This window comes from Bufo bufo, chromosome 2 (assembly GCF_905171765.1).
Source record: "Bufo bufo chromosome 2, aBufBuf1.1, whole genome shotgun sequence".
Classification (NCBI taxonomy): Eukaryota; Metazoa; Chordata; class Amphibia; order Anura; family Bufonidae; genus Bufo; species Bufo bufo.
In genome coordinates, this window is record NC_053390.1 from 10,331,445 (window position 1) to 11,484,877 (window position 1,153,433).

Genomic DNA, 1,153,433 nt, shown 5'->3' on the forward strand with positions numbered 1-1,153,433 from the left:
GCACTGTGCGTCCCCCCTCTTGCCCTGTACTGTACCCCCTATACTATACTGTGCCCTGTACATTGCAGCCTCCCTTCTCTGTCTCTAGTGCTTGCCACTTGGCACTATCATGGCACACTAAGGCCGGTTTCACATCACGTTTTGCCATTCGTCTAATGCAGGGGTGGGCACTCCAGCTGGGCTTTGCACTCCAGCTGTTGTGAAACTACAACTCCCAGCATGCATTATTGCTCTTCTCATAACTCTCATAGAAATTAATGGAACATGCTGGGAATTGTGTTTCACAACAGCTGGAGTGCCGAAGGTTGCTGACCCCTGGTAATGTATACATAAAATGTATATGTTAACAGGTGACTCAGACTGACACCATCAAAAAAAATGATATGTTAATGTATACGTTTTTTTTTTTAACAGACTTTGCAGGATACAAAACCGTAGTGTGCTGCGCTTTTGTATCCCATTTTCCAATGTATACATCAAACGGATGGCAAAAATGTGATGTGAACTCTCCCTTACATATGCACATATAGGATACCAGGATAGTCATTGAGGGGGGGCCCCATACAAAATTTTGCTGTGGGGCCCAGTCAGTTCTAGCTACGCCCCTGAATCGCACCACCAAGAGGGAGAAGCAGGAATAAATGGGAAAGGCTAAATGACCACACAAGCACACCTGAAGCAAGTGGTGTGGCCATTACCAAAACAACATAGACACAAATTGATACACAAGGAACTCGTCAGATCAGACCACGTGTTGCCAGTCTTCCTGATCTCCTGGCACTTGTCACGGGAACGTTTGTGACAACTCCTGTGAGTATCCTAAATCCATTTTGCGTTTGCTGTACGAGTGTCCGCGCTGCTTCACTGTCTCTGCTCCCTGATTTACATAGGAGCTGAAGACACGTAATGTGTAGAAGCCGTACCGCAATCCACACGAGAAGCAGTGTTTGGCAGCACGGAGAAGAAGCGGAGGAGGAGCCGTCTAGGATCTAATCTGCTTGTGGATCCTGGCGGAGCAGCGCCGTCTGTTTCTCTTGCTTTTTGCGTCTGGTGTGACCTGCAGCGCTCACAGGAGGAGATACAACTTGAGACTAATTCTACAGGGAGTGCAGGATTATTAGGCAAGTTGTATTTTTGAGGATTAATTTTATTATTGAACAACAACCATGTTCTCAATGAACCCAAAAAACTCATTAATATCAAAGCTGAATATTTTTGGAAGTAGTTTTTAGTTTGTTTTTAGTTTTAGCTATTTTAGGGGGATATCTGTGTGTGCAGGTGACTATTACTGTGCATAATTATTAGGCAACTTAACAAAAAACAAATATATACCCATTTCAATTATTTATTTTTACCAGTGAAACCAATATAACATCTCAACATTCACAAATATACATTTCTGACATTCAAAAACAAATCAGTGACCAATATAGCCACCTTTCTTTGCAAGGACACTCAAAAGCCTGCCATCCATGGATTCTGTCAGTGTTTTGATCTGTTCACCATCAACATTGCGTGCAGCAGCAACCACAGCCTCCCAGACACTGTTCAGAGAGGTGTACTGTTTTCCCTCCTTGTAAATCTCACATTTGATGATGGACCACAGGTTCTCAATGGGGTTCAGATCAGGTGAACAAGGAGGCCATGTCATTAGATTTTCTTCTTTTATACCCTTTCTTGCCAGCCACGCTGTGGAGTACTTGGACGCGTGTGATGGAGCATTGTCCTGCATGAAAATCATGTTTTTCTTGAAGGATGCAGACTTCTTCCTGTACCACTGCTTGAAGAAGGTGTCTTCCAGAAACTGGCAGTAGGACTGGGAGTTGAGCTTGACTCCATCCTCAACCCGAAAAGGCCCCACAAGCTCATCTTTGATGATACCAGCCCAAACCAGTACTCCACCTCCACTTTGCTGGCGTCTGAGTCGGACTGGAGCTCTCTGCCCTTTACCAATCCAGCCACGGGCCCATCCATCTGGCCCATCAAGACTCACTCTCATTTCATCAGTCCATAAAACCTTAGAAAAATCAGTCTTGAGATATTTCTTGGCCCAGTCTTGACGTTTCAGCTTGTGTGTCTTGTTCAGTGGTGGTCGTCTTTCAGCCTTTCTAACCTTGGCCATGTCTCTGAGTATTGCACACCTTGTGCTTTTGGGCACTCCAGTGATGTTGCAGCTCTGAAATATGGCCAAACTGGTGGCAAGTGGCATCTTGGCAGCTGCACGCTTGACTTTTCTCAGTTCATGGGCAGTTATTTTGCGCCTTGGTTTTTCCACACGCTTCTTGCGACCCTGTTGACTATTTTGAATGAAACGCTTGATTGTTGGATGATCACGCTTCAGAAGCTTTGCAATTTTAAGAGTGCTGCATCCCTCTGCAAGATATCTCACTATTTTTGACTTTTCTGAGCCTGTCAAGTCCTTCTTTTGACCCATTTTGCCAAAGGAAAGGAAGTTGCCTAATAATTATGCACACCTAATATAGGGTGTTGATGTCATTAGACCACACCCCTTCTCATTACAGAGATGCACATCACCTAATATGCTTAATTGGTAGTAGGCTTTCGAGCCTATACAGCTTGGAGTAAGACAACATGCATAAAGAGGATGATGTGGTCAAAATACTCATTTGCCTAAAAATTCTGCACGCAGTGTATAATTTTTAACACCTCAGTCTAGGTAAAACAGGATCCATCATTTACAATAGGAGTCACAGCTTACCTCCTCCCCCTCCCTGCACAATGGCCTCTGCTCAGATCACAAAGCATGCCCCCAATCCTCTCCTGTCTACTGTGCCCATAGTCCATGCAGCTGCTATAAATCAAAGCTCTAAATGCTGCACTCCACATCGGGAAAGATGGCCACCCCCGTAATGAGAACCACAACTACCAGACTGTGATTATAGTAATCAGAGGAGAGAACTACAACCCCCAGCATTTCCAGTCTGTAAAATAAATCAAAGGTGTTGTCAGAAATTATTATGTCTCATAGCAGCTGCAGGAATCAAGATCCTCCATACCTTGATCGAACCCGCACCCCCACCGTTTAAGCTTTTTCTCAAGAAAGTCTCCTTCTTACTGAAGATGGACTGGGTGAAGGCATCTTCCAGGAAGGAGATCCATGTGAAGCAGTTCTTTACTTGCTGGGAAGGTTTTATAGATATGCTGCCCCTCCAGATGAAAAGGTCTATTCAGGACTGTTTGCAGCCCCCCTCCTGGTATCAGACGCATGTTATATTAGGCGATCCGCCAATCTCAGGGACATGAATCCGTCTGATGGCTTACTAGGGGTCCCCGCGTGCCACCTGCCTGCTCAGATTTTGAATCTACCAACTGTGGAGAAGTGATCACATTGGGCTTTTGTTGTGTTCTACCCACCCTGTGGTTTGTGGGGTGATTAGTTACGGTTTCTTAGTTAAGCTGTGTTACTAACCCCCATAACCACCCTCCCTCCCTTTCCCCTTCACCCCCTTTCTCTCTCTTATGGAAAAACCGACTAGTGTCGGAAGGTTGACGTCGCAGCTCCAACATATTATCTGATTGTATATCTTGGGGCTTTTATTGATGACATGTCCCTGTAAAGTAACACCTATCATACCGCACTGTATGTGCTTTATTATGTCAAACTGGAATAAAAACATTTGGAAATGAAAAAAAAAAGAAGAAATTAAAGGCGAGAACTACAATTCCCAGCACGTCCATGGGCCCTGGTGCAAGAGTTCATCTTGAGCGCTCCTTCCCTCAGTGCTTTGTGGCCAGGGGCAGAGGTGCACCTAGCCTTTCTGCTGCCTGAGGTAAAAATTTAAATGCCCCCCCATGCCAAATTCTCAACCTAACCTCTACCCTCCAGCAGTGTCGGGTGCCTAGGCAGGGCCGCCATCAGGGGGGTACAGCCGATACCACAGTAAGGGGCCCGGACCCGGGGGGGGGCCCGGCCAGTTCTAAATAAAATTTTTTTTTTTTTTTTTTGTGTCAGCAGGGGGGCAATTGATTATTCCTTGCCCCGTTGCCCGACCCTCCTCCCGCTGCGCTGATTCAGCCGTATTATTATAATTTATACCTAGTAGCTGTGTAGTAGTACAACCTAACCTGCGGACGGTATTCCGGCTGCATTCCCCTTTAAAAGGTTCTGGAGCCGCTGCGCAACGGCAGGTGACGTCAGACGCTGTGCCTGTAGCCTGTCACTGCCTGCTGCTGCCTCACGCCTGGACGCCGCCGGCATTCAGATTAGCGCGGCGGGAACTTCTGTACTGGCCTCTGGCTGACTGGCTAGCCTGGGAGAGGGAGGGACGGACTGCCTGGCCCTGGAATAATCAAATTTGGAAAAAATAATTTGTGGAGGTAACTAAGTTGTGGAAGCCTGCCCAGCTGCCCTAGTGCCCTCGCCCCTCCTCCATCACACACATGATCTTGGACTTGGATGGACCCCCATAATGATTCATTAGGTGCATTAGGTTAGGTTATTACTTTTACTTGCCTTGTTTCCATAAGGCAAGGGGGCTGGGTGGGCTGGCAGGGGAGGGGTTAATAACAATAAGTGATGGAGGATCATGGCCCTGTGGGATATAATCCAGAAAACAGCTTTGCAACATTATCCAGGGCCATGATGATCCTCCATGATCCATCACTTATTGTTATTAACCCCTCCCTTGCCAGCCCACCCAGCCCATTTAGCTGTGTGTTCTGCTTTGAATTTTTTTTTTTAGGCCCTGAAGGGGTTAATTAAGTGTTGGAGGGGGTGGGGGTGTTATTATTGTGCATATTGTGTTTGGGATCCATTTAACAAGTTTGACCAGTTGGGTTTGAGAGTGGTTGAGTGTCATCCACAGATCCCCCCATAAAAATGTGTCATCCACAGATCCCCCATAAAAATGTGTCATCCACAGATCCCCCATAACAGTGTGTCATCCACAGATCCCCCATAACAGTGTGTCATCCACAGATCCACCCATAACAGTGTGTCATCCACGGATCCTCCCCATAACAGTGTGTCATCCACAGATACCCCATAACAGTGTGTCATCCACAGATCCATCCCATAACAGAGTCACAGTGTGTCATCCACAGATTCCCCCCATAACAGTGTGTCATCCACAGATCCATCCCATAACAGTGTCACAGTGTGTCATCCACAGATCCCCCCATAAGTGTGTCATCCACAGATCCCCCCCATAAGTGTGTCATCCACAGATCCCCCATAACAGTGTGTCATCCACAGATCCATCCCATAACAGTGTCACAGTGTGTCATCCACAGATCCCCCCCATAACAGTGTGTCATCCACAGATCCCCCCCATAACAGTGTGTCATCCACAGATCCCCCCCATAACAATGTGTCATCCACAGATCCCCCATAACAGTGTGTCATCCACAGATCCCCCCCATAACAGTGTGCCCTCAACAGATCCCCCATAACAGTGTGTCCTCCACAGATCCCCCATAACAGTGTGTCCTCCACAGATCCCCCATAACAGTGTGTCATCCACAAATCCCCCCCATAACAGTGTGCCCTCAACAGATCCCCCATAACAGTGTGTCCTCCACAGATCCCCCATAACAGTGTGTCCTCCACAGATCCCCCATAACAGTGTGTCCTCCACAGATCCCCCCCATAACAATGTGTCATCCACAGATCCCCCATAACAATGTGTCATCCACAGATCCCCCCCATAACAGTGTGTCATCCACAGATCCCCCCATAACAGTGTGCCCTCAACAGATCCCCCATAACAGTGTGTCCTCCACAGATCCCCCATAACAGTGTGTCATCCACAGATCCATCCCATAACAGTGTCACAGTGTGTCATCCACAGATCCCCCCCATAACAGTGTGTCATCCACAGATCCCCCCATAACAGTGTGTCATCCACAGATCCCCCCCATAACAATGTGTCATCCACAGATCCCCCATAACAATGTGTCATCCACAGATCCCCCCCATAACAGTGTGTCATCCACAGATCCCCCCATAACAGTGTGCCCTCAACAGATCCCCCATAACAGTGTGTCCTCCACAGATCCCCCATAACAGTGTGTCCTCCACAGATCCCCCATAACAGTGTGTCATCCACAGATCCCCCCATAACAGTGTGCCCTCAACAGATCCCCCATAACAGTGTGTCCTCCACAGATCCCCCATAACAGTGTGTCCTCCACAGATCCCCCATAACAGTGTGTCATCCACAGATCCCCCCCATAATAATGTGTCATCCACAGATCCCCCATAACAATGTGTCATCCACAGATCCCCCCCATAACAGTGTGTCATCCACAGATCCCCCCCATAACAGTGTGCCCTCAACAGATCCCCCATAACAGTGTGTCCTCCACAGATCCCCCATAACAGTGTGTCCTCCACAGATCCCCCCATAACAGTGTGTCATCCACAGATCCACCCATAACAGTGTGTCATCCACGGATCCTCCCCATAACAGTGTGTCATCCACAGATACCCCATAACAGTGTATCATCCATAGATCCCCCCCATAACAGTGTGTCATCCACAGATCCCCCCCATAACAGTGTGTCATCCACAGATCCATCCCATAACAGTGTCACAGTGTGTCATCCACAGATTCCCCCCATAACAGTGTGTCATCCACAGATCCATCCCATAACAGTGTCACAGTGTGTCATCCACAGATCCCCCCATAAGTGTGTCATCCACAGATCCCCCCCATAAGTGTGTCATCCACAGATCCCCCCCATAAGTGTGTCATCCACAGATCCCCCATAACAGTGTGTCATCCACAGATCCATCCCATAACAGTGTCACAGTGTGTCATCCACAGATCCCCCCCATAACAGTGTGTCATCCACAGATCCCCCCCATAACAGTGTGTCATCCACAGATCCCCCATAACAGTGTGTCATCCACAGATCCCCCCCATAACAGTGTCACAGTGTGTCATCCACAGATCCCCCCCATAACAGTGTGTCATCCACAGATCCCCCCCATAACAATGTGTCATCCACAGATCCCCCATAACAATGTGTCATCCACAGATCCCCCCCATAACAGTGTGTCATCCACAGATCCCCCCCATAACAGTGTGCCCTCAACAGATCCCCCATAACAGTGTGCCCTCAACAGATCCCCCATAACAGTGTGTCCTCCACAGATCCCCCATAACAGTGTGTCATCCACAGATCCATCCCATACAGTGTCACAGTGTGTCATCCACAGATCCCCCCCATAACAGTGTGTCATCCACAGATCCCCCCCATAACAGTGTGTCATCCACAGATCCCCCCCATAACAATGTGTCATCCACAGATCCCCCATAACAATGTGTCATCCACAGATCCCCCCCATAACAGTGTGTCATCCACAGATCCCCCCATAACAGTGTGCCCTCAACAGATCCCCCATAACAGTGTGTCCTCCACAGATCCCCCATAACAGTGTGTCCTCCACAGATCCCCCATAACAGTGTGTCATCCACAGATCCCCCCCATAACAGTGTGCCCTCAACAGATCCCCCATAACAGTGTGTCCTCCACAGATCCCCCATAACAGTGTGTCCTCCACAGATCCCCCATAACAGTGTGTCATCCACAGATCCCCCCCATAACAATGTGTCATCCACAGATCCCCCATAACAATGTGTCATCCACAGATCCCCCCCATAACAGTGTGTCATCCACAGATCCCCCCCATAACAGTGTGCTCTCAACAGATCCCCCATAACAGTGTGTCCTCCACAGATCCCCCATAACAGTGTGTCCTCCACAGATCCCCCATAACAGTGTGTCCTCCACAGATCCCCCCCATAACAGTGTGCCCTCAACAGATCCCCCATAACAGTGTGTCCTCCACAGATCCCCCATAACAGTGTGTCCTCCACAGATCCCCCATAACAGTGTGTCATCCACAGATCCCCCCCATAACAATGTGTCATCCACAGATCCCCCATAACAATGTGTCATCCCCAGATCCCCCCCATAACAGTGTGTCATCCACAGATCCCCCCCATAACAGTGTGCCCTCAACAGATCCCCCCTAACAGTGTGTCCTCCACAGATCCCCCATAACAGTGTGTCCTCCACAGATCCCCCCATAACAGTGTGTCATCCACAGATCCACCCATAACAGTGTGTCATCCACGGATCCTCCCCATAACAGTGTGTCATCCACAGATCCACCCATAACAGTGTGTCATCCACGGATCCTCCCCATAACAGTGTGTCATCCACAGATACCCCATAACAGTGTATCATCCATAGATCCCCCCCATAACAGTGTGTCATCCACAGATCCCCCCCATAACAGTGTGTCATCCACAGATCCATCCCATAACAGTGTCACAGTGTGTCATCCACAGATTCCCCCCATAACAGTGTGTCATCCACAGATCCATCCCATAACAGTGTCACAGTGTGTCATCCACAGATCCCCCCCATAAGTGTGTCATCCACAGATCCCCCCCATAAGTGTGTCATCCACAGATCCCCCATAACAGTGTGTCATCCACAGATCCATCCCATAACAGTGTCACAGTGTGTCATCCACAGATCCCCCCCATAACAGTGTGTCATCCACAGATCCCCCATAACAGTGTGTCATCCACAGATCCCCCCCATAACAGTGTCACAGTGTGTCATCCACAGATCCCCCCCATAACAGTGTGTCATCCACAGATCCCCCCCATAACAATGTGTCATCCACAGATCCCCCATAACAATGTGTCATCCACAGATCCCCCCCATAACAGTGTGTCATATACAGATCCCCCCCATAACAGTGTGCCCTCAACAGATCCCCCATAATAGTGTGTCCTCCACAGATCCCCCATAACAGTGTGTCCTCCACAGATCCCCCATAACAGTGTGTCCTCCACAGATCCCCCCATAACAGTGTGTCATCCATAGATCCACCCATAACAGTGTGTCATCCACGGATCCTCCCCATAACAGTGTGTCATCCACAGATCCACCCATAACAGTGTGTCATCCACGGATCCTCCCCATAACAGTGTGTCATCCACAGATACCCCATAACAGTGTATCATCCATAGATCCCCCCCATAACAGTGTGTCATCCACAGATCCCCCCCATAACAGTGTGTCATCCACAGATCCATCCCATAACAGTGTCACAGTGTGTCATCCACAGATTCCCCCCATAACAGTGTGTCATCCACAGATCCATCCCATAACAGTGTCACAGTGTGTCATCCACAGATCCCCCCCATAAGTGTGTCATCCACAGATCCCCCCCATAAGTGTGTCATCCACAGATCCCCCCCATAAGTGTGTCATCCACAGATCCCCCATAACAGTGTGTCATCCACAGATCCATCCCATAACAGTGTCAGTGTGTCATCCACAGATCCCCCCCATAACAGTGTGTCATCCACAGATCCCCCCCATAACAGTGTGTCATCCACAGATCCCCCATAACAGTGTGTCATCCACAGATCCCCCCCATAACAGTGTCACAGTGTGTCATCCACAGATCCCCCCCATAACAGTGTGTCATCCACAGATCCCCCCCATAACAATGTGTCATCCACAGATCCCCCATAACAATGTGTCATCCACAGATCCCCCCCATAACAGTGTGTCATCCACAGATCCCCCCCATAACAGTGTGCCCTCAACAGATCCCCCATAACAGTGTGTCCTCCACAGATCCCCCATAACAGTGTGTCATCCACAGATCCCCCATAACAGTGTGTCATCCACAGATCCCCCATAACAGTGTCATCCACAGATCCCCCATAACAGTGTGTCCTCCACAGATCCCCCATAACAGTGTGTCCTCCACAGATCCCCCATAACAGTGTGTCTTCCACAGATCCCCCATAACAGTACGTCTGCGCACTGAGGAAGAGAGAGAAAGGAGGGGAAAGAATCCTCAAAAGCAAGCACAGCAGACGACTGAATAGCTTCTTTTGTAAGTAAATTGCTTTATTATAAATGCAGTTTAATGTCTGTTTTTGTCTTTTATTATATTCTGTCTTTTGCTTAAAGGGACAGTAAAAAAGTTTTTTTTTTAGTTATGTATGATGCTTTTTGATAATAAATAAATGTAAATGTAGTGCCAGTGGTGCTATAATGTGGCATCCCTGCATACTGCAATACTCTCGTATTTATATATCTTATTTATATATACTTATTTAGTTTTTTCAGTAGTATGATTAAGCGGTGAAAATTATTAGTGCCCCCCACCTTTTTGACTGTGGTATCTTATGTGCCCCCCCCTATATATTGTTACTAGAGTTGCTACTGACCTGACTGACTGATTGCAATTTGTACTCAGTGCAGTCAATCGATCAGTCACACTCGCACACACTGACATCATACACTTTCATGCAGCACCCGGTCATACCTCTGGGTCTGTCCACTGAGGTACGTCCACTGCGCTATGATGTCACTCGTTACCTTACCTCAGTAGCGCTGTGGCGGAGCTCGGAAGAGGTGCACTTTTTACTGTCTTTGTAGTTGTAAAAAAATAATGAAATTGGGGGTGGGTCTTTGGGGGTGGAGGGGGGCCGAGAGGCGGAGTCAGGACAGATTCTAAAGGGGCGGGGTAAAAGGGGGGGGGCCCAGGCCTTGAGCTGTGTAAGGGGCCCCAAAATTTCTGATGGCAGCCCTGTGCCTAGGGCTCACCAGTGGAATAGATTTTGGGGCCCACCCTAAAGCTGGAGATATCACTTGTTCGTTTTTCAGTCTCACGCACAGGACTGTATGCATTTTAGCACACAATACAGTATTCTACACAGAACAGTATTGCGCACTGCACTATATCAAATAGTGTCTCATTAAGCAACTGATTTAGTTGATTGTCTGTTATTTACAGTCAGTAGTGTGGACAGCGGTCACACGTGGACCATCCATGTCCTAGATGAACCACCCAGTCCACCAGCCTAAACAGTATCCAAAGTGAAGGAAATGTTTCCTGGCATTTTCAGAATAAGGCTACTTTCACACTTGCGGCAGAGAGATCCGGCAAGCAGTTCCGTCGCCGGAACTGCCTGCCGGATCCGGCAAAACGTATGCCAACTGATGGATCATGATCAGTCTTAAAAATGCCTGATCAGTCAAAAAAATGCATTGAAATGCCGGATCCGTGTTTCCGGTATCATCCGGCAAAACAGATCTGGCATTCCGGTATTTTGAATGGCAGATCTGGCACTAATACATTCCTATGGTAAAAAATGCCGGATCCGGCATTCAGGCAAGTCTTCAGTTTTTTTCGCCGGAGATAAAACCGTAGCATGCTACGGTTTTCTCTTTTGCCTGATCAGTCAAAATGACTGAACTGAAGACATCCTGATGCATCCTGAACAGATTACTCTCCATTCAGAATGCATGGGGATAAAACTGATCAGTTCTTTTGCAGTATAGAGCCCCTGTGACGGAACTCTATGCCGGAAAAGAAAAACGCTAGTGTGAAAGTACCCTAAGTTAACTGACATGATGGCAGTAGCGCCACGGCCTCCTCACAGCTCACCAGGCTCAGCGCCGTACATTGTATAGCGGCTGTGCTTGGTATCATGTTCAGCCCATTCACTTCTATGGGGCTGAGCTGCGCCAAGGCCACTTGATCAATGAAGGTGACGTCACATGGCCTAGGAAAAGCACAGAGAAGGGCACAGCGCTCACAGGAGCCCCGGTGCCTTCTCAAACAGCAGATCGGCAGAGGACCTGGATGTCTGACCCCCACCGATCAGATACTGATGACCCATCCACAGAATAGCTCATCAGTTATAATATCTCAAATATATGGTACATTGTGAGTTGGATATTTAACGATGGCGCCCACTCGCAAGCGCAGCAGGTGCTATAACCGCTAAGTGCTTGCTGTTTAATATAGCAGACACCGAGGGCTAATGTATGCAAGTGACAATAACGTCAGTCACACATGGTCAAATGTGACTCCAACATCTGGGGGCTCAAAATCTAGTGGGGATAGGGGTACCCAAATGGTGCTTGGTAGTGATGATCGAGCACCAAAGTATTCGGGTGTTCGGCCTGAACACATTGCTATATTCGTGTGCTCGACCGAGCACCCGAGTATAATGGAAGTCAATGGAAGACAACCAGGCACCCCCTGCTCTGAAGAGGGGAGGGTGCCTGGTCCATTGGAAAAGGTCAGAAAGTGACAGAAACACCACTAAAATGGATCGGGAACAGCATGGGGACAATGTCTGGATGCATCTTAGACTCCCAGGTCGCTGCTGGGAACCATGTTGTCTGAGTTGTACGCCACTTTTACAGACTGACAAAAATACGCACAAAACGCCCCAAAAAATCTATTTTACAGGAAAAATTGTTAGGAGACATTCTTTCCTGTATATATTCAATTGTGGTAGGAGCTAATCGAGGAACAGAGTAGGCATGCCTATGTACTGCCCTGAACCAACTGGCTGGAGTGTGCCCGGTGCCAGTGACGAGGTAAGGCCTAGATAAGTGGGCCACCCAGGAGGAGTGAATGAAAAAGGAGATGGGAGGGAGGGGCAAAGAAACGGGCGCCCTCCTGCTTGAACTGGTGGGTTTAAATAGGGGAGGTCGCTCCACCCACAATTTCAGGCTGCACGCAGCCTTAATTATTTGTGGTAGGAGCTAATCGAGGAACAGAGTAGGCATGCCTATGTACTGCCCTGAACCAACTGGCTGGAGTGTGCCCGGTGCCAGTGACGAGGTAAGGCCTAGATAAGTGGGCAAAGAGAACCGGCTCGGAGTAGGGTGCAATGTATTCATTGGAGCATCATGGAACCCAAAAGCCCAAAGGACGAAAGGCTCTGACAATCTCGACTCGCGGATTGTGAATGTACCTTGCGTAGCAGGACGACCGCTAACGACCCCCCATGCGGATGACGTGTGCCGGTACCTGACGGCTGGATGCTGCGGAAGCGGCCCCTACGCTAGAGGAGTGCCCGGATACCGTGCTAGGGTTGACCCCAACCCTGCCGTCAGGGTGCGGACATTGGAGACAACTGGGCCGAAGAAGGGGGCCTACCGTTGATTGGGAGCAACGGGTCGTCTAACACGGGAAACTGGAGTGAGGGCAGAAGCTCTTGGAGCACCTTGACGGGACACCGACAGTTGGCCGTAGGGAAGAACTCTACCTCGGTGGGAGGATCAGCCTGATTGGACTTGGTGGCTGAGATGGACCGTATGAAGTGGACCGAGGGTCGCTCGGTTGACCGTGCCGCAGGTGAACTCCCCGGGTCTAAGAACCCTAGGTACATGGCTGCTTTGGTGATGCTGCTTGCTGAGTGCCCAAAAGGGAGACCGTCTAGGGCTACGGACAATCTGCGGAAAGCTCGCTTGACACTGGTTGGCTACGCACCTGGACCGCCGCGCTAACCCTGAGGGTGGCTTTGATGGCCTGATACAAATGGATTTGGCAGAGGGGTCGCCGCGCATCCGATGGTGTTGAATGCCGGCCAAATACAGCTTGATGGTGCTAATTGACAGGTGACGGTGCGCGTGGCAACGGGCTATGAAAGCAACTGGATATTGCTGGAAAAACCCTGAGCGTTCCAGGCAAATATATCGGATTCTGAGCGATTCAGGCAACTGCGTACAACCTGAGGGACAAAGACCTGAGCGATTCAGGCAAACGCGAACCACCTGTGGGAAAAACCTGAGCGATTCAGGGAATATGTAACCTGAGTGAAACAAGAAAACACACAACCTGGAAATACCGCCAATCTGAAGACAGGAAAACAAAACCTGAGTGATTCCGGAAAATACGTAACCTGGGTGAATCAGGAAAACATACCACCTGGAGATACCGGCAACCTGAAAGACAGGAAAAAACAAAACCTGAGTGATTCAGGGAAATACCTAAACCTGAGCGATCCAGGAATACCTGACCTGAGTGATTCAGGGAAACGTAAAAACCTGAGTGACTTGGGCACATACATAACCCGAGCGACCCAGAAAACATGAACCCGGGCGATCCTGGAAACATAAAACCGGAGGAAATCAGGTGAATACATGAATCCGAGCGACCCAGGGAAAAGCATGGACCCAATTGATCCAGGAAACACGTAAAACCCGCGCGACTCCGGAAATTAGACCTGGGTGAATGGGCAAAAAAAACGTGAATTCTGAGCTAATCCGGGAAATACATGAACCTGAGAATCAGAAGGAAACAGAGATGAACATGGTATAGAAAGGATCGCAACCTAACCGAATCAACGGACAGTGCTGCCAACTCTCCGGCGATACTGAAGACCTAGGAATGGTGGCTTGTGATGAAGGAAGGCTCTGAGCTGCGGAGAAGCGTCACGCCACCACTCGGCTGGAACTTACCTGAAACCCGGCACCGTGGAGTGACCGGGCATGGAGGAGCCCTGCGATATAACGGAGGATGGATAGACATTCTGGTGGCCTGAGGCCCTGCTTACAGGACAAATAAGCTTGCGTCGGTACGAGACCCGGAGAGAGGTGCGATCTGGTGGCACTGGAAAGAGGCAATGGAGAACCGGGATGCAGCCTGGGCGTCATAACCAACTGCTGGGTGACCCTGGACAGCCAGAATCAGAGCCCGAAGTCGCGCCGCATGCAACAAACCTGCGGAAACAGAAATCCAGACACACCAGGAACCAGCCGGACGCTGCTGAACAAATCCCCGAGAGTTACAGGCTGATGCATGGAACCCGCGTCACTCGGGCGATGCACTGACTCCCGAGCGGTTCAGGCGACATGGAATCCTAAGCAACGCAGGCAATTACATGCACCTTCATGAAGATGACGGACACCTGGGAGGGTCGGGCAGTACCTTGAATCTGGTTGGACCTGGCCACTACTTACTCCCTGGACCAGGGAAAACAGAAGCCTGAAAGAATCAGGCCAATACATAACCAGACTGTTCAGGAAATATGCAACCTGGGAACAACCGACCTGAAAGAGGAAAGAAAAACAAACCCGAATCAGGGAGAACATGGCACCTGAGTGATTTCAGGGAAATACATGACGACACCTGAGCGATTCAGGGAGCACACCACACCCGAGCGATTCAGGGAACACGCAAGACCTGAGCGATTCAGGGAACACGCAAGACCCGAGCGATTCAGGGAACCTCACCCCTAAGTGACTAAGGGAGGCATAACACCAGAGCGATTCAGGGACCTGACCCCTGAGTCACTTAGGGAAGAAATGACACATGCGATTTTGGGAACATGACACCTGTGAATTGGAGAAAACATAACCCTGAGTGATTCCGGGAAGACATGACACATGCGGTTCTTGGGTAAAATGACACCTGCAATTTGGAGAAAAACACGACGCCTGAGCGAATCCGGGAAGACAAAACCTGAATAATTCAGGGAAGACATGACACCTGTGCTTCCGGGAACATGACCCCTGCGATCTGAGGAAAACATGACACCTGAGTGATTCAGGGAAGACATTACCCCTGAGCGATCCAGGGAAGACATTACCCCTGAGCGATTCAGGGAAGACATTACCCCTGAGCGATTCAGGGAAGACATTACCCCTGAGCGATCCAGGGAAGACATTACCCCTGAGCGATTCAGGGAAGACATTACCCCTGAGCGATTCAGGGAAGACATTACCCCTGAGCGATTCAGGGAAGACATTACCCCTGAGCGATTCAAGGACGACATTACCCCCGAGCGATTCAGGGAAGACATTACACCTGAGTGACTTTTAGGGAAGACATTACCCCTGAGCGATTCAGGGAAGACATTACCCCTGAGCGATTCAGGGAAGACATTACCCCTGAGCGATTCAGGGAAGACATTACCCCTGAGCGATTCAGGGAAGACATTACCCCTGAGCGATTCAGGGACGACATTATCCCCGAGCGATTCAGGGACGACATTATCCCCGAGCGATTCAAGGACGACATTACCCCCGAGCGATTCAGGGAAGACATTTATACTTGAGCGATTCAAGGACGACATTATCCCCGAGCGATTCAAGGACGACATTACCCCTGAGTGACTTTTAGGGGAGACATAACCTGAGTTTTTTTTTTTTTTTTTTTTTTTTAGGGAAGATATTACACCTGAGTGATTCAGGGATGATATTACACCTGAGTGATCCAGGGACGACATTACACTAGAGCGATTCAGGGAAGACATTACACTAGCGATTCCGGGAAGACATTACACTAGCGATTCCGGGAAGACATTACACTAGCGATTCCGGGAAGACCTTTACACTTGAGCGATTCAGGGAGGACATTACACCTAAGTGACTTTTAGGGAAGACATTACACCTGAGTGACTTTTAGGGAAGACATTACACCTGAGTGACTTTTTAAGGAAGACATTACACCGGAGTGACTTTTAGGGAAGACATTACACCTGAGCGATTCAGGGATGACATTACACCTGAGCGATTCAGGGAAGACATTTCTTTGAGCAAATCAGGGAAGACATTACTTGAGCAAATCAGACACCTGAGCGGTATCAGGAATGACGTAACCTGAGCGATTCAGTGAAGACGGGACCCTGGGTGATTTAAGGGGCAGCCGTAACGCCTGAGAGGTTCAGGAACCTGACCCCTGAATACCCCAGCCACCCAGGGGGTGAATATTGCCAACGTAATAGCGTGCTTTATATTTTTATTTATTTATTTATTTAATTTTAATTTTTTTTTTTCTCCATTTCAGCAGTGCGGGGGTTAAAAGAGGCAGCAGGCCAACAGCCAGGCAGCCAATCGGCGACTCGCCCGCACGGAGAAGCAGAGCCCCCCCCGCAGACAGGCGGCTGTGCTGCTGGCCCTGCCGCTCGGACCCCCGCACTGAGCAACATAGGCAGGAAGACGGCATGAACGCCACGGTGCTGACCTTCCCTTGCAGCCACCACCCAGACCTGGCCAACAGATGACTAAAATTACTGTGGTGCACTCAAGGTCCTGACTTGTTTTGTTTGCAGGCGTCTGCAAGGTGTCGCCGGATAGCGCCTAGCACCACAGCCCCACCATTCATACCTGCGGCACCGTCCCTGCCTGCCCCCCTCTCTCCCAAGCCGCGCCGCACCAACTTGAGGCGCGTGCGCCGGAGGGCCCGGAAGCTGGAGGGGGGAGGCGTCCGGGTGATGCATGCTCCGGTAGCAGTCGTGAGGCCGGGAGCCGGCGTGGAGCTTCCGGCCGGGCTGTGAATCGGCGAACACGAGGTGCCCGTGGCAGGCGCGTCTGCCCGGGCCGCAGAGCGGTGAAACTCGCAGGAGGCGATGCGGCTGGCTGCACGAACCGAGATGAGGACTGGAGACACGTCTGACGATGCGACCGGAAGTGACGTCAGGTGATGCTAGGCAAAGAAACGGGCGCCCTCCTGCTTGAACTGGTGGGTTTAAATAGGGGAGGTCGCTCCACCCACAATTTCAGGCTGCACGCAGCCTTAATTATTTGTATATAAAGTGCAAGTGCTGCAAAAAATTACAAGCAAGAGGCACTTCGAAATAGCCTGTATATCACATAAAGGAGGGCCTCATTCACATTGTGGTACAATTGTTCAGGTAGTGGGACTCCTACACTCATAAAGCCTATGCATTAGGTGAAAGGGCTGCCAAAAATTACAAGGAACCGGCACTCCAAAACACCCTTTTTTACACATAAAGAGGGCATCATACACACCCTTGAAAAATTATGATTGATGGCCTGCTGGTGACCCTCAAAAACATTTGGAGCAAGGGCCTGCTGATCTGACCATCTAAAACCTTAGGGGCGAGGGCCTGCTGCCGCATTTGTGACTCTAGATAACCTCTGGGAGGTTGCATGTCCCCATGACGGCGACGATCCATTTGGATGTCTGCCCTATCAACTTTCGATGTTCTTTTCTGCGCCTACCATGGTGATCACGGGTAACGGAGAATCAAGGTTCGATGCCGGAGAGGGAGCTTGAGAAATGGATACCGCATCCAAGCGAGATCAATGGCTGAAATCTGATTGGCTGTTGTTGCCTAGCCACTTTTTTTTCATAATCCTCTCTGGGTGGGTCAAGTTATTAAAGCACAAGATTCCAAGGAAGGCGCGTGGCAATTACCCACTCCCGACTCGGGGAGGTAGTGACGATAAATACCAATACTTCTAAGCGTCCCTGTTATTTGAATGAGTACACTTTCCGTTAACGAGGATCTATTGGAGGGCAATTCTGGTGCCAGCAGCCAACTTGCTCCCGGCCTCCACAACGTTCACCCAGTGTGCCATCATGGTGAGGATTGTGTTGACCAGACTCTTGACTGCTGAGACTGGACTTGTAGGTGAGGGCCTGCTGCCACTTTGTTGACTCTAGATAACTTCTAGGCAATCGCACGTCCCTGTGACGGCGATGATCCATTTGGATGTCTGCCCTATCAACTTTAGAGCAATTTTTCAACAAGGACCTTCTGGTATAGCACCGTTTTGCTTGTCATCTCCACCAGAATGAGAGATGAGAAGTTCTCTTTATAGCGGGGATCGAGAAGGGTGAACAACCAGTAATCCGTGTTGTCTAAAATGCGTATAACGCGCGGGTTGTGGGAAAGGCAGCCTAACATGAATTCAGCCATGTGTGCCAGAATACCAACAGGTAAGACTTTGTCATCATCAGGTGAGCTGACCCTGTAAAAGATTGTAGGTGAGGGCCTGCAGGTGAGCTGACATTGTAAAACATTATATGCGAGGGCCTGCTTTTGAGTTGACCCTGTAAAAGATTTTAGGTAAGGGCCTGCAGGTGACCTGACCCTATAAAACATTATATGTGAGGGCCTGCAGGTCAGCTGACCCTGTAAATCATTATATGCGAGGGCCTGCAGTTGAGCTGACCCTGTAAAACATTATATGCGAGGGCCTGCTGCTGACCCTCTAAAACATTAGGGGCGAGGGCCTGCTGGTAAGCTAACGCTCTAAAACATTATATGCGAGTGTCTGCTGGTGAGCTGATGCTCTAAAATATTAAAAGTGAGTGCCTGTAAGGGAGCTGACGCTCTAAAACATTATATGCGAGTGCATGCTGTTCAAATGACGCTCTAAAACATTATATGCGAGTGCATGCTGTACAGCTGAAACTCTAAAAGATTATTTTCAAGTGCATGTTGTTCAGTTGACGCTCTAAAACATTATTTGCGAGTGCCTTTAGGTGAGCTGACGCTCTAAAACATTAATTTCAAGTGCATGTTGTTCAGCTGACACTCTAAAACATTATTTGTGAGTGCCTTCAGGTGATCTGATGCTCTAAAACATTATATGCGTTCAGCTGACCCTATAAAAAATTTTGCGTTGAGGGCCTGCTGTTGAGCTGACCCTATTAAAAAAATTAGACTGGAGGGAATATATACAATCTGGATGAGGAGTAGAAAACAGGATTCAACCATATACTCTTTTTTTGTGGTGGAAAATGTGCATGGGAGTACACTACAGTAGATTGAGTACATTATAAATGATAGATTGAAATCGCCTTTATGTTCATTATCAGCTCAGCTCTCCTCTGTTGGAGTTGAAAAGTCAGGGGCAATCCAGGCCTTGTTTACTTTTATCTGAGTCAACCTGTCAGCATTGCCAGTGGACAAGCGAATACGCTTATCTGTTATAATGCCACCAACAGCACTAAATACACGCTCAGACAAAACGCTGGCAGCAGGGCAGGCCAGCACCTTCAAGGCATAGAGCGCAAGTTCGTGCCACGTGTCCAGCTTGGACACCCAGTAGTTGTAAGGCACTGAGGGATCATTGAGGACGCTGACATGGTCTGCTATGTATTTCTTCACCATCTTCCAAAGCTTTTCCCTCCTTGTACCACTAGGCCGCGCTTCAGGGTGAGGTTGCTGGCGGGGTGTCATGAAAGTATCCCATACCTTGGAGAATGTTGCCCTGCCTTTGTGGGAACTGGTGTGTGTTCCCCTTGTCCCCCTTCCTTGGTTGCCTAAGGAAGTACGGACTCTGCCGCCAGTGTTGTCAGATGGAAAATTTTGGAGCAATCTCTCAACAAGTACCTTCTGGTATTGCATCGTTTTACTCGTCCTCTCCACCACAGGAATTAGAGATGAGAAGTTCTCTTTGTAGTGGGGGTTGAGAAGGGTGAACACCCAGTAATCCGTGTTATCTAAAATGCATTAGTCGACATCAGCATGACTCTCCATCTCCTCATCCTCCTCCTCTTCTGCCCATCCATGCTGAACAGATGGAATTAAAGTTCCATGGGTACTACCCTCTGTAGCAGAGGCAACTGTCTCCAGCTCCTCCTCCTCTTCTTCATGGTCCAATTCGCGCTGAGAAGATGAACTGTGGGTGGTCTGGCTTCAGCTGGTCTGTCAACACTGCAGCAGCGCTTGCGGCTTCCAGCTCACCAACTGTTGTGTGACGTGAGCACACGCTGGAACTCTACGTTCCACATGTTGGCCAGGCTTTGTGAGCAGCAGAGGGCAGTTGTGGAATACCAGCTGCAACATGGTCGTCGTGTTTCGAGTCAACTGCCACTATTAACAAGCGAGGAGTGGGTGGGTTGTCTGGCTATCACCCTGTGTAATGTCCTCCCCCATTTCCTCGTCTGCCACATTCAGAGCGTTGTCTTTAATTGTGAGCAGCGATCGTTTGAGTAGACACAGCAGTGGGATGGTTACGCTGATAATAGCGTTATCGCCACTAACCATCTGTGTGGATTCATCAAAGTTTTTTAAAACCTCACAGAGGTCTGACATCAATGCCCACTCCTCGCTTGTGAATAGTGGCAGTTGACTCGAAAGGCAACGACCATGTTGCAGCTGGTATTCCACAACTGCCCTCTGCTGTTCACAAAGCCTGGCCAACATGTGGAACGTAGAGTTTCAGCGCGTGCTGACGTCACACAACAGTCGGTGAGCTGGAAGCTGCAAGCGCTGCTGCAGTGTTGACAGACCGGCTGAAGCTGTGGACGACTTGCGGAAATGGGGGTTAGGTTTTTGTCACGGAACCATGAACCAGACGTACAACAAGAGATAAGAGAAAATAAGAAGGCTTTATTGAAAATAAAGCTGTAAAGCAAAAGTCCAAACGGATGGTGAAACCGAGCAGAGTCTTTGCAAAGCCAGAGGTCAGGAACCAGAAGGGTAGTCAGATGAAGCCAGGATCAGGAACCAGCAGGGTAGTCAGACGAAGCCAGGATCAGGAACCAGCAGGGTAGTCAGACGAAGCCAGGATCAGGAACCAGAAGCAGCAGCAGTCTTAGAAGCATGTGAACACAAGAGGACCAAGCAAGGAACTGAAGCCACAGACCTCCTATATATATGAGCTAGGCATCCAGCTCCTCCCAGTGGGAAGGAGGAGCCGCAGGGTGGAAGGCTACAAGAAACCCAGAAACCAAGATGGCCGCCAGCACATGTCAAACGAAGGAGAACAGCAAGAAGGTAAGACCATGACAGTTTTTATAAACCGCTGAACCACTAAGTTCAAGACGTGGGCTAGGCATGGGATCTGTGTCAGGTTGCCGAGTTCCAAAGCCGCCATCAAGTTACGGCCATTGTCAGACACAACCATGCCTGGTTGTAGGTTGGGTGGCGAGAACCACAGATCGGTCTGGTCCCTTTTTTTTTTTTTTTGTAGATTTGAAGGTCTGAAGGAAAACTGGATCCGTCGATGCAGCAATTTCTGGAACAGCCGCTCAGTCACGTGACGTAGCAGAGACTCCAGCAGGTCTGGGGTAACCTGATCCTAGAGGGAAAGCCAGGCTTCTGCCAGCCCCGCCCCTCCCCGCCCTGCAACCAATCAGATCTGTGAAGCAGCTCAGTCACATGACGTAGCAGAGACTCCAGCAGGTCTGGTGTAACCTGATCCTAGAGGGAAAGCCAGGCTTCTGCCAGCCCCGCCCCTCCCCGCCCTGCAACCAATCAGATCTGTGAAGCCGCTAAGTCACATGACGTAGCAGAGACTCCAGCAGGTCTGGTGTAACCTGATCTTAGAGGGAAAGCCAGGCTTCTGCCAGCCCCGCCCCTCCCTGCAACCAATCAGATCTGTGAAGCCGCTAAGTCACATGACGTAGCAGAGACTCCAGCAGGTCTGGTGTAACCTGATCTTAGAGGGAAAGCCAGGCTTCTGCCAGCCCCGCCCCTCCCTGCAACCAATCAGATCTGTGAAGCCGCTCAGTCACATGACGTAGCAGAGACTCCAGCAGGTCTGGTGTAACCTGATCCTAGAGGGAAAGCCAGGCTTCTGCCAGCCCCGCCCCTCCCTGCCCTGCAACCAATCAGATCTGTGAAGCCGCTCAGTCACATGACGTAGCAGAGACTCCAGCAGGTCTTGTGTACCCTGATCCTAGAGGGAAAGCCAGGCTTCTGCCAGCCCCGCCCCTCCCCGCCCTGCAACCAATCAGATCTGTGAAGCCGCTAAGTCACATGACGTAGCAGAGACTCCAGCAGGTCTGGTGTAACCTGATCTTAGAGGGAAAGCCAGGCTTCTGCCAGCCCCGCCCCTCCCTGCAACCAATCAGATCTGTGAAGCAGCTCAGTCACATGACGTAGCAGAGACTCCAGCAGGTCTGGTGTAACCTGATCCTAGAGGGAAAGCCAGGCTTCTGCCAGCCCTGCCCTGCAACCAATCAGATCTGTGAAGCCGCTCAGTCACGTGACGTAGCAAAGACTCCAGCAGGTCTTGTGTACCCTGATCCTAGAGGGAAAGCCAGGCTTCTGCCAGCCCCGCCCCTCCCCGCCCTGCAACCAATCAGATCTGTGAAGCCGCTAAGTCACATGACGTAGCAGAGACTCCAGCAGGTCTGGTGTAACCTGATCCTAGAGGGAAAGCCAGGCTTCTGCCAGCCCCGCCCCTCCCTGCAACCAATCAGATCTGTGAAGCTGCACTGAGTCTAAGAATCTAATGAGTCTACTGATTAGAAGAACGGAAGGATTGCACTTAGTTACAGACTCATTGGATTCTATGAGTTAAAGGGTTTCTGTCAGCCCATTAAACCGTTTTGTTTTTTTTCTTTACTAATAATCCCTATAGTGCGATCTCATGATACATAGGGCTCATTCAGACGGCCGTATGCTGTCCGCAAAAATACTGAATGCTATCCGTTTTTTTGCGGATGCGCAAAAAAAGTGAAACATGTCCTATACTTGTCCGTGAAAATCAGGACATGGCCCCATTGAAGTCTATGGGTCCGCAAAAATACTGAATGCTATCCGTTTTTTTGCAGATCCGTTTTTTTGCGGATCCGCAAAAAAACGGATAGCATTCAGTATTTTTGCGGACAGCATACGGCCGTCTGAATGAGCCCATAAGCTAATTAATCATTTTCGTTCAGTAGAATTTGCTAAAAATCGTTTTTTTAAATATGCTAATTACCTTGCTACCAGCAAGTAGGGCGGCTACTTGCTGGTAGCAGCCGCATCCTCCGATGGTAATGACGCCCCCTCGGCATGCTGATTGACAGGGCCAGGGAAGGGAATCGTTCTCTGCTGGCGCTGTTAGAATTTGAAATCTCGCGCCTGCGCCGTACCTGTCTTCAATCGGCGCAGGCGCACTGAGAGGCGGCCGCTCGCTCGACCGCTCCATCCTCAATGCGCCTGCGTCGATGACGTCATCAAGTACACCCGGAAGAGTATAGTGTTAATAATTGTACTTTTGATAACAATTATTTATTGTTTTTTATGACCATTTCGTTGGTGGTTTTTGTGGCAGCATGCTTATTACATACATACTTACCTGATTCGAGCATCCAGCGACGTCATCCAGACTCTCCGCCTCCTTCCAGCGATGCCGGCGTCTTCTCTTCCGGGTGTACTTGATGACGTCATCGACGCAGGCGCATTGAGGATGGAGCGGTCGAGCGAGCGGCCGCCTCTCAGTGCGCCTGCGCCGATTGAAGACAGGTACGGCGCAGGCGCGAGATTTCAAATTCTAACAGCGCCAGCAGAGAACGATTCCCTTCCCTGGCCCTGTCAATCAGCATGCCGAGGGGGCGTCATTACCATCGGAGGATGCGGCTGCTACCAGCAAGTAGCCGCCCTACTTGCTGGTAGCAAGGTAATTAGTATATTTTAAAAATCGATTTTTAGCAAATTCTACTGAACCAAAATGATTAATTTGCTTATGTATCATGAGATCGCACTATAGGGATTATTAGTAAAGAAAAAAAAAAAAAAACGGTTTAATGGGCTGACAGAAACCCTTTAAAGAACGGTGAGTGATCAGATCAGCTGCTGAGTGAGAAGAATGGTGTCACAGAGCAATACACGGAGTCTAATGGTCCGGTTACAGCAGTGATAAGGGACCAGACGCAGAGCTTAGATTACAGGAGATCCTCATTCAGATCTTTTTGTGTTTTTAGTTTTTATTTATTTTTCACTTACATTTTTTGCTGTCACACAGGATAAAACACAAGCCCCTATGTGACAGCGTTTGGAGGTGCCCCCTGTACTGATCACATGACAGTGACGTCACCCCCAGGTCCTTCACCACCTCTTCTCCTCTCCTGAGCCCCGCCCCCTGCACTGATCACATGACGGTGACGTCACCCCAGGTCCTTCAGCTCTGGCAGTGCAGCAGATACTGGGCAGGTCCTGGTCGGTAGTCACTGCTGAGCCCCGCCCCCTGCACTGATCACATGACGGTGACGTCACCCCAGGTCCTTCAGCTCTGGCAGTGCAGCAGATACTGGGCAGGTCCTGGTCGGTAGTCAGGGCTCTTGGTTGAGACTAGTGATGAGCGGCAGGGGCAATATTCGAATTCGCGAAATTTCGCAAATATTTGGGCGAATGTTCGCCATATATTCGAGAATTCGCGAATTCATGATCTCCAGGCATTATTTTCTTGATTGCGAAAATTCACATAAAATTCGCATAAAATATTCACATAAAAATTCGCATGAACTGGTATTTAAAAAAAAAAAAAGAATTTTCGCGATTACGAATATATTTAGCGATATTCTAAATATTCGCGAATTCTCGAAGTTCCGATATTCGCGATTAAAATTCGCAATTCGAATATTCGTGATCAACACTAGTTGAGACTAGAATGGAGTTGTTACAATGAGGTCCTCTCCCTGGAGTCAGTAATCTAGTCTGTTCAGTGTAGAGCAGGCTAGAATGGAGTTGTTACAATGAGGTCCTCACCCTGGAGTCAGTAATCTAGCTTGTTCAGTGTAGAGCAGGCTAGAATGGAGTTGTTAGGAGGAGGTCCTCACCCTGGAGTCAGTAATCTAGCTTGTTCAGTGTAGAGCAGGCTAGAATGGAGTTGTTACAATGAGGTCCTCTCCCTGGAGTCAGTAATCTAGTCTGTTCAGTGTAGAGCAGGCTAGAATGGAGTTGTTACAATGAGGTCCTACCCCTGGAGTCAGTAATCTAGCTTGTTCAGTGTAGAGCAGGCTAGAATGGAGTTGTTACAATGAGGTCCTCCCCCTGGAGTCAGTATTCTAGTCTGTTCAGTGTAGAGCAGGCTAGAATGGAGTTGTTACAATGAGGTCCTCTCCCTGGAGTCAGTAATCTAGTCTGTTCAGTGTAGAGCAGGCTAGAATGGAGTTGTTACAATGAGGTCCTCTCCCTGGAGTCAGTAATCTAGTCTGTTCAGTGTAGAGCAGGCTAGAATGGAGTTGTTACAATGAGGTCCTACCCCTGGAGTCAGTAATCTAGCCTCTTCAGTGTAGAGCAGGCTAGAATGGAGTTGTTAGGAGGAGGTCCTCACCCTGGAGTCAGTAATCTAGTCTGTTCAGTGTAGAGCAGGCTAGAATGGAGTTGTTAGGAGGAGGTCCTCACCCTGGAGTCAGTAATCTAGTCTGTTCAGTGTAGAGCAGGCTAGAATGGAGTTGTTAGGAGGAGGTCCTCACCCTGGAGTCAGTAATCTAGTCTGTTCAGTGTAGAGCAGGCTAGAATGGAGTTGTTACAATGAGGTCCTCCCCCTGGAGTCAGTAATCTAGCCTGTTCAGTGTAGAGCAGGCTAGAATGGAGTGGTTACAATGAGGTCCTCACCCTGGAGTCAGTAATCTAGTCTGTTCAGTGTAGAGCAGGCTAGAATGGAGTTGTTACAATGAGGTCCTCCCCCTGGAGTCAGTATTCTAGTCTGTTCACTATAAAGCAGGCTAGAATGGAGTTGTTAGGAGGAGGTCCTCCCCCTGGAGTCAGTAATCTAGTCTGTTCAGTGTAGAGCAGGCTAGAATGGAGTTGTTACAATGAGGTCCTCACCCTGGAGTCAGTAATCTAGCTTGTTCAGTGTAGAGCAGGCTAGAATGGAGTTGTTAGGAGGAGGTCCTCCCCCTGGAGTCAGTAATCTAGTCTGTTCAGTGTAGAGCAGGCTAGAATGGAGTTGTTAGGAGGAGGTCCTCCCCCTGGAGTCAGTAATCTAGTCTGTTCAGTGTAGAGCAGGCTAGAATGGAGTTGTTAGGAGGAGGTCCTCCCCCTGGAGTCAGTAATCTAGCTTGTTCAGTGTAGAGCAGGCTAGAATGGAGTTGTTAGGAGGAGGTCCTCCCCCTGGAGTCAGTAATCTAGTCTGTTCAGTGTAGAGCAGGCTAGAATGGAGTTGTTACAATGAGGTCCTCCCCCTGGAGTCAGTATTCTAGTCTGTTCACTATAAAGCAGGCTAGAATGGAGTTGTTAGGAGGAGGTCCTCCCCCTGGAGTCAGTAATCTAGTCTGTTCAGTGTAGAGCAGGCTAGAATGGAGTTGTTACAATGAGGTCCTCACCCTGGAGTCAGTAATCTAGCTTGTTCAGTGTAGAGCAGGCTAGAATGGAGTTGTTAGGAGGAGGTCCTCTCCCTGGAGTCAGTAATCTAGCCTGTTCAGTGTAGAGCAGGCTAGAATGGAGTTGTTAGGAGGAGGTCCTCCCCCTGGAGTCAGTAATCTAGCTTGTTCAGTGTAGAGCAGGCTAGAATGGAGTTGTTAGGAGGAGGTCCTCCCCCTGGAGTCAGTAATCTAGTCTGTTCAGTGTAGAGCAGGCTAGAATGGAGTTGTTAGGAGGAGGTCCTCCCCCTGGAGTCAGTAATCTAGTCTGTTCAGTGTAGAGCAGGCTAGAATGGAGTTGTTAGGAGGAGGTCCTCCTGTTCTTCATGTTACTTAATAAATTCTTTGCATTCTTAATTCTGGAAACTGTTTTACTAGAATTATGAATTTCCTATATAATTTTTTCATATATATTTTTATCGATGCAATAGAAAAAATTCCATTCTGCTTGTTTTCACAAATACATAAAAATAGAACTAAGGGGTCATTTATTTTTAAATATATACGACCTTTTGGTGTATTTTTGGTGCAGATTTTTTCGCAAAGGTGATTTGCGGCAAAATCTAAGACTTCTTCCCCTTCCAAGTCACTTACACCAGTTCTAAATAAGGAGGAATGGCGGGGGAGGGGTGGCCCGGCTCATTTATCATGTCCTACACCAATGATGTAATTCTAAGCCGACAGGATCAAATTCAGAGTTTTACAGTTGTGTTCGCACAGCGCGGCCATTTCCTGTTAACACTCTCATTAATGGCTGTGTGGTTTTGCCAATAAAACACACAAGTGTCAATCAAAATGCCACTTCTAAAACCACGCCGACCACATGAGCACACCCTTCATGTATTTTAATTTCACAGTTTTATCTGCCACAGCCGACTAGATTAAGGACTTCTCAGAGAGGACCAAAATTAACTCAATAAGCCACAGCAAATACAGGAGGACCTCCTTCTGCCCACTCCATTCTAGCCTGCTCTGTATAGAAAAGACTAGGTTACTGACTCCAGGAGGAGGACCTTCTTCTAATATCTCTACAGCTTATATTATTGATAATAGAGGAGGACCTCCTTCTAACACCTCTGCAGCTTCTAGCAATGATAATAGAGGAGGACCTCCTTCTAACAACTCCATTCTAGCTGATTCTATAGTGAACGGGCTAGATTACTGACTCCAGGAGGAGGACCTCCTTCTAACACCTCTACAGCTTATATTACTGATAATAGAGGAGGACCTCCTAACAACTCTGCAGCTTATATTACTGATAATAGAGGAGGACCTCCTTCTAACACCTCTGCAGCTTCTAGCAATGATAATAGAGGAGGACCTCCTTCTAACAACTCCATTCTAGCTGATTCTATAGTGAACAGGCTAGATTACTGACTCCAGGAGGAGGACCTTCTTCTAACACCTCTACAGCTTATATTACTGATAATAGAGGAGGATCTCCTAACAACTCTGCAGCTTATATTATTGATAATAGAGGAGGACCTCCTTCTGCCCACTCCATTCTAGCCTGCTCTGTATAGAAAAGACTAGGTTACTGACTCCAGGAGGAGGACCTCCTTCTAACACCTCTGCAGCTTATATTACTGATAGTAGAGGAGAACCTCCTTCTAACACCTCTGCAGCTTATATTACTGATAGTAGAGGAGAACCTCCTTCTAACACCTCTGCAGCTTCTAGCAATGATAATAGAGGAGGATCTCCTTCTAACAACTCCATTCTAGCTGATTCTATAGTGAACAGGCTAGATTACTGACTCCAGGAGGAGGACCTCCTTCTAACACCTCTAAAGCATATCCTGCTGGCTCCAGGAGGCCCTCCTCCTAACATTCCTATTCTACCATATTACTGGCTCCAGAAGGAGGACCTTATTTCTCCCACTATTCTAATAAGGGTCCATGCACATAAACATATGCCATCTGAGATATACAGTCTGTGAGCAGGGCATATGTCCCAGAGCGCATAGCTTCATAGTTTACTATAATGCAGTGCACATCGAGCGACCCGCGGGACTACCATCCCAGACTCGTATTATCATGGGACATGATTGATGCCGCTCTGGGACATATGGCCTGCTCATGAACACTATGTCTCGGAAGGCACACGTCTGTGTGCATGGGCCCTAACATGCAGTTGTTAGGAGGAGGTCCACACTTTGTAGTCAGTAATATATTAGAATGGAGTTGTTAGCAGGAGGTCCTTCTCTATTATCAGTAATATAAGCTGTAGAGGTGTTAGAAGGAGGTCCTCCTCCTGGAGTCAGTAATCTAGCCTGTTCACTATAGAATCAGCTAGAATGGAGTTGTTAGAAGGAGGTCCTCCTCTACTATCAGTAATATAAGCTGTAGAGATGTTAGAAGGAGATCCTCCTCTATCAGTAATATAAGCTGTAGAGGTGTTAGAACAGGCATCCTCCAACTGCGGCCCTCCAGCTGTTGTAAAACTACACCTCCCATAATGCCCTGCTATAGGCTGTTTGGGCATGCTGGGAGTTGTAGTTTTGCAACAGCTGGAGGGCCATAGTTGGAGAATGCCTCTGTTAGGAGGTCCTCCTCTATTATCAGTAATATAAGCTGTAGAGGTCAGAAGCCAGTAGTATAAGCTGTAGCGTTTTTAGAAGGAGTTCCTCCTCTTGGAATCATTGTTCTAAAAAAGTTTCCTTGAGAATGTAAAGAATTTAATATCAAGAACAGGAGAACCGCCTCCTAACAACTCCATTCTAGCCGGCTTCATAGTTAGTGAGCAGACTAGATTTCTGACTTCGGGGGGGTTTACGGGACCTCCTAACAACTCCATCCTAGTCTCAGTATTCTAGCCTGTTCAGCGTGGAGCATGCTAGAATGGAGTTGTTAGCAGGAGGTCCCGTAACCACCACCAGCACCCCTCCCCCCCCCCCCCCAAGGTCATAAATCTAGCCTGCTCAATAACTATAAAGCAGGCTAGAAAGGAGGAGTTGTTAGGAAGAGGTTCTCCTGTTCTTGATGTTATTAAATACCTTACATTCTCAGTTAAGTAAATAGTTTTACTATTAAGAATTTACCTTTATTATTTTCTTGTATATTTTTTCTATGCAATCTGATGCCACTGAGTGTTTGATATCCAAAGCTTGTCTTCATGCTGCAGATATCAAAAACTGATTAAAAACCTTTCCATAGAAAAGAGCCTCACCCCCCACCATTTTCTTTGATTTCACATAAAATGTTATACGAATGTAGTGTGAGGCGGGTGTGCAGTTGGCCTCCTCTACCACCTCACCCTCCATTCCTGCCAATTTTCAGAGCTCTGGTTACCATGTAGTGGGCAGAAGACTATGTGGGTGTTCTGTATGGGCCCTATTGCAATTTGATATATATATATTTTGGTGATGTGAACTTGGGGGTGTATCTCACCTGGTGGTTCAGTCTCACTGGGTGAGGTAGCTGAAATGCAGAAAAGTACTGCATCAGTAAGGCATAGCTTGCTGGAGATTGGTAAAGTTGTATGGGCTGGATTTCTTTGGACTGGGAGTCAGGTTGGTAGCGTGAAACAACTAAAAATATGTCATATTCTAGGTTCTTCAAAGTAGCCACCTTTTGCTTTGATTACTGCTTTGCACACTCTTGGCGTTCTCTTGATGAGCTTCAAGAGGTAGTCCCCTGAAATGGTCTTCCAACAGTCTTGAAGGAGTTCCCAGAGATGCTTAGCACTTGTTGGCCCTTTTGCCTTCACTCTGCGGTCCAGCTCACCCCAAACCATCTCGATTGGGTTCAGGTCCGGTGACTGTGGAGGCCAGGTCATCTGGCGCAGCACCCCATCACTCTCCTTCATGGTCAAATAGCCCTTACACAGCCTGGAGGTGTGTTTGGGGTCATTGTCCTGTTGAAAAATAAATGATGGTCCAACTAAACGCAAACCGGATGGAATAGCATGCCGCTGCAAGATGCTGTGGTAGCCATGCTGGTTCAGTATGCCTTCAATTTTGAATAAATCCCCAAGTGTCACCAGAAAAGCCCCCACACCATCACACCTCCATGCTTCACGGTGGGAACCAGGCATGTAGAGTCCATCAAAAATTAAAGTCACATATTTGATTTATTAAATATATGCTTTATTTAAAAACTTTCCAATAAATCCCATTAGTCCTGTGTGTGCACAGATAGAACTGCAGGGCGTCTGTATATCGGAGAACACTGCACCTTAATGTCAATTGCTGACATGTTCTGAGAGACCAATAATAACATGTAGTTGTCTATTTCCACCCCCCCCCCCCCCCCCCCAACACCAAAGAGAAAAACAGTGAGAACCCGTTATTAAAGTGTTTGTTACCTACATTTCAGAACCATTTACCGTTTTATACATTAAATACAGACTTGCATATGAGACAAGTGACGCCACTTTCACCAATTTGATCAGTTTGTTTACCTACAAGAAATAAAAAATAAAGTTAATGATACTGTAAGTCTATAAAACGGGCTCCTTGCCTCTTGTTCCTGGTGACCCGGCCTCCATACACAGGACGGCTGAAGTGACCGGAATATGAGGGATGTCGTTTTCAGGCCAAGTTCAGTCGCTGTATTCACAGTGCGCTTATCTGGTCTGTAATAAACTTCCAGGCTGTTTGCTACTTCAGCGGGTAAAGTAGGGCGGCCAGAGGTCCAGTGGCTCCCTGTCCTCCGTCTGACGCAGGGCCTGGATGGACTCCGCTCCCTCTCATACAGCAGCCCTGTGCAGGGAGAGTCACCATCTCTCCACAGCAGGTGACATGAAGGTTATTTTGTATTGGGCGTGGCCCAACGGGGTCAGGCGTGGCCCAACGGGGTCAGGCGTGGCCCAACGGGGTCAGGCGCCCTAAGGTAGAGAAGCAAGGCTGGATTAGGACAGCACATTTAGGACACTGCTTCCACACTAGGGCTAGCCTGTGTCTGCTGTAAGGCCGGAGTCTAGACGCTGTGGTGTATGGGCACATGAGCACCGCCATTATGCCATCTGAATCCAGGGGAATTACACAAGTGCCAATGGCACACTGGAACGCCCCCGCACCGCCATAGAAACTCTGCTATGCCGTAATCACCAATTTGAATCCCAGCTAAGGAGCTTACACAGGACGAGGGCTGCAGCTAAACATTATATGAATAATCGATTAGTTGTCGATAATTTAATTGATCGGGAAAAAAAAAAAAAACACCAAAATTACAAACAGAGGTTTATATGATTTTACTTGAAAAATTATGTTCAAAGGCCATATTAAAACAAATTGTGGACGACACTGTTATGGAGAGGGGGTCCTGTGGGCGGCGCTGTTATGGAGAGGGGGTCCTGTGGGCGGCGCTGTTATGGAGAGGGGGTCCTGTGGGCGGCGCTGTTATGGAGAGGGGGTCCTGTGGGCAGATCCCCCTCCCCATAGCAGTGCCATAGACCGATCCCCCTCCCCATAGCAGTGCCATAGACCGATCCCCCTCCCCATAGCAGTGCCATAGACCGACCCCCCCCCCCTCCCCATAGCAGTGCCATAGACCGATCCCCCCCTCCCCATAACAGTGCCATAGACCAATCCCCCCCCCTCCCCCCTCCCCATAACAGTGCCATAGACCGATCCTCCCCATAACAGTGCCATAGACCGATCCCCCCCCTCCCCATAGCAGTGCCATAGACCGATCCCCCCCCTCCCCATAACAGTGCCATAGACCGATCCCCCCCCCTCCCCCTCCCCATAGCAGTGCCATAGACCGATCCCCCCCTCCCCATAACAGTGCCATAGACCGCCCCCCCCCCCTCCCCCTCCCCATAGCAGTGCCATAGACCAACCCCCCCCCCCCCCCCTCCCCATAACAGTGCCATAGACCGATCCTCCCCATAACAGTGCCATAGACCGATCCCCCCCCCTCCCCATAGCAGTGCCATAGACCGATCCCCCCCTCCCCATAACAGTGCCATAGACCGATCCCCCCCCTCCCCATAGCAGTGCCATAGACCGATCCCTCCCCATAACAGTGCCATAGACCGATCCCCCCCCTCCCCATAACAGTGCCATAGACCGATCCCCCCCCTCCCCATAGCAGTGCCATAGACCGATCCCTCCCCATAACAGTGCCATAGACCGATCCCCCCCCTCCCCATAACAGTGCCATAGACCGATCCCCCCCCTCCCCATAACAGTGCCATAGACCGATCCCCCTCCCCATAGCAGTGCCATAGACCGATCCCCCCCCCTCCCCATAGCAGTGCCATAGACCGATCCCCCCCTCCCCATAGCAGTGCCATAGACTGATCCCCCCCTCCCCATAGCAGTGCCATAGACCGATCCCCCCTCCCCATAGCAGTGCCATAGACCGATCCCCCCTCCCCATAGCAGTGCCATAGACCGATCCCCCCCTCCCCATAACAGCCCCGCCCCCGCTGCTCACAGCATCTTTATTTTACCTTACAATGACGCTCCAGTAACAGGCAGAGCTGAGGGCGGCGTAACGTCACTCACGAGATGCATGAAGGAGGCGGAGCAGGCGCGTCACATGAGTAAGTGACGTTACACCGCCATCCGCTCTGCCCGTTACTGGAGCGTCATTGTAAGGTAAAATAAAGATGCAGTGACTTAAAGTAAACGGCCCGCATAGCAACGAATCGGACGATTATTCCATAACTGGATTCATCGTTATAATGGATTACAGCCCTACACGGGACGTCAGCTCTTCGGACACAATCCTGCGGGGTCTGTAGGACAGATTCTGTTTACTGACGGCCACCAGCGACACAACAAGCCCTTCTATATAGTGTGTAGTGCTGCCAGCGGGGGGCACTGGGGGGCTCGTCTCCTCCGGCTCTGCTGGATGGCAACCCCTTCTATATAGTGTGTAGTGCTGCCATCAGAGGGCACAGCGGGGGGCACTGGGGGGCTCGTCTCCTCCGGCTCTGCTGGATGGCAACCCCTTCTATATAGTGTGTAGTGCTGCCATCAGAGGGCACAGCGGGGGGCACTGGGGGGCTCGTCGGCTCTGCTGGATGGCAACCCCTTCTATATAGTGTGTAGTGCTGCCATCAGAGGGCACAGCGGGGGGCACTGGGGGGCTCGTCTCCTCCGGCTCTGCTGGATGGCAACCCCTTCTATATAGTGTGTAGTGCTGCCATCAGAGGGCACAGCGGGGGGCACTGGGGGGCTCGTCTCCTCCGGCTCTGCTGGATGGCAACCCCTTCTATATAGTGTGTAGTGCTGCCATCAGAGGGCACAGCGGGGGGCACTGGGGGGCTCGTCTCCTCCGGCTCTGCTGGATGGCAACCCCTTCTATATAGTGTGTAGTGCTGCCATCAGAGGGCACAGCGGGGGGCACTGGGGGGCTCGTCTCCTCCGGCTCTGCTGGATGGCAACCCCTTCTATATAGTGTGTAGTGCTGCCATCAGAGGGCACAGCGGGGGGCACTGGGGGCTCGTCGGCTCTGCTGGATGGCAACCCCTTCTATATAGTGTGTAGTGCTGCCATCAGAGGGCACAGCGGGGGCACTGGGGGGCTCGTCTCCTCCGGCTCTGCTGGATGGCAACCCCTTCTATATAGTGTGTAGTGCTGCCATCAGAGGGCACAGCGGGGGGCACTGGGGGGCTCGTCTCCTCCGGCTCTGCTGGATGGCAACCCCTTCTATATAGTGTGTAGTGCTGCCATCAGAGGGCACAGCGGGGGGCACTGGGGGGCTCGTCTCCTCCGGCTCTGCTGGATGGCAACCCCTTCTATATAGTGTGTAGTGCTGCCATCAGAGGGCACAGCGGGGGGCACTGGGGGGCTCGTCTCCTCCGGCTCTGCTGGATGGCAACCCCTTCTATATAGTGTGTAGTGCTGCCATCAGAGGGCACAGCGGGGGGCACGTCTCCTCCGGCTCTGCTGGATGGCAACCCCTCTGCTCTCAAGAACACAATCTATGGGGTGAATACACATCAATGTCACCACACACCAGCTACAGGATACACCCAGCCCCATACACAGAGGCTTACACCCCCCCTTATTGATCTGCCCCCTCTCCAATACACCCCATAAAGCCCCCCCTCCCACAGATCTGCATCCTCATGTTCCCAGAATACACCCCCCCCCCCCACAGAGATATGCACCCTCATGGTACCAGAATACACTACATGACCCCCCCCCCCCCCCCCTTGGAGATTGACACGACACCCCCCCCCCCACCTTGGAGATTGACCCCCCCCCCAGAGATATGCACCCTCATGGTAACAGACTACACCACATGCCCCCCTACCAGACTGACCCACCCCATAACCCCCTCACAGACCTACACCCTCATGGCCCCAGAATACACCCACATGCCCCCCCCCCCCAAAGATCTGCACCCTCATGGTGCCAGAATACACCCACATGCCCCCCCCATAGATCTGCACCCTCATGGTGCCAGAATACACCCACATGACCCCCCCCATAGATCTGCACCCTCATGGCGCCAGAATACACCACATGCCCCCCCTCACATATTGACCCACCCCCCCCTTTGAGATTGACCCCCCCTCCCCCACAGAGATATGCACCCTCATGGTAACAGACTACACCACATGCCCCCCTACCAGACTGACCCACCCCATAACCCCCTCACAGACCTACACCCTCATGGGCCCCAGAATACACCCACATGCCCCCCTCACAGATTAACCCCCCCCCCCATGTCCCCAGAATACACCACATGCCCCCCACCCCATAAATCTGCACCCTCATGGCCCCAGAATACACCCACATGCCCCCCCCCATAGATCTGCACCCTCATGTCCCCAGAATACACCACATGCCCCCCCCTCACAGATTGACCCCCTCCCCCCCCCACAGATCTGCACCCTCATGGTACCAGAATACACCCACATGCCCCCCCCCCCCATAGATCTGCACCCTTATGCCCCAGAATACACCCACATGCCCCCCCCCATAGATCTGCACCCTTATGCCCCCAGAATACACCCTTATGCCCCCCCCCATAGATCTGCACCCTTATGCCCCCAGAATACACCCTTATGCCCCCCCCCATAGATCTGCACCCTTATGCCCCCAGAATACACCCACATGCCGCCCCCCCCCATTGATCTGCACCCACATGGCCCCAGAATACACCCACATCCCCCCCCCCCCATAGATCTGCACCCTCATGGCCCCAGAATACACCACATGCCCCCCCCATAGATCTGCACCCTCATGTCCCCAGAATACACCACACCCCCCCACAGATCTGCACCCTCATGGTACCAGAATACACTACATGCCCCCCCCCCCCCTTGGAGATTGACCCCCCCCCCCCCCCACAGAGATATGCACCCTCATGGTAACAGACTACACCACATGCCCCCCTACCAGACTGACCCACCCCATAACCCCCTCACAGACCTACACCCTCATGGCCCCAGAATACACCCACATGCCCCCCATAGATCTGCACCCTTATGCCCCCAGAATACACCCACATGCCCCCCCCCATAGATCTGCACCCTCATGGCGCCAGAATACACCCACATGACCCCCCCCCATAGATCTGCACCCTCATGGCGCCAGAATACACCCACATGACCCCCCCCCCCATAGATCTGCACCCTCATGGCGCCAGAATACACCCACATGACCCCCCCCATAGATCTGCACCCTCATGGCGCCAGAATACACCCACATGACCCCCCCCCCCCCATAGATCTGCACCCTCAGGGCGCCAGAATACACCCACATGACCCCCCCCCATAGATCTGCACCCTCATGGCGCCAGAATACACTACATGACCCCCCCCCCCCCCATAGATCTGCACCCTCAGGGCGCCAGAATACACCCACATGACCCCCCCCCCCATAGATCTGCACCCTCATGTCCCCAGAATACACCACATGCCCCCCTCACAGATTGACCCCCCCCCTTTGAGATTGACCCCCCTCCCCCACAGAGATATGCACCCTCATGGTAACAGACTACACCACATGCCCCCCTACCAGACTGACCCACCCCATAACCCCCTCACAGACCTACACCCTCATGGGCCCCAGAATACACCCACATGCCCCCCCCCATAGATATGCACCCTCATGGCGCCAGAATACACCACATGCCCCACCCCCATAGATCTGCACCCTCATGCCCCCCCCTCACAGATTAACCCCCCCCCCATGTCCCCAGAATACACCTCATGCCCCCCCCTCACAGATTAACCCCCCCCCCCCCATGTCCCCAGAATACACCACATGCCCCCCCCCACCCCATGCCCCCAGAATACACCCACATGCCCCCCCCTCACAGATTAACCCCCCCATGTCCCCAGAATACACCCACATGCCCCCCCCTCACAGATTAACCCCCCCATGTCCCCAGAATACACCACATGCCCCCCCCCCACCCCATGCCCCCAGAATACACCACATGCCCCCCCCTCACAGATTAACCCCCCCATGTCCCCAGAATACACCACATGCCCCCCCCTCACAGATTAACCCCCCCATGTCCCCAGAATACACCACATGCCCCCCCCATGTCCCCAGAATACACCACATGCCCCCCCCCTCACAGATTAACCCCCCCATGTCCCCAGAATACACCACATGCCCCCCCCTCACAGATTAACCCCCCCCATGTCCCCAGAATACACCACATGCCCCCCCCTCACAGATTAACCCCCCCATGTCCCCAGAATACACCACATGCCCCCCCATGTCCCCAGAATACACCACATGCCCCCCCCTCACAGATTAACCCCCCCATGTCCCCAGAATACACCACATGCCCCCCTCACAGATTAACCCCCCCATGTCCCCAGAATACACCACATGCCCCCCCCTCACAGATTAACCCCCCCATGTCCCCAGAATACACCACATGCCCCCCCCTCACAGATTAACCCCCCCATGTCCCCAGAATACACCACATGCCCCCCCTCACAGATTAACCCCCCCATGTCCCCAGAATACACCACATGCCCCCCCCCTCACAGATTAACCCCCCCATGTCCCCAGAATACACCACATGCCCCCCCTCACAGATTAACCCCCCCATGTCCCCAGAATACACCACATGCCCCCCCCTCACAGATTAACCCCCCCATGTCCCCAGAATACACCACATGCCCCCCCCCTCACAGATTAACCCCCCCATGTCCCCAGAATACACCACATGCCCCCCCCTCACAGATTAACCCCCCCATGTCCCCAGAATACACCACATGCCCCCCCCTCACAGATTAACCCCCCCATGTCCCCAGAATACACCACATGCCCCCCCCTCACAGATTAACCCCCCCATGTCCCCAGAATACACCACATGCCCCCCCCCTCACAGATTAACCCCCCCATGTCCCCAGAATACACCACATGCCCCCCCCTCACAGATTAACCCCCCCATGTCCCCAGAATACACCACATGCCCCTCCCTCCCTCCCTCCACAGATCTGTACCTGCCTCCTCATGTATGCGCTCCTATGGACTCCAGCTCTGCAGCACATCCAGGCACACACAGCTCCTCCTCCTCCACGAGCTCCTGCAGTCTGGCTTTATAAGCACTTCCCACACTTCACCATGTGACCATGAAGGAGCATGTGACCAGTGACGTCACAGACCTCGTTCTAACAACTCCACTCTAGCATCTACCCAGCAGATACTGGGCAGGTCCTGGTCGGTAGTCACTGCTGAGCCCCGCCCCCTGCACTGATCACATGCCAGTGACGTCACCCCAGGTCCTTCAGCTCTGGCAGTGCAGCAGATACTGGGCAGGTCCTGGTCGGTAGTCAGGGCTCTTGTTCTCTCTGGTATCAGCCATTCCTCCAGCCTGCAGGTAAGATGAGCTGTGAGGAGACAGTGTGGTGGAGAGCTCAGACATGTCACCTCTGGAGATTCTCCTCCATTACACACAAGGAATCCTTCTCCGCTCCTCAGCTTAGTATGATGGGGGAGGAGTAGTGGGGATAGTGGGGGTTGTCATCATTCGCTGGCCCCTGACTGTCCTGGTGAGGGGCCCCTGCCTCCAGGAGGAGAATGAATGGAGCGGGGCCCGGCCTGAGCTCAGCTCTCTCCAGTCTCTTCTCTAGGAGTTGTGGACACAGCTGAGCACAGCCCAGAGGTGGGACCTGCATCTACCAGACATTTATCTCCTGTGGAGCCACCAGAGATCTCCATGTTGGGGCCCCTGGGATCCATGTGGTGGGGGCTCTGAGAAGCGGGGCCCCTCCAGGCTCAGGAAGTGCGGTTCTGGAGGTGACATCTGGTCTTGTCCCCTGGATGATTTCCTCTCCTCTTCTCATAAAGGCGCCTGCAGTACTAGAAGCCTCCAGCTCCTCCAGGTCTCTCCTCTTCTCCTGAATGACCACCAAGGATGGACAGGAAGGAGATCAGCAGAAGAATATTAGACCTCACCTTGGAGATCATCTCCCTGCTGAGCGGAGAGGTAAACTTTTCTAGATTTCTCTCCTCTGTATTGTATTCTGTAACAAGTCAGACATCGGGGAGGAGAATCCATCATAGGAAGTGATAGGAAGAGTCCAGGGTCCTGGAGAACGGCCTCCAGACCTTCCAAGTGATGGAGAACCTGAAGATCAGCCCCCAGTATGGTGAGTGATGTGTCATGTGACCAGTGACCAATAGTCATGTTGTAGGAGCCATGAGGAGGTAAGTAGGCACGTTGTACCAGGAGGAGAGGGCCGGAGGAGAGCACATGGCCCCTGAAGGGTTTATTCCCTAAGTGTCTCTCTCCATCCACAGGAGTACACAATAGTGAAGAAGACATCGGGGGACTGTGTGACTCCCATCATCCATCTCCAGGAGTCAGGAGGGCGGAGCAGGACCCCTCCCCCCATCACAGAGCCTCCCCCTCACCCCCTGATACATGAGCAGAAGATCCTAGAACTCACCCACAAGATGATGGAGCTGCTGACTGGAGAGGTGACACTGCTGGGAATGCTGGGAAATTCTCCAGTAACAGCACTGGAGGGGTCTGGGTGATGACGGTGTCATTGTGTTGTCAGGTTCCTATAAGGTGTCAGGACGTCACTGTCTATTTCTCCATGGAGGAGTGGGAGTATATAGAAGGACACAAGGATCTGTACAAGGAGGCCATGATGGAGGATCACCAGCCTCTTATATCACAGGGTAAGAGCCGTCATGTGCAGTGTATACACGTGTGTGCAGTGACATGTAATGGAGGAGCACCAGCCTCTTATATCACAAGGTAAGAGCCGTCATGTGCAGTGTATACACGTGTGTGCAGTGACATGTAATGGAGGAGCACCAGCCTCTTATATCACAGGGTAAGACCCGTCATGTGCAGTGTATACACGTGTGTGCAGTGACATGTAATGGAGGAGCACCAGCCTCTTATATCACAGGGTAAGAGACGTCATGTGCAGTGTATACACGTGTGTGCAGTGACATGTAATGGAGGAGCACCAGCCTCTTATATCACAGGGTAAGACCCGTCATGTGCAGTGTATACACGTGTGTGCAGTGATATGTAATGGAGGAGCACCAGCCTCTTATATCACAAGGTAAGACCCGTCATGTGCAGTGTATACACGTGTGTGCAGTGACATGTAATGGAGGAGCACCAGCCTCTTATATCACAAGGTAAGAGCCGTCATGTGCAGTGTATACACGTGTATGCAGTGACATGTAATGGAGGAGCACCAGCCTCTTATATCACAGGGTAAGAGCCGTCATGTGCAGTGTATACACGTGTGTGCAGTGACATGTAATGGAGGAGCACCAGCCTCTTATATCACAAGGTAAGAGCCGTCATGTGCAGTGTATACACGTGTGTGCAGTGACATGTAATGGAGGAGCACCAGCCTCTTATATCACAGGGTAAGAGCCGTCATGTGCAGTGTATACACGTGTGTGCAGTGATATGTAATGGAGGAGCACCAGCCTCTTATATCACAAGGTAAGAGCCGTCATGTGCAGTGTATACATGTGTGTGCAGTGACATGTAATGGAGGAGCACCAGCCTCTTATATCACAAGGTAAGAGCCGTCATGTGCAGTGTGTACACGTGTGTGCAGTGACATGTAATGGAGGACCAGCCTCTTATATCACAAGGTAAGAGCCGTCATGTGCAGTGTGTACACGTGTGTGCAGTGACATGTAATGGAGGACCAGCCTCTTATATCACAGGGTAAGAGCCGCCATGTGCAGTGGATACACGTGTGTGCAGTGACATGTAATGGAGGAGCACCAGCCTCTTATATCACAGGGTAAGAGCCGTCATGTGCAGTGTATACACGTGTATGCAGTGACATGTAATGGAGGAGCACCAGCCTCTTATATCACAGGGTAAGAGCCGTCATGTGCAGTGTATACACGTGTGTGCAGTGACATGTAATGGAGGAGCACCAGCCTCTTATATCACAGGGTAAGAGCCGTCATGTGCAGTGTATACACGTGTGTGCAGTGACATGTAATGGAGGAGCACCAGCCTCTTATATCACAGGGTAAGAGCCGTCATGTGCAGTGTATACACGTGTGTGCAGTGATATGTAATGGAGGAGCACCAGCCTCTTATATCACAAGGTAAGAGCCGTCATGTGCAGTGTATACATGTGTGTGCAGTGACATGTAATGGAGGAGCACCAGCCTCTTATATCACAAGGTAAGAGCCGTCATGTGCAGTGTGTACACGTGTGTGCAGTGACATGTAATGGAGGACCAGCCTCTTATATCACAAGGTAAGAGCCGTCATGTGCAGTGTGTACACGTGTGTGCAGTGACATGTAATGGAGGACCAGCCTCTTATATCACAGGGTAAGAGCCGCCATGTGCAGTGGATACACGTGTGTGCAGTGACATGTAATGGAGGAGCACCAGCCTCTTATATCACAAGGTAAGAGCCGTCATGTGCAGTGTGTACACGTGTGTGCAGTGACATGTAATGGAGGAGCACCAGCCTCTTATATCACAAGGTAAGAGCCGTCATGTGCAGTGTATACACGTGTGTGCAGTGACATGTAATGGAGGAGCACCAGCCTCTTATATCACAAGGTAAGACCTGTCATGTGCAATGTATACACGTGTGTGCAGTGACATGTAATGGAGGAGCACAGCCTCTTATATCACAAGGTAAGAGCCGTCATGTGCAATGTATACACGTGTGTGCAGTGACATGTAATGGAGGAGAACCAGCCTCTTATATCACAGGGTAAGAGCCGTCATGTGCAGTGTATACACGTGTGTGCAGTGACATGTAATGGAGGAGCACCAGCCTCTTATATCACAAGTTAAGACCCGTCATGTGCAGTGTATACACGTGTGTGCAGTGACATGTAATGGAGGAGCACCAGCCTCTTATATCACAGGGTAAGAGCCGTCATGTGCAGTGTATACATGTGTGTGCAGTGACATGTAATGGAGGAGCACCAGCCTCTTATATCACAAGGTAAGAGCCGTCATGTGCAGTGTGTACACGTGTGTGCAGTGACATGTAATGGAGGAGCACCAGCCTCTTATATCACAAGGTAAGAGCCGTCATGTGCAGTGTATACACGTGTATGCAGTGACATGTAATGGAGGAGCTCCAGCCTCTTATATCACAAGGTAAGAGCCGTCATGTGCAGTGTATACACGTGTGTGCAGTGACATGTAATGGAGGAGCACCAGCCTCTTATATCACAAGGTAAGAGCCGTCATGTGCAGTGTATACACGTGTGTGCAGTGACATGTAATGGAGGAGCACCAGCCTCTTATATCACAGGGTAAGAGCCGTCATGTGCAGTGTATACACGTGTGTGCAGTGACATGTAAAGGAGGAGCTCCAGCCTCTTATATCACAAGGTAAGAGCCGTCATGTGCAGTGTATACACGTGTGTGCAGTGACATGTAATGGAGGAGCACCAGCCTCTTATATCACAAGGTAAGAGCCGTCATGTGCAGTGTATACACGTGTGTGCAGTGACATGTAATGGAGGAGCACCAGCCTCTTATATCACAGGGTAAGAGCCGTCATGTGCAGTGTATACACGTGTGTGCAGTGATATGTAATGGAGGAGCACCAGCCTCTTATATCACAAGGTAAGAGCCGTCATGTGCAGTGTATACACGTGTGTGCAGTGACATGTAATGGAGGGGCACTAGCCTCTTATATCACAAGGTAAGAGCCGTCATGTGCAGTGTATACACGTGTGTGCAGTGACATGTAATGGAGGAGCACCAGCCTCTTATATCACAAGGTAAGAGCCGTCATGTGCAGTGTATACACGTGTGTGCAGTGACATGTAATGGAGGAGCACCAGCCTCTTAAAGCGGATCCATTTCCCTTAAGAATACATTAGGGCAAAACCAATCCGTTTTGGATTACTTCTGAGAGCCCATGACGGATCTCACAAACGGAAAGGCAAAAAGCCAGTGTGAAAGTCGCCTAAGTCGTTGGTGTCTCAATAAAATGTGAGAAAATTTGTAGTAAAATTCTTGTCTGGCATCGGCTTTAAATTGCTAAATGTGATCCTGTTGTCCATCACTTCAGCGATTATCTGCTCATCCCCTTCAGACTGAACGTGTGACTTCTAGCAGTAATTGCATGTCCCAGAATGTTCCAGCTGCATTAGAGCGTGTTCACACAGGGCACATTTATTGTAGACATTTCCATATATTGGGTTGTTTCTGCAGCAGGTGCATGGATTATTACAAGCCACATTCAGGGCAGCGGGACAGTCACAGAAATGTCTGCAGCTGATCTGCTCTGTGTGAACTTGCTCGTAGATAACCAGTCACTGATCTGTGCTGCTCTTATAATCTGTCCAAAAAGGGGGGATTTTAAGGTTCCACATATAGAAACAACAGGCAGGTTCTGCAGGGGCGGGGCTTACGATGCTCCATCGTTTCCAGACATGGTCGGGCTTTTCACATTTTTTTGTTTTGTTAAGTCATTATTTACTGTATGTAATAAAAGTCCTGACCTGGTGTAAACCAGAATCCTGGACTTTGTCAGGAAGTTATAGAAGCTTTGTAAGGCTGGGATCACAAGTGCAGTTTTTTGGCCAAAGTCAGGAATGGATTCCAAATGAATGAACACTTCTCCTTCCTGCTGGATCAACTTCCAGCCGAATTGGAATGTTATAAGTTTTTCTTCTCTGTAGTTTGCAGAAAAAAATAACTTTTTTAATTTTTATCTTAACAGAAAATCCTAGTAAGAAATGTGAAAATGTCATGTTACCACTAGATGAAGATATCATGCAGCGCTCTTTGGGAGAAAACCTCATTACCCTAAATGTAGATCCAGGACTTCACAGTACAGATCAGTCATATAATCCTCCTAATTATGAGGAACCTTCTCCTGACCAATCACAGATTGTTACTGCAAGTACAAGTCAGAAAAGGGTGAAAATGTTTCATTGTGGTAAAGAATACACCAACGGCTCAGGACTTTCTACACATCGAAGACGTCACAAAGGAGAGAAAATGTATTCATGTTCAGAATGTGGGAAATGTTTTAGACGAAAATCATATCTTGTTTTACATGAGAGAATTCACACTGGGGAAAAGCCGTATTCATGTTCAGAATGTGGAAATTGTTTTACACAGAAATCAGATCTTGTTAAACATGAAAGACGTCACACAGGAGAGAAGCCATATTCATGTTCAGATTGTGGGAAATGTTTTACACAGAAATCATATCTTGTTATACATGAGAGAATTCACACAGGAGAGAAGCCATATTCATGTTTAGAATGTAAGAAAAGTTTTACACTGAAATCAGATCTTCTTAAACATGAGAGAAGTCACACAGGAGAGAAGCCATATTCGTGTTCAGAATGTGGGAAATGTTTTACACAGAAACCCAATCTTGTTATACATGAAAGACACCACACAGGAGAGAAGCCATATTCATGTTCAGAATGTGGGAAATATTTTACACGGAAATCATATCTTGTTATACATGAGAGAAGTCACACAGGAGAGAAGCCGTATTCCTGTTCAGAATGTGGGAAATGTTTCACACAGAAATCAAATCTTGTTATACATGAGAGACGTCACAGAGGAGAGAAAGCATATACATGTTCAGAATGTGGGAAATCTTTTACACGGAAATCAGATCTTGTTATACATGAGAGAATTCACACTGGGGAAAAGCCGTATTCATGTTCAGAATGTGGGAAATGTTATAAACAAAAATCGGATCTTGTTTACCATAAGAGAATTCACGCTGTGGAAAAGCCGTATTCATGTTCAGAATGTGGGAAATGTTTTACACACAAATCAGATCTTGTTAAACATGAGAGATTTCACACTGGGGAAAAGCCATATTCATGTTCAGAATGTGGTAAATGTTTTACACAGAAATCAGATCTTGTTAAACATGTAAGACGTCACACAGGAGAGAAGCCATATTCTTGTTCAGAATGTGGGAAATGTTTTATAGAGAAATCAGGTCTTGTTATACATGAAAGATGTCACACAGGAGAGAAGCCATATTCATGTTCAGAATGTGGGAAATGTTTTACAGATAAATCAGGTCTTGTTATACATGAAAGACGTCACACAGGAGAGAAGCCATATTTATGTTCAGAATGTGGGAAATGTTTTACACAGAAATCAAGTCTTCTAAAACATAAGAAAAATCACACATGAGAGTAGCTGCATTCAGAATGAGAAAAATGTTTTTGCTTCTAAAACCATAATTAGGGGTCATTAGTGAAGTCACACAAGAGAGAAGCCATATGGCCGCAATATAATGAAACAATATATCACTGGGTCATAGACATTGTTTTCATTTCAGGTTTTATATTTGGATATAAAAGCTTAATTGATGTCACATAACGGCTTCTATAAAACATCTGATAAATCCTGTTTAGGAAGACATATATTCTGTTCATGACTTATATTTTAAACCTTACAGTTAACCCTTTCAGCCCTGGTGGGTTTTTTTGCATTTTATTTTTTTACTCCCTGCCTTTCCAGGACTTTTTTATTTTTACATTTACATAGCTGTATGAGCGCTTGTTTTTTGCGGACAAGTTGCATTTTCTAATTCCACCATTTAATATTGCAAACGATGTAGTGGGAGATGGAATAAAATTCCACGTGGGGTGAAATGGTAAAAATAACGCAATTATGCAACAGTTTTAGGTTTTGTTTTTATGGTGTAACCTATACGGTAAAACTGACCTGTTAAATTCATTCTCCAGGTCAGTACAATTACGGCGATTCCACATATGTATAGTTTTTCTTGCCTTTTTAAAACTGAAAAAAAACTTTGAAATAAATTTTTCATCGCCATATTTGTGACCTCTATAACTTTTTTGTAATTATGTGTACGGAGCTATGTGAGGGCTCTTTTTTTTTTTTTTTTTTAATGATGAGCTGTAGTTTTCATTCATACCATTCTGGGGTATTTTTTTGATCACTTTTTAAAATGTATTCTATTTAATTTTACTTTATTTAATTTTTTGTGGGAGGTGAAGGCACCGAAAAATGTGTAATCAACCATTTAGATTTTTTTATTTTTTGCGATTTGTCATATCTTTTTAAACTTTTTTTTTTACAGTATTTTATAGTTCCCATAGGGAACTATAAAAAGGCAATCATCAGATTGATTCTCTCATACACCAACATTGGAGTGTATGAGAGTTACAATGTATTCCTATGAAGCTCTGCCACAGGCAGGGGCATCATAGGAGCTAACATGTGGCAGCTTCAGTTCATTACGGAGGACTGAGGCAGCCGCACAATGCATCCGGCTCCCCTGATCCTTATGTTTGACCACAGCATCTGAAGGGTTAAAAGTCTGAGATCATTGTTACCGCCAGTCACGGACATTAGCTGCTGGTGTTTGCTGTATGAAACATCAGGCACCTGGCAGCTATGGCGCATGTGAGAGCTTATTGTTCCTCTCGGAAATTAAGTAATAAATTCTCAACCTTCCTGATCGCTTTACTAGAGTTGAGCGGACACCTGGATGTTCGGGTTTGACGAGTTCGGCCGAACTTGAAAAAAAAGTTCGGGTTCGGGACCCGATCTTGTCCCCGAACCCCATTGAAGTCAATGGGGACCCGAACGTTTGGGCACTAAAATGACTCTAAAATAGTCCTGGAAAGGGCTAGAGGGCTGCAAAAGGCATCAGAATGTGCTTAAGAGCATGGCAAATGCTCTGCAAACAAATGTGGATAGGAAAATTTTAATAAACGTAAGCTTGTCCACATTGGCTGTGGCCTGTGATAATGCTCTCTGCCGTGCTAATCACACGTTCACACTATACACTGGCTGCAGGGCAGGTCAGCACCTCCAAGGCTGACAATGCTTTTCCACATTTGGGCCATGCTAACCCTGCCTTCTCAGGTGCTGGCGGTGCCCCAGCTGCGTTGGCGACCTCATCCTCCTCTGCCTTCGCCTTCTGCTTCCACTGTGCCCCCGCTGTCAGGTGGGAATAATCTGGATTTAGGAGTAGGAGGTTGAGGAGGCGGTGGATGGGTGGATGTGGCAGTGTAGGTTGACCTGGCGGGGTAGGCGGAAGCGGCGGTGAAGGAGGAATAGGTAGCCAACACTGATTTGTGTTATTTTTAATTTTTAAATTGGGGTATCCCCCAAAATATTGGGACATATAACAAAATAAAACTAAGAATAAGTGCACTTGAGTACAAGAATAGATGGTCGAGGCTGGTATAAATGTCTATTCTGCACAAGGTACGGACAAGTCCTGTGGGATCCAAGCCTGGTTCATTTTAATAAACGTAAGCTTGTCCACATTGGCTGCGGCCTGTGATAATGCGCTCTGCCATGCTAAACACACGTTCACACTATACACCGGCTGCAGGGCAGGTCAGCACCTCCAAGGCTGACAAAGCTTCTCCACATTTGGGCCATGCTAACCCTGCCTTCTCAGGTGCTGGCGGTGCCCCAGCTGCGTTGGCGACCTCATCCTCCTCCTCTGCCCTCGCCCTTGTGCTTCCACTGTGCCCCGCTGTCAGGTGGGAATGCTATCAGCAGCGTGCGCTTGTAGTCGCGCATCTTCCGATCAGTAACAGATGTTTTCACTAAATTTAGTTCCCTGTCAGCAATGCAGAGCAGGGGTTCATTCACGGCAAAAGGGGGTTCATGTCACCCAGCAATAGAACAGAGCATTTTGCGAGATTTAGGCCCCTGTCACCCAGGCACAGCAGGGGTTCATTCACGGCAAAAGGTGGTTCATGTCATCCAGCAATAGAACAGAGGATTTTGAGAGATTTAGGCCCCTGTCACCCAGGCTCAGAAGGGGTTTGTATACGCCAAAAATGGTAAGATGTCACCCGACAATTGAAAATAAGAATTTTTTCAATTTAGGGCACTAAATTTGGCACTTTTTTGCATCAAAATGGCTATAAAATAGTCCTTGAAAAGGCTAGAGGGATGTAAAAGGCAGTAAAATGTGCTTAAGAGCATGGCAACTGCTCTGCAACAAATGTGGATAGGGAAATAACTTAAAATAAAATAACTAAAAATTACAAATTATTAACCTGCAACTCAGAGAAGGAGGTGGATATGGAGTCGGAGGTTGAGGAGGCGGTGAATGTGGTGTTGTAGGTGGAGGCAGCCAACAATGTTTTTTTTAAATTTATTATTGGGGTAGGTAGCCCTCAAAATATTGTGACAAATAAAAATAAAATAAAACAAAGAATCATTGCACTTGACTTGAGTACAAGAATGTATGTTTGATGGTGGTATAAATGTCTATTCTGCACAAGGTACAGACAAGTCCTGTGGGATCCAGGCCTGGTTGGTTCATTTTAATGAACGTGAGCTTGACCACATTGGCTGTGGACAGGCGGCTGCGCTGGTCTGTGATGACGCCCCCTGCCGTGCTAAACACACGTTCAGATAATACACTGGCTGCAGGGCAGGCCAGCACCTCCAAGGCGTAAAGGGCAAGCTCAGGCCATGTGCCCAATTTGGAGACCCAGAAATTGAAGGGGGCAGACCCGTCAGTCAGTACGTGTAGGCGTGTGCACACATACTGCTCCACCATGTTGGTGAAATGCTGCCTCCTGCTAAGACCTTCCATATCAGCTGGTGGTGCTGGTTGTTGTAGCTTTTCCACATGTCGGCCATGCTAACCCTGCCTTCTGAGGTGCTGGCGGTGCCCCAGCTGCATTGGTGACCTCTTCCTCGTCCTCTGCCTTTGCCTTGTGCTTCCAAGAAAGCAAATACAGCACACAAGGAGTCTCAGTAGATAGTTTTAAAGTAGCAGGTTAGATAGAAATAAGCATCCACCAATTATATAAGAAGTGACTAATAAAAGTTAAATTTTAACATTAAAATAAAACATGCACATGTCAAGAGTAGGCAACCAGTCTAGTACTAAATGTAAAAAGAAGGCCACTCAGTAATCAGCACAAGTTACAATGTGGGCAACTCTGCGGTCGTTGCGGAGACACTGCAGCATGTAATCGCTCATGTGTGCAAGGATACACGATACACCTCCCACAGAGGACAGCTTTTCGTTGGGCAGAGGCATGTGTATTGTCTGTGTCCTCTGTATCCCCCATCCACGCACCAGTGATGGCCATGAGCTGGTCTGGGTGCCACCCTGCTGTAAACATGGTTCCTCCTCCTCCATCTCCTCATCCTCCACCTCCTCATCCTCCAGAACTGTGCCCTGGCTGGACAATTGTGTACCTTGGGTTTGTGGGTGCAGGAACCCACCCTCGGAGCCACTTGGGAATGACTGGCCGGAAACCCTACGAAATGATCCCTCTTCCTCCTCCTCCTCCTGTCCCCCAAACAGATACGTTTTAACACTGCCTGCTGTCGTTTACCCCTGGCTGTGCTGAAGTTGGTGGTGAAGGTGTTACGCTGACCGGATGAGGAGCTGGTAGAGGATGAGGAAGCGGAGTAGGAGGAGGAAGCAACAGGAGGCAAACTTAAGCGCCCTGCAATCCTCGGTGGTGGAAGGACATGCGCCAAACTGCTATCCGCCTCAGGCCCAGCCGCCACTGCATTTATCCAGTGTGCTGTTATGGAGATATAACGGCCCTGACCGTGCTTACTGGTCCACGTATCCGTAGTCAGGTGCACCTTGCCACAGATGGCGTTGCGCAGTGCACACCTGATTTTGTCCCCTACTTGGTTGTGACGGGAAGGGATGGCTCGCCTTGAATAGTAGTTGCGGCTGGGCACGACGTACTGTGGGCCAGCCACCGCCATAAGGCCTTCAAAACTATCCGTCTCCACCAGATGGAATGACAGCATCTCAAAGGCAAGTAATTTAGAAATGCTGGCATTCAGGGCTAGGGATCGCTGGTGGGTAGGGGGGTACTTCCTCTTCCTCTCCAGCGTTTGGGATATGGAGAGCTGAACGCTTCCGTGGGACATTGTGGAGATGCTTGGTGACCCAGGTGTTGGTGTTGCTGGCAGATCCTCTGTTTGTGGGGTGCCAGGTGGCACTGTCACTCCAGAGGTGGATGAAGAGGCATCGACTGCAGCAGAAGAGGAAGCAGGAGGAGCCAGAGACCTGTCTTGGTTTTTGAGGTGTCTACTCCACTGCAGCTCGTGCTTTGCACTTAAATGCCTGGTTGTGGCGAAAATAACCTCGCCACTGGGTTTTGGAGGGGCCTGTTTGCCAGCCTCTTGCCTCAGGATTATGGCCCATACTAACTTTGAAGGAGAAGACAGACCGGCCACACAGCTTAAATCTGTGGAACTGTTTTGGGCAGGAAAGCCATGCTTGCGGCCAGCCAAATGTGACTGCCATGGAATTCGGGAACCCCTGCTCGGATCTGGGTGATTTTGGGATATGTTGTTCACCCAGATCAGAGCTATCCATGGATGTATACATTATGGGGATATGTGGGGTTTTGAGGTGTTTTCTGTGTTTTGGGAAAAATGTGTGGTTTCTGTCTGTGAGTGATTAAGATAGCCCATTATGTTTGGTAATTGTATCACAGGCAGAGCCCAATGTGTTTTGGTAATTGTATTTTGTTGATTGCGTCAAAGACAATGCCAGTGTGTTTGTTAATTGCGTCACAGACAATGCCATTGTGTTTGTTGAATAGGGTTAGTTTTGTCTTTAAACTGTACAGGATTGGCTGCTATGTCATGTCCTCAGTATGTCATGTGTATATAAGTCAATGCTGTGTGTTCAATAAAGAGTTCCTGTTGTACATTCAACATAGAGCTTATTCTCATGTGTGTGGGGATTGCTATAACGTGTATACTCACCTGGCTATTACTCCTAGCTCTTGTAAGAGCTGTTCCTGGTTCCTGTGGTGGTATCGGTGTCGAGCGGAGTGCTTGGAGTCCTCGGGAGGCACTGGGAGCATCCATCAACGGAGGTACCCAGCTGGGGTGTCAGGAGATCCTTTACACTGGTCATGCAGGTTGTGCTCAGGTTGAGAACATTTATGCCTCGCTTTTTTTTCGTTTTGTCGTCAGCACATTGTCTGAAGAACTGCCACGCCAGGGAACTCCTTGGAGCTGGCTTTGGTGTGCTCGGTCCCTTGCTGCGGTGGGCAGTAGAAGGCGTACTGTCTAGAGGACGGCCGCTCCGCTTTTGCACCCTACTCCCTCTTCTGCTGTGCTGGTGGCTCTGTGCGACCACCGCCTCTTCCGCCGAACTACATCGGTCACTCTTATGACTTCGATTCCATGTGGGGTCGAGGACCTCATCGTCCTCCACATCATCTTCCACCCAGTCTTTACCCCTGACTTCCTTGTCTGTCTGCACGCTTTCAAAAGCCCCAGCAGTTGGCACCTGTGTTTCGTCATCATCCGAGACGTGCTGCGATGGTCCTCCCATGTACTCATCTTGAAAAATAAGTGGTTGGGCATCGGTGCACTCAATCTCTTCCACTTCTGGGGCAGGGCTAGGTGGATGGCCCTGGGCAACCCTGCTAACAGAGTCATCAAAAAGCAGAAGAGACTGCTGCATGACTTGGGGCTCAGGCTGCTTGGCTGATTTGCAAGGGGATGAGGTGAAAGACTGATGGACATCGGCTGCAGGTGCCAACTGTGGTCTTTCAGCAGGAGACTGGGTGGGAGACAATGTGAAGGAACTGGATCCACTGTCAGCAACCCAATCTACTATCGCCTGTACTTGTTCAGGCCTCACCATTCGTAGAGCAGCATTAGGCCCGACCAAATACCGCTGCAGGTTCTGTCGCCTACTCGCACCTGAGGAAGGGGTTTCACTTGTGCGTGTATCTGGCACAGATCGACCACGTCCTCTCCCTGCAACAGAAGCTCCACCAGCAGCACCACGACCTGGGCCACGTCCCTTATTTGACGCTCTCCTCATATTTTTTGAATTTAGGATCTTGCCCTAAATGGGTGTTTAATTAATAGTAAAAAAGAACGACAGTATGTAAAGGGTGTATCTCACACGGCCTGAACCAGACTTGGCCTCAATTAAAGATTTATTTGCACAAAATGGCTGTATTTCAAATGGTTGTATTTTAAATGGCTGAATCAAACCCCTGTATGTATAGGGGGGATCACACACGCCCTGAATCAGTGTAGGCCTGAATTAAAGATTTATTTGCACCAAATGGCTGTATTTCAAATGCCTGATTAAAAACCCTGTATGTATAGGGGGATCACACACGCCCTGAATCAGTGTAGGCCTGAAGTAAATATATCTTTGCACAAAAAGGCGGTATTTAAAATGGCTGTATTTCAAATGCCTAATTCAAACCCCTGTATGTATAGGGGGGATCTCAGAGGGCCTGAACCTCTGTAGGCCGGAAATAAATATATCTTTGCACAAAAAGGCTGTATTTTAAATGCTTGATTCAAACCCCTGTATGTAGAGGTAGTATCTCAGAGGGCCTGAACCTCTGTAGGCCTGAAGTAAATATATCTTTGCACAAAAAGGCGGTATTTAAAATGGCTGATTCAAACCCCTGTATGTAGAGGGGGGATCTCACACGGCCTGAACCAGTGTAGGCCTGAATTCAATATTGGTGCACCAAATGGCGGTATTTAAAATCTCAGAATGTAACCCAAATGTATTAAGGGTGTATCTCACAATGACATCTGCATCAAAGGCTGCCAACAAAATTTTTGGAGCCCATACGACTGTTTGTTTAACAACTGAATTTGACAGCAGTATATAAGCCTGTAATTTCACACGTGCTGATGCTGCAAGGCCTGAAAATAGTGTTTTTTTTTGTCAAATAAGTGTGTTTTTCAAACCCCAGAAAATGATGGGTGTATTTCTAGCTTAAATTGCACACTGACTAATACAGATGTTGTAGATTGCACAAAAAGTGTTTTTTTGCTAACAGAATATGAATGCTGTATATATTAAACTTGAATTTAACACTTGCAGATCTGGCAAATACTGTTTTTTGAAAAAAAAAAAAGTGTGTTTTTCAAACCCCAGAAAATGATGGGTGTATTTCTAGCTTAAATTGCACACTGACTAATACAGATGTTGTAGTTTGCCCCCAAAAAAATTGTGATTTGCAATGTCCCAAAAGCTCAGATGCAGTGCTGGTGCACTGAGCATGCATAAAATGGCCGCCACCCACCTAACTAACAGAATTCTAAAAGTTTGTATTTTTGGTCAATGAGCTCAGGGCAGGGTAAAACGATAGTGCCCTGCACCCACACAATTATTTGTCTGTGGATCGCTGAGTTAGATTCTCTCCTATTCTCTCCTTGAAATCACAAGTCCAGCAGCATCCTCTCCCTACACTTGTAACAGCAGAGTGACGTGCAGCGCTACGTGACTCCAGCTTATATAGAGCCTGGGTCACATGCTGCTCTGGCCAATCACAGCAATGCCATTAGTAGGCATTGCTGTGAAGGCCTCTTGGGGCAAGTAGTATGACGCTTGTTGACTGGCTGCTGTGCAGCCTTTCAAAAAGCGGCAAGAAAGCGGCGAACACTGAACCCGAACTTTTGGGTTCGGGTCCGGGGTCCAAAAATCCTAAAGTTAGGTAGGATCCTTTACAGTTTGGGTTCGCTCAACCCTACTCTTTACTCCAGGCTAAATAGATCTCAGGACATCTGGAAAGATTTAGGGAATGGAGATGATATTCAACATTACAGTAAAGTTCATAACAGACACTGGAAGGAGGAGACCTGATTATAGTTACCAAAGAACAATCCTTTGGAGTAAGAAGGAATCTGAAGTACAGATCCGCTGATGACAAGACTAGGATCTCCCTGTTCTTATGGCAGATGTTATGGCCAGATGGAAATAACCTCTTTAGGTTAGGTATTTATGTGGGCCCTCCTCCAGAGGTTTAAAGGGAGATGATCTTAAAACTTTTAGGATTAAGGTCAAGTCCTATTTTGACACAGATTCTGACTATGGAAGGCTAGATCCGAGCAAACCTTTCAGGAACCTTTTCATCAAGGACTATTGTAACAAGGATAAACTTGCCGAATGGGCAACATTTAGACTTTTTAGGTTGATACTCTAAGGCCTTTTCCAAATTTGTCTTGTAGGAAGCCTAAGTGGAGACCTGGCTACTACAAGGTCTTCAGGACTATGTCTTAGAGACCATTAGGTTGATATAGTGGCTGTACTGTTGAGTCTCCACAGGTTCTGGCAGAGCTGAGTGTTCTAGACACACACAATTTGCACTGATACACCTTTGACTCATTTGAATGAGTTAGGATCAAAATGAACTTTTTATTAATTACAAACCAGAGTGTGGCAAAGGTCTTCATGATTTAATCAAAGAGGCTTCAAGATAGTTAAAGAGGCTGGTCAAACTTCAGGCTGTCAAACTGAACCTCTTCAGGTCTTCGCAGAGTTCAGTGTCCTAGACACACACAAACTGCAGTGGGGGAAGTCTCCAAGTTATACTCTTGACTCAACTGAGTTAGGAAAAATGATCTTTTGGTAGATTAAGGCCCAAAGTGTGGTAGGATCTTGATGACTACATCAGAGAAGCCTCTAGATAGAAATCAAGGCTAGCAACAGTCAGGCTCAATCTTTCCAGAGTTGAGTGCCTTACATATCAAGGGTCTACACTGGGAGAAGTCTTGGTAACACCCTTGACTCATCTGCATGTTGGGAACCATGACCTCTCTGGCCCGAACAGTATGACGGCTGTACTGTCGTCTGGTCTAGCCTGATTTTCATCCATACCCTAATTATCATGGAAACTGTAGGTAAAATGTAGGCCAGTCTGAACCTCCAAGGAATGGAAAAGGTATTTGCTGCCAAGGGATTGTCCGCCTAATAAAGGGAAAGGAATGTTTCCATCTTGGCACTGGACCTGTTTCCACTGAGCAATTTGTTTGAAGATATCTGAATTCAGAGACCATTTGTCACGAGGGTGTCAAGAGCCACGCCTGACTCCGTTGTACCCGGGGTCAGGAGGTCGCAGCAGTTGGCTGCGCGCTCTATGTAAGATAGGGCTGTTTCCTTATTGTAGCTTTCTGGGTTTGCTTTGCAAACCCTTTTGGCTCACTCAGGGATCCGTAGCTCCTTCTCCTCAGCTGTTCCTTGTCCAGCACTCCCAAACCTCCTTATATTCCCCTCTCACACTTCTCTGGTTGCCAGATATAGAGCTTCCTTCCTGGACTTCTATTCTGACCCTCTGGAGCTGTGTTACTGCGTTCTCTGGTTGTTGATCCAGAACGCTACCCTCCGGATCCCTGTTGGACCTTTGTGGACTGCTGTGGTCGCCCACCTGGGTGTATGTGTTTGTCTGTGTTGTCTGTCCTCTCCCTGGTGTTTCCCTCTTAGTTCAGTGGTGCGGACTAGCGATCCCACCGGCCCATTCACTATATAGGGCTCATTTCAGGGAAAGCCAGGGTTTAGGCACGTGATCGCCGCACGGGTGAGGAACCCGTCTAGGGACGTCAGGGCAGTCAGGTGCCAGCTGCAAGGTGAGTCAGGGGTCACCACCTTACCCTCTCCCTTGGGCAGGGCTTTCCCTTTTCCCTCCCTGTGCGTGACGCCGGTCATTACATTATATCTGGCCCTTATTTTTGTGTAGGATAAAAAAATAAATTTTTTATTTTTTTTTACCTACTTAGAATCCAGTATGGATCAAATTGCTGCTCTGTCCAAACCATTTCATGGCCTGTCTTTGTAGGTGGCAGGATTGAAGGCGTCGGTCCTCCAGCAACAGCATCAGTTACAACAGACCGCAAGCCCAGCGGTTGCTACTGGTAACCAGGTTGTTGCGGAACCCAAGGTCCCTCTCCCTGACAGATTTTCTGGGGGAAGGGACAAGTTTTTGACATTCCGTGAGGCCTGTACATTATACTTTAAACTGCGCCCTTACTCCTCTGGTAATGAAGAACAGCGGGTGGGGGTTGTTATTTCCCTGCTGCAGGGGGACCCGCAGTCCTGGGCGTTCTCTTTACCTACTGATTCCCAGGCGCTTCGGTCAGTGGATGAGTTTTTCGGGGCCTTGGGTCATATATGACGACCCTGACCGAGTCGCACTGGCTGAATCAAGATTACGGAGACTCCTACAAGGAGAGGAATATTGCTCTGACTTCCGTAGGTGGGCTACGGATACCCAATGGAACGACCCGGCTCTCAGGAGTCAGTTCTGCTCTGGGTTATCCGAAAGGGTTAAGGATGCGCTTGCATTATATGAGACCCCCTTTTCCCTTGATGCGGTTATGTCCCTTTCTATCCGAATAGATAGACGCCTTAGGGACAGGTTGAAAAAACCGGAGCCATTGGTAACCCCTCCCAAGCAGCAGTTAGTCTGTACGGACTTGGACGAGCCTATGCAGCTAGGAGGAACTACTCGTCAGGTCCGTCCTCCTGTGGCTCGCCGTAGGCGTGGGGTTTGTTTTTTTTGTGGGGAGAGGGGTCATTTCATTAATGTCTGTCCTTCTTTCCTCAGAAACAAAAGACCGTCGGAAAACTACTAACCCCAGGCTGTGTGGAGGATGTCAGCCGGGGGGTATACGTTTCCTCCATACGTACATCGCAATTTGTGTTGCCAGCGGTTGTTGTTTTTGGTGATAAGACGGAGACTATTTCTTTCTTTCTAGACAGTGGAGCAGGGGTAAATTTGATAGATGCCCATTTTGCCCACACTATGGGTTTGTCTCTCTGTACGCTACAGAGACCTATTCCCATATTTGCTATTGATTCTGCTCCTCTGTCTCAGAGAAACCTCACCCACATTGTCCATAACTTACACCTTCGGGTAGGGGACCACCATAACGAGATGCTTTCATGTTATGTTCTGGAGGGGCTTCCCACTCCAGTAGTAACGCACAATCCAGTGGTGGATTGGCAGGCCAGGGAGATATTGGAGTGGAGTGAGCAGTGCAGAGAAAATTGCTTAAATAGCAATTGCTTAGTCGCCTCCATAACTACCCTACCTACATTTATTTCGGATTTTGAGGACGTTTTTTCTGAAAAGGGTTGTCAGAAGTTACCACCTCACCGTCCTTATGATTGCCCGGTTAACCTTATTCCCGGCGCAAAATTACCCAAGACCAGGTTATATAATCTTTCAGGTCCAGAGAGACAAGCCATGAAAGATTATATCTCCGAGAGCTTGGCTAAGGGACACATCAGACCCTCTTCTTCACCCGTGGCTGCAGGGTTTTTCTTCGTTAAAAAGAAAGATGGGGGCCTGCGTCCTTGCCTAGATTTTCGCAAATTGAATCGGATAACCATCCGAGACCCATACCCTCTTCCTCTCATTCCTGACCTGTTTAATCAGATTGCGGGTGCTAGGTAGTTCTCCAAACTTGATCTTAGGGGGGCCTACAATCTGATTCGTATTAAGGAGGGGGATGAGTGGAAGGCAGCTTTTAACACCCCTGAGGGGCATTATGAAAATCTAGTTATGCCTTTCGGTCTGACCAATGCTCCTGCCGTCTTTCAACATTTCGTTAATGACATTTTTAATCATCTAATCGGCAGGTTTGTGGTAATATACCTAGATGATATTTTAATTTATTCGTCTGATCTGAGAACACATGAGGTGCATGTCAGACAAGTAGTGCAGGTCCTATGGACGAATAAATTATATGCTAAAATTGAAAAATGTGTCTTCGCCGTTCAGGAGATACAATTCCTAGGTTATTTTTTATCTGCTTCAGGTTTCCGTATGGATCCTAGGAAGGTCCAGGCAATTTTAGATTGGGATCTTCCTGAGAACCTCAAAGCACTACAACGGTTCTTGGGCTTCGCGAATTTCTATAGGAAATTCATTAAAAATTATTCACTTATTGTAAAACCCCTTACTGACATCACTAGGAAGGGAACTGATTTTTCTAAATGGTCTGACGCCTCTAAAGTTGCTTTTTCCTCTCTAAAAGAGAGGTTTACCTCGGCACCTGTACTGGTCCAACGTGATGTCTCTCAGCGTTTTATTTGTTGAAGTCGATGCATCAGAGGTGGGAGTGGGGGCTGTACTGTCTCAGGGTCCGTCTCCTGGCAAATGGCGTCCTTGTGCTTTCTTTTCTAAAAAACTATCTGCAGCAGAAAAGAACTACGATATTGGCAATAGGGAACTGTTAGCTATTAAACTTGCATTTGAAGAATGGTGTCACTTTTTAGAGGGGGCAGTCCACCCAGTCACTGTGATTACGGACCACAAAAATCTTCTGTACCTCGAATCAGCTAAGCGTCTCACCCCTAGACAGGCTAGGTGGTCGCTATTTTTTACCAGGTTTAACTTTGTGATTACCTATCGTCCTGGGGCAAAGAATACCAAGGCTGATGCACTATCTCGTTGTTTCCCTGGAGGGGGTAATGTGAGTGATCCGGTGCCCATTCTTCAAAGAGGAGTGGTTGTTTCTGCGGTACACTCTGTTCTGGAAGAGAAGGTGTTAGAGGCCCAGGGGGACGCCCCGGTCTCTTGCCCCTCAGAGAATTTGTTTGTACTGTTGAACCTACGTTTCGAATTATTAAAGGAACATCATAATTCGGCACTTGCTGGGCACCCGGGTAGTAAAGCAACCTTGGAGCTATTGTCTCGTCGTTTTTGGTGGCCAAGGTTGCGTCAGGATGTATTGGATTTTGTGTCTTCTTGTTCTACCTGTGCGCGCGCAAAAGTTTCACATACACGTCCTGCAGGGTCTCTATTACCACTCGTCATTCCTAATAGACCATGGACACATCTGTCAATGGATTTTATCACTGACTTACCTTTGTCTGCGGGTAAAACAGTTATTTTGGTAGTAGTGGACAGGTTTAGCAAAATGGTACACTTCATTGCGTTACCCGCACTACCTAATGCTAAAACTCTTGCTCAGGTATTCGTCAGTGAGATCGTGAAGCTTCACGGGGTCCCCTCTGATGTTGTTTCGGATCGGGGAACCCAGTTTATTTCTAAATTTTGGAAAGCTTTTTGTTCCCGTTTGGGGGTACACTTGTCCTTTTCCTCAGCTTTCCATCCTCAGTCGAATGGACAGACTGAGCGTACCAACCAAAACCTGGAGACATATCTAAGATGTTTTGTGTCTGAAAACCAAGAGTTGTGGTCATCATATTTACCGTTAGCTGAGTTTGCCATAAATAATCGTCGTCAGGAATCCACTGGCAAGTCACCATTTCTTGGTGCATATGGTTTTCATCCCCAATTCTGTACTTTCAAAGAGGGGGGGTCTTCTGGGGTTCCCGAAGAGGAACGGTTTTCGTCATCTCTTTCATCGGTATGGCAGAAGGTGCAAGTTAACTTGAAAAATATGGGAGGTAAATACAAACCGGATTCCAAAAAAGTTGGGACACTAAACAAATTGTGAATAAAAACTGAATGCAATGATGTGGAGATGGCAAATGTCAATACTTTATTTGTAATAGAACATAGATGACAGATCAAACGTTTAATTCCAATTTTCACGGTGTCAACGAATCCCCAAAAAGTTGGGACAAGTAGCAATAAGAGGCTGGAAAAAGTAAATTTGAGCATAACGAAGAGCTGGAAGACCAATTAACACTAATTAGGTCAATTGGCAACATCATTGGGTATAAAAAGAGCTTCTCAGAGTGGCAGTGTCTCTCAGAAGCCAAGATGGGTAGAGGATCACCAATTCCCACAATGTTGCGCAGAAAGATAGTGGAGCAATATCAAGGTGTTACCCAGCGAAAAATTGCAAAGACTTTGTATCTATCATCATCAACTGTGCATAACATCATCCGAAGATTCAGAGAATCTGGAACAATCTCTGTGCGTAAGGGTCAAGACCGTAAAACCATACTGGATGCCCGTGATCTCCGGGCCCTTAAACGACACTGCACCACAAACAGGAATGCTACTGTAAAGGAAATCACAGAATGGGCTCAGGAATACTTCCAGAAACCATTGTCAGTGAACACAATCCACCGTGCCATCCGCTGTTGCCAGCTGAAACTCTACAGTGCAAAGAAGAAGCCATTTCTAAGCAAGATCCACAAGCTCAGGCATTTTCACTGGGCCAGGGATCATTTAAAATAGAGTGTGGCAAAATGGAAGACTATTCTGTGGTCAGACGAGTCACGATTCGAAGTTCTTTTTGGAAATCTGGGACGCCATGTCATCCGGACCAAAGAGGACAAGGACAACCCAAGTTGTTATCAACGCTCCGTTCAGAAGCCTGCATCTCTGATGGTATGGGGTTGCATGAGTGCGTGTGGCATGGGCAGCTTGCATGTCTGGAAAGGCACCATCAATGCAGAAAAATATATTCAGGTTCTAGAACAACATATGCTCCCATCCAGACGTCATCTCTTTCAGGGAAGACCCTGCATTTTTCAACAAGATAATGCCAGACGACATTCTGCATCAATCACAACATCATGGCTGCGTAGGAGAAGGATCCGGGTACTGAAATGGCCAGTCTGCAGTCCAGATCTTTCACCTATAGAGAACATTTGGCGCATCATAAAGAGGAAGGTGCAACAAAGAAGGCCCAAGACGATTGAACAGTTAGAGGCCTGTATTAGACAAGAATGGGAGAGCATTCCTATTTCTAAACTTGAGAAACTGGTCTCCTCGGTCCCCAGACGTCTGTTGAGTGTTGTAAGAAGAAGGGGAGATGCACACAGTGGTGAAAATGGCCTTGTCCCAACTTTTTGGGGATTTGTTGACACCATGAAATTCTGATTCAACATATTTTTCCCTTAAAATGGTACATTTTCTCAGTTTAAACTTTTGTTCCGTGATTTATGTTCTATTCTGAATAAAATATTAGAAGTTGGCACCTCCACATCATTGCATTCAGTTTTTATTCACGATTTGTATAGTGTCCCAACTTTTTTGGAATCCGGTTTGTACAAATGCATGGCTGATAAGAGACGGTCGCCAGGTCCGGACCTAGAAGTGAATGACTATGTGTGGTTGTCTACTAGGAATATCAAATTGAAGGTTCCCTCTTGGAAACTGGGTCCTAGGTTTATTGGTCCTTACAAAATTATAGCCATCATCAACCCCGTGGCTTTTCGCCTGGAGTTACCTCAGACTTTTAAAATCCATAATGTCTTTCATAAGTCGTTACTCAAAAAATATGTTCCACCTCTAGAACCGTCACCGCTGCCACCCCCTCCTGTTGTCGTGGATGGTAATCTAGAATTTCAGATATCCAAAATTATTAATTCTCGTCGGGTCCGCCGCTCTCTTCAATATCTGGTGCATTGGAGAGGTTACGGTTCCGAGGAAAGAATGTGGGTTCCTGCGTCTGAGGTAAACGCCGACAGGCTAGTTTGGGTTTTTCATGCCTCTCATCCTGAGAGACCTGGTCCTGAGTGTCCGGAGGCCCCTCGTAGAGAGGGGGGTACTGTCACGAGGGTGTCAAGAGCTACGCCTGACTCCGTTGTACCCAGGGTCAGGAGGTCGCAGCGGTTGGCTGCGCGTTCTATGTAAGATAGGGCTGTTTCCTTATTGTAGCTTTCTGGGTTTGCTTTGCAAACCCTTTTGGCTCACTCAGGGATCCGTAGCTCCTTCTCCTCAGCTGTTCCTTGTCCAGCACTCCCAAACCTCCTTATATTCCCCTCTCAAACTTCTCTGGTTGCCAGATATAGAGCTTCCTGCCTGGACTTCTATTCTGACCCTCTGGAGCTGTGTTACTGCGTTCTCTGGTTGTTGATCCAGAACGCTACCCTCCGGATCCCTGTTGGACCTTTGTGGACTGCTGTGGTCGCCCACCTGGGTGTATGTGTTTGTCTGTGTTGTCTGTCCTCTCCCTGGTGTTTCCCTCTTAGTTCAGTGGTGCGGACTAGCGATCCCACCGGCCCGTTCACTATCTAGGGCTCATTTCAGGGAAAGCCAGGGTTTAGGCACGTGATCGCCGCACGGGTGAGGAACCCGTCTAGGGACGTCAGGGCAGTCAGGTGCCAGCTGCAAGGTGAGTCAGGGGTCACCACCTTACCCTCTCCCTTGGGCAGGGCTTTCCCTTTTCTCTCCCTGTGCGTGACGCCGGTCATTACACCATTCTCCTGGAAAGGGTAGCCCTTGACTGTCAGTCAGCAACAATGTTAAAGGAGCCTCAACCAAGTACAGCACACAGATGGGTCAGGTTTCTGTCCATGTCATGTGGAATTCGATCCGAATTTCAGGCTATATTCGATTCGCACAGAGTCCGAATTTCCTCACGCTTTGTGGTAGCGAATCGCATTTTTTCCTTAAATGGCTGCTGCACATGTGAGGACATAGGGCAAGGAAGTCTGGGAAGGCGGGATCACCCATAATATAGAAACATAGAACATAGAATGTGTCGGCAGATAAGAACCATTTGGCCCATCTAGTCTGCCCAATATATCTGAATCCTATGAATAGTCCCTGGCCCTATCTTATATGAAGGATAGCCTTATGCCTATCCCATGCATGCTTAAACTCCTTCACTGTATTTGCAGCTACCACTTCTGCAGGAAGGCTATTCCATGCATCCACTACTCTCTCAGTAAAGTAATACTTCCTTATATTACTTTTAAACCTTTGCCCCTCTAATTTAAAACTGTGTCCTCTTGTGGTAGTTTTTCTTCTTTTAAATATGCTCTCCTCCTTTACCGAGTTGATTCCCTTTATGTATTTAAAAGTTTCTATCATATCCACTCTGTCTCTTCTTTCTTCCAAGCTATACATATTAAGGTCCTTTAATCTTTCCTGGTAAGTTTTATCCTGCAATCCATGTACTAGTTTAGTAGCTCTTCTCTGAACTCTCTCTAGAGTATCTATATCCTTCTGGAGATATGGCCTCCAGTACTGCGCACAATACTCCAAGTGAGGTCTCACCAGTGTTCTGTACAGCGGCATAAGCACTTCACTCTTTCTACTGCTTATACCTCTCCCTATACATCCAAGCATTCTGCTGGCATTTCGTGCTGCCCTATTACATTGTCTTCCCACCTTTAAGTCTTCAGAAATAATTACTCCTAAATCCCTTTCCTCAGATACTGAGGTCAGGACTGTGTCAAATATTCTATATTCTGCCCTTGGGTTTTTACGCCCCAGGTGCATTATCTTGCACTTATCCACATTAAATTTCAGTTGCCAGAGTTCTGACCATTCTTCTAGTTTTCCTAAATCCTTTTCCATTTGGCGTTTCCCTCCAGGAACATCAACCCTGTTACATATCTTTGTGTCATCAGCAAAAAGACAAACCTTACCATCGAGGCCTTTTGCAATATCACTTATGAAGATATTAAACAAAATTGGTCCCAGTACAGATCCCTGTGGAACCCCACTGGTAACATGACCTTGTTTTGAATGTTCTCCATTGACTACAACCCTCTGCTGTCTGTCACTCAGCCACTGCCTAATCCACTCAACAATATGGGAGTCCATGCTCAATGACTGCAGTTTATTGATAAGTCTTCTATGTGGGACAGTGTCAAAAGCCTTACTAAAATCTAGATATGCGATGTCTACTGCACCTCCACCGTCTATTATTTTAGTCACCCAGTCAAAAAAATCTATAAGATTTGTTTGACATGATCTCCCTGAAGTAAACCCATGTTGTTTTTCATCTTGCAATCCATGGGATTTTAGATGTTCCACAATCCTATCCTTTAATAGGGTTTCCATTAATTTGCCTACTATTGATGTCAGACTCACTGGTCTATAGTTGCTCGATTCCTCCCTACTACCTTTCTTGTGAATGGGCACGACATTTGCCAATTTCCAATCTTCCGGGACGACTCCTGTTACTAATGATTGGTTAAATAAATCTGTTAACGGTTTTGCCAGCTCACCACTAAGCTCTTTTAATAATGCCATGCATGCAGCCAATCATCAGCCAGCACTGTGATGTCACAGCCCTATAAATAGCCTCAGCCATCTTGGATTCTGCCATTTTCCAGTGTACTTAGTGCAGGGAGAGACGTCAGCAGGCGCTAGGGACAGTGCTAGGAGAAACCTCATTGTGCTAATCAAGCGATGTAAAAGTACAGGGAAAGATTAAACAAGGTGTAGGGAAAGGATAGGGAGGAATCATTCCACAGCGTTTATGTAGAACAGGGTTCGGTAGGGGAGGTTATAACCTGGGTAATAGGAACAATCCTATTACACCTTGCTGCACTGGGGATCCAAATAGCCATTATACAGCTCTGTAATTCCAGCAAACCGGTCTTGTTATTGGGGTGCAAGTGCTGTTTGATACTGCCATTAACAGGGTTTATTACATGGAAATATTTCAACAGTACGTCTTATTTGCCCTTGTGCAGTGCAGTTATATGTTGTAAAACCCTTTTGCCGTGTATAAGTGGCTAAAGAAAAAAATATTTGCCGTTCAGCCCTGCAGTTATATGTTGAAAAGCCTTTAGTGGCGTATATAAGTAGAAAAAGAAAAATATTCGCAGTTCAGCACTGCAGTTACAGTTGCAAGAAAAAGTATGTGAACCCTTTGGAATGATATGGATTTCTGCACAAATTGGTCATAAAATGTGATCTGATCTTCATCTAAGTCACAACAATAGACAATCACAGTCTGCTTAAACTAATAACACACAAATAATAAAATGTTACCATGTTTTTATTGAACACACCATGTAAACATTCACAGTGCAGGTGGAATAAGTATGTGAACCCCTAGACTAATGACATCTCCAAGAGCTAATTGTAGTGATGTGTCAGCCGACTGGAGTCCAATCAATGAGATGTTGGTTACAGCTGCCCTGCCCTATAAAAAACACACACCAGTTCTGGGTTTGCTTTTCACAAGAAGCATTGCCTGATGTGAATGATGCCTCGCACAAAAGAGCTCTCAGAAGACCTACGATTAAGAATTGTTGACTTGCATAAAGCTGTAAAGGGTTATAACAGTATCTCCAAAAGCCTTGCTGTTCATCAGTCCACGGTAAGACAAATTGTTAATAAATGGAGAAAGTTCAGCACTGCTGCTACTCTCCCTAGGAGTGGCCATTCTGTAAAGATGACTGCAAGAGCACAGTGCAGACTGCTCAATGAGGTGAAGAAGAATCCTAGAGTGTCAGCTAAAGACTTACAAAAGTCTCTGGCATATGCTAACATCCCTGTTAGCGAATCTACGATAAGTAAAACACTAAACAAGAATGGATTTCATGGGAGGATACCACAGAGGAAGCCACTGCTGTCCAAAAAAAACATTGCTGCACGTTTACAGTTTGCACAAGAGCACCTGGATGTTCCACAGCAGTACTGGCAAAATATTCTGTGGACAGATGAAACCAAAGTTGAGTTGTTTGGTAGAAACACACAACACTATGTGTGGAAAAAAAGAGGCACAGCACACCAACATCAAAATCTCCTCCAACTGTGAAGTATGGTGGTGGTGGCATCATGGTTTGGGGCTGCTTTGGGTAATAGTGCCAGGACTTGAGATGACCTGTTCCTCCACCAGAAGGATAATCAGGAGTCTCCCTTAGGCCTAGATACAAAAGACAGGGAAATGCAACAAACAAAATACAAAAGGGGAAGACGACACTTAATTTCAAATGGAGCAAAGGAAGCGCCAGGAGCTCAACCGAGATCGAACAACCAGCTATTCAAGAGTCCACAAATTGTAGCTATAAACCGCACCACCAAGATCGAGAAGCAGGAAGAAATAGGAAAGGCTAATTGACCACACAAGCACACCTGAAGCAAGAGGTGTGGCCATTACCAAAACAACATAGACACAAATTGATACACAAGGAACTTGTCAGATCAGACCACATGTTGCCAGTTTTCCTGATCTCCTGGCACTTGTCACGACGTTCGTGACAGTAACCCTCCTTCTATTGGTGACCTCCAGGGTGAGACCGGTGAAAAGCTTTCAGAAAATGACTGGCATTCACGGCGGATGCCGGTACCCACATCCTCTATTCTGGTCCATAACCATTCCAGTGGACAAGATACTGAAGAGATCTACGGAGAACTCAAGAGTCAATTATCTTGGCGATCTGGAATTCCAAACTACCATCCACCATGACAGGACCGGGTGGCAAAGAAGACGGCTCCAAAGGTTCAACATATCTCTTCAACAAAAATTTAAGGAACACATTATGAATTTTCAGGGCCTGAGGAAGTTCAAGACAAAAAGCTTCAGGATTAATAATGGCCGTGATCTTATATGGACCAATAAACCTTGGACCCAACTTCAAAGACGGTACCTTCAACTTACTTATAAGTAATATCAGGAAGTATTCCTTTACTGAGAGAGTAGTGGATGCATGGAATAGCCTTCCTGCAGAAGTGGTAGCTGCAAATACAGTGGAGGAGTTTAAGCATGCATGGGATAGTCATAAGGCCATCCTTCATATAAGATAGGGCCAGGGGCTATTCATAGTATTCAGTATATTGGGCAGACTAGATGGGCCAAATGGTTCTTATCTGCAGACACATTCTATGTTGCTATGTTTCTATGTAAATATCTCAATCCCTACAGTTTTAGACTCTAGTGCCACCTCAGCAGTCAGGAGAAATTGGGTACTACCAGTAAAAGACAAATGCACATTTTCTGACTCTCCTCTCACCCCACAAAGGGTCAGATGAGAATTAAATGTCCTTTTTTTTTTTTGCCGTTGAATGTCTGGACATACACTGATTGAATGTCCCTTTTTTCTGCAGAAAACACACTCCCTTCTTATTACCAGTTGATCCAGTGGTAGCTCCCCCTAATTGCATGGGTTCATCCCCAGACATAAACCCAGGAGTAGCTTCACCCAACGTGTCAGAGTGATAGTACATCCTGAGAGTGAGGGCCCCCAGATCTCTCAACCGTCTATCAATGCGTATAGCAAGAGACATAGCAGCCTCCAGAGACACTAGGGTTTCATGAAAGGCCAAAGTGTCCTTCAGCCTCTCAGATAACCCCTGACAAAACTGGCTACGGAGAGCCGGATCATTCCACTCAGTATCCGTAGCCCACCTCCTAAACTCCGAGCAATGAATTCCACAGAATGATCACCTTTCGCAGTGATTTATGCACCTCCTATAGCAAACCTATAAACCTGACTATCTATCAGTATGAACAGACCTCGATGGTAGGAAAGTTCATACACCGTAACCTAGGGCCCTAACTTACCCTTTAGGACCCTGGTAATAGTGCCAGGACTTGAGATAACCTTTTCCTCCACCAGAAGGAGGAACAGAAGTCTCCCTTGAGCCTAGATATAAAAGAAAGGGAAATACAACAAACTAAACAGTTCTTTACTTGCTGGGAAGGTTTTATAGATATGTTGCCCCTCCAGGTGAAAAGGTCTATTCAGGACTGTTTGCAGCCCCCCTCCTGGTATCAGACGCATGTTATATTAGGCGATCCGCCAATCTTAGGGACATGAATCTGTCTGATGGCTCACTAGGGGTCCCCGCGTGCCACCTGCCTGCTCAGATTTAGACTCTACCAACTGTGGAGAAGTGATAACGTTGGGCTTTTGTTGTGTTCTACCCACCCTGTGGTTTGTGGGGTGATAAGTTACGGTTACTTAGTTAAGCTGTGTTACTAACCCCCCATAACCACCCTCCCTCCCTTCCTTTCCCCTTCACCCCCTTTCTCCCCTCTTATGGAAAAACCGACTAGTGTCGGAAGGTTGACGTCGCAGCTCCAACATATTATCCTGATTGTATATCTTGGGGCTTTTATTGATGACATGTCCCTGTAAAGTAACACCTATCATACCGCACTGTATGTCCTTTATTATGTCAACCTGGAATAAAAACATTTGGAAATGAAAAAAAAGAAGAAATTAAAGGCGAAAACTACAATTCCCAGCACGTCCATGGGCCCTGGTGCAAGAGTTCATCTTGAGCCCCCCCTCCCTCAGTGCTTTGTGGCCAGGGGCAGAGGTGCACCTAGCCTTTCTGCTGCCTGAGGTAAAAATTGAAATGATTTTGGGGGCCCACCCTATAGCTGGAGATATTAGGCTACTTTTACACGTGCACAGACGCCACTTGTATCTGCACAGACGGATCCGCACCGATAATGCAAACGCTTGTATCTGTTCAGACGGATCCGTTTTCATTATTCATTCAAAAAAAGTCTAACTAAAAACGGATCCGTCTTGACTTACATTGAAAGTTAATAGGGGACGGATCCGTTTTTAATTGCACCATATTGTGTCAATGAAAACGGATCCGTCCCCATTGGCTTACATTGTAAGTCAGGATGGATCCGTTTGGCTCTGCATCGTCAGGCTGCGTTTTGGTGTCGGCCTCAAAAGCGGAACGGAGACCAAGCGCAGCCAAACTGATGCATTCTGAACGGATCCTTATAGGGCTGAACTGATCCGCTTTGAGCCGCTTGTCAGAGCCCTGAAACGGATCTCACAAGCGGACCCAGAAACGGCAGTGTGAAAGTAGCCTTACATGTTCATTTTTCAGTCTCACGCACAGGACTGTATGCATTTTAGCACACAATACAGTATTCTACACAGAACAGTATTGTGCACTGCACTATATCAAATAGTGTCTCATTAACCCCTTCCCGACTGCAATCCGTTTATCTACGTGATTTTTGCACATGCCCCGTGCAGCTACCACGTGTATAAACGTCAAGCCAGCTCTTTAATCCAAGCGCTGCTAAACGCTTGGATTAAAGCTTCTGCCCCTGCCCTGCTGATGTCACGGACAGCATACAGTTCAGTAATGCCGGCAAGGGACCAATCAGAGTGGCCCCATGCCGGCAATCGACCCGATTGGTTAGTCTATGCAGACTAACCAATCGGATTGCGGCAGTGAAAAAATGCCGGTTTCAGGCTCTGATCTGCGCTCTGCAGATCAGAGCCTGAAATCAGGTAGTGTCCTCGTGCCCCCCGATCTGTGCCCCCTTCCTGTGCGCCTCCAAGCCCCCCTTGTGTCCGCCTGCCCCTGAAGCAGTTTCCCCCGCTCATCTCCATATTCATGCGGCCTGCACTGATGCGGTCCACCCCCTCCCCGCCCCATACATTCCTCCTGCCCCCATTTGTGCTGCCTCCCTCAATGCTGGCCGTACCCCCCCTTTCCAGCGCTGCCCCCTGCCTCCGATGCGGTCCCCTGTGCTGTGTTTGATGGCAGCGGCTCCATTCCTGAGCATTAATAGAGAAAGGGGGTTCCCTCTCTCCACCATCGGGGCTGCCGCGCTGCGATGGCAGCGCCCGATGGTTGCCATGGCAACTGGACGCTTTGCAAAAGCGTCCAGTGTTGCCACCTACAGGGCATCTGATAGTATTATACTTTGCAATGCAAGAGCATTGCAAAGTATAGTACAGCCATCAGCCCCACTGGATCTTCAAGATCCAAGAGGGACTTGATAAAAAAAATGTGAAAATAATAAAAGTAAAAATAAATAAATAAGTAAAAATGTAAAATGTAAAAAATAAATTGCCTTTTCCTATAAAAAATGAAAGAAAAAAAAACGACACATATTAGGTATCACCGCGTCCATTATGACAGTCTCTATAAATATATCACATGATAGACCCTCTCCGATAAACACCATAAAAAAACTAAAAAAACTGTAAAAAAAAGCTATTTTTGTCACCTTACATCACAAAAAGTGCAACAGCAAGCGATCAAAAAGGCGTATGCCCCCCAAAATAGTACCAATCAAACCGTCACCTCATCCCGCAAAAAATGATACCCTATTTAAGACAATCGCCCAAAAAATAAAAAACCTATGGCTCTCAGACTATGGAGACACTAAAACATCATTTTTTGGGTTTCAGAAATGCTATTATTGTGTAAAACTTAAAAAAAAGTATACATATTAGGTATTGCCATGTCCGTAACGATCTGCTCTATAAAACTGTCAAAAAAAAAAATAAAAAGGGGGGAAAGGAGAAAAGACAAAGAAAAAAAATAACAAACAAAAAAAAACAAAAACAAAACTGGAGGCATGGCTCCAAAAGCCAATAGGCGCTCGGCCGATCTCGCTAGTCAGAAACAGGGCACCAAAACTTTTGAAACAACAAGAATAGATCAGTTCCTGAGGTCTCCAAGGGTTAATACGAGGGGCGGACAAAAGGAGCTTGCCTCTAAAAAAAATGATGACCCGGAGGCAACTGAGATAGAATTACAAAAAGCCTCTAGACAACTTGAAGAACAAGAGGGTATAATGGGAGAAGTTATGCCCAACGACAATTCCTCTCCGCTAGAAGAAATACTCCTAGCAGTCAAACAAAACGGGGACTTAATACAGGCTGTTACAACCCAACTTGGATTCATCCAGGTTGATGTGGGTTTGATAAGAGATGATTTGTCCAAAATCCGAGACAGAGTTAATAATCTTGAGAGCTCTACTGTCTTGATACAAAATGAATCCCAAAAAACAAACTCTGAAGTCTCCACATTGAAACTAGAGTGTAATCTCCTGAAGAAAAAGGTGGCGGACCTTGAGGATAGGTCGCGAAGATACAACGTGAGAATAATAGGGATCCCAGAGGGCGCTGAAGAGAAGAATCCTACTCAATTTATACAGAAGTTAATTTTTGAGAATTTTGGAAAAGACTCCTTCTCCCCACTGTTTATGATAGAAAGAGCTCATCGGGTCCCAGGGGGTAAACCGATCCCAGGGAGACAACCTCGGACATTTCTTGTTAAGTTACTGGCCACAGGGGATAAAGATATGCTATTGAGAAGGGCGAGGGAATGCTCACCGGTTATATATAATGATAATAGACTGGCTTTTTTTCCGGATTTTTCAAAAGACATACAAGAAAGGAGACGCACATTTACGACGCTAAAAGAGAAGCTAAGAGAAAGGGACATTAAATATTCCCTCATGTTCCCAGCAAAATTGCGGATTATTTTTAAAGATAAAATTCTATTTTTTGATACTCCAGATAAAGCCGCGGACTGGCTCGAACGAAATGATCAGTGACTTAATAGTTGCAGAATTTGGTGGGAACAATAACCGTTACGGGGGGTCTATATCCCCAATTGTCCCTTTTTCTTTTTCTTCTGTTTTCTAATGGGGAGGGCCGAGTGTGGGGAGTGTGGGAGGGATGGTCATAGGAGAGAAATCTACTACAATACGTGGTGGATTACCTATACGGGGGGATGGGGGGTGGGGTTTGGGGTGGGAGATGGGCTGTGGTGCGTCAAGTTTATCTATTTATTTATTTATTTATTTTTATTTATTTTTTTTTTTCTTATTTTTTTTTTTCTTTTTTTTTTTTTTTCTAACCGCTTTTGATAATGACAACTAGAATCCTTGCCTGGAATATACGTGGATTGGGGGATAGAGGAAAAAGACAAGCGATCTTTGATTTGATACAGGTTCACCTACCAGCAATAGTATGTTTGTTAGAAACTCATCTTACTGAAGAGACCTCTAGGGTGGTCGGCAGGGGATGGGCTGCATACACGTATCATTCTACCTTTTCCAGCCACTCTAGAGGTGTGACTGTCTTGATACATAGACAGATTGACTTCGTCTGTGAGGCATCCTCTGTCGACCGTCAGGGGAGATTTATCTTTTTATACTGTAAATTAAGGGGGAAGACATGTATTTTGGCTTTTGTCTATATTCCGCCGCCATTTTCCTTTTTGGTTCTTAATTCTTTGTTATTGTTTATGGATAAATGGCCAGAGTGTCCAACAATGATTATTGGCGACTTCAACTGTGTCATTGATCCTCTGCGTGATAGGGTCTCTACGAGTGTCAGGAGAGATAGCCCGACTCAGAGGTCTCCCCTGGCACGGTTTTGTTCTGAGGCGGGTTTTGAAGATGTGTGGGGACATCTAGGACAGGGGAAAAGGGCCTTTTCATGCTTCAGTAAAGCAGGTAAATCTATGTCTAGAATAGATCTAGCATTGATAAATAGTAAATATGTGAAATTCGCAAAACGAATGAAATATGAAACAAGGTCAATCTCGGACCATTCACCGTTACTCCTTGAACTCTGTTTAACTCAGGAAAGACACATACAAAAACCCCCTTTTAGATTAAACCCTTACTGGTTAACAGTAATAAAGACACACGAAATAATTCAGAAGGAAATTGGTCGATTTTGGGATAACAACTATGGCTCAGCAAAAATCCAAGTGGTATGGGATACATTCAAGGCATATATGAGGGGAATAATGGTCAGTAATATTGCGAACCTTAGAAAGGAGTATGGGAAAAAACAGAAAAATCTGGAAGAACTCGCATCAATGGCGACACAATCCTTTTATATGAATAAGACGGAGGAGAATAGAGAAAGTATGCAAATGGCCACACAAGTATACTCTAACTTTTTATTGGACAAGGCCCAACAGGGCCTTTTCTTTAAAGGGCAAAAATATTTTACGGAGTCAGGGCGACCTGGTAAACTTTTGGCCAGAGTAATCTCAAGCCAACAATCCAAAAAATATATAGATAATATTAGATTGGTTAATGGTAAGATGGTCAGCGGGCAGGGTCCTGTAGAGAAGGCCTTTGTGGACTATTTTTTGGATTTGTATAAAGCTGATTTAAATATCACAGATGATAAGATGGATGCCTATCTTGATGACATTTCTTTTCCAACTATTTCGGAAGTACAAAAGAAAGCTCTGGAATTGGATGTCTCAATACAGGAACTTGAGGGAGCGATTAAACTATGTTCGGCCAATTCCACCCCTGGCTCAGATGGACTCCCATATGAATTCTACAGTAAATATGGGGACCTTATTTTCCCTAGACTGCTGGAGGTCCTTTCTGATTCAGTGGAGGACGGGAAGTTACCAGATTCAATGTTGGAAGCCGTAATAACATTAATTCCAAAAAAAGGCAAAGATCCCGTAGATCTAGAATCATATAGACCAATCTCACTGCTCAATGCAGATGTAAAGCTCTTTGCGAGGATTTTTGCCACAAGGCTTTCTGGGGTTATCTCCTCCATTGTCCATCCGGATCAGAATGACTTTATTCCAAACAAGGGCACACATCACAATCTTCATCGGCTCTTTGCTAATATTCAGGCCCCTGGGGGGACCGCTCGCTCCATCCTGTCACTGGATGCCTCTAAGGCCTTTGACAGGGTGGAGTGGCGATTCCTCTGGAAGGTTCTGGTAAGGATGGGCTTTGGGGAAAGATTCATAGGCATTCTGAAATTACTGTACAGATTCCCCAGCGCAAAATTGAGTCTTAATGGAATCCTGACAACTAGCTTTGATTTAAATAGAGGGACGCGTCAGGGCTGCCCACTATCCCCATTGTTATTTGATATTTATATTGAACCTCTTGCGCTGGCCATCAGGCAGGATTATCAAGTCAAGGGATTTGGTACGCTAGGAGTGCAGGACCGTATTTCCTTATACGCGGATGATGTCCTTTTTTTTATAGACCATACGGAAACAACTCTCCCCAGAATTATTCAAATGGTTAAGTCATTCGGTGAGGTGTCCGGTTTTCTTATAAACTGGTCTAAGACCAGTTTGATGCCAATAGACCCCCTACCACAGAAAGAGGTTCTTGTGACACAGTTGGATATCGTTGATTCTTTTCAGTATCTGGGTTTGATTATCTCACCCAGGGTTCAAAATTTTCTACAACTTAATTTGATCCCCATGGTGACAAGGATTAGAGCTAAAATAGGGATCTGGTTGAGACTTCCCCTGTCTAGAGCCGACCGAGTTTCATTGGTCAAAATGGTGATACTACCACAGATTCTCTATGTGCTTAGGAATACACCCATTTGGATACAAGATAAATACTTTAAACTTATGGAAAGAATAATTAATGATTTAATATGGGGAAGAAAACGAGTGCGAATAAAGTTAGAACATTTGTATAAATCACTGGAGTGCGGGGGTTTAAATCTCCCTTACTTTAAAGGCTATTTCATTGCTACCCAGCTATTAATGTGCTATGAATCAGAAAGCAGTGCATGTTTAGGGAAAATAGTGGGTAGCCATGTCCATGGTAATATATTCACTCTTCTGGAATCTGGGCTATTGAGGAGCCATGAGCAGGGCTATAGAGAGACTATAAAACTACTCCTGAAAGTGTGGGCTACTACTAGGACATGGTTGAAGGTAAAGGGTTCACTTACATTTACGCCTCTTTGGCATAATCTGCACCTACAAAGGTTAGATGATATTACAGCTGACCCATTTTGGCAAAAAAATAAAATTTTGTATATTTCACAGGTAATTAAGGATAGAGAGATTAAGCCATTTATAGAGATGACACATAATATAGAAAATGTTTCATGGTTTAGATATTTTCAACTGCGTTCAGCATTATCCAGTTTGGATGATAAATCTGTGTTGGATATAGATAGTTCATCTTTTTTGAATGAATGGGTAGGGGGGACACCGCATAGAATGAAGATTTCAAATATATATAAGCTATTACTTAAGGCACGATTTAGCGATACACAATCACCAGGACAAAGAGCGTGGGAGATGGATTGTCCGAATATACAAATAGAAGGGTGGGAGAATATTTTTGGGAATCTAGGTTCACTATCCCAGAACTTTAACCATGTGCTAGTACATTTTAATATTTGTCACAGACTATATGTTACCCCTTTATGGATGAATAAATGTGGATTAAGAGACACGTCTAACTGCCCTAAATGTGACACCTCAGGTGCGGATTATCTTCATATGATCTGGACCTGCCCAGAACTTATAAAATACTGGAATAGTATTAATAACTTTATCCGCTACAAATTAAAAATACGAATTCCTCTTGAACCACAAGTGTTTGTGCTCAACGATCTTTCCAAAATAAATAACCATAAGTATCAAAAGATTTTCCTAGGTAGAATACTGATGTTGGCCAGAGTTTTGGTCAGTCGGACCTTGTTTGCTCGATATATTCCAGAGATAAATACATGGATAAACCTAACTAACAAGGTAAAAAACTATGAGAAAATTATGTACAAACAGAGGGAAGCTGAAGAGAAGTGGATCAAGATATGGGGCGGTTGGAGGATTTGATTAGTTTGGATAATAATCTCTTTTTTTTTTTTTTTTTTTTTTTTTTTTTCTTCTTGACGCACCACAGGTATGGGGAGGGGGGTGGGTACGGGGGTAAGGGGGAAGGAAAAAAGGAAAAAAATATTTTTGTACTGTAATTTTTTGTTTTCTTATATACTTCAAGTAATAAAGATATTAAAAAAAAAAAAAAAAAACTGTCACATGACCTAACCCCTCAGATAAACGCTGTAAAAATAAATAAATAAAAACTGTTCCAAAACAGACAATTTTATGGTCACCTTGCCCCATAAAGTGTAATAATGAATGATCAAAAAATATTATGTACCCAAAAATGTTACCAATTAAAACCTCAACTCTTTCTGCAAAAAACGAGCCCCTGCACAAGACGATCGGCAGAAAAATAAAAAACATGGCGTTCAGAAAATGGACACACAAAAACATAATTTATTTTTCAAAAATGCTTTATTATGTAAAACTGAAACAAACAAACAAAGAAAGTATACATATATTTGATATCATTGCGTCCGTAACAACCTGCTCTATAAAAATAGCACATGATCTACCCTGTCAGATGAATCTTGTAAAAAAAAAAAAAAACTGTGCCAAAACAGCCATTTTTCAGTTACCTTGCCTCACAAAAAAACTTAATATAGAGCAATTAAAAATCATATGTACCCAAAATAGTACCAATAAAACTGGCACCTTATCCCCTAGTTTCCAAAATAGGGTCACTTTTGGGAGTTTCTACTGTAGGGGTGCATCAGGGGGGCTTTAAATGGGACATGACATCTAAAACCAGTTTAGAAAAATCTGCCTTCCAAAAACATACGCCGTTCCTTTCCTTCTGCGCCCTGCCGTGTGCCCTTACATCAGTTTACGACCACATGTGGGGTGTTTCTGTAAACCGCAGAATCTGGGTAATAAATATTGAGTTTTGTTTGGCTGTTAACCCTCAATGTGTTAAAGAAAAGAAAAAAATGTCATAAAATGGAAAATCTGCCAAAAAAGTGAAGTTTAGAAATTTCATCTCCATTTTCCCTTAATTCTTGTGGAACACCTAAAGGGTTAACAAAGTTTGTAAATCAGTTTTGAGTAACTTGAGGGGTGTAGTTTCTACAATGGGGTCATTTATGGGGGGTTTCCACTTTGTAAGCCCCACAAAGTGACTTTAGACCTGAACTGGTCCTTAAAAAGTGGGTTTTGGAAATTTTCTTAAAAATTTTAAGAATTGCTTCTAAACTTCAAAGTCTTCTAACGTCCTAAAAAAATAAAATGACATTTCCAAAATGATGCCAACATAAAGTAGACATATGGGGAAGGTTAAGTAATAAATATTTTATTAGGTATGACTTTCTGTTTTAGAAGCAGAGAAATTGAGATTTTGAAAATTGTGAATTTTTCAAAATGTTTGGTAAATTTGGGATTTTTTCATAAATAAAGGTGAAATATATCGACTCAAATTTATGACTATCATGAAGTACAATGTGTTATGAGAAAACAATGGATATGGCTTGGATAAATAAAACAATGGCTTGGATAAATAAAAGTCTTCCAAAGCAATTACCACATAAAGTGACGCATGTCGGATTTGTAAATGTTGACCTGGACACTGGGGCATCAATGGCCCTTGGTCATGAAAGGGTTAAGCAACTGATTTAGTTGATAACTGTGTCTGTTATTTACAGTCAGTAGTGTGGACAGCGGTCACACGTGGACATTCCATGTCCTAGATGAACCACCCAGTCCCCCAGCCTAAACAATATCCAAAGTGAAGGAAATTTTTCCTGGCATATTCAAAAGGATAGGTTTATTGACATGATGGCAGTAGCGCCCCGGCCTCCTCACAGCTCACCAAGCTCAGCGCCGTACATTGTATAGCGGCTCTGCTTGGTCTCATGTTCAGCCCATTCACTTCTATGGGGCTGAGCTGCGCCTAGGCCACTTGATCAATGAAGGTGACGTCACATGGCCCAGGAAAAGCACAGAGAAGGGCGCAGCGCTCACAGGAGCCCCGGTGCCTTCTCAAACAGCTGATCGGCAGAGGTCCTGGATGTCAGACCCCCACCGATCAGATACTGATGACCTATCCACAGGATAGCTCATCAGTTATAATATCTCAGATAAGCCCTTTAAATATACGGTACATTGTGAGTTGGATATTTAAAGATGGCGCCCACTCGCAAGCGCAGCAGGTTCTATAGCTGAGGGCTAATGTATGCAATTGACAATAACGTCAGTCACACACTTTTAACTCCTCAGATGCCATGGTCAAATGTGACTACAACATCTGGGAGCTCGAAAACCTAGTGGGGATCGGGGTGCCCAGATGGTGCTCGGTCTTTCTGAATGATCCGAAGATGCTGCAGCTAAGTTCCCAAGAAGACCCTGCCTGAAACTCTGATAGACTCTGTGAGGATGAGAATCCATTTTGTATGAACATGTCCTCCATCTTGTGTGTGGTGGAAAATTACTAACCCAGCTGTGAGGGGGGGGGGAGGGGGGTTGTTAATAAGCCAAAAGTTCTGAGCTAACAAGGTCCACATAGCAGGTTCCTCGGTCCCTTATCTGAGTTTGATGTTCCTTCTGACTTAGGGATGCGCTGTTGAGGAATGTCAATGTTGAAAAAAGATGCAGAAGCTTTTTAATTATTAGAAGTTTTTAACCATTAAAGACTCCTTTTCTTAGTATAGTGAGGAAGTATTACCTAATCTGAATAACCAATGACATCACTAGTTTCACATTTCCACCCCCCCTTGGTGGGGTGCAAGCTTATCTGTACAAAGATGTATACGTATGTGGAATGAAGTAGAGATAATCGGATTCAGCAGTGTGCCTGTGTCAGCTATCTGAGCGCTCATAAAACTTCTACTGGAATCCCGACAATCATAGAGGTGGGGGTTTTGCCCCAACAAAACTTGGCAACTCATCGAGGGGCTCCACTAAAGGACACTTCATTGATCTCCCGACAACTTGGATAATCTGGACCGGGACGTACAGATATAGCATCGCTAGCGCTCCCTTCAGAATCGCGGCAGCGCAAAGCGATTTCCAATTCAATGAGCAAACCCGAATCGCGTAAATAGCCATAGGGAAAATTCAGGGTGCAATGTTGGTTTGTGAACACCAGATGGCGCATGGAACTACAGTCAGTTAGTTACTTCCCGTGCGCTATACAGTAAATATCAACGTTTCGCTGTGGAGATAGGAGTACTGTAGGTGGCAAGGCTTATTCCATTACAGAAGTCCCACATAAAGTACTGTAAACTGATCGCCAGTCTGAATTTCCCCTATTTTCAGGATTAATTTATGAATAATTAAAACAACCAGAAGCGCTGAATGGAACCATACAAAGGGGAGGACAGCGGTCACATCTCATGGACATTTGGATGCGCTGCAAACATCAGAGCAATGGGAGCGCACAGCATCTCTGTACACACTGATGGCGTGCGCTCCACCAGCAGTGAAAGGGTCTCCAGCAGGAATCCTGTGCCCTGGAGAGCTGGCAGAGCCCTGACCTGTGACCACCAGCCTCACACACATCCTAAGGCTGGCAGACACGCGCTACACACGGGCAAAGTCGCTGCAGCGCTGGTAGATCACTGCAAACACAATCCTCCTATGTTTATGAATAAAAATGAATAATTAGATTTTTAATTATGAACTGAACCATAGAAAGTACCGTCCAGAACTGTAAATATCCGATCTCACCGCTTCATCCCCTGAGCAAATAACTGAATGCTAGTAGAGAGGGGATTAAAAGGTTAATGGACAGGAGGCCAGTGGGGCGCTGCTCACACCTAAGGTCCTTCACTAACTGCCGCTGTCTCCGTTATAGGGTCTATACTGCCACCTGGTCTATACTGCCGCCTGGTCTATACTGCCGCCTGGTCTATACTGCCGCCTGGTCTACACTGCCGCCTGGTCTATACTGCCGCCTGGTCTACACTGCCGCCTGGTCTATACTGCCGCCTGGTCTATACTGCCGCCTGGTCTATACTGCCGCCTGGTCTACACTGCCGCCTGGTCTACACTGCCGCCTGGTCTATACTGCCGCCTGGTCTACACTGCCGCCTGGTCTATACTGCCGCCTGGTCTATACTGCCGCCTGGTCTATACTGCCGCCTGGTCTATACTGCCGCCTGGTCTATACTGCCGCCTGGTCTACACTGCCGCCTGGTCTACACTGCCGCCTGGTCTACACTGCCGCCTGGTCTATACTGCCGCCTGGTCTATACTGCCGCCTGGTCTATACTGCCGCCTGGTCTATACTGCCGCCTGGTCTATACTGCCGCCTGGTCTATACTGCCGCCTGGTCTATACTGCCGCCTGGTCTACACTGCCGCCTGGTCTACACTGCCGCCTGGTCTACACTGCCGCCTGGTCTATACTGCCGCCTGGTCTATACTGCCGCCTGGTCTATACTGCCGCCTGGTCTATACTGCCGCCTGGTCTATACTGCCGCCTGGTCTATACTGCCGCCTGGTCTATACTGCCGCCTGGTCTACACTGCCGCCTGGTCTACACTGCCGCCTGGTCTACACTGCCGCCCGGTCTACACTGCCGCCCGGTCTACACTGCCGCCCGGTCTATACTGCCGCCCGGTCTATACTGCCGCCCGGTCTATACTGCCGCCCGGTCTACACTGCCGCCCGGTCTACACTGCCGCCCGGTCTATACTGCCGCCTGGTCTATACTGCCCCCTGGTCTATACTGCCCCCTGGTCTATACTGCCGCCTGGTCTATACTGCCGCCTGGTCTATACTGCCGCCTGGTCTATACTGCCGCCTGGTCTATACTGCCGCCTGGTCTACACTGCCGCCCGGTCTATACTGCCGCCCGGTCTACACTGCCGCCCGGTCTATACTGCCGCCTGGTCTATACTGCCGCCTGGTCTATACTGCCGCCTGGTCTATACTGCCGCCTGGTCTATACTGCCGCCTGGTCTATACTGCCGCCTGGTCTATACTGCCGCCTGGTCTATACTGCCGCCTGGTCTATACTGCCGCCCGGTCTATACTGCCGCCCGGTCTATACTGCCGCCCGGTCTATACTGCCGCCTGGTCTATACTGCCGCCTGGTCTACACTGCCGCCCGGTCTATACTGCCGCCCGGTCTACACTGCCGCCTGGTCTATACTGCCGCCTGGTCTATACTGCCGCCTGGTCTATACTGCCGCCTGGTCTATACTGCCGCCTGGTCTATACTGCCGCCCGGTCTATACTGCCGCCCGGTCTACACTGCCGCCCGGTCTACACTGCCGCCCGGTCTACACTGCCGCCCGGTCTACACTGCCCCCTGGTCTACACTGCCGCCTGGTCTATACTGCCGCCTGGTCTATACTGCCGCCTGGTCTATACTGCCGCCAGGTCTATACTGCCACCTCGTCTATACTGCCACCCGGTCTATACTGCCGCCTGGTCTACACTGCCGCCTGGTCTATACTGCCGCCTGGTCTATACTGCCGCCTGGTCTATACTGCCGCCTGGTCTATACTGCCGCCAGGTCTATACTGCCACCTCGTCTATACTGCCACCCGGTCTATACTGCCGCCTGGTCTATACTGCCACCTGGTCTATACTGCCACCTGGTCTATACTGCCACCCGGTCTATACTGCCGCCTGGTCTATACTGCCGCCTGGTCTATACTGCCGCCTGGTCTATACTGCCGCCTGGTCTATACTGCCGCCTGGTCTATACTGCCGCCCGGTCTACACTGCCGCCTGGTCTATACTGCCACCTCGTCTATACTGCCACCCGGTCTATACTGCCGCCTGGTCTACACTGCCGCCTGGTCTACACTGCCGCCTGGTCTATACTGCCGCCTGGTCTATACTGCCGCATGGTCTACACTGCCGCCCGGTCTATACTGCTGGGAACTTGGATACATATATATATATATTCTCTATTCTCCTGGTCTATACTGCTGGGAACTTGGATACATATATATATATATATATTCTCTATTCTCCTGGTCTACACTGCTGAGAACTTGGATACATATATATATATATATTCTCTATTCTCCTGGTCTATACTGCTGGGGACTTGGATACATATATATATATATTCTCTATTCTCCTGGTCTATACTGCTGAGAACTTGGATACATATATATATATATTCTCTATTCTCCTGGTCTATACTGCTGGGAACTTGGATACATATATATATATATATTCTCTATTCTCCTGGTCTATACTGCTGAGAACTTGGATACATATATATATATATTCTCTATTCTCCTGGTCTATACTGCTGAGAACTTGGATACATATATATATATATATATTCTCTATTCTCCTGGTCTATACTGCTGGGAACTTGGATACATATATATATATATTCTCTATTCTCCTGGTCTATACTGCTGAGAACTTGGATACATATATATATATATTCTCTATTCTCCTGGTCTATACTGCTGGGAACTTGGATACATATATATATATATTCTCTATTCTCCTGGTCTATACTGCTGGGAACTTGGATACATATATATATATATTCTCTATTCTCCTGGTCTATACTGCTGGGAACTTGGATACATATATATATATATTCTCTATTCTCCTGGTCTATACTGCTGGGAACTTGGATACATATATATATATATATATTCTCTATTCTCCTGGTCTACACTGCTGAGAACTTGGATACATATATATATATATATTCTCTATTCTCCTGGTCTATACTGCTGGGGACTTGGATACATATATATATATATTCTCTATTCTCCTGGTCTATACTGCTGAGAACTTGGATACATATATATATATATTCTCTATTCTCCTGGTCTATACTGCTGGGAACTTGGATACATATATATATATATATTCTCTATTCTCCTGGTCTATACTGCTGAGAACTTGGATACATATATATATATATTCTCTATTCTCCTGGTCTATACTGCTGAGAACTTGGATACATATATATATATATATATTCTCTATTCTCCTGGTCTATACTGCTGGGAACTTGGATACATATATATATATATATTCTCTATTCTCCTGGTCTATACTGCTGAGAACTTGGATACATATATATATATATTCTCTATTCTCCTGGTCTATACTGCTGGGAACTTGGATACATATATATATATATATTCTCTATTCTCCTGGTCTATACTGCTGAGAACTTGGATACATATATATATATATTCTCTATTCTCCTGGTCTATACTGCTGAGAACTTGGATACATATATATATATATATATTCTCTATTCTCCTGGTCTATACTGCTGGGAACTTGGATACATATATATTCTCCTGGTCTATACTGCTGAGAACTTGGATACATATATATATATATTCTCTATTCTCCTGGTCTATACTGCTGGGAACTTGGATACATATATATATATATTCTCTATTCTCCTGGTCTATACTGCTGAGAACTTGGATACATGTATATATATATATTCTCTATTCTCCTGGTCTATACTGCTGGGAACTTGGATACATATATATATATATTCTCTATTCTCCTGGTCTACACTGCTGGGAACTTGGATACATATATATATATATTCTCTATTCTCCTGGTCTATACTGCTGGGAACTTGGATACATGTATATATATATATTCTCTATTCTCCTGGTCTATACTGCTGAGAACTTGGATACATATATATATATATATTCTCTATTCTCCTGGTCTATACTGCTGGGAACTTGGATACATATATATATATATTCTCTATTCTCCTGGTCTATACTGCTGGGAACTTGGATACATATATATATATATTCTCTATTCTCCTGGTCTATACTGCTGGGAACTTGGATACATATATATATATATTCTCTATTCTCCTGGTCTATACTGCTGGGGACTTGGATACATATATATATATATATTCTCTATTCTCCTGGTCTACACTGCTGAGAACTTGGATACATATATATATATATTCTCTATTCTCCTGGTCTATACTGCTGAGAACTTGGATACATATATATATATATTCTCTATTCTCCTGGTCTATACTGCTGGGGACTTGGATACATATATATATATATTCTCTATTCTCCTGGTCTATACTGCTGGGAACTTGGATACATATATATATATATTCTCTATTCTCCTGGTCTATACTGCTGAGAACTTGGATACATATATATATATATTCTCTATTCTCCTGGTCTATACTGCTGAGAACTTGGATACATATATATATATATATTCTCTATTCTCCTGGTCTATACTGCTGGGAACTTGGATACATATATATATATATTCTCTATTCTCCCGGTCTATACTGCTGAGAACTTGGATACATGTATATATATATATTCTCTATTCTCCTGGTCTACACTGCTGAGAACTTGGATACATATATATATATATTCTCTATTCTCCTGGTCTATACTGCTGGGAACTTGGATACATATATATATATATTCTCTATTCTCCCGGTCTATACTGCTGGGGACTTGGATACATATATATATATATTCTCTATTCTCCTGGTCTATACTGCTGGGAACTTGGATACATATATATATATATTCTCTATTCTCCTGGTCTATACTGCTGAGAACTTGGATACATATATATATATATTCTCTATTCTCCTGGTCTACACTGCTGAGAACTTGGATACATATATATATATATTCTCTATTCTCCTGGTCTATACTGCTGGGGACTTGGATACATATATATATATATTCTCTATTCTCCTGGTCTATACTGCTGAGAACTTGGATACATATATATATATATATTCTCTATTCTCCTGGTCTATACTGCTGAGAACTTGGATACATATATATATATATATATATTCTCTATTCTCCTGGTCTATACTGCTGAGAACTTGGATACATATATATATATATTCTCTATTCTCCTGGTCTGTACTGCTGGGAACTTGGATACATATATATATATATTCTCTATTCTCCTGGTCTACACTGCTGAGAACTTGGATACATATATATATATATATATTCTCTATTCTCCTGGTCTATACTGCTGGGAACTTGGATACATATATATATATATATTCTCTATTCTCCGGGTCTATACTGCTGAGAACTTGGATACATATATATATATATTCTCTATTCTCCTGGTATATACTGCTGAGAACTTGGATACATATATATATATATTCTCTATTCTCCTGGTCTATACTGCTGGGGACTTGGATACATATATATATATATTCTCTATTCTCCTGGTCTATACTGCTGGGAACTTGGATACATATATATATATTCTCTATTCTCCTGGTCTACACTGCTGAGAACTTGGATACATATATATATATATATTCTCTATTCTCCTGGTCTACACTGCTGAGAACTTGGATACATATATATATATATTCTCTATTCTCCTGGTCTATACTGCTGAGAACTTGGATACATATATATATATATTCTCTATTCTCCTGGTCTATACTGCTGGGGACTTGGATACATATATATATATTCTCTATTCTCCTGGTCTATACTGCTGGGAACTTGGATACATATATATATATATTCTCTATTCTCCTGGTCTATACTGCTGGGAACTTGGATACATGTATATATATATATATTCTCTATTCTCCCGGTCTATACTGCTGAGAACTTGGATACATGTATATATATATATTCTCTATTCTCCTGGTCTATACTGCTGGGAACTTGGATACATATATATATATATTCTCTATTCTCCTGGTCTATACTGCTGGGAACTTGGATACATATATATATATATTCTCTATTCTCCTGGTCTACACTGCTGAGAACTTGGATACATATATATATATATTCTCTATTCTCCTGGTCTATACTGCTGAGAACTTGGATACATATATATATATATATTCTCTATTCTCCTGGTCTGTACTGCTGAGAACTTGGATACATATATATATATATATTCTCTATTCTCCTGGTCTATACTGCTGAGAACTTGGATACATATATATATATATTCTCTATTCTCCTGGTCTACACTGCTGAGAACTTGGATACATATATATATATATATTCTCTATTCTCCTGGTCTATACTGCTGAGAACTTGGATACATATATATATATATATATTCTCTATTCTCCTGGTCTATACTGCTGGGAACTTGGATACATATATATATATATTCTCTATTCTCCGGGTCTATACTGCTGAGAACTTGGATACATATATATATATATATTCTCTATTCTCCTGGTCTATACTGCTGGGAACTTGGATACATATATATATATATTCTCTATTCTCCGGGTCTATACTGCTGGGAACTTGGATACATATATATATATATATATTCTCTATTCTCCTGGTCTATACTGCTGGGAACTTGGATACATATATATATATATATTCTCTATTCTCCTGGTCTATACTGCTGGGAACTTGGATACATATATATATATATATTCTCTATTCTCCTGGTCTATACTGCTGAGAACTTGGATACATATATATATATATTCTCTATTCTCCTGGTCTATACTGCTGGGAACTTGGATACATATATATATATATTCTCTATTCTCCTGGTCTATACTGCTGGGAACTTGGATACATGTATATATATATATTCTCTATTCTCCTGGTCTATACTGCTGAGAACTTGGATACATATATATATATATTCTCTATTCTCCTGGTATATACTGCTGGGAACTTGGATACATATATATATATATATATTCTCTATTCTCCTGGTCTATACTGCTGAGAACTTGGATACATATATATATTCTCTATTCTCCTGGTCTATACTGCTGAGAACTTGGATACATATATATATATATTCTCTATTCTCCTGGTATATACTGCTGGGAACTTGGATACATATATATATATATATTCTCTATTCTCCTGGTCTATACTGCTGGGAACTTGGATACATATATATATATATTCTCTATTCTCCTGGTATATACTGCTGGGAACTTGGATACATATATATATATATTCTCTATTCTCCTGGTCTATACTGCTGAGAACTTGGATACATATATATATATATTCTCTATTCTCCTGGTCTATACTGCTGGGGACTTGGATACATATATATATATATTCTCTATTCTCCGGGTCTATACTGCTGAGAACTTGGATACATATATATATATATATTCTCTATTCTCCTGGTCTATACTGCTGGGAACTTGGATACATATATATATATATATTCTCTATTCTCCTGGTCTATACTACTGAGAACTTGGATACATGTATATATATATTCTCTATTCTCCTGGTATATACTGCTGAGAACTTGGATACATATATATATATATATTCTCTATTCTCCTGGTCTATACTGCTGGGAACTTGGATACATATATATATATATTCTCTATTCTCCTGGTCTATACTACTGAGAACTTGGATACATGTATATATATATATTCTCTATTCTCCTGGTCTATACTGCTGGGAACTTGGATACATATATATATATATTCTCTATTCTCCTGGTCTATACTGCTGAGAACTTGGATACATATATATATATATATTCTCTATTCTCCTGGTCTATACTGCTGAGAACTTGGATACATATATATATATATTCTCTATTCTCCTGGTCTATACTACTGAGAACTTGGATACATGTATATATATATTCTCTATTCTCCTGGTATATACTGCTGAGAACTTGGATACATGTATATATATATATTCTCTATTCTCCTGGTCTATACTGCTGGGGACTTGGATACATATATATATATATTCTCTATTCTCCTGGTATATACTGCTGAGAACTTGGATACATATATATATATATATTCTCTATTCTCCTGGTCTATACTGCTGGGAACTTGGATACATATATATATATATTCTCTATTCTCCTGGTATATACTGCTGGGAACTTGGATACATATATATATATATTCTCTATTCTCCTGGTCTATACTGCTGGGAACTTGGATACATGTATATATATATATTCTCTATTCTCCTGGTCTATACTGCTGAGAACTTGGATACATATATATATATATATTCTCTATTCTCCTGGTCTATACTGCTGGGAACTTGGATACATGTATATATATATATTCTCTATTCTCCTGGTCTATACTGCTGGGAACTTGGATACATATATATATATATTCTCTATTCTCCTGGTATATACTGCTGGGAACTTGGATACATATATATATATATTCTCTATTCTCCTGGTCTATACTGCTGGGAACTTGGATACATGTATATATATATATTCTCTATTCTCCTGGTCTATACTGCTGAGAACTTGGATACATATATATATATATTCTCTATTCTCCTGGTCTATACTGCTGAGAACTTGGATACATATATATATATATTCTCTATTCTCCTGGTATATACTGCTGGGAACTTGGATACATATATATATATATTCTCTATTCTCCTGGTCTATACTGCTGAGAACTTGGATACATATATATATATATTCTCTATTCTCCTGGTATATACTGCTGGGAACTTGGATACATATATATATATATTCTCTATTCTCCTGGTCTATACTGCTGGGAACTTGGATACATATATATATATATATATTCTCTATTCTCCTGGTCTATACTGCTGAGAACTTGGATACATATATATATATATATTCTCTATTCTCCTGGTCTATACTGCTGAGAACTTGGATACATATATATATATATTCTCTATTCTCCTGGTCTATACTGCTGAGAACTTGGATACATATATATATATATTCTCTATTCTCCTGGTCTATACTGCTGGGAACTTGGATACATATATATATATATTCTCTATTCTCCCGGTCTATACTGCTGAGAACTTGGATACATATATATATATATATTCTCTATTCTCCTGGTCTATACTGCTGGGAACTTGGATACATATATATATATATTCTCTATTCTCCTGGTCTATACTGCTGGGAACTTGGATACATATATATATATATATTCTCTATTCTCCTGGTCTATACTGCTGAGAACTTGGATACATATATATATATATATTCTCTATTCTCCTGGTCTATACTGCTGAGAACTTGGATACATATATATATATATTCTCTATTCTCCTGGTCTATACTGCTGGGAACTTGGATACATATATATATATATTCTCTATTCTCCTGGTCTATACTGCTGAGAACTTGGATACATATATATATATATATTCTCTATTCTCCTGGTCTATACTGCTGAGAACTTGGATACATATATATATATATATATATATTCTCTATTCTCCTGGTCTATACTGCTGGGAACTTGGATACATATATATATATATATATTCTCTATTCTCCTGGTCTATACTGCTGGGAACTTGGATACATATATATATATATTCTCTATTCTCCGGGTCTATACTGCTGAGAACTTGGATACATATATATATATATTCTCTATTCTCCTGGTATATACTGCTGGGAACTTGGATACATATATATATATATATTCTCTATTCTCCTGGTCTATACTGCTGAGAACTTGGATACATATATATATATATTCTCTATTCTCCTGGTCTATACTGCTGGGAACTTGGATACATATATATATATATTCTCTATTCTCCGGGTCTATACTGCTGGGAACTTGGATACATATATATATATATTCTCTATTCTCCTGCTCTATACTGCTGAGAACTTGGATACATATATATATATATTCTCTATTCTCCTGGTCTATACTGCTGGGAACTTGGATACATATATATATATATATTCTCTATTCTCCTGGTCTATACTGCTGGGAACTTGGATACATATATATATATATTCTCTATTCTCCTGGTCTATACTGCTGAGAACTTGGATACATATATATATATATTCTCTATTCTCCTGGTCTATACTGCTGAGAACTTGGATACATATATATATATATATATATTCTCTATTCTCCTGGTCTATACTGCTGGGAACTTGGATACATATATATATATATATATTCTCTATTCTCCTGGTCTATACTGCTGGGAACTTGGATACATATATATATATATTCTCTATTCTCCGGGTCTATACTGCTGAGAACTTGGATACATATATATATATATTCTCTATTCTCCTGGTATATACTGCTGGGAACTTGGATACATATATATATATATTCTCTATTCTCCGGGTCTATACTGCTGGGAACTTGGATACATATATATATATATTCTCTATTCTCCTGCTCTATACTGCTGAGAACTTGGATACATATATATATATATATTCTCTATTCTCCTGGTCTATACTGCTGAGAACTTGGATACATATATATATATATATTCTCTATTCTCCTGGTCTATACTGCTGGGAACTTGGATACATATATATATATATATTCTCTATTCTCCTGGTCTATACTGCTGGGAACTTGGATATATATATATATATATTCTCTATTCTCCTGGTCTATACTGCTGAGAACTTGGATACATATATATATATATATTCTCTATTCTCCTGGTCTGTACTGCTGGGAACTTGGATACATATATATATATATTCTCTATTCTCCTCGTCTATACTGCTGAGAACTTGGATACATATATATATATATTCTCTATTCTCCTGGTCTATACTGCTGGGAACTTGGATACATATATATATATATTCTCTATTCTCCTGGTCTATACTGCTGGGGACTTGGATACATGTATATATATATATTCTCTATTCTCCTGGTCTATACTGCTGGGAACTTGGATACATATATATATATATTCTCTATTCTCCTGGTCTATACTGCTGGGGACTTGGATACATGTATATATATATATTCTCTATTCTCCTGGTCTATACTGCTGGGAACTTGGATACATATATATATATATATTCTCTATTCTCCTGGTCTACACTGCTGAGAACTTGGATACATATATATATATATATTCTCTATTCTCCTGGTCTATACTGCTGGGAACTTGGATACATATATATATATATATTCTCTATTCTCCTGGTCTACACTGCTGAGAACTTGGATACATATATATATATATATTCTCTATTCTCCTGGTCTATACTGCTGAGAACTTGGATACATATATATATATATTCTCTATTCTCCTGGTCTATACTGCTGGGAACTTGGATACATATATATATATATTCTCTATTCTCCTGGTCTATACTGCTGAGAACTTGGATACATATATATATATATTCTCTATTCTCCTGGTCTATACTGCTGAGAACTTGGATACATATATATATATATATTCTCTATTCTCCTGGTCTATACTGCTGGGAACTTGGATACATATATATATATATTCTCTATTCTCCTGGTCTATACTGCTGAGAACTTGGATACATATATATATATATTCTCTATTCTCCGGGTCTATACTGCTGGGAACTTGGATACATATATATATATATATTCTCTATTCTCCTGGTCTATACTGCTGGGAACTTGGATACATATATATATATATATTCTCTATTCTCCTGGTCTATACTGCTGAGAACTTGGATACATATATATATATATATTCTCTATTCTCCTGGTCTATACTGCTGGGAACTTGGATACATATATATATATATTCTCTATTCTCCTGGTCTATACTGCTGGGAACTTGGATACATATATATATATATTCTCTATTCTCCTGGTCTATACTGCTGAGAACTTGGATACATATATATATATATTCTCTATTCTCCTGGTCTATACTGCTGAGAACTTGGATACATATATATATACAGTGGGGGAAATAATTATTTGACCCCTCACTGATTTTGTAAGTTTGTCCAATGACAAAGAAATGAAAAGTCTCAGAACAGTATCATTTCAATGGTAGGTTTATTGTAACAGTGGCAGATAGCACATCAAAAGGAAAATCGAAAAAAAAACTTTAAATAAAAGATAGCAACTGATTTGCATTTCATTGAGTGAAATAAGTATTTGAACCCCTACCAACCATTAAGAGTTCTGGCTCCCACAGAGTGGTTAGACACTTCTACTCAATTAGTCACCCTCATTAAGGACACCTGTCTTAACTAGTCACCTGTATAAAAGACACCTGTCCACAGAATCAATCAATCAAGCAGACTCCAAACTCTCCAACATGGGAAAGACCAAAGAGCTGTCCAAGGATGTCAGAGACAAAATTGTAGACCTGCACAAGGCTGGAATGGGCTACAAAACCATTAGCAAGAAGCTGGGAGAGAAGGTGACAACTGTTGGTGCGATTGTTCGAAAATGGAAGGAGCACAAAATGACCATCAATCGACCTCGCTCTGGGGCTCCACGCAAGATCTCACCTCGTGGGGTGTCAATGGTTCTGAGAAAGGTGAAAAAGCATCCTAGAACTACACGGGAGGAGTTAGTTAATGACCTCAAATTAGCAGGGACCACAGTCACCAAGAAAACCATTGGAAACACATTACACCGCAATGGATTAAAATCCTGCAGGGCTCGCAAGGTCCCCCTGCTCAGGAAGGCACATGTGCAGGCCCGTCTGAAGTTTGCCAATGAACACCTGAATGATTCAGAGAGTGACTGGGAGAAGGTGCTGTGGTCTGATGAGACCAAAATAGAGCTCTTTGGCATTAACTCAACTCGCTGTGTTTGGAGGAAGAAAAATGCTGCCTATGACCCCCAAAACACCGTCCCCACCGTCAAGCATGGGGGTGGAAACATTTTGCTTTGGGGGTGTTTTTCTGCTAAGGGCACAGGACAACTTATTCGCATAAACGGGAAAATGGACGGAGCCATGTATCGTGAAATCCTGAGCGACAACCTCCTTCCCTCTGCCAGGAAACTGAAAATGGGTCGTGGATGGGTGTTCCAGCACGACAATGACCCAAAACATACAGCAAAGGCAACAAAGGAGTGGCTCAAGAAGAAGCACATTAAGGTCATGGAGTGGCCTAGTCAGTCTCCGGACCTTAATCCAATCGAAAACCTATGGAGGGAGCTCAAGCTCAGAGTTGCACAGAGACAGCCTCGAAACCTTAGGGATTTAGAGATGATCTGCAAAGAGGAGTGGACCAACATTCCTCCTAAAATGTGCGCAAACTTGGTCATCAATTACAAGAAACGTTTGACCTCTGTGCTTGCAAACAAGGGTTTTTCCACCAAGTATTAAGTCTTTTTTTGTTAGAGGGTTCAAATACTTATTTCACTCAATGAAATGCAAATCAGTTGCTATCTTTTATTTAAAGTTATTTTTTCGATTTTCCTTTTGATGTGCTATCTGCCACTGTTACAATAAACCTACCATTGAAATGATACTGTTCTGAGACTTTTCATTTCTTTGTCATTGGACAAACTTACAAAATCAGTGAGGGGTCAAATAATTATTTCCCCCACTGTATATTCTCTATTCTCCTGGTCTATACTGCTGGGAACTTGGATACATATATATATATATTCTCTATTCTCCTGGTCTATACTGCTGGGAACTTGGATACATATATATATATATTCTCTATTCTCCTGGTCTATACTGCTGGGAACTTGGATACATATATATATATATTCTCTATTCTCCTGGTCTATACTGCTGGGGACTTGGATACATGTATATATATATATTCTCTATTCTCCTGGTCTATACTGCTGGGAACTTGGATACATATATATATATATTCTCTATTCTCCTGGTCTATACTGCTGAGAACTTGGATACATGTATATATATATATATTCTCTATTCTCCTGGTCTATACTGCTGAGAACTTGGATACATATATATATATATTCTCTATTCTCCTGGTCTATACTGCTGGGAACTTGGATACATATATATATATATTCTCTATTCTCCTGGTCTATACTGCTGAGAACTTGGATACATATATATATATATTCTCTATTCTCCTGGTCTATACTGCTGGGAACTTGGATACATATATATATATATTCTCTATTCTCCTGGTCTACACTGCTGGGAACTTGGATACATATATATATATATATTCTCTATTCTCCTGGTCTATACTGCTGGGAACTTGGATACATATATATATATTCTCTATTCTCCTGGTCTATACTGCTGGGAACTTGGATACATATATATATATATTCTCTATTCTCCTGGTCTGTACTGCTGGGGACTTGGATACATATATATATATTCTCTATTCTCCTGGTCTATACTGCTGGGGACTTGGATACATATATATATATATATTCTCTATTCTCCTGGTCTATACTGCTGGGAACTTGGATACATATATATATATATTCTCTATTCTCCTGGTCTATACTGCTGAGAACTTGGATACATATATATATATATTCTCTATTCTCCTGGTCTATACTGCTGAGAACTTGGATACATATATATATATATATTCTCTATTCTCCTGGTCTATACTGCTGAGAACTTGGATACATGTATATATATATTCTCTATTCTCCTGGTCTATACTGCTGAGAACTTGGATACATATATATATATATTCTCTATTCTCCTGGTCTATACTGCTGAGAACTTGGATACATATATATATATATATTCTCTATTCTCCTGGTCTATACTGCTGAGAACTTGGATACATGTATATATATATTCTCTATTCTCCTGGTCTATACTGCTGAGAACTTGGATACATATATATATATATTCTCTATTCTCCTGGTCTATACTGCTGGGAACTTGGATACATATATATATATATATATATTCTCTATTCTCCTGGTCTATACTGCTGAGAACTTGGATACATATATATATATATTCTCTATTCTCCTGGTCTATACTGCTGAGAACTTGGATACATATATATATATATTCTCTATTCTCCTGGTCTATACTGCTGAGAACTTGGATACATATATATATATATATTCTCTATTCTCCTGGTCTATACTGCTGGGAACTTGGATACATATATATATATATTCTCTATTCTCCTGGTCTATACTGCTGGGAACTTGGATACATATATATATATATTCTCTATTCTCCTGGTCTATACTGCTGGGAACTTGGATACATATATATATATATTCTCTATTCTCCTGGTCTATACTGCTGAGAACTTGGATACATATATATATATATTCTCTATTCTCCTGGTCTATACTGCTGGGAACTTGGATACATGTATATATATATATTCTCTATTCTCCTGGTCTATACTGCTGAGAACTTGGATACATATATATATATATTCTCTATTCTCCTGGTCTACACTGCTGAGAACTTGGATACATATATATATATATTCTCTATTCTCCTGGTCTATACTGCTGAGAACTTGGATACATATATATATATATTCTCTATTCTCCTGGTCTATACTGCTGAGAACTTGGATACATATATATATATATATTCTCTATTCTCCTGGTCTATACTGCTGAGAACTTGGATACATGTATATATATATATTCTCTATTCTCCTGGTCTATACTGCTGGGAACTTGGATACATGTATATATATATTCTCTATTCTCCTGGTCTACACTGCTGGGAACTTGGATACATATATATATATATTCTCTATTCTCCTGGTCTATACTGCTGAGAACTTGGATACATGTATATATATATATTCTCTATTCTCCTGGTCTATACTGCTGGGAACTTGGATACATGTATATATATATTCTCTATTCTCCTGGTCTACACTGCTGGGAACTTGGATACATATATATATATTCTCTATTCTCCTGGTCTATACTGCTGGGAACTTGGATACATATATATATATATATATTCTCTATTCTCCTGGTCTACACTGCTGGGAACTTGGATACATATATATATATATATATTCTCTATTCTCCTGGTCTATGCTGCTACAATTATATTAGAATATGGAAGTGAACTGAACTCGTCTTATTCCCCTCTATCTGACTCCGGGGCTGCTACATAAACTATGATATTTATGGGATATTAATGCGTTTCTTTGTGGATGCTCCCGGATCTATCACTATTTTAAATTTTTTGCTATTTTTTATTCATTGCAATTTTTTATTGCTGGTCATTATTTTAGCTATTTTCCTGATTTTAGTTAATAAACACTTGTAAGGCCCCTTTCACACGGGCAAGATTTCCTCGCGGATGCGATGCGTGAGGTGAACACATTGCACCCGCACTGAATCCGGACCCATTCATTTCTATGGGGCTGTGCAGATAAGCATTGATTTTCACGCATCACTTGTGTATTGCGTGAAAATCGCAGCATGCTCCTCTTTGTGCGTTTTCCATGCAACGCAGGCCCCATAGAAGTGAATGGGGCTGCGTGAAAATCGGTTGCTAGGAGACGATCGGGATGGAGACCCGATCATTATTATTTTCCCTTATAACATGGTTATAAGGGAAAATAATAGCATTCTTAATACAGAATGCATAGTGCAATAGAGCTGGAGGGGTTAAAAATATTAAAAAAATAATTTAACTCACATTAATCCACTTGTTCGCGCAGCCGGCATCTCTTCTGTCTTCTTCTGTGCTGTGCACAGGAAAAGGACCTGTGGTGACGTCACTACGCTCATCACATTGTCCATCACCATGGTAACAGATCATGTGATGGACCCTGTGATAAACGCAGTGACGTCATCAAAGGTCCTATTCCTTAAAGAAGAAGACAGAAGAGAACCCGGGCTGCGCGAACAAGTGGATTAAGGTGAGTTAAATTATTTTTTATACATTTTTAACCCCTCCAGCCCCTCCTCGCCCGTGTGAGAGTGGGGGGTAGGGTGTAAAGTAACACCATATACAGTGAACAATGTATACCACGTTCAATACCAAACCAAGTCCCTTTAGGGGTCTCTATCTGATATTACAATATATATCTGTATTTCATCATTCTTAAAACATAAATGTAATAGAAAAAAATAGGATTATAATTGTCAGTGTGCAGCGGGGTTTTATATCTACTGAACTAGTAGTAATTACCAGCGGCAACCAAGGGATCCGTCCCCTTATTCAGTAATTATAGACCCCGTGTCACAAGGGTGTCGAGGACCACGCCTGACTCCGTTATACCCGGGGTCAGGAAGTCGCAGCGGTTGGCTGCGCGCTCTATGTAAGATAGGGCTGTTTTCCTTATGGTAGCTTTCTGGGTTTGCTTAGCAAACCCTTTTGGCTCACTCAGGGATCCGTAGCTCCTTCTCCTCAGCTGTTCCTTGTCCAGCACTCCCAGACCTCCTTATATTCCTCTCTCACACTTCTTTGGTTGCCAGAGATAGAGCTTCCTGCCTGGACATCTATTCTGACCTTCTGGAGCTGTGTTGCTGCGTTCGCTGGTAGTTGGTCCAGTACGCTACCCTCCAGATCCCTGTTGGACCTTTTTGGTTTATTGTGGTCGCCCACCTGGGTGTATGTGTTTGTCTGTGTTGTCTGTCCTCTCCCTGGTGTTTCCCTCTTAGTTCAGTGGTGTGGACTAGCGATCTCACCGGCCCATTCACTATCCAGGGCTCATATTAGGGAAAGCCAGGGTTTAGGCACGCGATCGCCGCACGGGTGAGGAACCCGTCTAGGGACGTCAGGGCAGTCAGGTGCCAGCCGCAAGGTGAGTTAGGGGTCACCACCTTTCCCTCTCCCTTGGACAGGGCTTTCCCTGTTTTCCTCCCTGTGCGTGTCGTCGGTCATTACATTATCTCTGGCCATTATTTTGTGTAGGTAAAAAAAATATATATTTTTTTTACCTACTTAGAATCCAGTATGGATCAAATTGCTGCTCTGTCCAAACAATTTCATGGCCTGTCTTTGGAGGTGGTAGGATTGAAGGCGTCGGTCCTCCAGCAACAGCAGCAATTACAACTGACTGCAAGCCCAGCGGTTGCTACTGGTAACCAGGTTGTTGCGGAACCCAAGGTCCCTCTCCCTGACAGATTTTCTGGGGGAAGGGACAAGTTTTTGACATTCCGCGAGGCCTGTAAATTATACTTTAAACTGCGCCCTTACTCCTCTGGTAATGAAGATCAGCGGGTGGGGGTTGTTATTTCCCTGCTGCAGGGGGATCCGCAGTCCTGGGCGTTCTCTTTACCTACTGATTCCCAGGCGCTTCGGTCAGTGGATGAGTTTTTCGGGGCCTTGGGTCTCATATATGACGACCCTGACCGAGTCGCACTGGCTGAATCAAGATTACGGAGACTCTTACAAGGAGAGCGGCCGGTAGAGGAGTATTGCTCTGACTTCCGTAGGTGGGCTACGGATACCCAATGGAACGACCCGGCTCTCAGGAGTCAGTTCTGCTCTGGGTTATCCGAAAGGGTTAAGGATGTGCTTGCATTATATGAGACCCCCTTTTCCCTTGATGCGGTTATGTCCCTTTCTATCCGTATAGATAGACGCCTTAGGGACAGGTTGAAAAAACCGGAGCAATTGGTAACCCCTCCCAAGCAGCAGTTAGTCTGTACGGACTTAGACGAGCCTATGCAGCTAGGAGGAACTACTCGTTAGGTCCGTCCTCATGAGGCTCGCCGTAGGCGTGGGGTTTGTTTTTTTTGTGGGGAGAGGGGTCATTTCATTAATGTCTGTCCTTCTTTCCTCAGAAACAAAAGACCGTCGGAAAACTACTAACCCCAGGCTGTGTGGAGGATGTCAGCCGGGGGGTATACGTTTCCTCCATACGTACATCGCAATTTGTGTTGCCAGCGGTTATTGTTTTTGGTGATAAGACAGAGACTATTTCTTTCTTTCTAGACAGTGGAGCAGGGGTAAATTTGATAGATGCCCATTTTGCCCGCACTATGGGTTTGTCTCTCTGTACGCTACAGAGACCTATTCCCATATTCGCTATTGATTCTGCTCCTCTGTCTCAGAGAAACCTCACGCACATTGTTCATAATTTACACCTTCGGGTAGGGGACCACCATAACGAGATGCTTTCATGTTATGTTCTGGAGGGGCTTCCCACTCCGGTAGTGCTGGGTCTTCCCTGGTTGGTAGCGCACAATCCAGTGGTGGATTGGCAGGCCAGGGAGATATTGGAGTGGAGTGAGCAGTGCAGAGAAAATTGCTTAAATAGCAATTGCTTAGTCGCCTCCATAACTACCCTACCTACATTTATTTCGAATTTTGAGGATGTTTTTTCTGAAAAGGGTTGTCAGAAGTTACCACCTCATCGTCCTTATGATTGCCCGGTTAACCTTATTCCCGGCGCAAAATTACCCAAGACCAGGTTATATAATCTTTCGGGTCCAGAGAGACAAGCCATGAAAGATTATATCTCCGAGAGCTTGGCTAAGGGACACATCAGACCCTCTTCATCACCCGTGGCTGCAGGGTTTTTCTTTGTTAAAAAGAAAGATGGGGGCCTGCGTCCTTGCCTAGATTTTCGCAAATTAAATCAGATAACCATCCGAGACCCATACCCTCTTCCTCTCATTCCTGACCTGTTTAACCAGATTGCGGGTGCTAGGTGGTTCTCCAAACTTGATCTTAGGGGGGCCTACAATCTGATTCATATTAAGGAGGGGGATGAGTGGAAGACAGCGTTTAACACCCCTGAGGGGCATTATGAAAATCTAGTTATGCCTTTCGGTCTGACCAATGCTCCTGCCGTCTTTCAACATTTCGTTAATGACATTTTTAGACATCTAATCGGCAGGTTTGTGGTAATATACCTAGATGATATTTTAATTTATTCGTCGGATCTGAGAACACATGAGGTGCACGTCAGACAAGTAGTGCAGGTCCTACGGACGAATGAATTATATGCTAAAATTGAAAAATGTGTCTTCGCCGTTCAGGAGATACAATTCCTGGGTTATTTTTTATCTGCGTCAGGTTTCCGTATGGATCCTAGGAAGGTCCAGGCAATTTTAGATTGGGATCTTCCTGAGAACCTCAAAGCACTACAACGGTTCTTGGGCTTCGCGAATTTCTATAGGAAATTCATTAAAAATTATTCACTTATTGTAAAACCGCTTACTGACATGACTAGGAAGGGGACTGATTTTTCTAAATGGTCTGACGCCGCTAAAGTTGCTTTTTCCTCTCTAAGGGCTCATTCAGACGGCCGTATGCTGTCCGCAAAAATACTGAATGCTATCCGTTTTTTTGCGGATCCGCAAAAAAAAATGAAACATGTCCTATACTTGTCCGTGAAAATCAGGACATGGCCCCATTGAAGTCTATGGGTCCGCAAAAATACTGAATGCTATCCGTTTTTTTGAAGATCCGTTTTTTTGCGGATCCGCAAAAAAACGGATAGCATTCAGTATTTTTGCGGACAGCATACGGCCGTCTGAATGAGCCCTAAAAGAGAGGTTTACCTCAGCACCTGTACTAATCCAACCTGATGTCTCTCAGCCTTTTATTGTTGAAGTCGATGCATCAGAGGTGGGAGTGGGGGCGGTGCTGTCTCAGGGTCCGTCTCCTGGCAAATGGCGTCCTTGTGCTTTCTTTTCTAAAAAACTATCTGCAGCAGAAAAGAACTACGATATTGGCAATAGGGAACTATTAGCTATTAAACTTGCGTTTGAGGAGTGGCGTCATTTCTTAGAGGGGGCAGTCCACCCAGTCACTGTGATTACGGACGACAAAAATCTTCTGTACCTCGAATCAGCTAAGCGTCTCACCCCTAGACAGGCTAGGTGGTCGCTATTTTTTACCAGGTTTAACTTTGTTATTACCTATCGTCCTGGGGCAAAGAATACCAAGGCTGATGCACTATCTCGTTGTTTCCCTGGAGGGGGTAATGTGAGTGATCCGGTACCCATTCTTCAAAGAGGAGTGGTTGTTTCTGCGGTACACTCTGTTTTGGAGGGGAAGGTGTTAGAGGCCCAGGGGGACGCCCCGGTCTCTTGCCCCTCAGAGAAATTGTTTGTACCGTTGAACTTACGTTTCGAATTTTTAAAGGAACATCATAATTCGGCACTTGCTGGGCACCCGGGTAGTAAAGCAACCTTGGAACTATTGTCTCGTCGTTTTTGGTGGCCAAGGTTGCGTCAGGATGTATTGGATTTTGTGTCTTCTTGTTCTACCTGTGCGCGCGCAAAAGTTTCACATACACGTCCTGCAGGGTCTCTGTTACCACTCGTCATTCCCAATAGACCGTGGACACATCTGTCAATGGATTTTATCACTGACTTACCTTTGTCTGCGGGTAAAACAGTTATTTTGGTAGTAGTGGACAGGTTTAGCAAAATGGTACACTTCATTGCGTTACCCGCACTACCTAATGCTAAGACTCTTGCTCAGGTATTCGTCAGTGAAATCGTGAAGCTTCACGGGGTCCCCTCCGATGTTGTTTCGGATCGGGGTACCCAGTTTATTTCTAAATTTTGGAAAGCTTTTTGTTCTCGTTTGGGGGTACACTTGTCCTTTTCCTCTGCTTTCCATCCTCAGTCGAATGGACAGACTGAGCGTACCAACCAAAACCTTGAGACATATCTAAGATGTTTTGTGTCTGAAAACCAATAGTTGTGGTCATCATATTTACCGTTAGCTGAGTTTGCCATAAATAATCGTCGTCAGGAATCCACTGGCAAGTCACCATTTCTTGGTGCATATGGTTTTCATCCCCAATTCTGTACTTTCAAAGAGGGGGGGGTCTTCTGGGGTTCCCGAAGAGGAACGGTTTTCGTCATCTCTTTCATCGGTATGGCAGAAGGTGCAAGCTAACTTGAAAAATATGGGAGGTAAATACAAATGCATGGCTGATAAGAGACGGTCGCCAGGTCCGGACCTAGGAGTGAATGACTATGTGTGGTTGTCTACTAGGAATATTAAATTGAAGGTTCCCTCTTGGAAACTGGGTCCTAGGTTTATTGGCCCTTACAAAATTGTAGCCTACATAAACCCCGTGGCTTTTCGCCTGGAGTTACCTCAGACTTTTAAAATTCATAATGTTTTTCATAAGTCGTTACTCAAAAAATATGTTCCACCTCTAGAACCATCACCGCTGCCACCCCCTCCTGTTGTCGTGGATGGTAACCTAGAATTTCAGATATCCAAAATTGTTAATTCTCGTCGGGTCCGCCGCTCTCTTCAATATCTGGTGCATTGGAGAGGTTACGGTCCCGAGGAAAGAATGTGGGTTCCTGCGTCTGAGGTAAACGCCGACAGGTTAGTTCGGGTTTTTCATGCCTCTCATCCTGGGAGACCTGGTCCTGAGTGTCCGGAGGCCCCTCGTAGAGAGGGGGGTACTGTCACGAGGGTGTCGAGGACCACGCCTGACTCCGTTATACCCGGGGTCAGGAAGTCGCAGCGGTTGGCTGCACGCTCTATTTAAGATAGGGCTGTTTTCCTTATGGTAGCTTTCTGGGTTTGCTTAGCAAACCCTTTTGGCTCACTCAGGGATCCGTAGCTCCTTCTCCTCAGCTGTTCCTTGTCCAGCACTCCCAAACCTCCTTATATTTCTCTCTCACACTTCTTTGGTTGCCAGAGATAGAGCTTCCTGCCTGGACATCTATTCTGACCTTCTGGAGCTGTGTTGCTGCGTTCGCTGGTAGTTGGTCCAGTACGCTACCCTCCAGATCCCTGTTGGACCTTTTTGGTTTATTGTGGTCGCCCACCTGGGTGTATGTGTTTGTATGTTTTGTCTGTCCTCTCCCTGGTGTTTCCCTCTTAGTGATAGTGGTGTGGACTAGCGATCCCACCGGCCTGTTCACTATCCAGGGCTCATATTAGGGAAAGCCAGGGTTTAGGCACGCGATCGCCGCACGGGTGAGGAACCCGTCTAGGGACGTCAGGGCAGTCAGGTGCCAGCCGCAAGGTGAGTTAGGGGTCACCACCTTTCCCTCTCCCTTGGGCAGGGCTTTCCCTGTTTTCCTCCCTGTGCGTGTCGTCGGTCATTACACCCTGATTCAGGTGTTATATCTATATTTCTGTGGCAGACAGGTTGAGGTCAATAGTTAGTGAGGATAGATTGCAATATCGTAGTATGTTACTATATTGGATCAGCCCAGCAGTCTGTCTGTCCGTGGCCGGCTTGGCGAGCCCTACACACATATCAGCCGTTCCCCAGAGTCAGGCGCAGGCGGTGTAGTCAGCGGTACTGAGGACTAATACTGCAGTGTACACCATTAGTCCATCCTTTTGTCTGTACTTGCCCTTAATGTATCGCACTGACCCCTGCGCGCTTCCACTCCTACTAGAACCCCACGTCCCCTGACGAAGCCGCACAGTGGCGGAACATGTCGGGAGGTTTGTTACAGTGTAGCGCTTACCTTTCAGACAGTTTTGCAGCAAGGAGTTCCATTGTAGCTAACGAAGCAACTTAGGGCAAGTTAGAATCGGTGTGTGAATAGTGGATAGGTATATAGGGAATTAGTAAACAGCCCCGACTGGAATTACTGGCAGAAGATAGGGTTAATATAGCAGTATGAGCTAATCTCAGCCAATGGAGTGGAAGCGTGCAGGGGTCATTGCGATACATTAAGGGCAAGTACACACAAAAGGATGGACTAATGGTGTACACTGCAGTATTAGACCTCAGTACCGCTGACTACACCGCCTGCGCCTGACTCTGGGGAACGCCATCCAACTCACAATGTACCGTATATTTAAAGGGTTCTTCTGAGATATTATAACTGATTACCTATCCTGTGGATAGATCATCAGTATCTGATCGGTGGAAGTCTGACAACTAGAACCTCTGCCGATCTGCTGTTTGAGAAGGCACCGGGGCTCCTATGAGCGCTGTGCCCTTCTCTGTGCTTTTCCTAGGCCATGTGACGTCACCTTCATTGATCAAGTGGCCTAGGCGCAGCTCAGCCCCATAGAAGTGAATGGGCTGAACATGATACCAAGCACAGCCGCTATAGAAGGTCCCTTGTGAAGTGGGTTCAGTTCACACCATAAAAAGCAAGAAGAACGGACGGCGCTGCTCCTCTAGGATCCACAAGCAGATTAGATCCTAGACGGCTCCTCCTCCGCTCCTTCTCCGTGCTGCCAAACACTGCTTCTCGTGTGGATTGTGGTACGGCTTCTACACATTATGTGTCTTCAGCTCCTATGTAAATCAGGGAGCAGAGACAGTGAAGCAGCGCAGACACTCGGACAGCAAAAGACGAATTTATGATACTCACAGGAGTTTTCACGAACGTTCCTGTGACAAGTGCCAGGAGATCAGGAAGACTGGCAACACGTGGTCTGATCTGATCTGATAAGTTCCTTGTGGATCAATTTGTGTCTATGTTGTTTTGGTGATGGCCACACCTCTTGCTTCAGGTGTGCTTGTGTGGTCATTTAGCCTTTCCTATTTATTCCTGCTTCTCCCTCTTGGGGATGCGGTTTATAGCTTCAGTTTCTGGGCTCTGGCCTATCTGGTTATTGGATCTCGGTTGAGCTCCCGGCACTTCCTTTGCTCCATTTGAAGTTAAATGTCATCTTCCCCTTTTGTATTTTGTTTGTTGTATTTCCCTGTCTTTTGTATCTAGGCCTGAGGGAGACTCCTTTTCATCCTTCTGGTGGAGGAACAGGTCATCTCAAGTCCTGGCACTATTACCAGGGTACTACAGGGTGAGTTACGGCCCTAGGTTCCTGTGTATGAACTTTCCTACCATCGAGGTCTGTTCATACTGATAGATAGTCAGGACTTGCATTATGGTTGCTATAGGAGGTGACCTGCTCTTTTACCCTAGTTTCCAGGCCTAGTTCCTGTCCATCCTTCCCTCATGTGCTCGGTGTGGTTTCCCACCCACACCACAACGTGACATTATAAATCGCCGAAAACCATCATTTTATTTGTTTGTGTCCAGCCATTGATTCCATTGCTGCACTGACAGGTCGGCTGCAAGGGCTGTCTTTGGAGGTAGCTGACCTCTGCACGACCGTCTCTCAGATACAGAGACCGCAGACTGTTGGTCCTGGTGGTGTTTTCCCGGACAGATTGTCTGGGGGACGTGATCATTTTATTTAGAGAGGCGTGTAAACTATATTTTAGGCTACGTCCACACTCATCTGGTGATGAGGAACAGCGAGTTGGTGTGGTGATTTCTTTGCCTAAAGGGGATGCGCAGTCATGGTCTTTTTCTCTGCCGACCGGATCACAGTTTCTCTGATCGGTAGACACATTTTTCAAAGCTTTGGGCCTGATATATGATGACCCAGATCGAACCTTCCTGGCCGAAACCAAGCTGCATGGCCTTCGTCAGGGAGATCATTCTGCGGAAATGTATTGCTCAGAGTTTAGGAGGTGAGCTACGGATACTGAGTGGAACGATCAGACTCTCTGTAGATAGTTTTGTCAGGGGTTATCTGAGAGGCTGAAGGTCGCTTTGGTCTTTCATGAAACCCTAGTGTCTCTTGAGGCTGATAGGTCTCTTGCTATATGCATTGATATACGGCTGAGAGAGAGATCTGGGGGCCCCCACTCTCAGGACGTACTATCACATGATGTATTACCTTCCTCTGACACTTTGGGTGAAGCTACTCCTGGGTTGATGTCTGGGGACAAACCCATGCAATTAGGGGGAGCCACCCCTGGATCCACTGGTAATTGGAAGGGAGTGTGTTTTTTCTGCGGAAAAAAGGGACATTTTATCAGTGTATGTAAAATCTATTCCTGCATCCCTACATGTTTCGCCGTGTACTCGGCGTCTTCAGGGGATGACATGCAGGTTATGCTTGTGGGGGTGGTACCTAAGCTTTAACTCCTCGGTTTCTGCAGGTGGAATTAGCCCGTCCTGTTCTGGTGATGGACGTTATCTCGACCAATGAGTCATGGTTTCCGGCGCACTTCTGCATCTTCACCAGGAGCGCCACATTGACATCATCGAGGTGATGCATCGCGCCTGCGTCCATACTTAGGAAATATTGAACTCTCCTTTTCTGGTCTTTGCGCTTGCGTCTGTGCGCTCTAAAATTCTTCCTTTAGGTTAGGGCCGTTGCGCATGCGTCAGCACTTAGAAAGTATTCCTATCACTCTGTCCCCTGCGCCTGCGCTAACACTTAGAATTATTTCATAGGTTAGTTCCATTCCAATGTGACCATCGATGCTTGGAAATCCATACCTCTACCTACGTATGTGCTCATATATCTCAGCTCATCCTTCTGTCTGCAGCTAATATTTGGTACTCCTTACCTTCTCACATACTTGATCTTTTAGGTTTTTATAGTATTTGTACTTTCTTTTTCTTTTTCAACTTTACCTCTATTTTTAGTTACTGTTATTATATCTTTAATTTTTTTTATTATTTTTATTTTTATTATTATTGCCATTTAGATTTCCATTTATTGTTCTCAGGTATCTCATCTCTTCCAAAGAATGGAACCACCATAAAGGGGCCGCCCACCTGCCTTGGTAAGTCTTTTATATATTCTTTATTAGGAGTCTTTTAGCTTTGTATAGAAAAATCCTCCCCACAAATAAAATTCCTTTTCTCTTTATATGTTTATCCTCAAAATTAACTTTCATATGATTTGAGGGTGCCGTTTACGATAAATCTATAGGAAAGAGGCAAAAGTGAAACCCTCATTTATTCCATTTGGTGCTAGAGCAGGGAGACGATAGATCCATTTGGTCTCTTCTTGTTGCAGCTTCTTATCCACACTACCTTGTCTAGGGCTTGCCTGTATTTTTTGTATCCCCCAGATTTTTAAACCTGTGGTTTTCCCATCATGATACCTCTGCAGATGTCTTGACAGAGGTGTTTCCTCACTCGTATTCAAGATGCTAAAATGCTTGGAAATTTTTCTCCTTAATTCTTGAATGGTTTAGTCACATTGGATTCCATACACCAACCTAGTACTCCTACAATTCATGTATTCTCTGATCTTGTATGTTTTTCCATCAACTGGATTTGTAAACTCTTTCTTGGGGACCATGAACTTGCAGAAGCTGCAGGCTCCACAGGAATACGATCCCACTGTTTTAAGCCATGTTTCCTTGCTTTTTGGAATTCTTTGAAAATGGTTTCGTACCATCATTTCCTTCAAATTAGTCCCTCGTCTGTATGTAACACTGGGACTTTTTGGAAGGATCTGTCCCAGATCTTTATCTGCCTTCAGGACATGCCAGTGTCTTTTGAGAATGTTGTATACCTGCCTATTCTGGACATCAAATGTACCTATACATCTAATTACTTTCTCTCCATCTGTTCTTGTTGTTGTAAGGAGATTCTCCCTATCCGTATTCTTGGCCCTATTATATGCTCGGTGCAATACTTTCTTTGGTTAACCCCTCATCCGAAACCTGGAGTAAAGAATATTACTTTCTTTATCAAAGGCCTCATCATCCGTACAATTACATCTCGACCCGAGGTACTGGCCAACGGGAATCCCTTTCTTTAAAGGTTGTGGATGGAAACTCTGCCAATGTAAAAAACTATTGGTTGCTGTGGGCTATCTGTAGATTTCAGTCTGGACTCCTCCACTTCCATCCAAGATGATCTTTAGGTATAAAAAACTGATACTTTGCTGTTGGATCTCAGCTGTAAATCTGAGACCCAGCTGGTTGTTATTTAAACTCTCTGTAAATTGAGTAAACTCGGTAATTGTACCATCCCAGAAAATCAAAATATCGTCTATAAACCTACCCCAAAATAAAATTAAATCTGTGAACTGTGTGTTCTCTTCTGTAAAAACGTGTTGATCTTCCCACCACCCTAGAAATAAGTTAGCAAAACTTGGTGCACAGACCGTACCCATTGCTGTACCATGTACCTGCAAATAAAAAGTGCCATCAAAAGTGAAATAATTATGAGTAAGAAGAAAACTTAAAAGGTGCATAACAAAATCATTGTGATTGTGAAATTGTGTCCCCTTGGTATATAAATAGTGCTTCACCGCTTGTATTCCCGCCTCATGTTCAATACTGGTGTATAAGGCCTCTACATCGAGGCTGGCTTTGAGGGTGTTGGGGCCTACTTGGATATCTTTGAGGTTTTTTTTACCATATCTAATGTATCTTTTATATAGGAAGGAAGAATACGATGATACGAAGATACGATGGGCCTGCCAGGTATAGGGTCTCGTTTTTTGTGCACCTTTGGTAGGGCATAAAATGTCGCTGTTGTTGGATAGGAATTGAATAAGATTTTAAACTCATCCTTAGAGATTAGGTTCTTGTCCTTAGCGTCCTTTAAAAGGAATTCCAATTCTTGTTTAAACTTGACTGTGGGATTGGACTCTAATTTTTTATATGTTTTTTCATCTTTTAGGAGTCTATTAACCATATCAATATAGTCCTTTTGTTTTAGTAGGACAATATTTCCCCCTTTGTCTGAGGGTTTTATCACTATTTCATCCCTTTTCATAAGATCAGCTAGGGCTTCCTTCTCTATTGGAGTCAAGTTGTTACCCACATCACTTTTTTTTGTCCTAATTTTTTCTAGGTCCTTTGTTACTAAATTTACAAAGGTCTCTACACTGGCATACCCTGAAAAAGGGGGGATGTACTTGGATTTTGGATGTAAATCCGTAAACGGTGCTTGGGGTGGTTGGCTTTCGCCCCTACTTTCTCTTGACAGATCCTCCAAGATCACCAGAGCCTCCCGTTCCTTTCTACCAGGATCCTGTCTCTCTTTCTCTTTGAATTCTTTATGTAGGCCAGTTTTCTGGTGAAAAGATTCACATCCTTAACCCAGGTAAAACAATTAAATCCTGGGGTAGGAGTGAATGAGAGACCTTTATTCAGCAATGATTGATACTGGGGTTCTAAATCTATACCAGATAGATTAATAATCTGCAAGCTGGTGATGTTATCTATATTTTCTGTTGGTTGTACCACCATTTGTCCCTGTCTCTCAGTTGGATACCTGAAACAAAAAAACAGAGAGGCATTGTGGAGGTCCCTTGTACTGCCATTTGTGAAGTCGCTCCCTGTTTTCCATGCACCAAGGATAGCATAGATGTAGAGGGTATAGATGATATAGCAGGCTGTATACTTATACCCTGAGTATTGGGCATCTGATTTATCTGTGAGTAGCCCTGCCAGTTCGAGCTTGGATTTGGACCTCTAGGGTCCACTTGATTATATGAATATTTCTTCTGTTGGTTACTACCTTTGTAATACCTATTCTTTTTTTTGGCTCCTGTTCTGGAATTCCTCCCACTTCCTTCAGACTCCGAAGTTTCAGACTCTGAAATATCTGTATAGACTCTTTGATCAGTATTTCTGGGATAGAATGGTTTGTTAATATTTTTGTTGTTATAAATATGCCCAGTTATAAAATCTCTTTTGTCCCTCAGATATTTTATGTGTTTTCTCTCCTTGATTTCAGTTTGTAAATTCTCTATGTTTTTTTGTATTCTTGTTTCTAGTGTGACAAATTCAGTCTGCATTAGAAAAATCTGAATATCGCCTATCTCCTTCTCAAGCTGTGAAGCCAATCTGGTGAGTAACTTTTTTTCGTAGTCACATATATATGCCTGCATACTACGTAGAGAGTCATCTGTAAGCAAGTTCTCCCAGCCTTTGATGAATTCTGTGTCTTCTTGATGTGCATTAGGGGTAATGTGAATGCACATTTTTTGTTGGAGATAGGTCTCCAGACTAGATATCAGATTAAGAAGGTCTACCTTCACTGGTGGTTCTGGGTTTACCGTGGCTTAGCAAGCACAATCCAACTATCGATTGGCAAGCAGGATTGGGGTGATTATTGCATTGACAATTGTCTTAATACATCTTTTTATGTTGTAACTACCAAGGCTGTACCCTCTTTTATATCTGAGTGGATGCCAGTATTTACGTCCTCATCGGGAGTATAATTGCCCTATCAATTATACCTGGAGCTAAGTTGCCTAAATCTATGTATAACCTTTCTGAACCTGAAAGACTGGCCATTTGAGACTATATTGCTGAGAGTTTGAGGAGCGAACACATAAGACCTTTCAAGTCTCCAGTGGCAGCAGGGTTCTTTTTTGAATAAAAAAAAAAGGACAGAGGTCTTTGGCCGTGTCTGGATTTCCGTAAACTTAATTTGACTACTATTAGTGATCCTTACCCTCTTCCTTTGATTCCCGATTTGTTTAATCAGATTATTGGTGATAAGGTGTTCTCCAAGTTGGACTTAAGGGGGGCTTATAATCTGGTTAGGATCAAGGAAGGGGATGAATGGAAGACGGCTTTTAATACTCCTGAGGGGCACTTTGAGAACCTGGTCATACCTTTCTGGTTGACCAATGCTACTGCAGTTTTCCTACATTTTGTGAATGACATCTTTAATCACCTGGTGGGGAGGTTTGTAGTCGTGTATTTGGATGACATTCTAATTTATTCTCCAGACATGGAAACACATCAGGATCATGTGAGACAGGTGTTACAGATCCTAAATGACAATAAATTGTACACAGAATTAGAGAAGTGCGTTTTTGCTGTACAACCATGTACATTTTTCTCGAAAAAAAAACTCCCCCGCTGAGAGAATTTATGATGTGGGTAACAGAGAGTTACAGGCCATTAAATTGGCTTTTGATGAATGGCTTTATTGGTTGGAGGGGGCGATTCCTCCGATCACGGTGTTCACTGATCACAAAAATCTGGCCTACCTGGAGTCGGCTAAACAACTGAACCTGGGACAAGCCAGATGGTCCCTGTTTTTCACCATATTCAATTTTACTGTCACCTATCATCCTGGGGTTAAGTACGGCAAGGCAGATGCCTTGTCACGTAGTTTTCCTGGAGGTGGTGATTTTGTAAATCCAAGTCCCATACTGTCTGAAGGGGTGGTGATATCCGCTCTTTACTCTAACCTAGAGGTGAAGGTGTTAGAGGCCTAGGGATACGCACCGGATTCATGTCCCTCTGGGAAACTATTTGTGCCACCGGATTTGTTTCACAAGGTGTTTGAGGAACATCATATCTAATGCTAAAACACTTGCACAAATATTTGTTGATAACATTGTGAAACTCCATGGCATTTCCTCTGACGTGGTCTCTGATCGTGGGACTGAGTTTGTTTCCAGATTCTGGAAGGCGTTCTATACTCAACTGGGGATACAACTGTTCTTTTCTTCGGGTTTTCACCCTCAGTTGAACTGACAGACAGAGTACACTAATCAGAGTCTGGAGACTTCCTTGAGATGATTTGTATATGAGAACCAGGAGGAGTGGTCTTCCTTTTTGTCTTTGGCAGAGTTATAAAGGTATAAACAATCATAGACAGGAGTCCACTGGTGAGTCGCCATTTTTTTGGGGCATATGGGTTTCACCCGCAGTTTGGCACATTTTCTGGTTCTGATACTTCTGGTATCCCTGAGGAAGAAAGTTTTTTTCGTCATCATTGTCATCTACGGTATATGGCAATAAATTAAAAATAACTTAAATAATATGGGCAACAAGTATAAATGTGTGGCTGACAGGAAACGTATGAATGGTCCGGACCTAAGTTTGGGTGATTCTGTGTGGCTGTCCACAAGAAACATTAAGTTGAAGGTATCGTCTTGGAAGTTGGGTCCAAGGTTTATTGGTCCATATAAGATCATGGCCATTATTAATCCTGAAGCTTTTGGTCTTAAACTTCCCTAGGCCCTGAAAATTCATAATGTGTTCCATAAATCTTTGTTGAAGAGATATCTTAAACCTTTGGAGCCGTCTCCTTTGCCATCCGATCCTGTCATGGTGGATGGTAGTTTGGAATTCCTGATCGCCAAGATAATTTACTCTCGAGTTCTCCATAGATCTCTTAGTATCTTGTCCACTGGAAGGGTTATGGACCAGAAGAAAGGAAGTGGGTACCGGCATCCGACGTGAATGCCAGTCGTTTGGTGAAAGCTTTCCACAGGTCTCACCCAGATAAGGTCGGTCCTGGGTGCCTGGAGGTCACCCGTAGAGGGGGGGGGGGCAGGGATATGTCACGAACGTTCCCGTGACAAGTGCCAGGAGATTAGGAAGACTGGCAACATGTGGTCTGATCTGATAAGTTCCTTGTGGATCAATTTGTGTCTATGTTGTTTTGGTAATGGCCACACCTCTTGCTTCAGGTATGCTTGTGTGGTAATTTAGCCTTTCTTATTCATTCCTGTTTCTCCCTCTTGGGGGTGCGGTTTACTGCTTCAGTTTCTGGACTCTGGGATAGCTGGTTGTTGGATCTTGGATGAGATCCTAGCTCTTCTTTTGCTTCATTTGAAGTTAAGTGTCGTCTTCCCCTTTTGTATTTTGTTTGCTGTATTTCCCTGTCTTTTGTATCTAGGCCTGAGGGAGACTCCTTTTCATGCTTCTGGTGGAGGAACAGGTCATCTCAAGTCCTGGCACTATTACCAGGGTCCTATAGGGTGAATTAGGGCCCTAGGTTCTGGTGTATGAACTTTCCTACCATCGAAGTATGTTCATTCTGATAGTCAGGACTTGCATTAGGGTTGCTATAGGAGGTGACCTGCTCTTTTAACCTAGTTTCCAGGCCTAGTTCCTGTCTCCCCTTCTCTCCTGTGCTCGGTGTGGAGTTTCCCACCCACACCGCACCATGACAGGAGTAGAGAAAAACAAGGCACATCAAAAAATGAATAGCTGGACCATGGACCTGTGGAGGATCACGTGCTGCAGCTCAGGACCAGGTGTCTGTGCTGTAGAAGGTGAACGGTTAGTGCTAAGTGTCTGATTTCTGGTACCTGTAGTCCGCCCCATTTCTGCGCTCTCCCTGTGTCTAGCTGTATGACTCTTCCATACACATACACACTTGGCTGGAATAAGAGTGCGTGTGTTCAGAACAGGGAGAGAAGTGAAAGCCTCTGCATGATTATTCTGGCCCCTCCAGACACGTCTGCCCCCTCCGGACGCTTCTATACCATTTGGAACTTTTTTATCTGCTCCAGGCTCCTCTGTTTCCCTCCAGACTTCTCTGCCCCCTCCAGCCCTTTCTATCTCCTCCAGGCTCCTCTGTTCCATCTCCCCCAGGCTTCTCTGCCCCCTCTGGACCCCTCTATACCATTCGGACCTTCTGTCCGGAGGCTCCTCTGTCTCCTCCAGACTTTTATGCCATTGGCTTCTCTTCCTGACAACAAAATGATCAGTGTTATGAAGCAGATGTGGTTCCACTGTGTCATTTGAACAGATTTGGCTTGGGGCTACACCAAAGTGAGTTGGCTAATTGCCCCCCTGATCTTCAACTTTTATCCGCTGTACTGGGATCTATACTCTGCTGCAGAGGAACCATCAGGTTTGTGCCTCATGCCTTAATCCCTGCCTACACAGAGCGATAACTTTTTTGATTTTTCTCTTCACATAGCCATATTAGGGCTTGTTTTTATTGTGGGACAAGTTGTATTTTCTAATGCCACAATTTAATATTACATAGGATGTAGGGAGAAGCGGGGGAAAAATTCCAAATGGAATTGGAAAAGAAAATGCAATTCCGACACAGTTTTAATTTTTATTTTTTTTAAGGCATCCACTATGCGTAAAAAACTGACTTGTGCTCTTCATTCACCAGGTCAGTACAAATCTGACGATACCACATATATATAGTTTTTATTGCATTTTAATATTTAAAAAAAAAAACGTTTAAAAAAATAATTATTTTCTTTTTGCTATATTCTGGCCCCTAAAACTTTTTTATAGTCAAGTTTACGAAGATGTGTGGTGGCTAATTTTTTGCGGGACTATCTGTACTTTTTGATAATACTTTTGGGGTGTGTATTACTTCTTGATCACTTTTTGTTCATTTTCTTTTCGCAAATAAAGTGATGAAATAAAACAAATTGGCCATTTTTTTTCCTTTACTCCATTCACCATATGCAATAACTTTTTTTATTTTAATAGTTTGGGCGTTTTTTGCGCGTGGTGAAGCCCATTATGTTATTTTTTTTAATTGTTTATCTTTATTTTATAGAAAGGGCTCACGCTTCTAGGTTCTAGCCCTCTCAGATGCCATGCTCACATTTGAACACGGCATATGAGGGGTTAAATGTCCACGATCGTCAATACCACCGATTGTGGACACTAGCTGCAGGTGCCATCTTTAAATATGGGGGTAAGTGACTGCTGAACAACAGAGGTCAATAGACACCAGTCAGCAGTGGCTCAAGGTAAGAACGGAAATGAAGTTAGGCAGGTTAAATCCGAAACTTGGCAAAAGTTGGAATACGAAAATTGGCAAACAAGCAAACAGCACACCTGTCGGAAACTAGCATAGTTTTTCAACATATAACGGCGAATATATTTTTCTTTTTCTACTTATATACGCCACTAAAGGCTTTTCAACATATAACAGCACTGCTGAACCCCAATTAGGCTTTTTATCCCCCCCTACTTTTGCACTACACAAAAGGCTTTTCAACATATAAGGGGAATGCTGAATGGCGAATATATTTTTCTTTTTCCACTTATATATGCCAATAAAGGCTTTACAACATATAACTGCAGTGCAGAACAGTGAATATATTTTTATTTTTCTACATATATATATTCCACTAAAAGCTTTACAACATATAACTGCAGCGCAGAACTGCGAATATATTTATCTTTTTATACCTATATACGCCACTAAAGGCTTTTCAACATGTAACTGCAGTGCTGAACGGTGAATATATTTTTCTTTAGCCACTAATACACGGCAAAAAGGGTTTTACAACATATAACTGCACCACACAAGGGCAAATAAGACATACTGTTGAAATATTTCCTTGTAATAAACCCTGTTATTGGCTGTATCAAACAGCACTTGCACCCCAATAACAAGAACGGTTTGCTGGAATTACAGAGCTGTATAACGGCTATTTGGATCCCCAGTCAGTGCAGAAAGGTGTAATAGGATTGTTCCTATTACCCAGGCTGTAACCTCCCCTACCGAACCCTGTTCTACATACAGTAAATGCTGTGGAATGATTCCTCCCTCCCTATTCTTTCCCTACACCTTGTTTAATCTTTCCCTGTTCTTTTAAATCGTTTTTTTTAGAACAATGACGTTTCTCCTAGCACTGTCCCTAGCGCCTGCTGTTTCTCCCTGCACTTAGTACACTGGAAAATGGCAGAATCCAAGATGGCTGAGGCTATTTATAGGACTGTGACATCACAGGGCTGGCTGGATGCATGCATGGCATTATGGGTGATCCCGCCTTCCCAGACTTCCTTGCCCCATGTCCTCACACATGCAGCAGCCATTTTAGGAAAAAATGTGATTCGTTACCAGGAAGCGTGAGGAAATTCGGACTCGGTGCAAATCAAATAAAGCCTGAAATTCGGATCGAATTTTACTTAGTCAGCTTCGATACGCTCATCTATACTAATAACGGCTCTGAACTAGGTTGAGAACTGCACCTAGAAGGGCATATGGTCATTGGGCTCTTGGAGTCCCTTGAGAAGTCTCTTTCAAACCCCAAAGACTTTAATGCTATAGAAGATCGTGTCTGACTGACCCCATATACTTGAGGAAACAGTCAGTGAAAGAGCAAACATGATATGCAGGGTAGCACCAAATCAGAAAACCTTCTTAAAGAAGTAGGAAAGATCATGACATGGACAGAAATCTGACCCATCTGCCTGCTGTACTTGTTTGAGGCTCCTTCAACATTGTTGCTGACCGACAGTCAAGGTCTAGCCTTTCCAGAAGAATGGTCTCTGAAAACCAGAGATCTTCAAACAAATTGCTCAGTGGAATCAGGTTCAGTGTCAAGATGGAAACATTCCTTTCCCTTTATTAGGCGGACAATGGCTTGGCAGCAGATACCTTGTCCATTCCTTGGAGGTTCAGGCTGGCCTACATTTTTCCTTCATTTCCATGATAATTATGGTATTGATGAAAATCAGGCTAGACCAGGCGACAGTACAGCCATCATACTGCTCGGGCCAGAGAGGTCATGGTTCCCAACATGCAGATGAGTCAAGGGTGTTACTGAGACTTCCCCAAGTGTAGACCCTTGATATGTAAGGCACTCAACTCTGCCAATATCTGGAAAGATTGAGACTGATGGTTGCTAGCCTCGATTTCTATCTAGAGGCCTCTCTGATGTAGTCATAAAGATCCTACTATAATTTTTCCTAACTCATTCATTTGAGTCAAGAGTGTAACTTGGAGACTTCCCCCACTGCAGTTTGTGTATGTCTAGGACACTGAACTCTGCCAGGATCTAAAGAGGTTCCGTTTGACAGCCTGAAGTTTGACCAGCCTCTTTAACTATCTTGAAGCCTCTGTTTAAATCATGAAGACCTTTGCCACACTCTGGTTTGAAATTCATGAAAAGTTAATTTTGATCCCAACTGATCCAAATGAGTCAAGGGTTTATCTGAAGACTTCTCCCAGTGCAAACTGTGTGTAACTAGAGCACTCAGCTCTGCCAGAACCTGTGGAGACTCAACCGTACAGCCACTATATCAACCTAATGGTCTCTCAGACATAGTCCAGAAGACCTTGTCATAGCCAGGTCTCCAGTTAAAGGGCTAACACAAGGATCAAGTGAATCTATTCAGCTTGAATTCTATTAAGGGGTGGACAGTTCTAAACCACAGATTATCAGCCTCTCAGGCATCCTGCAAAACAAATTTGGAAAAGACCTTAGAGTATCAACCTAAAAAGTATAAATTTTGCCCATTCTGCAAGTTTATCCTTGTCACAATAGTCCTTGATGAAAAGGTTCCTGAAAGGTTTGCTAAGATGTAGCCTTCCATAGTAAGAATCTGTGTCAAAATAGGACTTGACCTTAGTCCTAAAGGTTTTAAGATCATACAAGCGCTCTTACAACTATGTAAATGTAAAAATAAAAAAGTCTTGAAAAAGCAGGGAGTAAAAAACGAAAATGCGAAAAACCCTCTGTTAAGTGTAAGGTTTAAAAAAGTCATGAACAGAATATATGTCATCCTAAACAGGATTTTTCAGAGGTTTTATAGAAGCCGTTATGTGACATCAATTAAGCTTTTATATCCAAATATACAACCTGAAATGAAAACAATCTCTATGACCCAGTGATATATTGTTTCGTTATATTGTGGCCATATGGCTTCTCTCCTGTGACTTCACTAATCACCCCTAATTATGGCTTTTGAAGCAAAAACTTTTTCTTATTCTGAATGCAGCTTCTCTCATGTGTGATTCCTCTTATGTTTTAGAAGGCTTGATTTTTCTGAAAAACGTATCCCACATTCTGAACACGAAAATGGCCTCACTCCTGTGTGACATCTCTGATGTATAACCAGATATGATTTCTGTGTAAAACATTTCCCACATTCTGAACATGTATATGCTTTCTCTCCTGTGTGACATCTTTCATGTATAACAAGATTGGATTTCTGTGTAAAACATTTCCCACATTCTGAACATGAATATGGCTTTCCCCCAGTGTGAATTTTCTCATGTTTAACAAGATCTGATTTCTGTCTAAAACATTTCCCACATTCTGAACATGAATACGGCTTCTCTCCTGTGTGAATTCTCTCATGTAAAACAAGATGTGATTTCTGTGTAAAACATTTTCCACATGCTGAACATGAATACATTTTCTCTCCTTTGTGATGTCTTCGGTGTGTAGAAAGTCCTGAGCTGTTTGTGGATTCTTTATCACAATGAAACCTTTTGATCCTTTTCTGACTTGTACTTGTGGTAACAATCTGTGATTGGTCAGGAGAAGGTTCCTCATAATTAGGAAGATTATATGACAGATCTGTATTGTGAAGTCTTGGATATACATTAAGGGTAATGAGGTTTTCTCCTGAAGAGCGCTGCAGGATATCTTCATCTAGTGGTAACATGACATTTTCACATTTCTTACTGGGATTTTCTGTTAAGATAAAAATGAAAATTTGTTTTAAAGTATTTTTTTTTTTTGCAAACTACAGAGTAGACAAACTTATAACATTCCAATTAGGCTGGAAGATGATCCATCAGGAAGGAGAAGTGTTCATTCATTTGGAATCCATTCCTGACTTTGGCCCAAAAAACTGCACTTGTGATCCCAGCCTTACAAAGCTTCTATAACTTCCTGACAAAGTCCAGGATTCTGGTTTACACCGGGTCATGACTTTTATTACATACAGTAAATAATGACTTAACAAAACAAAAAAGTTTGAAAAGCCTGACCATGTCTGGAAACAATGGAACAGCATAAGCCCCGCCCCTGCAGAACCTGCCTGTTGTTTCTATATGTGGAACCTTAAACTCCCCCCTTTTTGGACAGATTATAAGAGCAGCACAGATCAGTCACTGGTTATCTACCAGCAAGTTCACACACAGCAGATCAGCTGTAGACATTTCTGTGACTGTCCCGCTACCCGGAATGTGGCTTGTAATAATCCATGCACCTGCTGCAGAAACAACCCAATACATGGAAATGTCTACAATAAATGTGCCCTGTGTGAACACGCTCTAATGCAGCTGGAACATTCTGGGACATGCAATTACTGCTAGAAGTCACACGTTCAGTCTGAAGGGGATGAGCAGATAATCGCTGAAGTGATGGACAACAGGATCACATTTACAGTGCTCCAGACTAAAAAAAATACCTAGTAGCCATTGGCTCCTAAACTGAAAGATTTAGGAGCCAAATTAAATTTTTAGTCGCCAAATCGAAACAGAATAAAAATTTTGGTATTGTGACAACGCTACGCCGATCAGATCAGTGTAGGGTTGTTTTGATACCAAAATTTTGATTCGCTTTTTTTCACCATAAAAAAGTATTGCGGTACTCAATACCGCGCAAAAAAAAAAAAAACACAAAAAAAAAGCCTTGTGCATTTCGCATTTTATGATACGTTCGGCCCATAATAGAAGAGTCCTGTCCTATCTTTTGGGGTGACAAGGTGACTAAAAAATGGCGAATGCTCACTGCATAGGAGATAATTTTAAAGTAATTTAATAGTTTGGACTTTTCGGATGAAGCGCTATGTAATATGTTTATTTATTTATTGTTTATATATTTTATATGTAAAATTAGGAAAGAGGGGACTATTTTAGGGTACTTTCACACTAGCGTTTTTCATTTCCGGCATAGAGTTCAGTCACAGGGGCTCTATACCGGAAAATAACTGATCAGGCATATCTCATGCATTCTGAATGGAGAGTAATCCCTTCAGGATGCATCAGGATGTCTTCAGTTCAGTTGTTTTGACTGATCAGGCAAAAGAGAAAACGGCAGCATGCTACAGTTTTATCTCCGGCTGAAAAAAACTGAAGATTTGCCCGATCCGGCATTTTTCCCCTCAGGAATGTATTAGTGCCAGATCCGGCATTCAAAATACCGGAATGCAGGATCCGTCCTTCCGGCCTGCGCAGACCGGTAAAAATGTGTAAAAAGATACAAGACGGATCCGTCTGTCCGCATGACAAGCGGAGAGATGGAGACGTTCTTGCAATGCATTTGTGAGACGGATCCGCATCCGGATGCGTCTCACAAATGCTTTCAGTCACATCCAGATCGGCCGAACTGCGCCTTGCCGGATCACACTGCCGCAAGTGTGAAAGTAGCCTTAGTGTTTGTGTTTTTTTTTTTTTTACTTACTATTAGCCCCCTTAGGGGCTGGAACCCTTGTCCTATTTACCCTTAGGCCCCTTTCACACGGGCGAGATTTCTGCGCGGGTGCAATGCGGGAGGTGATCGCATTGCACCCACACTGAATCCGGACCCATTCACTTCTATGGGGCTGTGCACATGAGCGGTAATTTTCACGCATCACTTGTGCGTTTTGTGAAAATCACAGCATGCTCTATGTTGTGCGTTTTTCACGCAACGCCGGCCCCATAGAAGTGAATGGGGTTGCGTGAAAATCGCAAGCAAGTGCAGATGCGGTGCGATTTTCACGCATGGTTACTAGGTGACAGTCTATTTACTGTATTATTTTCCATGGTTATTAGGGAAAATAATAGCATTCTTTAATACAGACCGCTTAGTAGAAGGTCAATATAATAAACATTATATACACCCCGGTATAATAACCATTGGTGGCGCAGTGCGCCCCTCCCCCCAACACCCCAGTACAATAAACATTGGTGGCGCAGTGTGCCCCTCCCCCAACACCCCAGTATAATAAACATTGGTGGCGCAATGCGCCCCTCCCCCCAACACCCCAGTATAATAAACATTGGTGGCGCAGTGCGCCCCTCCCCCCAACACCCCAGTATAATAAACAATGGTAGCGCAGTGCGCCCCCCCCCTCAACACCCCAGTATAATAAACAATGGTGGCGCAGTGCGCCCCCCCCCCCCCCCCCCCCCCAACACCCCAGTATAATAGACATTGGTGGCGCAGTGGGCAGTGCCAATGAGGGTTAAAAAAATAATAATAATTAACTCGCCTCCTCCAATTGATCGCGTAGCAGCCGGTCTCCTGTTCTTTCTTCAGGACCTGTCAAAGGACCTGTGGTGACATCACTGTGCTCATCACATGGTACATCACATGATCCATCACCATGGTAATGGACCATGTGATGAGCTCAGTGACGTCACCACAGGTCCTGAAGAAAGAACAGGAGACCAGCAGCTACGCGATCAATTGGAGGAGGTGAGTTAATTTATTTATTTATTTTAACCCTCATTGGCACTTCCCACTGCGCCACCAATGTCTATTATACTGGGGTGTTGGGGGGGGGGGCGCACTGCGCCACCAATCTTTATTATACTGGGGAGGGGGGGCGGGGGCGCACTGCGCCACCAATGAAGATAACTGACCTGGTAAAACAAATACAGGAGGCGGGTGCTGGAATCAAATAGCCGGTACCCGACTTCCATGACAGGGAGCTGGGATCAGCGGCAGTTAACCCCTCAGGTGCCGGCTATTTAATTCCGGCACCCGCCTCCCGTATTTGTATTAACAGGTCAGTTATCTTCAGTTGGTGGCGCAGTGGCCACAGCCCCTCCCCTCCTCCTCCCTTCTCTCTCCTTATTGGTGGCGGCAGCAGCAGCACAGGGGGAGGGAGAGACTCCTCCACTGCGCTGCTGATAAGAACATCGGCGGCAGGGCAGAGAACTATCAGCTCCTGTACCCGCCGCTGTATTCAACTGCAGAGCTGCGGCGGCGGCTCTAGTCGCAAATGGCGACAAGACTAAAAAGTCTTGTCACCATTTGTAAATTCTAAGTCGCATTGGCGACCATTTTGGTCGCCATCTGGAGCCCTGATTTAGCAATTTAAAGCCGATGTCAGACAAGAATTTTAATACAAAGTTTTTCACATTTTATTGAGACAACAACGACTTAGGCGACTTTCACACTGGCTTTTCGGCTTTCCGTTTGTGAGATCCGTCATGGGCTCTCGGTGTTGCCCTAATGCATTCTGAATGGAAAAGGATCTTCTATAAGAGGCTGGTGCTCCTCCATTACATGTCACTGCACACACGTGTATACACTGCACATGACGGCTCTTACCTTGTGATATAAGAGGCTGGTGCTCCTCCATTACATGTCACTGCACACACGTGTATACACTGCACATGACGGGTCTTACCCTGTGATATAAGAGGCTGGTGCTCCTCCATTACATGTCACTGCACACACGTGTATACACTGCACATGACGGCTCTTACCTTGTAATATAAGAGGCTGGTGCTCCTCCATCACATGTCACTGCTCACACGTGTATACACTGCACATGACGGCTCTTACCTTGTGATATAAGAGGCTGGTGCTCCTCCATTACATGTCACTGCACACACGTGTATACACTGCACATGACGGCTCTTACCTTGTGATATAAGAGGCTGGTGCTCCTCCATTACATGTCACTGCACACACGTGTATACACTGCACATGACGGCTCTTACCTTGTGATATAAGAGGCTGATGTTCCTCCATTACATGTCACTGCACACACGTGTATACACTGCACATGGCGGCTCTTACCTTGTGATATAAGAGGCTGGTGCTCCTCCATTACATGTCACTGCACACACGTGTATACACTGCACATGACGGGTCTTACCTTGTGATATAAGAGGCTGGTGCTCCTCCATTACATGTCACTGCACACACGTGTATACACTGCACATGACGGCTCTTACCTTGTGATATAAGAGGCTGGTGCTCCTCCATTACATGTCACTGCACACACGTGTATACACTGCACATGACGGCTCTTACCCTGTGATATAAGAGGCTGGTGCTCCTCCATTACATGTCACTGCACACACGTGTATACACTGCACATGACGGCTCTTACCCTGTGATATAAGAGGCTGGTGCTCCACCATTACATGTCACTGCACACACGTGTATACACTGCACATGACGTCTCTTACCTTGTGATATAAGAGGCTGGTGCTCCTCCATTACATGTCACTGCACACACGTGTATACACTGCACATGACGGCTCTTACCTTGTGATATAACAGGCTGGTGCTCCTCCATTACATGTCACTGCACACACGGGTATACACTGCACATGACGGCTCTTACCTTGTGATATAACAGGCTGGTGCTCCTCCATTACATGTCACTGCACACACGTGTATACACTGCACATGACGGGTCTTACCCTGTGATATAAGAGGCTGGAGCTCCTCCATTACATGTCACTGCACACACGTGTACACACTGCACATGACGGCTCTTACCTTGTGATATAAGAGGCTGGTGCTCCTCCATTACATGTCACTGCACACACGTGTATACACTGCACATGACGGCTCTTACCTTGTGATATAAGAGGCTGGTGCTCCTCCATTACATGTCACTGCACACACGTGTATACACAGCACATGACGGCTCTTACCCTGTGATATAAGAGGCTGGTGCTCCTCCATTACATGTCACTGCACACACGTGTATACACTGCACATGACGGCTCTTACCTTGTGATATAAGAGGCTGGTGCTCCTCCATTACATGTCACTGCACACACGTGTATACACTGCACATGACGGGTCTTACCTTGTGATATAAGAGGCTGGTGCTCCTCCATTACATGTCACTGCACACACGTGTATACACTGCACATGATGGCTCTTACCCTGTGATATAAGAGGCTGGTGCTCCTCCATTACATGTCACTGCACACACGTGTATACACTGCACATGACGGCTCTTACCCTGTGATATAAGAGGCTGGTGCTCCTCCATTACATGTCACTGCACACACGTGTATACACTGCACATGACGGCTCTTACCCTGTGATATAAGGGGCTGGTGCTCCTCCATCATGGCCTCCTTGTACAGGTCCTTGTGTCCTTCTATATACTCCCACTCCTCCATGGAGAAATAGACAGTGACGTCCTGACACCTTACAGGAACCTGACAACACAATGACACCGTCATCACCCAGACCCCTCCAGTGCTGTTACTGGAGAATTTCCCAGCATTCCCAGCAGTGTCACCTCTCCAGTCAGCAGCTCCATCATCTTGTGGGTGAGTTCTAGGATCTTCTGCTCATGTATCAGGGGGTGAGGGGGAGGCTCTGTGATGGGGGGAGGGGTCCTGCTCCGCCCTCCTGACTCCTGGAGATAGATGATGGGAGTCACACAGTCCCCCGATGTCTTCTTCACCATTGTGTACTCCTGTGGATGGAGAGAGACACTTAGGGAATAAACCCTTCAGGGGCCATGTGCTCTCCTCCGACCCTCTCCTCCTGGTACAACGTGCCTACTTACCTCCTCATGGCTCCTACAACATGACTATTGGTCACTGGTCACATGACACATCACTCACCATATTGGGGGCTGATCTTCAGGTTCTCATCACTTGGAAGGTCTGAAGGCCGTTCTCCAGGACCCTGGACTCTTCCTATCACTTCCTATGATGGATTCTCCTCCCCGATGTCTGACTTGTTACAGAATAGTGATGAGCAGCATAGGCAATATTCGTATTCATGAAATATCTAATATTTACCAAAAATTCACAAATTCTCCCACTATCGGTATTATATATATATCAGCTCCACTATATCAGGATATAACCTACACGGACTATCGGTATTATATATATCAGCTAACTCTCTCTCTAATGTAATACACAGTGAAGCACAGAGCTCAGCAATGTCCCTGCTCTCTCTCTCAGAACTACAGAAAACTCCAGAAAATGGCTGCTGGGAGGTTCTTATATAGTAAGGGGGAGGCAGCTTTCCTATTGGTTGCTAGGGACGTTGCTAAGCTCAGACAAAGACATTGCAGCCTTCTCATTGGCCCACAAGCAAGAAGCAGGGAGGGGCCACAGTGCTCCAGACCAATACAATTACATAGGAGCTATTGGCTCCTAAACTGAAAAATTTAGGAGCCAAATAACATTTTTAGTCGCCAGATATAAATACATCTAGAATTAGGATTTAAAAAATGGCCTCATTCAGACGTCAGTGTTTGGGTCAGCGATTGGAGCCTCCACAGACATCAGGTAAAGGGAACGATCGGCTCCTGTTCTGTGTTTAGATCCGCACCTGGTTTTGGCTCATAAATTCCTGATGGAAATCACTGACTGAACACTGAGGTGTGAATAAGGCCCCGCTGTGTGCCGGGCCCCGCACATCTCTCCTCCTTCTCACTCCATTTGCTCCTCTTACAGCTGAACTTAAAAACTTGAACTTTCATCACTGATGAAAACTATTTATAGTTCAAAATTTAGGGTTTATTGGTCCCAATAGACAGTCCCAATGTCGGCGTGGCTCGGCCGTCCTGTGTAATGAGGCTCCTCGTTCTTCTAGATCCAAACCAGCCTCTTACTCCGACCTCAGGAGTAGATGGCTCCAGTGAAGGCCTTCTGGGCCCATCTGGGCGAGATCCTCCGCTGTAGGAATATAAAGTGATTGCATACTTTGGATTTCATTCTGTTTTGGGCAGATAAGCCTTCGTTCAGACTGGACTGAGGTCTACTTGTCAGTAGGACCATCCTGGGGTAAATATATCATTTACTGATCAACTTTCATTACAGCCGTTCTCTGGGCCTGTAATATCGATGACCGATCCTGCTCGCTGCTGCTATGTCTATGGCAGGAAGAGATACGGGAGGTGGCACACTGCGCACGCCGTCTCCTCATACAGCTGATCAGCGGAGGGCCGGTATCAGACCCCCGACCATCTGATATTGATGACCTGTCCTGAAGATAGGTCATCAATAGTCAAAGCCCAGAGAACCCCTTTAACTCTATCTTTGGGGAATAAAAACCTGTCCACGTCTTCCATCACCTAAATGACCTCCCAGCACTGCCCGGGTCGCATAGCATTGTATTGATTTATGGTGCTATGTAACCCTTACAGTTCTGGAATGTATTAGATGACACTGACATAATGCTGTCAGTATTATCCAATACAATCCAGAACTGTAAGGGTTAAATAGCATCCTAAATCAATACAATGCTATGCGACCAGGGCAGTGCTGGGAGGTCAGGACGGGTGTTCTCCCTGACGAGTTTAGTGTGTGGGACTCACTCGTGTGAAAGGGACCTAAAAGGGAAGAGATAATGAAGGGAAGGTCGCCATTGTTTATGGTTTCCTTATGTGTCCTCCTGCACTGTGTCCGACCATCTGTGTATACAGCGCCCCCTTCCTCTCTGGTCCTTGGTTCAGCCCTTCTGTGTTCCCTGTGGTGCTTTATGGTCCCGTCTCCTGCGATCCTGCCTCCGCGGTGAGGGCCCGTCTCCTGCGATCCTGCCTCCACGGTGAGGGCCCGTCTCCTGCGATCCTGCCTCCGCGGTGAGGGCCCGTCTCCTGCGATCCTGCCTCCGCGGTGAGGGCCCGTCTCCTGCGATCCTGCCTCCGCGGTGAGGGCCCGTCTCCTGTGATCCTGCCTCCGCGGTGAGGGCCAGTCTCCTGCGATCCTGCCTCCGCGGTGAGGGCCCGTCTCCTGTGATCCTGCCTCCGCGGTGAGGGCCAGTCTCCTGCGATCCTGCCTCCGCTTTGAGGGCCAGTCTCCTGCGATCCTGCCTCCGCGGTGAGGGCCCGTCTCCTGCGATCCTGCCTCCGCGGTGAGGGCCCGTCTCCTGCGATCCTGCCTCCGCGGTGAGGGCCCGTTTCCTGCGATCCTGCCTCCGCGGTGAGGGCCCGTCTCCTGCGATCCTGCCTCCGCGGTGAGGGCCCGTCTCCTGCGATCCTGCCTCCGCGGTGAGGGCCTGTCTCCTGTGATCCTGCCTCTGCGTTGTCTGCACTGAAGGTAGAAATCTTCACAGCAGTGTGGTCTCCACAAGAAGGAGGCAATGAAGTGTGTCGGGGGAGGGGGAACAGCACAGGGGCCTCCTGATAATGCACCAGCTGTGGTCTGCAGCCAGTCAGACTACCCCATTTACTACGTGGAAGCTGTGAGGAATATGTATTCATATTTACTGTCAGCCATTTCCTCACACCCACCATTTGCTGAAAAATGGCAGAGGAAATCAAGCTCCACAGGGGCCCCTGCTTCAAAGCCGCAGCCAGATAGCAGAAGACTCCTAGCAGGCCACATTTTGTTACATTTCACACCTCCAGTCAGACTGCACGGGATCCTGCAGGAAAACCCCCAGCAGGAGGTATCAGCTCTTGCCAGGATCAATGCTACCACCCAGACATGTTGGCACCTACATTTCATAAGGAATTAAGAATCGCTCGGCCATCATAGGCGCAAACCGGATACATATTTGAGTCCCGGTGGCCACGATGAACGTGCCCATGGTTTGCTTGAGGCTAGGATGCCAGGAGAGGAAGATATACATATCTCCCCACAGACACCAACTAACGGTACCATGTTTGGACTCTACTTGTAGCCGGAACCCAGGCGGATCCGTTGGTCCCAGAACCATCTCCCTGTGACTTTCCGGCCTGGAGCTATGAACCCTAAAGTGTTTTGTGGGTCATTTGCTGCCAGCAAAGCAAGAGGGGAGGGGCTGGCTACAGGTTAAAAGGCTTGTGCCAGCAAGCGGGCGTATCTTTCTCTGAAGAAGGGTCACATCGTGTAATGTGTTTAGGGGGACCCAGGAAATAGCTGAGATCACGGCCCTTCATGTGGACTCCAGCAAAGAACACATCACAACCCCAAAGGAACTTTCATCTTACCCGTTAACTGAAGTTTGCTCTGCTTAACCCTGTTGTACCCATATAACCCGTATCTGTAACCTCAGACCATTGTATATATTCTCTGTGTATATTGTGTTATATCTAGTGAGCCATTAAGGCGATTAAATATATAATCTAATCCTATGCTATCTGGTATCTCGATCACGAATCCCCACGTCCGTGTTTCGGCCTAGTTATAAGCTACCGCGGGTTGGTTTCTCACCCTATATAATCCCTTTAGCGGACCGGGTTTATATCAAATGAGAAGCTGGTGGCAGATACCCGGGCTGAGACAGCGCTGTTTTCACTGCGGCAGTGTAAAGGCTCGCTCAGCTTGTTGCCTCTCTGTGCCCGCGTAGACAGGAGGAGTCTGTGTAAACTGTACCAAGCTGACCTTACCCGCTCCTCTAGAGGGCGTAACGTCACGTTTTGGTAACCAGTGACCATATCGCGTCTCGTGAGCTCGACATAGGTGACATCAAGCGTGCACGACGCGTGGTATTCATCACCGATGCCGAAGTGTTTAGGAAGGCCGAGTATTGTATTTGCGTACTCACAAGCTTGCCGTCCTTGCCAGTGGCGTGCCTAGGGTGTTTGGCACCCGGGGCGGGTCCTTTCTCTGGTACCTCCCTCCCCAATACTTAAAAAAATAAAAAAATAAAATTGTACTCCCTCACAGTAGTATTACCCTCATTGTACAACCTTCACAGTAGTTTTGCACAGATGTGTGCCCCTCACAGTAGTTATGCCCACATTGTGCCCCCTTCATAGTAATAATCCCCACTGTGCCCCATTCACAGTAATAATCCCCACTGTGCCCCCTTCATAGTAATAATCCCCACTGTGCCCCCTTCACAGTAATAATCCCCACTGTGCCCCCTCCAAAATAGTAATGCTCTCTGTGCCCCCTCCATAGTAATAAAGGCCTCTGTGCCCCCTCCATAGTAATAAAGTCCTCTGTGCCCCCTCCATAGTAATAAAGTCCTCTGTGCCCCCCTCCATAGTAATAAAGCCTTCTGTGCCCCCTCCATAGTAATAAAGTCCACTGTGCCCCCTCCATAGTAATAAAGTCCTCTGGGCCCCCTCCATAGTAATAAAGCCCTCTGTGCCCCCTCCATAGTAATAAAGTCCTCTGTGCCCCCTCCATAGTAATAAAGTCCTCTGTGCCCCCTCCATAGTAATAAAGCCCTCTGTGCCCCCTCCATAGTAATACAAATCTTTTACAAAAAAAATGGGCCACAGCACTCTATTCATAGAATGGCGAGGGTGGGTGCACGTCCGGGTTGTGTTCTAAAGCTCCACCTCCAGAACTTGTAAGTGTCACAAATATTTAGACAGCACTCCTTTGTAGGTGATAATTAAATGATTTTATTTCATGTTATTTCAGCCGGAATAGGTGGTTTGTCAGTTGCAACGTTTCAGGCGTAATATTCGCCCTTCATCAGGCTGACAAGACATAATGTACAGAAAGAAGAAATTCATATGGTGATCATAGAAATCAAAGTTACATGATGATATAAATAGATGCACAAATACATGATTTATACAGCTAAAAATATAACATGAAAAAGAGAGAGAGGGGGCTCTCTGGACGTGTAATATGGTAATGTTAGAATCACATATGCCATACATATTCCAAGACGCTCCATTCTATACAGTAGCACTCGATGAAAATGTGCTAGATACAAGAGTGTTGGTATTGTGCGTGGAGGAACGTAAGAAATCCAAGTTCCAGAGAGACGTCAAGGACTACGCCACAAACCAGGTATACCGCACAGTAACAAGAGACTTTCCAACTACGGATACCGTACCGCCCTTTACCTCGGGATCCTCTAGTGCAAGCGAGGCCGATTTTTTAGACAGAGCTACTGGCCGCAACAGAGGCAGAGGCCGACAAGGAGGGCGGGGAAGAAACACAGGAAGAGGAAGACAAAATTTCCGTTCCCAGTCCCGGGACCCGATCCGAACCAGGTCCACGTACAGGAACTAGACACGAACCCCTGTAACTCGGAAGATCTGACCATCAACTTATCCAAAAGAAACCTTTCTACAGATGAAATATCAGCTCTCAACTCAGGCCTGGGCTTTGTCCCCACAAACCTCTACAATCCATACACACAGGATAAAGAGATGTCCCGTTTCTTTCGTGCCATCAGACTACGGGCATACCTGGACATCGAAAAACCAATTTGGATGAACGAACAATCTCTACCCACCTCACCGTTCAAAACACAAACCAGAGGATGCAAGCCTCCAAGTACATATATGCCTCCGAAGAAATACGAGATGATCGAAAAATACATATCCAAAGTCCAAGACGAGATGAACAAACTTGAAAAGGAATCAACCACGAAAAAGGTGAGATTCAACCTATCTAGGGGCCAAAAAGGCGCATTAAAAGAACTTGCCCAGGATAGGAATATAATTATCAAACCAGCCGATAAAGGCTCGGGGATAGTTATTATGGACCGTTTAAAATACAAAAACGAGATCCTAGGACAATTGAGAGAACATGGTACCTATCAACCATTGGACCAGGATCCCACCAGGAGGTTTCCAATTGAACTATCTGAAATTGTGGGACATGCCCATGCCAATGGGCTCCTGACGAATAAAATGGTCGAGTACCTGGTTCCCCAATATCCTCTGATTCCAGTGATCTACACACTCCCCAAGGTCCACAAAGGCAAGGAGAATCCCCCCGGGAGACCGATTGTCTCGGGATGTGATTCCGTATTTCAGGCGGCAGCCAAATTACTGGATAACCTACTACGACCTTATGCCTTGAGTGGCAGGTCGTATATCCGGAAAACCAAAGATTTTTTAAATAAAATCCACATGGTCCAACTTGGGGACAATAATCCATACTTGGTAACCATGGACGTAACGACCCTATATACCAACATACCCACAGACGCAGGCATTGAATGCGTCAGGACCGCCCTATCCAGAGAGGCAGAATTTTCTCCAGCGGAACAGGAATTCATACTGTCCCCACTAACTTTTGTCCTCAAGCGTAACTATTTTCTTTTTGAGGACCAATTTTACTTACAGATGACCGGGACAGCGATGGGGTGTAACGTAGCTCCTACGTTCGCCATCATCTTTATGAATTCCTTTGAGGAGAAGGTCGTATACCCCCATGCAATGTTTCAGGATCACGTACATAGCTGGGTTAAATATATTGACGATGTCTTCTGCATTTGGCAGGGTACACAGGAAGATCTGCAAACCTTCCATCGGGACATCAACACCGGCGTTTCCAGCATCTCTCTCTGAGCTCCAGCCAGTCCGAGATCTCTTTTCTGGATGTCTGCCTGAAGGTAAGGGACAAAGTCATCACCACTGACTTGTACACTAAACCCACCGATAGAAACAGCCTACTGAGGTACAATAGCTTTCATCCCCCAGGCCTTATCCGATCCGTACCCCGATCTCAGCTGATGAGAGTTAAACAGATTGTATCCGACCCATCCATATTGGACCACAGACTCCACGAGATGTCGTCTAAATTCATGGCAAGGGGCTTCCTATCCCACATCCTAGACTCACACACCCGTAAAATAGCTGAGATCCCAAGAAATAATCTCCTGACACCTAAGGCGCGTTCAGAATCTTCCAGCCAGAAACGTATCCCATGCGTTACAACATTTTCACACCAAGGCAGGGAGATCAAAAAAATCATCAATAAACACTGGCACATCCTTGCCAGTAATTTCCCCAATGTCTTTAGAGAAGTGCCACTTATGTCCTACAAAAGAGCGAAAAACATCAGAGATTTACTAGTTAAATCAGACATTGGGAGTAACAAGAGCTCCGGAATCCAGACCACCATCACAGGCTCCCCTATCAATGGCACTTACCCGTGCCTTTCATGTGCCCAATGCAGCAGCGTCACCAAAGGTCCCACCTTCACTCACCCCACATCAGGGAAGACGTTTAAGATCCAAGGCCACTTTTCGTGCCAGACAAACTTCGTGGTATACCTTATCAAATGCCCATGCGGCCTCGGCTATGTTGGTCAGACCATTCAAAAAATCAAAGAACGGATCTGCCAACATAAATCGAATATCCGTACCAAAAAAACTGATGCCCCTCTGGTCGAACACTTTCTGGAACATAAACACGCCATCAGCCAATTACGTTTCCAGGTAATTGACTGGATTCCTCCTCTTAGACGAGGGGGGGTGACCGCCAGGCGGTGCTTCAGGAGAGAGAGATGTCCTGGATCCATCGGTTATTTACCCCCTCGTTCGGGCTAAACAAGGATTATTTTTAGGTCAATTGTATATCAAGTCCTCCATAATGTATTTTATATCTGTTTCATGTGCTTTTCTTACAGGACCAGAACTGTTCAGTAGCGGATGGTGACTTCCGCAAAGCACACTTTACGGTCCCAAGATACCTCCGCTGAGCATCCAAAGGGTTTAGCCGAGACCACCAGGTCCTCGACCCACCATCTCGTGGTTCAACCGTGCCCCACTATCTCGTGGTACTGTTCTTACCCGTCTTCAGAACACTGTGCTAGCGTCTGGCTTTATGTTCACGTATGGACGCTTGGGTGATTACCTCGTCCAACCCAGTCCAGTCTACTTAGCTCCACGGTCATCCTCCCCCGATGCAACTTGGAACTTAGTAGCCGGGATAAACAATCTAGTGGGTATATCTTTGACAGTCTCCTCTTCCTGTCACCCATTATGTCATAAATTGTATTTAATGGATACACATGTATCTGTGACGCAGACAATCCGATGCCTTGTATTTCAATATTATATGGTTACATATGTATTTATGACTTGGATGTTCTGATGCCTTGTACTCCGGTGGAGATAGATATATATATACCTCTGATTCAGACGGCTAATGATCTGACGCGCAGGCATCTTTGTGGGACTCTGCCCAACATGCCACACCTTAACTGGCCGCTCATGATCTTATTCTGCATATCTGAATAGAGATATATATATATATATACCGGATGCCTCTTGTTCTGTTGCAATTTATCAAGACACTGCTCTGCCCTTGTTCCCCAGTACCACCCCCTAACGTACGCAGGCATTTCTTTGTGGACATTGCCTTATGTCCCAGTACCGCCCCTTTATTAGCGCAGGCTACTATGTAGGGACATTACCCAGTCAATGTGTCCCAATACCGCCCCCTAATCAGCGCACGGCTGTAGTATCATTCCCGTTCCCTGTACCCCCATCAGGGCTAATGCGATCATGTGACTAGGTCACATGACACTACAACCACCGTGACACGCACGGCACTTCCGGGTACTAGTCCGATAACCGGAAGTGACGCACCGGCATACTTACCCATGTCGGAATGCGCTCTGAATTCCAGGCCTTGCTCCGGCGACTGGGCCCGACCACCACCAGCACCACATGACTCCTACCCACCTACCACAGTACACCAGGGAATACTTAAAGATGGCGCACGCCACATGCAAACAAGCGCCGGCTGTATACCTAGTGTGGTCCTCAGAGTGGTGAGTCATTTACCGATGCCTTAATGCCTGTATATTGTGCAGTAAAAATTGTTATCCTGTACTGGTCCTCGTATCCCAGAAGCCTCCTCTACCTCGTGATATTCCACCCTTAGAAGGTTTTTTATGCACTCCTAGGAGTTCTTTCCCCTCTTATTTCTACTATGCACTGTTTCATGTTGTCTCGGTCCTAATTGGATGGTGTGGCGCTTGGGGCTAACCGGTGGCAGCTCCTCTGCCGCGGGTGCGCCCCGACTGCCCCGCCATCGAAATCTATTCTTCATATGTAGTTATATGGCTTGCTGCCATAACAGGAAGTCCATTTTTCTATGCCAAATAGATGTCTCAACTGATGCACCGTTGTGCTCTGGGTAGGGGTGCACCGAAATTCCGGCAGCCGAAAATATCGGCCGAAAATGTGCCTAATCCATTTCGGCCGATATTGTTACATATCGGCAGAAAATATGTACTTCACTATCCGCGGCGGCGCCCCTCATGCTGTGCCTCCTAAACGCTTGCCGCTCTAAAGAATCTCCGGCTCAGTGCTGCGCAGCCTGCTGTGTCTGCCCTGTGCTACTGCTGTTGTTAGTGTAGCGTGGCCGAGCTCTCTTCGGTCCGCGGTACAGGAGCTTTTGTTTCCTGTACCCGGCCGGACTGACAGGAAGTGCTCACTTAGTGTGCACTTCCTTTCAGTCCGGCCGGGTACAAGAAACAAATGCTCCTGTACCGCGGATCGAACAGAACTCGGCCACGCTACACAGGCTACACTAGAGGTGACAAGGGAGGGGGAGGGGGGGGGTGTAAAATGAGTGACAAGGGGGGGGGTGTAAAATTACAGTGACAAGGGGGGGGGGTGTAAAATGACAGTGACAAGGGGGGGGTGTAAAATGACAGTGACAAGGGGGGGGTGTAAAATGAGAGTGACAAGGGGGGGGTGTAAAATGAGAGTGACAAGGGGGGGGTGTAAAATGAGAGTGACAAGGGGGGGTGTAAAATGACAGTGACAAGGGGGGGTGTAAAATGACAGTGACAAGGGGGGGTGTAAAATGAGAGTGACAAGGGGGGGTGTAAAATGAGAGTGACAAGGGGGGGGTGTAAAATGAGAGTGACAAGGGGGGGGTGTAAAATGACAGTGACAAGGGGGGGTGTAAAATGAGAGTGACAAGGGGGGGTGTAAAATGAGAGTGACAAGGGGGGGTGTAAAATGACAGTGACAAGGGGGGGGTGTAAAATGAGAGTGACAAGGGGGGGGTGTAAAATGACAGTGACAAGGGGGGGGTGTAAAATGAGAGTGACAAGGGGGGGGTGTAAAATGACAGTGACAAGGGGGGGGTGTAAAATGAGAGTGACAAGGGGGGGTGTAAAATGAGAGTGACAAGGGGGGGGTGTAAAATGACAGTGACAAGGGGGGGGTGTAAAATGAGAGTGACAAGGGGGGGGTGTAAAATGAGAGTGACAAGGGGGGTGGTGTAAAATGACAGTGACAAGGGGGGGTGTAAAATGACAGTGACAAGGGGGGGGTGTAAAATGAGAGTGACAAGGGGGGGTGTAAAATGAGAGTGACAAGGGGGGGGTAAAATGAGAGTGACAAGGGGGGGGGGGGGGTAAAATGAGAGTGACAAGGGGGGGGGGGGTAAAATGAGAGTGACAAGGGGGGGGGGGTAAAATGAGAGTGACAAGGGGGGGGGGTAAAATGAGAGTGACAAGGGGGGGTGTAAAATGAGAGTGACAAGGGGGGGGTGTAAAATGAGAGTGACAAGGGGGGGTAAAATGAGAGTGACAAGGGGGGGGGGGTAGAATGAGAGTGACAAGGGAGGGGTGTAGAATGAGAGTGACAAGGGAGGGGGGGGAGTAGAATGAGAGTGACAAGGGAGGGGGTGTAAAATGAGAGTGACAAGGGGGGTGGTGTAAAATGACAGTGACAAGGGGGGGGGGTGTAAAATGAGAGTGACAAGGGGGGGGGGTGTAAAATGAGAGTGACAAGGGGGGGGTGTAAAATGAGAGTGACAAGGGGGGGTGTAAAATGAGAGTGACAAGGGGGGGGGTAAAATGAGAGTGACAAGGGGGGGTGTAAAATGACAGTGACAAGGGGGGGTGTAAAATGAGAGTGACAAGGGGGGGGTGTAAAATGACAGTGACAAGGGGGGGGTGTAAAATGAGAGTGACAAGGGGGGGGGTGTAAAATGAGAGTGACAAGGGGGGTGGTGTAAAATGACAGTGACAAGGGGGGGGTGTAAAATGACAGTGACATAGGGGGGGGTGTAAAATGAGAGTGACAAGGGGGGGTGTAAAATGAGAGTGACAAGGGGGGGGGTAAAATGAGAGTGACAAGGGGGGGGGGTAAAATGAGAGTGACAAGGGGGGGTGTAAAATGAGAGTGACCAGGGGGGGGTAAAATGACAGTGACCAGGGGGGGGTAAAATGACAGTGACAAGGGGGGGGGTAAAATGAGAGTGACAAGGGGGGGTGTAAAATAAGAGTGACAAGGGGGGGTGTAAAATAAGAGTGACAAGGGGGGGGGGGGGTAGAATGAGAGTGACAAGGGAGGGGGGTAGAATGAGAGTGACAAGGGAGGGGGGGGGGGGAGTAGAATGAGAGTGACAAGGGAGGGGGTAGAATGAGAGTGACAAGGGGGGGGTGTAAAATAAGAGTGACAAGGGGGGGTGTAGAATGAGAGTGACAAGGGGGGGTGTAAAATAAGAGTGACAAGGGGGGGTGTAGAATGAGAGTGACAAGGGGGGGTGTAAAATAAGAGTGACAAGGGGGGTGTAAAATGACAGTGACAAGGGGGGGGGGGGGTAAAATGAGAGTGACAAGGGGGGTGTAAAATGACAGTGACAAGGGGGGGGGGGGTAAAATGAGAGTGACAAGGGGGGGGGGTAAAATAAGAGTGACAAGGGGGGGTGTAGAATGAGAGTGACAAGGGGGGGGTGTAGAATGAGAGTGACAAGGGGGGGGTGTAGAATGAGAGTGACAAGGGAGGGGGGTAGAATGAGAGTGACAAGGGAGGGGGGTAGAATGAGAGTGACAAGGGAGGGGGGTAGAATGAGAGTGACAAGGGAGGGGGGGGAGTAGAATGAGAGTGACAAGGGAGGGGGTAGAATGAGAGTGACAAGGGGGGGGTGTAAAATAAGAGTGACAAGGGGGGGTGTAGAATGAGAGTGACAAGGGGGGGGTGTGTAAAATAAGAGTGACAAGGGGGGGGTGTAGAATGAGAGTGACAAGGGGGGGGGGGTAAAATAAGAGTGACAAGGGGGGGGTGTAGAATGAGAGTGACAAGGGGGGGTGTAGAATGAGAGTGACAAGGGGGGGGTGTAGAATGAGAGTGACAAGGGGGGGGTGTAGAATGAGAGTGACAAGGGAGGGGTGTAGAATGAGAGTGACAAGGGAGGGGGGTAGAATGAGAGTGACAAGGGAGGGGGGGAGTAGAATGAGAGTGACAAGGGAGGGGGTAGAATGAGAGTGACAAGGGGGGGGTGTAAAATAAGAGTGACAAGGGAGGGGGGTAGAATGAGAGTGACAAGGGAGGGGGGGTGTAGAATGAGAGTGACAAGGGAGGGGGGTGTAAAATAAGAGTGACAAGGGAGGGGGGTAGAATGAGAGTGACAAGGGAGGGGGGGGAGTAGAATGAGAGTGACAAGGGAGGGGGGTAGAATGAGAGTGACAAGGGGGGGTAGAATGAGAGTGACAAGGGGGGGTAGAATGAGAGTGACAAGGGGGGGTAGAATGAGAGTGACAAGGGGGGGTAGAATGAGAGTGACAAGGGGGGGTAGAATGAGAGTGACAAGGGGGGGTAGAATGAGAGTGACAAGGGGGGGTAGAATGAGAGTGACAAGGGAGGGGGTAGAATGAGAGTGACAAGGGAGGGGGTAGAATGAGAGTGACAAGGGAGGGGGTAGAATGAGAGTGACAAGGGGGGGGGTAGAATGAGAGTGACAAGGGGGGGGTAGAATGAGAGTGACAAGAGGGGGTAGAATGAGAGTGACAAGGGGGGGGTAGAATGAGAGTGACAAGGGGGGGGTAGAATGAGAGTGACAAGGGAGGGGGGGAATGAGAGTGACAAGGGGGGGGGGTAGAATAATAGTGACAAGGGAGGGGGGTAGAATGAGAGTGACAAGGGGGGGGGGTAGAATGAGAGTGACAAGGGGGGGGGTAGAATGAGAGTGACAAGGGGGGGTAGAATGAGAGTGACAAGGGGGGGGGGTAGAATGAGAGTGACAAGGGGGGGTAAAATGACAGTGACCAGGGGGGGGTAAAATGACAGTGACAAGGGGGGGGTAAAATGAGAGTGACAAGGGGGGGTGTAAAATAAGAGTGACAAGGGGGGGTGTAAAATGAGAGTGACAAGGGGGGGGGGTGTAGAATGAGAGTGACAAGGGAGGGGGGTAGAATGAGAGTGACAAGGGAGGGGGGGGAGTAGAATGAGAGTGACAAGGGAGGGGGTAGAATGAGAGTGACAAGGGGGGGGGGGTAAAATAAGAGTGACAGGGGGGGGTGTAGAATGAGAGTGACAAGGGGGGGGTGTAAAATAAGAGTGACAAGGGGGGGTGTAGAATGAGAGTGACAAGGGGGGGGGGGTGTAAAATAAAAGTGACAAGGGGGGTGTAAAATGACAGTGACAAGGGGGGGGGGGGGGTAAAATGAGAGTGACAAGGGGGGTGTAAAATGACAGTGACAAGGGGGGGGGGTAAAATGAGAGTGACAAGGGGGGGGTAAAATAAGAGTGACAAGGGGGGGGTGTAGAATGAGAGTGACAAGGGGGGGGTGTAGAATGAGAGTGACAAGGGGGGGGTGTAGAATGAGAGTGACAAGGGGGGGGTGTAGAATGAGAGTGACAAGGGAGGGGGGTAGAATGAGAGTGACAAGGGAGGGGGGGTAGAATGAGAGTGACAAGGGAGGGGGGTAGAATGAGAGTGACAAGGGAGGGGGGTAGAATGAGAGTGACAAGGGAGGGGGGGGAGTAGAATGAGAGTGACAAGGGAGGGGGTAGAATGAGAGTGACAAGGGGGGGGTGTAAAATAAGAGTGACAAGGGGGGGTGTAGAATGAGAGTGACAAGGGGGGGGTGTAAAATAAGAGTGACAAGGGGGGGGTGTAGAATGAGAGTGACAAGGGGGGGGGGTAAAATAAGAGTGACAAGGGGGGGGTGTAGAATGAGAGTGACAAGGGGGGGTGTAGAATGAGAGTGACAAGGGGGGGGTGTAGAATGAGAGTGACAAGGGGGGGTGTAGAATGAGAGTGACAAGGGAGGGGTGTAGAATGAGAGTGACAAGGGAGGGGGGTAGAATGAGAGTGACAAGGGAGGGGGGTAGAATGAGAGTGACAAGGGAGGGGGGTTAGAATGAGAGTGACAAGGGAGGGGGGTAGAATGAGAGTGACAAGGGGGGGGTAGAATGAGAGTGACAAGGGAGGGGGGGTGTAGAATGAGAGTGACAAGGGAGGGGGGTGTAAAATAAGAGTGACAAGGGAGGGGGGTAGAATGAGAGTGACAAGGGAGGGGGGGAGTAGAATGAGAGTGACAAGGGAGGGGGGTAGAATGAGAGTGACAAGGGGGGGTAGAATGAGAGTGACAAGGGGGGGTAGAATGAGAGTGACAAGGGGGGGTAGAATGAGAGTGACAAGGGGGGGTAGAATGAGAGTGACAAGGGGGGTAGAATGAGAGTGACAAGGGGGGGGTAGAATGAGAGTGACAAGGGAGGGAGGGGGGGAGAGAGTGACAAGGGGGGGGAGTAGAATGAGAGTGACAAGGGGGGGTAGAATGAGAGTGACAAGGGAGGGGGTAGAATGAGAGTGACAAGGGGGGGGGGGTAGAATGAGAGTGACAAGGGGGGGGGTAGAATGAGAGTGACAAGGGGGGGGGGGTAGAATGAGAGTGACAAGGGGGGGTAGAATGAGAGTGACAAGGGGGGGGGGGTAGAATGAGAGTGACAAGGGGGGGGTAGAATGAGAGTGACAAGGGAGGGGGGGAATGAGAGTGACAAGGGGGGGGGTAGAATGAGAGTGACAAGGGAGGGGGTAGAATGAGAGTGACAAGGGGGGGGTAGAATGAGAGTGACAAGGGGGGGGGGTAGAATGAGAGTGACAAGGGGGGGTAGAATGAGAGTGACAAGGGGGGGGGTAGAATGAGAGTGACAAGGGGGGGGTAGAATGAGAGTGACAAGGGGGGGGTAGAATAAGAGTGACAAGGGGGGGGGTAGAATGAGAGTGACAAGGGAGGGGGGTAGAATGAGAGTGACAAGGGAGGGGGGGGGAGTAGAATGAGAGTGACAAGGGAGGGGGGAATGAGAGTGACAAGGGAGGGGGTAGAATGAGAGTGACAAGGGGGGGGGGGTAGAATGAGAGTGACAAGGGGGGGGTAGAATGAGAGTGACAAGGGGGGGGGTAGAATGAGAGTGACAAGGGGGGGGGGTAGAATGAGAGTGACAAGGGGGGGTGTAAAATGACAGTGACAAGGGGGGGTGTAAAATGAGAGTGACAAGGGGGGGGTGTAAAATGAGAGTGACAAGGGGGGGTGTAAAATGAGAGTGACAAGGGGGGGGTAAAATGAGAGTGACAAGGGGGGGTGTAAAATAAGAGTGACAAGGGGGGGTGTAAAATAAGAGTGACAAGGGGGGGGGGTGTAGAATGAGAGTGACAAGGGAGGGGGGGTAGAATGAGAGTGACAAGGGAGGGGGGGGGAGTAGAATGAGAGTGACAAGGGAGGGGGTAGAATGAGAGTGACAAGGGGGGGGGTGTAGAATGAGAGTGACAAGGGAGGGGTGTAGAATGAGAGTGACAAGGGAGGGGGTAGAATGAGAGTGACAAGGGAGGGGGGGGAGTAGAATGAGAGTGACAAGGGAGGGGGGTAGAATGAGAGTGACAAGGGGGGGTAGAATGAGAGTGACAAGGGGGGGTAGAATGAGAGTGACAAGGGGGGGTAGAATGAGAGTGACAAGGGGGGGTAGAATGAGAGTGACAAGGGGGGGTAGAATGAGAGTGACAAGGGGGGGTAGAATGAGAGTGACAAGGGGGGGGGGGAGTAGAATGAGAGTGACAAGGGAGGGAGGGGGGAGAGAGTGACAAGGGGGGGGTAGAATGAGAGTGACAAGGGAGGGAGGGGGGGGAGAGAGTGACAAGGGGGGGGGGAGTAGAATGAGAGTGACAAGGGGGGGTAGAATGAGAGTGACAAGGGGGGGTAGAATGAGAGTGACAAGGGGGGGTAGAATGAGAGTGACAAGGGGGGGTAGAATGAGAGTGACAAGGGGGGGGTAGAATGAGAGTGACAAGGGAGGGAGGGGGGGGAGAGAGTGACAAGGGGGGGGGGGGTAGAATGAGAGTGACAAGGGGGGGTAGAATGAGAGTGACAAGGGGGGGTAGAATGAGAGTGACAAGGGGGGGTAGAATGAGAGTGACAAGGGGGGGTAAAATGAGAGTGACAAGGGGGGGTAGAATGAGAGTGACAAGGGGGGGTAGAATGAGAGTGACAAGGGGGGGTAGAATGAGAGTGACAAGGGGGGGTAGAATGAGAGTGACAAGGGGGGGTAGAATGAGAGTGACAAGGGGGGGTAGAATGAGAGTGACAAGGGGGGGTAGAATGAGAGTGACAAGGGGGGGTAGAATGAGAGTGACAAGGGGGGGGTAGAATGAGAGTGACAAGGGAGGGAGGGGGGGAGAGAGTGACAAGGGGGGGGGGAGTAGAATGAGAGTGACAAGGGGGGGTAGAATGAGAGTGACAAGGGGGGGTAGAATGAGAGTGACAAGGGGGGGTAGAATGAGAGTGACAAGGGGGGGTAGAATGAGAGTGACAAGGGGGGGTAGAATGAGAGTGACAAGGGGGGGTAGAATGAGAGTGACAAGGGGGGGGTAGAATGAGAGTGACAAGGGGGGGTAGAATGAGAGTGACAAGGGGGGGTAGAATGAGAGTGACAAGGGGGGGTAGAATGAGAGTGACAAGGGGGGGTAGAATGAGAGTGACAAGGGGGGGTAGAATGAGAGTGACAAGGGGGGGTAGAATGAGAGTGACAAGGGGGGGTAGAATGAGAGTGACAAGGGGGGGTAGAATGAGAGTGACAAGGGGGGGTAGAATGAGAGTGACAAGGGGGGGTAGAATGAGAGTGACAAGGGGGGGTAGAATGAGAGTGACAAGGGGGGTAGAATGAGAGTGACAAGGGAGGGTAGAATGAGAGTGACAAGGGGGGGTAGAATGAGAGTGACAAGGGGGGGTAGAATGAGAGTGACAAGGGAGGGGGGGAGAGTGACATTTTTTTTAAAATAACCACTTTGGGTGGCATTGTGTGTATAATATCTATGTATCTAACTTTTAATTCACTTTCCTTTTAATCTATAGCTGAGGCATACTCCTCTTTCAGTGACTTTACAATGTCAGCGGTTTGGAAATATTTCAAAGTTTCTGATAAAGACACCAAATTTGCCGTCTGCAGTCTTTGTTGAGCTAAAATTTCAAGAGGGGGTACAGTGCAGAGGCAATTTTCCACAACCGGGTTGATATACCACCTGAAAACACGACATTCAATTCAGCATGAAGAGTACAGAAAAGCAACAATGCTTAAAAGTACCCCAACTACCAGCACACAAACACCTTCTGTCGCCACAGTCTTTGAAAAAATTAAGAAATTTGCAAATGATAGTGCCAAAGCAGAAGGCATTACAGAGAAAATAATGGGATTTATTGCCTTAGATGACCAGCCATTCTCTGTTGTGGAAGACACTGGATTTCGTAAGCTCATAGAACACATTGAGCCTCGTTACACACTGCCAAGCAGACGTTATTTTGCAGAAACACATTCATAAGCTCACGACCACAGACATCCCAGCTCTACGTTTTACCACTGACATCTGGAGCTCAGACGTAAGCCCAACTAGCATGCTCAGCTTAACAGCGCAGTGGATAGACGCCGATTTTAAATTGCAAACAATTTTGCTTCAGGCACAAGAGTTTGTTGGGTCACATACTGCAGCAGCAATATCGGAGGCTTTAGTCAGCATGCTTGAAACTTGGCACATTGACAGGTCTAAAGTGCATCTGATTGTCCGAGATAATGCACGGAACATGGTAAAGGCTCTGGAGGACAGTGGCCTCAATAGTATACCGTGCATGGCACACACGCTGCAGCTGGCTGGAAATGAGGGAGTGCCGAGTCAGCGCAGCATATCAGATATAACCGCATCAGGGAGAAAAATTGGGGGTCACTTTAAGCATTCTCCGCTTGCTGATTCCCGATTACAAGCTTTGCAAGTACAGTTTGGAATGCCACCCAAACGACTGCAGCAAGATGTAGCCACTCGCTGGAACAGCACGTACTATATGTTGGAAAGATTACTTGAACAAAAGCGCGTCTTAGCTGCGTACATGGCAGATTACAGCCAGCAACCTTCAGTGCACATCAGTGGATCTTAATTGAAAATATTGTGTCTCTTCTTGCTCCATTTGAACAGTTAGCTCAACTAATGCATCTGTTGCTGAAGATATTCCCTTGATTGCAGCACTGAAGCGTCTGCTAGGAAAAGAGGTGCAAACAGACCATGGCATCAAAACAGCTAAAAGCACTCTATTGGAGGCCGTTAACAAACGCTTTCAAGACACTGAGTCCAACCCCCTGTACTGCATTGCAACAGTACTAGATCCTCCATTTAAAGAACATTACTTCGACATGGAGAAAAAGCAGCGTGCACGGGGAATGATGGAAGCATCTGGTGAGGGAGACTTGATGCACAGCACAGAACAAAGTGTGCCAGAGAAACGGTCACGACGTAGAAGTGATGGGGGGCACACTCCCTCGCTTTCTGACATGTTTGACGAGATTCTACAGGAAAGCAGCACCCCGATCCACAGCAGTGCCACAAGTGCAGCTACAAAACAGCTGGAGATTTACCTTGCTGAACTACCCAATCCCCTTGACTACTGGCGCATGAACAAAGATCGCCTTCCATTGCTTGCACGGATCGCACGCAGATATTTATCTGCCCCAAGCACCAGCACAGAGAGCGAGAGACTATTCAGTGCAGCATCTCGTGTTCTTGATGAGAAGCGGAACCGTCTCTCGTGCGAGAAAGCTGAGCAACTTTTGTTCTTGGAAAGAAACCTGCCACTTTTACTTAGATAGAAAGCAGTCCAAGTTGTGTGTAGTTATTTTATTTACATTTAAAAAAAATTGTGTAGCCCAGCAAAAATGTGTTCTTGACCTGAGGCTACGTCTGTTTACAGTTTGAGGTTGGTTTTACAACTGTTTCTTGCACTGTCGTTTTGTACAATCACTTGTGTATGAGGAAGCACCATGTTATATAATAGGATTTATTAAATTCATGAAAAAGAATTATTAATAAAATCATTAAAAAAAAAAAAATGTATTTTAAAAGTATTTGGGCAAAAAGGCAGTTTCGGTTTCGGTTTTCGGTCAAGGGCATCCTGAATTTTCGGTTTCGGTCCAGAATTTTCATTTCGGTGCACCCCTAGCTCTGGGGCAATCATTTTTCTGTTGGCCACAGTGCACACCACGCACAATACCAACACTCTTGTATCTAGCACATGTTCATCGAGTGCTACTGTATAGAATGGAGCGTCTTGGAATATGTATGGCATATGTGATTCTAACATTACCATATTACACGTCCAGAGAGCCCCCCCCTCTCTCTCTCTTTTTCATGTTATATTTTTAGCTGTATAAATCATGTATTTGTGCATCTATTTATATCATCATGTAACTTTGATTTCTATGATCAACATATGAATTTCTTCTTTCTGTACATTATGTCTTGTCAGCCTGATGAAGGGCGAATATTACGCCTGAAACGTTGCAACTGACAAACCACCTATTCCGGCTGAAATAACATGAAATAAAATCATTTAATTATCACCTACAAAGGAGTGCTGTCTAAATATTTGTGACCCTCCATAGTAATAAAGTCCTCTGTGCCCCCTCCATAGTAATAAAGTCCTCTGTGCCCCCTCCATAGTAATAAAGTCCTCTGTGCCCCCTCCATAGTAATAATGTCCTCTGTGCCCCCTCCATAGTAATAATGTCCTCTGTGCCCCCTCCATAGTAATAAAGTCCTCTGTGCCCCCTCCATAGTAATAAAGCCCTCTGTGCCCCCTCCATAGTAATAAAGTCCTCTGTGCCCCCTCCATAGTAATAAAGTCCTCTGTGCCCCCTCCATAGTAATAAAGTCCTCTGTGCCCCCTCCATAGTAATAAAGTCCTCTGTGCCCCCTCCATAGTAATAAAGTCCTCTGTGCCCCCTCCATAGTAATAAAGTCCTCTTTACCTCCTCTCTATAATAAACCACAGTAACTACTCCCCTTGTCCCGTTCCTGAAGCTCACAGACCTTTCTTCCCTGCAGGCACAGATCGCTCTGCAGTCCTGTGTGGGCGGAGCTTATGCAGATTTCTGTGCTGCAGGCTCCACCCACACAGGCTGGGAGTGCAATCTGTGCCTGCAGGCTGAATGGTGGAGCGGGGAGAAGTCTTCCTGTTTCTCCATTCTGTGCGCCTCCGGCCTGAAGGAGGAGAGGAGCGCAGGGAGCGGAGCGGAAGTGACAGGACCCAGCGCCCTGCGCTCCAGCAATGAGCGCTTCCATCTGTATTGATGGAAATCTGGATTCAGCATCTGTATTGATGGAAGCGCTCATTGCCCCTTAGTACGCCACTGGTCCTTGCTTCCTGCTCCTCGCTGGCTGGCAGGCTGGATGTCGGGGGATGGGCTCTTCTGACAGACGTGCGCGGCGTGGTGCCTCTGCTGAAGGAAGTGTTTTTCTTCTTAAAGCTGCAGCGCTGCGGTGGGACAAGTCGCAAATGGCGATAAGACTTAAAAGTCTTATCATGTGCAAATTCCTGGTCGCATTGGTGACCATGGTGGTCGCCATCTGGACCACTGGATCATGGGAACTGATGGAAAGAATCTAGAATATTTGCGATTACGAAGACATAGCGCTATATTCTACATCTTCACGGATTCTCCAAGTGCCGATATCCGCGATAAATATTAGCGATTAGAATATTCATCAACAATATTACAGAATACAATACAGAGGAGAGAAATCTAGAAAAGTTTACCTCTCCGCTCAGCAGGGAGATGATCTCCAAGGTGAGGTCTAATATTCTTCTGCTGATCTCCTTCCTGTCCATCCTTGGTGGTCGTTCAGGAGAAGAGGAGAAAACTGGAGGAGCTGGAGGCTTCTAGTACTGCAGGCGCCTTTATGAGAAGAGGAGAGGAAATCATCCAGGGGACAAGACCAGATGTCACCTCCAGAACCGCACTTCCTGAGCCTGGAGGGGCCCCGCTTCTCAGAGCCCCCACCACATGGATTCCAGGGGCCCCAACATGGAGATCTCTGGTGGCTCCACAGGAGACAAATGTCTGGTAGATGCAGGTCCCACCTCTGGGCTGTGCTCAGCTGTGTCCAGAACTCCTAGAGAAGAGACTGGAGAGAGCTGAGCTCAGGCCGGGCCCCGCTCCATTCATTCTCCTCCTGGAGGCAGGGGCCCCTCACCAGGACAGTCAGGGGCCAGCGAATGATGACAACCCCCACTATCCCCACTACTCCTCCCCCATCATACTAAGCTGAGGAGCAGAGGAGGATTCCTTGTGTGTAATGGAGGAGAATCTCCAGAGGTGACATGTCTGAGCTCTCCACCACACTGTCTCCTCACAGCTCATCTTACCTGCAGGCTGGAGGAATGGCTGATACCAGAGAGAACAAGAGCCCTTTGAAGTACCCTGAGGCTGACACATGACAGGGATGTCATCACAGGTCCTTCACCACATCTTCTCAACTCCAGTGCTGAACCCCGCCCCCCTGCACTGGTCACATGACAGTGACGTCACCCCAGGTCCTTCACCACCTCTTGCCCTCTCCACTGCTGAGCCCCACCCCCCGCCCCTTGATCACATGACGGTGACGTCACCGCAGGTCCTTCAGCTCTGGCAGTGCAGCAGATACTGGGCAGGTCCTGGTCGGTAGTCAGGGCTGAGCCCCGCCCCCTGCACTGATCACATGACGGTGACGTCACCCCAGGTCCTTCAGCTCTGGCAGTGCAGCAGACACTGGGCAGGTCCTGGTCGGTAGTCAGGGCTCTTGTTCTCTCTGGTATCAGCCATTCCTCCAGCCTGCAGGTAAGATGAGCTGTGAGGAGACAGTGTGGTGGAGAGCTCAGACATGTCACCTCTGGAGATTCTCCTCCATTACACACAAGGGATCCATCCTTCTCTTCTCCTCTCCTGAGCCCCGCCCCTGCACTGATCACATGACGGTGACGTCACCCCAGGTCCTTCACCTCCTCTTATCCACTCCTCTCCTGAGCCCCGCCCCCTGCACTGATCACATGCCAGTGACGTCACCGCAGGTCCTTCAGCTCCGGCAGTGCAGCAGATACTGGGCAGGTCCTGGTCGGTAGTCAGGGCTCTTGTTCTCTCTGGTATCAGCCATTCCTCCAGCCTGCAGGTAAGATGAGCTGTGAGGAGACAGTGTGGTGGAGAGCTCAGACATGTCACCTCTGGAGATTCTCCTCCATTACACACAAGGAATCCTTCTCCTCAGCTTAGTATGATGGGGGAGGAGTAGTGGGGATAGTGGGGGTTGTCATCATTCACTGGCCCCTGACTGTCCTGGTGAGGGGCCCCTGCCTCCAGGAGGAGAATGAATGGAGCGGGGGCCCGGCCTGAGCTCAGCTCTCTCCAGTCTCTTCTCTAGGAGTTCTGGACACAGCTGAGCACAGCCCAGAGGTGGGACCTGCATCTACCAGACATTTATCTCCTGTGGAGCCACCAGAGATCTCCATCTTGGGGCCCCTGACTGTCCTGGTGAGGGGCCCCTGCCTCCAGGAGGAGAATGAATGGAGCGGGGCCCGGCCTGAGCTCCGCTCTCTCCAGTCTCTTCTCTAGGAGTTCTGGACACAGCTGAGCACAGCCCAGAGGTGGGACCTGCATCTATCAGACATTTATCTCCTGTGGAGCCACCAGAGATCTCCATGTTGGGGCCCCTGGAATCCATGTGGTGGGGGCTCTGAGAAGTGGGGCCCCTCCAGGCTCAGGAAGTGCGGTTCTGGAGGTGACATCTGGTCTTGTCCCCTGGATGATTTCCTCTCCTCTTCTCATAAAGGCGCCTGCAGTACTAGAAGCCTCCAGCTCCTCCAGTTCTCTCCTCTTCTCCTGAATGACCACCAAGGATGGACAGGAAGGAGATCAGCAGAAGAATATTAGACCTCACCTTGGAGATCATCTCCCTGCTGAGCGGAGAGGTAAACTTTTCTAGATTTCTCTCCTCTTTATTGTATTCTGTAATATTGCTGATATGAATTTTCTGATCGCTAATTTTTATCGCGGATATCGGCACTTTGAGAATCCGTGAAGATGTAGAATATAGCGCTATATCTTCGTAATCGCAAATATTCTAGATTCTTTCCATCAGTTCCCATGATCCAGTGATCCAGATGACGACCACCATGGTCACCAATGCGACCAGGAATTTGCACATGATAAGACTTTTAAGTCTTATCGCCATTTGCGACTTGTCCCACCGCAGCGCTGCAGCTTTAAGAAGAAAAACACTTCCTTCAGCAGAGGCACCACGCCGTGCACGTCTGTCAGAAGAGCCCATCCCCCGACATCCAGCCTGCCAGCCAGCGAGGGGCAGAAAGCAAGGACCAGTGGCGTACTAAGGGGCAATGAGCGCTTCCATCAATACAGATGCTGAATCCAGATCTCCATCAATACAGATGGAAGCGCTCATTGCTGGAGCGCAGGGCGCTGGGTCCTGTCACTCCCCGCTCCGCTACCCGCGCTCCTCTCCTCCTTCAGGCCGGAGGCGCACAGAATGGAGAAACAGGAAGACTTCTCCCCGCTCCACCATTCATCCTGCAGGCACAGATTGCACTCCCAGCCTGTGTGGGTGGAGCCAGCAGCACAGAAATCTGCATAAGCTCCGCCCACACAGGGCTGCAGAGCGATCTGTGCCTGCAGGGAAGAAACGTCCGTGAGCTTCAGGAACGGGACAAGGGGAGTAGTTACTGTGGTTTATTATAGAGAGGAGGTAAAGAGGACTTTATTACTATAGAGGGGGCACAGAGGACTTTATTACTATGGAGGGGGCACAGAGGACTTTATTACTATGGAGGGGGCCCAGAGGACTTTATTACTATGGAGGGGGCACAGAGGACTTTATTACTATGGAGGGGGCACAGAGGACTTTATTACTATGGAGGGGGCCCAGAGGACTTTATTACTATGGAGGGGGCACAGAGGACTTTATTACTATAGAGGGGGCACAGAGGACTTTATTACTATGGAGGGGGCACAGAGGACTTTATTACTATGGAGGGGGCCCAGAGGACTTTATTACTATGGAGGGGGCACAGAGGACTTTATTACTATGGAGGGGGCACAGAGGTCTTTATTACTATGGAGGGGGCACAGAGGACTTTATTACTATGGAGGGGGCACAGAGGACTTTATTACTATGGAGGGGGCCCAGAGGACTTTATTACTATGGAGGGGGCACAGAGGGCTTTATTACTATGGAGGGGGCACAGAGGTCTTTATTACTATGGAGGGGGCACAGAGGACTTTATTACTATGGAGGGGGCACAGAGGACATTATTACTATGGAGGGGGCACAGAGGACTTTATTACTATGGAGGGGGCACAGAGGGCTTTATTACTATGGAGGGGGCACAGAGGGCTTTATTACTATGGAGGGGGCACAGAGGGCTTTATTACTATGGAGGGGGCACAGAGGACTTTATTACTATGGAGGGGGCACAGAGGTCTTTATTACTATGGAGGGGCACAGAGGACTTAATTATAATGGAGGGCGCACAGAGGACTTTATTACTATGGAGGGGGCACAGAGGACTTTATTACTATGGAGGGGGCACAGAGGACTTTATCACTATGGAGGGGGCACAGAGGACTTTATTACTATGGAGGGGGCACAATGAGGGCAATACTACTGGGGACGGGGGTACCAGAGAAAGGACCTGCCCCGGGTGCCAAACACCCTAGGCACGCCACTGGCAAGGACGGCAAGCTTGTGAGTACACAAGTACAATTCTGTGCCTTCCTAAACGCTTCGGCATCCACATAGTAAATGGGGTAGTCTGACTGGCTGCAGACCATAGCTGGTGCATTATCAGGAGGCCCCTGTGCTGTTCCCATTCCCCCGACACACTTCATTGCCTCCTTCTTGTGGAGACCACACTGCTGTGAAGATTTCTACCTTCAGTGAAGACAACGCGGAGGCAGGATCACAGGAGACGGGCCCTCACCGCGGAGGCAGGATCACAGGAGACGGGCCCTCACCGCGGAGGCAGGATCACCGGAGACGGGCCCTCACCACGGAGGCAGGATCACCGGAGACGGGCCCTCACCGCGGAGGCAGGATCACAGGAGACGGGCCCTCACCGCGGAGGCAGGATCACAGGAGACGGGCCCTCACCGCGGAGGCAGGATCACAGGAGACGGGCCCTCACCGCGGAGGCAGGATCGCAGGAGACGGGCCCTCACCGCGGAGGCAGGATCACAGGAGACGGGCCCTCACCGCGGAGGCAGGATCGCAGGAGACGGGCCCTCACCGCGGAGGCAGGATCACAGGAGACGGGCCCTCACCGCGGAGGCAGGATCACAGGAGACGGGCTCTGACCGCGGAGGCAGGATCACAGGAGACGGGCCCTCACCGCGGAGGCAGGATCGCAGGAGACGGGCCCTCACCGCAGAGGAAGGATCACAGGAGACGGGCCCTCACTGAGGATCAGGCGGCTGTGAAGCAGGGACCATAAAGCACCACAGGGAACACAGAAGGGCTGAACCAAGGACCAGAGAGGAAGGGGGCGCTGTATACTCAGATGGTCGGACACAGTGCAGGAGGACACATAAGGAAACCATAAACAATGGCGACCTTCCCTTCATTATCTGTTCCCTTTTAGGTCCCTTTCACACGAGTGAGTCCCACACATTGAACTCGTCAGGGAGAACACCCGTCCTGACCTCCCAGCACTGCCCGGGTCGCATAGCATTGTATTGATTTATGATACTATGTAACCCTTACAGTTCTGGAATGTATTGGATAATACTGACAGCATTATGTCAGTGTCATCTAATACATTCCAGAACTGTAAGGGTTACATAGCACCATAAATCAATACAATGCTATGCGACCCCGGCAGTGCTGGGAGGTCAGATAGGTGATGGTAGGCGTGGACAGGTTTTTTATTCCCCAAAGAGTTAAAGGAGTTCTCTGGGCCTTGAATATTGATGACCTATCTTCAGGACAGGTCATCAATATCAGATGGTCGGGGGTCTGATACCGGCCCCCCGCTGATCAGCTGTATGAGGAGACGGCGTGCGCAGTGTGCCACCTCCCGTATCTCTTCCTGCCATAGACATAGCAGCAGCGAGCAGGATAGGTCATCGATATTACAGGCCCAGAGAACGGCTGTGATGAAAGTTGATCAGTAAATGATATATTTTCCCCAGGATGGTCCTACTGACAAGTAGACCTCAGTCCAGTCTGAACGAAGGCTTATCTGCCCAAAACAGAATGAAATCCAAAGTATGCAATCACTTTATATTCCTACAGCGGAGGATCTCCCCCAGATGGGCCCAGAAGGCCTTCACTGGAGCCATCTACTCCTGAGGCCGGAGTAAGAGGCTGGTTTGGATCTAGAAGAACGAGGAGCCTCATTACACAGGACGGCCGAGCCACGCCGACATTGGGACTGTCTATTGGGACCAATAAACCCTAAATTTTGAACTATAAATAGTTTTCATCAGTGATGAAAGTTCAAGTTTTTAAGTTCAGCTGTAAGAGGAGCAAATGGAGTGAGAAGGAGGAGAGATGTGCGGGGCCCTACACACAGCGGGGCCTTATTCACACCTCAGTGTTCAGTCAGTGATTTCCATCAGGGATTTACAGGGAGTGCAGAATTATTAGGCAAGTTGTATTTTTGAGGATTCATTTTATTATTGAACAACAACCATGTTCTCAATGAACCCAAAATACTCATTAATATCAAAGCTGAATATTTTTGGAAGTCGTTTTTAGTTTGTTTTTAGTTTTAGCTATTTTAGGGGGATATCTGTGTGTGCAGGTGACTATTACTGTGCATAATTATTAGGCAACTTAACAAAAAACAAATATATACCCATTTCAATTATTTATTTTTACCAGTGAAACCAATATAACATCTCAACATTCGCAAATATACATTTCTGACATTCAAAAACAAAACAAAAACAAATCAGTGACCAATATAGCCACCTTTCTTTGCAAGGACACTCAAAAGCCTGCCATCCATGGATTCTGTCAGTGTTTTGATCTGTTCACCATCAACATTGCGTGCTGCAGCAACCACAGCCTCCCAGACACTGTTCAGAGAGGTGTACTGTTTTCCCTCCTTGTAAATCTCACATTTGATGATGGACCACAGGTTCTCAATGGGGTTCAGATCAGGTGAACAAGGAGGCCATGTCATTAGATTTTCTTCTTTTATACCCTTTCTTGCCAGCCACGCTGTGGAGTACTTGGACGCGTGTGATGGAGCATTGTCCTGCATGAAAATCATGTTTTTCTTGAAGGATGCAGACTTCTTCCTGTACCACTGCTTGAAGAAGGTGTCTTCTAGAAACTGGCAGTAGGACTGGGAGTTGAGCTTGACTCCATCCTCAACCCGAAAAGGCCCCACAAGCTCATCTTTGATGATACCAGCCCAAACCAGTACTCCACCTTGCTGGCGTCTGAGTCGGACTGGAGCTCTCTGCCCTTTACCAATCCAGCCACGGGCCCATCCATCTGGCCCATCAAGACTCACTCTCATTTCATCAGTCCATAAAACCTTAGAAAAATCAGTCTTGAGATATTTCTTGGCCCAGTCTTGACGTTTCAGCTTGTGTGTCTTGTTCAGTGGTGGTCGTCTTTCAGCCTTTCTTACCTTGGCCATGTCTCTGAGTATTGCACACCTTGTGCTTTTGGGCACTCCAGTGATGTTGCAGCTCTGAAATATGGCCAAACTGGTGGCAAGTGGCATCTTGGCAGCTGCACGCTTGACTTTTCTCAGTTCATGGGCAGTTATTTTGCGCCTTGGTTTTTCCACACGCTTCTTGCGACCCTGTTGACTATTTTGAATGAAACGCTTGATTGTTCGATGATCACGCTTCAGAAGCTTTGCAATTTTAAGAGTGCTGCATCCCTCTGCAAGATATCTCACTATTTTTTACTTTTCTGAGCCTGTCAAGTCCTTCTTTTGACCCATTTTGCCAAAGGAAAGGAAGTTGCCTAATAATTATGCACACCTGATATAGGGTGTTGATGTCATTAGACCACACCCCTTCTCATTACAGAGATGCACATCACCTAATATGCTTAATTGGTAGTAGGCTTTCGAGCCTATACAGCTTGGAGTAAGACAACATGCATAAAGAAGATGATGTGGTCAAAATACTCATTTGCCTAATAATTCTGTACAGGGTGTATGAGCCAAAACCAGGTGCGGATCTAAACACAGAACAGGAGCCGATCGTTCCCTTTACCTGATGTCTGTGAAGGCTCCAATCGCTGACCCAAACACTGACGTCTGAATGAGGCCATTTTTTAAATCCTAATTCTAGATGTATTTATATCTGGCGACTAAAAATGTTATTTGGCTCCTATGTAATTGTATTGGTCTGGAGCACTGTGGCCCCTCCCTGCTTCTTGCTTGTGGGCCAATGAGAAGGCTGCAATGTCTTTGTCTGAGCTTAGCAACGTCCCTAGCAACCAATAGGAAAGCTGCCTCCCCCTTACTATATAAGAACCTCCCAGCAGCCATTTTCTGGAGTTCTGAGAGAGAGAGCAGGGACATTGCTGAGCTCTGTGCTTCACTGTGTATTACATTAGATAGAGAGTTAGCTGATATATATAATACCGATAGTCGGTGTAGGTTATATCCTGATATAGTGGAGCTGATAGGGTCCAGTGCAGGGTGTGAGGCAGTGTGATAGGTTCTGCTGTCCATACATACATGCTATAAAGCCATTGTTCTGCCAACCATTTTCTCCAGTCTCGGGAAACTTCTAGTAGCTTGAAAAATGTAGCAAAAGTGACCCACGCCTGTATTTCACACACATTATGCAAATATTACATTGCCGATTTTCGCAATCAAAAAAATAATGACTGGAGATCACAAATTCTAGAATTTGTGACTTTATGGCAAATATTAGGCCAAAAATTTGCAATATTTCACGAATACGAATATTGCCTATTCTGCTCATCACTATTCTGTAACAAGTCAGACATCGGGAAGGAGAATCCATCATAGGAAGTGATAGGAAGAGTCCAGGGTCCTGGAGAACGGCCTCCAGACCTTCCAAGTGATGGAGAACCTGGAGATCAGCCCCCAGTATGGTGAGTGATGTGTCATGTGACCAGTGACCAATAGTCATGTTGTAGGAGCCATGAGGAGGTAAGTAGGCACGTTGTACCAGGAGGAGAGGCCGGAGGAGAGCACATGGCCCCTGAAGGGTTTATTCCCTAAGTGTCTCTCTCCATCCACAGGAGTACACAATAGTGAAGAAGACATCGGGGGACTGTGTGACTCCCATCATCCATCTCCAGGAGTCAGGAGGGCGGAGCAGGACCCCTCCCCCCATCACAGAGCCTCCCCCTCACCCCCTGATACATGAGCAGAGGATCCTAGAACTCACCCACAAGATGATGGAGCTGCTGACTGGAGAGGTGACACTGCTGGGAATGCTGGGAAATTCTCCAGTAACAGCACTGGAGGGGTCTGGGTGATGACGGTGTCATTGTGTTGTCAGGTTCCTATAAGGTGTCAGGACATCACTGTCTATTTCTCCATGGAGGAGTGGGAGTATATAGAAGGACACAAGGACCTGTACAAGGAGGCCATGATGGAGGAGCACCAGCCTCTTATATCACAGGGTAAGAGCCGTCATGTGCAGTGTATACACGTGTGTGCAGTGACATGTAATGGAGGAGCACCAGCCTCTTATATCACAAGGTAAGAGCCGTCATGTGCAGTGTATACACGTGTGTGCAGTGACATGTAATGGAGGAGCACCAGCCTCTTATATCACAAGGTAAGAGCCGTCATGTGCAGTGTATACACGTGTGTGCAGTGACATGTAATGGAGGAGCACCAGCCTCTTATATCACAAGGTAAGAGCCGTCATGTGCAGTGTATACACGTGTGTGCAGTGACATGTAATGGAGGAGCACCAGCCTCTTATATCACAGGGTAAGAGCCGTCATGTGCAGTGTATACACGTGTGTGCAGTGACATGTAATGGAGGAGCACCAGCCTCTTATATCACAAGGTAAGAGCCGTCATGTGCAGTGTATACACGTGTGTGCAGTGACATGTAATGGAGGAGCACCAGCCTCTTATATCACAAGGTAAGAGCCGTCATGTGCAGTGTATACACGTGTGTGCAGTGACATGTAATGGAGGAACACCAGCCTCTTATATCACAAGGTAAGAGCCGTCATGTGCAGTGTATACACGTGTGTGCAGTGACATGTAATGGAGGAGCACCAGCCTCTTATATCACAGGGTAAGAGCCGTCATGTGCAGTGTGTACACGTGTGTGCAGTGACATGTAATGGAGGAGCACCAGCCTCTTATATCACAAGGTAAGAGCCGTCATGTGCAGTATATACACGTGTGTGCAGTGACATGTAATGGAGGAGCACCAGCCTCTTATATCACAGGGTAAGAGCCGTCATGTGCAGTGTATACACGTGTGTGCAGTGACATGTAATGGAGGAGCACCAGCCTCTTATATCACAGGGTAAGAGGCGTCATGTGCAGTGTATACACGTGTGTGCAGTGACATGTAATGGAGGAGCACCAGCCTCTTATATCACAAGGTAAGAGCCGTCATGTGCAGTATATACACGTGTGTGCAGTGACATGTAATGGAGGACCAGCCTCTTATATCACAGGGTAAGAGCCGTCATGTGCAGTGTATACACGTGTGTGCAGTGACATGTAATGGAGGAGCACCAGCCTCTTATATCACAAGGTAAGAGCCGTCATGTGCAGTGTATACACGTGTGTGCAGTGACATGTAATGGAGGAGCTCCAGCCTCTTCTATCACAAGGTAAGAGCCGTCATGTGCAGTGTATACACGTGTGTGCAGTGACATGTAATGGAGGAGCACCAGCATCTTATATCACAAGGTAAGAGCCGTCATGTGCAGTGTATACACGTGTGTGCAGTGACATGTAATGGAGGAGCACCAGCCTCTTATATCACAAGGTAAGAGCCGTCATGTGCAGTATATACACGTGTGTGCAGTGACATGTAATGGAGGACCAGCCTCTTATATCACAGGGTAAGAGCCGTCATGTGCAGTGTATACACGTGTGTGCAGTGACATGTAATGGAGGAGCACCAGCCTCTTATATCACAAGGTAAGAGCCGTCATGTGCAGTGTATACACGTGTGTGCAGTGACATGTAATGGAGGAGCTCCAGCCTCTTCTATCACAAGGTAAGAGCCGTCATGTGCAGTGTATACACGTGTGTGCAGTGACATGTAATGGAGGAGCACCATCCTCTTATATTACAAGGTAAGAGCCGTCATGTGCAGTGTGTACACGTGTGTGCAGTGACATGTAATGGAGGAGCACCAGCCTCTTATATCACAAGGTAAGAGCCGTCATGTGCAGTGTATACACGTGTGTGCAGGGACATGTAATGGAGGAGCACCAGCCTCTTATATCACAAGGTAAGAGCCGTCATGTGCAGTGTATACACGTGTGTGCAGTGACATGTAATGGAGGAGCTCCAGCCTCTTCTATCACAAGGTAAGAGCCGTCATGTGCAGTGTATACACGTGTGTGCAGTGACATGTAATGGAGGAGCACCATCCTCTTATATTACAAGGTAAGAGCCGTCATGTGCAGTGTGTACACGTGTGTGCAGTGACATGTAATGGAGGAGCACCAGCCTCTTATATCACAAGGTAAGAGCCGTCATGTGCAGTGTATACACGTGTGTGCAGGGACATGTAATGGAGGAGCACCAGCCTCTTATATCACAAGGTAAGAGCCGTCATGTGCAGTGTATACACGTGTGTGCAGTGACATGTAATGGAGGAGCACCAGCCTCTTCTATCACAAGGTAAGAGCCGTCATGTGCAGTGTATACACGTGTGTGCAGTGACATGTAATGGAGGAGCACCAGCCTCTTATATCACAGGGTAAGACCCGTCATGTGCAGTGTATACACGTGTGTGCAGTGACATGTAATGGAGGAGCACCAGCCTCTTATATCACAGGGTAAGACCTGTTGTGTGCAGTGACATGTAATGGAGGAGCACCAGCCTCTTATATCACAAGGTAAGAGCCGTCATGTGCAGTGTATACACGTGTGTACAGTGACATGTAATGGAGGAGCACCAGCCTCCTATATCACAAGGTAAGAGCCGTCATGTGCAGTGTGTACACGTGTGTGCAGTGACATGTAATGGAGGACACCAGCCTCTTATATCACAGGGTAAGACCCGTCATGTGCAGTGTATACACGTGTGTGCAGTGACATGTAATGGAGGAGCACCAGCCTCTTATATCACAGGGTAAGAGCCGTCATGTGCAGTGTATACATGTGTGTGCAGTGACATGTAATGGAGGAGCACCAGCATCTTATAACACAAGGTAAGAGCCGTCATGTGCAGTGTATACACGTGTGTGCAGTGACATGTAATGGAGGAGCACCAGCCTCTTATATCACAGGGTAAGACCCGTCATGTGCAGTGTATACACGTGTGTGCAGTGACATGTAATGGAGGAGCACCAGCCTCTTATAGCGGATCCTTTTCCGTTCAGAATACATTAGGGCAAAACCAATCTGTTTTGGATTACTTCTGAGAGCCCATGACGGATCTCACAAATGGGAAGCCAAAACTCCAGTGTGAAAGTAGCCTAAGTCGTTGGTGTCTCAATTTGTATTAAAATTCTTGTCTGGCATCGGCTTTAAATTGCTAAATGTGATCCTGTTGTCCATCACTTCAGCGATTATCTGCTCATCCCCTTCAGACTGAACGTGTGACTTCTAGCAATAATTGCATCTCCCAGAATGTTCCAGCTGCATTAGAGCGTGTTCACACAGGGCACATTTATTGTAGACATTTCCATATATTGGGTTGTTTCTGCAGCAGGTGCATGGATTATTACAGGCCACATTCAGGGTAGCGGGACAGTCACAGAAATGTCTGCAGCTGATCTGCTCTGTGTGAACTTGCTGGTAGATAACCAGTGACTGATCTGCGCTGCTCTTATAATCTGTCCAAAAAGGAGGGATTTTAAGGTTCCACATATAGAAACAACAGGCAGGTTCTGCAGGGGCGGGGCTTACGATGCTCCACTGTTTCCAGACATGGTCAGGCTTTTCACATTTTTTTGTTTTGTTAAGTCATTATTTACTGTATGTAATAAAAGTCATGACCTGGTGTAAACCAGAATCCTGGACTTTGTCAGGAAGTTATAGAAGCTTTGTAAGGCTGGGATCACAAGTGCAGTTTTTTGGGCCAAAGTCAGGAATGGATTCCAAATGAATGAACACTTCTCCTTCCTGCTGGATCAACTTCCAGCCGAATTGGAATGTTATAAGTTTGTCTTCTCTGTAGTTTGCAGAAAAAAATAACTTTTTAAATTTTTATCTTAACAGAAAATCCTAGTAAGAAATGTGAAAATGTCATGTTACCACTAGATGAAGATATCCTGCAGCGCTCTTTGGGAGAAAACCTCATTACCCTTAATGTAGATCCAGGACTTCACAGTACAGATCAGTCTTATAATCCTCCTAATTATGAGGAACCTTCTCCTGACCAATCACAGATTGTTACCGCAAGTACAAGTCAGAAAAGGGTGAAAATGTTTCATTGTGGTAAAGAATACACCAACGGCTCAGGACTTTCTACACATCGAAGACGTCACAAAGGAGAGAAAATGTATTCATGTTCAGAATGTGGGAAATGTTTTAGACGAAAATCATATCTTGTTTTACATGAGAGAATTCACACTGGGGAAAAGCCGTATTCATGTTCAGAATGTGGAAATTGTTTTACACAGAAATCAGATCTTGTTAAACATGAAAGACATCACACAGGAGAGAAGCCATATTCATGTTCAGAATGTGGGAAATGTTTTACACAGAAGCCCAATCTTGTTATACATGAAAGACACCACACAGGAGAGAAGCCATATTCATGTTCAGAATGTGGGAAATATTTTACACGGAAATCATATCTTGTTATACATGAGAGAAGTCACACAGGAGAGAAGCCGTATTCCTGTTCAGAATGTGGGAAATGTTTCACACAGAAATCAAATCTTGTTTACCATGAGAGACGTCACACAGGAGAGAAAGCATATACATGTTCAGAATGTGGGAAATCTTTTAAACAGAAATCAGATCTTGTTAAACATAAAAGATGTCACACAGGAGAGAAGCCATATTCCTGTTCAGAATGTGGGAAATGTTTCACACAGAAATCAAATCTTGTTAAACATGAAAGACGTCACACAGGAGAGAAGCCGTATTCATGTTCAGAATGTGGGAAATGTTTTACACAGAAACCCAATCTTGTTATACATGAAAGACGTCACACAGGAGAGAAGCCATATTCATGTATAGAATGTGGGAAATGTTTTACAGATAAATCAGGTCTTCTAAAACATAAGTGGAATCACACATGAGAGAAGCTGCATTCAGAATGAGAAAAATGTTTTTGCTTCTAAAACCATAATTAGGGTCATTAGTGAAGTCACACAAGAGAGAAGCCATATGGCCACAATATAAGGAAACAATATATCACTGGGTCATAGACATTGTTTTTATTTCAGGTTGTATATTTGGATATAAAAGCTTAATTGATGTCACATAACGGCTTCTATAAAACATCTGATAAATCCTGTTTAGGAAGACATATATTCTGTTCATGACTTATAGTTTAAACCTTACAGTTAACCCTTTCAGCTCTGGTGGGTTTTTTTGCATTTTAGTTTTTTACTCCCTGCCTTTCCAGGACTTTTTTATTTTTACATTTACATAGCTGTATGAGCGCTTGTTTTTTGCGGACAAGTTGCATTTTCTAATTCCACCATTTAATATTGTAAACGATGTAGTGGGGAGATGGAATAAAATTCCACGTGCGGTGAAATGGTAAAAATAACGCAATTATGCAACAGTTTTAGGTTTTGTTTTGACGGTGTAACCTATACGGTAAAACTGACCTGTTAAATTCATTCTCCAGGTCAGTACAATTACGGCGATTCCACATATGTATAGTTTTTCTTGCCTTTTTAAAACTGAAAAAAAACGTAGAAATTTTTCATCGCCATATTTGTGACCTCTATAACTTTTTTGTAATTATGTGTACGGAGCTATGTGAGGGCTCTTTTTTTTTTTTTTTAATGATGAGCTGTAGTTTTCATTCATACCATTCTGGGGTATTTTTTTGATCACTTTTTAAAATGTATTGTATTTAATTTTACTTTATTAAATTTTTTGTGGGAGGTGAAGGCACCGAAAAATGTGTAATCAACCATTTAGATTTTTTTTTTTTTTTTCGTTTTGCAATTTGTCATATCTTTTTAAACTTTTTTTTTTTTTTTTTTTTTACAGTATTTTATAGTCCCCATAGGGAACTATAAAAAGGCAATCATCAGATTGATTCTCTCATACACCAACATTGGAGTGTATGAGAGTTACAATGTATTCCTATGAAGCTCTGCCACAGGCAAGGGCTTCATAGGAGCTAACATGTGGCAGCTTCAGTTCATTACGGAGGACTGAGGCTGCCGCACAATGCATCCGGCTCCCCTGATCCTTATGTTTGACCACAGCATCTGAAGGGTTAAAAGTCTGAGATCATTGTTACCGCCAGTCACGGACATTAGCTGCTGGTGTTTGCTGTATGAAACATCAGGCACCTGGCAGCTATGGCGCATGTGAGAGCTTATTGTTCCTCTCGGAAATTAAGTAATAAATTCTCAACCTTCCTGATCGCTTTACTAGAGTTGAGCAGACACCTGGATGTTCGGGTTTGACGAGTTCGGCCGAACTTGAAAAAAAAGTTCGGGTTCGGGACCCGATCTTGTCCCCGAACCCCATTGAAGTCAATGGAGACCCGAACGTTTGGGCACTAAAATGACTCTAAAATAGTCCTGGAAAGGGCTAGAGGGCTGCAAAAGGCATCAGAATGTGCTTAAGAGCATGGCAAATGCTCTGCAAACAAATGTGGATATTTAATAAACGTAAGCTTGTCCACATTGGCTGCGGCCTGTGATAATGCTCTCTGCCGTGCTAAACACACGTTCACACTATACACTGGCTGCACGGCAGGTCAGCACCTCCAAGGCTGACAATGCTTTTCCACATTTGGGCAATGCTAACCCTGCCTTCTCAGGTGCTGGCGATGCCCCAGCTGCGTTGGCGACCTCATCCTCCTCCTCTGCCCTCGCCCTTGTGCTTCCACTGTGCCCCCGCTGTCAGGTGGGAATAATCTGGATCTAGGAGTAGGAGGTTGAGGAGGCGGTGGATGGGTGTATGTGGCAGTGTAGGTTGACGTGGCGGTGTAGGTGGAAGCTGCGGTGAAGGAGGAATAGGTAGCCAATACTGATTTGTGTTATTTTTAATTTTTAAATTGGGGTATCCCCCAAAATATTGGGACATATAACAAAATAAAACAAAGAATAAGTGCACTTGAGTACAAGAATGGATGGTTGAGGCTGGTATAAATGTCTATTCTGCACAAGGTACGGACAAGTCCTGTGGGATCCATGCCTGGTTCATTTTAATAAACGTAAGCTTGTCCACATTGGCTGTGGCCTGTGATAATGCTCTCTGCCGTGCTAAACACACGTTCACACTATACACTGGCTGCAGGGCAGGTCAGCACCTCCAAGGCTGACAAAGCTTTTCCACATTTGGGCCATGCTAACCCTGCCTTCTCAGGTGCTGGCGGTGCCCCAGCTGCGTTGGCGACCTCATCCTCCTCCTCTGCCCTCGCCCTTGTGCTTCCACTGTGCCCCCGCTGTCAGGTGGGAATGCCACCATCAGCGTGCGCTTGTAGTCGGGCATCTTCCGATCAGTAACAGATGTTTTTACTAAATTTAGTTCCCTGTCAGCAATGCAGAGCAGGGGTTCATTCACGGCAAAAGGGGGTTCATGTCACCCAGCAATACAACAGAGGATTTTGAGAGATTTAGGCCCCTGTCACCCAGGCTCAGAAGGGGTTTGTATACGCCAAAAATGGTAAGATGTCACCCGACAATTGAAAATAAGAATTTTTTCAATTTAGGGCACTAAATTTGGCACTTTTTTGCATTAAAATGGCTCTAAAATAGTCCTTGAAAAGGCTAGAGGGATGTAAAAGGCAGTAAAATGTGCTTAAGAGCATGGCAACTGCTCTGCAAACAAATGTGGATAGGGAAATAACTTAAAATAAAATAACTAAAAATTACAAATTATTAACCTGCAACTCAGAGAAGGAGGTGGATATGGAGTCGGAGGTTGAGGAGGCGGTGAATGTGGTGTTGTAGGTGGAGGCAGCAATGGAGGAGGAGGAGGCAGCCAACAATGTTTTTTTATTTTTTTATTATTGGGGTAGGTAGCCCCCAAAATATTGTGACAAATAAAAATAAAATAAAACAAAGAATTATTGCACTTGACTTGAGTACAAGAATGTATGTTTGATGGTGGTATAAATGTCTATTCTGCACAAGGTACAGACAAGTCTTGTGGGATCCCTGCCTGGTTGGTTCATTTTAATGAACGTGAGTTTGTCCACATTGGCTGTGGACAGGCGGCTGCGCTGGTCTGTGATGACGCCTCCTGCTGTGCTAAACACACGTTCAGATAATACACTGGCTGCAGGGCAGGCCAGCACCTCCAAGGCGTAAAGGGCAAGCTCAGGCCATGTGCCCAATTTGGAGACCCAGAAATTGAAGGGGGCAGACCTGTCAGTCAGTACGTGTAGGCATGTGCACACATACTGCTCCACCATGTTGGTGAAATGCTGCCTCCTGCTGAGACGTTCCATATCAGCTGGTGGTGCTGGTTGTTGTGGCGTGCTGACAAAGCTTTTCCACATGTCGGCCATGCTAACCCTGCCTTCTGAGGTGCTGGCGGTGCCCCAGCTGCATTGGTGACCTCGTCCTCTGCCTTTGCCTTGTGCTTCCACTGTGCCCCCGCTGTCAGGTGGGAATGCCACCAGCAATGCGTCTACCAGCGTGTGCTTGTACTCGCGCATCTTACGATCACGCTCCAGTGACGGAATTAAGGACGGTACGTTGTCCTTGTAATGGGGATCCAGCAGCGTGGCCACCCAGTAATCAGCACAAGTTAGAATGTGGGCAACTCTGCGGTCGTTGCGGAGACAATGCAGCATGTAATCGCTCATGTGTGCAAAGGCTGCCCAGAGGCAATGAAAAGCTATAGCAGGCAGACACTAAAAACTAACAGGTAGAAACTGGAGTAAGCGCGCCGCTACCAGAATAATAGCTATAGAAAGAAAGCAAATACAGCACACAAGGAGTCTCAGTAGATAGTTTTAAAGTAGCAGGTTAGATAGAAATAAGCATCCACCAATTATATAAGAAGTGAATAATAAAAGTAAAATTTTAACATTAAAATAAAACATGCACATGTCAAGAGTAGGCAACCAGTCTAGTACTAAATGTAAAAAGAAGGCCACTCAGTAATCAGCACAAGTTACAATGTGGGCAACACTGCAGCATGTAATCGCTCATGTGTGCAAGGATACACGATGCACCTCCCACAGAGGACAGCTTTTCGTTGGGCAGAGGCAAGTGTATTGTCTGTGTCCTCTGTATCCCCCCATCCACGCACCAGTGATGGCCATGAGCTTGTCTGGGTGCCACCCTGCTGTAAACATGGTTCCTCCTCCTCCATCTCCTCATCCTCCAGAACTGTGCCCTGGCTGGACAATTGTGTACCTTGGGTTTGTGGGTACAGGAACCCACCCTCGGAGCCACTTGGGAATGACTGGCCGGAAACCCTACGAAATGATCCCTCTTCCTCCTCCTCCTCCTGTCCCCCAAACAGATAAGTTTTAAAACTGCCTGCTGTTGTTTACCCCTGGCTGTGCTGAAGTTGGTGGTGAAGGTGTTACGCTGACCGGATGAGGAGCTGGTAGAGGATGAGGAAGCGGAGTAGGAGGAGGAAGCAACAGGAGGCAAACTTAAGCGCACTGCAATCCTCGGTGGTGGAAGGACATGCGCCAAACTGCTATCCGCCTCAGGCCCAGCCGCCACTGCATTTACCCAGTGTGCTGTTATGGAGATATAACGGCTCTGACCGTGCTTACTGGTCCACGTATCCGTAGTTAGGTGCACCTTGCCACAGATGGCGTTGCGCAGTGCACACCTGATTTTGTCCTCTACTTGGTTGTGACGGGAAGGGATGGCTCGCCTTGAATAGTAGTTGCGGCTGGGCACAACGTACTGTGGGCCAGCCACCTCCATAAGGCCTTTAAAACTATCTGTCTCCACCAGACGGAATGACAGCATCTCAAAGGCAAGTAATTTAGAAATGCTGGCATTCAGGGCTAGGGATCGCTGGTGGGTAGGGGGGTACTTCCTCTTCCTCTCCAGCGTTTGGGATATGGAGAGCTGAACGCTTCCGTGGGACATTGTGGAGATGCTTGGTGACGTTGGTGTTGCTGGCAGATCCTCTGTTTGTGGGGTGCCAGGTGGCACTGTCACTCCAGAGGTGGATGAAGAGGCCTCGACTGCAGCAGAAGAGAAAGCAGGAGGAGCCAGAGACCTTTCTTGGTTTTTGAGGTGTCTACTCCACTGCAGCTCGTGCTTTGCACTTAAATGCCTGGTTGTGGCGAAAATAACCTCGCCACTGGGTTTTGGAGGGGCCTGTTTGCCAGCCTCTTGCCTCAGGATTATGGCCCATACTAACTTTGAAGGAGAAGGCAGACCGGCCACACAGCTTAAATCTGTGGAACTGTTTTGGGCAGGAAAGCCATGCTTGCGGCCGGCCAAATGTGACTGCCATGGAATTCGGGAACCCCTGCTCGGATCTGGGTGATTTTGGGATATGTTGTTCACCCAGATCAGAGCTATCCATGGATGTATACATTATGGGGATATGTGGGGTTTTGAGGTGTTTTCTGTGTTTTGGGAAAAATGTGTGGTTTCTGTCTGTGAGTGATTAAGATAGCCCATTATGTTTGGTAATTGTATCACAGGCAGAACCCAATGTGTTTTGGTAATTGTATTTTGTTGATTGCGTCAAAGACAATGCCAGTGTGTTTGTTAATTGCGTCACAGACAATGCCATTGTGTTTGTTGAATAGGGTTAGTTTTGTCTTTAAACTGTACAGGATTGGCTGCTATGTCATGTCCTCAGTATGTCATGTGTATATAAGTCAATGCTGTGTGTTCAATAAAGAGTTCCTGTTGTACATTCAACATAGAGCTTATTCTCATGTGTGTGGGGATTGCTATACGTGTATACTCACCTGGCTATTACTCCTAGCTCTTGTAAGAGCTGTTCCTGGTTCCTGTGGTGGTATCGGTGTCGAGCGGAGTGCTTGGAGTCCTCGGGAGGCACTGGGAGCATCCATCAACGGAGGTACCCAGCTGGGGTGTCAGGAGATCCTTTACACTGGTCATGCAGGTTGTGCTCAGGTTGAGAACATTTATGCCTCGCTTCAGGCTCTGATTGCACAGCGTTCAAACCACTTGTGTTTTGTCGTCAGCACATTGTCTGAAGAACTGCCACGCCAGGGAACTCCTTGGAGCTGGCTTTGGTGTGCTCGGTCCCTTGCTGCGGTGGGCAGTAGAAGGCATACTGTCCAGAGGACGGCCGCTCCGCTTTTGCACCCTACTCCCTCTTCTGCTGTGCTGGTGGCTCTGTGCGACCACCGCCTCTTCCGCCGAACTACATCGGTCACTCTTATGACTTTGATTCCATGTGGGGTCGAGGACCTCATCGTCCTCCACATCATCTTCCACCCAGTCTTCACCCCTGACTTCCTTGTCTGTCTGCACGCTTTCGAAAGCCCCAGCAGTTGGCATCTGTGTTTCGTCATCATCCGAGACGTGCTGCGATGGTCCTCCCATGTACTCATCTTGAAAAATAAGTGGTTGGGCATCGGTGCACTCAATCTCTTCCACTTCTGGGGCAGGGCTAGGTGGATGGCCCTGGGCAACCCTGCTAACAGAGTCATCAAAAAGCAGAAGAGACTGCTGCATGACTTGGGGCTCAGGCTGCTTGGCTGATTTGCAAGGGGGTGAGGTGAAAGACTGATGGACATCGGCTGCAGGTGCCAACTGTGGTCTTTCAGCAGGAGACTGGGTGGGAGACAATGTGAAGGAACTGGATCCACTGTCAGCAACCCAATCTACTATCGCCTGTACTTGTTCAGGCCTCACCATTCGTAGAGCAGCATTAGGCCCGACCAAATACCGCTGCAGGTTCTGTCGCCTACTCGCACCTGAGGAAGGGGTTTCACTTGTGCGTGTAGCTGGCACAGATCGACCACGTCCTCTCCCTGCAACAGAAGCTCCACCAGCAGCACCATGACCTGGGCCACGTCCCTTATTTGACGCTCTCCTCATATTTTTTGAATTTAGGATCTTGCCCTAAATGGGTGTTTAATTAATAGTAAAAAAGAACGACAGTATGTAAAGGGTGTATCTCACACGGCCTGAACCAGACTTGGCCTCAATTAAAGATTTATTTGCACAAAATGGCTGTATTTCAAATGGCTGAATCAAACCCCTGTATGTATAGGGGGGATCACACACGCCCTGAATCAGTGTAGGCCTGAATTAAAGATTTATTTGCACCAAATGGCTGTATTTCAAATGCCTGATTAAAAACCCTGTATGTATAGGGGGGATCACACACGCCCTGAATCAGTGTAGGCCTGAAGTAAATATATCTTTGCACAAAAAGGCGGTATTTAAAATGGCTGTATTTCAAATGCCTAATTCAAACCCCTGTATGTATAGGGGGGATCTCAGAGGGCCTGAACCTCTGTAGGCCGGAAATAAATATATCTTTGCACAAAAAGGCTGTATTTTAAATGCTTGATTCAAACCCCTGTATGTAGAGGGGGTATCTCACACGGTCTGAACCTGTGTAGGCCTGAAGTAAATATATCTTTGCACAAAATGGCTGTATTTCAAATGCCTAATTCAAACCCCTGTATGTAGAGGTAGTATCTCAGAGGGCCTGAACCTCTGTAGGCCTGAAGTAAATATATCTTTGCACAAAAAGGCGGTATTTAAAATGGCTGTATTTCAAATGCCTGATTCAAACCCCTGTATGTAGAGGTGGTATCTCACACGGCCTGAACCAGTGTAGGCCTGAATTCAATATTGGTGCACCAAATGGCGGTATTTAAAATCTCAGAATGTAACCCAAATGTATTAAGGGTGTATCTCACAATGACATCTGCATCAAAGGCTGCCAACAAAATTTTTGGAGCCCAAACGACTGTTTGTTTAACAACTGAATTTGACAGCAGTATATAAGCCTGTAATTTCACACGTGCTGATGCTGCAAGGCCTGAAAATAGTGTTTTTTTGTCAAATAAGTGTGTTTTTCAAACCCCAGAAAATGATGGGTGTATTTCTAGCTTAAATTGCACACTGACTAATACAGATGTTGTAGTTTGCCCCCCAAAAATTGTGATTTGCAATGTCCCAAAAGCTCAGATGCAGTGCTGGTGCACTGAGCATGCATAAAATGGCCGCCGCCGCCACCCACCTAACTAACAGAATTCTAAAAGTTAGTATTTTTGGTCAATGAGCTCAGGGCAGGGTAAAACGATAGTGCCCTGCACCCACACAACTATTTGTCTGTAGATCGCTGAGTTAGATTCTCTCCTATTCTCTCCCTGAAATCACAAGTCCAGCAGCATCCTCTCCCTACACTTGTAACAGCAGAGTGACGGGCGGCGCTACGTGACTCCAGCTTATATAGAGCCTGGGTCACATGCTGCTCTGGCCAATCACAGCCATGCCATTAGTAGGCATTGCTGTGATGGCCTCTTGGGGCAAGTAGTATGACGCTTGTTGACTGGCTGCTGTGCAGCCTTTCAAAAAGCGCCAAGAAAGCGGCGAACACCGAACCCGAACTTTTGGGTTCGGGTCCGGGGTCCAAAAATCCTAAAGTTCGGTAGGATCCTTTACAGTTTGGGTTCGCTCAACCCTACTCTTTACTCCAGGCTAAATAGATCTCAGGACATCTGGAAAGATTTAGGGAATGGAGATGATATTCAACATTACAGTAAAGTTCATAACAGACACTGGAAGGAGGAGACCTGATTATAGTTACCAAAGAACAATCCTTTGGAGTAAGAAGGAATCTGAAGTACAGATCCGCTGATGACAAGACTAGGATCTCCCTGTACTTATGGCAGATGTCATGGCCAGATGGAAATAACCTCTTTAGGTTAGGTATTTATGTGGGCCCTCCTCCAGAGGTTTAAAGGGAGATGATCTTAAAACTTTTAGGATTAAGGTCAAGTCCTATTTTGACACAGATTCTGACTATGGAAGGCTAGATCTGAGCAAACCTTTCAGGAACCTTTTCATCAAGGACTATTGTGACAAGGATAAACTTGCCGAATGGGCAACATTTAGACTTTTTAGGTTGATACTCTAAGGCCTTTTCCAAATTTGTCTTGTAGGAAGCCTAAGTGGAGACCTGGCTACTACAAGGTCTTCAGGACTATGTCTTAGAGACCATTAGGTTGATATAGTGGCTGTACTGTTGAGTCTCCACAGGTTCTGGCAGAGCTGAGTGTTCTAGACACACACAATTTGCACTGATAAACCCTTGACTCATTTGAATGAGTTAGGATCAAAATGAACTTTTTATTAATTACAAACCAGAGTGTGGCAAAGGTCTTCATGATTTAATCAAAGAGGCTTCAAGATAGTTAAAGAGGCTGGTCAAACTTCAGGCTGTCAAACTGAACCTCTTCAGGTCTTCGCAGAGTTCAGTGTCCTAGACACACACAAACTGCAGTGGGGGAAGTCTCCAAGTTATACTCTTGACTCAACTGAGTTAGGAAAAATGATCTTTTGGTAGATTAAAGCCCAAAGTGTGGTAGGATCTTGATGACTACATCAGAGAAGCCTCTAGATAGAAATCAAGGCTAGCAACAGTCAGGCTCAATCTTTCCAGAGTTGAGTGCCTTACATATCAAGGGTCTACACTGGGGGAACTCTTGGTAACACCCTTGACTCATCTGCATGTTGGGAACCATGACCTCTCTGGCCCGAACAGTATGATGGCTGTACTGTCGTCTGGTCTAGCCTGATTTTCATCCATACCCTAATTATCATGGAAACTGTAGGTAAAATGTAGGCCAGTCTGAACCTCCAAGGAATGGAAAAGGTATTTGCTGCCAAGGGATTGTCCGCCTAATAAAGGGAAAGGAATGTTTCCATCTTGGCACTGGACCTGATTCCACTGAGCAATTTGTTTGAAGATATCTGGATTCAGAGACCATTTGTCACGAGGGTGTCAAGAGCCACGCCTGACTCTGTTGTACCCGGGGTCAGGAGGTCGCAGCGGTTGGCTGCGCGCTCTATGTAAGATAGGGCTGTTTCCTTATTGTAGCTTTCTGGGTTTGCTTTGCAAACCCTTTTGGCTCACTCAGGGATCCGTAGCTCCTTCTCCTCAGCTGTTCCTTGTCCAGCACTCCCAAACCTCCTTATATTCCCTTCTCACACTTCTCTGGTTGCCAGATATAAAGCTTCCTGCCTGGACTTCTATTCTGACCCTCTGGAGCTGTGTTACTGCGTTCTCTGGTTGTTGATCTAGAACGCTACCCTCCGGATCCCTGTTGGACCTTGGTGGTCTGCTGTGGTCGCCCACCTGGGTGTATGTGTTTGTCTGTGTTGTCTGTCCTCTCCCTGGTGTTTCCCTCTTAGTTCAGTGGTGCGGACTAGCGATCCCACCGACCCGTTCACTATCTAGGGCTCATTTCAGCGAAAGCCAGGGTTTAGGCACGTGATCGCCGCACGGGTGAGGAACCCGTCTAGGGACGTCAGGGCAGTCAGGTGCCAGCTGCAAGGTGAGTCAGGGGTCACCACCTTACCCTCTCCCTTGGGCAGGGCTTTCCCTTTTCCCTCCCTGTGCGTGACGCCGGTCATTACATTATATCTCAGGAAAAATAGTCGGCACTCACTCAGTTTGCACGTTGCACGGGATAGGACTGAAATCCACGTATATTCAAGGAAAATCCCAGCAGTCGTGTCTTCAATCAATAGGATATTTATTTCATCAAATTAGAAATGTCCACAATCCTGGACGCGTTGCGGCTAGCATGCCTTCATCAGCAGATACAAGTATACAAAATGACCTGGTTTATATAGAGGGATATACTCCTCCCCTCATGACAACATCTCCCACTCCCATTACCTACACAGGTGATGGGAGGGGTGTATAATTAGCAAAGAAAAAACGCCCATTAGTAAATCACAAAAAAAATGGGTCTGTGTCTCAGATTATACTTCACAATCACATGTATGCAAAAAAATGATACTAAATCATATCCACATTTATATATATATATATATATATATATATATATATATATATATCATACATTGCCAGGTATATAAGGCCCCTCACCGAATATTAGAAGTCTGAAAAATAGAACATAAGCATAGTATTAGCTTGTTAAATATGCATAATCTCATAGTCCCTATTAAGGCCTCTGGGATGTAAAGTATCCAACGTGTGGATCCAATACGCCTCTCTGCGCAGTAACAGCTTCTTCAGATCACCTCCTCTCCTACAGGGAGTGCAGAATTATTACGCAAGTTGTATTTTTGAGGATTAATTTTATTATTGAACAAGAACCATGCTCTAAATGAACCCAAAAAACTCATTAATATCTAAGCTGAATATTTTTGGAAGTAGTTTTTAGTTTGTTTTTAGTTTTAGCTATTTTAGGGGGATATCTGTGTGTGCAGGTGACTATTACTGTGCATAATTATTACGCAACTTAACAAAAAACAAATATATACCCATTTCAATTATTTATTTTTACCAGTGAAACCAATATAACATCTCAACATTCACAAATATACATTTCTGACATTCAAAAACAAAACAAAAACAAATCAGTGACCAATATAGCCACCTTTCTTTGCAAGGACACTCAAAAGCCTGCCATCCATGGATTCTGTCAGTGTTTTGATCTGTTCACCATCAACATTGCGTGCAGCAGCAACCACAGCCTCCCAGACACTGTTCAGAGAGGTGTACTGTTTTCCCTCCTTGTAAATCTCACATTTGATGATGGACCACAGGTTCTCAATGGGGTTCAGATCAGGTGAACAAGGAGGCCATGTCATTAGATTTTCTTCTTTTATACCCTTTCTTGCCAGCCACGCTGTGGAGTACTTGGACGCGTGTGATGGAGCATTGTCCTGCATGAAAATCATGTTTTTCTTGAAGGATGCAGACTTCTTCCTGTACCACTGCTTGAAGAAGGTGTCTTCCAGAAACTGGCAGTAGGACTGGGAGTTGAGCTTGACTCCATCCTCAACCCGAAAAGGCCCCACAAGCTCATCTTTGATGATACCAGCCCAAACCAGTACTCCACCTCCACCTTGCTGGCGTCTGAGTCGGACTGGAGCTCTCTGCCCTTTACCAATCCAGCCATGGGCCCATCAAGACTCACTCTCATTTCATCAGTCCATAAAACCTTAGAAAAATCAGTCTTGAGATATTTCTTGGCCCAGTCTTGACGTTTCAGCTTGTGTGTCTTGTTCAGTGGTGGTCATCTTTCAGCCTTTCTTACCTTGGCCATGTCTCTGAGTATTGCACACCTTGTGCTTTTGGGCACTCCAGTGATGTTGCAGCTCTGAAATATGGCCAAACTGGTGGCAAGTGGCATCTTGGCAGCTGCACGCTTGACTTTTCTCAGTTCATGGGCAGTTATTTTGCGCCTTGGTTTTTCCACACGCTTCTTGCGACCCTGTTGACTATTTTGAATGAAACGCTTGATTGTTCGATGATCACGCTTCAGAAGCTTTGCAATTTTAAGAGTGTTGCATCCCTCTGCAAGATATCTCACTATTTTTGACTTTTCTGAGCCTGTCAAGTCCTTCTTTTGACCCATTTTGCAAAAGGAAAGGAAGTTGCCTAATAATTATGTACACCTGATATAGGGTGTTGATGTCATTAGACCACACCCCTTCTCATTACAGAGATGCACATCACCTAATATGCTTAATTGGTAGTAGGCTTTCGAGCCTATACAGCTTGGAGTAAGACAACATGCATAAAGAGGATGATGTGGTCAAAATACTCATTTGCCTAATAATTCTGTACAGGGTGTAGGTCTTTTGACTTGTTCCAAAACTTGAAATCTCAACTGAGCAATCCCATGTTTGCACTGTTCAAAATGAGATGGAATAGGTAACAATAAATTTTTTGTACGAATGGTCGATTTATGTTTCCCAATGCGATCCCTAATCGTTTGTGTAGTCTCCCCAATATATAATAGGCCACACGGGCACTTTATTAAGTATATCACATTAGTAGATTCACATGTGAAGAAACCTTCTTGTGTACTTTGGGCAAAACATAGAAAATTGGGGTAATCGTTGTGTGATTAATCAAAAATGTGTGTAATTTACCATCAATAACCCCTAAGGATAAATATTGGTTAACTAATTGCATAATTTTATCTTTGATACGAAACACCGGATCCCCTGATAATTTCATATACGTCTCTTCATCCGAAAGTTGACGCATTATTTCTGTAACATATTTTGCCCGATCCATTAGTACAATAGCACCGCCTTTATTATTATTCTATGTTTTGCCCAAAGTACACAAGACCTTAATTGACCCCCCAGGGCGACCAATTGTGGCTTCTGTAGGTTCTATATTATCACCATTGGCTATTGTGTTGGAAAAAACTTTGACTCCTTTAATTAAGGATACAAAATCTTTTTTGTCTGACACACAGCATTTTCTCAACACAATAGCCAATTTAGAAACAGTTCCATCTGACAGTCTATTAGTAACTATAGACGTGGTAAGTCTCTATACCTCTATAGACCATGCCACTGGTGTTGAAGCAGTCAAATCATTATTAGGTAGGAGTCAGTATACTCAGGATGAACAGGAATTTCTGTTGGAACTATTGAAATTAGTATTATATGAAAACTACTTTATGTTTGAAGATGACTTTTACCTACAAAGGCGGGGGACCGCGATGGGGTCGAATGTGGCCCCGCCCTATGCAAATTCATATATGTCACAATTCGAGGAATTAAAAGTATATAACACCGTATGGTATTCAAATAATGTCCTTGTTTGGAAAAGATTTATTGATGACATCTTTTGCATATGGGCGGGGCCACATGAGACCCCTTTAACCTTCCTTGACCATCTTAACCATGCATACGAGGGTTTAAAATTTACATTGGTTCAAGATAGTGAAAGAGTTAGTTTTCTAGATACCATGGTGATAAAGGATCAATATGGCAGGTTATCTACAGATCTATTTAGGAAGGATACGGATAGGAACAGCATTCTTCATTTCACAAGCTCTCATCCACCAGCATTGAAAAGAGCAATCCCTAAATCTCAGTATCAACGAGTGCGGCGCATTGTATCTGACCCTGACATGCAATCTGTCAGGATGAATGAAATGACTCAGCGATTTGAACAAAGGGGTTATCCCCGTTCCATCCTGAGTCAAACACAAACAACACTTATGGAATCTGGTAAATCATCTAGAGATACATCTTCTAGGGTAGCATTGGTACATAAATTTCATCCCTATAACCAGAAATTAGATAATATTATCCGGAAACATTGGCCTCTGTTACAGAAGGCTTACCCTATTATTGAGGAGTTTAAAAATCCACCTCTGATATGCAATAAGAGAAATTCTAGTTATAGGGATAAATTGGTACATTCAGACATTGGAAGTACTAAGAAGACCCTGAAACAATCTGTATTAGCAACGCAACGCAAGGGCACGTTCCCATGTTTGCACTGTTTCCAATGTTCCCATATAATCAGAGGTTCTACATTTTTTCATCCCCATAGTGGGCGCCCCTTCTCTATTGAAGGTTTTTTCACATGTGAATCTACTAATGTGATATACTTAATAAAGTGCCCGTGTGGCCTATTATATATTGGGGAGACTACACAAACGATTAGGGATCGCATTGGGAAACATAAATCGACCATTCGTACAAAAAATTTATTGTTACCTATTCCATCTCATTTTGAACAGTGCAAACATGGGATTGCTCAGTTGAGATTTCAAGTTTTGGAACAAGTCAAAAGACCTAGGAGAGGAGGTGATCTGAAGAAGCTGTTACTGCGCAGAGAGGCGTATTGGATCCACACGTTGGATACTTTACATCCCAGAGGCCTTAATAGGGACTATGAGATTATGCATATCTAACAAGCTAATATTATGCTTATGTTCTATTTTTCAGACTTCTAATATTCGGTGAGGGGCCTTATATACCTGGCAATGTATGAGATATATATATATATATATATATATATATATAAAAATGTGGATATGATTTAGTATCATTTTTTTGCATACATGTGATTGTGAAGTATAATCTGAGACACAGACCCATTTTTTTTGTGATTTACTAATGGGCGTTTTTTCTTTGCTAATTATACACCCCTCCCATCACCGGTGTAGGTAATGGGAGTGGGAGATGTTGTCATGAGGGGAGGAGTATATCCCTCTATATAAACCAGGTCATTTTGTATACCTGTATCTGCTGATGAAGGCATGCTAGCCGCAACGCGTCCAGGATTGTGGACATTTCTAATTTGATGAATTACATTATATCTGGCCCTTATTTTTGTGTAGGAAAAAAAATAAAAAATACATTTTTTTTTTTTTTTTTTTTTTTTTAACCTACTTAGAATCCATATCACCAATAGAGAATGACTCACAGGAAATGTGAGTACACGTGCTAAGCCTGCACGTACAATGTAACACCAAAAAAGAGAAACAAGGCTAGCACAAATAGTAATGGATATAAACTTTATTATAGTCTCAACAAGAGACAAGAATGTATTAAAATGCACATAAAAAACAATACAATGGTAGGTGGGGAGCACTCAAGATAATGGAGCACCACTGGATAACAGAACATATCAAGTCTGGAGGACTGATACAAATATCCTACAATGTGTACGTGTGGCACAAAGCCAAATATCAAATATATAAAACCCAGCCAAGGCTAACAGGCCTAGATCAGAATGAAGTACAATGCATGCCAAGATATAAAGTGCATAGTGCAGAACATGACAAAGTGCATAAGTATATCACATGAAAAGAGCCATAGATAAGCTATACAATAGATACCTGAGTGGTGAACCAACAGAGCCCCAACGCACGTTTCGCGTAAGCTTCTTCAGGGGGGGAGAGTGTGTATAGAGGAGGCTAACAGGGTGACTTTATAGCTGGATAATTAATCTATATAATGAGCAGCTGAGAGAGGGGCATGTGTGGCCACACATAGAAAGGAAGCAAATGCGTTCCAGCCTGGAACGCATCGCGTCACTTCCGGTTACAAAGAGGGGCGGTCCTAATCAAGAGACACATCACTATTGATATATGAAAAAACCAATAATGGGTACTAACATAACATGAGAGCACTACACACATGGAGAACTACGTATGTGAGCCCCAGTAGATGTGCGCCCAGAAGTGAGGCAGCACCTCAATGTAGCAGGCCGATATGCCGAACAGGCGGAACCGGAAATGCGTTCCATTAGCACATCGGGATGATACAGTGAGGCGATGCGCACAAGGGCACACCCACTACAGGGAGCAGACGAGTGCCAGCATAGAATACAGTACATAGCCAGCACAGGGCTACTATGCCGGGCCAGATGGACATATATAAATAAATACATAACAATTACATTTCACCAGCAAAATGCAAAGTATTGGTCACATGACCAGAGAACTGGTCACATGACCTAGTGAACCGAACCTGTCTGAAGCAAAAGCCACATACAAGGCTATCAATATGTGAGACAAAACCCAATAATTAAAGTGAGGACGTTGATCAAATAAACATAATTAAGTATGCATAATTAATGCGCAGTGACAGGTGCAGCGCATATAAATGCGCAAATAAATATATATATAAAAATTGATATGAATCAATGAATAACATAGTGAAAGTCAAATACAAATAAGTATATACAAGTGTATAAAAACGTAAATAGTGTACATGAAGTGATCAAGAATAAATGCTGTATAATAAAAATAACTACATATACAGGAAATAGTGATGAGAATACATTAGTGCACAATGGTCAATCGGTTCGTAGCTCCAAAATGTGAAGGCCTCCGTGTAGAAGAATCAGACAAAATGAATAAAACAGAAGGTATATGTAGAGCGGCCAAACCTAAAGCTGACAGAGAAGAAGACATAGTTAAAAAAAGTCACAATTAAAAATAGATATACGAATAGGACTGCTGAGGAGAGAATCCTCACAAAGCCCAGCCTAAAATAAACCATGAGTGGACAAGAATCCAACCGGAACCAAAAAACCACTCATGTGAAGACACACTCATAGGAAGATATATCAAGGAACAGAATACTAAGTATTTATAGAGAGTAGATATCGCAAAGAACAGACCCATGAGGCAAATGAAAAGAGTTTATGGCAGAAAGGGGGCAAAACTCAAGCCTTCATTCAAACCATAGGGAGTAACTGAATTCAACTGGAAAATCCATTTTGCCTCCCGTTGAGCCAATAGACGCTTCCAATTCCCACCCCTGCTGCCTACAAAAATCCTGTCTATACCTCTTACCTTTAGGAGAGAGCTATCGCAGGCATGGTGAATCTTAAAATGGCGAGGAATGGTTTTGAGACAGGTATCATCCTCCTCACTAGCCGCGGACTGTATCCCAAGGACATGTTCTCTCGTCCGACGTTTCAGCTCCCGCGATGCGAGTCCCACATACTGGAGACCACATGGGCAGCCCGCAACAAACACGACCCCGATAGTGTTACAGGTGATGGTGTGTGTGATTTGGTAGGTCTTCTGGCCTGTCGAATCAGAAAAAGAAGTAGTGGTGAGAATGTTGGCACATGCCACACAATTCCCACAGGGGCGGCAACCCCATTTGGGACCCTTTGACCCAAATAGTCGAGAAGGACTAGTAGCCTGATGGTGGCTGTGAACCAAAGCATCCCGAATGTTTCGATCTCGTCGGAAAGTAAGAGATGGTCTAGGGAGTAGATGGTGTTGAAGAACAGGATCCATATATAAGATGTTCCAATATGTTTTCAAAGTTTTCAACAGTACATTATGACCTGAATTAAAAGTGGTGATAAAACGTACCGTATTGTTCTCAGATTTCTGAAGCTTCTTAGGCAGCTGTTGTAAAAGGTCATCTCTGCCAGATTGCTTAGCTCTGAAATAGCCTTTCTTCAACGAAGACTCAGTATAGCCCCTCTCCCTGAATCTTTTAGTCAGCTCCTGCGCACGTTTTTCAAATAGATCGTCGTTGGAGCAAATTCGTCTGAGTCGCAGGAATTGACCAGTTGGAATACCATCAATTAGCTTCCTAGGGTGTGCAGATCCAGCGTGTAGCAGACTATTGACTGACGTAGGTTTCCGATACAGATCAGTATAAATATAGCCATCCTTGTCTGTCTGTAAAAGAACATCCAGGAAGTCCATATCTCTTCGACCAGATTTGTAGGTAAGGTGAATATTCAGATGGTTGTTATTCAAATTTGTCATGAAGGAGTCCAATTCTCCAGTTGTGCCCTGCCAAATCATAAGTACATCATCGATGTAACGGTTCCACATATGTACCCTGTCGATGAAGGGAATAGGGTCAGTAAGAAAAAGACCCCTCTCCCACAGCCCCAGGAAAAGGTTAGCATAGGACGACGCACATGCCGCCCCCATGGCCGTTCCCTGGAGCTGCAGGTAAAAGGACCCCTTAAACATAAAAAAGTTATGCCTAAGGGCGAAATCCAAAATCTGCAAGATAAAAGAAGCATACTCACCTTCAACATCAGACATGGAAAGGAACTGGGCAACAGCTGTCATCCCATCCTTATGACAGATGGAAGTGTAGAGAGATTCCACGTCACAGGTAACAATCAGCATATCATCATCTAGTTGTATGCCATTCAGCTTCCGTAAAATATCGCCGGTATCTTTAAGATAGGAGGGAAGACTTTCAACCAAAGGACGTAGGACGTGGTCAACCAGTTTGCATATTGGTTCGCACAAATTATTGTTACCTGCCACAATGGGTCGACCAGGTGGGGTAGACAGTTGCTTGTGCACTTTAGGTAGTAAATAAAACGTAGGTATAGTAGGGCAGGGCACAAGTAGACAATTGAACTCCTTCTGACTAATGATACCGCGATCAAGAGCCGAGTGCAGTATTTTACCCAGAGAATCCTGAAAAGAGTTGAGAGGGTTAAAGGTCAGTTTTTTATAGCAGATGGTATTCTTTAACTGACGAAAAGCCTCCCTCTCATATAGTGTAACTGGCCAGACCACTACATTGCCCCCTTTATCCGAAGGTTTTATCACCAGATCTTTCATATTGCTTAATTGTTTCACAGCCAGACGTAAGTCACCATTCATATTACCATGGCGAGACCTAGTGGAGGTCTTGATCAAATCATTGGTAACCAGTTTGACAAAAATGTCTATGTTGGGAAACATGGACGCAGGGGGTAATTTTTTAGACTTGGGCACCAAAGTGCTTGGTAATCTACTTACTGGGGCCGGGTCCTGTTCGTCCAACAGATCACATAAGTCTTCGTTATCCAGGGGTGTCAACATATAATCACTATCTTTGTGGAAAATCCTTTTAAAAAACAGATTCCTTGCGAATAAATTGAGATCTTTTATCGCTGTAAAGACATCGAATTTAGTAGTGGGAACAAAGTTGAGGCCCAGACTAAGAACCTCAAGTTGGGCTTCAGTGAGAGTAACATCTGAAAGGTTAATTACCTGAGTTCTGGATGGTCCAGCATCTCCTGTACGATATCTTTTATTAATCTTTTTATTATTAGGAAACTCCTTCCGTTTACCACCATATCTCGTCAGGCGGGAGCTAGTCGCTTCGTCACTTCTAGCACCCTCGACATCCGTGGACGCATAAGAAGAGACAGAGACACTTCTACTTCTTAATGTCGTTTTGAATTGTTTCCATCGATAAACACGTTTTTGTTCGTAGTCCTGACGGTATGGATCAAATTGCTGCTCTGTCCAAACAATTTCATGGCCTGTCTTTGGAGGTGGCAGGATTGAAGGCGTCGGTCCTCCAGCAACAGCAGCAGTTACAACAGACCGCAAGCCCAGCGGTTGCTACTGGTAACCAGGTTGTTGCGGAACCCAAGGTCCCTCTCCCTAAAAGATTTTCTGGGGGAAGGGACAAGTTTTTGACATTCCGTGAGGCCTGTAAATTATACTTTAAACTGCGCCCTTACTCCTCTGGTAATGAAGAACAGCGGGTGGGGGTTGTTATTTCCCTGCTGCAGGGGGACCCGCAGTCCTGGGCGTTCTCTTTACCTACTGATTCCCAGGCGCTTCGGTCAGTGGATGAGTTTTTCGGGGCCTTGGGTCTCATATATGACGACACTGACCGAGTCGCACTGGCTGAATCAAGATTACGGAGACTCTTACAAGGAGAGCGGCCGGTAGAGGAATATTGCTCTGACTTCCGTAGGTGGGCTATGGATACCCAATGGAACGACCCGGCTCTCAGGAGTCAGTTCTGCTCTGGGTTATCCGAAAAGGTTAAGGATGCGCTTGCATTATATGAGACCCCCTTTTCCCTTGATGCGGTTATGTCCCTTTCTATCCGAATAGATAGACACCTTAGGGACAGGTTGAAAAAACCGGAGCCATTGGTAACCCCTCCCAAGCAGCAGTTAGTCTGTACAGACTTAGACGAGCCTATGCAGCTAGGAGGAACTACTCGTCAGGTCCGTCCTCCTGTGGCTTGCCGTAGGCGTGGGGTTTGTTTTTTTTGTGGGGAGAGGGGTCATTTCATTAATGTCTGTCCTTCTTTCCTCAGAAACAAAAGACCGTCGGAAAACTACCAACCCCAGGCTGTGTGGAGGATGTCAGCCGGGGGGTATACGTTTCCTCCATACGTACATCGCAATTTGTGTTGCCAGCGGTTATTGTTTTTGGTGATAAGACAGAGACTATTTCTTTCTTTCTAGACAGTGGAGCAGGGGTAAATTTGATAGATGCCCATTTTGCCCGCACTATGGGTTTGTCTCTCTGTACGCTACAGAGACCTATTCCCATATTTGCTATTGATTCTGCTCCTCTGTCTCAGAGAAACCTCACCCACATTGTTCATAATTTACACCTTCGGGTAGGGGACCACCATAACGAGATGCTTTCATGTTATGTTCTGGAGGGGCTTCCCACTCCGGTAGTGCTGGGTCTTCCCTGGTTGGTAACGCACAATCCAGTGGTGGATTGGCAGGCCAGGGAGATATTGGAGTGGAGTGAGCAGTGCAGAGAAAATTGCTTAAATAGCAATTGCTTAGTCGCCTCCATAACTACCCTACCTACATTTATTTCGGATTTTGAGGACGTTTTTTCTGAAAAGGGTTGTCAGAAGTTACCACCTCACCGTCCTTATGATTGCCTGGTTAACCTTATTCCCGGCGCAAAATTACCCAAGACCAGGTTATATAATCTTTCAGGTCCAGAGAGACAAGCCATGAAAGATTATATCTCCGAGAGCTTGGCTAAGGGACACATCAGACCCTCTTCTTCACCCGTGGCTGCAGGGTTTTTCTTCGTTAAAAAGAAAGATGGGGGCCTGCGTCCTTGCCTAGATTTTCGCAAATTAAATCGGATAAACATCCGAGACCCATACCCTCTTCCTCTCATTCCTGACCTGTTTAACCAGATTGAGGGTGCTAGGTGGTTCTCCAAACTTGATCTTAGGGGGGCTTACAATCTGATTCGTATTAAGGAGGGGGATGAGTGGAAGACAGCTTTTAACACCCCTGAGGGGCATTATGAAAATCTAGTTATGCCTTTCGGTCTGACCAATGCTCCTGCCGTCTTTCAACATTTCGTTAATGACATTTTTAATCATCTAATCGGCAGGTTTGTGGTAATATACCTAGATGATATTTTAATTTATTCGTCTGATCTGAGAACACATGAGGTGCATGTCAGACAAGTACTGCAGGTCCTACGGACAAATAAATTATATGCTAAAATTGAAAAATGTGTCTTTCGCCGTTCAGGAGATACAATTCCTAGGTTATTTTTTATCTGCTTCAGGTTTCCGTATGGATCCTAGGAAGGTCCAGGCAATTTTGGATTGGGATCTTCCTGAGAACCTCAAAGCACTACAACGGTTCTTGGGCTTCGCGAATTTCTATAGGAAATTCATTAAAAATGATTCACTTATTGTAAAACCCCTTACTGACATGACTAGGAAGGGGACTGCTTTTTCTAAATGGTCTGACGCCGCTAAAGTTGCTTTTTCCTCTCTAAAAGAGAGGTTTACCTCAGCACCTGTACTAGTCCAACCTGATGTCACTCAGCCTTTTATTGTTGAAGTCGATGCATCAGAGGTGGGAGTGGGGGCGGTGCTGTCTCAGGGTCCGTCTCCTGGCAAATGGCGTCCTTGTGCTTTCTTTTCTAAAAAACGATCTGCAGCAGAAAAGTACTACGATATTGGCAATAGGGAACTGTTAGCTAATAAACTTGCATTTGAGGAGTGGGGTCACTTTTTAGAGGGGGCAGTCCACCCCGTCACTGTGATTACGGACCATAAAAATCTTCTGTACCTCGAATCAGCTAAGCGTCTCACCCCTAGACAGGCTAGGTGGTCGCTATTTTTTACCAGGTTTAACTTTGTGATTACCTATCGTCCTGGGGCAAAGAATACCAAGGCTGATGCACTATCTCGTTGTTTCCCTGGAGGGGGTAATGTGAGTGATCCGGTACCCATTCTTCAAAGAGGAGTGGTTGTCTCTGCGGTACACTCTGTTCTGGAGGGGAGGGTGTTAGAGGCCCAGGGGGACGCCCAGGTCTCTTGCCCCTCAGAGAAATTGTTTGTACTGTTGAACCTACGTTTCGAATTATTAAAGGAACATCATAATTCGGCACTTGCTGGGCACCCGGGTAGTAAAGCAACCTTGGAGCTATTGTCTCGTCGTTTTTGGTGGCCAAGGTTGCGTCAGGATGTATTGGATTTTGTGTCTTCTTGTTCTACCTGTGCGCGCGCAAAAGTTTCACATACACGTCCTGCAGGGTCTCTATTACCACTCGTCATTCCTAATAGACCATGGACACATCTGTCAATGGATTTTATCACTGACTTACCTTTGTCTGCGGGTAAAACAGTTATTTTGGTAGTAGTGGACAGGTTTAGCAAAATGGTACACTTCATTGCGCTACCCGCACTACCTAATGCTAAAACTCTTGCTCAGGTATTCGTCAGTGAGATCGTGAAGCTTCACGGGGTCCCCTCCGATGTTGTTTCGGATCGGGGAACCCAGTTTATTTCTAAATTTTGGAAAGCTTTTTGTTCCCGTTTGGGGGTACACTTGTCCTTTTCCTCAGCTTTCCATCCTCAGTCGAATGGACAGACTGAGCGTACCAACCAAAACCTGGAGACATATCTAAGATGTTTTGTGTCTGAAAACCAAGAGTTGTGGTCATCATATTTACCGTTAGCTGAGTTTGCCATAAATAATCGTCGTCAGGAATCCACTGGCAAGTCACCATTTCTTGGTGCATATGGTTTTCATCCCCAATTCTGTACTTTCAAAGAGGGGGGGTCTTCTGGGGTTCCCGAAGATGAACGGTTTTCGTCATCTCTTTCATCGGTATGGCAGAAGGTGCAAGCTAACTTGAAAAATATGGGAGGTAAATACAAACCGGATTCCAAAAAAGTTGGGACACTAAACAAATTGTGAATAAAAACTGAATGCAATGATGTGGAGATGGCAAATGTCAATATTTTATTTGTAATAGAATGTAGATGACAGATCAAACGTTTAATCCGAGTAAATGTATCATTTTAAAGGAAAAATACATTGATTCCAATTTTCACGGTGTCAACAAATCCCCAAAAAGTTGAGACAAGTAGCAATAAGAGGCTGGAAAAAGTAAATTTGAGCATAACGAAGAGCTGGAAGACCAATTAACACTAATTAGGTCAATTGGCAACATGATTGGGTATAAAAAGAGCTTCTCAGAGTGGCAGTGTCTCTCAGAAGCCAAGATGGGTAGAGGATCACCAATTCCCACAATGTTGCGCAGAAAGATAGTGGAGCAATATCAGAAAGGTGTTACCCAGCGAAAAACTGCAAAGACTTTGTATCTATCAGAATCAACTGTGCATAACATCATCCGAAGATTCAGAGAATCTGGAACAATCTCTGTGCGTAAGGGTCAAGGCCGTAAAACCATACTGGATGCCCGTGATCTCCGGGCCCTTAAACGACACTGCACCACAAACAGGAATGCTACTGTAAAGGAAATCACAGAATGGGCTCAGGAATACTTCCAGAAACCATTGTCAGTGAACACAATCCACCGTGCCATCCGCCGTTGCCAGCTGAAACTCTACAGTGCAAAGAAGAAGCCATTTCTAAGCAAGATCCACAAGCTCAGGCGTTTTCACTGGGCCAGGGATCATTTAAAATGGAGTGTGGCAAAATGGAAGACTGTTCTGTGGTCAGACGAGTCACGATTCAAAGTTCTTTTTGGAAATCTGGGACACCATGTCATCCGGACCAAAGAGGACAAGGACAACCCAAGTTGTTATCAACGCTCAGTTCAGAAGCCTGCATCTCTGATGGTATGGGGTTGCATGAGTGCGTGTGGCATGGGCAGCTTGCATGTCTGGAAAGGCACCATCAATGCAGAAAAATATATTCAGGTTCTAGAACAACATATGCTCCCATCCAGACGTCATCTCTTTCAGGGAAGACCCTGCATTTTTCAACAAGATAATGCAAGACCACATTCTGCATCAATCACAACATCATGGCTGCGTAGGAGAAGGATCCGGGTACTGAAATGGCCAGTCTGCAGTCCAGATCTTTCACCTATAGAGAACATTTGGCGCATCATAAAGAGGAAGGTGCAACAAAGAAGGCCCAAGACGATTGAACAGTTAGAGGCCTGTATTAGACAAGAATGGGAGAGCATTCCTATTTCTAAACTTGAGAAACTGGTCTCCTCGGTCCCCAGACGTCTGTTGAGTGTTGTAAGAAGAAGGGGAGATGCCACACAGTGGTGAAAATGGCCTTGTCCCAACTTTTTGGGGATTTGTTGACACCATGAAATTCTGATTCAACATATTTTTCCCTTAAAATGGTACATTTTCCCAGTTTAAACTTTTGTTCCGTGATTTATGTTCTATTCTGAATAAAATATTAGAAGTTGGCACCTCCACATCATTGCATTTAGTTTTTTTCACGATTTGTATAGTGTCCCAACTTTTTTGGAATCCGGTTTGTAGAAATGCATGGCTGATAAGAGACGGTCGCCAGGTCCGGACCTAGGAGTGAATAACTATGTGTGGTTGTCTACTAGGAATATCAAATTGAAGGTTCCCTCTTGGAAACTGGGTCCTAGGTTTATTGGTCCTTACAAAATTGTAGCCATCATCAACCCCGTGGCTTTTCGCCTGGAGTTACCTCAGACTTTTAAAATTCATAATGTCTTTCATAAGTCGTTACTCAAAAAATATGTTCCAACTCTAGAACCGTCACCGCTGCCACCCCCTCCTGTTGTCGTGGATGGTAATCTAGAATTTCAGATATCCAAAATTATTAATTCTCGTCGGGTCTGCCGCTCTCTTCAATATCTGGTGCATTGGAGAGGTTACGGTTCCGAGGAAAGAATGTGGGTTCCTGCGTCTGAGGTAAACGCCAACAGGCTAGTTCGGTTTTTTCATGCCTCTCATCCTGAGAGACCTGGTCCTGAGTGTCCGGAGGCCCCTCGTAGAGAGGGGGGTACTGTCACGAGGGTGTCAAGAGCCACGCCTGACTCCGTTGTACCCGGGGTCAGGAGGTCGCAGCGGTTGGCTGCGCGCTCTATGTAAGATAGGGCTGTTTCCTTATTGTAGCTTTCTGGGTTTGCTTTGCAAACCCTTTTGGCTCACTCAGGGATCCGTAGCTCCTTCTCCTCAGCTGTTCCTTGTCCAGCACTCCCAAACCTCCTTATATTCCCCTCTCACACTTCTCTGGTTGCCAGATATAGAGCTTCCTGCCTGGACTTCTATTCTGACCCTCTGGAGCTGTGTTACTGCGTTCTCTGGTTGTTGATCCAGAACGCTACCCTCCGGATCCCTGTTGGACCTTTGTGGACTGCTGTGGTCGCCCACCTGGGTGTATGTGTTTGTCTGTGTTGTCTGTCCTCTCCCTGGTGTTTCCCTCTTAGTTCAGTGGTGCGGACTAGCGATCCCACCGGCCCGTTCACTATCTAGGGCTCATTTCATGGAAAGCCAGGGTTTAGGCACGTGATCGCCGCACGGGTGAGGAACCCGTCTAGGGACGTCAGGGCAGTCAGGTCCCAGCTGCAAGGTGAGTCAGGGGTCACCACCTTACCCTCTCCCTTGGGCAGGGCTTTCCCTTTTCCCTCCCTGTGCGTGACGCCGGTCATTACACCATTCTCCTGGAAAGGGTAGCCCTTGACTGTCAGTCAGCAACAATGTTAAAGGAGCCTCAACCAAGTACAGCACACAGATGGGTCAGGTTTCTGTGGAATTCGATACGAATTTCAGGCTATATTCGATTCGCACAGAGTCCGAATTTCCTCACGCTTTGTGGTAGCGAATCGCATTTTTTCCTTAAATGGCTGCTGCACATGTGAGGACATAGGGCAAGGAAGTCTGGGAAGGCGGGATCACCCATAATGCCATGCATGCAGCCAATCATCAGCCAGCACTGTGATGTCACAGCCCTATAAATAGCCTCAGCCATCTTGGATTCTGCCATTTTCCAGTGTACTTAGTGCAGGGAGAGACGTCAGCAGGCGCTAGGGACAGTGCTAGGAGAAACCTCATTGTGCTAATCAAGCGATGTAAAAGTACAGGGAAAGATTAAACAAGGTGTAGGGAAAGGATAGGGAGGAATCATTCCACAGCATTTATGTAGAACAGGGTTCGGTAGGGGAGGTTATAACCTGGGTAATAGGAACAATCCTATTACAACTTGCTGCACTGACTGGGGATCCAAATAGCCATTATACAGCTCTGTAATTCCAGCAAACCATTCTGTTATTGGGGTGCAAGTGCTGTTTGATACAGCCATTTATAGGGTTTATTACAAGGAAATATTTCTACAGTACGTCTTATTTGCCCTTGTGCTGAGCAGTTATATGTTGTAAAACCCTTTTGCCGTGTATTAGTGGCTAAAGAAAAATATATTCGCCGTTCAGCCCTGCAGTTATATGTTGAAAAGCCTTTAGTGGCGTATATAAGTAGAAAAATAAAAATATATTCGCAGTTCAGCACTGCAGTTACAGTTGCAAGAAAAAGTATGTGAACCCTTTGGAATGATATGGATTTCTGCACGAATTGGTCATAAAATGTGATCTGATCTTCATCTAAGTCACAACAATAGACAATCACAGTCTGCTTAAACTAATAACACACAAATAATTAAATGTTACCATGTTTTTATTGAACACACCATGTAAAAGTTCACAGTGCAGGTGGAAAAAGTATGTGAACCCCTAGACTAATGACATCTCCAAGAGCTAATTGTAGTGATGTGTCAGCCAACTGGAGTCCAATCAATGAGATGACATTGGAGGTGTTGGTTACAGCTGCCCTGCCCTATAAAAAACACACACCAGTTCTGGGTTTGCTTTTCACAAGAAGCATTGCCTGATGTGAATAATGCCTTGCACAAAAGAGCTCTCAGAAGACCTATGATTAAGAATTGTTGACTTGCATAAAGCTGGAAAGGGTTATAACAGTATCTCCAAAAGCCTTGCTGTTCATCAGTCCACGGTAAGACAAATTGTTAATAAATGGAGAAAGTTCAGCACTGCTGCTACTCTCCCTAGGAGTGGCCGTCCTGTAAAGATGACTGCAAGAGCATAGCACAGACTGCTCAATGAGGTGAAGAAGAATCCTAGAGTGTCAGCTAAAGACTTACAAAAGTCTCTGGCATATGCTAACATCCCTGTTAGCGAATCTACGATACGTAAAACACTAAACAAGAATGATTTCATGAGAGGATACCACAGAGGGAGCCACTAGTGCCAAAAAAAAACATTGCTGCACGTTTACAGTTTGCACAAGAGCACCTGGATGTTCCACAGCAGTACTGGCAAAATATTCTGTGGACAGATGAAACCAAAGTTGAGTTGTTTGAAAGAAACACACAACACTATGTGTGGAAAAAAAGAGGCACAGCACGCCAACATCAAAATCTCCTCCAACTGCGAAGTATGGTGGTGATGGCATCATGGTTTGGGGCTGCTTTGCTGCATCAGGGCCTGGACGGATTGCTATCATCGAAGGAAAAATGAATTCCCAAGTTTATCAAGACATTTTTCAGAAGAACTTAAGGCCTTTTGTCCACCAGCTGAAGCTCAAGAGAAGATGGGTGTTGCAACAGGACAACGACCCAAAGCATAGAATAAACGACAGAATGGCTTAAACAGAAGAAAATACACCTTCTGCAGTGGCCCAGTCAGAGTCCTGACCTCAACCCGATTGAGATGCTGTGGCATGACCTCAAGAAAGCGATTCACACCAGACATCCCAAGAATATTGCTGAACTGAAACTGTTCTGTAAAGAGGAATGGTCAAGAATTACGCCGACCGTTGTGCACGTCTGATCTGCAACTACAGGAAACGTTTGATTGAAGTTATTGCTGCCAAAGGAGGTTCAACCATTTATAAAATCCAAGGGTTCACATACTTTTTCCACCTGCACTGTGAATGTTTACATGGTGTGTTCTATAAAAATATGGTAACATTTAATTCTTTGTGTGTTATTAGTTTACGCAGACTGTGATTGTCTATTGTTGTGACTTAGATGAAGATCAGATCACATTTTATGACCAATTTGTGGAGAAATCCATATCATTCCAAAGGGCTTACATACTTTTCCTTGCAACTGTATATGTTGAAAAGCCTTTATTGACGTATATAAAATGAACAAAAAGTGATCAAGAAGTAATACACACACCCAAAAGTATTATCAAAAACTATAGATAGTCCCGCAAAAAATGAGCCACCACACATCTTCATAAACTTGACTATAAAAAAGTTTTCGGGGTGAGAATATGGCGAAAAGAAAACAATTATTTAGCAAATTTTTTATTAAAATGCAAGAAAAACTATACATATCGTCAGATTTGTACTGACCTGGAGAAAGAAGAGCACAAGTCAGTTTTTTCCACATAGTGAATGCTGTAAAAAAGACAACCCTTAAAACTATGTTGGACTTGTAACCTATGTAATATTAAATGGTGGCATTAGAAACTACAACTTTTCCCACAAATAAATAAGCCCTCATATGGCTATGTTAACGAAAAAATAAAGTTATAGCTCTGAGTAGGCAGGGAGTAAAAAACGAAAATAAAGCCTACTCCATGAGGCACAAACCTAAAGGTTCCTCTGCAGCAGAGTATAGATCCCAGTACAGCGGATAAAAGGTGAAGATCAGGGGGTCAATTAGCCAACTCACTTTGGACTAGCCCCAAGCCAAACCTGTTCAAATGACACAGTGGATCCATATCTGCTTCGTAACACTGATCATTTTGTTGTCAGGAAGATAAGCCAATGGCATAGAACTCTGGAGGAGACAGAGGAGCCTGGAGACAGAGGGTCTGAATGGTATAAAGGGGTCCAGAGTGGACAGAGGAGCCTGGAAGGCAAAAGAGGAGCCTGGAGGAGATAGAGAGTTCTGGAGGGGGCAGAGAAGTCTGGAGCGGAACAGAGGAGCCTGGAGCAGATAGAGGGTTCCAAACGGTATAGAGGGGTTCGGAGGGGGCAGACGTGTCTGCCCCCTCCGAAGCAGAGGCTTTCTCTTCTCTCCTTGTTCTGAACACACGCACTCTTATTTGAGCCAAGTGTGTATGTGTATGGAAGAGTCATAAAGCTAGACATATGGAGAGCACAGAAATGTGGCGGACTACAGGTACCAGATATCAGACACTCAGCAATAGCCATTTACCTTCTATAGCATAGACACCTGGTCCTGAGCTGCAGCACGTGATCCTCTACAGGTCCATGATCTTGCTATTCATTTATTGATGTGCCTTGATTTTCTCTACTCCTGTCAGGCTACGGTGTTAGTGGGAAACTCCACACCGAGCACAGGAGGAAAGCAGGGACAGGAACTGGGCTTGGAAACTAGGGCAAAGGAGCAGGTCACCTCCTATAGCAACCCTAATGCAAGTCCTGACTATCTATCAGTATGAACAGACCTTGATGGTAGTAAAGTTCATACACTGGTACCTAGGGCCCTAACTAACCCTGTAGGACCCTGGTAATAGTGCCAGGACTTGAGATGACCTGTTCCTCCACCAGAAGGATCATCAGGAGTCTCCCTTAGGCCTAGATACAAAAGAAAGGGAAATGCAACAAACAAAATACAAAAGGGGAAGACGACACTTAATTTCAAATAGGGCAAAGGAAGCGCCAGGAGCTCAACCGAGATCCAACAACCAGCTATTCAAGAGTCCACAAATTGTAGCTATAAACTGCACCACCAAGATCGAGAAGCAAGATACTGAAGAGATCTACGGAGAACTCGAGAGTCAATTATCTTGGCGATCTGGAATTCCAAACTACCATCCACCATGAAAGGACCGGGTTGCAAAGAAGACGGCTCCAAAGGTTCAACATATCTCTTCAACAAAAATTTATGGAACACATTATGAATTTTCAGGGCCTAAAGAAGTTCAAGACAAAAAGCTTCAGGATTAATAATGGCCGTGATCTTATATGGACCAATAAACCTTGGACCCAACTTCAAAGACGGTACCTTCAACTTAAAGGGGTTCTGCACTTTCATTTAACCGCCGGCCCACTGACGTCAGGACTAGTATCAACTAGCGTGGTCGCGGCTAAGCTCCATTCAAGTGAACAGAGCTTAGCCCCGCCCACGCTAGTTGATACTAGTCATGACGTCAGTGGGCCGGCGGTAAACAGTGAGAAGGGCGCGGCGCTGCTGGAGCGCAGCTGCCTTCTCAAACAGCTGATTGGCGGGGGTCCCGGATGTCGGACCCCCGCCGATCAGAAGCTGACCAGAGGATAGATCATCAGTTAAATGAAAGTGCAGAACCCCTTTAATGTTTCTTGTAGACAGCCACACAGAATCACCCACACTTAGGTCTGGACCATTCATACTTTTCCTCTCAACCACATGTTTATACTTTTTGCCTATATTCTTCAAGTTATTTTTAATTTTCCACCATATAGATGACAATGATGACGAAAAAAAGTTAGGGTTAGGGTTAGGGATTCAGGGATACCAGAAGTATTAGAACCAGAAAATGTGCCAAACTGCGGGTGAAACCCATATGCCCTAAAAAACAGCGACTCACCAGTGGACTCCTGTCTACGATTGTTTATGGAAAACTCTGCCAAAGACAAAAAGAACGACCACTCCTCCTTGTTCTCAGATACAAAACATCTCAAGTAGGTCTCCAGATTCTGATTAGTGCGCTCCGCACTTTGGAGAGAGTTCAAAGAAGAGCTACTACTACAGGATAAAACTTACCAGGAAAGGTTAAAGGACCTTAACATGTATAGCTTGGAAGAAAGACGAGACAGAGGGGATATGAGAGAAACTGCTAAATACATAAAGGGAATCAACAAGGTAAAAGAGAAGAAAATATTTAAAAGAAGAAAAACTGCTACAAGAGGACATAGTTTTAAATTAGAGGGGCAAAGGTTTATAAGTAATATCAGGAAGTATTCCTTTACTGAGAGAGTAGTGGATGCCAGGGGCGTAACTAGAAGTGACTGGGCCCCACAGCAAATTTTTGTAAGGGCCCCCCCAGCGCGCTTCGCACCTCCCTCCTCCTGTGTAAACCCCACTCCTTTGGCAAGTCACGATTTAGACCAGACCAGGCTGCCACGCCATCCTTTTCCTATATAATTTGTATAACACCGGCCCCCCCGCTGATCAACAGTTTGAAGAGAAAGCAGCGCATACAAGCACTGCCTTCTCCTCATTGTTTGCCTGCTTGCCCTCGTAACTGCATTCACTTCAATGGGACAGCTCCTTCCGGTCCAAGTGAGTAGTAGGGTAATGTCCCATAGAAGTGAATGTGGATGCCATAGTAGCAATTACACTGCTCTTCACTGCAGTTGGTAAGCAGGTTAACAATGAGGAGAAGGCAGCGCTTGTATGGATAGGTCATGAATAGAAAAAAAAACAGACAAAGCCTTTAAGGAGATTCTCTTAGTAGTCTGCTGCTGCCCTCTTCCAACACCCTGCACATTCCAAGTCCAAATCCCATATAGCTTGGCGGCCAGTGCCGGATGCCACGTAAGTCCATCCTTCTCCTCCTCTAATTTTACTAAGATGTAGAGGCTGAGAAGGAGACACTCGGGTCCACAGCTCTAAAGCCAGCCGCACTCACCCTTGTTGGGATCTTTCTCACTGGACCGCAGTCTTCACTGACGCGCTCTTCTCCTCTTCAGGTTCTGGCGACGCACTGCTCCAAGCAATGAAATCTAGAAGGTAGAAAAAAATATTTTGTAATATACTATTAGAAGAAATATACAATTAGAAGAAAACAAAGAAAAACTATACATATGTGGTATCCGCCAGATTCATACTGACCTGGAGAATCAAGATCACAAGTGAAAAAACAAAAACTATAGAACTGTGGTAAAATTTTCTTTTTTCCACTTCCCACTACATTTTATGCAATATTAAATGGTTGCGTTGGAAAGTACAACTTGTCCTTCTAAAAACAAGCCCTCATACAGCTATGTTAATGGGGAAAAAAAAGTTAAGGCTCTGGGAAGGCAGAGAGCACAAAACGAAAATGCAAAAGGAAAAAAAGCCTCTGGGGTAGAAGGGGTTAAAATAAAACCTTTCAGAAAAATACTTTTTTCTTTGCATCACCATTTTCTGATATCCATAATTTTTTCATATTTCTGTCTACAGAGCTTTATGAGGGCATTTATGTGGGTGAACTGTAGTTTTTATTGGTACCATTTTTGGGGTGTGTGCAATTTTTTGATCATTGTTAGGGCCCATGCACACAACAGTATGCCCTCCGAGACATACAGTCCGTGAGCGAGCTGCGAGCAATGATTGTGTGCACAGGAGCGCACAGCATCATAGGTTAATTGCGCGTCGGGCTGCGCGCGAGACTACTGTCCCATAATCATACGTTTTAGTCATCTACGAAGCTGTGCGCTCCCGTACACACGATCAATGCATCTCAAGGACCGAATGTTTCAGAGGGCGTATGGTCGTGTGCGTGTGAGTGTTGGGGAGGAGGGGGGGTTATGGTCACCAAAACCATGTTTTTAGTATTTTTTATATTTTAATAGTGAAGACTTTTTTTTATTTTGTTTATTTATCTTTATATAAAATGTCTATAGCTTGCAGTACATGGCAGCCTCTCCTTTCTGCCCGCAGTTCTGCCATGTACTAGTGGTTATTATGGCACATATAAGCGCACACCCTCTGCAATAAAAAAAGCAGTAGTAGATGGCAGAACAGCAAGCAGGGGGGCACAGGTCAGGGCGGCACAGACAAGGGCCGGGGGCACAGCCCACAGGCCAAGGAGGCGCAGATAAGGGCCAGGGAGGTGCACACAGGGGCCAGGGGCGCAGACAAAGGCAGGGGGGCACAGATAAGGGCCAGGGCTCAGGGGTTCAGACAGTGGCCAGAGAGGCGCAGACAGTTGCTAGAAATGTATGGGCCCCAGCCAGAGCAAATTTATGAATGCCCAGAGCAACTTCCCCACAACCCCTCCCTCAGCAGCGGCTTGTAAGACGCCTACACTCACCACACAACGTCGGACGTCCCACTCACTCAGTAGTTATTCCCCCCTTAGTACCCCTAAACAGTAGTTATTATGCTCTATTATTTCTCCTTCACAGTAGTTGTGCTCCCAGCCTCCCTTATTGCCCCCACACAGTAAAATGTTGTTATTATTATTCCCCAAGGCCCATTCCATTAGTGTCCACAACTCCACACACTAGTTATGCCAAGCAATGCCCCTTTATTGCCCCAGGCCCAGCCCCCACAGTAGCCATATTCCATTAGTACCTCAGTCACAAAGTAGTTACAACTTACTAACTAGTAGTAGTAGTACCACTACCACACTCACACTCTGGCTCTGGGCTGGTCTGCTGGACCTGACGTGGTGCTGCTCTCAGACTCTCAGACTCAGTGCTCCTCTGCCGTCTTCTTCTCTACTGCTGCCTGCAGCTCCTGTCCTCCTGCTCCTGGCTGTTTTCTCCCGCCTTCTGTGACCTGACCGCTGACCTGTCACTGCTGCTCCCTGCGTCTGAATCGTTCGTCAGTATGTGGGCGGGGCTACAGCCTGTGGGCGGGGCAGACTTCAGGACAGGAGACAGTAAGATAAGATTAGAAAGAATAAAGACAAAGAGCATGATCCCATCAACATATTTACGGATCATATTTACGGGGGCCGCCGCTGCGCCTGCTGTGAATCCAGGGGCCCTGATGAGAATCGATCATTTTAATTAACTATTTAAGTTGAAAATAAACTGTCACACAAGCTGGGCGCCGGGCCCCTTGGCAGCCCGGGCCCCGAAGCAGCCGCTTCCCCTGCTTCCCCGGTAGTTACGCCACTGGTGGATGCATGGAATAGCCTTCCTGCAGAAGTGGTAGCTGCAAATACAGTGAAGGAGTTTAAGCATGCATGGGCTAGGCATAAGGCCATCCTTCATATAAGATAGGGCCGGGGGCTATCCATAGTACTCAGTATATTGGGCAGACTAGATGGGCCAAATGGTTCTTATCTGCCGACACATTCTAGGTTTCTATGTCTGTCCGTTCGACTGAGGGTGAAAAGCCGAAGAAAAGAACAGTTGTACCCCCAGTTGAGTACAGAACACCTTCCAGAATCTGTAAACAGAGTCCCACAATCAGAGACCACGTCAGAGGGAATGCCATGGAGTTTCACATTGTTATCAACAAATACTTGTGCAAGTGTTTTAGCATTAGGTAGGCCCGGCAACGCTATAAAGTGCACCATTTTACTAAAGAGATCAACTACCACCAGAATAACTGTCTTTCCTGAAGAATTGGGTAGATCAGTAATAAAATCCATGGATACATGAGTCCATGGTCTGGACGGGATGGGTAACACGAGTAGAGATCCAGAAGATCGAGTATGTGTCACCTTAGCACGTGCACAGGTACTACAGGCTGACACATAGTCCTTAACACACTTACGCAACCCCCGGTCACCAGAATCTACGAGAGATGAGGTTGGCAGTGGATCTGCTTCCAGGGTGTCCCATAAGAACCGTACATTGATGTTCCTTAAACACCTTTTGACGCAAATCCGGTGGCACGAATAGTTTCCCAGAGGGACATGATTCCGGTGTGTATCTCTGGGCCTCTAACACCTTCACCTCTAGGTCAGAGTAAAGAATGGACAACACCACCCCTTCAGACAGTATGGGACTCGGATTTTTAAAATCACCACCTCCAGGAAAGCTTTGTGACAAGGCACCTGCCTTGAAGTTCTTAACCCCAGGACGATAGGTGACAGTGAGGTTGAATCTGGTGAAAAACAGGGACCATCTGGCTTGTCTCGGGTTCAGTCGTTTAGTCAACTCCAGGTAGGCCAGATTTTTGTGATCAGTGAACACCGTGATCGGATGAATCGCTCCCTCCAACCAATGACGCCATTCCTCAAAAGCCAATTTAATGACCTGTAACTCATTGTTACCCACATCAAAATTTCTCTCAGCGGGGAAGAGTTTTTTCGAGAAAAATGCCCATGGTTGCCTTTTACCAGGTGACGGGCCCTGCGATAAAACTGCTCTTACCCCTACCTCGGACGCGTCCACTTCCACAATGAAAAGTTGTGATACATCCGGCTGCACCAATATTGTCACGGCCCCTCCCATGACAGAGGTGAGAAGATCAGGGAGATTGGCAGCACGTGAGGCTATCTGACAGTCTCTGTTCTCACCTTGCAGTTTGTTGTTTAGTGATGACTACACCCCTTGTCAGGTGTTGCATGTGGTCATTACTGAGGCTCTATTTAGTTCACTCTCACTCTGCTTACCATGCGGTTGATATTTCCTGCTTGGTGTTTGTTGAGCTGGTGTGTTGTTCCTGTGGATAACGAGCTTCTTCATTCCCTCTTTATAGATAATTGCTTTAGTTGTGCATTTTGTTGTGACACTTGTGTGTTGTTTTTCTAAGCCTCAGGGAGACGCTGGGTCTTTCACCTGGGAATGAACCAGTAGTCTCATTCCCTGCCACTGTTCCTAGGGATTTCCAGGGTCTCCAGGGCCTAGGTACCGGTGTATGAGTTTTTCCACCTTCAGGGTCTACTCATACTGGCAGGAGTCAGGGAGAGGTCTAGGGATTCCTAGGAGGTCACCATCCCTCTTCCTTAGCATTGAGGCCTAGACTCTGGTTTATTTCCTTCTGTGTGTTGTCTTGTGTTGTCCCCTCCCCATTATGTTTGGCAAATATAGGGGTAGAAGAAAAGCATTCCTTAATCACAGAAAATACCTGCAACGCCGAATCAGACCACACTGAGACATCCGTCCCTTTCTTAGTCATGTCCGTTAAGGGTTTTACTATTGTTGAATAATTCGGTAATAATTGGTGAACCCTAAAAACTGCATAAGAGCCTTCAGATTTTTGGGTTGATCTCAGTCCAATACAGCACGGACTTTCTCAGGATCCATTCGAAAACCTTAAGATGATAGCAGGTAGCATAAAAACTGCACCCCGTGTACAGCAAAAACACACTTTTTTTGTCCTTTAGGATCTGTAACACCTTTCTCACATGATCCTGATGCGTTTCCATGTCTGGAAAAGAAATTAGAATGTCATCCAAATACACGACTACAAACCTCTCCACTAGGTGATGAAAGATGTCAGTGACAAAATGTTGGAAAACCGCAGCATTGGTCCACCGGAAAGGCATGACCAGGTTCTCAAAGTGCCCCTCAGTAGTATTAAAAGCCATCTTCCATTCATCCCCCTTCTTGATCCTAACCATATTATATGCCCCCCTTAAGTCCAACTTGGAGAACACCTTGGCAGTTGGCACCAATAATCTGGTTAAACAAATCGGGAATCAAAGGAAGAGGGTAAGGATCACGGATAGTAATCCGATTAAGTTCATGGAAATCCAGACAGCCAAAGACCTCTATCCTTTTTTGTTACAGAAAACAACCCTGCTGCCACTGGAGACTTGAAAGGTCTTATGTGTCCTTTCCTCAAACTCTCGGCAATATACTCTCAAATGGCCAGTCTTTCAGGTTCAGAAATGTTACACAACCTAGATTTAGGCAACTTAGCTCCGGGAATAAGATTGATAGGGCAATCATGCTCCCGATGAGGAGGTAAATCCTGGCATCCACTCTCAGAAAACATGTTGGCAAACTCAGATATAAAAGAGGGTACAGCCTTGGTAGTTACAACAGAAAAAGATGTATTAAGACAATTGTCAATGCAATAATCACCCCAATCCAGAATCCGCCTAGCTGGCCAATCGATAGTTGGATTGTGCTTGTTAAGCCACGGTAAACCCAGAACGACCAGTGAAGGTAGACCTTTCAACATAAAACACGAGATAAGTTCTTGATGAAAGTCACCCACTCTTAATATGATATCATGCACCACTTGAGACAAACACTTCTGAGCAAGAGGTGCAGAATCAATAGCAGGGAATGTTTTTTCCAATGCACTCAGTGACAACCCGTGTATACGGACGAACTGAGCATCAATCAGGTTCACCCCGTCCCCACTGTCAATAAATATCTCAATCCCTACAGTTTTAGACTCTAGCGCCACCTCAGCAGTCAGGAGAAATTGGGTACTACCAGTAAAAGACAAATGCACATTTTCTGACTCTCCTCTCACCCCACCAAGGGTCAGATGAGAATTAAATGTCCTTTTTTTTTTCTTTTTGCCGTTGAATGTCTGGACATACACTGATTGAATGTCCCTTTTTTCTGCAGAAAAAACACACTCCCTTCCTATTACCAGTTGATCCAGTGGTAGCTCCCCCTAATTGTATGGGTTCATCCCCAGACATAAACCCAGGAGTAGCTTCACCCAAAGTGTCAGAGTGATAGTACATCCTGAGAGTGAGGGCCCCCAGATCTCTCAACCGTCTATCAATGCGTATAGCAAGAGACATAGCAGCCTCCAGAGACACTAGGGTTTCATGAAAGGCCAAAGCGTCCTTCAGCCTCTCAGATAACCCCTGACAAAACTGGCTACAGAGAGCCGGATCGTTCCACTCAGTATCCGTAGCCCACCTCCTAAACTTTGAGCAATGTATTCCACAGAATGATCACCTTTTGCAGTGATTTATGCACCTCCTATAGCAAACCTATAAACCTGACTATGTATCAGTATGAACAGACCTCGATGGTAGGAAAGTTCATACACCGGAACCTAGGGCCCTAACTTACCCTGTAGGACCCTGGTAATAGTGCCAGGACTTGAGATAACCTGTTCCTCCACCAGAAGGAGGAACAGGAGTCTCCCTGGAGCCTAGATATAAAAGAAAGGGAAATACAACAAACTAAACAGTTCTTTACTTGCTGGGAATGTTTTATAGATATGCTGCCCCTCCAGGTGAAAAGGTCTATTCAGGACTGTTTGCAGCCCCCCTCCTGGTATCAGACGCATGTTATATTAGGCGATCCGCCAATCTTAGGGACATGAATCCGTCTGATGGCTCACTAAGGGGTCCCCGCGTGCCACCTGCCTGCTCAGATTTAGAATCTACCTACTGTGGAGAAGTGATCACGTTGGGCTTTTGTTGTGTTCTACCCACCCTGTGGTTTGTGGGGTGATAAGTTACAGTTTCTTAGTTAAGCTGTGTTACTAACCCCCATAACCACCCTCCCTCCCTCCCTTTCCCCTTCACCCCCTTTCTCTCTCTTATGGAAAAACCGACTAGTGTCGGAAGGTTGACGTCGCAGCTCCAACATATTATTCTGATTGTCTATCTTGGGGCTTTTATTGATGACATGTCCCTGTAAAGTAACACCTATCATACCGCACTGTATGTGCTTTATTATGTCAAACTGGAATAAAAACATTTGGAAATGAAAAAAAAAAGAAGAAATTAACAGCGAGAACTACAATTCCCAGCACGTCCATGGGCCCTGGTGCAAGAGTTCATCTTGAGCGCTCCTTCCCTCAGTGCTTTGAGGCCAGGGGCAGAGGTGCACCTAGCCTTTCTGCTGCATGAGGTAAAAATTGAAATGCCCCCCCCCCCCATGCCAAATTCTCAACCTAACCCCTACCCTCCAGCAGTGTCAGACTGGGGTTCCTAGGGCCCACCAGTGGAATTGATTTTGGGGGCCCACCCTATAGCTGGAGATATTAGGCTACTTTTACACGTGCACAGACGCTACTTGTATCTGCACAGACGGATCCGCACCGATAATGCAAACGATTGTTTATTCATTAAAAAAAAAGTCTAAGTCAAAACGTTTTTAATTGCACCATATTGTGTCAATAAAAAACGGATCCGTCCCCATTGACTTACATTGTAAGTCAGGATGGATCCGTTTGGCTCTGCATCGTCAGGCGGACACCAAAATGCTGCAAGCTGCGTTTTGGTGTCCGCCTCAAAAGCGGAACGGAGACCAAGCGCAGCCAAACTGATGCATTCTGAACGGATCCTTATCCATTCAGAATGCATTAGGGCTGAACTGATCCGTTTTGAGCCGCTTGTGAGAGCCCTGAAACGGATCTCACAGGCGGACCCAGAAACGCCAGTGTGAAAGTAGCCTTACATGTTCATTTTTCAGTCTCACGCACAGGACTGTATGCATTTTAGCACACAATACATTATGCTACACAGAACAGTATTGTGCACTGCACTATATCAAATAGTGTCTCATTAACCCCTTCCCGACTGCAATCCGTTTATATACGTGATATTTGCACATGCCCCGTGCAGCTACCACGTGTATAAACGTCAAGCCAGCTCTTTAATCCAAGCGCTGCTAAACGCTTGGATTAAAGCTTCTGCCCCTGTCCTGCTGATGTCACGGACAGCATACAGTTCAGTAATGCCGGCAAGGGACCAATCAGAGTGGCCCCTTGCCGGCAATCGACCCGATTGGTTAGTCTATGCAGACTAACCAATCGGATCGCGGCAATGAAAAAATGCCGGTTTCAGGCTCTGATCTGCGCTCTGCAGATCAGAGCCTGAAATCAGGTAGTGTCCTCGTGCCCCCCGATCTGTGCCCCCTTCCTGTGCGCCTCCAAGCCCCCCTTGTGTCCGCCTGCCCCTGAAGCAGTTTCCCCCGCTCATCTCCATATTCATGCAGCCTGCCCTGATGCGGTCCGCCACCTCCCTGCCCCATACATTCCTCCTGCCCCCATTTGTGCTTCCTCCCTCAATGCTGGCCTTACCCCCCCTTTCCAGCGCTTCCCCCTGCCTCCGATGCGGTCCCCTGTGCTGTGTTTGATGGCAGCGGCTCCATTCCTGAGGGTTAATAGAGGGAGGGGGGTTCCCTCTCTCCCTCATCGGGGCTGCCGCGCTGCGATGGCAGCACCCGATGGTTGCCATGGCAACTGGACGCTTTGCAAAAGCGTCCAGTGTTGCCACCTACAGGGCATCTGATAGTATTATACTTTGCAATGCAAGAGCATTGCAAAGTATAGTACAGCCATCAGCCCCACTGGATCTTCAAGATCCAAGAGGGACTTGATAAAAAAAAAGTGAAAATAATAAAAGTAAAAATAAATAAATAAATAAAAATGTAAAATTAAAAAAATAAATTGCCTTTTCCTATAAAAAATGAAAGAAAAAAAAACGACACATATTAGGTATCACCGCGTCCATTACGACAGTCTCTATAAATATATCACATGATAGACCCTCTCCGATAAACACCATAAAAAAACTAAAAAAACTGTAAAAAAAGCTATTTTTGTCACCTTACATCACAAAAAGTGCAACACCAAGCGATCAAAAAGGTGTATATCAAATAAAATGGTACCAATAAAACCGTCACCTCATCCCGCAAAAAATGAGACCCTACATAAGAAAATCGCTCAAAAAAATATATATATATAGTTCTTAGAACATTGAGACACTAAAACATAATTTTTTAATTTCAAATATGCTATTATTGTGTTAAAGTGAAATAAATAAAAAAAGTATACATATTAGGTATCGCCGCATCCGTAATAACCTGCTCGATAGAAATATCACATGACCTAACCCCTCAGGTGAACACCGTAAAAAATAAAAAATAAAAACAGTGCCAAAAAAGCCATTTTTGTCACCTTACATCACAAAAAGTGCAACAGCAAGCGATCAAAAAGGCTTATGACCCCCAAAATAGTACCAATCAAACCGTCACCTCATCCTGCAAAAAATGATACCCTATTTAAGACAATCGCCCAAAAAATAAAAAACCTATGGCTCTCAGACTATGGAGAGACTAAAACATCATTTTTTTGGTTTCAGAAATGCTATTATTGTGTAAAACTTAAAAAAAAGTATACATATTAGGTATTGCCACGCCCGTAACGATCTGCTCTATAAAACTGTCACATGACCTAACCCCTCAGATAAACGCTGTAAAAATAAATAAATAAAAACTGTTCCAAAACAGCCAATTTTTTGGTCACCTTGCCCCATAAAGTGTAATAATGAATGATCAAAAAATCCTATGTACCCAAAAATGGTACCAATTAAAACCTCAACTCTTTTTTCAAAAAATGAGCCCCTGCACAAGACGATCAGCAGAGAAATAAAAAACATATGGCGTTCAGAAAATGGACACACAAAAACATAATTTATTTTTCAAAAATGCTTTATTATGTAAAACTGAAACAAACAAACAAAGTAAACATATTTGATATCATTGCGTCCGTAACAACCTGCTCTATAAAAATAGCACATGATCTACCCTGTCAGATGAATCTTGTAAAAAAAAAAAAAAAGTGCCAAAACAGCCATTTTTTAGTTACCTTGCCTCACAAAAAACTTAATATAGAGCAATAAAAAATCATATGTACCTCAAAATAGTACCAAGAAAACTGGCACCTTATCCCCTAGTTTCCAAAATAGGGTCAATTTTTGAGAGTTTCTACTGTAGGGGTGCATCAGGGGGGCTTTAAATGGGACATGACATCTAAAACCAGTTTAGAAAAATCTGCCTTCCAAAAACCATACGGCGTTCCTTTCCTTCTGCGCCCTGCCGAGCGCCCTTACATCAGTTTACGACCACATGTGGGGTGTTTCCGTAAACCGCAGAATCAGGGTAATAAATGTTGAGTTTTGTTTGGCTGTTAACCCTCAATGTGTTAAAGAAAAAAAATGTAATAAAATGGAAAATCTGCCAAAAAAGTGAAATTTAGAAATTTAATCTCCATTTTCCTTTAATTCTTGTGGAACACCTAAAGGGTTAACAAAGTTTGTAAAATCAGTTTTGAGTAACTTGAGGGGTTTAGTTTCTACAATGGGGTCATTTATGGGGGTATCCACTATGTAGGCCCCACAAAGTGACTTTAGACCTGAACTGGTCCTTAAAAAGTGGGTTTTGGAAATTTTCTTAAAGATTTTAAGAATTGCTTCTAAACTTCTAAGCCTTCTAACGTCCTAAAAAAATAAAATGACATTTCCAAAATGATGCCAACCCAAAGTAGACATATGGGGAATGTTAAGTAATAAATATTTTATTAGGTATGACTGGTTGGTTGTATCCCCATTTGTCCCTGTCTCTCAGTTGGATACCTGGCACTAAAAAAGAGGGAGGCATTGTGGAGGTCCCTTGTACTGCCATTTGTGAAGTCGCTCCCTGTTTTCCATGCACCAAGGATGGCATAGATGTAGAGGGTATAGATGATATAGCAGGCTGTATACTTATACCCTGAGCATTGGGCATCTGATTTATCTGTGAGTAGCCCTGCCATTTCGAGCTTGGATTTGGACCTCTAGGGTCCACTTGATTATATGTATATTTCTTCTGTTGGTTACCACCTTTGTAATACCTATTCTTTTTTTTGGCTCCTGTTCTGGAATTCCTCCCACTTCCTTCAGACTCCGAAATTTCAGACTCTGAAATCTGTATAGTCTCTTTGATCAGTATTTCTGGGATAGAATGGTTTGTTAATATTTTTGTTGTTATAAATATGCCCAGTTATAAAATCTCTTTTGTCCCTCAGATATTTTTTGTGTTTTCTCTCCTTGATTTCAGTTTGTAAATTCTCTATGTTTTTTTGTAATCTTGTTTCTAGTGTGCCAAATTCAGTCTGCGTTCGAAAAATCTGAATATCGCCTATCTCCTTCTCAAGCTGTGAAGCCAATCTGGTGAGTAACTTTTTTTCGTAGTCACATATATATGCCTGCAAATGTAGAAAGTTATCTATAAGCAAGTCCTTCCAGCCTTTGATGAATTCTGTCTCTTCTTGATGTGCATTAGGGGTAATGTGAATGTGCATTTTTTGTTGGAGATAGGTCTCCAGACTAGATATCAGATTAAGAGTGGGTGACTTTCATCAAGAACTTATTTCGTGTTTTATGTTGGAAGGTCTACCTTCACTGGTAGTTCTGGGTTTACCGTGGCTTCGCAAGCACAATCCAACTATCGATTGGCAAGCAGGATTGGGGTGATTATTGCATTGACAATTGTCTTAATACATCTTTTTATGTTGTAACTACCAAGGCTGTACCCTCTTTTATATCTGAGTGGATGCCAGTATTTACGTCCTCATCGGGAGTATGATTGCCCAATCAATTATACCCGGAGCTAAGTTGCCTAAATCTATGTATAACCTTTCTGAACCTGAAAGACTGGCCATTTGAGAGTATATTGCTGAGAGTTTGAGGAAAGGACACATAAGACCTTCCAAGTCTCCAGTGGCAGCAGGGTTCTTTTTTGTTTTAAAAAAAAGGACAGAGGTCTTCGGCCGTGTCTGGATTTCCGTAAACTTAATTTGACTACTATTAGTGATCCTTACCCTCTTTCTTTGATTCCCGATTTTTTTAATCAGATTATTGGTGATAAGGTGTTCTCCATGTTGGATTTAAGGGGGGCATATAATCTGGTTAGGATCAAGGAAGGGGATGAATGAAAGACGGCTTTTAATACTCCTGAGGGGCACTTTGAGAACCTGGTCATACCTTTCTGGTTGACCAATGCTACTGCAGTTTTCCTACATTTTGTGAATGACATCTTTAATCACCTGGTGGGGAAGTTTGTAGTCGTGTATTTGGATGACATTCTAATTTATTCTCCATGGAAACACATCAGGATCATGTGAGACAGGTGTTACAGATCCTAAATGACAATAAATTGTACACAGAATTAGAGAAGTGCGTTTTTGCTGTACAAGAAGGTGCAACCATGTACATTTTTCTCGAAAAAAAAACTACCCCGCTGAGAGAAATTATAATGTGGGTAACAGAGAGTTACAGGCCATTAAATTGGCTTTTGAGGAATGGCATCATTGGTTGGAGGGGCGATTCCTCCGATCACGGTGTTCACTGATCACAAAAATCTGGCCTACCGGGAGTCGGCTAAACAACTGAACCTGGGACAAGCCAGATGGTCCCTGTTTTTCACCATATTCAATTTTACTGTCACCTATCATCCTGGGGTTAAGCACGGCAAGGCAGATGCCTTGTCACGTAGTTTTCCTGGAGGTGGTGATTTTGTAAATCCAAGTCCCATACTGTCTGAAGGGGTGGTGATATCCACTCTTTACTCTAACCTAGAGGTAAAGGTGTTAGAGGCCTAGGGATACGCACCGGATTCATGTCCCTCTGGGAAACTATTTGTGCCACCGGATTTGTTTCACAAGGTGTTTGAGGAACATCATATCTAATGCTAAGACACTTGCACAAATATTTGTTGATAACATTGTGAAACTCCATGGCATTTCCTCTGACGTGGTCTCTGATCGTGGGACTCAGTTTGTTTCCAGATTCTGGAAGGCGTTCTATACTCAACTGGGGATACAACTGTTCTTTTCTTTGGCTTTTCACCCTCAGTCGAACGGTCAGACGGAGTGCACTAATCAGAGTCTCGAGACTTACTTGAGATGTTTTGTATATGAGAACCAGGAGGAGTGGTCTTCCTTTTTGTCTTTGGCAGAGTTTGCCATAAACAATCATAGACAGGAGTCCACTGGTGAGTCGGCATTTTTTTGGGGCATATGGGTTTCACCCGCAGTTTGGCACATTTTCTGGTTCTGATACTTCTGGTATCCCTGAGGAAGAAAGTTCTTTTCGTCATCATTCTCATCTACGGTATATGGCAATAAATTAAAAATAACTTAAATAATATGGGCAACAAGTATAAATGTGTGGCTGACAGGAAATGTATGAATGGTCCGGACCTAAGTGTGGGTGATTCTGTGTGGCTGTCCACAAGAAACATTAAGTTGAAGGTATCGTCTTGGAAGTTGGGTCCAAGGTTTATTGGTCCATATAAGATCATGGCCATTATTAATCCTGAAGCTTTTGGTCTGAAACTTCCCTAGGCCCTGAAAATTCATAATGTGTTCCATAAATCTTTGTTGAAGAGATATCTTAAACCTTTGGAGCCGTCTCCTTTGCCATCCGATCCTGTCATGGTGGATGGCAGTTTGGAATTCCTGATCGCCAAGATAATTTACCTTCGAGTTCTCCATAGATCTCTTAGTATCTTGTCCACTGGAAGGGTTATGGACCAGAAGAAATGAAGTGGGTACCGGCATCCGACGTGAATGCCAGTCGTTTGGTGAAAGCTTTCCACAGGTCTCACCCAGATAAGGTCGGTCCTGGGTGCCTGGAGGTCACCCTTAGAAGGTTGGGGCAGGGTTCTGTCACGAACGTTCCCGTGACAAGTGCCAGGAGATTAGGAAGACTGGCAACATGTGGTCTGATCTGATAAGTTCCTTGTGGATCAATTTGTGTCTATGTTGTTTTGGTAATGGCCACACCTCTTGCTTCAGGTATGCTTGTGTGGTCATTTAGCCTTTCTTATTCATTCCTGTTTCTCCCTCTTGGGGGTGCGGTTTATAGCTTCAGTTCCTGGACTCTGGGATAGCTGGTTGTTGGATCTTGGTTGAGCTCCTAGCTCTTCCTTTGCTTTATTTGAAGTTAAGTGTCATCTTCCCCTTTTGTATTTTGTTTGTTGTATTTCCCTGTCTTTTGTATCTAGGCCTGAGGGAGACTCCTTTTCATGCTTCTGGTGGAGGAACAGGTCATCTCAAGTCCTGGAACTATTACCAGGGTCCTATAGGGTGAATTAGGGCCCTAGGTTCTGGTGTATGAACTTTCCTACCATCGAAGTCTGTTCATTATGATAGTCAGGACTGGCATTAGGGTTGCTATAGGAGGTGACCTGCTCTTTTGACCTAGTTTCCAGGCCTAGTTCCTGCCTCCCCCTCTCTACTGTGCTCGGTGTGGAGTTTCCCACCCACACCGCACCATGACAGGAGTAGAGAAAAACAAGGCACATCAAAAAATGAATAGCTGGACCATGGACCTGTGGAGGATCACGTGCTGCAGCTCAGGACCAGGTGTCTGTGCTGTAGAAGGTGAACGGTTAGTGCTGAGTGTCTGATTTCTGGTACCTGTAGTCCGCCCCATTTCTGCGCTCTCCCTGTGTCTAGCTTTATGACTCTTCCATACACATACACACTTGGCTGAAATAAGAGTGCGTGTGTTCAGAACAGGGAGAGAAGTGAAAGCCTCTGCATGATTATTCTGTCCCCTCCAGACACGTCTGCCCCCTCCGGACCCCTCTATACCATTTGGAACTTTTTTATCTGCTCCAGGCTCCTCTGTTTCCCTCCAGACTTTTCTGCCCCCTCCAGCCCTTTCTATCTCCTCCATGCTCCTCTGTTCCATCTCCCCCCTAGGATGTAGGGAGAAGCGGGAAAAAAAATTCCAAATGGAATTGGAAAAGAAAATGCAATTCCGACACAGTTTTCATTTTTTTTTTTTTTTAAGGCATCCACTATGCGTAAAAAACTGACTTGTGCTCTTCATTCACCAGGTCAGTACAAATCTGACGATACTATATATATATTTATATATAGTTTTTATTGCATTTTAATATTAAAAAAAAAAACGTTTGAAAAATAATTATTTTCTTTTTGCTATATTCTGACCTCTAAAACTTTTTTATAGTCAAGTTTACGAAGATGTGTGGTGGCTCATTTTTTGCGGGACTATCTGTAGTTTTTGATAATACTTTTGGGGTGTGTATTACTTCTTGATCACTTTTTGTTCATTTTCTTTTCACAAATAAAGTGATGAAATAAAGCGAATTGGCCATTTTTTTTCCTTTACTCCATTCACCATATGCAATAACTTTTTTTATTTTAATAGTTTGGGCGTTTTTTGCGCGTGGTGAACCCCATTATGTTATTTTTTTAAATTGTTTATCTTTATTTTATGGAAAGGGCGCACGCTTCTAGGTTCTAGCCCTCTCAGATGCCATGCTCACATTTGACCACGGCATAGAAGGGGTTAAATGTCCACGATCGTCAATACCACCGATTGTGGACACTAGCTGCAGGTGCCATCTTTAAATATGGGGGTAAGTGACTGCTGAACAACAGAGGTCAATAGACACCAGTCAGCAGTGGCTCAAGGTAAGAACGGAAATGAAGTTAGGCAGGTTAAATCCGAAACTTGGCAAAAGTTGGAACACAAAATTGACAAACAAGCAAATAGCACACCTGTCGGAAACTAGCATAGTTTTTCAACATATAACGGCGAATATATTTTTCTTTTTCTACTTATATACGCCACTAAAGGCTTTTCAACATATAACAGCACCGCTGAACCCCAATTAGGCTCTTCCCCCCCCCCCCCCCCCTACTTTTGCACTACACAAAAGGCTTTTCAACATATAAGGGGAATGCTGAATGGCGAATATATTTTTCTTTTTCTACTTATATACGCCACTAAAGGCTTTTCAACATATAACAGCACCGCTGAACCCCAATTAGGCTCTTCCCCCCCCCCCCCCACTTTTGCACTACACAAAAGGCTTTTCAACATATAAGGGGAATGCTGAATGGCGAATATATTTTTTTTTTTGCCACTAATACTCGGCAAAAAGGGTTTTATAATATATACAGTTGCAAGAAAAAGTATGTGAACCCTTTGGAATGATATGGATTTCTGCAAAAATTGGTCATAAAATGTGATCTGATCTTCATCTAAGTCACAACAATAGACAATCACAGTCTGCTTAAACTAATAACACACAAAGAATTAAATGTTACCATGTTTTTATTGAACACACCATGCAAACATTCACAGTGCTGGTGGAAAAAGTATGTGAACCCCTAGACTAATGACATCTCCAAGAGCTAATTGGAGTGAGGTGTCAGCCAACTGGAGTCCAATCAATGAGATGAGATTGAAGGTGTTGGTTACAGCTGCCCTGCCCTATAAAAAAACACACACCAGTTCTGGGTTTTCTTTTCACAAGAAGCATTGCCTGATGTGAATGATGCCTCGCACAAAAGAGCTGGAAAGGGTTATAAAAGTATCTCCAAAAGCCTTGCTGTTCATCAGTCCACGGTAAGACAAATTGTCTATAAATGGAGAAAGTTCAGCACTGCTGCTACTCTCCCTAGGAGTGGCCGTCCTGTAAAGATGACTGCAAGAGCACAGCGCAGACTGCTCAATGAGGTGAAGAAGTACCCTAGAGTGTCAGCTAAAGACTTACAAAAGTCTCTGGCATATGCTAACATCCCTGTTAGCGAATCTACAATACGTAAAACACTAAACAAGAATGGATTTCATGGGAGGAATCCACTGCTGTCCAAAAAAAAACATTGCTGCATGTTTACAGTTTGCACAAGAGCACCTGGATGTTCCACAGCAGTACTGGCAAAATATTCTGTGGACAGATGAAACCAAAGTTGAGTTGTTTGGAAGAAACACACAACACTATGTGTGGAGAAAAAGAGGCACAGCACACCAACATCAAAACCTCATCCCAACTGTGAAGTATGGTGTTGGGGGCATCATGGCTTGGGGCTGCTTTGCTGCGTCAGGGCCTGGACGGATTGCTATCATCGAAGGAAAAATGAATTCCCAAGTTTATCAAGACATTTTGCAGGAGAACTTAAGGCCATCTGTCCGCCAGCTGAAGCTCAACAGAAGATGGGTGTTGCAACAGGACAACGACCTAAAGCATAGAAGTAAATCAACAACAGAATGGCTTAAACAGAAGAAAATACGCCTTCTGGAGTGGCCAAGTCAGAGTCCTGACCTCAAACCGATTGAGATGCTGTGGCATGACCTCAAGAAAGCGATTCACACCAGACATCCCAAGAATATTGCTGAACAGAAACAGTTCTGTAAAGAGGAATGGTCAAGAATTACTCCTGACCGTTGTGCACGTCTGATCTGCTACTACAGGAAACCTTTGGTTGAAGTTATTGCTGACAAAGGAGGTTCAACCAGTTATTAAATCAAGGGTTCACATACTTTTTCCACCTGCACTGTGAATGTTTACATGGTGTGTTCCATAAAAACATGGCAACATTTAATTCTTTGTGTGTTATTACTTTAAGCAGACTGTGATTGTCTAATGTTGTGACTTAGATGAAGATCAGATCACATTTTATGCAGAAATCCATATAATTCCAAAGGGTTCACATACTTTTTCTTGCAACTGTAACTGCACCGCAGAACGGCAATTAGGATCTAAGTTTTTCCACTTTTACACGACACAAAAGGCTTTTCAACATACAAGGGCAACGCTGAACGGCTAATATATTTTTCTTTTTCTGCATATATTTATTCCACTAAAGGCTTTTCAACATATAACTGCAGCGCAAAACGGCAAACAATTTTTCCACTTATATACGCCACTAAAGGCTTTTCAACATATAACTGCAGCGCTGAACTGCGAATATATTTTTCTTTTTATACCTATATACGCCACTAAAGGCTTTTCAACATGTAACTGCAGTGCTGAACGGTGAATATATTTTTCTTTTGCCACTAATACACGGCAAAAAGGGTTTTACAACATATAACTGCACCACACAAGGGCAAATAAGACATACTGTTGAAATATTTCCTTGTAATAAACCCTGTTATTGGCTGTATCAAACAGCACTTGCACCCCAATAACAAGAACGGTTTGCTGGAATTACAGAGCTGTATAACGGCTATTTGGATCCCCAGTCAGTGCAGAAAGGTGTAATAGGATTGTTCCTATTACCCAGGCTGTAACCTCCCCTACCGAACCCTGTTCTACATACAGTAAATGCTGTGGAATGATTCCTCCCTCCCTATTCTTTCCCTACACCTTGTTTAATCTTTCCCTGTTCTTTTAAATCGTTTTTTTTTAGCACAATGACGTTTCTCCTAGCACTGTCCCTAGCGCCTGCTGTCTCTCCCTGCACTAAGTACACTGGAAAATGCCAGAATCCAAGATGGCTGAGGCTATTTATAGGGCTGTGACATCACAGGGCTGGCTGGATGCATGCATGGCATTATGGGTGATCCCACCTTCCCAGACTTCCTTGCCCTCATGACACATGCAGCAGCCATTTTAGGAAAAAATGTGATTCGTTACCAGGAAGCGTGAGGAAATTCGGATTCGGTGCAAATCGAATAAAGCCTGAAATTCGGATCGAATTTCACTTAGTCAGCTTCGATACGCTCATCTATACTAATAACGGCTCTGAACTAGGTTGAGAACTGCACCTAGAAGGGCATATAGTCATTGGGCTCTTGGAGTCCCTTGAGAAGTCTCTTTTCTCAAACCCCAAAGACTTTAATGCTATAGAAGATCGTGTCTGACTGACCCCATATACTTGAGGAAACAGTCATTGAAAGAGCAAACATGATAAGCAGGGTAGCACCAAATCAGAAAACCTTCTTAAAGAAGTAGGAAAGATCATGACATGGACAGAAATCTGACCCATCTGCCTGCTGTACTTGTTTGAGGCTCCTTCAACATTGTTGCTGACCGACAGTCAAGGTCTAGCCTTTCCAGGAGAATGGTCTCTGAAAACCAGAGATCTTCAAACAAATTGCTCAGTGGAATCAGGTTCAGTGTCAAGATGGAAACATTCCTTTCCCTTTATTAGACGGACAATGGCTTGGCAGCAGATACCTTGTCCATTCCTTGGAGGTTCAGGCTGGCCTACATTTTTCCTTCAGTTTCCATGATAATTATGGTATTGACGAAAATCAGGCTAGACCAGGCGACAGTACAGCCATCATACTGTTCGGGCCAGAGAGGTCATGGTTCCCAACATGCAGATGAGTCAAGGGTGTTACTGAGACTTCCCCAAGTGTAGACCCTTGATATGTAAGGCACTCAACTCTGCCAATATCTGGAAAGATTGAGACTGATGTTTGCTAGCCTCGATTTCTATCTAGAGGCCTCTCTGATGTAGTCATAAAGATCCTACCATACTTTGGGCCTCAATCTACCAAAAGATCATTTTTCCTAACTCATTCATTTGAGTCAAGAGTGTAACTTGGAGACTTCCCCCACTGCAGTTTGTGTGTGTCTAGGACACTGAACTCTGCCAGGACCTGAAGAGGTTCCATTTGACAGCCTGAAGTTTGACCAGCCTCTTTAACTATCTTGAAGCCTCTGATTAAATCATGAAGACATTTGCCACACTCTGGTTTGCAATTCATGAAAAGTTAATTTTGATCCCAACTGATCCAAATGAGTCAAGGGTTTATCTGAAGACTTCTTCCAGTGCAAACTGTGTGTAACTAGAGCACTCAGCTCTGCCAGAACCTGTGGAGACTCAACCGTACAGCCACTATATCAACCTAATGGTCTCTCAGACATAGTCCAGAAGACCTTGTCGTAGCCAGGTCTCCAGTTAAAGGGCTTACGCAAGGATCAAGTGAATCTATTCAGCTTGAATTCTATTAAGGGGTGGACAGTTCTGTAACGGTCACATCCACACACACACAGGGGGAAGTATAGTGACCACTGCGCTCCACCCTCACCCCTGGCCTTGCCTCACGAGTCCTGATGACAGGGGACAACTGGACGACAGTCCCTAACTTAGGATCTGTGCAGGGAAGACAGACAAGACAAAATACGCAGTACAAAGGATTAAGCAAAGAATGGTCAGGAGAAGCCGGGGTCAAATACCAGGAGAGCAGAGAAGTACAAGAGGAGTCCTAAGAGAGTAGTCAGGTGGGAGCCGAGGTCACAATACCAGGACGGATGCGCAGTACAGGAGGAGCAGGCAAAGGATCGTCAGGGAACAGGATCAGGTAAGTATTCAGTAGTCCAACAACTAGCCAGGAACCTAGAAATTAACAGGCAACCTGTAGGCAGCAGGCTGCCTGTATTTATAGTGGGGAGTGAGGGTCATGTGACGTGGCCAGCGTCACATGACCGACAGACCAACCAGTCGAGCACCGAGTGATCAGCTCGGCGCTCAAGGCAGACTAGGAGCAGGGAACCACCCAGCTAGTAAAGCCGCCCTGGGAATGAGGTCAAACACAGATCCTCATTTCCAAAGCTAAGCAACAGGTCTGCGGGAAATGGGGGACCGAGTGCACCTTCGGAACACTGTGACAGTACCCCCCCTTTTACGAGGGGCCACCGGACCCAAGACTTCAGGCGATGGCTTTTCAGGGTGTTCTAAATGAAATTTACGAACAAGTCTAGGAGCATGAACCTCCCTGGCAGGTACCCAAGATCTCTCTTCAGGTCCATACCCCTTCCAGTGAATCAGGTACTGCAAGGAATTACGCACCTTCCTGACATCCACTATTTTAGACACCACATACTCGACAGCATCATTAACAAGAACCGGCGGAGGCGAGGCTTTTGATGGTACTACCGGTTCAAAATATTTTTTAAGCAGAGATTTATGGAACACATTATGAATGTGGAATGACCCGGGCAGCTCCAACCTAAAAGATACCGGGTTAATTACTTCCGTGATCTTATATGGTCCAATAAAACGAGGAGCAAATTTTTAGTTTTAAAGTTACCTTGAGAGATAGATTCTTGGAGGACAACCATACTTTATCCCCAACCTGAAAGTTTACCCCCCTTGAACGTCTCCTATCGGCCTTGAGTTTTTGAGAACATTGAGCCTTTTCTAGGTTCGATTGAACCCGGGCCCAAACTGTGCACAGTTCGGAAGAGAGTTTATCCGCTTCAGGGTTAGAGGAGGAGACGGACGACCCAGAATGAAAATGGGGATGAAAACCATGGTTACAAAAGAAAGGGGAGACCCCAGCAGAAGAATTGACACGGTTATTCAAAGCAAATTCAGCCAACGGAAGGAATTTGACCCATAATTGCTGGTCATCAGCAACATACAACCTCAAGAATTGTTCCACAGACTGATTAAGGCGTTCAGTCTGCCCATTACTCTCAGGATGGTAGGCGGAAGAAAAAGACAATGGAATTTTACATCTTTGACAGAAGGCCCTCCAGAATTTGGACACAAACTGCACACCCCTGTCAGAAACAATATTTTCCGGGATGCCATGTAAACAAACAATCTCTCTCACAAAAATAGACGCCAGGGTTTTAGCATTCGGAAGTTTAGACAGGGGAATGAAATTAACCATCTTGCTAAACCTATCGACCACTACCCAAACCACAGTCTTACCCTCCGCCAGCGGTAGGTCAGTTATAAAGTCCATCGAGATATGGGACCAGGGTCTACTGGGAATGGGTAGGGGTCGTAGGTTACCAGCAGGGCGAGTCCTAGGTGTCTTAGACCTGGCACAAACCTCACAGGCTGACACGTAGGACTTAACATCCCTGGTCAGAGTGGGCCACCAATAAGATCTAGAAACCAGATCCTTAGTGCCCTCAACACCCGGATATCCACAAAAGGCAGAATCGTCACACTCCCCAAACAGCTGGAGACAAAATTGTACGGGAACAAACAACTTATCTGTTGGGGTGGATGCCGGTGCCAGATGTTGTTCAGCCTTAATGCGAGCCGAGATATCCTGGGTTAGAGCTGCTAAGATGTTTGCTGGTAGGATGGATTCAGGCGGCGTCTCAGTGGGTTGAAAAGCATGGAAGCTCCGAGATAATGCGTCTGCTTTCGCATTTTTACTTCCCGGCCTGAACGTAATGGAGAAATCAAAACGGGTAAAAAACAGAGCCCATCGGGCTTGTCGGGGATTCAACCTCTTAGCTGACTCGAGAAACATTAGGTTTTTATGATCAGTGACAACAGTTACTCGATGCCTTGCCCCCTCCAAAAAATGCCTCCACTCCTCAAATGCCCATTTAATAGCCAGCAGCTCCCTATTCCCTATGTCGTAGTTTCTCTCCGTGGGAGAGAATTTCCTGGAGAAGAAGGCACACGGTCTCAGGTTAGTGAGGCTAGCAGGACCTTGTGAAAGGACTGCTCCTGCGCCGTCCTCGGACGCATCCACCTCCACAATAAAAGGTTTCTCCTGATCAGGCTGGATCAGAATGGGAGCGCTACTAAATGCCTTTTTTAAGGTTTCAAATGAAGAGATGGCCTTGGTAGACCAATTCTCCAAATCCGCCCCTTTCTTAGTAAGGTCGGTCAATGGCTTAGCAATTACAGAAAAATTCATGATAAATTTACGATAGTAATTAGCGAAACCCAAAAACCGTTGTAAAACCTTTAAGGATGAAGGCCTTACCCATTCCTTAATTGCTAAAACCTTACCAGGATCCATCTTAAAACATGCCCTAGAAACAGTATCTCCTGTACACCAAAGACACATTTCTCTTGCTTAGCGGATAGCTGGTTCTCCCTCAACACCTCTAATACTTGTTTGACATGAGACACATGAGATTCAAAATCTGGAGAGAATATCAAAATGTCATCAAGATAGACAATAATAAATTTACCTAAGAACTCCCTGAGAATATCGTTCATTAAGTTTTGGAACACAGCTGGGGCATTGCTGAGTCCAAAAGGCATCACCTGATATTCAAAGTGTCCTATCGGAGTATTGAACGCTGTCTTCCATTCGTCTCCCTCCTTGATTCGGATTAGATTGTATGCCCCTTTCAGGTCAATCTTGGAAAACCAGGTTGCCCCCAGAACCTGGTTAAATAAATCCGGAATCAATGGGAGAAAGTATCTATTTTGGGCAGTGATCTTATTCAATCTCCGGTAATCAATACAAGGCCTAAGACCACCATCCCTCTTTTTAACAAAGAAAAACCCTGCTCCCATAGGAGAGATTGAAGATCTAATATGCCCTTTAGCAAGGCTCTCCTTAATATAATCTTCCATAGCCTTGTGTTCGGGCCCTGAAAGATTATAAATTCGCCCTTTAGGAAATTCGGCACCCTCTATTAGCTCTATGGCGCAATCATACGGTCTATGGGGGGGTAGAACCTCTGGAGTAGGGGATGAGAATACATCAGAAAATTCTTTAATAACTGAGGGTAATGTATTAGACCTTACTGAAACCCCAGCCTGGACCACGGACAAGCGTGAGTCCCACTTAGGTCCCCATTTCACCAACTCTCCTTTGGACCAATCAATTGTGGGGTTATGTAAACGGAGCCAAGGCAACCCCAGTACCACCTCAACCGGTAGGTTCTCCAGGACTAAAAGGGAACATCTCTCAGAGTGGCACACACCCACGGTCAGAGAAATTTCAGAGGTACATGACCTCACCGTACCACCCATCAGGGGAGTAGCATCAATGGCCATGACATGGATAGGTGTAGGTAAAGCAATCATAGGAATACCTAATTTACTAGCAAATTCAAAGTCAATAAAGCTGGCCGCTGAACTGGAATCAATAAAGGCCTTACCCGGCCACTTATTAACCCCCAGAGAAATTGTTATGGGTCCCAAAACCTTAAATTTAGAAAAATCAGGGTGTACCTGGTCTTTAGGTTGTCCTGCCTTAGGAGACTTGTCAGAGAGGACCCTCTTAGGACACTTGTTGATCCAATGGCCAGGATCTCCACAGTAGAAGCACTCTCCGCGTCTGCGATGAAGATTACCCCGGGTCATGCCAACCTGCATGGGTTCCTCGGTGGAGACCTCAGTGTTGTCCCTGGAAAAGGCCTCTGGCTGGACCACCATCTGAGAACAGAACTGTCGTTCTTGTCGTCTCTCTCTAACAACTAGGGTCATCATCTCCTCTAAGGTCTCTGGAATTTGATAACTGATTAATAGATCTTTTAAATTATCAGACAGACCAGACCTAAACTGACTCTTCAGGGCTGGTTCATTCCATCCTGAGGGGACACACCACCATCTGAATTGGGTGCAATACTCCTCCGCAGGGAGATGGCCCTGAACCAGTGCCCTAAGAGCCGTCTCGGCTACCAGGGCCCTGTCTGGTTCGTCATAGAGGGTACCCAGGGCCTGAAAAAACCTCTCCACAGAAGTCAGACAACTGGCCCCGGGAGGTAATGAGAATGCCCAGGCCTGGGGATCACCCTGTAGTAGAGAAATGATAATCCCCACGACCGGAGGACACGGGGTGCAAACGGAAGTAGAGTTTGCAACTCTCCTTAAAAGGAGAGAAACCTCTTCCGGTCTCCAGAAAAGGGTTCTGGGAGCTTGATCTGGGGTACAAAATGTGGACTGGAGGGCAGAGGAGTGGAAGAACCTTGCCCTAACTCAAAAGAATGGAGTTTCTCTCCTAGCTCCTGCACCACCTGTGTCAAGCTAGAGACATGGTCAGTCAGGGTAGTAAGAGGATTCATGATACAGTGGTTATTGGGCCTGTTAATCTGTAACGGTCACGTCCACACACACACAGGGGGAAGGATAGTGACCACTGCACTCCACCCTCACCACTGGCCCTGCCTACTTGCCTCACGAGTCCTGGTGTCAGGGGACAACTGGACGACAGTCCCTAACTTAGGATCTGTGCAGGGAAGACAGACAAGACAAAATACAGAACATGAACGGACCGGGTCAGAACCAAGAAAGCTACGCAGTACAAAGGATTAAGCAAAGGATGGTCAGGAGAAGCCGGGGTCAAATACCAGGAGAGCAGAGAAGTACAAGAGGAGTCCTAAGAGAGTAGTCAGGTGGGAGCCGAGGTCACAATACCAGGACGGATGCGCAGTACAAGAGGAGCAGGCAAAAGATCGTCGGTGAACAGGATCAGGTAAATATTCAGTAGTCCAACAACTAGCCAGGAACCCAGAAATTAACAGGCAACCTGTAGGCAGCAGGCTGCCTGTATTTATAGTGGGGAGTGAGGGTCATGTGACGTGGCCAGCGTCACATGACCGACAGACCAACCAGTCGAGCACCGAGTGATCAGCTCGGCGCTCAAGGCAGACTAGGAGCAGGGAACCACACAGCTAGTAAAGCCGCCCTGGGAATGAGGTCAAACACAGATCCTCATTCCCAAAGCTAAGCAACAGGTCTGCAGGAAATGGGGGACAGAGTGCACCTTCGGAACCCCGTGACAAGTTCTAAACCACAGATTATCAGCCTCTCAGGCATCCTGCAAGACAAATTTGGAAAAGGCCTTAGAGTATCAACCTATAAAGTCTAAATTTTGCCCATTCTGCAAGTTTATCCTTGTCACAATAGTCCTTGATGAAAAGGTTCCTGAAAGGTTTGCTAAGATGTAGCCTTCCATAGTAAGAATTTGTGTCAAAATAGACCTTAGTCCTAAAAGTTTTAAGATCATACAAGCGCTCTTACAACTATGTAAATGTAAAAATAAAAAAGTCCTGAAAAAGCAGGGAGTAAAAACCGAAAATGCGAAAAACCCTCTGTTAACTGTAAGGTTTAATATATAAGTCATGAACAGAATATATGTCTTCCTAAACAGGATTTTTCAGAGGTTTTATAGAAGCCGTTATGTGACATCAATTAAGCTTTTATATCCAAATATACAACCTGAAATGAAAACAATCTCTATGACCCAGTGATATATTGTTTCGTTATATTGTGGCCATATGGCTTCTCTCTTGTGTGACTTCACTAATGACCCTAATTATGGCTTTAGAAGCTAAAACTTTTTCTCATTCTGAATGCAGCTTCTCTCATGTGTGATTCCTCTTATGTTTTAGAAAGCTTGATTTTTCTGAAAAACGTATCCCACATTCTGAACACGAAAATGGCTTCACTCCTGTGTGACATCTCTGATGTATAACCAGATATGATTTCTGTGTAAAACATTTCCCACATTCTGAACATGTATATGCTTTCTCTCCTGTGTGACATCTTTCATGTATAACAAGATTGGATTTCTGTGTAAAACATTTCCCACATTCTGAACATGAATACGGCTTCTCTCCTGTGTGACTTCTCTTATGTATAACAAGATATGATTTTCGTGTAAAACATTTCCCACATTCTGAACATGAATACGGCTTTTCTCCTGTGTGATTTCTCTCATGCATAACAAGATATGTTTTTCGTGTAAAACATTTCCCACATTCTGAACATGAATATGGTTTCTCTCCTGTGTGACGTCTTTCATGTATAACAAAATCTGATTTCTGTGTAAAACACTTCCCACATTCTGAACATGAATATGGCTTTCCCCCAGTGTGAATTTTCTCATGTTTAACAAGATTTGATTTCTGTGTAAAACATTTCCCACATTCTGAACATGAATACGGCTTTCCCCCAGTGTGAATTCTTTCATGTTTAACAAGATTTGATTTCTGTGTAAAACAGCTCCCACATTCTGAACATGAATACGGCTTCTCTCCTGTGTGAATTCTCTCATGTAAAACAAGATGTGATTTCTGTGTAAAACATTTTCCACATGCTGAACATGAATACATTTTCTCTCCTTTGTGAAGTCTTCGGTGTGTAGAAAGTCCTGAGCTGTTTGTGGATTCTTTATCACAATGAAACCTTTTAATCCTTTTCTGACTAGTACTTGCAGTAACAATCTGTGATCGGTCAGGAGAAGGTTCCTCATAATTAGGAGGATTATATGACAGATCTGTACTGTGAAGTCCTGGATGTACATTAAGGGTAATGAGGTTTTCTCCTGAAGAGCGCTGCAGGATATCTTCATCTAGTGGTAACATGACATTTTCACATTTCTTACAGGGATTTTCTGTTAAGATAAAAATGAAAATTTGTTTTAAAGTAGTTTTTTTTTTTGCAAACTACAGAGTAGACAAACTTATAACATTCCAATTCGGCTGAAAGATGATCCAGCAGGAAGGAGAACTGTGTATTCATTCATTTGGAATCCATTCCTGACTTTGGCCCAAAAACCTGCACTTGTGATCCCAGCCTTACAAAGCTTCTATAACTTCCTGACAAAGTCCAGGATTCTGGTTTACACCAGGTTATGACTTTTTTTTTTTTACACACAGTAAATAATGACTTAACAGAACTAAAAAATTTGAAAAGCCCGACCATGTCTGGAGACGATGGAGCATCGTAAGCCCCGCCCCTGCAGAACCTGCCTGTTGTTTCTATATGTGGAACCTTAAAATCCCCCCTTTTTGGACAGATTATAAGAGCAGCACAGATCAGTCACTGGTTTTCTACCAGCAAGTTCACACACAGCAGATCAGCTGCAGACATTTCTGTGACTGTCCGCTACCCTGAATGTGGCTTGTAATAATCCATGCACCTGCTGCAGAAACAACCCAATACATGGAAATGTCTACAATAAATGTGCCCTGTGTGAACACGCTCTAATGCAGCTGGAACATTCTGGGACATGCAATTACTGCTAGAAGTCACACGTTCAGTCTGAAGGGGATGAGCAGATAATCGCTGAAGTGATGGACAACAGGATCACATTTACAGTGCTCCAGACTAAAAAAAATACCTAGTAGCCATTGGCTCCTAAACTGAAAAATTTAGGAGCCAAATCGAAACCGAATCAAAATTTTGGTATTGTGACAACGCTACGCCGATCAGATCAGCGTAGGGTTGTTTTGATACCAATATTTTGATTTGCTTTCGTCACCATAAAAAAGTATTGCGATACTCAATACCGCGCAAAAAAAACAAAAAAAAAAACACCAAAAAAAGCCGCGTGCATTTCGCATTTTATGAAACGTTCGGCCCATAATAGAACAGTCCTATCCTATTTTTTGGGGTGACAAGGTGACTAAAAAATGGCGAATGCTCACCGCATAGGAGATAATTTTTTAATAATTTAATAGTTTGGACTTTTCGGACGCAGCGCTATGTAATATGTTTATTTATTTATTGTTTATATATTTTATATGTAAAATTGGGAAAGAGGGGATTTAAACTTAATATTTTAGGGTACTTCCACACTAGCGTTTTTCATTTCCGGCGGAACTGCTTGCCGGATCACACTGCCGCAAGTGTGAAAGTAGCCTTAGTGTTTGTGTTTTTTTTTTTTTTACTTACTATTAGCCCCCTTAGGGGCTGGAACCCTTGTCCTATTCACCCTTAGGCCCCTTTCACACGGGCGAGATTTCTGCGCGGGTGAAATGCGGGAGGTGATCGCATTGCACCCACACTGAATCCGGACCCATTCACTTCTATGGGGCTGTGCACATGAGCGGTAATTTTCACGCATCACTTGTGCGTTTCGTGAAAATCGCAGCATGTTCTATATTGTGCGTTTTTCACGCAACGCAGGCCCCATAGAAGTTAATAGGGCTGCATGAAAATCGCAAGCATCCGCAAGCAAGTGCGGATGCGGTGCGATTTTCACGCATGGTTGCTAGGAGACAGTCTATTTACTGTATTATTTTCCATGGTTATTAGGGAAAATAATAGCATTCTTTAATACAGAACGCTTAGTAGAAGGTCAATATAATAAACATTATATACACCCTAGTATAATAAACATTGGTGACGCAGTGCGTCCCCCCCAACACCCCAGTATAATAAACATTGGTGGCGCAGTGCCCCCCAACACCCCAGTATAATAAACAATGGTGGCGCAGTGCGCCCCCCCCAACACCCCAGTATAATAAACATTGATGGTGCAGTGCGCCCCTCCCAACACCCCAGTATAATAAACATTGGTGGCGCAGTGCACCCCCCCCAATATAATAAACATTGGTGACGCAGTGCGTCCCCCCCAACACCCCAGTATAATAAACATTGGTGGCGCAGTGCCCCCCAACACCCCAGTATAATAAACAATGGTGGCGCAGTGCGCCCCCCCCCAACACCCCAGTATAATAAACATTGATGGTGCAGTGCGCCCCTCCCAACACCCCAGTATAATAAACATTGGTGGCGCAGTGCACCCCCCCCAACACCCCAGTATAATAAACATTGGTGACGCAGTGCGTCCCCCCCAACACCCCAGTATAATAAACATTGGTGGCGCAGTGCCCCCCAACACCCCAGTATAATAAACAATGGTGGCGCAGTGCGCCCCCCCCAACACCCCAGTATAATAAACATTGATGGTGCAGTGCGCCCCTCCCAACACCCCAGTATAATAAACATTGATGGTGCAGTGCGCCCCTCCCAACACCCCAGTATAATAAACATTGGTGGCGCAGTGGGCAGTGCCAATAAGGGTTAAAAAATAAATAAAAAAATTAACTCACCTCCTCCAATTGATCGCGTAGCAGCCGGTCTCCTGTTCTTTCTTCAGGACCTGTCAAAGGACCTGTGGTGACATCACTGTGCTCATCACATGGTACATCACATGATCCATCACCATGGTAATGGACCATGTGATGAGCTCAGTGACGTCACCACAGGTCCTGAAGAAAGAACAGGAGACCGGCAGCTACGCGATCAACTGGAGGAGGTGAGTTACCATATTTTTCGCTTTATAAGACGCACCTGATGATAAGACGAACCTAGGTTTTTGAGGAGGAAAATAAGAAAAAAATATTTTGAACCAAAAGGTGTGCTTTTGGTAGCTTTTGAACTAATGGTGGTCTGTGGATGACACTGTTATGAGGGGTCTGTGGATGTTGCACTGTTATGGGGGGATCTGTGGATGACGCACTGTTATGGGGGATCTGTGGATGACGCACTGTTATGGGGGGATCTGTGGATGACGCACTGTTATGGGGGGATCTGTGGATGACGCACTGTGATGGGGGATCTGTGGATGACGCACTGTGATGGGGGATCTGTGGATGACGCACTGTGATGGGGGATCTGTGGATGACACTGATGGGGGATCTGTGGATGACACTGATGGGGGGGGATCTGTGGATGACACTGATGGGGGGGGATCTGTGGATGACACTGATGGGGGGGGATCTGTGGATGACACTGATGGGGGGGGATCTGTGGATGACACTGATGGGGGGGGATCTGTGGATGACACTGATGGGGGGGGATCTGTGGATGACACTGATGGGGGGGATCTGTGGATGACACTGATGGGGGGGGATCTGTGGATGACACTGATGGGGGGGGATCTGTGGATGACACTGATGGGGGGGGGGATCTGTGGATGACACTGATGGGGGGGGGATCTGTGGATGACACTGATGGGGGGGGGATCTGTGGATGACACTGATGGGGGGGGGGATCTGTGGATGACACTGATGGGGGGGGGGTCTGGGGATGACACTGATGGGGGGGGGATCTGTGGATGACACTGATGGGGGGGGGATCTGTGGATGACACTGATGGGGGGGGGATCTGTGGATGACACTGATGGGGGGGGATCTGTGGATGACACTGATGGGGGGGGGATCTGTGGATGACACTGATGGGGGGGGGGGATCTGTGGATGACACTGATGGGGGGGGGGATCTGTGGATGACACTGATGGGGGGGATCTGTGGATGACACTGATGGGGGGGGGATCTGTGGATGACACTGATGGGGGGGGGGGGATCTGTGGATTACACTGAGGGGGGATCTGTGCATGACACTTATGGGGCTCTGTGGATGACACTTATGTCATCCACAGATCCCCATAAGTGTCATCTACAGATCCCCCATCAGATGCATCAGTGTGGAGGGAGGAGGCGGGGCCCGGTGCAGTGACTCTACTCTAATACACCGGGCCCCGCAACTGTTAAACATTCAATCTGATAGTACAGTCGTGGCCAAAAGTTTTGAGAGTGACACAAATATTAGTTTTCACAAAGTTTGCTGCTAAACTGCTTTTAGATCTTTGTTTCAGTTGTTTCTGTGATGTAGTGAAATATAATTACACGCACTTCATACGTTTCAAAGGCTTTTATCGACAATTACATGACATTTATGCAAAGAGTCAGTATTTGCAGTGTTGGCCCTTCTTTTTCAGGACCTCTGCAATCCGACTGGGCATGCTCTCAATCAACTTCTGGGCCAATTCCTGACTGATAACAACCCAGTCTTTCATAATCACTTCTTGGAGTTTGTCAGAATTAGTGGGTTTTTGTTTGTCCACCCGCCTCTTGAGGATTGACCACAAGTTCTCAATGGGATTAAGATCTGGGGAGTTTCCAGGCCATGGACCCAAAATGTCAACGTTTTTGTCCCCGAGCCACTTCGTTATCACTTTTGCCTTATGGCACGGTGCTCCTTCGTGCTGGAAAATGCATTGTTCTTCACCAAACTGTTGTTGGATTGTTGGAAGAAGTTGCTGTTGGAGGGTGTTTTGGTGCCATTCTTTATTCATGGCTGTGTTTTTGGCCAAAATTGTGAGTGAGCCCACTCCCTTGGATGAGAAGCAACCCCACACATGAATAGTCTCAGGATGCTTTACTGTTGGCATGACACAGGACTGATTGTAGCACTCACCTTTTCTTCTCCGGACAAGCCTTTTTCCAGATGCCCCAAACAATCGGAAAGAGGCTTCATCGGAGAATATGACTTTGCCCCAGTCCTCAGCAGTCCATTAACCATACTTTCTGCAGAAGATCAATCTGTCCCTGATGTTTTTTTTGGAGAGAAGTGGCTTCTTTGCTGCCCTTCTTGACACCAGGCCATCTTCCAAAAGTCTTCGCCTCACTGTGCGTGCAGATGCGCTCACAACTGCCTGCTGCCATTCCTGAGCAAGCTCTGCACTGGTGGCACTCCGATCCCGCAGCTGAATCCTCTTTAGGAGATGATCCTGGCGCTTGCTGGACGTTCTTGGACACCCTGAAGCCTTCTTAACAAGAATTGAACCTCTTTCCTTGAAGTTCTTGATGATCCTATAAATTGTTGATTGAGGTGCAATCTTAGTAGCCACAATATCCTTGCCTGTGAAGCCATTTTATGCAACGCAATGATGGCTGCACGCGTTTCTTTGCAGGTCACCATGGTTAACAATGGAAGAACAATGATTTCAAGCATCACCCTCCTTTTAACATGTCAAGTCTGCCATTTTAACCCAATCAGCCTGACATAATGATCTCCAGCCTTGTGCTAGTCAACATTCTCACCTGAGTTAACAAGACGATTACTGAAATGATCTCAGCAGGTCCTTTAATGACAGCAATGAAATGCAGTGGAAAGTTTTTTTGGGATTAAGTTAATTTTCATGGCAAAGAAGGACTATGCAATTCATCTGATCACTCTTCATAACATTCTGGAGTAGATGCAAATTGCTATTATAAAAACTTAAGCAGCAACTTTTCCAATTTCCAATATTTATGTAATTCTCAAAACTTTTGGCCACGACTGTATATGCTCTGTACGGCTCTTACTATAGTACCGTAAGTATAGCGCAGACCGGCATCTCCATCTGTCATGCGCCACCTGCCGCAGCTCCCTCTGTCATGCGCCGTCTGCTCCAGCTCCCTCCTCATGCGCCGCCTGCCTGCTTATCTCACTTTATGAATGAACAGGCAGGCGGCGCATGACAGAGGGAGCTGGAGCAGACGGCGCATGAGGAAGGAGGTGCGGCAAGCGGCGCATGACCGGGGGAGATGCCGGTCTGCGCTATACTTACAGTACTACAGTAAGAGCCGTACAGAGCATATACTATTAGATATAGATCAGATTGAATGTTTAACAGTTGCGGGGCCCGGTGTATTAGAGTAGAGTCACTGCACCGGGCCCCGCCTCCTCCCTCCACAATGTCGCTGGCCGCGCTGTGCAGCATAGCGGCCAGCGAAGTATTCGCTTTATAAGACGCACGGCCATTTTCCTCCCACTTTTGGGGGGGGGGAAAGTGCGTCTTATAAAAGTGAAAAATACGGTAATTAATATATATTTTTTTAAACCTCATTGGCACTTCCCACTGCGCCACCAATGTCTATTATACTGGGGTGTTGGGGGGGGCGCACTGCGCCACCAATGTTTATTATACTGGGGAGGGGGGGGGGGGCGCACTGCGCCACCAATGAAGATAACTGACCTGGTAATACAAATACAGGAGGCGGGTGCCGGAATCAAATAGCTGGCACCCGACCTCCATGACAGGGAGCTGGGATCAGCGGCAGTTAACCCCTCAGGTGCCGGCTATTTGATTCCGGCACCCGCCTCCCGTATTTGTATTAACAGGTCAGTTATCTTCAGTTGGTGGCGCAGTGGCCACAGCCCCTCCCCTCCTCCTCCCTTCTCTCTCCTTATTGGTGGTGGCAGCAGCAGCACAGGGGGAGGGAGAGACTCCTCCACTGCGCTGCTGATAAGAACATCGGCGGCGGGGCAGAGAACTATCAGCTCCTGTACCCGCCGCTGTATTCAACTGCAGAGCTGCGACGGCGGCTCTAGTCGCAAATGGCGACAAGACTAAAAAGTCTTGTCACCATTTGTAAATTCTAAGTCGCATTGGCGACCATTTTGGTCGCCATCTGGAGCCCTGATTTAGCAATTTAAAGCCGATGCCAGACAAGAATTTTAATACAAAGTTTTTCACATTTTATTGAGACACCAACGACTTAGGCTACTTTCACACTGGCTTTTCGGCTTTCCGTTTGTGAGATCCGTCATGGGCTCTCAGAAGTAATCCAAAACGGATTGGTTTTGCCCTAATGTATTCTGAAGGGAAAAGGATCCGCTTTAAGAGGCTGGTGCTCCTCCATTACATGTCACTGCACACACGTGTATACACTGCACATGACGGGTCTTACCTTGTGATATAAGAGGCTGGTGCTCCTCCATTACATGTCACTGCACACACGTGTATACACTGCACATGACGGGTCCTACCTTGTGATATAAGAGGCTGGTGCTCCTCCATTACATGTCACTGCACACACGTGTATACACTGCACATGACGGGTCTTACCTTGTGATATAAGAGGCTGGTGCTCCTCCATTACATGTCCCTGCACACACGTGTATACACTGCACATGACGGCTCTTACCTTGTGATATAAGAGGCTGGTGCTCCTCCATTACATGTCACTGCACACACGTGTATACACTGCACATAACGGCTCTTACCTTGTGATATAAGAGGCTGGTGCTCCTCTATTACATGTCACTGCACACACGGGTATACACTGCACATGACGGCTCTTACCCTGTGATATAAGAGGCTGATGCTCCTCCATTACATGTCACTGCACACACGTGTATACACTGCACATGACGGCTCTTACCCTGTGATATAAGAGGCTGGTGCTCCTCCATTACATGTCACTGCACACACATGTATACACTGCACATGACGGCTCTTACCTTGTGATATAAGAGGCTGGTGCTCCTCCATTACATGTCACTGCACACACGTGTATATACTGCACATGACGGCTCTTACCTTGTGATATAAAAGGCTGGTGCTCCTCCATTACATGTCACTGCACACACGTGTATACACTGCACATGACGGATCTTACCTTGGGATATAGGAGGCTGGAGCTCCTCCATTACATGTCACTGCACACACGTGTATACACTGCACATGACGGCTCTTACCCTGTGATATAAGAGGCTGGTGATCCTCCATTACATGTCACTGCACACACGTGTATACACTGCACATGACGGCTCTTACCTTGTGATATAAGAGGCTGGTGCTCCTCCATTACATGTCACTGCACACACGTGTATACACTGCACATGACGGCTCTTACCTTGTGATATACGAGGCTGGTGCTCCTCCATTACATGTCACTGCACACACGTGTATACACTGCACATGACGGCTCTTACCTTGTGATATAAGAGGCTGGTGCTCCTCCATTACATGTCACTGCACACACGTGTATACACTGCACATGACGGCTCTTACCTTGTGATATAAGAGGCTGGTGCTCCTCCATCATGGCCTCCTTGTACAGGTCCTTGTGTCCTTCTATATACTCCCACTCCTCCATGGAGAAATAGACAGTGACGTCCTGACACCTTATAGGAACCTGACAACACAATGACACCGTCATCACCCAGACCCCTCCAGTGCTGCTACTGGAGAATTTCCCAGCATTCCCAGCAGTGTCACCTCTCCAGTCAGCAGCTCCATCATCTTGTGGGTGAGCTCTAGGATCTTCTGCTCATGTATCAGGGGGTGAGGGGGAGGCTCTGTGATGGGGTTAGGGGTCCTGCTCCGCCCTCCTGACTCCTGGAGATGGATGATGGGAGTCACACAGTCCCCCGATGTCTTCTTCACTATTGTGTACTCCTGTGGATGGAGAGAGACACTTAGGGAATAAACCCTTCAGGGGCCATGTGCTCTCCTCCGTCCTCTCCTCCTGGTACAACGTGCCTACTTACCTTCTCATGGCTCCTACAATATGACTATTGGTCACTGGTCACATGACACATCACTCACCATACTGGGGGCTGATCTCCAGGTTCTCCATCACTTGGAAGGTCTGGAGGCCGTTCTCCAGGACCCTGGACTCTTCCTATCACTTCCTATGATGGATTCTCCTTCCCGATGTCTGACTTGTTACAGAATAGTGATGAGCAGAATAGGCAATATTCGTATTCGTGAAATATTGCAAATTTTTGGCCTAATATTTGCAATAAATTCACAAATTCTAGAATTTGTGATCTCCAGTCATTATTTTTTTGATAGCGAAAATCGGCAATGTAATATTCGCGTAATGTGTGCGAAATACAGGCGTGGGTCACTTTTGCTACATTTTTCAAGCTACTAGAAGTTTCCCGAGACTGGAGAAAATGGTTGGCAGAACAATGGCTTTATAGCATGTATGTATGGACAGCAGAACCTATCACACTGCCTCACACCCTGCACTGGACCCTATCAGCTCCACTATATCAGGATATAACCTACACGGACTATCGGTATTATATATATATCAGCTAACTCTCTATCTAATGTAATACACAGTGAAGCACAGAGCTCAGCAATGTCACTGCTCTCTCTCTCAGAACTCCAGAAAATGGCTGCTGGGAGGTTCTTATATAGGAAGGGGGAGGCAGCTTTCCTATTGGTTGCTAGGGATGTTGCTAAGCTCAGACAAGCAAGAAGCAGGGAGGGGCCACAGTGCTCCAGACTAATAGAAACATAGAATGTGTCGGCAGATAAGAACCATTGGCCCATCTAGTCTGCCCAATATACTAAGTACTATGAATAGCCCCCGGCCCTATCTTATATGAAGGATGGCCTTATGCCTATCCCATGCATGCTTAAACCCCTTCACTGTATTTGCAGCTACCACTTCTGCAGGAAGGCTATTCCATGAATTCACTACAATTACATAGGAGCCATTGGGCTCCTAAACTAAAAAATTTAGGAGCCAAATAACATTTTTAGTCGCCAGATATAAATACATCTAGAATTATGATTTAAAAAATGGCCTCATTCAGACGTCAGTGTTTGGGTCAGCGATTGGAGCCAAACCCAGGATTGGAGCCTCCACAGACATCAGGTAAAGGATCGGCTCCTGTTCTGTGTTTAGATCCGCACCTGGTTTTGGCTCATAAATCCCTGATGGAAATCACTGACTGAACACTGAGGTGTGAATAAGGCCCCGCTGTGTGCAGGGCCCCGCACATCTCTCCTCCTTCTCACTCCATTTGCTCCTCTTACAGCTGAACTTAAAAACTTGAACTTTCATCACTGATGAAAACTATTTATAGACAGTCCCAATGTCGGCGTGGCTCGGCCGTCCTGTGTAATGAGGCTCCTCGTTCTTCTAGATCCAAACCAGCCTCTTACTCCGGCCTCAGGAGTAGATGGCTCCAGTGAAGGCCTTCTGGGCCCATCTGGGTGAGATCCTCCGCTGTAGGAATATAAAGTGATTGCATACTTTGGATTTCATTCTGTTTTGGGCAGATAAGCCTTCGTTCAGACTGGACTGAGGTCTACTTGTCAGTAGGACCATCCTGGGGCAAATATATCATTTACTGATCAACTTTCATTACAGCAGTTCTCTGGGCCTGTAATATCGATGACCGATCCTGCTCGCTGCTGCTATGTCTATGGCAGGAAGAGATACGGGAGGTGGCACACTGCGCACGCCGTCTCCTCATACAGCTGATCAGCGGGGGCCGGTATCAGACCCCCGACCATCTGATATTGATGACCTGTCCTGAAGATAGGTCATCAATAGTCAAGGCCCAGAGAACCCCTTTAACTCTATCTTTGGGGAATAAAAACCTGTCCACGCCTTCCATCACCTATCTGCCCTCCCAGCACTGCCCGGGTCGCATAGCATTGTATTGATTTATGGTGCTATGTAACCCTTACAGTTCTAGAATGTATTAGATGACACTGACATAATGCTGTCAGTATTATCCAATACATTCCAGAACTGTAAGGGTTACATCAATACAATGCTATGCGACCCGGGCAGTGCTGGGAGGTCAGGACGGGTGTTCTCCCTGACGAGTTCAATGTGTGGGACTCACTCGTGTGAAAGGGACCTAAAAGGGAACAGATAATGAAGGGAAGGTCGCCATTGTTTATGGTTTCCTTATGTGTCCTCCTGCACTGTGTCCGACCATTTGAGTATACAGCGCCCCCTTACTCTCTGGTCCTTGGTTCAGCCCTTCTGTGTTCCCTGTGGTGCTTTATGGTCCCCGCTTCAAAGCCGCCTGATCCTCGGTGAGGGCCCGTCTCCTGTGATCCTGCCTCCGCGGTGAGGGCCCGTCTCCTGTGATCCTGCCTCCGCGGTGAGGGCCCGTCTCCTGTGATCCTGCCTCCGCAGTGAGGGCCCGTCTCCTGTGATCCTGCCTCCGCAGTGAGGGCCCGTCTCCTGTGATCCTGCCTCCGCAGTGAGGGCCCGTCTCCTGTGATCCTGCCTCCGCGGTGAGGGCCCGTCTCCTGTGATCCTGCCTCCGCGGTGAGGGCCCGTCTCCTGTGATCCTGCATCCGCGGTGAGGGCCCGTCTCCTGTGATCCTGCCTCCGCGGTGAGGGCCCGTCTCCTGTGATCCTGCCTCCGCGGTGAGGGCCCGTCTCCTGTGATCCTGCCTCCGCGGTGAGGGCCCGTCTCCTGTGATCCTGCCTCCGCGGTGAGGCACTGTCTCCTGTGATCCTGCCTCCGCGGTGAGGGCCCGTCTCCTGCGATCCTGCCTCCGCGGTGAGGGCCCGTCTCCTGTGATCCTGCCTCCATGGTGAGGGCCCGTCTCCTGTGATCCTGCCTCCATGGTGAGGGCCCGTCTCCTGCGATCCTGCCTGGTCTGCAGCCAGTCACACTACCCCATTTACTATGTGGATGCCGACGCGTTTAGGAAGGCAGAGAATTGTACTTGCGTACTCACAAGCTTGCCATCCTTGCCAGTGGCGTGCCTAGGGTGTTTGGCACCCGGGGCAGGTCCTTTCTCTGGTACCCCTTCCCACCCTCCCCATTACTTTAAAAAAAATTGTACGCCCGCACAGTAGTATTGCTCTCATTGTGCCCCCTCCATAGTAATAAAGCCCTCTGTGCCCCCTCCATTGTAATAAAGCCCTCTGTGCCCCCTCCATAGTAATAAAGTCCTTTGTGCCCCCTCCATAGTAATAAAGTCCTCTGTGCCCCCTCCATAGTAATAAAGACCTCTGTGCCCCCTCCATAGTAATAAAGTCCTCTGTGCCCCCTCCATAGTAATAAAGTCCTCTGTGCCCCCTCCATAGTAATAAAGTCCTCTGTGCCCCCTCCATAGTAATAAAGTCCTCTGTGCCCCCTCCATAGTAATAAAGCCCTGTGTGCCCCCTCCATAGTAATAAAGACCTCTGTGCCCCCTCCATAGTAATAAAGACCTCTGTGCCCCCTCCATAGTAATAAAGACCTCTGTGCCCCCTCCATAGTAATAAAGTCCTCTGTGCCCCCTTGTCACGGCTGTATGCGAGCAACAAAAGTATACACAGTAAAGAGCTACTGACCGGACCCAAACTAGGGAGGATAAAGGGTGACCCCTGTCCGACCCTCAAAGCTCTCCCTATGCTGCTAAAGCACATGCCCGGATCCAAATGGCGGAACGAGGCATGCCCACGTGCCTAAGACTGATGACCACTGTAACCCCTACAATAGTGGAAGGGGCACGGCCACCGGTGCCCTACTCAGTATATGGAGGGAACCGTGGCCACCTCAGATCCATCAGAAAATAATCAGGAACACAACAATGTCTGTACACTTAGCTGAAGGTGTTGCAGCCGCAGAGAAGACGGATCCAAGGACAGCTGGCAATATCCGGAGTGCTTGCTGCAGCAGAACACAGGTCCAGTGAACTGATAGCTACAAGTGAAAATACTCAAGCAAGAGCTACAACTGAAATGAGAACTATAATCCACGCCCTACAATAGGAGGAGGGGTGATATAAAGAGAGGGAAATCAAACGCATGAAGAACAGCTGGGAGGAAGGAAACCAAAAGTAAACAGAGCAGTGAGAACTCCTCCCAGCTCTAGTAGTGACATCATCACAGGGGTGGAGAAACAGAGCTGTGAGAACGTCCCAAAGCTCTGGTAGTGACACCCCTCCATAGTAATAAAGCCCTGTGTGCCCCTTTTATAGTAATAAAGACCTCTGTGCACCCTCCATAGTAATAAAGACCTCTGTGCCCCCTCCATAGTAATAAAGTCCTCTGTGCCCCCTCCATAGTAATAAAGCCCTCTGTGCCCCCTCCATAGTAATAAAGCCCTCTGTGCCCCCTTTATAGTAATAAAGACCTCTGTGCCCCCTCCATAGTAATAAAGTCCTCTGTGCCCCCTCAATAGTAATAAAGTCCTCTGTGCCCCCTCCATAGTAATAAAGACCTCTGTGCCCCCTCCATAATAATAAAGACCTCTGTGCCCCCTCCATAATAATAAAGTCCTCTGTGCCCCCTTTATAGTAAAAGACCTCTGTGCCCCCTCCATAGTAATAAAGTCCTCTGTGCCCCCTCCATAGTAATAAAGACCTCTGTGCCCCCTCCATAGTAATAAAGTCCTCTGTGCCCCCTCCATAGTAATAAAGTCCTCTGTGCCCCCTCCATAGTAATAAAGTCCTCTGTGCCCCCTCCATAGTAATAAAGTCCTCTGTGCCCCCTCCATAGTAATAAAGTCCTCTGTGCCCCCTCCATAGTAATAAAGTCCTCTGTGCCCCCTCCATAGTAATAAAGTCCTCTGTGCCCCCTCCATAGTAATAAAGTCCTCTGTGCCCCCTCCATAGTAATAAAGTCCTCTGTGCCCCCTCCATAGTAATAAAGTCCTCTGTGCCCCCTCCATAGTAATAAAGCCCTCTGTGCCCCCTCCATAGTAATAAAGCCCTCTGTGCCCCCTCCATAGTAATAAAGTCCTCTGTGCCCCCTCCATAGTAATAAAGTCCTCTGTGCCCCCTCCATAGTAATAAAGTCCTCTGTGCCCCCTCCATAGTAATAAAGTCCTCTGTGCCCCCTCCATAGTAATAAAGCCCTCTGTGCCCCCTCCATAGTAATAAAGTCCTCTGTGCCCCCTCCATAGTAATAAAGTCCTCTTTACCTCCTCTCTATAATAAACCACAGTAACTACTCACCTTGTCCCGTTCCTGAAGCTCACAGACCGCTCTGCAGTCCTGTGTGGGCGGAGCTTATGCAGATTTCTGTGCTGCTGGCTCCACCCACACAGGCTGGGAGTGCAATCTGTGCCTGCAGGCTGAATGGTGGAGCGTGGAGAAGTCTTCCTGTTTCTCCATTCTGTGCGCCTCCGGCCTGAAGGAGGAGAGGAGCGCGGGGAGCGGAGCGGGGAGTGACAGGAGCCAGCGCCCTGCGCTCCAGCAATGAGCGCTTCCATCTGTATTGATGGAAATCTGGATTCAGCATCTGTATTGATGGAAGCGCTCATTGCCCCTTAGTACGCCACTGGTCCTTGCTTCCTGCTCCTCGCTGGCTGGCAGGCTGGATGTCGGGGGATGGGCTCTTCTGACAGACGTGCGCGGCGTGGTGCCTCTGCTGAAGGAAGTGTTTTTCTTCTTAAAGCTGCAGCGCTGCGGTGGGACAAGTCGCAAATGGCGATAAGACTTAAAAGTCTTATCATGTGCAAATTCCTGGTCGCATTGGTGACCATGGTGGTCGCCATCTGGACCACTGGATCATGGGAACTGATGAAAAGAATCTAGAATATTTGTGATTACGAAGACATAGCGCTATATTCTACATCTTCACGGATTCTCAAAGTGCCGATATCCGTGATAAAAATTAGCGATTAGAATATTCATATCAGCAATATTACAGAATACAATACAGAGGAGAGAAATCTATAAAAGTTTACCTCTCCGCTCAGCAGGGAGATGATCTCCAAGGTGAGGTCTAATATTCTTCTGCTGATCTCCTTCCTGTCCATCCTTGGTGGTCGTTCAGGAGAAGAGGAGAGAACTGGAGGAGCTGGAGGCTTCTAGTACTGCAGGCGCCTTTATGAGAAGAGGAGAGGAAATCATCCAGGGGACAAGACCAGATGTCACCTCCAGAACCGCACTTCCTGAGCCTGGAGGGGCCCCGCTTCTCAGAGCCCCCACCACATGGATCCCAGGGGCCCCAACATGGAGATCTCTGGTGGCTCCACAGGAGATAAATGTCTGGTAGATGCAGGTCCCACCTCTGGGCTGTGCTCAGCTGTGTCCAGAACTCCTAGAGAAGAGACTGGAGAGAGCTGAGCTCAGGCCGGGCCCCGCTCCATTCATTCTCCTCCTGGAGGCAGGGGCCCCTCACCAGGACAGTCAGGGGCCAGCGAATGATGACAACCCCCACTATCCCCACTACTCCTCCCGCATCATACTAAGCTGAGGAGCGGAGAAGGATTCCTTGTGTGTAATGGAGGAGAATCTCCAGAGGTGACATGTCTGAGCTCTCCACCACACTGTCTCCTCACAGCTCATCTTACCTGCAGGCTGGAGGAATGGCTGATACCAGAGAGAACAAGAGCCCTTTGAAGTAACCTGAGGCTGACACATGACAGTGATGTCATTACAGGTCCTTCACCACATCTTCTCTACTCCACTGTTGAGCCCCGCCCCGCCCCCTGCACTGGTCACATGACGGTGACGTCACCCCAGGTCCTTCACCACCTCTTCCCTCTCCACTGCTGAGCCCCGCCCCCTGCACTGATCACATGATGGTGACATCACCCAAGGTACTTCCACATCTCTTCCCCTCTCCACTGCACTGATCACATGACGGTGACGTCACCCCAGGTCCTTCACCACATCTTCTCCTCTCCACTGCTGAGCCCCGCCTCCTGCATTGATCACATGACGGTGACGTCACCCCAGGTCCTTCAGCTCTGGCAGTGCAGCAGATACTGGGCAGGTCCTGGTCGGTAGTCACTGCTCAGCCCCGCCCCCTGCATTGATCACATGACGGTGACGTCACCCCAGGTCCTTCAGCTCTGGCAGTGCAGCACATACTGGGCAGGTCCTGGTCGGTAGTCACTGCTCAGCCCCGCCCCCTGCACTGATCACATGACAGGGACGTCACCTCAGGTCCTTTACCACCTCTACTCCTCTCCATTGCTGAGCCCCGCCCCCTGCACTGATCACATGATGGTGACATCATCAAAGGTCCTTCACCACCTCATCTCTCCTGAGCACTGCCCCCTGCACTGATCACATGACGGTGACGTCACCGCAGGTCCTTCAGCTCTGGCAGTGCAGCAGATACTGGGCAGGTCCTGGTCGTTAGTCACTGCTGAGCCCCGCCCCCTGATCACGTGACAGTGACGTCACCCCAGGTCCTTCAGCTCTGGCAGTGCAGCAGATACTGGGCAGGTCCTGGTCGGTAGTCAGGGCTCTTGTTCTCTCTGGTATCAGCCATTCCTCCAGCCTGCAGGTAAGATGAGCTGTGAGGAGACAGTGTGGTGGAGAGCTCAGACATGTCACCTCTGGAGATTCTCCTCCATTACACACAAGGAATCCTTCTCCGCTCCTCAGCTTAGTATGATGGGGGAGGAGTAGTGGGGATAGTGGGGGTTGTCATCATTCACTGGCCCCTGACTGTCCTGGTGAGGGGCCCCTGCCTCCAGGAGGAGAATGAATGGCGCAGGGGCCCGGCCTGAGCTCAGCTCTCTCCAGTCTCTTCTCTAGGAGTTCTGGACACAGCTGAGCACAGCCCAGAGGTGGGACCTGCATCTACCAGACATTTATCTCCAGTGGAGCCACCAGAGATCTCCATGTTGGGGCCCCTGGAATCCATGTGGTGGGGGCTCTGAGAAGCGGGGCCCCTCCAGGCTCAGGAAGTGCGGTTCTGGAGGTGACATCTGGTCTTGTCCCCTGGATGATTTCCTCTCCTCTTCTCATAAAGGCGCCTGCAGTACTAGAAGCCTCCAGCTCCTCCAGTTCTCTCCTCTTCTCCTGAACGACCACCAAGGATGGACAGGAAGGAGATCAGCAGAAGAATATTAGACCTCTCCTTGGAGATCATCTCCCTGCTGAGCGGAGAGGTAAACTTCTCTAGATTTCTCTCCTCTTTATTGTATTCTGTAATATTGATGATATGAATATTCTGATCGCTAATTTTTATCGCGGATATCGGCACTTTGAGAATCCGTGAAGATGTAGAATATAGCGCTATGTCTTCGTAATCGCAAATATTCTAGATTATTTTCATCAGTTCCCATGATCCAGTGGTCCAGATGGCGACCACCATGGTCACCAATGCGACCAGGAATTTGCACATGATAAGACTTTTAAGTCTTATCGCCATTTGCGACTTGTCCCACCGCAGCGCTGCAGCTTTAAGAAGAAAAACACTTCCTTCAGCAGAGGCACCACGCCGCGCACGTCTGTCAGAAGAGCCGATCCCCCGACATCCAGCCTGCCAGCCAGCGAGGAGCAGGAAGCAAGGACCAGTGGTGTACTAAGGGGCAATGAGCGCTTCCATCAATACAGATGCTGAATCCAGATTTCCATCAATACAGATGGAAGCGCTCATTGCTGGAGCGCAGGGCGCTGGCTCCTGTCACTCCCCGCTCCGCTCCCTGCGCTCCTCTCCTCCTTCAGGCCGGAGGCGCACAGAATGGAGAAACAGGAAGACTTCTCCACGCTCCACCATTCAGCCTGCAGGCACAGATTGCACTCCCAGCCTGTGTGGGTGGAGCCAGCAGCACAGAAATCTGCATAAGCTCCGCCCACACAGGGCTGCAGAGCGATCTGTGCCTGCAGGGAAGAAAGGTCTGTGAGCTTCAGGAACGGGACAAGGGGAGTAGTTACTGTGGTTTATTATAGAGAGGAGGTAAAGAGGACTTTATTACTATGGAGGGGGCACAGAGGTTTTTATTACTATGGAGGGGGCACAGAGGACTTTATTACTATGGAGGGGGCACAGAGGACTTTATTACTATGGAGGGGGCACAGAGGGCTTTATTACTATGGAGGGGGCACAGAGGACTTTATTACTATGGAGGGGGCACAGAGGACTTTATTACTATGGAGGGGGCACAGAGGGCTTTATTACTGTGGAGGGGGCACAGAGGACTTTATTACTATGGAGGGGGCACAGAGGACTTTATTACTATGGAGGGGGCACAGAGGTCTTTATTACTATGGAGGGGGCACAGAGGTCTTTATTACTATGGAGGGGGCACAGAGGACTTTATTACTATGGAGGGGGCACAGAGGGCTATATTACTATGGAGGGGGCACAGAGGGCTTTATTACTATGGAGGGGGCACAGAGGGCTTTATTACTATGGAGGGGGCACAGAGGGCTTTATTACTATGGAGGGGGCACAGAGGGCTTTATTACTATGGAGGGGGCACAGAGGGCTTTATTACTATGGAGGGGGCACAGAGGGCTTTATTACTATGGAGGGGGCACAGAGGGCTTTATTACTATGGAGGGGGCACAGAGGGCTTTATTACTATGGAGGGGGCACAGAGGGCTTTATTACTATGGAGGGGGCACAGAGGGCTTTATTACTATGGAGGGGGCACAGAGGGCTTTATTACTATGGAGGGGGCACAGAGGACTTTATTACTATGGAGGGGGCACAGAGGACTTTATTACTATGGAGGAGGCACAGAGGACTTTATTACTATGGAGGGGGCACAGAGGACTTTATTACTATGGAGGGGGCACAGAGGACTTTATTACTATGGAGGGGGCACAGAGGACTTTATTACTATGGAGGGGGCACAGAGGACTTTATTACTATGCAGGGGGCACAGAGGGCTTTATTATTATGGAGGGGGCACAGAGGACTTTATTACTATGGAGGGGGCACAGAGGACTTTATTACTATGGAGGGGGCACAGAGGACTTTATTACTATGGAGGGGGCACAGAGGGCTTTATTACTATGGAGGGGGCACAGAGGACTGTATTACTATGGAGGGGGCACAATGAGGGCAATACTACTGGGGAGGGGGGTACCAGAGAAAGGACCTGCCCGGGTGCCAAACACCCTAGGCACGCCACTGGCAAGGACGGCAAGCTTGTGAGTACAATACTCTTCCTTCCTAAACGCTTCGGCATCCACATAGTAAATGGGGTAGTCTGACTGGCTGCAGACCATAGCTGGTACATTATCAGGAGGCCCCTGTGCTGTTCCCCCTCCCCCGGCATACTTCCTTGCCTCCTTCTTGTGGAGACCACGCTGCTGTGAAGATTTCTACCTTCAGTGAAGACAACGCGGAGGCAGGATCACAGGAGACGGGCCCTCACCGCGGAGGCAGAATCATAGGAGACGGGCCCTCACCGCGGAGGCAGGATCATAGGAGAAGACGGGCCCTCACCGCGGAGGCAGGATCACAGGAGACGGGCCCTCACCGCGGAGGCAGGATCACAGGAGACGGGCCCTCACCGCGGATGCAGGATCACAGGAGACGGGCCCTGACCGCGGAGGCAGGATCACAGGAGACGGGCCCTGACCGCGGAGGCAGGATCACAGGAGACGGGCCCTGACCGCGGAGGCAGGATCACAGGAGACGGGCCCTGACCGCGGAGGCAGGATCACAGGAGACGGGCCCTCACCGCGGAGGCAGGGTCACAGGACGTCTCCTGTGACGGGCCCTCACCGCGGAGGCAGGATCACAGGAGACGGGCCCTGACCGCGGAGGCAGGATCACAGGAGACGGGCCCTCACCGCGGAGGCAGGATCACAGGAGACGGGCCCTCACCGCGGAGGCAGGATCACAGGAGACGGGCCCTCACCGCGGAGGCAGGATCACAGGAGACGGGCCCTCACCGCGGAGGCAGGATCACAGGAGACGGGCCCTCACCGCGGAGGCAGGATCACAGGAGACGGGCCCTCACCGCGGAGGCAGGATCACAGGAGACGGGACCATAAAGCACCACAGGGAACACAGAAAGGCTGAACCAAGGACCAGAGAGGAAGGGGGCGCTGTATACACAGATGGTCGGACACAGTGCAGGAGGACATATAAGGAAACCATAAACAATGGCGACCTTCCCTTCATTATCTCTTCCCTTTTTGGTCCCTTTCACACGAGTGAGTCCTACACATTGAACTCGTCAGGGAGAACACCCGTCCTGACCTCCCAGCACTGCCCGGGTCGCATAGCATTGTATTGATTTAGGATGCTATGTAACCCTTACAGTTCTGGATTGTATTGGATAATACTGACAGCATTATGTCAGTGTCATCTAATACATTCCAGAACTGTAAGGGTTACATAGCACCATAAATCAATACAATGCTATGCGACCCGGGCAGTGCTGGGAGGTCATTTAGGTGATGGAAGGCGTGGACAGGTTTTTATTCCCCCAAAGATAGAGTTAAAGGGGTTCTCTGGGCCTTGAATATTGATGACCTATCTTCAGGACAGGTCATCAATATCCGATGGTCGGGGGTCTGATACCGGCCCCCGCTGATCAGCTGTATGAGGAGACTGCGTGCGCAGTGTGCCACCTCCCGTATCTCTTCCTGCCATAGACATAGCAGCAGCGAGCAGGATAGGTCATCGATATTACAGGCCCAGAGAACGGCTGTAATGAAAGTTGATCAGTAAATGATATATTTACCCCAGGATGGTCCTACTGACAAGTAGACCTCAGTCCAGTCTGAACGAAGGCTTATCTGCCCAAAACAGAATGAAATCCAAAGTATGCAATCACTTTATATTCCTACAGCGGAGGATCTCACCCAGATGGGCCCAGAAGGCCTTCACTGGAGCCATCTACTCCTGAGCCCGGAGTAAGAGGCTGGTTTGGATCTAGAAGAACGAGGAGCCTCATTACACAGGACGGCCGAGCCACGCCGACATTGGGACTGTCTATTGGGACCAATAAACCCTAAATTTTGAACTATAAATAGTTTTCATCAGTGATGAAAGTTCAAGTTTTTAAGTTCAGCTGTAAGAGGAGCAAATGGAGTGAGAAGGAGGAGAGATGTGCGGGGCCCTGCACACAGCGGGGCCTTATTCACACCTCAGTGTTCAGTCAGTGATTTTCATCAGGGATTTATGAGCCAAAACCGGGTGCGGATCTAAACACAGAACAGGAGCCGATCGTTCCCTTTACCTGATGTCTGTGGAGGCTCCAATCGCTGACCCAAACACTGACGTCTGAATGAGGCCATTTTTTTAATCATAATTCTAGATGTATTTATATCTGGCGACTAAAAATGTTATTTGGCTCCTAAATTTTTTAGTTTAGGAGCCAATGGCTCCTATGTAATTGTATTAGTCTGGAGCACTGTGGCCCCTCCCTGCTTCTTGCTTGTGGGCCAATGAGAAGGCTGCAATGTCTTTGTCTGAGTCCAAGGTCCTGGAGAACGGCCTCCAGACCTTCCAAGTGATGGAGAACCTGAACATCAGCCCCCAATATGGTGAGTGATGTGTCATGTGACCAGTGACCAATAGTCATGTTGTAGGAGCCATGAGGAGGTAAGTAGGCACGTTGTACCAGAAGGAGAGGGCCGGAGGAGAGCACATGGCCCCTGAAGGGTTTATTCCCTAAGTGTCTCTCTCCATCCACAGGAGTACACAATAGTGAAGAAGACATCGGGGGACTGTGTGACTCCCATCATCCATCTCCAGGAGTCAGGAGGGCGGAGCAGGACCCCTCCCCCCATCACAGAGCCTCCCCCTCACCCCCTGATACATGAGCAGAAGATCCTAGAACTCACCCACAAGATGATGGAGCTGCTGACTGGAGAGGTGACACTGCTGGGAATGCTGGGAAATTCTCCAGTAACAGCACTGGAGGGGTCTGGGTGATGACGGTGTCATTGTGTTGTCAGGTTCCTATAAGGTGTCAGGACGTCACTGTCTATTTCTCCATGGAGGAGTGGGAGTATATAGAAGGACACAAGGATCTGTACAAGGAGGCCATGATGGAGGAGCACCAGCCTCTTATATCACAGGGTAAGAGCCGTCATGTGCAGTGTGTACACGTGTGTGCAGTGACATGTAATGGAGGAGCACCAGCCTCTTATATCACAAGGTGAGACCTGTCATGTGCAGTGTATACACGTGTGTGCAGTGACATGTAATGGAGGAGCACCAGCCTCTTATATCACAAGGTAAGAGCCGTCATGTGCAGTGTATACACGTGTGTGCAGTGACATGTAATGGAGGAGCACCAGCCTCTTATATCACAAGGTAAGAGCCGTCATGTGTAGTGTATACACGTGTGTGCAGTGACATGTAATGGAGGAGCACCAGCCTCTTATATCACAGGGTAAGAGCCGTCATGTGCAGTGTATACACGTGTGTGCAGTGACATGTAATGGAGGAGCACCAGCCTCTTATATCACAAGGTAAGAGCCGTCATGTGCAGTGTATACACGTGTGTGCAGTGACATGTAATGGAGGAGCACCAGCCTCTTATATCACAGGGTAAGACCGTCATGTGCAGTGTATACACGTGTGTGCAGTGACATGTAATGGAGGAGCACCAGCCTCTTATATCACAAGGTAAGAGCCGTCATGTGCAGTGTGTACACGTGTGTGCAGTGACATGTAATGGAGGAGCACCAGCCTCTTATATCACAAGGTAAGACCCGTCATGTGCAGTGTGTACACGTGTGTGCAGTGACATGTAATGGAGGAGCACCAGCCTATTATATCACAAGGTAAGAGCCGTCATGTGCAGTGTATACACGTGTGTGCAGTGACATGTAATGGAGGAGCACCAGCCTCTTATATCACAGGGTAAGAGCCGTCATGTGCAGTGTATACACGTGTGTGCAGTGACATGTAATGGAGGAGCACCAGCCTCTTATATCACAGGGTAAGAGCCGTCATGTGCAGTGTATACACGTGTGTGCAGTGACATGTAATGGAGGAGCACCAGCCTCTTATATCACAGGGTAAGAGCCGTCATGTGCAGTGTATACACGTGTGTGCAGTGACATGTAATGGAGGAGCACCAGCCTCTTATATCACAGGGTAAGAGCCGTCATGTGCAGTGTATACACGTGTGTGCAGTGACATGTAATGTAGGAGCACCAGCCTATTATAGCGGACCCTTTTCTATTCAGAATGCATTAGGGCAAAACCGATACATTTTGGACCGCTTCTGAGAGCACATGACGGATCTCCCAAACGGAAAGCCGGAAAGCCAGTGTGAAAGTCGCCTAAGTTGTTGGTGTCTCAATAAAATGTGAAAAACCTTGCATTAAAATTCTTGTCTGGCATCGGCTTTAAATTGCTAAATGTGATCATGTTGTCCATCACTTAAGCGATTATCTGCTCATCCCCTTCAGACTGAACGTGTGACTTCTAGCAGTAATTGCATGTCCCAGAATGTTCCAGCTGCATTAGAGCGTGTTCACACAGGGCACATTTATTGTAGACATTTCCATGTATTGGGTTGTTTCTGCAGCAGGTGCATGGATTATTACAAGCCACATTCAGGGTAGCGGACAGTCACAGAAATGTCTGCAGCTGATCTGCTGTGTGTGAACTTGCTGGTAGATAACCAGTGACTGATCTGTGCTGCTCTTATAATCTGTCCAAAAAGGGGGGATTTTAAGGTTCCACGAATAGAAACAACAGGCAGGTTCTGCAGGGGCGGGGCTTACGATGCTCCATCGTTTCCAGACATGGTCGGGCTTTTCAATTTTTTTAGTTTTGTTAAGTCATTATTTACTGTATGTAATAAAAGTCATGACCTGGTGTAAACCAGAATCCTGGACTTTGTCAGGAAGTTATAGACGCTTTGTAAGGCTGGGATCACAAGTGCAGTTTTTTGGGCCAAAGTCAGGAATGGATTCCAAATGAATGAACACTTCTCCTTCCTGCTGGATCGACTTCCAGCCTAATTGTAATGTTATAAGTTTGTCTACTCTGTAGTTTGCAAAAAAAAATTACTTTAAAAGAAATTTTCATTTTTATCTTAACAGAAAATCCCTGTAAGAAATGTGAAAATGTCATGTTACCACTAGATGAAGATATCATGCAGCGCTCTTCAGGAGAAAACCTAATTACCCTTAATGTAGATCCAGGACTTCACAGTACAGATCTGTCATATAATCCTCCTAATTATGAGGAACCTTCTCCTGACCAATCACAGATTGTTACCGCAAGTACAAGTCAGAAAAGGATTAAAAGGTTTCATTGTGATAAAGAATCCACAAACAGCTCAGGACTTTCTACACATCGAAGACGTCACAAAGGAGAGAAAATGTATTCATGTTCAGCATGTGGAAAATGTTGTACACAGAAATCACATCTTGTTTTACATGAGAGAATTCACACAGGAGAGAAGCCGTATTCATGTTCAGAATGTGGGAAATGTTTTACACAGAAATCAAATCTTGTTAAACATAAGAAATTTCACACTGGGGTAAAGCCATATTCATGTTCAGAATGTGGGAAATGTTTTACACAGAAATCACATCTTGTTAAACATAAGAAATTTCACACTGTGGGAAAGCCATATTCATGTTCAGAATGTGGGAAATGTTTTACACAGAAATCAGATTTTGTTATACATGAAAGACGTCACACAGGAGAGAAACCCTATTCATGTTCAGAATGTGGGAAATGTTTTACACGGAAAACATATCTTGTTATGCATGAGAGAAATCACACAGGAGAGAAGCCGTATTCATGTTCAGAATGTGGGAAATGTTTTACACGGAAATCATATCTTGTTATACATAAGAGAAGTCACACAGGAGAGAAGCCATATTCATGTTCAGAATGTGGGAAATGTTTTACACAGAAATCCAATCTTGTTATACATGAGAGATATCACACAGGAGAGAAGCCATATTCATGTTCAGAATGTGGGAAATGTTTTACACAGAAATCCAATCTTGTTATACATGAAAGATGTCACACAGGAGAGAAAGCATATACATGTTCAGAATGTGGGAAATGTTTTACACAGAAATCAGATCTGGTTATACATCAGAGATGTCACACAGGAGTGAAGCCATTTTCGTGTTCAGAATGTGGGAAACATTTTTCAGAAAAATCAAGCCTTCTAACACATAAGAAGAATCACACATGAGAGAAGCTGCATTCAGAATGAGAAAAAGTTTTTGCTTCTAAAGCCATAATTAGGGGTTATTAGTGAAGTCACACAAGAGAGAAGCCATATGGCCACAATATAACGAAACAATATATCACTGGGTCATAGACATTGTTTTCATTTCAGGTTGTATATTTGGATATATAAGCTTAATTGATGTCACATAACGGCTTCTATAAAACCTCTGAAAAATCCTGTTTAGGAAGACATATATTCTGTTCATGACTTATATTTTAAACCTTACAGTTAACGGAGGGTTTTTTGCATTCTCGTTTTTTACTCCCTTCTTTTCCAGGACTTTTTAATTTTTACATTTACATAGTTGTAAGAGCGCTTGTATGATCTTAAAACTTTTAGGACTAAGGTCAAGTCCTATTTTGACACAGATTCTTACTATGGAAGTCTACATCTTAGCAAACCTTTCAGGAACCTTTGCATCAAGGACTATTGTGACAAGGATAAACTTGCAGAATGGGGAAAATTTAGACTTTTTAGGTTGATACTCTAAGGCCTTTTCCAAATTTGTTTTGCAGGATGCCTGAGAGGCTGATAATCTGTGGTTTACAACTGTCCACCCCTTAATAGAATTCAAGCTGAATAGATTCACTTGATCCTTGTGTAAGCCCTTTAACTGGAGACCTGGCTACGACAAGGTCTTCTGGACTATGTCTGAGAGACCATTAGGTTGATATAGTGGCTGTACGGTTGAGTCTCCACAGGTTCTGGCAGAGCTGAGTGCTCTAGTTACACACAGTTTGCACTGGGAGAAGTCTTCAGATATACCCTTGACTCATTGGGATCAAAATTAGAGTGTGGAAAAGGTCTGCATGATTTAATCAGAGGCTTCAAGATAGTTAAAGAGGCTGGTCAAACTTCAGGCTGTCAAACGGAACCTCTTCAGGTCCTGGCAGAGTTCAGTGTCCTAGACACACACAAACTGCAGTGGGGGAAGTCTCCAAGTTACACTCTTGACTCAAATGAATGAGTTAGGAAAAATGATCTTTTGGTAGATTGAGGCCCAAAGTATGGTAGGATCTTTATGACTACATCAGAGAGGCCTCTAGATAAAAATCGAGGCTAGCAACCATCAGTCTCAATCTTTCCAGATATTGGCAGAGTTGAGTGCCTTACATATCAAGGGTCTACACTTGGGGAAGTCTCAGTAACACCCTTGACTCATCTGCATGTTGGGAACCATGACCTCTCTGGCCCGAACAGTATGATGGCTGTACTGTCGCCTGGTCTAGCCTGATTTTCATCAATAACATAATTATCATGGAAACTGAAGAAAAAATGTAGGCCAGCCTGAACCTCCAAGGAATGGACAAGGTATCTGCTGCCAAGCCATTGTCCGCCTAATAAAGGGAAAGCAATGTTTCCATCTTGGCACTGAACCTGATTCCACTGAGCAATTTGAAGATCTCTGGTTTTCAGAGACCATTCTCCTGGAAAGGCTAGACCTTGACTGTCGGTCAGCAACAATGTTGAAGGAGCTTCAAACAAGTACAGCAGGCAGATGGGTCAGATTTCTGTCTATGTCATGATCTTTCCCACTTGTTTAAGAAGGGTTTCTGATTTGGTGCTACCCTGCTTATCATGTTTGCTCTTTCACTGACTTTCCTCAAGTCTATGGGGTCAGTCAGACACTATCTTCTATAGCATTAAAGTCTTTGGGGTTTGAGGAAAGAGACTTCTCAAGGGACTCCATGAGCCCAATGACTATATGCCCTTCTAGGTGCAGTTCTCAACCTAGTTCAGAGCCGTTATTAGTATAGATGAGCGTATCGAAGCTGACTTTATTCGATTTGCCCCGAATTTCCTCACGCTTCGTGGTAACGAATCACATTTTTTCTGAAAATGGCTGCTGCATGTGTGAGGACATTGGGCAAGGAAGTTTGGGAAGGCGGGATCACCCATGATGCCATGCATGCATCCAGCCCTGTGATGTCACAGCCCTATAAATAGCCTCAGCCATCTTGGATTCTGCCATTTTCCAGTGTACTTAGTGCAGGGAGAGACGTCAGCAGGCGCTAGGGACAGTGCTAGGAGAAACATCATTGTGGTAAAAAAAGCGATTTAAAAGAACAGGGTGTAGGGTAAGAATAGGGAGGAATCATTCCACTGCATTTACTGTATGTAGAACAGGGTTCGGTAGGGGAGGTTACAGCCTGGGTAATAGGAACAATCCTATTACTCCTTGCTGCACTGACTGGGGATCCAAATAGCCATTATACAGCTCTGTAATTTCAGCAAACCATTCTTGTTATTGGGGTGCAAGTGCTGTTTGACACAGCCAATAACAGGGTTTATTACAAGGAAATATTTCAATAGTATGTCTTATTTGCCCTTGTGCGGTGCAGTTATATGTTGTAAAACCCTTTTTGCCGTGTATTAGTGGCAAAAGAAAAATATATTCGCCGTTCAGCCGTGCAGTTATATGTTGAAAAGCCTTTAGTGGCGTATAAAAGTAGAAAAAGAAAAATATATTCACCGTTCAGCACTGCAGTTACATGTTGAAAAGCCTTTAGTGGCATTTATAGGTATAAAAAGAAAAATATATTCGCAGTTAAGCGGTGTAGTTATATGTTGAAAAGCCTTTAGTGGCGTATATTGGTGGGAAAAAAAATTTCGCCGTTCTGCGCTGCAGTTATATGTTGAAAGGCCTTTAGTGGAATATATGTAGAAAAAGAAAAATATATTCGCTGTTCTGCAATGCAGTTATATGTTTTAAAGCCTTTATTGGCATATATAAGTGGAAAAATATAAATATTTTCGCCGTTCAGCGGTGCAATTATATGTTGAATGGCCTTTAGTGGAGTATATAAGTGGAAAAAGAAAAATATATTAGCCTTTCAGCGTTGCCCTTGTATGTTGAAAAGCCTTTTGTGTAGTGTAAAAGTGTGTGTGGGGGGGGAAGAGCCTAATTGGGGTTCAGCGGTGCTGTTATATGTTGAAAAGCCTTTAGTGGCGTATATAAGTAGAAAAAGAAAAATATATTCGCCGTTATATGTTGAAAAAACTATGCTAGTTTCCGACAAAGGTGTGCTGTTTGCTCGTTTGCCAATTTTGTGTTCCAACTTTTGCCAAGTTTCGGATTTAACCTGCCTAACTTCATTTCCGTTCTTACCTTGAGCCACTGCTGACTGGTGTCTATTGACCTCTGTTGTTCAGCAGTCACTTACCCCCATATTTAAAGATTAGACTTGCAGCTAGTGTCCACAATCGGTGGTATTGACGATCGTGGACATTTAACCCCTCATATGCCGTGGTCAAATGTTAGCATGGCATCTGAGAGGGCTAAAAGCTAGAAGCGTGCACCCTTTCCAAAAAATAACATAATGGGCTTCACCACGCGCAAAAAACGCCCAAACTATTAAAATAAAAAAAGTTATTGCATATGGTGAATGGAGTAAAGGAAAAAAAATGGCCAATTTGTTTTATTTCATCACTTTATTTGCGAAAAAGAAAATGAGCAAAAAGTGATCAAGAAGTAATACACACCCCAAAAGTATTATCAAAAACTACAGATAGTCCCGCAAAAAATGAGCCACCACACATCTTCGTAAACTTGACTATAAAAAAGTTTTAGGGGTCAGAATATAGCAAAAAGAAAATAATTATTTTTCAAACGTTTCGATTTTTTAAAAATATTAAAATGCAATAAAAACTATATATATTTGGTATCGTCAGATTTGTACTGACCTGGAGAATGAAGAGCACAAGTCAGTTTTTTACGCATAGTGGATGCCTTAAAAAAATAAATAAATTAAAACTGTCAGAATTGCATTTTCTTTTCCAATTCCATTTGGAATTTTTTTCCCGCTTCTCCCTACATCCTATGTAATATTAAATGGTAGCATTAAAAAATACAACTTGTCCCACAATAAAAACAAGCCCTAATATGGCTATGTGAACGGAAAAATAAAAAAAGTTATCGCTCTGTGTAGGCAGGGATTAAGGCATGAGGCACAAACCTGATGGTTCCTCTGCAGCAGAGTATAGATCCCAGTACAGCGGATAAAAGTTGAAGATCAGGGGGGCAATTAGCCAACTCACTTTAGTGTAGCCCCAAGCCAAACCTGTTCAAATGACACAGTGGAACCACATCTGCTTCGTAACACTGATCATTTTGTTGTCAGGAAGATAAGCCAATGGCATAAAAGTCTGGAGGAGACAGAGGAGCCTCCGGACAGAGGGTCTGAATGGTATAGAGGGGTCCAGAGGGGGCAGAGAAGCCTGGAGGAGATAGAAAGGGCTGGAGGGAAACAGAGGAGCCTGGAGCAGATAAAAAAAGTTCCAAATGGTATAGAGGGGTCCGGAGGGGGCAGACGTGTCTGGAGGTGACAGAATAATCATGCAGAGGCTTTCACTTCTCTCCCTGTACACGCACTCTTATTTTAGCCAAGTGTGTATGTGTATGGAAAAGTCATAAAGCTAGACACAGGGAGAGCGCAGAAATGGGGCGGACTACAGGTACCAGAAATCAGACACTCAGTACTAACCGTTCAGCATGAAAAGGAGTCTCCCTCAGGCCTAGATACAAAAGACAGGGAAATACAACAAACAAAATACAAAAGGGGAAGACGACACTTAACTTCAAATGAAGCAAAGAAAGCGCTAGGAGCTCAACCAAAATCCAACAACCAGCTACCCCAGAGTCCAGAAACTGAAGCTATAAACCGCACCCCCAAGAGGGAGAAACAGGAATGAATAAGAAAGGCTAAATGACCACACAAGCATACCTGAAGCAAGAGGTGTGGCCATTACCAAAACAACATAGACACAAATAAGTTCCTTGTGGATCAATCAGATCAGACCACATGTTGCCAGTCTTCCTAATCTCCTGGCACTTGTCACGGGAACGTTCGTGACAGAACCCTGCCCCCCCCCCCTCTACGGGTGACACCCAGGACCGACCTTATCTGGGTGAGACCTATGGAAAGCTTTCACCAAACGACTGGCATTCACGTCGGACGCCGGTACCCACTTCCTTTCTTCTGGTCCATAACCCTTCCAGTGGGCAAGATACTAAGAGATCTACGGAGAACTCGAGAGTAAATTATCTTGGCGATCAGGAATTCCAAACTACCATCCACCATGACAGGATCGGATGGCAAAGGAGACGGCTCCAAAGGTTTAACATATCTCTTCAACAAAGATTTATGGAACACATTATGAATTTTCAGGGCCTAGGAAAGTTTAAGACCAAAAGCTTCAGGATTAATAATGGCCATGGTCTTATATGGACCAATAAACCTTGGACCCAACTTCCAAGACGATACCTTCAACTTAATGTTTCTTGTGGACAGCCACACAGAATCACCCACACTTAGGTCCAGACCATTCATACGTTTCCTGTCAGCCACACATTTATACTTGTTGTCCATATTATTTAAGTTATTTTTAATTTATTGCCATATACCGTAGATGACAATGATGACGAAAAACTTTCTTCCTCAGGGATACCAGAAGTATCAGAACCAGAAAATGTGCCAAACTGCGGGTGAAACCCCCAAAAAATGGCGACTCACCAGTGGACTCCTGTCTATGATTGTTTATGGCAAACTCTGCCAAAGACAAAAAGGAAGACCACTCCTCCTGGTTCTCATATACAAAACATCTCAAGTAAGTCTCCAGACTCTGATTAGTGCACTCTGGCTGACCGTTCGACTGAGGGTGAAAAGCCGAAGAAAAGAACAGTATCCCCAGTTGAGTATAGAACGCCTTCCAGAATCTGGAAACAAACTGAGTCCCACGATCAGAGACCACGTCAGAGGAAATGCCATGGAGTTTCACAATGTTATCAACAAATATTTGTGCAAGTGTCTTAGCATTAGATATGATGTTCCTCAAACACCTTGTGAAACAAATCCGGTGGCACAAATAGTTTCCCAGAGGGACATGAATCCGGTGCGTGTCCCTAGGCCTCTAACACCTTCACCTCTAGGTTAGAGTAAAGAGCGGATATCACCACCCCTTCAGACAGTATGGGATTTACAAAATCACCACCTCCAGGAAAACTATGTGACAAGGCATCTGCCTTGCCGTGCTTAACCTCAGGATGATAGGTGACAGTAAAATTGAATATGGTGAAAAACAGGGACCATCTGGCTTGTCCCAGGTTCAGTTGTTTAGCCGACTCCAGGTAGGCCAGATTTTTGTGATCAGTGTACACCGTGATTGGAGGAATCGCCCCCTCCAACCAATGATGCCATTCCTCAAAAGCCAATTTAATGGCCTGTAACTCTCTGTTACCCACATCATAATTTCTCTCAGCGGGGGAGTTTTTTTTCGAGAAAAATTTACATGGTTGCACCTTTTGTACAGCAAAAACGCACTTCTCTAATTCTGTGTACAATTTATTGTCATTTAGGATCTGTAACACCTGTCTCACATGATCCTGATGTGTTTCCATGTCTGGAGAATAAATTAGAATGTCATCCAAATACACGACTACAAACCTCCCCACCAGGTGATTAAAGATGTAATTCACAAAATGTAGGAAAACTGCAGTAGCATTGGTCAACCAGAAAGGTATGACCAGGTTCTCAAAGTGCCCCTCAGGAGTATTAAAAGCCGTCTTCCATTCATCCCCTTCCTTGATCCTAACCAGATTATATGCCCCCTTTAAGTCCAACTTGGAGAACACCTTCTCACCAATAATCTGATTAAACAAATCGGGAATCAAAGGAAGAGGGTAAGGATCACTAATAGTAGTCAAATTAAGTTTACGGAAATCCAGACACGGCCGAAGACCTCTGTCCTTTTTTTTTTAACAAAAAAGAACCCTGCTGCCACTGGAGACTTGGAAGGACTTATGTGTTCTTTCCTCAAACTCTCAGCAATATACTCTCAAATGGCCAGTCTTATAGGTTCAGAAAGGTTATACCTAGATAAGCAACTTATCTCCAGGTATAACATTGATAGGGCAATCATACTCCCGATGAGGACGTAAATACTGGCATCCACTCAGATATAAAAGAGGGTACAGCCTTGGTAGTTACAACATAAAAAGATGTATTAGGACAATTGTCAATGCAATAATCACCCCAATCCTGCTTGCCAACCGATAGTTGGATTGTGCTTGCTAAGCCACGGTAAACCCAGAACCACCAGTGACGGTTGACTTTCCAACATAAAACACGAAATAAGTTCTTGATGAAAGTCATCCACTCTTAATCTGATATCTAGTCTGGAGACCTATCTCCAACAAAAAATGCGCATTCACATTACCCCTAATGCACATCAAGAAGACACAGTGTTCTGCCCATTTTGTGCATAATAAATGGATGTAATGTGCTGTGAAGATTATACTGAAATGTTATGTTTGACGTTGCTGCAATCTAGTGGTCAAAGTTAGTTTCTATTTCGCCAGAACTTTACAGGAAGTGTATTTTTCTCAGAGTCAGAGGCAGTAACCTTTAACCTGGAACTGTATTTCCTCCATTTCATGACTGCTCCTGGATCTAGCAGGCTGCATGCAGAGGAGCTCTTGATCTATTCCTGGACTAATGATGGAATTGTCTGTGAGTACTCTCACTGATGGAGTGAGGCTGCTGTATTATGTGTAATGTACTGACACATATGTTTTGTTTATGTTTATATTGTAGTTTTACAAAGTTATTCAGAAAAGAGAATACATACAGATCTGATGTCTCACGTTTCTTGACTTCTGAATTATTGTTAAGCTATATAATATCCATTAAAATAGTTTTTTATTAATTAAATGACATAAAAGACATATACATAAAAGACATATACAAAGACATGAGTGCAGAGACCATACAGAGTGCCATAAAAGACAGTCCACATTGACATCACTTATTACCAATGAATAATCGCTATATAATTAGCTATCTTGCTATAGGAAAGCTGTGTGAAGACGCCCAGGTCAGCATGTAATATTGAAGCTGGCTCTGGCTGTGCTCACAGCTATCTAAGCCTAAAATGCATCTAGCATAAATATAGTCAGGGTATGAATAACATTCTTATATTATGGCCGACACCATACAACCTATAGGGTGCATCATCTGATGCTACTATATATATAAGCAGGCCGTCAAAGTCTCTTTTTCTTACCCTGTATTCGGTGGTGTATAAGTGTGGATTGGCTCTGTTTGGCGTGCTCCTCGACGCACGTTTCGCTTTATTGCTTCATCAGGAGGGGCTAATTTTCTAATGAATGGTGAGGTCTTTTAATGCGGTTGTTGACCAATGGCTCGGTCTGTTAGTGTCATGTGACTCCACTGACGTTGATTTCTTAAGTGGTGCGTCATGCGATGGCTAGATTGAGAATTCTAATGGGACTTCCGCCCTTCCGTCTGCGCGATCCAGATGAGGGCAGAATGCGTCTGACGTCACCAGGATCTCGCTTGACGGGATGGCGAAAGTCCTCTCATCTGCAGTCCATGACGCGCACAGAAATCTCAGTTTGATTTTCTAACATGTACGGAGGGGTACGAATTTTATCTCATCTAAACTGGATATATATATTATATTATATTCCATATTCGTCTATCTCCACCATATACTAACATGGTAATAGTGAAGATAGCATCTACAATCCCTGGATGTTCTATATTGGAGACTTTGATCGCCCTGATGTCACACATAGGCAGCAATACATAATGTCACTATATCTACATAATTATTTCATATATCTATATGTTTAACCCCTTCACGCAACATCACGTACATGTACGTGGGGGAATGTGGTGCCTCACCGCATCCCCACGTGCATGTACGTGATCGGCTTTCACTGTCAGCGCAGGTAGCGAAGCGCTGAAGGTTCAGTGAAGCCGGCGTGCTGGGGTTGCTAGGCAACCAGAGAAGCCGGCAGGAGCTGTATTGTAGCTCTGACCCGCCCACGATCGCTCTGATTGGTCCATTACTGCAGAGGGACCAATCGCAGCGCATCGGGGCAGGTAAGGGGGGGTTAGGGAGGGACTATGTGTTTCTCCTTCTCTGATCGCCCCAATTCCTGTCAGGGAAGCGATCAGAGAAGGAGAAAGTGTGAAAATATTCCCGACCTATGACGAGTATACTCGTCATGGCGCACTGCTACTTAGCGCGCCATGATGAGTATACACGTCATGGCATTTAACTGTCACCATGTCTGCAGACATGGTGACAGCGCTGAGATCCCGGCTGTCACACACAGCCGGGCACCTTAGGTCAATGCCGAGGGGGGTCCTGTGACCCCCCCATGTCTACGATCGCTGCCAACCGCAGGTCAATTCAGACCTGCGGTTTGTAGCGCTTTCTGATCCCCGCGGTCCCTGACCGCGGGGATCAGAAACTTTAGTATGTCTAAAATAAATATTTTTCACCCCCCCCTGCACCCCTGAATGATATTATGTGGGCGGGTGGTGCAGGGGGGGTGTCGCAGGCGGTGCGGAGGTGCGGTAAGGTGCGGAAGGCGGGCGGTGCGGCAGGCGGGATCGCGATCCCCCGCCCGCCTCCCCTTGAATGATCGTTGGTGTAGAGTGGGTATACCAGGGTGCCAGCACATTGCTGGCACCCTGGTATAAACGGCTGACATCTGCGATGCGATGTCAGCCGTTTAACCCTTTCCATACAGCGGTCCGTACGGACCGCTGTATGGAAAAGGTTAACAGCGCTGGGAGCTCCCTCCCTCTCCCATCGGGGGGCTGCAGTGCCTTTGCAGCCCCCCGATGGGAGAGGGAGAGAGCCCCCAGAGAGCCCCCCTCAGCCCTGTGCTTACCCTTCCCCGTCTGCGCAGTTCTGACCAGTACTGAGCAGACGGGGAAGGTTCCCATGGCAACAGGACGCCTCTCAGGCATCCTGCTGTCCATGGTGCTGAACAGATCTATGCTAAAAGCATAGATCTGTTCAGTGTAAGTAAAATACAGTACAGTACAAAATATAGTGTACTGTACTGTATTATACAGACATCAGACCCACTGGATCTTCAAGAACCAAGTGGGTCTGGGTAAAAAAAAAAGTTAAAAAAAGTGAAAAAAGTAAAGTTTCAAAAAAACACATTTATCACTGAATAAAAAATAAATAAAAAAAATACACTACACATATTAGGTATCGCCGCGTCCGTAACGACCTGATCTATAAAACGGTCATGTTACTTTCCCCGCACGGTGAACACCATAAAAATAAAAAAATAAAAACTATGAGGAAATTGAAATTTTGCCCACCTTACTTCCCAAAAAAGGTAATAAAAGTGATCAAAAAAGTCGCATGTACGCCAAAAAAGTACCAATCAAATCGTCACCTCATCCCGCAAAAAATGAGCCCTTACATGAGACAATGGCCCAAAAAATAAAAAAACTATGGGTCTCAGACTATGGAGATACTAAAACATAATTTTTTTTGTTTCAAAAATGATATTATTGTGTAAAACCCTGATAAATTATAAAAAGGTAGACATATTAGGTATTGCCATGTCCGTAAGAACCTGATCTATAAAAATACCACATGAACTAACCCCTCAGGTGAACACTGTAAAAAAAAAAAAAAAAAAAACTGTCAAAAAAGCTATTTTTTGTTACCTTACATCACAAAAAGTGTAATAGCAAGCGATCAAAAAGTTATATGCACCCCAAAATAGTACCAATCTAACAGTCATCTCATCCCGCAAAAATGATACCCAACCTGAGACAATTGCCAAAAAACTGAAAAAACTATGGCTCTCAGACTATGGAGACACTAAAACATGTTTTTTTTTGTGTCAAAAATGATATTATTGTGTAAAACCTAAATAAATAAAAAAGTATACATATTAGGTATCGTCACGTCCGTAAGAACCTGCTCTATAAAAATAGCACATGATCTAACCTGTCAGATGAACGTTGTAAATAATAAAAAATAAAAACAGTGCTAAAACAGCTATTTTTTGGCAAATTTTCCATTTTAATTCATTTTTTCCCATAACAAAGCAAGGATTAACAGCCAAACAAAACTCAATATTTATTGCCCTGATTCTTTAGTTTATAGAAATGCCCCATATGTGGTCGTAAACTGCTGTATGGCCACACGGCAGGGCGCAGAAGGAAAGGAGCGCCATATGGTTTTTGGAAGGCAGTTTTTGCTGGACTGGTTTTTTGACACCATGTCCCATTTGAAGCCCCCCCGATGCACCCATAGAGTAGAAACTCAAGGTATTCAAAACTGATTTTACAAACTTTGTTAACCCTTTAGGTGTTGCACAAGAGTTAATGGCAAATGGAGATGAAATTTCTGAATTTCTATTTTTTGTTACTGTGACAAACTGCCATTTGCCACTGGGCATTGTAGAGGACTTATGGCTAGCCTCCTGCCCTACGACTATGGCCCCGGGACATATTACCCTTCAGGAACAGAACTATGCCGCATGTCTGGACTGTTCTTAGGACCGAACGCGGTCAGCGGTGTATACTAAAGAATCTATGGAACTGTTTTGGGCAGGAAGTTGTGCTTGCGGTCGGTCATAAAGGACTTCCACTAAACTTTTGATCCGCTGGAGGGATTTGTGTGATTTTTGGAAGTGTTTATGTTTGATGTAAGCTGAGTTTAAATATGTAATTTTTATGGAGATGGAATGTATGGTTTTAAAGTTACAGTGTATGTTTAAAAACTGTATTTTTACTGTCTGTGATAGTTATGTTAATCCATAATTATATCCCAGACAGAAGGTAGGATTTTGTGTATTCGGGTGGGGATTCCTCTCCTATTGTTCCCACATGTATATTGGTGGTCTCCCTTTGTCCTAGGAGATAATTGAATTGTCTTCGGGTGTCTCTGGGGCAGAGAGGAGGAAACCATGATGCATTGTGGGGACCTGCATAAATACGGGCGGATAGCCCTCAATAAAGAGTTCATGTTCAGTTCATGTTTTCTAACCCTTCAAAACGCAGCCTCGTCTCGTTATTGGAGGGAATTGCTGCATCACGCTGGGGATTGCTATGCTCTGCATATTCCCTGGAGGAGAGATCTTTCCCACACGGTCCTGAATGCTGGAGGTTCGTTCAGGGTGGAAGGAAGACGGCGCGGCTCCAGTTAAGCTACGGCGGTTGTGGAGTCTGCGGTGCTTGTGGTGTCCAGTGCGGTGCTTGTGGTCCTCGGCGCAAGCTAGGAAGCGTCCATTAACGGAAGGGGATCCGTTACATTGGTGGCAAGCAGTGGGATGGCTTCCCTAGTGCGAGGAGCAGCATCCTGGGAACACCAAGCAAAACTGGAGTATTGGTATAGTCACGTACGGTTTGACGCTATGCTGAAGAGGCGGTTGGCTATCTACGGGCCCCACCTAACAGAGGAAATTGTACCGGAAGTGAGGAGAGAACTGGCGGAGTGTCTGCAGCAGGAAGCAGAATATCGGGCAGAGATAGCGAAGTATTCCATCCCTGCGCCCCAGCAAAAACGTGAGTTACAGGGGGCCGAAGGTGTCGTCCTTCCCCCCCAGCGGCAGTGTGTACCCCAGGGGGCCGAAGGTGTCGTCCTTCCCCCCCAGCGGCAGTGTGTACCCCAGGGGGCCGAAGGTGTCGTCCTTCCCCCCCAGCGGCAGTGTGTACCCCAGGGGGCCGAAGGTGTCGTCCTTCCCCCCCAGCGGCAGTGGGTACCCCAGGGGGCCGAAGGTGACGTCCTTCCCCCCCAGCGGCAGTGTGTACCCCAGGGGGCCGAAGGTGTCGTCCTTCCCCCCCAGCGGCAGTGTGTACCCCAAGGGGCCGAAGGTGTCGTCCTTCCCCCCCAGTGGCAGTGTGTACCCCAGGGGGCCGAAGGTGTCGTCCTTCCCCCCCAGCGGCAGTGTGAACCCCAGGGAGCTGAAGGTGACGTACTTCCCCACCAGCGGCAGTGTGTACCACAGGGAGCTGAAGGTGTCGTACTTCCTCCCCAGCGGCACTGTGTGTTACAGGGAGCTGAAGATGCCCTCCTTCCTCCCCAGCGGCAGTGTGTACCCCAGGGGGCTGAAGATGTCGTCCTTCCCCCCAGCGGCAGTGTGAACCCCAGGGAACTGAAGGTGTAGTCCTCTCTCCCCAGCGGCAGCTTACCATAACAAGGGGAGACACTAATCGCCCAGATGGCGCAGATGGGACCGTGGTCTCTGCGCCTGACCTACCGGGATGCTGGACAGCCTGTCCAGATCCACCACTACCCTCACCAGGACAACAGGTGGAGGGGGTAAGTACAAATTCCCCTCCCCAGTTAACTCCTAACGTGGCCTCAGGGTTAACAGAGGCAATGTTAACCCCTGCTGACTCCCATGTTCCTCTGGCTACTGAGCCGGACTATGGTCTCAGCACCCCAGCAGAAGAGCTGGCAGCTGGGCAGAGTGCAGTCGGCCTCTGCCCTCCCTCAAGTCCCCACAGCATGTTGCCTCATCACCACAGCAAAATACCCAGGTGCAGTAACTGTTTCTTGTGGGTGGGTCACCCTTGTACCTGTTTGTTGTGGGTGGGCTACTCGGGCATCTGGTTACTGTGGGTTGGTGGATCGACTAACGGAGGCACTGACCGACAGAAGGTCAGGTGCCTGGTTAGTCTTCCCCCCAAAGGGGAGATGTGTGACAAACTGCCATTTGCCACTGGGCATTGTAGAGGACTTATGGCTAGCCTCCTGCCCTACGACTATGGCCCCGGGACATATTACCCTTCAGGAACAGAACTATGCCGCATGTCTGGACTGTTCTTAGGACCGAACGCGGTCAGCGGTGTATACTAAAGAATCTATGGAACTGTTTTGGGCAGGAAGTTGTGCTTGCGGTCGGTCATAAAGGACTTCCACTAAACTTTTGATCCGCTGGAGGGATTTGTGTGATTTTTGGAAGTGTTTATGTTTGATGTAAGCTGAGTTTAAATATGTAATTTTTATGGAGATGGAATGTATGGTTTTAAAGTTACAGTGTATGTTTTAAAACTGTATTTTTACTGTCTGTGATAGTTATGTTAATCCATAATTATATCCCAGACAGAAGGTAGGATTTTGTGTATTCGGGTGGGGATTCCTCTCCTATTGTTCCCACATGTGTATTGGTGGTCTCCCTTTGTCCTAGGAGATAATTGAATTGTCTTCGGGTGTCTCTGGGGCAGAGAGGAGGAAACCATGATGCATTGTGGGGACCTGCATAAATACGGGCGGATAGCCCTCAATAAAGAGTTCATGTTCAGTTCATGTTTTCTAACCCTTCAAAACGCAGCCTCGTCTCGTTATTGGAGGGAATTGCTGCATCACGCTGGGGATTGCTATGCTCTGCATATTCCCTGGAGGAGAGATCTTTCCCACACGGTCCTGAATGCTGGAGGTTCGTTCAGGGTGGTAGGAAGACGGCGCGGCTCCAGTTAAGCTACGGCGGTTGTGGAGTCTGCGGTGCTTGTGGTGTATAGTGCGGTGCTTGTGGTCCTCGGCGCAAGCTAGGAAGCGTCCATTAACGGAAGTGTTACTTTGCCTCACAAAAAGTGTAATATAGAGCAACCAAAAATCATATGTACCCTAAAATAGTACCAACAAAACTGCCACCTTATCCCGTAGTTTCCAAAATGGGGCCACTTTTTGGGAGTTTCTAACCTAGGGGTGCATCAGGGGGCTTTAAATGGGATATGGTGTCTAAAAACAATCCAGCAAAATCTGCCTTCCAGAAACCATATGGTGTTCCTTTCCTTCTGCGCCCTGCCGTGTGCCCGTACAGCAGTTTACGACCACATATGGGGTGTTTCTGTAAACTACAGAATCAGGGCCATAAATATTGAGTTTTGTTTGGCTGTTAACCCTTGCTTTGTTACTGGAAACAAAAAAATTCAAATGGAAAATCTGCCGAAAAAGTGAAATTTTGAAATTGAATCTCTATTTTCCATTAATTCTTGTGGAACACCTAAAGGGTTAACAACTTTTGTAAAATCAGTTTTGAATACCTTGAGGGGTGTAGTTTCTTAGATGGGGTCACTTTTATGGAGTTTCTACTCTAGAGGTGCATCAGGGGGGCTTCAAATGGGACATGGTGTCAAAAAAACCAGTCCAGCAAAACCTGCCTTCCAAAAACCGTATGGCATTCCTTTCCTTCTGCGCCCTGCCGTGTGCCCGTACAGCGGTTTACGACCACATATGGGGTGCTTCTGTAAACTACAGAATCAGGGCCATAAATAATGAGTTTTGTTTGGCTGTTAACCCTTGATTTGTAACTGGAAAAAAAATATTAAAATGAAAAATCTGCCAAAAATGTGAAATTTTGAAATTGTATCTCTATTTTCCATTAAATCTTGTGCAACACCTAAAGGGTTAACAAAGTTTGTAAAATCAGTTTTAAATACCTTAAGGGGTGTAGTTTCTTAGGTGGGGTCACTTTTATGGAGTTTCTACTCTAGGGGTGCATCAGGGGGGCTTCAAATGGGACATGGTGTAAAAAAAAACAGTCCAGCAAAATTAGCCCTCCAAAAACCAAACGGCGCACCTTTCACTCTACACCCCGCTGTGTGGCCGTACAGTAGTTTACGGCCACATATGGGGTGTTTCTGTGAACAGCAGAGTCAGGGCAATAAAGATACAGTCTTGTTTAGCTGTTAACCCTTGCTTTGTTAGTGGAAAAAATGGGTTAAAATTGAAAATTAGGCAAAAAAATGAAATTCTCAAATTTCATCTCCATTTGCCAATAACTCTTGTGCAACACCTAAAGGGTTAATGACATATGTAAAATCAGTTTTGAATACCTTGAGGGGTGTAGTTTCTTAGATGGGGTCACTTTTAGGGAGTTTCTACTCTAGGGGTGCATCAGGGGGGCTTCAAATGGGACATGGTGTAAAAAAAAACAGTCCAGCAAAATTAGCCCTCCAAAAACCAAACGGCGCACCTTTCACTCTACACCCCGCTGTGTGGCCGTACAGTAGTTTACGGCCACATATTGGGTGTTTCTGTAAACGGCAGAGTCAGGGCAATAAAGATACAGTCTTGTTTGGCTGTTAACCCTTGCTTTGTTAGTGGAAAAAATGGGTTAAAATGAAAAATTAGACAAAAAAAAATGAAATTCTCAAATTTCCTCCCCATTTGCCAATAACTCTTGTGCAACACCTAAAGGGTTAACAATGTATGCAAAATCAGTTTTAAATACCTTGAGGGGTGTAGTTTCTTAGATGGGGTCATTTTTGGGTGGTTTCTATTATGTAAGCCTCGCAAAGTGACTTCAGACCTGAACTGGTCCCTAAAAATTGTTTTTGTAAATTTCAGAAAAATTTCAAGATTTGCTTCTAAACTTCTAAGCCTTATAACATCCCCAAAAAATAAAATATCATTCCCAAAATAATTCAAGCATGAAGTAGACATATGGGGAATGTAAAGTCATCACAATTTTTAGGGGTATTACTATGTATTACAGAAGTAGAGAAAAACTGAAACTTTTAAATTTGCAAATTTTTCCAAATTTTGAGTAAATTAGGTATTTTTTTGTGCAAAAAAAAATTTTTTTTTACTTCATTTTACCAGTGTCATGAAGTACAATATGTGACGAAAAAACAATCTCAGAATGGCCTGGATAAGTCAAAGCGTTTTAAAGTTATTAGCACTTAAAGTGACACTGGTCAGATTTCCAAAAAATGGCCTGGTCCTTAAGGTGAAAATGAGCCTGGTCCTGAAGGGGTTAACACACATGACAAGGGTTTGAAAGTACATATTTATAAAGGTGCATAGCATCTACATAATTATTTCATATTCTATATGTTTAGTATACATGTTAAGAGCTCAAAAGTACATATTTATAAAAGTACATAAATGTGATATCTAGTGCATATTAATCTAGGTACTTCAATATAGCATAATTTAATATTTTTTTATTATTATTTTTTGATAAAGTGTCATGTGCATATATAAAACCATATGTAACATGCATATATAAAGTGTCAAGTGCATATATAATCAACATAATTAAGTGTATATATAATAGGTTTTTTTTAAACGTTCTTCAGTGCAGTTACATAAACGCAATGTTAAAGTGATATGTGACTACATGGTGCATACATACAATATCATGTACATACATAGTGTTAATCCCAGTTAATCTATTTTACTTAATCCCAATGAATCTATCCTATTGTTAATATAATGAGTGTTTATTATTTATATTCATGATTTAATATCTCATTATTAACTATTCTATATTTATAAAATATTGCCCCCTATGTATTATCTCAATATTTTCTCAGACATATAAATACATGATATTTATTTCTCATCTTTTTTCTAACCACTGTGTATATATGATAAGCCATCAAGATAGCTACACATATACACACCATGGTCATATACAGGGAGTGCAGAATTATTAGGCAAGTTGTATTTTTGAGGATTAATTTTATTATTGAACAACAACCATGTTCTCAATGAACCCAAAAAACTCATTAATATCAAAGCTGAATATTTTTGGAAGTAGTTTTTAGTTTGTTTTTAGTTTTAGCTATTTTAGGGGGATATCTGTGTGTGCAGGTGACTATTACTGTGCATAATTAGTAGGCAACTTAACAAAAAACAAATATATACCTATTTCAATTATTTATTTTTACCAGTGAAACCAATATAACATCTCAACATTCACAAATATACATTTCTGACATTCAAAAACAAAACAAAAACAAATCAGTGACCAATATAGCCACCCTTCTTTGCAAGGACACTCAAAAGCCTGCCATCCATGGATTCTGTCAGTGTTTTGATCTGTTCACCATCAACATTGCGTGCAGCAGCAACCACAGCCTCCCAGACACTGTTCAGAGAGGTGTACTGTTTTCCCTCCTTGTAAATCTCACATTTGATGATGGACCACAGGTTCTCAATGGGGTTCAGATCAGGTGAACAAGGAGGCCATGTCATTAGATTTTCTTCTTTTATACCGTTTCTTGCCAGCCACGCTGTGGAGTACTTGGACGCGTGTGATGGAGCATTGTCCTGCATGAAAATCATGTTTTTCTTGAAGGATGCAGACTTCTTCCTGTACCACTGCTTGAAGAAGGTGTCTTCCAGAAACTGGCAGTAGGACTGGGAGTTGAGCTTGACTCCATCCTCAACCCGAAAAGGCCCCACAAGCTCATCTTTGATGATACCAGCCCAAACCAGTACTCCACCTCCACCTTGCTGGCGTCTGAGTCGGACTGGAGCTCTCTGCCCTTTACCAATCCAGCCACGGGCCCATCCATCTGGCCCATCAAGACTCACTCTCATTTCATCAGTCCATAAAACCTTAGAAAAATCAGTCTTGAGATATTTCTTGGCCCAGTCTTGACGTTTCAGCTTGTGTGTCTTGTTCAGTGGTGGTCGTCTTTCAGCCTTTCTTACCTTGGCCATGTCTCTGAGTATTGCACACCTTGTGCTTTTGGGCACTCCAGTGATGTTGCAGCTCTGAAATATGGCCAAACTGGTGGCAAGTGGCATCTTGGCAGCTGCACGCTTGACTTTTCTCAGTTCATGGGCAGTTATTTTGCGCCTTGGTTTTTCCACACGCTTCTTGCGACCCTGTTGACTATTTTGAATGAAACGCTTGATTGTTCGATGATCACGCTTCAGAAGCTTTGCAATTTTAAGAGTGCTGCATCCCTCTGCAAGATATCTCACTATTTTTGACTTTTCTGAGCCTGTCAAGTCCTTCTTTTGACCCATTTTGCCAAAGGAAAGGAAGTTGCCTAATAATTATGCACACCTGATATAGGGTGTTGATGTCATTAGACCACACCCCTTCTCATTACAGAGAGGCACATCACCTAATATGCTTAATTGGTAGTAGGCTTTCGAGCCTATACAGCTTGGAGTAAGACAACATGCATAAAGAGGATGATGTGGTCAAAATACTAATTTGCCTAATAATTCTGCACGCAGTGTATATGTCTTCCTAAACAGGATTTAGCAGATGTTTTATAGAAGCAGTTATGTGACATCAATTAAGCTTTTATATCCAAATATACAACCTGAAATAAAAACAATGTCTATGACCCAGTGATATATTGTTTCCTTATATTGTGGCCACATGGCTTCTCTCTTGTGTGACTTCACTAATGACCCCTAATTATGGCTTTAGAAGCAAAAACATTTTTCTCATTCTGAATGCAGCTTTTCTCATATGTGATTTTTCTTATGTTTTAGAAGACTTGATTTCTCTGTAAAACATTTCCCACATTCTGAACATGAATACGGCTTCTCTCCTGTGTGACGTCTTTTATGTTTAACAAGATCCGATTTATGTGTAAAACATTTCCCACATTCTGAACATGTATATGCTTTCTCTCCTGTGTGACGTCTCTCATGTATAACAAGATTTGATTTCTGTGCGAAACATTTCCCACATTCTGAACATGAATATGGCTTCTCTCCGGTGTGACTTCTCTCATGTATAACAAGATAGGATTTCCGTGTAAAATATTTTCCACATTCTGAACATGAATACGGCTTTTCCCCAGTGTGAATTCTCTCATGTGTAACAAGATGTGATTTCAGTGTAAAACTTTTCTCACATTCTGAACACGAATATGGTTTCTCTCCTGTGTGACATCTCTCATGTCTAACAAGATCTGATTTCAGTGTGAAACTTTTCTCACATTCTGAACATGAATACGGCTTCTCTCCTGTGTGACTTCTCTCATGTAAAACATGATGTGATTTTCGTCTAAAATATTTCCCACATTGTGAACATGAATATGGCTTGTCCCCAGTGTGATGTTTCTCATGTAAAACAAGATATGATTTCTGTGTAAAACATTTTCCACATTCTGAACATGAATACATTTTCTCTCCTTTGTGACGTCTTCGGTGTGTAGAAAGTCCTGAGCTGTTTGTGGATTCTTTACCACAATTAAACCTTTTAATCCTTTTCTGACTTGTACTTGCGGTAACAATCTGCGATTGGTCAGGAGAAGGTTCCTCATAATTAGGAGGATTATATGACAGATCTGTACTGTGAAGTCCTGGATGTACATTAAGGGTAATGAGGTTTTCTCCTGAAGAGCGCTGCAGGATATCTTCATCTAGTGGTAACATGACATTTTCACATTTCTTACTGGGATTTTCTGTTAAGATAAAAATGAAAAAGTTTTTTTTTCTGCAAACTACAGAGAAGAAAAACTTATAACATTCCAATTATGTTGGAAGTTGATCCAGCAGGAAGGAGAAGTGTTCATTCATTTGGAATCCATTCCTGACTTTGGCCAAAAAACTGCACTTGTGATCCCAGCCTTACAAAGCTTCTATAACTTCCTGACAAAGTCCAGGATTCTGGTTTACACCAGGTCATGACTTTTATTACATACAGTAAATAATGACTTAACAAAACTAAAAAATTTGAAAAGCCGGACCATGTCTGGAAACAATGGAGCATCGTAAGCCCCGCCCCTGCAGAACCTGCCTGTTGTTTCTATATGCGGAACCTTAAAATCCCCCCTTTTTGGACAGATTATCAGAGCAGCACAGATCAGTCACTGGTTATCTACCAGCAAGTTCACACACAGCAGATCAGCTGCAAACATTTCTGTGACTGTCCGCTACCCTGAATGTGGCTTGTAATAATCCATGCACCTGCTGCAGAAACAACCCAATATATGGAAATGTCTACAATAAGTGTGCCCTGTGTGAACACGCTCTAATGCAGCTGGAACATTCTGGGACATGCAATTACTGCTAGAAGTCACACGTTCAGTCTGAAGGGGATGAGCAGATAATCGCTGAAGTGATGGACAACAGGATCACATTTAGCAATTTAAAGCCGATACCAGACAAGAAATTTAATACAAATTTTCTCACATTTTATTGAGACACCAACGACTTAGGCGACTTTCACACTGGCTTTTCGGCTTTCCGTTTTGGGGATCCGTCATGGGCTCTCAGAAGTAATCCAAAATGGATTGGTTTTGACCTAATGTATTCTGAATGGAAAAGGATCCGCTATAAGAGGCTGGTGCTCCTCCATTACATGTCACTGCACACACGTGTATACACTGCACATGACGGGTCTTACCCTGTGATATAAGAGGCTGGTGCTCCTCCATTACATGTCACTGCACACACGTGTATACACTGCACATGACGGATCTTACCTTGTGATATAAGAGGCTGGTGCTCCTCCATTACATGTCATTGCACACACGTGTATACACTGCACATGACGGCTCTTACCTTGTGATATAAGAGGCTGGTGCTCCTCCATTACATATCACTGCACACACGTGTATACACTGCACATGACGGCTCTTACCTTGTGACATAAGAGGCTGATGCTCCTCCATTACATATCACTGCACACACGTGTACACACTGCACATGACGGCTCTTACCTTGTGATATAAGAGGCTGGTGCTCCTCCATTACATATCACTGCACACACGTGTATACACTGCACATGACGGCTCTCACCCTGTGATATAAGAGGCTGGTGCTCCTCCATTACATGTCACTGCACACGTGTATACACTGCACATGACGGCTCTTACCTTGTGATATAAGAGGCTGGTGCTCCTCCATCACATATCACTGCACACACGTGTATACACTGCACATGACGTCTCTTACCCTGTGATATAAGAGGCTGGTGCTCCTCCATTACATGTCACTGCACACACGTGTATACACTGCACATGACGGGTCTTACCCTGTGATATAAGAGGCTGGTGCTCCTCCATTACATGTCACTGCACACACGTGTATACACTGCACATGACAGCTCTTACCCTGTGATATAAGAGGCTGGTGCTCCTCCATTACATTTCACTGCACACACGTGTATACACTGCACATGACGGCTCTTACCTTGTGATATAAGAGGCTGGTGCTCCTCCATTACATGTCACTGCACACACACGTGTATACACTGCACATGACGGCTCTTACCTTGTGATATAAGAGGCCGGTGCTCCTCCATTACATGTCACTGCACACACGTGTATACACTGCACATGACGGCCCTTACCTTGTGATATAAGAGGCTGGTGCTCCTCCATTACATGTCACTGCACACACGTGTATACACTGCATATGACGGCTCTTACCTTGTGATATAAGAGGCTGGTGCTCCTCCATTACATGTCACTGCACACACACGTGTATACACTGCACATGACGGCTCTTACCTTGTGATATAAGAGGCTGGTGCTCCTCCATTACATGTCACTGCACACACGTGTACACACTGCACATGACGGCTCTTACCCTGTGATATAAGAGGCTGGTGCTCCTCCATTACATGTCACTGCACACACGTGTACACACTGCACATGACGGCTCTTACCCTGTGATATAAGAGGCTGGTGCTCCTCCATCATGGCCTCCTTGTACAGGTCCTTGTGTCCTTCTATATACTCCCACTCCTCCATGGAGAAATAGACAGTGACGTCCTGACACCTTATAGGAACCTGACAACACAATGACACCGTCATCACCCAGACCCCTCCAGTGCTGTTACTGGAGAATTTCCCAGCATTCCCAGCAGTGTCACCTCTCCAGTCAGCAGCTCCATCATCTTGTGGGTGAGTTCTAGGACCTTCTGCTCATGTATCAGGGGGTGAGGGGGAGGCTCTGTGATGGGGGGAGGGGTCCTGCTCCGCCCTCCTGACTCCTGGAGATGGATGATGGGAGTCACACAGTCCCCCGATGTCTTCTTCACTATTGTGTACTCCTGTGGATGGAGAGAGACACTTAGGGAATAAACCCTTTAGGGGCCATGTGCTCTCCTCCGGCCCTCTCCTCCTGGTACAACGTGCCTACTTACCTCCTCATGGCTCCTACAACATGACTATTGGTCACTGGTAACATGATACATCACTCACCATATTGGGGGCTGATCTTCAGGTTCTCAGTCACTTGGAAGGTCTGGAGGACGTTCTCCAGGACCCTGGACTCTTCCTATCACTTCCTATGATGGATTCTCCTTCCCGATGTCTGACTTGTTACAGAATAGTGATGAGCAGCATAGGCAATATTCATTTTTGCGAAATATTGCACATTTTTGGCCTAATATTTGCCATAAATTGAGTCATTTTTGCTACATTTTTCAAGCTACTAGAAGTTTCCCGAGACTGGAGAAAATGGTTGGCAGAACAATGGCTTTATAGCATGTATGTATGGACAGCAGAACCTATCACACTGCCTCACACCCTGCACTGGACCCTATCAGCTCCACTATATCAGGATATAACCTACACGGACTATCGGTATTATATATATCAGCTAACTCTCTATCTAATGTAATACACAGTGAAGCACAGAGCTCAGCAATGTCCCTGCTCTCTCTCTCAGAACTACAGAAAATGGCTGCTGGGAGGTTCTTATATAGTAAGGGGGAGGCAGCTTTCCTATTGGTTGCTAGGGACGTTGCTAAGCTCAGACAAAGACATTGCAGCCTTCTCATTGGCCCACAAGCAAGAAGCAGGGAGGGGCCACAGTGCTCCAGACTAATACAATTACATAGGAGCCATTGGCTCCTAAACTGAAAAATTTAGGAGCCAAATAACATTTTTAGTCGCCAGATATAAATACATCTAGAATTAGGATTTAAAAAATGGCCTCATTCAGACGTCAGTGTTTGGGTCAGCGATTAGAGCCTCCACAGACATCAGGTAAAGGATCGGCTCCTGTTCTGTGTTTAGATCCGCACCTGGTTTTGGCTCATAAATCCCTGATGGAAATCACTGACTGAACACTGAGGTGTGAATAAGGCCCCGCTGTGTGCAGGGCCCCGCACATCTCTCCTCCTTCTCACTCCATTTGCTCCTCTTACAGCTGAACTTAAAAACTTGAACTTTCATCACTGATGAAAACTATTTATAGTTCAAAATTTAGGGTTTATTGGTCCCAATAGACAGTCCCAATGTCGGCGTGGCTCGGCCGTCCTGTGTAATGAGGCTCCTCGTTCTTCTAGATCCAAACCAGCCTCTTACTCCGGCCTCAGGAGTAGATGGCTCCAGTGAAGGCCTTCTGGGCCCATCTGGGTGAGATCCTCCGCTGTAGGAATATAAAGTGATTGCATACTTTGGATTTCATTCTGTTTTGGGCAGATAAGCCTTCGTTCAGACTGGACTGAGGTCTACTTGTCAGTAGGACCATCCTGGGGCAAATATATCATTTACTGATCAACTTTCATTACAGCCGTTCTCTGGGCCTGTAATATCGATGACCGATCCTGCTCGCTGCTGCTATGTCTATGGCAGGAAGAGATACGGGAGGTGGCACACTGCGCACGCCGTCTCCTCATACAGCTGATCAGCGGGGGCCGGTATCAGACCCCCGACCATCGGATATTGATGACCTGTCCTGAAGATAGGTCATCAATAGTCAAGGCCCAGAGAACCCCTTTAACTCTTTAGGGAATAAAAACCTGTCCACGCCTTCCATCACCTATCTGACCTCCCAGCACTGCCCGGGTCGCATAGCATTGTATTGATATATGGTGCTATGTAACCCTTACAGTTCTGGAATGTATTAGATGACACTGACATAATGCTGTCAGTATTATCCAATACATTCCAGAACTGTAAGGGTTACATAGCATCCTAAATCAATACAATGCTATGCGACCCGGGCAGTGCTGGGAGGTCAGGACGGGTGTTCTCCCTGAGTTCAATGTGTGGGACTCACTCGTGTGAAAGGGACCTAAAAGGGAACAGATAATGAAGGGAAGGTCGCCATTGTTTATGGTTTCCTTATGTGTCCTCCTGCACTGTGTCCGACCATCTGAGTATACAGCGCCCCCTTCCTCTCTGGTCCTTGGTTCAGCCCTTCTGTGTTCCCTGTGGTGCTTTATGGTCCCTGCTTCACAGCCGCCTGATCCTCGGTGAGGGCCCGTCTCCTGTGATCCTGCCTCCGCGGTGAGGGCCCGTCTCCTGTGATCCTGCCTCCACGGTGAGGGCCCGTCTCCTGTGATCCTGCCTCCGCGGTGAGGGCCCGTCTCCTGTGATCCTGCCTCCGCGGTGAGGGCCCGTCTCCTGTGATCCTGCCTCCGCGGTGAGGGCCCGTCTCCTGTGATCCTGCCTCCGCGGTGAGGGCCCGTCTCCTGTGATCCTGCCTCCGCGGTGAGGGCCCGTCTCCTGTGATCCTGCCTCCGCGGTGAGGGCCCGTCTCCTGTGATCCTGCCTCCGCGGTGAGGGCCCGTCTCCTGTGATCCTGCCTCCGCGGTGAGGGCCCGTCTTCTGTGATCCTGCCTCCGCGGTGAGGGCCCGTCTCCTGTGATCCTGCCTCCTCGGTGAGGGCCCGTCTCCTGTGATCCTGCCTCCGCGGTGAGGGCCCGTCTCCTGTGATCCTGCCTCCGCGGTGAGGGCCCGTCTCCTGTGATCCTGCCTCCTCGGTGAGGGGGGCCCGTCTCCTGTGATCCTGCCTCTTCGGTGAGGGCCGTCTCCTGTGATCCTGCCTCCGCGGTGAGGGCCCGTCTCCTGTGATCCTGCCTCCGCGGTGAGGGCCCGTCTCCTGTGATCCTGCCTCCGCGTCGAGGGCCCGTCTCCGGTGATCCTGCCTCCGCGGTGAGGGCCCGTCTCCAGTGATCCTGCCTCCGCGGTGAGGGCCCGTCTCCTGTGATCCTGCCTCCGCGTTGTCTTCACTGAAGGTAGAAATCTTCACAGCAGCGTGGTCTCCACAAGAAGGAGGCAAGGAAGTGTGTCGGGGGAGGGGGAACAGCACAGGGGCCTCCTGATAATGCACCAGCTATGGTCTGCAGCCAGTCAGACTACCCCATTTACTATGTGGATGCCGAAGCGTTTAGGAAGGCAGAGAATTGTACTTGTGTACTCACAAGCTTGCCGTCCTTACCAGTGGCGTGCCTAGAGTGTTTGGCACCCCGGGGCAGGTCCTTTCTCTGGTACCCCTTCCCCCCCTCCCCATTACTTAAAAATAAATTGTACCCCCGCACAGTAGTATTGCCCTCATTGTGCCCCCTCCATAGTAATAAAGCCCTCTGTGCCCCCTTCATAGTAATAAAGCCCTCTGTGCCTGTCATGCCCCACTTTGACGATGTGCGGAGGTCAGCCAGGATAGCAGCACAAGTTTAATGTTGCTTTGGAGCCGTGCTGGATCCGCCTCTCATCAGGTGCACTGGGTGGGGTCTTTAGTTTAAATAGCACACTGCCCAGTGTCCTGAGCGGATTATACAGTTCATTCTGGTCTGGGAAGCTTGGAGGGAAGGTTGGCTGTCAGTTCCTGCTCTCAGAGATAAGTGTCATTTCTAGTTCGGTTGTTTGTGTCTTCTATTCCATCCAGGTTCTGTGCGAGCAGACTGCTCCTATCTCCCCACTTCACTATCTGAGGGAGTTCAGGGTTTTGTTAGCCCAGGCTGGAGGACACTAGCACACCTACCATCAAGGTCTGCTGTGGGCTGAGCAGTGCAGGGAAAGAGGTCAGGGATAAGCTAGGAGGTGACCCTTCCCCTGTCTCTCGTCCAGAGCCTGGTTGGTGTGTTATCTTTTGTACTAAGTGTACGTCCGCCGTGACATTATAATCCGCCATACTGTGACGGCCATTGCTCAGCGCTTTTGTGATGGCGTCAATTGATGCACTGGCTGACCGCATGCAGGGTTTATCCCTAGAGGTTGCGGATCTGCGTAGTTCGGTCACACAGTGTCAGAGGGTGCTGGCAGCAGGTACAGGTCAAATTGTTGGGGAGCCTAAAGTCGCTCTTCCTGAGAAATTTGCAGGGGGTACTGATGATTTTTTCCGCTTCAAAGAGTCATGTAAGTTGTACTTTAGATTGTGCCCATTTTCTTCAGGTAATGAAGATCAGAGGGTGGGTATCATCATTTCTTTGCTTAAAGGGGACGCGCAATCCTGGGCCTTTTTCTCTGCCGCCCGGTTCTCCGGCCCTCCGGTCGGTGGAGGAATTTCTTGAAGCCCTGGGATTGATTTACGATGACCCAGATCGAGTTTCGATGGTGGAGTCGAGATTACGTAACTTACTACAGGGTAAACATACTGCTGAGGTTTACTGCACAGAGTTTAGGAGGTGGGCTACTGAGTCGAGGTGGAACGACCCCGCGTTACGTAGTCAGTTTTGTCAGGGGTTATCTGAAAGGTTGAAAGATGCCCTGGCTTTTCATGAATACCCAGATACTTTGGAGAATGCGATGTCTTTGGCTATACGTTTGGATAGACGTATCAGAGAGAGGTGTAAGGGTCCCTCTGTGCAGGGGATTCCTCCCGTGTGCGGTTTTGTTTCACCAGCTGCCCAGGGTGATATTGCTTGTTACTCTGGGGTAGGGGAGGAACCCATGCAGTTAGGTCAGATTACTGGCCATTCTGATAGTAGAAACTTTCAAAAAGTGCACAATCTATGTTTCTATTGTGGGAAGAAGGGTCATTTTATTTTTTCTTGTCCTTATGTTAAACCACAGGTAGAAGAGAAAAAGAAAAAAGAAAAAAAAACCTCCCCTCACACTTGGTTGTACGAATGGTGTGGTGGAGCAGACGGGTATGCAAGCTCCCTGCAGTTCCCGTTTTCTCCTTTCAGCTATGGTGGCGCTAGAGTCTAGAAATATGTTTGTTGATGTATTCCTTGATTGTGGTGCTGGGGTAAATTTAATTGACTTTCTTTTTCTTCAGGGCTTGGGACTAAGTACTTGCACGTTAGAGAACGAGATTCCTGTTTTTGCTATTGATTCTTTCCCTCTTTCTCAAAGGAGCCTTACTCACATTGTTCATGGTATTCATTTAAGGGTGGGTGATTCACATGCTGAAATTATTTATTGTTTTGTCATAAAGGATTTATCAGCTCCAATAGTGTTGGGGTTGCCATGGTTGTCTAAACATAACCCAATTATAGACTGGCAAGCGAGACAAATCATTGGTCGGAGCAAGTTTTGTTCGGATAATTGTCTTGTCACATCTATCGCTGAAGTGTCCATTACGGCCTTGCCTCAGTATCTCTCAGATTTTTCGGATGTCTTTTCGGAGGGTGGGGCTCAGGAATTGCCCCCTCATCGAGACTATGATTGTCCAGTGAATCTCATTCCGGGGGCTAAATTGCCTAAGTCTCGGCTTTACAACCTCTCTCAACCTGAGAGAGAGGTCATGCGAAAATATGTCGCCGAGAGTTTGGCAAAGGGTCATATCAGACCATCCAAGTCTCCAGTGGCAGTAGGTTTGTTCTTCGTAAAGAAGAAAGATGGATCACTGAGACCGTGTTTGGACTTTCGGGAGTTGAATCGTATTACAGTCCGGGATCCATATCCCCTGCCTTTGATCTCTGATCTTTTTGATCAGTTTGTTGGAGCCAAGGTGTTCTCTAAGTTGGATTTGAGAGGAGCATACAATCTGATCAGGATCAAGGAGGGGGATGAGTGGAAAACGGCCTTCAATACGCACGAGGGTCATTTTGAGAACCTGGTAATGCCTTTTGGGTTGACGAATGCGCCAGCGGTATTTCAGCGATTCGTCAATGATATTTTTCATCACTTGGTAGGAAGGTTCGTAGTAGTTTACCTAGATGACATCTTAATTTATTCTCCTGATCTGAAGACCCATCAGGATCATGTGAGACAGGTTTTGACAATCCTTCGGGAGAATAAGTTATATGCTAAACTTGCGGTGCAAGAGCTTCCATTCTTGGGATATATGCTTTCTGATTCCGGTTTTCGTATGGACCCCGAAAAGGTCCGGGCGGTTCTGGAGTGGGACCGACCGGAGAATCAGAAAGCTTTGATGCGGTTCTTGGGGTTTACGAATTATTATAGAAAATTTATTTCGAATTATTCCACACTAGTCAAACCCCTTACTGATATGACCAAGAAGGGCGCTGATGTCTCTGTCTGGTCGGATGAGGCATTGCAGGCCTTTTCGGCTATTAAGGAGCGTTTTGCGTCTGCTCCTATTCTGGTGCAGCCGGATGTATCTCAGCCATTCGTGGTGGAGGTTGATGCATCAGAGGTGGGGGTTAGGGCGGTGCTTTCGCAGGGTTCTTCTCCTGGCAAGTGGGTCCTGTGTGCCTTCTTCTCCAGGAAGCTCTCGGTCGCCGAGAGGAATTATGATGTTGGAGATAGGGAGTTGTTGGCTATCAAGTTGGCCTTTGAGGAATGGCGTCACTGGTTAGAGGGGGCGTCCCACCCCGTTACGGTGTATACAGACCATAAGAATTTGGCCTACCTGCAATCTGCCAAGCGTCTGAACCCTAGACAGGCCAGATGGTCATTGTTTTTTACCAGGTTCAATTTCGTGGTTACCTTTCGCCCAGGGGTCAAGAACGTCAAGGCAGATGCCTTGTCTCGCAGCTTCCCTGGGGGAGGTGATTCAGAAGATCCAGCGCCTATTTTGGCGGATGGGGTGGTGGTCTCCGCTCTGTACCCTGAATTGGAGATGGAGGTATTGGGAGCTCAGGAGGGGGCTCCTGGTTCGTGTCCCCCAGGGAGGTTGTTTGTTCCTGAGGGCCTACGATACAAGGTGTTCAAGGAACATCACGATACTGTTCTCGCGGGACATCCTGGTGGTAAGTCCACCTGTGATCTGGTGTCCCGGAGGTTCTGGTGGCCAGGGTTGCGTAAGAGTATTGAGAATTACGTGACAGCTTGTGAAACCTGCGCTTGGTCAAAGGTTGCTCATACTCGACCGCCTGGTTCACTTCTTCCATTGTCTATTCCATCTCGTCCTTGGACGCACTTGTCTATGGACTTTATTACGGATCTGCCGAGTTCCTCTGGGAGAACAGTGATTTTGGTGGTAGTCGACCGTTTAAGTAAAATGGCTCACTTTATACCACTTACGAGTCTGCCTAACGCTAAGACTCTTGCGCAAATCTTTGTGGATAATATTGTGAAATTGCACGGTATTCCTTCGGATATTGTCTCTGATAGGGGCACGCAGTTTGTCTCCAGGTTTTGGAGGGCGTTCTGCTCTCGGCTTGGCATTCAACTTTCTTTCTCGTCGGCTTTTCATCCACAGTCGAATGGTCAGACGGAGCGTACCAATCAAAACCTGGAGACCTACTTGAGGTGCTTTGTGGCTGAGAATCAGGAGGACTGGTCCTCATTCTTGTCCTTAGCAGAATTTGCATTGAATAACCGTAGGCAGGAGTCCACGGGTAAGTCGCCATTTTTTGGCGCATACAGTTTCCATCCTCAGTTTGGTACCTTTTCTGGGTCTGGTTCCTCCGGGATGCCAGAGGAGGGGAGATTCTCTTCTGCCTTGTCCCCTATCTGGCGGAGGATTCAAGGGAATTTGGAGAAGATGGGTGAAAGGTATAAACGAATGGCTGACAGGAGACGTGTGACTGGTCTGGACCTGTGTGTGGGTGATCTGGTGTGGTTGTCCACTAAGAATATCAAGTTGAGAGTGCCATCTTGGAAACTGGGTCCAAGATTTGTTGGTCCGTATAAGATTTCTGCGGTGATCAATCCGGTGGCGTTTCGGCTGGATCTTCCGCAGACTTGGAGGATCCATGATGTCTTCCACAAGTCTTTACTAAAAAAATATGTTAAACCGGTGGAACCATCGCCATTGCCTCCTCCTCCTGTTCTAGTCGAGGGAAACTTGGAGTTCAAGATCTCCAGGATTCTCGACTCGAGAGTTCTTCGGGGCTCCCTCCAGTACCTGGTGCACTGGAGGGGATACGGTCCTGAGGAGAGGATGTGGGTTTCGGCGTCTGATGTCAACGCCAGCCGACTGGTGAGGGCCTTTCATAGGTACCATCCGGATAAGGTTGGTCCGGGGTGTCAGGAGGTCACCCGTAGAAGGGGGGGTACTGTCATGCCCCACTTTGACGATGTGCGGAGGTCAGCCAGGATAGCAGCACAAGTTTAATGTTGCTTTGGAGCCGTGCTGGATCCGCCTCTCATCAGGTGCACTGGGTGGGGTCTTTAGTTTAAATAGCACACTGCCCAGTGTCCAGAGTGGATTATACTGTTCATTCTGGTCTGGGAAGCTTAGCTGTCAGTTCCTGCTCTCAGAGATAAGTGTCATTTCTAGTTCGGTTGTTTGTGTCTTCTATTCCATCCAGGTTCTGTGCGAGCAGGCTGCTCCTATCTCCCCACTTCACTATCTGAGGGAGTTCAGGGTTTTGTTAGCCAAGGCTGGAGGACACTAGCACACCTACCATCAAGGTCTGCTGTGGGCTGAGCAGTGCAGGGAAAGAGGTCAGGGATAAGCTAGGAGGTGACCCTTCCCCTGTCTCTCGTCCAGAGCCTGGTTGGAGTGTTATCTTTTGTACTAAGTGTACGTCCGCCGTGACAGTGCCCCCTCCATAGTAATAATGCCCTCTGTGCCCCCTCCATAGTAATAATGCCCTCTGTGCCCCCTCCATAGTAATAAAGTCCTCTGTGCCCCCTCCATAGTAATAAAGTCCTCTGTGCCCCCTCCATAGTAATAAAGTCCTCTGTGCCCCCTCCATAGTAATAAAGTCCTCTGTGCCCCCTCCATAGTAATAATGTCCTCTGTGCCCCCTCCATAGTAATAAAGTCCTCTGTGCCTCCTCCATAGTAATAAAGTCCTCTGTGCCCCCTCCATAGTAATAAAGCCCTCTGTGCCCCCTCCATAGTAATAAAGCCCTCTGTGCCCCCTCCATAGTAATAAAGTCCTCTGTGCCCCTCCATAGTAATAAAGCCCTATGTGCCCCCTCCATAGTAATAAAGTCCTCTTTACCTCCTCTCTATAATAAACCACAGTAACTTCTCACCTTGTCCCGTTCCTGAAGCTCACAGACCTTTCTTCCCTGCAGGCACAGATCGCTCTGCAGCCCTGTATGGGTGGAGCTTATGCATATTCCCCCCGCCCCTTAGTACGCCACTGGTCCTTGCTTCCTGCTCCTCGCTGGCTGGCAGGCTGGATGTCGGGGGATTGGCTCTTCTGACAGACGTGCACGGTGTGGTGCCTCTGCTGAAGGAAGTTTTTTTCTTCTTAAAGCTGCAGCGCTGCGATGGGACAAGTCGCAAATGGCGATAAGACTTAAAAGTCTTATCATGTGCAAATTCCTGGTCGCATTGGTGACCATGGTGGTCGTGATCTGGACCACTGGATCATGGGAACTGATGAAAAGAATCTAGAATATTTGAAATTACGAAGATCTAGCGCTATATTCTACATCTTCACGGATTGTCAAAGTGCCGATATCAGCGATAAAAATTAGCGATCAGAATATTCATATCAGCAATATTACAGAATACAATAAAGAGGAGAGAAATCTAGAAAAGTTTACCTCTCCGCTCAGCAGGGAGATGATCTCCAAGGTGAGGTCTAATATTCTTCTGCTGATCTCCTTCCTGTCCATCCTTGGTGGTCGTTCAGGAGAAGAGGAGAGAACTGGAGGAGCTGGAGGCTTCTAGTACTGCAGGCGCCTTTATGAGAAGAGGAGAGGAAATCATCCAGGGGACAAGACCAGATGTCACCTCCAGAACCGCACTTCCTGAGCCTGGAGGGGCCCCGCTTCTCAGAACCCCCACCACATAGATTCCAGGGGCCCCCACATGGAGATCTCTGGTGGCTCCACAGGAGATAAATGTCTGGTAGATGCAGGTCCCACCTCTGGGCTGTGCTCAGCTGTGTCCAGAACTCCTAGAGAAGAGACTGGAGAGAGCTGAGCTCAGGCCGGGCCCCGCTCCATTCATTCTCCTCCTGGAGGCAGGGGCCCCTCACCAGGACAGTCAGGGGCCAGCGAATGATGACAACCCCCACTATCCCCACTACTCCTCCCGCATCATACTAAGCTGAGGAGCGGAGAAGGATTCCTTGTGTGTAATGGAGGAGAATCTCCAGAGGTGACATGTCTGAGCTCTCCACCACACTGTCTCCTCACAGCTCATCTTACCTGCAGGCTGGAGGAATGGCTGATACCAGAGAGAACAAGAGCCCTGACTACCGACCAGGACCTGCCCAGTATCTGCTGCACTGCCGGAGCTGAAGGACCTGGGGTGACGTCACCGTCATGTGATCAGTACAGGGGGCGGGGCACAGCAGTGACTACCGACCAGGACCTGCCCAGTATTTGCTGCACTGCCAGAGCTGAAGGACCTGGGGTGACGTCACCGTCATGTGATCAGTACAGGGGGCGGGGCACAGCAGTGACTACCGACCAGGACCTGCCCAGTATCTGCTGCACTGCCAGAGCTGAAGGACCTGGGGTGACATCACCGTCATGTGATCAGTGCAGGGGGCGTGGCTCAGCAGTGGAGAGGAGAAGAGGTGCTGAAGGACCTGGGGGGACGTCACCGTCATGTGATCAGTGCAGGGGGCGGGGCTCAGTAGTAGAAAGGATTAGAGGTGGTGAAGGACCTGGGGTGACGTCACCGTCATGTGATCGGTGCAGGGGGTGGGGCTCAGCAGTGAAGAGAAGAGGTGCTAAAGGACCTGCGATGATGTCACTGTCATGTGATCAGTGCAGGGGGCGGGGCTCAGTGGAGAGTAGAAGAGGTGGTAAAGGACCTGGGGTGACGTCACCGTCATGTGATCAGTGCAGGGGGCGGGGTTCAGCAGTGGTGAAGGACCTGGGGTGACGTCACCGTCATGTGACCAGTGCAGGGGGCGGGGCTCAGCATTGGAGTAGAGAAGATGGGGTGAAGGACCTGTAATGACATCACTGTCATGTGTCAGCCTCAGGGTACTTCAAAGGGCTCTTGTTCTCTCTGGTATCAGCCATTCCTCCAGCCTGCAGGTAAGATGAGCTGTGAGGAGACAGTGTGGTGGAGAGCTCAGACATGTCACCTCTGGAGATTCTCCTTCATTACACACAAGGAATCCTTCTCCGCTCCTCAGCTTAGTATGATGGGGGAGGAGTAGTGTGGATAGTGGGGGTTGTCATCATTCGCTGGCCCCTGACTGTCCTGGTGAGGGGCCCCTGCCTCCAGGAGGAGAATGAATGGAGCGGGGCCCGGCCTGAGCTCAGCTCTCTCCAGTCTCTTCTCTAGGAGTTGTGGACACAGCTGAGCACAGCCCAGAGGTGGGACCTGCATCTATCAGACATTTATCTCCTGTGGAGCCACCAGAGATCTCCATGTTGGGGCCCCTGGAATCAATGTGGTGGGGGCTCTGAGAAGCGGGGCCCCTCCAGGCTCAGGAAGTGCGGTTCTGGAGGTGACATCTGGTCTTGTCCCCTGGATGATTTCCTCTCCTCTTCTCATAAAGGCGCCTGCAGTACTAGAAGCCTCCAGCTCCTCCAGTTCTCTCCTCTTCTCCTGAACGACCACCAAGGATGGACAGGAAGGAGATCAGCAGAAGAATATTAGACCTCACCTTGGAGATCATCTCCCTGCTGAGCGGAGAGGTAAACTTTTCTAGATTTCTCTCCTCTGTATTGTATTCTGTAATATTGCTGATATGAATAGTCTAATCGCTAATATTTATCGCTGATATCGGCACTTTGAGAATCCGTGAAGATGTAGAATATAGCGCTATGTCTTCGTAATCACAAATATTCTAGATTCTTTCCATCAGTTCCCATGATCCAGTGGTCCAGATGACGACCACCATGGTCACCAATGCGACCAGGAATTTGCACATGATAAGACTTTTAAGTCTTATCGCCATTTGCGACTTGTCCCAGCGCTGCAGCTTTAAGAAGAAAAACACTTCCTTCAGCAGAGGCACCACGCCGCGCACGTCTGTCAGAAGAGCCGATCCCCCGACATCCAGCCTGCCAGCCAGCGAGGAGCAGGAAGCAAGGACCAGTGGCGTACTAAGGGGCAATGAGCGCTTCCATCAATACAGATGCTGAATCCAGATTTCCATCAATACAGATGGAAGCGCTCATTGCTGGAGCGCAGGGCGCTGGCTCCTGTCACTCCCCGCTCCGCTCCCCGCGCTCCTCTCCTCCTTCAGGCCGGAGGCGCACAGAATGGAGAAACAGGAAGACTTCTCCCCGCTCCACCATTCAGCCTGCAGGCACAGATTGCACTCCCAGCCTGTGTGGGTGGAGCCAGCAGCACAGAAATCTGCATAAGCTCCGCCCACACAGGGCTGCAGAGCGATCTGTGCCTGCAGGGAAGAAAGGTCTGTGAGCTTCAGGAACGGGACAAGGGGAGTAGTTACTGTGGTTTATTATAGAGAGGAGGTAAAGAGGACTTTATTACTATGGAGGGGGCACAGAGGGCTTTATTACTATGGAGGGGGCACAGAGGACTTTATTACTATGGAGGGGGCACAGAGGGCTTTATTACTATGGAGGGGCACAGAGGACTTTATTACTATGGAGGGGGCACAGAGGACTTTATTACTATGGAGGGGGCACAGAGGGCTTTATTACTATGGAGGAGGCACAGAGGACTTTATTACTATGGAGGGGGCACAGAGGACATTATTACTATGGAGGGGGCACAGAGGACTTTATTACTATGGAGGGGGCACAGAGGACTTTATTACTATGGAGGGGGCACAGAGGGCTTTATTACTATGGAGGGGGCACAGAGGGCTTTATTACTATGGAGGGGGCACAGAGGACTTTATTACTATGGAGGGGGCACAGAGGACTTTATTACTATGGAGGGGGCACAGAGGACATTATTACTATGGAGGGGGCACAGAGGACTTTATTACTATGGAGGGGGCACAGAGAGCATTACTATTTTGGAGGGGGCACAGTGGGGATTATTACTGTGAAGGGGGCACGATGGGGATTATTACTATGAAGGGGGCACAATGTGGGCATAACTACTGTGAGGGGCACACATCTGTACAAAACTACTGTGAAGGTTGTACAATGAGGGTAATACTACTGTGAGGGAGTACAATTTTTTTTTTTTTTTTTTTTTATTATTGGGGAGGGGGGGTACCAGAGAAAGGACCCGCCCCAGGTGCCAAACACCCTAGGCACGCCACTGGCAAGGACGGCAAGCTTGTGAGTACGCAAAATACAATACTCTGCCTTCCTAAACACTTCGGCATCTGTGATGAATACCACGCGTCGTGCCCGCTTGATGTCACCTATGTCGAGCTCACGAGACGCGATATGGTCACTGGTTACCAAAACGTGACTTTACGCCCTCCCTGGGAACACATAAGGTCAGCTTGGTACAGTTTACACAGATGCCTCCTGTCCACGCGGGCACAGAGAGGCAACAAGCTGAGCGAGCCTTTACACTGCCGCAGTGAAAACAGCGCTGTCTCAGCCCGGGTATCTGCCACCAGCTTCTCATTTGATATAAACCCGGTCCGCAAATGGGATTATATTGGGTGAGAAACCAACCCGCGGTAGCTTATAACTAGGCCGAAACACGGACGTGGGGATTCGTGATCGAGATACCAGATAGCATAGGATTAGATTATATATTTAATCACCGTAAGGGCTCACGAGATATAACACAATATACACAGAGAATATATACAGTGGTCTGAGGTTACAGATACGGGTTATGTGGGTACAACAGGGTTAAAGGGGTTATCCCATCATAATGATCACTGTTAAATCTGTTAATGATTTGACAGTGATCATTTTTGTAAATATACTTTATTAACAAATTCCCACCGATTAGGATAAAATTCATCCCCACTTACCTTATTGTTGTGACTCGGTCTCCCCTGGTTACGACCACCGCTCTTCTGCAAAATCCCGATGGTCGCGCTTACCCAGAAGACTCCTTCTTTTCTCCCAGCCGGGCCACTCGCTGTCCTAATCGCGCACGCTGGTGCGCACGCTGCCGCACATGCGCGGCAGGGACTTCTTCCCGGCCAGAATAGTACAGAGCTGCGAACGCGCATGCCGGCTCTGTACTATACTGGCCAGAAATAAGTCACCATGGCGCATGCGCAGCGGCGTGCGCGTTCAGTCCAGTGCGCGGCCCGGCCGGGAGAAGACTTCAATCAAGATGAAGCCCGCCCCCAGCCAGAATCCAGGAAGTGAACGCGCGGTGGCAGCAGGTAAGTATAAAAACGCAAAGTGGGATAACCCCTTTAAGCAGAGCAAACTTCAGTTAACGGGTAAGATGAAAGTTCCTTTGGGGTTGTGATGTGTTCTTTGCTGGAGTCCACATGAAGGGCCATGATCTCAGCTATTTCCTGGGTCCCCCTAAACACATTACACGATGTGACCCTTCTTCAGAGAAAGACACGCCCGTTTGCTGGCACAAGCATTTTAACCTGTAGACAGCCTCTCCCCTCCCGGCCTTTGGGAGGGGCCCCCCCCCCCCCCCCCCCCCCCCCCCCCCTTGCTGGGCTGGCAGCAAATGACCCACAAAACTCTTTAGGGTTCATAGCTCCAGGCCGGAAGGTCACAGGGAGATGGTCTGGGACCAACGGATCCGCCTGGGTTCCGGCTACAAGTAGAGCCCAAACATGGTACCGTTAATTGGTGTCTGTGGGGAGATATGTATATCTTCCTCTCCTGGCATCCTAGCCTCAAGGAAACCATGGGCACGTTCATCGTGGCCACCGGGACTCAATTATGTATCCGGTTTGCGCCTGCGATGGCCGAGCGATTCATAATTCCTTATGAAATGTAGGTGCCAACATGTTTGGGTGGTAGCATTGATCCTGGCAAGGGCTGATATCTCCTGCTGGGGGTTTTCCTGCAGGATCCCGTGCAGTCTGACTGGAGGTGTGAAATGTAACAAAATGTGGCCTGCTAGGAGTCTTCTGCTATCTGGCTGCGGCTTTGAAGCAGGGGCCCCTCTGGAGCTTGATTTCCTCTGCCATTTTTCAGCAAATTGCAGATGAGGAGAGATTTTCCTCGTCTTTGTCATTTATTTGGCAAAAGATTCAGGGTAATCTGAAGAGGATGAGTGAGAGATATAAGCGTGTGGCGGATAAGAGACGTGTGTCTGGTCCGGACCTGAATGTGGGTGATCTGGTGTGGTTGTCTACAAAGAATATCAAACTGAAGGTTCCCTCCTTGAAGTTGGGTCCTAAGTTTATTGGGCCTTACAAGATCTTGTCCGTCATCAATCCCGTTGCCTTCGTCTTGATCTTCCTCAGACTTGGAAGATCCATAATGTTTTTCACAGGTCCCTATTAAAACCTTATGTCCAACCCACTGTACCCTCCTTTTGCCTCCTCCTTAGATTTTTGTTGATGGTAATCTTGAATTCCAGGTCTCTAGGATTGTGGATTCTAGGATTGTGGGGGTTATGGTCCTGAGGAGAGGATGTGGGTCCCAGTGGCGGACATTAAGGTCACTCGTCTCATCAAGGCTTTCCATAGGTCTCATCCTGAGAAGGTGGGTTCTGAGTGTCCGGAGTCCACCCGTAGAGGGAGGGCTACTGTCACCGCCAGTTCTGTGAGAAGGTCTGACTGACATCCTTCTCTACCTCTTGCATAATGATCTTTGTTTTGGTTTCACTTTCTCATCTCCTTTCCTTCTCCCAGGTGTCACCTATTTAGACTAATCCTCTTTCCTTTATATTCCCTCCCATACTGCCTCACTTTGCGGTTTATACTACTTTCTGGATTGAAGTGTTCACTGCTGGAGTCTTCTGCTGCTGCTTGTTCAGATAAGTCCTTTCATGTATTGTGTTTCCTTGCTGGCTTGATTCTAGGTGACCCTGACTCCCTCCGTATGAAGTGCAGGGAGCCGGTGGTCGTGTCCCCTCACTATTATAGGGTTTTCAGGTGTCACAGAGTCTTAGGTACGTGGGCATACAATTGTCTACCTCTGAGACCCTTGTATGTGCTTAGCAGTCAGGGTGAGCTCTTGGGGTTTTATAGGGGTCACCTATATGCTCCTTAGTTTGGGATCAAGCCAGTCGGACGTTTATTCATAACTTCCAGCTATCTGCAACATCATCCGTGACAGTTATATCCTGATATAGTGGAGCTGATAGGTTCTGCTGTCCATACATACATGCTATAAAGCGATTGTTCTGCCAACCATTTTCTCCAGTCTCAGAAAACTTCTAGTAGCTTGAAAAATGTAGTAAAAGTGACTCAAGTATTCTAGAATTTGCAAATTTATGGCAAATATTAGGGCAAAAATTTGCAATATTTTGCAAATACGAATATTGCCTATGCTGCTCATCACTATTCTGTAACAAGTCAGACTTTGGGAGGAGAATCCATCATAGGAAGTGATAGGAAGAGTCCAGGGTCCTGGAGAACGGCCTCCAGACCTTCCAAGTGATGGAGAACCTGGAGATCAGCCCCCAATATGGTGAGTGATGTGTCATGTGACCAGTGACCAATAGTCATGTTGTAGGAGCCATGAGGAGGTAAGTAGGCACGTTGTACCAGGAGGAGAGCACATGGCCCCTGAAGGGTTTATTCCCTAAGTGTCTCTCTCCATCCACAGGAGTACACAATAGTGAAGAAGACATCGGGGGACTGTGTGACTCCCATCATCCATCTCCAGGAGTCAGGAGGGCGGATCAGGACCCCTCACCCCATCACAGAGCCTCCCCCTCACCCCCTGATACATGAGCAGAAGATCCTAGAACTCACCCACAAGATGATGGAGCTGCTGACTGGAGAGGTGACACTGCTGGGAATGCTGGGAAATTCTCCAGTAACAGCACTGGAGGGGTCTGGGTGATGACGGTGTCATTGTGTTGTCAGGTTCCTATAAGGTGTCAGGACGTCACTGTCTATTTCTCCATGGAGGAGTGGGAGTATATAGAAGGACACAAGGACCTGTACAAGGAGGCCATGATGGAGGAGCACCAGCCTCTTATATCACAGGGTAAGAGCCGTCATGTGCAGTGTATACACGTGTGTGCAGTGACATGTAATGGAGGAGCACCAGCCTCTTATATCACAGGGTAAGAGCCGTCATGTGCAGTGTATACACGTGTGTGCAGTGACATGTAATGGAGGAGCACCAGCCTCTTATATCACAAGGTAACACCCGTTATGTGCAGTGTATACACGTGTGTGCAGTGACATGTAATGGAGGAGCACCAGCCTCTTATATCACAAGGTAAGACCAGTCATGTGCAGTGTATACACGTGTGTGCAGTGACATGTAATGGAGGAGCACCAGCCTCTTATATCACAAGGTAAGAGCCGTCATGTGCAGTGTATACACGTGTGTGCAGTGACATGTAATGGAGGAGGACCAGCCTCTTATATCACAGGGTAAGAGCCGTCATGTGCAGTGTATACACGTGTGTGCAGTGACATGTAATGGAGGAGCACCAACCTCTTATATCACAAGGTAAGAGCCGTCATGTGCAGTGTATACACGTGTGTGCAGTGACATGTAATGGAGGAGCACCAGCCTCTTATATCACAAGGTAAGAGCCGTCATGTGCAGTGTGTACACGTGTGTGCAGTGACATGTAATGGAGGAGCACCAGCCTCTTATATCACAAGGTAAGACCCGTCATGTGCAGTGTATACACGTGTGTGCAGTGACATGTAATGGAGGAGCACCAGCCTCTTATATCACAAGGTATGAGCCGTCATGTGCAGTGTATACATGTGTGTGCAGTGACATGTAATGGAGGAGCACCAGCCTCTTATATCACAGGGTAAGAGCCGTCATGTGCAGTGTATACACGTGTGTGCAGTGACATGTAATGTAGGAGCACCAGCCTCTTATATCACAAGGTGAGACCTGTCATGTGCAGTGTATACACGTGTGTGCAGTGACATGTAATGGAGGAGCACCAGCCTCTTATATCACAGGGTAAGAGCCGTCATGTGCAGTGTGTACACGTGTGTGCAGTGACATGTAAAAGAGGAGCACCAGCCTCTTATATCACAGGGTAAGACCCGTCATGTGCAGTGTATACACGTGTGTGCAGTGACATGTAATGGAGGAGCACCAGCCTCTTATATCACAAGGTAAGAGCCGTCATGTGCAGTGTGTACACGTGTGTGCAGTGACATGTAATGGAGGAGCACCAGCCTCTTATATCACAAGGTAAGACCCGTCATGTGCAGTGTATACACGTGTGTGCAGTGACATGTAATGGAGGAGCACCAGCCTCTTATATCACAAGGTATGAGCCGTCATGTGCAGTGTATACATGTGTGTGCAGTGACATGTAATGGAGGAGCACCAGCCTCTTATATCACAGGGTAAGAGCCGTCATGTGCAGTGTATACACGTGTGTGCAGTGACATGTAATGTAGGAGCACCAGCCTCTTATATCACAAGGTGAGACCTGTCATGTGCAGTGTATACACGTGTGTGCAGTGACATGTAATGGAGGAGCACCAGCCTCTTATATCACAGGGTAAGAGCCGTCATGTGCAGTGTGTACACGTGTGTGCAGTGACATGTAAAAGAGGAGCACCAGCCTCTTATATCACAGGGTAAGACCCGTCATGTGCAGTGTATACACGTGTGTGCAGTGACATGTAATGGAGGAGCACCAGCCTCTTATATCACAGGGTAAGAGCCGTCATGTGCAGTGTGTACACGTGTGTGCAGTGACATGTAATGGAGGAGCACCAGCCTCTTATATCACAAGGTAAGAGCCGTCATGTGCAGTGTATACACGTGTGTGCAGTGACATGTAATGGAGGAGCACCAGCCTCTTATAGCGGATCCTTTTCCCTTCAGAATGCATTAGGGCAAAACCGATCAGTTTTGGATTACTTCTGAGAGCCCATGACGGATCTCACAAACGGAAAGCCAAAACTCCAGTGTGAAAGTCGCCTAAGTCGTTGGTGTCTCAATAAAATGTGAGAAAATTTGTAGTAAAATTCTTGTCTGGCATCGGCTTTAAATTGCTGAATGTGATCCTGTTGTCCATCACTTAACGTGGTTGTCCGGTTTCAGAGCTGAACCCGGACATAACCTTCTTTTCACCCCGGCAGCCCCCCTGAGGCTAGCATCTCATGCTCCGATGCGCTCCAGGGCACGGGCTCTTTTGTTTTCAATCACACACTGCCGGCCGTAAACTTCCGCCCGGCAGTGTGTTCGGTGACGTCACCGGCTCTGAGGGGCGGGCTTTAGCCATTTTACTGGCTAGAGCAGAGCTAAATCCCACCCATCAGTGCCGGTGACGTCACCGGATCTCCAAAAAATGCCTTTGCCCTGCGCGATTTATCCCAGGGCAAAGGAGAGCATGAACTGCTCCGATGCTCCTGTCAGGGGGGCTGCTGGGGTGAGAATGGAGGGATGTCCACGTTCAGCTCTGACCCAGACAACCCCTTTAAGCGATTGAATTTGTACAGAGACACTTGCGCTGCCGTCAGGTCTTTCTCTGAGGCTGATGTATTCGCCTAGATTGCCGCTGCCTGGTATTAGGGGTGAGCGTCCAACCTACTCTCACCGATCATGAATGGCGCTGGCACAGAGAGGGTGGGGGAGGGTAAAAAACAATGCATATATACAGGACACTAATTATCAAGTCTCTACCTGTATCTGATAGATGTGATGTGATCCCGTTGTTCCAAGAAGCGCTGTGTAGATCTGATAGGACGCTTCTTGCTCTAACTCACACCTCGCGCACTGCCCCGGCCGGTAGCTAGCGCACGCGTGGAGGAGCCTGCAGGGATGAGCTCAGGAGCGTCTTCGTGTGACGTCACAACCTCGCTCTGGGGGCCTCCAAGGGACAAATGCCACCAACGCGTTTCTGAACCTACGGGTTCCTTCGTCAGGGATGATTCATGGTACAAGTCCTGGGGGTTAAATAGGTTTCCCGTTCCCATAATCATTCCTGCAGTGTCTGCTCAGAAACCTAGGGCCACACCACTTATTACTGTACGTCCTCCCAGCCCATTATTACATAGGGCCACACCACTATTCACTGTACGTCATCCCAGCACATTATTACATAGGGCCACACCACTATTCACTGTACGTCCTCCCAGCCCATTATTACATAGGGCCACACCACTATTCACTGTACGTCATCCCAGCCCATTATTACATAGGGCCACACCACTATTCCCTGTACGTCCTCCCAGCCCATTATTACATAGGGCCACACCACTATTCACTGTACGTCATCCCAGCCCATTATTACATAGGGCCACACCACTTATTACTGTACGTCCTCCCAGCCCATTATTACATAGGGCCACACCACTATTCACTGTAAGTCCTCCCAGCCCATTATTACATAGGGCCACACCACTTATTACTGTACGTCCTCCCAGCCCATTATTACATAGGGCCACACCACTATTCACTGTACGTCCTCCCAGCCCATTATTACATAGGGCCACACCACTTATTACTGTACGTCCTCCCAGCCCATTATTACATAGGGCCACACCACTATTCACTGTACGTCCTCCCAGCCCATTATTACATAGGGCCACACCACTTATTACTGTACGTCCTCCCAGCCCATTATTACATAGGGCCACACCACTATTCACTGTACGTCCTCCCAGCCCATTATTACATAGGGCCACACCACTATTCACTGTACGTCATCCCAGCCCATTATTACATAGGGCCACACCACTTATTACTGTACGTCCTCCCAGCCCATTATTACATAGGGCCACACCACTATTCACTGTACGTCCTCCCAGCCCATTATTACATAGGGCCACACCACTATTCACTGTACGTCCTCCCAGTCCATTATTACATAGGGCCACACCACTATTCACTGTACGTCCTCCCAGCCCATTATTACATAGGGCCACATCACTATTCACTGTACGTCCTCCCAGCCCATTATTACATAGGGCCACACCACTATTCACTGTACGTCCTCCCAGCCCATTATTACATAGGGCCACACCACTTATTACTGTACGTCCTCCCAGCCCATTATTACATAGGGCCACACCACTATTCACTGTACGTCCTCCCAGTCCATTATTACATAGGGCCACACCACTATTTACTGTGCGTCCTCCCAGCCCATTATTACATAGGGCCACACCACTATTCACTGTACGTCATCCCAGCCCATTATTACATAGGGCCACACCACTATTCACTGTACGTCCTCCCAGCCCATTATTACATAGGGCCACACCACTATTCACTGTGAGTCCTCCCAGCCCATTATTACATAGGGCCACACCACTATTCACTATACGTCCTCCCAGCCCATTATTACATAGGGCCACACCACTATTTACTGTACGTCCTCCCAGCCCATTATTACATAGGGCCACACCACTATTCACTGTACGTCCTCCCAGCCCATTATTACATAGGGCCACACCACTATTCACTGTACGTCCTCCCAGCCCATTATTACATAGGGCCACACCACTATTCACTGTACGTCCTCCCAGCCCATTATTACATAGGGCCACACCACTATTCACTGTACGTCCTCCCAGCCCATTATTACATAGGGCCACACCACTATTCACTGTGCGTCCTCCCAGCCCATTATTACATAGGGCCACATCACTATTCACTGTGCGTCCTCCCAGCCCATTATTACATAGGGCCACACCACTATTCACTGTACGTCATCCCAGCCCATTATTACATAGGGCCACACCACTATTCACTGTACGTCCTCCCAGCCCATTATTACATAGGGCCACACCACTATTCACTGTGAGTCCTCCCAGCCCATTATTACATAGGGCCACACCACTTATTACTGTACGTCCTCCCAGCCCATTATTACACCACAGTGAATAGTGGTGTGGCCCTATGTAATAATGGGCTGGGAGGACGTACAGGGAATAGTGGTGTGGCCCTATGTAATAATGGGCTGGGAGGACGTACAGTAATAAGTGGTGTGGCCCTATGTAATAATGGGCTGGGAGGACGTACAGTGAATAGTGGTGTGGCCCTATGTAATAATGGGCTGGGAGGACGTATAGTGAATAGTGGTGTGGCCCTATGTAATAATGGGCTGGGAGGACGTACAGTGAATAGTGGTGTGGCCCTATGTAATAATGGGCTGGGAGGACGTACAGTAAATAGTGGTGTGGCCCTATGTAATAATGGGCTGGGAGGACGTACAGTAAATAGTGGTGTGGCCCTATGTAATAATGGGCTGGGAGGACGTACAGTGAATAGGGGTGTGGCCCTATGTAATAATGGGCTGGGATGATGTACAGTGAATAGTGGTGTGGCCCTATGTAATAATGGGCTGGGAGGACGTACAGTAATAAGTGGTGTGGCCCTATGTAATAATGGGCTGGGAGGACGTACAGTGAATAGTGGTGTGGCCCTATGTAATAATGGGCTGGGAGGATGTACAGTAAATAGTGGTGTGGCCCTATGTAATAATGGGCTGGGAGGACGTACAGTGAATAGTGGTGTGGCCCTATGTAATAATGGGCTGGGAGGACGTACAGTGAATAGTGGTGTGGCCCTATGTAATAATGGGCTGGGAGGACGTACAGTGAATAGTGGTGTGGCCCTATGTAATAATGGGCTGGGAGGACGTACAGTAATAAGTGGTGTGGCCCTATGTAATAATGGGCTGGGAGGACGTACAGTGAATAGTGGTGTGGCCCTATGTAATAATGGGCTGGGAGGACGTACAGTAAATAGTGGTGTGGCCCTATGTAATAATGGGCTGGGAGGACGTACAGTAAATAGTGGTGTGGCCCTATGTAATAATGGGCTGGGAGGACGTACAGTGAATAGGGGTGTGGCCCTATGTAATAATGGGCTGGGATGATGTACAGTGAATAGTGGTGTGGCCCTATGTAATAATGGGCTGGGAGGACGTACAGTAATAAGTGGTGTGGCCCTATGTAATAATGGGCTGGGAGGACGTACAGTGAATAGTGGTGTGGCCCTATGTAATAATGGGCTGGGAGGATGTACAGTAAATAGTGGTGTGGCCCTATGTAATAATGGGCTGGGAGGACGTACAGTGAATAGTGGTGTGGCCCTATGTAATAATGGGCTGGGATGATGTACAGTGAATAGTGGTGTGGCCCTATGTAATAATGGGCTGGGAGGACGTACAGTAATAAGTGGTGTGGCCCTATGTAATAATGGGCTGGGAGGACGTATAGTGAATAGTGGTGTGGCCCTATGTAATAATGGGCTGGGATGATGTACAGTGAATAGTGGTGTGGCCCTATGTAATAATGGGCTGGGAGGACGTACAGTGAATAGTGGTGTGGCCCTATGTAATAATGGGCTGGGAGGACGTACAGTGAATAGTGGTGTGGCCCTATGTAATAATGGGCTGGGAGGACGTACAGTGAATAGTGGTGTGGCCCTATGTAATAATGGGCTGGGAGGACGTACAGTAAATAGTGGTGTGGCCCTATGTAATAATGGGCTGGGAGGACGTACAGTAAATAGTGGTGTGGCCCTATGTAATAATGGGCTGGGAGGACGTACAGTGAATAGGGGTGTGGCCCTATGTAATAATGGGCTGGGATGATGTACAGTGAATAGTGGTGTGGCCCTATGTAATAATGGGCTGGGAGGACGTACAGTAATAAGTGGTGTGGCCCTATGTAATAATGGGCTGGGAGGACGTACAGTGAATAGTGGTGTGGCCCTATGTAATAATGGGCTGGGAGGATGTACAGTAAATAGTGGTGTGGCCCTATGTAATAATGGGCTGGGAGGACGTACAGTGAATAGTGGTGTGGCCCTATGTAATAATGGGCTGGGAGGACGTATAGTGAATAGTGGTGTGGCCCTATGTAATAATGGGCTGGGAGGACGTACAGTGAATAGTGGTGTGGCCCTATGTAATAATGGGCTGGGAGGACGTACAGTAATAAGTGGTGTGGCCCTATGTAATAATGGGCTGGGAGGACGTACAGTGAATAGTGGTGTGGCCCTATGTAATAATGGGCTGGGAGGACGTACAGTAAATAGTGGTGTGGCCCTATGTAATAATGGGCTGGGAGGACGTACAGTAAATAGTGGTGTGGCCCTATGTAATAATGGGCTGGGAGGACGTACAGTGAATAGGGGTGTGGCCCTATGTAATAATGGGCTGGGATGATGTACAGTGAATAGTGGTGTGGCCCTATGTAATAATGGGCTGGGAGGACGTACAGTAATAAGTGGTGTGGCCCTATGTAATAATGGGCTGGGAGGACGTACAGTGAATAGTGGTGTGGCCCTATGTAATAATGGGCTGGGAGGATGTACAGTAAATAGTGGTGTGGCCCTATGTAATAATGGGCTGGGAGGACGTACAGTGAATAGTGGTGTGGCCCTATGTAATAATGGGCTGGGATGATGTACAGTGAATAGTGGTGTGGCCCTATGTAATAATGGGCTGGGAGGACGTACAGTAATAAGTGGTGTGGCCCTATGTAATAATGGGCTGGGAGGACGTATAGTGAATAGTGGTGTGGCCCTATGTAATAATGGGCTGGGATGATGTACAGTGAATAGTGGTGTGGCCCTATGTAATAATGGGCTGGGAGGACGTACAGTGAATAGTGGTGTGGCCCTATGTAATAATGGGCTGGGAGGACGTACAGTAATAAGTGGTGTGGCCCTAGGTTTCTGAGCAGACACTGCAGGAATGATTATGGGAATGGGAAACCTATTTAACCCCCAGGACTTGTACCATGAATCATCCCTGACGAAGGAACCCGTAGGTTCAGAAACGCGTTGGTGGCATTTGTCCCTTGGAGGCCCCCAGAGCGAAGTTGTGACGTCACACGAAGACGCTCCTGAGCTCATCCCTGCAGGCTCCTCCACGCGTGCGCTAGCTACCGGCCGGGGCAGTGCGCGAGGTGTGAGTTAGAGCAAGAAGCGTCCTATCAGATCTACACAGCGCTTCTTGGAACAACGGGATCACATCACATCTATCAGATACAGGTAGAGACTTGATAATTAGTGTCCTGTATATATGCATTATTTTTTACCCTCCCCCACCCTCTGTGTGCCAGCGCCGGTATCCCACAAATATTTATAGCAATCACCCTTTAAGCGATTATCTGCTCATCCCCTTCAGACTGAACGTGTGACTTCTAGCAGTAATTGCATGTCCCAGAATGTTCCAGCTGCATTAGAGCGTGTTCACACAGGGCACATTTATTGTAGACATTTCCATGTATTGGGTTGTTTCTGCAGCAGGTGCATGGTTTATTACAAGCCACAGTCAGGGTAGCGGGACAGTCACAGAAATATCAGGGCAGTATAAATACCCCACAAGTGACCCCATTTTGGAAAGAAGACACCCCAAGGTATTCCATGAGGGGCATGGCGAGTTCCTAGAATATTTTTTTTTTGGCACAAGTTAGCGGAAAATTATTATTTTTTATTTATTTTTTTACTCTTACAAAGTCTCATATTCCACTAACTTGTGACAAAAAATACAATTTTTGTCACAAACATTATATGTAAAATGACACCCAAAACACATTGCCCTACTTCTCCTGAGTACGGCGATACCACATGTGTGACACTTTCTTGCAGCCAAGATGCTCGGAGGCCGAAAGTCCAACGAGTACCTTTTAGGAGGACATTTTTAGGCATTTGGATACCAGACTTCTTCTCACGCTTTAGGGCCCCTACAATGCCAGGGCAGTATAAATACCCCACATATGACCCCACAAGTTTCCGCTAAGGCTACTTTCACACTTGCGGCAGTACGGATCCGACATGCTGTTCACCATGTCGGATCCGTCCTTCCGCTATTTCGCCGTGCCGCCGGACCGCCGCTCCGTCCCCATGGACTATAATGGAGACGGGGGCGAAGCTCCGACGCAGCACGGCGAAAGCCGCCGGACTAAAAAGTCCTGCATGTCCGACATTTTAGTCCGTGGATCCCTAAAACACATACGGACGTCTGAATGGAGCCTGACAGGGGGGTGATCAGGGAGTCTATATGGGGTGATCAGGGGTTAATAAGGGGTTAATAAGTGACAGGGGGGGGTGTAGTGTAGTGTGGTGCTACATACAGAGCTGCCTGTGTCCTCTGGTGGACGATCCAAGCAAAAGGGACCACCAGAGGACCATGTAGCAGGTATATCAGACGCTGTTATCAAAACAGCGTCTAATATACCTTTCTGATGTTAAAAAATCACATCTACAGCCTGCCAGTGAATGATCGCTGCTGGCAGGCTGTAGATCAACTCGTTTACCTTGCGATCCTGTGAACGCGCGCTCCTGTGAGCGCGCGTTCACAAGAAATCTCACGTCTTGCGAGATGATGCCCCGATGCGTTTAGGAGGAATAACCCGGCTGCCCGCAGGATGCATCCCTGCGTTAGGCGGTCGGGAGGTGGTTAAAATTCCACATATAGAAACAACAGGCAAGTTCTGCAGGGGCGGGGCTTAAGATGTTCCATTGTTTCCAGACATGGTCAGACTTTTCAAATTGTTTTGTTTAGTCATTATTAAATATTCCTGCATGGCAAGACCACTTACTGTTATCTCACATATATATATTCTTATTATTATAGCCAAATTTACCACCCTAACTCCTCCCACAGTTTTTACACTACATAGACAGTAATATACCGAAACGTGCGGATTGTTCCCGATTGGTGTGCTATTACTTTGTGAAACGTTTCGCTGAATGGTTCACGAAATATCAGCGTTTTTGTGGTGAAATTGGTCCCATAGGAATGAATAGCGGAATGTTCAAAACTAGAGTGGGAGCTGAAAAATCAGAACATGATATATAAACTGCCACCACTCCCTCATTTTCATGCCCACCTACACAAATCTATCAAAACGTTCAGCTATCCCTGCTGCTACTAAGCCATAGTACTGATAGTTTTCACAATATGACCATTTGTTTGCAACTCACGCCGCCCATTGACATTCATTGAAACTCCACTCTAGCCACCTCAAGTTTGAAGGGCAATTTCTAAACTGCAACTGTGCCTTCATTTTTTATATTTCAGAGACATACCGGTACTATGAATCAAAATGTAGGTCTGGGTCTTGTGATTCTCACAATATAAAGCTCTCCGCTGTAGGAACCCAGGTGTGTGAGCAGCTAGCAGAGTGACAAAAGCTAGAGTGTGAGCTTAATAATCAGGACATGATTTCTAAACTGCCACCACTCCCTCATTTTCAAGCCCACCTACACAAATCAGCTGCTAATGTTTTTATAAATGTATGTTTTAATGAAACTGTGAAGCACTTTGGGCAACAACATTGCAATTAAATGTGCTATATAAATAAATGCTGAAATGCAACTTTAAAACAAATTTTCATTTTTATCTTAACAGAAAATCCCAGTAAGAAATGTAAAAATGTCATGTTACCACTAGATGAAGATATCCAGCAGTGCTCTTCAGGAGAAAACCTCATTACCCTTAATGTACATCCTGGACTTCACAGTACAGATCTGTCATATAATCCTCCTAATTATGAGGAACCTTCTCCTGACCAATCACAGATTATTACCGCAAGTACAAGTCAGAAAAGGATTAAAAGGATTCATTGTGGTAAAGAATCAACAAACAGCTCAGGACTTTCTACACACCGAAGACGTCACAAAGGAGAGAAAATGTATTCATGTTCAGAATGTGGGAAATGTTTTACAAGGAAATCCCATCTTGTTAAACATGAGAAAATTCACACAGGAGAGAAGCCATATTCATGTTCAGAATGTGGTAAATGTTTTACACGGAAATCGCATCTTGTTGTACATGAGAGATGTCACACAGGAGAGAAGCCATATCCATGTTCAGAATGTGGTAAATGTTTTACACGGAAATCACATCTTGTTAAACATGAGAGATGTCACACAGGAGAGAAGCCATATTCATGTTCAGAATGTGGGAAATGTTTTACACAGAAATTCAATCTTGTTATGCATGAGAGAATTCACACTGGGGATAAGCCGTATTCATGTTCAGAATGTGGGAAATGTTTTACACAGAAATCATATCTTGTTATACATGAGAGATGTCACACAGGAGAGAAGCCATATTCATGTTCAGAATGTGGGAAATGTTTTACAGATAAATCAAGTCTTCTAAAACATAAGAGGAATCACACATGAGAGAAGCTACATTTAGATTGAGAAAAATGTTTTTGGTTCTAAAGCCATAATTAGGGGTCATTAGTGAAGTCACACAAGAGAGAAGCCATAGGGCCGCAATATAATGAAACAATATATCACTGGGTCATAGACATTGTTTTAATTTCAGGTTGTATATTTGGATATAAAAGTTTAATTGATGTCACATAACGGCTTCTATAAAACATCTGATAAATCCTGTTTAGGAAGACATATATTCTGTTCATGACTTATAGTTTAAACCTTACAGTTAACCATTTCAGCCCCTGAGGGTTTTTTGCATTTTCGTTTTTTACTACCTACCTTTCCAGGAATTTTTTATTTTTACGTTTACATAGCTGTATGAGCGCTTGTTTTTTGCGGGACAAGTTGCATTTTCTAACTCCACCATTTAATATTGCAAATGATGTAGTGGGAGATGGAATAAAATTCGATGTGGGGTGAAATGGTAAAAATAACGCAGTTACACAACAGTTTTATGTTTTGGGTTAAAAGTCTGAGATCATTGTTACCGCCAGTCACGGACATTAGCTGCTGGTGTTTGCTGTATGAAACAGCAGGCACCTGGCAGCTATGGCGCATGTGAGAGCTTATTGTTCCTTCTGGATATAAAGTAATAAATTCTCAACCTTCCTGATCTCTTTACTCCAGGCTAAATAGATCTCAGGACATCTGGAAATAGAGATGATATTCAACATTACAGTAAAGCTCATAACAGACACTGGAAGGAGGAGACGTTATTATATTTAAACAAATTCTGGAGTCTCCAGCATCCGAAAAAATCTGTGTCGTCTTTATTTCAATTCCGGTTAAAAGTACATCGGTAAGACTTCACCACCCTCCACCACAGGTTAACATGTTTCACACGCAATGTTCTTAATCGTAACCTTCTGATGTGTGCAACACCTAGGGGGAAATAGTCTTTGTCCACCAATGGAAAGGAAGGGGGGGGGGGGACAGGTGTATGTGGACAGAGGAACAATTAACCCTGGGTTGCACACCTCAAAATCTACTTGCCACCAATAACATGATATTTAACATCTCAAATTCGGTGCATATATTAAATGCCATTTTCTGCTAACTAGCTTGCTCATATACACAAAGCTACTCTGCAGACAAGTGAAATTAAAAACACAAAATAAAAATACAAAGGCGTATCTTGAATACAGTAAAAAAAAAACACACCTCCAGGAAAGCCGCAATGTGTGAACAGTCTCCTAGTTCCAAATCTAGGCGGAGATCAATTAATACCCTAATCTTGGTAGGTGCTCAGACTATAAATGACTGGGTTTTCAATTCAATGACGATATGCCCCTCTAGGTGCAGTTCTCAACCTAGTTCAGAGCCATTATTAATATAGATGAGCGAATCCGAATTTCCTCACGCTTTGTGGTAACGAATCACATTTTTTCCTAAAATGGCTGCTGTACGTGTGAGGACATGGGGCAAGAAAGTCTGGGAAGGCGGGATCACCCATAATGCCATGCATGCAGCCAATCAGCAGCCAGCCAGCCCTCTGATGTCACAGCCCTATAAATAGCCGCAGCCATCTTGGATTCTGCCATTTTCCAGTGTACTTAGTGCAGGGAGAGACGTCAGCAGGCGCTAGGGACAGTGCTAGGAGAAACCACATTGTGCTAAAGAAGTGATTTTAAAAGTACTGGGAAAGATTAAACAAGATGTAGGGAAAGGATAGGGAGGAATCATTTCACAGAGTTTATGTAGAACAGGGTTCGGTAGGAGAGGTTACAGCCTGGGTAATAGGAACAATCCTATTACACCTTGCTGCACTGACTGGGGATCCAAATAGCCATTATACAGCTCTGTATTTCCAGCAAACCGTTCTTGTTATTGGGGTGCAAGTGCTGTTTGATACTGCCATTAACAGGGTTTATTACAAGGAAATATTTCAACAGTACGTCTTATTTGCCCTTATTTGCCCTTGTGCAGAGCAGTTACATGTTGTGAAACACTTTTTGCCGTGTATTAGTGGCAAAAGAAAAATATATACGCCACTATAGGCTTTTCAACATATAACTCCAGCGCTGAACGGCAAATATAAGTGGAAAAAGAAAAACATTTTTGCCGTTCTGCGCTGCAGTTATATGTTGAAAAGCCTATAGTGGCGTATATAAGTGGAAAAAGAAAAAAATATTTGCCGTTCTGCACTGCGGTTATATGTTGTAAAGCCTTTAGTGGCGTATATGAGTAGAAAAAGAAAAATATATTCACTGTTCAGCGTTGCACTTATATGTTGAAAAGCCGTTTGTGTAGTGGAAAAAAATTAGGTCCTAATTGCCGTTTAGCGGTGCAGTTATATATTATAAAGCCCTGTTTGCTGTGTATTAGTGGCAAAAGAAAAATATTTTCGACGTTCAGCGGTGCAGTTATATGTTGAAAAGCCTTTAGTGGCGTATATGAGTAGAAAAAGCAAGATATATTCGCAGTTATATGTTGAAAAAATGATGCTAGTTTCCTACAAAGGTGTGCTGTTGCTTGTTTGGCAATTTTGTGTTCCAACTTTTGCTGAGTTCTGGATTTAATCCTTCACTGCCTGATTTCATCTCCATTCTTACCCTGAGCCACTGGTGTCTATTGACCTCTGTTCATTTTGCTCACACTGATCATTTTGTTGTCAGGAAGATAAGCCAGTGGCATAAAAGTCTGAAGGAGACAAATGAGCCTGGAGACAGAGTATCCAAATAGTATAGAGGAGTCCAGAGGGGGCAGAGAAGCCTGGGGGGGGATGGAACAGAGGAGCCGGAAGGGCAACAGAGAAGCCTGGAGGAGATAAAGAGGTCTGGAGGGGCGCATAGAAGTCTGGAGGGGAACAGAAAAGCCTAGAGCAGATAGAGGGTTCCAAATGATATAGAGGGGTTCGAAGGGGACAGACGTGTCTGGAGGGCACAGAATAATCTTGCAGAGGCTTGCTGTTCTCTACCTGTTCTGAACACACGCACTCTTATTTGAGCCAAGTGTGTATGTGTATGGAAAAGTCATAAAGCTAGACACAGGGAGAGTGCAGAAATGGGGCGGACTACAAGTACCAGATATCAGACACTCAGCAATAGCCGTTCACCTTCTACAACACAGACAGGTCCTGAGCTGCAGCACGTGATTCTCCACAGGTCCTTGGTCCAGCTATTCATTTATTGATGTGCCTTGATTTTCTCTACTCCTGTCATGGTGCGGTGTGGGTGGAAAACTCCACAACAAGCACAGGAGGGAAGGGGGAATAGAAACTAGGCCTTGAAACTAGGGCAAAGGAGCAGGTCACCTCCTATAGCAACCCTAGTGCAAGTCCTGACTATTAGTATGAACAGACCTCGATGGTAGGAAAGCTCATACACCGGAACCTAGGGCCCTAACTTACCCTGTAGGACCCTGGTAATAGTGCCAGGACTTGAGACGACCTGTTCCTCCACCAGAAGGATTAACAGGAGTCTCCCTCAGGCCTAGTTACAAAAGACAGGGAAATACAACAAACAAAATACAAAAGGGGAAGACGACACTTAACTTCAAATGGAGCAAAGGAAGCGCCAGGAGCTCAACCGAGATCCAACAACCAGCTAACCCAGAGTCCAGAAACTGAAGATATAAACTTCACCCCCAAGAGAGAGAAGCAGGAATCAATAAGAAAGGATAAATGACAACACAAGCAAACCTAAAGCAAGGGGTGTGGCCATTACCAAAACAACACAGACACAAATTGATCCACAAGGAACTTGTCAAATCAGAACACGTGTTGCCAGTCTTCCTGATCTCCTGGCACTTGTCATGGGAACGTGCATGATAGTATCCCCCCTTTTATGGGTGACCTCCAGGCACCCAGGACCGACCTTATCCGGGTGAGACCTGTGAAAAGCTTTCACCAAACGACTGGCATTCACGTCAGATGCCGGTACCTACATCCTTTCTTCTGGTCCATAACCCTTCCAGTGGACAAGACACTGAAGAGATCTATGGAGAACTCGAAAGTCAATTATCTTGGCGATCTGGAATTCCAAACTACCATCCACCATGACAGGAGCGGGTGGCAAAGAAGACGGCTCCAAAGGTTTAACATATCTCTTCAACAAAGATTTATGGAACACATTATGAATTTTCAGGGCCTCAGGAAGTTTAAGACGAAAAGCTTTAATAATGGCCGTGATCTTATATGGACCAATAAACCTTGGACCCAACGTCCAAGACGATACCTTCAACTTAATGTTTCTTGTGGACAGCCACACAGAATCACCCACACTTAGGTCCGGACTATTCATTCGTTTCCGGTCAGCCACACGTTTATACTTGTTGCCCATATTCTTCAAGTTATTTTTACCGCCATATAAATGACAATGATGACGTAAAAACATTCTTCCTCAGGGATACCAGAAGTATCAGAACCAGAAAATGTGCCAAACTGCAGGTGAAACCCATATGCCCCAAAAAAACGGCGACTCACCAGTGGACTCCTGTCTACGATTATTTATGGCAAACTTTACCAAAGACAAAAAGGAGGACCACCTTCTGGTTCTCAGATACAAAACATCTCAAGTAAGTCTCCAGACTCCGATTAGTGCGCTCCATCTGTCCGTTTGACTGAGGGTGAAAAGCCGAAGAAAAGAACAGTTGTACCCCCAGTTGAGTACAGAACACCTTCCAGAATCTGGAAACAGAGTCCCACGATCAGAGACCACGTCAGAGGGAATGCCATGGAGTTTCACAATGTTATCAACAAATACTTGTGCAAGTGTTTTAGCATTAGGTAGGCCCGGCAACGCTATAAAGTGCACCAGTTTACTAAAGAGATCAACTACCACCAGAATAACTGTCTTTCCTGAAGAATTAGGTAGATCAGTAATAAAATCCATGGATACATGAATCCATGGTCCGGACGGGATGGGTAACGGGAGTAGAGATCCAGAAGGCCGAGTATGTGTCACCTTAGCACGTGCACAGGTACTACAGGCTGACACATAGTCCTTAACACACCTATGCAACCCCCGTCACCAGAATCGGCAGTGGATCTGCATCCAGGGTGTCCTGTAAGAACCATACAATGATGTTCCTCAAACACCTTGTGACGCAATTCCGATGGCACAAACAGTTTTCCAGAGGGACAAAAATCCAGTGTGTCTCCGCGGGCCTCTAACACCTTCACCTCTAGGTCAGGGTAAAGAGCGGATGTCACCACCCCTTCCGACACTATAGGACTCGGATTTTCAAATTCCTCACCTCCAGGAAAACTATGTGACAAGGCATCTGCCTTGATGTTCTTAACCCCAGGATGATAGGTGACAATGAAATTGAATTTGGTAAAAAACAATGACCAGGGGCGTGGCCTGACTGTCATGACGTGAGGTCGCATGTTGCTTCAGCTCCAGTGGTATCCTGGATTTATCCTGGCCATCGGCATCTTTGGACCCTGTGTTTTCTACCTGGAGACCCCCTGAGACACCCGGCGACCAGCCTGATTAACACCTGCCTGCCTGTCTAATTCCGGACTTTGCCTGCCTGTTTGTCTGGGTGAGGCCCTCATACTTCTCGGCACCCTGGACTTCAGATCTCTCTGTGAGAGTGCGGGGGGAACGTTGTGCTGCCGTTACCCTTGCCGAAATCTGAGAACCGACAGAGCTTGGAGCTACAGGTTTGTGCGGCTCCCGGTTACCTTCCAGCAGCATAGCTGACTTCGGGTTCCGCGCTTGTTATACAGCAAAAGCGCCATTTTGGCCGCGGCGCTGGATGCAGCTACACCTCCCCTCTGCTACCTGCGCTGTAAGGAACAGCTCTCGTTTCTTCTCCCACCTTCCTCCTCCTGAACTGCAAGAGGGAGACAACTAGTTTGGAGAGACACTGATCTAGGGCATCACCGAGGTACCGTCCTCTGACCTGGGGAGAGTGCACCTTCCAGCTATAGACCGCAAGTGACATGGCTGGTGCTCTACTGCTCCCAGAGAAAGGGTGACTGCTGGAGGGCTGTTACCTCTATTATAAGTGAACTTGCGATCGTTTTATGGGCCGCAAAACGGGCACCCCTGAGCCTTCTATTCCGCCTAAACTAATGTTGGATAACATGAGTCAGACGGAGAATCAGGAGGATGGGGCCTCCTCTGAACGAGCGGCGGTGGATCTCTCTGCGGTCATGGTGGCCATCACTAATTGCCAGACGGCCCTTACGGTCAAAATTGATCATGTCCAGGCAGACCTCACCCGCCTCAGACATGACATCGACAAGATACGAGAAAGGACGACTGAAGTGGAGAGGAGGTTGGGGAGGTGGAAGATGGGGCACAGCGTGAAGATTCTGCGGTGCGCACTCTCCAAAATCAAATCAAGAATCTGATAGCGAAAGTGGAGGATGCCGAGAACCGCAACAGAAGGAATAATATCCGCATTATGGGGCTACCTGAAGAATTTACGGAGCGCCTTGTCAAGCAAGCTCTTGACCCCATCAGTCTTTCGGTGAATTTTGCAGTGGAACGGGCTCACAGGATCCCCACCCGACCTTTGCCTCCTGGGACCCCGCCACGGCCTTTCATTTTCAAAGTCCTATACTATAGGGACCGTGATGCAGTGCTGGCGGCGGCCCGCCGCTTGAAGGACATTAATTTTGATAATGCTCGGATCTCCTTCTACCCGGACTTTTCTACAGAGGTCCAGAAACAGCGAAGACAGTTCACGGCAGTGAGACCCCGGCTGCGAGAGAAAGGATTTGTCTACGCTATGATGTACCCAGCGCGGCTCAGAGTGCAAGACGGAGATTCTGAGAAATTTTTCTCTACCCCAGAAGAAGCATCTGACTGGCTCGACCAGTGGGCTGAGTATATTGAGACTTGCGGGTTGGGGGTCTCGGCCTATGCTTAAGATGGCCATGGTATAGAGTGGAGCTGAGTGTGATAAGATTGTTCTGCTACCTGGGTTCAGTTTAGTGGTTTACCTAGGGCTGCAGGGTTTAGAACGGGTCTCCTGTCTTCCTACCTACTAGTAGTACTACTGGGGTTTGGGTATCTAGGCTCGGATATGTTGGGGTCATCTGGGCAGGGTGGGGGGTATAGCCTGCTGATCAAGGCATGTTGGGATGTTTACACCTTATTTCAGAAGGTTTTGTATAAATGTGTTAGTGTATGGCTTGGGTGGTTCGGTGTCCTCTAGAGTCATAGCAATGCCCTTCCGCCATGATGACGGTCTGTCGGTTTGTCTCCTGGAATGTCAGGGAACTTAATGACAAACTTAAACGGTCCCTTGTTTTTAATTTTCTAAAGAACCATGACCCCGATGTGCTGATATTACAGGAGACACATCTGCAGGGGCAGAAACTTCTGGCGCTGAGGAGGCCCTGGGTGGGAGCGGCATATCATGCTGTGTATAACTCCAGGGCTAGAGGCGTGTCAATTCTGGTGGCGAAGTCCCTTCCATTCCGGTCTTACTCGGTCCAGCCTGATTTGATGGGACGTTTTGTGATTCTTCACGCTGCAATCAGAGGCATTGACTACCTTATAGTAGGAGTTTATGTGCCCCCCCCCCCCTTCCAGAGGGAAATATTGGATGAGATTATAAAACTAGTAGCGACGATGCCCCCCGTGCCTCTGATTGTGTTTGGAGATTACAATGCGGTCCTCAGTGGAACCCATAGTGACGCGTTGAGGTGTTTGCTCTAACGGAGGGTTGGAGGTATCTGCATCCTGGGGATCGTCAGTATTCCTGTTACTCTGCCTCTTATGCTGCACTCTCCCGGATTGACTTAGTGTTTCTCAGTAAAGACTTGCTATCCTCTCTGGCGGTAGCAGAATATTTGCCGAGAGGCATCTCTGATCATGCCCCCTTAATGGTAACCCTAAGGTAGCCTCTTGCTCCTGCCGAAAGAATATGGAGACTTAATAGCAAATGGTTGGAGGTTTTACCAGTAGCTTGGGCTGCACAACAAGGCATGAAAGAATACTGGGAACATAATGAGGGCTCAACTGATCCGTTAGTGGAGTGGGAGGCTTTTAAAGTGGTATTGCGCGGCACCTTGATTCACGCGATAGCATCACATAGAAAGGAGTTAGGCGCCACTAGAGTTAAGCTGGAAGAGGAGGTGGTAGAGAAAAGAGTATGATTACACAAAGGATCCCAGTGAAGAGAATCGTAGAGTATAGGACGAGGCACAGAGGAAGCTTAGTTTACACTTAACAGAGTACACCCAAAAGAGGCTTCTGTTCCAGAGACGCCTGGTGTTTTCAGACGGAGATAAAAACGGGAGTGCCCTGGCGTTTCTGCCTAGAACAGAGGTGCCACAGACGGTAGTTCCTCACATTACTTGTGGGGATGGCTTGAAGGTATTTCGGCCTGGGGATATCTGTGAACACTTTGTTCAATTCTATACCGATTTGTATAGTGCTAAAACTAGTTCGTCCCCAGGGGAGATCAGATCATTCCTTCAATCTATCCCCCTTACACCTTTGGCTAGGGCAGATAGGACGTATTTAGAGGGACCTATAGAGGAAGGGGAGATCAAGGCTGCGATTGAGGATATGTCGGCAGGGAAGTCACCCGGTCCGGACGGCTTCCCGGTAGAATGGTACAGATTGGATGTCGATCTGCAATCTTCACGTTTGCTTCAACTTTTTAACTATGCCTATGAATCCGGTGGGTTGCCACCATCCTTTGGAGAGGCCACCATCGTAGTGATTCACAAGGCTGGGAAGCCTCCGGACCAGTGTGCGTCGTACAGGCCAATATCCCTTCTGAATACGGACGCTAAAATCTTAGCCAAAGTTCTAGCGAAGCGACTTAGTGGGGTAGCCTTATCCATTATTGACCCGGACCAATCGGGCTTCATGCCCGGAAAGACAACTGATATAAACCTCAGGAGGTTATTCACAAACTTGCAGGATAGACATGATAACGCTGGCTCAAGGGTTCTGGCGTCTCTTGATAATGAGAAGGCCTTTGACTCTGTAGAGTGGCACTTCATTTGGGAAACGATGTACCGTCTTAAATTCCCTAATTTTTTTATCAAGTGGGTACAATTGTTGTATCAGGCGCCTACGGCACGTATCAGAGTGAATGGAGCGATTTCCCGTTCCTTTAGGTTGTATAGGGCACCAGACAGGGGTGTCCTCTATCCCCATTATAATTTGCCCTTATAATGGAACCCCTTACCCAGCTGATCAATAACAGTTCTCTGGTAGAGGGGTGGTCGATAGCCGGGGTACAGGAGAAAGTGTCATTGTACGCGGATGACCTGTTGGTGTACTTGGCTGACGCTGGTCCATCCTTAGAAGCCCTGTTAGATTTGGTAAATGGGTATGGTAGGTACTCAGGATTGCGGGTAAACTGGGCTAAGTCCAGTTTATGTAAGATAGATGTAGAAGAGGACATAGATATTTCACCGGTGTCTCCCCTGAGAGTGGTGGATAGTTTCCTTTACTTAGGGATTTGTATTCATAGGGACCCAAGGCAGTTTTGCCATTTGAACCTGAGACCCACTATGGAATATGTCACGCGCAAGTTGGAAGCCTGGGAAAACCTCCCCTTGACCCTTGTAGGCAGAATCAATATCATTAAGATGGTATTGTTACCCAAACTACTGTATGTGTACAGAGCAGCACCTGTGAGGATCCCTAAGTCGCACTTCGACGCCTTAGACAGAGGTATGTCCCGTTTCCTATGGCATTATCAAACCCCAAGATTAGCAAGGAAGACACTGAAAGCTTTGTATTCGCAAGGGGATTGCAATTACCGGACATGTACATTTATTATGTAGCAACCCACTTGATGTATGCATCTTGGTGGATCAGGGAGGATGCCAACAACCCGCGGTAGTGCTCGAGGCGGCGCTGGTAGGGTCCTACGAAGCTCTGACGAACCTGGCGTATAGGGGAGGTGGTGCTCTAGGCCCTAGAAAGTATACGGGAGCCATGGTGACGGTTATTGAGGCTTGGGTAAGGTTGTGGAGACACATATGGAAAATCATATGGGGGAAACCTGGTCCCCATACACCCCCCTGTGGCGTAATACACGTCTTCCCGAACTCTTGCACCTTTCGGACTTTGAGTTCTGGCCTCGAAAAGGTCTTAAGTATCTGACAACTGTATCATGAGGGGTTTTTTCACTCCTTTGAGAGCTTGCGGTCTGACTTCCTGCTGCCCCGGACGTGCTTCTACCGCTACCTCCAGTTGAGACACGCTTGTGAAAAGCAATTTAAATCCTTGTCTTTGAACTTGGATTGTGGCCCTCTGGAATCAGTAGCCAGGAGGGTGCATCCGTATAAACCAATTTCTTCCTTTTATGTAGAAATTGTAAAGATGCAAGAGTCTCCTATTCGGCGATCCTTCGTTAGATGGTTGGCGGATATCCCTGAGTTGGAAGACTCATCTGGAGGAGTGGCGTTTGGGGTGGAGGACGTCTGTTATAAGCGCTCGTGATCAGCTCATTCAAGTTAAATGGATGCATAGGGTATATTTGACCCCGCTGCGTCTTTATTATATGCGGCAACTATCGGATCCGGTGTGTGGCAGGTGTGGAGAGGCTAGGGGATCCTTCTTCCATATGGTTTGGCTATGCCCGGTAATGCAGGTATATTGGAAGGGGGTATGCAACTTCATCAATGCAAAGTTGGGGCTCCCAGGGATTTGTGATCCTATGGCATGTGTGTTGGGGCTAGTTTCTGAAGCGATTCCGTCTAAGTATAGTAGAGCACTGTTGCGACTATTAATGTTCTATGGGAGGAAGAACATACTTTTGAACTGGAAACCGCCTAAATGTCCTACTGTGGACCAGTGGTTGCACCTTATAAATAAGGACCTTCAGATGTACAAGTTGACATATGAAGCAAGGGGGGTACCGAATCGATTCGACAAAATTTGGGGCCTATGGGTGCAGGCTGAGGGCACGACTTGAGGGATTGTTGGAAGTGGAGACTGTACTACCCAAGTGTGGGTGTGTGAGTGTGGGATGAGTGGGTTCCGGTGTCAATCGTATGACGACAGTGATATCCATTCATTAAAGTTACTTTTATGTCTCCTGCTGTCAAGAAATATTTGAACAATTGATCTTACTGGAATTGCTTATGCTGGTGATTGTGCTATGTAGATTGTTCCCTTTCCCTTTGGGATTGTTGTACTTAATGCAAAAGTGTTAAATAAACGGCATTAAAAAAAACAAAAAACAATGACCATCTGGCTAGAGTTGAGCGGACACCTGGATGTTCACAAAAAAGTTCGAGTTCGGGTACCGAACTTGACCCCGAACCCCATTGAAGTCAATGGGAACCCGAACTTTTGAGCACTAAAATGGCTCTAAAAATGTAATGGAAAGGGCTAGAGGGCTGCAAATGGCATCAAAATGTGGTGAAGGGTATGGCAAGTGCTCTGCAAACAAATGTGGATAGGGAAATGACTTTAAATAACATAAAATTCATAAAAAAAATAAATAATAATCTTGATCTAGGAGAACGAGGTCCATATGGAGTAGGAGGTTGAGGAGGCGGTGGATGTGGCGGTGTAGGTGGAAGCGGCGGTGGAGTTGGAGGAGGTAGCCTACACTGCTTTTTGGTTTTAATTTTTTAATTTTTTTTTTAAATTAGTGTACACCCCAAAACATTGGGAAATATAACCTGTGATAACCCCCTCCAGTCGTGCTAAACACACGTTCAGACAATACACTGGCTGCAGGGCAGGCCAGCACCTCCAAGGCGTAATGGGCAAGCTCAGGCCATGTGCCCAATTTGGAGACCCAGAAGTTGCAGGGGGCGGAACAATCAGTCAGTTCATGTAGGCATGTGCAAACATATTGTCCCACCATGTCGCACGTCCCCGTGATGTTTACGATCCAATTTGATATCTGCTCTATCAACTTTCGATGTTCTTTTATGCGCCTACCATGGTGATCACGGGTAACGGGGAATCAGGGTTCCAGGCCGGAGAGGGAGCCTGAGAAAGGGATACCACATGCAAGGGAGGTCAATGGATGAAATCTGATCGGGTGGAAATGTGGGACAAGTTATTGAAGCAGAAACATGCAAGGAAGGCAGCAGGCGCACAGCAATTACCCATTCCCATCTCGGGGAGGTAGTGTTGATAAATAATACAGGACTCTTAAGATGCCCTGTTATTGGAATTATTAATTAAAAATGACAGGGAATGTCACTGCGGTATTTTGGACTAGGAAACGTTAGACAGGAGAGGCCCTGCTGCCGCTTTGTTGACTCTAGATAACTTCTGCCTGATTGCACGTCCCTGTGACATCCACCATCCATTTGGATATCTTCTCTATCAACTTTCGATGTTCTTTTCTGAGCCTACCATGTTGATCACGGTTAGCGGCGAATCATGGTTCCACGCCAGAGAAGGAGCGTGAGAAAGGGAGACCTCATCCAAGGGAGGTCAATTGCTGAAATGGGATGAAGCGGAAATGTGGGACAAGTTATTAAGGCGAAGGGTCGAAGGAAAGGCCCAATTAAAGACGAATTTAAAAAATTTCGCAGAGCAGGGGTTTATTCACGTCAAAAATTGTAAAATGTCAACCCAAGAATGTAACAGAAAAATTTGTGAAATTTATTAAGCTGTTGCAATGAGCCGGGGCGTGGTACGGTTACGCGGACGCCAAATTATGCTGTGGGTCCGGATATAGGTTATAGAAGTCTATAGTTTTTGTACGTGACGCCAATTGCAGCGTGCGCAGGGTATAGTCTCAGGGGCCTTTAAGGTGTTGCAACTCACGTACCAGGTTAGGAATGCCAGACTGGTGTAATGTCTCTGTATGGTAGTGGGTATAATGTCAACAGTGTCTCCTACCTTGGTACGGCTGGACTCCTGGATCCTGGCTCACTTGCAATACAATGAGTGTTGATAGCAGGAGTAATTGAGGGTTTTGGTAGCAATAATTGAGATCCAGACTTGGGATATAATTCAAACTGGTTTTTACTTGATGCAGCAGTAATCCATATGAGATACAGCAATAGTCTGAAGTCCCAGCAGGTATTGGCAATGTATGGCAGGAATCTATATCTTCTGCTTCTATCATATGCCTGGAGCTCTCTGCAGGATAAGTTGTCTGCTTGTGGCTCTGTAATGTGGCAGGAATTTATCTTCTGCACTATCTATCTTCTGCTGTATTGGGGACTGACTAGCTGAGGAGGAATTTGGCTTCTCCTGGTCTCTAGACGGTACTCACAGTTGTGCTCACAGGGTATGCTTCTTCCTGGAGTTCTGGAAGTGGCTCCTTGCTTTCAACCAGCTGAGGCTGAAGGGCTCAGACTGGGAATGATGATCTTTTGTCTCAGCCAAGACAAGATTCTGGCTTTGATTCCTAGAACTGGGAGCTCCTACCAGCACAGCCTTCCCCTAGCTGGGGTGACTGGCACACTAACTCTAACTTCCTTCCCCACCCATGAGGCAGGATGTGGGAACATTCCACACCTCCTCAAAGAGGGGGAGCTAAACTGGAATGTACTATTCCAGTCTAGATATACTAAACTGACTCTAAGTCCCTGGTAAACACATTGCTGCCACCTGCTGGTGAACATAGAAATTACAGCAAATACATTCAACAAGGATTTCAATGCACATTTGTGAGGATGTGATGTTAAATTACACAGGATGACAATGCAGATACACTTAACTGGTTGTAGCAGGGTAAAAGAGTTTCATAACATAACTCTGGGATGTTACACTGTCAACTAGGTAGAGCAGGGGTATATCACACCCAAAAATTGGTGAATTTCACCCGAAAATGTACCAGACAAATTAGTGATTTTTTTTTTACCTGTTTTTTTGACACTGCACCACATAAAAGGTTAGTATATCAAATGAGAATGCCCGGACTGGGAGAAAACGTCTGTATGTGGGTAAGTAACTGGCTGAGTGATAGAAAACAGAGGGTGGTTATTAACGGTACACACTCAGATTGGGTCACTGTCACTAGTGGGGTACCTCAGGGGTCAGTACTGGAGGGGTCACTGTCACTAGTGGGGTACCTCAGGGGTCAGTTTTGGGCCCTATTCTCTTCACTATATTTATTAATGATCTTGTAGAAGGCTTGAATAGTAAAATATCAATTTTCGCAGATGACACTAAACTGTGTAAAGTAATTAACACTGAAGAGGACAGTATACTGTATATATACTACAGAGGACAGTATACTGTATATATACTACAGAGGACAGTATACTGTGTATATACTACAGAGGACAGTATACTGTATATATACTACAGAGGACAGTATACTGTATGTATACTACAGAGGACAGTATACTGTATATATACTACAGAGGACAGTATACTGTATATATACTACAGAGGACAGTATACTGTATATATACTACAGAGGACAGTATACTGTGTATATATACATATATATATATATATATATATATATACACACACACACACATACATACATGCTACAGAGGACAGTATACTGTGTATATACTACAGAGGACAGTATACTGTATGTATACTACAGAGGACAGTATACTGTATATATACTACAGAGGACAGTATACTGTGTATATACTACAGAGGACAGTATACTGTATGTATACTACAGAGGACAGTATACTGTATATATACTACAGAGGACAGTATACTGTATATATACTACAGAGGACAGTATACTGTATATATACTACAGAGGACAGTATACTGTGTATATATATATATATATATATATATATATATATATATATATACACACACACACACATACATACATGCTACAGAGGACAGTATACTGTATATATACACTACAGAGGACAGTATACTACTACAGAAGGATCTGGATAGATTGGAGGCTTGGGCAGAGAAGTGGCAGATGAGGTTTAACACTGATAAATGTAAAGTTATGCACATAGGAAGGAATAATGCAAGTCACCCGTACATACTAAATGGTAAAACACTGGGTAGCACTGACATGGAAAAAGATCTAGAAATTTTAATAAACAGCAAACTAAGCTGCAAAACCCAGTGTCAGGCAGCTGCTGCCAAGGCCAATAAGATAATGGGTTGCATCAAAAGGGGCATAGATGCCCGTGATGAGAACATAGTCCTACCACCTTACAAATCACTAGTCAGACCACACATGGAGTATTGTGTACAGTTCTGGGCTCCTGTGAACAAGGCAGACATAGCAGAGCTGGAGAGGGTCCAGAGGAGGGCAACTAAAGTAATAACTGGAATGGGGCAACTACAGTACCCTGAAAGATTATCAAAATTAGGGTTATTCACTTTAGAAAAAAGATGACTGACGGGAGATCTAATTACTATGTATAAATATATCAGGGGTCAGTACAGAGATCTCTCCCATCATCTATTTATCCCCAGGACTGTGACGAGGGGACATCCTCTGCGTCTGGAGGAAAGAAGGTTTGTACACAAACATAGAAGAGGATTCTTTACGGTAAGAGCAGTGAGACTATGGAGCTCTCTGCCTGAGGAGGTGGTGATGGTGAGGACAATAAAGGAATTCAAGAGGGGCCTGGATGTGTTTCTGGAGTGTAATAATATTACAGGCTATGGCTACTAGAGAGGGGTCGTTGATCCAGGGAGTTATTCTGATGCCTGATTGGAGTCGGGAAGGAATTTTGTATTCCCCTAAAGTGAGGAAAATTGGCTTCTACCTCACAGGTTTTTTTTTTTTGTCTTCCTCTGGATCAACTTGCAGGATGACAGGCCGAACTGGATGGACAGATGTCTTTTTTCGGCCTTATGTACTATGTTACTAGGTATAGCAGTGGTATATCACATGCAAAAATTTGTGAATTTCACCCAAAAATGTAACAGACCAATTTAGTGAAATGACAAAATAAAATATGTACAAAAAAAACTTGATTTAGGAGGTGGAGGTCCATATGGAGTAGGAGTTTGAGGAGGCGGTGGACGTAGCGGTGTAGGTGGAAGTGGCGGTGGAGGAGGACGAGGAGGTAGCCAACACTGGTTTTTGGCTTAAATTATTATTATATTTTTTTTTATTAGGGTACACCTCAAAAGAGTGGGAAAGATCAAAAATACAAGAATGAGCAATTGCGCTGCAGTATAACAATGGCTGGGTAAGGCCGGTATACATGTCTATTCTGGACAAGGTACGGACAAGTCCTGAGGGATCCATGCCTGGTTCATTTTAATGAACGTGAGTTTGTCCACATTGGCTGTGGACAGGCGGCTGCGCTTGTCTGTGATGACGCCTCCTGCCGTGCTAAACACACGTTCAGATAATACACTGGCTGCAGGGCAGGCCAGCACCTCCAAGGGGTAAGGGGCAAGCTCAGGCCATGTGCCCAATTTGGAGACCCAGAAGTTGAAGGGGGCAGAGCCGTCATACAGTACGTGTAGGCGTGTGCACACATACTGCTCCACCATGTTGGTGAAATGCTGCCTCCTGCTAAGACCTTCCATATCAGCTGGTGGTGCTGGTTGTTGTGGCGTGCTGACACTGTAAGCATAGAAATAGTACAGTTCGGGTCTGCTGACATTAGCACATCACTAGTCAGCCAGTTTAATAGGGTTAAATCTGGTGACAGAAACCCTTTAACCGCCTCCGGACCGCCTAACGCAGGATCGCGTTCCGGAGGCGGCAGCCCTGCGCAGAGTCACGCATCTACGCGTCATCTCGCGAGGCGCGAGATTTCCTGTGAACGCGCGCACACAGGCGCGCGCGTTCACAGGATCGGAAGGTAAGCGAGTGGATCTCCAGCCTGCCAGCGGCGATCGTTCGCTGGCCGGCTGGAGATGTGATTTTTTTAACCCCTAACAGGTATATTAGACACTGTTTTGATAACAGCGTCTAATATACCTGCTACCTGGTCCTCTGGTGGTCCCTTTTGTTTGGATCGACCACCAGAGGACACAGGCAGCTCAGTAATATGTAGCACCAAGCACCACTACACTACACCCCCCCCGTCACTTATTAACCCCTTATGAACCCCTGATCACCCCATATAGACTCCCTGATCACCCCCCTGTCATTGATCACCCCCTGTAAGGCTCCATTCAGATGTCCGTATGATTTTTACGGATCCACTGATACATGGATCGGATCCGCAAAACACATACGGACATCTGAATGGAGCCTTACAGGGGGGTGATCACCCCATATAGACTCCCTGATCACCCCATATAGACTCCCTGATCACCCCATATAGACTCCCTGATCACCCCCCTGTCATTGATCACCCCCCTCTAAGGCTCCATTCAGACATTTTTTTGGCCCAAGTTAGCGGAAATTATTATTTTTTTTCTTACAAAGTCTCATATTCCACTAACTTGTGTCAAAAAATAAAATCTCACATGAAGTCACCATGCCCCTCACGGAATCCAAATGCGTAAAAATTTTTAGACATTTATATTCCAGACTTCTTCTCACGCTTTAGGGCCCCTAAAATGCCAGGGCAGTATAAATACCCCACATGTGACCCCATTTCGGAAAGTAGACACCCCAAGGTATTCGCTGAGGGGCATATTGAGTCCATGAAAGATTGAGATTTTTGCCCCAAGTTAGCGGAAACGGAGACTTTGTGAGAAAAAAATAAATAAATAAATTTCCGCTAACTTGTGCCAAATTTTTTTTTTCTATGAACTCGCCATGCCCCTCATTGAATACCTTGGGGTGTCTTCTTTCCAAAATGGGGTCACATGTGGGGTATTTATACTGCCCTGGCATTCTAGGGGCCCTAAAGCGTGAGAAGAAGTCTGGGATCTAAATGTCTAAAAATGCCCTCATAAAAGGAATGTGGGCCCCTTTGCGCATCTAGGCTGCAAAAAAGTGTCACACATCTGGTATCGCCGTACTCAGGAGAAGTTGGGCAATGTGTTTTGGGGTGTCATTTTACATATACCCATGCTGGGTGAGATAAATATCTTGGTCAAATGGCAACTTTGTATAAAAAATGGGAAAAGTTGTCTTTTGCCGAGATATTTCTCTCACCCAGCATGAGTATATGTAAAAAGACACCCCAAAACACATTGCCCAACTTCTCCTGAATACGGCGATACCACATGTGTGACACTTTTTTGCAGCCTAGGTGGGCAAAGGGGCCCACATTCCAAAGAGCACCTTTAGGATTTCACAGGTCATTTACCTACTTACCACACATTAGGGCCCCTGGAAAATGCCAGGGCAGTATAACTACCCCACAAGTGACCCCATTTTGGAAAGAAGACACCCCAAGGTATTCCGTGAGGGGCATGGAGAGTTCCTAGAATTTTATTTTTTTTGTCACAAGTTAGCGGAAAATGATGATTTTTTTTCTTTTTTTTTTTCTTACAAAGTCTCATATTCCACTAACTTGTGACAAAAAATAAAAACTTCTAGGAACTCACTATGCCCATCAGCGAATACCTGGGGGTGTCTTCTTTCCAAAATGGGGTCACTTGTGGGGTAGTTATACTGCCCTGGCATTCTAGGGGCCCAAATGTGTGGCAAGTAGTTTGAAATCAAAATCTGTAAAAAATGGCCGGTGAAATCCGAAAGGTGCTCTTTGGAATGTGGGCCCCTTTGCCCACCCAGGCTGCAAAAAAGTGTCACACATGTGGTATCTCCGTACTCAGGAGAAGTTGGGCAATGTGTTTTGGGGTGTCATTTTACATATACCCATGCTGGGTGAGATAGATATCTTGGTCAAATGCCAACTTTGTATAAACAAAATGGGAAAAGTTGTCTTTTGCCAAGATATTTCTCTCACCCAGCATGGGTATATGTAAAATGACACCCCAAAACACATTGCCCAACTTCTCCTGAGTACGGAGATACCACATGTGTGACACTTTTTTGCAGCCTAGGTGGGCAAAGGGTCCCACATTCCAAAGAGCACCTTTCGGATTTCACCGGCCATTTTTTACAGATTTTGATTTCAAACTACTTACCACACATTAGGGCCCCTAGAATGCCAGGGCAGTATAACTACCCCACAAGTGACCCCATTTTGGAAAGAAGACACCCCAAGGTATTCGCTGATGGGCATAGTGAGTTCATTAAAGTTTTTATTTTTTGTCACAAGTTAGTGGAATATGAGACTTTGTAAGAAAAAAAAAAAAATCATCATTTTCCGCTAACTTGTGACAAAAAATAAAAAGTTCTATGAACTCACTATGCCCATCAGCGAATACCTTAGGGTGTCTACTTTCTGAAATGGGGTCATTTGTGGGGTGTTTGTACTGTCTGGCCATTGTAGAACCTCAGGAAACATGACAGGTGCTCAGAAAGTCAGAGCTGCTTCAAAAAGCGGAAATTCACATTTTTGTACCATCGTTTGTAAACGCTATAACTTTTACCCAAACCATTTTTTTTTTTGCCCAAACATTTTTTTTTATCAAAGACATGTAGAACAATAAATTTAGAGAAAAATTTATATATGGATGTCGTTTTTTTTGCAAAATTTTACAACTGAAAGTGAAAAATGACATTTTTTTGCAAAAAAATCGTTAAATTTCGATTAATAACAAAAAAAGTAAAATTGTCAGCAGCAATGAAATACCACCAAATGAAAGCTCTATTAGTGAGAAGAAAAGGAGGTAAAATTCATTTGGGTGGTAAGTTGCATGACCGAGCAATAAACTGTGAAATTAGTGTAGGTCAGAAGTGTAAAAAGTGGCCTGGTCATTAAGGGGGTTTAAGCTAAGGGGGCTGAGGTGGTTAAGTCGGGGTCTGATCTGGTACCACCCTGCTTGTAATGTCTGCACTTACACAGAATGCTTCCCCTTCTGTGGGGCAAGTCAGACAGGATCTTCTATAACATTAAACTCTTTGAGATTTGAGGAGAGAGACCTCTCAAGGGACTCCATCAGCCTAATTACCGTATGCCCCTCCAGGTGCAATGGTCAACCTAGTAGAGAAATTAGTAGTCTACAGAATCCAGATCAGCTGGAAGACGGAGCACTAATCTCTGAGATGTTTCTACCATCTGAAGGATTGACTAGCTTGAAATGTCAGGATGCACCTACTGCTCAACCCATCTGGGCTATATATCCACATGCCAAGGATCTCTTCTCTGTATTGGGGGGACTCGCTCTGGTGGACAGGATTAGTGGACGCAGTATGGAGGCAACAACAAGTTCTTTGGATCAAACAGTTCAGTGTTTTATTCACACTTTAGGCAAGTGACAAAACAAGCCTCATAAACAAGCTAAAAGTCACCTTGCGGTGTTGGAGGTAATTCACACCATGCGGCAATTCTGCCTCAAAGAGTCCTTGCTGACAGCAGCACCAACCTGTTTTTACACCAAACAGGTAGCAAGCCTTCATCCAGACACAAGGATCCCAGATCCCAACACAGAGACCCGGCTTCTGAGCCCAGCTGCCTATTAAGGACAGCCAGGTGCTGCCAAAACCCGGAGCGGCACTTAAAATCCGGTCCGGTGTTTGACCTCACCTGGCTGTAAATCAGCCCAGCAGCAGATGCTGGGAGGAAAATACCTGTTTTCCCCCCAGACCAAACCTCTCACTGTGTCACAGTGTATAGGACATAAGTTCCATAAGGCTCAAGAAGCTACCTCTGCCACTACTTACCTGAGGCCTAAAACCCTCAAACATCTGGCCAGCAGCCTGAAGGTGGTCAGTAATCCAGGTATGGAACCAAATACATTCTCTTTATTCTTAAGGAAGCAGCTATAAAGGACACCACCGTGTAAGGGACAAAATAGCTGAGGAGATCCTGAACAGATGGGCTGTGAAATGCAGGAGTATAAGGCCATGTTCCTCACTCAGGAGTAGGACCACCTTAGCTGAGATGATAACATATGCCGCCATCTCAACTTTATATCCTATAGATGTATGAACTTTAGGAGGAGGAACCAACTATGTAAGTGATGAAGGAACGTTCAGCTTTTCTGTGGTAGCCATTTTGGAGACTCTGACTGTATTTTGTGTTTACATTTCTTAGCGCACAATAAGAAGATGGCGACCGGCCGCCTGCCAATCTGAGTGACTTGCTAAAAACTGTATTAGTAGCTTTATGTTAAGATGAGATAAAATGTCTTTCTGTTAGCAGTGGCCCAATTAGCCATAATGAATAATGCAAAGTAAGGCTTCAGCGTTATCCAATTATTAGTGTTATTTGGATGTGTGTTAAAGAGGACCTTTCATGGGTCCGAACATTGTAAGATAACTATCTGGACATGTAGAGCGGCGCCCGGGGATCTCACTGCACTTACTATTATCCCTGGGTGCCGCTCCGTTCGCCCGCTGTGGCCCCGTTACCTTCTCCCGCGCTGTATGGTAATGGCTACTATCGGTAAACCATGGAGGAGTCTGCCCTGTTTCTCCCTGGGCGTTCCTTCTCCATGGTTTACCGATAGTAGCCATTACCATACAGCGCGGGAGAAGGTAACGGGGCCACAGCGGGCGAACGGAGCGGCGCCCAGGGATAATAGTAAGTGCAGTGAGATCCCCGGGCGCCGCTCTACATGGCCAGATAGTTATCTTACAATGTTCGGACCCATGAAAGGTCCTCTTTACCCAATCACGATGATACTTTGAGAAGTTACACCCGTCACACCCTCTCGGGAGGTGTATAAATAATGGGGCTTGACCCTCCTTTGGTGGGAATCTTGCTGAGTTCTAAACCTGTCTGCTGAACGCCATTATGACGTCATTCACCTGCAACGCGTGTCTTGTTCCCTACGTGACTGACCATAGTGTAAGGCTACTCTCACACTTGCGTTTTTCTTTTCCGGCACTGAGTTCCGTCCTAGGGGCTCTATACCGAAAAATAACTGGTCAGTTTTATCCCCATGCATTCTGAATGGAGAGCGATCCGTCCAGGAGGCATCAGGACGTCTTCAGTTCAGTCTTTTTGACTGATCAGGAAGGAGATGATACCGCCGCATGCTACGGTTTTATCTCCGGCAAAAAAACCTCAACACTTGCCTGAATGCCGGATCCGCCATTTTTTTCCATTCCAGGAATGTATTAGCACCAGATCCGGCGTTCAAAATACTGCAATGCCGGATCCTCCTTCCGGTTTGCGCATGCGCAGACCCGAAAAATAAATAAATACCGGATCCGTTTTTCCGGATAACACCGGAAAGACGGATTCAGCATTTCAATGCATTTTTAAGACGGATCAGGATCCTGATCAGTCTTGAAATGCCATCAGTTGGCCTATACGTTTTGACGGATCAGGCAGGCAGTTCCGGCGACGGATCACTCTGCCGCCAGTGTGAAAGTAGCCTCAGCCACGACATAAGTTATACAGGCCTGAAGCTGAGTACTTTGTGCTCCGATGAGGGCAGACACATTCACCTCAATAGATGATTCACTTTATGCAGATGAAAGGTCTGATGACGTCTACACTTCCACAGAAGAAACTGAGCAGATGACTGTTTGGCCTTATTCTCTCAGGTACAGCAGCTCCTGAGTAGAGGTGTAGGCCCCCAACCCAGACCAGACCAGCTTCCCACATTAGGCAGGAGAAGACCTGTTCAGTAAGGAGAGGCCGTCTATAGTGAATCCGGACTGAACGGGATCGTTTCCAGGATGTTTGCATTCGGCCATCATAGCTTTTTTCAAAGCTTCAACCCCTTTGAAGGCCCTAGAACCCTACAGGTGGAGACCCCCTGGTCCTCATCCGGGTCCCCCAACCGGTCGGACATGAAGAATCTCTTTGTTACTTTCTTCCCTTAGAATGAATATTCCCCTCTTTATTCTTCTCCTCCTCAGAGGAGGAAACAGTTTATCCTGAATTCTCCATCAGGGGCTTCCTCTTCAGACCTGCATTCCGGGAACAATTACATCTCAGTCTTTATGTCGTCCATAGGAGACTCTAGAGAGGTGACCACAGCTCTGTACAGACTGTTATATCAGAGAACTACAACCCCCAGCATGTCCGGAGGAGAGAACTACAACTCTCACAATGTCCAGACTGTTATATATCAGAGGAGAAGAGTACAGAATGTTATATGATATCTCAGAGGTAACACTCCAGGCTGTTATTGTAGGTTTCAGAGGAGAGAACTACAACTCCCAGCATTTCTCCAGTTCTGTAGGAAAGAAATCATAAAATGCTTTCTCCATACAAGGATCATCCCTCACATGTCACATGACCACAATTACAGCTCCTCCTCCTTCTTATCTCTGATCTACAGCTGACACCGCCCCCTTCACTGATCACATGATTGTGACATCACCCCAGGTCCTTCACCACCTCTTCTTCTCCACTGCTGAGCCCCGCCCCCTGCACTGATCACATGGCGGTGACGTCACCCCAGGTCCTTCAGCTCTGGCAGTGCAGCAGATACTGGGCAGGTCCTGGTCGGTAGTCACTGCTGTGCCCCACCCCCTGATCACATGACGGTGACGTCACCACAGGTCCTTCAGCTCTGGCAGTGCAGCAGATACTGGGCAGGTCCTGGTCGGTAGTCAGGGCTCTTGTTCTCTCTGGTATCAGCCATTCCTCCAGCCTGCAGGTAAGATGAGCTGTGAGGAGACAGTGTGGTGGAGAGCTCAGACATGTCACCTCTGGAGATTCTCCTCCATTACACACAAGGAATCCTTCTCCGCTCCTCAGCTTAGTATGATGGGGGAGGAGTAGTGGGGATAGTGGGGGTTGTCATCATTCGCTGGCCCCTGACTGTCCTGGTGAGGGGCCCCTGCCTCCAGGAGGAGAATGAATGGAGCGGGGCCCGGCCTGAGCTCAGCTCTCTCCAGTCTCTTCTCTAGGAGTTGTGGACACAGCTGAGCACAGCCCAGAGGTGGGACCTGCATCTATCAGACATTTATCTCCTGTGGAGCCACCAGAGATCTCCATGTTGGGGCCCCTGGAATCCATGTGGTGGGGGCTCTGAGAAGCGGGCCCCTCCAGGCTCAGGAAGTGCGGTTCTGGAGGTGACATCTGGTCTTGTCCCCTGGATGATGTCCTCTCCTCTTCTCATAAAGGCGCCTGCAGTACTAGAAGCCTCCAGCTCCTCCAGTTCTCTCCTCTTCTCCTGAACGAGCACCAAGGATGGACAGGAAGGAGATCAGCAGAAGAATATTAGACCTCACCTTGGAGATCATCTCCCTGCTGAGCGGAGAGGTAAACTTTTCTAGATTTCTCTCCTCTTTATTGTATTCTGTAACAAGTCAGACATCGGGGAGGAGAATCCATCATAGGAAGTGATAGGAAGAGTCCAGGGTCCTGGAGAACGGCCTCCAGACCTTCCAAGTGACGGAGAACCTGAAGATCAGCCCCCAGTATGGTGAGTGATGTGTCATGTGACCAGTGACCAATAGTCATGTTGTAGGAGCCATGAGGAGGTAAGTAGGCACGTTGTACCAGGAGGAGAGGGCCGGAGGAGAGCACATGGCCCCTGAAGGGTTTATTCCCTAAGTGTCTCTCTCCATCCACAGGAGTACACAATAGTGAAGAAGACATTGGGGGACTGTGTGACTCCCATCATCCATCTCCAGGAGTCAGGAGGGCGGAGCAGGACCCCTCCCCCCATCACAGAGCCTCCCCCTCACCCCCTGATACATGAGCAGAAGATCCTAGAACTCACCCACAAGATGATGGAGCTGCTGACTGGAGAGGTGACACTGCTGGGAATGCTGGGAAATTCTCCAGTAACAGCACTGGAGGGGTCTGGGTGATGACGGTGTCATTGTGTTGTCAGGTTCCTATAAGGTGTCAGGACGTCACTGTCTATTTCTCCATGGAGGAGTGGGAGTATATAGAAGGACACAAGGACCTGTACAAGGAGGCCATGATGGAGGAGCACCAGCCTCTTATATCACAGGGTAAGAGCCGTCATGTGCAGTGTATACACGTGTGTGCAGTGACATGTAATGGAGGAGCACCAGCCTCTTATATCACAAGGTAAGAGCCGTCATGTGCAGTGTATACACGTGTGTGCAGTGACATGTAATGGAGGAGCACCAGCCTCTTATATCACAAGGTAAGAGCCGTCATGTGCAGTGTATACACGTGTGTGCAGTGACATGTAATGGAGGAGCACCAGCCTCTTATATCACAAGGTAAGAGCCGTCATGTGCAGTGTATACACGTGTGTGCAGTGACATGTAATGGAGGAGCACCAGCCTCTTATATCACAAGGTAAGAGCCGTCATGTGCAGTGTATACACGTGTGTGCAGTGACATGTAATGGAGGAGCACCAGCCTCTTATATCACAAGGTAAGAGCCGTCATGTGCAGTGTATACACGTGTGTGCAGTGACATGTAATGGAGGAGCACCAGCCTCTTATATCACAAGGTAAGAGCCGTCATGTGCAGTGTATACACGTGTGTGCAGTGACATGTAATGGAAGAGCACCAGCCTCTTATATCACAAGGTAAGAGCCGTCATGTGCAGTGTATACACGTGTGTGCAGTGACATGTAATGGAGGAGCACCAGCCTCTTATATCACAAGGTAAGAGCCGCCATGTGCAGTGTATACACGTGTGTGCAGTGACATGTAATGGAGGAGCACCAGCCTCTTATATCACAGGGTAAGAGCCGTCATGTGCAGTGTATACACGTGTGTGCAGTGACATGTAATGGAGGAGCACCAGCCTCTTATATCACAGGGTAAGAGCCGTCATGTGCAGTGTATACACGTGTGTGCAGTGACATGTAATGGAGGAGCACCAGCCTCTTATATCACAAGGTAAGAGCCGTCATGTGCAGTGTATACACGTGTGTGCAGTGACATGTAATGGAGGAGCACCAGCCTCTTATATCACAAGGTAAGACCCGTCATGTGCAGTGTATACACGTGTGTGCAGTGACATGTAATGGAGGAGCACCAGCCTCTTATATCACAAGGTAAGAGCCGTCATGTGCAGTGTATACACGTGTGTGCAGTGACATGTAATGGAGGAGCACCAGCCTCTTATATCACAAGCTAAGAGCCGTCATGTGCAGTGTATACACGTGTGTGCAGTGACATGTAATGGAGGAGCACCAGCCTCTTATAGCGGATCCTTTTCCCTTCAGAATACATTAGGGCAAAACCAATCCATTTTGGATTACTTCTGAGAGCCCATGACGGATCTCACAAATGGAAGCCAAAAAGCCAGTGTGAAAGTCGCCTAAGTCGTTGGTGTCTCAATAAAATGTGAGAAAATTTGTAGTAAAATTCTTGTCCGGCATCGGCTTTAAATTGCTAAATGTGATCCTGTTGTCCATCACTTCAGCGATTATCTGCTCATCCCCTTCAGACTGAACGTGTGACTTCTAGCAGTAATTGCATGTCCCAGAATGTTCCAGCTGCATTAGAGCGTGTTCACACAGGGCACATTTATTGTAGACATTTCCATATATTGGGTTGTTTCTGCAGCAGGTGCATGGATTATTACAAGCCACATTCAGGGTAGCGGACAGTCACAGAAATGTCTGCAGCTGATCTGCTCTGTGTGAACTTGCTGGTAGATAACCAGTGACTGATCTGTGCTGCTCTTATAATCTGTCCAAAAAGGAGGGATTTTAAGGTTCCACATATAGAAACAACAGGCAGGTTCTGCAGGGGCGGGGCTTACAATGCTCCATTGTTTCCAGACATGATCAGGCTTTTCAGATTGTTTTGTTAGGTCATTATTAAGTGTTCTTACATGGCAAGACCACTTACTGTTATCTCACATATATGTTCTTATTATTATAGCCAAATTTACCACCCTAACTCCTCCCCCAGTTTTTACACTACATAGACAGTAATATACCGAAACGTGCGGATTGTTCCCGATTGGTGTGCTATTACTTTGTGAAACTTTTCGCCGAATGGTTCACAAAATATCTGCGTTTTTGTGGCGAAGTTGGTCCCATAGGAATGAATAGCAGAATGTTCAAAACTAGAGTGGGAGCTTGAAAAATCAGGACATGATTTATAAAGCGCCACCACTCCCTCATTTTCAAGGCCACCTACACAAATCTTACAAGTGGCCCCGATCCGTTCATCCCCAATGAATTCTGAATGGATAAGGATCCGTTCAGAATGCATCAGTTTGGCTCCGTTCCGCCTCCATTCCGCTCTGGAGGCGGACACCAAAACACAGCTTGCAGCACTTTGGGCAACAACATTGCAATTAAATGTGCTATATAAATAAATGCTGAAATGCATTTCTCACTCTATCAAGCTTGCCATGTGCACTTTTTAAATTTGATTAGTCAATTGGTTATTGTAATGTCTGCTATCTTTACTCACTCCAAACACTCCACACAGTTACTCTGCCCAGTCCAACCTTTTCCACAGTTACTCAAGCCACTCCACCCAGTTACTCTGCCCACTCCAGTTGCAGACTACTGGTGGAGGCAAGAACACTTCACACAATTTCCCCAGAAATAGTAGCTTTTCTAGTTTACTGTATGTAATACAAGTCATGACCTGGTGTAAACCAGAATCCTGGACTTTGTCAGGAAGTTATAGAAGCTTTGTAAGGCTGGGATCACAAGTGCAGTTTTTTTGGCCAAAGTCAGGAATGGATTCCAAATGAATGAACACTTCTCCTTCCTGCGGGATCAACTTCCAGCTTAATTGGAATGTTATAAGTTTGTCTACTCTGTAGTTTTCAAAAAAATAAAAAAAAACTTTAAAACAAATTTTAATTTTTATCTTAACAGAAAATCCCAGTAAGAAATGTGAAAATGTCATGTTACCACTAGATGAAGATATCCTGCAGTGCTCTTCAGGAGAAAACCTCATTACCCTTAATGTACATCCAGGACTTCACAGTACAGATCTGTCATATAATCCTCCTAATTATGAGGAACCTTCTCCTGACCAATCACAGATTGTTACCACAAGTACAGGTCAGAAAAGGATTAAAAGGTTTAATTGTGGTAAAGAATCCACAAACAGCTCAGGACTTTCTACACACCAAAGACGACACAAAGGAGAGAAAATGTATTCATGTTCAGAATGTGGGAAATGCTTTACACGGAAATCACATCTTGCTATACATGAGAGATGTCACACAGGAGAGAAACCGTATTCATGTTCAGAATGTGGGAAATGTTTTACAACGAAATCGTATCTTGTTAAACATGAGAGATGTCACACAGGACTGAAGCCATATTCATGTTCAGAATGTGGGAAATGTTTTACACAGAAATCCCATCTTGTTATCCATGAGAGAATTCACACTAGGGAAAAGCCGTATTCATGTTCAGAATGTGGGAAATGTTTTACACAAAAATCAGATCTTGTTTTACATGAGAGATATCACACAGGAGAGAAGCTATATTCATGTTCAGAATGTGGGAAATGTTTTACAAGGAAATCACATCTTGTTATACATGAGAGATGTCACACAGGAGAGAAACCATATTCATGTACAGAATGTGGTAAATGTTTTACAGAGAAATCACATCTTGTTATACATGAGAGATGTCACACAGGAGAGAAGCCATATTCATGTTCAGAATGTGGTAAATGTTTTACGAGGAAATCATATCTTGTTATACATGAGAGATGTCACACAGGAGAGAAGCCATATTTATGTTCAGAATGTGGGAAATGTTTTACAAGGAAATCACATCTTGTTATACATGAGCGATGTCACACAGGACTGAAGCCATATTCATGTTCAGAATGTGGGAAATGTTTTACACAGAAATCAGATCTTGTTATACATGAGAGAATTCACACTGGGGGAAAACCGTATTCATGTTCAGAATGTGGGAAATGTTTTTCACAGAAATCATGTCTTGTTAGACATGAGAGATGTCACACAGGAGAGAAGCCATATTCATGTTCAGAATGTGGGAAATGTTTTACAAGGAAATCACATCTTGTTATACATGAGAGATGTCACACAGGAGAGAAGCCATATTCATGTTCAGAATGTGAGAAATGTTTTACAGAAAAATCAAGTCTTCTAAAACATAAGAGGAATCACACATGAGAGAAGCTACATTTAGATTGAGAAAAATGTTTTTGGTTCTAAAGCCATAATTAGGGGTCATTAGTGAAGTCACACAAGAGAGGAGCCATATGGCCGCAATATAATGAAACAATATATCACTGGGTCATAGCCAATGTTTTCATTTCAGGTTGTATATTTGGATATAAAAGTTTAATTGATGTCACATAACGGCTTCTATAAAACATCTAATAAATCCTGTTTAGGATGACATATATTCTGTTCATGACTTATAGTTTAAACCTTACAGTTAACCATTTCACCCCTCGAGGGTTTTTCGCATTTTCGTTTTTTACTCCCTACCTTTCCAGGACTTTTTTATTTTTACGTTTAGATAGCCGTATGAGCGCTTGTTTTTTTGCGGGACAAGTTGCATTTTCTAACTCCACCATTTAATATTGCAAATGATGTAGTGGGAGATGGAATAAAATTCCATGTGGGGTGAAATGGTAAAAATAACGCAGTTACACAACAGTTTTATGTTTCTGGTTAAAAGTCTGAGATCATTGTTACCGCCAGTCACGGACATTAGCTGCTGGTGTTTGCTGTATGAAACATCAGGCACCTGGCAGCTATGGCGCATGCGAGAGCTTATTGTTCCTTCCGGAAATGAAGTAATAAATTCTCAACCTTCCTGATCTCTTTACTCCAGGCTAAATAGATCTCAGGACATCTGGAAATATCTAGGAAATAGAGATGATATTCAACATTACAGTAAAGCTCATAACAGACACTGGAAGGAGGAGACGTGATTATATTTAAACAAATTCTGGAGTCTCCAGCATCTGAAAAAATCTGTGTCGTCTTTATTTCAATTCCGGTTCAAAGTACATGGGTAAGACTTCACCACCCTCCACCACAGGTTAACATGTTTCACACGCAATGTTCTTAATCGTAACCTTCTGACGTGTGCAACACCTAGGGGGAAATAGTCTTTGTCCACCAATAGAAAGGAAAGGAAAAAGTAAGGTGTGTGGGGTTGAGACAGGTGTATGTGGACAGAGGAACAATTAACCCCGGGTTGCACACCTCAAAATCTACTTGGCACCAATAACATGATATTTCACATCTCAAATTCGGTGCATATATTAAATGCCATTTTCTGCTAACTAGCTTGCTCATATACACAAAGCTACTCTGCAGACAAGTGAAATTAAAAACACAATATAAAAATACAAAGGCGTATCTTGAATACAGTCAAAAAAGAGCACCTCCAGGAAAGCCGCAATGTGTGAACAGTCTCCTAGTTCCAAATCTAGGCGGAGATCAATTAATACCCTAATCTTGGTAGGTGCTCAGACTATAAATGACTGGGTTTTCAATTCAATGACGATATGCCCCTCTAGGTGCAGTTCTTAACCTAGTTCAGAGCCATTATTAATATAGATGAGCGAATCCGAATTTCCTCATGCTTTGTGGTAACGAATCACATTTTTTCCTAAAATGGCTGCTGTACGTGTGAAGACATGGGGCAAGAAAGTCTGGGATGGATGACCCATAATGCCATACATGCAGCCAGCCAGCCCTCTGATGTCACAGCCCTATAAATAGCCGCAGCCATCTTGGATTCTGCCATTTTCCAGTGTACTTAGTGCAGGGAGAGACGTCAGCAGGCGCTAGGGACAGTGCTAGGAGAAATCACATTGTGCTAAAGAAGTGATTTTAAAAGTACTGGGAAAGATTAAACAAGATGTAGGGAAAGGATAGGGAGGAATCATTTCACAGGGTTCGGTAGGGGAGGTTACAGCCTGGGTAATAGGAACAACCTTATTACACCTTGCTGCACTGACTGGGGATCCAAATAGCCATTATACAGCTCTGTATTTCCAGCAAACCGTTCTTGTTATTGGGGTGCAAGTGCTGTTTGATACTGCCATTAACAGGGTTTATTACAAGGAAATATTTCAACAGTACGTCTTATTTGCCCTTGTGCAATGCAGTTACATGTTGTGAAACACTTTTTGCAGTTTATTCGTAGAAAAAGAAAAAAATATTTGCCGTTCTGCGCTGCAGTTATATGTTGTAAAGCCTTTAGTGGCGTATATGAGTAGAAAAAGAAAAATATATTCACCGTTCAGCGTTGCCCTTATATGTTGAAAAGCCTTTTGTGTAGTGGAAAAAAATTAGGTCCTAATTGCCGTTTAGCGGTGCAGTTATATATTATAAAGCCCTGTTCGCCGTGTATTAGTGGCAAAAGAAAAATATTTTCGACGTTCAGCGGTGCAGTTATGTTGAAAAGCCTTTAATGGCATATATGAGTAGAAAAAGCAAGATATATTCGCAGTTATATGTTGAAAAAATAATGCTAGTTTCCTACAAAGGTGTGCTGTTGCTTGTTTGCCAATTTTGTGTTCCAAGTTTTGCTGAGTCCTGGATTTAATCCTTCACTCCCTGATTTCATCTCCATTCTTACCCTGAGCCACTGGTGTCTATTGACCTCTGTTCATTCTGTTCACACTGATCATTTTGTTGTCAGGAAGATAAGCCAGTGGCATAAAAGTCTGGAGGAGATGAATGAGCCTGGAGACAGAGGATCCAAATAGTATAGCAAATAGTATAGAGGAGTCCAGAGGGGGCAGAGAAGCCTGGGGGGGGGGGGGGGGTGGAACAGAGGAGCCGGAAGGGCAACAGAGGAGCCTGGAGGAGATAGAGAGGTCTGGAGGGGCGCAGAGAGGTCTGGAGGGGAACAGAAAAGCCTAGAGCAGATAGAGGGTTCCAAATGATATAGAGGGGTTCGAAGGGGACAGACATGTCTGGAGGGCACAGAATAATCTTGCAGAGGCTTGCTGTTCTCTACCTGTTCTGAACACACGCACTCTTATTTGAGCCAAGTGTGTATGTGTATGGAAGAGTCATAAAGCTAGACAAAGGGAGAGCGCAGAAATGGGGCGGACTACAGGTACCAGATATCAGACACTCAGCAATAGCCGTTCACCTTCTACAACACAGACAGGTCCTGAGCTGCAGCACGTGATTCTCCACAGGTCCTTGGTCCAGCTATTCATTTATTAATGTGCCTTGATTTTCTCTACTCCTGTCATGGTGCGGTGTGGGTGGAAAACTCCACAACGAGCACAGGAGGGAAGGGGGGATAGAAACTAGGCCTGGAAACTAGGGCAAATGAGCAGGTCACCTCCTATAGCAACCCTAGTGCAAGTCCTGACTATCAGTATGAACAGACCTCGATGGTAGGAAAGCTCATACACCGGAACCTAACTTACCCTGTAGGACCCTGGTAATAGTGCCAGGACTTGAGACGACCTGTTCCTCCACCAGAAGGATTAACAGGAGTCTCCCTCAGGCCTAGTTACAAAAGACAGGGAAATACAACAAACAAAATACAAAAGGGGAAGACGACACTTAACTTTAAATGGAGCAAAGGAAGCACCAGGAGCTCAACCGAGATCCAACAACTAGCTACCCCAGAGTCCAGAAACTGAAGATATAAACTGCACCCCCAAGAGAGAGAAGCAGGAATCAATAAGAAAGGATAAATGACCACACAAGCACACCTAAAGCAAGGGGTGTGGCCATTACCAAAACAACACAGACACAAATTGATCCACAAGGAACTTGTCAAATCAGAACACGTGTTGCCAGTCTTCCTGATCTCCTGGCACTTGTCATGGGAACGTGCATGACAGTACCCCCCCCCCCCTTTTATGGGTGACCTCCAGGCACCCAGGACCGACCTTATCCGGGTGAGACCTGTGAAAAGCTTTCACCAAACGACTGGCATTCACGTCAGATGCCGGTACCTACATCCTCTCTTCTGGTCCATAACCCTTCCAGTGGACAAGACACTGAAGAGATCTACGGAGAACTCGAAAGACAATTATCTTGGCGATCTGGAATTCCAGACTACCATCCACCATGACAGGAGCGGGTGGCAAAGAAGACGGCTCCAAAGGTTCAACATATCTCTTCAACAAAGATTTATGGAACACATTATGAATTTTCAGGGCCTGAGGAAGTTTAAGACAAAAAGCTTTAATAATGGCCGTGATCTTATATGGACCAATAAACCTTGGACCCAACGTCCAAGACGATACCTTCAACTTAATGTTTCTTGTGGACAGCCACACAGAATCACCCACACTTAAGTCCGGACCATTCATTCGTTTCCGGTCAGCCACACGTTTATACTTGTTGCCCATATTCTTCAAGTTATTTTTAATTTACCGCCATATAGATGACAATGATGACGTAAAAACGTTCTTCCTCAGGGATACCAGAAGTATCAGAACCAGAAAATGTGCCAAACTGCGGGTGAAACCCATATGCCCCCAAAAAACGGCGACTCACCAGTGGACTCCTGTCTACGATTGTTTATGGCAAACTTTACCAAAGACAAAAAGGAGGACCACCTTCTGGTTCTCAGATACAAAACATCTCAAGTAAGTCTCCAGACTCCGATTAGTGCGCTCCATCTGTCCGTTTGACTGAGGGTGAAAAGCCGAAGAAAAGAACAGTTGTACCCCCAGTTGAGTACAGAACACCTTCCAGAATCTGGAAACAGAGTCCCACGATCAGAGACCACGTCAGAGGGAATGCCATGGAGTTTCACAATGTTATCAACAAATACTTGTGCAAGTGTTTTAGCATTAGGTAGGCCCGGCAACGCTATAAAGTGCACCATTTTACTAAAGAGATCAACTACCACCAGAATAACTGTCCTGAAGAATTAGATAGATCAGTAATAAAGTCCATGGTCCGGACGAGATGGGTAACGGGAGTAGAGATCTAGAAGGCGGAGTATGTGTCACCTTAGCACGTGCACAGGTACTACAGGCTGACACATAGTCCTTAACACACCTACACAACCCCCGTCACCAGAATCTATGAGAGATGAGGTCGCCAGTGGATCTGCTTCCAGGGTGTCCTGTAAGAACCGTACAATGATGTTCCTCAAACACCTTGTGACGCAATTCCGATGGCACAAACAGTTTTCCAGAGGGACAAAAATCCAGTGCATCTCCGCGGGCCTCTAACACCTTCACCTCTAGGTCAGGGTAAAGAGCGGATGTCACCACCCCTTCCGACACTATAGGACTCGGATTTTCAATTTCCCCACCTCCAGGAAAACTATGTGACAAGGCATCTGCCTTGATGTTCTTAACCCCAGGATGATAGGTGACAATGAAATTGAATCTGGTAAAAAACAATGACCAGGGGCGTGGCCTGACTGTCTTGGCGTGAGGTCGCATGTTGCTTCAGCTCCAGTGGTATCCTGGATTTATCCTGGCCATCGGCATCTTTGGACCCTGTTTTTTCTACCTGGAGACCCCCTGAGACACCCGGCGACCAGCCTGATTAACATCTGCCTGCCTGTCTAATTCCAGACTTTACCTGCCCGTTTGTTTGGGTGAGGCCCTCATACTGCTCGACACCCTGGACTTCAGATCTCTCTTTGAGACTGCGGGGGGATCGGTGTGCTGCCGTTACCCTTGCCGAAATCTGAGAACCGACAGAGCTTGGAGCTACAGGTTTGTGCGGCTCCCGGTTACCTTCCAGCAGCATAGCTGACTTCGGGTCCCGCGCTTGTTATACAGCAAAGGCGCCATTTTGGCCGCGGCGCTGGATGCAGCTACACCTCCCCTCTGCTACCTGCGCTGTAAGGAGCAGCTCTTGTTTCTTCTCCCACCTTCCTCCTCCTGAACTGCGAGAGGGAGACAACTAGTTTGGAGAGACACTGATCTAGGGCATCACCGAGGTACCGTCCTCTGACCTGGGGAGAGTGCACCTTCCAGCTATAGACCGCAAGTGACGTGGCTGGTGCTCTACTGCTCCCAGAGAAAGGGTGACTGCTGGAGGGCTGTTACCTCTATTATAAGTGAACTTGCGATCGCTTTATGGGCCGCAAAACGTGCACCCCTGAGCCTTCTATTCCGCCTAAACTAATGTTGGATAACATGAGTCAGACTGAGAATCGGGAGGATGGGGCCTCCTCTGAACGAGCGGCGGTGGATCTCTCTGCGGTCATGGCGGCCATCACTAATTGCCAGACGGCGCTTACGGTCAAAATTGATCATGTCCAGGCAGACCTTACCCGCCTCAGACATGACATCGACAAGATACGAGAAAGGACGACTGAAGTGGAGAGGAGGTTGGGGGAGGTGGAAGATAGGGCACAGTGTGAAGATTCTGCGGTGCGCACTCTCCAAAATCAAGTCAAGAATCTGATGGCGAAAGTGGAGGATGCAGAGAACCGCAACAGAAGGAATAATATCCGCATTATGGGGCTACCTGAAAAAGCGGAGGGCCAATCCCCTGAAGAATTTGCGGAGCGCCTTGTCAAGCAAGCTCTTGACCCCATCAGTCTTTCGGTGAATTTTGCAGTGGAACGGGCTCACAGGATCCCCACCCGACCTTTGCCTCCTGGGGCCCCGCCACGGCCTTTCATTTTCAAAGTCCTAAACTATAGGGACCGTGATGCAGTGCTGGTGGCGGCCCGCCGCTTGAAGGACGTTCATTTTGATAATGCCCGGATCTCCTTCTACCCGGACTTTTCTACAGAGGTCCAGAAACAGCGAAGACAGTTCACGGCAGTGAGACCCTGGCTGCGAGAGAAAGGATTTGTCTATGCTATGATGTACCCAGCGCGGCTCAGAGTGCAAGACGGAGATTCGGAGAAATTTTTCTCTACCCCAGAAGAAGTATCTGACTGGCTCGACCGGAGGGGCTGAGTATATTGAGACTTGCGGGTTGGGGGTCTCGGCCTATGCTTAAGATGGCCATGGTATAGAGTGGAGCTGAGTGTGATAAGATTGTTCTGCTACCTGGGTTCAGTTTAGTGGTTTACCTAGGGCTGCAGGGTTTAGAACGGTTCTCCCGTCCTCCTACCTACTAGTAGTACTACTGGGGTTTGGGTATCTAGGCTCGGATTCGTTGGGGTCATCTGGGCAGGGTGGGGGGTATAGCCTGCTGATCAAGGCATGTTGGGATGTTTACACCTTATTTCTGAAGGTTCGGTATGAATGTGTGAGTGTATGGCTTGGGTGGTTCGGTGTCCTCTAGAGTCATAGCAATGCCCTTCCGCCATGATGACGGTCTGTCGGTTTGTCTCCTGGAATGTCAGGGAACTTAATGACAAACTTAAACGGTCCCTTGTTTTTAATTTTCTAAAGAACCATAACCCCGATGTGCTGATATTACAGGAGACACATCTGCAGGGGCAGAAACTTCTGGCCCTGAGGAGGCCCTGGGTGGGAGCGGCATATCATGCTGTGTATAACTCCAGGGCTAGAGGCGTGTCAATTATGGTGGCGAAGTCCCTTCCATTCCGGTCTTACTCGGTCCAGCCTGATTTGATGGGGCGTTTTGTGATTCTTCACGCTGCAATCAGAGGCATTGACTACTATAGTAGGAGTTTATGTGCCCCCCCCTTCCAGAGGGAAATATTGGATGAGATTATGAAACGAGTAGCGACGATGCCCCCGTGCCTCTGATTGTGATTGGAGATTACAATGCGGTCCTCGACCGGTTCCTGGACCGGCTTCGCCCCAGTGGAACCCATAGTTCCTGGGCAGAGGTGTTTGCTCTAACGGAGGGTTGGAGGTATCTGCATCTTGGGGATCGTCAGTATTCCTGTTACTCTGCCTCTTATGCTGCACTCTCCCGGATTGACTTAGTGTTTCTCAGTAAAGACTTGCTATCCTCTCTGGCGGTAGCAGAATATTTGCCGAGAGGCATCTCTGATCATGCCCCCTTAATGGTAACCCTAAGGTAGCCTCTTGCTCCTGCCGAAAGAATATGGAGACTTAATAGCAAATGGTTGGAGGTTTTACCAGTAGCTTGGGCTGCACAACAAGGCATGAAAGAATACTGGGAACATAATGAGGGCTCAACTGATCCGTTAGTGGAGTGGGAGGCTTTTAAAGCGGTATTGTGCGGCACCTTGATTCACGCGATAGCATCACATAGAAAGGAGTTAGGCGCCACTAGAGTTAAGCTAGAAGAGGAGGTGGTAGAGAAAAGAGTATTTTTACACAAAGGATCCCAGTGAAGAGAATCGTAGAGTATGGGACGAGGCACAGAGGAAGCTTAGTTTACACTTAACAGAGTACACCCAAAAGAGGCTTCTGTTCCAGAGACGCCTGGTGTTTTCAGACGGAGATAAAAATGGGAGTGCCCTGGCGTTTCTGCCTAGAACAGAGGTGCCACAGACGGTAGTTCCTCACATTACTTGTGGGGATGGCTTGAAGGTATTTCGGCCTGGGGATCTCTGTGAACACTTTGTTCAATTCTATACCGATTTGTATAGTTCTAAAACTAGTTCGTCCCCAGGGGAGATCAGATCATTCCTTCAATCTATCCCCCTTACACCTTTGGCTAGGGCAGATAGGACGTATTTAGAGGGACCTATAGAGGAAGGGGAGATCAAGGCTGCGATTGAGGATATGTCGGCAGGGAAGTCACCCGGTCCGGACGGCTTCCCGGTAGAATGGTACAGATTGGATGTCGATCTGCAATCTTCACGTTTGCTTCAACTTTTTAACTATGCCTATGAATCCGGTGGGTTGCCACCATCCTTTGGAGAGGCCACCATCGTAGTGATTCACAAGGCTGGGAAGCCTCCGGACCAGTGTGCGTCGTACAGGCCAATATCCCTTCTGAATACGGACGCTAAAATCTTAGCCAAAGTTCTAGCCAAGCGACTTAGTGGGGTAGTCTTATCCATCATTGACCCGGACCAATCGGGCTTCATGCCCGGAAAGACAACTGATATAAACCCCAGGAGGTTATTCACAAACTTGCAGGATAGACATGATAACGCTGGCTCAAGGGTTCTGGCGTCTCTTGATAATGAGAAGGCCTTTGACTCTGTAGAGTGGCACTTCATTTGGGAAACGATGTACCGTCTTCAATTCCCTCATTTTTTTTATCAAGTGGGTACAATTGTTGTATCAGGCACCTACGGCACAAATCAGAGTGAATGGAGCGATTTCCCGTTCCTTTAGGTTGTATAGGGTACCAGACAGGGGTGTCCTCTCTCCCCATTATTATTTGCCCTTATAATGGAACCCCTTACCCAGCTGATCAATAACAGTTCTCTGGTAGAGGGGTGGTCGATAGCCGGGGTACAGGAGAAAGTGTCATTGTACGCTGATGACCTGTTGGTGTACTTGGCTGACGCTGGTCCATCCTTAGAAGCCCTGTTAGATTTGGTAAATGGGTATGGTAGGTACTCAGGATTGCGGGTAAACTGGGCTAAGTCCAGTTTATGTAAGATAGATGTAGAAGAGGACATAGATATTTCCCCGGTGTCTGCCCTGAGAGTAGTGGATAGTTTCCTTTACTTAGGGATTTGTATTCATAGGGACCCAAGGAAGTTTTGCCAATTGAACCTGAGACCCACTATGGAATATGTCACGCGCAAGTTCTGAAGCCTGGGAAAACCTCCCCATGACCCTTGTAGGCAGAATCAATATCATTAAGATGGTATTGTTACCCAAACTACTGTATGTGTACAGAGCAGCACCTGTGAGGATCCCTAAGTCGCACTTTGACGCCTTAGACAGAGGTATGTCCCGTTTCCTATGGCATCATCAAACCCCAAGATTAGCAAGGAAGACACTGAAAGCTTTGTATTCGCAAGGGGGATTGCAATTACCGGACATGTACATTTATTATGTAGCAACCCGCTTGATGTATGCATCTTGGTGGATCAGGGCGGATGCCAACAACCCGGCGGTAGTGCTCAAGGCGGCGCTGGTAGGTTCCTACAAAGCTCTGACGAACCTGGTGTATATCGGAGGTGGTGCTCTAGGCCCTAGAAAGTATACGGGAGCCATGGTGACGGTTATTGAGGCTTGGGTAAGGTTGTGGAGACACATATGGAAAATCATATGGGGGAAACCTGGTCCCCATACACCCCCCTGTGGCATAATACACGTCTTCCCGAACTCTTGCACCTTTCGGACTTTGAGTTCTGGCCTCGAAAAGGTCTTAAGTATCTGACACAACTGTATCATGAGGGGTTTTTTCACTCCTTTGAGAGCTTGCGGTCTGACTTCCTACTGCCCCGGACGTGCTTCTACCGCTACCTCCAGTTGAGACACGCTTGTGAAAAGCAATTTAAATCCTTGTCTTTGAACTTGGATTGTGGCTCTCTGGAATCAGTAGCCAGGAGGGTGCATCCGTATAAACCAATTTCTTCCTTTTATGTAGAAATTGCAAAGATGCAAGAGTCTCCTATTCGGCGATCCTTCGTTAGATGGTTGGCGGATATCCCTGAGTTGGAAGACTCTCATCTGGAGGAGTGGCGTTTGGGGTGGAGGACGTCTGTTATAAGCGCTCGTGATCAGCTCATTCAAGTTAAATGGATTCATAGGGTATATTTGACCCCGCTGCGTCTTTATTATATGCGGGAACTATCGGATCCAGTGTGTGGCAGGTGTGGGGAGGCTAGGGGATCCTTCTTCCATATGGTTTGGCTATGCCCGGTAATGCAGGTATATTGGAAGAGGGTATGCAACTTCATCAATGCAAAGTTGGGGCTCCCAGGGATTTGTGATCCTATGGTATGTGTGTTGGGGCTAGTTTCTGAAGTGACTCCGTCTAAGTATAGTAGAGCACTGTTGCGACTATTAATGTTCTATGGGAGGAAGAACATACTTTTGAACTGGAAACCGCCTAAATGTCCTACTGTGGACCAGTGGTTGCACCTTATAAATAAGGACCTTCAGATGTACAAGTTGACATATGAAGCAAGGGGGGTACCGGATCGATTCGACAAAATTTGGGGCCTATGGGTGCAGGCTGAGGGCACGACTTGAGGGATTGTTGGAAGTGGAGACTGTACTACCCAAGCGTGTGAGTGGGTGTGTGAGTGTGGGATGAGTGGGTTCCGGTGTCAATCGTATGACGACAGTGATATCCATTCATTAAAGTTACTTTTATGTCTCCTGCTGTCAAGAAATATTTGAACAATTGATCTTACTGGAATTGCTTATGCTGGTGATTGTGCTATGTAGATTGTTCCCTTTCCCTTTGGGATTGTTGTACTTAATGCAAAAGTGTTAAATAAACGCTATTAAAAAAAAAAAAAAAACAATGACCATCTGGCTAGAGTTGAGCGGACACCTGGATGTTCACAAAAAAGTTCGAGTTCGGGAACCGAACTTGACCCCGAGCCCCATTGAAGTCAATGGGAACCCGAACTTTTGAGCACTAAAATTGCTCTAAAAATGTAATGGAAAGGGCTAGAGGGCTGCAAATGGTATCAAAATGTGGTGAAGGGTATGGCAAGTGCTCTGCAAACAAATGTGGATAGGGAAATGACTTTAAATAACATAAAATTCATAAAAAATAATAATCTTGATCTAGGAGGACGAGGTCCATATGGAGTAGAAGGTTGAGGAGGCGGTGGATGTGGCGGTGTAGGTGGAAGCGGCGGTGGAGGAGGAGGAGGTAGCCTACACTGCTTTTTGGTTTAAATTTTTTTTAAATTATGGTACACCCCAAAACATTGGGAAATATAACCTGTGATAACCCCCTCCAGTCGTGCTAAACACACGTTCAGACAATACACTGGCTGCAGGGCAGGCCAGCACCTCCAAGGCGTAAAGGTCAAGCTCAGGCCATGTGCCCAATTTGGAGACCCAGAAGTTGCAGGGGGCGGAACCATCAGTCAGTACGTGTAGGCATGTGCAAACATTTTGCCCCACCATGTCGCACGTCCCCGTGATGTTTACGATCCAATTGGATATCTTCTCTATCAACTTTCGATGTTCTTTTCTGAGCCTACCATGTTGATCACGGTTAGCGGCGAATCATGGTTCCACGCTAGAGAAGGAGCGTGAGAAAGGGAGACCTCATCCAAGGGAGGTCAATTGCTGCAATGGGATGAAGCGGAAATGTGGGACAAGTTATTAAGGCGAAGGGTTGAAGGAAAGGACCAATTAAAGACGAATTTAAAAAATTTTGCAAAGCAGGGGTTTATTCACGTCAAAAATTGTAAAATGTCAACCCAAGAATGTAACAGAAAAATTTGTGAAATTTATTAAGCTGTTGCAATGAGCCGGGGTGTGGTACGGTTACGCGGACGCCAAATTATGCAGTGGGTCCGGATATAGGTATAGAAGTCTATAGTTTTTGTTTGTGACGCCAATTGCAGCGTGTGCAGGGTATAGTCTCAGGGGCCTTTAAGGTGTTGCAACTCACGTACCAGGTTAGGAATGCCAGAGTGGTGTAATGTCTCTGTATGGTAGTGGGTATAATGTCAACAGTGTCTCCTACCTTGGTACGGCTGGACTCCTGGATCCTGGCTCACTTGCAATACAATGAGTGTTGCTAGCAGGAGTAATTGAGGGTTTTGGTAGCAATAATTGAGAACCAGTATAATTCAAACTGGTCTTTACTTGATGCAGCAGTAATCCATATGAGATACAGCAATAGTCTGAAGTCCCAGCAGGTATTGGCAATGTATGGCAGGAATCTATATCTTCTGCTTCTATCATATGCCTGGAGCTCTCTGCAGGATAAGTTGTCTGCTTGTGGCTCTGTAATGTGGCAGGAATTTATCTTCTGCACTATCTTCTGCTGTATTGGGGACTGACTAGCTGAGGAGGAATTTGGCTTCTCCTGTTCTCTGGACGGTACTCACAGTTGTGCTCACAGGGTATGCTTCTTCTTCCTGGAGTTCTGGAGGTGGCTGCTTGCTTTCAACCAGCTGAGGCTGAAGGGCTCAGACTGGGAATGATGATCTTTTGTCTCAGCCAAGACAAGATTCTGGCTTTGATTCCTAGAACTGGGAGCTCCTACCAGCACAGCCTTCCCCTAGCCGGGGTGACTGGCACACTAACTCTAACTTCCTTCCCCACCCATGAGGCAGGATGTGGGAACATTCCACACCTCCTCAAAGAGGGGGAGCTAAACTGGAATGTACTATTCCAGTCTAGATATACTAAACTGACTCTAAGTCCCTGGTAAACACATTGCTGCCACCTACTGGTGAACATAGAAATTATAGCAAATACATTTAACAAGGATTTCAATGCACATTTGTGAGGATGTGATGTTATATTACACAGGATGACAATGCAGATACACTTAACAGGTTGTAGCGGGGTAAAAGAGTTTCATAACATAACTCTGGGATGTTACACTGTCAACTAGGTAGAGCAGGGGTATATCACACCCAAAAATTGGTGAATTTAACCCAAAAATGTAACAGACAAATTAGTGAATTTTTTTACCTGTTTTTTGACACTGTACCACATAAAAGGTTAGTATATCAAATGAGAATGCCCGGACTGGGAGAAAACATCTGTATGTGGGTAAGTAACTGGCTGAGGGATAGAAAACAGAGGGTGGTTATTAACGGTACACACTCAGATTGGGTCACTGTCACTAGTGGGGTACCTCAGGGGTCAGTACTGGAGGGGTCACTGTCACTAGTGGGGTACCTCAGGGGTCAGTATTGGAGGGGTCACTGTCACTAGTGAGGTACCTCAGGGGTCAGTACTGGAGGGGTCACTGTCACTAGTGGGGAACCTCAGGGGTCAGTATTGGGCCCTATTCTCTTCAATATATTTATTAATGATATGTAGAAGGCTTGCATAGTAAAGTATCAATTTTCGCAGATGACACTAAACTGTAAAGTAATTAACACTGAAGAGGACAGTATACTACTACAGAGGACAGTATACCGTATATATACTACAGAGGACAGTATACTGTATATACACTACAGAGGACAGTATACTGTGTATATACTACAGAGGACAGTATACTGTATATATACTACAGAGGACAGTATACTGTATATATACTACAGAGGACAGTATACTGTATATATATACTACAGAGGACAGTACACTGTATATATACTACAGAGGACAGTATACTATATATATACTACAGAGGACAGTATACTGTGTATATACTACAGAGGACAGTATACTGTATATATACTACAGAGGACAGTATACTGTATATATACTACAGAGGACAGTATACTGTATATATATACTACAGAGGACAGTACACTGTATATATACTACAGAGGACAGTATACTGTATATATACTACAGAGGACAGTATACTGTATATATACTACAGAGGACAGTATACTGTGTATATACTACAGAGCACAGTATACTGTATATACACTACAAAGGACAGTATACTGTATATACACTACAAAGGACAGTATACTGTATATACACTACAGAGGACAGTATACTGTATATACACTACAGAGGACAGTATACTGTATATACACTACAAAGGACAGTATACTGTATATACACTACAGAGGACAGTATACTGTATATATACTACAGAGGACAGTATACTGTATATATATACTACAGAGGACAGTATACTGTATATATATACTACAGAGGACAGTATACTGTATATATACTACAGAGCACAGTATACTGTATATATACTACAGAGGACAGTATACTGTATATATATACTACAGAGGACAGTATTCTGTGTATACACTACAGAGGACAGTATTCTGTGTATACACTACAGAGGACAGTATACTGTGTATATACTACAGAGGACAGTATACTGTATATATATACACTACAGAGGACAGTATACTGTGTATATACTACAGAGGACAGTATACTGTATATACACTACAGAGGACAGTACTGTATATATACTACAGAGGACACTATACTGTATATATACTACAGAGGACAGTATACTGTATATATACTACAGAGGACAGTATACTGTATATACACTACAGAGGACAGTATACTGTATATATACTAAAGAGGACAGTATACTGTATATATACTAAAGAGGACAGTATACTGTATATATACTAAAGAGGACAGTATACTGTATATATACACTACAGAGGACAGTATACTATATATATATATACACTACAGAGGACAGTATACTGTATATATACACTACAGAGGACAGTATACTGTATATATACTACAGAGGACAGTATACTGTATATATATACTACAGAAGACAGTATACTGTATATATACTACAGAGGACAGTATACTGTATATATACTACAGAGGACAGTATATATATATACACTACAGAGGACAGTATACTGTATATATACTACAGAGGACAGTATACTGTATATATACACACTACAGAGGACAGTATACTGTATATATACTACAGAGGACAGTATACTGTATATATACTACAGAGGACAGTATACTGTATATATACTACAGAAGACAGTATACTGTATATATACACACTACAGAGGACAGTATACTGTATATATACTACACAGGACAGTATACTGTATACATACTACAGAGGACAGTATACTGTATATATACAACAGAGGACAGTATACTGTATATATATACTACAGAGGACAGTATACTGTATATATACTACAGAGGACAGTATACTGTATATACTACAGAGGACAGTATACTGTATATATATATATATATATACTACAGAGGACAGTATACTGTATATATACTACAGAGGACAGTATACTGTATATATACAACAGAGGACAGTATACTGTATATATATACTACAGAGGACAGTATACTGTATATATACTACAGAGGACAGTATACTGTATATATACTACAGAGGACAGTATACTGTGTATATATACTACAGAGGACAGTATACTGTATATACTAGAGGACAGTATACTGTATATATACTACAGAGGACAGTATACTGTATATATACTACAGAGGACAGTATACTGTATATATACTACAGAGGACAGTATACTGTGTATATACTACAGAGGACGGTATTCTGTATATACACTACAGAGGACAGTATACTGTATATATACTACAGAGGACAGTATACTGTATATATACTACAGAGGACAGTATACTGTATATACTACAGAGGACAGTATACTGTATATATATATACACTACAGAGGACAGTATACTGTATATACTACAGAGGACAGTATACTGTATATATATATATACACTACAGAGGACAGTATACTGTATATATACTACAGAGGACAGTATACTACTACAGAGGGATCTGGTTAGATTGGAGGCTTGGGCAGATAAGTGGCAGATGAGGTTTAACACTGACAAATGTAAAGTTATGCACATGGGAAGGAATAATGCAAGTCACCCGTACATACTAAATGGTAAAACACTCGGTAACACTGACATGGAAAAGGATCTAGGAATTTTAATAAACAGCAAACTAAGCTGCAAAAACCAGTGTCAGGCAGCTGCTGCCAAGGCCAATAAGATAATAGTTGCATCAGAAGGGGCATAGATGCCCGTGATGAGAACATAGTCCTACCACTTTACAAATCATTAGTCAGACCACACATGGAGTATTGTGTACAGTTCTGGGCTCCTGTGAACAAGGCAGACATAGCAGAGCTGGAGAGGGTTCAGAGGAGGGCAACTAAAGTAATAACTGGAATGGGGCAACTACAGGACCCTGAAAGATTATCAAAATTAGGGTTATTCACTTTAGAAAAAAGATGACTGAGGGGAGATCTAATTACTATGTATAAATATATCAGGGGTCAGTACAGAGATCTCTCCCATCATCTATTTATCCCCAGGACTGTGACGAGGGGACATCCTCTGCGTCTGGAGGAAAGAAGGTTTGTACACAAACATAGAAGAGGATTCTTTACGGTAAGAGCAGTGAGACTATGGAACTCTCTGCCTGAGGAGGTGGTGATGGTGAGGACAATAAAGGAATTCAGGAGGGGCCTGGATGTATTTCTGGAGTGTAATAATATTACAGGTTATAGCTACTAGAGAGGGGTCGTTGATCCGGGGAGTTATTCTGATGCCTGATTGGAGTCGGGAAGGGATTTTGTATTCCCCTAAAGTGAGGAAAATTGGCTTCTACCTCACAGGTTTTTTTTTTTTGCCTTCCTCTTGATCAACTTGCAGGATAACAGGCCGAACTGGATGGACAAATGTCTTTTTTCGGCCTTATGTACTATGTTACTAGGTATAGCGGGGGTATATCACATCCAAAAATTGGTGAATTTCACCCGAAAATGTAACAGACCAATTAGTGAAATGACAAAATAAAATATGTACAAAAAAAACAACTTGATTTAGGAGGTGGAGGTCCATATGGAGTAGGAGTTTGAGGAGGCGGTGGAGGTAGCGGTGGAGGAGGACGAGGAGGTAGCCAACACTGGTTTTTGGTTTAAATTATTATTATATTTTTTTTATTAGGGTACACCTCAAAAGAGTGGGAAAGATCAAAAATACAAGAATGAACTTGCCTGAATGCCGATCCGCCATTTTTTTTTTTCCGGATAACACCGGAAAGACGGATTCAGCATTTCAATGCATTTTTAAGACGGATCAGGATCCTGATCAGTCTTAAAATGCCATCAGTTGGCCTATACGTTTTGACGGATCAGGCAGGCAATTCCGGCGACGGATAACTCTGCCGCCAGTGTGAAAGTAGCCTCAGCCACGACATAATTTATACAGGCCTGAAGCTGAGTACTTTGTGCTCCGATGAGGGCAGACACATTCACCTCAATAGATGATTCACTTTATGCAGATGAAAGGTCTGATGACGTCTACACTTCCACAGAAGAAACCTGAGCCGGGGGAGGAGAGGGAAGAAGTTTGTGAATGGAAGGTGAGCGGGGGCAGCCGGGGGGCTTCTCTTCCCCTCAGTCATCCACAGGGAGCCATATCTGCGGCTCTAGTGACTGACTGGGTCAGTGCTGCTGTCTGAGACATGAGCTACTGAAAAGGAGGACATCCCTGTGTCCGTCCAGGCACTGCGCCGGACGGAGGACAGGGAGCCTGAAAACCGGACTGTCCGGCCTAAAACCAGACGTCTGGCCACCCTATCATCCTGGTCCCCCAACCGGTCGGACATGAACAATCTCTTTGTTACTTTCTTCCCTTAGAATGAATATTCCCCTCTTTATTCTTCTCCTCCTCAGAGGAGGAAACAGTTTATCCTGAATTCTCCATCAGGGGCTTCCTCTTCAGACCTGCATTCCGGGAACAATTACATCTCAGTCTTTATGTCGTCCATAGGAGACTCTAGAGAGGTGACCACAGCTCTGTACAGACTGTTATATCAGAGAACTACAACCCCCAGCATGTCCGGAGGAGAGAACTACAACTCTCACAATGTCCAGACTGTTATATATCAGAGGAGAAGAGTACAGAATGTTATATGATATCTCAGAGGTAACACTCCAGGCTGTTATTGTAGGTTTCAGAGGCAATAAATACAACTCCCAGCATTTCTCCAGTTATGTAGAAAATAAATCATAAAATGCTTTCTCCATACAAGGATCATCCCTCACATGTCACATGACCACAATTACAGCTCCTCCTCCTTATCTCTGATCTACAGCTGACCCCGCCCTCTTCACTGATCACATGATGGTGACATCACCCAGGTCTTTCACCACCTCCTCTCCACTGATGAGCCCCGCCCCCTGCACTGGTCACATGATAGTGACATCATCACAGGTCCTTCACCACCTCCTCTCCACTGCTGAGCCCCGCCCCCTGCACTGATCACATGACGGTGACGTCACCCCAGGTCCTTCAGCTCTGGCAGTGCAGCAGATACTGGGCAGGTCCTGGTCGGTAGTCACTGCTGAGCCCCGCCCCCTGCACTGATCACATGATGGGGACGTCACCCCAGGTCCTTCACCACCTCTTCTACTCTCCTGAGCCCCGCCCCCTGCACTGATCACATGACGGTGACGTCACCCCAGGTCCTTCAGCTCCGGCAGTGCAGCAGATACTGGGCAGGTCCTGGTCGGTAGTCAGGGCTCTTGTTCTCTCTGGTATCAGCCATTCCTCCAGCCTGCAGGTAAGATGAGCTGTGAGGAGACAGTGTGGTGGAGAGCTCAGACATGTCACCTCTGGAGATTCTCCTTCATTACACACAAGGAATCCTTCTCCGCTCCTCAGCTTAGTATGATGGGGGAGGAGTAGTGGGGATAGTGGGGGTTGTCATCATTCGCTGGCCCCTGACTGTCCTGGTGTCACGACTGCTATCCCAGCAGCAGTCGTGTCGCACCAGACGGAGGGGAAGGGGGACCCTTATCTACGGATGTGAATAGTATGGCCACCCCTGACTAACCCTAAGCTGGCACCTGTCTGCCCTGATACCCTAGACGGGGTGTGAACCCGTGCGGCGAGCTGGATGCCTAAACCCTCAGTCACCCTAAAGCCTAGAGTGGGGAAAGGCCGATGGGAGCACTAGTCACCATCACTCATGTCTAGGAGAACAGCAGGGGAAGACAGCAACAAACAAACTATATTAGAGATAGACTTATCCAGTCACGAGCAGAGAAGGCGATCCCAATCACGACAGTCCACGCCGGATAAGAGCTCCACAGCAACACCATCAAACGATCTCCTTCAATGGTCAGAATAGAACTGGAAGTAAGGACTATATCTGGCAATGACTGCAAGTGAAAGTGAAACTAATATAGTAGCTGGGAGTGGCAGACAGGACTCACCTGAGAAGGATGCCTACAAACTCCCAGTCAGGACAAAAAGGTTCACAAGGCAAAACCCAGATGACATACCCTGAACCACGGAGCAAACTCAAAAGCTATCGCGAGTAGCAAGTCGCTGCGACCTTCTCCTCCCAGACCTGTCTGGATCAGTCACAGTCGTGACAGTACCCCCCTTTCTACGAGGGGTCCCTGGACCCTCAAGACCAGGCCTCTCCGGATGGGAGCTATGAAAAGCCCGAATGAGTCTGTCCGCTTTTATCTCTGATGCTGGAACCCACATTCTCTCTTCGGAACCATAACCTTTCCAGTGCACCAGGTACTGAAGAGAGCGGCGAACATATCGTGAATCAACAATCTTTTCTACCTGAAACTCAAGACTGCCATCAAAAACCACTGGTGGAGGCGGTAGTGGCAATGGTTCAGGAGGTTCTACATATCTCTTAAGCAGAGATCTGTGGAAGACATTATGGATCCTTAGAGTCTGAGGTAGCTCCAGACGAAAAGCCACCGGGTTAATGATCTTAATTACCCTATAAGGACCAATAAATCTTGGACCTAATTTCCACGAGGGAACCTTCAACTTGATATTTCTGGTAGACAACCACACCAAGTCATTCACCCCAAGGTCCGGACCTTCAGAGCGCTTCCTATCAGCCGCACGTTTGTATCTACCACCAATTCTCTTCAAAATTTCTTGCACACTCTGCCACACTGAAGAAAGTGAAGACGCAAATCGTTCCTCCTCGGGAATCCCAGACGGCCCCCCCTCACTAAACGTACAAAACTGAGGATGGAAACCATACGCACCAAAAAATGGTGACTTATCGGTGGATTCTTGACGACGATTATTAATGGCAAACTCGGCTAACGGTAAATAAGATGACCATTCCTCCTGATTTTCGGAAACAAAGCATCTCAAATATGTCTAGGTTTTGATTGGTACGTTCAGTCTGACCGTTGGACTGTGGATGGAAAGATGAAGTAAACGACAGTTGAACCCCTAAACGAGAACAAAAAGCTTTCCAAAATTTAGAAACTAATTGGGTACCACGATCCGAAACAATATCGGAAGGGACCCCGTTAAGCTTCACGATGTGGTCAATAAACACCTGAGCCAGTGTGTTAGCATTAGGCAATGCGGCAAGAGCAATAAAGTGCACCATTTTACTGAATCTGTCAACAACTACAAGAATAACAGTCTTCCCCGCTGATACTGGTAGATCCGTAATGAAATCCATTGACAGGTGCGTCCAAGGCCTGTTGGGGATGGCCAGAGGTAAAAGACGCCCTGCCGGACGAGTATGATCTACCTTAGAACGAGCACAGGTAGCACATGCAGACATAAAATTCAACACCTCCTGGCGCCATTTAGGCCACCAGAACCGACGAGACACTAACTCAGAGGTTGCCCTACTACCTGGGTGTCCTGCCAGTGTGGAGTTATGGTGTTCTTTTAGTATCTCCAGGCGTAAATTTTCTGGCACAAACAGTTTACCCGAGGGGCAGGAGGCCGGGGCGTCCCCCTGAGCTTCCAACACCCTCCCCTCCAAACCTGAGTGTAATGCAGAGACCACCACCCCCTTTTGCAAAATGGGCTCTGGTACCTCAACATCACCCCCTCCAGGAAAACTTTGAGACAATGCATCCGCCTTAGTATTTTTTGCCCCCGGGCGATAGGTTATTACAAAATTAAACCTAGTAAAAAATAACGACCACCGAGCCTGTCTAGGGGTGAGACGTTTAGCAGACTCCAGATATAATAAGTTTTTGTGATCAGTAATCACCGTGACGGGATGAACCGCCCCCTCCAAAAAATGACGCCACTCCTCAAAAGCCAACTTAATAGCCAAAAGTTCCCTGTTGCCAATATCATAGTTCCTTTCAGCAGTAGACAATTTCTTCGAAAAGAAAGCACACGGACGCCATTCACCAGGGGACGGGCCCTGAGATAGTACCGCTCCCACCCCCATCTCTGATGCGTCAACCTCTACAATAAAAGGAAGCGAGACATCTGGCTGTACGAGCATAGGGGCTGAGGTGAATCTCTCCTTCAGAGATGCAAAGGCAGTTTTGGCTGCATGTGACCATTTGGAAAAATCGGATCCCTTTCGGGTCATGTCCGTCAGTGGTTTGACCACCAAGGAATAGTTCTTTATAAACTTTCTATAAAAATTAGCAAACCCCAGGAAGCGTTGCAATGCCTTCAGGTTCTCAGGCAGATCCCAGTCTATAATCGCCCGGACTTTCTCTGGATCCATGCGGAAATTTGAATCTGACAACACATACCCCAGAAATGGCAGTTCTTTTACGGCGAACACACATTTTTCTAACTTAGCAAACAATTTGTTGGCCCTTAATATCTGCAGCACTTGTCTCACATGGATCTTATGTGTATCCAGATCCGGGGAATAGACCAGGATGTCATCAAGATATATCACAACAAATCTCCCGATAAGGTGACTAAAAATATCGTTGACAAAATGTTGGAATACCGCAGGCGCATTAGTAAGACCAAATGGCATGACCAGATTTTCATAATGCCCTTCCGGAGTATTAAAAGCCGTCTTCCACTCATCCCCCTCTTTGATGCGAACCAGGTTATAGGCTCCTCTGAGATCCATTTTGGAGAACCATTTAGCACCAGCAACCTGATTAAAGAGGTCGGGAATGAGAGGAAGATGATAGGGATCTCGGATAGTTATCCGGTTTAATTCCCGGAAATCCAGGCAAGGACGTAGGCCCCCATCTTTCTTTTTAACGAAAAAGAACCCTGCAGCCACAGGTGAAGAAGAGGGTCTGATGTGTCCCTTAGCCAAACTCTCCGAAATATAATCTTTCATAGCCTTCCTCTCCGGGCCGGAAAGATTGTATAACCGGGTTTTAGGTAGTTTTGCCCCAGGTAATAGATTAATCGGGCAATCATATGGACGATAAGGTGGTAACCCCTGACAACCCTTCTCAGAGAACACATCCATAAAATCTGACAGAAAGGCAGGTAAAGATGTTACAGAGAGCGTAGAGCACCTACTACTCAAGCAGTTGTCCTTACAATGTTCACTCCACTCCACAATCTCCCAGGCCTGCCAATCCACCACTGGATTGTGAGTCACCAGCCAGGGAAGCCCCAATACCATAGGAGCCGGAAGACCGTCCAGGACATAACAAGAGATATGCTCTTTATGGAGGTCCCCTACCTGCAGATGGATATTATGAATGATCTGAGTTAACTGTCTCTGAGTAAGAGGGGAGGAGTCGATGGCAAAAACAGGAATAGTTCTGCATACCGGTTCCGGAGTAAAACCCAGAACCTGAGCAAATCGTGAATCCACCAAGTTGACCCCCGCCCCACTGTCCAAAAAGACGGAACAGATCTCAGTCTTATTGCCCGCCTCAATGGTAGCGGACAACAAAAACTGAGACATGCGTATGGAGGAAACTAATACGCCCAGACTGTTCTCCTCCGCACAATCTGGGGACTCTAGTTTTTCCGGCGGCTCCTTTGTTTGTGGTCTCTTGGGTTCTGAGGGACAAACCTTTACAAAATGACCCCTCCCCCCCACAACGAAAACAAACCTCTGACCTACGGCGGAACTTAGGAGGATTCACCCGTCTAGTGGCGCCCCCTATTTGCATTGGTTCGACTGGACCATAACAGACCGATCCCTGCCCTATAGAGGCCTCCGTAAAATTTAATAGTCTCTCGCTGAGTCGTCTGTCGATTCTTATGGACAGAGACATAGCAGCCTCAAGAGACCCAGGGACCTCGTATACCGCCAGCGCGTCTTTTAATTTTTCAGACAACCCCTGGCAGAACTGACTCCTAAGGGCCGAGTCGTTCCATAACGTATCAGTAGCCCACCTACGGAATTCGGAACAATATAGTTCAGCAGACCGGTTCTCCTGCCGAAATCCACGCAGCTTAGACTCAGCCAGTGAGACCCTGTCCGGGTCATCATATACGAGACCCAGGGCTTCAAAAAACTCCTCCACTGATCGTAAGGCCAGAGAGTCTGATGGTAGGGAGAAAGCCCAAGCCTGCGGATCTCCTTGCAGGAGAGAAATTACAATACCCACCCGTTGTTCCTCACCGCCGGAGGATCTAGGGCGTAACCTGAAGAACAATTTGCAAGCTTCTCTGAAGGTTACAAATTGGTCTCTCCCTCCAGAGAACCTATCAGGTAAAGCCACTTTTGGCTCAGGAGTACCTTGGTTTCCCGTAGCAACGGTGGAACCCAAGGATTGCTGTTGCAGCACTGTTGCTTTTAATCCTGCCACTTCAAGGGATAATCCCTGTAATTGTTTTGCCAAAACCGTAACCGGATCCATAGTGGAACAGAAAAATACAAAGCAAAACAGCAAGCAAAAAAAAAAGAAAAAAAAAGAAATGTCACTTTTTTTTTTTTAAAGGCCAGATATACTGTCACGACCGCTATCCCAGCAGCAGTCGTGTCGCACCAGACGGAGGGGAAGGGGGACCCTTATCTACGGATGGGAATAGTATGGCCACCCCTGACTAACCCTAAGCTGGCACCTGTCTGCCCTGATACCCTAGACGGGGTGTGAACCCATGCGGCGAGCTGGATGCCTAAACCCTCAGTCGCCCTAATCAAGCCTAGAGTGGGGAAAGGCCGATGGGAGCACTAGTCACCATCACTCATGTCTAGGAGAACAGCAGGGGAAGACAGCAACAAACAAACAACAGCAGAGATAGACTTATCCAGTCACGAGCAGAGAAGGCGATCCAAAACACGACAGTACACGCCGGACAAGAGCTCCACAGCAACACCATCAAACGATCTCCTTCAATGGTCAGAATAGAACTGGAAGTAAGGACTATATCTGGCAATGACTGCAAGTGAAAGTGAAACTAATATAGTAGCTGGGAGTGGCAGACAGGACTCACCTGAGAAGGATGCCTACAAACTCCCAGTCAGGACAAAAAGGTTCACAAGGCAAAACCCAGATGACATACCCTGAACCACGGAGCAAACTCACAAGCTATCGCGAGTAGCAAGTCGCTGCGACCTTCTCCTCCCAGACCTGTCTGGATCAGTCACAGTCGTGACACCTGGTGAGGGGCCCCTGCATCCAGGAGGATAATGAATGGAGCGGGGCCCCGCCTGAGCTCAGCTCTCTCTAGTCTCTTCTCTAGGAGTTCTGGACACAGCTGAGCACAGCCCAGAGGTGGGACCTGCATCTATCAGACATTTATCTCCTGTGGAGCCACCAGAGATCTCCATGTTGGGGCCCCTGGAATCCATGTGGTGGGGGCTCTGAGAAGCGGGGCCCCTCCAGGCTCAGGAAGTGCGGTTCTGGAGGTGACATCTGGACTTGTCCCCTGGATGATTTCCTCTCCTCTTCTCATAAAGGCGCCTGCAGTACTAGAAGCCTCCAGCTCCTCCAGTTCTCTCCTCTTCTCCTGGACGACCACCAAGGATGGACAGGAAGGAGATCAGCAGAAGAATATTAGACCTCACCTTGGAGATCATCTCCCTGCTGAGCGGAGAGGTAAACTTTTCTAGATTTCTCTCCTCTTTATTGTATTCTGTAACAAGTCAGACATCGGGAAGGAGAATCCATCATAGGAAGTGATAGGAAGAGTCCAGGGTCCTGGAGAACGGCCTCCAGACCTTCCTAGTGATGGAGAACCTGAAGATCAGCCCCCAATATGGTGAGTGATGTGTCATGTGACCAGTGACCAATAGTCATGTTGTAGGAGCCATGAGGAGGTAAGTAGGCACGTTGTACCAGGAGGAGAGGGCCGGAGGAGAGCACATGGCCCCTGAAGGGTTTATTCCCTAAGTGTCTCATCCACAGGAGTACACAATAGTGAAGAAGACATCGGGGGACTGTGTGACTCCCATCATCCATCTCCAGGAGTCAGGAGGGCGGAGCAGGCCCCCTCCCCCCATCACAGAGCCTCCCCCTCACCCCCTGATACATGAGCAGAAGATCCTAGAACTCACCCACAAGATGATGGAGCTGCTGACTGGAGAGGTGACACTGCTGGGAATGCTGGGAAATTCTCCAGTAACAGCACTGGAGGGGTCTGGGTGATGACGGTGTCATTGTGTTGTCAGGTTCCTATAAGGTGTCAGGACGTCACTGTCTATTTCTCCATGGAGGAGTGGGAGTATATAGAAGGACACAAGGATCTGTACAAGGAGGCCATGATGGAGGAGCACCAGCCTCTTATATCACAGGGTAAGAGCCGTCATGTGCAGTGTATACACGTGTGTGCAGTGACATGTAATGGAGGAGCACCAGCCTCTTATATCACAAGGTGAGACCTGTCATGTGCAGTGTATACACGTGTGTGCAGTGACATGTAATGGAGGAGCACCAGCCTCTTATATCACAAGGTAAGAGCCGTCATGTGCAGTGTATACACGTGTGTGCAGTGACATGTAATGGAGGAGCACCAGCCTCTTATATCACAGGGTAAGAGCCGTCATGTGCAGTGTATACACGTGTGTGCAGTGACATGTAATGGAGGATCACCAGCCTCTTATATCACAAGGTGAGAGCCGTCATGTGCAGTGTATACACGTGTGTGCAGTGACATGTAATGGAGGAGCACCAGCCTCTTATATCACAGGGTAAGAGCCGTCATGTGCAGTGTATACACGTGTGTGCAGTGACATGTAATGGAGGAGCACCAGCCTCTTATATCACAAGGTAAGAGCCGTCATGTGCAGTGTATACACGTGTGTGCAGTGACATGTAATGGAGGAGCACTAGCCTCTTATATCACAAGGTAAGAGCCGTCATGTGCAGTGTATACACGTGTGTGCAGTGACATGTAATGGAGGAGCACCAGCCTCTTATATCACAAGGTAAGAGCCGTCATGTGCAGTGTATACACGTGTGTGCAGTGACATGTAATGGAGGAGCACCGGCCTCTGTATGTGCTATGGCAGGTGGTACTTTTCTGTTTTTGATGCCTTTTTATGGATGCACCGTGTGTTCTGCATACACAGAGTTATGATCAGACATGTTACACGTATGTAAAGGTACGGTCAGACATAGTCAGTGTGTGAATCTGCAATTTGGAGCATCATTTTTCTGCCCCCTGGAGTACCCCTGACTGCGGACCACTATATGGAGAGATCTCAGGATGGGATAAGTACAACATATATATGAGTTCTATCGTTATTACTCTGTCCCTCCCTGTACTATTGTCTTGGTCTACTAAAGTGGAACACCGCCTCGGGGTGCTCCAGCTATTTTGGTTCCTTTCTTTCATCTTTTTTTGAAAAGGGCCATGTAGCCGCTTTATTATAGCAGCAACTTATCTTCTCTATACCTCTTGATATAGTCTCCTGATGAACCTTTGAATGAAGGGGAAACGCGTTGAGACTTTGTACTGAGTGTAATACTCCATGTTGTGAGATCTTTGACTGAGTGTAGCAAATCATGTTTTTGGTAGAGAGCTACCCATTGGGATAAACTGCTTTATCATTCTATTGCACATTTAGCATTTTTTGACATGGTTGATAATCAAATTACACCACTGTGACTATCATTTTTGAGATTTTGAATTGACTGCTGTGGAATAACCGTTGTTCCTACATGTCTTTCTCTACTAATGTTAATGTATGATCCGGACATCTATAAAGTGCTATCCATCTTGATAAATTGTCTGCACCTTGTTTTTCGGCATTTGCCGCTACAATCAGCCCTGGTGTGATTCTTATATCCACTGACTGCTGTTTGGCCGTTGCTCCTGCCTTGGAATAACCGTTATCCTTAATTGTCTTGTTCAACTAATGTTGATGTATGATCTGGATACCTACATGCTGTGAGAAATATCTTTATCTTGACCGCTGTGGAATAACCGTTACTTCTGCTCGTTGATGCACGACCCGGACATCCATATGGGTCTTTTTGCTACAAGGGCCTTTTAAGGACAGACAGACTAGGCACGGGGACGGAGTGTTCCCACCATCAGGGTGCATCTCCGGGCTGAGAAAAGTCCAGGGACACCTTAGGGATACACTAGAGACCCGGATGGTTTGTCGTGTGGGTGTACCATCAATACTAGCCACCCTGTCTGTCACCTTCATCTGGCCTCCAGTGTCTGTTTGTGAGTGTTGTATGTTTATTAGTCCCCAGGTGAGGGATTGTGTAATATTTTAAACGTGATATTAAAAGTAATATTTTAGGTAGTTGGCCTCTGTGATTCGCTTTTCTATGTACAACTACCCCTTACATATATAATTTGGCTTCGATTACGGTCAGACATAGCACTGGGTACAGTGCGGTATAAAATACAGTTCTGTTCTGTGCACTGTGTTGTGGCTACAGACGTTCCTGTGTCTGAGGCCTAACAATAAAAGGCAGCGCCTCCGTGTAGCTTTAGGACGGGCTCATACTCGTCCAGAGTCCTGAATTTGCAGGGACTATTTTCGAGGCAGGGCTTACATGCCCCAAATTTACCAACTTCGATGTTGGTAAGTATTGGAGGCCCCCAGAATCACTTCCACTGGCGGACCCTCGGCACTGGGCACGATGAATTCAGCATGCCCACTCCTCGCCGCCACTAGCGGTGTCTGACAGCAGCTCACTGCCCCCCCCCCCCCTCATCCAGAAGACATAGAAGCTGAAGCCGCAGTATTTGTATGAGAGAAGAACTTCCAGGAGAAGAAGGGTTAATCTGACCGATATTGAAGGTGTACGGCCGTTTTAGGCCTGATTTACAGACGTGTATTCTCCTCCGTGTGTGCAGTGTTCTGTGCGCCGACCAGCCCCGGACCGAGGGGCCGAGATACTCAGGACATGTCTCCTGCCTCCACACACTGCACTGCCAGGAGCTTAGATACACACAGAGCTCAGAGTCGCCTGCCTCCACACACTGCACTGCCAGGAGCTTAGATACATACAGAGCTCAGAGTCTTCTGCCTCCACATACTGCACTGCCAGGAGCTTAGATACACACGGAGCTCAGAGACTCCTGCCTCCACACACTGCACTGCCAGGAGCTTAGATACACACGGAGCTCAGAGTCGCCTGCCTCCACACACTGCACTGCCAGGAGCTTAGATACACACGGAGCTCAGAGTCTCCTGCCTCCACACACTGCACTGCCAGGAGCTTAGATACACACGGAGCTCAGAGTCTCCTGCCTCCACACACTGCACTGCCAGGAGCTTAGATACACACGGAGCTCAGAGTCTCCTGCCTCCACACACTGCACTGCCAGGAGCTTAGATACACACAGAGCTCAGAGTCGCCTGCCTCCACACACTGCACTGCCAGGAGCTTAGATACATACAGAGCTCAGAGTCTTCTGCCTCCACATACTGCACTGCCAGGAGCTTAGATACACACGGAGCTCAGAGACTCCTGCCTCCACACACTGCACTGCCAGGAGCTTAGATACACACGGAGCTCAGAGTCGCCTGCCTCCACACACTGCACTGCCAGGAGCTTAGATACACACGGAGCTCAGAGTCTCCTGCCTCCACACACTGCACTGCCAGGAGCTTAGATACACACGGAGCTCAGAGTCTCCTGCCTCCACACACTGCACTGCCAGGAGCTTAGATACACACAGAGCTCAGAGTCGCCTGCCTCCACACACTGCACTGCCAGGAGCTTAGATACATACAGAGCTCAGAGTTTTCTGCCTCCACATACTGCACTGCCAGGAGCTTAGATACACACGGAGCTCAGAGACTCCTGCCTCCACACACTGCACTGCCAGGAGCTTAGATACACACAGAGCTCAGAGTCTCCGGCCTTCACACACTGCACTGCCAGGAGCTTAGATACACACGGAGCTCAGAGTCTCCTGCCTCCACACACTGCACTGCCAGGAGCTTAGATACACACAGAGCTCAGAGTTTTCCCATCAGTGCAGCTTTATGAGGGTCACAGTTTTGTGGGATGAGTTGTACTTTTTATCGGGGACATGGGACTCACTGATTAACCTTTATTCCTTTATTTTGGAGGCGACATGAAGAAAAACAGCAATACGAGCCTTCTCCTGAATGAGCCAAGGATGGACAGGAAGGAGATCAGCAGAAGAATATTAGACCTCACCTTGGAGATCATCTCCCTGCTGAGCGGAGAGGTAAACTTTTCTAGATTTCTCTCCTCTTTATTGTATTCTGTAACAAGTCAGACATCGGGAGGGAGAATCCATCATAGGAAGTGATAGGAAGAGTCCAGGGTCCTGGAGAACGGCCTCCAGACCTTCCAAGTGATGGAGAACTGAAGATAAGCCCCCATTATGGTGAGTGATGTGTCATGTGACCAGTGACCAATAGTCATGTTGTAGGAGCCATGAGGAGGTAAGTAGGCACGTTGTACCAGGAGGAGAGGGCCGGAGGAGACCACATGGCCCCTGAAGGGTTTATTCCCTAAGTGTCTCTCTCCATCCACAGGAGTACACAATAGTGAAGAAGACATCGGGGGACTGTGTGACTCCCATCATCCATCTCCAGGAGTCAGGAGGGCGGAGCAGGACCCCTCACCCCATCACAGAGCCTCCCCCTCACCCCCTGATACATGAGCAGAAGATCCTAGAACTCACCCACAAGATGATGGAGCTGCTGACTGGAGAGGTGACACTGCTGGGAATGCTGGGAAATTCTCCAGTGACAGCACTGGAGGGGTCTGGGTGATGACGGTGTCATTGTGTTGTCAGGTTCCTATAAGGTGTCAGGACATCACTGTCTATTTCTCCTTGGAGGAGTGGGAGTATATAGAAGGACACAAGGATCTGTGCAAGGAGGCCATGATGGAGGAGCACCAGCCTCTTATATCACAGGGTAAGAGCCGTCATGTGCAGTGTATACACGTGTGTGCAGTGACATGTAATGGAGGAGCTCCAGCCTCCTATATCACAAGGTAAGAGCTGTCATGTGCAGTGTATACACGTGTGTGCAGTGATATGTAATGGAGGAGCACCAGCCTCTTATATCACAAGGTAAGAGCCGTCATGTGCAGTGTGTACACGTGTGTGCAGTGACCTGTAATGGAGGAGCACCAGCCTCTTATATCACAAGGTAAGAGCCGTCATGTGCAGTGTATACACGTGTGTGCAGTGACATGTAATGGAGGAGCACCAGCCTCTTATATCACAGGGTAAGAGCCGTCATGTGCAGTGTATACACGTGTGTGCAGTGACATGTAATGGAGGACCAGCCTCTTATATCACAAGGTAAGAGCCGTCATGTGCAGTGTATACACGTGTGTGCAGTGACATGTAATGGAGGAGCACCAGCCTCTTATATCACAGGGTAAGAGCCGTCATGTGCAGTGTGTACACGTGTGTGCAGTGACATGTAATGGAGGAGCACCAGCCTCTTATATCACAAGGTAAGAGCCGTCATGTGCAGTGTATACACGTGTGTGCAGTGACATGTAATGGAGGAGCACCAGCCTCTTATATCACAAAGTAAGACCCGTCATGTGCAGTGTGTACACATGTGTGCAGTGACATGTAATGGAGGAGCACCAGCCTCTTATATCACAAGGTAAGAGCCGTCATGTGCAGTGTATACACGTGTGTGCAGTGACATGTAATGGAGGAGCACCAGCCTCTTATATCACAGGGTAAGAGCCGTCATGTGCAGTGTATACACGTGTGTGCAGTGACATGTAATGGAGGCGCACCAGCCTCTTATATCACAAGGTAAGAGCCGTCATGTGCAGTGTATACACGTGTGTGCAGTGACATGTAATGGAGGAGCACCAGCCTCTTATATCACAAGGTAAGAGCCGTCATGTGCAGTGTATACACTTGTGTGCAATGACATGTAATGGAGGAGCACCAGCCTCTTATATCACAGGGTAAGAGCCGTCATGTGCAGTGTATACACGTGAGTGCAGTGACATGTAATGGAGGAGCACCAACCTCTTATATCACAAGGTAAGAGCCGTCATGTGCAGTGTATACACGTGTGTGCAGTGACATGTAATGGAGGAGCACCAGCCTCTTATATCGCAAGGTAAGAGCCGTCATGTGCAGTGACATGTAATGGAGAAGCACCAGCCTCTTATATCACAGGGTAAGAGCCGTCATGTGCAGTGTATACACGTGTGTGCAGTGACATGTAATGGAGGCGCACCAGCCTCTTATATCACAAGGTAAGAGCCGTCATGTGCAGTGTATACACGTGTGTGCAGTGACATGTAATGGAGGAGCACCAGCCTCTTATATCACAAGGTAAGAGCCGTCATGTGCAGTGTATACACTTGTGTGCAATGACATGTAATGGAGGAGCACCAGCCTCTTATATCACAGGGTAAGAGCCGTCATGTGCAGTGTATACACGTGAGTGCAGTGACATGTAATGGAGGAGCACCAACCTCTTATATCACAAGGTAAGAGCCGTCATGTGCAGTGTATACACGTGTGTGCAGTGACATGTAATGGAGGAGCACCAGCCTCTTATATCGCAAGGTAAGAGCCGTCATGTGCAGTGACATGTAATGGAGGAGCACCAGCCTCTTATATCACAGGGTAAGAGCCGTCATGTGCAGTGTATACACGTGTGTGCAGTGACATGTAATGGAGGAGCACCAGCCTCTTATATCGCAAGGTAAGAGCCGTCATGTGCAGTGTATACACGTGTGTGCAGTGACATGTAATGGAGGAGCACCAGCCTCTTATATCACAGGGTAAGACCCCGTCATGTGCAGTGTATAAACGTGTGTGCAGTGACATGTAATGGAGGAGCACCAGCCTCTTATATCACAGGGTAAGAGCCGTCATGTGCAGTGTATACACGTGAGTGCAGTGACATGTAATGGAGGAGCACCAGCCTCTTATATCACAAGGTAAGAGCCGTCATGTGCAGTGTATACACGTGTGTGCAGTGACATGTAATGGAGGAGCACCAGCCTCTTATATCACAAGGTAAGACCCCGTCATGTGCAGTGTATACACGTGTGTGCAGTGACATGTAATGGAGGAGCACCAGCCTCTTATATCACAGGGTAAGAGCCGTCATGTGCAGTGTATACACGTGAGTGCAGTGACATGTAATGGAGGAGCACCAGCCTCTTATATCAAAAGGTAAGAGCCGTCATGTGCAGTGTATACACGTGTGTGCAGTGACATGTAATGGAGGAGCACCAGCCTCTTATATCGCAAGGTAAGAGCCGTCATGTGCAGTGTGTGTGCAGTGACATGTAATGGAGGAGCACCAGCCTCTTATATCGCAAGGTAAGAGCCATCATGTGCAGTGAGATGTAATGGAGGAGCACCAGCCTCTTATATCACAAGGTAAGAGCCGTCATGTGCAGTGTATACACGTGTGTGCAGTGACATGTAATGGAGGAGCACCAGCCTCTTATATCACAGGGTAAGAGCCGTCATGTGCAGTGTATACACGTGTGTGCAGTGACATGTAACGGAGGAGCACCAGCCTCTTATATCACAAGGTAAGAGCCGTCATGTGCAGTGTATACACGTGTGTGCAGTGACATGTAATGGAGGAGCACCAGCCTCTTATATCGCAAGGTAAGAGCCGTCATGTGCAGTGTGTGTGCAGTGACATGTAATGGAGGAGCACCAGCCTCTTATATCACAGGGTAAGAGCCGTCATGTGCAGTGTATACACGTGTGTGCAATGACATGTAATGGAGGAGCACCAGCCTCTTATATCGCAAGGTAAGAGCCGTCATGTGCAGTGTATACACGTGTGTGCAGTGACATGTAATGGAGGAGCACCAGCCTCTTATATCACAAGGTAAGAGCCGTCATGTGCAGTGTGTACACGTGTGTGCAGTGACATGTAATGGAGGAGCACCAGCCTCTTATATCACAGGGTAAGAGCCGTCATGTGCAGTGTATACACGTGTGTGCAATGACATGTAATGGAGGAGCACCAGCCTCTTATATCACAAGGTAAGAGCCGTCATGTGCAGTGTATACACGTGTGTGCAGTGACATGTAATGGAGGAGCACCAGCCTCTTATATCGCAAGGTAAGAGCCGTCATGTGCAGTGTGTGTGCAGTGACATGTAATGGAGGAGCACCAGCCTCTTATATCACAGGGTAAGAGCTGTCATGTGCAGTGTATACACGTGTGTGCAGTGACATGTAATGGAGGAGCACCAGCCTCTTATATCGCAATGTAAGAGCCGTCATGTGCAGTGTATACACGTGTGTGCAGTGACATGTAATGGAGGAGCACTAGCCTCTTATATCGCAAGGTAAGAGCCGTCATGTGCAGTGTATACACGTGTGTGCAGTGACATGTAATGGAGGAGCACCAGCCTCTTATATCACAAGGTAAGAGCCGTCATGTGCAGTGTATACACTTGTGTGCAATGACATGTAATGGAGGAGCACCAGCCTCTTATATCACAGGGTAAGAGCCGTCATGTGCAGTGTATACACGTGAGTGCAGTGACATGTAATGGAGGAGCACCAACCTCTTATATCACAAGGTAAGAGCCGTCATGTGCAGTGTGTATACGTGTGTGCAGTGACATGTAATGGAGGAGCACCAGCCTCTTATATCACAAGGTAAGACCCCGTCATGTGCAGTGTATACACGTGTGTGCAGTGACATGTAATGGAGGAGCACCAACCTCTTATATCACAAGGTAAGAGCCGTTATGTGCAGTGTTTGCAGTGACATGTAATGGAGGAGCACCAGCCTCTTATATCACAAGGTAAGAGCCGTCATGTGCAGTGTATACACGTGTGTGCAGTGACATGTAATGGAGGAGCACCAGCCTCTTATATCACAAGGTAAGAGCCGTCATGTGCAGTGTATACACGTGTGTGCAGTGACATGTAATGGAGGAGCACCAGCCTCTTATAGCGGATCCTTTTCCATTCAGGATGCATTAGGGCAAAACCGATCCGTTTTGGATTACTTCTGAGAGCCCATGACGGAACTCGCATACGGAAAGCCAAAAAGCCAGTGTGAAAGTCGCCTAAGTCGTTGGTGTCTCAATAAAATGTGAAACAATTTGTAGTAAAATTCTTGTCTGACATCGGCTTTAAATTGCTAAATGTGATCCTGTTGTCCATCACTTCAGCGATTATCTGCTCATCCCCTTCAGACTGAACCTGTGACTTCTAGCAGTAATTGCATGTCCCAGAATGTTCCAGCTGCATTAGAGCGTGTTCACACATGGCACATTTATTGTAGACATTTCCATATATTGGTTGTTTCTGCAGCAGGTGCATGGATTATTACAAGCCACATTCAGGGTAGCGGACAGTCACAGAAATGTCTGCAGCTGATCTGCTCTGTGTGAACTTGCTGGTAGATAACCAGTGACTGATCTGTGCTGCTCTTATAATCTGTCCAAAAAGGGGGGATTTTAAGGTTCCACATATAGAAACAACAGGCAGGTTCTGCAGGGGCGGGGCTTACGATGCTCCATTGTTTCCAGACATGATCAGGCTTTTCAGATTGTTTTGTTAGGTCATTATTAAGTGTTCTTACATGGCAAGACCACTTACTGTTATCTCACATATATGTTCTTATTATTATAGCCAAATTTACCACCCTAACTCCTCCCCCAGTTTTTACACTACATAGACAGTAATATACCGAAACGTGCGGATTGTTGCCGATTGGTGTGCTATTACTTTGTGAAACTTTTCGCCGAATGGTTCACAAAATATCTGCGTTTTTGTGGCGAAGTTGGTCCCATAGGAATGAATAGCAGAATGTTCAAAACTAGAGTGGGAGCTTGAAAAATCAGGACATGATTTATAAAGCGCCACCACTCCCTCATTTTCAAGGCCACCTACACAAATCTTACGTTCAGCTATCCCTGCTGCTACTAAAAATTTCCACGGCTAAGGCTACTTTCACACTTGCGTTTGGAGTTCCGCTTGTGAGATCCGTTTGAGGGCTCTCACAAGCGGCCCCGATCCGTTCATCCCCAATGAATTCTGAATGGATAAGGATCCGTTCAGAATGCATCAGTTTGGCTCCGTTCCGCCTCCATTCCGCTCTGGAGGCGGACACCAAAACGCAGCTTGCAGCACTTTGGGCAACAACATTGCAATTAAATGTGCTATATAAATAAATGCTGAAATTCATTTCTCACTCTATCAAGCTTGCCATGTGCACTTTTTAAATTTGATCAGTCAATTGGTTATTGTAATGTCTGCTATCTTTACTCACTCCACACAGTTACTCTGCCCAGTCCAACCTTTTCCACAGTTACTCAAGCCACTCCACCCAGTTACTCTGCCCACTCCAGTTGCAGACTACTGGTGGAGGCAAGAACACTTCGCACAATTTCCCCAGAAATAGTAGCTTTTCTAGTTTACTATATGTAATACAAGTCATGACCTGGTGTAAACCAGAATCATGGACTTTGTCAGGAAGTTATAGAAGCTTTGTAAGGCTGGGATCACAAGTGCAGTTTTTTTGGCCAAAGTCAGGAATGGATTCCAAATGAATGAGCACTTCTCCTTCCTGCTGGATCAACTTCCAGCCTAATTGGAATGTTATAGGTTTGTCTACTCTGTAGTTTGCAAAAAAAAAAAAAAAAAACTTTAAAACAAATTTTCATTTTTATCTTAACAGAAAATCCCAGTAAGAAATGTAAAAATGTCATGTTACCACTAGATGAAGATATCATGCAGCGCTCTTCAGGAGAAAACCTCATTACCCTTAATGTACATCCAGGACTTCACAGTACAGATCTGTCATATAATCCTCTTAATTATGAGGAACCTTCTCCTGACCAATCACAGATTGTTACCACAAGTACAAGTCAGAAAAGGATTAAAAGGTTTAATTGTGGTAAAGAATCCACAAACAGCTCAGAACTTTCTACACACCGAAGACGTCACAAAGGAGAGAAAATGTATTCATGTTCAGAATGTGGGAAATGTTTTACATGGAAATCAGATCTTGCTATACATGAGAGATGTCACACAGGAGAGAAGCCATATTCATGTTCAGAATGTGGTAAATGTTTTACAAGGAAATCACATCTTGTTATACATGAGAGATGTCACACAGGAGAGAAACCATATTCATGTACAGAATGTGGTAAATGTTTTACAGAGAAATCACATCTTGTTAAACATGAGAGATGTCACACAGGAGAGAAGCCATATTCATGTTCAGAATGTGGTAAATGTTTTACAAGGAAATCAGATCTTGTTATACATGAGAGATGTCACACAGGAGAGAAGCCATATTCATGTTCAGAATGTGGTAAATGTTTTACAAGGAAATCACATCTTGTTATACATGAGAGATTTCACACAGGAGAGAAGCCATATTCATGTTCAGAATGTGGGAAATGTTTTACAAGGAAATCACATCTTGTTAGACATGAGAGATGTCACACAGGAGAGAAGCCATATTCATGTTCAGAATGTGGGAAATGTTTTACACAGAAATCAGATCTTGTTATACATGAGAGAATTCACACTGGGGGAAAACCGTATTCATGTTCAGAATGTGGGAAATGTTTTTCACAGAAATCATGTCTTGTTAGACATGAGAGATGTCACACAGGAGAGAAGCCATATTCATGTTCAGAATGTGGGAAATGTTTTACAGAAAAATCAAGTCTTCTAAAACATAAGAGGAATCACACATGAGAGAAGCTACATTTAGATTGAGAAAAATGTTTTTGGTTCTAAAGCCATAATTAGGGGTCATTAGTGAAGTCACACAAGAGAGAAGCCATATGGCCGCAATATAATGAAACAATATATCACTGGGTCATAGACATTGTTTTAATTTCAGGTTGTATATTTGGATATAAAAGTTTAATAGATGTCACATAACGGCTTCTATAAAACATCTAATAAATCCTGTTTAGGATGACATATATTCTGTTCATGACTTATAGTTTAAACCTTACAGTTAACCATTTCAGCCCCTGAGGGTTTTTCGCATTTTCGTTTTTTACTCCCTACCTTTCCAGGACTTTTTTATTTTTACGTTTAGATAGCCGTATGAGCGCTTGTTTTTTGCGGGACAAGTTGCATTTTCTAACTCCACCATTTAATATTGCAAATGATGTAGTTGGAGATGGAATAAAATTCCATGTGGGGTGAAATGGTAAAAATAACACAGTTACACAACAGTTTTATGTTTTGGGTTAAAAGTCTGAGATCATTGTTACCGCCAGTCACGGACATTAGCTGCTGGTGTTTGCTGTATGAAACAGCAGGCACCTGGCAGCTATGGCGCATGCGAGAGCTTATTGTTCCTTCCGGAAATGAAGTAATAAATTCTCAATCTTCCTGATCTCTTTACTCCAGGCTAAATAGATCTCAGGACATCTGGAAATATCTAGGAAATATTGATGATATTCAACATTACAGTAAAGCTCATAACAGACACTGGAAGGAGGAGACGTGATTATATTTAAACAAATTCTGGAGTCTCCAGCATCCGAAAAAATCTGTGTCGTCTTTATTTCAATTCCGGTTAAAAGTACATCGGTAAGACTTCACCACCCTCCACCACAGGTTAACATGTTTCACACGCAATGTTCTTAATCGTAACCTTCTGACGTGTGCAACACCTAGGGGGAAATAGTATTTGTCCACCAATAGAAAGGAAAGGAAAAAGTAAGGTGTGGGGTGGGGGGGGGGAGACAGGTGTATGTGGACAGAGGAACAATTAACCCTGGGTTGCACACCTCAAAATCTACTTGCCACCAATAACATGATATTTCACATCTCAAATTCGGTGCATATATTAAATGCCATTTTCTGCTAACTAGCTTGCTCATATACACAAAGCTACTCTGCAGACAAGTGAAATTAAAAACACAATATAAAAATACAAAGGTGTATCTTGAATACAGTCAAAAAAGAGCACCTCCAGGAAAGCCGCAATGTGTGAACAGTCTCCTAGTTCCAAATCTAGGCGGAGATCAATTAATTCCCTAATCTTGGTAGGTGCTCAGACTATAAATGACTGGGTTTTCAATTCAATGACGATATGCCCCTCTATGTGCAGTTCTTAACCTAGTTCAGAGCCATTATTAATATAGATGAGCGAATCCGAATTTCCTCATGCTTTGTGGTAACGAATCACATTTTTTCCTAAAATGGCTGCTGTACGTGTGAAGACATGGGGCAAGAAAGTCTGGGATGGATCACCCATAATGCCATACATGCAGCCAGCCAGCCCTCTGATGTCACAGCCCTATAAATAGCCGCAGCCATCTTGGATTCTGCCATTTTCCAGTGTACTTAGTGCAGGGAGAGACGTCAGCAGGTGCTAGGGACAGTGCTAGGAGAAACCACATTGTGCTAAAGAAGCGATTTTAAAAGTACTGGGAAAGATTAAACAAGATGTAGGGAAAGGATAGGGAGGAATCATTTCACAGAGTTTATGTAGAACAGGGTTCGGTAGGGGAGGTTACAGCCTGGGTAATAGGAACAACCTTATTACACCTTGCTGCACTGACTGGGGATCCAAATAGCCATTATACAGCTCTGTATTTCCAGCAAACCGTTCTTGTTATTGGGGTGCAAGTGCTGTTTGATACTGCCATTAACAGGGTTTATTACAAGGAAATATTTCAACAGTATGTCTTATTTGCCCTTGTGCAATGCAGTTACATGTTGTGAAACACTTTTTGCAGTGTATTAGTGGCAAAAGAAAAAAATATTTGCCGTTCTGCGCTGCAGTTATATGTTGTAAAGCCTTTAGTGGCGTATATGAGTAGAAAAAGAAAAATATATTCACCGTTCAGAGTTGCCCTTATATGTTGAAAAGCCTTTTGTGTAGTGGAAAAAAATTAGGTCCTAATTGCCGTTTAGCGGTGCAGTTATATATTATAAAGCCCTGTTCGCCGTGTATTAGTGGCAAAAGAAAAATATTTTCGACGTTCAGCGGTGCAGTTATGTTGAAAAGCCTTTAGTGGCATATATGAGTAGAAAAAGCAAGATATATTCGCAGTTATATGTTGAATAAATAATGCTAGTTTCCTACAAAGGTGTGCTGTTGCTTGTTTGCCAATTTTGTGTTCCAACTTTTGCTGAGTTCTGGATTTAATCCTTCACTGCCTGATTTCATCTCCATTCTTACCCTGAGCCACTGGTGTCTATTGACCTCTGTTCATTCTGTTCACACTGATCATTTTGTTGTCAGGAAGATAAGCCAGTGGCATAAAAGTCTGGAGGAGACGAATGAGCCTGGAGAATCCAAATAGTATAGAGGAGTCCAGAGGGGGCAGAGAAGCCTGGGGGGGGGGGGGGGGGGAACAGAGGAGCCGGAAGGGCAACAGAGGAGCCTGGAGGAGATAGAGAGGTCTGGAGGGGAACAGAAAAGCCTAGAGCAGATAGAGGGTTCCAAATGATATAGAGGGGTTCGAAGGGGACAGACATGTCTGGAGGGCACAGAATAATCTTGCAGAGGCTTGCTGTTCTCTACCTGTTCTGAACACACGCACTTATTTGAGCCAAGTGTGTATGTGTATGGAAGAGTCATAAAGCTAGACAAAGGGAGAGCGCAGAAATGGGGCGGACTACAGGTACCAGATATCAGACACTCAGCAATAGCCGTTCACCTTCTACAACACAGACAGGTCCTGAGCTGCAGCACGTGATTCTCCACAGGTCCTTGGTCCAGCTATTCATTTATTGATGTGCCATGATTTTCTCTACTCCTGTCATGGTGCGGTGTGGGTGGAAAACTCCACAACGAGCACAGGAGGGAAGGGGGGATAGAAACTAGGCCTGGAAACTAGGGCAAAGGAGCAGGTCACCTCCTATAGCAACCCTAGTGCAAGTCCTGACTATCAGTATGAACAGACCTCGATGGTAGGAAAGCTCATACACCGGAACCTAGGGCCCTAACTTACCCTGTAGGACCCTGGTAATAGTGCCAGGACTTGAGACGATCTGTTCCTCCACCAGAAGGATTAACAGGAGTCTCCCTCAGGCCTAGTTACAAAAGACAGGGAAATACAACAAACAAAATACAAAAGGGGAAGATGATACTTAACTTCAAATGGAGCAAAGGAAGCGCCAGGAGCTCAACCGAGATCCAACAACCAGCTACCCCAGAGTCCAGAAACTGAAGATATAAACTGCACCCCTAAGAGAGAGAAGCAGGAATCAATAAGAAAAGATAAATTACCACACAAGCAAACCTAAAGCAAGGGGTGTGGCCATTACCAAAACAACACAGACACAAATTGATCCACAAGGAACTTGTCAAATCAGAACACGTCTTGCCAGTCTTCCTGATCTCCTGGCACTTGTCATGGGAACGAAACGACTGGCATTCACGTCAGATGCCGGTACCTACATCCTCTCTTCTGGTCCATAACCCTTCCAGTGGACAAGACACTGAAGAGATCTACGGAGAACTCGAAAGTCAATTATCTTGGCGATCTGGAATTCCAGACTACCATCCACCATGACAGGGGCGGGTGGCAAAGAAGACGGCTCCAAAGGTTCAACATATCTCTTCAACAAAGATTTATGGAACACATTATGAATTTTTAGGGCCTGAGGAAGTTTAAGACACAAAGCTTTAATAATGGCCGTGATCTTATATGGACCAATAAACCTTGGACCCAACGTCCAAGACGATACCTTCAACTTAATGTTTCTTGTGGACAGCCACACAGAATCACCCACACTTTTAGGTCCGGACCATTCATTAGTTTCCTGTCAGCCACACGTTTATACTTGTTGCCCATATTCTTCAAGTTATTTTTAATTTTCCGCCATATAGATGACAATGATGACGTAAAAACGTTCTTCCTCAGGGATACCAGAAGTATCAGAACCAAAAAATGTGCCAAACTGCGGGTGAAACCCATATGCCCCCAAAAAACGGCGACTCACCAGTGGACTCCTGTCTACGATTGTTTATGGCAAACTTTACCAAAGACAAAAAGGAGGACCACCTTCTGGTTCTCAGATACTTGAGATGTTTTGTAAGTCTCCAGACTCAGATTAGTGCGCTCCATCTGTCCGTTTGACTGAGGGTGAAAAGCCGAAGAAAAGAACAGTTGTACCCCCAGTTGAGTACAGAACACCTTCCAGAATCTGGAAACAGAGTCCCACGATCAGAGACCACGTCAGAGGGAATGCCATGGAGTTTCACAATGTTATCAACAAATACTTGTGCAAGTGTTTTAGCATTAGGTAGGCCCGGCAACGCTATAAAGTGCACCATTTTACTAAAGAGATCAACTACCACCAGAATAACTGTCTTTCCTGAAGAATTAGGTAGATCAGTAATAAAATCCATTGATACATGAGTCCATGGTCTGGACGGGATGGGTAACGGGAGTAGAGATCCAGAAGGCCGAGTATGTGTCACCATAGCATGTGCACAGGTACTACAGGCTGACACATAGTCCTTAACACACCTACGCAACCCCCGTCACCAGAATCTACGAGAGATGAGGTCGGCAGTGGATCTGCTTCCAGGGTGTCCTATAAGAACCGTACAATGATGTTCCTCAAACACCTTGTGACGCAATTCCGATGGCACAAACAGTTTTCCAGAGGGACAAAAATCCAGTGCATCTCTGCGGGCCTCTAACACCTTCACCTCTAGGTCAGGGTAAAGAGCGGATGTCACCACCCCTTCCGACACTATAGGACTCGGATTTTCAAATTCCCCACCTCCAGGAAAACTATGTGACAAGGCTGTCACGGAACCATGAACCAGACGTACAACAAGAGATAAGTGAAAATAAGAAGGCTTTATTGAAAATAAAGCTGTAAAGCAAAGGTCCAAACGGATGGTGAAACCGAGCAGAGTCTTTGCGAAGCCAGAGGTCAGGAACCAGAAGGGTAGTCAGACGAAGCCAGGATCAGGAACCAGCAGGGTAGTCAGACGAAGCCAGGATCAGGAACCAGCAGGGTAGTCAGACGAAGCCAGGATCAGGAACCAGCAGGGTAGTCAGACGAAGCCAGGATCAGGAACCAGAAGCAGCAGCAGTCTTAGAAGCATGTGAACACAAGAGGACCAAGCAAGGAACTGAAGCCACAGACCTCCTATATATATGAGCTAGGCATCCAGCTCCTCCCAGGGGAAGGAGGAGCCGCAGGGTGAAAGGCTACAAGAAACCCAGAAACCAAGATGGCCGCCAGCACATGTCAAACGAAGGAGAGCAGCAAGCAGGTAAGACCATGACAGTACCTCCCCCTCAAGGGCCCCTCCTCCGCGGAGCACAAAACGGTTTCTGAGGGAAGCGTGCGTGGAAGGCTCGGAGCAAGGCAGGAGCATGGACATCTGCGGAGGGAACCCAGGAACGCTCCTCTGGACCATAACCACGCCAATGGACCAAAAACTGCAACCGACCGCGGAGCAGGCGTGAGTCCAGGATATTGCTCACCTCATATTCCTCACGATTGCCCACTTGGACCGGACGAGGCCGAGGAACCGAGGAAGTGAAACGATTACACACCAGAGGCTTCAACAGGGAGACATGAAACACGTTGGAGATCCGCATGCCAGGAGGAAGCGCAAGGGCATAGGCTACCGGGTTTACCCTGCGAAGCACTCGGAAGGGACCAACAAAGCGAGGCGCCAGCTTGGGAGTGGGCACTCGAAGGTTGAGGTTGTGGGTGGACAACCATACACGGTCTCCGACCTGGTAGGAAGGAGCAGGCGCTCGTCTGCGATCAGCCTGGAGTCTCTGGCGCTGCGCAGAGACCTCAAGGGACTTCTGGATCTGTACCCAAGAAGCACGTAGGACGGAAAGGTGATCCTCCACAGCCGGAATATCCTGGGGAGAGAATACCTCCGGTAACACGGCAGGTTGGAACCCATAATTGGCCATGAAGGGAGACGTCCCAGAGGAAGAGTTCACCGCCGTGTTCCTGGCAAACTCAGCCCAAGGCAGGAGGTCAACCCAATTGTCTTGGTGATCGGAGACATAGCAACGAAGGAATTGCTCCAAGGCCTGATTGGATCGTTCTGCGGCCCCATTGGACTGAGGGTGGTAGGCCGAGGAGAAGGAGAGATGAATCCCCAACTGGGAGCAAAAGGCGCGCCAGAACCTGGACACAAACTGACTCCCCCGATCCGACACAATCTCCTTAGGCAAACCGTGCAACCGGAAGACCTCCCTGGCAAAAATCGTGGCCAACTCTTGTGCAGAGGGTAACTTCTTGAGAGGAACACAGTGGCACATTTTGGAAAACCGATCCACAATCATGAGAATGACCGTATGGCCTCGGGATGCAGGGAGGTCCACAATGAAATCCATCCCCAGGTGTGACCATGGGCGCTCCCCGGTGGCTATGGGTTGCAGAAGGCCCAACGGAAGGTGCCGAGGGGACTTACTCTGGGCACAAACGGAGCATGCCGCTACATATGCGGCGATGTCGGAACGTAGGGAAGGCCACCAGAACAGACGTGAAACAGCCCAGGACAGCTGATTCTTTCCAGGATGCCCCGCGGTCTTGGAGTTATGGTAGGTTCGCAACAACCGAGTGCGCAACTCCTCAGGCACAAAACATCTGCCGTTGGGTCTCCCAGAGGGAGCACCAGATTGAGCCGCCAAAATCTGCTCACCCAGGGGAGAGGTCAGGCTGGTGCGAATGGCGGCCAGGATCTGATTCGGAGGTATGACCGAAGTCGGAATCGACTCCTCCCTGGACAGCTCGGAGTACTGCCGTGATAAGGCATCCGCCCTGATGTTCTTGGAACCGGGTAGGTAGGAGACCACGTAATTAAAACGTGACAAGAACAGAGCCCATCTGGCCTGACGTGGTGTCAATCTCTTGGCCTCAGAAAGGTAGGTCAGATTCTTGTGGTCCGTCAGGATGAGAACCGGAACCACCGAACCCTCGAGCAAGTGCCTCCATTCTTTAAGGGCCTGCACGATGGCCAATAACTCCCTGTCACCAATCTGATAGTTGCACTCCGCGGAAGACAGTTTCCGGGAGTAAAACCCACAAGGAAGCAGAGGACCCTCTGGTGTTCTACGCTGAGACAGAAGGGCGCCTACTCCCGTCTCAGACGCGTCCACCTCGAGGACAAAGGGCAACCCAGGGTTGGGATGCGACAGAATCGGAGCCGACACAAAGGCGGACTTTAGGGCCTCAAAAGCTCGGATGGCCTCGAGCGGCCAGACCTGGGAATTACTGCCCTTCCTGGTCAGATCCGTGAGAGGCTTGGCCAGCATGGAAAAGTCCCTGATGAACTTCCGATAATAATTGGCGAAGCCCAAAAAGCGCTGCAGGGAACGAAGACCACTGGGCTGGGGCCACTGTAAGACAGCCGAAACCTTCTCAGGATCCATGGAGAACCCCTCAGCGGAAATGATGTAACCTAAGAAGGTTACCTGGGATCGGTGAAATTCGCATTTCTCAAGCTTACCGAACAGCTTGTTCTCTCGTAACCGTTGCAACACTCGTCTGACATCCAGAATGTGGGCCTCCATGGATTCAGAATATACCAAGATGTCATCCAAATAGACTACCACACACTGCTGCAACAGGTCACGGAAAACATCGTTGATGAATTCCTGAAAGACTGCGGGCGCATTGCACAACCCAAAGGGCATAACCAAGGATTCGTAATGACCGGTCCTGGTGTTAAACGCGGTCTTCCACTCATCGCCCGCCTTGATCCTTACCAGGTTATATGCCGCCCTCAGGTCGAGTTTGGTAAAGACCGTGGCCCCTTTAAGGCGATCGAACAGCTCGGAAATCAAGGGTATCGGGTAAGCGTTCTTGATCGTGATGCGATTGAGACCCCTGTAATCGATGCAAGGCCTCAACTCACCGCCCTTCTTTTTCACAAAGAAAAATCCAGCCCCTGCTGGGGACGAAGATTTGCGAATGTGTCCGCGTGAAAGCGCCTCCCTCACGTACTCCTCCATGGCCTCATTCTCCGCTACCGACAGTGGATAGACTTTGCCACGAGGAGGAACGGCACCAGATTGTAACTCTATGGCACAATCGTATGGGCGGTGCGGAGGTAGGGCAACCGCGCGCACCTTATCGAATACATCCCGGTACTCCTCGTATTCAGGAGGCAACAGAGAGTCCGAGGAAGTACACAGCAACTTGACAGACCCATGGATGCAACTAGCCCCACACTGCGGTGACCACGAGAGGATCTCGACCGATCTCCAATCGAAAGTCGGATTATGCTTCTGGAGCCAGGGGTACCCCAAGACCACCGAGTAGTGTGGAGACGAAATAACCTGGAGGCAGACCGACTCTCTGTGAACGGCACCAATGGCTATCCCCACTGGAAGGGTCTCATGAGTCACGTGTGGCGGCAGAAGGGGTCTGCCGTCTATCGCCTCAAGAGCCAGTGGGGAACCTCGAGCCTGCAGAGGAATGGAATTGGCGGCAGCGAACACACTATCAATGAACAAACCACCAGCACCAGAGTCCACCAACGCCTGGGTCGTCACCGAGCCCCCGACCCAGGAGAGGACAACAGTGATCAGTGGTTTGTCAACACGGGAAACCGGGGACGAGGAGACTCCACCCAAGATCTGCCCCCGACAGGATCTCAGGGTACGAGCGTTTCCCGGACGGTTCGGACATGCCAACCGAAAATGCCCACCGAGACCACAGTACATGCATCGGCCCTCGCGTCTCCGGAGTGCCCTCTCCCCCTCGGACAGGCGAGCAAACCCCAGCTGCATGGGTTCACCCCCAGACAAGTCATCCCCAGGAGGCGTGGGAGGAGAGGGAGGCACGGGTGGGACAGCAAACGTAGGCACCAATCTGTTAGAAGACCTCTGCAGGTTCTCCTTAAAGGAAGGTCTCTCCCTGAGTCTGGTGTCAATCAAAATCAGGAAAGAAATAAGAGACTCGAGCTCAACTGGTAGGTCCTTAGCTGCAACCTCATCCTTCAAGGCATCCGAGAGACCATGAGAGAAAGCAGCGACCAGAGCCTCATTATTCCAGCCCACCTCTGCTGCCAGGGTACGAAACTCAATGGCGTATTCAGCTACGGATCTTGAACCCTGTCTGATGAACATAAGGAGCTTCGCAGCAGAGGCAGCACGAGCCGGCACATCGAATACCTTCCGAAGAGAAGCAACAAAACCGGAAAACTCGGCAACCACCGGATTGTTGTTCTCCCATAAAGGGCTGGCCCAGGCCAAGGCCTTGTCCGAGAGCAGCGAGATCAAGAAGCCCACCTTTGATCTCTCAGTAGGAAAGGCATGTGGCAGCAACTCGAAATAAATGCCCACCTGGTTAAGGAAACCTCGGCACTGAGTTGGCTCTCCCCCAAAGCGCTGTGGAAGAGGGGCAGAACCGGTCATACCCCGAAACACCGCAGGCGCAACAACAGGTGTCGGGGTAGACTCTGGCGCAACAACCGGAGCGGCAGTAGGAGCGAGCCCAGGAGCGACAACCGACCCATCGGCAACGGGAGCGAAATGAGCCGTGCGTTCAAGCAGGGTTTGCAACGCCACAGCGAACCGACCCAACAGGTGATCCTGCTGATCAAGTCTGGCAACCAGCGTGGGTAGCGAGGATGGCCCTGTACCGTCAGAATTCATGGCTTGGTCCTAATGTCACGGAACCATGAACCAGACGTACAACAAGAGATAAGTGAAAATAAGAAGGCTTTATTGAAAATAAAGCTGTAAAGCAAAGGTCCAAACGGATGGTGAAACCGAGCAGAGTCTTTGCGAAGCCAGAGGTCAGGAACCAGAAGGGTAATCAGACGAAGCCAGGATCAGGAACCAGCAGGGTAGTCAGACGAAGCCAGGATCAGGAACCAGCAGGGTAGTCAGACGAAGCCAGGATCAGGAACCAGCAGGGTAGTCAGACGAAGCCAGGATCAGGAACCAGAAGCAGCAGCAGTCTTAGAAGCATGTGAACACAAGAGGACCAAGCAAGGAACTGAAGCCACAGACCTCCTATATATATGAGCTAGGCATCCAGCTCCTCCCAGGGGAAGGAGGAGCCGCAGGGTGAAAGGCTACAAGAAACCCAGAAACCAAGATGGCCGCCAGCACATGTCAAACGAAGGAGAGCAGCAAGCAGGTAAGACCATGACAAAGGCATCTGCCTTGATGTTCTTAACCCCAGGATGATAGGTGACAATGAATTTGAATCTGGTAAAAAACAATAACCATCTGGCTAGAGTTGAGCGGACACCTGTATGTTCGGGTTCGGCCGAACTTCACAAAAAAGTTTGAGTTCGGTAACTGAACTTGACCCCGAACCCCATTGAAGTCAATAGGAACCCGAACTCTTGAGCACTAAAATGGCTCTAAAAATGTCATGGAAAGGGCTAGAGGGCTGCAAATGGCATCAAAATGTGGTGAAGGGTATGTCAAATGCTCTGCAAACAAATGTGGATAGGGAAATAACTTTAAATAACATAAAATTCGTAAAAATAAAATAAAAAAATCTTGATCTAGGAGGACGAGGTCCATATGGAGTAGGAGGTTGAGGAGGCGGTGGATGTGGCGGTGTAGGTGGAAGCGGCGGTGGAGGAGGTAGCCTACACTGCTTTTTGGTTTTAAATTAATTTTAATTTTTTTAAATTGGGGTACACCCCAAAACATTGGGAAATATAACCTGTGATAACCCCCTCCAGTCGTGCTAAACACACGTTCAGACAATACACTGGCTGCAGGGCAGGCCAGCACCTCCAAGGCGTAATGGGAAAGCTCAGGGCATGTGCCCAATTTGGAGACCCAGAAGTTGCAGGGGGCGGAACCATCAGTCAGTTCATGTAGGCATGTGAAAACATATTGCCCCACCATGTCGCACGTCCCCGTCATGTTTACGATCCAATTGGATATCTGCTCTATCAACTTTCGATGTTCTTTTATGCGCCTACCATGGTGATCACGGGTAACGAGGAATCAGGGTTCCAGGCCGGAGAGGGAGCCTGAGAAAGGGATACCACATGCAAGGGAGGTCAATGGATGAAATCTGATCGGGTGGAAATGTGGGACAAGTTATTGAAGCAGAAACATGCAAGGAAGGCAGCAGGCGCACGGCAATTACCCATTCCCATCTCGGGGAGGTAGTGTTGATAAATAATACAGGACTCTTAAGATGCCCTGTTATTGGAATGATTAATTAAAAATGACAGGGAATGTCACTGCGGTATTTTGGACTAGGAAACGTTAGACAAGAGAGGCCCTGCTGCCGCTTTGTTGACTCTAGATAACTTCTGCCTGATCGCACGTCCCTGTGACGTCCACCATCCATTTGGATATCTTCTCTATCAACTTTCGATGTTCTTTTCTGAGCCTACCATGTTGATCACGGTTAGCGGCGAATCATGGTTCCATGCCAGAGAAGGAGCGTGAGAAAGGGAGACCTCATCCAAGGGAGGTCAATGGCTGCAATGGGATGAAGCGGAAATGTGGGACAAGTTATTAAAGAGAAGGGTCGAAGGAAAGGCCCAATTAAAGACGAATTAAAAAAAATTCGGTCCCTGTCACCTATGCAGAGCAGGGGTTTATTCACGGCAAGAATTGTAAAATGTCAACCCAAGAATGTAACAGAAAAATTTGTGAAATTTATTAAGCTGTTGCAATGAGCAGGACCGTGGTACGGTTACGCGGACGCCAAATTATGCAGTGGGTCCGGATATAGCTATAGAAGTCTATAGTTTTTGTTTGTGACGCCAATTGCAGCGTGCGCAGGGTATAGTCTCAGGGGCCTTTAAGGTGTTGCAACTCACGTACCAGGTTAGGAATGCCAGAGTGGTGTAATGTCTCTGTATGGTAGTGGATATAATGTCAACAGTGTCTCCTACCTTGGTAGGGCTGGACTAATGGCTCACTTGCAATAAAATGAGTGTTGCTAGTAGAAGTAATTGAGGGTTTTGGTAGCAATAATTGAGATCCAGACTTGGGATATAATTCAAACTGGTCTTTACTTGATGCAGCAGTAATCCATATGAGATACAGCAATAGTCTGAAGTCCCAGCAGGTATTGGCAATGTATGGCAGGAATCTATATCTTCTGCTTCTATCATATGCCTGGAACTCTCTGCAGGATAAGTTGTCTGCTTGTGGCTCTGTAATGTGGCAGGAATTTATCTTCTGCACTATATATCTTCTGCTGTATTGGGGACTGACTAGCTGAGGAGGAATTTGGCTTCTCCTGGTCTCTGGACGGTACTCACAGTTGTGCTCACAGGGTATGCTTCTTCCTGGAGTTCTGGAGGTGGCTGCTTGCTTTCAACCAGCTGAGGCTGAAGGGCTCAGACTGGGAATGATGATCTTTTGTCTCAGCCGAGACAAGATTCTGGCTTTGATTCCTAGAACTGGGAGCTCCTACCAGCACAGCCTTCCCCTAGCCGGGGTGACTGGCACACTAACTCTAACTTCCTTCCCCACCCATGAGGCAGGATGTGGGAACATTCCACACCTCCTCAAAGAGGGGGGAGCTAAACTGGAATGTACTATTCCAGTCTAGATATACTAAACTGACTCTAAGTCCCTGGTAAACACATTGCTGCCACCTGCTGGTGAACATAGAAATTACAGCAAATACATTCAACAAGGATTTCAATGCACATTTGTGAGGATGTGATGTTAAATTACACAGGATGACAATGCAGATACACTTAACAGGTTGTAGCGGGGTAAAAGAGTTTCGTAACATAACTCTGGGATGTTACACTGTCAACTAGGTAGAGCAGGGGTATATCACACCCAAAAATTGGTGAATTTCACCCAAAAATGTAACAGACAAATTAGTGAATTTTTTTACCTGTTTTTTTGACACTGTACCACATAAAAGGTTAGTATATCAAATGAGAATGCCCGGACTGGGAGAAAATATCTGTATGTGGGTAAGTAACTGTCTGAGGGATAGAAAACAGAGGGTGGTTATTAACGGTACACACTCAGATTGGGTCACAGTCACTAGTGGGGTACCTCAGGGGTCAGTACTGGAGGGGTCACTGTCACTAGTGGGGTACCTCAGGGGTCAGTACTGGAGGGGTCACTGTCACTAGTGGAGTACCTCAGGGGTCAGTACTGGAGGGGTCACTGTCAATAGTGGAGTACCTCAGGGGTCAGTACTGGAGGGGTCACTGTCACCAGTGGGGTACCTCAGGGGTCAGTACTGGAGGGGTCACTGTCACTAGTGGGGTACCTCAGGGGTCAGTACTGGAGGGGTCACTGTCACTAGTGGGGTACCTCAGGGGTCAGTATTGGAGGGGTCACTGTCACTAGTGGGGTACCTCAGGGGTCAGTACTGGAGGGGTCACTGTCACTAGTGGGGTACCTCAGGGGTCAGTACTGGAGGGGTCACTGTCACTAGTGGGGTACCACAGGGGTCAGTACTGGAGGGGTCACTGTCACTAGTGGGGTACCTCAGGGGTCAGTATTGGAGGGGTCACTGTCACTAGTGGGGTACCTCAGGGGTCAGTACTGGAGAGGTCACTGTCACTAGTGGGGTACCTCAGGGGTCAGTACTGGAGAGGTCACTGTCACTAGTGGGGTACCTCAGGGGTCAGTATTGGAGGGGTCACTGTCACTAGTGGGGTACCTCAGGGGTCAGTACTGGAGGGGTCACTGTCACTAGTGGGGTACCACAGGGGTCAGTACTGGAGGGGTCACTGTCACTAGTGGGGTACCTCGGGGGTCAGTACTGGAGGGGTCACTGTCACTAGTGGAGTACCTCAGGGGTCAGTACTGGAGGGGTCACTGTCACTAGTGGAGTACCTCAGGGGTCAGTACTGGAGGGGTCACTGTCACTAGTGGGGTACCTCAGGGGTCAGTATTGGGCCCTATTCTCTTCAATATATTTATTAATGATCTCGTAGAAGGCTTGAATAGTAAAATATCAATTTTCGCAGATGACACTAAACTGTGTAAAGTAATTAACACTGAAGAGGACAGTATACTGTATATATACTACAGAGGACAGTATACTGTATATATACTACAGAGGACAGTATACTGTATATATACTACAGAGGACAGTATACTGTATATACTACAGAGGACAGTATACTGTATATATACACTACAGAGGACAGTATACTGTATATATACTACAGAGGACAGTATACTGTATATATACTACAGAGGACAGTATACTGTATATATATACTACAGAGGACAGTATACTGTATATATACACTACAGAGGACAGTATACTGTATACAGGGTGGGCCATTTATATGGATACACCTTAATAAAATGGGAATGGTTGGTGATATTAACTTCCTGTTTGTGGCACATTAGTATATGTGAGGGGGGAAACTTTTCAAGATGGGTGGTGACCATGGCGGCCATTTTGAAGTCGGCCATTTTGAATCAAACTTGTTTTTTCAATAGGAAGAGGGCCATTTGACACATCAAACTTATTGGGAATTTCACAAGAAAAACAATGGTGTGCTTGGTTTTAACGTAACTTTATTCTTTCATGAGTTATTTACAAGTTTCTGACCACTTACAAAATGTGTTCAATGTGCTGCCCATTGTGTTGGATTGTCAATGCAACCCTCTTCTCCCACTCTTCACACACTGATAGCAACACCGCAGGAGAAATGCTATCACAGGCTTCCAGTATCCGTAGTTTCAGGTGCTGCACATCTCGTTTCATCTGAAGGTAATCGTCTATGCTGTGAAGATACGAGATGTGCAGCACCTGAAACTACGGATACTGGAAGCCTGTGCTAGCATTTCTCCTGCGGTGTTGCTATCAGTGTGTGAAGAGTGGGAGAAGAGGGTTGCATTGACAATCCAACACAATGGGCAGCACATTGAACACATTTTATAAGTGGTCAGAAACTTGTAAATAACTCATGAAAGAATAAAGTTACGTTAGAACAAAGCACACCATTGTTTTTCTTGTGAAATTCCCAATAAGTTTGATGTGTCACATGACCCTCTTCCTATTGAAAAAACAAAAGTTGGATTCAAAATGGCCGACTTCAAAATGGCCGCCATGGTCACCACCCATCTTGAAAAGTTTCCCCCCTCACATATACTAATGTGCCACAAACAGGAAGTTTAAATCACCAACCATTCCCATTTTATTAAGGTGTATCCATATAAATGGCCCACCCTGTATATACTACAGAGGACAGTATACTGTATGTATATATACTACAGAGGACAGTATACTGTATATATACTACAGAGGACAGTATACTGTATATATATACACTACAGAGGACAGTATACTGTATATATATACACTACAGAGGACAGTATACTGTATATATACTACAGAGGACAGTCTACTGTATATATACTACAGAGGACAGTCTACTGTATATATACTACAGAGGACAGTCTACTGTATATATACTACAGAGGACAGTATACTGTATATATACTACAGAGGACAGTATACTGTATATATACTACAGAGGACAGTATACTGTGTATATATACTACAGAGGACAGTATACTGTATATATACTACAGAGGACAGTATACTGTATACATACTACAGAGGACAGTATACTGTATATATATACACTACAGAGGACAGTATACTGTGTATACACTACAGAGGACAGTATACTGTATATATACTACAGAGGACAGTATACTGTGTATATATACTACAGAGGACAGTATATTGTATATATACTACAGAGGACAGTATACTGTATATATACTACAGAGGACAGTATACTGTATATATACTACAGAGGACAGTATACTGTATATATACTACAGAGGACAGTATACTGTATATATACTACAGAGGACAGTATACTGTGTATATATACTACAGAGGACAGTATACTGTATATATATACACTACAGAGGACAGTATACTGTGTATACACTACAGAGGACAGTATACTGTGTATATATACTACAAAGGACAGTATATTGTATATATACTACAGAGGACAGTATACTGTATATATACTACAGAGGACAGTATACTGTATATATACTACAGAGGACAGTATACTGTATATATACTAAAGAGGACAGTATACTGTATATATACTACAGAGGACAGTATACTGTGTATACACTACAGAGGACAGTATACTGTATATATACTACAGAGGACAGTATACTGTGTATATATACTACAGAGGACAGTATATTGTATATATACTACAGAGGACAGTATACTGTATATATACTACAGAGGACAGTATACTGTATATATACTAAAGAGGACAGTATACTGTATATATACTAAAGAGGACAGTATACTGTATATATACTACAGAGGACAGTATACTGTGTATATATACTACAGAGGACAGTATACTGTGTATATATACTACAGAGGACAGTATATTGTATATATACTACAGAGGACAGTATACTGTATATATACTACAGAGGACAGTATACTGTATATATACTACAGAGGACAGTATACTGTGTATATATACTACAGAGGACAGTATACTGTATATATATACACTACAGAGGACAGTATACTGTGTATACACTACAGAGGACAGTATACTGTGTATATATACTACAAAGGACAGTATATTGTATATATACTACAGAGGACAGTATACTGTATATATACTACAGAGGACAGTATACTGTATATATACTACAGAGGACAGTATACTGTATATATACTAAAGAGGACAGTATACTGTATATATACTACAGAGGACAGTATACTGTATATATACTACAGAGGACAGTATACTACTACAGAAGGATCTGGATAGATTGGAGGCTTGGGCAGATAAGTGGCAGATGAGGTTTAACACTGACAAATGTAAGGTTATGCACATGGGAAGGAATAATGCAAGTCACCCGTACATACTAAATGGTAAAACACTCGGTAACACTGACATGGAAAAGGATCTAGGAATTTTAATAAACAGCAAACTAAGCTGCAAAACCCAGTGTCAGGCAGCTGCTGCCAAGGCCAATAAGATAATGGGTTGCATCAAAAGGGGCATAGATGCCCGTGATGAGAACATAGTTCTACCACTTTACAAATCATTAGTCAGACCACACATGGAGTATTGTGTACAGTTCTGGGCTCCTGTGAACAAGGCAGACATAGCAGAGCTGGAGAGGGTTCAGAGGAGGGCAACTAAAGTAATAACTGGAATGGGGCAACTACAGGACCCTGAAAGATTATCAAAATTAGGGTTATTCACTTTAGAAAAAAGACGACTGAGGGGAGATCTAATTACTATGTATAAATATATCAGGGGTCAGTACAGAGATCACTCCCATCATCTATTTATCCCCAGGACTGTGACTGTAACGAGGGGACATCCTCTGCGTCTGGAGGAAAGAAGGTTTGTACACAAACATAGAAGAGGATTCTTTACGGTAAGAGCAGTGAGACCATGGAGCTCTCTGCCTGAGGAGGTGGTGATGGTGAGTACAATAAAGGAATTCAAGAGGGGCCTGGATGTATTTCTGGAGTGTAATAATATTACAGGCTATAGCTACTAGAGAGGGGTCGTTGATCCGGGGAGTTATTCTGATGCCTGATTGGAGTCGGGAAGGAATTTTGTATTCCCCTAAAGTGAGGAAAATTTGCTTCTACCTCACAGGGTTTTTTTGCCTTCCTCTGGATCAACTTGCAGGATAACAGGCCGAACTGGATGGACAAATGTCTTTTTTCGGCCTTATGTACTATGTTACTAGGTATAGCAGGGCTATATCACACCCACAAATGTAACAGACCAATTATTGAAATGACAAAATAAAATATGTACAAAAAAACAACTTGATTTAGGAGGTGGAGGTCCATATGGAGTGGGAGTTTGAGGCGGTGGACGTAGCGGTGTAGGTGGAAGTGGCGGTGGAGGAGGACGAGGAGGTAGCCAACACTGGTTTTTGGTTTAAATTATTATTATATTTTTTTTATTAGAGTACACCTCAAAAGAGTGGGAAAGATCAAAAATACAAGAATGAGCAATTGCGCTGTAGTATAACAATGGCTGGGTGAGGCCGGTATACATGTCTATTCTGGACAAGGTACAGACAAGTCCTGTGGGATCCATGCCTGGTTCATTTTAATGAACGTGAGCTTGTCCACGTTGGCTGTGGACAGACGGCTGCACTTGTCTGTGATGACGCCTCCTGCCGCGCTAAACACACGTTCAGATAATACACTGGCTGCAGGGCAGGCCAGCACCTCCAAGGGGTAAGGGGCAAGCTCAGGCCATGTGCCCAATTTGGAGACCCAGAAGTTGAAGGGGGCAGACCCGTCATTCAGTACATGTAGGCGTGTGCACACATACTGCTCCACCATGTTGGTGAAATGCTGCCTCCTGCTAAGACCTTCCATATCAGCTGCTGGTGCTGGTTGTTGTGGCGTGCTGACAAAACTTTTCCACATGTCGGCCATGCTAACCCTACCTTCTGAGGTGCTGGCGGTGCCCCAGCTGCGTTGGCGACCTCGTCCTCTGTCTTCGCCTTGTGCTTCCACTGTGCCCCCGCTGTCAGCAGGGAATGCCACCAGCAGCGCGTCTACCAGCGTGCGCTTGTACTCGCGCATCTTACGATCACGCTCCAGTGAGGGAATTAAGGACGATACCTTGTCCTTGTAACGGGGATCCAGCAGCGTGGCCACCCAGTAATCAGCACAAGTCAGAATGTGGGCAACTCTGCCATCCTTGATTGACAGGGCCAGGCAGCGTTCGTCTTCTCCGCTGGCGCCGTGTGCTGGATAAATCATGCACCTGTGCAGTCCCAGCACACAGAGCCGGCAGGAGGAGACAAACGCTGCCTGGCCCCGTCAATCAAGGATGGCAGGTGAGAGAACGGAGCCTCTAGGAGCAGGAGCAATGCCCGCCCCCCCCCCCCCCCCCCCCCCCCGCTCCTAGAGGCAAATTTACATATCATCAAAAGTTTCAATTGTGAAGTAACCGGGGCACCCATAAGCATAAACATAGTACAGTTAGGGTCTGCTGACATTAGCACATCACTAATGTCAGCCAGTTTAATAGGGTTAAATCTGGTGACAGAAACCCTTTAAGACGGGGTCTGATCTGGTACCACCCTGCTTGTAATGTCTGCACTTACACAGAATGCTTCCCCTTCTGTGGGGCGAGTCAGACAGGATCTTCTATAACATTAAACTCTTTGAGATTTGAGGAGAGAGACCTCTCAAGGGACTCCATCAGCCTAATTACCGTATGCCCCTCCAGGTGCAATGGTCAACGTAGTAGAGAAATTAGTAGTCTACAGAATCCAGATCAGCTGGAAGACGGAGCACTAATCTCTGAGATGTTTCTACCATCTGAAGGATTGACTAGCTTGAAATGACAGGATGCACCTACTGCTCAACCCATCTGGGCTATATTTTCACAGGCCAAGGATCTCTTCTCTGTATTGGGGGGACTCGCTCTGGTGGACAGGATTAGTGGACGCAGTAAAGAGGCAACAACAAGTTCTTTGGATCAAACAGTTCAGTGTTTTATTCACACTTTAGGCAAGTGACAAAACAAGCCTCATAAACAAGCTAAAAGTCACCTTGCGGTGTTGGAGGTAATTCACACCATGCGGCAATTCTGCCTCAAAGAGTCCTTGCTGACAGCAGCACCAACCTGTTTTTACACCAAACAGTTAGCAAGCCTTCATCCAGACACAAGGATCCCAGATCCCAACACAGAGATCTGGCTTCTGAGCCCAGCTGCCTATTAAGGACAGCCAGGTGCTGCCAAAACCCGGAGCGGCACTTAAAATCCGGTCCGGTGTTTGACCTCACCTGGCTGTAAATCAGCCCAGCAGCAGATGCTGGGAGGAAAATACCTGTTTTCCCCCCAGACCAAACCTCTCACTGTGTCACAGTGTATAGGACATAAGAGCCATAAGGCTCAAGAAGCTACCTCTGCCACTACTTACCTGAGGCCTAAAACCCTCAAACATCTGGCCAGCAGCCTGAAGGTGGTCAGTAATCCAGGTATGGAACCAAATACATTCTCTTTATTCTTAAGGAAGAAGCTATAAAGGACACCACCGTGTAAGGGTCAAAGTAGCTGAGGAGATCCTGAACAGATGGGCTGTGAAATGCAGGAGTATAAGGCCGTGTTCCTCACTCAGGAGTAGGACCACCTTAGCTGAGATGATAAAATATGCAGCCATCTCAACTGACTCTGTCAAAACTTTATATCTTATAGATTTATAAACTTTAGCAGGAGGAACCCACTATGTAAGTGATGAAGGAACGTTCAGCTTTTCTGTGGTAGCCATTTTGGAGACTCTGACTGTATTGTGTGTTTACATTTCTTAGCGCACAATAAGAAGATGGCGACCGGCCGCCTGCCAATCTGAGTGACTTGCTAAAAACTGTATTAGTAGCTTTATGTTAAGATAAGATAAAATGTCTTTGTGTTAGCAGTGGCCCAATTAGCAATAATGAATAATGCAAAGTAAGGCTTCAGCGTTATTCAATTATCAGTGTTATTTGGATGTGTGTTAACCCCTTAAGGACATAGGACGTACCGGTACGCCCTATTTCCCGAGTCCTTAAGGACCAAGGACGTACCGGTACGTCCTAACTTTAAATAGGCATTCTGGCGCCCCAGGGGTTAATCTGAACAGGATGCCGGCTGAAATCATTCAGCCGGCATCCTGTCACAACGCCAGGGGGGGTCATGTGATCTTCCCGTGTCGGCGATCGCAGCAAACCGCAGGTCAATTCAGACCTGCAGTTTGCTGCGTTTTTTGCAGTTTCTGATCCCCGCGGTCCCTGACCGCGGGGATCAGAAACTTTAGAGTGCCTAAAATCAATATTTTTCACCCCCCCCTGCACCCCTGCACGATTTGATGCCGGCGGGTAGTGCGGGGGGAGTGTTGCAGGCGGTGGGGGCGTTGCGGGAGGCGGGCGGTGCGGCAGGCGGGATCGCGATCCCCCACCCGCCTCCCCATGAATGATCGTTGGCTTCTAGTGGTTATACCAGGGTGCCAGCACATTGCTGGCACCCTGGTATAAACGGCTGACATCTGTGCAGATGTCAGCCGTTTAACCCTTTCCATACCGCGGTCCATACGGACCGCTGTATGGAAAAAGTTAACTGTCATCAGTCAGGGAGCTCCCTCCCTCTCCATCGGGGGGCTGCTGTGCCTTTGCAGCCCCCCGATGGAGAGGGAGAGAGCCCCCCGACAGCCCCCCTCAGCCCTGTGCTTACCCTTCCCCGTCTGCGAAGTTGTGGCAGACGGGGAAGGTTCCCATGGCAACAGGACGCCTGCTCAGGCGTCCTGCTGTCCATGGTGCTGAACAGATCTATGCTAAAAGCATAGATCTGTTCAGTGTAAGTAAAATACAGTACAGAACAATATATATTGTACTGTACTGTATTATACAGACATCAGACCCACTGGATCTTCAAGAACCAAGTGGGTATTGGTCAAAAAAATGTAAAAAAAATGTGAAAAAAGTTAAGATAAAAAAACAAACATTTATCACTGAATAAAAATAAAAAAAATATAATACACTGCACATATTAGGTATCGCCGCGTCCGTAACGACCTGATCTATAAACGGTCATGTTACTTTCCCCGCATGGTGAACGCCAGAAAAATAAAAAAATAAAAACTATGAGAAAATTGAAATTTTGCCCACCTTACTTCCCAAAAAAGGTAATAAAAGTGATCAAAAAAGTCGCATGTACGCCAAAATAGTACCAATCAAACCGTCTTCTCATCCCGCAAAAAATGACACCCTACTCAAGATAATCGCCCAAAAACTGAAAAAACTATGGCTCTTAGACTATGGAAACACTAAAACATGATTTCTTTTTGTTTCAAAAATGAAATCATTGTGTAAAACTTACATAAATAAAAATAAAGTATACATATTAGGTATCGCCGCGTCCGTATCGACCGGCTCTATAAAAATATCACATGACCTAACCCCTCAGGTGACCACCGTAAAAAAATTAAAATAAAAACGGTGTAAAAAAAAGCCATTTTTTGCCATCTTACGTCACAAAAAGTGTAATAGCAAGCGATCAAAAAGTCATATGCACCCCAAAATAGTGCCAATCAAACCGTCATCTCATCCCGCAAAAAATGAGACCCTACTCAAGATAATCGCCCAAAAACTGAAATAACTATGGCTCTTAGACTATGGAGACACTAAAACATTTTTTTGGTTTTAAAAATTAAGTTATTGTATAAAACTTACATAAATAAAAAAAATTGTATACATATTAGGTATCGCCGCGTCCGTGACAACCTGCTCTATAAAATTACCACATGATCTAACCTGTTAGATGAATGTTGTAAATAACAAAAAAAAAAAACGTGCCAAAAAAGCTATTTCTTGTTACCTTGCCGCACAAAAAGTGTAATACAGAGCAACCAAAAATCATATGTACCCTAAACTAGTACCAACAAAACTGCCACCCTATCCCTTAGTTTCTAAAATGGAGTCACTTTTTTGGAGTTTCTACTCTAGGGGTGCATCAGGGGGGCTTCAAATGGGACATGGTGTCAAAAAAACCAGTCCAGCAAAACCTGCCTTCCAAAAACCGTATGGCATTCCTTTCCTTCTGCGCCCTGCCGTGTGCCCGTACAGCGGTTTACGACCACATATGGGGTGTTTCTGTAAACTACAGAATCAGGGCCATAAATAATGAGTTTTGTTTGGCTGTTAACCCTTGCTTTGTAACTGGAAAAAAAATATTAAAATGGAAAATCTGCCAAAAATGTGAAATTTTGAAATTGTGTCTCTATTTTCCATTAAATCTTGTGCAACACCTAAAGGGTTAACAAAGTTTGTAAAATCAGTTTTGAATACCTTGAGGGGTGTAGTTTCTTAGATGGGGTCACTTTTATGGAGTTTCTACTCCAGGGGTGCATCAGGGGGGCTTCAAATGGGACATTGTGTCAAAAAAACTGTCCAGCAAAATTAGCCCTCCAAAAACCAAACGGCGCACCTTTCACTCTACGCCCCGCTGTGTGGCCGTACAGTAGTTTACGGCCACATATGGGGTGTTTATGTAAACGGCAGAGTCAGGGCAATAAAGATACAGTCTTGTTTGGCTGTTAACCCTTGCTTTGTTAGTGTAAAAAATGGGTTAAAATGGAAAATTAGGCAAAAAAATTAAATTCTCAAATTTCATCCCCATTTGCCAATAACTCTTGTGCAACACCTAAAGGGTTAACGACGTATGTAAAATCAGTTTTGAATACCTTGAGGGGTGTAGTTTCTTAGATGGGGTCACTTTTATGGAGTTTCTACTCTAGGGGTGCATCAGGGGGCTTCAAATGGGACATGGTGTAAATAAACCAGTCCATAAAAATCAGCCTTCCAAAAACCATACGGCGCACCTTTCCCTCTACGCCCCGCTGTGTGGCCGTACAGTAGTTTACGGCCACATATGGGGTGTTTCTGTAAACGGCAGAGTCAGGGCAATAAAGATACAATCTTGTTTGGCTGTTAACCCTTGCTTTGTTAGTGGAAAAATGGGTTAAAATGAAAAATTAGACAAAAAAATGAAATTCTCAAATTTCCTCCCCATTTGCCAATAACTCTTGTGCAACACCTAAAGGGTTAACAATGTATGCAAAATCAGTTTTGAATACCTTGAGGGGTGTAGTTTCTTAGATGGGGTCATTTTTGGGTGGTTTCTATTATGTAAGCCTCGCAAATCGACTTCAGACCTGAACTGGTCCCTAAAAATAGAGTTTTTGTACATTTCTGAAAAATTTCAAGATTTGCTTCTAAACTTCTAAGCCTTGTAACATCCCCAAAAAATAAAATATCATTCCCAAAACAATTCAAACATGAAGTAGACATATGGGGAATGTAAAGTACTCACAATTTTTTGGGGTATTACTATGTATTACAGAAGTAGAGAAACTGAAACTTAGAAATTTGCAAATTTTTCCAAATTTTTGGTAAATAAGGTATTTTTTTGTGTAAAAAAATAATAATTTTGACTTCATTTTACCAGTGTCATGAAGTACAATATGTGACGAAAAAACAATCTCAGAATGGCCTGGATAACTCAAAGCGTTTTAAAGTTATTAGCACTTAAAGTGACACTGGTCAGATTTCCAAAAAATGGCCTGGTCCTTAAAGGGTTTCTATCACTTCGTATGCCATAATTAGCTCTCAGACACTAGCGATCCGCTAGTGTCTGCTCTGGCCAACCATCCTACTATAATCGCTTGTGGGGCAGCCGTTTTGCTAAAAAAATAACTTTTATAAATATGCTAATGAGCCTCTAGGTGCTATGTGGGCGTCATTAGCACCTAGAGGCTCCGTCTACCTTCATACACAGCCACCGCCCAGCGCGTCCCTCCAGCCCGCCCATCTCCTGATGAATGCGATCCTCCGTGTGACGCAACGGACGAATTCTCGCGCATGCGCCGTGCGCGGCTGTATTCGGCGCATGAGCAGAGAATGTCTGACCGCTTCCCTGCTCAGACATCTCCACTGCGCCTGCGCCGATGACGTCATAGTGCTCCAAGGAACAGGCGCAGTGGAGATGTCTGAGCAGGGAAGCGGTCAGACATTCTCTGCGCATGCGCCGAATACAGCCGCGCACGGCGCATGCGCGAGAATTCGTCCGTTGCGTCACACGGAGGATCGCATTCATCAGGAGATGGGCGGGCTGGAGGGACGCGCTGGGCGGTGGCTGTGTATGAAGGCAGACGGAGCCTCTAGGTGCTAATGATGCCCCCATAGCACCTAGAGGCTCATTAGCATATTTATAAAAGTTATTTTTTTAGCAAAACGGCTGCCCCAAAAGCTGTTATATTAGGATGGTTGGCCAGAGCAGACACTAGCGGATCGCCAGTGTCTGAGAGCTAATTATGTCATACGAAGTGATAGAAACCCTTTAAGGTGAAAATGAGCCCGGTCCCTAAGGGGTTAAAGAGGACCTTTCATGGGTCCGAACATTGTAAGATAACTATCTGGCCATGTAGAGCGGCGCCCGGGGATCTCACTGCACTTACTATTATCCCTGGGTGCCGCTCCGTTCGCCCGCTGTGGCCCCGTTACCTTCTCCCGCGCTGTATGGTAATGGCTACTATCGGTAAACCATGGAGGAGTCTGCCCTGTTTCTCCCTGGGCGTTCCTTCTCCCTGGCTGTGACGCTCTGCACTGCGATTGGACAGCGCTACAGCCAGGGAGAAGGAACGCCCAGGGAGAAACAGGGCAGACTCCTCCATGGTTTACCGATAGTAGCCATTACCATACAGCGCGGGAGAAGGTAACGGGGCCACAGCGGGCGAACGGAGCGGCGCCCAGGGATAATAGTAAGTGCAGTGAGATCCCCGGGCGCCGCTCTAAATGGCCAGATAGTTATCTTACAATGTTCGGACCCATGAAAGGTCCTCTTTACCCAATCACGATGATACTTTGAGAAGTTACACCCGTCACACCCTGTCGGGAGGTGTATAAATAATGGGGCTTGACCCTCCTTTGGTGGGAATCTTGCCGAGTTCTAAACCTGTCTGCTGAACGCCATTATGACGTCATTCACCTGCAACGCGTGTCCCCTACGTGACTGACCATAGTGTAAGGCTACTCTCACACCTGCGTTTTTCTTTTCCGGCACTGAGTTCCGTCCTAGGGGCTCTATACCGAAAAATAACTGGTCAGTTTTATCCCCGTGCATTCTGAATGGAGAGCGATCCGTCCAGGAGGCATCAGGACGTCTTCAGTTCAGTCTTTTTGACTGATCAGGAAGGAGATGATACCGCCGCATGCTACCGTTTTATCTCCGGCAAAAAAACCTCAACACTTGCCTGAATGCCGGATCCGCCATTTTTTTCCATAGGAATGTATTAGCGCCATATTTGGCGTTCAAAATACCTCAATGCCGGGTCCTCCTTCCGGTTTGCGCAATGCCGGATCCGTTTTTCCGGATAACACCGGAAAGACGGATTCAGTATTTCAATGCATTTTTAAGACGGATCAGGATCCTGATCAGTCTTAAAATGCCATCAGTTGGCCTATACGTTTTGACGGATCAGGCAGGCAGTTCCGGCGACGGATCACTCTGCCGCCAGTGTGAAAGTAGCCTCAGCCACGTCCTCATCCGGGTCCCCCAACCGGTCGGACATGAACAATCTCTTTGTTACTTTCTTCCCTTAGGGTCCATTCACACGTCCGTTTTTTCTTTCCTGATCTGTTCCGTTTTTTCAGGAACAGATCAGGACCAGATCTGGACCCATTCATTTTCAATGGGTCCTGGAAAAAATCGGACAGCACAATGTGTGCTGTCCGTTTCCGTTGTTCCGTTCCGCATGTCCGTTTAAATATAAAACATGTCCTATTCTTTTCCTGAAAAATCGGATCCTGGTACAATACAAAGTCAATGGATCCGCAAAAAACGGATGACATACGGATGTCATTCCGTATGTCATCCGTTTTATACGGAATCCGTTCCTGGAAATTACATTTTAATTTTTTTAAATTTTTTTTTAAAGAAATCCAAACAACTTTATTTGCTTATTGAAATTTATACATGTTTCCGTTTTTTGCGGATCTGCAAAAAACGGATGACATACGGAAACATTTTCAGGAACAACGGATCCGCAAAAAACGGACAGAAAATCGGATTATAGAAAAATACTGACGTGTGAATGTAGCCTATTTAGAATGAATATTCCCCTCTTTATTCTTCTCCTCCTCAGAGGAGGAAACAGTTTATCCTGAATTCTCCATCAGGGGCTTCCTCTTCAGACCTGCATTCCGGGAACAATTACATCTCAGTCTTTATGTCGTCCATAGGAGACTCTAGAGAGGTGACCACAGCTCTGTACAGACTGTTATATCAGAGAACTACAACCCCCAGCATGTCCAGAGGAGAGAACTACAACTCTCACAATGTCCAGACTGTTATATATCAGAGGAGAAGAGTACAGAATGTTATATGATATCTCAGAGGTAACACTCCAGGCTGTTATTGTAGGTTTCATAGGAGAGAACTACAACTCCCAGCATTTTTCCAGTTCTGTAGGAAAGAAATCATAAAATGCTTTCTCCATACAAGGATCATCCCTCACATGTCACATGACCACAATTACAGCTCCTCCTCCTTCTTATCTCTGCTCTACAGCTGACCCCGCCCCCTTCACTGATCACATGATGATGACATCACCCGGATCTTTCACCACCTCCTCTCCACTGCTGAGCCCCGCCCCTTCACTGATCACATGATAGTGACATCATCACAGGTCCTTCAACAGCTCCTCTCCTGAGCCCCGCCCCCGCACTGATTGCACTGAGTTTGTTCCGCAAATCACTGTAACTGACGCATGGATAAAAGGAGAGAAAAAGAATTGACAAACACTGCGTGCCGTAGCAATTTTAGAATAAGAAAAATGTATGAAGGACTAGACCCCGTAATTGCGGACAAGAATAGGCATATTCTATTAGTGCTGGCGATGTGCGGTCAGCAAAATGCGGAACGCACATTGCCGGTGTCCGTGTTTTGCGGATCCGTAAAACACACACGGATGTGTGAATGGACCCTCATTGTAACTAATCAGGGCTCGAGTCCTGCAGGAACGTGTGGGAACGGCGTTGCTGTACTTTTTTCATAGCAGGAACACCGTTCCCTTTCAGGGCCGGGCGTCTTTAACGCTGGGCAAAAGGACCAGGAAGCGTTGAAGGCCAAGTACTCACCGCTTCCTGGTCCTCGGCTGTGCACAGGCATGAGGGCTGAGGCGCTCTGTGACGTCACACTGTGCGCAGCCTTCACAGCACAGCCGACAGCAGGATCCAGATCGCGTAGGAGGAGAGGAGCGGCGGCGGCGTATATTTAGGCAAGTGGTTTTTTTATTTTATATTTTATGAGGCCGGTGGAGAGGCACTGACTGGGGGCCGGCGGGCAGGCACTGACTGGGGGCCGGCGGGCAGGCACTGACTGGGGGCCGGCGGGCAGGCACTGACTGGGGGCCGGCGGACAGGCACTGACTGGGGGCCGGCGGGCAGGCACTGACTGGGGGCCGGCGGACAGGCACTGACTGGGGGCCGGCGGGCAGGCACTGACTGGGGGCCGGCGGGCAGGCACTGACTGGGGGCCGGTGGAGAGGCACTGACTGGGGGCCAGTGGAGAGGCACTGACTGGGGGCCGGTGGAGAGGCACTGACTGGGGGCCAGTGGAGAGGCACTGACTGGGGGCCGGTGGAGAGGCACTGACTGGAGGCCGGTGGAGAGGCACTGACTGGGGGCCAGTGGAGAGGCACTGACTGGAGGCCGGTGGAGAGGCACTGACTGGGGGCCGATGGAGAGGCTTTCGGGGGTTGCTTTGAGGCTACTGGGGGCCGCTTTGAGGCTACTGGGGGCCGCTTTGAGGCTACTGGGGGCCGCTATGAGACTACTGGGGGCCGCTATGAGACTACTGGGGGGCCGCTATGATGCATGGGGCTCTTATCTGAGGTCTGATTGGGGGTCATTCATATTGGGGTCTGAGCTGTGATCTGAGGTCTTATTGGGGTCTTATTAACATTGGGGATCTTATTGGGGCTGTTAGCTGAGGTCTGATTAACATTGGGGGTCTGATTGGTGGTCTGACCTGAGGTGTAATCTATTTTTTTTTTTTCCTGGAGCAGCTTGGATAAAAAAGGCCTCAGTCTCCCCCACTCCTTATGCCCGGCCAAGCCTGCCAGCACCCCTGAGGCCAAGCCTGCCAGCACCCCTGAGGCCAAGCCTGCCAGCACCCCTGAGGCCAAGCCTGCCAGCACCCCTGAGGCCAAGCCTGCCAGCACCCCTGAGGCCAAGCCTGCCAGCACCCCTGAGTCTTCAGAACTATAAGTAAATTATATATAAGGGGAGCTTATAATATACGCTTTCTGCAGTTTCTGATCCCAGATGATTTGACGGCGGGAGGTGCGGCAGGCGGGATCGCGATTCCCCCTCCCGCCTCCTCTTGAATAATCATTGGTGGCCAGTGGTTATACCAGAGTGTCAGCACATTGCTGACACTCTGGTATAAACGGCTGACATCTGTGATGCGATGTCAGCCGTTTAACCCTTTCCGTACGGACCGCGGTATGGAAGAGCAGAGGTTAACAGTCGGAAGCTCCCCTCCTTACCCTTCCCCGTCTGCACAGTTGTGGCCACAACTGAGCAGACGGGGAAGGTTCCCATGGCAACAGGACGCCTTCTCAGGCATCCTGCTGTCCATGGTGCTGAACAGATCTGTGCTAAAGGCATAGATCTGTTCAGACAAAGTGTAAGTAAAATACAGTACAATACACTATATAGTGTACTGTACTGTATTATACAGACATCAGACCCACTGGATCTTCAAGAACCAAGTGGGTCTGGGTAAAAAAAAAGTGAAAAAAAAGTAGAAATCAAAAAACACATTTATCACTGATTAAAAATGAAAAAATAAAATTCCCTACACATGTTTGATATCACCGCATCCGTAGCGACCTGATCTATAAAACGGTCATGTTACTTTACCCGAACAGTGAACACCATAAAAAAAAAAAAAAACTATGATGAAATAGAAATTTTGCCCACCTTACTTCACAAAAAAGGTAATAAAAGTGATCAAAAAAGTCGCATGTACGCCAAAATAGTACCAATCAAACCATCATCTCATCCCGCAAAAATCATACCCTACCCAAGATAATCGCCCAAAAACTGAAAAAACTATGGCTCTTAGACTATGGAAACACTAAAACATGATTTTTTTTGTTTCAAAAATGAAATCATTGTGTAAAACTTACATAAATATAAAAAAGTATACATATTAGGTATCGCTGCGTCCGTATTGACCGGCTCTATAAAAATATCACATGACCTAACCCCTCAGGTGACCACCATAAAAAAATAAAAATAAAAGCTGTGTAAAAAAAGCCATTTTTTGTCATCTTACGTCACAAAAAGTGTAATAGCAAGCGATCAAAAAGTCATATGCACCCCAAAATAGTGCCAATCAAACCGTCATCTCATCCCACAAAAAATGAGACCCTACTTAAGATAATCGCCCAAAACTGAAAAAACTATGGCTCTTAGACTATGGAGACACTAAAACATTTTTTTTGTTTCAAAAATGAAATCATTGTGTAAAACTTACATAAATAAAAAAATTGTATACATATTAGGTATCGCCGCGTCCGTGACAACCTGCTCTATAAAATTACCACATGATCTAACCTGTCAGATGAATTTTGTAAATAACAAAAAAAAAAAACTATTTCTTGTTACCTTGCCGCACAAAAAGTGTAATATAGAGCAACCAAAAATCATATGTACCCTAAACTAGTACCAACAAAACTGCCACCCTATCCCGTAGTTTCTAAAATGGGGTCACTTTTTTGGAGTTTCTACTCTAGGGGTGCATCAGGGGGGCTTCAAATGGGACATGGTGTCAAAAAAAACAGTCCAGCAAAATCTGCCTTCCAAAAACCGTATGGCATTCCTTTCCTTCTGCGCCCTGCCGTGTGCCCGTGCAGCAGTTTACGACCACATATGGGGTGTTTCTGTAAACTGACATGAAGTACAATATGTGACGAAAAAACTATCTCAGAATGGCCTGGATAAGTCAAAGCGTTTTAAAGTTATCACCACTTAAAGTGACACTGGTCAGATTTGCAAAAAATGGCCTGGTCCTTAAAGGATAACTGTGACACTTAGACCCTAATTTCAATTTCCATATCTGTAGTTACTAATAACATGATATTCCACAATCAGTTACTATTAGACTGACTTACCCAATATTTAATAAGATTCAGCCCTTAGCAACCAGTCTGCATAAAACTGCAGTTTCACTATTCAGTTAAGATGGCCGCCACTGCCCTCACCCTGAGGCTAATCCCGCCTGCCCTCACTAGCCAGTAACAATAGCCCCCCAAAAGTGTCAGTAACCAGAGCCCTCCACCCTAAAGGGTTAATCTCCTGCAGCACAAAGGGGTCCTCTTACCACATGTTGCTTTCATTTATACACTGAGCTGACGGCAGATCTCCCTTCCCTACTCTGCGCTGCTCCAACTCTGCATTCTCCAGCTCTGCTGAGTGAGGGAGCGTCTGCCAAGCGCAGGGACAGGGAGAAGTGCACACAGCCCAGGCACTGTTATCAGCTGCTGGGGAGGACCTGGCTTTAATCATTTACTTACAGTCCCTGGCTGTCAGTAATGTGAGCCTGCACACTGCCTGCTTCTGCGTCCTGCGTCCTTCAACAGATAGACGGACCATGCCTAGCAACAGATAGACGGACCATGCCTAGCAACAGATAGACGGACCATGCCTAGCAACCTGATTTTAAGCACAGGTAAAAGTAGGCAGTACAGGGAACAAAACTGTGGAATTAAGGGGTAATTGAATACACAGTGAAAAATTGAAATAGGGCCACCAAGGAGATATTAATCACCACAATCCAATACTCCAAAAAATATATATATGACAGTTATACTTTAAGGTGAAATAAGGCTGTGTCCCTAAGGGGTTAAGGACACAACTTCTGGAATAAAAGGTAATAATTACTGAATATTTCCGTCATGTGTCCTTAAGGGGTTAAAATAACATATATATATATCTCCATAAAAAGTCAGGCAGTTCTCCCTTGAAAGTTGAGAAAAAGGGTTCCCGCGGTAATCCCTCGATTCAGGATGATAAATAAACAATGAAATTCCGCAGCACTCCTTGGAAGATGAAAAAAATGTGCCATTTATTCACACATATCGTATATATATAATTTTTTTTTTTGGGGGGGGTGGTGGTGGCAGTGGATTTTGGGTGAGTTCCCACACTTTTTTTCCCCAGGACTTGACCTGTCTTGGTAGATATCTGTAACACTATTACTTCAGTCCTGTGCTGCTGTCTACGAGGACTGTTACACACAGGCAGTTGTATCTGCTTACAGTATGGGGTGAAAGTGCTGTATAGTCTTCTGTGAGATGTTGCAAAACTACAACTCCCAGCATGCCCAAACAGCCGTTGGTGGTCTGGACGTTTTTTAACATCTGAAGGGCCACAGTTTGGAGATCACTGTGGCCCTTCAGATCCCTGCCGCATACACATTCCCCACTCTGCCCGGACCGGGGTGGGCGGACAGAGCAGGGGAAATTCTTTTTCAATATCCCCCCCCGTGTGATTGGTTGGTTGCTGCAATCGACCAATCGCAGGGGATAGGAGGAGGTGGCACCCCTGCCACCTCCTCCTATCCTGTCCGAGACAGCACCGATCCTCCTTATTTTCCGGGCTATCGGGTCACCAGAATTGACCGTCCAATTACGGGGTCTCAGGACCCCCCATGGGCGATGACAGAAAGGCTTTATCTGCCATCACATTATATCTGAACATTTATCATTGTCTTTAGACAGTTTTTGTTTTTTTTTGTGTCTAGAAAAAGCGCAAAAAAGGCGCAAACAGGGTTTATTTACTCCTTTTTTGGGCCTTTTCAAATAGACAATTCTGCAGTTCTTGACCTGCAGTGGCTCTTGTCACTTTTGTCGATGCAGCGCTCACAAATTTACTAACTCTGCCTTAAGGCGCAGTTTGGGGCACAATGGGCCATTTAGAACAACAATGTCCACCAGGTACAGGGAGGTGCGAGTAGAAGTTCTACACTTTCTACAACCAGTTTGCCTTCATAAAGTTCCACACTGCGCCAAATTCACCACATTGATAAATAAGGTGCAAGAAAGTCACACTTCACACAGAAAACGGAGGGTAAAAACCCTCTACAACAGAGATACCTCGATGAGTGTCGGCCCATGTGCTTCTAGATTTCTATGCACATCATTTTGGATCCCATACTATAAGACCAGAATTTAACCAAGATTTTTTAAGCAAAAACGCCCATTCTGCCGCATGGCGTTTATTCATTGAAAAAAACACTGCGGCCAGATGTTAGCTGTTCATCAAAAGGGATGCGCAACAAGCCATATCCACACAGCGTATTTTTATTTGGCGTTTATTTCAGCTTTTTATGCCTCAGTGGCAGTTTTTCAACCTCTTGTTGAGACTCTTGCGTTTTTTCCAGAAAATCTTGGCGTTTTTTCTCCCATAGAAGTATATGGGAGTGAAAAAACTCCATGAAAAACGCCATGTGGGTTTTAACATTGGCTTTTTTGCGATTTTATTATTTTTTTTATTCTTCTACTTTTGGACAAAAGTACTACAACTCCCATCATAGAAAAGACTCTTCCATGATGGTAGGTGCAGTGGCGGATCCACAGCCTGGTCTAAGGAGGGGCACTTCCAGATTATTTTCTGTCCGCCGCCACAAGACTACACAGTGTAGCGGTATACTGTATATCGTGTGGCACAGTATAGAGGTATACTGTATATTGTGTGGCACAGTGTAGAGGTATACTGTATATTGTGTGGCACAGTGTAGAGGTATACTGTATATTGTGTGGCACAGTATAGAGGTATACTGTATATTGTGGGGCACAGTGTAGCGGTATACTGTATATTGTGGGGCACAGTGTAGCGGTATACTGTATATTGTGTGGTACAGTGTAGAGGTATACTGTATATTGTGTGGTACAGTGTAGAGGTATACTGTATATTGTGTGGCACAGTGTAGAGGTATACTGTATATTGTGGGGCACAGTGTAGCGGTATACTGTATATTGTGGGGCACAGTGTAGAGGTATACTGTATATCGTGTGGCACAGTATAGAGGTATACTGTATATTGTGTGGCACAGTGTAGAGGTATACTGTATATTGTGGGGCACAGTGTAGCGGTATACTGTATATTGTGGGGCACAGTGTAGAGGTATACTGTATATTGTGGGGCACAGTGTAGAGGTATACTGTATATCGTGTGGCACAGTGTAGAGGTATACTGTATATTGTGTGGCACAGTGTAGAGGTATACTGTATATTGTGTGGCACAGTGTAGAGGTATACTGTATATTGTGTGGCACAGTGTAGAGGTATACTGTATATTGTGGGGCACAGTGTAGAGTATACTGTATATTGTGTGGCACAGTGTAGAGGTATACTGTATATTGTGTGGCACAGTGTAGAGGTATACTGTATATTGTGTGGCACAGTGTAACGGTATACTGTATATTGTGTGGCACAGTGTAGAGGTATACTGTATATTGTGTTGCACAGTGTAGCGGTATACTGTATATTGTGGGGCACAGTGTAGAGGTATACTGTATATTGTGGGGCACAGTGTAGAGGTATACTGTATATTGTGTTGCACAGTGTAGCGGTATACTGTATATTGTGGGGCACAGTGTAGAGGTATACTGTATATTGTGTGGTCACAGTGTAGTGGTATACTGTATATTGTGGGGCACAGTGTAGAGGTGTACTGTATATTGTGGGGCACAGTGTAGAGGTGTACTGTATATTGTGGGGCACAGTGTAGAGGTATACTGTATATTGTGGGGCACAGTGTAGCGGTATACTGTATATTGTGTGGCACAGTGTAGAGGTATACTGTACATTGTGGGGCACAGTGTAGAGGTATACTGTATATTGTGGGGCACAGTTTAGCGGTATACTGTATATTGTGCGGCACAGTGTAGAGGTATACTGTACATTGTGTGGCACAGTGTAGAGGTATACTGTATATTGTGGGGCACAGTGTAGAGGTATACTGTATATTGTGTGGCACAGTGTAGAGGTATACTGTATTGTGGGGCACAGTGTAGAGGTATACTGTACATTGTGTGGCACAGTGTAGAGGTATACTGTATATTGTGTGGCACAGTGTAGAGGTATACTGTATATTGTGTGGCACAGTGTAGAGGTATACTGTATATTGTGTGGCACAGTGTAGAGGTATACTGTATATTGTGTGGCACAGTGTAGAGGTATACTGTATATTGTGTGGCACAGTGTAGAGGTATACTGTATATTGTGTGGCACAGTGTAGAGGTATACTGTATATTGTGTGGCACAGTGTAACGGTATACTGTATATTGTGTGGCACAGTGTAGAGGTATACTGTATATTGTGTGGCACAGTGTAGCGGTATACTGTATATTGTGTGGCACAGTGTAGCGGTATACTGTATATTGTGGGGCACAGTGTAGAGGTATACTGTATATTGTGTGGCACAGTGTAGCGGTATACTGTATATTGTGGGGCACAGTGTAGAGGTATACTGTATATTGTGTGGCACAGTGTAGAGGTATACTGTATATTGTGTGGCACAGTGTAGCGGTATACTGTATATTGTGGGGCACAGTGTAGAGGTATACTGTATATGGTGTGGCACAGTGTAGAGGTATACTGTATATTGTGTGGCACAGTGTAGAGGTATACTGTATATTGTGTGGCACAGTGTAGAGGTATACTGTATATTGTGTGGCACAGTGTAGAGGTATACTGTATATTGTGTGGCACAGTATACAGGTATACTGTATATTGTGTGGCACAGTGTAGAGGTATACTGTATATTGTGGGGCACAGTGTAGCGGTATACTGTATATTGTGGGGCACAGTGTAGAGTATACTGTATATTGTGTGGCACAGTGTAGAGGTATACTGTATATTGTGTGGCATAGTGTAGCGGTATACTGTATATTGTGTGGCACAGTGTAGCGGTATACTGTATATTGTGTGGCACAGTGTAGAGGTATACTGTATATTGTGTGGCACAGTGTAGAGGTATACTGTATATTGTGGGGCACAGTGTAGTGGTATACTGTATAATGTGTGGAACAGTGTAGCGGTATACTGTATATTGTGTGGCACAGTGTAGCAGTATACTTTATATTGTGGGGCACAGTGTAGAGGTATACTTTATATTGTGGGGCACAGTGTAGAGGTATACTGTATATTGTGTGGCACAGTGTAGAGGTATACTGTATATCGTGTGGCACAGTATAGAGGTGTACTGTATATTGTGGGGCACAGTGTAGAGGTATACTGTATATTGTGTGGCACAGTATAGAGGTGTACTGTATATTGTGGGGCACAGTGTAGAGGTATACTGTATATTGTGTGGCACAGTGTAGAGGTATACTGTATATTGTGTGGCACAGTGTAGAGGTATACTGTATAATGTGTGGCACAGTGTAGAGGTATACTGTATATTGTGGGGCACAGTGTAGCGGTATACGGTATATCGTGGGGCACAGTGTAGAGGTATACTGTATATTGTGTGGCACAGTGTAGAGGTATACTGTATATTGTGGGGCACAGTGTAGCGGTATACTGTATATCGTGGGGCACAGTGTAGAGGTATACTGTATATCGTGGGGCACAGTGTAGAGGTATACTGTATATTGTGGGGCACAGTGTAGCGGTGTACTGTATATTGTGGGGCACAGTGTAGAGGTATACTGTATATTGTGTGGCACAGTGTAGCGGTATACTGTATATTGTGGGGCACAGTGTAGAGGTATACTGTATATTGTGTGGTACAGTGTAGAGGTATACTGTATATTGTGTGGCACAGTGTAGAGGTATACTGTATATTGTGTGGCACAGTGTAGCGGTATACTGTATATTGTGTGGCACAGTGTAGAGGTATACTGTATATTGTGTGGCACAGTGTAGAGGTATACTGTATATTGTGGGGCACAGTGTAGCGGTATACTGTATATTGTGGGGCACAGTGTAGCGGTATACTGTATATTGTGGGGCACAGTGTAGCGGTATACTTTATATTGTGGGGCACAGTGTAGAGGTATACTGTATATTGTGGGGCACAGTGTAGCGGTATACTGTATATTGTGGGGCACAGTGTAGAGGTATACTGTATATTGTGTGGCACAGTGTAGCGGTATACTTTATATTGTGGGGCACAGTGTAGGCTATATGTGTATAACATAAACATATTTCACATGAAAACTTACAATTACTTGGCTTGGCCCTTGGGGATCTCGGTCACCACTTCCACACTTTGGCCGGGGGCTCGGCGGAGCTGATGTTGTGTTTTATCCTAATGAGAAAGATTTCATAATAAGGATTTGGAGAAGGGGCAAAGGGATAGCAGAGCAGAGAGAGGCTGGTGCTGCTACTAGGGGGTCATACCATGGGGGAGTAATAAAGCCCTCCATAATGCCCCCCAGTAGTAATAATTCTCCTTATAATAGACAGTGCAAAAAATACCCCCTTGTAATGCCCCCAGTTGAGCTAATGTCCCCATAATGTGCCAATATAAAATACTCCTATATAGTGCCACCAGTAAATGCCCCAGAGTGCTCCTCTCCCCCTTCCTATTAGTGCCCCCATAATGTACCAGTATAAAATGCCCCATATATAGTGCCCCAGTAGATGCCCTCAGTATCCCCCATAACTTGCCAGTATAAAATACCCCTTCTTAGTGCCCCCCGTAGATGACCCCATAGTACTCCTCTCCCCCTTCCCCATAGTACCCCCCATAATGTGTCCCAGTATAAAATGCTACTGTACAGAGCCCCCCATATAAAATACTCTTTTGTGGCCTCAGTAAATGCCCCTATAGTGCCCACTAATAATGTGCCAGTAAGAAGTGCCCCCAATCATGTGCCAGTAACAAGAGCCCCCCCCCAATGTGCCAGTAACAAGAGCCCCCCCCCAATGTGCCAGTAACAAGAGCCCCCCCCCCCCAATGTGCCAGTAACAAGAGGCCCTCCCCAATGGGCCAGTAACAAGAGGCCCTCCCCAATGGGCCAGTAACAAGAGGCCCTCCCCAATGGGCCAGTAACAAGAGGCCCTCCCCAATGGGCCAGTAACAAGAGGCCCTCCCCAATGGGCCAGTAACAAGAGGCCCTCCCCAATGGGCCAGTAACAAGAGGCCCTCCCTAATGGGCCAGTAACATGCCAGTGACGTCACCACAGGTCCTTCAGCTCTGGCAGTGCAGCAGATACTGGGCAGGTCCTGGTCGGTAGTCAGGGCTGAGCCCCGCCCCCTGCACTGATCACATGACGGTGACGTCACCCCAGGTCCTTCAGCTCTGGCAGTGCAGCAGACACTGGGCAGGTCCTAGTCGGTAGTCAGGGCTCTTGTTCTCTCCGGTATCAGCCATTCCTCCAGCCTGCAGGTAAGATGAGCTGTGAGGAGACAGTGTGGTGGAGAGCTCAGACATGTCACCTCTGGAGATTCTCCTCCATTACACACAAGGGATCCTTCTCTTCTCCTCTCCTGAGCCCCGCCCCTGCACTGATCACATGACGGTGACGTCACCCCAGGTCCTTCACCTCCTCTTATCCACTCCTCTCCTGAGCCCCGCCCCCTGCACTGATCACATGCCAGTGACGTCACCGCAGGTCCTTCAGCTCCGGCAGTGCAGCAGATACTGGGCAGGTCCTGGTCGGTAGTCAGGGCTCTTGTTCTCTCTGGTATCAGCCATTCCTCCAGCCTGCAGGTAAGATGAGCTGTGAGGAGACAGTGTGGTGGAGAGCTCAGACATGTCACCTCTGGAGATTCTCCTCCATTACACACAAGGAATCCTTCTCCGCTCCTCAGCTTAGTATGATGGGGGAGGAGTAGTGGGGAGAGTGGGGGTTGTCATCATTCGCTGGCCCCTGACTGTCCTGGTGAGGGGCCCCTGCCTCCAGGAGGAGAATGAATGGAGCGGGGCCCGGCCTGAGCTCAGCTCTCTCCAGTCTCTTCTCTAGGAGTTGTGGACACAGCTGAGCACAGCCCAGAGGTGGGACCTGCATCTATCAGACATTTATCTCCTGTGGAGCCACCAGAGATCTCCATCTTGGGGCCCCTGGAATCCATGTGGTGGGGGCTCTGAGAAGCGGGGCCCCTCCAGGCTCAGGAAGTGCGGTTCTGGAGGTGACATCTGGTCTTGTCCCCTGGATGATTTCCTCTCCTCTTCTCATAAAGGCGCCTGCAGTACTAGAAGCCTCCAGCTCCTCCAGTTCTCTCCTCTTCTCCTGAACGACCACCAAGGATGGACAGGAAGGAGATCAGCAGAAGAATATTAGACCTCACCTTGGAGATCATCTCCCTGCTGAGCGGAGAGGTAAACTTTTCTAGATTTCTCTCCTCTTTATTGTATTCTGTAACAAGTCAGACATCGGGGAGGAGAATCCATCATAGGAAGTGATAGGAAGAGTCCAGGGTCCTGGAGAACGGCCTCCAGACCTTCCAAGTGATGGAGAACCTGAAGATCAGCCCCCAGTATGGTGAGTGATGTGTCATGTGACCAGTGACCAATAGTCATGTTGTAGAAGCCATGAGGAGGTAAGTAGGCACGTTGTACCAGGAGGAGAGGGCCGGAGGAGAGCACATGGCCCCTGAAGGGTTTATTCCCTAAGTGTCTCTCTCCATCCACAGGAGTACACAATAGTGAAGAAGACATCGGGGGACTGTGTAACTCCCATCATCCATCTCCAGGAGTCAGGAGGGCGGAGCAGGACCCCTCCCCCCATCACAGAGCCTCCCCCTCACCCCCTGATACATGAGCAGAAGATCCTAGAGCTCACCCACAAGATGATGGAGCTGCTGACTGGAGAGGTGACACTGCTGGGAATGCTGGGAAATTCTCCAGTAACCGCACTGGAGGGGTCTGGGTGATGACGGTGTCATTGTGTTGTCAGGTTCCTATAAGGTGTCAGGACGTCACTGTCTATTTCTCCATGGAGGAGTGGGAGTATATAGAAGGACACAAGGATCTGTACAAGGAGGCCATGATGGAGGAGCACCAGCCTCTTATATCACAGGGTAAGAGCCGTCATGTGCAGTGTATACACGTGTGTGCAGTGACATGTAATGGAGGAGCACCAGCCTCTTATATCACAAGGTAAGAGCCGTCATGTGCAGTGTATACACATGTGTGCAGTGACATGTAATGGAGGAGCACCAGCCTCTTATATCACAAGGTAAGAGCCGTTATGTGCAGTGTGTACACGTGTGTGCAGTGACATGTAATGGAGGAGCACCAGCCTCTTATATCACAGGGTAAGAGCCGTCATGTGCAGTGTATACACGTGTGTGCAGTGACATGTAATGGAGGAGCACCAGCCTCTTATATCACAAGGTAAGAGCCGTCATGTGCAGTGTATACACATGTGTGCAGTGACATGTAATGGAGGAGCACCAGCCTCTTATATCACAAGGTAAGAGCCGTCATGTGCAGTGTATACACGTGTGTGCAGTGACATGTAATGGAGGAGCACCAGCCTCTTATATCACAGGGTAAGAGCCGTCATGTGCAGTGTATACACGTGTGTGCAGTGACATGTAATGGAGGAGCACCAGCCTCTTATATCACAAGGTAAGAGCCGTCATGTGCAGTGTATACACGTGTGTGCAGTGACATGTAATGGAGGAGCACCAGCCTCTTATATCACTAGGTGAGAGCCGTCATGTGCAGTGTATACACGTGTGTGCAGTGACATGTAATGGAGGAGCACCAGCCTCTTATATCACTAGGTGAGAGCCGTCATGTGCAGTGTATACACGTGTGTGCAGTGACATGTAATGGAGGAGCACCAGCCTCTTATATCACAAGGTAAGAGCCGTCATGTGCAGTGTATACACGTGTGTGCAGTGACATGTAATGGAGGAGCACCAGCCTCTTATATCACAAGGTAAGACCCGTCATGTGCAGTGTATACACGTGTGTGCAGTGACATGTAATGGAGGAGCACCAGCCTCTTATATCACAGGGTAAGAGCCGTCATGTGCAGTGTATACACATGTGTGCAGTGACATGTAATGGAGGAGCACCAGCCTCTTATATCACAGGGTAAGAGCCGTCATGTGCAGTGTATACACGTGTGTGCAGTGACATGTAATGGAGGAGCACCAGCCTCTTATATCACAAGGTAAGAGCCGTCATGTGCAGTGTATACACGTGTGTGCAGTGACATGTAATGGAGGAGCACCAGCCTCTTATATCACAAGGTAAGAGCCGTCATGTGCAGTGTATACACGTGTGTGCAGTGACATGTATTGGAGGAGCACCAGCCTCTTATATCACAGGGTAAGAGCCGTCATGTGCAGTGTATACACGTGTGTGCATTGACATGTAATGGAGGAGCACCAGCCTCTTATAGCGGATCCTTTTCCCTTCAGAATACATTAGGGCAAAACCGATACATTTTGGATTACTTCTGAGAGCACATGACGGATCTCACAAACGGAAAGCCAAAAAGCCAGTGTGAAAGTAGCCTATGTCGTTGGTGTCTCAATAAAATGTGAGAAAATTTGTATTAAAATTCTTGTCTGGTATCGGCTTTAAATTGCTAAATGTGATCATGTTGTCCATCACTTCAGCGATTATCTGCTCATCCCCTTCAGACTGAACGTGTGACTTCTAGCAGTAATTGCATGTCCCAGAATGTTCCAGCTGCATTAGAGCGTGTTCACACATGGCACATTTATTGTAGACATTTCCATATATTGGTTGTTTCTGCAGCAGGTGCAGGGATTATTACAAGCCACATTCAGGGCAGCGGGACAGTCACAGAAATGTCTGCAGCTGATCTGCTCTGTGTGAACTTGCTGGTAGATAACCAGTGACTGATCTGTGCTGCTCTTATAATCTGTCCAAAAAGGGGGGATTTTAAGGTTCCACATATAGAAACAACAGGCAGGTTCTGCAGGGGCGGGGCTTATGCTGTTCCATTGTTTCCAGACATGATCAGGCTTTTCAGATTGTTTTGTTAGGTCATTATTAAGTGTTCTTACATGGCAAGACCACTTACTGTTATCTCACATATATGTTCTTATTATTATAGCCAAATTTACCACCCTAACTCCTCCCACAGTTTTTACACTACATAGACAGTAATATACCGAAACGTGCGGATTGTTCCGGTTGGTGTGCTATTACTTTGTGAAACGTTTCGCCGAATGGTTCACGAAATATCAGCGTTTTTGTGGCGAATTGGTCCCATAGGAATGAATAGCAGAATGTTCAAAACTAGAGTTAGAGCTTAAAAATCATGACATGATTTCTAAACTACCACCACTCCCTCATTTCTAAGCCCACCTACACAAATTGGCTGCTAATGTTTTTATAAATGTATGTTTTAATGTAACTGTGAAGCACTTTGGGCAACAACATTGCAATTAAATGTGCTATATAAATAAAAGTTGAAATGCATTTCTCACTCTATCAAGCTTGCCATGTGCACTTTTTAAATTTGATCAGTCAATTGGTTATTGTAATGTCTATCTTTACTCACTCCAAACACTCCATAAAGTTACTCTGCCCAGTCCAACCTTTTCCACAGTTACTCAAGCCACTCCACCCAGTTACTCTGCCCACTCCAGTTGCAGACTACTGGTGGAGGCAAGAACACTTCACACAATTTCCCCAGAAATTGTAGCTTTTCTAGTTTACTGTATGTAATAAAAGTCATGACCTGGTGTAAACCAGAATCCTGGACTTTGTCAGGATGTTATAGAAGCTTTGTAAGGCTGGGATCACAAGTGCAGTTTTTGGCCAAAGTCAGGAATGGATTCCAAATGAAGGAACACTTCTCCTTCCTGCTGGATCAACTTCCAGCCTAATTGGAATGTTATAAGTTTGTCTACTCTGTAGCTTGCAAAAAAAACAAAAAACTTTAAAACAAATTTTCATTTTTATCTTAACAGAAAATCCCAGTAGGAAATGTGAAAATGTCATGTTACCACTAGATGAAGATATCCTGCAGTGCTCTTCAGGAGAAAACCTCATTACCCTTAATGTACATCCAGGACTTCACAGTACAGATCTGTCATATAATCCTCCTAATTATGAGGAACCTTCTCCTGACCAATCACAGATTGTTACTGCAAGTACAAGTCAGAAAAGGATTAAAAGGTTTCATTGTGGTAAAGAATCCACAAACAGCTCAGGACTTTCTACACACCGAAGACGACACAAAGGAGAGAAAATGTATTCATGTTCAGAATGTGGGAAATGTTTTACACGGAAATCAAATCTTGTTAAACATGAGAAAATTCACACAGGAGAGAAACCGTATTCATGTACAGAATGTGGGAAATGTTTTACAAGGAAATCACATCTTGTTATACATGAGAGATGTCACACAGGAGAGAAGCCATATTCATGTTCAGAATGTGGGAAATGTTTAACAAGGAAATCACATCTTGTTATACATGAGAGATGTCACACAGGAGAGAAGCCATATTCATGTTCAGAATGTGGGAAATGTTTTACAAGGAAATCAAATCTTGTTATACATGAGAGATGTCACACAGGAGAGAAGCCATATTCATGTTTAGAATGTGGGAAATGTTTTACACGGAAATCACATCTTGTTATACATGAGAGATGTCACACAGGAGAGAAGCCATATTCATGTTCAGAATGTGGGAAATGTTTTACAAGGAAATCAGATCTTGTTATACATGAGAGATGTCACACAGGAGAGAAGCCATATTCATGTTCAGAATGTGGGAAATGTTTTACACAGAAATCAGATCTTGCTATACATGAGAGATGTCACACAGGAGAGAAGCCATATTCATGTTCAGAATGTGGGAAATCTTTTTCACAGAAATCACATCTTGTTATACATGAGAGATGTCACACAGGAGAGAAGCCATATTCATGTTCAGAATGTGGGAAATGTTTTACAAGGAAATCAGATCTTGTTATACATGAGAGATGTCACACAGGAGAGAAGCCATATTCATGTTCAGAATGTAGGAAATGTTTTACACAGAAATCAGATCTTGTTATACATGAGAGATGTCACACAGGAGAGAAGCCATATTCATGTTCAGAATGTGGGAAATGTTTTTCACAGAAATCATGTCTTGTTATACATGAGAGATGTCACACAGGAGAGAAGCCATATTCATGTTCAGAATGTGGGAAATGTTTTACACAGAAATCAGATCTTGTTATACATGAGAGATGTCACACAGGAGAGAAGCCATATTCATGTTCAGAATGTGGGAAATGTTTTACACAGAAATCAGATCTTGTTATACATGAGAGATGTCACACAGGAGAGAAGCCATATTCATGTTCAGAATGTGGGAAATGTTTTACAAGGAATTCACATCTTGTTATACATGAGAGATGTCACACAGGAGAGAAGCCATATTCATGTTCAGAATGTGGGAAATGTTTTACAGAAAAATCAAGTCTTCTAAAACATAAGAGGAATCACACGTGTTAAGGCTGGCTGCAGGCTAGCCTGGATTTGTGGGAGGGGCCGGTACCTGTCTTAAGCAGTCTGGCTCTCCCAGGCAGCACGTCGGCATTCGGACGTCTGCTACTTCCGGGTGTGACGGCATCAGCAAGCGTCCTGCACGAGTCGGATCTCAGAGAAGCCGGGTGTACCTTTCACTTCAGTCTGCAAGCTGTTCAGGTCGTTTTTCCAAGATAACTGGTTTGTTTGGGGAGCGTGGCAACGTGGAGGAGGGTAGGGGGGTGTGTAGAGAGGGGGAAGTGTGCCGGAGGATCGCTTCTCCTCACTGCGTTCAGGCACATGCAATTCAAGTTTTGGCACCAATGGGCAGCATTGTCACATAGTTGGAGCTCATTGCCTTTCTCAGCATAACCTGTATCTAAGTTCATACAGGGGCTGCGAGTCATCTGGGTTCAGCAGGTTAAACCCTGGCAGCTGGGTCCTGGTGCCATTACTGAGTTGATTACTTACAAGGTTGCTGCTTGTGCACATGTTTGACACTCATCACATACACTACATACATACCTTAGACACATAGTTCGCACATCAGGCAGTTTGACAAAAAAAAAAAAAAGGTACAAGTGGATTGTTGAATAAAGTAAAAAAAAAAAAGAGTGGGTTGTTCAAATAAAGAAAAAAAAAAGGGTACAAGTGGATTGTTAAATAAAGTAAAAAAAAAAAGAGTGGGTTGTTCAAATAAAGAAAAAAAAAGGAGAATTCTTTGGGGTTTATCCACCAAGCTTCATCCATACACCTCTAGCATAGGTACATCCGCCAATACAGCTACACGCTCGCACGACATACACACCCCGTTTCATCTCGTAGACTAGTGTCATACGTCATACGGTCTGTTTTCCACAAATCCTATACTTGCATACATCACCTACCACGTCTGTAGGTTCTTTAGCCCGCAGTATTCGTTTTTAATTAATCTGCCACGTCACAGATTCACACAAACTCGGGCTCGCTTCATACGTCAGTGGAAACGACTATCATACTCCCTGTCAGCCTCGAAGGCTTTTCGTTCAATCGTTTCACGCTGCTGGGGGGAAGGGGAGGGGCTTAGATTCCGTCATCTTGTTTGTCAGCTTACGGGCAGCAGGTCGTAGGGTTAACAGGTTGTTGTTTTGTTTTTTTTCTCTTCTCTTTTTCTTTCTTCGTTTTTTTTTTTGTTGTTGTTTTGTGGTGTTTGTTGTGTTGTTTGCAGTGGTCTACGCCATCTGCAACTTCAGCCAGTGCAAGCTCCTGCATGTCTGTGCCACATGTTTTAGGGCACATCCGGTCACGGTCTGCACATTGAAGCCGGCGTGACTGAGCCGGGTGAATGTGGAGGCACTAGACCAGCTGCTGCGGCTTCATCCGGTTCACCCGTTCAGTACATTCCTGGTGGAAGGGTTTTCACGGGGGTTCCACACTGGGCTCATCACCTTGCCCCAGCAGACTCATGAATGCCCCAACTTGCAGTCGGCTTCTAAACATGCTGGTCTGGTGGATTCACTCTTGGCAGTTGAGCTGGACAAGGGTTTCATCATTGGTCCTTTCCAGTGCCCTCCTTTCTGCACTTGGAGGGTGAGCCCGGTGGGGGTGGTGCAGGGAAAATATTCCAATAAATTTCGTTTGATTTATGATTTGTCTGCTCCACATTCTTCCCACGTTCCTAGTCTCAACTTGTTGATTCCATCCGAGGAATTTTCCTTGAAGTATACTTCCGTAGACCAGGCTATCCAGGTCATTCTTCAGACAGGCATGGGGGCTTGGCTGTCCAAAGCAGATGTCTCTGATGCGTTCAAACTGCTGCCCATTAGCCCATCTCTCTGGCAGTGGCATGGCATCAAATGGAGAGATGCGTACTATTTCGCCACCAAGTTGACGTTTGGTTCCTAGAGCAGCCCCAGTCTGTTTGACAGGTTAGCGCAGGCACTGGAATGGATTTTGTTGGAACAGGGTTGCCAGAATGTCATTCACTACCTGGATGATTTTCTGTTGATCGAAGAACCCTCACAGGCACCTGTTGACTTGCAGGTTCTCTTGCAGGTCTTCAAGGAGTTAAACATTCCAGTGGCCGAACACTAGACAGAAGGGCCTGCGCAGGTTGTCACGTTCTTGGGGATCTCTCTGGATTCACGTGCCATGTCAGCCAGTCTGCCACAAGACAAACTCGACAGAATCAAATCAGGTGTCCGTTCCTTGCTCATGTCTCAGGTTGCACCAAGAGAGAATTGCAGTCTCTGTTGGGCATGTTATACTTTGCCATGAGGATCATTCCTCAGGGTAGATCATTCATTTCAAGATTGCTAGTCTTATTACAACAGACCAGTGATTTGGACGCATCAGTGCATCTTAATGCGAACGCCCGAGCAGATCTGTTCATGTGGGACAGATTTCTCAGTGGGTGGAACGGCATTTCCATGTTTATTCCGAGGGCCACTTCTGATTCTCCACACGTATTTTCAGACGCGGCTGCCTCGGTAGGTTTCGCGGCCATATTTGGCTCACATTGGTTCGCCGGCTCATGGCCCACACACGTGCTACAGTTGCCGGGGTTTTCTCAGATGTCGGCATTGTTCGAGATCTATCCTATCGTAGCAGCTGCTATAGTCTGGGGGCATAGGTGGTCGGGTCACACGGTGGTTTTCCACACTGACAACATGGCGACCGCAGAGATCATTAACAAGGGCAGATCTAAATCGTTACTCATCATGTCTTTCATGCGTAGATTGACCTGGATAGCTCTGGAACAGGGATTTCATTTTCATGCCCTGTTTTTGGACGGGGTCAGCAACGTTGCAGCTGATGCTTTATCTCGTTTTGATTTTTCTCGCTTTTTCTTACAGAACCCAGAAGCAGACTCAGTGGGCACCCCGGTACCGGACTGGCGGCTGCTGGTCTTGGATTAGACTCTCTGATGGTGGTCGCCAGTTCACTCATTACCAAGTCTTTGTCGGCCAGTACGTTGCGGTCGTACCGCCGAGCGTGGGTGGTTTTTTTCAAACTTTAAGTTGGCATATCCTAGAGGTGACACAAGTCAGGTCAAGTATATGGTGGCTTTCGTGTCTTATTGCCATTCGGTATTGGCTTTATCCTACAACACCATTAGGCTATATTTGGCTGGGGTGCAGCATTTTTTGGCACTTCAAGAGCCAGACAGACCCTCTATATTTTCAGCTCACCCGATCAAGGCCATCAGAGGCATTCAAAAAAGCCAGGTCACGGTCAAGTCGGTCCGTCGACCTATTAAGGGGGGCACGTTTCGTAGCCTGTCGGAAGTTCTCACATTGTCACCATTCGGAGTCCTTCCCAGCCTGGTGATCAAGGCGGCGATGTACTTGGCGTTTTACGGGTTTTTAAGACCAGGTGAAGTGACACAGGCCAGACAAGGGGCGGTGGCTCTCCGCAAGGGAGATTTAGTCAGGATGGGCAGTAACTCATTTGCAGTTGCCTCACAACAAAACAAGGCAGGTAGGTCCCGGCCATGTAGTTAAGTTCTTCCAGACCACAAACGCATGGTGTCCAGTGACGGTCTTGGACAACCTCTTGCTGGCCCTTAGTCTTCACAGCCCCACCGACCCATTACTTCCATTCCCTGTTGGTCCACTGACGTCCAGCCAGTTCATCAAACATATTCGCATCCTGTTGACCAGTGTAGGATTGAATCCGGCTCAATTCTCGGGGCATTCTTTCCGCATCGGTGCGGCATCCGCAGCGTCCAAGCATGGAGTCCCTGTGCATATCATTAAACACTTGGGGCGCTGGCGCTCGGGGTGCTTTGTACGGTATATCCCGGAGCCACAAGCGGAGCTGGTCCAAGCATTCAGTACATTGGCAGAGTAGCACCTCAGGCCAATCCTTCCCTCACTGGTGGGTTTTGCCCCCTTTTTCAGGCATACCAACCTAGTGAGGCCAAGGCACACCTCAGGCCAATTAGGTAGGGGGGGTGGTGGTTGGGCATCTTCCACTCATTTAGGTCCTGACCACAAGTGTTAAGGCTGGCCGCAGGCTAGCCTGGATTTGTGGGAGGGGCCGGTACCTGTCTTAAGCAGTCTGGCTCTCCCAGGCAGCATGTCGGCATTCGGACGTCCCCTGCCCACCCATTCCCATTCTTCATTCAGTCATTCAACCATCACATTCAGGGTATGCCTCCTTTTTCAGGCATACCGACCTAGTGAGGACAAGGCACACCTCAGGCCAATTAGGTAGGGGGGTGGTGGTTGGGCATCTTCCACTCGTTTAGGTCCTGACCACAAATGAGAGAAGCTACATTTAGATTGAGAAAAATGTTTTTGGTTCTAAAGCCATAATTAGGGGTCATTAGTGAAGTCACACAAGAGAGAAGCCATATGGCCGCAATATAATGAAACAATATATCACTGGGTCATAGACATTGTTTTCATTTCAGGTTGTATATTTGGATATAAAAGTTTAATAGATGTCACATAACGGCTTCTATAAAACATCTAATAAATCCTGTTTAGGATGACATATATTCTGTTCATGACTTATAGTTTAAACCTTACAGTTAACCATTTCAGCCTCTGAGGGTTTTTCGCATTTTCGTTTTTTACTCCCTACCTTTCCAGGACTTTTTTATTTTTACGTTTAGATATCCGTATGAGCGCTTGTTTTTTGCGGAACAAGTTGCATTTTCTAACTCCACCATTTAATATTGCAAATGATGTAGTGGGAGATGGAATAAAATTCGATGTGGGGTGAAATGGTAAAAATAACGCAGTTACACAACAGTTTTATGTTTTGGGTTAAAAGTCTGAGATCATTGTTACCGCCAGTCACGGACATTAGCTGCTGGTGTTTGCTGTATGAAACATCAGGCACCTGGCAGCTATGGTGCATGCGAGAGCTTATTGTTCTTTCCGGAAATGAAGTAATAAATTCTCAACCTTCCTGAGCTCTTTACTCCAGGCTAAATAGATCTCAGGACATCTGGAAATATCTAGGAAATAGAGATGATATTCAACATTACAGTAAAGCTCATAACAGACACTGGAAGGAGGAGACCAAGGACCTGTGGAAAATCACGTGCTGGAGCTCAGGACCTGTCTGTGTTGTAGAAGGTGAACGGCTATTGCTGAGTGTCTGATATCTGGTACCTGTAGTCCGCCCCATTTCTGCGCTCTCCCTTTGTCTAGCTTTATGACTCTTCCATACACATACACACTTGGCTCAAATAAGAGTGTGTGTGTTCAGAACAGGTAGAGAACAGCAAGCCTCTGCAAGATTATTCTGTGCCCTCCAGACATGTCTGTCCCCTTCGAACCCCTCTATATCATTTGGAACCCTCTATCTGCTCTAGGCTTTTCTGTTCCCCTCCAGACCTCTCTATCTCCTCCAGGCTCCTCTGTTGCCCTTCCGGCTCCTCTGTTACACACACCCCCCCCTTCCCCCGGGCTTCTCTGCCCCCTCTGGACTCCTCTATACTATTTGGATCCTCTGTCTCCAGGCTCATTCGTCTCCTCCAGAATTTTATGCCACTGGCTTATCTTCCTGACAACAAAATGATCAGTGTGAACAGAATGAACAGAGGTCAATAGACACCAGTGGCTCAGGGTAAGAATGGAGATGAAATCAGGCAGTGAAGGATTAAATCCAGGACTCTGCAAAAGTTGGAACACAAAATTGGCAAACAAGCAACAGCACACCTTTGTAGGAAACTAGCATTATTTTTTCAACATATAACTGCGAATATATCTTGCTTTTTCTACTCATATACGCCACTAAAGGCTTTTCAACATAACTGCACCGCTGAAAGTCGAAAATATTTTTCTTTTGCCACTAATACACGGCAAACAGGGCTTTATAATATATAACTGCACCGCTAAATGGCAATTAGGACCTAATTTTTTTCCACTGCACAAAAGGCTTTTCAACATATAAGGGCAGCGCTGAACGGTGAATATATTTTTCTTTTTCTACTCATATACGCCACTAAAGGCTTTACAACATATAACTGCAGCGCAGAACGGCAAATATTTTTTTCTTTTGCCACTAATACACTGCAAAAAGTGTTTCACAACATGTAACTGCATTGCACAAGGGCAAATAAGACGTACTGTTGAAATATTTCCTTGTAATAAACCCTGTTAATGGCAGTATCAAACAGCACTTGCACCCCAATAACAAGAACGGTTTGCTGGAAATACAGAGCTGTATAATGGCTATTTGGATCCCCAGTCAGTGCAGCAAGGTGTAATAGGATTGTTCCTATTACCCAGGCTGTAACCTCCCCTACCGAACCCTGTTCTACATAAACTCTGTGAAATGATTCCTCCCTATCCTTTCCCTACATCTTGTTTAATCTTTCCCAGTACTTTTAAAATCGCTTATTTAGCACAATGTGGTTTCTCCTAGCACTGTCCCTAGCGCCTGCTGACGTCTCTCCCTGCACTAAGTACACTGGAAAATGGCAGAATCCAAGATGGCTGCGGCTATTTATAGGGCTGTGACATCAGAGGGCTGGCTGGCTGCATGTATGGCATTATGGGTGATCCCGCCTTCCCAGACTTTCTTGCCCCATGTCTTCACACGTACAGCAGCCATTTTAGGAAAAAATGTGATTCGTTACCACAAAGCATGAGGAAATTCGGATTCGCTCATCTATATTAATAATGGCTCTGAACTAGGTTAAGAACTGCACCTAGAGGGGCATATCGTCATTAAATTGAAAACCCAGTCATTTATAGTCTGAGCACCTACCAAGATTAGGGTATTAATTGATCTCCGCCTAGATTTGGAACTAGGAGACTGTTCACACATTGCGGCTTTCCTGGAGGTGCTCTTTTTTGACTGTATTCAAGATACGCCTTTGTATTTTTATATTGTGTTTTTAATTTCACTTGTCTGCAGAGTAGCTTTGTGTATATGAGCAAGCTAGTTAGCAGAAAATGGCATTTAATATATGCACCGAATTTGAGATGTGAAATATCATGTTATTGGTGGCAAGTAGATTTTGAGGTGTGCAACCCGGGGTTAATTGTTCCTCTGTCCACATACACCTGTCTCCCCCCCCCCCCCCCCCCCACATTACTTTTTCCTTTCCTTTCTATTGGTGGACAAAGACTATTTCCCCCTAGGTGTTGCACACGTCAGAAGGTTACGATTAAGAACATTGCGTGTGAAACATGTTAACCTGTGGTGGAGGGTGGTGAAGTCTTACCGATGTACTTTTAACCGGAATTGAAATAAAGACGACACAGATTTTCTCTACTCCTGTCATGGTGCAGTGTGGGTGGAAAACTCCACAACGAGCACAGAAGGGAAGGGGGGATAGAAACTAGGCCTGGAAAGGTCACCTCCTATAGCAACCCTAGTGCAAGTCCTGACTATCAGTATGAACAGACCTCGATGGTAGGAAAGCTCATACACCGGAACCTAGGGCCCTAACTTACCCTGTAGGACCCTGGTAATAGTGCCAGGACTTGAGACGATCTGTTCCTCCACCAGAAGGATTAACAGGAGTCTCCCTCAGGCCTAGTTACAAAAGACAGGGAAATACAACAAACAAAATACAAACGGGGAAGACGATACTTAACTTCAAATGGAGCAAAGGAAGCGCCAGGAGCTCAACTGAGATCCAACAACCAGCTACCCCAGAGTCCATAAACTGAAGATATAAACTGCACCCCCAAGAGAGAGAAGCAGGAATCAATAAGAAAGGATAAATAACCACACAAGCAAACCTAAAGCAAGGGGTGTGGCCATTACCAAAACAACACAGACACAAATTGATCCACAAGGAACTTGCCAAATCAGAACACGTCTTGCCAGTCTTCCTGATCTCCTGGCACTTGTCATGGGAACGTGCATGACAGTACCCCCCCCCCTTTTATGGGTGACCTCCAGGCACCCAGGACCGACCTTATCCGGGTGAGACCTATGAAAAGCTTTCACCAAACGACTGGCATTCACGTCAGAGGCCGGTCCCCACATCCTCTCTTCTGGTCCATAACCCTTCCAGTGGACAAGACACTGAAGAGTTCTACGGAGAACTCGAAAGTCAATTATCTTGGCGATCTGGAATTCCAGACTACCATCCACCATGACAGGAGCGGGTGGCAAAGAAGGTTTAACATATCTCTTCAACAAAGATTTATGGAACACATTATGAATTTTCAGGGCCTGAGGAAGTTTAAGACAAAAAGCTTTAATAATGGCCGTGATCTTATATGGACCAATAAACCTTGGACCCAACGTCCAAGACGATACCTTCAACTTAATGTTTCTTGTGGACAGCCACACAGAATCACCCACACTTAGGTCCGGACCATTCATTAGTTTTCTTGTCAGCCACACGTTTATACTTGTTGCCCATATTCTTCAAGTTATTTTTAATTTTCCGCCATATAGATGACAATGATGACGTAAAAACGTTCTTCCTCAGGGATACCAGAAGTATCAGAACCAAAAAATGTGCCAAACTGCGGGTGAAACCCATATGCCCCCAAAAAACGGCGACTCACCAGTGGACTCCTGTCTACGATTGTTTATGGCAAACTTTACCAAAGACAAAAAGGAGGACCACCTTCTGGTTCTCAGATGCAAAACATCTCAAGTAAGTCTCCAGAATCTGATTAGTGCGCTCCATCTGTCCGTTTGACTGAGGGTGAAAAGCCGAAGAAAAGAACAGTTGTACCCCCAGTTGAGTACAGAACACCTTCCAGAATCTGGAAACAGAGTCCCACGATCAGAGACCACGTCAGAGGGAATGCCATGGAGTTTCACAATGTTATCAACAAATACTTGTGCAAGTGTTTTAGCATTAGGTAGGCCCGGCAACGCTATAAAGTGCACCATTTTACTAAAGAGATCAACTACCACCAGAATAACTGTCTTTCCTGAAGAATTAGGTAGATCAGTAATAAAATCCATGGATACATGAGTCCATGGTCTGGACGGGATGGGTAACGGGAGTAGAGATCCAGAAGGCCGAGTATGTGTCACCTTAGCACGTGCACAGGTACTACAGGCTGACACATAGTCCTTAACACACCTACGCAACCCCGTCACCAGAATCTACGAGAGATGAGGTCGGCAGTGGATCTGCTTCCAGGGTGTCCTGTAAGAACCGTACAATGATGTTCCTCAAACACCTTGTGACGCAATTCCGATGGCACAAACAGTTTTCCAGAGGGACAAAAATCCAGTGCATCTCCGCGGGCCTCTAACACCTTCACCTCTAGGTCAGGGCAAAGAGCGGATGTCACCACCCCTTCCGACACTATAGGACTCGGATTTTCAAATTCCCCACCTCCAGGAAAACTATGTGACAAGGCATCTGCCTTGATGTTCTTAACCCCAGGATGATAGGTGACAATGAATTTGAATCTGGTAAAAAACAATAACCATCTGGCTAGAGTTGAGCGGACACCTGTATGTTCAGGTTCGGCCGAACTTCACAAAAAAGTTCGAGTTCGGGAACCGAACTTGACCCCGAACCCCATTGAAGTCAATGGGAACCCGAACTCTTGAGCACTAAAATGGCTCTAAAAATGTCATGGAAAGGGCTAGAGGGCTGCAAATGGCATCAAAATGTGGTGAAGGGTATGGCAAGTGCTCTGAAAACAAATGTGGATAGGGAAATGACTTTAAATAACATAAAATTTGTAAAAATAAAAAATAATAATCTTGATCTAGGAGGACGAGGTCCATATGGAGTAGGAGGTTGAGGAGGCGGTGGATGTGGCGGTGTAGGTGGAAGCGGCGGTGGAGGAGGTAGCCTAATTTTTATTTTTTTAAATTAGGGTACACCCCAAAACATTGGGAAATATAACCTGTGATAACCCCCTCCAGTCGTGCTAAACACACGTTCAGACAATACACTGGCTGCAGGGCAGGCCATCACCTCCAAGGCGTAATGGGCAAGCTCAGGCCATATGCCCAATTTGGAGACCCAGAAGTTGCAGGGGGCGGAACCATCAGTCAGTACGTGTAGGCATGTGAAAACATATTGCCCCACCATGTCGCACGTCCCCGTGATGTTTACGATCCAATTGGATATCTGCTCTATCAACTTTCGATGTTCTTTTATGCGCCTACCATGGTGATCACGGGTAACGGGGAATCAGGGTTCCAGGCCGGAGAGGGAGCCTGAGAAAGGGATACTACATGCAAGGGAGGTCAATGGATGAAATCTGATCAGGTGGAAATGTGGGGCAAGTTATTGAAGCAGAAACATGCAAGGAAGGCAGCAGGCGCATGGCAATTACCCATTCCCATCTCGGGGAGGTAGTGTTGATAAATAATACAGGACTCTTAAGATGCCCTGTTATTGGAATGATTAATTCAAAATGACAGGGAATGTCACTGCGGTATTTTGGACTAGGAAACATTAGACAGGAGAGGCCCTGCTGCCGCTTTGTTGACTCTAGATAACTTCTGCCTTATCGCAAGTCCCTGTGACGTCCACCATCCATTTGGATATCTTCTCTATCAACTTTCGATGTTCTTTTTTGAGCCTACCATGTTGATCACGGTTAGCGTTGAATCATGGTTCCACGCTAGAGAATGAGCGTGAGAAAGGGAGACCTCATCCAAGGGAGGTCAATGGCTGCAATGGGATGAAGCGGAAATGTGGGACAAGTTATTAAAGTGAAGGGTCGAAGGAAAGGCCCAATTAAAGACGAATTTAAAAAATTTCGGTCCCTGTCACCTATGCAACGGCAAAAATTGTAAAATGTCAACCCAAGAATGTAACAGAAAAATTTGTGAAATTTATTAAGCTGTTGCAATGAGCAGGACCGTGGTACGGTTACGCGGACGCCAAATTATGCAGTGGGTCCGGATATAGGTATAGAAGTCTATAGTTTTTGTTTGTGACGCCAATTGCAGCGTGCGCAGGGTCTAGTCTCAGGGGCCTTTAAGGTGTTGCAACTCACGTACCAGGTTAGGAATGCCAGAGTGGTGTAATGTCTCTGTATGGTAGTGGGTATAATGTCAACAGTGTCTCCTACCTTGGTAGGGCTGGACTCCTGGCTCACTTGCAATAAAATGAGTGTTGCTAGTAGGAGTAATTGAGGGTTTTGGTAGCAATAATTGAGATCCAGACTTGGGATATAATTCAAACTGGTCTTTACTTTATGCAGCAGTAATCCATATGAGATACAGCAATAGTCTGAACTCCCAGCAGGTATTGACAATTTATGGCAGGAATCTATATCTTCTGCTTCTATCATATGCCTGGAGCTCTCTGCAGGATAAGTTGTCTGCTTGTGGCTCTGTAATGTGGCAGGAATTTATCTTCTGCACTATCTATCTTCTGCTGTATTGGGGACTGACTAGCTGAGGAGGAATTTGGCTTCTCCTGGTCTCTAGACGGTACTCACAGTTGTGCTCACAGGGTATGCTTCTTCCTGGAGTTCTGGAGGTGGCTGCTTGCTTTCAACCAGCTGAGGCTGAAGGGCTCAGACTGGGAATGATGATCTTTTGTCTCAGCCGAGACAAGATTCTGGCTTTGATTCCTAGAACTGGGAGCTCCTACCAGCACAGCCTTCCCCTAGCCGGGGTGACTGGCACACTAACTCTAACTTCCTTCCCCACCCATGAGGCAGGATGTGGGAACATTCCACATCTCGTCAAAATGAGGGGAGCTAAACTGGAATGTACTATTCCAGTCTAGATATACTAAACTGACTCTAAGTCCCTGGTAAACACATTGCTGCCACCTGCTGGTTTACCGATAGTAGCCATTACCATACAGCGCGGGAGAAGGTAACGGGGCCACAGCGGGCGAACGGAGCGGCGCCCAGGGATAATAGTAAGTGCAGTGAGATCCCCGGGCGCCGCTCTACATGGCCAGATAGTTATCTTACAATGTTCGGACCCATGAAAGGTCCTCTTTACCCAATCACGATGATACTTTGAGAAGTTGCACCCGTCACACGCTGTCGGGAGGTGTATAAATAATGGGGCTTGACCCTCCTTTGGTGGGAATCTTGCTGAGTTCTTAACCTCTCTGCTGAATGCCATTATGACGTCATTCACCTGCAACGCGTGTCCCCTACGTGACTGACCATAGTGTAAGGCTACTCTCACACTTGCGTTTTTCTTTTCCGGCACTGAGTTCCGTCCTAGGGGCTCTATACCGAAAAATAACTGGTCAGTTTTATCCCCATGCATTCTGAATGGAGAGCGATCCGTCCAGGATGCATCAGGACGCCTTCAGTTCAGTCTTTTTGACTGATCAGGAAGGAGATAATACCGCCGCATGCTACCGTTTTATCTCCGGCAAAAAAAACTGAACACTTGCCTGAATGCCGGATCCGCCATTTTTTTCCATAGGAATGTATTAGCGCCATATCCGGCGTTCAAAATACCGCAATGCCGGATCCTCCTTCCGGTTTGCGCATGCGCAGACCCGAAAAATAAATAAATACCGGATCCGTTTTTCCAGATAACACCGGAAAGACGGATTCAGCATTTCAATGCATTTTTAAGACGGATCAGGATCCTGATCAGTCTTAAAATGCCATCAGTTGGCCTATACGTTTTGACGGATCAGGCAGGCAGTTCCGGCGACAGATCACTCTGCCGCCAGTGTGAAAGTAGCCTCAGCCACGACATAAGTTATACAGGCCTGAAGCTGAGTACTTTGTGCTCCGATGAGGGCAGACACATTCACCTCAATAGATGATTCACTTTATGCAGATGAAAGATCTGATGACGTCTACACTTCCACAGAAGAAAACTGAGCAGATGACTGTTTGGCCTTATTCTCTCAGGTACAGCAGCTCCTGAGTAGAGGTGTACAGTCGTGGCCAAAAGTTTTGAGAATTAGATAAATATTGGAAATTGGAAAAGTTGCTGCTTAAGTTTTTATAATAGCAATTTGCATATACTACAGAATGTTATGAAGAGTGATCAGATGAATTGCATAGTCCTTCTTTGCCATGAAAATTAACTTAATCCCCAAAAAAACTTTCCACTGCATTTTATTGCTGTCATTAAAGGACCTGCTGAGATCATTTCAGTAATCGTCTTGTTAACTCAGGTGAGAATGTTGAGGAGCACAAGGCTGGAGATCATTATGTCTGGCTGATTGGGTTAAAATGGCATACTTGACATGTTAAAAGGAGGGTGATGCTTGAAATCATTGTTCTTCCATTGTTAACCATGGTGACCTGCAAAGAAACGCTTGCAGCCATCATTGCGTTGCATAAAAATGGCTTCACAGGCAAGGATATTGTGGCTACTAAGATTGCACCCAATCAACAATTTATGGGATGATCAAGAACTTCAAGGAAAGAGGTTCAATTCTTGTTAAGAAGGCTTTAGGGCGTCCAAGAAAGTCCAGCAAGCGCCAGGATCGTCTCCTAAAGACGATTCAGCTGCGGGATCGGAGTGCCACCAGTGCAGAGCTTGCTCAGGAATGGCAGCAGGCAGGTGTGGGCGCATCTGCACGCACAGTGAGGCGAAGACTTTTGGAAGATGGCCTGGTGTCAAGAAGGCCAGCAAAGAAGCCACTTCTCTCCAAAAAAAACATCAGGGACAGATTGATCTTCTGCAGAAAATATGGTGAATGGACTGCTGAGGACTGGGGCAAAGTCATATTCTCCGATGAAGCCTCTTTCCGATTGTTTGGGGCATCTGGAAAAAGGCTTGTCCGGAGAAGAAAAGGTGAGCGCTACCATCAGTCCTGTGTCATGCCAACAGTAAAGCATCCTGAGACCATTCATGTGTGGGGTTGCTTCTCATCCAAGGGAGTGGGCTCACTCACAATTTTGCCCAAAAACACAGCCATGAATAAAGAATGGTACCAAAACACCCTCCAACAGCAACTTCTTCCAACAATCAAACAACAGTTTGGTGAAGAACAATGCATTTTCCAGCACGATGGAGCACCGTGCCATAAGGCAAAAGTGATAACTAAGTGGCTCGGGGACCAAAACGTTGACATTTTGGGTCCATGGCCTGGAAACTCCCCAGATCTTAATCCCATTGAGAACTTGTGGTCAATCCTCAAGAGGCGGGTGGACAAACAAAAACCCACTAATTCTGACAAACTCCAAGAAGTGATTATGAAAGAATGGGTTGCTATCAGTCAGGAATTGGCCCAGAAGTTGATTGAGAGCATGCCCAGTCGAATTGCAGAGGTCCTGAAAAAGAAGGGCCAACACTGCAAATACTGACTCTTTGCATAAATGTCATGTAATTGTCGATAAAAGCCTTTGAAACGTATGAAGTGCGTGTAATTATATTTCACTACATCACAGAAACAACTGAAACAAAGATCTAAAAGCAGTTTAGCAGCAAACTTTGTGAAAACTAATATTTGTGTCATTCTCAAAACTTTTGGCCACGACTGTAGGTCCCCAACCCAGACCAGACCAGCTTCCCACATTAGGCAGGAGAAGACCTGTTCAGTAAGGAGAGGCCGTTTATAGTGAATCCGGACTGAACTGGATAATTTCCAGGATGTTTGCATTCGGCCATCATAGCTTTTTTCAAAGCTTCAACCCCTTGACCCTAGAACCCTACAGGTGGAGACCCCCTGGTCATCATCCTGGTCCCCCAACCGGTCGGACATGAACAATCTCTTTGTTACTTTCTTCCCTTAGAATGAATATTCCCCTCTTTATTCTTCTCCTCCTCAGAGGAGGAAACAGTTTATCCTGAATTCTCCATCAGGGGCTTCCTCTTCAGACCTGCATTCCGGGAACAATTACATCTCAGTCTTTATGTCGTCCATAGGAGACTCTAGAGAGGTGACCACAGCTCTGTACAGACTGTTATATCAGAGAACTACAACCCCCAGCATGTCCAGAGGAGAGAACTACAACTCCCACAATGTCCAGACTGTTATATATCAGAGGAGAAGAGTACAGAATGTTATATGATATCTCAGAGGTAACACTCCAGGCTGTTATTGTAGGTTTCAGAGGCGAGAACTACAACTCCCAGCATTTTTCCAGTTCTGTAGAAAAGAAATCATCAGTGAAGAGGGCTGACCCCGCCCTCTTCACTGATCACATGATGGTGACATCACCCAGGTCTTTCACCACCTCCTCTCCACTAATGAGCCCCGCCCCCTGCACTGGTCACATGATAGTGACATCATCACAGGTCCTTCACCACCTCTTCCCTTACGTCCTAACCAGTGGCACAAATGGGGTATTCTGCCCCTGTGGACTGGTTAGGACAGGTGGAAGTTTAATGAACAAATAAAAAAAAACACCGGCATGCACACGCCCTCCCTGCCCCCAATAAAGAATGTGTTTTTTTCTGTCCTGCGGACAGGACGGGACGGGTGGTGCACTCCTCCATCCGTGCGGTGGAGAGAGTGTTGTTTCCCCCCCCCCCCCCCTTTTTTTCTATTTTGAATTCCAGGGGGTTTTGCTTGTTCCCTTGGGAACTGCTCCGCTCCTCCGATGTGGTGGAGGATGTCCTCCGGTTATGCCGCTGTTTTGCCTCCCTTGTAGAGAGCCCTGCTACTGTGGGGCTTACCTTTCCCGAACTGGAGTGCTGGAGCGGCGGTGGCTGCGTCCCGCATGTCCTGCTGGGCGCCGCCATCCTGCGGAAGTGACGTCAGGTGACGTCACTTCCGGGTTTTCGCTCCGGCCGTTCGGATCGTCGGCCGGAGGTGTATTTTCGTATTATAAGGCCGTGGGGGGCCTTTTAGATCTTTTCAGGGCCCTCTCTGGGTCCACAATATAAAGTTTTTCCTTTTAGTTTGTCTTTTAGTTTAAAGATACAAACTCAGAGGTTTACCCCGCCCCCTTGCGGGCGGGGCTTTCTCTTTTGGCGCCAACAACCCTATTTAAACTGGATAAAGCTCCAGGTTCAGTCTCCTGGAGTGCAGCTTGCTGTTAACCTTAAGTGTGGTTTGGTGCTAGAGTGTTGTGACCTCTCTGTGCTGAAAATCTTCTTTGTGCTGATTATATTGAGCTTGCTAGGATCTTCTGGGTAAAGATCCTAAAGCTTGCGATTAAGCCTTGTCTTCTTGAATTTTGCTAAATTCATGTCTCTTTTTAATTTTCAGCCATGTCGTCTACCGGTGACGGTGAGCGAGAGCCCAGCAGGAAGTCCGCGGGCAAGAGGCGCCACCTGCAGTGCGATGACTGTCAGATTGTCCTGGAGGACTCTTACGATTTCTCCCGGTGCCCATCCTGCAGGGCCAAGACCCTCCCCCAGCTGGAGCCATCTGTCCACGACGTGGTCGATTGGGTGAAGGGGTACATGGAGTCCAACATGTCCCAGGTCAACGCCTCCATACAGGAATTGAAGAGTGCCCTGGTCTCCAAGCGTCATCGTCCCTCCTCCCCCCATCGTGCTATGGAGGTCTCGGGGGCTCAGGAGGCGAGAGAGGGTTCAGCCTCTTCCTCCTCGGATGAGGAGGATGGTTTCGCATACTTTTTCCCGCTGGAGAAGGCCCAGCGACTACTAAAATCCGTCCGGTCGGGGGACCAGGACGTTGATCTGGGGGAAGCCTCATCCTCTGCCTCTAGGGGGCCTAGGGCCTTTAAAGCGGATGATTCTCTCCTATCTCTGATGAAAACAGAGTGGAGAAAGCCAGAGAAAGGTCCAGTGTTGACCAAAAGGTTCAAGGCGGTGTTCCCGGTTAAAGAGGATCAGGTATCGTCCTGGGGGCCTGTCCCTAAAGTGGACATGGCGATAGCAAAATTATCCAGAAGGACCCTGATCCCTTCAGATGACGGGTCAAGTTTGCTGGACCCAATGGACCGGAAGGCGGACTGCGCCCTTAGGCGCACTTACTCCTCGGCCTCCGCTTCCGCCTCAGTCGCAATTTCCTCGTCCGAAGTGGCGAATTTTCTAAGATCTAGATTTTCGCAAATCCAGTCTGACCTGGACCAAGGGGTTTCTAGGGACGACATTCTGGCCTCATGTAAGACGGCCAGCCTAGCCATTGACTTCTTGTGTGACGCAGCTCCACAACAACTGAAGTTGGCATCCAAGACCATGGCTCTTTCACCCGCGGGCAGGCGTCCGCTTTGGTTGAAACCTTGGAAGGCCGATACGGCCTCAAAACATAACCTCTGTGCCATGGCATATGAACCCGGCAAACTGTTTGGTGCAGAGCTTGACCACATAATGGAGGGGCTGTCGGACAAGAAGGGCAAGTCCCTTCCCCAGCAGTCCTTTCGTGGTCGGGGCAGGGGGTATAGTTCCAGAGCGGAACCGCAACCCAGACCCCAGAGGAATTGGGGTTCCCGTAGAGGAGGAAGATCCTCTCGGGGTTCTAGACCCCCCAAGAAGTCCTCGGCGCTCTGATTGTGGGCCTCCTCGAGGCTCTTGGTATTTAGCCGGTCTGACTGGAGATCTCGGGCTCCCTTCTCCCCACATTCCCGTAGGCGGCCGCCTACAGCACTTTCTACCTTGTTGGCAGGATCATATCCAGGACAGTTGGGTCCTGCGTGTAATTTCGCATGGCTACCTTGTAGACTTGAGCAGTTTGCCTCTGGACAAGTTTGTTCAGACAAGGCTTCTTCCCAGCAACAAACAGAAGATTCTAGAAAGCTATGTGCTAGAATACTTCCAGAAGGGGGCCTTAGAAGAGGTTCCTCTCCAAGAGAGGGGAACAGGTATCTACTACCCAGTTTTCCTGGTACCCAAGAATACCGGAAGTTGGAGGATGATTATAGATCTGAGGTTCTTCAACCGTTTCATAAAACAAAAGAAGTTCAGTATGGAAACTATCCAGTCAGTGACCAATCTTCTTATGCCGGGAGATTTCTTGGCAACCTTAGACCTCAAGGATGCTTATCTCCATATTCCCATCCATCCTGGGTCCAGAAGATTCTTAAGGATCGCGGTAAACATCGGGGGGGTCCTAAAACATTTTCAGTTTGTGGCCCTCCCATTTGGGATTTCTTCAGCCCCACACACTTTCACCAAAGTAGTGGTCTCTGTGGTGGCCGCTCTAAGGCTTCAGGGCCTGAGCATAGTTCCATACCTGGACGACTGGCTCCTCAGAGCTCCTTCCCAAGCGATCCTGTCCCAACACATCCAACAGGCTGTTACATTCCTACATCAGTTAGGATCGATAATCAATTGGGACAAATCCCAACTTCAACCAGCCACCTCGGTAAGGTTCCTGGGGTTCATGGTGGATTCAATCAGGATGACAATTCATCTCACTCCCGAAAGAAGGCAATCCGTGCAACAAACAGCCCGTTCTCTCTCTGTACCAAAACAGGTAACGATTCGAACGTGGATGAGGATGTTGGGACTAATGTCTTCAACCGCAGAGGCGGTACTTTGGGCATTATGGCACTTACGTCCGCTCCAGTCGGAAGTATTAGCCAAGTGGAATCACAGTCTGGTGGGACTCAATTCCGTGCTCTCCCTGCCTTACAAAGTCCGATCCTCTCTGAGGTGGTGGTCCCACCTCACGGACGGCAAGTCCCTGATCCAACCCTCTTGGATCATACTTACTTCAGACGCATCCCTAGTAGGCTGGGGTGCGCATCTTCAGGACAAGACAGTCTAGGGAACTTGGACACCTCAGGAGAGGTTATTGTCATCGAATCTCCTGGAGATCAGAGCAATCAGACTAGCTCTTCTTCATTTTGCTCCCATCATTCGAGGGAAGGCAGTAAAGGTACAGTCAGACAGCATGACCGCTGTACTGTATATCAACAAGCAGGGAGGCACGAGGTCACAAAGTCTCCTTAGAGAGATAGGTGTGATTTTGGATTGGGCAGAACTGAACCTCACCCACTTATCAGCCGTTCACATTCGCGGAGTTCACAATGTGATTGCGGATCGTCTGAGCCGAGGTCTTCCAACCGGAGAATGGTCACTCCATCCAGAGGTCTTCAAGGAGATAACGCTCAGGTGGGGCATGCCAGAGATCGATCTCATGGCAACGAGGTTCAACACCAAGGTGGAGAAGTATTGCTCCCTTTACAGGGAGGACAACCCGGTGGCAATACAGGGAGTGCAGAATTATTAGGCAAGTTGTATTTTTGAGGATTAATTTTATTATTGAACAACAACCATGTTCTCAATGAACCCAAAAAACTCATTAATATCAAAGCTGAATATTTTTGGAAGTAGTTTTTAGTTTGTTTTTAGTTTTAGCTATTTAGGGGGATATCTGTGTGTGCAGGTGACTATTACTGTGCATAATTATTAGGCAACTTAACAAAAAACAAATATATACCCATTTCAATTATTTATTTTTACCAGTGAAACCAATATAACATCTCAACATTCACAAATATACATTTCTGACATTCAAAAACAAAACAAAAACAAATCAGTGACCAATATAGCCACCTTTCTTTGCAAGGACACTCAAAAGCCTGCCATCCATGGATTCTGTCAGTGTTTTGATCTGTTCACCATCAACATTGCGTGCAGCAGCAACCACAGCCTCCCAGACACTGTTCAGAGAGGTGTACTGTTTTCCCTCCTTGTAAATCTCACATTTGATGATGGACCACAGGTTCTCAATGGGGTTCAGATCAGGTGAACAAGGAGGCCATGTCATTAGATTTTCTTCTTTTATACCCTTTCTTGCCAGCCACGCTGTGGAGTACTTGGACGCGTGTGATGGAGCATTGTCCTGCATGAAAATCATGTTTTTCTTGAAGGATGCAGACTTCTTCCTGTACCACTGCTTGAAGAAGGTGTCTTCCAGAAACTGGCAGTAGGACTGGGAGTTGAGCTTGACTCCATCCTCAACCCGAAAAGGCCCCACAAGCTCATCTTTGATGATACCAGCCCAAACCAGTACTCCACCTGCACCTTGCTGGCGTCTGAGTCGGACTAGAGCTCTCTGCCCTTTACCAATCCAGCCACGGGCCCATCCATCTGGCCCATCAAGACTCACTCTCATTTCATCAGTCCATAAAACCTTAAAAAAATCAGTCTTGAGATATTTCTTGGCCCAGTCTTGACGTTTCAGCTTGTGTGTCTTGTTCAGTGGTGGTCGTCTTTCAGCCTTTCTTACCTTGGCCATGTCTCTGAGTATTGCACACCTTGTGCTTTTGGGCACTCCAGTGATGTTGCAGCTCTGAAATATGGCCAAACTGGTGGCAAGTGGCATCTTGGCAGCTGCACGCTTGACTTTTCTCAGTTCATGGGCAGTTATTTTGTGCCTTGGTTTTTCCACACGCTTCTTGCGACCCTGTTGACTATTTTGAATGAAACGCTTGATTGTTCGATGATCACGCTTCAGAAGCTTTGCAATTTTAAGAGTGCTGCATCCCTCTGCAAGATATCTCACTATTTTTGACTTTTCTGATCCTGTCAAGTCCTTCTTTTGACCCATTTTGCCAAAGGAAAGGAAGTTGCCTAATAATTATGCACACCTGATATAGGGTGTTGATGTCATTAGACCACACCCCTTCTCATTACAGAGATGCACATCACCTAATATGCTTAATTGGTAGTAGGCTTTCGAGCCTATACAGCTTGGAGTAAGACAACATGCATAAAGAAGATGATGTGGTCAAAATACTCATTTGCCTAATAATTCTGCACTCCCTGTAGATGCACTGTCAATCCCATGGAGGTTCAGGCTGGCCTACATCTTCCCTCCAATTTCCTTGATACCAAGGGTCTTGATGAAGATCAGGCAGGACCAAGCGTCAGTTATCGCCATTATCCCATACTGGCCGAAAAGAGCTTGGTTTACCCAACTCTTACAGATGAGTCGGGGTCAATTTCTGAGGCTTCCCCCAGAGAGAGTACTGGTGTCGGGGGGCACCCAGGTCTCCTCAAATCTTCAAATGTTCAACCTGATGGCCTGGAGGTTGATCAGTCCCTTCCAGGGATAGAAGGGCTATCGGGGTCTGTCTTGAGAACCCTGGAGCACTCCAGATCAGAAGCTACCAATAAGGCCTACTCCAGAATCTGGAAGATCTTTTCATCCTGGTGTACAAGACATCAGCAAAGATCCGCTGAAGCTTCCATCCCGATGATCCTCCAATTTCTTCAGGACGGTCTGGACAGGGGGCTATCACCAGCTACCCTTAAAGTGCAGATTTCAGCTAGCTCTGCTTGTCTCAACAGAGCTATTTCTCAAGACCCCCTTATCAAGAGATTCCTGAAGGGAGCCTCAAGATTAAAGCCTACAGTAATCAGACCTATCCCGGCCTGGGATTTGTCGGTCGTGCTCAGGGGGTTATCATCTCCCCCCTTTGAGCCCCTAGAGGAGGCGGGTTTCAGGTTCCTGACCTGGAAGATCACCTTCTTGTTAGCTGTTACCTCTGCAAAGCGAGTTGGGGAACTCCAGGCTTTTTCTGCCTTTGAGCCATATACAAAGTTCCTACAGGATCGGGTACTTCTAAAATTTTTACCTACCTTCATCCCAAAGGTTCCTTCCTTTGACAATATCAATCAGGTGATCTCCCTACCAACTTTGGCTCCACCCCCCTCCTCTGAGGAAAGAGGGCTCCATACCCTCGATATTGCGAGATGTCTTAGGATTTACCTGGAACGCTCCAAGGTATTTAGGAAGGATGAAAACCTCCTTATCCTTTTTTCCGGTACCCATAAGGGGAGGAAAGCCTCTAAGCCCTCCATCAGTCGTTGGATAAAAGAGGCAATTCGGGAGTCTTATATGTCTCAGGGCTCGGAGCCCCCTGAATTTGTAAGGGCCCACTCTACTCGAGCAGTGGCCACTTCTTTTGCAGAGAGAAGCTCGATCCCATTGGATGTGATCTGTAAGTCAGCTTCTTGGAGTTCTCACTCCACTTTTATCTCACACTATAGAGTGGATACTAGAATACATAGTTATTCCTCATTTGGCCGGACAGTGTTATCTTCCGCCAGGCATGAGGACCCTCCCATGGGGGTTTCTACTTGCTAAATCCCCATTTGTGCCACTGGTTAGGATGTAAGGGAATCGTTAATTTCTAACGATAATTTGTTTTCCCTTAGTCCTAACAGTGGCACACAAATTTCCCCCCCTATGTTATTATGATTATGTTTGTCTACTTGTAATTACACATTCTTTGGAGGGTCACACCCCTCTTTATTGGGGGCAGGGAGGGCGTGTGCATGCCGGTGTTTTTTTTATTTGTTCATTGACCTTCCACCTGTCCTAACCAGTCCACAGGGGCAGAATACCCCATTTGTGCCACTGTTAGGACTAAGGGAAAACAAATTATCGTTAGAAATTAACGATTCTCCTCTCCACTGCTGAGCCCCGCCCCCTGCACTGATCACATGACAGTGAGGTCACCCCAGGTCCTTCAGCTCTGGCAGTGCAGCAGATACTGGGCAGGTCCTGGTCGGTAGTCAGGGCTCTTGTTCTCTCTGGTATCAGCCATTCCTGCAGGTAAGATGAGCTGTGTGAAGTTGGCACCTCATGTTCGCAGAAGATGAAAATAAATACACCATTCGTTTGTGCTGAGTTTGTTCCGCAAATCACTGTAACTGACGCATGGATAAAAGGAGAGAAAAAGAATTGAAAAACACTGTGTGCCGTAGCAATTTTAGAATAAGAAAAATGTATGAAGGACTAGACCCCGTAATTGTGGACAAGAATAGGCATATTCTATTAGTGTCGGCGATGTGCGGTCCGCAAAATGCGGAACGCACATTGCCGGTGTCCGTGTTTTGCGGATCTGCAAAACACACACGGATGTGTGAATGGACCCTCATTATAACTAATCAGGGCTCGAGTCCTGCAGGAACGTGTGGGAACAGCGTTCCTGTACTTATTTCATAGCAGGAACACCGTTCCCATTCAGGGCCGGGCGTCTTTAACACTGGGCAAAAGGACCAGGAAGCGTTGAAGGCCAAGTACTCACCGCTTCCTGGTCCTCGGCTGCCGGCTGTGCACAGGCATGAGGGCTGAGGCGCTCTGTGACGTCACACTGTGCGCAGCCTTCACAGCAGAGGCCGGCGGAGAGGCACCGACTGGGGGCCGGCGGACAGGCACCGACTGGGGGCCGGCGGACAGGCACCGACTGGGGGCCGGCGGAGAGGCACCGACTGGGGGCCGGCGGAGAGGCACCGACTGAGGGCCGGCGGAGAGGCTATTGGGGGTTGCTTTGAGGCTACTGGGGGCCGCTTTGAGGCTACTGGAGCTCTTATCTGAGGTCTGATTGGGGGTCATTCATATTGGGGTCTGAGCTGTGATCTGAGGTCTTATTGGGGTCTTATTAACATTGGGGATCTTATTGGGGCTGTAAGCTGAGGTCTGATTAACATTGGGGGTCTGATTGGTGGTCTGACCTGAGGTGTAATCAATATTTTTTTTTTCCTGGAGCAGCTTGGAGAAAAAAGGCCTCACAGTCTCCCCCACTCCTTCTGCCCGGCCAAGCCTGCCAGCACCCCTGAGGCCAAGCCTGCCAGCACCCCTGAGGCCAAGCCTGCCAGCACCCCTGAGTCCAAGCCTGTCAGCACCCCTGAGTCTTCAGAACTGTAAGTAAATTATATATAAGGGGAGCTTATAATATGCGCTTTCTGCAGTTTCTGATCCCCAATGATGATTTGACGGCGGGAGGTGCAGGGGGGCGGGTTGCGGGAGGTGCGGCAGGCGGGATCGCGATTCCCCCTCCCGCCTCCTCTTGAATAATCATTGGTGGCCAGTGGTTATACCAGAGTGTCAGCCTTTGCAGGCCCCCGACAGGATGGGGTCACAGAGGGAGGGAGCTCCCCTCCTTACCCTTCCTCGTCTGCGCAGTTGTGGCCACAACTGAGCAGACGGGGAAGGTTCCCATGGAACAGGACGCCTTCTCAGGCATCCTGCTGTCCATGGTGCTGAACAGATCTGTGCTAAAGGCATAGATCTGTTCAGGCAAAGTGTAAGTAAAATACAGTACAAAACACTATATAGAGTACTGTACTGTATTATACAGACATCAGACCCACTGGATCTTCAAGAACCAAGTGGGTCTGGCTCAAAAAAAAGTGAAAAAAAAGTAGAAATCAAAAAACACATTTTATTTATGAAAAAATAAAATTCCCTACACATGTTTGATATCACCGCATCCGTAATGACCTGATCTATAAAACGGTCATGTTACTTTACCCAAACAGTAAACGCCATAAAAAAAAAATGATGAAATAGAAATTTTGCCCCACCTTACTTCCCAAAAAAGGTAATAAAAGTGATCAAAAAAGTCGCATGTACGCCAAAATAGTACCAATCAAACCATCATCTCATCCCGCAAAAATCATACCCTACCCAAGATAATCGCCCACAAAAATGGAAAAAACTATGGCTCTTAGACTATGGAAACACTAAAACATGATTTTTTTTTTGTTTCAAAAATGAAATCATTGTGTAAAACTTACATAAATAAAAAAAGTATACCTATTAGGTATCACCGCGTCCGTATTGACCGGCTCTATAAAAATATCACATGACCTAACCCCTCAGGTGACCACCATAAAAAAATAAAAATAAAAACTGTGTAAAAAAAGCCATTTTTTGTCATCTTACGTCACAAAAAGTGTAATAGCAAGCGATCAAAAAGTCATATGCACCCCAAAATAGTGCCAATCAAACCGTCATCTCATCCCACAAAAAATAAGACCCTACTTAAGATAATCGCCCAAAAACTGAAAAAACTATGGCTCTTAGACTATGGAGACACTAAAACATTTTTTTGGTTTCAAAAATGAAATCATTGTGTAAAACTTACATAAATAAAAAAAATAGTATACATATTAGGTATCGCCGCGTCCGTGACAACCTGCTCTATAAAATTACCACATGATCTAACCTGTCAGATGAATTTTGTAAATAACAAAAAAATAAAAATATATATTTCTTGTTACCTTGCCTCACAAAAAGTGTAATATAGAGCAACCAAAAATCATATGTACCCTAAACTAGTACCAACAAAACTGCCACCCTATCCCGTAGTTTCTAAAATGCGGTCACTTTTTTGGAGTTTCTACTCTAGGGGTGCATCAGGGGGGCTTCAAATGGGACATGGTGTCAAAAAAAAACAGTCCAGCAAAATCTGCCTTCCAAAAACCGTATGGCATTCCTTTCCTTCTGCGCCCTGCCGTGTGCCCATACAGCGGTTTACGACCACATATGGGGTGTTTCTGTAAACTGACATGAAGTACAATATGTGACGAAAAAACAATCTCAGAATGGCCTGGATAAGTCAAAGCGTTTTAAAGTTATCACCACTTAAAGTGACACTGGTCAGATTTGCAAAAAATGGCCTGGTCCTTAAAGGATAACTGTGACACTTAGACCCTAATTTCAATTTCCATATATGTAGTTACTAATAACATGATATTCCACAATCAGTTACTATTAGACTGACTTACCCCATATTTAATAAGATTCAGCCCTTAGCAACCAGTCTGCATAAAACTGCAGTTTCACTATTCAGTTAAGATGGCCGCCACTGCCCTCACCCTGAGGCTAATCCCGCCTGCCCTCACTAGCCAGTAACAATAGCCCCCCAAAAGTGTCAGTAACCAGAGCCCTCCCCCTTAAAGGGTTAATTAATCACCTGCAGCACAAAGGGGTCCTCTTACCACATGTTGCTTTCATTTATACACTGAGCAGACGACAGATCTCCCTTCCCTGGTCTGCGCTGCTCCAACTCTGCATCCTCCAGCTCTGCTGAATGAGGGAGCGTCTGCCAAGCGCAGGGACAGGGAGAAGTGCACACAGCCCAGGCACTGTTATCAGCTGCTGGGGAGGACCTGGCTTTAATCATTTACTTACAGTCCCTGGCTGTCAGTAATGTGAGCCTGCACACTGCCTGCTTCTGCGTCCTCCGTCCTTCAACACAGAGGACGGACCATGCCTAGCAACAGATAGACGGACCATGCCTAGCAACCTAATTTTAAGCACAGGTAAAAGTAGGCAGTACAGGGAACAAAACTGTGGAATTAAGGGGTGGCAGTGGATTTTGGTGAGTTCCCACACTTTTTTTTCCCCCAGGACTTGACCTGTCTTGGTAGATATCTGTAACACTATTACTTCAGTCCTGTGCTGCTGTCTACGAGGATTGTTACACACAGGCAGTTGTATCTGCTTACAGTATGGGGTAAAAGTGCTGTATAGTCTTCTGTAAGATGTTGCAAAACTACAACTCCCAGCATGCCCAAACAGCCGTTGGTGGTCTGGATGTTTTTTAACATCTGAAGGGCCACAGTTTGGAGATCACTGTGGCCCTTCAGATACCTGCCGCATGCACATTCCCCACTCTGCCCGGACCGGGATGGGCGGACAGAGCAGGGGAAATTCTTTTTCAATATTCCCCCCCGTGTGATTGGTTGGTTGCTGCAATCGACCAATCGCAGGGGATAGGAGGAGGTGGCACCCCTGCCACCTCCTCCTATCCTGTCCGAGACAGCACCGATCCTCCTTATTTTCCGGGCTATCGGGTCGCCAGAATTGACCGTCCAATTACGGGGTCTCAGGACCCCCCATGGGCGATGACAGAAAGGCTTTATCTGCCATCACATTATATCTGAACATTTATCATTGTCTTTAGACAGTTATTTTTTTTTGTGTCTAGAAAAAGCGCAAAAAAGGCGCAAACAGGGTTTATTTACTCCTTTTTTGGGCCTTTTCAAATAGACAATTCTGCAGTTCTTGACCTGCAGTGACTCTTGTCACTTTTGTCGATGCAGCGCTCACAAATTTACTAACTCTGCCTTTTGACAAAAAGGCGCAGTTTGGGGCTCAATGGGCCATTTAGAACAACAATGTCCACCAGGTACAGGGAGGTGCGAGTAGAAGTTCTACACTTTCTACAACCAGTTTGCCTTCATAAAGTTCCACACTGCGCCAAATTCACCACATTGATAAATAAGGTGCAAGAAAGTCACACTTCACACAGAAAACGGAGGGTAAAAACCCTCTACAACAGAGATACCTTGATGAGTGTCGGCCCATGTGCTTCTAGATTTCTATGCACATCTTTTTGGATCCCATACTATAAGACCAGAATTTAACAAAGATTTTTTAAGCAAAAACGCCCATTCTGCCGCATGGCGTTTATTCATTGAAAAAAACACTGCGGCCAGATGTTAGCTGTTCATCAAAAGGGATGCGCAACAAGCCATATCGACACAGCGTATTTTTTTTTGCCGTTTTTTTTTAACCTTTTGCCGTTTTTTTTCCAGCTTTTTATGCCTCAGTGCCAGTTTTTCAAAAACGACCTCTTGTTGAGACTCTTGCGTTTTTTCCGGAAAATCTTGGCGTTTTTCTCCCATAGAAGTATATGGGAGTGAAAAAACGCCATGTGGGTTTTAACATTTGCTTTTTTTGCGATTTTTATTTTTATTCTTTCTTCTACTTTTGGACAAAAGTACTACAACTCCCATCATAGAAAAGACTCTTCCATGATGGTAGGTGCAGTGGCGGATCCACAGCCTGGTCTCGGGAGGGGCACTTCCAGATTATTTTCTGTCCGCCGCCACAAGACTACACAGTGTAGCGGTGTACTGTATATCGTGTGGCACAGTATAGAGGTATACTGTATATTGTGTGGCACAGTGTAGAGGTATACTGTATATTGTGTGGCACAGTGTAGAGGTATACTGTATATTGTGTGGCACAGTGTAGAGGTATATTGTGTGGCACAGTGTAGAGGTATACTGTATATTGTGGGGCACAGTGTAGAGGTATACTGTATTGTGGGGCACAGTGTAGCGGTATACTGTATATTGTGGGGCACAGTGTACCGGTATACTGTATATTGTGTGGCACAGTGTAGCGGTATACTGTATATTGTGGGGCACAGTGTAGCAGGATACTGTATATTGTGGGGCACAGTGTAGCGGTATACTGTATATTGTGGGGCACAGTGTAGCGGTATACTGTATATTGTGGGGCACAGTGTAGCGGTATACTGTATATTGTGGGGCACAGTGTAGTGGTATACTGTATATTGTGGGGCACAGTGTAGCGGTATACTGTATATTGTGGGGCACAGTGTAGAGGTATACTGTATATTGTGGGGCACAGTGTAGTGGTATATTGTGGGGCACAGTGTAGCGGTATACTGTATATTGTGGGGCACAGTGTAGTGGTATATTGTGGGGCACAGTGTAGCGGTATACTGTATATTGTGGGGCACAATGTAGAGGTATACTGTATATTGTGGGGCACAGTGTAGAGATATACTGTATATTGTGGGGCACAGTGTAGAGATATACTGTATATTGTGGGGCACAGTGTAGCGGTATACTGTATATTGTGGGGCACAGTGTAGCGGTATACTGTATATTGTGGGGCACAGTGTAGCGGTATACTGTATATTGTGGGGCACAGTGTAGCGGTATACTGTATATTGTGGGGCACAGTGTAGCGGTATATTGTGGGGCACAGTGTAGCGGTATACTGTATATTGTGGGGCACAGTGTAGCGGTATACTGTATATTGTGGGGCACAGTGTAGCGGTATATTGTGGGGCACAGTGTAGCGGTATATTGTGGGGCACAGTGTAGCGATATATTGTGGGGCACAGTGTAGCGGTATATTGTGGGGCACAGTGTAGCGGTATATTGTGGGGCACAGTGTAGCGGTATATTGTGGGGCACAGTGTAGAGGTATACTGTATATTGTGGGGCACAGTGTAGGCTATATGTGTATAACATAAACATATTTCACACGAAAACTTACAGTTACTTGGTCCTTGCGGATCTCGGACGCCACTTCCACACTTTGGCCGGGGGCTCGGCGGAGCTGATGTTGTGTTTTATCCTAATTAGAAAGATTTCATAATAAGGATTTGGAGAAGGGGCAGAGGGATAGCAGAGCAGGGAGAGGCTGGTGCTGCTACTAGGGGGTCATACCATGGGGGAGTAATAAAGCCCTCCATAATGCCCCCCAGTAGTGATAATTCTCCTTATAATAGACAGTGCAAAAAATACCCCCTTGTAATGCCCCCAGTTGAGCTAATGTCCCCATAATGTGCCAATATAAAATACTCCTATATAGTGCCACCAGTAAATGCCCCAGAGTGCTCCTCTCCCCCTTCCTATTAGTGCCCCCATAATGTACCAGTATAAAATGCCCCATATATAGTGCCCCAGTAGATGCCCTCAGTGTCCCCCATAACTTTCCAGTATAAAATACCCCTTCTTAGTGCCCCCCGTAGATGACCCCATAGTACTCCTCTCCCCCTTCCCCATAGTACCCCCATAATGTGTCCCAGTATAAAATGCTACTGTACAGAGCCCCCCATATAAAATACTCCTTTGTGGCCTCAGTAAATGCCCCTATAGTGCCCACTAATAATGTGCCCCCATAGATGCCCCCAATCATGTGCCAGTAAAATGTGCCCCCATAGATGCCCCCAATCATGTGCCAGTAAAATGTGCCCCCATAGATGCCCCTGAATCATGTGCCAGTAACAAGAGGCCCCCCCTAATGTGCCAGTAACAAGAGGCCCCCCCTAATGTGCCAGTAACAAGAGGCCCCCCCTAATGTGCCAGTAACAAGAGGCCCCCCCTAATGTGCCAGTAACAAGAGGCCCCCCCTAATGTGCCAGTAACAAGAGGCCCCCCCTAATGTGCCAGTAACAAGAGGCCCCCCCTAATGTGCCAGTAACAAGAGGACCCCCCTAATGTGCCAGTAACAAGAGGCCCCCCCTAATGTGCCAGTAACAAGAGGCCCCCCCTAATGTGCCAGTAACAAGAGGCCCCCCCTAATGTGCCAGTAACAAGAGGCCCCCCCTAATGTTCCAGTAACAAGAGGCCCCCCCTAATGTGCCAGTAACAAGAGGCCCCCCTAATGTGCCAGTAACAAGAGGCCCCCCCTAATGTGCCAGTAACAAGAGGCCCCCCCTAATGTGCCAGTAACAAGAGGCCCCCCTAATGTGCCAGTAACAAGAGGCCCCCCCTAATGTGCCAGTAACAAGAGGCCCCCCCTAATGTGCCAGTAACAAGAGGCCCCCCCTAATGTGCCAGTAACAAGAGGCCCCCCCTAATGTGCCAGTAACAAGAGGCCCCCCCTAATGTGCCAGTAACAAGAGGCCCCCCTTAATGTGCCAGTAACAAGAGGCCCCCCCCCCTAATGTGCCAGTAACACTATTGTACATATAAAAAATAAAAATAAATTAAATAAACACTTATACTTACCTCGATGCAGACCTCTTCCGGCCTGTGTCCCGCGCTGTACGGCTCAGGCGGCGCGATGACGTCATGGCGCCGCCTGCGCCAACCTCCGATAGGCTGCAGGAAATAGCCATCAGCCTATCAGAGGAAGGGGAAGGGACATGCCTCTCCCTCCCCTGCCCGTTCACTCTCGCGGCACAGCCATCTGTATCGCTGTCCTGGGGACGGAGATACAGATGACCATGGATATGAGCGCTACCACAATAAAAGCGCTCCTCGCCCTGCGGCCGCCGCCCCCACTTCTGAGATATTGCCCCCCCCCCCCTCCCCGGATCTGCCACTCCCCTGGATGAAGGCACGCCGAAACTACAGCACACGTTCTGTTGAGTCTTTGTCCTCTGTAACTCACACGGCATTGGCTGTAGGTGCTATATTGATGCCTGGTTACTATTGTGGATTGTCTTCATTGGTCACTGCTGCACTTGCATGCGCTCCCTCTTCTCCAGCCGGGTAGTTATTTCAGACTGTCGACTCCCCTAACACTTATGGTTTTTTCAGCAGTTGGTCATTGCACTTTACATAATCAATATTATTCATTCACGTCTTCTATCTGAATCGTGTGCAGCCCCAGGACGGCCTTCTCTTTGCTGGTTCTCTTCACTTTTTAACGACATATTATTTATCCTTTTTATATTTTATTCATGTCACAATAAAAGTTATATTTTTACATCCGGTCCTATGAGCTCCGCTCTTAGTTTTTTGTTTCTTTCACTCGGGAGCTGGTACCGAGTTATTCCCATTAGTGACCTCTTGGTTTTACTGGTGGACACCGTTTTCCACTCTTACCATTTGGCCACTTTTGGTCTATTTTTTCTAATCAGTGGGTCGGTGTAGTCCACTCCTGGGACCCGCTGCGATCCGAACTTGTTACCGGTATAAGCGGGCGGCATTCATTCACTAGTCTCCGCTACACTGTACTGACAGCTGATCCCCGTCGGGAGCTCTGATTGGTCAGTACCTATTCACCAATCACAGCTCCCGGCGGTATCGGAGACAGTGAGCGAATGCCGCCGGCTTATACAGGTAATAAGTTCTGATTGCAGTGCGTCTCAGGAGTGAGACCTTCTGCGATCTGTTTCTCAGCCCCTGGACTACAACTTGCATGCTGGGAGTTGTAGTACTTTTGTCCAAAAGATTTAAAAAAAAATGTTTGTGTCCTGTTATAAAATTGCTACGGCACGCAGTGTTTTTCAATTCTTTTTCTCTCCTTTTATCCATGCGTCAGTTACAGTGATTTGCGGAACAAACTCAGCACAAACGAATGGTGTATTTTTTTCAGCATATGGAGCACGCAATATCTCGGAAACCAAAGCGGCGCAAACGTTCATTTTTGCAGCACAAACCAATGGTGTATTTCTTTTTGAAATTTAAGAACACAGGGTGGAAAGTGGGCGGGGTTTCATAAAAATGTAACACGCAATATCTCAGGAACCGAACCGGCACAAACGCAGATTTTTGCGGCACAAACGCAGCACAAACGAATGGTGTATTTATTTTCATCTTTTGCGAACATGGGGTGCCAACTTCTTCACACAGGTGTTAAGATGAGCTGTGAGGAGACAGTGTGGTGGAGAGCTCAGACATGTCACCTCTGGAGATTCTCCTCCATTAAACACAAGGAATCCTTCTCTGCTCCTCAGCTTAGTATGATGGGGGAGGAGTAGTGGGGATAGTGGGGGTTGTCATCATTTGCTGGCCCCTGACTGTCCTGGTGAGGGGCCCCTGCCTCCAGGAGGAGAATGAATGGAGCGGGGCCCGGCCTGAGCTCAGCTCTCTCCAGTCTCTTCTCTAGGAGTTCTGGGCACAGCTGAGCACAGCCCAGAGGTGGGACCTGCATCTATCAGACATTTATCTCCTGTGGAGCCACCAGAGATCTCCATCTTGGGGCCCCTGGAATCCATGTGGTGGGGGCTCTGAGAAGCGGGGCCCCTCCAGGCTCAGGAAGTGCGGTTCTGGAGGTGACATCTGGTCTTTTCCCCTGGATGATTTCCTCTCCTCTTCTCATAAAGGCGCCTGCAGTACTAGAAGCCTCCAGCTCCTCCAGTTCTCTCCTCTTCTCCTGAACGACCACCAAGGATGGACAGGAAGGAGATCAGCAGAAGAATATTAGACCTCACCTTGGAGATCATCTCCCTGCTGAGCGGAGAGGTAAACTTTTCTAGATTTCTCTCCTCTGTATTGTATTCTGTAACAAGTCAGACATCGGGGAGGAGAATCCATCATAGGAAGTGATAGGAAGAGTCCAGGGTCCTGGAGAACGGCCTCCAGACCTTCCAAGTGATGGAGAACCTGAAGATCAGCCCCCAATATCGTGAGTGATGTGTCATGTGACCAGTGACCAATAGTCATGTTATAGAAGCCATGAAGAGGTAAGTACGTTGTACCAGGAGGTACGTTGTACCAGGAGGAGAGGGCCGGAGGAGAGCACATGGCCCCTGAAGGGTTTATTCCCTAAGTGTCTCTCTCCATCCACAGGAGTACACAATAGTGAAGAAGACATCGGGGGACTGTGTGACTCCCATCATCCATCTCCAGGAGTCAGGAGGGCGGAGCAGGACCCCTCCCCCCATCACAGAGCCTCCCCCTCACCCCCTGATACATGAGCAGAAGATCCTAGAACTCACCCACAAGATGATGGAGCTGCTGACTGGAGAGGTGACACTGCTGGGAATGCTGGGAAATTCTCCAGTAACAGCACTGGAGGGGTCTGGGTGATGACGGTGTCATTGTGTTGTCAGGTTCCTATAAGGTGTCAGGACGTCACTGTCTATTTCTCCATGGAGGAGTGGGAGTATATAGAAGGACACAAGGACCTGTACAAGGAGGCCATGATGGAGGAGCACCAGCCTCTTATATCACAGGGTAAGAGCCGTCATGTGCAGTGTATACACGTGTGTGCAGTGACATGTAATGGAGGAGCACCAGCTTCTTATATCACAGGGTAAGACCCGTCGTCATGTGCAGTGTATACACGTGTGTGCAGTGACATGTAATGGAGGAGCACCAGCCTCTTATATCACAAGGTAAGAGCCGTCATGTGCAGTGTATACACGTGTGTGCAGTGACATGTAATGGAGGAGCACCAGCCTCTTATATCACAAGGTAAGAGCCGTCATGTGCAGTGTATACACGTGTGTGCAGTGACATGTAATGGAGGAGCACCAGCCTCTTATATCACAGGGTAAGACCCGTCATGTGCAGTGTATACACGTGTGTGCAGTGACATGTAATGGAGGAGCACCAGCCTCTTATATCACAAGGTAAGAGCTGTCATGTGCAGTGTATACACGTGTGTGCAGTGACATGTAATGGAGGAGCACCAGCCTCTTATATCACAAGGTAAGAGCCGTCATGTGCAGTGTATACACGTGTGTGCAGTGACATGTAATGGAGGAGCACCAGCCTCTTATATCACAAGGTAAGACCCGTCATGTGCAGTGTATACACGTGTGTGCAGTGACATGTAATGGAGGAGCTCCAGCCTCTTATATCACAAGGTAAGAGCCGTCATGTGCAGTGTATACACGTGTGTGCAGTGACATGTAATGGAGGATCACCAGCCTCTTATAGCGGATCCTTTTCCCTTCAGAATACATTAGGGCAAAACCAATCCGTTTTGGATTACTTCTGAGAGCCCATGACGGATCTCACAAATGGAAGCCAAAAAGCCAGTGTGAAAGTCGCCTATGTCGTTGGTGTCTCAATAAAATGTGAAACAATTTGTAGTAAAATTCTTGTCTGACATCGGCTTTAAATTGCTAAATGTGATCATGTTGTCCATCACTTCAGCGATTATCTGCTCATCCCCTTCAGACTGAACGTGTGACTTCTAGCAGTAATTGCATGTCCCAGAATGTTCCAGCTGCATTAGAGCGTGTTCACACAGGGCACATTTATTGTAGACATTTCCATATATTGGGTTGTTTCTGCAGCAGGTGCATGGATTATTACAAGCCACATTCAGGGTAGCGGGACAGTCACAGAAATGTCTGCAGCTGATCTGCTCTGTGTGAACTTGCTGGTAGATAACCAGTGACTGATCTGTGCTGCTCTTCTAATCTGTCCAAAAAGGGGGGATTTTAAGGTTCCACATATAGAAACAACAGGCAGGTTCTGCAGGGGCGGGGCTTATGCTGTTCCATTGTTTCCAGACATGACCAGGCTTTTCAAATTGTTTTGTTAGGTCATTATTAAGTGTTCTTACATGGCAAGACCACTTACTGTTATCTCACATATATGTTCTTATTATTATAGCCAAATTTACCACCCTAACTCCTCCCCCAGTTTTTACACTACATAGACAGTAATATACCGAAACGTGCGGATTGTTGCCGATTGGTGTGCTATTACTTTGTGAAACTTTTCGCCGAATGGTTCACAAAATATCTGCGTTTTTGTGGTGAAGTTGGTCCCATAGGAATGAATGGCAGAATGTTCAAAACTAGAGTGGGAGCTTGAAAAATCAGGACATGATTTATAAAGCGCCACCACTCCCTCATTTTCAAGGCCACCTACACAAATCTTACGTTCAGCTATCCCTGCTGCTACTAAAAATTTCCACGGCTAAGGCTACTTTCACACTTGCGTTTGGGGTTCCGCTTGTGAGATCCGTTTGAGGGCTCTCACAAGCGGCCCCGATCCGTTCATCCCCAATGAATTCTGAATGGATAAGGATCCGTTCAGAATGCATCAGTTTGGCTCCGTTCCGCCTCCATTCCGCTCTGGAGGCGGACACCAAAACGCAGCTTGCAGCACTTTGGGCAACAACATTGCAATTAAATGTGCTATATAAAAAAAATGCTGAAATGCATTTCTCACTCTATCAAGCTTGCCATGTGCACTTTTTAAATTTGATTAGTCAATTGGTTATTGTAATGTCTATCTTTACTCACTCCAAACACTCCATAAAGTTACTCTGCCCAGTCCAACCTTTTCCACAGTTACTCAAGCCACTCCACCCAGTTACTCTGCCCACTCCAGTTGCAGACTACTGGTGGAGGCAAGAACACTTCACACAATTTCCCCAGAAATAGTAGCTTTTCTAGTTTACTGTATGTAATAAAAGTCATGACCTGGTGTAAACCAGAATCCTGGACTTTGTCAGGAAGTTATAGAAGCTTTGTAAGGCTGGGATCACAAGTGCAGTTTTTTTGGCCAAAGTCAGGAATGGATTCCAAATGAATGAACACTTCTCCTTCCTGCAGGATCAACTTCCAGCCTAATTGGAATGTTATAGGTTTGTCTACTCTGTAGTTTGCAAAAAACAAACAAAAAAACTTTAAAACAAATTTTCATTTTTATCTTAACAGAAAATCCCAGTAAGAAATGTAAAAATGTCATGTTACCACTAGATGAAGATATCCTGCAGCGCTCTTCAGGAGAAAACCTCATTACCCTTAATGTACATCCAGGACTTCACAGTACAGATCTGTCATATAATCCTCTTAATTATGAGGAACCTTCTCCTGACCAATCACAGATTGTTACCACAAGTACATGTCAGAAAAGGATTAAAAGGTTTAATTGTGGTAAAGAATCCACAAACAGCTCAGAACTTTCTACACACCGAAGACGTCACAAAGGAGAGATAATGTATTCATGTTCAGAATGTGGGAAATGTTTTACACAGAAATCAAATCTTGTTATACATGAGAGATTTCACACAGGAAAGAAACCATATTCATGTTCAGAATGTGGGAAATATTTCGCAGATAAATCAACTCTTGCTATACATGAGAGAATTCACACAGGAGAGAAACCGTATTCATGTTCAGAATGTGGGAAATGTTTTACAACGAAATCGTATCTTGTTTTACATGAGAGATGTCACACAGGACTGAAGCCATATTCATGTTCAGAATGTGGGAAATGTTTTACACAGAGATCCAATCTTGTTATCCATGAGAAAATTCACACTAGGGTAAAGCCGTATTCATGTTCAGAATGTGGGAAATTTTTTACACAAAAATCAGATCTTGTTTTACATGAGAGATGTCACACAGGAGAGAAACCATATTCATGTTCAGAATGTGGGAAATGTTTTGCAGATAAATCACATCTTGTTAAACATGAGAGAATTCACACAGGAGAGAAACCATATTCATGTTCAGAATGTGGTAAATGTTTTGCAGATAAATCATATCTTGCTATACATGAGAGATGTCACACAGGAGAGAAACCATTTTCATGTTCAGAATGTGGGAAATGTTTTGCACACAAATCACATCTTGTTAAACATGAGCGAATTCACACAGGAGAGAAACCATATTCATGTTCAGAATGTGGGAAATGTTTTACACAGAAATCATATCTTGTTTTACATGAGAGAATTCACACAGGAGAGAAACCATATTCATGTTCAGAATGTGGGAAATGTTTTACATGGAAATCACTTCTTGTTAAACATGAGAGAATTCACACAGGAGAGAAACCATATTCATGTTCAGAATGTGGTAAATGTTTTGCAGCTAAATCATATCTTGCTATACATGAGAGATGTCACACAGGAGAGAAACCATATTCATGTTCAGAATGTGGGAAATGTTTTACACACAAATCACATCTTGTTAAACATGAGAGAATTCACACAGGAGAGAATCCATATTCATGTTCAGAATGTGGTAAATATTTTGCAGATAAATCAAATCTTGCTATACATGAGAGATGTCACACAGGAAAGAAACCGTATTCATGTTCAGAATGTGGGAAATGTTTTACAACGAAATCGTATCTTGTTAAACATGAGAGAATACACACTAGGGAAAAGCTGTATTCATGTTCAGAATGTGGGAAATATTTTACACAAAATTCAGATCTTGTTTTACATGAGAGAAGTCACACTGGGGAAAAGCCATATTCATGTTCAGTATGTAGTAAATGTTTTTCACGGAAATCATATGTTGTTATCCATGAGCGAATTCACACTGGGGAAAAGCCATGTTCAGAAATGTCTTCTAAAACATAAGAGGAATCACACATGAGAGAAGCTACATTCAGATTGAGAAAAATGTTTTTGCTTCTAAAGCCATAATTAGGCGTCATTAGTGAAGTTGCACAAGAGAGAAGCCATATGGCCGCAACATAACGAAACAATATATCACTGGGTCATAGCCATTGTTTTCATTTCAGGTTGTATATTTGGATATAAAAGCTTAATTGATGTCACAACGGCTTCTATAAAACATCTGATAAATCCTGTTTAGGAAGACATATATTCTGTTCATGACTCATAATTTAAACCTTACAGTTAACCCTTTCAGCCCTGGAGGGATTTTCACATTTTCGTTTTTTACTCCCTGGCTTTCCAGGACTTTTTTATTTTTACATTTAGATAGCCGTATGTGCGCTTGTTTTTTGCGGGACAAGTTGCATTTTCTAACTCCACCATTTAATATTGCAATTGAGGTAGTGGGGAGATGGAATAAAATACCATGTGTGGTGAAATGGTAAAAATAACGCAGTTACACAACAGTTTTATGTTTTGGGTTAAAAGTCTGAGATCATTGTTACCGCCAGTCACGGACATTAGCTGCTGGTGTTTGCTGTATGAAACAGCAGGCACCTGGCAGCTATGGTGCAAGCGAGAGCTTATTGTTCCTTCCGGAAATGAAGTAATACATTCTCAACCTTCCTGATCTCTTTACTCCAGGCTAAATAGATCTCAGGACATCTGGAAAGATCTAGAAAATGGAGATGATATTCAACATTACAGTAAAGCTCATAACAGACACTGCAAGGAGGAGACCTGATTTATATTTAAACAAATTCTGGAGTCTCCAGCATCCGAAAAAAATCAGCGTCGTCTTTTTATTTCAATTCCGGTTCAAAGTACATGGGTAAGACTTCACCACCCTCCACCACAGGTTAACATGTTTCAAACGCAATGTTCTTAATCATAACCTTCTGATGTGTGCAACACCTAGGGGGAAATAGTCTTCGTCCACCAATAGAAAGAAAAGGAAGTGGAGAGGTAGGGGGGGGGGGGGGGAACAGGTGTATGTGGACAGAGGAACAATTAACCCTGGGTTGCACACCTCAAAATCTACTTGCCACCACCAACATGATATTTAACGTCTCAAATTCGGTGCATATATTAAATGCCATTTTCTGCTAACTAGCTTGCTCATATACACAAAGCTACTCTGCAGACAAGTGAAAGTAAAAATACAATATAAAAATACAAAGGCGTATCTTGAATACAATAAAAAAAAGAGCACCTCCAGGAAAGCCGCAATATGTGAACAGTCTCCTAGTTCCAAATCTAGGCGGAGATCAATTAATACCCTAATCTTGGTAGGTGCTCAGACTATAAGTGACTGGGAATTCAATTCAATGACTATATGCCCCTCTAGGTGCAGTTCTCAACCTAGTTCAGAGCCATTATTAATATAGATGAGCGAATCCGAATTTCCTCACGCTTTGTAGTAACGAAACACATTTTTTCCTAAAATGGCTGCTGCACGTGTGAGGACATGGGGCAAGGAAGTCTGGGAAGGCGGGATCACCCATAATGCCATACATGCAGCCAATCAGCGGCCAGCCAGCCCTGTGATGTCACAGCCCTATAAATAGCCGCAGCTATCTTGGATTCTGCCATTTTCCAGTGTACTTAGTGCAGGGAGAGACGTCAGCAGGTGCTAGGGACAGTGCTAGGAAAGACTTCATTGTGCTAAAGAAGCGATTTAAAAGTACAGGGAAAGGTTAAACAAGGTGTAGAGAAAGTATAGGGAGGAATCATTCCACAGCGTTTATGAAGAACATGGTTCAGTAGGGGATGTTATAGCCTGGGTAATAGTAACAATCCTATTACACCTTGCTCCACTGACTGAGGATCCAAATAGCCATTATACAGCTCTGTAATTCCAGCAAACCGTTCTTGTTATTGGGGTGCAAGTGCTGTTTGATACAGCCATTAACAGGGTTTATTACAAGGAAATATTTCAACAGTATGTCTTATTTGCCCTTGTGCAGTTATATGTTGTGAAACCCCTTTTGCCGTGTATTAGTGGCAAAAAGAAAAATATATTCGCCGTTCAGCCCTGCAGTTATATGTTGAAAAGCCTATAGTGGCGTATATAAGTAGAAAAAGAAAAATATATTCGCAGTTTAGCGGTGCAGTTATATGTTGTAAAGCCTTTAGTGGCGTATATAAGTGGAAAAAGAAAAAAGTATTTGCCGTTCTGTGCTGCAGTTATATGTTGAAAAGCCTTTAGTGGTGTATATGAGTAGAAAAATATATTCAGCGTTCAGCGTCACCCTTATGTGTTGAAAATCCTTTTGTGTAGTGGAAAAAAATTAGGGCCTAATTGCTGTTTAGCGGTGCAGTTATATATTATAAAGCCCTGTTTGCCGTGTATTAGTGGCAAAAGAAAAATATTTTCGCCGTTCAGTGGTGGTTATTTCTTGAAAAGCCTTTAGTGGCCTATATAAGTAGAAAAAGAAAGATATATTTGCCGTTATATGTTGAAAAAACTATGCTAGTTTCCTACAAAGGTGTGCTGTTTGCTTGTTTGCCAATTTTGTGTTCCAACTTTTGCTGAGTTCTGGATTTAATCCTACACTGCCTGATTTCATCTCCGTTCTGGTGTCTATTGACCTCTGTTGTTCAGCAGTCACTTACCCCCGTATTTAAAGATGGCACCTGCAGCTAACGTCCAGAATCGGTGGTATTGACGATTGCGGACATTGAACTCCTCATATGCAGTGGTCAAATGTGAGCATGGCATCTGAGAGGACTAGAACCTGGAAGCGTGCACCCTTTCCATAAAATAAAGATAAACAATTTCTAAATATAACATCATTTTCACCATGCGCAAAAAATGCCCAAAGTTTTAAAATATAAAAAAGTTATTGCATTTTTTTTTTCAATATTAAAATGCAAGAAAAACTATACATATGTGGTAACGTCAGATTTGTACTGACCTGGAGAATGAAGAGCAGTTTTTCCGCGTAGTGAATGCCGTTAAAAAAACAAAACCTTAAAACCTGTGTCGGAATTGCATTTTCTTCTTCAATTCCATTTCAATTTTTTTTTCCCGCTTCCGCCTTACATCATATGTAATATTACATGGTGGCATTAGAAACTACAACTTGTCCCACAAAAAACAAGCCCTCATACGGCTATGTGAAAGGAAAAATTATAGCAAAGCCTACACCATGAGGCACAAACCTGATGGTTCCTCTGCAGCAGAGTATAGATCTCAGTACAGCGGATAAAAGGTGAAGACCAGGGAGGCAATTAGCCAACTCACTTTGGACTAGCCACAAGCCAAACCTGTTCAAATGACACAGTGGATCCACATCTGCTTCTTAACACTGATCATTTTGTTGTCAGGAAGATAAGCCAATGGCATAAAAGTCTGGAGGAGACAAAGGAGCCTGTTGACAGAGGATTCAAATGGTATAGAGGAGTCCAGAGGGGGCAGAGAAGTTTGGGGGGATGGAACAGAGGAGCCTGGAGGAGATGGAGAGGTCTAGAGGGGCGCAGAGAAGTCTGGAGGGAAACCGAAAAGCCTAGAGCAGATAGAGGGTTCCAAATGGTATAGAGTGGTTCGGAAGGGGCAGACGTGTCTGGAGGGCACAGAATAATCTTGCAGAGGCTTTCTTTTCTCTCCCTGTTCTGAACACACGCACTCTTATTTGAGCTAAGTGTATATGTGTATGGAAGAGTCATAAAGCTAGACACAGGGAGAGCGCAGAAATGGGGTGGACTACAGGTACCAAATATCAGACACTCAGCAATAGCCGTTCACCTTCTACAGCACAGACACCTGGTCCTGAGCTGCAGCACGTGATCCTCCACAGGTCCTTGGTTCAGCTATTCATTTATTGATGTGCCTTGATTTTCTCTACTCCTGTGGTGGTGCGGTGTGGGTGGAAAACTCCACACCGAGCACAGGAGGGAAGGGGGGATGGAAACTAGGGAAAAGGAGCAGGTCACCTCCTATAGAAACCCTAGTGCAAGTCCTGACTATCAGTATGAACAGACCTCGATGGTAGGAAAGCTTATACACCGTAACCTAGGGCCCTAACTTACCCTGTAGGACCCTGGTAATATTGCCAGGACTTGAGACGACCTGTTCCTCCACCAGAAGGATTAACCGGAGTCTCCCTCAGGCCTAGATACAAAAGACAGGAAAATACAACAAACAAAATACAAAAGGGGAAGATGACACTTGACTTCAAATGGAGCAAAGGAAGCGACAGGAGCTCAACCGAGATCCAACAACCAGCTACCCCAGAGTCCAGAAACTGAAGCTATAAACCGCATCCCCAAGAGCGAAAAGCAGGAATGAATAAGAAAGAATAAATGACCACACAAGCACACCTAAAGCAAGGGGTGTGGCCATTACCAAAACAACACAGACACAAATTGATCCACAAGGAACTTGTCAAATCAGAACACGTGTTGCCAGTCTTCCTGATCTCCTGGCACTTGTCATGGGATTGTGCATGACCGTACCCCCCCCCCCCCTTTTACAGGTGACCTCCAGGCACCCAGGACCGACCTTATCCGGGTGAGACCTGTGAAAAGCTTTCACCAAACGACTTGCATTCACGTCGGATGCCGGTACCAACATCCTCTCTTCTGGTCCATAACCCTTCCAGTGGACAAGACACTGAAGAGATCTACGGAGAACTCGAAAGTCAGTTATCTTGGCGAACTGGAATTCCAGACTACCATCCACCATGACAGGAGCGGGTGGCAAAGAAGACGGCTCCAAAGGTTCAACATATCTCTTCAACAAAGATTTATGGAACACATTATGAATTTTCAGGGCCTGAGGAAGTTTAAGATAAAAAGCTTCAGGATTAATAATGGCCGTGATCTTATATGGACCAATAAACCTTGGACCCAACGTCCAAGACGATACCTTCAACTTAATTTTTCTTGTGGACAGCCACACAGAATCACCCACACTTAGGTCTGGACCATTCATACGTTTCCTGTCAGCCACACGTTTATACTTGTTGCCCATATTCTTCAAGTAATTTTTAACTTTCCGCCATATAGATGACAATGATGACGAAAAAACGTTCTTCCTCAGGGATACCAGAAGTATCAGAACCAGAAAATGTGCCAAACTGCGGGTGAAACCCATATGCCTCAAAAAACGGCGACTCAGCAGTGGACTCCTGTCTACGATTGTTTATGGCAAACTCTGCCAAAGACAAAAAGGAGGACCACCTCCTGGTTCTCAGATACAAAACATCTCAAGTAATTCTCCAGACTCTGATTAGTGTGCTCCATCTGTTCGACTGAGGGTGAAAAGCCGAAGAAAAGAACAGTATACACCCAGTTGAGTACAGAACACCTTCCAGAATCTGGAAACAGAGTCCCACGATCAGAGACCACGTCAGAGGGAATGCCATGGAGTTTCACAAAGTTATCAACAAATACTTGTGCAAGTGTTTTAGCATTAGGTAGGCCTGGCAACGCTATAAGATGTACCATTTTACTAAAGAGATCAACTACCACCAGAATAACTGTCTTTCCTGAAGAATTGGGTAGATCAGTAATAAAATCCATGGATACATGAGTCCATGGTCTGGACGGGATGGGTAACAGGAGTAGAGATCCAGAAGGTCGAGTATGTGTCACCTTAGCACGTGCACAGGTACTACAGGCTGACACATAGTCCTTAACACACTTACGCAACCCCGGCCACCAGAATCTATGAGAGATATATTTATTAATGATCTTGTAGAAGGCTTGCATAGTAAAGTATCAATTTTCGCAGATGACACTAAACTGTGTAAAGTAATTTACACTGATGAGGACAGTATACTACTACAGAGGGATCTGGATAGATTGGAGGCTTGGGCAGATAAGTGGCAGATGAGGTTTAACACTGATAAATGTAAAGTTATGCACATGGGAAGGAAAAATGCAAGTCACCCGTACATACTAAATGGTAAAACACTCGGTAACACTGACATGGAAAAGGATCTAGGAATTTTAATAAACAGCAAACTAAGCAGCAAAAACCAGTGTCAGGCAGCTGCTGCCAAGGCCAATAAGATAATGGGTTGCATCAGAAGGGGCATAGATTCCCGTGATATGAACATAGTCCTACCACTTTACAAATCGCTAGTCAGACCACACATGGAGTACTGTGTACAGTTCTGGGCTCCTGTGAACAAGGCAGACATAGCAGAGCTGGAGAAGGTCCAGAGGAGGGCAGCTAAAGTATTAACTGGAATGGGGCAACTACAGTACCCTGAAAGATTATCAAAATTAGGGTTATTCACTTTAGAAAAAAGACGACTGAGGGGAGATCTAATTAATATGTATAAATATATCAGGGGTCAGTACAGAGATCTATCCCATCATCTATTTATCCCCAGGACTGTGACGAGGGGACATCCTCTGCGTCTGGAGGAAAGAAGATTTGTACACAAACATAGAAGAGGATTCTTTACGGTAAGAGCAGTGAGACTATGGAACTCTCTGCCTGAGGAGGTGGTGATGGTGAGTACAATAAAGGAATTCAAGAGGGGCCTGGATGTATTTCTGGAGTGTAATAATATTACAGGCTATAGCTACTAGAGAGGGGTCGTTGATCCAGGGAGTTATTCTGATTGCCTGATTGGAGTCGGGAAGGAATTTTTTATTCCCCTAAAGTGGAGAAAATTGGCTTCTACCTCACAGGGTTTTTTGCCTTCCTCTGGATCAACTTGCAGGATAACAGGCCGAACTGGATGGACAAATGTCTTTTTTCGGCCTTATGTACTATGTTACTATGTTAGATGAGGTCGGCAGTGGATCTGCTTCCAGGGTGTCCCATAAGAACCGTACAATGATGTTCCTCAAACACCTTGTGACACAATTCCGATGGCACAAACCGTTTTCCAGAGGGACAATAATCCAGTGCGTCTCCGTGGGCCTCTAACACCTTCAAATCCCCCACCTCCAGGAAAACTACGTGACAAGGCATAGAAACATAGAAACATAGAATGTGTCGGCAGATAAGGACCATTTGGCCCATCTAGTCTGCCCAATACACTGAACACTATGAATAGACCCTTGCCCTATCTTATATAAAGGATGGCCTTATGCCTATCCCATGCATGCTTAAATTCCTTCACTGTATTTGCAGCTACCACTTCTGAAGGAAGGCTATTCCATGCATCCACTACTCTCTCAGTAAAGTAATACTTCCTTATATTACTTTTAAACCTTTGCCCCTCTAATTTAAAACTGTGTCCTCTTGTGGTAGTTTTTCTTCTTTTAAATATGCTCTCCTCCTTTACCGAGTTGATTCCCTTTATGTATTTAAAAGTTTCTATCATATCCCCTCTGTCTCTTCTTTCTTCCAAGCTATACATATTAAGGTCCTTTAACCTTTCCTGGTAAGTTTTATCCAGCAATCCATGTACTAGTTTAGTAGCTCTTCTCTGAACTCTCTCTAGAGTATCTATATCCTTCTGGAGATATGGCCTCCAGTACTGCGCACAATACTCCAAGTGAGGTCTCACCAGTGTTCTGTACAGCGGCATAAGCACTTCACTCTTTCTACTGCTTATACCTCTCCCTATACATCCAAGCATTCTGCTGGCATTTCGTGCTGCTCTATTACATTGTCTTCCCACCTTTAAGTCTTCTGAAATAATTACTCCTAAATCCCTTTCCTCAGATACTGAGGTCAGGACTGTGTCAAATATTCTATATTCTGCCCTTGGGTTTTTACGCCCCAGGTGCATTATCTTGCACTTATCCACATTAAATTTCAGTTGCCAGAGTTCTGACCATTCTTCTAGTTTTCCTAAATCCTTTTCCATTTGGCGTTTCCCTCCAGGAACATCAACCCTGTTACATATCTTTGTGTCATCAGCAAAAAGACAAACCTTACCATCGAGGCCTTTTGCAATATCACTTATGAAGATATTAAACAAAATCGGTCCCAGTACAGATCCCTGTGGAACCCCACTGGTAACATGACCTTGTTTTGAATGTTCTCCGTTGACTACAACCCTCTGTTGTCTGTCACTCAGCCACTGCCTAATCCACTCAACAATATGGGAGTCCATGCTCAATGACTGCAGTTTATTGATAAGTCTTCTATGTGAGTCCACTGATAATTTGCCGTGTTTTGGGGGCATATGGATTCCATCCGCAGTTGGGCACATTTTCTGGTTCTCAAACTTCCATCTCATATCTGAGATGCCCCTGACGAAGCTTTTCAAAGCGAAACCCGGGTCGGGTTTATGCAATTTTATACTGCTTGTATTCTATTCACTTTTCTGAGTATAATAAATACTGTTATTCTTTATATGATGGTATTTCACTTTTGTGGCTATCCTTTGGTGTCTGACAGAGGCGAATGAGTGGAGACTCTGCTGTTTTCTGTGGCCTTTTGCTTCCCTATATCCACGGATTATTGGAAGGAGTCTAAAGTGGTGTTTTTTCCTGCCTTCTGGAGCAGCGCGGTCCAACTGGAAAAAGGATTGAGATTTATGTGAACTGTACCCACTTCTCGATTGGGACCTGTGACGCAGAAAAAGGCAACGTACCAGAGACTATTTTATTTATTTATTTACCTTTTCTCTGGAACATGCATTGTGTCATGTCATTGGTCAAGCAGTTGAGGAGCAGGAGCAGGAAGATGAGGAAGTCGCAATGCTTAATGAATTCCCAGGGGGGCTACTGTCACGATCAGTGTGGGGGGAAACTCCACACTGAACACAGGAGGGAAGGGGAACAGTTACTGGGCCTGGAACCTAGGGAAGAAACAGGTCACCTCCTATACAGCCCTAATCCGGCCCCTAACTATCTATCAATATGAATAGACCTTGAAGGTAGGAATATTCATATGCAGTATACCTAGACCTTTATATCCCTATAAGGCCCTGGAAAATGTTAGGTCCAGAGACAACCCCTTCCTCCCCAGATGGACGAATGGAAGTCTCTGTCTCAGATCCAGATAAAAACAACAGGGTATATAACAAACACAAACAAACGCGACACTTAACTTCTGTAGAGTCGGTCGAGCAGGAACACCAGAGACAAACTCACACCAGCTCAGGCAAACCCAAATGAAGCTATGTACCGCATAGTCAGAAGGGAGGGGTCAGACTATAAAGGGTAGAAGTGATGACCACTGAGCAACAGCTGAGAAAAGGGAAGTGGTCATTAACTCGATCGTCACTAAATCAAGAGAAATCAAGAAGGCTGTTAGATTCCTCCACACTCAGCCAATCTCCTTTATTTCTTGACATCAGTCACCTGAGGGATCGTGAAGGTACCCCTCCTTCTATGGGTCACCTCCGGGCACCCAGGACCGACCTTATCAGGATGGGCTCTGTGAAAGTACTTCACCAGACAATAAGCCTTAACATCGGCCAATGGAACCCGCATCCTCTCCTCTGGTCCATAACCCTTCCAGTGGACGAGATACTGGAGGGATCTATGGAGAACTTGGGAGTCCACAATCCTGCTGATTTGAAATTCTAAATTACCGCCCACCATGAGAGGAGAGGAAGGCAAGGAGGACAGCTCAACAGATTCGACACATTTCTTCAACAATGACTTATAAAATAAGTTATGAATTTTCAAAGCCTGAGGACGTTCAAGACGGAAGGCTACAGGGTTAACAATGGCAGTGATCTTATATGGACCAATAAATCTTGGGCCCAACTTCCAAGAAGGTACCCCAAGCTTAATGTTTCTTGTGGACAGCCACACAGAATCACCCACTCTCAGGTCAGGACTATTCATAAATCTGTCAGCCACACTTATACCTGCTGCCCATTTTTTTCAGGTTATTTTGAATTTTCCGCCAAATCGAAGACAAAGAAGAGGAAAATCGTTCCTCCTCAGCAATACTGGAAGTTTGAGAACCAGAAAATGTGCCCAACTGCGGATGGAATCCATATGCCCCAAAACACGGTGAATTATCAGTGGACTCCTGTCTACGGTTATTAATGGCAAACTCAGCTAACGACAAGAATGAAGACCACTCCTCCTGGTTCTCCATAACAAAACATCTCAAGTAAGTCTCCAGATTCTGATTAGTGCGCTCAGTCTGTCCGTTCAACTGAGGATGAAAAGCCTAAGAAAGGACAATTGTAACCCCAGTCGAGTACAGAACGATTTCCAGAATCTGGACACAAACTGAGTCCCCCGATTAGACACCACATCAGAGGGAATGCCATGTAGTTTCACAATGTTATCGACAAACACCTGTGCAAAAGTTTTGGCATTAGGTAGAGTAGGCAATGCTATAAAATGCGCCAGTTTTCTAAACCTATCCACTACCACCAGGATCACGTTTTTTTCCGAAGAATTCGGTAAATCCGTGATAAAATCCATGGACAAATGCGTCCAAAGTCTGGACGGGATGAGTAACGGAATAAGAGATCCAGAAGGACGAGTATGTGTCACCTTAGCATGAGCACAGGTACAAAAGGCTGACACATAGTCCTCAACAAACTTACGCAGCCCCGGCCACCCAAATCTGCGCGAGATGAGATCGACAGTGGATCTGCTCCCAGGGTGTCTAGCCAAGATAGTACAGTGATGTTCCTCAAATACCTCATGGCGTAAAACAATAATAAATGTTTATCATTATGACTAAGGACCCTCCTTGACATTCTTAACCCCAGGGCGGTAGGTGACAATGAAGTTAAATCTGGTGAAAAACAGCGATCATTTGGCCTGCCTTGGATTCAGTCATTTAGCCAATTCAAGTTAAGCCAGATTTTTGTGATCAGTAATTGCCGTAATAGGATGAATTGCTCCTTCCAACCAATGGCGCCATTCTTCAAAAGCCAACTTAATGGCCAGCAATTCCCTATTAGCCATGTCATAATTTCTTTCAGCAGTCAAGAGGTTTTTTTAGAGAAAAAAAGCACATGGGCGCCATTTACTAGGTGAAGGACTTTGTGACAAAACTGCTTCCACCCCTACCTCGGATGCGTCAACCTCTACAATGAATGGCTGAGACACGTCCTGTTGAACCAGAATAGGGGCTGTAGCAAAACATTTCTTCACAGCAGAAAAGGCTTGTAATGCCACCTCAGACCAAACAGAGAAATCAACGCCCTTCCTAGTCATGTCTGTTAAAGGTTTAACCACAGTTGAATAGTTCAAGATTAGTTTACAGTAGTAGCTGGTGAATCCCAAAAACCGCATAAGCACTTTCAGATTTTTGGATCGATCACAGTCCAACACCGCACTGACTTTTTCGGGATCCATACAAAAACCTGAGGGTGAGAGCAGGTAACCCAGGAATTGCACTTCTTGTACAGTAAAAACACATTTTTCCATCTTTGCATACAATTTATTCTCTCTTAGGATCTACAACACCTCACATGATCCTGATGAGTCTCCATGTCTGGAGAATAAATTAGTATGTCATCCAGATATACAACAACAAATCTCCCCACCAAATGATGAAAGATGTCATTGATAAAGTGCTGAAAAACTGCTGGAGTGTTGTTTAACCCAAAGATCATGACCAGGTTTTCAAAATGACCCTCAGGGGTATTAAATGCGTTCTTCCACTCATCCCCCTACCTGATCTTTACCAGATTATTTGTCCCCCTCAGATCCAATTTAGAGAACACCTGTCACGGTGGAGAGTGGGGGAAACTCCCCACCGTACAATGTCACCATGTACTAAACCATAGGCAGGGACAAGGGAGCTGGTCACCTCCTAAAGCTTCCCTAAAATAGCCCTAGTCTCCTGGCTGTATGAGCCGCCTTCAATGGTAAGGGGGCTCATACCCACGAACCTAGAAGTCTAGGAATCCCTGCATCGCCCTCAACATCGTGACAGGGCAGAGACCTCCTCTTCATCCATCACCACGGATGAAAGGCGTCTCCAGCGGCCCAGTAGCTGACAGGGAGAAAGACAATGCAGCAACTGCTGCGGCAGGTAAGAACAGAATGTAACAACGGAACATCAAACACTTACCTGCCGCTGCAAAGATGGAATAACCACAGCAAAACAACCTGGACCCCCATGCGGACACCGAAGCAAGGTAGCTCCAGGCAAGGCTGGTAATGTCTTTAGGTTCACCCCTCCGGAAAACCAATGGGACCCCCTTTCAGAGGTAACACACACAAGGGAGACGTCTTGCACACATGCAGGGACAAACACCAACAACATCCCAGACATGCAACCACAAACAAAACGTACACCAAACTCTACTCACTGTTTCCAGCTGTGCACCGCCGAGTGTATGCATCCTCGCCAGCCTTGTGATCTGCACTGACTGTTTCACGCTGATCCATTGCTTGTGTGACTGTGCCACCCCCTACCTCATTTGTGTGGTATGATAATATGTAGGACTTACGTTCAGGAAAAAACAAACAAGGTTTGTTAGCCGATGTACCTATACGCGGCGTCCCACGTGTTTTTCAGTACTTGACGTACCGAAAAACACGTGTACGCCCTGTGTATTTTCGATCACTGCCGTGCGGCTGGCAGTGATCAGAGCCCGGTGCCTGCTCAAATCATTGAGCAGGCACCTAGGCTAAATGCGCGGGGGGGTCCCGTGACCCCCCCATGTCGGTGATCGCTGCAAACTGCAGGTCAATTCAGACCTGCGATTTCTGCAGTTTCTGATGCCCGCGGTCCCTGACCGCGGGGATAAGAAACTTTAGTATTCCTAAAATATTTCTGTAACAGCTCAGGGAGCTCCCTCCCTCTCCCATCGGGGGGCTGCTGTGCCAGTACCGCCAACCTTTCCCTTCCCACCCCCCCACCCCCCGAGCATGTGTTACCTTCTGTTTCTTATTCTTCTCCTGCCCAGTATTTTCCTCCTACTTCTTTTCAAACTCCCTCCACCTCTACACATGCTCGGGTCCCCTCCTCCTCAGACCCTTCCTTTCTCCACACCCCACAATTACGCCCTGCATCCTTTCCTGTGGCCCGTAGTTTCACCTCAGTAGATCGCCAGGACAGGGGGACTACCATTGCCAGCCCCAGACCATCAAGTCCACGACAGTCCACCTCCCCTCATCGTTATGAAGAATTATAAAGAAAATTTATGTTTATATATATATATATATATAGAATAAAGAAGGACACCGCAGCACATCCGTTTGGTGAAAAAAAGTGGGACCCTTTATTCACCTGTGCGACGTTTCGGTCCGCTTACTGGGACCATTCTCAAGCATTGCTTGAGAATGGTCCCAGTAAGCGGACCGAAACGTCGCACAGGTGAATAAAGGGTCCCACTTTTTTTCACCAAACGGATGTGCTGCGGTGTCCTTCTTTATTCTATATCGTACACCTTGGTAAGGTGTTTATCGCCGCTGGCACCCACACCCGACCACCAGGAGTGCTGCCCTGATTTCTTTTCCTATATATATATATATATTTATTTTATTTTTTTATTGTTAAAAAAATAAAACATTATTTATAGTTTACTATACAAACTGTGTCTGTCTTTTTATTGTCCTGTACAGGGAACCTTGGCACTACAGCTGTGTTGAAATAAAAACTACCCTAGTCTCACTACTGTGCGTTTATTATAACAACCTTGGTAGTTTTTATATCAAAACAGCATTAGTGCCAATGTCGTAAGAACCATTAACATGACCATCAATAATCAGCGATCTTTTGGCTCTTTATTGATCGTAGACCCTATGATTGGCACATGAACAGCAAATGCTTGTTCATTGTTCAATCTTGTGCCCTTTCATATGAGCCCTTGTGGGAGTCACGGTCCATCAGCATCATCAGGAATTCATTAATAAATTGTAATTTTACCGTTTAATGATTTCCCGATGACGCTCTAATATAACTAGTGTGATTACCACAAGGGACACGCAAGGGACGTACAGTTTTTAAAGGGGCATTCACATAGACAATGGGGGGATTTCGCTTGAATATGCCCCCATTGTCTGATAGGTGTGGGTAACATTGGTAGGACCCGCACCTATATCGAGAATGGAGCGGGGAGCACTGTTGCTGGAGGACAACAAATTTCCCGTGGTACGTCCACCACCAAGCGCTAATCCCCGCCTCTCCCATAGAAATGAATGGAGGGCGGCGGTGCAGTGCGACCTCATCCACTTTCTTGGCTTCGTTCTCAATATATGTGAGGGTACCAGCGGTGGGACCCGCACCTATAAGACAATGTGGACATATCTTAGTGGTATGTCCCCATTGTATGAGATGAGAAAACCCCTTTAAGGCCTCTTGCACACGACTGTATGCCCCCAGAGACATATGGTCCGTGAGCGGGCCATATGTCCCGTAGTGGCATTGATCGTGCGCAACATGGTCAGCATCATGATGCTCTGTACTCCCGTACGCACGATCAAGGACGATCAGGGACATATGGCCCGCTAACGAACACTATGCATCTAGTGCATGTAGTCGTGTACAAGAGTCCGAAAAGTGTGGTCCATTATCAAAGCCGGACCAACTTTGAATTTCAACAAGATAGCCCTGGAGAAATATAGGAGCATGTCAACCCTGGGGATCTGAATACATGAAGATGGGGGAACCTAGAGATGCTATTCATTGCAAAACGGATCCTCTAAATGGATGCAAAAACGGAAACGAACGTGACAAACGGATCTGCAATACAGGCGGATTGGTTTGAACGGATCCGTCTGAATGGCTTCCGTTTGTCTCCGTTTAGTCAGTTTATTGACGGATCCGTTTGAAATGCATTTCAAACGGATCCGTCAAACGCAAGTGTGAAAGTAGCCTAAAGAGTTGCATTACAACCATAGGATTAGATAATAAAACTTTGGACACTAAATACTATCAAATGGATGTTAACAGACAATGCTGATCTAGACAACAACATTTATATTAGTCCTCACTACAGATCAAGCTGCGGATTGAAGCACTGACTTATTGGATCTTAAGACTTCTATCTATTATGCTGCTAACCTGAATATTCTGATATAAGAAATATAAAGAATAGATGCTGCTATTTGTATTCTATATGCTGCTAAACAATTGCTGCTGAATCCCAAACTACAAGGATTTAACCAATTGGTTGCTGATTAAATTACTGACCCATCTGGATCTTGAGATTTATACATAATACGCTGCTAACCTGAATATTCTGATATAAGAAATGTAAAGAATAGATGCTGCTATTTGTATTCTATATGCTGCTAAACAATTGCTGCTGAATCCCAAACTACAAGGATTTAACCAATTGGTTCCTGATTAAATTACTGACCCATCTGGATTTTGAGATCTATACATAATACTCTGCTAACCTGACTATTCTGAAGACTATATGCTGCTAACATTGCTACCTACATTGTGCATACTTTGATTTTTATACATTAGATTTTTATCTACTTTCTAATTTATCTTCATTCCTTATGTGTGAGTTATTTTAACCTATTATAATATAATAAATACTACGATACTCCAATTGAAAGTGTGCCTGCTAACATTTATATACATTTTTATCTACTGGACTGGGTGTACCACTAGCAGCTGCACCTTTACAACACTACCCTCGGTTGAGTAACTCCATTACCTTAATTGTATATATTATATATCTACATATTGCATCTATAATACTGTGTAATATATGCAGTGTGTGTATATATATATATATATAATCATAGAAACGGACACCACTCCCAAGTAAAAAGTTCACGGTGGTTTATTCATCCATGTGGTACAGTGAGGCAACGTTTCGGCTCATACAAAGAGCCTTTGTCAAGCAAAGAACACAAGTGAAATACAAGATATATATGGCTCAAACAATTCATTAAAATCCTAATTGCATAATTACAAAAGTGGACAAGTCAATATGCAAATCAATCATAAAAATGTCGCCATGATACAAGATAAAAACAAATGTGCATAAAGTGATCCATAATGTGTAAATTGCAAATGCATGATTGGGCTTAAAATACATAAATCCATAAATATTTCCACAAAAACCAATAAAATACATAAGTGGTGTTGATTAAACACAGGTGCTATACAAGGGGATAGAAGTGATAGGATGACAGAAGGCGGAGCGCCAGAATAAAACATAATCATACCCGTCAGATGTATCACGTCCCACATGCAGTCAGACGCCGAACTCGGCGTGTAGTAAGTGTCAGTGCGCAAGCGCCAGGTTGCGTTAAGAGTAAGAGGATCGAGTCATCATGATGTCGTCAGTGGAGCATGCGCGCTACATGCCTACCACTGCTTCGGCCATTTTACAACAGGTAACGGACGTTCCATCCAGTGGCGCATGCCCATATCACTAAATCCAAGGCAGAGCCATCTTAAGCAATGGCAAATAGCCCAGAGTTATTTTACAACTTAAAGTAAAGACGTGCTGGTTGACCATTATATGGGGAAGATACTCCTTGTCAAAGGGGTAAAACCTCCTCCCTCATGGGCATAAAGTGCAAGCACGGCACTGCCATGTCGGTCATGCTGCGCATAACGCCCCTAGGTTCCTCCTATTGCAGCCAAAAACAGGGATCTCCTAATAATACCAGGGCAATAAAATAAACATACATATTGGCACAACCTGGAGCACAGCCATATACAAGAAACATAATAATAGAGATAACATGGGGACATTTTTGCTCCGATGGATACGCATGTTCAACTTCCATAACGTTCCACCTTGTTCATCCTGTGTTCTGTGAAAAAGAGAAGAATAAATTAATCCCTTATAGACATACAGTACAGACCAAAAGTCTGGACACACCTTCTCATTCAAAGAGTTTTCTTTATTTTCATGACTATGAAGGCATCAAAACTATGAATTAACACATGTGGAATTATATACATTACAAACAAGTGTGAAACAACTGAAAATATGTCATATTCTAGGTTCTTCAAAGTAGCCACCTTTTGCTTTGATTACTGCTTTGCACACTCTTGGCATTCTCTTGATGAGCTTCAAGAGGTAGTCCCCTGAAATGGTCTTCCAACAGTCTTGAAGGAGTTCCCAGAGATGCTTAGCACTTGTTGGCCCTTTTGCCTTCACTCTGCCGTCCAGCTCACCCCAAACCATCTCGATTAGGTTCAGGTCCGGTCACTGCGGAGGCCAGGTCATCTGGCGCAACACCCCATCACTCTCCTTCATGGTCAAATAGCCCTTACTTTCAAAGTTTTCCCAATTTTTCGGCTGACTGACTGACCTTCATTTCTTAAAGTAATGATGGCCACTCGTTTTTCTTTACTTAGCTGCTTTTTTCTTGCCATAATACAAATTCTAACAGTCTATTCAGTAGGACTATCAGCTGTGTATCCACCTGACTTCTCCTCAACGCAACTGATGGTCCCAACCCCATTTATAAGGCAAGAAATCCCACTTATTAAACCTGACAGGGCACACCTGTGAAGTGAAAACCATTTCAGGGGACTACCTCTTGAAGCTCATCAAGAGAATGTCAAGAGTGTGCAAAGCAGTAATCAAAGCAAAAGGTGGCTACTTTGAAGAACCTAGAATATGACATATTTTCAGTTGTTTCACACTTGTTTGTTATGTATATAATTCCACATGTGTTAATTCATAGTTTTGATGCCTTCATAGTCATGAAAATAAAAAAAAACTCTTTGAATGAGAAGGTGTGTCCAAACTTTTGGTCTGTACTGTATGGCTTACTTGTGTTTATATATAACTATCTACTTACTCAAAATACAACCATAGACAATACATGCAGTAGTATCATAGGGAAAACCAATCCTTCATGTATACAACCCAGGGTTTTTAGTCAATATTGAGACCATTAGGTTTAAGACAATTCAAGGTATGAATCCAAAAAAGCTCCCTTTTCTTTAGCAACAATATTCTATTAACTCCTCTCCTGAGTGGTAATGTCCAAGAATTGTATCTCAGTTTCAAAGTGAACAATAGTGAACTGTAAATCCTTGTTCACACTATTAAGGTAAGTTTGAAACTCCATCAATTGAGAACAATTGCCAGTCCAAATGAGGAAGATGTCGTCGATGTATCTCCACCACCGCAGTACATGTCTGTAGTGGTGGGACACATAGACGACATCTTCCTCAAAGCACCTCATAAAAGATATTAGCATATGTAGGTGCTACGTTCGACCCCATAGCCACACCCCTTTTTTGCTTGTAAAACACATCCTGAAAAAAGGAAATAATTCTGTCTCAGGATAATGTTGAGAAGATCAATAATAAATTTACTCGTGAGTGAGGTAAGGGAAGACATATCCAACATACGTTTAACTGCCATGATACCCAAGTCATGGTCTATAGAACGTGTAGAAAAATGGAGGCTCCAGCACTCGTGGTAAAGTTTTGTCAATCCCGGTCTTTACTGCACCAAATTGTATATACAAGTACAGTGGCACCCCTCTTCACTCCCCCAGATTAACGCGTTTCGAACTGTTCAGTTCTTAGTCATAATCCCTGTTTGAAACACGTTAATCTGGGGGAGTGAAGAGGGGTGCCACTGTACTTGTATATACAATTTGGTGCAGTAAAGACCGGGATTGACAAAACTTTACCACGAGTGCTGGAGCCTCCATTTTTCTACACGTTATGATGTTTGGACTGGCTTGGGTCTGCTCCGCGCATTGAATCACAGGATGAAATTGGGCGAGCTGGACTATAGAAGTATATAGCGATGTCATGTCAAAAGACACCAAATGCACGGTATGTATCTCAGTAAGATCACTGGTTTCCAACTTACACAGAAAATAAGTCGTATCCTGGATATGTGACTTTGCCCCAGTGGCAAAATTCCGCAGAATTTTGTCCAAGAAAATGGCAATATTACTGAACACTGAATCTGAGCCAGACACAATGGGGCGACCGGGGGGATCTATCAAAGTTTTGTGTACCTTGGGTAGTACATATATCACTGGCGTGACAGGATGCTCCACTATAAAAAATTCCAAAAGATCATTGTCAATGATACCTGCCATAACTGCGACAGTCACACAACGTTTAATCAACCTGGCAATATCAAACTTCGGGTCAGCGTGAAGAACAGAGTAAACATCAGTATCATCAAGTTGTCGTCTAACCTCTGCAATATATTTGGAAGTGTCCAGAATGACCACAGCTCCCCCTTATCAGCGGGTTTCACTGTAGGTAGGGGGTCATTCCTCAATTTGTCTAAAGCTTCCACTTCCAACCTAGTTAAGTTGGAATACTTAAAACTAATGTTGTTACATGACAATTTGTAGGTGGATAATTCAGTTCTCACCACAGCTATGTAGGCATCAATGGCAGGTTCATTGATAACTGCTGTGAAATTACTCTTCAAGGACAGACTGAGACTTCCCAAAGAGAATTTACTCAATTGGGGAGTCACAGTCTGCGATTTATTGTGAAACCAAACCTTGAGCTTAACCTTACGAAAGAAAGATGACAGATCACTGTCTAAATCAAACCAATTCAAAGAAGAAGAGGACAGAAAGTCAATCCCTTGTTGAGAACACTCACTTGTGCCGGAGTAAGTATCCTGGATGACAGATTAATTACAGTCACTTCCTCTTGGATGTCTGTGGTTTGTTGGCCTGAGCCCGGGTCTTGCTGTTTCGTAGCTTTGCCGGTTCTTCTATGTCTACGGCCACCTCGTCTAGTGCGGCCTCCTCTCCGTGCTGTGGACTGGGTCTGTTACCTAAAAAAGATTGTTCAGTTCCAGGTGTCGGTACATTTTTCTTCTTCTTTCTACCATCTCTCTTATTCAAGTTACCACGAGCAGACTGCCAAGTGTAGACAGAGCCCCTTTTATAGTCGTCAAAGTCCCTGTTCCATTTGGAACGCTTCCCCTCCTTGGACTCGGCTTTAAATCTTAAAACATGAAGCGATAAATTATCAATAACCTGAGTATACTTATCTGTGGGCATAGAGGCCTGTAGTGATTGTTCAATCTCCGCCATCTCCGTAGCTACAGAGGATAGTTCTTGTTGCAAATATTCCACATTGAGAAGAATAAAGTCCAGAGAGTATCTGTTAAAAAGAACTTCAAACTTCTTGCAAAATACAGGATGGTTATAAAACAAGTTAGGCCTCAAATGAGATCTCATACCACGTGGTATCCTTTGGGTCTTGTAGTATTCACCCAGAGTAGTCATATGTAAACGCAATGAAGCAGTCTTCTTGGATAAAAACTCAAATTGTTTCTTCAATTCCTTGACCGATGGGGTGTTCAAAAAGGTGGCATCTCCCTCGATACTCTGCAATATACGCTTAGTCTCCTCCTGAGAGTAAGTAGAACCACATGGAAACTCCATATTCATATTAAAATCCAAAAAACAAGACCATTATATGGGGAGGATACTCCTTGTCAAAGGGGTAAAACCTCCACCCTCATGGGCATAAAGTGCAAGCACGGCACTGCCATGTCGGTCATGCTGCACATAACGCCCCTAGGTTCATCCTATCGCAGCCAAAAACAGGGATCTCCTGATAATGGTCCACCAGCACGCCTTTACTAAGTAGTAAAATAAGTTGTGAACTTTTTGCTAGAAGTGCTGAAGTATTATATATGGGCAATGAGTAAAAACAGGGCGAGAAGTGGAGGACCTTCTCTTACCACTCCATTCCAGTCTGTATGGATCGATGCTGAGATGATTGTGAACTTCTAATACTTGCTGTTATGGGTTGAAGGACCTGTGATGATGTCATCACAGGTCCTGCCAGATGTATCTTTTAAACCTGGGAACTACAACATTTTTGGTGCAGTTCCTTTCCTAAATTCTGCAGGACCTGTGATGACATCATCAAAGGTCCTTTAGCTTTAGGAAGATAGACTAGAGCAATTAGGGGGCGGGGCCTCTCCTCCACTGCGGAGCCCCCTTCCTCACGGACCCCATAGCAGCTGCGTGGTCTGCCTATATGGTAGGTACGCCACTGCCAATGACCGTCTAATATACCTCCAGCCACATAATCACTTAATGGTTTCTGTCCGGTGAATGCCTAATTCTTCTAGGCTCCAGCAGGGCACATTTTTGACAGTTTGCCTTTAAGATGCATAATAATTGCTCCTGATTAAAATACATATTTTTTGTGGGAATTTTTGCCATTGATCCCCCTCTGGTATGTCACTGTCCATGTTGTGGGACGATTTGTACACTCCTAGTAAGTATTTGGTGGCGGCAAATATGAGCTGAAGGTTTTTCAGGTTCGCCTGCCATTAAAGTGAATGGGGCACTCCGCGAACTTGCGGTTCGCAAACATTTGATTGCGTTCGCGAACCGTCCGGGGCGATGTTCGTCCATCACTAATCTTCATTTATTAATTAAGGTTGCATAAGTAGCCATTTTCGCATAATATATTTAATAATCATGTATTCAGTCATATCTCATTGGGTATTATTTATTATGTATGGGATTTCTTTTTCACATGTTTTTTTCATTTATATATTTCTATGCACTATAACTATGCATTTATTATTATTGATGGTAGTGTCATTTTAATCATTGTTTGCTGTTATTATTAGGCTTCTATAGATATAGTGGAGCTGTGCCAGGCCCGGTGCCAATGTGATGTAATCTGCGGTCACATGACTAAGGGTCACGTGACGCACGGGGCCGTACTGATGCGGCTTCAGCTTTCTTCTTAAGTGCGCTATAATACAGGTGACTGCGATTTTTATAATTTTGTATCGAGCTTGTTGATTGGCTTTCTGGTGTATTTAGTGGGAGCCCCTCGGTGATGACGCCACCCCCATACGAAGGGTTTGCGCCATCCCGGAGGAGGCATACAATGGGTAATGGACTCTTTCTTACATATTATGTATGACAACATTTTTGCACTTTAATGATTGAACTGTGGAGAAGCTATGGAGTCACCCCCTTGTGCCTACCTCCTGTGGATGACGCCTTTTCCCTGCACTTGTTTTATGTATGGATTTTTTTCAATGAATTATGTTAATAAAATATATTGATTATCTTATGCGGTCTGGTAGTTTTTGATAGAAATGCTTGACTATCATATTCGCGTGTCACGGTAAATGGGCAATCCTCACTGACTAATTGGAAAATTAGAGACTGGATTTCACCTTGTTCTCCGCTTTCTCCACGCCCTCCCCCCTTTTTCAAATCCACCAGAAGCAAGGTGGCTGGATTCAGAACATTTCAATATTTCACTAGATTGGAAGGTAAGAGAAGTAAAACCTCCTATTTGGTGAATCTAGGTGTCTGGTTGAGCTGTAGACAAGTGTCTGGTTTGGTCAAATTTCAGACGCCACATGGGGCATTTGCAGCTTTCTAATAAGTTCAGCTGCAGCCGTATATGTTCATACAGAAATGGAGATCCTATGATTATAGGGTCCAGAACCACGGAGTCATACCCCAACAGTCTCTGCCTGCCTCCGTGGTCTTGGTTGAGGACTCCTCTAGCTCGCCCTGCTTGTTCATGGCAGAGTAATAGAAAATTCTTGGAGTCAGGGATGCCTAGTTCAAGGGGCAATATAATAGCTGCTTCGTCGCACTCTGTTTCCTTGTTGTAATACGTTTTAATTTATTGGAGTCGGGTTCCTGCCCCTCTTGATGATGAATTAGTGAGTGACGACTGAGACTTCCCTACCAAAGTCACCAATGACCTACTAACAGCCAAAACCAAGAAACAATACTCTGTCCTCCTTCTCCTTGACCTGTCCTCTGCCTTCGACACTGTTGACCACTCCCTTCTGTTGCAAACTCTCTCATCTCTTGGGATCACTGACCTGGCCCTCTCCTGGATCACATCATACCTCACAGAACAAACATTTTGCGTCTCCCACTCCCGCACCAACTCCTCGTCTCATTCCCTCTCTGTTGGTGTCCCGCAAGTCTCTGTCCTAGGACCCCTGCTCTTCTCTATCTACACTTTTGTCCTGGGACAGCTGATAGAGTCCCATGGCTTTCAGTATCACTCTTATGCTGACAACACACAAATCTACCTCTCTGGTACAGACATCACCATCTTACTATCCAGAATCCCACAATGTCTATCTTCTATATCATCCTTCTTCGCCTTTCGCTTTCTAAAACTTAACATGGATAAAACAGAACTCATCATCTTTCCCCCATCTTGCTCAACCCACCCAACAGACCTATCTATCATGATCAATGGCTGCACACTGTCCCTGGTCAACCAAGTCCACTGCCTTGGAGTGACCTTGGATTCTGCCCTTTCCTTTCGACCGCACATCCTAGCCCTTTCCACCACCTGCCGCCTCCAACTCAAAAACATCTCCCGCATCCGCGCTTTCCTCAACTTTGAATCTGTGAAAATGCTTGTACATGCCCTCCGCATCTCCCACCTGGACTACTGCAACATTCTCCTCTGTGTCCTCCCATCTAGCACTCTCGCACCCCTCCAATCTATCCTCAACTCTGCTGCCCGACTAATCCACCTCTCACCCTGTTACTCCTCTGCCCCTTCCCTCTGCCAATCCCTTCAATGGCTCCCCATTGCCAAACGAATTCACTTCAAAGTACTAACAAATACATACAAGGCCGTCCATAACCTGTCTGCTCCCTACATCTCTGAGCTACTTTCCCGATACATCCCCACACGCACTTTCCGATCCTCACAAGACCTCCTTCTCTCCTCTTATCACCTCTTCCCACAATCGCCTCCAAGATTTCTCCCATGCATCCCCCATACTCTGGAACTCGCTACCCCAACATATCAGACTCTCACCTACAGTGGAATCCTTCAAAAGAAACCTGAAAACCCACCTCTTCAGACAAGCCTACAACCAGTGACCCTGCTGCCTCTATACCGCCATGACCAACTTCACCCTCACCTACTGTGTCCTTCTCCTATACCATGTAGCTTGTAAGCCCTCAGGGGCAGGGCCCTCTCTCCTTCTGTACCAGTCTGTAACTCGTCTTGTTTATGATTAGTGCAATTGTCTGTATTATGTATGTATAACCCTTTTCATATGTACAGCGCTATGGAATGAATGGTGCCTTAATAATAAATAATAATAATTATAAACTACAAGAATTTGATGTCAAAATTCAGAATATTGGATTTTATTGAACATGCGGCTGTCCTGTGATGTTTCGTCCTTTATGGACTTTTTCAATCTGGTGACGCCTGAGAGAGAAGGAAAGGTCAGCGGGTATGCGCTCAGAAGGTAAAGTGTGCGCTCGCACAAAGGTATAGATGAGCCCCTATACCTTCTCTCAAGTGGCCATAAAGGCCGAAACGTCACAGGACAGCCACATGTTCAATAAAAAACAATATTCTGCATTTTGACATCTAACTTTTAGAGCTTTTAAGGGCAGTAATCACTGCACATTTCATGTTATAAAAGGCATCTGTTGCCTTTGCAATTATGGTCCAACTTGAGACATGCAAACAATGGGCCCTTGTACGAGAAGCACAAGATCCAGAGGCGACAATACTATAGCACACAGAGCTATAGGGACTGGGTATTGCGGATGTGCTAGCGGCCATCTAGCAACCCATGTCCTCAGCTCTATACACAATATCCCGGTGACAGGTTCCCTTTAAGACTTGACTCTGATATTACATAGGTCCGCACCTCATCTGCAGACAGCTGTTTCACGCCAATTGAGGCGCACCCTCACCAAGGAGAGACAGTACCCCCCAAATCTACTTGGCAACCCACAAGGTCAGAACTCTGGTCCACACAGACATAAAGAGGAACAGACACAACATTTAACGTAGAACAGACATAGAAACAGGATCTGGGGATAGACATAAAGAAACGTGTCCAATACATTAAGACACACATACAAGTTCCGTGAACTCATGACAGACAAAAAGTTTCCCTGGAGCTCCATACACATTGTATAAAAACACACACTCAAACAGTGAAGTGAATGAAAGATTTATGACTGTAACATTTCAGCTACACGATCCATTATCCCATTTCAGGGTCATGAGGTCACTCCTCTCACAACCACTTTCTCCCGCTGTCTCCCTTCATATAAGAACCCAGCTTTCCTATAACTCGACAATCCATTCACACACAGATATTCAGGGAGAAAGAGACTTATTATAAATGCAGTTGGCCATTTCCAACTAATAATGTCCATTCTTCTTATCTTCTATCCGACTCTGCCCGACTATTTAACTACTGGAGTCTCATTTATTGAGATTGACCTAAGTCTCCCCAGGCACACGGCACTCACAGGGAGATTCTTAGTTCAGGACAATCTGAATGCAGGGTATCCCTTTAACTGTGTCATCCATATAAACTTCCAACCTTTTTCAACAACTTGCTATACCTTTTTTACTGCATCTCTACCTTCTCTTTCTTACTCTCTCTCTCTCTCGCTATCTTTGGCAGTTTTTCTCTTTTGTTCCCCATACTTACTTCATGTGGTCCCCATGGTCTGTCTCAGTCCAATCCCAGGATTTGGGTCTGGCTCACAAGGCACTTTTACACCTCAAATCCTTAATTACATAATTGGGCTGGTGGGCTTCCTCTAGGTGCTCCTCCATCGGATTATAATGCTTCTGGTACACCTAGTCAAAACATGCTCTAGGTCCTCCTCCCTCAGACAGTCTTTCTGGTACACCTAGGCAGGACATTGGCACAGACCACCCTGGAGACCCACCAGGTCTATGGTAACATCAACACAGGGTGTCCCTTAAATTTTTCCAGTCAGATAAACTATCAGTACATGCAATACTATAGTGACTATCTCCAGTGGCATAACTAGAGTGCTAAGGGGCCCCATGGCAAACTTTGGATCGAGGCCCCCTCCCCCACGCCTGTGTCCGCAATTGTCACACCCCTGGTCCCTGATCGCCCAGTAATGCCCCTAGTAATGTCTCTCGCTGCCCCTCAGTAGTGTCTCCCACTGCCCTCAGTAATGTCCCCAGTAGTTCCCCCACAGCCCCTAGTAGTGTTCACCACTGCCCCCAATAATGTCCCCAGAAGTGCCCCCCACAGCCCCTAGTAGTGTTCACCACTGCCCCCAATAATGCTCCAAGTGCCCTCCACAGTGTCACGAGTGAAGTTTGCAGATAGCTTGAACTTATAAACAAACGAGCGACTGGCTTGATCCCAAACTAAGGAGCTTATAGGTGAACCCTATAAAACCCTAAGAGCTCTCCCTGACTGCTATGCACATGCAAGGGTCTCGATGGTAGACGATTGCATGCCCATGTACCTAAGTCTGCGTGAGACCTGAAAACCCTATAATAGTGAGGGGACACTACCACCGGCTCCATGCACTTAATACGGACGGAGTCAGGGTCACCTAGAATCAAGCCAGCAAGGAAACACAATAAAGTGAAGGACTTATCTGAGCAAACAGCAGAAGCAGCCTCCAGCAGTGAACACTTCATCCAGGAAGTAGTATAAACCACAAAGTGAGACAGTATGGGAGGGAATATAAAGGAAGACGATAAGTCTAAATAAGTGACACTTGGCAGAAGGAAAGGAAAACCAAAACAAAGAACATCATACAAGAGGTAGAGAAGAACGTCTGCCAGACCTTCTCACAGAACTGGCGGAGACACACAGCCCCGAGTAGTGTCCCCCACAGCCCCGAGTAGTACACCTCACTAGTGCCCCCCACAACCCCTAGCAGTGTCTCCAACTGCCTCCAGTAATGGCCCCAGTTGTGCCCCCCACAGCCCCTAGTAGTGTCCTCCACTGCCCCAGTAATGGCCCCAGTAGTGTCGCCCACTGCCCCCATGAGTGCCTCCCACAGCCCCTAGTAGTGTCCCCCACTGCCCCAGTAATGTCCCCAGTAGTGTCCCCCACTGCCCCCAGTAGTGTCCCCCACAACCCCCAGTTATGTCCCCAGTAGTGTCTCCCACAACCCCCACTTATGTCCCCAGTAGTGTCTCCCAATGCCCCCAGTAGTGTCCCTTACTACCCCAGTAATGTTCCCAGTAGTGCCTCCCACAGCCCCTTGTAGTGTCCCCAACTGCCCACAGTCTTCATGTAACAGGGCCCAGCATTTTCACTGTACTTAATGCCAGGCCACATCAGAGCGCTCATCTCACCTGCATGATATGCACTTCTCCAGTCTCTAGGCCTCCAGCATCAGGCCCCGGTGCTGCCACACTAAAACTAGTCACAAAAAATAAGCAGGTGGGCGGAGCCTGACTAATGTAGGTTAGGCTCCACCCACCTGCTTAATGTTTGACTAGTTTTAGTGTGGCAGCACCGGGGCCTGATGCTGGAGGCCTAGAGACTGGAGAAGTGCATATCATGCAGGTGAGATGAGCGCTCTGATGGGGCCTGGCATTAAGTACAGTGAAAATGCCAGGCCGCATTACATGTGAAACTTCCTACTGGGTATATTTCTCACACACATCCCTCTCCTTCTGTCTCCTTAAAGGAAGACAGACTCGTCTTGTCACATACAAGACGTCACACCTACTGGAATCCCTCATAAATCAGGGACTTATTCATTTGTCCGTCATATAGATCCCTCACACTCTTTCACCTTATTATTTAGGGATTCTCATAAAATACCATTTAATTTATAGTTATTCAAATGAAAGTTTACTTCATAAATTACCTGACCTTATTATCACACTGCAACCCACTAACAAGATTTACTTCTGTTAATTCTGATATGGGGCTACAATGTAAGATAGCCGTAAGACACGTAGACCGGTTATCCAAAAGCAAACCCCGACGTCCACAGATTGTGTCAACTCCAGACTTAACAATGTTAGTACTCAACTGACCGCGCTGCTCGCTGCACTTCAGGAATGCCCTAAGCCGCTGACAAAAACGTAGTCATGAGACACGATACCAGTTGCCTGTGACAAACCCTGGTCTGTGGAGACTGTGTCAACTCCACATTGGTAGTATAACATTAAACCAACATCACATCAATATCACAGTTCTTTGGACAGAACGATTATAACATGTAAGACTCACCCAGATCTTGATTTCCTCATCTCAAACAATTTATTTAAACAAAAGACAACAGAGGTGAGTATACCCCCCAAAATGGCAATATCTCAATAACTTGTCATGTGGCCTTGAGCATCAATTACAGCTTGACAATGACATCTCATGCTATTCATAAGTCGACAGGTCTGTAGAAAGTGCAGGCCACTCAATTTGAAGTACCCCAGCCATTCCCTAATGATGCGACCTTGATGAGCTGGAGCATGGTCGTCCTTGAAGATGAAATTCGGCCTGTGCTGTTCAAGCAGAGGCATAATGACTGGATTAATGATGTTATTCAAGTAGTATGGACTTATTTTATTTATTATTTATTATTAAAGCGCTGTACATATGATAAGCGGTGCACATACATAATACAGACAATTGCACTAATCATAAACAAGACGAGTTACAGACTTGTACAGAAGGAGGGAGGGCCCTGCCCGCGAGGCTTACAATCTACATGGTATGGGAGAAGGACACAGTAGGTGCGGGTGAAGCTGGTCTTGGCATTATAGAGGCAGCAGGGTCACTGGTTGTAGGCTTGTCTTAAGAGGTGGGTTTTCAGGTTTCTTTTGAAGGATTCCACTGTAGGTGAGAGTCTGATATGTTGGGGTAGCGAGTTCCAGAGTATGGGGGATGCGCGGGAGAAATCTTGGAGGCGATTGTGGGAAGAGGTGATAATAGGAGAGGAGAGAAGGAGGTCTTGTGAGGATCAGAGAGTGCGTGTGGGGATGTATCGGGAAAGTAGCTCAGAGATGTAGGGAGGGGACAGGTTATGGACGCCTTGTAAATATTTGTTAGTACTTTGAAGTGAATTCGCTGGGCAATGGGGAGCCAGTGAAGGGATTGGCAGAGGGAGAGGCAGAGGAGTAATAGGGTGAGAGGTGGATTAGTCGGGCAGCAGAGTTGAGGATAGATTGGAGGGGTGCGAGAGTGCTAGATGGAAGGCCACAGAGGAGAATGTTGCAGTAGTCTAGGTGGGAGATGATGAGGGCATGTACAAGCATTTTCGCAGATTCAAAGTTAAGGAAAGCGCGGATGCGGGAGATGTTTTTGAGTTGGAGGCGGCAGGTGGTGGAAAGGGCTTGTATGTGCGGTCGGAAGGAAAGGGCAGAATCCAAGGTCACTCCAAGGCAGCGGACTTGGTTGACCGGGGATAGTGTGCAGCCATTAATCGTGATAGATAGGTCTGTTGGGGGGGTTGAGCAAGATGGGGGAAAGATGATGAATTCTGTTTTATCCATTGTAGCAAACTCACCTTTTTGCCAGAGTTTGCCATGAGCTTTTGGAGGGGGCTGCGTGCCCGCCTCTTGCCCCAGGATTATGGGCCCTCTCATCAGCCAGGCCTCATTTGTTCACAAAGGACTTGGACTAACTTGAACTCTCACCCACACGAATTAGACCAGGGTTCAAGTTAGTCCATTACGTTTGGTAATTGTATTTTGTGGATTGAGTCTCAGACAATACTCATTGTGTTAGTTAATTGCGTCTCAGACAATGCTCATTGTATTTTGTTTATTGCGTTACAGACAGAGGGAAGGGGATTTTGTGTACAATTGCTGGGAACGTTTAAATACTGTAGATACATATGATTGGCGGTTTTTGCAGAGCCCTGTGGGTGGTAACCTTGTTGGAAGATGTGTATAAATCAATGCTTGTGTTAAAATAAAGAGAGTTCCTGTTTTAACCCTGAAGGTGAAGTGTCGTCTCATTCTTGGGGGAGGATTTATTGCATGCTGTCCCAGTTTGACTGCTAGGAGTGTAAACCTATTCGTATGGTTTCCTATTCAACTGCCTACAGCATTCATATGCTTGAAGAGGATTTATAGGCTTCTTCGGTTCGGTGATTGTGGTGTCTGCCAGAGTGCTTGGAAATCTCAGGAAAACTCTAGGAGCATCAGTCAACGGAGGTACTCAGTCGGGGTGCCAGGTGATCCGTTACATTGGTGGCAAGCAGTGGGATAGCGTCCTAGTGCGAGGAGAAGCAGCTCAGAGACACCGGTAACGCTTGGAGTCACAAATTGAGGGCCAACGCTAGCACTCGTGCAGCGCCCCTGGGAGCAGAGGTATCCAGTGACTTGGAGCAGACAAGTATGGAAGGCTCTGAAGATGACTGGCTGGCCGAGGTGAGGCAGCGAGTGGCCCAGTATGGAAATAATGTGTCCATGGATATATGCCAGGCCATCTGGAACCAGGTCACAGCCAAGCGACACGCAAGGATGGAACGAGAATTCCGACTGGCGAAAGAGAGAGAAATTGCCCAGCGGAAGGAGTGTTACAGCAGCCGAGCAGAGGCTGCATCCGAGGAGGTAAGCAGTCTCCCCCTGAGGCGGCCAGAGGAACCCGAAGTAGGGGTCCTCATAGACTGGTCCTCTGAGGAACCACAACAGGCAGGTGGAGACGGGACCGAGGTCTCTCCACCGGGATGCTGGGCAGCTGGCCCAGACCCGCAGCAGCAGTCAGAGTTGCCAGGTGTGGATGCAGGTGGTCCTTACTCGCAAATGTTGAGGGACCTCACAGACTGGTCCTGGGAGGACCCACAGATGGCAGGTGGAGATGGGACTGAGATCTCTCTACCGGCCCTACAGGGATACGGGGCAGCTGGCCCAGATCTCCAACTCCAGATGGGGGTAATACAGGGAGAGAAGTGTGTCGTCCTTCCTTCCCAACGGCAGAGTGCTTTACAGGGAGGGGAGACAGCCGGTCTCACTCCACAGCGGCAGTGTGCTTTACAGGGAGGGGAGACAGTCGGTCTCTCTCCCCAACAGCAGCAGTACCAGGAGGAGGAGGTAAGCAACCCCTCCCCTCCACAGCCAACTCCAAACCAGGTACTGGGGTCAGTAGAGGAGTTGTTATCCCCCTCTGGCCCCCTCCCAGCAGAAGAGCTGGCATCTGGGCAGAGCGCCGCTGGCCTCTGCCCTACTTGTCCCCTTACTACCCAGCAGGACTGTACTCCAGTCCCTCCAGCAGAAGAGCTGGCATCCGGGCAGAGCGCCGCTAGCCTCTGCTTCACCGACCCCCTTGTACCCCCCTCACCCCAGCAGAAGTGCTGGCATCAGTGCAGAACCCCGCTGGCCGCTGTTCCCCAAGTAGCCCCAGCGGTTTGCCTAGCACACCAAGGGGAGACAGTAAGCCCCACAACAGTGCAGATAGGACCGTAGTCTCTGCACCTACACCACTGGAGATATGGACAGTCTGTCCTGGTCCACAACAACAGGACAATGTATTGGAAGGAGAGGCAGTCTGTTTTCCCCTACAACAAGGGAGGGTGTCGCAGAGAGAGGAGCCTGTTACCCCTTCCCCCCAGCAACAGCTTTGTCCAACTGGGGGAGAGGGCGCCCTGGGTACCTTTCCACCAGACTATGGATTTATAACGGAGCACATGTGGCAGGAGGACACTGGGACAGCTACACTGGGTGAGAAAGGCCGGCCGACTATCAGAACCCCAGACCAATTGAAGGTCTGGAGTCTGGATAGTCTTTTTGGTAAAGGGGAGAAATGTAGCAAACTCACCTTTTTGCCAGAGTTTGCCATGAGCTTTTGGAGGGGGCTGCGTGCCCGCCTCTTGCCCCAGGATTATGGGCCCTCTCATCAGCCAGGCCTCATTTGTTCACAAAGGACTTGGACTAACTTGAACTCTCACCCACACGAATTAGACCAGGGTTCAAGTTAGTCCATTACGTTTGGTAATTGTATTTTGTGGATTGAGTCTCAGACAATACTCATTGTGTTAGTTAATTGCGTCTCAGACAATGCTCATTGAATTTGTTTATCGCGTTACAGACAGAGGGAAGGGGATTTTGTGTACAATTGCTGGGAAGGTTTAAATACTGTAGATACATATGATTGGCGGTTTTTGCAGAGCCCTGTGGGTGGTAACCTTGTTGGAAGATGTGTATAAATCAATGCTTGTGTTAAAATAAAGAGAGTTCCTGTTTTAACCCTGAAGGTGAAGTGTCGTCTCATTCTTGGGGGAGGATTTATTGCATGCTGTCCCAGTTTGACTGCTAGGAGTGTAAACCTATTCGTATGGTTTCCTATTTAACTGCCTACAGCATTCATATGCTTGAAGAGGATTTATAGGCTTCTTTGGTTCGGTGATTGTGGTGTCTGCCAGAGTGCTTGGAAATCTCAGGAAAACGCTAGGAGCATCAGTCAACGGAGGTACTCAGTCGGGGTGCCAGATGATCCGTTACATCCATGTTAAGTTTTAGAAAGCGAAAGGCGAAGAAGGATGATATAGAAGATAGACATTGCGGGATTCTTGATAGTAAGGTGGTGATGTCTGGACCAGAGAGGTAGATTTGTGTGTCGTCAGCATAAGAGTGATACTGAAAGCCATGGGACTCTATGAGCTGTCCCAGGCCAAAAGTGTAGATAGAGAAGAGCAGGGGTCCTAGGACAGAGCCTTGTGGGACACCAACAGAGAGGGAATGACATGAGGAGTTGGTGCGGGAGTGGGAGACACAAAATGTCCATTCTGTGAGGTATGATGTGATCCAGGAGAGGGTTAGGTCAGTGATGCCAAGAGATGAGAGAGTTTGCAACAGAAGGGAGTGGTCAACAGTGTCGAAGGCAGAGGACAGGTCAAGGAGAATGAGGACAGAGTATTGTTTCTTGGTTTTGGCTGTTAGTAGGTCATTGGTGACTTTGGTAAGGGCAGTCTCAGTTGAGTGGTGGGGTCAGAAGCCAGATTGTAGGTGGTCAAAGAGGGAGCAGGAGAAGAGGTGAGAGGACAGTTCTGAATGGACATGTTGTTCAAGTAGCTTTGAGGCATACGGAAGAAGTAATATGGGGCGATAACTGGACAAAGAAGATGGGTCAAGTGAAGGCTTTTTGAGGATGGGTGTAATGGTAGCATGTTTAAAAGCAGAGGGGAAGACACCAGAGGTTAGTGATAGGTTGAAGAGATGAGTTAGGGCTGGGATAAACACTGTGGTGAGGTTAGGGATGAGGTGGGATGGGATTGGGTCAAGTGCACAGGTGGTCAGATGAGATCTGGAGAGTAGAGTGGAGAGTTTTTCTTCTGTAATGGTGGAGAAGCGGGTTTTGGGAGAAGAGGACCAAGCAGTTGTGTAGAGGGTCCGTGGGGACTGTGTACTGAAGCTTTCTCTGATGTTGACTATCTTTTGTTTGAAGTATTTGGCAAAGTCCTTAGCTGAGATGAGAGGAGAGGGTGGCGCGCTGGGGGACGTAGAAGGGAGTTAAAAGTGTTAAAAAGTTGTTGAGGGCTGTGAGCCAGGGAAGATACCACTTGTCACTATACCATTCACAAAGTGTAGGGCAGTTCTGAATTGACTAGACACACCTGACCATACTGTAACACCACCACCACCAAAGACTTGTCTGGTGACAACAGTGGCCTATGCATAGCGCTCTTCTTGATGTCTCCAACATCATTGGAGGCCATCATTTCTGCTCAGCATGAACCTACTTTCATCAGTGAACAGCACTGAGGCCCACTGGTCCCTCACGCTGCGTAGATGCTCCCTGGCCCATGGAAGACGATGACGCCTATGCCTGGTGGTGTGTTCAGGTACCCTTGCAGGTCGTCTAGTAAGCAGACCACGCTGACATAAATGGTTTTAAATGGTCTGATGTGACACTTGGGTGCCTCTCACCTACCTTAAAGAGGACCTTTCACTAGAATAGAAAATCTAAACTAAGTATACAGACATGTAGAGCGGTGCCCAGGGATCTCCCTGCACTTACTGTTATACCTGGGCGCTGCTCCGTTCTCCCGGTATAGCCTCCGGTATCTTCACATGTTAGGCTCCACCCAGGGGAATCTGCCGGCGTCTCTTTCTCCCATGCTGTAGCACTGGCCAATCACAGCGCTCAGCTCATAGCCTGAGAGAAAAAAAAAACTCTCAGGCTATGAGCTGAGCGCTGCGATTGGCCAGCGCTACAGCATGGGAGAAAGAGACGCCGGCAGGTTCCCCTGGGTGGAGCCTAACATGTGAAGATACCGGAGGCTATACCGGGAGAACGGAGCGGCGCCCAGGTATAACAGTAAGTGCAGGGAGATCCCTGGGCGCTGCTCTACATGTCTGTATAGTTAGTTTAGATTTTTTATTCTAGTGAAAGGTCCTCTTTAAATGTGCCTGGAATTGTGTGGCATTCATCATTCGGTTCCACAGGGCATTGTTCACAATTAAGTGGTCATCACTGTGGGATGTGGCCAAAGGATGTCCACTTCTATGCCTTTCTGTGACTCTTCCAGTCTCTCTGTATCTTTGTTGCAACCTGCTGATGACACTCTGTGACACTCTAAGCTCAGTGGCCACTTCCGTCTGAGAACATTCTGAGTGAAGCCTTGTAATGGCGAGGTACTGTTGATCAATTGTTAGGTGGTCTCATAATTAATTGTTAGGTGGTCTCGTCTTGGTCCCATGATGTCATGATTTCCTGGTTCTAATTGAACCAGTAAATGTATTGGGTAATTCACGGATCAAACACCTGTTCTGAATTTTGCTGTTGTTAGAGAACAGCAAGTTGTGCAAAAGTACTGAAACATGGAACAGCTGGACATGTGCATTCAAAAGTTTAGAGAAGGTCAAATTAGGCTCACCTGTAAAAGAGTGCATTTTAGGTTCATCCTTAAATTTCACCCACAAGCTAAATATCCCTAACTTTTTGTGAGTAGTGTTTGTCGGTGGATCTATTCTATTCAGAGGGATATTGACTTTGGGGTGCCCAGAGATGAGTCACTCTCCTCCTTTAAATATGTGGATTTTGCAATTTTCAATGCAATGACTCCTTCCAACAGGTAAATTGGCCGCCAAGTCCATAGCACTCTCCACAGTGTTTAGGTGGTCTCTATGTCTCAAGCCCTGGGTCGCTGACAATGATTTGAAATATAATCTATGTAGACTTCCTTTTGAACCAGGTAAACTGTGTGGTTTGGAGCTGGATAAGATCATGGAAGGTCTCTTCACTAAAAAGTGGTTACCCCAGTCCTTTCATTGCAAGCACAGTACATTTCAAGGCACCAGACCCCCAACCGTCCAGAGAACAATTCCATGTGAGATGAATCCCGGAGGGAGAATATGATGTGTGAATGTGAAGGCGTTTGAAAGAAGAAGGCAGATTTATGACACTAAAATATTATTTTTTCTTCCATCCATGGATCCGGATCAAAGGTCAAGTGTTGTTCTTCCAAAAAGAATGGCTTTTGGTAACTACAGACCAGAGTGCTCTAAGTATCATCAGAGAAGGTTATTAAATAGACCTTTTAACTCATTCCCTAGACAGATATACAAGAACCAAGCTTCATCCACCCAGAAAGCAGCTGATCCAGAAGAATCGTTAATTTCTAACGATAATTTGTTTTCCCTTAGTCCTAACAGCAGCACAGATGGGGTTAACTGCCCCCCGTGGACTGGTAGGACCGGCGGAATTTTTAATGAGCCCAAAGAATAACCAAGAGAAGAACTCCAGCTCCCTTAAAGGGAGGGGTTAGCCCCCCAGCCCACCGTGTCTATAACAAGAAAATACCTTTAGGGTGGGAAATTTGTGTGCTGCTGTTAGGACTAAGGGAAAACAAATTATCGTTAAAAATGAACGATTCCCTTACGTCCTACCAGCAGCACAGATGGGGAGATAGCAAGAAGAATCCCCTAGGGAGGGTCCTCATGCTCGGCAGAAGTAAGGACTGTCTGCCCAAAGGCCGAAAACTCTGATACCTTAGCATCAATCCTATAATGGGAGATGAAGGTTGATTCAGAGCTCCAGGAAGCTGCCTTACAGATCAACTCTAGGGGGAGAAGACTTCTCTCTGCGACAGAGGTAGCTACGGCCCTTGTAGAATGGGCCCTCACAAACTCCGGAGGATCTAAGGATTGGGAGGTAAAAGCTTCCCTAATGGCTTCCTTGACCCAGCGACTAATAGTTGTTTTAGACGCCTTACGGCCTTTAGACTTACCGGCAAACAGGATAAAAAGATTTTCATCCATCCTGAATTCTTTGGATCTATCCACATACTGTAGATCTGGAGGCATCTCGATATATCCAGTTGATGTCGGACTGGAACATCAGAGGAGGAGGCAGAGAATAATACAGGTAGAGAGATTACCTGATTGATATTTTGAAAGGTTGGAACTTTAGGTCTAAAATAAGGTAGGTTATGGCCAGAAGAAAGACCATCTTAAGTGTTAGGAATTTAAAGCTTGCCTCCTCCAAGGGTTCAAAGGGGGGGGGGGATGCTAACCCCCTGAGAACAACTGACAAATCCCATTGAGGAACGGGTTTCAGTATTGTAGGCTTCAATCTTTCCGCTCCCTTAAGGAAGCGTTTGATGAGCGGGTCCCGAGAATATGGCCTGTTGAGACAGGCCGAGATGGCAAAAACTTGGACCTTCAGGGTAGAGGGGGAGAGACCTCTGTCTATCCCATCCTGAAGGAATTGTAAGATCGCTGCGAGGGGCGGATCTGCAGACGCCACCTGGTTGGAGCTACACCAGGAGGTGAAGATCCTCATGATCCGGGAGTAGGCCTTCTTGGTAGACTCTGCTCTGGATTGCGATAAAGTTCTCAGGACCGACTCAGAGAGCCCATCCACTCTGGGAAGGGACTGATCAACCTCAAGGCTGTCAGGTTGAATCTGTGCAGATCTGGGCAGAGATGAGTGTCCCACGACACCAGGGTCTGCTCCGGGGGGAGTCTCCAATATTGTCCCCGACTCATCTGAATGAGCTGGGTAAACCAGGATCTCCTGGGCCAAAATGGTATGATGGCTATTACCGAGGCCTGATCCTGACGGATTTTCATCAATACCCTCGGAATCATGGAAAAAGGAGGGAAAATGTACGCCAGCCTGAACCTCCACGGTATTGTCAGAGCATCTATCGCCAGGGGGTTGTCCTCCCTGTATAGGGAACAGAACCTCTGTACCTTGGCGTTGAACTTGGTTGCCATGAGATCTACCTCTGGCATCCCCCATCTGAGGACTAATTGTTTGAAGATCTCTGGATGCAGTGACCATTCCATGGTCGGTAAGCCGCGACTTAGGCTGTCCGCGATGATGTTGAGGGAGCCTCGGATGTGAGTGGCGGATAGATGGGATAGGTTCAGCTCTGCCCACCGCAGAATTACCCCAATCTCTGAAAGAAGGGGTAAGGATCTTGTGCCTCCCTGCTTGTTTATATAAAGCACAGCAGTCATGTTGTCTGACTGGACTTTCACTGCTTTGCCCCGAATCTGAGGGGCGAAGTGAAGGAGGGCTAGCCGGATAGCACGCATCTCGCGGAGATTCGAAGAAAGATGCCGCTCCTGAGGAGACCAGGATCCCCGAACTGGGGATCAGTCTAAATGGGCACCCCAGCCTACAAGGGACGCGTCCGTGGTCAATATGAGCCAAACTGGTTAGGTCATAGACTTCCCTTCTGGTAGATGGAACCACCACCTGAGGGAATTTCGGGTTTGGTTGGATAGGGAGCACAGGGAATCTAGCCCCGTAGGGCTGCCGTTCCATTTGTTTAAGACCTCCGACTGAAGAGGTCGGAGGTGCCATAAAGCTCAAGGGACTGCATCCGCAGCCGCTGACATGAGCCCCACCATCTTCATGAGGGTCCGTATGGAGACTCGTCGTGGTACATAAAGGAACCTTGCCAGGTCCGTAATCCGCGTTCTTCTTTCTGGCGTTAACTGGAGGGACATCTCCAGAGAGTCGATTATGAATCCTAGATAATGGATAGAAGTTGAAGGGCTCACGTTCGACTTCTGCCAGTTGATAATCCAGCCTAGGCGGAGCAGAAAAGAAATTGCGACATGAAGATGATGGGAAAGTAGAGAGATAGAGGGGGCTAGAAGAAGCCAGTCGTCCAGGTAAGGGACAATGGTCAGACCCTGGAGTCTCAAAGCTGCCACTACCGATACTACCACTTTGGTGAAGATCAGGGGGGCAGATGAGATTCCCAAGGGAAGGGCGGCAAACTGAAAATGCCTGCACACTCCTGATATCTGGACCGCGATCCTGAGAAATTTCCGGGAGGAAGGATGGATCGGGATGTGGAGGTAAGCATCCTTGAGGTCCAGAGTAGCCATCACATACCCAGGATTGAGGTGGTGGCTGACTGACCTTATGGTTTCCATGCGGAACCTGGTTCTCCTTACAAAACGATTGAGGAATCTCAAATCTTTGATCATCCGAAGATCTCCTGTCTTTTTGGGTACCAGAAATACTGGAGAATAAATCCCTAGACCCTTCTCCCCTGCCGGTACCTCCTCCAGGACTCCCTTGGAAAGGTAGTCTTGAATATAGGACTCCAAGATCCTTTGCCTGGCCGGCGAAAAACTGCGCGTAGCAATGAATCTTCCTGGGGGGAGAGAAATAAGGTCTATTAGATAGCCTGTGGCTACTATATTTTGGACCCAGGGAACTAGGACTTCCTGGGCCCATACGTGTTTGAAGAAGAAAAGACGCCCCCCTACAGGTAGGTGAGGGAGGGGTACGGGAAAATCTAGAGGCGTAACGACAGGGGTAGCAGGGTTTATCCAAGAGCCTCTGAGAGGCCCATAGTCAGGAGGGCTTTGCCTCCCTGGTGGGTTTGCGGGAGCGTCTAGAAAACTTTCTAGACGGCCCCCCCCCCCAGTCTCTACGTCCAGCCTGCTGTCCTAGTCGGCCCCTGAGAGCTTGTTTACCCATGCCTCGGAAGGGCTGTTGGGGGAGACTCTTCCCCTTTTTATCTGAAAGACCCTCCATAATGGTGTCTAATTCGGATCCAAATAGACGATTCGGTTCAAAGGGGAGCCCACAGAGGTTGTACTTGGATGCATTGTCTGCATTCCAAGGCTTTAGCCACAGAGGTCTCCTAGCAGCAGACACTAAAGCCATTGTCTTGGCCGCCAATTTCAGCTGTAGTTGGGATGTGTCACATAGGAAATCCATAGCCAAATTGACGGATTTAAAGGCGGCGAGGATATCGTCCCAAGAGACACTTTGGTCAACATCCGTCTGAATTTGATTTTACTTAGATCTAAGAAAGGAAGAGACCTCTGTGGCAGCAATGGATGTCGAGGCCGAGGCTGCGGCCGCCGAGTAACCCCTTCTTAGGGTGCATTCTGCCCTCCTATCTAGAGGGTCCTGCAGACTAGACCCATAGTCTGCAGGAACCAGAGTGCGCCTGGACAACTTGGCTATCGCCATGTCCACCTTAGGAATGGAACCCCATGATTCCACTAAGGGTTTAGCCATCGGAAACATTAGCTAAAATTTCCTGTCAAGGACTGGACCTTTCTCCGGCTTTTTCCACTCTGTGTGCATCACAGAGAGAGGGGTCTCATCTGCCCTAAAGACCCGCTGGGTCCGGCAGGCGGGATCGGAAGACTCCCCTACGTCAACATCATGGTCCCCCGACCTGATGGACTTTAGTAGCTTCTGTGTCTTTTCCGGTGGAAAGAAACAAGAAGTTGATTCTTCCTCATCAGAGGAAGACGTCCCCACAGAAAGGGGCATTGGTCTATCAGTGGGGGCGACCACCTCCATCGGAGTTTGAGAGGGAATCGGTAACCTCTCATTTAGAAGACGTACGACCCCCTTAATGGAGTCGTCTACATAAGTCTTGGCCCACTGGTACATGTCCTGCATCGAAGGTTCTGTAGCAGTGGCGGAACGGCAGCTGTCACACCTGGAAAAAGGGCAGCTCTCGTCAAGAGGCGTATTACACTCGTAACAGGCCAGGTGTTTCCTCTTGGTCACTGACTTCCGTAGCTGATCAGACTCTCTGGGAGAGGCCATAGCTGAAATGAAAAAGAAAAATTTAAAAGCATCCCTAAAAGTAAGGGAAAAACATCCATTTGATTAGGAGCACAAACCAGAGGAGAAGTCAAATACAATGATAAAGCTGAATTAGAATAGCAATCGGATGATAGCAATATCTCTCACTGATCACAGGAGACTCTGGAGCTAGCTTGTTAAAGCAACGCAGCCAGAGACAGACTGAAGCTATCAAGGAGCTTATGTAGGTGAACAGCTCCACCCAGGGGAGGGGCCTGTTACTAACCCTCCCCCAGGAGTCCCTGTAAAGCTAATTGTTTTAAAACCTATACAGGTGTAAAGAACGGCATCTAATTGCCCTTGTATGGTCCCCACTAACTGTGGGAACAAACTCCTCGGCTGTCAGACTAATTAGATTCAGCAAGCAAAAATCGGGGACAGCCGGAAAACCGGAAGTGACGCTTAGCTTAACCGCGCGTCACTTCCGGTCATGGCGGCGCCCATACCACGCCGGATCGGAGACCCGATGTATTCAGGAGGGGAGCCAGTGCCCCAAGGGGAACGCCTCGCCCCCAGGTATCGCAAACAGTAGCTAACTGGTGGAAATAAGCGCCGACATAAGTGAAAAAAAGAGTGAAAAAAAGAGACCAAACAGACAGCTGATAATGGTCTCCAAGTCCCAAGAAGGGAGAGCTTCGCCAGTCCACCTGTCCAAAGGACAGAAAAAAACACGGTGGGCTGGGGGGCGAACCCCTCCCTTTAAGGGAGCTGGAGTTCTTCTATTGGTTATTCTTTGGGCTCATTAAAAATTCCGCCGGTCCTACCAGTCCACGGGGGGCAGTTAACCCCATCTGTGCTGCTGGTAGGACGTAAGGGAAGCTGTACTTTATTTTCTTCAGAACAAGGTTTTGGAAGAGGTCCTGAAGTCACGGGAATGTAATCACATGTATATTTTTTTCTAGTTCCAAAACCTTCCAGAGATTAGTGAACTATAATCGATCTAAGATACCTCAATTATTTTGTCAGAAAGAAAATGTTTTGTATAGAGACAATCTGGTCGATAGTTTCAATTATTGAACAAGGAGATTTCATGGCAACTATCAATATAAAATATGCTTATCTTCATGATCCTATCTTATCTCCACACATGAAATTTTTAGCAATTACTATTCAACTTCAGAATTTCTTCGGCTCTTACACATTCACAAAGTTAAGCTTGGCTGTGGCTGCTGCTCTAAGAATTTATGAAATTTATGTTTATTTGGACGACTTCAGAGGAGCTACATCATGTGAAATATACACTTAACCTTTTTCAGCAGTTAGGACTAAGTGTCAATTGGGAAAAATCAGACACCCAACTAGGCACCTCCTAATATTTTCTGGAGTTTGTTCTGGATTCTAGTAAGATAATCGGATCACTATCTCTGGTGAGTCAAGCAAGAATAAGAGCTGCAGCAACATTCCTTTCAAGGCCCTAAAAGGTATTTATCAGTACTCTCATGAAGGTTTAATGTCAGCAGCATCTGAAGCAGTCCTTTGGGCTCTCTGGCACTTAAGACCTTTGCAGAGAGAGGTGTTGTACTATTGGAATTGCACTGAGAAGGGCCTGGACAAAATGTACTCCCTGTCACAGAAAACTCATTGATCCTCGAGGTGGCAGCATCACCAAATAGACAGGGATTTCATAATCCAGTTTTGCTGGTGCCTGTTGACAACTGATGTAACCCTCCTGGGTTGGGGTGCTACCTAGATTATGTCTCAGTGAGCGGCACCTAGAGTCATCAGGAGCAGACATTACCCTCAAACCAAAGACAGCTTAGGGAAAATTGTCTGTCTTTGCCGCATTTTGCTCCACTAAAGAGGGAAAGCAGTAAGGATAAATTACATGACTTAGAGGAAGTGGGGTTAATTCTCAAGTGGGCAGAGGCCAAATCTCTGCGGTTGACATTCATCTCTCAATATGGCGGCAGACCACCTGAGTCTGGTTACTCACTTCACAGGGAGTGGTCTTTGAATCCAGATATCTTTCATTAGATCACTCAAGAGAAGATATGTGCCAGAAGTAGACCTGATGGCTATAAGACTCACTATCAGAAAGACAATCCCTTGGTGGTGGACATTCTGTCTATACCATGAAGGTTCAGGCTGGTCTACATCTTCCCTCCAGTTTCCATGATACAATACTGAAAATATTAATGAAAATGAAGGAGCAGACCACTGGAATAGGTATCATATTGTTTTGGCCAAGGAGGTCATGGTTTTCCCAATTGATTCAGATGAGTCGAGGGCTTTGGAGAGTTCCCCTGCTGCACAATCTGGTGTCTCAGGGCAAGCAGCTCTGCTCATACCGAACAGATAAAATCTAACAGTCTGGAGCCGTCATGGCTAACCTCCAGCACTCCAGCTGTGGTAAAACTTGCACACTTGCTTGGCTGTTCTCAGAATGTCTTAGAAATGAATGGAGCATGCTGGGAGTCATAGTTTCATCACAGTTGGCATGCCGGAGGTTAGCCATCACTGGGATAGAGGGAGCTTACCATGGCAGGCCTGGAAAGCTTTAGAAGCAATTTCCTTGCAGTCTCCAATCGGAAGGCAGAAGGAGCTGCATCCCTCTGCCTTACCTCACATAGGCAGCAATCGCTGTTGAAGGAGACGCGTCAATTTTGACGTAAATTTGTTTTCCCTTAGTCCTAACAGCAGCACAAGTGGGGTATTCGCCCCTGTGAAGCTGGTCAGGACAGGCGGAATTTTTGCTGAATAAAATTCTGCATCCCAAGTAATTAATTAATTAATTAACTCCCCCCTCCTTATATAGGCCGCCCTACACAGGGCTAGTTGCTTTTTTAACAAGTAATCATAACAGCATAGAGGGAGGGATATTTGTGTGCTGCTGTTAGGACTAAGGGAAAACAAATTTACGTCAAAATTGACGCTTCCCTTTCGTCCTAACCAGCAGCACAAGTGGGGAAGTAGCAAGGAACCTCGCACAAATTTTGGGAGGGCTAAAGGACTAATACTAAGTAGCTGAATTATCCCACAGGAGTTAGAGAGCTGACCTATGGACGAGCAGCATTTAACACGGACCGTCCAAAGGCTGTTCCCTCTGAACGCCTATTCTCCAGGTGGTAATGGGAAATAAAGGTGTTTTGCGTGCTCCACGAGGCAGCCGCACAAATTTGCTCTAAAGGGATTAGCTTCCTTTCCGCATATGACGTAGAAACTGCCCTTGTAGAATGGGCAGATAAGAAGGATGGCGGTGGTAAGTCTTGTGACGTAAACGCCAGCTTAATAGCCTCCTTAATCCATCTGCTCAAGGTGGGCTTGGAAACCTTGAGCCTTCTGTTGTTCCCCGAATTAGAATATTCAAATATATTCTAAGGACTCTTGGGATGTCCAAGGAAAGTAATCTCTCCTCCTCAGGAGTGTTAGAGGTAGGAGAAAACACCGGCAGTGTTATTATCTGGTTGGTGTTCACAAACGAAGGAACCTTTGGTAGAAAGGTAGGCAGAAACCTTAACAGGACCTTGTCCTGAAGAAAACTTAAGTATGGTTCCGCTGCCCCCCAGAGCCTGGAGCTCCCCAACCCTCTTGGCTGAGGTTATGGCCAAGAGAAAGGTAACCTTGAGGGAAAGGTATTTTAAGTCTACCTGTTCCAAAGGCTCGAAGGGGGGGAGCACAACCCCCTTAGGACCACTGGCAGCTCCCACTCAGGGATTGGTCTCTGGATGCTGGGCCTAAGCCTCTGAGCACCTTTAAGGAACCTCTTAATTAGGGGGTCCAGAGAAACTGTCTTACCAAGGCATGCTGACAAGGCAGCAACGTGAGCTCTCAATGTAGATGGGCTTAGACCCTTGTCTAGACCATCTTGCAGGAATTGAAGAATCTCAGAGAGAGGAGGATCTGAGGAAACTACCTCTCTATCCGTGCACCATCGTATAAATATTTTGAATATGCGGTAATATTTCTGATTCGTAGAATCCGCTCTGGAGTGAGAGATTGTTCTCAGGACCTCCACCGAAAGCCCTCTAGCTTCTAGAAGGGACCGGTCAGTCTCCAGGCTGTCAGACTGAGCCTCCTCAGATCTAGACAGGGACCTGTGTTCTGGTACACTAGGTTCTGTATTAGGGAAAGTCTCCAATAATTGCCCTGACTCATCTGCATGAGCTGGGTGAACCAAGACCTCTTCGGCCAGAATGGAATGATGGCTATCACTGAGGTCTGGTCTTGCTTGATCTTCATCAATACCCTTGGTATCATGGAAATTGGAGGGAATACATAGGCCAGCCTGAACCTCCATGTTATGGACAGAGCATCTATCGCTACCGGATTGTCCTCCTTGTACAAGGAGCAGAATTTGCATACTTTGGCGTTCAGACGAGTTGCCATCAAATCGATCTCGGGAGTCCCCCAGCGTTGGACTATCCTGGAGAAGATGTTGTCGTTCAGGGACCATTCTCCTGGTACCGGAAGGCCCCGACTTAGACGATCTGCTACTATATTGAGATCCCCTCTGATGTGGACTGCCACTAGATGAGATAGATTGCTCTCTGCCCAAGATAAAATTAATCCCACCTCCCTCAGGAGGGTCCGGGATCTCGTACCTCCCTGTCTGTTTAAATAAGCAACCACAGTCGTGTTGTCGGTCCATACTCTCACGGCTTGACCTTGGATGAGAGGTGAGAAGTGATTGAGGGCTAACCTTACCGCCCTTAGCTCCCTCAGATTGGACGATAGGAGTCTCTCCTGAGGATTCCAGGTATTCTGAACTGTATTGTGTCCCAGATGGGCTCCCCAGCCTAGAAGGGAGGTGTCCGTGGTCAGGATCACCCAAGTAGGTTGGGCTAGAGGCATTCCATCCACTAGGTTCTTCCACCACCTAAGGGAGGAACGGACTTCTACAGACAGGGAGTGATTCCGATCTAGGTCTCTGGGTTTGCGATTCCAAACCGCTAAAACTTCCTCTTGTAGTGGCCGAAGGTGCCACAAGGCCCAAGGTACTGCCTCTGCAGACGCTGACATATGGCCTAACATCCTCATGAGAACTCGAATAGACACCCGTCTGGGGGATAGGAGAAACTCTGCAGCTTTTATTACTTTGTCTCTCCTCTGTGGAGATAGATATAGGGTCATTAGTTGTGAATCTATCACAAACCCCAGAAACCTCCTTGTGGTAGAGGGGACCAACTCTGATTTGTCCCAATTCACGAGCCACCCCAGGTTCTGCAGAGTGTGGAGAGCTTGTTGAAGCTGGGCTTGTAAGATGTCTGCGGACGCGGCTTTTAAAAGCCAGTCGTCTAAATAAGGGACGACTTCTAAGCCGAGGAGCCTTAAGTGGGCGACCACAGGAGCCACAACCTTTGTGAAGGTGTGTGGAGCAGAGGAGATGCCAAAAGGCAACACAGCAAACTGGTAGTGCTTCACTACCTCTTTTATGCAGACAGCAACTCTGAGATATTTCCTGTGGGCTGGAAGATAGGAACATGAAGGTAAGCGTCCTTCAGATCTATCGTCACCATCACGTCTGCCGGGTTCAGGATGTTTAGGACTGAGCGAATGGTTTCCATCCGGAAACGCTTCTTTCTGATGAACCGATTTAGGTAACGCAGATCGATAATCATGCGCCAGTCTCCTGATGGCTTTGGAACAAGAAAGATGGGAGAATACACTCCCTGACCGAACTCTCGAGGAGGAACTTCCTCTAAGGCCCCTTTGACAATGTACTGGAGTACAGAGTCTTCCAGGATCAGTTGTCTGCTGGGTGTTAGACGTCCTGTAAGGACGAACCTCTCTTGAGGCTGGGAACTGAAATCGATCCTGTAACCGGTGCTGATGACCTGCAGCACCCAAGGATCTGGGATTATTTGCTCCCAAAAATCTCTGAACAAAAATAAACGACCTCCTACTGGAGGATTCAGGCAGGGAGATTCGTGTGGAAGTGTGGGGGGTGGGGATGGGGAGGTGGTGGGCTGCCGAGAGTCATTGATCAGCCCTGCGGTTCCCGCGACCGCGACCTCTACCTCTCCTGTTATTTTCAGAACGTCTCTGGTTCCTCTCTCTTCCCTGGAATCTTCCACCTCTGCCTCTCCCACGTCCTCGAAAGGATTGCTGAGGGAGTGATTTTCCCTTCTTGTCTGCAAGATTCTCCATGAGGCGGTCTAGCTCGGAGCCGAACAACCTGCCAGGCTCGTAAGGGAGGGAGCACAAATTAAATTTTGATATGTTATCTGCCACCCAGGGCTTCAGCCATAAAGGCCGTCTGCTGGCAGCAGACAAAGCCATTGACTTGGCAGCAAGTCTTAGCTGCTGCTGAGACGCATCCGCCATGAAATCTATGCCTAAAAGGAGGGTTTTAAATTGATCCAGGATGTCATCTCTGGCGACTCCCGAATCTATGTCTGCCTGGATCTTCAGCGTACGGGCGCGAATGAAATCAGACACCACGGTACCGGCTATGGCCACAGAGGCAGAGGCGGACGCCGCAGCATAGTTACGCCTGAGCGAACATTCTGCGCGTCTATCCAGGGGATCCTTCAGGTTACTCCTGTCATCGGAAGGCACCAAGGTTCTTCTGGAAAGTTTGGCTATTGCCATATCCACTTTAGGTGGTGGGACCCAATCCAGGGAGTCCCCCTCCTGTAGGGGGAACATCAGTTTGAACCTCTTGGTTAGAACCGGTCCTTTCTCAGGATGTTTCCATTTGGTCGCCATTAACTTTTTAAGCGACTCGTCCACTTTGAAGGCCCTTGGCCCCCTAGCTGTGGAGTGTGGAGCTTCCCCATGCTCAACATCCTGGTCCCTTGACCTGATGGAGCGCAGTAATCTCTGTGTCTTCTCCGCCGGAAAGGAAAAGACCGACTCCTCTTCCTCAGAGGAAGAATTCTCGCCAAGCGAGATCACGTCTTCCGACATTGGAACAGGCCCAGGCGAGGCCTGCCTGGGTCTCTTGTTGGAGACCGCCCCCTTGATCTCCGCGACGGAGGTGTCGAGGAACTCTTTCATCCAAGAAAACATCTCTACGACTGTCGGCTCAGGATTGGCTGGCCTAGGGCGGCAGCCTGGACAGCGATGAAATTCGTAGGCATCCGGTAACGGGGTGCCACAACTGGAACAAGCCAGGTGCTTCTGCTTGTGGGTGGCTTTTCCTAAGAAAAGAAGTAAGCATTAAAAAAATGGTTCCAACGCCCGCAAAAAAGGCCCCAGCCCAGACGTCCATCTTACCCTGAGAAGGTGACGTCATCACTTTAAGAATTCTGAGCAACCTTGAGCCTTCTGATCAGAGTAGGACACTGGATCAGCCAACAGTCAAGGTCAGCTGCACACAGAAACTGAGTGCAACACTGACCCAGCCAGCAACCTGGCCTTATATAGCAGGAAGGGGAGGGCGGGGGGAGGAGGAAGCAACAGCTCCTCCTCCAACAATGTCCAGGCACCACACTGCGGGACTAACTTATAAAAATAGAAGTTTCTTGCTGGAACTTAACCACATTCCCTCCTCCCCCTTGCTCTGCAAGCATAATACAGCAATCTGAGCTGTATTCTATAGCGGCGCCGATCTAAGTTGCGGACCGGAAGTGACAGTGACACATTTCCGGTTTCGCGTCCGACACATCGGAGCTGAGACGCGATCTCAGGGCCGGCTGCAGACTACAGAGGAGGTAGGAGGAGGGCAGAAGGAGCGGAGCGGAGCGGAGAGGGGACAGGGGGAAGGGAGCTCCACAGCTCCGCTTTGTGCGCACTTCCCTGTCTAACTTACCGGCTACTACAGCCAGGATATCCACATACTTACGCTCCCAGCAAGGCAGGAGACAGCCGTCCTCTGCCTGAACCTGTAAACGAAAGTTTATAACATAAGGCAATATAAACATGCAGAAATTTAGCAAATGTCTCCCCAAACTAGTAAGGGAGAGACTCTGAATAGAGTCATGCCTGTCAGACCAACACACAGGACAAAATAAAAGCAACTAGCCCTGTGTAGGGCAGCCTATATAAGGAGGGGGGAGTTAATTAATTAATTAATTAATTACTTGGGATGCAGAATTTTATTCAGCAAAAATTCCGCCTGTCCTGACCAGCTTCACAGGGGCGAATACCCCACTTGTGCTGCTGGTTAGGACGAAAGGGAAATGTGAGTGTGCAGAAGACCACTCCCCCCTGCGGTCCCCAACTTATGGAGTGCGTTGCTCAGCCTCTGAGTTGTTTGTCTTGACGCCAATTGCATTTCAGCAACGAGAGCACAAGGCTCCATTTTAGTGAGACTGGTGGTACCCAGGTGTAGGAATGCCAGAGTGGTGTAGTGTCCTACAATGTCCCTGTATGGTGTTATTTTAGCACTTGTCACGGTGCTCCTTCCTGGATGCTTTGGAACCTCAGGTGTTGCAGTCCGAGGCAAGTGGTAAATGGGGTAGTTAACTTGGATGATGAAGAAGAAACTGAGTCCAGACAGTGTATGAAGTTCAAATGCAGCTTTACTTTAAATAAACGGTAATCCAAACAGTTTCCAGACTTTAGCTTGATTCCCAACAGATTTTACAACTTCTGCAACAAACTCCTCTCTACTATGCTGGCAATATTAAATAGAAACTTTTCCTTTTGCTTTCTGCTGCAACTTCTATCTTGAGTCTGTCTCCTTATCTGTAAATCCAGGGGAACTTCTTCCTGGCTTGTGAGGCTCTAGGCTTTAGCCTCAATGCCCAGCAGAGCCAAACGTTGCTCCTCTGCCCTAGGCAAGCCACATGTCCAACAGGGACGCGGGCCTGCTGCTTCCTTCTCCCAACAGGGAGATCCTCCAACTCCGTACAACCTGTCCCCAGGAGGGGGAAGTTGAAACTGACTCCTACTAACTAGAACCTCCCCCCCCTTACAGGGAGAGAGAAAGGGAAGACAAGTTCCCCTCTCTGTTAAGTAGCTCTGCCAAGTCTGCTGCCATCTGCTGCTGAACCAGGTTATTACATGAACATTAACAGTTTCATAGGAATATATATGCACAGTGTAAAGGACATGACATAAATGCATTTGGTGATATGAAGTTAACCATCAGAAACAGTAGTTGGGTGTAAAAGTGGTAATGGCCCAACTCCGGGTCATTACAATTGGTTAAGTGACAGGGTTTGGTGTAATTGCCGTTCCCCGTCATTGTAGCAAGGTGCCGGCTGTATTATATATCCAGCACCCGCCGCGTATGGATTGGGCTCTTTGAGGATAGGTCATCAATATATATAGCTGCACAACCATTTTAATCTCGTGTTGTCCATTATGTGAGGACGCACTTGATGGTCTTACTATTAATGTGAGGCACTTGGTTTATTAATTTGTACTTCCTTGTGCCTCACATTATTAAAAAGTGCCACATAGTAGGCAACATGGGGTTACTGTGGGTATTTCTTTGTGTTATTTTATTTGTTATCGAATAATGTCATTCTTTAATTGGAATCGAAATCAAAGTCTAAATTCTGGAATTGTGATCGTATCCTTACTCTTCTGTGACTTCTCTCATGACTATCAAGATCTGATTTTTGCGTAAAACATTGCTCATATTCTGAACATGAATACGGCTTCTTTCCTATGTGAATTTTCACATGTCTAATAAGATTGGGTTTCTTTTCAAAATATTTTCCACATTCTGAACATGAATACGGTTTCTCTCCTGTGTGACATAGCGCATGTTTAAGAAGAGATTGTCTAAATTTAAAACGTTTCCCACATTCTGAACATGAATATGGCTTCTCTCCGTGACTTCTCCCATGTGTAACAAGATTTGATTTATATGTAAAACATTTCCCACATTCTGAACATGAATACGGCTTTTCCCCAGTGTGAATTCTCTCATGTTTAACAAGATTTAATTTATATGTAAAACATTTCCCACATACTGAACATGAATACGGCTTCTCTGCCGTGTGAATTCTCTCATGTATAAAAAGCTTTGATTTCTGTGTAAAACATTTCCTACATTCTGAACATGAATACGGCTTCTCTCCTGTGTGACATCTCTGATGTGCAACAAGATTTGATTTCTGTGTAAAACATTTGCCACATTCTGAACATGAATACGGTTTCTCTCCTGTATGAATTCTCTTATGTTTAATAAGCCTTGAAATCTCACTAAAACATTTCCCACATTCTGAACATGAATACGGCTTCTCTCCTGTGTGACTTCTCTCATGTCGAACAAGCGCTGAATTATATACAAAATATTTCCCACATTTTGGACATGAATACAGCTTCTCCTGTGTGCGAATTCTTCTGTCTGTAGAAAGACTTGATCTTTTTGTGATCTCTTGAAACCTTTCACCCCCTTTCTGACCAGCACTTATGGTAGCAATCTGTGATTGGTCAGAAGATTCCTCATGAACAGAGGGATTATATGACAGATCTGTACTGTGAAGTCCTGGATGTACATTAAGGTTTTCTCCTGAAGAGCATTGCATGTTGTCTTCATCTTCTTCTTTATAATTTAGTGACAACATGAAGTTTCCCTCAGAATTCTTATGGGAATTTTCTGCTAAAGATACAAAATGAGATTTTTTTTATTTTTTTTTTATCTAAATTTCAGAGTCGACAAACTTATAACATTCCTATTAAAGGGGTTGTCTCATCTCACTTTTACTAAGTCCAGACCACTAGCCGGCCAGTAAACAGCAGAGTGCTCCAGCGCCCACTGTTTCAGTAGCTCTCATTGCAGCGCATGAAAGCTATGGAAACTGAAAAACACAGCAAACTATGCTGTATCTGAGTTAGGGAAGCTGTGAAGCTTGCTGTGCTATCCTGTTTCCATAGCTCCCATGTGCCAGTGCTCTCTGTTGTATACCGGCCGGATGGTGGTCTAGACAGTGTCTTATCTTACATTAGTAACAGGAACATAAGACAACCCCTTAGGCTGGAAGAAGCCATTCACTTTGAATCCTCTCCCGGCTTTGGCTAAAAACAAACTGCACAAAAACTGCACTTGTGATCCCAGCCTTATAAAGCTTCTATAATTTCCTGACAAAGTCCAGGATTCTGGTTTACAGTCGGTCCTGACTTTTATTACATACAGTAAATCATGACTTGATAAAACTCAAATATTTGAAAAGCCGGACCTTGTCTGGAAACGAGCCCTGCTCTCTGCCAACACATTTTGCCCTTCAAGAATAACTGGACACAATTTTACTACAATAAGGAGCATCATGGTTGGAGCTGCTTTGCTCCTCAGGGTCTGGAGACCCGGCTACCATTGGGTGAACAATGACTGGAGCTTAGATCTGCTGCATGGAGACACACTTCTGTCTATCTCTATACCCCTACTGGTTGGCTTTTGTGTCATAATGGCGCATCTGGGTCTGCACATGACGGGTCTTACCTTGTGATATAAGAGGCTGGTGCTCCTCCATTACATGTCACTGTACACACGTGTATACACTGCACATGACGGCTCTTACCTTGTGATATAAGAGGCTGGTGCTCCTCCATTACATGTCACTGCACACACGTGTATACACTGCACATGACGGCTCTTACCCTGTGATATAAGAGGCTGGTGCTCCTCCATTACATGTCACTGCACACACGTGTACACACTGCACATGACGGCTCTTACCTTGTGATATAAGAGGCTGGTGCTCCTCCATCATGGCCTCCTTGTACAGATCCTTGTGTCCTTCTATATACTCCCACTCCTCCATGGAGAAATAGACAGTGACATCCTGAAACCTTATAGGAACCTGACAACACAATGACACCGTCAACACCCAGACCCCTCCAGTGCTTTTTACTGGAGAATTTCCCAGCATTCCCAGCAGTGTCACATGACACATCACTCACCATACTGGGGGCTGATCTTCAGGTTTTTCACCACTTGGAAGGTCTGGAGGCAGTTCTACAGGACCCTGGACTGTTGTGCCTTTTCATAGGTAAATGCATTGATATCCAATTCATTCTAGTCAAGATGAATGTTCATTACCTTTAAGAGCCATGCTCGACTATAGTTACAATTTTGTATGTCATGAGTAGGCCGAAGTAAGGTCACACAAAGGTTTCTGTGTAAAAAGGTTTCTACTCTTCAGTGTTATTCTTCTCATTAACAGCATGTGTTGTCAATCAGACGAGTCACGATTCGAAGTTCTTTTTGGAAATCTGGGATGCCATGTCATCCGGAGCAAAGAGGACAAGGACAACCCAAGTTGTTATCAACGCTCAGTTGAGAAGCCTGCATCTCTGATGGTATGGGGTTGCATGAGTGCGTGTGGCATGGGCAGCTTGCATTTCTGGAAAGGCACCATTAATGCAGAAAAATATATTCAGGTTCTAGAACAACATATGCTCCCATCCAGACGTCATCTCTTTCAGGGAAGACCCTGCATTTTTCAACAAGATAATGCCAGACCACATTCTGCATCAATCACAACATCATGGCTGCGTAGGAGAAGGATCCGGGTACTGAAATGGCCAGTCTGCAGTCCAGATCTTTCACCTATAGAGAACATTTGGCGCATCATAAAGAGGAAGGTGCAACAAAGAAGGCCCAAGACGATTGAACAGTTAGAGGCCTGTATTAGACAAGAATGGGAGAGCATTCCTATTTCTAAACTTGAGAAACTGGTCTCCTCGGTCCCCAGGCGTCTGTTGAGTGTTGTAAGAAGAAGGGGAGATGCCACACAGTGGTGAAAATGGCCTTGTCCCAACTTTTTGGGGATTTGTTGACACCATGAAATTCTGATTCAACATATTTTTCCCTTAAAATGGTACATTTTCTCAGTTTAAACTTTTGTTCCGTGATTTATGTTCTATTCTGAATAAAATATTAGAAGTTGGCACCTCCACATCATTGCATTCAGTTTTTATTCACGATTTGTATAGTGTCCCAACTTTTTTGGAATCCGGTTTGCAAATATGCGACTACAAACCTCCCCACTAGGTGATGAAAATTTTTATTTACAAGATGCTGGAAAACCGCAGGAGCATTGGTCAACCCAAAAGGCATGACCAGTTTCTCAAAGTGACCCTTTGGAGTATTAAAAGCCATCTTCCATTCATCCCCTTCCTTGATCCTGACTAGATTATATGCCCACCTTAAGTCTAACCAGATTGTTGGTGCCAAGGTTTTCTCTAAATTGTACAAATCAGGAATCAAAGGAAGGGGATAAGGATCATGGACAGTAATCCGATTGAGCTCACGAAAATCCAGACATGGCCGAAGACCTCTGTATTTTTTTTATAATAAAAAAAACCCTGCTGCCACTGGAGACTTGGAAGATCTTATGTGACCCTTATCCAAATTCTCAGCAATATATCCTCTCGTGGCCAGTTTTTTTGAGGTCCAGAAAGGTTATAATTAGATATAAAAGAAGGCAGTATTTTAGTAGTTAAAACAGAAAAATATGTATTCAGACAATTGTTTACGCAATAATCACCCCAATACAGAATCCGTTTAGCCTGCCAATCAATGGTTGTATTATGCTTGCTTAAAGGGAAACTGTCACCTCCAACAAACATCCCAAGCCATCAGCAGTACCTGAGAGTAGCCAGCAGCGTGTTTGTAGCGATCATTTTCTTCCTGCAGGCAGATGAAGCAAAGGCTATAAAAACGATCTTTAATCCCCTGCCGGCGGGCTTCTCTAGTCTCGCTTCAAGTCACGGTAACCAGGCCCTCTTCCCTGCCCCTTTGCTATGACTGACATCGCTTATGCGCGACAGTTCAGCTAGCTTTGCCAAACTGCCGGCTGTCAGTCACAACGAAGGGGCAGGGAAGGGGGCCTGGTTACCGTGACTTGAAGCAAGGAGGCAGCTGCCCCCGTGACTTCAAGCCTGACTAGAGAAGCGCGCCGGCAGGTGATTAAAGATCATTTTTACAGCTTTTGCTTCATCTCCCTGCAGGAAGAAAATGATTGTTACAAACATGCTGCTGGCTACTCTAAGGTACTGCTGACGGCTTGGGATGTTTGTTGGAGGTGACAGGTTCTCTTTAACCATGGTAAACCCAGAACTACCGGAGCAGGGAGACCCTCCAACATAAAGCACGAGATAAATTCCTGATGAAAATGAAAGTGACCCACTCTTAATCTGATATCATGCAGCACTTGAGACAAACCGTGCATACGAATGAACTGAGCATCAATCAGGTTCACCCCTGCCCCACTGTCAATAAACACCTCAATCCCCAGTCTTGGACTCTAGTGCCACCTCGGCAGTCAGGAGAAATCAGGTACTACCAGTCAAAGACAAAAGCACATTCTCTGGCTCTCCTCTCACCCCTCCAAGAGTCAAATGGGATCCCCTTTTTTAGACGCTGAATGCATGGACATACATTGATAAAATGTCCCTTTTGTCCGCAAAAAAACACACTCTCTTCCTACGACTAATACGCTTAAAAGCAGATCCAGGAGTAGCTCTCCCTAATTGCATGGGTTCGTCCCCAGACATAAACCCAGGAGTATCTTCACCCAAAGTGTGAGAGGAGGACAATACATCATGTGATAGGACGTCCCGAGAGTGGGTCCTTCTAGATATCTCTCTCAGACTTCTATCCATGCATATAGCCAGAGACATAGCAGCCTCGAGACACAGGAGTTTCATGACAGGCCAAAGCTTCCTTCAGCCTCTCAGATAACCGCTGACAAAACTGGCTATGGAGAGCCGGATCGTTCCACTCAGTATCCAAAGCCCACCTCCTAAACTCCGAGCAATACATTTCCGCAGAACGATCTCCCTGACGAAGGCCACGCAGCTTGGTTTTGGCCAGGGAGGTCCGATACGGGTCAGACCCAAGGCTTTGCGATCCGGTCGGCAGAGAAATAGCCCATGACTGCACATGCCCCTTATGCAAAGAAATCACACCATATGTTCCTCATCACCATATGAGTGTGGACGTAGCCTAAAATATAGTTTACACGCCTGTCTAAATAAAATGAAATTATCATGTCCCCCAGAGAAAAGAAAATAAGTTTGTGTCCACGAGCCCTTAAGTTGAGGCATTGACCACGTGGTGTTATTACTTTAGTACCTCCATATGCCTCACATTAATTGTAAGTAACCCCATCGTCTACCTCCTCATATAATGGGCAACATGGGGCTAATTTGAGGTACATGAGGAGGTTATTTACTATTAACCCCTTAAAGACCGGGCCTCATCTTATTTTTGCATTTTTTATATTTCTTCCCCAAGTTCCAAAACCATAACTTTTTTATTTTTCCATTCACAATGCCACCATTTATTTTACAGTGTCATGTATTAAAAAAATACAAAAAAACAAACAAAACACAATTCCGCCAAAGTTTTAGGGGTTTTCACTGTGTGATATAAATGACATGACATCCTTATTCAGCAGCTCAACATGATAATAGCAATACCAAACTTGTATACTTTTTATTGGATTACTTTTAAGCAAAATAAAAACCTTTGAGAAAAATTTAACTTTTATTTGCATCCCCATTTTCTGACAGCGATAACAGAGCTATAAGAGGCTTGTTTTTTTGTGCCCTGTTGTTTTTATTGGAACAATTTGTGTGGTATGTACTACTTTTTGAACACTGTTATTAAATTTTTGGGGGGGACAAAGTGACAAAAAAATGGTGAATCATGTGTTTTTCATTTATTTCCTGTATGGCAATAATCTCACAGGAATTTTTTTAAATATATTTTAATAGGTCATTTACGGACACATGATACCTAACATGTTCATTTTTGTTGTTGTTTATATATTTTTATATTTAAAATTAGGAAAGGGAAGGAAGACAAACTTTTAATATATATATTTTTTTTTTAACTTGTTTTCACTTTTTATTTATTAACTATTAGTCCCCTAAGGGGGCTAATACCAGGGATCTTTTGATCTCATGTCCTAGTCAGTCTAGTAGGGCGAATAACATTTTGTCACATTCCCTGCTGAGCTGTGCCTCGTGCATAGCTTAGCAGGGAGCTTACCATGGCAGGCTTGGGAAGCTTTAGAAGCACTTTTACTCTGCCTTAACTCACATATGCAGCAATCGCTGTTGATCGCAGCATCTGAGTGGTTAAATGACAGGGTTCGGTGTGATTGCGGTTCCCCGTCATTGTGACCAGGTACCAGCTATATTATACAACCAGCACCCGCCGCGTATGGGTTGAGCTCATTAAGGATAGGTCATCAATATATATTGGTGCTCAGCCATTTTAATCTTGTGTTGTCCATTATGTGATGGCGCACTTGATGGACTTACTATGTGAGGCACGTGGTTTAATCAACTGGTACTTCCTTGTCCCTCACATTAATAGTAAGTGCCTCATCAAGTACCTCTTCACATAATGGGCAACATGGGGTTACTGTGGGCATTTCTTTGTGTTATTTTATTTGTTATCGAATAACGCCATTCTTTAATTGGAATCAAAATCAAAGTCTAAATTCTGGAATTGTGATCGTATCCTTACTCTTCTGTGACTTCTCCCATGACTAACGAGATCTGATTTTTGTGTAAAACATTGCTCACATTCTGAACATGAATACGGCTTCTCTCCTGTGTGACGTAGCGCATGTTTAATAAGAGTTTGTCTAAGTGTAAAACATTTCCCACATTCTGAACATGAATACGGCTTCTCTCCTCTGTGACTTCTCTGATGTGCAGCAAGACTTGGTTTCTGTGTAAAACATTTCCCACATTCTGAACAGGAATATGGCTTCTCTCCTCTGTGACTTCTCTTATGTGTAACAAGACTTGGTTTCTGTGTAAAGCATTTTCCACATTCTGAACATGAATACGGCTTCTCTCCTGTGTGACTTCTCTCATGTCGAACAAGCGCTGATTTATATGCAAAATATTTCCCGCATTTTGGACATGAATATGGCTTCTCCCGTGTGCGAATTCTTCTGTCTGTAGAAAGACTTGATCTTTTTGTGATCTCTTGAAACCTTTCACCCCCTTTCTGACCAGCACTTGTGGTAGCAATCTGTGATTGGTCAGAAGATTCCTCATGATTATATGACAGATCTGTACTGTGAAGTCCTGGATGTACTTTAAGGTTTTCTCCTGAACAGCATTGCATGTTGTCTTCATCTTCTACTTTATAATTTAGTGACAACATGAAATTTCCCTCAGAATTCTTATGGGAATTTTCTGCTAAAGATACATAATTAAATTTGTATTTTTTTAAATCTAAATCACAGAGTCAACAAACTTATAAAATTCCTTTGAAAGGGGTTTTCTCATCTCACTGTTACTAAGTCCAGACCACCAGCCGGCCGGGAAACAGCAGAGTTCTCCAGCGCCCACTGTTTCAGTAGCTTCCATTGCAGCGCATGAAAACTATGGAAATGGAAAAACACAGCAAACTATGCTGTATCTGAGTTAGGGCTGTTTCACACGAGCGAGTCCATTGCGGGAATCGCGCTCCGTGTGTGAGTGTGATCCTCCGCTCTGGACTTGCAGGAGCGCACGGCATTATCATGATTTATAATGCTGTGTGTCTCTGCATGGCCTTTTTTCTACAGAATTATAGTGACATAAAGCTGTCAGTACGATTCTGTAGAAATAAGGTCAAGCAGAGGCACATAGCATTATAAATCAGGATAATGCCGTGCGCTCCTGCAAGTCCAGAGCGGAGGATCACACTCACACACGGAGCGCGATTCCCGCAATGGACTCGCTCGTGTGAAACAGCCCTTAGGGAAACTGTGCAGCTTGCTGTGCTATCCTGTTTCCATAGCTCCCATGTGCCAGTGCTCTCTGTTGTATACCGGCCGGATGGTGGTCTAGACTGTGTCTTATCTTACATTAGTAACAGGAATATAAGGCAACCCCTTAGGCTGGAAGAAGCCATTCACTTTGAATCCTCTCCCGGCTTTGGCTAAAAACAAACTGCACTTGTGATCCCAGCCTTATAAAGCTTCTACAACTTCCTGACAAAGTCCAGGATTCTGGTTTACACCAGGTCATGACTTTTATTACATACAGTAAATCATGACTTGATAAAACTCAACTATTTGATAAGCCGGACGTTGTCTGGAAACGAGCCCTGCTCTCTGCCAACACATTTTGCCTTTCAAGAATAACTGGACAAAATGTTGCTACAATAAGGAGGATCATGGTTGGAGCTGCTTTGCTCCTCAGGGTCTGGAGACCCGGCTACCATTGGGTGAACATTGGCTGGAGCTTAGATCTGCTGCACGGCGACACACTTCTGTCTATCTGTATACCCCTACAGGTTGGCTTTTGTGTCACAATGGCGCATCTGGGTCTGCACATGACGGGTCTTACCTTGTGATATAAGAGGCTGGTGCTCCTCCATTACATGTCACTGCACACACGTGTATACACTGCACATGACGGCTCTTACCTTGTGATATAAGAGGCTGGTGCTCCTCCATTACATGTCACTGCACACACGTGTATACACTGCACATGACGGCTCTTACCTTGTAATATAAGAGGCTGGTGCTCCTCCATTACATGTCACTGCACACACGTGTATACACTGCACATGACGGCTTTTACCTTGTGATATAAGAGGCTGGTGCTCCTCCATTATATGTCACTGCACACACGTGTATACACTGCACATGACGGCTCTTACCTTGTGATATAAGAGGCTGGAGCTCCTCCATTATATGTCACTGCACACACGTGTATACACTGCACATGACGGCTTTTACCTTGTGATATAAGAGGCTGGTGCTCCTCCATTACATGTCACTGCACACACGTGTACACACTGCACATGACGGCTCTTACCCTGTGATATAAGAGGCTGGTGCTCCTCCATTACATGTCACTGCACACACGTGTATACACTGCACATGACGGCTCTTACCCTGTGATATAAGAGGCTTGGGCTCCTCCATTACATGTCACTGCACACATGTGTATACACTGCACATGACGGGTCCTACCTTGTGATATAAGAGGCTGGTGCTCCTCCATTACATGTCACTGCACACACGTGTATACACTGCACATGACGGCTCTTACCTTGTGATATAAGAGGCTGGTGCTCCTCCATTACATGTCACTGCACACACGTGTATACACTGCACATGACGGCTCTTACCTTGTGATATAAGAGGCTGGTGATCCTCCATTACATGTCACTGCACACACTGCACATGACGGCTCTTATCTTGTGATATAAGAGGCTGGTGGTCCTCCATTACATGTCACTGCACACACGTGTACACACTGCACATGACGGCTCTTACCTTGTGATATAAAAGGCTGGTGATCCTCCATTACATGTCACTGCACACACGTCTATACACTGCACATGACGGCTCTTACCTTGTGATATAAGAGGCTGGTGATCCTCCATTACATGTCACTGCACACACGTGTATACACTGCACATGATGGGTCTTACCTTGTGATATAAGAGGCTGGTGCTCCTCCATTACATGTCACTGCACACACGTGTATACACTGCACATGACGGCTCTTACCTTGTGATATAAGAGGCTGGTGCTCCTCCATTACATGTCACTGCACACACTGCACATGACGGCTCTTACCTTGTGATATAAGAGGCTGGTGCTCCTCCATTACATGTCACTGCACACACGTGTACACACTGCACATGACGGCTCTTACCTTGTGATATAAAAGGCTGGTGAAACTCCATTACATGTCACTGCACACACGTCTATACACTGCACATGACGGCTCTTACCTTGTGATATAAGAGGCTGGTGATCCTCCATTACATGTCACTGTACACACGTGTATACACTGCACATGACAGGTCTTACCCTGTGATATAAGAGGCTGGTGCTCCTCCATTACATGTCACTGCACACACGTGTATACACTGCACATGATGGGTCTTACCTTGTGATATAAGAGGCTGGTGCTCCTCCATTACATGTCACTGCACACACGTGTATACACTGCACATGACGGCTCTTACCTTGTGATATAAGAGGCTGGTGCTCCTCCATTACATGTCACTGCACACACGTGTATACACTGCACATGACGGCTCTTACCCTGTGATATAAGAGGCTGGTGCTCCTCCATTACATATCACTGCACACACGTGTATACACTGCACATGACGGCTCTTACCCTGTGATATAAGAAGCTGGTGCTCCTCCATTACATGTCACTGCACACACGTGTACACACTGCACATGACGGCTCTTACCTTGTGATATAAGAGGCTGGTGCTCCTCCATTACATGTCACTGCACACACGTGTATACACTGCACATGACAGCTCTTACCCTGTGATATAAGAGGCTGGTGCTCCTCCATTACATGTCACTGCACACACGTGTATACACTGCACATGACGGCTCTTACCCTGTGATATAAGAGGCTGGTGCTCCTCCATTACATGTCACTGCACACACGTGTATACACTGCACATGACGGCTCTTACCTTGTGATATAAGAGGCTGGTGCTCCTCCATTACATGTCACTGCACACACGTGTATACACTGCACATGACGGCTCTTACCTTGTGATATAAGAGGCTGGTGCTCCTCCATCACATGTCACTGCACACACGTGTATACACTGCACATGACGGCTCTTACCTTGTGATATAAGAGGCTGGTGCTCCTACATTACATGTCACTGCACACACGTGTATACACTGCACATGACGGCTCTTACCTTGTGATATAAGCGGCTGGTGCTCCTCCATTACATGTCACTGCACACACGTGTACACACTGCACATGACGGCTCTTACCTTGTGATATAAGAGGCTGGTGCTCCTCCATTACATGTCACTGCACACACGTGTATACACTGCACATGACGGCTCTTACCCTGTGATATAAGAGGCTGTTGCTCCTCCATCATGGCCTCCTTGTACAGGTCCTTGTGTCCTTCTATATACTCCCACTCCTCCATGGAGAAATAGACAGTGACGTCCTGACACCTTATAGGAACCTGACAACACAATGACACCGTCATCACCCAGACCCCTCCAGTACTGTTACTGGAGAATTTCCCAGCATTCCCAGCAGTGTCACCTCTCCAGTCAGCAGCTCCATCATCTTGTGGGTGAGTTCTAGGATCTTCTGCTCATGTATCAGGGGGTGAGGGGGAGGCTCTGTGATGGGGGGAGGGGTCCTGCTCCGCCCTCCTGACTCCTGGAGATGGATGATGGGAGTCACACAGTCCCCCGATGTCTTCTTCACTATTGTGTACTCCTGTGGATGGAGAGAGACACTTAGGGAATAAACCCTTCAGGGGCCATGTGCTCTCCTCCGGCCCTCTCCTCCTGGTACAACGTGCCTACTTACCTTCTCATGGCTCCTACAACATGACTATTGGTCACTGGTCACATGACACATCACTCACCATATTGGGGGCTGATCTTCAGGTTCTCCTTCACTTGGAAGGTCTGGAGGCCGTTCTCCAGGACCCTGGACTCTTCCTATCACTTCCTATGATGGATTCTCCTCCCCGATGTCTGACTTGTTACAGAATACAATAAAGAGGAGAGAAATCTAGAAAAGTTTACCTCTCCGCTCAGCAGGGAGATAATCTCCAAGGTGAGGTCTAATATTCTTCTGCTGATCTCCTTCCTGTCCATCCTTGGTGGTCATTCAGGAGGAGAGGAGAGAACTGGAGGAGCTGGAGGCTTCTAGTACTGCAGGCGCCTTTATGAGAAGAGGAGAGGAAATCATCCAGGGGACAAGACCAGATGTCACCTCCAGAACCGCACTTCCTGAGCCTGGAGGGGCCCCGCTTCTCAGAGCCCCCACCACATGGATTCCAGGGGCCCCAACATGGAGATCTCTGGTGGCTCCACAGGAGATAAATGTCTGGTAGATGCAGGTCCCACCTCTGGGCTGTGCTCAGCTGTGTCCAGAACTCCTAGAGAAGAGACTGGAGAGAGCTGAGCTCAGGCCGGGCCCCGCTCCATTCATTCTCCTCCTGGAGGCAGGGGCCCCTCACCAGGACAGTCAGGGGCCAGCGAATGATGACAACCCCCACTATGCCCACTACTCCTCCCCCATCATACTAAGCTGAGGAGCGGAGAAGGATTCCTTGTGTGTAATGGAGGAGAATCTCCAGAGGTGACATGTCTGAGCTCTCCACCACACTGTCTCCTCACAGCTCATCTTACCTGCAGGCTGGAGGAATGGCTGATACCAGAGAGAACAAGAGCCCTGACTACCGACCAGGACCTGTATCTGCTGCACTGCCAGAGCTGAAGGACCTGCGGTGACGTCACCGTCATGTGATCGGTGCAGGGGGTGGGGCTCAGCAGTGACTACCGACCAGGAGCTGCCCATTATCTGCTGCACTGCCGGAGCTGAAGGACCTGCGGTGACGTCACCGGCATGTGATCAATGGAGGGGGCGGGGCTCAGGAGAGAAGAAGAGGTGGTAAAGGACCTGGGATGATGTCACTGTCATGTGATCAGTGCAGGGGGCGGGGCTCAGCAGTGGAGAAGAGTTGGTGAAGGACCTGGGGTGAAATCATTGTCATGTGATCACTGCAGGGGGCGGGGCTCAGCAGTGGAGAGGAGGTGGTGAAGAAGCAGTGATGTTAGTCATGTGACATGAGGGGGCGGAGCTTTCTATGGAGAAGGAACTGTAGGATTGATGATTTTTTTCTCTATACATCTAAGGAAATGTTGGGAGTTGTAGTTCTCTAGTTTGATTTCTTATGATAACAGACTGGACAGGCTGGTAGTTGTAGTTCTTTTCTCTAATATAATGACAGCCTGGAGATGCTGGTAGTTGTGGTTCTCCTTTTTGTACATGATTACGGGGGCGGCCATCTTTCCCGATGCTGAGAGCAGCATTTAGAGCTATGATTTATAGCCGCTGCATTGACTATGGGCACAGTAGACAGGAGAGGATTGTGGGCATGCTTTGTGAACTGAGCAGAGGCCATTGTGCAGGGAGGGGGAGGAGGTAAGCTGTGACTCCTATTGTAAATGGTGGATCCTGTGTTATCTATACTGAGGTGTTAGAAATGATAGAATTAGTCTCGCGTTGTATCTCCTCCTGTGAGCGCTGCAGGTCCCTTGTGAAGTGGGTTCAGTTCACACCAGACATAAAAAGCAAGAAGAACGGACGGCGCTGCTCCTCTAGGATCCACAAGCAGATCAGATCCTAGACGGCTCCTCCTCCGCTCCTCCTCCGCGCTGCCAAACACTGCTTCTCGTGTGGATTGCGGTACGGCTTCTACACGTTCCGCGTCCTCAGCTTCCCTCCAGGCTCTTCACTTCCCCTCCAGATCCCTCTATACCATTCGGACCCCTCTAGACTCCTCTCTTCCCCTCCAGACTCCTCTGTTCCCCTCCAACAAATATTATCCAGCAGGTAATGGATAGACCGTCCAGCTCCTCAGGATAATCAGCCGTCAGACTTCTCTCACATCACCATCACACCCATATCTGGAGCTCTCAGTTTCTGAATGATTTGGAGAAGAAGATGAGTATTAACCCTTACTCCGCTGAGTGGATTGTCTTGCAGATGAGCAGATTGGATTTGACATTGCCTCTGATATGAACTGTAGAAATGCTTCTCAAGGTGACCTCCGCCCAACACACAATCTGTCTCCATTCTTCTGACAGGGAAAGGCGTCTGTTTCCACCTTGTTTATGGGGAGAAAAACATCCCCCGTGTTGTCCGTCTGAATCAGAATCCGTCTGAATTAAGGGCTGAGAAATGAGTAAGGCCGATGTGATTGCCCTGAGTTCCTTCAGGTTTAATGACAGGAGATCTGATGATGGACACTTCTTTTCTACCCAATGATTCTTGACATGGGCACCCCAACCTGAGCCTGAAGTATCCGTGGTGAGGAGGATCTTCCCCAGATGAAACAAACATTTCCTTGCAGACAAGTGGTCTTCTGCTACATCAGTTCAGATCTTTGTAATCACATAGAAGGATTCTAAAATGACTGTCCAGAGAGTTTGGATTCTTGTCCCAGACACAGAGGAGGTTACAGTGCAGAGATTATGTGAGATATGGCCCAGTGGACCTCCAGCATTGGTGACCAGGTCTACAATTCTTATTGAACTGTACAATTTGACAGGCTCAAGAAACTACTTACCTCCTGGTGAATGGTAGTTATCCTGTTGACAAGGTTATGGACATTGCAGTGTCCAGAACAGATCCCAGGAACTTCAGGTCAGGGGACAGTCTGAGATGAGGCTAAATTCATGAGAAAGTTGTGCTGCTTGAGACACAACAGTAATTCAGAAGATTGTATGGTGGGGCTCTCATCTGCCAACTGCCCAGACAGAGGGTAACAGAGACGCACTGAGTCAGAGGGCTACTGCCAGATGATACAGCAGCGGGTGTGGTATTATATTCATTATATCGGGGTAGGATTTGTTGCGAGAAGAACAGCTGTTATGAACATCTGCAAGGTCCTTTAGACTCCAGACTGGGACTGGATCATCCGCAGTCAGGTCAGTATACCACATTGCATGCAGAGAAAGCTTTTAATGTCAGGTGAAGCCGGCTGGGGAAGGTTCAGGACAAGAGCGGTGTCAGAGGCAATTTCAGAGGGTTAATTACAGGCCTATATGAAAATCCTACAGCTCAAATCTATACCTTTATCTGACCAAGGGAATGACTCAGGGCTGTTCCCGGTCACCCTTACTATGTAGTACAGCCTTCAAACCTTCTTATATCGGGGGCTTATTATTTTATCAGGCAATTAAAATAAGGTCCAGTAAATGTAAAATAGTGTTGGAACGGCACAAAGAAACACTAAACATTATTTGACAAATGAAACACTTTATTAGGGGTTATCCAGGTAAAGATAACGATGACCTATAGTTAGTACAGCCATACATAATACAGCCATACATAGTGCAGCCATACACAGTACAGCCATACACAGTACAGCCATACATAATACAGCCATACATAATACAGCCATACATAGTGCAGCCATACACAGTGCAGCCATACACAGTACAGTCATACATAGTGCAGCCATACATAATGCAGCCATGCACAGTACAGCCATACACAGTGCAGCCATACATAGTACAGCCATACATAGTGCAGCCATACATAGTACAGCCATACATAGTACAGCCATACATAGTACAGCCATACACAGTGCAGCCATACACAGTACAGCCATACATAGTACAGCCATACATAGTACAGTCATACATAATACAGACATGCATAATACAGCCATACACAGTACAGCCATACATAGTACAGCCATACATAGTGCAGCCATACACAGTGCAGCCATACATAGTGCAGCCATACACAGTACAGCCATACATAGTACAGCCATACATAGTACAGCCATACACAGTACAGCCATACACAGTACAGCCATACACAGTACAGCCATACATAATACAGCCATACATAGTACAGCCATACACAGTGCAGCCATACACAGTACAGCCATACATAATACAGCCATACATAGTACAGCCATACACAGTGCAGCCATACACAGTACAGCCATACATAATACAGCCATACATAGTACAGCCATATATAGTACAGCCATACATAGTACAGCCATACACAGTACAGCCATACACAGTACAGCCATACACAGTACAGCCATACACAGTACAGCCATACATAATACAGCCATACATAGTACAGCCATACACAGTGCAGCCATACATAGTACAGCCATACATAGTACAGCCATACATAGTGCAGCCATACACAGTACAGCCATACACAGTACAGCCATACATAATACAGCCATACATAGTACAGCCATACACAGTGCAGCCATACACAGTGCAGCCACACATTTTCGTCATCACCTCACTAATGAAATGACTTCCGCGATCAAACTCAATGCGTTGGGGAAGACCGAACCTGGAGAATACATGGTTAGTGAATAGAAACGCGTACACACTTGAACTGCATGTTTTGCAAGGCAAACATTCCACCCATTTTGTGAATAAACAAGTCATGGTTAACATATATCTGTTGCCTTTTGATGAAGTTGTTACTGGTCCAATAAAGTCAATCTGGATGTCTGACCATGGCATGGACATCCCCCTTTTCATCAGCGGTGCCCAATGAGTGGGTGCTTGTGGCTGGAATTGAGGACAGATTAAACATCCTTGACAATATGTGCGAACGTCTTGCAACATATGAGGCCAGTAAGCGTAATCCCGTAATAATTCATACGTTAACTTCTCATCTCGATGACCAGCCGTTGAGGGTCATGGGCGTGCTGTAACATCAAACCTCGGAATGCTGCTGCTACCACCTATTGTGAGATACCATTCCTTGAGGTTCTTACCAACAATCCATCCTGTAACGAGAATTGCGACTTACCTTTCATCAAAATCCATAACTCTTCTTTGCCTACACAGTCTTCCACAGTTATGGAACAATTTTGTGGATCTTCAATATGTTTGTAAAAGATACCAATGACTGGATCTCCCTTTTGACTCACAATGAGGTCCTCACTAGGGGAATCTTGGCTCCATGCACCACATTGGCTTCAGCCTCCTTTTGGGCCTGTCTTCTTGTCGTTGCCTCCACTTGAACAGTTCCCATAAGGTCATCAATGTTCAGGAATTCTCTATTAATGGCTCCTTGTTTGGCAAGGGAATCTGCCAAATAATTCCCTTCCTTATCCACACCTAGATATTTTGAGTGGCCTTTTACCTTTTTCCAGTAAATGGTGATACCGTGGGTGATAACCATCTCGTCGATTTGACAGGCTTGTTGTTGCTTCTTACCATGTTAGACCTTTTCCATCCAGGGAAGTACTCCACAAAGCTGTTGCGAATATAATTCGAATCTGTGATTATAACAAACTCTTTAATACCAGATTTGATAGACATTTGTACGGCTTTATACACAGCGGTAAGCTCTGCGACCTGACTACTTTTGGAACCAATTTTGTACCCCACGGACACATCTGGGAATTTATTATTCCACACGACTCAGATACCTGCAACCAGTGTATGTTCAGTTCCTATAATGGTATGGAAAGAACACCCGTCTACATATACACATGGTAAGGATTTGCAACACTCTTCTTCATAAGACTTGTATGGAGATAAAAATTGTTCTTCCAGGAAATCATTTCCTGATGATTCATCTTTATGTCCTGCATTGGTACAATCGTGAAGTTCAGCTAATCCTTGAGAAACTGGATTCTTATTATTTTGTTTGTATCACACTTCCGATGGCCATCCCATTAAGGACATCGTCCAGGCGGTTATCCTGCTGTTTGACAGATTTCCATCCTTGATTCTATCACTCTGCAAATATTGCAGTGGTTGGTGTGCGGTTTCCACAATGATCTTTTCGCCTTGGATAAAACTCCTGAAATATTGCAAAGCCCACACCGTTGACAGTAATGCATCGCTGGCATAGGTGATGATCTTATTCAGGTTGTCCTGTTTCTGGAAAAGGACTGCACTCACGCTTTTGTCGGTGAAGCCTGTTTCAGTGAAGAAAGGTTTCCCACCTTCTGGGTTAGCAAGGCTTGGGGCTTGGGTGAGTCTGACTTTGAGCTCATTAACAGCTTGCTCATGGCGTTCACTCTATCTGCATTTCACTCCTTTCTTCAGCAACTGCAAAAGAGGTTTCGTAATCTCGGCATAGTTGTCTATGAACTTACGTGAATAGTTCATCATACCCAGGAAGGATCTCAACTCCTTGAGATTTGTAGGTGACTTTATATTGGTCACTGCTTCCACGTGCTTTTGATCAGGATGTTCATATTAGTCAGGACCTGTCATGGATAAACACAACAGAAATGACCAAAAAAGGCCTTCAGAGGCTTCATTTTCTGAGGAGTCTGAAGAAAGGACAACTACCAAAACAGCAGCTAGTCAATTTTTACAGGTGTACCATAGAATCTGTTATTACATACTGCATTACAATGTGGTACTCTGGCTGCTCTTCTGAGGACAAGAAGACCCTCAAGTGCATCATCAGAATGGCTGGAAGAATCACTGGTACTCAGTTACCATCACTGGATGACATCTTCATTGCTCGTTGCAGAAACAGGGCAAAGATTATCTGCGGGGATCCAACTCACCCCGGCCACAGCCTTTTCACTCACTCCCCTACCCTCAGGTAAGCATCTTAGAGCCCTACATGACCGCACCACTAGGCTGAAGAACAGCTTTTACCCCAAAGCAATCAGTCTCCTAAATGCTCAGAGACTATTGTCCCTTCCTAGGATAGAAACTACCACAGACTGAAAGTGACTGCTGCATTTGTGACCCCATGATGATCTCTTGTCTGCAGTGGTGTCTGAATCAGTTTGTATATACACTCACCTAAAGAATTATTAGGAACACCATACTAATACAGTGTTGGACCCCCTTTTGCCTTCAGAACTGCCTTAATTCTACGTGGCATTGATTCCACAAGGTGCTGATAGCATTCTTTAGAAATGTTGGCCCATATTGATAGGATAGCATCTTGCAGTTGATGGAGATTTGAGGGATGCACATCCAGGGCACGAAGCTCCCGTTCCACCACATCCCAAAGATGCTCTATTGGGTTGAGATCTGGTGACTGTGGGGGCCATTTTAGTACAGTAAACTCATTGTCATGTTCAAGAAGCCAATTTGAAATGATTAGAGCTTTGTGACATGGTGCATTATCCTGCTGGAAGTAGCCATCAGAGGATGGATACATGTTCTCATTCTGTTTACGCCAAATTCGGACTCTACCATTTGAATGTCTCAACAGAAATCGAGACTCATCAGACCAGGCAACATTTTTCCAGTCTTCAACAGTCCAATTTTGGTGAGCTCGTGCAAATTGTAGCCTCTTTTTCCTATTTCTAGTGGAGATGAGTGGTACCCGGTGGGGTCTTCTGCTGTTGTAGCCCATCCGCCTCAAGGTTGTGCGTGTTGTGGCTTCACAAATGCTTTGCTGCATACCTCGGTTGTAACGAGTGGTTATTTCAGTCAACGTTGCTCTTCTATCAGCTTGAATCAGTCGGCCCATTCTCCTCTGACCTCTAGCATCCACAAGGCATTTTTGACCACAGGACTGCCGCATACTGGATGTTTTTCCCTTTTCACACCATTCTTTGTAAACCCTAGAAATGGTTGTGCGTGAAAATCCCATTAACTGAGCAGATTGTGAAATACTCAGACCGGCCCGTCTGGCACCAACAACCATGCCACGCTCAAAATTGCTTAAATCACCTTTCTTTCCCATTCTGACATTCAGTTTGGAGTTCAGGAGATTGTCTTGACCAGGACCACACCCCTAAATGCATTGAAGCAACTGCCATGTGATTGGTTGACTAGATAATTGCATTAATGAGAAATAGAACAGGTGTTCCTAATAATTCTTTAGGTGAGTGTATATTCATATGCACTTCCTACTTTGCTCTTGCTATATATATGCTGTGAAGTGTGAATAGTAATGCTTTCTAGTGCAATGTGTTTCTTTTTTCTATTGTAATACTTTAAATAATTGTCCACCAAAGAATCATTTCAGGGGACTACCTCTTGAAGCTCATCAAGAGAATGCCAAGAGTGTGCAAAGCAGTAATCAAAGCAAAAGGCGGCTACTTTGAAGAACCTAGAATATGACATATTTTCAGTTGTTTCACACTTGTTTGTTATGTATATAATTCCACATGTGTTAATTCATAGTTTTGATGCCTTCATAGTCATGAAAATAAAGAAAACTCTTTGAATGAGAAGGTGTGTCCAAACTTTTGGTCTGTACTGTATATATAAAAAAAATGCTTATGAAACTGAAGATGTAAATGTCAGTTAACCGCAGACACATACATTTCACCAAGTGATTTTACCAAGTGCTGATTTTGATAAGTGCATTGGAGATATTCAGGAGATACTCAGGAGGTAATCTGGAGGTGGATACAATCTAAACAAGTAAGATTTGTTTGTTTAAAATCTTTCCCCTCTTTACAATGGCAGATCTGGTTCTGTGCAGGAATTGTTGTGCTTTTAGTTCAGGTTCCACTCTTCAGAGGTTTGGATACTGTCTGATCTGTAGACAGCTCTCCATAATGCAGCAGGAAATACCTTTTTGAAATATGAGATTTTTTAATTAACCATTAAACAAACTCAGGCTGAGAACATTGCAATGCCAGAAGAGTAGTGCGGCCAGAAGAAGCGCGATCCACTGCGCGAAACGGCCGTAGCCGCTATTCATCTGCAGGAGCCCGTCCGCCCCAGCACCCCACTCATCCATCCTGTATGAAGGATTAATAAAGAGCAACACTTTTTGAATACTTCGGTGAGTGCCGCATATTCGTCTTGTTACCCCTACTTTGTTGCAATCGATTCAGCTTCTCCTTTTTCATGCTGAGCACCACACACGGAGTGTATGTTTCGCTGCGGTGCCGTCATCTGAGCCAGTACCCAGGACTGGTTTGATTTACCTGACATATGCAGTGCCGCTTTGTTCTATTCTTGTTTGTATAGATTGCAATGCCACTGCCACAGAGGCCCCCTAGAAATGGAAGATGGGTTACTGTAGGTTCTGGTAGACTGAGAGTTGTGGATAGAAGACATGTCCCACAGTCTGTGGCTCTCCATAATTCATTTGCAGCACTTTCAGAGTGCAAGAGCAACATGGAGGATGGCTCAAGCACAGTGGGTGAGGAACAATCATCTCCCATGCCTAAATTATGCAAGACTGCAGCCAAAGACAAAAAGGAGAAGGTGAGGACTGATAGTCAGCAGCTGTTGGTGGGAGATTCCATCATAAGAGGTGTGAAGTTTGAGGAGAATGGTGTTGTGAGATGTCTCCCTGGTGCTACCGCTAGCAGGGATAGACGACAGATCCTTAATATTGTTAGGCAAGCAAAGCAGGAAAGGGAAGTGGATGTTATTGTCCATCTTGGGACAAACCATCTGGCTTGCAGTGAGGTTTCAAAGGTGAAAGAAGCTTTTCACACACTTGGAAAGGATATACGGGAGGTTGCATCAACTTTTTCATTCTCTGCAGTTTTGCCTGTGCATAATGTTCAGCATGACAGGAAGATGCGCATTAAGGAATTCAATGTATGGCTTGGTGAATGGTGTCTGAACCAAGGGTTTGGCTTTGTGCCTCATGTTAGCTCTTATTGGAATGGAAACGAACTGTACAAGAAAGATGGTTTGCATCTTTCTCTCAAGGGAACGAATGTCCTCGGTGAACAGTTCCAAGTATTTGCTAAGGAGCATTTAAACTAGGAAAGGGGGGCAAAAGAGTGATAATCCAGCAGTCCAACTGCCCCCCGGAACAATGCCAGAAGATGCCAGTAGCACAAAGGTTAAGAAATGACAAGCTCAGATTCTTGTCTACAAATGCTCGCAGTTTAGGGAATAAGATCAATGAACTTGAGGCTATAATAGCATCTGAGAATATAGATGTAGTGGCTGTTACTGAGTTGTAGTTCAAGGGGAGTAATGACTGGGATATATCAATACCAGGGTTCTCTCTATACAGGAAAGACAGAGAAGGCAAGAAGGGGGAGGGGTGGCCCTGTATGTGAAAGATAACATAAAATCTAATTTTATACAAGTTAGCGAGAACAATTTAGAGTCAGTTTGGGTTACCTTGCAGCTTGATAATCATAAGGTAACTCGTGTAGGTGTGATATATAGACCACCTAGCCAAGTCAAAAAATTTGATGATCTACTAGTTGAGGAAATAGCTAAAATGACATTGAAGGGGGAAGTTATCATTATGGGAGACTTCAATCTTCCAGATGTAAACTGAAAAACCAAAATAGCTAGTTCTGCCAGGAGTACAGATATTCTAAATTCCCTACTGGGATTATCTCTACAGCAAGTAGTTGAGGAGCCAACCCGGAAGGAGGCCATTTTAGATTTAGTATTCACAAATGGGAATTTGGTATATGATATTACTGTAGGGGAAAGCTTGGGATCTAGTGATCACCAGTCAGTATGGTTTACTATAAGTACAGTGACACACCACACAAAAACAAAAGTTTTTGATTTTAGAAAAATTGACTTTTCTAAAATTAGATTAGTGGTATACGAGTCCCTATCAGATTGGAACAGTTTCATTGGAGTCCAGGAGAAATGGGACTACTTAAAAGTGGCACTATTGAAGGCAACAGAAAATTGCATTAGGCTTGTCAGTAAAAGCAAAAAAAGGAAGAGACCACTGTGGTACTCAGCAGAAGTGGCCAAAATCATTAAAAACAAAAAGATAGCATTTAGGAATTAAAAAAATAAAAAAAACGAGGATGACAGGCAAATTTATAAGATTAGGCAGAGAGAGGCCAAACAAGTTATAAGAGCTTCTAAAGCACAGGCAGAAGAGAAATTAGCTCAGTCAGGGAAAAAAGGCGATAAGGCATTCTTCAGATACATAAATGAAAAAAGGAAACTAAAACAAGGAATTACCAAATTAAAAACTAAAGAAGGAAGGTATATGGAAGAAGATAAAGAACTAGCTGACTGCCTCAATGAATACTTCTGTTCAGTTTTTACAAAGGAAAATTAAGGAAAAGGACCTCAGTTAGGAAAGAAGACTAATGAATCTTTTGATGCATGTGTCTTTACAGAGGAAGAGGTTCTAAGTCAGCTGTCTAAAATTAATACAAATAAGTCACAGGGGCCTGATGGGATACACCCAAAGCTATTAAAAGAGCTCTGTGGTGAACTAGCAAAACCATTAACAGATTTATTTAACCAATCACTGGCAACAGGAGTCGTCCCAGAAGATTGGAAATTAGCAAATGTTGTGCCCATTCACAAAAAAGGTAGTAGGGAGGAATCGGGCAACTATAGGCCAGTAAGCCTGACATCAATAGTGGGGAAACTAATGGAAACCATACTTAAGGAGAGGATTGTGGAACATCTAAAATCCCATGGATTGAAAGATGAAAAACAGCATGGGTTTACTTCAGGGAGATCATGTCAAACTAATCTTATTGACTTTTTTGATTGGGTGACTAAAATAATAGATGGCAGAGATGCAGTAGACATCGCTTATCTAGACTTTAGTAAGGCTTTTGATACTGTCCCACATAGAAGGCTTATCAATAAATTGCAGTCATTGGGCTTGGACTCCCATATTGTTGAATGGACAGGCAACAGAGGGTTGTAGTCAACGGAGTATATTCAGACCAAGGTCTTGTTACCAGTGGGGTACCTCAGGGATCTGTTCTGGGACCCATATTGTTTAATATCTTTATCAGCGAAATTGCAGAAGGCCTCGATGGTAAGGTGTGTCTTTTTGTGGATGACACAAAGATTTGTAACAGGGTTGATGTTCCTGGAGGGATACACCAAATGGAAAAACTAGAGGAATGGTCAAAAATCTGGCAACTAAAATTTAATGTTGATAAGTGCAAGATAATGCACCTGGGGCATAAAAACCGAAGAGCAGAATATAAAATCTGTGATACAGTCCTAACCTCAGTATCTGAGGAAAGGGATTTAGGGGTCATTATTTCAGAAGACTTAAAGGTAGGCAGACAATGTCATAGAGAGACCATATCTCCAGAAGGATATTGATACTTTGGAGAGAGTTCAGAGAAGAGCTACTAAACTGGTACATGGATTGCAGGATAAAACTTACCAGGAAAGATTAAAGGACCTTAACATGTATAGCTTGGAAGAAAGACGAGACAGAGGGGATATGATAGAAACTTTTAAATACATAAAGGGAAGCAACAAGGTAAAAGAGGAGAGAATATTTAAAAGAAGAAAAATTGCTACAAGAGGACATAGGTTTAAATTAGAGGGGCAAAGGTTTAAAAGTAATATCAGGAAGTATTACTTTACTGAGAGAGTAGTGGATGCATGGAATAGCCTTCCTGCAGAAGTGGTAGCTGCAAATACAGTGAAGGAGTTTAAGCATGCATGGGATAGGCATAAGGCCATCCTTCATATAAGATAGGGCCAGGGGCTATCCATAGTATTCAGTATATTGGGCAGACTAGATTGGCCAAATGGTTCTTATCTGCCGACACATTCTATGTTTCTAGAATGCAGGATATATATATATGTCACACCAAGCAGTTTCCATTTCTTGAGAATAGCAAATGTGGGGGCTAAGTTACTCCTTTCAGCATCTGCAGAAATTTGTCATGCAAAAAGTCTCTGATCTAAACTTTAAAAAGGTCATACAATGTAAAATGGCCGCTGTATACACAAAGATGGAGTCTCATCCCTCACATCAGCTATAGAGACTTGCTCTTCCACCCGTTCCTGAAATTCTGGAAAGATTTCAGGTTGACTTAACTCATAAGCTTCTTCAAGCTCACTAGTTAAATCGCTTTGAGTCTCGCGTACCTTCTTCTTTCCCTGTTGGCATGACTCATACTCCTTCTCATCGATCTCATGGTTGAAAACCAAAGATAATTCTTTAATGTGGCATGTACCTTCTTCAAGACTAAAAGGATAAACAGAGTGGATATTGAATAAGCCCTCAGGTGTTGAGGAAAAATGTTGTTCCACTACTATTTCTTTCGATAAGTATTCATTAGGAATAAGGCCTCTTTCACACTTGCGTTGTTGGGATCCGGCATGCACTTCCGTTGCCGGAGGTGCCTGCCGGATCCGTAACAACGCAAGTGTACTGAAAGCATTTGAAGACGGAACCGTCTTCCAAATGCTTTCAGTGTTACTATGGCACCCAGGACGCTATTAAAGTCCTGGTTGCCATAGTAGGAGCGGGGAGCGGGGGAGCGGTATACTTACAGTCCGTGCGGCTCCCCGGGCGCTCCAGAATGACGTCAGAGCGCCCCATGCGCATGGATGACGTGATCCATGTGATCACGTGATCCATGCGCTTGGGGCGCCCTGACGTCACTCTGGAGCGCCCGGGGAGCCGCACGGACGGTAAGTATACCGCTCCCCTGCTCCCCGCTACACTTACCATGGCTGTCAGGACTTTAGCGTCCCGGTAGCCATGGTAACTATTCAGAAAAAGCTAAACGTCGGGTCCGGCAATGCGCCGAAACGACGTTTAGCTTAAGGCCGGATCCGGATCAATGCCTTTCAATGGGCATTGATCCCGGATCCGGCCTTGCGGCAAGTCTTCAGGATTTTTGGCCGGAGCAAAAAGCGCAGCATGCTGCGGTATTTTCTCCGGCCAAAAAACGTTCCGTACCGGAACTGAAGACATCCTGATGCATCCTGAACGGATTACTCTCCATTCAGAATGCATTAGGATAATCCTGATCAGTATTCTTCCGGCATAGAGTCCCGACGACGGAACTCTATGCCGGAAGACAATAACGCAAGTGTGAAAGAGCCCTAAGTCCAATGACATCATTCTGGAATCCAAAAGTGTAATACTCCGAATCCATACCTAGACCAATTATAGTACCTTTTTGTAAGGATATGCTATGGGGGGGCCATATTATGAATTACCATATGCAATGGATTCTGATGGATGTTTACCATAGGAGTGGGCTTTTCCTTCAGGCCAAGTTGCTGTATCCGGATAGACGAACAGATCAAAGCATCTGCATTCTTCAATTTTTGCCCCTTCTTTACTTGAATGGGAAGAAGAAATGGCTTGCACCCTTCAGGGATTTTAACCTCATCAGCAACCATGATACTTACGGCATAGGGCATCTGTTGTCCCCATCTCAAGGCTTGCTCTTCATCCTGGAACCCCTCCGGGTCTCCAGGTAATCTGGACCATAGAGTATTGTTGACCAGATCAATCTGCATGGCAAACTATTGTAGAAGGTCTTTACCTATGTACATCTGGTACCGTGGTTCATTCAATACAATGAATACATGTTCTGTAGTGTTATCTCCATTCAGATCATGAATTCATTGGTCCTGTGGAGAGGAACCTTTAATCACTTTAGGGTTGGCGACCTGTTTTAAAAGACCTAGGCTTATATAACTGGCTTTGGATTTTAGATCCAACTTGGCATATTTCACCCAGGCTATATTGTTCACCTGTATGAGAATCAATAAGTTATCACTGACCTTCTCAATCCATACCATAGATTGAGTATGCTTGGTCAGGTCCACAACTTCGTAATTTCCCACTTCAAGAGAAATAGTTAATACATCCCCATCCAAGGTTACCTTTTCAATTCTGTCCTTCTGGATGGTTATGGTATGGGCGGTACCATTGACATCTTCCCCAGGCTTACCATTTTTCAGGATCGTGACATCTGGCGTCCGGTTATTCCTAAAACTAACTTCAACAGGGTTAAACCTTTCTTCAATCACATGACAACTAAGTTGGGGTTGTGCATTGCACAAGTACTCATAGGCAATAGGTGCCTTTACCTGAGTCCAGATTGCTTCATTGAAGTCTACTATGGAACTCAATCTTTTCAGGAGGTCGAATCCTATAATCAGCCGATCATAGAAAAGGTCCACAATGAGTGTGGGATGTCTACAGTCGTGGCCAAAAGTTTTGAGAATTAGATAAATATTGGAAATTGGAAAAGTGTCTGCTTAAGTTTTTATAATAGCAATTTGCATATACTCCAGAATGTTATGAAGAGTGATCAGATGAATTGCATAGTCCTTCTTTGCCATGAAAACTAACTTAATCCCAAAAAAACCTTTCCACTGCATTTCATTGCTGTCATTAATGGACCTGCTGAGATCATTTCAGTAATCGTCTTGTTAACTCAGGTGAGAATGTTGACGAGCACAAGGCTGGAGATCATTATGTCAGGCTGATTGGGTTAAAATGGCAGACTTGACATGTTAAAAGGAGGGTGATGCTTGAAATCATTGTTCTTCCATTGTTAACCATGGTGACCTGCAAATAAATGCGTGCAACCATCATTGCGTTGCATAAAAATGGCTTCACAGGCAAGGATATTGTGGCTACTAAGATTGCACCTCAATCAACAATTTATAGGATCATCAAGAACTTCAAGGAAAGAGGTTCAATTCTTGTTAAGAAGGCTTCAGGGCGTCCAAGAAAGTCCAGCAAGCGCCAGGATCGTCTCCTAAAGAGGATTCAGCTGCGGGATTGGAGTGCCACCAGTGCAGAGCTTGCTCAGGAATGGCAGCAGGCAGGTGTGAGCGCATCTTCACTTTTGGAAGATGGCCTGGTGTCAAGAAGGACAGCAAAGAAGCCACTTCTCTCCAAAAAAACATCAGGGACAGATTGATCTTCTGCAGAAAGTATGGTGAATGGACTGCTGAGGACTGAGGCAAAGTCATATTCTCCGATGAAGCCTCTTTCCGATTGTTTGGGGCATCTGGAAAAAGGCTTGTCCGGAGAAGAAAAGGTGAGCGCTACCATAAGTCCTGTGTCATGCCAACAGTAAAGCATCCTCAGACCATTCATGTGTGGGGTTGCTTCTCATCCAAGGGAGTGGGCTCACTCACAATTTTGCCCAAAAACATAGCCATGAATAAAGAATGGTACCAAAACACCCTCCAACAGCAACTTCTTCCAACAATCCAACAACAGTTTGGTGAAGAACAATGCATTTTCCAGCACGATGGAGCACCGTGACATAAGGCAAAAGTGATAACTAAGTGGCTCGGGGACCAAAACGTTGACATTTTGGGTCCATGGCCTAGAAACTCCCCAGATCTTAATCCCATTGAGAACTTGTGGTCAATCCTCAAGAGGCGGGTGGACAAACAAAAACCCACTAATTCTGACAAACTCCAAGAAGTGATCATGAAAGAATGGGTTGCTATCAGTCAGTAATTGGCCCAGAAGTTGATTGAGAGCATGCCCAGTCGAATTGCAGAGGTCCTGAAAAAGACGGGCCAACACTGCAAATACTGACTCTTTGCATAAATGTCATGTAATTGTCGATAAAAGCCTTTGAAACGTATGAAGTGAGTGTAATTATATTTCACTACATCACAGAAACAACTGAAACAAAGATCTAAAAGCAGTTTAGCAGCAAACTTTGTGAAAACTAATATTTGTGTCATTCTCAAAACTTTTGGCCATGACTGTAATTACTTTCTTGACTATTTTAAAGTTTAACCATACTGTACCTCTTACCTGCAAAGCGTCTCCACCTACGCTTATCAAAGAGCCATGAAATGGTTTCGACCTCTTTGCTGTCAAATCCATAACCTGTTGGAAATAACTATATGACAATACAGTGGCTTGTGATCCCGTGTCAAGTAGACCCCTAATCGGCCCTATAAGTTCATCTTGGAGAAAATAATTAACAAAATATCGGCCTTCAACCTGAAACAAATCACATAAGAAATTAGGATGTTCGATCTGACGCTTTTTGAGGATTTGATCCTTTTGCAGCGATGCGACTTCTGGAGAAACCCGGACATTCTTACTGCACGCGGCAGCACCCACTACCTTTGGGGAAAACTGGATTATATCATAGCTTACAGATGGCAGCTCACAGATTGTCAGTGAGATGATGGGATCACTCATTGGAGAAGACACATTAGTGCACAAATTTACATGGTTAGACTGCAACATAGTCAACACGTTAGACACCTCCTCTTTGGCCTCAATTTTAGCGTCAAGAACGCTGCAAGGCAATATAAGATTAGGAATCACATTAGATTCTTCTACAACCAGCTCAGTAGCCTTGCGTTGGCCTGTAGTGATGATCGAGCACCAAAGAATTTGAGTGTTCGGCCTGAACAAATTGCTATATTCGTGTGCTCGGCTGAGCACCCGAGAATAATGGAAGTCAATGGGAGACAACCAGACACCCCCTGCTCTGAAGAGGGGAGGATGCCTGGTCCATTGGAAAAGGTCAGAAAGTGACAGAAACACCACCGAAATGGATCGGGAACAGCATGGGTACGATGTCTGGATGCATCTTGGTGTCACGGATGGTGTTGCAGGAAACAATAAGTAAAAAATAAAGATCCGACTGACTTAATCCCAAACTAAGGAACAAAAGGGTGAGCCCTATTAATGCCCTAGAGCTCTCCCTCACTGCTCAGCCCATGCAAATATCTCAATGATAGAAAGTTGCATGTCCACGTACCTTAGACTGAGTGACACCTGCAAACCCTATAATAGTCAGGGGACACGACCACCGGCTCCCTGCACTCAATACGGAGGGAGTCAGGGTCACCTAGAATCAAGCCAACAGGAAACACCAATACAGAAATAGACTTATCTTGAGGAACCAGCAGTAGCAACTTCAAGCAGTGAACCCAATCCAGGAAGTAGTATAAACCGCAAAGTGAAGCAGTATGGGAGGAGATATATAGGGAGGCAATCACTGCTAACAGATGACAGCTGGTAGAGGGATAAGAGATGTCAAAGCGAAAGCAAAACAAAAGAACATCATGCAGGAGGTACTGAAGAACGTCTATCAGAACTTCTCAGAGATCTGGCGGTGACACTTAAACTCCAAGGTCGCTGCTGGGAACCATGTTGTCCGAGTTGTATGCCACTTTTACAGACTGACAAAAATACGCACAAAACCCCCCCAAAAAATAAATATTGCAGGAAAAATTGTTAGGAAACATTCTTTCCAGTATATTCAATTGTATATAAAGTGCAAGTGCTGCAAAAAATTACAAGCAAGAGGTACTCCAAAACAGCCTGTATATCACATAAAGGAGAGCCTCATTCACATTGTGGTACAATTGCTCAGGTAGTGGGACTCCTACTCTCATTAAGCCCATGTGATAAGTGAAAGGGCTGCCAAAAATTGCAAGGAACCGGCACTCCAAAACACCCTTTGTTACACATAAAGGAGGGCATCATACACACCCTTGAAAAATTATGATTGATGGCCTGCTGGTGACCCTTAAAAACATTTGGAGCAAGGGCCTGCTGATCTGACCATCTAAAACCTTAGGGGTGAGGGCCTGCTGCTGCATTGGTGACTCTAGATAACCTCTGGGTGATTGCACGTCCCCGTGACAGCGATGATCCATTTGGATGTCTGCCCTATCAACTTTCGATGTTCTTTTCTGAGCCTACCATGGTGATCACGGGTAATGGGGAATCAGGGTTCAATGCCGGAGAAGGAGCTTGAGAAAGGGATGCCACATCCAAGGGAGGTCAATGGCTGAAATCTGATTGGCTGTTGTTGCCTTGCCACTTTTTTTTCCTAAATGTGATCCACCCAGAGAGGAGCAGAAGCATGCAAGGAAGGCAGAAGGTGAGCGGCAATTACCCACTCCCGACTCGAGGAGGTACAGTAGGTGAACCCGATTTTGTGTCAATCTCGCTCTCTTTCTCGGCGAGATTGAGCACCTACGAGCCCCATCGCGGGAGCCAGCGCCGAGCTGGCTTGCCGCGATGGAGACAGAGCCATCATAGAAGCGACGGGAGATCCGACTTGGATTCCCGCCAATTCTACACGTGTGCGGCGTTTGTTATGAATCCTGAGGGGGAAGTCCCCGCCGGATTTTAAATAAAAATCCGGCCTGGGTCCCCCCCTCAGGAGCATACCGGCCCTTAGGTCTGTTATGGGTTGTAAGGAGAGCCCCCCCTACGCCGAAAAAAACGGCGTAGGGGGTCCCCCTACAATCCATACCAGACCCGTATCCAAAGCACGCTACCCGGCCAGCCAGGAAGGGAGTGGGGACGAGCGAGCGCCCCCCCCCCTCCTGAGCCGTACCAGGCTGCATGCCCTCAACATGGGGGGGTTGGGTGCTCTGGGGCAGGGGGCGCACTGCGGCCCCCCCACCTCAGAGCACCCTGCCCCCATGTTGATGAGGACAGGGCCCCTTCCCGACAACCCTGGCCGTTGGTTGTCGGGGTATGCGGGCGGGAGGCTTATCGGAATCTGGGAGCCCCCTTTAATAAGGGGGCCCCCAGATACCGGCCCCCCACCCTAAGTGAATGAGTATGGGGTACATCGTACCCCTACCCATTCACCTGCAAGAAAAGTGGTAAAAACACAAATAAACCACACAGTGTATTAAAATATTTTATTTTTCTGCTCCGGAGGCCGCCCCCTGTCTTCTTTATTAGCTCTTTTACCAGGGGGGGGGCTCTTCTTCTTCCGCTATCCCGACGGGTCTTCTCCGCTATCCGGGGGGTCTTCTCAACTCTCCGGGGTTCTCCTTCTGTCTTCTCCGCTATCCGGGGGGTCTTCTCAACTCTCCGGTTCTTCGTCTCGCACCCCGGTTCTTCGTCTCGCGAGACTCGGCGCACCCCGGTTCTTCGTCTCGCGAGACGTCTCGCGAGACGAAGAACCGGGGTGCGCCGAGTCAACAAGACAGAAGGAGAAGACAGAAGGAGAACCCCGGAGAGTTGAGAAGACCCCCCCGGATAGCGGAGAAGACAGAAGGAGAACCCCGGAGAGTTGAGAAGACCCCCCGGATAGCGGAGAAGACAGAAGGAGAACCCCGGAGAGTTGAGAAGACCCCCCCAGATAGCGGAGAAGACAGAAGGAGAACCCCGGAGAGTTGAGAAGACCCCCCCGGATAGCGGAGAAGACAGAAGGAGAACCCCGGAGAGTTGAGAAGACCCCCCGGATAGCGGAGAAGACCCGTCGGGATAGCGGAAGAAGAAGAGCCCCCCCTGGTAAAAGAGCTAATAAAGAAGACAGGGGGCGGCCTCCGGAGCAGAAAAATAAAATATTTTAATACACTGTGTGGTTTATTTGTGTTTTTACCACTTTTCTTGCAGGTGAATGGGTAGGGGTACGATGTACCCCATACTCATTCACTTAGGGTGGGGGGCCGGTATCTGGGGGCCCCCTTATTAAAGGGGGCTCCCAGATTCCGATAAGCCTCCCGCCCGCATACCCCGACAACCAACGGCCAGGGTTGTCGGGAAGGGGCCCTGTCCTCATCAACATGGGGACAGGGTGCTCTGAGGTGGGGGGGCCGCAGTGTGCCCCCTGCCCCAGAGCACCCAACCCCCCCATGTTGAGGGCATGCAGCCTGGTACGGCTCAGGAGGGGGGGGGGGGCGCTCGCTCGTCCCCACTCCCTTCCTGGCTGGCCGGGTAGCGTGCTTTGGATACGGGTCTGGTATGGATTGTAGGGGGACCCCCTACGCCATTTTTTTCGGCGTAGGGGGGGCTCTCCTTACAACCCATAACAGACCTAAGGGCCCGGTATGCTCCTGAGGGGGGGACCCAGGCCGGATTTTTATTTAAAATCCGGCGGGGACTTCCCCCTCAGGATTCATAACAAACGCCGCACACGTGTAGAATTGGCGGGAATCCAAGTCGGATCTCCCGTCGCTTCTATGACGCGCTTGCTGGGATGTGCTGTCACTATTCCAGTGAGTGCGAGATCTCGGCACCATGTTGCCGAGTATCAGCGCGACGCTGTCGTGCTAAAAGCACAATCTCACAAACACCTACTGTAGTGACGATAAATAACAATACAGCACTCCTAAGCAGCCCTGTTATTGGAATGAATACACTTTACGTTAACGAGGATCTATTGGAGGGCAAGTCTAATGCCAGCAGCCAACTTGCTCCCAGCCTCCACAACGTTCACCCAGTGTGCCATCATGGTGAGGATTGTGTTGACCAGACTCTTGGCTACTGAAACTGGACTTGTAGGTGAGGGCCTGCTGCCGCTTTGTTGACTCTAGATAGCTTCTAGGCAATCGCATGTCCCCGTGACGGCGACAATCCATTTGGATGTCTGCCCTATCAACTTTGGAGCAATTTTTTAACAAGGACCTTCTGGTATAGCACCGTTTTGCTTGTCCTCTCCACCAGAGGAATGAGAGATGAGAAGTTCTCTTTGTAGCGAGGGTCGAGAAGGGTGAACAACCAGTAATCCGTGTTGTCTACAATGCATATAATGCGCGGGGCGCGGGAAAGGCAGCCTAACATGAAGTCAGCCATGTGTGCCAGAGTACCAACAGGCAAGATTTCGCTGTCGTCATCAGAAGGTGAGCTGACCCTGTAAAAATATTTAGGTGAGGGCCTGCAGGTGAGCTGACCCTCTAAAACATTATATGCGAGGACCTGCAGTTGAGCTCACCCTGTAAAAGATTTTAGGTGAGGGCCTGCAGGTGAGCTGACCCTATAAAACATATGCAAGGGCCTGCAGTTGAGCTGACCCTGTAAAACATTATATGCGAGGGCCTGCAGTTGAGCTGGCCCTGTAAAACATTATATGCGAGGGCCTGCTGCTGAGCTGACCCTCTAAAACATTAGGGGCGAGGGCCTGCTGGTGAACTGACGCTCTAAAACATTATATGCGAGGGCCTGTAGGTGACCTGACCCTGTAAAACATTATGTGCAAGGGCCTGCAGTTGAGCTGACCCTGTAAACCATTATATGCGAGGGCCTGCTTCTGAGCTGACCCTCTAAAACATTAGGGGCGAGGGCCTACTGGTGAGCTGATGCTCTAAAACATTATATGTGAGTGCCTGCTGGTGAGCTGACGCTCTAAAACATTATATGCGAGGGCCTGCTGGTGAGCTGACGCTCTAAAACATTAGAGGCGAGGACCTGCTGGTGAGCTGACGCTCTAAAACATTATATGCAAGTGCCTGCTGGTGAGCTGATGTTCTAAAACATTATATGCTAGTGCCTGCAGGTGAGCAGACGCTGTAAAACATTATATGTGAGTGCCTGCAGGTGAGCTGATTGTCTAAATCATTATATGTGAGTGCATGCTGTTCAGCTGACCCTATAAAAAAATTTGAGTTGAGGGCCTGCAGTTGAGCTGACCCTATTAAAAATATTAGAGTGGAGGGAATATATACAATCTGGATGAGGAGGAGGAGGAGGAGGAGGAGGAGGAGGAGAAAACAAGATTCGACCATATACTCTTTTTTTGTGGTGTAAAAGGTGCATGGGAGTACACTACAGTAGATTGAGTATGTAACGGGGCCCTTATATCCCAAATGAGTCGCTCCGTACTGTCCCAAGATCATGCCATTCAGACATCCAGAACCATGCGATCCTAATGTCCCCTTTTCCTCAGAGAAGACACCACACACCTCTGGTTCATGTGAACTCAGAACATAAACTGATTTATTGAGGTAAAACAACAGTTTTCATATCCCCCTCCCCAAGATGTGAGGGATAACAACAGTTTAGAATCCCCCCTCTCTTACGGCAGGTCACATGACATTATCACATTCCATTGCCCTTAGTAGGCTTTACAGGAAAACAACCTTAAGTACAGCTGTTAATCTGTTATTTCCGGGCAGAGTCTCCGTAGGGGATGGTGGACACAGTTACAGCCCTCATTCTGCATAGGGGAAGAGATGATAGGATTTCTGCACAGTTCATGACACATAACCATGGCACTTGCTATCCTTATGTAACAGAGTACATTATAAATGATAGATTGAAATTGCGTTTATGTTCATCATCAGCTTAGCTCTCCTCTGTTGAAGTTGAGAAGTCAGGGGCAATCCAGGCCTTGTTAATTTTTATTTGAGTCAACCTGTCAGCATTGCCAGTGGACAAGCGAATACGCTTATCTGTTATAATGCCACCAGCAGCACTAAATACACACTCAGACAAAACACTGGTGGCAGGGCAGGCCAGCACCTCCAAGGCGTAGAGCGCAAGTTCATGCCACGTGTCCAGCTTGGACACCCAGTAGTTGTAAGGCACTGAGGGATCATTTAGGATGCTGACTCGGTCTGCTATGTATTCCTTCACCATCTTCCAAAACTTTTCCCTCCTTGTACCACTAGGCTGTGCTTCAGGGTGAGGTTGCTGGCAGGGTGTCTTGAAAGTGTCCCATGCCTTGGAGAGTGTTGCCTTGACTTTGTTGGAACTGCTGTGTGTTACACTTGTCTTCCTTCCTCGATTGCCTAAGAAAGTACGGACTCTGCCGGCCGCGTTGTCAGATGGAAAATTTTGGAGCAATCTCTCAACAAGTACCTTCTGATATTGCACCGTTTTACTCGTCCTCTCCACCACAGGAATGAGAGATGAGATGTTCTCTTTGTAGCAGGGGTCGAGAAGGGTGAAAACCCAGTAATCCGTGTTATCTAAAATGCGTATAACGCGAGGGTCGCTGGAAAGGCAACATAACATGAAGTCAGCCATGTGTGCCAGAGTACCCACAGGCAAGACGTTGATGTCGACATCAGGATGACTCTCCATCTCCTCATTCTCCTCCTCCTCTTCTGCTGATCCGCGCTGAACAGATGTAATTAAAGTTCCATGGGTACTACCCTCTGTAGCAGAGGCAACTGTCTCCAGCTCCTCCTCTTCATGGTCCAATTCGCGCTGAGAAGACAAACTGAGGGTGGGCTGGCTATGACCCTGTGTAATGTCCTCCCCCATTTCTTCGTCTGCCACATTCAGAGCATCGTCCTTAATTGTGAGCATCGATCGTTTGAGAAGACACAGCAGTGGGATTCATCAAAGTTTTTTAAAACCTCACAGAGGTCTGACATCAATGCCCACTCCTCGCTTGTGAATAGTGGCAGTTGACTCAAAAGACAACGACCCTGTTGCAGCAGGAATTCCACAACTGCCCTCTGCTGCTCACAAAGCCTGCCCAACATGTGGAACATAGAGTTCCAGTGCGTACTCACGTCGCACAACAGTCGGTGAGCTGGAAGCCGCAAGCGCTGCTGCAGCGGTGACAGAACGGCTGAAGCTGTGGACGACTTGCAGAAATGGGCACACATGCAGCGTGCCTTCACTAGTAGCTCTGGCAAATTGGGGTAGGTTTTGATAAACTGCTAAACCACTAAGTTTAAGACGTGGGCTAGGCATGGGATGCATGTCAGGTTGCCAAGCTCCAAAGCCGCTACCAAGTTACGGCCATTGTCAGACACAACCATGCCTGGTTGTAGGTTGAGTGGCGAGAGCCACAGCTCGGTCTGGTCCCTTATACCCTGCCATAGCTCTGGGGTGGGCGGTGTGCTGTTTGTCCCCTAAACAGATCAACTTCAGCACGGCCTGTTGACGCTCACCCACAGCAGTGCTACACTGCTTTCAGCTAGCGACTGATGGCTGACTGCTGCAGAAGGTGGAATTGGAGGAGGAGGCGGCGGAGGAGGAGAAGTGGGGGTTGGAGCCAGTAACATAGCTGCTGGCGGAGACCCTGATAGACTTAGGGCCCGCAATCCTGGGCGTGGGTAGCACCTGTGCCATCCAAGGGTGCCATCAGGGAAATGTAGCGTCCCTGGCCACCAGCACTTGTCCATGTGTCCGTGGTTAAGTGGTCCTTCCCAGTAATTGTGTTGGTCAGCAGTACAGAGGAGGAGGGATCCGCAGCACCACAACAGGCTGGAAGAGCCAGTAGGGTGGCAAAAGGCAGAAGGTGGGCCACAACAAACAGGCCCGCAGCTGTTCCCCGGAGCACACCCTTGCAGAAATCTCCCTTGCCAAGGGGTAGGTGTTCCTCAGTCTGGCGCTTTTTTAAGGAAAGTGCGGACGACAAAAGAATTGTAATTTGCAACCTGTGCTATACAAAAATGAGCAGGGGTGTGAACACTAGCAACCTCACCACCACCAGCATGATCTGCCACATGGCATCAAAGCACTGTAATAGGTGGGCCGAACGCCTGGGTCCACAATCTATGTTTGCGGGTCACACCACTGCCTCCTCTTCCCCTGTGTTACAGATGCCTCCCGCCCTGCACCTGGACCTTCACAAGCACCATCAGCAACCTGTCACCACCAGTTCTGTGAGAAGGTCTGTTATACGATCTTCTCTACCTCTTGCATGACGTTCTTTGTTTTGGTTTCACTTTGTCATCTCCTTTCCTTCTCCCAGCTGTCACCTATTTACACTAATTGTCTCCCTTTATATTCCCTCCCATACTGCCTCACTTTGCGGTTTATACTACTTCCTGGATTGTGTTCACTGCTGGAGGCTGCTACTGCTGATTCCTCAGATAAGTCTTTTTTCCTTTATTTGTGTTTTCTTGCTGGCTTGATTCTAGGTGACCCTGACTCCGTCCGTATTAAGTGCAGGGAGCCGGTGGTCGTGTCCCCTCACTATTATAGGGTTTTCAGGTGTCACACAGTCTAGGTACGAGGGCATGCAATCGTCTATCATAAAGACCTTTGCATGTGCATAGCAGGGAGAGCTCTAGGGGTTTAATAGGGCTCACCCATATGCTCCTTAGTTTGGGATCAAGCCAGTTGGATGTTTATTTATAACTTCCAGTTTTCTGCAACACCATCCGTGACATTATAAATCGCCATAACCGTCTTAAGCATGGATCCGGTTTCAGCCTTTATGGACCGCATGCAAGGTCTTTCGCTGGAGGTAGCAGATCTCTGTAAAACTGTCTCAGTTTCAGGTGACCGGTACTGCTGGCGCTCATGGAGTTTGTTCCGAGCCTAAGATCTCGCTTCTGGATACGTTCTCCGGGGGTAGTGAGAATTTTGTTCGCTTTAGAGAGGCTTGCAAACTCCATTTTCGCCTACTTCCCCATTCCTCTGGTGATGAGGAGCAGAGGGTGGGGATCATCATCTCGCTGCTCATTCTTGGGCCCTTTTGCTGCCGGTGGGGGCACGGCCCCTCCGATCGGTGGATGAATTTTTTGTAGCCCTGGGGCAGATATATGATGACCCGGATTGTATTGCTCTGGCTGAATCTAAACTGCGTCTTTTATGCCAGGGTAAACAGTCCGCAGAGATATATTGTTCTGAATTTCGGAGATGGGCAGCTGATACTGGTTGGAATGATGCTGCACTCCGAAGTCAATTTTGCCATGGTCTTTCAGAAAGATTGAAAGATGCATTTGCTTTTCATGAGAGACCAGTCTCGTTAGAATCTGCCATGTCTCTAGCTGTTCGTATTGACAGGCGTCTTAGAGAGAGAGAGAGGAGACTACTCCTTCCTGTCATATTCAGTCCAAGAACAGTGGGGCTATCTCATTCAGTGCGCAGGGGTCTCAGTCTCTCTCAATCCCCTCTGAGGAGGAGGCCATGCAGCTGGGTTTGCTTGCCTCTGATAGTAGAGGATTCAGCTCTCAGAGGAGGGTTTGTTTCTGTTGTGGGGGTATAAATCATTTGGCTAATGTTTTCCCCTCTAGGAGATACATGGAGTTTTCTGAGGGTAATAAAAGAAAAACAAAAAGAAAAAAACCCTCTAAAAACTTTCCATTTGCTACTATTGTCAAGGTTGATGCGGAAATTGAAGGTTTGCCGTTTGCATGTAGTTCCCGTTTTCTCCTACCTGCCAGGGTGGTGCTAGACAGGAACATTGTTTGTGAGATTTTTGTAGATAGTGGAGCAGCTGTCAATCTCATTGATAATCAATTTGCAATAACGCATGGTTTCCAGGTGTGCACTTTGGAAAAGGATATACCTGTTTTTGCTATCGATTCCGCTCCACTTTCTCAAAGATCGTTAAAGGGCATAGTTCACAATATCCGTTTGACTGTGGGTGACTCTCATGTTGAGGATGTGTCATGTTTCGTCTTAAGCGGATTACCTACTCCTTTAGTGTTGGGGCTACTCTGGCTCACTAAACATAACCCCACCATTGATTGGCAAGCAAGGCAAATAAATGGTTGGAATGAGTTTTGCAGAGAGAATTGCCTCACGGCGTCTCTTTCAGAGGTTTCTACCAAGGCTGTGCCATCTTTTCTCTCTGAATTTTCGGATGTGTTTTCCGAGAGTGGTGTCCAGGAGTTGCCCCCTGTTAGCGGTTTTCTTCAAGCAGGTTTATGCTGGTATAAGATGAGGCATCAGACCTCCAACCCATGAATATTTCCCTGTGCAACGAATATCCCATTTGCTTCTGATCAGAGAGATAAGACAGCCCAGACTGAACTTAGGTTGTTAAATATCTGACATCTTTATTTTTCAGCACATACTTATAGGGCTTTTTGGGGGTGGGCGCATATTGTGTCTCAAGATCCAATTGGAACAATCTGGTAGTTCTCAGCAGGCCTTGGGAGACATGTTTGTGAAGATACAGTTGAAACTGTATACAATACATGACAAAAGCTTATTTTACATTGAACAGGTTTTTCTCTACATGCTAATAAGTTGAGTAGGTTATCTCAGTTCGTTTCATTGTATGTGAGGTGAGATGTTAAATAGCTCCTATGTTCAGGGATGCTGCTATTGTGTCCAGCACTGGCAGGGTGTGATATGTGCTAATTCGATGTGCTGCATGCCACAAGAGATGAGGCTTGTATAATATATGTCTAATCTGTGATGTATCAAAAGTAAGATTATGAAAATCCCTTTCAATCCAACCATTGATCCCAACTTTTATATATATATATATATATATATATATAAAATCGGGATCACTGTATGTTTTCCTCCATCTAAGGCCGTGTGTGTGTGTATATGTATATATATATATATGTGTGTGTGTGTGACGCTTGAAGACACTAAAGACTATGAAGGAGATAAAAAAAAACTTTTGTGTAATTTGGCGCACAGTAGGAAAAAATCTCCTGCATAGTGAAGAGAGAGAAGAAAGAAAAGTAAGAAAGAAGATAAGGCATGCAAGCTCTACACATAGATAGGATATTCGGGTTAGACCTTTTACTGGGCTAACCCCGCCCTCCATGGCACATGGCTGCCCAGTAATGTTACAGATAGGCAGGTACATTCCACCTCATGCCTTGACCAATAAAAATACTTTTTAGACCTGGAAGGTACACATTCGCACATTTCCCGAGAGTGGCGGTGGGTGGCGCTCAAACACTCACCATTCACTACCACACCCAGAACATGTGCAAATGCTCCCAAATGAATCAGCCTTCTTTTAAACAAATGTGGCCCTAATCGGACAACATCTATTTAATCTGGTACAAATATGCTACTGACCCACAGTGAATCTCTGTTAGACATGGTTCCGACAGGGAGGGATCAGTCCCTGAGAAAGGTCTTTTAAAACAGAGTCGACCAATAAAGGTGATATAGCATTCACATGGACACCAGTCCCACCAACCAATGTTTCATGTTGGTGCGCCCATGGTTCAGTGAGACCGGCATCAGTGTGCCATACCCCACCGTTGCTGATGAGGACCCGCTGGTAGCCTTCACTAAGAACATTGCTCTCAGTGCAAGCAGCCATTGGATCCCTCTCAAACCAACGGTGGCGGCTTTCACATGGGAAGTAGGGACCAGAGTGCTGATTTATAGAATTTCCCTTGCAATGACCTGACCCGATCACGCTCTCTTAACCGTAATCAGGTCAGACCTTACACAGGGAGGCATATAGAAAATAAACCTACATACCATTCCTAAGCCAAAAAGAAAGTCTACTATAGTCATCCTATACTTAATAAAACTTTCTACGACAGTTCCCTCCTCTCTGTAATATGTCCCCTGTGTTCTTTGAGTCTCTTGCTGAATCTTCGGTTTCCTCAGCTTGCCCTCGTCGATTGTGGTGCTCCTTGGGTGTTATTGCCTCCATGATGATGCTCCATCCTTCGGTTCGATTCTTTGGGGAGTTGACTCTGAGGCAGGTCCTGATGTGGTAAGGTGTGGCGTGGCGATGAACGTTTAGTTGGACATCCTTTCCATCAAAGAAATAGGTTGATCCGTGGTGTATCTGGGAGCTGCGATTAGGATGTGATTATCTGCACGTCACTGGGAGATCCGATCGATCAAACAGGAGCAGGAGCATCTCACCAGGATATATATGATAAAGAGAAAAACAACAACAACATGAGTATATATATATATTCCTATTTCCTTCAACCAGTTACCAATGGAAAACAGGAAATCTCCAAAACCACCCAAAGCTGCGAAAGGATTCTATCCCTCAGTAATAGCCCTATCTCTGTCCTGAATTACAGTGACCTTATCCATATGGGCCTGGACTTTATCCCTGGTATCTGCAGTCCTCTCCTATAAACTCACAGAAACCCCCCTAAATGCTAAAAGATAATCCAGCGCCATCTTTTGGATTGGTGCACCTGTTGGCAAGGGAAACAAGAGCGAAATATCATTATAGTCAATGTTTAATTTCTTAATCAGTTTTGCCACATATTCCTCTTGTATCTGCTGCAAGTCTCTAGGCATCAGAATTAATGGACTCATTGTCCATTGGGTTGGGAAAGGGTCTTCCCATCATATTTACTACTCCTCCCTTTGAACATAGACCGTTAAGAGTCTTTGGTCAGTCCTTGAATCTTTAATGCCCTTGCATATATTGTTCCACTGGGCTGTGCAGACTGTACAATAGGCTGATTAGCATGCTCAGAGAAAACTTGTTCCACAGGTTCTGTAAAGCCAGAAGCTTGTGGTAGAGTCCAGTGTGCGCATATCCCATCACCTGATTGTACAATGGCACATATGGGGGTAGGACAGGAGTTGGAGTCACAATGGGGGTTTTACTTTGTTGTCTTGTGTTTGAACTGCACAAGTCAGTCCAAAACTTTTGCACAGATAGCCATGCTTGGCCACAAGTTTTCATATACATTTTATTCCAGTGAGGGTCTCCTTTGTACCATGGAAAAGTGTCTATGTCATTCAGACATAGGCCCTTGATCATGGCCATATGAAAGTCTGAAAAAGACCCTTCTTTTGGGAACGGGTCAGTACATTTCATTCCTTCTGTCCATTTACACATATTATCAACCCAAGGATCAGTATAAAATGGACCTAAACACCTCTGGACAAACATTTTTGGACTTTCCCCCAATTCATTTTTAGGAAACAGTTTTACCACAGAGTGATTCGCAGCAGACTTAGGGACATGATTTTCAGTTCTAAATTTAGTTTCTTTTTGGGATCCTCCTTACCATAAGAATTGCCCATTTTTACTTAGCTAAAATATACAGTGAGATTAGCTGAATTTGGAGGTTTATCAAAGGATGTTTGTGTTCAGTGCAAAAATACTTACTGATAAACCTTATGCTTATCAGTTTATGTGTTTTTTTTTAATCCTATTTCTTCTAATTCAGGTTCATAAGTACTCCTGAATTTATGGCAGATTTTTAAACTATTCTGGATGGTATTACTTCTAATTCAGGCTCATACTACTCCTGAATTTATGGCAGATTCTAAACTATTGATGGCCAATTTTATACCTTCAATTTCAGCATGAACTCACATACAATCTATACATAATCTATACACAGTCTATACAGTAAAATTCAACCTTAAAAATGCTTAAGCAACTATACAGCTATATACAGGTTTTAGCAAAGGATATTCGTTGCACACAATACTGTTTTTCAGATTAGGGGACTACAGACCCCATTTTTTCTTCAGGAATATCAGATTCCTGGTGGACTTCAGATCCCTCTATTTCTTTAGGAATATCAGATTCCTGGGAGACTTCAGATCCCTCTATTTCTTTAGGAATATCAGATTCCTGGGAGACGCTTATCAGAAGTACTTACCGGGTTTAAATAATCCACTCTTACAGTATAGGGCAGTAATAATATATATCTTAAATATAGAATCACTTACCCGATACTGTATTCTGGTGGATCCCACTTCTGACACCAAACTGTTAGCGGTTTTCTTCAGGCAGGTTTATGCTGGTATAAGATGAGGCATCAGACCTCCAACCCATGAATATTTCCCTGTGCAACGAATATCCCATTTGCTTCTGATCAGAGAGATAAGACAGCCCAGACTGAACTTAGGCCGTTAAATATCTGACATCTTTATTTTTCAGCACATACTTATAGGGCTTTTTGGGGGTGGGCGCATATTGTCTCTCAAGATCCAATTGGAACAATCCTGGTAGTTCTCAGCAGGCCTTGGGAGACATGTTTGTGAAGATACAGTTGAAACTTTGTTAAACAATGCTAGTATCTGCTGTATACAATACATGACAAAAGCTTATTTTACATTGAACAGGTTTTTCTCTACATGCTAATAAGTTGAGTAGGTTATCTCAGTTCGTTTCATTGTATGTGAGGTGAGATGTTAAATAGCTCCTATGTTCAGGGATGCTGCTATTGTGTCCAGCACTGGCAGGGTGTGATATGTGCTAATTCGATGTGCTGCATGCCACAAGAGATGAGGCTTGTATAATATATGTCTAATCTGTGATGTATCAAAAGTAAGATTATGAAAATCCCTTTCACCCCCTCACCGGGAGTACGACTGCCCTATCAATCTCATCCCAGGCGCCAAACTGCCAAAATCACGTTTATACAATCTCTCCCAACCTGAAAGAGTCGCTGTGCATACTTATATCTCTGAGAGCCTGAGAAAAGGACACATCCGACCCTCGAAGTCACCTGTTGCCGCTGTTTTTTTTGTTAAGAATAAAGATGGTTCTTTAACCCCTTAAGGACATATGACGTACCGGTACGGCATGTTTCCCGAGTCTTTAAGGACACATGACGTACCGGTACATCATGTGTTGTTCCGATCACTGCCGCCCGGCGGGCGGTGATCGGAACAAGGTGCCTGCTCAAATCATTGAGCAGGCACCTCGGCTAAATGCGCGTGTTGGCGATCGCAGCAAACTGCAGGTCAATTCAGACCTGCGGTTTGCTGCGCTTTCTGCAGTTTCTGATCCCCGCGGTCCCTGACCGCGGGGATCAGAAACTTTAAAATGGCCAAAATATAGATTTTTCACCCCACCTACACCCCTGAATGATTTTATTCCGGCCGGTGGTGCAGGGGGGGTGTTGTGGGCGGTGCGGCAGGCGGGATCGCGATCCTCCGCCCGCCTCCTCTTGAATAATCATTGGTGTCCAGTGGGTATGCCAGAGTGTCAGCACAGCGCACCTTTCCCTCTACGCCCTACTGTGTGCCCATACAGTAGTTTACGGCCACATATGGGGTGTTTCTGCAAACTACAGAATCGGGGCAATAAATATAGCATTTTGTTTGGCTGTTAACCCTTGCTTTGTTACTGGAAAAAATGGATTCAAATGGAAAATTTTCCAAAAAATCGAAATTCTGAAATTTTATCACCATTTGCCATTAACTCTTGTGAAATACCTAAAGGGTTAACGACGTTTGTAAAATCAGTTTTGAATACCTTGAGGGCTGTAGTTCCTAGAATGGGGTCATTTTTGGCTGGTTTCTATTATGTGAGCCTCACAAAGTGACTACAGACCTGAACTGGTCCCTAAAAAGTGGGTTTTTGAAAATTTCTGAAAAATTTCAAGATTTGCTTCTAAACTTTTAAGCCTTGTAACATCCCCCAAAAATAAAATATCATTCCCAAATTGATCCAAACATGAAGTAGACATATGGGGAATGTATAGTAATACCTACAAAAATAGTTATTACTTTACATTCCCCATATGTCTACTTCATGTTTGGATCAATTTGGGAATGATATTTCAGATTATCATATTAACGATATGATATACTTATAAAAGTAGAGAAATTGAAACTTGGAAATTTGCAATTTTTTACTTCATTTTTGGTAAATTTGGTATTTTTTTTATAAATAAAAATGAATTTTTTTTAACTTCATTTTACCAGTGTCATGAAGTACAATATGTGACGAAAAAACTAACTCAGAATGGCCTGGATAAGTCAAAGTGTTTTAAAGTTATCACCACTTAAAGTGACACTGGTCAGATTTGCAAAAAATGGCCTGGTCCTTAAGGTGAAATAAGGCTGCGTCCCTAAGGGGTTAAGACCTTGTCTGGATTTCAGGGAGCTGAATCGTATCACGGACCTGTTTAACCAGATTGTTGGGGCTAAGGTTTTTTCTAAGTTGGATTTAAGAAGGGAATACAACCTAGTCAGGGTCAGGGAAGGGGACGAATGGAAGACGGCCTTCAATACCACTGAGGGTCATTTCGAGAATTTGGTTATGCCCTTTGGTTTGATGAATGCTCCGGCCGTCTTCCAACATTTTGTGAACAGCATTTTTTATCATTTAATGGGGAAATTTGTACTGGTGTATCTGGATGACATTTTGATTTTTTCTCCTGATTTCAAGACTCATCGAGACCACCTACGTCAGTTCTTGCTGATTCTGCGGGATAATAAATTGTACGTTAAACTGGAAAAATGTGTGTTTGCGGTTCCGGAGATTCAATTTCTTGGTTTTCTTCTCTCCGGTACTGGTTTTCGCATGGACCCTGAGAAGGTCAGCGCTGTGCTTGATTGGGAGCTTCCTGAGAATCAGAAGGCGCTGATGCGGTTTTTGGGTTTTGCCAATTATTACAGAAAGTTCATCTTGAATTATTGCTTTGTTGTTAAGCCACTCACTGATATGACTAAAAAGGGGGTAGATTTGTCTTTGTGGTCGGTAGATGCGCTTAAAGCCTTTTCTAGTATCAAAGAGAGTTTTGCTTCCGCTCCCATCTTGGTACAACCTGATGTATCTCTACCTTTTATTGTTGAGGTGGACGCTTCTGAGGTGGGTGTGGGAGCGGTCTTATCTCAGGGTCCCTCTCCTGCCAAATGGCGACCGTGTGCCTTTTTCTCAAGGAAACTCTCCTCTGCAGAGAGAAATTACGATGTGGGAGATAGGGAGTTGTTGGCCATCAAATTAGCTTTTGAGGAATGGTGCCATTGGTTAGAGGGAGCCAGACACCCTATTACCATGTTTACAGGCCATAAGAATCTGGCCTACTGTCACGGCGGACGTGCACTCAGTATAAAAGATAAAACACCAACCAGGCTCTGGACGAGAGACAGGGGAAGGGTCACCTCCTAGTTTATCCCTGACCTCTTTCCCTGCACTGCTCAGCCCACAAGCAGACCTTGAAGGTAGGTGTGCTGTGTCCTCCAGCCTGGACTGACAAAACCCTGAACTCCCTGAGATGGTGAAGTGGGGAGATGGGAGCAGCCTGCTCGCACAGAACCTGGATGGGCTAGATGACACAAACAACCAAACTAAAAATGCCACTTATCTCTGAGAGCAGGAACTGACAGCCAACCTTCCCTCCAAGCTTCCCAGACCAAAATGATCAGTATAATCCGCTCAGAGCACTTAGCTGGAGGCCATTTAAACTAATGACTCCACCCAGTGCACCTGATGAGAGGCGGATCCAGCACGGCACCAAAACAAATACTAAACTCGTGCTGCTATCCTGGCCGACCTCCGCACATTGTCAGCGTGGGGCGTGACACCTACTTGGAATCGGCCAAGCGTCTGAACCCGAGACAGGCCAGATGGTCTTTGTTCTTTTCTAGGTTTAATTTTGTTGTCACGTTCTGCCCTGGGGTTAAAAATGTGAAGGCGGATGCCCTGTCACGTTGTTTTCCGGGAGGGGGGAACTTTGAAGACCCGGGTCCCATTTTGGCTGAAGGCGTAGTCGTCTCTGCTCTTTATCCTGATTTGGAGGCAGAGGTTCAGGCAGCCGAGGCAGAGGCTCCTGATCTTTGTCCCCCTAGGAGGTTGTTTGTGCCTCTCGCTTTACGACACAAGGTTTTTAAGGAGCACCACGATACTGTCCTTGATGGGCATCCGGGGAGTAGAGCCACAGTAGATCTCATTGCTCGGAGATTCTGGTGGCCGGCTCTTCGTAAGACGGTTGAGGGTTTTGAGGCAGCCTGCGAGACCTGCGCTCGTGCCAAGGTCCCTCATTCATGGCCATCGGGTTCTCGCCTCCCGTTACCAATTCCTTCCCGTCCTTGGACGCATTTGTCCATGGACTTCATTTACAGACCTGCCTCGTTCTTCGGGGAAAACTGTGATTCTGGTAGTAATGGCGCATTTCATTCCCTTTCCTGGGTTACCCAATGCTAAGACGCTGGCGCAAGCATTTGTTGATCACATTGTTAAATTGCATGGCATTCCTTCAGACATCGTTTCTGATAGGGGCATGCAATTTGTTTCCAGATTCTGGAAGGCCTTTTGTTCTCGCTTGGGGGTTCGGTTGTTGTGCTCTTCTGCTTTTCACCCGCAGTCGAATGGTCAAACCGAACGCATCAATCAGAATCTGGAGACATATCTGCGCTGTTTTGTGGCGGAGAATCAGGAGGATTGGTGTTTTTTTTTGTCCCTTGCTGAGTTTGCTTTAAATAACCGTCGCCAGGAGTCCTCTGATAAGTCACCATTTTTTGGTGCATATGGGTTTCATCCGCAGTTTGGGACATTCTCTGGAGAGGGGTCTTCTGGTTTACCTGATGAGGAGAGATTTTCCTCGTCTTTGTCATTTATTTGGAGAGGATGAGTGAGAGATATAAGCGTGTGGCGGATAAGAGACGTGCGCCTGGTCATGACCTGAATGTGGGTGATCTGGTGTGGTTGTCTACAAAGAATATCAAACTAAAGGTTCCCTCCTGGAAGTTGGGTCCTAAGTTTATTGGGCCTTACAAGATCTTGTCCGTCATCAATCCCGTTACTTTCTGTCTTATTCTTCTTCAGACTTGGAAGATCCATAATGTTTTTCACAGGTCCCTATTAAAACCTTATGTCCAACCCACTGTACCCTCCTCTTTGCCTCCTCCTCTGATTGTTGTTGATGGTAATCTTGAATTTCAGGTCTTTAGGATTGTGGATTCTCGCATTATCCGCGGTTCTCTCCAGTACCTCGTTCATTGGGAGGGTTATTGTTCTGAGGAGAGGATGTGGGTCCCAGTGGCGGACATTAAGGCCACTCGTCTCATCAGGGCTTTCCATAGGTCTCATCATGAGAAGGTGGGCTCTGAGTGTCCGGAGTCCACCCGTAGAGGGGGGGTACTGTCACCACCAGTTCTGTGAGAAGGTCTGTTATACGTTCTTCTCTACCTCTTGCATGACGTTCTTTGTTTTGGTTTTACTTTGTCATCTCCTTTCCTTCACCCAGCTGTCACCTAGTTACACTAATTGTCTCCCTTTATATTCCCTCCCATACTGCCTCACTTTGTGGTTTATACTACTTCCTGGATTGTGTTCACTGCTGGAGGCTGCTACTGCTGATTCCTCAGATAAGTCTTTTTTCCTTTATTTGTGTTTCCTTGCTGGCTTGATTTTAGGTGACCCTGACTCCGTCCATATTAAGTGCAGGGAGCCGGTGGTCGTGTCCCCTCACTATTATAGGGTTTTCAGGTGTCACACAGTCTAGGTACGAGGGAATGCAATCGTCTACCATAAAGACCTTTGCATGGGCATAGCAGTCAGGGAGAGCTCTAGGGGTTTTATAGGGCTCACCCATATGCTCCTTAGTTTGGGATCAAGCCAGTCGGATGTTTATTTATAACTTCCAGTTTTCTGCAACACCATCCGTGACACAACCACATACACTTCTGTGTCCCAGCACAGCGTACAAATATCCTTACCCCAGGCATTTGAACGCAAGCAAAAATACCTAGCCACCCACAGGCCATAGCACTAAATGCGCTACTTTCCAAATTACTGGCCCTGGAAATGTTGCCATTTAGGCTTGTGGACAGTGAGGCCTTCCGCAGCCCGATGTTGGCGGCCGTCCTTCGTTACGACATCCCCAGCCGCCACAATTTTTCACGGTGTGTCATGCCCGCCTTACACTAGTATGTGTCCCGTAACATCAACCGTGCCCTGACCAACGCAGTTACTCAGAAGGTCTACTTAACTACTGACACATGGACAAGTGCTTGTGGCCAGGGACACTAAAATTCCTTATCTGCACACTGGGTGAACGTTGTGGAGGAAGGGTCAACAGGCTGTGCTTAAGCTGATCTGCTTAGGTGACAAACAGCACACCGACGCAGACCTGTGGTGCGGGATAAGAGACCAGACTGAGCTGTGGCTCTTGCCACTCAACCTAGAACCAGGCATGTTGTGTCTGATAATGGCCGTAACTTGGTGGTGGCTTTGGAGCTCGGCAAGCTCACACACATCCCATGCCTAGCCCACGTCTTCAACTTAGTGGTTCAGCGGTTTCTCAAAACCTACACCAATTTGACTGAGCTACTGGTGTGTGCCCATTTCTGCAAGTCATCGACAGCTTCCGCCGTTCTGTCAATGCTGCAGCAGCGCTTACAATTGCCAGCTCACTGGCTGTTGTGCGACGTGAGCACGCGCTGGAACTCGACGTTCCACATGTTGGCCAGGCTTTGTGAGCAGCATAGGGCAGTAGTGGAATGCCAGCTGCAACATGGTTGTTACCTGTCTGCTCCTGAGGAAGGGGGATATTATATGGACCCCCGAAACGCGTTGAGCTTGTTTTATTCTGAATAAAAGAGAGATTTCATGAAGTAAAGGATCCGCCTGCTGTTTCCATCTCCACCGCAGATTTGGTCCACTTACCTGGATCTCTACCATTCTATAAACGACCTCGGATCAGGGGGAGTATCACCCCAGGTGTCTTGAGTTTATCCTGGAGGTGACCCCCCTTGTGAAGTAAGTGGAAAAGCTCTAGGCTCATAATACCTGTTTTTATGTATTTATTACCTATATATATATTTACATATATGTACCAATTTTCTTTTTGAGCTCCATTTAAAATACTTCTTCTGCTGAGAAGTGTCCAGATTTTGGGTCTTGGTTTAGTTGGAACTATATTTTATTATAGTGAAGGCCTTATTGGCGCTAATACCGATAAGAACCAACAATATCAATACTATATTCGTCTGTCTTGTATGTTTATCTATTGGGATATTCACCCATCCGTTCACTATTCTCCTATATATACACATCACAGACTGGAAGCTTGGCGCTCATCCTTTTCCTCCCCGGTGTCGTTTCTATCACTTCACGGGTTACGGATTTTGTTTTTTCGGTTTCATATTACCTTTCCAGTCAGCTTCTGCTCTTCACAAGCGAGAAGTGGGCATGGATGTCAGACCTCTGTGAGGTTTCAAGAAATTTTGAGGAATCAACACACATGGTGAGCAGCGCTAACACTATTATCAGCGTCACCATCCCACTTCTGTGCCTATTCAAACGCTCGCTGCTCACAATTAAAGCCGACACTGTGCATGGGGAAGAGGTGGAAATGGGGGAAGAAGACATTACACAGCGAAGTCTTGCCTGTTGGTACTCTGGCACACATGGCTGACTTTATGTTAGGCTGCCTTTCCCGTGACCAAGGCGTTTTACGCATTTTGGACAACACCGATTACTGATTGTTCACCCTTCCCGACCCCCGCTACAAAGAGAACTTCTCATCTCTCATTCCTGTGGTGGAGAGGACGAGCAAAATGGTGCAATACCAGAAGGTCCTTGTGGAAAATTTGCTCTTAAAATTTCCAACTAACGCTGGCAGCAGAGTACATAGTTTATTGGGCAACCGAGGAGGGGAGACGAGGGGAACCAATAGCAGTTCCAGCAGAGGCAAGGCAACACTCTCCAAGGCCTGGGACAGTTTCATGACACCCTGCCAGCACCCTCACCCTGATGCGTGGCCTAGTGTCACAAGGAGAGAAAGGTTTTGGAAGATAGTGAAGGAGTACGTAGCAGACCGTGTCAGCTTCCTCAATGATCCCTCTGTGCCTTACAACTACTGGGTGCCCAAGCTGGACACGTGGCACGAACTGGCGCTCTACGCCTTGGAGGTGCTGGCCTGCCCTGCCGCCAGCGTTTTGTCAGAGCGGGTATTTAGTGCTGCAGGGGGCATAATAACTGATAAGCGCATCCGCCTGTCAACTGAAAATGCTGACAGGTTGACGCTTATAAAAATGAACAAGGCCTGGATTGTCCCTGACTTCTCTACTCCACCAGAGGAAAGCAGTGGAACATAAAGGCACTTTAAATGTTTTTTTTTTTTATAATGTACTGAATACACTGTATTCCCATGAACCCCTTCCACCACACAAAAGGGTATATGGTTCAATCTTCCTTTTCTCATCCTCCTCCTCTTCCATCATATAAACATGCTTATTAGTCTGCCCTTGCTACGAATGTTGTAGAGTCAGCTCACCTGCAGGCTCTCGCATGTAATGTTTTAGAGGGTCAGCTCACCAGTAGGCCCTCACCTACAATCTTTTAGAGGGTCAGCCCACCTGCAGGTCCTCACATATAATGTTTTAGAGGGTCAGCTCACCAGCAGGCCCTCACCTACAATCTTTTAGTGGGTCAGCTCACCTGCAGGCCCTCGCATGTAATGTTTTAGAGGGTCAGCTCACCATCCAGCCCTCTCCTACAATCTTTTAGAGGGTCAGTGTAATGACCGGCGTCACGCACAGGGAGGGAAAAGGGAAAGCCCTGCCCAAGGGAGAGGGTAAGGTGGTGACCCCTGACTCACCTTGTGGCTGGCACCTGACTGCCCTGACGTCCCTAGACGGGTTCCTCACCCGTGCGGCGATCACGTGCCTAAACTCTGGCTTTCCCTGAAATGAGCCCTAGATAGTGAACGGGCCGGTGGGATCGCTAGTCCGCACCAGTGAACTAAGAGGGAAACACCAGGGAGAGGACAGACAATACAGACAAACACATACACCCAGGTGGGCGACCACAGCAGACCAAAAAGGTCCAACAGGGATCCGGAGGGTAGCGTTCTGGATCAACAACCAGAGAACGCAGCAACACAACTCCAGAGGGTCAGAATAGATGTCCAGGCAGGAAGCTCTATATCTGGCAACCAGAGAAGTGTGAGAGGGGAATATAAGGAGGTTTGGGAGTGCTGGACAAGGAACAGCTGAGGAGAAGGAGCTACGGATCCCTGAGTGAGCCAAAAGGGTTTGCAAAGCAAACCCAGAAAGCTACCATAAGGAAAACAGCCCTATCTTAAATAGAGTGCGCAGCCAACCGCTGCGACCTCCTGACCCCGGGTACAACGGAGTCAGGCGTGGCTCTTGACACCCTCGTGACAGTCAGCTCACCTGCAGGCCCTCGCATATAATGTTTTAGAGGGTCAGCTCACCAGCAGGCCCTCACCTACAATTGTTTAGAGGGTTAGCTCACCTGCAGGCCCTCGTATGTAATGTTTTAGAGGGTCAGCTCACCTGCAGACCCTCAACTACAATCTTTTAGAGGGTCAGCTCACCTGCAGGCCCTCGCATATGTTTTAGTGGTGTACTACTCGGACAACATCTTTCCCAGCAGCGACCGGGGAGTCCAAGATGCATCCAGACATCCTCCCCATGCTGTTCCCGAACCATTTCGGTGGTGTTTCCATCAATTTCTGACCTTTTCCTATGAACCTGACACCCTCCCCTATTCAGAGCAGGGGGTGCATGGTTTAATTCTCGGGTTCTCCCATTGACTTCCATTGTGCTTGGGTGCTCGGTAGAGCACCCGAACATTTTGAGGTGTTCGACCCGAGCACCCGAGCATTTTGGTGCTCGATCAACATTAGTATCGCCACGTCCGAAAACTCCCATACTTTTAAACTATTAAATATTTTTCATATACGGCAAACGGCAAAACAGAAAAATAAATGACAAAATGGTTGATTAGCCGTTTTTTGGTCTCTTCACCTCCCACAAAAAATTAAATAAAGTAAAATTAAATAAAATAAATTAATAAAAAGTGATCAAAAAAATACCCCAGAATGGTATGAATGAAAACTACAGATCATCCCTCAAAAAATGAGCCCTCACACAGCTCCATACACATAACTACAAAAAAGTTAGAGGTCACAATATGGCGATGAAAAGGAAAAAAATAAAATATTTGTTCAAAATCTATACATATGTGGTATCGCCGTAATTGTACTGACCTGGAGAATAAAAGCAACAGGTACGTTTTACCATATAGGGAACACCGTAAAAACAAAAACATACAACTGCTGCGTAATTGTTTTATTTTTACAATTTACCCCATATGGAATTTTTTTCCATCTCCCCACTACATCGTTTGCGATATTAAATGGTGGAGTTAGAAAATGCAACTTGTCTGGAAATAAAAAACAAGCGCTCATACGGCTATGTAAACGTAAAAATAAAGTGCTGGAAAGGTAGGGAGTAAAAAACGAAAATGCAAAAAACCCTCCGGGGCTGAAAGGGTTAACTGTATGGTTTAAAATATGTCATGAACAGAATATATGTCTTCCTAAACAGAATTTATCAGATGTTTTTTTGGAATCCGTTATGCGACATCAATTAAGCTTTTATATCCAAATATACAACCTGAAATGAAAACAATGTCTATGACCCAGTGATATATTGTTTCCTTATATTGTGGCCATATGGCTTCTCTCTTGTGTGACTTCACTAATGACCCTAATTATGGCTTTAGAAGCAAAAACATTTTTCTCATTCTGAATGCAGCTTCTCTCATGTGTGATTCTTCTTATGTTTTAGAAGATTTGATTTATTTGTGAAACATTTCCCACATTCTGAACATGAATACGGCTTCTCTCCTGTGTGAATTCTCTGATGTATAACAAGAATTGATTTTCGTGTAAAACATTTCCCACATTCTGAACATGAATATGGCTTCTCTCCTGTGTGACATCTCTCATGTTTAACAAGATCTGATTTCTGTGTGAAACATTTCCCACATTCTGAACATGAATATGGCTTCTCTCCTGTGTGAATTCTCTGATGTATAACAAGAATTGATTTTCGTGTAAAACATTTCCCACATTCTGAACATGAATATGGCTTCTCTCCTGTGTGACATCTTTCATGTTTAACAAGATCTGATTTCTGTGTAAAACATTTCCCACATTCTGAACATGAATACATTTTCTTGTGACGTCTTTGGTGTGTAGAAAGTCCTGAGCTGTTTGTGGATTCTTTATCACAATGAAACCTTTTAATCATTTTCTGACTTGTACTTGCGATAACAATCTGTGATTTGTCAGGAGAAGGTTCCTCATAATTAGGAGGATTATATGACAGATCTGTACTGTGAAGTTCTGGATGTACATTAAGGGTAATGAGGTTTTCATCTGAAGAGGGCTGCAGGATATCTTCATCTAGTGGTAACATGACATTTTCACATTTCTTACTGGGATTTTCTGTTAAGATGAAAATGAAAAGTTTTTTTTTGCAAACTACAGAGTAGACAAATTTATAACATTCCAATTAGGTTGGAAGTTGATCCAGCAGGAAGGAGAAGTGTTCATTAATTTGGCCAAATGGCCAAAAAAACTGCACTTGTGATCCCAGCCTTACAAAGCTTCTATAACTTCCTGACAAAGTCCAGGATTCTGGTTTACACCAGGTCATGACTTTTATTACATACAGTAAATAATGACTTAACAAAACTAAAAAATTTGAAAAGTCTGACCATGTCTGGAAACAATGGAGCATCGTAAGCCCCGCCCCTGCAGAACCTGCCTGTTGTTTCTATATGTGGAATTTTAAAATCCACCCTTTTTGGACAGATTATAAGAGCAGCACAGATCAGTCACTGGTTATCTACGAGTAGTGTTGATTGCGAATATTCTAATCGCAAATTTATTTATACGGCTCTTACCTTGTGATATAAGAGGCCGGTGCTCCTCCATTACATGTCACTGCACACACGTGTATACACTGCACATGACGGCTCTTACCTTGTGATATAAGAGGCTTGTTCTCCTCCATTACATGTCACTGCACACACGTGTATACAGTCATGGCCAAAAGTTTCGAGAATTACACAAATATTAGTTTTCACAAAGTTTGCTGCTAAACTGCTTTTAGATCTTTGTTTCAGTTGTTTCTGTGATGTAGTAAAATATAATTACACGCACTTCATATGTTTCAAAGGCTTTTATCGACAATTACATGACATTTATGCAAAGAGACAGTATTTGCAGTGTTGGCCCTTCTTTTTTAGGACCTCTGCAATCCAACTGGGCATGCTCTCAATCAACTTCTGGGCCAATTCCTGACTGATAGCAACCCATTCTTTCATAATCACTTCTTGGAGTTTGTCAGAATTAGTGGGTTTTTGTTTGTCCACCCGTCTCTTGAGGATTGACCACAAGTTCTCAATGGGATTAAGATCTGGAGAGTTTCCAGGCCATGGACCCAAAATGTCAACGTTTTGGTCCCCGAGCCACTTAGTTATCACTTTTGCCTTATGGCACGGCGCTCCATCGTGCTGGAAAATGCATTGTTCTTCACCAAACTGTTGTTGGAAGAAGTTGCTGTTGGAGGGTGTTTTGGTACCATTCTTTATTCATGGCTGTGTTTTTGGGCAAAATTATGAGTGAGCCCACTCACTTGGATGAGAAGCAACCCCACACATGAATGGTCTCAGGATGCTTTACTGTTGGCATGACACAGGACTGATGGTAACGCTCACCTTTTCTTCTCCGGGCAAGCCTTCTTCCAGATGCCCCAAACAATCGGAAAGAGGCTTCATCGGAGAATATGACTTTGCCCCAGTCCTCAGCAGTCCATTCACAATACTTTCTGCAGAAGATCAATCTGTCCCTGATGTTTTTTTTGGGAGAGAAGTGGCTTCTTTGCTGGCCTTCTTGAAACCAGGCCATCTTCCAAAAGTCTTCGCCTCACTGCAGATGCGCTCAGACCTGCCTGCTGCCATTCCTGAGCAAGCTCTGCACTGGTGGCACTCCGATCCCGCAGCTGAATCCTCTTTATGAGACGATCCTGGCGCTTGCTGGACTTTCTTGGACGCCCTGAAGCCTTCTTAAGAAGAATTGAACCTCTTTCCTTGAAGTTCTTGATGATCCTATAAATTGTTGATTGAGGTGATATCTTAGTAGCCACAATATCCTTGCCTGTGAAGCCATTTTTATGCAATGCAATGCAATGATGGCTGCACGCGTTTCTTTGCAGGTCACCATGGTTAACAATGATTTCAAGCATCACCCTCCTTTTAACATGTCAAGTCTGCCATGTTAACCCAATCAGCCTGACATAATGATCTCCAGCCTTGTGCTCGTCAACATTCTCACCTGAGTTAACAAGACTATTACTGAAATGATCTCAGCAGGTCCTTTAATGACAGCAATGAAATGCAGTGGAAAGTTTTTGTTTGGGATTAAGTTAATTTTCATTGCAAAGAACGACTATGCAATTCATCTGATCGCTCTTCATTAAATTCTGGAATATATGCAAATTGCTATTATACAAACTTAAGCAGCAACTGTCACGACGGACGGGGAACTCAGACACACAGATAAACCAACGACCAGGCTCTAGGCGAGAAGCAGGGGAAGGGTCACCTCCTAGCTAAACCCGGACCTCTTTCCCTGCACTGCTCAGCTCACATACAGACCTTGAAGGTAGGAATGATGTGTCCTCGTGCCTGGGCTAAAACACCCTAGATTCCCTGAGATGGTGAAAAGGGGAAAAGGAGCAGCCTGCTCGCACAGAACCTGGATGGGAAAGATGACACAAACACAACCTAGACAGCAATCAACAAAAACTGAAACCACACTTATCTTTTCTGAGCTGGAACAGACAACCTTCCTTCCAAGGCCAGACTGATTTCTATAACCCGCTCAGAACACTGGACTAGAGTGATATTTAAACCAATGACCCCATCCAGTGCACCTGATGGGAGGCGGGTCCAGCACGACTCCAAAACAAAACTAAACACGTGCTACTATTCTGGCCGACCGCCGCACATAGTCAGAGCAGGGCATGACAGTAACTTTTCCAATTTCCAATATTTTCCAAACTTTTGGCCACGACTGTGCACTGCACATGACGGCTCTTACCTTGTGATATAAGAGGCTGGTGCTCCTCCATTACATGTCACTGCACACACGTGTATACACTGCACATGACGGCTCTTACCTTGTGATATAAGAGGCTGGTGCTCCTCCTATACATGTCACTGCACACACGTGTATACACTGCACATGACTGCTTTTACTTTGCGATATAAGAGGCTGGTCCTCCATTACATGTCACTGCACACACGTGTATACACTGCACATGACGGCTCTTACCTTGTGATATAAGAGGTGCTCCTTCATTACATATTACTTGTCACAAAAGGTAGGAATACGTGCAACCCTAAACTCCACCGACTCCTCTATCCCTACCTACTTGCACGGTCTGTCCTAACCGACGGGGTACAACTGGGCGGCAGTCCCTAGCTTATGTACGTGCAGGGGCTTAAAAGGAAGAGACAACAAAGAGAGAAAACAAAAGATAAAGACAGAAAACACAGAAGCGCAAGGCTTCCCAGGCTGGGTAAGAACCGCAAACGGAACAAATGGAAGCCAAGGTTAAGAACCAGGAGGTAACACAAGCATTAAGGGGCAATAAAAGATCGAAGTCAATATAAGCAGAGGTCAGGAGCCAAGAGGTGGCGTCAGTACAAGGGGTATCATAAGGTCAAAGTCAAATTCAAGCCAAGGTCAAACAAAGTCAGATATGCAGAGTACGCTGGTGAGGTAACAAGATCAATCACAGGCAACCTGTGGCCAGCAGGTTACCTGTTTAAATAGGCCTAATTGAGGAGTCACATGACGTGACCCACGTCCAACACATCCACACACCTGAGCACTGACTCATCGACAATCAGTTTCCCACCTGCTCGTTGTCTGGGCGATGAAGGACGCCGGCCACACTGAGAAGGCGTGCGCGGCAGGGTCCTTCCCGCCCACTTGTCCCAATGGAGACGATGACGCCCTTCGCGTCCTCACTCCTCCTCAAACGTGGGATGCCGACGCGTTGCCAGCTCCCCGTTACATTACTGCACACACGTGTATACACTGCACATGATAAGATAAGATAAGATGCCTTTATTGTCACTGTACAATACAATGTAATACAATGTACAATACAATGAAATGTTGTTTGGAGCAATCCTAGATGCCATGGACAGAGGAACAAGAACTGACATTTAAACTAATAACATAGTAAAAAAAAAAAAATAATGGGTCTTACCCTGTGATATAAGAGGCTGGTGCTCCTCCATTATATGTCACTGCACACACGTGTATACACTGCACATGACGGCTCTTACCTTGTGATATAAGAGGCTGGTGCTCCTCCATTACATATCACTGCACACACGTGTATACACTGCACATGACGGCTCTTACCCTGTGATATAGGAGGCTGGTGCTCCTCCATTACATGTCACTGCACACACATGTACACACTACACATGACGTCCTCTGGCTGGCCCTGTCTGCTATCAAGATCTCGCGCCTGCGCTGTAACAGTATTCAGTCGGCGCAGGCGCACTGAGGATGGAGCGGCCGAGCGAGCGTCCTCCTCTCAGTGTGCCTGCGCCGACTGAAGACAGGTACGGCGCAGGCGCGAGATCTTGAATGCAGACAGGGCCAGCCAGAGGACGATCGCGTTCACTGGCCGTGTCAATCAACATGAGGAGGGGGCGTCATTAGGATAGGAGGGTGCGGCTGCTACCAGCAAGTAACCGCCCTGCCTGCTGGTAGACAGGTAATTTACATATTATAAAAGTCAGTTTTATTCATTATCTACTGAACCAAAATGACTAATAACATTATGTATTCATATATCGCAGTATAGGGATTATAAGAAGCCAAAATATAAGAGTTTAGTGGGGGGACAGGAGCCCACACTGTTACATACAATTACATAATTCAAATGTTTTATATTTCTACCTTTTTAGAAGTGAGTGACAGACTAGGACAACAGGTGTCAGGACTCAGAGTCAGGACTGTCTCGGTCAGGTTGTCTGCAGGCAGGGCACAGTGGGCACTGGGCTGGGCACTACATGGGCAGGCTGCTGGACTGGAGAGGAGAAGAAGAATGATTTCTCCCACGGAGCTCCCTCTGCCTCTCTCTCTGATGTCACTTCCTGTGGACCTGACTTCCTTATCAGAGAGAAGGAGGGAGGGACTGGGAGGCAGAGGAGGAGCGAGGAGACCAGAGACTGATTGAACAGTGAGTGAGCCGCTGCGCTGCCTGGGGGCATTACTGTAGTGTAGACTGGAGGGGGGAGGCTCGGGAGCGCTGCGCTCAGCTGATCACCCGGCCGCTGCATATGCGATCCGTCCACACTGCAGTTTGAATGAATAATCCTGTGCCCGGGTCTAAGAAAGGCTTGTACCCGGGCACAGGATTACAGACCCGGACTGTCCGGGGCAACCCTATGGAGAATTCAGGGTAAACTGTTTTCCTCCTCTGAGGAGGAGAAGAATAAAGAGGGGAATATTCATTCTAAGGGAAGAAAGTAACAAAGAGATTGTTCATGTCCGACCGGTTGGGGGACCCGGATGAGGACCAGGGGGTCTCCACCTGGAGGGTTCTAGGGCCTTCAAAGGGGTTGAAGCTTTGGAAAAAGCTATGATGGCCGAATGCCAACATCCTGGAAATGACCCAGTTCAGTCCGGATTCACTATAGACCGCCTCTCCTTACTGAACAGGTCTTCTCCTGCCTAATGTGGGAAGCTGGTCTGGGATATTTCGCGAATATTTGGGTGAATATTCGTCATAAATTCGCGATTATTTTCTTGATTGTGAAAATCAGCAATGTAATATTCGCTTAATACCGGCGTGGGACACTTATGCTACATTTTTCAAGCTGCTAGAAGTTTCCTGAGACTGGAGCAAATGGTTGGCACGGCAGAACATTACAATAGCTTTAGGCCTCATGCACACAACCGTTTTTTTTTAAGGTCCGCAAAAACGGGGTCCGTAGGTCCGTGTTCCGTGTCCGTTTTTTCTTCTGTGGGTCTTCCTTGATTTTTGGAGGATCCACGGACATGAAGAAAAAGTCGTTTTCGTGTCCGCCTGGCCGTGCGGAGCCAAACGGATCCGTCCTGACTTACAATGCAAGTCAGTGGGGACGGATCCGTTTGACGTTGACACAATATGGTGCAATTGCAAACGGATCCGTCCCCATTGACTTTCAATGTAAAGTCAGGAGTCCCTATTAATATACCATCGGATCGGAGTTTTCTCCAATCCAATGGTATATTTTAACTTGAAGCGTCCCCATCACCATGGGAACGCTTCTATGTTAGAATATACCATCGGATTTGAGTTACATTGTCAAAACTCAGATCCGACAGTATATTCTAACACAGAGGCGTTCCCATAGTGATGGGGACGCTTCAAGTTAGAATATACTACAAACTGTGTACATGACTGCCCCCTGCTGCCTGGCAGCACCCGATCTCTTACAGGAGGCTGAGATCCGCACAATTAACCCCTCAGGTGCCGCACCTGAGGGGTTAATTGTGCGGATCATAGCCCCCTGTAAGAGATCAGGTGCTGCCAGGCAGGAGGGGGCAGACCCCCCCTACCCTGTATTTAACTCATTGGTGGCCAGTGCGGCCCCCCTCCCCTGTATTTAACTCATTGGTGGCCAGTGTGGCCCCCCTCCCTCCCCAGTATTATATTCATTGGTGGCCAGTGCGGCCTACCCTCTCCCCCCCGCCTAATTAAAATCACCTTCCCCCATCATTGGTGGCCAGTGCGGCCTCCCCTCTTCCCCCTCTTAATTAAAATCACCCCCCCCTCATTGGTGGCCAGTGCGGCCTCCCCTCTCCCCCCCCCCCCCCCTTTAATTAAAATCACCTTCCCCCATAATTGGTGGCAGCGGAGAGTTCCGATCGGAGTCCCAGTTTAATCGCTGGGGATCCGATCGGTTACCATGGCAGCCAAGACGCTATTGCAGTCCTGGTTGCCATGGTTACCTAGCAATAGAACCATTATACTTACCTTCGCTGTCTGTGACCGGCCGGGCGCTCCTACTGGTAAGTGAAAGGTCTGTGCGGCGCATTGCTTATAGCACAGACCTGTCACTTACCAGTAGGAGGAGCTCCCGGCCGGTCACAGACATCGCAGGTAAGTATAATGCTTCTAAAAATTGCTAAGTAACCATGGCAACCAGGACTGCAGTAGCGTCCTGGTTGCCATGGTTACCGATTGGAGCCCCAGTGATTAAACTGGGACTCTGATCGGAAGTCTCCGCTGCCACCAATGATGGGGAAGGTGATTTTAATTAGGGAGGGGGGGAGAGGGGAGGCCGCACTGGCCACCAATGATGGGGGGGGTGATTTTAATTAGGGGGGAGATGGGACGCCGCACTGGCCACCAATGATGGGGGGTGATTTTAATTAGGGAGGGGGGGAGAGGGGAGGCCGCACTGGCCACCAATGATGGGGGGGTGATTTTAATTAGGGGGGGGAGAGGCGAGGCCGCACTGGCCACCAATGATTGAGGAAGGTGATTTTAATTAGGGGGGGGGGGAGGGTAGGCCGCACTGGCCACCAATGAATATAATATTGGGGAGGGAGGGGGCCGCACTGGCCTCCAATGAGTTAAATACAGGGGAGGGGGGTCTGCGGCACCTGAGGGGTTAATTGTGCGATTCACAGCCCCCTGTAAGAGATCGGGTGCTGCCAGGCAGGAGGGGGCAGTCATGTACACAGTTCTCAGTATATTCTAACTTGAAGCGTCCCCATCACTATGGGAACGCCTCTGTGTTAGAATATACTGTCGGATATGAGTTTTCACGATGCGTCTGTGTGAAAGTAGCCTACGGCCACGGATCACGGACGCGGATGCCAATCTTGTGTGCATCCGTGTTTTTTCACGGACCCATTGACTTGAATGGGTCCGTGAACCGTTGTCCGTCAAAAAAATAGGACAGGTCCTATTTTTTGGACGGACAGGAAACACGGATCACGGCCGCAGATGAACAACGGTGCATTTTCTGAGTTTTCAACGGACCCATTGAAAGTCAATGGGTCCGCAGGAAAATCACGGAAAACGGAACAACGGCCACGGATGCACACAACGGTCGTGTGCATGAGGCCTTATATGCAGATGGAGTGCTCCAATATATTTGTGATTACGCAAATCGGCAATTAATGATGCGAATGATGTGAAACTTCACATTTTATCAGGTCTGAGTAGATGTTACTGATTGGTGCACTAAGTATTGTTGTGACATCACAGCACCATGTCTGTAGCTGTATGTATGGACAGCAGAACCTATCAGCTCCACTATATCACTATCTAACCTACATCTCCCACTAACTATCTGTATTATATATGTGTGCTAACTATCTAATGTAATACACAGCAAAGCAAAGAGCACAGCAATGTCACTGCTCTCTCTCTTAGAACTGTAATAAACTGCAGAAAATGTCTGCTGGGAGGTTCTTATATAGTAAGGGGGAGGCAGCTTTCCTATTGGTTGCTAGGGATGGGATCAGATGAAAAAAAATCTCGAATTTTCTTAAATACATATATATAGCACTATATTCTAAATCTTTGCGAATTCTCAAAGTGGCAATGTTCACGATTTGAATATTCACACCCAACACTACTCAGGAGCTGCTGTACTTAAGGCCAAAAAGTCATCTGCTCAGTTTTCTTCTGTGGAAGTGTAGACGTTATCAGATCTTTCATCTTCTTTCATCTGCATAAAGTGAATCATCTACTGAGGTGAATGTGTCTGCCCTCATCGAAGTGCAAAGTACACAGCTTCAGGCCTGTATTATTATTATTATTTATTATTAAAACGTACATATGATAAGCGGTGCACATACATAATACAGACAATTGCACTAATCATAAACAAGACGAGTTACAAACTGGTACAGAAGGAGAGAGGGTCCTGCCCGCGAGGCTTACAATCTACATGGTATGGGAGAAGGACACAGTAGGTGCGGGTGAAGCGGGTCATGGCGGTATAGAGGCAGCAGGGTCATTGGTTGTAGGCTTGTCTGAAGAGGTGGGTTTTCAGGTTTCTTTTGAAGGATTCCACTGTAGGTGAGAGTCTGATATGTTGGGGTAGCGAGTTCCAGAGTATGGAGGATGCACGGGAGAAATCTTGGAGGCGATTGTGGGAAGAGGTGATAAGAGGAGAGGAGAGAAGGAGGTCTTGTGAGGATCGGAGATTCCATGTGGGGATGTATCAGGAAAGTAGCTCAGAGATGTAGGGAGCAGACAGGTTGTGTACGCCTTGTATGTATTTGTTAGTATTTAGAACTGAATTCGCTGGGCAATCGGGAGCCAGTGAAGGGATTGGCAGAGGAGTAAAAGGGTGAGAGGTGTATTAGTCAGGCAGCAGAGTTGAGGATAGATTGGAGGGGTGCGAGAGTGCTAGATGGAAGGCCACAGAGGAGAATGTTGCAGTAGTCTAGGCGGGTTCAAAGTTAAGGAAAGCGCGTATGCGGGAGATGTTTTTGAGTTGGAGGCGGCAGGTGGTAGAAAGGGCTTGGATGTGCGGTTGGAAGGAGAGGGCAGAATCCAAGGTCACTCTAAGGCAGCAGACTTGGTTGACCAGGGATAATGTGCAGCCATTGATCGTGATAGATAGGTCTGTTGGGGAGGGTTGAGCAAGATGGGGGAAAGATGATGAATTCTGTTTTATCCGTGTTAAGTTTTACAAAGCGAAAGGAGAAGAAGGATGATATAGAAGATAGACATTGTGGGATTCTAGATAGTAAGGTGGTGATGTCTGGACCAGAGAGGTAGATCTGTGTGTTGTCAGCATAAGAGTGATACTGAAAGCCATGGGACTCTATGAGATGTCCCAGGCCAAAAGTGTAGATAGAGAAGAGCAGGGGTCCTAGGACAGAGCCTTGTGGGACACCAACAGAGTGGGAATGAGACAAGGTGATGCAAGAGTGAGAGACGCCAAACGTCCGGTCTGTGAGGTATGATGTGATCCAGGAGAGGGCCAGGTCAGTGATGCCAAGAGATGAGAGAGTTTGTAACAGAAGGGAGTGGTCAACAGTGTCAAAGGCAGAGGACAGGTCAAGGAGAAAGAGGACAGAGTAATGTTTTTTGGTTTTGGCTGTTATAGGTCATTGGTGACTTTGGTATGGGCAGTCTCAGTCGAGTGGTGGGGTCAGAAGCCAGATTGTAGGCGGTCAAAAAGGGAGCAGGAGGAGAGGTGAGAGAACAGTTCAGAATGGACATGTTGTTCAAGAAGCTTTGAGGCATACGGAAGAAGTGATATGGGGCGATAACTGGCCAAAGAAGATGGGTCAAGTGAAGGCTTTTTGAGGATGGGTGTAATGGTAGCATGTTTAAAAGCAGAGGGGAAGACACCAGAGGTTAGTGATAGGTTGAAGAGATGAGTTAGGGCTGGGATAAACACTGTGGTGAGGTTAGGGATGAGGTGGGATGGGATTGGGTCAAGTGCACAGGTGGTGAGATGTGATCTGGAGAGTAGAGTGGAGAGTTTTTCTTCTGTAATGGTGGAGAAACAGGTTTTGGTAGAAGAGGATCGAGAAGTTGTGTAGAGGGTCTGTGGAGACTGTGTACTGAAGATTTCTCTGATGTTGACTATCTTTTGTTTTTAGTATAACTCTTGTCGTGGCTAATACAATGGTCAGTCACGTAGGGAATCAAGCCACGTGTTGCAGGTGAATGACGTTGCAACGGTGGAATAATGGAGTTCAACAGACAGGTTTAGAACTCAGAGTAAGGTAATTGGATTGGGCGTTACTCAAATATCAGGCAACCATATGTGCAAGTTGGGTTATATCAGACTAAATTTTATATCACATTTATAATACAAACAACATGTTGCATAAAACCATATACTTTTAAAACAGCAATATATAAAAAAAAAAGCAATATATAAAAAACACAATTAAAATAGATGGATCACACTGAGTAAATAGATTCCGGGTTTGTAGCCCAAAAGAGTCTCATACGATATATGTCACTATAGGGCTGTATCACCGTGACCTTTATAGTTCATCCCAAAGTTTGTAGCACAGAAAGATGTAGTCTCATGCGAATGTATGTCACAATGGGCTGACCATAAAAGTCATATATCCATAATATAACGTAAGGGTATTTATAGCAATGTTCAAGCGATATTCATATATCAGAGTATGAAGGTACTTTACCACTCTGCGTCTTCTATAATCGTGGGATCGCTTGTACACTTGGCGCTTTAATCCAGTGCTCTGTTGTGAGCTGCAAGGACCTGCACGTAGGAGCGGTATAGCTTTACTTCCACCGCTAGACCTACCAGGACCTGTGTGGCGTCCCACGTGGTGCACTAGGAAGTCATGTGATTTGTGCTTCCAGGCGGGGACTTCAAATTTCCTTAGGTGCAGGTGATTAGCTCCGTTGTTGCTTAAAGTCCGATTAGGGACATGTAATTTCAGGCGCTTCATCCTTGGTGGTCCCTCACTGTCAATACCATACCACCAAAGTCTTTCCTGACGAATTAGGCAGATCCGTGATAAAATCCATAGATAAGTAGGTCCATGGTTTGGACGGGATGGTTAACGGAAGTAGATATCCGGAAGGCCGAGAATGTGTCACCCTAGCGCGTGCACAGGTACCACAGGCCGATACATAATCTTTAACACACTTACGCAACCCTGGCCACCAGAATCTATGAGAAATGAGGTCGGCAGTGGATCTACTCCCAGGGTGTCCCGTAAGAACCGTACAGTGATGTTCCTCAAACACCTTGTGCCACAATTCTGCTAGCACAAACAATTTCCCAGAGGGGCAAGAATTCGGTGCGTCTCCGTGAGCCTCTAATACCTTCACCTCTAGGTGAGGGTATAAAGAGGATATCATCCCCCCTTACGCCAGTATAGGACTCAGATTTTTAAAATCACCACCTCCAGGAAAACTACATGACAAGGCATCCTCCTTGACGTTCTTAACCCCTGGACAATAAGAAACAGTGAAATTGAATCTAGTAAAAAACGACCATCTAGCCTGCCTCGGGTTCAGTCATTTAGCCGACTCCAGGTAAGCCAGATTTTTGTGATCAGTGAACACAGTGATTGGATGAATCACCCCTTCCAACCAATGACTCCATTCCTCAAAAGCCAACTTAATGGCCAGCAGCTCTCTGTTACCCACATCGTAACTTCTCTCTACGGAAGAGTTTTTATAGAGACAAAAGGCACATGGGCGCCATTTACCTGGTGATTGGCCCTGCGATAAAATTGCTCCTACCCCCACCTTGGACGTGTCCACTTCCACAATGAAAGGTTGCGAAACATCTGGCTACACCAATATAGGGGCAGAAGCAAAGCACTCCTTAACCGCAGAAAAAGGCTTGCAACGCCGAGTCAGACCACACTGAGACATCCGTCCCTTTCTTAGTCATGTCAGTTAGGGGTTTTACCACTGTCGAATAGTTCTGAATACATTTTTGGTAATAGTTGGTGAACCGCATAAGAGCCTTCAGATTTTCGAATACTGCAGGGTGTTGTGCCTTTTCATAGGTATATAAAATTTATATCAAAATATCCTAATTATACTGGATTTGATTAGACCTACAGTTAGGTCCATAAATATTGGGACATCAACACAATTCTAACATTTTTGGCTCTATACACCACCACAATGGATTTGAAATTAAACGAACAAGATGTGCTTTAACTGCAGACTGTCAGCTTTAATTTGAGGGTATTTACATCCAAATCAGGTGAACGGTGTAGGAATTACAACAGTTTGCATATGTGCCTCCCACTTGTTAAGGAACCAAAAGTAATGGGACAATTGGCTTCTCAGCTGTTCCATGGCCAGGTGTGTGTTATTCCCTCATTATCCCAATTACGATGAGCAGATAAAAGGTCCAGAGGTCATTTCCAGTCTGCTATTTGCATTTGGAATCTGTTGCTGTCAACTCTCAAGATGAGATCCAAAGAGCTGTCACTATCAGTGAAGCAAGCCATCAATAGGCTAACAAAACAAAACAAACCCATCAGAGAGATAGCAAAAACATTAGGCCTGGCCAAAACAACTGTTTGGAACATTGCTAAAAAGAAGGAACGCACCGTGAGCTCAGCAACACAAAAAGACCCGGAAGACCATGGAAAACAACTGTGGTGGATGACCGAAGAATTCTTTCCCTGGTGAAGAAAACCCCCTTCACAACAGTTGGCCAGATCAAGAACACTCTCCAGGAGGTAGGTGTATGTGTGTCAAAGTCAACAATCAAGAGAAGACTTCACCAGAGTGAATACAGAGGGTTCACAACAAGATGTAAACCATTGGTGAGCATCAAAAACAGGAAGGCAAGATTAGAGTTTGCCAAATGACATCTAAAAAAGCCTTCACAGTTCTGGAACAACATCCTATGGACAGATGAGACCAAGATCAACTTGTACCAGAGTGATGGGAAGAGAAGAGTATGGAGAAGGAAAGGAACTGCTCATGATCCTAAGCATACCACATCATCAGTGAAGCATGGTGGTGGTAGTGTCATGGCGTGGGCATGTATGGCTGCCAATGGAACTGATTCTCTTGTATTTATTGATGATGTGACTGCTGACAAAAGCAGCAGGATGAATTCTGAAGTGTTTCGGGCAATATTCTCTGCTCATATTCAGCCTAATGCTTCAGAACTCATTGGACAGCGCTTCACAGTGCAGATGGACAATGACCCAAAGCATACTGCAAAAGCAACCAAAGAGTTTTTTAAGGGAAAGAAGTGGAATGTTCTGCAATGGCCAAGTCAATCACCTGACCTGAATCCGATTGAGGATGCATTTCACTTGCTGAAGACAAAACTGAAGGGAAAATGCCCCAAGAAGAAGCAGGAACTGAAGACAGTTGCAGTAGAGGCCTGGCAGAGCATCACCAGGGATGAAACCCAGCGTCTGGTGATGTCTATGCGTTCCAGACTTCAGGCTGTAATTGACTGCAAAGGATTTGCAACCAAGTATTAAAAAGTGAAAATTTGATTTATGATTATTATTCTGTCCCATTACTTTTGGTTCCTTAACAAGTGGGAGGCACATATGCAAACTGTTGTAATTCCTACACTGTTCACCTGATTTGGATGGAAATGCCCTCAAATTAAAGCTGACAGTCTGCAGTTAAAGCACATCTTGTTTGTTTCATTTCAAATCCATTGTGGTGGTGTATAGAGCCAAAAAATTTTGAATTGTGTTGATGTCCCAATATTTATGGACCTGACTGTATAAGAGGCCATATTGTTATATGTTATGTATTTTTAAAGATGGCTGAGAGAGGTTCATGGAAAGGACACTGTTTAAAAGGTTTATTTTCTTATGGATATACCAGTCTAAGAAAAGGGCGTTCTTGTCTCCTTTTGGATTTATGACTGAGATAAGGATATTCTCTGGAGGCAGATGGTGCTGATATCTATTAATGAAGCAGAAAATCTGTAATATCTATATACACGTATAATCAGCCTTAGTTTTGTTTGTATAAGAAAATCAATAGGACCTAGGTATTGTTTTATATTGAATATTATGAAGGACGTTTATGTATCTGTTATTATATATATATTTCTCAATAGGAACGCATACATTCCTAGAGTATGATAAAAACAGTTTAAGTATAAACGTTGTTAATGAGTCTCTGTCTAGGGAAAGATGTGTTATTTTAACTAACCATCAATCACCCATTGGAGTAGCAAATGAGACACAGATGTCTGAGAGAGAACAAGGTTCATTATATTATTATCTGTAACATAAATTAACAGTGTGAGAAACATCCAACTGGTACCTAAAAGTCTGTGCTTAATTGGTATACGTGTCAGAACTAATCCCTGGAGCTCTGATTTAAGGTTCCATATGTCATGTTAAATAATGTGAGATAAAGTCAAACTTGGATATTTAACCCTTACTAGAATGATAGTAATAGCTTAGGTAATAGTGTCACCTAGGGGTAAATTACACCAACAGCAGAAATACATTTTGGGTTATACAATGACATCACCGTCATTATCATCTGTACACACCTAGCCAACAATGATTGGAAAAGTCCAAGCTAGGAAGGTGATCATAAACCACACACACGAGGGAAAAAAAGAGCAACAGGAGAAAAGACAGGGGGGACATGAAAACACAGAGAAACAAAGAAAGCCCAGAAGAAAAATCCCAATGACCAGAACAGACTTTGGAGCTGACTTCCCTTAGTCGCTGCACATCATCTGCATTCTCGGGTAACGTATAACTTTATTCCGTGTATTGTTGATATAAATTAATTAGCCTGATATTTAGAAAACTCCTCATTGTACGGCGGATGTATAGTGTTAAAAGTGCTACATCAATATTGTCACTATTCAGTAACGATGCATATTACTGAATAAAAGATCTAATATTGATTTCAGAGGAAACTCTCTGATTGGAATAATTTCATTCCATAGTCAATTCCAGGCTTTATAATCTATAAGTTGTGTGGCAGTACTATCCGATTATCCGAGATTTGTCATAGTTTGTGCAGAGAAAGGGTTCGTATCTATCATTAACATTATTGAGTTTTATATCCGATAATTGTGGCTGAGACGGATCGTATAACATTTTATGTTTGAGAGGTATTGTGTATACGTTGGTCTTGGTGTTAGTGCCATCTAGTGGCGAATTTTGGGTACTGCATATCAATGTGTGTTATTGCATGTTATTGACTTTTATATTCATTTAGATTTGATTGTATCTTAATTATTATATAATAAATCATTAACATTTTTGCATAGACGCTTGTACCATGATTTACTGATTGCACAACATAATTAAATTAACAACTATCTATTTTTGAGGTGTTTTATATGTCCACCTCGAAGATCAATTCCCTTTGAAATTTTTCCTTTGAGCCTTTATTTTATATAAAGCATTTGCTTTATATCCCTGACAACGGACTTTCTCTGGATACATTGGAAAACCTGAAGATTACAGAAGGTAGCCCAAAAATTGCACCTTGTGTAGAGCAAAAACACACTTCTCTAATTTTGTGTACAACTTATTATCCCTAAGGATCTGCAACACCTGTCTAACGTGATCCTGATGTGTCTCCACATCGGGGGAATAAATTGGTATGTCATCTAAATATATACGACTATAAACCTCCCCACCAGGTGATGAAAAATGTTATTCACAAAATGCTGGAAAACTGCAGGAGCATTGGTCAACCCAAAAGGCATAACCAGGTTTCCAAAGTGACCCTCTGGAATATTAAAAGCGGTCTTCCATTCATCTCCTTCCTTGATCCTAACCAGATTATATACCCCCTCAAGTCCAACTTGGAGAACACCTTGGCACCAACAATCCGGTTAAACAAATCAGGAATCAAAAGATAAGGATCACGGACAGTAATCCGATTGAGCTCACGGAAATCCAGACATGGCCGAAGACCTCTGTCTTTTTTTTATTTTATATATATATATATATATATATATATATATAGAAAAAAACTGCTGCCACTGGAGACTTGGAAGGTCTTATGTGTCCCTTATCCAAACTCTCAGCAATATATCCTCTCATGGCCAGTTTTTCAGGTCCAGAAAGGTTATAATCCGATATAAAAGAAGGCAATGTCTTAGTAGTTAAAACAGAAAAAAGATGTATTCAGACAATTTTTTACGCAATAATCACCCCAATACAGAATCCGTTTAGCCTGCCAATCAATGGTTAGATTGTGCTTGCTTAACCACGGTAAACCCAGAACTACCGGAGCAGGGAGACCCTCCAACATAAAGCAAGAGATAAATTCCTGATGAAAGTGACCCACTCTTCATCTGATATCATGCACCACTTGAGACAAACACTTCTGAGCACAAACCGTGCATACGAACGAACTGAGCATCAATCAGTAATAGGAAAATGAGCGAGCACTCATACACTTGGCAACCAGATTGACATATGCAGAAAATATTTATTAAATCCCCATAAAATACAAGTAATAAAATGTATAAGAACAATGTAGCAATAATATACAACATTACAGTCACATATATTGTGGTAGATATGATCGATACTATATTCAATAAAAATATATTCAATAGAAATATTCGATAAATTGAAGGGTAGAAAATTCAATGTTGAAATATTCGATAGAAGATTCGATACCACTCAATAGTGTCGATAAATTCAATAATATATATCACACCAAAAAACTTCAAGTATATGCTGTTATTTGAGAAGAGGGGGTATTATCTTCTAGCGCTCTATCCCATTTTGGGAAACTGAATGTCACTGAAAATGTTGTAGGTGTATTCACTGGGAGCGCAACATGTTCATAAAGTGTCCACAGGAATCCTGATAATGTGAGAAGTCTCTTATAGCATATCCTTTTAAGGTCGATATGAGCTTTGAATTGAAGAAAACTTTAAATCGATATTTGGCTTACCGTCTAGCGTCTGCTGTCTCCCTATTGCTTCAATGGAGCTTTAAATATTTGCCGGCTTATTCAGTCGCTCCATACAGCAAGCTGGTTTAAATTTTGCGGGAGTTCCAAAGATCGCGGGAGTTGCCACTCTGTTCCGCAATTTCCTTTGGTGCAGCTTTTGACGATAAGAATAGTTAATCCTTTACTGTAGAGATTTTCTTCTGTATGGCCATACAGTATTATCGGAGGCTTTTCAATGCAGGTACATCACTTGTTTCACCATACGCGTTACGGGTAGATTCACTCTCCCTTCCTCAGTGGTCCACTGAGGAAGGGAGAGTGAATAGGACCATTGAGGAAGGGAGAGTGAATTTACCCGTAATGCGTATGGTGAAGGGACCACTGAGGAAGGGAGAGTGAATCTACCCGTAACGCGTATGGTGAAACAAGTGATGTACCTGCATTGAAAAGCCTCCGATAATACTGTATGGCCATACAGAAGAAAATCTCTACAGTAAAGGATTAACTATTCTTATCGTCAAAAGCTGCACCAAAGGAAATTGAGGAACAGAGTGGCAACTCCCGCGATCTTTGGAACTCCCGCAAAATTGAAACCAGCTTGCTGTATGGAGCGACTGAATAAGCCGGCAAATATTTAAAGCTCCATTGAAGCAATAGGGAGACAGCAGACGCTAGACGGTAAGCCAAATATCGATTTAAAGTTTTCTTCGATTCAAAGCTCATATCGACCTTAAAAGGATATGCTATAAGAGACTTCTCACATTATCAGGATTCCTGTGGACACTTTATGAACATATTGCGCTCCCAGTGAATATACCTACAACATTTTTAGTGACATTCAGTTTCCCAAATTGGGATAGAGCGCTAGAAGATAATACCCCCTCTTTCCCAAATAACAGCATATACTTGAAGTTTTTTGGTGTGATATATATTATTGAATTTATCGACACTATTGAGTGGTATCGAATATTCTATCGAATATTTCAACATTGAATTTTCTACCATTCAATTTATCGAATATTTCTATTGAATATATTTTTATTGAATATAGTATCGATCATATCTACCACAATATATGTGACTGTAATGTTGTATATTATTGCTACATTGTTCTTATACATTTTATTACTTGTATTTTATGGGGATTTAATAAATATTTTCTGCATATGTCAATCTGGTTGCCAAGTGTATGAGTGCTCGCTCATTTTCCTATTACTACATTTGCCTTTTAAGAGAGGGTGGGGTGATTCCCTCTATATGAGCTTGCAGCACCATACCTTAACTACTTGCTAGTGAGCCACCACAACCTACCACTATTTTTGTGAGCATCAATCAGGTTCACCCCTGCCCCACTGTCAATAAACACCTCAATCCCCAGTCTTGGACTCTAGCGCCACCTCGGCAGTCAGGAGAAATTAGGTACTACCAGTTAAAGACAAATGCACGTTCTCTGACTTCCCTCTCACCCCTCCAAGAGTCAGATGGGAATTGGATATCCCCTTTTTATTTACTTTTTGATGCTGAATGCATTGACATACATCGATAAAATGTCCCTTTTGTCCGCAGAAAAACACTGTCCCTTCCTATGACTAATACGCTTAAAAGCAGATCCAGGAGTAGCTCTCCCTAATTGCATGGGTTCTTCCCCAGACATCAACCCAGGAGTATCTTTACCCAAAGTGTGAGAGAAGGACAATACATCATGTGATAGAACGTCCCGAGAGTGGGGGCCCCTAGATCTCTCTTTCAGACTTCTATCCATGCATTTAGCCAAAGAAATAGCAGCCCCTAGAGACACAGGAGTTTAATGACAGGTCAAAGCTTCCTTCAGCCTCTCAGATAACCCCTGACAAAACTGGCTACGGAGAGCAAGATCGTTCCACTCAGTATCCATAGCCCACCTCCTAAACTCCGAGCAATACATTTCCGCAGAACGATCTCCCTGACGAAGGCCACGCAGCTTGGTTTCGGCCAGGGAGGTCCAATACGGGTCATCATAGATCAGACCCATGACTGCACATTCCCCTTAAGCAAAGAAATCACCACACCGACTCGCTGTTCCTCATCACCAGAGGAGTGTGGACGTAGCCTAAAATATAGTTTACACGTCTCTATAAATAAAATGAAATTATCACATCCCCCAGAGATACTGTCCGGGAGACCAACTTTAGGCTCCAGACAGGTTTGGTAACCACCACCACCAGGACCAACAGCCTCGTGCGGAGATCAGCTACTTCCAAACATAGACCCTGTAGCTGTTCAGCCAGTGCAGCAATCAGGTCCATGGCTGCACTCGAATTTACAAAAAAATTATGGTTTGGCGGTGGGAGAAGCAACTATAAATAAGGAAAGTTAAATGACCACAATAGCTACACCTGGAGGTTAGAGGTGTGGCCAGTATCAGAAACAACACAAACATCTATTGATCCACAAGGAAACCTGTCAGATCAAAGCACGTGTTGCCAGTCTCACAGATCTTCTGTCGTTGGCACTTCCATATGTCTCGGTACGTCCGTGACAGCAGCACAGAGGAACACTGGGGTTAATGGGACTCATCAACCCCAATATTACTATTATTAGAGATAGAAGATGGGGTAACTTATTATTAGGGCTCATGCACATGACCGTATGTACATTGTGGTTCGCAAAAAAAGGATGACGTCCGTGTGCATTCCGTATTTTGTGGAATGGAACAGCTGGCCTTAATAGAACAGTCCTATTCTTGTCCTTCATGCGGACAATAATAGGACATGTTCTATTTCTTTGCTGAACGGATTTGCGGACATATGGAAATGGATTGCACACGGAGTAACTTCAGGTTTTTTTTGCTGACCCATTGAAATGAATGAATCCGCATAAGGTCCACAAAAAAACCTGAACGGACACAGAAAGAAAATAAGTTTGTGTCCATGAGCCCTTAAGTTGAGGCATTGATCACATGGTGTTATTACTTTAGTACCTCCATATGCCTCACATTAATTGTAAGTAACCCCATCGTCTACCTCCTCATATAATGGGCAACATGGGGCAAATTTGAGGTACATGAGGAGGTTATTTACTATTAACCCCTTAAAGACCGGGCCTCCTCTTATTTTTGCATTTTTGATATTTCTTCCCCAAGTTCCGATAGCGATAACTTTTTTTATTCTTCCATTCACAGTGCCATTTAATTTACCATGTCTTGCATTGAAAAAATACAAAAAAATAAATAAAGAAAAACACAATTCCGCCAAAGTTTTTGGGGTTTTGACATCACAGCGTTCACTGTGTGATATAAATGACATGACGTCCTTATTCTGCAGCTCAACATGATAATGGCAATACCAAACTTTTATACTTTTTACTTTATTTTATTACTTTTAAACAAAATAAAAACCTTTGAGAAAAATCAAACTTTTATATGCATCCCCATTTTCTGAAAGCGATAACAGAGCTATAAGAGGCTTGTTTTTTTTTGTGCCCTGTCGTTTTTATTGGAACAATTTGTGTGGTATGTACTACTTTTTTGGGGGGACAAAGTGACAAAAAAAATGGTGAATCATGTGTTTTTAATTTGTTTCCTGAATGGCGTTCATCTCACAGGAATTTTTTTGAATATACACTGCTCAAAAAAATAAAGGGAACACAAAAATAACACATCCTACATCTAAGTTAATTAAATATTCTTCTGAAATACTTTGTTCTTTACATAGTTGAATGTGCTGACAACAAAATCACACAAAAATAAAAAAATGGAAATCAAATTTTTCAACCCATGGAGGTCTGGATTTGGAGTCACACTCAAAATTAAAGTGGAAAAACACACTACAGGCTGATCCAACTTTGATGTAATGTCCTTAAAACAAGTCAAAATAAGGCTCAGTAGTGTGTGTGGCCTCCACGTGCCTGTATGACCTCCCTACAACGCCTGTGCATGTTCCTAATGAGGTGGCGGACGGTTTCCTGAGGGATCTCCTCCCAGACCTGGACTAAAGCATCTGCCAACTCCTGGACAGTCTATGGTGCAATGTGACGTTGGTGGATAGAGTGAGACATGATGTCCCAGATGTGCTCAATTGGATTCAGGTCCGGGGAACGGGCGGGCCAGTCCATAGCATCAATGCCTTCGTCTTGCAGGAACTGCTGACACACTTCAGCCACATGAGGTCTAGCATTCTCTTGCATTAGGAGAAACCCAGGGCCAACCGCACCAGCATATGGTCTCACAAGGGGTCTGAGGATCTCAACTCGGTAACTAAAGGCAGTCAGGCTACCTCTGGTGAGCACATGGAGGGCTGTGCGGCCCTCCAAAGAAATGCCACCCCACACCATTACTGACCCAATGCCAAACCGGTCATGCTGGAGGATGTTGCAGGCAGCAGAACGTTCTCCACGGCGTCTCCAGACTCTGTCACGTCTGTCACATGTGCTCAGTGTGAACCTGCTTTCATCTGTGAAGAGCACAGGGCGCCAGTGGCGAATTTGCCAATCTTGGTGTTCTCTGGCAAATGCCAAACGTCCTGCACGGTGTTGGGCTGTAAGCACAACCCCCACCTGTGGACGTCGGGCCCTCATATCACCCTCATGGAGTCTGTTTCTGACCGTTTGAGCAGACACATGCACATTTGTGGCCTGCTGGAGGTCATTTTGCAGGGCTCTGGCAGTGCTCTTCCTGTTCCTCCTTGCACAAAGGCGGAGGTAGCGGTCCTGCTGCTGGGTTGTTGCCCTCCTATGGCCTCCTCCACGTCTCCTGATGTACTGGCCTGTCTCCTGGTAGCGCCTCCATGCTCTGGACACTACGCTGACAGACACAGCAAACCTTCTTGCCACAGCCCGCATTGATGTGCCATCCTGGATAAGCTGCACTACCTGAGCCACTTGTGGGGGTTGTAGACTCCGTCTCATGCTACCACTAGAGTGAAAGCACCGCCAGCATTCAAAAGTGACCAAAACATCAGCCAGGAAGCATAGGAACTGAGAAGTGGTCTGTGGTTACCACCTGCAGAAGCACTCCTTTATTGGGGGTGTCTTGCTAATTGCCTATAATTTCCACCTGTTGTCTATCCCATTTGCACAACAGCATGTGAAATTGTCACTCAGTGTTGCTTCCTAAGTGGACAGTTTGATTTCACAGAAGTGTCATTGACTTGGAGTTACATTGTGTTGTTTAAGTGTTCCCTTTATTTTTTTGAGCAGTGTATTTTAATAGGTCATTTTTGGACACAGTGATACCTAACATGTTTATTTTTGTTGTTTATATATTTTTATTTTTAAAATTGGGAAAGGGGAGGAAGACAAACATTTCTTTTTTTATTTTTTTTACTTGTTTTCACTTTTTATTTATTAACTATTAGTCCCCTAAAGGGGCTAATACCAGGGATCTTTTGATCTCTTGTCCTAGTCAGTCTAGTAGGGTGAATAACATTTTGTCACGTTCCCTGCTGAGCTGTGCCTTGTGCATAGCTTAGCAGGGAGCTTACCATGGCAGGCTTGGGAAGCTTTAGAAGCACTTTTACTCTGCCTTAACTCACATATGCAGCAATCGCTGTTGAACACAACATCCAAGTGGTTAAATGACAGGGTTCGGTGTGATTGCGGTTCCCTGTCATTGTGCAAGGTACCGGCTATATTATACATCCAGCCGCGTATGGGGTTGAGCTAATTGAGGATAGGTCATCAATATACACTCACCTAAAGAAGTATTAGGAACACCTGTTCTATTTCTCATTAATGCAATTATCTAGTCAACCAATCACATGGCAGTTGCTTCAATGCATTTAGGGGGGGGGGGGGTCCTGGTCAAGACAATCTCCTGAACTCCAAACTGAATGTCAGAATGGGAAAGAAAGGTGATTTAAGCAATTTTGAGCGTGGCATGGTTGTTGGTGCCACACAGGCCGGTCTGAGTATTTCACAATCTGCTCAGTTACTGGGATTTTCACGCACAACCATTTCTAGGGTTTACAAAGAATGGTGTGAAAAGGGAAAAACATCCAGTATGCGGCAGTCCTGTGGGCAAAAATGCCTTGTGGATGCTACAGATCAGAGGAGAATAGGCCGACTGATTCAAGCTGATAGAAGAGCAACGTTGACTGAAATAACCACTCGTTACAACCGAGGTATGCAGCAAAGCATTTGTGAAGCCACAACACGCACAACCTTGAGGCGGATGGGCTACAACAGCAGAAGACCCCACCGGGTACCACTCAATTTGTACGAGCTCACTAAAATTGGACTGTTGAAGACTGGAAAAATGTTGCCTGGTCTGATGAGTCTCGATTTCTGTTGAGACATTCAAATGGTAGAGTCCGAATTTGGCGTAAACAGAATGAGAACATGTATCCATCCTCTGATGGCTACTTCCAGCAGGATAATGCACCATGTCACAAAGCTCTAATCATTTCAAATTGGTTTCTTGAACATGACAATGAGTTCACTGTACTAAAATGGCCCCACAGTCACGAGATCTCAACCCAATAGAGCATCTATGGGATGTGGTGGAACGGGAGCTTCGTGCCCTGGATGTGCATCCCTCAAATCTCCATCAACTGCAAGATGCTATCCTATCAATATGGGCCAACATTTCTAAAGAATGCTATCAGCACCTTGTTGAATCAATGCCACGTAGAATTAAGGCAGTTCTGAAGGCAAAAGGGGGTCCAACACCGTATTAGTATGGTGTTCCTAATAATTCTTTAGGTGAGTGTATATTGGTGCTCAACCATTTTAATCTCGTATTGTCCATTATGTGATGGCGCACTTCATGGTCTTACTATGTGAGGCACGTGGTTTTATCAATTTGTACTTCCACGTGCCTCACATTAATAGTAAGTGCCTCATCAAGTACCTCTTCACATAATGGGCAACATGGGGATACTGTGGGTATTTCTTTGTGTTATTTTATTCGTTATCGAATAACACCATTCTTTAATTGGAATCAAAATCAAAGTCTAAATTTTGGAATTGTGATCGTATCCTTACTCTTCTGTGACTTTTCTCATGACTAACAAGATCTAATTTTTGTGTAAAACATTGCTCACATTCTGAACATGAATACGGCTTCTTTCTTGTATGAATTCTCTCATGCGTAACAAGACTTGATTTCTGTGTAAAACATTGCTCACATTCTGAACATGAATACGGCTTCTCTCCTGTGTGACGTAGCGCATGTTTAATGAGAGTTTGTCTAAGTGTAAAACGTTTCCCACATTCTGAACATGAATACGGCTTCTCTCCTCTGTGACTTCTCTGATGTGCAGCAAGACTGGGTTTCTGTGTAAAACGTTTCCCACATTCTGAACATGAATACGGCTTCTCTCCTCTGTGACTTCTCTTATGTGTAACAAGACTTGGTTTCTGTGTAAAACATTTTCCACATTCTGAACATGAATACGGCTTCTCTCCTGTGTGACTTCTCTCATGTCGAACAAGCGCTGATTTATATGCAAAATATTTCCCACATTTTGGGCATGAATACGGCTTCTCCCTTGTGCGAATTCTTCTGCCTGTAGAAAGACTTGATCTTTTTGTGATCTCTTGAAACCTTTCAACCCCTTTCTGACCAACACTTGTGGTAGCAATCTGTGATTGGTCAGAAGATTCCTCATGAACAGGGGGATTATATGACAGATCTGTACTGTGAAGTCCTGAATGTACATTAAGGTTTTCTCCTGAAGAGCATTGCATGTTGTCTTCATCTTCTACTTTATAATTTAGTGACAACATGAAGTTTCTCTCAGAATTCTTATGGGAATTTTCTGCTAAAGATACAAAATGAAATTTATATATTTTTTCAACAAACTTATAACATTCCTATTAAAGGGGTTTCCTCATCTCACTTTTACTAAGTCCAGACCACTAGCCGGCCGGGAAGCAGCAGAGTGCTCCAGCGCCCACTGTTTCAGTAGCTTCCATTGTAGCGCATGAAGCTATGGAAACTGAAAAACAAAGCAAACTATGCTGTATCTGAGTTAGGGAAGCTGTGCAGCTTGCTGTGCGATCCTGTTTCCGTAGCTCCCATGTGCCGGTGCCCTCTGTTGTATACCGGCCGGATGGTGGTCTAGACTGTGTCTTATCTTACATTAGTAACAGGAACATAAGACAACCCCTTTAGGCTGGAAGAAGCCATTCACTTTGAATCCTCTCCCGGCTGCACAAAAACTGCACTTGTGATCCCAGCCTTATAAAGCTTTTATAACTTCATGACAAAGTCCAGGATTCTGGTTTACAGTCGGTCCTGACTTTTATTCTATACAGTAAATAATGACTTGATAAAACTCAAATATTTGAAAAGCCGGACCTTGTCTGGAAACGAGCCCTGCTCTCTGCCAACACATTTTGCCCTTCAAGAATACCTGGACAAAATGTTACTACAATAAGGAGCATCATGGTTGGAGCTGCTTTGCTCCTCAGGGTCTGGAGACCCGGCTACCATTGGGTGAACAATGACTGGAGATTAGATCTGCTGCATGGAGACACACTTCTGTCTATCTGTATACCCCTACTGGTTGGCTTTTGTGTCACAATGGCGCATCTGGGTCTGCACATGACGGGTCTTACCTTGTGATATAAGAGGCTGGTGCTCCTCCATTACATGTCACTGCACACATGTGTACACACTGCACATGGCGAGCCTTACCTTGTGATATAAGAGGCTGGTGCTCCTCCATTACATGTCACTGCACACACGTGTATACACTGCATATGACGGGTCTTACCTTGTGATATAAGAGGCTGGTGCTCCTCCATTACATGTCACTGCACATGACGGCTCTTACCTTGTGATATAAGAGGCTGGTGCTCCTCCATTACATGTCACTGCACACACGTGTATACACTGCACATGACGGCTCTTACCTTGTGATATAAGAGGCTGGTGCTCCTCCATTACATGTCACTGCACACACGTGTATACACTGCACATGACGGGTCTTACCTTGTGATATAAGAGGCTGGTGCTCCTCCATTACATGTCACTGCACACACGTGTATACACTGCACATGACGGGTCTTATCTTGTGATATAAGAGGCTGGTGCTCCTCCATTACATATCACTGCACACACGTGTATACACTGCACATGACGGGTCTTATCTTGTGATATAAGAGGCTGGTGCTCCTCCATTACATGTCACTGCACACACGTGTATACACTGCACATGACGGGCCTTACCTTGTGATATAAGAGGCTGGTGCTCCTCCATTACATGCCACTGCACACACGTGTATACACTGCACATGACGGGTCTTACCTTGTGATATAAGAGGCTGGTGCTCCTCCATTACATCTCACTGCACACACGTGTATACACTGCACATGACGGGTCTTACCCTGTGATATAAGAGGCTGGTGCTCCTCCATTACATGTCACTGCACACACGTGTATACACTGCACATGACGGGTCTTATCTTGTGATATAAGAGGCTGGTGCTCCTCCATTACATATCACTGCACACACGTGTATACACTGCACATGACGGGCCTTACCTTGTGATATAAGAGGCTGGTGCTCCTCCATTACATGTCACTGCACACACGTGTATACACTGCACATGACGGCTCTTACCTTGTGATATAAGAGGCTGGTGCTCCTCCATCATGGCCTCCTTGTACAGGTCCTTGTGTCCTTCTATATACTCCCACTCCTCCATGGAGAAATAGACAGTGACGTCCTGACACCTTATAGGAACCTGACAACACAATGACACCGTCATCACCCAGACCCCTCCAGTGCTGTTACTGGAGAATTTCCCAGCATTCCCAGCAGTGTCACCTCTCCAGTCAGCAGCTCCATCATCTTGTGGGTGAGTTCTAGGATCTTCTGCTCATGTATCAGGGGGTGAGGGGGAGGCTCTGTGATGGGGTGAGGGGTCCTGCTCCGCCCTCCTGACTCCTGGAGATGGATGATGGGAGTCACACAGTCCCCCGATGTCTTCTTCACTATTGTGTACTCCTGTGGATGGAGAGAGACACTTAGGGAATAAACCCTTCAGGGGCCATGTGCTCTCCTCCGGCCCTCTCCTCCTGGTACAACGTGCCTACTTACCTCCTCATGGCTCCTACAACATGACTATTGGTCACTGGTCACATGACACATCACTCACCATATTGGGGGCTGATCTTCAGGTTCTCCATCACTTGGAAGGTCTGGAGGCCGTTCTCCAGGACCCTGGACTCTTCCTATCACTTCCTATGATGGATTCTCCTTCCCGATGTCTGACTTGTTACAGAATACAATAAAGAGGAGAGAAATCTGGAAAAGTTTACCTCTCCGCTCAGCAGGGAGATGATCTCCAAGGTGAGGTCTAATATTCTTCTGCTGATCTCCTTCCTGTCCATCCTTGGTGGTCGTTCAGGAGAAGAGGAGAGAACTGGAGGAGCTGGAGGCTTCTAGTACTGCAGGCGCCTTTATGAGAAGAGGAGAGGAAATCATCCAGGGGACAAGACCAGATGTCACCTCCAGAACCGCACTTCCTAAGCCTGGAGGGGCCCCGCTTCTCAGAGCCCCCACCACATGGATCCCAGGGGCCCCAACATGGAGATCTCTGGTGGCTCCACAGGAGATAAATGTCTGATAGATGGAGGTCCCACCTCTGGGCTGTGCTCAGCTGTGTCCAGAACTCCTAGAGAAGAGACTGGAGAGAGCTGAGCTCAAGCCGGGCCCCGCTCCATTCATTCTCCTCCTGGAGGCAGGGGCCCCTCACCAGGACAGTCAGGGGCCAGCGAATGATGACAACCCCCACTATCCCCACTACTCCTCCCCCATCATACTAAGCTGAGGAGCGGAGAAGGATTCCTTGTGTGTAATGGAGGAGAATCTCCAGAGGTGACATGTCTGAGCTCTCCACCACACTGTCTCCTCACAGCTCATCTTACCTGCAGGCTGGAGGAATGGCTGATACCAGAGAGAACAAGAGCCCTGACTACCGACCAGGACCTGCCCAGTATCTGCTGCACTGCCAGAGCTGAAGGACCTGGGGGGACGTCACCGTCATGTGATCAGTGCAGGGGGCGGGGCTCAGCAGTGGAGAGGAGAAGAGATGGTGAAGGACCTGTGATGATATCACCATCATGTGATCAGTGGAGAGGAGAAGAGGTGGTTAAGGACCTGGGGGTGATGTCGCGGTCATGTGATCAGTGTAGTGAGCGTGGTTAAGCAGAGGAGAAGAGGGGAGGAAGGACTTGTGATGATGTCACCGTCATGTGTCAGCCTTAGACCCCTTTTACACTGGCGAGTTTTCTGCATGGGTGCAATGCGTGAGGTCAATGCATTGCACCCGCACTGAATACGGAACCATTTGCTGCAATGGGACTGTGCAGATGAGCGGTGATTTTCACGCATCACTTGTGCGTTGCATGTTCTATATTCTGCGTTTTTCACGCAACGCAGGCCCCATAGAAATGAATGGGGCTGCGTGAAAATCGCAAGCATCTGCTATCAAGAGCGGATGCGGTGCTATTTTCACGCATGGTTGCTAGGAGATGATAGGGATGAGCGACCCCGGACCTCATTAAAGTAAATTCACTGTATTATTTTTCCCTTATAACGTTTTTATAAGCGAAAATAATAGCATTCTTAATACAGAATGCTTCGTAAAATGTGCCTTGAGGGGTTAAAAAATAAATAACTTACCTCATCCTCTTGTTCGCTCAGCCGGCATCGTCTTCTTCTTCTTCTTTCAGGACCTACAAAAGGACCTTTGATGATGTAATCACGCTCACCACGTGGATCCTTCTATCTTCATTCAGCAGGACCTGCGCTGACGTCACCACGTGGTGAACGCGATTACGTCATCAAAGGTCCTTTTACAGGTCCTGAAAGAAGAAGACGATGCCGGCTGAGCGAACAAGAGGATGAGGTGAGTTAATTATTATTTTTTTTTAACCCCTCGAGGCACATTTTACAAAGCATTCTGTATTAAGAATGCTATTATTTTCCATTATAACCATGTTATAATGGAAAATAATAAAATCTACAGAACACCGAACCCAAACTTCAGTGAAGAAGTCCGGGTTTGGGTCTGGGTACCACAGTCAGTTTTTTCTCATGCGCGTGCAAAACGCATTGCACTCGCGGGGAAAAAACTGAACATCGGAACGCAATCGCAGACAAAACGGACTGCAATTGCGTGCCTACTCGCGCGGGTTTCCCGCAATGCACCCTGAAAGCATCCGGCCCTGAACCGCGACGCCCGTGTGAAGGGGGCCTTATGGCAGTGCTCACTAGTCTGCAGGGAGTGAAGTGCTGTGAGCGCTGCACTTACCCTTCCTCCTGCTCGCTCCTCTCGGGGCCCGCACTGCTGTAACTGTAACGAATTCTAATGAAGCACTTCTATTATGGAAGCGCTTCATTAGTATTGGAGGACCGGGAAGTCTGTACTCACCCCTTCCTGGTCCTCGGCTATCAGCTGTGCAGGGCTGCGCAAAGCGTGAGGGTGCTCTGTGACCTCACACTGTGCGCCGCGATACACAGCCGACAGCAGGATGAAGAGGATCGCGATGGTGAGGAGCGGAGGCGTCCAGGAGCAGGAGAGGTACGTTTTTTTTTTATTTGCGCTGGAGGCTGATGGCTGACATAGGGGCTGATGGCTGAATATATGGAGGCTGATGGCTGACATATGAGGCCTATGGCTGAATATATGGAGGCTGATGGCTGAATATATGGGGGCTAATGGCTGACATATGGGGGCTGATGGCTGACATATGAGGCCTATGGCTGAATATATGGGGGCTGATGGCTGACATATAGGGCCTATGGCTGAATATATGGAGGCTGATGGCTGAATATATGGGGGCTAATGGCTGACATATGGGGGCCGATGGCTGACATATGAGGCCTATGGCTGAATATATGGGGGCTGATGGCTGACATATAGGGCCTATGGCTGAATATATGGGGGCTGATGGCTGACATATAGGGCCTATGGCTGAATATATGGGGGCTGATGGCTGACATATAGGGCCTATGGCTGAATATATGGGGGCTGATGGCTGAATATATGGGAGCTGATGGCTGAATATATGGGGGCTGATGGCTGACATATAGGGGCTGATGGCTGAATATATGGGGGCTGATGGCTGACATATAGGGGCTGATGGCTGAATATATGGTGGCTGATGGCTGACATATAGGGGCTGATGGCTGAATATATGGGGGCTGATGGCTGAATATATGGGGGATGATGGCTGACATGGGGGCTGATGGCTGACATGGGGGCTGATGGCTGACATATAGGGCCTATGGCTGAATATATGGGGGCTGATGGCTGACATATAGGGGCTGATGGCTGACTATATAGGGCCTATGGCTGAATATATGGGGGCTGATGGCTGACATATAGGGCCTATGGCTGAATATATGGGGGCTGATGGCTGAATATATGGGAGCTGATGGCTGAATATATGGGGGCTGATGGCTGACATATAGGGGCTGATGGCTGAATATATGGGGGCTGATGGCTGACATATAGGGGCTGATGGCTGAATATATGGTGGCTGATGGCTGACATATAGGGGCTGATGGCTGAATATATGGGGGCTGATGGCTGAATATATGGGGGATGATGGCTGACATGGGGGCTGATGGCTGACATATAGGGGCTGATGGCTGACATATAGGGCCTATGGCTGAATATATGGGGGCTGATGGCTGACATATAGGGCCTATGGCTGAATATATGGGGGCTGATGGCTGAATATATGGGAGCTGATGGCTGAATATATGGGGGCTGATGGCTGACATATAGGGGCTGATGGCTGAATATATGGGGGCTGATGGCTGACATATAGGGGCTGATGGCTGAATATATGGTGGCTGATGGCTGACATATAGGGGCTGATGGCTGAATATATGGGGGCTGATGGCTGAATATATGGGGGATGATGGCTGACATGGGGGCTGATGGCTGACATGGGGGCTGATGGCTGACATATAGGGCCTATGGCTGAATATATGGGGGCTGATGGCTGACATATAGGGGCTGATGGCTGACTATATGGGGGCTGATGGCTGAATATATGGGGGCTGATGGCTGACTATATGGGGGCTGATGGCTGAATATATGGGGGCTGATGGCTGACTATATGGGGGCTGATGGCTGAATATATGGGGGCTGATGGCTGACATGGGGGCTGATGGCTGAATATATGGGGGCTGATGGCTGACATATAGGGGCTGATGGCTGACATATAGGGGCTGATGGCTGAATATATGGGGGCTGATGGCTGACATATAGGGGCTGATGGCTGACATATAGGGGCTGATGGCTGAATATATGGGGGCTGATGGCTGACATATAGGGGCTGATGGCTAACATGGGGGCTGATGGCTGACATATGGGGGCTCATGGCTGACATGGGGGCTCATAGATGGCTGAAGGTTGGGGGGTTGATCTGAGGTCTGATTGACATTGGGGGTCTGATTGCTGGTCTGACCTGAGGTGTAATGGAAAATATCTTTTTCTTATTGTTCTCCTCTAAAACCTAGGTGCGTCTTATGGGCCAGTGCATCTTATAGGGCGAAAAATACGGTAAATTTATTTTAAAGTCTGATCTGAAAGTGCCCATCCTTAAAGGATATGGACACCTTTGTAAAAAAAAAAGAAAAATTTGTTTACACTAATTAGTTTATTTTGTGGAGAAAATCATTTTTCCAATTGGTTCTATTTATCGATCCTTTTTTGTTTTTGTCCTTCAGCCTGCTGTGCTTCCTATGCTTAGCGGCTGCTGTCAGTGAGTTTACAGAGAATTCGTTATCTGACGGATTTTCTGTAACTCCTCCTGCGCACTGTCTCCCTCTCCATACCCCCCATCTCCCCTCTTCAGGATGGCAGAGCGGCAGAGTGTACAGCTGACACTCATACAGCTGACACTCTGCTTGAAATAACTGTTTACCCCCTTCCATGCCATGGTCCTTAGGAACCGCTGTCTGAAAGGGGCTAACCATCGGGCTGCTCTGCTCTGGCAGTGGCCCGATTCTTGAAGGGTTAATGCCCCCCCTCTTTATAGATGGGCGAGCGGTGGTGATGCAAACCCCCTCAACCCACAGATGGCAGAGCGCACACAACACACCTGCCCCCCCTTTCAAGATGTAGTGCGCGCAGCACCCCCACCCCCCCTTCAAGATGCAGAGCGCGCAGCACCTGCCCCCCTTTCAGGATGGCAGCGGGGCAGAGTGTTAGCTGTAATGTACAGCTGACACTCTGCTTGAAACGGCCAACATCGGTGCTGGCACCAATGTTGGTCATTTAACCCCTTCCATGCTGGGGTCCTTAGGGACCACTGTATGGAGGAGCTAACCAAGGGGTCGCTGTTCTGTTGTGGTAGTGGTCCGATGCTTGAAGGGTAAACTGAGGGAGGGAGCTCCCTCACCCATCGGGCCGCTTCGCTGTGGCAGCGCTCCGATGGTTATCATGGCAATTGGACGCCTTCACAGGCATCTGGTATATCTAAGCCTGATCGGCTAAGGCCTCTTGCACACAACCGTTTTCCCTCCAAGATATACGGTCCGTGAGCGGACCATACGTCCCAGAGTGGCATTGATCGTGCGTACGGGAGCGCACAGCATTATAGATTACAATGATCCTGTGCACATTAGGGGGTCTGACATGCAGATCTAATGGAGGTCTAATCTGAAGTCTTAAATTGGGGGTCTGACATGGAGGTCTATTGGGAGTTTGATCTGAGGTCTGATATTGAGGGGGTCTGACATGCAGATCTAATGGTGGTCTGATTAGAGGTCTGTAGAGTTGAGCGGACACCTGGATGTTCGGGTTCGACGAGTTCGGCCGAACTTCACAAAAAGTTCGAGTTCGGGACCCGACCTTGACCCCGAACTCCATTAAAGTCAATGGGGACCTGAAATTTTGAGCACCAAAATAGCTGTAAAAATGTCATGGAAAGGGCTAGAGGGCTGCAAATGGCATCAAAATGTGGTTAAGAGCATGGCAAGTGCTCTGCAAACAAATGGGGATAGGGAAATGACTTTAAATAACATAAAATACGTAAAATAACAAATAATAATCTTGATCTAGGAGGACGAGGTCCATATGGAGTAGGAGGTTAAGGAGGCGGTGGATGTGGCGGTGTAGGTGGAAGCGGCGGTGGAGGAGGAGGAGGTAGCCTACACTGCTTTTTGGTTTTAAATTTATTTTTATTTTTTTAAATTAGGGTACACCCCAAAACATTGGGAAATATAACCTGTGATAACGCCCTCCAGTCGTACTAAACACACGTTCAGACAATACACTGGCTGCAGGGCAGGCCAGCACCTCCAAGGCGTAAAGGGCAAGCTCAGGCCATGTGCCCAATTTGGAGACCCAGAAGTTGCAGGGGGCAGAACCATCAGTCAGTTCGTGTAGGCATGTGCAAACATATTGCCCCACCATGTCGCACGTCCCTGTGACATCCACCATCCAATTGGATATCTGCTCTATCAACTTTCGATGTACTTTTCTGCGCCTACCATGGTGATCACGGTTAGCGGCGAATCAGAAAGAGAGACCCCATCCAAGGGAGATCAATAGATGAAATTTAATTGTGATTGAGCGGAAATGTGGGAGAAGCTATTAAAACGGAAGACTTGAAGGAAAGGAGGGGGCGCGCAGCAATTACCCACTCCCGACTCGGGGAGGTAGTGACGATAAATAACAATAAAGGACTCTTAAGATGCCCTGTTATTGGAATGATTAAAGAGGACCTTTCATTACGATAAAAAAAATCTAAACTAAGTATACAGACATGGAGAGCAGCGCCCAGGGATCTCCCTGCACTTACTATTATCCCTGGGCACCGCTCCGTTCTCCCGGTATCTTCAGATTTTCGGCTCAACTGGGAGGAGCCTGCTCTTGTTCTCCTGGGCGTCTCTTTCTCCCAGGCTGTAGCGCTGGACAATCGCAGCGCTCAGCTCATAGCCTGAGAGGTTTTTTTTCTCCCAGGCTATGAGCTGAGTGCTGCGATTGGCCAGCACTCCAGCATGGGAGAAGGAGACGGCCAGGAGAACAAGAGCAGTCTCCTCCCAGTTGAGCCGAAAATCTGAAGATGCCTATACCGGGAGAACAGAGCGGCGCCCAGGGATAATATTAAGTGCAGAGAGATCCCTGGGCGCCGCTCTCCATGTCTGTATACTTAGTTTAGATTTTTTATTGTAATGAATGGTCCTCTTTAATTAAAAATTACAGGAAAATATTTTGGATTAGGAAACGTTAGCCAGGAGAGGCCCTGCTGCCGCTTTGTTGACTCTAGATAACTTCTGCCTGATCGCACGTCCCTGTGACATCCACCATCCATTTGGATATCTTCTCTATCAACTTTCGATGTTCTTTTATGAGCCTACCATGTTGATCACGGTTATCGGGGAATCAGGGTTCCACGCTAGAGAAGGAGCGTGAGAAAGAGATACCACATCCAAGGGAGATCAATGGATGAAATTAAATTTTGATTGAGCGGAAATGTGGGAAAAGTTATTAAAAGCAGAAGGATCGAAGGAAAGGGACAATAAAAGACGAATTTTTGAAATTTAAGTCCCTGTCACCTATGCAGAGTAGGGATTTTTCATCGCCACAAATGGGTTAATGTCACCCACCAATGGAACAGATTATTTCAAAATAATTCGGTCCCTGTCACCTATGCAGAGCAGGGGTTATTCACGTCAATAATTATAAAATGTCAACCCAAGAATGTAACTTTTTTAACCTGTATACTAGGTATAGCAGTGGTATATCACACCCATAAATTGGTGAATTTCCCCCGAAAATGTAACAGACCAATTAGTGAAATGACATAAAATAAAATCCGTACAAAAAAAACAACAAAAAACTTGATTTATGAGGTGGAGGTCCATATGGAGTAGGATTTTGAGGAGGCGGTGGATGTAGCGGTTTAGGTGGAAGCGGTGGTGGAGGAGGACGAGGTAGCCAACACAGGATTTTGGTTGAAATTTTGAGTGGGAAATATCAAAAATACAACAATGAGCAATTGCTCTGTAGTATAATAATGGCTGGGTAAGGCCAGTATACATCTCTATTCTGCACAAGGTACAGACAAGTCCTGTGGGATCCATGCCTGGTTCATTTTAATGAACGTGAGCTTGTCCACATTGGCTGTGGACAGGCGGCTGCGCTTGTCTGTGATGATGCCCCCTGCCGTGCTAAACACACGTTCAGATAATACACTGGCTGCAGGGCAGGCCAGCACCTCCAAGGCGTAAAGGGCAAGCTCAGGCCATGTGCCTAATTTGGAGACCCAGAAATTGAAGGGGGCAGACCCGTCATTCAGTACGTGTAGGCGTGTGCACACATACTGCTCCACCATGTTGGTGAAATGCTGCCTCCTGCTAAGACGTTCCATATCAACTGGTGGTGCTGGTTGTTGTGGTGTGCTGACAAAGCTTTTCCACATTTCGGCCATGCTAACCCTGCCTTCTGAGGTGCTGGCGGTGCCCCAGCTGCATTGGTGACCTCTTCCTCCTCCTCTGCCTTCGCCTTGTGGTTCCATTGTGCCCCCGCTTTCAGATGGGAATGCTACCTGCAGCGCGTCTACCAGCGTGCGCTTGTACTCGCGCATCTTACTATCACGCTCCAGTGAGGGAATTAAGAACGGTACGTTGTCCTTGTAATGGGGATCCAGCAGCGTGGCCACCCAGTAATCAGCACAAGTTAGAATGTGGGCAACTCGGCGGTCGTTATGGAGACACTGCAGCATGTAATCGCTCATGTGTGCCAGGCTGCCCAGAGGCAACGAAAAGCTGTCCTCTGTGGGAGGTGTATCGTCTGTGTCCTCTGTATCACCCCAGCCATGCACCAGTGATGGCCATGAGCTGGTCTGGGTGCCAACCTGCTGTGAACATGGTTCCTCCTCCTCCATCTCCTCCTCCTCATCCTCCACCTCGTCATCCTCCAGAACTGTGCCCTGGCTGGACAATTGTGTACCTTGGGTTTGTGGGTGCAGGAACCCACCCTCGGAGCCACTTGTGAATAACTGGCCGGAAACCCTACGAAATGATCCATCTTCCTCCTCCTCCCCCTGTGCCACATCCTCTTCATCATCGCCAGCAGCGTTTTTTCAAGGAGGCATAGAAGTGGTATAAAAACGCTGAGAACAGCGTTATCGGCACTGGCCATGTTGGTGGAGTACTCGAAACAGCGCAACAAGGAACACAGATCTCGCATGGAGGCCCAGTCATTGGTGGTGAAGTGGTGCTGTTCCGCACAGCGACTCACCCGTGCGTGTTGCAGCTGAAACTCCACTTTCGCCTGCTGCTGCTCGCACAGTCTCTCCAGCATGTGCAAGGTGGAGTTCCACCTTGTGGGCACGTCGAATATGAGGTGGTGAGCGGGAAGGCCGAAGTTATGCTGCAGCGCTGACAGGCGAGCAGCAGCAGGGTGAGAACGCCGAAAGCGCGCACAGACGGCCCGCACTTTATGTAGCAGCTCTGACAAATCGGGGTAATTTTTAAGGAATCTCTGCACCACCAAATTCAGCACATGCACCAGGCAAGGGATGTGCGTCAAACCGGCTAGTCCCAGAGCTGCTAGGAGATTTCGCCCATTATCGCACACCACCAGGCCGGGCTTGAGGCTCACTGGCACCAACCACTCATCGGTCTGTTCAAGGCCCATCCACAGCTCATGCGCGTTGTGGGGTTTGTCCCCCAAACACATACGTTTTAAAACTGCCTGCTGTCGTTTATCCCTGGCTGTGCTGAAGTTGGTGGTGAAGGTGTTACGCTGACCGGATGAGGAGCTAGTAGAGTATGAGAAAGCAGAGTAGGAGGAGGAAGCAACAGGAGGCAAACTGAAGCGCCCTGCAATCCTCAGTGGTGGAAGGACATGCGCCAAACTGCTATCCGCCTCAGGCCCAGCCGCCACTGCATTTACCCAGTGTGCTGTTATGGAGATATATACGTCCCTGACCGTGCTTACTGGTCCACGTATCCATAGTGAGGTGCACCTTGCCAAGGATGGCATTGTGCAGTGCACACCTGATTTTGTCCCCCACTTGGTTGTGCAGGGAAGGGATGGCTCGCCTGGAAAAGTAGTGGCGGCTGGGCACGACGTACTGTGGGACAGCCACCGCCATAAGGCCTTTAAAACTCTCCGTCTCCACCAGACGGAATGACAGCATTTCAAAGGCCAGTAATTTAGAAATGCTGGCATTCAGGGCTAGGGATCGCGGGTGGGTAGGGGGGTACTTCCTCTTCCTCTCCAGTGTTTGGGAGATGGAGAGCTGAACGCTTACGTGGGACATTGTGGAGATGCTTGGTGACCCAGGTGGTGGTGTTGCTGGCAGATCCTCTGTTTGCAGGGTGGCAGGTGGCACTGTCACTCCAGAGGTGGATGAAGAGGCCACGACTGCAGCAGAAGAGGAAGCAGGAGGAGCCAGAGACCTTTCTTGGTTTTTGAGGTGTCTACTCCACTGCAGCTCGTGCTTTGCACTTAGATGCCTGGTCATGCAGGTTGTGCTCAGGTTGAGAACGTTTATGCCTCGCTTCAGGCTCTGATTGCACAGCGTGCAAACCACTTGTGTCTTGTTGTCAACACATTGTCTGAAGAACTGCCACGCCAGGGAACTCCTTGGAGCTGGCTTTGGTGTGCTCGGTCCCTTGCTGCGGTGGGCAGTAGCAGGCGTACTGTCTAGGGGACGGTCGCTCCGCTTTTGCACCCTGCTCCCTCTTCTGCTGTGCTGGTGGCTCTGTGCGACCACCGCCTCTTCCTCCGAACTACACAGGTCACTCGCATGCCCTTGATTCCATGTGGGGTCGAGGACCTCATCGTCCTACACATCATCTTCCACCCAGTCTGCACCCCTGCCCTCCTTGTCAGTCTGCACACTTTCGAAAGCCCCGGCAGTTGGCACCTGTGTTTCGTCATCATCCGAGACGTCCTGCGATGGTCCTCCCATGTACTCATCTTGAAACATAAGTGGTTGGGCATCGGTGCACTCAATCTCTTCCACTTCTGGGGCAGGGATAGGTGGATGGCCCTGGAAAACCCAGCTAACAGAGTCATCAAAAAGCAGAAGAGACTGCTGCATGACTTGGGGCTCAGACTGTTTGGCTGATTTGCAAGGGGGTGAGGTGAAAGACTGATGGACATCGGCTGCAGGTGCCAACTCTGATCTTTCAGCAGGAGACTGGGTGGGAGACAATGTGAAGGAACTGGATCCACTGTCAGCAACCCAATCTACTATCGCCTGTACTTGTTCTGGCCTCACCATTCGTAGAGCCGCATTAGGCCCGACCAAATACCGCTGCAGGTTCTGTCGCCTACTCGCACCTGAGGAAGGGGTTTCACTTGTGCGTGTAGCTGGCACAGATCGACCACGTCCTCTCCCTGCAACAGGAGCTCCACCAGCAGCACCACGACCTGGTCCACGTCCCTTATTTGACGCTTTCCTCATATTTCTCAAATTTAGAATCTTGCCCTAAATGTGTGTTTAATTAATAGAAGAATAGAACAACAGTATCTAAAGTGTGTATCTCACACGTACAGATCCAGACTAGGCCGCAATTTAAGTTTTTTGACCAAAATAGTTTTTTTTCTAATAACTGAATAGAACCACAGTATGTAAAGGGTGTATCTCACATTTACAGATGTAGACTAGGCCGCAATTAAAGTTTTTTTGCCCAAAATGGGTGTTTGTTTAATAACAGAATATGACAGCTGTATATAACCCTTGAATTTTACACGTGCTGATGCAGCAAGGGCTGTAAAATTGTGTATTTTGCTCAAAAAGGGTGTTTTAATAGTAGAAGAATATAACCACAGTATCTAAAGTTTGTATCTCACACGGACTGATCCAGACTAGGCTGGAATTAAAGTTTTTTGCACAAAATCGCTGTTTTGTAAATAACTGAATAGAACCACAGTATGTAAAGGGTGTATCTCACACGTACAGATGCAGACTAGGCCGCAATTAAAGTTTTTTGCCCAAAAGGGGTGTTTGTTTAATAACTGAATATGACAGCAGTATTTTGCACAAAAAGGGTGTTTTTAAAAACCCAGAAAATTATGGCTGTATTTCTAGCTTAAATTGCACACTGACTAATCTTGCAAATGCACCAGATGTATATTGCCAAAAAAGGGTGTTTTAAAAAAAACAACTGATTATTAGTGCAGTATTTTAAGCTTGGATTTGAATGTCACAAAAGCTCAGATGCAGTGCTGGTGCACTGAGCTTGCATAAAATGGCCGCCGTCGCCACTCACCTAACGAACAGACGGATAAAAGTGTTTTTTTTTCTGTCACTGGGCTCAGGGCAGGGTAAAAAGATTGTGCACTGGAGTTCTGATCACAGATTTTGTCCTATTCTTTCCCTCAAAGTACCAGCAGCATCCTATCCCTACACTAAGCACAGCAGAGTGACGTGCAGCGCTACGTGACTCCAGCTTATATAGAGGCTGGGTCACATGCTGCACTGGCCAATCACAGCCATGCCATTAGTAGGCATGGCTGTGATGGCTTCGCCGAACCCGAACGTTTACTGAAATGTTCGTGTTCGGGTCCGGGGTCCAAAAATCCTAAAGTTAGGTATGAACCGGAACTGTAAAACACACATCCAAATAACTCTTATAAGGCCTCTTTCACACGGGCGTTGCGGGAAAATGTGCGGGTGCGTTGCGGGAACACCCGCGATTTTTCCGCACAAGTGCAAAACATTGTAATGCGTTTTGCACTCGCGTGAGAAAAATCACGCATGTTTGGTACCCAAACCCGAACTTCGGGTTTGGGATCGGTGTTGTGTAGATTGTATTATTTTCCCTTATAACATGGTTATAAGGGAAAATAATAGCATTCTGAATACAGAATGCTTAGTAGGTGATCAATTGAGGGTTAAAAAAAATAAAAAAAATTAACTCACCTTCTCCTCTTGTTCGCGTAGTTCCCGGTCTCTTCTTTACTTGAGCTGTGGGCTAAAGGACCTTTGGTGACGTCAGATCACATGCTCCAATCACATGGTCCATCACCGTGGTGATGGACCATGTGATTGGAGCATGCGATCAGAAGTCACCACAGGTCCTAGCCGGTAGTTCATCATTACTAGCCGGTAGTTCATCATTGCTGTAGTAGCGTCCTGGTTGCCATGCTTACCGATCAGAGCCCCAGCGATTAAACTGGAACTCCGATCGGAACTCTCCGCTGCCACCAATGATAGGGGGGGAGATTTTAATTAGGAGGGGGGGGGGCACTGGCCACCAATGAATCTACAGTACTACAGGGGAGGGAGGGGGGGCCCACTGGCCACCAATGAATCTACAGTACTACAGGGGAGGGAGGGGGCCCACTGGCCACCAATGAATCTACAGTACTACAGGGGAAGGGAGGGGGGGCCCACTGGCCACCAATGAATCTACAGTACTACAGGGGAGGGAGGGGGGGCCCACTGGCCACCAATGAATCTACAGTAATACAGGGGAGGGAGGGGGGCCCACTGGCCACCAATGAATTTAAAACTGGGGAGGGAGGGGGGTGTGCCCCCTCCTGCCTGGCAGCACATGATCTCTTACAGGGGGCTATGATACGCACAATTAACCCCTCAGGACCTGAGGGGTTAATTGTGCGTATCATAGCCCCCTGTAAGAGATCGGGTGCTGCCAGGCAGCAGGGGACAGTCATGTACAAAGTTCAAAGTATATTCTAACTTTTCACGATCTAACTCAAATCCGATGGTATATTCTAACATAGAGGCGCTCCCATGGTGATGGGGACGCTTCAAGTTAAAATATACTATCGGATTGGAGAAAACTCCGATCCGATGGTATAATAGGGACTCCTGACTTTACATTGAAAGTCAATGGGGGACGGATCCGTTTGCAATTGCACCATATTGTGTCAACGTCAAACAGATCCGTCCCCATTGACTTGCATTGTAATTCAGGACGGATCCGATTGGCTCCGCAAGGCCAGGCGGACACCAAAACGACTTTTTTTTCATGTCCGTGGATCCTCCAAAAATCAAGGAAGACCCACGGACGAAAAAACGGTCACGGATCATGGACCTATGGACCCCATTTTTGCGGACCTTAAAAAAAAAACGGTCGTGTGCATGAGGCCTAAATCTGATGGTCAGCAATGTATACATAAGCTAAGCAAGTTTTAGGGGGGAAAAAAATCTATTTACTCATTTCCCTAGTTCTCTTCTTGGCCCTAAGTTGTTATTTGAAGGTAAACAATATCTGCCCCTCCCCCCTGCAAAGGGGGATAATACAAGTGCTCATCTGAGTGACATGTCTGACTACTGGGATACTCAGCAGCATGCTGTATGTGTAAGCCTCAGCCCTGAGTCTATGCTTCTAATGGTAGAAGGGGTTAATCTTTCTTGAAGAATCTGACTTTGAAGATGAAACAAGACCAAAATTGTTTTCTCAGGAGGAGGATGAATGATTTGGTAAGAGACTTAAATCTTCCCAAAGATGCCGCTGAGTTACTCGGATCAAGGCTAAAAAAGCAGGAATTTATTGTTGCCAGGAGTGTCATCTTCATGGTTCAGACATCGTGAAAAGGACTTTGTTCCTTACTTCACCCAGGAAGACAAGTTGGTTTATTGCATCAATGTCGAAGGTCTGATGGGTCAATTTAGAATCTAATATGATTCAGAGCAATTGCATCTTTTGGACGCAAGCTGGATATACCAAATACCCTTGTTTTCTGTGTCAACACCGACAAAATCACTGGACCAAGAAGAGTTGGCAGCCGAGGGTGCTAACAGTCGGTGAAAAAAAATCTCCTCCGAGAAACTTTGGTACCTTCCCATAAAGTTCTTCTACCACCTCTCCACATAAAATTGGGATTGATGTAGCAATTCGTAAAATATTTCCAAGAGATCTCCCTTTGAACCTCTGGAGGAGGGCCCACATAAATACCTAACCTAAAGAGGTTATTTCCATCTGGCCATGACATCTGCCATAAGAACAGGGAGATCCTAGTCTTGTCATCAGTGGATCTGTACTTCAGATTCCTTCTTACTCCAAAGGATTGTTCTTTGGTAACTATAATCAGGTCTCCTCCTTCCAGTGTCTGTTATGAGCTTTACTGTAATGTTGAATATCATCTCCATTCCCTAGATCTTCCCAGATGTCCTGAGATCTATTTAGCCTGGAGTAAAGAGATCAGGAAGGTTGAGAATTTATTACTTCATTTCCAGAAGGAACAATAAGCTCTCGCATGCGCCATAGCTGCCAGGTGCCTGCTGTTTCATACCGCAAACACCAGCAGCTAATGTCCGTGACTGGCGATAACAATGATCTCAGACTTTTAACCCTTCAGATGCTGTAGTCAAACATGTGGTTCAGGGGAGGCGGATGCATTGTGCGGCAGCCTCAGTCCTCCGCAATGAACTGAGAATGTTGCATGTTAGCTCCTATGAAGCCCCTGCCTGTGGCAGGTCTCCATAGGAATACATTGTAACTGTCATATACTCCAATGTTGGTGTATGAGAGAAGCAATCTGATGATTGCTTTTTGTAGTTCCCCATGGGGACTATAAAATACTGTAAAAAAAAGTTTTAAAAAAAAGTTACAAAAAAATCAAAAAAAAGAAAAGTAAGACAAATCACCCCCTTTCCCCAAAATGTAAATAAAAATTGGAAACTAATAAAAAAAATACACATCATGGCTATCGCCGCGTCCGAAAGTGCCCATACTTTTAAATTATTCAATATTTTTCAGATATGGCAAATGGAAAAAAAAAAGTCAAAAATGTTTTTTTTAGACCTTTATTTGGTCTCTTCACCTCCCACAATTTTTTTTTTTATTAAAGAGTGATTAAAAACATAATACACTATAGAGAAGCTCAGCCTACCAGTTACCAGCTGGCCGTAATCACACAAATGATTAATCGAATAAACGGCTCACAGTACTTTTGCATACAAATACCATTTATTACCACCACAATCATACTAACACATTTATTATAAAATAAAGATCATATCATTCCAAGTATGTCATCCACCATTAATCCATTCCAGCAACAATAAACATATAAAAATGCTGAGCTCACGCATATGATAAAACTGTACTTGGAGTACTCCAATAATATACTATGGCTTCTAACGGTAATATAATACCACAGCGGTAAAGATTTATCTATAACTATTAGTCTCCCCGGCAAAGTTAATACTTTGTGTGGCTTTTGGTTCCTTCTGTGGGCTATGTTATCACCAATATTAAATTTTGGTCGCAATGCTATATTACCAGTTGTTGGGACCCTCCTGGTTCAGCTTGTTATGTTCCTTTGATTGCGCTCGGCTCCGCTATCTTGCCAGCACTCAATCTTCCTCCCTTATCAGCACTCTGTCTGTCTGTGCGCCCCTTTTGCTATGTCTCTCCTTGATGTGCGCGGCAAGCACGGCGCCTCACGTGCTAGTCAACGCGATGTAGTCCCGCCAGTACAAATCTCAATACCAGGAGTGGACACAGCAAGATACCGGGAGTGGACACAGCAATATACCAGGAGTGGCCACAGCAAGATACCGGGAGTGGACACAGCAAGATACCGGGAGTGGACACAGCAAGATACCGGGAGTGGACACAGCAAGATACCGGGAGTGGACACAGCACGATACCGGGAGTGGACACAGCACGATACCGGGAGTGGACACAGCACGATACCGGGAGTGGACACAGCAAGATACAGGGAGTGGACACAGCAAGATACCGGGAGTGGACACAGCAAGATACCGGGAGTGGACACAGCAAGAGACCGGGAGTGGACACAGCAAGAGACCGGGAGTGGACACAGCAAGAGACCGGGAGTGGACACAGCAAGAGACCGGGAGTGGACACAGCAAGAGACCGGGAGTGGACACAGCAAGAGACCGGGAGTGGACACAGCAAGAGACCAGGAGTGGACACAGCAAGATACCGGGAGTGGACACAGCAAGGTGCCAAAGGTCAATGCAGCAAGTGCTAGCCGTGCTAATTAGAACACAGTAGATGTAGCAGAGTCCAGCTTGTGGTATCGGTGGCACTGGTTGAATATAGCAGAGTTTAGTCCGCTCTCTGGCTTGTGACAACAAGGAGCAAAAAGTCAATCCAACAGGTGCTAGCCGTGCCAATTGGAACACAATAGATGTAGCAGAGTGCAGCCTGTGCTAGCACCAGCACTAGCTAAATTTAGCAGAGTTTAACCCACTCTCTGGCTTGCGGTAACCAGCTATAATGGCACTAAATGTGAACTGATATCCAATAGTGCACAGAGTCTTAACAGCAGAGACAATAATAATACCGCTTTGTTGAAGTCCGATACACACTAGACACGTTTCGGAACGCTTGTTCCTTCCTCAGTAGTTTACTGGAGAATGAAAGTAACAGGTCAGTTTCACCGTATAGGGAACACCGTAAAAACAAAACATAAAACTGTTGTGTCATTGCCTGATTTTTACAATTTCACCCCATATGGAATTTTTTTTCATCTCTCCACTACATCATTTACAATATTATATGGTAAAATTAGAAAATGCAACTTGTCTGAAAAAAATAAAACAGCGCTCATACGGCTATGTAAACGAAAGAAAAAAAAAACTGTTCATAAAAAATTGTAATAAAAACGTCACTTCTAGGAGTTATTCATAATTGCATGGGGTTCATATATGGTTAGATTTAAAAGTTTGTCCGAGGTTGGTTAAATGGTTATTCCCATTTCATAGGTCATTATTTATGACTATTAATCATTATTCACGGTTCTTCATAGTTATTTACCTCTTTTCTTACACAGGGTACATAATGTCCTACCTCTCAGATGGTGTTTGGTTAGGTTTTACCGTGATGCAGGCTTCTGTGGGAGAAATCCCTGGTTAAGAGGTTAGCATCTCGCTCCCCAGTAGCGGTGTCCGGCTCCTTGCGTCTCGGACTGTAGATTGTCTATGTTCGGCGTGTCACGTGGCGTCCCACGCGTTGGTTTCACAAGCTGAGCCTCCGAATCAGCGCGCTGTCTCGGTATAGCTACAAGTCTTATGAGGGAAGTTTCAATTCATAGGTTATTGTTGCTCCGTGTTATGGGAATATCCTTTTAAGTTGTTACAGTTCTGCCATACGCGTTTCGGAGCACCCTGCTACTTAGACAGTGGCTAGTTTTAAAAAAAATATAATAAAAAAGTCCTGAAAAGGGAGGGAGAAAATGTGAAAAACCCTCCAGGGCTGAAAGGGTTAACTGTAAGGTTTAAAATATAAGTCATGAACAGAATATATGTCTTCCTAAACAGGATTTATCAGATGTTTTATAGAAGCCGTTATGTGACATCAATTAAGCTTTTATATCCAAATATACAACCTGAAATGAAAACAATGGCTATGACCCAGTGATATATTGTTTCTTTATATTGTGGCCATATGTCTTCTCTCTTGTGTGACTTCACTAATGACCCTAATTATGGGTTTAGAAACAAAAAACATTTTTCTCATTCTGAACATGAATACAGCTTTTACCCAGTGTGAATTTTCTGATGTGAAGCAAGATATGATTTTTTTGAAAAACATTTTCCACATTCTGAACACGAATATGGCTTCTTTCCTGTATGACATCTTTCATGTATAACAAGACTTGATTTATCTTTAAAACATTTTCCACATTCTGAACACAAATATGGCTTCTCTCCTGTGTGAATTTTCAAGTGTTTAACAAGACCTGAATTATCCGTAAAACATTTCCCACATTCTGAACAGGAATATGGTTTCTCTCCTGTGTGAATTCTCTCATGTTTAACAAGTTTTGATTTCTCTGTAAAACGTTTCCCACATACTGAACATGAATATGGTTTCTCTCCTGTGTGATATCTCTCATGTATAACATGATATGATTTTTGTGTAAAACATTTCCCACATACTGAACATGTATATGCATTCTCTCCTGTGTGACTTCTCTCATGTGTTACAAGACTTGCTTTATTTGAAAAACATTTCCCACATTCTAAACATGAATACGGCTTTTCCCCAGTGTGAATTCTCTCATGTGTAACAAGTTTTGATTTTTCTCTAAAACATTTCCCACATTCTGAACATGAATATGGCTTTTCCCCAGTGTGAATTCTCTCATGTGTAACAAGAATTGATTTCTGTGTAAAACATTTCCCACATTCTGAACATGAATATGGCTTTATCCCAGTGTGAATTCTCTCATGGTAAACAAGATTTGATTTAGTTGTAAAATATTTCCCACATTCTGAACATGAATACGGCTTCTCTCCTGTGTGATATCTCATATGTATACTAACATGTGATTTGCATGTGAAACATTTCCCACATTCTGAACATGAATATGTTTTCTCTCCTTTGTGACGTCTTCGGTGTGTAGAAAGTCCTGAGCGGTTTGTGGATTCTTTATCACAATTAAACCTTTTAATCCTTTTTTTACTTGAACTTGCGATAACAATCTGTGATTGGTCAGGAGAAGGTTCCTCATAATGAGGAGGATTATATGACAGATCTGTACTGTGAAGTCCTGGATGTACATTAAGGGTAATGAGGTTTTCTCCTGAAGAGCGCTGCAGGATCTCTTCATCTAGTGGTAACATGACATTTTCACATTTCTTACTGGGATTTTCTGTTAAGATAAAAATGAAAAAAATGTTTAAAGTTTTTTTTTTTGGTTTTTTTTTGCAAACTACAGAGTAGACAAACGTATAACATTCCAATTCGGCTGGAAGTTGATCCAGCAGGAAGGAGAAGTGTTCATTCATTTGGAATCCATTCCTGACTTTGGCCAAAAAAAAAACTGCACTTGTGATCCCAGCCTTACAAAGCTTCTATAACTTCCTGACAAAGTCCAGGATTCTGGTTTACACCAGGTCATGACTTTTATTACATACATAATAAAAGTTCCGTAGGCGGCGCTCACCTGGTCAGTCTTGCAGTGGAAGCACGGACGTGCTTGGAAAGGGCACCAGTTGCAAACTGTATGAAAATAAGACGGGATGTCCAGCTTTCCAAAAAAGACGTTGTTCTTTATTCCAAAATAACACAGGATAAAAGACAATCCAACACGGCAAGCAGGTCTACATGTTTCGGAAGCTCTAATACTGACACATTAGTTGCTGAATGGCTACATACTTAAATAGATGAACTTCCTGACACTCGCAGGTGATTTGGATTAGCAGGAGTGGACACACAAATTGGGATCCGCCTACTATCCAGATGTCATGTGAGTATAGGAGCAAAGATACGTATAAAAAAGTTGGATATATCAAAAAACACATAAACTGTTTTAAAAAATATATATATCTGAGCAAAGAACAGTAATGCAGGATTAAATCATGTTTGCGGTTTAACCCTGCTGGGACTCGGGAACCCATACAAAAAATCCAGTAGGACTCCCTGTTAAGGAGCTTGCGCTTGTAGTCACCACCCCTGGCAGGAGGATTAACCCTTTCTAGGGCCTGAACTTGAAAACCTGCGGGATCTCCCTGATGAGAAACCGCAAAATGCAGACTGGCTGCTGAAACATTTCTCTCTCTGGTATGTGGGATATCTGAGAGGTGTTTGCAGATTCTGACTTTTAAACTATTGGTTGTGCATCCAATGTATTGCAAACTACATATAGAGCAGGTAATGCCGTACACCACATGGTTCGTGTTACAGGTCACATATTACAGACTGTATATAGAGCAGGTAATGCCGTACACCACATGGTTAACATATTGTTTGTTACTGAAGGAGTTATGATTTGCTGTAGAAACAATTACTGAACCTGTTTTAATGTAATTGCAGCACGTACAGATGCGGTGCCCGCATATAAATGTGCCTTTGTGTCTCAGCCAAGCACTTTTTTCTTTTTTACTGGTCTTTTTTTACTATCAGTGAAAAGACTTGGGCTGATTTTTTGTGCAATAGTCGGTGCGCGACGTGCAATGCATCTGACCCCTGCTGAGCTGATGTCAGACCACTGCTCGTCACAATTTAGAACAGATAGGTGTTTGGTGACTATGGCGCAAATTTGTGAAAATTCCAAACTATAGTTGGTGACAAAACAGGGAACATTTTTTGCGACTGCATTAATTTGTCTATTTATACATGAGAGTGAGTCCTACTGGATTTTTTGTATGGGTTCCCGAGTCCCAGCAGGGTTAAACCGCAAACATGATTTAATCCTGCATTACTGTTCTTTGCTCAGATATATATATTTTTTAAAACAGTTTATGTGTTTTTTGATATATCCAACTTTTTTATACGTATCTTTGCTCCTATACTCACATGACATCTGGATAGTAGGCGGAACCCAGTTTGTGTGTCCTGCTAATCCAAATCACCTGCGAGTGTCAGGAAGTTCAGCTATTTAAGTATGTAGCCATTCAGCAACTAATGTGTCAGTATTAGAGCGTCCGAAACATGTGGACCTGCTTGCCGTGTTGGATTGTCTCTTATCCTGTGTTATTTTGGAATAAAGAACAACGTCTTTTTTGGAAAGCTGGACATCCCGTCTTATTTTCATACAGTAAATAATGACTTAACAGAACTAAAAAAATTAAAAAGCCCGATCATGTCTGGAAACGAGCCCTGCTCTCTGCCAACACATTTTGCCTTTCAACAGCAACTAGACATCATTTGAATAAAACAAGAAGCATCATGGATGGAGATGGTGAAGGGGACATCCTGATTTGTAGCTGGTGAGGGGGGACATCATGGTTTGTAGCTGGTGAGGGGGGACATCATGGTTTGTAGCTGGTGAGGGGGGACATCATGGTTTGTAGCTGGTGAGGGGGGACATCATGATTTGTAGCTGGTGAGGGGGGACATCATGATTTGTAGCTGGTGAGGGGGGACATCATGATTTGTAGCTAATGAAGGGGGACATCATGATTTGTAGCTGGTGAGGGGGGACATCATGGTTTGTAGCTGGTGAGGGGGGACATCATGGTTTGTAGCTGGTGAGGGGGGACATCATGATTTGTAGCTGGTGAGGGGGGACATCATGGTTTGTAGCTGGTGAGGGGGGACATCATGATTTGTAGCTGGTGAGGGGGGACATCATGGTTTGTAGCTGGTGAGGGGGGACATCATGGTTTGTAGCTGGTGAGGGGGGACATCATGGTTTGTAGCTGGTGAGGGGGGACATCATGATTTGTAGCTGGTGAGGGGGGACATCATGATTTGTAGCTGGTGAGGGGGGACATCATGATTTGTAGCTAATGAAGGGGGACATCATGATTTGTAGCTGGTGAGGGGGGACATCATGGTTTGTAGCTGGTGAGGGGGGACATCATGGTTTGTAGCTGGTGAGGGGGGACATCATGATTTGTAGCTGGTGAGGGGGGACATCATGGTTTGTAGCTGGTGAGGGGGGACATCATGATTTGTAGCTGGTGAGGGGGGACATCATGATTTGTAGCTGGTGAGGGGGGACATCATGATTTGTAGCTGGTGGGGGGACATCATGGTTTGTAGCTGGTGAGGGGGGACATCATGATTTGTAGCTGGTGAGGGGGGACATCATGATTTGTAGCTGGTGAGGGGGGACATCATGATTTGTAGCTGGTGAGGGGGGACATCATGGTTTGTAGCTGGTGAGGGGGGACATCATGGTTTGTAGCTGGTGAGGGGGGACATCATGGTTTGTAGCTGGTGAGGGGGGACATCATGGTTTGTAGCTGGTGAGGGGGGACATCATGGTTTGTAGCTGGTGGGGGGACATTATGGTTTGTAGCTGGTGAGGGGGGACATCATGGTTTGTAGCTGGTGAGGGGGGACATCATGGTTTGTAGCTGGTGGGGGGACATCATGATTTGTAGCTGGTGAGGGGGGACATCATGATTTGTAGCTGGTGAGGGGGGACATCATGATTTGTAGCTGGTGAGGGGAGACATCATGATTTGTAGCTGGTGAGGGGGGACATCATGGTTTGTAGCTGGTGAGGGGGGACATCATGGTTTGTAGCTGGTGGGGGGACATTATGGTTTGGAGCTGCTTTGCTGCCTCATGGTCTGGACACCCTGCAACCATTGGGTAAACAACTGGGCAGATTAAAATGACCAGAGTAAATCTAGAGATGCTCCACATAGTTGTAGAAATATTAATATTAGAAATCCGCTTTCATCAGGCTTTGTGTAAGGAAAAGGTAAATCTCAGACACAGGTGTTACCATCTTGAATTCTTGCTGAGCACTCCCCCTTCCCCCTGCCGTCTGTTTCTTTTATTTACTCACAAAAGGTGTAAAAGGCCCTGCCCATAACAAGGATACAGGAAGTGATGACATACAGGAAGTGATGACATAGGAAGACAAGACACCATCATTTAGAATACCCTAGCCAGCTAAGAAACACATGTATACAATAACCTACCATTACCACTGGAGTTAATGTTATCCAGCCTTGCTCAGTGATCAATGCCAGATAAAGTTACTATGATCCTCATGCGTGTTTATTTACAGGACAACGTCATTATCTCCATCCGGCTGATCAGGCGCACTAGAGACAACAAACGCACGTTCCTTTTATTATATTGTTCTCTTAACAAATGCATCCACGCCAAGCCAATAAATCCGCGTCTTGCGCGGGGGCCCTAGCCGGCGTCCATACATCAGCCAACAAAACACTGCTCTGCTGAACACTTCAGTCTCCCCCGGCCCAGCGCATAGCACATGGACCATTCGCCAATGGAGACCTCTGCGCCCGGCAGCTGTGACAGGACATACACAGGAAGATATCCACTCCAATGGTTTACCCTGACACTGAGAGACATGATGACAATACACAATATATTAAATAGACATCCTAATAAAATTTCCATAACAGTCCCACAACAACATTTATCACAGGAGCTTGGGCTGGAGGACAGATCTGCTGCACAGCTACACAAGTCTGTCTACCTCTATACCACTTAGTGGTTGGCTTGTCTGTCACAATGGAGCATCGTAAGCCCCGCCCCTGCAGAACCTGCCTGTTGTTTCTATATGTGGAAGCTTAAAATCCCCCCTTTTTTGGACAGATTATAAGAGCAGCACAGATCAGTCACTGGTTATCTACCAGCAAGTTCACACAGAGCAGATCAGCTGCAGACATTTCTGTGACTGTCCCGCTGCCCTGAATGTGGCTTGTAATAATCCATGCACCTGCTGCAGAAACAACCCAATATATGGAAATGTCTACAATAAATGTGCCCTGTGTGAACACGCTCTAATGCAGCTGGAACATTCTGGGACATGCAATTACTGCTAGAAGTCACACGTTCAGTCTGAAGGGGATGAGCAGATAATCGCTGAAGTGATGGACAACAGGATCACATTTAGCAATTTAAAGCCGATGTCAGACAAGAATTTTACTACAAATTTTTTCACATTTTATTGAGACACCAACGACTTACATAACACACGCCTGTTCTACATCGATGACAGACAGTCGTACAGGGGCGGACATTGCCCATAAACTCCATGTATGATCTACAATATATATACAATGCAGAACACGGATTGTACAAGACGTCTCTGTAGTATAGTCTACTATACCGGCCCGATGGAGGCCAGAAGGACACGCTCTCATCATGTGACTGGAGCCCTATGGATATGACTGACATAAAAAGAACACGTAGCCTCTAATGTAATGTGAGAAGAAACTGTGGAGCTCCTCCATTACATGTCACTGCACACACGTGTATACACTGCACATGACGGGTCTTACCTTGTGATATAAGAGGCTGGTGCTCCTCCATTACATGTCACTGCACACACGTGTATACACTGCACATGACGGCTCTTACCCTGTGATATAAGAGGCTGGTGCTCCTCCATTACATGTCACTGCACACACACGTGTATACACTGCACATGACGGCTCTTACCTTGTGATATAAGAGGCTGGTGCTCCTCCATTACATGTCACTGCACACACACGTGTATACACTGCACATGACGGCTCTTACCTTGTGATATAAGAGGCTGGTGCTCCTCCATTACATGTCACTGCACACACGTGTATACACTGCACATGACGGGTCTTACCTTGTGATATAAGAGGCTGGAGCTCCTCTATTACATGTCACTGCACACACGTGTATACACTGCACATGACGGCACTTACCTTGTGATATAAGAGGCTGGTGCTCCTCCATTACATGTCACTGCACACACACGTGTATACACTGCACATGACGGCTCTTACCTTGTGATATAAGAGGCTGGAGCTCCTCTATTACATGTCACTGCACACACGTGTATACACTGCACATGACGGCACTTACCTTGTGATATAAGAGGCTGGTGCTCCTCCATTACATGTCACTGCACACACACGTGTATACACTGCACATGACGGCTCTTACCTTGTGATATAAGAGGCTGGTGCTCCTCCATTACATGTCACTGCACACACGTGTATACACTGCACATGACGGCTCTTACCTTGTGATATAAGAGGCTGGTGCTCCTCCATTACATGTCACTGCACACACGTGTATACACTGCACATGACGGCTCTTACCCTGTGATATAAGAGGCTGGTGCTCCTCCATTACATGTCACTGCACACACGTGTATACACTGCACATGACGGCTCTTACCCTGTGATATAAGAGGCTGGTGCTCCTCCATTACATGTCACTGCACACACACGTGTATACACTGCACATGACGGCTCTTACCTTGTGATATAAGAGGCTGGTGCTCCTCCATTACATGTCACTGCACACACGTGTATACACTGCACATGACGGGTCTTACCTTGTGATATAAGAGGCTGGAGCTCCTCTATTACATGTCACTGCACACACGTGTATACACTGCACATGACGGCACTTACCTTGTGATATAAGAGGCTGGTGCTCCTCCATTACATGTCACTGCACACACACGTGTATACACTGCACATGACGGGTCTTACCTTGTGATATAAGAGGCTGGAGCTCCTCTATTACATGTCACTGCACACACGTGTATACACTGCACATGACGGCACTTACCTTGTGATATAAGAGGCTGGTGCTCCTCCATTACATGTCACTGCACACACACGTGTATACACTGCACATGACGGCTCTTACCTTGTGATATAAGAGGCTGGTGCTCCTCCATTACATGTCACTGCACACACGTGTATACACTGCACATGACGGCTCTTACCTTGTGATATAAGAGGCTGGTGCTCCTCCATTACATGTCACTGCACACACGTGTATACACTGCACATGACGGCTCTTACCCTGTGATATAAGAGGCTGGTGCTCCTCCATTACATGTCACTGCACACACGTGTATACACTGCACATGACGGCTCTTACCTTGTGATATAAGAGGCTGGTGCTCCTCCATCATGGCCTCCTTGTACAGGTCCTTGTGTCCTTCTATATACTCCCACTCCTCCATGGAGAAATAGACAGTGACGTCCTGACACCTTATAGGAACCTGACAACACAATGACACCGTCATCACCCAGACCCCTCCAGTGCTGTTACTGGAGAATTTCCCAGCATTCCCAGCAGTGTCACCTCTCCAGTCAGCAGCTCCATCATCTTGTGGGCGAGTTCTAGGATCTTCTGCTCATGTATCAGGGGGTGAGGGGGAGGCTCTGTGATGGGGTGAGGGGTCCTGCTCCGCCCTCCTGACTCCTGGAGATGGATGATGGGAGTCACACAGTCCCCCGATGTCTTCTTCACTATTGTGTACTCCTGTGGATGGAGAGAGACACTTAGGGAATAAACCCTTCAGGGGCCATGTGCTCTCCTCCGACCCTCTCCTCCTGGTACAACGTGCCTACTTACCTTCTCATGGCTTCTACAACATGACTATTGGTCACTGGTCACATGACACATCACTCACAATATTGGGGGCTGATCTTCAGGTTCTCCATCACTTGGAAGGTCTGGAGGCCGTTCTCCAGGACCCTGGACTCTTCCTATCACTTCCTATGATGGATTCTCCTTCCCGATGTCTGACTTGTTACAGAATACAATACAGAGGAGAGAAATCTAGAAAAGGTTACCTCTCCGCTCAGCAGGGAGATGATCTCCAAGGTGAGGTCTAATATTCTTCTGCTGATCTCCTTCCGGTCCATCCTTGGTGGTCGTTCAGGAGAAGAGGAGAGAACTGGAGGAGCTGGAGGCTTCTAGTACTGCAGGCGCCTTTATGAGAAGAGGAGAGGACATCATCCAGGGGACAAGACCAGATGTCACCTCCAGAACCGCACTTCCTGAGCCTGGAGGGGCCCCGCTTCTCAGAGCCCCCACCACATAGATTCCAGGGGCCCCAAGATGGAGATCTCTGGTGGCTCCACAGGAGATAAATGTCTGATAGATGCAGGTCCCACCTCTGGGCTGTGCTCAGCTGTGTCCACAACTCCTAGAGAAGAGACTGGAGAGAGCTGAGCTCAGGCCGGGCCCCGCTCCATTCATTCTCCTCCTGGAGGCAGGGGCCCCTCACCAGGACAGTCAGGGGCCAGCGAATGATGACAACCCCCACTATCCCCACTACTCCTCCCCCCATCATACTAAGCTGAGGAGCGGAGAAGGATTCCTTGTGTGTAATGGAGGAGAATCTCCAGAGGTGACATGTCTGAGCTCTCCACCACACTGTCTCCTCACAGCTCATCTTACCTGCAGGCTGGAGGAATGGCTGATACCAGAGAGAACAAGAGCCCTGACTACCGACCAGGACCTGCCCAGTATCTGCTGCACTGCCAGAGCTGAAGGACCTGCGGTGACGTCACCGGCATGTGATCAGGGGGTGGGGCACAGCAGTGACTACCGACCAGGACCTGCCCAGTATCTGCTGCACTGCCGGAGCTGAAGGACCTGGGGTGACGTCACTGTCATGTGATCAGTGCAGGGGGTGGGGCACAGCAGTGACTACCGACCAGGACCTGCCCAGTATCTGCGGCACTGCCAGAGCTGAAGGACCTGGGGTGACGTCACCGTCATGTGATCAGGGGATGGGGCTCAGCAGTGGAGAGAGGCTGTGGTGAAGGACCTGCGGTGATGTGAATGTCATGTGATCAGTGCAGGGGCGGGGCTCAGCAGTGACTACCGACCAGGACCTGCCCAGTATCTGCTGCTTAAGGACCTGGGGTGACGTCACCGTCATGTGATCAGGGCGGGGTTTAGGAGAGGGGAACAGGTGGTGAAGGACCTTTGGTGACGTCACCATCATGTGATCAGTGCAAGGGGCGGGGCTCAGCAATGGAGAGGAGAAGAGGTGGTGAAGGCCCTGGGGTGACGTCACTGTCATGTGGGCGGGGCTCAGCAGTGGTGAGAAGAGGTGGTGAAAGACCTGGGTGATGTCACCATCATGTGATCAGTGAAGAGGGCGGGGTCAGCTGTAGAGCAGAGATAAGGAGGAGGAGCTGTAATTGTGGTCATGTGACCTGTGAGGGATGATCCTTGTATGGAGAAAGCATTTTATGATTTCTTTCCTACAGAACTGTAAAAATGCTGGGAGTTGTAGTTCTCTCCTCTGAAACCTACAATAACAGCCTGGAGTGTTACTTCTGAGATATCATATAACATTCTGTACTCTTCTCCTCTGATATATAACAGTCTGGACATTGTGAGAGTTGTAGTTCTCTCCTCTGGACATGCTGGGGGTTGTAGTTCTCTGATATAACAGTCTGTACAGAGCTGGGGTCACCTCTCTAGAGTCTCCTATGGACGACATAAAAGACTGAGATGTAATTGTTCCCGGAATGCAGGTCTGAAGAGGAAGCCCCTGATGGAGAATTCAGGATAAACTGTTTCCTCCTCCGAGGAGGAGAAGAATAAAGAGGGGAATATTCATTCTAAGGGAAGAAAGTAACAAAGAGATTGTTCATGTCCGACCGGTTGGGGGACCGGGATGAGGACCAGGGGGTCTCCACCTGTAGGGTTCTAGGGCCTTCAAAGGGGTTGAAGCTTTGAAAAAAGCTATGATGGCCGAATGTAAACATCCTGGAAATGATCCAGTTCAGTCCGGATTCACTATAGACGGCCTCTCCTTACTGAACAGGTCTTCTCCTGCCTAATGTGGGAAGCTGTTCTGGTCTGGGTTGGGGACCTACACAGTGGGGTACATACAGGGGTCGCAGTTGCGACCGGGACCGGCACTCCAGGGGGCCCAGCCGCCTGTGGACCCCCCTGGCCCCTGCAGTCAGTGTTTCCTCTAACTAAGCTGCGCGGGTGGCCGGCCGCGCAGCAATTATTTGTGGCCCTGCTCAAGCTGCTGGCAAAATGCCAGGGCCCAGCATTCAGTGTCAGAAAAATCTCCGTCATGTGCCTCCTGCCCCGTCTGCCTGCTCCTCCCACTTTATTAATGAAGCAGGCAGGGGGGCAGGAGGCGCATGACAGAGGGAGCTCAGGGAGAGATGGACACCCCGCAGTGCAGCATGGCCCATGTGCCCGCCCCGCTGCCCTGACAGCCGCTGCCTCGTGCTCTGGATCTCAGCAGCAGCAGAAGAAGCGCGGGGATGAGCTGGGCCATGACCATCCGTGGAGCAAAATGTTCTGCAGGCTGCAGCAGAACTTCCAGAAGGTAGGAGCTGCCCCCGTTGTGTGCACAGCGCTGGGCACTGTATTCTGTCCCCACATGAAGGCGAATGAAGGTGTAACTGATAATGACTTTGTGACTGTCCTACCTTCGTATCCAAGCAGTGGAGCAGACCGGACCGGCAGATGCTCAGGTTAGATGGATCCAGACGTAGACACGAGGATGCAATCAAACGTGTGTTTATTTGATCCAGAGCAGCGAAATACGGTGATGCAATACAGTGATGCAGTAGCAAAGTAGATGCTGTCATGTGGATGTCTTTCCTGAGGCTAACTGCTGGTCAAAAACTGATGCCTTCACAAGCCAAGATGTGTGTCTCCAGTCACAAAGGAATGCAGCACTAAAAATGGCTACAGGAAGTGACAAGGACCAAGGCTGCTAAAACCACGCCCAGAGAGAAAAACTTTATTTAACAAGAACGAGGCGTGCAGCATGCGAATTCCGGCCAGCAGATGGCAGCAGAGAACAATACATTGAAACAACATAGTAAAAGAAGAGATATTAATACAGTGCAGGAATTAAATTTTAAAAGAACAGCACACTCCCCGTCTGAAATTCACTTCGGGGATTTCACTACGACGAATGTCCATAAAATATAAACAACCTGTAAAAAGAACATGTTAGAATGCAAAACATAGATTAGTCCTGTTTTTCAACTTGGAATGGAGAAGATCTGCGAAGCTAGATACAGTCCTGTTCACCCAGCAGGGACGTTCTCGATGGGTAATATTAAAATGAGTTCGTTAATTGGTCTTGAGAACGTTTTAAGCTCGCCCTTCCTGAGGATCTTCAACTCCACCTTCCTGACCTTGCCATCCTTGCTAGGGCAAACCTTTGAAATTAGTCCGATAGGCCAGTCAATCCTTTCGGTTTGTTGCTCTTTCATCAATACGAGGTCTCCTTCCTTCAAGTTTGGTTTGTGGTGTTGCCATTTTCTTCTTCCTTGAAGAACACTGAGGTACTCCTTTCGCCACCTGTTCCAGAAGTAATCTGCTAGGTATTGTACACATTTCCAGTGTTTCTGATAGATGTTAGCATGAGTAAATTCTCCACTAGGTATTAGCGTATTCTCAGTTTTTTGAGTAAGTAGAATAGCCGGAGTCAGTATGGCTGGTGTTTCAGGATCCATAGACACTGGCACAAGGGGTCTTGAATTGATAATGGCCGAAACTTCAGCGAGAAGGGTGACTAGAGTCTCATGTGTGAGTCTAGACGAGTTTACATCCATCAACATAGAATTTAAGATGTTGCGTGAGATGCCGATCATTCTCTCCCAGGAGCCCCCCATGTGGGACCTAAGAGGAGGATTGAAAATCCAGGTGCAACCCTTTTCCGCCAACTGATCTTGAATGGACTTGGCTGCACAACTTATCTGAAAACCGAAGGAGTCAGCCGAGAGATCCCATCTGAGACCCAAGCTCCTCTGCACAGGTGGACTGTCCAGTCCCAAGTTAATGTCCTTGAATCCTGGTGCATGATCGCCTGATTCGAAGGCCCTCATAACGGCCAGGCTGTTTGAAGCAATTTTGTGTAGTCTAAGTTTAGCTTGGTACAACATGCTTTGAGTCCTTTTGAGCAGATCGATAGCCGCTTCTTCAGTCGGTAGTGATTTGAGTCCATCGTCTACATAGAAGTCCTTTTCTACAAAGTCTCTGGCGTCTTTACCGTACTTGGATTCTCCCTCTAATGCAGTTCGCCGAAGGCCGTAAGTTGCCATGGCAGGTGAAGGGCTGTTTCCAAATACGTGTACCCTCATTCGATATTCTGACATCTCTGCGTTGGTGTGGTTATTCTTGTACCACAGAAACCTGAGGAAATTCCGGTGGTCCTCTCTGACTATGAAACAGTGGAACATCTGTTCAATGTCGGCGGTGATGGCAACGAGCTCTTTTCTGAACCTCATCAGCACTCCAACTAGGTTATTCGTCAGATTAGGACCTGTGAGAAGGACATCATTAAGAGATACACCTTGATGTTTGGCGCTTGAGTCGAAAACAACCCTAATTTGATTAGGTTTCCGTGGGTGATACACTCCAAATGAAGGCAAGTACCAGCACTCGTCGTTCTTCCCTAAGGATGGAGCTGGATCTGCATGGTTGTTACAGAATATTTTGTCAATAAAGGCAACAATGTGTTCTCTCATCTCAGGCTTACTGTTCATGGTACGCTGAAGAGAGTTAAATGTAGACAGAGCTTGTTCCCTATTGTTCGGGATTCTCACCCTGGTAGCTCGGAAGGGTAATGGAGAAACCCAGTGATTGGTTTTGTCTTTAATGAACTCATTGTCCATTATCTTGATAAATTCTCTGTCCTCTACTGACAAAGCTACTTTATCATCGTCCTTGCTTGTGTGAAAGACTAATCTTCCTAAGTTGTCGGCAAAGAAGGGAGGAATGTTGTCAGGTGGTTGTATGAGGTCTGGAGGCTTCTCTTTCACCTCATAGTGATGAGGGCAAGGCTTAATGCAAGTTGTGCGTCCATCTCCACGCACGTACGTTTTGAAAGAGCGGATTCTTGGTTGATCCAAGCATACATTTTCTATGACTACCCATCCCAAGTCCAGTCTCTGGGCGTATGGTGCATAGTCGGGACCATTACACTGTTGACGCACTTTGTGTACCCTTAGATTGTCTCTGCCAAGCAGGAGTAGAATCTCGGCGTTGTTGTCCATAGGTGGGATAACGTTGGCTAGGTGCCTTAGGTGTGGTTGGTGAAATGCAGCTTCCGGGGTAGGAATTTCATCCCTATGGTTGGGTATTTGATCGCATTCGATCAGCGTCGGTAGAGGTATATCCACTGACGGAACAAGCGATGAATCCTTGTGCCCTCCTGCCGCTAGTCTCTATGCGACCCGAGCAGGTGTTTAAGATGTAGGGTTCTGACGGTCCCTTTATTCCAAAGGCTTCAAAGAATTTAGGTCCTGCTAGGGAGCGGTTGCTTTGGTCATCAATGATGGCATACATTTTTACTGCCTTTTCTGGTAGCCCCTCCGGGTAGACCTTGATTAGGCATATGCGGGCACAACATTTCTCACTCTAGCCCTCCCCACATACGTCCAAGCATGAGCAGGAAACAGCAGTGGCTGTGTTAGCGTGGTTCTGGGGCTCCCCGCCATGACTTTGAGCAGGACTGGTGGTGACAGCAGCAGGTGAATCCCTTGTGAGTGGAGTTGGGTGCATAGCTGAGGCATGTCTTTCACTATGACACTTCTCACACTTGATAATGGATTTACAGTCCTTAGCCATGTGCTCCAATGAAGCGCAGCATCTGAAACATAGCCAAGCTCGGTGAGGACTTTCTTGCGCTCCTGTATGGTTTTGGATCTAAATCCTCTGCATTTGTTCAGTGAGTGTGGCTTTTTATGAATGGGACATTCACGATTGAAGGCCTTGTCTCCTGATGAGGTAGTGTACTGTTTACCAGTGGGTACTGCAGATGATGGTAGGTTAGTCTTCCTAACATTCACGCTGCTCTTAAAGTCTCTGTGTTTATGCACAATACTTTCATACCTTGCTGATGGTGTCACTGAAGCTGTAGTATTGAACTCCAGGAAGTCGCGGTTGGGGTCATTCCTCATCTGGGACTGTTCATCGATGAACCTACAGAAATGAATAAATGGGGGAAAGGTGACGTCATGCACTCTTTTGTACCTTGAGACTGATGCCGCCCACTTCTCTTGCAGGCTGTATGGTAGCTTCACGACAATTGGGTTGACCCCATGGGCAGTATCCAGGTAGCACAGCCCGGACAAACGAGGATCTCTTTTGGCGAGCTCCAGTTCCATGAGCAAATCACTTAAATCCTGAAGCTTATGGACATCCTTGAGACTGATCTTGGGGACGTTCTGCAGTCTCCTGAATAGTGCCTTCTCTATTGCTTCTGCACTGCCAAAGGTGCGTTCGAGTCTCTGCCAGGCTGCAGCGAGACCTGCTTCTGCTTGTCCCACATAGACAGTTTTAAGGCTCTTGATGCGATTTGTGGAGCCTGGGCCCAGCCAGTTGATCAAGAGGTCGAGCTCCTGCTCTGCGGTTAGTTTGAGGTTGGCGATGGCAGCTTTGAAGGTTGCCTTCCAGGCTCTGTAGCTCTCCGCACGGTCATCAAATTTTGAGAGACTGGTGTTAATTAGCTCTCTGCTGACCATAAACCTGGCAAACTCAGACATATCTGATTTCTCACTGATTGTTGCCATGACAACTTGTGATGCCCCTGGGGCGTATAGGCTGCGTGGCGTGAAAGGGTGAGATGCTTGCGGGTAGAATGATGTTGCTGCAGGGTTGAGCTGTGGTCTAGCCTCTGTAGATTCTGATGACTGCTGCTTGAGCTGTGGAGGTAGGCCAGGAAACGCCTGGTAGCCATCTTGCTGTAATAACTGCCCTTGAGAGGGCGCGTCTGGGCGACTGTTATTGGATTGCTCGGGTGCTGTGGGTATCGCTGGCACTGCGGGTAGAGCTGACTTGGAGGTTTCAGTGTTGTTGGCTTGGACAGTACTGCACACTGGGGGTGGTGCAGATAACTGTTTCAGTACATAGTCGCTGGTCCGATCAACTGGATCTTCTATCTCCTCTGGTGGTAAGCAGACTGAATCAAGGCCTTGGCTCAATGCTTGCTCAAGTAGTCTTACTTTTGCTAATGCAATTTCCTCTTCCCTCTCTGATTCAAGGATCTTTATTCGAGCCTCTGCTTCTGCCCTCTTGGCTTCTGCCCTCTTGGCTTCTGCTTCTGCCATCTTGGCTTCTGCCTCTGCTTCTGCCCTCTTGGCTTCTGCCTCCGCTTCTGCCCTCTTGGCTTCTGTCTCTGCTTCTGCCCTCTTGGCTTCTGCCTCCGCTTCTGCCCTCTTGGCTTCTGCTTCTGCCCTCGCAAGGACTTCTTTTTCGGTGAAGGAACGCCTCATTTTGGATTGCTCTGCATTTATGCGGGCCTCTAGTAATCTGTCGCTCAGGGCGGAGCTTCTAGAGCATGATGATCTGTAGGACCGCGAGGAATGTTTGGATGAATGTGATCTGTGGGATCTAGTTTCTTGCAAATGAGAGATGCGGAGTTCCCCTTTATCTTTAGCATCCATCACCATGGCGTCTCTTTGTCTGTCTATTGATTCTGCCTTGCACAATTCTGACGGGGCTTCTTCAATATTAGAGTCTTTCAGAAAGGTTATATACCTTGTGGACAGTCTCTTGTATCTTTAATGGGCTGCGTTCAGCCGCCCGACGGCAACTTGTAAGCTGGTGGCATCGCCTGAGGAGGACTTAAGTCCTGATATGAGGGAGGAAACTCGTTCCCATAGCTCTTCCAGGTTGTCACATAGCTCATCTTTCCTGGTGTGATAGTTTTCCGTGATCTTTATAGTTGGTTTGAGAGAGAGCCTTGGTCGCGTGACTTGGTCTGCTCGAAGTGTGGGTTCTACCTCCAGCTCTTCATAATGATCAGTACCATGGATCAGTTTTGCACCGGGGCCCCATGGATTGTGTGTACGCCACTGAACCTACACCTCTCCTCAGGAGCTGCTGTACCTGAGAGAATAAGGCCAAACATCTGCTTTTCTTCTGTGGAAGTGTAGACGTCATCAGATCTTTCATCTGCATAAGGCCTCATGCACACGACCGTTTTTTTTAGCGGTCCGCAAAAATGGGTTCCGTTTTTCCGTGATCCGTGTCCGTTTTTTCTTCTGTGGGTCTTCCTTGATTTTTGTAGGATCCACAGACATGAAGGAAAGTAAAAAAAAAAATCGTTTTGGTGTCCGCCTGGCCGTGCGGACCCAAACAGATCCGTCCTGACTTACAATGCAAGTCAATGGGGACGGATCCGTTTGACGTTGACACAATATGGTGCAATTGCAAACGGATCCGTCCCCCATTGACTTTCAATGTAAAGTCAGGAGTCCCTATTATACCATCGGATCGGAGTTTTCTCCAATCCGATGGTATATTTTAACTTGAAGCGTCCCCATCACCATGGGAACACCTCTATGTTAGAATATACCATCGGATTTGAGTTAGATCGTGAAACTCAGATCCGACAGTATATTCTAACACAGAGGCGTTCCCATAGTGATGGGGACGCTTCAAGTTAGAATATCCTACGAACTGTGTACATGACTGCCCCCTGCTGCCTGGCAGCACCCGATCTCTTACAAGGGGCTGTGATCACCCCCCCCCCCCCTAGTTAAAATCACGTTCCCCCATAGCATTGCTTATAGCACAGACCTGTCACTAACCAGTAGGAGGAGCGCCCGGCCGGTCGCAGACATCGCAGGTAAGTATAATGCTTCTAAAAATTGCTAAGTAACCATGGCAACCAGGACTGCAGTAGCGGCCTGGTTGCCATGGTTATCGATCGGAGCCCCAGCGATTAAACTGGGACTCCGATCGGAACTCTCTGCTGCCACCAATGATGGGGGAAGGTGATTTTAACTAGGGGGGGGGGATGTGAGGCCGCACTGGCCACCATTGATGGGGGATACGGAACGTGATTTTAACCACCTCAGCCCCCAGTGCTTAAACACCCTGAAAGACCAGGCCACTTTTTACACTTCTGACCTACACTACTTTCACCATTTATTGCTCGGTCATGCAACTTACCACCCAAATGAATTTTACCTCCTTTTCTTCTCACTAATAGAGCTTTCATTTGGTGGTATTTCATTGCTGCTGACATTTTTACTTTTTTTGTTATTAATCGAAATTTAACGATTTTTTTGCAAAAAAATGACATTTTTCACTTTCAGTTGTAAAATTTTGCAAAAAAAATGACATCCATATATAAATTTTGCTCTAAATTTATAGTCCTACATGTCTTTGATAAAAAAAAAATGTTTGGGTAAAAAAAAAATGGTTTGGGTAAAAGTTATAGCGTTTACAAACTATGGTACAAAAATGTGAATTTCCGCTTTTTGAAGCAGCTCTGACTTTCTGAGCACCTGTCATGTTTCCTGAGGTTCTACAATGCCCAGACAGTACAAACACCCCACAAATGACCCCATTTCGGAAAGTACACACCCTAAGGTATTCGCTGATGGGCATAGTGAGTTCATAGAACTTTTTATTTTTTGTCACAAGTTAGCGGAAAATGATGATTTTTTTTTTTTTTTTTTTTTTTCTTACAAAGTCTCATATTCCACTAACTTGTGACAAAAAATAAAAACTTCCATGAACTCACTATGCCCATCACGAAATACCTTGGGGTCTCTTCTTTCCAAAATGGGGTCACTTGTGGGGTAGTTATACTGCCCTGGCATTCTAGGGGCCCAAATGTGTGGTAAGGAGTTTGAAATCAAATTCTGTAAAAACTGACCAGTGAAATCCGAAAGGTGCTCTTTGGAATGTGGGCCCCTTTGCCCACCTAGGCTGCAAAAAAGTGTCACACATCTGGTATCTCCGTATTCAGTAGAAGTTGGGGAATGTGTTTTGGGGTGTCATTTTACATATACCCATGCTGGGTGAGATAAATATCTTGGTCAAATGCCAACTTTGTATAAAAAAATGGGAAAAGTTGTCTTTTGCCAAGATATTTCTCTCACCCAGCATGGGTATATGTAAAAAGACACCCCAAAACACATTCCCCAACTTCTCCTGAATACGGAGATAACAGATGTGTGACACTTTTTTGCAGCCTAGGTGGGCAAAGGGGCCCATATTCCAAAGAGCACCTTTCGGATTTCACTCGTCATTTTTTACAGAATTTGATTTCAAACTCCTTACCACACATTTGGGCCCCTAGAATGCCAGGGCAGTATAACTACCCCACAAGTGACCCCATTTTGGAAAGAAGAGACCCCAAGGTATTCGCTGATGGGCATAGTGAGTTCATGGAAGTTTTTATTTTTTGTCACAAGTTAGTGGAATATGAGACTTTGTATGAAAAAAAAAAAAATATAAAAAAAATCATCATTTTCCACTAACTTGTGACAAAAAATAAAAAATTCTAGGAACTCGCCATGCCCCTCACGGAATACCTTGGGGTGTCTTCTTTCCAAAATGGGGTCACTTGTGGGGTAGTTATACTGCCCTGGCATTTTCCAGGGGCCCTAATGTGTGGTAAGTAGGTAAATGACCAGTGAAATCCAAAAGGTGCTCTTTGGAATATGGGCCCCTTTGCCCACCTAGGCTGCAAAAAAGTGTCACACATCTGGTATCTCCGTATTCAGTAGAAGTTGGGGAATGTGTTTTGTGGTGTCATTTTACATATACCCATGCTGGGTGAGATAAATATCTTGGTCAAATGCCAACTTTGTATAAAAAAATGGGAAAAGTTGTCTTTCGCCAAGATATTTCTCTCACCCAGCATGGGTATATGTAAAAAGACACCCCAAAACACATTCCCCAACTTCTCCTGAATACGGAGATACCAGATGTGTGACACTTTTTTGCAGCCTAGGTGGGCAAAGGGGCCCATATTCCAAAGAGCACCTTTCGGATTTCACTCGTCATTTTTTACAGAATTTGATTTCAAACTCCTTACCACACATTTGGGCCCCTAGAATGCCAGGGCAGTATAACTACCCCACAAGTGACCCCATTTTGGAAAGAAGAGACCCCAAGGTATTCGCTGATGGGCATAGTGAGTTCATGGAAGTTTTTATTTTTTGTCACAAGTTAGTGGAATATGAGACTTTGTATGAAAAAAAAAAAATATAAAAAAAATCATCATTTTCCACTAACTTGTGACAAAAAATAAAAAATTCTAGGAACTCGCCATGCCCCTCACGGAATACCTTGGGGTGTCTTCTTTCCAAAATGGGGTCACTTGTGGGGTAGTTATACTGCCCTGGCATTTTCCAGGGGCCCTAATGTGTGGTAAGTAGGTAAATGACCAGTGAAATCCAAAAGGTGCTCTTTGGAATATGGGCCCCTTTGCCCACCTAGGCTGCAAAAAAGTGCCACACATGTGGTATCTCCGTACTCAGGAGAAGTTGGGGAATGTGTTTTGGGGTGTCTTTTTACATATACCCATGCTGGGTGAGAGAAATATCTTGGCAAAAGACAACTTTTCCCATTTTTTTATACAAAGTTGGCATTTGACCAAGATATTTATCTCACCCAGCATGGGTATATGTAAAATGACACCCCAAAACACATTCCCCACCTTCTCCTGAGTACGGAGATACCAGATGTGTGACACTTTTTTGCAGCCTAGGTGGGCAAAGGGGCCCATATTCCAAAGAGCACCTTTCGGATTTCACTCGTCATTTTTTACAGAATTTGATTTCAAACTCCTTACCACACATTTGGGCCCCTAAAATACCAGGGCATTATACCTACCCCACAAGTGACCCCATTTTGGAAAGAATAGACCCCAAGGTATTCGCTGATGGGCATAGTGAGTTCATGGAAGTTTTTATTTTTTGTCACAAGTTAGTGGAATATGAGACTTTGTATGAAAAAAAAAAAAAAAAAAAAAATCATCATTTTCCACTAACTTGTGACAAAAAATAAAAAATTCTAGGAACTCGCCATGCCCCTCACGGAATACCTTGGGGTGTCTTCTTTCCAAAATGGGGTCACTTGTGGGGTAGTTATACTGCCCTGGCATTTTCCGGTGGCCCTAATGTGTGGTAAGTAGGTAAATGACCAGTGAAATCCGAAAGGTGCTCTTTGGAATATGGGCCCCTTTGCCCACCTAGGCTGCAAAAAAGTGTCACACATCTGGTATCTCCGTACTCGGGAGAAGTTGGGGAATGTGTTTTGGGGTGTCTTTTTACATATACCCATGCTGGGTGAGAGAAATATCTTGGCAAAAGACAACTTTTCCCATTTTTTTATACAAAGTTGGCATTTGACCAAGATATTTATCTCACCCAGCATGGGTATATGTAAAATGACACCCCAAAACACATTCCCCAACTTCTCCTGAGTACGGCGATACCAGATGTGTGACACTTTTTTGCAGCCTAGATGCGCAAAGGGGCCCAAATTCCTTTTAGGAGGGCATTTTTAGACATTTGGATACCAGACTTCTTCTCACGCTTTGGGGCCCCTAGAATGCCAGGGCAGTATAAATACCCCACATGTGACCCCATTTTGGAAAGAAGACACCCCAAGGTATTCAATGAGGGGCATGGCGAGTTCATAGAAATTTTTTTTTTTTGGCACAAGTTAGCGGAAATTGATATTTTTTATTTTTTTCTCACAAAGTCTCCCGTTCCGCTAACTTGGGACAAAAATTTCAATCTTTCATGGACTCAATATGCCCCTCACGGAATACCTGGGGGTGTCTTCTTTCCGAAATGGGGTCACATGTGGGGTATTTATACTGCCCTGGCATTCTAGGGGCCCTAAAGCGTGAGAAGAAGTCTGGAATATAAATGTCTAAAAAATTTTACGCATTTGGATTCCGTGAGGGGTATGGTGAGTTCATGTGAGATTTAATTTTTTGTCACAAGTTAGTGGAATATGAGACTTTGTAAGAAAAAAAAATAATAATTCCGCTAACTTGGGCCAAAAAAATGTCTGAATGGAGCCTTACAGGGGGGTGATCAATGACAGGGGGGTGATCAATGACAGGGGGGTTGATCAATGACAGGGGGTTGATCAATGACAGGGGGGTGATCAATGACAGGGGGGGTGATCAATGACAGGGGGGGTGATCAATGACAGGGGGGGTGATCAATGACAGGGGGGTGATCAGGGAGTCTATATGGGGTGATCACCACAGTCATTGATCATGCCCCTGTAAGGCTTCATTCAGACGTCCGGATGCGTTTTGCGGATCCGATCCATCTATCAGTGGATCCGTAAAAATCATGCGGACGTCTGAATGGAGCTTTACAGGGGGGTAATCAATGACAGGGGGGTGATCAGGGAGTCTATATGGGGTGATAACCACAGTCATTGATCATGCCCCTGTAAGGCTTCATTCAGACGTCCGGATGCGTTTTGCGGATCCGATCCATCTATCAGTGGATCCGTAAAAATCATGCGGACGTCTGAATGGAGCTTTACAGGGGGGTGATCAATGACAGGGGGGTAATCAATGACAGGGGGGTGATCAGGGAGTCTATATGGGGTGATCACCACAGTCATTGATCACGCCCCTGTAAGGCTTCATTCAGACGTCCGGATGCGTTTTGCGGATCCGATCCATCTATCAGTGGATCCGTAAAAATCATGCGGACGTCTGAATGGAGCTTTACAGGGGGGTAATCAATGACAGGGGGGTGATCAGGGAGTCTATATGGGGTGATAACCACAGTCATTGATCATGCCCCTGTAAGGCTTCATTCAGACGTCCGGATGCGTTTTGCGGATCCGATCCATCTATCAGTGGATCCGTAAAAATCATGCGGACATCTGAATGGAGCTTTACAGGGGGGTGATCAGGGAGTCTATATGGGGTGATCACCACAGTCATTGATCATGCCCCTGTAAGGCTTCATTCAGACGTCCGGATGCGTTTTGCGGATCCGATCCATCTATCAGTGGATCCGTAAAAATCATGCGGACGTCTGAATGGAGCTTTACAGGGGGGTAATCAATGACAGGGGGGTGATCAATGACAGGGGGGTGATCAGGGAGTCTATATGGGGTGATAACCACAGTCATTGATCATGCCCCTGTAAGGCTTCATTCAGACGTCCGGATGCGTTTTGCGGATCCGATCCATCTATCAGTGGATCCGTAAAAATCATGCGGACATCTGAATGGAGCTTTACAGGGGGTTGATCAATGACAGGGGGGTAATCAATGACAGGGGGGTGATCAGGGAGTCTATATGGGGTGATCAGGGGTGATTAGGGGTGATCAGGGGCTAATAAGGGGTTAATAAGTGACGGGGGGGGGTGTAGTGTAGTGTAGTGGTGCTTGGTGGGACTTTACTGAGCTACCTGTGTCCTCTGGTGGTCGATCCAAACAAATGGGACCACCAGAGGACCAGGTAGCAGGTATATTAGACGCTGTTATCAAAACAGCGTCTAATATACCTGTTAGGGGTTAAAAAAAACACATCTCCAGCCTGCCAGCGAACGATCGCCGCTGGCAGGCTGGAGATCAACTCTCTTACCTTCCGTTCCTGTGAGCGCGCGCGCCTGTGTGCGCGCGTTCACAGGAAATCTCGCGTCTCGCGAGAGGACGCGCCGGCGCGTCCAGGAGGAATGAATCAACCACCTCCAGGACGCGTCTGTGCGTACAGCGGTCCGGAGGTGGTTAACTAGGGGGGGGGGAGATGTGAGGCCGCACTAGACACCAATTAATGTAATACAGGGGAGGGAGGGGGGTCTGCCCCCTCCTGCCTGGCAGCACCTGATCTCTTACAGGGGGCTATGATACGCACAATTAACCCCTCAGGTTCGGCACCTGAGGGGTTAATTGTGCGGATCACAGCCCCCTGTAAGAGATCTGGTGCTGCCAGGCAGCAGGGGGCAGTCATGTACACAGTTCGTAGGATATTCGAACTTGAAGCGTCCCCATCACTATGGGAACGCCTCTGTGTTAGAATATACTGTCGGATATGAGTTTTCACAAAGTGAAAACTCAACTCTGAAAAAGCTTTTATGCAGATGGATCTGTGGATCCGTCTGTGTGAAAGTAGCCTACGGCCATGGATCATGGACGCAGATGCATATCTTGTGTGCATCCGTGTTTTTTCACAGACCCATTGACTTGAATGGCTCCGTGAACCGTTGTCCGTAAAAAAAATAGAACAGGTCATATTTTTTTGACGGACGGAAAACACGGATCACGGCCGCGAATGAACAACGGTGCATTTTCCGAATTTTCAACGGAATGGGTCTGCAGAAAAGCACGGAAAATGGAACAACGGATGCTTCAGGCCTGTATAACTTATGTCATGGCTGAGGCTACTTTCACACTGGCGTTTCTGGGTCCGCCTGTGAGATCCGTTTCAGGGCTCTCACAAGCGGCCCAAAACGGATCAGTTTAGCCCCAATGCATTCTGAATGGACAAGGATCCGTTGCGAATGCATCAGTTTGCCTCCGTTCAGCCTCCATTCCGCTCTGGTGGCTGCTTGCAGTGTTTTGATGTCCGCCTGACGATGCGGAGCCAAACGGATCCGTCCTGACTTACAATGTAAGTCAATGGGGGACGGATCCGTTTTCACTGACACAATATGGTGCAATTGAAAAGGGATCCGTCTCCCATTGACTTTCAGTGTAAGTCAAAACGGAACCGTTTGCATTATAGGTGCGGATCCATCTGTGCAGATACTAGACGGATCCGCACCTAACGCAGGTGTGAAAGTAGTCTTACACAATGGTCAGTCACGTAGGGAACAAGCCACGTGTTGCAGGTAAATGACGTCGCGACGGAGGAATAAAGGCGTTCAGCAGACAGGTTTAGAACTCGGCAAGATTCCCACCAAAGGAGGGTCAAGCCCCTTTATTTATACACCTCCCGACAGGGTGTGACGGGTGCAACTTCTCAAAGTATCATCGTGATTGGTGAACACACATCCAAATAACTCTCATAACACAGGTCTGAGACTAAAAAGCTGATTATTTTCATCTAATTTCCATGTATTTTGGTGTTCTGAAAACAAATAAAATGTTGAAAAAACTCCTAGACGTCATGATTTGCCACAAAATGCAACATTGTCTTCAAATTTATAAAAAAAAATTAATCTTTGGTATTTTTTTATATTATGTGTTTTTAACCAAATTTTATGTCCAAATTACTATTAATTAATTCACATAAGTGCATTTAAGATATAAAATGCCCCAAAAAACTTAAAGGGGTTGTCCGAGTTATGTAAAAAATATAGCACTGTAAATCTGATGGTCAGCAAGTTTCAGTGAAAAAAAATTCAATTTCCTCATTTCCCTAGTTCTCTTCTTGGCCCTAACACATTTATTATAAAATAAAGATCATATCATTCCATGTATGTCATCGACCATTAATCCATTCCAGCAACAACAAACTCACGCATATGATAAAACTGTACTTGGAGTACTCCAATAATATACTATGGCTTCTAACGGTAATATAATACCACAGCGGTAAAGATGTATCTATAACTATAAGGCCCCTTTCACACGGGTGAGTATTCCGCGCGGATGCGATGCGTGAGGTGAACACATTGCACCCGCACTGAATCCGGACCCATTCATTTCTATGGGGCTGTGCACATGAGCGGTGATTTTCACGCATCACTTGTGCGTTACGTGAAAATCGCAGCATGCTCCTCTTTGTTCGTGTTTCACGTAACGCAGGCCCCATAGAATAGAATGGGGCTGCGTGAAAATCGCAAGCATCCGCAAACAAGTGCGGATGCGATGCGATTTTCACGCACAGTTGCTAGGAGACGATCGGGATGGGGACCCGATCATTATTATTTTCCCTTATAACATGGTTAGAAGGGAAAATAATAGCATTCTGAATACAGAATGCATAGTACAATAGGGCTGGAGGGGTTAAAAAAATAAATAAAATTTAACTCACCTTAATCCACTTGTTAGCGCAGCCGACATCTCTTCTGTCTTGTTCTGTGAGGAATAGGACCTTTGATGACGTCACTACGCTCATCACATGGTCCGTCACATGATCTTTTACCATGGTGATGGATCCTGTGACGGACCATGTGATGAGCGTAGTGACGTCATCAAAGGTCCCACTCCTCAAAGAAGAAGACAGAAGAGATGCCGGCTGCGCAAACAAGTGGATTAAGGCGAGTTAAATTATTTTTTATTTTATTTTTTAACCCCTCCAGCCCTATTGTACTATGCATTCTGTATTCAGAATGCTATTATTTCCCCTCATAACCATGTTAGAAGGAAAAATAAATAATATCTACACTACAACTAACCGAAACCTGAACTTCTGTGAAGAAGTTCGGGTCTGGGTACCACATTCACGTGCGTGCAAAACACATTGTACCCGCGCGATAAAAAATGAACAACGGAACGCAATCGCAGTCAAAACTGACTGCAATTGGGTACCTGCTCGCGCGGGTTTGCCGCAACGCATCCGGACCTTATCCGGACACGCTTGTGTAAAAGAGGCCTTAGTCTCCCTGGCAAAGTTAATACTTGGTGTGGCTTTTGGTTCCTTCTGTGGGCTATGTTATCACCAATATTAAATTTTGGTCGCAATGCTATATTACCAGTTGTTGGGACCCTCGTGGTTCAGCTTATGTTACTTTGATTGCGCTCGGCTCCGCTAACTTGCCAGCACTCAATCTTCCTCCCTTATGAGCACTCTGTCTGCGCACCCCTTTTGCTATGTCTCTCCTCGATGTGTGTGCGGCCAGCACGGCGCCTCACGTGCTAGTCAACGCGATGTAGTCCCGCCAGTACAAATCTCAATACCAGGAGTGGACACAGCAAGATACCGGGAGTGGACACAGCAAGATACCGGGAGTGGACACAGCAAGATACCGGGAGTGGACACAGCAAGATACCGGGAGTGGACACAGCAAGATACCGGGAGTGGACACAGCAAGATACCGGGAGTGGACACAGCAATATACCGGGAGTGGACACAGCAATATACCGGGAGTGGACACAGCAAGATACCGGGAGTGGACACAGCAAGATACCGGGAGTGGACACAGCCAGATACCGGGAGTGGACACAGCAATATACCGGGAGTGGACACAGCAATATACCGGGAGTGGACACAGCAAGATACCGGGAGTGGCCACAGCAAGATACCGGGAGTGGACACAGCAATATACCGGGAGTGGACACAGCAAGATACCGGGAGTGGACACAGCAAGATACCGGGAGTGGACACAGCAAGATACCGGGAGTGGACACAGCAAGATACCGGGAGTGGACACAGCAAGATACCGGGAGTGGACACAGCAAGATACCGGGAGTGGACACAGCAAGATACCGGGAGTGGACACAGCAAGATACCGGGAGTGGACACAGCAAGATACCGGGAGTGGACACAGCAAGATACCGGGAGTGGACACAGCAAGATACCGGGAGTGGACACAGCAAGATGCCGGGAGTGGACACAGCAAGGTGCCGGGAGTGGACACAGCAAGGTGCCGGGAGTGGACACAGCAAGGTGCCAAAGGTCAATGCAGCAAGTGCTAGCCGTGCTAATTAGAACACAGTAGATGTAGCAGAGTCCAGCTTGTGCTATCGGTGGCACTGGTTGAATATAGCAGAGTTTAGTCCGCTCTCTGGCTTGTGACAATAAGGTGCAAAAAGTCAATGCAACAGGTGCTAGCCGTGCCAATTGGAACACAATAGATGTAGCAGAGTGCAGACTGTGCTAGCACCAGCACTAGCTAAATTTAGCAGAGTTTAACCCACTCTCTGTCTTGCGGTAACCAGCTATAGTGGCACTAAATGTGAACTGATATCCAATAGTGCACAGAGTCCTAACAGCAGAGACAATAATAATACCGCTTTGTTGAAGTCCGATACACACTAGACACGTTTCGGAACGCTTGTTCCTTCCTCAGTAGTTTACAGGAGAATGAAAGTAACAGGTCAGTTTTACCGTATAGGGAACACCGTAAAGACAAAACATAAAACTATTGTGTCATTGCCTTATTTTTGCAATTTCACCCCACATGGAATTTTTTTCATCTCTCCACTACATTGTTTACAATATTAAATGGTAAAATTAGAAAATGCAACTTGTCTGGAAAAAAATTGCGCTCATACGGCTATGTAGACGGGAAAATAAAAAAAATCTATATAATTGTAAGCGACAGGCACTCTACCACCCAGAACTGGACTCAGAGCGAAATTTTATTAAACAGCTTAAGTAAAAAAAAAAATTAATAAAGAAATTAGGTCATGAGGTTACGATATATACACAGAATTCTGCTACATTCCTTGAAAGAAAACTCCTTAAGTAATTAAGGTAAAACAGGGAACTTGCGGCTTAAAGAGATGGAATGCTCAGTACAATAGGTCACTGAAAGAAGTTCCACAAACAGATGTCTGTCTATTTCATCCTACAGTTAGACTGCTCCACTTAATTCATGATGTTATATCCAAGTATCGATAAATACTGCTTTGAGATATCCAAAGGTCAATTCATAAAATGTCCAGATACCAATTCATAAATAGCAGTTCACAAAAAATTGTGATAAAAACGTCACTTCTAGGCGCTATTCATAATTGCATGGGGTTCATATATGGTTAGATTTAAAAGTTTGTCGTTGTATTTAATGATCCGAGGTTGGTTAAATGGTTATTCCCATTTCATAGGTCACTATTTATGACTATTAATCATTATTCACGGTTCTTCATAGTTATTTACCTCTTTTCTTACACAGGGTACATAATGTCCTACCTCTCAGATGGTGTTTGGTTAGGTTTTACCGTGATGAAGGCTTCTGTGGGAGAAATCCCTGGTTAAGAGGTTAGTATCTCGCTCCCCAGTAGCTGCGTCCGGCTCCTTGCGTCTCGGACTGTAGATTGCCTATGTTCGGCGTGTCACGTGGCGTCCCACGCGTTGGGTTCACAGGCCGAGCCTCCGATTCAGCGCGCTGTCTCAGTATAGCTACAAGTCTTACGAGGGAAGTTTCAATTCATAGGTTATTGTTGCTCCGTGTTATGGGAATATCCTTTAAAGTTGTTACAGTTCTGCCATATGCGTTTCAGAGCATCCTGCTCCTTCATCAGTGGCTAGTTCTAAAAAATATAAGAAAAAAATTCCTGGAAAGGCAGGGAGAAAATGCGAAAAACCCTCCAGGGCTGAAAGGGTTAACTGTAAGATTTAAAATATAAGTCATGAACAGAATATATGTCTTCCTAAACAGGATTAATCAGATGTTTTATAGAAGCAGTTATGTGACATCAATTAAGCTTTTATATCCAAATATACAACCTGAAATTAAAACAATGTCTATGACTCAATGATATATGGTTTCTTTATATTGTGGCCTTATGGCTTCTCTCTTGTGTGACTTCACTAATGACCCCTAATTATGGCTTTAGAAACAAACAAAAAATTCTCATTCTGAACATGAATACAGCTTTTACCCGGTGTGAATTTTCTGATGTGAAGCAAGATATGATTTCCTTGTAAAACATTTTCCACATTCTGAACACGAATATGGCTTCTTTCCTGTATGACATCTTTCATGTATAACAAGACTTGATTTCTCTATAAAACATTTTCCACATTCTGAACACGAATATGGCTTCTCTCCTATGTGAATTTTCAAGTGTTTAACAAGACCTGAATTATCCGTAAAACATTTCCCACATTCTGAACATGAATATGGTTTTTCTCCTGTGTGAATTCTCTCATGTTTAACAAGTTTTGATTTCTCTGTAAAACGTTTCCCACATGCTGAACATGAATATGGTTTCTCTCCTGTGTGATATCTCTCATGTATAACATGATATGATTTTTGTGTAAAACATTTCCCACATACTGAACATGTATATGCATTCTCTCCTGTGTGACTTTTCTCATGTGTAACAAGACTTGCTTTATCTGAAAAACATTTCCCACATTCTAAACATGAATACGGCTTTTCCCCAGTGTGAATTCTCTTATGTGTAACAAGTTTTGATTTTTGTCTAAAACATTTCCCACATTCTGAACATGAATACGGCTTTTCTCCAGTGTGAATTCTCTCATGTGTAACAAGATATGATTTCTGTGTAAAACATTTCCCACATTCTGAACATGAATATGGTTTTATCCCAGTGTGAATTCTCTCATGGTAAACAAGATTTGATTTAATTGTAAAAGATTTCCCACATTCTGAACATGAATACGGCTTCTCTCCTGTGTGACTTCTCTCATGTATACTAACATGTGATTTCCGTTTGAAACATTTCCCACATTCTGAACATGAATACATTTTCTCTCCATTGTGACGTCTTTGGTGTGTAGAAAATCCTGAGCTGTTTGTGGATTCTTTATCACAATGAAACCTTTTAATCCTTTTCTGACTTGTACTTGCGGTAACAATCTGTGATTGGTCCGGAGAAGGTTCCTCATAATTAGGAGGATTATATGACAGATCTGTACTGTGAAGTCCTGGATGTACATTAAGGGTAATGAGGTTTTCTCCTGAAGAGCGCTGCAGGATATCTTCATCTAGTGGCAACATGACATTTTCACATTTCTTACTGGGATTTTCTGTTAAGATAAAAATGAAAATTTGTTTTAAAGTTTTTTTGTTTTTTTTTGCAAACTACAGAGTAGACAAACTTATAAGATTCCAATTAGGCTGGAAGTTGATCCACCAGGAAGGAGAAGTGTTCATTTATTTGGAATCCATTCCTGACTTTGGCCAAAAAAACTGCACTTGTGATCCCAGCCTTACAAAGCTTCTATAACTTCCTGACAAAGTCCAGGATTCTGGTTTACACCAGGTCATGACTTTTATTACATACAGTTGTGTTCAAAATTATTCAACCCCCACTGAAATTGAGTGTTTTGGCCAGTTTGACATTGATTTTGATCATTTCAGTCATCTTGTTTACAATTAAATCAGAGAGGCCCTTGTAAGTCAGACAAATATAACATAACATTTATAATGAAATAACCACAAATGTCTTTTCTGTGCTCACATCATTATCAGTTTTATTCAACCCCCAAGTGACATTCAATCTTAGTACTTAGTACAACATCCTTTTCCAGTTATAACAGCTTTTAAACGTGAAGCATAGCTTGACACAAGTGTCTTGCAGCAATCTACGGGTATCTTCGCCCATTCTTCATGGGCAAAAGCCTCCAGTTCAGTCACATTCTTAGGCTTGCGTGCTGCAACTGCTTTCTTTAAGTCCCACCAGAGGTTCTCAATCGGATTTAAGTCTGGTGATTGCGATGGCCACTTCAAAATGTTCCAGCCTTTAATCTGCAACCATGCTCTAGTGGACTTGGAGGTATGCTTGGGATCATTGTCCTGTTGAAAGGTCCAACGTCTCCCAAGCCTCAGGTTTGTGATGGACTGCATCACATTTTCATCCAATATCTCCTGGTACTGAAGAGAATTCATGGTACCTTGCACACGCTGAAGCTTCCCTGTACCTGTAGAAGCAAAACAGCCCCAAAGCATGATTGACCCCCCGCCATGCTTCACAGTAGGCAAGGTGTTCTTTTCTTCATAGGCCTTGTTCTTCCTCCTCCAAACATAGCGTTGACCCATGGGCCCAAACAGTTCTAATTTTGTTTCATCAGTCCACAGAACACTATCCCAAAACTTTTGTGGTTTGTCCACATGACTTTTGGTATACTGCAGTCGACTCTTCTTATTCTTTGGAGACAGCAAGGGGGTGCGCCTGGGAGTTCTGGCATGGAGGCCTTCATTACGCAGTGTGCGCCTTATTGTCTGAGCTGAAACTTCAGGACCCACATCTGACAAATCTTTTTTCAGTTCCTCAGCAGTCACACGGGGACTTTTCTCCACTTTGCGCTTCAGGTAGCGCACAGCAGTCGAAGTCAGCATCTTCTTTCTGCCACGACCAGGTAGCGTTTCAACAGTGCCCTTTGCCTTGAATGCCCTGAATTTGCGAATGATGCTTCCTATGGTGTCTCTTGGTATCTTTAACATCTTTGCAATCTTCTTATAGCCATTGCCCTTCCTGTGAAGAGAAATCACCTCTTCTCTTCTCTTCCTGGACCATTCTCTTGACTTCACCATGTTTGTAAACACACCAGTAAATGTCTAGAAGGAGCTGAGTATCACAGTCCTTTTAAATCTGCCTAATTGGTGCTTATTATGCTTGATTTCTGCTCCTTGACATCCACAGGTGTTTTCAGTACCTGATCGAAAACACTTGAATGAACCTCTGTTCTTAAGAGTGGTAGTCTTTAAGGGGTTGAATAATTGTGTCAATGAAGAAATCACAAAAAAAACATTTAATACTGTATTACAAAAACAATTGATGTCATTTTAGTTGCATTTGGTTCTTTAAAAAGTCCTTGTAAGATTTCATTTCTAAATTCCCTAAAACCCTTTACAGCATTGGGGGTTGAATAATTTTGAACACAACTGTACAGTAAATAATGACTTAAAAAAACTAAAAAATTTGAAAAGCCCGATCATGTCTGGAAAGGAGCCCTGCTCTCTGCCAACACATTTTGCCTTTCAACAGCAACTAGACATCATTTGAATAAAACAAGAAGCATCATGGTTGGAGCTGGTGAAGTGGGGCCTAATGGTTTGGGGCTGGTGGAGGGAACATCGTGATTTGTAGCTGGTGGGGGGACATTATGGTTTGGAGCTTCTTTGCTGCCTCATGGTCTGGACACCCTGCAACCATTGGGTAAACAACTGGGCAGATTTACTAATCCTGTTTAAAACGTACAGAGTAAATCTAGAGATGCTCCACATTTATCACAGGAGCTTGGGCTGGAGGACAGATCTGCTGCACAGCTACACAAGTCTGTCTACCTCTATACCACTTAGTGGTTGGCTTTTCTGTCACAATGGAGCATCGTAAGCCCCGCCCCTGCAGAACCTGCCTGTTGTTTCTATATGTGGAACCTTAAAATCCCCCCTTTTTGGACAGATTATAAGAGCAGCACAGATCAGTCACTGGTTATCTACCAGCAAGTTCACACAGAGCAGATCAGCTGCAGACATTTCTGTGACTGTCCGCTACCCTGAATGTGGCTTGTAATAATCCATGCACCTGCTGCAGAAACAACCCAATATATGGAAATGTCTACAATAAATGTGCCCTGTGTGAACACGCTCTAATGCAGCTGGAACATTCTGGGACATGCAATTACTGCTAGAAGTCACACGTTCAGTCTGAAGGGGATGAGCAGATAATCGCTTAAGTGATGGACAACAGGATCACATTCAGCAATTTAAAGCCGATGCCGGACAAGAATTTTACTACAAATTGTTTCACATTTTATTGAGACACAAACGACTTAGGCGACTTTCACACTGGCTTTTCAGCTTTTTGTTCGTGAGATCCATCATGGGCTCTCACAAACGGTCCAAAACGGATTGGTTTTGACCTAATGTATTCTGAATGAAAAAGGATCCGCTATAAGAGGCTGGTGCTCCTCCATTACATGTCACTGCACACACGTGTATACACTGCACATGACGGGTCTTACCCTGTGATATAAGAGGCTGGTGCTCCTCCATTACATGTCACTGCACACACGTGTATACACTGCACATGACGGCTCTTACCCTGTGATATAAGAGGCTGGTGCTCCTCCATTACATGTCACTGCACACACGTGTATACACTGCACATGACGGCTCTTACCCTGTGATATAAGAGGCTGGTGCTCCTCCATTACATGTCACTGCACACACGTGTATACACTGCACATGACGGCTCTTACCTTGTGATATAAGAGGCTGGTGCTCCTCCATTACATGTCACTGCACACACGTGTATACACTGCACATGACGGCTCTTACCTTGTGATATAAGAGGCTGGTGCTCCTCCATTACATGTCACTGCACACACGTGTATACACTGCACATGACGGCTCTTACCCTGTGATATAAGAGGCTGGTGCTCCTCCATTACATGTCACTGCACACACGTGTACACACTGCACATGACGGCTCTTACCTTGTGATATAAGAGGCTGGTGCTCCTCCATTACATGTCACTGCACACACGTGTATACACTGCACATGACGGCTCTTACCCTGTGATATAAGAGGCTGGTGCTCCTCCATTACATGTCACTGCACACACGTGTATACACTGCACATGACGGCTCTTACCTTGTGATATAAGAGGCTGGTGCTCCTCCATTACATGTCACTGCACACACGTGTACACACTGCACATGACGGGTCTTACCTTGTGATATAAGAGGCTGGTGCTCCTCCATTACATATCACTGCACACACGTGTATACAATGCACATGACGGCTCTTACCATGTGATATAAGAGGCTGGTGCTCCTCCATTACATGTCACTGCACACACGTGTATACAATGCACATGACGGCTCTCACCTTGTGATATAAGAGGCTGGTGCTCCTCCATTACATGTCACTGCACACACGTGTACACACTGCACATGACGGCTCTTACCTTGTGATGTAAGAGGCTGGTGCTCCTCCATTACATGTCACTGCACACACATGTATACACTGCACATGACGGCTCTTACCTTGTGATATAAGAGGCTGGTGCTCCTCCATCACATGTCACTGCACACACGTGTATACACTGCACATGACGGCTCTTACCTTGTGATATAAGAGGCTGGTGCTCCTCCATTACATGTCACTGCATACACGTGTATACACTGCACATGACGGGTCTTACCCTGTGATATAAGAGGCTGGTGCTCCTCCATTACATGTCACTGCACACACGTGTATACACTGCACATGACGGGTCTTACCTTGTGATATAAGAGGCTGGTGCTCCTCCATTACATGTCACTGCACACACATGTATACACTGCACATGATGGGTCTTACCCTGTGATATAAGAGGCTGGTGCTCCTCCATTACATGTCACTGCACACACGTGTACACACTGCACATGACGGCTCTTACCCTGTGATATAAGAGGCTGGTGCTCCTCCATCATGGCCTCCTTGTACAGATCCTTGTGTCCTTCTATATACTCCCACTCCTCCATGGAGAAATAGACAGTGACGTCCTGACACCTTATAGGAACCTGACAACACAATGACACCGTCATCACCCAGACCCCTCCAGTGCTGTTACTGGAGAATTTCCCAGCATTCCCAGCAGTGTCACCTCTCCAGTCAGCAGCTCCATCATCTTGTGGGTGAGCTCTAGGATCTTCTGCTCATGTATCAGGGGGTGAGGGGGAGGCTCTGTGATGGGGGGAGGGGTCCTGCTCCGCCCTCCTGACTCCTGGAGATGGATGATGGGAGTCACACAGTCCCCCGATGTCTTCTTCACTATTGTGTACTCCTGTGGATGGAGAGAGACACTTAGGGAATAAACCCTTCAGGGGCCATGTGCTCTCCTCCGGCCCTCTCCTCCTGGTACAACGTGCCTACTTACCTTCTCATGGCTCCTACAACATGACTATTGGTCACTGGTCACATGACACATCACTCACCATATTGGGGGCTGATCTTCAGGTTCTCCATCACTTGGAAGGTCTGGAGGCCGTTCTCCAGGACCCTGGACTCTTCCTATCACTACCTATGATGGATTCTCCTCCCCGATGTCTGACTTGTTACAGAATACAATACAGAGGAGAGAAATCTAGAAAAGTTTACCTCTCCGCTCAGCAGGGAGATGATCTCCAAGGTGAGGTCTAATATTCTTCTGCTGATCTCCTTCCTGTCCATCCTTGGTGGTCATTCAGGAGAAGAGGAGAGAACTGGAGGAGCTGGAGGCTTATAGTACTGCAGGCGCCTTTATGAGAAGAGGAGAGGAAATCATCCAGGGGACAAGACCAGATGTCACCTCCAGAACCGCACTTCCTGAGCCTGGAGGGGCCCCGCTTCTCAGAGCCCCCACCACATGGATTCCAGTGGCCCCAACATGGAGATCTCTGGTGGCTCCACAGGAGATAAATGTCTGATAGATGCAGGTCCCACCTCTGGGCTGTGCTCAGCTGTGTCCACAACTCCTAGAGAAGAGACTGGAGAGAGCTGAGCTCAGACCGGGCCCCCGCTCCATTCATTATCCTCCTGGAGGCAGGGGCCCCTCACCAGGACAGTCAGGGGCCAGCGAATGATGACAACCCCCACTATCCCCACTACTCCTCCCCCATCATACTAATCTGAGGAGCGGAGAAGGATTCCTTGTGTGTAATGGAGGAGAATCTCCAGAGGTGACATGTCTGAGCTCTCCACCACACTGTCTCCTCACAGCTCATCTTACCTGCAGGCTGGAGGAATGGCTGATACCAGAGAGAACAAGAGCCCTGACTACCGACCAGGACCTGCCCAGTATCTGCTGCACTGCCAGAGCTGAAGGACCTGCGGTGACGTCACCGTCATGTGATCAGTGCAGGAGGCGGGGCTCAGCAGTGACTACCGACCAGGACCTGCCCAGTATCTGCTGCACTGCCAAAGCTGAAGGACCTAGGGTGACGTCACCGTCATGTGATCAGTGCGGGGGGCGGGGCTCAGCAGTGGAGATGAGAAGAGGACCTGGGGTGACATCACTGTCATGTGATCAGTGCAGGAGGCGGAGCTCAGCAGTGGCTACCGACTAGGACCTGCCCAGTATCTGCTGCACTGCCAGAGCTAAAGGCCCTGGGGTGACGTCACAGTCATGTGATCTCTGCAGGGGGCGGAGCTCAGCAGTGGGGAGGAGATGAGGTGAAGGACCTGGGATGATATTACTGTCATGTGATCAGTGTAGGGGGCGGGTCTCAGCAATGGAGAGGAGGTGGTCAAAGACCTCGGTGATGTCACCATCATGTGATCATTGAAGAGGGCGGGGTCAGCTGTAGAGCAGAGATAAGAAGGAGGAGGAGCTGTAATTGTGGTCATGTGACATGTGAGGGATGATCCTTGTATGGAGAAAGCATTTTATGATTTCTTTCCTACAGAACTGGAGAAATGCTGGGAGTTGTAGTTCTCTCCTCTGATATATTATTGTCTGGACATGCTGGGGGTTGTAGTTCTCTGATATCACAGTCTGGACATTGTGAGAGTTGTAGTTCTCTCCTCTGAAACCTACAATAACAGCCTGGAGTGTTACCTCTGAGATATCATATAACATTCTGTACTCTTCTCCTCTGATATATAACAGTCTGGACATTGTGAGAGTTGTAGTTCTCTCCTCTGGACATGCTGGGGGTTGTAGTTCTCTGATATATAACAGTCTGGACATTGTGAGAGTTGTAGTTCTCTCCTCTGGACATGCTGGGGGTTGTAGTTCTCTGATATTACAGTCTGTACAGAGCTGTGGTCACCTCTCTAGAGTCTCCTATGGACGACATAAAGACTGAGATGTAATTGTTCCCGGAATGCAGGTCTGAAGAGGAAGCCCCTGATGGAGAATTCAGGATAAACTGTTTCCTCCTCTGAGGAGGAGAAGAATAAAGAGGGGAATATTCATTCTAAGGGAAGAAAGTAACAAAGAGATTGTTCATGTCCGACCGGGGACCAGGATGAGGACCAGGGGGTCTCCACCTGTAGGGTTCTAGGGCCTTCAAAGTGGTTGAAGCTTTGGAAAAAGCTATGATGGCCGAATGCAAACATCCTGGAAATGATCCAGTTCAGTCCGGATTCACTATAGACCGCCTCTCCTTACTGAACAGGTCTTCTTCTGCCTAATGTGGGAAGCTGGTCTGGTCTGGGTTGGGGGCCTACACCTCTACTCAGGAGCTGCTGTACCTGAGAGAATAAGACCAAACAGTCATCTGCTCAGTTTTCTTCTGTGGAAGTGTAGACGTCATCAGATCTTTCATCTGCATAAAGTGAATCATCTATTGAGGTGAATGTGTCTGCCCTCATCGGAGCACAAAGTACTTAGCTTCAGGCCTGTATAACTTATGTCGTGGCTGAGGCTACTTTCACACTGGCGTTTCTGGGTCCGCTGGTGAGATCCGTTTCAAGGCTCTCACAAGCGGCCCAAAACGGATCAGTTCAGCCCCAATGCATTCTGAATGGATAAGGATCCGTTCAGAATGCATCAGTTTGCCTCCGTTCAGCCTCCATTCCGCTCTGGAGGCGGACAGATGTCCGCCTGACTATGCAGAGCCAAACGGATCCGTCCTGACTTACAATGTAAGTCAATGGGGACGGATCCGTTTTCACTGACACAATATGGTGCAATTGAAAACGGATCATGATAATGCAAACGGATCCGTTCTGAACGGATACAAGCGTTTGCATTATAGGTGCGGATCCATCTGTGCAGATACCAGACGGATCCGCACCTAACGCAGGTGTGAAAGTAGCCTTACACAATGGTCAGTCACGTAGGGAACAAGCCACGTGTTGCAGGTAAATGACGTCGCGACGGAGGAATAAAGGCGTTCAGCAGAGAGGTTTAGAACTCGGCAAGATTCCCACCAAAGGAGGGTCAAGCCCCTTTATTTATACACCTCCCAACAGGGTGTGACGGGTGTGACTTCTCAAAGTATCATCGTGATTGGTGAACACACATCCAAATAACTCTCATAACACAGGTCTGCGACTAAAAAGCTGATTATTTTCATCTAATTTCCATGTATTTTGGTGTTCTGAAAACAAATAAAATATTGAAAAAACTCCTAAACGTCATGATTTGCCACAAAATGCAACATTGTCTTCAAATTTATCAATTTTTTTTAATCTTTGGTATTTTTTTTATATTATGGGTTTTTAACCAAATTTAATGTCCAAATTACTATTAATTAATTCACATAAGTGCATTTAAGATATAAAATGCCCAAAAAAACTTAAAGGGGTTGTCGGAGTTATGTAAAAAATATATAGCACTGTAAATCTGATGGTCAGCAAGTTTTAGGGAAAAAAATTCAATGTCCTCATTTCCCTAGTTCTCTTCTTGGCCCTAAGTTGTTATTTGCAGGTAAACAATATCTGCCCCTCCCCCCCCCCCCTGCAAAAGGGGTGAATACAAGTGCTGCTCTGAGTGACATGTCTGACTATTGGGATACTCAGCAGCATGCTGCATATGTAAGCCTCAGCCCTGAGTCTGTGCTTCTAATGGTAGAAGGGGTTAATCTTTCCTGAAGATTCTGACTTTGAAGATGATTCAAGGAGGAGATGAATGATTTGGTAAGAGACTTGAATCTTCCCAAAGATGCCGCTGAGTTACTCGGATCAAGGCTGAAAAGCAGGAATTTATTGTTGCCAGGAGTGTCATCTTCATGGTTCAGACATCGTGTGAAAAGGAGTTCGTTCCTTACTTCGCCCAGGAAGACAAGTTGGTTTATTGCATCAATGTCGAAGGTCTGATGGGTCAATTTAGAATCTAATATGATTCAGAGCAATTGCGTCTTTTTATAGATTATTTAAAAAGAAGTCTCAAAGCAGTTTTACTCCAGAACGGTGGTTTTTACGCTTCCATACCTGTAGGTCATTCCGTACACTTGAAGGAAACCTACAAGAACTTGGAATTGGTTCTTCGTAAACTTTAATATGAAGACCATATGGTTGGCAAGTGTGTGGGGACTTGAAGGTTTGGTGCATGCTGCTCGGGCAACAAGCTGGATATACCAAATACCCTTGTTTTCTGTGTCTATGGGACAGTTGAGACCGACAAAATCACTGGACCAAGAAGAGTTGGCTGCCGAGGGTGCTAACAGTCGGTGAAAAAAATGTCCTCCGAGAAACTTTGGTACCTTCCCATAAAGTTCTTCTACCACCTCTCCACATAAAATTAGGATTGATGAAGCAATTCGTAACATATTTCCAAGAGATCTCCCTTTGAACCTCTGGAGGAGGACCCACATAAATACCTAACCTAAAGAGGTTATTTCCATCTGGCCATGACATCTGCCATAAGAACAGGGAGATCCTAGTCTTGTCATCAGTGGATCTGTACTTCAGATTCCTTCTTACTCCAAAGTATTGTTCTTTGGTAACTATAACCAGGTCTCCTCCTTCCAGTGTCTGTTATGAGCTTTACTGTAATGTTGAATATCATCTCCATTTCCTAGATATTTCCAGATGTCCTGAGATCTATTTAGCCTGGAGTAAAGAGATCAGGAAGGTTGAGAATGTATTACTTCATTTCCGGAAGGAACAATAAGCTACCGCGTGCGCCATAGATGCCAGGTGCCGGCTGTTTCATACAGCAAACACCAGCAGCTAATGTCCGTGACTGGCGGTAACAATGATCTCAGACTATTAACCCTTCAGATGCTGTGGTCAAACATGAGGATCAGGGGAGCCGGATGCATTGTGCGGCAGCCTCAGTCCTCAGTAATGAACTGAAGCTGCCGCATGTTAGCTCCTATGAAGCCCTTGCCTGTGGCAGAGCTTCATAGGAATACATTGTAACTCTCTGTAAAGGGAGAATATTAATCACCAATATTTATGCAAATATCGATAATTAATATTCATAAATGGGAGGAGCCACCTAGTGATAACTCCGCCCATTTATACCTTTATATAATAATAACAATACCTTCGCTATGCTTTACACTAATCACTACGCTAGCTGCAAGCGCCTTACTATCACTATACTACGGCGGCGACTACTAAAAACACCATACACTGCATTATGAACAATAAGGAATATTTATTACACAATACAATTATATCAGTCTAGCAATACGTTATATCTATATATATTCATGGATCAATGGATATGAATATATATACATATAGACGTACACACCGCAGTACAGAAACAGTACTACAATAAACACAATACAAGCCTAACTACACTACACAATCCCAAATTCCACCCCACATACTATCTATACATTACAATAATACATCATACACACAAATATCAGTAACCCACCCCACCTGACTATTCACTGTCCCTACGGGGTACGACGAGGGTTAATGGTGGCCTCACAGGGGTGTAAACCGACCACAAACACAAAGGGTTAACAATGGGGATAATATCAGAACTGTACAGCAATGCAAGGGTGAATACCCTGCAAGTGTACAGTGGGGGGGGGGGGGGGGGGGGGGGTGTGGCAGGGTTAGAGCAGGGGTTACCACCAGGGGTTAATCAGGGTAGGGAAAGGGTTACACGGTGGAGCAAGGGTTTGGGGGATCAGGGTGTCCAGTAACATGGCAAGGGTAAGGGGTTACAGGACCAGGGGTGGTATGTGAGGGGTAGGTAGGGGCTACACAGGTATACTTAGGCCTTATCCAGGTGGTCATCATGAAGCTGCTCTCTCCCCTGCATCTCTGAATCTAGTCTGGTTGCAAGAGACAGCACCTCTGGCCGGTTCGGGGTTTTATAGCCCAAAAGCAACCCCCTCCTCAGGGATGTGACATCATAGTGTCACTGTGACGTATGCCTGCCTACAATCCCCAGAGTCCCCCCCCCCCCCCCCCTAGTCCCAAAGATGCTGGGAGTAGTGGGATGGAGTTTTAGCCATGGGCAGAGGTGTGGAAAAACAGGTTCTCAGCTTCTTGATGTCTGGTTAGAAGGTCCCCTCACAAACGGTGCCAAAGCGTCTGATTGCTTTGGGCCTGAACAAAAGGGGACTAGATGCTAATCAGCTGTTATCCTACAGGCTATAACAACTCTGTAGATAACAGTTGGAATTGCATATATGCATATATATATCCACAGATGCTTGGGGGCTCATCTATAAACACATACAAAACCGGGGGTATGAATGGGCAGCAATAAGCCCACATACATACTGTCATGCTGACATAAGTGTATATACATAGACACGTGTGCAAATACATACACACATATCTATATATACACACACCCTCGCATATATCTGGGGCATACACGGGACATATATAAGAGGGCACATATATTTACTAATATAAGGGGGCACAGCTTCCAGGGACCACATATTTCCCACAGGGGCCACCATGAGCCCCTGGGGATCACCATGGGCAGACGTGCGCAGATGCTGGGCACATCTGCGCACATCACCCCATGATGCGGTGGTTAATGTATGCATATATATACCATACATGCCCGCACGTGTTTGCAGGCATGCATGGATATATATGCATACGTCTCAACCGCTCCTCAACAGTTACCGCCGCCTCAACACTCTCATATACTCCAATGTTGGTGTATGAGAGAAGCAATCTGATGATTGCCGTTTTATAGTTCCCTATGAGGACTATAAAATACTGTAAAAAAAAAAAGTTACAAAAAATACAAATAAAAAAATCACTCCCTTTCCCCAAAATGTAAATAAAAAAAATGGAAACTATTAAAAAAAATACACATCATGGCTATCGCCGCGTCCAAAAGTGCCCATACTTTTAAATTATTAAATATTTTTCAGATATGGCAAATTGGGAAAAAAAAAGTGATTAAAAAAATAATACACTATAGAGAAGCTCAGCCTACCAGTTCCCAGCTGGCCGTAATCACACAAATGATTAATCGAATAAACGGCTCACAGTACTTTTGCATACAAATACCATTTATTACCACCACAATCATACTAACACATTTATTATAAAATAAAGATCATATCATTCCATGTATGTCATCGACCATTAATCCATTCCAGCAACAACAAACTCACGCATATGATAAAACTGTACTTGGAGTACTCCAATAATATACTATGGCTTCTAACGGTAATATAATACCTCAGCGGTAAAGATGTATCTATAACTATTAGGCCCCTTTCACACGGGCGAGTTTTCCACGTGGGTGCAATACGTGAGGGGAACGCATTGCACCCGCACTGAATCCGGACCCATTCATTTCTATGGGGCTGTGCACATGAGCGGTGATTTTCACGCATCACTTGTGCGTTACGTGAAAATAGCAGCGTGCTCCTCTTTGTGCGATTTTTCACGTAACGCAGGCCCCATGGAAATGAATGGGGCTGCGTGAAAATCGCAAGCAAGTGCGGATGCGGTGCGATTTTCACGCATGGTTGCTAGGTGACGATCGGGTTGGGGACTCGATCATTATTATTTTCCCTTATAACATGGTTAGAAGGGAAAATAATCACATTCTGAAAACAGAATGCATAGTACAATAGGGCTGGAGGGGTTAAAAAATAAAAAATAAATTTTTAACTCACTTTAATCCACTTGTTCGCGCAGCCGGCATCTCTTCTGTCTTCATCTGCGAGGAATAGGACCTTTGATGACGTCACTACGCTCATCACATGGTCCGTCACATGATCAATCACCATGGTAAAGGATCATGTGATGGACCATGTGATTAGCGCAGTGACGTCATCAAAGGTCCTATTCCTCACAGAAGAAGACAGAAGAGATGCCGGCTGCGTGAACAAGTTGATTAAGGTGAGTTAAATATATATAAAAAAAAATTAACCCCTCCATCCCTATTGTACTATGCATTCTGTATTCAGGATGCTATTATTTTCCCTTATAACCATGTTAGAAGAGAAAATATTACAATCTGCACAACACTGAACCCAAACCTGAACTTCTGTGAAGAAGTTCGGGTCTGGGTACCACATTCAGTTTTTTATCACGCGCGTGCAAAACACATTGCGATAAAAACTGACTGCAATTGGGTACCTGCTCGCGCGGGTTTGCCGCAACGCATCCGGACCTTATCCGGACACGCTCGTTTAAAAGAGTCCTTAGTCTCCCTGGCAAAGTTAATACTTGGTGTGGCTTTTGGTTCCTTCTGTGGGCTATGTTATCACCAATATAAAATTTTGGTCGCAATGCTATATTACCAGTTGTTGGGACCCTCGTGGTTCAGCTTGTTATGTTCCTTTGATTGCGCTCGGCTCCGCTATCTTGCCAGCACTCAATCTTCCTCCCTTATGAGCACTCTGTTTGTCTGGGCGCCCCTACTGCTATGTATCTCCTCGATGTGTGTGCGGCCAGCACGGCGCCTCACGTGCTAGTCAACACGATGTAGTCCCGCCAGTACAAATCTCAATACCAGGAGTAGACACAGCAAGATACCGGGAGTGGACACAGCAAGAGACCGGGAGTGGACACAGCAAGAGACCGGGAGTGGACACAGCAAGAGACCGGGAGTGGACACAGCAAGATACCCGGAGTGGACACAGCAAGATACCGGGAGTGGACACAGCAATATACCGGGAGTGGACACAGCAATATACCGGGAGTGGACACAGCAAGATACCGGGAGTGGACACAGCAAGATACCGGGAGTGGACACAGCAAGATACCGGGAGTGGACACAGCAAGATACCGGGAGTGGACACAGCAAGATACCGGGAGTGGACACAGCAAGATACCGGGAGTGGACACAGCAAGATACCGGGAGTGGACACAGCAATATACCGGGAGTGGACACAGCAAGAGACCGGGAGTGGACACAGCAATATACCGGGAGTGGACACAGCAATATACCGGGAGTGGACACAGCAATATACCGGGAGTGGTCACAGCAAGATCCCGGGAGTGGACACAGCAAGATACCGGGAGTGGACACAGCAAGATACCGGGAGTGGACACAGCAAGAGACCGGGAGTGGACACAGCAATATACCGGGAGTGGACACAGCAAGATACCGGGAGTGGACACAGCAAGATACCGGGAGTGGACACAGCAAGATACCGGGAGTGGACACAGCAAGATACCGGGAGTGGACACAGCAAGAGACCAGGAGTGGACACAGCAAGATACCGGGAGTGGACACAGCAATATACCGGGAGTGGACACGGCAAGATGCCAAAGGTCAATGCGGCAAGATACCGGGAGTGGACACAGCAATATACCGGGAGTGGACACGGCAAGATGCCAAAGGTCAATGCAGCAAGTGCTAGCCGTGCCAATGAGAACACAATAGATGTAGCAGAGTGCAGCCTGTGCTAGCACCAGCACTAGCTAAATTTAGCAGAGTTTAACCCACTCTCTGGCTTGCGGTAACCAGCTATAATGGCACTAAATGTGAACGGATATCCAATAGTGCACAGAGTCTTAACAGCAGAGACAATAATAATAGTAGTAGTAAACCTCAGTAGTTTACTGGAGAATGAAAAGTAACAGGTCAGTTTCACCGTATAGGGAACACCGTAAAAACAAAACATAAAACTGTTGTGTCATTGCCTTATTTTTGCAATTTCACCACACATGGAATTTCTTTCATCTCTCCACTACATCGTTTACAATATTAAATGGTAAAATTAGAAAATGAAACTTGTCTGGAAAAAAACTGCGCTCATACGGCTATGTAAACAGGAAAATAAAAAATATATATATATAATTGTCAGCGACAGGCACTCTACCACCCAGAACTGGACTCAAAGCGAAATTTTATTAAACAGCTTAAGTAAAAATAAATAAATAAATAATTTATAAAGAAATTAGGTCATGAGGTTACGATATATACACAGTATTCTGCTAGATTCCTTGAAAGAAAACTCCTTAAGTAATTAAGGTAAAACAGGGAACTTGCGGCTTATAGAGATGGAATGCTCAGTACAACAGGTCACTGAAAGAAGTTCCACAAACAGATGTCTGTCTATTTCATCCTACAGTTAGACTGCTCCACTTAATTCATGATGTTATATCCAAGTATCGATAAATACTGCTTTGAGATATCCAAAGGTCAATTCATAAAATGTCCAGATACCAATTCATAAATAGCAGTTCACAAAAAATTGTGATAAAAACGTCACTTCTAGGCGCGATTCATAACTGCATGGGGTTCATATATGGTTAGATTTAAAAGTTTGTCGTTGTATTTAATGATCCGAGGTTGGTTAAATGGTTATTCCCATTTCATAGGTCATTATTTATGACTATTAATCATTATTCACGGTTCTTCATAGTTATTTACCTCTTTTCTTACACAGGGTACATAATGTCCTACCTCTCAGATGGTGTTTGGTTAGGTTTTACCGTGATGAAGGCTTCTGTGGGAGAAATCCCTGGTTAAGAGGTTAGTATCTTGCTCCCCAGTAGCGGAGTCTGGCTCCTTGCGTCTCGGACTGTAGATTGCCTATGTTCGGCGTGTCACAAGGCGTCCCACGCGTCGGGTTCACAGGCCGAGCCTCCGATTCAGCGCGCTGTCTCGGTATAGCTACAAGTCTTATGAGGGAAGTTTCAATTCATAGGTTATTGTTGCTCCGTGTTATGGGAATATCCTTTTAAGTTGTTACAGTTCTGCCATACGCGTTTCAGAGCATCCTGCTCCTTCATCAGTGGCTAGTTTTAAAAACTATAATAAAAAAGTCCTGGAAAGGCAGGGAGAAAATGCGAAAAACCCTCCAGGGCTGAAAGGGTTAACTGTAAGGTTTAAAATATAAGTCATGAACAGAATATATGTCATGCTAAACAGGATTAATCAGATGTTTTATAGAAGCCGTTATGTGACATCAATTAAGCTTTTATATCCAAATATACAACCTGAAATGAAAACAATGTCATATGGCCATATGGCTATATGGCTTCTCTCTTGTGTGACTTCACTAATGACCCCTAATTATGGCTTTAGAAACAAACAAAAAATTCTCATTCTGAACATGAATACAGCTTTTACCCGGTGTGAATTTTCTGATGTGTAGCAAGATATGATTTTGTTGTAAAACATTTTCCACATTCTGAACACGAATATGGTTTCTTTCCTGTATGACATCTTTCATGTATAACAAGACTTGATTTCTCTATAAAACATTTTCCACATTCTGAACACGAATATGGCTTCTCTCCTATGTGAATTTTCAAGTGTTTAACAAGACCTGAATTATCCGTAAAACATTTCCCACATTCTGAACATGAATATGGTTTCTCTCCTGTGTGAATTCGCTCATGTTTAGCAAGTTTTGATTTGTCTGTAAAACGTTTCCCACATGCTGAACATGAATATGGTTTCTCTTCTGTGTGATATCTCTCATGTATAACACGATATGATTTTTGTGTAAAACATTTCCCACATACTGAACATGTATATGCATTCTCTCCTGTGTGACTTTTCTCATGTGTAACAAGACTTGCTTTATTTGAAAAACCTTTCCCACATTCTGAACATGAATACGGCTTTTCCCCAGTGTGAATTCTCTTATGCGTAACAAGTTTTGATTTTTGTCTAAAACATTTCCCACATTCTGAACATGAATACGGCTTTTCCCCAGTGTGAATTCTCTCATGTGTAACAAGATGTGATTTCTGTGTAAAACATTTCCCACATTCTGAACATGAATATGGCTTTATCCCAGTGTGAATTCTCTCATGGTAAACAAGATTTGATTTAATTGAAAAAGATTTCCCACATTCTGAACATGAATACGGCTCCTCTCCTGTGTGATATCTCATATGTATACTAACATGTGATTTCCGTGTGAAACATTTCCCACATTCTGAACATGAATATGTTTTCTCTCCTTTGTGACGTCTTCGGTGTGTAGAAAGTCCTGAGCGGTTTGTGGATTCTTTATCACAATGAAACCGTTTAATCCTTTTCTGACTTGTACTTGCGGTAACAATCTGTGATTGGTCAGGAGAAGGTTCCTCATAATTTGGAGGATTATATGACAGATCTGTACTGTGAAGTCCTGGATGTACATTAAGGGTAATGAGGTTTTCTCCTGAAGAGCGCTGCAGGATATCTTCATCTAGTGGTAACATGACATTTTCACATTTCTTACTGGGATTTTCTGTTAAGATAAAAATGAAAATTTGTTTTAAAGTTTTTAGTTTTTTGTTTGCAAACTACAGAGTAGACAAACTTATAACATTCCAATTCGGCTGGAAGTTGATCCAGCAGGAAGGAGAAGTGTTCATTCATTTGGAATCCATTCCTGACTTTGGCTAAAAAAACTGCACTTGTGATCCCAGCCTTACAAAGCTTCTATAACTTCCTGACAAAGTCCAGGATTATGGTTTACACCAGGTCATGACTTTTATTACATACAGTAAATAATGACAGATTATAAGAGCAGCACAGATCAGTCACTGGTTATCTACCAGAAAGTTCACACAGAGCAGATCAGCTGCAGACATTTTTGTGACTGTCCGCTGCCCTGAATGTGGCTTGTAATAATCCCTGCACCTGCTGCAGAAACAACCAATATATGGAAATGTCTACAATAAATGTGCCCTGTGTGAACACGCTCTAATGCAGCTGGAACATTCTGGGACATGCAATTACTGCTAGAAGTCACACGTTCAGTCTGAAGGGGATGAGCAGATAATCGCTGAAGTGATGGACAACATGATCACATTTAGCAATTTAAAGCCGATGCCGGACAAGAATTTTATTACAAATTGTTTCACATTTTATTGAGACACAAACGACTTAGGCGACTTTCACACTGGCTTTTTGGCTTCCATTTGTGAGATCCGTCATGGGCTCTCAGAAGTAATCCAAAACGGATCGGTTTTGCCCTAATGTATTCTGAAGGGAAAAGGATCCGCTATAAGAGGCTGGTGCTCCTCCATTACATGTCACTGCACACACGTGTATACACTGCACATGACGGCTCTTACCCTGTGATATAAGAGGCTGGTGCTCCTCCATTACATGTCACTGCACACACGTGTATACACTGCACATGACGGCTCTTACCTTGTGATATAAGAGGCTGGTGCTCCTCCATTACATGTCACTGCACACACGTGTATACACTGCACATGACGGCTCTTACCCTGTGATATAAGAGGTTGGTGCTCCTCCATTACATGTCACTGCACACACGTGTATACACTGCACATGACGGCTCTTACCCTGTGATATAAGAGGCTGGTGCTCCTCCATTACATGTCACTGCACACACGTGTATACACTGCACATGACGGCTCTTACCTTGTGATATAAGAGGCTGGTGCTCCTCCATTACATGTCACTGCACACACGTGTATACACTGCACATGACGGCTCTTACCCTGTGATATAAGAGGCTGGTGCTCCTCCATTACATGTCACTGCACACACGTGTACACACTGCACATGACGGGTCTTACCTTGTGATATAGGAGGCTGGTGCTCCTCCATTACATGTCACTGCACACACGTGTATACACTGCACATGACGGCTCTTACCCTGTGATATAAGAGGCTGGTGCTCCTCCATTACATATCACTGCACACACGTGTATACACTGCACATGACGGCTCTTACCCTGTGATATAAGAGGCTGGTGCTCCTCCATTACATGTCACTGCACACACGTGTATACACTGCACATGACGGCTCTTACCCTGTGATATAAGAGGCTGGTGCTCCTCCATTACATGTCACTGCACACACGTGTACACACTGCACATGACGGCTCTTACCTTGTGATATAAGAGGCTGGTGCTCCTCCATTACATGTCACTGCACACACGTGTATACACTGCACATGACGGCTCTTACCTTGTGATATAGGAGGCTGGTGCTCCTCCATTACATGTCACTGCACACACGTGTATACACTGCACATGACAGCTCTTACCTTGTGATATAAGAGGCTGGTGCTCCTCCATTACATATCACTGCACACACGTGTATACACTGCACATAACGGCTCTTACCTTGTGATATAAGAGGCCGGTGCTCCTCCATTACATATCACTGCACACACGTGTATACACTGCACATAACGGCTCTTACCTTGTGATATAAGAGGCTGGTGCTCCTCCATTACATGTCACTGCACACACGTGTATACACTGCACATGACGGCTCTTACCCTGTGATATAAGAGGCTGGTGCTCCTCCATCATGGCCTCCTTGTACAGGTCCTTGTGGCCTTCTATATACTCCCACTCCTCCATGGAGAAATAGACAGTGACGTCCTGACACCTTATAGGAACCTGACAACACAATGACACCGTCATCACCCAGACCCCTCCAGTGCTGTTACTGGAGAATTTCCCAGCATTCCCAGCAGTGTCACCTCTCCAGTCAGCAGCTCCATCATCTTGTGGGTGAGTTCTAGGATCTTCTGCTCATGTATCAGGGGGTGAGGCTCTGTGATGGGGGGAGGGGTCCTGCTCCACCCTCCTGACTCCTGGAGATGGATGATGGGAGTCACACAGTCCTCCGATGTCTTCTTCACTATTGTGTACTCCTGTGGATGGAGAGAGACACTTAGGGAATAAACCCTTCAGGGGCCATGTGCTCTCCTCCGGCCCTCTCCTCCTGGTACAACGTGCCTACTTACCTTCTCATGGCTCCTACAACATGACTATTGGTCACTGGTCACATGACACATCACTCACCATATTGGGGGCTGATCTTCAGGTTCTCCATCACTTGGAAGGTCTGGAGGCCGTTTTCCAGGACCCTGGACTCTTCCTATCACTTCCTATGATGGATTCTCCTTCCCGATGTCTGACTTATTACAGAATACAATAAAGAGGAGAGAAATCTAGAAAAGTTTACCTCTCCGCTCAGCAGGGAGATGATCTCCAAGGTGAGGTCTAATATTCTTCTGCTGATCTCCTTCCTGTCCATCCTTGGTGGTCGTTCAGGAGAAGAGGAGAGAACTGGAGGAGCTGGAGGCTTCTAGTACTGCAGGCGCCTTTATGAGAAGAGGAGAGGAAATCATCCAGGGGACAAGACCAGATGTCACCTCCAGAACCGCACTTCCTGAGCCTGGAGGGGCCCCGCTTCTCAGAGCCCCCACCACATGGATTCCAGGGGCCCCAACATGGAGATCTCTGGTGGCTCCACAGGAGATAAATGTCTGATAGATGCAGGTCCCACCTCTGGGCTGTGCTCAGCTGTGTCCAGAACTCCTAGAGAAGAGACTGGAGAGAGCTGAGCTCAGGCCGGGCCCCGCTCCATTCATTCTCCTCCTGGAGGCAGGGGCCCCTCACCAGGACAGTCAGGGGCCAGCGAAGGATGACAACCCCCACTATCCCCACTACTCCTCCCCCATCATACTAAGCTGAGGAGCGGAGAAGGATTCCTTGTGTGTAATGGAGGAGAATCTCCAGAGGTGACATGTCTGAGCTCTCCACCACACTGTCTCCTCACAGCTCATCTTACCTGCAGGCTGGAGGAATGGCTGATACCAGAGAGAACAAGAGCCCTGACTACCGACCAGGACCTGCCCAGTATCTGCTGCACTGCCAGAGCTGAAGGACCTGCGGTGACGTCACCGTCATGTGATCAGTGCAGGAGGCGGGGCTAAGCAGTGGAAAGGAGAAGAGGTGGTGAAGGACCTAGAGTGATGTCACTGTCATGTGATCAGTGAAGGGGCGGGGCTCAGCAGTGGATAGTAGACGTTGTGGTGAAGGACCTGGGGGGACCTCCCTGTCATGTGATCAGGGCAGGGCTCAGCAGTGGTGAGAGGAGCTGTTGAAGGACCTGTGATGATGTCACTATCATGTGATCAGTGAAGGGGCGGGGTCAGCTGTAGAGCAGAGATAAGGAGGAGGAGCTGTAATTGTGGTCATGTGACATGTGAGGGATGATCCTTGTATGGAGAAAGCATTTTATGATTTCTTTCCTACAGAACTGGAGAAATGCTGGGAGTTGTAGTTCTCTCCTCTGAAACCTACAATAACAGCCTGGAGTGTTACCTCTGAGATATCATATAACATTCTGTACTCTTCTCCTCTGATATATAACAGTCTGGACATTGTGAGAGTTGTAGTTCTCTCCTCTGGACATGCTGGGGGTTGTAGTTCTCTGATATATAACAGTCTGTACAGAGCTGTGGTCACCTCTCTAGAGTCTCCTATGGACGACATAAAGACTGAGATGTAATTGTTCCCGGGATGCAGGTCTGAAGAGGAAGCCCCTGATGGAGAATTCAGGATAAACTGTTTCCTCCTCTGAGGAGGAGAAGAATAAAGAGGGGAATATTCATTCTAAGGGAAGAAAGTAACAAAGAGATTGTTCATGTCCGACCGGTTGGGGGACCAGGATGAGGACCAGGGGGTCTCCACCTGTAGGGTTCTAGGGCCTTCAAAGGGGTTGAAGCTTTGGAAAAAGCTATGATGGCCGAATACAAACATCCTGGAAATGATCCAGTTCAGTCCGGATTCACTATAGACGGCCTCTCCTTACTGAACAGGTCTTCTCCTGCCTAATGTGGGAAGCTGGTCTGGTCTCGGTTGGGGGCCTACACCTCTACTCAGGAGCTGCTGTACCTGAGAGAATAAGGCCAAACAGTCATCTGCTCAGATTTCTTCTGTGGAAGTGTAGACGTCATCAGATCTTTCATCTGCATAAAGTGAATCATCTATTGAGGTGAATGTGTCTGCCCTCATCGGAGCACAAAGTACTCAGCTTCTGGCCTGTATAACTTATGTCGTGGCTGAGGCTACTTTCATACCTGTAGGTCATTCGGTACACTTGAAGGAAACCTACGAGAACTTGGAATTGGTTCTTCGTAAACTTTAATATGAAGACCATATGGTTGGCAAGTGTGTGGGGACTTGAAGGTTTTGTGCATGCTGCTCGGGCAACAAGCTGGGTATACCAAATACCCTTGTTTTCTGTGTCTATGGGACAGTCGAGACCGACAAAATCACTGGACCAAGAGGAGTTGGCTGCCGAGGGTGCTAACAGTCGGTGAAAAAAATGGCCTCCGAGAAACTTTGGTACCTTCCCATAAAGTTCTTCTACAACCTCTCCACATAAAATTGGGATTGATGAAGCAATTCGTAAAATCACTTCCAGGAGATGGAGAATGCTTTAAATACTTGGTGTCACGGAAGGTGAGGCAAGCAAACCAAACACAACAAAATTATACAAAAACAGCAGGCTAGGCCCCACAGCTAGGGAACAGGGAAAGGTCACCTGACAATCCCTGAGCCTTTCCCTGACTGCTACCAACATGAACAAATCTCGATGGTAAAAGTGTTAATACATTCGAACCTAAGCCCTGCTGCAGCTGACACAAACCCTCAGCTAGGGAGCAGGCGAAAAGACAAATGGATTCCTTGCACAAGATGAAGGAACCAGCATCTACCTAAGGCCTAGCCAGTACAAACAACAGAAGGGAAGGAAGGAGGACTTAACTGAAGACGAACTGGGAGCAGGAGATCCACCAAACACCAGCAGAGAACTCCAGGAGAAACTATAAACTGCAAGGGCTATAGTGAGAGGCAGGTATAAATAGCATCACTAACTAATGAGCAGAACTTGTGAGGGGGTGGGATCCTGCCCAAAGTCACAACAAAGCAATCTGTCAGATAGATTCACGTGCAGCAAGTCTGACAGATCTTCTCAGATCGCTCACAGGGCAGGGCGTGACACTGGGTCACTAAGTTTCCAGGCCTGTCAGAGGCAAAATTGAAGGAAGGTGTGTTCGTCGGCTTATAGTTGATCAAGAGTTTGTCAATACCATGACTAGTGTTGAGCGTGAATATTCGAATAGCGAATTTTTATAGCGAATATCGGCACTTCGCTAATTTGCGAATATTTTGAATAAAGTGGTATAAATTCGCTATTTCGAATATTCGTTTTTTTTTTATTGTTATATTTTTTTCTTTCCTACTTCCCAAAAGTAGTTCTTACCTGTCCTGAGGATTCCTGGCTTCCTGGCTGCTCCAGTCAGTGCCCGTTGCCGCTTCTGCCGACTTCCGTGCTCATGGAGCGTCCCCATCACCATGGGAACGCCTCCATACTAGAATGTTGTACTGTCGGATGTGAGAATTAAGTTGAAATCGCAATGCGATTAATATAACTTGAAGTAATCGCATTGCGATTTCAACTTAGACCTGGTTTACTATGTTGGCTTGGTAGAATTAGCGAATATGACGAATGTATTCGTCATATTCCTCAAAACGAAGTTAACGAAGTATTCTCCATCTTCGTTTTAGCTCCATATTCGTCAACTTCGCTAATTCTAGCAATCAAATAGGAAAGTTGACTCTAGAGACAGCTGTGTTTAATTCGCTATGCGATTATATTACTTTGCTTTTTTTTTTAATAAATAGAATAATTATAATAATTATCAAGTATTATAATTTTATTTATTTAAAAAAAGCAAAGTAATATAATCGCATAGCGAATTAAAAACTTAGCTGTCTCTAGTTAACTTTCCTATTTTATTGCTAGAATTAGCGAAGTTGACGAATATGGAACTAAAACGAAGATGGAGAATACTTCGTTATCTTCGTTTTGAGGAATATGACGAATACATTCGTCATATTCATCATCTTTGCTAATTCCAGATATCAAACCAATAGGAAAGTTACCTTAAGTTAAAATCGCAATACGCGATTATTTAAATCATATATTAATCGAGATAACTAGAATAATGACGAATATTCGATTTCGACGAATATGAGACGGATATTCTAGCGAATATTCGCTAATTTCGTTCAAATCGAATATGGCACCTCCCGCTCATCACTAACCATGACGGATCCTCATAAAGAAGGGTGGATTGCATTTAAAGAAGTCGTATAGAAATTTTAGGCAATAACAAAGATCCTCCTTACAAAAAGATCGTCGGACGAATGCTGAAAGCATTTCAAGCTTTAGGTTGCCTGATGAGTTTGAAAGTGCATTTCCTTCAGTCCCACCATGACTATTTTCCTGAAAATTTGGGAGCCGTGAGTAAGGAACAAGGTGAACGATTCCACCAAGACGTTAAAGAGATGGAAAGGAGATACCAGGGAATATGGAGGATTACAATAATGGCAGACCAATGTTGGATGCTTCAGAGAGACATTCCAGATGCTACTCACAAGCGTAAATGCACCAAGAGGAGCCTCACAGGAAATAAGAATCGAGTTTAGTGTGTGTAGGTGAGCTCATTTCAGTTCAAAAATGGATTTTCATGAAAAAATTGTAATACAACTTTAATTTTATAAGTCTATTTCCATTTATTTTGAGGTATTGCCTTATTTAACATAGTTACCTATATTGTCAGGAAACGTGATGTCCTATGACAAAATGGAGGTCATTTTCGGATTCAGTGCACCAAAAAACATAAAGATTACGTGGAATAACCCAAACAGCTCTTGAAAAAAATGTTTTTGCAGACCTATGAATTGGATAACGCTGAAGCCATACTTTGCATTATTCATTATGGCTAATTGGGCCACTGCTAACACAAAGACATTTTATCTTATCTTAATATAAAGCTACTAACTTCTACATTTTTTAGCAAGTCACTCAGATTGGCAGGCGGCCGGTCGCCATCTTCTTAAATTTAAACACAAAATACAGTCTTGAACACAATACAGTCAGAGTCCCAAAATGGCTACCACAGAAAAGCTGAAAGTTCCTTCATCACTTACATAGTTGGTTTCTCCTCCTAAAGTTAATACATCTATAGGATATAAAGTTGAGATGGCTGCATATTTTATAATCTCAGTTAAGGCAGTCCTACTCCTAAGTGAGGAACAAGGTATTATGCTCCTGCATTTCACAGCCCATCTGTTCAGGATCTCCTCAGCTATTTTGACCCTTATACGGTGGTGTCCTTTAAAGCTGCTTCCTTAAGAATAAAGAGAATTTCTTTGGTTCCATACCTGGATTACTGACCACCTTCAGGCTGCTGGCCAGTTATTTGAGGGTTTTAGGCCTCATGTAAGTAGTTGCAGAGGTAGCTTCTTGAGCCTTATGGCACTTATGTCCTCTATACAGAGAAGAGATCCTTAGCCTGTGGAAATATAGCTCAGATGAGTTGAACAGTAGGGTCATTTCAAGCTAGTCAATCCTTCAGATGGTAGAAACATCTCACAGATTAGTGTTCCGTGTTCCAGCTAATCTGGATTCTCTTGACTACTAATTTCTCTCAACTAGGTTGAGAATTGCACCTGGAGGGGCATACAGTAAGTGGGATGATGGAGTCCCTTGAGAGGTTTCTCTCCTCAAATCTCAAAGTGTTTAATGCTATAGAAGATCCTGTCTGACTCACCCCACAGAAGGGGAAGTATTCTGTGTAAGTGCAGACATTACAAGCAGGGTGGTACCAGATCAGACCCAGTCTTAAGGCAGTGGGAAGGATCATGGCATGGATAGAATTAAACCTGACCCATCTGTCTGCTGTACTTATTTGAGGCTCGCTCAACATTGACCAACAACTGAGTCCAATAGTATGGTCTTGGAATTCAGAGATTTTCAAGCAAATTGCCAAGATATGGGAAGTATCAGAGATGTATCTCAATGCATTTAGGTTCAGTGCCAAGATGGAAATATTCCTTTCCTTTTACCAGCTAACCAATCCCTTGATGGCAGATACCCTGTCCATTCCTTGGAGTTCAGGCTGGCCTAAATTTTCCTTCCAGTTTTCATGATACCTAGGGCATTGATGAAAATTAGGATAGATAAGGCCAAGGTAGCGCAATCATACCATTCAAGCAGAAGAGGTCATGGTTCCCAACTCATGCAGATGAGTCAAGGGTGTTACTGAGATATCTGGAAAAAGATCTGGAAAGATTCCGCCTGACAGCCTGAAGGTTGACCAGCCTCTATTTCTATCTAGAGGCCTCTCTGATGTAGTCACAAAGACCCTTCCACACTTTGGGTCTAAATCTACCAAAAGGTCATGTTTATCAACTCATTCTGATGTGTTAAGTGTGTAACTGGAGACTTCCCCCACTGCAGTTCATGTGTGTCTAGGGCACTGAACTCTGCCAAGACCTGAAGAGGTCCAGTCTGACAGCCTGATGGTTGACTAGCCTCTATAAATATGTAGAGATCTTTTTCGTTCAGTCGTGAAGACCTTGCCACACTTTGGTTTTCAATCCATTAAAAGATAATTTTGTTCCTAACTCAGTCAAGGGTGTATCTGAAGACATAGTCATGAAGACCTTGTCATAGCCAGGGCTTACACAAGACTCAAGTGAATCTATTCAGCTTGAATTCAACTAAAGGAGTGCATAGTTCTAAACCACAGATTATCAGCCTTGTAGGCTTCCTGCATGAGGATTTTGTGAAAAGGCCTGAGTGTATTAACCTAAAACGTCTTAATTTTGGCCATTCTGCAAGTTTATCCTTGTCACAAGAGTCCTTGAGAAAAGGTTCCTGAAAGGTTTACTAAGATTGTGCCTTCCATACTCGCAATCTCTGTCAAAATAGGACTTGGTCGTAGTCCTAATTGTATTAAGATCATAAGGATTATTCTTTGGTAACTACAACTAGGTCTCCTTCTTACAGTGTCTGTTATGAGCTATCCTCTAATGAGGAATATAATCTCCATTCGGCTCATTCCATGTCAAGTGGACCAACCTAGAAATCTGACCCTCTCCAAATTGAATAACATTTTGCACAGATGTTCCCTAGGGTCCTAAATTAAATCTTACAATTTTTTTTCATCTGGACCTCTGTTGACTCCAGAGTTTCAGGCAGCTGATGATGGACCACCTGTAATGCGCTGCTTGCTGTGTAACCCAAAGTGGCAACTTTGTCAAGTCTCCTTGCAAAGTTTGGTGCCTTAAGAAGGCTTGACTCAATTTTTACATGCCATCAAAATAGGCCAAAAAATTGACAAATGACCGTTAAGGGCCTACTTTGATTGCCCACAGTTCCTGACATGCATTTCTGATCAGGCTTTAATTTTGCCAGGAGTAATGTCCCATGCAATATATCTTAAAGTAACATACGCAAGCTTTCCAACCAACTTGAAAACAAGATATGATTAGACAAAGAAATGACATTTCATATGTTTGCCAAGTTTTGCTACTATTGGGGTGGAAATATCTCAAATGAGTAATTTTTAATCTTTTTTTAATTAATCTCAAATAAAAGAGCATGTTTTTTGCCACAAAAGTCACCCTTTTTTTTTTTATCTTTGACCCGGCCTTATGTTGGCCAGAACTAAGCTCACAAAAATGTACCGATTTTGCATGTGTGCATGAACTTTACTACAAGGAGACATTTTTGGTGGCCTCCCGTCTGACAGGCTGGTGAGCCAGAAACATAAGATTATGTAGTGCTGCTGAGCTTGTTATCCTAATATAACTTTTAGATATATTTCCATACACATATTCTAATAATTGTGGGCTGCCAATTTAAATTGGATTTAATTTGATTTAATTTGTTCCCACCTATGGCCTATATTGCTTCAATTGAATAAATGACCTACAAGCTACACATTTGGCATCCTTGCTGTTCCTAAACCCAAGCAAGGAAAAATGCTGTCTGAGCACATTAAGCACAATGTACTGGATTTTCATGAAAATGATGAATTTTCTCGAGTATGCCCTGGCAGAAAGGATTGTGTGTCTGTGAGGATAAATAGTAAAAGGCTATTGAAGCAGAAAAGGTTGATCTTGTGCAACTTGAAGGAATTGTACACCATCTATCGGGACAAGCATGGGCCTGAAATTGGGTTCTCCAAATTCTGTGAGTTTTTGGCCAAAATGGTGTGTTACTGTTGGCTGATCAGGAACTCATTCAATCTATCTGCACAATCCATCAAAATGTTAAAATGATGCTTTTGGCCACTACACTTCCAGATGACTACAAAATGCTTTTAAGTAAAACTGCCTGTGATATTAAATCAAAAGATTGCATGTTGCAACGATGTGAAAAGTGCCCTGGAAGGACTGCTCTGGAAGAATGGCTTGCTGATTATTTCAAGGAAAGTGACCCTGATGATTTCTGTTTAGGGATGAGCGAATCGACTTTGGATGAAACATCCTTAGTAGATTCGCATAAAACTTTTTTCTAATACTGTACGGAGCAGGAGAAATGTATTGGCAAATTACTTCGCGCTATAAATTCATAAATTAATTTGTACTGTAAAAAATACATTTCCAGAGCTCGGGTTTGGTTCCAATGTACCACTTGGAACTGAACCCGAGTTCAGGAAATGTTTTTTTTGAAGTCCAAATTAATTTATGAAGCTATTGCGCAAAGTCTCGCGAGACTTCGCAAAGCAATAACTTCAGCTCATCGGAGCCAAAACATTCTAATACTGTACGGAGCTCCTGCTCCATACAGTATTAGAAAGAAGTTTTATGCAAATCGACTTCGAATGTTTCATCCCAAAACATTTCACTCATCCCAAATACTGTTGAATTTAGGAAGTGGATTCACACAGATCGGAATACCTTAGAAACACAGCAGTTATCCTTAGAGGATTTCACCTCAAAACTAACTGACAACATTTGTAACTTGACCAGACACCATTTTATTTCTAAGCACCAAACTGCTTATCTGAAAGAGCTGAAACAAAATCTGGAGGAGGGACATGTAATTGTCCTGATGGACTTTGCCAAAAACTACTCCTTTGTTGTCCAGGATGCAGTGCAGGGGTTTCACTGGGAAAATAGCCAGGCAACACTTCATCCTTTCGTTGTTTACTGTTGCAACCCTGTCTTCCGATGCTTCAGTATTTGAATAGACTGCTTGCGTCATGACACAATAGTTGTCCATACATTTTTGAAAAAAGCCGATTGGGCATCTGAAGGACGCACTAGCCATTTTAAAGCATATTCACTATTTTAGTGATGGATCTGCTGCTCAGTACAAAAACTTCAAAAATTGTATTAATCTCTGCTGTCATAATAATAACTTTTGCATCACCGCTGAGTGGAACTTTTTGGTACAAGTCATGGAAAATCACCTTGTGATGGAATTGGAGGAACTGCAAAACGTTTGGCTGCCAGGGCTAGTTTATAGCGTCCAGTCAATAACCAAATTTTGACACCAAAAGATCTTTATGACTTCTGCTGCAAAAATGTTCCAAGTATTACATTTTTCTTTGTCCCAAAGGAAGATGTTAATGCAAACAGACCTGTTCAAGAAGAAAGGTTTAGCAAGGGTCATACTGTTGCTGGGACAAGGGAGCACCATCAGTTCAAACCCATTGATACAACTAACATTTGTGTTAGCAAAATTTGGAATGATGCAACCTCATTTATTGCAAGTGTTCTGGAACCTGAATGTCAATCTCTCCTCAAAGTATCCTGTCTTTAACCTGGTCAGTACGTAGCTTGCACCTATGATAACTCCCGGTGGATTGGCAATATATGTGGAGTTTCAATTGAGGAGCATGATGGATTGATCAATTTCTTGCATCCCCATGGTCCTGTGTAATGCCATTTTACTGGCCTTCCTGCAGAGACACTTGCTGGGTCCCAGAAGAGCATGTCATTGCTTCCCTTGATTCACCCACATCATCTGGCATCATCTTCTCACAAGATGTTTTGGTGAACATTGACAGGAAATGTTAAACTTTGTGCAATTTGAGAAATATTGGAAGAGAAGTCTTGTGAAATCTGTATTTTTAGCAATTTTAGTATGCATGTTGTGTTTTTATTTTCTTGTTTTTCTCCAATAAAACTTGGACACCCATGGCTGGTATCTTCTCGGGTTGTTTAAAATTGTTTCTTGGCAATGGCAATAATTCTGTTGAACTGGCAGTAGCTGAGTCGTCCAGTGAAAAATTGATGATAAATGTGCCAATTTAAATTGGCAACCCACAATTAATTAGAATATGTGTATGGAAATATATCTAAAAGTTATATTAGGATAACAAGCTCAGCAGCACTACATAATCTTATGTTTCTGGCTCACCAGCCTGTCAGACAGGAGGCCACCAAAAATGTCTCTTTGTAGTGAAGTTCATGCACGCATGCAAAATTGGTACATTCTTGTGAGCTTAGTTCTGGCCAACATAAGGCCAGGTCAAAGATAAAACATGTCAGGAGCAGTGGGCAGTCAAAGTAGGCCCTTAACAGTCATTTGTCAATTTTGTGGGCCTATTTTGATGGCATGTAAAAATTGAGTCAAGCCTTCTTAAGACACCAAACTTTGCAAGGAGACTTAGACTAAGTATTCTAACCTGTAACATTTCAGCCTCCTAGGTTAACTACTTAAGATACTGTGCCTTGACAAAATTGCCACTTTGGGTTATGCAGCAGGAAGCACATTACAGCTGGTCCATCATCAGATGCCTGAAACTCTAGAACCAACAGAGGTCCAGATGAAAAAAAATTTAAGATTTCATTTAGGACCATAGGGAGCATCTGTGAAAATTTTATTCAATTTGGAGAGGGTCGGATTTCTAGGTTGGTCCACTTGACATGGAATGACCCATTCTCTAGATCTTTCTGGATTTCCTGAGATCTTTTTAGCCTGGAGTAAAGGAATCAGGAAGGTTAAGAATGTATCACTTAATTTAGTGAGGGAGATTAAGAGCAACCATACATACCCTGGACAGATATGTTATGGCTGCCATTAGACTTGACCACTATGTTCAGAATTCAGATTTTGTTAGAGCCCTTTTTAGAGCAGTGTCCAACTATTGAGCTGATAAAGCCTAATTCTGCTGGATCTGATTTTTTAGAGTAGCATGGAGCTCACACTGTACAGTATGTTCATTTTACGGTTGCTGTCTGTTTGAGTTCTACCACACAAGAGCTCCCTCCCTATAGTTATACTTCTTGTTAATTACCCATTATTGTACTGCTGTATAAGATGTAAGGGAAGCTTTCTAATGTTAATCTGTTTTTCCTTAGTCCTAACCACAGCAGAAGCATCACGCCCTAAGTACATTACTTCTTTATAATAATAGCTGTTCGGCTCTGAAATGCGTTATCCTACATCCCAATAAACAGTCAGTTGCATGTACAAGTTGGTTCTAAGTGCCTTCTACTATAAGCAGCATGCGGTCCTTTTCATCCCTTTCTCTGGTTTTCAAGTTGCAAGCCGTACGACGACTGACTGGAAAGAGCAGCAGGGTCATTCAACATATTAGACTACCTTTTGAAGTGTGCCTTCAGCACAATCACTATAGGTAAACATCTCTGCTTATTTTGATCACCACTAGCCCAATTGTACTATTATGACCACTGAGTGGGACCCACTGGTCAAACCAGAGATAGCGTGGATTCTCTGTGTCAACCAAGGGATGGTAGCCTCTAACCCCTAGCGTTTTATTCAGCACTCTCACAGGAGACAGGACAGAACGCAGCAAGAGAGAAACTGAACCACCACCTACAGGATTAGCTAATATGGTTGACAGCTGACTCACAGAGTCAGACAACAGGTAACGCTCTAATAGCTCAAGTTGAACCGCAGTTAGTGTGAACTCCGTCCAATAACTGACACGGTGGCGAGAAGTGCTATTGCAGAGAAGACTGGAGTAAAGGCAGCAGACGATAATGATGATTGTCAGAAGCAGAAGCTGAAGCATGGTCAGAGACAAGCCAGAGGTCAGAAGGAGGTACAAATAAAAGACTAATATGGAAAAATTGATGGACGGAGTTCCGGTAAAAACAATACGATTCCTTATCCATGTGGATGGAAAGGGAGAGACATCCTTCACATTAATATAATATAAGTGCAACGCTGAACGGCGAATATATTTTTCTTTTGCCAGAGGTCAGAAGCAGGTACAGATGATCGGACAGGCTCAGACAGGTCCAGTAGTCGATTCAAGTGGCAGGCAAACAGAATGGTCAAACACAGACGGTCAAAACAGAACACCTTCGCTATTACTGTTAGTAACTCAACGCTCAGGCAACTACCTAGGAGAGGAAGCTGCTATTTAAACTTGTAACCCCGCCCAGAGGCGGTGCCAGGAAACAGGAAGTGTGTGCTCCTGGAAACATAAATGACAGGAAGCAGCGGGGCGTGCCCCTATGGGATGCTAGTATGGAGCACGGAGGCAGCATGGCTGGAGGACGCGTCTGGCAGGCGTATGCCTGTTTCATCTGGCGGAGGCAGCAGCGGGCAGGAGATTATTATTATTAAAACGCCATTCATTCCATGGCGTTGTACATATGAAAAGTGGTATAGATACATAATACAGACAATTGCAATAAGCATGAACAAGACAAGTTAAAAACTTGTACAGAAGGATAGAGGGACCTGTCTCAGGAGGTGAACGGAGAGCAACACTCCGTTACCTACCTGAGCAGGAAACTCACGCCAGCCTAAGAAAATTATAGTATTGTAGAGAAGGAATGTCTGGTGATAAAGTGGGCCTTAGAGGCGCTAAGGTACTACTTGCTGGGGCGACTGGGGCGACACTTCTGTCTGATAACTGACCACTCACCCCTCATTTGGATGAGTAGATCCAAGGAGAGGAATGTCAGAGTCATGAGGTGGTTCTTGTCCCTGAAAAAGAGTTTTTCAGTGGAGCACTGAGCCAGGAGACTGCAAGGCAATGCGGATGCCTTATCCCTGACCCATTGTTGGATGTCAGGAGTTCGCACCGATGTGTCTGAACCGAGGGTGAGGGTATGTAAGAAGGACATGGTTTGGGAGATCCGATATCTGCCTTTGAAATGGTTAAACTGTGGGTGGTAAGCCTTGGGTGTGTCTCTGGGAACTAAAAGGTTAACTCAGACACAGGATAAGCAGGGTTAATAGCCTGTTTTGTCTATGTTACCCATAGCTAACATAGACAAATTGTAAAATATGTACTAGGACCTGCTTATACTGGAGCGAGTTAGGTTGGTAGCGGGACACTAACTGAACCCGGGCTTCGGTCCTGGGCTTCCATAGCCCACAGCTGAGAGTCACATGGGTCATTAAGGCCTAATTTAAAGCTCAGTGTAGAGCTCAGAAGTGTGGTCATACCTGGAGAAGCTGACTGCTGAACTACAGAAGGTATTGCATGTGCCACCCAATACTTACCCTTTGTACCTCTGGGCTGGGAAGCCAGTCCCACATATAGTCAGGGACTGTTTTGTTGTATTAGCTACTAGCTCAGCCGAGCAGGGTTTTGTTTGTTTAAGCCTCTTTTGTTAAGGCTATGCTGCTGTTTGAACATCTAAGTGTGAAATAAAAACACTTAGATTGGACTTTATCCTGACTGTGTCCCTGCTTCCTGCACAGCTCTCCAGTGTCTACCAGAGCGCCCCCCCCCCCCCCCCCCCCCACAGACAATACACATTGCCTTGAAAAAGTATTCATAACCCTTGAACTTTTCCACATTTTTTTCACCCACAAACCTAAATGTATTTTATTGGGAGGGGGCACAGGGAGCTCACACAGCGGGCTCACACAGGAAGCACAAACAGCGGGCACAGGGATCACACACAGGGAGAACACAGGAGGGGGCACAGGGAGCGCACAGTAGGGGGCACAGGGAGCTCACACAGCGGGCTCACACGGGGGACACAGGAAGTGCACACAGCGGGCACAGGGATCACACACAGGGAGAACACAGGAGGGGGCACAGGGAGCTCACACTGCATGCACAGGGAGCTCAAAGGAGGGGGCACAGGGAGCACACAGGAGGGGGCACAGGGAGCTCACACAGGAAGCACAAACAGCGGGCACAGGGATCACACACAGGGAGAACACAGGAGGGGGCACAGGGAGCGCACAGTAGGGGGCACAGGGAGCTCACACAGCGGGCTCACACGGGGGGACACAGGAAGTGCACACAGCGGGCACAGGGATCACACACAGGGAGAACACAGGAGGGGGCACAGGGAGCGCACAGTAGGGGGCACAGGGAGCTCACACAGCGGGCTCACACGGGGGGACACAGGAAGTGCACACAGCGGGCACAGGGATCACACACAGGGAGAACACAGGAGGGGGCACAGGGAGCTCACACTGCATGCACAGGGAGCTCAAAGGAGGGGGCACAGGGAGCACACAGGAGGGGGCACAGGGGCCACACAGGAGGGGGCACAGGGTAAACACAGAGCTGACAGTGGGAACTCACAGGTCAGTGACCATAAGTAGTTGAGGGCAGTGCAGGGCTGCTACAATAAGAGTATAAGAGGCCCCCAGACCATTTAGCTTGGGGGACTCATGGGGACACTAGTCACTATCCTTTGGTGGGTTTTTGTAGTTTTAATGTTTTGGCAGTGTGTGGTGGTTTTGTGCTCCCCCCTCCCACCCCTATTTTTGTCTCAGGTCTTCTGCCCAGCGATGGTTCCTAATGATCCAGGTACTGATTGGTTCCGGTGTCCTGAGGCTGGAAGATTCTTCTTAGCTGATTGGCTGGATCCTCTGGCGGCGAGAAACCTAGGGATTTAAAAGAAGAGACATCAACTTCAGTACCTGTCAGTCAAGAAGATCAGGAGCAGTGCAGGGATGGAGGACCTTCTGAGGCAGATGATTCAGCCAGTGGAGTCGGCCGGCAGTGAGGAGTGGCTGTGGCATTGTGTTTCCCAGCCTGAAGCGAGGATTAAAGCGGCGGAAGAAACGGAGCCGGGAGAACAGGCCGAGGAGTGACGAGGAGCAGTGCAAGAAAGCAGCCGGCTATGAGGGGCGGAGTTGGAGGCGCGGCCCAGCAAAAGAGCTTGCAGGGCACGGCACGCATACACTCCACCCTCTGAGTCTGGGAGAAGGAGGGCCAGATCCAGGGAAGCAGTGGAGGAGGAGGCGCCAGCCCCAGCAAGTCCCGGGAGGCAGCGGCAGCAGCAGGCAGTGGAGGGGACATCTGTGGAAGTGGGGCAGCGGCGCCTTACATCGGCAATAACCAGCGATGAATTTATCTAAGGATGGTAGCAAGGGGTGGAGCCAAGCGCAGTTAAAGACCCACAATGGATCTACAATATTCCAAGCAGCAGCCAGCTTTCCTATAAACCTGCCTTCAGCCCCAGCAATCTTACCTGAATTCTGGGGTGAAGATCGTCTGAAGCTGGAGGAGAATAAGCTTCATTCCTCTGATCCTGATCAGGAGGCGCCATCTAGTTCAGTCCATGTCTAATTTACTTTCCAGCCAACATTTTGTTTCTGGTTTATACTCCCTTTTGTTTCCTGATTTTATTCAGAAAGGGAATATTGCATCGCCATCTGGGGTTTTGCTTAACCAGCCCAAGGCGTCAAGTCAGAGTCAAACTATTCCTGTGTTGGATAAAGGTATTGGCGTTTCTGAAGCCTGTGTTAAAGAGGCTTTGTCTTGTGAATTATCGCCTCTAGGCTTTCATTTAACACAAAGCATTAAAGAACGTATTTGGCATTTAGAATTTATTGAATTTTTATCATTATTACCGTCCATTAAAGAACATGCTGTCCACACAGACAAGAAGGAAGAAAAGTTGGATGAAGAAAGAAAGTGCAGTCAGCCACCTTCCTTTAATGACTGGCTGCAAGCTTTCTGCATTTATTCAGCGGTCCTTGGAAAAAAATTCCCAGAAAAATGTTGCAGTTTATTCCAACATTTAGACATCATATTGGAGGCATACCGTAACGTTGGTGGTGTGGCATGGTTCCACTATGATGAATTATTTAGAAAGAAATTAGCAGTTCATCCATCTTTGAAGTGGGGTGTTAAGGATATCGGCTTATGGATAAATTTGATGTTACCACAAAGAACCGCTCCGCCTAAGCAGTCTCCCTCCCCTCAAGGTCTGAGGAAGGGAGTTTTTTTTGCTTTCAATGAGAATCCCTGTAAGTGGTTAGCAAATTGTCGCTATAAGCATGAGTGCTCCTTTTGTGGGGGCTCCCTTCCCTTTTCTAGATGCTTTAAGAGGAGCGGACAGGCAAATTTTCAGCAGCTGTCAGGAGCAGCTTGCAAAATACTTGTACTCCAGTAAGATTAACAGAAATGTTGCCATGGTTAAAGCGATATCCAGACCAAGTGAAAGCTAATATATTATTGATGGTTTTTCTCTAGGTTTTATTGTTGCCGAATTCAAGGATATTGGTTGTTCATTGGCGGATAATTAAAAATCGGTAGATAGATATGTGGATGTAGTGCGTATTAAAATGAAGAAAGAATTCGAATTTGGTAGGATTGCGGGTCCTTTTGATTATCCACCTTTTGAGAATTCCCGCTTATCTCCTTAACCCCTTAAGGATGCAGGGCGTACCGGTACGCCCTATTTCCCGAGTCCTTAAGGACTCAGGGCGTACCGGTACATCCTAACTTTAATTCACGATTCCGGCGCCGCGGGGGGTAATCGGAATGGGATGCCGGCTGAAATCATTCAGCCGGCATACTGTCACAACGCCAGGGGGGGTCATGTGACCCCCCCTATCGGCGATCGCCGCAAACCGCAGGTCAATTCAGACCTGCGGTTTGCTGCGCTTTCTGCAGTTTCTGATCCCCGCGGTCCCTGACCGCGGGGATCAGAAACTTTAGTGTCCCTAAAATATAGATTTTGCACCCCCCCCCTGCACCCCTGCATGATTTTTTGCTGGCAGGTGGTGCCGGGGGGGGGGAGTTGTGGGCGGTGGGCGTCGGGGGCGGTGAAAATTCGTTGGTGTTCAGTGGGTATACCAGGGTGTCAGCACATTGCTGACACCCTGGTATAAACGGCTGACATCTGTGCAGATGTCAGTCGTTTAACCCTTTCCATACCGCGGTCCGACCACTGTATGGAAAAAGTTAACAGTAAGAGGGAGCTCCCTCCCTCTCCCATCGGGGGGCTGCTGTGCCTTTGCAGCCCCCCGATGGAGAGGGAGAGAGCCCCCAGACAGCTCCCTTCCTTACCCTTCCCCGTCTGCGAAGTTCTGACCACTACTGAGCAGACGGGGAAGGTTCCCATGGCAACAGGATGCCTTCTCAGGCATCCTGCTGTCCATGGTGCTGAACAGATCTGTGCTAAAGGCATAGATCTGTTCAGACAAAGTGTAAGTAAAATACAGTACAGTAGAATATATAGTGTACTGTACTGTATTATGCAGACATCAGACCCACTGGATCTTCAAGAACCAAGTGGGTCTGGTTAAAAAAAAAACTGAAAAAAAAGTAAAAATCTAAAAATTTATAACTGATTAAAAATGAAAAAAATAAAATACCCTACACGTTTGGTATCGCCGCGTCCGTAACTACCTGATCTATAAAACGGTCATGTTACTTTCCCCGCACGGTGAACGCCATAAAAATAAAAAAATAAAAACTATTAGAAAATTGAAATTTTGCCCACCTTACATCCCAAAAAAGGTAATAAAAGTGATCAAAAAAGTTGCATGTACGCCAAAATAGTACCAATCAAACCGTCATCTCATCCTGCAAAAATCATACCCTACCCAAGATAATCGCCCAAAAACTGAAAAAACTATAGCTCTTAGACTATGGAAACACTAAAACATCATTTTTTTTGTTTCAAAAATGAAATCATTGTGTAAAACTTAAATAAATAAAAAAAAGTATACATATTAGGTATCGCCGCATCCGTATCAACCGGCTCTATAAAAATATCACATGACCTAACCCCTCAGGTGACCACCGTAAAAAATAAATAAAAAATACGGTGTAAAAAAATCAATTTTTTGTCATCTTACGTCACAAAAAGTGTAATAGCAAGAGATCAAAAAGTCATATGCACCCCAAAATAGTGCCAACCAAACCTTCATCTCATCCCGCAAAAAATGAGACCCTACTTAATATAATCGCCCAAAAACTGAAAAAACTATGGCTCTTAGATTATGGAGACACTAAAACATTTTTTTTGTTTTAAAAATGAAATCATTGTGTAAAACTGCTCTATAAAATTACCACATGATCTAACCTGTCAGATGAATTTTGTAAATAACAAAAAGAAACGGTGCCAAAAAAGCTATTTCTTGTTACCTTGCCACACAAAAAAGTGTAATATAGAGCAACCAAAAATCATATGTACCCTAAACTAGTACCAACAAAACTGCCACCCTATCCCGTAGTTTCTAAAATGGGGTCACTTTTTTGGAGTTTCTACTCTAGGGGTGCATCAGGGGGGCTTCAAATGGGACATGGTGTAAATAAACCAGTCCAGCAAAATCTGCCTACCAAAAACCGTATGGCATTCCTTTCCTTCTGCGCCCTGCCGTGTGCCCGTACAGCAGTTTACGACCACATATGGGGTGTTTCTGTAAACTACAGAATCAGGGCCATAAATAATGAGTTTTGTTTGGCTGTTAACCCTTGCTTTGTAACTGGAAAAAAAATATTAAAATGGAAAATCTGCCAAAAAAGTGAAATTTTGAAATTGTATCTCTATTTTCCATTAAATCTTGTGCAACACCTAAAGGGTCAACAAAGTTTGTAAAATCAGTTTTGAATACCTTGAGGGGTGTAGTTTCTTAGGTGGGGTCACTTTTATGGAGTTTCTACTCTAGGGGTGCATCAGGGGGGCTTCAAATGGGACATGGTGTCAAAAAACCAGTCCAGCAAAATCTGGCTTCCAAAAACCATACCGCTCACCTTTCACTCTACGCCCTACTGTGTGGCTGTACAGTAGTTTACGGCCACATATTGGGTGTTTCTGTAAACTGCAGAGTCAGGGCAATAAAGATACAGTCTTGTTTGGCTGTTAACCCTTGCTTTGTTAGTGGAAAAAATGGGTTAAAATGGAAAATTAGGCAAAACAAATGAAATTCTCAAATTTCATCCCCATTTGCCAATAACTCTTGTGCAACACCTAAAGGGTTAACGAAGTTTGTAAAATCAGTTTTGAATACCTTGAGGGGTGTAGTTTATATAATGGGGTCATTTTTGGGCGTTTTCTATTATGTAAGCCTCGCAAAGTGACTTCAGACCTGTAGTGGTCCCTAAAAATTGGGTTTTTGTAAATTTCTGAAAAATTTAAAGATTTGCTTCTAAACTTCTAAGCCTTGTAACATCCCCAAAAAATAAAATATCATTCCCAAAATGCTACAAACATGAAGTAGACATATGGGGAATGTAAATTCATCACAATCTTTGGGGGTATTAATATGTATTACAGAAGTAGAGAAACTGAAACTTTGAAATTTGCACATTTTTCAAAATTTTTGGTAAATATGGTATTTTTTATGCAAAAAAATTAACTTTTTGGACCCAATTTTAGCAGTGTCATGAAGTACAATATCTACTGCACTGCAGCTCGTGCTTTGCATTTAGCTGCCTGGTCATTCAGGTTGTGCTCAGGTTTAAAACGTTTATGCCTCGCTTCAGGCTCTGATTGCACAGCGTGCAAACCACTCGTGTCTTGTCGTCAGCACATTGTCTGAAGAACTGCCACGTCAGGGAACTCCTTGAAGCTGTTTTTGGTGTGCTCGGTCCTTTGGTGCGGTGGGCAGTAGCAGGCATACTGTCTAGGGGAAGGCCGCTCCGCGTTTGCACCCTGCTCCCTCTTTTGCTGTGCTGGTGGCTCTGTGCGACCTCTGCCTCTTCCTCCGAACTACACAGGTCACTCGCATGGCCTTAATTCCATGTGGGGTCGAGGACCTCGTCGTCCTCCACATCATCTTCCACCCAGATCGACCACGTCCTCTCCCTGCAACAGGAGCTCCACCAGCAGCACCACGACCGGGGCCACATCCCTTATTTGACGTTCTCCTCATTCTTTGCATTCACCCACCAAACTAACAGATGGTTTATGTTAGGCGACAATGTAACCGCCAATAGTCAACAATTAAGTTCACTGACAGTAAGGCAATGCCGGTGTCATAAAGAGGAAACATTTCTTAAGGTCACACAACATTGTGACAGGCGAACTTAATACAATTACTTCACGGTCACAAAAAATGTGAATTTGTCAACCAACAATGTAACAGCAGTATTTGATGGTTCTATTGGACTGTCAGAAATTCAGCACCAGCCGCAAAGGTACTTTCTGGAAAATAAAATATGATTTTTTCACCCACCCACAGATGGATTTACTGATAGAGATGGCCTTGCGGTTCGCCCGGCGGTCGTTTTGCGGCGAACTTTGCGTGTTTGGGATTCGCCGAACATATGGAGAAATTCGCGCCCGCCATATTCTATTACATTGTGAAGAACTTTGACCCATGACACATCCATCAGGTGGTACAGGACAGCCAATTGAGACGTTTCAGTACATGGACACACCCCCTACTTTATAAATAAACCCGATCTGGCCACCATTTTATATTCAGTCTTTTGCCAGTGTAGGGAGAGGTTGCTGTGTGGAGCAGGGACAGGCTGTTAGGGACACCAAACGCTAGCTAATAGGGCCACAAAAGTCATTTTAAGCACTGGTATATGTGTGCTATCGATAGGTGTGATACACAGAGGGGTGTGATATACTTATAATCTACTCATATAATGAGTCAAAAACACATAGATCTATATAGTGATCACCTGGAAGTCAGGGGCCTAGGGGCTAGGGGCTAACTAGGGCCATTTTTATATAGGGTAAGGTTCCGGACGGAATTTTGCGGAACAGGTGCAGACCCATTAATTTTCCATGGGGCCGGAATGTGCTGTCCGCATCCGCATTTGCGGATCTGCACTTCCGCATCTGTGCTTCCGTTTCCGCAGAAAAATAGAACATGTCCTATTCTTGTCCGCAATTGCAGACAAGATTAGGCATTTTCTATTATAGTGCCGGCGATGTGCGGTTCGCAAATTGCGGACTGCACATTGCCGGTGTCCGTGTTTTGCGTATCCGCAAAACACTTACGGACGTGTGAATGGACCCTCATAGTAACATTAAAGGTTACGTTTTATCTTCATGTATATTCTAATGGATTGCCTTCCATTGTACAATGTTATAATATACTTTCTATGTTAGACGGTATATTATAGTGCATTTGTATTGTGCGGCAGTTGTGTGCGGTTCTGCTGCGATACTGCAGGTATATAGAGGGACAGGCGTTATTGGAACAAATCATTTCTACTGGTGTGATATACCAGTCGCCCCCCAAAAAAACTGATTGAAGCAGGGTGTTATATACCAATATACTTTCTGTATAGTGCATTTGGGTACTGTATAGTGCATTTGCGCATACGCAAAAATTATATTGCCGATATTCCGCATTGAAAAAAAAAATGAATGGAGATCGCAAATTTGAATAATACATCTGGTATGTCACTGTCCATGTTGTGGGACTATTTGTGCACTTCTAGTAATTATTTCTTGGCTGCAAATATGAGCTGAAGGTTTTTTAGGTTCGCCTATCCATTAAAATGAATAGGACCCGCCGCGAACTTGCGGTTCGCGAACATTTGATCGCGTGTTCGCGAACAGTCCCAGCAGATGTTCGTCCATCACTATTTACTGATTATATTTCACTATCAGATTTGCAGTGCAGGCCGCAAAGGTACTTTATGGCAAAAAAAAGATATGGTTTTTTCACCCACAATGAAACAGATGGATTTAACTGATTTTCTTTCACTATCACAAATGCAGTGCAGGGCGCAAATGTACTTTATAGCAAAAAAAAAATTTCAATTTATCCTCCCAGAATCTAACAGATGGATTTACTGAATTGATTACACTCACATATGCAGCACAGGGGTACTTTACAGAAAAAAAATTGAATATGTCACCCCTTGGGTCCCTGAACTCACAGATGGATTACCTATATTATTTTCCCTTCCCCTGGCACATATGCAGTGCAGGTGCACTTAAAAAAAGGGTATATGTTTGCTTTTACTGAAATGTTCGAGGTCAAAAAATCCTAAAGTTCGGTAACTTTACAGTTGGGGTTCGCTCAACCCTAATCATCTCCCTTTGAACCTCTGGAGGAGGGCCCACATAAATACCTAACCTAGAGGTTATTTCCATCTCGCCATGACAGTTGCTATAAGAACAGGGAGATCCTAGTCTTGTCATCAGTGGATCTGTACTTCAGATTCCTTCTTACTCCAAAGGATTGTTCTTTGGTAATTATAATCAGGTCTCCTCCTTCCAGTGTCTGTTATGAGCTTTACTGTAATGCTGAATATCATCTCCATTCCCTAGATCTTTCCAGATGTCCTAAGATCTATTTAGCCTGGAGTAAAGAGATCAGGAAGGTTGAGAATTTATTACTTCATTTCCGGAAGGAACAATAAGCTCTCGCATGCACCATAGCTGCCAGGTGCCTGCTGTTTCATACAGCAGACACCAGCAGCTAATGTCCGTGACTGGCGGTAACAATGATCTCAGACTTTTAACCCTTCAGATGCTGTGGTCAAACATGAGGTTCAGGGGAGCCGGATGCATTGTGCGGCAGCCTCAGTACTCCGTAATGAACTGAAGCTGCCGCATGTTAGCTCCTATGAAGCCCCTGCCTGTGGCCGGGCTCTATAGGAATACATTGTAACTCTCATATACTCCAATGTTGGTGTATGAGAGAAGCAATCTGATGATTGCGTTTTGTAGTTCCCCATGGGGACTATAAAATACGGTAAAAAAAGTTTTAAAAAATCACCCCCTTTCCCAAAATCTAAAAAAAATACACATCATGGGTATCGCAACGTGTCAAAGCACCCATACTTTTAAACTATTAAATATTTTTCAGATATGGCAAAACGGGGAAAAAAAAGTCAAAATGGTTGATTAGCTGTTTTTTGGTCTCTTCACCTCCCGCAAAAAAATCAATAAAGTAAAATTTAATAAAAAAAAAAAAAAAAGTGATCTAAAAAATACCCCAGAATGGTATGAATGAAAACTACAGATCATTCCTCCAAAAATGCCTTTTAATCAAAGAAGAAGACAGAAGAGATGCCGGCTGCGCGAACAAGTGGATTAAGGCAAGTTAATTTTTATTTATATATTTTTTAACCCCTCCAGTCCTATTTTACTAAGCATTCTGTATTAAGAATGCTATTAATTTCACTTATAACCATGTTATAAGGGAAAATAATAAAATCTACAGAACATCTAACCCAAACCTCCAGGTCTGGGTACCAAACATGCAGATTTTTCTCACGCGCATGCAAAATGCATTAAAACGCTTTGCACTCGAGGGGAAAAATCGTGCATGTTCCCGCAACAAACACGCATCTTTTCCCGCAACGCCCGTGTGAAACCAGGCTAAGATGCACCAGCCCATAAGATGGACCTAAGTTTTAGAGGAGGACAATAAGAAAAAAAAAAATTTTTCATTAGACCTAAGGTCAGACCAGCAATCAGTCCCCCAATATTAATCAGACCTCAGCTGACAGCCCTAATCAGACCCCCAATGTTAATAAGACCCCAATAAGACCTCAGATCAGACCCCCAATCAGATCTAAGCTCAGACCCCAAAGTGAATGACCCCCAATCAGACCTCAGATAAGAGCCCCAAAATAAATGAGACCCCCATGCCTCATCATCAGAATCCCACCCTCTCATCAGCCCCCAGCCTTTCATCAGCCCCTAGCCTCTTATCAGCCCCCTAACCTCTTTTAAGCCCCCTAGCCTATAATCAGCCCCTAGCCTCTTATCAGCCCCCTAACCTCTTTTAAGCCCCCTAGCCTCTCATCTGCCCTCATGCCTGGTAACACAGGAGCAGGTAGTGTGGCAGGAAAGCCTGCTCCGCCCCTTATCTGCTTGTTCCCACCGTTCTCACTGCAAATCTGCCGGCCGGTCCCTGTCCACCAGCATCAGACAGGGCAGGCCGGTCTCTTACCCTACACCAGCTACAGCAGACCTGACACTTCGCGGCCAGTCGACATCAGGAAGCATGCGCTGCGGCCGCCGGGCTCTCCCTTTTCCGGGAACTCAGTATGTGCGGTGCACTGCTTATGCTCCGACATCGCAGGCTGTGCTGCATAGAAACAGGAGCCTGCGATGTACCGAGCATAAGCAATGTGCCGCACATTTTTATATTTCTTTGCCCAGTAGTCATCTCATAAGACTCCCATTGTGGGGGGGGGGGGGGGGGTGAAAGTGTGTCTTATGGGGTAGAAAAATACGGTAAGTCATGAACAGAATATATGTCTTCCTAAACAGGATTTATCAGATGTTTTATAGAAGCCGTTATGTGACATCAATTAAGCTTTTATATCCAAATATACAACCTGAGATGAAAACAATGTCTATGACCCAATTATATATTGTTTCCTTATATTGTGGCCATATGGCTTCTCTCTTGTAAGACTTCACTAATGACCCTAATTATGGCTTTAGAAACAAAAACATTTTTCTCAATCTGAATGCAGCTTCTCTCCTGTGTAATTCCTCTTATGTCTTAGAAGACCTGATATTTCTGAAAAACATTTCCCACATTCTGAACATGAATATGGCTTCTCTCCTGTGTGAATTCTCTCATGTTTAACTAGATGTGATTTCTGTATAAAACCTTTCCCACATTCTGAACATGAATACGGTTTTTCCCCAGTGTGACGTCTATTATGTAAAACAAGATATGATTTCTGTGCGAAACATTTCCCACATTCTGAACATGAATATGGCTTCTCCCCTGTGTGAATTCTCTCATGTTTAACAAGATTTGATTTCTGATTAAAACATTTCCCACATTCTGAACATGAATACGGTTTTTCCCCAGTGTGAATTCTCTCATGTAAAACAAGAAGTGATTTCTGTGCAAAACATTTCCCACATTCTGAACATGAATATGGCTTCTCTCCTGTGTGAATTCTCTCATGTATAACAAAATCTTGTTTCCGTGTGAAACATTTCCCACATTCTGAACATGTATGCATTTTCTTTCCTTTGTGACGTCTTCGATGTGTAGAAAGTCCTGAGCTGTTTGTGGATTCTTTATCACAATTAAACCTTTTAATCCTTTTCTGACTTGCACTTGCGGTAACAATCTGTGATTGGTCAGGAGAAGGTTCCTCATAATTAGGAGGATTATATGACAGATCTTTACTGTGAAGTCCTGGATGTACATTAAGGGTAATAAGGTTTTCTCCTGAAGAGCACTGCTGGATATCTTCATCTAGTGGTAACATGACATTTTCACATTTCTTACTGGGATTTTCTGTTAAGATGAAAATGAAACCTTGTTTTAAATTTTTTATTTTTTTTTGCAAACTACAGAGTAGACAAACTTATAACATTCCAATTAGGCTGGAAGTTGATCAAGCAGGAAGGAGAAGTGTTCATTCATTTGGAATCCATTCCTGACTTTGGCCAAAAAACTGCACTTGTGATCCCAGCCTTACAAAGCTTCTATAACTTCCTGACAAAGTCCAGGATTCTGGTTTACACCAGGTCATGACTTTTATTACATACAGTAAATAATGACTTAACAGAACTAAAAAATGTGAAAAGCCCGACCATGTCTGGAAACAATGGAACAGCATAAGCCCCGCCCCTGCAGAACCTGCCTGTTGTTTCTAAATGTGGAACCTTAAAATCCCCCCTTTTTGGACAGATTATAAGAGCAGCACAGATCAGTCACTGGTTATCTACCAGCAAGTTCACACATAGCAGATCAGCTGCAGACATTTCTGTGACTGTCCCGCTGCCCTGAATGTGGCTTGTAATAATCCATGCACCTGCTGCAGAAACAACCCAATACATGGAAATGTCTACAATAAATGTGCCCTGTGTGAACACGCTCTAATGCAGCTGGAACATTCTGGGACATGCAATTACTGCTAGAAGTCACACGTTCAGTCTGAAGGGGATGAGCAGATAATCGCTGAAGTGATGAACAACATGATCACATTTAGCAATTTAAAGCCGATGCCAGACAAGAATTTTACTACAAATTTTCTCACATTTTATTGAGACACCAACGACTTAGGCGACTTTCACACTGGCTTTTTGGCTTTCCGTATGCGAGATCCGTCATGGGCTCTCAGAAGTGGTCAAAAATGGATTGGTTTTGACCTAATGTATTCTGAATGGAAAAGGATCCGCTATAAGAGGCTGGTGCTCCTCCATTACATGTCACTGCACACACGTGTATACACTGCACATGACGGGTCTTACCTTGTGATATAAGAGGCTGGTGCTCCTCCATTACATGTCACTGCACACACGGGTATACACTGCACATGACGGCTCTTACCTTGTGATATAAGAGACTGGTGCTCCTCCATTACATGTCACTGCACACACGTGTATACACTGCACATGACGGCTCTTACCTTGTGATATAAGAGGCTGGTGCTCCTCCATTACATGTCACTGCACACACGGGTATACACTGCACATGACGGCTCTTACCTTGTGATATAAGAGACTGGTGCTCCTCCATTACATGTCACTGCACACACGTGTATACACTGCACATGACGGCTCTTACCTTGTGATATAAGAGGCTGGTGCTCCTCCATTACATGTCACTGCACACACGTGTATACACTGCACATGACGGCTCTTACCTTGTGATATAAGAGGCTGGAGCTCCTCCATTACATGTCACTGCACACACGTGTATACACTGCACATGACGGCTCTTACCCTGTGATATAAGAGGCTGGTGCTCCTCCATTACATGTCACTGCACACACGTGTATACACTGCACATGACGGTCTTACCTTGTGATATAAGAGGCTGGTGCTCCTCCATTACATGTCACTGCACACACGTGTATACACTGCACATGACGGCTCTTACCTTGTGATATAAGAGGCTGGTTCTCCTCCATTACATGTCACTGCACACACGTGTATACACTGCACATGACGGCTCTTACCCTGTGATATAAGAGGCTGGTGCTCCTCCATTACATGTCACTGCACACACGTGTACACACTGCACATGACGGCTCTTACCCTGTGATATAAGAGGCTGGTGATCCTCCATTACATGTCACTGCACACACGTGTATACACTGCACATGACGGCTCTTACCCTGTGATATAAGAGGCTGGTGCTCCTCCATTACATGTCACTGCACACACGTGTATACACTGCACATGGCGGCTCTTACCTTGTGATATAAGAGGCTGGTGCTCCTCCATTACATGTCACTGCACACACGTGTATACACTGCACATGACGGCTCTTACCCTGTGATATAAGAGGCTGGTGCTCCTCCATTACATGTCACTGCACACACGTGTATACACTGCACATGACGGGTCTTACCCTGTGATATAAGAGGCGGGTGCTCCTCCATCATGGCCTCCTTGTACAGGTCCTTGTGTCCTTCTATATACTCCCACTCCTCCATGGAGAAATAGACAGTGACGTCCTGACACCTTATAGGAACCTGACAACACAATGACACCGTCATCACCCAGACCCCTCCAGTGCTGTTACTGGAGAATTTCCCAGCATTCCCAGCAGTGTCACCTCTCCAGTCAGCAGCTCCATCATCTTGTGGGTGAGTTCTAGGACCTTCTGCTCATGTATCAGGGGGTGAGGGGGAGGCTCTGTGATGGGGGGAGGGGTCCTGCTCCGCCCTCCTGACTCCTGGAGATGGATGATGGGAGTCACACAGTCCCCCGATGTCTTCTTCACTATTGTGTACTCCTGTGGATGGAGAGAGACACTTAGGGAATAAACCCTTCAGGGCCATGTGCTCTCCTCCGGCCCTCTCCTCCTGGTACAACGTGCCTACTTACCTTCTCATGGCTCCTACAACATGACTATTGGTCACTGGTCACATGACTCACCATACTGGGGGCTGATCTTCAGGTTCTCCATCACTTGGAAGGTCTGGAGGCCGTTCTCCAGGACCCTGGACTCTTCCTGTCACTTCCTATGATGGATTCTCCTTCCCGATGTCTGACTTGTTACAGAATACAATACAGAGGAGAGAAATCTAGAAAAGTTTACCTCTCCGCTCAGCAGGGAGATGATCTCCAAGGTGAGGTCTAATATTCTTCTGCTGATCTCCTTCTTGTCCATCCTTGGTGGTCGTTCAGGAGAAGAGGAGAGAACTGGAGGAGCTGGAGGCTTCTAGTACTGCAGGCGCCTTTATGAGAAGAGGAGAGGAAATCATCCAGGGAACAAGACCAGATGTCACCTCCAGAACCGCACTTCCTGAGCCTGGACGGGCCCCGCTTCTCAGAGCCCCCACCACATGGATTCCAGGGGCCCCAACATGGAGATCTCTGGTGGCTCCACAGGAGATAAATGTCTGGTAGATGCAGGTCCCACCTCTGGGCTGTGCTCAGCTGTGTCCAGAACTCCTAGAGAAGAGACTGGAGAGAGCTGAGCTCAGGCCGGGCCCCGCTCCATTCATTCTCCTCCTGGAGGCAGGGGCCCCTCACCAGGACAGTCAGGGGCCAGCGAATGATGACAAACCCACCAGTTTTTGCAAGTTTATGGTCCCCAAGAAAGAATTCACTAATCCACATGATGGAAAAACATACAAGATCAGAGAATACATGAATTGTAGGAGTACTAGGTTGGTGTATGGATTCCAATGTGACTGTAACAAACTGTACATTGGTAAAACCATCCAGGAATTAATGAGAAGAATTTCCAAGCATTTTAGCATCTTGAATACGAGTGAGGAAACACCTCTGTCAAGACATCTGCAGAGGTATCATGATGGGAAAACCACAGGTTTAAAAATCTGGGGGATACAAAAAATAAGCCCTAGACAAGGTAGTGTGGATAAGAAGCTGCAACAAGAAGAGACCAAATGGATCTATCGTCTCCATGCTCTAGCACCAAACGGGTTAAATGAGGGCTTCACATTTGCCTCATTTCTATAAAATAACCTAATACGGCATTTTCAAGTCTTATAATAGTTCATATTTAGGATGACTACATAAGAAAAAGAGGAGCGATCGTTCTAGGGTTTGTTTTTTTAGTTTTAAAAAAGCTGAATTACTGTATATTCTTTACAAGACTTACCAAGGCGGGCGGGCGTTCTTCTCGTAGGTAATCCGTCCGTGGGAGGAGACAACATAATAAAGAGATCTGCAAATAAAAGAAAAAAAAATAACAATAGCATTTAAATATACAGAACGTTTCACAGCAATCACTAAGTCTAATAAATGCAGAGCCAAATCCATAATAGAATAAGAAGAGCAAAAAACAAGAAGAAAGTGAAAAAGTAAAAAGAAAGAAAAAAAGAAAGAATTGTCCACATGATAACGCAGAGACAAGTAGTACAACAGCGGCCTTTCAGGAGCAGCCATACATAAAGACAGAGGTTGAGATAGGAGAATAGTCCCCAAGCGACGGCGCCAGCACACGGACGGAAGTCTCACCTGAAAGTAAAAGACACAAGCGCGCAGCACGAAGGTAGAAGCTGCCGATGAGGAAATCTTCTAAGTGTAGGCGCAAGCGCAGGAGATCGATCGATGGGAACTTTCTTAAGTTAAGAATCTTACCGAAAGGATGACATAACGGAGGAGCGCAAGCGCAAAGATAAGAGATAGAAAGTTCTACATCTTATAAGTATTGGCGCAGGCGCGACGCGTTACCCTGGATGATGTCACTGACGCTGTGAGAGTGCGCCCTGCATTCGTAACCCATTGGCTGAGACCTTGTCCATCACTGGAAGAGATACAGTGATTGGACGACTTGACCCCACCTGTTGGAAGCGAGGATTTTAAGCTTCATCCCCGTCCCCACACGTAATACCTGCATGTCATCCCCTGAAGACGCCGAGCACACGGCGAGACATGTAGGGATGCAGGAATTAAGATTGTGGTTCAGGGATCGTGAGGCAGGGACCCCACAGTGGGACATTGCACTTAGATAGTGTTAGACATAGAGACTGTTGCACAGTTTGGAGACTCGAGGAAGGGGTTCATATCCCACCCTGAGAAGTCCAATGTGGACATAACAAACTGAGACCCATCCCGAACCCTGATCTCCGTGAGCGAGTTCCCAAGTAGCAAATGTATTTTAAAAGAGTGATAATAAAGATAAAAATGTTATGATTACAAGTCAGAAAGGCTGCAAACGTTACACTGAGGTCCGAGTGACCATTTAATCCTTCAGCCGTGTCCAGAACTCCTAGAGAAGAGACTGGAGAGAGCTGAGCTCAGGCCGGGCCCCCGCTCCATTCATTCTCCTCCTGGAGGCAGGGGCCCCTCACCAGGACAGTCAGGGGCCCCAACATGGAGATCTCTGGTGGCTTCACAGGAGATAAATGTCTGGTAGATGCAGGTCCCACCTCTGGGCTGTGCTCAGCCGTGTCCAGAACTCCTAGAGAAGAGACTGGAGAGAGCTGAGCTCAGGCCGGGCCCCGCTCCATTCATTCTCCTCCTGGAGGCAGGGGCCCCTCACCAGGACAGTCAGGGGCCCCAACATGGAGATCTCTGGTGGCTCCACAGGAGATAAATGTCTGATAGATGCAGGTCCCACCTCTGGGCTGTGCTCAGCTGTGTCCAGAACTCCTAGAGAAGAGACTGGAGAGAGCTGAGCTCAGGTCGGGCCCCGCTCCATTCATTCTCCTCCTGGAGGCAGGGGCCCCTCACCAGGACAGTCAGGGGCCAGAGAATGATGACAACCCCCACTCTCCCCACTACTCCTCCCCCATCATACTAAGCTGAGGAGCGGAGAAGGATTCCTTGTGTGTAATGGAGGAGAATCTCCAGAGGTGACATGTCTGAGCTCTCCACCACACTGTCTCCTCACAGCTCATCTTACCTGCAGGCTGGAGGAATGGCTGATACCAGAGAGAACAAGAGCCCTGACTACCGACCAGGACCTGCCCAGTATCTGCTGCACTGCCAGAGCTGAAGGACCTGTGGTGACGTCACCGTCATGTGATCAGTGCAGGGGGCGGAGCTCAGCAGTGAATACCGATCAGGACCTGCCCAGTATCTGCTGCACTGCCAGAGCTGAAGGACCTGGGGTGACGTCACCGTCATGTGATCAGTGCAGGGGGCGGGGCTAAGCAGTGGAGAGTAGAAAAGGTGGGGAAGGACCTGTGATGATGTCACCATCATGTGATCAGTGCAGGGGGCGGGGCTCAGCAGTGGAAAGGAGAAGAGGTGGTTTAGGACCTGTGATGATGTCACCATCATGTGATCAGTGAAGGGGGCGGGGTCAGCTGTAGAGCAGAGATAATAAGGAGGAGGAGCAGTAATTGTGGTCATGTGACATGTGAGGGATGATCCTTGTATGGAGAAAGCATTTTATGATTTCTTTCCTACAGAACTGGAGAAATTCTGGGAGTTGTAGTTCTCTCCTCTGAAACCTACAATAACAGCCTGGAGTGTCACCTCTGAGATATCATATAACATTCTGTACTCTTCTCCTCTGATATATAACAGTCTGGACATTGTGGGAGTTGTAGTTCTCTCCTCTGGACATGCTGGGGGTTGTAGTTCTCTGATATAACAGTCTGTACAGAGCTGTGGTCACCTCTCTAGAGTCTCCTATGGACGAAATAAAAGACTGAGATGTAATTGTTCCCGGAATGCAGGTCTGAAGAGGAAGCCCCTGATGGAGAATTCAGGATAAACTGTTTCCTCCTCTGAGGAGGAGAAGAATAAAGAGGGGAATATTCATTCTAAGGGAAGAAAGTAACAAAGAGATTGTTCATGTCCGACCGGTTGGGGGACCCGGATGAGGACCAGGGGGTCTCCACCTGTAGGGTTCTAGGGCCTTCAAAGGGGTTGAAGCTTTGGAAAAAGCTATGATGGCCGAATGTAAACATCCTGGAAATGATCCAGTTCAGTCCGGATTCACTATAGACGGCCTCTCCTTACTGAACAGGTCTTCTCCTGCCTAATGTGGGAAGCTGGTCTGGTCTGGGTTGGGGACCTACACCTCTACTCAGGAGCTGCTGTACTTGAGAGCATTATAAGGGGTGCAGGGAATACAGTGTATTCAGTACATTATAAACAACACATGTAAAGTGCCTTTATGTTCAGCCGCTTTCCTCTGGTGGAGTAGAGAAGTCAGGGACAATCCAGGCCTTGTTCATTCTGATAAGAGTCAACCTGTCAGCATTTTCAGTTGACAGGCGGATGCGCTTATCAGTTATTATGCCCCCAGCAGCACTAAATACCCGCTCTGATAAAACGCTGGTGGCAGGGCAGGCCAGCACCTCCAAGACATAGAGCGTCAGTTCGTGCCACGTGTCCAGCTTGGACACCCAGTAGTTGTAAGGCACAGAGGGATCATTGAGGACGCTGACACTGTCTGCTATGTATTCCTTCACCATCTTTCAAAACTTTTCCCTCCTTGTGACACTAGGCCGCACATCAGGTTGAGGGTGATGGCAGGGTGTCATGAAACTGTCCCAGGCCTTGGAGAGTGTTGCCTCTGTTGGAACTGCTGTGTGTTCCCCTCGTCTCCCCTCCTCGGTTGCCCAAGGAACTTCGGACTCTGCAGCCAGCGTTGTCAGCTGGAGATTTTTGGAGCAATTTTTCCACAAGATTCCAGAGGAATGAGAGATGAGAAGTTCTCTTTGAAGCGGGGGTCGAGAAGGGTGAACACCCAGTAATCAGTGTTGTCCAAAATACGTATAACGCGAGGGTCACGGAAAAGGCAGCCTAACATAAAGTCAGCCATGTGTGCCAGAGTCCCAACAGGCAAGACTTCTCTGTCCTCATCAGGAGGATGACTCTCAATCTCCTCATCCTCTTCCTCCTCTTTGGCCCATCCACGCTGAACAGATGGAATAAACCTGCTATGGGTACTACCCTCTGTAGCGGAGGAAACCGTCTCCTGCTCCTCCTCCTCATCATCCAATTCACGCTGAGAAGATGAACTGAGGGTGGTCTGGCTATCACCCTGTGTAATGTCTTCCCCCATTTCCACATGCAAAGCGTCCGCCTTCATTGTGAGCAGTATTCACAGAAGTGGGATGGTTACGCTGATAATAGTGTTATCACCGCTCACCATCTGTGTTGATTCCTCAAAGTTGTGTAAATCCTCACAGAGGTCAGACATCCATGCCCACTCCTCGCTTGTGAAGAGCGGAAGCTGACTGGAAAGGTGACGACCATGTTGCAGCTGGTATTCCACTACTGCACCCTGCTGCTCACAAAGCCTGGCCAACATGTGGAACGTGGAGGTCGCACAACAGTCGGTGAGCTGGAAGCCGCAAGCGCTGCTGCAGCATTGCTAGACCGGCGGCAGCTGTAGATGACTTTCGGAAATGGCCACACACGCCGCGCAATTTCACCAGTAGCTCAGGCAAATTGGAGTATGTTTTGAGAAACCGCTGAACCATGTTGTGCATAAGTTTAACACATGGCTAGGCATGGGATGTGTGTGAGCTTGCCAAGCTCCAAAGCCGCCACCAAGTTACGGCCATTATCAGACACAACCATGCCTGGTTGTAGGTTGAGTGGCGAGACAGCTACTGACTGGTGCAGCAAGATGAGAATTCAGAGGTGGAGGAGGAGAAGGGGGAGTTGCAGACACTATTGTAGGTGGTGGCGGAAATCTTGACAAAAGTAGGGCCCGCATACCCTCGGTAGCACCTGTGCCATCCCAGGGTACGAATCGCTCCCGGCCTCCACAACGTTCATCCAGTGTGCCCTCAGGGAAATGTAGCGACCCTGACCACAAGGACTTGCCCATGTGTCAGTCGTTAAGTGGATCTTACCAATAACTGCGTTGGTCAGGGCACGGGTGATGTTACGGGACACATGCTGGTGTAAGGAGGGCATGGCACATCAGGAAAAATAGTGGCGGCTGGAGTAACGAAGGATGGCTGCCGCCATCAGGCTGCGGAAAGCCTGAGTGTCCACAAGCCTAAATGGCAACATTTCCAGGGCCAGCAATTTGGAAAGGTGCACATTTAGTGCTATGGTCTGTGGGTGGGTGGGTGGCTTGGTATTTGCTCTTTCGTTCAAAGGCCTGGGGTATGGACATCTGTACGCTGCGCTGGGACACAGAAGTGGATGTGCTAGCTGAAGGTCCAGGTGCAGGACGGGAGGCACCCGGTCCTGCGTCTTGGACAGGGGATTGGCCAGCACGTAATACAGGGGAAGAGGAAGCAGTGGTGTGACCCGCAGACACTGATTGTGGACCCAGGCATTCAGTCTACCTATTACAGTGCTTTGATGCCATGTAGCGGATCATGCTGGTGGTGGTGAGGTTGCTAGTGTTCACATCCCTGCTCATTTTGGTACGGTACAGGTTTCAAATGACAATTCTTTTATCGTCCACACTTTCCTCAAAAAAGCGCCAGACTGCGGAACACCTACCCCTTGGAAAAGGAGATTGCCGCAAGGGGGTGCTCGGGGGAACAGTTGCGGGCCTGTTTGGTGTGGCCTGCCTTCTCCCTTTTGCCACCCCACTGCCTCTTCCAGCCTGTTGCGGTGCTGCGGATCCCTCGCCCTCTGTACTGATGTCCTCACTTGGCTTGCCACCTTCCCAGGTTGGGTCAGTGATTTCATCATCCACCACCTCCTCTTCCACTTCCTCACTCTGGTCATCCTTCTGACTTGTTGACCTAACAAGAACCTCACTTATTGACAACTGTGTCTCATCCGCAGCATCAACCTCTTGAGACACTATTTGCCGTTCACTTATTGGCAACTGTGTCTCATCATCATCCACCTCGTGAAACACTAATTGCCATTCCCCACCATCATCTTTTTCTGACTGTGGATGCTCAATAGTTTGGGAATCAGTTTACAAGATCTCCTCATGTCCCTCTTCAAGCGGGCTTGGCAAGAGGCCCAAATCAAGGAATGGCGCTGAAAAGAGCTCCTTGGTATATCCGAGTGTGGGATCACTTGTTTGCCAAGACTCTCCATGGTAGGAGGAAGGAGGATCAGGGTAAGGATGCTGCTGCCCAGACTCTTGGCTACTGAGACTGGACTTTGTGGAAGGCAGGGTGGTGCTTAACCGACTGGAAGCATTATCTGCTGCAATCCAACCGACCACCTGCTCGCACTGGTCTGACTTCAAGTGTTGTCGTGCGCAGCCCTACAAACTGGGACATGAAGCTAGGTGTCGTGGATGATTGTTTTTCTTCTGCTCTGGCAGCAGGCACAGTTTCACCGCACCCAGGGCCACGGCCTCTGCGTGCACCATCAGCAGCACGGCCACTTCCCCGTCCCTTACTCCTCGCCTTCTTCATATTAAATAGTATATATGCTTGAAAGTATGTCACACGTACAGTAGCACAGGTTTTGTAAGTATATGCGCAAATTAATTACAGTGAATGTCACAGATATTTGGGATACGGAAATGTTATACAGGAGATGTAGCGCAGGTAATGTCACTGCTGTCACCAGCGGCTAATAAAAAATTACAGGGAATGTCACAGCTATTTGGGATGCCCTAAGTACATTACTTCTTTATAATAATGGCTTTTCGGCTCTGAAATGCGTTATCCTACATCCCAATAAATAATCAGTTGCACGTACAAGTTGGTTCTATGTGCCTTCTATGAGCAGCATGCAGTCATTTTTATCCCTATCTCTGTTTTTTAAGTTGCAAGAGTCGGCCTGTACGTCGACTGACTGGGAAGAGCAGCAAGGTCGTTCAACATATTGGACTACCTTTCTAAGTGTTGTTCCTTCAGCACAACCACTATAGGTAAACATCTCTGCTTATTTTGATCACCACCAGCCCAATGGTACTATTATGACTAGTAGGTGGGACCCACTGGTCAAACCAGAGATAGCGTGGATTCTCTGTGTCAACCAAGGGATGGTAGCCTCTAACCCCTAGTGTTTTATTCAGCACTCTCACAGGAAACAGGACAGAATGCAGCAAGAGAGAAACGGAACCACTACCTACAGGATTAGCTAATATGGTTGACAGTCAGACAACAGGTAACGCTCTAATACCTAAATTTGAACAGCAGTTAGTGTGAACTGAGTCCAATAACTGATACGGTGGCGAGAAGTGGTATTGCAGAGAAGACTGGAGTAAAGGCAGCAGATGATAATGATGATTGTCAGAAGCTGAACCATGGTCAGAGACAAGCCAGCGGTCAGAAGGTGGTACAGATGATCGGACAGGCTCAGACAGGTCCAGTAGTCTATTCAAGCGGCAGGCAAACAGAATGGTCAAACACAGAATGTCAAACACAGAAGGTCAAAACAGAACACCTTCGCTATTACTGTTAGTAACTCAACGCTCAGGCAACTTCCTAGGAGAGGAAGCTGCTATTTAAACTTGTAACCCTGCCCAGAGGCGGTGCCAGGAAACAGGAAGTGAGTTCTCCTGGAAACATAAATAACAAGAAGCAGCGGGTGCGTGCCCCTATGGGATGGAGCACGGAGGCAGCATGGCCAGAGGACGCGTCTGCCAGGCGTATGCCTGCCTCATCTGGCTGAGACAGCAGCGGGCAGGAGATTATCATTATTATTTATTATTAAAATGCCATTCATTCCATGGCGCTGTACATATGAAAAGGGGTATAGATACATAATACAGACAATTGTAATAAGCATTAACAAGACAAGTTAAAAACTTGTACAGAAGGAGAGAGGGTCCTGCCTGCAAGGGCGTACAAGCTACAAGGTAGGGAGGAAGGACACAGTAGGTGAGAGTAAAGCTGGTCATGGTGGTATGGCAGCAGCAGCAGGGTCACAGGTTGTAGGCTTGTCTGAAGAGGTGGGTTTTCAAGCTTCTCTTGAAGGATTCCACTGTAAGTGAGAGTCTGATGTTGGGGTAAAGAATTTCAGAGTATGGGGGATGCACCGGAGAAATCTTGGAGGTGACTGTGTGAAATGGTGATAAGAGGAGCGGAGAGAAGGAGGTCTTGTGAGGATTGGAGATTACGTGTGGGGATGTATCGGGAAAGTAGCTCAGAGATGTACGGAGGGGACAGGTTGTGGACAGCCTTATATGTATTTGAGCCAGTGAAGGGATTGGCAGAGGGGAGAGGCAGCGGAGTAATAGAGTAAGAGGTGGATTAGTCGGGCAGCAGAGTTGAGGATAGATTGGAGGGGTGCAAGGGTGCTAGATGGAAGGCCACATAGGTGGATGTTACAGTAGTCTAGGCCAGAGATGATGAGGGCATGTACAAGCATTTTTGCGGACTCCTTGTTGAGGAATGCATGGATGCGAGAGATATTTTTGACTTGGAGGCGGCAGGTGGTGGTAAGGACTTGGATGTGCAATTTGAAGGACAGGGCAGAATCCAAGGTTACTCCAAGGCAGCGGACTTGGTTGACTGGGGAGAGTGTGCAGCCATTGATCGTGATAGATAAATCTGTTGGGGGGGGTTGAGCAAGATGAGGGAAAAATGATAAATTCAGTTATCCATCTTGAGTTTTAGAAAGTGAGAGGAGAAGAAGGAACATATGAAAGATAGGCATTGTGGGATTCTGGATATTAAGGTAGATATGTCTTGATCAAAGAGGTAAATTCAGGCATGGGATTCAGCCGCTTCACTCCGGTTCTCCAGATCCAGTTGTTAAAATTACAGCCGGATCGGAGAACCGTGTTGCTGGCTGAAATTCCAATCTGGAGCTCGGCAGCGGCGGCAGCAGGTCAGGGGGAGAGGCAGCAGAGCAAGGGAGAGGCGTCTCCATTTCCTGCGCCTCCATTTCAGAGGCTGTCGCAGGCGGAGCGATGACATCATCGTGTCCGCCTGAGCCGAGATTTGTTCTGCGCGGGACACAGGCCGGAAGAGGCCTGCATCGCTACCAGCACGGAGGTAAGTATTAGTGTTTTTGTTTTTTTTATGTGGCACGCTATGTGGCATCAACTGGAGGAATTACTGGCACATGATGGGGGACACTATGGGGACATTACTGGCACATCATGGGGGACACTATGGGGCATCTACTGGCACATCATGAGGGACACTATGGAGCCATTACTGGCACATTATGGGGACACTATGGGGGCATCTACTGGGGGCATTACTGGCACATCATGGGGGTATCTACTGCGGGCATGGCTGGCACATGGGGACACTATGGAGGTATCTACTGGGGCATTGCTGGCACATGGGGGACACTATGGGGGCATTTACTGGCACATCCTTGGGGACACTATGGGGGGCATCTACTGGGGACATTGCTGGCACATGGGGGACACTATGGGGGCATCTACTGGGGGCATTGCTGGCACATCATTGGGGTATCTACCCGGGCATTGCTGGCACATGGAGGACACTATGGGGGCATCTATTGGGGGTATTGATGGCACATAGGGACATTATAGGGGCATTGCTGGCATATGGGGAACACTATGTGGGGCATCTACTGGGGGCATTGCTGGCATGTGGGGCATCTACTAGGGGCATTGCTGACACATGGGGACACTATGGGGGCATCTTCTGGGGGCATTGCTGGCACATGGGAAACACTATGGGGGCATTACTGGCACATCATGGGGGACACTATGGGGGCATCTACTGGGGGCATTACTGGCACATCATGGGGGACACTATGGGGGCATCACTGGCACATCATTGGGGACACTTTGGGGGTATCTACTGGGGCATTGCTGGCACATGGGGGACACTATTGGGGCATCTACTGGCACATCCTTGGGGACACTATGGGGGGCATCTACTGGGGATATTGCTGGCACATGGGGGACACTATGGGACATCTACTGGGGGCATTGCTGGCACTTGAGGACACTATGGGAGCATCTGCTGGGGGCATTGATGGCATATGGGGGACACTATGGGGGCATTACTGGCACATAATGGGGGACACTATGGGGGCATCTTATATTGGCACATTATAGGGACACTATGGTGTTGAAGGAGGGGAAGAACACTATGTGGGCATATTATATAGGCACAATATGGGGGCACTAAGAAGGGGCATTTATACTGGCACATTATGGAGGCACTATGAGGTAGAGGAGAGCAGCACTATGTGGGCATCTACTAGGGACATTATATAGGGGTATTTTATACTTTAACACATTATAGGGGCACTATGGGGACATTAGCGCAACTGAGGGAATTCTTTTTGTACTGGCACACAGAACGGGAGCATTTTTGAACTAGTGCACATTATTATTATTGAAGGTGGCAGGTGAGTTCTTAAGAAGGTAGGAGGATGATGAAAAAGTAGGAACTTAAGATGTCAAACTGCAGAGACAATAGATGGGTGAAAAATCATCATGGCGGTCTGGTCTCAAAGGAGAAGATGAAGAAAGAGAAGGTCTGCATCAGAGGAGAAGTCACTTGATGTAAGAGGTATTTGGTGCTGTATTCTGGATAGCACTGAATATAATGTGTCTGCAAATATGTCTTTAGTGCCAGGTACAAATGTGTATAAAATGTATATGGTGTAGGTAAATCTACTGTAAGTGTAGCCTAGGTGTCATTTATATACTGTATGGTGTATATTGTATATGTGATTATGTGAGTGTAGTGTCTATATAGTCTGTTTATGCATACCTCCCAACCATCCCAGATCTGGCATAACTACTGTGTAGGGGGCACAATGGAGACTAAGCAGGGTTGGGACATGTACAGATAGACATTGGGAGGAGTTAGAGGTGTGGGCCAGCGCTGTAAATAATTTTTTTGCGCGACACTGATAGTTTAGCTTCTTAGGCTTTTTAAAAGTTTTGTGGTATGTGTGTGTAGTGTAGTATTTATGTATGTGTACCGTGTATTTATGTGTATGTGTGTTGCATATATATGGTGTACGTATATGTAAACATGTGTCGTGATGCCACGTATCTGCTGTTGAGTAGGGAACCTGTTAAAAATTAGAATCTCACCCCTGCGTAAATTTGTTTGTCATCAGCCTAAAAGTGATACTGAAAGCCATGGGTCCTAGGACAGAGCCTTGCAGGACACCAACAGAGAGGGAATGAGATTCGGAGGTGGTGTGAGAGGCACTAAATGTACAGTCTGTGAGGTATGATGTGATCCAGGAGAGGGCCGTAACAGAAGGGAGTTTGTAACAGAAGGGAGTGGTCGATGGTGTCAAAGGCAGAGGACAGGTCAAGGAGGAGGCCGACAGAATAATGTTGATTGGTTTTGACAGTTAGGTGGTCGTTGGTGACTTTGGTAAAGGCAGTTTCAGTCGAGTGGTGGGGTCGGAAGCCACATTGTAACTGGTCAAAAAGGGAGCAGGAAGAGAGGTGAGAGGACAGTTCAAAGTGGACATGTTGTTCAAGTAGCTTTGAGATGCTGGGGATATAACAGGTGAGACAGCGGGAGGCATGGCAGGAGGCACGGGCCTAACAGGTACTTCCAATGAGCGCATCTCCCTTTTCAATTATTTTTTTAAAAATAAACACAGGTTAGGAGGGGCTAGGTATCTGTATGTAGGTTCAGGGGTCTCTAGTTAATTTGATTAAATTAAACATTCCTATCTATCCTAACAGTACACAGGGGCAGAAACACTTCATTATTGTGCTGGTGTTAAGACTAAGGGTTGCCAATCCCGGTGCTAGCTAATTGACTGCATTTAGCAGTTAGTTGCGCAGCAATCTGTGACTTTTCCCCGCTCACGCCAGTTCTAAAATTGTGTGCGTGGGGTGGGCGGAGAAGGAGCGGCAAACCCGTCTCATTTACCATTTTCTACATTTAGAACCGGAGGATTCACCGAAGTAATGAAGAGGCTGGTCCCTCTTCATAACCTGGGGAAGATCCACAACCAGTTATAGGGTTTATTAAGACTGGTGTCTAAAATTTTTTTTTTTTTAAATGGCTTGGATAAGTAAAATCTCGGCTTGAGCAAATCTAGCGTCGGGTCATAGATCTGAAGTTGATTCATTAAAAAACTTTGTCGGTAATGCTGTTTCCGTACATTAATGAATTTATGGGTTCCTTGTAGCCAAATTTTGTCTCAGCTGAAGTTGTGCAAGACTTCGGTGAATGATGGCATTCGTATTAGCATATTAAATTATTTTAATAAATAAATAGGAATCCGAAGTTGGCCTTTATACTTGAGCTGAGATGAATTTTGGCTACACGGAGCCCATACATTTAAATGCTGTACGGAAACAGTATTACCGATGAAGTTTTTTAATGAATTGAATTCGGATCTTGGACCAGTGAAAGCATTCCAAAGTTAATACCACATAAAATGATTTTCAGATTAGCAAAATTAGGCTGTGTGAAGGTACAGAAGTAGGAAAAGGGAGGAAAGGCTACTCCATACCTTTTCTTGTAAGTAGATCCTTGACTAACCCATTTTTTCTTGGATGCCATATGGTAGCTTAAGGACAATAGGGTTGATGCCACGAGGGGTGTCAAGGTAACTAAGACCGGGTAGGTGGGTGTCAGCCTTAGCTAGTTGAAGCTCTAGTAGAAGATCACTAAGTTCTTGAAGCTTTAGATTGTCTTTAGCTGTCATCCTTGGGAAGCCTTGTAACCTTTTGAGTAAGGCATCTTCGATGGCCTCAGAGCTGCCAAAGCTATGATCAAGTCTGTCCCAAGCAGCATCGAGACCTGCAGCAGGATTGGAAATGTAAACGGTTTTAAGTCTCTTGATACGTTCAGCTGACTGAGGACCTAGCCACCTGATGAGTAGATCCAATTCTTCTGCAACAGTGATATCTAATCCGCTGATTGTTGCTTTAAAGGTGAATTTCCAGCCTCTGTAATTTTCAGGTTTGTCATCAAACATGGTGAAGCCCGTCCTAGTGAGTTCTCTGCGAAAGATGTACTTGGCAAACTGCGACATGTCTGTGTTTTCAGACTTTGGGTATACAATTGTAGGCAGAACAAAATTTGTTTCAGTAGCTGGTACATTGACGTTGAGTGACTTGGGAACATAAGATGGTGCTGAGGCATTTAACACTGGAGCTGGTGTACGGTCCAAAGGTGTTTTGGCTTGTAGACACATAATAGTGGATTGGTTAGGGGCTGGCAGATTAGTGCGATAGTGTGGTAGGTCATTTCTATTCGTACCCGTTTCTGCCACTTGAGAAGGTGTAATAGATGTAGAGACAACACCTTGGTTAAGTTCTTTGGCTGCTATGACAGAGTGATGGAGTTTTGATGAGGTCTGTGATGGCTACTTTCATTGTCACTTACAGCCTGCTCTAAGACTCTAAGGCCTCTTTCACACTTGCGTTGTTGGGATCCGGCATGCACTTCCGTTGCCGGAGGTGCCTGCCGGATCCGTAACAACGCAAGTGTACTGAAAGCATTTGAAGACGGAACCGTCTTCCAAATGCGTTCAGTGTTACTATGGCACCCAGGACGCTATTAAAGTCCTGGTTGCCATAGTAGGAGCGGGGAGCGGGGGAGCGGTATACTTACCGTCCGTGCGGCTCCCGGGGCGCTCCAGAGTGACGTCAGAGCGCCCCATGCGCATGGATGACGTGATCCATGTGATCACGTGATCCATGCGCTTGGGGCGCCCTGACGTCACTCTGGAGCGCCCGGGGAGCCGCACGGACGGTAAGTATGCTGCTCCCCTGCTCCCCGCTACACTTACCATGGCTGTCAGGACTTTAGCGTCCCGGCAGCCATGGTAACCACTCTGAAAAAGCTAAATGTCGGCTCCGGCAATGCGCCGAAACGACGTTTAGCTTAAAGCCGGATCCGGATCAATGCCTTTCAATGGGCATTGATCCCGGATCCGGCCTTGCGGCAAGTCTTCAGGATTTTTGGCCGGAGCAAAAAGCGCAGCATGCTGCGGTATTTTCTCCGGCCAAAAAACGTTTCGTACCGGAACTGAAGACATCCTGATGCATCCTGAACGGATTTCACTCCATTCAGAATGCATTAGGATAATCCTGATCAGTATTCTTCCGGCATAGAGTCCCGACGACGGAACTCTATGCCGGAAGACAATAACGCAGGTGTGAAAGAGCCCTTAGTCTTGCCATGTCTTTGGCGTGCTCACATTGTTTTTCTAAGACTTCAATTTCTGCTTTCTTCTGTGCAGCCTCAGCTTCCATTTCTGCTTTCTTCTGTGCAGCCTCAGCTTCCATTTCTGCTTCCATTTCCGCTCTTTTCTGTGCAGCCTCAGCTTCCATTTCTGCTTTCTTCTGTGCAGCCTCAGCTTCCATTTCCGCTTTCTTCTGTGCAGCCTCAGCTTCCATTTCCGCTTTCTTCTGGGCGAAAACTGCCTGGATTTTAGAAGCTTCTGCATCAGCGCGGGCTTTGATGAGTCGTTGGCTGAGAGTAGAAGATGTTGATCTTAAGGATTTGGAAGATCGTGTGGAGCGCTTAGAAGTTGTGGAGAGATGGGATCTAGATTCATGGAGATGTGCGATTTTTACATCTGTTTTTGTCCTTGTTTGTATTACTAGATCGTCTCTTTCAAGATTGAGCTCATTCAATTCCTGTAATTCTTTTTAAGGAATTTTCTGTGTTGTACCGCTTTAAGAGATCAGCATATTTAGCAGACAGTCTTTGGTAGTTCTCATAGGCAGCATTCCACTGCTTAACAGCGCCCTCTAGGTGCAATACCTTATGAGTTGGTTGAGACAGAGCTGACATGGATTCAATAGTTTTAGACCACGAGTGGCTGATGTTCTGCAGCAGTTCTTCTTTGTCAGCCTCATAGTTCTCTTGGACTTTCCAGGTTGGCTTCACTAAACGTTTTTGTTTTATGTGGCCTTGAGGATCTGACTCCTGAGCTGTTGGAAGTTCGGGTTCTTTCTGTGTATTAGGTTCCTCAGATTGTACATTGCCTTGCTGCTGCATTGTGATGGCAAGCAGAGGGTTAAATCACAAGGTATGTGTTTGCATAGAAATGTATCAATCTTCTGGCTCTGGGAGAGGGTTTCCTAGGCAACCAGTGGGAGGGGGAGTCAGAGAGAAGTTTAGCAATGGCTGCTGCAAAGTTAGTTTTGATTGCACACAGAGCTTAGATTGACTTGCAGGCAGAATGCATGTGACAATACAGTCTAGGAGCTGATTAAATAACAGTTGCATGAACAGTTTCTTCAATAATCTGTGATTTACTTGCTGGCTGGAGTATACGGGCTTGTACATATATTCTGCTATATTCCAGTGTCCATATACATCTCACTATACATGCAAAGCTAGCAAGGATCCCTTGAAAGATACTTTGCAGATCTTGTAAGATCCCTTCACTGATTTTTTGACTGTTCTGCCTCTCCAATCTAAGCATTGAAAGTGTGATCTCTGTAACTTACAGTTCTGCTGAGATGGCGATAACCATAATCTTAGGTGAATTGGCTGACAGTGACTCGATCCAAACGACACCTTGTAGATCGTGAAGAAGTTTATTCCAAACTGTGCAGATCATACACCGATGAACAGATAGATAGGTCAAAAAATCATGCTGTGAGCAGCTAACAGAGCAAGTAGCTGAGATGAGGGGTGAAGCCAGAATGAAGAAGAGGGGAGGAGACAAGAGAGAGAGAGAGAGCAGGAGCTAGGGGAAGAGAGAAGGGACACACATAATGAAAAGGCAAATCATGATGTGTAACATGATAACATTCGTTGATTTATTGGGCTCAGAAGAGAGCCGGGAAGAGATTTTACTCTGAGAACTTATCCTCAGAGTCCAATAATATCCATATTTTTTAGTTCGGTGTAAGGGTTATAAAATGTAAGTGTACATGCTGGGGGTAATGACATTGGTCGTATTAAAACTGTCACGGGGTTCCGAAGGTGTACTCGGTCCCCCATTGCCCGCAGAACTGTTGCTTAGCTTTTGGAATGAGGTTCTGTGTTTGACCTCATTCTCAGGGCGGCTTTACTAGCTGGGTGGTTCCCTGCTCCTAGTCTGCCTTGAGCGCCGAGCTGATCACTCGGTGCTCGACTGGTTGGTCTGTCGGTCATGTGATGCTGGCCACGTCACATGACCCTCACTCCCCACTATAAATACAGGCAGCCTGCTGGCTACAGGTTGCCTGTTAATTTCTAGGTTCCTGGCTATTTGTTGGACTACAGAATATTTACCTGATCCTGTTCCCTGACGATCCTCTGCCTGCTCCTCCTATACTGCGCATACATCCTGGTATTGTGACCTCGACTCTCACCTGACTACTCTCTTAGGACTCCTCTTGTACTTCGCTACTCTCCTGGTATTTGACCCCGGCTTCTCCTGACCATTCTTTGCTTAATCCGTTGTACTGCGTAGCTCTCTTGGTTCTGACCCGGTCCGTTCATGTTCCGTATTTTGTCTTGTCTGTCTTCCCTGCACATATCCTAAGTTAGGGACTGCCGTCCAGTTGTCCCCCGTCATCAGGACTCGTGAGGCAAGTAGGCAGGGCCAGGGGTGAGGGTGGAGCGCAGTGGTCACTACCCTTCCCCCTGTGTGTGTGTGGACGTGACCGTTACAGATTAACAGGCCCAATAACCACTGTATCATGAATCCTCTTACTACCCTGACTGACCATGTCTCTAACTTGACACAGAGGGTGCAGGAGCTAGGAGAGAAACTCCGTTCTTGTGAGTTAGGGCAAGGTTCTTCCACTCCTCTGTCCTCCAGTCCATATTTTGAACCCCAGATCAAGCTCCCAGAACCCTTTTCTGGAGACCGGAAGAGGTTTCTCTCCTTTAAGGAGAATTGCAAACTCTACTTCCGTTTGCGCCCCGTGTCCTCCGGTCCCGAGAGCCAACGCGTGGGGATTATCATTTCTCTACTACAGGGTGATCCCCAGGACTGGGCATTTTCGTTACCTCCTGGGGCCAGTTGTCTAACTTCTGTGGAGGGGTTTTTTCAGGCCCTGGGTACCCTCTATGACGAACCAGACAGGGCCCTGGTAGCCGAGACAGCTCTTAGGGCACTGGATCAGGGCCATCTCCCTGCGGAGGAGTATTGCACCCAATTCAGACGGTGGTGTGTCCCCTCAGGATGGAATGAACCAGCCCTGAAGAGTCAGTTTAGGTCTGGTCTATCTGATAATTTAAAAGATCTATTGGTCAATTAACAAATTCCTGAGACCTTAGAGGAGATGATGACCCTAGTTGTCCGACTTGACAGACGAGTTAGAGAGAGACGACAATAACGACAGTTCTGTTCTCAGATGGTGGTCCAGCCAGAGGCCTTTTCCAGGGACAACACTGAGGTCTCCACCGAGGAACCCATGCAGGTTGGCATGACCCGGGGTAATCTTCGTCGCAGACGCGGAGAGTGCTTCTACTGTGGAGATCCTGGCCATTGGATCAACAAGTGTCCTAAGAGGGACCTCTCTGACAAGTCTTCTAAGGCAAGACAACCTAAAGACCAGGTACACCCTGATTTTTCTAAAGGTAAGCTTTTGGTACCCATAACAATTTCTCTGGGGGTTAATAAGTGGCCGGGTAAGGCCTTTATTGACTCAGGTTCAGCGGCCAGCTTTATTGACTTTGAGTTTGCTTGTAAATTGGGTATTCCAATGTTTGCTTTACCTACACCTATCCATGTCATGGCTATTGATGCTACTCCCCTGATTGGTGGTACGGTGAGGTCATGTACCTCTGAAATTTCTCTGTCCGTGGGTGTGTGCCACTCTGAGAGATGTTCTCTTCTAGTCCTGGAGAACCTACCGGTTGAGGTGGTACTAGGGTTGCCTTGGCTCCGTTTACATAACCCCACAATTGATTGGTCCAAAGGAGAGTTGGTGAAATGGGGACCTAAGTGTGACTCATGCTTGTCCGTGGTCCAGGCTGGGGTTTCAGTAAGGTCTAATACATTACCCTCTGTTATTAAGGAATATTCTGATGTGTTCTCGTCCCTTACTCCAGAGGTTCTACCCCCCCATAGACCTTATGATTGCGCCATAGAGCTAATTGAGGGTGCCGAATTTCCTAAAGGTCGAATTTATAATCTTTCAGGGCCCGAACGCAAGGCTATGGAAGATTATATTAAGGAGAGCCTTGCTAAAGGGCATATTAGACCTTCAGTCTCTCCTATGGGAGCAGGGTTTTTCTTTGTTAAAAAGAAGGATGGTGGTCTTAGGCCTTGTATTGATTACCGGAGATTGAATAAAATCACTGTCCAATATAGATACTCTCTCCCATTGATTCCGGATTTATTTAACCAGGTTTTGGGGGCAACCTGGTTTTCCAAGATTGACCTGAAAGGGGCATACAATCTAATCCGAATCAAGGAGGGAGACGAATGGAAGACAGCGTTCAATACTCCGATAGGACACTTTGAATATCAGGTGATGCCTTTTGGACTCAGCAATGCCCCAGCTGTGTTCCAAAACTTAATGAACGATATTCTTAGAGAGTTCTTAGGTAAATTTATTATTGTCTATCTTGACGACATTTTGATATTCTCTCCTGATTTCGAATCTCATGTGTCCCATGTCAAACAAGTATTAGAGGTGTTGAGGGAGAACCAGCTATCCGCTAAGCAAGAGAAATGTGTCTTTGGTGTACAGGAGATACTGTTTCTAGGGCATGTTTTGACTCCTCACGCCTTTAAGATGGATCCTGGTAAGGTTTTAGCAATTAAGGAATGGGTAAGGCCTTCATCCTTAAAGGCTTTACAACGGTTTTTGGGTTTCGCTAATTACTACCGTAAATTTATCATGAATTTTTCTGTAATTGCTAAGCCATTGACCGACCTTACTAAGAAAGGGGCGGATTTGGAGAATTGGTCTACCAAGGCCATTTCTTCATTTGAAACATTAAAAAAGGCATTTAGTAGCGCTCCCATTCTGATCCAGCCTGATCAGGAGAGACCCTTTATTGTGGAGGTGGATGCGTCCGAGGACGGCGCAGGAGCAGTCCTTTCACAAGGTCCTGCTAGCCTCACTAACCTGAGACCGTCTTCTTAGCGGCTCTAACCCAGGATATCTCGGCTCGCATTAAGGCTGAACAACATCTGGCACCGGCATCCACCCCAACAGATAAGTTGTTTGTTCCCGTACAATTTCGTCTCCAGCTGTTGGGTGAGTGTCACGATTCTGCCTTTTGTGGACATCCGAGTATTGAGGGCACTAAGGATCTGGTTTCTAGATCTTATTGGTGGCCCACTCTGACCAGGGATGTCAAGTCCTATGTGTCAGCCTGTGAGGTTTGTGCCAGGTTTAAGACACCTAGGACTCGCCTTGCTGGTAACCTACGACCCCTACCCATTCCCAGTAGACCCTGGTCCCATATCTCGATGGACTTTATAACTGACCTACCGCTGGCGGAGGGTAAGACTGTGGTTTGGGTAGTGGTCGATAGGTTTAGCAAGATGGTTCATTTCATTACCCTGTCTAAACTTCCGAATGCTAAAACCCTGGCATCTATTTTTGTGAGAGAGATTGTTCGTTTACATGGCATCCCGGAAAATATTGTTTCGGACAGGGGTGTGCAGTTTGTGTCCAAATTCTGGAGGGCCTTCTGTCAAAGATGTAAAATTTCGTTGTCTTTTTCTTCCGCCTACCATCCTGAGAGTAATGGGCAGACTGAACGCCTTAATCAGTCTGTGGAACAATTCCTGAGGTTGTATGTTGCTGATGACCAGCAATTATGGGTCAAATTACTTCCGTTGGCTGAATTTGCTCTGAATAACCGTATCAATTCTTCTGCTGGGGTCTCCCCTTCCTTTTCTAACCATGGTTTTCATCCCCGTTTTCATTCTGGGTCGTCCGTCTCCTCCTCTAACCCTGAAGCTGATAAACTCTCCTCCGAACTGTGCACAGTTTGGGCCCGGGTTCAATCGAACCTAGAAAAGGCTCAAAGTTCTCAAAAACTCAAGGCCGATAGGAGACGTTCAAGGGGGGTGAACTTTCAGGTTGGGGATAAAGTATGGTTGTCCTCCAAGAATCTATCTCTCAAGGTAGCTTCTAGAAAATTTGCTACTCGTTTTATTGGTCCATATAAGATCACGGAGGTGATTAACCGGTATCATTTAGGTTGGAGCTGCCCGTGTCATTCCACATTCATAATGTGTTCCATAAATCTCTACTTAAAAAATATTTTGAACCGGTAGTACCATCGAAAGCCTCGCCTCCGCCGGTTCTTGTTAATGATGCTGTCGAGTATGTCGTGTCTAAAATAGTGGATGTCAGGAAGGTGCGTAACTCCTTGCAGTATCTGATTCACTGGAAGGGGTATGGACCTGAAGAGAGATCTTGGGTACCTGCCAGGGAGGTTCATGCTCCTAGACTGGTTCGTAAATTTAATTTAGAACACCCTGAAAAGCCATCGCCTGAAGTCTTGGGTCCGGTGGCCCCTCGTAAAAGGGGGGGTACTGTCACGGGGTTCCGAAGGTGCACTCGGTCCCCCATTGCCCGCAGAACTGTTGCTTAGCTTTTGGAATGAGGTTCTGTGTTTGACCTCATTCCCAGGGTGGCTTTACTAGCTGGGTGGTTCCCTGCTCCTAGTCTGCCTTGAGCGCCGAGCTGATCACTCGGTGCTCGACTGGTTGGTCTGTCGGTCATGTGATGCTGGCCACGTCACATGACCCTCACTCCCCACTATAAATACAGGCAGCCTGCTGGCTACAGGTTGCCTGTTAATTTCTAGGTTCCTGGCTATTTGTTGGACTACAGAATATTTACCTGATCCTGTTCCCTGACGATCCTCTGCCTGCTCCTCCTATACTGCGCATACATCCTGGTATTGTGACCTCGACTCTCACCTGACTACTCTCTTAGGACTCCTCTTGTACTTCGCTACTCTCCTGGTATTTGACCCCGGCTTCTCCTGACCATTCTTTGCTTAATCCGTTGTACTGCGTAGCTCTCTTGGTTCTGACCCGGTCCGTTCATGTTCCGTATTTTGTCTTGTCTGTCTTCCCTGCACATATCCTAAGTTAGGGACTGCCGTCCAGTTGTCCCCCGTCATCAGGACTCGTGAGGCAAGTAGGCAGGGCCAGGGGTGAGGGTGGAGCGCAGTGGTCACTACCCTTCCCCCTGTGTGTGTGTGGACGTGACCGTTACAGATTAACAGGCCCAATAACCACTGTATCATGAATCCTCTTACTACCCTGACTGACCATGTCTCTAACTTGACACAGAGGGTGCAGGAGCTAGGAGAGAAACTCCGTTCTTGTGAGTTAGGGCAAGGTTCTTCCACTCCTCTGTCCTCCAGTCCATATTTTGAACCCCAGATCAAGCTCCCAGAACCCTTTTCTGGAGACCGGAAGAGGTTTCTCTCCTTAAAGGAGAATTGCAAACTCTACTTCCGTTTGCGCCCCGTGTCCTCCGGTCCCGAGAGCCAACGCGTGGGGATTATCATTTCTCTACTACAGGGTGATCCCCAGGACTGGGCATTTTCGTTACCTCCTGGGGCCAGTTGTCTAACTTCTGTGGAGGGGTTTTTTCAGGCCCTGGGTACCCTCTATGACGAACCAGACAGGGCCCTGGTAGCCGAGACAGCTCTTAGGGCACTGGATCAGGGCCATCTCCCTGCGGAGGAGTATTGCACCCAATTCAGACGGTGGTGTGTCCCCTCAGGATGGAATGAACCAGCCCTGAAGAGTCAGTTTAGGTCTGGTCTATCTGATAATTTAAAAGATCTATTGGTCAATTAACAAATTCCTGAGACCTTAGAGGAGATGATGACCCTAGTTGTCCGACTTGACAGACGAGTTAGAGAGAGACGACAATAACGACAGTTCTGTTCTCAGATGGTGGTCCAGCCAGAGGCCTTTTCCAGGGACAACACTGAGGTCTCCACCGAGGAACCCATGCAGGTTGGCATGACCCGGGGTAATCTTCGTCGCAGACGCGGAGAGTGCTTCTACTGTGGAGATCCTGGCCATTGGATCAACAAGTGTCCTAAGAGGGACCTCTCTGACAAGTCTTCTAAGGCAAGACAACCTAAAGACCAGGTACACCCTGATTTTTCTAAAGGTAAGCTTTTGGTACCCATAACAATTTCTCTGGGGGTTAATAAGTGGCCGGGTAAGGCCTTTATTGACTCAGGTTCAGCGGCCAGCTTTATTGACTTTGAGTTTGCTTGTAAATTGGGTATTCCAATGTTTGCTTTACCTACACCTATCCATGTCATGGCTATTGATGCTACTCCCCTGATTGGTGGTACGGTGAGGTCATGTACCTCTGAAATTTCTCTGTCCGTGGGTGTGTGCCACTCTGAGAGATGTTCTCTTCTAGTCCTGGAGAACCTACCGGTTGAGGTGGTACTAGGGTTGCCTTGGCTCCGTTTACATAACCCCACAATTGATTGGTCCAAAGGAGAGTTGGTGAAATGGGGACCTAAGTGTGACTCATGCTTGTCCGTGGTCCAGGCTGGGGTTTCAGTAAGGTCTAATACATTACCCTCTGTTATTAAGGAATATTCTGATGTGTTCTCGTCCCTTACTCCAGAGGTTCTACCCCCCCATAGACCTTATGATTGCGCCATAGAGCTAATTGAGGGTGCCGAATTTCCTAAAGGTCGAATTTATAATCTTTCAGGGCCCGAACGCAAGGCTATGGAAGATTATATTAAGGAGAGCCTTGCTAAAGGGCATATTAGACCTTCAGTCTCTCCTATGGGAGCAGGGTTTTTCTTTGTTAAAAAGAAGGATGGTGGTCTTAGGCCTTGTATTGATTACCGGAGATTGAATAAAATCACTGTCCAATATAGATACTCTCTCCCATTGATTCCGGATTTATTTAACCAGGTTTTGGGGGCAACCTGGTTTTCCAAGATTGACCTGAAAGGGGCATACAATCTAATCCGAATCAAGGAGGGAGACGAATGGAAGACAGCGTTCAATACTCCGATAGGACACTTTGAATATCAGGTGATGCCTTTTGGACTCAGCAATGCCCCAGCTGTGTTCCAAAACTTAATGAACGATATTCTTAGAGAGTTCTTAGGTAAATTTATTATTGTCTATCTTGACGACATTTTGATATTCTCTCCTGATTTCGAATCTCATGTGTCCCATGTCAAACAAGTTTTAGAGGTGTTGAGGGAGAACCAGCTATCCGCTAAGCAAGAGAAATGTGTCTTTGGTGTACAGGAGATACTGTTTCTAGGGCATGTTTTGACTCCTCACGCCTTTAAGATGGATCCTGGTAAGGTTTTAGCAATTAAGGAATGGGTAAGGCCTTCATCCTTAAAGGCTTTACAACGGTTTTTGGGTTTCGCTAATTACTACCGTAAATTTATCATGAATTTTTCTGTAATTGCTAAGCCATTGACCGACCTTACTAAGAAAGGGGCGGATTTGGAGAATTGGTCTACCAAGGCCATTTCTTCATTTGAAACATTAAAAAAGGCATTTAGTAGCGCTCCCATTCTGATCCAGCCTGATCAGGAGAGACCCTTTATTGTGGAGGTGGATGCGTCCGAGGACGGCGCAGGAGCAGTCCTTTCACAAGGTCCTGCTAGCCTCACTAACCTGAGACCGTCTTCTTAGCGGCTCTAACCCAGGATATCTCGGCTCGCATTAAGGCTGAACAACATCTGGCACCGGCATCCACCCCAACAGATAAGTTGTTTGTTCCCGTACAATTTCGTCTCCAGCTGTTGGGTGAGTGTCACGATTCTGCCTTTTGTGGACATCCGAGTATTGAGGGCACTAAGGATCTGGTTTCTAGATCTTATTGGTGGCCCACTCTGACCAGGGATGTCAAGTCCTATGTGTCAGCCTGTGAGGTTTGTGCCAGGTTTAAGACACCTAGGACTCGCCTTGCTGGTAACCTACGACCCCTACCCATTCCCAGTAGACCCTGGTCCCATATCTCGATGGACTTTATAACTGACCTACCGCTGGCGGAGGGTAAGACTGTGGTTTGGGTAGTGGTCGATAGGTTTAGCAAGATGGTTCATTTCATTACCCTGTCTAAACTTCCGAATGCTAAAACCCTGGCATCTATTTTTGTGAGAGAGATTGTTCGTTTACATGGCATCCCGGAAAATATTGTTTCGGACAGGGGTGTGCAGTTTGTGTCCAAATTCTGGAGGGCCTTCTGTCAAAGATGTAAAATTTCGTTGTCTTTTTCTTCCGCCTACCATCCTGAGAGTAATGGGCAGACTGAACGCCTTAATCAGTCTGTGGAACAATTCCTGAGGTTGTATGTTGCTGATGACCAGCAATTATGGGTCAAATTACTTCCGTTGGCTGAATTTGCTCTGAATAACCGTATCAATTCTTCTGCTGGGGTCTCCCCTTCCTTTTGTAACCATGGTTTTCATCCCCGTTTTCATTCTGGGTCGTCCGTCTCCTCCTCTAACCCTGAAGCTGATAAACTCTCCTCCGAACTGTGCACAGTTTGGGCCCGGGTTCAATCGAACCTAGAAAAGGCTCAAAGTTCTCAAAAACTCAAGGCCGATAGGAGACGTTCAAGGGGGGTGAACTTTCAGGTTGGGGATAAAGTATGGTTGTCCTCCAAGAATCTATCTCTCAAGGTAGCTTCTAGAAAATTTGCTACTCGTTTTATTGGTCCATATAAGATCACGGAGGTGATTAACCGGTATCATTTAGGTTGGAGCTGCCCGTGTCATTCCACATTCATAATGTGTTCCATAAATCTCTACTTAAAAAATATTTTGAACCGGTAGTACCATCGAAAGCCTCGCCTCCGCCGGTTCTTGTTAATGATGCTGTCGAGTATGTCGTGTCTAAAATAGTGGATGTCAGGAAGGTGCGTAACTCCTTGCAGTATCTGATTCACTGGAAGGGGTATGGACCTGAAGAGAGATCTTGGGTACCTGCCAGGGAGGTTCATGCTCCTAGACTGGTTCGTAAATTTAATTTAGAACACCCTGAAAAGCCATCGCCTGAAGTCTTGGGTCCGGTGGCCCCTCGTAAAAGGGGGGGTACTGTCACGGGGTTCCGAAGGTGCACTCGGTCCCCCATTGCCCGCAGAACTGTTGCTTAGCTTTTGGAATGAGGTTCTGTGTTTGACCTCATTCCCAGGGTGGCTTTACTAGCTGGGTGGCTCCCTGCTCCTAGTCTGCCTTGAGCGCCGAGCTGATCACTCGGTGCTCGACTGGTTGGTCTGTCGGTCATGTGATGCTGGCCACGTCACATGACCCTCACTCCCCACTATAAATACAGGCAGCCTGCTGGCTACAGGTTGCCTGTTAATTTCTAGGTTCCTGGCTATTTGTTGGACTACAGAATATTTACCTGATCCTGTTCCCTGACGATCCTCTGCCTGCTCCTCCTGTACTGCGCATACATCCTGGTATTGTGACCTCGGCTCTCACCTGACTACTCTCTTAGGACTCCTCTTGTACTTCGCTACTCTCCTGGTATTTGACCCCGGCTTCTCCTGACCATTCTTTGCTTAATCCGTTGTACTGCGTAGCTCTCTTGGTTCTGACCCGGTCCGTTCATGTTCCGTATTTTGTCTTGTCTGTCTTCCCTGCACATATCCTAAGTTAGGGACTGCCGTCCAGTTGTCCCCTGTCATCAGGACTCGTGAGGCAAGTAGGCAGGGCCAGGGGTGAGGGTGGAGCGCAGTGGTCACTACCCTTCCCCCTGTGTGTGTGTGGACGTGACCGTTACAAAAACTTTAGATTTAATTTGGGAAATGAAAATAGACATGGCCATGTTGAAATGCTAATTTCCAGATGCTACTCTGGTGTTCTCTGAGATGGTCCCGAGGTTGATTTGGTCTGCCAAAGATGGTTTGGTTTTCAATAGGATTAGAAAGCGGATCAACAGGGCCATGTCAACATTTTCACCAGTATTAGGATGTTTTAGTTACAGGCACTGTCACGGGGAGGTAGGGAAGCGTGCACCCCTAACTACCACCCACGCCTCTCACCCTGCCTACTTGTACAATCCGTCCTAGGTAACGGTGCACAACTAGACGACAGTCCATAACCTGGGTAAGTGCAGGGTAGGGAAGGGAGGAACACAGACAAGCAACAGGACACACAACACAAAAGCAAGATAAAGCAAACCAAGGTAGATACCAGGAGACGACGTCAGTACAAAAGCAGTAAGCAATAGGATAGTCAAACACGCCGAGGTCAAATAGCCAGGAGGTCAAGTCAAAATCCAAGGGATAAACAGGAGCGAGGTCAGGAACGAAAACCGAGGTCAGAAGATCCAGATAACACCAACGTAGCAGGTAAGTAGTATTGACCCAACAACAGGCAACCTGTGGCCCGCAAGCTGCCTGTTAAATACCGGAGGTAAGAGTCACATGACGTGGCCAGCGTCACGTGACCCATCCCTCCAAGACTACTGTAGCTGAGCGCCGAGCCATCAACCTCGGTGCTCAGTTTCCCTGCCTCCTGGGGAACGGAGGACGCCGTACCCGCTGAAGAGGTGTTCACGGCCGGGTCCTCCCCGCCCCACCGTTGTCATGGCATCGCCTGCTCCTCCTCTCGGGAAGGGTGCCGGCGATGCTGCAAAGCAAGCGCACCTCGCTGGGCCCTCGTAACAGGCACATTGATCTGGAAGGCTTTGTCCCAGGCCTTTACAGGTCCAACAATGTGCATTTGTTAGAGGTGGGTCTGGATATTTTAAATTTAGGACATCAAAATGCGATTGAGAAATGGCTGTGTTGCTTTTTGGGGGGCCATGCTCTTGTAGATTCATGGCTTGTGGGGGTTTTGTCACCTTATGCTGGGTGGGCTTTTGGTCAAGATTTATTGGTTATTGATGAGATTAATATTATCTATTTATGGTTATTTATTCTTTTGTCATGCCCCACTCTGACGATGTGCGGAGGTCGGCCAGGATTGCAGCACGAGTTTAGTGTTTGTTTTGGAGTCGTGCTGGATCCGCCCCTCATCAGGTGCACTGGGTGGAGTCATTAGTTTAAATAGCTCCTCAGCCCAGTGCCCTGAGAGGATTATACTCATCATTGTGGTCTTGGAAGCTAGGAAGGAAGGTTGGCTGTCTGTTCCAGCTCAGGAAGATAAGTGTTATTTCTAGTTGGTTGTTTTGTGTCATCTATCCCATCCAGGTTCTGTGCGAGCAGGCTGCTCCTATTTCCCACTTCACCATCTCAGGGAATTCAGGGTTTTGTCAGCCCAGGCACGGGGACACCTTACACCTACCTTAAAGGTCTGTAAGTGGGCTGAGCAGTGCAGGGAAAGAGGTCAGGGATTAGCTAGGAGGTGACCCTTCCCCTGTCTCTCGCCCAGAGCCTGGTTGGTGCGTTATCTGTTATACTGAGTGCACGCCCGCCGTGACATCTTTATGGATTATGAATGAAATATTTATTGGTGAGATTTTATGGGTATCCCCAAAATAAAGCAGCACAGCCTTTGTTTATCTAATTTATTGTGTTGGTGTCAGCTTATTTAATTAGAGTAACATGTGACTTGTGTCATCATGTGACCCCAGAAGCCCTGCACCCCCTCCACAGACACTGCTGCATGCTTCTTACTAGATGGACTTACCAGGTGCTTTAATAGGAGGGTCCTGGGTGCTCCTGCAGTCCAGCAGCTGAGGTCAGAGCCTGTGGGTTGGACACAGCAAAAGGCCCAGTCATCCCAGTCTGACATTTGGGCCTTGCAGCCTGGAGCAAGTGCAGGCAAAGGATGGGGCGTGGCTATGTTAGCTCCGCCCACACCGAATGTCCTGATGCCGGTTTGTAGCATCAGGATTGGGGATAATGCTGGCCTGTCACCGAGCTCTGGTGAAACGGGGAGACTGTGTGCGCGGGGCGTGGTGTGGCGGGTATCTAACAGCAGGGGGCCCTGGGCAATTGCCCTGTTTGCCCCCCCTAACGCCGCCACTGACTGTAGTAGTATAAGCAAACAGGCAATTGGCCTACCGGGGATTTCACCGGCTCCCCGGATTGCCAGTCTGAGCCTGCCCTCTAGTCCTACTGTTAAAGGGGTTGTCCTCTTTTTACTACTGATGATGATGACCCCCGGCACCTCTGCTGATCCGGTGTTTGAAGAGAAGGCAGCCTTCATATCAGAGCTGCTTTCTCTGCTCTGTTCACCTGCTTGCAGCAGCAATTGCATGGGTGAGCCGGTAAACAGAGCAGAGAAGGCAGCGCTCGTATGGAAAAAAAAAGTGGACAATCCCTTTAAAGACATACTTGGAAAACATTACATACAGCGCTACAGAACATACAGGATAATACAGCGCCACATACCTCTTACATCCAGCAATGTCTCCTTTGATGTAGACACTCTTTCCTCATCTTCTCTAAGACCAGACCGCCATGGTGACTTTCAGCCATGTCTCGTCTCTGCAGAGTTTGACAAAAAGACATCTTAGTTTCCTACTTTTCCATATCAGAACAGACCACCATATCAAACCTCAGATGGGACCCTTCATCTCAGACCAGACCCCCTTTAGACCTCCATGTCTGAAACTCCCATTTCAGACCGGAACCCCATTAGACTTCAGACCCCCACCAATATCATACCTCAGATCAGACTCCCCCAATATCAGATCAGACCCCCAATAGATCTCCATGTTAGACACCCCAATATCAGACCTCAGATTAGACCCCCATTAGATCTGCATGTCAGACCACCATATCAAACCTCAGTTGGGACACTTCAACTCAGACCAGACCCCCTTCAGACCTCTATGTCTGAAACCCCCAAATTTCTTAGCGCACAATAAGAAGATGGCGACCGGCCGCCTGCCAATCTGAGTGACTTGCTAAAAAATGTATTAGTTAGTAGCTTTATGTTAAGATAAGATAAAATGTGTTTGTGTTAGCAGTAGCCCAATTAGCCATAATGAATAATGCAAAGTAAGGCTTCAGCGTTATCCAATTATGAGTGTTATTTGTATGTGTGTTCACCGATCACGATGATACCTTGAGAAGTTACACCCGTCACACCCTGTTGGAAGGTTTATAAATAAAGGGGCTTGAGCAACCTTTGGTGGGAATCTTGCTGAGTTCTAAACCTGTCTGCTGAACTCCATTATTCCACCATCGCAACGTCATTTACCTGTAACACTGTCACGGTGGGGAGTGGGGAAAACCCCCCATCGTACAATGTAGGGAATTTGGGAAAGAAACTAGGCCTGGATGCTGGGATCAGGGAGCAGGTAACCTCCTATAGCGTCCCTAATCCTCGCCCTGACCTCCTAACCATATGAGCGAACCCAGAAGGTAGGAGGGCACATGCACTGGAACCTAGGACCCTAACTGGCCCTTATGATCCCTGGGATAAAGGTCAGGAAAAGTAGATGACCAGTTCATCCACAACACGGATTAACCGGAGTCTCCAGCAGGTCTAGGTGCAAGGAGAGAAGCAGACAGTAAGCAGAGGACAAACTCGACAGGTAAGTGTCCTGTGGCAGAAAGACAACAGACCACAGGACCACAATGTCACTTACCTACCCACGACAACTAAAAGGAACGAGTCATCCGCACCACAACCACTGGATCCTATGAAAAGCACTGAAGCCCAAACACACAAATCTGGACTCAGTACCAACACCAAACACTGGAGCAGTATTAACTGCCTGGACCACCATGCGGCAAGATGCATGGCGGACCCAGACAGCACTGCTTAACGGAGTCGTGGGTTCACCCTCCGGGTTCACTCCTCCTCCTTCTTATCTCCGCTCTACAGCTGACCCCGCCCCCTTCACTAATCACATGGTGGTGACAAACAGGGGAAATGTCAAACAATCATGCTGGACTACAGACACCAAATAGACCAGACATGGAACACCAAATGACATACAACAAACACCCTGTACTTAACACACCATACTCAAAACAACAAATGAGGATAGGTAAAAGAATAGAAACAAGGGGATGAAATCGCAGAAGACATCGATGTCAAACTAGGATGGCCCTCAGATAGCAGCTCATTCTCATACAATGGCAGACATAACAATGATCTCACCTCACAGCAACAGAGACCTGAGACCACACCCAGCTCCACCGTGCTCACACCTTAACCCCGTGCACACCAGAAAGGAAGGGAAACTGACATCCACTTTTCTCCCTACTCCACAGAACTAAGGCCGTGAACAAGGTCTAAGATTAGACCGAAACGTTGGCCAGTGGCTATTACTTTTGGATGGATATACAAAAGAAAAATTTATATATAAGAAAGATATGAAATAAAATAAGCAACTAAAACATTTACAGAGTGCCGTGGTCTTTTGATGAAATTTGTACGGATCCCTACCACTGAGCACCTGCCAATCTCCAACAAGGAGTGCCGCTGAACCCCCTCTCTCTTAAAGGGAAAGCACACACACATGCAATACAACAAAACATTGCCACCGGCAACCAGCATGCACGGCGAAAGTGTCACTGCAAACTACCTCCAAGCTGTGACAAACACGTTGCTTGATTCCCTACGTGACTGACCAAGTTATACAGGCCTGAAGCTGAGTACTTTGTGCTCCGATGAGGGCAGACACATTCACCTCAATAGATGATTCACTTTATGCAGATGAAAGATCTGATGACGTCTACACTTCCACAGAAGAAACCTGAGCAGATGACTGTTTGGCCTTATTCTCTCAGGTACAGCAGCTCCTGAGTAGAGGTGTAGGTCCCCAACCCAGACCAGACCAGCTTCCCACATTAGGCAGGAGAAGACCTGTTCAGTAAGGAGAGGCGGTCTATAGTGAATCCGGACTGAACTGGATCATTTCCAGGATGTTTGCATTCGGCCATCATAGCTTTTTTCAAAGCTTCAACCCCTTTGAAGGCCCTAGAACCCTACAGGTGGAGACCCCCTGGTCCTCATCCTGGTCCCCCAACCGGTCGGACATGAACAATCTCTTTGTTACTTTCTTCCCTTAGAATGAATATTCCCCTCTTTATTCTTCTCCTCCTCAGAGGAGGAAACAGTTTATCCTGAATTCTCCATCAGGGGCTTCCTCTTCAGACCTGCATCCCGGGAACAATTACATCTCAGTCTTTATGTCGTCCATAGGAGACTCTAGAGAGGTGACCACAGCTCTGTCCAGACTGTTATATCAGAGAACTACAACCCCCAGCATGTCCAGAGGAGAGAACTACAACTCTCACAATGTCCAGACTGTTATATATCAGAGGAGAAGAGTACAGAATGTTATATGATATCTCAGAGGTGACACTCCAGGCTGTTATTGGAGGTTTCAGAGGAGAGAACTACAACTCCCAGCATGTCCAGAGGAGAGAACTACAACTCTCACAATGTCCAGACTGTTATATATCAGAGAACTACAACCCCCAGCATGTCCAGAGGAGAGAACTACAACTCTCACAATGTCCAGACTGTTATATATCAGAGGAGAAGAGTACAGAATGTTATATGATATCTCAGAGGTAACACTCCAGGCTGTTATTGTAGGTTTCAGAGGAGAGAACTACAACTCCCAGCATTTCTCCAGTTCTGTAGGAAAGAAATCATAAAATGCTTTCTCCATACAAGGATCATCCCTCACATGTCACATGACCACAATTACAGCTCCTCCTCCTTCTTATCTCTGCTCTACAGCTGACCCCGCCCCCTTCACTAATCACATGGTGGTGACATCATCACAGGTCTTTCACCACCTCTTCTCACCACTGCTGAGCCCCGCCCACATGACAGTGACGTCACCCCAGGTCCTTCACCACCTCTTCTCCTCTCCATTGCTGAGCCCCGCCCCTTGCACTGATCACATGACGGTGACGTCACCAAAGGTCCTTCACCACCTGTTCCCCTCTCCTAAACCCCGCCCTGATCACATGACGGTGACGTCACCCCAGGTCCTTTAGCACTGGCAGTGCATCAGATACTGGGCAGGTCCTGGTCGGTAGTCACTGCTGAGCCCCGCCCCGCCCCTGCACTGATCACATGACATTCACATCGCCGCAGGTCCTTCACCACAGCCTTTCTCCACTGCTGAGCCCCACCCCCTGATCACATGACGGTGACGTCACCGCAGGTCCTTCAGCTCTGGCAGTGCAGCAGATACTGGGCAGGTCCTGGTCGGTAGTCACTGCTGAGCCCCGCCCCCTGCACTGATCACATGACGGTGACGTCACCGCAGGTCCTTCAGCTCTGGCAGTGCAGCAGATACCGGGCAGGTCCTGGTCGGTAGTCAGGGCTCTTGTTCTCTCTGGTATCAGCCATTCCTCCAGCCTGCAGGTAAGATGAGCTGTGAGGAGACAGTGTGGTGGAGAGCTCAGACATGTCACCTCTGGAGATTCTCCTCCATTACACACAAGGAATCCTTCTCCGCTCCTCAGCTTAGTATGATGGGGGAGTAGTAGTGGGGATAGTGGGGGTTGTCATCATTCGCTGGCCCCTGACTGTCCTGGTGAGGGGCCCCTGCCTCCAGGAGGAGAATGAATGGAGCGGGGCCCGGCCTGAGCTCAGCTCTCTCCAGTCTCTTCTCTAGGAGTTCTGGACACAGCTGAGCACAGCCCAGAGGTGGGACCTGCATCTACCAGACATTTATCTCCTGTGGAGCCACCAGAGATCTCCATGTTGGGGCCCATGGGATCCAAGTGGTGGGGGCTCTGAGAAGCGGGGCCCCTCCAGGCTCAGGAAGTGCGGTTCTGGAGGTGACATCTGGTCTTGTCCCCTGGATGATTTCCTCTCCTCTTCTCATAAAGGCGCCTGCAGTACTAGAAGCCTCCAGCTCCTCCAGTTCTCTCCTCTTCTCCTGAACGACCACCAAGGATGGACAGGAAGGAGATCAGCAGAAGAATATTAGACCTCACCTTGGAGATCATCTCCCTGCTGAGCGGAGAGGTAAACTTCTCTAGATTTCTCTCCTCTTTATTGTATTCTGTAACAAGTCAGACATCGGGAAGGAGAATCCATCATAGGAAGTGATAGGAAGAGTCCAGGGTCCTGGAGAACGGTCTCCAGACCTTCCAAGTGATGGAGAACCTGAAGATCAGCCCCCAATATGGTGAGTGATGTGTCATGTGACCAGTGACCAATAGTCATGTTGTAGGAGCCATGAGAAGGTAAGTAGGCACGTTGTACCAGGAGGAGAGGGCCGGAGGAGAGCACATGGCCCCTGAAGGGTTTATTCCCTAAGTGTCTCTCTCCATCCACAGGAGTACACAATAGTGAAGAAGACATCGGGGGACTGTGTGACTCCCATCATCCATCTCCAGGAGTCAGGAGGGCGGAGCAGGACCCCTCCCCCCATCACAGAGCCTCCCCCTCACCCCCTGATACATGAGCAGAAGATCCTAGAACTCACCCACAAGATGATGGAGCTTCTGACTGGAGAGGTGACACTGCTGGGAATGCTGGGAAATTCTCCAGTAACAGCACTGGAGGGGTCTGGGTGATGACGGTGTCATTGTGTTGTCAGGTTCCTATAAGGTGTCAGGACGTCACTGTCTATTTCTCCATGGAGGAGTGGGAGTATATAGAAGGACACAAGGACCTGTACAAGGAGGCCATGATGGAGGAGCACCAGCCTCTTATATCACAGGGTAAGACCTGTCATGTGCAGTGTGTACACGTGTGTGCAGTGACATGTAATGGAGGAGCACCAGCCTCTTATATCACAGGGTAAGAGCCGTCATGTGCAGTGTATACACGTGTGTGCAGTGACATGTAATGGAGGAGCACCAGCCTCTTATATCACAGGGTAAGAGCCGTCATGTGCAGTGTATACACGTGTGTGCAGTGACATGTAATGGAGGAGCACCAGCCTCTTATATCACAAGGTAAGAGCCGTCATGTGCAGTGTATACACGTGTGTGCAGTGACTTGTAATGGAGGAGCACCAGCCTCTTATATCACAAGGTAAGAGCCGTCATGTGCAGTGTATACACGTGTGTGCAGTGATATGTAATGGAGGAGCACCAGCCTCTTATATCACAAGGTAAGAGCCGTCATGTGCAGTGTATACACGTGTGTGCAGTGACATGTAATGGAGCACCAGCCTCTTATATCACAAGGTAAGAGCCGTCATGTGCAGTGTGTACACGTGTGTGCAGTGACATGTAATGGAGGAGCACCAGCCTCTTATATCACAAGGTAAGACCCGTCATGTGCAGTGTGTGCAGTGACATGTAATGGAGGAGCACCAGCCTCTTATATCACAAGGTAAGAGCCGTCATGTGCAGTGTATACACGTGTGTGCAGTGACATGTAATGGAGGAGCTCCAGCCTCTTATATCACAAGGTAAGAGCCGTCATGTGCAGTGTATACACGTGTGTGCAGTGACATGTAATGGAGGAGCACCAGCCTCTTATATCACAAGGTAAGAGCCGTCATGTGCAGTGTATACACGTGTGTGCAGTGATATGTAATGGAGGAGCACCAGCCTCTTATATCACAAGGTAAGAGCCGTCATGTGCAGTGTATACACGTGTGTGCAGTGACATGTAATGGAGGAGCACCAGCCTCTTATATCACAAGGTAAGACCCGTCATGTGCAGTGTGTACACGTGTGTGCAGTGACATGTAATGGAGGAGCACCAGCCTCTTATATCACAAGGTAAGAGACGTCATGTGCAGTGTATACACGTGTGTGCAGTGACATGTAATGGAGGAGCACCTGCCTCTTATATCACAAGGTAAGAGCCGTCATGTTCAGTGTATACACGTGTGTGCAGTGACATGTAATGGAGGAGCACCAGCCTCTTATATCACAAGGTAACACCCGTCATGTGCAGTGTGTACACGTGTGTGCAGTGACATGTAATGGAGAAGCACCAGCCTCTTATATCACAGGGTAAGAGCCGTCATGTGCAGTGTATACACGTGTGTGCAGTGACATGTAATGGAGGAGCACCAGCCTCTTATATCACAGGGTAAGAGCAGTCATGTGCAGTGTATACACGTGTGTGCAGTGACATGTAATGGAGGAGCACCAGCCTCTTATATCACAAGGTAAGACCCATCATGTGCAGTGTGTACACGTGTGTGCAGTGACATGTAATGGAGGAGCTCCACAGTTTCTTCTCACATTACATTAGAGGCTACGTGTTCTTTATATGTCAGTCATATCCAGGGCTCCAGTCACATGATGAGAGCGTGTCCTTCTGGCCTCCATCGGGCCGGTATAGTAGACTATACTACAGAGACGTCTTGTACAATCCGTGTTCTGCATTGTATATATATTGTAGATCATACATGGAGTTTATGGGCAATGTCCACCCCTGTACGACTGTTTGTCCTCGATGTAGAACAGGCGTGTGGTATGTAAGGCTACTTTCACACTAGCGTTTTTTGCGGATCCGTCAAAAACCGCTTCCATTACAATAATACAACCGCATGCATCCGTCATGAACGGATCCGGTTGTAATATGTCTTCTATAGCCAGACGGATCCATCATGAACTCCATTGAAAGTGAATGGGGGGCAGATCCGTTTTTGATTGTGTCAGAGGATCCATCTCGCTTCGCATCCCAGGACGGACAGAAAAACGCTGCAGGCAGTATATTGGTGTCCGCCTCCAGAGCGGAATGGTGACTGATCGGAGGCAAACTGATGCATTCTGAGCGGATCCTTTTCCATTCAGGATGCATTAGGGCAAAACCGATCCGTTTTGGACCGCTTGTGAGAGCCCATGACGGAACTCGCATACGGAAAGCCAAAACGCCAGTGTGAAAGTAGCCTAAGTCGTTGGTGTCTCAATAAAATATGAGAAAATTTGTATTAAAATTCTTGTCTGACATCGGCTTTAAATTGCTAAATGTGATCATGTTGTCCATCACTTCAGCGATTATCTGCTCATCCCCTTCAGACTGAACGTGTGACTTCTAGCAGTAATTGCATGTCCCAGAATGTTCCAGCTGCATTAGAGCGTGTTCACACAGGGCACATTTATTGTAGACATTTCCATGTATTGGTTGTTTCTGCAGCAGGTGCATGGATTATTACAAGCCACATTCAGGGTAGCGGGACAGTCACAGAAATGTCTGCAGCTGATCTGCTCTGTGTGAACTTGCTGGTAGATAACCAGTGACTGATCTGTGCTGCTCTTATAATCTGTCCAAAAAGGGGGGATTGTAAGGTTCCACATATAGAAACAACATGCAGGTTTTGCAGGGGCGGGGCTTACGATGCTCCATTGTGACAGAAAAGCCAACCACTAAGTGGTATAGAGGTAGACAGACTTGTGTAGCTGTGCAGCAGATCTGTCCTCCAGCCCAAGCGCCTGTGATAAATGTGGAGCATCTCTAGATTTACTCTGTACGGTTTAAACAGGATTAGTAAATCTGCCCAGTTGTTTACCCAATGGTTGCAGAGTGTCCAGACCATGAGGCAGCAAAGCAGCTCCAAACCATGATGTCCCCCCACCAGCTACAAACCATGATGTCCCACTTCTCCAGCTCCAACCATGATGCTTCTTGTTTTATTCAAATGATGTCTAGTTGCTGTTGAAAGGCAAAATGTGTTGGCAGAGAGCAGGGCTTTTTTCCAGACATGGTCCGGCTTTTCAAATTTTTTTGTTTAGTTAAGTCATTATTTACTGTATGTAATAAAAGTCATGACCTGGTGTAAACCAGAATCCTGGACTTTGTCAGGAAGTTATAGAAGCTTTGTAAGGCTGGGATCACAAGTGCAGTTTTTTTGGCCAAAGTCAGGAATGAATTCCAAATGAATGAACACTTCTCCTTCCTCCTGGATCAACTTCCAGCCTAATTGGAATGTTATCAGTTTGTCTACTCTGTAGTTTGCAAATAAATAAAAAAACTTTTCATTTTTATCTTAACAGAAAATCCCAGTAAGAAATGTGAAAATGTCATGTTACCACTAGATGAAGATATCATGCAGCGCTCTTCAGGAGAAAACCTCATTACCCTTAATGTACATCCAGGACTTCACAGTACAGATCTGTCATATAATCCTCCTAATTATGAGGAACCTTCTCCTGACCAATCACAGATTGTTACCGCAAGTACAAGTCAGAAAAGGATTAAAAGGTTTTATTGTGGTAAAGAATCCACAAACAGCTCAGGACTTTCTACAAACCGAAGACATCACAAAGGAGAGAAAATGTATTCATGTTCAGAATGTGGGAAATGTTTTACACGAAAATCCATTCTTGTTATACATGAGAGAATTCACACAGGAGAGAAGCCATATTCATGTTCAGAATGTGAGAAATGTTTCACGCGGAAATCAATTCTTGTTACACATGAGAGATGTCACACAGGAGAGAAAGCATATACATGTTCAGAATGTGGAAAATGTTTTAGAGATAAATCAAATCTTATAAAACATAGTAGAGGTCACACAGGAGAGAAACCATATTCATGTTCAGAATGTGGGAAATGTTTTAGACAAAAATCACATCTTGTTACACATGAGAGAAGTCACACAGGTGAGAAGCCGTATTCATGTTCAGAATGTGGGAAATGTTTTACAGAGAAATCAAGTTTTGTTAGACATGAGAGAAGTCACACAGGAGCGAAAGCATATTCGTGTTTAGAATGTGGGAAATGTTTTACAGAGAAATCAAATCTTGTTAAACATGAGAGATGTCACACTGGGGAAAAGCCATATTCATGTTCAGAATGTGGGAAATGTTTTACAGAGAAACCACATCTTGTTACACATGAGAGAATTCACACTGGGGAAAAGCCATATTCATGTTCAGAATGTGAGAAATGTTTCAAACAGAAATCCACTCTTGTTAAACATAAGATAATTCACACAGGAGAGAAGCCATATACATGTTCAGAATGTGGGAAATGTTTCACACGGAAATCAAATCTTGTTATACATGAGAGATGTCACACAGGAGAGAAACCGTATTCATGTTCGGAATGTGGGAAATGTTTTACACAGAAATCACATCTTGTTATACATGAGAGATGTCACACAGGAGAGAAACCGTATTCATGTTCGAAATGTGGGAAATGTTTTACACGGAAATCATATCTTGTTATACATGAGAGATGTCACACATGAAATAAACCATATTCATGTTCGGAATGTGGGAAATGTTTTACACAGAAATCATATCTTGTTATACATGAGAGATGTCACACAGGAGAGAAAGCATATACATGTTTAGAATGTGGGAAATGTTTTACACAGAAATCAAGTCTTGTAAAACATAAGAGGAATCACACAGGAGAGAAGCTGCATTCAGAATCAGAAAAATGTTTTCCATATCATCCCCACGAAGGCCATACAAGGAGATTGACCCCTGACCTCTGTAGGGGCAGGAAGCAGAGAAAGGTTTATATACCCCCCTCCCACCACCAAACAGCAGTGTTTCCTGTCCCTACAGAGGACAGGGGCGGAGAAAGGTCTCCGCGGATAGCCGCTGTGGAGATGAAGGCTTGAAGTGGATATGGAGTCGCGTACCTGCTTCGGCGGGACCCCCCTGTCAGCCCGCGGTCCTGTACTAACGCCGGGCAGGGGGGAAAGTGAGAGACTCGCCTCCGGTTGATCTGGGGCCTGCTCCCGGAGCACAGGACGCCCGCTGGTTCACTAAACCATGCTGGCTGTGCGCCCAGCGCCATGCGGCGCTATACAAATTCGTCACTTCCGGTTAGCTGTGACGTTTCTGGAAGTGACGCGGTCGGCTTCGGGAGGCGGGAGAATTCAAATGGATCCTCCTGCTGCAGCGTCCTGCGGTGAGTGCTTACCCTCTCTGGCTATCCGTCAGGATGTCTGCGTCTGAGCATGCTGAGGCCTCTACCCTGCTGTCCGTAAGTTCCCCATAGGGGAGAGTTTCTTCCTCTCTCACCTGGGCACACTATTGGTTTTTTTCCCCCTGGATTAATGGTTTTTTTTCTTGGCTTTTCCAGACTGCTAAGGATTCTCTGAGAAAGCCCAAGAAGTACTCAAAGTGTATTTCATGCCTTAAACGGCTACCTGATGACCACCCTAAGAAGTTGTGTGGGGATTGCATTGCTAGAATTGTCTGTGAGGAACAGCCGCCCCTCATGGACGAGATTAAATCTATGATGCGGGAAGAGATTAAATCCTCCTTTGCGGCTTTTTCCACACTTCAAACAGAGAAACCCGTTGTTTCGGAGCAGCCGCCGAACGCCACAAATCGGACGATTATATTTCATCCGATTCTGAAGTTTATGGGGGTTCAGCTTCCTCCTCTAAACATATGGAGGATGAAGATAAGCTCTCTGAACGAGAATTTTCAGAGAACAGAAGGAAATTCTATTTCTCTTCTGAGGATATGCCCGAGCTTTTAAAAGCAGTCAGAGCTACTATGGGGGTAAAAGGTGCCTTCTACTCCATCAGTACAAGATGAGATGTTGGGAGGTCTCAGAGTGAAGAAGTCCAAAGTCTTCCCTATTAACGATAACATCAAGGGGATGATTTTGGATGAATGGGCAGATCCGGAGAAACGGCTGGGAGTTGCCAGATCCTTCCAAAACCGGCTTCTTTTTGATCAAGAAGAAGCTAGGACCTTTAACACCATCCCTAAAATTGACGCCCAGGTAGCTAGGGTCAATAAAAAAAACAGCCTACCATTTGAAGATGCCTCTCAGCTCAGAGATCCGTTGGATAGAAAGGCTGACGGCCTATTGAGAAGGTCCTGGGAGGCGGCCATGTTCACGCTTAAATCGAACATAGCAGCCACATCAGTTGCTAGATCTATGTTCATCTGGCTCTCAGAGTTAGAGAATAGGGCCTCCAGCGATTCCTCAACAAATTCGATTTTTAGTGCTATTCCCCTGTTAAAATCTGCTACAGCTTTTTTAGCGGACGCCTCCGCGGAGTCGGTACGTTTTGCAGCAAGGGATGCGGGTCTGTCCAATGTAGCTCGCCGTGCCTTGTGGGTGAAATGCTGGTCGGGTGACAAAGTGTCAAAATCCAGACTATGTTGCATCCCCTTTTCTGGAGAGTATGTCTTCAGGCCAGAATTAGAAAAGGCCTCCGTTAAAAAGTAGGGTTTTCCGGAGGAAAAAGTTTATAGAAGGAAGTATCCCTTTCGTGCCCCTTCCAACCAAAGTAATCAATACAGTGGTAAGGGCAAGTCAGGCCATTTCAGTTATCCCAAAGGGGGAGGGGGAGGGCTCCCGCCTCTGCCCCCCAAAAAGGAAATGGAAACCAGTGACATGAGGGTGAGGGGGAGATTGAGGATGTTTCTTCCCCGTTGGGAGGAAATATCCTCAAACTCCTGGGCTCTGAGGATTGTAGAGTCAGGATACAGAATACAATTCTCGGATCCTCCCCCAAAAAGATTTATAGTCACCAAGGTTGCGGTCCCAGACTTCAATCATCCTATTCACGTGGGCATTCGAGAACTACTCGCAAAAGGGGTAGTGGTGGAAGTACCACGATCCGAACAAGGAAAGGGGTTCTATTCGAACCTCTTCCTAGTGAAGAAGGAGGGAGCCTATTGCACAATAATAAACTTAAAGCGCCTGAACAGGTACATTACCTATCAAAAATTCAGGATGGAGACCCTAAGATCCATAGTTCCTCTGCTCCAGAACAATTCAGTAATGTGCTCGGTCGATCTGACCGACGCCTACTATCATGTCCCGATACATCCCAGCTCTCAACGGTTCTTAAGGTTCGCGGTCAGAGACCATTTGGGCAGAATTGTCCATTATCAATTCACCTCTCTCCCCTTCGACATATCCTCAGCCCCTCGAGTTTTTACAAAGCTAATGATCGAGGTAGTTGCCTATCTAAGGAAGGAAGGTCTGACAGTTTTTCCATACTTAGACGATTTTCTGATCTCAAACAGTTCTGCTCTTCTTCTGCAGAGATATCTGAATTTTTTCCGTCAGACCCTAGAGGGACTGGGTTGATTGATCAACATAGGAAAATAACAGTTAGAACCGACAACAAAGTTCCAGTTCCTGGGGGTTATTCTGGATTCCCAGAGACAGATAACCTGTTTACCTCTGAGCAAGATGCAGGACATCCAAAAGAAAATCTCCATCTTCAACTCAAAGATGTTCTACTCCATCAGAGACTCAATGAGTCTCTTGGAGATCCTCACACCCTGCATACCGTCCGTTCAGTGGTGTCAGATCCATTTTCGAACCCTGCAGATGTGGAACCTCAGGGTCTGGGACAGAAGGGAATCTTCCCTAGACCAAAAGGTGATCATCCCTCAAAGGATAAAAACCTCCCTCCTTTGGTGGAAAAACAGGCTCAATATCTCCAAGGGGGTGATGTGGTCAAAGAATCCCTACGCCCAGATCACCACGGATGCAAGTCAGTACGGTTGGGGAGCGAAGGTCGGAGATGTTTACTACCAGGGAGTCTGGCCAAAATCATTCAGTCTCCAGTCGTCAAATTTTCGAGAATTGATGGCAGTCTGGGAAACTCTAAAGCAAGCAAAGATTCATCTTCAAGGCCATCACGTAAGAGTCCTGTCAGACAATACGACAGTGATAAGATATTTAAGTCATCAGGGAGGCACGGGTTCGAGCAGCCTGCTGGATTTGTCGGCAAAGATATTCACCTGGGCCGAAACGAATGTTCAGTCAGTGTCTGCAGTCCACCTAAAAGGTCCCTAAATATGGAAGCAGACTACCTAAGCCAAGCAAAGATAGATCACTCAGAATGGTCCTTAAACGAGGAAGTCTTCCTGATGATATCGGACAAGTGGGGGAGACTAGCAATAGATCTCTTTGCCACTCGGGTAAACTCAAAATTGCTTGTTTTTTGTTCCCGACAGCCCGAGATTTCTGGACGCTTTCTCTTTCAGATGGAACCGAGGTCTTCATTATGCGTTCCCTCCTCTTCCGTTAATACCGAGAGTGGTACAGAAAATCATACAGGACAGTACCTCAGTCATACTAGTAACACCCTACTGGCCAAAGAAGAGCTGATTCCCAATCTTGTGGAACCTTGCCAGCGAGGATCCTTGGCTTCTACCAAGGAGACAAGTCATCCTTCACCAAGGTCCGATTCTACACCCGGACCCGGACTTCCTCAACCTAGCAGCCTGGATCCTGAGACCCAAATCCTAAAGCATCAGGGACTATCGGATGCAGTAATTTCAACCCTAAAAGCTTCCAAAAAGTCACCTTTTCAATATACCTGAAGATTTGGAAACGGTTCTGCTCGTGGTCAGGTTCGCCCTCGCCAAATACCTCAGCTCCAAACATCCAAATGATTCTGGACTTTTTACAAAAAGGATTTGACATGGGATTAAGACCATCCACTCTCAAGGTACAGGTATCAGCCCTCAGTTGCTTTTACGACACCGAACTGGCGAACCATAGGTGGATAAAGCGATTCATGAAGGCAATAACGAGGTTACGTCCGATTCTAAGGTCTCAGGTCCCTACCTGGGATTTAAACATTGTCCTTAGGGGACTATCACATCCTCCATTTGAACCTCTAAGTGACTGCTCTCTGAAACTAAAATCCTACAAAACTGCATTCCTGGTTGCCATCACCTCAGCCAGAAGAATAAGTGAACTACAAGCACTATCAATTAGAGAGCCCTACCTACAGGTCCTGGACGACAGGATAATTCTAAAACTGGATCCGTGTTTTCTACCGAAAGTAGTCTCGAAGTTTCATAAAGACCAGGAGATCACTCTACCTTCTTTGTTTAACAGCCCATCTAATGATTGGGAATCTACCCTTCATTCACTTGATGTCAGACGGGCAGTACTGGATTACTTAGAAACCACAAAAGACTTTAGGAAGTCAGACTGCCTCTTTATCCAGTTTGGAGGAAGAAACAAGGGTCAGAAGGTTTCCAAGTCCTCCATCGCCAGATGGATTAAAGCTACCATCGCTTCTTGTTATTCCTTACAGAATCTTTCTTGCCCTGATAATATCAGAGCCCACTTGACTAGGGCAATGTCGTCTTCTCAAGCAGAAACAGCGGGTGTCTCCCTTGAGGAGATCTGTAAGGCAGCCACTTGGTCCAACATCCATACTTTCGCCAAGCATTATAGATTGGACCTTTTCAAAAAGACTGATATGTCTTTCGGAAAAAAAGTCCTTCAGTCTATGTCCCCCCCATAAATTCATATTTGATATACCTCCTTGTATGGCCGTCGTGGTGATGATATGGAAAGCCGGAATTAGTACTTTCCGGTAATTCATTTTCCATGAGATCACCACGACGGCCCGTATTTCCCTCCCTGTTAGTTACTTGGGGGTTGATATGATGAAATATCTTCTCTTTTTTATTTATTTTTTCACGTGTGTATCCACCACCCTTTACTCTGGTATTTTGGAAGCACTGGTGTTTGGTGGTGGGAGGGGGTATTTAAACCTTTCTCTGCTTCCTGCCCCTACAGAGGTCAGGGGTCCATCTCCTTGTATGGCCGTCGTGGTGATCTCATGGAAAATGAATCACCGGTAAGTACTAATTCCGGCTTTTGTTTCTAAAGCCATAATTAGGGGTCATTAGTGAAGTCACACAAGAGAGCAGCCATATGGCCACAATATATCACTGGGTCATAGACATTGTTTTCATTTCAGGTTGTATATTTGTATATAAAAACTTAATTGATGTCACATAACGGCTTCTATAAAACATCTGATAAATCCTGTTTAGGAAGACATATATTCTGTTCATGACTTATATTTTAATCTCTCGGGGACACATGACGTCACCGCTGGGATCAGAAACTTCAAAATGACCTAAATTTTCATTTTTAACCCCCCCCCCCCCGCAGCCCTCATTATCTGCCGGTGGGCTGTGCAGGGGGAGAGGTACGGGCGGTGCTGGGGGGGCGGGCGCGCGATCATCCCGCCCGCCCCCTCTCATTTCCAGGATGGCCGAGCGGTTAGCAAGCAGAGTGTCAGCACATCTGTGCTGTGATGTTAGCCATTTAACCCCTTCCATGCCGTGGTCCGTAGGGACCGCTGTATGGAACGGGTTAACAGGAAGGGAGCTCCCTCCCTCTCCCATCGGGGGCTGCTGTGCCTTTTCAGCCCCCATTCTTGACAGGATCACAGTGGGAGGGGGGCCCCCCTCCCTCCCCATCACCCGCTGCTCTGTTGTGGCAGCGGGTGATGGTTACCATGGCAACCGGACGCCTTCACAGGCTTCTGGCTTTCCATGGTTCTGATCAGACTTCTGCTAAAGGCTGAAGTCTGATCAGACTAAGTGTAAAGTGAAAATACAGACATCAGACCCACTGGATCTTCAAGAACCAAGTGGGTCTGGATCAAAAAAAGGGAAAAAAAGTAAAAATAAAAAAACACATTTATCACTGATTAAAAATAAAAAAATTAAATGCACTACACATATTAGGTATCGCCGCGTCCGTAATAACCTGCTCTATAAAAATATCACATGACCTAACCCCTCAGGTGAATACCGTAAAAAAGCAATTTTTTGTCACCTTACATCACAAAAAGTGTAATAACAAGCGATCAAAAAGTCATACGCACCCCAAAATAGTGCCAATCAAACCGTCATCTCATCCCGCAAAAATCATACCCTACCCAAGATAATCGCCCAAAAACTGAAAAAACTATGGCTCTTGGACTATGGAGACACTAAAACATGATTTTTGTTTCAAAAATGAAATAATTGTGTAAAACTTAAATAAATAAAAAAAGGTAGACATATTAGGTATCGCCGCGTCCGTAATAACCTGCTCTAAAAAAATACCACATGATCTAACCTGTCAGATGAATGTTGTAAATAACAAAATATAAAAACTGTGCCAAAACAGCTATTTCTTGTTACCTTGCCTCACAAAAAGTGTAATATAGGGCAACCAAAAATCATATGTACCCTAAAATAGTACCAACAAAACTGCCACCCTATCCCGTAGTTTCTAAAATGGGGTCACTTTTTTGGAGTTTCTACTCTAGGGGTGCATCAGGGGGGCTTCAAATGGGACATGGTGTCAAAAAACCACTCCAGCAAAATTTGCCTTCCAAAAACCGTATGGCATTCCTTTCCTTCTGCGCCCTGCCATGTGCCCGTACAGCAGTTTATGACCACATATGGGGTGTTTCTGTAAACTACAGAATCAAGGCCATAAATATTGAGTTTTGTTTGGCTGTTAACCCTTGCTTTGTAACTGGAAAAAAATTATTAAAATGGAAAATCTGCCAAAAAAGTGAAATTTTGAAATTGTATCTCTATTTTCCATTAAATCTTGTGCAACACCTAAAGGGTTAACAAAGTTTGTAAAATCAGTTTTGAATACCTTGAGGGGTGTAGTTTCTTAGATGGGGTCACTTTTATGGAGTTTCTACTCTAGGGGTGCATCAGGGGGGCTTCAAATGGGACATGGTGTCAAAAAAACCAGTCCAGCAAAATCTGCCTTCCAAAAACCATACGGTGCACCTTTCCCTCTACGCCCTACTGTGTGCCAGTACAGTAGTTTATGGCCACATATGGGGTGTTTCTGCAAACTACAGAATCGGACAATAAATATAGCATTTTGTTTGTCTGTTAACCCTTGCTTTGTTACTGGAAAAAATGGATTAAAATTGAATACCTTGAGGGGTGTAGTTTCTAGAATGGGGTCATTTTTGGGTGGTTTCTATTATGCAAGCCTCACAAAGTGACTTCAGACCTGAACTGGTCCCTAAAAAGTGGGTTTTTGAAAATCTCAGAAAAATTTCAAGATTTGCTTCTAAACTTCTAAGCCTTGCAACATACCCCAAAAATAAAATATCATTCCCAAATTGATCCAAAAATGAAGTAGACATATGGGGAATGCAAAGTAATAACTATTTTTGGAGGTATTACTATGTATTATAGAAGTAGAGAAATTGAAACTTGGAAATTTGCATTTTTTTTTTCAAATTTTTGGTAAATTTGGTATTTTTTTATAAATAAAAATGATTTTTTTTACTTCATTTTACCAGTGTCATGAAGTACAATATGTGACGAAAAAACATTCTCAGAATGGCCTGGATAAGTCAAAGTGTTTTAAAGTTATCACCACTTAAAGTGACACTGGTCAGATTTTCAAAAAATGGCCTGGTCCTTAAGGTGAAATAAGGCTGTGTCCTGAAGGGGTTAAAGGCAATGAGCATTCATATTGGCTATAATATCATTAGATAATACTGTGCACTTATGAAAATGCACAACACACCCTTGACTCATCTGCATGTTGGGAACCATGACCTCTCTGGCCCAAACAGTATGATGGCTGTACTGTCGTCTGGTCTAGCCTGATTTTCAGCAATTCCCTAATTATCATGGAAACTGGAGGACAAAATTTAGGCCAGCCTGAACCTCCAAGGAATGGAAAAGATATCTGCTGCCAAGGGATTGTCTGCCTAATAAAGGGAAAGGAATGTTTCCATCTTGGCACTGAACCTGATTCCACTGAGCAATTTGTTTGTAGATCTCTGGATTCAGAGTCCGCAACAATGGTCAGCAACAATGTTGAAGGAGCCTCAAACAAGTACAGCAGACAGATGGATCAGGTTTCTGTCCATGTCATGATCTTTCCCAATTTTTTAAGAAGGGTTTCTGATTTGGTGCGAACTTGCTTATAATGTCTGCTCTTACACTGACTGTTTCCTCAAGTCTGTGGGGTGAGTCAGACACGATCTTCCATAGCATTAAAATCTTTGGAGTTCGAGTAAAGAGACTTCTCAAGGGACTCCAAGAGCCCAATGACTATATGCCCCTCTAGGTGCAGTTCTCAACCTAGTTCAGAGCTACTATTAGTAGAGATGAGCAAATCGAAGCTGCTGAAGTGGAATTCGATCCGAATTTCAGGCTTTATTCTATTCGCACTGAATCTGAATTTCCTCACGCTTCGTGGTAACGAATCACATTTTTTCCTGAAATGGCTGCTGCACGTGTGAGGACATGGGGCAAGGAACTCTGGGAAGGCGGGATCACCCATAATGCCATGCATGCAGCCAATTAGCAGTCAGCCAGCCCTGTGATGTCACAGCCCTATAAATAGCCTCAGCCATCTTGGATTCTGCCATTTTCCAGCGTACTTAGTGCAGGGAGAGATGTCAGCAGGCGCTAGGGACAGTGCTAGGAAAAACCTCATTGTGCTAAAAAAAGTGATTTAAAAGTACAGGGAAAGGTTAAACAAGGTGTAAGGAAAGGATAGGGAGGAATCATTCCACAGCGTTTATGTAGAACAGGGTTCGGTAGAGGAGGTTACAGCCTGGATAATAGGAACAATCCTATTACACCTTTCTGCACTGACTGCGGATCCAAATAGCCATTATACAGCTCTGTAATTCCAGCAAACCGTTCTTGTTATTGGGGTGCAAGTGCTGTTTGATACTGCCATTAACAGGGTTTATTACAAGGAAATATTTCAACAGTACGTCTTATTTTCCCTTGTGCGGTGCAGTTATATGTTGTAAAACCCTTTTTACCATGTATTAGTGGAAAAATAAAAATATATTCTCCGTTCAGCGCTGCAGTTATATGTTGTAAAGCCTTTAGTGGCGTATATAAGTGGAAAAAGAAAAAAATATTTGCCGTTCTCCGCTGCAGTTATATTTTGAAAAGCCTTTAGTGGCGTATATAAGTGGAAAAAGAAAAATATATTCGCAGTTCAGAGCTGCAGTTATATGTTGAAAAGCCTTTAGTGGCGTATATATGTAAGAAAAAGAAAAATATATTTGCCGTTCTCCGCTGCAGTTATATGTTGAAAAGCCTTTAGTGGCGTATATAAGTAGAAAAAGAAAAATATATTCGCCGTTATATGTTGAAAAAACGATGCTAGTTTCCTACAAAGGTGTGCTGTTTGCTTGTTTGCCAATTTTGTGTTTCAACTTTTGCCGAGTTCTGGATTTAACCCTTCACTGCCTGACTTCATCTCCGTTCTTACCCTGAGCCACTGGTGTCTATTGACCTCTGTTGTTCAGCAGTCACTTACCCCCGTATTTAAAGATGCACCTGCAGCTAATGTCCACAATCGGTGGTATTGACGATCGTAGACATTTAAGAGCATGGCATCTGAGAGGGCTAGAACCTGGAAGCATGCACCCTTTCCATAAAATAAAGATAAACAATTTTTAAAAATAACTCATGGGCTCCACCACGTGCGAAAAAAGTCCAAACTATTAAAATTTTAAAAAAGGTATTGCATTTTTTTTCAATATTAAAATGCAAGAAAAACTATACATATGTGGTATCGTCAGATTTGTACTGACCTGGAGAATGAAAAGCACAAGTCAGTTTTTCCACATAGTGAATGCCGTAAAAAAACAACCGTAAAACTGTGTCGGAATTGAATTTTCTTTTCCAATTCCATATGGAATTTTTTTTCCCACTTTCCCCTACATCCTATGTAATATTAAATGGTGGCATTAGAAACTACAACTTGTCCCACAAAATAACAAGCCCTCATATGGCTATGTGAATGGAAAAATAAAAAAAGTTATAGCAAAGCCTACTCCATGAGGCACAAACCTGATGGTTCCTCTGCAGCAGAGTATAGATCCCAGTACAGCGGATAAAAGGTGAAGATCAGGGGTGCAATTAGCCAAACTCATTTTGGACTAGCCCCAAGCCAAACCTATTCAAATGACACAGTGGATCCACATCTGCTTCGTAACACTGATCATTTTGTTGTCAGGAAGATAAGACAATGGCATAAAAATCTGGAGGAGACAGAGGAACCTGGAGACAGATGCTCTGAATGGTATAGAGGGGACAGAGAAGCCTGGGGGGGATGGAACAAAGGAGCCTGGAGGAGATAGAGAGGTCTGAAGTGGGCAGTGAAGTCTGGAGGGGAACAGAGGAGCCTGGAGCAGATAGAGGGTTCCAAATGGTATAGAGGGGTTCGGAGGGGGCAGACGTGTCTGGAGGGGACAGAATAATCTTGCAGAGACTTTCTCTTCTCTCCCTGTTCTGAACACATGCCCTCTTATTTGAGCCAAGTGTGTATGAGTATGGAAGAGTCATAAAGCTAGACACAGGGAGAAATGGGGCGGACTACAGGTACCAGATATCACACTCAGCAATAGCCGTTCACCTTCTACAGCACAGACACCTGGTCCTGAGCTGCAGCACGTGATCCTCCACAGGTCCATGGTCCGGCTATTCCAGTGGATAAGATACTAAAGAGATCTACGGAGAACTCGAAAGTCAATTATCTTGGCGATCTGTAATTCCAAACTACCATCCACCATGACAGGAGCGGGTGGCAAAGAAGACGGCTCCAAAGGTTCAACATATCTCTTCAACAAAGATTTATGGAACACATTATGAATTTTCAGAGGAAGTTCAAGACAAAAAGCTACAGGATTAATAATGGCCATGATCTTATATGGACCAATAAACCTTGGACCCAACTTCCAAGACGGTACCTTCAACTGTGGACATCCACACAGAATCACCCACACTTAAGTCCGGACCATTCATACGTTTCCTGTCAGCCACACGTTTATACTTGTTGCCCATATTCTTCAAGTTATTTTTAATATTCCATCATATAGATGACAATGATGACAAAAAAACATTCTTCCTCAGGGATACCAGAAGTATCATAACCAGAAAATGTGCCAAACTGCGGGTGAAACCCATATGCCCCAAAAAACGGCGACTCACCAGTGGACTCCTGTCTACACTTGTTTATCGCAAACTCTGCCAAAGACAAAAAGGAGGACCACTCCTCCTGGTTTGCAGATACAAAACATCTCAAGTAAGTCTCCAGACCCTGATTTGTGCGCTCCGTCTGTCCGTTCAACTGAGGGTGAAAAGCCGAAGAAAAGAACAGTTGTATCCCCAATCGAGTACAGAAACGCCTTCCAGAATCTGGAAACAGAGTGATGCCATGGAGTTTCACAATGTTATCAACAAATACTTTTGCAAGTGTTTTAGCATTAGGTAGGCCCAACAACGCTATAAAGTGCACCATTTTGCTAAAGAGATCAACTACCACCAGAATAACTGTCTTTCCTAAAGAATTAGGTAGATCAGTAATAAAATCCATGGATACATGAGTCCATGGTCTGGACGGGATGGGTAACGGGAGTAGAGATCCAGAAGGCCGAGTACGTGTCACCTTAGCACGTGCACAGTGTCGGTGGGTAATAATTCAATTAAGAATTATTAATTATGGTCATAAAAATAATTAACCATAAAAATAATTAAATTTATAAAATTTGTCATAAATTCTTAAAATCATGACCTGGTGAATTGTAGACAACCTAATTGATACAATTCACATCTGAGTCCGACTATTTCCTCAGATAAATAAGTTCTTTTTGACGTGAGATGATGTTAATGATAAAATGTAGGTCTGCATTATACAATTATACACAGGTATTATAAAAAATATGCAGATTTATTGGTTACAAGATTATAAACATATATAAGTAAATAAACACAAAGATACATGCAAATGAATATATATATCGTTAATATAAAGCATTACAAGCTTAACAATACATGTGAGTGGAAATAACTTGTCACATTATAACCAAGCTATTATTAGGTTAGGATATCAAAGTAGGAACATAAGTTATATACATTACTTCTGTTAAGAGAAAACCTCATGATATCAAGATGGGCATGTCTAATCCTAGACATCATTATAGAATGCTAAATACATTCTGCCCCCCCTAACCAACTACACATCACATGACTTCAGGCATGGGCAAATCCATCCAAGGATATAACTTAGAAGAGATAACTGTATCCTTCCGCCCCATCCTGGACTATTTTCACACATATAACTTTGGTAAGACTATTAAGACAAATAACAGGGATCTAGGATCTTGCTAGACCATATCTTAATGGGAGGGACTTGAAATAAGTCTCTCCTGTGGGAATCCATCACTTAGCTTGGCGAAGAATGTTCTATCAATATATATATATATATATATATATATATATCAAACGAATGATGAGGCAGCACTTCCAGTATAGGGTGAACGGGTGTGGACCCCAAACTTTATTCAAGCGACGTTTCGGCCTGCTCAATGAGGCCTTTCTCAAGCTAAATAACAGTGCATATGACAGGGTATATATACCCAACAATCAATACAAATCAATTACAATCAGTGATTGGGCGTGACTCCAGTCAAGTCACGTGATCATTAACCATATGAATACATAACATAGGTGCATAATAAACATTCTCATGTTGCAGGCGTACAAACATTTCATAAGTGTTCATAGTAGTATCAAAACAGATAAATAGAGGTGAATCTCTGTGCTTCAATTATAAAATAGAAAATGTATCCCTCTCTATTCAATACATTATTACCCATAGTGGACACTGTGCAGAAAGTGTTAGGTGCATATGGGGTTAAAAACATCAATAATTGGTACAGCTGTACCTAATCATAAGTTAAAAACAAAGGACAGAGCTCACCACACTATGACACTTGGTATCCGCCGGCATTGGCGTCCCCCCGTCAACGATGCGCATGCGCCGAGCCAGACATCAATAGCCACGCCCCCCGACACAGCGGCGCTCACACGTGACCGCTCCATGGACCGCAGCGTCATCCTCTGGAGCGCACCGTAAGACACGCAGCCGTGAGGGGAGGGAGGCCAAGACATGTGACTCAGCGTCAGACGCACAGCGCACGGGGGCGTGTATTAGTGACCATGGTGATGTAAACAATCGGGAGACCTGCGGGCATAAGCACTGCCGCCGGGACATATGTTAATGCACGCAATCTAGATAGCAATACACTTGCAGGAGCATATAGCTGGCCTATAGGATAGGCGATCTGACTCTGCAAACTCACACAGAGTGACTGCCCACTCAACAGTGGCCATCACTATTGCACCCCATTGGTGTGTGGTTACAATGGGACACACTTCCCATCTGTCCACACCTATAGCACCGATATGTGTATATCACCACCAGCTCACAAATATGAGGCAAGTGAGATCACACACTATATCAGTACCAAAAAGAATGACTGTCACTTTTCAATAAAAATAGCGTGCACTATAGTGACAATCCAAGTCGTCAGTCGCAATCCCGCTAGTCTCCACACAATGGTCACTATCACAATCTTGTATCCAAGGTCATTGGGCGGCTCCATCCAGTATACAGACAAAGGCTCATCAAGTTCATCAAAAGTCATCTAGGATAAATGAAAATAACATCAATATAAATTGATAATCTAATCAGACATATTAGCACTGTTACATGTCTCCTATCACAGACAGGGCGGTCAAGGAACCCCACGTCGGTGAGCGCAGCACCTATCCATCACCCACATAATTCCCATCTACATTCGGCATTAAGGCCATCGGGCTTAAGTGTATGTAGCCTATGGATCCACATGATCTCACGTTGCTTAAGTAATCTTTCCCTGTTACCTCCCCGTTTCAGTGGGGGTATGTGATCAATCACCCTAAATTTGAGATCTTTTTCACCGTGCCCTGCCTCAATAAAGTGCTTAGGCACAGGGAGATCTCTCCTCTTTTGCCGAATCGAGTACCTGTGATAGTTCATCCTGGTCTTGACCTCACAAATAGTCTCCCCTACATAGAAGAGATTGCAGGGGCAAGACAAGAGATAGATCACAAACGAACTATCACAGGTCAAGAAGTGCCGTATCTCAAATTGTTTCTTCAGTATCGGGTGTGTAAATTTATCTCCCTTTAACATATAGCTGCAGTTTACACAGCCTAAACAAGGTTAGCATCCATATTTCTTGCGACCAAGATAGGTCTGCACTGGGGCTTTGCCCCCAGACACCTCAGCTTTAACTAGCTTGTCCCTCAGACTAGGGGCTCGCCTATAGGACATCAGGGGAGGAACGGCAAATTCTTTGACCTTTTTAAAGTTACTATGTAATATTGGCCAGTGTTTTTTGATAGCATCTGCTACCTGATAGCTACCCTCAGTGAAAGTTGAGATGAAAGGCACTCTAATCTGTTTATTATTGTTGTCTTTAGGGGTCCTAGATTCAAGCCCATCCAGTTGTCTGTGAACTAGTCTTCTAGGATAACCCCTATTGACAAACTTGTCCGCCATCTGCGACAATCTCATGTCACATATCTTGGGATCTTTAACTATACGTTGCACGCGGAGGAATTGGCTCCGTGGTAAGGTTTTAACCATGGACCGTGGGTGACAGCTCTCAAACTTCAGCAACTTATTGCAGTCCTTCGGTTTGGTGTATAAGTCGGTCACCAGTACCGTACCTTGTTTGATCACCATGGTGTCCAAAAATTGGACCTGCTCGGTGGAGTACGTCAGAGTAAACTGTATTTCTGGGTCTATTGCATTCAAGAAGGTGTGAAAATTGGCCAACTCACTTTCAGTGCCGTCCCAGATGACAAAAACATTGTCTATGTATCTCCACCACCCTCGTACCAAGCCGAAGTGGTGGGACACATAGACGTGTTCAGCCTCAAGGCCCGACATGAAAATGTTGGCGTAAGTCGGCGCCATATTCGAACCCATTGCGGTTCCCCGCTGTTGTAGAAAGTAGCCATCTTGGAAGGCAAAATAATTATACCTTAACACTACACCGAGCAGGTCCAATATGAACTCCCTACATTCATCAGTGTACTGGGTGGAAGCTAGACATTTCCTGACTGCCTCTACACCCCTATCATGGTTGATAGAGGTGTAAAGGCTCACCACATCAAAAGAGACTAGCAGAGTCCTAGCCGTCACTTCTACATTAGCAATCCTATTCAGGAAATCACCTGTATCTCGTATGTAGGATCTGGCTTCAACAGCAAACCTTCTCAATATCTTATGCAAGAAGATAGCTATGTTGGAAAACACAGACTCCCTCCCGGAGACGATGGGTCTCCCCGGGGGATTTTGTATACTCTTGTGAATTTTAGGTAACACATATATCAATGGTGTTTTGGGATGTGTTATCAATAAATACTTGTAGAGAGCTTCATCGATCAAACCTCCTACTTTTGCTCTATCAAGTATACTAGTGATAACCTTCATCACATCAAATTTAGGGTCATGATTCAGCTGTCTATACACCAGGGGGTCTCCCAGCTGCCTCTGTATTTCTGAGACGTACCATTGGGTGTCCATCACAACAACGGCTCCCCCCTTATTGGCCGGTTTGACCGTGAGGAAGCCGTTGTTGCAAAGTTCACCCAATGCACTTATCTCGGCTGACTGCCGTGATAGGAGACATGTAACAGTGCTAATATGTCTGATTAGATTATCAATTTATATTGATGTTATTTTCATTTATCCTAGATGACTTTTGATGAACTTGATGAGCCTTTGTCTGTATACTGGATGGAGCCGCCCAATGACCTTGGATACAAGATTGTGATAGTGACCATTGTGTGGAGACTAGCGGGATTGCGACTGACGACTTGGATTGTCACTATAGTGCACGCTATTTTTATTGAAAAGTGACAGTCATTCTTTTTGGTACTGATGTAGTGTGTGATCTCACTTGCCTCATATTTGTGAGCTGGTGGTGATATACACATATCGGTGCTATAGGTGTGGACAGATGGGAAGTGTGTCCCATTGTAACCACACACCAATGGGGTGCAATAGTGATGGCCACTGTTGAGTGGGCAGTCACTCTGTGTGAGTTTGCAGAGTCAGATCGCCTATCCTATAGGCCAGCTATATGCTCCTGCAAGTGTATTGCTATCTAGATTGCCTGCATTAACATATGTCCCGGCGGCAGTGCTTATGCCCGCAGGTCTCCCGATTGTTTACATCACCATGGTCACTAATACACGCCCCCGTGCGCTGTGCGTCTGACGCTGAGTCACATGTCTTGGCCTCCCTCCCCTCACGGCTGCGTGTCTTACGGTGCGCTCCAGAGGATGACGCTGCGGTCCATGGAGTGGTCACGTGTGAGCGCCGCTGTGTCGGGGGGCGTGGCTATTGATGTCTGGCTCGGCGCATGTGCATCGTTGACGGGGGGACGCCAATGCCGGCAGATACCAAGTGTCATAGTGTGGTGAGCTCTGTCCTTTGTTTTTAACTTATGATTAGGTACAGCTGTACCAATTATTGATGTTTTTAACCCCATATGCACCTAACACTTTCTGCACAGTGTCCACTATGGGTAATAATGTATTGAATAGAGAGGGATACATTTTCTATTTTATAATTGAAGCACAGAGATTCACCTCTATTTATCTGTTTTGATACTACTATGAACACTTATGAAATGTTTGTACGCCTGCAACATGAGAATGTTTATTATGCACCTATGTTATGTATTCATATGGTTAATGATCACGTGACTTGACTGGAGTCACGCCCAATCACTGATTGTAATTGATTTGTATTGATTGTTGGGTATATATACCCTGTCATATGCACTGTTATTTAGCTTGAGAAAGGCCTCATTGAGCAGGCCGAAACGTCGCTTGAACAAAGTTTGGGGTCCACACCCGTTCACCCTATACTGGAAGTGCTGCCTCATCATTCGTTTGATATATATCGTGGAGGAAGAGCCGACCTCTGTGGGGACTTTGCACCCGGTACATCATATCTGACTGTGCTGCTGCATTATCTGGTTTTTTATATATATATATATATATATATATATATATATATATATATAAGCAATCATTTAATGCTTTGCTAGATTATGAGTCTAGATTCTTCTGCAGGTAGAATGAAGTCTCACAATATCCTAAGACTACATCTCAATATGGAGATGATCAATTAATTTAATTATTTATTTATTCGCCAATCTAGATGGTATAATTTCACCCACACTATCTAATTAGTCTTAATAAAATGACATATCATTTTCTGTGTCTCTTACCAAGTCCTAGTAGGAATCTCACTTTTGCTCCTAGGAAAGCTGGGTGGTCCATCATAGCACATCTCACCATGGCTTTCATCTTGATAGACCTCAACTTCTCCTCTCCTTCCTTCTTTTTTCTCTTTTTCCTCCTGTGTATGGCTTATGATCCCAAACTTATCAGTTAGACACACCTTCCTAGTTTGGAATTTTCCAATCATTGTCGGATGGGCGTGATCATTGATAAAATGTGACATCATAACCTTACCCAGAATGCACTTTTGCTACTGTTGTAATGTCACCTACTCATACCTAGGTGGCACTGCTGTATAAGCTATCTGCATCATAGTATAAAGGGTTAACTTATATAAGTCTGAATATACATTTTGACCTTAGAAGCTTTAATTCAAAGCCATAGGGATTAATTCTGACACTAGTAGCAATTAGAGACAGACCTCTAGGCGTCTCTTTTGAATGTTTCTCACACTTAATTTATGGATCGTAAATGGCTTGTTTTCTCACAGAGATATCAGTACCTCCTCTGTCTTACCAAAGATGTGATTAATTGTTACAAAACACACATCTTCACAGACACTCTTCTTGAGACAGATATTCCCCTAATGAGAAATATATATATAATATAATGGATACATGTTGTCTTCGTAACATATAACAATATAATATAAACAAATATATATATATGTCCTACTGATTGTCTTATGCTAAGGACTAACTAAGGCTTATTAAATGAATACATACATATCATATATTTTGCTTCATTAATAAATACCTAATTGTATAGGTAATTATCACCAGCTGCTTCTTATCTTATCTCTCGTCATAAATTTATAAGTAGACAAGGAGGCATCTTCTCAGACTGGTACATTCATGAGAAGAATAACATTAAAGAGCAGAAACCTTTGTGTGACCTTAATTTGGCCTACTCAAGACATACAAAATTGTAACTATAGTCGAGCATGGCTCTTAAAGGAAATGAACATCCATTTTGACAATAATGAATTGGATATTAATGTATTTACCTATGAAAAGGCACAACAAATCCCCCCTTTTCAGCATATTCAATTTCGTTATTAGAAGGTTGAATAGGCTGAAATGCAATAAAGGGCTAAATGCTCCAAATCATTATGGATTGGGGAACGCAGGTTTTACCTTGGAATAAATGTATCACAATTTTGTGTGTACTTTTACGACACAAATCTAACACACAAACTTTACGATTAGTTTAACTAGGTTACGTTTCTTTGTATTAGTGATAAACACGTTGGTTCATAGAACGCATATTATACAATTGTTTTGTTCTTTTCTTTTATGACCACTGTAGAGAGAAAGACGTTTCGGTCGTTTTCTGGACTTTCTGGAAACGTGTCTCTAGTTAAGATCTTTCTTTGGTCCTCTAACTTAATAACGTTGCTGCTAAAATAAAAAACTGGAAGTAATAGCTTCCTGGCTTGTTAGCAACTTGGCAACGAGGGGTGCTTGGCATCATATCTTCATGTCTGCGATCTCGAATACTTTGTCATGTTGTATTGGTGTGATGTACTTTTGCAGCGGCTGTCGAATCTCCTGGGGCTCTGCCCACTTGTCCCTCCTAGATACATCTTGGATACATCTGGGTTGGCTCCGACTGGACGTCTCTTGCGTCACGGATAGCCTTGACCTCAGGTTCTCTTGGTTCCGGATACAAAGACTTTTAGGATTCCGCCATCTGTCCTTCCATCTACACGTGATCCCATCTTGGGCCACCATCTAAACTTAAGAAAACAACAGACAGTATGAGCAACAACGCAGCAAAACTTTATCAAACATATACCTGCCTATTTTAGGCCTTTGACTTATGCCATACTTTAGCCAGCAGCAAGTTGAGGACTTTTATGTTTTTTCTTTTTTTTCCCAAAGAAAAACAAACTACAGGGTATCATGAATAGATATAACTATTCTTCCTCTGCTAGGCTAATGCAGCCTTAGGTGTTATGCCTATTTAGGATAATAACCCAATCAATACTTTGAGACTACCTCAAAACAGAGTAATATATATGCGTCCATATATCTACATGGAATACAGTGACGACAAGTTAGTCACCATTGATAGACAAACAATATGGTTAGTATAACTGTTCAGTCTCTTTTCAGTCATACGATACCACCACCAATCATATGAAATTTATGATGTGTTTCCATCTTCAAATTTTTGATTTTTCAATCTTAGTTCATCTCTTGGCGTTTTTAGAACTGAAATAAAAAACTCTAGACAAACATTATGTTAATGATCCTGTGGAAAAAATTGATTAGTAATCAATATCATTAATCATTTATTGACTTGCTATAATTATAAATTTAATGAAGCCGTTTGCTTTGTTTACTGGACATTTTTATGTCAGCGAAGTATTAAACAACTTTTCCTTTACTCTTTATTTACTTCATGAGATAAAGAATTTACATTCAATGGAGTTGGGAGAATCTTACTCTTTCTTTCCATTAGGCTGACTTAAGAAATCAGCTCGCAGCACAGCTTTGCGACCTCTGACCTTTTCACTGACATCTACCTAGATTTAGGAATGTGCTCCTCACCCCTCCCTTAGGAGACTTTTTAAGGCAATTAGGGTTAGTTAACAGAGCTATTTAAATACAGTTTTGCGCTTTTTAGTACTAAAATAAATTAGCAGGTTCTAGGTACTCTGCTTAAAAAAAAAAAAAATTCACAAACAGATTTAAAAAAAAAATCTGAAACGATTAATCAGAGATATATAAAAACAATTCCCCCCTTAGGGGATTATCATATCTGCAACAATTGCAAATTGTACATTAGGATCCTATAAGAAAGCATGGTTACATTATTATACATAGCAATTAACCTGTTTAAAACTGTTCTCTTATAGATTCTATTTATCAATAACATTGGGTCAGACTTTATGTATAAAGTTCCTCTATTATCCTGTAACGCCCTGAGCTACTAAACTCAACCTCCCTGTATATGGGGGTAAATCTCCAACTATGGGAGTTAACTGGCCAGGAATTAATAGGAAGGTTCCTGAGTCAAACAAAGGACTAGAACCGGACCCTGTACCGCCTAGGCTAATGAGACCTACATCTGTTCCCTATCTTGGGACAATTTACTATTAATTTCTGGCGATACAAAAATATCAATTGTGTTTAGCATAGACAAACAACTCCTGAGTTGATTTACATGTCATGCACTGGTTGCATTTGTGTAATAACACTTTACTGCAACAACTCATCTGCGGTTCTGGTATGGGCTTAACCCCTTCAGTACCAGGACATTAATAATGACTATGTATAGACCACGCCCTTCTAAGGGTTGTAAACGTGATCTGGCTGTAGCATTCTAATGCCAGCAACAATATACATGACAATTTATCATTAATATGTCATCTCATCAATCAAAATCTCGCTGGGGCCTCCATTTATGTCGGTAGGTAATAATTCAATTAAGAATTATTAATTATGATCATAAAAATAATTAACCATAAAAAAATAAAATTTATAAAATTTGTCATAAATTCTTAAAATCATGACCTGGTGAATTGTAGACAACCTAATTGATACAATTCACATCTGAGTCCGACTATTTCCTCAGATAAATAAGTTCTTTTTGACGTGAGATGACGTTAATGATAAAATGTAGTTCTGCATTATACAATGATACAGAGGTATTATAAAAATATGCAGATTTATTGGTTACAAGGTTATAAACATATATAAGTAAATAAACACAATGATACATGCAAATGAATATATATATATATATATATCATTAATATAAAGCATTACAAGCTTAACAATACATGTGAGTGGAAATAACTTGTCACATTATAACCAAGCTATTATTAGGTTAGGATATCAAAGTAGGAACATAAGTTATATACATTACTTCTGTTCAGAGAAAACCTCATGATATCAAGATGGGCATGTCTAATCCTAGACATCAATATAGAATGCTAAATACATTCTGCCCCCCCCCCCCCCCCCCCGCTAACCAACTACACATCACATGGCTTCAAGATGGGCAAATCCATCCAAGGATATAACTTAGAAGAGATAACTGTATCCTTCTGCCCCATCCTGGACTATTTTCACATATATAACTTTGGTAAGACTATTAAGACAAATAACAGGGATCTAGGATCTTTGCTATACCATATCTTAAATAGGAAGGACTTGAAATAAGTCTCTCCTGTGGGAATCCATCACTTAGCTTGGCGAAGAATGTTCTATCAATATACACTGCTCAAAAAAATAAAGGGAACACTTAAACAACACAATGTAACTCCAAGTTAATCACACTTCTGTGAAATCAAACTGTCCACTTAGGAAGCAACACTGAGTGACAATCAATTTCACATGCTGTTGTGCAAATGGGATAAACAACAGGTGAAAATTATAGGCAATTAGCAAGACACCCCCAATAAAGGAGTGGTTCTGCAGGTGGTAACCACAGACCACATCTCAGTTCCTATGCTTCCTGGCTGATGTTTTGGTCACTTTTGAATGCTGGTGGTGCTTTCACTCTAGTGGTAGCATGAAACGGAGTCTACAACCGACACAAGTGGCTCAGGTAGTGCAGCTTATCCAGGATGGCACATCAATGCGAGCTGTGGCAAGAAGGTTTGCTGTGTCTGTCAGCGTAGTGTCCAGAGCATGGAGGCGCTACCAGGAGACAGGCCAGTACATCAGGAGACATGGAGGAGGCCGTAGGAGGGCAACAACCCAGCAGCAGGACCGCTACCTCCGCCTTTGTGCAAGGAGGAGCAGGAGGAGCACTGCAAGAGCCCTGCAAAATGACCTCCAGCAGGCCACAAATGTGCATGTGTCTGCTCAAATAGTCAGAAACAGACTCCATGAGGGTGATATGAGGGACCGACGTCCACAGGTGGGGGTTGTGCTTACAGCCCAACACCGTGCAGGACGTTTGGCATTTGCCAGAGAACACCAAGATTGGCAAATTCGCCACTGGCGCCCTGTGCTCTTCACAGATGAAAGCAGGTTCACACTGAGCACATGTGACAGACGTGACAGAGTCTGGAGACGCCGTGAAGAACGTTCTGATGCCTGCAACATCCTCCAGCATGACCGGTTTGGCATTGGTTCAGTAATGGTGTGGGGTGGCATTTCTTTGGAGGGCCGCACAGCCCTCCATGTGCTCGCCAGAGGTAGCCTGACTGCCATTAGGTACCGAGACGAGATCCTCAGACCCCTTGTGAGACCATATGCTGGTGCGGTTGGCCCTGGGTTCCTCCTAATGCAAGACAATGCTAGACCTCATGTGGCTGGAGTGTGTCAGCAGTTCCTGCAAGACGAAGGCATTGATGCTATGGACTGGCCCGCCCGTTCCCCAGACCTGAATCCAATTGAGCACATCTGGGACATCATGTCTCGCTCTATCCACCAATGTCACGTTGCACCACAGACTGTCCAGGAGTTGGCAGATGCTTTAGTCCAGGTCTGGGAGGAGATCCCTCAGGAGACCGTCCGCCACCTCATCAGGAGCATGCACAGGCGTTGTAGGGAGGTCATACAGGCACGTGGAGGCCACACACACTACTGAGCCTCATTTTGACTTGTTTTAAGGACATTACATCAAAGTTGGATCAGCCTGTAGTGTGTTTTCCCACTTTAATTTTGAGTGTGACTCCAAATCCAGACCTCCATGGGTTGAAAAATTTGATTTCCATTTTTTATTTCTTGTGTGATTTTGTTGTCAGCACATTCAACTATGTAAAGAACAAAGTATTGCAGAAGAATATTTAATTAACTCAGATCTAGGATGTGTTATTTTTGTGTTCCCTTTATTTTTTTGAGCAGTGTATATATATATATATATATATATATATATATATATAAAAGCAATCATTTAATGCTTTGCTAGATTATGAGTCTAGATTCTTCTGCAGGTAGAATGAAGCCTCACAATATCCTAAGACTACATCTCAATATGGAGATGATCAATTAATTTAATTATTTATTTATTCGCCAATCTAGATGGTATAATTTCACCCACACTATCTAATTAGTCTTAATAAAATGACATATCATTTTCTGTGTCTCTTACCAAGTCCTAGTAGGAATCTCACTTCTGCTCCTAGGAAAGCTGGGTGGTCCATCATAGCACATCTCACCATGGCTTTCATCTTGATAGACCTCAACTTCTCCTCTCCTTCCTTCTTTTTTCTCTTTTTCCTCCTGTGTATGGCTTATGATCCCAAACTTATCAGTTAGACACACCTTCCTAGTTTGGAATTTTCCAATCATTGTCGGATGGGCGTGACCATTGATAAAATGTGACATCATAACCTTACCCAGAATGCACTTTTGCTACTGTTGTAATGTCACCTACTCATACCTAGGTGGCACTGCTGTATAAGCTATCTGCATCATAGTATATAGGGTTAACTTATGCAAGTCTGAATATACATTTTGACCTTAGAAGCTTTAATTCAAAGCCATAGGGATTAATTCTGACACTAGTAGCAATTAGAGACAGACCTCTAGGCGTCTCTTTTGAATGTTTCTCACACTTAATTTATGGATCGTAAATGGCTTGTTTTCTCACAGAGATATCAGTACCTCCTCTGTCTTACCAAAGATGTGATTAATTGTTACAAAACACACATCTTCACAGACACTCTTCTTGAGACAGATATTCCCCTAATGAGAAATATATATATAATATAATGGATACATGTTGTCTTCGTATCATATAACAATATAATATAAACAAATATATATATGTCCTACTGATTGTCTTATGCTAAGGACTAACTAAGGCTCATTAAATGAATACATACATATCATATATTTTGCTTCATTAATAAATGCCTAATTGTATAGGTAATTATCACCAGCTGCTTCTTATCTTATCTCCCGTCATAAATTTATAAGTAGACAAGGAGGCCTCTTCTCAGACTGGTACATTCATGAGAAGAATAACATTAAAGAGCAGAAACCTTTGTGTGACCTTAATTTGGCCTACTCAAGACATACAAAATTGTAACTATAGTCGAGCATGGCTCTTAAAGGCAATGAACATCCATTTTGACAATAATGAATTGGATATTAATGTATTTACCTATGAAAAGGCACAACAACAGGTACTACAGGCTGACACATAGTCCTTAACACACTTACGCAACCCTGGCCACCAGAATCTACGAGTGATGAGGTCGGCAGTAGATCTGCTTCCAGGGTGTCCTGTAAGAACCGTACAATGATATTCCTCAAACACCTTGTGACGCAAATCCGGTGGCACAAATAGCTTCCCAGAGGGACATGAATCCGGTGCGTATCCCTGGGCCTTTAACACCTTCACCTCTAGGTCAGGGTAAAGAATGGATATCACCACCATTTCAGACAGTATGGGACTCGGATTTTCGAAATCACCACCTCCAGGAAAACTACGTTCCAAGGCAGCTGCCTTGAAGTTCTTAACCCCAGGACAATAGGTGACAGTAAAATTGAATCTGGTGAAAAACAGGGACCATCTGGCTTGTCGGGTTCAGTCGTTTAGCTGACTCCAGGTAGGCCAGATTTCTGTGATCAGTGAATACCGTGATCGGATGAATCACCCCCTCCAACCAATGATGCCATTCCTCAAATGCCACTTTAATGGCCTGTAACTCTCTGTTACCCACATCATAATTTCTCTCAGCGGGGGAGAGTTTTTTAGACAAAGGCCTCATGCCCACGACAGTGTTTTTTCACTGTCAGTGACGCGGACACAGATGACATACCAGTTGTGCATCCGTTTTTTTTTGACTGACCCATTGACTTGAATGGGTCGATCCTCCGTTTTCCACTGACAAGAATAGGACAGGTTATATTTTTTGGACGGACTGGGATCACGGACGCGGAGAAAAAACGGAGGACTATCAGTTTCTTTTCACAGCTCCAAAGAAATGAATGGGACCGCCGCTAAACTGTGAAAAATTACGGAATGGACGCGGATGCACACAACGGTCGTGTGCATGAGGCCAAAAATGCATATGGTTGCCATTTACCAGGTGACGGGCCCTGCGATAAAACTGCTCCTACCCCCACCTTGAACGCATCTACTTCCACAATGAAAGGCTGTGATACATCCGGCTGCACCAATATAAAGGCAGAAGAAAAGCATTCCTTAATCGCAGAAAAGGCTCGCAATGCCGAATCAGACCACAGTGAGACATCTGTCCCTTTCTTAGTCATGTCTGTTATGGGTTTTACTATTGTCGAATAATTCTGAATACATTTTCGGTAATACTCGGTGAACCCCCAAAACTGCATAAGAGCCTTCAGATTTTCGGGTCGATCCCAGTCCAATACAGCACGGACTTTCTCCGGATCCATTCGAAAACCTGAAGATCACAACAGGTAGCCCAAAAACTGCACCTAGTGTACAGCAAAAACACACTTTTCTAATTTTGCATACAATTTATGATCTCTTAGGATCTGTAACACCTGTCTAACGTGATCCTGATGTGTCTCCACGTCTGGAGAATAAAATAGAATGTCATCCAAATACACGACTACAAAACTCCCCACAAGGTGGTGAAAAATGTCATTCACAAAATGCTGGAAAACCGCAGGAACATTGGTCAACCCAAAAGGCATGACCAGGTTCTTAAAGTGCCCCTCAGGAGTATTAAAAGCCGCCTTCCATTCATCCTCTTCCTTGACCCTGACCAGATTATATGCCCCCCTTAAGTCCAACTTGGAGAACACCTTGGCACCAATAATCTGGTTAAACAAATCGGGAATCAAAGGAAAAGAGCAAGGACAGGGCCGGCTCCAGGTTCATGTTGGCCCTTGGGAAATAAATCTCAGTGGGCCCCCTTGTAGCATTTGTCAAATGTCACCACGGCATCTGAGAGTGTTAAAAAAACGGACGTGCCTTCCCACAGCGCAGATCAGGGAAAGCACCCTGTTCTGAAAATGAGCCGCAGCCTGTACTAGGCTTTCAGGCTAATTCTTAGTATATCCCAGTTCAGGCCAGTTCCCTGGTGGCAGCACTAAACTGTGATATAGTGATTTCTATACAGAATAATGGTGCCATTTCCATTTTATCTCCCAAGAAAATTGAATAAAAAGTGATCAAGTCATACACACCCCAAAATTGTATTGTCAAAAAAGACAGATTTCCCTCAAATAAGCCCCCACACATCTCCTTAGACATAACTATAAAAACAGTTATGGGGGGTCACCGGGGAGCAGGGGTTCTGTTAGGGTTGCCACCTTTCCCAGTAAAAAATAATAGTTACACAAATTAAAAAGGTTGGTGTGTCTATTTAAGTTTTATTCAGCCTCTATTTTTGAAATGATTCTGCTGAGATTCAAACTCACAGCCTTCTAAATTAAAGTCAAGAACCTTAACCACTGGGCTATAGAGCTTCATGTTAACCTGTTGTATATACACTCACCTAAAGAATTATTAGGAACACCATACTAATACGGTTTTGGACCCCCTTTTGCCTTCAGAACTGCCTTAATTCAATGTGGCATTGATTCAACAAGGTGCTGATAGCATTCTTTAGAAATGTTGGCCCATATTGATAGGATAGCATCTTGCAGTTGATGGAGATTTGAGGGATGCACATCCAGGGCACGAAGCTCCCGTTCCACGACATCCCAAAGATGCTCTATTGGGTTGAGATCTGGTGACTGTGGGGCCATTTTAGTACAGTGAACTCATTGTCATGTTCAAGAAACCAATTTGAAATGATTCGAGCTTTGCGACATGGTGCATTATCCTGCTGGAAGTAGCCATCAGAGGATGGATTCATGTTCTCATTCTGTTTACGCCAAATTCGGACTCTACCATTTGAAGGGTTTTGGTTGACTAGATAATTGCATTAATGAGAAATAGAACAGGTGTTCCTAATAATAATAATTCTTTAGGTGAGTGTAGTAATACGCATCTGCCAGATCCAATGTCACCATGAAGACATCTTTCGTTAGTAGATTTATTGTTGACTTGATCATTTCCATCTTGAATTTTTTGTACTGTACAAATTTGTTCAAGTGCTTTAAATTTATTACAGCCTTGTAGGCACCGCTTGTTTTTTTTTTTTTACCAAGAATACCAGGGAATAAAAGCCTTTTCCGTTCTTGATGTGATAGCACCTGAACCATAACGTTCTTCTGTAAAAGGAGTAAGATTTGAGTTTCCAAGAGCTGTTGTTTTTCCAAAGTCAGGATTGCGTTTGTCATGAATCTTTCTGGTGGCAGAGAGTCTAATTCTATCCTGTAACCCTACACCTGGCGTCATGGATTTTGTTGTCTGGAGGATTTATCCTGGTCAAAAAGGAAGACTTTTCCTCTCCCTTTTGGATGTTGCCAACATGATGTATTTTGTTTTGGTCAGGTTTATTACGTCTCTGCATGTGAAAGGAATGTCGCTGGTGGAAATATCTGGATTCCATGGGAAAAACTATTTTTCTATCCAACGCTTTTTCCAGAATGTCATCCATAACAGGCCCAAAAAGTCTGTCACCCTCACAGGGAATACTACACTGTGACGAATACCGCACCTCGTGGCCCTGCCTGACATCAACTACGTCGAGCTTATGAGATACGGTTAAGTCACTGGTTTCGAAGACGTGACGTTATGCCCTCCCTGGGAACACATAAGGTCAGCTTGGTACAGTTTACACAGATGCCTCCTGTCCACATGGGCACAGAGAGGCAACAAGCTGAGGAAGCCTTTTCACTGCCCCAGTAAAACAGCGCTTCCTCAGCCCGGGAAGACTGCCACCAGCTTCTCGTTTGATATAAGCCCAGTCCACTAACGGGATTATATAGGGTGAGAAACCAACCCGCAGTAGTGTATAACTAGGCAGAAACACGGACGTGGGGATTCGTGATCGAGATACCAGAACAGCACAAAATTAAATTATATATTTAATTGCCTTAAGGGCTCAGGGTACTTTCACACTTGCGGCAGGATGGATCCGACATGCTGTTCACCATGTCGGATCCGTCCTGCGGCTATTTCGCCATGCCCCCCCCCATTGACTATAATGGGGACGGGGGCAGAGCTCCGGCGCAGCACGGCGGTGCACGGCGAAAGCCGCCAGACTAAAATTACTGCATGTCAGGTTTTTTAGTCCGGCGGCTTTCGCCGTGCACCGCCGTGCTGCGCCGGAGCTCCGCCCCGGTCCCCATTATAGTCAATGGGGACGGAGCGGCGGCCCGGGGGCATGGCGAAATAGCCGCAGGACGGATCCGACATGGTGAACAGCATGTCGGATCCGTCCTGCCACAAGTGTGAAACTAGCCTCACTAGACATAAAACAATATACACATAAAATATATACAGTGGTCTGAGTGGTAAATACAGATGGCGTGGTACAAACAGGGTTAAGCAAAACAAAAAGGTCAGTTTAACAGGTATATGAGTCCTTTGGGTTGTGATGAGTTCTTAGCTGTAGTCACATAGGAGGCAGTGATGTCAGCAGGTTGCAGGTTCCTCTAAACACATGGCACGATGTGACCTCCCTTCAGAGAAAAGACCCGCCCGCTTGCTGGCACAAGCCTTTTAACCTGTAGCTGGCCCATCCCCTCCCGGCCTCTGGTAGGGGTCCACTCCCCCTCTGCTGGGGCTGGCAGCAAATGAGCCACAAAACCGATTAGGGCTCATGGCTCCAGACCAGAATGTTGCAGGGAAGTGGTTCTGGAACCAATGGATCCGCCTGGGTTCCGGCTACCAGTAGAGTCAAGCATGGTACTGTTATTTGGTTTCTGTGTGGAGATATATATATATATATCTTCCCTCCCTGGAATCCCACCACCAAACTATGACCACGGTGGTTCATCGTGGCCACAGGGACACAAATATGCATCTGGTTTATGTCTGTGAAAGCAGGGCCCCCCTGTGGAGTTCACTACCTCTGCTATCTGACAGCAGATGGCTGGTGTGGGAACATGGCTGACATTAAATAATAATCCATATTCCTCACAAAAGGTTTAATGTCAGCAGCATCTTAAGCAGTCCTTTGGGCTCTCTGGCACTTAAGACCTCTACAGAGAGAGGTGTTGTACTATTGGAATTGCACTGAGAAGGGCCTTGACAAAATGTACTCCGTCACAGAAAACCCATTGATCCTCGAGGTGGCAGCATCACCAAATAGACAGGGATTACATGATCCAGTTTTGCTGGTGCCTGTTGACAACTGATGTAACCCTACTGGGTTGGGGTGCTATCTAGATAATGTCTCAGTGAGGGGCACCTAGAGTCATCAGGAGCAGACATTACCCTCAAACCAAAGACAGCTTAGGGAAAATTGTCTGTCCCTGCCACATTTTGATCCACTGATCAGAGGGAAAGCAGTAAGGAAAAATTACACGACTTAGAGGAAGTGGGGTTACTTCTCAAGTGGGCAGAGGCCCTTTCTCTCTGCGGTTCACATTCATCTCTCAATACGGTGGCAGACCATCTGAGTCTGGTTACTCACTTCACAGGGAGTGGTCTTTGAATACAGATATCTTTCATTAGATCATTCAAGAGAAGATATGTGCCAGAAGTAGACCTGATGGCTATGAGACTCACTATATCAGAAAGACAATCCCTTGGTGGTGGACATTCTGTCCATACCATGAAGGTTCAGGCTGGTCTACATCTTCTCTCCAGTTTCCATAAAACAATACTGATAATATTAATGAAAATGAAGAAGGAGCAGAATACTGGAATAGGTATCATATTGTTTTGGCCAAGGATGAGTCGAGGGCTTTGGAGGCTTCCCCCACTGCACAATCTGGTGTCTCAGGGCAAGCAGCTCTGCTCATACCGAACAGATAAAATGTAACAGCCTGGAGCTGTGATGGATAACCTCCAGCACTCCAGCTGTGGTAAAACTACGGCTCCGAAGATGCACACTTGCTTGGCTGTTTAAGAACGTCTTAGAAATTAATGGAGCATGCTGGGAGTCATAGTTTCACCACAGTTGAAGTGCCGGAGGTTAGCCATCACTGGGATAGAGGGAGCTTACCATGGCAGGCCTGGGAAGCTTTAGAAGCAATTTCACTGCAGGGTCTCCAATTGAAAGGCAGAGGGAGCTGCATCCCTTTGCCTTACCTCACATAGGCAGCAATCACTGGTGGCATCTAAATGTGCAGTGGGCCACTCCCCCCGAAGTCCCCAACTGATGGAGTGCGTTGCTCAGTCTTTGAGTTGTTTGTCGTGATGCCAATTGCATATTAGCAACGAGAGCACAAGGCTCCCTTTTAGTGAGACTGGTGGTAACCAGGTGTAGGAATGCCAGAGTGGTGTAGAGTGTCCTACAATGTCCCTGTATGGTGTTATTTTAGCACTTGTCATGGTGCTCCTACCTGGATGCCTTGGAACCTCAGGCGTTGTAGTTCAAAGCAAGTGGTAAAGGGGGTATTTAACTTGGATGATGAAGAAGAAACTGAGTCCAGACCTTGTATGAAGTTCAAATGCAGCTTTACTTTCAATAAACGGTAATCCAAACAGTTTCCAGACTTTAGCTTGATTCCCAACAGATTTTAGCATTGACTGTGGCAGGCAACAACTTCTGCAACAAACTCTTCTCTGCTGTATCTGTACTTTCTCAGCTCTGCTATGCTGGCAATATTAAATAAAAAATTCTATCTTGCGACTTCTATCTTGAGTCTGTCTCCTTATCTGTAAATCCAGCGGAACTTCTTCCTGGCTTGTGAAGCTCTAGGCTTTAGCCTCAATGCCCAGAAGAGCCAAACGTTGCTCTGTTGGCCTAGGCAAGCCACACGTCCAACAGGGACGCGGGCCTGCTGCTTCCTTCTCCCAACAGGGAGATCCTCCAACTCTGTACAACCTGTCCCCAGGAGGGGGGGGGGGGGAGTTGAAACTGACTCCTACTAACTAGAACCTCCCCTCCTTACAGGGAGAGAGAAAGGAAAGATAAGTTCCCTTCTATGCTAAGTAGCTCTGACAAGTCTGCTGCCATCTGCTGCTGAACCAGGTTATTACATGAACATTAACAGTTTCATAGGAATACATATGTACAGTGTGAAGGACATGACATACACTCACCTAAAGAATTATTAGGAACACCTGTTCTATTTCTCATTATTGCAATTATCTAGTCAACCAATCACATGGCAGTTGCTTTAATGCATTTAGGGGGGTGCTCCTGGTCAAGACAATCTCCTGAACTCCAAACTGAATGTCAGAATGAGAAAGAAAGGTGATTTAAGCAATTTTGAGCGTGGCATGGTTGTTGGTGCCAGATGGGCCGGTCTGAGTATTTCACAATCTGCTCAGTTACTGGGATTTTCACGCACAACCATTTCTAGGGTTTACAAAGAATGGTGTGAAAAGGGAAAAACATCCAGTATGCGGCAATCCTGTGGGCAAAAATGCCTTGTGGATGCTAGAGGTCAGAGGAGAATGGGCCGACTGATTCAAGCTGATAGAAGAGCAACTTTGACTGAAATACTCGTTACAACCGAGGTATGCAGCAAAGCATTTGTGAAGCCACAACATGCACAACCTTGAGGTGGATGGGCTACAACAGCAGAAGACCCCTCCGGGTACCACTCATCTCCACTTCAAATAGGAAAAAGAGGCTACAATTTGCACGAGCTCACCAAAATTGGACTGTTGAAGACTGGAAAAATGTTGCCTGGTCTGATGAGTCTCGATTTCTGTTGAGACATTCAAATGGTAGAGTCCGAATTTGGCGTAAACAGAATGAGAACATGAATCCATTCTCTGATGGCTACTTCCAGCTGTCACAAAGCTCGAATCATTTCACATTGGTTTCTTGAACATTACAATGAGTTCACTGTACTAAAAAGGCCCCCACAGTCACCAGATCTCAACCCAATAGAGCATCTTTGGGATGTGGTGGAACAGGAGCTTTGTGCCCTGGATGTGCATCTCTCAAATCTCCATCAACTGCAAGATGCTATCCTAGCAATATGAGCCAACATTTCTAAAGAATGTTATCAGCACCTTGTTGAATCAATGCCACGTATAATTAAGGCAGTTCTGAAGGCAAAAGGGGGTCCAACACCGTATTAGTATGGTGTTCCTAATAATTCTTTAGGTGAGTGTAAATGCATTAAGTTAACCATCAGAAACAGTAGTTGGGTGTAAAAGTGGTAATGGCCCAACTCCGGGTCATTACAAGTGGTTAAGTGACAGGATTCGGTGCGATTGCTGTTCCCCGTCATTGTATATCCAGCACCAGCCGTGTATGGATTAGGATCATTGAGGCTAGGTCATCTATATATAGCTGCACAACCATTTTAATCTCGTGTTGTCCATTACGTGAGGACGCACTTGATGGTCTTACTATGTGAGGCATGTGGTTTTATCAATTTGGGCTTCCATGTGCATCACATTAATTGTTAATTAATTCCAACATGTACCTCCACATATTAATCCTGTTGCCCATTATGTGAGAAGGTATTTGATTGTGTTACTATTAATGTGAGGCACTTGGTTTTATTAATTTGTACTTCATTGTGCCTCATATTAATAGTAAGTGCCACTTAATGGGCAACATGGGGTTACTGTGGGTATTTCTTTTTTGTTATTTTATTTGTTATCGAATAATGTAATTCTTTAATTAGAATCAAAATCAAAGTCTAAATTCTGGAATTGTGATCGTATCCTTACTCTTCTATGATTTCTCTCATGACTAACAAGATCAGATTTTTGCGTAAAACATTGCTCACATTCTGAACATGCATACTGCTTCTTTCCTTTATGAGTTCTCTCATGTGTAAGAAGACTTGATTTCTGTGTAAAACATTTCCCACATTCTGAACATGAATACGGTTTCTCTCCTGTATGAATTCTCTCATGTTTAACAAGACTTGATTTCTGTATAAAACATTTCCCACATTCTGAACATGAATATGGTTTCTCTCCTGTGTGAATTCTCTCATGTGTAACAAGACCTGAGATCTCACTAAAACATTTCCCACATTCTGAACATGAATACGGTTTCAATCCTCTGTGACTTCTCTGGTGTACATCAAGACTTGATCTATGTGTAAAACATTTCCCACATTCAGAACATGAATACGGTTTCTCTCCTGTATGAATTCTCTTATGTCTAATAAGAGTTGAGATCTCACTAAAACGTTTCCCACATTCTGAACATGAATACGGCTTCTCTCCTGTGTGACGTAGCGCATGTTTAACAAGAGTTTGTCTAACTGTAAAACGTTTCCCACATTCTGAACATGAATACGGCTTCTCTCCTGTGTGACTTCTCTCATGTCGAACAAGCGCTGATTTATATGCAAAATATTTCCCACATTTTGGGCATGAATACAGCTTCTCCTGTGTGCGAATTCTTCTGTCTGTAGAAAGACTTGATCTTTTTGTGATCTCTTGAAACCTTTCACCCCCTTTCTGACCAGCAATTGTGGTAGCAATCTGTGATTGGTCAGAAGATTCCTCATGAACAGGGGGATTATATGACAGATCTGTACTGTGAAGTCCTTGATGTACATTAAGGTTTTCTCCTGAAGAGCACTGCATGTTGTCTTCATCTTCTACTTTATAGTTTAGTGACAACATGAAGTTTCCCTCAGAATTCTTATGGGAATTTTCTACTAAAGATACAAAATGAAATATATATTTTTGTTTAAATCTAAATTACAGAGTCGACAAACTTATAACATTCCTATTAAAGGGGTTGCTCCAGCGCCCACTGTTTCAGTAGCTTCCATTGCCATGGCAGCGTGCACCTGCGCATTAGGATGTGCTGACTAACCCCCTTTTTTTTTTTGCAGTGCTCTCTGCTGTTTACCAGCTGGCTGGTGGTCTAGACTGTGTCCCATCTCACCTTAGTAACAGCAACATAAGACAACACCTTAGGCTGGAAGAAGGCATTCACTTTGAATCCTCTCCCGGCTGCACAAAAACACCACTTGTGATCCCAGCCTTATAAAGCTTCTATAACTTCCTTACAAAGTCCAGGATTCTGGTTTACAGTCGGTCCTGACTTTTATTACATACAGTGAATCATGACTTGATAAAACTCAAAAATTTGAAAAGCCGGACCTTGTCTGGAAACGAGCCCTGCTCTCTGCCAACACATTTTGCCTTTCAAGAATAACTGGACAAAATTTTACTACAATAAGGAGGATCATGGTTGGAGCTGCTTTGCTCCTCAGGGTCTGGAGACCCGGCTACCATTGGGTGAACAATGACTGGAGCTTAGATCTGCTGCACGGCGACACACTTCTGTCTATCTCTATACCCTACTGGTTGGCTTTTGTGTCACAATGGTGCATCTGGGTCTGGCCATGACTGGTCTTACCTTGTGATATAAGAGGCTGGTGCTCCTCCATTACATGTCACTGCACACACGTGTATACACTGCACATGACGGCTCTTACCTTGTGATATAAGAGGCTGGTGCTCCTCCATTACATGTCACTGCACACACGTGTATACACTGCACATGACGGCTCTTACCTTGTGATATAAGAGGCTGGTGCTCCTCCATTACATGTCACTGCACACACGTGTATACACTGCACATGACGGGTCTTACCCTGTAAAATAAGAGGCTGGTGCTCCTCCATTACATGTCACTGCACACACGTGTATACACTGCACATGACGGCTCTTACCCTGTGATATAAGAGGCTTGTGCTCCTCCATTACATGTCACTGCACACACGTGTATACACTGCACATGACGGGTCTTACCCTGTGATATAAGAGGCTGGTGCTCCTCCATTACATGTCACTGCACACACGTGTATACACTGCACATGACGGCTCTTACCTTGTGATATAAGAGGCTGGTGCTCCATTACATGTCACTGCACACACGTGTATACACTGCACATGACGGCTCTTACCCTGTGATATAAGAGGCCGGTGCTCCTCCATTACATGTCACTGCACACACTACACATGACGGCTCTTACCCTGTGATATAAGAGGCTGGTGCTCCTCCATTACATGTCACTGCACACACGTGTATACACTGCACATGACGGCTCTTACCCTGTGATATAAGAGGCTGGTGCTCCTCCATTACATGTCACTGCACACACGTGTATACACTGCACATGACGGGTCTTACCTTGTGCTATAAGAGGCTGGTGCTCCTCCATTACATGTCACTGCACACACTACACATGACGGCTCTTACCTTGTGATATAAGAGGCTGGTGCTCCTCCATTACATGTCACTGCACACACGTGTATACACTGCACATGACGGCTCTTACCTTGTGATATAAGAGGCTGGAGCTCCTCCATTACATGTCACTGCACACACGTGTATACACTGCACATGACGGCTCTTACCTTGTGATATAAGAGGCTGGTGCTCCTCCATTACATATCACTGCACACACGTGTATACACTGCACATGACGGCTCTTACCTTGTGATATAAGAGGCTGGTGCTCCTCCATTACATGTCACTGCACACACGTGTACACACTGCACATGACGGCTCTTACCTTGTGATATAAGAGGCTGGTGCTCCTCCATCATGGCCTCCTTGTACAGGTCCTTGTGTCCTTCTATATACTCCCACTCCTCCATGGAGAAATAGACAGTGACGTCCTGACACCTTATAGGAACCTGACAACACAATGACACCGTCATCACCCAGACCCCTCCAGTGCTGTTACTGGAGAATTTCCCAGCATTCCCAGCAGTGTCACCTCTCCAGTCAGCAGCTCCATCATCTTGTGGGTGAGTTCTAGGATCTTCTGCTCATGTATCAGGCGGTGAGGGGGAGGCTCTGTGATGGGGGGAGGGGTCCTGCTCCGCCCTCCTGATTCCTGGAGATGGATGATGGGAGTCACACAGTCCCCCGATGTCTTCTTCACTATTGTGTACTCCTGTGGATGGAGAGAGACACTTAGGGAATAAACCCTTCAGGGGCCATGTGCTCTCCTCCGGCCCTCTCCTCCTGGTACAACGTGCCTACTTACCTCCTCATGGCTCCTACAACATGACTATTGGTCACTGGTCACATGACACATCACTCACCATATTGGGGGCTGATCTTCAGGTTCTCCATCACTTGGAAGGTCTGGAGGCTGTTCTCCAGGACCCTGGACTCTTCCTATCACTTCCTATGATGGATTCTCCTTCCCGATGTCTGACTTGTTACAGAATACAATAAAGAGGAGAGAAATCTAGAAAAGTTTACCTCTCCGCTCAGCAGGGAGATGATCTCCAAGGTGAGGTCTAATATTCTTCTGCTGATCTCCTTCCTGTCCATCCTTGGTGGTCGTTCAGGAGAAGAGGAGAGAACTGGAGGAGCTGGAGGCTTCTAGTACTGCAGGCGCCTTTATGAGAAGAGGAGAGGAAATCATCCAGGGGACAAGACCAGATGTCACCTCCAGAACCGCACTTCCTGAGCCTGGAGGGGCCCCGCTTCTCAGGGCCCCCACCACATGGATTCCAGGGGCCCCAACATGGAGATCTCTGGTGGCTCCACAGGAGATAAATGTCTGGTAGATGCAGGTCCCACCTCTGGGCTGTGCTCAGCTGTGTCCAGAACTCCTAGAGAAGAGACCAGAGAGAGCTGAGCTCAGGCCGGGCCCCCGCTCCATTCATTCTCCTCCTGGAGGTAGGGGCCCCTCACCAGGACAGTCAGGGGCCAGCGAATGATGACAACCCCCACTACCCCCACTACTCCTCCCCCATCATACTAAGCTGAGGAGCGGAGAAGGATTCCTTGTGTGTAATGGAGGAGAATCTCCAGAGGTGACATGTCTGAGCTCTCCACCACACTGTCTCCTCACAGCTCATCTTACCTGCAGGCTGGAGGAATGGCTGATACCAGAGAGAACAAGAGCCCTGACTACCGACCAGGACCTGCCCAGTATCTGCTGCACTGCCAGAGCTGAAGGACCTGCGGTGACGTCACAGTCATGTGATCAGGGGGCGGGGCTCAGCAGTGGAGAGGAAAAAAAGTGGTGAAGGACCTGGGGTGACGTCACTGCCATGTGATCAGTGCAGGGGGCGGGGCACAGTACTTGAGTGGAGAAGAGGCGGGGAAGGACCTGGGGCGGATGTTACTGTCATGTGACCAGTTCAGGGGGCGGGGTCAGCAATGGGGAGGAGAAGTGTTGGGGAAGAAGCAGTGATGTTAGTCATGTGACATGAGGGGGCGGAGCTTTCTATGGAGAAGGAGCTGTAGGATTCAGGAACTTTTTTTCTTCACAGCCAAGGAAATGCTGGGAGTTGTAGTTCTCTGATATCCTATAATAGCAGTCTGGATGTGCTGGGAATTGTAGTTCTCTCCCTTGATTTCTTATGACAGCCTGGACATGTTGGGAGTTGTGGTTCTTTTCTCTGATATAATGACAGTCTGGACATGTTGGGAGTTGTAGTTCTTTTCTTTGATATAATGACAGCCTGGATATGCTGGGAGTTGTAGTTCTCTCCTCTGTTTTCTGCACATGATTACGGGGGTGGCCATCTTTCCTGATGCTGAGAGCAGCATTTAGAGCTATGATTTATAGCAGCTGCATGGACTATGGGCACAGTAGACAGGAGAGGATTGTGGGCATGCTTTGTGATCTGAGCAGAGGTCATTGTGCAGGGAGGGGGAGGAGGTAAGCTGTGACTCCTATTGTAAATGATGGATCCTGTGTTATCTATACTGAGGTGTTAGAAATGATAGAATTAGTCTTGCGTTGTATCTCCTCCTGTGAGCGCTGCAGGTCCCTTGTGAAGTGGGTTCAGTTCACACCAGACATAAAAAGCAAGAAGAACGGACGGCGCTGCTCCTCTAGGATCCACAAGCAGATTAGATCCTAGACGGCTCCTCCTCCGCTCCTTCTCCGCGCTGCCAAACACTGCTTCTCTTGCTCCTCCAGACTCCTCTGTTCCCCTCCAGACTCCTCTGTTTCTCTCCAGGCTCCTCTGTTCCCCTCCAGACCCCTTTGTCACCTCCAGACTCCTCTGTTCCCCTCCAGACTCCTCTCTGCTCCTCCAGACTCCTCTGTTCCCCTCCAGACTCCTCTGTTCCCCTCCAGACTCCTCTGTTCCCCTCCAGACTCCTCTGTCACCTCCAGACTCCTCTCTGTTCCCCTCCAGACCCCTCTGTTCCCCTCCAGACTCCTCTGTTCCCCTCCAGACTCCTCTCTGTTCACCTCCAGACTCCTCTCTGTTCACCTCCAGGCTCCTCTCTGTTCCCCTCCAGACTCCTCTCTGTTCCCCTCCAGACCCCTCTGTTCCCCTCCAGACTCCTCTGTTCCCCTCCAGACTCCTCTGTCACCTCCAGGCTGCCCTCTGTTCCCCTCCAGACTCCTCTGTCATCTCCAGACTCCTCTGTTCCCCTCCAGGCTCCTCTGTTCCCCTCCAGACTCCTCTGTTCCCCTCCAGACTCCTCTGTCACCTCCAGACTCCTCTGTCACCTCCAGAGTCCTCTGTTCCCCTCCAGACTTCTCTGTTCTCCTCCAGACTCCTCTGTCACCTCCAGGCTCCTCTGTTCTCCTCCAGACTCCTCTGTCACCTCCAGGCTCCTCTGTTCTCCTCCAGACTCCTCTGTCACCTCCAGAGTCCTCTGTTCCCCTCCAGACTTCTCTGTTCTCCTCCAGACTCCTCTGTCACCTCCAGGCTCCTCTGTTCTCCTCCAGACTCCTCTGTCACCTCCAGACTCCTCTGTTCTCCTCCAGACTCCTCTGTCACCTCCAGGCTCCTCTGTTCCCCTCCAGACCCCTCTGTCACTTCCAGGCTCCTCTGTTCCCTCTATGGAAGCTTCTAGAAGGTTCCCTTTAAAAAATTTAATGCTCATGGAAACCAAGCCCTGCAGGACTAGGTAGGATTGAAGTGGCTTCTGCTTGTCCCTGGTCTTCTTCAGGACTCGGGAACCAGAGGGATGGGAGAAAAAATGTAGACAAATATTATCCAGCAGGTAATGGATAGACCGTCAAGCTCCTCAGGATAATCAGCCGTCAGACTTCTCTCACATCACCATCACACCCATATCTGGAGCTCTCAGTTTCTGAATGATTTAGAGAAGAAGATGAGTATTTAACCCTTACTCCGCTGAGTGGATTGTCTTGCAGATGAGCAGATTGGATTTGACATTGCCTCTGATATGAACTGTAGAAATGCTTCTCAAGGTGACCTCCGCCCAGCACACAATCTGTCTCCATTCTTCTGACAGGGAAAGGCGTCTGTTTCCACCTTGTTTATGGGGAGAAATACATCCCCTGTGTTGTCCGTCTGAATCAGAATCCGTCTGAATTAAGGGCTGACAAATGAGTAAGGCCGATGTGATTGCCCTGAGTTCCTTCATGTTTGATGACAGGAGATCTGATGACGGACACTTCTTTTCTACCCAATGATTCTTGACATGGGCACCCCAACCTGAGCCTGAAGTTTCCATGGTGAGGAGGAACTTCTCCAGATGAACCAAACATTTCCTTGCAGACAAGTGGTCTTCTGCTACATCAGTTCAGATCTTTGTAAACACATAGAAGGATTCTAAAATGACTGTCCAGAGAGTTTGGATTCTTGTCCCAGACACAGAGGAGGTTACAGTGCAGAGATTATGTCAGATATGGCCCAGTGGACCTCCTGGATTGGTGACCAGGTCTACAATTCTTATTGAACTGTACAATTTGATGAGGCTCAAGAAATGACTTACCTCCTGGTGAATGGTAGTTATCCTGTATTTTTAATAGTATCTTTTTATTATATTTTAAAGAGTACAACAAACTCTTAAGGTAAAACAATACACAGACAATCCCACCAGCACAGTTAGTCCATTAGTCTCCCCTGAGCAGCAGAGTCCGTATCGCTTGACAGAGTTACATTTACATAAGACATCGTTCCGAGAAAAAAATTGTATCAAAATTCCAATAGGAAATACGAAGTGCACAAACACAGTCATTCATCCACACAGACACGCCGACACTCAGACACACCGACACTCACTCCCCCACGGACCAAACAGAAGAAATTCTACTCAATCAAGGTATTACTGTTTGAGCGATTCCCCTGTGTTCATAGACAAGCTTGTATAGCCCTAAATCAGAGTTAACCAGTTGTATCCAATGTTGTTCGGTGGGTATTTCAGGGTCTTCCAGTTCAGAAGGATGGTTTTCCTTACATAATATAAAGGCAACCTGTGTAGTCACCTACCGTATTTAGTGGGGATAACATCATTAACTAATCCCAAGAGACTCGTCCTCGGCGTGCAGATCTCTGGAAAGCCAAGTTTAGTGTTTATATAAGCGTGTACCTCTGTCCAAAAGTTCTGAATAATCGGGCACTGCCGCACCATGTGAAAGAAGCAGCCGCTATCGTACCCGCAGCGGGTACATCGGGGTGTGGTTAATTTACGGATCTTAAATAGTCTGCCAGGTGTATAGTGGACCCTATGTATCCATTTTACCTGTATAAGTTGGTCTCTGGCACTAACAACTGTGGATCTCCACGTGTGGCTCAATTCTCTCACATGAGAGGCCTCCAGATCTACCACATCGTGCCTCCATTTGGTAAAAGATCTATCAGTCGGAGAATCTTGCTCAGCCATGAGTGTTGCATATAGAGTGGACACTGGTTTAGTTAATTGTGCTCCTCTTATTACCGCCTCCACAGATCCACATTCCAGCCTCAGCGGACCCTTACCAAATTGCGTAAGGCAGGCATGTCTGAGTGGGAAGTATCTATACAGGCAATAAATTAAATTCTTGTTTCACACTATTAAAAGACCTGAATAGACCCTTGTCATAAAGTTGTGTGAGATACCGCAAACCTTTCTGAGGCCAAAATTCAAAGTCTGACAATTCTTTAGTCCTCCATATCGGCACTAGTGATGAGCGGCAGGAGCTATATTTGAATTCGCGATATTTCACACAAATTCGTCATTATTTTCTTTATTGTGAAAATCGGAAATGTAATATTCGCGTATTGCGCGCACAATACAGGCGTGGCTCACTTTTGCTACATTTTTCAAGCTGCTAGAAGTTTTATGAGACTGGAGAAAATGGTTGGCACGGTAGAACATTACAATAGCTTTATATGCAGATAGAGTGTTAAAATATATTCGCGATTGCACAAATCGGCATTAATGGTGCTGTCATGGTCCCTCACATGACAGATGTCAGGAGATCAAGGAGACTGGCTGAGCGTGGAGGAATCTAACAGCCTCTTTGATTACTCTTGATTCAGTGTTGTTTTTGTTAATGACCACATCCCTTGTCTCAGGTGTAGCTTAGTGGTCATTATTTCTACCCTATATAGTCTGACCCCACCCTTCAGACTATGCGGTAAGATAGCTTCATTTGGTTTTGGAAGAGCTGGTGTGTGGTCCTCTCTGGAGTTCCTGCTCGTCCATCTCACTACAGAAGTTAAGTGTCTTGTTTGTGTTTTGTTTTCCCTCCCTGTTTTGGTTGTTACTAGGTCTCAGGGAGACACTTGTTGCTTCACCTGGGAAAGAACGGGTTGTCTCAGCCCTGTCAATATCCATAGGGATCTTTAGGGTCTCCAGGGTTTCAGGTTCCAGGGTATGGGCATTCCTACCTTCAAGGTGTGCCCATACGGATTGGAGTCAGGGCCAGGAGTAGGGTTGTCTAGGAGGTGACCCTTTCCCAGTTGTCAGTGTGGTGTTTCCTCCTATACCTTATCCGTGACCATATCTTACCGCCCAAAGACCGCCATTCTTGTTCAGGTCAGTGCAGCTATGGATCCTATGTCTGCACTGGTCGGTCAGCTGCAGGGTCTGTCTTTGGAGGTAACATACCTTCGCGCGACAGTCTTGCAAATTCAGAGACCACAGGCGGCTGGTTCCAGTGGTGGGTACCAGGCCTGCCCTGAACCTAAGGTTGCCCCCCCCCCCCGGAAAGATTTTCCAGGGGTAGTGACCATTTCATTCGGTTCAAGGAGTCGTGTAAATTGTACTTTAAGCTCCCTCCATACTCTTCTTGGGATGAGTGTCAACATGTGGGTATGATCATTTCATTGCTTAAAGATGACGCCTAGTCTTAGGCTTTTGTCTGCCGATCGGATTACAGTCCCTCCAGTCGGTAGATGAATTTTTTAGAGCCTTGGGTATTATTTACGATGACCCGGATCAGATCTCTCAGGCCGAGACCAAGTTACGTGGTTTACAGCAGGGAGAGCGCTCCGCGGAGATCTATTGCTCTGAATTTATGAGATGGGCTATGGATACGGAGTGGAATGACCCTGCTCTCCGTAGCCAATTCTGTCAGGGTCTATCTGAGAGGCTGCAGAACGCTTTGGCCTTTTATAAAAATCCTAAATCATTGGAAGCAGCTATGTCCATTGCTGTATGTCTTGATAGACGCCTGAGGGAGAGATCTAGGGGTCCTCACCCTCAGGACGTACTGTCAAATAAGGTGGTGGCTTCCTTTGACACTTATGGTAGAGAAACACCTGTGGTTCCGCCTTATGATGAGCCTATGCAGTTAGGGGGAGCTACTCCTGGGACTTCTGGCAAGAGCTTTAGTCATTTGAAGGGAGTCTGTTTTTGTTGTTGAAAGAAGGGAAATTTTGTGAATATTTGTCTGTACAGTCGTGGCCAAAAGTTTTGAGAATGACACAAATATTAGTTTTCACAAAGTTTGCTGCTAAACTGCTTTTAGATCTTTGTTTCAGTTGTTTCTGTGATGTAGTGAAATATAATTACATGCACTTCATACATTTCAAAGGCTTTTATCGACAATTACATGACATTGATGCAAAGAGTCAGTATTTGCAGTGTTGGCCCTTCTTTTTCAGGACCTCTGCAATCGACTGGGCATGCTCTCAATCAACTTCTGGGCCAATTCCTGACTGATAGCAACCCATTCTTTCATAATCACTTCTTGGAGTTTGTCAGAATTAGTGGGTTTTTGTTTGTCCACCCGCCTCTTGAGGATTGACCACAAGTTCTCAATGGGATTAAGATCTGGGGAGTTTCCAGGCCATGGACCCAAAATGTCAACGTTTTGGTCCCCGAGCCACTTAGTTATCACTTTTGCCTTATGGCACGGTGCTCCATCGTGCTGGAAAATGCATTGTTCTTCACCAAACTGTTGTTGGATTGTTGGAAGAAGTTGCTGTTGGAGGGTGTTTTGGTACCATTCTTTATTCATGGCTGTGTTTTTGGGCAAAATTGTGAGTGAGCCCACTCCCTTGGATGAGAAGCAACCCCACACATGAATGGTCTCAGGATGCTTTACTGTTGGCATGACACAGGACTGATGGTAGTGCTCACCTTTTCTTCTCCGGACAAGCCTTTTTCCAGATGCCCCAAACAATCGGAAAGAGGCTTCATCGGAGAATATGACTTTGCCCCAGTCCTCAGCAGTCCATTCACCATACTTTCTGCAGAAGATCTGTCCCTGATGTTTTTTTTTGGAGAGAAGTGGCTTCTTTGCTGGCCTTCTTGACACCAGGCCATCTTCCAAAAGTCTTCGCCTCACTTTGCATGCAGATGCGCTCACACCTGCCTGCTGCCATTCTTGAGCAAGCTCTGCACTGGTGGCACTCCGATCCCGCAGCTGAATCCTCTTTAGGAGACGATCCTGGCGCTTGCTGGACTTTCTTGGACGCCCTGAAGCCTTAACAAGAATTGAACCTCTTTCCTTGAAGTTTTTGATGATCCTATAAATTGTTGATTGAGGTGCAATCTTAGTAGCCACAATATCCCTGCCTGTGAAGCCATTTTTATGCAACGCAATGATGGCTGCACGCGTTTCTTTGCAGGTCACCATGGTTAACAATGGAAGAACAATGATTTCAAGCATCACCCTCCTTTTAACATGTCAAGTCTGCCATTTTAACCCAATCAGCCTGACATAATGATCTCCAGCCTTGTGCTCGTCAACATTCTCACCTGAGTTAACAAGACGATTACTGAAATGATCTCAGCAGGTCCTTTAATGACAGCAATGAAATGCAGTGGAAAGGTTTTTTTGGGATTAAGTTAATTTTCATGGCAAAGAAGGACTATGCAATTCATCTGATCACTCTTCATAACATTCTGGAGTATATGCAAATTGCTATTATAAAAACTTAAGCAGCAACTTTTCCAATTTCCAATATTTATGTAATTCTCAAAACTTTTGGCCACGACTGTACATTCAGCATCAAGGTGAAAAAAAAAAAAAAAAGTTTAATCCCCAAATAACTATTGGTGGTGTGGGTGAGGAGCAAAAAAAAAAACCCGTACTTTTGTCATTTACTGGTAGTACCCGATTTCTCCTGTCTGCCAAGGGGGCGCTAGAGTCCAAAACTGTGAAAATCAAGGTATTTATGTGGGGCAGGAGTTAACCCGATTGATGGACAGTTCATTCGTATTTATGGTTTGACTACTAGTGCTTTAGAGAAAAGTATTCTGTCTTTGCAATTGATTCTGCACCTCTTACCCAGAAGCGCTTGTCGCAGGTGGTGAATGACATTCATTTAAGAGTGGGTGATTTTCATCAGGAAGCTATTTCATGTTTTATTTTGGAGGGTCTGCCTGCTCCGTTGTTTTTGGGCTTACCATGGTTAAGCAAAAATAACCCTACCATCGACTGGCAAGCGAGACATATTCTCGATTGGAGTGATTTTTGCATAGACAAATGTCTTAATACGTCGTTCTCTGTGGTCACCACTACAACTGTACCCTTGTTCATTTCCGAATTTTCAGATGTATTTTCTGAGAGTGGTAACCAGAAGTTACCGCCGCATCAGGAGTATGATTGTCTCGTCAATCTTATTCCTAGAGCTAAACTTCCGAAATCTAAGTTGTATAATCTTTCGAAACCCGAAAGAAAGGCCATGCGAGAGTATATCACCGAGAGTTTGGAGAATGGACATATGAGACCATCCAAATCCCCAGTGGCTGCTGGGTTTTTCTTTGTTAAAAACAGGATGGTACTCTTAGGCCATGTCTGGACTCCAGTGAGCTCAACCGTATTACCGTCCGTGATCTTCACCCCCTTCCTTTGATTCCAGGTTTGTTTAATCAGATTGTCGGTGCCAAGGTGTTCTCTAAATTGGATCTGAGGGTGGCATATAATTTGGTAAGGATCAAGGAGGGGGACGAATGAAAGACAGCTTTTAATACTCCTGAGGGTCATTTTGAGAATCTGGTCATGCCCATTGGGTTAACCAATGCTCCAGCGGTTTTTCAACACTTTGTCAATGATATCTTTCATCATCTGGTGGCGAGGTTTGTTGTATATCTGGATGACATACTAATTTATTCTCCAGATATGGAGACTCATCAGGATCATGTGAGACAGGTGTTACAAATCCTAAGAGAGAATAAGTTGTAAGCTAAGATGGAAAAGTGTGTATTTGCAATTCAGGAAGTGAAATTTCTGGGTTACCTGCTCTCATCCTCAGGTTTTCGTATGGATTCCGAGAAAGTCCGTGCCGTGTTGGACTGGGATCGACTCGAAAATCTGAAAGCGCTTATGCAGGTTTTTGGGGTTCGCCAACTAATACCGTAAATTAATCTTGAACTATTCATCGGTGGTTAAACCTTTAACAGACATGACTAGGAAGGGTGCTGATATCTCTGACCTGAAGCGGCATTACAAGCCTTTTCTGCAGTGAAGGAATGTTTTGCTTCAGCCCCCTTCAGTCACGGTCCCTCCCGTGACAGATGTCAGGAGATCAAGGAGACTGGCTGAGCATGGAGGAATCTAACAGCCTCTTTGATTACTCTTGATTCAGTGTTATTATTGTTAATGACCACATCCCTAATCTCAGGTGTAGCATAGTGGTCATTACTTATACCCTATATAGTCTGGCCCCACCCTTCAGACTATGCGGTAAGATAGCTTTATTTGGTTTTGGAAGAGCTGGTGTGTGGTCCTTTCTGGAGTTCCTGCTCGTCCATCTCACTACAGAAGTTATTGTGTCTTGTTTCTTTGTGTTTTGTTTTCCCTCCCTATTTTGGTTGTTACTAGGTCTCAGGGAGACACTTGTTGCTTAATCTGGGAAGGAACGGGTTGTTTCAGCCCTGTTGATATCCATAGGGATCTTTAGGGTCTCTGGGTTCTGGGGTATGGGCGTTCCTACCTTCAAGGGGTGCCCATACAAATAGGAGTCAGGGCCAGAAGTAGGGTTGTCTAGGAGGTGACCCTTTCCCTGGAGTTGAGGCCTAGTGGCTTTTCCCTTCCCTCCCGGTTGTCAGTGTGGTGTTTCCTCATCCGTGACACTTGTTTTTCCCAAATTTCTTTTTCCTCAGGAGGATTGTGTTCGAGCATTCTTTGAAATGTACCTACTGAAATGTCCTCAGGTCTCAAGGCTCTCACCGGAGTGGCATCAGCATTTAGTGGCTGGAGTGCAGCTTGTTTGGCTGCTTTGTCTGCTCGATCATTGCCTTTTGCTTCCACCGTGGTACATCTTGTATGAGCTTTTACCTTAATAATAGAAACCTCCTCTGGTAATAACAGAAAGTTCATAAGTTCAAGTACAGAGTCATTATTTTTAATTGGCTGGCCTGCTGATGTTAGAAAGTCTCTAGCCTGCCATATGGGTCCGTAGTCATGTGCAATACAAAAAGCATACCTTGAGTCCTTGTAGATGTTCACCTTCTTCAAGTTGGCCAATTTACACGCCTCAGTGAGTGCCTTTAGCTCTGCCTCTTGTGCTGACATGTGAGGTGGCAGTGGTTCAGCTATCCCTACCTCATGCTGTGTGACCACTGCATATCCAGTGTGGAACCGGCCGTCCTCTTCCATGAACCTGCTTACATCTACAAAATACTCAAAATCAGGGTTATCAAGGGGATTTTCATGTACATGATTAAATCCTGACTATTCTTGTTGCATTAATTGTACACAGTCATGGGGGTTATGTTCCATCATGTAATTTAGGAGGCTGCCTGTACCTTCTTATGCCCCCTTCCCCCATTTCTGAATCTGTGATTGGTAACAAAGTAGCAGGATTCAGAGTAGCACACCTTGTGAAAGAAATGTTAGCGGCATGAGGAGTGCACACTGGAGTCTAAGTTGCCTGGCCATAGAAATTTGCTTAGGTTGAACCTGTGTTAACCACCTCAGCCCCCAGGGCTTAAACACCCTTAAAGACCAGGCCACTTTTTACACTTCTGACCTACACTACTTTCACCGTTTATTGCTCGGTCATGCAACTTACCACCCAAATGAATTTTACCTCCTTTTCTTCTCACTAATAGAGCTTTCATTTGGTGGTATTTCATTGCTGCTGACATTTTTACTTTTTTTGTTATTAATCGAAATTTAACGATTTTTTTGCAAAAAAAATGACATTTTTCACTTTCAGGTGTAAAATTTTGCAAAAAAAACGACATCCATATATAAATTTTTCTCTAAATTTATTGTTCTACATGTCTTTGATAAAAAAAAATGTTTGGGTAAAAAAAAAAATGGTTTGGGTAAAAGTTATAGCGTTTACAAACTATGGTACAAAAATGTGAATTTCCGCTTTTTGAAGCAGCTCTGACTTTCTGAGCACCTGTCATGTTTCCTGAGGTTCTACAATGCCCAGACAGTACAAACACCCCACAAATGACCCCATTTCGGAAAGTAGACACCCTAAGGTATTCACTGATGGGCATAGTGAGTTCATAGAACTTTTTATTTTTTGTCACAAGTTAGTGGAAAATGATGATTTTTATTTTTTTTTTCTTACAAAGTCTCATATTCCACTAACTTGTGACAAAAAATAAAAACTTCCATGAACTCACTATGCCCATCAGCGAATACCTTGGGGTGTCTTCTTTCCAAAATGGGGTCACTTGTGGGGTAGTTATACTGCCCTGGCATTCTAGGGGCCCAAATGTGTGGTAAGTTGTTTGAAATCAAAATCTGTAAAAATTGGCCGGTGAAATCCGAAAGGTGCTCTTTGGAATATGGGCCCCTTTGCCCACCTAGGCTGCAAAAAAGTGTCACACATGTGGTATCACCGTACTCAGGAGAAGTTGGGGAATGTGTTTTGGGGTGTCATTTTACATATACCCATGCTGGGTGAGATAAATATCTTGGTCAAATGCCAACTTTGTATAAAAAAATGGGAAAAGTTGTCTTTTGCCAAGATATTTCTCTCACCCAGCATGGGTATATATAAAATGACACCCCAAAACACATTCCCCAACTTCTCCTGAGTACGGAGATACCACATGTGTGACACTTTTTTGCAGCCTAGGTGGGCAAAGGGGCCCATATTCCAAAGAGCACCTTTCGGATTTCACCGGCCAATTTTTACAGATTTTGATTTCAAACAACTTACCACACATTTGGGCCCCTAGAATGCCAGGGCAGTATAACTACCCCACAAGTGACCACATTTTGGAAAGAAGACACCCCAAGGTATTCAATGAGGGGCATGGCGAGTTCATAGAAATTATTTTTTTTTGGCACAAGTTAGCGGAAATAGATTTTTTTTTTTTTCTCGCAAAGTCTCCCTTTCCGCTAACTTGGGACAAAAATTTCAATCTTTCATGGACTCAATATGCCCCTCACGGAATACCGTGGGGTGTCTTCTTTCCGAAATGGGGTCACATGTGGGGTATTTATACTGCCCTGGCATTCTAGGGGCCCTAAAGCGTGAGAAGAAGTCTGGAATATAAATGTCTAAAAATTTTTACGCATTTGGATTCCGTGAGGGGTATAATGAGTTCATGTGAGATTTTAGTTAGTTAGTGGAATATGAGACTTTGTAAGAAAAAAATATATAATTTCCGCTAACTTGGGCCAAAAAAATGTCTGAATGGAGCCTTACAGGGGGGTGATCAATGACAGGGGGGTGATCAGGGAGTCTATATGGGGTGATCAATGACAGGGGGGTGATCAGGGAGTCTATATGGGGTGATCACCCCCCTGTCATTGATCACCCCCCTATAAGGCTTCATTCAGATGTCCGTATGTGTTTTGCGGATCCGATTCATGTATCAGTGGATCCGTAAAAATCATACGGACATCTGAATGCAGCCTTACAGGGGGGTGATCAATGACAGGGGGGTGATCAATGACAGGGGGTGATCAGGGAGTCTGTATGGGGTGATCACCCCCCTGTCATTGATCACCCCCCTATAAGGCTCCATTCAGATGTCCGTATGTGTTTTGCGGATCCGATCCATGTATCAGTGGATCCGTAAAAATCATACGGACATCTGAATGCAGCCTTACAGGGGAGTGATCAATGACAGGGGGGTGATCAGGGAGTCTATATGGGGTGATCACTCCCCTGTAAGCCTCCATTCAGATGTCCGTATGTGTTTTGCGGATCCGATCCTTGTATAAGTGGATCCGTAAAAATCATACGGACATCTGAATGCAGCCTTACAGGGGGGTGATCAATGACAGGGGGGTGATCAATGACAGGGGGGTGACCAGGGAGTCTATATGGGGTGATCACCTCCGTCATTGATCACTCCCCTGTAAGGCTCCATTCAGACGTCCGTATGATTTTTACGGATCCGATCCATCTATCAGTGGCCCTGCATTTCTGAACAGAACAGGTGAAATTCCTCGTCATATTTTGGAATACCCAAGGCTGGGTCCGAGGTTATGCACAGGTTCAATTATTCACTGCGTCTTCTGTAAGGTGAAATGGGTCTGATGACAGAGAATCATATAATGGCTACATTAACATGGAGGCATGTCTAATCCAGGGGCGACAGTATGACACCAGCCCCAAAAACAGCCTTAGACTTTGTGCTCCTTTGGGCACTTGTATCCTTTCAGCAGCCTCCTTTCTTTCTGGGGTTAGGTGACGAGCTCCGTGGGAGAGGCAGTGTCCTAGAAATACAACCTTGTTTTACAAAACTGCAGCTTCTGTTTTGAGGCTTTAGACCCGTTCTGATGTAAGAAAATTTAAATTAATATAATTGCCTCACAGCAAGTCTCATTGTCTTCAGCACACAGGAGCAAATAATCCACGTATTGTAACAGGACCACTGAGCCGGGCGGTGCCCAGTCTGTAAGGACAGATTGCAGAGCCTGTGTATACATGGTCGGGGAGTTCTGAGCCAGTCCAAGTATACTGGTTACCCTTAAAAGTAAAAGCAAACAGATACTGACAGTCAGGATTTAGCAGGACACTAAAGAAAGCATTTGCCAGATCTATCACTGTGAAACAAGTGGCAGTGGATGGAACTTGTGACGGTAAGGTATGTGGGTTTGGCACTATTGGAGTTTGTAAAACTGTCACCTTGTTGACTTCTCTAAGATCATGAACCATCCTGTAACTGGCAGGCTGTCCCTTAACTGGTTTCTTCTTTATTGGGAACAGCGGGGTATTAACGGGAGATATTGTTTTTATAAATACACCGGCCTGGAGAAAAGAATCTATTTGACTATCTCCTGGGCATGACTGAGGGGGTACTGCTTTACTTGAGGGGGCTGACATCCTGACTTAAGATGCACCATAGCCGGAGACACAGGGAGTTGCCCAGAAATCCTTTGGTACCACCTTAAGAACAGCCTGGTCTACAAGAGTTAATTCTGATGGTTCAGTCTCAGGCAGGGCCAGTGTTGCTATTAAAGGGGTTGTCCGAGTTATGAAAAAAAATAATATAGCACTGAAAATCTGATATATAACTAAGCTAAGCAAGTTTTAGGCAAAAAAAAAATATATATTTTTCCTCATTTCCCTGGTTCTTTTCTGGCCCTTTGTTTACATGCAATAAAAACAATCTCTGCCCCTCCCCCTGCGCTGCTAAGGGAGTGAATACAAGAGCTGCCCTGAGTGACACGTCTGCCTGCTGGGAGACTCTGCAGCATGTTGTATGTGTAGGACTACAAGTCCCAGCTGTATAATGACACTGCTAAGGGAGTGGATTCAAGAGCTGCCCTGAGTGCTGGGAGACTCTTCAGCATGTTTTATGTGTAGGACTACATGTCCCACCTGTATAATGACACTGCTAATACACACAGGATCTTCCCCCTACCTTTTTGTGTAATGCTCTCTCTAGTATGTCAGATCATGTGCCCAGAATTGTCTCCTCACTGCCTGCAGAGCTGTGCAGCTGAAGGGGTTAAGAATCCTAGCAGAGAGTAGACGGCAGTGAAGGGGGGCGTGGCCAGCACAGTGACGTCTCGTTTACAGGCTTGTAAACGACCTTTATCAGAGAAGGGAGAGAAGCTGACATCACAGGTCATGTGACCCTCAGTGAAACCTGAGAAACCAGCCACCGGAGATAAAGTGAGTTAATTGGAAAGCTGTTACATTTGCTTAGTTAGGAACATAGAAAGAACAAAAAAAATAACTCGGATAACCCCTTTAAGGGACATAATACTTCTAGGGGCCCCAAAATCTACACTGGTAGTGCCATCAGGGTCAAAGTGTATGTGGGGTCCCAGTGCTTGCAAAACAATAGTCCCTAAAAGAGGTTCTGGCATGTTTTCTTTAACTAACAATTGGTTAACAACCGTACTGTCTTTTATCTTTAGTTTAACTGGCTCAGATTCACGGACAAAAACAATTTCTCCTGTAAATCCCACAGCCGGTACATAACAAGGGTTAACTGATGTGGCCGTAAGAAACTCTGGTCTACTACTGTTTGTGTCAACCAGGAATAGTACTGCCTTTCTGTTAACTATGGATACGGGTACATAAAGTTTGAAAACCCTGTTCTTCACTTTTTGAGGCCTGTACTCCTCAGTTTTTGAGGCCTGTACTCCTCTGGCCTGCAGTAAAATTGATATCCAATCACTGTCTAATGTACCTCCAGCCACATAATCACTTGATATTTTCTGTCCGGGGAATGCCTAATGTTTGGGGCCTGTACTCCACTGGCCTGCAGTAAAATTAATATCCAAAGACCGTCCAATATCCCTCCAGCCACATAATCACTTGATCTTTTCTATACATTGAATGCATAATTTTTGGGGCCTGTAATGTAACTGGCCAACAGTAAATTTGTTATAAGGTGGTCGCGTAATATACCTCCAGACACATAATGACTTGATCTTTTCTGTATGGTAAATTAATAATTTTTTTGGCCTGTAATCTAACTGGCCAACAGTAAAATTGTTATACGGTGACCGCCTAATGTACAGTTGTGTTCAAAATGATTCAACCCCCAATGCTGTAAAGGGTTTTAGGGAATTTAGTGTACTTTTGTAATTGTGTTCAGAATAAAATCTTCCAAGGACTTTTTAAAGAACCAAATGCAACTAAAATGACATCAATTGTTTTTGTAATAAAGTATTAAATGTTTTTTTTGTGATTTCTTCATTGACACAATTATTCAACCCCTTAGAGACTACCACTCTTAAGAACAGAGGTTCATTCAAGTGTTTTCAATCAGGTATTGAAAACACCTGTGGATGTCAAAGAGCAGCAATCAAGCATAATAAGCACCAATTAGGCAGATTTAAAAGGACTGTGATACTCAGCTCCTTCTAGACATTTACTGGTAACATAGTAACATAGTAACATAGTGGTGAAGTCAAGAGAATGGTCCAGGAAGACAAGAGAAGAGGTGATTTCTCTTCACAGGAAGGGCAATGGCTATAAGAAGATTGCAAAGATGTTAAACATACCAAGAGACACCATAGGAAGTATCATGGCCAAAACACTCAATTTCAGTGGGGGTTGAATAATTTTGAACACAGCTGTACCTCCAGCCACATAATCACTTGTTCTTTTCTGTACGGTGAATGCCTAATGTTTGGGGCCTGTACTTCACGGGCCTGCAGTAAAATTGATATCCAATGACCGTCTAATATATCTCCAGCCACATAATCACTTGATCTTTTCTGTACGGTGAATGCATAATTTTTGGGGCCTGTAATCTAACTGGCCAAAAGTTAAATTGTTATACGGTGACCGCCTAATGTACCTCCAGCCACATAATGACTTGATCTTTTCTGTACGGTAAATGCATAATTTTTGGGGCCTGTAATCTATCTGGCCAACAGTAAAATTGTTATACGGTGACCGCCTAATGTACCTCCAGCCACATAATCACTTGATCTTTTCTGTACGATTAATGCTTAATTATTGGGGCCTGTAATCTAACTGGCCAACAGTAAAATTGTTATATGGTGACCACCTAATGTACCTCCAGACACATAATGACTTGATCTCTTCTGTACGTTGAATGCATAATTTGTTGGGGCCTGTAATGTAACTTGCCAACGGTAAATTTTTTTATACGGTGACCGCCTAATGTACCTCCAGCCACATAATCACTTGTACTTTTCTGTACGGTGAATGCCTAATGTTTGGGGCCTGTACTCCACTCGGCTGCAGTAAAATTGTTATCCAATGACTGTCTAATATACCTCCAGCCACATAATCAATTTATGTTTTCTGTCCGGTGAATGCCTAATGTTTGGGACCTGTAATATAACTGGGCTGCAGTAAAATTGTTATTCAGTGACTGCATAATGTACCTCGAGCCATATAATCACAATTTATTTTATGTCAGGTGAATGACTAATTTTTAGGGCCCTTACTCCTGTGGCCAAAAATAACATTTTTCTAGGCTCCAGCAGGGCACATTTTTGAGAATTTACCTTTAAGACGCATAAAAATTGAATTTTTGTCATTGATCCCCCTCTAGTATGTCACTGTCCATGTTGTGGGACTATTTGTGCACTTCTAGTAAGTATTTGGTGGCTGCAAATATGACCTGAAGGTTTTTCAGGTTCGCCTGCCATTAAAGCGAATGGGGCCCGCCGCAAACTTGTTTCCGCGAACATTTGATTGCGTTCAAGAATCGTCCCGGCCGATGTTCGTCCATCACTATACCTGTTTCCACAAAATACTGATTGAGGGCTGTGATATACCTACTTCCACAAAATACTGATTAAGGGGTTCGATTTATCTATTTCCACCAAATATTAATTGAGGCCTGCGATATACCTGCTTCCACAAAATACTGATTAAGGGGTTCGATATACCTGTTTCCACCAAATATTCATTGAGGGGTGTGATATACCTGCTTCCACAAAATACTGATTAAGGGGATTGATATACCTGCTTCCACATAATATTGATTGAGGCCTGCGATACATGCTTCTAAAAAATACCGATTATGGGGTTCAATATACCTGTTTCCACCAAATATTGATTGAGGCCTGCGTTATATCTGCTTCAACAAATACTACTCTTCTCTAGGGACTTAGGCACAGGGTAATTTTGAAAATCACAGGCAGAGGAAGAGACAGGCCGTTTTGCATGGATGGTAGGGGTCGAACAGGTGCACCAGGCCGGAGCCTAAGTGGGAAGTTGGAGAAGGCACGTGCGATTACTTCAAAGGGTGCACCAGAGTTGGTTGAATGGTTCACTCACCCTTCCGCTTCTGCACCCGCCTCATCCTCTGAATCTGCACCCTCCTCACTCTCTGCTGTGTGCACCCCCAAAGACTCCACCACCACCATAGCCCCTCCACTCGAGTCAGAGGAATTATTTTCCCATCCATTCCCAGACCTTACCAATGCGCAGCCATTTTTGACATCGGATGAGGAAGAGGAGGGGAGTTCAGAGAAAGAGACGGAGCAGCAGAAGGGAGGAGGAGGAGGAGAAGCAGGCAGAGCTCGCAGGGCACAGGAGGCAAAAGCAAATGTATCTGGAGCAAGCCATCCACCATGCACGGTCACTTCTGGCGCTCCCAGCACGTCGCCACATGGCTCCGCAGTGTGAGCTTTTTTTAACGTGTCAGCTGCTGACAATAGTGTTGCCATCTGCAGCCTGTGCTGTCAACGCAAGTCGCGGTAAGCCCAAAACTCACCTAGGGACGACCGCCTTAAGAAGGCACCTAACCTCCCATCACTGAGCCCAATGGGAGCAACGCCGTCAGAACATACAAAGCCACACTCCCGACACTCCACGTCTTGCTTCTTCTCCTACTGTCAGGGATGGTGTTGCAGAAAGCTGGAACTTATAAATAAACATCCGACTGGCTTGATCCCAAACTAAGGAGCATATGGGTGAGCCCTATAAAACCCCTAGAGCTCTCCCTGACTGCTATGCCCATGCAAAGATCTTTATGGTAGACGGTTGCATGTCCACGTACCTTATACTATCTGACACCTGAAAACCCTATAATAGTGAGGGCACACGACCACCGGCTCCCTGCACTTAATACGGACGGAGTCAGGGTCACCTACAATCAAGCCAACAAGTAAACACAAATAAAGGAAACAGACTTATCTGAGGAATCAGGAGAAGTAGCATTCAGCAGTGAACAACTCATCCAGGAAGAAGTATAAACCGCAAAGTGAGGCAGTATGGGAGGGAATATAAAGGGAGACAATCAGTGCAAATAGATGACAGCTTGTAGAAGGAAAGGAGATGACAAAGTGAAACCAAAACAAAGAACTTCATGCAAGAGGTAGCGAAGAACGTCTAACAGACCTTCTCACAGAGCTGGCGGTGACACCTACTCCTCTCTCCTCCCATTTGTCCTCCACTCCATCTTTCACCGTGCCGTCGTCATGTTCATCTGGCAGAAGGCAGGATTCCATGGCCCAAATGTTTTATCGTAAAAAGTTGATGATGCCATGCATGGTCACATGTGGAGCTCCCAGGATGCTTTTTTTAACGTGTCAGCTGCTGACAATAGTGTTGCCATCTGTAGCCTGTGCTGTCAATGCATAAGTCGCGGTAATCCCAACACTCACCTAGGGACGACCGCCTTAAGAAGGCACCTGGCTTCCCATCACCGAGCCCAGTGGGAGCCCACAAAGCCACACTCCTGGTGCTCCATGTCCTGCCTCTTCTTCTCTCTCCTCCCATTTGATCTCCACTCCAACTTCCACTGTTCCATCATCGTATTCATATGTCAAAAGGCAGGCTTCCGTAGCCCAAATGTTCAAATGTAAAAAGTTGATGACGCCAGATAACCCTCTTGCCCAATGGCTGACCGCTGGCTTGTCGGAACTGCTAGCCCGCCAACTACTGGCATATAAACTGGTGGACTCGGAGGCCTTTAGAAAATTTGTGTCCATTGGCACACCGCAATGTAAGGTCCCCAGAAGGAAATATTTTTCCCAGAAGGGCATCCCAGAGCTATATGGCCACGTTCAGCGGCAAGTGAATATATCTCTGGCACACAGTGTCAGTGCAAAGATACATCTGACTACAGACACGTGTTCTAGAAAATACAGGCAGGGAAGGTACATAACTTTTACTGCCCACTGGGTGAACTTTCTGACGGCCATCAAGCATGTAACCCGAGGCTCCAGTGTGGATTTGGTGTTACCGCCAAGGATTGCATGCAGGCCTGCCTCTTCTTCTCCTCCTCCTACTCCATCCTCTGTATCCTCCTCGGCTGACTCCTCCTTTTGCACAGCTACCGCCTCTTTCCGCTGCACCCCCCAAGCTTCCCAGAACCTATTCGATGTGCCAGGTGAGATGTTGCCATGCTGTGCTGCGGCTGTTGTGCCAGGAAGCCAAGAGCCACACCGGTCCTGCACTGCTGTCAGCTCTGCGGTCACAGGCCGATCAGTGGCTAACCCCGCTCAATTTGACAGATGGTAAAGTGGTGTGCGACAACGGTGCCAATCTTCTGAGTGCGCTGAGACAGGGCAAAATGACACACATGCCGTTGAGGAGCAGGAGCTGGAAGATGAAGAAGTCGCAATGGTGAATTAATTCCCAGGGGGGCTACACCATCTGAGACAAGTCAGCAGGAGTCTGAAGAGGAGTCAGAGGAGGATGGTGGCTAAGGGGAGGAGGAGGAGGAGCAAGAAGAGCAAGCTTTGAGGGGGACTTTAAACTTTTCAGGGATCGTGGGCGCTCCACCACTTCCAATTTAGTGCAAATGGGGGCCTTTATGCTCCAGTTTTGAAGAGGGACCCAGTATAAAAAGCATAAAGGGCAAGGACCAGTACTGGGTGGCAACATACTTAGACCCCGGTACAAACACAAAATGGCGGACATGTTACCAGCATCACAGAAGGCTGTCAGAATGCAGCATTTTCAGGCCTTGCTGCGAGAGATTCTGCATTCTGCTGTTGCGGGCGCTGGCAGAGGAGTTTCCACCAACAGCAAAACAGGTGCGGGTACTAATCCGAACGCGCCTGCAAGGAGAGGGCGGTTTGAAGATGTGTTGGTCACTTTGGATATGAGATCATTCTTGTATCCAACCCATCGACAGCCGTCCTCCGCATCCAGCCTCAGGGAACGCCTAGACTGACAAGTGTCCGACTACATCGGGTTAACTGCCGATGTGGACGCTCTGAGAAGCAAGGAACCCCTTGACTACTGGGTGTGCAGGCTTGACCTGTGGCCAGAGCTTGCACAATATGCCATGGAACTCTTGGCTTGCCCTTCGTCGAGTGTCCTGTCCGAAAGGACGTTCAGCCCAGCAGGGGGGATTGTGACTGATAAGCGCAATTGCTTAGCTCATAACAGTGTGGACTACCTCACATTTCTAAAAATGAATGAGGCATGGATCTCGGAAGAATTCAAGGCCTGTGACGACCACGTGTAATTGAATTTCCTCATGCCAGCCCACACATATCCACCACCACCCAGAACAAAGAATGGTCCTTTTCTTATATATATACAGCGGCATAAAAGGCCTTTTCGGTTAGATGAATGCCTAATTTTCAGGGCCTGTACTCCAGTGGCCTGCAGTCAAAATTTTATCCAGTGACCATCTAATATACCTCCAGCCACATAATCACTTGTTCTTTTCTGTCCAGTGAATGCCTAAATTCTGGGGACTGTACTCACATGGCCTTAAAGAAAAATTTTCTAGGCTCCAGCAGGGCACATTTTTGAGAGTTTCCCTTTAAAATGCATAAAAATGACCCCTCATTAAAATACATATTTTTTGTGAGAATGTTTGCAAATGATCCCCCTCTGGTATGTCACTGTCCATGTTGTGGGACTATTTGTGCACTTCTAGTAAGTATTTGGTGGCTGCAAATATGACCTGAAGGTTTTTCAGGTTCACCTGCCATTAAAGTCAATGGGGCCCGCCTCGAACGCGCGGTTCGCAAAGATTTGATCACGAATGCGCGTTCGCGTATCTTCCCGGCCGATGTTCGTCCATCACTACTGGTCGATAGTTCCAATTATTGTACAAGGAGATTTCATGGCAACGATCAATATAAAAAATGCTTATCTTCATGATCCTATCTTAATCTCCACACTTGACATTTTTAACAATTGCCATTCAACTTCAGAATTTCCTCAGCTCTTACACATTCACAAAGTTGATCTTGGCTGTGGCTGCGGCTCTAAGTATTTGTGAAATTTTGTCCTTTATTTGGACGACTTCAGAGGAGCTACATTATGTGAAATATACACTTAACCTTTTTCAGCAGTTAGGACTAAGTGTCAATTGAAAAAAAATCAGACACCCAACTAGGCACCTCCTAATATTTTCTGGAGTTTGTTCTGGATTCTAGTAAGATGATCGGATCACTATCTCTGGTGAGTCAAGCAAGAATAAGAGCTGCATCAACATTCCTTTCAAGGCCCTGAAGGGTATTTATCAGTACTCTCATGAAGGTTTAATGTCAGCAGCATCTGAAGCAGTCCTTTGCGCTCTCTGGCACTTAAGACCTCTACAGAGAGAGGTGTTGTACCATTGGAATTGCACTGAGAATGGCCTGGACAAAATGTACTCCCTGTCACAGAAAACCCATTGATCCTCGAGGTGGCATCGTCACCAAATAGACAGGGATTCCATGATCTAGTTTTGCTGGTGCCTGTTGACAACTGATGTAACCCTCCTGGGTTCGGGTGCTACCTAGATGATGTCTCAGTGAGGGGCACCTAGAGTCATCTGGAGCAGACATTACCCTCAAACCAAAGACAGCTTAGGGCAAATTGTCTGTCTCTGCCGCATTTTTATCCACTGATCAGAGGGAAAGCAGTAAGGATAAATTACATGACTTAGAGGAAGTGGGGTTAATTCTCAAGTAGGCAGAGGCCCTTTCTCTTTCTCTTCTCTTTTATCTCTCAATATGGCGGCAGACCACCTGAGTCTGGTTACTCACTTCACAGGGAGTGGTCATTGAATAGAGATATCTTTCATTAGATAACTCAAGAGAAGGGATGTGCCAGAAGTAGACCTGATGGCTATGAGACTATCAGAAAGACAATCCCTTGGTGGTGGACATTCTGTCCATACCATGAAGGTTCAGGCTGGTCTCCAGTTTTCATGATACAATACTGATCATATTAATAAAAAAATGAGCAGACCACTGGAATAGGTATCATATTGTTTTGGCCAAGGAAGGCATGGTTTTCCCAATTCTTTTAGATGAGTCGAAGGCTTTGGAGGCTTCCCCTGCTGCACAAGCTGGTGTCTCAGGGCAAGCAGCTCTGCTCATACTGAACAGATAAAATCTAACAGCATAGAGCTGCAATGGCTAATCGTTAATTTCTAACGATAATTTGTTTTCCCTTAGTCCTAACAGCAGCACAGATGGGGTTAACTGCCCCTGTGGACTGGTAGGACCGGCAGAATTTTAATGAGCCCAAGAACCAATAAACGATCTTCAGCTCCCTGAAAGGGAGGAGATCACCCCCCAGCCCACCGTGTTTTTAACAAGCATAATGTATTTAGGGTGGGATATTTGTGTGCTGCTGTTAGAACTAAGGGAAAACAAATTATCGTTAGAAATTAACGATTCCCTTACGTCCTCAACAGCAGCACAGATGGGGAGATAGCAAGAAGAATTCCCTAGGGAGGGTCCTCATGCCTGGCAGAACTAAGAACAGTCTGCCCAAAAGCCGAAAACTCTGCCATCCTAGCATCTATCCTATAATGGGAGAGAGATGAAGGTTGACTCAGAGCTCCAGGAGGCCGCCTTACAGATCAACTCTAAGGGGAGGAGTCTTCTCTCCGCAACCGAGGTGGAGACCGCCCTAGTAGAATGGGCTCTCACAAACTCAGGAGGATCTAAGGATTGGGAGACGAAAGCTTCCATAATGGCCTCCTTGATCCAGCGACTAATGGTGGCTTTAGACGCTTTACGGCCTTTAGACTTACCGGCAAACAGGATAAGAAGATTCTCATCTATCCTGAACTCACTAGATCTATCCACATAGATCTGGAGGCATCTTGAAATATCCAGCGGGTCTCTAGCTGGAGTATCAGAGGAGGAGGCTGTAAACAAAACTGGTAAAGATATTACCTGATTGATGTTCTGGAAAGTAGGCACCTTAGGCCTGAAGTAAGGTAAAAACTTCAGGAGTACTCTATCCTGTAGAAAAATAATGTACGGGTGAATTGCGGAGAAAGCCTGCAATTCAGAAACTCTTTTGGCTGAAGCTATAGCCAGAAGAAAGACCATCTTTAAAGTCAAAAATTTAAAATTTACCTCCTCCAAGGGCTCGAAGGGGGGAGATGCTAGCCCCCTGAGCACTACTGAAAGATCCCACTGGGGGATAGGTTTCAGTATAGTAGGCTTTAGTCTTTCAGCTCCCTTCAGGAAGCGTTTGATGAGTGGGTCCCGAGAATGTGGCCTGTTGAGACAGGCTGAGATGGCATAAACCTGTACCTTCAAGGTAGCTGGAGATAGGCCTCTATCTAATCCATCCTGAAGAAATTGAAGTATCGCAGGAAGGGGCGGATCTGCAGACGCCACCTGTCTGGAATCACACCATGCCTCGAAGATTCTCATGATCCTGGAGTAGGCCTTCTTTGTAGACTCTGCTCGGGAATGCAACAAAGTTCTCAGGACCGACTCGGAAAGCCCTTCTATGTTGGGAAGGGACTGATCAACCTCCAGGCTGTCAGGTTGAACCTGTGCAGATCTAGGCAGAGGTGAGTGTCCCACGACACCAGGGTCTGCTCCGGGGGGAGTCTCCAGTATTGTCCCCGACTCATCTGAATGAGCTGGGTAAACCAGGATCTTCTGGGCCAAAACGGTATGATGGCTATTACCGAGGCCTGATCCTGACGGATTTTCATCAATACCCTCGGTATCATGGAAAAGGGAGGGAAGATGTAAGCTAGCCTGAACCTCCACGGTATTGACAGAGCATCTATCGCCAGGGGGTTGTCTGTAGAGGGAACAGAACCTCATCACCTTGGCGTTGAACCTGGTTGCCATGAGATCCACTTCTGGCATACCCCATCTGTGAACTAGCTGCCTGAAGATCTCCGGATGCAGAGACCACTCCATGGTCGGTAATCCTCGACTTAAGCGGTCCGCTATCATATTGAGGGAGCCTCGAATATGAACGGCAGATAGATGGGAAAGGTTCAGCTCTGCCCACCGAAGAATTACCCCGATCTCTGACAGAAGGGGCAATGATCTTGTGCCTCCCTGTTTGTTTATATAGAGAACTGCAGTCATATTGTCTGACTGGACTTTCACTGCTTTGCCCCGGATCTGAGGCGCAAAGTGAAGGAGGGCTAGCCGGATAGCTCGCATCTCGCGAAGATTGGAGGAAAGATGCCGCTCCAGAGGAGACCAAGATCCCTGAATTGGGGATCCGTCCAGGTGAGCTCCCCAGCCTACAAGGGACGCGTCTGTAGTCAATATGACCCAAGCTGGTTGGGTCATAGACTTCCCTGCTGGTAGCTGAAACCACCATCTGAGGGAATTTCGGGTTTGACCGGACAGGGAGCACAGGGAATCTAGCCCCGCAGGGCTGCCGTTCCATAGGTGTAAGACCTCCAACTGAAGAGGACGGAGGTGCCATAGCGCCCAAGGGACCGCATCCGCAGCCGCTGACATGAGCCCCAGCATCTTCATGAGAGTCCGGATAGAGACTCGACGAGGGACATAAAGGACCTTTGCCAGGTCCTGAATCCACGCTCTCCTTTCTGGAGTCAACCGGAGGGACATCTCCACAGAGTCGACCATGAATCCTAAGTAATGGATTGAAGTCGATGGGCTCACATTCGACTTCTGCCAGTTGATAATCCAGCCTAGGCGGAAGAGAAAAGAGATTGCGACCTGAAGATGGTGGGTAAGAATCGGAACTGAAGAGGCTATGAAAAGCCAATTGTCCAGATAAGGAATAATAGTCAGTCCTTGGAGTCTCAAAGCTGCCACCACCGAAACCACCACCTTGGTGAAGATAAGGGGGGCAGAAGAGATTCCGAAGGGAAGCACGGCGAACTGAAAGTGCCTGCAAACCCCTGAAATCTGGACCGCGATCCTGAGGAGTTTCCGGGAAGCGGAATGGATCGGAATGTGAAGGTACGCATCCTTGAGGTCCAGAGTAGCCATGACGTCCCCAGGATTGAGGATATGGCTGACTGACCTTGTTTTCCTTATAAATCGATTGAGGAATCTCAAATCGATGATCATCCGGAGATCTCCTGTCTTCTTGGGAACCAGGAACACTGGTGAATAAATCCCTAGGCCCCTCTCCCCTGCCGGTACCTCCTCTAGGGCTCCCTTGGAAATATAGTTCTGAATGTAAGATTCTAGGACCACCTGTTTGGCAGACCCGAAGTTTCGTGTGGCGATGAATCTCTCTGGGGGGAGAGAGATAAGATCTACCCGGTACCCGGCGGAAAACTATGTCCTGGACCCAGGGGTCTGCAATGAACCGGCTCCAAGAGTCTTTGAAATGGGTAAGACGGCCCCCCACGGGAATCTGGGGGAGGGGTACGGGAAAATCTAGAGGAGACACTGCAGGGGCAGCAGGGCTTATCCAAGAGCCTCGAGGAGGCCCATAGTCAGGAGGGTTTTGCCTCCCTGGTGGGTTTGCGGGGGCGTCTCGGATATTTACGAGACGGCCCCGCCCCAATCTCTGCGCCTAGACTGCTGCCCAGGACGACCTCCGCCCTTCTTTTCCTGTCTGGGGCGTCCCCGAAAGGGCTGCTGGGGGAGGCTCTTCCCTTTTTTATCGGAGAGCCCCTCCATTATTTTGTCCAATTCGGACCCGAATAACCTATCTGGTTCGAAGGGGAGCCCACAAAGGTTAAACTTGGATGCGTTATCCGCGATCCACGGTTTCAGCCAGAGTGGTCTGCGGGCAGCTGAAACTAGGGCCATAGTTTTGGCGGCCAGCTTCAGCTGCATCTGGGAGGAATCAACTAAAAAGTCCATAGCCAGGTTGGCTGACTTGAAGGCTGCCAGGATGTCGTCTCTTGATAGGCTCTGGTCCACATCCGTCTGGATTTGATTAAGCCTAGAGCGTAGATAGGTGGCTACCTCAGTGGCCGCAATGGAAGTAGATGCGGAGGCAGCGGCCGCCGCGTAACCCCTCCTAAGGGTGCACTCTGCCCTCCGGTCTAGAGGGTCCTGCAGGCTAGACCCATCGTCTGCAGGGACTAGAGTGCGCCGGGACAACTTGGCTATAGCCATGTCCACCTTGGGAACGGAACCCCACGATTCCACCAAGGGTTTGGCCATCGGGTACATGAGTCTGAATTTTCTGCAGGAATATCACAAAGCACAGGAGAGCTCTGGAGCTAACTTGTGAAAGCAACGCAACCAGAGCACTGACTGATGGGCTCTGGGCGCTTAAAAGGAGGAAGCCCCGCCCAATGGGCGGGTTCCTGAAACGAGATCAGCACCACTCCCTTTTTTTTTTTTTTCCTCTTGTAGAAAAACCAGAGCATATACTGGCTCTACCTATACGAAAATTGTCTCCCCAGACTAATCCTAAGTCCAGGATGTCCTTCTATGGAGCCAGTTTAAAAGAAAGGTGAATTTTATACATCACCGCAACGCTTCGGAAAACCGGAAGTGACGTAGCGCACCTAGGGCGCGTCACTTCCGGAAAATGGCGGCGCCCATAGCGCCGCACACATGCGGTAACGGAGGGACGGAGCACCGTCTACAGATGAGAGAGAAGAGGGGAGGGGCGCCCCCCTCCCCGACGGTACCCCAGACCGAAATCGCCATGATCAGGCCTAAAATAAAGGCACTGAGATCCATAGAAAGCGAGCTAAGCTTAAGGAGGGGAAAAGAACCCCTAAGCAATCTTCAGCTCCCAGAGAGGGAGCGACACGCCAGTCCACCTGTCCAGAGGACAGAAAAAAACACGGTGGGCTGGGGGGTGATCTCCTCCCTTTCAGGGAGCTGAAGATCGTTTATTGGTTCTTGGGCTCATTAAAATTCCGCCGGTCCTACCAGTCCACAGGGGCAGTTAACCCCATCTGTGCTGCTGTTGAGGACGTAAGGGAACCTCCAGCACTCCAGCTGTGGTAAAACAACGACTTCCAAGATGCACACTTGCTTGGCTGTTCTCAGAACATCATAGAAATGAATGGAGCATGCTGGGAGTCATAGTTTCACCACAGTTGGAGTGCCAGAGGTTAGCCATCACTGGGATAGAGGGAGCTTACCATGGCAGGCCTGGGAAGCTTTAGAAGCAATTTCACTGCAGGGTCTCCAATTGGAAGGAAGAGGGAGCTGCATCCCTCTGCCTTACCTCACATAGGCAGCAATCACTGTTGAAGGAGACATGTGAGTGTGCAGTGGACCACTCCCCCCGAGGTCCCCAACTGATGGAATGCGTTGCTCAGTCTCTGAGTTGTTTTAGTTTGTCGTGACACCAGTTGCATTTCAGCAATGAGAGCACAAGTCTCCCTTTTAGTGAGACTGGTGGTATCCAGGTGTAGGAATGCCAGAGTGGTGTAGTGTCCTACAATGTCCCTGTATGGTGTTATTTTAGCACTTGTCATGGTGCTCCTACCTGGATGCCTTGGAACCTCAGGCATTGTAGTTCAAAGGAAGTGGTAAAGGGGGTAGTTAACTTGGATGATGAAGAAGAAACTGAGTCCAGACCTTGTATGAAGTTCAAATGCAGCTTTACTTTCAATAAACGGTAATCCAAACAGTTTCTAGACTTTAGCTTGATTCCTAACAGATTTTAGCATTGACTGTGGCAGGCAACAACTCCTGCAACAAACTGCTGTATCTGAACTTTCTCAGCTCTGCTGGCAATATTAAATAAAAACTTTTCCTTTCCATCTGCTGGCCTAGGCAAGCCACACGTCCAACAGGGACGCGGGCCTGCTGCTTCCTTCTCCCAACAGGGAGATCCTCCAACTCCGTACAACCTGTCCCCAGGAGGGGGAAGTTGAAATTGACTCCTACTAACTAGAACCTCCCCTCCTTACAGGGAGAGAGAAAGGAAAGATAAGTTCCCTTCTCTGCTAAGTAGCTCTGACAAGTCTGCTGCCATCTGCTGCTGAACCAGGTTATTACATGAACATTAACAGTTTCATAGGAATACATATGCACAGTGTGAAGGACATGACATAAATGCATTAAGTTAACCATCAGAAACAGTAGTTGGGTTTAAAAGTGGTAATGGCCTCCTAACTCCGGGTCATTACAAGTAGTTAAGTGACAGGGCTCAGTGTGATTGCCGTTCCCCGTCATTGTAGCAAGGTGCCGGCTGTATTATACATCCAGCACCCGCCACAAAGGGATTGGGCTCATTGAGGATAGGTCATTAGTGATGAGCGGCAGGGGCAATATTCGAATTTGCGATATTTCGCGAATATTTATTAGAATATTTGTCATATATTCGTGAATTTGCAAATTTCGAGATTATATTCTTGACTGCGAAAATCGGCAATGTATTATTCATGTAATGCGCGCGAAATAAAGGCGTGTGTCACTTATACCAGCTTGAAAAATGTAGCATAACTTTCCTGAAACTAGAGAAAATGGTTGGCATGGGAGAACATTACAATAGCTTTATATGCAGATAGAGTGCTCCAATAAATTCACGCTTGCGAATTTTCGGCATATTTTTTCGCTGCGGAGGTTCTTTTTGTATAGTAAGGGGTAGGCACATTTTCTATTGGTTGCTAGGGATGTTGCCAAGCTGTGAGCCTTCTCATTGGCCCACAAGCTAGAAGAAGGGAGGGATGATCACCTGATTTGTACTATGTTAAAAAACAAATATTCGTCATTATGAATATATAGCACTATATTCTAAATATTCGTGAATTCGAAGTGCTGATATTCGCGATAAAAATTCACTTTTCGAATATTCGCACTCAACACTATAGGTCATCAATATATATTGCTGCACAACCATTTTAATCTCGTGTTGTCCATTACGTGAGGACACACTTGAGTCTTACGATGTGAGGCACTTGGTTTTATCAATTTGAGCTTCCATGTGCATCACATTAATAGTAAGTGCCTCATCAAGTACCTCTTCACATAATGGGCAACATGGGGTTATTGTGGGTATTTCTTAGTGTTATTTTATTTGTTATCGAATAACGTCATTCTTTAATTGGAATCAAAATCAAAGTCTAAATTCTGGAATTGTGATCGTATCCTTACTCTTCTGTGACTTCTCTCATGACTATCAAGATCAGATTTTTGCGTAAAACATTGCTCACATTCTTTACATGAATACGGTTTCTCTTCTGTATGAATTCTCTCATGCATAACAAGACTTGATTTCTGTATAAAACATTTCCCACATTCTGAACATGAATACGGCTTCTCTCCTGTGTGACGTAGCGCATGTTTAATGAGAGTTTGTTTAAGTTTAAAACTTTCCCCACATTCTGAACATGAATACCGCTTCTCTCCGTGACTTCTCTCATGTATAAAAAGATTAGATTTATATGGAAAACATTTCCCACATTCTGAACATGAATACGGCTTCTCTCCTGTGTGACGTCTCTGATGTGCAATAAGATTTGATTTATCATTAAAACATTTCCCACATTCTGAACATGAATATGGTTTCTCTCCTCTGTGACATCTCTGATGTACATTAAGACTTGATTTATGCGTAAAACATTTGCCACATTCTGAACATGAATACGGTTTCTCTCCTGTATGAATTCTCTTATGTTTAATAAGCCTTGAGATCTCACTAAAACATTTCCCACAGTCTGAACATGAATACGGCTTCTCTCCTGTGTGACGTAGCGCATGTTTAACAAGAGTTTGTCTAACTGTAAAACGCTTCCCACATTCTGAACATGAATATGGCTTCTCTCCTGTGTGACTTCTCTCATGTCGAACAAGCGCTGATTTATATGCAAAATATTTCCCACATTTTGGACATGAATACGGCTTCTCCCGTGTGCGAATTCTTCTGTCTGTAGAAAGACTTGATCTTTTTGTGATCTCTTGAAACCTTTCAGCCCCTTTCTGACCAGCACTTGTGGTAGCAATCTGTGATTGGTCAGAAGATTCCTCATGAACAGGGGGATTATATGACAGATCTGTACTGTGAAGTCCTGGATGTACATTAAGGTTTTCTCCTGAAGAGCACTGCATGATGTCTTCATCTTCTACTTTATAATTTAGTGACAACATGAAGTTTCCCTCAGAATTCTTATGGGAATTTTCTGCTAAAGATACAAAATTAATATTATTATTTTTTAAATCTAAATTACAGAGTCGACAAACTTATAACATCCCTATTAAAGGGGGATGTCTCATCTCACTCTTACTAAGTCCAGACCACCAGCCGGTCAGGAAACAGCAGAGTGCTCCAGCGCCCACTGTTTCAGGAGCTCCCATTGCAGCACACTGTACATGACAGGTCTTACCTTGTGATATAAGAGGCTGGTGCTCCTCCATTACATGTCACTGCACACACGTGTATACACTGCACCTGACGGGTCTTACCTTGTGATATAAGAGGCTGGTGCTCCTCCATTACATGTCACTGCACACACGTGTATACACTGCACCTGACGGGTCTTACCTTGTGATATAAGAGGCTGGTGCTCCTCCATTACATGTCACTGCACACACGTGTATACACTGCACCTGACGGGTCTTACCTTGTGATATAAGAGGCTGGTGCTCCTCCATTACATGTCACTGCACACACGTGTATACACTGCACATGACGGTCTTACCTTGTGATATAAGAGGCCTGGAGCTCCTCCATTACATGTCACTGCACACACGTGTATACACTGCACATGACGGCTCTTACCTTGTGATATAAGAGGCCGTGCTCCTCCATTACATGTCACTGCACACACGTGTATACACTGCACATGACGGGTCTTCCCTTGTGATATAAGAGGCTGGTGCTCCTCCATTACATGTCACTGCACACACGTGTATACACTGCACATGATGGCTCTTACCTTGTGATATAAAGGCCGGTGCTCCTCCATTACATGTCACTGCACACACGTGTATACACTGCACATGACGGGTCTTACCTTGTGATATAAGAGGCTGGAGCTCCTCCATTACATGTCACTGCACACACGTGTATACACTGCACATGACGGCTCTTACCTTGTGATATAAGAGGCTGGTGCTCCTCCATTACATGTCACTGCACACATGTGTATACACTGCACATGACGGCTCTTACCTTGTGATATAAGAGGCTGGTGCTCCTCCATTACATGTCACTGCACACACGTGTATACACTGTACATGACAGGTCTTACCTTGTGATATAAGAGGCTGGTGCTCCTCCATTACATGTCACTGCACACACGTGTATACACTGCACATGACGGCTCTTACCTTGTGATATAGGAGGCTGGTGCTCCTCCATTACATGTCACTGCACACACGTGTATACACTGCACATGACGGCTCTTACCCTGTGATATAGGAGGCTGGTGCTCCTCCATTACATGTCACTGCACACACGTGTATACACTGCACATGACGGCTCTTACCTTGTGATATAAGAGGCTGGTGCTCCTCCATTACATGTCACTGCACACACGTGTATACACTGCACATGACGGGTCTTACCTTGTGATATAGGAGGCTGGTGCTCCTCCATTACATGTCACTGCACACACGTGTATACACTGCACATGACGGCTCTTACCCTGTGATATAGTAGGCTGGTGCTCCTCCATTACATGTCACTGCACACACGTGTATACACTGCACATGACGGCTCTTACCTTGTGATATAAGAGGCTGGTGCTCCTCCATTACATGTCACTGCACACACGTGTATACACTGCACATGACAGCTCTTACCTTGTGATATAATAGGCTGGTGCTCCTCCATTACATGTCACTGCACACACGTGTATACACTGTACATGACGGTCTTACCTTGTGATATAAGAGGCTGGTGCTCCTCCATCATGGCCTCCTTGTACAGGTCCTTGTGTTCTTCTATATACTCCCACTCCTCCATGGAGAAATAGACAGTGACATCCTGACACCTTACAGGAACCTGACAACACAATGACACCGTCATCACCCAGACCCCTCCAGTGCTGTTACTGGAGAATTTCCCAGCATTCCCAGCAGTGTCACCTCTCCAGTCAGCAGCTCCATCATCTTGTGGGTGAGTTCTAGGATCTTCTGCTCATGTATCAGGGGGTGAGGGGAAGGCTCTGTGATGGGGGGAGGGGTCCTGCTCCGCCCTCCTGACTCCTGGAGATGGAGGATGGGAGTCACACAGTCCCCCGATGTCTTCTTCACTATTGTGTACTCCTGTGAATAGAGAGAGACACTTAGGGAATAAACCCTTCAGGGGCCATGTGCTCTCCTCCGGCCCTCTCCTCCTGGTACAACGTGCCTACTTACCTTCTCATGGCTCCTACAACATGACTATTGGTCACTGGTCACATGACACATCACTCACCATATTGGGGGCTGATCTTCAGGTTCTCCATCACTTGGAAGGTCTGGAGGCCGTTCTCCAGGACCCTGGACTCTTCTTATCACTTCCTTTGATGGATTATCCTCCCGAGGTCTGACTTGTTACAGAATACAATATAGAGGAGAGAAATCTAGAAAAGTTTACCTCTCCGCTCAGCAGGGAGATGATCTCCAAGGTGAGGTCTAATATTCTTCTGCTGATCTCCTTCCTGTCCATCCCTGGTGGCTCATTCAGGAGAAAGCTCGTATTGTTGTTTTTTTTAATGAAGCCTCCAAAAAAAGAGAAATAAGGGTTAATCAGTGAGTCCTATTTCCCCTATAATGAGGCTGAGACAAAGTACAACTCATCCCACAAAACTGAGACCCTCGTAAAGAAGCACTGATGGGAAAACTCTGAGCTCCATGTGTATCTAAGCTTCTGGCAGTGCAGTGTGTGGAGGCAGGAGACTCTGAGCTCCATGTGTATCTAAGCTCCAGGCAGTGCAGAGTGTGGAGGCAGGAGACTCTGAGCTCTGTGTGTATCTAAGCTCCTGGCAGTGCAGTGTGTGGAGGCAGGAGACTCTGAGCTCTGTGTGTATCTAAGCTCCTGGCAGTGCAGTGTGTGGAGGCAGGATACAAGTCCTGAGTATCTCGCCCCCCCCCGGTCCGATGCTGGTCGGCACACAGAACACTGCACACACGGAGGAGAATACACTTCTGTAAATCAGGCCTAAAACGGCCGTACACCTTCAATAATTGGTCAGATTAACCCTTCTTCTCCAGGAAGCTCTTCTCTCATACAAATACTGCGGCGTCAGCTCTTATGTCTTCTGGATGGGGGGGCAGTGAGCTGCTGTCAGACACTGCTAGTGGCGGCGAGGAGTGGGCATGCTGAATTAATCGTGCCCAGTGCCGAGGGTCTGCCAGTGGAAGTGATTCTGGGGGCCACCAATACTTACCAACGTCGTAGTTGGTAAATTTGGGGCATGTAAGCCCTGCCTCGAAAACGTCCCCAACCCAAGTGTGACGCCCACTTTTGGACGGGGCCTACATAACAGTCCCCTTGTGTAGTTACAAGTAGAAATAAGCAACAATAATGAATAACAATTACTAACTAAGGGAGGGATATTTGTGTGCCACTGTTAGGACTAAGGGAAAACAAATTATCGTTAGACATTAACGATTCCCTTACATCCTAACCAGTGGCACAGATGTGGATTAGCAAGTAGAAACCCCCAAGGGAGGGCCCTCATGCCTGGCGGAGGATAACACTGTCCGGCCAAATGAGGAATAGCTATCTATCCTAGAATCCACTCTATAGTGTGAGATAAAAGTAGAGTGAGAACTCCAGGAAGCCGATTTACAGATGACATCCAGTGGAATCGAAGTAGCCACCACTTGAGTAGAGTGGGCATTCACAAACTGAGGTGTCTCAGAACCCTGAGACACATAAGACTCCCGAATTGCCTCTTTAATCCATTGACTGATGGAGGGCTTAGAGGCTTTCCTACCCTTGTGGGTACCGGAAAAAAGGATAAGGAGATTTTCACCTTTCCTAAATACCTTGGACCGCTCCAGGTAAATCCTGAGACATCTCGAGACATCGAGGGTATGGAGCCCTGTTTCTTCTGAGGAGGGGAGTGGAGCCAAAACTTGAAGAGAAATTAGCTGGTTGATGTTGCTGAATGTAGGCACCTTTGGAATAAAGGTAGGCAAGAACTTGAGCAGCACCCGGTCTTGCAGGAACTTGGTGTACGGCTCAAAAGCAGAAAAAGCTTGGAGTTCCCCAACTCGCTTTGCAGAAGTGATAGCCAATAAAAAAGTAATTCTCCAGGCAAGAAGTTTGAACTCCACCTCCTTTAAAGGCTTAAAAGGGGGAGAATGATAACCCCCTGAGCACGACCGTTAAATCCCATACCGGGAAAGGTCTGATTACTGTAGGCTTTAACCTTGAAGCTCCCTTCAGGAACCTCTTGATAAGGGGTTCTTGAGAAGTGGACCTGTTGAGACAGACCGAGATAGCAGAAGTTTGCACTCTGAGGGTAGACGGTGACAACCCCTTGTCCAGACCGTCTTGCAGGAACTGTAGGATGGTAGGCATGGAAGCATCTGTGAATGACAGTTCACGACTGGAACACCAATTTGAAAAAATTCTTGAATAAGATCTGTTAGTAGTCTGAGATCTGGAGTGCTGTAGGGTTCTCAAGAAAGCCAATAGCCCTTCTATTCTTGGAAGGGACTGATCAACCTCCAGGCTGTTAGGTTGAACATTTGAGGAGGTCTGAGTGTCCCCCGACACCAGTACTCGCTCTGGGGGAAGCCTCCAAAATTGACCCCCAACTCATTTGAGTGAGTTGGGTAAACCAAGCTCTTTTCGGCCAGTATGGAATGATGGCGATGACTGATGCTTGGTCATGCCTGATTTTCATTAATACCCTCGGAATCAAGGAATTTGGAGGGAAGCCCGAACCTCCATGGGATTGACAAGTGCATCTATTGCCACCGGGTTGTCCTCCCTGTAAAGGGAGCAGAACCTTTCCACCTTGGTGTTGAACCTCGTTGCCATGAGATTGATCACTGGCATGCCCCACCTGAGCGTTATCTCCTTGAAGATGTCTGGATGGAGAGATCTGCAATCATATTGTGGACTCCACGAATGTGGACGGCTGATAAATGGGTAAGGTTCAATTCTGCCCAATCCAATATCACACCTATCTCTCTCAGGAGACTTTGTGACTTCGTGCCTCCCTGCTTGCTGATGTACGTTACAGCGGTCATGCTGTCTGACTGTACTTTCCCCGCTTTGCCTTGAATGCAGGGAGCGAAATGAAGGGCTAGTTTGATCGCCCTGATTTCTAGGCGATTCGATGACAATAACTTCTCCTGAGATGTTTAGGTTCCTTGAACTGTCCTGTCCAGAAGATGTGCTCCCCAGCCTACTAGGGATGCATCTGTGGTAAGTATGATCCAAGAGGGTTGGATCAGGGACTTGCTGTCCTCTAGATGGGTCCACCATCTTAGGGAGGACTGGGGACGGTAAGACAGGGAGTGCACGGAATTTAGTCCCACCGGACTATGATTCCACTTGGCTAGTACCTCCGATTGTAGCGGACGTAGATGCCATAATGCCCAAGGAACCGCATCTGCGGATGATGACATTAGTCCCAACATTTTCATCAAAGTACGATTGGTTACTTTCCGAGGTATTAAGAGAGAGTCCAGGTACGGAATGATGCTCAGACCCTGAAGTCTTAGAGCTGCCACCACGGAAACCACAACTTTTGTAAATGTGTGTGGGGCTGAAGAAATTCCAAACCGGAGGGCCACAAACTGAAAGTGTTTTAGGACTCCCCTGACTTGCACCGCGATCCTTAAGAATCTTCTGGACCCAGGATGGATGGGAATATGGAGGTAAGCATCCTTGAGATCCAAGGTTGCCAGGAAATCTCCTGGCAATAGAAGATTGGTCACTGACTGGATAGTTTCCATCCGGAAATGCTTGCGTTTGATGAACTGATTGAAATATCTTAGATCTATGATCATCCTCCAGTCTATGGTCATCTTAGGTACCAGGAAAACTGGGGAATAGATACCTGAAGAGGCACCTCCTCTAAGGCCCCTTTCCGAAGATATTCCAGGATATAGTCTTCTAAAATCTTCTGTTTTCTGGATGGAAGCAGTCTTGTTAGAACAAATTTGTCCGATGGGGGACTGTCCAAGTCTACCAGGTATCCCTGAGATATAATACGAAGCACCCAAGGGTCTTGGATGTGAATCAGCCAAGATTCTAGAAAGTGTTGTAGGCGACCGCCTACAGAAATATGGGGAGCAGGGAGTTCTGAGAATCCAGTCAGACCGGCATGGTACCAAGAGCCTCGAGGAGGCCCGCAATCAGAGCGCCAAGGATTTATTGATGAGCATAGAGACCCTGGAGGATTTCCCCCCCCCACCTCTACGGGAGCTCCAATCTCTCTGGGCTGAGGTCCAGACCTGGACCCATACCTTTTGCCCCGACCATGAAAGGGCTCTTGGGGAACGGACTTGCCCTTCTTATCCGACAGTCCCTCCATTATATGGTCAAGCTCTGTCCCAAAAAGGTTGCCGGTTTCATATGCCATGGCGCAGAGATTATACTTGAAAGTTGTATCAGCCTTCCAGGGTTTTAGCGAGAGCGGACGCCTGCCCGCGGCTGAGAGCGCCATGGTCTTGGAAGTCAATTTTAGTTGTTGTGGAGCAGAGTCACACAAAAAAAATCAATGGCCAGACCGGCCGTCTTACAAGAGGCCAAGATGTATCCCTAGAGACCCCCTGGTCCAGGTCAGACTAAACTTGGGCGAACCTGGTCTTGAGAAAGTTCGCCACTTCACAGGACGTTATTGCGACCGAGGCAGAAGCCGATGCAGAGGAATAAATACGCCTAAAGGTGCAATCAGCATTGCGGTCCATCGGATCCTGGAGACTTGATCCGTCGTCTGATGGTATTATGGTCCTCTTGGAAAGCTTGGAAATGGCCATATCCACCTTTGGTACTGGCCCCCAAGAGGACAATTGATCTTCTCTTAACGGGAAGACAGACTTAAATCTTTTGGTCAGCACGGGACCTTTTTCTGGTTTCTTCCACTCAATCCTCATTAATGACAGGAGGGAATCGTCCGATTTAAAGGCCCTGGGCCCCTTAGAGGCGGACGTTGAGGCTTCCCCCTGATCAACATCCTGGTCCCTCGACCGGATAGATCTCAGCAGCCGATGGGCTTTCTCGGGAGGGAAGAAGTAGGAAAACCCATGCTCATCTTTGGAAGAAGAGGAGATAGATCCCTCTCTAGCATCCTGAGCCCCCCGATACCTCCATGGCCCAATGTGGAGAGGAAGGTCTTTGGCGCTTAGATCTAAAGGCCTGCTTCAGCTTCTCTATAGAGGAGTTCTGTTGGACTCCATGTAGTTCTTCACCCAGTCAACTACATCATGAACCGTAGGTTCTTTCTGGGGAAGAACCTTAGCTCTACAGGGAGGACATCGGGAAAATAAATAATTGTCCTCCAGGACAATTTGACAGTCGTGGCATTGAAGATGGCGTCTCTTGCCAGAATTCTTCCTGCCCGGTTCCCGATCACCGTCCCCTGTAGACGACATGGCTGCAAGAAACAAACCCAATTACCTGTTAAGACTGGAAGGAGGAAAAGAATCCAAGCAAATAGGCCTTTATCCAGAAAATCCAAGAAACTGCTTCAAGCAAAACCGCAAGGTAATTAGCAGAGGACGGCACTAGATGAACAAAGGAAAACCGATTGGAAGAAGGGAAAATTCGCTTCAGTCAATATCCAAGATAAGCAGAGTAAGGAAAACCATACACCTGCGCTCCAGGAGGCCGAATGACCACTGGTGCAGGATTAAAATAGCAACATTGGCGCCAAAAAATAGTCTCCGACCCAAAATGGGCGGAGCTAGCGCTAAATATAATAATCAATAAAATGGCTTCAAAAGAGAGAAAATAAAAGGTAAAAAACTAAAGGGAGCCTATAGTAGCTTAGTTCTCCACAAGTGGCGAAAAGAATACATTATATATAGGCGGGGAACACTTCCCCTAAAGAAAAAAGGAAATGATGTCACACGCCGGAGACGTCACTCCCAAAATGGCGGCGCCCACAGGAAACACTTAGGGCCGCCACTCCTAGCTCCCAGCGCTCCCTAGGACGTCTAGATAGAGAGGACCAGCGGCGTGCGTACATGCGGGAGCCCCTCTTTCCACTACAGGCTCGAAACTTGAGCAACAGAGGGGACCAATAGGTCACAAGAATCCTCTCCGCCCCGAGTTGCACCACGGGAGTGGAACAAATTACCCTGCGCCCAACCGCAGGAAGAAGAAACAGCCACCAGAGATAGCTAAAAAGACCCATGTAAAGTTAACCCCAAAGGGTAAGTGTCGAGATTTATTAGAACAGGGATCCCCCCCCAGAGGGGGATCTCCACCAGTCCAAACCTGTCTGGAGGACAGAAAAAAAAATACAAGGGGACTGGGGGTGATCCCCCTCTTTATTAGAGGTAGGAGGGTCTAGTCAATTATTTAAAGAGGACCTTTCACCGATTCTTACCCTATGAACTAACTATACAGACATGTGGAGCGGCGCCCGGGGATCTCACTGCACTTACTATTATCCCTGGGCGCCGCTCCGTTCTCCTGTTATGCCCTCCGGTATCTCCGCTCACTAAGTTATAGTAGGCGGAGATTCCAGTCCCTAAGTTATGGTAGGCGGAGTCTGCTCTAGCGCTGGCCAATCGCAGCGCAGAGCTCACAGCCTGGGAGGTTATTTTCTCCCAGGCTGTAAACTCTGCAATGCGATTGGCCAGCGCTACAGAAGAACAAGGGCAGACTCCGCCTACCATAACTTAGGGAACGGAGATACCGGAGGGCATAGCAGGAGAACGGAGCAGCGCCCGGGGATAATAGTAAGTGCAGTGAGATCCCCGGGCGTCGCTGTACATGTCTGTATACTTAGTTCATAGGGTAAGAATCGGTGAAAGGTCCTCTTTAAGTGTCAATAGAATTTCCACCTGTCCGACCAGTCCACGGGGCGAAATACCCCATCTGTGCCACTGGTAGGACGTAAGGCAAGAGCCCGTCCTAAAGCTACACGGAGGCGCTGCCTTATATTGTAAGGCCTCAGACACAGGTACGTCTGTAGCCACAACACAGTGCACAGAACAGAACTGGATTTTATACCGCACTGCATCCATGTGCTATGTCTGACCGTACCTTTACATACGTGTGACATGTCTGATCATAACTGTGTGTATGTAGAACACACGGTGCATCCATAAAAAGGCATCAAAAACAGAAAAGTACCACCTGCCATAGCACATACAGAGGCTGGTGCTCCTCCATTACATGTCACTGCACACACGTGTATACACTGCACATGACGGCTCTTACCTTGTGATATAAGAGGCTGGTGCTCCTCCATTACATGTCACTGCACACACGTGTATACACTGCACATGACGGCTCTTACCTTGTGATATAAGAGGCTGGTGCTCCTCCATTACATGTCACTGCACACACGTGTATACACTGCACATGACGGCTCTTACCCTGTGATATAAGAGGCTGGTGCTCCTCCATTACATGTCACTGCACACACGTGTATACACTGCACATGACGGCTCTTACCTTGTGATATAAGAGGCTGGTGCTCCTCCATTACATGTCACTGCACACACGTGTATACACTGCACATGACGGCTCTTACCTTGTGATATATGAGGCTGGTGCTCCTCCATTACATGTCACTGCACACACGTGTACACACTGCACATGACGGGTCTTACCTTGTGATATAAGAGGCTGGTGCTCCTCCATTACATGTCACTGCACACACGTGTATACACTGCACATGACGGCTCTTACCCTGTGATATAAGAGGCTGGTGCTCCTCCATTACATGTCACTGCACACACGTGTATACACTGCACATGACGGCTCTTACCCTGTGATATAAGAGGCTGGTGCTCCTCCATTACATGTCACTGCACACACGTGTATACACTGCACATGACGGGTCTTACCTTGTGATATAAGAGGCTGGTGCTCCTCCATTACATGTCACTGCACACACGTGTACACACTGCACATGACGGCTCTTACCTTGTGATATAAGAGGCTGGTGCTCCTCCATTACATGTCACTGCACACACGTGTATACACTGCACATGACGGCTCTTACCTTGTGATATAAGAGGCTGGTGCTCCTCCATTACATGTCACTGCACACACGTGTATACACTGCACATGACGGCTCTTACCCTGTGATATAAGAGGCTGGTGCTCCTCCATTACATGTCACTGCACACACGTGTACACACTGCACATGACGGCTCTTACCTTGTGATATAAGAGGCTGGTGCTCCTCCATTACATGTCACTGCACACACGTGTATACACTGCACATGACGGCTCTTACCTTGTGATATAGGAGGCTGGTGCTCCTCCATTACATGTCACTGCACACACGTGTATACACTGCACATGACGGCTCTTACCCTGTGATATAAGAGGATGGTGCTCCTCCATTACATGTCACTGCACACACGTGTATACACTGCACATGACGGGTCTTACCTTGTGATATAGGAGGCTGGTGCTCCTCCATTACATGTCACTGCACACACGTGTATACACTGCACATGACGGCTCTTACCCTGTGATATAAGAGGATGGTGCTCCTCCATTACATGTCACTGCACACACGTGTATACACTGCACATGACAGGTCTTACCCTGTGATATAAGAGGCTGGTGCTCCTCCATTACATGTCACTGCACACACGTGTATACACTGCACATGACGGCTCTTACCCTGTGATATAAGAGGCTGGTGCTCCTCCATTACATGTCACTGCACACACGTGTATACACTGCACATGACGGCTCTTACCTTGTGATATAAGAGGCTGGTGCTCCTCCATCATGGCCTCCTTGTGTCCTTCTATATACTCCCACTCCTCCATGGAGAAATAGACAGTGACATCCTGACACCTTACAGGAACCTGACAACACAATGACACCGTCATCACCCAGACCCCTCCAGTGCTGTTACTGGAGAATTTCCCAGCATTCCCAGCAGTGTCACCTCTCCAGTCAGCAGCTCCATCATCTTGTGGGTGAGTTCTAGGATCTTCTGCTCATGTATCAGGGGGGGAGGGGGAGGCTCTGTGATGGGGGGAGGGGTCCTGCTCCGCCCTCCTGACTCCTGGAGATGGAAGATGGGAGTCACACAGTCCCCCGATGTCTTCTTCACTATTGTGTACTCCTGTGGATGGAGAGAGACACTTAGGGAATAAACCCTTCAGGGGCCATGTGCTCTCCTCCGGCCCTCTCCTCCTGGTACAACGTGCCTACTTACCTTCTCATGGCTCCTACAACATGACTATTGGTCACTGGTCACATGACACATCACTCACCATATTGGGGGCTGATCTTCAGGTTCTCCATCACTTGGAAGGTCTGGAGGCCGTTCTCCAGGACCCTGGACTCTTCCTATCACTTCCTATGATGGATTCTCCTCCCGATGTCTGACTTGTTACAGAATACAATAAAGAGGAGAGAAATCTAGAAAAGTTTACCTCTCCGCTCAGCAGGGAGATGATCTCCAAGGTGAGGTCTAATATTCTTCTGCTGATCTCCTTCCTGTCCATCCTTGGTGGTCGTTCAGGAGAAGAGGAGAGAACTGGAGGAGCTGGAGGCTTCTAGTACTGCAGGCGCCTTTATGAGAAGAGGAGAGGAAATCATCCAGGGGACAAGACCAGATGTCACCTCCAGAACCGCACTTCCTGAGCCTGGAGGGGCCCCACTTCTCAGAGCCCCCACCACATGGATTCCAGGGGCCCCAACATGGAGATCTCTGGTGGCTCCACAGGAGATAAATGTCTGATAGATGCAGGTCCTACCTCTGGGCTGTGCTCAGCTGTGTCCACAACTCCTAGAGAAGAGACTGGAGAGAGCTGAGCTCAGGCCGGGCCCCCGCTCCATTCATTCTCCTCCTGGAGGCAGGGGCCCCTCACCAGGACAGTCAGGGGCCAGCGAATGATGACAACCCCCACTATCCCCACTACTCCTCCCCCATCATACTAAGCTGAGGAGCAGAGAAGGATTCCTTGTGTGTAATGGAGGAGAACCTCCAGAGGTGACATGTCTGAGCTCTCCACCACACTGTATCCTCACAGCTCATCTTACCTGCAGGCTGGAGGAATGGCTGATACCAGAGAGAACAAGAGCCCTGACTACCGACCAGGACCTGCCCAGTATCTGCTGCACTGCCAGAGCTGAAGGACCTGCGGTGACGTCACTGTCATGTGATCAGTACAGGGGGCGGGGCTCAGCAGTGACTACCGACCAGGACCTGCCCAGTATCTGCTGCCAGAGCTGAAGGACCTGCGGTGACGTCACCGGCATGTGATCAGTGGAAGGGGCAGGACTCAGGAGAGAAGAGGTGGTAAAGGACCTGGGATGATGTCACTGTCATGTGATCCATGAAGGGGCGGGGCGGGGCTCGGCTCAGCAGTGGAGAGGAGAAATGGTGGTGAAGAATCAACGATGTTAGTCATGTGACATGAAGGGGCGGAGCTTTCTATGGAGATTGAGGATTTTTGTTCTCTATACATCTTAAGGAAATGCTGGGAGTTGTAGTTCTCCTATAATAGCAGTCTGGATGTGCTGGGAATTGTAGTTCTCTACTTTGATTTCTTATGATAACAGCCTGGCCAGGCTGGGAGTTGTAGTCATTTCTCTGATATAATGACAGCCTGGACATGCTGGGGGTTGTAGTTCTCTCCTCCGATTACTATAATCACAGTCTGGACAGGCTGGTAGTTGTTGTTCTTTTCTCTGATATAATGACAGTCTGGACATGTTGGGAGTTGTAGTTCTTTTCTCTGATATAATGACAGCCTGGACATGTTGGGAGTTGTAGTTCTCTCCTCTGTTTTCTGCACATGATTACGGGGGTGGCCATCTTTCCTGATGCTGAGAGCAGCATTTAGAGCGATGATTTATAGCAGCTGCATGGACTATGGGCACAGTAGACAGGAGAGGATTGTGGGCATGCTTTGTGAGCTGAGCAGAGGCCATTGTGCAGGGAGGGGGAGGAGGTAAGCTGTGACTCCTATTGTAAATGGTGGATCCTGTGTTATCTATACTGAGGTGTTAGAAATGATAGAATTAGTCTCGTGTTGTATCTCCTCCTGTGAGCGCTGCAGGTCCCTTGTGAAGTGGGTTCAGTTCACACCAGACATAAAAAGCAAGAAGAACGGACGGCGCTGCTCCTCTAGGATCCACAAGCAGATTAGATCCTAGACGGCTCCTCCTCCGCTCCTTCTCCGTGCTGCCAAACACTGCTTCTCGTGTGGATTGTGGTACGGCTTCTACACGTTCCGCGTCCTCAGCTTCCCTCCAGGCTCTTCTCTTCCCCTCCAGGCTCTTCTCTGCCCCTCCAGACTTCTCTGCCCCTCCAGATCCCTCAATACCATTCGGACCCCTCCAGACTCCTCTCTGCTTCTCCAGGCTCCTCTATTCCCCTCCAGACTCCTCTCTGCTCCTCCAGACTCCTCTGTTCCCCTCCAGACTCCTCTCTGCTCCTGCAGACTCCTCTGTTCCCCTCCAGACACCTCTCTGCTCCTCCAGACTCCTCTGTTCCCCTCCAGACTCCTCTGTCCCCCTCCAGACTCCTCTGTCCCCCTCCAGACTCCTCTGTTCCCCTCCAGACCCCTCTGTCACCTCCAGGCTCCTCTGTTCTCCTCCAGGCTCCTCTGTCACCTCCAGGCTCCTCTGTTCCCCTCCAGGCTCCTCTGTTCCCCTCCAGGCTCCTCTGTCCCCTCCAGACTCCTCTGTTCTCCTCCAGACTTCTCTGCTCCCCTCCAGACTCCTCTGCTCCCCTCCAGACTCCTCTGTTCTCCTCCAGACTCCTCTGTTCTCCTCCAGGCTCCTCTGTTCTCCTCCAGGCTCCTCTGTTCCCCTCCAGACCCCTCTGTTACCTCCAGGCTCCTCTGTTCTCTTCCAGGCTCCTCTGTCACCTCCAGGCTCCTCTGTTCCCCTCCAGGCTCCTCTGTTCCCCTCCAGACCCCTCTGTCACCTCCAGGCTCCTCTGTTCTCCTCCAGACTCCTCTGCTCCCCTCCAGACTCCTCTGTTCTCCTCCAGACCCCTCTGTTCCCCTCCAGACTCCTCTGTTCCCCTCCAGGCTCCTCTGTTCCCCTCCAGGCTCCTCTGTCCCCACCAGACTCCTCTGTTCTCCTCCAGACTCCTCTGTTCTCCTCCAGACTTCTCTGCTCCCCTCCAGACTCCTCTGTTCTCCTCCAGGCTCCTCTGTTCCCCTACAGGCTCTTCTGTTCCCCTCCAGACCCCTCTGTCACCTCCAGGCTCCTCTGTTCTCCTCCAGGCTCCTCTGTTCCCCTCCAGGCTCCTCTGTCACCTCCAGGATCCTCTCTACCCCTCCAGACTCCTCTGTCACCTCCAGACTCCTCTGTCCCCTCCAGACTCCTCTGCTCACCTCCAGACTCCTCTCTGCTCCTCCAGACTCCTCTGCTCCCCTCCAGACTCCTCTGCTCCCCTCCAGACTCCTCTGCTCACCTCCAGGCTCCTCTCTGCTCCTCCAGGCTCCTCTTTGCCCCTCCAGACTCCTCTTTGCCCCTCCAGACTCCTCTGTTCCCCTCCAGACTCCTCTGTCACCTCCAGACTCCTCTGTCCCCTCCAGACGACCCCTCTGTCACTTCCAGGCTCCTCTGTTCCCTCTATGGAAGCTTCTAGAAGGTTCCCTTTAAAAAATGTCATGTTCATGGAAGCCAAGCCCTGCAGGACTAGGTAGGATTGAAGTGGCTTCTGCTTGTCCCTGGTCTTCTTCAGGACTCGGGAACCAGAGGGATGGGAGAAAAAATGTAGGCAAATATTATCCAGCAGGTAATGGATAGACCGTCCAGCTCCTCAGGATAATCAGCCGTAATCTGATGATGGCCACTTCTTTTGTACCTAATTCTTGAATCAGGAGGAAGGAACTTCTCCAGATGAACCAAACATTTCCTTGCAGACAAGTAGTCTTCTGCTACATAAAATCAGATCTTTGTAAACACATAGAAAGATTCTAAAATGACTGTCCAGAGAGTTTGGATTCTTGTCCCAGACACAGAGGAGGTTACAGTGCAGAGATTATGTCAGATATGGCCCAGTGGACCAGGTCTACTATTCTTATTAAACTGTACAATTTGACAGGCTCGAGAAATGACTTACCTCCTGGTGAATGGTAGTTATCCTGTTGACAAGGTTATGGACATTGCAGTGTCCAGAACAGATCCCAGGAACTTCAGGTCACAGGACAGTCTGAGATGAGACTAAATTCATGAGAAAGTTGTTCTGCTTGAGATACAGGGCCGGCGTCAGCACCCGGCATACCCGGGCAAGTGTCGGGGTCCACTGTTCCTTAGGGGACCCACTAGTTTCCGCATTTAACCATTTTTACATACTGTTGACAGCGCTGCTGCCGCCTGACAGGATCTCCAGGCGGAGCGTCAGTGTGTGAGTACAGTGGGACACAGACTGTCAGCGAGGACTCGTCTCGGAGGACACAGGGGCGGAGGCCGAGCTGATCAGAAGATTCAAGACAGCAGAGCAGCCGAGCCCAAGGAAGGAAGCCTGGAGTTTTATTAGAATTCAGGGCAGGGGAACCAAAATAGACCCCAAAGGTAGATTTGTTTTTATAAAAGGGTACATAGACTCCCAACTCTACACGCTGGCTAATATTTACGCCCCTAATTCTTCCCATAGACAATGGTATGAAACGGTTATGAACGAATTAGAGATATTTAGAGAAGGCCTGATCATCTTAGCAGGAGATTTCAATGTCTCACTTCAACCTTCTCTTGACTGTTCTATGGGGAAAACTACGGTGCCTTTTAAAACATTAGCCACTATTAACAAACTAATACATAAACACTCTCTAGTGGACATCTGGCGCACATTCCACCCAGATACAAAGGACTACACAGCTCCAAACAATTCTTATCACAGAATTGATTATATTTTCTTTCCAGCTGCTCTCTTTGTATAGAGGTCAACATTGGTTCTATGATCCATTCGGACCATTTCCCAGTTTTTATGTCTTTCAATGTTCCGGACAGTCGTCCCAGGATATTCCACTGGAGGCTGAACGAGACAATCCTTGACAAACCAATAATCACAGAACGCGTTGAGACCAGCCTGAAAGAATACTTCCTTTTAAACAATGTGGAAAACATATCTCCCCATATTTTATGGGAATCTCACAAATCAGTTATCAGTTTTTTTTTTTTATATCTATTACCTTCCATTTAAACAAAACTAGGAAGGAACATATGACGTCTCTGAATAGCAAAATACAGCAAATAGAAGCTATACATAAACAATCTCTGTCCACAAATCACCTAAAAGAACTGATCAAGCTGAGAGAAGAACTAAGAGATTTACTTCAAATAGGTTTTGGAACCGCGCTGCAGGAAAAATATGTATTCCGGTCCCAAATGGATGATCCACGGGTGTCAGCCCTTCTCCTCGACAACCAGAGGGTACGGTCCTCCCAGACCCCCTCCTCTACAAGATTTAAGGAGATAGGCAAGATAGTGAAGCACCCCTGAGAATGTTATAATAAAAGGTTTTATTCTACTTACAACAGGTCAGTAGACAAAAGGCATAAAATTACAAGATGATCGTCACGTTTCTGCCCGACCCGGGTTTCGCTGCCTCGCTTCTTCAAGGGCGATGACTGAGCATGCTCACACACGAGCCCTTTAAATAGCCCAGCTGTCTCATTATTCAAGCGGGTGTGGTTCCGATCCCAAAATAACAGTTTTAGAAATTCCATTCATACGTTCATAAATACAATCACTTTTAAAATGTAAACATAAGATTCATAAAATACACATACAATACACATTGATGTACATAGTCATTGCCAATTTATAAGTAAACCCCTTCGAGTTGCCGCACATATCCAAAATCAATATATTCATTAGTAAATTCAGCCCCTTTCTCTGTATCCTCTCCCACAAGATCTTCTCATGTCCTAACATTTTCCACTCATTCTAATATAATGGTCCTATTACTCTATGCATATTATCCACTCTTACAACATTATATAGGTATCCTCCCCCGGAGCGTCATTCATCTAGTCTCCACCCCCTCCTAAAGTGTAATTTCCTCAGACGTCATCCGATCCTTGCGCGTCATTCAGGTAGTCTCCACCCACTTTTCGCGCGTCATTAGAAAGAACGCTATCCGCTATGGTAGCGTCCTTCGTGTGTTCTCGACCCCGCCTCCACCTCTGACGTTCCAGTCACGAGGCAACAAGGTCCAATGGAGCAGCCAGATAACTGACGTCACCCAAAGGTCCTTAGGAGGCCCGGTAAAGAACAGAAGAGAGACGCCACCAGTAAGATCGTTTCACAATAAACATGGTTTTAGGTCAAATTCAATGTTAAGCCCTTTGGGTTGTAGGGTTCCTAGCCGGTAACCATGATTCTAGCCATTTTGACAAAGGCACCCACTATGGTGGTAGCAGCTATGGAGATGAATTAAAAAGGGATAATTGCGAGGGGAGTAGACCAAACCCAAAACCGCAAGGTGAACAAAATTTTCCCCACCAAAGTATAAAAGGAGTACAGAGAGAAGGAGAAACAAAAGAACAGATAATGAGGACCCCACAAAAAAGAAGTCTAGTAGAGGAAAACAAGGAAAAGGGAAAAATAAGCCCCAAAACAAAAAGGAGCAAGGAAATCTAAAGGGAATTTTTAACTTGAGCAGCCATATCCTAACAGAGGGGGAAATGAGTGTCCTAAATAAGGGCCTAAAGTATGCACCTAGCCAGAAAATCAATAAATTTGAGGCATTTCTGGATATACACAAATTTATCCGGAAATTGAATATGGCCAAATATTGGGTTAACAACCCCGCACCGCAGAGTGTGAACCCTGGGGTGGGACTTGTTAACTCAAATGATAATAGGGAGGATATTCTGCATACCCAAATGAAGGAAAAATCTAAGTTTTTTCCAAAAAAACCAAATAATGAATGTATAGAGGCATTTAAAACTGGATTGTTAAAGGAACTGGAAGAGATGAATATGGAGAAGGTGACGCATAATCTCACCTATAAAGAGAGAAAAGCTCTCAAAGATCTAGAAAAGAATCCGGATATAATCGTAAAGCCGGCAGATAAAGGGGGGGGGGGGGGGGGGGTGGTCATAATGAGTAAAGAAAAATATGAGGCCGAAATGGCAAGATTAGTGTCGGACACAACCACCTATAAGAAACTGAAAAATAATCCCACCCAAGAATATAAACGGGCCCTCGATAGCATATTAACAGGGGGCTTTACTAAAGGAATATTAAACAAAAAAGAGTTTAATTACCTTACCATCCCTTTTCCCTTGGTGCCGGTCATATACCATCTGCCCAAGATTCATAAAAATCCAGTAGATCCCCCCGGGGAGACCGATAATTTCGGGGCTCAACTCGTTGACGTGCAGAGTCACGGAATATATTGATTTTTATTTACAAGGGTATGTTATGCAGAACCCCTCTCATTTGAAAGATACTGGGTCGGTGCTGGAGCTCATCAAAAATCTAAATCCCCCTACTGTGAATACGTGGATGGCCACAATAGATGTGGCATCCCTATACACAGTTATCCCCAAAAAATTGGGAATGGAGGCAGTGGAGAAGAGAATCAGAAATGATGTAAAAATGGGGAATCTCCAGGGTAACTTTATTTTAGAATGCCTTAGCTATTGCCTCGATTACAACTATTTTTGGTTCAAAGACTCATATTATGTACAGTGCATTGGCACTGCGATGGGGGCGAAATTCGCCCCCAGTTTTTCAAATATTTTTATGGGGGCCTGGGAGGAGAGCTTCATCCTTCCCACACTGGGAGCGGACACCCCAGGGGGCAGGTTGACCTTCTGGAGGAGGTATATTGATGACTGTCTCCTAGTGTGGGAAGGAGGGAGGGAGGGACTCGAGTCATTCATCTCCCAATTGAACCATAATAGTTGGAATCTACGATTTGTGGGGGAAATTAGTGACACTAGCGTCAATTTTCTTGACCTATGCATCCGGATAGAAAATGGGCGCTTTTTGACTAGTTCCTATTTCAAAGAAACCGATGTGAACTCCTACATCGATATGAAGAGCTGCCACTACGGCCCATGGCTCAGGAACATTCCGAAAGGACAGTTCAAGAGGATGTCCCGTAACTGTACAGAACAGAGTGAATATAGGTCACAATGTGGGGTGTTAAAAAGCAGATTTGTGGAGAAAGGATACGATGAGGTTGATTTGGATGCATGCATACAAAATGTAGAGATAGAAACAAGGGGAAAAAAGGAGAATATAAAAAGAATAGTGGAAAAAGAAAATAGGGACTACAGATTTTCATTTGTAACTAAATTCTGCTCCATGTCAGGTGATATCAAGAAAATGGTCAAAAAGAATTGGGGAGTTTTGAGAAATGATCCAACAATAGGAAAAATTATACCTGCGAATCCCTCTTTCATTTTTAAGAAAGCAACTAACATCAGAGAAAAACTTGTGCGTAGTGCCATACCGCCAGTTAGTGTAAAGGTGAAAAAAGAAGGAAAGTTCACCTGGTGTGGATTCTGTGCAGGTTGCAAGAACCGGAATTCCAAAGATCGTCAAATAAATATCCAACACATTATGTCCAAAAGTAATGGGGTCGAATTTCGTATTAAGAATAACTGCTCATGCGAAAATGAAGGCATAATCTACGTATTGGAATGTCCTTGCGGGCTCCAGTACGTGGGACAGACAATTAGAAAGCTAAAGGTCAGAATACAAGAACATTTACGTAACATTAAAAAGGGCCTAATGACCCACAGTGTATCAGCACACTTTAAATTACGGCACGGAAAAAATCCGCAAGGGTTAAAATTTGCAGGAGTTGAAATTGTTAAGCCCCACTGGCGTGGAGGAGACTCGCTGGCACAAATAAATAAAAAAGAGGTGGAGTGGATTTACCAGCTAGGAACCCTACAACCCAGAGGGCTTAACATTGAATTTGACCTAAAACCATGTTTATTGTGAAACGATCTTACTGGTGGCGTCTCTCTTCTGTTCTTTACCGGGCCTCCTAAGGACCTTTGGGTGACGTCAGTTATCTGGCTGCTCCATTGGACCTTGTGGCCTCGTGACTGGAACGTCAGAGGTGGAGGCGGGGTCGAGAACACACGAAGGACGCTACCATAGCGGATAGCGTTCTTTCTAATGACGCGTGAAAAGTGGGTGGAGACTACCTGAATGACGCGCAAGGATCGGATGACGTCTGAGGAAATTACACTTTAGGAGGGGGTGGAGACTAGATGAATGACGCTCCGGGGGAGGATACCTATATAATGTTGTAAGAGTGGATAATATGCATAGAGTAATAGGACCATTATATTAGAATGAGTGGAAAATGTTAGGACATGAGAAGATCTTGTGGGAGAGGATACAGAGAAAGGGGCTGAATTTACTAATGAATATATTGATTTTGGATATGAGCGGTAACTCGAAGGGGTTTACTTATAAATTGGCAATGACTATGTACACCAATGTGTATGTGTATTTTATGAATCTTATGTTTACATTTTAAAAGTGATTGTATTTATGAACGTATGAATGGAATTTCTAAAACTGTTATTTTGGGATCGGAACCACACCCGCTTGAATAATGAGACAGCTGGGCTATTTAAAGGGCTCGTGTGTGAGCATGCTCAGTCATCGCCCTTGAAGAAGCGAGGCAGCGAAACCCGGGTCGGGCAGAAACGTGACGATCATCTTGTAATTTTATGCCTTTTGTCTACTGACCTGTTGTAAGTAGAATAAAACCTTTTATTATAACATTCTCAGGGGTGCTTCACTATCTTGCCTATCTCCTTAAATCTTGTAGAGGAGGGGGTCTGGGAGGACCGTACCCTCTGGTTGTCGAGGAGAAGGGCTGACACCCGTGGATCATCCATTTGGGACCGGAATACATATTTTTCCTGCAGCGCGGTTCCAAAACCTATTTGACTTTGATTTTACCTGTGTGAAACCTACCGCACTACTCCGGGACCAGCAGCAGCGCTAATAGTGTCCGTGTTGGGACACAGGACTGACCTTCTGTTTTATCTGTAATTTAAGAGATTTACTTAATGTACAGTCTGCTAAATTCTACCTCTCTCTAAGGCAGAAATTCTTTGCTCATGGTAATAAACCAACTAAATTTATGTTGGCTATGTTGAAACAGAGGAAAAGGAGATCTAGAATTATGGCCATCAAGCATCAGAACAATTCTGTTTCTTCAGATGATGCTGGAATTGCGGAAGCTTTCCACACATATTACTCTGACCTCTACAATATCAATATCTCTGACACAGAAGAAGCAAAAAAGAAAAGAGAGGAACTCACAACTTCCTTTTTGGAAAAGCTCAAACTTCCCTCTCTCTCAGCTGATCAGGCTCTATCTTTATGTAAACCAATCACAGAAACTGAAATACTGACATCCATAAAAAATATGGCCAAAGGGAAAGCACCCGGACCTGACGGCCTTCCTCTATTATACTACAACACATTCTCTAAAACCCTATTGCCCTATCTATTGAATTCCTATAATCACGCCATAAAAGGATACGCATTTCTACCCCAAACTCTTTCAGCACATATCTCACTGATTCATAAACCTAATAAGGATCCTACCTTGTGCTCTAATTATCGTCCCATTTCATTGTTAAATTTAGATGTTAAAATATTCGCTAAAATATTAGCCTCAAGGATAAAACCCCTATTACAATCACTTATTCATTCAGACCAGTGCGGCTTTGTCCCTAATAGGGAAGGGAAATATAACACCTTTAAGGTAATTAATGCCATAACTCTGGCTAAGAAAAGATTTTCCCCACTTGTACTATTAAGTACGGATGTGGAGAAAGCCTTTGACAGGGTGTCTTGGCTATTTTTGCGGAACACCCTGTCAAGGTTTGGCTTCCATGACACTTTTATCGACACCATATTTACAATGTACTCTTCACCTAGTGCCCAAATAAGAGTTAATGACACACTATCACCTTCGGTCCATATAAAAAATGGTACTAGACAGGGCTGTCCCTTATCACCAATAATTTTTATACTATCACTAGAACCCTTACTCCAATATATACGCCAATCACCAGACATATCGGGATTAAAATGTAAAAAGATGGAAATAAAACAAGCTGCGTATGCAGATGACCTTCTTATGCTGATCACCAATCCATTACGTGCATTTCCCATCCTTTTACAGGCCTTTGATTCATTCAGCTTTATAGCTAACTATAAAATAAACCCTACTAAATCCCAAGCAATGGGTATTAACGTACAGTCTACAGTCATAAGCAAATTACAAACTACTGCACCTTTCCTTTGGACGAAGGAACATATAAAATTCTTAGGGATTAACATCACCCCCAACTTAGATCAACTATATAATGCCAACTACCGTCCCCTACTAAAAAGTATCCCAGATATACTAAAATCCTGGTCACCTACTTTCATATCATGGTGGGGCAGGAGGAACATTTTTAATTCTTTAGTGATACCTAAGATCAATTATCTCCTACAGACATTACCTATTAAACTCCCACGTGAGTTCTTTGACCAATTCCGGAAAATAAGCTCAAGATATATATGGGGTAACATTAAACCTAGGCTGGCCTTTAAGATCCTACAGCTGCCCTATGATATAGGTGGAATAAATCTACCCTCCATACAGAGAACATATAATGCTATACAATTAGGTAGGGTTATAGATTGGGTAAGAAAACCATCACACAAGCAATGGTTATCGATGGAAGAAGAACAAATAAATAGGCCCTTGAAATCCCTGGTCTTCTCTGATCCAAAAGAAATTCATACACATAGAGACTACTCCCTACTTACAAACACTTTGCAAACTCTACGGAATGTAAAGATCAGACAATATTGCTTAGAATTCCCCTCTCCATTAACAACGGTATCAGACTGCCTATATAGAGATAGAGAAGCTTCACAAACATTACCCCGTCAACTGGCTGAGTGCACAGTAAGACTGGATGAATTACTAGATAATACTGGAGTATTTTTAAATAAATCTGAATTAGCTTCTAAGCTATCCATAAATGAACTACACACAACGCAGTACGAATACTTAAAAGCACAAGCTAAGATTTTTCTTGCACATCCCAGGTCAAATTCTGATCTCTCATGGTATGAGAAACTCTTAACTCAGACAAAATCCCCCACTAAAATAATTGCTAATATAACAAGACACCTCAGTTTGATGCTTTATATTACATTAGAGAATGGGAAAGTGATCTAAACCGGACATTCTCAGATACCGAAGTTAGCATATTGTTATCTGCTCCAAAACAGATATCTAGCTGCATTACAATACAAGAAAATGCTTATAAGCTCCTCACTAGATGGTACTTGACACCACACAAACTGAGCAAAATACATGCCCTTACTTCCAATAAATGTTGGAGATGCGTTACACAGGTGGGAGACTTCCTCCATATTTGGTGGTCGTGCCCTAAGATAACAAATTTCTGGAAAGATATCTTTTTCAAGATTAGAAAGACCTTAAATGTATCAGTGGAGAGACTTCCCTGTCTTCCAGAAATAGCTCTACTCTCTCTTTTACCGACTTCTTTGTCAAAAATAGAAAAGACATCCCCTCTAGACTTCAATGGTCCGCTAAAGTAAATGACATAGCCAGATTGGAGGAACTCTCACACTGGGAACTTAGAAACCACTCCAAATTTGATAAAATATGGAGACCATGGAAGTCAGAGACATAGATTTAGATGTTCTTATCTACGTTTATAAAGTATGGATTAATAAATAACACATACACCAATCCTTGACAAATAACAATGTAAAGGGCCAGGCTTGTCTGATTTGGAATCTCTCTGAAAATATATTCAATATACAAGAAACTCTGATCCAGAGCGTTTTTTTAACTGCTTGAAAATTCAAATATGATTGTCTAGACTAGAGGAACTATTGTTTGTTTGTTCTCCCCCCCATCACACCTGACCATCACCCCCCTTCCACCAGTTATACATTCCCCCTTCCTTAACCTAACCCCATCCTCCTTAATCATTCTTAATAGACACTTATATTGTATTATGGTCTAGAAACTACGAGGTTTCCCCGCATTTTGATACCGTAACTTTATGGATAATTATACAGTATCTGTTATCTTAATTTTTCAAGCCTATATAACAAATCCCATAAACTAGCGCAAACTGTCTTACTGTAAAATGTTCAAATGTTATCACATCTTGTAATACAATACGGTGAATGTATACTTCTCTGCTAAGTGTCACTGTAGACCATTTTATATTATGATGGATGATTATTTTTCTTGAAATAATAAAAATAATTTTGAAAGAAAGAATTCAGGGCAGGGGAACAGACCAGTAACATGGCCGCGGGGCTTATGTTCACCAAGATAAAGGCTGAAGCCAACCATTGAACAGAGCATAGAGGACATGGACATTCACTAACTATTACCATGTGTTTCTCCGCTCAATAAGCACAAGCCTAGAAAACACAATGTAAACTCCTACAAGAAAATACCAGAACGCATGAAATCCATTATACACTTTATTGGCAAAAATTCATAAGAGGAAATTTTCCTTTTTTGATTTTTTTCCAATAAAGTGTAATATTATTATTTTCTTATAGGAGTTTATGTTTTAGGCCTCATGCACACGGCCGTTGTGTGCCCGTGGCCGTATTACAGGTCCGCAACGTAATACACGGGCACCGGCCCATGTGCATCCGCAATGGGTCCGCAATCACAGAGATGCGGAATGGAAGCGCGGATCGGAACCCCACGGAAACACTACGGAGTGCTTCCATTGTGTTTCTGGCCCCAATAAAATAGAAATGATTCTATTTTTTTGCGGGGGGGTGGACGGATCGCGGACCCATTAAAGTTGAATGGGTCCGGATCCGTCCCGGACATTGCCCGTGCATTGGAACGGTCGCACAATGGCCGTGTGCCTGAGGCCTAAGGGCTCTTTCACACGAGTGGATGCCGTGCAGGTAATCGCTGTGTGATAGACAGCCAAGCCGCGCTCCGGACAGCCGAGACGCGGAGCAGTAACATGATTGATGATGCTCCGTGCTTCTCTGTGATCTTTTTACTACAAAATCACAGTGAGATACAGTTGTCTCCGTGATTTTGTAGTAGAAAGATCACAGTCAATCATGTTACTGCTCCGTGTCTCTGCTGTCCGGAGCGCGGCTCGGCTCTCCTTCACGCAGCGGATTACCCGCACGGCATCCGCTCGTATGAAAGAGCCCTCAGTGGTGCAGCAGTGCAGCGTAATTATGTTATTAGGACCTGGGATCTGCCTGCCAACAGCAAGATGGAGGAGAGAGAAGGCTGGAGTCAGGGAGAGGGGTAACCAGCAGGGTCCACAGGCTGAAGTGCGAGGGGGCCATTTACAAAGACGTTCTTTTACCTTGGTCTTTGTTTCCCCCCTACACTGGCAAGTACGGACCTGATTTATGACAATGTCTTGGCCCCCGCCACTGCCAAGTAGGGAGGACGGCACAGAAACGGGGTCTTGTGACTTTTATAATGTCTAAAACTGGCATCGGCCATAGAGTCTGTAAATAATCAGACGTCTCTTCTGTCCCAAAAAGAGAATCCAGGGGGAAGTGTAGAAGTGGTGGATGCAGCTGCAGTCTGTGTCAGTGTGTCTGTGACAGCGCATGCCGAGAGCGACATCGGTAATGACAGACTCACTGCTGGCTGGGCCTTGTAGTGCTCTCAGAGAACTGTCTACAAGGCTCAGCACGTCCGGTCTGTTATTACTGATTACCAGAGGACAGTACAGGGCAGGAGTGTAAGGCGGGCAAAGAACTATAAGGTCCCTTTCACACGGGCGAGTTTTCCACGCGGGTGCAATGCGTGAGATGAACGCATTGCACCCGCACTGAATCCTGACCCATTCATTTCTATGGGTCTGTCTACATGAGCCTTGTTATTCACGCATCAGTTCTGCGTTGTGTGAAAATCGCAGCATGTTCTATATTGTACGTTTATCACGCAACACAGGCCCCATAGAAGTGAATAGGGCTGCGTGAAAATCGCAAGCATGTGCGGTTGTGGTGCGATTTCCACGCACGGTTTCTAGGAGATGATCGGGATGGAGACCCGATCATTATTATTTTTCCCTTATAACATAGTTATAAGGGAAAATAATAGCATTCTGAATACAAAATGCATAGTACAATAGGGCTGGAGGGGTTAAATTTTTTTTTTAACTCACCTTAATCATCACATGGTCTATCACATGATCTTTTACTATGGTGATGGATCATGTGATGACCGGAGTGACGTCACCACAGGTCCTTTTCCTGCACAGCAAAAATGAAGACAGAAGGAGATGCCGGCTGCGCGAGCAAGTGGATTAAGGTGAGTTAAATTATTTTTTATTTTTTTTTAACCCCTCCAGCGCTGTTTTACTATGCATTCTGTATTCAGAATGCTATTATTTTCCCTTATAATCATGTTATAAGGGGAAATAATACAATCTACAGAACACCGATCCCAAGCCCGAACTTCTGTGAAGAAGTTCGGGTTTGGGTACCAAACATGCGCGTTTTTTCTCACGCAAGTGCAAAATGCATTACAATGTTTTGCACTCGCGCTGAAAAATCGCGCATGTTCCCGCAACGCACCCGCCTCTTATCCGGGCAAAAAACATGACGCCCGTGTGAAAGAGGCCTAAGGCTCAGCATGTCCACCTCAGCCTGTGTCATAGTCTGCTGCAGCCTGCCCTGCTGTGCCCAAATTAGAATCTTACCATATTGATATTTATTGGGCACAGGGGCAGGCAGCAGCATAGTGCTATCAGCATTCATATTGATATTTATTGGGGGCACAGGGGCAGGCAGCAGCATAGTGCTATCAGCATTCATATTGATATTTATTGGGGCACAGGGGCAGGCAGCAGCATAGTGCTATCAGCATTTATATTGATATTTATTGGGGGCACAGAGGCAGGCCGCAGCATAGTGCTATCAGCATTCATATTGATATTTATTGGGGGCACAGGGGGCAGACAGCAGCATAGTGCTATCAGCATTCATATTGATATTTATTGGGGGCACAGGGGCAGGCAGCAGCATAGTGCTATCAGCATTCATATTGATATTTATTGGGGCACAGGGGCAGGCAGCAGCATAGTGCTATCAGCATTTATATTGATATTTATTGGGGGCACAGAGGCAGGCCGCAGCATAGTGCTATCAGCATTCATATTGATATTTATTGGGCGCACAGGGGCAGGCAGCAGCATAGTGCTATTAGCATTTATATTGATATTTATTGGGCACAGGGGCAGGCAGCAGCATAGTGCTATCAGCATTCATATTGATATTTATTGGGGGCACAGGGGCAGGCAGCAGCATAGTGCTATCAGCATTCATATTGATATTTATTGGGGGCACAGGGGCAGGCAGCAGCATAGTGCTATCAGCATTCATATTGATATTTATTGGGGGCACAGGGGCAGGCAGCAGCATAGTGCTATCAGCATTCATATTGATATTTATTGGGGGCACAGGGGCAGGCAGCAGCATAGTGCTATCAGCATTCATATTGATATTTATTGGGGGCACAGGGGCAGGCAGCAGCATAGTGCTATCAGCATTCATATTGATATTTATTGGGGCACAGGGGCAGGCTGCAGCATAGTGCTATCAGCATTCATATTGATATATATTGGGGGCACAGGGGCAGGCAGCAGCATAGTGCTATCAGCATTCATATTGATATATATTGGGGGCACAGGGGCAGGCAGCAGCATAGTGCTATCAGCATTCATATTGATATTTATTGGGGGTACAGGGGCAGGCAGCAGCATAGTGCTATCAGCATTTATATTGATATTTATTGGGGGCACAGGGGCAGGCAGCAGCATAGTGCTATCAGCATTCATATTGATATATATTGGGGGCACAGGGGCAGGCAGCAGCATAGTGCTATCAGCATTCATATTGATATTTATTGGAGGCACAGGGGCAGGCAGCAGCATAGTGCTATCAGCATTCATATTGATGTTTATTGGGGGCACAGGGGCAGGCAGCAGCATAGTGCTATCAGCATTCATATTGATATTTATTAGGCGCACAGGGGCAGGCAGCAGCATAGTGCTATCAGCATTCATATTGATATTTATTGGGGGCACAGGGGCAGTCAGCAGCATAGTGCTATCAGCTTTCATATTGATATTTATTGGGGGCACAGCGGCAGGCTGCAGCATAGTGCTATCAGCATTCATATTGATATTTATTGGGCGCACAGGGGCAGGCAGCAACATAGTGCTATCAGCATTCATATTGATATTTATTGGGGGCACAGGGGCAGGCAGCAGCATAGTGCTATCAGCATTCATATTGATATTTATTGGGGGCACAGGGGCAGGCAGCAGCATAGTGCTATCAGCAGTCATATTGATATTTATTGGGGGCACAGGGGCAGGCTGCAGCATAGTGCTATCAGTATTCATATTGATATTTATTGGGGGCACAGGGGCAGGCAGCAGCATAGTGCTATCAGCAGTCATATTGATATTTATTGGGGGCACAGGGGCAGGCTGCAGCATAGTGCTATCAGTATTCATATTGATATTTATTGGGGGCACAGGGGCAGTCAGCAGCATAGTGCTATCAGCATTCATATTGATATTTATTGGGGGCACAGGGGCAGTCAGCAGCATAGTGCTATCAGCATTCATATTGATATTTATTGGGGGCACAGGGGCAGGCAGCAGCATAGTGCTATCAGCATTCATATTAATATTATTTAGGGGGGCACAGCACAGGGGCAGGCAGCAGCATAGTGCTATCAGCATTCATATTGATATTTATTGGGGGCACAGGGGCAGGCAGCAGCATAGTGCTATCAGCATTCATATTGATATTTATTGGGCGCACAGGGGCAGGCAGCAGCATAGTGCTATCAGCATTCATATTGATATTTATTGGGGCACAGGGGCAGGCAGCAGCATAGTGCTATCAGCATTCATATTGATATTTATTGGGGCACAGGGGCAGGCTGCAGCATAGTGCTATCAGCATTCATATTGATATTTATTGGGGGCACAGGGGCAGGCAGCAGCATAGTGCTATCAGCATTCATATTGATATTTATTGGGGGCACAGGGGCAGGCAGCAGCATAGTGCTATCAGCATTCATATTGATATTTATTGGGGGCACAGGGGCAGGCTGCAGCATAGTGCTATCAGCATTCATATTGATATTTATTGGGCACAGGAGCAAGCAGCAGCATAGTGCTATCAGCATTCATATTGATATTTATTACGGGCACAGGGGCAGGCAGCAGCATAGTGCTATCAGCATTCATATTGATATTTATTGGGAGCACAGGGGCAGGCAGCAGCATAGTGCTATCAGCATTCATATTGATATTTATTGGGAGCACAGGGGCAGGCAGCAGCATAGTGCTATCAGCATTCATATTGATATTTATTGGAGGCACAGGGGCAGGCAGCAGCATAGTGCTATCAGCATTTATATTGATATTTATTGGGGGCACAGGGGCAGGCCGCAGCATAATGCTATCAGCATTCATATTGATATTTATTGGGGCACAGGGGCAGGTAGCAACATAGTGCTATCAGCATTCATATTGATATTTATTGGGAGCACAGGGGCAGGCAGCAGCATAGTGCTATCAGCATTCATATTGATATTTATTAGGCGCACAGGGGCAGGCAGCAGCATAGTGCTATCAGCATTCATATTCATACTTATTGGGGGCACAGGGGCAGGCTGCAGCATAGTGCTATCAGCATTCATATTGATATTTATTGGGGGCACAGGGGCAGGCTGCAGCATAGTGCTATCAGCATTTATATTGATATTTATTGGGCACAGGAGCAAGCAGCAGCATAGTGCTATCAGCATTCATATTGATATTTATTGCGGGCACAGGGGCAGGCAGCAGCATAGTGCTATCAGCATTCATATTGATATTTATTGGGGGCACAGGAGCAGGCTTCAGCATAGTGCTATCAGCATTCATATTGATATTTATTGGGAGCACAGGGGCAGGCAGCAGCATAGTGCTATCAGCATTCATATTGATATTTATTGGAGGCACAGGGGCAGGCAGCAGCATAGTGCTATCAGCATTTATATTGATATTTATTGGGGGCACAGGGGCAGGCAGCAGCATAATGCTATCAGCATTCATATTGATATTTATTGGGGCACAGGGGCAGGTAGCAACATAGTGCTATCAGCATTCATATTGATATTTATTGGGAGCACAGGGGCAGGCAGCAGCATAGTGCTATCAGCATTCATATTGATATTTATTGGGGGCACAGGGGCAGGCCGCAGCATAGTGCTATCAGCATTCATATTGATATTTATTGGGAGCACAGGGGCAGGCTGCAGCATAGTGCTATCAGCATTCATATTGATATTGGGGGCACAGGGGCAGGCTGCAGCATAGTGCTATCAGCAGTCATATTGATATTTATTGGACACAGGGGCAGGCAGCAGCATAGTGCTATCAGCATTCACATTGATATTTATTGGAGGCACAGGGGCAGGCAGCAGCATAATGCTATCAGCATTCATATTGATATTTATTGGGGCACAGGGGCAGGTAGCAACATAGTGCTATCAGCATTCATATTGATATTTATTGGGAGCACAGGGGCAGGCAGCAGCATAGTGCTATCAGCATTCATATTGATATTTATTGGGGGCACAGGGGCAGGCTGCAGCATAGTGCTATCAGCATTCATATTGATATTTATTGGGAGCATATTGGGAGCACAGGGGCAGGCTGCAGCATAGTGCTATCAGCATTCATATTGATATTGGGGGCACAGGAGCAGGCAGCAGCATAGTGCTATCAGCAGTCATATTGATATTTATTGGACACAGGGGCAGGCAGCAGCATAGTGCTATCAGCATTCACATTGATATTTATTGGAGGCACAGGGGCAGGCAGCAGCATAATGCTATCAGCATTCATATTGATATTTATTGGGGCACAGGGGCAGGTAGCAACATAGTGCTATCAGCATTCATATTGATATTTATTGGGAGCACAGGGGCAGGCAGCAGCATAGTGCTATCAGCATTCATATTGATATTTATTGGGGGCACAGGGGCAGGCTGCAGCATAGTGCTATCAGCATTCATATTGATATTTATTGGGAGCACAGGGGCAGGCTGCAGCATAGTGCTATCAGCATTCATATTGATATTGGGGGCACAGGGGCAGGCAGCAGCATAGTGCTATCAGCATTCATATTGATATTTATTGGAGGTACAGGGGCAGGCAGCAGCATAGTGCTATCAGCATTCATATTGATATTTATTGGGGGCACAGGGGCAGGCAGCAGCATAGTGCTATCAGCATTCATATTGATATTTATTGGGGGCACAGGGGCAGTCAGTAGCATAGTGCTATCAGCATTCATATTGATATTTATTGGGAGCACAGGGGCAGGCAGCAGCATAGTGCTATCAGCATTCATATTGATATTTATTGGGAGCACAGGGGCAGGAAGCAGCATAGTGCTATCAGCATTCATATTGATATTTATTGGGAGCACAGGGGCAGTCAGCAGCATAGTGCTATCAGCATTCATATTGATATTTATTGGGGGCACAGGGGCAGGCAGCAGCATAGTGCTATCAGCATTCATATTGATATTTATTGGGGGCACAGGGGCAGGCAGCAGCATAGTGCTATCAGCATTCATATTGATATTTATTGGGTGCACAGGGGCAGGCCGCAGCATAGTGCTATCAGCATTCATATTGATATTTATTGGGGGCACAGGGGCAGGCAGCAGCATAGTGCTATCAGCATTTATATTGATATTTATTGGGCGCACAGGGGCAGGCAGCAGCATAGTGCTATCAGCATTCATATTGATATTTATTGGAGGCACAGGGGCAGGCAGCAGCATAGTGCTATCAGCATTTATATTGATATTTATTGGGGGCACAGGGGCAGGCCGCAGCATAGTGCTATCAGCATTCATATTGATATTGGGGCACAGGGGCAGGCAGCAGCATAGTGCTATCAGCATTTATATTGATATTTATTGGGCGCACAGGAGCAGGCAGCAGCATAGTGCTATCAGCATTTATATTGATATTTATTGGGCGCACAGGGGCAGGCAGCAGCATAGTGCTATCAGCATTCATATTGATATTTATTGGGAGCACAGGGGCAGGCAGCAGCATAATGCTATCAGCATTCATATTGATATTTATTGGAGGCACAGGGGCAGGCAGCAGCATAGTGCTATCAGCATTCATATTGATATTTATTGGGGGCACAGGGGCAGTCAGCAGCATAGTGCTATCAGCATTCATATTGATATTTATTGGAGGCACAGGGGCAGGCAGCAGCATAGTGCTATCAGCATTCATATTGATATTTATTGGGGGCACAGGGGCAGGCAGCAGCATAGTGCTATCAGCATTCATATTGATATTTATTGGGGCACAGGGGCAGGCAGCAGCATAGTGCTATCAGCATTTATATTGATATTTATTGGGGGCACAGAGGCAGGCAGCAGCATAGTGCTATCAGCATTTATATTGATATTTATTGGGCACAGGGGCAGGCAGCAGCATAGTGCTATCAGCATTCATATTGATATTTATTGGGGGCACAGGGGCAGGCAGCAGCATAGTGCTATCAGCATTCATATTGATATTTATTGGGGGCACAGGGGCAGGCAGCAGCATAGTGCTATCAGCATTCATATTGATATTTATTGGGGCACAGGGGCAGGCTGCAGCATAGTGCTATCAGCATTCATATTGATATATATTGGGGGCACAGGGGCAGGCAGCAGCATAGTGCTATCAGCATTCATATTGATATATATTGGGGGCACAGGGGCAGGCAGCAGCATAGTGCTATCAGCATTCATATTGATATTTATTGGGGTACAGGGGCAGGCAGCAGCATAGTGCTATCAGCATTTATATTGATATTTATTGGGGGCACAGGGGCAGGCAGCAGCATAGTGCTATCAGCATTCATATTGATATATATTGGGGGCACAGGGGCAGGCAGCAGCATAGTGCTATCAGCATTCATATTGATATTTATTGGGGCACAGGGGCAGGCAGCAGCATAGTGCTATCAGCATTCATATTGATATTTATTGGGGGCACAGGGGCAGGCAGCAGCATAGTGCTATCAGCATTCATATTGATATTTATTGGGGCACAGGAGCAGCAGCAGCATAGTGCTATCAGCATTCATATTGATATTTATTCGGGCACAGGGGCAGGCAGCAGCATAGTGCTATCAGCATTCATATTGATATTTATTGGGGGCACAGGGGCAGGCAGCAGCATAGTGCTATCAGCATTCATATTGATATTTATTGGGGGCACAGGGGCAGGCAGCAGCATAGTGCTATCAGCATTCATATTGATATTTATTGGGGGCACAGGGGCAGGCAGCAGCATAGTGCTATCAGCATTCATATTGATATTTATTGGGGCACAGGAGCAAGGCAGCAGCATAGTGCTATCAGCATTCATATTGATATTTATTCGGGCACAGGGGCAGGCAGCAGCATAGTGCTATCAGCATTCATATTGATATTTATTGGGGCACAGGGGCAGGCAGCAGCATAGTGCTATCAGCATTCATATTGATATTTATTGGGAGCACAGGGGCAGGCAGCAGCATAGTGCTATCAGCATTCATATTGATATTTATTGGAGGCACAGGGGCAGGCAGCAGCATAGTGCTATCAGCATTCATATTGATATTTATTGGGGGCACAGGGGCAGGCCGCAGCATAGTGCTATCAGCATTCATATTGATATTTATTGGGGCACAGGGGCAGGCAGCAGCATAGTGCTATCAGCATTCATATTGATATTTATTGGGGCACAGGGGCAGGCAGCAGCATAGTGCTATCAGCATTCATATTGATATTTATTGGGGCACAGGGGCAGGCAGCAGCATAGTGCTATCAGCATTCATATTGATATTTATTGGGCACAGGGGCAGGCAGCAGCATAGTGCTATCAGCATTCATATTGATATTTATTGCGGGCACAGGGGCAGGCAGCAGCATAGTGCTATCAGCATTCATATTGATATTTATTGGGGGCACAGGAGCAGGCAGCAGCATAGTGCTATCAGCATTCATATTGATATTTATTGGGGCACAGGGGCAGGCAGCAGCATAGTGCTATCAGCATTCATATTGATATTTATTGGAGGCACAGGGGCAGGCAGCAGCATAGTGCTATCAGCATTCATATTGATATTTATTGGGGGCACAGGGGCAGGCTGCAGCATAGTGCTATCAGCATTCATATTGATATTTATTGGGGCACAGGGGCAGGCAGCAGCATAGTGCTATCAGCATTCATATTGATATTTATTGGGGCACAGGGGCAGGCAGCAGCATAGTGCTATCAGCATTCATATTGATATTTATTGGGGGCACAGGGGCAGGCTGCAGCATAGTGCTATCAGCATTCATATTGATATTTATTGGGAGCACAGGGGCAGGCAGCAGCATAGTGCTATCAGCATTCATATTGATATTTATTGGGGCACAGGGGCAGGCAGCAGCATAGTGCTATCAGCATTCATATTGATATTTATTGGGGCACAGGGGCAGGCCGCAGCATAGTGCTATCAGCATTCATATTGATATTTATTGGGGCACAGGGGCAGGTAGCAACATAGTGCTATCAGCATTCATATTGATATTTATTGGGAGCACAGGGGCAGGCAGCAGCATAGTGCTATCAGCATTCATATTGATATTTATTGGGGGCACAGGGGCAGGCTGCAGCATAGTGCTATCAGCATTCATATTGATATTTATTGGGAGCACAGGGGCAGGCTGCAGCATAGTGCTATCAGCATTCATATTGATATTGGGGGCACAGGGGCAGGCTGCAGCATAGTGCTATCAGCAGTCATATTGATATTTATTGGACACAGGGGCAGGCAGCAGCATAGTGCTATCAGCATTCACATTGATATTTATTGGAGGCACAGGGGCAGGCAGCAGCATAATGCTATCAGCATTCATATTGATATTTATTGGGGCACAGGGGCAGGTAGCAACATAGTGCTATCAGCATTCATATTGATATTTATTGGGAGCACAGGGGCAGGCAGCAGCATAGTGCTATCAGCATTCATATTGATATTTATTGGGGGCACAGGGGCAGGCTGCAGCATAGTGCTATCAGCATTCATATTGATATTTATTGGGAGCACAGGGGCAGGCAGCAGCATAGTGCTATCAGCATTCATATTGATATTTATTGGGGGCACAGGGGCAGGCTGCAGCATAGTGCTATCAGCATTCATATTGATATTTATTGGGGGCACAGGGGCAGGCTGCAGCATAGTGCTATCAGCATTCATATTGATATTGGGGGCACAGGGGCAGGCAGCAGCATAGTGCTATCAGCATTCATATTGATATTTATTGGAGGCACAGGGGCAGGCAGCAGCATAGTGCTATCAGCATTCATATTGATATTTATTGGGGCACAGGGGCAGGCAGCAGCATAGTGCTATCAGCATTCATATTGATATTTATTGGGGGCACAGGGGCAGGCAGCAGCATAGTGCTATCAGCATTCATATTGATATTTATTGGGGCACAGGGGCAGGCAGCAGCATAGTGCTATCAGCATTCATATTGATATTTATTGGGGGCACAGGGGCAGGCAGCAGCATAGTGCTATCAGCATTCATATTGATATTTATTGGGGGCACAGGGGCAGGCAGCAGCATAGTGCTATCAGCATTCATATTGATATTTATTGGGGCACAGGGGCAGGCAGCAGCATAGTGCTATCAGCATTCATATTGATATTTATTGGGGGCACAGGGGCAGGCAGCAGCATAGTGCTATCAGCATTCATATTGATATTTATTGGGGGCACAGGGGCAGGCAGCAGCATAGTGCTATCAGCATTCATATTGATATTTATTGGGGGCACAGGGGCAGGCAGCAGCATAGTGCTATCAGCATTCATATTGATATTTATTGGGAGCACAGGGGCAGGCAGCAGCATAGTGCTATCAGCATTCATATTGATATTTATTGGGAGCACAGGGGCAGGCAGCAGCATAGTGCTATCAGCATTCATATTGATATTTATTGGGGCACAGGGGCAGGCAGCAGCATAGTGCTATCAGCATTCATATTGATATTTATTGGGGCACAGGGGCAGGCAGCAGCATAGTGCTATCAGCATTCATATTGATATTTATTGGGGCACAGGGGCAGGCAGCAGCATAGTGCTATCAGCATTCATATTGATATTTATTGGGGCACAGGGGCAGGCAGCAGCATAGTGCTATCAGCATTCATATTGATATTTATTGGGGCACAGGGGCAGGCAGCAGCATAGTGCTATCAGCATTCATATTGATATTTATTGGGAGCACAGGGGCAGGCAGCAGCATAGTGCTATCAGCATTCATATTGATATTTATTGGAGGCACAGGGGCAGGCAGCAGCATAGTGCTATCAGCATTCATATTGATATTTATTGGGGCACAGGGGCAGGCAGCAGCATAGTGCTATCAGCATTCATATTGATATTTATTGGGCGCACAGGGGCAGGCAGCAGCATAGTGCTATCAGCATTCATATTGATATTTATTGGGAGCACAGGGGCAGGCAGCAGCATAGTGCTATCAGCATTCATATTGATATTTATTGGGGCACAGGAGCAAGCAGCAGCATAGTGCTATCAGCTTTCATATTGATATTTATTGGGGCACAGGGGCAGGCAGCAGCATAGTGCTATCAGCATTCATATTGATATTTATTGGGAGCACAGGGGCAGGCAGCAGCATAGTGCTATCAGCATTCATATTGATATTTATTGGGGCACAGGGGCAGGCAGCAGCATAGTGCTATCAGCATTCATATTGATATTTATTGGGGCACAGGGGCAGGCAGCAGCATAGTGCTATCAGCATTCATATTGATATTTATTGGGGGCACAGGGGCAGGCAGCAGCATAGTGCTATCAGCATTTATATTGATATTTATTGGGGGCACAGGGGCAGGCAGCAGCATAGTGCTATCAGCATTCATATTGATATTTATTGGGGGCACAGGGGCAGGCAGCAGCATAGTGCTATCAGCATTCATATTGATATTTATTGGGGCACAGGGGCAGGCAGCAGCATAGTGCTATCAGCATTCATATTGATATTTATTGGGGCACAGGGGCAGGCAGCAGCATAGTGCTCTCAGCATTCATATTGATATTTATTGGGGCACAGGGGCAGGCAGCAGCATAGTGCTATCAGCATTCATATTGATATTTATTGGGGGCACAGGGGCAGGCAGCAGCATAGTGCTATCAGCATTCATATTGATATTTATTGGGGGCACAGGGGCAGGCAGCAGCATAGTGCTATCAGCATTCATATTGATATTTATTGGGGGCACAGGGGCAGGCAGCAGCATAGTGCTATCAGCATTCATATTGATATTTATTGGGGGCACAGGGGCAGGCAGCAGCATAGTGCTATCAGCATTCATATTGATATTTATTGGGGCACAGGGGCAGGCAGCAGCATAGTGCTATCAGCATTCATATTGATATTTATTGGGGGCACAGGGGCAGGCAGCAGCATAGTGCTATCAGCATTCATATTGATATTTATTGGGGGCACAGGGGCAGGCAGCAGCATAGTGCTATCAGCATTCATATTGATATTTATTGGGGGCACAGGGGCAGGCAGCAGCATAGTGCTATCAGCATTCATATTGATATTTATTGGGGGCACAGGGGCAGGCAGCAGCATAGTGCTATCAGCATTCATATTGATATTTATTGGGGGCACAGGGGCAGGCAGCAGCATAGTGCTATCAGCATTCATATTGATATTTATTGGGGGCACAGGGGCAGGCAGCAGCATAGTGCTATCAGCATTCATATTGATATTTATTGGGGGCACAGGGGCAGGCAGCAGCATAGTGCTATCAGCATTCATATTGATATTTATTGGGGGCACAGGGGCAGGCAGCAGCATAGTGCTATCAGCATTCATATTGATATTTATTGGGGGCACAGGGGCAGGCAGCAGCATAGTGCTATCAGCATTCATATTGATATTTATTGGGGGCACAGGGGCAGGCAGCAGCATAGTGCTATCAGCATTCATATTGATATTTATTGGGGGCACAGGGGCAGGCAGCAGCATAGTGCTATCAGCATTCATATTGATATTTATTGGGGGCACAGGGGCAGGCAGCAGCATAGTGCTATCAGCATTCATATTGATATTTATTGGGGCACAGGGGCAGGCAGCAGCATAGTGCTATCAGCATTCATATTGATATTTATTGGGGGCACAGGGGCAGGCAGCAGCATAGTGCTATCAGCATTCATATTGATATTTATTGGGGGCACAGGGGCAGGCAGCAGCATAGTGCTATCAGCATTCATATTGATATTTATTGGGGCACAGGGGCAGGCAGCAGCATAGTGCTATCAGCATTCATATTGATATTTATTGGGGCACAGGGGCAGGCAGCAGCATAGTGCTATCAGCATTCATATTGATATTTATTGGGGCACAGGGGCAGGCAGCAGCATAGTGCTATCAGCATTCATATTGATATTTATTGGGGCACAGGGGCAGGCAGCAGCATAGTGCTATCAGCATTCATATTGATATTTATTGGGGGCACAGGGGCAGGCAGCAGCATAGTGCTATCAGCATTCATATAGATATTTATTGGGGGCACAGGGGCAGGCAGCAGCATAGTGCTATCAGCATTCATATTGATATTTATTGGGGCACAGGGGCAGGCAGCAGCATAGTGCTATCAGCATTCATATTGATATTTATTGGGGCACAGGGGCAGGCAGCAGCATAGTGCTATCAGCATTCATATTGATATTTATTGGGAGCACAGGGGCAGGCAGCAGCATAGTGCTATCAGCATTCATATTGATATTTATTGGGAGCACAGGGGCAGGCAGCAGCATAGTGCTATCAGCATTCATATTGATATTTATTGGGAGCACAGGGGCAGGCAGCAGCATAGTGCTATCAGCATTCATATTGATATTTATTGGGGCACAGGGGCAGGCAGCAGCATAGTGCTATCAGCATTTATATTGATATTTATTGGGGCACAGGGGCAGGCAGCAGCATAGTGCTATCAGCATTCATATTGATATTTATTGGGGGCACAGGGGCAGGCAGCAGCATAGTGCTATCAGCATTCATATTGATATTTATTGGGGCACAGGGGCAGGCAGCAGCATAGTGCTATCAGCATTCATATTGATATTTATTGGGGGCACAGGGGCAGGCTGCAGCATAGTGCTATCAGCATTCATATTGATATTTATTGGGCGCACAGGGGCAGGCAGCAGCATAGTGCTATCAGCATTCATATTGATATTTATTGGGGCACAGGGGCAGGCTGCAGCATAGTGCTATCAGCATTCATATTGATATTTATTGGGAGCACAGGGGCAGGCTGCAGCATAGTGCTATCAGCATTCATATTGATATTTATTGGGGCACAGGGGCAGGCAGCAGCATAGTGCTATCAGCATTCATATTGATATTTATTGGGAGCACAGGGGCAGGCAGCAGCATAGTGCTATCAGCATTCATATTGATATTTATTGGAGGCACAGGGGCAGGCAGCAGCATAGTGCTATCAGCATTCATATTGATATTTATTGGGGCACAGGGGCAGGCAGCAGCATAGTGCTATCAGCATTCATATTGATATTTATTGGGGCACAGGGGCAGGCAGCAGCATAGTGCTATCAGCATTCATATTGATATTTATTGGGAGCACAGGGGCAGGCTGCAGCATAGTGCTATCAGCATTCATATTGGGCTGCAGCATAGTGCTATCAGCATTCATATTGATATTTGGGGGCACAGGGGCAGGCAGCAGCATAGTGCTATCAGCATTCATATTGATATTTATTGGAGGCACAGGGGCAGGCAGCAGCATAGTGCTATCAGCATTCATATTGATATTTATTGGGGCACAGGGGCAGGCAGCAGCATAGTGCTATCAGCATTCATATTGATATTTATTGGGGCACAGGGGCAGGCAGCAGCATAGTGCTATCAGCATTCATATTGATATTTATTGGGGCACAGGGGCAGGCAGCAGCATAGTGCTATCAGCATTCATATTGATATTTATTGGGAGCACAGGGGCAGGCTGCAGCATAGTGCTATCAGCATTCATATTGATATTTATTGGGAGCACAGGGGCAGGCAGCAGCATAGTGCTATCAGCATTCATATTGATATTTATTGGGAGCACAGGGGCAGGCAGCAGCATAGTGCTATCAGCATTCATATTGATATTTATTGGGGGCACAGGGGCAGGCAGCAGCATAGTGCTATCAGCATTCATATTGATATTTATTGGGGGCACAGGGGCAGGCAGCAGCATAGTGCTATCAGCATTCATATTGATATTTATTGGGGGCACAGGGGCAGGCAGCAGCATAGTGCTATCAGCATTCATATTGATATTTATTGGGAGCACAGGGGCAGGCAGCAGCATAGTGCTATCAGCATTCATATTGATATTTATTGGGAGGCACAGGGGCAGGCAGCAGCATAGTGCTATCAGCATTCATATTGATATTTATTGGGGCACAGGGGCAGGCAGCAGCATAGTGCTATCAGCATTCATATTGATATTTATTGGGGGCACAGGGGCAGGCAGCAGCATAGTGCTATCAGCATTCATATTGATATTTATTGGGAGCACAGGGGCAGGCAGCAGCATAGTGCTATCAGCATTCATATTGATATTTATTGGGGCACAGGGACAGGCAGCAGCATAGTGCTATCAGCATTCATATTGATATTTATTGGGCACAGGGGCAGGCAGCAGCATAGTGCTATCAGCATTCATATTGATATTTATTGGAGGCACAGGGGCAGGCAGCAGCATAGTGCTATCAGCATTCATATTGGGGGCAGGCAGCAGCATAGTGCTATCAGCATTCATATTGATATTTATTGGAGGCACAGGGGCAGGCAGCAGCATAGTGCTATCAGCATTCATATTGATATTTATTGGAGGCACAGGGGCAGGCAGCAGCATAGTGCTATCAGCATTCATATTGATATTTATTGGGAGCACAGGGGCAGGCAGCAGCATAGTGCTATCAGCATTCATATTGATATTTATTGGGAGCACAGGGGCAGGCAGCAGCATAGTGCTATCAGCATTCATATTGATATTTATTGGGGGCACAGGGGCAGGCAGCAGCATAGTGCTATCAGCATTCATATTGATATTTATTGGGGCACAGGGGCAGGCAGCAGCATAGTGCTATCAGCATTCATATTGATATTTATTGGAGGCACAGGGGCAGGCAGCAGCATAGTGCTATCAGCATTCATATTGATATTTATTGGAGGCACAGGGGCAGGCAGCAGCATAGTGCTATCAGCATTCATATTGATATTTATTGGGGCACAGGGGCAGGCAGCAGCATAGTGCTATCAGCATTCATATTGATATTTATTGGGGCACAGGGGCAGGCAGCAGCATAGTGCTATCAGCATTCATATTGATATTTATTGGGGCACAGGGGCAGGCAGCAGCATAGTGCTATCAGCATTCATATTGATATTTATTGGGGCACAGGGGCAGGCAGCAGCATAGTGCTATCAGCATTCATATTGATATTTATTGGGGCACAGGGGCAGGCAGCAGCATAGTGCTATCAGCATTCATATTGATATTTATTGGGAGGCACAGGGGCAGGCAGCAGCATAGTGCTATCAGCATTCATATTGATATTTATTGGGAGGCACAGGGGCAGGCAGCAGCATAGTGCTATCAGCATTCATATTGATATTTATTGGGGGCACAGGGGCAGGCAGCAGCATAGTGCTATCAGCATTCATATTGATATTTATTGGGGGCACAGGGGCAGGCAGCAGCATAGTGCTATCAGCATTCATATTGATATTTATTGGGGGCACAGGGGCAGGCAGCAGCATAGTGCTATCAGCATTTATATTGATATTTATTGGGGGCACAGGGGCAGGCAGCAGCATAGTGCTATCAGCATTCATATTGATATTTATTGGGGGCACAGGGGCAGGCAGCAGCATAGTGCTATCAGCATTCATATTGATATTTATTGGGGGCACAGGGGCAGGCAGCAGCATAGTGCTATCAGCATTCATATTGATATTTATTGGGGCACAGGGGCAGGCAGCAGCATAGTGCTATCAGCATTCATATTGATATTTATTGGGGCACAGGGGCAGGCAGCAGCATAGTGCTATCAGCATTCATATTGATATTTATTGGGGGCACAGGGGCAGGCAGCAGCATAGTGCTATCAGCATTCATATTGATATTTATTGGGGGCACAGGGGCAGGCCGCAGCATAGTGCTATCAGCATTCATATTGATATTTATTGGGGGCACAGGGGCAGGCAGCAGCATAGTGCTATCAGCATTCATATTGATATTTATTGGGGGCACAGGGGCAGGCAGCAGCATAGTGCTATCAGCATTCATATTGATATTTATTGGGGCACAGGGGCAGGCAGCAGCATAGTGCTATCAGCATTTATATTGATATTTATTGGGCGCACAGGGGCAGGCAGCAGCATAGTGCTATCAGCATTCATATTGATATTTATTGGGGGCACAGGGGCAGGCAGCAGCATAGTGCTATCAGCATTCATATTGATATTTATTGGGGGCACAGGGGCAGGCAGCAGCATAGTGCTATCAGCATTCATATTGATATTTATTGGGCGCACAGGGGCAGGCAGCAGCATAGTGCTATCAGCATTTCATATTGATATTTATTGGGAGGCACAGGGGCAGGCAGCAGCATAGTGCTATCAGCATTCATATTGATATTTATTGGGAGCACAGGGGCAGGCAGCAGCATAGTGCTATCAGCATTTATATTGATATTTATTGGGGGCACAGGGGCAGGCAGCAGCATAGTGCTATCAGCATTCATATTGATATTTATTGGGGGCACAGGGGCAGGCAGCAGCATAGTGCTATCAGCATTCATATTGATATTTATTGGGTGCACAGGGGCAGGCAGCAGCATAGTGCTATCAGCATTCATATTGATATTTATTGGGGGCACAGGGGCAGGCAGCAGCATAGTGCTATCAGCATTCATATTGATATTTATTGGGGGCACAGGGGCAGGCAGCAGCATAGTGCTATCAGCATTCATATTGATATTTATTGGGGGCACAGGGGCAGGCAGCAGCATAGTGCTATCAGCATTCATATTGATATTTATTGGGGGCACAGGGGCAGGCCGCAGCATAGTGCTATCAGCATTCATATTGATATTTATTGGGAGCACAGAGGCAGGCAGCAGCATAGTGCTATCAGCATTCATATTGATATTTATTGGGGGCACAGGGGCAGGCAGCAGCATAGTGCTATCAGCATTCATATTGATATTTATTGGGAGCACAGGGGCAGGCAGCAGCATAGTGCTATCAGCATTCATATTCATACTTATTGGGGGCACAGGGGCAGGCAGCAGCATAGTGCTATCAGCATTCATATTGATATTTATTGGGGGCACAGGGGCAGGCAGCAGCATAGTGCTATCAGCATTTATATTGATATTTATTGGGCGCACAGGGGCAGGCAGCAGCATAGTGCTATCAGCATTTATATTGATATTTATTGGGCGCACAGGGGCAGGCCGCAGCATAATGCTATCAGCATTCATATTGATATTTATTGGGGGCACAGGGGCAGGCAGCAGCATAGTGCTATCAGCATTTATATTGATATTTATTGGGCGCACAGGGGCAGGCAGCAGCATAGTGCGATCAGCATTCATATTGATATTTATTGGAGGCACAGGGGCAGGCAGCAGCATAGTGCTATCAGCATTCATATTGATATTTATTGGGAGCACAGGGGCAGGCTGCAGCATAGTGTTATCAGCATTCATATTGATATTGGGGGCACAGGGGCAGGCAGCAGCATAGTGCTATCAGCATTCATATTGATATTTATTGGAGGCACAGGGGCAGGCAGCAGCATAGTGCTATCAGAATTCATATTGATATTTATTGGAGGCACAGGGGCAGGCAGCAGCATAGTGCTATCAGCATTCATATTGATATTGGGGGCACAGGGGCAGGCAGCAGCATAGTGCTATCAGCATTCATATTGATATTTATTGGGAGCACAGGGGCAGGCAGCAGCATAGTGCTATCAGCATTCATATTGATATTTATTAGGGGCACAGGGGCAGGCTGCAGCATAGTGCTATCAGCATTCATATTGATATTTATTGGGGCACAGGGGCAGGCTGCAGCATAGTGCTATAGAGCATTCATATTGATATTTATTGGGGCACAGGGACAGGCAGCAGCATAGTGCTATCAGCATTCATATTGATATTTATTGGGCACAGGGGCAGGCAGCAGCATAGTGCTATCAGCATTCATAATGATATTTATTGGGGGCACAGGGGCAGGCAGCAGCATAGTGCTATCAGCATTCATATTCATACTTATTGGGGGCACAGGGGCAGGCAGCAGCATAGTGCTATCAGCATTCATATTGATATTTATTGGGAGCACAGGGGCAGGCAGCAGCATAGTGCTATCAGCATTCATATTCATACTTATTGGGGGCACAGGGGCAGGCAGCAGCATAGTGCTATCAGCATTCATATTTATATTTATTGGGGGCACAGGGGCAGGTAGCAGCATAGTGCTATCAGCATTCATATTGATATTTATTGGGCGCACAGGGGCAGGCCGCAGCATAGTGCTATCAGCATACATATTGATATTTATTGGGGGCACAGGGGCAGGCAGCAGCATAGTGCTATCAGCATTTATATTGATATTTATTGGGGGCACAGTGGCAGGCCGCAGCATAGTGCTATCAGCATTTATATTGATATTTATTGGGCGCACAGGGGCAGGCCGCAGCATAATGCTATCAGCATTCAAAATTTATATTTAATGGGGGCACAGGGGCAGGCAGCAGCATAGTGCTATCAGCATTCATATTGATATTTATTGGGGGCACAGGGGCAGGCCGCAGCATAGTGCTATCAGCATTTATATTGATATTTATTGGGCGCACAGGGGCAGGCAGCAGCATAGTGCGATCAGCATTCATATTGATATTTATTGGAGGCACAGGGGCAGGCAGCAGCATAGTGCTATCAGCATTCATATTGATATTTATTGGGGGCACAGTGGCAGGCCGCAGCATAGTGCTATCAGCATTCATATTGATATTTATTGGGGGCACAGGGGCAGGCTGCAGCATAGTGCTATCAGCATTCATATTGATATTTATTGGGAGCACAGGGGCAGGCAGCAGCATAGTGCTATCAGCATTTATATTGATATTTATTGGGGGCACAGGAGCAGGCAGCAGCATAGTGCTATCAGCATTTATATTGATATTTATTGGGCGCACAGGGGCAGGCCGCAGCATAATGCTATCAGCATTCAAAATTTATATTTAATGGGGGCACAGGGGCAGGCAGCAGCATAGTGCTATCAGCATTCATATTGATATTTATTGGGGGCACAGGGGCAGGCCGCAGCATAGTGCTATCAGCATTTATATTGATATTTATTGGACGCACAGGGGCAGGCAGCAGCATAGTGCGATCAGCATTCATATTGATATTTATTGGAGGCACAGGGGCAGGCAGCAGCATAGTGCTATCAGCATTCATATTGATATTTATTGGGAGCACAGGGGCAGGCAGCAGCATAGTGCTATCAGCATTTATATTGATATTTATTGGGGGCACAGGGGCAGGCAGCAGCATAGTGCTATCAGCATTCATATTGATATTTATTGGGGGCACAGGGGCAGGCAGCAGCATAGTGCTATCAGCATTCATATTGATATTTATTGGAGGCACAGGGGCAGGCCGCAGCATAGTGCTATCAGCATTCATATTGATATTTATTGGGAGCACAGAGGCAGGCAGCAGCATAGTGCTATCAGCATTTATATTGATATTTATTGGGGGCACTGGGGCAGGCAGCAGCATAGTGCTATCAGCATTCATATTGATATTTATTGGGAGCACAGGGGCAGGCAGCAGCATAGTGCTATCAGCATTCATATTCATACTTATTGGGGGCACAGGGGCAGGCAGCAGCATAGTGCTATCAGCATTCATATTGATATTTATTGGAGGCACAGGGCAGGCAGCAGCATAGTGCTATCAGCATTTATATTGATATTTATTGGGCGCACAGGGGCAGGCAGCAGCATAGTGCTATCAGCATTTATATTGATATTTATTGGGCGCACAGGGGCAGGCCGCAGCATAATGCTATCAGCATTCAAAATTTATATTTAATGGGGGCACAGGGGCAGGCAGCAGCATAGTGCTATCAGCATTTATATTGATATTTATTGGGCGCACAGGGGCAGGCAGCAGCATAGTGCGATCAGCATTCATATTGATATTTATTGGAGGCACAGGGGCAGGCAGCAGCATAGTGCTATCAGCATTCATATTGATATTTATTGGGAGCACAGGGGCAGGCTGCAGCATAGTGTTATCAGCATTCATATTGATATTGGGGGCACAGGGGCAGGCAGCAGCATAGCGCTATCAGCATTCATATTGATATTTATTGGGAGCACAGGGGCAGGCAGCAGCATAGTGCTATCAGCATTTATATTGATATTTATTGGGGGCACAGGGGCAGGCAGCAGCATAGTGCTATCAGCATTCATATTGATATTTATTGGGGGCACAGGGGCAGGCAGCAGCATAGTGCTATCAGCATTCATATTGATATTTATTGGAGGCACAGGGGCAGGCCGCAGCATAGTGCTATCAGCATTCATATTGATATTTATTGGGAGCACAGAGGCAGGCAGCAGCATAGTGCTATCAGCATTTATATTGATATTTATTGGGGGCACTGGGGCAGGCAGCAGCATAGTGCTATCAGCATTCATATTGATATTTATTGGGAGCACAGGGGCAGGCAGCAGCATAGTGCTATCAGCATTCATATTCATACTTATTGGGGGCACAGGGGCAGGCAGCAGCATAGTGCTATCAGCATTCATATTGATATTTATTGGGGGCACAGGGGCAGGCAGCAGCATAGTGCTATCAGCATTTATATTGATATTTATTGGGCGCACAGGGGCAGGCAGCAGCATAGTGCTATCAGCATTTATATTGATATTTATTGGGCGCACAGGGGCAGGCCGCAGCATAATGCTATCAGCATTCAAAATTTATATTTAATGGGGGCACAGGGGCAGGCAGCAGCATAGTGCTATCAGCATTTATATTGATATTTATTGGGCGCACAGGGGCAGGCAGCAGCATAGTGCGATCAGCATTCATATTGATATTTATTGGAGGCACAGGGGCAGGCAGCAGCATAGTGCTATCAGCATTCATATTGATATTTATTGGGAGCACAGGGGCAGGCTGCAGCATAGTGTTATCAGCATTCATATTGATATTGGGGGCACAGGGGCAGGCAGCAGCATAGTGCTATCAGCATTCATATTGATATTTATTGGAGGCACAGGGGCAGGCAGCAGCATAGTGCTATCAGAATTCATATTGATATTTATTGGAGGCACAGGGGCAGGCAGCAGCATAGTGCTATCAGCATTCATATTGATATTGGGGGCACAGGGGCAGGCAGCAGCATAGTGCTACCAGCATTCATATTGATATTTATTGGGAGCACAAGGGCAGGCAGCAGCATAGTGCTATCAGCATTCATATTGATATTTATTAGGGGCACAGGGGCAGGCGGCAGCATAGTGCTATCAGCATTCATATTGATATTTATTGGGCACAGGGGCAGGCTGCAGCATAGTGCTATAGAGCATTCATATTGATATTTATTGGGGCACAGGGACAGGCAGCAGCATAGTGCTATCAGCATTCATATTGATATTTATTGGGCACAGGGGCAGGCAGCAGCATAGTGCTATCAGCATTCATAATGATATTTATTGGGAGCACAGGGGCAGGCAGCAGCATAGTGCTATCAGCATTCATATTCATACTTATTGGGGGCACAGGGGCAGGCAGCAGCATAGTGCTATCAGCATTCATATTGATATTTATTGGGAGCACAGGGGCAGGCAGCAGCATAGTGCTATCAGCATTCATATTCATACTTATTGGGGGCACAGGGGCAGGCAGCAGCATAGTGCTATCAGCATTCATATTGATATTTATTGGGGGCACAGGGGCAGGTAGCAGCATAGTGCTATCAGCATTCATATTGATATTTATTGGGCGCACAGGGGCAGGCCGCAGCATAGTGCTATCAGCATACATATTGATATTTATTGGGGGCACAGGGGCAGGCAGCAGCATAGTGCTATCAGCATTCATATTGATATTTATTGGGGGCACAGGGGCAGGCAGCAGCATAGTGCTATCAGCATTCATATTGATATTTATTGGGGGCACAGTGGCAGGCCGCAGCATAGTGCTATCAGCATTTATATTGATATTTATTGGGCGCACAGGGGCAGGCCGCAGCATAATGCTATCAGCATTCAAAATTTATATTTAATGGGGGCACAGGGGCAGGCAGCAGCATAGTGCTATCAGCATTCATATTGATATTTATTGGGGGCACAGGGGCAGGCCGCAGCATAGTGCTATCAGCATTTATATTGATATTTATTGGGCGCACAGGGGCAGGCAGCAGCATAGTGCGATCAGCATTCATATTGATATTTATTGGAGGCACAGGGGCAGGCAGCAGCATAGTGCTATCAGCATTCATATTGATATTTATTGGGGGCACAGTGGCAGGCCGCAGCATAGTGCTATCAGCATTCATATTGATATTTATTGGGGGCACAGGGGCAGGCTGCAGCATAGTGCTATCAGCATTCATATTGATATTTATTGGGAGCACAGGGGCAGGCAGCAGCATAGTGCTATCAGCATTTATATTGATATTTATTGGGGGCACAGGAGCAGGCAGCAGCATAGTGCTATCAGCATTTATATTGATATTTATTGGGCGCACAGGGGCAGGCCGCAGCATAATGCTATCAGCATTCAAAATTTATATTTAATGGGGGCACAGGGGCAGGCAGCAGCATAGTGCTATCAGCATTCATATTGATATTTATTGGGGGCACAGGGGCAGGCCGCAGCATAGTGCTATCAGCATTTATATTGATATTTATTGGGCGCACAGGGGCAGGCAGCAGCATAGTGCGATCAGCATTCATATTGATATTTATTGGAGGCACAGGGGCAGGCAGCAGCATAGTGCTATCAGCATTCATATTGATATTTATTGGGAGCACAGGGGCAGGCAGCAGCATAGTGCTATCAGCATTTATATTGATATTTATTGGGGGCACAGGGGCAGGCAGCAGCATAGTGCTATCAGCATTCATATTGATATTTATTGGGGGCACAGGGGCAGGCAGCAGCATAGTGCTATCAGCATTCATATTGATATTTATTGGAGGCACAGGGGCAGGCCGCAGCATAGTGCTATCAGCATTCATATTGATATTTATTGGGAGCACAGAGGCAGGCAGCAGCATAGTGCTATCAGCATTTATATTGATATTTATTGGGGGCACTGGGGCAGGCAGCAGCATAGTGCTATCAGCATTCATATTGATATTTATTGGGAGCACAGGGGCAGGCAGCAGCATAGTGCTATCAGCATTCATATTCATACTTATTGGGGGCACAGGGGCAGGCAGCAGAATAGTGCTATCAGCATTCATATTGATATTTATTGGGGGCACAGGGGCAGGCAGCAGCATAGTGCTATCAGCATTTATATTGATATTTATTGGGCGCACAGGGGCAGGCAGCAGCATAGTGCTATCAGCATTTATATTGATATTTATTGGGCGCACAGGGGCAGGCCGCAGCATAGTGCTATCAGCATTTATATTGATATTTATTGGGCGCACAGGGGCAGGCAGCAGCATAGTGCGATCAGCATTCATATTGATATTTATTGGAGGCACAGGGGCAGGCAGCAGCATAGTGCTATCAGCATTCATATTGATATTTATTGGGAGCACAGGGGCAGGCTGCAGCATAGTGTTATCAGCATTCATATTGATATTGGGGGCACAGGGGCAGGCAGCAGCATAGTGCTATCAGCATTCATATTGATATTTATTGGAGGCACAGGGGCAGGCAGCAGCATAGTGCTATCAGAATTCATATTGATATTTATTGGAGGCACAGGGGCAGGCAGCAGCATAGTGCTATCAGCATTCATATTGATATTGGGGGCACAGGGGCAGGCAGCAGCATAGTGCTACCAGCATTCATATTGATATTTATTGGGAGCACAAGGGCAGGCAGCAGCATAGTGCTATCAGCATTCATATTGATATTTATTAGGGGCACAGGGGCAGGCTGCAGCATAGTGCTATCAGCATTCATATTGATATTTATTGGGCACAGGGGCAGGCTGCAGCATAGTGCTATCAGCATTCATATTGATATTTATTGGGGCACAGGGACAGGCAGCAGCATAGTGCTATCAGCATTCATATTCATACTTATTGGGGGCACAGGGGCAGGCAGCAGCATAGTGCTATCAGCATTCATATTGATATTTATTGGGAGCACAGGGGCAGGCAGCAGCATAGTGCTATCAGCATTCATATTCATACTTATTGGGGGCACAGGGGCAGGCAGCAGCATAGTGCTATCAGCATTCATATTGATATTTATTGGGGGCACTGGGGCAGGCAGCAGCATAGTGCTATCAGCATTTATATTGATATTTATTGGGCGCACAGGGGCAGGCAGCAGCATAGTGCTATCAGCATTTATATTGATATTTATTGGGCGCACAGGGGCAGGCCGCAGCATAATGCTATCAGCATTCAAAATTTATATTTAATGGGGGCACAGGGGCAGGCAGCAGCATAGTGCTATCAGCATTTATATTGATATTTATTGGGCGCACAGGGGCAGGCAGCAGCATAGTGCGATCAGCATTCATATTGATATTTATTGGAGGCACAGGGGCAGGCAGCAGCATAGTGCTATCAGCATTCATATTGATATTTATTGGGAGCACAGGGGCAGGCTGCAGCATAGTGTTATCAGCATTCATATTGATATTGGGGGCACAGGGGCAGGCAGCAGCATAGTGCTATCAGCATTCATATTGATATTTATTGGAGGCACAGGGGCAGGCAGCAGCATAGTGCTATCAGCATTCATATTGGTATTTATTGGGCGCACAGGGGCAGGCAGCAGCATAGTGCTATCAGCATTCATATTGATATTTATTGGGAGCACAGGGGCAGGCTGCAGCATAGTGCTATCAGCATTCATATTGATATTTATTGGGGGCACAGGGGCAGGCAGCAGCATAGTGCTATCAGCATTCATATTGATATTGGGGGCACAGGGGCAGGCAGCAGCATAGTGCTACCAGCATTCATATTGATATTTATTGGGAGCACAAGGGCAGGCAGCAGCATAGTGCTATCAGCATTCATATTGATATTTATTAGGGGCACAGGGGCAGGCTGCAGCATAGTGCTATCAGCATTCATATTGATATTTATTGGGGGCACAAGGGCAGGCAGCAGCATAGTCTATCAGCATTCATATTGATATTTATTGGGGGCACAGGGGCAGGCTGCAGCATAGTGCTATCAGCATTCATATTGATATTTATTGGGGGCACAGGGGCAGGCAGCAGCATAGTGCTATCAGCATTCATATTGATATTTATTGGGCACAGGGGCAGGCAGCAGCATAGTGCTATCAGCATTTATATTGATATTTATTGGGCACAGGGGCAGGCAGCAGCATAGTGCTATCAGCATTCATATTGATATTTATTAGGGGCACAGGGGCAGGCAGCAGCATAGTGCTATCAGCATTCATATTGATATTTATTGGGGGCACAAGGGCAGGCAGCAGCATAGTGCTATTAGCATTCATATTGATATTTATTGGGGGCACAGGGGCAGGCTGCAGCATAGTGCTATCAGCATTCATATTGATATTTATTGGGGGCACAGGGGCAGGCAGCAGCATAGTGCTATCAGCATTCATATTGATATTTATTGGGCACAGGGGCAGGCAGCAGCATAGTGCTATCAGCATTTATATTGATATTTATTGGGCACAGGGGCAGGCAGCAGCATAGTGCTATCAGCATTCATAATGATATTTATTGGGAGCACAGGGGCAGGCAGCAGCATAGTGCTATCAGCATTCATATTGATATTTATTGGGGGCACAGGGGCAGGCAGCAGCATAGTGCTATCAGCATTCATATTGATATTTATTGGGAGCACAGGGGCAGGCAGCAGCATAGTGCTATCAGCATTCATATTCATACTTATTGGGGGCACAGGGGCAGGCAGCAGCATAGTGCTATCAGCATTCATATTGATATTTATTGGGGGCACAGGGGCAGGCAGCAGCATAGTGCTATCAGCATTTATATTGATATTTATTGGGCGCACAGGGGCAGGCAGCAGCATAGTGCTATCAGCATTTATATTGATATTTATTGGGCGCACAGGGGCAGGCCGCAGCATAATGCTATCAGCATTCAAAATTTATATTTAATGGGGGCACAGGGGCAGGCAGCAGCATAGTGCTATCAGCATTTATATTGATATTTATTGGGCGCACAGGGGCAGGCAGCAGCATAGTGCGATCAGCATTCATATTGATATTTATTGGAGGCACAGGGGCAGGCAGCAGCATAGTGCTATCAGCATTCATATTGATATTTATTGGGAGCACAGGGGCAGGCTGCAGCATAGTGTTATCAGCATTCATATTGATATTGGGGGCACAGGGGCAGGCAGCAGCATAGTGCTATCAGCATTCATATTGATATTTATTGGAGGCACAGGGGCAGGCAGCAGCATAGTGCTATCAGAATTCATATTGATATTTATTGGAGGCACAGGGGCAGGCAGCAGCATAGTGCTATCAGCATTCATATTGATATTGGGGGCACAGGGGCAGGCAGCAGCATAGTGCTACCAGCATTCATATTGATATTTATTGGGAGCACAAGGGCAGGCAGCAGCATAGTGCTATCAGCATTCATATTGATATTTATTAGGGGCACAGGGGCAGGCTGCAGCATAGTGCTATCAGCATTCATATTGATATTTATTGGGCACAGGGGCAGGCTGCAGCATAGTGCTATCAGCATTCATATTGATATTTATTGGGGCACAGGGACAGGCAGCAGCATAGTGCTATCAGCATTCATATTCATACTTATTGGGGGCACAGGGGCAGGCAGCAGCATAGTGCTATCAGCATTCATATTGATATTTATTGGGAGCACAGGGGCAGGCAGCAGCATAGTGCTATCAGCATTCATATTCATACTTATTGGGGGCACAGGGGCAGGCAGCAGCATAGTGCTATCAGCATTCATATTGATATTTATTGGGGGCACTGGGGCAGGCAGCAGCATAGTGCTATCAGCATTTATATTGATATTTATTGGGCGCACAGGGGCAGGCAGCAGCATAGTGCTATCAGCCATTTATATTGATATTTATTGGGCGCACAGGGCAGGCCGCAGCATAATGCTATCAGCATTCAAAATTTATATTTAATGGGGGCACAGGGGCAGGCAGCAGCATAGTGCTATCAGCATTTATATTGATATTTATTGGGCGCACAGGGGCAGGCAGCAGCATAGTGCGATCAGCATTCATATTGATATTTATTGGAGGCACAGGGGCAGGCAGCAGCATAGTGCTATCAGCATTCATATTGATATTTATTGGGAGCACAGGGGCAGGCTGCAGCATAGTGCTATCAGCATTCATATTGATATTGGGGGCACAGGGGCAGGCAGCAGCATAGTGCTATCAGCATTCATATTGATATTTATTGGAGGCACAGGGGCAGGCAGCAGCATAGTGCTATCAGCATTCATATTGGTATTTATTGGGCGCACAGGGGCAGGCAGCAGCATAGTGCTATCAGCATTCATATTGATATTTATTGGGAGCACAGGGGCAGGCTGCAGCATAGTGCTATCAGCATTCATATTGATATTTATTGGGGGCACAGGGGCAGGCAGCAGCATAGTGCTATCAGCATTCATATTGATATTGGGGGCACAGGGGCAGGCAGCAGCATAGTGCTACCAGCATTCATATTGATATTTATTGGGAGCACAAGGGCAGGCAGCAGCATAGTGCTATCAGCATTCATATTGATATTTATTAGGGGCACAGGGGCAGGCTGCAGCATAGTGCTATCAGCATTCATATTGATATTTATTGGGGGCACAAGGGCAGGCAGCAGCATAGTCTATCAGCATTCATATTGATATTTATTGGGGGCACAGGGGCAGGCTGCAGCATAGTGCTATCAGCATTCATATTGATATTTATTGGGGGCACAGGGGCAGGCAGCAGCATAGTGCTATCAGCATTCATATTGATATTTATTGGGCACAGGGGCAGGCAGCAGCATAGTGCTATCAGCATTTATATTGATATTTATTGGGCACAGGGGCAGGCAGCAGCATAGTGCTATCAGCATTCATATTGATATTTATTAGGGGCACAGGGGCAGGCAGCAGCATAGTGCTATCAGCATTCATATTGATATTTATTGGGGGCACAAGGGCAGGCAGCAGCATAGTGCTATTAGCATTCATATTGATATTTATTGGGGGCACAGGGGCAGGCAGCAGCATAGTGCTATCAGCATTCATATTGATATTTATTGGGGGCACAGGGGCAGGCAGCAGCATAGTGCTATCAGCATTCATATTGATATTTATTGGGCACAGGGGCAGGCAGCAGCATAGTGCTATCAGCATTTATATTGATATTTATTGGGCACAGGGGCAGGCAGCAGCATAGTGCTATCAGCATTCATAATGATATTTATTGGGAGCACAGGGGCAGGCTGCAGCATAGTGCTATCAGCATTCATATTGATATTTATTGGGGGCACAGGGGCAGGCAGCAGCATAGTGCTATCAGCATTTATATTGATATTTATTGGGAGCACAGGGGCAGGCAGCAGCATAGTGCTATCAGCATTCATATTCATACTTATTGGGGGCACAGGGGCAGGCAGCAGCATAGTGCTATCAGCATTCATATTCATACTTATTGGGTCACATCACATATGTACAGCTGATATATTCTTAGTTTTTCATATGTGAAGTAAAGAATTGACCGATTTGCTTATATTTGGTGACACAGATCAATGTCATGCTGGTAGGGAACAACTTCCCAGGTTGACCTTTTGAGGTGATTACCCCGGAATGGACTGAGTAGGTGACATTGGTCGGGGCAGTTCATCTACATTGTGTTTAGTTCACATACCTCCAGGTACTGACGCACACAAGCTTCCAGATACCAAGTCACCTGAACTTACCATCTGACGCTCACCATTTTTGCGTGATAACAACGTGTCACCGCAGTCACAGAAACCTGTATTTCTTATCTGGGACCTGCGATCTATACGTAGATTGGAGAGTGACCTATGGTTATGTTGGCATTATTTGCTAAATTATGACATTGTTGTTTATTCATTTTGCGCGTACCACGGAGGAGAAAAAAACAGCTGCCACCCGTATGCGTCCATGTGCTGTCCAAGGTTTCCTTGGACTGAGCATTGACACCTATTCTGATCCATAAAATACAGATCACAATAGGACAGGCGGCGAGTTTTTTTTACATGGACTTGAATTCAATGGGCCGTATGCCGTCCGTAAAATATGTCCTGAACAGCGGCTGAATTTCACGTTTACGTGAGCCCTTACTAAGTGAACAGTAGGGTTGTCACTATGTGTAGTATGGGCCTCCCAACCTTCCCTTGATGATGTTGGGGAGAAGTAAGATTCATTAGAATTTGGGCATGCTTGATCCTATCTTCCCCTTTGTCTGACAGCATCTTACACTCCTCTCCACTGTTAAAACACACGTATGCTCAGCAGGGCATGCATGAGCATGCTGGGGTCAGGAGGCGTGTGGCTGGACAAGTGTTCGGTTGACAAGTATTTATGGTGTTTGAGCGCCTTCTTTAATCCATTTGTGCTGATTTCAAAGAAGTACATTACATTTTGGATTATATAATACTGCCAAATTAAAAAGAGCACATACTGGAGGGTTAATTAAGCTATGTGTGGCCAAATGGCATTACGAATTGTCTCACACATGAAGCAGGGACTTTACTGGAAGTTATATCTGCTACCAAAAAAAATTGACAAAAGCATGAACACATCATTAAGAAGCTTGAAGAACCAAGCAGAAGACACGAGTTTGGGAGAAACAGAATGACTGCAATAAATGTTGCATTGACTACAGAAGAGAATGGCCTTCATTGTATTCATTTTTAGGCCAAAATGAATAGGGATCAAGACCAAGAATTGGCCGGTCAACAAGCACCTCCCACCAAGAAGCACACGGCTGGAAACCAAAAAAGAAAAGAGAAGCAGATACTGGAAGACAAAATCAAGAAGCTAGCTTTCATTGACCGCTTCTTCAGGAAAAGTACACCTAAGGAGAATGAAGAGTCCTCCATTTGCACCAACCAAATGTCACGACCTCTCAGGAAGCATGTTCGAGTCAGTCAGGGCCGGCGCTACCATAGAGGCAAGGGGGGCAATTGCCCCCGGGCCCCTGACTCCTTAGGGGCCCCCAGCGCCGGCCCGGCCGCAACTACTAATTGAATAATTCTATTGTGTGCCTGACACTGCCTGTGTCTGGAGAGACGCCGCGCCGCAGTAATGTAATTAATAAATTAAAACTAACTGGGCTGGTCCGGAGTCTGGAGTCAAGTGGAGCCTCGGGAGGGGCCCCCCCGACAGGCGCCGGCGGCCACTGACTCACCTGACTGTGCCTGCGCTGCCGCTGCTCGTCTCTTTAAGAGATTCGAGACTGGAGCAGCGGCATGCACGGCACAGGCAGGCACGTCTAGCGTCTGGCTGACGTTGCCACAGGCTCCGCCCCCCCCCCCCCCCGCCCTCGATTGAACTTAAGGAGGGCAGGAGGCATTGAGGCAAGGACAAGGAGCAAGCAGCAATTAAGCAACAAGCAAGATTGACATTTGGCAGCCAGTCACAGCCCAGAGCCCAGTCTGACTCTGCCAGCTGCGCCAGGGAAGGCCCGCCGCCCACAGACAGAAGGCAGCCAGCCCACCACAGCCAAGTTCCAAACTTCCACTGACTGTCTGGTAGGTTCATAATTCATTGGTTATATTGTTTTGTTGTTAATTAAACTGGATCGGATCCATGATCCATCCATCCATACCATTCCCAGTGTTTCCCACTCAATGACTTACTTAGTCCGGCACCATCTCACCCGTCCGGGGCGTCCCAGTGTACTACTAGCCCGCCCTGCGGGCTGCGGCCCTGGTTCTGTTTGTGTTTGGAGTCAGTTGGACTGGAGAAATGTGCATTGGGGCGGGGGGGGGGTCAGTTACTGGTACTACCAGTAACTGCCCCCCCCCCAAATGCACATTTCTCCAGTCCAACTGTCCAAACAGAACCTGGGCGGGCTAGTATGCTAGTATACTGGCACTGGGACGGGTGAGATGGTGCCTGGGATGGATCCGATCCAGTTTAATCAACCAACCTACCAGTAACTGGTATGAGGGGGCCAGTTACTGGTAGGTTGGTTGATTAAACTGGATTGGATCCATCCCAGGCACCATCTCACCCGTGCCAGTGTACTAGCCCGCCCTGGTTCTGTTTGGACAGTTGGACTGGAGAAATGTGCATTGGGGGGGGGGGGGGGGCACCAGCCTCTCTCTGCTCTGCTATCCCTCTGCTCCTTCTCCAAATCCTTATTATGAAATCTTTCTCATTAGGATAAAACACAACATCAGCTCCGCCAAGCCCCCGGCCAAAGTGTGGAAGTGGCGTCCGAGATCCCCAAGGACCAAGTAACTGTAAGTGTTCATGTGAAATATGTTTATGTTATACACTGTGCCACACAATATACAGTATACCGCTACACTGTGCCCCACAATATACAGTATACCTCTACACCGTGCCCCACAATATACAGTATACCGCTACACTGTGCCCCACAATATACAGTATACCGCTACACAGTGCCCCACAATATACAGTATACCGCTACACTGTGCCCCACAATATACAGTATACCTCTACACCGTGCCCCACAATATACAGTATACCGCTACACTGTGCCCCACAATATACAGTATACCGCTACACAGTGCCCCACAATATACAGTATACCGCTACACTGTGCCCCACAATATACAGTATACCTCTACACCGTGCCCCACAATATACAGTATACCGCTACACTGTGCCCCACAATATACAGTATACCGCTACACTGTGCCCCACAATATACAGTATACCTCTACACTGTGCCCCACAATATACAGTATACCTCTACACTGTGCCACACAATATACAGTATACCTCTACACCGTGCCCCACAATATACAGTATACCGCTACACAGTGCCCCACAATATACAGTATACCGCTACACTGTGCCCCACAATATACAGTATACCTCTACACCGTGCCCCACAATATACAGTATACCGCTACACTGTGCCCCACAATATACAGTATACCGCTACACAGTGCCCCACAATATACAGTATACCGCTACACTGTGCCCCACAATATACAGTATACCTCTACACCGTGCCCCACAATATACAGTATACCGCTACACTGTGCCCCACAATATACAGTATACCGCTACACTGTGCCCCACAATATACAGTATACCTCTACACTGTGCCCCACAATATACAGTATACCGCTACACTGTGCCACACAATATACAGTATACTGCTACACTGTGCCACACAATATACAGTATACCTCTACACTGTGCCCCACAATATACAGTATACCTCTACACTGTGCCACACAATATACAGTATACCTCTACACTGTGCCACACAATATACAGTATACCGCTACACTGTGCCACACAATATACAGTATACCTCTACACTGTGCCACACAATATACAGTATACCGCTACACTGTGCCACACAATGTACAGTATACCGCTACACTGTGCCACACAATATACAGTATACCTCTACACTGTGCCACACAATATACAGTATACCTCTACACTGTGCCACACAATATACAGTATACCGCTACACTGTGCCACACAATATACAGTATACCGCTACACTGTGCCACACAATGTACAGTATACCTCTACACTGTGCCCCACAACATACAGTATACCTCTACACTGTGCCACACAATATACAGTATACCTCTACACTGTGCCACACAATATACAGTATACCTCTACACTGTGCCACACAATGTACAGTATACCTCTACACTGTGCCACACAATATACAGTATACCTCTACACTGTGCCACACGATATACAGTATACCTCTACACTGTGCCACACAATGTACAATATACCTCTACACTGTGCCCCACAACATACAGTATACCTCTACACTGTGCCACACAATATACAGTATACCTCTACACTGTGCCACACAATGTACAGTATACCTCTACACTGTGCCACACAATATACAGTATACCTCTACACTGTGCCACACAATATACAGTATACCTCTACACTGTGCCACACAATGTACAATATACCTCTACACTGTGCCACACAATATACAGTATACCTCTACACTGTGCCACACAATATACAGTATACCTCTACACTGTGCTACACAATATACAGTATACCTCTACACTGTGCCCCACAATATACAGTATACCTCTACACTGTGCCACACAATATACAGTATACCTCTACACTGTGCCACACAATATACAGTATACCGCTACACTGTGCCACACAATATACAGTATACCTCTACACTGTGCCACACAATATACAGTATACCGCTACACTGTGCCACACAATATACAGTATACCTCTACACTGTGCCACACAATATACAGTATACCGCTACACTGTGCCACACAATATACAGTGTACCTCTACACTGTGCCCCACAATATACAGTATACCTCTACACTGTGCCACACAATATACAGTATACCTCTACACTGTGCCACACAATATACAGTATACCTCTACATTGTGCCCCACAATATATAGTATACCTCTACACTGTGCCCCACAATATACAGTATACCTCTACACTGTGCCACACAAAATACAGTATACCGCTACACTGTGCCCCACAATACACAGTATACCTCTACACTGTACCACACAATATACAGTATACCGCTACATTGTGCCCCACAATATATAGTATACCTCTACACTGTGCCACACAAAATACAGTATACCGCTACACTGTGCCCCACAATATACAGTATACCTCTACACTGTACCACACAATATACAGTATACCTCTACACTGTGCCACACAATATACAGTATACCTCTACACTGTGCTACACAATATACAGTATACCTCTACACTGTGCCACACAATATACAGTATACCTCTACACTGTGCCCCACAATATACAGTATACCTCTACACTGTGCCACACAATATACAGTATACCTCTACACTGTGCCACACAATATACAGTATACCTCTACACTGTGCCACACAATATACAGTATACCTCTACACTGTGCCACACAATATACAGTATACCTCTACACTGTGCCACACAATATACAGTATACCTCTTCACTGTGCCACACAATATACAGTATACCGCTACACTGTGCCCCACAATATACAGTATACCTCTACACTGTGCCACACAATATACAGTATACCTCTATACTGTGCCACACCATATACAGTATACCTCTACACTGTGCCCCACAATATACAGTACACCTCTACACTGTGCCCCACAATATACAGTATACCGCTACACTGTGCCACACCATATACAGTATACCTCTACACTGTGCCATACAATATACAGTATACCGCTACACTGTGCCACACAATATACAGTATACCTCTACACTGTGCCACACAATATACAGTATACCTCTACACTGTGCCACACAATATACAGTATACCTCTACACTGTGCTACACAATATAGAGTATACCTCTACACTGTGCCCCACAATATACAGTATACCTCTACACTGTGCCACACAATATACAGTACACCTCTACACTGTGCCCCACAATATAAAGTATACCTCTACACTGTGCCACACAATATACAGTATACCTCTACACTGTGCCACACAATATACAGTATACCGCTACACTGTGCCACACAATATACAGTATACCTCTACACTGTGCCACACAATATACAGTATACCTCTACACTGTGCCACACAATATACATTATACCTCTACACTGTGCCCCACAATATACAGTATACCTCTACACTGTGCCCCACAATATACAGTATACCTCTACACTGTGCCACACAATATACAGTATACCTCTACACTGTGCCACACAATATACAGTATACCTCTACACTGTGCCACACAATATACAGTATACCTCTACACTGTGCCACACAATATACAGTATACCTCTACACTGTGCCACACAATATACAGTATACCTCTACACTGTGCCACACAATATACAGTATACCTCTACACTGTGCCACACAATATACAGTATACCTCTTCACTGTGCCCCACAATATACAGTATACCTCTACACTGTGCCACACAATATACAGTATACCGCTACACTGTGCCACACAATATACAGTATACCTCTACACTGTGCCCCACAATATACAGTATACCTCTACACTGTGCCCCACAATATACAGTATACCTCTACACTGTGCCACACAATATACAGTATACCTCTTCACTGTGCCGCACAATATACAGTATACCTCTACACTGTGCCGCACAATATACAGTATACCTCTACACTGTGCCGCACAATATACAGTACACCTCTACACTGTGCCGCACAATATACAGTATACCTCTACACTGTGCCGCACAATATACAGTACACCTCTACACTGTGCCGCACAATATACAGTATACCTCTACACTGTGCCGCACAATATACAGTATACCTCTACACTGTGCCGCACAATATACAGTATACCTCTACACTGTGCCGCACAATATACAGTATACCTCTACACTGTGCCACACAATATACAGTATACCTCTACACTGTGCCACACAATATACAGTATACCTCTACACTGTGCCACACAATATACAGTATACCTCTACACTGTGCCCCACAATATACAGTATACCGCTACACTGTGCCCCACAATATACAGTATACCTCTTCACTGTGCCACACAATATACAGTATACCTCTACACTGTGCCACACAATATACAGTATACCTCTACACTGTGCCACACAATATACAGTATACCTCTACACTGTGCCACACAATATACAGTATACCTCTACACTGTGCCACACAATATACAGTATACCTCTACACTGTGCCCCACAATATACAGTATACCTCTACACTGTGCCACACAATATACAGTATACCTCTACACTGTGCCACACAATATACAGTATACCTCTACACTGTGCCCCACAATATACAGTATACCTCTACACTGTATTACAGTTTTTTCTGCATAAAAGTCCACAAATTAAATCTCCAGACTGATTGATGAAAGAGATGTGTGGGCCAGCCACGATTAAACCTATTATTGTTTTTATTGATGACTGTTTTATGGTTTTATCGATATCACTGACGTGACACTCCTAGTGAGGTAAGAGGGAGGAGCCGCAGCTAGCCACTGGTGTCTCCCTCCTGTACTCTTGGAGTGATATAGGGTTAACTTAAATTCTGTATTATTAAATTCACTTTAATACTTAAAGAGGACCTTTCATTACAATAAAAAATCTAAACTAAGCATACAGACATGGAGAGCGGCGCCTGGGGATCTCCCTGCACTTACTATTATCCCTGGGAGCCGCTCCGTTCTCCCGGTTTAGGCTCCGGTATCTCCAGATTTTCGGCTCAACTGGGAGGAGCCTGCCGGCGTCTCCTTCTCCCAGGCTGTAGCGCTGTCCAATCGCAGCGCTCAGCTCATAGCCTGAGAAGAAAAAAAAAACTCTCAGGTTATGAGCTCTGCGCTGCGATTGGACAGCGCTACAGCCTGGGATAAGGAGACGCCTAGGAGAACAAGGGCAGGCTCCTCCTACTATAACCAAGTGACCGAAGATACTGGAGGGCATAACTGGAAAACGGAGCGGCGCCCAGGGATAATAGTAAGTGCAGGGAGATCCCTGGGCGCCGCTCTCCATGTCAGCATACTTAGTTTAGATTTTTTATTGTAATAAAAGGTCCTCTTTAAATATAAAAATAGTCTTGAACATAACTATATATTTTTTTTTATTATATTGTAAGATTACTGGGCCAAGATGAAGCGATCCTATCTCAGCGGTTCTCAGAAAAGGAAAAAAACTGAAGAAAAAACAAGGAAGTTGGAGACCTATCCAAAACTAACATCATTCTTTCAACCACATCAAGAATCACAGCAAGTTGAAGCTTCACCATCCAGTGATGGAACTCCTTTACCACCAGCCACAGAAATGGGAGAGGAAGCTGAAGGTCACGGATCCAAGGACACAGTCTTACTGAACCTGCTGCAGAAAGCACTAATTCTGCTGTTTCCATGAGTATTATTTTACCACCGGAAAATGTAGGCATTACTGATGTTTTAAGTGACGACTCAGCATTGTGGTCTACTGCAATTTCTGATGCCCAGATAATGGAGTTAGTGAAGAGAGAGACGAAGCAAATTGTGGACATTGTTTTTCCACAGAACAAGTCAGCAACACCAAGACGTTTTACTAAAGAAAATTATTTCATTCAAGTAGGTAATGGAGACAAAATTCTACGTACATGGCTGGTTTACTCTGAGAAAGTAGATAAAGTATTTTTTTTCTGCTGCGTCGTATTTGTAAAACGGGATAACACAATGTCCAAAGATGTGTTTAACAAGTGGAAAAATATCCATTCATACCTGAAAGAACATGAGCAGTGCATGCAGGACTGGCATAGCCTACGCACAGGGATGTGTGCAAACAGGACGGTCCATAGTGCCAACATGCAGCAGATCAAACTGGAAAAAACCTACTGGTGCTCTATTCTAACAAGGATAATAGACATTATTTGTCATTTGGCGCAACGCAATCTGGCCTTACGTGGAAGTACAGATAGACTATATCATCCCCACAATGGTCATTTTCTTGGCTTGGTTGAGCTTCTTGCTAAATATGACTCAGCTATGAATGAACATGTGAGAAAAATTCAGAAGAAGAAAATTAAACAGCACTACCTCAGTAAGGACATTCAGAACGAGCTTATAAGGCAGATGGGTAATACCATACTACAGTCTGTGGCAGAAAGAATTTGTATAGCAAAGTACTATGGTGTGATCATGGACTGCCCACCTGATACAAGCCATGGTGTGATCATGGACTGCCCACCTGATACAAGCCATGGTGTGATCATGGACTGCCCACCTGATACAAGCCATGGTGTGATCATGGCCTGCACACCTGATACAAGCCATGGTGTGATCATGGACTGCCCACCTGATACAAGCCATGGTGTGATCATGGACTGCCCACCTGATACAAGCCATGGTGTGATCATGGACTGCACGCCTGATACAAGCCATGGTGTGATCATGGACTGCCCACCTGATACAAGCCATGGTGTGATCATGGCCTACACACCTGATACAAGCCATGGTGTGATCATGGACTGCCCACCTGATACAAGCCATGGTGTGATCATGGACTGCCCACCTGATACAAGCCATGGTGTGATCATGGACTGCACGCCTGATACAAGCCATGGTGTGATCATGGACTGCCCACCTGATACAAGCCATGGTGTGATCATGGCCTGCACACCTGATACAAGCCATGGTGTGATCATGGCCTGCACACCTGATACAAGCCATGGTGTGATCATGGACTGCCCACCTGATACAAGCCATGGTGTGATCATGGCCTGCACACCTGATACAAGCCATGGTGTGATCATGGACTGCCCACCTGATACAAGCCGTGGTGTGATCATGGCCTGCACACCTGATACAAGCCATGGTGTGATCATGGACTGCCCACCTGATACAAGCCATGGTGTGATCATGGACTGCACACCTGATACAAGCCATGGTGTGATCATGGACTGCCCACCTGATACAAGCTATGGTGTGATCATGGACTGCCCACCTGATACAAGCCATGGTGTGATCATAGCCTGCACACCTGATACAAGCCATGGTGTGATCATGGACTGCCCACCTGATACAAGCCATGGTGTGATCATGGACTGCCCACCTGATACAAGCCATGGTGTGATCATGGACTGCACGCCTGATACAAGCCATGGTGTGATCATGGACTGCCCACCTGATACAAGCCATGGTGTGATCATGGCCTGCACACCTGATACAAGCCATGGTGTGATCATGGCCTGCACACCTGATACAAGCCATGGTGTGATCATGGACTGCCCACCTGATACAAGCCATGGTGTGATCATGGCCTGCACACCTGATACAAGCCATGGTGTGATCATGGCCTGCACACCTGATACAAGCCATGGTGTGATCATGGACTGCCCACCTGATACAAGCCATGGTGTGATCATGGACTGCCCACCTGATACAAGCCATGGTGTGATCATGGACTGCCCACCTGATACAAGCCATGGTGTGATCATGGACTGCACACCTGATACAAGCCATGGTGTGATCATGGCCTGCACACCTGATACAAGCCATGGTGTGATCATGGACTGCACACCTGATACAAGCCATGGTGTGATCATGGACTGCCCACCTGATACAAGCCATGGTGTGATCATGGCCTGCACACCTGATACAAGCCATGGTGTGATCATGGACTGCCCACCTGATACAAGCCATGGTGTGATCATGGCCTGCACACCTGATACAAGCCATGGTGTGATCATGGACTGCCCACCTGATACAAGCCATGGTGTGATCATGGACTGCCCACCTGATACAAGCCATGGTGTGATCATGGCCTGCACACCTGATACAAGCCATGGTGTGATCATGGCCTGCACACCTGATACAAGCCATGGTGTGATCATGGACTGCCCACCTGATACAAGCCATGGTGTGATCATGGACTGCCCACCTGATACAAGCCATGTGGAACAACTTTTAATGACCATTCGCATTGTGAAATGTGAACTGTCAGTTGGAGAATCCGTTTTTGAACACTTTGCTGGTTTCCTTGCTGTGGAAGAAACCACTGGGGAGGCCTTGTGTGATGTATTTTTAAAACAACTGGATGAACTGAACATCAGTATTGATAACTGCAGAGGTCAGAGCTATGATAACATGAAGGGGAAGAAACAGGGTGTCCAAACAAGGATTTTGGCCATTAATAAACGAGCATTGTTTATGTCCTGCAGCCGTCATACTTTGAATTTAGTAATACTGGATGCTGCCAAATCTTCTGCTTTTTCTGTAACATTTTTTGGCGTTTTACAGAGAATCTATATTCTTTTTAGTTCCTCTACACAGCGGTGGGCTATCTTGAAGCAGAACTGCCCTCGTCGCACTCTCATACCCCTCTCTGACACTCGATGGGAGTGTCGGGTTGATAGTGTTAAGGTTCTGCGCTTTAACCTAGGGGATGTTGTTTCTGCACTTGAAGATCTTGTCATCCATGCAACAACAAAGAAAGATGATGTGACAGCTGCGGAGGCTAAGAGCCTTTCAAAGGAGATCTCTTCAGGTCCATTCACCCCAAAAATCTAACTGCACTGTTTATTTGGAAAAATACTAAGGTACTTTGAAATTTTGAAATTTGATTCCTTTTTTGTAGCATTTATGTATTGTAATAATATTAAAGAAATTGTTACTTGTACATGTTGCTTTGCCACTTGCATTTGTTTACAATACGGGACGTTAAAGTCAGCAAGTGTCATGTGGGGGGGCCCTTATTGTTTTCCGCCCCAGGGCCCCATTTCACCTAGAACCGGCCCTGCAGTCAGTGAACTGGTTGTAGACCCTCCAGACCAGCAAACCTTGTCCTGTCATTCTGGACCTCTTCCAGAGCTTAGTGATGATCCAGCAGAATGGCCGGATGTAATCACCGATCTACTGAGATGCCAAACTATCAAAAGGGGCCCTAAGCAAGTGAAGCTGGAAGATTTTTCACTTACAGATATTATAGATGGTACAAAAAGAAGATTCTCATCAGGTCATTATTACAGATTGCTGGGTAGTGGGGAAAAGGTTCCATGAGATTGGCTCATTTGCTCAGTGCTTGGAGATTCCATATATCGCTTTTGTAGCTGGTTATTTGACAATGAAGCTAAATCAAATTTCTCAAGCCCATATGGATTTAGAGACTGGAAGCATGTCAGTGGTAAGGGATCCTTGCATTCCCACGAAATACCTAGCAGCCACCTGTCTAATTATGCAAAATGGAAAGATCTGGAATCAAGCATAAAAAAAGAAACTACCATTGACAAAGATTTGCGTTGACAACTCCATTTAGAAGAACAAAGATGGCGCAAAGTATTGTTGCGTTTACTACAAGTAATTTGCTGGATGGCAAAAACCAATCTGCCATTCAGAGGATCATCAGATACTGTATTTTTCTCCAATTGCTGGAGCTGATCTCTGAATTTGATCTGGTTCTGAAGGAACACTTGCAACGTGCCAAAGAAGGAACCAATGCACATTATCTGAGCAAGGATATGCATAACACATTTCTGCATTTAATTGCCGATGCAGTGATTGAAATAATCATAAAAAAGGTGAGACAAGCTACATATTTTAGCATCATTGCAGACTGCACACCAGACATCTCCAAACAAGAGCAGTTGTCACTTGTGCTGCGATATGTGGACATCAATGATGTTAGCAAAACAGTGGAAGTCAAGGAAAGCTTTCTGGAATTTCCGGCTGTCACAGATACAACTGGAAAAGGTCTTGCAAGTGTTGTTTTGGAAAGGCTGACAGAACAACATGGACTGTGCTTGTCAAACATTCGAGGTCAGTGCTATGACAATGGTGCTAATATGAGGGGACAATACAAAGGAGTTCAGGCAATTTGTTTAGAAATAAATCCTCATGTCTTCTTTGTATCATGTTCTCCACATAATTGGAATCTCGTAACAGTGCACGCTGCAGAGCGCTCAAGTTGAATCGCATTTATGTGTTCTTCTCCGGAGCAACTAAGAGGTGGGAAGTGGCTTCACAGCATTTGTCACATCTGACACTTAAAGCTCTGTCTCAGACACGATGGTGTGCTCGCCTTGAATCAGTGAAAGCTATTTTGTTACAGTTTCCACAACTTGTTGATGCTTTAGAAGTTTTTTTACATGGTACCCAATATTCCAGTGACACATACAGTGAAGCAAAGGTTTTATTGGATTCCATATGCACATGCCCCGTTGTTGTCTCTTTATGTGTATGGTATGACATTCTCCTCCAGGTCAACCAAATTAGCCTGGCCGTACAAACAAAAACCATTAATGTTTCAAGCGTTATTCCACTTGTAAAATCTATTACCACAGCTTTTAAAGAATACAAGGTGTCAGGGGTCAAACAAGCTGAATGTAAGGCAGCAGGTATTTGCGAAAAGCTGGATATACCTACTGAATACCCGACACACAGGGTTAGGAAGAAAACTCGGCAATGTAGTGACCAAAACTGTCAAGAGCCAGAAGGCAAGTGGAGGAACATCATTTTTAGATGCAAGGCAAGAATTGGAAGAAATATTCTTCAAGCCTCTGCTTGGTGAAATTGAAATAAGGTTAAATTTTTTGCAAACATTTACAGACAAGTTTGGATTTCCATATGACATTAAGAAAGAAGCCGCTGACTCGTCTAACTTACAGCTCCAGTGTTTAAAATTCTCTGACCCAGCAGTTGATGGAGAAGTTATGCTCGAGGAGATCAGGACACTGGCTAGGATGTTACCTGAACATCTGTGCCCACAGGAGACTTTAAAGTATATATTCTCCCACTCACTTAATCTGGCATTCCCAAACCTTGTGTTGGCATTGCAGTTGTGGTTAACTGAGCCTGTTTCAGTTGCATCTGCTGAAAGGAGCTTCAGTAAAGTGAAGCTAATTAAAAACTACCTAAGGTCCCAAATGTCGCAAGACAGATTAAACTCACTGGCGGTTCTTTCCATCGAATCTCAAGAAGCAGAATATGTAGATATTAATTAGGTAATACATTTTTTGCTGCTGAAAAAACACATAGAAAAGTGTTCAACTGATTTACACAAGATACCACCTTTGTGTTCTGCCCAAAAAGTTCTGGACCATCAATGCTGGACCCCAACAAGACATTTCATAGTGTTCTGCATTAACTTCCTTTTGTACTTTTTCAAATGTTTTATGTCTTTACAGTATGTTCAAATAAAATATTTTCATATTCAATGTCTGTCTGTTTCTCTTTAGGGGGTGTACAGTAAAAACGGAATACTGTGATTAGACCTGAGGGATTAAAACACTGGGTAGATAAAAATTAAGTAGGGACATAAGGATTGATTCACCTATATCCATGCTGTAGCATGTTCTGTCCATATATAATACAGAGTTTTATTGCCTCATGTCTTGTGCAAAATGTCACAAGGGGGCCAACTGAGGCTTTATCGCCCAAGGGCCCACATGAACCTGGAGCTGGCCCTGTTGAGACACAACAGTAATTCAGAAGATTGTATGGTGGGGCTCTCATCTGCCAACTGCCCAGACAGAGGGTAACAGAGACGCACCGAGTCAGAGGGCTACTGCCAGATGATACAGCAACGGGTGTGGTATTATATTCATTATATCGGGGTAGGATTTGTTGGGAGAAGAACAGCTGCAAGGTCCTCTAGACTCCAGACTGGGCCTATATCATCCGCAGTCAGGTCAGTATACCACATTACATGCAGAGAAAGCCTTTAATGTCAGGTGGAGCCGGCTGGGGAAGGTTCAAGACAAGAGCGGTGATAGAGGCAATTTCAGAGGGTTAATTACAGGCCTATATGAAAATCCTACAGCTCAAATCTATACCTTTATCTGACCAAGGAAATGACTCAGGGCTGTTCCCGGTCACCCTTACTATGTAAGGACCCCCCCCCCCCCCCATGCAAGACCAAAACTAATGGTGTATCTACAAAAATTGTTGGATCTAGAGAGAACATACGTGGAACGGCACAAAGAAACACCAAACATTATTTGACAAATGAAACACTTTATTAGGGTTTATCCAGGTGAAGATAGTGATGACCTATCCTCAGGATATCCTCATCATTATCACATTGGTGGGGGTCAGAGTCCCAGCTCCTCCATTGATCAGCTGTTTCAGGAGCCACCACACTCACCGCAGCTCTGGTGAGCACAGCCCGGCTCCCGACAGCTTTCCAAACACAGCGCCATACATAGTACAGCCATACATAGTGCAGCCATACATAGTACAGCCATACATAGTGCAGCCATACATAATACAGTCATACATAATACAGCCATACATAATACAGCTATACATAGTACAGCTATACATAATACAGTCATACATAATACAGCCATACATAATACAGCTATACATAGTACAGCCATACATAGTGCAGCCATACATAGTGCAGCCATACATAATACAGTCATACATAATACAGTCATACATAATACAGCCATACATAATACAGCTATACATAGTACAGCCATACATAGTGCAGCCATACATAGTGCAGCCATACATAGTGCAGCCATACATAGTGCAGCCATACACAGTACAGCCATACACAATACAGTCATACATAATACAGCCATACATAATACAGCTATACATAGTACAGCCATACATAATACAGCCATGCACAGTACAGCCATACATAATACAGCCATACATAGTACAGCCATACATAATACAGCCATACATAGTACAGCCATACACAGTACAGACATACACAGTACAGACATACATAGTACAGCCATACATATTACAGCCATACATAATACAGCCATACATAGTACAGCCATACATATTACAGCCATACACAGTGCGGCCATACATAGTACAGACATACACAGTACAGACATACACAGTACAGCCATACATAGTACAGCCATACACAGTACAGCCATACATAGTACAGCCATACATACATAGTACAGCCATACATACATAGTACAGCCATACATACATAGTACAGCCATACACAGTGCAGCCATACATAGTGCAGCCATACACAGTGCAGCCATACACAGTGCAGCCATACATAGTGCAGCCATACATAGTGCAGCCATACACAGTGCAGCCATACACAGTACAGCCATACACAGTACAGCCATACACAGTGCAGCCATACATAGTACAGCCATACATAGTACAGTCATACATAGTACAGCGGCTGTGCTTGGTATTGCAGCTAAGCCCCATTGACGGAGCTCTGGCCTCTTCTATCAGCTGATCAGCAAGGGTCCGGGAGTCAGTCCCCCACCGATCTGATATTGATGAGCTGTCCAGAGAATAGGTCATCATTAGTAATTCCCGGATAAACCCTTTAAACATTGGTCGAGGACAAAAATAGTCCAGTCTATGACAGTACTCCAATACACTCAATGGTTAGTTACAGAGGAGCTCAGGGAACGCTAAGTGTCCTTGATTCCTCCTTGAACAGAGTTTCCGGTGAAAGCACAGGGAGAGAGTGAGGCCGAGTTCACACTTCAGTGATTTCCATCAGTGATTTTGAGCCAAAACCAGGAGCGGCTCTAAACAGAACAGGAGCAGATCTTTCCCTTATACCTGATCTCTAATCAGTAATTATTTAGAGAGCAAAATACAAAAACCTCTCACTGACTTATGTAAGTCATTCACCAGCCTCAATAACATCATCTAAATGGTAAGACGATTGCCTTAAAATATAACATTTATTTTCCAGCTTAAAATAAAGGAGGATCGACATATAATACAATTGTTATTGTTTCCCTATAGATCATAATAAGAGTATTAAAAAGAGGGTATACAGCAGTACCCGGGTACACGGTGGTACCCAAACACCCAGAAAATGTTACTACCATGTCTTGAGTGTTAACCTCCTTTCTTGGCCTATCACAACTAACTTCTTCTGCCACACATGAACAGGGCAATATACTCGATCTAGTCTTCTTCCGTCACTGCTCAGTCTCAAACTTTAGTAACTTATCCTTCCCACTTTCTGACCACAATCTTCTTTCATTTACCATTAAGACCTCTCACTTTTCTCATGACAATCCTACTTTTCACTCTTACAGAAACCTACACACCATTAACCGCCAGCAACTTAGTAGCACCCTACAATTAGCTCTTACCCCAATCTCTTCCCTGTCCAGACTTGGCTGCCAATCATTACAACCAGACCCTCAAAACCACCCTAGATGAAGTTTCTCCAATATCCATCCGACCCTCCTGACACAGAACACGGCAACCTTGGCACACACCTGAAACACGTTTTCTCCAGCGCTGCTCCAGATGTGCAGAACGCTTGTGGAGAAAATCGTGAATATCAGCAGACTTCCTCCATTATAAATTTATGCTCAAAACATACAATTCCGCTCTCAACATTGTCTCTCATCTCCTCACTCTCAAATAACTCAAAACGACTCTTTGACACTTTTCATTCCCTTCTAAGCCCTAAAGTTCCAGAACCTGTCACTGACCTCTGCGCTGATGGCATGGCCACCTACTTCAGAGACAAGACTCGCAGTATCCGGCAGGAAATAATCTCCCATTCCCTAAATAATTTCAATCCTCCTCCCTCCAATTCCTCCACATGCTCTCTCTCCTCTTTTTACCCTATAACAGAGGAAGAAGTCTCCAGGCTTCTCCCTTCTTCTCAACCCACGACCTGTAGCAGTGGTCCTATTATCTCTACTGATTCTGCTGGATCTCTCTGCAGCGTTTGATACCGTAGACCATAAACTCCTCCTCACCATGCTCCACTCAATTGGCCTTAAGGACACTGCTCTCTCTTGGTTCTCTTCCTATCTCTCTGGCTGAAACACGCGTCGGGGTAACGCCATTCTGGCATACAGATTCCACTGGTGTGTTAGGTGAGTCTGACCTGGCTTGTTGCATACTATTTAGGCTGACATTCCGTATGTCATGGTATTAAGTTATGTCTAGGGGAGATTAGGACTGTGTACATTTCATCCACAATGCTCTTTGTGTGAGGACCTATGTATTTTTGGCTTTTTTCGCCATTTGCTGGTCCATTTTTGTCCTATCCATGTTACTTATGCTGTGGGCTCACCTTATAATTTATGAATATGCTACAGTATGTACTAGACTTAAGGATTTTTGATTATATGTATTCTACCTTTATTTCAGTGGTCTATGCCGGGATGGTGTTTTTCTCTGTCCCCTTCCCCCTTTTTTAATGGCAACATGTACAATATTTATTATGTAACAATAAAGTATTTTTCTCAATTGGTTTTTTATGAGCTCTAGTTTTTGTCATATATATAGTGAGCTTTTAAGTTATTTCTGTGTGGATGGTCCCTATATCTAGCCACAATACTTAGTGGTACTTTTTTCAGCAGGGGTACCCATGGTCATATTTGTTTTTTTCCCTCTATGTCAGACTATCAGTAGATTTGTCTTTCGATACCATCTCTACACTGACGACACCCAACTATACACTTCATCCCCTGACATCCCCCCTGCTTTACTCCAAAACACCAGTAATTAGTGTTGAGCGCGAATATTCGAATTTCGAATTTTTTTCTCGAATATCGCAATTTCGAGATTTCGCGAATATTTAGAATATAGTTCCAAATATTCGCGAAATCGAATATTCGTATTTTTTTTTTCGAAAAATAAAATAAAAAAAATCGTACGATTATTTTAATCTTATGATTTTTTTTTTTTTCCTATGACTATGGCTAGGCTAATATGTGTATTTTACGAAATTTCTTAATATTGCTCTAACTTCGTCTTTTAGAATATTCGTAATATTCTAAAAGACGGAGTTAGAGCAATATTCCGAATATTCTAAAAGACGAAGTTAGAGCAATATTAAGAAATTTTGTAAAATACACATATTAGCCTAGTCATAGGAAAAAAAAAAAAATCATAAGATTAAAATAATCGTACGATTATTTTAATCTTATGATTTTTTTTTTTCTCCTATGACTATGGCTAGGCTAATATGTGTATTTTACGAAATTTCTTAATATTGCTCTAACTTCGTCTTTTAGAATATCCGTAATATTCTAAAAGACGGAGTTAGAGCAATATTACGAATATTCTAAAATACGAAGTTAGAGCATTATTAAGAAATTTCGTAAAATACACATATTAGCCTAGCCATAGTCATAGGAACATTGCCTTATACAGGAAAAAATAAATAAAAATAAAAAAAATCGCACGATTATTTTAATCGCATATTATTGGCGAAAAATTGAATAATTACGAATATTCGATTTCGCCGAAAATAATAAGAATATTCATTCGAATATTCGCGAAATATCGCGAAATCGAATATGGCACCTCCCGCTCATCACTACCAGTAATTGTCTGGCAGCTGTCTCTAACATCATGTCCTCTCTGTATCTAAAACTGAACCTTTGAACTGAACGTCTTATTTCCCCCCCATCTACTAACCCACCTAAACTTGATATTTCAATTTCGGTCTGCAGCACTTTCATAACTCCTCTGCAACATGTCCACTGTCCTGGGGCCACATTTGATCTGATCTTTCCATTGTTCCCCATATTCAGTCACACACTCTTGTCGTCTGCACATCAAGAGCATCACCAGAATCTGCCCTTTTTTTACAGTGGAAACGGCAAAAACTGCTGCAGCCAGGCTCATCTATCCATCCAACCGCTACACTGATGCTACTAGGCTGTGCCAGTCACTTCACTGGTTGCCCATCCACCACAGAATACAGTTCAAACTTCTCACCCACAAAGCTCTCCACAGTGCTGCACCTCCATATATCTCCCCCCTCATTTCCATCTACCACCCTACTCCTGCTCTCCACAGTGCTGCACCTCCATACATCTCCTCCCTCATCTCCATCCACCACCCTACTCGTGCTCTCCACAGTGCTGCACCTCCATACATCTCCTCCCTCATCTCCATCTACCACCCTACTCCTGCTCTCCACAGTGCTGCACCTCCATACATCTCCTCCCTCATCTCCATCTACCACCCTACTCGTGCTCTCCACAGTGCTGCACCTCCATACATCTCCTCCCTCATCTCCATCTACCACCCTACTTCTGCTCTCCGTTCTGTTAGCGACCTAAGATTAATAACCTCCATAATTCGTACCTCTCACTCCCATCTTCAAGACTTTTCTCGAGCTGCACCTACTCTCTGGAATACTCTGTCCCGGAATATTAGGTCAATTCACAACTTCTCCACCTTCAGACATGCCTTAAAAACACATCTTTTCAGGCAGGCTTATCAAGCTACCTAAAATAACTTTTCCCCGACTAAACCTTTCCCCCACCAACTCCTCTGGCCTAAACTCGATCCTCTAGTAGCCCCAAACCTGAAGTAGATCATCTGGCACCACTCCTGTCAGTTCAATAATGGCTCGAATCCTACTTATCACAATCAACTACCTTATGTGTCACCTCCAATTCCTCATAGATTGTAAGCTCTTGCGAGCAGGGCCCTGACTCCTGGTGTTTCAGTTGTATATTAGCCAGTTACTTTTGTTTTGTACATGAACCCTATGAATTTGTAAAGCGCTGTGGAATATGGTGGCGCTATAGAAATAAATATTATTATTATTTATTATCATTAATCTAGTTGTCAGAGAATTGAAGATGGGAGCTGTTTAGCGTTCCCACTCATCACCACAGACTAGATGGACCATTGCTGGTGTGTTTACATCTGCCTGCTGTAGTCCCCATTTCCACACCAGACACATCTAATTATATCATCACGTCTATTCTCACTAGACTTATGGTGCAAGCGGAGCTGAGCCTTGCTAGGGCACGGGGAACACGTCTCCAGCTAGATACAGTGAGCTTGTGCAATATAGGCTTAGGCCGAGGGGAAGAGGAGGACATTGGGGGCAAATCACAAGGGTAAGCATACAATGAATGCATAGATACATGCAACATAGTGTGGAAAGTGGTTAAAGGGGTGGACAATAATAAAAGTACCACTGTATCATGAGTATTAATCAATCATTGTAGATATAGTCAAAGAGCAGGACTAAAATATTGATCTATAGGTTATTACAGGAACGAGGTGCTGATCACTACCGGACGTACTTAGGCGAGTGGAATACAATAGATGGGATGAGGAATAGGACAGGACGGCTAGCAGTAGTCATATAAGATGTAATATAGGACAGATGTGACCGTCTGGAGAAACAGCAGTAAGTCAGCTCTTCATTTAACCCCACGGGACAACTGTTCTTCGTAGAAAGATTCAGCGGGTTTCCCGTTGTACATTAAGCATAAAAGGGACGTCTCAGTTTCTAGACATGTCCGAGCAGGTCCCGACGACAGAGGTTCAAAGGGAAGGAAATCAACTTCCAAATGAAAGCACCTTGCTGCAAGGATTCTGATATATGTCCTGTCCGACCATCTCTGCAGTGATAACTGATTTGTAGATCCAGATGACAGGAGTCAGTCTCTCTTCTTTCAGGAACTCTTAGGTGTTTCTAGGTAAAACAACCCCGGTCAGTGCACCATTCTGATGAAGAATTCAGTATAAACTGTTTTCCTCCTCTGAGGAAGAGAAGATTTAAGAGGGAAATATTCATTCTAAGGAAAGAAATTTAGGAATCACAGGGTACCTCCTGTTATAAAACGTAACCTTTAATCTTAGTCATATATAAAATAACTCCCACAGACAAACAAAACATACAAATGAAAAATAAAGAATAAATGGTGCGACACATCAGGGGTTGCATATACTCAATGACATTGCTAGTATTCCACATAGGTAGTTGGATGATGTAACATTTAGGCAAGGTGGTATCATGTGGTCTTGGGCCTGTCCCTAGATTGACCCTATACCTTGTGATCCCTGCCTAAAAACGGAATGGCCGCCCCGATAGGGGCGATCCCGTATTCTGGAACCTCCTGATGATCCCTAGGCTGACCCTATAGCGTCTCTCTGGGCTGAACCGTATGGGATGCCCATATAGAGAGGGGGAGGGCCTAGCCTAAGTACATAAAATAAAAAATCAGTCATACAAAAGAGCAACAGGGTACCACAGCCGTGGATGCCCTGATAAATAATAATACTCAATGCTCTTGACCGTATCATAAGCAACTTTTTAGGTTGATACTCTAAGGCCTTTTCCAAATTTGTCTTGTTGGAAGCCTAAGAGGCTGATAATCTGTGGTTTAGAACTATCCACCCCTTAATAGAATTCAAGCTGAATAGATCCTTGTGTAAGACCTTTAAGTGGAGACCTGGCTACGACCCATTCTGCAAGTTTTTCTTTGTCACAATAGTCCTTGATGAAAGCGTTCCTGAAAGGTTTGCTAAGATGTAGCCTTCCATACTATGTATCTGTGTCAAAATAGGACTTGACCTTAGTCCTAAAAGTTTTAAGATCATCTCCCTTTCAACCTCTGAAGGAAGGCCCACATAAATACCTAACCTAAAGAGGTTATTTCCATCTGGCCATGACATCTGCCATAAGAACAGGGAGATCCTAGTCTTGTCATCATCAGTAGATCGGTACTTCAGATTCCTTCTTACTCCAAAGGATTGTTCTTTGGTAACTATAACCAGGTCTCCTCCTTCCAGTGTCTGTTATGAGCTTTACTGTAATGTTGAATACCATCTCCATTCCCTAGATCTTTCCAGATGTCCTGAGATCTATTTAGCCTGGAGTAAAGAGATCAGGAAGGTTGAGAATGTATTACTTCATTTCCGGAAGGAACAATAAGCTCTCGCATGCGCCATAGCTGCCAGGTGCCTAATGTTTCATACAACAGACACCAGCAGCTAATGTCAGTGACTGGCGGTAACAATGATCTCAGACTTTTAACCCTTCAGATGCTGTGGTCAAACATGAGGATCAGGGGAGCCGGATGCATTGTGCGGCAGCCTCAGTCCTCCGTAATGAACTGAAGCTGCCGCATGTTAGCTCCTATGAAGCCCTTGCCTGTGGCAGGGCTCTATAGGAATACATTGTAACTCTCATACACTCCAATGTTGGTGTATGAGAGAAGCAATCTGGTGATTGCTTTTTATGGTTCCCTATGGGAACTATAAAATACTGTAAAAGAAAAGTTTTTAAAAATTATTAAAATATCACCCCCTTTGCCCAAAATGTAAATACAAAAATGGAAACTATAAAAAAAATACACATCATGGGTATCGCCGCATCCGAAAGTGCCAATACTTTTAAACTATTAAATATTGTTCAGATATGGCAAAAGGCTAAACAGAAAAAAAATTCTAAATGTTTGATTAGCCGTTTTTTGGTCTCTTCTCCTCCCACAAATAAATTAAATAAAGTAAAATTTAATAAAATTTATAACAAAAAAGTGATGAAAAAAATAGAGGTCACAATATGGCGATGAAAGGAAAAAATAACTTTTTTATCAAAATTAGTTTTTTTTTTGTATTAAAATGCAAGAGAACTATACATATGTGGTATCGCCTTAATCGTACTGAACTGGAGAATGAAAGTAACAGGTCAGTTTTACCGTATAGGAAACACTGTAAAAACAAAACATAAAACTGTTGCGTAATTGTTTTATTTTTACAATTTCACCCCCACATGGAATTTTATTCCATCTCCCCACTACATCGTTTGCAATATTAAATGGTGGAGATAGAAAATGCAACTTGTCCGGCAAAAAACAAGCACTCATCCGGCTATGTAAACGTAAAAATAAAAAAGTCCTGGAAAGGCAGGGAGTAAAAAACGAAAAATGCGAAAAAGGGTTAACTGTAAGATTTAAAATATAAGTCATGAACTGAATATACAGTACAGACCAAAAGTTTGGACACACCTTCTCATTCAAAGAGTTTTCTTTATTTTTATGACTATGAAGGTATCAAAACTATGAATTAACTAGTGTTGATCACGAATATTCGAATTTCGAATTTTTATCGCGAATATAGGTACTTCGAAAATTCGCAAAAATTTAGAATATAGTTATATATATTTGAAATTTCGAATATTCAAATTTTTTCCTATTTTTTTTTTTCATCAGTACACATGATCCCTCACTGCTTCTAGCTTGTGGGCCAATAAGAAGGCTGCAATATACTTGACTTTAGGAGTAGTAGTGTTTGCGAATTTTGCTCTATATTCGTTTTTTTTTATATTCGCTATATTGCTATATATTCTTGTTTTAGAATATTACGAATATTAAAAAAAACAGTTATAGCAATATAGAGAATATTCTAAAAAAATCGAATAGAGCAATTTAGCTAATATAGTGATATAATCTTTGTAAGTTGAAAAATTCGCAATAAAAAATTCGAATACGAAAATTCGCATATTACACAATGATTACCTTTCCGATTTTTTGAGTAAAAAAAAAATCGTGAATTTTCGACGAATATTCTACAAAATATTCGTGAAATATTGCAAATTCAAATATGACCCCTGCCGCTCATCACTAGAATTAACACATGTGGAATTATATACATAACAAACAAGTGTGAAACAACTGAAAATATGTCATATTCTAGGTTCTTCAAAGTAGCCACCTTTTGCTTTGATTACTGCTTTGCACACTCTTGGCATTCTCTTGATGAGCTTCAAGAGGTAGTCCCCTGAAATGGTCTTCCAACAGTCTTGAAGGAGTTCCCAGAGATGCTTAGCACTTGGCCCTTTTGCCTTCACTCTGCGGTCCAGCTCACCCCAAACCATCTCGATTGGGTTCAGGTCTGGTGACTGTGGAGGCCAGGTCATCTGGCGCAGCACCCCATCACTCTCCTTCATGGTCAAATAGCCCTTACTTTCAAAGTTTTCCCAATTTTTCGGCTGACTGACTGACCTTCATTTCTTAAAGTAATGATGGCCACACTTAGAATTGGTATTATGGCAAGAAAAAAGCAGCTAACAGTCTATTCAGTAGGACTATCAGCTATGTATCCACCTGACTTCTCCTCAACGCAACTGATGGTCCCAACCCCATTTATAAGGCAAGAAATCCCACTTATTAAACCTGACAGGGCACACCTGTGAAGTGAAAACTATTTCAGGGGACTACCTCTTGAAGCTCATCAAGAGAATGCCAAGAGTGTGCAAAGCAGTAATCAAAGCAAAAGGTGGCTACTTTGAAGAACCTAGAATATGACATATTTTCAGTTGTTTCACACTTGTTTGTTATGTATATAATGTGTTAATTCATAGTTTTGATGCCTTCAGTGGGAATCTACAATTTTCATAGTCATGAAAATAATAAAAACTCTTTGAATGAGAAGGTGTGTCCAAACTTTTGGTCTGTACTGTATGTCTTCCTAAACAGGATTTATCAGATGTTTTATAGAAGCCGTTATGTGACATCAATCAAATGATGGCTTTAGAAACAAAAACATTTATCTCATTCTGAATGCAGCTTCTCTCATTTGTGAATCTTCTTATGTTTTAGAAGACTTGATTTATCAGAAAAACTTTTCCCACATTCTAAACATGAATACGGCTTTTCCCCAGTGTGAATTCTCTCATGTGTAACAAGATTGGATTTCTGTGTAAAATATTTCCCACATTCTGAACATGAATACGGCTTCTCTCCTGTGTGACATCTCTGATGTTTAACAAGACTTGATTTCCGTGAAAAACTTTTCCAACATTCTGAACATGAATATGGTTTCACTCCTGTGTGAATTCTCTGATGTTTAACAAGATGTGATTTTTGTCTAAAACATTTCCCACATTCTGAACATGTATACGATTTCTCTCCTGTGTGAATTCTCTCATGTTTAACAAGATTGGATTTCTGTGTAAAACATTTCCCACATTCTGAACATGAATATAGCTTCTCTCCTGTGTGACATATCTGATGTTTAACAAGAATTGATTTCCATGTGAAACATTTTCCACATTCTGAACATGTATATGCTTTCTCTCCTGTATGAATTCTCTCATGGTAAACAAGATTTGATTTCCATGTGAAACATTTCCCACATTCTGAACATGTATATGGTTTCTTTCCTGTATGAATTCTCTCATGTTTAACAAGATCTGATTTCAGTGTAAAACATTTCCCACATTCTGAACATGAATACATTTTCTTTCCTTTATGACGTCTTCGGTGTGTAGAAAGTCCTGAGCTGTTTGTGGATTCTTTACCACAATGAAACATTTTAATCCTTTTCTGACTTGTAATTGCGGTAACAATCTGTGATTGGTCAGGAGAAGGTTCCTCATAAATAGGAGGATTATATGACAGATCTGTACTGTGAAGTCCTGGATGTACATTAAGGGTAATGAGGTTTTCTCCTGAAGAGCGCTGCAGGATATCTTCATCCAGTGGTAACATGACATTTTCACATTTCTTACTGGAATTTTCTGTTAAGATAAAAATGAAAAGTGTTTTTTTTTTTTTGCAAACTACAGAGTAGACAAACTTATAATATTCCAATTCGGCTGGAAGTTGATCCAGCAGGAAGGAGAAGTGTTCATTCATTTGGAATCCATTCCTGACTTTGGCCAAAAAAACTGCACTTGTGATCCCAGCCTTACAAAGCTTCTATAACTTCCTGACAAAGTCCAGGATTCTGGTTTACACCAGGTCATGACTTTTATAACATACAGTAAATAATCACTTAACAAAACTTTTAACAGCAACTAGACATCATTTGAATAAAACAAGAAGCATCATGGATGGGGCTGGTGAAGGGGGACATCATGATTTGGAGCATCTTTGCTGCCTCATGGTCTGGACACCCTGCAACCATTGGGTAAACAACTGGATAGATTTACTAATCCTGTTTAAAACGTACAGAGTAAATCTAGAGATGCTCCACATTTATGACAGGAGCTTGGGCTGGAGGACAGATCTGCTGCACAGCTACACAAGTCTGTCTACCTCTATACCACTTAGTGGTAGGCTTTTCTGTCACAATGGAGCATCGTAAGCCCCGCCCCTGCAGAACTTGCCTGTTGTTTCTATATGTGGAACCTTAAAATCCCCCCTTTTTGGACAGATTATAAGAGCAGCACAGATCAGTCACTGGTTATCTACCAGCAAGTTCACACAGAGCAGATCAGCTGCAGACATTTCTGTGACTGTCCGCTGCCCTGAATGTGGCTTGTAATAATCCATGCACCTGCTGCAGAAACAACCCAATACATGGAAATGTCTACAATAAATGTGCCCTGTGTGAACACGCTCTAATGCAGCTGGAACATTCTGGGACATGCAATTACTGCTAGAAGTCACACGTTCAGTCTGAAGGGGATGAGCAGATAATCGCTGAAGTGATGGACAACAGGATCACATTCAGCAATTTAAAGCCGATGCCGGACAAGAATTTTACTACAAATTTTTTCAAATTTTATTGAGACACCAACGACTTAGGCTACTTTCAGACTTGCTTTTCGGGTTTTCCGTTTGCGAGATCCGTCATGGGCTCTCAGAAGTGGTCAAAAACGGATCAGTTTTGCCCTAATGCATTCTGAATGGAAAAGGATCCACTATAAGAGGCTGGTGCTCCTCTTTTACATGTCACTGCACACACGTGTATACATTGCACATGACTAGAGTTGAGCGGACACCTGGATGTTCGGGTTCGACTGAACTTCGAAAAAAAGTTCGAGTTAGAAACCCGAACTTGACCCCGAACCCCATTGAAGTCAATGGGGACCCGAACTTTTGAGCACTTAAATGGCTGTAAAAATGTCATGGAAAGGGCTAGAGGGCTGCAAATGGCATCAAAATGTGATTAAGAGCATGGTAAAAATAATAATCTTGCTCTAGGAGGACCAGGTCCATATGGAGTAGGAGGTTGAGGAGGCGGTGGATGTGGCGGTGTAGGTCGAAGCGGCGGTGGAGGAGGAGGTAGCCTACACAGTTTTTTGGTTTTAAATTTTATTTTTAAAATGAGGGTACACCCCAAAACATTGGGAAATATAACCTGTGATAACCCCCTCCAGTCGTGCTAAACACACGTTCAGACAATACACTGGCTGCAGGGCAGGCCAGCACCTCCAAGGGGTAAAGGGCAAGCTCAGGCCATGTGCCCAATTTGGAGACCCAGAAGTTGCAGTGGCTGACCCCTGTCAGTCAGTTCGTGTAGGCGTGTGCACATACTGCTCCACCATGTCGCACGTCCCCGTGATGTTAACGATCCAATTTGATATCTGCTCTATCAACTTTCGATGTTCTTCTATGCGCCTACCATGTTGATCACGGGTGGCGGAGAATCAGGGTTCCAGGCCAGAGAGGGAACGTGAGAAAGAGAGACCACATCCAAGGGAGAATTCATTTTTTCAAATTTAAAATTAGAGTTGAAATATAGGAGAATTTATTAAGGCATAAAAGTGTGACAACTTTTCAAAGTTTAAGCATTGAATGAAAGGATGTGGTGCGCATTAATTACTGAATAATTTATTACATTTTATTCCCTGTCACCTATGCAGAGCAGGTGTTTATTCACGTGTAAAATTGTATAATGTCAACCCAAGAATGTAACAGAAAAATTATTGAAATGTATTAAGCTGTCAACTAGGTAGAGGAGGGGTATATTACACCCAAAAATTGGTGAATTTCACCCAAAAATGTAACTGACAATTTTAAAAAAATGATTTCGGTCTACTAGGTATAGGAGTGGTACATCATGCCCAAAAATTGGTGAATTTCACCAAAATATATAACTGACAATTATTTATTTTTTTAACCTGTCTAATAGGTATAGCAGTGGTACTATACACCCAAAAATTTGTTAATTTCACCAAATAAAGGTAACTGACAATTTTATTTTTTTACCGGTCCAGCAGTGGTACTATACACACCAAAATTGGTGAATTTCACCCTAAAATGTAAATGACAATTTATTTATTTTTTAACCGGCCTACTAGGTATAGCAGTGGTACTATACACCCACAAATTGGTTAATTTCACCCGATTTAATTGGTTAAATTAGTACATGGGCATTTTATTTTAAAAAATTGGGTACACCCCAAAACAATGGGAAATATAACCTGTGATAACCCCCTCCAGTCACACACGTTCAGATAATACACCGGCTGCAGGGCAGGCCAGCACCTCCAAGGCGTAAAGGGCAAGCTCAGGCCATGTGCCCAATTTGAAGACCCAGAAGTTGAAGGGGGCAGACCCGTCAGTCAGTACGTGTAGGCGTGTGCACACATACTGCTCCACCATGTTGGTGAAATACTGCCTCCTGCTAAGACCTTCCATATCAGCTGGTGTTGCTGGTTGTTGTGGCGTCCTGACAAAGCTTTTCCACATGTCGGCCATGCTAACCCTGCCTTCTGAGGTGCTGGCGGTGCCCCAGCTGCGTTGGCGACCTCTTCTTCGTCCTCTGCCTTGTGCTTCCACTGTCAGGTGGGAATGCCATCATCAGCGCGTCTACCAGCGTGCGCTTGTACTCGCGCATCTTACGATCACGCTCCAGTGACGGAATTAAGGACGGTACGTTGTCCTTGTAACGGGGATCCAGCAGCGTGGCCACCCAGTAATCAGCACAAGTTAGAATGTGGGCAACTCTGCGGTCATTGCGGAGACACTGCAGCATGTAATCGCTCATGTGTGCCAGGCTGCCCAGAGGCAACGAAAAGCTGTCCTCTGGGGGAGGTGTATCGTCTGTGTCCTCTGTATCCCCCCCATCCACGCACCAGTGATGGCCATGAGCTGGTCTGGGTGCCACCCTGCTGTGAACATGGTTCCTCCTCCTCCATCTCCTCATCCTCCACCTCGTTATCCTCCAGAACTGTGCCCTGGCTGGACAATTGTGTACCTTGGGTTTGTGGGTGCAGGAACCCACCCTCGGAGCCACTTGCGAATGACTGGCCGGAAACCCTACGAAATGATCCCTATTCCTCCCCCTGTGCACATCATCTTCCATCATCGCCAGGAGTGTTTTTTCAAGGAGGCATAGAAGTGGGATAGTAACGCTGAGAACGGCGTTATCGGCACTGGCCATGTTGGTGGAATACTCGAAACAGCGCAACAAGGACCACAGGTCTCGCATGGAGGCCCAGTCATTGGTGGTAAAGTAGTGCTGTTCCGCAGTGCGACTGACCCGTGCGTGCTGCAGCTGAAACTCCACTATCTCCTGCTGCTGCTCGCACAGTCTGTCCAGCATGTGCAAGGTGGAGTTCCACCTTGTGGGCACGTTGCATATGAGCGGGAAGGCCGAAGTTACGCTCCAGCGCTGACAGGCGAGCAGCAGCAGGGTGAGAACGCCGAAAGCGCGCACAGACGGCCCGCACTTTATGCAGCAGCTCTGACATGTCGGGGTAATTTTTAAGGAATCTCTGCACCACCAAATTCAGCACATGCGCCAGGCAAGGGATGTGCGTCAAACTGGCTAGTCCCAGAGCTGCTACGAGATTTCACCCATTATCGCACACCACCAGGCCGGACTTGAGGCTGACTGCCACAAACCACTCATCGGTCTGTTCAAGGCCCGTCTACAGCTCCTGCGCGGTGTGCGGTTTGTCCCCCAAACAGATAAGTTTTAAAACTGCCTGCTGTCGTTTCCCCCTGGCTGTGCTGAAGTTGGTGGTGAAGGTGTTACGCTGACCGGATGAGGAGGCGGTAGAGGATGAGGAAGCTGAGTAGGAGGAGGAAGCAACAGGAGGCAAACTGAAGCGCCCTGCAATCCTCGGTGGTGGAAGGACATGCGCCAAACTGCTATCCGCCTCAGGCCCAGCCGCCACTGCATTTACCCAGTGTGCTGTTATGGAGATATAACGGCCCTGACCGTGCTTACTGGTCCACGTATCCGTAGTTAGGTGCACCTTGCCACAGATGGCGTTGCGCAGTGCACACCTGATTTTGTCCCCCACTTGGTTGTGCAGGGAAGGGATGGCTCGACTTCAAAAGTAGTCGCGGCTGGGCACGATGTACTGTGGGACAGCCACCGCCATAAGGCTTTTAAAACTTTTAAAACATGCATAAAATGGCCACCACCGCCGCCGCCCACCTAATGAGCCAATGAGCTCAGGGCAGGGTAAAACGATAGTGCCCTGCAACCACACAACTATTTATCTGTAGATCGCCGAGTTAGATTCTCTCCTCTTCTCTCTCTGAAATCACAAGTCCAGCAGCATCCTCTCCCTACACTTGTAACAGCAGAGTGACGTGCAGCGCTACATTACTCCAGCTTATATAGAGCCTGGGTCACATGCTGCACTGGCCAATCACAGCCCTGCCATTAGTAGGCATGGCTGTGATGGCCTCTTGGGGCAAATAGTATGACGCTTGTTGATTGGCTGCTGTGCAGCCTTTCAAAAAGCGCCAAGAAAGCGCCGAACACCGAAACCGAACTTTTACGGAAATGTTCGGGTTCGGGGTCCAAAAATCCTAAAGTTCGGGTTCGCTCAACCCTACACATGACGGCTCTTACCTTGTGATATAAGAGGCTGGTGCTCCTCCATTACATGTCACTGCACACACGTGTATACACTGCACATGACGGCTCTTACCTTGTGATATAAGAGGCTGGTGCTCCTCCATTACATGTCACTGCACACACGTGTATACACTGCACATGACGGCTCTTACCTTGTGATATAAGAGGCTGGTGCTCCTCCATTACATGTCACTGCACACACGTGTATACACTGCACATGACGGCTCTTACCTTGTGATATAAGAGGCTGGTGCTCCTCCATTACATGTCACTGCACACACGTGTATACACTGCACATGACGGCTCTTACCTTGTGATATAAGAGGCTAGTGCTCCTCCATTACATGTCACTGCACACACGTGTATACACTGCACATGACGGCTCTTACCTTGTGATATAAGAGGCTGGTGCTCCTCCATTACATGTCACTGCACACACGTGTATACACTGCACATGACGGCTCTTACCCTGTGATATAAGAGGCTGGTGCTCCTCCATTACATGTCACTGCACACACGTGTATACACTGCACATGACGGCTCTTACCTTGTGATATAAGAGGCTGGTGCTCCTCCATTACATGTCACTGCACACACGTGTATACACTGCACATGACGGCTCTTACCCTGTGATATAAGAGGCTGGTGCTCCTCCATTACATATCACTGCACACACGTGTATACACTGCACATGACGGGTCTTACCTTGTGATATAAGAGGCTGGTGCTCCTCCATTACATGTCACTGCACACACGTGTATACACTGCACATGACGGCTCTTACCTTGTGATATAAGAGGCTGGTGCTCCTCCATTACATGTCACTGCACACACGTGTATACACTGCACATGACGGGTCTTACCCTGTGATATAAGAGGCTGTGCTCCTCCATTACATGTCACTGCACACACGTGTATACACTGCACATGACGGCTCTTACCTTGTGATATAAGAGGCTGGTGCTCCTCCATTACATGTCACTGCACACACGTGTATACACTGCACATGACGGCTCTTACCCTGTGATATAAGAGGCTGGTGCTCCTCCATTACATGTCACTGCACACACGTGTATACACTGCACATGACGGCTCTTACCTTGTGATATAACAGGCTGGTGCTCCTCCATTACATGTCACTGCACACACGTGTATACACTGCACATGACGGGTCTTACCCTGTGATATAAGAGGCTGTGCTCCTCCATTACATGTCACTGCACACACGTGTATACACTGCACATGACGGCTCTTACCTTGTGATATAAGAGGCTGGTGCTCCTCCATTACATGTCACTGCACACACGTGTATACACTGCACATGACGGCTCTTACCCTGTGATATAAGAGGCTGGTGCTCCTCCATTACATGTCACTGCACACACGTGTATACACTGCACATGACGGCTCTTACCCTGTGATATAAGAGGCTGGTGCTTCTCCATTACATGTCACTGCACACACGTGTATACACTGCACATGACGGCTCTTACCTTGTGATATAAGAGGCTGGTGCTCCTCCATTACATGTCACTGCACACACGTGTATACACTGCACATGACGGGTCTTACCTTGTGATATAAGGGGCTGGTGCTCCTCCATTACATGTCACTGCACACACGTGTATATATTGCACATGACGGCTCTTACCCTGTGATATAAGAGGCTGGTGCTCCTCCATTACATGTCACTGCACACACATGTATACACTGCACATGACGGCTCTTACCCTGTGATATAAGAGGCTGGTGCTCCTCCATTACATGTCACTGCACACACGTGTATACACTGCACATGACGGCTCTTTCCTTGTGATATAAGAGGCTGGTGCTCCTCCATTACATGTCACTGCACACACGTGTATACACTGCACATGACAGCTCTTACCTTGTGATATAAGAGGCTGGTGCTCCTCCATTACATGTCACTGCACACACATGTATACACTGCACATGGCGGCTCTTACCTTGTGATATACGAGGCTGGTGCTCCTCCATCACATGTCACTGCACACACGTGTATACACTGCACATGACGGCTCTTACCTTGTGATATAAGAGGCTGGTGCTCCTCCATTACATGTCACTGCACACACGTGTATACACTGCACATGACTGCTCTTACCCTGTGATATAAGAGGCTGGTGCTCCTCCATTACATGTCACTGCACACACGTGTATACACTGCACATGACGGGTCTTACCTTGTGATATAAGAGGCTGGTGCTCCTCCATTACATGTCACTGCACACACTTGTATACACTGCACATGACGGCTCTTACCCTGTGATATAAGAGGCTGGTGCTCCTCCATCATGGCCTCCTTGTACAGGTCCTTGTGTCCTTCTATATACTCCCACTCTTCCATGGAGAAATAGACAGTGACGTCCTGACACCTTATAGGAACCTGACAACACAATGACACCGTCATCACCCAGACCCCTCCAGTGCTGTTACTGGAGAATTTCCCAGCATTCCCAGCAGTGTCACCTCTCCAGTCAGCAGCTCCATCATCTTGTGGGTGAGTTCTAGGATCTTCTGCTCATGTATCAGGGGGTGAGGGGGAGGCTCTGTGATGGGGGGAGGGGTCCTGCTCCGCCCTCCTGACTCCTGGAGATGGATGATGGGAGTCACACAGTCCCCCGATGTCTTCTTCACTATTGTGTACTCCTGTGGATGGAGAGAGACACTTAGGGAATAAACCCTTCAGGGGCCATGTGCTCTCCTCCGGCCCTCTCCTCCTGGTACAACGTGCCTACTTACCTCCTCATGGCTCCTACAACATGACTATTGGTCACTGGTCACATGACACATCACTCACCATACCGGGGGCTGATCTCCAGGTTCTCCGTCACTTGGAAGGTCTGGAGGCAGTTCTCCAGGACCCTGGACTCTTCCTATCACTTCCTATGATGGATTCTCCTCCCCGATGTCTGACTTGTTACAGAATACAATACAGAGGAGAGAAATCTAGAAAAGTTTACCTCTCCGCTCAGCAGGGAGATGATCTCCAAGGTGAGGTCTAATATTCTTCTGCTGATCTCCTTCCTGTCCATCCTTGGTGGTTGTTCAGGAGAAGAGGAGAGAACTGGAGGAGCTGGAGGCTTCTAGTACTGCAGGCGCCTTTATGAGAAGAGGAGAGGAAATCATCCAGGGGACAAGACCAGATGTCACCTCCAGAACCGCACTTCCTGAGCCTGGAGGGGCCCCGCTTCTCAGAGCCCCCACCACATGGATCCCAGGGGCCCCAACATGGAGATCTCTGGTGGCTCCACAGGAGATAAATGTCTGATAGATGCAGGTCCCACCTCTGGGCTGTGCTCAGCTGTGTCCAGAACTCCTAGAGAAGAGACTGGAGAGAGCTGAGCTCAGGCCGGGCCCCCGCTCCATTCATTCTCCTCCTGGAGGCAGGGGCCCCTCACCAGGACAGTCAGGGGCCAGTGAATGATGACAACCCCCACTATCCCCACTACTCCTCCCCCATCATACTAAGCTGAGGAGCGGAGAAGGATTCCTTGTGTGTAATGGAGGCGAATCTCCAGAGGTGACATGTCTGAGCTCTCCACCACACTGTCTCCTCACAGCTCATCTTACCTGCAGGCTGGAGGAATGGCTGATACCAGAGAGAACAAGAGCCCTGACTACCGACCAGGACCTGCCCAGTATCTGCTGCACTGCCAGAGCTGAAGGACCTGCGGTGACGTCACCGTCATGTGATCAGTGCAGGAGGCGGGGCTCAGCAGTGACTACCGACCAGGACCTGCCCAGTATCTGCTGCACTGCCGGAGCTGAAGGACCTGCGGTGACGTCACTGGCATGTGATCAGTGCAGGGGGCGGGGCTCAGCAGTGGGGAGAGGAGGTGGTGAAGGACCTGTGATGATGTCACCGTCATGTGATCAGGGGGCGGGGCTCAGCAGTGAAGATAATTGGTGGGTAAGGACCTGTGGTGATGTCACCGTCATGTGATCAGTGAAGGGGGCGGGGTCAGCTGTAGATCAGAGATAAGGAGGAGGAGCTGTAATTGTGGTCATGTGACATGTGAGGGATGATCCTTGTATGGAGAAAGCATTTTATGATTTCTTTCCTACAGAACTGGAGAAATGCTGGGAGTTGTAGTTCTCGCCTCTGAAACCTACAATAACAGCCTGGAGTGTTACCTCTGAGATATCATATAACATTCTGTACTCTTCTCCTCTGATATATAACAGTCTGGACATTGTGAGAGTTGTAGTTCTCCCCTCTGGACATGCTGGGGGTTGTAGTTCTCTGATATAACAGTCTGTACAGAGCTGTGGTCACCTCTCTAGAGTCTCCTATGGACGACATAAAAGACTGAGATGTAATTGTTCCCGGAATGCAGGTCTGAAGAGGAAGCCCCTGATGGAGAATTCAGGATAAACTGTTTCCTCCTCTGAGGAGGAGAAGAATAAAGAGGGGAATATTCATTCTAAAGGAAGAAAGTAACAAAGAGATTGTTCATGTCCGACCGGTTGGGGGACCAGGATGAGGACCAGGGGGTCTCTACCTGTAGGGTTCTAGGGCCTTCAAAGGGGTTGAAGCTTTGAAAAAAGCTATGATGGCCGAATGCAAACATCCTGGAAATGATCCAGTTCAGTCCGGATTCACTATAGACCGCCTCTCCTTACTGAACAGGTCTTCTCCTGCCTAATGTGGGAAGCTGGTCTGGTCTGGGTTGGGGACCTACACCTCCACTCAAGAGTAGTGATGAGCGGCAGGGGCAATATTCGAATTCGCAATATTTCGTGAAAATTTGGATGAATATTCGTCATAAATTCGATTTAATGCAATTATTTTTTTGATTGCGAAAATCGGCAATGTAATCTTCACGTAATGCAGGCACAATACCGGCGTGGGTCACTTTTGCTACATTTTTTAAGCTGCTAGAAGTTTTCTGAGACTGGAGAAAATGGTTGGCAGAACATTACAACAGCTTTATATGCAGATGGAGTGCTCCAATATATTCGCGATTGCGCAAATCGGCAATTAATGATGCAAATGATTTGAAACTTCACATTTTATCAGGTCTGAGTAGATGTTACTGATTGGTGTACTAAGTATTGTTGTGACATCACAGCACTATGTCTGTAGCTGTATGTATGGACAGCAGAGAAACAGTAATCCCTATCACAGCACAGTAATCCCTATCACAGCACAATAATCCCTATCACAGCACAATAATCCCTATCACAGTAATCCCTATCACAGCACAATAATCCCTATCACAGCACAATAATCCCTATCACAGCACAGTAATCCGTATCACAGCACAGTAATCCCTATCACAGCACAGTAATCCCTATCACAGCACAGTAATCCCTATCACAGCACAGTAATCCCTATCACACTGCCTCACACCCTGCACTGGACCCTATCAGCTCCACTATATCAGGATATAACCTACACGGACTATCGGTATTATATATATCAGCTAACTCTCTATCTAATGTAATACACAGTGAAGCACAGAGCTCAGCAATGTCCCTGCTCTCTCTCTCAGAACTACAGAAAATGGCTGCTGGGAGGTTCTTATATAGTAAGGGGGAGGCAGCTTTCCTATTGGTTGCTAGGGACGTTGCTAAGCTCAGACAAAGACATTGCAGCCTTCTCATTGGCCCACAAGCAAGAAGCAGGGAGGGGCCATGGGTTCACATTTGTGTTGATCGAGCACCGTAGTGCTCGGGCTGAACACATCCTGATGCTCGGCTTCTCTACCGAGCACCCAAGCACAATGGAAGTCAATGGGAGAACCCGAGCATTAACCACCTCCGGACCGCCTAACGCAGCGACGCGTCCTGGAGGTGGTTGATTGATTCCTCCTGGACGCATATACGCGTCCTCTCGCGAGACGCGAGATTTCCTGTGAACGCGCGCACACAGGCGCGCGCGTTCACAGGATCGGAAGGTAAGAGAGTGGATCTCCAGCCTGCCAGCGGCGATCGTTCGCTGGCAGGCAGGAGATGTGTTTTTTTTAACCCCTAACAGGTATATTAGACGCTGTTTTGATAACAGCGTCTAATATACCTGCTACCTGGTCCTCTGGTGGTCCCTTTTGTTTGGATCGACCACCAGAGGACGCAGGCAGCTCTGTATGTAGCACCAAGCACCACTACACTACACCCCCCCCCTGTCACTTATTAACCCCTTATTAACCCCTGATCACCCCATATAGACTCCCTGATCACCCCCCTGTCATTGATCACCCCCCTGTCATTGATCACTCCCCTGTAAGGCTCCATTCAGACGTCCGTATGTTTTTTACGGATCCACGGATACATGGATCGGATCCGCAAAACACATACGGACGTCTGAATGGAGCCTTACAGGGGGGTGATCAATGACAGGGGGGTGATCACCCCATATAGACTCCCTGATCACCCCCCTGTCATTAATCACCCCCCTGTAAGCCTGCATTCAAATGTCCGTATGTGTTTTGCGGATCCGATCCATGTATCAGTGGATCCGTAAAAATCATACGGACGTCTGAATGGAGCCTTACAGGGGGGTGATCAATGACAGGGGGATGATCAATGACAGGGGGGTGATCAGGGAGTCTGTCAATTATCACCCCCCTGTCATTGATCACCCCCCTGTAAGGCTGCATTCAGATGTCCGTATGTTTTTTACGGATCCACGGATACATGGATCGGATCCGCAAAACACATACGGAGATCTGAATGTAGCCTTATAGGGGGGTGATCAAAGACAAGGGGGGTGATCACCCCATATAGACTCCCTGATCACCCCCCTGTCATTGATCAACCCCCTGTAAAGCTCCATTCAGATGTCCGCATGATTTTTACGGATGCACTGATAGATGGATCGGATCCGCAAAACGCATCCGGACGTCTGAATGAAGCCTTACAGGGGCGTGATCAATGACAGGGGGGTGATCACCCCATATAGACTCCCTGATCACCCCCCTGTCATTGATTACCCCCCTGTCATTGATTACCCCCCTGTAAAGCTTCATTCAGACGTCCGCATGATTTTTACGGATCCACTGATAGATGGATCGGATCCGCAAAACGCATCCGGACGTCTGAATGAAGCCTTACAGGGGCATGATCAATGACTGTGGTGATCACCCCATATAGACTCCCTGATCACCCCCCTGTCATTGATCACTCCCCTGTAAGGCTCCATTCAGACTTCCATATGTTTTTTACGGATCCACGGATACATGGATCGGATCCGCAAAACACATACGGACATCTGAATGGAGCCTTATAGGAGGGGTGATCACCCCATATAGACTCCCTGATCACCCCCCTGTCATTGATCACCCCCCTGTAAGGCTCCATTCAGATGTCCGTATGTTTTTTACGGATCCACGATACATGGATCGGCTCCGCAAAACACATACGGACATCTGAATGGAGCCTTATAGGGGGGTGATCAATGACAGGGGGGTGATCACCCCATATAGACTCCCTGATCACCCCCCTGTCATTGATCACCCCCCTGTCATTGATCACCCCCCTGTAAGGCTGCATTTAGATGTCCGTATGTGTTTTGCGGATCCGATCCATGTATCAGTGGATCCGTAAAAATCATACGGACGTCTGAATGGAGCCTTATAGGGGGGTGATCAATGACAGGGGGGTGATCACCCCATATAGACTCCCTGATCACCCCCCTGTCATTGATCACCCCATATAGACTCCCTGGTCACCCCCCTGTCATTGATCACCCCCCTGTAAGGCTCCATTCAGACATTTTTTTGGCCCAAGTTAGCGGAAATTTTTTTTTTCTTACAAACTCTCATATTCCACTAACTTGTGTCAAAAAATAAAATCTCACATGAAGTCACCATACCCCTCACGGAATCCAAATGCGTAAAATTTTTTAGACATTTATATTCCAGACTTCTTCTCATGCTTTAGGGCCCCTAGAATGCCAGGGCAGTATAAATACCCCACATGTGACCCCATTTCGGAAAGAAGACACCCCAAGGTATTCCGTGAGGGGCATATTGAGTCCATGAAAGATTTAAATTTTTGTCCCAAGTTAGCGGAAAGGGAGACTTTGTGAGAAAAAAATATAAAAAATCAAATTCTGCTAACTTGTGCCAAAAAAAAAATAAATTCTATGAACTCGCCATGCCCCTCATTGAATACCTTGGGGTGTCTTCTTTCCAAAATGGGGTCACATGTGGGGTATTTATACTGCCCTGGCATTTTAGGGGCCCTAAAGCGTGAGAAGAAGTCTGGGATCCAAATGTCTAAAAATGCCCTCATAAAAGGAATGTGGGCCCCTTTGCGCATCTAGGCTGCAAAAAAGTGTCACACTTCTGGTATCGCCGTACTCAGGAGAAGTTGGGCAATGTGTTTTGGGGTGTCATTTTACATATACCTATGCTGGATGAGATAAATATCTTGGTCAAATGCCAACTTTGTATAAAAAATGGGAAAAGTTGTCTTTTGCCGAGATATTTCTCTTACCCAGCATGAGTATATGTAAAAAGACACAGTAAAACACATTGCCCAACTTCTCCTGAGTACGGAGATACCAGATGTGTGACACTTTTTTGCAGCCTAGGTGGGCAAAGGGGCCCACATTCCAAAGAGCACCTTTAGGATTTCACAGGTCATTTACCTACTTACCACACATTAGGGCCCCTAGAATGCCAGGGCAGTATAACTACCCCACAAGTGACCCCATTTTAGAAAGAAGACATCCCAAGGTATTCCGTGAGGGGCATGGTGAGTTCCTAGAATTTTTTATTTTTTGTCACAAGTTAGCGGAAAACTATGATTTTTTTTTTTTCTTACAAAGTCTCATATTCCACTAAGGCCTCATGCACACGACCGTATTTTTTTGCGGTCCGCAAAACGGGGTTCCGTTTTCCCGTGATCCGTGACCGTTTTTTCGTCCGTGGGTCTTCCTTGATTTTTGGAGGATCCACGGACATGAAAAAAAAGTCGTTTTGGTGTCCGCCTGGCCCTGCGGAGCCAAACGGATCCGTCCTGAATTACAATGCAAGTCAATGGGGACGGATCCGTTTGACGTTGACACAATATGGTGCCATTTCAAACGGATCCGTCCCCATTGACTTTCAATGTAAAGTCTGGAGTCCCTTTTATACCATCGGATCGGAGTTTTCTCCAATCCGATGGTATATTTTAACTTGAAGCGTCCCCATCACCATGGGAACGCCTCTATGTTAGAATATACTGTCGGATATGAGTTAGATCATGAAACCTCATTTCCGACAGTATATTCTAACACAGAAGCGTTCCCATGGTGATGGGGACGCTTCTAGTTAGAATACACTACAAACTGTGTACAAGACTGCCCCCTGCTGCCTGGCAGCACCCGATCTCTTACAGGGGGCCGTGATCAGCACAATTAACCCCTCAAGTGCCGCACCTGAAGGGGTTAATTGTGCATATCATAGCCCCCTATAAGAGATCAGGGGCTGCCAGGCAGCAGGGGGCAGACCCCCCCCCCTCCCCAGTTTGAATATCATTGGTGGCCAGTGCGCCCCCCCCCCCTCGCTCCCTCTATTGTAATAATTCGTTGTTGGCACAGTGTGCGCCCCCCCGCCCCCCCTTCCTCCCTCTATTGTAATAAATCGTTGGTGGCACAGTGTGCGCCCCCCCCCCCTTCCTCCCTCTATTGTAATAAATCGTTGGTGGCACAGTGTGCGCCCCCCCCTTCCTCCCTCTATTGTAATAAATCATTGGTGGCACAGTGTGCGCCCCCCCCCCTCCCTCCCTCTATTGTAATAAATCGTTGGTGGCACAGTGTGCGCCCCCCATCGGCCCCCCCTCCCTCTATAGCATTAACAACATTGGTGGCCAGTGTGCGGCCTCCCATCCCCCCCCCGATCATTGGTGGCAGCGGGTTACTAGCAATAGTACAATAGTAAAAGATTCATACTTACCTGGGAGCTGCGATGTTCCTGTCCGGCCGGGAGCTCCTCCTACTGGTAAGTGACAGTTCATTTAGCAATGCGCCGCACAGACCTGAGGCTGTCACTTACCAGTAGGTGGAGCTCCCGGCCGGACACGAACATCGCAGCAGCAGGTAAGTATGAATCTTCTACTATTGTACTATTGCTAAGTAACCATGGCAACCAGGACTGTAGTAGCGTCCTGGTTGCCATGGTTACCGATCGGAGCCCCAGCGATTAAACTGGGACTCCGATCGGAACTCCGCTGCCACCAATGATGGGGGGGGGGGGAGATGGGAGGCCGCACACTGGCCACCAATGTTGTTAATGCTATAGAGGGAGGGGGGGGCCGATGGGGGGCGCACACTGTGCCACCAACGAATTATTACAATAGAGGGAGGGAGGGGGGGGGCGCACACTGTGCCACCAACGAATTATTACAATAGAGGGAGGGGGGTGGGCACACACTGTGCCACCAACGAATTATTACAATAGAGGGAGGGAGGGGGGGCGCACACTGTGCCACCAACGAATTATTACAATAGAGGGAGGGGGGGGCCGCACTGGCCACCAACCTATTATTACAATAGGGGGGGGGGGGCCGCACTGGCCATCAATGATATTCAAACTGGGGAGGGGGGGGGGGTCTGCCCCCTGCTGCCTGGCAGCCCTGATCTCTTACAGGGGGATATGATAGTACAATTAACCCTTTCAGGTGCCGCACCTGAAGGGGTTAATTGTGCTGATCACGGCCCCCTGTAAGAGATCGGGTGCTGCCATGCAGCAGGGGGCAGTCTTGTACACAGTTTGTAGTGTATTCTAACTAGAAGCGTCCCCATCACCATGGGAACGCTTCTGTGTTAGAATATACTGTCGGTTCTGAGTTTTCACGAAGTGAAAACTCAGCTTTGAAAAAGCTTTATGCAGACGGATCTTCGGATCTGTCTGTATAAAAACTAACCTACGGCCACGGATCACGGACACGGATGCCAATCTTGTGTGCATCCGTGTTCTTTCACGGACCCATTGACTTGAATGGGTCCGTGAACCGTTGGCCGTGAAAAAAATAGGACAGGTCATATTTTTTTTCACGGCCAGGAAACACGGATCACGGATGCGGCTGCAAAACGGTGCATTTTCCGATTTTTCCACGGATCCATTGAAAGTCAATGGGTCCGCGAAAAAAAACGGAAAACGGCACAACGGCCACGGGTGCACACAACGGTCGTGTGCATGAGGCCTAACTTGTGACAAAAAATAAAAACTTCCATGAACTCACTATGCCCATCACGAAATTCCTTGGGGTGTCTTCTTTCCAAAATTGGGTCACTTGTGGGGTAGTTATACTGCCCTGGCATTTTAGGGGCCCGAATGCGTGAGAAGTGGTTTGAAATCAAAATCTGTAAAAAATTCTATGAACTCGCCATGCCCCTCATTGAATACCTTGGGGTGTCTTCTTTCCAAAATGGGGTCACATGTGGGGTATTTATACTGCCCTGGCATTTTAGGGGCCCTAAAGCGTGAGAAGAAGTCTGGGATCCAAATGTCTAAAAATGCCCTCATAAAAGGAATGTGGGCCCCTTTGCGCATCTAGGCTGCAAAAAAGTGTCACACTTCTGGTATCGCCGTACTCAGGAGAAGTTGGGCAATGTGTTTTGGGGTGTCTTTTTACATATACCCATGCTGGGTGAGAGAAATATCTTGGCAAAAGACAACTTTTCCCATTTTTTTATACAAAGTTGGCATTTGACCGAGATATTTATCTCACGCAGCATGGGTATATGTAAAATGACACCCCAAAACACATTGCCCAACTTCTCCTGAGTACGGCAATACCAGATGTGTGACACTTTTTTGCAGCCTAGGTGGGCAAAGGGGCCCACATTCCAAAGAGCACCTTTCGGATTTCACCGGTCATTTTTTACAGATTTTGATTTCAAACTACTTCTCACGCATTCGGGCCCCTAAAATGCCAGGGCAGTATAACTACCCCACAAGTGACCCCATTTTGGAAAGAAGACACCCCCAGGTATTTCGTGATGGGCATAGTGAGTTCATGGACGGTCAAAGTAGTGTAGTGCAGAAGTGTAAAAAGTGGCCTGGTCATTAAGGGTGTTTAAGCTAGGGGGGCTGAGGTGGTTAAGTGGCCTGACCGAGTAATATTTATCAATAATGCTTTGAACTGATTGTCCACACAGTTGCGTGCTATGGTTTTGGTTACTCACTAGAGTTGAGCGGACACCTGGTAGATCAGGTTCGACGGATTCGGCCGAACTTCGCAAAAAAGTTCAAGTTCGGGGCCCGAACTTGACCCCGAACCCAAACCCCATTGAATTCAATGGGGACCCGAACTTTAGAGCACTAAAATGACTCTAAAAAGGCAAAATGTAATTAAGAGCATGGCAAGTGCTCTTCAAACAATAAAATAACATAAAATACGTAAAACAAAAAAAAATCGAATCTTGATCTAGTGTCACGGGGCGCCAAAGGCGCACTCGGTCTCCCATCAGCCACAGACTTGCTGCTTAGCTTCGGGAGCGAGGATCTGTGTTTGGCCTCGTTCCCAGGGCGGCTTTGCTAGCTGGGAGGCATCCTGCTCCTAGGTCTGCCTTAAGCGCTGAGCTGATCACTCGGTGCTCGACTTGTCTGTCTGACGCTGGCCACGTCACATGACCCTCAGACCCCACTATAAATACAGGCAGCCTGCTGGCCACAGGTTGCCTGTTAATTCTAGGTTCCTGGCTATTTGTTGGACTACTGATTACTCACCTGATCCTGTTCCCTGACGATCCTTTGCCTGCTCCTCCTGTACTGTGCATCCCTCCTGGTATTGTGACCTCGGCTCCCACCTGACTACTCTTTGCGGACTCCTCTGGTACTTCTCTACTCTCCTGGTATTTGACCCCGGCTTCTCCTGACCATTCTTTGCTTAACCCTTTGTACTGCGTAGCTCTCTTGGTTCTGACCCGGTCCATTCACATTCCGTTATTTGTCTTGTCTGTCTTCCCAGCACGTATCCTAAGTTAGGAACTGCCGTCTAGTTGTCCCCTGTCATTAGGACTTGTGAGGCAAGTAGGCAGGGCCAGGGGTGAGAGTGGAGCACAGTCATCACTATCCTCCCCCCTGTGTGTAGTGTACGTGACCGTCACAATCTGGAGGAGGAGGTCCATATGGAGTAGGAGGTTGAGGAGGCGTATATGTAGAGCAGGGGTATTTCACCCAAAAAAAAATTGTCGCCCACCGAACTAATAGACAGATTAAGTATTAAATTATTAATATTTATTTTACATGTTGCATTGCGCACACCAAAAGATTACTGTAGGAAGGTCAGCCACAGATTGAACATACAGATAAATTATCTTTCTGTGTCAGGGGTGTAAAAATGGAACAGATGGATTTAAATGAGATTATATTGCACTCTCACAAATGAAGCACAGTTTTTTTTTGTTTTACACAAAAAATGGTGGATATGTCACTCCTACAATGGAACAGATGGATTTGCTGAATTTATGTGCCTGCCTGTCACATGTGCAGGCCTCAGAGGTACTTTACACCCAAAAATGGGAATTTGAAGTCCAAAAATGTAACAGCGGTATTTATTTGGTTTAATCTGACTGACAAGAATGCAGCGTAGACCAAAAATGTACTTTCTAGTAACAGAAATTTGAATTTTTCAACAAAAAATGTAACTGCAGTATTTGGCAGTTTTATTGGACTGTCAGGAATGCAGCACAGGGCAACATGGTACTTTTTTAACCCTAAATGAAACAGATGGATTATATTGCACTCTCACAAATGAAGCACAGGTTTTTTTTACATAAAAAATGGTGGATGTCACCCCTACAATGGAACAGATGGATTGGCTGAATTTATGTGACTGCCTGTCACTTGTGTAGTCCTCAGAGGTACTTTACACCCAAAAATGGGAATTTGAAGCCCAAAAATGTAACAGCTGTATTTAATGGTTTTATTTGACTGACTGGAACATAGCGTAGGTCGCAAATTTCTAGTACTTTCTAGCAACAAAAAATTAAATGTAACTGCAGTATTTGGCGGTTTTATTGGACTGTCAGAAATGCAGTACAGGGCAAAAAGGTACTTTATTGCCCAAAAAAAGGGTTTCTTTAACCATAAATGAAACAGATGGATTTAACTGAGAATATATTTCAATCTCACAAATTAAGCACAGGGTTTTTTTTACATAAAAAAATTTAAATATGTCACCCCACAATGGAACAGATGGATTTAACTGATTATATTTCACTCTCAGAAATGCAGCACAGGGGTACTTTACAGAGAAAAATGGGGATACGTCACCCCCTGGGTCCCTGAACTCACAGACTGTATTATTTTCCCTTCCCCTGGCACATATGCAGTGCAGATGCACTTAACAAATGGGTATATGTCGGCCACTGAACCACAAAAACAGGATTAAATGATTGTCCCTGGCACATATGCAGTGCTGGTGCACTGCTGTTGCACAAAATGGCCGCCGACGCCCGCCTAACTAACAGACGGATTAAAACTTTTTTTTTCAGTCTCACTGGGCTCAGGGCAGGTTACAAAAATCATTGCATCCCAAACAAAAAGTGCAGATATCATAGTCTTTCCTAATCTCTCCCTCACAGCAGCAGCATCCTATCCCTACAACTAGTAAGAGCAGAGTGACGTGCGGCGCTACGTGACTCCAGCTTATATAGAGGCTGGGTCACATGCTGCACTTGGCCAATCACAATGCCATGGCTGTGATGGCTTCTAAGGGCACACGAGTTAAACGCTTGTTGACTGGCTGCCCTGCAGCCTTTTAACAAGCGCTGTTAAATCGCCGAACACCGAACTCGGACCTTTACGAAAATGTTCGGGTCCGGGTACAAAAAACCCTAAAGTTCGGTACGAACCCGAACTTTACAGTTCGGGTCCTCTCAACCCTATTACTTACCAATGATGCGGGGAAGCAGAATCGAGTGCCGGCCGTGGTGTCCCACGTGGTGCGCAGCACCGATCAATCTTACCTCCGTGTCCGCCTTCTGATGGTGAGTATTGTATTGTCGTGCTGACTCTCATGTGGTTTGGAAATTCGGTCGGCGTCTCACGTCCAGCCAATCTTCTTTGCACACCCATTATCATTCACATCTAACCACGAAGCTGTGCCGGAGAAAGGAAAGAACTGACATGTATGTAGTTAGATATGCAGTTGAATTTTTATCAGTAAGTCACTATAATTTTGTTCTATTCCACATCGAATATATCACGTAGAGACTCATTGAATGATAACAAAATATATTATAAAAAAAACACATAAAAGGGACATAAATTATTATTTTTTAATAATAAAAAAAGAACAAATAATAAATCAGATGAATATGAGGCGTGCTACATATATATATACAGTATATTGTAGGATTATTTAAACACAAGGTTGGATGGAAAGACAAAAATCTGTTATATTCCAATATCTATATTTATTTTTATTAATATCTATTTTTATCTTTTTTATCATTTTTTATATCCAACAGAAGAAAAACTAAGAATAATTTCAATCAAAACCGTAGGGGAAATCTACACACCTTTTGTAGTGGGAATGATTAAGGAGCCACATAAAAACAAGAGACGGTGTCCCCTTTATTAATGCGATATCCAAAAATATTTAAAAGGGTATTATATAGGACAACATAACAAAAAGATGTCGCACATACCGTATTTTTCGCTTTATAAAACGCACTTTTTTTTCCCCAAAAGTGGGGGGGAAATGGCCGTGCGTCTTATAAAGCGAATACTTCGCTGGCCGCTATGCTGCACAGCGCGGCCAGCGAAGTATCAGTGTGGAGGGAGGAGGCGGGGACACTCATGGCGGGGCCCGATGCAGTGACTCTACTCTAATACACCGGGCCCCGCAACTGTTAAACATTCAATCTGATCTATATCTATAATTGTATATGCTCTGTACGGTACTTACTGTAGTACCGAAAGTATAGCATTAAGGTGGCGCAGACCGACATCTCCCTCAGTCATGCGCCGCCTGCCGCAGCTCCCTCCTCATGCGCCGCCTGCCCCAGCTCCCTCGGTCATGTGCCGCCTGCCCCAGCTCCCTCTGTCATGCTCCGCCTGCCTGTTCATTCATAAAGTGAGATAAGCAGGCAAGCGGCGCACGAGGAGAGAGCTGGGGCAGGCGGCGCCTGACCGAGGGAGCTGGGGAGGCATGAGGAGGGAGCTGCGGCAGGCGGCGCATGACCGAGGGAGATGCCGGTCTGCGCCGCCTTAATGCTATACTTTCGGTACTACAGTAAGTACCGTACAGAGCATATACAATTATAGATATACATCAGATTGAATGTTTAACAATTGCGGGGCCCGGTGTATTAGAGTAGAGTCACTGCACCGGGCCCCGCCATGAGTGTCCCCGCCTCCTCCCTCCACACTGATGCATCTGATGGAGGATCTGTAGATGACACTTATGGGGATCCGTGGATGACATAAGTGTCATCCACAGAGCCCCATAAGTGTCATCCACAGATCCCCCCTCAGTGTCATTCACAGAGCCCCATAAGTGTCATCCACAGAGCCCCATAAGTGTCATCCACAGATCCACCATCAGTGTAATGCACAGATCCCCCCTCAGTGTCATTCACAGATCCCCCCCTCAGTGTCATCCACATATCCCCATAACAGTGCGTCATCCACAGACCACCATTAGTTCAAAAGCTACCAAAAGCACACCTTTTGGTTCAAAATATTTTTTTCTTATTTTCCTCCTCAAAAACCTAGGTGCGTCTTATCATCAGGTGCGTCTTATAAAGCGAAAAATACGGTATGTGTTTTTAACAGAAATCGCATGGAAACCGTATACATTGAGATGTGTTTTATAGGTAACTGTAATAGGATTGCTGGAAATATAGAACACAGCTCAATTTTTACACATACTACGGTGAGAATATAGGAGGGCGAACGACATGCATAGTTGTATTATGGAGATATGTAGGTGGGGGGATGGGAGTGAAAATCCACCCCACTTTTTGGTTTCAGCTGTAAGGTATATGGACAAACGTTATTTAAGGGTACGAGACACATAGAGGATTTAGCCACTGAAGGAGGAGAAAGTCCAAGGCTCCGAAACACGTATGGTTGGGGACAGTCCTATCTGTAAGTAACTTCACAGCAACGTTTAAATCTATTTTCATATTGAGCGCTCCAGAAATTCCATCTGAAAGTATCTACCTCAACAAAGAAGATTGGCTGGCAGAGATTTAACTCACTGAACACGCGAGACGCCGACCGACTTTCCGAACCACACGAGAGTCAACGCGACAATACAATACTCACTATCAAAAGGTGGACACGGAGGTAAGATTGATCGGTGCTGCGCACCACGTGGGACGCCACGGCCGGCACTCGATTCTGCTTCCCCGCATCATTGGTGAGTAACCAAAACCATAGCGCGCAACCATTATTGATAAATATTTGAACAATACTCGGTCAGGCCACTTAAGGTGAAAAGGAGCTTTATAATCTGAAGGAATTGTGAATAATAACAATTCCACCTTGTGAGAGACTGGTCCTATTCTGGGGTATAAGACATCATTCAATTGAAATATAAACAAGAACGATACATAAGTATCCAACAACTCTTTCATTTATACAGTGCCTCAATGTGACTGGTATAACAGAGAACTTATTGCACTAGAATTTTATGCGATACTTGTCGACCTTATAGCTATGTATAATGCACATTAATACTCTCAATTATAGCGAATGAAGGCATATATCTTGGAGTGGCGGCTTCTCCAGTAGGGCTCTCGTCACACCGGTTATTTGTGACGTGTGTTGCAATTACACACGCCACAAGTTTGGCGATACCTCACATGGGGATCCCTTACTACTAAGATTTATTGCTATTTTTATTGGTTTATTTTACATTTTTTATTGTTTTTATTTATTTTATATTTTTCATTGTTTTTAATCATCAGGAATATTCATTTTTAAAATTATAGTGATAAGCATTACTGAATAAATTACATATTTGATGCGATTCTGGATGTTGAGTGCCTATCATTACTGTTTACCATATCTAGAAATAAACGTGATTGGGTGAATCACACTGATAAGTGCACCTAGCCATACCAGCCAACAGGGGAGCCACTTTGTTATTTGAATAAGGTGTGATATAACTGTTGTGGCAAAAAAATAATAATTGAGGGTGTGATATACCTGCTTCCACAAAATATTGATTAAGTGGTTTAATATAGCTGTTTCCACCAAATACTGATTGAGGGGTTTGATATACCTGCTTCCACAAAATACTGATTGAGGGCTGCGATATAACTGCTTCCACAAAATACTGATTAAGGGGTTTGATAAACCTGTTTCCACCAAAAAGTTATTGAGGGTGTGATATATCTGCTTCCACAAAATACTGATTGAGGGCTGCGATATAACTGCTTCCACAAAATACTGATTAAGGGGTTTGATAAACCTGTTTCCACCAAAAAGTGATTGAGGGCTGCGTTATACCTGCTTCCACAAAATACTGATTAAGGGGTTTGATATTCCTGATTCCAAAAAATACTGATTGAGGGCTGCGATATACCTGCTTCCACAAAATACTGAATAAAGGGTTTGATATACCTGTTTCCACCAAATACTGATTGAGGGCTGCTGTCAGGAATAAGGACCGCCTTATTCCTAGTTATGTTTGCTGTGATATTTTATGTTTTATGGGTATATGTCATAGCGTAACATAGTCCAGTGTGATTCACATTCATATACAGTATGTATTTATGTATTTGTATTGCCAAGCCAGCAGCCATTGATTAATTGGTTGAAGGCTGCATCTAGTAAGATTGAGATGTCTGCCGAGATGTCTGCCTCAGACCTGTGAAAACAGCAAACTGCTCCACTGGGGGTTAGTTAGCACATAGATGCTAACAAGGATGGGCTCGTTTGCTGGTCACACTTGGGACAGGGGAAAAGCAGCCTCTCCGGTGCCTTGTCTCAGTATGGGGAATTCCTAACCAGAGAGTGAACAATATTTAGTAATCCCTCATAACTTGTTCAGAAGGGATTGGATGTCCCCAAAATCTAGCTTATCACCTCTGGCATGATGGGGGCATCGCATGGACACCAGACATGACATATCAACTCACCTTCATCTTCTTAAAATAAGCATCTCATCTTCCGAGCGTGCTGGACATGTCTCGTTTGATATGCTAAGACTTGGAACGTTGAGATATGAATTATGAAGAAGGTCTGTATCTTAACCAGGGCCACTGGGAAAATATATTTTTGATATTTTCTTACCTGTTCCCTAGATGGCCAGTGGGCCGGCTGCATGGGTAATCAAGCCCAGCCAGAGGGGCTGAGTCAGAGGTGGGAGGGAAAATCTCCCTCAGGCCTGCCCCTGGAGGAAAGGCATAAACCTGCAATCCCTGGATATTTGGGCGTCACAAAGTGGGAGATCCAATCAAATTGGTTTGTGCACCAGTATTCTGCCCAAATCTCCTGGGAGGAAAGGACTTTTACCACACAACTGCTAAGTATTAGAACTTTCTTAGTTTTCTCCTGTTTATTTTACCATTGTTTGCCATTTATGTATGTCTCTTGTTAATAATTTTTTGTAACCAAGTGCTATTCTATTTTTAATACATTAAACCCAAAAGTTTGATGGTTTGTCTTGTAACCTTAAGAACCTGTTAGCTCCATGAAGAGTGTGTGTGCAGTCTGAGGCTGTATGTTGTTTTCCATGAGGCTTACTACCGTGTGTGTGTGTCTGCTTGCGAGTGGAACACTCAGGGGTGTCCTGTCGACCTTATAACTGAAGGGAGGTGGCAGTGAAAGTTTTGTGTTAGTGTGTGGGTGTGCTTGCAGGCTTCAGGTGGCGATTTATGCTCAAGTTACGGCTCGGCGCAGGGCGTAACAGAGTGTGAGGACGTGAGGTGAATCGGCCTGAAGGGCTTGGGCAACCCTTGTCACGTGACGCGGTGGTCTGGTCTGTACGTGACAGCTGCAATATACCGGCTTCCACAAAATACTGATTAAGGTGTTTAATATACCTGCTTCCACAAAATACTGATTGAGGGCTGCGATATACCTGCTTCCACAAATTACTGATTAAGGGGTTTGATATACAGTACAGACCAAAAGTTTGGACACACCTTCTCATTCAAAGAGTTTTCTTTATTTTCATGACTATGAAAATTGTAGATTCACACTGAAGGCATCAAAACTATGAATTAACACATGTGGAATTATATACATAACAAACAAGTGTTAAACAACTAAACAATTGAAAATATGTCATATTCTAGGTTCTTCAAAATAGCCACCTTTTGCTTTGATTACTGCTTTGCACACTCTTGGCATTCTCTTGATGAGCTTCAAGAGGTAGTCCCCTGAAATGGTTTTCACTTCACAGGTGTGCCCTGTCAGGTTTAATAAGTGGGATTTCTTGCCTTATAAATGGGGTTGGGACCATCAGTGGCGTTGAGGAGAAGTCAGGTGGATACACAGCTGATAGTCCTACTGAATAGACTGTTAGAATTTGTATTATGGCAAGAAAAAAGCAGCAAAGAAAAACAAGTGGCCATCATTACTTTAAGAAATGAAGGTCAGTTAGTCAGCCGAAAAATTGGGAAAACTTTGAAAGTAAGGGCTATTGTAACGGTCGCGTACACACACACACAGGGGGGAGGGAAGTGACCACTGCGCTCCACCCTTACCCCTGGCCCTGCCTACTTGCCTCGCGAGTCCTAATGACAGGGGACAACTGGACGGCAATCCCTAACTTGGAATAAGTGCAGGGATGACAGACAGACAAACAACAGGACGTGAACGGACCGAGTCAATACCAGGAAAGCTGCAAAGTACAAATGGAGCAAGCATAGAATTGTCAGGAGAAGCCGGGGACATAAATACCAGGAGAGCAGAGAAGTACAAGAGGAGTCCTAAGAGAGTAGTCAGGTGGGAGCCGAGGTCACAATACCAGGACGGATGCGCAGTACAGGAGGAGCAGGCAAAAGGATGGTCAGGGAACAGGATCAGGTAAGTATTCAGCAGTCCAACAAATAGCCAGCAACCTAGAAATTAACAGGCAACCTGTAGCCAGCAGGCTGCCTGTATTTATAGTGGGGAGTGAGGGTCATGTGACGTGGCCAGCGTCACATGACCGACAGACCAACCAGTCGAGCACCGAGTGATCAGCTCGGCGCTCAAGGCAGACTAGGAGCAGGGAGCCACCCAGCTAGTAAAGCCGCCCTGGGAATGAGGTCAAACACAGCAACAGGTCTGCGGGCAATGGGGGACCGAGTGCACCTTCGGAACCCCGTGACAGTACCCCCCCTTTTACGAGGGGCCACCGGACCCAAGACTTCAGGCGATGGCTTTTCAGGGTGTTCTAAATGAAATTTACAAACAAGTCTAGGAGCATGAACCTCCCTGGCAGGTACCCAAGATCTCTCTTCAGGTCCATACCCCTTCCAGTGAATTAGGTACTGCAAGGAATTACGCACCTTCCTGACATCCACTATTTTAGACACCACATACTCGACAGCATCATTAACAAGAACCGGCGGAGGCGAGGCTTTTGATGGTACTACTGGTTCAAAATATTTTTTAAGCAGAGATTTATGGAACACATTATGAATGTGGAATGACTCAGGCAGCTCCAACCTAAAAGATACCGGGTTAATCACTTCCGTGATCTTATATGGTCCAATAAAACGAGGAGCAAATTTTTTAGAAGTTACCTTGAGAGATAGATTCTTGGAGGACAACCATACTTTATCCCCAACCTGAAAGTTTACCCCCCTTGAACGTCTCCTATCGGCCTTGAGTTTTTGAGAACATTGAGCCTTTTCTAGATTCGATTGAACCCGGGCCCAAACTGTGCACAGTTCGGAGGAGAGTTTATCCGCTTCAGGGTTAGAGGAGGAGACGGACGACCCAGAATGAAAACGGGGATGAAAACCATGGTTACAAAAGAAAGGGGAGACCCCAGCAGAAGAATTGAAACGGTTATTCAAAGCAAATTCAGCCAACGGAAGGAATTTGACCCATAATTGCTGGTCATCAGCAACATACAACCTCAAGAATTGTTCCACAGACTGATTAAGGCATTCAGTCTGCCCATTACTCTCAGGATGGTAGGCGGAAGAAAAAGACAATGAAATTTTACATCTTTGACAGAAGGCCCTCCAGAATTTGGACACAAACTGCACACCCCTGTCAGAAACAATATTTTCCGGGATGCCATGTAAACGAACAATCTCTCTCACAAAAATAGACGCCAGGGTTTTAGCATTCGGAAGTTTAGACAGGGGAATGAAATGAACCATCTTGCTAAACCTATCGACCACTACCCAAACCACAGTCTTACCCTCCGCCAGCGGTAGGTCAGTTATAAAGTCCATCGAGATATGGGACCAGGGTCTACTGGGAATGGGTAGGGGTCGTAGGTTACCAGCAGGGCGAGTCCTAGGTGTCTTGGACCTGGCACAAACCTCACAGGCTGACACGTAGGACTTGACATCCCTAGTTAGAGTGGGCCACCAATAAGATCTAGAAACCAGATCCTTAGTGCCCTCAACACCCGGATGTCCACAAAAGGCAGAATCGTGACACTCACCCAACAGCTGGAGACGAAATTGTACGGGAACAAACAACTTATCTGTTGGGATGGATACCGGTGCCAGATGTTGTTCAGACCTAATGCAAGCCGAGATATCCTGGGTAAGAGCTGCTAAGAAGATTTTTGCTGGTAGGATGGATTCAGGTGGTACCTCAGTAGGTTTAAAAGCCTGGAAGCTCCGAGATAATGCGTCCGCCTTCACATTTTTACTTCCCGGCCTGAACGTGATGGAAAAATAAAAACGAGTAAAAAACAGAGCCCATCTGGCTTGACGGGGATTCAACCTCTTAGCAGACTCGAGAAACATAAGGTTTTTATGGTCAGTGACAACAGTTACACAATGTCTTGCCCCCTCCAGGAAATGCTTCCACTCCTCAAATACCCATTTAATGGCCAGCAGCTCCCTATTCCCTATGTCGTAGTTTCTCTCCGTGGGAGAGAATTTCCTGGAGAAGAAGGCACATGGTCTCAGATTAGTGAGGCTAGCAGGACCTTGTGAAAGGACTGCTCCTACGCCGTCCTCGGACGCATCCACCTCCACAATAAAAGGTTTCTCCTGATCAGGCTGGATCAGAATGGGAGCGCTACTGAATGCCTTTTTTAATTTTTCAAATGAAGAAATGGCCTCAGTAGACCAATTCTCCAAATCCGCCCCTTTCTTAGTAAGGTCGGTCAACAGTTTAGCAATTACGGAAAAATTCATAATAAATTTACGATAGTAATTGGCGAAACCTAAGAACCGTTGTAAGGCCTTTAAGGATGAAGGTCTTACCCATTCCTTAATTGCTAGTACCTTAACAGGATCCATCTTGAAGGCGTGAGGAGTCAGAACATGCCCTAGAAACAGAATCTCCTGTACACCAAAGACACATTTCTCTTGTTTAGCGGATAGCTGATTCTCCCTCAACACCTCTAATACTTGTTTAACATGAGACACATGGGATTCGAAGTCAGGAGAGAATATCAAAATGTCGTCAAGATAGACAATAACAAATTTACCTAAGTACTCCCTAAGAATGTCATTCATGAAGTTTTGGAACACAGCTGGGGCATTGCTGAGTCCAAAAGGCATCACTTGATATTCAAAGTGTCCTACCGGAGTATTGAACGCCGTCTTCCATTCGTCTCCCTCCTTGATTCGGATTAGATTGTATGCCCCTTTCAGGTCAATTTTGGAAAACCAGGTTGCCCCCAGAACCTGGTTAAATAAATCCGGAATCAATGGGAGGGAGTATCTATTCTGGACATTGATTTTATTTAATCTCCGGTAATCGATACATGGCCTAAGACCACCATCTTTTTTCTTAACGAAGAAAAACCCCGCCCCCATAGGAGAGACAGAAGGTCTAATATGCCCTTTACCAAGGCTCTCCTTAATATAATCTTCCATGGCCTTGCGTTCGGGCATAGAAAGATTATAAATTCGTCCTTTAGGAAACTTTGTCCCCTCTACTAGCTCTATGGTACAATCATAAGGTCTATGGGGGGGTAGAACCTCTGGGGTTGGTGATGAGAATACATCAGAATATTCTCTAACAACAGAGGGTAAAGTATCAGACTTTACTGAGACCCCAGCCTGTACCACGGACAAGCACGAGTCACACTTAGGCCCCCATCTCACCAACTCCCCATTGGACCAATCTATAGTGGGGTTATGTAGTCGGAGCCAAGGCAACCCTAGTACCACCTCAGCAGGTAGGTTCTCCAGGACTAGAAGCGAACATCTCTCTGAGTGGCACACACCCACGGTTAGAGAAATCTCCGAGGTACATAAGCTCACCGTACCACCAATAAGAGGAGTAGCATCAATAGCCATGACATGGATAGGAGTTGGTAAGGCAAACATAGGAATACCCAATCTTACAGCATACTCAGAGTCAATAAAGCTAGCCGCTGAGCCAGAATCAATAAAGGCCTTACCCGGCCATTTATCTACTCCCAGAGAAATCGTAATGGGTACCGAAAGCTTACATTTAGAAAATTCAGGGTGTACCTGGTCTTTAGGTTGCCTTGTCTTAGGAGACTTGACAGAGAGGACCTTCTTAGGACACTGGTTGATCCAATGGTCAGGATCTCCACAGTAAAAGCATTCTCCACATCTGCGGCGAAGATTCCCTCGGATTATGCCAACCTGCATGGGTTCCTCGGTGGAGACCTCAGCATTGTCTCTGGGATAGGCCTCTGGCTGGACCACCATCTGGGAAGAGAACTGTTGTTCCTGTCGTCTCTCTCTAACCCGTCGGTCAAGTCGGACAACAAGGGTCATCATCTCCTCTAAGGTCTCTGGAAGTTGATAACTGACCAGAAGATCCTTTAATTTATCAGACAGACCTGACCTGAACTGACTCTTCAGGGCTGGTTCGTTCCATCCTGAGGGGACACACCACCTTCTGAATTGGGTGCAATAATCCTCCGCTGGTAAATTGCCCTGAACCAGTGCCTTTAGAGCCGTCTCGGCTACTAGAGCCCTGTCTGGTTCATCATAGAGGGTACCCAAGGCCTGAAAGAACCCCTCCACAGAATATAAACAACTGGTGCCAGCAGGTAAAGAGAACGCCCAGTCCTGGGGTTTTACCCTGTAATCGGGAAATGATAATGCCCACGCGTTGACTCTCGGGGCCAGAGGACACGGGGCGCAAACGGAAGTAAAGTTTGCAACTCTCCTTAAAAGAGAGAAACTTCCTCCGGTCTCCAGAAAAGGGTTCTGGGAGCTTAATCTGGGGCTCAAAATGCGGACTAGAGGCCTGAGGAGTGGAAGAACCTTGCCCTAACTCAAAAGAACTGAGTTTTTCCCCTAACTCCTGCACCCTCTGCGTCAGATTAGAGACATGGTCAGTCAGGGTCACCAGAGGATTCATAATACAGTTGTTATTGGGCCTGTTAATCTGTAACGGTCGCGTACACACACACACACAGGGGGGAGGGAAGTGACCACTGCGCTCCACCCTTACCCCTGGCCCTGCCTACTTGCCTCGCGAGTCCTAATGACAGGGGACAACTGGACGGCAATCCCTAACTTGGAATAAGTGCAGGGATGACAGACAGACAAACAACAGGATGTGAACGGACCGAGTCAATACCAGGAAAGCTGCAAAGTACAAATGGAGCAAGCAGAGAATTGTCAGGAGAAGCCGGGGACATAAATACCAGGAGAGCAGAGAAGTACAAGAGGAGTCCTAAGAGAGTAGTCAGGTGGGAGCCGAGGTCACAATACCAGGACGGATGCGCAGTACAGGAGGAGCAGGCAAAAGGATGGTCAGGGAACAGGATCAGGTAAGTATTCAGCAGTCCAACAAATAGCCAGCAACCTAGAAATTAACAGGCAACCTGTAGCCAGCAGGCTGCCTGTATTTATAGTGGGGAGTGAGGGTCATGTGACGTGGCCAGCGTCACATGACCGACAGACCAACCAGTCGAGCACCGAGTGATCAGCCTGGCGCTCAAGGCAGACTAGGAGCAGGGAGCCACCCAGCTAGTAAAGCCGCCCTGGGAATGAGGTCAAACACAGAACCTCATTCCAAAAGCTAAGCAACAGGTCTGCGGGCAATGGGGGACCGAGTGCACCTTCGGAACCCCGTGACAGCTATTTGACCATGAAGGAGAGTGATGGGGTGCTGCGCCAGATGACCTAGCCTCCACAGTCACCGGACCTGAACCCAATCGAGATGGTTTGGGGTGAGCTGGACCGCAGAGTGAAGGCAAAAGGGCCAACAAGTGCTAAGCATCTCTGGGAACTCCTTCAAGACTGTTGGAAAACCATTTCAGGGTTAAAGAAAACTCTTTGAATGAGAAGGTGTGTCCAAACTTTTGGTCTGTACTGTACCTGCTTCCACAAAATACTGATTGAGGGGTGTGATATATCTGCTTCCACAAAATACTGATTAAGGGGTTTGATATTCCTGATTCCACAAAATACTGATTGAGGACTGCGTTATACCTGCTTCCACAAAATACTGATTAAGGGGTTTGATATACCTGCTTCCAAAAAATACTGATTGAGGGCTGCACTATACCTGCTTCCACAAAATACTGAATAAAGGGTTCGATATACCTGTTTCCACCAAATACTGATTGAGGGCTGCTGTCAGGAATAAGGACCGGATTCACTTCTATGGGGCTGTGCAGATGAGCGTTGATTTTCACGCATCACTTGTGCGTTGTATTAAAATCGCAGCATGCTCTATACTGTGCGTTTTTCACGCAACGCAGGCCCCATAGAAGTAGATGGAGCCTGCGTGAAAATCGCAAGCATCCGCAAACAAGTGCGGATGCGGTGCGATTTTCACACATGGTTGCTAAGATGAAAGTCTATTCACTGTATTATTTTCCCTTATAACATGGTTATAAGGGAAAATAATAGCATTCTTTAATACAGAATGCTTAGTAGAAGGTCAATTGAGGGTTAAAATATAAAATAAAAATTAACTCACCTCCTCCTCTTGATCGCGTAGTTGCCGATCTCTTCTTACTTCTTTAATCATGAGCTGCCATCTAAAGGACCTGTGGTGACGTCACATCACATGGTCCATCACCGCGTGATGAGCTCAGTGATGTCACCACAGGTCCTGAAAAAGAACAGGAGACCGGCAGCTACGCGATCAATTGGAGGTGAGTTAATTTTTTTAACCCTCAATTGACCTACTAAGCATTCTGTATTAATACAATAATAATATTAGGAATGCTATTAATTTCCCTTATAACCATGTTATAAGGGAAAATAATTACATCTACACAACCTTGAACCCAAACCTGAACTTGAGTGAAGAAGTCCGGGTCTGGGTACCACATTCAGTTTTTTATCACGCGCGAGCAAAACACATAAAAAAAAAACTGAACAACGGAATGCAATCGCAGTCAAAACTTACTGCAATTGCGTACCTACTTGCACGGGTTTGCCGCAATGCACCCGGGACGCATCCAGAGCCAAAACGTGACGCCCGTGTGAACCCAGCCTAATAGGGCCACAAAAGTCATTTAAAGAACTGGTATAGGTGTGCTATCGATAGGTGCAATATAGGGGGGTGACGATATACTTATAATATACTTTCTAACATAGAAATTATATTATAGTGTATTTGTATTGTGCAGCAGTTGTGTGCGGTTCTGCTGCGATACCGCAGCTAGATAGAGGGACAAATGCTATTGGAGTAACTAATTGTAACGGGTGATATACCTGTTGCCCCCAAATAAATGGTTAAGGGCTGTGATACACCTTCCACAATATCCTGATTGAGGGTGCTATATACCAGTTTCCGCCAAATATTGATAGAGGGGTGCTATATACCTTCTTCCACAACATACTGATTGAGGGGTGCTATTGCTTTATACCTTTTTCCACCAAATACTGATTGACGGCTGCGATACACCTGCTTCCACAAAATACTGATTAAGGGGTGCCATAAGCTGCGATTGGACAGTGCTACAGCCTGGGAGACGGAGACGCCCAGGAGAAAAAGGACAGGCTCCTCCCAGTGTTACCAAGTCAGCGAAAATATCGGGGGACATAGAGGAGAAGAGAGCGGCGCCCCGGAATAATAGTAAGTGCAGTGAGATCCCGCTGCGATGCTCTACATAGTCTGATAGTTATCTTACAATGTTTGGACTCTTTATTAGTAAGTGCCTCAACAAGTATGTCTTCACATAATGGCCAACATGGGTTACTGTGGGTATTTCATTGTGTTATTTTATTTGTTATCAAATAATGTCATTCTTTAATTGGAATCGAAATCGAAGTCTAAATTCTGGAATTGTGATCGTATCCTTTCTCTTCTGTGATTTCGCTCATGACTATCAAGATCAGATTTTTGCGTAAAACATTGCTCACATTCTGAACATGAATATTGCTTCTTTCCTGTATGAATTTTCACATTTCTAATAAGATCCCGTTTCTTTTTAAAACATTTAAATGAATTTGGCTTCTCTCCTGTGTGATCTAGCGCATGTGTAACCCAACTTTGTCTGTGTGTAAAACATTTCCCACATTCTGAACATGAATATCGTTTCTCTCCTGTGTGACGTCTCTGATGTGCATTAAGACCTGATTTCTGTGTAAAACATTTCCCACAGTCTGAACATGAATATGGTTTCTCTCCTGTGTGACCTAGCGCATGTGTAACAAGACTTTGTTTTTGTGTAAAACATTTCCCACATTCTGAACATGAATATGGTTTCTCTTCTGTGTGACTTCTCTCATGTGTAACAAGACTTGAGATCTCACTAAAACATTTTCCACATTCTGAACATGAATACGGCTTCTCTCCTGTGTGACTTCGCTGATGTGTAACAAGACTTGATTTCTGTGTAAAACATTTCCCACATTCTGAACATGAATACGGCTTCTCTCCTGTGTGACTTCTCTGATGTGTAACAAGATTTGATTTATATGTAAAACATTTCCCACATTCTGAACATGAATAAGAATTCACCCCTGTGTGACATCTCTGATGTTTAACAAGACTTGATTTCTGTGTAAAACATTTCCCACATTCTGAACATGAATACGGCTTCTCTCCTGTGTGAATTCTCTGATGTATTACAAGACTTGATTGATATGTAAAACATTTCCCACATTCTGAACATGAATACGGCTTCACTCCTGTTTGACATCTCTGATGTGCAAGAAGACTTGATATCTCACTAAAACATTTCCCACATTCTGAACATGAATGCAGTTTCTCTCCTGTGTGACTTCTCTGATGTGCATCAAGACCTGATTTCTGTGTAAAACATTTCCCACATTCTGAACATGAATACGGCTTCTCTCCTGTGTGACTTCTCTGATGTGTATGAAGACTTGATTTCTGTGTAAAACATTTCCCACATTCTGAACATGAATACGGTTTCTCTCCTGTATGAATTCTCTTATGTATAATAAGTTTTGAGATATCACTAAAACATTTCCCACATTCTGAACATGAATACGGTTTCTCTCCTGTGTGACTTCTCTGATGTGTATGAAGAGTTGAATTATGTGTAAAACATTTCCCACATTCTGAACATGAATACGGTTTCTCTCCTGTATGAATTCTCTTATGTTTAACAAGACTTGAGATCTCACTAAAACATCTCCCACATTCTGAACATGAATACGGCTTCTCTCCTCTATGACGTATCACATGTTTAACAAGAGTTCGTCTAACTGTAAAACATTTCCCACATTCTGAACATGAAAACGGCTTGTCTCCTGTGTGACTTCTCTCATGACGAACAAGCTCTGATTTATATGCAAAATATTTCCCACATTTTGGACATGAAAACGGCTTCTCCCGTGTGCGAATTCTTCTGTCTGTAGAAAGACTTGATCTTTTTGTGATCTCTTGAAACCTTTCACCCCCTTTCTGACCAGCACTTGTGGTAGCAATCTGTGATTGGTCAGAAGATTCCTCATGAACAGGGGGATTATATGACAGATCTGTACTGTGAAGTCCTGGATGTACATTAAGGTTTTCTCCTGAAGAGCACTGCATGTTGTCTTCATCTTCATCTTCTACTTTATAATTTAGTGACAACATGAAGTTTCCCTCAGAATTCTTATGGGAATTTTCTGCTAAAGATACAAAATTAAATTTTTTTTTTAATATAAGTCGACAAACTTATAACATCCCTATTAAAGGGGTTGTCTCATCTCACTTTTACTAAGTCCAGACCACTAGCCGGCCGGGAAACAGCAGAGTGCTCCAGCGTCCACTGTTTCAGTAGCTCCCATTGCAGCACATAAAAGCTATGGAAACTGAAAAACACAGCAAACTAGGCTGTATCTGAGTTAGAGAAACTGAAGCTTGCTGTGCTATCCTGTTTCCGTAGCTCCTATGTGCCAATGCTCTCTGCTGTTTACCAGCCGGCTGGTGGTCTAGACTGTGTCTCATCTCACCTTAGTTACAGGAACATAAGACAACCCCTTAGGCTGGAAGAAGCCATTCACTTTGAATCCTCTCCCGCCTTTGGCTAATAACAAACTGTGCAAAAACTGCACTTGTGATCCCAGCCTTATAAAGTTTCTACAACTTCCTGACAAAGTCCAGGATTCTGGTTTACAGTCGGTCCTGACTTTTATTACATACAGTAAATCATGACTTGATAAAACTAAACAATTTGAAAAGCCAGACCTTGTCTGGAAACGAGCCCTGCTCTCTGCCAACACATTTTGCTCTTCAAGAATAATTGAACAAAAGTTTACTACAATAAGAAGCATCATGGTTGGAGCTTCTGTCTATCTCTATACCCCTACTGGTTGGTTTTTGTGTCACAATGGCGCATCTGGGTCTGCACATGACGGGTCTTACCTTGTGATATAAGAGGCTGGACTTCCTCAGTTACATGTCACTGCACACACGTGTATACACTGCACATGACGGCTCTTACCTTGTGATATAAGAGGCTGGTGCTCCTCAGTTACATGTCACTGCACACACGTGTATACACTGCACATGACGGCTCTTACCTTGTGATATAAGAGGCTGGTGCTCCTCCATTACATGTCACTGCACACACGTGTATACACTGCACATGACGGCTCTTACCCTGTGATATAAGAGGCTGGTGCTCCTCCATCATGGCCTCCTTGTACAGATCCTTGTGTCCTTCTATATACTCCCACTCCTCCATGGAGAGATAGACAGTGACGTCCTGACACCTTATAGGAACCTGACAACACAATGACACCGTCATCACCCAGACCCCTCCAGTGCTGTTACTGGAGAATTTCCCAGCATTCCCAGCAGTGTCACCTCTCCAGTCAGCAGCTCCATAATCTTGTGGGTGAGTTCTAGGATCTTCTGCTCATGTATCAGGGGGTGAGGGGGAGGCTCTGTGATAGGGGGAGGCTCTGTGATGGGGTGAGGGGTCCTGCTCCGCCCTCCTGACTCCTGGAGATGGATGATGGGAGTCACACAGTCCCCCGATGTCTTCTTCACTATTGTGTACTCCTGTGGATGGAGAGAGACACTTAGGGAATAAACCCTTCAGGGGCCATGTGCTCTCCTCCTGGTACAACGTGCCTACTTACCTTCTCATGGCTCCTACAACATGACTATTGGTCACTGGTCACATGACACATCACTCACCATATTGGGGGCTGATCTTCAGGTTCTCCATCACTTGGAAGGTCTGGAGGCCGTTCTCCAGGACCCTGGACTCTTCCTATCATTTCCTATGATGGATTCTCCTTCCCGATGTCTGACTTGTTACAGAATACAATAAAGAGGAGAGAAATCTAGAAAAGTTTACCTCTCCGCTCAGCAGGGAGATGATCTCCAAGGTGAGGTCTAATATTCTTCTGCTGATCTCCTTCCTGTCCATCCTTGGTGGCTCATTCAGGAGAAGGCTCGTATTGCTGGTTTTCTTCATGATGCCTCCAAAAAAAGAGAGATAAAGGTTAATCAGTGAGTCCCATGTCTCCTATAATGAGACCGAGACAAAGTACAACTCATCCTGCAAAACTGTGACCTCATAAAGCTGCACTGATAGGAAAACTCTGAGCTTCGTGTGTATCTAAGCTCCTGGCAGTGCAGTGTGTGGAGGCAGGAGACTCTGAGCTCCGTGTATATCTAAGCTCCTGGCAGTGCAGTATGTGGAGGCAGAAGACTCTGAGCTCTGTATGTATCTAAGCTCCTGGCAGTGCAGTGTGTGGAGGCAGAAGACTCTGAGCTCCGTGTGTATCTAAGCTCCTGGCAGTGCAGTATGTGGAGGCAGAAGACTCTGAGCTCTGTATGTATCTAAGCTCCTGGCAGTGCAGTGTGTGGAGGCAGAAAACTCTGAGCTCCGTGTGTATCTAAGCTCCTGGCAGTGCAGTGTGTGGAGGCAGGAGACATGTCCTGAGTATCTCAGCCCCCCGGTCCGGTGCTGGTCGGCGCACAGAACACTGCACACACGGAGGAGAATACACGTCTGTAAATCAGGCCTAAAACGGCCGTACACCTTCAATATCGGTCAGATTAACCCTTCTTCTCCTGGAAGTTCTTCTCTCATACAAATACTCCGGCTTCAGCTTCTATGTCTTCTGGATGGGGGGGCAGCGAACTGCTGTCAGACACCGCTAGTGGCGGCGAGGAGTGGGCATGCTGAATTCATCGTGCCCAGTGCCGAGGGTCCGCCAGTGGAAGTGATTCTGGGGGCTGTAGTTGGTAAATTTGGGGCATGTAAGCCCTGCCTCGAAAACGTCCCCAACCCAAGTGTGACGCCCACTTTTGGGCGGGGTTTACATAAGCTCCAATCAGTTTTGGCCTGAGACAGAAGGAATCGGTAGGTCAGTCCCTGCAAATTCAGGACTCTGGACGAGTATGAGCCCGTCCTAAAGCTACACGGAGGCGCTGCCTTATATTGTTAGGCCTCAGACACAGGAACGTCTGTAGCCACAACACAGTGCACAGAACAGAACTGGATTTTATACTGCACTGTATCCAGTGCTATGTCTGACCGCACCTTTACATACGTGTAACATGTCTGATCATAACTCTGTGTATGCAGAACACACGGTGCATCCATAAAAAGGCATCAAAAACAGAAAAGTACCATCTGCCATAGCACATACAGAGGCCGGAGCTCCTCCATTACATGTCACTGCACACACGTGTATACACTGCACATGACGGGTCTTACCTTGTGATATAAGAGGCTGGTGCTCCTCCATTACATGTCACTGCACACACGTGTACACACTGCACATGACGGGTCCTACCTTGTGATATAAGAGGCTGGTGCTCCTCCATTACATGTCACTGCACACACGTGTATACACTGCACATGACGGCTCTTACCTTATGATATAAGAGGCTGGTGCTCCTCCATTACATGTCACTGCACACACGTGTATACACTGCACATGACGGCTCTTACCTTGTGATATAAGAGGCTGGTGCTCCTCCATCACATGTCACTGCACACACGTGTATACACTGCACATGACGGCTCTTACCTTGTGATATAAGAGGCTGGTGCTCCTCCATTACATGTCACTGCACACACGTGTATACACTGCACATGACGGCTCTTACCCTGTGATATAAGAGGCTGGTGCTCCTCCATTACATGTCACTGCACACACATGTATACACTGCACATGACGGCTCTTACCCTGTGATATAAGAGGCTGGTGCTCCTCCATTACATGTCACTGCACACACGTGTATACACTGCACATGACGGCTCTTACCTTGTGATATAAGAGGCTGGAGCTCCTCCATTACATGTCACTGCACATGACGGCTCTTACCTTGTGATATAAGAGGCTGGTGCTCCTACATTACATGTCACTGCACACACGTGTACACACTGCACATGACTGCTCTTACCTTGTGATATAAGAGGCTGGAGCTCCTCCATTACATGTCACTGCACACACGTGTATACACTGCACATGACGGCTCTTACCTTGTGATATAAGAGGCTGGTGCTCCTCCATTACATGTCACTGCACACACGTGTATACACTGCACATGACGGCTCTTACCTTGTGATATAAGAGGCTGGTGCTCCTCCATTACATGTCACTGCACACACGTGTATACACTGCACATGACGGCTCTCACCCTGTGATATAAGAGGCTGGTGCTCCTCCATTACATGTCACTGTATACACTGCACATGACGGCTCTTACCTTGTGATATAAGAGGCTGGTGCTCCTCCATTACATGTCACTGCACACACCTGTATACACTGCACATGACGGCTCTTACCTTGTGATATAAGAGGCTGGTGCTCCTCCATTACATGTCACTGCACACACGTGTACACACTGCACATGACGGCTCTTACCTTGTGATATGAGGCTGGTGCTCCTCCATTACATGTCACTGCACACACGTGTACACACTGCACATGGCGGCTCTTACCCTGTGATATAAGAGGCTGGTGCTCCTACATTACATGTCACTGCACACACGTGTACACACTGCACATGACGGCTCTTACCTTGTGATAGAAGAGGCTGGTGCTCCTCCATTACAGGTCACTGCACACACGTGTATACACTGCACATGACGGCTCTTACCCTGTGATATAAGAGGCTGGTGCTCCTCCATTACATGTCACTGCACACACGTGTACACACTGCACATGACGGCTCTTACCTTGTGATATAAGAGGCTGGTGCTCCTCCATTACATGTCACTGCACACACGTGTATACACTGCACATGACGGCTCTTACCTTGTGATATAAGAGGCTGGTGTCCTCCATTACATGTCACTGCACACACGTGTACACACTGCACATGACGGCTCTTACCTTGTGATATAAGAGGCTGGTGCTCCTCCATTACATGTCACTGCACACACACATGTATACACTGCACATGACGGCTCTTACCTTGTGATATAAGAGGCTGGTGCTCCTCCATTACATATCACTGCACACACGTGTATACACTGCACATGACGGCTCTTACCTTGTGATATAAGAGGCTGGTGCTCCTCCATTACATGTCACTGCACACACACATGTACACACTGCACATGACGGCTCTTACCTTGTGATATAAGAGGCTGGTGCTCCTCCATTACATATCACTGCACACACGTGTATACACTGCACATGACGGCTCTTACCTTGTGATATAAGAGGCTGGTGCTCCTCCATTACATGTCACTGCACACACGTGTACACACTGCACATGACGGCTCTTACCTTGTGATATAAGAGGCTGGTGCTCCTCCATTACATGTCACTGCACACACGTGTATACACTGCACATGATGGGTCTTACCTTGTGATATAAGAGGCTGGTGCTCCTCCATTACATATCACTGCACACACGTGTATACACTGCACATGACGGCTCTTACCCTGTGATATAAGAGGCTGGTGCTCCTCCATTACATGTCACTGCACACACGTGTATACACTGCACATGACGGCTCTTACCTCGTGATATAAGAGGCTGGTGCTCCTCCATCATGGCCTCCTTGTACAGGTCCTTGTGTCCTTCTATATACTCCCACTCCTCCATGGAGAAATAGACAGTGACATCCTGACACCTTATAGGAACCTGACAACACAATGACACCGTCATCACCCAGACCCCTCCAGTGCTGTTACTGGAGAATTTCCCAGCGTTCCCAGCAGTGTCACCTCTCCAGTCAGCAGCTCCATCATCTTGTGGGTGAGTTCTAGGATCTTCTGCTCATGTATCAGGGGGGGAGGCTCTGTGATGGGGGGAGGGGTCCTGCTCTGCCCTCCTGACTCCTGGAGATGGATTATGGGAGTCACACAGTCCCCCGATGTCTTCTTCACTATTGTGTACTCCTGTGGATGGAGAGAGACACTTAGGGAATAAACCCTTCAGGGGCCATGTGCTCTCCTCCGGCCCTCTCCTCCTGGTACAACGTGCCTACTTACCTCCTCATGGCTCCTACAACATGACTATTGGTCACTGGTCACATGACACATCACTCACCATATTGGGGGCTGATCTCCAGGTTCTCCATCACTTGGAAGGTCTGGAGGCCGTTCTCCAGGACCCTGGACTCTTCCTATCACTTCCTATGATGGATTCTCCTTCCCAATGTCTGACTTGTTACAGAATACAATACAGAGGAGAGAAATCTAGAAAAGTTTACCTCTCCGCTCAGCAGGGAGATGATCTCCAAGGTGAGGTCTAATATTCTTCTGCTGATCTCCTTCCTGTCCATCCTTGGTGGTCGTTCAGGAGAAGAGGAGAGAACTGGAGGAGCTGGAGGCTTCTAGTACTGCAGGCGCCTTTATGAGAAGAGGAGAGGACATCATCCAGGGGACAAGACCAGATGTCACCTCCAGAACCGCACTTCCTGAGCCTGGAGGGGCCCCGCTTCTCAGAGCCCCCACCACATGGATTCCAGGGGCCCCAACATGGAGATCTCTGGTGGCTCCACAGGAGATAAATGTCTGATAGATGGAGGTCCCACCTCTGGGCTGTGCTCAGCTGTGTCCAGAACTCCTAGAGAAGAGACTGGAGAGAGCTGAGCTCAGGCCGGGCCCCGCTCCATTCATTCTCCTCCTGGAGGCAGGGGCCCCTCACCAGGACAGCCAGGGGCCAGCGAATGATGACAACCCCCACTCTCCCCACTACTCCTCCCCCATCATACTAAGATGAGGAGCGGAGAAGGATTCCTTGTGTGTAATGGAGGAGAATCTCCAGAGGTGACATGTCTGAGCTCTCCACCACACTGTCTCCTCACAGCTCATCTTACCTGCAGGCTGGAGGAATGGCTGATACCAGAGAGAACAAGAGCCCTGACTACCGACCAGGACCTGCCCACTATCTGCTGCACTGCCGGAGCTGAAGGACCTGGGGTGACGTCACCGTCATGTGATCAGTGTAGGGGGCGGGGCTAAGCAGTGGAGAGTAGAAGATGTGGGGAAGGACTTGGGGGTGACGTCACCGTCATGTGATCCGTGCAGGGGGAGGGGCTCAGCAGTGGAGGGGAGAAGAGGTGGGGAAGGACTTGGGGTGACGTCACCGTCATGTGATCCGTACAGGGGGCGGGGCTCAACAGTGACTACCGACCAGGACCTGCCCAGTATCTGCTGCACTGCCGGGAGATGCTAGAGTGGAGTTGTTAGAAGGAGGTCTGTGACGTCACTGGTCACATGCTCCTCCATGGTCACATGACTAAATGTGGGAATTGCTGACAAACCCGGACTGCAGCAGCTTGTGGAGGGAGGAGGAGGGGCTGCAGTCCTGGAGTACAGCATGGAGGTCATATATGAGGGGGGCAGTGGGGTTAATGGAGTGCAGGTGTATCTGTGAGGGGGGCTTTATGGGGTGTAAATCTGTGAGGGGGGCTTTATGGGGTGTAAATCTGTGAGGGAGGCTTTATGGGGTGTAAATCTGTGAGGGGGACTTTATGGGCTGTAAATATGTGAGGGGGGCTTTATGGGGTGTAAATCTGTGAGGGGGACTTTATGGGGTGTAAATCTGTGAGGGGGAGGCTTTATGAGGTGTAAATCTGTGATGGGGGCTTTATGGGGTGTAAATCTGTGAGGGGGGCTTTATGCAGTGTAAATCTGTGAGGGGGGGCTTTATGGGGTGTAAATCTGTGAGGGGGGCTTTATGGGGTGTAAATCTGTGAGGAAGGCTTTATGGGGTGTAAATCTGTGGGAGGGGGCTTTATGGGGTGTAAATCTGTGATTGAGGGTTTTATGGGGTGTAAATCTGTGAGGGGGGCTTTATGCAGTGTAAATCTGTGAGGGGGGACTTTATGGGCTGTAAATATGTGAGGGGGGCTTTATGGGCTGTAAATCTGTGAGGGGGACTTTATGGGGTGTAAATCTGTGAGGGGGAGGCTTTATGGGGTGTAAATCTGTGATGGGGGCTTTATGGGCTGTAAATATGTGAGGGGGGCTTTATGGGGTGTAAATCTGTGAGGGAGGCTTTATGGGGTGTAAATCTGTGAGAGGGGGGCTTTATGGGGTGTAAATCTGTGAGGGGGGCTTTATGGGCTGTAAATATGTGAGGGGGGCTTTATGGGGTGTAAATCTGTGAGGGGGACTTTATGGGGTGTAAATCTGTGAGGGGGAGGCTTTATGGGGTGTAAATCTGTGATGGGGGCTTTATGGGCTGTAAATCTGTGAGGGGGGCTTTATGCAGTGTAAATCTGTGAGGGGGGGCTTTATGGGGTGTAAATCTGTGAGGGGGGCTTCATGGGGTGTAAATCTGTGAGGAAGGCTTTATGGGGTGTAAATCTGTGGGAGGGGGCTTTATGGGGTGTAAATCTGTGATTGAGGGTTTTATGGGGTGTAAATCTGTGAGGGGGGGCTTCATGGGGTGTTATCACGGTGGACGTGCACAGTTAAACAGATAACACTCCAACCAGGCTCTGGACGAGAGACAGGGAAAGGGTCACCTCCTAGTTTATCCCTGACCTCTTTCCCTACAATGCTCAGCCCACAGACAAACCTTGATGGTAGATTTGCTGTGTCCACCAGCCTATACTAACAGAACCCTGAACTCCCTGAGATGGTGAAGTGGGGAGAAAGGAGCAGCCTGCTCGCACAGAACCTGGACGGGTAAGATGACATAAACAACCAAACAAGAAAAGACACTTATCTGCTGAGAGCAGGAACAAACAGCCAACCTTCCTGCCTAGCTTCCAAGACCACAATGATGAGTATAAGCCGCTCAGAGCACTTTAGCTGGAGACTATTTAAACTAATGACTCCACCCAGTGCACCTGATGCGAGGCGGATCCAGCACAGCATCAAAACAAACACTAGACTCGTGCTGCAATACTGGCTGACCTCCGCACATCGTCAGAGTGGGGCATGACAGTACCCCCCCTTCTACGGGTGACCTCCGGACACCCTGGACCAACCTTATCCGGATGGGACCTATGAAAGGCCCTCACCAGACGGCTGGCGTTGACATCTGACGCCGGAACCCACATCCTCTCCTCAGGACCGTACCCCCTCCAGTGAACCAGGTACTGGAGGGAACCCCGCAGAACTCTTGAGTTGAGAATCCTGGAGATCTCCAAGTTTCCCTCGACCAGAACAGGAGGAGGAGGCAATGGCGATGGTACCACTGGTTTAACATATTTTTTTAGTAAAGACTTGTGGAAGACATCGTGGATCCTCCAAGTCTGCGGCAGATCAAGTCGAAATGCCACAGGATTGATCACAGCAGAAATCTTATATGGACCAACAAATCTTGGACCCAGTTTCCAAGATGGCATTCTCAACTTGATATTGCTAGTGGACAACCACACCAAATCACCCACACACAGGTCCGGACCAGTCACACGTCTCCTGACAGCCATTCGTTTATACCTCTCACCCATCCTCTCCAAATTCCCTTGAATCCCCCGCCAGATAGAGGATAAGGCAGAAGAGAATCTCTCCTCCTCTGGCATCCCGGAGGAACCAGACCCAGAAAAGGTACCAAACTGAGGATGGAAACCGTATGCGCCAAAAAATGGCGACCTACCCGTGGACTCCTGCCTACGGTTATTCAATGCAAATTCTGCTAAGGGCAAGAATGAGGACCAGTCCTCCTGATTCTCAGCCACAAAGCACCTCAAGTAGGTCTCCAGGTTTTGATTGGTATGCTCCGTCTGACCATTCGACTGTGGATGAAAAGCCGACGAGAAAGAAAGTTGAATGCCAAGTCGAGAGCAGAACGCCCTCCAAAACCTGGAGACAAACTGCGTGCCCCTATCAGAGACAATATCCGAAGGAATACCGTGCAATTTAACAATATTATCCACAAAAATCTGCGCAAGAGTCTTAGCGTTAGGCAGACTTGTTAGTGGTATAAAGTGAGCCATTTTACTGAAACGATCGACTACCACCAAAATCACTGTTCTCCCGGAGGAACTCGGTAGGTCCGTAATAAAGTCCATGGACAAATGTGTCCAAGGACGAGATGGAATAGACAATGGAAGAAGTGAACCAGGCGGTCGAGTATGAGCAACCTTAGACCGAGCGCAGGTTTCACAAGCTGCCACGTAATTCTCAATACACTTACGCAAACCTGGCCACCAGAACCTCCGGGACACCAGATCACAGGTGGACTTACCACCAGGATGTCCAGCGAGAACAGTATCGTGATGTTCCTTGAACACCTTGTATCGTAGGCCCTCAGGAACAAACAACCTCCCTGGGGGACACGAACCAGGAGCCCCCTCCTGAGCTCCCAACACCTCCATCTCCAATTCAGGGTACAGAGCGGAGACCACCACTCCATCCGCCAAAATCGGCGCTGGATCTTCTGAATCACCTCCCCCAGGGAAGCTGCGAGACAAGGCATCTGCCTTGACGTTCTTGAACCCTGGGCGAAAGGTAACCACGAAATTGAACCTGGTAAAAAACAATGACCATCTGGCCTGTCTAGGGTTCAGACACTTGGCAAATTGCAGGTAAGCCAAATTCTTATGGTCTGTATACACAGTAACTGGGTGAGAAGCCCCCTCTAACCAGTGATGCCATTCTTCAAAGGCCAACTTGATCGCCAACAACTCCCTATCTCCAACATCATAATTCCTCTCAGCGACCGAGAGCTTCCTGGAGAAGAAGGCACACGGGACCCACTTGCCAGGAGAAGGACCCTGCGAAAGCACCGCCCCAACCCCCACCTCTGATGCATCGACCTCGACCACGAATGGCTGAGATACATCCGGCTGCACCAGAATGGGAGCAGACGCAAAACGCTCCTTAATAGCCGAAAAGGCCTGCAATGCCTCATCCGACCAGACAGAGACATCAGCGCCCTTCTTGGTCATATCAGTAAGAGGTTTGACTAGCGTGGAATAATTCAAAATAAATTTTCTATAATAATTTGTAAACCCCAAAAATCGCATCAAAGCTTTCTGATTCTCCGGTCGGTCCCACTCCAGAACCGCCCGGACCTTTTCGGGGTCCATACGAAAACCAGAATCAGAAAGCATGTATCCCAAAAATGGAAGCTCTTGCACCGCAAATAAACATTTCTCCAATTTGGCGTATAACTTATTCTCCCGCAGGATCGTCAAAACCTGTCTCACATGATCCTGATGGGTCTTCAGATCAGGAGAATAAATTAAAATGTCATCAAGGTAGACTACTACGAACCTCCCCACCAAATGATGAAAAATATCATTGACGAATCGCTGAAATACCGCTGGCGCAGTCGTCAACCCAAAAGGCATTACCAGGTTCTCAAAATGACCCTCGTGCGTATTGAAGGCCGTTTTCCACTCATCCCCCTCCTTGATCCTGATCAGATTGTATGCTCCTCTCAAATCCAACTTGGAGAACACCTTGGCTCCAACAATCTGATCAAAAAGATCAGAGATCAAAGGCAGGGGATATGGATCCCGGACTGTAATACGATTCAGCTCCCAGAAATACAAACATGGTCTCAGTGATCCATCTTTCTTCTTCACGAAGAACAAACCTACAGCCACTGGAGACTTAGATGGTCTAATATGACCCTTTGCCAAACTCTCGGCGACATACTTTCGCATGACCTCTCTCTCGGGTTGCGAGAGGTTGTAGAGCCGAGACTTAGGCAACTTAGCCCCCGGAATGAGATTCACAGGACAATCATAGTCAAGATGAGGGGGCAATTCCTGAGCCCCACCCTCCGCAAACACGTCCGAAAAATCAGAGAGATACTGAGGCAAGGCCGTAACGGACACTTCAGAAATAGATGTGACAAGACAATTATCCGAACAAAACTTGCTCCAACCAATGATTTGTCTCGCTTGCCAGTCTATAATTGGGTTATGTCTAGACAAAACTATTGGAGCTGGCAAATCCTTCATGACGAAACAGGAAATAATCTCAGCATGTGAATCACCCACCCTTAAATGAATATCATGAACAACGTGAGTAAGGCTCCCTTGAGAAAGAGGGGAAGAATCAATGGCAAAAACACGAATCTCGTTCTCTAACGTGCAAATACTTAGTCCCAAACCCTCAAGAAACAGAAAATCAATTAAATTTACCCCAGCAACACAATCAAGAAAAACATCAACAAACACATTTCGAGACTCTAGCGCCACCATAGCTGAAAGGAGAAAACGGGAACTGCAGGGAACTTGCATACCAGTCTGCTCTACCACACCATTCATACAACCAAGTGTGAGGGAGTTTTTTTTTTCTTTTTCTTTTTTCTTTATCACTCTCCCCTGTGGTTCAACATACGGACAAGAAAAAACAAAATGACCCCTCTTTCCACAAAAGAAACATAAATTGTGCGCTTTACGAAAGTCTCTATTATCCGAATGGAAAGATATCTGACCTAACTGCATGGGTTTCTCTCCTAGGCCAGAATAACAAGCAATATCTCCCTGGGCAGCTGGTGGAACAAAACTACACGCGGGAGGAATCCCCTGCACAGAGGGACCCATACACCTCTCTCTGATACGTCTATCCAAACGTATCGCCAAAGACATTGCATTTTCCAAAGTATCAGGGTATTCATGAAAAGCCAGAGCATCCTTCAACCTTTCAGATAACCCCTGACAAAACTGGCTACGTAACGCGGGGTCGTTCCACCCCGACTCAGTAGCCCACCTCCTAAACTCTGTGCAGTAAACCTCAGCAGTATGTTTACCCTGTTGTAAGTTACGTAATTTTGACTCTGCCATTGAAACTCGATCTGGGTCATCGTAAATCAATCCCAGGGCTTTAAAAAATTCCTCCACCGACCGGAAAGCCAGAGAACCGGGCGGCAGGGAAAAAGCCCAGGATTGCGCGTCCCCTTTCAGCAAAGACATGACGATACCCACCCTCTGATCCTCATTACCTGATGAAAATGGGCATAAACGAAAGTACAACTTACATGATTCCTTGAAACTGAAAAAATCATCAGTACCCCCTGCAAATTTCTCCGGAAGAGCAACTTTAGGCTCCCCAACAATTTGACTTGTACCTGAAGCTAACACCCTCTGACACTGTGTGACCGTACTACGTAGATCCGCAACCTCCAGGGACAAACCCTGCATGCGGTCAACCAGTGCATCAATTGACGCCATCACATAAACGCTGAGCAATGGCAGTCACAGTATGGCGGATTATAATGTCACGGCAGACGTGCACAGTTAACAGATAACACTCCAACCAGGCTCTGGACGAGAGACAGGGAAAGGGTCACCTCCTAATTTATCCCTGACCTCTTTCCCTACAATGCTCAGCCCACAGACAAATCTTGATGGTAGATTTGCTGTGTCCACCAGCCTATACTAACAGAACCCTGAACTCCCTGAGATGGTGAAGTGGGGAGAAAGGAGCTGCCAGCTCGCACAGAACCTGGACGGGTAAGATGACATAAACAACCAAACAAGAAAAGACACTTATCTGCTGAGAGCAGGAACAAACAGCCAACCTTCCTGCCTAGCTTCCAAGACCACAATGAGGAGTATAATCCGCTCAGAGCACTTTAGCTGGAGACTATTTAAACTAATGACTCCACCCAGTGCACCTGATGCGAGGCGGATCCAGCACAGCATCAAAACAAACACTAGACTCGTGCTGCAATCCTGGCTGACCTCCGCACATCGTCAGAGTGGGGCATGACAGGTGTAAATCTGTGAGGGGGGCTTTATGGGGTGTAAATCTGTGATTGAGGGCTTTATGGGGTGTAAATCTGTGAGGGGGGGCTTTATGGGGTGTAAATCTGTGAGGGGGGCTTTATGGGGTGTAAATCTGTGAGGGGGGCTTTATGGGGTGTAAATCTGTGAGGGGGGACTTTATGGGGTGTAAATCTGTGATTGAGGGCTTTATGGGGTGTAAATCTGTGAGAAGGGGCTTTATGGGGTGTAAATCTGTGAGGGCAAATGTGGTGTATTTTGGGGACATGAGGGTGCAGATCTGTGTGTATGGGGGGCTTTATGGGGTGTAAATCTGTGATGATGGGGCATGTGGTGTATTCTGAAGACATGAGGGTGCAGATCTGGGGGGGCTTTATGGGGTGTAAATCTGTGAGGAGGGGGCATGAGGAGTGGTCCTAGGACTTTTTAGTCTCTAAATTCAGGAGGTCGTCAGATGTAGTATGTTTATGGGGTATAGGAACTACACCGTCTGGAGTAGGGGGTGTTGCTGTGAATTAGCTCAGAGCAGTTAAAGGGAATTATACGGCAGGTCTCTCTGAAATGTGGCTCCTAGGTTTGGGCTTCATGTGGTGGTTTGGAGTTTAATGCCTCATCTTAAATTTTCTACTTACAGTTTCAAGAAAAAGTATGTGAACCCTTTGGAATGATATGGATTTCTGCACAAATTGGTCATAAAATGTGATCCAATCTTCATCTAAGTCACAACAATAGACAATCACAGTCTGCTTAAACTAATAACACACAAAGAACTAAATGTTACCATGTTTTTATTGAACGCACCATGTAAACATTCACAGTGCAGGTGGAAAAAGTATGTGAACCCCTAGACTAATGACATCTCCAAGAGCTAATTGGAGTGAGGTGTCAGCCAACTGGAGTCCAATCAATGAGATGAGATTGGAGGTGTTGGTTACAGCCGCCCTGCCCTATAAAAAACACACACCAGTTCTGGGTTTGCTTTTCACAAGAAGCATTGCCTGATGTGAATGATGCCTCGCACAAAAGAGCTCTCAGAAGACCTACGATTAAGAATGGTTGACTTGCATAAAGCTGTAAAGGGTTTTAAAAGTATCTCCAAAAGCCTTGCTGTTCATCAGTCCACGGTAGGACAAATTGTCTATAAATGGAGAAAGTTCAGCACTGCTGCTACTCTCCCTAGGAATGGCCGTCCTGTAAAGATTGAAGAATAAAAAGTAATGTCGCACTAGAATGGGGTGGAGATCCAACAGAGGTGCTCCCACTAACAGACAACACCCAGTCTGATAGAAGTAAATATAATAAAGAATAGAAGTGGGGCACTCTCTATAAGTAAAGGGATCTTTTATTAAACATAATAAGATTTAACAATAAAATTGGCAATAAATATCACAATAAAAAAATTAACAATATTATAAAACATCAGCAGAGGATATATGATTAATACTAGTGGTGGAATAAATCAGTAATAAGCTAAGATCGAAAACAGTAAAATCAAACAATAAAGTCAATATAAATATAGATCCCAATATGCGAATAATTAAAAGATGAAAATATTCGAATGCTCGATGATAATCGAGAGAATGTTCATAAGAATATTATTCACTGGTAATACTTCGGTACATTATTTCAATGCGAAATGTTAGTGATGAAAATAGTCGCTCATTGCCGAATATAATAATCGGCTTGTGGCCAGTCCTTTAACACACAATGATAGTGATAGCCAGGATTCCAAGCGTATGCAGCCTTAGATGGTTCAAACAAACAATATTTCAGCTGCTGATACGCACAGCGGCGTCCCGCTGTATTTGTTTAGAAAGCGATCGCTTGAATAGGATATGCGTAATCTTACCAGAAGGTCTTTACACTGGACAGTAAGCCCTCGACTCGGCGTGTTTTCTTTTAGAATTCCGGTCTCAAGGGCTGTTTATTCAAACTCGAATTTGGCGCCAATGGAGTTGTTTGCTACACGTGGTCTTGATACCTTTCGTGTGATACTGTTTCCTCGCTTTGGCGATTCGATAATTATATAGTGGTGTCACGGGCCTCCTCAGTCTCGCAATATCCTTTTTCTTGGTGGGGGGATTAATACCAGACGCGTTTCGGGGATTTGAGACAATGACCCCTTCCTCAGTGGTTAGCATCCCCCTGCTCATACTCCACCTTTATAGTGGGTAAGGAATGTGTGAAGAACTGGTCTGGAATACGAACTTTTTGAAAATCGGGATCCATAAGTATTGTTTCTAACTTTAAAAACATATATTGATGTTATTATTCTTTTCCAACATATTAGCCATCTTATCCTTACAAAAAACATGTTACATAAATAGTAAAGACAAAAATAAAGAGTATATATAAAAACATCAAAAAGGTGGTGATCACAGGTAGTTACATAAGAAATCTTTCATACAGTTGTTTAGCACCTTCTTTGGAATCACATCGTATAAAAAACGCATCAGTATCGCATGCGATTTCAGTGCGGTTCCGATGCGTTTTTTCTGAAGACTTAATATTTCTCAAAGATTCTTCAAAAGGGATCCATTTTACAGGTCCCATCAACTTTGCAATAATTTAGACACACATTTTCTTTCTCTAGAAACTGGGACAGTTTTTCATTATGTGGGTATATCTTTATAGTGCGTTTTACACTAATGTAGAGTTATTGGATGGGGGCCAAGTGTAGAGGAAAGACTGGACGAATTTAAAATATCGTCCAGGTAATCATCGACAGATGGCGCCCATCCTATAAGAAGCCAAATAGTTCAAAGTCTGCATTCAGACCCGACGGTTGTAGTGTATTTAATTCAAAAATTTGCTTAGTTTCTAAACGTGACATTTTCTCTACATGGTTCCCACCTCTCCAATCCTTTTGTACTTTGTCAATTGCCGAAAACCTCAAGCATGAGGGGTCTTGGTTGTGTGTTGTTTTAAAATGATATGATAGTGAGTGGTTTTCAAAACCTTTCTTTATGTTGCCAATGTGTTCTGCAATACGTTTTTTTAGCGTTCTCTTAGTTCTTCCTACGTATTGGAGTTTACATGGGCATTCTATCACATATATTACATCTTCTGTATTACAGGTAAGGAATTCATAAATTTTATGACAATGTTTGTTTGTGGTTGATCTAATTTCAGTTGTTTTTTTAGGAAACTAAGTTAGTTTGCAATTATTGCATCTGCCACAACGGAAAAAACCCTGAATGTTCGCCCAAGATTGAACTGTTGGAGTACGGATTCTCTTCTTCTGAACAGTAGGTGCTATTTTAATGCTCAGGTTGGGGGCCTTGGTGAATACAATTTTAGGTTTAGATGGTATCAATGTACTTAAAATCTTATCTTTTTTCAACAAATGCCAATGTTTATTGACAATAGATTGAATTTTCCTGAAGTCCCCATTGAAAGGCAAAATCAAACGTAAATTGGAATCCGCTATCTCAACTTTCTTGTCTTTTTTATCAATAAAGAACTCTTCCCTGTCCAGTTCCTTAACTTTATTAAGGGCTACATCCAGAATTTCTATAGGATATTTTTTGTCTAAAAATTGACCTGTCATAATTTTGGCTTCCTTTTCAAATTCCACATTCAATGTACAATTACGTTTTGCCCTACGTAGTTGTCCTTGTGGAATATTGATTAGCCAATTAGGAAGATGACCACTATTAAATAAAATATAACTATTACAAGCTGTAGGTTTGACAAAAGTTGTACATTGTAATTTACCCTCTCGATTTAAAATCCTTATATCTAAAAATTCCAGTGATGTTTGGCTAGTATTACCCGTAAAAGTCAGATTCCACTCATTTGCATTAATATCATCTAAAAATTGTTTCAAAGAGTCCCTATCTCCCTGCCAAATAAAAAATATATCGTCAATATATCGTTGCCAGAGCACCAGGTCCGTCCCTAGTCTGGGTTGGATGTTTTTGTGTTCCCACTGTGCCATAAATAAATTGGCATAACTAGGGGCGAACCTGGTGCCCATGGCTGTCCCTTGCGTCTGTATGTAGAAATCTCCTGCAAAATTAAAATAATTGTGGGTTAAAATGAAATTTATGGCATCGACTACATACTCAATTTGTATTTGATTCAAGGTATCCCCCAACGATAGTTGGGATGTGACTGATTTTTTGCCCTGTTCGTGTTTGATCACAGTGTAGAGTGATTTAACGTCAAGGGTACCCATAATCCAATTCTCATTGAAATCCAATGATTCTATAATTTTTATAATTTGTGTGGTATCCTTGACGTATGAGGGGACTTTCTTTACTCTCGATTGTAGTATCACATCTACATATTTAGATAAATTCGAGGTCAATGATCCAATCCCTGATATAATTGGACGACCGGGTGGATTGATTTTATCTTTATGAACCTTGGGCAGACAATAAAAGACAGGGATACGTGAGGACCTATTGATTAAAAAATTCTGTTCATCTTCATTTAAAATACCAATTTCTCCACCTCTAGTACAAAGTGCTTTCAATTCTACCAAAAATGATTCTGTTGGATCATTTGGGAGTTTTTTGTATGTACTACTGTCTGAAAGTTGACGTAGACATTCAGAATTATATTTCTCTAAGGCCTCATGCACACGACCGTATTTTTTCACGGTCCGCAAAACGGGGTTCCGTTGGTCAGTGATCCGTGACCGTTTTTTCATCCGTGGGTCTTCCTTGATTTTTGGAGGATCCACGGACATGAAAAAACAGTCGTTTTGGTGTCCGCCTGGCCGTGCGGAGCCAAACGGATCAGTTTTGAATTACAATGCAAGTCAATGGGGACGGATCCGTTTGACGTTGACACAATATGGTGCAATTTCAAACGGATCCGTCCCCCATTGACTTTCAATGTAAAGTCAGGAGTTAATATACCATAGGATCGGAGTTTTCTCCAATCCGATGGTATATTTTAACTTGAAGCGTCCCCATCACCATGGGAACGCCTCTATGTTAGAATATACCATCGGATTTGAGTTACATCGTGAAACTCAGATCCGACAGTATATTCTAACACAGAGGCGTTCCCATAGTGATGGGGACGCTTCTAGTTAGAATATACTACAAACTGTGTACATGACTGCCCCCTGCTGCCTGGCAGCACCCGATCTTTTACAGGGGGCTGTGATCAGCACAATTAACCCTTCAGGTGCCGCACCTGAAGGGGTTAATTGTGCATATCATAGCCCCCTGTAAGAGATCAGGGGCTGCCAGGCAGCAGGGGGCAGACCCCCCTCCCTCCCTCCCCAGTTTGAATATCATTGGTGGCTAGTGTGCGGCCCCCCCCTCTATCGTAATATCATTGGTGGCCAGTGTGCGCCCCCCTCTATTGTAATTTCATTGGTGGCCAGTGTGCGGCCTCCGTCCGCCCCCCTCTATTGTAATTTCATTGGTGGCCAGTGTGCGGCCTCCGTCGGCCCCCCTCCCCCCCTCTATTGTAATTTCATTGGTGGCCAGTGTGCGGCCTCCGTCGGCCCCCCTCCCCCTGTATTGTATTATCATTGGTGGGCAGTGTACGCCCCCCCCCCCCCCGCTCCCCCTCTATTGTATTAATATCATTAGTGTCCAGTGTGCGGCCTCCCCTCTCCCCCCCTCCTGCCCGATCATTGGTGGCAGCGGAGATTCCGATCGGAGTCCCAGTTTAATCGCTCTGGGGCTCCGATCGGTAATCATGGCAACCAGGACGCTACTGCAGGCCTGGTTGCCATGGTTACTTAGCAATATTACAATATTAGAAGCATCATACTTACCTGCTGCGCTCTCTGTTACCGGCCGGGAGCTCCTCCTACTGGTAAGTGACAGATCATTAAGCAATGCGCCGCACAGACCTGTCACTTACCAGTAGGAGGAGCTCCCGGCCGGACACAGACATTGCAGCAGCCAGCAGGTAAGTATGATGCTTCTAATATTGTAATATTGCTAAGTAACCATGGCAACCAGGCCTGCAGTAGCATCCTGGTTGCCATGGTTACCGATCGGAGCCCCAGAGCGATTAAACTGGGACTCCGATCGGAATCTCTGCTGACACCAATGATCGGTCGGGGGGGGAGGGGAGGCCGCACACTGGCCACCAATGATATTAATACAATAAAGGGGGGCCGGGGGGGAAGGGCACACTGGCCACCAATGATATTAATACAATATGCGACATTACTTTTTATTCTTCAACCTCTCATTTTCACCCATTATGTCTGCACAGAATGAGGAGGTGACCAAAAGTATTTGGGATCATGTTGAAACAAAAAAACAAAAAGGTAGACCATTTTTCTTTTGCAACATTTGAGACTAAATATAATAATGATACAATATCTATGAGAGATACCTTTAGAGAACTAGAAACACTCCTGGTTAGACAATTAAAACAAAGGTGGGAAGTAAAAACACTAACCAGACATATAGAGTGTAGCAGTATTCCTAAAGGTCTAACACTAACCAAAAACCCAGCTCAAGATTTATGTAATCAAACTTTTATAAGAGAATGGGATGAGACGTTACACCAACATTCCCTCTCCCTTATTAAATTGATTATTAAAAGAAGATTAGAGATTCTGGCAGAAACATCTAATAAAATTATTGAATTACGTCCAGTGGTGGATAAACTACCACAGAATACAGAGTTTCTGACCTTCCAGTCCAGATTATGCGTTAATCTGGATAGAATAGAACAAGAAATTATAGATAAAAAAACAAAAAAGATTAGTTACGAGAATAGAATAAATAGAAGAAATTGTGATATTGGGGAAACACAACGGCATATATCAATTAGACCAAGCACATTATATTTCACACAAGATGAGGATATACATAATAGGGAGAAATTTGCAAATGATTTCACCATACCTGTTCAAAATAGATTTGAGATTCTAGAGGAACGAGAAAATTTTTTAGACAGGACACCACCACACCACAGAACACGGACGAGGCACGAATCACCACATTGGAGAACACGTATACAAAACCAAGAATCACTAATAGATCACCAATACAACTTGAGACACAGACCCCAAACCCCACACGAAACACACAGACCCCAACACTTCAGAACAGAGAGAACACAGACACAGGAGCACTATAACACTCAGGAACACCGGATGAGGACAAGGAATTACGGAGAAAGGGAAAGATACGTAGAGGAGGGAGAAAGAAGAGGGAAAAGACACAGATAGAAAATATGATTATCACTAATGATTCTATTATTAATTTGAGCACTAAAAATTTAACTAATGCACAAGTCACTTTACTAAACAAAGGTCTTAAATTTGTTCCCACCAATAAATTAAATAAGTTCGACACCTTTATTGGTGTCGAAAAATTCATGAGACGTCTCTGTCTAAAAAAATATTTTTTAAAGAACCCTATAAGTCGGGAAATGACAAATAACAACACATTTGTCCATACTGACCTCAAGAGAACCTCAAAAAAATATCCAAGAAATGAGATAAGCCAAGACATGGCTAGCTTCAAAGAATGCGTTGAACACGATATCCGCAAATTAAAAGAAAAAATTAGATATAAACGTAACAATCTAACAAATGCTGAGGTTAAAGCTCTAAAAGAAATACAAAAAGAAGAAAATATTGTTATCCGCCCAGCGGACAAAGGAGGAGCAATAGTGGTGCAGGACTTAGAGAAATATAATTCTGAATGTCTACGTCAACTTTCAGACAGTAGTACATACAAAAAACTCCCAAATGATCCAACAGAATCATTTTTGGTAGAATTGAAAGCACTTTGTACTAGAGGTGGAGAAATTGGTATTTTAAATGAAGATGAACAGAATTTTTTAATCAATAGGTCCCCACGTATCCCTGTCTTTTATTGTCTGCCCAAGGTTCATAAAGATAAAATCAATCCACCCGGTCGTCCAATTATATAAGGGATTGGATCATTGACCTCGAATTTATCTAAATATGTAGATGTGATACTACAATCGAGAGTAAAGAAAGTCCCCTCATACGTCAAGGATACCACACAAATTATAAAAATTATAGAATCATTGGATTTCAATGAGAATTGGATTATGGGTACCCTTGACGTTAAATCACTCTACACTGTGATCAAACACGAACAGGGCAAAAAATCAGTCACATCCCAACTATCGTTGGAGGATACCTTGAATCAAATACAAATTGAGTATGTAGTCGATGCCATAAATTTCATTTTAACCCACAATTATTTTAATTTTGCAGGAGATTTCTACATACAGACGCAAGGGACAGCCATGGGCACCAGGTTCGCCCCTAGTTATGCCAATTTATTTATGGCACAGTGGAAACACGAAAACATCCAACCCAGACTAGGGACGGACCTGGTGCTCTGGCAACGATATATTGACGATATATTTTTTATTTGGCAGGGAGATAGGGACTCTTTAAAACAATTTTTAGATGATATTAATGCAAATGAGTGGAATCTGACTTTTACGGGTAATACTAGCCAAACATCACTGGAATTTTTAGATATAAGGATTTTAAATCGAGAGGGTAAATTACAATGTACAACTTTTGTCAAACCTACAGCTTATAATAGTTATATTTTATTTAATAGTTGTCATCTTCCTAATTGGCTAATCAATATTCCACAAGGACAACTACGTAGGGCAAAACGTAATTGTACATTGAATGTGGAATTTGAAAAGGAAGCCAAAATTATGACAGGTCAATTTTTAGACAAAAAATATCCTATAGAAATTCTGGATGTAGCCCTTAATAAAGTTAAGGAAATGGACAGGGAGGAGTTCTTTATTGATAAAAAAGACAAGAAAGTTGAGATAGCGGATTCCAATTTACGTTTGATTTTGCCTTTCAATGGGGACTTCAGGAAAATTCAATCTATTGTCAATAAACATTGGCATTTGTTGAAAAAAGATAAGATTTTAAGTACATTGATACCATCTAAACCTAAAATTGTATTCACCAAGGCCCCCAACCTGAGCATTAAAATAGCACCTACTGTTCAGAAGAAGAGAATCCGTACTCCAACAGTTCAATCTTGGGCGAACATTCAGGGTTTTTTCTGTTGTGGCAGATGCAATAATTGCAAACTAACTTAGTTTCCTAAAAAAACAACTGAAATTAGATAAACCACAAACAAACATTGTCATAAAATTAATGAATTCCTTACCTGTAATACAGAAGATGTAATATATGTGATAGAATGCCCATGTAAGCTCCAATACGTAGGAAGAACTAAGAGAACGCTAAAAAAACGTATTGCAGAACACATTGGCAACATAAAGAAAGGTTTTGAAAACCACTCACTATCATATCATTTTAAAACAACACACAACCAAGACCCCTCATGCTTGAGGTTTTCGGCAATTGACAAAGTACAAAAGGATTGGAGAGGTGGGAACCATGTAGAGAAAATGTCACGTTTAGAAACGAAGCAAATTTTTGAATTAAATACACTACAACCGTCGGGTCTGAATACAGACTTTGAACTATTTGGCTTCTTATAGGATGGGCGCCATCTGTCGATGATTACCTGGACGATATTTTAAATTCGTCCAGTCTTTCCTCTACACTTGGCCCCCATCCAATAACTCTACATTAGTGTAAAACGCACTATAAAGAAATACCCACATAATGAAAAACTGTCCCAGTTTCTAGAGAAAGAAAATGTGTGTTTTTACCTTCTAAATTATTGCAAAGTTGATGGGACCTGTAAAATGGATCTCTTTTGAAGAATCTTTGAGAAATATTAAGTCTTCAGAAAAAACGCATCGGAACCGCACTGAAATCGCATGCGATACTGATGCGTTTTTTATACGATGTGATTCCAAAGAAGGTGCTAAACAACTGTATGAAAGATTTCTTATGTAACTACCTGTGATCACCACCTTTTTGATGTTTTTATATATACTCTTTATTTTTGTCTTTACTATTTATGTAACATGTTTTTTGTAAGGATAAGATGGCTAATATGTTGGAAAAGAATAATAACATCAATATATGTTTTTAAAGTTAGAAACAATACTTATGGATCCCGATTTTCAAAAAGTTCGTATTCCAGACCAGTCCTTCACACATTCCTTACCCACTATAAAGGTGGAGTATGAGCAGGGGGATGCTAACCACTGAGGAAGGGGTCATTGTCTCAAATCCCCGAAACGCGTCTGGTATTAATCCCCCCACCAAGAAAAAGGATATTGCGAGACTGAGGAGGCCTGGACACCACTATATAATTATCGAATCGCCAAAGCGAGGAAACAGTATCACACGAAAGGTATCAAGACCACGTGTAGCAAACAACTCCATTGGCGCCAAATTCGAGTTTGAATAAACAGCCCTTGAGACCGTAATTCTAAAAGAAAACACGCCGAGTCGAGGGCTTACTGTCCAGTGTAAAGACCTTCTGGTAAGATTACGCATAGAAAATGAATAAAATTAGACTCCAGCACTCACTTTTTTTCGAAGTATCAGGTTCTCCATTTATTCAAGTTACACACGGACAGTACAGGGCTCAAGATCTCTCTTGGTACAGGCTGTTTTTGACGCGTTTCGAAAAGTCTTATTCGTAAAAGTGGAGTGCACTTGGCGCTCTCAGGTTTAAATAAGAAGTCAAGTGTGTTTGATAGACGCTATAATTTCTCCCACCTGTGACTATGCACTGGGTGGAGAGAGGGAATAGCACGGGGCAGTCATAGTTACTCCCCTTTGCACAACACTTATTTCAAATAGTTGCCACCTGGAGCGTCAAAATCATTCCAATCAAATATCTGACATACATAGAATTACATAGTATTTCATTAAAACCAAAATTATTTCAGTATGCACAGATATCTCTTCCAGCATATTAAAATTTCATAGCTTAGAAAAAATAAAAAACACTGAGAAAAGAAACAGATATAGGAAAAGGAAGAAAAGAAAACTCTGCTAGGAAAATCGCTGCATTGAATAGGGATCCGTTCAGATTATATGTGCGTTATTTCTCGATTTATCTTTGAAGAAAAATTATTGAGAAACATGTTCATAGTTGTGTGCTTTGACATGGTTCATGCACAATATGAGTGCATACAGTAAAAAGAAAAAACAGCAAAAGGGAGCATGAATACATTGAACCAATCACAGCCGCGAATAATCAATAAAAGTGCATGATCTCCCTTCTTAAATTGAGGCCTTTTGGATATCTTGTCTCCAACTTAAAAATCCAATAGGCCTCTCTCAAATTGACTTGATGTTTTATGTCTCCTCCTCTAATGGATACTTTTACATGTTCTATAGCATATGTTTTGAGGTATTTTGGGCTACGGTTATGTCTGTCAATGAAGTGTCTGGCAGCGTTTGATATATTGGTATAGGAGGGATTATTTATATAGTTGAGGTGTTCTAAAATACGGTTTTTAAATTTCCTTATGGTACATCCTATATACATTTTATTGCAGTATTCGCAGAGAATTACATAAACTACTGCCTTTGTATTGCAGTTAATGTAGGACTTTATATTGTAAGTCTGTGTCTGATCTGCATTGGAGAAGGTTTTTGTATTTTGTACATAGTTGCAGGTTCGGCAGCGTTGGCTGCCACAGCGTGTAAAGCCCTTGTATTTCAGCCATGTGTCTATTTGTGGACAAGATTCACGTATAAACATGGATGGGGACAGGGAATTCCCTATTGTTTGTGGTCTTTTGGAAACAATCCTACAACCTTCTTTAAGTACCGTATTAAGTATATTGTCCTCGTGTAGAACTGGAAGGTATTTTTTAACAATGTTGCGGATCAAATTGTATTGCCGACTATATGTCAGTACTAGGGTAGGTTGTATGATTTTATTTTCATTTATGTTTTTTTCTTTTGACTCCTCTTTTGTACTTTTTAATTCCGCATAATTGTCATTGGTACTTCCAGTATGAACTGCTTGTTTTTGGATTCTTTCCTTTCTACATTTATCAATTTTACCTTTGGTTATTTTATTATGTTCGTTTATATTTTTGAAGAGCAATGATTCCCTACATTTATTTTTAGCTATTTGTAATCCTCTTGAGACCATCCACTCTGGATATTTTCTTTCTAAGAGGCGTCTCCATATTATATGGCATTCACGTCTAAAGGCCTCCAGTGTATTACAATTTCTCCTGGCCCGTATAAATTCTCCCACTGGGATGGATTTGATGGTATGGTGGCAGTGATGACTGTCAGCTCTTAGAATTGTATTCCCCGCAATTTCTTTGCGGTACGTTTCTGTCTGAATGACTTTATTGGGAATACCCGTAAGTTTTAAATCCAAAAAGTTCACCATGCTAGAATCCTCATTGTATGTAAATTTAAGGTTGTAGGTATTGTTTTGTATATACTGTATGAACTTGTGTATGGCAGGTACATCGCCACTCCATATTATGAGCAGATCATCGATGTACCTGCCATACCAGTTCAGACAGTGGGCAAAGGGATTATTGACATTATATATGTATTTTAGCTCCCAATAAATCATGGTTAGATTGGCAAGGGCTGGGGAATATTTAGCCTCCATTGAAACACCTTTTGTTTGAAGGTAGAACACATTATCAACTAAAAAATAATTGTGGCACATAAGGAAGCGGGTTACATCAAGGACATAGTCTATGAATTCATTTCTATAACCACTGCACTTGTGGAGATGATACTCCAACGCTTCAAGTGCAATGGAATGTGGGATAGAGGGGTATAATGCGACCACATCTACCGTCAACCATTTGTATTCAGAATTCCATTTTTTGTTGTAAAATGATCGCAGAACTTCTGATGTGTCCTTGATGTAACCCGGTGTCCTTTTGACCATAGGTTGGATTATGCAATCCAGCCAATTGCCTAGTCTTTCAGTTAAGGACCCTATGCCACTAACTATAGGGCGGAGCGGTGGTGGATTAATCTTTTTATGCATTTTAGGAACTGCATGCATAATTGGGGTAATAGGATATTTTACATTCATATAGTCATACTGTTTTTGTGTAATATGTGCATGATTTAGACCTGTTTTCAGGATATTTATATGTTCCGTTTGATATTTTACAACCGGGTTAGACGCAAGTTTGACATATGTATCATCCTCTCTTAAAATTTGTATCATTTGTTCATAATATACATCCTTATCTAAGACGACAACGGATCCCCCTTTGTCTGCCATTTTTATAGTTATTTTTGAGTTATCAGCTAGCTCTTTGAGAGCTTGTTTCTGTTCTTTGGAGACATTGTGGGATACGTTGGCGTCTTTAAGAGTATCATGCACCTGTTTTAGCTCCTTCTCAACCAATTCCTGAAATAAATCCATATTAGGAGTACGAGACATAAGTGGATAGAAGGAAGGATTTGAAGTTTTGAAACTATACATGTTGAGAGGATTGAGAGGATTAGTTCCATGTTCTTGTTCCCCCTGGAGATCCTCCAGGCACGTCAGAGTCAACTGCTCCTGGAATTCCATTCCAACATATTGATTGTACATGGTTGGAGTATCCGACATGCTTGGAGGGTATCCAAGGGGAGGAACATCAAAGAAATGTCTAGCTACCGTTAGTTGTCTGATAAATCTATTAATATCCAGCAGTGTCATAAATAGATCAAAGTTTACACTAGGTACGAAATTTAAACCCAATCTTAGTACATTAATTTGTTCTTTTGTTAAAGTCTCTTTGGACAAATTAATTACGTCGTTATTGCAGGTGTATATTCCATCAGCTTTTGGTACATTAATTACCTCCTCTTTTGCCGGGTTGCCATTGAGTGTCCTTTTTCTATGTTTGCGCCCCGCTCTCCGGATTCGTTTTTTGCCGGAGCTGATTGGTAATTTCTATATGGTTTATTTTTTTTGTAGTAAGAGGTTTTGGGTCTCATTGTTTCGTTTGTTCTTTCTTGAGTGGAATCCTGTATCGAATCAAGAGACAGATCGCTAAGTTCCATAGTGTCCAATTCTGATGAGAAATTCACTTTAGGTGAATACCCTTGTCCTTTATTTCTTTTATTGGTTCTGTTCTATTCAAGCGATCGCTTTCTAAACAAATACAGCGGGACGCCGCTGTGCGTATCAGCAGCTGAAATATTGTTTGTTTGAACCATCTAAGGCTGCATACGCTTGGAATCCTGGCTATCACTATCATTGTGTGTTAAAGGACTGGCCACAAGCCGATTATTATATTCGGCAACGAGCGACTATTTTCATCACTAACATTTCGCATTGGAATAATGTACCGAAGTATTACCAGTGAATAATATTCTTATGAACATTCTCTCGATTATCATCGAGCATTCGAATATTTTCGTCTTTTAATTATTCGCATATTGGGATCCATATTTATATTGACTTTATTGTTTGATTTTACTGTTTTCGATCTTAGCTTATTACTGATTTATTCCACCACTAGTATTAATCATATATCCTCTGCTGATGTTTTATAATATTGTTGATTTTTTTATTGTGATATTTATTGCCAATTTTATTGTTAAATCTTATTATGTTTAATAAAAGATCCCTTTACTTATAGAGAGTGCCCCACTTCTATTCTTTATTATATTTACTTCTATCAGACTGGGTGTTGTCTGTTAGTGGGAGCACCTCTGTTGGATCTCCACCCCATTCTAGTGCGACATTACTTTTTATTCTTCAATCTTTACAGGACGGCCATTCCTAGGGAGAGTAGCAGCAGTGCTGAACTTTCTCCATTTATAGACAATTTTTCCTACCGTGGACTGATGAACAGCAAGGCTTTTGGAGATACTTTTAAAACCCTTTACAGCTTTATGCAAGTCAACAATTCTTAATCGTAGGTCTTCTGAGAGCTCTTTTGTGCGAGGCATCATTCACATCAGGCAATGCTTCTTGTGAAAAGCAAACCCAGAACTGGTGTGTGTTTTTTTATAGGGCAGGGCAGCTGTAACCAACACCTTCAATCTCATCTCATTGATTGGACTCCAGTTGGCTGACACCTCACTCCAATTAGCTCTTGGAGATGTCATTAGTCTAGGGATTCACATACTTTTTCCACCTGCACTGTGAATGTTTACATGGTGCGTTCAATAAAAGACAGAGATACGAGGGGAAAAAAAGAGGGGATTAGTCACAGACTCCTTAAGGTAAAAAGAGTCTGGGATATCCAGGCAGGGCGCCAAAGGGAAGGACCGTTAGTAAATGGTTTAAAATTCGGGTGTAATACGGGTGTGTTTGATTACTGGAGAGGTGGTAGGCAGCCACAGGTCTAGTGTCCAGACAGGGGAAAGCCTGAAATGGACATATTGTGAGTATAGGGAAAAAAACGTAAGAAAAAATAGACCTGTATCGGGCGCCAATAACCTCAAAAGTAATAGCCTGCTGGCGATAAAAATGGTCAATTGAGTGGTAACTTTGATATAGTGGTTTAAAAACACAACGTTTGTAAAAACGTGCAAAAAAACCTTAATTAACCCCTTAAGGACACAGCCTTTTTACACCTTAGGACCAGGCCATTTTTTGAAAATCTGACCAGAGTCCCTTTAAGTGCTGATAACTTTAAAACGGTTTGACTTATCCAGGCCGTTCTGAGATTGTTTTTTCGTCACATATTGTACTTCATGACACTGGTAAAATGGAGTCAAAAAAAAAATTTTTTTTGCACCAAAAAATACCTAATTTAACAAAAATTTGAAAAAAATTAGCAAATTTCAAAGTTTCAGTTTCTCTACTTCTGTAATACATAGTAATACCCCCAAAAATTGTGATGACTTTACATTCCCCATATGTCTACTTCATGTTTGAATTGTTTTGGGAATGATATTTTATTTTTTGGGGATGTTATAAGGCTTAGAAGTTTAGAAGCAAATCTTGAAATTTTTCCGAAATTTACAAAAACTCAATTTCTAGGGACCAGTTCAGGTCTCAAGTCACTTTGCGAGGCTTACATTATAGAAACCACCCAAAAATGACCCCATCTAAGAAACTACACCCCTCAAGGTATTCAAAACTGATTTTGCATACGTTGTTAACCCTTTAGGTGTTGCACAAGAGTTATTGGCAAATAGGGAGGAAATTTGAGAATTTCATTTTTTTGTCTAATTTTCCATTTTAACCCATTTTTTCCACTAACAAACCAAGGGTTAACAGCCAAACAAGACTGTATCTTTATTGCCCTGACTCTGCCATTTACAGAAACACCCAATATGTGGCCGTAAACTACTGTACGGCCACACAGCGAGGCGTAGAGTGAAAGGTGCGCCGTTTGGTTTTTGGAAGGCCTATTTTTATGGACTGGTTTATTTACACCATGTCCCATTTGAAGCCCCCTGATGCACCCCTAGAGGAGAAACTCCCTAAAAGTGACCCCATCTAAGAAACTACACCCCTCAAGGTATTCAAAACTGATTTTACATACGTCGTTAACCCTTTAGGTGTTGCACAAGAGTTATTGGCAAATGGCGATGAAATTTGAGAATTTCATTTTTTTGCCTAATTTTCCATTTTAACCCATTTTTTCCACTAACAAAGCAAGGGTTAACAGCCAAACAAGACTGTATCTTTATTGCCCTGACTCTGCTGTTTACAGAAACACCCCATATGTGGCCGTAAACTACTGTACGGGCACACAGCGGGGCGTAGAGTGAAAGGTGCGCCGTTTGGTTTTTGGAGGGCTGATTTTGCTGGACTGTTTTTTTGGCACCATGTCCCATTTGAAGCCCCCCTGATGCACCCCTAGATTATAAACTCCATAAAAGTGACCCCATCTAAGAAACTACACCCCTCAAGGTATTCAAAACTGATTTTACAAACTTTGTTAACCCTTTAGGTGTTGCACAAGATTTAATGGAAAATAGAGATACAATTTCAAAATTTCACTTTTTTGGCAGATTTTCCATTTTAATATTTTTTTTCCAATTACAAAGCAAGGGTTAACAGCCAAACAAAACTCATTATTTATGGCCCTAATTCTGTAGTTTACAGAAACACCCCATATGTGGTCGTAAACAGCTGTACGGGCACATGGCAGGGCGCAGAAGGAAAGGAACACCATATGGTTTTTGGAAGGCATATTTTGCTGGACTGGTTTTTTTGACACCATGTCCCATTTGAAGCCCCCCTGATGCACCCCTAGAGTAGAAACTCCAAAAAAGTGACCCATTTTAGAAACTACGGGATAGGGTGGCAGTTTTGTTGGTACTAGTTTAGGGTACATATGATTTTTGGTTGCTCTATATTACACTTTTTGTGCGGCAAGGTAACAAGAAATAGCTTTTTTGGCACCGTTTTTTTTTTTGTTATTTACAACATTCATCTGACAGGTTAGATCATGTGGTAATTTTATAGAGCAGGTTGTCACGGACGCGGAGATACCTAATATGTATACAATTTTTTTTATTTATGTAAGTTTTACACAATGATTTCATTTTTAAAACCAAAAAAATGTTTTAGTGTCTCCATAGTCTAAGAGCCATAGTTTTTTCAGTTTTTGGGCGATTATCTTAAGTAGGGTCTCATTTTTTGCGGGATGAGATGACGGTTTGATTGGCATCTATTTTGGGGTGCATATGACTTTTTGATTGCTTGCTATTACACTTTTTGTGACGTAAGATGACAAAAAATGGCTTTTTTTACACCGTTTTTATTTTTATTTTTTTACGGTGGTCATCTGAGGGGTTAGATCATGTGATATTTTTATAGAGCCGGGCGATACGGACGCGGCGATACCTAATATGTATACTTTTTTTTTATTTATGTAAGTTTTACACAATGATTTCATTTTTGAAACAAAAAAAATCATGTTTTAGTGTTTCCATAGTCTAAGAGCCATAGTTTTTTCAGTTTTTGGGCGATTATCTTGGGTAGGGTATGATTTTTGCGGGATGAGATGACGGTTTGATTGTTACAATTTTGGCGTACATGCGACTTTTTTGATCACTTTTATTACCTTTTTTGGGAAGTAAGGTGGGCAAAATTTCAATTTCATCATAGTTTTTTATTTTTTATTTTTATGGTGTTCACCGTTCGGGTAAAGTAACATGACCGTTTTATAGATCAGGTCGTTACGGACGCGGCGATACCAAACATGTGTAGGGAATTTTATTTTTTTCATTTTTTATCAGTGATAAATGTGTTTTTTGATTTTTACTTTTTTTTCACTTTTATTCACTTTTTTTTGACCCAGACCCACTTGGTTCTTGAAGATCCAGTGGGTCTGATGTCTGAATAATACAGTACAGTACAATATATATTGTTCTGTACTGTATTTTACTTACACTGAACAGATCTATGCTTTCAGCACAGATCTGTTCAGCACCATGGACAGCAGGATGCCTGAGAGGCGTCCTGTTGCCATGGGAACCTTCCCCGTCTGCTCAGTACTGCTCAGAACTTCGCAGACGGGGAAGGGTAAGGAGGGGATCTCTCGGGGGGCTCTCTGGGGGCTCTCTCCCTCCCCATCGGGGGGCTGCAAAGGCACAGCAGCCCCCCGATGGGAGAGGGAGGGAGCTCCCTGCGCTGTTAACCTTTTCCATACAGCGGTCCGTACGGACCGCTGTATGGAAAGGGTTAAACGGCTGACATCGCATCACAGATGTCAGCCGTTTATACCAGGGTGCCAGCAATGTGCTGGCACCCTGGTATCCCCACTAGACACCAACGATTATACAAGGGGAGGCGGGCGGGGGATCGCGATCCCGCCTGCCGCACCGCCCGCCTCCCGCACCGCCCACACCGCCCGCAACCCTCCCCCTGCACCTCCCGCCACCATAAAAATCATTCGGGGGTGCAGGGGGGGCAAAATAAAACTTTTTTTTTGGCATATAAAGTTTCTGATCCCTGCGGTCAGGGACTGCGGGGACCAGAAACTTCAGAAATCGCAGCAAACCGCAGGTCTGAATTGACCTGCGGTTTGCCGCGATCGCCGACATGGGGGGGTCACGGGACCCCCCCGCGCATTTAGCCTAGGTGCCTGCTCAATGATTTGAGCAGGCAACGGGTTCCGATCACTGCCAGCCGCACGGCAGTGATCGAAAATACACAGGGCGTACATGTACGCCCTGTGTCCTTAAGTACCAGGGCACAAGGGCGTACCTGTACGCCCTATGTCCTTAAGAGGTTAAAACAGTAATGCTAGTTGATTAAAATCACAATGAGAATAAAAAAGGTATTTTGTAGTAAAAACTCACTTCACCCAGGAGGGGCAGGGTGGGATAAAGCACATAACACCCACTCTGCTTCCTCCTGCGCCTGGATCGCCTGTAAGATCGTCCGGAAATAACGGCAGTCACACTTGGAACTTCTGGTTATTTTCTTTTTATTGTGTTAGCACAGGGTAGGGGTAGGGGTAGGAGTAGGCTCAACGCGTTTCCGGGTCACTGGGATCCCCTTCATCAGGAGCATAAATGCATCATGCATAATGGCAGGTATTTATACAGGGAAAAAGGCGCCAAAAAACGCCAGAAAAAAGCGCCAAAAAAACGGGAGGTATTGGCGTCACTTCCGGTTTGCGTTCCAGGGTGGAACGCATTGTGGTAGGCTAAACTTGGAGTGGTTTCCGGTTTGCGTTCCAGCGTGGAACGCATCAAGAAGCATCTCGGCCTTGTAGTGGACCAGGAGGGGAAGCGACGTCACTTCCGGTGTGCGCTCCAGCTTGGAACGCATCGGCACCGCTGTAATGGATTGAATGTGGACCAGGAGGGGAAGCGACGTCACTTCCGGTATGCGTTCCAGCCTGGAACGCATCGGGACCGAGACGGCTGGGGGATCGGCACAAAAGTAATTTAACTTCTTGTCAGATATTATGGGTGGGTGTGGCGATGTTTAGGAGGGGTATCTAGTTTTATTTATGTATAATATAATATGGTATGCTGGCCAGGGAGAGGGAATTGGGTGTGGAGAAAACCGGAAGTGGTATAGGTTCCGGTGTGCGTTCCAGGGTGAAACGCACCACAGCTTCTCACAGGGATCATGGTGGAGAATGTCTGTGTATGGGAGGGAGGGGCAATATAGCTGTTGGTAATTGTTAGTCTGAAGGGAATGGCAGAGAAACACATTATGTATAGTAATATATTTTGATATATTCTATTATATTTTGACCAGGGTATTCTAACCGGCAATGACTGGTTTCTCTTATCCCATAGGGATATGAGGAGAATCGGGAGATATATGGTTTTATTTTTATTTTTAGATGTTATATGGATCAGCAAGTAACATCTCCCTAAGTGTATATTTGTATATATACACATGTACACAAATATGTGCACAGGGAGGGGGGGATTTGTTCTATAGGTGGAAACGATGGGAAAAAGGGGAAAAAAATGGTTTGTAAGGGCATTTAGAAGAGATGAAGAAGTTAACAAGGAAATTAGAAAATACTGTAGAAATAAAAATTAGAAAGTGCTGTAGAAATAAAAAAGAATGGAAAATGGAGGTCTGATGAATAAAATGTGTGTGTATTTTGCGGGATCGGGGAAGGAGGGTTACATGGATTGTATAAAGATCGTGCAGAGATTAAAAAAATATATTAAAAAAAAAATATATTTTTTATTTATTATCTCAAATTATTTTAAAAAAGGCGATCTGTGTGTCGGTGTCTTGGAACAGACGAGTATATTTTTGTTCCAAGGAAGGACATGTGTGTAAATGAATGGAGTGGTGTGCCATAAATAATTATTATCGTGGAGCTCAATAAAAATATCACTCGAGGAGCGCTATATAATGATGATAAAATGTATTAAAAGACAGAGTGGATAGAGGTTGCTATAGAAAGTATAAAAAAGTATAAAAAATGTAAAAAAATATATGATAAAATAAAAAAATATAGAAAATGGGGATGGATAAATAAATAAATAGGAAAAAATTATTTCGGATGTTATTTCAATATTATTATTTTATTATATTATGAATTTCGTCCGTGGGTTAACCGTAAAAGATGTGTTGGTGATGTGCGGAAGGACCTATGATGGTTGTTTAAGGGATAATATTTTATGTGTATAGGTTTTTTATAAAAGGTTTTATGGTGTGTTGTTATGGTGAGTGGTGATTGGAGGTACTGGTTAGTAATTTGAATATTCCATTGATTCGTTGAGTCCGAAGGGTGTTAGGGTGTTAAAGCGGTAGATCCAATGCATTTCCTTCCGGCAGAGTTGTTGGTATGAGGTGGTTATATGTTCTATGGGTGAAACTTTTAGTGTAGATGGGTCCTTGTTATGTTTTTCTGAGTAATGTCGGGACACGCTGTGGGTTAGAACGCCTCGTCTGATGTTAGAGCGATGCTCGTTCATTCTTTCCCTGACTGTTTGTGTGGTTCTCCCAACGTATTTGAGTTTGCAGGGACAGGTGAGTAGATAAATCACGTTTTTTGTGCCGCAATGTAGATCTTGTTTTTATGTTCCATATTTCCTTAGGGACCTCTTTTGGTCCATCAATAGATAGTTCTTTTGTGCCCTGAGTGATCATGGTGCAACATAGGCATTTTTTGAGTCGGCATTTCCGTATTCCTGTCAGACTTGTCTCTTGAGTGATCCCAAGAGGCAAAATCAATTTTTTTGTTTCTAATTTAGGGCAAGATGGGGCGATTAAATTTTTCAGAGTTTGGGCTCTTCTGAATGTGAGGGATGGTTGTCTGGGTAAGGAGTCTCTTAAGATTGGATCCTTTAAGAGGATGTCCCAATGTTTATTTAGTATCTGCCTGATATTTTTGTGTTTTGCATTAAAACGGGTGATGAGGTTGTATTGATATTTCACGTCGGTTGTGGTTTTGGGTCGGGTCGATGTAAGAGTGGCTTTCTGATTAAGGGTGCAAACCTTCTTTGCAGTAACATTGATTAGTTTTTTGGGGTACCCCTTTTCCTTAAATCTGTTTTTGATGATCTCTAGTTGTTCCTTCATTACTTGGTCGCTTGAGCAGTTTCTTCTGATTCTTTTCATTTGACCAAATGGAATGTTATTTTTCTATTTGGAGTAGTGACAGCTGGAATATTCGAGGTAGCTGTTCGCATCGACTTTTTTGAAGTGCGTTTGGGTGGTGATTTTATTTGTTAGGGTTTTGATATGGATGTCTAAAAAAATGGCTTCCTGGGGGTCGTGTTCAGAGCTAAATTGTAGGCCCCAGCTGTTGGTGTTAAGGTCCTTGATGAAGTTAACTAGATCCTCCTCTCGTCCATCCCAGATCATTATGATGTCATCAATATATCTTTTGTAGAATATAATCTGGTCATGGGAGAGGAGGCCCAGCCTTTCCTCAAAAAGGCCTACAAATAAATTGGCATAAGAGGGCGCAAATTTTGTCCCCATTGCTGTCCCCTTGGTTTGTAGGAAGAATTTTTTATTGAAGGTGAAAAAGTTGTGGTGAAGAATAAAGTGGATGGATCGGAGGATAAATTCTTTTTGAACCGAGGGCATTTCTTGATCTTGGGATAAAAAATGTTTAATTGCTTGCAGGCCTAATTCATGTTGGATGTTGCTGTAGAGGGAGCTTACATCTAGTGTTACCCAATGGTAGTTTGTTTTCCATTGGACTGTGTCTAGAATGTTGATTAGATGTGCGGAATCTCTAAGATAGGAGGGAAGTTTGATAACATACTTTTGCAGAAAATTGTCCACGTAAGCGGACAGATTGGATGTGAGGGAGTCAATGCTGGATATGATCGGTCTGCCTGGAGGATTTTCAATGGATTTGTGGATCTTGGGTAAAAAATAAAAACGGGCTGTTGTGGGATGGTTATTGTAAAGGAATGCTTTTTCTTTTTTATTAATGATTCCCGAAGAGAAGCCAGAGTCTATTAGTGACTGGAGATTTTTTTTAAAAATAGGTGTTGGGTCACTTGGAATGGTTCTGTAGTAGTTGTTGTCTGACAGGATTCTATTGGATTCTTCTAAATAGTAGCTGTGATCCATAATGACGACTCCTCCCCCTTTATCAGCGTTCTTTATGACTATGTCACCATTGTTTTTTAGAGCCTTCAAGGCTCTGTTCTCATGGGTTTTGAGATTGAGCGGATGTTTGATGGATTGGGCTTTGGTTAGGGTTTTGAAATCTTCGAGGACTAGATTGAAAAAAGTTTCTAGATGGGGGCCTCTACTTCCTAGAGGGTAGAAAGAGGATTTGGGTTTCAGGTTGGAAGGTATAGGAGGAGGTTCGTTGGAGGTGACCATGCAAATCTCCACAGAATCGGTGGGACTGGTGGTCTCTGGAGTGTGGATTGGGGGATCGTGTTCTCCGTCGGTGAAGTTTTTGATGGAGAAATGTCTCTTGAGGGTTAATCTTCTGATAAATTGATTCAGATCAACAAATAGCTCGAAGGGGTCTGGATAGTAGGTGGGGCAAAAGGAAAGGCCTTTATTTAAGAGTAGTATTTCTTCTGGTTTTAGGGGATATTTGGAGAGATTAAAAATTCCATTGGTTTTTGGTGTGGTAGTTGCATTGGTGCTGGGTGGACTAGTGGAGGGGGATGGGTTTAGGTGTTCAGGTTGGGTGTGTTGGGTGACGGCCGCAGGCTTTTTGTTTTTTTGTTTTTTGGTGCGTCTATGTCTGCCTCCTCTGCATCCTCTTCTTCTTTTATTGGTCTTTTTCGTGTCATTGGTAGTGGGCTGAAGAATTGGGTGATTCTCCGGTTCTGTAGGTGAGGGTTCGGGTGGGGTGTGTGGTTGGTTGGGGTGAAGAAGGGACTTAACAGCTGTGTGCTTGAAATAACTTTCTGGGTTGGGGTGGTCGATGGTGTTGGTAGTGGTCCTGGGGAAAGAATTCCTAAAAAAGGACTTCCTGATAGATTGGAAGGTAAGGTTAAAAAAGTGTCTGAAGGTGTGCTGGAGAGGGAATGGGTTGTAGTGTTCAGAATAGAACTGGACAGGTTGTAACTCCCAGGTGGGTTTGGATTTGGTAGGACGAAGGTAGTGTTAGTATTGTAGGCGATTGGTGAAGTGGATGGGGGTTTTTTTGGTAGGGGGGAAGGAATGGAGCTTTTTACAGGACCTACTTGGGTAGGTGGAATGGTAGTCACTGGAGGCTGGGGAGAGTGGCGGGTTGTAGGAGGTGGGGTGTTGTAGATGGACAAGTTGTCTAGGTCGGGAGTGGTCCTGATGGAAAGGAGACTAGTTGGTGGTGATGAGGCACTGGAACTGATTTGTGGGAGTAGGGAGGGAAGCTGAGGAATAGCTGCAATGGTTTGTGGAATGGATGTAGGTTTGTAATGGTTGAAATTCGTGGGATTTTTGTAGTGATTTTTATTGTAGAAGGTTCTACCTTGAATCCAAGTTTTCTGTGTGTAAGGGACTCGGGATGGTTTTGTGACAGCATGTGACAAGATGGGTATGCTGGCGTTACCGATATATGGTCTTTGGTGGGGGCTGGTAGGCTGCGCTGGAAAGGTATGATGGGTGTGTTGAAAACGTTTTCTCTCCCATGGTCTGATAGTGTTGTTATGGTAATCTGTTAGGTCTCTGAATAATTTTCTACATTTTTTTGTAGCCTTATTATATTCGAATACTCTAAGGGTGTTCGTAGTGAAACCCAGTGATGTGTCAGGGTTTGTGTCTAGGAGGTGGGTAAGTTGTTCGCCTAGGTTTATGCATATCTTTTTCCTTTTTTCTAGTAGTAGATTGATATAGTTCAGGGAACAAACATCGCTGGCTTCCAACCATGATTTGGTGAAGATGGGGTCCCCCTCAAAGGTAGGTTTGAGGGAGATCCTCAAACCTCTCGGGATGATTTTTAGATGGAGATAGATTGCGAGAAAGAACCAGTCTATTTCGTTTCTCACATAGTCTTTAGCAATCCCCAACAGTGATGTTTTAAAAGTCTTACTTTCTCTTTTGGGCGCTTCATTATTCGTAATGGGTTGTTGTTCCTTACGGATGTTGCGCCATGTGCAGGTCTGGAAGTTCTCCGGTATTATAACGTCTTTAGTGGTGGGCATTCGTTCTATTTCTTTTTGAAGTCTTTTGAATAGGTCGGGCAAGTCCCTTTCGAAGTAGGTCCGTCCTAAGTCAGCCTCTGCTCCTCTGGTCGGCCGTTGGTCCCCCATCAGCCGAACAAATATAAGACAGAGATACGAGGGGAAAAAAAGAGGTGATTAGTCACAGACTCCTTAAGGTAAAAAGAGTCTGGGATATCCAGGCAGGGCGCCAAAGGGAAGGACCGTTAGTAAATGGTTTAAAATTCGGGTGTAATACGGGTGTGTTTGATTACTGGAGAGGTGGTAGGCAGCCACAGGTCTAGTGTCCAGACAGGGGAAAGCCTGAAATGGACATATTGTGAGTATAGGGAAAAAAACGTAAGAAAAAATAGACCTGTATCGGGCGCCAATAACCTCAAAAGTAATAGCCTGCTGGCGATAAAAATGGTCAATTGAGTGGTAACTTTGATATAGTGGTTTAAAAACACAACGTTTGTAAAAACGTGCAAAAAACCTTAATTAAAACAGTAATGCTAGTTGATTAAAATCACAATGAGAATAAAAAAGGTATTTTGTAGTAAAAACTCACTTCACCCAGGAGGGGCAGGGTGGGATAAAGCACATAACACCCACTCTGCTTCCTCCTGCGCCTGGATCGCCTGTAAGATCGTCCGGAAATAACGGCAGTCACACTTGGAACTTCTGGTTATTTTCTTTTTATTGTGTTAGCACAGGGTAGGGGTAGGAGTAGGCTCAACGCGTTTCGGGGTCACTGGGATCCCCTTCATCAGGAGCATAAATGCATCATGCATAATGGCAGGTATTTATACAGGGAAAAAGGCGCCAAAGAACGCCAGAAAAAAGCGCCAGGGTGGAACGCATTGTGGTAGGCTAAACTTGGAGTGGTTTCCGGTTTGCGTTCCAGCGTGGAACGCATCAAGAAGCATCTCAGCCTTGTAGTGGACCAGGAGGGGAAGCGACGTCACTTCCGGTGTGCGCTCCAGCTTGGAACGCATCGGCACCGCTGTAATGGATTGAATGTGGACCAGGAGGGGAAGCGACGTCACTTCCGGTATGCGTTCCAGCCTGGAACGCATCGGGACCGAGACGGCTGGGGGATCGGCACAAAAGTAATTTAACTTCTTGTCAGATATTATGGGTGGGTGTGGCGATGTTTAGGAGGGGTATCTAGTTTTATTTATGTATAATATAATATGGTATGCTGGCCAGGGAGAGGGAATTGGGTGTGGAGAAAACCGGAAGTGGTATAGGTTCCGGTGTGCGTTCCAGGGTGAAACGCACCACAGCTTCTCACAGGGATCATGGTGGAGAATGTCTGTGTATGGGAGGGAGGGGCAATATAGCTGTTGGTAATTGTTAGTCTGAAGGGAATGGCAGAGAAACACATTATGTATAGTAATATATTTTGATATATTCTATTATATTTTGACCAGGGTATTCTAACCGGCAATGACTGGTTTCTCTTATCCCATAGGGATATGAGGAGAATCGGGAGATATATGGTTTTATTTTTATTTTTAGATGTTATATGGATCAGCAAGTAACATCTCCCTAAGTGTATATTTGTATATATACACATGTACACAAACAGGGTAACATTTAATTATTTGTGTGTTATTAGTTTAAGCAGACTGTGATTGTCTATTGTTGTGACTTAGATGAAGATCAGATCACATTTTATGACCAATTTGTGCAGAAATCCTTATCATTCCACAGGGTTCACATACTTTTTCTTGCAACTGTATGTGGCTGTGGTGACATGTTTGTGGTTTTGCACCCCAGAAATCTTATTCCTAGTAGCTTAATGGCACAAGAGAGGGGTGTCCAGTCACTAAAGCCAGGGGAGAGGAGCACTTCAGTGCTGGATCCTGTCCAGACGCAGAGGAGCGCTCCCGGGCCGGATCCTGTCCAGACGCAGAGGAGCGCTCCAGGGCCGGATCCTGTCCAGACGGAGAGGAGCGCTCCAGGGCCGGATCCTGTCCAGATGGAGAGGAGCGCTCCAGGTTCGGGTCCTGTCCAGACGCAGAGGAGCGCTGCAGGGCCGGATCCTGTACAGACGCAGAGGAGCGCTCCCGGGCCGGATCCTGTACAGATGGAGAGGAGCGCTCCAGGGCTGGATCCTGTCCAGACGGAGAGGAGCGCTCCAGGACCGGGTCCTGTTGTTATAGAAATATTAATAGTTGTAGAAATATTAATATTAGAAATCCGCTCTCATCAGGCTTTGTGTAAGGAAAAGGTAAATCTTTGACCGCAGTCAGAGTCAGACACAGGTGTTACCATCTTGAATTCTTGCTGAGCACTCCCCCTTCCCCCTGCCCAGTCTGTTTCTTTTATTTACTCACAAAAGGTGTAGGAAGTGATGACATACAGGAAGTGATGACATAGGAAGACAAGACACCATCATTTAGAATAATCTAGTCAGCTAACAAACACATGTATACAATAATCTACCATTACCACTGGAGTTCATTTTATCCATCTGTCGGGATTCGAACCCGTGACCAGCCACATCCCAGGCGGTAGCCCTGCTTACTAGGCTACCGTCCTCTCTGGACATTCCTCCCTGAAACCTATTATGTAACCTCAGTCTTGCCAAGCCTTGCTTATCACCCTTGTTTCCCCACACCTGGTACTTCCCTATATAAGTCCAGCCCCTTGCACTCCAGCTTGCTGATTATTGAGCTCCTGAACCTTGATCAAGCTTCTCCTCATCTGCTGCTCTTGCTACTACTGGAAGTCCACTGCTGACCCACCGCCTGCCTACCGACTACGCCTCTGCCAGACTTCCTGCACCTACTACCTGCCTGAAGTCCTTGCCACTGGGCTCCACTCCTACCTCCAGCCAGCGGTCCTCTGACTCAGGTGAGCCTGTAGGACTGTTACAGAATAATCAGCCACACTATGGAGTCCGGAATGGCCACTCTGTGTAAGCAGTTCTCCGAACTTCAAGAATTTGGTACTACGTATCAGGAGAAATTTACCCAGCTCCAAGGCATAGTCCAAAGCCAACAGAGGGAGATTATTGAACTACAGAGGCAACTCCTGGACGTCCGCGGCGCGCCCGCAGACACCCGCATGCCACTCCCATCAAGATTCAGCGGCGACAGACGCCAGTATCGGGGGTTTCTAAACCAATGCCGCATCTATCTTCAGATGTACCCGGCCCCCTTCACCACCGAGAAAAAGAAGGTGCTATTCTTGGTCAATCTCCTGACGGATGAAGCAATAGCATGGGCATCACCATACGTGGCGACTAACAGTCAGCTCCTGGACAACCTAAACAACTTCATCACCGCCATGAGCCAAGTCTTCGATGACCCCAACCGCTGTGCGACAGCCGAGGCGCGACTACATGGTCTGCGGCAAGGGAGACGCTCCGTCGCCAAATACACCGCCGAGTTTCGCCGTTGGGTCACGGACACCACCTGGAACCCAGCGGCACAGAGAAGCCAATTCCGGCAAGGCCTGTCCGAATTAATAAAGGACGAACTCGCCAGAGTTGAGGCCCCGGACGATCTGGATGACTTCATTCAGTTATGCATCCGGATAGATCAAAGACTCTCCGAGAGGAAGGAAGAAAGAAAGACTCTGGTCCTCGGACCACAGACCCACTTACTCCTTCTCTTCCACCGCCCAGCACGACCCCCAGTCAGTAACTGAACCTATACAGGTCGACGCTCTACGTAGGTCTCTATCCACAACTGAGAAGGCTGGCCAAAAACCTCTGCCTCTACTGTGGGGAGCCGGGTCATTTTGCCATCAAATGTCCTCATAAGATCCGAAAGACTATTGCCGTCATGGAGCTAAAGGAGCAACCACAGACTCCAACCCCGCCAGCAGCCCCTGAAAATAACATCACGGCAGCTCATGGATCCCACTTCATCGTCCCCATCCTCATCGACATTGAGGGGCGACAACTCCCCTGTTCAGCGATGTTAGACTCCGGGGCGGGAGGCAACTTCATGGACCTAACCTTCGCCCGCGAAAAAAGAACATTCCACTGACAATCAAGGCAGCCCCCGTTGACCTGGAAACCGTCGACGGATCCCCACTCTCCTCGGGGCCGGCCACTCACGAGACCACCGAACTACAACTCCTCATAGAACCAGATCACCGTGAAAAGATCCACTTCTCGCTGATCGCCTCCCCAAAGTTCCCAGTGATCTTTGGCATCCCATGGTTGGCCACCCACAACCCCTCGGTGGACTGGGAAACCCGCTGCATACGATTCCCGTCCGAGTTCTGCTCGCTAAATTGCTCCCACAAACCCGTCCTTCCACCCGAAGACACCACCATCTCAAAACTATCCGTCAAGGATCTGCTACCCCCTCAATACCACGAGTTCCAGGATGTCTGCGACAAGAAAAACGCAGACAAGCTGCCACCACACCGACCCTACGACTGCCCTATAGAACTGTTGCCCGGGGTCGAAACCTCGTCCGAATCCGCCCTGGGGACACGTTATGGTCATTTCGAGTACCTGGTCATGCCTTTCGGACTCTGCAATGCTCCCGCCACCTTCCAGCACTTCATTAACGACGTCCTCAGGGACATGCTGGATCTGTTTGTAGTCGTTTACCTGGACGACATCTTGATCTTCTATGAAGACCTCGAGCAGCACCGCGAACACGTCCGCAGGGTACTGCAGAGACTCCGACAGAATTCTCTCTATATCAAGCTAGAGAAATGAGAGTTTGAGCGAACCACCACTCAGTTCCTTGGATACACCTTCTCCCCAAAGTATGGACCCGGGGAAGGTCCAAGCTGTGATGAACTGGCCCGTTCCGAGAAACGAGAAGGAGATACAAAGATTCATTGGCTTCGCCAACTTCTATCGGAAGTTTATCCGGAACTTCTCCAAGGTCAGAGCACCAATCACCCAACTCACCAAGAAGGCAGTCCCCTTCTCCTGGACACCCGAGGCCCAGGAGGCCTTCACCAAGTTGAAACTCCTCTTCACTTCTGCCCCAATCCTAATCCACCCGAACCCCGAACTCCCATTTACAGTCGAAGTGGATGCATTAGACTCCGCGGTGGGGGCAGTTTTGTCACAACGGACAGGGGAGAGGATGCTATTACACCTGTGCGCATATTTCTCCCGCCAGATGTCCCCCTCCGAGAAGAACTATGACATCGGGAACAAAGAACTACTGGCGATCAAGGATGCCTTCTCCGAGTGGAGACACCTGCTGGAGGGAGCCACCAACCCCATAATCGTACTAACTGACCACAAGAACCTCGAGTTCATCCGCAGCGCTAAGAGACTCTCAGCCAGACAGGCCAGATGGAGCCTATTCTTTTCCCGCTTCAACTTTCTCATCACCTATCGCCCCGGATCAAAAAACGGCAAGGCTGATGCCCTCTCCAGAATGTTTTCCGAGCCCTCACAGAGTAACAAGGGCCAAAATAACATCTTACCTGAGAGAAGGGTCGTAGGGGCCACCTACTCTAAAGAACTCCTGGGCACAATCAAAGAAGGATACGAAAATGACCCCTTCCTTGCCCACCCTACAGGGAATATCAGCCTTACGTTTAAGAACGGTCATTGGTTTCATCAGGACCTACAACTATATGTACCAGAAATCGCACGGCTCGAAGTGCTCAAACGCAACCATGACTCCAAGCTGGCCGGCCATTTTGGCACAGGAAAGACCCAAGAGCTTCTCTCTCGCTCCTTTTGGTGGCCAACATACAAGGAGGACATCAAGAGGTACATCTCCTCGTGCACGGTCTGTGCCCGCAATAAGACTCCTCGTTTCTCTCCCGTGGGTCTGTTACAACCCCTCCCTATTCCCTCCCGCCCCTGGGGCTCGATCTCCATGGACTTTGTGGTAGACCTTCCTCCTTCAAAAGGGATGAACACCATCCTGGTCGTGGTCGACCGTCTCACCAAGATGGCCCATTTCATACCCACCGCCAAACAGACGGCCGATCTTATTCTCAGAGAGGTCTTCAGGCTGCATGGGATCCCGGATGACGTGGTCTCCGACCGAGGCGTACAATTTGCCTCAAAGTTCTGGAAGAACTTCTGCCTGGCGCTCGGGGTTAAAGTGAACCTGTCCTCCGCTTTCCACCCTCAGTCAAACGGGCAGACTGAGAGAACTAATCAGACCCTAGAGCAGTACCTACGCTGTTTCAGCTCCCACCTGCAGGATGACTGGCTTGACCATCTCCCCACGGCCGAGTTCGCCTACAACAATGCTGAGCACAGCTCAACCAAGCACAGCCCCTTCTTTGCTAACACAGGCTCGCACCCGGTGTTCATTCCCCACCTGCCCGTCGCCTCCACCCTCCCAGCAGTGGCCGAACGCCTAACAACCCTACAGGAGGCACAAAAGAACATTATAGACAACCTCCAGCTCGCCCAGAGGCGCTTTAAACAGGGAGCAGACAGACGTCGCAAACCCACCCTGGGCTTCCATGTGGGAGACAAGGTGTGGCTGTCCACCAGGAACCTCAGATTGAAGGTCCCCTCCAAAAAGTTGGCCCAAAGATACATGGGTCCGTTCCGGATCACCGCACAAATCAACGAGGTCACATTCCGGCTCGACCTTTCGGACTCCATTAGGGTGCACCCTGTCTTCCATTGCTCACTCCTCAAGCCATACGTGGAGAACACCTTCACAGGCCGCCCCTCGCCCCCTCCACCACCCGTGAGGGTACAGGGTGAAGAAGAATACGTTGTCGCAAAGATCCTCGACTCCAGGATCCACCGGGGAAGACTACAATACCTAATTGGGTGGGAGGGTTACCCTCCCGAGGATAACTCCTGGGGGCCAGAAGAAAATGTCCACGCCCCCAGACTGGTAAAAGAGTTCCACCAATGGCACCCCAGTAAGCCTGCCCCTGCGGTGCCCGGAGGTCACCTTGGAAGGGGGGGTGTACTGTCGGGATTCGAACCCGTGACCAGCCACATCCCAGGCAGTAGCTCTGCTTACTAGGCTACCGTCCTCTCTGGACATTCCTCCCTGAAACCTATTATGTAACCTCAGTTTTGCCAAGCCTTGCTCATCACCCTTGATTCCCCACACCTGGTACTTCCCTATATAAGTCCAGCCCCTTGCACTCCAGCTTGCTGATTATTGAGCTCCTGAGCCTTGATCAAGCTTCTCCTCATCTGCTGCTCTTGCTACTACTGGAAGTCCACTGCTGACCAGGAATTGCCTACCGACTACTCTTCTGCTTTGTCCCTACCTACTGAACTGCTACCACCATTGCCATCCGGATTGTCTGACCACGCTTACTGCCGCCTGCCCTGACCCACCGCCTGCCTACTGACTACTCTTCTGCTTTGTCCCTACCTACTGAACTGCTACCACCGTGGCCATCCGGATTTTCTGACCACGCTTACTGCCGCCTGCCCTGACCCACCGCCTGCCTACCGACTACGCCTCTGCCAGACTTCCTGCACCTACTACCTGCCTGCGGTCCTTGCCACTGGGCTCCACTCCTACCTCCAGCCAGCGGTCCTCTGACTCAGGTGAGCCTGTAGGACTGTTACACCAGCCTTGCTCAGTGATCAATGCCAGATAAAATTACTATGATCCTCATGCATGTTTATTTACAGGACAACGTCATTATCTCCAGCGGCTGATCAGGCGCACTAAAGACAACAAACGCACGTTCCTTTCATTATATTGTTCTCTTAACAAATGCATCCAAGCCAAGCCAATAAATCTGCGTCTTGCGCGGGGGCCCTAGCCGGCGTCTATACATCAGCCAACAAAACACTTCTCTGCTGAACACATCAGTCTCCCCCGGCCCACAGCCCAGCGCATAGCACATGGACCATTCGCCAACGGAGACCTCTGCGCCCAGCAGCTGTGACAGGACATACACGGGAAGATATCCACTCCAATGGTTTACCCTGACACTGAGAGATATGATGACAATACACAATATAGTAAATACACATCCTAATAAAATTTCCACAACAGTCCTTCCTCTTTGTCATATGCTCCCCAGTGTCCCTCGACGAATCTCGATCTTCTTCTTTGAAAAAAAACAGTCTTGTCTACGAAAAGTCCAGAATCCATAAAACAAAACAGATGATGGAAAACAGAAAGTCAATCTTGACACGTAGCTTAAATCAAATCTTGACTCAGAGATTCTTTTCTTCGGGAGCGGGCTTAGGAGGTGGTGTTTCGCGCTGGTTGCTGGCTGGTTTGGAATCCTCGGCATATGGTCCATGGTTTGGTCTTCAGGGCATCTTGTCGGGCTTCGGTAACTCGGTCGATTAGACATCAGGAACATCTCATTCTTCATTCTTTGACTTAGTTGAGCAGCTTCTTGCAGTGACCCGTGTGGATCCAGTTGTCTCGTCCCTCGAACTTCACAGAGGTTGGCGTCATCAGCAGCACCTGGAATGGCCCAAGATATCTCGGCTCTAGTCCCGTCCTCGGATGTTTCTTTAGCACGACCCAATCACCTGGTTGACTAGAATGAACACTGGTTATTGAGTCTGGGTCCGGGAGAGACTCCCGAACCCGGTGGTGGACATCGGGTGATAACCCGTGGGGGTGCCTGGGGGCATCACTGATGGAATAAAGGGTTACAGCGGAACATTCGGGCCATGGACCGGCCGTGATTTTTACCTTCTTTGCAAAAATCGGACACAAGTACCATCAAAGAAAAGGCAGTCGTGATGGTTCTCAACGTAATTCATTACTAGGTTAGAAAAAGTTTGAAAATCATTGTTTTCTGCACCACTTTCCCCCCCTTCTCATCGTCCTTAAAACCAGGATGAAGAGAAGCTGGATTCAACATGGTGCATCGTCTCAAGGTTAGATGGTGAGATAAGGGAGGGATGAGAGAAAGAGAAAAACGACCCTGTCAGTAGTGGAGGTGGAAGTGACAGTTGGGGACTCACTTACCTCGGGTACTGGTTGTTTCAGTAGGCCCGGGTTTAGTGGATCCGGCCTGTTTCAACAAAGTCAGCCCTGATAGAGCCTCCTCTGCTTCCTGCATCGGATCCCTAAACTCAGTTTACCCCTCAGGCCAGGCGTACATCACTCGGTTCTTCCGGATTGAAACTGGGTTCTGTACGTCCTGCTTAATTACCATGATTGACTTTTGCAGCCACCATTGCGCTACCTACCTTCCAGAGGGATACTCCAATTAGTTCCCTTGGATCACCTACTCCGTTCTTTAAAGGGGCTTCATGGCCTTCGCCGCAAAAACTAGATTTCATGTACTGTGCAACCATGTGACTGTGGGAAGCATTGCTTTCCTTCCCTTGCATGGACGGCCCATTGCCCATGGTGATTAATCGACTCTAGTCTTACCCCCGCGTCCAGGGAAAACGCTGCACCAATTTAGGAGAGCACCGCCAGGTGCCTTCTGCAGTGGATTGACGGACTACAACCACTATACCACTATAGTCCCCCCAACTAGAAACTCTAACCGAGGTGATGTGTAACTCTATGGCTTGTTGTTCCAACACTTTTCTTACAGAACTATGCCAAACGATTAGTCAACAACCACAGATCACACCCCCGCGTTATGTCTCTACCCCTCACAGTGTATGCACACAAACCTTACACTGCGTCGCCAGACTAAATTGCACAGCACAATGAATATCCTCTTTCTCTACAGAACAATGTCGCTCCTCCAGTCAATCTCCTGCTGATAAAGTAAAAATAAATACGGGGTTAACCTCTGGTTGTTAAAGAGAGAAGAGTCCTGATGTGTAGAACCGTCACTTGGAAAAGAGTAATAGAAGGAAAAAAGTATGCTAATATTGAATATAGAACTGCAGAAAAATGTCAATATAAATTAATTAAAAAAATACCCAAACAAAAATTGACAAAAATAACCGAAAATAAAACCGAAAAAGATGCCAAAATATGAAAAAGGAAAAACTTGATTACAACAAAAAAAACTAAAAATAAAAATGGATTACTAAAGCAAGACCTGTAAAAAGGAGAGAAAAAAACAACATAGAAAACTTCAGTTACAGAAAGTCTTGCTATATACATTGAGATTCAATAAAAAGTAAATTTTAACTTAAAAACCGAAACTCAAATACAAAAACAAAAACCTTAGAAAGACATACAATTGTATAGGACTGAATTAACAAATCAATGTCTTGGAGGGTTAACCTCAAACCGTAAACACTGGCAGGAGAATTTCTACCCACCCAGTCATTGAAATGTTAATTTGCCCAGCCCCAAACCAATAAGAAGGATTTAACATTACAAGGTCCCAAAACCGTTTTTTTTTTTTAGGGGAAGGGAAAAATCTATTTAAATTAGGTCTCAGAGTTCCTCCATTTTCTTTAAATACAAACAGTAAGATGGTTTATAAAGACCTTAATTTACCCTTCTCTGGCACACACAAATTAGAAACTCTACTGAATTCCAGGAACCGATCTCTTTCCTCTTTGAGCTTCACATTTTCCCATTTTAACCGTTCATATTGGGATTTAAAATCTGCTTCATTGGTCAATGACCTTGGCTGTCCCTGGGTTCTCTGCCTTTGCAACACCCTGAAGTGCCTGCAGGAACCTGCTCAGGAACAACCAAGAGAAGTGGATAAATCACCTTAACCACCATTGCCTCAAGTGACCGAGACTCCAACAGAGTTGTCGTCCATGATGGACCCCCTTCAGTGGCTCTCTCTGCCTCAAATTCGAGTTCTGATACCAATTCCTGCAACCCCTACATCTGCAGAACCAAGTCCAGTGGCTGATCCACCTTCACAAGTCCCGGACACTACCTGTTTCAATCAATGTGACAAATCGTGAAGCATAATTAGACCTTGTTGCCGGAAGGGAACACCGGATAAAGTCACTCTTCATTCTGCAGGCATATCATTTCATAGCGGTGGGATAAGAGTAAAGACATACCCGCGCTTCCTTTGGTGTTCGTGGCCAGAACACTCCAAAGTTAGTCAGGAATGAGCGCTTAGTGCACACCTGTTTGGTCTGGTTATACCCGAGAGGGAAACTGTTCTCGGACACCCTACTCTTCTGGGCAGAGACTGTATGGTAGCCGTTGCTACATCAGTTAGTAATTGTATATATAGTCTAATGCAGCACTTACAACTCCTACACCCTGGTTATATCTATATATGCAATAACCATGTTATTTTATGTTTTTATTCCAGGTCCTCAATGTAGTGTGCATTTCTTCTTATGTATTTGTATTGTTTATGTAATAACCTGGTTCCCCAGTGGGTGGCAGCAGACTTGGCAGTGCTACTTTACAGAGGGTGGAACCTGGCTTTCCAGCTCTCCAACACTCTCCTCCGAGGAGAAAGTACGATATTGTGAGAACCAGTTAGCTCCCGTACCCCATGCTGCAGGGAGAAACAGCAGACGCTCGTCCTGAGGGACTGAGCGCTCCATAAAATCCAACCAGGACAAGAAGTTCCTAGGATCACAGTGAGAGACAGACTTAGAACTACAGCAACAAGCAGAAAGGAAAGCATTCCTATTTAATATTGCTGACAAAGAAGAGCTGAGTCAGTACACTACAGATTCAGCAGAGAGAAGTTTGTTTTGCAGAAGTTGTTTGCCTGCCAAAGATCTGCTAAAACCTGTTGGGAACCAAGACAAGTTCTGTGGATTGTTTGGATTATTGTTTATGCAAAGTAAAGCAATTGTTGAACTTCCATACAACCAAGTCTGGACTCAACTTTATTTCTACACTATCCAAGTTAACTACCATTTTGCACTGCTTCGGACGGCCACGTCTGGGATCCATGGATATCCAGGTAGGAACACTGTGACACGTGTATATAACATCTACAGAGATTTTAGGCCACCCTGCACCACTCTGGCAATCTTACCCCTGGGTACCAACATAACCACCTACAAAAGGGAGCCTTGTGCTTCCGCTGCTCAACCGCAGCTGGCGTCATGTTTACTTGCTCTATTAGAGGGACATATGTCATACAAACCTGCTAAGGGGCAAAGGATGCCCCAAACACTGAACCTGTCCGTTGCACTTGTACTGTAGTCAGGGCCGGTTTTAGACAAAGTGTGACCCTGGGCAAAATTGAAAGTGGGGCCTGAAATATTGGACTAGCAGTCTGACAGGACCTTGTAGGCACGGACAGCGGTTGCCACCACAGGAGCTGAGTGTAGAAGGCCACATCATCTCTCTTTAGCCTTTCCACTGTAAACTGCTGATCCTGCAGCCTCTCTGGGTATGTTCACACAGAGAATTTTCTGTGTCTTTTTTTCTGACTAACTTTATAAAACACTTTTTGATGCAGTTTTAGCGTGGGAATTCTGGACATGGACCCCGCGTTATGAATGGCCTGTTTTTCTATGGTGAAGTTTATAAAACAACAAGCTGAAAATAAGGGGTTGTTCCATCTGGGCCCCTAAAGTGAACACACTGTTATGGGGGACCTGTGGATGTCACTGTTCTGTCCCCACATGAAGGCGAATGAAGGTGTAACTGATAATGACTTTGTGACTGGCCTACCTTCGTATCCAAGCAGTGGAGCAGACCGGACCGGCAGATGCTCAGGTTAGATGGATCCAGACGTAGACATGAGGATGCAATCAAACGTGGGTTTATTGATCCAGAGCAGTGACATACAGTGATGCAATACAGGAATGCAGTAGATGCTGTCATGTGGATGTCTTTTCTGAGGCTAACTGCTGAGGCAACTGCTGGTCAAAAACTGATGCCTTCACAAGCCGAGGTGTGTGTCTCCAGTCACAAAGGAATGCAGCACTGAAAAAGGCTACAGGAAGTGACCAGGACCAAGGCTGCTAAAACCACGCCCAGATAACTTTATAGACAACGAACGAGGCGTGCAGCATACAAATTCCGGCCAGCAGATGGCAGCAGAGAACAATAGACTTAAACAACATAGGTAAAACAAGAAATAATACAGTGCAGGAATTCAATATGAAAGGAACAGCACACTCCCCGTCTGAAATTCACTTTGGGGATTTCACTATGACGAATGTCCATAAAATATAAACAACCTGTAAAAGAAAACATGTTAGAATGCAAACATAGATAGTCCTGTTTTCCAACTTAGAATGGAGAAGATCTGCGAAGCTTGATACAGTCCTGTTCACCCATCAGGGACGTTCTCGATGGGTCTCATCCAACTGGAGAAACGTTCAAAGCGCTGACAACCGAAGCTGGCGGTTTGCTTTGTTCCAGTGACTAATGCACTAACTTCAGCGCAGATTTCTGGATCATTATCCGGATCCTGGATGCTGAAAACTTCCTGTACACATTCGTCCGCCTCTCCAAGTAGAGACTCTGGACCTGTAAGCCAAGTAGAGTTAGTAAAGGAACCTATAGACATAGGCCTAGTGGCATGATCTGCCGGATTAAGTTCGGATGGTACGTAGTGCCATTGTTCAGGTTTGGAGGACCTCCTGATTCTCTCTATGCGGTTACTAACGTACACATAAAATCGCTTGGTCCGATTGTGGATGTAACCTAAAACGACCTTACTGTCGGTGTAATACTGGACTTCAGCTATGTCGACACCCAGTTCTTGTTGTATGAAATCCGCGATCTCCACTGCCAACACAGTCCCACAAAGTTCCAGTCTGGGAATAGTATGATCGGGCTTGGGGGCTAACTTAGCCTTACCAAAGACGAATCCAACGTGGTTTTGGTTGTTGGGTTCTGTCACCTTCAGATAGGCAACCGCTGCGATGGCCTCCGTGGAGGCGTCTGAGAACACGTGGAGTTCTTTCTTTATGCTAGAGGAAAGTGAGGTTTTAATATAGCATCTCGGGATGTGGATCTCATCCAAGGCACACAAGGATCGCTTCCAGGTTTCCCATTTTTGCTCTTTCTCGGAGGGAAGTGGGGTATCCCAATCCTTGACTGTTTCAGAAAACTGTCTCAGTAAAGATTTACCTTGTATGGTGATGGGCGCTACAAATCCCAGTGGATCAAATAGGCTGTTTACCACTGATAGGACGCCTCGTTTTGTGAATGGCTTGTCTGCACAACTTATCTGAAAACCGAAGGAGTCAGCCGAGAGATCCCATCTGAGGCCCAAGCTCCTCTGCACAGGTGGACTGTCCAGTCCCAAGTTAATGTCCTTGAATCCTGGTGCATGATCGCCTGATTCGAAGGCCCTCATAACGGGCAGGCTGTTTGAAGCAATTTTGTGTAGTCTAAGTTTAGCTTGGTACAACATACTTTGAGTCCTTTTAAGCAGATCGATAGCCGCTTCTTCAGTCGGTAGTGATTTGAGTCCATCGTCTACGTAGAAGTCCTTTTCTACAAAGTCTCTGGCGTCTTTACCGTACTTGGATTCTCCCTCTAATGCAGTTCGCCGAAGGCCGTAAGTTGCCACGGCAGGTGAAGGGCTGTTTCCAAATACGTGTACCCTCATACGATATTCTGCCATCTCTGCGTTGGTGTCATTATTCTTGTACCACAGAAACCTGAGGAAATTCCGGTGGTCCTCTCTGACTACGAAACAGTGGAACATCTGTTCAATGTCTGCAGTGATGGCAACGAGCTCTTTTCTGAACCTCATCAGCACTCCAACTAGGTTATTCGTCAGATTAGGACCTGTGAGAAGGACATCATTAAGAGATACACCTTGATGTTTGGCGCTTGAGTCGAAAACAACCCTAATTTGATTAGGTTTCCGTGGGTGATACACTCCAAATGAAGGCAAGTACCAGCACTCGTCGTTCTTCCCTAAGGATGGAGCTGGTTCTGCATGGTTGTTGCGGAATATTTTGTCGATAAAGGCAACGATGTGTTCTCTCATCTCAGGCTTACTGTTCATGGTACGCTGAAGAGAGTTAAATCTAGACAGAGCTTGTTCCCTATTGTTCGGGAGTCTCACCCTGGTAGCTCGGAAGGGTAATGGAGAAACCCAGTGATTAGTTTCGTCTTTAAGGAACTCATTGTCCATTATCTTGATAAATTCTCTGTCCTCTACTGACAAAGCTACTTTATCATCGTCCTTGCTTGTGTGAAAGACTAATCTTCCCAAGTTGTCGGCAAAGGGAGGAATGTCGTCAGGTGGTTGTATGAGGTCTGGAGGCTTCTCTTTCACCTCATAGTGATGAGGGCAAGGCTTAATGCAAGTTGTGCGTCCATCTCCATGCACGTACGTTTTGAATGAGCGGATTTTTGGTTAATCCAAGCATACATTTCCTATGACTACCCATCCCAAGTCCAGTCTCTGGGCATATGGTGCATAGTCGGGACCATTACACTGTTGACGCACCCTGTGTACCCTTAGATTGTCTCTGCCAAGCAGGAGTAGAATCTCAGCGTTGTTGTCCATAGGTGGGATAACGTTGGATAGGTGCCTTAGGTGTGGATGGTGAAATGCAGCTTCCGGGGTAGGAATCTCATCCCTATGGTTGGGTATTTGATCGCATTCGATCAGAGTCGGTAGAGGTATTTCCGTATTTCCACTGACGGAACAAGCGATGAATCCTTGTGCCCTCCTGCCGCTAGTCTCTATGCGGCCCGAGCAGGTGTTTAAGATGTAGGGTTCTGACGGTCCCTTTATACCAAAGGCTTCAAAGAATTTAGGTCCTGCTAGGGAGCGGTTGCTTTGGTCGTCAATGATGGCATACATTTTTACTGCCTTTTCTGGTAGCCCCTCCGGGTAGACCTTGATTAGGCATATGTGGGCACAACATTTCTCACTCTGGCCCTCCCCACATACATCCGAGCTTGAGCAGGAAACGGCAGTGGCTGTGTTAGCGTGGTTCTGGGGCTCCCCGCCATGACTTTGAGCAGGACTGGTGGTGACAGCAGCAGGTGAATCCCTCGTGAGTGGAGTTGGGTGCATAACTGAGGCATGTCTATCACTATGACACTCCTCACATTTGATAATGGATTTACAGTCCTTAGCCATGTGCTCCAATGAAGCGCAGCACCTGAAACATACCCCAAGCTCGGTGAGGACTTTCTTGCGCTCTTGTATGGTTTTGGATCTAAATCCTCTGCATTTGTTCAGCGAGTGTGGTTTTTTATGAATGGGACATTCACGATTGAAGGCCTTGTCTCCTGATGAGGTAGTGTACTGTCTACCAGTGGGTACTGCAGATGATGGTAGGTTAGTCTTTCTAACATTCACACTGCTCTTAAAGTCTCTGTGTTTATGTACAATACTTTCGTACCTTGATGATGGTGTCACTGAGGCTGTAGTATTGAACTCCAGGAAGTCGAGGCTGGGGTCATTCCTCATCTGGGACTGTTCATCGATGAACCTACAGAAATGAATAAATGGGGGAAAAGTGACATCGTGCACTCTTTTGTACCTTGAGACTGATGCCGCCCACTTCTCTTGCAGGCTGTATGGTAGCTTCACGACAATTGGGTTCACCCCATGGGCTGTATCCAGGTAGCACAGCCCGGACAGACGAGGGTCTCTTTTGGCGAGCTCCAGTTCCATGAGCAAATCACTTAAATCCTGAAGCTTGTGGACATCTTTGAGACTGATCTTGAGGACGTTCTGCAGTCTCCTGAATAGTGCCTTCTCTATTGCTTCTGCACTGCCAAAGGTGCGTTCGAGTCTCTGCCAGGCTGCAGCGAGACCTGCTTCTGCTTGTCCCACATAGACAGTTCTAAGGCTCTTGATGCGATTTGTGGAGCCTGGGCCCAGCCATTTGATCAAGAGGTCGAGCTCCTGCTCTGCGGTTAGGTTGAGGTTGGCGATGGCGGCTTTGAAGGTTGCCTTCCAGGCTCTGTAGCTCTCCGCACGGTCATCAAATTTTGAGAGACTGGTGTTAATTAGCTCTCTGCTCACCATAAACCTGGCAAACTCAGACATATCTGATTTCTCACTGCTTGTTGCCATGACAACTTGTGATGCCCCTGGGGCGTATAGGCTGCGTGGCGTGAAAGGGTGAGATGCTTCCGGGTAGAATGATGTTGCTGCTTGAGCTGTGGAGGTAGGCCAGGAAACACCTGGTAGCCATCTTGCTGTAATAACTGCCCTTGAGAGGGCGCATCTGGGCGACTGTTATTGGATTGCTCGGGTGCTGTGGGTGTCACTGGCCCTGCAGGTAGAGCTGACTTGGAGGTTTCAGTGTTGTTGGCTTGGACAGTACTGCACACTGGGGGTGGTGCAGATAACTGTTTCAGTATGTAGTCGCTGGTGCAATCAGCTGGATCGTCTATCTCCTCTGGTGGTGAACAGACTGAATCGAGGCCTTGGCTCAATGCTTGCTCAAGTAGTCTTACTTTTGCTAATGCAATTTCCTCTTCCCTCTCTGATTCAAGGATCTTTATTCGAGCCTCCGCTTCTGCCCTCTTGGCTTCTGCCTCCGCTTTTGCCCTCTTGGCTTCTGCCTCTGCTTCAGCCCTCTTGGCCGCGGCCTCCGCTTCTGCCCTCTTGGCTGCCGCCTCCGCTTCAGCCCTCTTGGCTTCTGCCTCCGCTTCAGCCCTCTTGGCCGCAGTCTGTGCTTCTGCCCTCGCAAGGACTTCTTTTTCGGTGAAGGAACGCCTCACTTTGGATTGCTCTGCATTTATGCGGGCCTCTAGTAATCTGTCGCTCAGGGTGGAGCTTCTAGAGCATGATGATCTATAGGACCGTGAGGAATGTTTAGACGAATGTGATCTGTGTGATCTAGTTTCTTGCAAATGAGAGATGCGGAGTTCCACTTTATCTTTAGCGTCCAGCACCATGGCGTCTCTTTGTCTGTCTATTGATTCTGCCTTGCACAATTCTGACGGGGCTTCTTCAATATTAGAGTCTTTTAGAAAGGTTATATACCTTGTGGACAGTCTCTTGTATCTTTCATGGGCTGCGTTCAGCCGCCCGACGGCAACTTGTAAGCTGGTGGCATCGCCTGAGGAGGACTTAAGTCCTGATATGAGGGAGGAAACTCGTTCCCATAGCTCTTCCAGGTTGTCACATAGCTCATCTTTCCTGGTGTGATAGTTTTCTGTGACCTTTATAGTTGGTTTGAGAGAGCGCCTTGGTCGCGTGACTTGGTCTGCTGGAAGTGTGGGTTCTACCTCCAGCTCTTCATAATGATCAGTATCAGGTTGCATTTGCTTTGTTTCATCACTGGGGAACTGTACGAGGTCCTTTTCGGCCATTTTGATTTAAGGTGCGCTGTCTCTTTAAGAAATCAAACTTTTAAATTGGGGGTTGAAAATTGCTGTGCGGCTCAGATGAGGCACCCCGATGAGTTTCCCAAGGTGTCTTGAGTGAATTGCAGGGTTTTGGTTTCAGGGAGGCCCCGCGTGCGTGAACAGTTCTTATATCATGCGAGCAAGGGTTAATATAGGATGTAGAAAGTGGCTTGGCGAGTAGTGGAGGACTTCCAGGCGAGAGTATATCTACTGCGGACACGCCGTGCTTCCCCTTAGGCTTATGGGACGTGCACTGTTGCCGGGCAGATTTGCTGGGAGTGGGCCTGTTGCAGGGGAGGTTCCTGAGTGTGGCACTGGGCTCTGAGGGAACCTGTAGCCGGCATTGGACATTCAGACAGATATGGACTGGGGTACAAGGCTTTAAGGCAGTTTTTGACTGTTCTGTCCCCACATGAAGGCGAATGAAGGTGTAACTGATAATGGCTTTGTGACTGGCCTACCTTCGTATCCAAGCAGTGGAGCAGACCGGACCGGCAGATGCTCAGGTTAGATGGATCCAGACGTAGACATGAGGATGCAATCAAACGTGGGTTTATTTGATCCAGAGCAGTGACATACGGTGATGGAATACAGGAATGCAGTAGATGCTGTGATGTGGATGTCTTTCCTGAGGCTAACTGCTGAGGCAACTGCTGGTCAAAAACTGATGCCTTCACAAGCCAAGGTGTGTGTCTCCAGTCACAAAGAATGCAGCACTGAAAAAGGCTACAGGAAGTGACCAGGCCCAAGGCTGCTAAAACCACGCCCAGAGATAAAACTTTATAGACAACGAACGAGGCGTGCAGCATACAAATTCCGGCCAGCAGATGGCAGCAGAGAACAATAGACTTAAACAACATAGGTAAAACAAGAAATAATACAGTGCAGGAATTCAATATGAAAGGAACAGCACAGTCACACTGTTATGGGGGATCTGTGGGGGACACTGTTATGGGGGATCTGTGGAGGAGACTGTTATGGAGGATCTATTAATGACACACTGCTATGGGGGACCTATGGATGACACACTGTTATGGGGGACCTGTGGTTGTCACACTGTTATAGGGGACCTGTGGATGACACACTGTTATGGGGGATCTGTGTATGACGCACTGTTATGGGGGAATCTGTGGATCACACACTGTTATGGGGGACCTGTGGATGTCACACTGTTATGGGGGATCTGTGGGGGACACTGTTATGGGGGATCTGTGGAGGAGACTGTTATGGAGGATCTATTAATGACACACTGCTATGGGGGACCTTTGGATGACACACTGTTATGGGGGACCTGTGGTTGTCACACTGTTATAGGGGACCTGTGGATGACACACTGTTATGGGGGACCTGTGGATGTCACACTGTTATGGGGGATCTGTAGATGTCACACTGTTATGGGGGATCTGTAGATGTCACACTGCTATGGGGGATCTTTGGATGACACACTGTTCTCTGGATTTCAAGACCATTCTATTGGAACTGCTAGAGTTTGACTCAATTGTTGGTCAGCAACAATGTTGAGCGAGCCTCAAATAAGTACAGCAGACAGATGGGTCAGGTTTAATTCTATCCATGCCCTGATCCTTCCCACTGCCTTAACCTCTTCAGGACACATGACGTACCGATACATCATGTGTATTTCCGATCACCGCCGCCCGGTGGGCAGTGATCGGAACTCGGTGCCTGCTCAAATCTTTGACCAGGCACCTTGGCTAAATGTGCGGTGACCCCCCTTCCCGTGTCAGCGATCGCCGCAAACCGCAGGTCAATTCAGACCTGCGGTTTGCGGCTTTACCTGCGGTTTGCGGCTGCTGGCGGCGGTGCCATCAGGTCCCCATGCCGCTGTAGGGGGGACCCGATGGCATGGAAGGCAGCGCGATGCCTAAGGAAGGCATCGCGCTGCCTTTCGATGACGAGCCTGTGAGATCCAGCCCCCTGGATCTCACAGGCCGGAAGCTGTATGAGTAATACACACAGTATTACTCATACAGCCAATGCATTCCAATACAGAAGTATTGGAATGCATTGTAAAGGATTAAACCCCCAAAAGTTCAAGTCCCAAAGTGGGACAAAAAAAAAAAGTGAAAAAAAAGTTGAAAAAATAAAGTTTTCCCCCCAAAAAATTGAAAGTTTCAATAAAAAATAAACAAAAACGTAATTTTCCCCAAATAAAGTTAAAAAAAAATTGGAAAAAAATAGGGGTACATGTTAGTATACATATTAGGTATCGCCGCGTCCGTATCGACCGGCTCTATAAACATATCACATGACCTAACCCCTCATGAACACCGTACGTCTTCAATTTCGGTGATGTCATCGGCGCAGGCGCACTGAGGGAGTTCTGAGGAGACGAGCCTCCTCATCTCAGAGCGCCTGCGCCGAATCAACACAGGCGTGCGATTTTTGAAATGCCGACAGGGCTGGCCGGAGGAGGAGATCCCGGCTGGCCCTGTCAATCAACAAGAGGAGGGGGCGGATTTCTGCAGCAGCTACCAGCAAGTAGCCGCCCTACTTGCTGGTAGAGACCGAATTTGCATATGATAAAACTTTGTTTTTTTAATAAACTGCTGGATCAATGTAAGTAACACAATTATATTTTCATATATCGCTATATAACTAATTTAACTAGCCCCCCAAAAAAAAATCACTTTAGTGGGGTGACAGAAGCCCTTTAAGTTTTTATAATAGCAATTTGCATATACTCCAGAATGTTATTAAGAGTGATCAGATGAATTGCATAGTCCTTCTTTGCCATGAAAATTAACTTAATCCCCAAAAAACCTTTCCACTGCATTTCATTGCTGTCATTAAAGGACCTGCTGAGATCATTTCAGTAATAGTCTTGTTAACTCAGGTGAGAATGTTGACGAGCACAAGGCTGGAGATCATTATGTCAGGCTGATTGGGTTAAAATGGCAGACTTGACATGTTAAAAGGAGGGTGATGCTTGAAATCATTGTTCTTCCATTGTTAACCATGGTGACCTGCAAAGAAACGCGTGCAGCCATCATTGCGTTGCATAAAAATGGCTTCACAGGCAAGGATATTGTGGCTACTAAGATTGCACCTCAATCAACAATTTATAGGATCATCAAGAACTTCAAGAAAAGAGGTTCAATTCTTGTTAAGAAGGCTTCAGGGCGTCCAAGAAAGTCCAGCAACCGCCAGGATCGTCTCCTAAAGAGGAATCAGCTGCGGGATCGGAGTGCCACCAGTGCAGAGCTTGCTCAGGAATGGCAGCAGGCAGGTGTGAGCGCATCTGCACGCACAGTGAGGCGAAGACTTTTGGAAGATGGCCTGGTGTCAAGAAGGCCAACAAGCCACTTCTCTCCAAAAAAAAACATCAGGGACAGATTGATCTTCTGCAGAAAGTATGGTTAATGGACTGCTGAGGACTGTGGCAAAGTCGTATTCTCCGATGAAGCCTCTTTCCGATTGTTTGGGGCATCTGGAAAAAGGCTTGTCCGGAGAAGAAAAGGTGAGCGCTACCATCAGTCCTGTGTCATGCCAACAGTAAAGCATCCTGAAACCATTCATGTGTGGGGTTGCTTCTCATCCAAGGGAGTGGGTTCACTCACAATTTTGCCCAAAAACACAGACATGAATAAAGAATGGCACCAAAACACCCTCCAACAGCAACTTCTTCCAACAATCCAACAATGCATTTTCCAGCACGATGGAGCACCGTACCATAAGGCAAAAGTGATAACTAAGTGGCTCGGGGACCAAAACATTGACATTTTGGGTCCATGGCCTGGAAACTCCCCAGATCTTAATCCCATTGAGAACTTGTGGTCAATCCTCAAGAGGCGGGTGGACAAACAAAAACCCACTAATTCTGACAAACTCCAAGAAGTGATTATGAAAGAATGGGTTGCTATCAGTCAGGAATTGGCCCAGAAGTTGATTGAGAGCATGCCCAGTCAAATTGCAGAGGTCCTGAAAAAGAAGGGCCAACACTGCAAATACTGACTCTTTGCATAAATGTCATGTAATTGTCCATAAAAGCCTTTGAAACGTATGAAGTGCGTGTAATTATATTTCACTACATCACAGAAACAACTGAAACAAAGATCTAAAAGCCGTTTAGCAGCAAACTTTGTGAAAACTAATATTTGTGTCATTCTCAAAACTTTTGGCCACGACTGTACATTCTCAATCTGTGCATGGCAGGACGTTTGATTATGGAAACAAGAATGATAAATCTCCTTATCTTGCTCCGGTAAACAGATTATTTTAGAAACAAAGTGTAAACATGAAGAAAGGTCCAATTGTTCTATATGAGAACCATCATATGCAAATTCAGTATATCGCAATTGATAATAAATCAACTGTGTTTTACTCACGGGAACTCCTAAAACATTTGTTCTCTTCCAGCTACTGGAATCAATGAGGTCGCTGTACATGTGTCCTCATTACATCCTAACCACTTATTTACCTATAAATCTATATGTCTCATACTATAATTATATTCCATAGGTACATTTTCCTGTATACCAAGAGGAGTAATTCCACTTTGTAAATCCTGAGCCATCATTTTTAAATTCGTAGAATATTCTATTTGGATTTCTATACATGCCCTGGCTACTTCTGACTCTTCTTCACTTCTGATCAAACCTAAAGTAACATCTTGAAGATGCGAAACAGAAGATCCTAAAACAACTACAGAATTAACAATAATTTTTTTCCAAAAGCTGGTTTAGACTTTTCTGTCTTTTTAAAACGTCATCATCACCAGTATCTGGCCACAAATGTTCTGAATAAACAACTTAAGCAAATTGTACCAACATGACTGTATTCAGTGGGATAAATTACTATAGGTTTAGATCCATCAACATCTTTCCAGATCACCTTATTTCCTAAGTCAATGACCCAACCCCATTTTTTCATTATGTCAGTTCCTATTATATTTTCAGAGTTAGTACTATGCCAAATGTCAATTTTAGTTTTCAGATAGCCAGGTATTTCTAAAGTCGCTTTAGTGACGCTCTTTCCACTAAACCCAACAATTGTACAAACAGGTGCATTTAGAGTTAGAGGCAAATCCTGATTAGTCACACTTAATTGAGCTCCTGTGTCAATAAGAAATGTAACCTCTTTGCCCTGTAAGGATCCCCTTACAAATGGTCTCCCACACTCATCCAATGAAACTGGAGCTACTAATTCCAAAGCACGAGGGGTCCGAGTTGGTCATAGTCACGGGGAAGGTAACAAACCAGTTGTCCACTCAGTCTTAACACCATAAGATTTCCCCTTGTACATTGTGTTATTCAATGTTAATTCCCTAATTTGTCTTATTAGAGGTGCACACGGTGCCTGAGCCCGATCCGGCTCTGGAGGAGGAGCTGTTGGCACAAAGCCATTTTCTGTCCCTGAATTTTGTGTCTCACTAAAAAAAATTCTACATTGCCATTTTAAATGTCCCATTTTCCCAACAAGTAACTTGTCCTCTTTGAAACAACACCTTTCCTTTCTGTTTGGAATATTCTTCTTTAATGGGAGGGTTTGATTTAAGATGATTTGAATTGGTTACCTGTTTCTCATCCTTTTTTTGGACAGCAACAACCTTGACATTTACACTATTTTGTTTAATTGATCTCCTTATCAATAAATGTTGCCGCCTCTTGTAAACTAAGCTTTCCTAATGCTAACTCCCTGGAGACTGGATCAAGGTATTTATATCTTTTCACAAATGACTTTATCATTGAGGTGGGTTCAGAATCATCCTCAATTTCCATGACCATTCTATAAGCCTGTTCAAATTTTATTAAGAATGCAAATGGATCATCCTGTAAAGTTGTCTTTAACATGTCAAGGATTTCAAATGTAGGAGTAGATTCTCCAGTAGTAAATAAAAGTATTTGCCTCGATCTGCTGGGGAACTATGTATTATTTCTAGAGATGGCCTTGCGGTTCGCCCGGCGGTCGTTAAGGCTGCGAACTTTGCATTGCACCGAACTTTGACTTATGACACATCCATCAGGTGGGACAGGACATCCAATTGAGACATTTCAGCACATGGACATACCCCCTACCCTATAAATAAACCCGATCTGGCCGCCATTTTACATTCAGTCTTTTGCCAGTGTAGGGAGAGGTTGCTGTGTGGAGCAGGGACAGACTGTTAGGGACACCAAACGCTAGCTAATAGGGCCACAAAAGTCCTTTTAAGGACTGGTATAGGTGTGCTATCGATATGTGTTATACACAGAGGGGTGTGATATACTTATAATATACTTTCTAACATAGAAAGTATATTATAGTGCATTTGTATTGTGCAGCAGTTGTGTGCGATTCTGCTGCGATACTGCAGCTATACAGAGGGACAAGCGGTATTGGAATAACTAATTTCAACTGGTGTAATATACAAGTTGCCTCCTAAAAAAACTGATTGAGGCAGGGGTGTGATATACCTATAATATATTTTCTATATAGTGCATTTGTATTGTGCAGAAGTTATGTGCGGTTCTGCAGCGATACCGCAGCTATACAGAGGGAAAATGCTATTGGATCAACTAATTGCAACTGGTCTGATATACCAGTTGTCCCCCCCAAAAAATTATTGAGGCAGGGGTGTGATATACCTATAATATAAATTCTATATACAGTTGCAAGAAAAAGTATGTGAACCCTTTGGAATGATATGGATTTCTGCACAAATTGGTCATAAAATGTCCCAACAATAGACAATCACAGTCTGCTTAAACTAATAACACACAAAGAATTAAATGTTACCATGTTTTTATTGAACACACCATGTAAACATTCACAGTGCAGGTGTAAAAAGTATGTGAACCCCTAAACTAATGACATCTCCAAGAGTTAATTGGAGTGAGGTGTCAGCCAACTGGAGTCCAATCAATGAGATGAGATTGGAGGTGTTGGCTACAGCTGCCCTGCCCTATAAAAAACACACACCAGTTCTGGGTTTGCTTTTCACAAGAAGCATTGCCTGATGTGAATGATGCCTCGCACAAAAGAGCTCTCAGAAGACCTACGATCAAGAATTGTTGACTTGCATAAAGCTGGAAAGGGTTATAAAAGTATCTCCAAAAGCCTTGCTGTTCATCAGTCCACGGTAAGACAAATTGTCTATAAATGGAGAAAGTTCAGAACTGCTGCTACTCTCTATAGGAGTGGCCATTCTGTAAAGATAACTGCAAGAGCACAGCGCAGACTGCTCAATGAGGTGAAGAAGAATCCTAGAGTGTCAGCTAAAGACTTACAAAAGTCTCTGGCATATGCTAACATCCCTGTTAGCGAATCTACGATATGTAAAACACTAAACAAGAATGGATTTCATGGGAGGATACCACAGAGGAAGCCACTGCTGTCCAAAAAAACATTGCTGCACGTTTACAGTTTGCACAAAAGCACCTGGATGTTCCACAGCAGTACTGGAAAAAATATTCTGTGGACAGATGAAACCAAAGTTGAGTTGTTTGGAAGAAACACACAACACTATGTGTGGAGAAAAAGAGGCACAGCACACCAACATCAAAACCTCATCCCAACTGTGAAGTATGCAACCGAAAAAGTAGTAGAACCGCAGCACTCTCTTGTCTCATTAATTCCTTTATTCCATCAAATACATGCGACGTTTCGACCTGAACAGTCTTTCTCAAGCAACTGACATTTCAGGGGCTAACACACATGTCACAAATAATAATAAATCAAAAACACTCTTAAAACAGTAAGGCAAGGCATCTCAACAGGATTTGTAATAATATAACTCAGCACTTACTTTGGTACACCTGGTGGAGTACTGGTGGGGATTTGTAATAGGTACATGTATAGCATATTATCGGCGGTATGACAGTATCCCCTATGATCCTATGTGTTTGCGCAGGCGTGCAGAGGCAGGACACGCGGCAAAATACTTTGAATCGCTGCGTCACCCGGTTCCCAGTACGCCTGCGCTTCCGAACGGGGCCCGCGCCTGCACAGTGGCGCATTTGATGTGCGCATGCGCGGACCCACGTAGGCGCACTAGTAGACCGCTGTCCATAGTACTGTTGCGCAAGCGCTTGAAGCGGAGCTCGCGCATGAGTAGTACTGCATTGTCGGCCGGCGTAATAACAGCTGTCACACTGGTTAGGTTTTCTCCTGGGCAATACTTAGTGTGCCGGACCTAAAACATCGCAAAATGGCACAATGTTAGGAGTGTCCAGGCAATCCTATACTATAATCAGTATGGCTATCTTGTACTATAATTATATACAGCTATGCCAGTTTATTACAGTAGGTGCCAGCAGAATGTATTGATTATATACTCTCGTACCATGTATCCCTCTCTGGCTCTCAGACCAGTTTAAGGGAGAAAAAACTCCAATGTTTAACATATACTGGCGTGTCAATACAGTATGGGGATGGGCCAAGGCATGTACATTGACAATGGTGGAGCCACACAGTGATATGCGGCTGCCCCATAGTCCAAACACATTCAACGCTTAAGGCCACGGTGTGCAAGGATCCAACCGGGTTAACGGGAGGATACCCCTTCACACATAAGTGTCCAACATTGCGTATGGTAACCGTCAACCCATCAATCCATATGGGGATGGTTTACCATGTACATCCATCCTTGGAGGGGATACAGGAGACCCATCCCTAGGTCCCTCATTCCCTCCGGGGGTAACCATTTATACCAGCCCAATAGCCCTCTGCTGTACTGAAAACACATACTACTCAAAAAATGTCACTCAATGCTATTTTGAGGGGTGCATGATTGCTGTCACCTAAATTCAAACTAGGCTCTGTGTTGAGAGGGAGTAAAATCAAAACTCATTCAAACTCCTGGACAACTCCAAACTCAGTGCCACCATGCTTGGAGAGAGTATCTCCAATAATGTTGGTCTTGTAGTCACAATGTTCCTACGAGACTAATAGTCCCCAACTTATGTAATTATAGTCTAATTATGTGATCGTATTATATCTACCCTGCCCACCAGACGTCCACTCGGGGTCCAATCTGTTAAAAAAAGACATATATTAGTCTCTGAAATCATAACCAACGGTTAGGTACAACACTTAAATGACATTGCGTGATATTCGATATGAAGAACACAATATTCCTTCTGGGTTAGAAAAGAGTGCCAATCCTGAAATCCCTATTTAAACCATCCGGTTCGAGCGTTTGGAGTTCAAAAATCCATTTTAGTTCAAGTCTCTTGAGTTTCTTTTCCCTATCTCCTCCCCTTCTCTGTGGAGGTATACCGTCTATGATACGGAAGCGTAGTTGCGCAACATTATGGTTGAATTTTAGAAAATGTTCCGGTACCGGTGGTTCAATTTTCTGTGGTTCCTCAGTCTTTTTCCCAGCAAGCAATTTACGTATCAGGTAACGGTGTTGGTTTAGTCTATTCCTCATTTCCTGTGTTGTTTCACCCACATAGAGTAGCCCACATGGGCACTGTAGAGTGTATATAACATATTCCGACTTGCAGGTGTAAAACCCTCTAATTGGGAACCTTTTGCGGGCCCCGTTCGGACGCGCAGGCGTACTGGGAACCGGGTGACGCCGTGATTTAAAGTATTTTGGCGCGCGTCCTGCCTCTGCACGCCTGCACAAACACATAGGATCATAGGGGATACTGTCATACCGCCGATAATATGCTATACATGTACCTATTACAAATCCCCACCAGTACTCCACCAGGTGTACCAAAGTAAGTGCTGAGTTATATTATTACAAATCCTGTTGAGATGCCTTGCCTTACTGTTTTAAGAGTGTTTTTGATTTATTATTATTTGTGAAATGTGTGTTAGCTCCTCCCAGAAGGAGGGTATTTAAGCCTGGTAGTGATGAATTGTCAGTTGCTTGAGAAAGACCGTTCAGGTCGAAACGTCGCATGTATTTGATGGAATAAAGGAATTAATGAGACAAGAGAGTGCTGCGGTTCTACTACTTTTTCGGTTGCCTGCTTGGAGGGACGCTTCGGACTGGCGTCCAACACCGCGTGCACCACCACATTAAGGCCAGTATACCCTTTAGTGCTGCTACTCCGTCTATCCTATGTCAACTGTGAAGTATGGTTGTGGGGGCATCATGGTTTGGGGCTGCTTTGCTGCGTCAGGGCCTGGACAGATTGTTATCATCGAAGGAAAAATGAATTCCCAAGTTTATCAAGACATTTTGCAGGAGAACTTAAGGCCATCTGTCCACCAGCTGAAGCTCAACAGAAGATGGGTGTTGCAACAGGACAACGACCCAAAGCATAGAAGAAAATCAACAACAGAATGGCTTAAACAGAAGAAAATACGCCTTATGGAGTGGCCCAGTCAGAGTCCTGACCTCAACCCGATGGAGATGCTGTGGCATGACCTCAAGAAAGCGATTCACACCAGACATCCCAAGAATATTGCTGAACTGAAACTGTTCTGTAACGAGGAATGGTGAAGAATTACTCCTGACCGTTGTGCACGTCTGATCTGCAACTACAGGAAACGTTTGGTTGAAGTTATTGCTGCCAAAAGAGGTTCAACCAGTTATTAAATCCAAGGGTTCACATACTTTTTCCACCTGCACTGTGAATGTTTACATGGTGTGTTCAATAAAAACATGGTAACATTTAATTCTTTGTGTGTTATTAGTTTAAGCAGACTGTGATTGTCTATTGTTGTGACTTAGATGAAGATCAGATCACATTTTATGACCAATTTGTGCAGAAATCCATATCATTCCAAAGGGTTCACATACTTTTTTTTGCAACTGTAGTGCATTTGTTGTTCAAATTCTTTTATTAGTAAGAGCCAATATAAGAGCAGTACAATGAAAACAGACCGATTACAAATCGAGGCTGTGTACAGTAGTTGTATACATTCAGACGATCACATTTAATGTACTCAAATACATTTTAGAGAAATGGATGCGAAAATATAACTCGTGATCCCAGCTTCCATTGTAAAGGTATCACAAAATCCCAGTTACGGGTGGGGAGATATAGAAAGCTCCAACTTATACTACACAACAAAATAAAACAAACAAAGACAAGACCACATAGGGAAAGGAGGGAAAGGGGAGGGGATTCCCTGACAATACAAGTAGAGGTTTAATGAACAATGTGGAGTAATTCCCAAGTTGCACGGACCGTAGGTGGAATACTCCCTAGTATAGGCGCAACTATTGGTGCAGGAATTCTGCATGGAAGATGTAGTCTCCCTAGCAACTGGCGACATCTCTATTTAGCCACGTGATAAAATCAGGAGATCCCTTGAACAGGATCCAAGGAGTCCAAATTTTTAAAAACTTAATGGAGTTACCCATGTCCTGCGCCCAGAGCTCCTCCATTCTGTAGATTTTTTCAAAAGTGATAAGCCAGTCCCTAGGGACAGGGGCGGAAGTGGATTTCCAGAATCTAGGGATAACCAGGCGTGCTGCTTGAACAAAGAATCTCAGGAGACCCTTTTTCAGAGCGGAGATTGAGCTAGGAAACATGGAAAGCAAAGCGCCCTCAGGGGTCCATCTGGAGGAGCTACCGCTGACCATGTCATACAGATCATTAATAGCTTCCCAAAAAGGAGTGATTTTGCTGCAGAACCACCAGATATGGGACACGTTGCCCTCCTCGCGACCACATCTCCAGCAAGAGCTAGGGCAGGAAGGAAAGAAAGAATGCAGTAGGACCGGGGTCCTGTACCATCTGGACATAATCTTAAAATTCTTCTCCTGGAGTCCACAGCTTATAGATGACTTATAAGATAACTCGAATGCCTTCTCCCATAGGTCAGAAGGAAAAGATTTCCCTAATTCTCTTTCCCAAACCCTTACAAAGGGTAAGTCGGTGATGGTATCATCTTTCCCCTGGAGTAGCCAGAGACACTAAATGTGTGTGTGGGGGGGGGGGAGTTTGGGTACACAGCGCCTCAAATGGGGTGAGGTCTCTAGATAGAGTGTTATTGGGGCCTAAGGAGGACAAGAAGTCTCTTAAGCTGATGTACTTAAACCATGCCCCTTTAGATGTCCCCCCCGGGAAGGAGGAGAGTGGCTGAAGGGAGCCCCTCACCAGGACCATAGATACAGTAGGATTATCTGCGAGGACCAAACCCAGAAATGATGCACGACCCATTCCCAAAGGAAAGTAAGGATTATTAAGAAGGGGGGTCTTAGGGCTGGGGGACTGAGTGAGACCTAATGGTAATGCTATTCTACCCCAGATTTTCAGGATGCCCAAGGTCAGTAGGGGGAGCTGCGAGGGTCTCTTGGATTTAGAGATCCAGAGTAGATTTTGGGTTGGGTACCCCACCACATATTTCTCAAACTGGACCCATCTTTTAGATTGCCCGCTGTGGAACCAATCCAATATGTATGAAAGGGTTGCCGCTTTATGGTAGTTTGGTAAATCCGGGACCCCCGCGCCTCCCCTCGGCCTGCTGCGCACCAAAAATCTCATCCCCAACCTAGGGGAGGATCCTGCCCAGATAAATTTAAGGAACATAGACCTCAGAGTCCTGAAGAAGGTGTTCGGGAAGGGTATGGGGATGGTGCGAAAAAGGTATAAGATACCTGGGAGAATATTCATATGAAGTGTGTGTATCCTACCGAACCAAGACAGTGGCAGCCCCCTCCATGCCTTCAAGTCCCTCCGAACATCCTCTATAAGGGGGGTGAAGTTCAAAGAGAAGAGACTAGCTAGGTCAGAGGGAATGGCCGTACCTAGATAAGCTATGTGGCCGTGAGCCCAGCGGAAGGGAAAAGAGGACTGTAAACTGTTGGCCAAACCCTGGGGTAAAGTAACATTAAGGACCTCAGATTTGTGGAGGTTCACTTTAAAGTTGCTGAGGTCACTAAAGGTCGATAATTCCTTCAGAATGTTAGGGAAGCTGACCAGCGGATCCGTGCAATAGATAAGGAGGTCATCTGCATAGATGGCAATCTTTGACTCCAAGTCACCCATACTTAGGCCCTTGATGGATTCATTGGCCCTTAGAGCTCTGGCTAGAAATTCCATAACCATAATGTATAACAAAGAGGAAAGTGGACACCCTTGTCTGGTGCCATTATGGATACGGAAGGGAGTCGATATTGATCCGTTGATTCGGACCTGGGCGCTAGGGTCACGGTATAATGCCAGAATTCTATCTATCATGCCAGGGCCGAAACCGAACGCTTTTAGGGATTCAGACAGAAAAGACCAATCTCCCCGATCGAACGCCTTCTCTGCGTCGATCGACAAAAGACACAGAGGAGATCCCCCTTTGCTAAGCATGGTCAATGATGGCCATGGTACGGATGAAACTGTAGTGCATTTGTATTGTGCAGCAGTTGCGTGTGGTTCTGATGAGATACCGCAGCAATACAGAGGGACAAACGCCATTGGAACAACTAATTGAAACTGGTCTGATATACCAGTTGCCCTCCCAAAAAAACTGATTGAGGCATGGGTGTGATATATCTTTAATATACTTTCTATATAGTGCAATTTTATTGTGCAGCAGTTGTGTGCGGTTCTGCTGAGATACCGCAGCTAGATAGAGGAACAAATGCGATTGGAACAACTAATTGCAACTGGTGTGCTATACCTGCTGCCTCCAAAAAACTGATTAAGGGGTTTGATATACCTGCTTCCAGCAAAAAATCATTAAGGGGTTCTATATACCTGCTTCCACAAATACTGCTCTTCTATAGGGACTTTGTCACAGGGTCATTTTGAAAATGACAAGAGGAAGAGGCAGGCCATTCTGCAGGGGTGGTAGGGGTCGGGCAGGTGCACCAGGCCACAGCCTATGTGGGAAGTTGCAGAAGGTGCATGCGATTATGTCAAAGGACGCACCAGAGTTGGTTGAGTGGCTCACTCACCCTTCCGCTTATGCACCCTCCTCATCCTATGTATCAGCACCCTCCTCACTCTCTGTTGTGTGCACCCCCAAAGACACCACCACCACCATAGCCTTTTCACTCAAATCAGAGGAATCTTTTTCCTATCCATTCCCAGACCTTACCGATGCGCAGCCATTCTTGGCATCGTATGAGGAAGAGGAGGTAGCAACGGCCGCAACCCAGCGGTCTGATGACAGTACCCAGATCAGCCCAAGGAGGGTGTTTCCCGCTGTTGCTGCCTACTCCGAGATCTCTAATGTCAGTGGTGGTGAAGGGACGATAATGTGTTGAGGGACGTTATGTGGGTGCCCACAAGAGAGGAAGAGAAGGGCAGTTCAGAGGGAGAGGCGGAGCAGCAGATAGGGAGGAGAAGGAGGAGAAGCAGGCAGAACTTACAGTGCATAGGAGGCAAAAAGCAGACTGCAAATGTATCTGAAGTGAGCCATCCACCATAAACGGTCACATCTGGCGCTCCCAGGATGCCGGTACATGGCTCTGCAGTGTGGGCTTTTTTCAACCTGTCAGCTGCTGACAATAGTGTTGCCATCTGTAGCCTGTGCTGTCAATGCATAAGTTGTGGTAATCCCAACACTCACATAGGGACGACCGCCTTAAGAAGGCACCTGGCCTCCCATCACCGAGCCCAGTGGGAGCAACACCGTCAGAACCCACAAAGCCACACTCCTGGTGCTCCATGACCTGCCTCTTCTTCTCTCTCCACCCATTTGTTCTCCACTCCAACTTCCACCGTTCCATCATCCTGTTCATCTGGCAAAAGGCAGGCTTCCGTAGCCCAAATGTTGAAATGTAAAAAGTTGATGACGGCAGATAACCCTCTTGCCCATTGGCTGACCGCTGGCTTGTCGGAACTGCTAGCCCGCCAACTACTGCCATATAAAGTGGTTGACTCGGAGGCTTTTAGAAAATTTGTGGCCATTGGCACACCACAACGGAAGGTCCCTGGAAGGAAATATTTCTGCCAGTACGGCATCCCAGAGCTATATGGCCATGTTCAGCGTAAAGTGAATGTATCTCTGGCACACAGTGTCGGTGCCAAGATACATCTGAGGTGTGTGGTCTAGCAAACATGGGCAGGGAAGGTACATAACTTTTACTGCCCACTGGGTGAACCTTCTGATGGCTGTAAAGCATGCAACTCGTGGCACTAGTGTGGATTTGGTGTTACCGCCACGGATTGCATGCAGGCCTGCCTCTTCTTCTTCTCCTCCTACTCCATCCTCTGTCTCCTCCTTGGCTGACTCCTTCTTTTCCACTGCTACCGCCTCTTCCGCTGCACCCCCCAGCTCCCCAAAACCTATTCGACGTGCCAGGTGAGACGTTGCCATGCTGTGCTGCGGCTGTTGTGTCTGGAAGTCAAGAGCCACACCGGTCCTGCACTGCTTTCAGCTCTGCGGTCACAGGCTGATCAGTGGCTAACCCCGCTCAATTTGACAGTTGGTAAAGTGGTGTGCGACAACGGTGCCAATCTGCTGAGCACGCTGAAACAGGGCGAAATGACACAAGTGCCGTGCATGGCACACGTCCTGAACTTAGTCGTGCAGCGATTCATTGCCAAATACCCCGGGGTCCAGGACGTCTTACGTCAGGCCTGAAAAATCTCTGGCCATTTTAGAAGATCTTAGACGGCCATGGCTCGCCTTGCTGATGTTCAGCTGCCACACCACTTGCCCGTCAGACATTTGATTTTTGACTGCCCGACGCGATGGAGCCTGTTTTTTTTTCCACCACACCAGTGGCTGCTCATGCACGAGCCATGCAGACTTCTGCGACCATTTGATGAGATCACCAAACTAGTCAGTCGCAGCCAGGGCGCCATCAGTGACATCGTACCTTACGCCTTCTTTCTGGAGCGTGCATTGCGTTGTGTCATTGATCAAGCCATCGAGGAGCAGGAGCAGGAAGATGAGGAAGTTGCAATGCTGAATAAATTCCCAGTGGGGGCTACTCCATCTGAGACAAGTCAGCAGGAGTCTGAAGAGGAGTCAGAGGAGGTTGGCGGCTGGGAGGAGGAGGAGGAGGAGCAAGAAGAGCAAGCTTTAAACTTTTCTGGGATCCCTGGTGTTGTCCGTGGATGGAGGGAGGAGACCGAGGATGACATTCTCCTGGGCGATGAGCAGGAGCCAGGCCACTCCACCGCTTCCAATTTAGTGCAAATGGGGACCTTCATGCTTCAGCGTTTTAAGAGGGACCCCCGTATAAAAAGCATAAATGGCAAGGACCAGTACTGGGTGGCAACATACTTAGACCCCTGCAACAGAAGAAAGTGATCCAGCTTCCAAGATGGCAGTAATAAATGTGATATTCTTTATTTCATGGGTGCAGAATAAAATCCAACATATACTTCTACGCTTCAATAGTAAATACTGAGTGCCGGTCTTATATAGAAAAAAGAGGCCGGACATCTCAGGTGGAGGTCATTAGCAATAACCACTCCTTCTTACATGCAAATTAAAATATCCTGGAAAACCAGTAAAAGACGAAAAAACAACATGTGCTGGGATCAGTAGTGTAATATCAAATCCTGCCTGCGATTGAGTCCCTTTGGTATGCGTGTATCCATAAAGAAAATCCAATAGGATTCTCTATTTAGGAGGGCACGCCTGTGGTCGCCACCTCGCTTGGGACAGTTAACTCCTAGCCTCCTCCTGTCATCCAGGTGATGTTACAAGAAATATTCCTAAGGGCGAGTTCACACGTCTCAGGAGAAACTGCTCCAAGGATGAGGCGTTTTCCTGGAAGTTGGATTCAGCCTCTGATCGCCTCAGGGCACGTGGATAGTCTCATGATTCTTTAGAGGCTGCTAGGTCTTACATTTCGTCCAAAAAACACACAGATTTGGTCTTCCCGGATAATAGAGGCAGAATATCTAAAGGTAATCCGAAACGCGTAGAAGTATATGTTGGATTTTATTCTGCACCCATGAAATAAAGAATATCACGTTTATTACTGCCATCTTGGAAGCTGGATCACTTTCTTCTGTTGCTTTCGTCCACGCCTGGTTCCTGGCGTTTTTTTTTCCTGTGCTTCCACTGGTGGTCACTCAGGTGAGCTGCGCCATACTCCATTGCATTCCTCCTGATACTTAGACCCCTGGTACAAACACAAAATGGCGGAAATTTTACCAGCATCACAGAGGGCTGTCAGAATGCAGCATTTCCAGGCCTTGCTTCGAGAGATGATGCATTCTGCTTTTGCGGGCTCTGGCAGAGGAATTTCCACCCACAGAGAAACAGTTGCGGGTACCAATCCTACCGCGCATGCAAGAAGAGGGTGGTTTGAAGATGTGTTGGTCACTTCGGATATGAGATCATTCTTGTAGCCAACCCATCGACAGCCGCCCTCTAAATCAAGCCTCAGGGAATGCCTAGACCGACAGGTGTCTGACTACATCGGGTTAACGGCCGATGTGGACGCTCTGAATAGCGAGGAACCCCTGGACTACCGGGTGTGCAGGCTTGACCTGTGGCCAGATCTGGCACAATTTACCATGGAACTCTTGGCTTGCCCCTCATCCAGTGTCCTGTCCGAAAGGACGTTCAGCACAGCAGGGGGGATCGTGATCGATCACTCGCTTAGCTCATGACAGTGTGGACTACCTCACATTTCTAAAAATCAATGATGCATGGATCTTGGAGGAATTCAACACCTGTGACAACCACGTTCAATTGAACTTCACCTATTACCATTGTTTTTTTCCAGAGGGGGGATTTCGTTAGTCATGTTTTTAATCCAATGTTATATTTTTAGTTCTTTTAAACATATGTATTTGACATGTATTTGTACTGGCCTGCAGTAAAATTGATATCCAATGACCGTCTAATATACCTCCAGCCACATTATCACTTGATGTCTTCTGTCCAGTGAATGCCTAATGTTTGGGGCCTGTACTCCACCGGCCTGCAGTAAAATTGATGTCCAATGACCGTCTAATATTCCTCCAGCCAGTGGCGTACACACAATCCATGGGGGCCCAGTTCGAAACTGATCCACGGCCCCCCCCCCCCCACTGGTTCCAAACCGTATTTTATTTGCTACAGCAAGCTGGATGAAGTCTGAACCTGCAGAAATAAGAAACAACAATAACTTACCACTTTATTCTATTTTCACTGTAGTTCAGACACATAATAGAAGTAACTTACTCAAATCTTCCATAACGAGGAATCTTATTCATGAAACAGGATTGGAAGACAAACAATGGTAACTTCCAACTTGGTAAATTCAAACGTGATGCCTTCCAGCTCCGTAACATTAAATTCTTCTTTAACAGAACTTTTCAACAAACATCCACAACACAACGAGAAGACCGATCTGCAGAAAGTAACTGACGAACAACTATGTATTAGCACAGTTTAGTAACAATAAAGCAAGAAAGAAAGAATAAACTGTTAAATCACTTGGTTAGTACAACAATTTAAAACCATGCAACAAAGGTTAGTATAAACTCAAAACTGCAAGCAAAACTAAGGGCCAAAACGAGGCCCGAACTGAAGCCCGAACTGAAGGCCGAACTCAAGGCCGAACACAAGGCAGAACTGAGGGCCGAACTCAAGGCCGAACACAAGGCAGAACTGAGGGCCGAACTCAAGGCAGAACTGAAAACTTACGAATCTCTTTAAAATGGACGCTGCTTTCATTTCAGCAATGGCTTCATTGTCCACAATGGCTTCAATGTTAAAGAGGACCTTTCACCGATTATTACACTATGAACTAACTATACAGACATGTAGAGCGGCGCCGGGGGGATCTCACTGCACTTACTATTATCCCTGGGCGCCGCTCCGTTCTCCTGCTATGTCCTCCGCTATCTCCATTCACTAAGTTATGGTAGGCGGAGTCTGCCCTTGTTCTTCTGTAGTGCTGGCCAATCGCATTGCAGAGCTCACAGCCTGGGAGAAAATAACCTCCCAGGCTGTGAGCTCTGCGCTGCGATTGGCCAGCACTAGAGCAGAACAAGGGCAGACTCCGCCTACCATAACTTAGTGACTGGAATCTCCGCCTACTATAACTTAGTGAGCGAAGATACCGGAGGGCATAACGGGAGAACGGAGCAGCGCCCATGGATAATAGTAAGTGCAGTGAGGTCCCCGGGCGCCGCTCTACATGTCTGTATAGTTCATAGTGTAATAATCGGTGAAAGGTCCTCTTTAAGTCTTCTAGATCTCTGATTTTCAATACTTAACAGAGCTAGGCCAGAAAGTCTCTGTTGGGACATGGTGCTTCTCAAGTAATTCTTTTATAAACTTTAATTTTGAAAAGGACCTTTCTGCACTCGCAACTGTAACTGGAATGGTGAGGAACAGTAGCAACGCTAGGCACACATCTTGTAGATTGGATGACAAGGCACAATTTTCAACAATTAGAAGGTGAGAAAGGTCCTTTACAGTGGAGCATCTCCGAATCTCTTCCTGAAATGTTGATCGGAAGCTCAGAAGCTGTTCTAGGAAAGCTGGTGACATGTCCTCTGGGTAGCATTCCTGTAGCTGTGAAGCAGCTTTGAACAAATCATCATCGGTTTCAGATGCAGGTTGTCACGAGGGTGTCAAGAGCCACGTCTGACTCCGTTATACCTGGGGTCAGGAAGTCGCAGCAGGTGGCTGCGTGCTCTATGTCTAAAGATAGCGCTGTTTCTTAATGGTAGCTTTCTCTGTTTGCCTTGCAATCCTTTTTGGCTCACTCAGGGATCCGTAGCTTCTTCTCCTCAGCTGTTTCTTGTCCATCACTCCCTACCTCCTTATATTCTCCCCTCACACTTCTCTGGTTGCCAGATATAGAGCTTCCTGCCTCGACTTCTATACTGACCCACTGGAGCTGTGTCGCTGTGATTCCTGGTTGTTGTTCCAGAGCGTTACCCTCAGGATCCCTGTTGGGCCTTGGTGGTCTGCTGTTGTCGCCCACCTGGGATTATATGTTTTGTCTGTATTGTCTGTCCTCTCCTTGGTGTTTTCCTTTAGTGTTAGTGGTGCAGACTAGTGTTCCCACCGCCCTATTCACTACCTAGGGCTCATCTTAGGGAATGCCAGGGTTTAGGCACGTGATCGGCGTACGGGTGAGAAACCCGTCTAGGGACGTCAGGGCAGTCAGGTGCCAGCCTCAAGGTGAGTTAGGGGTCACCACCTTTCCCTCTCCCTTGGACAGGGCCTTCCCTTTTCCTTACCTTTGCGTCACGTATGTGATCGGCACGCCGGTCGTGATATTATATCTGGCCCTTATTTTGTGTAGGTAGAAAAAAAGAAAAAAAAAAAAATGTTTTCTTTCTGCCTATTTAGAATCCAGCATGGATCCTATTGCTGCTTTGACAAAGCAACTTCAAGGCCTGTCTTTGGAGGTGACAGGATTGAAGGCGTCGGTCCTCCAGCAACAGCAGCAATTGCAGCAGACCGCAAACCCAGCGGTTGCTATGGGTAACCAGGTTGCTGCGGAACCCAAGGTTGTTCTTCCTGACAGATTTTCTGGGGGAAGGGACAAATTTGTGATGTTCCGTGAGGCCTGTAAGTTATATTTTAAGCTGCGCCCGCACTCCTCTGGTAATGAAGAACAGCGGGTGGAGATTGTTACTTCCCTGCTTCAGGGGGACCCGCAATCCTGGGCGTTCTCTTTACCCACTGATTCCCAGGCTCTCCGGTCAGTGGATGAATTTTTTGGGGCCTTGGGTCTCATATATGATGACCCTGACCGAGTCGCCCTGGCTGAGTGTCACGACCATGGTCATGGTCGTGACTCAGGATCCGCATGCAGTTGCCTGCGGTTTGGTTTTATTGTCAACCACATGGTGAGGGCTGCTGGTATGTTGCCTCACGTGTGGTTGCCGCTGGCAACATGATTTGGTACTTGGCAGTATAGCAGCCTGAGCTGTTGCTAGGCAGCTTGCTGTCAAGTGCATGCGGTTACACCTGGTTGAGTGTGTGTGTATGTATGCACTTTGTATGTCTGGTGTGCACGAGGTTTATGTAGGTGTGCACTGTGACACTTCCCTTCACTTGTGGCTGCCCGTGGCAACGTGTGGTATTGTGTACATGTGGTGGCAGTCTCTCAGCCTTCTGGCTGACTCCCAGGACATGGTTGCCACGCATGTCGTTGCCTGCGGTAACAGCTGCAGTGTGATGTTTATTTGGACACTTCCCCTTTAAGTGGCTTTTTCCCTTGCCTGATGTAGGAAGGGTTAACTCCCTTCTTAGTTCGTGAACACTTGGTGTGTGTGTGTGTGTGGCCACTTAAGGCTATTTAGCTCCTGCTGGATGCCAGACTCTGAGGGTACTTCAGACATGGTTAGCTGAAGTCATACTCCTGGTTATTATCATCTGTCAGTGAGGGCCACCCTTGTGGTCATAAATTACGTTACATGGTGTTATGAAGGTGTGTGTGTGGTCTCATTGTTATTGCAGCTTATGGTCCTGGGTTCCTGTGTGATGTGTGGTGTGTGCTGTCTTCGTTTGTGTTCTGAACAGCAGCACTTGCACATGGGTTCCAGGCTTTGTTGTCTGTGGCAGGTGAGTGTGGTGTTTGTTGCATTTACCTGCCATTGCCATAAGTTGTTTCTGTTCCCCTTGTAGCTTGGCCACTTTAGACTCCTGTTTCTCCGCGTCCAGGAGGAACGGGCTGTCTACCCAGCTCCTAGTTCAGGGATCGGCGGAGGGCCAGAAGGGATCCGAGGTTCCTGAGCATGAGCCCTCCTACCTTCAAGGGCGGCTCATGCAGCTAGGAGTCAGGGTAAGATTAGGGAAGCTCTAGGAGGTGACCTGCTCCCTAATTCTGTGGTCCTGGCCAAGTAACGACCTACCATCTCCTGGCATCGCACGGCTGAGGGTTTCCCCCATCCTCAGCCGTGACACTGAGTCGAAGTTACGGAGACTCCTACAGGGAGAGCGGCCAGCAGAGGAGTATTGCTCAGAGTTCCGTAGGTGGGCTACGGATACCCAGTGGAACGACCCGGCTCTCAGGAGTCAGTTCTGCTCTGGGTTATCCGAAAGGGTTAAGGATGCGCTTGCGCTGTATGAGACCCCGTTTTCCCTTGATGCTGTTATGTCCGTTTCTATCAGAATAGATAGACGTCTTAGGGACAGATTGAAAAATCCTGAGCAATTGGTAACCCCTCCCAAGCAGCAGCTAGTCTGTACGGACCTAGACGAGCCTATGCAGCTAGGAGGAACTACTCGTCAGGTCCGTCCTCCTGAGGCTCGCCGTAGGCGCGGGGTTTGTTTTTTCTGTAGGGGGAGGGGTCATTTCATTAATGTCTGTCTTTCCTTACTCAAAAATAAAAGACCGTTGGAAAACTTCTAACCCCAGGCTGTGTGGAGGATGTCAGCTGGGGGGTATACGTTTCCTCCATACGAACATCTCCATTTGTGTTGCCAGCGGTTGTTGTTTTTAGTGATAAGACGGAGACTATTTCTTTCTTTCTAGACAGTGGAGCAGGGGTAAATTTGATAGATGCCCATTTTGCCCGTACTATGGGTTTGTCTCTCTGTACGCTACAGAGACTTATTCCCATTTTCGCTATTAATTCTGCTCCTCTGTCTCAGAGAAACCTTACTCACATTGTCCATAACTTACACCTTCGGGTAGGGGACCACCATAACGAGTGTCTTTCATGTTATGTTCTGGAGGGCCTTCCCTCTCCTGTGGTATTGGGTCTTCCCTGGTTGGTAGCGCACAATCCAGTGGTGGATTGGCAGGCCAGGGAGATATTGGAGTGGAGTGAGCATTGCAGAGAAAATTGCTTAAATAGCAATTGCTTTTTCGCTTCCATAGCTACTCTACCTACATTTGTTTCAGACTTTGAGGGCGTTTTCTCTGAAAAGGGGTGTCAGAAGTTACCACCTCACCGTCCTTACGATTGCCCGGTTAACCTGATTCCCAGTGCAAAATTACCCAAGACCAGGTTATATAATCTTTCGGGTTCTGAGAGACAGGCCATGAAAGATTATATCTCTGAGAGTCTGGCTAAGGGACACATCAGACCCTCTTCATCACCCGTGGCTGCAGGGTTTTTCTTTGTTAAAAAGAAAGATGGGGGCCTGCGTCCTTGCCTAGATTACCGCGAACTAAACCGGATAACCATCCAAGACCCATACCCTCTTCCTCTCATTCCTGAACAGTTTAATCAGATTGCGGGTGCTAGGTGGTTCTCCAAACTTGATCTTAGGGGGGCCTACAATCTGATTCGTATCAAGGAAGGGGATGAGTGGAAGACAGCTTTTAACACCCCTGAGGGGCATTATGAAAATCTAGTCATGCCTTTCGGTCTGACCAATGCTCCTGCTGTCTTTCAACATTTCGTTAATGATATTTTTAGTCATCTAATCAGCAGGTTTGTGGTGATATACCTAGATGATATTTTAATTTATTCGTCTGATCTGAAAACACACGAGGTACATGTCAGACAGGTACTGCAGGTCCTACGGACGAATAAACTATATGCGAAAATTGAAAAGTGTGTCTTCGCCGTTCAGGAGATACAGTTCCTGGGATATCTTTTATCTGCTTCAGGTTTCCTTATGGATCCTAAGAAGGTCCAGGCAATTTAAGATTGGGATCTTCCTGAGAACCTTAAAGCACTGCAACGGTTCTTGGGTTTCGCAAATTTCTATAGAAAGTTCATAAAATATTATTCTGTGATTGTCAAACCCCTTACGGACATGACTAGGAAGGGGACAGATTTTTCTAAATGGTCTGAGGCCGCTAAAATGGCGTTTACCTCGGCACCGGTACTAATCCAACCTGATGTCTCCCAGCCTTTTCTTGTTGAAGTAGATGCGTCAGAGGTGGGAGTGGGGGCTGTACTGTCTCAGGGTTCGTCTCCTGGCAAATGGTGTCCTTGCGCTTTCTTTTCTTTTCTAAAAAACTATCTGCAGCGGATAAGAACCATGATATTGGCAATAGGGAACTATTAGCTATTAAACTAGCGTTTGAAGAATGGCGGCACTTTTTAGAGGGGGCAATCGACCCCGTCACGGTGATTACGGACCACAAAAACCTTCTGTACCTCGAATCAGCTAAGCGTCTCACCCCTAGACAAGCTAGGTGGTCGCTATTTTTTACCAGGTTTAACTTTTTCATCACCTATCGTCCTGGGGCAAAAAATACCAAGGCAGATGCATTATCTCGTAGTTTCCCTGGAGGGGGTAATGTGGGTGATCCGGTACCCATTTTACAAAGAGGAGTGGTTGTCTCTGCTGTAAACTTTGTTCTGGAGAGAAAGGTGTTAGAGGCCCAGGGGGACACCTCGGTCTCTTGTCCCTCAGAGAAATTGTTTGTACCGTTAAACCTGCGTCTCGAATTATTAAAGGAACATAATAATTCGGCACTTGCTGGGCACCCGGGTAGTAAAGCAACCTTGGAGCTATTGTCTCGTCGTTTTTGGTGGCCAAGGTTGCGTCAGGATGTAATGGATTTTGTGCCTACTTGTTCTACTTGTGCACGTGCGAACGTCTCTCATACACGTCCAGCAGGGTCTTTATTGCCACTTGTCATTCCCAATAGGCCATGGACACATCTGTCAATGGATTTCATCACTGACTTACCTTTGTCTGCGGGTAAAACAGTTCTCTTGGTAGTAGTAGACAGGTTTAGCAAAATGGTTCACTTTATTGCGTTACCCACACTACCTAATGCTAAGACTCTTGCTCAGGTGTTCATCAGTGAAATCGTGAAGCTTCACGGGGTCCCTTCCGATGTTGTTTTGGATCGGGGAACCCAGTTTATTTCTAAGTTTTGGAAAGCTTTTTGTTCCTGCTTGGGGGTACATTTGTCCTTTTCCTCAGCTTTCCATCCTCAGTCGAATCGACATACTGAGTGTACCAACCAAAACCTTGAGACATACCTAAGGTGTTTTGTGTCTGAAAACCAAGAGGTGTGGTCATCATATTTACCGTCAACTGAGTTTGCTATAAATAATCGCCGTCAGGAATCCACTGGCAAGTCACCATTTCTCGGTGCATATGGTTTTCATCCCAAATTCTGTACTTTCAAAGAAGGGGGGTCATCAGGGGTTCCCGAAGAGGAACGGTTTTCGTCATCTCTTTCATCTGTATGGCAGAAAGCTAACTTGAGAAATATGGGAGGTAAATATAAATGCATGGCTGATAAGAAACGGTCGCCAGGTCCGGACCAAGGAGTGAATGACTATGTGTGGTTATCTACTAGGAATATTAAGTTAAAGGTTCCCTCTTAGAAACTGGGTCCTAGGTTCATTGGTCCTAACAAAATAGTAGCCATCATTAAACCTGTGACTTTTCGCCTGGAGCTACCTCAGACTTTTAAAATCCATAACGTCTTCCATAAGTCGTTACTCATAAGTCGTTACACCGCTTCCATAAGTCGTTACACCGCTGCCACCCCCTCCTGTTATTGTTGATGGTAATCTGGAGTTTCAAATATCCAAAATTGTTGATTCTCTCTTCAATATCTGGTGCATTGGAGGGGTTACGGTCCCGAGGAAAGAATGTGGGTTCCTGCCTAAGAGGTAAACGCCAACAGGTTACTTCATGCTTTCCATGCCTCTCATCCTGAGAGACCTGGTCCTGAGTGTCCAGAGGCCCCTCGTGGAAAGGGGGGTACTGTCACGAGGGTGTCAAGAGCCACGTCTGACTCCGTTATACCCGGGGCTGCGCGCTCTATGTCTAAAGATAGCGCTGTTTCTTAATGGTACCTTTCTGTGTTTGCCTTGCAATCCTTTTTGTCTCACTCAGGGATCCGTAGCTTCTTCTCCTCAGCTGTTTCTTGTCCGTCACTCCCAACCTCCTTATATTCTCCCTCCCACTTCTCTGGTTGCCAAATATAGAGCTTCCTGCATGGACTTCTATACTGACCCACTGGAGCTGTGTAGCTGTGATTCCTGGTTGTTGTTCCAGAACATTACCCTCCGGATCCCTGTTGGGCTTTTGTTGTCCGCTGTTGTCGCCCACCTGGGACTATATATTTTGTCTGTATTGCCTGTCCTCTCTTTGGTGTTTTCCTTTAGTGTTAGTGGTGAGGACTAGTGTTCCCACCGCCCTATTCACTACCTAGGGCTCATCTTAGGGAAAGCCAGGGTTTAGGCACATGATCGGCGTACGGGTGAGAAACCCATCTAGGGATGTCAGGGCAGTCAGGTGCCAGCCTCAAGGTGAGTTAGGGGTAACCACCTTTCCCTCTCCCTTGGACAGGGCCTTCCCTTTTCCCTAACTTTGCGTCACGTATGTGATCGGCACGCCAGTCGTGATACAAGTACTGTAGGCTGTAGTATATTAAATTGCTGCATGACATTGCTCATTCCAGCAAATCGGTTAGAGAGCTGGTTGGTTACAATGTCTAAACACCTATAAAACACACCGGTTTTAAAGCATTGTTCTGGATCCTGCAACCTTTTATCTATTGAAAGTTCATCAAAGTAACGCTTCACTTTTCTTACTCTCTTGTTTTCAAACTTTGGCTGGATGTCCCACTTTTCTGCCAGTTCTACCGCTGTTTGTTTTGCTCCATCAAAATTATCCCTATATTTTGAAAGGACTTGAGCTGCCTTTTGTATAAGATGTGCTGCACTGGATAAATCCATATTTTTTGACTGCAACAATTTAGAAACCACATTTATGGTGTCAAAAATCTTGCTTTACAGGACAATGAGACAAACAAATTGAAAAGATCCCAAAAACATTCTAAGGCGAGGAGCATCATCCCTTTCTTTTGGCTTGGGTGACATCAAGTTTATTTTTGTTAAAGCTTGCATAATGTCGACCAAACGAAAGCGTAGAGCAAGCAGTGAATCATGGCGAGATGACCATCGAGTGGGGCAAAGTTTTTTCAATGTAATTGAGGACTCTGTAGAGAATGATGAAAGAATGTTCCATCTGCGTATGCTTTCCCCCCAAAAAACATACAATTCCTGGACCACTTAAAAAAAAACTAGAAATTTCTGGCATGTTCCCAACAGCATCCTGAAGTACCAGGTTGAGATTGTGAGCTGCACAATGTACATACAAGGCATTTTTTTCTCTCTGTGCAATTCGAGCCTGAACACCAAAATACACCCCACTCATTGTCGCTGCCCCATCATACCCCTGACCACGACATTTTGTTATATTGAGGCCGTTGCTCTCTATGCACGAGACAATGTCATGTTCAACGCCTGCAGCACTCTGGTCCTCAACGGCATGAAACCTTAGGAAAACCTCTTTGATCTCCACACTAGTTGCTTTCTGGCTTTCATCTCTTTCCACAGAAACATATCTTATCATTTGACTCATTTGGTCTACTTTTGATATATCCTGTGTAGTATCCATTATAATAAAAAAGAAAGGTGCCTGTTTTATTTCAGACAAAATCATGTTCCGGACCTTATTTGAAAGTATGTCTATAATTTCATTTTAGATTCTAGGACTCAAGTATCTTACTGATTATTGGGGTAAGCGTCAATTTTGACGTAAATTTGTTTTCCCTTAGTCCTAACAGCAGCACAAGTGGGAATTTGCCCCTGTGAAGCTGGTCAGGACAGGCAGAATTTTTATTGAACAAAAATCTTTGCCAAGTATCATTAATTAATTAATTAATGCCCCCCCCCCTATATAACCCGCCCCTTGCCTGGAACGGGTTGCTTTTTTAACAAGTAATTCACACAACCAAAAAGGGTGGGAAATTTGTGTGCTGCTGTTAGGACTAAGGGAAAACAAATTTACGTCAAAATTGACGCTTCCCTTTCATCCTAACCAGCAGCACAAGTGGGGAAGTAGCAAGGACTTTACACAAATCTGGGAGGGCAAAATATTATGTGTGAACATATACACCAACAAATAATTTCTCTCAGTCTAAGGGAGTACAGCATTTAGAACGGAGTGTCCAAAGGCAGCTCCTTCTGCTCGCCTTGAATCTATCCGGTAGTGAGAAATAAAAGGTGTTCTGGGAACTCCAAGAGGCAGCAGCGCAAATCTGGTCTAAAGGAATTAATTTCCTTTCAGCATACGATGTGGATACTGCCCTGGTCGAATGGGGAGATACAAATGAGATGGCGGTGACATATTTTGTGATAGAAAGGTCAAATGGATAGTGTCCTTGATCCACCTACTCAAGGTAGGCTTGGAGGCTTTAAGCCTTCTGTTTTTCCCTGAGTAGGCTAGAAGGAGATTCTCAGATCTTCTGACGTCCAGTGTTCTATGTAAATATATTTTTAAAGCCCTCGGAATGTCCAGGGTAAGTAACTTTTCCTCCTCTGGAGATGTTGGAGCAGGGGAAAACTTTGGTAATGTTATTGTCTGGTTAAGATTTGCGAATGAAGGCAACTTCGGCAGAAAGGTTGGCAGGAACCTCAACAGGACCCTGTCCTGGAGGAAAGTTAGGTATGGCTCTGCCGTTCCTAGAGCTTGAAGTTCCCCAATTCTTTTAGCCGAGGTAATGGCTAATAGAAAGGTGACTTTGAGAGATAGGAATCTCAAGTCTACCTCGTCTAATGGCTCAAAGGGGGGAACACACAACCCCTTTAGCACTATTGCTAGATCCCACTCAGGGATCGGTCTCAGGATGCTAGGTTTAAGTCTCTGAGTTCTTTTAAGGAACCTCCTGATTAGGGGGTCTTGAGAAATCGGCCTACCAATACGTGAGCTCTGAGCGTAGATGGGCTTAGACCCTTGTCTAGACCATCTTGAAAAAACTGTAGGATCGCCGAGAGTGGAGGATCTGAGGGAACTACCTTTCTCTCAGTGCACCATAGAATGAAAATGTTTTATATCCTGGAGTATTTCTTGTTTGTGGACTCCGCCCGGGAGTGCGAGATTGTTCTCAAGACCTCCTCAGATAACCCCCTAGCGTCTAGAAGGGACCTGTCAATCTCCAGGCTGTCAGACTGAGCCTCCTCAGATCTAGACAGGGACCTATGTCCTGATACACTAGGTCCTGTATTAGGAAAAGTCTCCAATATGTGCCCTGGCTCATCTGCATGAGCTGGGTGAACCAAGACCTCTTTGGCCAGAATGGTATGATGGCTATCACTGAGGTCTGGTCTTGCTTGATCTTCATCAATACCCTTGGTATCATGGAAATTGGAGGGAACACATAAGCCAGCCTGAACCTCCAAGTTATGGACAGAGCGTCTATCGCTACAGGGTTGTCCTCTTTGTAAAGGGAGCAGAACCTGTTCACTTTGGCGTTCAAACGAGTTGCCATCAGATCGATCTCTGGAGTACCCCAACGCTGGACAATCCTGGAAAAGATGTTCTCGTTCAATGACCATTCCCCTGGAACAGGAAGACCCCGACTTAGGCGATCTGCCACTACATTGAGGTCTCCTCTGATATGAACCGCCATTAGGTGGGATAGGTTGGTCTCTGCCCAAGCGAGAATTTGTCCCACCTCCCTCAGGAGAGTCTGGGATCTCGTTCCTCCCTGTCTGTTTAGATAAGCCACTACTGTTGTGTTGTCTGTCTGGACTCTCACCGCCTGACTGCGAATGAGAGGAACAAAATGATTGAGGGCTAGTTTGACCGCTCTCAACTCCCTCAAATTGGAAGAGAGAAGTCTCTCCTGAGGACTCCAGGTACCTTGTACTGGATAGTCCTCCAGATGGGCTCCCCAACCTAGAAGGGAGGCGTCTGTGGTCAACGTAATCCAACGCGGTTGGATCAAAGACCTCCTATCTGTTAGGATCCTCCACCACCTGAGTGAAGAACGGGCTTTTGCAGACAGGGAGTGCATCCGATCCAAGTCCTTTGGCTTGCGACTCCATACGGTTAACACTTCTTTCTGAAGTGGGCGTAGATGCCATAGGGCCCATGGAACTGCCTCTGCAGATGCTGACATGTGGCCTAACATCCTCATGAGAACCCTGATAGACACCCATCTGGGTGGAAGTAGAAACTCTGCTTCTTTTATTACTCTGTCTTTCCACTGTGGCGACAGGGACAGGATCATCTGCTGTGAGTTGATCACAAACCCTAGGAATGTTCTCTTGGTGGATGGGATCAACTGTGACTTGTCCCAGTTTATAAGCCAACCTAGAGTCTGCAGAGTGTGGAGAGCTTGCTGGAGGTGAGTCTGCAAGACGACTGCGGAGGCGGCTTTTAGCAGCCAGTCGTCTAAATAGGGGACGACTTCTAACCCTAGAAGCCTTAAATACGCGACAACAGGAGCTGCCACCTTTGTAAAGGTGTGCGGGGCAGAGGAGATGCCGAAGGGCAACACAGCAAATTGGTAGTGCTTCACTGCACTGCCTATGGTCACCGCAACTCTGAGGTATTTTTTGTGCACTGGATAGATGGGAACATGAAGGTAAGCATCCTTCAGATCTATCGTCACCATCATATCTCCTGGGTTCAGGATTTTTAGAACTGAACTAATGGTTTCCATCCGGAAACGCTTCTTTCTGATACAATTGTTTAAATAGCGTAGGTCGATGATCATACGCCAATCCCCTGATGGCTTTGGGACCAGAAATATGGGAGAATAGACTCCCCGACCTTGCTCGCGCGAAGGAACTCCCTCCAGTGCCCCCTTTTGTACGTACTGCCGTACTGATTCCTCCAGGATTAACTGCCTGGTGGGAGTCAAAACCCTCGTCAGGATAAACCTCTCCTGAGGTAGGGAAATAAAGTCGATCTTGTACCCGATGTTATGACTTCTAACACCCATGGGTCTGGAATTTTTTGATTCCAAAAAACTCGAAATAAACTTCAACGACCTCCAACTGGAGGAATGAACTGAGGGTTTGGGGCTGGCACAACGATGGGGGACAGGGGGCCGTCGGGCTGCTGAGAGTCATGGTTCAGCCCTGCGGTTTCCACAACCGCGGCCTCTACTTCTTTTATTTCCTTCAGGACGTCTCTGGGTCCTGTCCCCCCCTGGAACCTTGCTGGTCTACCTCTTCCCTTTTTTATCAGCGAGGTCCTCCATTAAGCGATCCAGCTCAGAGAGGAATAGTCTACCCGGCTCATAGGGAAGGGAGCAGAGGTTAAATTTCGACGTGTTGTCTGCTGCCCATGGCTTCAGCCACAGGGGGCGTCTACTGGCCAAAGAAAGTGCCATAGATTTAGCAGCTAACTTTAGCTGCTGCTGGGATGCATCAGCCCAAAAATCTATCCCTAACAAAAGGGTCTTGAACTGGTCCAGTATATCATCTCTGGCAACCCCAGAATCCAGCTCAGACTGAATTCTAAGTGTGCGGGCGCGGATGAAATTTGAGACTTCATTGCTGGTGATAGCCGCAGAGGCCAGAGGCAGCAGCAGCAGCAGTGTAGTTGCGTCTAAGTGAACATTTAGCTCGTCTGTCTAGGGGGTCTTTTAAATTACTTCCATCATCAGAGGGAACTAGAGTTCTCCTAGAAAGCTTAGATATTGCCATATCTACTTTAGGAGGTGGAAACCAACTCTGCGAGTCTTCCTTCTGTAGGGGAAACATTAATTTAAATCTTTTGGTAAGGACCGGACCTTTTTACGGGTGTTTCCATTCTAAGGCCATCCTTTTTTTCAAAGAATCGTCCACTTTGAAGGCCCTTGGCCCCCTAGAGGTGGATTGTGGAGCTTCACCATGCTCAACATCCTGGTCCCTTGACCTGATGGAGCGAAGTAACCTCTGAGTTTTTTCGGCCAGGAAGAGAAATGGCGTGTCCTCATCATCAGAGGAAGAATTATCTTCTAAGGAGACAACTTCTTCTAACATGGGGACTGGCCCCGGAGAGGCCTCTCTTGGTCTCTTATTAGAAACTGCGTCTTTTATTTGCGCGACGGAGGTGTCCATGAACTCTTTCATCCAGGAGAACATCTCCACCATAGTAGGTTCCGGATTCGCAGGTCTGGGTCGGCAACCTGGACGGCGGTGGAACTCATATCCATCAGGCAAGGGGGTGCTACAATTAGAACAAGCCAGATGTCTCTGCTTGTGCGTAGACTTCCCTAGGAATAATAATAATAATAATACAGTTAATATAGGTATATTTACCTCACTTTAGGAAAAAAATTACCTCCACCTTACCAAGAGAGGGCATAGAGGGATCTGGATTAGTCGACATGCTGGAGAGACAGAAGATACCACTCAATCCACAGGTCAGTTGCATACAAAACTGAGTGCAACTCTGAGCTTTAGCACCTGGAGGTTTAAATAGGGCGGTAGGCCACGCCCCCCCACCTGTTCCACCCCCCCCCCCCCTGTTCCACCCCCCCCCCCCAGCCCTTGGAGCCACTAATAATCTGTTTGATTTTAATCAAACTAAAGGAACCTGCATGCACTACCCTGTACCGCTGAGGGAAAGAGCCCCAGTGGAGTCAGCCTTCTTGTTTTATTATTTTTCGGAGCGCACGAACGGCGTCCGAAAACGGAAGTGATCCATGACGCACTTCCGGTATTACGAGAAAGGCAGAGAGAGGCAGTGTACGCACGCAGCACTAGCCTGCGGCGCTGACGAAAGCGCAGGGTAAGGCTATGAGCATCGGAGGGAGAAGGAAAAAAAGGGGGGGGGAGGGGAGAGAAAGGATCTCTAAAGCGGACGCTCCTCATATCCCGGCCGGATCCATCGTCTGCAGCAGCAGGAAGCGGACCTGTAAAAACAAACAAAAATGTAAAACACATTAACATACTCAACCCTACCAGGGGAGAAAAACTCCTGAAGAAGTTTAGCCTGTCCATTTCCAGTCCACAGAACAGAAAAAAAGCAACCCCGTCCAGGCAAGGGGCGGGTTATATAGGGGGGGGGGGGGGCATCAATTAATTAATTAATGATACTTGGCAGAGATTTTTGTTCAATAAAAATTCCGCCTGTCCTGACCAGCTTCACAGGGGCGAATCCCCACTTGGGCTGCTGGTTAGGACGAAAGGTAACTGGAGGAGTTGCTTTAGAACAGGGTCATACTCCGCGAGCGGCTCTATAATAGAGAGAAAATTCCCATTGTTTACCTCGCCAAGATTTTCTCTATGACCGCGGAAGGAAAGATTAGCCATTGACATTGTCAATGTTACATTGACAATCCTATGTAATACTTGTCTCCAATAGTTTTTTTTCCTGTCTAATTTGCTTTTCATTTTCCTCATCTATTGTTTTGTTCTTCCTCCACTGTTCATACACTACACAGGCTTCTATAGGAGTTTTGGAAGACTCATGAGCCTGAATTCTTGCAGAAAGCCTTTGCCATTTCTGTATTCCTTTGGCCCATGCAGGTTCAAATCCTGTCTTTTTACGGTCCCCAAACAGCCAGCATGGTTCACAGTAGGCTACATTCAGTGTAGGTGAGTAGCATAGCCACATCACAGGGATCTTAAGGCCTGGTTTTGTAACTCGTACATAATAGCTTTCAGAAAAGCACCTTCTCTCATCATCTCGTGGAAAAGGTTCTGGAGGTCGGCACGGGCCATGAGCTATTATAAATCTTTTGATATTTGAATCCATTATTGTAATAGGGTAATGTCCCCTATCAGTAACATGTTTCTCTCCCACAACAATACTTTCTATAGAAACCTCTGTAGATTTCAACAATTCAAAATCATCACCTGATTTGGTGCTTTCTGTTGACTGCACTATTTCTTTAGTTGGTAGACCTGTGCTACTACCTTCATCGGGATTCTCGTCACCTGCTACATCTAAAGAACTGGAGTAAGTGCACTCGCTGATTTCCACCTCTCTGACATCAACAGCACTTTCCACAGACATTTCACTTTCAGTGTTACTCTGTACAGGAGGAACACTAGCAGGTGTAGGAGTGGAAAAATAACTGCTTATTTTTGGAAGTTTGGAAGTTCTCAAACTGTCTTCCCTTTTCTGTTTACGTTTCTGAGCCCCACTCTTATGTTGATAGGATGACATACTTTGAAAAATTTGTTTTCTGAAAATAAAGTTAAAAAAAACCCTTAACCTAATTATAATTCCACCATAAACTGCAGCCCTGAATATGCGTCCCCAACTCCTCCATGTGTCTCTCCAATATGGACCATGCTGGTATAACCTGGGCATCTCCTGTATATAATTATATATGTACAGCTGGTATAACCTGGACATCTCCTGTTATGTATATAATTATATACAGTACAGACCAAAAGTTTGGACACACCTTCTCATTCAAAGAGTTTTCTTTATTTTCATGACTATGAAATTTGTAGATTCACACTGAAGGCATCAAAACTATGAATTAACACATGTGGAATTATATACATAACAAGCAAGTGTGAAACAACTGAAAATATGTCATATTCTAGGTTCTTCAAAATAGCCACCTTTTGCTTTGATTACTGCTTTGCACACTCTTGGAATTCTCTTGATGAGCTTCAAGAGGTAGTCTCCTGAAATGGTTTTTACTTCACAGGTGTGCCCTATCAGGTTTAATAAGTGGGATTTCTTGCCTTATAAATGGGGTTGGGACCATCAGTTGCGTTGAGGAGAAGTCAGGTGGATACACAGCTGATAGTCCTACTGAATAGACGGTTAGAATTTGTATTATGGCAAGAAAAAAGCAGCTAAGTAAAGAAAAACGAGTGGCCATCACTACTTTAAGAAATGAAGGTCAGTCAGTCAGCCGAAAAATTGGGAAAACTTTGAAAGTAAGGGCTATTTGACCATGAAGGAGAGTTATGGGGTGCTGCGCCAGATGACCTGGCCTCCACAGTCACCGGACCTGAACTCAATCGAGATGGTTTGGGGTGAGCTGGACCGCAGAGTGTAGACAAAAGGGCCAACAAATGCTAAGCATCTCTGGGAACTCCTTCAAGACTGTTGGAAGACCATTTCAGGGGACTACCTCTTGAAGCTCATCAAGAGAATGCCAAGAGTGTGCAAAGCAGTAATCAAAGCAAAAGGTGGCTACTTTGAAGAACCTAGAATATGACATATTTTCAGTTGTTTCACACTTGTGGGCTCTGGCTGGCTGAATGCTGGAGGCTGGCTGGGCTCAGTGTGGGCTCTGGCTGGCTGAAGGCTGAATGCTGGCTGGGCTCAGTGTGGGCTCTGGCTGGCTGAATGCTGGAGACTGGCTGGGCTCAGTGTGGGCTCTGGCTGGCTGAATGCTGGAGGCTGGCTGGGCTCAGTGTGGGCTCTGGCTGACTGAATGCTGGAGGCTGGCTAGGCTCAGTGTGGGCTCTGGCTGGCTGAAGGCTGGAGGCTGGCTGGGCTCAGTGTGGGCTCTGGCTGGCTGATGGCTGAATGCTGGCTGGGCTCAGTGTGGGCTCTGGCTGGCTGAATGCTGGAGGCTGGCTGGGCTTAGTGTGGGCTCTGGCTGGCTGAATGCTGGAGGCTGGCTGGGCTCAGTGTGGGCTCTGGCTGGCTGAATGCTGGAGGCTGGCTGGGCTCAGTGTGGGCTCTGGCTGGCTGAATGCTGGAGGCTGGCTGGGCTCAGTGTGGGCTCTGGCTGACTGAAGGCTGAATGCTGGCTGGGCTCAGTGTGGGCTCTGGCTGGCTGAAGGCTGGAGGCTGGCTGGGCTCAGTGTGGGCTCTGGCTGGCTGAAGGCTAGAGGCTGGCTGGGCTAAGTGTGGGCTCTGGCTGGCTGAAGGCTGGCTGGGCTCAGTGTGGGCTCTGGCTGGCTGAATGAGTGCGGCTCCTGGGCCTGGTTCAGGCTGGCAGAAATGTCTGGCTGCTGGCAGAGAGAGAGAGAATGAGGTGGGGTGAGTGACTGTAGTATAGAGTCAGGCAAGGGGGCAGTGGCAGACGAGCAGTGGCTCCCGCACTCCTCTGTTCCAACTTCCTGCCTGACCTGCAGCATTGATAACTTTGTGATGTCACATAAGTACGCAGTGTAATCCAGACATGCTGCCAGGCCCTGCCCCCTGCCATTGGTACTTAAAGTGACTATGCCTAAGCCGGACCCGCCGTCCCATCATCTTTAACAACAAAAAAAGGGGACTTCTTATGGCCGTCCGTCCTGGCCTTGCGTCGGACCAGGAGTCTAAAAACCAGACTGCCAGGCCTAAAACCGAACGTCTGGCCACCCTAAAAGCAGCAGTGGCAGAGAGACTGAATCCAGCAGCAGCCATTTCATTCAGATTAGAGACAAAACTGCAGAGTAGCTGTAATCTGACTAAAATGGCTGATGCTGGCCTCAGTAAGTCTCTCTGCCACTGCAAAGAGACCTCATATCAGCTACCTCAATCCCCATCAGACCTCAGCTCAGCCCAAACACCCCCCCATCAGACCCCCCACTCAGCCACCAGATCAATCATCAGCCCAATGAGGGGTGCGATATACCTGCTTCCACAAAATACTGATTGAGGGCTGTGATATACCTGTTGCCCCAAATAAACCGGGTGGTGTGATATAACTATGGTAAAAAGTAATGATCCAGAATCACATCAAATATGTAATTTATTCAATAATACTTATCGTTATAATTTGAAAAATAAATATTCCTGATGATTAAAAACTATGAAAAATGTAAAATAAAATAAACCAATAAAAATAGCAATAAATCTTAGTAGTAGGGGATCCCCATGTGAGGTACTGCCACACTGGCGCGTGTAATTGCAACACACGTCACAAATAACCGGTGTGACAAGAGCCACCACTCCAAGATATACAGGTGAAACTCGAAAAATTTGAATATCGTGCAAAAGTCCATTTATTTCAGTAATGCAAATTAAAAGGAATTGCATTAATGCAGCTTAACCCCTTAAGGACTCAGCCCTATTTCACCTTAAAGAGGACCTTTCACCCATTATGACAATGTGAACTATACATACATACTTACTATTATCCCCGGGCGCCGCTCCGTTCTCCCGCTATGCCCTCTGGTATCTCCGGTCACAAAGTTATGGTAGGCGGAGTCTGCCCTTGTGCTGCTGTAGCGCTGGCCAATCGCATTGCAGAGCTCACAGCCTGGGAGAAAATAACCTCCCAGGCTCTGCGCTGCGATTGGCCAGCGCTAGAGCAGAACAAGGGCAGACTCCGCCTACCATAACTTAGTAACTGAAATCTCCGCCTACTATAACTTAGTGAGCGAAGATACCGGAGGGCATAACGGGAGAACGGAGCAGCGCCCATGGATAATAGTAAGTGCAGTGAGATCCCCGGGCGACGCTCTACATGTCTGTATAGTTAGTTCACAGTGTCATAATAGGTGAAAGGTCCTCTTTAAGGACTTGGGCATTTTTTGCAAATCTGACCAGTGTCACTTTAAGTGCTGATAACTTTAAAACGCTTTGACTTATCCAGGCCATTCTGAGATAGTTTTTTCGTCACATATTGTACTTCATGACACTGGTAAAATGAAGTAAAAAAAATGATTTTTATTTATAAAAAAATACCAAATTTTCCAAAAATGAAGTAAAAAATTTCAAATTTCCAAGTTTCAATTTCCCTACTTCTATAATACATAGTAATACCTCCAAAAATAGTTATTACTTTACATTCCCCATATGTCTACTTCATGTTTGGATCATTTTGGGAATGATATTTTATTTTTTGGGGATGTTACAAGGCTTAGAAGTTTAGAAACAAATCTTGAAATTTTTCAGAAATTTTCAAAAACCCAATTTTTAGGGACCAGTTCAGGTCTGAAGTCCCTTTGCGAGGCTTACATAATAGAAACCACCCAAAAATGACCCCATTCTATAAACTACACCCCTCAAGGTATTCAAAACTGATTTTACAAACGTCGTTAACCCTTTAGGTGTTCCACAAGAATTAATGGAAAATAGAGATACAATTTTAAAATTTCACTTTTTTGGCAGATTTTCCATTTTAATATTTTTTTACTTTTACAAAGCAAGGGTTAAAAGCCAAACAAAACTTTATATTTATGGCCCGTATTCTGTAGTTTACAGAAACACCCCATATGTGGTCGTAAACTGCTGTACGGGCACACGGCAGGGCGCAGAAGGAAAGGAATGCCATACGGTTTTTGGAAGGCAGATTTTGCTGGACTGTTTTTTTTTACACCATGTCCCATTTGAAGCCCCCTGATGCAACCCTAGAGTAGAAACTCCATAAAAGTGACCCCATCTAAGAAACTACACCCCTTAAGGTATTCAAAACAGATTGTACAAACGGTGTTAACCCTTTAGGTGTTCCACAAGAGTTATTGGCAAATGGAGATAAAATTTCAGAATTTCAATTTTTTGGCAAATTTTCCATTTTAATCCATTTTTCCCAATAACAAAGCAAGGGTTAACAGCCAAACAGCTAAACACCCCATATGTGGTCGTAAACTACTGTACAGGCACACAGCATGGCGCAGAAGGAAAGGAATACCATACGGTTTTTGGAAGGCAGGTTTTGCTGGACTGTTTTTTTTTGACACCATGTCCCATTTGAAGCCCCCGTGATGCACCCCTCGAGTAGAAACTCAAAAAAAAGTGGCTCCATTTTAGAAACTACGGGATAGGGTGGCAGTATTGTTGGTACTAGTTTAGGGTACATATGATTTTTGGTTGCTCTATATTACACTTTTTGTGAGGCAAGATAACAAGAAATAGCTGTTTTGGCACCGTTTTTATTTTTTGCTATTTACAACATTCTTCTGACAGGTTAGATCATGTGATATTTTTATAGACCAGGTTGTCACGGATGCGGCGATACCTAATATGTATACTTTTTTTTATTTATGTAAGTTTTACACAATGACTTCTTTTTTGAAGCAAAAAAAAAATAACGTTTTAGTGTTTCCATAGTCTGAGAGCCATAATTTTTTCAGTTTTTGGGCGATTACCTTTGGTAGGATATGATTTTTGCAGGATGAGATGACGGTTTTATTGGCACTATTTTGGGGTGCGTGTGACTTTTTTATCGCTTGCTATTACACTTTTTGTGATGTAAGGTGACAAAAATGGTTTATTTAGCACAGTTTTTATTTTAAATTTTTTACGATGTTCATCTGAGGGGTTAGGCCATGTGATATTTTTATAGAGCCGGTCAATACGGACGCGGCGATACCTAATATGTATACTTTTTTATTATTTATGTAAGTTTTACACAATAATATCATTTTTGAAACAAAAAAAAATCATGTTTTAGTGTCTCCATATTCTGAGAGCCATAGTTTTTACAGTTTTTGGGCGATTATCTCAGGTAGGGTCTCATTTTTTGCGGGATGATATGACGGTTTTATTGGCACTATTTTGGGGTGCATATGACTTTTTGATCGCTTGCTATTACACTTTTTGTGATGTAAGGTGACAAAAAATGGTTTATTTAGCACAGTTTCTATTTTTTACCGTGTTCATCTGAGGGGTTAGGTCATGTGATATTTTTATAGAGCCGGTCGATAAGGACGCGGCGATACCTAATATGTATACTTTTTTTTTATTCCCCCTATTTTTTACCAATTTTTTTTAACTTTATTTGGGGAAAATGACGTTTTTGTTTATTTTTACTTGAAACTTTTAATTTTTGGGGGAAAAACTTTATTTTTTAAACTTTTTTTTTTCACTTTCTTTTTTGTCCCACTTTGGGACTTGAACTTTTGGGGGTCCAATCCTTTACAAAGCATTCCAATACTTATGTATTGGAATGCATTGGATGTATGAGTAATACTGTGTGTATTACTCATACAGCTTCCGGGCTGTGAGATCCAGGGGGCTGGATCTCACAGGCACGTCACAGGAAGGCAGCGGCCATGCCTCAGGAAGGCATCACGCTGCCTTCCATGCCATCGGGTCCCCCCTACAGCCCCATGGGGACCTGATGGCACCACCGCCGCCGCCGCACCAGGTAAAAGCCGCAAACCGCAGGTCTGAATTGACCTGCGGTTTGCGTCGATCACCGATGCGGGGGGGTCATATGACCCCCCCCGGCGTTGTGACAGGATGCCCGCTGAATGATTTCAGCGGACATCCTGTTCTGATTAACCCCCGCCGCGCCGCAATGTATCTTTAAAGTTAGGACGTAAGTCCTTAACCCCTTAAAGGGCTTCTGTCAGCCCACTAAACCGTTTTTTTTTTTTTACTAATGATCCCTACACTGCGATCTCTGCATACATAAGTTAAATAATAATTTTGGTTCAGTAGAATTTGCTAAAGAGCTATTTTTATAATATGTAAATTACCTTGTAGTTTACAGAAACACCCCATATGTGGTCGTAAACCGCTGTACGGGCACAGGGCAGGGCGCAGAAGGAAAGGAATGCCATACGGTTTTTGGAAGGCAGATTTTGCTGGACTGTTTTTTTTGACACCATGTCCCATTTGAAGCCCCCTGATGCACCCCTAGAGTAGAAACTCCAAAAAAGTGACCCCATTTTAGAAACTACGGGATAGGGTGGCAGTTTTGTTGGTACTAGTTTAGGGTACATATGATTTTTGGTTACTCTATATTACACTTTTTTGTGTGGCAAGGTAACAAGAATTTTTTTTTTTTGTTATTTACAACATTCATCTGACAGGTTAGATCATGTGGTAATTTTATAGAGCAGGTTGTCACGGACGTGGCGATACCTAATATGTATACAATTTTTTTTATTTATGTAAGTTTTACACAATGATTTCATTTTTAAAACAAAAAAAATGTTTTAGTGTCTCCATAATCTAAGAGCCATAGTTTTTTCAGTTTTTGGGCGATTATCTTAAGTAGGGTCTCATTTTTTGCAGGATGAGATGACTTTTTGATCACTTGCTATTACACCTTTTGTAACGTAAGATGACAAAAAATTGCTTTTTTTACACCGTTTTTATTTTTATTTTTTTACGTCACCTGAGGGGTTAGGTCATGTGATATTTTTATACAGCCGGTCTATAGGGACGCGTCGATACCTTATATGTATACTTTTTTTTTATTTATTTAAGTTTTACACAATGATTTCCTTTTTGAAACAAAAAAAAATCATGTTTTAGTGTTTCCATAGTCTAAGAGCCATAGTTTTTTCAGTTTTTGGGCGATTATCTTGGGTAGGGTATGATTTTTGCGGGATGAGATGACGGTTTGATTGGTACTATTTTGGCGTACATGCAACTTTTTTGATCACTTTTATTACCTTTTTTGGGAAGTAAGGTGGGCGGGGTCACCGTGCGGGGAAAGTAACATGACCGTTTTATAGATCAGGTTGTTACGGACGCGGCGATACCTAATATGTGTAGTGTATTTTTTATTTTATTTTTTTATTCAGTGATAAATGTGTTTTTTTTTTATCTTAACTTTTTTTTTTTTTTGACCCAGACCCACTTGGTTCTTGAAGATCCACTTGGTCTGATGTCTGTATAATACAGTACAGTACACTATATAGGGTACTGTACTGTATTTTACTTACACTTTGTCTGAACAGATCTATGCCTTTAGCACAGATCTGTTCAGCACCATGGACAGCAGGATGCCTGAGAAGGCGTCCTGTTGCCATGGGAACCTTCCCCGTCTGCTCAGTTGTAGCCACAACTGCGCAGACGGGGAAGGGTAAGGACGGGGCTGTCGGGGGGCTGTCTGGGGGCTCTCTCCCTCTCCCATCGGGGGGCTGCAAAGGCACAGCAGCCCCCTGATGGGAGAGGGAGGGTGCTCCCTGAGCTGTTAACCTTTTCCATACAGCGGTCCGTACGGACCGCTGTATGGAAAGGGTTAAACGGCTGACATTGCATCACCGATGTCAGCCATTTATACCAGGGTGTCAGCAATGTGCTGACACCCTGGTATAACCACTGTCCACCAACGATTATTCAAGGGGAGGCGGGCGGGGGATCGCGATCCCGCCTGCCGCACCGCCCGCCTCCCGCACCTCCCGCACCGCCTGCGACACCCCCCCTGCACCACCCGCCCACATAATATCATTCAGGGGTGCCAGGGGGGTTATTAAAACTTTATTTCGGGCATTTTAAAGTTTGATGACCGCGGGATCAGAATCGGCTAAAAGCGCAGCAAACCGCAGGTCTGAATTGACCTGCTGTTTGCTGCGATCGCCGATACGGGGGGGGGGGTGTCACATGACCCCCCCCCTGGCGTTGTGACAGGATGCCGGCTGAATGATTTCAGCCGGCATCCCGTTCAGATTAACCCCCGGGGCGCCGCAATCTTATTTTAAACTCATGACGTACCGGTACGTCATGCGTCCCTAAGGGGTTAAGGGGTTAAATTAGAACTTTGTGAAAAGGTTGAATATTCTAGGCTTAAAGTGTCACACTCTAGTCAGCTAATAAATCCATACCCCCAGAGCAAAGGGTACCTCAAAATTGTGACTTTGGGGTTTCATAAGCTGTAAGCCATAATCATCCAAATTATAACAAATAAAGGCTTGAAATATCTCGCTTTGCATGTAATGAGTCTATCTCATATGTTAGTTTCACCTTTTAAGTTGTATTACTGAAATAAATGAACTTTGCATGATATTCTAATTTTTTGAGTTTCACCTGTATGCCTTCATTCAGTATAACTGAGAGTATTAATGCGCATTATACATAGCTATAAGGTCGACAAGTATCGCATAAAATTCTAGTGCAATTAGTTCTCTGTTATACCAGTCACATTGAGGCACTGTATAAATGAAAGAGTTGTTGGGTACTATATAAACTAAAGAGTTGTTGGATACTTATGTATCGTTCTTGTTTATATCTCAATTGAATGATGTCTTATACCCCAGAATAGGACCAGTCTCTGACAAGGTGGAATTGTTATTGTTCACGTTCACAGTTACTTAAGATTATAAAGCTCCTTTTCACCTTAAGTGGCCTGCCGAGTAATATTTATCAATAATGCTGTGAACTGATTGTCCACACAGTTGCGCGCTATGGTTTTGGTTACTCACTAGAGTTGAGCGGACACCTGGAAGATCAGGTTCGACGGGTTCGGCTGAACTTCGCAAAAAAGTTCAAGTTCGGGACCCGAACTTGACCCCGAACCCAAACCCCATTGAAGTCAATGGGGACCCGAACTTTGGAGCACTAATATGGCTCTAAAAAGGTCATGGAAAGAGCTAGAGGGCTGCAAAAGGCAGCAAAATGTAATTACGAGCATGGCAAGTGCTCTGCAAACATTAAAATAACATAAAATACGTAAAAATTAAAAATTATAATCTTGATCTAGTGTCACGGGGCGCCAAAGGCGCACTCGGTCTCCCATCAGCCGCAGACTTGCTGCTTAGCTTCGGGAGCGAGGATCTGTGTTTGGCCTTGTTCCCAGGGCGGCTTTGCTAGCTGGGAGGCTCCCTGCTCCTAGGTCTGCTGATCACTCGGTGCTCGACTTGTCTGTCGGTCATGTGACGCTGGCCACGTCACATGACCCTCAGACTCCACTATAAATACAGGCAGCCTGCTGGCCACAGGTTCTAGGTTCCTGGCTATTTGTTGGACTACTGATTACTCACCTGATCCTGTTCCCTGACGATCCTTTGCCTGCTCCTCCTGTACTGCGCATCCCTCCTGGTATTGTGACCTCGGCTCCCACCTGACTACTCTTTGCAGACTCCTCTGGTACTTCTCTACTCTCCTGGTATTTGACCCCGGCTTTTCCTGACCATTCTTTGCTTAACCCTTTGTACTGCGTAGCTCTCTTGGTTCTGACCCGGTCCGTTGACATTCCGTTATTTGTCTTGTCTGTCTTCCCAGCACGTATCCTAAGTTAGGGACTGCCGTCTAGTTGTCCCCTGTCATTAGGACTTGCGAGGCAAGTAGGCAGGGCCAGGGGTGAGGGTGGAGCGCAGTCGTCACTATCATCCCCCCTGTGTGTAGTGTACATGACCGTCACAAATTAACAGGCCGTAACCTAACCACTGTATCATGAATCCTCTGGTGACCCTGACTGACCATGTCTCTAACCTGACACAGATGGTGCAGGAGCTAGGGGAGAAACTCTGTTCTTTTGAGCTAGGACAAGGTACTTCCATCCCTCAGGCCTCCAGTCCACATTTAGAGCCCCAGATTAAGTTTCCTGAGCCCTTTTCTGGAGATTGGAAAAAGTTTCTTTCCTTTAAAGAAAATTGTAAACTTTTTTTCCGTTTGCGTCTCGTATCCTCTGGCCCCGAGAGTCAACGCGCGGGCATTGTCATTTCCCGGTTACAGGGTGATCCCCAGTACTGGGCATTTTCTTTACCTGCTGACGCCAGTTGTTTAACATCAGTGGAGGTTTTTTTTCAGGCCCTGGGTACCCTGTATGATGAACCAGACAGGACACTGGTAGCCGAGACTGCTCTAAAGGTTCTGGTTCAGGGCGATCTACCTGCGGAGGATTATTGCACCCAATTCAGAAGGTGGTGTGCTCCCTCAGGATGGAATGAACCAGCACTTAAGAGTCAGTTCAGATCAGGGCTGTCTGATAACTTAAAGGATCTTCTAGTGAGTTATCAGCTTCCAGAGACTCTAGAGGAGATGATGACCCTTGTAGTCCGACTTGACCGACGGGTTCGAGAGAGACGACAGGAACGACAGTTCTCTTCTCAGATGGTGGTCCAGCCTGAGGTCTATCCCAGAAACAATGCTGAGGTCTCTACCGAGGAACCCATGCAGGTTGGCATGACTCAAGGGAATTTGCGCCGCAGACGTGGAGTGTGTTTTTACTGCGGAGATCCTGACCATTGGATCAACCAGTGTCCTAAGAAGGCCTTCTCCGTTAAGTCTCCCAAGGCAAGGCAACCTAAAGACCAGGTACACCCTGATATTACGAAATGTAAGCTTTTAGTACCTATAACAATATCTCTGGGGGTTAATAAATGGCCGGGTAAGGCCTTTATTGACTCTGGTTCAGCGGCCAGCTTTATTGACTCTGAGTACGCCATTAGACTGGGTATTCCAATTTTTTCTCTTCCTACACCTATCCATGTCATGGCTATTGACGCCACTCCCCTGGTAGGTGGTATGGTGAGGTCATGTACCTCAGAGATTTCTTTAACCGTGGGGATGTGCCACTCGGAGAAATGTTCCCTCTTAGTCCTGGAGAACTTACCGGTCGAGGTGGTACTAGGGTTGCCTTGGCTCTGAATACACAACCCCACTATTGATTGGTCCAGGGGGGAGTTGGTGAAATGGAGACCTAAGTGTGACTCGTGCTTGTCTGTGGTACAAGCTGGGGTCTCAGTAGAATCTGATATATTACCCACGGTCATTAGGGAATATTCTGATGTGTTCTTATCACCTACCTGGGAGGTTCTACCACCCCATAGACCTTATGATTGCGCCATAGAGTTAGTAGAAGGTGCCAGATTTCCTAAGGGGCATATTTATAATCTCTCTAAGCCCGAACGCAAGGCCATTGAGGATTATATTAAGGAAAGCCTCGGCACATTAGACCTTCTGTCTCTCCTATGGGAGCAGGGTTTTTCTTCGTTAAGAAGAAGGATGGTGGTCTTAGGCCTTGTATCGATTACCGGAAATTGAATAAGATCACTATCCAGAATAGATACTCTCTCCCATTGATTCCGGATTTATTTAACCAGGTTCTGGGGGCAACCTGGTTTTCTAAGATTGACCTGAAATGGGCATATAATCTAATCCGAATCAAGGGGGGAGACGAATGCAAGACGGCGTTCAATACTCCGGCAGGACACTTTGAATATCAGGTTATGCCTTTTGGACTCAGCAATGCCCCAGCTGTGTTCCAAAACTTTATGAATGATATTCTTAGAGAGTTTTTAGGTAAATTTGTCATTGTCTATCTTGACGACATTTTGATATTTTCTCCTGATTTCAAATCTCATGTGTCTCATGTTAGACAAGTATTAGAGGTGTTGAGGGAGAATCAGTTGTCCGCTAAAGAAGAGTACAGGAGATACTGTTTCTAGGGCATGTCCTGACCCCTCACGCCTTCAAGATGGATCCTGGTAAGGTACTAGCTATTAAGGAATGGGTAAGGCCTTCATCCTTAAAGGCCTTACAATGGTTCTTAGGTTTTGCCAATTACTACCGTAAATTTATTAAGAATTTTTCAGTAATTGCTAAACCGTTGACCGACCTTACTAAGAAAGGGGCGGATTTGGAGAACTTGTCTACTGAGGCCATTACTTCGTTTGAAACACTAAAAAAGGCATTCAGTAGCGCTCCCATTCTGATCCAGCCAGATCAGGAGAGACCTTTTATTGTGGAGGTGGATGCGTCTGAGGACGGCACAGGAGCAGTCCTTTCACAAGGTCCTGCTAGTCTAACTAACCTGAGACTGTGTGCATTCTTTTCCAGAAAATTTTCTTCCACCGAGAGAAACTACGACATAGGGAATCGGGAGTTGCTGGCCATTAAGTGGGCATTTGAGGAGTGGAGGCATTTTCTGGAGGGGGCAAGGCATTGTGTAACTGTTGTCACTGACCATAAGAACCTTATGTTTCTCGAATCTGCTAAGAGGTTGAATCCCCGTTAGGCTAGATGGGCACAGTTTTTTACTCGTTTTGAATTCTCCATTACTTTCAGGCCTGGAAGTAAAAACGTGAAGGCTGATGCATTATCTTGGAGCTTCCATGCTTTTCAGCCTACAGAGGCACCGCCTGAACCCATCCTACTAGCAAATATCTTCGTAGCAGCCTTAACCCAAGATATCTTGGCTCTCATTAAGGCTGAACAACATCTGGCGCCGGCAACCACCCCAACAGATAAGTTGTTTGTCCCCATACAATTTCGTCTCCAGCTGTTGGGTGAGTGTCATGATTCTGCCTTTTGTGGACATCCTGGTTTTGAGGGCACTAGAAAGCTGGCTTCTAGATCTTATTGGGGGCCCACTCTATTTAGGGATGTCAAGTCCTACATGTCAGCCTGTGAGGTTTGTGCTAGGTCTAAGACACCTAGGACTCGCCCTGCTGGTAACCTACGACCCCTACCTATTCCCAGTAGACCCTGGTCCTATATCTCGATGGACTTTATTACTGACCTGCCGCCGGCGGAGGGTAAGACTGTGGTTTGGGTAGTGGTTGATAGGTTTAGCAAGATGGTTCTGTCAAAGATGTCAGATTTCGTTGTCTTTTTCCTCCGCCTACCACCCTGAGAGTAATGGGCAGACTGAACACCTTAATCAGTCTGTGGAACAATTCCTGAGGTCGTATGTTGCTAATGACCAGCAATTATGGGTTAAATACCTTCCGTTGGCAGAATTTGCTTTGAATAACCGTGTTAATTTCTTCTGCTGGGGTCTCCCCTTTCTTTTGTAACCATGGTTTTCATCCCCGTTTTCATTCTGGGTCGTCCGTCTCCTCCTCTAACCCTGAAGCGGATAAACTCTCCTCCGAACTGGCCCGGGTTCAATTGAACCTAGAAAAGGCTCAAAGATTCCAAAAACTCAAGGCTGATAGGAGACGTTCCAAGGGGGTGAACTTTCAGGTTGGGGATAAAGTATGGTTGTCCTCCAAGAATATATCTCTCAAGGTAGCTTCTAGAAAATTTGCTCCTCGTTTTATTGGACCATATAAGATGACGGAGGTGATTAATCCGGTATCGTTTAAGTTGGAGCTGCCCGAGTCGTTCCACATTCATAATGTATTTAATAAATCTCTACTTAAAAAATATTTTGAACCTGTTGTACCGTCGAAAGCCTCGCCTCTGCCAGTTCTTGTTAATGATGCTGTCGAGTATGTGGCGTCTAAGATAGTGGATGTCAGGAGAGTGCGTAATTCCTTACAGTACCTGATTCACTGGAAGGGGTATGGACCCGAAGAGAGATCTTGGGTTCCTGCTAGGGAGGTTCATGCTCCTAGACTGGTTCAAAAATGTCATTTAGAACATCCTGAAAGGCCATCGCCTGAAGTCTTGGGTCCGGTGGCCCCTCGTAAAAGGGGGGGTACTGTCACGGGGCGCCAAAGGTGCACTCAGTCTCCCATCAGCCACAGACCTGCTGCTTAGCTTCGGGAGCAAGGATCTGTGTTTGGCCCCGTTTCCAGGGCAGCTTTGCTAGCTGGGAGGCTCCCTGCTCCTAGGTCTGCCTTGAGCGCCGAGCTGATCACCCGGTGCTCGACTTGTCTGTCTGTCGGTCATGTGATGCAGGCCACGTCACATGACCCTCAGACCCCACTATAAATACAGGCAGCCTGCTGGCCACAGGTTGCCTGTTAATTCTAGGTTCCTGGCTATTTGTTGGACTACTGATTACTCACCTGATCCTGTTCCCTGACGATCCTTTGCCTGCTCCTCCTGTACTGCGCATCCCTCCTGTATTGTGACCTCGGCTCCCACATGACTACTCTTTGCGGACTCCTCTGGTACTTCTGTACTCTCCTGGTATTTGACCCCGGCTTCTCCTGACCATTCTTTGCTTAACCCTTTGTACTGCGTAGCTCTCTTGGTTCTGACCCGGTCCATTCACATTCCGTTATTTGTCTTGTCTGTCTTCCCAGCACGTATCCTAAGTTAGGGACTGCCGTCTAGTTGTCCCCTGTCATTAGGACTTGCGAGGCAAGTAGGCAGGGCCAGGGGTGAGGGTGGAGCACAGTCATCACTATCCTCCCCCCTGTGTGCAGTGTACGTGACCGTCACATCTAGGAGGAGGAGGTCCATATGGAGTAGGAGGTTGAGGAGGCGTATATGTAGAGCAGGGGTATATCACCTCCAAAAATTGTTTAATGTCACCCAACAATGTAACAGACAAATTTGTGAAATTTATTTCCCTGTCTGCTATGTAGAGCAGGGGTATATCACAGCCAAATATGTCAACCCCTGAACTCAGAGACGGATTAACTATATTATTGTCCCTGGCACATATGCAGGTGCAGGTGCACTTCACCAAAAAAAAAAATTGTCGCCCACCGAACTAATAGACAGATTAAGTATTAAATTATTAATATTTATTTTACATGTTGCATTGCGCCCACCAAAAAATTGCTGTAGGAAGGTCAGCCACAGATTGAACATACAGATAAATTGTCTTTCTGTGTCAGGGGTGTAAAAATGGTGTATTGCACATGTGCCCTGGCTGTACAATTGTGTACCTGGCCTATATTGGTGCAGGAACCCAACATCTGAGCCACTTGTGAATGACTGGCCTGATAACCGTGGAAATGTCACCCCACACGCAAACAGATGGATTTGCTGAATTTATTGGCCTGGCTGTCACATATGCAGTGCAGTCCGCAGGGTTAGTTGAAAGACCAAACTGTGAATATGTCACCCCACAATCCAACAGATGAATTTAGTGTATTTATTTGCCTGGCTGTCACATATGCAGCACAGGCTGCAAAAGTATTTTCTGGCCAAATTAAAAAAAATATGTTTTCACCAACAATGAAACAGATGGATTTAAATGAGATTATATTGCACTCTCACAAATGAAGCACAGGGTTTTTTTTTACATAAAAAATGGTGGATATGTCACCCCTACAATGGAACAGATGGATTGTCTGAATTTAGGTACCTGCCTGTCACTTGTGCAGGCCTCAGAGGTACTCTACACCTAAAAATGGGAATTTGAAGCCCAAAAATGTAACAGCTGTATTTGCTGGTTTTATTTGACTGACAGAAACGCAGCGCAGGCCACAAATGTACTTTCTAGCAACAAAAATTAAAATTAAACTTTATTGACCAAAAAAATGTGTTTCTTTAACCATAAATGAAACGGATGGATTTAACTGAGAATATATTTCAATCTCTCACAAATTAAGCACAGGGGTTTTTTACATAAAGATTTGTGGATATGTCACTCCTACAATGGAATAGATGGATTTGCTGAATTTATGTGCCTGCCTGTACATATGCAGTGCAGGCCTCAGAAGTACTTTACAACAAAAATTGTAAATATGTCACCCCACAATGGAACAGATGGATTTAACTGATTATATTTCACTCTCAGAAATGCAGCACAGGGGTACTTTGCAGAAACAAAATGGGGATATGTCACCCCCTGGGTCCCTGAACTCCCAGACGGTATTATTTTCCCTTCCCCTGGCACATATGCAGTGCAGGTGCACTTTAAAAATGGGTATATGTCAGCCACTAAAATACAAGAACAGGATTAAATGATTGTCCCTGGCACATATGTAGTGCTGGTGCACAAAATGGCTGCCGACGCCCACCTAACTAACAAACGGATTAAAACTTTTTTTTCAGTCTCACTGGGTTCAGGGCATTATACAAAAATGTTTCTTTGCACCCCAAACAAAAAATGCTCTAGATCGCAGACTACACACCAAGTGCAGATATCAGAGTCTTTCTTAATCTCTCCCTCACAGCAGCAGCATCCTCTCCCTACACTAAGCACAGCAGAGTGACGTGCAGCGCTACGTGACTCCAGCTTATATAGAGGCTGGGTCACATGCTGCACTTGGCCAATCACAGCCATGCCATTAGTAGGCATGGCTGTGATGGCTTCTAAGGGCACATGAGTTAAACGCTTGTTGATTGGCTGCCCTGCAGCGTTTCAACAAGCGCCATTAAATCGACAAACACCGAACTCGAACCCGAACTTATACGGAAATTATCGGGTTCAGATCCGGCTACAAAAAAACATAAAGTTCTGTATGAACCCGAACTTTACAGTTCGGGTTCGTTAAACCCTATTACTCACCAATGATGTGGGGAAGCAGAATCCAGTACCGGCCATGGCGTCCAACGTGGTGTGCAGCACCGATTAATCTTACCTCCGTGTCCGCCTTTTGATGGTGAGTATTGTATTGCTGCGCTGACTCTCGTGTGGTTCGGAAAGTCGGTCGGCGTCTCACATGTTCAGTGAGTTGAATCTCTGCCAGCCAATCTTCTTTGCCCACCCATTATCATTCACATCTAACCACAAAGCTGTACCTGAGAAGGGAAAGAACTGACATGTATGTAGTTAGAAATGCAGTTGAATTTTTATCAGTAAGACACTATAATTTTGTTCTATTCCACGTCTAATATATCACGTAGAGACTCATTGAATGATAATAAAATATATTATAAAAAAGGGACATAAAAAATAAAACATTTTTAAATAATTGTGAGCCATGCTACATATATATCGTAGGATTATTTAAACACAAGGTTGGATGGAAAGACAAAAATCTATTACGGTATATTCCAATATCTATATTAATTTTTATTAATATCTATTTTTATTTTTTTTATCATTTTATATATCCATCAGAAGAAAAACTAAGAATAACTACATTGGAGACCAGTGGGCAATTTCACTCAAAACCGTAGGGGAAATCTACACACCTTTTGTAGTGGGAATGATTAAGGAGCTACATGAAAACAAGAGACGGTGTCCCCTTTATTAATGCGATATCCAAAAATATTTAAAAGAGTATTATATAGGACAACATAACAAAAAGATGTCGCACATATGTGTTTTTAACAGAAATCGCATGGAAACCGCATACATTGAGATGTGTTTTATAGGTAACTGAAATAGGATTGCTGAAAATATAGAACACAGCTCAATTTTGACACATACTATGGTGAGAATATAGGAGGGAGAACGACATGCATAGTTGTATTATGTATTTTGGAGATACGTAGGTGGAGTGAAAATCCACCCCACTTTTTGGTGTCAGCTGTAAGGTATATGTACAAACATTATATGGGGGTACGAGACACATAGAGGATTTAGCCACTGAAGAAGCAAGTCCAAGGCTCCGAAACGCGTATGGTTGGGGACAGTCCTATCTGCAAGTAACTTCACAGCAATGTTTAAATCTATTTTCATATTGAGCGCTCCAGAAATTCCATCTGAAAGTATCCAGCTGTACAAAGAAGATTGGCTGGCAGAGATTCAACTCACTGAACACGTGAGACGCCGACCGACTTTCCGAACCACACAAGAGTCAACGCGACAATACAATACTCACCATCAGAAGGCGGACACGGAGGTAAGATTGATCGGTGCTGCGCACCACGTGGGACGCCACGGCCGGCACTCGATTCTGCTTTCCCGCATCATGATGGTGAGTAACCAAAACCACAGCGCGCAACTGTGGTGGACAATCAGTTCAAACCATTAGGCCCCTTTCACATGGGCGAGTTTTCCACGCGGGTGCAATGCGTGAGGTGAACGCATTGCACCTGCACTGAATCCTGACCCATTCATTTCTATGGGGCTGTTCACATGAGCAGTGATTTTCACGCATCACTTGTGTGTTGCGTGGAAATCGCAGCATGCTCTATATTGTGCGTTTTTCACGCAACGCAGGCCCCATAGAAGTGAATGGGGCTCCGTGAAAATCACAAGCATCCGCAAGCAAGTGCGGATGCGGTGCGATTTTCACGCATGGTTGCTAGGTGACGATCGGGATGGGGACCCGATCTTTATTATTTTCCCTTATAACATAGTTATAAGGGAAAATAATAGCATTCTTAATACAGAATGCTAAGTAAATTAGGGATGGAGGGGTTAAAAAATAAAATAAAAATTAAATGTACTTCATCCACTTGTTCGCGCAGCCTGGCTTGTCTTCTTTGAGTACCTGGGAGAAAAGGACCTTTGGTTACATCACTGCGCTCATTACATGGTCCATCACGATCCCAAACCTGAACTTCTGTGAAGAAGTCCGGGTTCGGGTCTGGGTACTAAACATGCCGATTTTTCTCAAGCGTGTGCAAAACGCATTAAAACAATTTTCACTCACGCGGTAAAATCGCACATTTTCTCGCAACGGACCCGCATCCTATCCAGCCCTCACACGCAACGCTCGTGTGAAAGAGGCCTTATTGATAAATATTTGAACGATACTCGGTCAGGCCACTTACGGTGAAAAGGAGCTTTATAATCTGAAGGAATTGTGAACAATAACAATTCCACCTTGTCAGAGACTGGTCCTATTCTGGGGTATAAGACATCATTCAATTGAAATATAAACAAGAACGATACATAAGTATCCAGCAACTCTTTCATTTACACAGTGCCTCAATGTGACTGGTATAACAGAGAACTAATTGCACTAGAATTTTTTGCGATACTTGTCGACCTTATACCTATGTATAATGCGCATTAATACTCACAATTATAGTAAATTATTGGTTTATTTTACATTTTTCATTGTTTTTATTTATTTTACATTTTTCATTGTTTTTAATCATCACGAATATTCATTTTTAAAATTATAGCTATAAACATTACTGAATAAATTACATATTTGATGCGATTCTGGATGTTGAGTGCCTATCATTACTTTTTACCATATCTAGAAATAAACGTGATTTGGTGAATCACACTGATAAGTGCGACTATCCATACCAGCCAACAGGGGAGCCACTTTGTTTTTTGAACACGGTGTGATATAACTGTTGTGGCAAAAAATAATAATTGAGGGTGTGATATACCTGCTTCCACAAAATACTGATTGAGGACTCCGATATACCTGCTTCCCCAAAATACTGATAAGTGGTTTAATATACCTGTCTCCACCAAATATTGTTTGAGGGCTGTGATATACCTGCTTCCACAAAAGACTGATTAAGGAGTTCGATGTACCTGTTTCCACCAAATATTTATTGAGGGGTTTGATATAACTGCTTCCACAAAATACTGATTAAGGGCTTTGATACACCTGTTTCCACCAAAAAGTGATTGAGGGGTGTGATATTTCTGCTTCCACAAAATACTGATAAAGGGGTTCGATATTCCTGATTCCACAAAATACTGATTGAGGACTGCGTTATACCTGCTTCCACAAAATATTGATTAAGGGGTTTGATATACCTGTTTCCATAAAATACTGATTGAGGGCTGCGATATACCTGCTTCCACAAAATACTGAATAAAGGGTTCGATATACCTGTTTCCACCAAATACTGATTGAAGGCTGCTGTCAGGAATAAGGACCGCCTTATTTCTAGTTATGTTTGCTGTGATATTATATGTTTTATGGGTATATGTCATAGCGTAACATAGTCCAGTGTGATTCACATTCATATACAGTATGTATTTATGTATTTGTATTGCCAAGCCAGCAGCCATTGATTAATTGGTTGAAGGCTGCATCTAGTGCCGAGATGTCTGCCTCAGACCTGTGAAAACAGCAAACTGCTCCACTGGGGGTTAGTTAGCACATAGATGCTAACAAGGATGGGCTCATTTGCTGGTCACACTTGGGACAGGGGAAAAGCAGCCTCTCCGGTGCCTTGTCTCAGCATGGGGAATTCCTAACCAGAGAGTGAACAATATTTAGCAATCCCTCATAACTTGTTCAGAAGGGATCGGATGTCCCCAAAATCTAGCTTATCACCTCTGGTATGATGGGGGCATCGCATAGACACCAGACATGGCATATCAACTCACCTTCATCTTCTTAAAATAAGCATCTCATCTTCCGAGCATCCTGGACGTGTTTTGTTTGATATGCTAGGACTTGGAACGTAGAGATATTAATTATGAAGAAGGCCTAGGGTCTGTATCTTAACCAGGGCCACTGGGAGAATATCTTTTTGATATTTTCTTACCTGTTCCCTAGATGGCCAGTGGGTCGGCTGCATGGGTAATGAAGCCCAGCCAGAGGTGGGAGGGAAAATCCCCCTCAGGCCAGCCCCTGGAGGAAAGGAATAAACCTGCAATCCCTGGATATTTGGGGGTCACAAAGTGGGAGATCCAATCGAATTTGTTTGTGCACCAGTATTCTGCCCAAATCTCCTGGGAGGAAAGGACTTTTACCACACAACTGCGAAATATTAGAACTTTCTTTGTTTTCTCCTGTTTATTTTACCATTGTTTGCCATTTATGTATGTCTCTTGTTAATCATTTTTTGTAACCAAGTGCTGTCTATTTTTAATACATTAAACCCAAAAGTTTGATGGTTTGTCTTGTAACCTTAAGAACCTGTTAGCTCCATGAAGAGTGTGTGTGCAGTCTGAGGCGGTATGTTGTTTTCCGTGAGGCTTACTACCGTGTGTGTGTGTCTGCTTGCGAGTGGAACACTCAGGGGTCTCCTGTCGACCTTATAACTGACGGTGGTGGCAGTGAAAGTTTCGTGTTAGTGTGTGGGTGTGCTTGCAGGCTTCAGGTGGCGATTTATGTTCAAGTTACGGCTCGGCGCAGGGCATAACAGCGTGTGAGGACGTGAGGTGAATCGGCCTGAAGGGCTTGGGCAACCCTTGTCACGTGACACGGTGGTCTGGTCCCCGGTACGTGACAGCTGCGATATACCTGCTTCCACAAAATACTGATTAAGGGGTGTGATATACCTGCTTCCACAAAATACTGATTGAGGGCTGCGATAGACCTGCTTCCACAAATTACTGATTAAGGGGTTTAATATACCTGCTTCCACAAAATACTGATTAAGGGTTTGATATACCTGCTTCCACAAAATACTCATTGAGGGGTGCGATATAACTACTTCAACAAAATACTGAGTAAGGGGTGCGATATACCGGCTTCCACAAAATACAGATAAAGGGGTTTGATATACCTGTTTCTAGAAATGGCCTTGCGGTTCGCCCGGCGGTCGTTTTGTGACAAACTCTGCTTGTTCGCGATTCGCCGAACATATGGTGATATTTGCACGCACCTTGTTTTTTGCATAGCGCCGAACTTTGACCCATGACACCCCTCAGGTGGGACAGGACAGCCAATTGAGATGTTTCAGCACATGGACACACCCCCAATCCTATAACAGAACCTGATCTGGCAGCCATTTTACATTATGTCCTTAGCCAGTGTTGGGAGAGTTTGCATTTTGGAGCAGGGACAGTTAGGGACACCAAACGCTAGCTAAGGCTGGGTTCACACGGGCGAGATTTCCGCACGGGTGCAGTGCGTGTATCGGCACTGAATCCGGACCCACTCACTTCTATGGGGCTGTGCAGATGAGCAGTGATTTTTACGCATCACTTGTGCGTTGTGTGAAAATCGCAGCATGCTCTATACTGTGCGTTTTTCACGCAACGCAGGCCCCATAGAAGTAAATGGGGCTGCGTGAAAATCGCAAGCATCTGCAAGCAAGTGCGGATGCGATGCGATTTTCACGCATAGTTGCTAAGATGAAAGTCTATTCACTGTATTATTTTCCCTTATAACATGGTTATAAGGGAAAATAATAGCATTCTTTAATACAGAATGCTTAGTAGAAGGTCAATTGAGGGTTAAAAAATAAAAAAAAATTAACTAACCTCCTCTTAATTGCGTAGTTGCCAATCTCTTCTTACTTCTTTAATCATGAGCTGCCGGCTAAAGGACCTGTGGTGACGTCACATCACATGGTCCATCACCGTGATGATGGACCATGTGATGAGCTCAGTGACGTCACCACAGGTCCTTTGACAGGTCCTGAAGAAAGAACAGGAGACCGGCAGCTACGCGATCAATTGGAGGAGGTGAGTTAATTTTTTATTTTATTTTTTAACCCTCAATTGACCTTCTACTAAGCATTCTGTATTAAGAATGCTATTATTTTCCCTTATAACCATGTTATAAGGGAAAATAATTACATCTACACAACCTTGAACCCAAACCTGAACTTGAGTGAAGAACCACATTCGGTTTTTTATCACGCGCGTGCAAAACGCATTGCACCCGTGCGATAAAAACTGAACAGAACGCAATCACAGTCAAAACTGACTGCAATTGCGTACCTACTCGCGCGAGTTTACCGCAATGCACCCGGGACGCATGTGGAGCCAAAACGTGACGCCCATGTGAACCCAGCCTAATAGGGCCACAAAAGTCCTTTTAAGGACTGGTATAGGTGTTCTATCGAAAGGTGCAATATAGGGGTGTGTGATATACTTTCTAACATAGAAATTATATTATAGTGTATTTGTATTGTGCAGCAGTTGTGTGCGGTTCTGCTGCGATACCGCAGCTATATAGAGGGACAAATGCTATTGGAGTAACTAATTGCAACGGGTGAGATATACCTGTTGCCCCCAAAAAACTTGTTAAGGGTTGCGATATACCTTCTGTGGCGAAACCAACCTCGCCACTGGGTTTTGGAGAGGACTGGCTGCTGGCCTCTTGCCCCAGGATTATGGGCCATATACTAACTTTTAAACCCCTGAACCGATTCAAGTGAATTTTGGATAGGTTTGTCCCCACGTTATAATGTTTGAATTAATGTAAGTTATATGTATGGCCAATGTAAACTCACAAAGTTGTAACAATTTATAATAAGTGTAACTTGTCAGCTTGGGAGGAAATGCTGGGTGTGTTTCCATTGTGCCATTGTCCGTTTAAATGGTGATGTCTGTTCTGTTGTCCTCACATGTGTATTGGCGATCTCCCTTTGTCCTCAGAGATAATTGGATTGCTCTTCAGGTTGTCTGGACTGAGAGGAGGAAACCATGATGCATTGTGGGGATATGTTGTCCTATGTCACAGTCTTCATTCTGGTCCTCTGGGGGCGTGAACGATTGGTTGCTGTAGTTACGTTGTATGTCTTGTAATATACTGATTGGTTGTATTTCAAACCCCTGTGGGCAGTACTATGTTTGTTTTTTGTGAATAAAAGAGGCTGTACTTCAAGTACAGTCAGACCACTGTTTGACCCTCAACACGGAGCCTTGTCTCGTTATTGGGGGGATTCACTGTATGCTGTTAGAAGACCGATTGCCAGAAGGATAAGCTGATCCCTGTTCGTCTGCTAGCAGCTATTCGTGAGGTTCCAGTTTGGAGTGCTACTTTGTATCCAGTTCGGGAGTTGGTGTTCTGCAGTAGCTGTGCCTGTCTCTCAGAAAGGGGCTTATTACCTAAACAGATTTTAACCCCTTGTCTGCGGAAACGGTCCGTTACATTGGTGGCAGCAGTGGGATCGTTCCTACAGCCAGAAGGACAGCTACAAAGAAACATCATTCCCTGGAATTACAATTTGAGGGCAACGCATGTCCCAGTACAGCGACCCTGACAGCACCAGAATGGAAACAGCAGTGGAGTACGATGAGGGTGTCATGGATGACCGAGATGCAGTCCGCAAAGGCATCTGGTACCAGGTACTGGGTATTGTGGAGTATATGCAGGACGAGAGACTCCCCACGGAAGACCAGCGGTTGCAGAAGCGAGTAGCCCTGCGGATGCCCTTCCTGGGAGAGCAGCCCCGGGAGGGATGGGTAAAGGAATTGGAACTCCTAGCATGGCGGGAGCTGTGGCTGGAAGATGCCTACCAGGCGCTCTGGTGGTATGGGGCACAGTACCTACCCAGGACAGCTGAGCATGACAAGCCGGAGGGAGAGGAGTTTGATGGTCCTGGCTTGTTATGGGAGACCTTTTCAGAGCTGGAGTTTGGGAGCCCTACACAAGCCCGGTTCCATGATCTCTTGGAATGGAGGGAGAGCAGGTATGACTGGGACGACACTCATGAGATTGAGCAGGACCTGGTCCACCTGGTGACCCGGGAGATGGAGCTGGAACAGGGCTACCAGCAGCTGTTCCACGCCAGTGAGAAGGCTCAGCAGGACAGTAAGGTGACAGACCCAGTCTCCATTCCCCAGCGGCAGTGTGAATTGCAGGGAATTGGGAGCCCAGTCTCCATTCCCCAGCGGCAGTGTGAAATGCAGGGAGAGGAGAGCAGCGTCCTCCCTCCTCAGCGGCAGGCGGAGTTACAGGGGGCAGAGGTAGTTGTTCCTGCCCCCCAGCAGCAGCATGATTTTTTGGGAATTGGGAGCCCAGTCTCCATTCCCCAGCGGCAGGCGGAGTTACAGGGGGCAGAGACAGTCGGTCCTGTCCCCCAGCGGCAGAGTGTCCAGCAGGGAATAGAGAGCCCAGTCTCCTTTCCCCAGCAGCAGGACACTGTATTGGGAGCGGAGACGGTCGGTCGCCCTCCCCAGCGGCTGGAAGTATATATGGGGGAGGAGCTCATTACCCCCTCTCCCCAGCGGCAGCTTAACGCACCAGGGGGACAAAGTAAGCCCCACAACAGTGCAGATGGGACCGTGGTCTCTGCACTTACAGCACAGGGGGTAGAGACAGTCGGTCTCCCCCTCCAACAACCAGGCTCCAACCAGGCTTCTTCCGTGGTAGCGCTGGCACCAGGGCAGAGTACCGCTGATCCCTGCCCACAAAGCAACCTCCACTCCAAGCCAGGGAGCAACACAGAAACCGGGAGTACCAGCTTCCAACATAACCTTGGTGGACTCACTGGACAGAGACAGGCTACTAAAGTCAACAGGTCCAGTATTTGGTTGTGGGTGGGCTGCCAGACTAACTCAGGTACCGACCGGCGTGAGGTCAGGTACCTGGTTAGTCTTCCCTGGGGGGGGGGAGATGTGTGGCGAAACCAACCTCGCCACTGGGTTTTGGAGAGGACTGGCTGCTGGCCTCTTGCCCCAGGATTATGGGCCATATACTAACTTTTAAACCCCTGAACCGATTCAAGTGAATTTTGGATAGGTTTGTCCCCACGTTATAATGTTTGAATTAATGTAAGTTATATGTATGGCCAATGTAAACTCACAAAGTTGTAACAATTTATAATAAGTGTAACTTGTCAGCTTGGGAGGAAATGCTGGGTGTGTTTCCATTGTGCCATTGTGTGTTTAAATGGTGATGTCTGTTCTGTTGTCCTCACATGTGTATAGGCGATCTCCCTTTGTCCTCAGAGATAATTGGATTGCTCTTCAGGTTGTCTGGACTGAGAGGAGGAAACCATGATGCATTGTGGGGATATGTTGTCCTATGTCACAGTCTTCATTCTGGTCCTCTGGGGGCGTGAACGATTGGTTGCTGTAGTTACGTTGTATGTCTTGTAATATACTGATTGGTTGTATTTCAAACCCCTGTGGGCAGTACTATGTTTGTTTTTTGTGAATAAAAGAGGCTGTACTTCAAGTACAGTCAGACCACTGTTTGACCCTCAACACGGAGCCTTGTCTCGTTATTGGGGGGATTCACTGTATGCTGTTAGAAGACCGATTGCCAGAAGGATAAGCTGATCCCTGTTCGTCTGCTAGCAGCTATTCATGAGGTTCCAGTTTGGAGTGCTACTTTGTATCCAGTTCGGGAGTTGGTGTTCTGCAGTAGCTGTGCCTGTCTCTCAGAAAGGGGCTTATTACCTAAACGGATTTTAACCCCTTGTCTGCGGAAACGGTCCGTTACATCTTCTTTCACAAAATCCTGATTGAGGGGTGCTATATACCAGTTTCCGCCAAATATTGATTGAGGGGTGCTATATACCTTCTTCCACAACATACTGATTGAGGGGTGCTATTGCTTTATACCTTCTTCCACCAAATACTGATTGAGGGGTGCCATAAGCTGCGATTGGACAGTGCTACAGCCTGGGAGACGGAGACGCCCAGGAGAAAAAGGACAGGCTCCTCCCAGTGTTACCAAGTCAGCGAAAATATCGGGGGACATAGAGGAGAAGAGAGCGGCGCCCCGGAATAATAGTAAGTGCAGTGAGATCACGGTGCGACGCTCTACATAGTCTGATAGTTATCTTACAATGTTTGGACTGATGAAAGGTCCTCTTTAATAGTAAGTGCCTCATCAAGTACCTCTTCACATAATGGCCAACATGGGTTACTGTGGGTATTTCTTTGTTATCAAATAACATCATTCTTTAATTGGAATCAAAATCAAAGTCTAAATTCTGGAATTGTGATCGTATCCTTTCTCTTCTGTGACTTCTCTCATGACTATCAAGATCTGATTTTTGCGTAAAACATTGCTCACATTCTGAACATGAATATTGCTTCTTTCCTGTATGAATTTTCACATTTCTAATAAGATCGAGTTTCTTTTTAAAACATTTCAATGAATTTGGCTTCTCTCCTGTGTGATCTAGCGCATGTGTAACCCAACTTTGTCTGTGTGTAAAACATTTCCCACATTCTGAACATGAATATCGTTTCTCTCCTGTGTGACGTTTCTCTCCTGTGTGACGTCTCTGATGTGTAACAAGATTTGATTTCTCTGTAAAACATTTCCCACATTCTGAACATGAATATCGTTTCTCTCCTGTGTGACTTCTCTGATGTGCATTAAGACCTGATTTCTGTGTAAAACAATTCCCACATTCTGAACATGAATACGGTTTCTCTCCTGTATGAATTCTCTTATGTATAATAAGTTTTGAGAGCTCACTAAAACATTTCCCACATTCTGAACATGAATGTGGTTTCTCTCCTGTGTGACTTCTCTGATGTGCATGAAGAGTTGAATTCTGTGAAAAACATTTCCCACATTCTGAACATGAATACGGTTTCTCTCCTGTATGAATTCTCTTATGTTTAACAAGACTTGAGTTCTCACTAAAACATCTCCCACATTCTGAACATGAATGCGGCTTCTCTCCTCTATGACGTATCACATGTTTAACAAGAGTTTGTCTAACTGTAAAACATTTCCCACATTCTGAACATGAATACGGCTTCTCTCCTGTGTGACTTCTCTCATGCCGAACAAGCTCCGATTTATATGCAAAATATTTCCCACATTTTGGACATGAAAACGGCTTCTCCCGTGTGCGAATTCTTCTGTCTGTAGAAAGACTTGATCTTTTTGTGATCTCTTGAAACCTTTCACCCCCTTTCTGACCAGCCCTTGTGGTAGCAATCTGTGATTGGTCAGAAGATTCCTCATGAACAGGGGGATTATATGACAGATCTGTACTGTGAAGTCCTGGATGTACATTAAGGTTTTCTCCTGAAGAGCACTGCATGTTGTCTTCATCTTCTACTTTATAATTTAGTGACAACATGAAGTTTCCCTCAGAATTCTTATGGGAATTTTCTGCTAAAGATACAAAATAAAATAAAAATGTTTTTAAAATCTAAATTATAGAGTCGACAAACTTCTAACATTCCTATTAAAGGGGTTTTCTCATCTCACTGTTACCAAGTCAAGAAAACCACCCGGCCGGGAAACAGCAGAGTGCTCCAGCGCCCACTGTTTCAGTAGCTTCCATTGCAGCACATAAAAGCTATGGAAACTGAAAAACACAGCAAACTATGCTGTATCTGAGTTAGAGAAACTGAAGCTTGCTGTGCTATCGTTTCCATATATCTCCCATGTGCCAGTGCTCTCTGCTGTTTACAGGTCGGCTGGTGGTCTAGACTGTGTCTCATCTTACATTAGTAACAGGAACATAAGACAACCCCTTAGGCTGGAAGAAGCCATTCACTTTGAATCCTCTCCCGGCTTTGGCTAAAAACAAACTGTGCAAAAACTGCACTTGTGATCCCAGCCTTATAAAGCTTCTACAACTTCCTGACAAAGTCCAGGATTCTGGTTTACAGTCGGTCCTGACTTTTATTACATACAGTAAATCATGACTTGATAAAACAAAAAAATCTGAAAAGCCGGACCTTGTCTGGAAATGAGCCCTGTTCTCTGCCAACACATTTTGCCCTTCAAGAATAACTGGACAAAATTTTACTACAATAAGGAGCATCATGGTTGGAGCTGCTTTGCTCCACAGGGTCTGGAGACCCGGCTACCATTGGGTGAACAATAGCTGGAGATTAGATCTGCTGCATGGTGACACACTTCTGTCTATCTCTATACCCCTACTGGTTGGCTTTTGTGTCACAATGGCGCATCTGGGTCTGCACATGACGGCTCTTACCTTGTGATATCAGAGGCTGGTGCTCCTCCATTACATGTCACTGCACACACGTGTATACACTGCACATGACGGCTCTTACTTTGTGATATAAGAGGCTGGTGCTCCTCCATTACATGTCACTGCACACACGTGTATACACTGCACATGACGGCTCTTACCCTGTGATATAAGAGGCTGGTGCTCCTCCATTACATGTCACTGCACACACGTGTATACACTGCACATGACGGGTCTTACCTTGTGATATAAGAGGCTGGTGTTCCTCCATTACATGTCACTGCACACACGTGTATACACTGCACATGACGGCTCTTACCTTGTGATATAAGAGGCTGGTGCTCCTCCATTACATGTCACTGCACACACGTGTATACACTGCACATGACGGCTCTTACCCTGTGATATAAGAGGCTGGTGCTCCTCCATTACATGTTACTGCACACACGTGTATACACTGCACATGACGGCTCTTACCTTGTGATATAAGAGGCTGGTGCTCCTCCATTACATGTCACTGCACACACGTGTATACACTGCACATGACGGGTCTTACCCTGTGATATAAGAGGCTGGTGCTCCTCCATTACATGTTACTGCACACACGTGTATACACTGCACATGACGGCTCTTACCTTGTGATATAAGAGGCTGGTGCTCCTCCATTACATGTCACTGCACACACGTGTACACACTGCACATGACGGCTCTTACCTTGTGATATAAGAGGCTGGTGCTCCTCCATTACATATCACTGCACACACGTGTATACACTGCACATGACGGCACTTACCTTGTGATATAAGAGGCTGGTGCTCCTCCATTACGTCACTGCACACACGTGTATACACTGCACATGACGGCTCTTACCTTGTGATATAAGAGGCTGGTGCTCCTCCATCATGGCCTCCTTGTACAGGTCCTTGTGTCCTTCTATATACTCCCACTCCTCCATGGAGAAATAGACAGTGACGTCCTGACACCTTATAGGAACCTGACAACACAATGACACCGTCATCACCCAGACCCCTCCAGTGCTTTTACTGGAGAATTTCCCAGCATTCCCAGCAGTGTCACCTCTCCAGTCAGCAGCTCCATCATCTTGTGGGTGAGTTCTAGGATCTTCTGCTCATGTATCAGGGGGTGAGGGGGAGGCTCTGTGATGGGGGGAGGGGTCCTGCTCCGCCCTCCTGACTCCTGGAGATGGATGATGGGAGTCACACAGTCCCCCGATGTCTTCTTCACTATTGTGTACTCCTGTGGATGGAGAGAGACACTTAGGGAATAAACCCTTCAGGGCCATGTGCTCTCCTCCGGCCCTCTCCTCCTGGTACAACGTGCCTACTTACCTCCTCATGGCTCCTACATCATGACTATTGGTCACTGGTCACATGACACATCACTCACCATACTGGTGGCTGATCTCCAGGTTCTCCATCACTTGGAAGGTCTGGAGGCCGTTCTCCAGGACCCTGGACTCTTCCTATCACTTCCTATGATGGATTCTCCTTCCCGATGTCTGACTTGTTACAGAATACAATAAAGAGGAGAGAAATCTAGAAAAGTTTACCTCTCCGCTCAGCAGGGAGATGATCTCCAAGGTGAGGTCTAATATTCTTCTGCTGATCTCCTTCCTGTCCATCCTTGGTGGTCGTTCAGGAGAAGAGGAGAGAACTGGAGGAGCTGGAGGCTTCTAGTACTGCAGGCGCCTTTATGAGAAGAGGAGAGGACATCATCCAGGGGACAAGACCAGATGTCACCTCCAGAACCGCACTTCCTGAGCCTGGAGGGGCCCCGCTTCTCAGAGCCCCCACCTAATGGATTCCAGGGGCCCCAACATGGAGATCTCTGGTGGCTCCACAGGAGATAAATGTCTGATAGATGCAGGTCCCACCTCTGGGCTGTGCTCAGCTGTGTCCAGAACTCCTAGAGAAGAGACTGGAGAGAGCTGAGCTCAGGCCGGGCCCCGCTCCATTCATTCTCCTCCTGGAGGCAGGGGCCCCTCACCAGGACAGCCAGGGGCCAGCGAATGATGACAACCCCCACTCTCCCCACTACTCCTCCCCCATCATACTAAGCTGAGGAGCGGAGAAGGATTCCTTGTGTGTAATGGAGGAGAATCTCCAGAGGTGACATGTCTGAGCTCTCCACCACACTGTCTCCTCACAGCTCATCTTACCTGCAGGCTGGAGGAATGGCTGATACCAGAGAGAACAAGAGCCCTGACTACCGACCAGGACCTGCCCAGTATCTGCTGCACTGCCAGAGCTGAAGGACCTGGGGTGACGTCACTGTCATGTGATCAGTGCAGGGGGCGGGGCTCAGCAGCGAATGATGACAACCCCCACTATCCCCACTACTCCTCCACCATCATACTAAGCTGAGGAGCGGAGAAGGATTCCTTGTGTGTAATGGAGGAGAATCTCCAGAGGTGACATGTCTGAGCTCTCCACCACACTGTCTCCTCACAGCTCATCTTACCTGCAGGCTGGAGGAATGGCTGATACCAGAGAGAACAAGAGCCCTGACTACCGACCAGGACCTGCCCAGTATCTGCTGCACTGCCGGAGCTGAAGGACCTGGGGTGACGTCACCGTCATGTGATCAGTGCAGGGGGCGGGGCTCAGGAGTGGAGAAGAGGTGGGAAAGGACCTGTGATGATGTCACCATCATGTGATCAGTGCGGGGGGCGTGGCTCAGCAGTGGAGAGGAGAAGAGGTGGTGAAGGTTGAAAAGAAAGGAAAAAGGTGCTCCCCCTGCGCTCCTGTTATTTGACCAGACAGATCTACCTGGATGGGGAGATCCCGCTGCTTACTGTCTAGTGAGGAGCTATTGTTCTCCTCAGAATAAAGTAATGAGAGAGGAGTATGTCACCCTTAGGTGATACAAGACAGATAGCGCTAGAGTGTGTGGTCAAGACAGCTGGTCCCATAAACAATACTAGCCTGGTATAATGCTGATAATGTTAGCAATGGTGTGGTACAATATTAGTAGTAGTATTGTTGTAATAGTGTATGTTAATTATCCTTTGGGTGGAAAGTCAAGCAGGAATAAAACTGAAAACTGACATAGGTTATGGCAGCAGTGTCACTACCTTATTATTCATCCGATGTCGGTTCCTCAGTTGGTGGTTTGATCTGAAGGAGTGGGAGTTGGTTGCTCTACGATTCTTCTGCTGGTCCTGTTCCTTTAAGACACGGCGTCCTCCTGGCTCACCTCCTAGCAGCAGCGCGGCCCCGGCCGGAAGCACGTGCAGCGTGAGGGAGCTTGTTGTTCTGTTGCCCGGGAAACCGTTGGTGGTGACGTCACCGCTTTGAGTACAGGAGCCTCCGTAGGACAAAAGACTTTTGTCCTACGGAGGCTCCTGTACTCAAAGCGGTGACGTCACCACCAACGGTTTCCCGGGCAACAGAACAACAAGCTCCCTCACGCTGCACGTGCTTCCGGCCGGGGCCGCGCTGCTGCTAGGAGGTGAGCCAGGAGGACGCCGTGTCTTAAAGGAACAGGACCAGCAGAAGAATCGTAGAGCAACCAACTCCCACTCCTTCAGATCAAACCACCAACTGAGGAACCGACATCGGATGAATAATAAGGTAGTGACACTGCTGCCATAACCTATGTCAGTTTTCAGTTTTATTCCTGCTTGACTTTCCACCCAAAGGATAATTAACATACACTATTACAACAATACTACTACTAATATTGTACCACACCATTGCTAACATTATCAGCATTATACCAGGCTAGTATTGTTTATGGGACCAGCTGTCTTGACCACACACTCTAGCGCTATCTGTCTTGTATCACCTAAGGGTGACATACTCCTCTCTCAGTGGTGGTGAAGGACCTGGGGGGTGATGTCGCGGTCATGTGATCAGTGGAGGGGGCGGGGCTCAGCAGTGACTACCGACCAGGACCTGCCCAGTATCTGCTGCACTGCCGGAGCTGAAGGACCTGTGGTGACGTCACTGTCACGTGATCAGTGCAGGGGGCGGGGCTCAGCAGTGGAGAGTAGAAGAGGTGGGGAAGGACTTGGGGTGACGTCACCGTCATGTGATCCGTACAGGGGGCGGGGCTCAGCAGTGACTACCGACCAGGACCTGCTGCACTGTCGGGAGATGCTAGAGTGGAGTTGTTAGAAGGAGGTCTGTGACGTCACTGGTCACATGCTCCTCCATGGTCACATGACTAAATGTGGGAAGTGCTGACAAACCCGGACTGCAGCAGCTTGTGGAGGGAGGAGGAGGGGCTGCAGTCCTGGAGTAGAGCATGGAGGTCATATATGAGGGGGGCAGTGGGGTTAATGGAGTGCAGGTGTATCTGTGAGGGGGGCTTAATGGGGTGTAAATCTGTGAGGGGGAGGCTTTATGGGCTGTAAATCTGTGAGGGGGGACTTTATGGGGTGTAAATCTGTGAGGGGGGGCTTTATGGGGTGTAAATCTGTGAGGGGGGCTTTATGGGGTGTAAATCTGTGAGGGGGGCTTTATGGGGTGTAAATCTGTGAGGGGGGCTTTATGGGGTGTAAATCTGTGAGGGGGGCTTTATGGGGTGTAAATCTGTGAGGGGGGCTTTATGGGGTGTAAATCTGTGAGGGGGGCTTTATGGGGTGTAAATCTGTGAGGGGGGGCTTTATGGGGTGTAAATTTGTGAGAGGGGGGCTTTATGGGGTGTAAATCTGTGAGGGGGCTTTATGGGGTGTAAATCTGTGAGGGGGGGCTTTATTGGGTGTAAATCTGTGAGGGGGGCTTTATGGGGTTTAAATCTGTGATGGGGGACTTTATGGGGTGTAAATCTGTGAGGGGGACTTTATGGGGTGTAAATCTGTGAGGAGGGGGCATGTGGTGTATTCTAGGGACATGAGGGTGCAGATATGGGGGGCTTTATGGGGTGTAAATCTGTGAGGAGGGGGCATGTGGTGTATTCTAGGGACATGAGGGTGCAGATATGGGGGGCTTTATGGGGTGTAAATCTGTGAGGAGGGGGCATGTGGTGTATTCTAGGGACATGAGGGTGAAGATCTGGGGGGGGGCTTTATGGGGTGTAAATCTGTGAGGAGGGGGCATGTGGTGTGTGGGACCCATGCAGATCAAACCAGGGGTCCTTGTACTTGTCCTGCTGTCTTCTAGAGTGGGGTGGCATGAGGAGTGGTCCTAGGACTTTTTAGTGTAGTCTCTAAAGTCAGGAGGCCGTCAGATGTAGTATGTTTATGGGGTATAGGAACTACACCGTCTGGAGTAGGGGGTGTTGCTGTGAATTAGCTCAGAGCAGTTACAGGGAATTGTACGGCAGGTCTCTCTGGAATGTGGCTCCTAGGTTTGGGCTTCATGTGGTGGTTTGGAGTTTAATGCCTCATCTTATATTTTCTACTTATGTGGCTGTGGTGACATGTTTGTGGTTTTGCACCCAATAGATCTTATTCCTAGTAGCTTAATGGCACAAGAGAGGGGTGTCCAGTCACTAAAGCCAGGAGAGAGGATCACTCCAGTGCTGGATCCTGTACAGACAGAGAGGAGCGCTCCAGGGCCGGGTCCTGTCCAGACGCAGAGCAGCGCTCCAGGGCCGGGTCCTGTCCAGACGCAGATGAGCGCTGCAGGGCCGGATCCTGTACAGACGGAGAGGAGCGCTCCAGGGCTGGATCCTGTCCAGACGCAGAGGAGCGCTCCAGGGCCGGATCCTGTCCAGACGCAGAGGAGCGCTCCAGGGCCGGATCCTGTCCAGACGCAGAGGAGCGCTCCAGGGCCGGGTCCTGTCCAGACGGAGAGGAGCGCTCCCAGGCCGGATCCTGTACAGACGGAGAGGAGCGCTCCAAGGCCGGATACTGTACAGACGTAGAGGAGCGCTCCCGGGCCGGGTCCTGTCCAGACGCAGAGGAGCGCTCCCAGGCCGGATACTGTACAGATGCAGAGGAGCGCTCCCGGGCCGGATCCTGTACAGACAAAGAGGAGCGCTCCCGGGCCGGATCCTGTACAGACGCAGAGGAGCGCTCCCGGGCCGGATCCTGTCCAGACGGAGAGGAGCACTCCCGGGCCGGATCCTGTCCAGACGGAGAGGAGCACTCCCGGGCCGGATCCTGTCCAGACGAAGAGGAGCGCTCCAGGGCCGGGTCCTGTCCAGATGCAGAGGAGCGCTGCAGGGCCGGATCCTGTACAGACGCAGAGGAGCGCTCCCGGGCCGGATCCTGTACAGACGCAGAGGAGCGCTCCCGGGCCGGATCCTGTACAGACGCAGAGGAGCGCTCCCGGGCCGGATCCTGTACAGATGCAGAGGAGCGCTCCCGGGCCGGATCCTGTACAGACGCAGAGGAGCGCTCCCGGGCCGGATCCTGTACAGACGCAGAGGAGCGCTCCTGGGCCGGATCCTGTACAGACGCAGAGGAGCGCTCCCGGGCCGGATCCTGTACAGACGCAGAGGAGCGCTCCCGGGCCGGATCCTGTACAGACGCAGAGGAGCGCTCCCAGGCCGGATCCTGTACAGACGCAGAGGAGCGCTCCCGGGCCGGATCCTGTACAGACGCAGAGGAGCGCTCCCGGGCCGGATCCTGTACAGACGCAGAGGAGCGCTCCCGGGCCGGATCCTGTACAGACGCAGAGGAGCGCTCCCGGGCCGGATCCTGTACAGACGGAGAGTAGCGCTCCTGGGCCGGATGTTGTACAGATGGAGAGGAGCTCTCCAGGGCCGGATCCTGTACAGACGGAGAGGAGCGCTCCAGGGCCGGGTCCTGTCCTGACGCAGAGGAGCGCTCCAGGGCCGGATTCTGTACAGACGCAGAGGAGCTCTCCAGGGCCGGATCCTGTACAGACGGAGAGGAGCGCTCCAGGGCCGGGTCCTGTCCTGACGCAGAGGAGCGCTCCCGGGCCGGATCCTGTACAGATGGAGAGGAGCGCTCCAGGGCCGGATCCTGTACAGACGGAGAGGAGCGCTGCAGGGCTGGATCCTGTACAGATGGAGAGTAGCGCTCCTGGGTTGGATCCTGTCCTGATGCAGAGGAGCGCTCCAGGGCCGGATCCTGTACAGACGCAGAGGAGCGCTCCAGGGCCGGATCCTGTCCAGACGGAGAGGAGCACTCCCGGGCCGGATCCTGTCCAGACGGAGAGGAGCACTCCCGGGCCGGATCCTGTCCAGACGAAGAGGAGCGCTCCAGGGCCGGGTCCTGTCCAGATGCAGAGGAGCGCTGCAGGGCCGGATCCTGTACAGACGCAGAGGAGCGCTCCCGGGCCGGATCCTGTACAGACGCAGAGGAGCGCTCCCGGGCCGGATCCTGTACAGACGCAGAGGAGCGCTCCCGGGCCGGATCCTGTACAGATGCAGAGGAGCGCTCCCGGGCCGGATCCTGTACAGACGCAGAGGAGCGCTCCCGGGCCGGATCCTGTACAGACGCAGAGGAGCGCTCCTGGGCCGGATCCTGTACAGACGCAGAGGAGCGCTCCCGGGCCGGATCCTGTACAGACGCAGAGGAGCGCTCCCGGGCCGGATCCTGTACAGACGCAGAGGAGCGCTCCCAGGCCGGATCCTGTACAGACGCAGAGGAGCGCTCCCGGGCCGGATCCTGTACAGACGCAGAGGAGCGCTCCAGGGCCGGGTCCTGTCCAGATGCAGAGGAGCGCTGCAGGGCCGGATCCTGTACAGACGCAGAGGAGCGCTCCCGGGCCGGATCCTGTACAGACGCAGAGGAGCGCTCCCGGGCCGGATCCTGTACAGACGCAGAGGAGCGCTCCCGGGCCGGATCCTGTACAGATGCAGAGGAGCGCTCCCGGGCCGGATCCTGTACAGACGCAGAGGAGCGCTCCCGGGCCGGATCCTGTACAGACGCAGAGGAGCGCTCCTGGGCCGGATCCTGTACAGACGCAGAGGAGCGCTCCCGGGCCGGATCCTGTACAGACGCAGAGGAGCGCTCCCGGGCCGGATCCTGTACAGACGCAGAGGAGCGCTCCCAGGCCGGATCCTGTACAGACGCAGAGGAGCGCTCCCGGGCCGGATCCTGTACAGACGCAGAGGAGCGCTCCCGGGCCGGATCCTGTACAGACGCAGAGGAGCGCTCCCGGGCCGGATCCTGTACAGACGCAGAGGAGCGCTCCCGGGCCGGATCCTGTACAGACGGAGAGTAGCGCTCCTGGGCCGGATGTTGTACAGATGGAGAGGAGCGCTCCAGGGCCGGATCCTGTACAGACGGAGAGGAGCGCTCCAGGGCCGGGTCCTGTCCTGACGCAGAGGAGCGCTCCAGGGCCGGATTCTGTACAGACGCAGAGGAGCTCTCCAGGGCCGGATCCTGTACAGACGGAGAGGAGCGCTCCAGGGCCGGGTCCTGTCCTGACGCAGAGGAGCGCTCCCGGGCCGGATCCTGTACAGATGGAGAGGAGCGCTCCAGGGCCGGATCCTGTACAGACGGAGAGGAGCGCTGCAGGGCTGGATCCTGTACAGATGGAGAGTAGCGCTCCTGGGTTGGATCCTGTCCTGATGCAGAGGAGCGCTCCAGGGCCGGATCCTGTACAGACGCAGAGGAGCGCTCCAGGGCCGGATCCTGTCCAGACGGAGAGGAGCACTCCCGGGCCGGATCCTGTCCAGACGGAGAGGAGCACTCCCGGGCCGGATCCTGTCCAGACGAAGAGGAGCGCTCCAGGGCCGGGTCCTGTCCAGATGCAGAGGAGCGCTGCAGGGCCGGATCCTGTACAGACGCAGAGGAGCGCTCCCGGGCCGGATCCTGTACAGACGCAGAGGAGCGCTCCCGGGCCGGATCCTGTACAGACGCAGAGGAGCGCTCCCGGGCCGGATCCTGTACAGATGCAGAGGAGCGCTCCCGGGCCGGATCCTGTACAGACGCAGAGGAGCGCTCCCGGGCCGGATCCTGTACAGACGCAGAGGAGCGCTCCCGGGCCGGATCCTGTACAGACGCAGAGGAGCGCTCCCGGGCCGGATCCTGTACAGACGCAGAGGAGCGCTCCCGGGCCGGATCCTGTACAGACGCAGAGGAGCGCTCCCAGGCCGGATCCTGTACAGACGCAGAGGAGCGCTCCCGGGCCGGATCCTGTACAGACGCAGAGGAGCGCTCCCGGGCCGGATCCTGTACAGACGCAGAGGAGCGCTCCCGGGCCGGATCCTGTACAGACGCAGAGGAGCGCTCCCGGGCCGGATCCTGTACAGACGGAGAGTAGCGCTCCTGGGCCGGATGTTGTACAGATGGAGAGGAGCTCTCCAGGGCCGGATCCTGTACAGACGGAGAGGAGCGCTCCAGGGCCGGGTCCTGTCCTGACGCAGAGGAGCGCTCCAGGGCCGGATTCTGTACAGACGCAGAGGAGCTCTCCAGGGCCGGATCCTGTACAGACGGAGAGGAGCGCTCCAGGGCCGGGTCCTGTCCTGACGCAGAGGAGCGCTCCCGGGCCGGATCCTGTACAGATGGAGAGGAGCGCTCCAGGGCCGGATCCTGTACAGACGGAGAGGAGCGCTGCAGGGCTGGATCCTGTACAGATGGAGAGTAGCGCTCCTGGGTTGGATCCTGTCCTGATGCAGAGGAGCGCTCCAGGGCCGGATCCTGTACAGACGGAGAGGAGCGCTCCCGGGCCGGATCCTGTACAGATGGAGAGGAGCGCATCCTGTACAGACGCAGAGGAGCGCTCCAGGGCCGGATCCTGTACAGACGGAGAGGAGCGCTGCAGGGCTGGATCCTGTACAGACGGAGAGGAGCGCTCCAGGACCGGGTCCTGTTGCTATAGAAATATTAATAGTTGTAGAAATATTAATATTAGAAATCCGCTTTCATCAGGCTTTGTGTAAGGAAAAGGTAAATCTCAGACACAGGTGTTACCATCTTGAATTCTTGCTGAGCACTCCCCCTTCCCCCTGCCGTCTGTTTCTTTTATTTACTCACAAAAGGTGTAAAAGGCCCTGCCCATAACAAGGATACAGGAAGTGATGACATACAGGAAGTGATGACATAGGAAGACAAGACACCATCATTTAGAATACCCTAGCCAGCTAAGAAACACATGTATACAATAACCTACCATTACCACTGGAGTTAATGTTATCCAGCCTTGCTCAGTGATCAATGCCAGATAAAGTTACTATGATCCTCATGCGTGTTTATTTACAGGACAACGTCATTATCTCCAGCGGCTGATCAGGCGCACTAGAGACAACAAACTCACGTTCCTTTTATTATATTGTTCTCTTAACAAATGCATCCACGCCAAGCCAATAAATCTGCGTCTTGCGCGGGGGCCCTAGCCGGCGTCCATACATCAGCCAACAAAACACTGCTCTGCTGAACACTTCAGTCTCCCCCGGCCCAGCGCATAGCACATGGACCATTCGCCAATGGAGACCTCTGCGCCCGGCAGCTGTGACAGGACATACACAGGAAGATATCCACTCCAATGGTTTACCCTGACACTGAGAGACATGATGACAATACACAATATATTAAATAGACATCCTAATAAAATTTCCACAACAGTCCCTCCTCTTTGTCATATGCTCCCCAGTGTCCCTCGACGAATCTCGATCTTCTTCTTTGAAAAAAAACAGTCTTGTCTATGAAAAGTCCAGAATCCATAAAACAAAACAGATGATGGAAAACAGAAAGTCAATCTTGACACGTAGCTTAAATCAAATCTTGACTCGGAGATTCTTTTCTTCGGGACCTGGCTCAGGAGGTGGTGTTTCGCGCTGGTTGCCGACTGGTTTGGAATCCTCTGCATCTGGTCCATGGTTTGGTCTTCAGGGCATCTTGTTCGGGCTTCGGTAATTCGGTCGATTAGACATCAGGAACATCTCACTCTTCATTCTTTGACTTAGTTGAGCAGCTTCTTGCAGTGACCCGTGTGGATCCAGTTGTCTCGTCCCTCGAACTTCACAGAGGTTGGCATCATCAGCAGCACCTGGAATGGCCCAAGATATCTCGGCTCTAGTCCCATCCTCGGATGTTTCTTTAGCATGACCCAATCACCTGGTTGACTAGAATGAACACTGGTTATTGAGTCTGGGTCCGGGAGAGACTCCCAAACCCGGTGGTGGACATCGGGTGGGGCTGCCTGGGGACATCCCTGATGGAATAAAGGGTTACAGCGGAACATTCGGGCCATGGACCGGCCGTGATTTTTACCTTCTATGCAAAAATCTGACCCAAGTACCGTCAAAGAAAAGGCAGTCGTGATGGTTCTCAACGTAATTCATTACTAGGTTAGAAAATTGATTGACAGTTGAGAGGTTAGAATGGTTAGTAAAAAGTTTAAAGATCATTGTTTTCTGCACCACTTTCCCCCTTTCTCATCGTCCTTAAAACCAGGATTCAACATGGTGCATCGTCTCAAGGTTAGATGGAGAGATGAGGGAGGGATATGAGAGAAAGAGAAAAACAACCCTGTCAGTAGTGGAGGTGGAAGTGACAGTTGGGGACTCACTTACCTCGGGTACTGGTTGTTTCAGTAGGCCCAGGTTTAGTGTATCCGTCCTGTTTCAACAAAGTCAGCCCAGATAGAGCCTCCTCTGCTTTCTGCATCAGATCCCTAAACTCAGTTTACCCCTCAGGCCAGGCGTACCTCACTTGGTTCTTCCGGATTGAAACTGGGTTCTGTACGTCCTGCTTAATTGCCATGATTGACTTTTGCAGCCACCATTGCGCTACCTACCTTCCAGAGGAATACTCCAATTAGTTCCCTTGGATCACCTACTCCGTTCTTTAAAGGGGCTTCATGGCCTTGCTCCAAAAACTAGATTTCATGTACTGTGCAACCATCTGACTGTGGGAAGCCTCGCTTTCCTTCCCTTGCATGGATGGCCCATTGCCCATGGCGATTAATTGACTCTAGTCTTACCCCCGCGTCCAGGGAAAACTCTGCACCAATTTAGGAGAGTACCGCCAGGTGCCTTCTTCTGCGGTGGATTGACGGACTACAACACTATACCACTATAGTCCCCCCAACTAGAAACCCTAACCGAGGTGATGTGTAACTCTATGGCTTGTCGTTCCAACACTTTTGTTAAAAAACTATGCCAAACGATTAGTCAACAACCACAGATCGCACCCCCGCGTTATGTCTCTACCCCTCACAGTGTATGCACACAAACCTTACACTGCGTCGCCAGACTAAATTGCACAGCACAATGAATATCCTCTTTCTCTACAGAACAATGTTCATCCTCCAGTCAATCTCCTGCTGAAAAAGTAAAAATAAATACGGGGTTAACCTCTGGTTGTTAAAGAGAGAAGAGTCCTGGTGTGTAGAACCGTCACTTAGAAAAGAGTAATAGAAGGAAAAAAGTATGCTAAGATTGAATATAGAACTGCAGAAAAATGTAAATATAAATTAATCAAAAAAATACCCAAACAAAAATAGACAAAAATAACTGAAAATAAAACCGAAAAAGATGCCAAAATATGAAAAAGGAAAAACTTGATTACAACAATAAAACCTAAAAATAAAAATGGATTACTAAAAAAAGACCTGTAAAAAGGAGAGGAGAATACAACATAGAAAACTACAGTTACCGAAAGTCTTGCTATATACATTGAGATTCAGTAAAAAGTTAATTTTAACTTAAAAACCGAAACTCAAATACAAAAACCTTAGGAAGACATACAATTGTGTAGGACTGAATTAACAAATCAATGTCTTGGAGGGTTCACCTAAAACCTTAAACACTGTCAGGAGAATTTCTACCCACCCAGTCATTGAAATGTTAATCTGCCCAGCCCCAAACCAAGAAGCAGGATTTAACATTACAAGGTCCCAAAACCGTTTGGTTTTTTTGGGGGAAGGGAAAAATCTATTTAAATTAGGTCTCAGAGTTCCTCCATTTTCTTTAAATACAAACAGTAAGATGGCTTATAAAGACCTTAATTTACCCTTCTCTGGCACACAAAAATTAGAAACTACTGAATTCCAGGAACCGATCTCTTTCCTCTCTGAGCTTCATATTGGGATTTAAAATCTGCTTCATTGATCAATGACCTTGGCTGTCCCTGGGTTCTCTGCCTTTGCAACACCCTGAAGTGCCTGCAGGAACCTGCTCAGGAACAACCAAGAGAAGTGGATAAATCACCTTAACCACCATTGCCTCAAGTGATCGAGACTCCAACAGAGTTGTCGTCCGTGATGGACCCCCTTCAGTGGCTCTCTCTGCCTCAAATTCGAGTTCTGATACCAATTCCTGCAACCCCTACATCTGCTGAACCAAGTCCAGTGGCTGATCTACCTTCACAAGTCCCGGACACTATTTCTACCCCCAGAGACTCTGAGTTGTCCTTGCGGAGATCCCAATGGACCACTAAAGCTCAGCCGCCAGCCCGTTGTAGGGAGTTTCAGCAGCAGCAGCCGAGGCGGAGACTTCCAGCCCTTCAGGTTATTGTACTCACCCTGATGGTCATGTTTAATAAGGACTCCCCCCAGCTACAGAAAGAATCTAAGTTGCATATGGTTGTGCGCAAAATTCCTTTTTTCTCATGTGGATTACAAATAACTTTACTACCCCATGTGGATTACAAATGACTTTTTGCATTTAATGTTCCCGTTTTGCAACGTTACAAGCCGGCACCCAAAGAATACAGTCAAACGTATATCTGAGTGTCATGGTCTTACCTTCTTGCTGTTCTCCTTCGTTTGACATGTGCTGGCGGCCATCTTGGTTTCTGGGTTTCTTGTAGCCTTCCACCCTGCGGCTCCTCCTTCCCACTGGGAGGAGCTGGATGCCTAGCTCATATATATAGGAGGTCTGTGGCTTCAGTTCCTTGCTTGGTCCTCCTGTGTTCACATGCTTCTAAGACTGCTGCTGCTTCTGGTTCCTGATCCTGGCTTCGTCTGACTACCCTGCTGGTTCCTGATCCTGGCTTCGTCTGACTACCCTGCTGGTTCCTGATCCTGGCTTCGTCTGACTACCCTTCTGGTTCCTGATCTCTGGCCTCTCAAAGACTCTGCTTCGGTTTCACCATTCGTTTGGACTTTTGCTTTACAGCTTTATTTTCAATAAAGCCTTCTTATTTTCACTTATCTCTTGTTGTACGTCTGGTTCATGGTTCCGTGACATTAGGACCAAGCCATGAGTTCTGACGGTACAGGGCCATCCTCGCTACCCATGCTGGTTGCCAGACTTGATCAGCAGGATCACCTGTTGGGTCGGTTCGCTGTGGCGTTGCAAACCCTGCTTGAACGCACGGCTCATTTCGCTCCCGTTGCCGATGGGTCGGTTGTCGCTCCTACTGCCGCTCCGGTTGTTGCGCCAGAGTCTACCCCGACACCTGTTGTTGCGCCTGCGGTGTTTCGGGGTATGACCGGTTCTGCCCCTCTTCCACAGCGCTTTGGGGGAGAGCCAACTCAGTGCCGAGGTTTCCTTAACCAGGTGGGCATTTATTTCGAGTTGCTGCCACATGCCTTTCCTACTGAGAGATCAAAGGTGGGCTTCTTGATCTCGCTGCTCTCGGACAAGGCCTTGGCCAGGGCCAGCCCTTTATGGGAGAACAACAATCCGGTGGTTGCTGAGTTTTCCGGTTTTGTTGCTTCTCTTCGGAAGGTATTCGATGTGCCGGCTCGTGCTGCCTCTGCTGCGAAGCTCCTTATGTCCATCAGACAGGGTTCACGATCCGTAGCTGAATACGCCATTGAGTTTCGTACGCTGGCAGCAGAGGTGGGCTGGAATAATGAGGCTCTGGTCGCTGCTTTCTCTCATGGTCTCTCGGATGCCTTGAAGGATGAGGTTGCAGCTAAGGACCTACCAGTGGAGCTCAAGTCTCTTATTTCTTTCCTGATTTTGATTGACACCAGACTCAGGGAGAGACCTTCCTTTAAGGAGAGCCTGCGGAGGTCTTCTAACAGATTGGCGCCTACGTTTGCTGTCCCACCCGTACCTCCCTCTCCTCCCACGCCTCCTGGGGATGACTTGTCTGGGGGTGAACCCATGCAGCTGGGGTTTGCTCGCCTGTCCGAGGGGGAGAGGGTACTCCGGAGACGCGAGGGTCGATGCATGTACTGTGGTCTCGGTGGGCATTTTCGGTTGGCATGTCCGAACCGTCCGGGAAACGCTCGTACCTGAGATCCTGTCGGGGGCAGATCTTGGGTGGAGTCTCCTCGTCCCCGGTTTCCCGTGTTGACAAACCACTGATCACTGTTGTCCTCTCCTGGGTCGGGGGCTCGGTGACGACCCAGGCGTTGGTGGACTCTGGTGCTGGTGGTTTGTTCATTGATAGTGTGTTCGCTGCCGCCAATTCCATTCCTCTGCAGGCTGGAGGTTCCCCACTGGCTCTTGAGGCGATAGACGGCAGACCCCTTCTGTCGTCACACGTGACTCATGAGACCCTTCCAGTGGGGATAGCCATTGGTGCCGTTCACAGAGAGTCGGTCTGTCTCCAGGTTATTTAGTCTCCACACTACTCGGTGGTCTTGGGGTACCCCTGGCTCCAGAAGCATAATCCGACTTTCGATTGGAGATCGGCCGAGATCCTCTCGTGGTCACCGCAGTGTGGGGCTAGTTGCATCCATGGGTCTGTCAAGTTGCTGTGTACTTCCTCGGACTCTCTGTTGCCTCCTGAATACGAGGAGTACCGGGATGTATTCGATAAGGTGCGCGCGGTTGCCCTACCTCCGCACCGCCCATACGATTGTGCCATAGAGTTACAACCTGGTGCCGTTCCTCCTCGTGGCAAAGTCTATCCACTGTCGGTAGCGGAGAATGAGGCCATGGAGGAGTACGTGAGGGAGGCGATTTCACGCGGACACACTCGCAAATCCTCGTCCCCGGCAGGGGCTGGATTTTTCTTTGTGAAAAAGAAGGGCGGTGAGTTGAGGCCTTGCATCGATTACAGGGGTCTCAATCGCATCACGATCAAGAACGCTTACCCGATACCCTTGATTTCCGAGCTGTTCGATCGCCTTAAAGGGGCCACGGTCTTTACCAAACTCGACCTGAGGGCGGCATATAACCTGGTAAGGATCAAGGCGGGCGATGAGTGGAAGACCGCGTTTAACACCAGGACCGGTCATTATGAATCCTTGGTTATGCCCTTTGGGTTGTGCAATGCGCCCGCAGTCTTTCAGGAATTCATCAACGATGTTTTCCGTGACCTGTTGTAGCAGTGTGTGGTGGTCTATTTGGATGACATCTTGGTATATTCTGAATCCATGGAGGCCCACATTCTGGATGTCAGACGAGTGTTGCAACGGTTACGAGAGAACAAGCTGTTCGGTAAGCTTGAGAAATGCGAATTTCACCGATCCCAGGTAACCTTCTTAGGTTACATTATTTCCGCTGAGGGGTTATCCATGGATCATGAGAAGGTTTCGGCTGTCTTACAGTGGCCCCAGCCCAGTGGTCTTCGTTCCCTGCAGCGCTTTTTGGGCTTCGCCAATTATTATCGGAAGTTCATCAGGGACTTTTCCATGCTGGCCAAGCCTCTCACGGATCTGACCAGGAAGGGCAGTAATTCCCAGGTCTGGCCGCTCGAGGCCATCCGAGCTTTTGAGGCCCTAAAGTCCGCTTTTGTGTCGGCTCCGATTCTGTCGCATCCCAACCCTGGGTTGCCCTTTGTCCTCGAGGTGGACGCGTCTGAGACGGGAGTAGGCGCCCTTCTGTCTCAGCGTAGAACACCAGAGGGTCCTCTGCTTCCTTGTGGGTTTTACTCCCGGAAACTGTCTTCCGCGGAGTGCAACTATCAGATTGGTGACAGGGAGTTATTGGCCATCGTGCAGGCCCTTAAAGAATGGAGGCACTTGCTCGAGGGTTCGGTGGTTCCGGTTCTCATCCTGACGGACCATAAGAATCTGACCTACCTTTCTGAGGCCAAGAGATTGACACCACGTCAGGCCAGATGGGCTCTGTTCTTGTCACGTTTTAATTACGTGGTCTCCTACCTACCCGGTTCCAAGAACATCAGGGCGGATGCCCTATCACGGCAGTACTCCGAGCTGTCCAGGGAGGAGTCGATTCCGACTTCGGTCATACCTCCGAATCAGATCCTGGCCGCCATTCGCACCAGCCTGACCTCTCCCCTGGGTGAGCAGATTTTGGCGGCTCAATCTGGTGCTCCCCCTGGGAGACCCAACGGCAGATGTTTTGTGCCTGAGGAGTTGCGCACTCGGTTGTTGCGAACCTACCATAACTCCAAGACCGCGGGGCATCCTGGAAAGAATCAGCTGTCCTGGGCTGTTTCACGTCTGTTCTGGTGGCCTTCCCTACGTTCCGACATCGCCGCATATGTAGCGGCATGCTCCGTTTGTGCCCAGAGTAAGTCCCCTCGGCACCTTCCGTTGGGCCTTCTGCAACCCATAGCCACCGGGGAGCGCCCATGGTCACACCTGGGGATGGATTTCATTGTGGACCTCCCTGCATCCCGAGGCCATACGGTCATTCTCATGATTGTGGATCGGTTTTCCAAAATGTGCCACTGTGTTCCTCTCAAGAAGTTACCCTCTGCACAAGAGTTGGCCACGATTTTTGCCAGGGAGGTCTTCCGGTTGCACGGTTTGCCCAAGGAGATTGTGTCGGATCGGGGGAGTCAGTTTGTGTCCAGGTTCTGGCGCGCCTTTTGCTCCCAGTTGGGGATTCATCTCTCCTTCTCCTCGGCCTACCACCCTCAGTCCAATGGGGCCGCAGAACGATCCAATCAGGCCTTGGAGCAATTCCTTCGTTGCTATGTCTCCGATCACCAAGACAATTGGGTTGACCTTCTGCCTTGGGCTGAGTTTGCCAGGAACACGGCGGTGAACTCTTCCTCTGGGACGTCTCCCTTCATGGCCAATTATGGGTTCCAACCTGCCGTGTTACCGGAGGTATTCTCTCCCCAGGATATTCCGGCTGTGGAGGATCACCTTTCCGTCCTACGTGCTTCTTGGGTACAGATCCAGAAGTCCCTTGAGGCCTCTGCGCAGCGCCAGAGACTCCAGGCTGATCGCAGACGAGCGCCTGCTCCTTCCTACCAGGTCGGAGACCGTGTATGGTTGTCCACCCGCAACCTCAACCTTCGAGTGCCCACTCCCAAGCTGGCGCCTCGCTTTGTTGGTCCCTTCCGAGTGCTTCGCAGGGTAAACCCGGTAGCCTATGCCCTTGCGCTTCCTCCTGGCATGCGGATCTCTAACGTGTTTCATGTCTCCCTGTTGAAGCCACTGGTGTGTAATCGTTTCACTTCCTCGGTTCCTCGGCCTCGTCCGGTCCGAGTGGGCAATCATGAGGAGTATGAGGTGAGCAATATCCTGGACTCACGCCTGGTCCGCGGTCGGGTGCAGTTTTTGGTCCATTGGCGTGGTTATGGTCCAGAGGAGCGTTCCTGGGTTCCCTCCGCAGATGTCCATGCTCCTGCCTTGCTCCGAGCCTTCCACGCACGCTTCCCTCAGAAACCGTTTTTTGCTCCGCGGAGGAGGGGTCCTTGAGGGGGAGGTACTGTCATGGTCTTACCTTCTTGCTGTTCTCCTTCGTTTGACATGTGCTGGCGGCCATCTTGGTTTCTGGGTTTCTTGTAGCCTTCCACCCTGCGGCTCCTCCTTCCCACTGGGAGGAGCTGGAGGCCTAGCTCATATATATAGGAGGTCTGTGGCTTCAGTTCCTTGCTTGGTCCTCCTGTGTTCACATGCTTCTAAGACTGCTGCTGCTTCTGGTTCCTGATCCTGGCTTCGTCTGACTACCCTGCTGGTTCCTGATCCTGGCTTCGTCTGACTACCCTGCTGGTTCCTGATCCTGGCTTCGTCTGACTACCCTTCTGGTTCCTGATCTCTGGCCTCTCAAAGACTCTGCTTCGGTTTCACCATTCGTTTGGACTTTTGCTTTACAGCTTTATTTTCAATAAAGCCTTCTTATTTTCACTTATCTCTTGTTGTACGTCTGGTTCATGGTTCCGTGACACTGAGCTCTTTGTGATTTCTTCTGTGATATATTGCAGTAATGTTTTAAAGTTTCAGCAACATTCAAGCACCTTAGCCCATTGTATGGACTCTTTCACGAGCACAATGTGACCTCTTTTACACTCTAAATGGACTCTGGATTTTATATTTCTAGTCAGATAGTTAGCACCCTTGCTTCATTATTCATGTGGACTGCCTCTGAGGACTCAAAAGTACTAATGGTCCTGTGTTTTGCCTTGTGTTAGCTAGATAGCTTAGGTAATATATTATAATTCACAAGCAGGTCTAACACTGTCAATGGTAACCTGCTGCTAATCTGTGTGTTTTGATGAAATACTCCTCAGGGAGTTCTGGGAGGAAACCGGTCACTCCTCCTAGTTTGGTGTGTCCTAAGGCTTTAGGCCTCGCCTTATGGACCTAAATGTTTTAGCTACCTGTTTCATCAATGTGACAAATCGTGAAGCATAATTAGACCTTGTTGCCGGAAGGGAACACCGGATAAAGTCACTCTTCATTCTGCAGGCGTTTCATTGCATTGTGGTGGGATAACAGAGTAAAGACATACCCGCGCTTCCTTTGGTGTTCGTGGCCATAACACTCCAAAGTTAGTCAGGAATGAGCGCTTAGTGCACACCTGTTTGGTTCTCTGGTTGTACCCGAGAGGGAAACTGTTCTCGGACACCCTACTCTTCTGGGCAGAGACTGTATGGTAGCTGTTGCTACATCAGTTAGTAATTGTATATATAGTCTAATGCAGCACTTACCACTCCTACACCCTGCTTATATCTATATATGCAATAACCATGTTATTTTATGTTTTTATTCCAGGTCCTCCATGTAGTGTGCATTTCTTCTTATGTATTTGTATTGTTTATGTAATAACCTGGTTCCCCAGCGGGTGGCAGCAGACTTTACAGAGGGTGGAACCTGGCTTTCCAGCTCTCTTAGACACTCTCCTCCGAAGAGAAAGTACGATATTGTGAGAACCAGTTAGCTCCCTGTAACGGTCACGTCCACACACACATAGGGGGAAGGATAGTGACCACTGCGCTCCACCCTCACCCCTGGCCCTGCCTACTTGCCTCACGAGTCCTGATTACAGGGGACAACTGGACAACAGTCCCTAACTTAGGATACGTGCAGGGAAGACAGACAAGACAAAATACGGAACATGAATGGACCGGGTCAGAACCAAGAGAGCTACGCAGTACAAAGGGTTAAGCAAAGAATGGTCAGGAGAAGCCGGGGTAAAATACCAGGAGAGTAGAGAAGTACAAGAGGAGTCCTAAGAGAGTAGTCAGGTGGGAGCCGAGGTCACAATACCAGGACGAATGCGCAGTACAGGAGGAGCAGGCAAAGGATCGTCAAGGAATGGAATCAGGTGAGTATTCAGCAGTCCAACAAATAGCCAGGAACCTAGAAATTAACAGGCAACCTGTGGCTAGCAGGCTGCCTGTATTTATAGTGGGGAGTGAGGGTCATGTGACGTGGCCAGCATCACATGACCGACAGACCAACCAGTTGAGCACCGAGTGATCAGCTCGGCGCTCAAGGCAGACTTAGCAGCAGGGAGCCACCCAGCAGTAAAGCCGCCCTGGGAATGAGGTCAAACACAGATCCTCATTCCCAAAGCTAAGCAACAGGTCTGCGGGCAATGGGGGACCGAGTGCACCTTCGGAACCCCGTTACAGTACCCTCCTTACGAGGGGCCACTGGACCCAAGACTTCAGGCGATGGCTTTTCAGGGTGTTCTAAATGAAATTTACGAACCAGTCTAGGAGCATGAACCTCCCTGGCAGGTACCCAAGATCTCTCTTCAAGTCCATACCCCTTCCAGTGAATCAGGTACTGCAAGGAGTTACGCACCTTCCTGACATCCACTATTTTAGACACGACATACTCGACAGCATCATTAACAAGAACCGGCGGAATCGAGTCTTTCGATGGTACTACCGGTTCAAAATATTTTTTAAGTAGAGATTTATGGAACACATTATGAATGTGGAATGACTCGGGCAGCTCCAACCTAAATGATACCGGGTTAATCACCTCCGTGATCTTATATGGTCCAATAAAACGAGGAGCAAATTTTCTAGAAGCTACCTTGAAAGATAGATTCTTGGAGGGCAACCATACTTTATCCCCAACCTGAAAGTTCACCCCTCTTGAACGTCTCCTATCGGCCTTGAGTTTTTGAGACCTTTGAGCCTTTTCTAGGTTCGATTGAAGGAGGAGAGTTTATCAGCTTCAGGGTTAGAGGAGGAGACGGACGAATGAAAACGGGGATGAAAACCATGGTTACAAAAGAAAGGGGAGACCCCAGCAGAAGAATTGACACGGTTATTCAAAGCAAATTCTGCCAACGGAAGGAATTTGACCCATAATTGCTGGTCATCAGCAACATACAACCTCACGAATTGTTCCACAGACTGATAAGGCGTTCAGTCTGCCCATTACTCTCAGGATGGTAGGCGGAAGAAAAAGACAACAAAATTTTACATCTTTGACAGAAGGCCCTCCAGAATTTGGACACAAACTGCACACCCCTGTCCGAAACAATATTTTCCGGGATGCCATGTAAACGAACAATCTCTCTCACAAAAATAGACGCCAGGGTTTTAGCATTCGGAAGTTTAGACAGGGGAATGAAATTAACCATCTTGCTAAACCTATCGACCACTACCCAAACCACAGTCTTACCCACTGCCAGCGGTAGGTCAGTTATAAAGTCCATCGAGATATGGGACCAGGGTCTACTGGGAATGGGTAGGGGTCGTAGGTTACCAGCAGGGCGAGTCCTAGGTGTCTTAGACCTGGCACAAACCTCACAGGCTGACACGTAGGACTTGACATCCCTGGTCAGAGTGGGCCACCAATAAGATCTAGAAACCAGATCCTTAGTGCCCTCAACACCTGGATGTCCACAAAAGGCAGAATCTTGACACTCACCCAACAGCTGGAGACGAAATTGTACGGGAACAAACAACTTATCTGTTGGGGTGGATGTCGGTGCCAGATGTTGTTCAGCCTTAATGTGAGCCGAGATATCCTGGGTTAGAGCCGCTAAGAAGATGTTTGCTGGTAGGATGGATTCAGGCGGCGTCTCAGTGGGTTGAAAAGCATGGAAGCTCCGAGATAATGCGTCTGCCTTCACATTTTTACTTCCCGGCCTGAACGTAATGGAGAAATCAAAACGGGTAAAAAACATAGCCCATCGGGCTTGTCGGGGATTCAACCTCTTAGCAGACTCGAGAAACATTAGGTTTTTATGATCAGTGACAACAGTTCCGTGGGAGAGAATTTCCTAGAGAAGAAGGCACACGGTCTCAGGTTAGTGAGGCTAGCAGGACCTTGTGAAAGGACTGCTCCTGCGCCGTCCTCCGAAGCATCCACCTCCACAATAAAGGGTCTCTCCTGATCAGGCTGGATCAGAATGCGAGCGCTACTAAATGCCTTTTTTAATGTTTCAAATGAAGAAATGGCCTTGGTAGACCAATTCTCCAAATCCGCCCCTTTCTTAGTAAGGTCGGTCAATGGCTTAGCAATTACAGAAAAATTCATGATAAATTTACGGTAGTAATTAGCGAAACCCAAAAACCGTTGTAAAGCCTTTAAGGATGAAGGCCTTACCCATTCCTTAATTGCTAAAACCTTACCAGGATCCATCTTAAAGGCGTGAGGAGTCAAAACATGCCCTAGAAACAGTATCTCCTGTACACAAAAGACACATTTCTCTTGCTTAGCGGATAGCTGGTTCTCCCTCAACACCTCTAATACTTGTTTGACATGAGACACATGTGATTCGAAATCAGGAGAGAATATCAAAATGTCGTCAAGATAGACAATAATAAATTTACCTAAGAACTCCCTAAGAATATCGTTCATTAAGTTTTGGAACACAGCTGGGGCATTGCTGAGTCCAAAAGGCATCACCTGATATTCAAAGTGTCCTATCGGAGTATTGAACGCTGTCTTCCATTCGTCTCCCTCCTTGATTCGGATTAGATTGTATGCCCCTTTCAGGTCAATCTTGGAAAACCAGGTTGCCCCCAAAACCTGGTTAAATAAATCCGGAATCAATGGGAGAGAGTATCTATTTTGGACAGTGATTTTATTTAATCTCCGGTAATCAATACAAGGCCTAAGACCACCATCCTTCTTTTTAACAAAGAAAAACCCTGCTCCCATAGGAGAGACTAAAGGTCTAATATGCCCTTTAGCAAGTCTCTCCTTAATATAATTTTCCATAGCCTTGCGTTCGGGCCCTGAAAGATTATAAATTCGCCCTTTAGGAAATTCGGCACCCTGAATTAGCTCTATGGCGCAATCATAAGGTCTATGGGGGGGTAGAACCTCTGGAGTAAGGGATGAGAACACATCAGAATATTCCTTAATAACAGAGGGTAATGTATTAGACCTTACTGAAACCCCAGCCTGGACCACGGACAAGCATGAGTCACACTTAGGTCCCCATTTCACCAACTCTCCTTTGGACTAATCAATTGTGGGGTTATGTAAACTGAGCCAAGGCAACCCTAGTACCAACTCAACCGGTAGGTTCTCCAGGACTAGAAGAGAACATCTCTCAGAGTGGCACACACCCACGGACAGAGAAATTTCAGAGGTACATGACCTCACCGTACCACCAATCAGGGGAGTAACATCAATAGCCATGACATGGATAGGTGTAGGTAAAGCAAACATTGGAATACCCAATTTACTAGCAAACTCAAAGTCAATAAAGCTGGCCGCTGAACTGGAATCAATAAAAGCCTTACCCGGCCACTTATTAACCCCCAGAGAAATTGTTATGGGTACCAAAAGCTTACCTTTAGAAAAATCAGGGTGTACCTGGTCTTTAGGTTGTCTTGCCTTAGGAGACTTGTCAGAGAGGACCCTCTTAGGACACTTGTTGAACCAATGGCCAGGATCTCCACAGTAGAAGCACTCTCCGCGTCTACGACGAAGATTACCCCGGGTCATGCCAACCTGCATGGGTTCCTCGGTGGAGACCTCAGTGTTGTCCCTGGAAAAGGCCTCTGGCTGGACCACCATCTGAGAACAGAACTGTCGTTCTTGTCGTCTCTCTCTAACTCGTCGGTCAAGTCGGACAACTAGGGTCATCATTTCCTCTAAGGTCTCAGGAATTTGGTAATTGACTAATATATCTTTTAAATGATCAGATAGACCAGACCTAAACTGACTCTTCAGGGCTGGTTCATTCCATCCTGAGGGGACACACCACCGTCTGAATTGGGTGCAATACTCCTCCGCAGGGAGATGGCTCTGAACCAGTGCCCTAAGAGCCGTCTCAGGTACCAGGACCCTGTCTGGTTCGTCATAGAGGGTACCCAGGGCCTGAAAAAAAACCTCCACAGAAGTTAGACAACTGGCCTCAGGAGGTAACGAAAATGCCCAGTCCTGGGGATCACCCTGTAGTAGAGAAATGATAATCCCTACGCGTTGGCTCTCGGGACCGGAGGACACGGGGCGCAAACGGAAGTAGAGTTTGCAATTCTCCTTAAAGGAGAGAAACCTCTTCCGGTCTCCAGAAAAGGGTTCTGGGAGCTTGATCTGGGGTTCAAAATGTGGACTGGAGGACAGAGAAGTGGAAGAACCTTGCCCTAACTCACAAGAACAGAGTTTCTCTCCTAGCTCCTGCACCATCTGTGTCAAGTTAGAAACATGGTCAGTCAGGGTAGTAAGAGGATTCATGATACAGTGGTTATTGGGCCTGTTAATCTGTAGCGGTCACGTCCACACACACACAGGGGGAAGGATAGTGACCACTGCGCTCCACCCTCACCCCTGGCCCTGCCTACTTGCCTCACGAGTCCTGATGACAGGGGACAACTGGACGACAGTCCCTAACTTAGGATACGTGCAGGGAAGACAGACACGACAAAATACGGAACATGAACGGACCGGGTCAGAACCAAGAGAGCTACGCAGTACAAAGGGTTAAGCAAAGAATGGTCAGGAGAAGCCGGGGTCAAATACCAGGAGAGTAGAGAAGTACAAGAGGAGTCCTAAGAGAGTAGTCAGGTGGGAGCCGAGGTCACAATACCAGGACGGATGCGCAGTACAGGAGGAGCAGGCAAAGGATCGTCAAGGAACGGAATCAGGTGAGTATTCAGTAGTCCAACAAATAGCCAGGAACCTAGAAATTAACAGGCAACCTGTGGCTAGCAGGCTGCCTGTATTTATAGTGGGAAGTGAGGGTCATGTGACGTGGCCAGCGTCACATGACCGATAGAACAACCAGTTAAGCACGGAGTGATCAGCTCGGCGCTCAAGGCAGACTTAGGAGCAGGGAGCCACCCAGCAGTAAAGCCGCCCTGGGAATGAGGTCAAACACAGATCCTCATTCCCAAAGCTAAGCAACAGGTCTGCGGGCAATGGGGGACCGAGTGCACCTTCGAAACCCCGTTACACTCCCGTACCCCATGCTGCAGGGAGAAACAGCAGACACTCGTCCTGAGGGACTGAGCGCTCCATAAAATCCAGCCATGACAAGAAGTTCCTAGGATCACAGTGAGAGACAGACTTAGAACTACAGCAACAAGCAGAAAGGAAAGCATTCCTATTTAATATTGCTGACAAAGAAGAGCTGAGTCAGTACACTACAGATTCAGCAGAGAGAAGTTTGTTTTGCAGAAGTTGTTTGCCTGCCAAAGATCTGCTAAAACCTGTTCTGTGGATTGTTTGGATTATCGTTTATGCAAAGTAAAGCAACTGTTGAACTTCCATACAACCAAGTCTGGACTCAACTTTATTTCTACACTATCCAAGTTAACTACCCTTTTGCACTGCTTCGGACGGCCACGTCTGGGATCCATGGATATCCAGGTAGAAACACTGTGACACGTGTATATAACATCTACAGAGATTTTAGGCCGCCCTGCACCACTCTGGCAATATTAACCCTGGGTACCAACATAACCACTGTGAGACAGTGACAGGTCTCACTCAGGTTACAGGCAAGGAAGGGGTGGATAGTTCGATCCACACCCCTATTCCACCACAGGCGAGACCAGCTGGGAGTAATCCGGCTGGCACAAAGAACCTCCCAGGGTGTCAGCAAGGGGGGAGTGTGTTACCTGTGGACAGAGGCCTGGAGGCTCTGTGTGGTCCAAGCCAGGAGGGCTGAGAGACCACTATTCCCCATGTGTGCTGAGACATTGGACTGGAGACAGTGGGCGTACTGTGCTCTATACAGCCAGGAGGCTGTGGGACATTGGCTGAGAAAGCCGCTTGTGTTCACAGGGTGTGAACTGTGACTTTAGGTGAGTCAGGTTATTATATGTTTAGTTAGAGCCCAGCCGGGCAGGTGTTTATTTTGTATCATTTATGTTTAGTTTGCTGAGGTGCCAAATAAAGTTATGTTTGGACCTGAAACTTGGTGTCTGGCGACGATACTTGTGTGAATCACCCCCGGAGAAGAGCTAACACCCCACACCACCTACAAAAGGGAGCCTTGTGCTTCCGCTGCTCAACCGCAGCTGGCGTCATATTTACTTGCTCTATTAGAGGGACATATTTCATACAAACCAGCTAAGGGGCAAAGGATGCCCCAAACGCTGAACCCGTCCGTTGCACTTGTACTGTAGTCAGGGCCGGTTTTAGACAAAGTGTGACCCTGGGCAAAATTAAAAGTGGGGCCTGTAATATTGGACTAGCAGTCTGACAGGACCTTGTAGGCACGGACAGCGGTTGCCACCACAGGAGCTGAGTGTAGAAGGCCACATCATCTCTCTTTAGCCTTTCCACTGTAAACTGCTGATCCTGCAGTCTCTCTGGGTATGTTCACACAGAGTATTTTCTGTGTCTTTTTTTCTGACTAATTTTATAAAACACTTTTTGATGCAGTTTTGGCGTGGGAATTCTGGACATGGACCCCACGTTATGAATGGCCAGGGCACTTCTGTTTTTCTATGGTGAAGTTTATAAAACAACAAGCTGAAAATAAGGGGTTGTCCCATCTGAGCCTCTGAAGTGAAGGGAGAGCAAAATGCGCATGCACGGTCATCCTCCATTATACTGTGAGTGTTCTGATAATAGCTGATCACTGGCTCTCTTATTATTTGAAATTCCATAACGGTGAATGGAGATAATGCTGAGCATGCACACTGTTATGGGGGATCTGTGGATGACGCACTGTTATGGGGGAATCTGTGGATCACACACTGTTATGGGGGACCTGTGGATGTCACACTGTTATGGGGGATCTGTGGGGGACACTGTTATGGGGGATCTGTGGAGGAGACTGTTATGGAGGATCTATTAATGACACACTGCTATGGGGGACCTTTGGATGACACACTGTTATGGGGGACCTGTGGTTGTCACACTGTTATAGGGGACCTGTGGATGACACACTGTTATGGGGGATCTGTAGATGTCACACTGTTATGGGGGATCTGTAGATGTCACACTGCTATGGGGGATCTTTGGATGACACACTGTTATGGGAGAACTGTGGATGTCACACTGTTATGAGGGATCTGTGGATGACACTGTTATGGGGGGTCTGTGGATTACACACTGTTATGGGGGACCTGTGGATGTCACACTGTTATAAGGGATCTGTGGGGGACACTGTTATGGAGGGGTCTATGGATAACACTGTTATGGGGGATATGTGGATGACACTATTATTGGGGATCTGTGGATGCCACACTGTTATGGGGAATCTGTGGATCTCACACTTTTATGGGGGACCTGTGGATGTCATACTGTTATGGGGGTCTATCGATGACAGACTTTTATCGGGGATATGTGGAGGAAACTGTTATGGAGGATCTGTTAATGACACACTGTTATGAGGGACCTGTGGATGACACACTGTTATGGGGGATCTGTGGATGACACACTGTTATGGGGGATCTGTGGATGATGTGTAAGTCTCAGTAACACCCTTGACTCATCTGCATGAGTTGGGATCCATGACCTCCTCTGCTTGAATGGTATGATTGTGCTACCTTGGCCTGGTCTAATCTGATTTTCATCAAAGCCCTGGGTATCATAAAAACTGGAAGGAAAATGTAGGCCAGCCTGAACAACTCCAAGGAATGGACAGGGTATCCTCCATCAAGGGATTGTTTCACCAAAGGGAAAGGAATATTTCCATCTTGGCACTGAACCTAAATGCATTGAGATACATCTCTGATACTTCCCATATCTTGGCAATTTGCTTAAAAATCTCTGGATTCCAAGACCCTTCTATTGGAACTGCTAGAGTTTGACTCAGTTGTTGGTCAGCAACAATGTTGAGCGAGCCTCAAATAAGTACAGCAGACAGATGGGTCAGGTTTAATTCTATCTATGCCCTGATCCTTCCCACTGCCTTAACCTCTTCAGGACACATGACGTACCAATACGGCATGTTGTCCTGGTACTTAAGGACACATGACGTACAAATCATTGAGCAGGCACCTTGGCTAAATGCGCGGGGGGGACACGTGACCCCCCTGTGTCGGCGATCACCGCAAACAGCAGGTCAATTCAGACCTGCGGTTTGCGGCTTTACCTGCGGTTTGCGGCTGCTGGCAGCGGTGCCATCAGGTCCCCATGCGGCTGTAGGGGGGACCCGATGGCATAAAAGGCAGCGCGATGCCTAAGGAAGGCATTGCGCTGCCTTCCGGTGACGAGCCTGTGAGATGCAGCCCCCTGGATCTCACAGGCCGGAAGCTGTATGAGTAATACACACAGTATTACTCATACAGCCAATGCATTCCAATACAGAAGTATTGGAATGCATTGTAAAGGATTAGACCCCCAAAAGTTCAAGTCCCAAAAATTAAAAGTTTCAAGTAAAAATAAACAAAAACGTCATTTTCCCCAAATAAAGTAGAAAAAAATTGGTAAAAAATAGGGGAAAAACAAAAAGTATACATATTAGGTATCGCCGCATCCGTATCGACCGGCTCTATAAAAATATGACATGACCTAACCCCTCAGATGAACACCGTAAAAAATGTAAAATAAAAACTGTGCTAAATAAACCATTTTTTGTCACCTTACATCACAAAAAGTGTAATAGCAAGCGATCAAAAAGTTATATGCACCCCAAAATAGTACCAATAAAATCGTCATCTCATCCCACAAAAAATGAGAACCTACCTAAGATAATTGCCCAAAAACTGAATAAACTATGGCTCTCAGAATATGGAGACACTAAAACATGATTTTTTTTTTTGTTTCAAAAATGATATTATTGTGTTAAACTTACATAAATAATAAAAAGTATACATAATAGGTATCGCCGCGTCCGTATCTACCGTCTCTATAAAAATATCACATGACCTAACCCCTCAGATGAACACTGTAAAAAATGTAAAATAAAAACTGTGCTAAATAAACCATTTTTTGTCACCTTACATCACAAAAAGTGTAATAGCAAGCGATCAAAAAGTCACACGCACCCCAAAATAGTGCCAATAAAACCGTCATCTCATCCCGCAAAAATCTTACCCTACCCAAGGTAATCGCCCAAAAACTGAAAAAATTATGGCTCTCAGACTATGGAAACACTAAAACATGATTTTTTTTTGCTTCAAAAATGAAATCATTGTGTAAAACTTACATAAATAAAATAAAAAAGTATACATATTAGGTATCGCCGCATCCGTGACAACCTGGTCTATAAAAATATCACATGATCTAATCTGTCAGATGAACGTTGTAAATAACAAAAAATAAAAACCGTGCCAAAACAGCTATTTCTTGTTACCTTGCCTCACAAAAAGTGTAATATAGAGCAATCAAAAATCATATGTACCCTAAACTAGTACCAACAATACTGCCACCCTATCCCGTAGTTTCTAAAATGGGGTCACTTTTTTGGAGTTTCTACTCTAGGGTTGCATCAGGGTGGCTTCAAATGGGACATGGTGTAAAAAAAAAAACAGTCCAGCAAAATCTGCCTTCTAAAAACCGTATGGCATTCCTTTCCTTCTGCGCCCTGCCGTGTGCCCGTACAGCGGTTTACGACCACATATGGGGTGTTTCTGTAAACTACAGAATCAGGGCCATAAATATTGAGTTTGGTTTGGCTGTTAACCCTTGCTTTGTAACTGGAAAAAAAATTATTAAAATGGAAAATCTGCCAAAAAAGTGAAATTCTATCTCTATTTTCCATTAATTCTTGTGGAACACCTATAGGGTTAACAACGTTTGTAAAATCAGTTTTGAATATCTTGAGGGGTGTAGTTTTTTAGATTGGGTCACTTTTATGGAGTTTCTACTCTAGGGGTGCATCAGGGCGGCTTCAAATGGGACATGGTGTCAAAAAAACCAGTCCAGCGAAACCTGCCTTCCAAAAACCGTATGGCATTCCTTTCCTTCGGCGCCCTGCCGTGTGCCCGTACAGCGGTTTAAGACCACATATGGGGTGTTTCTGTAAACTACAGAATCAGGGCGATAAATATTGATTTGGTTTGGCTGTTAACCCTTGCTTTGTAACTGGAAAAAAATTATTAAAATGGAAAATCTGCCAAAAAAGGGAAATTTTTAAATTGTATCTCTATTTTCCATTAATTCTTGTGGAACACCTAAAGGGTTAACAAAGTTTGTAAAATCTGTTTTGAATACCTTGAGGGGTGTAGTTTCTAGAATGGGGTCATTTTTGGGTGGTTTCTATTATGTAAGCCTCACAAAGTGACTTCAGACCTGAACTGGTCCCTAAAAATTGGGTTTTTGAAAATTTCTGAAAAACTTCAAGATTTGCTTCTAAACTTCTAAACCTTGTAACATCCCCAAAAAATAAAATATCATTCCCAAAATGATCCAAACATGAAGTAGACATATGGGGAATGTAAAGTAATAACTATTTTTGGAGGTATTACTATGTATTATAGAAGTAGAGAGATTGAAACTTGGAAATGTGCTATTTTTAAAAGAAATTTGGTAAATTTGGTATTTTTTTATAAATAAAAATGTATTTTTTTTACTTCATTTTACCAGTGTCATGAAGTACAATATGTGACGAAAAAACAATCTCAGAATAGCCTGGATAAGTCAAAGCGTTTTAAAGTTATCACCACTTAAAGTGACACTGGTCAGATTTGCAAAAAATGGCCTGGTCCTAAGGTGAAATAAGGCTGTGTCCTTAAGGGGTTAAGACGGGGTCTGATCTGGTACCACCCTGCTTGTAATGTCTGCACTTACACAGAATGCTTCCCCTTCTGTGGGGCGAGTCAGACAGGATCTTCTATAACATCAAACTCTTTGAGATTTGAGGAGAGAGACCTCTCAAGGGACTCCATCAGCCCAATTACCGTATGCCCTTCCAGGTGCAATTCTCAACCTAGTAGAGAAATTAGTAGTCAACAGAATCCAGATCAGCTGGAAGACGGAACACTAATCTCTGAGATGTTTCTACCATCTGAAGGATTGACTAGCTTGAAATGACAGGATGCACCTACTGCTCAACCCATCTGGGCTATATTTCCACACACTAAGGATCTCTACTCTGTATATAGGACATAAGTGCCATAAGGCTCAAGAAGCTACTGTCACAGTCGTTATCTCTGGCTGTGACCTTCTTTCTATGCTCTCGCTGCAGCTCTGTTCCTGTGTGTCATTTGTGGTTCTTTATGGGTTAACTCCCCTGTGTGTTTATTAGGAGTTAATCCTCTTTGTCTGCTCCATGGGTGTGGCCTCTCTGCTGCACCCATGGAACCTGTATATAAGGCTGAGGTTTCCTCAGTTCTGTGTCAGCTCTCCTGGTGTGTGTTGTCTTGTCCTGCTCCTTGTTTGTATTCACTAGAGGTGGGGCGAATCCAATTTTTTTCAAATCCGAATCCGAAAAGGTTCTCGAATATATCGAATCTTTCGAATCTCGAATCCTACGAATCCTGTACATAATTGTGTGAACGCACGGTGTAAGAAACAAAGTCAGACCGCGTCAGTTTGTCTGAACCTCCACCTCCCAGTCACGGTCGCACACTATATGACCGCGATGACCCCTGTGATGACCCCTGCTCCTATCACTACAGAACACACAGGGTAATACAGCCACATACCTCTTAGATCCAGTGACGTCTCTTGTAGATGTTCTCTTTCCTCATCTTCTCCTTTCAGACCAGACCACCAGTTTTCAGCCATTTTTCGTCTCTGCAGCTTGACAAAAAAAAATAATCTTAGTTTACTACTTTTCCATCATCCTCCCATCTTCTGGACAAATCATCCTAACACCCCCAATACTGTTCCGCTGTGCTTCCCAATACTATACTGCGGAAACAGATAATACCCCTGATAATACTAGTACCACACAGAGCCCCCCATATAAAATACCCCTTCTTTGTGGCCTCATTAGATGCCCCCATAGTGCCCCCCAATAATGTGCCAATAAGAAGTGGCCCCACAGTGCCACCCAATAATGTGCCAGTAAGTGTCCCCATAGATGCCCCCCTAATCATGTGCCAGTATCAAGTGCGGAGTGCCTCTCTCCTCCCCCCATGTGCCGGTATCATAGTGCCATCTCCCCCCCCCCATGTGCCCGTATCATAGTGCCACCTCCCCCATAATGTGCCCGTATCATAGTGCCATCTCCCCCCCAATGTGCCCGTATCATAGTGCCACCTCCCCCCATAATGTGCCCGTATCATAGCGCCACCTCCCCCCATAATGTGCCCGTATCATAGCGCCATCTCCCCCCATAATGTGCCCGTATCATAGCGCCATCTCCCCCCATAATGTGCCCGTATCATAGTGCCATCTCCCCCCATAATGTGCCCGTATCATAGCGCCATCTCCCCCCATAATGTGCCCGTATCATAGCGCCATCTCCCCCCATAATGTGCCCGTATCATAGTGCCATCTCCCCCCATAATGTGCCCGTATCATAGTGCCATCTCCCCCCATAATGTGCCCGTATCATAGTGCCTCCCCCCAATGTGCCAGTAGTATCATAGTGCCTCTCACCTCTCCCCCTGGCATTCACAGACCCCCCCACCCCATAACAGTGCCATCCACAGACCCCCCCACCCCATAACCGTGCCATCCACAGACCCCCCCACCCCATAACAGTGCCATCCACAGACCCCCCCACCCCATAACAGTGCCATCCACAGACCCCCCCACCCCATAACAGTGCCATCCACAGACCCCCCCACCCCATAACAGTGCCATCCACAGACCCCCCCATCCTATAACAGTGCCATCCACAGACCCCCCCACCCTATAACAGTGCCATCCACAGACCCACCCCCCACCCCTTAACAGTGTCATCCACAGACCCCCCCCCCATTGCCGCTCCAGTAGTTATAAAATGTGTAATTGTGATTAATAATCATGCTGCCCCCTCTGTCTGTAGTATTACATTCAATAAATCTTACTTACAGGGCTACTGCTATCGTAACAGGCCGGCCGGGCAGACGAGCGGCAGCGTCACTGACTGACGTCACCTGCCTGAGCCGCCTGCTTTATGAATGAAGCAGGCGGCTCAGGCAGGTGACGTCAGTCAGTGACGCTGCCGCTCGTCTGCCCGGCGGCCTGTTACGATAGCAGTAGCCCTGTAAGTAAGATTTATTGAATGTAATACTACAGACAGAGGGGGCAGCATGATTATTAATCACAATTACACATTTTATAACTACTGGAGCAGAGGGGCCGGAGCACAGTGAACGCACCGGCCCCCAGCTCCGCCTCCCAGTCCCTCCCATCGGATTCGTTTCAGGCAAATTACGTCGGGATTCGAGTCCACGAATCCCACGAATCCAGCAAGATTCGAGGGATTTGTGGATTCGACGAATCCCCCGTCCCATCTCTAGTATTCACTCTCCCATGCTGCTGACCCATGGGATCTGTGTCTGTCTGTTCTCTGTGGGTTTCCCTACTTGTTCATTGACGTCCTCTTTCCTGTCTTTCTGTTATCTGTTCTGCCAGTTATGTTTTAGTTACCTTGTGTGTATTCATAGGTCTCTGTTCAGCAAGCCCTTGCTGCCTTTCTTTGTAGCAGAGTGGTATGCGCAAGGCCATGCAGTTTACTACTGGTGGAGCAAGTCCTTCTCTGCTCATTGCCACTCCTGCTCCCTTGCGTGAACTCCTGCTTGTATTTTTAGTTACCTTGTGTGTATTCATATGTCTCTGTTCAGCAAGCCCTTGCTGCAGCGCGCCTAGCTGCAGAGTGCTATGCGCAAGGCCACGCAGTATACCACTGGTGGAGCTAGTCTTTCTCTGCTCATTGTCACTCCTGTTTCCTTGCTATGTATTTCTGCTTGTGTTATTAGTTGCCCTGTTTTGTATTTGCCTGTCTGTTATGTTTGCCTATGTGCCGTCGGTACCTTCTGGTACCTGTTGTCCATTCGTTCCTGCTGTCACTGTCTAGTTCACGCTCCAGAGTGGACCCTGGCAACTTCCTGCGGCAAAGCCTAACCCTACCTTCTGGGGCCCTAGTGAATACCAGGAGTTGCTTAGTCACGCCCCTCTGGAGTATTACTAGACAGTGGCGCAGTGGGGGTTTGCTCCCACTGTGCTGACGGTACATAGAGCTCATGTTTTGTCTGTGCTGACTATACTGTTTTTTGTTTGTGCAATAAACTCTTGTGTGTCTGTACCTTATTTCCGTTTGTTTATTGCTTGACGACGCGGTGGTCTCTCCTGGGACCTCCAACTCGTGACAGCTACCTCTGCAACTACTTACATGAGGCCTAAAAATCTCATAACTGGCCAGCGCCTGAAGGTGGTCAGTAATGCAGGTATGGAACCAAAGAAATTCTCTTTATTCTTAAGGAAGCAGCTTTAAAGGACACCACTGTATAAGGGTCAAAGTAGCTGAGGAGATTCTGAACAGATGGGCTATAAAATGCAGGAGCATAAGGCCTTGTTCTTCACTTAGGAGTAGGACTGTTAAATATCGTCCAGCACTTCTTAATTTTGCAAGAAATGCTTCAGAAAAAGCCCAACAAAATATGGAGAGTTCTTAATAAAAGTTAAAAGGATTTCATTTGCATAAAAGGAAAAGGTTACAAAACTTGGGAAGAAAAAGATAGATAAAGCACAACAAAATAATCTCAAAAAGTAACAAGCAAGCAATTAAACAATTTAAAAGGAATAAAAAAGTAATTTCCCAAAATAAAATGTATGTGTGAATCTGTGTGTGTAGAGAACAATTACTCACCATTCGTATCACATTCATTCATTGACCAGGTTATAGCACTTGGTTGTTTGATCAATTTCTGATTCAGTATTCAATATAGAATTGGAATACTGAGTTCTTTTTAACATTTCTTTTAAAACGTTGTCTCCCTTATTCATTTCTTTCTTTATATTACTATATGTTTTCCTAACCCTATACATAATAACATTTTTATAGATAACACACTAAAATATAACAATAAATATAATAATAATGGATGGGACAATAATATTCCCAGCTGCTGTTTGTGCAGAAGATTTTGACCACATATTTACAGATTTTCCTCACTAAGATGTTCCAGACATGGTATTCCATTCATGTTCTATTTCTGACAATTTTCCTTGTTGATGACTAAATGCAATTTCAGCTTCTTTTACTTGTTTACTTAATATTTTTAAAAGACCTTTATCTTTTTTAATTTCTTCTGTCCACTCATCCTACGGAAATTTGTCAATTTGAGTGAGATTGAATTGCATTGGGAGGGTTTTCAATTGATTTGTATTTATGGAAGAAATATTAAGTCTTCCTAAAATCATAGAAATAGCTTTTAAATCTCCATCCAAATAATATAGACATCTTGTCAAATACTCGTAATGTACACAAGAAGAAAAGAACGCTACGACCTTTTCTTTCTCAGGACATCACTTGTAAACAAACTTTGTTTGGACCAATTTGAGTTACCAAATCATGAATTGCGTATACATTCTCAATCTGTGCATGGCAGGACGTTTGATTATGGAAACAAGAATGATAAATCGCCTTATCTTGCTCCGGTAAACAGATTATTTTAGAAACAAAGTGTAAACATGAAGAAAGGTCCAATTGTTCTATATGAGAACCATCATATGCAAATTCAGTATATTGCAATTGATAATAAATCAACTGTGTTTTACTCACGGGAACTCCTAAATCATTTGTTCTCTTCCAGCTACTGGAATCAATGAGGTCGCTGTACATGTGTCCTCGTTACATCCTAACCACTTATTTACCTATAAATCTATATGTCTCATACTATAATTATATTCCATAGGTACATTTTCCTGTATACCAAGTTGAGTAATTCCACTTTGTAAATCCTGAGCCATCATTTTTAAATTCGTAGAATATTCTATTTGGATTTCTATACATGCCCTGGCTACTTCTGACTCTTGTTCACTTCTGATCAAACCTAAAGTAACATCTTGAAGATGCGAAACAGAAGATCCTAAAACAACTACAGAATTAACAATATTTTTTTTTTACAAAAGCTGGTTTAGACTTTTCTGTCCTTCTTAAAACTTCATCATCACCAGTATCTGGCCACAAATGGTCTGAAGAAACAACTTAAGCAAATTGTACCAACATGACTGTATTCAGTGGGATAAATTACTATAGGTTTAGATCCATCAACATCTTTCCAGATCACCTTATTTCCTAAGTCAATGACCCAACCCCATTTTTTCATTATGTCAGTTCCTATTATGTTTTCAGAGTTAGTACTATGCCAAATGTCAATTTTATTTTTCAGATAGCCAGGTATTTCTAAAGTCGCTTTAGTGACGCTCTTTCCACTAAAACCAACAATTGTACAAACAGGTGCATTTAGAGTTAGAGGCAAATCCTGATTAGTCACGCTTAATTGAGCTCCTGTGTCAATAAGAAATGTAACCTCTTTGCCCTGTAAGGATCCCCTTACAAATGGTCTCCCACACTCATCCAATGAAACTGGAGCTACTAGTTCCAAAGCACGAGGGGTCCGAGTTGGTCTTAGTCACGGGGAAGGTAACAAACCAGTTGTCCACTCAGTCTTAAAGGGGTATTCTCATCTTGCTCTGTCATCCTCACCTGCTGCCAGCTAAGCTGTTCACTTCCTGATTTTCTGCTGCTAAGGCTGGGGGCGGGCTTAAGCAGTTTGAGTGAAGGCCGGCCACACCTCCTTATGACATCACACTGAGAGCTAAGTCCTGCATGCTAGTTCACGTAAAGAGTATGAGTCATCAGTCTGGCAGCCTGCAGTGTCTGTGAGGCCCCTCCCCCTGCTGGGGAATCATCAGAGAGCCATGTGAAGTGAGCTCAGTGTACAGTAACATGTGGCTGGTCTGCACAGTTTTAGGGTCCATTCACACGTCCGTGGTGTGTTGCGGATCTGCAAATTGCAAATCCGCAACACACCCGACCGGCACCCCCTATAGAAATGCCTATTCTTGTCCGCAGTTGCGGACAAGAATAGGACATATTCTATCTTTTGCGGTGCTGCAGACTGGAAGATCGGGGCCGCGCTCCGCAAATGCGGATAGCACACTGTGTGCTGTCCGCATCCATTCTGTCCCCATAGAGAATGAATGGGTCCGCACCCGTTCCGCAAAATTGCGGAACGGATGCGGACCCATTTGCGGACATGTGAATGGACCCTTACACACAAAATCTCTGTCTGATCTCTTACAAACCCATTTTGTTTATCAAAAAATATAATTCCATATTATACATTAGCTAAAAAGCTTGTCAGCTAGGAAACGTACAATCTGTGCTTTTGTCTCCCATAAAACATGACCATCCCCCACCCACCAGCACTGATGCAGATATGTTTCCATTACAGCTGTACTCTAGTTGTGTATAAACCTTACACTATGTATCTGTATAGATGCATATACAGCTCAGCTACATGTGTCTGTTTATCACTTCAACCAGCACTGTGGCTGAACAGTCCCATATACAGCTCTGCTACATCTGTTTCTCTCTTCCATCATCATTGATGCTGACCTACCACATATACAGCTCTGCTACATCTGTCTATTCCCTTCCCCATTAGTACTGTGGCTGAACAGCAGCTTATTCAGCTCTGCTACATCATTTTCTCTCTTCCATCAGCATTGATACTGACCCGCCACATATACAGCTCTGCTACATCTGTCTATTCCCTTCCCGATTAGAACTGTGTCTGAACAGCAGCGTATTCAGCTCTGCTACATCAGTTTCTCTCTTCCACCAGCATTGATGCTGACCCGCCACATATACAGCTCTGCTACATCAGTTTCTCTCTTCCACCAGCATTGATGCTGACCCACCACATATACAGCTCTGCTACATCTGTCTATTCCCTTCCCCACTAGAACTATGGCTGAACAGCAGCATATTCAGCTCTGCTACATCCATCAGCCCCCCATATGCCTCAAACATCCCCCATATGCCTCCATAAGCCCCCATATGCCTCCATTAGCCCCCAATATGCCTCCATAAGACCCCAATATGCCTCCATCTGCCCCATAGTGCCTCCATCCGCCCCATTGTGCCTCCATCAGCCCCATTGTGCTTCCATCAGCCCCCATAGTGCCTCCATCAGCCCCCATAGTGCCTCCATCAGCCCCATTGTGCCTCTATCAGCCCCATTGTGCCTCCATCTGCCCCCATTGTGCCTCCATCTGCCCCCATAGTGCCTCCATCAGCCCCCATAGTGCCTCCATCAGCCCCCATAGTGCCTCCATCAGCCCCATTGTGCCTCCATCAGCCCCATTGTGCTTCCATCAGCCCCCATAGTGCCTCCATCAGCCCCCATAGTGCCTCCATCAGCCCCATTGTGCCTCTATCAGCCCCATTGTGCCTCCATCTGCCCCCATTGTGCCTCCATCTGCCCCCATAGTGCCTCCATCAGCCCCCATAGTGCCTCCATCAGCCCCATTGTGCCTCCATCAGCCCAAATGCCTCCATCTGCCCCATTGTGCCTCCATCAGCCCCATTGTGCCTCCATCAGCCTCATTGTGCCTCCATCTGCCCCCATTGTATCACGACCGGCGTGCCGATCACATACGTGACGCAAAGGGAGGGAAAAGGAAGGCCCTGTCCAAGGGAGAGGGAAAGATGGTGACCCCTAACTCACCTGGAGGCTGGCACCTGACTGCCCTGACATCCCTAGATGGGTTTCTCACCCGTACGCCGATCACGTGCCTAAACCCTGGCTTTCCCTAAGATGAGCCCTACGTAGTGAATAGAGCGGTGGGAACACTAGTCCGCACAACTTACACTAAAGGGAAACACCAAGGAGAGGACAGACAATACTGACAAAACATATAGTCCAAGGTAGGCGACAACAAACAACCAACAGGGATCCGGAGGGTAACGCTCTGGAACGACAACCAGGGATAACAGCAACTCAGCTCCAGTGGGTCAGTATAGAAGTCCAGGCAGGAAGCTCTATTTCTGGCAACCAGAGAAGTGGGAGAGGGGAATATAAGGAGGTTGGGAGTGCTGGACAAGAAACAGCTGAGGAGAAGAAGCTACGGATCCCTGAGTGAGACAAAAAGGATTGCAAGGCAAACCCAGAAAGCTACCATTAAGTAACAGCGCTATCTTTAGACATAGAGCGCGCAGCCACCCGCTGCAACTTCCTGACCCCGGGTATAACGGTGTCACCACCAGACATCTGAGAAGCTCTGACAGACGTTCTTCGGAACCTCCCACTTGAGGTTTCTTTTGTTTTGCTTTAGTTTCCTCATCTCGTTAGCCTCTCTCAGCTGTCATGTAGTTGCACTGATTGCATCCCTTTAAATCCCTTCCCATACTGCATCACTTTGCGGTTTATACAACTTCCTGGAGTATATGCATGCTGGATGCTACTATTGAGTCTTCTACAGATAAGTTTTGTTCATTCATTTGTATTTTCCTGTTTGCTAGATCCCAGGAGACCCTGACTCCCTCCGTATCAAGTGTAGGGAGCCGGTGGTCGTGTCCCCTCACTATTATAGGGTGTTCAGGGATTATACAGTCGAGGTACGAGGATATGCGATCTTCTACCATTGAGAATTTTGCATAGGCTGAGCAGTTAGGGAGAGAGCCAGGTCTGTTGCAGGGCTATCCCTTTGGTTCCTTAGTTTTGGATCCAGTCAGTCGGATCTTCCTTTTGTGTCTTCTAGTTTGCTGTACACCTTCCGTGACAAACGGAATCAGACGTGGCTCTTGACACCCTCGTGACATATTATGCCTCTATCAGCCCCCATAGTGCCTCCATCAGCCCCCATAGTGCCTCCATCGGCCCCCATAGTGCCTCCATCAGCCCCCATAGTGCCTCCATCTGCGCCCAAGTGCCTCCATCAGCTCCATTGTGCCTCCATCAGCCCCATTGTGCCTCCATCTGCGCCCAAGTGCCTCCATCAGCCCCATTATGCCTCCATAAGCCCCATTGTGCCTCCATCAGCCCCATTGTGCCTCCATCAGCCCAAGTGCCTCCCTCAGCCCCATTGTGCCTCCATCAGCCCCATTTTGCCTCCATCAGCCCCATTTTGCCTCCATCAGCCCCATTGTGCCTCCATCAGCCCCATTTTTCCTCCATCAGCCCCATTTTGCCTCCATCAGCCCCATTGTGCCTCCATCAGCCCCATTTTGCCTCCATCAGTCCCATTGTGCCTCCATCAGCCCCATTTTTCCTCCATCCGCCCCATTGTGCCTCCATCAGCCCCATTGTGCCTCCATCTGCCCCCATAGTGCCTCCATCTGCCCCATAGTGCCTCTATCTGCCCCATTGTGCCTACATCAGCCCCATTGTGCCTCCATCAGCCCTATTGTGCCTCCATCAGCCCTCATTGTGCCGCCATCAGCACCCATAGTGACTCCATTAGCCCCATTTTGCCTCCATCCAACGCATTGTGCCTCTATCAGCCCCATTGTGCCTCCATCAGCCCCATTGTACCTCCATCTGGCCCCATAGTGCCTCCATCTGCACCATTGTGCCTCCATCAGCCCCCATAGTGCCTCCATCAGCCCTATTGTACATCCATCAGCCCCATTGTGCCTCCATCAGCCCCATTGTGCCTCCATAAGCCCCATTGTGCCTCCATCAGCCCCATTGTGCCTCCATCAGCCCCCATAGTGCCTCCATCTGCCCCCATAGTGCCTCCATCAGCCCTATTGTACCTCCATCAGCCCCATTGTGCCTCCATCAGCCCCATTGTGCCTCCATCAGCCCCATTGTGCCTCCATAAGCCCCATTATGCCTCCATCAGCCCCCATAGTGCCTCCATCAGCCCTATTGTACCTCCATCAGCCCCATTGTGCCTCCATCAGCCCCATTGTGCCTCCATAAGCCCCATTGTGCCTCCATCAGCCCCATTGTGCCTCCATCAGCCCCATTTTGCCTCCATCCAACGCATTGTGCCTCTATCTGCCCCATTGTGCCTCCATCTGCCCCATTGTGCCTCCATCAGCCCCATTGTGCCTCCATCAGCCCCCATAGTGCCTCCATCAGCCCCCATAGTGCCTCCATCAGCCCTATTGTACCTCCATCAGCCCCATTGTGCCTCCATCAGCCCCATTGTGCCTCCATAAGCCCCATTGTGCCTCCATCAGCCCCATTGTGCCTCCATCAGCCCCATTGTGTCTCCATCTGCCCCCATAGTGCCTCCATCTGCCCCATTGTGCCTCCATCAGCCCCATTGTGCCTCCATCAGCCCCATTGTGCCTCCATCAGCCCCATTGTGCCTCCATCAGCCCCATTGTGCCTCCATCAGCCCCATTGTGCCTCCATCAGCCCCCATAGTGCCTCCATCAGCCCCATTGTGCCTCCATCTGCCCCCATTGTGTCTTCATCTGCCCCCAGTGTCTCCATCTGCCCCCCAAGTGCCTTCATATGCCCCCCAAGTGCCTCCAGATACTTACCTGTGCTGTGGCCACCCGACGCTCCTTCTTCTTGTAACTCACCGATCTGTGCGGCGCATTGCTTATGCTTATACCAATGCGCCGCACAGACCAGTGATGAGTTACAAGAAGGAGCACGGGCGGCCACAGCACAGGTAAGTATATTGCTGTAGAGTAAATGACCATGGCAGACAGGACTTTAGTAGCGTCCTGGCTGCCATGGTAACCGATCAGAGCCCCAGCATTACACATTCGGAACTGCCGCTGCCACCAATGATTTTGGGGAAGGGGGGGGGGCGATCCCTACCTACGCCACTGACACTTAGCCAGGTCAGGCTCCTGCCTTTAGCAGGAACCTGATCAGACTTAGATATACCATGGCAAGCCGGATGCCTGTGAAGGCGCCCGGTTGCCATGGTAACCATCGGGGCTGACACCGCAGCGCAGTGCCCGATGGTCGGTTCCCGCTCGGCCATCCTGTAATCGAAAGAAGGGGGGGGGGGCGGTTATACACAGCAGCGCAGCCCCGATCTCCTCACCATTCACTGAGGAGATCCGAGCTGCGCTGCTGAAATCTCAAACACCGGACAGCTCCCCTCCTCCTCCGCTGATCTATAATTATTTGTACCGCATTTAGAATGGAGCCGCACATGCGCGGCTCTGTTTCAGACGCGGCACAAAGGAATATAGATCTGCGCATGCGCGGCCCCCGGGAGCCGTGCTCGTTCGCGCTTGCGATGGAGGCGGCCACTGGATACCGGAGTTCTTCTGCGCAAGCGCGGCCCATGGATGCAGCCGGCGAGCGGTGGCCGTATCCATGGGCAGCGCAGATCAAGAATGAATTTGAATAAGAAGAATTTAAAGAAAACAGTAGTTTTTTTTTAATGAAATATATATATTTTTTTTATTCTCACGGGGGGTATATAATTTAATAAAATAGGATCAATAAGATGAGAATACCCCTTTAACACCATAAGATTTCCCCTTGTACATTGTGTTATTCAATGTTAATTCCCTAATTTGTCTTATTAGAGGTGCACACGGTGCCTGAGCCCGATCCTGCTCTGGAGGAGGAGCTGTTGGCACAAAGCCATTTTCTGTCCCTGAATTTTGTGTCTCACTAAAAAAATCTACATTGCCATTTTAAATGTCCCATTTTCCCAACAAGTAACTTGTCCTCTTTGAAACAACACCTTTCCTTTCTGTTTGGAATATTCTCCTTTCATGGGAGGGTTTGATTTAAGATGATTTGAATTGGTTACCTGTTTCTCATCCTTTTTTTGGACAGCAACAACCTTGACCTTTACACTATTTTGTTTAATTGATCTCCTTATCAATAAATGTTGCCGCCTCTTGTAAACTAAGCTTTCCTAATGCTAACTCCCTGGAGACTGGATCAAGGTATTTAAATCTTTTCACAAATGACTTTATCATCGAGGTGGGTTCAGAATCATCCTCAATTTCCATGACCATTCTATAAGCCTGTTCAAATTTTATTAAGAATGCAAATTGGATCATCCTGTAAAGTTGTCTTTAACATGTCAAGGATTTCAAATGTAGGAGTAGATTCTCCAGTAGTAAATAAAAGTATTTGCCTCGATCTGCTGGGGAACTATGTATTATTTCTAGAGATGGCCTTGCGGTTCGCCTGGCGGTCGTTTCGCTGCGACCAAAATTGCACCGAAATTTGACCCATGACACATCCATCAGGTGGGACAGGACATCCAATTGAGACATTTCAGCACATGGACATACCCCCTACCCTATAAATAAACCTGATCTGGCTGCCATTTAACATTCAGTCTTTTGCCAGTGTAGGGAGAGGTTGCTTTGTGGAGCAGGGACAGACTGTTAGGGACACCAAACGCTAGCTAATAGGGCCACAAAAGTCCTTTTAAGGACTGGTATAGGTGTGCTATCGATATGTGTTATACACAGAGGGGTGTGATATACTTATAATATACTTTCTAACATAGAAAGTATATTATAGTGCATTTGTATTGTGCAGCAGTTGTGTGCGGTTCTGCTGCGATACCGCAGCTATACAGAGGGACAAACGGTATTGGAATAACTAATTTCAACTGGTGTGATATACAAGTTGCCTCCCAAAAAAACTGATTGAGGCAGGGGTGGGATATACCTATAATATACACTCACCTAAAGAATTATTAGGAACACCTGTTCTATTTCTCATTAATGCAATTATCTAGTCAACCAATCACATGGCAGTTGCTTCAATGCATTTAGGAGGGTGCTCCTGGTCAAGACAATCTCCTGAACTCCAAACTGAATGTCAGAATGGGAAAGAAAGGTGATTTAAGCAATTTTGAGCGTGGCATGGTTGTTGGTGCCAGACGGGCCGGTCTGAGTATTTCACAATCTGCTCAGTTACTGGGATTTTCACGCACAACCATTTCTAGGGTTTACAAAGAATGGTGTGAAAAGGGAAAAACATCCAGTATGCGGCAGTCCTGTGGGCAAAAATGCCTTGTGGATGCTAGAGGTCAGAGGAGAATGGGCCGACTGATTCAAGCTGATAGAAGAGCAACGTTGACTGAAATAACCACTCATTACAACCGAGGTGTGCAGCAAAGCATTTGTGAAGCCACAACACGCACAACCTTGAGGCGGATGGGCTACAACAGCAGAAGACCCCACCGGGTACCACTCATCTCCACTACAAATAGGAAAAAGAGGCTACAATTTGCACGAGCTCACCAAAATTGGACTGTTGAAGACTTGAAAAATGTTGCCTGGTCTGATGAGTCTCGATTTCTGTTGAGACATTCAAATGGTAGAGTCAGAATTTGGCGTAAACAGAATGAGAACATGTATCTATCCTCTGATGGCTACTTCCAGCAGGATAATGCACCATGTCACAAAGCTCGAATCATTTCAAATTGGTTTCTTGAACATGACAATGAGTTCACTGCACTAAAATGGCCCCACAGTCACCAGATCTCAACCCAATAGAGCATCTTTGGAATGTGGTGGAACGGGAGCTTCGTGCCCTGGATGTGCATCCCTCAAATCTCCATCAACTGCAAGAAGCTATCCTATCAATATGGGCCAACATTTCTAAAGAATGCTATCAGCACCTTGTGGAATCAATGCCACGTAGAATTAAGGCAGTTCTGAAGGCAAAAGGGGGTCCAACACCGTATTAGTATGGTGTTCCTAATAATTCTTTAGGTGAGTGTATTTTCTATATAGTGCATTTGTATTGTGCAGCAGTTGTGTGCGGTTCTGCAGCGATACCGCAGCTATATACAGAGGGAAAACGCTATTGGAACAACTAATTGCAACTAGTCTGATATACCAGTTGCCCCCCCCCAAAAAATTATTGAGGCAGGGGTGTGATATACCTATAATATAATTTCTATATAGTGCATTTGTATTGTGCAGCAGTTGTGTGCGGTTCTGCCGAGATACCGCAGCTAGATAGAGGGACAAACGCTATTGGAACAACGAATTGCAACTGGTGTGATATACCTGTTGCCTCCAAAAAACTGATTAAGGGGTTTGATATACCTGCTTCCAGCAAAAAAAATCATTAAGGGGTTCTATATACCTGCTTCCACAAATACTGCACTTCTATAGGGACTTTGTCACAGGGTCATTTTGAAAATGACAGCAAGAGGAAGAGGCAGGCCATTCTGCAGGGGTGGTAGGGGTCAGGCAGGTGCACCAGGCCACAGCCTACGTGGGAAGTTGCAGAAGGTGCGTGCGATTACATCAAAGGACACACCAGAGTTGGTTGAGTGGCTCACTCACCCTTCCGCTTCTGCACCCTCCTCATCCTATGTATCAGCACCTCTGTTGTGTGCACCCCCAAAGACACCACCACCACCACCATAGCCCCTGCACTCGAGTCAGAGGAATTATTTTCCCATCCATTCCCAGACCTTACCGATGCGCAGCCATTCTTGGCATTGTATGAGGAAAAGGAGGTAGCAACGGCCACAACCCAGCGGTCTGATGACAGTACCCAGATCAGCCCAAGGAGGGTGGTCCCCGCTGTTGCTGCCTACTCCGAGATGTCTAATGTCAGTGGTGGTGAAGGTGACGATAATGTGTCGATGGACCTCATGTGGGTGCCCACAAGAGAGGAAGAGAAGGGGAGTTCAGAGGGAGAGGCAGAGCAGCAGATAGGGAGGAGAAGGAGGAGAAGCAGGCAGAACTTACAGTGCACAGGAGGCAAATAGCAGACTGCAAATGTATCTGAAGCGAGCCATCCACCATGCACGGTCACATGTGGCGCTCCCAGGATGCTTTTTTTAACGTGTCAGCTGCTGACAATAGTGTTGCCATCTGTAGCCTGTGCTGTCAATGCATAAATCGCGTTAATCCCAACACTCACCTAGGGACGACCGCCTTAAGAAGGCACCTGGCCTCCCATCACCGAGCCCAGTGGGAGCCCACAAAGCTACACTCCTTGTGCTCCATGTCCTGCCTCTTCTTCTCTCTCCTCCCATTTGATCTCCACTCCAACTTCCGCCGTTCCATCATCGTATTCATATGGCAAAAGGCAGGCTTCCGTAGCCCAAATGTTAAAATGTAAAAAGTTGATGACGCCAGATAACCCTCTTGCCCAATGGCTAACGCTGGCTTGTCGGAACTGCTAGCCCGCCAACTACTGCCATATAAACTGGTCGACTCGGAGGCCTTTAGAAAATTTGTGGCCATTGGCACACAGCAACGGAAGGTCCCTGAAAGGAAATATTTCTGCCAGAAGGGCATCCCAGAGCTATATGTCTATGTTCAGTGGCAAGTGAATGTATCTCTGGCACACAGTGTCGGTGCCAAGATACATCTGACCACAGACATGTGGTTAAGCAAACATTGGCAGGGAAGGTACATAACTTTTACTGCCCACTGGGTGAACCTTCTGATGGCTGTAAAGCATGCAACTCGTGGCACCAGTGTGTATTTGGTGTTACCACCACGGATTGCATGCAGGCCTGCCTCTTCTTCTCCTCCTACTCCATCCTCCTACTCCATCCTCCTCGGCTGACTCCTTCTTTTCCACTGCTACCGCCTCTTCCGCTGCACCCCCCCAGCTCCCCAAAACCTATTCGACCTGCCAGTTGAGACGTTGCCATGCTGTGCTGCTGATCAATGGCTAACCTCGCTCAATTTGACAGTTGGTAAAGTGGTGTGCGACAATGGTACCAATCTGCTGAGAGCGGTGAAACGGGCCAAAATGACACAAGTGCCGTGCATGGCACACGTCCTGAACTTAGTCGTGCAGCGATTCGTTGCCAAATACCCTAGGGTCCAGGATGTCTTACGGCAGGCCAGAAAAATCTCTGGCCATTTTAGAAGATCTTACACGGCCACTGCTCGCCTTGCTGACGTTCAGCTGCGACACCACTTGCCCGTCAGACATTTGATTTTTGACTGCCCGACTGTCACGACGGACGTACGCTTACTAAAAAAGATAACACACCAACCAGGCTCTGGACGAGAGACAGGGGAAGGGTCACCTCCTAGCTTATCCCTGACCTCTTTCCCTGCACTGCTCAGCCCACAGCAGACCTTGATGGTAGGTGTGCTAGTGTCCTCCAGCCTGGTCTAACAAAACCCTGAACTCCCTAAGATGGTGAAGTGGGGAGATAGGAGCAGTCTGCTCGCACAGAACCTGGATGGAATAGAAGACACAAACAACCGAACTAGAAGTGACACTTATCTCTGAGAGCAGGAACTGAGAGCAGGAACTGACAGCCAACCTTCCCTCCAAGCTTCCCAGACCAGAATGAACAGTATAATCCGCTCAGGACACTGGGCAGTGTGCTATTTAAACTAAAGACCCCACCTAGTGCACCTAATGAGAGGCGGATCCAGCATGGCTCCAAAGCAACATTAAACTCGTGCTGCTATCCTGGCTGACCTCCGCACATTGTCAAAGTGGGGCATGACAGTACCCCCCCTTCTACGGGTGACCTCCGGACACCCCGGACCAACCTTATCCAGATGGGACCTATGAAAGGCCCTCACCAGTCGGCTGGCGTTGACATCAGACGCCGGAACCCACATCCTCTCCTCAGGACCGTATCCCCTCCAGTGCACCAGGTACTGGAGGGAGCCCCGAAGAACTCTCGAGTCGAGAATCCTGGAGATCTCGAACTCCAAGTTTCTCTCGACTAGAACAGGAGGAGGAGGCAATGGCGATGGTACCACCGGTTTAATATATTTTTTTAGCAAAGACCTGTGAAAGACATCATGGATCCTCCAAGTCTGCGGAAGATCCAGCCGAAACGCCACCGGATTGATCACCGCAGAAATCTTATACGGACCAACAAATCTTGGACCCAGTTTCCAAGATGGCACTCTCAACTTGATATTCTTAGTGGACAACCACACCAGATCACCCACACACAGGTCCGGACCAGTCACACGTCTCCTGTCAGCCATTCGTTTATACCTCTCACTCATCTTCTCCAAATTCCCTTGAATCCTCCGCCAGATAGAGGACAAGGCAGAAGAGAATCTCTCCTCCTCTGGCATCCCGGAGGAACCAGACCCAGAAAAGGTACCAAACTGAGGATGGAAACCGTATGCGCCAAAAAATGGCGACTTACCCGTGGACTCCTGCCTACGGTTATTCAATGTAAATTCTGCTAAGGACAAGAATGAGGACCAGTCCTCCTGATTCTCAGCCACAAAGCACCTCAAGTAGGTCTCCAGGTTTTGATTGGTACGCTCCGTCTGACCATTCGACTGTGGATGAAAAGCCGACGAGAAAGAAAGTTGAATGCCAAGCCGAGAGCAGAACGCCCTCCAAAACCTGGAGACAAACTGCGTGCCCCTATCAGAGACCACATCCGAAGGAATACCGTGCAATTTCACAATATTATCCACAAAGATTTGCGCAAGAGTCTTAGCGTTAGGCAGACTCGTAAGTGGTATAAAGTGAGCCATTTTACTGAAACGGTCGACTACCACCAAAATCACTGTTCTCCCGGAGGAACTCGGCAGGTCCGTAATAAAGTCCATGGACAAATGCGTCCAAGGACGAGATGGAATAGACAATGGAAGAAGTGAACCAGGCGGTCGAGTATGAACAACATTTGACCGAGCGCAGGTTTCACGAGCTGTCACGTAATTCTCAATACTCTTACGTAACCCTGGCCACCAGAACCTCCGGGACACCAGATCACAGGTGGACTTACCACCAGGATGTCCCGCGAGAACAGTATTGTGATGTTCCTTGAACACCTTGTATCGTAGGCCCTCAGGAACAAACAACCTCCCTGGGGGACACGAACCAGGAGCCCCCTCCTGAGCTCCCAATACCTCCATCTCCAATTCAGGGTACAGAGCGGAGACCACCACCCCATCCGCCAAAATAGGCGCTGGATCTTCTGAATCACCTCCCCCAGGGAAGCTGCGAGACAAGGCAACCACGAAATTGAACCTGGTAAAAAACAATGACCATCTGGCCTGTCTAGGGTTCAGACGCTTGGCAGATTGCAGGTAGGCCAAATTCTTATGGTCTGTATACACCGTAACGGGGTGGGACGCCCCCTCTAACCAGTGACGCCATTCCTCAAAGGCCAACTTGATAGCCAACAACTCCCTATCTCCAACATCATAATTCCTCTCGGCGACCGAGAGCTTCCTGGAGAAGAAAGCACACGGGACCCACTTGCCAGGAGAAGAACCCTGCGAAAGCACCGCCCCAACCCCCACCTCTGATGCATCAACCTCCACCACGAATGGCTGAAATACATCCGGCTGCACCAGAATGGGAGCAGACGCAAAACGCTCCTTAATAGCCGAAAAGGCCTGCAATGCCTCATCCGACCAGACAGAGACATCAGCGCCCTTCTTGGTCATATCAGTAAGGGGTTTGACTAGGGTGGAATAATTCGAAATAAATTTTCTATAATAATTCGTAAACCCCAAGAACCGCATCAAAGCTTTCTGATTCTCCGGTCGGTCCCACTCCAGAACTGCCCGGACCTTTTCGGGGTCCATACGAAAACCGGAATCAGAAAGCATGTATCCTAAGAACGGAAGCTCTTGCACCGCAAACAAACATTTCTCCAGTTTAGCATATAACTTATTCTCCCGAAGGATCGTCAAAACCTGTCTCACATGATCCTGATGGGTCTTCAGATCAGGAGAATAAATTAAGATGTCATCTAGGTAAACTACTACGAACCTTCCTACCAAGTGATGAAAAATATCATTGACGAATCGCTGAAATACCGCTGGCGCATTCGTCAACCCAAAAGGCATTACCAGGTTCTCAAAATGACCCTCGTGCGTATTGAAGGCCGTTTTCCACTCATCCCCCTCCTTGATCCTGATCAGATTGTATGCTCCTCTCAAATCCAACTTGGAGAACACCTTGGCTCCAACAATCTGATCAAAAAGATCAGAGATCAAAGGCAGGGGATATGGATCCCGGACTGTAATACGGTTCAACTCCCGGAAGTCCAAACACGGTCTCAGTGATCCATCTTTCTTCTTTACGAAGAACAAACCTACTGCCACTGGAGACTTAGATTGTCTGATATGACCCTTTGCCAAACTCTCGGCGACATATTTTCGCATGACCTCTCTCTCAGGTTGAGAGAGGTTGTAAAGCCGAGACTTAGGCAATTTAGCCCCCGGAATGAGATTCACTGGACAATCATAGTCTCGATGAGGGGGCAATTCCTGAGCCCCACCCTCCGAAAAGACATCCGAAAAATCTGAGAGATACTGAGGCAAGGCCGTAATGGACACTTCAGCGATAGATGTGACAAGACAATTATCCGAACAAAACTTGCTCCAACCAATGATTTGTTTCGCTTGCCAGTCTATAATTGGGTTATGTCTAGACAACCATGGCAACCCCAACACTATTGGAGCTGACAAATCCTTCATGGCAAAACAATAAATAATCTCAGCATGTGAATCACCCACCCTTAAATGAATACCATGAACAATGTGAGTAAGGCTCCTTTGAGAAAGAGGGGAAGAATCAATTGCAAAAACAGGAATCTCGTTCTCTAACGTGCAAGTACTTAGTCCCAAGCCCTGAAGAAAAAGAAAGTCAATTAAATTTACCCCAGCACCACAATCAAGGAAAACATCAACAAACACATTTCTAGACTCTAGCGCCACCATAGCTGAAAGGAGAAAACGGGAACTGCAGGGAACTTGCATACCCGTCTGCTCCACCACACCATTCATACAACCAAGTGTGAGGGGAGTTTTTTTTTTCTTTTTTCTTTTTCTCTTCTACCTGTGGTTTAACATAAGGACAAGAAAAAATAAAATGACCCTTCTTCCCACAATAGAAACATCGATTGTGCACTTTTCGAAAGTTTCTACTATCAGAATGGGCAGTAATCTGACCTAACTGCATGGGTTCCTCCCCTACCCCAGAGTAACAAGCAATATCACCCTGGGCAGCCAGTGAAACAAAACTGCACGCGGGAGGAATCCCCTGCACAGAGGGACCCTTACACCTCTCTCTGATACGTCTATCCAAACGTATAGCCAAAGACATCTCATTCTCCAAAGTATCTGGGTATTCATGAAAAGCCAGGGCATCTTTCAACCTTTCAGATAACCCCTGACAAAACTGACTACGTAACGCGGGGTCATTCCACCTCAACTCAGTAGCCCACCTCCTAAACTCTGTGCAGTAAACCTCAGCAGTATGTTTACCCTGTAGTAAGTTACGTAATCTTGACTCCGCCATCGAAACTCGATCTGGGTCATCGTAAATCAATCCCAGTGCTTCAAAAAATTCCTCCACCGACCGGAGGGCCAGAGAACCGGGCGGCAGAGAAAAAGCACAGGATTGCGCGTCCCCTTTAAGCAAAGACATGATGATACCCACCCTCTGATCTTCATTACCTGAAGAAAATGGGCACAATCTAAAGTACAACTTACATGACTCTTTGAAGCGGAAAAAATCATCAGTACCCCCTGCAAATTTCTCAGGAAGAGCGATTTTAGGCTCCCCAACAATTTGACCTGTACCTGCTGCCAGCACCCTCTGACACTGTGTGACCGAACTACGCAGATCTGCAACCTCTAGGGATAAACCCTGCATGCGGTCAACCAGTGCATCAATTGACGCCATCACAAAAGCGCTGAGCAATGGCCGTCACAGTATGGCGGATTATAATGTCACGACGGACGTACACTTAGTACAAAAGATAACACACCAACCAGGCTCTGGACGAGAGACAGGGGAAGGGTCACCTCCTAGCTTATCCCTGACCTCTTTCCCTGCACTGCTCAGCCCACAGCAGACCTTGATGGTAGGTGTGCTAGTGTCCTCCAGCCTGGGCTAACAAAACCCTGAACTCCCTAAGATGGTGAAGTGGGGAGATAGGAGCAGTCTGCTCGCACAGAACCTGGATGGAATAGAAGACACAAACAACCGAACTAGAAATGACACTTATCTCTGAGAGCAGGAACTGACAGCCAACCTTCCCTCCAAGCTTCCCAGACCAGAATGAACAGTATAATCCGCTCAGGACACTGGGCAGTGTGCTATTTAAACTAAAGACCCCACCTAGTGCACCTGATGAGAGGCGGATCCAGCACGGCTCCAAAGCAACATTAAACTCGTGCTGCTATCCTGGCTGACCTCCGCACATCGTCAAAGTGGGGCATGACACCGACGCGATGGAACTCCACCTTGTATATGCTTGATAGGCTGCTCCAGCAGAAACATGACGTTAACGACTACCTGTACGAACTCTGCGGCAGGACAGGTTCAGGGGAGCTTTTTTTTTTTTCACCGTGCCATTGGCTGCTCATGTGCGACACATGCAGACTTCTGCGGCCATTTGATGAGATCACCAAACTGATCAGTCGCAGCCAGGGCGCCATCAGTGACATCGCACCTTACGCCTTCTTTCTGGAGTGTGCATTGCGTCGTGTCATTGATCAAGCCATCGAGGAGCAGGAGCAGGAAGATGAATTCCCAGTGGGGGCTACTCCATCTGAGACAAGTCAACAGGAGTCTGAAGAGGAGTCAGAGGAGGATGGTGCCGAGGAGGAGGAGCAAGAAGAGCAGGCTTTAAACTTTTCTGGGATCCCTGGTGTTGTCCGTGGATGGAGTGAGGAGACCGAGGACGACATTCTCCTGGGCGATGAGCAGGAGCCAGGCGGCTCCACCGCTTCCAATTTAGTGCAAATGAGGGCATTTATGCTCCAGCGTTTTAAGAGGGACCCCCATATAAAAAGCATAAAGGGCAAGGACCAGTACTGGTTGGCAACGTACTTAGACCCCCGGTACAAATACAAAATGGTGGACATGTTACCAGCATCACAGAGGGCTGTCAGAATGCAGCATTTCTAGGCCTTGCTTAGAGAGATGATGCATTCTGCTGTTGCGGGCGCTGGCAGAGGAATTTCCACCCACAGAGAAACAGTTGCAGGTACCAATCCTACCGCGCATGCAACAAGAGGGCGGTTTGAAGATGTGTTGGTCACTTCGTATATGAGATCATTCTTGCAGCCAACCCATCGACAGCCGCCCTCTGGATCCAGCCTCAGGGAACGCCTAGACCGACAGGTGTCCGACTACATCGGGTTAACGGCCGATGTGGACGCTCTGAGAATGCTTGACCTGTGGCCAGACCTGGCACAATTTGCCATGGAACTCTTGGTTTGCCCCTCGTCCAGTGTCCTGTCAGAAAGGACATTCAGTGCAGCAGGGAGGATCGTGACCGATAAGTGCACTCGCCTAGCTCATGACAGTGTGGACTACCTCACATTTCTAAAAATTAATGATGCATGGATCTTGGAGGAATTCAACACCTGTGACAACCACGTTTAATTGAACTTCACCTATTACCACTGGGTTTTTTTTCAAGAGGGGGGATTTTGTTAGCCATGTTTTTATTCCAATATTATATTTTTAGTTCTTTCAAATATAATTTTTATTAAGGTTTTTTCAGTGTATATTACACTTAAATCATAAGAGTAAGTTTATGAAAAATACAAACATTAAGAAATATTCGCAAGTGATTTAGTTACAACAAAGTATTGGTAATAAAATAAATAAAATTTTATTAGCAGTAGAGTGAACGGCTCAGTTACCATATACAAATTCAAACTTGAATTTTGGATTTCCTCCTCGGCTTTATGGGTAGAATCTTGAATGAAAGATACGTTTTTTGTTATGTATAAGTGGTGATGGGGACCCAGAACATGCTCTTGAGTTTTTTTTGGAAAATGTGTTAACCAGTTACTCCAACCCTTTCTGCATTTATGGCCATTTCCGATTTGCCAGGCAAAAGCTTGTTCTGCAGTATAGTTGTTTGATACTGTAGAGATAATTTCATTTATCTCTGGGATTTTTGCTGTTTTCCAAGATTTGGCTAGGAGAAGTCTTGTACCGATTGCTATGTTGCATATTGGAAATCTCCAGTCTGCTTGTAGATTTTCTAGTCCTATATTCAGTAGGACCATTTCTGGAGTAAGGATATTCTTTTTTCCTGTCAGTAAGAACAGGAGACTTTCCAGGTCTTTGCCCAGTTTTTTCAGTCTAGTACAGGACCAGAAGATGTGTTTAATCGTTTCCACCCCACCACAGTTTCTCCAGCATCGGTCAGAATGGTCTGGATATATATCGTGGAGTTTTTTTGCTGTGAAATACCATCTGGAGTGCATTTTGTATATTTGCTCTCTGTGCAAGATGCAAGTGGTTGCTTTGCGAATAATGTTACATGCTGCCTCCCATTCTTTAGGGTGAATGGTTTTTCCAAGTTCGATCTCCCATTTGCTGTGTGAGTGTAAAACAGCAAATTGGGAGTCTTTATTGTATATGTCGTATAGGTTTTTAGTGGTGTCTTTCTTATTTTGGCTTGGTTTTGTGATTAGATGTGATATGTTGCTGGGGAACCAGGTTTCTTGTGTAGGGAACTTGTTGAGATGCTTTAAGAGTTTTTGATAGGTTTTTTCTTCTTCTGGGTTTAAGTTATATTGGTCTCTTAGGGAGTTGAAGCTTATTATTTTTCCGTTGTCTATAATGTATGAATGTTATTGTGACAAGAGGCAGACGACGGGCGTCTTGTTCCCTGCGCCGCTGTCGGTCCCCGATCTCGCGGCAGCCAGGACATTCTTGTCTCCTGGCTGCGCTCTCCTGTCTGCAGCCTCCCGGTTGCCATGGTGACGGGGGAGGCGGGACGTCCGGCCGCTCTCCTCCTGCAGAAGCGGTCGACACTCCCCGTCGCCATGGAGACCAGCTGGGGCTGGGCACTAGGCGCTCGGCTACTGTCAGGGAGGAGGGATCATGTGACGCTGGCCACGTCACATGACCCCTTCCCTCCACTATTTAAACAGGCAACCTGCTGGCCACAGGTTGCCTGTGATTTTAGTCCCTTAGGCTGTGAATGATTATTGGTATTAAGCTGACCTCTGGAATTGACCCTTGATCTGCTTCCTGACACCTCTTCTGCCTGCTCCCTGTACCTTGACGCTACCTCTCGGATTTTGACCTTGGCTTGCCTATGGATTTTGTCTTTGCCTCTTCTCTGGTACTGACATGACCTCCCAGATTTGACCTCGGCTCTGTCTCTGTCTTCTCCCTAGTACTAACGTGACCTCCTGGGCTGACCTCAGCTAGTTGACCCGCCTCGCCCTTCCGTTTTTGTTGGTACCTTGCTTGTTCCACCTCTCTGTCCGTTTGAGTGCTACCTCTCAATGGCTGTCCGCTTCCCTGCTGTCTCTATCTCTCTGCTTGCACTTACACAGGTCAGGGACTGTCGCCCAGTTGCACCCCGTCACCTAGTGCGGGTGGTGCAAGTAGGCAGGGACAGGGGACCGGGTTGCAGCTCAGGGGGTGCACCTCCGCTCTATCTTGATACCCATGACGCTACCCCGTGACAGAATCACAGGCCATAATTTAGCATGGCCCCTCTACAGAGCCTCCCCAAAGCAGGGTCTTGCTCAAATAGTACAGGAACTTGGGGAGAGACTACAGGTTCAGGAGACCGTCCGAACTCCCCCCATTCTTGCTCCCGCCACCATTGAGGTGGAACCACACATTAAATTACCCGATCGGTTTTCGGGGTGACCGCCAAAGTTTTTTAGCTTTTAAGGAAGGCTGTAAACTTTACTCTCGACTACGTCCTCACTCCTCCGGTCCTGATCCACAGAGGGTTGGTATTATCATCTCCCTGCTTCAAGGGGACCCCCAGGAATGAGCCTTTTCTTTGCCACCGGATTCCCCTTGTCTTAATTCTGTGGACCTCTTTTTCCAGGCATTAGGGGTTCTTTATGATGAACCTGACCGAGCCTCTGTGGCAGAATCCAATCTTAAGGCCCTCACTCAGGGGAATCGTCCCGTGGAGGATTATTGTACGCAGTTCCGCAAGTAGTGCGTTCCCTCGGGTTGGAACGAACCAGCGCTCAAATATCAATTTAGGACAGGCTTGACTGAGAAGTTAAAAGACATGTTGGTTTGTTATCCCTGTCCTGACTCTTTAGAGGAGACCATGACGCTAGCCATCAGACTAGATAGACGGATCCGAGAGAGACAGCGAGAGCATTAGTTTTCTACTCATACCCTTCTTCAACCTGAGGTTTCCCCCATTGAACCCAAGATGGAGGCCCACTCGGACGAGCCCATGCAACTCGGGATGACGGGAAGAGAACTACGCTGTCGTCGGGGCTCTTGTTTTCATTGTGGGAATCCCGACCACTGGATCCGTCAGTGTCCTAAAGCTCCGCCTTCTGGAAAGTCATCCAAGTCTGAAGGATCCAAGGGCAAGGTACTCCCGGAGGTGGTAAGAAGTAAATTATTGCTGCCGGTTTCTATTGCCTTTGGAGTCTTAAAGGGGTCAGGAAATGCCTTTGTGGATTCAGGGTCAGCTTTTAGTTTTATTGATTGCAAATTTGTTGAACAGATGGGAATTCCTATACTAGAATTGTCCACCCCAATCCAGGTAGTCGCCATCGATTCTACCCCCCTGCTAGGGGGCACGGTAAAACTCCGTACTCCGGAGGTTACCCTGTCTGTGGAGGTCTGCCACTCAGAGAAATGCTCTTTCTTTATTTTAGAGAATCTTCCTGTTCAGGTAGTCCTTGGTATGCCCTGGCTTCAGCAACACAATCCGGTCATTAACTGGAGTTCGGGCGAGTTAGAGAGATGGGGGCCTAACTGTATGTAGTTCTTGCTTAACCGTAGTTCAAGCTGGGGTTTCATCAGATATTATTCCTCATTTTATTTCTGATTATTCAGATGTTTTTTCCACCACTGAGACAGATACTCTCCCTCCCATAGGTCTTATGACTGTGTTATCGACTTGGTACCTGAGTTCAAATTTCCTAAAGGACGGATTTATAATCTTTCCGGTCCTGAGCGCAAGGCCATGAAAGACTATATCCAGGAGAGTCTCAAGAAGGGACATATTAGGCCCTCCACCTCTCCCCTGGGAGCAGGATTCTTTTTCCAAAAAGAAGATTGTTCTGCTCATTTTGTGCATAATAAATGGATGTAATGTGCTGTAAAGATTATACTGAAATGTTAGGTTTGACGTTGCTGCCATCTAGTGGTCAGAGTTAGTTTCTACTTCGCCAGAACTTTACAGGAAGTGTATTGTCAGAGGCAGTAACCTTTAACCTGGAACTGTATTTCCTCCATTTCATCACTGCTCCTGGATCTAGCAGGCTGCATGCAGAGGAGCTCTTGATCTATTCCTGGACTAATGATGGAATTGTCTGTGAGTACTCTCACTGATGTAGTGAGGCTGCTGTATTATATGTAATGCACTGACACATATGTTTTGTTTATGTTTATATTGTAGTTTTACAAAGTTATTCAGAAAAGAGAATACATACAGATCTGATGTCTCACGTTTCTTGACTTCTGAATTATTGTTAAGCTGTCTGACTAGTGTTATACAACAGTTCAATAACGCGAAGCAGAACAGTAAAAAGACAACCCACGTGGCGGTCTGGAATAAACTGAGACGCCATTACTGCAGCATGAGTCTAAGATCAGGAACAAAGTACCAGGCTGATGCCACGCTACCGCCGACACAGCAAGGCAGGGAGAACATTCCCAGTGCCCAGCAAGACGATGCAAAGTCACATGTGTCCAGAACTTCACGGTCTAGCAAGATGTCCTCAGCAAGTTCCTCAGCAGTTAGAGCTCGTGCCAAGGCAGAAGCTGCCCGTGTCCAGCTACAGTACGCAGAAAAAGAAGCCATGATGATGCAGGAGTTAGCAGCAAAGAAAGCTGCCATAGCACAAGAAAGAGCTAAGGAAGCAGCTAGGGAAGCTGCCATAGCACAAGAAAGAGCTAAGGAAGCAGCTAAGGAAGCAGCTAGGGAAGCTGCCATAGCACAAGAGAGAGCAGCTAGGGAAGCTGCCATAGCACAAGAGAGAGCAGCGAGGGAAGCTGCCATAGCACAAGAAGAAGCGGTTTTAGAATCAAAATTGCTCATCCTGCAGCGACAGACTGCAGCTGAAGTTGCTGAAGCAGAGGCTGCTGCCTACATGGGAACAAGTCGGTCAGGAAGTGAAAAATCATATAAAGACTCAGAGGTTCCAGAAAAACCTCTATTCTCTACAGATCGTACAAGTGAATACGTCCAGAACCTTACTGATGCGCATACAAAGGAACAGTCTCTTAAACCTGAAGCAAAGGAATTCAGGCCGAGATCAACATACCCCCTGAGCAGGCCCAATCAACCTCATGAGGTCAGCGGCTGCCAGCAAACCAAGAAGGAAGCACCAGAAACCCCTAAGAACAAAAAACAAGTGTTCCCATCACCTCAACCTATAGATTACATGCGCGAACAACAATGTGCAGTGGATGTCACCAAATATCTCATCCGCAAAGAAATGGTTAGCTCAGGCTTTCTCCAATTTGATGACTGTCCTGAAAACTATTGGGCATGGAAATCTTCCTTTCTGAATGCCACTGAAGGTCTGAACTTATCACCAGCAGAAATGCTTAATTTAATGATAAAATGGCTTGGTACCGAGTCAGCAGAGCATGCTAAGAGGATGAGAAGAGCAAACCTGTTCAACCCTGCAGCAGGACTCAACATGACCTGGAGAAGACCAGAAGAAACGTATGGATCCCCAGAGGTAATAGAAGGAGCACTGTTGAAAAAACTTGAAGTCTTTCCCAGGGTGGGCTACAGAGACAACATGCGACTACAAGAACTAAGTGATCTTCTACTAGAGATAGAATATGCCAAAGAGGATGGCTACTTGCAGGGACTTTCGTATCTAGATACAGCTAGAGGCACTAATCCCATAGGAGAGAAACTACCCTCAAATCTGCAAGACAAGTGGATGTCTGTAGGAGGTAAATTCAAAGAAGATTATGGAGTTGCCTTTCCCCCTTTCTCTGTGTTTTCTAGGTTTGTCCGACAGCAAGCGAAAATCCGAAGTGATCCCAGTTTCGCCTTCACCACCAGCGGCAATCAATCACACAGACCTGAGAGACCTCACAGACCTCACGGTAGGACCTATGTATCCACACACAAAACAGCTGTACCTTCAGAAGTTACAGACTACCAAAGCACCCACAAGGTACACACCATAGAAAACCCTGACAGACATTGTCCAATACACAAAAAACCACATCCACTAAAGAAATACAAAGGCTTTAGAAGCAAACCCATTGCGGAGCGGATGTCCTTCCTTAAACAAAACGGCATCTGCTTCAAGTGCTGCGGATCTACTTATCACATTGCCAAAGACTGCAAAATACCAGTAGAATGTACAGAATGTGGCAGTGAGAGACATATTGCAGCTTTGCACCCTGGCCCTGCTCCTGCCCCACTAGAGACTGTAGAACCCAGGAAAGATCAGGGCAGGGAGCCACAAGAGACCCCACTCTCGTCTGTAATGTCTAATTGCACGGAAGTATGTGGACAAGGCAAGAGTGCACGATCATGCTCTAAAATCTGTCTAGTGACTGTGTATCCCACTGGCAAGAGAGAAAGGGCAGTGAAAATGTATGCAGTGCTAGATGAACAGAGCAACAGATCCCTTGCAGAGTCAGATTTCTTTGATATCTTTAACCTTAAGGCAAGTGCAGTTCCATACACTCTAAGGACATGTGCAGGGACAATTGAAACCACAGGGAGAAGAGCTACTGACTTTACCATTGAATCCTTCAATAAGAAAGTGCAGTTCCCACTTCCTACCCTAATAGAGTGTGGCATGATACCTGACGACAAAACTGACATTCCATCTCCAGAAGTGGCTCATCACCACCCTCACCTCCTCTCAATTGCTCACCTCATCCCAGTCGTTGAGCCAGATGTTTCTATCCTTTTACTTCTTGGAAGAGATATCCTTCAGGTACACAAGGTACGCCAGCAAATCAATGGACCTTATAATGCCCCCTATGCACAGAGACTGGACCTGGGGTGGGTCATTGTAGGAGAGGTTTGCCTGGGGACAGTGCACCAGCCTGACAACATTAGCACTTTGAAGACGTCTGTGTTAACAAATGGACGTACGTCCCTTCTCAGTCCCTGTTACAACAACTTCATTGTCAAGGAAAGCTTTGGCAGGTCAACACAACACTGACTCTTCTACACTATATGGTAAAGAAGAAGTCAACTACAACATTGAGACGGACAATCTAGGGATTACAGTATTTCAGAAAACTAAAGATGATGATAAACAGGCCCTCTCTATAGAGGATCAGATCTTCTTGCAGATTATGGATAAAGAGGCTTACCAAGATGACAATCACAGTTGGGTGGCTCCTCTCCCCTTTCGCACACCCAGACGTGTTCTGCCTAGTAACAGGGAGCAAGCCATGAAGCGTTTGCATTCACTCAGCAAAACACCGCAGAGAAAGCCAGAAGTGAAGAGAGATTTCACTGAATTCATTAAAGGGATGCTAGACAATGATCACGCTGAAGTTGCAGGACCACTTGAGACAGACAGGGAACACTGGTATCTACCAATGTTTGGTGTTTACCATCCGCACAAACCTAACCAAATCAGAATAGTTTTTGATTCCAGCGCAGAGTATAAAGGAGTCTCTTTAAATGACGTACTGTTGAGTGGCCCTGACCTAAACAATACTTTGCTAGGTGTCCTCATGCGCTTCAGAAAAGAGCCCGTTGCTTTCACAGCAGATGTGCAACAAATGTTTTATTGCTTTCTTGTCAGAGAAGACCACAGAGACTTTCTACGTTTTCTATGGTACAAAGACAATGACATAGACAAAGAAATTGTCGAGTACAGAATGAAAGTGCACGTATTTGGCAATAGCCCCTCTCCTGCCGTCGCTAAATACTGCATGCAAAAGGCTGCCCAGAAAAATGCAGAGTGCTATGGACAAGAAGCCAAACACTTTGTATTGAGACATTTCTATGTAGATGATGGACTCGCTTCTGCTAGCACACCTGAAGATGCAATATCCATCCTTAGTAAAGCAAAACAAATGCTGGCAGAATCCGACCTGCGTCTTCATAAAATCGCTTCCAACAGCCAAAAAGTAATGGAAGCCTTCCCTGTAGCAGACAGAGCTAAGGACCTTAAAGATCTTTGCCTAGGTACAGACACCCTTCCCTTGCAGAAAAGCCTAGGCCTAAGTTGGGATCTAGAAAATGATAGTTTTGTTTTCAGAGTTTCCTCAGAGGAAAAGCCTTTTACACGTAGAGGCATTCTATCCACCGTAAATAGCCTCTATGATCCCCTAGGGTTTGTATCACCTGTGACTATAAGAGGTAAGGCCTTAGTTCGTGAACTGTCATCTGGGAAAAGTGAATGGGATGCATTGCTTCCACAAGAGAGACTAAGTGAGTGGGTTCAATGGACAGAATCCTTGCAAGCGTTAGAGTACCTAAAGATAGACAGATGCTATGTGCCCATATCTCTATCATCAGCTTGCAGGAAAGAACTATGCATCTTCTCAGACGCATCCACCACAGCTATAGGTGCAGTAGCTTACTTGAAAGTAATTGATGCAGAAAATGTGTGTCATGTTGGATTTGTCATGGGAAAGTCCAAATTAAGCCCAAAACCAGCCCACACTATTCCTCGTTTAGAGTTGTGTGCTGCCGTACTTGCAGTCGAAATGTCTGAGCTAATCACAGATGAACTAGACACTGACTTTGATGCTGTGAAATTCTTCACTGATAGCAAGACTGTCCTAGGGTACATTTGCAACACCACTAGGAGGTTCTATCTGTATGTCTCCAACAGAGTGAATAGAATCAGGCAGTCTACACACCCAGATCAGTGGTTCTATGTATCTACAGAGCAAAACCCTGCAGATTATGCTACTAGGCCTACTCAAGCATCATGCCTTCAGAACTCTATATGGTTCTCAGGCCCATCCTTTCTGTACCAACCACACTGTGAGGATATAGACACTGCTAATGTTTTTCCACTCATAGAGCCTGAAGCTGACCTTGAAATCAGATCGGAAATTACAAGCTTCAGCACCAGAGCTTCTGAAGCCACACTTCACTCACATTGCTTTGATAGATTTTCTTGCTGGAAGATATTAGTTAAGACCCTAGCCAGACTCATCCATGTCACTAAAACCTTCCAGAGGGAAACCAGCAGCAATCAGGTCAGAAGGTGGGAAAGTTTCCATGAACAGGTCAATCTAGAAGAACTTGCTCAGGCAAAGTCCATCATAATCTCTTCTGTTCAAAACAAACATTTCCAGAAGGAAATTGACTGCATCAAAAAACAAAAGACATTCCCAAAACTAAGCCGTCTTAGGAAGCTTAGCCCCTTATTAGACAAGAATGGGTTGTTGAGAGTAGGTGGACGTTTGTCTCTTGCAGAACTTTCAGAGGAAGAGAAACAGCCTGTCATTATACCTTATGATCACCACATTGCGACACTGCTTGTTAGGTACTATCATGAACATGTAGTTCACCAAGGGCGGCACATCACAGAGGGTGCTATTAGATCCGCAGGTTTCTGGATTCTTGGTGGCAAACGCTTGGTATCAGCTGTTATACACAAATGCGTCATCTGTCGCAAGCTGCGAGGAAGGTTACAAAGTCAAAAGATGGCAGAGCTACCAGAGGACAGAGTAATTGCTCAACCACCTTTCACCAATGTGGGCTTAGATGTATTTGGTCCGTTGTCTGTTTTAACCCGCCGCACTAGAGGAGGCAGCGCAGACAGTAAATGATGGGCAGTCCTTTTCACTTGTTTGTCCACCCGAGCTGTACACATAGAGCTACTTGAAACCATGTCAACATCAAGCTTTATTAATGCCTTGAGGAGATTCTTCTCAATTCGTGGCCCAGCAAAACTGCTCCGTTCTGACAGAGGAACAAACTTTGTAGGAGCCTGCAAGGAACTTAACATTTGTGCCAGCGAATCACAATTGCAAGACTTTCTCCAAGACAGAGGATGTACATGGGTCTTTAATCCTCCACACTCCTCACACATGGGTGGTGTCTGGGAGAGACTTATAGGTATTGCCAGGCAAATCTTGGACGCTATGTTGCTACAAACTAAAACTGCTCACTTGACCCATGAGACTTTAAGCACCTTTATGGCAGAGGTTACAGCTATTATGAATGACAGGCCTATAGTTCCTGTGTCCTCAGATCCAGATACACCTATGGTCCTTACCCCAGCAATGTTGTTGACTCAAAAAGTGAACTCTTTGTCTGCTCCATCCGGAACCATAAGTACAACACAAGTTCATGCAAAACAATGGAAGCAAGTACAATGCTTGGCAGACACCTTTTGGAAAAGATGGAAGAGGGAGTATCTGTCCAATCTGCAACGCCGTAGGAAATGGACTGAGGATCGCCCAAATGTAAAAGTGGGTTATGTTGTTCTGTTGAAAGACAGCCAAGAGGGCAGGAACGAGTGGCCTGTAGGACTTATTGTCAATGCTCTACCAAGCAGGGATGGCAAGGTTAGGAAGGTGGAGGTCAAGATTGCAAAGAATGGGACTTCCAAAATCTATCTTAGACCTATAACTGACATTATAGTTTTAGTTTCCGATTAGCTAGGATTCCATTTCCTGTTTATATGTTTTTTCTGCATAGCAGTAGTTATTTAGGTTGTGACATAATAATTATGCCAGACAGGGAGTGTTCTGCCCATTTTGTGCATAATAAATGGATGTAATGTGCTGTAAAGATTATACTGAAATGTTAGGTTTGACGTTGCTGCCATCTAGTGGTCAGAGTTAGTTTCTACTTCGCCAGAACTTTACAGGAAGTGTATTTTTCTCAGAGTGAGAGACAGTAACCTTTAACCTGGAACTGTATTTCCTCCATTTCATCACTGCTCCTGGATCTAGCAGGCTGCATGCAGAGGAGCTCTTATCTATTCCTGGACTAATGATGGAATTGTCTGTGAGTACTCTCACTGATGTAGTGAGGCTGCTGTATTATATGTAATGTACTGACACATATGTTTTGTTTATGTTTATATTGTAGTTTTACAAAGTTATTCAGAAAAGAGAATACATACAGATCTGATGTCTCACGTTTCTTGACTTCTGAATTATTGTTAAGCTGTCTGACTAGTGTTATACAACAGTTCAATAACGCGAAGCAGAACAAAGATTATACTGTATATTGTGGGGCACAGTGTAGAGGTATACTGTATATTGTGGGGCACAGTCTAGCGGTATACTGTATATTGTGGGGCACAGTGTAGAGGTATACTGTATATTGTGTGGCACAGTGTAGAGGTATACTGTATATTGTGTGGCACAGTGTAGCGGTATACTGTATATTGTGTGGCACAATGTAGCGATATACTGTACATTGTGTGGCACAGTGTAGAGGTATACTGTATATTGTGTGGCACAGTGTAGCGGTATACTGTATATTGTATGGCACAGTGTAGAGGTATACTGTATATGGTGTGGCGCAGTGTAGAGGTATACTGTATATTGTGTGGCACAGTGTAGAGGTATATTGTATATTGTGTGGCACAGTGTAGCGGTATACTGTATATTGTATGGCACAGTGTAGAGGTATACTGTATATGGTGTGGCGCAGTGTAGAGGTATACTGTATATTGTGGGGCACAGTGTAGAGGTATACTGTATATTGTGGGGCACAGTGTAGAGGTATACTGTATATTGTGTGGCACAGTGTAGAGGTATACTGTATATTGTGTGGCACAGTGTAGAGGTATACTGTATATTGTGTGGCACAGTGTAGAGGTATATTGTGTGGCACAGTGTAGAGGTATACTGTATATTGTGTGGCACAGTGTAGAGGTATACTGTATATTGTGTGGCACAGTGTAGAGGTATACTGTATATTGTGGGGCACAGTGTAGAGGTATACTGTATATTGTGGGGCACAGTGTAGAGGTATACTGTATATTGTGGGGCACAGTGTAGAGGTATACTGTATATTGTGGGGCACAGTGTAGAGGTATACTGTATATTGTGTGGCACAGTGTAGAGGTATACTGTACATTGTGGGGCACAGTGTAGAGGTATACTGTATATTGTGTGGCACAGTGTAGAGGTATACTGTATATTGTGGGGCACAGTGTAGAGGTATACTGTATATTGTGTGGCACAGTGTAGAGGTATACTGTATATTGTGGGGCACAGTGTAGCGGTATACTGTATATTGTGGGGCACAGTGTAGAGATATACTGTATATTGTGGGGCACAGTGTAGAGGTATACTGTATATTGTGTGGCACAGTGTAGAGGTATACTGTACATTGTGGGGCACAGTGTAGAGGTATACTGTATATTGTGGGGCACAGTTTAGTGGTATACTGTATATTGTGTGGCACAGTGTAGCGGTATACTGTATATTGTGTGGCACAGTGTAGAGATATACTGTATATTGTGGGGCACAGTGTAGAGGTATACTGTATATTGTGGGGCACAGTGTAGAGGTGTACTGTATATTGTGTGGCACAGTGTAGCGGTATACTGTATATTGTATGGCACAGTGTAGAGGTATACTGTATATTGTGTGGCACAGTGTAGAGGTATACTGTATATTGTGTGGCACAGTGTAGAGGTATACTGTACATTGTGGGGCACAGTGTAGAGGTATACTGTATATTGTGTGGCACAGTATAGAGGTATACTGTATATTGTGTGGCACAGTGTAGAGATATACTGTATATTGTGTGGCACAGTGTAGAGGTATACTGTATATTGTGTGGCACAGTATAGAGGTATACTGTATATTGTGTGGCACAGTGTAGAGGTATACTGTATATTGTGTGGCACAGTGTAGCGGTATACTGTATATTGTGGGGCACAGTGGATGCTATATGTGTATAACATAAACATATTTCATATGAAAACTTATAGTTACTTGACTTGGCCCTTGGGGATCTCGGACGCCACTTCCACACTTTGGCCGGGGGCTCGGCGGAGCTGATGTTGTGTTTTATCCTAATGAGAAAGATTTCATAATAAGGATTTGGAGAAGGGGCAGTGGGATAGCAGAGCAGGGAGAGGCTGGTGCTGCTACTAGGGGGTCATACCATGGGGGAGTAATAAAGCCCACCATAATGCCCCCCCCCCCCATAGAAATAATTCTCCTTTTAATGTGACAATGCAAAAAATACCCCCTTGTAATGCCCCCAGTTGAGCTAATGTCCCCATAGTGCCTCCATAATGTCCCAGTATAAAATACCCCTATATAGTGCCCCCAGTAAATTCCCCCATAGTGCTCCTCTCCCCCTTCCTGCTAGTGCCCCCCATAATGTACCAGTATAAAATGCCCCATATATAGTGCCCCAGTAGATGCCCTCAGTGTCCGGCCTCTGATAGGCTGCCGGCCTAGTGTCCCCCATAATGCCCCCCAATAATGTGCCAGTAAGTGTCCCCATAGATGCCCCCCATCATAAGCCAGTATCAAGTGCCTCTCTCCTCCCCCCCCCAACATGTCCCAGTATCATAGTGCCATCCCCCCCCAATGTGCCAGTATCATAGTGCCAAACCCCCCCATGTGCCAGTATCAAGTGCCTCTCTCTTCCCCCCATGTCCCAGTATCATAGTGCCATCTCCCCCCCCCCAAAAAAAAGTGCCAGTATCAAGTGCCTCTCTCCTTCCCCCCATGTGCCAGTATCATAGTGCCAACCCCCCCCCCCATGTGCCAGTATCAGGTGCCAACCCCCCACCCCTCCATGTGCCAGTATCAGGTGCCTCTCTCCTCCCCCCCCATGTGCCAGTATCATAGTGCCAACCCCCCTCCCCCCCTCCCCATGTGCTAGTATCAGGTGCCAACCCCCCCATGTGCCAGTATCAGGTGCCTCTCTCCTTCCCCTCCCCATGTGCCAGTATCAGGTGCCAACCCCCCTCCCCCCATGTGCCAGTATCAGGTGCCAACCCCCTCCCCCCATGTGCCAGTATCAAGTGCCTCCCGCTCCCCCCATGGCAGTAACAGTAGGGTATTAAAAAAATAAAATAAAAATACTTATACTTACCTCCATGTCAGCAATGCAATGCTTCTGATTGGATTCGAACCCATGACCTTCTGTATCACAGGCAAAGCACCTAACCACATGACCATAAGAGCTGCATTGACACTGACTGAAAAAATATGAGACTTCTACTGTTATAGCTGGCTAAGTGTACATCTATACACATGATTGTGCCCTAACACACCCAGCACTGCTATATCTCTATATGACAGCTGTCCCAGCACACTCAGCTCTGCTATATCTCTATATATGATAGCTGCCCCAGCACACCCAGCTCTGCTACATCTAATACACATGACAGCTGCACCAGAAAATTCAGCTCTACTATATCTCTATATATGACAGCTGCCCCAGCACACCTAGCTCTGCTACATCTATACACATGACAGCTGCCCAAACACACCCAGCACTGCTATATCTCTATATGACAGCTGTCCCAGCACACTCAGCTCTCCTATATCTCTATATATGATAGCTGCCCCAGCACACCCAGCTCTGCTACATCTAATACACATGACAGCTGCACCAGCACACTCAGCTCTACTATATCTCTATATATGACAGCTGCCCCAGCACACCCAGCTCTGCTACATCTATACACATGACAGCTGCCCAAACACACCCAGCACTGCTATATCTCTATATGACAGCTGTCCCAGCACACTCAGCTCTGCTATATCTCTATATATGATAGCTGACCCAGCACACCCAGCCCTGCTACATCTAATACACATGACAGCTGCACCAGCACACTCAGCTCTACTAAATCTCTATATATGACAGCTGCCCCAGCACACTCAGCTCTGCTACATCTATACACATGACAGCTGCCCAAACACACCCAGCACTGCTATATCTCTATATGACAGCTGTCCCAGCACACTCAGCTCTCCTATATCTCTATATATGATAGCTTCCCCAGCACACCCAGCTCTGATACATCTAATACACATGACAGCTGCACAAGCACACTCAGCTCTACTATATCTCTATATATGACAGCTGTCCCAGCACACCCAGCTCTGCTACATCTATATATCTCTAAGTATTGCTATACAGTAGATATATAGAGATATAGCAGGCTGAGTGTGCTGGGGCAGCTGTCATGTGTATAGATGTAGCAGAGCTGGGTGTGTTTGGGAAACTGTCATGTGTATAGATGTAGCAGAGCTGGGTTTGCTGGGGCAGCTGTCATATATAGAGATATAGTAGAGCTGAGTGTGCTGGTGCAGCTGTCATGTGTATTAGATGTAGCAGAGCTGGGTGTGCGTGGGAAGCTATCATATATAGAGATATAGCAGAGCTGAGTGTGCTGGGACAGCTGTCATATAGAGATATAGCAGTGCTGGGTGTGTTGGGGCAGCTGTCATGTGTATAGATGTACACTTAGCCAGCTATAACAGTAGAAGTCTCATATTTTTTCAGTCAGTGTCAATGCCTCTCTTATGGCCGTGTGGTTAGGTGCTTTGCCTCTGATACAGAAGGTCCTGGGTTCAAATCCCAGCAGAAACTTTTCTGAAATACAGGCTAAATAAGAATACACAAGCACTGACTCCATATATGGACATACAGGGCGGGACACAGGAAGAGGTCGTGGGTTCGAATCCAGACAAATTGTTCGAATCCCAGACAAACACTGGCTCGCCGCTGTTAAATATCGTCCAACACTTCTTAATTTTGCAAGAAATGCTTCAGAAGGAGCCCAACAAAATATGGAGAGTTCTTGATAAAAGTTAAAAGGATTTAATTCGTATAAAAGGAAAAGGTTACAAAACTTGGGAAGAAAAAGATAGATGAAGCACGACAAAAGAATCTCAAAAAGTAACAAGCAAGCAATTAAACAATTTAAAAGGAATGAAAAAGGAATTCCCCAAAATAAAATGTATGTGTGAATCTGTGTGTAGAGAGCAACAGGTGCGGTCGGGAGCTCCTCCTACTGGTAAGTGAAAGGTCTGTGCGGCGCAGCACAGACCTTTCACTTACCAGTAGGAGGAGCTCCCGGCCGGACACAGACATCGCAGCTCTTCAGGTAAGTATAATGCTTCTATTTGTTGCTAAGTAACCATGGCAGCCACTGGTCACAATACTTGGAATGCGCACTGGCGGGCCACCAATGAATATAGAGGGAGGGGGAGGCCGCACTGGTCATATTTAATACTGGGGAGGGAGGGGGGGCCCGCACTGGCCACCAATAAGTTAAATACAGGAGGGGGGGGGGGGGGGGTCTGCCCCCTGCTGCCTGGCAGCATCTGCCAGGCAGCAGGGGGCAGTCATGTACACAGTTCTCAGTATATTCTAACTTGAAGCGTCCCCATCACCATGGGAACGCTTCTGTGTTTAGAATATACTGTCGGATCTGAGTTTTCCGAAGTGAAAAATCAGATCTGAAATAAACAGTTATGCAGACGGATCCGCTCCTAACGCAAGTGTGAAAGTAGCCTTAGCAGTAGCCCAATTAGCCATAATGAATAATGCAAAGTAGGCCCTAGAACACTACAGGTGGAGACCCCCTGGTCCTCATCCTGGTCCCCCAACCGGTCGGACATGAACAATCTCTTTGTTACTTTCTTCCCTTAGAATGAATATTCCCCTCTTTATTCTTCTCCTCCTCAGAGGAGGAAAACAGTTTATCCTGAATTCTCCATCAGGGGCTTCCTCTTCAGACCTGCATTCCGGGAACAATTACATCTCAGTCTTTATGTCGTCCATAGGAGACTCTAGAGAGGTGACCACAGCTCTGTACAGACTGTTATATCAGAGAACTACAACCCCCAGCATGTCCAGAGGAGAGAACTACAACTCTCACAATGTCCAGACTGTTATATCAGAGAACTACAACCCCCAGCATGTCCAGAGGAGAGAACTACAACTCTCACAATGTCCAGACTGTTATATATCAGAGGAGAAGAGTACAGAATGTTATATGATATCTCAGAGTTGACACTCCAGGCTGTTATTGTAGGTTTCAGAGGAGAGAACTACAACTCCCAGCATTTCTCCAGTTCTGTAGAAAAGAAATCAGAAAATGCTTTCTCCATACAAGGATCATCCCTCACATGTCACATGACCACAATTACAGCTCCTCCTCCTTATTATCTCCTCTCTACAGATGACTCCGCCCCCTTCACTGATCACATGATGGTGACATCATCACAGGTCCTTCACCACCTCCTCTCCACTGCTGAGCCCCGCCTCCTGTACTGATCACATGACAGTGACATCACCCCAGGTCCTTCAGCTCTGGCAGTGCAGCAGATACAGGTCCTGGTCGGTAGTCAGGGCTCTTGTTCTCTCTGGTATCAGCCATTCCTCCAGCCTGCAGGTAAGATGAGCTGTGAGGAGACAGTGTGGTGGAGAGCTCAGACATGTCACCTCTGGAGATTCTCCTCCATTACACACAAGGAATCCTTCTCCGCTCCTCAGCTTAGTATGATGGGGGAGGAGTAGTGGGGAGAGTGGGGGTTGTCATCATTCGCTGGCCCCTGACTGTCCTGGTGAGGGGCCCCTGCCTCCAGGAGGAGAATGAATGGAGTGGGGGCCCGGCCTGAGCTCAGCTCTCTCCAGTCTCTTCTCTAGGAGTTCTGGACACAGCTGAGCACAGCCCAGAGGTGGGACCTGCATCTATCAGACATTTATCTCCTGTGGAGCCACCAGAGATCTCCATGTTGGGGCCCCTGGGATCCATGTGGTGGGGGCTCTGAGAAGCGGGGCCCCTCCAGGCTCAGGAAGTGCGGTTCTGGAGGTGACATCTGGTCTTGTCCCCTGGATGATTTCCTCTCCTCTTCTCATAAAGGCGCCTGCAGTACTAGAAGCCTCCAGCTCCTCCAGTTCTCTCCTCTTCTCCTGAACGACCACCAAGGATGGACAGGAAGGAGATCAGCAGAAGAATATTAGACCTCACCTTGGAGATCATCTCCCTGCTGAGCGGAGAGGTAAACTTCTCTAGATTTCTCTCCTCTGTATTGTATTCTGTAACAAGTCAGACATCGGGAAGGAGAGTCCATCATAGGAAGTGATAGGAAGAGTCCAGGGTCCTGAAGAACGGCCTCCAGACCTTCCAAGTGATGGAGAACCTGGAGATCAGCCCCCAATATGGTGAGTGATGTGTCATGTGACCAGTGACCAATAGTCATGTTGTAGGAGCCATGAGGAGGTAAGTAGGCACGTTGTACCAGGAGGAGAGGGCCGGAGGAGAGCACATGGCCCCTGAAGGGTTTATTCCCTAAGTGTCTCTCTCCATCCACAGGAGTACACAATAGTGAAGAAGACATCGGGGGACTGTGTGACTCCCATCATCCATCTCCAGGAGTCAGGATGGCGGAGCAGGACCCCTCACCCCATCACAGAGCCTCCCCCTCACCCCCTGATACATGAGCAGAAGATCCTAGAACTCACCCACAAGATGATGGAGCTGCTGACTGGAGAGGTGACACTGCTGGGAATGCTGGGAAATTCTCCAGTAACAGCACTGGAGGGGTCTGGGTGATGACGGTGTCATTGTGTTGTCAGGTTCCTATAAGGTGTCAGGACGTCACTGTCTATTTCTCCATGGAGGAGTGGGAGTATATAGAAGGACACAAGGACCTGTACAAGGAGGCCATGATGGAGGAGCACCAGCCTCTTATATCACAAGGTAAGAGCCGTCATGTGCAGTGTATACACATGTGTGCAGTGACATGTAATGGAGGAGCACCAGCCTCCTATATCACAAGGTAAGAGCCGTCATGTGCAGTGTGTACACGTGTGTGCAGTGACATGTAATGGAGGAGCACCAGCCTCTTATATCACAGGGTAAGAGCCGTCATGTGCAGTGTATACACGTGTGTGCAGTGACATGTAATGGAGGAGCACCAGCCTCTTATATCACAAGGTAAGAGCCGTCATGTGCAGTGTATACACGTGTGTGCAGTGACATGTAATGGAGGAGCACCAGCCTCTTATATCACAAGGTAAAAGCCGTCATGTGCAGTGACATGTAATGGAGGAGCACCAGCCTCTTATATCACAAGGTAAGAGCCGTCATGTGCAGTGTATACACGTGTGTGCAGTGACATGTAATGGAGGAGCTCCAGCCTCTTATATCACAAGGTAAGAGCCGTCATGTGCAGTGTATACACGTGTGTGCAGTAACATGTAATGGAGGAGCACCAGCCTCTTATATCACAAGGTAAGAGCCGGCATGTGCAGTGTATACATGTGTGTGCAGTGACATGTAATGGAGGAGCACCAGCCTCTTATATCACAAGGTAAGAGCCGCCATGTGCAGTGTGTACACGTGTGTGCAGTGACATGTAATGGAGGAGCACCAGCCTCTTATATCACAAGGTAAGACCCGTCATGTGCAGTGTATACACGTGTGTGCAGTGACATGTACTGGAGGAGCACCAGCCTCTTATATCACAGGGTAAGAGCCGTCATGTGCAGTGTATACACGTGTGTGCAGTGACATGTAATGGAGGAGCACCAGCCTCTTATATCACAGGGTAAGAGCCGTCATGTGCAGTGTATACACGTGTGTGCAGTGACATGTAATGGAGGAGCACCAGCCTCTTATATCACAAGGTAAGACCCGTCATGTGCAGTGTATACACGTGTGTGCAGTGATATGTAATGGAGGAGCACCAGCCTCTTATATCACAGGGTAAGAGCCGTCATGTGCAGTGTATACACGTGTGTGCAGTGACATGTAATGGAGGAGCACCAGCCTCTTATATCACAGGGTAAGAGCCGTCATGTGCAGTGTATACACGTGTGTGCAGTGACATGTAATGGAGGAGCACCAGCCTCTTATATCACAAGGTAAGACCCGTCATGTGCAGTGTATACACGTGTGTGCAGTGACATGTAATGGAGGAGCACCAGCCTCTTATATCACAGGGTAAGAGCCGTCATGTGCAGTGTATACACGTGTGTGCAGTGACATGTAATGGAGGAGCACCAGCCTCTTATATCACAAGGTAAGAGCCGTCATGTGCAGTGTATACACGTGTGTGCAGTGACTTGTAATGGAGGAGCACCAGCCTCTTATATCACAAGGTAAGAGCCGTCATGTGCAGTGTGTACATGTGTGTGCAGTGACATGTAATGGAGGAGCACCAGCCTCTTATATCACAAGGTAAGAGCCGTCATGTGCAGTGTATACACGTGTGTGCAGTGACATGTAATGGAGGAGCACCAGCCTCTTATATCACAAGGTAAGACCCGCCATGTGCAGTGTGTACACGTGTGTGCAGTGACATTTAATGGAGGAGCACCAGCCTCTTATATCACAAGGTAATAGCCGTCATGTGCAGTGTATACACGTGTGTGCAGTGACATGTAATGGAGGAGCACCAGCCTCTTATATCACAAGGTAAGAGCCATCATGTGCAGTGTGTGCAGTGACATGTAATGGAGGAGCTCCAGCCTCTTATATCACAGGGTAAGAGCCGTCATGTGCAGTGTATACACGTGTGTGCAGTGATATGTAATGGAGGAGCACCAGCCTCTTATATCACAATGTATGAGCCGTCATGTGCAGTGTATACACGTGTGTGCAGTGACCTGTAATGTCTGTCTCCAGTAAATGTCTGTCCCCAGTAAATGCCTGTCCCGAACTAGCTGGACCCAGCTACACTATCTATTTTCTGTGTCCACCAGCTAACTTAGTGGAAACCTAGACTAGGGATTTTACTCCACCAAGGCCGGGCACCTTGGTGGCACATTCCTGGTAAGCAAGCCGCTTTAGAATGCTTCCTGCAACATTCTGGGTGACACATATCTCCCCCATAGATGACTCCTGTCACCGCCTCACATACCCCCCCCCCCTTTTTCAAACCTGTGGGGGTGAACACATGCCATACAGTGGACTCTGGACAGGGCGTCCGCATTCCCCTGCAGCGTCCCCAACCTTTGTTCCACTGTAAACGTAAAATTTTGCATGGAGAGGAACCATCTGGTGACCCGAGCATTCCTTTCCTTTGCCTGACTCATCCACGTGCGAGGTAAGTGATTGGTCACCAGGCAGAACGTCCTTCCCAGCAGATAATAGCGTACAGATTCAAGTGCCCATTTGATGGCGAGACACTCCATCTCCACTACACTATACCTGGATTCAGCTGGCGTTAGTTTGCGGCTCAGGAAACTAATGGGATGCTCCTCCCCGTTAACCTCCTGAGACAGCACTGCAGCCAGACCTACTTCAGAGGCATCTGTCTGTACAATAAACTCTTTATTGAAGTTGGGTGTAACTAGGACCGAGATCCCACACAACACCGACTTCAGTGCCCTGAAGGCCTCCTCTGTCTGAACACTCCAGCGGACCATCACAGACTTCCGTCCTTTCAGGAGGTCCATTAACGGAGAAGACAATGTGGCAAAATTGGGAATAAACCTTCGGTAATATCCCACTAACCCTAAAAAAGCTTTTACCTGCCTCGTCGTAAAGGGTCTGGGCCAGTTCTGTATGGCTTCTATTTTATTTACCTGAGGTTTAATGACTCCCCGTCCAATTACATACCCAGGTACCAAGCTTCTTCCAACCCTATTGTACATTTCTTCGGGTTGGCGGTAAACCCCGCTTTCTGGAGAGAGTCTACCACCTTGGGTAAGTGACTCTCTCAGTCCGTGTTAAACGCTACAATATCATCGAGATAGGCCGAATCATACTGACGATGGGGCCGGAGGATGATATCCATTAACCGTTGGAAGGTGACCGGAGCGCCATGTAAGCCAAAGGGCAACACCTTATACTGAAACAGCCCTTTGGGGGTGAGAAAGGCAGTTTTCTCCTTTGCAGCCTCCGTTAAGGGCACCTGCCAGTACCCTTTTGTGAGGTCCAAGACCGAAAAGTATTGTGCTTGCCCTAATCGTTCTATCAATTCATCGACCCGAGGCATGGGGTAGGCGTCAAACTTTGATACTTCATTGAGCTTCCGGAAGTCGTTACAGAATCGTAACGTTCCGTCTGGTTTTGGTATAAGGACTATTGGACTAGCCCACTTACTCCGAGACTCTTCAATGACCCCTAGTTGCAACATCGACTTCACTTCCTCAGAGATGGCTTGTCGCCGAGCCTCAGGCACCTGATATGGCTTTAATCGAACTTTGTCCTGGGACTCGGTGACAATGTCATGTCGGACTATGGAGGTGCGTCCAGGAAGTTTGGAGAATACATCCCTATTCCGACTCACAAACTCTCTGGCCTCCTTAACCTGTTTAGTAGACAGGCCATCTGCTATCTTTACCGCAGAGGAGGCTTTCTCCTGGATCACTGGTGGCACCGGAGCCTTCCCCGAAGTCAAGACAGAAAGTGGGCTGTCCCCAAATAGACTCTCCCTATCTCTCCAGGGCTGTAGTAAGGTAACATGGTATACCTGCTCTGGTTTTCGCCGACCAGGCTGGTATACCTTGTAGTTCACTGGTCCTACTTTCTCCATCACTTCGTAGGGTCCCTGCCACCTAGCAAGGAATTTACTGTCGACCGTGGGCACAAGAACCAGTCCCCGGAAGCCCAGGTTAAAAGTCCTTACCTGGGCGGCCCGGTTGTATACCCGACTCTGGGCCAGTTGTGCCGCCTCCATATGCCCCCGGACAATCAGCAGAACTGTCCCTATTCTTTTTTGTATTTTCTCTATGTGTTCGATAACACTCTTGTGTGGGGTGGGCTGTTGCTCCCATGCTTCTTTAGCTACGTCAAGCAACCCCCGAAGGATGTCTGCCGTAGAATAGTTTAAAGGGCGAGAACCCAGTGGAGGCCTGGGGCACTTCTCACACAGCGAATAATACATACGGCAGTGAAAGATCCCAGTCCTTCCCATCTTTGGACATGGGTCTCTTGAGCATGGTCTTTAAAGTTTTGTTAAACCTTTCCACAAGTCTGTCTATTTGGGGATGGTAAACAGACGTGTGTAAGTGTTTAACATTTAACAATCGACAAAGCACCTTCATGATCTTCGACATGAAGGGAGTCCCCTGGTCTGTCAAGATCTCCTTAGGTATCCCTACCCGAGAGAACATGCCCATTAATTCTTTGGCTATAAGCTTAGCCGATGTGTGGCGCAGTTGAATTGCCTCAGGATATCTGGTAGCGTAATTTAAGACCACCATGATATGTTGGTGACCTCTGGCCGACTTATTTATGGGGCCTACCAGATCCATGGCTATCCTTTCAAACGGTACCTGTATGAATGGCATAGGTACCAATGAGCTACGGTAATGGGGCTGGGGGCTGGTTATCTGACACACAGGACAGGACTGACAGAATCTCTTAACCTCATATATCCCGGGCCAAAAAAAACGCTGCAATATTCGCTCTTGGGTCTTTTTCACCCCCAGATGACCTCCCAGTACATGCGTGTGGGCCAAGTCTAACACCATCCGGCGGTAAGGCTGGGGCACCACCAGCTGCTCTTTTACCTCTTGTTGCACCTTATCCACCCTGTACAATAGGTCTTGACCTGGTGTAAACCAGAATCCTGGACTTTGTCAGGACGTTATAGAAGCTTTGTAAGGCTTGGATTACAAGTGCAGATTTTTTGGCCAAAGTCAGGAATGGATTCCAAATGAATGAACACTTATCCTTCCTGCTGGATCAACTTCCAGCCTATTTGGAATGTTATAAGTTTGTCTACTCTGTAGTTTGCAGAAAAAAAAACTTTAAAACAAACAAATTTTCATTTTCGTCTTAACAGAAAATCCCAGTATGAAATGTGAAAATGTCATGTTACCACTAGATGAAGATATCCTGCAGCGCTCTTCAGAAGAAAACCTCATTACCCTTAATGTACATCCAGGACTTCACAGTACAGATCTGTCATATAATCCTCCTATTTATGAGGAACTTTCTCCTGACCAATCACTGATTGTTATCGCAAGAACAAGTCAGAAAAGGATTAAAAGGTTTCATTGTGGTAAAGAATCCACAAACAGTTCAGGACTTTCCACACACCGAAGACGTCACACAGGAGAGAAAATGTATTCATGTTCAGAATGTGGGAAATATTTTACACAGAAATCACATCTTGTTAAACATGAGAGATATCACACGGGAGAAAAACCATATTCATGTTCAGAATGTGGGAAATGTTTTACAGAGAAATCCAATCTTGTTAGACATGAGAGAAGTCACACAGGAGAGAAAGGATATACATGTTCAGAATGTGAGAAATGTTTCACACGGAAATCAAATCTTGTTAAACATCAGAGATATCACACAAGAGAGAAGCTATTTTCATGTTCAGAATGTGGGAAATGTTTTACACAGAAATCCAATCTTGTTATACATGAGAGAATTCACACTGGGGAAAAGCCGTATTCATGTTCAGAATGTGGGAAATGTTTTACAGAGAAATCAAATCTTGTTGGACATGAGAGACTTCACACAGGAGATAAACAATATACATGTGCAGAATGTGGAAAATGTTTCACACGGAAATCAATTCTTGTTAAACATCAGAGATGTCACACAGGAGAGAAAGCATATACATGTTCAGAATGTGGAAAATGTTTTAGACAAAAATCACATCTTGTTTTACATGAGAGAAGACACACAGGAGTGAAGCCATATTCATGTTCAGAATGTGGGAAATGTTTTACAGATAAATCAGATCTTGTTAAACATCAGAGATATCACACAGGAGAGAAGCCGTATTCATGTTCAGAATGTGGGAAATGTTTTACACAGAAATCAGATCTTGTTATACATGAAAGACTTCATACAGGAGAGAAGCCATATTCATGTTCAGAATGTGGGAAATGTTTTACACAGAAATCCAATCTTGTTAAACATGAGAGAAGTCACACAGGAGAGAAGCCATATTCGTTTTCAGAATGTGGGAAACGTTTTTCAGAAATATCAAGTCTTCTAAAACATTAAGAAGAATCACACAGGAGAGTAGCTGCATTCAGAATGAGAAAAATGTTTTTGTTTCTAAAGCCATAATTAGGGGTCATTAGTGAAGTCACACAAGAGAGAATTCATATGGCCACAATATAAGGAAACAATATATCACTGGGTCATAGACATTGTTTTCATTTCAGGTTTTATATTTGGATATAAAAGCTTAATTGATGTCACATAACGGCTTCTATAAAACATCTGATAAATCCTGTTTAGGAAGACATATATTCTGTTCATGACTTATATTTTAATCCTTACAGTTAACCCTTTCAGCCCCGGAGGGGTTTTTTGCATTTTCCTTTTTTACTCCCTGCATTTCCAGGACTTTTTTATTTTTACATTTACATAGCCGTATGAGCGCTTGTTTTTGCAGAACAAGTTGCATTTTCTAACTCCACCATTTAATATTGTAAACGATATAGTGGGGAGATGGAATAAAATTCCACTAGGGGTGAAATTGTAATAATAACGCAGTTACGCAACAGTTTTATGTTTAGTTTTTACGGTGTTTCCTATACGGTAAAACTGACCTGTTACTTTCATTCTCCAGGTCAGTACAATTACAGTAATGCCACATTTGGATAGTTTTTCTTGCATTTTAATACTGAAAAAAGAACTGTACGGAGCTGTGTGAGGGCAAATTTTTTGAGAAATGATCTGTAGTTTTCATTCATACCATTCTGGGGTATTTTTTTGATCACTTTTTTTTAACCACCTCACATCTGCCCATAAAATATAAACGTCCTATGGGTGGATGTTTAACTCTGAATGGATGTTCTGGAACGTCCATTCAGAGTTCGCAGCTGCACACTAAACGTGCAGCTGCAGTACGGGTCGCCCCCTGTCAGTGACAGCAGGGCAACCCAAAGAGAAGGCAGGAACAGTTCCCAGGTGTCCCTGCCTTCTAGATCACTTCCTGCCCAGGCCTGGTGGTCATGTGACCGCCAGGGCCGGGAGAGTGCCGTAGCTGGCGGGTCTTTCACAGACCTCGATCAGCCCTGCACTGAGGCTGTACAGCCCCTCTGGGGGGTGTATTTCCCCTGTAACTGGGGCTACTATGTCAGCCTGTTATAGGAGAAATCAATAGTGAAAAAAAAATTAAGTCAAATATCCTCAAGAGGTCTTGTATGACCTTATGGGGGACACAAAGTGTAAAATAAAAAAATAAAGTGTTTTATAAAAAAAATTAAAAAAAAGGTTTCACATGTAAAAAAAAAAAATTCCCCAATTAAGTAATTAAAAAGAAATATTAAAAATAGGAAAAAATAAATAAAATAGACATATTTGGTATTGTTGCATCCATGACGGCCACCTCTATAAATATATCACATGATCCACCCTGTCTGATTAACACCATAAAAAATAAAAACTGTAAAAAAAAAAGCTATGTTTGTCACCTTACATCACAAAATGGTACCAATAAAACAGTCCCCTCATTCCACAAAAAATTTGCCCCTAATTAAGTAAATCACTTAAAAAAAAATAATATATAGCTCTCAGAACATGGAGACATTAAAATTTCATTTTTCTGGTTTCATAAATGCTGTTATTGTGTAAAACTTAAGTAAATAAAAAAGTATACATATTAGGTATCGCTGCGTCCATAAGAACCTGCTCTATAAAAATATCACATGACCTGACTTCTCAGATGAACACCGTCAAAAAAATAAAATATAGACTGCGCTAAAAAAAACAACACTTTTTTGGGCACCTCACATCTCTAAAAGTGCAACACCAAGCGATCAAAAAGGTGTATGCCCCCAAAAATAGTACAAATCTAACAGTTGCCTCATCCCGCAAAAAATGAGCCCCTACCTAAGACAAATGCTGTAATTGTGTAAAAATTAAGTAAATAGAAAATAACCTGCTCTATAAAAATATCACATGACCTAACCTCTCAGATGAACACCATAAAAATAAAAAAAACTGTGTCAAAAAAGCCATTTTTTGTCACCTTGCATCACAAAAAGTGTAATTGCAAGCGATCAAAAAGTCATATGCACCCTAAAATAGTACCAATCAAACCGTCATCTCATCCCAAAAAAATGATACCCCACCTAAGACAATCGTCCCCAAAAATAGAAAACTATGGCTCTCAGACTATGAAGACACTAAAATGTTTTTTTTTGTTTAAAAAATGATATTATTGGGTAAAACTTAAATAAATTTAAGAAAGTATACATATTAGGAATCGCTGCGTCCGTAAGAACCTGCTGTATAAAAATACCACATGATCTAACCTATCAGGTGAACTTTGTAAATAACAAAAAACAAAACCGGTGCCAAAACAACTATTTTCTGTTACCTTGCCTCACAAAAAGTGTAATATAGAGCAACCAAAAATCATATGTACCCTAAAACAGCACCAACAAAACTGCCACCTTATTCTTTAGTTTCCAAAATGGGGTCACTTTTTTGGGAGTTTCTACTCTAGGAGTGCATCAGGGGATCTTCAAATGGGAGATGGTGTCAAAAAAACAGTCCAGCAAAATATGCCTTCCAAAAACCATATGGCGTCCTTTCCTACTGCGCCCTGCCGTGTGGCCATACAGCAGTTTACGACCACATATGGGGTGTTTCTGTAAACTACAGAATCGGGGCAATAAATATTGAGTTTTGTTTGGCTGTTAACCCTTGCTTTGTTACTGGAAAAAATGGATTAAAATGGAAAATCTGCCAAAAAAGTGAAATTCTAAAATTTTATCTCCATTTTCCATTAATTCTTGTGGAACACCTAAAGGGTTAACAACATTTGTAAAATCAGTTTTGAATACCTTGAGGGTGTAGTTTCTAAAATGGGGTCATTTTTGGGTGGTTTCTATTATGTAAGCCTCACAAAGTGACTTCAGACCTGAACCTGGTCCTTAAGGCTACATTCACACGTCCGTGGTGTGTTGCGGACCCGCAAATTGCGGGTCCGCAACACACCAGCCCGGCACCCCCATAGAAATGCCTATTCTTGTCCGCAAGCTGCGGACAAGAATAGGACATGCTCTATCTTTTTGCGGAGCTGCGGACCCAAAATCGGGGCCGCGCTCCGCAATTGCGGCTGCAGACAGCACACTGTGTGCTGTCTGCATCCATTCCGTCCCCATAGAGAATGAATGGGTCCGCACCCATTCCGCAAAAAGTGGGTTTAAGTGGGTTTAAAAGTGGGTTTTGTAAAATTTTCTGAAAAATTTTAAGATTTGCTTCTAAACTTCTAAGCTTTGTAACATCCCCAAAAATTTAAATTACATTCACAAAATGATCCAAACATGAAGTAGACAAATGGGGAATGTAAAGTAATAACTATTTTTGGAGGTATTACTATCTATTATAAAAATTGAGAAATGGAAATTTGGAAATTTGCTAATTTTTCAAAACATTTTTGGTAAATTTGGAATTTTTTTATAATTAAAAATGAAATTTTTGACTCAATTTTACACTCTCATGAAGTACAATATGTGACGAGAAAACAATCTCAGAATGGCCTGTATATGTCAAAGCGTTTTAAAGTTATTACCACATAAAGTGACACAGATTTGCAAAATATGGCTCTGTCAGGAAGGAGGAAATGGCCCGGATGTGAAGTGGTTAATTTATTTTATTTAATTTAACTTTATAAAAATTGTTGTGGGAGGTGAAGAGACAAAAAAAACGCTAATCAACCATTTGACGTTTATTTCCGTTTTGCCATTTGCCATATCTGAAAAATATTTAATAGTTTGAAAGTAGTGGCACTTTCGGACGCGGTGATACCCATGATGTGTATTTTTTTTATGGTTTCCTTTATTTTATTTTTTTGGGAAAGGGGGTATTTTTTTAAACTTTTTTTTACAAGGAACTATAAAAAGCAATCATCAGATTGATTCTCTCATCCACCAACATTGGAGTGTATGAGAGTTACAATGTATTCCTATAGAGCCCTGCCACAGGCAGGGCTTTATAGGAGCTAACATGCGGCAGCTTCAGTTCATTAAGGAGGACTGAGGCTGCCGCACAATGCATCCGCCTCCCCTGATCCTCATGTTTGACCACAGCATCTGAAGGGTTAAAAGTCTGAGATCATTGTTACCGCCAGTCACTGACATTAGCTGCTGGTGTTTGCTGTATGAAACATCAGGCACCTGGCAGCTATGGCGCATGCGAGAGCTTATTGTTCCTTCCGGAAATGAAGTAATAAATTCTCAACCTTCCTGATCTCTTTACTCCAGGCTAAATAGATCTCAGGACATCTGGAAAGATCTAGGGAATGGAGATATTTAGTGTTGATCACGAATATTCGAATTGCGAATTTTTATCGTGAATATAGGTACTTAGAAAATTCGTGAATATTTAGAATATAGTGCTATATATTCGTAATTTTGAATTGCGAATTTTCGTAATGAAAATTTTCGTAATGCGAATTTTTGTCGCAAATTTTTCAATTGCCTAGTAAAAACATGATTCCTCCCTGCTTCTTGCTTGTGGGCCAATGACTCATGGGGAGGGAGGGAGGAATCATGACTTTAAATGGGGAAAAATGATGAATATTCTAAAAAACTAATATATAGCACTATATTAAATTAGTTTTTTCGAATATTCGTAATATTCTAAAACAAGAATATATAGCAATATAGCAAATATTCGAAATATAGTGCTATAATCTTCTTTGTCTAATAGTTGTCATTTTTTTCTCATCTGAAGTCCAGATTGGAAAAAAATTACAACTATTGAAAAAAAAGATTATAGCACTATATTAGCTAAATTGCTCTATATTCATTTTTTTTCTGAATATTCGCTATATTGCTATATATTCTTGTTTTAGAATATTACGAATATTCGAAAAAACAAATATATTCGATATAGTGCTATGACTCATTGGCCCATAAGCAAGAAGCAGGGAGGAATCATGTTTTTGCTCGGCAATTGAAAAATTTGCGATAAAAATTCGCATTACGAAAATTCGAATATTACGCGATCACTACCTTGTCGATTTTTCAAGTAAAAAAATCGTAGAATATAACGAATATTCTACAAAATATTTCGCAAATTCTAATATGACCCCTGCCGCTCATCACTAATGATATTCAACATTACAGTAAAGCTCATAACAGACACTGGAAGGAGGAGACGTGATTATAGTTACCAAAGAACAATCCTTTGGAGTAAGAAGGAATCTGAAGTACCGATCCACTGATGACAAGACTAGGATCTCCCTGTTCTTATGGCAGATGTCATGGCCAGATGGAAATAACCTCTTTAGGTTAGGTATTTATGTGGGCCCTCCTCCAGAGGTTCAAAGGGAGATGATCTTAAAACTTTTAGGGCTAAGGTCAAGTCCTATTTTGACACAGATTCTGAGTATGGAAGGCTAGATCCGAGCAAACCTTTCAGGAACCTTTTCATCAAGGACTATTGTGACAAGGATAAACTTGCAGAATGGGCAAAATTTAGACTTTTCAGGTTGATATTCTAATGCCTTTTCCAAACTTGTCTTGCAGGAAGCCTAAGAGGCTGATAATCTGTGGTTTAGAACTATCCACCCCTTAATAGAATTCAAGCTGAATAGATTCACTTGATCCTTGTGTAAGCCCTTTAAGTGGAGACCTGGCTATGACAAGGTCTTCTGGACCATTAGGTTGATATAGTGCCTGTACGGTTGAGTCTTCACAGGTTCTGGCAGAGCTGAGTGCACTAGACACACACAATTTGTACCCGGGGAAGTCTTCAGATACACCCTTGAATCATTTGAATGAGTTGGGATCAAAATGAACTTTTCATGAATTGCAAACCAGAGTGTGGCAAAGGTCTTCATGATTTAATCAAAGAGGCTTCAAGATAGTTAAAGAGGCTGGTCAAATTTCAGGCTGTCAAACTAAACCTCTTCAGGTCTTGGCAGAGTTCAGTGTCCTAGACACACACAAACTGAATGAGTTAGGAAAAATCATCTTTTGATATCCCTGTGATATCACAGCCCTATAAATACGGCAGCCATTTTAGATTCTGCCATTTTAGATTCAGAGTGCAGGGACAGACGTGTGAAGGCGCTAGGGACAGCAAGTGGAGAAACGATTGTGAAAAAAAAAGACAGAAAAAACAATTTATAAGTGCAGGGAAAGGATAGGGAGGAATCATTTCACAGCATCTTAGTGCAGGGAGAGACGTCAGAAGGCGCAAGGGACATTGATAGGAAAGTGATTTACAAGTGCAGGGAAAGATTATTTGAGGATCCAAATAGTCATTACACAGCTCTGTCATTCCAGCAATTTGTTATTGGGCTGCAAGTGCTATGTTGGAAAGCCTTTAGAGGCTTATATCTTAGTATCTTATTCAGTACTACAAGAAAAATCTATACGCATTTTACTTCTGCAGTTATTTCTAGTGAAAGCGTATAGGGGCGTATTTCAGTAAAAAATTAAAATATATATGCACTGCACTGTTACAGTTATTTCTGTACGTATAGTTGCGTATTTCAGTACTTCAAGAAATATATATATGCACTTCAATCAGATTCTTTCTTTTTTTTCTGGTCAAAATGTACAGTGGCCTATTTCCGTCCAACAAGAAATATATATTCTCAGTTCACTGCTGCAGTTATTTCTAGTGAAAGCGTATAAGGGGGTATTTCACTACTTCAAGAAAACTATATACGCACTTCACTCTGAGTTTTTTCTGGTCAAAGCGTATAGGGTCATATTTCAGTACAACAAGAAAACTATATTCTCAATGCATTTCTGCAGTTAATTGTGGTGAAAGCGTTTAGTGGCGTATTTCAGTAAAAAAATAAATATATATTCGTTGCTTTTAAGGGTTTTAATTTCTGTTTAATTTGTTTAGTTCAGTTACAAGTATGTCAGGCAGAGAAGTGCCAGGCCCTGCATAGAGGAGTGGCAGAGGCCTAAGTGTTTCTGGTGCAGGCAGAGGTGACAGCAGAGTGAGGGGGCGTGGCAGCAGCAGTCGCAGTGAGAGGCCTGAGCTCCCGGGGTCATCTAGCGGTCGTGTCTTGACCAGAAACCCAGCGGTTCTTGATTGTTAACTCGGTCATCCACGTCATCCCAAGTGACATCAGACACCCCCAGCCAACAGTCGTGGGTTCATCAGACAGTTAGCATGGCCCGGGAGCAGGGCCTGTGCCCCTACCTGTCCTCAACCTGCCTCTGCCCTTTTCTGTTCCCTCACCGCGAGAACTACTACATGCTGTGGGCTCAGCGAGAAAGAGCTACTAGAGGACAATCAGCAGCTACTGCCCAGCCAATATCTGGAGGAGACATCCGCCGCTTCCTCCACTAGGCGGGCAAGTAGTGATGAGGAGAGTGGCATGGGAGCTTATGTTGCAACCGGTCAGGCTCCTGACCCATAGACCGTTGAGGAGGACATCAGTGACGTGCAGACAGTACTCGATGATGGTAAAGCCGATCACACTTGGGAGCCGGTGAAGAAGAAGCTTCATCATCATCAGGAGAAGAGTGTGACAACTTACCCGTGAGCCAGCAAGTCGCTAGCATGGCTGGGAGTCAGCAGTGGGAGGTCGGGAGCCAAACGGGCACAAGGTAGAACACCTGCTTTGCAGCAGCCTACCTGCCCGGATAGGAGTGGTGCAGGGGCTCACGGAGGCAGCGGTGGTAGCAGTCAGCCAGTGAGTAGTGTTGGGTGCAAAATCAGGTACTCGGCGGTGTGGCAGTTTTTTGTGAAGCCGCCAGAGGAGGTCAACATGGCCATATGTAGAATATGTGGGCAGAAGGTGAAGCGTGGGCAGGGTGCAAATGTTGGCACCATGGTCCTGCTTCAACATATGCAGCGTCACCATAAAGTGGCCTGTGAGAACCGTGGCTCTGATGTGGTGGTCCAGCCTGCTGCAGCAACTGCTATATCACCCAGTAGCAGTCAACGCTCCACCACCTCAGCCAAAGGGAGCTGTCTGTCAATTCAATCTTCTGCTGGTCCTCATGCTCCTGCTCCTCCTACTCCTCATCACTCATTCCGTCAGCAGTCGATCACCGAAGCGATTGCCAAGAGACAGCAGTATGTGTGCATGCATCCAACTGCGCAGAAGCTGAACGTGCTCCTGTCCAAGTTGCTGGTGCTGTAGTCCCTCCCTTTCCAAGTGGTGGACTCTGCACCTTTCAGAGAACTGATGGCTTGTGCCAAGCTGAGGTGGAGAGTCCCAAGCTGTCATTTCTTTGTGAAAAAGTCAGTACCAGCCCTGCACATACATGTAGAACAGAAGGTGGGCCAGTCCTTGAGCCTGTCGGTGTCTGCCAAAGTGTACGGCAGCACCGATGTGTGGAGCTGTAACTACGGTCATGGACAATACATGTCCTTTACGGCCCACTGGTTGAATAGGGTTCCTGCACAGACACGCCAGCAACGTGGCCAGGTCACTCCGCTTCTGCCTCCACGTTGTCATACCGTTGGTCCTGCGACAATGTCCGCCTCTGCCTCCTCATCCTCCACCATGTCCTCAGTATCCTCTGCAGGGACAAGTCATAGTGCCCCTCCAGCATACCACATGTACAGGGCACGGCGGTGTCACGCTGTTCTGCACCTGGTTTACCTTGGCGAACCGAGTCACACAGGGGACAAACTGCTCCGTGTGATGCATCAAGAATTCGAATCCTGGCTTTGTTCACGACAACTGAAAATCTGAACCATGGTGACCAACAACGGAAGGAACATGGTGTTGGTGCTGCGTCAAGGAAGGCTGAACCATGCGCCCTGCATGGCACACGTGTTCAATCTGGTTGTCAAGCTGTCCCTGAAGTCTTCCACCCATCTGCAAGACATCATGAAAATGGCCAGGAAACTTTGCATGCACTTCAGCCATTTATACATGCAAAGCACACCCTCCTTGAGCTGCAGCGGCAGAACGGTATCCCCCAACATAGGCTGATATGCGACCTTTCCACCCTTTGGAATTCCACCCTCCATATATTGGACCGACTATACAGACAGAGAAAGGGCATCAACGATTTCTTGACGATGCAAGCGGATAGGAGTACCCCACTGTGTAACTTCGATGTCAGCCAGTAGCAGCTCATGCGTGACACCTGCCGTTTGCTCAGGCCCTTTGAGGAGGCCATGTTATTTGTCAGTTACCAGGACTACAGAATGAACAACTTCCTTCCACTACTTCATGTCCTGGAACAGATGGTGGTAACAATGGCTGGTCAGGGGACAGGAGACATGGCGCCTCGATCTCATGGCCACATGAGCCCGGTGGGGGCTGAACTGAAAGAGGGGGAGGAGGACATTGGAGCACAGGCAATGTGTAGCCAAATGGGTGTTTTTTTGACTCAGCTGACAGGACAGGAGGAGCAGGAGCAGCCAGAGGAGCTAGAGGGCAATGAAGAAGATGAGACAGATGACCCAGACACACTGCGGCAGTATGCAGTGGAGATGGAAGCAGGGAGTCCCTCCAAGTCACTTGAATAAATGGCCCGATGCATGCTCACTTGCTTGCGTAGTGACAGCCAACCATTCGGCAGAGGGATGACTTCTGGCTCTCTACCTTGTTGGACCCTCGCTACCCGTCCAGAATGGGGGCCTTTTTTAAACCCACTGAAAGGGAAGACACACTTAACTACTACAGAGACATCCTATGTAGTCAGTTGGCAGTTGCCTATCTGCGCCATCGTCCATCCTTTCGCAGGTCTGACCGGGGGGCCCTTTGCACTCACGTTCCACTGCCATGGCTGCTGGGGAGGGGTGGGGTGGCAGGAGCAGTACCAGCTCCATCAGCAGCAGCAAGAGTCTACAGTCGCTGATGAGTAGCTTTCTTCGCCCGCATAGTGAAGAAACTACTCACCAGCAGCAGGTAGACCTGGAGCAGGACCTGAACCAGCATGTGGTGGCATACTTGGACAGCTCCCTGCCAACCCACATTAAAGATCCGCTGGACTACTGGGTAGCCAAACTGGATTTGTGGCCGCAAGTAGTAGAGTTTGCCCTGGAAAAGCTGTCCTGCCCGGCCAGTAGTTTGGCATCAGAGTGGGTGTTTAGTGCAGCGGGGGCCATGGTTACCCCAAGGAGAACTCGCTTGTGCACCCAAAGTTCATTTGTCAAGATGAATCAGGCGTGGATCAGCCACGATTTCCAACCACCAATTCCTGAAGTATCAGACTAGATCATCCATGGTGCCACACCAACACTTTGACAAAAGAGACTGGTTTCTTCTGGCTACCTGCCTCAGCTACTACTCTGATGCTGCCACACATCTGATGCCAAGTGTTTCCTTCTTTAACCCACCTTCGTCAACGGGTACTGGTATTGCCACCCACCGCCTCACTCTGTCACCGGGTCACTTTGCGGTCTCCTGATGCAGCTGCTGCTGCCATCTCCACACTATGTCCCCTTGCCACTCTATGGTATCCTGATGCTGCTGCCATCTCCACACTATGTCACCTTGCCACTCTGTGGTATCCTGATGGTGCTGCTGCCATCTCCACACTATGTCACCTTGCCACTCTGTGGTCTCCTGATGCTGCTGCCATCTCCACACTATGTCACCTTGCAACTCTGTGGTATCCGGATGCTGCTGCCATCTCTTCACTATCAGCGAAGGAGAAGGTCCCGCGGCGCAAAAAACACCCAATGGTTTGGTTGAAATCTAAAATTTTTATTAGGCAATCGGTACAACGCGTTTTGGGGATAAAAACCCCTTCTTCAGATACAGATACTTGTATACAATAAAATCAGTTACATACACATACATATACTCCTAAAAAAAACACCAAAAACACAGGTTGGAGGTCAAAGGGGGAAGGGGGCAGTGCTAGACCATCCCAACTGTTTGTGGAAGGGGGTAAATAGTAACAGAAATTGACGGCTGAAATTAATGATGATGAGAGTGGATGGGATGGGACATTGGAAAAATATTTATAGATTGATTTTGAATGCCTCATTGAGGCCATATGGGTCTACACAATTCAATTTGTAGATCCAAAACATTTCTCGTCTCCTTAGAGTCTGGATGATATAATACCCATTGGTTTTGACTTTTTCGATTGGGGTAATCCTGAATCCAAAAAATGAGCCTTGATGGTGGGTGGTGGCGTGTTTGGAAATGCTGTGCTGTAGGAACTTATTCTTGACATTGGATCTATACTTATTGAGTTTGTTTTGAAGGGTTTGAATGGTACGTCCTATATAGTGTAGGCCACAAGGGCAGGTGATTAAGTAGACGATGTTCATTGACCTGCAATCCAGGGGATCTTTAATCCAAAAAGGTTCATTGTTCGGACCGTGAAAGGATGTAGTGACATTGATAGATTTGCAGCAAAGACATCTGGGTTGGTTGCATTTGTTACTCCCTAGTGGTTTAGTGTCAACTGGTATGTCAAATCTTTCTAGTTTCCTCCTCAGCTTGCTAGGTGCGAGCAGATTCTTGAGTGTTTGGGCCCTTCTGAATATAAAAGAGGGCTTGTTGGATACGTTGCTAGTCAGAAAAGGGTCCTTCTTTAATTTATACCAATGTCACAATATAATTTTTCGGATGTCGTTGTGGTTGCTGTTGTAGGTAGTTAAAAAGTTTGTGTTGGAGTATTTGCTGACATAGTCTTTTTCCTGGATGCTGATCCTAGTTTTTGACAGACACTCCCTGGCGTTAGAGACAGGGCTCTACTCTGGGCCGTGTCTATAATCTTTGCAGGGTAACCTTTTCATAGTAACCTGGACTGTATTACTTCGCTCTGTGTAGTAAAATCATCATCGTTGGTACAGTTACGTCTGATGCATCTAAATTGGCTAAACAGGATGTTCTTTTTCCACTTATTGTGGTGTTCACTTGAGTAGTCAAGATAACTGTTGCAGTTGACTCTCTTGAAAAATGTTCGAGTGATGATTCTTCCATTGTCAGCTCATAGTTCTAGATCTAGGAATTCAGTCATGGACTTATTGTTTGTACCAGTAAGAGTGATGCCCCAATCGGTGGAGTTGAGGTGTTTTGTAAACTCATCAATTGAACTGAGATCCCTTTCCCAGATGAAAATCAGGTCGTCGATGTAATGGTGATAAAAGATGAAAGTGTCCTCGAAGGCCCCCATAAAAATATTAGCGAAACTTGGTGCAAAGTGCATGACCATCACAGTACCTTTAGTTTGTAGGTATATGGTGTCTTTAAATTTGATAATGTTATGGTTGAGAATAAAGTGGATACTTTTTAAAATGAACATTTTTTAGTCTGGTGGTAGGAGGTCATCTGCATCAAAAATTGTTTAGTGCAATTGATGCCCAAATCATGCTGAATGTTTGAGTATAGAGATGTTACATCCAGAGTGATTCAATGAGTATCTTGAATGAACGTTGATGTTCTCTCAAAATATTGTCATCCAGTTGTTGGTAATATTCAGTTGATGTTTGGAGAGATTGAAGATTTTCATCTCCTTCTTTCGTGCTGCATGTGGTTCGAGGTTTTTCTTTTGGGCTTGCCCCCCCCCCCCCCCTACATCCCCTTCGGCATTTTTTCTTTTTGTTGGTCTGTTTCCCAACAGGTAAAAGTAGTTAGTTATAGCGACAGTTTTTGGGCTCTTTAATATCGGGTATATTGAAACCGCTGTTGCTGCCATCTCCTCACTATGTCACCTTGTCACTCTGTGGTATCCTGATGCTGCTGCTGCAATGTCCACACTATGTCACTTTGCCAATCTGTGGTCTCTTGATGCTGCTGCTGCTACTGCCATCTCCACACTATGTCACCTTGCCACTCTGTGGTATCCTGATGCTGCTGCTGCCATGTCCACACTACGTCACCTTGCCAATCTGTGGTCTCTTGATGCTGCTGCTGCTACTGCCATCTCCACACTATGTCACCTTGCCACTCTGTGGTATCCTCCTGATGCTGCTGCTACCACCTCCGCACTCTGTCATTGGGCCACTCTCTGGTCTCCTCATGTTGCCGCCAACTCCAGACTCTGTCGTTGTGCTACTCGGTGGCCTCATAATACTGCTGCCAACTCCAGACTCTTTCATTGTGCCACTCGGTGGCCTCCTCATACTGCTGCCACCTCCAGACTCTGTCATTGTGCCATTCTGGGGCCTCCTTCTGATGCTGCCGCCGCCAGCTCCACATTCTGTCATTGGGCCACTCTGTGGTCTCCTCATGCTGCTGCCAACTCGAGAAGGTCATTGTGCCAATCTGTGGCCTCCTCCTGATGCTGCCAACTCCAGCTTGGTCATTGTGCCAGTCGGTGGCCTCCTCATACTGCTGAAAACTTCAGACTTGGTCATTGTGCCACTCGGTGGCCTCCTCATACTGCTGTCAACTCTAGACTCTGTCATTGTGCCACTCAGTGGCCTCCTCATACTGGTGCCAACTCCAGACTGTAATTGTGCCATTCGGTGGCCTCCTCCTACTGCTGCCAACTCCAGACTTGGTCATTGTGCCACTCGGTTGCTCCTCATACTTCTGCAAACTCCAGACTCTGTCATTGTGCATTCGGTGGCCTCCTCATACTGCTGCCAATCCAGACTCTGTCATTGTGCCACTCTGTGGCCTCTTCAAACTGCTGCAAACTTCAGGCCTTGTCATTGTGCACTCGGTGGCCTCCTCATACTGCTGGCAACTCCAGAATCTGTCATTGTGCCACTCGGTGGCCTCCTCATACTGCTTCGTATATGTCAAAAAACCACAGCACTCACTTGTCTTCAATTATGCAGGATTTATTCACCAACAAAAATGCGACATTTCGACCGTCATGGTCTTTCTCAAGCTTGAGAAAGACCATGACGGTCGAAACGTCGCATTTTTGTTGGTGAATAAATCCTGCATAATTTAAGACAAGTGAGTGCTGCGGTTTTTTGACATATATACGATGCATTGAAGGGAGATCTTCAGACTGGCTCCCAACACGGCTGGCACCACCACAAGAAAGGTTTCATTTTTTCGTTGTGCTGCTATAAACATTTCTTCTCCTCATACTGGCAACTCCAGAATCTGTCATTGGACCACTCTGTGGCCTCCTCATACTGCTGCAAACTCCAGACTTGGTCATTGTGCCACGCGGTGGCCTTCTCATACTGCTGCCAACTCCAGACTCTCATTGTCGTGTTACTCTGGCCTCCTCATGCTGCTGACACCTTCACACTTTGTCTTCATTTCAATACCGGAAAAGAATAACGCTAGTGTGAAAGTATGAGGGTGACATCATCACAAGTCCTTTTCTCCTCTGCTGAACCACACCCCCTGCACTGATCACATGACAGTAATGTCACCCCAGGTCCTTCCCAGATCATAGTGGGGGTTGTCATTATTCACTGCCCCTGACTGTCTTGGTGAGGGGCCCCTGCCTCCAGGAGGAAATGAATTGAGCGGGGTCCCGGCCTGAGCTCAGCTCTCTCCAGTCTCTTCTCTAGGAGTTGTGGACACAGCTGAGTACAGCCCAGAGGTGGGACCTGCATCAGACATTTATCTCCTGTGGAGCCACCAGAGATCTCCATGTTGGGGCCCCTGGAATCCATGTGGTGGGGGCTCTGAGAAGCGGGGCCCCTCCAGGCTCAGGAAGTGCGGTTCTGGAGGTGACATCTGGTCTTGTCCCCTGGATGATTTCCTCTCCTCTTCTCATAAAGGCGCCTGCAGTACTAGAAGCCTCCAGCTCCTCCAGTTCTCTCCTCTTCTCCTGAATGACCACCAAGGATGGACAGGAAGGAGATCAGCAGAAGAATATTAGACCTCACCTTGGAGATCATCTCCCTGCTGAGCGGAGAGGTAAACTTTTCTAGATATTGACGCAAATTTTTATCGCGAATATCGGCACTTTGAGAATTCCCGAAGATGTAGAATATAGCGCTATATCTTTGTAATTGCGAATATTCTAGATTTTTTTTTCATCAGTACCCATGACCCCTCCCTGCTTCTTACTTGTGGGCCAATGAGAAGGCTGAAATGTCTTTGTCTGAGCTTAGCAACATCCCTAGCAACCAATAGGAAAGTTGTCTACCTCTTACTATATAAGAACCTCCCCAGCAGCCATTTTCTGCTATTTTTTGCAGTTCTGAGAGAGAGAGCAGTGACATTGCTGTGCTCTGTGCTTTGTTGAGTCATTTGATGTTCCTTAATCAATTACATTAGATAGTTAGCTCATATATATAATACAGATAGTTAGTGGGAGATAGTCAGTGTAGATTAGATAGTGATATAGTGTAGCTGATAGGTTTCAGTGCAGGGTGTTAGGTAATGTGATAGGGATTAGTGTGCTGTGATAGGGATTACAGACATAGTGCTGTGATGTCACAACAATACTTTGTGCACCAATCAGTAATATCTACTCAGACCTGATAAAATGTGAGGTTGCATGTATTGCACCAAAAATATGCGCATCATTAGTACCGATTTGTGCAATTACGAATATATTTGAACACTCTATCTGTATATAAAGCGATTGTTCTGCCAACCATTTTCTCCAGTCTCAGGAAACCTCTAGCAGCTTAAAAAATGTAGCAAAAGTGAGCCACGCCTATATTGCCCGCGCAATATGTGCATATTACATTGCCGATTTTCACAATCAAGAAAATCATGACTGGAGATCACGAATTCTAGAATTTGCGAATTTATGGCAAATATTAGGCAAAACAATTTTGATATTTCACAAATACGAATATTACCTATGGTGCTCATCACTATTCTGTAACAAGTCAGACATCAGGGAGGAGAATCCATCATAGGAATGATAGGAAGAGTCCAGGGTCCTGTAGAATGGCCTCCAGACCTTCCAAGTGACAGAGAACCTGAAGATCAGCCTCCAATATGGAGAGTGATGTGTCATGTGACCTATAGTCATGTTGGAGCCATGAGGCGGTAAGTAGGCACGTTGTACCTAGGAAGAAAGGGCCGGAGGAGAGCACATGTGTAATGTCCCGGAGTAGCATTACCACCTCCTTTGTACCTGCAATGTGTATATTAATTTCCTTGCAAATGTTATGTCTACATGTAATGTGCCTTGTTCACCAGCGGGTGGCAGCAGATCTGAGGTGAGATAGTTTCTCTGGAGAGGAACCTTCTAGTTCCCTTCCAGTCTTCTCTAGAGAGGGAGGAGTTAGTTAGTCAGGGAGTCAGTGTCTAGCCTACCCTCCTTAGAGAGAGGTTGTGTTCTGGGAAGCAGAGCACTGTCTGCTCTGCTAGGCCCAGAGACCCTGCCTCTGAAGTCTACATGGTTGCTTGTCCCCTCCTGGGCTTGGATTGCCTTCATCTAAGCTGAAGCTAGAGCTTAAGGTACTCCAAAGCCAGGACAAGAAGTTCCTAGGATTAAAGTAAGAGACAGACTACAGACAGCTAACCTAAGTTCCAGCAGAAGAGGAAAGTTCCTATTTACTCCAGCTAGCATAGCAGAGCTGAGATTGTTGCAGAGAAGTATTTGCCTGCCAGATTAAGCCAATACCTGCTGATGACCAAGATACCATTTGGAAACTGGATTACCGTTTATGCCAAGTAAAGCTGTGTTAAAAGTTACTACAAGTCTGGAATCCATTTATTCTACATATTCATCATCCAAGTTCAACTACCCTTTTTGCACTGCTTCAGACTACACCACATCTGGGATCCATGGATATCCAGGTAGGAACACCGTGACACGTGTATACAACATCTACAGACAGATTGTAGGCCACTCTACACCACTCTGGCAATCCTACCCTGGGTACAAACATTACCATCTACAAAGGGGACTCCATGTCCTTGTTGCTTAACCGCAACTGGCGTCACGTTTACTTGCTCTATAAGAGGGACATATTTTGTAGAAACCTCCTAAGGGGTCAACCGTCTACTAAGGAAACACAGAGAGGCCGGGTTTGACGACCGGACCTATTTACTCCCAAAATTAATATGGCAAATGTACTGATCCCCTGGGGGACAGAGGGGTAAAACTTAACATTTAATGTGAGCAATTCTAAAATAAATGGACACTAGAGGATGAGCCTCTGTAACATACAACATGAAAAACAGCCCTAGGGGCCTAGACTGAACACACACAATCAGTATGGGAAAGATGGTAGAGATAAACAAAAACGTTCTCATCCGGTTGTAGATGTAGACCAAGGGTTCTCTCAGAGGTTGTTGAGAATAGAGACGGACCTGTGTTGGTGGATCACCATACTGGAAGGTACCAGGCGTATGTGCCCCTTTGCGTAGTAGGGTGATGGGGTGGGTTAACCCTAGACAACCCTAAGTGAGGGGCAGGGGCTAGTACGCCCTACCTATCTACACGAGGAACTTGCCCCGCAAGGGGCGTCCCCGTCCGGATGCCTGACCCTGTAGGGGCGGAATCCCTAATATACCCTATGAGGGTGCTCCCTACGTGTCACGTTTCAATTCGTGAAGGAAAATCATCAGGGGAGAAATGGAAATAACAAGGCTATGGATGGGGCTTGTATAACCAAAAAGGAGATGGTAGTAGGGATGTAAGGGTCAGTAAATGTCAAAAATGGGACATAGGTGTGGAGTCAGTTAGACATGAACACCCAATTGACCGCAAGCAGCAACTTTTCCAATTTCCAAACTTTTGACCACGACTGTAGGTCCCCAACCCAGACCAGAACAGCTTCCCACATTAGGCAGGAGAAGACCTGTTCAGTAAGGAGAGGCGGTCTATAGTGAATCCGGACTGAATTGGATCATTTCCAGGATGTTTGCATTCTGCCATCATAGCTTTTTTCAAAGCTTCAACCATTTTGAAGGCCCTAGAACCCTACAGGTGGAGACGAGTGATGGACGAACATCGGCCGGGATGGTTCGCGAACGCGATCAAATGTTTGCGAACTGCAAGTTCACAGCGGGCCCCATTCACTTTAATGGCAGACGAACCTGAAAAACCTTCAGATCATATTTGCAGCCACCAAATACTTAGTAGAAGTGTACAAATAGTCCCACACCATGGACAGTGACATTCTAGAGAGGGATCAATGACAAAAATTTCAACAATAAATATGTATCTTTATCAAGGGACAGTGCCCTGCTGGAGTCTAAATTTTTTTTATTTTAGTCCACAGGAGTACGGGCCTTAAAAATTAGGCATTCACCTGACAGAAAAGTTCTGATTATGTGGCTCGAGGTACATTCTGCGTCAATAGATACAAATGTTACTGCAAGCCACTGGACTACAGGCCCCAAACATTAGGCATTCACTGGACAGAAAAGGTCAAGTGATTATGTGGCCGGCGGTATATTACACGGTCAATGGATATCAATTTTAGTGCCAGTCAGTACAAATACAGGTCAAATACATATGTTTAAAATAACTAAAAATGTAAAATTGGATTGAAAACTTGACTAACGAAATCCCCCCTTTTTAAAAAACCCTAATGATAATAGTTGAAATTCGATAACACGTGGTCGTCACTGGTGTTGAATTCCTCCGAGGCCCCAACAATTATTCATTCAGTGTACAGTAAAGAACAAGTAAGTATGTGGCTGGAGGTAGATTACATGGTCATTGGATATCAATTTTCCTGCAGGCCAGTGTACTACGGGTCCCAAAAATTAGGCATTCACCGGACATAAAAGAAATTATTGGTTCCAATAGCGTTTGTCACTCTGTGTAGATGCGGTAACGCAGCAAAACCGCAAACAAATGCTGCACTACCTAAATGCACTATATAGAAAGTATATTATTGGTATATAACACCCCGCTTCAATCAGTTTTTTGGGGGGCAACTGGTAAATCACACCAGTAGAAATAATTTGTTCCAATAGAGTTTGTCCCTCTGTATAGCTGCAGTATCGCAGCAGAACCGCACACAACTGCTGCACAATACAAATGCACTATAATATACTTTCTATGTTAGAAAGTATATTATAAGTATATCGCACCCCTCTGTGTATAACACATATCGATAGCACACCTATACCAGTCCTTAAAAGGACTTTTGTGGCCCTATTAGCTAGCGTTTGGTGTCCCTAACAGCCTGTCCCTGCTCCACACAGCAACCTCTCCCTACACTGGCAAAAGACTGAATGTAAAATGGTGGCCAGATCAGGTTTATTTATAGGGTAGGGGGTATGTCCATGTGCTGAAACGTCTCAATTGGCTGTCCTGTACCACCTGATGGATGTGTCATGGGTCAAAGTTCTGCACAATGTAAAAGAATATGGCGGGCGCAAATATCTCCATATGTTCGCTGAACTGCGAACGAGCAAAGTTCCCAGTGAAACGAGTGCCGGGCGAACGGCAAGGCCAACTCCAGTGGAGACCCCCTGGTCATCATCCTGGTCCCCCAACCGGTCGGACATGAACAATCTCTTTGTTACTTTCTTCCCTTAGAATGAATATTCCCCTCTTTATTCTTCTCCTCCTCAGAGGAGGAAAACAGTTTATCCTGAATTCTCCATCAGGGGCTTCCTCTTCAGACCTGCATTCCGGGAGCAATTACATCTCAGTCTTTATGTCGTCCATAGGAGGCTCTAGAGAGGTGACCACAGCTCTGTACAGACTGTTATATCAGAGAACTACAACCCCCAGCATGTCCAGAGGAGAGAACTACAACTCTCACAATGTCCAGACTGTTATATCTGAGAACTACAACCCCCAGCATGTCCAGAGGAGAGAACTACAACTCTCACAAGGTCCAGACTGTTATATATCAGAGGAGAAGAGTACAGAATGTTATATGATATCTCAGAGGTAACACTCCAGGCTGTTATTGTACAGTCGTGGCCAAAAGTTTTGAGAATTACATAAATATTGGAAAAGTTGCTGCTTAAGTTTTTATAATCGCAATTTGCAAATACTCCAGAATGTTATGAAGAGTGATCAGATGAATTGCATAGTCCTTCTTTGCCATGAAAATTAACTTAATCCCAAAAAAAAACCTTTCCACTGCATTTCATTGCTGTCATTAAAGGACCTGCTGAGATCATTTCAGTAATCGTCTTGTTAACTCAGGTGAGAATGTTGACTAGCACAAGGCTGGAGATCATTATGTCAGGCTGATTGGGTTAAAATGGCAGACTTGACATGTTAAAAGGAGGGTGATGCTTGAAATCATTGTTCTTCCATTGTTAACCATGGTGACCTGCAAAGAAACGCGTGCAGCCATCATTGCGTTGCATAAAAATGGCTTCACAGGCAAGGATATTGTGGCTACTAAGATTGCACCCAATCAACAATTTATAGGATCATCAAGAACTTCAAGGAAAGAGGTTCAATTCTTGTTAAGAAGGCTTCAGGGCGTCCAAGAAAGTCCAGCAAGCGCCAAGATCGTCTCCTAAAGAGGATTCAGCTGCGGGATCGGAGTGCCACCAGTGCAGAGCTTGCTCAGGAATGGCAGCAGGCAGGTGTGAGCGCATCTACACTTTTGGAAGATGGCCTGGTGTCAAGAAGGGCAGCAAAGAAGCCACTTCTCTCTAAAAAAACATCAGGGACAGATTGATCTTCTGCAGAAAGTATGGTGAATGGACTGCTGAGGACTGGGGCAAAGTCATATTCTCCGATGAAGCCTCTTTCCGATTGTTTGGGGCATCTGGAAAAAGGCTTGTCCGGAGAAGAAAAGGTGAGCGCTACCATCAGTCCTGTGTCATGCCAACAGTAAAGCATCCTGAAACCATTCATGTGTGGGGTTGCTTCTCATCCAAGGGAGTGGGCTCACTCACAATTTTGCCCAAAAACACAGCCATGAATAAAGAATGGTACCAAAACACCCTCCAACAGCAACTTCTTCCAACAATCCAACAACAGTTTGGTGAAGAACAATGCATTTTCCAGCACGATGGAGCACCGTGCCATAAGGCAAAAGTGATAACTAAGTGGCTCGGGGACCAAAACGTTGACATTTTGGGTCCATGGCCTGGAAACTCCCCAGATCTTAATCCCATTGAGAACTTGTGGTCAATCCTCAAGAGGCGGGTGGACAAACAAAAACCCACTAATTCTGACAAACTCCAAGAAGTGATTATGAAAGAATGGGTTGTATCATCAGGAATTGGCCCAGAAGTTGATTGAGAGCATGCCAAGTCAAATTGCAGAGGTCCTGAAAAAGAAGGGCCAACACTGCAAATACTGACTCTTTGCATAAATGTCATGTAATTGTCGATAAAAGCCTTTGAAACATATGAAGTGCGTGTAATTATATTTCACTACATCACAGAAACAACTGAAACAAAGATCTAAAAGCAGTTTAGCAGCAAACTCTGTGAAAACTAATATTTGTGTCATTCTCAAACTTTTGGCCACGACTGTAGGTTTCGGAGGAGAGAACTACAACTCCCAGCATTTTTCCAGTTCTGTAGAAAAGAAATCATAAAATGCTTTCTCCATACAAGGATCATCCCTCACATGTCACATGACCACAATTACAGCTCCTCCTCCTTATCTCAGCTCTACAGCTGACCCCGCCCCTTCACTGATCACATGATAGTGACATCACCCAGGTCCTTACTCACCTCTTCTCCATTCCACTGCTGAGCCCCGCCCCCTGCACTGATCACATGACGGTGACATCACCCCAGGTCCTTCACCACCTCTTCTCCCCACCACTGCTCAGCCCCGCCCCCCTGCACTGATCACATGACGGTGACGTCACCCCAGGTCCTTCAGCTCTGGCAGTGCAGCAGATACTGGGCAGGTCCTGGTCGGTAGTCAGGGCTCTTGTTCTCTCTGGTATCAGCCATTCCTCCAGCCTGCAGGTAAGATGAGCTGTGAGGAGACAGTGTGGTGGAGAGCTCAGACATGTCACCTCTGGAGATTCTCCTCCATTACACACAAGGAATCCTTCTCCGCTCCTCAGCTTAGTATGATGGGGGAGGAGTAGTGGGGATAGTGGGGGTTGTCATCATTCGCTGGCCCCTGACTGTCCTGGTGAGGGGCCCCTGCCTCCAGGAGGAGAATGAATGGAGCGGGGCCTGGCCTGAGCTCAGCTCTCTCCAGTCTCTTCTCTAGGAGTTGTGGACACAGCTGAGCACAGCCCAGAGGTGGGACCTGCATCTATCAGACATTTATCTCCTGTGGAGCCACCAGAGATCTCCATGTTGGGGCCCCTGCCTCCAGGAGGAGAATGAATGGCGCAGGGGCCCGGCCTGAGCTCAGCTCTCTCCAGTCTCTTCTCTAGGAGTTCTGGACACAGCTGAGTACAGCCCAGAGGTGGGACCTGCATCTATCAGACATTTATCTCCTGTGGAGCCACCAGAGATCTCCATGTTGGGGCCCCTGGAATCCATGTGGTGGGGGCCCTGAGAAGCGGGGCCCCTCCAGGCTCAGGAAGTGCGGTTCTGGAGGTGACATCTGGTCTTGTCCCCTGGATGATTTCCTCTCCTCTTCTCATAAAGGCGCCTGCAGTACTAGAAGCCTCCAGCTCCTCCAGTTCTCTCCTCTTCTCCTGAACGACCACCAAGGATGGACAGGAAGGAGATCAGCAGAAGAATATTAGACCTCACCTTGGAGATCATCTCCCTGCTGAGCGGAGAGGTAAACTTTTCTAGATTTCTCTCCTCTTTATTGTATTCTGTAACAAGTCAGACATCGGGAAGGAGAATCCATCATAGGAAGTGATAGGAAGAGTCCAGGGTCCTGGAGAACGGCCTCCAGACCTTCCAAGTGATGGAGAACCTGAAGATCAGCCCCCAGTATGGTGAGTGATGTGTCCTGTGACCAGTGACCAATAGTCATGTTGTAGGAGCCATGAGGAGGTAAGTAGGCACGTTGTACCCAGGAGGAGAGGGCCGGAGGAGAGCACATGGCCCCTGAAGGGTTTATTCCCTAAGTGTCTCTCTCCATCCACAGGAGTACACAATAGTGAAGAAGACATCGGGGGACTGTGTGACTCCCATCATCCATCTCCAGGAGTCAGGAGGGCGGAGCAGGACCCCTCCCCCCATCACAGAGCCTCCCCCTCTCCCCCTGATACATGAGCAGAAGATCCTAGAACTCACCCACAAGATGATGGAGCTGCTGACTGGAGAGGTGACACTGCTGGGAATGCTGGGAAATTCTCCAGTAACAGCACTGGAGGGGTCTGGGTGATGACGGTGTCATTGTGTTGTCAGGTTCCTATAAGGTGTCAGGACGTCACTGTCTATTTCTCCATGGAGGAGTGGGAGTATATAGAAGGACACAAGGACCTGTACAAGGAGGCCATGATGGAGGAGCACCAGCCTCTTATATCACAAGGTAGGAGCCGTCATGTGCAGTGTATACACGTGTGTGCAGTGACATGTAATGGAGGAGCACCAGCCTCTTATATCACAAGGTAAGACCCGTCATGTGCAGTGTATACACGTGTGTGCAGTGACATGTAATGGAGGAGCACCAGCCTCTTATATCACAGGGTAAGAGCCGTCATGTGCAGTGTATACACGTGTGTGCAGTGACATGTAATGGAGGAGCACCAGCCTCTTATATCACAAGGTAAGAGCAGTCATGTGCAGTGTATACATGTGTGTGCAGTGACATGTAATGGAGGAGCACCGGCCTCTTATATCACAAGGTAAGAGCCGTCATGTGCAGTGTATACACGTGTGTGCAGTGACATGTAATGGAGGAGCACCAGCCTCTTATATCACAAGGTAAGAGCAGTCATGTGCAGTGTATACATGTGTGTGCAGTGACATGTAATGGAGGAGCACCAGCCTCTTATATCACAAGGTAAGAGCCGTCATGTGCAGTGTATACACGTGTGTGCAGTGACATGTAATGGAGGAGCACCGGCCTCTTATATCACAGGGTAAGAGCCGTCATGTGCAGTGTATACACGTGTGTGCAGTGACATGTAATGGAGGAGCACCAGCCTCTTATATCACAGGGTAAGAGCCGTCATGTGCAGTGTATACACGTGTGTGCAGTGACATGTGATGGAGGAGCACCAGCCTCTTATATCACAAGGTAAGAGCCGTCATGTGCAGTGTATACACGTGTGTGCAGTGACATGTAATGTAGGAGCACCAGCCTCTTATATCACAGGGTAAGAGCCGTCATGGGCAGTGTATACACGTGTGTGCAGTGACATGTAATGGAGGAGCACCAGCCTCTTATATCACAAGGTAAGAGCCGTCATGTGCAGTGTATACACGTGTGTGCAGTGACATGTAATGGAGGAGCACCAGCCTCTTATATCACAAGGTAAGAGCCGTCATGTGCAGTGTATACACGTGTGTGCAGTGACATGTAATGGAGGAGCACCAGCCTCTTATATCACAAGGTAAGACCTGTCATGTGCAGTGTATACACGTGTGTGCAGTGACATGTAATGGAGGAGCACCAGCCTCTTATATCACAAGGTAAGAGCCGTCATGTGCAGTGTATACACGTGTGTGCAGTGACATGTAATGGAGGAGCTCCAGCCTCTTATATCACAAGGTAAGAGCCGTCATGTGTAGTGTATACACGTGTGTGCAGTGACATGTAATGGAGGAGCACCAGCCTCTTATATCACAGGGTAAGAGCCGTCATGTGCAGTGTATACACGTGTGTGCAGTGACATGTAATGGAGGAGCACCAGCCTCTTATATCACAAGGTAAGATCCGTCATGTGCAGTGTGTACACGTGTGTGCAGTGACATGTAATGGAGGAGCACCAGCCTCTTATATCACAAGGTAAGAGCCGTCATGTGCAGTGTATACACGTGTGTGCAGTGACATGTAATGAAGGAGCACCAGCCTCTTATATCACAAGGTAAGAGCCGTCATGTGCAGTGTATACACGTGTGTGCAGTGACATGTAATGGAGGAGCACCAGCCTCTTATATCACAAGGTAAGAGCCGTCATGTGCAGTGTATACACGTGTGTGCAGTGACATGTAATGGAGGAGCACCAGCCTCTTATATCACAAGGTAAGAGCCGTCATGTGCAGTGTATACACGTGTGTGCAGTGACATGTAATGGAGGAGCACCAGCCTCTTATATCACAAGGTAAGACCTGTCATGTGCAGTGTATACACGTGTGTGCAGTGACATGTAATGGAGGAGCACCAGCCTCTTATATCACAAGGTAAGAGCCGTCATGTGCAGTGTATACACGTGTGTGCAGTGACATGTAATGGAGGAGCACCAGCCTCTTATATCACAAGGTAAGAGCCGTCATGTGCAGTGTATACACGTGTGTGCAGTGACATGTAATGGAGGAGCACCAGCCTCTTATATCACAAGGTAAGAGCCGTCATGTGCAGTGTATACACGTGTGTGCAGTGACATGTAATGGAGGAGCTCCAGCCTCTTATATCACAAGGTAAGAGCCGTCATGTGTAGTGTATACACGTGTGTGCAGTGACATGTAATGGAGGAGCACCAGCCTCTTATATCACAGGGTAAGAGCCGTCATGTGCAGTGTATACACGTGTGTGCAGTGACATGTAATGGAGGAGCACCAGCCTCTTATATCACAAGGTAAGATCCGTCATGTGCAGTGTGTACACGTGTGTGCAGTGACATGTAATGGAGGAGCACCAGCCTCTTATATCACAGGGTAAGAGCCGTCATGTGCAGTGTATACACGTGTGTGCAGTGACATGTAATGGAGGAGCACCAGCCTCTTATATCACAAGGTAAGAGCCGTCATGTGCAGTGTATACACGTGTGCGCAGTGACATGTAATGGAGGAGCACCAGCCTCTTATATCACAAGGTAAGAGCCGTCATGTGCAGTGTATACACGTGTGTGCAGTGACATGTAATGGAGGAGCACCAGCCTCTTATATCACAAGGTAAGAGCCGTCATGTGCAGTGTATACACGTGTGTGCAGTGACATGTAATGAAGGAGCTCCACAGTTTCTTCTCACATTACATTAGAGGCTACGTGTTCTTTATATGTCAGTCATATCCATAGGGCTCCAGTCACATGATGAGAGCGTGTCCTTCTGGCCTCCATCGGGCCGGTATAGTAGACTATACTACAGAGACGTCTTGTACAATCCGTGTTCTGCATTGTATATATATTGTAGATCATACATGGAGTTTATGGGCAATGTCCGCCCCTGTACGACTGTTTGTCATCGATGTAGAACAGGCGTGTGTTATGTAAGGCTACTTTCACACTAGCGTTTTTTGCGGATCTGTCATGGATCTGCAAAACCGCTTCCATTACAATAATACAACCGCATGCATCCGTCATGAACGGATCCGGTTGTAATATGTCTTCTATAGCCAAGACGGATCCATCATGAACTCCATTGAAAGTCAATAGGGGGCAGATCCGTTTTAATTGTGTCAGAGAAAACGGATCCGTCCCCATTGACTTACATTGTGTGTCAGGACGGATCCATCTCACTTTGCATCCCAGGACGGACAGAAAAAAAGCGCTGCAGGCAGTATATTGGTGTCCGCCTCCAGAGCGGAATGGTGACTGATCGGAGGCAAACTGAGGCATTCTGAGCGGATCCTTTTCCATTCAGAATGCATTAGGGCAAAACCGATCCGTTTTGGACCGCTTGTGAGAGCCCATGACGGATCTCACAAACGGAAAGCCAAAACTCCAATGTGAAAGTAGCCTAAGTCGTTGGTGTCTCAATAAAATGTGAAAAAAATTGTATTAAAATTCTTGTCTGGCATCGGCTTTAAATTGCTAAATGTGATCCTGTTGTCCATCACTTCAGCGATTATCTGCTCATCCCCTTCAGACTGAACGTGTGACTTCTAGCAGTAATTGCATGTCCCAGAATGTTCCAGCTGCATTAGAGCGTGTTCACACAGGGCACATTTATTGTAGACATTTCCATATATTGGGTTGTTTCTGCAGCAGGTGCATGGATTATTACAAGTGTGGGGATTTGCTCTGGTAGACAGACTAGCGGACGCAGTATAGAGGCAACGACAACGTCTTTAACTTAAACAGTTCGGTGTTTATTCACACATAAGGATAAGCAAAACAAAAAGTCAGTTTCAAGGAAAACGGTCTCCTTGAGTCTGGTGTTTGTTCACACCATGCAGCAATGCAGACGTCCTTGGACATAGCAGAAACCGCCTGCTCTCACGCCAACAAGGTAGCAGGCCTTTACCCAGGTCCAAACTCCCAGGTCCCAACACAGAGACTGACAGCTTCACTGTCAGAGAGGAGTAAATTCCTACCACCTGACATTGTTGCCTGTGTTTTATAGCCCAAACCAAGACCAGGCCTGGAATATGGGGAGTAGCCACCCACCCTGCACTTTGACTACTCCCAGTAAAAGCCGTCCCGGATCAGCTTTACAGCCATACTAAATTGCAAAACTATGTCAGTCAGCACTAGCTGCCGCTGACATATGAAATTACCGGCTCTTACCTCACTGAGGCCAGGAATCTCAGTGACACATACCTTTCATCAATGACGGACCCTTGCGCCTTCCTACATACCTTCCCCCATTTGTTCAACCCTGAGGGGGTGAACACTTGCCAGACAGTTTACCCGGGACAGGGCATCTGCGTTTCCCTGTAACCTGCCTGCCTTATGTTATGTTCCGCTAAGAACTTGAAGTTCTGTAACGACAAGAACCATCTGGTGACCCGAACATTCCTCTCTTTGGCTTGGCTCATCCACTTGAGAGGGGAGTGGTCGGTCACCAGACGGAACTTTCTCCCCAACAGATAATAGCGGAGAGACTCGAGTGCCCACTTGATGGCCAGGCACTCTCTCTCCACTATACTGTACCTAGTCTCGGCTGGGGTAAGCTTTTGCCTCAGTAAAACAATGGCATGTTCCTCCCCATTGATGTCCTGAGAGAGTACAGCTCCGAGGCCTATTTCAGAGGCATCGGTCTGTACCACAAACTCCCTCTTGAAGTCGGACGTCACCAATACCGGGGACCCACACAGGCCAGACTTCAAAGCGGAGAAAGCCTTTTCTGCCTGCTCATTCCACCGGACCGTCACTGACTTGCATCCCTTCAAAAGGCCTGTCAATGGTGCTGCGACTATAGCAAAATTGGGGATAAACCTCATATAGTATGGATATGTGGAGAGAATCTCTAAATCGCACATCCTCATACCTATGCTTCTGATATACAACTGTTTTCAATTATCAGCATTTCTTATGATAAAACATGGCTATACAGCGATGCTATCAATCATTTGCTGTGCACTATATAGAGGCAATTAGTATACAGTTTGATCAAAGAGCATAGGCCCACTTACCGCGACAAGGATGCCTCTTGTTTAAGTGGGAACCTACTCTAACCATGGCGCAGAGCTGTGCGGCGACCGACATGCCTCCACACCGCTCCAGCAGGCAATGGGATCCAGCAGCCGCACAGCGGCCCCACTGTACAGTGAGGCCACATGGGCCCCGGGTCCCATCACTCCACCAGCACGGCACAGAAGCAGAGACGGCCGCCGTCCAGCGCCGCATGTGAACTGGTGCAAATGGCTCACCTGTTCACAGCCTCTCAGGAACTCCAACTGAGATGTGGTAGGAATATATAAACCCTTTGCAGACTTCTGCTAATTAAAAAGCACCTGAGCCACATGGGGAGGAGTGCTGATTCAGGGGAGGGGGGAAAAGAAGTTTATAGCCTAAATTGTATGGATATGTGGAGAGAATCTCTAAATCGCACATCCTCATACCTATGCTTCTGATATACAACTGTTTTCAATTATCAGCATTTCTTATGATAAAACATGGCTATACAGCGATGCTATCAATCATTTGCTGTGCACTATAAAGAGGCAATTAGTATACAGTTTGATCAAAGCGCATAGGCCCACTTACCGCGACAAGGATGCCTCTAATTTAAGTGGGAACCTACTCTAACCATGGCGCAGAGCCGTGCGGCGACCGACATGCCTCCACACCGCTCCAGCAGGCAATGGGATCCAGCAGCCGCACAGCGGCCCCACTGTACAGTGAGGCCACATGGGCCCCGGGTCCCATCACTCCACCAGCACGGCACAGAAGCAGAGACGGCCGCCGTCCAGCGCCGCATGTGAACTGGTGCAAATGGCTCACCTGTTCACAGCCTCTCAGGAACTCCAACTGAGATGTGGTAGGAATATATAAACCCTTTGCAGACTTCTGCTAATTAAAAAGCACATGAGCCACATGGGGAGTTGTATATCAGAAGCATAGGTATGAGGATGTGCGATTTAGAGATTCTCTCCACATATCCATACAATTTAGGCTATAAACTTCTTTTCCCCCCTCCCCTGAATCAGCACTCCTCCCCATGTGGCTCAGGTGCTTTTTAATTAGCAGAAGTCTGCAAAGGGTCTATAAATTCCTACCACATCTCAGTTGGAGTTCCTGAGAGGCTGTGAACAGGTGAGCCATTTGCACCAGTTCACATGCGGCGCTGGACGGCGGCCGTCTCTGCTTCTGTGCCGTGCTGGTGGAGTGATGGGACCCGGGGCCCATGTGGCCTCACTGTACAGTGGGGCCGCTGTGCGGCTGCTGGATCCCATTGCCTGCTGGAGCGGTGTGGAGGCGTGTTGGTCGCCGCACGGCTCTGCGCCATGGTTAGAGTAGGTTCCCACTTAAATTAGAGGCATCCTTGTCGCGGTAAGTGGGCCTATGCGCTTTGATCAAACTGTATACTAATTGCCTCTTTATAGTGCACAGCAAATGATTGATAGCATCGCTGTATAGCCATGTTTTATCATAAGAAATGCTGATAATTGAAAACAGTTGTATATCAGAAGCATAGGTATGAGGATGTGCGATTTAGAGATTCTCTCTACATATCCATACAATTTAAACCTCATATAGTACCCCACCATACCCAGGAATGACTTTACTTGCCTGAGTAGTGACAGGTCGGGGCCAATTCCTAATTGCCTCAATTTTGTTCACCTGAGGTTTGATAATTCCGCGCCCAATTACATACCCGAGGTACTTGGTTTCTTCTAACCCCATCACGCACTTTTTTGGGTTAGCGGTTAAGCCAGCCTTCCTATGGGAGTCCACTACAGCCTGTACTTTAGGTAGGTTACTTTCCCAGTCGGTGCTGTGGATAACGATATCGCCCAGGTACGCCAAAGCGTACCGACGATGTGGACGGAGTACAACGTCCATTAGCCTTTGAAATGTGGTGGGAGCGCCATGTAGACCAAAGGGTAATACCTTGTACTGATGCAGCCCCTCTGGCGTGATGAAAGCCGTTTTTTCCGTCAAGGGTACCTGCCAGTACCCTTTGGTGAGGTCCAACACAGAAAAATACCCGGCTTGGCCTAATTTCTCAATAAGCTCATCTACTCGGGGCATGGTATATGCGTCAAATTTAGACACCTCATTAAGTTTGCGGAAGTCGTTACAGAAGCGCAATTTCCCGTCCGGATTGGGTATTAAGTATATCGGACTGGCCCATTCACTTTGTGACTCCTCTATGACACCTAGCTGGAACATTAGCTGCACTTCCTCCGCGATGGCTTGTTGCTGAGACTCGGGTACAACGTACGGTATTACCCGTACTTTTGCCTGAGGCTCAGTGACAATGTCATGCCGGATTATGGACGTGCGTCCAGGGAGGCCCAAGAACACATCCTTGTTCCGACTAATGAACTCCCTGGCTTCCTGAGCCTGTTTAGAGGAGAGGCTGTCAGCAATTTTCAGTGTGGCAGCCGCTTCCCTGGCTACAGACAGAGGGTCCGAAACCGCTTCCCCTAGGAACCCTGGCAGCGGGCTGTCTTCCGTACAGGTTTCCCTATCTTTCCATGGTTTGAGCAGATTCACATGGTACACCTGCTCCGGCTTTCGCCTCCCTTGCTGGTGTACCTTGTAATCTACCTCTCCAATTTTTTCAAGTACCTTGTAGGGCCCCTGCCACCTAGCTAGGAACTTACTGTCTACAGTCGGTACCAGAACCAACACCCGATCACCCGGGTTAAAGTTCCGGTCCCGAGCCTGCCGATTATAGACCCTACTCTGGGCTCGCTTTGCTGCCTCCATATGCTCCCTAACAAGAGGTAACACTGTTTCCATCCATCCTTGCATCTGGGTGACGTACTCAAGAACACTTTTGTGTGGTGTGGGTTGGTGTTCCCATGCCTCTTTGGCGACATGCAACAGACCGCGAGGGTGTCTGCCGTATAGCAGTTCGAAGGGCGAGAACCCAGTAGAGGCCTGGGGCACTTCTCGCACTGCGAACATGAGATAGGGCAGAAGAAGGTCCCAGTCCTTCTAATCCTTAGACACCGCTATTTTTAACATATTTTTTAATCTTTGATTAAACCTCTCTACCAGCCATCCGTTTGTGGATGATACACAGGCGTCAGCAACTGTTTTATGTGGAGCAACTTACAGAGTTCCCTAATGACCTTGGACATAAATGGGGTCCCTTGGTCAGTCAGAACCTACTTAGGCAGACCCACTCGAAAAAACATCTCCATTAACTCCCTAGCTATGAGTTTGGCTGATGTATGGCGCCTCCGGGTACCGAGTGGCGTAGTCGAGGATGACTAAGATGTGTTGGTGCCCTCTAGCGGACTTCGGTACTGGGCCTATGAGATCCATAGTGATCTGCTCAAATGGAACCTCAATATTCGGGAGAGGGACCAGAGGACTACGGAAATGGGGCTGGTTATCTGGCAGGTTGGGCAAGACTTGCAATACTCTTCCACCTCTCTGAACACACTAGGCCAGTAGAACCGCTGTAGAATCCGGTCCTGCGTTTTCTGCTGGCCCAGGTGTCCCCCAAGAACATGTTGGTGGGCTAACCCCAACACGAGCTTGCGATACGCCTTGGGCACCACGATACGCCTTGCTTACACCTTAGTTGATTTATTCGGTACAGCATTTCCTGTTGAACCACAAAACGGGGAAACATAGACTCTGCCCCCGGTTGTTGCGGCTCACCCTCAACTACTACCACATTCTCCCAGGCTCGGGATAGAGTTGGGTCCTGGTGCTGTACCAAAATTATCTCCGGAGACGTTGAGGTCTGCCAACTTCGGACCCGGTGGCAAGTCCTCCATGTCTCCCACCATCACACTTAGCGGGGTTGTCTCCCCCTCTTCCACCGAAGTGGTGTTCACCGCTAGCGCTGGCCCTTCGGACTCATGTTCCCAGGGTTCTGGTCTCCCCCTGTGCTGGGCCACTCTGCTAGGGTTACGTCTGTCTCCTGAGTATCGTTAACTTTCGTATCCGGCCATAGTACCGGGAAAATTATCATACTGTAATTTTATGGCAACGGCCACCTCATGAGTCCACCTGCCGGCCACCGTTGATAGAGAGACCAGGGCGGTGGGATAGTCCTTTAAGTCTCCATGAATACACACTACGCCGACCTTTCGACTAGTATACTCAGCGGGCCGTACCAGAGTAGCTCTTACTAGGGACACCAGGCTCCCTGAATCCAGCAGAGCCACCGCCAGTGTCCCCCACTTCCACCTGACACAGGTGGCTATTATCTATAGTCTCGGAGGTTCCTCTGGCACACAACTTCCTGGCATATGAGTGGCGGTAGCCATAATTGGTGACCATGAGTACAGTCGGCCCTTATGTGTCCAGGCTCCTGACATCGCCAGCAGACCACCGGGGCTGGGTCTACAGGGGGTACGTCCCAGGTGGGTTTGACTGGCACCAGCCACCGGGTCTGGGGTGGAGATTTCCGGGGTTTGACTGGCCCCCTCCCAAAAGAACCCCCCTGTAGATTTCTGGTTGCCTCGTTGCGCTCCACCAGGTCGACCATCTCCAAGGCATTACCTGGAGACACGTGGCCGATCCAGTGGTGGAGGGGGTACGGCAAAGCCCTCCAGAACACATCCGCCAAGAGACGGCCCAGCATAGCAATGGGGGTCAGTATATCAGGCTGCAACCATTTTTGCAAACTGTGTAACAGGTCATAATACTGCGGTTTGGTGGGTTCAGGCGGGTTAAATTCCCACTAATGCACTCGCTGGATCCGGACCAACACATTCACCCCCAGTCTCGCCAGGATCTCACCTTTCACTGTCAGGTAGTCGGCCGCTTGATCATCGGGGGGATCTAAAAAAAACTTGCTGGGGTCCAGACGCCAGTAACGGAGCGACGACCTCAGCCCACTGGTCTCGGGGTAACTTTTCCCTCACAGCCACCTTTTCGAACACTGCCAGATAGGTCTCGACATCATCCGAGGGAGGTCATCTTAGAGATCGCCGCATGGACAGCTTTCCGGGCATCATGGATGTTCAGGGATGGTCCTGCAGCTTGCAGTGCCATCACATGTTGCAATAGCAGCTGGTTAGTTTCCTGCTGCTGCTAGTCAGCCTCCTGCTGCTGCTAGTCAGCCTCCGGCTGCTGCAAGTTAGCCTCCACGAGGGACTTCACAACCGCCTCCATTTTGTCAGGGGACACAGGTCGTAATCTTGCTGGCTTAATGTAGGAAAACAAAAACTTTTCGGCCTTCAGCCGTGGGGATTTGCACTGGTAGACAGGCTTGCGGACGCAGTATAGAGGCAACGACAACATCTTTAACTTAAACAGTTCGATGTTTATTCACACATAAGGATAAGCAAAACAAAAAGTCAGTTTCAAGGAAAACACTCACCTTGAGTCTGGTGTTTGTTCACACCATGCAGCAATGCAGAAGTCCTTGAACATAGCAGAAACCGCCTGCTCTCACGCCAACAAGGTAGCAGGCCTTTACCCAGGTCCCAACACAGAGACTGACAGAGCTTCACTGTCAGAGCCACCTGACAGTGCTGCCTGTGTTTTATAGCCTAAACCAAGACCCGGTCTGCAACGTGGGGAGAAGACACCCACCCTGCACTTTGGCTGTTCCCAGTAAGAGCCGGCCTGGATCGGCTTTACAGCCATACTAAATAGCAAAACCATGTCAGTCAGCACTAGCTGCCGCTGACACATGAAATTACCGGCTCTTACCTCACCGAGGCCAGGAATCTCGGTGACACATACCTTCCGTCAACGCCGGACACTTGAGCCTTCCTACACAAGCCACATTCAGGGTAGCGGGAAAGTCACAGAAATGTCTGCAGCTGATCTGCTATGTGTGAACTTGCTCGTAGATAACCAGTGACTGATCTGTGCTGCTCTTATAATCTGTCCAAAAAGGGGGGATTTTAAGGTTCCACATACAGGGAGTGCAGAATTATTAGGCAAGTTGTATTTTTGAGGATTAATTTTATTATTGAACAACAACCATGTTCTCAATGAACCCAAAAAACTCATTAATATCAAAGCTGAATATTTTTGGAAGTAGTTTTTAGTTTGTTTTTAGTTTTAGCTATTTTAGGGGGATATCTGTGTGTGCAGGTGACTATTACTGTGCATAATTATTAGGCAACTTAACAAAAAACAAATATATACCCATTTCAATTATTTATTTTTACCAGTGAAACCAATATAACATCTCAACATTCACAAATATACATTTCTGACATTCAAAAACAAAACAAAAACAAATCAGTGACCAATATAGCCACCTTTCTTTGCAAGGACACTCAAAAGCCTGCCATCCATGGATTCTGTCAGTGTTTTGATCTGTTCACCATCAACATTTCGTGCAGCAGCAACCACAGCCTCCCAGACACTGTTCAGAGAGGTGTACTGTTTTCCCTCCTTGTAAATCTCACATTTGATGATGGACAACAGGTTCTCAATGGGGTTCAGATCAGGTGAACAAGGAGGCCATGTCATTAGATTTTCTTCTTTTATACCCTTTCTTGCCAGCCACGCTGTGGAGTACTTGGACGCGTGTGATGGAGCATTGTCCTGCATGAAAATCATGTTTTTCTTGAAGGATGCAGACTTCTTCCTGTACTACTGCTTGAAGAATGTGTCTTCCAGAAACTGGCAGTAGGACTGGGAGTTGAGCTTGACTACATCCTCAACCCGAAAAGGCCCCACAAGCTCATCTTTGATGATACCAGCCCAAACCAGTACTCCACCTCCACCTTGCTGGCGTCTGAGTCGGACTGGAGCTCTCTGCCCTTTACCAATCCAGCCACGGGCCCATCCATCTGGCCCATCAAGACTCACTCTCATTTCATCAGTCCATAAAACCTTAGAAAAATCAGTCTTGAGATATTTCTTGGCCCAGTCTTGACGTTTCAGCTTGTGTGTCTTGTTCAGTGGTGGTCGTCTTTCAGCCTTTCTTACCTTGGCCATGTCTCTGAGTATTGCACACCTTGTGCTTTTGGGCACTCCAGTGATGTTGCAGCTCTGAAATATGGCCAAACTGGTGGCAAGTGGCATCTTGGCAGCTGCACGCTTGACTTTTCTCAGTTCATGGGCAGTTATTTTGCGCCTTGGTTTTTCCACACGCTTCTTGCGACCCTGTTGACTATTTTGAATGAAACGCTTGATTGTTCGATGATCACACTTCAGAATCTTTGCAATTTTAAGAGTGCTGCATCCCTCTACAAGATATCTCACTATTTTTGACTTTTCTGAGCCTGTCAAGTCCTTCTTTTGACCCAGGAAAGGAAGTTGCCTAATAATTATGCACACCTAATATAGGGTGTTGATGTCATTAGACCACACCCCTTCTCATTACAGAGATGCACATCACCTAATATGCTTAATTGGTAGTAGGCTTTCGAGCCTATACAGCTTGGAGTAAGACAACATGCATAAAGAGGATGATGTGGTCAAAATACTCATTTGCCTAATAATTCTGCATGCAGTGTATAGAAACAATAGGCAAGTTTTGCAGGGGCGGGGCTAACGATGCTCCATTGTGACAGAAAAGCCAACCATTAAGTAGTATAGAGGTAGACATACTTGTGTAGCTCTGCAGCAGATCTGTCCTCCAGCCCAAGCTCCTGTGATAAATGTGGAGCATCTCTAGATTTACTCTGTACGTTTTAAACAGGATTAGTAAATCTGCCCAGTTGTTTACCCAATGGTTGCAGGGTGTCCAGACCATGAGGCAGCAAAGCAGCTCCCAACCATGATGTTCCCTTCACCAGCTCCAACCATGATACTCCTTGTTTTATTCAAATTATGTCTAGTTGCTGTTGAAAGGCAAAATGTGTTGGCAGAGAGCAGGGCTCATTTCCAGACATGAGCAGGCTTTTAATTTTTTTTTGTTTTGTTAAGTCATTATTTACTGTATGTAATATAAGTCATGACCTGGTGGAAACCAGAATCCTGGACTTTGTCAGGAAGTTATAGAAGCTTTGTAAGGCTGGGATCACAAGTGCAGTTTTTTTTGGCCAAAGTCAGGAATGGATTCCAAATGAATGAACACTTCTCCTTCATGCTGGATCAACTTTCAGCCTAATTGGAATGTTATAAGTTTGTCTACTCTTTAGTTTGCAAATAAAAAACTAACTTTAAAACCAATTTTCATTTTTATCTTGCCAGAAAATCCCAGTAAGAAATGTGAAAATGTCATGTTACCACTAGATGACGATATCATGCAGCGCCCTTCAGGAGAAAATAATGTACATCCAGAACTTCACAGTACAGATCTGTCATATAATTCTCCTAGTTATGAGGAACCTTCTCCTGACCAATCACAGATTGTTACCGCAAGTACAAGTCAGAAAAGGATTGAAAGGTTTCATTGTGGTAAAGAATCCACAAACAGCTCAGGACTTTCTACACACCGAAGACATCACAAAGGAGAGAAAATGTATTCATGTTCAGAATGTGGGAAATGTTTTACACTGAAATCCAATCTTGTTATACATGAGAGATTTCACACTGGGGAAAAGCCGTATTCATGTTCAGAATGTGGGAAATGTTTTACACTGAAATCCAATCTTGTTATACATGAGAGAAAACACACAGGAGAGAAACCATATTCATGTTCAAAATGTGGAAAATGTGTTACACATAAATCCAATCTTGTTATACATGAGAGAAAACACACAGGAGAGAAACCATATTCATGTTCAGAATGTGGGAAATGTTTTACACAGAAATCGCATCTTGTTAGACATGAGAGAAGTCACACAGGGGAGAAACCATATTCATGTTCAGAATGTGGGAAATGTTTTAGACACAAATCCAGTCTTGTTACACATGACAGAATTCACACTGGGGAAAAGCCTTATTCATGTTCAGAATGTGGGAAATGTTTTTCGGATAAATCAGGTCTTATTAAACATGTGAGAAGTCACACAGGAAAGAAGCCATATTCATGTTCAGAATGTGGGAAATGTTTTACAGAGAAATCAAATCTTATTACACATGACAGAATTCACACAGGAGAGAAAGCATATACATGTTCAGAATGTGGGAAATGTTTTTCAGATAAATCAAGTCTTCTAAAACATAAGAGGAATCACATATGAGAGAAGCTGCATTCAGAATCAGAAAAATATTTTTGCTTCTAAAGCCAAAATTAGTCATTAGTGAAGTCACACAAAAGAGAAGCCATATGGCCACAATATAATGAAACAATATATCACTGGGTCACAGACATTGTTTTCATTTCAGGTTGTATATTTGGATATAAAAGATTAATTGATGTCACATAACGGCTTCTATAAAACATCTGATAAATCCTGTTTAGGAAGACATATATTCTGTTCATGACTTGTTTTTTTACTTTCTGCCTTTCCAGGACTTTTTTATTTTTAATTTTTCATAGCCATATGATCGCTTGTTTTATGCCAGACAAGTTGCATTTTCTAATTCCACTATTTAATATTGCAAACGATGTAGTGGGGAGATGGAAAAAAATTCCACATGGTGTGAAATTGTAAAAATAACGGAAATTATGCAACAGTTTTATGTTTTGTTTCTACGTACTTTCCTACGTTAAAACTGACCTGTTATTTAATTCTTTTCCATACTTTTCCAGGTCAGTACAATTATGGCTATACCACATATGTATAGTTTTTCTTTCATTTTAATACTGAAAAAAGAAACTTTTTTTTACAGTATTTTATAGTTCCCATAGGGAACTATTAAAATCAATCATCAGATTGCTTCTCTCATACACCAACATTGGAGTGTATGAGAGTTACAATTAGTGATGATCGAGCATGCTCGGCCGAACACCAGTTCGGCTCGAGCATCTTGATTCTCTGCACATGGTGGTATTCGAGTGCAATGCTTGAGTCTCCGCGCCGCACGTTTCTTGGCTGCTATGCAGTCAATAAATGTGCAGGTAAGTACTGCCCTCACTGTAATGCCGTGGCATTACAGTGATTGGCTGACCGGAATGCGTCATCGGGTGCTATATAGCACCCGATGATGCATGTTCGGCTCATTCTCAGTCAGGGAGAGCTGTGCTGAGGAAGGGACAGACAGTGTAGGGAGTGATTTAAGAATATTTTTACCACCAAAACATTTCAGAGACCCAAAAGTCCTTTTAAGTGTGTTTGAAGTTTTGAAGGGAGGAGCATGCATGTGGACGCACGCAGGTGACGTGCGCACTCTCCCTCCGGCCGTTTGAGCTCCCAGCCCGATGTGGAGCCGGTCGGGCCCAAACTCTGAGGCCGCTATAACCACGGCTTTGCAGCCTCCTCGGTTACCGCCTGGAGGATGTTTCAGCTTCCGCTCTGGGGGCCGCTCTGGCTACTGACCTGAAGTTGTTCCAGCCATCACTTTTGGGCTCGCTTTGGTTGCTGTTCGGTCTCCCTCCCTGTTGCTCGGCTGAGAATTGTCCCGCTGACTGCTGCTGTCCTGCCACCTGCTGGTTGCCTCCTCCCTCTGCATCTGCAGCAAACATATAAAAGGCTCCCCGGCATCAGGCGATCGAGAGCTGAGTGGAGCCGGATACAAGACTGAGGAATGCATGTCACCGGTTCGACGGGCGTGAGTGTTTCCCTCCCCGCCTCCTTCTACTTCTTGGCAACATCGTGAAAAATATATATTCTCCTTTATTGGGCTACTAAATAGTGGATATAACAGTGGATCAAGGTGCGGGCAGGGGGGGTTGAGGGGGCTATGATAACAGGTCCTAAAATACATACGTGGGATATGGGAGGTCTTTCGGGGGTTGTTTGTTTTTTCGGGGGTTGTATGTTAACTTTCCCCCTCTATAGGTTTTGATAATGGTGGAATATTCTGGAGCGACGGGGGTGAGTGGAGAGGAGGAGGGAAAGGAGGGAGAGATAGTGGGTCAGCGGTGAGGGTAGGAGATGGCGAGACAGGGCACGGGGAAGAGGGTTAAGGGGCAATTGGAGCTAAATACTTTAATTTCCCCAATGCCCCCAAACAATTTAAAGATCTAAGCAACTACTTTTGACCAATATGCGTGGACAGACTAGCCCCACAAAGAAAAAAAAGGAGGATGTGATTTCAGGCCAAGAGGGTGAATCTCTCCTGGAGGAAAACCTGGGCTTGGTGCTACCTGGGGAGGGTTTTCAGCCTGGGGAGAGAGGTAATAAACAGCTAAAGGAAGTGGAGGAAAATGCCTCTAAAAAAGAGGAGCAGGCTCCTAGCCTGCAAGATATAGTCCAAGAAATAAAAAAATGCAATATGACGATACAGGACCTCTCTCTCCAGACTGGAAACATTAGGGAGTCGGTGGGGCTCCTCAGAGCTGACTTACAAAAACACAAAGACAGGTTGACAGAAGTTGAGAAAAGATCATCGGAGGTGGAGGACCTATTGCAGATAATGGTTAAAGAGAAAGAATGTTTAAAGGAAGAAAATAGGGAATTAAAAATTAAACTAGTATATCTAGAAAATAAGTCTAGGAGGGTTATACTGAGATGTCTGGGTAGTCCAGAGGGAGTGGAGGGGCGTGACCCCCGTGCTTTTATGCAAACGTGGTTGATGGAACAACTGGGTCAAGACATCTCCGATTATAAAAAATTTGTGGAACAGGCATATAGACTGTCAGCAAAAATACCTCCTCCAGGAATGAGACCGAGAGCAATTATCCTTAATTTATTATCGGTTAGGGATAAGGAGGAGATATTACAAAGGTCAAGGAAGAGAGGGAGGCTGGAATATTCAGGTATAACAGTAATGTTATTTCCTGACTATGCAAAGGAAACGGTAAATGAAAGAAGTCAGTTTACCGATGTGAAAAAAAATTGCGTTTAAAAAATGTGAAATATTCAATGATGTTTCAGACTAAGTTGAGGATTGAATGGGAAAATAAAACGTGTTTTTTTGATACAGCAGAAGCTGCTGGAGAATGGGTTAAAGAAAAAATAAAGAGCTGAGCGATATTTGGGCTGGGCGTGGGCCGAGAGTTAAGTTAGAGAACCAGGGCTGAGGCTATCCTGGCTCATTTAGGAGGGATGGATGGTAGGGGTATGTGTGCTGCTTGCTTCTTCTTTTTTTTTTTTTTTTTTTTTCTCCTCTTCTCCCGTGGTTCCTCTTCCCCTGTCCTGAATAATACCCTGGAACTCAGCGACAGTTAACATGGTATGGGAGACTGCTAAGGCCTTTATTAGAGGGATTATTACAAAATATACAGTAATATATAAGAAAGGAATAAGAGAGAAAATAACAAATCTGGAAAAAGAGAATATCTGGAAATAGAGTATATTGAGAACCGTACAGAGCAAAATTACACTGAGTAGTTAGAGAAAGCTTCCAAATTAAAGGATGAACTGTTTTTACTGGCAGAACACCAAAAATAAAATTATGTAAGGGATAACTATATCTATGTACATATACCAGGAAAAAAGTTAGCGGCTTTGGTAGCGGCTCAAACAAAAAAAAAGTCATATCTACTGTTTAGTTGATGAAACGGGTCATAAAATAAGCTTTTTTCTGCACCATTCCTTGATTTGGCCCTCTTGCCAAGCACGCTTGAAGAGGGACAGATCTTGTGCCCTGATTTCCAAACTCTTGAGCATCCACAATCACAAGAAGATGATGGGGAACGGCAATTACTGTTTAATGAGGTGGATAATGATAAGACACAGTTGCCAATCACTGAGGTAGTGATTAGATCAACAAGTGAGGAGGATGAGCAGAGTGAGTAAGTGGAAGAGGAGGTGGTGGACGATGAAGTCACTGACCCAACCTGGGAAGGTGGAAAGCCAAGCGAGGACAGCAGTACAGAGGGGGAGGGATCTGCTGCACCGCAACAGGCTGGAAAGGGTAGTAAGGTGGCAAAAGGAAGAAGGCAGGCCACACCAAACAGGCCTGCAACTGTTCCATGGAGCACCCCCTTCCGGAAATCTCCCTTGCCAAGGTGTAGGTGTTCCGCAGTCTGGCGCTTTTTTGAGGAAAGTGAGGACGACAAAACAATAGTAGTTTGCAACCTGTGCCGTACCAAAATGAGCCGGGGCGTGAACACTAGCAACCTCACCATGACCAGCAAAATCCGCCACATGGCATCCAAGCACCATAAGTGGGACAAACGCCAGGGTCCACAATTTGTGTCTGCGGGTCACACCACTGCCTCCTCTTCCCTTGTGTTACGTGCTGGCCAATCTCCTGTCGAAGGCACAGGCCAGGATGCCTCCCGCCCTTCACCTGGACCTTCGCAAGCACCATCAGCGACCACATCCACTTCGGTGTCCCAGTGCAGCGTCCAAATGTCCTTATCCCAGGCATTTAAATGCAAGCGCGAATACCCAGCCACCCACCCATAGCACTTAATGCGCAGCTTTCCTAATTACTGGCCCTGGAAATTTTGCCATTTAGGCTTGTGGACACTGAGGCCTTCTGCAGCCTGATGTCGGCGGCTGTCCCGCGTTACGCAGTCCCCAGCCGCCACTATTTTTCAAGGTGTGCCGGGCCCGCCTTACACCAACATGTGTCCCGTAACATCACATGTGCCCTGACCAATGCAATTACTGGGAAGGTCCACTTAACCACGGACACATGGACAAGTGCATTTGGCCAGGGGCGCTACATTTCTCTGATGGCACACTAGGTGAATGTTGTGGAGCCTGGGAGTGAGTCGTACCCTGGGATGGCACAGGTGCTACTGACACCAAGGATTGCAGTTTCCACCACCACCTACATTAGTGGCTCCAATCCCCACTTCTCCGCCTCCTCCTCCACTTTCACCTCCGAATTACCCGCGTGCAGCACCAGTCAGTCATCAACAGGTAGCTGGAAGCAGTGTAGCAATGCAGTGGGGAAGCGGAAACAGGCCATGCTGATACTGATATGCTTAGGGGAAAAACAGCACACCACCGCGGAGTGTTGGCAAGGGATAATAGACCAGACAGAGCTGTGGCTCTCACCAGTCAACTTAGAACCAGGCATGGTTGTGTCTGATAATGGCCGTAAATTGGTGGCGGCTTTGGAACTCTGCAAGCTCACACACATCCCATGCCTAGCTCATGTATTAAACTTAGTGGTTCAGTGGTTTCTCAAAACCTACCCCAATTTGCCAGAGCTACTGGCCAAGGTGCGCCGCATGTGTGCACATTTCCGCAAGTCATCAACAGCTTCAGCCGGTCTGTCAACGCTGCAGCAGCGCTTGAAATTGCCAGATCGCTGGCTGTTGTGCGACGTAACCATGCGCTGGAACTTGACGTTCCACATGTTGGGCAGGCTTTGTGAGCAGCAGAGGGCAGTAGTCGAATACCTGCTGCAACATGGTCATCGCCTTTCCAGTCAGCTTCTGCTATTCACAAGCGAGGAGTGGGCATAGATGTCTGACCTCTGTGAGGTTTTAAGAAACTTTTTGGAATCAACACAGATGGTGAGCGGCGATAACGCTATTATCAGCGTAACCATCCCACTTCTGTGCCTACACAAACGCTCGCTGCTCACAATTAAGGACGACGCTTTGCATGTGGAAGAGGTGGAAATTGGGGAAGACATTACACAGGGTGATAGCCAGACCACCCTCAGTTCATCTTCTCAGCGCGAATTGGATGATGAAGAGGAGCGGTTGCCCCCGCTACAAAAGGTAGTACCCCTGGATATTTAATTGGAAGATGGTGTCAGCGTCCTCAATGATCCCTCATTGCCTTACAACTACTGGATGTCCAAGCTGGACATGTGGCACGAACTGGCTCTCTACACCTTGGAGGTGCTGGCCTGCCCTGCCACCAGCGTTTTATCTGAGCGGATATTTAGTGCTGCTGGTGGCATTATAACAGATAAGCGTATCCGCCTGTCAACTGAAAATGCTGACAGGTTGAATGTTATAAAAATGAACAAGGCCTGGATTGACCATGACTTCTCAACTTCACCAGAGGAAAGCTGATGAACATAAAGGCACTTTAAATGTGTGGTTTATAATGTACTGAATACACTGTATTCCCATGCACCCCTTCCACCACAAACAAGGGTATATGGTTGAATCTTCCTTTTCTCATCCTTCCTCTCCTCTTCCATCATATCAAAATGCTTATTCGTCGCCTTTAATGCCCTCGCATATAATGTTTTACAGGGTCAGCTCAGCTGCCAGCCCTTGTATATAATTTTTTTAGAGGGTCAGCTCACCATCAGTCCCTCGCATATAATTTCTTAGAGGGTCAACTCACCTTCGGGCCCTCGCATATAATTTTTTAGAGAGTCATCTCACCTGCAGACCCTAACCTACCACCTTTTAGAGGGTCAGCTCACCAGCAGGCCCTTGCATATAATTTTTTACAAGGTCAGCTCACCTGCAGGCCCGCACCTAAAATATTTTACAGGGTCAGCTCACCTGCAGGCCCTCACCTAATTATACCTAATAGGTAATTTGCGCACATAATGCCTTGCTTGGATGTGGTAGACGTAGCCATTTCTCAGGCTCCCTCTCCAGAATCGAACACTGATTCACCGTTACCCATGGTCACCATGGTTTGAGCTGAAAATAACATCGAAAGTTGATAGGGCAGACATCCAAATGGATCGTCGCCGTCACGGGGATGTGCTAACAGCCCCAGGTTATCTAGCGGCATCAGGCCCTCGCCCATAATGTTTTAGATGGTCAGATGAGCAGGCCCTTTCTCCAAATGTTTTTGAGGGTCACCAGCAGGTCCTTGCGCTCCTAATGTTTTTGAGGGTCACCAGCAGGCCATCAATCATAATTTTTCAAGGCTGTGTATGATGCCCTCCTTTATGTGTAATAAAGGGTGTATTAGAGTGCCCGGTCCTTGTAATTTTTGTAGCCCTTTCACTTAGTGCATAGGCTTTATGAGTGTAGGAGTCCTACTGTCACCGCCAGCTCTCTGAGAAGGTCTGGCAGGCATTCTTCTCTACCTCTTGCATGATGTTCTTTGTTTTGGTTTCACCTTTCCTTCTCCCAGCTGTCACCTATTTACACTAATTGCCTCCCTTTATATTCCCTCCCATACTGCCTTACTTTGCGGTTTATACTACTTCCTGGATTGTGTTCACTGCTGGAGGCTGCTGCTGCTGATTGCTCGAGATAAGTCTTTTTCCTTTATTTGTGTTTCCTTTCTGGCTTGATTCTAGGTGACCCTGACTCCGTCCGTATTAAGTGCAGGGAGCCGGTGGTCGTGTCCCCTCACTATTATAGGGTTTTCAGGTGTCACATAGTATTAGGTACGTGGACATGCAATCGTCTACCATAAAGATCTTTGTATGGGCATAGCAGTCAGGGAGAGCTCTAGGAGTTTTATAGGGCTCACCCATATGCTCCTTAGTTTGGGATCAAGCCAGTCGGATGTTTATTTATAAGTTCCAGCTTTCTGCAACACCATCCGTGACATTAGAAACCGCCATAACCGTCTTAAGCATGGATCCGGTTTCCGCCTTGATTGACAACATGCAAGGTCTTTCACTGGAGGTAGCAGATCTCCGTAAAACTGTGTCTCAGTTTCAGGTGACCGGTTCTGCTGGCGTTCATGGAGTTTGTTTTCGAGCCTAAGATCTCGCTTCCTGATACGTTCTCCGGGGGTAGTGAGAATTTTGTTCGCTTTAGAGAGGCTTGCAAACTCCATTTTTGCCTACTTCCCCATTCCTCTGGTGATGAGGAGCAGAGGGTGGGGATCATCATCTCGCTGCTCAGGGATAACGCTTAGTCTTGGGCCTTTTCGCTGCCGGTGGGGGCACGGCCCCTCCGATCGGTGGATGAATTTTTTGTAGCCCTGGGGTAGATATATGATGACCCGGATCGTATTGCTCTGGCTGAATCTAAACTGCGTCTTTTATGCCGGGTAAACAGTCCGCAGAGATATATTGTTCTGAATTTCGGAGATGGGCAGCTGATACTGGTTGGAATGATGCTGCACTCATGAGAGACCAGCCTCGTTAGAACTTGCCATATCTCTAGCTGTTCGTATTGACAGGCCTCTTAGAGAGAGAGAGGAGACTAGTCCTTCCTGTCATATTCAATCCAAGGACAGTGGAGCTGTCTCATTCAGTGCGCAGGGGTCTCAGTCTCTCTCAATCCCCTCTGAGGAGGAGGCCATGCAGCTGGGTTTGCTTGCCTCTGATAGTAGAGGATTCAGCTCTCAGAGGAGGGTTTGTTTCTGTTGTGGGGGTATAAATCATTTGGCTAATGTTTTCCCCTCTAGGAGATTCATGGAGTTTTCTGAGGGTAATAAAAGAAAAACAAAAAGAAAAAAACCCTCTAAAAACTTTCCATTTGCTACTATTGGCAAGGTTGATGCGAAAATTGAAGGTTTGCCGTTTACTTGTAGTTCCCGTTTTCTCCTACCTGCCAGGGTGGCGCTAGATAGCAAGAACATTGTTTGTGAGATTTTTGTAGATAGTGGAGCAGCTGTCAATCTCATTGATAATCAATTTGCAATAACGCATGGTTTCCAGGTATGCACTTTGGAAAAGGATATACCTGTTTTTGCTATCGATTCCGCTCCACTTTCTCAAAGATCGTTAAAGGGCATAGTTCACAATATCCGTTTGACTGTGGGTGACGCTCATGTTGAGGATATGTCATGTTTCGTCTTTAGTGGATTACCTACTCCTCTAGTGTTGGGGCTACCCTGGCTCACTAAACATAACCCCACCATTGATTGGCAAGCAAGGCAAATAAATGGTTGGAGTGAGTTTTGCAGAGAGAAATGTCTCACAGCGTCTATTTCAGAGGTTTCTACCAAGACTGTGCCATCTTTTCTCTCTGAATTTTCTGATGTGTTTTCCGAGAGTGGTGTCCAGAAGTTTCCCCCTCACCGGGAGTACGACTGCCCTACTAATCTCATCCCAGGCGCCAAGCTGCTAAAATCACGACTATACAATCTCTCCCAACCTGAAAGAGTCGCTATGCGTACTTATATCTCTGAGAGCCTGAGAAAGGGACACATCCGACCCTCAAAGTCACCTGTTGCCGCTGTTTTTTTTTTTGTTAAGAAAAAAGATGGTTCTTTAAGACCTTGTCTGGATTTCAGGGAGCTGAACTGCATCACGATTCGTGACCCATATCCGCTTCCTCTGATCCCGGACCTGTTTAACCAGATTGTTGGGGCTAAGGTTTTTTCTAAGTTGGATTTAAGAGGGGCATACAACCTAGTCAGGGTCAGGGAAGGGGACGAATAGAAGACGGCCTTCAATACCCATAAGGGTCATTTCGAGAATTTGGTTATGCCCTTTGGTTTGATGAATGCCCTGGCTGTCTTCCAACATTTTGTGAACAGCATTTTTTATCATTTAATGGGGAAATTTGTACTGGTGTATCTAGATGACATTTAGATTTTTTCTCCTGATTTCTAGACTCATCGAGACCACCTACCTCAGGTCCTGCTGATTCTGCGGGAGAATAAATTGTACGCTAAACTGAAAAAATGTGTGTTTGCGGTTCCGGAGATTCAATTTCTTGGTTTTCTTCTCTCCGCTTCTGGTTTTCGCATGGACTCTGAGAAGGTCAGCGCTGTGCTTGATTGGGAGCTTCCTGAGAATCAGAAGGCGCTGATGCGGATTTTGGGTTTTGCCAATTATTACAGAAAGTTCATTTTTAATTATTCCTCTGTTGTTAAGCCACTCACTGATATCACTAAAAAGGGGGTAGATTTTTCTTCGTGGTCGGTAGATGCGCTTAAAGCCTTTTCTAGTATCAAAGAGAGTTTTTCTTCCGCTCCCATTTTGGTACAACCTGATGTCTCTCTACCTGAGAGGTGGATGCTTCTGAGGTGGGTGTGGGTGCAGTCTTATCTCAGGGTCCCTCTCCTGCCAAATGGCGACCATGTGCCTTTTTCTCAAGGAAACTCTCCTCTGCAGAGAGAAATTACAATGTGGGAGATAGGGAGTTGTTGGCCATCAAATTAGCTTTTGAGGAATGGCGCCATGGGTTAGAGGGAGCCAGACACCCTATTACCATGTTTACAGACCATAAGAATCTGGCCTATTTTTAATCGGCCAAGCTTTTGAACCCGAGACAGGCCAGATGGTCTTTGTTCTTTTCTAGGTTTAATTTTGTTGTTACGTTCTGCCCTGGGGTTAAAAATGTGAAGGCGGATGCCCTGTCACGTTGTTTTCCGGGAGGGGGGAACTTTGAAGACTGAAGGGGTGGTCGTCTCTGCTCTTTATCCTGATTTGGAGGCAGAGGTTCAGGCAGCCCAGGCAGAGGCTCCTGATCTTTGTCCTCCTGGGAGGTTGTTTGTTGCTCTCGCTTTACGACACAAGGTTTTTAAGGAGCACCACGATACTGTCCTTGCTGGGCACCTGGGGAGTAGAGCCACAGTGGATCTCATTGCTCATAGATTCTGGTGGCTGGCTCTTCGTAAGATGGTTGAGGGTTTTGTGGCAGCCTGCGAGACCTGCGCTCGTGCCAAGGTCCCTCATTCACGGCCATCGGGTTCTCTCCTCCCGTTACCCATTCCTTCCCGTCCTTGGACGCATCTGTCCATGGACTTCATTACGGACCTGCCTCGTTCCTTGGGGAAGACTGTGATTCTGGTAGTAGTGGACCATTTTAGCAAAATGGCGCATTTCATTCCCTTTCTTGGCTTACCTAATCCTAAGATGCTGGCACAAGCATTTGTTGATCACATTGTTAAATTGCATGGCATTCCTTCAGACATCGTTTCTGATAGGGGCACGCAATTTGTTTCCAGATTCTGGAAGGCCTTCTGTTCTCGCTTGGGGGTTCGGTTGTCGTTCTCTTCTGCTTTTCACCCACAGTCGAATGGTCAGACCGAACGCGTCAATCAGAATCTGGAGACATATCTGCACTGTTTTGTGGCAGAGAATCAGGAGGATTGGTGTTCTTTTTTGTCCCTTGCTGAGTTTGCTTTAAATACCCGTCGCCAGGAGTCCTCTGATAAGTCACCATTTTTTGGTGCATATGGGTTTCATCTGCAGTTTGGGACATTCTCTGGAGAGGGGTCTTCTCTGGTTTACCTGATGAGGAGAGATTTTCCTCGTCTTTGTCATTTATTTGGCAAAAGATTCAGGGTAATCTGAAGAGGATGAGTGAGAGATATAAGCGTGTGGCGGATAAGAGACGTGTGCCTGGTCCGGACCTGAATGTGGGTGATCTGGTGTGGTTGTCTACAAAGAATATCAAACTGAAGGTTCCCTCCTGGAAGTTGGGTCCTAAGTTTATTGGGCCTTACAAGATCTTGTCCGTCATCAATCCCGTTGCCTTCCGTCTTGATCTTCCTCAGACTTGGAAGATCCATAATGTTTTTCACAGGTCCCTAATAAAACCTTATGTCCAACCCACTGTACCCTCCTCTTTGCATCCTCCTCCGATTGTTGTTGATGGTAATCTTGAATTTCAGGTCTCTAGGATTGTGGATTCTCGCATTATCCGCGGTTCTCTCCAGTACCTCGTTCATTGGGAGGGTTATGGTCCTGAGGAGAGGATGTGGGTCCCAGTGGCGGACATTAAGGCCACTCGTCTCATCAGGGCTTTCCATAGGTTTCATCCTGTGAAGGTGGGCTCTGAGTGTCCGGAGTCCACCCGTAGAGGGAGGGGTAATGTCACCGCCAGCTCTCTGAGGTCTGGCAGACGTTCTTCTCTACCTCTTGCATGATGTTCTTTGTTTTGGTTTCATTTTGTCATATCCTTCACTTCTCCCAGCTGTCACCTATTTACACTAATTGCCTCCCTTTATATTCCCTCCCATACTGCCTTACTTTGCGGTTTATACTACTTCCTGGATTGTGTTCACTGCTGGAGGCTGCTGCTGCTGATTCCTCAAGAGAAGTCTTTTTCCTTTATTTGTGTTTCCTTGCTGGCTTGATTCTAGGTGACCCTGACTCCGTCCGTATTAAGTGCAGGGAGCCGGTGGTCGTGTCCCCTCATTTTTATAGGGTTTTCAGGTGTCACATAGTATTAGGTACGTGGGCATGCAATTGTCTACCATAAAGATCTTTGTATGGGCATAGCAGTCAGGGAGAGCTCTAGGGGTTTTATAGGGCTCACCCATATGCTCTTTAGTTTGGGATCAAGCCAGTCGGATGTTTATTTATAAGTTCCAGCTTTCTGCAACACCATCCGTGACACCTACTACATGAACAATTGTACCACAATGTGAATGAGGCCCTCCTTTATGTGATATACAGGTTGTATCGGAGTGCCTCTTCCTAGTTTTTGGCAGCACTTGCACTTTATATACAGGAAAGAATGTTTCCTAACAATTTTTCCTCTAAAATCGATTTATCTTCGGTTTTGTGCGTATTATTGTCAGTCTGTAAAAGTGGCGTGCTACTTGGACAACCTCGTTCCCATCAGCGACCTGGGAGACCAAGATGCATCAAGACATCCTCCCCATGCTGTTTCTGAACCATTTCAGTGGTGTTTCCATCAATTTCTGACCTTTTCATATGAACCAGACACCCTCCCCTCTTCAGAGCAGGGGGTGCCTGGTTTAATGCTCGGGTTCTCCCATTGACTACCATTATACTCGGGTGCTCGGTAGAGCACCCAAGCATCCCGAGGTGTTCGGCAAGAGCAACTGAGCACTTTGGTGCTCGATCAACACTAGTTACAATGTATTCCTATGGAGACCTATAACCAAAAAAATCAACCAATAGCCCCAAAAAAGTTTGAAGAGCACTCATATAAAATATATGCAGTTTTATTAAAACATAAAGTATACACAAGAATAACATAAGGCACACGGTCATGGGAAGACTGGGGAACCCCGTGTAGCGGGGAATTGACCCCCACCGCACTAACAAGGAGACAAACCAGAAAATCCGAAAATAGTCAACCACACACAATGGGTCCAATATAGAGTACCCACACATAACATATGACTAGATACATGTTCAAATAAATAGATGTGAATTGTTTCCACTGCTACCATAGCCGTGTCAAAGTGACACATAAAAAAACAATGGCCAGCCTATAATTAGTGAAGAGCAAGAGGTCTGGTGCAGCTGTGCAAAAATATGATCAGAACAAAGGCACGGCAATGGTAGCTATACTGTGACAATCACTGATACATAGTCACACAAGAGACAAACATAGGAATGTATCAATTACCCATGATGTGTGGAAGCGCCTGATGTCTGGGCAGAGCAGTACCTGGACGCGCGGTTCGCCAGGAAAAGGCTTCGTCAGGAGGTAAAAAATGTGCACAGGTGTCCATCTTAAATAGTGAGGTGCACGCCAGGTAATAATAGTGCGCATGGTGAATGAAGATTCAACGTCACGGGAACGCACCGCCAGTCGTTAAAGAGCCACGTATAGCGCACCCCACGCGCCACATGACCCAGCCGCAGGGTGAGGCCACTCACAAGTAATGCGCGGCACAACACCCTCTCGCCTGCTCGCACAGCCCAGGAGCGCGCACCAGCTGACTCCCATAGAGACCAGCATGAAGGAGCTCGCCCATGACATCATGCCACTGCGCACCAATGCGATGCGCTAATACCTGGTGGAGGTCATAGAGATTAAACAGATGTAAAAAAGCCGTTGCAATATCATCTCGGCACCCCACAAATATCTGGTACAATACTATATGTCAGCACCCCACATGTAATTAACAGTTAATAGATGCAGTTCTATATATCTATACAATTATTGCAAAATTATAAACATCAATTAAAATCATATATAATCATACAGAATATCCAATATACATGCATATTAAAAATATACAAAACATACATAATAAGTGCTCCTCACTTAATCATATATTGAATATGTGAATAAAATGTTTGCGATAAAAACAAATACATCTAAAAGGTGCTAAATGTTACCATAAAAAACATAATTCATATAATAAAGTGCAAAATATACAATAGAAAAGATAATTCATATAATAAAGGAACAGGTGTTACCATAATAAACAAGATAATTCATCTAGTAAAGTGCAAAAACTGTGCTATAAAAAATCCAATACAAAATAGTGCATCTGATGTAATAATATAAATATATAGCGTGCTAATATAAAGTGCAAGAGTGCATAACTAATTATAAACACATTCAAAAATGAGTTCATACAAAAGAGTGATAGGATGCACAAAAAAAAAAAAGGATTCCATAAAAGGTGCACATATAAGATCAGCAAATAATTTATAAACTAGTTTTTTTTATGTGTTTACAATTAGTTATGCATAGAGTGGAGCGGACACCTGGATGTTTGGGTTCGACGGGTTCGGCCGAACTTCACAAAAAATTTTGAGTTCGGAACCCGAACTTGACCCCGAACCTGAACCCCATTGAAGTCAATGGGGACCCGAACTTTTGAGCACTAAAATGGCTGTAAAAATATTATGGAACGGGCTAGAGGGCTGCAAATGGCATCGAAATGTGGTTAAAAGAATGGCAAGTGCTCTGCAAACAAAAGTGGATAGGGAAATTAAATAACATAAAATATGTAAAAATAAAAAATAATAATCTTGATCTAGGAGGACAAGGTCCATATGGAGTAGGAGGTTGAGGAGGCGGTGGATGTGGCGGTGTAGGTGGAAGCGGCAGTGCAGGAGGAGGAGGTAGCCTACACTGCTTTTTGGTTTTAAATTTATTTTTATTTTTTAACCGCTTGCCGCCACACTAACGCCGAAAGGCGTCATTGCGGCGGCTCCCCCAGGCTACGCTAACGCCAATTGGCGTCATCTCGCGTGAGCCGAGATTTCCTGTGAACGCGCGCACACAGGCACGGAAGGTAAGAGAGTTGATCTACAGCCTGCCAGCGGCGATCGTTCGCTGGCCGGCTGGAGATGTGATTTTTTTAACCCCTAACAGGTATATTAGACGCTGTTTTGATAACAGCGTCTAATATACCTGCTACCTGGTCCTCTGGTGGTCCCCTTTGTTTGGATCGACCACCAGAGGACACAGGTAGCTCAGTAAAGTAGCACCAAGCACCACTACACTACACTACACCCCCCCCCCCATCACTTATTAGCCCCTGATCACCCCATATAGACTCCCTGATCACCCCCCTGTCATTGATTACCCCCCTGTCATTGATTACCCCCCTGTAAAGTTCCATTCAGACGTCCGCATGATTTTTACGGATCCACTGATAGATGGATCGGATCCGCAAAACGCACACGGACGTCTGAATGGAGCCTTACAGGGGCGTGATCAATGACTGTGGTGATCACCCCATATAGACTCCCTGATCACCCCCCTGTCATTGATTACCCCCCTGTCATTGATCACACCCCTGTAAAGCTCCATTCAGACGTCCGCATGATTTTTACGGATCCACTGATAGATGGATCGGATCTGCAAAACGCATACGGACGTCTGAATGGAGCCTTACAGGGGCGTGATCAATGACTGTGGTGATCACCCCATATAGACTCCCTGATCACCCCCCTGTCATTGATTACCCCCCTGTCATTGATCACACCCCTGTAAAGCTCCATTCAGACGTCCGCATGATTTTTACGGATCCACTGATAGATGGATCGGATCCGCAAAACGCATACGGACGTCTGAATGGAGCCTTACAGGGGCGTGATCAATGACTGTGGTGATCACCCCATATAGACTCCCTGATCACCCCCCTGTCATTGATTACCCCCCTGTCATTGATCACCCCCCCTGTCAGGCTGCATTCAGATGTCCGTATGATTTTTACGGATCCACGGATACATGGATCGGATCCGCAAAACACATACGGACATCTGAATGGAGCCTTATAGGGGGGTGATCAATGACAGGGGGGTGATCACCCCATATAGACTCCCTGATCACCCCCCCTGTCATTGATCACCCCCCCTGTCATTGATCCCCCCTCCTGTCATTGATCACCCCCCCTGTCATTGATCACCCCCCTGTCATTGATCACCCCCCTGTCAGGCTATATTCAGACATTTTTTTGGCCCAAGTTAGCGGAAATTATATTTTTTTTCTTACAAAGTCTCATATTCCACTAACTTGTGTCAAAAAATAAAATCTCACATGAACTCACCATACCCCTCACGGAATCCAAATGCGTAAAATTTTTTAGACATTTATATTCCAGACTTCTTCTCACGCTTTAGGGCCCCTAGAATGCCAGGGCAGTATAAATACCCCACATGTGACCCCATTTCGGAAAGAAGACACCCCCAGGTATTCCGTGAGGGGCATATTGAGTCCATGAAAGATTGAAATTTTTGTCCCAAGTTAGCGGAAAGGGAGACTTTGTGAGAAAAAAATTAAAAATATCAATTTCCGCTAACTTGTGCCAAAAAAAAAAAAATTCTATGAACTCGCCATGCCCCTCATTGAATACCTTGGGGTGTCTTCTTTCCAAAATGGGGTCACATGTGGGGTATTTATAATGCCCTGGCATTCTAGGGGCCCCAAAGCGTGAGAAGTCTGGTATCCAAATGTCTAAAAATGCCCTCCTAAAAGGAATTTGGGCACCTTTGCGCATCTAGGCTGCAAAAAAAGTGTCACACATCTGGTATCGCCATACTCAGGAGAAGTTGGGGAATGTGTTTTGGGGTGTCATTTTACATATACCCATGCTGGGTGAGAGAAATATCTTGGTCAAATGCCAACTTTGTATAAAAAATTGGGAAAAGTTGTCTTTTGCCAAGATATTTCTCTCACCCAGCATGGGTATATGTAAAATGACACCCCAAAACACATTCCCCAACTTCTCCTGAATACGGCGATACCACATGTGTGACACTTTTTTGCAGCCTAGGTGGGCAAAGGGGCCCATATTCCAAAGAGCACCTTTAGGATTTCACAGGTCATTTACCTACTTACCACACATTAGGGCCCCTGGAAAATGCCAGGGCAGTATAACTACCCCACAAGTGACCCCATTTTGGAAAGAAGACACCCCAAGGTATTCCGTGAGGGGCATGGCGAGTTCCTAGAATTTTTTATTTTTTGTCACAAGTTAGTGGAATACTATGATTTTTTTTTTTTCTCACAAAGTCTCATATTCCACTAACTTGTGACAAAAAATAAAAACTTCCACGAACTCACTATGCCCATCAGCGAATACCTTGGGGTGTCTTCTTTCCAAAATGGGGTCACTTGTGGGGTAGTTATACTGCCCTGGCATTCTAGGGGCCCAAATGTGTGGTAAGGAGTTTGAAATCAAATTCTGTAAAAAATGACCAGTGAAATCCGAAAGGTGCTCTTTGGAATGTGGGCCCCTTTGCCCACCTAGGCTGCAAAAAAGTGTCACACATCTGGTATCGCCGTACTCAGTAGAAGTTGGGGAATGTGTTTTGGGGTGTCATTTTACATATTCCCATGCTGGGTGAGAGAAATATCTTGGCAAAAGACAACTTTTACCATTTTTTTATACAAAGTTGTTTTTTGCCAAGATATTTCTCTCACCCAGCATGGGTATGTGTAAAATGTTTGTACTGTCTGGCCATTGTAGAACCTCAGGAAACATGACAGGTGCTCAGAAAGTCAGAGCTGCTTCAAAAAGCGGAAATTCACATTTTTGTACCATAGTTTGTAAACGCTATAACTTTTACCCAAACCATTTTTTTTTTTACCCAAACATTTTTTTTTTATCAAAGACATGTAGAACAATAAATTTAGAGCAAAATTTATATATGGATCTCGTTTTTTTTGCAAAATTTTACAACTGAAAGTGAAAAATTTCATTTTTTTGCAAAAAAATCGTTAAATTTCGATTAATAACAAAAAAAGTAAAAATGTCAGCAGCAATGAAATACCACCAAATGAAAGCTCTATTAGAGAGAAGAAAAGGAGGTAAAATTCATTTGGGTGGTAAGTTGCATGACCGAGCAATAAACCGCTAAAGTTGTGGAGTGCCGATTTGTAAAAAAGGGCCTGGTCTTTAGGGGGGTATAAACCTGTGGTCCTTAAGTGGTTAAATTAGGGTACACCCCAAAACATTGGGAAATATAACCTGTGATAACCCCCTCCAGTCGTGCTAAACACACATTTAGACAATACACTAGCTGGAGGGCAAGCTCAGGCCATGTGCCCAATTTGGAGACCCAGAAGTTGAAGGGGGCAGACCCGTCAGTCAGTTCGTGTAGGCGTGTGCACACTTAATGCCCCACCATGTCGCACGTCCCCGTGATGTCCACGATCCAATTGGATATCTTCTCTATCAACTTTCGATGTTCTTTTATGCGCCTACAATGGTGATCATGGATAGCGGGGAATCAGGGTTCCAGGCCGGAGACGGAGCCGGAGAAAGGGATACCACATCCAAGGGAGGTCAATGGATGAAATTAAATGTAATCGAGCAGAAATGTGGGACAAAGTATTGAAGCATAAGCTTCCAAGTTAAGGAGGGGGCGCGCGGCAATTACCCACTCCCGACTCGGGGAGGTAGTGACGATAAATAACAATACAGGACTCTTAAGATGCCCTGTTATTGGAATGATTAATAAAAAATTATAGGGAATGTCACTGCGGTATTTTGGATTAGGAAACGTTAGCCAGGAGAGGCCCTGCTGCCGCTTGGTTGACTCTAGCTAACTTCTGCCTGATCGCACGTCCCTGTGACGTCCACCATCCATTTGGATATCTTCTCTATCAACTTTCGATGTTTTTTTCTAATCACGGTTATCGGCGAATCAGGGTTCCACGCTAGAGAAGGAGCGTGAGAAAGGGAGACCTCATCCAAGGGAGGTCAATGGCTGCAATGGGATGAAGCGGAAATGTGGGACAAGTTAATAAAGCAGAAGGATCAAAGGAAAGGGCCAATTAAAGACGAATTTTAGAAATTTAAGTCCCTGTCACCTATTTTATCATCGCCAGAAATGGGTTAATGTCACCCCCAAATGGAATAGATTATTTTTTTAAATTTCGGTCCCTGTCACCTATGCAAAGAAGGAGTTTATTCGCGGCAAAAAATGTTAAATATCAACCCAAGAATGTAACAGAATTTTTTTTTTAATTAATTAACCTGTCTACTAGGTAGAGCAGGGGTCTATCACAGCCAAAAATGGTTGAATGTCACCCGAAAATGTAACTGAAAAATTAGTGAAATTTATTAAGCTGTCAACTAAGTAGAGCAGTGGTATATCACACCCAAAAATTGGTGAATTTCACCCAAAAATGTAACAAACAAATTAGTGAGTTTTTTTGACCTGTCTACTAGGTAGAGCAGTGGTATATCACACCCAAAAATTGGTGAATTTCACCCGAAAATTTAACAGACAAATTAGTGAAATGACATATAATAAAATAAAATACGTACAAATAAAAAAAAATAATTGATTTATGAGGTGGAGGTCCATATGGAGTAGGACTTTGAGAAGGCGGTGGACGTAGCAGTGTAGGTGGAAGCAGCGGTGGAGGAGGACGAGATAGCCAACACTGGTTTTAACTTATTTTTTTATTTTTTATTAGGGTACACTCCAAAAGAGTGTGAAATATCCAAAATACAAGAAAGAGCAATTGCGCTGCAGTATAATAATGGCTGGGTAAGGCTGGTATACATGTCTATTCTGCACAAGGTACAAACAAGTCCTGTGGAATCCATGCCTGGTTCATTTTAATGAACGTGAGCTTGTCCACATTGGCTGTGGACAGGCGGCTGCGCTTGTCTGTGATGACGCCCCCTGCCGTGCTAAACACACGTTCAGATAACACACTGGCTGCAGGGCAGGCCAGCACCTCCAAGGGGTAAAGGGCAAGCTCAGGCCATGTGCCCAATTTGGAGACCCAGAAGTTGAAGGGAGCAGACCCATCATTCAGTACGTGTAGGTGTGTGCACACATACTGCTCCACCATGTTGGTGAAATGCTGCCTCCTGCTAAGACGTTCCATATCAGCTGGTGGTGCTTGTTGTTGTGGCGTGCTAACAAAGCTTTTCCACATTTCGGCCATGCTAACCCTGCCTTCTGAGGTGCTGGCGGTGCTCCAGCTGCGTTGGCGACCTCTTCCTCTGCCTTCGCCTTGTGCTTCCACTGTGCCCCCCGCTGTCAGGTGGGAATGCCACCAGCAGCGCGTCTACCAGCGTGCGCTTGTACTCGCGCATCTTACGATCATGCTCCAGTGAGGGATTTAAGGACGGTAAGTTGTCCTTGTAATGGGTATCCAGCAGCGTGGCCACCCAGTAATCAGCACAAGTTAGAATATGGACAACTCGGCGGTCGTTGCAGAGACACTGCAGCATGTAATCGCTCATGTGTCCTCTGTATCCCCCCAGCCACGCACCAGTGATGGCCATGAGCTGGTCTGGGTGGCACCCTGCTGTGAACATGGTTCCTCCTCCTCCATCGCCTCCTCCTCCTCATCCTCCACCTCGTTATCCTCCAGAACTGTGCCCTGGCTGGACAAATGTGTACCTGGCGTTTGTGGGTGCAGGAACCCACCCTCGGAGCCACTTGTGAATGACGGTCCGGAAACCCTACAAAATGATCCCTCTTCCCCCTCCTCCTGTGCCACATTCTCTTCCATCATCGCCAGAGTTTTTTCAAGGAAGCATAGAAGTGGGATAGTTATGCTGAGAACGGCGTTATCGGCACTGGCCATGTTGGTGGAGTACTCGAAACAGTGCAACAAGGAACACAGGTCTCGCATGGAGGCCCAGTCATTGGTGGTGAAGTGGTGCTGTTCCGCAGAGCGACTCACCCGTGCGTGCTGCAGGTGACACTCCACTATCGCCTGCTGCTGTTCACACAGTCTGGCCAGCATGTGCAAGGTGGAGTTCCACCTTGTGGGCATGTCGCATATGAGGCGGTGAGCGGGAAGGCCGAAGTTACTCTGCAGCGCTGACAGGCGAGCAGCAGCAGGGTTAGAACGCCAAAAGCGCGCACAGACGGCCCGCACTTTATGCAGCAGCTCTGACACAGGGTAATTTTTAAGGAATCTCTGCACCACCAAATTCAGCACATGCGCCAGGCAAGGGATGTGCGTCAAACCGGCTAGTCCCAGAGCTGCTACGAGATTTCGCCCATTATCGCACACCACCAGGCCGGGCTTAAGGCTGACTGGCACTAACCACTCATTGGTCTGTTGTTCAAGGCCCATCCACAGCTCCTGCGCGGTGTGGGGTTTGTCCCCCAAAGAGATAAGTTTTAAAACTGCCTGCTGTCGTTTACCCCTGGCTGTGCTGAAGTTGGTGGTGAAGGTGTTACGCTGACCGCGAGGAGCCGTTAGAGGATGAGGAAGCGGAGTAGGAGGAGGAAGCAACAGGAGGCAAACTGAAGCGCCCTGCAATCCTCGGTGGTGGAAGGACATGCGCCAAACTGCTATCTGCCTCAGGCCCAGCCGCCACTGCATTTACCCAGTGTGCTGTTATGGAGATATAACGTCCCTGACCGTGCTTACTGGTCCAAGTATCCGTAGTGAGGTGCACCTTGCCACAGATAGCGTTGCGCAGTGCACACCTGATTTTGTCCCCCACTTGGTTGTGCAGGGAAGGGATGGCTCGCCTGGAAAAGTAGTGGCGGCTGGGCACGACGTACTGTGGGACAGCCACAGCCATAAGGCCTTTAAAACTCTCCGTCTCCACCAGATGGAATGACAGCATTTCAAAGGCCAGTAATTGAATGCTGGCATTCAGGGCTAGGGATCGCGGGTGGGTAGGGGGGTACCTCCTCTTCCTCTCCAGTATTTGGGAGAAGGAGAGCTGAACGCTTCCGTGGGACATTGTGGAGATGCTTGGTGACCCAGGTGGTGGTGTTGCTGGCAGATCCTCTGTTTGCGGGGTGGCAGGTAGCACTGTCACTCCAGACAGACTGCAGCAGAAGAGGAAGCAGGAGGAGCCAGAGACCTTTCTTGGTTTTTGAGGTGTCTACTCCACTGCAGCTCGTGCTTAGCACTTAAATGCCTGGTCATGCACGTTGTGCTCAGGTTGAGAACGTTTATGCCTCGCTTCAGGCTCTGATTGCACAGCGTGCAAACCACTCGTCTTGTCGTCAGCACATTGTCTGAAGAACTGCCACGCCAGGGAACTCCTTAGAGCTGGCTTTGTTGTGCTCGCTCCCTTGCTGCGGTGGGCAGTAGCAGGCGTAATGTCTAGGGGATGGCTGCTCCGCTTTTGCACCCTGCTCCCTCTTCTGCTGTGCTGGTGGCTCTGTGCGACCACCGCCTCTTCCTCCGAACTACATAGGTCACTCTCATGACGTTGATTCCATGTGGGGTCGAGGACCTCATCGTCCTCCACATCATCTTCCACCCAGTCTTCACCCCTGCCCTTGTCGGTCTGCACACTTTCGAAAGCCCCAGCAGTTGGCACCTGTGCTTCGTCATCATCCGAGACGTGCTGCGATGGTCCTCCCATGTACTCATCTTGAAAGATAAGTGGTTGGGCATCTCTTCTACTTCTGGGGCAGGGATAGGTGGATGGCCCTGGGAAACCCTGCTAACAGAGTCATCAAAAAGCAGAAGAGACTGCTGCATGACTTGGGGTTTAGACTGCTTGGCTGATTTGCAAGGCAGTGAGGTGAAAGACTGATGGACATCGGCTGCAGGTGCCAACTCTGATCTTTCAGCAGGAGACTGGGTGAGAGACAATGTAAAGGAACTGGAGGCACTGTCAGCAACCCAATCTACTATCGCCTGTACTTGTTCAGGCCTCACCATTCGTAGAGCAGCATTAGGCCCGACCAAATACCGCTGCAGGTTCTGTCGCCTACTCCCACCTGAGTAAGGGGTTTCCCTTGTGCGTGTAGCTGGATCGACCACGTCCTCTCCCTGCAACAGGAGCTCCACCAGTAGCACCACGACCTGGGCCACGTCCCTTATTTGACGCTCTCCTCATATTTCTCGAATTTAGGATCTTGCCCTAAATGGGTGTTTAATTAATAGTAGAATAGAACGACAGTATGTACAGGGTGTATCTCACACGCCCTGAACCAGACTAGGCCTCAATTAAATTTGTTTGCCCAAAATGACTGTATTTCAAATACCTGAATAGAACCCCTGTATATAAAGGGTGTTTCTCATACGCCCTGACCCACACTAGGCCGCAGTTAAAGATTTGTGCCCAAAATGGCTGTATTTCAAATACCTGAATAGAACCTCTGTATATCTGTGTAACCATCTGCAGCAAAGGCTGCCAAATAAACTTTTTTTGCCCAAACGGGTGTTTGTTTAATAACTGAATATGACAGCAGTATATAACGCTGGAATTTCGACGTGCTGATGCTGCAAGGGCTGTAAAATTGTGTATTTTGGCAAAAAAGTGTGTTTTGAAAAGCCCAGAAAATTATGGCTGTATTTCTAGCTTAAATTGCACACTGACTAAGGCTACTTTCACACCTGCGTTCAGGTGTCCGCTCGTGAGCTCCGTTTGAAGGAGCTCACGAGCGGTCCTGAACGCATCCGTCTGGCCCTAATGCATTTTCAGTGGAGGCGGATCCACTGAGAATGCATCCGCCTGCCAGCGTTCAGCCTCCGCTCCGCTCAGCGAGCGGACACCTGAACGCTGCTTGCAGCGTTCGGGTGTCCGCCTGGCCGTGCGGAGGCGAGCGGATCCGTCCAGACTTACAATGTAAGTCAATGGGGACGGATCCGCTTGAAGATGACACCATATGGCTCAATCTTCAAGCGGATCCGTTCCCCATTGACTTACAATGTAAAGTCTGAACGGATCCGCTCAGGCTACTTTCACACTTAGAAAATTTTCTAAGTTTTAATGCAGACGGATCCGCTCTGAACGGATGCAAACGTCTGCATTATAGGAGCGGATCCGTCTGATGAAACATCAGACGGACCCGCTCCAAACGCTCGTGTGAAAGTAGCCTAAGGCCGAATGCACACGGCCGTGTTTCACAGCCGTGAGCGGTCCGTGGTAATACGGGCTGGATTCCTGCTGAGAGCAGGAGCGCACGGCGTCGTTGGTTGCTATGACGCCGTGCGCTTCCTGCTGCCGCCGCAGTACAGTGATACACTGGTATGATCTATAGCAGCAGTGAAACACGGCTGTGTGCATTCGGCCTAATCCAGATGTTGTATATTGCCCAAAAAGTTTTTTTTTTTTTTTACTAACAGAATGTAAAAGCTGTATATATTAAACTTGAATTTCACACTTGCTGTAAAATAGTGGATTTTGGCAAAAAAAAAGTGTGTTTTGAAAAACCCAGAAAATTATGGCTGTATTTCTAGCATAAATTGCACATTGACTAATCCAGATGTTGTATATTGCCAAAAAAGTTATTTTTTTCTAACAGAATATGAAAGCTGTATATAACTTTTGAATTTCACACGTCCAGACGCAGCTAGGGATGTAAAATAGTGTATTTTGCACAAAAAGGGTGTTTTAAAAAACCCAGAAAATTATGGCTGTATTTCTAGCTTAAATTGCACAATGACTAATCCTGCAAATGCACCAGATGTTGTATATTGCCAAAAAAGGGTGATTTTTTACAACCAGATTATTAGTGCAGTTTTCCAAGATTGGATTTCAATGTCACAAAAGCTCAGATGCAGTGCTGGTGATCAAACCGTCATCTCATCCCGCAAAAAATTATATCCTGCCTAAGATAATCGCTCAAAAACGGAAAAAAATATGGCTCTCAGAATATGGATACACTAAAACATGTTTTTTTTTGTTTTTTTTTAAATGAAATAATTGTAAAACTTACATAAATAAAAAAAAGTATATATATTAGGTATCACCGCATCTGTAATAACCTGCTCTATAAAAATATCACATGACCTAACCCCTCAGGTGAATACCGTAAAAAATAAAAATAAAACGGTGTAAAAAAGCACAAAAAGTGTAATAGCAACGCATCAAAAAGTCATACGCATCCCAAAATAGTACCAATCAAACCGTCATCTCATCCAGCAAAAATCATACCCTACCCAAGATAATGATGGCTCTCAAGACTATGGAGACACTAAAACATAATTTTTTTTATTTCCAAAATGAAATCATTGTGTAAAACTTACATAAATAAAAAAATAGTATACATATTAGGTATCGCCCGTGACAACCTGCTCTATAATAACAAAAAATAAAAACGGTGCCAAAACAGCTATTTCTTGTTACCTTGCCTCACAAAAAGTGTAATATGGAACAATCAAAAATCATATGTACCCTAAATTAGTACACACAAAACTGCCAACCTATCTCGTAATTTCTAAAATGGGGTCACTTTTTTGGAGTTTCTACTCTAGGGGTGCATCAGGGGGGCTTCAAATGGGACATGGTGTCAAAAAACCAGTCCAGCAGAATCTGCCTTCCAAAAACCGTATGGCATTCCTTTCCTTCCGCTCTCTGCCGTGTGCCCGTACAGCAGTTTACGACCACATATGGGGTGTTTCTGTAAACTACAGAATCAGGGACATAAATATTGAGTTTGGTTTGGCTGTTAACCCTTGCTTTGTAACTGGAAATAAATTATAAAAATGGAAAATCTGCCAAAAAAGTGAAATTTTGAAATTGTATCTGTATTTTTCATTAATTCTTGTGGAACACCTAAAGGGTTAACGACGTTTGTAAAATCAGTTTTGAATACCTTGAGGGGTTTAGTTTCTAGAATGGGGTCATTTTTGGGTGGTTTTATGTATGTATTATGTATGCCTCACAAAGTGACCTGGTCCTTAAAAAGTTGGTTTTTGCAAATTTCTGAGAAATTTCAAGATTTGCTTCTAAACTTTTAAGCCTTGTAACGTCCCCCCCAAAAAAGTTGAATTCCCAAAATGATCCTAACATGAAGTAGACATATGGGGAATGTAAAGTAATAACTATTTTTGTAGGTATTACTATGTATTATAGAAGTGTATTATAAAATTTTTAAATTTTTTGGGCAAATTTGGAATTTTTTTATAAATAAAAATTATTATTTTTTGCTTCATTTTACCAGTGTCATGAAGTACAATATGTGACGAACCATCTCAGAATGGCCTGGATAAGTCACAGCATTTTTAAGTTGTCACCACATAAAGTGTCACTGGTCAGATTTGCAAAAAATGGCCTGGTCATTAAGGTGAAAATGACCCCGGTCCTTAAGGGGTTAATATCAGAATAGAATGACAGTATCTAAAGGGTGTATCTCACACATACAGATGTAGACTAGGCCGCAATTAAAGATTTTTGCCCAAAATGGGTGTTTTATTAATAGCAGAATAGAACCACAGTATGTAAAGTCCAACAAGAAAGATAATCCAGCTCAGCTTGGGTGAAAAGTTTTTGCGACTTCAGACCTCTAAGACATATGGGTCCTTCTTCATGACAAACATGTTTTTTGTCATGAAGAAGGACCCATATGTCTTAGAGGTCTGAAACGCGTCACTGTATACATCTTGTTGTATGGAAATTTTAAAACCACTGGAATAAAAGTCGCAAAAACTTTTCACCCGAGCTGAGCTGGATTATCTTTCTTGTTGGACTATATACCGTTGCAAGAAAAAGTATGTGAACCCTTTGGAATGATATGGATTTCTGCACAAATTGGTCATAAAATGTGATCTGATGTTCATCTAAGTCACAACAATAGACAATCACAGTCTGCTTAAACTAATAACACACAAAGAATTAAACGTCACCATGTTTTTATTGAACACACCATGTAAACATTTACAGTGCAGGTGGAAAAAGTATGTGAACCCTTGGATTTAATAACTGGTTGACCCTCTTTTGGCAGCAATAACTTCAACCAAAGTTTCCTGTAGTTGCAGATCAGACGTGCACAACGGTCAGGAGTAATTCTTGACCATTCCTCTTTACAGAACTGTCTCAGTTCAGCAATATTCTTGGGATGTCTGGTGTGAATCGCTTTCTTGAGGTCATGCCACAGCATCTCAATCGGGTTGAGGTCAGGACTCTGACTGGGCCACTCCAGAAGGCGTATTTTCTTTTGTTTAAGCCATTCTGTTGTTGATTTACTTCTATGGTTTGGGTCGTTGTCCTGTTGCAACACCCATCTTCTGTTGAGCTTCAGCTGGTGGACAGATGGCCTCAAGTTCTCCTGCAAAATGTCTTGATAAACTTGGGAATTCATTTTTCCTTCGATGATAGCAATCCGTCCAAGCCCTGACGCAGCAAAGCAGCCCCAAACCATGATGCCCCCACCACCATACTTCACAGTTGGGATGAGGTTTTGATGTTGGTGTGCTGTGCCTCTTTTTCTCCACACATAGTGTTGTGTGTTTCTTCCAAACAACTCAACTTTGGTTTCATCTGTCCACAGAATATTTTGCCAGTACTGCTGTGGAACATCCAGGTGCTCTTGTGCAAACTGTAAACGTGCAGCAATGCTTTTTTTGGACAGTAGTGGCTTCCACTGTGGTATCCTCCCATGCAGTGGCGTAGCGATCGCCATAGCAACCATATCAGTGGCTATGAGGCCCTACGCCACTGGGGGCCTGTCCGGGCCGCCTTCTGTTAATTTTTTATTTATTTTTTACACACACACACTACAAACAGGCAGCCAGGCCCAAGCCGCGGACCGCCCGCCCACTACACTAGTGTAGTGGGCGGGGCGCGGGCGGTCCGCGGCTCAGGCTTGGCTGGGGAGGAGTCAGGACTGGACTGGAGCAGGGCGCACGCAGGGCCGACACAGAGGCTGGGGAGGCTCCAGCCAGGCCACTGAGTAAGGAAGATCCAATCATATTCTAACCCCCAGGCGTTCCCATGGTGACAGGGACGCTTGCCTGGGGGTTAAAATATACCATCGGATCTGAGTTTTCACGCTCTCAGTGAGAGCGTGAAAACTCAAATTCGATGGTATATTCTAACCCCCAGGCGTTCCCATGGTGACAGGGACGCTTCCCTGGGGGTTAGAATATACAGGGCCACGCCGCTCACAGGAGCACATTTATAAACTAATTAGTGACTTGAACTTTAATCATTGACATTGCTGAATGCTGATCTCTTTACTTGCATTGGATACCTTACTCTGTCTTAGCTCTGGTAACGGTACAGCAGGCAGTGCGGGCGGCGCTCACTCACTGATGTCACGCACCTGCTCCTCCCACTAGGCGGCGCAGGCGCGCCCGCACTGCCTGCTGTACCGTTACCAGAGCTAAGACAGAGTAAGGTATCCAATGCAAGTAAAGAGATCAGCATTCAGCAATGTCAATGATTAAAGTTCAAGTTACTTATTAGTTTATTAATGTGCTCCTGTGAGCGTCGGGGAGGGGGATCTGTGGATGGCACTATTTAGGGGAGGGGGATCTGTGGATGGCACTATTTAGGGGAGGGGGATCTGTGGATGGCACTGTTTAGGGGAGAGGGATCTGTGGATGGCTCTATTTAGGGTAGGGGGATCTGTGGATGGCACTATTTAGGGGAGGGGGATCTGTGGATGGCACTGTTTAGGGGAGAGGGATCTGTGGATGGCACTATTTAGGGGAGGGGGCCGGGGGATCTGTGGATGGCACTGTTTAGGGGAGGGGGATCTGTGGATGGCACTGTTTAGGGGAGGGGGATCTGTGGATGGCACTGTTTAGGGGAGGGGTATCTGTGGATGGCACTGTTTAGGGGAGGGAGATCTGTGGATGGCACTATTTAGGGGAGGGGGATCTGTGGATGGCACTGTTTAGGGGAGGGGGATCTGTGGATGGCACTGTTTAGGGGAGGGGGATCTGTGGATGGCACTGTTTAGGGGAGAGGGATCTGTGGATGGCACTATTTAGGGGAGGGGGATCTGTGGATGGCACTATTTAGGGGAGGGGGCCGGGGGATCTGTGGATGGCACTGTTTATGGGAGGGGGATCTGTGGATGGCACTGTTTATGGGAGGGGGATCTGTGGATGGCACTATTTAGGGGAGGGGGATCTGTGGATGGCACTATTTAGGGGAGGGGGATCTGTGGATGGCACTGTTTAGGGGAGGGGGATCTGTGGATGGCACTGTTTAGGGGAGGGGGATCTGTGGATGGCACTGTTTAGGGGAGAGGGATCTGTGGATGGCACTATTTAGGGGAGGGGGATCTGTGGATGGCACTATTTAGGGGAGAGGGATCTGTGGATGGCACTATTTAGGGGAGGGGGATCTGTGGATGGCACTGTTTAGGGGAGGGGGATCTGTGGATGGCACTAGGGGGGGGCTATAAAATTATTTTTGCTATGGGGCCCATGCATTTCTAGCTACGCCCCTGCTCTCATGAAATCCATTCTTGTTTAGCGTTTTACGTATCGTAGATTCGCTAACAGGGATGTTAGCATATGCCAGAGACTTTTGTAAGTCTTTAGTTGACACTTTAGGATTCTTCTTCACCTCATTGAGCAGTCTGTGCTGTGCTCTTGCAGTCATCTTTACAGAATGGCCACTCCTAGGGAGAGTAGCAGCAGTGCTGAACTTTCTCCATTTATAGACAATTTGTCTTACCGTGGACTGATGAACAGCAAGGCTTTTGGAGATACTTTTATAACCCTTTCCAGCTTTATGCAAGTCAACAATTCTTAATCGTAGGTCTTCTGAGAGCTCTTTTGTGCAAGGCATCATTTACATCAGGCAATGCTTCTTGTGAAAAGCAAACCCAGAACTGGTGTGTGGTTTTTATAGGGCAGGGCAGCTGTAACCAACACCTCCAATCTCATCTCATTGATTGGACTCCAGTTGGCTGACACCTCACTCCAATTAGCTCTTGGAGATGTCATTAGTCTAGGGGTTCACATACTTTTTCCACCTGCACTGTGAATGTTTACATGGTGTGCTCAATAAAAACATGGTAACATTTAATTCTTTGTGTGTTATTAGTTTAAGCAGACTGTGATTGTCTATTGTTATGACTTAGATGAAGATCAGATCACATTTTATGACCAATTTGTGCAGAAATCCATATCATTCCAAAGGGTTCACATACTTTTTCTTGCAACTGTATATTTCCACATCCAGGTGCGGCATCCGTGCCCAGAGGGTGTTTCAACAGGTGAGAGCTGCCTTACATTTGCTTCACAGTATGTAAAGGGTGTATCTCATATGAACAGATGCAAACTAGGCCGCAATTAAAGATTTATGCTCAAAATTAGTGTTTTATTAATAGCAGAATAGGATGACAGTATCTAAAGGGTGCATCTCACAATGACATATGCAGCAAAGGCTGCAAAATAATAAATTTTGCCCAAAATGTTTTTTTTTTTAAATATAACAGAATATGACAGCAGTATATAACCCTTGAATTTCACAAGTGCAGATGCAGCAAGGGCTGTAAAATTGTGTATTTTCCTCAAAAAGTGTTTTTTAAAACCCAGAAAATTATAGCTGTATTTCTAGCTTAAATTGCACACTGACTAATGCGGCAGAGGCCCAAGATGGAGGGTATTGCCAAAAATGGGTGTTTTTTTTAAAGCCAGAAAATTATTGAAGTATTTCAAGTTTGGATTTGAATGTCACAAAAGCACAGATGCAGTTCTGGTGCACTGAGCTTGCATAAAATGGCCGCCGCCGCCGCCCACCTAACTAGCAGACGGTTAAAAGTTATTTTTCTCTGTCACTGGGCTCAGGGCAGGGTAAAAAGATTGTGCACTGCACCCACACAACTAAATCTAGGTAGATCGCTGAGTTATATTGGAGTTCTGATCACAGATTCTGTCCTATTCTCTCCCTCACAGCAGCAGCATCCTCTCCCTACACTAAGCACAGCAGAGTGACGTGCAGGGCTACGTGACTCCAGCTTATATAGAGGCTGGGTCACATGCTGATGGCTTCTAAGGGCACAGAGTCAACCGCTTGTTGATTGGCTGCTTTGCAGCCTTTCAAAAAACGCTAAGAAATCGCCGAACACCGAACTTTTACTGAAATGTTAGGGTTCGGGTCCGGGATCCAAAAACTTTACAGTTCGGGTTCGCTCAACCCTACTCATGATTTGCAAGATGGGATTCCAAGAAAAACATTTTGTATAAAATCCCTTTTTATAAACTGCCTGTGGAGTATTAGTGGGATCTGCCTATTGACTCCTGTAAGGCCAGACACACCGGACTGAGGTGAATGTGAGGATCTCGCAGCGAGTGTCAGTGAGAAGTCCCGTTCTGGCCTCCGCTCAGGGCAGCACAGCAGGATCACACAGCATTATAATGATTTATAATTCCCTGTAATCCTTAGAGTTCTGAAATCTACTGCAGTACACAGACATAATGCTGACAGTGTAATACCATACCCTATGAATCACTGGTCCTGGATCTCTGGGAATCAACATTCTGTTGACGGTCGTCACGTGACTGCTGCAGCCAATCACCGGTCACGGCGGTAACCTGTCCCTCTTGCTCTACATGTCCCAGTGACGTCCTGTTTCCCGCCATTCGTGATGCCGCCCGCAGGTATCTTCCAGCCTATGGCCAGAGACGCTGTGAGCAGTTGTGATGACATCACAGTGCTGCGTTCCTGCGCCAGGACTTACTGCCTTATAGGCCTCAGGCCTACGAAGCCTATTAGAGTGAATGTCAGGGCAAAGAACCATCAGTTGTGGAGGATTTTCTACAGATGACATCTTTGTTATCCCGTTATGCTGTTTCTCTTCTCAGAGAGACTCCTTTAAGACGTCTGCTGCCTCGCCCCATCTAACCAAGGAGGTAGGAGGTCCTGTGGATCCTGGTGACAACATCATCGAGTTGACAAAAAACTTCATCCATAACGAATTGGACTGGTTTTTTCTTTCTATCTATTTATTATTTGATATTATACCGAGAGGTCTACGATTACCTCTGAAACCAACCTTTCTCAATGACCCCTCTTTTGAAAACCAGTGGCTGAGTATCAGTGACCGTTGTTCTAGGGACTATATGAGAACTCTTATTACAAAAAGGAAACAAATATGTGTAGATCTTGCGAGGAAACTAAAAAGTCATCTAAAAAGGGGCGAAAGTAGGATAGAACCTCATTCCCCTCTATTTCAGAAAAGGGAAATTTTCAGAATCTTTGAATACAGGGAAGTTAGAACCAAATGTTCCAAATTCTATAGGGATCTGACTATAGAGATCAGAAGGTGAGGGTATGGGATAGGAAAAGAGCCAATGTTACCTCTAGAATAGTCCCCCCCCCCCCTCTAGTTAAAAGACCCCACAATCAATTTGGGATCGAGAATAGAATTGTGGAGAACAAGAAACCATTAACTTATGCGGAGTCAGTCATCAAAGGTAGAACCATCTACAATAGTAATAGAAATGGGCCTGACCGCTGGAAGAACAAACCAACGAATAGTGCTACCCAGGATTTCAATTGTAAGAGACCCGTCCTTTTAATGTCCAAATTTATCCCTAAGCCATCTAGTAGGACACCCCTATCCCATCCGACTCCTTATCACCCACCCTTGTCGGTGGCCAAAGAGTCATGTTCCTTCCAGAAACGGACACCTAGGCAGGGGAAGCCAATCCAATCAAATACTCTCGAATTAACATCGACATCGCCAACAACGAGGAAAAAGGCACCAAACCCTGAATCAGCAATACATCCCAATCTTTGCAATATTTCCATATATCACGCACCTTTAGGGAGCCGTCCTACTGACTTGGAAGGACCCCACACTGAAACGAATACAGGCCAATTGGGGGCATCATCCAATCCTTCACCCTCCATATCGGTTGTGTCAATCTTTGATATCACAACACATTCAGTATCCACCAGCAGTCCAGAACCAGTTGTGTCAATCTTAGATATTTCAACACATTCAGTGTCCACCAGCAGTCCAGTACCAGGAATATCCACTATAGATATTTCTACACATTCAGTGTCAATGAACAGTCCGGACCACTTCTTAAAATTACCACTAACAATAGTAGATAATAGTTTTTTAGAACGAATATCGCCAACAGCCAAACCAATGAAGAATTCGACACCTCCGATGCGAAAAAATTGGACCACCACTCTGTCCGTAAGTCCGTATTTGACACCAATGAGTCAACCTCGAACCCAGGTCCATCTCACCAAAATTACCCAATTCTTTCATCCATTAAACCAATCTCGCAAAAGAGAAGAGGTGGAAAACGTAGACAGTCCCGCAAAGAAAAAATCAAAACCAAGGAAGAACCTGATATGATAGCACCTACCACAGTAGAAAGATCCAAGGGTATATTCAATCTCTCAAAATACAACTTACATCCCAGTGAGATATTACTTTTGAGCAAGGGTCTCTCGTTTTGCCCCACTGACCAATCTGATCTCTTTGAGGTGTTTGTTGACCTGAATCAATTCATCAGGAAATTGACACTCCAGAGACACTTCGCTGGGAAATCTCTAGAACCTAAAAGTATGTCTAACCCGGTCCCTACGTTGACCGACATATCTATTCAGACACTGATTCCCTGTGATCTTAAAGGGAAATCCACCTTCTACCCACTGAATAGCAAAGGTCCTTTCATTGAATATTTCTATGACGTGACAATGCGGGACCTAAAAACTGCTCTAATCAAGCCACAAAGAGAGAACGCCGATAAGGGACTAGGCTGCAAAATCAAAGATAATTTGAGGCATCGAGAAAAACTGGCCATAAAAACCCTGAGAAACAGGGACATTGTGATAAAAAGTGCTGATAAGGGGGGGGGGGATTGTCATCTTAGATACAGAATATTATATCGCGGAATCCCAGAGGATCCTTTCAGATGAAAATTTTTATAGACCCCTCCTAGAGGACCCCACTCTGGATTTTAAGAAATTACTGTATGACCTTGTTCTATCAGGGTACGAAGGGGGTATTATAGATAAAAAATTGAAAACCTTTCTTCAAACTGCACATCTGTCTACTTCACGTTTTTACTTCTTGCCGAAGATACATAAGTCCTTAACCAATCCTCCAGGTAGGCCGATCATATCAGGGGTTGGGGGCTTAACGGCAAATTTATCAGCCTATGTGGATAATTATCTGCAAAGATATGTAACAAAGCTCCCTTCCTATATTAGGGACACGGCCCACCTCATAACCTCACTAGAAAGCTTTCGTTGGGAAGATGATTTTATTTGGGTAACACTAGATGTGTCAGCCCTTTACACCAATATTAGACATGAACTGGGTATTGCTGCTATAATCCATATGTTGTCCCAGGATGTACATATGCCAGACAATCAGAGAGATTTCATTGGTAGGGCCATAGAATTTATTTTAAAACATAACTATTTCACTTTTAATAATAACTTTTAGCTACAAACCCAAGGCACGGCAATGGGTACAAAATTTGCGCCATCCTACGCTAATTTATTTATGGGCATGTTTGAAGAGAAGATTGGCCTTTTATCCCATCCTAATATTAAATTTTATCGGAGATTCATAGACGATATTATTTTTATTTGGAAGGGGGATAGTGCTAAATTATGTGATTTTATTGAGGAACTGATTTTAAATGATTGGAATCTAACCTTCACTTTGGAATACAGTACAACATCTGTCATTTTTCTAGATCTTAAACTCACTATAGAAAGCAATAAAACTGTTACGCAAACTCACTTTAAGACGGTCGATGCAAACAGTTATTTAGAGTACACGAGTTGTCATCACTCCAAGTGGATTAGAAACATCCCCTTTTAGTCAACTAAAAAGGATTAGGAGGAACTGTTCTGACGACCATACTGTGAAGACCCAAATAGGGTTCCTCAAGAAGAGATTGAGGGACAAAGGGTACCCAAAAAAACTATTGGAAGACTCCATCAAAAGGATCTCGAAAACATCCCAACTGGATAGTCTACAACCGAAGGTTGTGAATTCAGCATCTGGAACAAAAGACCCTGGCCCAATGCGCCGTCTAAGTCTAGTTACCAGATACAGTTCTCAACACAACCTCATTCGGGAAATCCTTAGAAAAAACTGGTCCATACTACTAAAGGATCCCCTTTTAAATAAAGGCATCACACCTACACCTATTCTGACGTTCCGCAGAGCAAAAATTTTAAAAAATCTAGTGGCCCCCTCCTGTCCGAAATTCTCACGTCTCAGATAAGGGGAAAAAAATAAAAGGTACTCCGGGTATATTTAAGTGCAAGGGCAGTAGGTGTGAGTGTTGCCTTATGATTACATATGGCATGAGTAATATCAAAAATCCCTCGAACAGCGAAACATTTACGTTCAAACAGCATATGGATTGTAGCTCGATGAATGTGATCTATCTCCTCCAATGCTCGTGGTCACTCTTTCACGTAGGCCGTACTACACAATCCCTGCGTGAGAGAATGAACGAGCACCGCTCAAACATTACGAGGAAAGTACTCACGCACAGTGTCTCCAGACATTATGCTAAAATACATGATGGCGACCATGCATGCCTGCGTGTGACACCAATTGAACAGGTCACACACTGTTTCCAGGTATTGTGTAAGAAAGAAATGTACTGGATATTCCACC

The 1,153,433-nt window shown here is 45.9% G+C and overlaps 8 protein-coding genes and 2 long non-coding RNA genes across 13 annotated transcripts; 3 read left to right on the forward strand and 7 right to left on the reverse strand.

Moving 5' to 3' along the window:
- Positions 1-33,366: 33,366 nt before the first annotated feature.
- Positions 33,367-34,278, reverse strand: LOC120992012. Its single transcript, XR_005776893.1, has 9 exons — positions 34,237-34,278; positions 34,148-34,190; positions 34,059-34,101; positions 33,889-33,931; positions 33,800-33,842; positions 33,711-33,753; positions 33,622-33,664; positions 33,450-33,492; positions 33,367-33,403 (listed from the first exon to the last, which is right to left on the reverse strand). It is a non-coding gene; the product is annotated as an uncharacterized LOC120992012 (long non-coding RNA).
- A 9,601-nt stretch (positions 34,279-43,879) lies between these two features.
- On the forward strand, positions 43,880-702,095 carry LOC120990612. Its single transcript, XM_040419532.1, is given in 11 exon segments — positions 43,880-45,084; positions 155,849-156,427; positions 238,623-239,415; positions 289,577-289,968; positions 317,755-318,762; positions 355,014-355,769; positions 398,696-399,955; positions 435,582-436,967; positions 663,367-663,378; positions 700,338-701,435; positions 702,088-702,095. Coding segments are annotated over 11 exon segments (8,430 nt in total). The 5' UTR covers positions 43,880-43,946.
- Positions 614,085-631,967, reverse strand: LOC120991280 (zinc finger protein 665-like). The gene is made up of 2 exons (XM_040420120.1): positions 631,070-631,967; positions 614,085-614,856 (listed from the first exon to the last, which is right to left on the reverse strand). Exons 1-2 carry the CDS (start codon positions 631,840-631,842, stop codon positions 614,085-614,087), a joined length of 1,545 nt encoding a protein of 514 aa, XP_040276054.1. The 5' UTR covers positions 631,843-631,967.
- Positions 702,096-733,933: 31,838 nt separating the features above from the next.
- LOC120990613 (gastrula zinc finger protein XlCGF71.1-like) lies at positions 733,934-735,251 on the reverse strand (the record flags this gene model as incomplete). The annotated part of the gene is made up of 1 exon (XM_040419533.1): positions 733,934-735,251. A coding segment is annotated over one exon (810 nt), but the record flags the coding sequence as incomplete, so codon positions are not given.
- Positions 735,252-767,583: 32,332 nt separating this feature from the next.
- Positions 767,584-770,724, reverse strand: LOC120991985 (gastrula zinc finger protein XlCGF17.1-like). The gene is made up of 2 exons (XM_040420747.1): positions 770,675-770,724; positions 767,584-768,975 (listed from the first exon to the last, which is right to left on the reverse strand). The coding sequence occupies exons 1-2, from the start codon at positions 770,706-770,708 to the stop codon at positions 767,894-767,896; spliced, it is 1,116 nt and encodes a 371-aa protein (XP_040276681.1). The 5' UTR covers positions 770,709-770,724; the 3' UTR covers positions 767,584-767,893.
- A 112,764-nt stretch (positions 770,725-883,488) lies between these two features.
- Positions 883,489-886,331, reverse strand: LOC120991970 (gastrula zinc finger protein XlCGF26.1-like). The gene is made up of 3 exons (XM_040420729.1): positions 886,297-886,331; positions 883,860-885,323; positions 883,489-883,775 (listed from the first exon to the last, which is right to left on the reverse strand). The coding sequence occupies exons 1-3, from the start codon at positions 886,328-886,330 to the stop codon at positions 883,489-883,491; spliced, it is 1,785 nt and encodes a 594-aa protein (XP_040276663.1). The 5' UTR covers position 886,331.
- A 319-nt stretch (positions 886,332-886,650) lies between these two features.
- Positions 886,651-892,001, reverse strand: LOC120992011. Of its 4 annotated transcripts, none has more exons than XR_005776889.1 (3): positions 891,941-892,001; positions 887,003-887,127; positions 886,651-886,701 (listed from the first exon to the last, which is right to left on the reverse strand). It is a non-coding gene; the product is annotated as an uncharacterized LOC120992011 (long non-coding RNA). The 4 variants fall into 4 exon arrangements; XR_005776892.1 differs by lacking the exon at positions 891,941-892,001 and adding an exon at positions 890,637-890,692; XR_005776891.1 differs by lacking the exon at positions 891,941-892,001 and adding an exon at positions 890,558-890,588.
- Positions 892,002-1,001,933: 109,932 nt separating this feature from the next.
- Positions 1,001,934-1,004,534, reverse strand: LOC120991998 (zinc finger protein 528-like). The gene is made up of 3 exons (XM_040420764.1): positions 1,004,480-1,004,534; positions 1,002,220-1,002,780; positions 1,001,934-1,001,956 (listed from the first exon to the last, which is right to left on the reverse strand). Coding segments are annotated over exons 1-3 (597 nt in total). The 5' UTR covers positions 1,004,514-1,004,534; the 3' UTR covers positions 1,001,934-1,001,954.
- Positions 1,004,535-1,080,718: 76,184 nt separating this feature from the next.
- LOC120992009 (gastrula zinc finger protein XlCGF17.1-like) lies at positions 1,080,719-1,081,752 on the forward strand (the record flags this gene model as incomplete). The annotated part of the gene is made up of 1 exon (XM_040420777.1): positions 1,080,719-1,081,752. A coding segment is annotated over one exon (657 nt), but the record flags the coding sequence as incomplete, so codon positions are not given.
- A 22,646-nt stretch (positions 1,081,753-1,104,398) lies between these two features.
- On the forward strand, positions 1,104,399-1,118,668 carry LOC120991990 (gastrula zinc finger protein XlCGF17.1-like). The gene is made up of 2 exons (XM_040420754.1): positions 1,104,399-1,104,450; positions 1,117,485-1,118,668. The coding sequence occupies exons 1-2, from the start codon at positions 1,104,417-1,104,419 to the stop codon at positions 1,118,417-1,118,419; spliced, it is 969 nt and encodes a 322-aa protein (XP_040276688.1). The 5' UTR covers positions 1,104,399-1,104,416; the 3' UTR covers positions 1,118,420-1,118,668.
- The last annotated feature ends 34,765 nt before the right edge of the window (positions 1,118,669-1,153,433 follow it).

What these genes read in the sequence shown, in the direction of transcription:
- LOC120991280 (XM_040420120.1), bottom strand. Translation starts at nt 631,842, where the DNA reads ATGAGATATCACACAGGAGAGGAGCCGTATTCATGTTCAGAATGTGGG. An exon ending in CATCAGAAAATTCACACCGG is followed by an intron (nt 614,857 to 631,069) that starts GTAAAAGCTGTA and finishes TATACATGAGAG; the next exon opens with AAGTCACACAGGAGAGAAGC.
- LOC120991985 (XM_040420747.1), bottom strand. Translation starts at nt 770,708, where the DNA reads ATGATGGAGGAGCACCAGCCTCTTATATCACAAG. An exon ending in CCAGCCTCTTATATCACAAG is followed by an intron (nt 768,976 to 770,674) that starts GTAAGACCGTCA and finishes TTGTATCTTTAG; the next exon opens with CAGAAAATTCCCATAAGAAT.
- LOC120991970 (XM_040420729.1), bottom strand. Translation starts at nt 886,330, where the DNA reads ATGATGGAGGAGCACCAGCCTCTTATATCACAGG. An exon ending in CCAGCCTCTTATATCACAGG is followed by an intron (nt 885,324 to 886,296) that starts GTAAGAGCCGTC and finishes TTGTATCTTTAG; the next exon opens with CAGAAAATTCCCATAAGAAT. An exon ending in AGGTCACACAGGAGAGAAAC is followed by an intron (nt 883,776 to 883,859) that starts CATATTCATGTT and finishes CAGGAGAGAAAC; the next exon opens with GATATTCATGTTCAGAATGT.
- LOC120991998 (XM_040420764.1), bottom strand. Translation starts at nt 1,004,513, where the DNA reads ATGATGGAGGAGCACCAGCCTCTTATATCACAAG. An exon ending in CCAGCCTCTTATATCACAAG is followed by an intron (nt 1,002,781 to 1,004,479) that starts GTAAGAGCCGTC and finishes TTGTATCTTTAG; the next exon opens with CAGAAAATTCCCATAAGAAT.
- LOC120991990 (XM_040420754.1), top strand. Translation starts at nt 1,104,417, where the DNA reads ATGATGGAGGAGCACCAGCCTCTTATATCACAAG. An exon ending in CCAGCCTCTTATATCACAAG is followed by an intron (nt 1,104,451 to 1,117,484) that starts GTAGGAGCCGTC and finishes TTATCTTGCCAG; the next exon opens with AAAATCCCAGTAAGAAATGT.